Source organism: Neofelis nebulosa, chromosome 1, assembly GCF_028018385.1.
Source record: "Neofelis nebulosa isolate mNeoNeb1 chromosome 1, mNeoNeb1.pri, whole genome shotgun sequence".
Taxonomy (NCBI): Eukaryota; Metazoa; Chordata; class Mammalia; order Carnivora; family Felidae; genus Neofelis; species Neofelis nebulosa.
This window is the reverse complement of record NC_080782.1, coordinates 59509027-60474652: the sequence shown is the minus strand read 5'-3', so window position 1 is coordinate 60474652 and position 965626 is coordinate 59509027. Positions and strand designations below refer to the sequence as shown.

General features: G+C 42.5%; 2 protein-coding genes, 2 long non-coding RNA genes, 2 other non-coding genes and 1 pseudogene across 13 annotated transcripts; 1 reads left to right on the top strand and 6 right to left on the bottom strand.

The window, feature by feature from the left end:
- Positions 1-20485: 20485 nt before the first annotated feature.
- Positions 20486-40978, bottom strand: SPDL1 (spindle apparatus coiled-coil protein 1). Of its 6 annotated transcripts, XM_058723031.1 has the most exons (12): positions 40786-40954; positions 35989-36171; positions 33732-33908; positions 31271-31465; positions 30563-30712; positions 30365-30463; positions 30176-30286; positions 27850-27990; positions 27316-27419; positions 26498-26685; positions 23768-24110; positions 20486-21192 (listed from the first exon to the last, which is right to left on the bottom strand). In XM_058723031.1, the coding sequence occupies exons 2-12, from the start codon at positions 36145-36147 to the stop codon at positions 21045-21047; spliced, it is 1815 nt and encodes a 604-aa protein (XP_058579014.1). In that variant the 5' UTR covers positions 36148-36171; positions 40786-40954; the 3' UTR covers positions 20486-21044. The 6 variants fall into 6 exon arrangements, with proteins under 6 accessions (XP_058579014.1, XP_058579006.1, XP_058578970.1 ...); XM_058723023.1 differs by lacking the exons at positions 20486-21192; positions 40786-40954 and adding an exon at positions 40961-40978 and having other exon boundaries at positions 21885-24110; XM_058722987.1 differs by lacking the exon at positions 20486-21192 and having other exon boundaries at positions 21885-24110.
- A 42682-nt stretch (positions 40979-83660) lies between these two features.
- Positions 83661-83767, bottom strand: LOC131489431 (U6 spliceosomal RNA). Its single transcript, XR_009250551.1, has one exon. It is a non-coding gene; the product is annotated as a U6 spliceosomal RNA (small nuclear RNA).
- Positions 83768-237568: 153801 nt separating this feature from the next.
- Positions 237569-237675, bottom strand: LOC131489573 (U6 spliceosomal RNA). Its single transcript, XR_009250661.1, has one exon. It is a non-coding gene; the product is annotated as a U6 spliceosomal RNA (small nuclear RNA).
- Positions 237676-254544: 16869 nt separating this feature from the next.
- Positions 254545-255499, bottom strand: LOC131507819 (large ribosomal subunit protein uL18-like; annotated as a pseudogene).
- A 46761-nt stretch (positions 255500-302260) lies between these two features.
- Positions 302261-901470, top strand: SLIT3 (slit guidance ligand 3). 2 transcript variants are annotated; one of them, XM_058722970.1, is made up of 36 exons: positions 302261-302895; positions 348220-348291; positions 355000-355071; positions 404724-404795; positions 705814-705885; positions 742986-743057; positions 764025-764096; positions 769878-770041; positions 779190-779331; positions 789369-789440; positions 794561-794632; positions 798267-798338; positions 810231-810374; positions 811528-811691; positions 821620-821770; positions 822738-822812; positions 830388-830531; positions 831202-831345; positions 834135-834298; positions 835403-835535; positions 846983-847051; positions 848803-848874; positions 849497-849568; positions 857609-857680; positions 859425-859588; positions 861812-861936; positions 867844-867941; positions 872167-872306; positions 875273-875366; positions 880937-881074; positions 882623-882863; positions 884775-884905; positions 892518-892672; positions 893820-894105; positions 894915-895123; positions 896853-901470. In XM_058722970.1, the coding sequence occupies exons 1-36, from the start codon at positions 302690-302692 to the stop codon at positions 897086-897088; spliced, it is 4581 nt and encodes a 1526-aa protein (XP_058578953.1). In that variant the 5' UTR covers positions 302261-302689; the 3' UTR covers positions 897089-901470. The 2 variants fall into 2 exon arrangements, with proteins under 2 accessions (XP_058578953.1, XP_058578963.1); XM_058722980.1 differs by lacking the exon at positions 302261-302895 and adding an exon at positions 325086-325114.
- Positions 558274-580987, bottom strand: LOC131507844 (uncharacterized). 2 transcript variants are annotated; one of them, XR_009259746.1, is made up of 4 exons: positions 580737-580987; positions 580261-580390; positions 568843-568995; positions 558274-558592 (listed from the first exon to the last, which is right to left on the bottom strand). It is a non-coding gene; the product is annotated as an uncharacterized LOC131507844 (long non-coding RNA). The 2 variants fall into 2 exon arrangements; XR_009259745.1 differs by lacking the exon at positions 580261-580390 and having other exon boundaries at positions 580737-580954.
- LOC131507850 (uncharacterized) lies at positions 574240-579186 on the bottom strand. The gene is made up of 3 exons (XR_009259747.1): positions 578636-579186; positions 576015-576114; positions 574240-574720 (listed from the first exon to the last, which is right to left on the bottom strand). It is a non-coding gene; the product is annotated as an uncharacterized LOC131507850 (long non-coding RNA).
- Positions 901471-965626: the final 64156 nt, after the last annotated feature.

Genomic DNA, 965626 nt, shown 5'->3' with positions numbered 1-965626 from the left:
GCTCAATGTCACGAACCGTGAGATAGTGACATGAGCAGAAATCGAGAGTCGGACGCTTAACCAACTGAGCCACCCAGGTACACCCCAAGAATTATTCTTGTTCTGGTGACTTTTTCAAAGTCCAGCCTAAGAAGTTATTATTTGAATCTAGTTGACCTAAAGTGGATTTATTCTAAAAGGAGCGTAGTTACAGAGAACAGAATCTACTATGACTAATTTAAGCAGGAAGTCATGTATTATAGAGTATTAAGTGGGTCACAGAATTGATGAGGGGGCTGAAGCAACAGAGACAGGATTTCCAGAAATAACTAACTACCAAAGCTACACTATGGAACTGGACTTAGTAATTGTTACAACTGCCATGGTTGATATCCTCCTTCCGTAGTAAATAAGCAAGACAAAAAGAAAAAAAAAAGCCATCAAATAAGTGTGGTGCCAAATATATACCAATACAATCTTAAGCCTTTTTGCATGTTGCTACTTAGGTAAAATAGAAAAGTGTTAATAAATGCTGAAAATTATGTTTTACTGTACAAGGTGTCCACAAAGTCAAGAAACATGAAAGAAACTTATTTTTAAAGAGTTATTGATTACTTTGTCAAATAATATGCTCAATATATTTTTCTTCATCATTTTGATACCTTTTCAGGTGAAAGACTTCTAAGTATAAGACAAGGGTTCAACTGTTAATCCTAAAAAAATGTATAATAAACATGATTTTCCCTGTTATACTTTTTTTTTCAGGTTAGCAATTAGACCTATTGCTTTATAGTATTTTGTATGAAAACTTATGGAACAATATTACTTAAAAATGTAAAGTAATATATAGTTTGAACACAAGTTTATCTTATGTTTCCCAACTTTGTGGACAGCTTGCACAGTTAAAACAGCTGAAGCCAACTTTCTTCTCTTCACTTCTAAGGCATAGCTCCAAAATGAAGTTTGTTTTCTTTCTTTTTCCCTCTCTGTCTTCCCTTTTTTTCTTTTTCCTTCCTTCCTTCCTCCCTTCCTCCCTCTTCCTTCCTCTCCCTTCCCTTCCCTTCCTCTTCCTTCCCTTCCCTTCCCTTTTTTCTTTCCAGAAAGAAAGTTTTACAACCAGAATCTAGAGGAAATATAAAAAACAGATTATTCAGGGTAAATAATCCATTGTAACCAGATAGGAAAAACATTGTTTCAAAGGGCCATCCCTTCACAGTTAGGATACAGAAAAAAGTAATTGATATACAAGGCCAGTATCAATTTCACAAGTCCCAATGTTCCTAATAGGTCAAATTAAGTTAAAAACGTTTCAGGTTTTCTCATCTATATCTTGTGTCTCACAAACTTCTTGTATATTTTATTTTAGTTAGCTGTATATTACTGTCTTAAAAATAACATGTAAATTTTAATATCCTATCTGGAAACAGAATAAAACATTTACAAAGATTTTTAAAAATTTATTTATTTTAGGTGGAGATGGGGATTGAAATTTATTTTTTCTTCATACATTATACAAATCGACCCAGAATTATTCTTCAAAAAGGCCATCCTTTCCCCATGTGTCAATTTTTTTGGTCACAAATTAGGGAAGCAATCTCACAAACCAAGTGATCATGACCTGAGCTGAAACCAAGAGTCAGATACCTAACCAACTGAGCTACCCAAATGGCCCTCCCCAGTCATCTTTTGTTGTAATGATTATTCTTTGGAGACTCAAGGGTCCATGGGTACAAAAATTCCTAAACCTTACCATGTTTAAACTGTTTTCCTGGAGGCTTGATGTCTGAAAAACAGCTTTAATACAAGTAAAATCCTTTCTCTCCTTAAGGTATTTTGTTTTGTTTTGTTTTGTTTTGTTTTGTTTTGTTTTAAAGGCTGAATCATTAATGCCTTTCTCTGAATGTTGTTTTAGAGAAGTCTGATGTCTGACTAATTCTCTTGCCTCTGTAAGTTATTTTTTTTCCTGGAGTTTATGAGATTTTTCTTTCTTTCTTTAAAAAATCTAATAGTTTTGGGGCGCCTGGGTGGCTCAGTCGGTTAAGCATCTGACTTCCGCTCAGGTCATGATCTCACAGTCCGTGAGTTCGAGCCCCATGTTGGGCTCTGTGCTGACAGCTCAGAGCCTGAAGCCTGCTTCAGATTGTGTCTCCTTCTCTCTGACCCTCCCCCATCCATGCTCTGTCTCTCTCTGTCTCAAAAATAAATAAACATTTAAAAAATTTTTTAAAAATCTAATAGTTTTGAGTGTTCTAGATCAGTTTTCCCTGTTTGGAGTGCTGTGTTATCATTTGCTTCTCCTTCATAGAGCTTTTGGAGCAGGAAGCAGGGGGTTCAACAGTTCATAATGTGGTCTTGTTTTCTGTTTCCTTCATATAATTGGTTTGCATGGTTTTAGTCTGTTTTTGCCTATTTATGTCATGGAAATTCAGTGACTTTTGCAAGGGTCCTAGTCAGAGAGCGCCCCCTCCTGTCAGTGCAGAGAAGTATGGTCTTTAATTAACTTTGGGGGCTTTGGGAGAGTTCTGAGTCCTTTGATGTTATGGTTCTTTTATCTTATAAGATCCCATATTTTCCCTTTTACTTCTTTTCCTTTTGCTTCCCAACCTACAAAGAAATTCTCAGGAAGAAATTACTGGTTTCAATTTTTGAAATTCATAAAGTTGTTGCTTTGTGTGTGTTTTAGGTTTGCATAAAAATAGAGTAGAAAATACAGAGTTACCCTTAATTTAGCATGCATCTAGAAGCTGACTGTGTTCCTCTCCAGAGAACAGGTAAGTCTGTGGCTACCTTCCCTGCCCTCTCCCTGTAGCTCACCCTGTCACCAGTATCTCCCTGGAAGAAGCTTGTACACATGTCTATCTTTTGCAGTTGCCACACAAGAGCTGGGCCCCTGGAATGTCTGGCTCTGATAGCCAAAAAGCTTGTATTCATGAGTCCCACAGGATTGCAGCAAACAAACAGTGTCAACAGGCACAGGAGTACTCACCTGTGGCTATACACTTGGTTCCAGGGCAGAGGGAGCAGGCAAAAAAGCCCATCTTCCAGTTTCTCCATGGAAGGGACCTAACTACATGTTTCCTCAGCTGCAGCCTGAGGGTCTAGGTGCTGGTGGCAATCCTCTCCTTTGGGACACTGACAGGTCTTGGCAAACCCTCAGTTACTAGGAGCCGCAAGAAAAAAGAAGGTAGCTTGGACAATTACAAAGGATTGAGAGACAACCAAGAGCCCAAGCTGCCTTAATCAGTAAGGTTAATCTCTTATGTGAGACCACAAAGTCAAGACTAGAAATGGTGGCTATTTTATCTAATGCACAGAAACCAACATAGAGTTGAGAAATATGTTCTGAACAAACAAACATAGCTTAATGAAACAGATAAGTGACTTGCCTGATAAAGAATTCAAAACAACAGTCATAAAGATGCTCACCAAAGTCAGGAGAACAATGCATGAATAAGTGAAAATTTCAACGGAAGATAGAAAATATAAGAAAATACCAAATAGAAGTCACAGAATTGAAGAATACAACAACTGAAATTAAAAATTCAATAGAGAGGTTCAACAGTAGACTAGATCAAGTGAAAGAAATGATCACCAAACTCAAAGACAGGGCTGTGAAATTCATCCAATTAGAGGAGCAAAAAGAAAAAAAAAAAAAGAATGAAAAAGAGTGAGGATAGATTAAGAAACTTATGGGAAACCATTAAATAGACCAATATTCACTTTAAAGAGGTCCCAGAAAGAGAAGATTGAGAGAAAGGGGCAGAAAGCTTATTCAAAGAAATAATGCATGAAAACTTCTTCAATAAGGGGAAAGAAACAGACATTCAGATCCAGGAAGTACAGAGAATTCCAAAATTATAAATGCATGGAGGCCCACACCAACACACAACATAATTAAATTGCATAAAGTTAAAGACAAGGAGAGAATCTTAAAAACTGCCAGAGAAAAATAACTTGTTACATACAAAAGAAACCTCTGAAGACTATCCCCAGATTTTTCAGCAGACTTTGCAAATCACAATGGGGTAGCATGATATATTGAATGGGCTGAAAAAAAGAAAAAATGACAATTAAGGATACACTCCACTACCTGGCTAAGTTGTCCTTCAGAATCGGTGTCCTTCAGGGCACCTGGGTGGCTCAGTCGGTTGAGCATCCAACTTTGGCTCAGGTCATGATCTCACAGCTTGTGAGTTTGAGCCCCTCAACAGGCTCTGCTGTCAGCATGGAGCCCACTTTGGATCATCTGTCTCCTTCTCTCTCTCCCATCCCCTACTCGCTTTCTATCTCTCTCTCAAAAATAATTAAAAATAAAAAAAATCAAATCCAGAACTGAAGAAACATAAAGAAGTTTCAATACAAGAAAAAGCTAAAGGAGTTCATCATCACTAGACTAACCTTACAAGAAATGTTAAAGAGAGTTCTTCAAGCTCAACCTAAAGGATGCTAATTAGTAATAGGAAAATATATGTAGGTATAAATATCACTGGTAAAGGTAAATACATAACTTAATTCAGAATATTCTAATGTTGTAATGGTGATGGGTAAATCACTTGTAACTCTACTATCAAGGTTAAAAGACAAAGTTATATATTTAAAAACACCATAAAACTACAATAATTTGCTAATGGATATACATGTTAAAAATGTAAGTTGTGATTTCAAATACATAAAATGCAGAGAGGGAGAGAATAAAAATGTAGATCATTAGTATGCATTAAAAGTTAAGTTGTTATCAGCTTAAAATAGACTGTTATGTTACATGTAAGCCTTATGGTAATAACAAAACAAAAGTCTATAGTAACACAGAAAAGATAAAGAGAAAGGAATCTAAGCATATCACTACAGAAAATCATCAAATCATAAAGAAAGAAATCAGGAGAGGAACAAAAGACCAAAGGAATTAATCACAGCCAGAAAACAAAATGGCAAGAATAAGTCTAAACCTATCAATACTTATTCTACATGTAAATGGACTAACTTATCCAATCAAAAGACATGAAAGAATTAAAAAAAAAAAAAGCAACACCCTTATATGCTGCCACAAGAGATTCACTTCATCTTTAAGACCACACATAGTGTGAAGGGATGTAAAAAAAAAAAAAAAAAAAAGTCCAAGCAAATGGAAACCAAAAGAAAGCAGAGATAGCTATACTTATATCTGACAAAATAGACTTTTAGCCAAAGACTGAAGAAAGAGACAATGAAGGTCATTATATAACGTCAGTCCAACAAGGAGATAAAACATTTGTAAATGTTACACACTCAACATAAGAGAACCTAGATACTGAAAGCAAATATTAACAGACTTAAAGGGAGAAATAGACAGAAATACAATAACAGTAAAAAGTTTCATTATCCCACTTCAACAATGGTTAGATCATCCAGACAGAAAATACATATAAGACCAGAGAGATTTAACAGACATTTAAAGAATATTCTATAAAACAGTAGAAGAGTACACATCCTTCTGAAGTACACATGGAATATTCTCCAGAAAGATTATATGTTTTATCACAAAACAAGTCAGAATAGTTTCCAACCACAATGATATGGGATAAAAAAAATCAGTTTACAAAAAGAAAACTAGAAAATTCATAAATGTATGGAGATTAAACTATGTGTTACTGGAAAACCAAAGAGTCCAGGAAAAAATCAAGAGAGACATAAAAAAAAAATCTGGAAACAAATGAAAATGTAAATACAACATACAAAACTTATGGGATTCAGCAAAATTAGTTCTAAGAGGGAATTTCATAGCAATAAATGCCTGCATTAAGAAAAAAGAAAGATCATAGATAACAACCTAAATTTACACCTCAAGGAGCTAGAGAAAGAAGAACAAACTAAAGCTAAAGTTAGTAGAAGGTTGAAATGTAGAAATGACAAAGATCATAGTAGAAATGAATAATATAGAAACTAAAAAAAAATCAATAAAACTAAAAGCTGTTTTTTTAAAAAGATAAAGTCGACAAACCTTTAGCTACTCTTACCAAGAAAAAAAGAAAAAGAGGGTTCAAGTAAATAAAACTAGAAATGAAAAGGAAGACATTATACTTAACACCAGAGAAATATAAATTATCATAAGAAAATACTATGAAAAATATATACCAACAAATTGGAAAACCTAGATGCAATGAACAAATTTCTGAAACATACAACCTACCAAGACTGATCATAAAAAAACATAAGATCTGAACAGACCAATTACTAGGAAGGAGATAGAATCAGCAATCAAAACGCTCCCAACAGAGAGAAGTCTAAGACTAGATGGTTTCACTGCTGAATTCTACCAAAAATTTAAAAAAGAATTAATAGCAATGCCTCTCAAACTCTTGCAACATATAGGAGAGGAGGAAATACATCTAAACTCCTTTTACAAAGCCAGCATTACCTTGATACCAGAATCAGACCAGGTCACTATAAGAAAAGAAATTATAGGTAAATATCCTGGATAAACATAAATGCACAAATCCTCAATAAAATACTAGGAAACTAAATTCAGCAGTGCATTAGAAGGATCATTATACCAGGTTTCTAATGGGACTTATTGCAGAGATGCAAGGATGACTTGAAATCTGCAAAACAGTCAATGTGATACACCACACTAACAAAAAGAAGGATAAAAATCATATGATTATCTCAATGATGCAAAAAATGCACTTGACAAAATTCAACATCCATTCATGATAAAAACTCTCAACAGATGTAGAGAACATATCTTAACATAATAAAGACCATATATGACAAGCCCACAGCTGACATCATACTGAACAGTGAAAGGCTGAAAGCTTTTCCTATAAGATCAGGAATAAGACAAAGATGCCCACTCTCACTACTTTTACTCAACATAGTACTGGAAGTCCTAGCTAGAGCAATTAGGCAAGAGAATAAAAATAAAAGGTATCCAAATTGGAAAGAAAGAAATAAAATTGTCTCTATATGCAGACATGATATATAGAAAAAGTTAAGTACTCCACTAAAATTTTGTTAAAACTAATCAACAAATTCAGCAAAGTTGCAGGATACAAAATCAACATGCAAAAATCTGTTGATTTTAATGATTTAATGAACTACCAGAAAAATAAATTAAGAAAACACCTCCATTTATAATAGCATCAAAAAGAATAAAATGTGTAGGAATAAATTTAACCAAGGAGTGAAACAACTGCACATGAAAACTGTAAGACACTGATGAAAGAAATTGAGGAAGACACAAATAAATAGAAATTCCACACTCATGCAGTGGAGGAATTGATGTTGTTAAAATGTCCACACTACCCAAAGCAAGGTACAGATTCAACACAATCCCTATCAACATTCCAATGGCATTTTTCATAGAAATAAAACAAACAAAATTTGTAAGGAAGCACAACAGAACCCAAATACCAAAACAGTCATAAGAAAGAAGAACAAAACTTGAGGCATCATGCTCCCTGATTGCAAACTGCACTATAAAGCTATAGTAAAGAAACCAGTAAGGTACTGACATAAAAACAGACACACAGATCAATAGAAGAAAGTAGAGAAGCCAGAAGTAAACCCACACATACATGGTCAATTAATTTAGAGAAAAAGGGCCAAGAATATACAATGGGGAAAGGACTGTCTCCTCATGATGATACTGGGAAAACTGGAAAGCTACATGCAAAAGAATGAAACTGGAACTCTATCTTACACCACACACAAAAAATCAACTCAAAATGGAATAAAGGCTTAAACCTAAGATATGAAATCATAAAACTCCTGGAAGAAAGTATAGGGGGTAAGCTACCTCACACCAGTCTTGGAAATGAATTTTTTATATATAACACCAAAAGCAAAAGGCAACAAATGAAAAAAATCAACAAGTGGGACATCAAACTAAAAATCTTCTGCACAGAAGAAACCAGCAACAAAATAAAAAGGCAACTAGTGGAATGGGAGAAATTATTGCAAAATATGTATCTGTTAAGGGGTTACTATCCAAAATATATAAAGAACCCAAAAATTCAATACAAAAAAATTAAAAATGGGTAGACGATCTGAATAGATATTTTTCCAAAGAAAACATACAAATGGTCATCAGCTATATGAAAAAATATTCAACATGACTAATCATCAGGGAAATGCAAATCAAAACCACAATGAAATACCACCTCACACCTGTTAGAATGGCCATAATCAAAAAGACAAGAAGTAACAAGTGTTGGCAAGGATGTGGAGAAAAGGCAACCCCTGTGTATTGTTGGCAGAAATGTAAATTGGTACAGCTACTATGGAAAACAATATTAAAATTCCTCAAAAAATTAAAAATACAACTACCATTTGATCCAGCAATTCTATTGCTGGGTATATATTCAAAGAAAATGAAAACAGTATAACAGATATATCTGCACTCATATGTTCATTGCAGCATTACTCATAATAGTTAAGATATGAAAACAACTTAAATGCTCCTCAATGAATGAAACGATAAAGATGTAACATGTGTGTATATGTATATGTGTATGTATATGTATACATATATATACATGTATACATATATATGTATATACACACACAATGAAATATTGGAATGGAAGACAAATACTACATGTTATCACTTATATGTAGAATCTAAAAAAAAAAAAAAAAAAAGGCAAACCCATAGAAACGGAGAGTAGAAAAATGGTAGCCAGGGGCCTAGGGGTGGGGAGTTATGGGGATTAGGGAGAGGTTGCTAAAAAACACAAACTTTCATTTGTAAGGTGAATAAGGTCTGAGGGTCTAATATATAACATGATGACTGTAATTGATAACACTGTTATCAAATTATTGAAATTTTCTAAGAGAACAGAACTTAACTGTTCATGTATGTATGTATATATGTATGTGATGTGATAGATGTGTTAATCATCTAGACAGGAGGAATCCTTTCATAATGTATACATACATCAGCTCATCACAATGTACACTTTAAATATCATACAACTTTGTCAATTATACCTCAGTAAAGCTGAAAAAGACTGACTTCTTTCTGTTAGCAATATGCATTTAAGTGTCTTCCATATATTTTTGTGACAATAGCTTATTTCCTTTTATCGGCCGATAATACTCCATTGTTTAGATGTACCCAGTTTGTTTTATCCATTCACCTATTGAAGGAAATTTTGGTTGCTTCCAAGTTCAGGTATATGAATAAAGTTACTATAAATATTTATGAGTCAGATTTAAGTGGATATAGGTTCTCAATTCATTTGACTAAGTAACAAGGAGTGCGATCACTGGATTCCATGGTAAGAGGATACTTAGATTTGAAAGAAACTGCCAAAAAGTCTTCCAAAGTAACTGTACAATTTTGCATTTCTATGAGCAAAAAATGAGAGTTCCTGTTGCTCCATATCCTTACCAGTATTTGCTCTTTTCATTGTTCTGAATTTTAGCTATTCAAATAGGAGTATCATAGTACCTCATTGTTTTAATTTCTAATCTTGTAATGACATATGATGTTAAGCATCTTTGCATATACTTATTCATTATCTGTATATTTTCTTTGATGAGATATCCATTCAAATATTGGGAACATTTTTTAAAAGATATTTTTAAGTAATTTCTATACCCAATATGGGGCTCAAATCCACAACCCTGAGATCAAGGCTCTCATGTGCTACCTACTGAGTCAACCAGGAGCCCCTCTTGTGTTTGTTTTCTTACTATTGAGTTTTAAGAGCTCTTTATATATTTGGGTACAAAACCTTTAACAGATATGTTGTTTGCAAATATTTTTTCCCACTCTGGCTTTTCATTCTCTTAAAAGTGAGTCTTGCAGAGCATAAGTGTTTAATTTTAATGAAGGGCATTTTTATTTTCATGGATCATGAATCATGCTTTTGGTGTTGCATCTAAAATGTCATCACCAAACTCAAGGCCACCTAGAATTTCTCCTGTTACCTTCTAGAAGTTTTTATAGCTTTGCACTTTACATTTAGATCTATGATCCATTGTTATGGAGTTATTTTCTTGAAATATGTAAGGTCTATGTTTAGGTTTATTATTATTCTTGTACATATGGATGTCCACAGAAGTCCCAGTATCATTTGTTGAAAAGACAATTCTTTCTCCATTGAATTGTCTTTGTTTCTTTGCCAAAGATCAGTTGACTTTATTTCTGTTTATCTATTTCTGGGCTTTCTATTCTGTTCCATTGATCAGTTTTGTCTACTCTTTCCTCAGTAGCACATTGTTTTGATTATTATGCCTATATATTAGGTCCTGAAGTTCAGTAGTATCAGCCATCCAACTTTGTTCTTCTTTTTCTTCAATACTGTGCTATTCTTGGTCTTCTGCATTTTCACATAAACCTTATAATCAGTTTATCAATATTCACAAGATAACTTGCTGGGGTCTTGATTTAGGTTACATTAAATCTATGTATCAAGTTGGAAAAAACCAACATCTTAATAATACTGAATATTCCTACCAAAAAATATGAAATATCTATTTATTTATATCTTCTATGATTTCTTTCATCCAACTTTTATCGTTTTCCTCATATATATCTTATACATATTTTGTTAATGACCATGCATTTCATTTTGGGGAGTGATAATGTAAATGGAATTATATTTTAAATTTTAAATTCCAATTCCTTATTGCTGGTATGTAAGAAAGCAACTGACTTTCATACATTAACTTTTATCCCACAATCTTGTTGTGATCATTTATTAGTTCCAACAGGGTTTTTGTTGTTGTTGATTATTTGGGATTTTCTAAATATGCAATAATGTCATCTGTGAACAAAAAGTTTTATTTCTTCCTTCCAAAGCTGTACACCTTTTATTCCCTTTTGTCTTATGGCATTAGCTAGAACTTCTAGTACATGTGGAATAGGATGGTGTGAGGGGACATTTTCCATTATTCTTCATTTTCGGGGGAAAGCATCTAGTTTCTCACCATTAAGCGTGATGTTAGCTATAGCGTTTTTGTAGATCTTCTTTATCAAGTTTCACTCTGTTGCTAGTTTGCTGAGAGTTTTTATCATGAATAGGTTTTGGATTTGTCAAATAGTTTTTCTGCATCTATTGATATGATCATAAGATTTTTCTTCTTTAGTCTATTGATGTGACAGGTTAGTTGATTTGTAAATGTTGAACCATCCTCACATAGCTGGAATAAATACCATTGGGCATGGCATATAATTATGCGATATAATTATGTACATTACTAGATTCAATTTGCTCATACTTTTTTGAGAATGTTTGCATTTATGTTCATAAGAAATATTGGTCTGTTCATTTTTTATAATGTCTTTGGTTTTGGTATTGGTGGTAATTGGTGGTATTGGTACTGGCTTCATAGAATCAGGAGGTAATCAATCCCTCTACTTCTTTTGTGGAAGAGATTGAAGAGAGTTAGTATAATTTTTTCCTTAAATATTTGGTAGTCACCAGTACCACCATCTGAGTATACTTCTTTCTGTTTTTCAATATTATTTACTACTGATTCATTTTCTTTAATAGATTTAGGCCTATTTGAATTATGCATTTCTCCTCATGTGGGTTTTGGTAAATCATGTCTTTCAGGGAACTGATCCATTTCACCTAGTTATCAATTTGTGGGCATAGAGTTGTTATAATATCTCTTTACTATCTTTTTAATGTCCATGGGATTGGTAGTGATGACTACTCTTTCATTTCTAATTTTTTTTTCTTAGTCTGGCTATAGGTTTATCAATTTTATGTATCTTTCCAAAGAACTAGCTTTTGCTTTCACTAATTTTCTGTATTAGTGTCCTGTTTTAAATTTTATTGACTTCAGCTTTTATTATTTTTCTTCTGCTTACCTTGCATTTTTTTTTCTAGTTTCCTAAGGTTGAAGCTTAGATTATTTAGATCTTTCTTCTGTTCTAACATACACATTCTCTGTGACATATTTCCCTCCTTTACCACTGTTTTTGCTATATCCAATAATTTTGATAAAGTGTTTTCATTTTCACTTAATTTTTTTTAAACTTTTTATTCATTTTTGACAGATAGAGTATGAGCAGGGAGGAGCAGAGAGAGGGAGACACAGGATCCGAAGCAGGCTCCAGACTCTGAGCTGTCAGCACAGAGCCCGACATGGGGCTTGAACCCACTGACTGAGAGATCATAACCTGAGCTGAAGTTGGACGCTTAACTGACTGAGCCACCCAGGTGCCCCTCATTTTCACTTAACTCAAAAAATTTTTAAGTTTTTCTTGAGACCTCTTCTTTGACCTACTTGTTATTTAGAAGTGTGTTGAATAATCTCCAAATATTTGGGAATTTGTTCAGCTATCTTTCGTTACGGATTTTTAGTTTAATTCCATTGTAGTCTGAAGGTATACTTTGTAGGATTTCTATTTGTTTATATATGTGAAAGCATGTTTTATAGCCTAAACTGTGATCTATCTTGGTGACTGTCCCATGTAAGCTTTAAAAGAATGTATTCTGCTGTTGTTCTATAAATGTCAATTAGATTCAGTTCATTAAAGGTGCTGTTTAGTTCAAGATGCAATAATGGATTTCTGTTTCTCCTTGCAGTTCTATCAGTTTTTGCTTCATATATTTGACACTTATTAGATGCACATACATTAAGGATTGTAATATCTTCTTGGAAAACTGTCTATTCAGCATTCAGCATTATGTAAAGACTGTCTATTCCTGATAATTGTTCTTAAAGTCTGCTTTGTCTGAAATTAATATAGCTATTCTAGCTTTCTTTTGATTAGTGTCAATATATCTTTCTCCATCCCTTTAGTTTTAATCTGTCTTTAAAGTGGATTTATTCTAAATAATATACAGTTGGTCTTGTTTTATTTTTATCTACTCTGACAGGCTGTCTTTTAATTGGTGTATTTAGACCATTAACATTTAAAATGATAGTTGAATATCCACCATATTTGTAAATGTCTTCTATTCATCACCCTTGTTCCGCTTTTTTGTCTTTGTCTTCCACTTTTTCTACCTTTTATAGTTTTAATTAAGCATTTTATGATTCTATTTTATTTCCTCTTAGCTTATCAATTACAATTCTAAAAAAACATTAGTGGTTGACCTAAAATTTACAATATACATGTGCAACTAATCTAATTCCATTTTCAAATAATAATATACCACTTCATAGGTAATGCAGATAGATACCTTATGAAAGAGCATTCTCGATTCCTCCCTCCCATTTCTTAGTTCATTGTTGTCACTCATTTTACTTGGCTATAAGCTCTAATCATCCAATTCATTGTTGCCTCACTGTTTTCTATTAGAGCAATTAAAAATAAGAAAAATAAAAAATTTGGGGGCGCCTGGGTGGCTCAGTTGGTTAAGCGTCTGACTGGCTCAGGTCATGATCTCTGGTTCGTGAGTTTGAGCCTCGCGTCGGGCTCTGTGCCGATGGCTTGGAGACTGGAGCCTGCTTTGAATTCTCTCACTCTCTCTCTACCCTCCCCCACTCATGCTCTCTCTCTCTCTCTCCTTCAAAAATAAAAATTAAAAAAAAATTTTTTTAAGAAAAAAGAAAAATAAAAAATTTTATTTTACCTTCATTTATCCCTTGTCTAATGCTCTTCCTTGTGTATATCCAAGTTTTTGACCCAGATCATTTTCCTTTTCTCTGAAATACTACTTTTGACATTTCTTCCAAAGCAGGTCTACTGGTAAGATTCCCTCAATTTTCATTTTTCTGAGAAAGTATTTCTCCTTCACTTTGGGGGAAAATTGCACGAAGTACAGAATTCTAGGCGGGTGAGGTTTTTTCTTTCAATACTCTCTTGCTTTCAGGCTCCTGAAAATAAGTCTGATGTGGTTTATATTTTTGTTTTTTGTATAGGTAGTTTGGTTTTTATTCACATTTTCCCCCTCTGTTTTCATTCAAGATTTTTTTGTTTCTTGATCTTATTATTATTTTTTTTTTCTTTTGCAGTTCATTATACTTCTAGCTGTAGATATTCTTGTATTTATACTGGTTGGTGCTCTCTGAGCTTCCTCAATCTGTAGTTTGGTATCTGTCATTAATTCTGGAAAATTCTCAGCCATTATTAATATATTATTAAAATATTTTCTTCTGTTTCTTTACTTCTTTTTTCTCATTCAAGTCATTTTCTTACAGGCATTTTACACCTTTTCTAACTGAACCTGAGTTCTTGGATATTTTGTTCTAGTTTTTAAAATTTTCTCTCATTATTTTTGCTTTTCAGTTTTAAATGTTTCTATGGACATACCTTCATGTTCACTGATTCTTTCCTCATCTATGTCCAGTCTGATACTTTTAGACTTCATTCTCCAGAACTATGAGACAGTCAATTTCTATTGTTTTAAGGCACTCAGCTTGTGGTAATTTATTATGATGGTCCTTGGCAACAAATACAGTAATATTACATTGATTTTCATCTTGATTCGTTCTTCATTCCTGGGATAAATCTCAAATGGTCATAGTGCATAATCCTTCTAAAATGTTTCTGAATTGGGTTTGCTAATATTTTGTTGTGAATTATAGCATAGTATTCGTAGTATGCATAAGTATATTGGTCTGTAGTTTTCTTATGATGTTTTTGGCATTAGAAAAATACTTCATAGAATGAGTGAAGAAATGCTATCTCCTATTTTTTGGAATAGTTTCAGAAGAATTAATGTTAACTCTTAGCATTTACTATTGAAGCCATCTGATCTTAAGCTTCTCTGTTGAGACTTTGATTACTGATTCAATCTTTCACTTTTTTGTTATAGCTCTATTTAGATTTACTTCTTCTTCAATAAGTTTTGATAATTTCATTCTAGGAACTTGATGATTTCATCTAGGATGGCTTATTTGTTGGCACATGATTGTATTCTCTCACAATCATTTTTATTTCTGTAAGATTAGTAGTATTGCCTCCAATTTAATTTCTTACTTTAGGAATTTGAGTCTTCTCTCATTTTTTCTTGGTCAGTCTAGCTAAAAGTTGGTCAATTTTGCTGATCATTTCAAGAATGAACCTTTGGTTTCATTGATTCTCTGTTGTTTTTCTGTTCTTGGTTTATCTTTGCTCTAACCTTAATTTCCTTCTTTCTATTACCTTTGAGCTTAGTTTTCTTTTTCAGCTCTGCAAAGTCCTGCTTTTTGATTTGACATTTTTTTTTTAATGTAGGCATTTACAGCTATAAATTTCCCTGTGAGTACTGACTTTCCTATACCCAATAAGTTTTGTTATGGTGTGTTTTGTTTTCATTCATCTTAAGGTATTTTTAAATTTCCCTAGTGATTTCTTTTTTGATCTACTTGCTGCTTAAGAGTGTGTTGGTTTATTTCTAAATATTTACAAATTTTTCAGTTTCCTTTATGTTACTGATTTCTACTTTCATTTCACTGTGATCAGAGAAAATACTGTGTGAGTTCAACTTTTCAAATTTATTCAGATTTGATTTGTGGTCTAACATATAGTCTATGCTATAATGTCCCATGTGCACTTGAGAAGTATATGTATTCTGTTGTTGGAGTCTTCTATATTTCTGTGACGTCTAGTTGGTGTATAGAGTTTATTCAAGTCTTCTGTTTCCTTGTCTATATTAATTCTATTATTAAAAGTGAGTGTTAACATCTCTAACTATTATTGTATTATCTTTTTTTCTAGTTGTGTTTTTTTAAATATGAAATTTATTGTCAAATTGGTTTCCACACAACACTCAGTGCTCATCCCAAGAGGTGACCTCCTCAATGCCCATCACCCACTTTGCCCTCCCTCCCACCCCCCCATCAACCCTCAGTTTATTCTCCATTTATTATTGTATTATCTATTTCTCCCTTCAATTCTTTCAGTTTTTTGCTTCATGTATTTCAGGGCTCTCTTGTTAGATGCATGTTTACTATTGTCCCATCTTCTTGATGGACTGATCCTTTTACCACTATATAATGTCCTACTTGGATATGTAAATTCATGTTTGTAGGGTGTTTGAGAGATTTGGCGATTGATCGAGAAAAAAGTGATAGAACCATGAGAAGGAGTTAACACACAGTAAGTTTTACTGGGTGGCACTAGGACAGGGTTTTCTGAGTGACAAAGTCCCTCACAACATGAGACTATCCAGAGGTCACAGGGGAGGGGCCCACCATCAAGAAGGGGAGCACAAGGAAACTCCTGGCAGAGAAGGGGACTGAAGAGACAGCTTACATATGTAGGTGATACTGCTCAGCAACATGGTGGGAGTCTCCAAGTGAGAGAATTCTGGAAAGCCGCAGTAGTTTCGGATCTGTTAACTGCAAGGCCCTCTCTTATTAGGCAACAACTAATGTGGTCAGTTTTGCAGAGTACACAAAAGAAGCAAGTTCAAAATGACTAAGAATCTGCTTGTTTAGGCTATTTTTTAAATAACTGGATGTGTTAACATTTGAGGTTGACACTGATGGGCTAATAGGTCTCTGCCTGTAGTAAGGAAATAAAGTAGGAGCCAATTCACAGAGACCATATTTGGCTCATTTATATATTACTGTCTTTTGTATTTTGGAAAATTTGTAGCCGTGATTTCTTCAAATATACTTTTTGCACCATTCTCTCTTTCTAGGATTCCTATTACACGTATGTTGCTATGCTTGATAGTGCCCTACAGATCTCTTATACCCTGTTCATTTCTCTTCATTCCTTTCCCTTTCCACTCTTCAGGCTGAATCACCTTAATTAGCCAATCTTCAAGTTCACTAACTCTTCTACTTGTTCAAATCTGCCGTTGTACCTCTCCAGTGAGTTTCTCATTTATTATTGTACTCTTCAACTCCAGAGTTTCTTTCCAGTTCCTTTTATTATTTGTTGATAACCCCTATATGGCATTGTTCTCATGGTTTCTATTAGCAATTTAAGCATATTTGCAATTATTGATTTAAAGTTTCTATTTAATGAGTCCAATTTCTGGGCTTCCTTATGGATAGTTCATTATTTTTCTTCCCCTATATACAGGCCATACTTTTTTGTTTCTTGGCATGCCTTGCAATTTTTTACTGAAAACTGAACATTTCAAGTATTATAATGTGAAAACTCTGGAAATCATATATTCTCCCCTCCTCAGAGTTTATTGTCACTGCTTTAGTTGTTGCTGTAATTTTAAAATGACTTTTCTGCACGAATTTTGTAAAGTTTTGTGTTGTTTGTTGTATGTGGCCACTGAAGTCTCTACTGCATTAGTTTAGTGGTCAGCAAGTGATTCATCAGAAATTTTCTGAAATGTCAAGACTCAGCTGTCTTTTCTTGAATAATTGCTCACCTGGTTGTTATAAGTCTTCAGGTCCAGAGTCCAATACATTTAATTCTGATAATCCTTGTCAAGTTTATTGGCTGATTTTTGTGGGGAGATTGGCTTTTGGCAATTCCTGTCCACAATTTTTCTCTGGTATTAGTATTCCACTGTATTCTACTTTTATGTAAGAAAGAGGATGAAGATTATACCAACCTACGTATCTATACCTCCTATGTAAAGAAAAAAAGGAAAAACAAACTATAAAAGGTAAATGGCTCCTAGTGGGAAAAAGAGGAAACAGGAACAAAAGACAGATTTCTTTAAATATACGTTATTTTGTAGATTTTACTTTGGATTCATTTATTTACATAATTATTAAAAAATTAAAATATTAGGGCACCTGGGTGGCTCAGTTAGTTCAGTGTCTAACTCTTGAATTTGGCTCAGCTCATGATCTCACAGTTCATGAGTCTGAACCCTGCAGCAGACTCCATGCTGACAGTACAAAGCCTGCTTGGGATCTCTCCCTCCCTCTCTTTGTCCCTCCTCTGCTCATGCTCGCACACTCTCTCTCTCTCTCTCTCAAAATAAATAAATAACACAAAGTTTTTTTAGAAATTAAAATATTTAAAAAAAATTACCTAAACAAATTATTCCCAGAGCCATACACTTGCCCACATCTAATTAACATTTATGTGAAGTTGAGACTTTAGATACTCTACAAGTGCTACAATATTAACTATTATGCTAAACTACATAGTATTAAGAGACATAACATAGGTAAAACACCTAGAAAATCAATAAAAAAATTAGTTCCCTTTTACCAACACCTTACTTGGGGAGACAAAACATAATTCTTTTGCCATCTTTTTTCTCAGCTCATATACAGGGCTCATTTTGTCTAATTAGTGAAAACTGAATAAACCAAGGTTAGGAGTATAAACATTTGACCACAAGGTTACTTTCTGAATAATGATGAGGAAAATAAATGTCTATTAGAATAGTTACGTTAGTCTTACATTTTCCTTACAAAAATAAAGATTTAATGAACAGATTTATTAGTTTTGATTACATAAAGAAACAAATATATCCCTTACCCCCAACATGGACACCCTATAGGTACTTCAATAAAACTATCCTCAAAACTAAAAAATCTCCTACTCCTATTTTCTGTTAACACCACCACTCATCCATTCATATCAGATGTATCCTTTACACCAGCATTCCACATCCTATTTGGTCAAAACCTCTTGACCATTTTGCTTCTCTAAACAGTATCTTGAATCCAATGGCCAATATTCATTCCCACTGTCACTGCCTCAGTTTGCATCTGTATTTCCTACTTGGAGTAACCAAATGGTCAAACTAGTCTTTCCTGCCTCAATATTATCTTTTGCAACATCCAATTTTCCATTATGTTTCTAGTGTTTTTATTAAAAATAAATTCAATAATGTATTCAACCTTATCAGTTTATTCAATAATTGCTTTTTTATATCAATTATTCAGTTGCTTCCTATCATCTACAATGGTTTTCAAAATACATTCTTAAAAGATTCAAGACTAAGGGGCGCCTGGGTGGCTCAGTCAGTTAAGCATCCAACTTTGACTTAGGTCATGATCTCATGGTATGTGAGTTCAAGCCCCGTGTCAGGCTCTGTGCTGACAGGTCAGAACCTGGAGCTTGCTTCAGATTCTGTGTCTCCCTCTCTCTCTGTTCCTCCCCCGCTCATGCTGTCTCTCTCTCTCTCAAAAATAAATAAACATTTAAAAAATAAAAAGACTCAAGACTCAACAGGAACACCTAAGGGTGATAAAGCAGAAGGTAGATGGGTAAGGTTCTCTTCTCATCCCTATTCTTCAACCTTTAATCACAGTTGCTCAGTTTGTCTATAGGATTAGAAATGTTGTTTCATGCCTTTACTCTTTGAACAGCTATTTCTCCCACCTGTAGTGCTATTCTCTCCATGCCTCAGGAAACCTCTGAGACACTGTAAAAGATGACAAAGATACAGGAAGGCCACAGGCAGTTTCTTGTTTCCCTCTCTGTTATTACAGTACTTTGTATACTTTGCTATTAATAACCTCTACCACACTTTTCATCACTTACTAACACCTGTGCCCTTGGATTAATAACTTCTCTGACCTTGTTTTCTTCATCTATAAAATGAGGATAGTAAGTACAAATATCTAACTCTCAGGGATGTTGGAAGGTTAAATGTGGTAATACATGAAAGGGCTTAGAAGAATGCCTGGACATTTGTTATCACAAGTAATAACAGTACTACCACTACTCACCTATGTGGGTCTATTAAACTGAGCTCTAAAGGGTTATTTTTGCACCCCTAGCACACAGCTTCACATAACAACTCAATATTGGAAGGAATTAATGTATATTTTATAATATGCAATGAATATGGTCAATTATTTGTTTATTATCCTCAGGTTAAAATTTTCATTCCCTGGTGCCTTCAGCTACTTCTTTTTGCAAGAGTTATTATTTAATGTGAAACCTCTAAATTGTTTAGAGTATGCTTTTTTCAGAAAATTAGAATTAAAAGTTTATTTAATTTCTTAGAAGTGAGAGGCAAGTTCCTTCTATCTAATATATTTCAATAAACTTAAGTAACTGACTGTGATGGTTAATGGTATGTATCAATTTGGCAAGGCTAAGGAGCCTAGATATGTGGTCAAACATTATTTTGGATGTTTCTTTGAGAGTGTTTTTGGATTAGGTTAACATTTAAACCTGCAGACTTTGAGTAAAGTAGTTTGCATTCCATAAAGTGAATCGGTCTATGTATGCAGTTAGTTCAAGTCCTGTTTAGAACAAAAGACTGAGCTCCCCAGAGCAAGAGAGAATTCTGCACCAAACAGCTTCTGGATTTGAACTGTAACACTGGCTCTTCCTTGGGTCTCCAGCCTGCTAGCCCATCATGATGATTTTGAACTTGCCAGGCTTCATAATCACATAAACCAAGATCTTAACTCTCTCTCTATATATAAATAAATACATCCACCTACAGTATATGTATATATATGACATTAAGTTGTAGACAAGATTATAATCATTTAAAGGAAAAAAAAAAGACTTTATTTGGAAAGTTTAGAATTAAAAATATATATTATATATGTATATAATTATATAAATTATATATATCTGTGTGTGTGTGTATATATATATATATATATATATATATATATATATATAAATTAAATGTACCAGGGAATTAAGAATTTCTGAAGTTTCATTTTACTTCCTTTATCCCCTTTTGATAACAATGTGTTATCTATACAGAGTAAAAAAATAGGGGATCATTTATGGCAGTTTTAAGTTTCAAAATTATATTTTTCATATGCTTGAGACTTAAAATTTAAATCATGTACATGAATACAAAGATAAACATAGATGCTTTAAACATTGATAAAATCCAGTTACAATATAATATATATTTTTAAACTAAGTTTTCTATTTTTATAATATAGTGAAAAACTAAGTTCATTAAAAAGTACATAGGAAAATGTAATCGTTAATGATTTGTGTTCTTTCCAAATATGTGACTTAGAAGGTATGTGTTAATGACACTTAAAAAATCCATATACAATGCAACAAATAATTTATAATAACACTTTCCTTCAGTTATTAGTTTATTTACTGTCATTAATAGAAGTTCCATGAAGAGTCATCATTTAAGGAACTCTCCTGCTTAGAATCACAACCAAATTTTAAACATTTGGTCAGAGGAACATGAAAATGCCAGGTCTTGGCACAACAGGTAGAAAGAAATAACCTACAAGGTTGTATACTTCTGATAAAGACAATCTTAACAAAGCTCCAAATCAACCTTTCGGGCAAGTGGTACCTTACTCTCATTAAAGAAAAGTCCTTACTGCTGAGGGCACTGGGTCTCTGGAGTTGATTTGGAGGACACGTATACAATAGGATGTGATTTCTTACAAGTTTCCTTTTCCAATTTGCTTGCAGTTTCTTTCCTTTCTTTAACTTCTGTTTGAAGCCTTGATTCAGCAGCTAACCTACAGGCATTAAAGCATCCACTCTGAATTCAAATATGGTTAAGAAAAATTACAGAAGAAACAATCTTCTCATATAATGGGCCTCTAATGAGACATAATTGTTTGTATGTATACGAGGAAAAATTATAGGTGACTCCAATACCATTAAGAAAACTAAGTAACTGCCTCTCTAAAAGAGACTTTTTACGTTAACAGACTTAATATTTTAAATGTCCAAAGAAATATTTTTAACGCTGATAAAAGTCATGGCAAAGCCTAAATTTAAGAATTAAAATATAATGGGATGTCTACTATAAGCACACCTAACAAAAAAATTTAAATGCTAGAGCACAACTTTAATGTTAACATGACCTACAAAAGGAAAACACAAGATAAAAATAACATGGAATACTGAAGTGCATGAACACATGGCAATTTGTCTCATAAAAGAAACACAAAACTTAAATTGAATTTTAACTAGCAGAATAATCATTTATGAAAAAACAGTGAAGATATATTTTAAAAGGTTTATAAAGATTTAATAGCAAGATTATCAGTTAAATTTATAAAGCATGCAATAGTGAAGTCCCCAGTAAACCCATATTTACTATTGTAGTATTATCATAGTATTGTGTGTCTAAGTTAATCATGCAACGAGCAAAAGGCTGGAAACATATTGAGTTAGCAGATGGACTCACACATACACAAAAACAAACGTTTTGTGGTATTTTATTTGTTTTTGTTTCAGTAGCCAGACAAAATTCCAACGTGCTACTTAATTTGAGTCAAACAAGTAGTTAAATACATTTGCTTAAGTAATTTTTATCAAGCAAAAAAGAGCAGAAAAAGAAATGAAGACAACACAGATAGCAAGGTCTGCACTGATTAATTCTGGAACTGCACCTCCAGAAATATACAATGGTCAAGCACACTTACACAATGAATCACATATATACAAACATAACCTACTGACTTCATTTCAAAACTACTTGGAACTCTGTGTGTGTGTGTGTGTGTGTGTGTGTGTGTGTGACTTATAATTTATTTGAAGTTACTTTTTCTTTGAGAATATTAGGCTTTTACCTTATGAGACTTATAATGTTGCTATATAAAAATTCAAGGAATGGAGTAATAAATTATAGATGACCTGTGAACAATGCTGACCCCTGCAGTCAAAAATCCTCATATAACCTCTGACTCCCCCCAAACTTAACTACTGATAGCCTACTGTTGATTGGAAGCCTTACCCATAACATAAACAAGTGATTAACACATATTTTATATATGTATCATATGCTGCATTCTTAAAGTAAATCTACAGAAATGAAAATGTTAAGAAAATCATAAGAAAAACACATTTACAATAATGTATGGTATATATATATATATGAAAAAAAAAATTCGCATGGAAGTGGACCTGCACAGTTCAAACCCATGTTGCTCAGGGGTCAACAGTCCTTCTCTTAATAATAATAGCTGCTCACATTGTTGAGGTGCTTTCACTGTACAGTACCTTTAGTAGCACTGAAGACTTACTAAAAAAATCAGGCAAAACATACAAAACAGCCCTTTTACAAAGGTGGGCTATGTCTTACTATCTTAACTCAAATACACACTAGTAAAATGTCTTATTCTGTACCTTCCCATCAAAGACTCATGTAGCCCTAGTAGCACCTTAAAGATCTCCTTTTAATAAGTAGACAATCCAACCTGTTTTCACATCAATATGCTTAATTTTTAAAATGTCTAAAGATACTCATTTTAAATGCATCTATCATTCCATTGCATGCAGACATCCTTCATCATCTTTTTATTACCTTCTCCATTCTCATTCCTTTTTTCCCTACTCTTGGTCCTGCTACACCTGCCCTGAGCTTGTATCTTATTCTATTCTAGCTTCAGTCACTGTTACCTATCTTTTCCTTTCACTCACTTTCTCTTACCTTCCAATCTCTATTATTTTAATTTGTTTTAAAGATAAGGCCCTTAAAATGTTAATTCCTATAGACACATGTCTGACACTTCCTCTTTGAGTCACAAACTCAAACATGTAGAAACTAGAGGCTTTGAAGTTTTGATATAAAAATGAAAATGAATTACCTTTGATATTTAAAAATGTCAAAATCAAAGCTGTTTCTTGTAGACTTAGGATAAACAATTTCAAAAGCCATAAAAAAATTTCACCTAACAGTTTCTAGAAGGCTGAAATTTCTTAGACTACTAGAAAGCCCTTTTAGGACATAAGTTAATTTTTCTTTCATGGTCACTCTTGAACTAGGGGAAAAATAACCAACTATACATTTCTTGAAACCAACAAAACATTCAGAGATGTACTAGACTGTGGTATTTCTGTTTCTTGAAATAGCAAAGTGTAACTCTCGAAAATAATTCCCTTATTCAGGAGTCTTTTCCCTTTGTAATCATTTTAGTTTTTCTTAAAGTTTTAAAAAAGTTGAAGGTAGGCAGATGAAACTGGGGAATTATACTACATGCAATACTAAGAAAATAGATAAAGAAACAGATAGCACAATTCATGCAGCGATAGAGAAGAGATGGAGAGGTCTGCTGGTTGCCCTGAGGAAAATAGGCCACTGACCTGGGAGAATTCGGGGTGTTTCCACTTCTTTCACTTAAGACTTCAGAGTCTGCTGAAACTCCTATAAGTTTTACACACTTCTTTTCCTTCCTTGGCTGAGTATCCATGGGCAGACTCTTATGAGGAGACAGAATGACTTCTGGTGTATTTACAGAAACTGTCTTTTCTATCTGCAAGTTGTTATTTTCTGAATTGCTGGGACAGCACTGTGCCTCCTCTTTCTGAGGTGGTAATCTACAAACTTCTTCCTCTACTGCACTTTTGGCACACACACTGTGAGGGGTGGTTATATCCACAGGCAGGACCTCACGCCTCTTTTTGGCCACAGGCACTTCAATTTTCTCTGAGGATAAAAACATTAAAAGTATATTCAGTCAATAAGTCAAAACAAAGACACCATAAACATAAAAAGATAGAACTAGTTATATTGGTTTTTCCTTTCCTTTTCTTCATTCTTTTAAAACCCACTTATCTCTTTATTGAAATATATTGTTTCTGTCTTTTATCCTTTCTTTTTCATAGACTTCACTAACTATATCTTTTAAAGGTTATCTGGCTATAAATTTTCTTTGGGAACTCAAAAGATTTGGCTCTCAGAAGTAACACTTATATGTTCTCTTCTGATATTGTGATAAAAGTTACACAGGGCTTTATAAGACTTCAGCATGGAGGTGAGGAAGGATGCAGTGGCTAAGAGTCAAGGAATCCAGATACAAATCCTCATAGTAGTACTCTGTAGCTGGGTGACCTGGAGGAAGTACTTAACCTCTTGAACTTTATTTTCTTTGTCTGTAAAATGGGGATTAAAAACACTTACTCCACTCAATATTGTGTGTTGTAATGACTACATGCAAAGAACAAGTCAAATTCTCTATGGCAATTTGTGCTTATTAGCCCCACCCACAAAGTATGTTCAAAATCTGAGTACTTCTACTGTGGATACCTCCCAAGTTCAAACCATAGTACATCTCACTGCAGACTATAGCAATAGCCTTCTACCCCCACTGCCTAACATAACATCATTCCACCCCCTTTGCAGGCCTACTTACAGTCACTAAATTAATTGTTTTATCTTTTCCCTATCCTCTTACCAATGTGTTTTTCATTTTCAAAATCAAAATTGTTAGTGAAGGTGGGAGAAACCATGGGTGGACATGGGGTTGGTGTCCCTGCTCTATCTACACTATTCTTTTTATATCATTATCTTCCCTTTCTCTTGCATCAGCTAGATTCTCCCTGAATCAACTAGATTCACGACACTTTCCTCTGTTTGCAGTGTTCAGTTCAGCAGACCTTTGAAATTCATAATGTGTAATTTTTAAGTAGGAAAGCCTATTAGAATCAGCAAAGAGAAAAAGGATGAGAAGAGCAGCCTTTTTAAACTATAAAAAAGCTTACTATTACTGACAACCTCCCCATTACTATTGAGAATGACATGAGTCATGAACAATAATGACAGTCTTAGGTATGTGAACAGCATAGGAGCAAAAACTGGCTGAAAATCTATAACCTAAAACATGTAACAACACTTTTTTTTTTGCTTTAAGAACCATCACGTTATTAGGCTTTGTTTTATTTTTGGCCTCTTATTTTTTAATTTACAAACAGACAGTAAAACTACTCTTTTTTAGTATGTGAGATGCAAAGCCTATATATTAAGGCTATTTTCTACCTCAGTGATCAGACTTGCTAGTTGTCCTCTAATATCTGTCCCACTAGTCTTCCTCAATAATAGATCCCCCAAGAATATACTCAATAATATTGTAATAACTTTGCATGGTGACTTATCATGGGGGGGTATCATTTTATTATGTATAAATATTGAATCATTATGATATACCCCTGAAACTAATAAAATATTATATGTCTATTACACTTAGAAAAAAAAAAAAAATCCCAAGATGTAGTTGGGAATATGACCCCTGAGAATCAAGATTGCCTTTCTCAGCTTTTCTTGTAGGGGAGTCATGTGACTCAATTCTACTCAAGGATTATACTGATGAACAATGCAAATGAAGCCTAGATCCTGACACTCTGACCAGTTCTGGAATGTCTCTTCCAGACTTTTGTAAGGGGAAGAATTAATACCTATCTTTTTTAAGTCTCCATTTTTAGGTTTTCTATAAATGGTATTAACTAATACAGAGCCCAAGCATCAGTTGCCTCAACAAAATCAAACTCTTTGGTATTATGTAAGGTGTCCACAATCTTAAATGGAAAAATCTCTAAGGTTTTCAAACCTTATCAAGGCTCTAATATACAGATATCCAACAGAATACCTATCATATTCATACATACCCAGTATCCAGTTCTCTTAGAATTTTCCTACATCTTTTTTTTTTTTTTTAATTTTTTTTTTCAACATTTTTAATTTATTTTTAGGACAGAGAGAGACAGAGCATGAACGGGGGAGGGGCAGAGAGAGAGGGAGACACAGAATCGGAAACAGGCTCCAGGCTCCGAGCCATCAGCCCAGAGCCTGACGCGGGGCTCGAACTCACGGACCGCGAGATCGTGACCTGGCTGAAGTCGGACGCTTAACCGACTGCGCCACCCAGGCGCCCCTTCCTACATCTTTTGTAGGAGTAAATCTGTTTTATTAGATACAGATACATAAACATAAATTAGTTTGTAATGGGATTTGCATAAAGCTGTAGTAAGAAAAAAACTTGATATGATTTCTCAGGGTGTCTCATAATTTAAAAGACAACATAAATGAGACATGCATACCTTCAGGTTCATACTTCAGTTTTAACTCATCTAATTTAGCTCTCAGTTTCATATTTTCACTTTGGGAGAGCTGGAGGCATCTTTCATTTGCAAAAAGTTTTCTTTCAATATCCAAAGCCCGTTGGCTCTCAAATAATGCTTTCATTCGCTGTATGGACAATTCACCTTTAGTGCTTTCATTTTCTTTGCTATATAAATACAAAAAGGAGAATCAAGGAATACTAAAATAACACACAATATACATACATGTTTTATACACACACACACACACACACACACACACAAGGTATAATGTTACTGCAAGATCTTTTACTATATACTTGAACTCTTAGACAAAAATACATTTTTGGGGGGTTTTAGATAAGAAAGAAACAATAAACAAAATAAGCTTTAACAATAGCATTTTCAAACAAAAAAAAAGTCATGCATTCTTCAAAGGAAATGGACAAAGGGGCAAAATATTATTTCCGCAGTAATGCACGTACAAATAACTTTCAAGTTTTAAATTAGGTGATATTAATCTTGAAAAATTTAGAGTATAAGTACATTTTCTGTATTAAAGTTCTTTTCACTTACCAGTCTAAAAAACTAAACTCAAAGAAATCAAAATCTTTAATTATTCATTGAAAATATTTTTTCTTCAATAACCAGCACTAATTATATCTTCAATATATCTCATCTGCCACCAATATATTTTTGTTGCTTTTCTTTTCCGGAATTTCTTTTGGCAATGTGAAAACAAAAATTTGTAGTCACTAATACTACTTATTATAAGCAAGTCAAGAGTGTGTCCATCTTTCTAACCACCCAACACTTACTTTAAGTTGTCAAGCTTTATCTGAAGTAAATCTGTATAGTAAGTGTTATCTTCTGGAGTGTCAGAGTTGACGGACTGCCTAGATTCCGTACTTTCATATAAACTCTAAAGAAAACAACAATTCTTATTACTCAAAATGAATAGCATATTAGGTTAATACAGTTGTCCTTTGAATAACACAGGTTTGAGTGGTATAGGTCCACTCATATGTGAATTTTTCACAGTAGAGTACTGTAAATGTTATTTTTTCTTCCTTATAATTTAATAACACTTTATTTTCTCCAACTTATTTTATTGTAAGAATATGGTGTATTATACATATAACATACTAAACATGTGTCAATCAACTGTTTATGTCATCAGTAAGGCTTCCAATAAACAGTAAGCTACTAATACAGTTTTGGGGGAGTCAAAAATTATGCAGAGTTTTGATAGCACAGGGGTGGGCATCCCTAACCCCTGTGTTACTCAAGGGTCAACTGATGTAAGATATTCAAACCAAATCTGGCTGCACTATTGAAGGGGTTACACATACCTTAAATTTCTCCAGGTTTCTGATTTCACCTAAGAGGTGTTTAATTTCACCGTTCTTCTGCTCCAACATGGCAAGCAGCCGCTCCTGTTGCTCAAACTCAGTTTGAGATCCTTTCATTTGTAGCAATGTCGCAATTTGTAACTGGGGAAAAAAAAAATTACAATTCCACCCCCACCCCCCACAGATCTGAGTTGGGGAGAGGAAAATTCTAACAATAACATTTTTGGTATAATGCATATTTTGTACTATATTACCCCCTGAACTCAGTTTGGAAACAAAACTAGCTATGTCTAATTTAGTAATCCAATAATTTGAAAATATTTATATCAATAAGTTTAGTTATAGATATAACTCTGAGTACTTATCTGAATACTTAGGAGTAATATCTGATAATAATTATTTGTACTTCTGTGAAACATAAAATTGAAATGAATGGCTATGATCCAGAAGCATCACTTAACCAGTAAATAAACCTGCTCAAATGCTATAATGTTATACTTTATTCATCACATCCACTGTCATTAAGGGTCTGCTGGGGTTTTTCTAAAATTTTGATTAACCTCAATAGTATTAAGTGGGAGAAATTATGAAGCTACTTATATTTATAAAGGTGAGATTCACAAATGAAAAGGATAGAAAGCAAAGGTAAAAGTCATCTAAGGACACTGAGGGAATCTTCAATACAAATATAAAGAAATTTACTTAAGAGCAGCACCTAATTATGACTCCACCTAAACCTGGAGTTGTATACCAGCTGAAAGGAAATTAACTAGAATCTAAAATTACCATTCCTTTCTGCCTTCAGAAAATTTTGAAGTTCTGAAAAGTATCAGTTAGTTTAAATATAGTTTGAGGAAAGCAAACAATGATATTACGTTGCAGTTATGGTCACAAAGGCAGAAAGATGACTTCTAACATTTTTAAGGACCCATATTTTGTTCCACTTCAGACTAGAGTCTAGACACATTTAGCCTAAGAAGATTCAGAATGCTACTTGTTGTCCCAATATCATGGGAACACTGGGAGATTAATAGTAACCCAACAAATATGGAAAGAAAACAAAAAGCAAATGTGAGAAAATTTACAAAAAGTGTCATTCCTGGATTGGGGAGAGCCTCAGTAAACCAGGCAGCACAATCAAAATCCTTAAAAACCACAGATCTTTATTAAGTCAGTACTTCCTTCTACGCCAAGCACCATGTAAGCATTTTACTATACTTTTATTTAATTCCAGGACAATTTAAGAGGCAGGTTCTATCATATCTACTTCATAGATGAGGTGACTGATGTCCTGAAAAGTAAAAATACTTGTCTAAGGTCACATAGCTAACAATGGACAGAACTAGGATTCAATCCCAAGTTCATCTAACACCAAAGTTTAATTATGACTTTTCATATTTCTTTGTAAATCTCACCATCCTAAATAAAAGGCAGGAAGCCCTTCGAGACTTCCAGTTACCAGTTAAGCAAACAGTTTAAGGATCAGGATTCTAAAAGCTGGGTACAATACTACAATCTTTATAACTTCCACATGTTTTTCTGTTACTGCCTGTTTGACTAAAATGACCAAAAACTCCTTAAATCAAAACATGCTTGACTTGAGGAACTGCAAGAAAAGGAAATCTAAATCCCACTCTTTAATAAGCCTTTGCAGGAGAACTGAAGAATGGTGAGAGAGCTAGCTTCCATTGAAGTTGGAACCTTAGGGCTGTGCTAAGAGATGCCAGGACAACAGCAGGAAATAAAAACTTTTCAAGTTCTTTTCCCTACTACACAAACATTTATACATTTCTGGCAAAGTTATTGAGCAACCATTAAAAAAAAAAAAAAAAATCAATGGATGCTTACTGTATTACTACTAAATATTTACTAAGGAATTAATTTTTTAAATAAAATACAATAGATCTTTTAGTCAATTTTGAAATGTAGATTTTTGGGGGTGCCTGGGTGGCTCAGTTGGTAGAGCGTCCAACTTTGGCTCAGGTCATGATCTCACGGTTCGTGAGTTCTAGCCCCGCATTGGGCTCTGTGCTAACAGCTCAGAGCCTAGAGCCTGCTTTGGATTCTCCTTCTCTCTCTGCCCCTCCCCACGTGTGCTCCGTTTCTCTGTTTCTCAAAAATAAATAAATGTAAAAAAAAGAAAAAAAATTTAAAAAAATTTCAATTAAAAAAAATAAAAAAATAAATATTTTTTTCTAAAATCACGCAGTTCTAGAAATAACTAAGTACATTCTTTGAATGAAAAGATGCTTTCTTTGATATATTTGTACATGTAATATGGATACAAAATAGGTTTAATGAGCCTCCAATGATGATAACTCGATACCTTCATTCTCTGCATCTGTTCTCTATTAAATGCATTTTGCTTCTTTAGTGACTGATACTTGACTTTCATACTGATGAACTGACGTTCCATTGCTGCCCTTCGATCTTCCACCTAGAAAATATTAACATGTGTAATTATTCTTGTATTAAGTGAAATGCCAATTTAATCAATGGAGTATTTGTTAAGTACCTCTGCAAACAAAGAGTTGCCTTTACTACTGGGGTCCAAGGCTTGCTGGAGGGCCTGGTCTAATTGCACCTGAAGATCTTGATTTGCTACACGAGCTTTCTAAATTTAAAAGAAAACAATTTAGCTGATAGGGGTTAAGTTAGCAGGGAAACAACTTATTATAAATTGGAAAAAATAATGTTACTGTAATCACAGTACCTCTAAGGCATTATAGTAAGAAACTGCTTCTTTCTCTCGCTCCTCTTTTTCTTCTTTAAGACGGTCTACCTGGCGCATTAAATTAGTACTAAGAAGTTCTAGTTGTTCTTGTCTATACTGTAATTCATTCACTTCTTCTTTGAGGGTAGTCTATTCAACAGGAATTGAAAAAGAGGAAATTCTCCTCAATAAATCTTTCATTTAGCAGCTGCTCAGTTAATCAGCCGTGGTTCAAAACCAAAACTAAAGAACTAGTCAAAGGTTGTAAGGTGCATCATAAAATAATAAAATTATATTTTTCAGCAGGGAACAAAATGAAAAGGTATCTTTCTCTCCTATGAAGTCAAGACTTTAATTTTTAATTAACCTCAGCCTACAATAAAAAAAAAACCTACATTCATATGCATATCAATTTCCATGAAACCAACATTTATATAGGGTTTTTAGACACAAACTAGGATCAGTTAATGACTCTAAATTCTTCCAGAGGTTTCATTAATCGGAAGGTAGTCTGCTTTACATAATCACATAATTTAAAGCTTTACTATGCATGAAGTACTCCACCTAAAAACTCTCTAAAATATTTTTTAATTAGTTACATCAAAATTAAGCCAAAAAGTATTTCAGCCTTAAAATTATAACAAAAACATGTAACAAAAATATGCAAGAAAAAAAAAACTCTAAGAACATACATGCCATAAATATTACCTTCATACTTTCCATTTCAGTCAGCTCAATTTGAAGAGCCAGCATCTCTGAAGACATACTTTCGTGTACACGCTCAGACATTATTCTCATTTCCTCTGATTTACATGAAAGGAGTTCCTTCTGATGATCTACTTTGTGCTTCAGCTGCTTTTCACTAAGCCTAGCTTCGTCTAATTCTGCCTTTAGTTTTTCTAACTAAAGTAAAAAAAAAAAAAAATTGAAATCTTAAAAAATCAAAAGGTAATTGAGGTCATCAGAATATATAGTTGCAGTACAAATTATTCTGGTAACTGCAGTATAACTATTTTGGAAGACAGTCAAGCTGAACAAAACAAATTACATTTTCATATAGTTCTAAATCTTGGAAAACTGAAAATATATAGTTTAAAGGGAACAAACTTATAGCAGAAGGATGAATTTTTAAGGTAAAGCCTAGATTTAGCCTATTTCATTCCTCCTATGTAAAACTGGTAAATGATTGTATCAACCATTCCTGGGTTACTGTGAGCCTCTCAACTGAGATCAGGTGGGTAAAACATATAACACAATGCCTAGTATTCACTACACAATTTCTGTTACCAACAAAAAACTTCTGCTTGATGTCCAGGGTTACAATTATCATCTATATTGAATTATCTTCAATTGGGTATCAACTTTCTTAGATTATATCCTAATATTTTCTATTTAAAATATAAGAGCCTTTGACTTACTTTCCCTTTCCTATTTTCATAATGTGAAAAAAAAAAATTTAGCTGAATGATCTATGTTGGAGTGACTGACTGACCCAAATTTACTACATGATGAGACGATTAGGGTTTCCTATTTGGCCAAGGCTAGGCATCTTTTATAATAGTGATAGGCTCTGTCTTACAAACATACAAATAGTCCATATTAGTAATCAAAGTAAGTCTGGACTTGGCCACTTTGGCTACTGTGTGAAGAGTGAATGTTATGAATAGCAACGATGGAGGCAGGCTACCTGGATAGAAGGTTACAATAGTAGTCTGGGGGAGAGATGATGGTGATCTGGACTAGAATGGTAACAGCACACATGGGTGTTTTATAGATCAGGTTCTTAGAACTTGTTGATGGATTATATGTGAGAAAGAAGTGAAAAATTTCAGATAAAATGTGAAAATTTTGGCACAAGTGACTTGAGAACATCCATTAAGACTGAAAATATTTTTTGACTAATTTAGTCTTTGCTCCACCAAAAAGCCGTCTCTTATATAGGTGGCTTTGCCTCAGACTCTGAGTATTTCCTACATTACTCTTTTATTCTTTTTTGTTTACATAATGAAAGCCACTGCTAAAATGAAAATAACGTGGCGAGGAGCGGGGGAAGAAGAATGCATCATTATCAGCCATTGGTGTCTCAACTTAGATTAGTTTCAGACAAGGTGGATTACTGTTTGCCTGAATGAATGTAAGATGATTCTAACTATTACCATGAAAGCATATTTTGATAGTCATGTTTTTCTGACAACATTTTAGGAAAAAATATAACCAGCTCAAATATATAATTTCAATGACATCATTACTTAAAATAATAAAACATATAAAGAGAGTCAAAGAAATTAATTAACAGTATAGGTGGTACAGATACATAGAAATCTTGAAGGATGATACACAAAACAATGAAAATTAGAAAACACGCTTCTGAGAAAATAGGCAAAAAGTCAGGAGAGGTTTTGTAGAGAGGGGTCTGGGAAGTAGGGACTCTATACAAAGAGGAGCCATGATAAAGGTTCTGGATTCCTTAGAAGTAACCTGAAGGCACTGGATAGTTGGGGGTACCAGAAAAGAATGGACAACTTGTATTTATGCATGAAATGAAGCCAGTATAACATGTCATTAGACTAAGAACAGCAACATGGACTTTAGAATCAGACAGCTTCAGTTCAAATCTCGACTGATTTCTGTGGTTTTGTCCAATTTACTCACTCTGTTTAAACATTGATTTTCTCATCTGTTAAATGGAGACAATCATGGTATCCTCCTTAAGGAGTTGTAGGAGGCAGATCATATGTTATCAGTTAACCTTCAATGAACAAACTAGAAAGTATCAATTCTAATGTATGTTATTTTACAATAAATAAACTACTGGTTTCTTCTGTAGAATTACAAAGTATATCACTAGTTGCAGTGAAAACTAGGAGACCAGTCTTTCTAAAAGGGGACTGCCATACTATGCACTTTAAAAAAGGTCATGGTGGTTAGTAAACTAAAACTCCATTCAAATACCCAGTTAATAAAATTAAATAACTGTATTCAATTAGTACAATGTTATTAATACAAGACTTGTTTCTCAGTGTTCCCACTCCCAACATTATGATGGAACCCTTGATCTCAGCTATTATGAATAGACAATATCAAGAAAATCATCATCACCTAACATTTACAGATTGGTAATTCCATAAGCATGAAATATTTTTGTTTTGACATACATAGAAATCCAAACCTTAGTTTTTAGTTCATTCACTTCCTGTCCGTGGCTTCTGCTTAGTTGTTCTTTTAATTGCTCCAGATGTGTTTTCTGTTGTTGTTTAACAGCTTCACATTCAGAGCTCAAACTTTCTAACATTCGACTCTTAAGCTCAACTTCTCTCTGAAGAGTATATTTTTCCTGTTCATAATTCTGAAAACAGATTCAATTATAATCCAATTACGTAAAACTAACTTAAAGCCATCATATATAAGCACTTCTCACCTTGAACTGTTTCATTCCTACTTCACCTATTTGCTGCTTTCTACCTAACCAGCACATGTTAGATATGGAGTAACTTTGTAGCTAATCAGTCCTAAGAAAACCCAGAGGCTTTCAACCCATGCTACTCATGTGGTAATTGCTTCTATGCCCCGTTAAGGAAAAAAAAGGTGTTCATGGAATGTCAACATGTCAAGTAATCTCTGCTAGGGAAAACAAAAACAAAAATAAAAACAAAACAAAACATTTTATAGCACTTCAGCTTTCCTAGTGAGAATTACTTGGTTTCATAATGATATGCTCTACTTATGACTCTGAAAATAAAATAGTGGACTAGGTAAAAAATGAAATACTAAATTAGACCTTTCAGAATGTAGTCATCTGAGAAATGTTCACAAGTGACTTCTCAAATGAATACAGTGCAGAGATAAAAGGAGGATTTAAGAGGGCTTTTGCTTCTGACAGGGAAGTTTAAAGATTAAAAAAAGCATTAGTTCAAACTCCTTCAATAAGCTGTTAAAAATAAGAGAAAATTAAATAAGAGAAAAATAAGCAAGTTATTTTTACTTGCTGTACTTAAATATTGAGATCAAAGTTTAACCATATTACTGAGCACTTACTACATAAAACGGAAAACAGATTAATTCATTCTTTCAATAAATGTGTGCCAGACACTACAGATACAGCAGTGAACAAGACAAACAAAATTCCTTCTCTCATGGAGCTTATAATCTGATTTAATTAGCTGGATCAGTGAATGATGGCAACTTTACAAAACAGTCAGGGAAGGTCTCTCAAGCTGAGGTAACATTAAACAGAAATGTAAAGGTTGAGGACTCAATCCAAGGGTTGGGACAGGGAATGAGCAATGCAGATAAAGGCAACAGCTCATGTAAAGCCTGTAAGGCAGGATTAGTATAGCTAAGAACAAGGAAAAATAGTTAAAGATGAGGTCAAAAGTAGTTAAAGATGAGTAAAGTAGTTGCCATGAGTCAGATCACATACAAATCTGCAAACCCCGGTACGGAGTTTAGATTTTGTTGTAAATATAATCGGAAGTCATAGGTGGGCACGTGTGTGTGTTTAATGTTTATTTTTGAGAGAGAGTGCACACAGGAGCAGGGGCAGAGATAGAGGGAGAGAGAGAATCCCAAACAGGCTCCATGACACACTGTCAGTGCAGAGCCCAACGCAGGACTTGATCACTGGATCCCATGACCTGAGCCGAAATCAAGAGTCAGATGCTCAACCAACTGAGCCACCCAGGTGCCCCCATAGGAGTGATTTTAGCAGGGCTGTAACATGATCTTTTGTTTCTCTTTCAATGGCCAGTTGGCTGCTGTGTGAAGAATAAATGGTATGAAAGGCAATGAGGGAAGCAGGCAACCTGGTTAAAAGGCTACAGTAGTCTAGGGGACAGATGATGGTGGTCTGGATCAGAATGGTCAGTAACATAGATGGATGGTCAAGTTCTTAGATCTTCCTAATGGATTAAACATGAGAAATAAAGGACACAAAGATATTGAATAAAACTCCTAGAAATTTGGCTTAAATTATTTACGTTTACTAAGTAAGCTAAATTGCAAGAGAATGTTTTGTTAGCAGGCAGAGAATCAATGATTCTGTTTGTTACATTTGAGATGTCTATTAGTAGGCAATGGAATATACAAATCTAGACTTTAAGGGTAAAGTAAGGACCTGGTATAGTGTCATAGGACATTTAGGTATTATCTAAAGCTATGAAACAAGTGAGGTCACCAAGGAGGACTGCAGACAAAATAAAATCTAAAATCCAGTATGAGAACAATAACTTTTCAAATTCAGAACACACAGGGTCAGAAAGAATATTAGGAATTCATTTACTTCAGTTCCTTTTATTAGAGATGGGGGTGAGTAGGAACTAGAACTAAAATCTTCAAAAAGGAATCAAACTAATATTAATAATTTCTAGACAATACAAATCTTCAATAACTAAGCACACCCTTATAAACAGAGGAGTCCAGGGTCCTACCTCAGTCATGGTCATCATTTCATTACGACATTTATCCAACTGATTCTGCAACTCATTTTGGCTCTCTACTAGTTGTAAACCATATTGTGCAGCTTTTAGTCGCTCTTCTTCAACCTCTTTGAGCTTGCATCGAAGATCTGCAATGATATCTGCCTCCATGATTTTTTTTTTGCTTCTGGTCTACTGTAAACAGAGGAAGTGTAAGTACTTAAGCTTAAACAAAATACTCCATACAATAACAATAATAAAAAAAATAGATATATCTTTTCCCCTACTACTACTGACATACAGAAAAACATAGCATCAAAGAGATTATTCCTGACTTTTAAATGGTCAAATTCACTTGTTCTAAAAGAAAGGTCTGTTAATTCCATTACCTGATTTGAGACCAAATCACAGAGGAAAACAAAAACAAAACCTGAACACACTTGTTTCTAAGAAATGCAGGGAACTGTTCAGTTGTGTGCTAAGCTTCTTAAATACTAAGGTTGGATGGGTCTCATACATCACTAAACAGGTAATCAAGTTAAGAGAACAATGAAAGAAATCAAGAAACTTTATAGTAACATGACTGCTAACTTAAAATGTAAGAAGGCAGCTTTGAATAAGGTTTGTAAGGCAAAGACTCTCAGGCCCACAATTTTTTGAAACAGTGTTAACTTCTTGAACACATTAAATATGCTTTATTGACAACAGGCTCCTAGTATTTTCCTAGTTATTCATAAGAAGACATGCAAAACAAAATCATGTTCAGAGTAACTAAAGAACATTTCTCATTCTAGATATCTAATCAATGACTGAAACATTGTATATAGAAACATTCCACTGTAACTGGACCTTACTCATGATCCTTTCCAAATTGGTCCCAGTCTCTCAGACCAGATTTAAACTCAGCTTTGCATTCAAAGAGCAACAGGATTTTAATAAGGTGTTTCCCCACTCTCCAGTCAATGTAGTCATTCATTCACCAAATATTTTTTTTTAATGTTTTATTTTTGAGAGAGAGACAGAGACAGAGTATGAGCAGGGGAGGGGCACAGAGAGAGGGAGACACAGAATCCAAATCGGGCTCCAAGCTCTGAGCTGTCAGCACAGAGCCCAACATGGAGCTTGAACTCACAAACCGTGAGATCATGACCTGAGCCGAGGTTGAACACTTAACCAACTGAGCCACTGAGGCGCCCCCAACAATATTTCTTAAAGCCTATGTGCTGAGCTCCATTCTGGGCATTTCAGATCCATCAGCATCCAAATGGACCAAAAGAAAAAGCACTCTTCTTTCATGAAACTTAACTTCCAGTGGGAGGAGATAAGCAAAAGTAGTATAATAATTAAATGCATTAAAGTGGAAATAAAATTTAAAAAAGAACAGGATAAGGGAACTTAGAAGAGGTAGGAGTATTGTAAGTAGGATGAAATCTAAAATAAGCATTGGGGGAAAAGCCCTCAAGGGACTTAGGAGCAAAGCCTTGCAGAAGGTAAGAGAATTAGCCATGTACCTTTTTCCAGAAAGATAAAGGAATAGAGGTAGAAGGGTAGTATTAAAGTGGAAGGAAACCCAAGGAATGAACAAGAATGAATTTAGATCAGAGGAGAGAATAGGCTAATTGGGCTATTGTGAGGACTTTGGCTTCTACTATGGGTGAAACTGAGATTCATTACAAAGTCTGGAGTAGAGATCTGATACATTTAAAAGGATCATTTTGGCTGCTATGTTGAATAGTTTGGAGGGGAGCAAGTGAAAGACCAAGTGAGATGATTGCTCACATGAGAGTGGTTATATAAGGAGTACGGAGAAATGGTCAAATTCTGCATGAAGCTTGGACATAAACCCAACATGATTTTCTAACAATTAAATGTGGGGTATATAAAAAAGAGAAAAGTCAAAAATATCTCCAAGGCTGGCCTGAGCAACAAGTAGAGCAGATTTGCCATCAGTTGAAGCCACAAAAATTGTGAGCAAAAATTGTTTAAAAAAAAAAAAATCGGGGGCTTGGGGTGTCTGGGTCGTGCAGTTGATTAAGCGTCATGATCTCACAGTTTGTGAGTTCGAGGCTTTCATCGGGCTCTGTGTGACAGAGCCTGCTTAGGAGTGTCTCTCTCTGCCTCTCTCTCTCTCTCCCTCCCTGTCTCAAAATAAACTTAAAAAAAAAAATCAGGGGCTTATGTTTTGGACATCATATATGTCAAGTAACCAGTTGGCTATACTAGTAGAAGGATCTGGGCTGGTAATATAAACCTAGGAGTTATTAACATAAATCCTTGAGCCTTGGTATCTCCAGAGTACAAGCATAATTAAAGAGAAGAGGACCAAGGTTTGAGGCATTAAGAGGTGGAAAGAAGAAGTAAAGTGTACTTAGGCATGACCAATGAGGTAGGAGGAAAACCAAGAGCATGTGTTATCCTGGAAGCCAACTGAAATGGGTTGGAGAGAACGGTGGGAAAATAGGAAAACAAGTAGTTTTGCTGCAAAGGAGACTACTAGATAAACAGGGCAGTAGCTGAAAGGGAAATAGGTTTGCCTTTTAAAAACAAAAAAAAAAATTAAGAAAAAATAACAGCATGTGTATACGTCATGGGATAGATTCAGGAGAAAAGAAAAACTGATGCTAGAGAGGTCATGGCAAACTGCTAAAGAGATGAAAAGACAATGAGGTCTAATGTACAGGGACTGATTTCAGAAAGGAGCATGAATATTTCATCTAAAGTAAGGGAAAGCAAAGTATATGGGTACAGACATTGATAAGTAGGTAGATTAGTGGTGGAAGTCTGCATAAGTGCTCTTCTAACTGCTCCAATTTATCAGTGAATCAGGAAGCAAGGTCATTAAGAATGAAGATGAAATGGGAGACATATGATTTTAGAAGACAGAGGGAAATAAAAGGTATCCTAAGTTATCCAGGGTTGGCAGTTACTGCTCTAAAATAGAAGACCTTTCCATGGGTGCCTGGATGGCTCAGTCGGTTGAGTGTCTGATTCTTGATTTCAGCTCGGGTCATGATCTCATGCTTCATGGGTTCGAGCTCCACATCGGGCTTCACCAGCTCCATGTGCTGTCAGCTTGGGACCTGCTTGGGATTCTCAACCCCTCTATACCCTTCCCCTGCTCACTTGCAGACACTCCCTCTCTCTCTCACACAAAATAAACAAACTTTAAAAATAAAAGACCTTTCCAAAGCCTGGCGATGGGGCTAGGCACTAATTATTGCATTGTTAGTAATAACATATACTCTGTGAGGATCTACTATTTGCCAGGCAGAGTGCTTCAAATGAATTATCTCATTTAACGGACCTAAGTTAAATATTATAATCGACATTTACAAAAAAAAAAAAGGGGGGGGGGAACTAGCCCCAAGACATCCTGGCCAACAATGTCAAGGAAGCCAAAAAACTAGCTCTCATCCATTCAAAGACTTGCTAGAATTCTTACTGTGTGTCAGATACTATGCTATTACTGAGGACACAATGATGACCCCAAAACTAGACAATACCCCTGCCTTCTTGAATGTAACAGTCTGTTAGTGGAAAGGCATTAAATCAAATAAATGAACTGTAAAGATTTATAAGTGTGGTAAGTGCAAGAAGGAGAGATGTATCAGGCTGTAACATGGAGGTGCTGTCCTCAATTGGGAAGTGGGGTGGGGACAGAGCAGGGTTAAGTATGGGCAAGAAAGATTTCGCTGAGGAAGTAACTTTCCGGCAAAGGTCTGATGGATGAATAAGAGTTAACCTATAAATCTACAAAGAGGTAGCCAGGGTTGAATAACTACAGCTAACAGGTGCCAGACATCGTACTTGGTGCTTTGCATATGGTATCTAATTCTCTCAACAACTCCGTGAAGTATAAGGTATTTCCCCCATTCACACATGTGCAAACGGAGGCACAGAAAGGCTTAGTAACTTGGCCGGGGTAATCAGTAAGTGGCTGAGATGGGAACGAGGGTCCAGCTCCGAAGCCTGGTGCTCCTAACCACATTTTAACCTCTCAGAAACATAACAAAGCATTCAGGAGGCAGGGAGCTCAGGGATTCGGGCTGCCTTAGCTCTTACTCCACTTCCACAACTCACTGGCAGCATGAACTTGGACAGTTTAAGGTCTTCTTTGCTCATCCATAAAGTAAAGACAGTAATATCGACCTAACAAGGTTTTTGAGAATATTACACCAGCTAAGGGATGAAAAGCAATTAGAACCTGACACGCAGCTAGCTGTCTGCGGCTGCGCTGTCCAACGGAAATAGAATGCGAGCTACATCTGCGATTTTTAATTTTCTAGGGGCCAGGTTAAAAAAAGTAAATACGGTGAAATTCATGTTAGTAATATTTTATTCAGCCCAAAACATCCAAAAACACTATCATTTCAACATGTAATCTTTATAAAAATTATCAACGGGCCATTCCTCCTTTTGTGTAGTCTTCGAAATTCAGCCTGCATCTTCCATTTTACAGCACTTCTCAATTCAGACTGCCACTAGTGGCTAGCGACTACCGTACTGGACCGAGCGGACCCGGTGTTTGTTATCACCCGGAGGCCCAGGCGAGCGACCCCGTCTTCCGTACAGAGGCAGAACAACCGGAGGTGGCCACCGGCCCAACGGAAGATTGAGACCGGCTCGGAACCTGGTTGAGAAGAACTCCGGGTTCCGTTGAAGAAGTTGTTCCTGCTCAAGGCCTCCGCCGTGACCCGGACCCCAAGTTTCCCTAGGCCCTGCTTTCCCCCACTCCCCAGAGAGCACTCCCCTTTGCCGCTCCCACAGCTCCTCTCCACACGCACCTCCCTCCAGGACCCTTGCCCCTACCTCTCTCCTCACCCTTTTCCCCCGCTGCTGCAGCCAGCCGCTCGAGACGAGGGCTCACGGCGCCCAGGTTCGCGATGGCAACCCCACTTCACGACCAGAGTCATCTACACATTCATTCAGCTAGTTCTCAGGTAAGCGCCAGGGCTTTTTGAATGCTGTTCCCGCGAGAACTCACAGGTATCGCGAGATGTTCCCCTCAAGCCTCGCGTTAAGGAAAAACTGGCAGGAACCTCCAATTGAGCGCCCCGCTCCGCCTACTGCGACTGCGCACATGCACGTGGCCAGACTGGGGCTTTGCGCAGGCGCAGACGTAGTTCGTTAGCTGATCGGCTTTACTCAGAGTTGTTCTTCTGCGTGTCTTCCGGCGTCCGCTTTGAATTGCCATATTGTTTGTTTATTCGCCATTACCTTCGGGAGAGACAGTGTCACTAAAAGGCGAGACAGTGAGAAAATCTGTGGTGTGCAGAAGCCTCCTGCTTCCTACCGCAGACTGGCCGGCTTGCGCTCCGAGGGCCATGCCCTCACTTACCTCCCCAGGGTTCCAGGAGTCTGAATCAGTGTGACAGTGCCTAAACTCATCAAAGGACAGAAGCACAGTTACTGTTATAGAACAGGATGACAGGTATCATTATAATGGCATTGACATTTGTCAGTACAGTGTTAAATTCTATGCGGATTATATCAGTTAAGTCCACAAACAGCCTTAGGAAGTAGGTAGTACCCTCTCTTTTCTCTAAAGAAAACAGCCCCAAGAAGAAAGGTATATTGGTCAAATGGAAGAGCTAGAATTTGAACTAATGCAGTCTGCTGCTAGAGGCCAAGCTCTTGCGTACGTGTTTAAATAACGAATTTATGTTTTGTAAGCGTGATGTCTATTCATAATTCAAAAATTTAAGCAATCAGAACTAACAATAGCCAGAATATACTGAGCAATTCTGAGTCCTAGTAATTGTTCTAAAGGTCATGTGCTTTGAGATCATCTTTCTTGCCTACTTGAGCCCTTGGCCATAGCTCCTCTCTTTTTCATCATCAGTGTTTTTCTTCCCTGGTGGATCTTAGCAGCAAATAAGCATGCTGTAAGGACTTACATCTCAAAAAATAATTCTAATCTTCCTTGACTCCAGCCAGCTATTTGCTTCCCTTGATCACAAAATTCCTGGGAAAAAAATTGATATTGACTATCTTCATTATCTTACCTTTTATTCTTACATTTTTTTTCCACTTAAGGTTTGGGTCCCCACAAGTCCAGTAAAAATGGCTGTTCTCAATGTCACCAGTGAGTTCTGTCTTTCAAAATTTATTACTTAGTCCTCATTTCTCTTGTATTATGGCAGAGGTGATCAGTCTTATTGAGTCTGGCTTTAGGCCACAGACCTTAGGAGGGTCTGCTACACCCTCCTTGCTTTCCTCTTTTCAGTTTCTTTTGTGGACTTCTAGTTCTTTTTTTAAATTTATTTATTTAAATTCAAGTTAGTTAACATACAGTGTAGTCTTGGCTTCAGGAGTAGAGCTCAGTGATTCATTCATCTCTTACATGTGACACCCAGTGTTCATTCCAAAAGGTGCCCTCCTTAATGCCCATCACCCATTTAACCCATACCCCCCCACTCAACTCCCCTCCAGCAGCCCTCAGGTTGTTCTCTGTATTTACGAGTCTTTTATGGTTTGCCTCCCTCTCTTGTTTTTATGTTATTTTTCCTTCCCTTCCCCTATGTTATGTTATGTTTCTCAAATTCCACACATGAGTGAAATCATAAGCTATTTATCTTTCTCTGACTTACCTCGCTTAGCAGCATACCCTCTAGTTCCATTCATGTTGTTGCACTTGGCAAGATTTCATTGTTTTTGATCGCTGAATAGTATTCCATTATATATACATACATATATATGTATATATATGTATGTGTGTGTGTATATATATATATGTACGTATACACACACACACACACACACACACATCTTCTTTATCCATCCATCATTTGATGGGCTTTTGGGCTCTATCTGTAATTTGGCTATTGTTGCTAACGCTGCTGTAAACATTGGGGTGCATGTGCCCCCTTTGAATCAGCATTTTTGTATCCTGTGGACCTCTAGTTCTGAGTGAGGCCAGACAATGAAGGGTTGACATAGGTTTGAAGACTGGCAACAACTGATACCTTCCAGTTGCCTAGCAGATGCACTTTGGGTCTGAATGAGCCAGGTGCTTGTTCATTTGTCATCACTCCCGTGTTCTTGAGTAAATGAAATTCCGTTTTCCCTATCATTTAACAAAGATTTCTCAACCCAACCCCATAAGTAAGACAACATTCTAGCCTAGGTCAACCATGATCTGAACTTCATTTTTTTTTTTTTGTTACATGAGAAGGTAGACCTACATTTCACTAATGTTTATTCCAAATCTAGGTTTTAATATTTTAAACTATTAACTGAGTGGCCACAATGTGTTAAGCATAGTGGAAGGAATTCAGAGATGTGATAATCCCTACCTCTGTCTGAAAGATGTTCAGAATACAGTAGGGGACTAAAAAATAAAACATAAATAACTGCAGGGCTATATATAAATGCCATGTGAATAGTACATACCTTACACTAAAAGAGTTATGTGAAGGGAGAGGTCAATTTTGTGTGGGTGCTCCTTTAATGTGTCACAGTGCAGGTGACGCTTGAGCAGGGCCATTAAGGATGGCTGAGCTAAGGGGAAGTGCATTCAAGGGGAGGGGACATTAGCAAAATCATAGAAGTTAGCTATTTCATAATTATGGTCATTCCTTAGGAACAGTCTGGATAAGTTGTTACCACTACCACCATTGGACACTAGATGTCACAATTGAAATAATTCTAGATGGTCCCTGCTTGTTTGGAAAACTTGATTAAGATTCATAGTTCCAAATACAGATGCACATACCCAGATGAGGTCCACAGACCATGCACTAAATGCCATGGGTCAGAAAAAAAAAGCATATTATCTGTCATTTTCAGTTTACATAATGTGAGATGAGATTTTGCTTCCTCACACAGGTTTTGGATTCACCAAGCATAGGCAGGGAATTTAAATGATGGGAAAGAACAACCCTCCTTCCCAATACAATTTTTAATATTATAGCTGTTCAAAACTAGAAGAGACTGCTATTGTGAACTGGCCATCATTCCTTCACTATGACTGTTCCAGTGGAAATAAGAGGATTGTTTACCAGAAATGGTGTTGAAAGAGTGTTGCATCGTACTGAAAGCTGTGTGTATTTTGACATGAACTAACTGAATGACTAAATTTGCTTTTGGTATTATAGGGGAATAGTCTTTGTCCTCAAGGAATTTAGAACTTAGTGAAAGAGGCATTTACCAAAATGAACTCTTACTGAGAGTATGGTTTAGACTTTCTTATTCATTTATATTATTAAGTAAAGTTCTCAGCTAGTTTGGAGCACTAGACAAACAAGAACAATACCAAGGCTCTATGACACAGTTTGCAAATAGAAACTGGATAATTTACAAAGCTCCATAATTCATAGGATGGGCCAAGAAACGAAGTTTTAGAAGTTACATTCAAGGTTGTGGTGATTGAAACCCAGAGAATGGCTGAGATCAAGAAAAAGTCTAAGAGAGAGAAGAGAGGGCTGTGTGTAGGACTTTGGTGATTGTCTTAATCCACAGAACAGGAGAAGAGTAAGATACTATAGCGACAACAACAAACAACAACAAAAGAACCATTTTAAAAGTGACCAGGAAATTTAACCGTCACAGTTATTGCGTTAATTAGATATCTACATGAATGACTGTACCAGGCAGGTGGATTTGACTCTTTAATAGTAATAATAATGATAGTGGCAGTCTTCCTTGGCTCTGCTATGTGTATCCAGCTTCAATTTTTGATGAGCTCTATTGCTATACTCCTTTTCCTCCTCAACAGATGCAGTCCTCACTTGGAGCAAAGGTGCATCATCCTGCCATTGTTGACATTTATTGGTTAGCTTCCCAGAACCAATTCCATACTCTTTTTCTTGTCTGAAGCATTCCAATTGTTCTTTAATAATTCATCTTTCTCTCCATTTTCAACCATGTGGGTTGTTTAAAATTGATACTACCCTTCAGTTGTAAGGTAGCCCATCACTTTGGTTATAGTAATTTGTTCAAAAATGGGCATGCAACTGAATCCAAGTCAGTGAAACAGAATGGAATATCCACCGAGACTTCTGGAAAATGGATTTTGTTAACCCACTTTGTACCTAAACTTTGTAGCCCAGAGCTGCCAGCTGCTATCCTAGTTCTATGAAGCTTAAGTCTGTTCGGAATAAACTCAGAAGCAGAGCTAATAATTAGAGAAGTTGAAAAAGAGTCCAGGTAATTTTGTTTGTGCCTTACATCAAGCTAGAGATATCCATGAACTATTTAGTCTTTGCTCAAGTGTCTTAATTTTTGTTTTCTGTTACTTGTAACATGAAGGGTTTTAACCAATACACTCAATAATACTTAAGTCTGAGCTTGAGTGAACTAATTAACTTGTCATGTTCCCACTTTACATTTAGGATGCTATGAGGCCAAAACTGGAAGTTGCTAACATCCAGAGATAGGATCTAAGATGGCTTCTCTGAGAAAAATGCATTGGTTGAAGGAAGACTTATCCTAAATGAAGGGGCCTAGTGTATAGTGGAGTAAAATAAGGACCCAAAATAGTTTGTATGTAATCCCCTTCTTGGCACCACTTCATGTTACCATTATGCCTCTGTTAAGCTAACTTCAGGTGATTTTAGCACCCAAGACAGTTAGAATTAAGACTGAAGTGTCATATCAGCTATAGTTTTTACTTGCCCAGAATAGTTCCCAGTCTAAAGATATATATGTAAATTAAAAATACCAGTTTTAACTTTTGCACCTATTCGCAAGACTGTAGTTGCTATTTATCATATCCTATCTTTCAGTGCCCATTACATATTTCTTTTATTTTCTGTCAGCATCCCAACTAGTTGAGGCTCTTTATCCAGTATAGTGACCCAAATCTGCACCGCAAAATAGAACATATTCACTAGTTATGATTTGTATTAATTACTGTTCTCTTGGCCCTAATTTATTTGGTCTGATTCAGAGTGAGACAGGATAAAACTTAGGGTCTTGTTCTTTGAGAGCTTGAAACTGTCACACTGCTTTTCTGTGTGTGTGTGTGTGTGTGTGTGTGTGTGTGCACGCGCACATAAATTTGGTGGAAAGAAGTGGAGATTGTCTTGATGTTGTAACACTTAGTTTCATATATTTTATTCCTAGAAAAAAACAAGTTGGGAGTGTACGCAGGAAAAGGAGAAATGGATGAGTCGGCGTCCCCAAGTAACCAGCTGAGTACACCTGTTCGATAATCCTTGCCCATGAACTACCTCCTGCGTGTTGCCACTAGGTGACAGTCTTTACAAATATTTTATCTGAAAGAGCATCTTTCTGCTACAAAAATTAGATTCTGTTGGGAGAGATGGTTACCTTGCTAGTTTCAGCTAGAAAATTAAGCAAACACATGTATTTGTTATGAAACTATATTCTTAAGTTATGTGAGGGCATAGTTATTCTTCATCTGGAACACTCTTCTCCTCCTATTATTTAGTTTATTCTACTCTGCAGACTGAAATTTTTCCCCTAAAATTCATATGTTGAAGCCCCAACCTCCACTGTGACTGTATTTGGAGATACGCTTTCGGAGGTAATTGTAGTTGGATAATGTCATGAGCGTGGAACCCTAATCTGATAAGGTTAGTGTCCTTATAACAAGAGAAAGAGAAAGATCATGGAGATCTTTCTCCCTCTCTCTCTCTCTCTCTCTCTCTCTCTCTCTCTCTCTCTCTTTCTCTCTCTCTGTCTCTCTTTCTCTCTCTCTCTCTCTCTGTCTCTCTCTCTCCCCCATGTCCCACAGAAGAAAGGCCATGAAAGAAGGTGGCATCTACAAATCAGGAAGAGAGCCCTCACCAAGGAATGGGCCAGCACCTTGATCTTAGACTTCTCAGCCTTCAGAACCGTGAGAAATAAATTCTCTGTTGTTTAAGTATGTTGTTATTGTAGACTGGCACAGACTGTCCACAGCTGTAGAGACCCTATGACTCATGGTTCAGAATACAGTACATGTTCTAGAGTCAACATCTGGGTTCATTTGGAGGCTGTGTTTCTCTGTAGCAGTGTTACCTTTAACAAACTTCTTAGCCTTTCTAAGACTCAGTTTCTTCAAGTACAAAATGAAATAATCAAAGGAGCTAATTCAATAGGTCATTGTGTAGTTTAATACTTTTTAAACATTTAGCATGATGTCAGTAATGTCAGCTATTATTAAGAGCATTGTCTTAGCCAAGATGTCACTCCCTCTGGGACAGAAAAGAGTTCCCCTTTTCTGAGTCCTTATCCTAGAGCATGTCTTTTATGTACAGTTTTATAGCACCCTGGGCTTATCCTTTTGGAACACTTACAATAGTTTACAGTAATTTGTGTCATTTATGTCTGCCTGCTTCACTAAACTGTAAGCTATTTGAGGCTAGAAAGGCCTTTATATGTTTTACTCACTGTGGTTTCTCTTGGCAAGGGTCATAGTGCATGGGAGTGCTAGGTGCTAAAGTCAAGTTTCCTTAATGAATGAAAAATGAAATTCATTAATTTAAATGAGGACTCTGTAAATGGAGAGAACTAAGTAACTTGTATTCTTAATTCTGAATCAAATATGCAGAAAATGTATTAACTGTGAAACAAATTAAATGTCTCAGAGATGGTATGCCAAATGTGTAGTTTAGGATATTTGATAACCTTTGAAATTTTAATCACTTCGTTCACTTATGATAATATGTGTCCCTCACTTGAATCAGTTTTTATTCATTGAGAATTTACATATTGATGTAATTTCTTTAATTCAGGCATTTTAAATTATACTCAGGAACCTGGTGTAAAAAATAACCCTATGGGAGGGCCTGTAAAGCAAAGCATTTTTGGCCAAAGGAAATGTTCACTTTTATGTAAATGCAGACTTGTATTAAATTATTTTAAAGGAAGATCCACCCTTGATTAACTTAAAGTTTTAAAACTCATGTTTTCCTGATACTTTATCATGTCATGGACAGGTTTATCTATTTCGTGCAAAACAAAATATGTTGTCTTATTAATTTTCCAAAAATAGAAAATATTAAAAAGGGTGTATAATTGCAGTAATTCTTAAAGTCTTTTGGTTATGGAATGCCCAACTAAGCAAGATAGCCCAAAAGCATAATAATGAGAAATGTATGAGAAGTATTAGTTATTCATATTTAAAAAGGTAATCTTATGTTTACAAAGTTTTCTTAAAATATGAGGAATGAGAAAGTGTTTTGTGGGTCTTACATACCTTAGATAGTAAAACTCCCTTTTTCCTACCATGGTGATAAAACTTTAGGAAGCCTTGATATGGGATATGATCCTTTCTTCAAATATTGCTTTACCATTTTATTTGCCTCTGCATTATCAGGCAGGATGCTTGGACCCTGGCTTCATCACAGATGAACCCCATCAACTCCCCTATGACATACTACATGCTGGCAGTACTTGGCTACTTTTGATAAATTGGTCAGTCTTGTGAAATACTTCTCTGAGCTGAAGTTCTGGAACTTGTCAGGTGTCCTCTCTGACACTCATGTCTTCCTTCGGCTCTCAGATTACCCAACCAGCTGGGGCAAAGCCCGTTTTCTCCCACAAAACATGCTTCTTTGGAAATTTGGATCTATTGGCTTTTGGCACTAAAAAGTAACACTCTTGCACTTTCTGTCAGATCAGTACTGAATAATCTCTCTGGGCTGAGTAACCTTTTAAATGTTGGAAGAGTAACAATTCCATAGACCAATGTGCATTTACAATTTGTAAGAAAACTCATAGGAATAGAGTGTACCTTTTGACTGCATTTGAATATAGCAAGGCCCAAATCTCTATGAACAAAATAGGTATGTCTTATGAATTACATCGGCATGTAATTATTATTATTATATATGACTGAAGGCAGGGAGTTACGAAAGGGTCTTGGTGACTGTTATCCTCCTACCAATAAAACTCCTGCCAAAGGGATTAATAAGCGTCCTATAAACAGGCAGAGTTAAGTTCTTGAAAACAGCATATCTTTCACAGGATTTAAATCTCCCAGTCAAAGGGAAAAATAGGTTAAAAAAACTAACATCTTGTCTATTCTTAAATATGATGGGAAGGTCTGATTTCATTCCAACTGCCACAAAAATAAGCAGTGCTACTCTCAGTCTAAGAAATAGATATACGTATGTACATTTCAAAGAGTGGTTTCCAAACTTTGTTCTACATTAGAAACACCTAATATAGAACATTAATGAGGAGCTTTTACAACTCCTGATGCTCAGGCTGTACCCAACACTAATTAAATTGGAATGTCTGGGGGTGGGTGCCAGGCATCAGTAAGTTTTAAAGATCCCTGGGAGAATGCAACGTGCAGCAAAGTTTGGGAACCCGGGTTAACACAGGCATGCACTCGCTCCTGCACTCCAGCTTTTCTTTACTGCCTCTTTAGCTCAATGGTTCTCAACCTGACTGCCCATTAGAATCACAGAAAATGTTTTTAAAAAATCCCATTCTTATTCATTTGGTATAAGAATCAGAAATGTTTGGCTCTTTCGCAGGTGACTCTAATGTACAACCATGGTGGAATCACTGGGCTAGCTGATTATATAAAGAGGTAGGATAAGGTGGGTCCTTTAGTCTTTTTCTGGCAGTTAAGAGCTTTCTACATTTTTAAATTATTGTTCACGTGCTTTGTTGAATGAATTTTTTCTTCAGTTCACTAGACTGTAAAGTCCAACCATTTTCCTGAATCCATTGGTGGTAGGATTGTCCAATAAAATACAGGACAGCCAGTTAAATTTGATTTCAGCCACACAATGAATAATTTTTAGTACAGGTATGCTCATGCAATATTTGGGATATATAATAAAAAAACATTATTTATCAGAAAGTCAAGTTTAACTGGTGTCCTGTGTTTTTTATTTGCTACTTCTGATCATGTTAAGTAGTGGGAGAACATGGCTCATGCTTGGGAAAATCAGCAGCTGAATTTAGTGAGACTTTCATCCTTTTAATCTTCAGGGTTTATGGTCTCTGTCTTTTAGCTCTTACCCTTCTAGCTGTAGAGGTGGTAGATAAAAAGGCAGGAGCAGTTTGGGAATTAAAAGCTGCTTAAGGGGCACCTGGGTGGCTTGGTCGGTTGGGCGTCCGACTTCGGCTCAGGTCATGATCTCACGGTCCGTGGGTTCGAGCCCCACGTCAGGCTCTGTGCTGACAGCTCGGAGCCTGGAGCCTGCTTCCGATTCTGTGTCTCCCTCTCTCTCTGCTCCTCCCCTGTTCATGCTCTGTCTCTCTCTGTCTCAAAAATAAATAAACGTTAAAAAAAATTTTTTTTTAAAGCTGCTTAAAATCCTGCAGCGAGCCAAGTATTTACCCACCATTCCTTTTGCTTAGGGTATCATCAAGTGACTAACAGGGGGGCAAGCATAAGCACTATGCAAGAAAATAGAACATGGAAAGTGGTAAAGATCTGAGTCTTCAGTATAAGCTTTAGTTTTAGGAACCCAAGTTCTTCACGTGCTCTCAATACGATTGCCATTTTGAGCCTTTTGTATGACTTTTAAATGGTTCAGAATTGCTTCTTTAAAAAGTATTTCTTCTAATCTACCTGAATATCAGATGCTTGCTGCTTCAGCTGGTGTTGAGATAGTTTACAGGTGAAACTGTTCTCAGAGCATAGCTTACTGAGTCTGAACTAATGGAAACTTTAGATTGTCCCCTGCAATCTTGTAAGGACTCCGTCATCTCAAGCAGCTTCCCAAGTGGTCTGGATGCCTTTCAGCCCCATCCTCTAAGGACTGTGCACCATAAGCTGATTACTGAAATTTCCTTCCTCCCCACTATCCCAAATAGGCCTTGAATTGTAAATAAAAGCTGTGGGTAGGTATATTTCTTGGCCTATAGCAGGCTTTATACAAAGGGGAAAGGAGCAAGATTTCACGATAATTCCCAGAAAGCAGGTGTTGTAATGATTTTAGCAAATCGGAGCCTGACATTTTGATGAACAGCTCTTGAGCACCCCTCACAATTTCCTCTATTGGAGAGATAGGCAAACGGGTAATATGTCAAATCCCCATTTTCTGGTCCAAGTTTACTAATAGAAGGAGGTGAAACAGGTGAAGCACATTAACTTTTAACCTGTTAACATTGATTTTTTTTCACTAAGCGTTAGATGTTTAAAAGGGAAATGCACGCTGGCAGAAAGGAGACAAGACAGAGGGTGATAGGAAGGGGCTGAAAGCTGGCCTCCATCATGGAACATATTTGCAAGCCAGCTGGGCCCATGTGCAGATGTTTTTATAGGAATAAGAAGGAGGGGCAAGTGTTCTAATATTCAGTGCATTAATGAAGTAGTGGAATTTCTCTTTCTGTGATGCTGCTCCTTTCTGTGGCTGGAGGTGAGGTTAGAGGATCAGAGGCTTTGAGATAAAATTATTATTCAAACTGAGTTCAAGGAAATTGCTTACAGTGATAGTAATGCTTTTTTCCAAGTTCACTTAAAACGGGTTAATTTTTTAGTATGCTGACTCTGAAAACCAAAGAGCCACATGTTAATTTGCCTATGGATAAAACAATCAAATCATCATCATATACTTTTTTCATAGGTGGGCAGACATGTACCTAGTTGGAGAAAATGGTTTTAAAATTGATCTTCTTGAGTCTAAATGTTGAGCATGTTTTAGGGCAATAGAAGTTAAGTCCTCCCTTACCCAAATGGTTAGCTTGGTCTTCCACTTTTTGCCTGAATGCTTCAGTACCATGTCTATGCAGCATGCATTCCAGAAAATGGAGGAAGTCAACTTTTCTATGTTAGTTGGAGGTTTACAAATTGATGGCCCACTGTTTGGCGCACATAGTGCAGGAAAAGGGGGGTAAAACACCTTTGAGCCAAAATTAGGAACCAGAGAATTTACACACACACACACACACACACACACACACACACACACACACACAAACGCTCACGCACATAGAAATTTGGATTGCCAGCTTCTCTTGAAAATTCAGATTTGGTTATGCTGTGCCCACATTCTCATGGCAACACCTTTGTATTTTTCTGGACACATGTTTTCCAGTTTACTGTAGTGCCTGTCACTGAATCATTGGTTTTATTTATTCAGTGAAATAGGTGAGATATAAGGAGACATTTATTGTACCTTTATTTATGGTTCCTATATATATTTGAATTTATCATCTATGATATGAGGCTAGACTAGATTATATTATTGCTCCAATGTCTTTCAAGTTGATTCTGTGATTCTTATATAAATGGTTTTTAATATTGTTGGAGATTATCTGATACTTTGCTTGAGCAAAGAACTTGACTGTATTGTAGCTCTAAAAGTCACTTCTGTCCTATGTCAATTTAGTCTGCTTAAAGTGTGAATGAATTTATGACTAACAGAATAACTCTTAAGTTAATTTTCTTCTTTGGCTGTGTTTTCATTGATGGGAATTAAAGAGATCATCTGGATAAGCTTATTTATAAATGGACAACAGAACTAAATAATTTGAATGTTCAGAAGTGATTGCCTGTGAAGGTAAAATCTGGCAATGAGATGTTCAACTGCTGACTCCACCTAGTATCAGACAACTTAACACAAGGAAGTACCTTAGGGATAAAATCCACCCCCTTTGTTTGACAGATAAAACTGAATTTAAGAGAAGTAAAGCCATTTATTCTTAATCACGCTATAGATTTGTGTCAAAGCTGGGCCTAAATCCATCTCTTTTAACTTTAACCAAAGCCAGTGTTATTTCTTTTATACTTAATTGCCTCTAATTATATAGATACAGTTTCGGGTTTATTTCTCAGTTTTCATTGTTATTCTAATAAGCATTATTTACAATAAAAATTATTACAACTTTGTCATACCTATGCACTTTATAGTTATCAAAATTATTTATGATGAAATTATAAATCATTTCATAGGTACTTTACTTGAAAATATGAAAATGACCCTTAATAATAAAAAGTTTATAATTCATAGTTTAATTTTAAAAGACTTCCAAACAATAAGAAATGCTAACAATATTTGTCTTTGCATAATTTTAGATAGCTTCCCTACTTCTTTCCTGTTATTTTCTGTTTGTCCAAATTTTCCATAATGAATCTATATCATTTTTATAATTGTTAGAATTTTAAAACAGTTATATAAAAGAAACAAAGGCAAATACAGCTTAATAAAGACATGAAACACTTATATGAAAGTAAAATGTTCTCACACCTCATTCAGTCCTATGAATGGGATATAAAGACCATTTCCTGTGACTCAAACATGCACACACAAAGAGAAAGGATTTGACGCTTTCCCACAGTGAAAGAAAAATGTCTGGTGGCCATGATTGCAAGGGGCATGTGCTGAGGGCTGTGACCTAGAGTGCATTCCAGGCTGAGTAACGCTGACTTTAAAATTGAAAATCCAGCAGTTCCAACCCTCTGAATCATGATCCTTTATAGTATCTGGCTAATTGACTTAGCCCAATCTTCTAGCATGGACTTGTCAAAAAAAAAATTTTTTTTTTTTAAATTCTGAAAGGTAAGGAAAATTCAGATTTTGATTTACTTTTGTCTAGTGTTAGGAAATGTAAAGGAAATTTGCACCCAACATCTAAAGGCTACTGCAACAGCTGCATGGTTACCAGGGGAAGAATTTACTTAGATGGAGAGAGAAAATACTTCTTTATAAGTAACCTGTTTTTATGACTCCTGTTTCTGGGAAACCTGATATATACAATGCACCTATGAGTATTAGAGGTCAAGTTCTGACTGTGTTTTTATTAAATATTTGACTGTTTTATGTTTTATTGTAATCACTAAGTTTGAGATCTGGGTGATTAAAGAGCTTGTCTGTAAGGAACTTGCCACTGTCTCTCTTCTCCCTCTCTCTCTCTCTATATATATACATATATATATGTATATATGTATGTATATATATATACATACATATATACATATATATATGTATATATACATATATATATATATCCTTCTCGCTCCCCTTTCCTTCTACCTCTCTCTATATATTTTGAAAATACTAAGTTTAAAAATAAGGATCAGTCTACTTTCTCACGCTTTTTAATTTTGATTTCTTAAGAAGATGAAGCATCAGAGAATATTGCATAGCTCAGTGTTGATTGAACAATTACTGTCCTCAGTCCTTTAATGTCCTTTCTGCAAAGGCAGGATGCTTGAGAGAATAGTATTGAAAAATACATCCGGTGTTTTTTGTCTGCTAGAAAAGCACCATTTTACTTACTTTCCCTTTATCATGAGAAGGGACACACACCCATCTTACAAGACGATATTTTAGGACTCCAGATAGCCTGTTTTAATTATGAATCTCAATAAAATAGTGCATCAAGTTTTTCTATCAGCAGTTAGCTCTTAGCAGGACTGTTCCCTTTTTAAATTTTTATTATGTTTTCAGATAAATCATAACCTCTTTTAATATCTAAGTCAGCACTAACACACACACACACACACACACACACACACACACACACACACACTTACCTCTAATCTGCTAGCTGTATCTATAAACCTTCCTAATATAGTTGGGATGTGGAACTGCTTCTGCTTATAGAGTTGGACAAAAGAGCCCTTCGACAAGGCCTAGTGATACTTCACATAACACAGGCATGAAATTTCCTCCCTCCTGTTTTCCCCACTAAGTATAATTTACCAAAGTAAATTTCATATTTTCTTTCTCAGAGTCAGAGTGATGAGCTCTGGCTGGGAATGCTGAGGCTCTGACACACAGCCAGTAGGGTACTTAGAATCTAAGTGACAAAAGAGTACTTCAGTTTAGAAGGAAGAGTAATTGAAAAATCTCAGGCTGTTCCATGCAGTTCTTCTTAAGTGATTCCTGGAAACAAACTTTTATAGTCAAACTCCCTCTCACTCATGAGTCTTCTTGCTTCTAACCCTACAATGACATAGGTATAAAATAAAACACATTTACAGTTGCAGATGTGAGTAAAGAAAATTCCAAAGAGCAACCTTAACACAAGTTTTGGCTTCTTTTAAAAGTCTTTTAAAATAACTTTTCAAAAAGTTGTAGGTTTAAAATGCTACTTAGGTTGGAGAATAAGTAAAGTTTTTGTATTGCCTTATACTTTATGAAACACTTACAGGTAGATTACATTATTTAGCAGAAAAAAATAAAAGAGTCTCCCCAGTAGAAAATGGGTTGTGCAATTTAGTCAGATCCCTGAGTGAGTGTGAGGTATTAATATTCAGCACAATGTGCAAACTTGGGAGGGAGAAACTTGGACAGGCAGTGGAATAAACGTGACTGGGAAGCACCTAGTTCTGAAAGCTTCAGCTGGTGGAATGGGTAAGTCCTGCCACCAGAGACAGACAAATGTTGGTTCTAATCTCTACTTTACTTCTTTATAGAGAGTGGCCTAAGAGTGGAGGTTTGGGTGACATTTCTTGGATCCAAATCCTGCATTCATAACTTATTCTGTGACCTTGTTATCCTCATGGTGTTTCTGTCTTCTCATCACAGAATAGAGACAATAATACCAACTAGTACATAGTGCTGTGAGGATTGAATGAGATCTGATATGCATTATGATTGGAAAGGTGCTGGCACATAGTTCATCTGTAATAAATAACAGTGAGCCACTGTTAGTTAATGTGTAACCTTAATAAAGGCCAGTCATGTGACTGCTCCCTATCTCAATGTCCTCATATAATAAAAGGGGAGAGGAGAATTATTGTAAGGATTAACTGAGAGCATGTTAATTTAATTTTAACCTTTTTATTAAAAATACTGCAAACAGACACAAAAGTAGAGACTAATGTGACCTTGGTTCCTGATTCTGCATGTGAGGAACTTGGAAGTTGCCTCTCTTGTTCTAACAAGTAAAAGTCAAACAAACTTAAAAAATAATAACTCTTCTAGGATATGTAAAAGTGGGGAAGATGCAGGACATACCACTGCCCTCAAGATTGGAGAGTCAGAGAGATGAATACAGGGAGGCATGATTTCCTGGAACAGAGACTTATAAGCAGGTACCAGTGGGGGAACAAGTGCCAGGTAGGAAAACCCAAATCATAATTGACGAACTGCTGGAGGCTCAATGCAGACAAGTCTCAGAGTTAAAAACAACAGGGAGGGGGTGCCTGGGTGGCTCAGTCAGTTAAGCGTCCGACTTTGGCTCAGGTCATATTCTCGCGGCTCGTGAGTTCAAGCCCCATGTCCGGCTCTGTACTGACAGCTCTTACGGCTCAGAGCCTGGAGCCTGCTTTGGATTCTGTGTCTCCCCACCACCTCTGCCCTTCCTCTGCTCTCTCTCTCTCTCTCTCTGCCCTTCCTCTGCTCTCTCTCTCTCTCTCTCTCTCTCTGTCTCTCTCTGAAAAAAAGAAAAAAAACACACAACAGGGAGATGCAGGCATAAGGGGACTACCCCCCCCCACACACAACAATATTGTGAGATTTACCAGATTCCCATGGTAAATATGGGAGAAAAATCCCATCATGTTTCTAGCAAAAGGAGGGGAAAATAAACAAGTTTGAAATATGCTGGAGCACTCTCTTCTTAACAAGACCTGCCATCAGGAGCAGCTAGTTAACCAGAGCCTAACCTGGCAAGGTATCATCAGAGCCTAACTGACCTGGGGAAGGGAAATACCCAATTTCAGCTGGCTCCAGCCACCTTGTGCCACCTAACAGGGGAGAAAAGAAACTGAGAAAGACTTGTGAAGTTCACAGTCCTGACATAGGCTCACTAAAAGACTGAAACCTGATCATAGGACTATAGAGTATCTCTCCCCAGCCACTACCACATTATGAAAGACCTATTTACAACAATACCTTTACCCCAAAACATATCTGGCTATCAAGAAAAAAATTACGTGGCATACCAAAAGTAAAAAGCAAACAAACAAAAAATATCACACAGTTTAAAGAGATAGAGCAAGCATCAGAACCAGACATGGCAGGATGTTACAATTATCAGACTGAGAATTTAAAACAGCAATGATTAATATGCTAAGGACTCTCTTGGATAAAAGAGACAGCATGCAAGAACAGATGGGCAATGTAAGCAGAAAGATGGAAATCCAAAGAAAAAAATCAAAAAGAAATGCTAGGGAGACTAATGTAAATAATTGCATTTGCCCATCATCAAGTTTTAACAATGATCTCTTTTTGCTATTTCTGTTTCAATTACTACCCCATCAATTTTTTTCTGAGACTTTTTGAGAAAATGTCAGACATTATTTAACCATAAATTCTTCACCATGCAGATATAGTAGATTATTTGCAGAATTGCCGCAATGATTCTTCTGTGTATAATGTGAATTGCGATATGACTTGGTGTCTCCTCCAGTTAGGAAGTGGAGTCTGTTTCCAGTCTTGGGACGTGCCTTGACTAATGAATGTGAAAAACGTGATATTGTAGGATTCCAAACCTCCAAAAATTGCCCACCTGAGCCCAATCCAAGTTGCCGACCTTACAGAATCATGAGTAAATAACACTACTAAGTCTGGGGTGGTTTACTGTGCAGCAATAGATACCTAACACAGTGATGTGTTTTTAAAAGTGCCTAACATAGGTCTTCATACATAATAAACATTATTTTGCCATCCTGTCCAGGAGACTGAACTCACAAGGTTTGAGACGTTTTGTAACTCTGAGAGAGATTGTCAGCATGCTAGGATTAGTGTGGCATTAATTCCATGGCATTAATGCTAACTAAGATAGTCTTTCGTGGCTGAATTAGATATTTCAACTTAAGGTACAGGAGGCTGATCCTTGACCCAAGCTTTACTGGGTCACCGTCTTCTTTGAGAATCTGATGAAGTCTATAGAACTTCTTCCTGGAAAAGAATTCCCATGTACACAGATCACCTTGCATGTGCATCCACATTTGTATGTGCCCACATGCACGTGAAAGTTTACTTACATTGTAGGGACTCATGAGCCAGTCACCTTAGGTGAACGCTGAATCCCCCTGGCTGCATTATCAGTGCTAATGGCCAAAGAACCGGTTTATGACTATTTCCTAGGCATTTGCTTCCATTGCGATTGCTGTTACAGCTACTAGTGAATGAGGAGGAACTGTTGGTAAGGGTCTGGCTGGATTTCAGATTTAGAGTCTAAAAGCTTCTTCATCAATGCTTGGTTTAAACAGATCTGTTTTAAGGCCCTTCAAAGCTTTTAGCTCATTTGTCCCACTCCTACCCAGGCCTTGCTTTTTAGACCAAGCTCTGGATGACAGAATGCTCAGGAAGTTGGCAGCTGCCCACAGAACCTCAGCAGCTGCATTTTACCATGCTGCTAGCACTGTCCAGTGTGCTGGATGCTTCCACGTGACTTTGCTGTCCATTTCATGAAGATTGTAATTGGTTATTTATTAGTATTGTGCAAACTATAAATATTTGTTCATATTTTACACTGTTTAATTGTTGTCAACACTAGTGTGTTCAAGATCTTATTGATGGAGATGTCCAGCTCTTCGGCCATTGAGTCCATCTCTTGCTAATACTCCATAGTGTCCAGTATTCTCCAGCAATAGGTAGAGCTGGATGGAAACAAGGACATGCTAAAGACTAGAGAGCCATCCCCAAACTCAGGTGCACTGAGAAGTTGGAATGCCTGTAATTCAAAATTAAAGTAACTTGATTGTTTTTAAGAAATATAAATCAAAAGTGTTATTAATAAACATAAAGTAGTACCCACCCCATATCACTTATTACTCTCTTTCCTCTTTGCTTTATTCTTTGTAACAACACTTACCACCTTGCATAATAATACACATTTATTTGGTTATTGTTTGCCTTCCTTTATTTTAATGTAAGCTTTATTAGAACAGGGACTTTATATTGCCAGCACAGTGACTGGCACATAGTAGGTTCTCAGTAATTATTTTAATTTTATTTTGAATAAATTAATTTAAAATTGATTCAACAATTCTATACATTACTTGGTGCTTATCACAGTAAGTGTACTCTTAATCCTGTCCACCTATTTTACCAATCCCCCTACCTCCTCTCCTCTAACAGCTACCAGTGTGTTCTTTATATTTAAAGTCTAGGTTTTTTTGTTTGACTCTTTTTTCTTTGTTTTGTTTTTTAAATTCCACATATAGTGAAATCATATGGTATTTGTATTTCTCTCACTGACTTATTTATTTCACTTTGCATTATGCTCTCTAGATCCATCCATGTTGTTGCAACTGGCAAGATTCCATTATTTTTTACGGCTGAGGAATATTCCATTGTATATATACCACATCTTTTTTTTTTTTTTTGAATCTATCTTCTGGTATTTATTGTCTGTATCAGGGAGGGACCATTTCTTTTCTTTTTTTTTTTTAAATTTTATTTTTTTTAATTTACATCCAAATTAGTTAGCCTATAGTGCAACAGTGATTTCAGGAATAAATTCCTTAATGCCCCTTACCCATTTAGCCCATCCCCCTTCCATAACCCCTCCAGTAACCCTCTGTTTGTTCTCCATATTTAAGAGTCTTTTATATTTTGTCCCCCTCCCTGTTTTTATATTATTTTTGCTTCCCTTCCCTTATGTTCATCTGTTTTGTCTCTTAAAGTCCTCGTATGAGTGAAGTCATATGATATTTGTCTTTCTCTGACTAATTTCGCTTAGTATAATACCCTCCACATAGTTGCAAATGGCAAGATTTCCATCTTTTTCATTGCCGAGTAATACTCCATTGTATGTATATGTGTGTGTGTGTATATATATGTATGTACATATATATATATGTATATATATGTATATATATATGTACATATATATATGTATATATACATATATACATATATATATATCACATCTTCTTTATCCGTTCATCAACTGATGGACATTTGGGCTCTTTCCATGCTTTGGCTATTGTTGATAGTGCTCCTATAAACATTGGGGTGCATATATCCCTTCGAAACAGCACACCTGTATACCTTGGATAAATACCTAGTAGTGCAATTTCTGGGTCATAGGGTAGTTCTATTTTTAGTTTTTTGAGGAACCTCCATACTGTTTTCCAGAGTGGCTGCACCAGCTTGCATTCCCACCAGCAATACAAAAGAGATCCTCTTTCTTCGCATCCTTGCCGACATCTGTTGTTGCCTGAGTTGTTAATGTTAGCCATTCTGACAGGTGTGAGGTGGTGTCTCATTGTGGTTTTGATTTGTATTTCCCTGATGATGAGTGATGTTGAGCATTTTTTCATGTGTCAGTTGGCCATCTGGATGTCTTCTTTGGAGAAGTATCTATTCATGTCTTTTGCCCATTTCTTCACTGGATTGTTTGCTTTTTGGGTGTTGAGTTTGATAAGTTCTTTATAGATTTTGGATACTAACCCTTTAATCTGATATGTTGTTTGCAAATATCTTCTCCATTCTGTCAGTTGCCTTTTAGTTTTGCTGATTGTTTCCTTTGCTGTGAAGAAGCTTTTTATTGTGATGAGGTCCCAGTAGTTCATTTTTGCTTTTGTTTCCCTTGCCTCCAGAGACGTGTTGAGTAAGAAGTTGCTGCAGCCAAGATCAAAGAGGTTTTTGCCTGCTTTCTCCTTGAGGATTTTGATGGCTTCCTGTCTTACATTTAGGTATTTCATCCATTTTGAGTTTATTTTTGTGTATGGTGTAAGAAAGTGGTCCAGGTTCATTCTTCTGCATGTCACTGTCCAGTTTTCCCAGCACCACTTGCTGAAGAGACTGTATTCCATTGGATATTCTTTCCTGCCTTGTCAGAGATTAGTTGGCCATACGTTTGTGAGTCCATTCCTGGGTTCTCTAGTCGGTTCCATTGAACTGAGTGTCTGTTCTTGTGCCAGTCCCATACTGTCTTGAAGCTTTGTAGTATAGCTTGAAGTCTGAGATTGTGATGCCTCCTGCTTTGGTTTTCTTTTTCAAGATTGCTTTGGCTAATTCAGGGTCTTTTCTGGTTCCATACACATTTTGTGATTATTTGTTCTAGCTCTGTGAAGAATGCTGGTGTTATTTTGATAGGGATTGCGTTGAATATGTAGAATTCTTTGGCTAATATCAACATTTTAACAATATTTGTTCTTCCTATCCAAGAGCATGGAATCTTTTCCATTTTTTTGTGTCTTCTTCAATTTATTTCATAAGCTTTCTATAGTTTTCAGTGTATAGATTTTTTCACCTCTTTGGTTAGATTTATTCCCAGGTATTTTATGGTTTTGGTGCAATTGTAAATGGGATTGATGCCTTGATTTCTCTTTCTGTTGCTTCATTGTTGGTGAATAGGAATGCAACCGATTTCTGTACATTGATTTTATATCCTGCAACTTTGCTGAATTCCTGAATCAGTTCTAGCAGTTTTTTGGTGGAATCTTTTGGGTTTTCCACATAGAGTATCATGTCATCTGTGAAGAGTGAGAGTTTGACCTCCTCCTGGCCAATTTGGATGCCTTTTATTTCTTTGTGTTGTCTGATTGCAGAGGCTAAGACTTCTAATACTATGTTGAATAACAATGGTGAGAGTGGACATCCCTGTCTTGTTCCTAACCTTAGGAGGAAAGCTCTCAGTTTTTCCCCATTGAGTATGATATTAGCATATGGCTTTTATGATCTCGAGGTATGATCCTTCTATCCCTACTTTCTTGAGGGTTTTTATCAAGAAAGGATGCTGTATTTTGTCAAATGCTTTCTCTGCATCTATTGAGAGAATCATATGGTTCTTGTCCTTTCTTTTATTGATGTGATGAATCATGTTAATTGTTTTGCAGATATTGAACCAGCCCTGCCTCCCAGGTATAAATCCCACTTGGTCATGGTGAATAATTTTTTTAATGTATTATTGGATCCGGTTGGCTAATATCTTATTGAGGATTTTTGCATCCATGTTCATCAGGGAAATTGGTCTATAGTTCTCCTTTTTAGTGGGGTCTCTGTCTGGTTTTGGAATCAAGGTAATGCTGGTGTCATAGAGTTGGGGAGTTTTCCTTCCATTCTATTTTTTGGAACAGCTTCAAGAGACAAGGTGCTAACTCTTCCTTAAATGTTTGGTAGAATTCCCCTGGAAAGCCATCTGGCCCTGGACTCTTGCTTTTTTGGGAGATTTTTGATTAGTAATTCTATTTCTTTACTCGTTATGGGTCTGTTCAAATTTTCTATTCCTGTTTCAGTTTTGGTAGTGTATATGTTTCTAGGAATTTGTCCATTTCTTCCAGATTGCCCATTTTATTGGCATATAATTGCTCATAATATTCTCTTATTATTGTTTTTATTTCTGCTGTGTTGGTTGTGATCCCTCCTCTTTCATTCCTGATTTTATTTATTTGGGTCCTTTCCTTTTTCTTCTTGATCAAGCTAGCTAGTGGTTTATCAATTTTGTTAATTCTTTCAAAAAACCAGCTTCTGGTTTCATTGATCTGTTCACTGTTTTTTTTGGTTTCAATAGCATTAATTTCTGCTCTAATCTTTATTATTTCCTGTCTTCTGCTGGTTTTGGGTTTTATTTGATGTTCTTTTTCTAGTTCTTTAAGGTATAAGTTTAGGTTGTGTATCTGAGATCTTTCTTCCTTCTTTAGGAAGGCCTGGATTGCTATATACTTTCCTCATATGACTGCCTTTGCTGCATCCCAGAGGTTTTGGGTTGTGATGTTGTCATTTTCATTGGCTTCCATATGCTTTTTAATTTCTTCTTTAACTTCTTGGCTGGCCCATTCATTCTTTAGTAGGATGTTCATTAGTCTCAAAGTATTTGTTACCTTTCCAAATTTTTTATTGTGGTTGATTTTGAGTTTCCTAACATTGTGGTCTGAAAATATGCATGGTATGATCTTGATCTTTTTGTACTTGCTGAGGGCTGATTTGTGTCCCAGTATGTGGTCTATTCTGGAGAACGTCCCATGTGCACTGGAGAAGAATGTATGTTCTGCTGCTTTAGGATGAAGTGTTCTAAATATATCTATTAAGTACATCTGGTCTAGTGTGTCATTCAAAGCCATTGTTTCCTTGTTGATTTTTTGATTAGATGATCTGTCCATTGCTGTGAGTGGGGTGTTGAAGTCTCCTACTATTATGGTATTACTATGAACGAGTTTCTTTATGTTTGTGATTAATTGGTTTATATATTTGGGTTTTTCCACATTTGGCACATAAATGTTTGCAATTGTTAGGTCTTCTTGGTGGATAGACCCCTTAATTATGATATAATGCCCTTCTTCATCTCTTGATACAGTCTTTATTTTAAAGTATAGATTGTCTGATATAAGTATGGCTACTCTGGCTTTCTTTTGTTGACCATTAGCATGATAGATGGTTCTCCATCCCCTTACTTTCAATCTAAAGGTGTCTTTAGGTCTGAAGTGGGTCTCTTGTAAACAGCATATAGGTGGATCTTGTTTTCTTATCCATTCTGTTACTCTGTGTCTTTTTATTGGAGCATTGAGTCCATTGACGATTAGAGTGAGTACTGAAAGATACAAATTTATTGCCATTATGTTGCTTGTAGAGTTGGAGTTTCTGGTGGTGTTCTCTGGCCCTTTCTAATCTTTGTTGCTTTTGGTATTTATGTATGTGTGTATGTATGTATGTATGTATGTATGTATGTATGTATGTATGTATATATGTATGTCTTTTTTCCCCTCAGAGTCCCCCTTAAAATTTCTTTCAGGACTGGTTTAGTGGTCACCAACTCCTTTAATTTGTGTTTGTCTGGGAAACTTTTTATCTCTCCTTCTATTTTGAATTACAGCCTTGCTGGATAAAGAATTCTTGGCTGCATATTTTTCTGATTCAGCACATTGAATATATCCTTCCACTCCTTTCTGGCCTGCCAAGTTTCTGTGGATAGGTCTGCTGCAAACCTGATCTGTCTTACCTTGTAGGTTAAGGACTTTTCTTCCTCTTGATGCTTTCATGATTCTCTCCTTGCCTTAGTATTTTGTGAATTTGACTATGATATGCCTTGTTGATGGTCAGTTCTTGTTGAATCTAATGGGAGTCCTCTGTGCTTCCTGAATTTTGATATCTGTGTCTTTCCCCAGGTTAGGAAAGTTTTCTGCTATGATTTGCTCACATAACCCTTCTACCTCTATTTCTTTCTCTTCCTCTTCTGGGACCCCCTATGATTCTGATGTTTTTCCTTTTTAATGAATCACTGATTTCTCTAATTCTTAAATCATGCTCTTTTGTCTTATTCTCCCTCTATTTGTCTGCTTTCTTATTCTCCATAAGTTTGTCCTCTATATCGCTGATTCTCTGTTCTGCCTCATTCATCCTTGCTGCCACGGCATTCATTCAAGATTGCAGCTCAGTTATAGTATTTTTTTATTTCATCCTGACTAGCTTTTACTTCTTTTATCTCCACAGAAAGGGATTCTAATCTATTTTCGACTCCAGCCAGTATTCTTATTATCATGATTCTAAGTTCTGGTTCATACATCTTGCTTGTATCTGTGTTGGTTAAGTCCCTGGCTGTCATTTCTTCCTGCTCCTTCTTTTGGGGTGAATTCCTTCATTTTGTCATTTTGAAGGGTGAAAAGGAATTAATGAGATAGAAAAAATTAAAATTAAAAAAAAGTTAAATTAGGGATGCCTGGGTGGCTTGATTGGGTGTCTGACTTCAGCTCAGGTCACGATCTCACAGCTCGTGGGTTTGAGCCCCATGTCGGGCTCTGTGCTGACAGCTCAGAGCCTGGAGCCTGCTTCAGATTCTGTGTCTCCCTCTCTCTCTCCACACCTCCTCCACTCATGCTGTCTCTCTCTGTCTCAAAAATAAATAAACATTAATTTTTTTGTAAAAATTAAAATTAAAAAATATTAAAATTAAAAAATTAAAAACACACACACAAAATCGAATAAATGATGCTAGATCCTAGGTGTGTTTTGGTCTGGGTGTTGAAAGTGGCTTGATAGATTAGATAAAAGAGGGGAAAAAAGAAAAAAAAAAAAAGAAATCACTTGAAAATTTGAAAAAATGAATACACTGAAGTAGACTAAAATGAAATGATGGAAGTAAAATAGAATTTGAAAAAAATTACACAAAAGTAAAAAATATAGAATAAAATTAAAGAAAAATATTTTTAATAAAAATGAATTTTTTCTTTCTGTATTCAAGAAAAACAAAAGTAATGAAAAAGAGAAAAAGAAAGAAAAAATAAGAGAAAGAAAATTGAAGAGTTGGGCCAGCAAACAGTGAAATACGACTGAAATTACTTCATTTTCCCCTAGAAGTCAAACTATGAAACTCTTTATAGTCCATAAACTAAGCAGGTGGTGAGACTTGGGTTCTTGAACAGCGATGATGGCCCAGTTGGGTGGGGCTTAGTGTAATGGCTCTGTTCTCCACTAAATGGTGCTGCTAGCCTACTGGGGTGGATTGTTGTGGCGCTTGTATGTGCATATGCACATGTATGGGAGTGGTGAAAATGGCGTTGCCCAGCTACCCAGTCTCTAGTATCGGAACTCTTTTCTCCCTGATCAGCAATCCTCACCAGTCCTTCGTATTCAGCTTCTGTCCACTCCCCACTTCCACACTGTCTGTAACCAAGCTCCAGGCAGCACCTACCTCCTGAGTTTTGTCTCAGATGTGGCTGCCTTCCCCAGTCCCCCACTTCTGAGGGAGTTCGGCTTTGACCTGCTCCACGCCTCTGTGGAGTGTCTCACCGAGCAATGGCTGGGTGCTGGCTGCACCCAGGAATGCTTGCAGGACCGTGCTCCTGTGATGCCCAGAGACTACGGCCAGGTGCCAGCCTGCCCCAGAAAAAGTTTGCCAGACAGTGTAGCAGCAGCATCTCAGGGATTATGGAAAATCACAACACACATCTGGCACCAGGCTTAACCCCCAATGACCTTGTTCCAGCACCAGCGAATGTGACTGTTCTCTGGGGTCTGCTGGGCCCCAGTGGCCTCACAGCGTCTACCAAATGGCCTTTCAGCAGTGGAACCATTTCTCCCTGTGTGACCCAAGAACCTCCCGGGCCCCATTCGGCTCCTGGGGATTCACTCTTCCCACCAGAGCCCTGCCAGCTATCGAGCTGCGGGGTTTCAGACTTTGTGCTCCCCCTGTTTACAGTCTTAATGGAATTTAAACCCTCTCCTTTCTCCTTTCTCCTTTCTCCCTTTTTAGTTCAGTCCCTGTGGCTGTTTCCAATTTTCCACTTTCTCTCCAGCTGCTTTTGGGGAAGGGTGCTTTTCCTGTATTCTCCCCCCACCCCCATCTCTGTCCCCTCTCTGCATGCAAAAGCAGCTCCCTCCATGGCTTCTCTCTCCCCATGTTCACCTCTCCATGCCATGTACCTGCTGAATTCTGTGGTTCAGGGTATGCAGATTGTTGTGTTAATCCTCAGATCAGTTTTTTAGGTGTGCAGGATGGTTTAGTGTTGGTCTGGTTGTATTTCATGGACATGAGACACACAGAAGATTTCCATGCTGTTCCACCATCTTGGCTCCTTCCCTATACCCACATCTTTTTTGTCCATTCATCTGTTGATGGACACTTGGGTTGTGTCCATATTTTGGCTTTTGTAAATAATGCCGCAATAAATATAGTGGGGCATATGTCTCTTCCAATTAGTGTTTTCATTTTCTTTGGGTGAATATGCAGTAGTGGAGTTACTGGATCATAGGGTAGTTCTATTTTTAATTTTTTGAGGAACCTCCATACTATCTTCTACAGTGGCTGTACCAGTTTCCATTCCCGCAAGCAGTTCCTTTTTCTCCACATCCTTGCCAACATTTGTTTCTTGTGTTTTTTATTTGTTTTCTATAGGTTTTCCTGAGATATACATCTCAGAAAGGCTGAAAGTTTCTCCTGATTGTATTTTTTTTCCACCTGAGAAAAATTTGGTAGCATTCTTAATAATGTAAAAAAAAAAAAGTTTGAAAAATGGGTGGACTCACTCTTGCCTCTGGTCTTAATTTAAAGAGTACATAGGCCAACTAATAACTATAATAAAATAATCTGTTAAGCCTCAAAGAATATAATTAAGTAATTCATTTTAAAAGAGGAATATGAATAACTTAAAATATTTGTGAATCTTTAAACTTTTTTACTGATGAAAGAAATGCATATGAAAAGAGTAATGAGATTTTTCACTGACTTGTTTGGCAAAAATTAGTGTCTGGTGTGGGAAATGTGGAAAAATAGCCAGGCTTGTACGCAAAAAGAAGCACTCCTGCATGACCTGGAATAAATTTTCTAAGGGGCAGCTTGGAAGTAAGTGTCAATTTTAGGTGTGGATATCCTTTGGCCCAGCAATTATATTTGAGGGAATGTATCCATAGGAAATTATTGGACATGTGTTCAAAGATATATTTTCAAGGATATTAATGGATGGGCCATTTATAAAATAAAATATTTTAAAACAATACTAATATCTACTAGCCAAGATTAATGAAATTAGTTGACATATATCCATAAAATAAAAATAGCTGACATTTATTGAGCACTTACTGTTTGCTTGCCACTGTACTAGTTCATTATAGGGATTAACTCATTTAGTTTTCACAAGCATTCTCTGTATAGATAGTATTATTATCTCATTTTAAAGATGAGGAAAGTGAGACACAAGGAGGTCGAGTAACTTACCCAAGTTTATGCAGCTGCCAAGTGGCAAAGTAGGGGTGACACCCAGGCAGTCTGGTGTGAGTCTGTACATGTGGAATATAACACAACCAGTTTATGGAAAGGGGCATGGGTGTCTTTAGTAGAGGAAAGTAGATTTCAGGAGAATCTAGCATGATTATTGGAAGAATAGAGTGGAGGAAGGAAGAAGATATGTGGAATGCTTAGAAAAAATTGGAAAGAGTTTATGCCAAGATATATCAGGGATTACTTGTAGGTGACTTCCACTTTCTTCTTTATAATTCCTTATAATCTGAGATTCTTGTACAGTAAGCTTGTATTTTTTTAAACAATTAAAAAGGTGTTTTTTAAAAATCAGCGAACTTTTGGGGCACCTGGTGGCTCAGCTGGCTAAGCATCCGACTCTTGATTTCAGTTCAGGTCATGGTCTCAAGGTTTGTGAGATCGAGCCCCACATCAGGCTTTGCACTGACAATGCGGAGCCTGCTTGGGATTCTCATTCTCCATCTCTCTGTCTCTCTGCCCCTCCCCCCACTCTCAAAATAAATAAATAAACATTAAAAATAAAAAAATAAAAATCAGCCAAGTTTTAGCCTTAATTTGTTTTGAGACATTCCTTTTTGACTCAAATGGTATGGGTTTTCTCGTCTAACATTTCCTACAAGCCAGTACCTTCCTAAATTTCAATTATTCAATAGTTTAATGTTGGCTATACATCTATATTTTAATAAAACCCTATGTAACTATCCTATGAGTTGTAATTAAGGAGATTGTAGGGATATGAAGATATAATACTGAAATGATTATAATTGACACAGTTACTTGGCTGACCAAATAGCCATTGATGGGATCTCCACTTTTTGCAGATTGGAGAAGCTGGATACTCACTTTCATAGCCATCCTTGGACCTAGAGTTGACCATGGGACAGAAGAGACCAAAGGGGCTGGTGGCTTCATAAGCCCCTACAAAATGTTTTCTTTTCCTTGTAGGAAGAGCAAACCTAACTGGCACTGCTTTCCTCTTCAAGCTTTTAGCCTGTTGTGAGGGCATGATTTTTGCAGTTGTAGTAGCCACTTTTTGAACTTCAGGTTACATATGAGGGCCAAATCAAAAGATATTCTGACCCTAACATGTGGTAGTATTGAACCTAAGACAGCTGAAGCTTATCTCCAGACTTCTTGTTCTGTGGGAAAAATAAAACCTTATTTGTTTAAACCACCATGAACTCTTTCATAACTTGAAGGCAAGCATATTCCCAATGGATAGTCTATTCAAAATGCTCAGGTGTTATTTTATATTGCATTTAAGAATGTTATAAGGGCACCTGTGTGACTTAGTCAGTAAAACGTCCAACTCTTGATTTTGGCTCAGGTCATGATCTCACAGTTTGTGACACTGAGCCCTGCAGTTGGACTCTGTGCTGACAGCATGGAGCCTGCTTGGGATTCTCTCTCTCCCTCTCTCTCTCTCTGCCCCTCCCCCCTCTTAAAATAAACATTTAAAAAATGTTTCATATCTTACCTTGTGAAGAAATGTTTGAATCATTTCCATAGAGTCCTAAAGGACTGTATGAAAATTAGAACTAAAATTAAAACTTATTTAGAAATAAAGTTCATCTGGTTAAATTTCTTCTTTTTTATATACAAAAAAAAGTATTTAAGGAGGGTAAATTATTAGCACAAGTTTATATGACTAGTTGTTCTTTTCTTTTACAAACATTTTTAGAACTTTGTATGGTGACACCTTCAGGTGGCTATTTCTGTTTACTATAAGTCATAAGTCACAAGGTATATGAAGTGCAAGATGATAAACTATGAGCATCCTGCCACATTTCAGTAGATAGACTGCCTGACAAGAAATACATCTTCTCCTTACCCTGAGCATGGGAACTGCTGGCTGATGAATTCACAGAAGATATGAATGAAGAATGCTTGCCTGGGTGTATTGGTGGGTGTTCTTCATCATAAGCACTTCAAGAGTCATTTTGTTGGATGATTTTGGTCACTGATAGAGGCTGAGATGTGCAAGCTTATGGCAGCCGGCACAGCAATGAACTCATTATTTTTTTCTCAAAGGCCAGCTCAGCCTCTGCTAGAATGTCTTTTTGGGATTTCTGTATCACTCACAGCTAATGAGTCTGGACTTGCCACTTACATTTCCAAAGTGGATTCCAGTGGTATAATATCATTTTAGAATGAAGCTTATAAAGGAAGAAGGTTGACACTGAGAGTATACTATAGAGCCCCATCCACAAGATATTTATTATAAAACTGCATTTGAATGTGTACCAATAAGGTCTTTTTCTCATGGCCAAGCTATAAAATAGCCCCACAAAATCAGAAGACACAGTTGTATCCTAAACACTTGTAAGCTCTCAGCTCCAAAATCACCTCCAAGGGAGCATTCCCTAATTCTTCAGTCTGAGGCAGCCTTACAGCTACTCCAAGATATAACTCCACCTTAGTTTCTTCTAGGCTCTTATTATCATCTGACCATTATGTTATGAATTCTTTTCCTTGTTCTCTGTATCTCTCCCCACACTAGCATGTTATATCAGAAGCAGCAGGACCCGCTCAGTCTTGTTCACTGTGGCATCCTCAGTGAAGATGCAAGGCCAAAGAGCAGGAGTTCAATAAATTATTGTTGAGAGAAGGAGAGAGTGACTGTGATGCTGTAGCTACTTTGGCTATTTAGTGAAGTTAATAAATTTTCTTTTAAGGGTGAGATGGAAGATGAATTCTCTCTTTTTAGTTTTGGTGAGGGTATTGATTTGTATGTTAGCCAAGTACTTGTGTATCTTAGCCTGAAGAGTTACAGTATAAATAAGTAGAAATATACAGGAGCAGTTGCAACTAGCATATGTCTTAGTCATGATAAAATTCGTGTGTGTGTGTGTGTGTGTGTGTGTGCGTGTGCGTGTCTGTGTGTCTGTGTCTGTGTGTGTATGCATATAGGTTGGTTAGCTTTATATAACTTGCTTTAGCCTGAGTGGCCAAGGGTCTGGGTTACTGGGGAAAATATATATTTTTTAGATTGTGCCAGAATTATACAGATATTTTCATATTTCATTGCATAATATGTTAAACAGATATTTTCACAATCTTCAACTGATCCTATTCTCTAAGTATACATACACGTTGGTTCCCCAGTATAGAACCCAATATAAAAAGCACGAAAAGCAGGCCAACATTAGCCTCACTTAGGAAACCTGCAGGGAGTTTGATGGAAAGGAAACCTGGGCGTATGCAAGAGGTTGACACTGGGCCCAAGAGAGAAGAGCCCATAGAGAATCATGTAGCACCCCACCTACTCTTGGGATGGAAAGTCATGTAGGATGTGATATAGCAAAAACATTATTCAGCTCCAAAGAGCAGCTAAATCTGCCAGCAAACTGAATTTTCAGAGCAAGATAAAACATTAATTACAGATGACAAGATTAGCGTTTGCTTTTTCTGCAAATTCCATGGGGTCTCTAAGCAACTTGATCTTTGAATTCCCAAGGTACTAAAAAATCCACACAGAAGAGTTTGTTGTCTTAATGTTGCAAGAATCCTTGAGCAATTTACTTGAGCACTGCCAAGTAAAAATCTAGCTTAATGACACAGACTATAAGGAATATTTTTGAACTTCTTTTAGAGGACTGACATTTAAAACACAGTTTAAGCTGATAATTTTAAGTATAAATTCTTCCAAAATTCTGTGAGTACTCAAGGTGACTTGCCGGAGCTTAAAGAAACAACTGTGTAATCATCAACATTAGATTTTCATTTTAGAAAGCCTTTCCACACACTACTTTTTAAAAGTATTTGTCACTTTGAAAGTGTTTGTAATTTTAACAGAGAAGCACTTCCCAAAAGAGAAGTTTGGCTGCTGGAAGGCAAAAAGCTGAGGCCTCATATTTGATATTCATAAATGTGAAGTCACCTTTCCTCTCTTCTTGGCCCAGTCCATTAATACTGACCTCAGAGAATCCTAGGGAACACAGTACAGATTAAATTACCAATGTTCAAGGTTTGGAATAAGTTACCAATGTCCAAGCAATATCTGTTAGAGAGAAAATGTTGCTGTTGTGGGTATAGACTCTCAGACAACAAGACAAACACAAGTGTACAAGAAATAGAATGCTTTTTTTTTTTTTTAGCATGGACCCTCATCTTAATGTCAATTCCCCATTCTGTTGAATGGCATAAAACATAAAGTTAGTTGTGGGTACATTCAGTCTTTTCAGGTTTAAACTTCGTAAGTTGAGAGTTTCTTTTTCTCCATCATTCTTCTTGGAGTAGCAGGCAGCATCGTGAAAATTTAAAAATCCCTCTGAAGTACCTGGAATGATGCAGAGTTTATTCTGCCTTGGCAATATGGTTGGCTATCTTAAGGTCACTAGGCCTTCAACAATCCATGCAGCCCTCTTTTCCTTATTCTTCCAGGCAAGACCACTGCCTCCCAGAAATCTGGCTGGGAACTACAGTACAAGTCTCCTCTATTTTATCTGAACATTATATCATTTCCCCTTTTGCAACAAACATTAGCCCTTTCGCTGAGAGCCCCCCCATCAGCATCTCACTATTTCGCTCTCTTTTCTGATTTTTTTTCTCCCATCTCAAAAAGTGTGTTAATTCTGAAAAACAAAAACTCAACTTTCAGAAAAGTTGTAAGACTAATATAATTAATGACTGTATACCTTTTATGTAGCTACACCAGTTAAGATTTCGTATCATTTGCTTTATCTCTTTCTGTCTACACACAGGGATACACACACGCACACTTTTTATTCTCCTGAATCAATAGAGAGTTGCTTACATCATGCCATTTCACCCTGAAATAGTTAATCATGCATCTCCCAAGGTTAAGGCATTCTTCTACCTTGTCACATTTGGGAATTTAATATTGACACAATGCCTTTACTAGTATTACTAATGTAGCTCTATATCTAAAAGTTTCCAGTCATCTCAGCAAGGTCCTTTATACATTTTTCCTTTATAATAATAATCTTTGTATAATGATCTGTGATCCAATTTGGGCCCACTAACTGCATTTAGTTATCAGGGGTCTTACCCTTAACTGAGATTATCAGCTCAGAGAATTATCTTGTAAGAGTACACATAGGGAGAAGGGTTGGGAGTGGAGAAGGAAAAACTCACTTTGTTCTTTAAGCCAGACCCGTGGTTTTTAAAGCTCAGAAACCCAAAGATCACGTCTTTTGTCATTATTTACATCCTTGCTCTTAGCTGCCTACCCTGTAGGCAATGAGGGCCAGTAAAGGAAAACTAGAGGCAGGAAAACCATGCCAGTTAATATTACACTTCAAATTATTACCCTGACCCAATGTTATTACAGAAAAATGGATTTGTGCCTCCCATTAAGGTGGATTTTTCTCCTTGGGGATTTTTTTTTTTCAACTTTTTTTTTTTTAATTTATTTTTGGGACAGAGAGAGACAGAGCATGAACGGGGGAGGGTCAAAGAGAGAGGGAGACACAGAATCGGAAACAGGCTCCAGGCTCCGAGCCATCAGCCCAGAGCCTGACGCGGGGCTCGAACTCACGGACCGCGAGATCGTGACCTGGCTGAAGTCGGACGCTTAACCGACTGTGCCACCCAGGCGCCCCTCCTTGGGGATTTTTTAATAGTCCACAGTGTCATTTTGTTCCGCCTTATAGAACTCAGTATCTGGAGGACGATGTTCTTCCTTCTCGCCTTACTTTCTCTTTTCTGATTCCCTTCTTAGTGTCATATTGTTGCAATTGATACCAGAGAACAAATACTTATAGTTGCCTTCTTGGAGGGAAATTTTGGCCACTGACTAGATTTAGAAGGGCAGTCGCGTGGACCAGGTATGAAATCAGTAATGTTATAGATGAAAATTTGCAGGACCCTGGTATGAAGTAAACTGCTTTCACATAGGCCTCCTATAGATAAAAGCATCAGTAGCAGCCTCAAGTTAAGTGTAGTAAGTTAAGAGTGTCTTTGCTTTCTGATAGTCTCTGAAACTGTCATTTGGACGATGAGCTCAGTTTATTAATTAGAGCTGATAACTTGTGAACTCTAAATCAGTTGTAGGTTTTCAACATGACAACCTTCTGCATTTGAGAGGCTTATATTATAAAGCCAACAACTTTATGACAATGAACCAAGGGCCTTTTGTGCTGTTCTAGGCAGTATTTTACTTGACATCAGGAAGATGTTATATAAATACTCACTGATTGAAACACAGAAGAGTAATTATTCTTATTCAAATGATAACATAAACAATTGAGCTCAGATTCCAGGATTTACTCAACTAACCCTCAGAACATGCTTTGCTGCTACTAAGATGTGTAGGGGGTAAAAAAAGAAACCAACCAAAAAAGAAAAAAAAAAGAACTACTTTTATATTTGAAAGACAAGTCATAGACTGCAAAAAAAAATATTCACTATGCACTTACATGATAAAGCAGTTGTGTGAGAATATAAAAAGAACTCTTACAGTTCAATAATATGAAGGCAAACAACCCAGTTAAAAATGGGCAAAAGATAAAAACAGACACTTGGGTTGAAACGCAGGCCAAAAGGTGCTCAATAGCATTATTCATCACGGGAATGTGAATTATAATGAGATACTACCTCATACCCACTAGAATGGATAAAGTTAAAAATACTACCTAATACTAAGTATTAGCAACCCAAATATCTATCAAGATGTGAATATGTTATGCGCGAACAATGGGATACTCTCAGAGAAATTATAAAATGGAATGAGGCAACAGCCTGGATAAATCTTGAAATGATTATACGGAGTAAAAAAAATCCAGGCCAAAAAGAGTACATATTATATAATTCCTGTCATATGAAATTCTAGAAAATGCAAAATAATTAGAGGCAGAAAGCATACAGAAACAGTATCTTGATTGTAGTGACGGTTTCATAGGTGTATGGATAGGTTAAAAACTCATCAAATTGTACACATTAAATATGTGCAGTTTATTGTATATCAATTATACCTCCATAAAGCTGTTTTATATAAAAAAAAAAGAAACCATAGATTGGGAGGGAATATTTATAATATGTAAACCTAAAAAAGGGACTAATATCTAGAATATTAAAAATTAAATTCCACAGCCCAATAAAGAAAAAATATAACCCAATAGGAAAATGGGCAAATATCTCTAATGGGATATATATCTGACCATGGTAGCATGAAAGTAAGACAAGAGGAGGAAGGTAAATAGACTTAGAGTGTTCTAACGTCCTTGAATTTCTTGGGAATTGGCAAAAGTACTTACTTATATTAGACTTAAATATGTTAAGGATAAATATGCCATTTCTAGGAGAACCACAATAAGATAATATAAAAATACATGACTAACAAGGTAATAGAGAAGGGAAATGTAATAATAAAAAAACTTTGTTAATGCTCTCCATTCCAAAAGCTCTGAGCTTAAATTTTTCATATCCCTCTTTAACCCTGGTTCAATGTTCAAAATAGGACAAATTTGTAAATTCTTCAGGTTTTTTTTTCTTTTTTCCTGATTTGGGGTAAGAGTTGTGTGTGTGTGTGTGTGTGTGTGTATATATATAATTTTATTTTTTGCTGCTGCTAGTTTTTACTGTTATTGCTATCATTATTACTATGACTAATTATTTGCCCTATGCCAGAGGGAAAGTAATGAAAGATAATTTAATCTTCTACTTACTTAAAACCCAGATAAAATACTTAGCTGAGAAGGAGTCTGAAACTCATAGTTTAAATGCATAATTCATGTCTCCTATAGTTTTGTCTGTACTGTCACAGTGTCCTATGCAAGCAGATAATTGAAAGTTGTGATATTTTGCTTTCAAATGTGTCTCAGGGACAACAATAGAGTCCCATCACATTTATATATATAAGCTACCTAATGCAGGCATCAGCCCTTTAGCCCCTACACTCAGAAGTTTTCTTAGTCCTTTTCCCACTGAGTCATGACTGTGGAATTGCCAGAGTGTCAGATGAGAGATTTTAAGTTTGTGGACTAATCTACAGGAGCTCTATAATAAATTATTACTGTTTATGAAGTTAGTATTTACATATATTTATTCACATATTTATGTTGCTCTTCATTACTTCCCAGATATCTGTGCTTCAATCTAGGATCATTTTTCCTTCCCCATCCCTTTACTGTTTGTTTATATAAAAATGTCTATTTTTCCTTCATTTTTAATAATATTTTTTGTTGGAGATTGAATTAAAAATTGACAGGATTTTTTCCCAAGTGTTTTCCTGATCTGCTTCCATTGTCTTCTGACTTCCATTGTTTACATTGAGAAGTCAGTATCAGTGGTTTTTTGTCTTGTTAACAATGCATCATTTTTCATTGCCTACTTTTCTCCCCTTTTTATTTTGAAAAAATTCAGAGCTATAGAAAATTTGAAAGAACAGTACAACGAAAAATCTATATATACTTTACCAATATATACCAATTTTAAATATTTTTCCACATTTGTATTCTTTTTCACTCTCTCTGTCTGCCATACACATACATACATATGTCCTCACTATCCTCACTCAGAATACCTCCCAATATCTGTCCTCATTCAGAAATTCATTGCTCTTAGCAGTAGAATCTGTCTTTCCTAATTCATCTGACCAACAATACTGTCCACTGTTTTTGATTGAGACAGTCTCTAAACATCTAGCCAAACAATATAAATATTTAAAAAAATTCAAGCATATTAGTTTTCTATCACTGCATAAGAAATTACCATAAACTTAGCACCTTAAAACAACATATATTTATTATCTCAAAGTTTCTATGGAACAGGAGTCCTAATATGGGTTATCCAGGTCCTCTGCCAAGGATCTCATGAGCCTGAAATTACAATGTTATAGCTTGCACTGTGATCTCATTGAGATTCAGGGTCTTTTTTCCAGCTTACTAGTTGGTAGGATTCAGTTCCTTATGATTATAGGACTGAAGTCCTCAATTTCTTCCTGGCTAGAAAGAGGGACAACTCTCAGCTCCTAGAGGCTACCCTCAGGTCTTTGCCACATGTTCCTCTCCATAGGCATTTTAGACATACTGCTTCTTCAAGGTCAGCAGGAGAATCTCACTCTTGTCTGCTATGACAGAGTCTCATGTACAGGAGTGATTATCCCATCATAGTTACAGTCCCTACCCACACTCACAAGGAGAGAATTACACAGCACAAATACACCAACAGGCAGGAATCTTGGGGGCCATCTTAGAATTCTGCCTACTACAGCAAGATTTAATGACATTGATGACAATGATGTTTGGAGAACTGCTTGATTCCTACACAAATCATAGATAAATGAGTAGATCAATTAACAAGTGAAAACAAAACAGATGAAATTGATAGCATTTCCAAAGAGAATGATTGGTTATCAAGGAATTAAGAGATACTCCTGGAAAAATTGCTAAATGTCATAGAAATTTTTATAAAAATATGCTTACATAGTAAGTACTGAAACTATGGGTATTGTTTTAGGTTTCTAAAACATTTGTTAGAGAAATTTTGTCTCTCTAAACTATCAAAATGTGATTCATTTTTTTTGTCCTAATAATTAGAAGATAGTTATGATAATTTAAATTTTATAAATTATAAAAACAAAACTGGAAGTACATTCATTAAAAAGTGGTGTTTTTTTTTTCATTTTATGAGATAAATCCAGAATCACTTTTCTCTCCCCATTTGATACTGAATTTTGGTCTCTATTTAATTTATCTATCTATCTATCTATCTATCTATCTATCTATCTATGTTTATTTTTTTATTTTTGAGAGACAAAGAACACAAATGAGACAGGGACAGAGTGAGAGGGAGACACAGAATCTGAAGCAGGATCCAAGCTCTGAGCTGTGAGCAGAGAGCCTGAAGCAGGGCTCGAACTCATGAACTGTGAGATCATGACCTAAGCTGAAGTCAGATGCTCAACCAATTGAGCCATCCTGGTGTCCCTTGGTCTCCATTTTAAATTGATTTACTTTATGTGGCTTTATCTGGGATCAACTTCCCTGGTGTATTGAATCCCTGCACTTGAAAAATGCATCATGTTTGGGGGGGCTATCTGGCTTGGTATATGAAATGCAAGAACTATTGTCAGCTAGTAGTATTGCCATGCAATGAAGTAGACTAAACTATCAGTATCTACAGTGGTTAGCTCAACTTGTTGGAGTACATATGAAATTATTTATTGAACCATGGTCTTAGTTTTTCACAGTTATGGTATTCAAAATTATTTACAAATAAGAAGGCATGGCCACTGACCAATCAGATTGAATGTCTTCCATAAACAAATGATAAGACCATACTAGGGCATTTCAGGCAGATAGGCAAATACCACTCTGTTTTGTATATTTCATTTCATTATGGGCGAGTATCATATTGCATTCCTAAGCCTAGATAATTTTACAAATGATTATACAGATATGACACTAGGAAAAGGAAGAGACTGAATTCCCTGTCCAACCATTTGAGAGTCCAAAGCTTACTACTCAAGCATTTAAAGAGACCAATGAAATCTCCCCTCACAACTCCCAAACCACAGAAACAATCTTTTTTGTAAGGATGACATTGCAGAAGGGAAAAGTGAATAGTTACAAAGAAGGTGGGGCTTTTGTTCAGTGTGAATTCTGGGACACTGCACCTGGGTATGTCAGACTTAAACTCCAGATGTTAATAATCAAATAAGTTATTATTTTTTTTCTTTAAAGTAGGGGTGGAGAGAGAATGAAGTCTATGCTGTATAGTTTGGGACATTGGCTTTGTGTGATACTGTCTGCTAAGAAGCACATCCTTTGGAGGGTGGTTTTTTTCTGTTTATTTTTTTTATTTTTTAATATAATTTATTGTCAAGTTGGTTAACATACAATGTATACAGTGTGCCCTTGATTTTAGGGGTAGATTCCTGTGATTCATCACTTATATACAACACCCAGTGCTCATTCCAGCAAGTGCCCTCCTCAATGCCCATCACCCATTTTCCCCTTCCCCCTGCACCTCCATCAACCCTCAGGTTTTTCTCTGTATTTAAGAGTCTCTTATGGTTTGCCTCCCTCCCTCTCTGTTTCTATTATTTTTTCCCTTCCCTTTCCCATGGTCGTCTGTTAAATTTCTCAAATTCCACACATGAGTGAAAAATTATATCTGTCCTTCTCTGACTGACTTATTTCACTTAGCATAATACCCTCCAGTTCCATCTATGTTGCTGCAAATGGCAGGATTTCATTCTCTCATTGCCAAGTAGTATTCCATTGTATATATAAACCACATTTTCTTTATCCATTCATCAGTTGATGGACATTTGGGCTTTTTTCATAATTTGGCTATTGTTGAACATTGGGGTACATGTGCCCCTATGCATAAGTGCTCCTGTATCCTTTGGATAAATTCCCAGTAGTGCTATTGCTGAGTCATAGGGTAGTTCTATTTTTGATTTTTTGAGGAACCTCCACACTGTTTTCCAGAGTGGCTGTACCAGTTTGCATTCCCACCAACAGTGCAAGAGGATTCCCATTTCTCCACATCCTTGCCAGCATCCATGGTTTTCTGAGTTGTTAATTTTAGCCACTCTGACTGGTGTGAGGTATCTCAATGTGTTTTGATTTGTATTTCTCTAATGATGAGTAATGTTGAGCATCTTTTCATGTGCCTGTTGACCATCTGGATGTCTTCTTTGAAAAAGTGTCTATTCATGTCTTCTGCCCATTTCTTCACTGGATTATTTGTTTTTCAGGTGTTGAGTTTGGTAAGTGCTGTATAGATTTTAGATAGTAACCTTTTATCTGATATGTCATTTGCAAATATCTTTTCCCATTCCATTGATTGCCTTTTAGTTTTGTTGATTGTTTCCTTTGCAGTGCAGAAGCCTTTTATCTTCATGAGGTCCCAAATAGTAAATTTTGCTTTTATTTCCCTTGCCTTTGGAGATGTGTCGAGCAAGAAATTGCTGCAGCTGAGGTCAAAGAGGTTGTTGTCTGTCTTCTCCTCTAGGGTTTTGATGGTTTCCCATCTCACATTTAGGTCTTTTATCCATTTTGTTTTTGTGTATGGTGTCAGAAAGTGGTCCAGTTTCATTCTTTTGCATGTTGCTGTCCAGTTCTCCCAGCACCATTTGCTAAAGAGACTGTCTTTTTTCCATTGGATACTCTTTCCTGCTTTGTCAAAGATTAATTGGCCATACATTTGTGGGTCCAATTCTGGAGTCTCTATTCCATTGTTCTATGTGTCTGTTTTTGTGTGAATACAATACTGTCTTGATGATTACAGCTTTGTAGTAGAGGCTAAAGTCTGGGATTGTGATGCCTCCTGCTTTGGTTTTCTTTTTCAACGTTTTTATTTTTTTATTTTTTTATTTATTTTTGGGACAGAGAGAGACAGAGCATGAACGGGGGAGGGGCAGAGAGAGAGGGAGACACAGAATCGGAAACAGGCTCCAGGCTCCGAGCCATCAGCCCAGAGCCTGACGCGGGGCTCGAACTCACGGACCGTGAGATCGTGACCTGGCTGAAGTCGGACGCTTAACCGACTGCGCCACCCAGGCGCCCCTGGTTTTCTTTTTCAACATTACTTTGGCTATTCGGGGTCTTTTGTGGTTCCAAACAGATTTTAGAATTGTTTGTTCTAGCTTCGAGAAGAATGCTGGTGCAATTTTGACTGGGATTGCATTGAATGTGTAGATTGCTTTGGGTAGTATTAACATTTTAACAATATTTGTTCTTTCAATCCATAAGCATGGAATGTTTCTCCATTTCTTTGTGTCTTCTTCAATTTCCTTCATAAGGTTTCTATAGTTTTCAGCATACAGATCTTTTACATCTTTGGTTAGGATTATTCCTAGGTATCTTATGGTTCTTGGTGCAATTGTAAATGGAATTGATTTCTTTATTTCTATTTCTGTTGCTTCATTATTGGTGTATAAAAGTGCAACTGATTTATGTACATTAATTTTGTATCCTGTGACTTTGCTGAATTCATGTATCAGTTCTAGCAGCTTTTTGGTAGATTCTTTCAGATTTTCCATGTAGAGTATCATGTTATCTGCAAAAAGTGAAAGTTTGACTTCTTCTTTGCCAATTTGGATGCCTTTTATTCCACTTTGTCATCTGATTGCTGATGCTAGGACTTCCAACACCATGTTAAACAATGGTGGTGAGAGTGGACATCCCTGTTGTGTTCCTGATTTCATGGGAAAAGCTCTCAGTTTCTCCCCATTGAGGATGATACTGGCTGAGGGCTTTTCATATATGGCTTTTATGATGTTAAGATATGTTCCTTCTATCCTGACTTTTTATTAAGAAAGGGTGCTGTGTTTTGTCAAATGCTTTTACTGCATCTATTGACAGAATCATATGGTTCTTATCCTTTCTTTTATTAATGTGATGTATCACATTGAATGATTTGCAAATATTGAACCAGCCCTGCAGCCCAGGAATGAATCCAAATTAATCATGGTGAATAATTCTTTTTATATGCTTTTGAATTTGATTTGCTAGTATCTTGTTGAGAATTTTTGCATCCATGTTCATCAGAAATATTGGCCTATAATTCTCCTTTTTTTGTGGGGTCACTGTCTGGCTTGGGAATCAAGGTAATGCTCACTTCATAGAATGAGTCTAGAAGCTTTCTTTCCATTTATATTTTTTGGAACAGCTTGAGAAAGATAGGTATTAGCTCTTCTTTAAATGTTCAGTAGAATTCGCCTGGGAAGCCATTTGGCCCAAGACTCTTATTCGTTGGGATATTTTTTTTTAATTTTTTTTTTTAACATTTATTTATTTTTGAGACAGAGAGAGACAGAGCATGAACGGGGGAGGGGCAGAGAGAGAGGGAGACACAGAATTGGAAACAGGCTCCAGGCTCCAAGCCATCAGCCCAGAGCCCAATGCGGGGCTTGAACCCACAGACCGCGAGATCGTGACCTGAGTTGAAGTCGGACGCTTAACCGACTGAGCCACCCGGGCGCCCCTCGTTGAGAGATTTTTGATAACTGATTAAATTTCTTTGCTGGTTATGGGTCTGTTCAAATTTTCTATTTCTTCCCATTTGAGTTTTGGTAGTGTGTGGGTGTCTAGGAATTTGTCATTTCTTTGAGGTCCAGTTTGTTGGCATATAATTTTCTGTAGTATTCTCTGATAATTGTTTGTATTTCTGTGGTGTTGGTTGTGATATGTCCTATTTCATTTGTGATTTTATCTATTTGGGTCCTCTCTCATTTCTTTTTGAGAAGTCTGGCTAGGGATTTATCAACTTTGTTTATTTTTTCAAAACCAGCTCTTTGTTTCATTGATCTGTTTTATTGGTGGGGTTTTTGTTTTTTGGTTTTTTTTTTTTTTTTGGATTCTATATTGTTTATTTCCTCTCTAATCTTTTTTTTTTTTTTTTTATAATTTATATCCAAATTAGTTAGCATATAGTGCAACAATGATTTCAGGAGTAGATTCCTTAGTGCCCCTTACCCATTTAGCACATCCCCCCTCCCACAACCCCCTCAGTAACCCTCAGTTTGTTCTCCATATTTATGAGTCTCTTATATTTTATCCCCATCCCTGTTTTTATATTATTTTTGTTTCCCTTCCCTTATGTGCATCTGTTTTGTCTCTTAAAGTCCTCATATGAGTGAAGTCATATGATATTTGTCTTTCTCTGACTGACTAATTTCACTTAGCATAATACCCTCCAGTTCCATCCACGTAGTTGCAAATGGCAAGATTTCATTCTTTTTGATTGCCAAGTAATACTCCATTGTATATATATACCACATCTTCTTTATCCATTTATCCATCGATCTACATTTGGGCTCTTTCCATACTTTGGCTATTGTTGATAGTGCTGCTATAAACATTGGGGTGCATGTATCCCTTCAAAACAGCACACCTATATCCCTTGGATAAATACCTAGTAGTGCAATTGCTGGGTCATAGGGTAGTTCTATTTTTAGTTTTTTGAGGAACCTCCATACTGTTTTCCAGAGTGGCTGCAGCAGCTTGCATTCCCATGCTCTAATCTTTATTATTTTTCTTCCTCTGCTGGCCTTAGGGTTTCTTTGCTCTTCTGCTCCTAGTTCCTTTAGATGTGCTGTTATATTTTGTATTTGGGATTTTTCTTGTTTCTTGAAATAGGCCTGGATTGCAATGTATATTCCTCTTAGGACTGCCTTTGCTACATCCTAAAGTTTTGGATTGTCATGCTTTCATTTTCATTTTCTTTCATATTTTTTTTTATTTCTTCTTTAATTGCCTGGTTGACCCATTCATTCTTTACCAGGATGTTCTTTTGATCTCCATGCATTTGGAGGTTTTCCAAACTTTTTCCTGTAGTTGATTTCAAGTTTCATAACATTGTGATTTGTAAATATGCATTATGTGGTCTCAATTCTTTTATATTTATTAAGGGCTGTTTTGTGAGCCAGTGTATGATCTATCTTGGAGAATGTTCCATGTGCACTCGAGAAGAATGTGTATTCTGCTGCTTTTGGATGAATATATCTGCCAAGTCCATCTGGTCCAGTCTATCATTCAGGGCCATTGTTTCATTATTGATTTCTGTCTAGATGATCTGTCCCCTGCTGTAAGTGCAGTATTAAAGTTACCTGCAATTATGATATTCTTATCAATAAAATTGCTTATGTTTGTGAATGATGTATATATTTGGGTGTTCCCAATTGGGTGCATAAACATTTATAATTGCTAGCTCTTCTTGATGGATAGACCCCATAATTAGGATATAATGCCCAACTTCCTCTCTTGTTACAGTTAGTTTAAAATCTTCTTTGTCTGATATAGCTATGGATACTCCAGCTTTCTTTTGATTTCCAGTAGCATGATAGATGGTTGTTCATCCCGTCACTTTCAATCTGAAGGTGTCCTCAGGTCTAAAATGGGTCTCTTGTAGACAGCATAGATGGATCTTATTTTTTATCCATTCTGATACCTTGTGTCTTTTGATTGAAGCATTTAGTCCGTTGGCATTCAGCATTATTATTGTAAGATATAGATTTAGTGTCATTGTGTTATCTCTAGGTTTCATGCTTGTGGTGATGTCTCTGGACGTTTATAGTCTTTGCAACATTCCACTCACAGAGTCCCCCTTAGGATCTCTTGCAGAGCTGGTTTAATGGCCATGAACTCCTTAAGTTTTTGTTTATCTGGGAAAGACTTTATCTCTCCTTGTATTGCGAATGACAGATTTGCTGGATAAAGGATTCTTGGCTGCCTATTTTTCCCATTCAGCACATTGAATATTTCCTTCCACTTCCTTCTGGCCTGCCAAGTTTCAGTGGACAGGTCTACTACTACCTTTAAAAATACAGACACTTCAAGAATTTGCATGTCATCCTTGAGCAGGGGCCATGCTAATTTTCTCTGTATTGTGCCAGTTTTAGTAAATGTGCTGCCGAAGCAAGCCCTGGAATGTTTTCAATGTAATATTAGACCAGGGCCATATCTAAGGATTGTGTGAGTCATGGCCCTAAAAATCAGCGCCTTCTTCAGTTTTTTGGTACTAGCTATTGCTTGCCATGTCTTAGTCCTGTGCTTGTGTTAGACCTATGACCATAGACTGAGACGTCCTGTTTCCCTTTTCCTTAGAAACTCAGAATGTTAAAACACTGTAGACATTCACTTGTTCAGAATTGTTTTCACTATTCTTATTGCATCTTTACTTGGTCGTCTTCTTACTTTATTTTCTGAAGTATATACAGTTGACCCTTGAACAATGCAGGGGTTAGGGATGCTGACCCCTACAGAGTTGAAAATCCATATATAACCTCAACCCCCCCAAAACTTAACTACCAATAGCCTACTGTTGACCAGAAGCCTTACCAATGACATAAACAGTCGATTAACATATATTTTGTATGTTATATTTATTATATATGGTATTGTTACAATAAAGTAAGCTAGAGAAAAGAAAACATTATTAAAAAAGTCATAAGGTAGAGAAAATAAATTTATGGTACTCTATTGATACTTTAAATTTACATCATCTGCAAGATGGATTGTCTGTCAGTATCTGTTTCAATATTGTCTTGTATGATACAAAACACTGTAGATGTTCTGTGTATTAGTAACCCTGGACATCAAAACTGGAAAAGCAATGTGAAAAATGTTTATTTATAGGTATGGTAATTCATGCATTGATAATAAAGAAGCAGCAATATGATTGCTTTATGGTAGCCTAGTGTAATCAATATGATCACTTAAGGGTAGCCTAATCTACACACCAATGAATGAATAGTTATAAAAATTCTATTGCATAGAGTATTATAGTCATATTCATAATACTGTATTGGAAACATTGCTAACATTTTCTAACAACACACTTACCTGTAATGATACACAGTTTCCCTAATTAGGGAGAGAGAGAGAGCAGGCATACTGTATAGTAATATAATTCTTGGAAAGAAAAGTTATAAAACAGTAAGAAACACAAAAATCATTAATCTTATATTAAATGTCACTCACCTTACGCCTATGTAAGGATACGCCTATGTAAGGAAATCCATTTCCATACAAGTCTTGCACACAATGTTTTACATGATACTTAGGCGGTGATGATGACACAAAAACGTCTCTTGCAGTTCTTGCCATACAGTTGTTAGTTTTCACATGAAGACACACACATGGATACACAACAGGTATGTTTATTAACTGCATGGTGTGATGATTACCTACTATTCACTAAATGAAAGTGGATCATTATAAAGGTCTTCATCCTTGTCATTTTCACGTCAAATAGGCTGAGGGGACAGAGGAAGAGGAGGGTTTGGTCTTGCTGTGTCTGTGGTGGCAGAGGTGGAAAAGGTGGAAGAAGTACAAGGGAAGGCAGAAGCAGAAGGCACACTGGCTATAACTTTACAGAAATACATTGTAATTTCTGACTTTTTGCTTTATCATTTCTCTAAAAATATTTCTATATAGTGCCAATTCTTCCACCGTTTGCTTTAGTTTCAGTGCCTGTTTCATAGAAGGGTCTATGTTGTAAAAGAAGTCAAAAGCAGTCTTAAATAATCAGAATCCTTCTGCCAGATTGTCTAATGTCAATTTGTTTTCTGGCACTGCTTCTGCTTCTTTTCCTCATTGTCTGGCACTGGTTTAGAAGCACTCATCTCCATCAAATTGTCTTCTGTTCATTCCTTTGGTGTGGTGTCTATTAGCTCTTGAATTTCTCCAAGATCCATGTCTTGAAACCCTTCACCTCCCACCTTTTTTGTCATATCCACAATCTCTTTCATGATTTCCTTGATTGACTCTGTTGTGAATGCTGTGAAGTCATGAACAACATCTGGACACAGTATTCTCTAGCAGGAATTTATTGTTTCAGGCTTTAATGGCTTTCACAGCTTTTTATGTAACAAGGATAGCATCTCTAATGGTGTAATCCTTCCAGATTTTCATGATATTCTCTCTATCGGGGTTCTCTTCCATAGCTCGACATTTCTTTCCATGAGGTACCATGTGTAAACAGCTTTAAAGGTCCTTATGATAACCTGATCTATAGGCTGAATTAGAGAATTTGTGTTTGGGGGCAAATAGAACACTTAATTGCTTTCAATGTTGAAGCCATGGAGTTCTGAGTGGCCAGGAACACTGTCCAATATAAAAAGAACTTAAAAAGCAGTCCCTTACTGGCAAAGTACTTCCTGACTTCATGGAAAAAAACATTCATAAAACCAATCCAGAAAAAAAGGGTTCTCATTGTCCGGGCCTTCTTGTTGTACGATCAAAGACTAGCAGCTTGTGTTTATCTTTTCCCTTCAAGTCTTGGGGGTTAACCACTTTATAGATAAGGGTAGATAAGGATAGTCCTGATCATAAAACCAACTGCATTTGCACAAAACAGTAGAATTAATTTATCCCTTCTTGCATTAGATAATGGTGCTCACTTCTTTCCCTTAGTATTAAATTTCCTTTGTGGCATTTTGTCCAGAATAGGACACCTTTATCTGCATTAAAAACCTGATGCACATGTCCTTTTTCTTCAATGATTTTCTCATGGCATTTCATCTGGGAACTCATCTGCTGAGTCTCGATTGGCAGAAGGTGCTTCTTTTGTTATGTTGACATTTTTTAAGCCAAACCTCTGTAAAATTATCAAACCATCCTTTGTTGACATCATATTCTCCAACTTCAGATCCTTTACTTTTTTTTTTTTTTGCTTACAGTTGTCATATAATGATTTTGCTATTTTTCAAATCGTATCAGAGTCTGTAGGTATGTCTTTCTTATAATAATCCTGCACTCATGTAAAAGTTGCATTTTCAATACAAGATAAAAAAGGTATTTCACAAAAAGTGCAAGGTTTTTGCACCTGCTCGTGTGGCCACAGTGACAGCTTTACACATTTCCTTTTCTTTTTTTACTATGTTCTTACACTGGATTCATTTATCTTGAAATGGCAGGCAACCACAGCTACAGACCTCAATCTATGCTACATATCAAGCAATTCATCTTTTTCTTGTAATGTCATGACTTTTCTCTACTTCTTGAGAGCACTTCCAGCATCACTAATGGCACTTCATATGGGTCCCGTGGTGTTATTCAAAGCTTATGGTATTGCAGTCAACACGGTGAAAAATATGCAAGACCTATGAGAAATCACTTTTTACTGCAGTACACAATTTACCAGAGAGATGAACTGCTCGCCCAGAGATGATTAGCATCATATAGCATTTTAAGCCGATAATCCTAGCACTTGAGCTCACCGCTATGAAATTATTACAGTTTTGTAGTGTGTGCTACAATTAATTTTATGCAGTTATGATTTAGTACTGCATCTTTACATTTGTTTACATTTCTCTGGATTGCAAGTGGTTCCATGTACAATCTGTAAGTGTGTGTGTAAGTTTTGATAAATTTTAACTTTTGGTAATAGATTTGTATATACATTTTATGGTAGCAAGTGATAAAATAGATTAGCACCTACATATAATTTATGTATTCATGACAAGCCTAACTTTTTCATAATTTTTCAATTATTTCTAGAGCACACGATTCATCTTCAAGTTGTTTCAAATTGTCACAAATATAAAAAAAATGTCCAATATATTTATTGAAAAAGTCCACATGTAAGTAGACCTGTGCAGTTCAAACCTGTGTTGTTCTGGGGTCAACTGTATTTTTAAAAGTATTTAACTAAAACAGAAATCTATGTTTGTAAAAAAGCTCAAATGCAAAAATATAAAGAGGAAGAAAGTGATCTTCTTTCGGTTCCTCTCTCCATTCAGTCCAGTTCATTTTCTAGAGATAATTGTTGCTATTGACTCGTTCTTCCACACTTTCTTCTCCATTTATATGCATACATATGCATTTTGCCTATATACACTTAAATAATTAATGGAATCATCCTTTATTTATTGTTTTGCAACCTTTTTTCATCTCACGGTATATTTTGCAGAGTTTTCTATGGCAGGAGCTACAGCTAGATTCTGTTTTTAAATGCTGCATAATTGTGTGTTCAAAATAAGAAACATGCTAACATACTAAGTACCTGCTATGTGCCAGATAATATTCTGGCTGTTTAGAATGGTATCACATTTATTTCTCACAATAGCCTTATAAACAAGGAAATCTTGTCTTCTTTTCTTACCACTGGGGAATACTGAGTCACTGAAAAGTTAAGCAATTTGGCCAAGGTCACATTGCTGGTAAACAGTGGAGCTGAGATATGAACCCAAGCATTTTGGTGCTGAAGACTTTATTCCATTACACTCTGCTCCTAGTATAAATATATCAAATTTTGTTTAGCACTCCCCTATTCCTGGGCATTTAGGTTTTTCCAATTTTAGAATATTGTAAGTGATGTTGAATTGAAAAAATCCTCATTTATATGTCTTTGTGTGCATGTACAAATATTTCTTTAGGATAGAGCCTTAAAAAATGTACTCTCTGGGTAAAAAGCCATGCACACATTAAGGTGTGATAGTTTAGATAAAAGGAGGCCCATTGCATTTGGTTAATTATTGGTCATGACCAAGATCAAATTCAGGGCAAGTTATGACAGGTACATCTATGACAGGAGTTGAGAAATGTCTGGGTTCTCAAGCCTGGTTTATCCTTTTATACTGTGATTTCATCCTTTGATTCATGGACCCTCCAAAACTCCTGCAATCTGTCTCTCAGGAGAAATTGCCTAGTCCACATGTTGCTCTGCCCCAAATTATTGTTTATTTCATTTGCATTTGGCTTGTCTCATAATGATGCAATTAGCATGCAGAGGAGGTCTAATTGCCCAGGGGATTGTGAGTGGGGACCAGAGTTCCATTTCATTGGGACCTCCTCAGGTCTTTTTGGTTGGTTGGACTCTAACAGTGCTCTTGGTTATGCTTATTCTTGTGGTCACAGGAATATAAACATCTTTTCTGCATTTCTTTGTTTATAAAAGGTCTCATCAGCCTATTCTTTTTCTTTAAGTTTTCTAATTTAACTCTTTATTTCTACTTATCTTGCTACCTTTCTCTTCTCCACTATAACATATTCACTTTCTGAACAATTTGGAACACACAACATAGATATCGTTGCACACTTATGTTAAGTGTCTTATTTAGATGGGTGCCTTAACTGAGTCTAGAAACTGGAATTTCCAAATGGTCAAATATCTTTGCCTTGATTTACTGAAAATGCAAACAAGGGTTCACATTTGAGTGCCCTGACCATAGAGTAAGCAGATGATATGATACAGAGAGTATGAAATCATATTTAACATAAACCTTTACTTTCTGGGAACTACATGAGCATTCCCCACTTGAATAAGCAAAAAAGGACATTTTTATAAGGGTCTGATTCTGTGAAAATTTTTAGAGAAGGCAGAATTTTAGAGATGACAGAATTTTTAGAGAATACAGAGAAGGCTGTGCTTGTTGGTGGAATGGTATTTGCTTTCCTGACAAATATTCTCTTTCTGCTTATACTTTAAAATAATCTATGTTACACCAGGACTTTAATAAATATTTGTTATTGTATTTTGTTTCTTGTATCTTGGATAAACTGATGGTAGAAAACCTCAATCAGGTGTTTAAGAGAAGTTCAGTTACAACCTCCCTTCATTTTTATATATACCATACAACTCCCTCTGTCAAATACATTTTTTTTTTTAAATTTGAAGTCTCCATTGCCTGGTTAAGTAATGGTATTTCTCACCTCTGTGAAGATAAAAATTAATATGAAAGTCTTATCACTGAATTAAAGTCAATTCCTGAAAGGTGACTTCAGTCTCCTTCCAGATTCTTTTGAGTCTCTTGCTTGAAATCCTTCCCCACCCATCCTAACTCCCCAGCCTGGGGGGCCAGAAGGACAGGTCTTTTCCACTGAGAGTATGCCAGTAAGCTGCACAGTAAATTGAGCCACAGTCAGAAGCAAACTATCAGTGGAGATAGAAGTAAACAGAATCAAGTGGTCTCCTGAAAATACTGTCTTTTGCTAACACCAGTTCTACCTTTGCATAGAGTAAGCCTCAAAAGCATTTTGAGTTCTGGAGCATTTCCCAGATTTACTCCATCTTGTTTGGTCTCCTTTTTGAAAGGAGAATGCCCAAAGTTAAGACACAGAGACAGACTTGCTATGGACAATAAACTAGACGGAGTAAGTGAATGTTCTTGCATTTATTGATTAGCTTTGAGGCACATTGTCTGTTTCTTATTAAAATCTAATGTCCTAGAGAAAAGCATTTTTGGAAAAACTACACTAGAGGAAATACTAATCAAGAACTTTCTATCTTCATTGAAATATCTACCATATTCTCTCTTGGCCAACTAGCCATTGTTAGGCCAGATTAATTGAAAAAGGCTAGATGCACATCACCTACTTAAGTTTCAGACATTGCCCTTTACTCTGATAAGTAGGATATTATCATTGAGGCTGGACTTCAAAACTATTTCCATTTGATTGCTGAGAGCTCCTGTTTTCCACAGGAATGAGAAAGTGTCCTGGTAAAAGGTAAGATTACCATTATTATCATCCTCATTGTCATCACGACCATGCATTCTCAACTGAGGAAAGAACATTTTGAGGTTGTAGGTATTTATGAATTTTCATAGCTCTGCCTTGAAGTTTCCATATATATATTTTTAAAAAGACATGGACATTTGTGTAGAAAAGGCTAACTCTACTCATCCTTTTGATGTGATAGGCAAGCACTTTGTAGGAACTGCTTCCTTTCAGACTCCATTGTCAGAAAAATATCATATCCTACTTTTTTGTGGGATATGGTTACATGGAAAGAAGCCACAAGTCTCTTACCATACATTGACATCATGAACTATACTAATCGTATTCATGACTCACTATTAGTATCCTGCTCCCAAATCAAGCTGAATAAAAGAGGTGTCTGAATAATTCTAACTACAGCTACCACTGAGATTTCCTTTTAACTCACTTCTGTATATTTATGAATTAATACATGTTTTTGCTGGGTTGCCTCTGGAAAATATTATTAAATAGAGAAGGAGCTTGTCTGGGCTGAATTCCTTCAGCCTGAATTCCCTGAACCCTTTGAATATGAAAACATATTCAAGTCCTTGTAAATCCTGAGTTGGTAGTATTTTTCAGCCTAAGATCCATGTAAACAAAGATGAGAAGATTTCTATTCCTAGTTCATTTAAGTGTGAGATTTTATGATGAAGTTATTTGTTCCTTTGACTATTCTATTGAAAGAAAGAGGAGAATTCCAAACACATAAAGAGTTTCTATGTTTTTTTTTTCTTGAGGTATTGTCTATACTAGAATGAGATTGACTTCCCAAACCACACATAAAAATCACCTTCAACTTCCTGCATTGTGTCATTTAGAATGAAGCACCATCCTAAACTTGAGGTTCTTTGGTTGCTGCCCTGACTTTTTGCTGATCTCAGGCTCCTTAGCCTCAGCTTCTGGCTCAGACTTCTCCTTGAGAAGCCTGATCCCCTGAGACCATGTTTAAAGAGCCTGCCCAATTCTAGATGTTGCCTCTATCTGGAACCTTGTGCCAGACTAGACAACTTTAGGTATTAGTTCAAATCTGGATCTAGGCTGAGTTTTCCATAGTCTGTTTTGATCCTGAATACTGAACTTCTGGTCTTGGGAGTCAGGTCTAGAACTGGTTAATGGCTAATACTCCCAGCCCTACCTGACCCCAGTTTCTTTCTCTGCCCATCAGTTTGTGTCCTTGGCAGACATCACCAAAATTATGACAGGCATAAACTCAATAGTAGAAAAAATGCAAATGAACTTGGATATGAGATTTCAAACGGTTAATAGGCAAATGCACTTAAGCAATCTCTCAAAATAAAGCTAACAGTTTTAAGTTTCATCTTTTGTTTAGGGTTTTATATATTATGCCCCTTCCTATTTATATTAATAATTGAGAGCTGATTAGATTTCTAGAGGCATTACAATAAGTGATTAAGTTATAAGCCACCGGATGTCACTCTTAAGCTATACAAGTATGGCTGCAGTAGAGATTTTTGATAGCAAATTGGAAGTGGATAGTTAGGAGATAGAGCCAGGGATAGAAACCATTTGAACTGTTTGGGTAGGTACATTTACAATGTCAGTGAACTATGGCAGAGTTTGCCCTTAGGTTCTTATATATTTTCTTTAGTTTTGTTTCTCAATGGCAGTTAAACTGGGTTAATAATCAGAAAAAATTCCCTCAGCACCAAAAAGCCAAAAAGACATTCATTTATCCATTCAATATGTACATTAATCTCATGCTATAAGCAGGATATTGGGCTAATGAACTATGGGATTCCAAGAAAAAGTGAATTGGCATCATGAATACATTTAACTTACAGGGATTCAACTATGGTAAAAGAAAATGAAAGAAAATTCTGCTTTTTATTCCACTCAGTGAGTTTATGCCTGATAGTAATTTTACCTACTCTGTCTCAGCCTCAAGCTCAGGCTTTTTACACTCCACTCTGTGACACTGGAGCTGGGACCATGCAAACTACATTTCCCAGACTTCTTTGCTGGCTAGCTTCTGGTTAGGTTATACTGCTGGAGGCATGATAGGAGAGCAGAAGGAGTATTTCTGTTTTTGGTTCTAGCTAGCTTCCTTCCAGCAGTAGCACTCAAGTAGGGCTCCAGACTTCAACTTATTCCAGCATTTCTAGCACCAGTTCTCTTGTGGCCCCTGCAGAGCACCAGTAGCAACTGTGCCACTCTTCCTTTTAGAGCTGTCTATCAGAGTCCACGTAGCAATCATGTGATGTCCCCCTCAGAGGTCCTGGAACCAGCTGAGCTGTGACACCTTGGGGGTCTGACCATCTGCTCTGTAGAGACACTTCCCCCAAGATCCCAAGTTTTGCTAATAGCATTTATTCTCTTTCACTCTCCCAGCCCAAAGAATGGTAGCTGTTTCCTGAGCTACTAATACCAGGGTGGCCTTAGCAACTGGTTTTGCTCTTTCAGCTTTCTAAATGCTGTATAACTGACCCCCTGTATTAAATCACCTTGTGAAACATCGTGTATGGTTTCTGTTTACTTAATGGGATTCTGACTACATTGAGCAAGAGATGAGAGACATGAATGTTCTCTGTCCTCATTCAGTATCAGATCCTTGTGTGTTTCTTATGGTTGAGACATCTTATAACAATGAGATTCTAGTGTTTATATTTTAGTTATATTTTTCAAATACTATGGGACCTAATCACAAGTCTACTAAAAACATTAGAATGTAAGGCATCATCCAAATAAAGGATGTAATGATACACTAGCCTATTCCAACACAAAAGGAAACCTGATGTTGAACTTAACAAAACATGGCTTCAAAGTTGCCCCTTTCTAAGAGCTTCCACGGGTTTGATCATATAAGATTTTTGCCTTTCAAGTTGATTTTAGAAACTGAACTTCTCACAGTACACATCTCCATAGTACAATCTTACAAAGTTGAATAGGACAATAGTTCTTGTCTTCAGGAGCTTTCAATCTGGTAGAAGAAATAAACAAACAGGAAGAAAATACATGGCAACATTTGATAGAAACAACATTATAAGGATAGACCCAGTTGTCACGTTAGTGGTCAGACTTCATGAAATAGGTTGGAGAGTGGAAGGAAAACAGGGAACATGATGCATAAATTCTGCTAGAAATTTTAGTCACTCCCTTGCTTAGAACAAGAAGTTATTATTATTATTATTATTATTATTAACATTATTATTATTAATTATCCCGTTTATAACAAGAAATTATTACTTAATATTATTTCAATTTTAAAGACCTATTTGGAAGAAGATGCTTGCCTAGTCATGGATTTTGCTTAGTGTATAAATTTCTTTTTATATATTTTAGTGCCATTTTATTTTATTTTTTTTCAGTGACAGTGGAGAACATCTTATTCCTTCCTCAATGTCTCTCAATAATACACTCTTTAGAGGTTTACTAGACTAGTGTTAATTCTTCATTTTATATTGTCAGAGTTTCTTTTTCAATTTGTCTCATTTCCCCCCTAGAAAACACATGATTATATTTACTAGCTCTAATTTTTATCAGCCTCCATCCTTCTTTATGTCTCACTTCTGTAGATGATGAAGTAATCATTGTTCTTTCAGCACAGAACTCCAGGTTTAGAAAGACAAGGAAAGAAATCTTCCATTTCTAGTGCTGGGACCATCACTCCATGGGCACTTTTGAACTTCAGCCTGTGCCGTCCTCATACCAGGTCATTTATCTTTGAAGGTGGTGACATACTAGGGTGAGAGATGACCTAATGATGAGAGATGCCTTCAGAAGTGATCATTTGAAGAAGTGGTTTCTGAAGAATAAGGAGGGCATGTGGGAGGGGGGTTAGCAGTTAATTTTTTTCTTAACTTCTAATCTTAACTGTTAAATCTTTCAGGACTCAACACTCTTTCAAAATATATTTGCCTATAATTCTTGAGGAATTCCTTTTAAGGAGAAGAGTAAGAGGGAAAGATAGAGGTTCAAAGCTGAAGAGAAAATTTTTGTTGCTTAAATAGTGTTTGTCTTGCCAAATGACTTAGTTTGAGGGGTTTTCTTCTTGTTTTGAACACTGATGAGAGTGTAGAAAAATGTTTTTTTTCCTAAAAATGCCCCTCCTATTACTTCGGCGCACACTCTGTGCATAATTCTGTACATTTATCTCTTTTTATTATGGCAGCTCATTCTAGATGAATGTGACAGCCTGAGAGGCACTAATACAATGGAAGTAATAAACTTATTTAAAATAGGGTGTGCTCTACCCTAAAACAAAATATCTATGTAACTATAGCTTGCTGAGTAAAACTTTTTACAAATGGAGGATCTAATGAGATACTGGTATGTTTTGAATATTGATCCATGTGATCGTTAGAAGAACTTGGCTGCCTTACAGCATTACGTTATGGACACACTTCAGTGTGGGGTAATACAATCATGTACACCTTAATGGGAACCTCCTGGCTCTGACTCACAGCAAGAAAGGAAGCCAAACACTCCAGTCTGTAGTACTTGTTCTGTTCAAGTTCCTGGATTTAAATCTGGAGTCATATTTACTTTACATTTATTTTCTAAAGTGAATGATATCATGGTGGCCGGGATTCCAGGTATGGAACACTAATAGATAGTTAGGAGATGCTTCATCTTTCAAAAAACAAATGTCAAAGATTTTCATGAGATAAGCCAAAAGAGACTATTTTTAAACAGAAAAGATGTAGGCAAGAGCCCATAGAGAAAAAGCCAATGGAGGAATTCAATTCTATTTAGAAGTCATCTAACTAGGATATGTGAAGAAGAATGTTAGTTTCTAAAACAGGAAAAAAATAATTAGGTGCCTGTAGCACCTGACCATAAGAGTGTGTAAAGGAATTTAAAACTTTCAGCCAATTAATTAAATAACAGTGTCAAACCAGCACTGGGTATCATTTGAGCTAGTCTGGTTGATTGACTAGTCATTTTGCTATTTCATAAAATAAAACTGGGAATAAGTTTAATGTTAGATCTGTGTAATGTGATTAAATTGCTTTGGGACAACTAAATTAATGTGTTTTACTCTCTCCACAACTGATTGTGTTAAAGGTAACTTGATCCACAGTGATGCAGCAAAATTTTTGTTTTTGAGATAGGCCTCCATGGCTGGTTCAACTATGGTTATTTTAGTTGTGAAAACACAGTCTCAATCTCCGTGACCCAAGCCATACAGGTGGTTAGGGCAATTCTCCAAGTACTCTAATTCAGAGAAAACATTGGCTCTTCTGGAAATTACCTGGGTCATTTGACATATGTTTTGCTTGAAATTATTCAAGAATTTTTCCAATCCTTTACTTTGCTTTTGCCAAAGAGACACAACCCTATCTTGTCTGGACATAGAATATAAGCTAGAGATGGAGAATTTGCCTTGCTATAGGGCTTCAATAGGATTTTTCTGACTTGGCAGGTGCAGTCTCATCTAAAATTAAGAAAAAGGTTGTTTGTCTACGTCATTGTGGCACTGGAAGTATCTGGAGTGAAATAATAGAGATCTGTAGCTGTTCAAGATCAGGAACTATAAGGCCACAATACTTAGCTTTGCAATCAGGCTTACAAATAATAGGATATTCCACACCGGTGGTTTTCAAAAGTTATTACTAATAATTCTATTTAATAATCAGGATTCCATTATCTTAGTTAGAAAAAGCCAGTATTCTAAAGAAGGAGATTTATGTGATTATAGTAGGAAATACAAACTTACACGTTGGGACAAAATGACAAAATTAAATACCTAAATGTAAGTAATATGGAGTGCTGAAGACTATGACAAATTGGAACATTCATGCCCCATCGAAAGGTGGCTGCCATTCATTACTCAGCTCAGCTAGTGGATACTAGGTGCAAATATGGAGCCAGTCTTGCCAGTCCTTCCATTTTTTAATAAAAGTCATAAACCTTGATCTTTATATGAAATTTCCCAATATTTAGATGGTGGCAACCTCTTGGGGTTTGTGGAAGCCAATTTATAACACCCTCTCCCTTCTTCTCTTGAGTTCATTAGCAGTTGAGAAATGACACAGGAGTAAGACAAATGGAAATCAAGATGTCAGCATTATTACTGATAAAGCTGATTGAAGAACAAGGCTGATATCTGTAGCCAAATGTATTTTCTAATTACCTCTTTCCTCAGAAGAAACCTTAGGTATGCAGAACTGAGGGCTCATAGTGTTCTCAGATTGTTAACAGAATAACTTTACCCAATTAAGAAATGAGGAGTAATAAATGTCAGATATAGCCTCCTGTATCTCTTCCATCAGGGAGAGAGATCAAAGGGTTCCTAGAAAGGAAGTCCCCCAACACACACTATCACATACACATGAAAATATTAGGTATAAGGCCAGGGGAATTGTAGAAGTTTCACCATAGTGAGAACTAGTTCATTTTTAAAAATGCTGTGCAAGGCAAATACAACTGGACTCAGCCCACGGATAACCAAGTATAACCTCTGGTTTATACTTATACCATTTTTTGGTCAGTTAATGGCAATTTTATGACTAAAAAAAATTCAGTAATATTATAAGCATAAATACTAAAAGTAATATTTACTTTTATGAGAAATTCAATATATTAGGATACTTTTTGATAATTTTATACAATAATTGTTGTGTCTTTTTTTCATTGACTAAGTTTTCCCAACAATGTATGTCTGGATATAGATTTTAGTTGATGTCCAACTCTATACTCTTTACTTATTTATCTGACCCCGTAAAGCCAGTGTTCAAAGTTCATGGCCCCAGTTATGATTTCACATTTCTCTCCCACTTACACTTTAGTTTCATATCTGCTAAGACTCACCTTCTAATTTTGTCCTTGCCTCACCCTTCTTTCTAAACATTTGAAGTTGTTTTCTTGGTGACTGTTTTAACTACTCCGTGATTCTGGTTTCTCCTCCCCCATCCATTTCTAGCCATGCTCCCTTGAGGTGCTTTGAGTAAACACTCTACTAGATTCAACAACAGAGACCCCCAAACACTGCATGGTTCTCCTCTTACACTTGCTCCAGACACTTCAACAGGAAATGGCATTCATAGGTTTTCCATTCTTGGTGGTTCTGGAAATGTTTATTAAATCATTTTGCAATGAGTGAACCATTGGCCAGGGCAATGATATTTGTCATAACAGGATCAGTTCTGTTGTAATGGCCTGGCATTTTAAATGGGTTTCTTATTCAACAGAGCGAGAAAACAAAGTCGTCTTCAATGGAAATATCTTGATGTTTCCTCCCTAATGTGACTGAATCTCAAAAAGTGATTTTAAAATCTAGCTTCTATTTTTTATAAAACCCCTCTCTTAGAATCATAATTGACTAAAAATATCTCTTTAATTTCATTGTAGAAGTGGTCTGGGGCATTTTTGATGTGTAGCCCTAATTCACTGTTTGTTTTTTGGTGTGTTTTTGATTATTCAAGAGCTGTTTTTTAGGAAAATGACACCCACATTTAAAATGAGGACTCTTTCTTGCATATTAACCCTGGAATTTTCCCACTGGGAGCTTTCTTCTACTAATATTCAAGGGAGGTCTGTCTGGTCAGAGTGCTTTGAAGGAGGCACTAAACTGGATGCTGGAATCCATGCCTGGTATTGTCCTATTTTGTTCTAAGATGGCCCTGTAAGTGAGATTTACCATCTGTGTGGGGGTACAGGGGGAAAAAAAAACTCAGCCCTGTCTTCTCAGCCTTCTAAGCTATGGGCCTTGAACTTCTGCTATTGCTTCCAGTATGGAAGTTATTCTCAACTCAGGCAGGCAGAAGGCCGGAAGACTTGGGTCGACCAGCCATGAGCTACGCAATGAGTTGGCTAGAAGTCATAGGTTCCAACTAGGATGAGCCCTAGGCATATGGCATCCACCAAAACTCAGTAACCAAATGGCTGCCATTTACTGAGTATCTATCATGGTTCTGGAGCTATACTAAGTGTTTTTCATATATTATCTCTTCTAATTTAATCCTTACTACATCCATGAGATAGGGATCCTCATATGTGAAGAAACTCAGGCTCAGAATAGTTAAAGACATACACAAGGTCACATATCTAGTTAATAGCAGAGCTAGAATTTCACTCAATGCCTGTCAAACCTTGTCCATTGCCCACCCCCACTCCCCACCTACAATGTTTTTTTGTTTTGTTTTGTTTTGTTTTGTTTTGTTTTGCCTAGACATCCTGTTAAGCATTCCAGGTCTCCTTTTGGCTGAGAACTGCAGCATTTGCCTTGCTTTTAGTAAACTGCCCAGGTAGATTTAGAGCTGCCATCTATGGGGTGGCTCTGACTATATCTTTTATGCTGAACTCTCTGTTAGAGACAGTCTGTCTTGACTTTCTTCCCTTCCCATCCAACAGAAAGAGGGGCCTCAAAACACCTGTCATTATGCCCATGACTGAAAAGATTAATGTTCAAGGCCATTCTCTTAACATAAAATTATTCCATGGACTCCAGTTATATTATAGATTTAAGCTTTATCCTTACTTGAGGCTCTTACTTTTCACCTTAAGGCTACCTTTTGATCTTTACACCATATGTTGAACCTGATCTCTCAGGAAGACAGTTTTATAGCTGATGAGTATTGAAAAGTATCTTTTGGAGAGGTCCTAGCAATGGAATATAGTAGTTATGCACATAAGCTCTGGGATCTGATTGCCCTGGTTAGTATTTGAGCACTACTTTACTACTAAGTCATCTTGGGTGAGTTTCTTGATCTCTTTATGTTATGCTTTCCTCATATAAAAAGAGGAAAATATAAGAACACCTACATAATGGATTTGTTGTTAGGATTAAATAACTTAAAACATATAATGAAGTTACAACAGTGTCTGGCCCACAGTAAGTACTCAAAAATCTTAAATCTAAGTTATATTGATAGTGTAAGAGTTTGTAGAATTGTCTTTATCCTTTATTTTATCCTGGGTAATTTTTACAAAATGTGCATATGTATATAATTTATGGAGATTTTTAGTTTACAAAAGAGAAAAATTCAACCAAACTGGTTTGTAGATGGAAAAGAAGTTATTGACTCTTAAAGATCAAGCAGTTCACAGACAAACCAGCTTCCGATATGGCTTGATCCAGGGACCAAAGGTGAGGACTCCAGAATTCAGTATGTCTCTCTACATTTCTCAGCTATGTTGCCTTGGTGTTATTTCCATTCTTGGTAGCTCTTTTCTTGTGTTTGAAAGTCGACTTTCATCAACCTTTGGAGCTGCATGCTTCTATGTTGAAATCCAGTGAAAAAGAGTGAGCATCTTTATCCTAGCATTTCCAGAAAACATTCTAGGGTCTACTCTCATTGGACTAAGTCAGTCTATGTGCTCATCTTTGATTTGATATCTGATGCCATTTTGGCCAGATCTGGATCATTCACCCCATTTTTGAATTAAGGGTAGAGTTGACTCCACTGGAAGCACATGGACTGAATGTGGGGGGAATTGGGGAATAGCTACCAGAACAAAGATAAAAAAATATTCCAGACAGCAAAATAATAGGTGCTCACAGCATGAATGCTTTTAAATAGATTTGGAGTACTTTGTACCTATGGGGACTCTAGTACATATTACTCAGTTCACTGAGTGTCCAAATACATTATGTTTGATGACTAATTATTTCTAGCATTATATAAAAGATAGCACTAATGTAATAGAGATAGTGGGTCTCCTAAAAGAACCAAGTAGACATATGGTAACATATACAATGGTGAGGTATGAAAGATGTTCACATTTTGGTTTCTAAGAATGGAGAAGAATTCTTAAACTCTTCCTTTATTTATTATAATCTCTACCCTCCACCTGCAAAAGGGGGAGTTATGGCTACCGTTGGCCACATTAGGTAAAGTCCCTGTACACAGATCATTAGGAAGTTTTTCTCCTCTCCTCTGGGGTGGTATACTGGCTTAGTCCTGCTACATTGGGAGAAGGCCTAGCCATCTCTCTGGGTGCTTATTTTCTACTAGAGCCTAAGAATGCCAAGTTAAGCTTTGGGTACTGAAAAATTTGCAGAGATAAGCATTAAAACTGGTTAGGCTTGGGGCACCTGGGTGGCTTAGCTGGTTAAGCATCCGACTTCGGCTCAGGTCATGATCTTGCGGTCTGTGAGTTTGAGCCCCATATTGGGCTCTGTGCTGATAGCTCAGAGCCTGGAGCCAGCTTCAGATTCTGTGTCTCTCTCTGCCCCTCTCTCGCTTACACTTCTGTCTCTCTCTCTCTCTTTCTCTCAAAAGTAAATAAACATTAAAAATAAACAAAATTTAAAAATCTGGTTAGGCTTTGTTGAGACAGAAAAGCCTTTCTACTGACTTGTACTCCATTCAGAGCTGCTTCATTTTGTTATATAGGAGCTCTCTCTAGATTCATTCCTGGCTTCCTTGAATTCTGCTTTGGCATTTGGGGTCAAAGCCCCAGTACTTTATCTTCTTTGTTTAATAGATCCCCTGTAGTCTTTATAAAATAAGTAGTGGTATACTCAGGGCAAGAATTCAGGTAGTACTAGAGCCTCTGGTTAAAATACCATCATAATATCTTTATACCACCACTTCATTGCACCTAATTATACATTCCAAACACAACTTTTGAGATCATTTAGATGTAATATTATTGTCTTTAAACTCCAGAATTAAAGGCCCAAGGAACGAATAAAAGGGAAATCAAAGGTACATTATATTGCTCATACACTTGAAGAATATAGATCAGTAGTCTGAGCTGGGCTGTCAAAACTTCTTGTTAAGAACAAAGGAATCTGTCTCAGAAAACCAAACTTGAGTAAAACCACTTAATGGAACAAACTGTTTACTAATACGATTTTCATGGGAGGAATCTGGCCCTAGCTCAAAATTTTATTTAGTACAAACTAATCTACTAAGGGGATTTGTTTTCTTAACCCAAAGCCCGAAAATCATTTTTGTGAAGCTCACCACTGTATATAGTGTGACTGTTGTGCATTTTCCTCGTTAGGAGAAAGAGTGGAAAATATCAAATCTTGTCAAATGAAGCAAAGGAAAGAAATTAGACTTTCATTTGTAGGAGAGAAAATAACACCCCAGGGATTGAAATGCCTGCTCTGTATTACTAGGCAGTCTCTAATTGAGCCCTCCTTCAAAAATCCAACTTCACAACTTATGTCTTAGAAATTCCCTTTAATTTAAAGTACTCAACAGTTTAGCATCTGAGAATGTCCCCTTCTGAGCTGTAAGGACTAATGATCAAAAGGAAACCTGTGAGGTATAAAGATAGTTAACTTCTCTCATGTGAGTTCAGTGATTTAGAAGAGATTGATATGCCAGGTTTCTTTTTTTTTTTTAATGACCTTTCCCGCATGTGGCCTCTCTGATTCCCATAATAACACTTTGTTTATACAGATAATTTTCTCTCCAGCAGGAGCTCTTACATGCTTTAATAACCCTTTCTCATAAATCAACTCAGTGCCCTGTAAAGTTTGATGAGGTACAGGGGCTAGGAAGGGTTTCCCTCAAGTCTGTCAACTGAGGCTCTGATTGCTCTATTGCCCCCTCCTGGACTTCCAAGTGGGCTGATGTTGGTGTAGGGACCTAGAGGAAGGGTTTAACTGGACAGGACAGTCATGCCACAGTGGCCCAGGGGTGAGTGCAAGCTCTATGATAAACAGAGTGTCTGAGAAGGTCCTGTGTGAAGCAGCCAAAATCTGAATTTGGGTTCATATTGAGGAAACCTTGGATCAGAGATTCTCGGGTTGGGTGTTGGTTATCTCTTAGGAATGCCATACTTTTTACTGACCCAAGCCTTCATTTAAAAAATAAAATATCTTCACCAGATGATTCAGGTGGATTAGATAGTGTTCTTTTGGTAACATAAGAAAGAAACAGAGCTCAAATTAGCATAGTCACACAAAAAAATAGTGAATGATGTTATTGGGACACCCAAAGAAGGGCTTCAGGTACAGTCTGATCCAGAGAGCTTTTTCTTTTTCTCATTTCTTGGCTTTGGTGTTCTCAGCCAGGCTTTTTACACATAATGAGAAAAAAGGCAATTAGCAGCCTCCTTTTCTGAGATCTTAATAACTTAGGATCCAAAGGAAGAGAGAGACCTTTTTCTCTCTTGGCATGTCTGTATCAGGCTTCAAGGAATACAGTGACACTGTAATTGATAATCCCAGCAGAACTACATGGACTCCATGTGAATGAATTTCCCCAAGGCGTCAGACAAAGGAGATGCAAAAATCTGCTAGACTGACCCATCTCTGTCAGCTCTATACTTCTCTTTCCTGTAACCTGCTCTGCCCTGTGACAACCCTCCACACACACATATGCAGGTGTGCATATACAACACACACATACACAGCAAGTATTTTTACAGTCCTGGCTAAAATATTCTGAAAGGAAAGCTCATATGATAAAAATAAAAAAATAAATAAATGTGGCATAAGCAACAAATTACAGTTCTTAGGGGTCTCATTGTAGTACCACAAGAAATTCTCTAGTACCACTTACCATGTCTGTTTTATTTCACAGACGCTATTTTATGTGTTAGGCACTATTCTAAGTATTTTATAAATATTAACTTATTTAATCCTTATAACACCTGGAAATTGAGGCACAGAGTGGCTAAAGCATGTGTACACAGGTAGTGGGAGTCAGAGCTGGGATTTGAATCTGGGTAGTCTAGAAAAAGTTCCTTTAAAAAGAACTTAAATGTATTAAATGCACTATCTCCTGCTCATTAGCCCTTGTCCTATTAAAACCACTTCATTAATGGCTGCTATGTCCTTTGTTTGAACTGCACTTCAGAGTTACCAGAAGGTACATGTCATATGCTGTCCACTCCCCTCACCTAGTACATACAGTAGGATTGGCATTGCTTGTGACCCAGACAGACCACAGAGATACTATGCAAAGAATCTAACACACAGCAGACTCTCAATATGAATTCATTTATTCTACTGTACCTAGTTTTGTTTTAGCTAACCTTTCTTGGCTGTTTTATTTATTTATTTTTCTTTTAGTAATTTCAGTCTTTAAAAATACGGAGATCATTGTATCCTATTTGGAAGAGCCAACACCTTGAGCTTTGAGCAGAGTCAGGAATAGCTTTATGTTCTCATAGAAATATAAATGCCTTTCTTCCCTGTATCCATTAGATCATGGAGTACTTAGTCAGGTAGATAATCCAGCAACTGATATCTCACTCCAGCCCTGAGAGCCTCCCAGACTATAATCCTATGATAAAGGAACTAAACCATTTGTACTGGGTTGAATAATATTACTCCCCCCCCCCCCCACTGCCAAATTCATGACTGTCTGGAATCAGAACGTGACCTTATTTGGAAATAGGGTCTTTGCAGATAGAATTAGTTAAGAAGAGGTCATACTAGATTAGAGGGGGCCCTAAACCAAATAACTGGTGTCCTTATAAGAAGGCCACGTGAAGATACAGACGCAGAGAGGGAGGAGGGCTATGGGAAAACAGAGGGAGTGATACAGCTACAACCAAGGAATGCCAAGAATCTCTGGCAACCACCAGAAACTAAAAGAGGCAAGGAAGGATTCCTCTCTAGAATCCTTGGAGAGGGTGTGGCCCTCCTGATGCCTTGATTTCAGACTTCTAACCTGTACACACTGTGACAGGATAAGTTTCTGTTGTTTGAAGCTACCCAGTTTGTAGTAATTTGGTATAGCAGCCCCAGGAAGCTAATCCACGCTTTGTGCTAATTATTTTCTCAAAGTTTCAAGTACTCCTTCCTAGACTCTGTTCTGTGATGCTGGGACTGGTACTCTGAAACCAGGTTTATGCTTTGCCAGAAGCTTCCTGTTAAGATCTGCCAATGTGGGCCCTAGATGGAAACTTCAGAATTGGGGGGAGTTATGGGGTAAGGTTCTTCCTGTTTGGTCCTCTTCTGATCTGTGTTAGTACTGTAATGCTTCTTCACCCTAGTGTGGACAGTTGATTCCAGTAGCAGCAGTTTTCTCCATCCTGTCCTTTCAAAACTAGCCTCATTGACCTCCCTACCCAAGAAATCAGTATCAGTATTCTGACTTCCCCACAGTAATCATGGGTGTTCCAGGTTCTAGGAGATCCTCCTCTAAGCTTCTACATTGTAATAATCCAACCTCCCATCTTTCTTTGTTCCCGCAGCCCTACGGGTGGCAGATGCAGTTAGTATCTGTGTCATATTTAACTCTTCTCTTTTTGCTCTTTCAGTGCTTAGTACCTAGCTAACAAGTCTTTATATTTCACTCTTTTTTTTTTTAATTTTTTTTTTTCAACATTTCTAATTTATTTTTGGGACAGAGAGAGACAGAGCATGAACGGGGGAGGGGCAGAGAGAGAGGGAGACACAGAATCGGAAACAGGCTCCAGGCTCTGAGCCATCAGCCCAGAGCCTGACGCGGGGCTCGAACTCATGGACCGCGAGATCGTGACCTGGCTGAAGTCGGACACTTAACCGACTGCGCCACCCAGGCGCCCCTATATTTCACTCTTAAAATCACCGATGTGGTTTCTGTTTCTTAACTGGACTCTGACTCATGCAGCCTATAGTCCTTGGCTTAATCCTCCCTGTTTGTTCAAATTAGCTATGGGGAGGCAGACCAATCAGGAGGGCTGGAAGCAGTAACACTAAGACCTGACTATAATGCCTTAACCCAAAGTATTTCTTTTTTTTTTTTTTTCAATTAGGACTTTAAAAAAAAAAATGTTTTCTTAATGTTTATTTATTTTTGAAGGACAGAGAGAGATAAAGCATGAGTGGTGGGGGGGAGGAGCAGAGAGAGAGGGAGACACAAAATCTGAAGCAGGCTCCAGGCTGTGATCTGTCAGCACAGAGCCCAACATGGGGTTCAAACCCACAGACTGTGAGATCATGACCTGAGCTGAAGTTGGACGCCTAACTGACTGAGCCAGCCAGGCACCCCAAGACTTTATTTTTTTAGAGCAGTTTTAGGTTCACAGTAAAACTGAAGGGAAGGTACAGAGAGTTCCCATATACCTCCTGTTGCCTCTTACACAGCCTCCCCCATTACCAACTTCCCACACCAGAGCAGGACATTTGTTACAACTGATGAAACTGTATTGACACATGGTAATCACACAAGATCCATAGTTTACCTGAGGGTTCACTCTTGGTTTTGGACATTCTGTGGGTATGGACAAACGTATAATGACATATATCCAGGACTAAAATATCATACATAGTGTTTTCACTGCCCTACAAATCCTCTGTGCTCTGCCATTTATTCTATTCCCTGCCCACCGCCATCCACAACCACTGATCTTTTTACTGTTCCCATAGTTTTATACCTTTTCCAGAATGTCATATAGTCGGAATCACAGAGTGGCCTTTTCACATTGGCTTCTTTCATGTAGTAATATGCATTTAAAATTCCCCCATGTCTTTTTATGGATTGATAGCTCATATCTTTTTGGTGCTTAGTAATACCCCATTGCCTGGATGTACTGCTGTTTATCCACTCACCTACTGAAGGACATCTTGGTTACTTTCAAGGTTTATCAATTATGAATAAGTATGCTATAAACATCTTTGTCCAGGTTTTTGTGTAGACGTATGTTTTAAACTCCTTTGGTTAAATACAAAGGAGCACCAAAGTCATTTTTTATGAGGATATCCAGAAGCCGGCTCTCCCTATTGGTTAATTCAGTGACTCAAGGCTATGGTATCATGACTGGCACAAAAGCTTTTTTTCTTTTTTGCCTCTACCACTTTGGTGAGTTGGTAATACCAGCTGTCATGGCTGTGGGATGGCTGCAAAAGCTCTAGATGTCACATGGAGAAGTGAGGACATGTAGTGAGGAAAAGTGGCATGCTTCCTCCTGCATACCTTTTTTAAAAATGTTTATTTATTTACTTTGAAAGAGACGGGCAGGGGGAAGGGGCAGAGAGAGAGAGGGAGAGAGAGAATCCCAAGCAGGCTCCACTCTGTCAGCACAGAGCCCGATGCAGGGCTTGATCCCATGAACCATGAGGTCATGCATAACCTGAGCCGAAATCCAGAGCCAGAAGCTTAACCGACTAAGCCACCCAGGCACCCCCTGCATACCTTCTTTAAAAATGTTTATTCATTTATTTTTAAAGGGAGAGAGTGTGTGTACACATGAGCATGGGAGAGGCAGAGAGAGAGAGAGAGAGAGAGAATCCCAAGCAGGCTCTGCACTATCAGCACAGACCTTCTGCATACCTTTTATTAGGGAGTAAAATGTTTATAGAAGCCCCTAACAAATCCCCCTCAGGGCTTATTGACCAGAATTGGAACACACATCTGCACTCTATCTAGGATAGGTGTCAAAAGTGAGCACTTGGTATTTGTAGCCCTGTATACGAATGAGGGGCAGTCACTTCCATCTTCCTTCACCTGACAAAACTTCTCTAAAATGAACCTCATTTTCCTTGTCTATTAAGTAGGGATAATAATAACTATCCATACAGGGGTTTTACAGGAACTAAATGAGGTAGGGGCTAAAATGTTTCCACCATAACATGTGCATTTAGTGCACATTCTATAGAAACAGACTTGCCCTCCTATTACCTAACTTTTGTCCCAGGGGTACCCTATACAATCAGGAAGCTGCTCTTGGTTGACTGAGGTATATTTGGGAAGTCAGAGTTCAAAACTCCTGCTGTAGCTCATGGGTGTTCCATTTACATGGCCCTTCCCCCCCCCCCTTTTTTTTGAGTGCTGTCACCTGTGGTATATTATTAGTCACAAAAACTGTGTGAGGAAGCCATCATCACCCTCAAATGTAGGGTTGAAGCACTGAGAAGGAAAGAGTCTCTGATGAGTTTATCAATATGACTTTTAAGTCCAGAGTTGTGGGGACCATTCTTCCTTTGAGGATGAATCTACATGTCCATAGAGATTTTACCACAAATAACATAGATCCCCATTCTATGGTAATGGAGTTTTCAGCTCAAGTCTGAACCAGTAAATTTTTCTTAAGGCTTCCTGGGAGAAACATGTCTGCACATAGTTGCAAATGTATTCATCTGTAGCCTAAGGCATTGTATTTCTATCTCTGCATTTTTATTTTGACTTCTACTCTCCCCAGCCTTGTTCATCCACACAAAGGACCTCTTTGAATCCTTTCTGCTTGTGCTTAATTCACTAGCATATTAGAAGCATCAAGGAAAAAAAAGGAGGCTGTTGGATCTGGGACAATGCATTCTGAGTAATGGAGAATGTGCTGTGTTATGGCCCAGGGCAGCCCCCAAGACAGAAAGCTCCTCAGCTTGTTTCTAGGACCATTTGGGCATCTTCATGCTATAGTCTTGTGGATGTTGGGAGAATTTCTCCTCCGAACAATCAGGAACACTCAACCTTTTCTCCATTTTGCCCTGTTTGTGTTACATAGTATCCTGACATGGACTATTAAGTATACAATCTTCTTTACCATAGTGTATCAGGAAGCAAAGAATATTCAAATTGGTTAAGTAAGAGGTAAATTGCCAATCGCCTTGACTTCAAACCATCTCTCTGAATCTCGAATTTTGCAAGAGTTCTATAAGGCACTAGTTTCCTCTCCTTACCTTTACTGTGATGGCGGAGACTTCTGTTCTGAGAAACACTGTTTTTCCTTTTTAGCCAGGCAGACAGTGTTACAATGGAGTGGTTCTTAAACCACAGTAAAGGTATTAGGTTCTGCCACTTAACATCCTGAAGAACTGTTTAAATCCATTGTGTGTGTTTGTGTGTGTGTGTGTGTGTGTGTGTGTGTGTGTGCGTGCGCATGCACACGTGTGCGTGTGAGTGTGATTGCACAGATGTATGATGAGTTGGAGGGTAGGCAGTAAATGTCACATTTTTCCTTAGGACAATCGGAATTTCTCATTCCCTTACAAATCCTCCACAACAAAAGAGCTGAAATACTCTCTTGCAATTTTTCATGGGTTGGGGTGCTTAAAAACCTGTTACTAAGTCTCTGGCTATACTTGGAAGGGGACAGAGAGGACAGGAGGTGAAGGGCCCCAGGTTTGTGAGAAGCTTCCCTTCAGTCAGCAGGAAGCTGACTCGTCTACTCTGTGGAACTTGGAGCCCTGCCTGCTCCCTACAGTAGCTGTATGCAGTGTTATCAGGAAGGAAGCTATTGACAATGGAGATCAAACTGGCCTTATGGGTGGTAATTCTTATTTTTGCATGTATTCTTGCATGGTGGGTTATCTGGTGAGCTGTCACACCTCCATTTAATTTAATGAAAATGCAAACAATGTTATGTGAAAGGCAAATCAAAAGCCTTTCAAAGTATTTTGAGGAATGATGGAGACAGAACAACAAAAACAAAGTATTTCCTTTTCAGAGAACTGTATATGGAAACTTCTGGAGAAGCAAGAAACAGCCTGACTAGGAACAAAGATTTTCCTCAGGCGTGGATTCTTTTCCCGTCCCTGAAACTTACCCAGGGATCATGCACAGGTCACTTAACCTCTGACACTTCACAGGGTTAGCTGTCCTTTTTTTGGAATTACAGGATTAAATGCAGGTACATCTTGCTGTGACTGCAGGGGCAGCCTGGCATTGGGGAAGGGTGAGAGCCAGGTGTTCACTAACAACTGAGTTTTATATTTTGTTTTGTAAGTTGGAAAATCTTTTCTACTTCAACACATGATATATTTGTACATGTAAATCTCTGACGTGCATCTCAACGTGGGGGGCATATTACTCCAAAGAAGCAGCATATTTTGAAATTCTGGGCTTATGTGGCTTATTTTTAAAGAATCTGAAATGAATTATTCTTTTTTTATATACAAAATAATTTAGGGGAAAAGGTCAAACCTCAAACTTCTCTGTTTTCCTTCAAAAAAAAATAAAAAGACCCTTCAAAGTTGAATATGAAGTCAAAATTTCTATACTTCTAAATAGGTAACAAGTGCCAAAAAAATTAATCTAATAGGTTTTCAGACTCAAAAAACATGGTTCTCTGTACAGGAGACAAACTGATGCTCAGTAGATGGAGGAGGGGTAGGTGTAGTGATCAAGGGATTGATATCTATAAGGTTTTCACTTATCCTCAACCTACCTCTGCTATCACCATTCTCACCCCCTGAAACCTGTGACAAATGAATTTTGCTACTAAATTATGACTTTAACTTTGTTGATTTCTAATGTTATGCCCAGAATTCGTGATCCCCAAAGACCGCCAGGGAGCCGAGTCCGATGTAAAAGCAAAAGAGCCTTTATTCGAGCTAGCTCAAGCTCAATCCCCTACCTGCACCGACGCAGCGGTGAGATACCAGGGAGAGAGAGCAAGTTTCAAAAGGACAAAGGTTTTATTGGGGCCTAGGGGCAGTTGGTGAGGTAATGGCTATGGCCTCAGCCGATTGGCTGGGGAAGGGTCCGAGTCCTGTTAGGCAGGTGAGGGGGGTGTTACTCAAGGGGAGGAGGTGTGGTCAAGGTGAAGGACACAGAACAAGATGGAGTCGGCTGGCGTAGGCCCGCCCTTTCACTAAGAGTTAAAAATTAGCATTTTTAAAATATTTAGCCTAAACGTATGATGCAATCATAAAAACCATGTTTTAGCCTAGCACTAATCTAAGTTGTTTTACTACTAATAAGACAGATAAAACTGCATTTTCATGTCTTATCCTATGGCAAATAATCTGTTGCCTAGTTCAAAAATAGTTTATTCAGAGAAGGTGTATAGGAATGATCCCCAGGATAAAAAATACTTGATTTTCAGTATTTGCTATTATGACCAATGCTGCTATGGACATTCTTACATGTGCCTTCTGGCGCAGGGATACAGCAGTTTGGTGTATCAGCCCAAGAGAGGAATCGATGGGAAATAGTAAATGCAATTGTTTAGTCTTACGAAATAGTGTCCAGTTGTTTTCTAAAGTGTTTACACTAATTTACACTACTCAAGCAGTTGAGGTGGGTCCACGTCCTCAGTGATTCTTCATATTCTCAGACCAGTCAATCTCTGCTAACATCCATCTACATATTGATGCAATAATAATACAGTGAAAAAAGTCAAAAAGATGACATAAGGTATACTATTCTTATAAAGTTCATTAAAAAGACAAAATGAAACTATTATTTAGGAACACATCCATGAAAGAGTTTTTAGAAAGAATCAGTCTAAAACTCAATAATGGTTACTTTGGGGAGTGAAGAGAAGGACAGGGACAGGATTGGACAGGAGCACACAGATATTGGTAATGTTCTAGCTTTGCTATTCTGCTTCATAACTTACAATACTTTATGTATATTCCTTTGTGTATAAAAACTATTTTATAATACTTTGAGAATAAAAAAAAATTTCCCTCCAGCTGGAGGTGGGATACTGAAAATGGCCCAGTGATGTAACAGTGCAACCAAGAAAGGGTGCAGACACAGGGAATGAAGGATCAGAGCAATAGCATGAAAGGGTGAGTGAGGCAGCTTATGTTGGACATTAGCCCTTTTGAATTTGATTTTTTTTTTTTCCAACATTTTTTTATTTATTTTTGGGACAGAGAGAGACAGAGCATGAACGGGGGAGGGGCAGAGAGAGAGGGAGACACAGAATCGGAAACAGGCTCCAGGCTCCGAGCCATCAGCCCAGAGCCTGACGCGGGGCTCGAACTCACGGACCGCGAGATCGTGACCTGGCTGAAGTCGGACGCTTAACCGACTGCGCCACCCAGGCGCCCCAGGCCCTTTTGAATTTGAATCTTGACTCTGCCACTTACCAAGAGTGTGGTTTTGGGGAAGTAATTGAACCACTCAGGCCTGCATTCACCCTCTCTGTAAAATGAGGCCAGTGAAGAATTCAAATTTCCTAGGGTGGTTGTGAGGACTAAATGACAAAATGCAAATAAAGCCTTTATTCTAGAGCTGATACCTTTCAATATTTTAGTATTTGTTTTACAAGAACTCTTGTTGGAGCTTGGAAGTTTAGAGAAAAGCATGGGTAATTTGCATTTAGATCTTAGGCACCTTTGGAAGGGAAGCCTTTGAAACTTTTCCTCCCAGACACCCAAAAGAATCACAATCCATCTGGATGTGGATGATGGAGTGAAGTTGGTGTTTGTCAAGTCCATGGGGCAGGATTATACTCAGAAATCACATCATTTTTGTGGTAGAATGAGATGGTGCCTGTGGACTGGTGGTTAAAAGGGTCTGCAGAGTTGCAGGCACACTAAAACTTGTCCCAATTTATGCATCTAGGTGTCAAGCCACAGTCCTAGAACAAAAATGGTGGCCACGAATCTAAACAGACCAGAATTAGACCACCACTATCACCCTGTATCATTAATTTGCAATAGTTGCCACATTAGCGAAGTTACCAGGACACTCAGCCCCAGTCATATTTCTTTGTACTGCTGGAATTTCCTTGAATGTTGAGTTGGGCTCTGGCTTTGGTGCATACAGCAGCAGTAAGTAGGGCATGGAGACATTCCAAGCTTATAACCCTGTTGGGGTATGTATTTCCAGAAAGGCTAGGATTCCAACCAGTCTTCCAGCTCCAACTGAGGCATCTTTGGCAAACAGGTATCTTTTTGGCAGTGACAGGGAGACGTCAGCCTCAATGTGAGTTTGCAGGTGAGAGCAAGCAGGTCTGTATCTTGGAGCATGATGAGTAAGCACCACTGGGTTTGTACTTTCTGGACTTTGCAAAGTCAGGGGGAAACCTGCGTGAGGAAAGACAGGGTTTCTCCTCTAAGACTGGCCATGAGAGGTCTGAGTGTTTGCTATACTTTGGCCCACAACTGGTTGGTGAGCTATCATTATTCAGAACCCAACCTGTAAAACCAGACACTCCAATGAAAATATTTTCATATTGGTTACAATAAAATGACATCTGCAAAATGTGCAGGCTGCCATCAGTTGAAAACAAGGCCTGCCTTATGCTCTGTCAGCAGGGAACATATTTGTGTCCTCATCTTGCTTAGATCTTGTGAGATGGAAGAGAAACTCTTTTTGCATGTACGCTGGATAACACAGGACCTAAAGTGATAGTTTAAATTTTTTTTAATGTTGTTATTTTTGAGAGAGAGACAGAGACAGAGACAGACAGAGCATGAGCGATGGAGGGGCAGAGAGAGAGGGAGACAGAATTTGAAGCAGGCTCAAGGCTTTGAGCTGTCAAAATGCGAGGCTCAAACTCACGAACTGTGAGATCATGGCCTGAGGCTAAGTCAGATGCTTAACTGACTGAGCCACCCAGGTGCCCCTAAAGTGATAGTTTTAAGTCTTCTAAATTGCATTTAGAAGGGTTTTTTTAAAATTATGTTTGTATAATTTTTTAATCAGATAATATAATAAGCACTCTTATTCCTACAATATAATATTAATAATTCCAAAATTTGTTGTACTTGCTAATTTTTTTTTTAAAAAGGAACAAACCATTATAAATAGATCAAATTGAAGTTCTCTTTGCTTACACATTCTGTCCCACTGTTCTCTTGCTCTTCTGAACTGTTCAGAGGCAACTGATAATACAAATTAGGAGCATCCTTCCCCTGCATTTTTAAAAGTATATTTCTTTATTTTGAGAGACAGAGAGAGAGAGAGCGTGCATGTACTCACAGGGCAGAGAGAGGGAAAGAGAGAACCCCAGGCAGGCCAAGTTGTCAGTGCAGAGCCCAACATGGAGCTTGATCTCACAAACTGTGAGATCATGACCTAAGCTGAGATCAAGAGTCAGACGCTTAACCAATGAGCCACGCAGGAGCCTCCCTGCTGCTTATTTTTATACATTTACCATACTTGATATATATATACATATATATATATATATATATATATATATATGTATATATACACACACACACACACACACACACACATATATACGTATACATATATATATGTATATACATATATATGTATACATATACATATATATATATATATATACATATATATATACATTTTTTAGGTTTGGTTCTTTGTTTTTTAAATCAATGTAAATTGCATCATCTGTACACATTTTTATGAAACTTCTTTCACTATTTTTTTTTTTTGAGATCTATCTACTTTTGATGCATTACCATTGTGGCATAATATGAATTACATAATACAAATATTCCATAATACAAATATATAATGTTTTATTTATCTATTTTTTTTACCTGTGGATATTTAGATTTTTTAAAATATTCACAATTTTAAATAGGCTATAATGAAAAACCTCTTAAAGGATGTTCTTAACATGTTGTACCAGCTAGACTTGTCTGCTTTACAGGAAACATGGGTTATTGTAACATCAACATTAACATCAAGGGCAACCAACTGCTTCTGTGATCACACCGTGGCCAGCTTGTTTTGTTTTGTAAGAGGCAATTGTTAAAATTTTATGAATTTTGCGAGGCAGTTAAGAACAGCCATTATTAAAAATGCAATCTGTACTTTTACAATGTAATAAAATTATATTTTAAAGGTAATAAGTACTCAAAACTCAACACTTTCTAATTATTTTACTAGACCTTGTGATTATGCTCTTGAAATTATATCTATCATTTCCATGTGGTGGAAATACTGTATAATGGTGTGTGACTCTACATTTCCTCTCAACTCTGTGCTGTATTGTTAGCTTGAAATCAGCCATAGAGGGAAGATTTACACTATAGAAATCAGCAGTGCTACCAAATCAAGGCTTGATTGATTGTTTTGTTGATTATGTAGACCAAGAGTTGGCCAATTTTTTCCATAAGATCCACCAAGTAAATATTTTAGGCTTTGCTGAGCACATTCAGTTGCTTTCCTACCCCCTTCTTCCTCCCCCCACCACTCTTCCTCCTTCTTTATAATCCTTTTTAAAAACATTTTTTAAGTTTATTTATTTATTTTGAGAGAGAGGGAGAAAGTATAAGTAGGGGAGGGTCAGAGAAAGATGGGGGGAGAGAGAGAATCCCAAGCAGGCTTCATACTATCAGTGCAGAACGCAATATGGGGCTCAAGCTCATGAATTGTGAGATCATGACTTGAGCTGAAGTTGGATGCTCAACTAACTGAGCCACCCGGGTGCCCCTATAATCCTTTTAAAATGGGTCAAAAACAGTCATCTAATGAGATTTACAAAAACAGGAGCCAGTGGTCTGTAGTTGGCTAGCCCCTGGTCTAAACATAAGAAAGTGTTAGGGAAAATGTTACTGCAGATTAATTTAAGAGTGCATTGTATACATAGTATTCACATTTGTGAATAGTGGAAAAAAATTAAGGAAATGTTCTTCCAATGTTTGAAAACTGTTACATGATTCAACAACAACAAAGTTATTCACATCCTTCACAAATGAATGAAATTTTGACATATGTTCTCATTATTTATCTCATTTTCACCTTACTCATTAACACAAGTGAAATATCAACCAACATTCATCAGAAATACACCTGGAAATCTTGTTGTTAAACATTCATCAATATGTCTGGGTCACACTCATTCAATTTATGAGGAAAAGAAGCACTGGTTCCTCTGATTGAGATGCCTTATTAACACCACACCCACACCCTGCCCCCTCCCACACCCCACACCTCCTCACACACACACACAAACACACACCACCCCTCCTCATACACACACCTCCATACTCCCTACACACACCCATACACCCACACCCCATACCCCTCCCACACTCCCACACACACATCCACATGCACCCCACACCCCTCCTATGTGTGCACACCCCCCCACAAATGCACACACACTCACACCCATCCCCATACGCACCACACACACAAACACACACACTACCCCTCCTCACACACATGCACACACAACACACCCCACACTCCCTACACACACCCATGCACCCATACCCCTCACACACTCATACACCCACACCCCACACCCCCTACATGTACACACACCCCTAAATGCGCACACACACACACCACACCACTCATACAGTTGGCACATCTTCTGTCTTATGTATGATCTTCTAGTTTTTTTCTTAAAGCAATTTAAATTGCTACTAATATTAATATTATGAACATCATCATCATCATCATCCTTCCACAGTCTGACACCCTACCAGGTGCTGATCTACTCAAGTGCAGGGACTGACTGTGTTGCAGTTATTCTCTCTAAGCCTCAGTATTCTCATTCAAAAAATAAGCTTAATAGTAGTAACCACCTAATAGGAAGTCTCTATGGGGATTAAATGAGATAATATATATGAAGTGCTTTTGATGCTACCTGGCATATTGTAAATACTCAGTAACTATTAGCTATTATAACCATTATAAATGTTAGTGGTTTTTGTATTCTCAGCAACCTCAATATCAGGGTAGCTTCAAATCCCAGAATAATTCCTGGCCAATTGCATGTACACTGAAAGTGTTAAATTCATGAATGTGACCTCTTCTTAGCATATGGGATGTACCAATAAAAAAAATGAACTATGTTCTCCTTCTAATGTCTCTAGGACAAAATGCTAGATAATGTGGTAATACTAATGTGTGTAAGACATAAATGCAATGACAGTTAATTGGGGAGACTAACCACCCTAAACTGTAGAAGGAAAGTCCAGTGGAATGGAACAGGCTCTAAGCCCCAGATGCATAAGAGGTCAGGGAAGCTACGTCACTTTCTGTGATGATCAGGGAAGACTTATGCATGAGATGGGTCATGGGCTGAGCTGTTTCAGAGGGGAAGAATTTCCTTTGTCATGGCCACCTAATGACACAAATTAATGTAGATCCTTAAAAAATAACATATCTATTTCTCTCTCTCATTTTTTTTCAAATCTTTTTCTTCACTCTATAAAATGTCCTCAGTCTCTCTAACTTATGTATTTTGAAAATTATCTCACATCTTAAACCATAAAAGCTAACCCTGACATACAAACAGCACAAAGTACATCCTTGCAGATGCTGGCAGCCTCCATATCTAAGAGCATTTGCAAATTCCTAACAACTATAAACAAGACTCCCACATCCCATAAAGTGCTGCAGCAAATCACTCTGGGAATATTCCACTTTCATGTTAATATTCTCAATATCTGATGGGGACATCTTGCAAGAGGGCCTGACATCCATCTTAATGGTGCTTATCCATAAAGCTGTCTTATGGTGAGCCAGGCTTTCTCTGAAATGACCTCACCCATTCCCCCAGGACTTTCCTCTCTATGTTTGTTGTGATGTTTCTGATATACAGGGTGTCCTAGGGCTCTCATCACAAGTTTAGGAAGAGTCTGAGGAAGAAGCCTAATGCCAGAAGAGTGGTGTTGGAACATTTTGTTGGCCTGCCAAAAAGGCCTGCATGTTCTATCAGCTGGGTTTCTAGCATTGCAGAGTAGAGCTGGTAACATGAAATATCTTTCTCTTTACCTACTGGGTTTTGCGAGGGGGAAATAAAACTCACTCTTCACCCCCTTTGAGTTCTAAGCCTTTTAAGAAATAGACACCCAATTAGATGGACCTCACAATATCCATAACATAATTGGCAAAGCTGGTAGAAGAATGTGACTTCGGAGGGCCTAGTGGGCATCCTGTTCTTTACCTCCAAGTCTAGACCTTAGGATGAACACGGAGAAAGTGTTTCTGCATAGCACTCTCCTCCAGCCTGCCATACAGACAGACATGGCCAACCTCATACCCTCCTGACACCAGAGGCCTGAAAGAGAGACACAGAGATTGGGCTCCAGGCAAACATTGGCTTAAAATCATTACCCTGCCCATAAAGACTTGCAGACAGTGAATGCCAGAGTCTGATCACCTCACCAAAAAGATAAATCACTCTTTGTCATGGAGAAGGACCAGAAACAGGTAGAGTGGGGGGCCGCAGTCTCCCACTCCTTCCCCACCCCTAAGGCTTCTGAGAAAGGGACATTCTTATTTGGGAGGCAAGATTCTGAACAGAGGAAAAATGCTCCATTTTATGACACACCCAGAGGAATACCTCACTCCCAAATAAACTGCTGACCAATCACTGTGCATCTCCATGTTGTGACCAGTTGTTGGTGGCCTAGGGGAAAGGCCCTGTCTCTGCTCCCCTCCCCTCCCCTCCCTGCCTTCACTCCCGTTTCCTCCACTTTCCTCCATTCTCCCCTTTTTTCTTTTCTCTCCTGTTTCCTTCCTTTGTTTCATTTTATTTTCTTCCCCTTTTCTTTATATTTTCCTTTCAACAAATATTTATTGAGTGCATAGTGTATGCTGGTGATAGAGTGGTGACCAAGACCAATGCAACACTTACTTTCAAGGAGCTTAAATTCAAGTGGGAAAGACTGTTAAAAAAAAATAAGCACATAAGCAAATAGAAATTGTAAGTCATGTAAATGATATGAGGGAATCAAAGTAATATCTGAGATAGAAAATAATGGGAGGCATTTAGGCATTTATTTAGAGAGCTAAGTAAGGTCTCTATGGAAAGTCTCTTTGGAGAGGTGTGTTTTGGCTGATTGGGAGGGTAAGAAGTCAGGTGTGAGAAGGGAGTAGAGGGAAAGGGAGAATAGGGCAGGGAAGAGCTTTTCCTAGGCTTCTTATAGGATTGGGCCTTTCTAGAGGTCAGGGAAAGCAACCTCTACTACCAGATAGGAGCTGACCTGTTGGTTTTCTGTCTGTATGCAATGCTGATAAGTTGGTAGTGGCTTCCTGGAATGTTGTGTTGAAAGGATTTTTAGGTCCTTAAGGGCCCAGTAGTAAAGAGGTCCATGGAAAATTGGTTGTGCCTGCTGTGAAAGCCCCCTGGGTCAAAATTGTCCCTCCTGTTCTAGAGGATTTGTCCAGTGGTCTGATGTCTTGGAGGTGAGCTGGGAGAACTGTGAGGATGATGTATTTACCACTATTACCCTTAAAATCAACTTATTCCGCTCCAAGCCTTTCATTGAAGGAGGTTTAATAACTAATTCAGAAAACATTTAGTGAATGAGCTGCAGAATTGAAGGTATCTGACCCCACCTTAGTTTATCTCTTCAAAATTATTCCATAGCTCTATGTGTCACTTGCAGCAGTTGAGCAAATTCCTAAAGAGAAGAAAAGTGAAGAGTATATCCCTCCCCATCCTGCTTTCCCATTTTAAAATCTTTTTGTGACCCTACCATACAGAAAGTTAGGTGGACTATTTCTGTAAGACTGATGAGATGCTTTAGAGCAATTGGAAATGTAAGGACTACCCCCTAAATGGGATTTGCCTCATTCAATAAAAACCTATAAAACCCCATATCACATGGAATATGTACAAACCCGCACATTTATGAGCCATTTGGATTTGTGTTTCTCAAAAGGTGGTTATTCATACCAGTGGTGGTACATGAGATAATGTTATGTGGTATTTTTATTTTTAATGTTTATTATTTTAATATTAACTAACATTAAAATTACATTAATTTTAATTAACATTAATAAAAAGTATTTGAAATAAAAATTAATTAACATTAATATTAAAATAAATTAATATATTAATTAATATTTTTAATACTTTGTGTTTTAATGTTAATGTTAATATATATTAGAAAAGCATTAGATTATTATTTATATGAGAGAAAATCACCTTTTACAGTAAATCTATGTTAGTACAACAAAGTGATTTTTAAATAGTAAATACTCATATACAGGGTATATGAATGTAGCAGATATATGATGATAATATATACACACATGGCTAAAATTTGGGAAACACTGATTTTGAGTTTTGTATGGGTTCAGTTGTTCCCCCCCAAATTAGTATGTTGAAGTCCTAACCCCTGGAACCTTAGAATATGACCTTATTTAGAGGTAGGTTCTTTTACTAAGTGTGAGCCCTAATCCAGTATGGCTAGCATCCTTATAAAATGGGGAATTTTGGACACAAATACAGGCATGCAAAGAGGGAAGACAATGTGAAAAGATATATAGAGAAGAAAGCTATCTATAAATCAAGCAAAAAGGCCTAGAACAGATTCTTCCCTCACAGCCCTCAGAAAGAAGGAACCCTACCCCGCTAACAACTTGATTTTAAACTGCTAGCCTCCAGAACTACAAGGCAATAAATATCTATTGTTTGAACCATCTTGTTTATTTCATTTCAGTAGCCCTAGCAAACTATTACAGAATTTATTTTCATATGATTGAGACCAATTGCCTCCTGGATGATTGTTGAAATCTCAGAAGTGTGGACTTCCAAAGGATGGGAACTTCCAAAGTGCCTGTAATGCCCACCAGCAGGTGCAGAAGATGGCTTAGTAAATCCCATTTTCACAGAAAATCAATACTCTGTTAAATGTGGAGAAAGAGGGAATATATTTCTCAATATCTATATCTTCTAGTAGAAACACTGGCCTTCGAGTCCAAAAACCTGAGCTCAAGGTCTTAATATGCCACAGACTGGTTTTGTTTTTTTTGGTTTTTTTTGGAACAAGTTTCTTCATTTATGAACGCTCCCTAATGGAGTTCTACAGTTCCCATTAAGTTCTATTTTCTCACTTTAAGAACCCATGTTTAGAAAGTATATGTCTCTAAGCTTCCAAAATGTCAGTCATCTCCACAGCTGGAGAGAGTGAGAGTCAGGGCAGGGCTCATGGGAGATGTGAAGAGGTTTGACTAGCTGTCTAGACAGACAATCTCAATGTTTAAACTTGACTGAACGTCTGTTAACCATCTAAGATGCTCCTGATGCTACATCAGCCTGGTCACCTGGCCGCCAAAGATGTTGTTTGATTGTGGCAGCTCAGGGGCTACAAAATAATGAACTAATGAATGGGAAAAAAGTCTATCTAGTCTACACAGAATCCAGATCCTAAGTGATACTAGGAACTCAGGCTACTAGCTTTGGTCTACCATGAATGGAATTTAGTTTTCCTCATAATTGGCAGGATTCCAGGACCCAAAAACCCTCATTTCCAACTGTTTAGTCTGCCTATAAGAAAGTGTATAAATTTTATTCTCAAAAAACAAGTTAATCTGAATTGGACAAAGCATCTCTTTCTTTAGTCTTTACTCCCACAGAGGTCCCTTTCTCTCTAGCTACTACCAAACAAGTGAGGGAAGGGCACTTATTCTGACATTGGAGATTGTCTCCTACCATGTGGGTTGTTCTCTCTCTTTTGAATTTTGGGGAACTTGGAATGAAAATTCAAAAAGAATTTAAAAATCTAATCAAATGAAATCAAATTAATCAAATCATATCAATCCAATCAGGGCATGCTACTGTCTTGCTGAATCTGTCTGAAGGAGCAAGAATCAGACCAAGACTCCAGCCAGGTTGTTGGAGGTTATTTAGTTCCCATCTTTCTATACAGTGATAGTTGCTGACACTGCAGGAGAAGATGAAATCTTTAGATGGGAAAGACATATGCTCACCCTCAAAAATGTATTTATCTGGCTTCAAATGAGAGAATCTCTCTTTCTAGGGAGAACGAAGAGGGTACAAATGTTTCTTCGGTCTCTTCTCCAGTATCACAAATGTCAATAATGGCAATAAATATTTTATGAGACACTGTTAGGCAGTGATCAGCCAATAGCAAATGTAGCACTGGTCCTTTCTGAATCTATGTGTTAGGAGGGAAGCCCATCGTTTTTCAGACCACTGGCTATACTAGTACTTTACATGGGGTTTTCTCATTAAATATTCCAACAACCCTACTGGGGGGCTATTATGATACCTGTTCTATAGTTAGGAAAGTTGAGAGTGTGCATAGTTTATCTTTGCCTATGGTCATGTATCCTAAAGGTGGTGATGGTGGCATTTGATTCCAGGCACTCTGGGGTGGAAGACAGTACACCTATTCAGCCTTCTCCCCAACTTCCCAATGTGGTCCTGTAAACAGAGTTACATGTCTTACCTCTGTCCTGTTTACATGTGTGATGGTGCCCCAGGAACCAGGACACATCTCTGGCCAGGCTTTGGCTTACTCACCAATATCTCTCTTTACCCTTAGATCCTGGAGTCTAGAATTCAGCATTTTTATTTTAACTCAGCTTTGTCTCTCAGAAAGCACAGTTGCAGAATGTTATTTCAGTTCTGCAGTGTACTTTTTTTTTTCCCTCTGTCTTCTGACCCCTTTCTCATTCTCGTTCTCTCATAATTATAACAACAGTTTGAGAAGGAGGTTATACTTGATTTTGGACTAATATTTCTTCCAGATTTTGGTTCTGTATTCAAGGTTTGAGGATGCTAATTATCCATTCATTTTCTGTTGTTGCTTTTTGTTGTTTTTGTTTTGTTTTGTTTTGTTTTACCAGTGGCAGACAGATATAATGAGATTGGGGAAGACCAAATTCTAGGATCAGTTTTGTGAATTCCAGATTTGGGGCTGCTGGCACTCTATGCTGAAATATACAGATTGACCTTGAAATAATAATGGTTCTTCCCACTACTTCCTCTTCCCTATGCCCCAAATGTAAACTTTGGTACCCTCTCTGGGGTCTGCATGACTGACATTTAGCTAGCCAGTTACCTGAAAGGCTGTACCTGGTAACTGGCAGGATAGAGAGCTGAGGAGGGGACTGAGTCTCCAAGTCTTCTCTTGGAGGCAGATCCACAGCCTGACCTAGCATGCTTTCTGCCTAACAGCAGGAGCACAAAGTACAATTTGGCCCCCTTGCTGGCAGGTGGGATGAAGTGAGAGTGGACAGAGCCTGTTTCCCACTTTTGTGGCAGAGTATCTCCATGCACTAGAGCCAGGACATGGCCTTCCAAATTTACTGGGCAGGAAGGGAGTGATCATATTAGTGGGTAGAGAGAAGAGTAGAAGTGTTGGTGAAAGCACCCCCTTTTCTGAAAGACTAAAAGTAAGAAGAATAAGCACTTCATTTAATACTCAGACATCTGACACACATGATTTCTCCCATTTAGCAGACTGTAGAATTCTTTCTGTGTGGAAGAAAGAGCCAGGGAAACACTTAGTGCTGGAAGAGGCAAGCTCGTTCGTGTTGCAGACGAGAAAACTGAGAACCTCGGCGACTTGCCCAAGGATACACATGTGCTTAGGACTGGACCAAGGAACCCAGAAGTCCTGACTCCCCTCCCTGTGTTCCTCTGTTCATTGACTCAGGCTGGAACTTGGAGGCTTCTCCCTGAGAACATCCACAACACCCACAAATGATTTTCAGCTTGCTCTCAAAAGCTTCATATGATATCTAAATTCTCTTTGTTCAAGAGCTTTAATCAAGTGGCCTTAGGCAATACATGGCTCATCCCAGTCCCAATCCAATTGTCTCTATCTGTTGACTGTCACCCTCTTCCTTGCAGTCTTTTGTTCTACACTAGGAACCCTAAGGGCAAGCTTGGAAAATCAAAGAGCCCTTCTAGTAGGTGCCCTGTCAGTCTGGACCAGACGGGAACAGGAAAAGGTGTTTAGTGACCCATCTTCTGTATCTTCTCCTTCTTGAGAAATTTTTAATTTGAATTTCTGTTTATTACACAAGTAATATCTTGAGAGCTATGAATAGAAGATGGTATTTTCATCTAACCAGAGAAGGACATGAGAAGAATACAGGCTTTGAAATCAAGAAGGACTGGATGCAAATTCTAGCTCTGCCACTCTATTGATTTATGACACGAAACAAACTTAACCACTAGAATTGCAGTTTCTTCATCTATAAGTGCGAATAATAAAAGCTGTGTGCGTGTGTGTGTGTGTGTGTGTGTTAAAATAATAATGTTTATAACGTCCTGGACATGTACATTTAATAAGTTTTAGTTCTCTCCCACTCTCCTTCTTTACTATAACTGTTTGTAATTTTGCTGTACTTCTTTAAGTTCTTGTCCAAATGCAGATATACTTTCACTTCCTGTAGATGTAATTTTGCTTCTTAAGATCTTCACCTAATGTTACACCATCATTTGTTTTCCTCTGTTACTCTTAAGTTTGGATTAGATGAAATTGCTCATATTCATCTGTTTTGAGCCAGATAGAAGATTTTGTATATTTCCACCAACTACAGACTTTTCAGAATCATCATTGTAAAGGAATGAATAATATTTTATTGAGTTGATATATCATGATTTGTATAAGAACTCCCCATTGTTGACTCCCCATTTTTGGTTATTTCTCATTTTCCCCATTAAAAAATAGTTCTAAGTAAAAATCTTCACATAGATTTTTTTTTCCTTCTTTGAATTATTTTCTTGGGATAAATCCAGAAGTAGCTCCAGTTTTTATTTTAAGGCCCAATATTTTGCCCATGTTTTGCCCATATTTGTCACTTCCAAAATCTGTTCCCAAAGTCTGTCTAAGGAGTTAAATCTTTGACAAGAACCACTCAGAAAACAATGGGAATTCTAAAAATCAGCACCTGGTATGTGTCAGGGCTGAGGCAGAGGGGCAAACAACAAAGATACAGTGGGAATTCTTCTCTGGAAGCCTGGTCAATCTCAGATAGAAAAAAAAAGATATTTCATTCATTTTGAACTGTCAGGAAAGTCAGGGGGGAAATGCACAAAAAGGAGAATCTTGGAAGCCACTTTAATGTTCATCAGTAGGAGAATAAAAAAATAAAATGTAATATAGTTCCCTGATGGACAATTATAAGCAGTTAAAAATGAACTAAATCAATATATAGCAATATGGAATAATTCTCAAAAATAGTTAATGAAGAAAAGTTAAAGTACAATATAGTATACACTTATATCAACTTAAAAACCACATGTTACAATATTTTGTATTCTCATGTATACTAACATATTCATTTAGAAATAAAAAAATAAACTGGAAAGATGCACATCAAAATCATGATCCTCTTTACTTTTGGAAAGGAAAACAGAGGTGATTTGAATTATACCTATATTTTTTATTTAAAAAAGCACAGAAGAAAATATGGCAAAAAGTGAATGAGAGTGAATTCTAGGAAGAGGACATCTAAATGCTTGTTTTATTATGTTTGGTATTTGTCTGTATTTGTTAAATTTCTCAAATCATCATTATCATCATCATCAATAACAAAAGATCTAAAGACGAGAAGTGGTGGAATTGTTGGAGAGACCACCCAGGTGGAACCTGTATCTCTTCAAGGTGGTCATGAATCAGCATATTAGTTACTCTTGTTAAGTTACTCTTTGTTACTCTTTAAGTTTTCCTTTCCTTGCATTAAAACAGCTCTACCCTGTTGTCTGCGCTGTGACACTTTCAAGTGTTTGGTCAGCTGGTGTTTCTGGGAAGCACTGAAACCCCAAGGCTACTTCTCTAGTCTTATCTCAGATGGGATCCCACAAAGACTGAATCTTCACTTGAGATTCTAGGAATCACCTGACTGAACAACTACTTATCTGATTTGAGAGATTTGAATACTGACCAATTGCTAGTTCAGCTGATAAGTAGTTTTTGATAATTTGTTTCTGCTAAATGAAACAAGAAACTGCAAAGAAGGAAGAACTTGTGATGAATTAAATTTTTGATCTACAATGAACATGTTTTAAGTCAGGTCAGGCAGGTAAAACATCATAGCCAGAGAACGGGTGGAGCTAGCTGAGTGCCAAGCATAGAGGTTTAGCCGAGAAGGCCAAGAGATCATATTGTCATGTTACCCAACTGTAGCAGATAGTGTGGTATACCACCAGATTCTGCCCAAGGCACTTACTCTACCAGTTGCTAGTACTGTTGACTCCTGACAGCTTACAGCTGCATCCCTTTCCAGGAACTGCCAAAACCGGTTGCCTTGCCTAATGTTATTCTTTATCCTTAGGAATAAACTACATCCAAGGAATGGTCTTAGTGAACATGCAAATACCTGGCTCTTTTGCTACAATTGGGACAATTTAAGGGGCATTTCAGCACCAGAGCTCCCTACAACATTGACTGAAGACTGTTGTTAAGTATAGCACATTCAGCCTCTTACTTCTTCCTCTACCCAATCTTCATCCTTACCTCTTGCCCCTCATGCCCCAGAGGTGTTGTTGATCTAAGAGCAATGACTTCCTGAATTAAAATCTCAGAATCTGGAACAATAGCAAAAGTAAAATTGAAAACAAAATAATGATAAAAACCCTTAGAGTTCTCATGGTCTGTCTTACAGGGAGCCTGATCTATCACCTATGGACCTTGAAATCCAACTTTTTCTTACGCTTGGGTTGTTTGGGTTGTTTAAATTAGTTTTATAAGTTGATATTCCTTGTTCCTGTCATCGCTTATAATTAATTAATCAACTACTCTGCTTGCAAGAAGAAGAATCAGATACAACCCCTGGTCTTGAGGAATTTGTAATTCAGATTAAAAACTAAGACATCATTTTAAAAAATAGTCAAACTTCCACCAAATGAAATAACAATACAAAAATCTCGCTAAGAAATACTACAAATTTACTTGCTTGGTGAGTGGAACAGATGTCTTCTCTCTCAAAAGAGAGAGAATGTGGTGAGTTAGAGAAGTTAGGAAAGAGATTGGAAAGTTAGCAAACAATAAAAGAATTAGAAAATTGGAAAAGAGCAAGGAAGTTCACAAATATATTGTCCACAGATACAATGATGAATTAGATGGTTAAGAGGAGAATGGAGGTAATTCTGTATTAGAGTTTGGACTGATTGAAGCCGGAACGAAAAGCCTAGCTGGAAGAACTGTGAGAAAAAGGAGGACAAAGGTATTCTGGGATATAACTGAATGCAGTTCATTGTCAGATTGCGAAGAGCATCACATATTGGGCTAAGGAGCTTGGTTTTACCCTGAAGATAGTGGGATGGGCTTAAGGATGGGGGAGACACTGAAGGCTTAGGAACAGGGGAGAGACAAGAGGTCAGCAGTGTTGAAAGAAAGCTGAACTGGTGGAGGGTGTATAAGATCCACTGAAAGGATGAGCCCAGAGGCAGCCTGAGGCTTGTGCAGAGGTCTACTTTTAAGCTGTAGGTCAGAAAATAAGGGTGATGTCAAGCCTCCTTCCTGGGCTGATCACTGAAAACTAGTCCAGATGTCACAATAGTCTCCATCTCCCTGCTTTTGATGCTTTTCTCTCAATAACCTCCTATCTGTCTTCTCATCTACATCCTACTTGTTCAGTGCAGCCCAGGACAAGAGCCCATGCCTCCTTCATAGAGTCTTCTCTGTCCCCTTCAGCCCACAGTGATCTCTCTCTTCTTTGAACTCCTACAGTCCTTGAAGCCAAACTATTTAACTGTTCTGAGTTTAATCTAAGTCAGCACTGTCTTATAAGTTATTGTTGAAGCTCATCATTATGTCTAGACAAGAGCTAGGAATCCAGTTATACACCACTGTGTTGTCTGGTTTCTTAATTCTCTTCAAAAAATTTAAAGATATATGTTTTTTTTCATTGATATGTAACCTGATATTTGTTTCAGGTATATAACATGATTAACATTTGTTAATGATCACCACAATAAGTGTAGTTAACTTCTGTCACCTTACATAGTTGGAAAACATTTTTTTTCTTGTAGTGAGAACTTTTAAGATCCGTGTTCTAGCAACTTTAAAATATGCAATTCAGTATTATTACCACATAGTCACTATGTGGTACACTCCATTCCCATGACTTATTTATTTTATAACTAGAAGTCTGTACCTTTCGACTCTCTTCACCCATTTCTCCTACCCTCCATTCCCCACCTCTGGAAATCTCCAATCTGCTCTCTGTATCTATGAGCTTGGATTTTTTGTTTGTATTGGTTTTATTTTCATTTACTTATATTCCACATATAAGTGAGCTCATATGACATTTGTCTTTCTTTTTGATTTCTTAATTCTCAATTAGTTGATGGCTTTCTCTTCTTTACCCTCATTTATAAAAACATTCTTTTCACCTATCTTTTCCTCTTCTGACTTTAAAACATTAAACCCTCATTGTGTGTCAAACCCTGGCTTTTCATTTGTAGCTCTCTAACTCTCACAGCAATCCTGAGAGGTAAGTCTTATCATTATCCCCATTTTACAGATATGGACATGAGGCACAAGAGGTTAAATAACTTGCTCATATTTATACACCTAGTGAGTAGTAGAGTCAGAGTTCTAAAGTAGGCAGCCTGACTCTACTACCTACCCATTTAATCCCTACCCTATTCAACAAGGGACTCAAAAAAGGGTTGATGGATGCAGGAGGGAATGAGAAATGGATCATGTATGACATGTTCAAGTCTTCTTGCACAGTAAGAGATTAGCTTCTCAAAGAAGGCATTCTCTGAACGTTTGTAAGGAAAGAAACATTGCTACCAATCCCAGGTATTCCCATAGTGGATTTAGTGTGTGTATATAGGCTACTGCTGATGGGGCCTCTGAGGTCTCATTCAATTGTTAAAGATTAAGAGACTATAAAACTCTCAGAAAAGGTATTGAAACCAGGAATTTCTACAAAGCATGTTTGGTTGACTTAGATGTGTATTTAAAATTAAGGTGCTAAACAAGTCACAAACCCTTTAAAGTATATTGTTCATCTTAATCTGTAGCTTCAAATGCTCATAAACCTCTCCAGATATTAGATAGGCCTATAGGGCTTGGGATTCCTTTGGGGCTCAGTTAACTTAAAAAGACCAAGGCACAAGCACAGCCAGGGGTGTTTATCATTAAGGCTCATCATTGTTTCCCACTTTCCTCTTCCTTTATCAAAAGTCAAAGGCAATGTGAAAGATATGTGGCTATCAGAGGGTTATCGCTTGTTGCCAAGTGAAAAAACACAGCTGAGTTGGATTTAGCTTGATGGCCCCTCTGTTGAAATTCAGGATCTCTTATCTTTGCTTCCACTTCTCCTGTCTAGACACTTGACAATGATTTGCAGGAAATTGAGGCACTTACCCTGCTGAGAAGTCAGCGCTAAAACATTTCTGAATATAATGTGTGTGTGTGTGTGTGTGTGTGTGTGTGTGTGTGTGTGTGTGTGTGTGTGTGTGTGTGAGATGCAAGTTAACGACAATTCAAAAGGAAAACAGCGATGTTTTTATTCTGGGTATAGGATTAGCAGACCTTCACTCAGGCAAAGGAATGTGACTTTCCATACTCTAGTTTTTCTAGGCTGGTAAATTTGTCCATTTATTTAGGGCACAAAACACTGGTCTGTCTCATAGGACAAAAGAAAATTAGAAGATCTAAGATTCTTATTTGCAACTACTTTTTCCTTATTTACTTTCTATTTTATTTTTCTTACAAAAACAGGAAAATAATTTTATTTTCTCCACAGCTGGTATCAGAACTTCTTACAATGAAATTTGGCTTTTGTTGAGAAAATGCACTCATAAATTCACTTTGGGGTTTTCAGGGCCTAGGTGTTATCATCTGGCATCCAGGTTTTTAGAGGAAAGAGGTTTTGCTGCTGGATGGATTGGAGAAGAAATTTGGGATTTGGCTTTCCTGTGAGCATCTAGAGGGGGTAAGCCTTTAGGGTGAATGTTGTTGGAAAAAGAAAAGAGAGAAGACTTCCAAAGTTGTCAATTCTAAGGAAAATATTTGAGGGAGTGTGAAAACGTCTAAAGGCCAGTTTTAAGATTTTCTCTGTAGGATAATTAGTATAAACTACTCCCACCTCACCTCTCATTTCTCTTATGAAATCTAATTTTTTTGGAGGAAGAGAAGGTAAATTGTGTGTTCATGTTGATGACCAAAATGCTTTCATGGATTCAATAGCCAGAGTTTAGGGAGAAAACAATTGTCTGGGTCACATTTTAGGGTTATCTAAATGATTAATTTTTGCACAGTGGGCCCAATTGGCTGCAGATTTGATCTGATTTAGTCAAGATGCTAACTCTTCAATAGGCAGTGCTCAACCACATTATCTTTCATTCTGCAATACATTCAGGAGAAAGGAAATGAGGAAGAACCAGCCATTTGTAGAAGGCCAACCTTTCCTGTAAGAAGCATTTCAGAATGCAATGGAAATTTATTTTCTCACAGTTCTGGAAGCTAGTCTGAGATCATGGTATCAGCAAGGTTGATTTCATTGTGAGGTTTCTCTCCTTGGCTTGTAGATGGATGTCTTCTCCCTTTTGTTCACATGGGCTTTCCTCAGTCTGTGCGTCTGTGTCCTAATCCTCTCTTAGAATACCAATCCTGTTAGGTTAAGGCCTACTCATATGACCTCATTTTACCTTAATTACCTCTTTAAAGGCCTATTTCCAGATACAGTCACATTCTGAGGTATTGGGGGTTAGGACTTGAACATATACACTTTTGAGGGGATACAATTCAGTCCATAACAGAAATTGGGGAAATTTCTTCACATATGCACACATAACACACACACCCTACATCTGAAGACACACATGTTTTTAGCTGCTACACAATAACACACATGCATTTTAGCAAAGTTTGAAGGATTTCTGCCATGGCTGGAGGCATGTAGTGGGGGATATGCAGTAAATTCTACTGAATATAGCATGATGTAGCCCACCAGGAATGTTTTCTGTTTTGCAGCACTCTTTACAATCACACTGGGGCTTTTTTTCCCCATGTCTGTAAACTCCAAATGGTATTATTTTAAACCGTGCTATACTTGTGAAACTCAGACCTTAGCTCTGTCTTCTGCAAGAGCCAATGCTGTTTTGTTTGTTTGTCTCAGCTCTGTTCCTAGCTTTCTTTAGTATTTCTACAATTGATCTAACAGAACACTTCCAGTATCTACCAAGGGAATTAGCAATTCCTTTAAATATCTCCAGCCTGCCCACCTTGCTTTTTTGAGAAACCTATCAACCTTGCTTGAATGTGTCTATGGGTGTTCCTTTTATAGCTGGAGATGGAGAAGTTAGCTATAGCATCAGAGCCCAGCTTTTGTTCTGGTGTTTGTGGCCATGTTCTTGAAGAAATGGGGGGCCTCCACTCTGGAGAAGCTTGTGTGAATCATGATTTGCTTAAGATAATTGTAATAATTTTCATTCCTCTTGCTGGTGATTAGTTTGAGCATGGAACCTTAGAGAAAGTCTGCTCAGTGGCTTTTTGGAAGAGGTACCATGGTAGACAGTAACAATACCCGTTCCATTTATTACTGATTGTGCTTTTATCTGCTTTAATATTTGGCTTTTTGCAGCTATCTTATGTCCATGAAGACTCTCTATCTCAGTAAAACAATATCCATCTCATAGGAGTTTCGAGAGGACCAGCTATGTCAAAATGCTTGTAAAACATTTAGAACTGCTTAAAACTTACAGGCATTCAACATATGAAAGTGAGGACCATTTTGAAGGCATGCTGAAGATGGCAAGGGACCAACCCTAATGATACTGCTGAGACGCTGAAGTAACTAACTGCAACTCTGAGTTAGCTACCACTGGGCATCTTATTTTGTGAGATAATACATACCCTCTTTATTGCTGAAGATACTTTTAGTTGGGATTTATGTTACTTGCAACAAAAATAATTCTTACTGATACATATCAGTAGATCCTTCTGAGTGAAGGCCTGGTTAACATCACCAGGTGGTTCCATTGTTTCCAGTGCTACTAAATGTGCTTGGGAAATTAGTCATTTGTTAAAGAGTTAACTATGCTTCATAGTCAAGAGCAGTATTTTTCATCTTCCAAGTAATTCGTGCCAGGTACTCTGGGATTTCAAGAGCCATAGACCTTGTATTCCTTGGAGTAATACTATAGAAAAGAGCCTGGATTTTGTAGTCTCTAAAAGTTGGGTTTAAGTACCTAATGTGCCACTTACTGGTTCTATGACCCTGGAAAATTTGCTTAATCTGTATGTGTCTGAGTTTCTTTATCTGTAGGATGGAAACAAATAATCTTCATGTCCCATAGTTACTGAAGTGATTTTTTAAAATTACACATGTAGTAATAATATTGAGTTTTTTCTGTGTGACACCAGTCACTGTGCTAAAACACAGACATGTTATTCTCCCATCCGTGAATCTGCCTAAAACTGTATTAAAGAATTCATCAAAGCAGAGTCCCATTTTATTCACAGATTTTAAACTGTCCTGGATGAAGATCTGGACATTAGGGCTCTTGAGAATTGGAGTGATACTAGTTATAGATGAGCCTCTTCATAGTTATTGCCATTTGTGAAACATTTGGAAATGGGCATTGGTTTTCAGGGATGTGCCATGAGAAATTATGACATTCCGCCCCCTCCTCCCGCTTGACTCAAAACCTTAAAATCATCTTGTTTCATTTTTATCAGAAATGCACTTATTTAATTTCAGTGTCCTCAAGACTATTCCCAACCAAAAAGCAGTGGATCAGAACAATTCACATTGAATAGAGCCTTTAAGAGGCCAAAGAACTGCTTGCCAAACACAAATGACCTGAGAAAAACATGTGCCAAGGCAGGCTTGCTGTCAGATACCCGAGTAACTGATGTGTTCCGAGTTCAGGTTCCATGATGGAGGTGTGTTGATCAATATTCTTTAAGATACCTATAAAAAGAATCTTAATGTCATGTTCTTCCCTTTAAACACAGAACAGCATGTGTCTTTTATATTCTCATGATGATGTTTACTTTTTATGTCTTAATTACCAGAAATCCCAGAGGTAAACTTTTGTGTTTAATAGTGATAAATAGCTTTAGGTAAGCGTTCTGGTGGAATTAAATTTCCCTTCTCCACCATTACATGGTTCTTGATCCAATGTCCTTCTTAAAATGGTCCCATATATGGTGAGTCACCTCAACTCTTCTTCTAGGAAGTAGTTATTATCCATTCATTGATTTATTCACACCAGCATGAACAGATACTTTTGGGTTAACTGTGCTATTTGCAGAGAAATCAGAGGTAAATTAGAACCTCTGCCTTCATCCCCATGATTCTCAAAACCCATTGGGAATGATAGACATTAAATAATTTTTTAAGTATTTTTTAATTACTAAAAATTAGAAACACAGGTTCCAATGAGAATGTGAAATAGACATTGTGGGAATACATGGTCATCATATGCATATTCTATAAAAAGGCTTCCTTGCACTCCATGAATCTGAGTTGCAGCTATCAAGATCTTTAGCTGATATGTATAGACAGAGACTGAAGGGGATATTTTACACATAAAGAAGTGGGTCCTCATTATTATTTGTCATTTAAAAAATTCATCCACAGGATGCCTGGTTGGCTCAGTCAGTGGAGCATGCAATTCTTGATCTCAGGATTGTGAGTTTGAGCCCCATACTGAGTAGAGAGATTACTTAAAAATTAAATCTTTATTAAAAAAAAGTCATCCATATTTAGCTCATAATTATCCCATCAACAAATATAATCTTCAAATTCCCCAAACTATAACATACTGTAAAAAATTTACTTGGCATACATTTTCTCAACATGTGGGTTCTGTTGTCATTATCACTTTTTTCTCTATCTCTGCTGACAACAGAATGAATTGCAAGTTCCAAGAGGTGGGTTCTACATCTTTCTACATTGTTTTGCAGCATATACTGCACCCAATCTACAAGCCTGTTTTAAATAGGAATTTTGGTTATTTTATTTTGAGATATTTGTCTTGTCCATTTAGTCTTTGGGAATTTTGTAGGCAGAATTCAGAGCCAAGTATGTATATTGAAAGTTGTATAGGGGAAATTGTTCAAGAATTTAGAAATGTAAAATCTCAGAGTTGGAAGGACTGAAGACATCATCAAGGCTTACCACCTCATTTTTGATGGAGAAACTATGACCAGATAGAAGTAGTATACATAAGTGCTATATCTCACAGGGTACTGCTTATATATCTTATTCTTGGTAGACTCCAATTTCATCATCACTTGTGATATTTTTTACTATAATTTCTGAACTGGTAAAGGGGCAGCTTGGAGTGGGGAAATGGAGTAAAGAGCAAAGGCATCCAAATGACATTAGGCCATCTAAGAAAGTCACATTTGATGGCTACATTTAACTTCTTTTCAGAACAATTTCTTGCTCTTTATCCATATATAAAGCAGCATCCAATAGAGTACAAATGTAGAAACTGGAAATTTGTGGAAGTACATATCTAGGAAAAGCCCAAGAAATCACTTTATTCATGTTTTGGTTTCATCCGGATACACATGGTTAGAACACAATTTATGTGGAAAAAATAAAACATGACATTGTTCGTTTTGAGGAAGGATGTGCCCTGCAAATCCAAGGCAGTGAACTGATTTTTTTTTTTTTTTCAAACAAAACCTACTTAGCCTGACTGAGGAACCTGCTGTTTCTACCTTTTGCAAAATCGCTGTTTAAATGTAACCTAATGGTAAATTTCATTGTTTTGCATGAAGAATTTCTGTTGCCTTTTGTCTGACAGGAAGTCAAGGTCATGAAGTGTTTACACCTTCCAGAATCTACTCTGAAATAACATAAGCTTCTGAGGTGTAATGGCTTTCTAAGGTGTCCTTCTAGGTAGCTCCGCCATTTTTTAGTTGAAAGGAAAAAATAGGGTACCACGATATGAAATTTACTCCTCTTGGTTTGTTGTGATGGATGCTTTGGGGTAGTGTTTTTCAGTGCTGGCTGAACATTTAAATAATCCAGTAACCTTAAAAATAATGCAAGTTCACAGACATTCTTAATCAGGAGTGAGGTAGGGTCAGAATTACAAAGGACATGTGCTTTATGCACCTTGTTAGCTTTCCTTCATCTCTTCCATCTTTCTAAAGGATCTTCTTGCCTCTCTGATCATTTTCACTGTTTCTCCTTTGCTAGACCCTTGCTTAACCACCACCCCCCATCCTACCCCCACCCCCACATGCAGACACACTACTCCTTAACTCCCACCTCTCCTGAGCTGGCTGGAGCTCAAACTCCAAGCAGCAAGAATCTCAAGAACCAAATGTTGATGTTAGCTGCTAAAAGTCATCTCTCTTTTTATGTAGATTTGGATAAAATGCTATACCTCATGACATGGAATTTGATTTCCTGAGAGTAGCCATGGGCTAAATGATGCCCAGGAAGCAGCTTGCTGTGAGGTGAACCTTGAGTAATGAGCAATAGAGAGGGAATTGGCAGATAAACCTCTTCCCTCTTTCTCTCTTCTGTGGACTGTTCAGATGTGTCACTGTTCCTTGCATTTCTGGAGAGGTCCTGATGAGTGCTGGCCATCAAAGGAAAACTACATAACATTACTTTGCATCTTTCTTTGCCCACTTCCCCTTATCTCTTCACCTTCTTTGTCCTGGGCTTGCACCACCCAAATAAAGTGTCAAGCATTTTAATCTTTGCCTCAGGCTCTGCTTCCTACAGAACTTGAATTCACACCATTTTTTTTTTTCTATTCCCCAAGTGATTCTACCTTATAGCCAGAATTGAAAAGCACTCCTTCTGAGAAAGACCTAAACTCCCATCTCTTCAAGAATATCACATGGGAATGAGGTTTTTCTTAATGTTGTTTCCTTTTATTAACTTTTCAAAACAAGCATAGAATTAAATTTAAAACTGTCTCTTTACATTCCTATTTTTCACTATTCCCTATTCATTCACTTTCTCAGAGTTCCAACATTAACTACTGTAAATGGTTTGATGTGCTGCCATATAGAAATGTGCTTTATAAACAGAGTCCCAAGGTTCTTTTATTTTTTGCATGAACTTGATTATCTATCCATATTGTCTTATAATAGTTTTTGTCATTTAACAGTATCTCTCAAAGATTGTTATAATACCAAAGACTTCTTTATCTTTTGAGTTGTGGTATAATATTTTATTTTGTTTTATTTTATTTTATTTTATTTTATTTTATTTTATTTTATTATTTAAATGTTTACTTATTTTTGAGAGGGAGGGAGGGAGGGGTGGAGAGAGAGAGAGAGATCGAGTGAGCATAGCAGAAAATCCTAAGAAGGTTCTATGCCCAGTGCTAAGCCTGACTTGGGACTCTATCCCATGAACCATGAGATCATGACCTGAGCTGAAATCAAGAGTCAGACGCTTGAACAACTGATATACCCAGGCACACCTGTGGTATAGTATTTTATAATGTGGGTATATGGAATAACTTTTTCTTACCCTTATTACCAGAGATTTAGGGGCACCTGGGTGGCTCAATCAATTCAGCATCTAACTCTTGATTCCAGCTCAGGTCATCATCTCATGGTTGGTGAGATCGAACCTCACATTAGGCTCCATGCTGACAGCACGGAGCCTGCTTGGGAATCTCTCCCTCTCTCTCTACCCCTTCTCACCTTGTGTTCATTCTCAATCTCAATCTCTCTCTCTCTCTCTCTCTCTCTCTCTCTCTCTCTCTCTCTCTCTCTCTCTCTCCCCCTCCCTCCCTCCTTCCCTCCCTCCCTCTCAAAATATATGAATGAACTTAAAGATATAAAAAAAAACAGATTTAGATTGCTTCTAACTTTTTGATATTAAAAACAGTGCTGAGTTGATCATCCCCTGGTGTGTATCTTTGTGCACACGTGAATGTAGTTCTCAAGGATAGATAGTTAGAATGGGAATTGTTGAGTTGAACGGCAAAATAAATTTTGATATATTATCCCCAAGTGCCCTTTTAAAATGGTGTCTCAATGTATACTTCCACCAAGAGTATAAGAGAACTACCATTTCTTCACACCTTTGCTAACACTGGATATTTTCAGTTAAAAAAAATTGTCAATTGGTATGAATAATGATATCCCATCATTGTTTTAATTTATTAAACATCATATTTTAATCTTTATTTTAAGTCTCTTTTGGCCTTGCATCTCCAGTATGGAAATTTTTATTAAACTTTATTAGAACAGGATGTGAGTATAGTGTGGTTGCTGAGAAGTTGGACTGTTCTTTATAACAATAGTCTTTAAGGCAGGTCTAATTACTTCATACTCTCTATAACACTGGGTTTGGGAATTTAGAGAGCTGACCCATCCCAGCCCCATCTCTGAGAGGAATCAGACCTAGGCACCAGAAGATGTTTGAAAAGCCTTCTAATAATTGGCTTGCTGGAAGAAGCCTTCACTCCTGCCTGGCCTGCTCTCCAAATCCCCTGTTGACTCTAGCTCTAAACAGCCAGTTTGAACAGAGGCAGAGCATGCTGAGAACTTTCTCCAAAGACAAACCAACATGCTCTGCCAGGGAGTCTGCATCAGAGAAGCTGGGCCAATATTTCTTTGATAAACAAGCTTTAGGCAAAGCTGATGTTGACTTGCCAATGTGAAACATCCCAGGTCCTCAATATGATTGAAGCATGGTTGTTGTATAGATAGGGAAACTGTGGTAAAAATGAGCCTTATGATCAGATATGGACTGTAGACACCAAGCCAGCCTTGCATCTCTACTCCTTATATAGTCATTATTTTTGTGTATTAACTTTCCCTGGATGGGGGTGGGGAGGAAGGCATGCTCCTAACCTTAGGATGCACGTAGTCTGATAAAGAGACATGGTCTTTGCTCCTAAGCTCTCCCAAACTTACTGAGAAAATAGGTAATGTTATGTCTAGTTAGAATTTATAATATAATTGGTGAAATGAAACATCTTCACATAAAATGACTCAAGAACACTTCAAAAAGCAATGCATAATGAATTTAGTGTAAGCACATCCAGAACAGAAGGGAGCAATAGGAGTGGTTAATTTGGACACAGTTCTAAGAGGCAATGTTTAGCATTTAGGAGCCCAGAAATTTGGCTCCCTTCCATTCTTTCCACTTAATTTTCCATCCTTTGCTTATCCCCAGGTATATACTTCACAGTGGCCTGAAATGGAAAGCCAGTCAGTGCCCCAGACTGGCTCTGCTTCTCAATCCATCCTTCAGAGAGAAAGACCAGGTCCTGTTCAGTGTAATAGCTTTTAGCTTAGACTGTTTGTCTCCCCTGTCTCTGAAGATCCCCTTATATGTGGAATTCAATTTAACTGAACATACTTATTGAGAAGATATCTACTGTTAGGAACTGTGCTAAGTGTCGGAAAAACAGCAATGATGAAAACATAATCTCTACTAACAATTTAAGGAGAGAGAAATACAAACAACTAGCTGTAAATAGTGTGATGAATACGACAGGGAGATTTACATAAGTGTTTGTGGGAACATGTAGAAGGGGCTGTTTATTTTGTATATGTTGAGTTCAAGCAGCTTGTGGGACATCTAGCAAAAGATGACCAGTAAATTGTTGGCTAGATAGAACTAGAATTTACGAGTATGGACTCAGATTATGATGGAAATTTAGGATGAATTTAGGATTCATTAACACATGGGTTTACTTGAAACTTTGGGATGAGATACCCCAGAGAGAGTGATGAAGGTGAAGAACAAATGGATAGAAAAACACCGTGTTTTAAAGAGTGAACAGAACTAAAGCCCATGAAAAACTAAGGAAACACAGTCTCATCAAAGTGTTATAACCAGGGACTTCCACATTCACTTAATATGGAGCAAACGTGATCAGATTCATTCTCCCACCTGAAAAAAAAAAACCCACCACCACCACCACCACCAAAACAGAAATATTATACAACAAGAATTTTCAAAATACTGGACATTGAGTAACAAAGGATAGTGATTCATGTGAGATTAGGAAAACATGAGGTAAGCCCTAAAATTGCCCCAGCTTACTGCCTTGAGAGAGTTTCTAGGCTACAGCACAGAGGGAACCCTGATATTGCCTGGTGGACTCCATGAGCTGAAGAGAGAGAGAGAGAGTAGAGACTCTGGGGAGACCAAGACAGCTAGGGTTCACAGGATAGGATATAGGAGGGAGAGAACTGCACAGAAAGAGAACTTCAGAGATCTGAGGATGGTGTTTCTCTAACATTCAGATGAGTACTAGTGCATGCATATGAGGAAACTATTCAAAACCAAGGAAACAATCACCTGAGATTGATAAAGAGATAATCTAGGGCTCCTGTATACAAGACCAGGGTTAGTGTTTGTTTTTACTAGCTAGATCCTTAATTACATGTAAGGGAAAGTACTCAAATGGATTTTCCACTAGTAGTATGGTAAAATTAGCCCTAGAGTAAATTCACCTAACAAAACTTATAACCAAGACCAAAAGGACCAAACTCTCTCCAAGTAATATAAGTAATAGGAATATAAAAATAACCAACAGCCAATAATGTAAAAATCACAATGTCTTGTATTCAACCAAAATTACATTTAATTGAAACTGCCCCAAAAATAAAACAGATAAAGTGAGCATTGCGTAATGCATAGAATTGTTGCATCACCATGCTGTATACCTGAAACTAACATAGTATGTCAACTATACTTCACTTAAAAACAACTTAAAAATTTATAAAATAAATGATAACAGTAGACAAAGATATTAAACATTGTTATAATTGTATCCTCTATATTCACAAAACTAGGGGTATGAATATATTAGAGTCATGGAAGATAGAAAAAAGAGCCAACTCAAACTTTTAGAGATGAAACTACAAAGTCTAGGATAAAAATACCCTGGAGGGGATTAATATCCAATTACACATTGCAGAAGAAAATACTGATGCACTTGAATACATAGCAATAGAAATGATCCAAAATGAAACACACCAAAAAAACAAAACAACCCACAAACAAAACAAACAAACTACATCATGGCACATAATAATGAAATTGTTCAAAAATAGTGATAAAATACTAAAAACAGCTAAAGGAAAGAAAAGCACACTATACACAGAGAAACGAAGATGTGGATGATAGCAGATTTCTTATTAGAAAAATTTAAGCAGGAAGATGGTGGAACATCTCTAAGTACTGAAAGAAAAAATAAAGTCATAATTATATACCCAGTGAAAATAACTTTCAAACTAAAGATTAAATAAAGACATTTTCAGACATGTAAAAACTGAAGGAATTCATGATCAGAATTACTGCACTACAAGAAATGTTAAAGACATGTTAAAGAAAATCCTTTGGACAGAATTAAAATGTAACAGATAAAAATTTCTACACAAAGGCATGAAGAGCCCTAGATGTAGTAATTATATGTGCATGAATATAATTTTTTTCATATTAAGTAATGGTCTCTAAGAGAAAATTGTTTAGACAATGACTACCAATATATTCGGGGATTAATTACATAGGTATAGGTATAGGTATAGATATAGGTATAGATATAGATATAGGTATAGGTATAGGTATAGGTATAGGTATAGGTATAGGTATAGGTATAGGTATAGGTAAAATGTATGACAAAAATAGCAAAAGGCCTGAAAGGACAGAAATGAAGTGTAGTATTTATTACAAGGTTTTATGTATGAAGTATTATACTATCACTTGAAGCTAGATTTTAATGTTATAGCTGTATATTAAAAACTTTTTAAAAAACGTTTATTTTTATTTTTGAGAGACAGAGAGAGAGAGAGAGAGAGAGAGAGAGAGAGAGAGCGTGCACAAGCGGGGGAGGGGCAGAGAGAGAGGAAGAAACAGAATCTGAAGCAGGCTCCAAGCTCTGAGCTGTCAGCAGAGCCTGGCATGGAAGCTCAAACTCACAAATCACGAGATTATGACCTGAGCTGAAGTTGGATGCTTAACCAACTGAGCCACCCAGGTGCTCCTGTATATTACAACCTTAAAGCAACCAATAAAATAAGAAAAGAGTTATAACTAATAAGCCAATAAAGATAAAATGAAATAATAAAAAAATACTTAATGCAAAATAACTCAGAAAAAGAGGGAAAGAAGAACAAAGAACAAAGGAGACCTATAAAACAACTAGCAAGATGATAGACTTAGACTAACCAATCAATAATCACATTAAATGTAAATTTTTTAAACACCCTATTTAAAGTCTGGGACTTTCAGATTCAGTAAAAAACAACTTGGTGTTGTCTACAATAAATATATAAAGACAAAAAAATAGATTAGTGGTAAAAAGATGGGAAAGATATCCTGTGCCAACACTATTCAAAAGGAAGTCTAAGTTGCCATATTAATCTCAGACAAAGTGTCATTCAGAGCAAATAATTTTACCAAAGATTAAAAGGTCATTTCACGATGATAAAGGGTTCAATTTGTTGAGAGGATATAACATCCTAAATGTATATGCTCCTAATAACAGAGCTTTAAAATACATGAGGCAAACCCAAAAGAACTATAAAGAGAAATAGAAAATCATCCCATTATACTCAGAGAAATAACTCCTTCTCAGTATTGTAGAACAAGCAAACAGAAAGTCAGCAAGTATGTAGTAGACTTGAACAATCCTAACAACCAACTTGTTCTTTGTTGTTGTTGTTGTTGTTGTTGTTGTTGTTGTTAAATATAAAATTTATTGTCAAATTGGTTTCCATACAACACCCAGTGCTCATCCCAACAGGTGCCCTCCTCAGTGCCCATCACCCACTTTCCCCTCCCTCCCACCCCCCCCATCAACTCTCAGTTTATTCTCAGTCTTTAAGGGTCTCTTATGGCTTGCCTCCCTCCCTCTCTTTTTTTCCCCCCTTCCCCATGGTCTTCTGTTAAGTTTCTCAGGATCCACATAAGAGTGAAAACATATGGTATCTGTCTTTCTCTCTATGACTTATTTCGCTTAGCATAACACTCTCCACTTCCATTCACGTTGCTACAAAAGGCCATATTTCATTCTTTCTCATTGCCAAGTAGTATTCCATTGTATATATAAACCACAACTTCTTTATCCATTCATCGGTTGAGGGACATTTAGGCTCTTTTCATAATTTGGCTATTGTTGAAAGTGCTGCTATAAACATTGGGGTACAAGTGCCACTATGCATCAGCACTCCTGTATCCCTTGGGTAAATTCCTAGCAGTGCTATTGCTGAGTCATAGGGTAGGTCTATTTTTAATTTTTTAAGGAACCTCCACACTGTTTTCCAGAGCGGCTGCACCAGTTTGCATTCCCACCAACAGTGCGAGAGTGTTCCCGTTTCTCCACATCCTCTCCAGCATCTGTAATCTCCTGATTTGTTCATTTTAGCTACTCTGACTGGCGTGTGGTGATATCTGAGTGTGGTTTTGATTTGTATTTCACTGATGAGGAGTGACGTTGAGCATATTTTCATGTGCCTGTTGGCCATCTGGATCTCTTCTTTAGAGAAGTGTCTATTCATGTCTTCTGCCCATTTCTTCACTGGATTATTTGTTTTTCGGGTGTGGAGTTTGGTGAGCTCTTTATAGATTTTGGATACTAGCCCTTTGTCCGATATGTCATTTGCAAATATCTTTTCCCATTCCGTTGGTTGCCTTTTAGTTTTGTTGATTGTCTCCTTTGTAGTGCAGAAGCTTTTTATCTTCATAAGGTCCTAATAGTTCATTTTTGCTTTTAATTCCCTTGCCTTTGGAGATAAAAAATTGCTGTGGCTGAGGTCAGAGAGGTTTTTTCCTGCCTTCTCCTCTAGGGTTTTGATGGTTTCCTGTCTCACATTCAGGTCCTTTATCCATTTTGAGTTTATTTTTGTGAATGGTGTGAGAAAGTGGTCTAGTTTCAATCTTCTTCATGTTGCTGTCCAGTTCTCCCAGCACCATTTGTTAAAGAGACTGTCTTTTTTCCATTGGATATTCTTTCCTGCTTTGTCAAATATTATTTGGCCATACTTATGTGGGTCCAGTTCTGGGGTCTCTGTTCTATTCCATTGGTCTATGTGTCTGTTTTGTGCAAATACCATGCTGTCTTGATGATTACAGCTTTGTAGTAGAGGCTAAAGTCCGGGATTGTGATGCCTCCTGCTTTGGTCTTCTTCAATATTACTTTGGCTATTTGGGGTCTTTTGTGGTTCCACACAAATTTTAAGATTGCTTGTTCTAGCTTCGAGAAGAATGCTGGTGCAATTTTGATTGGGATTGCATTGAATGTGTAGATAGCTTTGGGTAGTATTGACATTTTAACAATATTTATTCTTCCAATCCATGAGCATGGAATGTTTTTCCATTTCTTTGTATCTTCTTCAGTTTCCTTCATAAGCTTTCTATAGTTTTCAGTATACAGATCTTTTACATCTTTGGTTAGGATTATTCCTAGGTATCTTATGGTTCTTGGTGCAATTGTAAATGGAATTGATTTCTTTATTTCTATTTCTGTTGCTTCATTATTGGTGTATAAAAGTGCAACTGATTTATGTACATTAATTTTGTATCCTGTGACTTTGCTGAATTCATGTATCAGTTCTAGCAGACTTTTTGTGGAGTCTGTTGGGTTTTCCATGTATAGTATCATGTCATCTGCAAAAAGTGAAAGATTGACTTCATCTTTGCCAGTTTTGATGCCTTTGATTTCCTTTTGTCGTCTGATTGCTGATGCTAGAACTTCTAACACTATGCTAAACAACAGCAGTGAGAGTAGACATCCCTGTTGTGTTCCTGACCTCAGGGGGAAAGTTCTCAGTTTTTCCCCATTAAGGATGATATTAGCTGTGGGATTTTCATAAGTGGCTTTTATGATGTTTAAGTATGTTCCTTCTATCCCAACTTTCTCCAGGGTTTTTATTAAGAAAGGATGCTGAGGGGCGCCTGGGTGGCGCAGTCGGTTAAGCGTCCGACTTCAGCCAGGTCACGATCTCGCGGTCCGTGAGTTCGAGCCCCGCGTCAGGCTCTGGGCTGATGGCTCGGAGCCTGGAGCCTGTTTCCGATTCTGTGTCTCCCTCTCTCTCTGCCCCTCCCCCGTTCATGCTCTGTCTCTCTCTGTCCCAAAAATTAAAAAAAAAAAAAAAAAGAAAGGATGCTGAATTTTGTCAAATGCTTTTTCTGCGATTGACAGCATCATATGGTTCTTATCTTTTCTTTTATTAATATCATGTATCACACTGGTTGATTTGCGAATATTGAGCCAGTCCTGCAGCCCAGGAATGAATCCCACTTGATCACGGTGAATAATTCTTTTTATATGCTGTTGAATTCAATTTGCTAGTATCTTGTTTAGAATTTTTGCATCCCTATTCATCAGGGATATTGGCCTGTAGTTCTCTGTTTTTGCTGGGTCTCTGTCTGGTTTGGGAATCAAAGTAATGCTGGCTTCATAGAATGAGTCTGGAAGTTTTCCTTCCCTTTCTATTTTTTGGAACAGCTTGAGAAGGATAGGTATTATTTCTGCTTTAAATGTCTGGTAGAATTCCCCAGGGAAGCCATCTGGTCCTGGACTCTTATTTGTTGGGATATTTTTTATAACTGATTCAATTTCTACACTGATTATGGTCTTTAAAATTTTCTATTTCTTCCTGTTTGAGTTTTGGAAGTGTGTGGGTGCTTAGGAATTTGTCCATTTCTTCCAGGTTGTCCAGTTTGTTGGCATATCATTTTCATAGTATTCCTGATAATTGCTTGTATTTCTGAGGGATTGGTTGTAATAATTCCATTTTCATTCATGATTTTATCTATTTGGGTCATCTCCCTTTTCTTTTTGAGAAGTCTGGCTAGAGGTTTATTAATTTTGTTTATTTTTTCAAAAAACCAACTCTTGGTTTCATTGATCTCCTCTACAGTTTTGTTTTTTTTGGGTTTTTTTTTTTGGTTTTTTTTTTTTTTTTTGGTTTTTTTGGTTTTTTTGGTTCTGTATTGTTTATTTCTGCTCTGATGTTTATTATTTCTCTTCTTCTGCTGGGTTTCAGGTGTCTTTGCTGTTCTGCTTCTATTTCCTTTAGGTGTGCTGTTAGATTTTGTATTTGGGATTTTTCTTCTTTCTTGAGATAGGCCTGGATTGCAATGTATTTTCCTCTCAGGACTGCCTTCACTGCATCCCAAAGCATTTAAATTGTTGTATTTTCATTTTCATTTGTTTCCATATATTTTTTTAATTTCTTCTCTAATTGCCTGGTTGACCAATTCATTCTTTAGTCGGGTGTTCTTTAACCTCCATGCTTTTGGAGGTTTTCCAGACTTTTTCCTGTGGTTGATTTCAAGTTTCATAGCATTGTGGTCTGAAAGTGTGTATGGTATGATCTCAGTTCTTTTACACTTATTAAGGGCTGTTTCGTGACCCAGTATGTGATCTATCTTGGAGAATGTTCCATGTGCACTCGAGAAGAAAGTATATTCTGTTGCTTTGGGATGTAGAGTTCTAAATATATCTGTCAAGTCCGTCTGATCCAATGTATCATTCAGGGCCCTTGTTTCTTTATTGATTCTGTGTCTAGATGATCTATCCATTGTTGTAAGTGTGGTATTAAAGTCTCCTGAAATTACCATATTCTTATCAATAAGGTTGCTTATGTTTGTGATTGTTTTATATATTTGGGAGCTCCCATATTTGGCACATAGACATTTATAATTGTTACATTCCCACCAGAGCACTTCCAGATAATCTTCCTTCTGCGAATCCTCACCAACAAGCTGCCGCCCTTCCAACTTGAACCGTCTGTCATTTTCAAGAGAGTGTGAGCAAGTTGAGGAGAGGGGCAGAGGAAAGAGAAAGAGAATCTTAAGCAGGCTCCATGCTCAATACAGAGCCTGAGGCAGGGCTCAACTTCATGACCATGAGATCATGACCTGAGACAAAATCAAGAGTCAGATGCTCCAAACCAGCTGAGCCACCCAGGAGCTCCAGGAACAAAGATGCTTAAAGAATTTATCATCATGGGATATATAAAAATATGTGTTGTTATGCTTTCTTGTTTAAGTGTATTCCTTTGATGTAACAATTACATTGTGCATGATTCTTAAAAAAAAAAAAAAAATCCATCTTCCTGATGGATAGACCCTATAATTTTTATATAATACCCTTCTTCATCTCTTGTTAAAGGCTTTAATTTAAAGTCTAGTTTGTCTGATATAACTATGGCTACTCCAGCCTTCTTTTGACTTCTAGTTGCATGGTAGATAGTACTCCATCCCCTCACTTTCAATCTGAAGGTGTCCTCAGGTCTAAAATGAGTCTCTTGTAGACAGCAAATATATGGGTCTCATTTGTTTATCCATTCTGATACCCTATGTCTTTTGGTTGGAGCATTTAGTCCATTTACATTCAATGTTTTTGTTGAAATATATGGGTTTAGAGTCATTGTGATGTCTGTAGGTTTCATGCTTATAGTGATGTCTCTGGTACTTTGTGGTCCTTACAACATTTCACTCACAGAGTCCCCCTGAGGATCTCTTGTAGGGCTGGTTTAGTGGAGATTAATTCCTTCAGTTTTTGTTTTTTTGGGGAAAACCTTTATCTCTCCTTCTATTCTGAATGAGAGACTTGCTGGCTAAAGGATTCTTGGCTGCATATTTTTTCTCAACCAACTTGTTCTAACTGACATTTAGAGAACACTTGATTCAACAACAGCAAAATGCACATTCCTTTAAAATGCACACAGAATATGTACCAAGATAGACCATATTCTAGGCCATGAAACAAGTTGCAATAAATTGTAAAGGACTCAAGTCATAACAGTATATTCTCTGATCACAGTGAAATTGAATTAGAAATCAGCCACAGAGAGAAATAGAAAACCCCCAAATAATTAGAAACTAACTCTTCTAAATAACCTATGAGACAAAGAATAAATAAAAAAGAAATTAGAAAGTTATTTTGAACTGAATGAAAATGAAAACATAGCATATCAGCATTTGTGGGATGTTACTAAGGTAGTAATGAGAAAACGTACAGCAGCAAATGACTGCATTAGAAAATGAAAAAAAAAAGGTGTCAATCAATGCATTCAGCTTCTTCCGTAACAAACAAAAAGGAAGAACAAATTAAAGCCAAACTAAGGATAGAAAGGCACTAATAAAGATTAAAGCCGAAATCAATGAAATATAAAACAAAAAATAATGGAGAAAATCAATCAAATAAAAGTTGATTCTTTGATATCATTGAATTCGATAAGGTGTAGCCAAACTGCTAAGAAGAGCACAAAAATTACCAATATCAGGAACCATTGAGGTAACATCACTACAGATGTTCACTATAAATATTAAAAGAATATTAAAAGAATATATTAAAAGAATAATAAAGGGATATCATGAACAACTTTATGCCTATTAACTGAACAACTTAGATAAATTGGACAAATGTCCTTGAAAGACATAAACTACCAAAGCTCATTCAAGAAGAAGTAGATGACCTGAATCGCCTATTTAAGAAACTGAATTTGTAATTAAAAATTTTCCCATAAAGAAGCTATTTAGACATGGTTGGCTTCACTGGTGAATTCTACCTAACAATTCAGGAAGAAATAACACCAATTCTACAAAAACTCTTCTAAGAAAGAAAAGAGAGGGAAATACTTTCCTACTCGTTATTTGGTACCAATATTATCCTGATTCCAAAGTACGACAAAGACATTATAAAAAAAGAAAACTACAACTTGATAAATATTTCACCAACATAAAAACTTCTGCTTTTTGAAAGACACTGCTAAGAGAATGAAAAGACAATGCACAACTAGTAGAAAATATTTGCAAAACATATCTTGATAAACTACTTGCATTCAGAATATATAGACAACCTTATAACTCCATAATAATAAAACATCAATGCAATTTAAAAATACATGTACATTTGAAATGACATTTTATCAAAGAATATATCCAATGACAAGCACACACACAAAAATAATATTATTAGTCACTGAAGAGATACAAATTAAACACAAAATTATATACCACTAAATACTTATTAGAATTTCTGAAATTAATGACTAACCCTTATCAAGTGTTGGTGAAGGTGTGGAGGAACAGGAACTGTCATATACTCCTGTTGGGAATGTGGAATGATAACAATCGCTTAAGAAAAAAAGTTTGGCATGTTCTTAAAAAATTAAACATGCACATAGCATATTATCCAACCATTCTGTTCCTAGGTTTTTACTCAAGATAACAGAAAACATATGTCCATATCAAGTCCTGTACATGAATATTCACAGTAGCTTTGTTTGTAAGAGCTCAAAACTGGAAATAACCCAAAAGTCTATCAACAGGTGAATGGATAAACAAATTGTGGTATATATTTACAAAGGAATACTACTTAGCAATAAAGGGGAATAAACTGTTGATGCTGGAAACAATCTAATATATTTCAGAATAATTATGCTGAGCAAAAGAAGCCAGACCAAAACCAAAATACCTTGTATATTTCCTTTTACAAAAAACTCCTGAAAATGCAAACTAATCCATAATGATAGAAAGCAGATCAGTGCTTGCTGGGAATGAGGGGTCAGAGCCTGAGAAGGCAGGATTACTGTGGGGCATAAGGAAATATGTGGGGGTGATAGATACACTTATGCTCTTTTGATTGTGATGAGAGTATCATGGGTAAAGCTTACATACATCAAAACTTATCAAACTATAAATGGGTAGTTTATTAATTATGTATAGTTTATTGTACATCAATTAAATCTTAATAATTCAGTTTTAAAAATCCTATAATCATTTTTCCATATTGCCATATATGGAATTGATTTTCTTGGTGGAATGTTAAACAAAAAACTTTTCAGGGGCCTTACACTGTTTCAATGCCATCATAAACCCAAACAACCTAAGTCATCTTTACCATGATAACTGAAATGGCTTTAAGAGGTAGCAAAGCCAATATACCAACTTAGATAAGGTTTAAAATATCCAGCTTAATTTGTAATCTTCTACAGATCTTCCACATGGGTGTGCTTCCTTTATATGTGTGATATAAATAACTTGAGATGATTTAAGATAGTAGGCAGGAGATGGCCACTATGAAGAGATTCCTATCTTTGCCATTAACTAGCTCTGTATCTTCAGGCAAATCACTTGCCCTCTCTGTTCCTTTATGCAGTTTTAAGGTAAAGTTGGACTAGATGGTCTCTAACTTCTTTCAGGCTCCAAGATTAGTTTATTTTTAACCTACCCTACCATGACACAGAGGTTTTTAACACTTTTTCCAAAATATGGAGGACTAATTTCCCAGTTACCCTTTGATAACATGATTCTACATTCAGGTAGATTTATTGCTATTGTAGCCACCTCCTAGAGTATTGCAGTGCATTGCAGTGTACTTTGGCATGTTAAGTGCCCTGGTATAAGTTTGTTTTTACTCTGTCTTTCCAAATTTTGACCAGAGCATCATATGTTTCACTAAACACCTAATAAATACCTCATGATTTGGGGGATGGTGATGTTACAGATTGTTTTCTAGAGAGCAGGGATTAACTGGGGGAGGATGCCTTTGGATGGCTGGTGTGCCAACACTCTGGAACCAGGAAATGGGGAAGTTGAAAGGGATGTGCATGAAAGTGACCAAGATGTGGAAAGAGACAGCTGGAAAATGATGAAAATGAGTAGACATTTTGGAGTGGGTTCTGGGGAAAGGAGGGGCAAGTGACTTCCTTTGGGATATGTATTCCAAGACCCTCCAAGTTGCCTTCATTCTCTCCCCACCCTCCCCAGCTCCATGCAGAGTCACTGCAAAGTACTTTTCTGTGTATCCATCAGTCTGCATATTTTGCTTGGCTTTGATTCTCTCTAATTAAATTTTTAGCAGATGGAAGTCTATTGACTTGGGTCAATATTTCCCATTGTGTGTGGAAGAGGGAGGTTTGGTGGAGGTGGGATTCGGTAGGACCAAAGTTTCTCTGAGGCTGAAGCTCCCCATCCAGGGCCCAGTACTTCTGATATTTGAGGGTATTCAGATCACACATCAGAGTAAAAGTAATCATTTTCACCAATGAAACTAGCTTTGTTGCTTTTATTCCATACATAGACATAAATACTCAAAAAGATAAAACTCTATGTAGAATTTTGAGGGAAAAGGTAAAGAACTGAATTTTACTGCTTGTGATAACCACTATCATTTGATGACCATCTTCCATTTGTTATAATATATACACACACACGTGTGTGTATTTGTGTCTATGCATCCACATTTTGCACGAATGGGATCATAATTTGTGGTAGGCAAGTTCTCGCAGATGTTCATGTCCTGATCTCCAGGACCTATGACTATGTTACATTAAGTGGCCAAGGCAATGAAGGTAGGTAGCAGGTGGAATTAAGGTTGCTAATCAGCTGACCTTAAAGTAGAGAAATTATGCTGGATTATTCTGATGGCCCAATAAGGTCATAAGGATTTTCAACATGAAAGTCAGACACAGAAAAGTTACTGTCAAAGTGATATGATGTAAGAAACATTAGACCAGTCATTGCTGCCTTTGAAGATAGAAAAAGGAGCTTCCAGCCAAGGAATGTGGGTGGCTTCTCGAAACTGTAAAAGCATTTTAAACTAATACATGATGTAAATACTGTTATTATGAAGAACACTTTCCCCCCGGTCTTTCTGTCTCCTTTCTTGGTTTCTGCCTCTCCACCCCACATAAACAATTTTAATGACCTGTTATGTACCCTTTCATGCATTTTCATGCTTATACGTACACACACAGATACATAACTAGAAATTATTTTATAAAAATAGACAAACAGTTCCCATTTGGATCATATTTGAACATTTTAGATTGATTTTACAACTAAATATGGCTGCACTGACACAATTGAGGCAGGAGTCAACCTCCCTTATGAGGATTTTCTTGGTTTCTGAATGGAGCACAAGGATATGACTGAACCATAGAAGGCAAAAAAAAAAAAAGTGATGTAAAGGGTCTGAACTGTTGGGGACAGTGCTTGAGCTGTTAGATTGAGCATGGCTGTCTATTTGTGAGAGCCACTTCTGGACTTTTTAGCTGCATAGGTCAATAAATTTCCTTTACTTTTTTTTAGCCATTTTGAACTGTTTTTTTTTTCCAAATAACTTAACAACACATGGTCCTAAGATATAAACTCCAAAAGTCTGTTCATCTTTGGCTACTATACTATTACAAGCTTTGGGTGACTATATGGCTTATCAGCTCCTTTCCCTACCCCACCACATTTCAAACCTTGGCAATTATTTTAGTCAAAGGACCAAAACAGCCTGGCTTATACTATATATATATAATATATATATATATATATTATACACACACACACACATATGTATATATACATATATGTATATATACACACACCAGGAAGTAGAGAACCAGGAAATGCTACAGAAGTTGTTATCTTATTATCTTTCCATTTTCTCTGAGAAGCTCTCTTCGGTGGTCTGGAACTATGCCAGGAAGTGCTTAGCTCGTATCCTTAAAGTATGCCAACCAAATAAGAAATCTTTGGTTTCTTCGGTTTAGAAAATTCAGAGAAAGTTTTCTGATCGGCTGGCTTGGATCATGTGCACAGGTGATGAGAAGCTATGATTGGTCATCCTGGGCACCAGTCTACCTCAGTGGCCCTGGTTGGGGCCAAGGTCTGTTACCAGTGAAAGAGTCATAGCATAGACATTTCCACAGTATTATTGCAAATACATTACAGGCAAACTTGACAGTCAATAGAGACTGAATCAAAGAAAGGTAAGTCAGAGAACTCTCAGATTTTGAATGTGTCCCTCTTGGGTGTATAGGGTTTCTTGCTAAAATATGAGTAAAATTTAGGACAAAGTGGAATAGTTATGATGTATCACTAAGTGAGGAAAAAGAAGACTCAGAGAAGTGACATGGAATGTATGATCTGTTCCATATGTTTAACTTTTAAGGCAGGTTGAGGCCAGAGGCTAATACTGAAGGCCCCTAATGCCCAATGAGATAGTCCCTGATAGGCCGGTAATTTTCAGAGGTCATAGGCCCACCTCTAGGCAGAAACACCTTTCAGATGCTCATGTTCCTAGAGTTCTCCTGTGAGGAGGATTCTGGCCATCATCTTTTCTGTCCCTCCCTGCTAGACAAGTCCTAGTCCTCTCCCTGGCATAGGACTAGATGACATTTTGAGTCAAGCTGTCTCTTGGAAACTGAAACCATTATGAGAGGCTGGGTTGGGATGGTGGGACAACTGGCATTCAGCTGAGTGGGAGGATGAGAAACAAACAGCTTGCCAGATGCTGAAGAAAGTGTTTGCAAAGTATATGAAAGAGCGATGGAAGAAAAATTGTGGAAATTGTGTGTGTGTGTGTGTGTGTGTGTGTGTGTGTGTACAAATGTCATTCTCCCATCCAAGGCTAGAGAAGAGACAAATGGCATGAGAGCCCCAAACTTCCCACGGATTGTGTAGGACCCTTGTGTGACCTAGAAGGTGGAGTGGATGGTTTCTTTCTCCCCGAGGCCTCCATCACACCATTTAAAGCCTGTCAGTGCTTGCATTACCTCTGTGTCTATGGAGGACTCATTGCCTTTCACCCATTTGTACACTTTAGGTGGGTAATTTAAGCTGCTTTGTGGGTTGATCCCAGTGACTTGCCCATCCAAGGTTCTCTTCAGCTACTATCCCTTATGATGATGAAATAGGCACTGTTTATTGATCTCCTATTATGTGCATGGACTGTGGAGTCAGACACCTTGACTTCAAATACTGACCCTTCTAAGCTGTTAATTTGGATGTATCACTTAAATGCTATCAGCTTCAAATTTCTCACCTGGAAAATGTGACTAAAAAGTAGTACCCAGTTGCACAGAGATGTTTGGGGCAGTGAGATAATAAAAAAGGTGTAGAACAGTAAATGCTCAACAAATGTTAGCTATTGATATTAATCTTCATATCCTTCTTAAGAAGGGGGGTATATTATCTGCATTTTAGAAATGAAGAAACTGAATGTCAGAGAATAAATTAATAACTGGCTGCAGATCACACAGATTCTGAGAGATGGAACCAGAATTCATACTTTTCCTTCCAAATGGAAAAACTATACCTTGTGAAAGGGGCACCTCCTTACAAAGTTCATGAGCATGTAGGAAAGCAAATTCCTTCTTTTTTTTTTTTTTAATTTTTTTAACGTTTATTCGTTTTTTGATATAGAGAGACAGAGCGTGAGCAGGGGAGGGGCAGAGAGAGAGGAAGACGCAGAATCTGAAGCAGGCTCCAGGCTCTGAACTGACAGCATGGAGCCCGTCGTGGGGCTAGAACTCACGGACCTTGAGATCATGACCTGAGCTGAAGTCGGATGCTCAACCGACTGAGCCACCCAGGCGCCCCGAGCAAATTCCTTCTTGTAAGACTGAGCAGTTTATGTAATGTCTCAGGACCTGTTTCCTCATTTATATGAAGTGGGTAATGTTATGCTTGCGTAATAGTTGTTATGATGGCTAAATGAGATAATGTCATAGAAGTAGTAAATATTCATTTCTTTTCAGCCTCCTTTCTTTTTATTGTAAGCAGAATGAAATATGATGGAAAAGGTATATTTCCTACCTAAGAAAATATTCTCAAGTGATAAATTCTTTTTGGTTTATTTCATGTTGTAGATCATCTGCATTCCTGCTCTCCTCATGATGATGGAGAATCAGCTGATAATGACTCAGCATCTTCTTACTCAAAGTGTCTCTTTTCTTTGGAAAGACGTGAGATTTATGTGTGGCAGTAGATGTACAGGGCAGTGACAAGTATTGCACAGGCATTCAGAACATTGGCTCCCCAGCCTGGCTCTGCTCTCACCCACCATGTATGTGACCTTGTCAATCACTGAATGTCATTGGGACCCCATTTCTTCATTTTAAAATATAGGCGATGGTATGTTGTCTGATGTCCTCACATGATTATTGTGAAGGACACATCAAAGAGTGAAAGCAAAATAAATTCAATGAGTGACATGCTGTAAAAATGTAGGGATTTTAATTGATGTCATACCCAACTTGATCACTCTTCTTGGGAACTTCTGACAGTGCCTGCTTGTTAGTAACAAGGCACTGTGGAGGGCTGGACTTGGCATCTACATGCCACAGTTCAAATTCTACCTTCAGAACCTTAGCAAGTCACATCTCTTCTCTGGACTTACGTCTTCTTTTCTGTGAAACTGGAATTATCACTTCTGCCCTGAAAACCAAAATATTTGTCATGAAGATCAGATGAGATCACATATATGAAAGAGTTTTACAATCTGCGTGACATCATGGAAACTGTATAGAACCCAAATGGAATCATTCTAGGAATTTCTATTATGTGAAAAGAAGGCTTCTGGATTTTATTCTCACCCTGAGAACTTTACAGATCCTACCCCATTCCATATTCTCTCAGGCTTTCCATCTTTTTCTTCCCCAGCTCAGAGATGGTACATCTTCCCACTAGCTTTGTTTGTCTTGAGTGGTGGCCAAAGGCAAGTTGCTGGTAACATCCAAACTGGCCTGGTGTCTGGTGTTCTCAGACTATCAGATGCTCAGCCAGAGACAGCTAGGGGTGAACAAAGCAATTTAGGGGAGGAAAACTTTTCCTTTCTTTCCTTCCTTGGCTGGCCTAATAATTAAATTGAGATAAGACAGATTAACAGAAGGAAAAATAATTTAATTTTGTCTATACAAGAGCTCATAAAAAATATCAGACTCAAAGAAGTGACCAAAGCAGGCAGCTTTCATACCTTTAGACAAATAAACAATGAAATTATGAAGAATGAACAAGACCTAAGAAGTCTAGGCCTGAGATAGTGAAGAAGTAACAAGGTTTAAAACTTTCTTGGCTCTGAATTCCATCTCTGTGATAACGATGCCTCTTTAACTCCTGGTACAGGGAGGGTAACTTTCATATGGGAGATTCATTTCCTGTTTCCAGGGGGGACAAAGGAGGGCCAGAATGTCCTTTTTGCACTGGCTCTTTCTTAAGTAACTTTAATTTCTAAATTATCAATATGCCAAAATGACATCTTTTGGGGCAGCTTGCCCTGAACTCATCAACAAGGAATGGTTTGGATAATAGCAACCCCATTACAGGCTGCAGAATAGAAATTTCTGCCTTGGGGGTGATGGTCAAAATATTTAATGACCTATAGGACAGAAAGATTGGGCAATGCCACCCTGGTAATGGATCAGGTTTGGAGACCCCTGCAGTGTTAGGAGACACCCATTTGTTGCTGGGTAGTGTGGAAGTGTGGATCATAGGGGGTGGACCAAGCACCTGATATGATAGTAGAACATTCAGGGGGTTGGAAGCAATTGACATTTACTAACCAGTTTGCAAGTCAGCATTTTTAGTGTGTAACTATTTTTCAGTACTGCCTTAGCTGAGACTACCAGATGAGTATCAGATTTGCTTTTTACCCAGATATAACAAACATGAACCTTATCTTCAGTATCTTCAAAGACTAGGACATTATGCTTGAAGCTGCTTCTTCCTCCTCCTTTACCTTCACCCCTCTCTCCTCCTTCATCATCTCCACCTCCCCTTCTACTTCTGCCTTTTTCCTCCTCCTCCTTGTTACTTTCAACACAGTATGAAAGAAAAACACAAACATATGAAAAAAAAAAAGGTGGATGCACTCCTATACATTTGGAGCCCTGGTCAGAGTTTGGCCCTGTCCCTTCTAAGTCATTCATTAAAACAATTTCATTCTCTCTTTAGTCTTAAAAAAAAAATCCATTTATAATTCAGCTATGGGGTTAAGTAAACACTTGATTCAAACAGGAACAAGATTCTTCCTTTTCTCCCCCAGCCTTCCACTTAAGGCAAGACTTGAAGGTTCTCTTTATAGACAGGGAACCACAAAGAATAATGGGAAACACAAAACGATGATTAATTAGGCCAGGATGCAATAAGAACATATATGGAGAAAATGCAAATATATTAACATGAAAAGGTTGAATTTAAAACTGTCTTTGTAACACAAGAAGTGATGTTTGTTGTTGTTGTTGTTCCCAAGATGAGAGGATTTGAGATCTAAAAGGTCACCTAAAGAAGTTCTGGGGAGTATGGCAGCTTTACTGGGACACTGTGTTTGAATTCATGCTCTACCACTTACTAGCTATGTGAACTTGGGAAAATAGCTTAATCTCTGTTCCTCAGTTTTCTCATCTGTAAAATGTGAAAAAAGGAATTGTTAGTAACTCAGAGTTGATGTGGGATTAAATGAGATCATTCACTAGCATTCTTAGAACATTGACTGACATGTAGTAATTGCCGAATAAATGTTTATATTAATTGAGCTTCTCCAGGGAACAAAACAAATAGGATATCTATCTCCATATATCAATATCTATCTCTCTACATATGTATGCATATGTGTGTATGTGTGTGTGTGTGGAGAGAGAGAGAGAGAGAGAGAGAGAGAGAGAGAGAGAGAGAGAGGAGGGAGAGAGGGAGGGAGAGACAGAGAAAGGCAAAGAGAGTGACAGAAAAATATTATGAAGAATTGTCTCACACAATTACAGAGGTTAAGAAGTCCCACAGCCTGCCTTCTGCAGGCTGGAGACCCAGAAAGTCAGTGGTGTAATTCCAGTCTGAGTCTGAAGCCATAAGAACCAGGGGAGCTAAAGGTGTAAATCCAATTCCAAGGACAGGGGCAAAATGATGGCCCAGCTCAATTAGTGAGGCAGGGAGAAAAAAATGGGCAAATTTCTCCTTCCTCCACTTTTTGTGCCATTCAGGCCCTCAAGAGATTAGATGATGCCTACCCACAATGGAGAAGCCAAAATACTTTACTGAATTCATGGATTCAAATGCTGATGTCATCCAGAAACGCCCTTACAGATACACCCAGAAGCGATGTATATAGGTACCCCATGGCACATCAAGTTAACTTAAAATTTACTATCACAGTGTTCACTATGTGTTCCAAATCCTTACTATGGTAGAGACAATGCTATGTGTTCATCAAAACCATGTTTTCTTTTCCTCTTAGTCACATGGCTCGACTTTCCTTATAGTTTTGTTCAGACGTATAACTGAATTCTGCCAGAAGTGATAGTAGAAGTCATGTGACACCTCCAGGTCAAGATAGTTAAGAGATGGGTAGTTTGTCCATGCCCTTCTCAACACTTGAGAACCTGAGGTAACAATGTGAAGACATCGTGGTCTCTGAATGACTGTGAGGAGCAGATCACCTCTCTACCACCATTCTCTTTTGAACTGTGACACCAATAATAAATAAAATTTTATTGTGTTTTCCACTGAGATTTGTGCAGGAGGGGGATGTTTGGTATACCAGTTAGTATACCCTGACAATACAAAGTGAGTCACTTCACTTAAAAGTTATGTAGGGAATGATTAAGACTCTGTTTTTCCTTCTTGTTTCCTGAGGAATGGGCAAGGATTTAAGAAAATATTGTCCTCAATCTAATGGGCATTGGCTGTAGTTCAGCTCTGGCTCTTCCTGGATAGCATGACATCATGGAAAACACATAGGACTTGGAATCAGATATCTTGGGTTTAAATCTTGGCTCTGTCAGTCTCCAATTATGTGACCTAGGATAAACTTCTTAACCTCTCAATATGTTTCCTTATCTTAAAAATTAGGATAACACAAAATTTAAAATTCACTGCTCTTGACCCAGAAATCATACTTTTAGGAATCAGTGTCATGGAAGAATTCCTACATGTGTCCGACAATGTATGTGTAAAGAGACCTGTTGTACTGATGTATGTAATAACTTTAGGTCCATCAATTAGGGAAAGCTACATAAGTCATATGTGTATCTTTATCGTAGAGATACCTAAAACTTTTTAAAAAGCAATGAGATAGCATTGTATATGCTGGATATAGAAGAACTATCCACAACATATTATTAAATGCAAAAGCAAATGCATGATACAAAATTATCTGATCTCATTTATGTTCTTTAAATGGGTGTATACACACGCACACACACACACATGTATGTATGAATATACACACACATAGAAAAAGCTCTTGAAAGATGTAGAACATCAGTGGTACATCTATGAAGTATAGTATTCCAGTAGGTACTTTTGAGATATTATGTTAGGTACTTTTGAAATGGGATGAATAAATTAGTTAGATAAGGAAATAAAGGGGAACCTTCATTTTTACTCTAAGACTTCTAAATTTAAGAAAAAATTCATGAAGAAACTGTAAGTCTTTTATAATAGTAAAAACTAAAAAAAGTAAAAGGTGATAGAAAGGTAAATAACCTCACAGAGTTTTTGTAAAGTTAAATTTACTTAATATAAATGGAAGTTTGGGGCACATAATGTCCTTAAGGAAAACAACTTATTTTTTAGTTTTTTTACTCTTCTTGGGGATCCAAACCTATAGTGGTTTGAATTTTAAACACTTTATTATATTACTTATGGATGTATCTCAAGTGGATGTGTTGTTCATTTTACTCTGTTCTCTTTAATTCCACTGTTGTGTGTCCTTTTTTTTTAAAGGAGGCTTTTTTTATGCCATGTGACCCTGATTTCCTGCTGCCACTGTAGTCTTGACTGTCCCACTTTATGTTCCCTTAAGTACTTTCTTCTAAAGAGGCAACATCTCACTTACCAAGCATGACCTCAGAATCCTTGAAAAATCAACTGCAGTCTTCTTTCAACCAGGGCTAACTCCTCTGGTCATTTTATTAACAGATTGTTGAGGCCAAAATGACTATGATGGGAAACCAGCAGAAGGGTTTCAGAGCACTGGAGATCTTGGCCCTTGAGATTCTTGAGATTCAGAGTACTAACTCTCTACTTTCTTATAGATTCAGTGGGTTGGGAATTCAGATAGGGCAGAAAAGGGACAGTTTGCTCTGCTCCAGGATGTATGGGGTCTCAACTGGAAGACTTGTAGGCTGGAGGCTGGAATCAATCATCTGAAGGTTTATTTACTCACATTTTTAGTGGTTGGTACTGGTTGTTGGCTTATGACCTCAGTTACTCTCCTTGTGGGCCTCGTGAGACAGTCTCCTCACATGGGTTTAATTGGGCTTCCTCATAGCATGGTGACTGGGTTCCAAGCTCAAACATCTTGAGAAAGATAGCCTTTTATAATTTAGCCTCAGAAGTCACACAGTATCATTTCTACTGCACTGTGTTCATCAAATTAGTTACAAAGATTTCCCCAGTTTCAAGAGAAGGGAAAATAGATTCTACAAGCTTCTGGAAGAGCATGTGGAACCAGAAATATTGCTGTGGCCATTTTTGGAAATTATGACTTTTCATAGTTTATAAGCTCTAAAGTTCCTGAGATGGGAAAGATCATCATATACTTGCAGCTTTGGGGATTACAGCTAAATGAAGATATTCTGGGGGCTCTTGGGTTGATGATTTGAGCTTATAAATTATGCTGAAGGCTGAGTATGGCCTTGTTCTTTTAGAGTTTCTCCAGTTATTTGTTTGTTTGTAGCTTTTCTGGTTAGAAAGTGAAGACCTACAGCAGCAAATACTTTTACATGTTTATTGCCTTTCTCCAGGCCACAAACCTTCCACAGTAAATGCTGCCCTTTAAATAAGTTAAAGGATTCAACTGACCATATCTTCTGCCTTTTTGTTGAAAGTGTATTTAATTGCTACCCCTCAAATCCCAACATTTGGATACCAACGTCCTACAAAGTTGATGATAGGGAAGGAGTCCAGACTAGGAATCTGAATTAGGGATCAAGTTAGAAAAGCAGTCATTTTTCTTGCAGGACAGCTGTGTGTAAGGAGCATTCATCTCTGTCCATTTGCATGCTCAGTTCTTTACTCAGAAACATCCCACATAAATATTTTAATGTGGTGATGGTGATAACACATTCTGGTTTTTTTCTGCCATTAGAGTAAAGTATTCTGTCACAGTGGCCAGTTAATGTAGGTTTCTGTCTTTGGTCCTCAAGCTACCAAGGATTGAGAAGTAAAATTAATTTATAATGGATTTGAATTAAATACTTCACTCTTTTTTATTTTATTCTTAAATCAACTGCCTCTGGTCTGCATCTGCAGAGAAGTCAGGAAATTTGAATGTAGTTACGATTGTGGTGGTGGTGGCAGATCATGGGGGTGAGTTGGGGTGGGGATGATGCTCTCCCTTTCTTGAGGTTGTACATTTTGTCTAGAATACCATGGTTGTAGCTTCCCATCTTCAATCCATTGTTATTGCCACTGATATTCTTATCATTCAAGCTAAAGGATCAACAGCAACCCAAAGGAAGTTCTTCCTAAGACAAGGACAGAATAGAACATGGTGAGTGAAAACCCAAGAGGTCTCCTAAGGCCTTAGCTCAGAGTTTTGCAGTCAGTTCTGCTCCATTCTATTTTTCGAGCAACTTTCATTGCCAGGCCCATGTCAAGGGCAGTAAAGTACACTTCTTCCACAGTGAAGCCATGCCATGGGTATGGATGTAGAAAAGGGTAAATAATGGAGGCCAATATGTCAGTTGATCAGTTTCCTTTCTTTACTTTTTCCTGCTTATAATTTATTTGTTGAAGAAACCAAATAATTTGTCCTGTGGAATTTCCCACATCCTGTATTTTTCTGATTGCATATCCATAGTATCATTTAACATGCTTCTCAGTTTTTGCATTTCTGTAACTTGGTAGTTAGATATAGCAGCTTCATCTGACATGAATTTTTACAAGGATCTTTTATAGGTAGTGATGTGTCCTTTTATCAGGAAGAACACAGTGTCTCTTTTTGTGTTAGTTGCTATCATTGATCTTTACCTAAATCCATTAGTTAGTTGGGGGTTTGCAAAAGAATAATAGCATTTTTCCTTCATTTATTATTGGGAACCCTTATATAAAGAAAAAACTTTTCTTCATCAACCCTTATCTGAGGTACAGGTCCTACAGGAAATCAGGCCAACTGCTTAATTCTTTCCTTTACCAGTTTCTGAGTAATGTGGTACTGCAGCAAGCTCCAGAGAAGACATTGAGTATTGTTTTTAGTATCTTATGAACTCATGGATTTTAATACATTTGAAGTTTTTGGGGGCACCTGGGTGGCTCAGTCAGTTGAGCGTCTGACTTCAGCTCAGGCCATGATCTTGCAGTTTGTGAGTTCAAGCCATGATCTTGCAGTTTGTGAGTTCAAGCCCCACATCAGGCTCACTGCTGTCAGCCTGTCAGTGCAGAGCCTGCTTCAGATCCTCTGTCCCCCTCTCTCTATGCCCTTCCCCTGCTTATGCTCTCTCTCTCAAAAAAATAAATAAAACATTAAAAAATATATGTATTTGAAGTTTTTTCCTTCCTTGGTATATTATTCATGTCAGTGCTTGACTTGCCTTGTTTTAGTCAATGGAAGCCATTTTGAGCTAATTCTTGACCTTCTGACTTGACTACCATTGTCTTTGATGGTGTCCCTACTTTCAGGTGTGATAAGACATTCCAGGGTCATCTTATACATTCTCTGCCTATGTTTTTGTTGTTGTTGTTCTGAATGTTCCAAGGTAACTCAGCTATATTTTGGTGCTAAATTGAAGAAAGATATCAGACTTTTTTGGAATAGTGCTTCAGCTAATATATTTAGAGGTAGGCAAGAAGATTCAATGAGGAAATGGACATTGATAATGGATAGGACTGTATTTGTTGACTGAGCCACTGAGAGGAAAGTGGCAGATCCATACTAAGAGCAGTTTTTGTGGTTTCAGGACTCTGAAATTCCTGTTTACCTCTTTGTAGGTCTGATTACCCACAGATTCATGACCCACTGTTCTCTGGGAGCTTTTGATCAAGACAAGAAATTTGTGTATCAGCAATTAATGAGCATAATGGCTTCATCTCAAGGCAATGCCATCTCTGGACAATAAAACATAGCTTTTAGGCCCTGAGGCACAGCCTCATTTTGAAGCTGTCTGCCTACTTGTTCAGATAACCATTTACAGACCAGCCCCTGAGTCTTGGGTTTTGAACAGCTGGTAGTAATTTTCTTGCACTAAATGACTGCTAATTATCCTATGCACCACACTTAATTTATGTGTTGTTGGCTGAGTTGTGAGTTCACCTACTCATTATAATTACTTCTTGCCTTCATCCTTTAAAAAAATTTTTTTTAACATTCATTTTTGAGAGACAGAGTGTGAGTTGGGGAGAGGTGGGGAGAGAGGGAGACACAGAATTTGAAGCAGGCTCTAGACTCTGGGCTGTCAGCACAGAACCCAACGTGGGGCTCGAACTCATGGACCACAAGATCATGACCTGAGCTGAAGTCGATGCTTAATTGACTTAGCCACCCAGGTGCCCCTACTGCCCCCTTCTCTCTTATTCCAGCTTTCATTTCCAGCACCACAATTCAGGAGTTAGATACAACTGAACAAAGGTTTCATAGCAGTAGCCAGTCTTAGTGGATCAGCAGATGAACTCTGGTCTCTGAAACAGGCCACTAGATGATGAGAAAATGAAAGCTCCAAGGAGAAACTGTCATTTCAGCATCATGGTGACCTAGAAAGCGTCATAACCAAGAGGCTGACAGCCTGAGATCTAGTGCCAGGGACTCTGTTGTTAGGCTGTGTTACTTTGATTGTGTCATTTAATATTTCACTCTGTTTTTTCACCTCTAGAATAAGGATGGTATCTCTTGCCCTGTCCATTTCACAGGCTAAAGTGGGATAACGTATATAATTTGGATTTATACATTATAAAGTCCTAGTAAGTATTAATGTTGACAATTCATGTTTTATGAAATATTACTATCTCTTCACAGCAAATAGTAAAGGGGAGAAACTCTTCCAGGCATGTGAATATTAATATATCATTTCAAAAGTCTTTTTCCATGAAGACATTATGTCTAAAGACATTGGCTTACTGAGTCCTCATAACAAGTGATGAGATGGATTAGAGAGGTGGAATTATCCCTGTTCCAAGCTGAATTGTGTCTCCCAAAAAGATATGTTGAAATCCTAGCCCCCAGGACCTCAGAATGCAAACTTATTTAGAAATAGTATATTGCAGAGGTGCCTGGGTGGCTCAGTCGGTTGAGCGTCCAACTTTGGCTCAGGTCATGGTCTCACAGTTGGTGAGTTCAAGCCCTGCGTCGGGCTCTGTGCTAACAAACAGCTCAGAGCCTGGAGCCTGTTTCGGATTCAGTGTCTCCGTCTTTCTCTCTCTGCCCCTCCCCTGTTCATGCTCTGTCTCTCTAAAATAAATAAATGTTAAAAAAAAAAAAGTTAAAAAAAAAAAGGAAATAGTGTATTGCAGGGGTGCCTTGGTGGCTCAGTCAGTTAAGTGTCCGACTCTTGATTTTGGCTCAGGTCATGATCTTATGGTTCATGAGTTTGAACCCCTCATCAGGCTCTGCGCTGACATCATGGAGCCTGCTTGGGATTCTGTCTCCCTCTCTCCCTGCCTCTCCCCTGCTTACTCTCTATCTCTCAAGATAAATAAAAATTATCTTTAAAAAATTATTTAAAAAAAGAAAGAAATAGCGTGTTGCAGATGTAGTTAAGGAATAGGTGGACCCCTAACCCAGTAGGACTGGTGTACCAATAAGAAGAGGAGAAACAAACACACAGAGAGAACACCATGTGACAACAGAGGCAGAGGTTGCAGTGATGGAGCTCTAAGCCAAGGAGTGCCAAGGATTGACAGCCACCACCATAAAAGGAAGAGGTAAGGAAGGATTCTTCCCTACAGATTTCAGAGGATTGATACCCTGACATTGGATCCATACTCCACAAATGTGACAAAATAAATTTCTGTCGCTTTAAACCACCTAGTTTGTGGTACTTTGTTATGAAAGTCTTAGGAAACTAATACAATCCCCATTTTCTGACCAGTATTTTGAAGTTTAGAGAGTTCAATCAGGAAGTATTTGTCAAGAGTCTGCAGTGTGTCAGGTACTCTTCCAGTCCCTATGCATACAGCTCTAAATAAAACAAAATTAAAATCATGCTTTAGGGTATACAGCTTGTTAAAGACAAATAATATGATGACACCCAAGTGCCAGGACTTCCAGATCAGCATTTCTGTTTTGGTTTATTTTCATTATATCCTCCAAAGTAAGGACTGACTTTAATATTGGCAGTGCTGGGGCAACTGGGTGGCTCATTCAGTTAGGTGTCCGACTTCAGCTAAGGTCATGATCTCACACTTCATGAGTTTGAACCCCATGTCAGGCTCTGTGCTGAGAGCTCAAGAGCCTGGAGCCTGCTCCAGATTCTGTGTCTCCCTTTCTCCCTCATCCCTGCTCATGCTCTGTCTCTCTCTGTCTCTCAAAAATGAATAAACATTGAAAATTTTTTTTTTAAAAATTGACAATTCTTATACTGCTTGTGAATGTGCCTGGATTGTTTTGCTATTCTCTAGGGAGCTCAATAACCTGTTTCCTTACTGGCGAACTTATATTCTCCTTTAGACACGATACATGCATTATCAATCCTCTCTAGCCCTGGGGATGGGCACCCTTCTTTTTTTCCTTGACTCTGAATTCAGGATCAGATAATCTGATGCAAGAACAACTTTGTGATGGGGCATTTCTGAACAAAGAGAAAAAGGGGAATTCCAAATTGCCACATTTCTAGTTATGTAAGTAGGTATTTAAAACACTATGAAGGTCTAAGAGTCACTAGTCAAGGGACTTGTTAAAAAAAAGTCCTTCTGGAGCACCTGAACTCATTCTTCCAGGTATGAGGAAGTATAGCAGATGGTGGAGTATGGCTTGACAATAGCCTCCTGATGGAGAGAACAAACGTTGGCTTTTGAGCTCCCTGGTGAAGGTGCTAACGGACTTGGTTATTTCATCACTTAAGAGTAAGAAAGGGTAAAATAAGTGTGTACAGGAACCTTACTTCATAAATAAAACCAACCATGGCAATAGCCTTGAAAGACTTAATTCAAGACCTCCTTTCCTTCCCACCTTGACATTTTAATGGGGTCGGCAGCTTGAGCTTCATTGTAATGGAAACCAGAAGACAATCTCCAAAAGTGAAAGGCTACAACAGAGGCCCAGCAGCCTTTGTGTCTAAATGTATCAACTCTGTCCTCAGCAAATGGCAATGTTGCCTGACAGGCAATTACTGCTGTTCCTAATTGCTTCCATCAAACCCAGCTGTTTGAAATACCTAGAGCCCGATACCACCTCGTGTCTCAGCCAACAGTTTTCTTGGCTTTGGTTAATGCTTTATTTTTGGCATGCTGGTTTTTGTCTGGCCATCAAGTCCATTCTGACCCATTAAACTTTCCAAAGACCTTCTCTGATCAAAGCTAGAAGACAATCTAATTAGGTTGTTTTAAGTGGAAGACTGGCAAGGCAAAGTGTCTCCTGTTTGGCTTGTCGGTACACGGGGAGAAGATGAAAGCTCTACTTAGGACTCTGCCTGCAGATATAGAGTTCATGGTAGAGCTGCCTGATAGTGGCATTTTCTTGAATGCCTATAGAAATGGGTTTTGTGTGGGGAACTCTGAGCACCATGAGAAAGGGTGAATGGGTTTACATGTTAAAGTACGTAAGTTTTGGGGCACCTGGGTGGCTTAGTCGGTTAAGCATCTGACTTCAGCTCAGGTCATGATCTCTCAGTTCATGGGTTCAAGCCCTGCATCAGGCTCTGTGCTGACAGCCCAGAGCCTGGAGCCTGCTTCAGATTCTGTGTCTCCCTCTCTCTCTGCCCCTCCATCTCTCATGCTCTCTTTCTCTCTCAAAAATAAACATTAAAAAAATAATAAAGTACATAAGTTTCATTAGTGTGCTATAGGAAGCATGATTTTTTTCTTAACCCAAAATGTTTCCAATGTGATTAAATAAGAACTTTTGATATTTTTCTCTACCAGTAGTATCCCCAACTCAGGAAAGGCCACAACCACACAGATAATTATGAGTCATCTTTGGTGTTTCCATGGCCCTCATCCCCTATTACTTTGAGTTCATTCTCTATCTCCACTCTTATATTGTTTTTCAGTTCCCACCATCTTGCACCTGGACTAGGAAATAGCTTTTTAATGATTCTTACTGATTCCTGTCTTGACTTTCTCTAATTCATTCTCCACAAGGCAGCAGGGATGCATTTTTTAAAAATGTACATCTAGGGGCACCTGTGTGGATCAGTTGGTCAAGTGGCTGACCACTGATTTTGACTCAGGTCATGAACTCACTGTTCATGAGTTTGAGTCCCACATTGGGCTCTGTGCTGACAGCACAGGGCCTGCTTGGGATTCTCTGCCTCTCTATCCTTCTCTCTCTCTCAAAAATAAACATTTTTTTTAAATGTACATCCAACAAAAGGCTACTTACTGTATGATTTCCTGTATATGACATTATAGAAAAGGCAAAACTAGAAAGAAAGAAAGAAAGAAAGAAAGAAAGAAAGAAAGAAAGAAAGAAAGAAAGAAACAGTATTTTCCAATGTCTAGGGAGGGGATTAACTCTGCAAAGGGGAAAAGGGAAACTTTTTGGGGGGTGATAGAAATGTTCTATATCTTGATTGTGACATTGGTTATATGAGTATAGGCATTGCCAAAACTCATCAATCTATGTACTTAAAAAGGTCGATTTCATTGTATGTGAGTAAGTCACAATAAACCTGACTTAAAAAAAAATGTCAAAAAGTGTAAAAATCTCCAGTCTTAGGGCTTGTCTTTATTTGGCTGATGCAAAGACCTGCTGTCTTTGAACAACCCTATCCCTAGGAAATTTGTCAAAAACAGTGACAGGGCGCCTGGGTGGCTCAGTTATTTAAGTGTCCAATTTCGGCTCAGGTTATGATCTCGTGGTTTGTGAGTCCCAGGCCCACATTGGGCTGTCTGCTGTAAGCACAGAGCCCATTTCAGATCCTGATCCTCTGTCTCCCTCTCTCTCTGCCCCTTCCCCACTCTCTGTCTCTCTGTCACTATTTCTCTCTCTCTCAGTCTCTCTCTCTCTCTCTCTCTCAATAATAAATAAACATTAAAAAAATCAGTGGCAATTGTTTAACATGAGAGTTGCCTGTGGTGGAAATATCCGTTGAGGCTAACAAGAAACTTTCAGACAAAAAACTTATCAATCCATAAGGAATAAAATGTAAAAATTATAAACATATGCACCTAACATGGTTAGGAGCTGAAAATACATGAAGCGAAAAATTGGGGAATGAGATGTCCATGAAAGAATTTGAAAACCTGAGACATATTCCTGGGAATCTAGAAGGCCCTGCATATATGCAGGGCAGTGCACATACCCAGAAAAGACATTAGAAGACCTGAATCACACCTCTGAGGAGATGTTAATCACACCTCTGGCTGATCTTGAGGACATGTCCAATCAGAAAGTGAAAATTAAGGCAGAATTGTCAGCTGCCTGTTGGAGTGTTGAAATCATGCCCCCAATAAACACAGAAAACCTCTTGATAAAGGCTGAGAAATACATTGACTCAAGACATTTAAGTAAATATCTGTCAAATCATTAGTTGAACACTAAGTTAACCAAGCAGAGACTTCAGCAGCTCTACACAATAAAGAATAAAGACTTTATAGAACTAGTCCTGGAAAGCTACTAAACAAATAGCAATAATGACAAACTCTGGAAGGGGGATGGATCTGATTTCTAGAGTTGTTAGATGTATTATTGAAATTGTTCCTTTTTCAACAAAAGAAATGATGAATGCAAAGAAATGGAAAGTACGGCCCAAAAACAAGGAAAAAAGAAGTTAATACAAACTTCCATGAGGAATCCCAGACATTGGGCTAACTGGTTAAATACTTTAAATCAGCTGCTATGAATAAGTTCAAAGAAATAAAGGAAACCATGTAAAAATGAAGTGTGAAAATGATATTTTCTAAATGGAGAATATCAATAAGAGATATAAATTATTTTTAAAAATAAATATTCTGGAGTTGAAAGATACAATAACAAATGAAAAATCCACTAGAGGAGCTTAAAAGCACATTTGAGCTAGGAGAAGAAAGAATCATCAAAACTGAAGATCGATCATTTGTGACATTAACTAGTTTGATGAACAGAAAGGAAAAAGAATGAAGAAAAAAGAACAGAGCCTCAGAAACCTATGGGAAATATCAAGCCTACAAACATACACAAAATGGAATCCTAGAAGGAGAGGAGAAGGAGAAAGGGAAGAAATAGTATCTGAAGCAACAGTTGCCAAAAATTTTTCAAATTTGGTGAAAACCATGAATCTACATATTCAAGATGCTCAATGAATCCAAGTAGAAAAAACTCAGGGATATGTACCTAACTATATAATAACCAAACTATTGAAAGGCAAAGAGAAAATCTTGAAAGAAGTAATAGAAAAAGAACTCACCATGTACAAATGATCTTCAATAATAATTAAAACTGATTTCTGTTCAGAACCTCCTATGGAGGCCAGAAAGCAGTGGGATGACATATTCAAAGTGTCAAAAGAAAAGACTGTGAACTAGGAATTCTATAACCAGAAAATTATCCTTCAATAATGAAGAGAAGTTAGATAATATTCAGATAATAAAAACAGAGAATTTTTTATTAGCAGATATGACCTACAAGAACTGCTAAAAGGTGTCCTTCAGGCTGAAATAAAAGGACACTAGAGAGTTACTTGAATTCACACAAAGATATAAAGTTTGTAATGTATATCAAAGCTAATATATGTATAAATGTGTAATTTTTATGACCATAAAAGCATGAATAAAGGGAAAGAAATGAAGCTTTATTGGAGGAATTTTTTTGTATGATATTGAAAATAAGCCGGTATTACTCTAATTTGTTTTAGGTTAAGATGCTACGGCAACCACTAAGACTAACATAAATAAATAAATAAATAAATAAATAAATAAATAAATAAATAAAATGATACTATATATTCTATATAATAATAAATACATAACATCATGTTTATATATGACAATGAAATTAAAATGATATGTGAGTAAATATGTATTTAACACAAAAGAAGGCAATAATGGAGGACTAGAGGAACAAAATGAACATAAAACGTATAGTAAACAAAGAGCAAAATGGCAAATGTAAATCCTAGTTTATCAGTAATTATATTAACTGTAAATGGACTAAACACTAATTAAGAGGCAGAGATTGACAAAATGGATTTTTTAAAAATACAACTGTATACTATCTAAAAGAGACACATTTAAACATAAAATATATACAAAATAATAAAAAAAATGAAAAGAGATATCATGCAAACGATAACCAAAGAGAACTGAGGGAAAGGATTATATTAAAACAAGACAAAATAGACTTTAAGACAAAAAGTATCACTAGAGACAAAGAGGATTTTGTAATTGTATAAGTGTCAATCCATAAGGGAGAAAATGTGAAAATTATAAACATATACACCTAACAATGGAGCTGAAAATACATGAAAACAGACAATTATAAAGAGAAAAAGATAATTCAACAATAAGAGTTGGAGATTTCAATATCTACATTAATAGATAGAACAACTATATAGAAAATCAAATAGATATACAAAAATTGAACAACACTATAAACCAACTAGATTTAACAGATATCTACAGAACACTACCCAACAAGAGTAGAATAGATCATCTTCTTAAGCACAGGGTAGAACATATTTTAGGCCATAAAAGAAGTAAAAAATTTTTAAAAGGATTGAAAACATACAAATTATGTTCTCTGACCACAATGGAATGAAATTAGAAATCATTAACAAAAGTAGATTTGAAGATTTCAAAAATATGTGGAAATTATACACTGTGCTCCTAAATAACCAGTGGATCAGAGAATAAGTCACAAGGAATATTAGAAAATTATTTGAGATGAATGAAATAAAAACACAGAATACCAAAACTATGGTATGTAGTAAAAAGCAGTACTTAGAGGAAAATTTTACCTTTAACTTTTTATATTAAAGAAGATCTTAAATCAAGAGCCTAAACTGCCACTTTAAGAAACTAGAAGAAAGAAGAGCAAACTAAAACCAAAAGCTATGAGAAGGAAAACTATAATTAAGATGAGAGTTGAAGTTAATAATTAGAAAAACAATAAAGAAAATTCATAAAGCCGAAAGTTGGTTCTTTCAAAAGATCAATAAAATTGACAGACTTTTAGCCAAACTGATCAAGAAAAAAAAAAAAGGACTCAAATTATTTAATTCAGGAAAGAAAATAGGAGGCACCACTAATGAACTTACAGATATAAAAAAGTAGTATAAGAGAATAGTGTGAACAATTGTATGAAATGAAATAAAAAAAATCATAGAGAGACACAAACTACTAAAACTGACTTAAAAAGAAATAGACAATTTGAATAGGCCTACAGTAAGTAAGTGGAATGGATTACTAATAAAATGTGTTTTTTTTTTCACAAAGAAAAGCTCAGGCATGGATGATTTTGCTATTGAATTCTACCATATGTCTAAAAAGAATACTAATCATTTACAAATTCTCCCAAAAAGGAGAAGAAGCAGGAACACTTTCTTATGTATTCTATGAAGCCAGTATTATTCTGATACCAAAACCAGACAAAGACATTACAAGAAAACCACAGAGTAATATACCTTATGAATATGAATGCAAAAACTGCTCAACAACATACCATCAGACTGAATCCAGCAACATATTTAAACTATTATACACTATGACCAAGTGTGATTTATCTTAAGAATGAAAATTTGGCTTAACATATAAAAAGAAATTAATGTAATATATCATATTAACAGAATAAATAACAGAAATGTAACAATACCTTTGACTCAAAAAAGGCATTGACAAAATAGTACACATGATAAAAATACCTAACAAAGTAGTGATTGAAGGCAACTTCCTCAGCCTGATAAAGGACTTCTATAAAATACACATTTCTAACATCATATTTAATGATGAAAGACTTAAAACCTTATCCCTAGGGTCAGGCATAACAGAAAGATGGTCTACTCTTTCCACTTACATTCAGCACTGTTTTAGAGATTCTAGTCTGGGCAATTAAAAAAAAAAAAAGACACACACACACACACACACACACACACACACACATCCTTATGCTATTGGAATTAAGAAAAGAGTTCAGCAAGATTACAGGTATAAGATCAATATATAAAAATCAGTTTTATTTCTGTAAACTAATGAACAATCTAAAATGAAATTTAAAAACCCCATTTGCAGTGCCTCAAACAGAATAAAGTACATTAAGCATCATCTTAACAAAAGAAGTACAAGATATGCACACTGAAAAATACAAAACATTTTTGAAAGAAATGAAAGAAGACATAAATAAATGAAAAATCATGCTGTATTCATGGTTTATAAGGCTTAAGATGGCAATACTTTCCAAATTGATCTACAGATTCAACACTATCTCTATCAAAATTCCAGTTGGCTTCTTTTCAAATATTGACATGCTAAATCTAAAATTCTTGTGCAAGTGCAAGAGAACAACAATATTCAAAAGAACCCTAAAAGAGAAGAACAAAATTGGAGGACTCACACTTCTCAATTTCAAAATTTACCACAAATCTACAGTAATCTAGACTGTGGAGTACTATCATAGGATAGACATATAGATAAGGGAAGGGAATTGCAAATCCATAAATATACTCTCATGTTTATTATCAAATGATTTTGACAAGGGTGCTAAGATCATTCAATGGGAAAAGAATAATCTTTTTGACAAATGGTATTGGGGCATTCAAAAGATGAAGTGGGACTCCTCATACCACACACAAAAGTTAATTCAAATGGAACATAGACCTAAATGTAAGAGCCAAATCTATCAAACTCTTAGAAAATATAAGAGTAAATCTTTTTGACCTTGGGTTAGACAAAGCCTTATTAGCTATTGTAACAAAAGCACAAGGAACAAAATTAAAAAATAGGTAAATTGGACTTCATAAAAAATAAAGCCTTTGTGCTTCAAAAGACATCATTAAGAAAACTAAAAGACAACCCCCAGAATGGGAGAAAATATTTGCAAATAATATATCTGATAGAGGATTGTATCTAGAAAATATAAAGAATTCTTCAAAATAAAAAGTCACCCAATTAAAAATGGGCAAAATATTTGAAGATTTCTTCAAAGAGCATGTAAAAATGGCCAATAAACACATAGAAGATGCTCAACATCATTAGTCATTATGGACATGTAAATCAAAATCACAATGAGATACCACTCCATACCCACTAAGATGGCTAAAATTAAAAATTAAACAAGGCAGATAATAACAAGTGTTGGTGAGGATGTGGAGAGATTGGATCATCATGTATTGCCAATGGGATTGTAAAATGGTATAGCCATTTTGGAAAATGGTTTGGCAATTCCTTGAAAAGTTAAACATAGAGTTACTCATATTACTCAATAATTCCACTTTTAGTTATATGCCCAAGATAAATCTAAAAAAATTTCCACACAAACTTTTATACAAATGTTTATAATAGCATATTTCTATACCAAAAAGTAGAAACAACCAGAATGTTCATCAACAGATGAATGGGTAAATAAAAAATTCTATCCATACAATGCAATATTATCCAACTGTAGAAGGAATATACTGATACATGCTGCAAAATGGATAAACTCTGAAAACTATGCTAAGTGAAAGAAACCAGACACAAAAGGCCACACATCAGATGATTCCATTTATAGGAAATATCCAAAATAGGCAAATCCACAGAGAAAGTGATCAGTAGTTGCCAGGGTCTGGGAGTAGGAGAGAATGGGGAGTGAATACTAATTGGTATGGAGTTTCTTTCTGAAATAATTAAAATGTTCTAAAATTAGGTAATGGTAATGGTTGTACAACTCTGTGAACATACTAAGACTACTAAATTGTACACTTTAAAAAGGATGAATTTTGTGGTATATGGATTATAGTTTAATAAGGCTATTATTTTTTTAAATATAAATTAATATTATTCTGAATACATCTTTTAAGCTGCTCAATAGCTCTCTTCATTCTTAGGATAAAGTCCAAAGTTTGGCCATGGTCTACACTGTCTTGCCCACGCTTCTGAACTGTCTTGTTCCACGTGTTTCTTTCTGAGTATATGCTAGTCACCCTGACCTATAATCTGTTCTTTGAATACATGTAGTTTCTACTGCAGTTCTGGTTTTTGCTCTTCCTTCTGCCTGGAATGTCCTTTCCTGCTTTGCCCTGGCTTTCTCCATTTTGTTTTTTTTCTATATAAAGTAATTGCTTCTCCTTCCTTACATTTTACCACATCATATTTAAAATTTGTCCTTATACACTTATAATCCCCAATCTTGTTTATATATGTATTTATTTGTGTATTTGCTTATTGACACTCTAGCCTCATCCCTCTACCACAGGATATAGCTTCCTTGGGGAGGACCATCTCTGTCTTGTTCTTCACTGTATATCTCATTTTGAGAAAAGTGTTTGTCCAATAGTTAATGCTCAATGTATGTTCCTTGAACAAATAAATAAACTCTCAAGTATAATGAGTGACAGATTTGATTCCAGACTTCTCAAAAACAGTACATTTTACACAAGGGCCTTCTCATAAACAAACTTTAGAAATGGTTCCTGAGGAGCCAGATGAGTAGTCATGTTTTTCCTCTTAATGGCATCAGGAAACCTAGAAATTCTTGCTTCTTGCCCTTATTTGACATTTCATTCACTGAGGCCCACATTCAGGTATTCTTTCAGGTGGTAGGAATGCAAAGATGTGGAGCCTGCTCTTGAGGAGCTCACATTCTAGGGAGGGAAACATACCTGAACAATTATGAAATAATGCAATAAATGCTAATAGAGAGCCACAGGACACTAGGGAAGTACAAAGTTGAAGCTGTAAATTCTTGGTTGTAAGAATATGGCTTTAGGGAAGACTTCACTGAAGAGGTTAAATTTGTAACCAGTGATTCTCAAATTGGGGGTGGGTGTGGTAGGAGAAGTGGTTTTGCCCTGCAGGGCACATTTGGCAATGTCTACAGACACTTTTTTTTGTTTTTGTTTTGTTTTTTTTGCCACAGTTGAAGGCAGAAGAGGTGCTACTACTGGAATCTAGTAGGTAGAGACTGGGATGTTGCTAAACCTTCTACAATGCACACAACAGCTCCCACAACAAAAATTATATGGTCCAAAATGCCAATAGTGCTGAGGCTGAGAAACTCTGATTAAGACATTAATTATTAATTGTTGCTTAAGCTGTTATGTGAGAGGCTGCTAGGTAATTTTAGACTGGATGGGTCAGGCTGATAACACTGATCAATCTTACCTGAAACAAAGAGAGATAACTAGTTGTTCTATGTCCCCTCATGTAGTAGGGTATGAAATATTCTCACCAAAGCATCAACTCTCAACCTGACCAAGCCTCTAGTACAGCACTGGCTATGTGAAATATGTGAGCCACATATGTAATTCCAAATTTCCTAATAGCCATGTTAAAAAAATTAAAAAAGTAGATAAAAATTAATTTTAATGATACAGTTGACCCTTGAATAACACAAGTTTGAACTGTGTGGGCCACTTTACACAGATTTTTACAGTACAGGACTCTAAATATATCTTCTCTTCCTCATGATTTTCTTAATAACATTTTCTTTTATCTAGCTTACTTTATTATAAAAATATGATACAGAATACATATAACTAGAAAATATGTGTTAGTCAATGGTTTGTGTTTTCGGTAAGGCTTCTGGTCAACATTAGGCTATTAATAGCCAAGTTTGGGGCAAGCCAAAAGTTATACATGAATTTTTGACCATTAGTGGGTCAGCTCACCTACCCCCTGTGTTATTCAAGAATCAACTGCATATTTTGTTAAACCCAATATAAACAAAGTGCTATTATTTCAACATTTAGTCATAAACATTATTAATGAGATATTTTACTTTTCTGCACCAAGTCTGGTATGTATTTTTTATTAAGAGAACATCTCCATTCAGACTAGCCACATTTCAAGTGCTTAAAAAGCAGCAGCTAGTGGCTGCTGTTTTGGATAGAACAGCTCTAGAATTAAACACCAATTTGTAGGACAATTAGAGAACAGAGGCATATGTTACACACACTCCAAGGATGTAATCAGAAAAGATCTGGAATGTGGGAAACATTTTAGGACCATGATCTGTTTTCTTTCAAAAATGAAAAAAAGGAGGGGGAGGGAGGTGTTATCAATTTTAAATGACTTACGAAATATAACTGTCAAATAGACTGTGTGGATTTTGTATGGATCCTAATTTGAACAAAATGACTGTAAAAAATTACATTTTGAACACTAGCTATTTTATTATTTTAAATAGTTATTAATTTTATTAGGTGTGAAACTGGTATCATGATTACAGTCAAAATCAAACTCCTCTTAAAGACACATACTGAAATATTTACACATGAGATGAAGCAATGTCTGTGACTTGCCTCATGATAATCCACTGGGAAGGGAGAAATGGGTGTGAATATAGAGGAAACAAGGTTGGCCATGAGCTGGTAATGCTTGAAAGTAGGTGATGGGTATGTGGGTATTATACTGTCCTCTTTACTTATGTAAATATTTTAAAAAATTAAGATTCAGGAAATATTTTAATAAAATTTTTTTATGTACATCATTTTAACAAATATTGCCTATGGATATGCTTTGTTGCCCTGGTCCATGGTGTGCACATGCCTCTGACACTTGATGGTGGCTTTCCAGAGGGATCTCTGTCTTCTCTTCTCCCTTATTCCCCTACAGAAGCCACTTATAGACAGTATTTTCAAAGAGAATTGAAAAGAATCAATGGTTGTACTATTTATTTTCACTTGGGAATCCTAAGCTTTAAAAAAAAGAAAGGGCATTCTGGAGATTCTGCATATTCTATCATTGAGATCAGAGCAGCAATTGAAAGTTGGCATAAAAGTTTATGTCAGGAACAAAAATAAAAGAGAAACAGAAAGAGAATTGCTTATATTGCTAACCTTCTGAGACAGCATGCCCCTATTCAACTTAGGAAGTGGGTTTTTTTCCCTAAAAAAAATTTACCCATAGGGTATGATTTTAGGTGGTATAAAAATTGGAACTTTTAAACCTTAATATTATATTTAGTTTATGTGTAGGAAAACAAAAACTAGCTAGCATACCAAACTCACAATTATATGGATGATATCAATTAGAACAGGTAGAAAGAAGTATGAAATAATAGATAAGTTTAAGTGAAAACATGAAATAAAAATAGTAGCTGGGACACATATATGGCATAAACTGTGAAAGTGATTTACAAATAGGTGAATTTTGGGAAATGCTCAATATAGAGATTTTCTTCTGCTAACCTGGATCAGAGGGGATGAAATTTATTGAAAAGCCCATGGAGAAAAAAATAATACAAAGCAACTCAGGCTGAGACATCATTTTAATAGAGTGATTTTCATTATGAGAGTGACATATTCCTGGATTAATCTCTTTGTGTTGTGCCAAGACATATTTTTCTATATCTTGTGCCTCCCAGAACGCAAATCTGGTGGGAAATATAATGAGAGAAAGGATGGTGGCTTTTGTTTTAGGGACAACATGTGCTAGGTAAAAAAGTTCTGAGTAGGAGTGGAGACCTGTGCTTACGCATGCTGTATCAGATATTAAGTCAACTAGTTTCTTAATTGTTGCCTCCTTATTATCCCAGGGCCCTGTGTGACCTGGTCCCTGCTCTTCTCTAGCTTCACCCTGTAAACTACAGTTTCATGGCCAGCTTTCTGTTCTCCAGCGCGGGAGTCTTATTCTATCTCAAAGCCTTTGCACTTGCTCTTTCCTCTTTGCCTTCCCAAAGATCTTTGCTTGACTAGTTTTTTATTACTTCGTCTCAGGTCCAATACTGTTGCTTCCTCTCAGGGTCTTTCTATTGAAAGAACCACTTCTTTATCACATTATCTCGGGTTTTTTTTTTTTTTTTTTTTTTTGTCTTCTTCATAGAAACTAACCGGCCCTGAAATTATGCTATTTGTTTACTTGCTCCATAAAAGAGGAGCCTTGTCTGCTTTGTTCCCAGTATGTCTCCATCATGTTGAATGGTGTCTGGCATGTAGAAGGAGCTTGGCAAATATTTGTTGAATGAATACATGTATTAGATAAGCTGGGGTTTGGACTAGATCATCTCTGAGGGTCTCCTTCCAGCTATGAAGTACTATGATTTTCAAAATCCATCACCAAAAGCATTCATCTTTCCAACAGAGAGGTTTTCTCCACAAATTGGCCAAGATAGGATTTCCCAAGGCTTAAGTGAAATGGTGGGTAAGCAAGCCGAGTGAAACAGATGCCTCCGGGTGCCGACATATCTTTCTCTGAGTTTAGCAACAGAGCAAAGAGCAATCATCGTAATCAGTAAAGAGGTGGATGAGAGAGTAAGTAAGTCCTCTGCCAAATTGCCTTTGTGGATGTCAGAGCCAGCTTCTCTGAAAACAGCCCTTTATTTAAAACATTACTCCAAGTGGAGCTAGCCCCCAACCCCACCCCTTCCCTCTTACTTGGGCCCTCCAACTTGTCACATATGTGTTCAATTGCTTTCTTAACATCAGTTTGGGTAACCCTGATGTGAGGGAGATGTGAGAGTCAGCCATTAGGTCTGTGAAGCCCTGATGAAAGCAACTTTAACACATAACCATTTGCTTTGGCAGGAGCTCAGGCCAAGAGCAAAAGTCCTCTTGATGTGTCAAATTATAGATAAACACAAGTTTCAAAAACATTTGTGATATAACTGCAAATAAATGCTGGTAACTGGCAGGGTGCTCCGTTTACAAATAGTTTCTGTCAACCAAACAGTAAGAAGATAAACTTGAACACGACTGACTTCCCAAACATTTGAAAACACTTTAATAGCAAGACTCTGAGGCTGCAAGTATAAAACAGAATAATAATTAAGGCTTAAAATACCATCCAGCCAACAGAAAAACTGCACAGGGCTGTGCCTTGGGTTCTGGGGTTTATCATGATGACTTAGTGTCTGATTCCTTGAACCCCTCCCATTTTTTGAAGACCCTCTGAGATGTCCACGTCCCTGATTTTGGTTTGGGTTGTCCTATCTTCTTCACGTCCCCAGTCTGAGAAGCATAACCCCTGAGAACTGACTGGAAGAGTTCGTACTTAAGAATAGATGGTGCATTTCTTCCCTAGGTGGGGAGTTTTAGGCCTTAATAAAGTAGTTTCATTTGGAAGATTGTTTCTAAAGAGGAAAAGTCAGGAGGGACACTTGCCCTGTCTGTGAAGCTCTTTGGTGATGGTTTTAGTGGTAGGAGGAGAAATGGGGATATACTTCCTTCTGCTCATTGGCCACCATGAGCTTTTATCCATGAGCTGAGAAATAGGTATTGAGTTCTTCTGATGTGTCAAACACTGTGCTAAACACCAGAATACACTGGCAAGAAAAACTTGGGTGCTGGAGTCTGATCTCTATGATACAGTAAAGCTCTGAAAAGGGAAGTCATAGGTTTAAGTTCAGGTCTGCATTAACACTAAATCTGCTGTCTTAGTGCTATATCAGGAGCTTCAGATTCAGTACTTGATCAGGTAGCAAAAGAATGAAGCACTCAGGGTGGGCACAATGTCCATTCTGGAAATGTACAGTAGTTGGTGAGCCCCACCTCTGGTTAACTCTCTTTGTGCTGGAAGACAGCACAGGTTCCCCTATTTTCAAGACAAGCAGGAAATCTTGACCTTTAAGATGCAAAGTTTCCAGGGGCGCCTGCGTGGCTCGGTTAAGTGTCTAACTTCGGCTCAGATCATGATTTCATGGTTCATGGGTTTTAGCCCCATTCTGTGCTAACAGCTCAGAGTCTGGAGCCTGCTTCGGATTCTGTGTCCACCTCTCTCTCTCTCTGCTCGTGTTCTGTCTCTTTCTCTCTCTCTCAAAAGTAAATATTGAAAAAAAAATTTTTAATGCAAAATTCCCTCATGTTAAATATTGATGATTTCGTTTTTAAAAACACTGATCAGGGCAAAACTAAACAAAATCTAGGGTATGTGTCTTCTCAATTTGTTCATAAATAAGAGAAAAGTCCTATATCTATGGAGTCTGATGGTCTGTGTGGTGATTTACAACCTGCAATTGGGGAAGAGAGAGGCTGGATCTGCAGGGCACTGCCCCCCACCTAATTTCAGTCAGTGAAGTGCTGTTTCCACCTGTGTTCCCAGTTGTCATTTGGGTCTTCTTTGCCACCTGAGATCCAAGTTGTATTGCCTAAAATCCATCAATTTCAAAGTTCAGTACCCTGCCCAAAATTCTGAGAAGTCCTGGAAGTGGGGTGTATATTTTCATGGCTTCCTCTATCTCCCAGGCTACCACACCACCCCTTGAAGTGGCACTGTGCCCAAACATGGCACTTGGCCATTTCTTTGCATTCCATAAGTAAGTATCTCAGGCACCCAAGTGTTTGTAGACTTTACAACAGACATTTTTGGTAGAGGTGGGGGCAAAGTTAGGGAAAGCAGAAGTTTTATTTTGCAGCAAGCCAAATTAACTTCATGTCAAATAGCAGACTTGAGTGTTTTTAAGATGCCATTTCGTCTGCTTCCTTCCTGCTTCATGTTTGCTACTTGTAGGATCTGGTTAAGTTGTTTAGCCTTTCTGTTCTTCAGAGTAACTTTTAAAATGAGAACTACAATAATATCTACTCACAAGATTGGTATGGGGATGAAATGAGTTAATATAAGAAAAATGATTAGAACAATGCGAGATATGTGTGTGAGAGAGAGAGAGAGAGAGGGAGGGAGGTGGATGGATGGAAAGATGATAGATAGATAGATAGATAGATAGATAGATAATATCTATATTATATTATATTATATTATATTATATTATATTATATTATATTATATATATAAAATAAGGTTATTGTTATTTTAATTTCTAGTTCCTTTCACTCCTGCATTCTTTTCTCTCCTCACTGACCTCTCCTTTTCCCATTCAGGAATAACAGCTAAAAATTTGCCTATGACCCTTCTCTATTTTCACCCAGAATAGTTTGTCTTCTTTCTCCTCTGAGGTCTTAGCTCTTGCTGATGTCATATCCCAAGTATGTTTATCAAGGTATTTTCCAAATAATGATAGTTTCCTCCCTAAGAAGGATTAAGATGTCAAATGTCAAGATAATAGTTTTTCAACTTGTTATATTTATTATATACACAAAGGGTTCCATATTTTAAAAATAAATATTACAAACACTGGCTAGGTCTTCAGGGTGTTTTCAGTTTCTAAAATTATGTGATTCCATAGAAATAAAATTTTCTGGTGGAGTGGGATGCCTCAGTACATGACTCCTCATGATGGATCAGGGAAGGCTGGAGCACCCAGCCTGGCAAGATCTCCTCCAGGCACATACCTAGGAGCTTGGAGATACTGTTGGCCCTTGCCTAGGAGTCGAGGATGCTGCAGTGCCAGAAGGTCGGAACTCCATCCAATATTCATATAATATGCTTTTCCTCTCACAAAAAAAAAATTCATTCTATTACTTTTAGAGTATTTCTAACCTCTTTAATCTACCCAACCTTCAGATGATCAGTCACACAGATGATATATATGGAGACAGTCTTCTCTCAGTGAAGGCAAAGAATTAAAGATTTTATCAATCTCACTTTTATGTTTTGATATTGGCTTGTAGCTAGTATTAGCAAACACAAAATCTCCAAAGATCCATTCATTTCTTATTCTCTAATAAAGCTAATAATCATATATGTATATAATTTTAATTTATAAATTACATATATATGTATGCTTTATAATTTATATGAAGCATTTTTGCATTTATTACAATACCCATAGAAAATAACAACACCAAAAACAAAACCCTCCAAGATTGATCTCAGTTTCTAATCTGCATGTGAGTCCTTCTTTTCTTGCTACTATGGCTCAGATAAGAGGATGGCAGTCTGATTTTTAAGCCACTAGTTGCTATCCTTGGCATTTGTCAGGTTGAGAAGTTGATTTTGGAAGCACTATAACAGAGATGTTCTATCGTAGGTTCAGGAAAGAGATATTAACAAAGTTAAAGAAACAGGAAAGGTGTGTTCTGTAATCTCTTTCTCACGGGCGTGTCATGGCAATTGTAGAGCAGACTTGGCTTTGAGTTTTAGCTCTGACACTAGTGCTGTGGTCTTGGAAAAATGTAAAATTAACCTGTCTGAGTTTATATTCTTCATCTCTAAAATAGGAATGATAATATCTGTCTCAGGAGTCTATATGATAACACACATAGCAGCGGTTGCTTTTCCTTTGTGAAACACGTTCTTCTCCTGGTGGCCTCCATCACCATCGCTCTAGCATTTTATTCCTACCTTTCTGGCTCCTCCTTCTCAGTCTCCTTTTCTTTCCTCTAGGCTAGCTTGAGTTGAATGAAGCTCTTCAACATTTGTTTCTGAAAACAATTGTCCCTTGATACTCTTATCCTGGATGATTTCACACATACTATATTTATTTTTCTTCCACTAGAAAAGATAGGAAGATGGTTTCTCATTACTTCATGGAGCAGAACAAGAGGAAGGGGATATATAGTAACATATTGGCATTCCAGGTGGTTTTCAGGTTTGGATTTTTCCAGAAGATACCGCCGAGGTACAGTAGAGCCTCCCAGGGGAGCAGCTGGAGTGGGCTGGAATGGGGTCATGCTCAGCTGCCCAACAAAGCCAACACCCTATATTCATAACAGCAGTATCCTGAAAACATGGAATATTCATGAGACACTAGTAGTGGGTCCCAAAAATCATTTGGGGGAATTCTGAAGCCTTGCTGCCATGCAGGGGATGGTGGAGGGCACTGAGGTACAAATGTGGTTATACATGGCAACATGGCCATATTTGTATCCACAGGCTAGTGAGAACATCAAGAACACCTGTTGCAGATGTAGAATGCCTAACCCACAGTGGGTTCCTAATACATTTTAAATACATTTTAAATAATCTCTCTCCCGTTTATTTAGATGCAAGAGGCCATAAGTCTTGTTTAGAACTAGTCATTTTTGCTCTAATAATTGGATTTTAGATTAAAGATTTCATGGAATTTTATAGTCAAAAGGGACCTTAAAAGGTCAGGTGATCCACTTCTTCCAGTGGGATTAAATAAGCTTGAAGATTCTTTCAGTATAAAATAAACCATTTAAGGAAAATGAAAACTGGGAATATCCGAAGGACTCAAAAGGAGTTGATGTCTTTAGGCACCTGATTTGGGCTAATTCTAACACTTGGGCTAATATATTTTTGGCACAAGCTTCCTGGCAGTGAAGGCAAAGTGGAAACATCTTGGGTTATTTAGTTTTGGTTTTCTGACGATGGAAAGCATACACATTTTTCTTTAGAGACAAACTTTTTCCTGGAACCAAACTTAGGCATTTATCACATGAGTCACTGTGGGACAGAATGGACAATATCTCCTTCCATAGCTTCTTATATAATGTGCAGTTTTTCATCTGGATGGTCTCATCTTGACCATTTATGAAATCAAACATTCTAGTCACTGGGAATCCCCTTTCTAATACGCTGAGAGAGCCTGAAATAAACCAAAAAAGGAATCACTTATGCTGACCTCCTCACCACTATGGAGAAAACCTATGGAGAAAAACTTTGGAAGCAGTTCTGTTTACAAATAAACTAAAGGCAGTCATATTTTTCATCATCACCATAACTACCTTTTATCAAGCACAAGTGCATTTCATACGTATAAGCAAGTTAACTAAAGCTTGAATAACTCTTCCAAACTCACATAGCTCATCCTGGTTTCTAACTACATTTGATTGGTGGTGTTTTCTTGAAGCATTGTGTTGAGGAGAATTCTGAGGTCACATTGTATAATAACGGGAAAGAGAGGGGCACCTGAGTGCCTCAGTTGGTTACTCATCCCATTCTTGATTTCAGCTCAGGTCATGATCTCATGGTTCTTGATATTGAGCCCTGTGTTGGGCTCTGCACTGACAGTGGAGAGCCTGCTTGGGATTCTCTCTCTCCCTCTCTCTCTTCCCCTCCCTCACTCACACACACTCTCTTTCAAAATTACTAACTAAACTAAAACAAATGAACAAACAAACAAACAAAAAACAATGGGAAAGAGAGCCTTGACCAATTCATGATGTTTGCGTGTGAGAAGGTAGTAAGACATGCTGGCTATGCATTTGCCATCATTGTGTGATTACATTTCCCACTAGCAAAGCAAATTTCACATGGTAGTAATTAGCAGATAAATGTGTTACCTATAATTCCTCTAAATTTGTTGGCGGAAATATCCCAAGAAGTATATTACTTCACTGCTTTTCATTACATACCACTGGGAACCTCAGTATGCACAGAAGCTGATATAAACTCATAGGAACCAAACCAAATGAAAATTCCAACCTCATCACCTCCCACCAAAAAACACCCAAACCCACACTGCAAATAAGAATTATTTATGTGAATTAAACATATCTACATAATCCAGTTTACAAATATATTAACTGTTTTTTTAATCTTATCCCATAGCTAGGGAATTGTATGCATGTATGTATGTATGTGTGTATCAGATTTTATTTATTTATTTATTTATTTATTTATTTATTTATTTATTTATTCAACTAACTGAAAGAACCCATTAAGAGTTGCAAACTTTACAGGTTCTCTGTGTGACACTTTGAATGATTCAGCAATTGCAGCCTACATGCAGCAGTTGAAATGTATGTCTATATCCTGAAGGGTTGTGGTCCCTCAAAATGAAACACTTATTCCAAGTTTGCTTGAGGCAACTGATTGTTCTGAGTAGGCAGCTGCTGCCTTTGCCTGCCTAACCTCTCTACATTTGGTAACAGACCATCCATCTCTTCCTTCATCCTCAGAGCATGAAGTTCTGGTAGAACTGACTCTACTTCCTCACCCTGGCATCATGTTCCCCTGACCAATGAATGATGCAAGGAGGTACATGCTATGAAGTCAGACAAGGTAAGCCCTACCTGTGACTTTGGCTGGAGCTATAAGATAAGTGCCCTCACTATCTTTGGGTTGCTAGGCTGGTAGAATACACACCCAATAGCTGCAGGTGGACATAGTCCCTGAAAATAAATCTAGCTCCAAAGCAAGTATCGGTGAATGGAGAAAGAGGGATTCAAGGCTTTGAGTCTATACACAGAGTTGTGCATCCATAACCACAATCAATTTTAGAACATTTTTATTACCTAGAAAATAGCACACTCCTGTTAGCCATCATCCTCAAACTCTCCAAGTACTACCTCCAGTCTAGGCAACCACTAATGTACTTTTTCTCTCCAGATTTGCCTGTTCTAGACATTGCTTATAAATGGAATAATAAAATATGTGGTCCTTAGTTCCCTTTTTAAAAATTTTTCATAGTTCCTTTTACTTCTTCTTACAGTCCTCATTAAAACTAAAATTTTAAAACATGTGTTATCATTTGTTTAATGTTTGTCTCTTCCATTATACCATACATTTCCATCAGAGCACAGACTCCATGTGTTTAATTCATATTGTACTCCCAATACCAGTGCCTACCCCAATACCTGTGCACTGCAGAATAGACACTTAATAATATTTACTCAATAAATGGATGAATGGATAATAAATGGATGGCTGAATGAATAAATCAGATATCCACCCTGCTGTCACCACCAAGATTGATTCAGAAATACCAGTCTACTTAGTACAGTGAAAGAGGCTGATCTGGTTAACTTCAAAACCAGTTCCTCATGTTGGGCAGAAAGAGAAATAAATATCTATTTAACAAGACAGAGTGTGGTTACACATACAGATGTGTAATATTTGTAAATGAGAAGTGAATTGTTTGTGTATAGGGGTAGAGAAGCGAGAGACTCAGTAAGCTGGAGCTGAGTTAAAGTAAATTATTTACTGCACTAAGCCACAATATGGCCACAGCCAACTGGTCACAACTGCTGTTCCTTTTTCTTAAAGGCCTCAGTCTCTGTAAATATACTCTGAGTAATAGGAAAGAAAGCATTCTGTTGCTCAGAATTTGCTCATGGCATCCTCAATTGTTTAAGGCTTTATTCCGTGAGTATTTAAGTCTGGTTGTTTTCTTCCTGTGCCTGTAACCACACAGGGAGAGAATGGGATGGGAGAGAAGTCAGAGATGCCTGCTCTGTTCCTTGGACAAGCAGATCTTAGAGTGGGAAGCACACTCCCTTCTTAGATGGCTTCTACACTCTGAGGCTTGGCAAAGCAGTTGCTGAAAACATTGAACAAAATAAACTACAGAATAGAGAAGGAATGCAGAAAAAGTCATGAAAAACAAATTGGTGATTCATAGAGATTGCAGTCTAATGGCTACAAGATTTTCCCGTCTTTGATTTAGAATTTTTCAAGAAATCAGTTGTAGTAGAGTCTCCCTTGATGGTTGGATATGAGAGGGGATTTTCTAGAAATAATGAGTTTTTGTTTAGGGTATTTAGTTTATTTTTAATAAAGCAAATATTGTTTTTATTCCCTTCTCCACAAGAAATAAAATCTCTAAGTAATCCCAGATCCTGCATGCCAGCAGCGTAAAGAATACACACACAGATCATTTCAGAGATGGGATCATTTCTTTGTGTGTGAGTTGTGAGCACTTCAACAATTATATAAAGAGTTATAAGTGGCAGATGTGGCAGGTGTGTGTGTGGGGGGGGGGGTGCACACATGCACATGTGCGCCCGTGTGTTTTGTCCCTTCTCTTATGCTGAGCAAATCCTTGATTAAAAATGTAGTGAGATTGATTTCTTGAATTATGATCTCTATTATGATGGTCCACAAGGTTATAATTGATATTTTAAAAAAGATTTAAGATTCAAATAAATAAGTAACCAGGATAATTATTGATATTTAATAGTGGGATATTTAATAATATATTTTTTGGAGTATGTACTCCAAAGGTTAAATGCCCAGCCTAGCTTTGCCCAGTGAAGGGTTATTCACATGCTTACCTGGTGTAATAAATAGGAGGAGCCCTGTAGAGTTTTCTTCCTTGACCTTGCCCCCACCCAAATATCTCACACTTTTCTGTAGCTCTTGCTGTTAAATTCATCATTCGTTCCTCATTTCTTTCAGATAATTCAGAACCTTATAAATTCTTCTAATGGTAAAAATCACCTGGGACGCTTGTTAAAATCACAGATTCCAGGTCCCACCCATGGAAACAGACTTTTCAGACAAATCTCTCTTTTTAATAAGTATCCTAGGTGATTTTATGATCAGAGGAATTTAGGAATATAAGGTTAATAATAGTTTTCCAGTTTCATTTTAGGATAATAAAGTACTTTCATGAAACCCTTTCATGAGGTTATCATCATGAATTTGTGACAAAAAATATTATTCCTGTTTTACGTAAAAGGAAACTAAACTTTTAAAAGGTAAAGTACCCTGATTAAGGTGATTCAGGGCTGGAACTTGGCTCCAGGCCGTGTGGCTTCTAGTCCAGGCTTTCCCCACCAAGCCCCACTGCCTTTCAGGGGCTTATGATAATGATGGTGATGTTGGTATCCAGCAAGTCTTGTTTGAGCAAAGAAAGGAGAGGAGGGAATTATGACAGAGGCTCTGAGAGCACCTGAAGAGCCTTGAAGGAAGAGAAATCCTTTAATAGTTGAAGATGAGAGAAGTGAGTAGATGAACAGTCATGGAAATGTGAATGTCAATCTATTGTTGGTTAATGAGATGGTGTTGAAAATAGTGGGATCCTAAGAGTTTTGTAAAGTCTCCTCTACAGAACACTTCTTCCTCAAGATACTCCATGAAACGGGGGTTCTTGATTCAAATAAATTTGGAAAATGTAGTGAACTTTACTCTAGCGAATAGATTCCCAAAGTACATCAACATATTAAAGGTCTGAGAAGTCCAGCAGGAAAGCAAAAATTAAAACTTTAAGCCTGCAATATCACAAACTTATTTGACCATGGAACCCTTTCCCCTTCTTTCTATAAAATATACATAAACATCTGACTGAGCCCACTTTGGGAAATGCTGGCCTAAGGCATAGATTTGGAGTTGGGAATATATAACTGGGGGTAATTGTAGTATTAACACCCCCAGAGATTGTTGTTGTTTTTTCTAGTGTGTGTTTTCTCATTCTGGAGAGAAACACTACCACACATAAAATAAGTAACAGAATATTTATTGCTCTGAAGTTTGTTGATACTTTCTTATTGCTAACACAAAGCAAATGTATGGCAAGAGAATCAATCAGGAGCTGAGCTAAGCTTTGTGATGGAAAAACATGGTCTCTTTGGACCCCCTGCCTCTCTCCAGGCACCTGGATTGGAAGCCCAGTTTATCTTCCTTTCTGCCCTCACCAATTTGCCTCTTTGGGAATGAGAGAGTCTAATGATATCTCCTCATGGACATGCTTCCTGCACTTTGTGTTTAACTGTATTGATTCAGAGGAATTCTGCATTCCAGAGGCCTCTTGGGCTCCAGAACTGCCTAAGCAAGATCCGGGTGGCCTCTGGTCAGAGAGAATAGCAGCAGGAGCACAACTACTCAGGCTTGCCAGCTTCATCAGTCTTCCCAATATGAACACCACTCTGGCAAGAATGGAAATGCTATTGACTTGTGGTTGTAAGTTCCATATGTCAGAGCCCGATGGCACCCAGAGATGCCTTCTTAGCTTAAATGGGTAGTCAGGTAGAGATGGACATGGTGTGCAACAGTTCAGATAATTGGGATGGGGCTCACAAAAAGAGTGGAGGGTTAGGGAAGAAAGATCTTCCTTCTTCATTTTTTTTTAAACTTAGCCTTTATACAGGGAGAGAACCTATTTCTTTGCTTGTGTTTATATGCTTTGGAGATGATTGATTTCTCAAAACTGTGAACTCTACTGTTATTATTCAAGTGGGCCCTGACCTTGACCTGTCATAGGTCTGACACAGCAAAAATGGCAGTGGGAAGAGGGTAGAGTGAAGAAGTTTTGTTTAGAAGGATAGTGTTTATATGCATAGAATTTTATGCATTCTCAAGTGATGGTTGATTACCATCTCAATGTCCCAGTTGTTTGTTGATGAATGTTTAATGACCAGTTCTCCAAAAAATAATAAAATGTGTGTATATGGGTATATATGTATACACACATACATACATTACTGATAAAAAGGATGTGTAGCATAAAATTTGTAAATAATAATAAAATATACAATATTCTTCATTGTAAATTTCATAAAGCCAATTGATTCTCACAGGATTATTCTATACCTTTCATCAAACTCTTTTATCCATAGCCAACTGCAACTGACAAGTACATTTCCAACGTGAATGTTTGTTGATATTTTTATCTATGTTAACACGTAAGATAAAATTGCAACAATGAAGATATATGTCTAAGATTGCCAGATTTGACAAATAAAAATACAGAAGGCTCAGTTAAATTTAAGTTTCAGATAAGCAAAAAATAAAATTTTAGTATAAGTATGTTCTGAACAATAGTTGAGACATACTTAGGCTACAAATATTTTTGTCAGTTTAAATTTAAATTTGACTAGGCTGCCTGGCTGGCTTAGATGGAAAAGCATGCAACTCTTGACCTCAGGGTTGTGAGTCTGAGCCCCATGTTGGGTATAGGGATTACTAAAATAAATAAATTAACTTAACTAGACATCCTGTATTTTACCTAGCATTAAAGAACTTCACTGGTTCTTCAATAACACAAGTGACTTCTTTACTGAATCACAAACTAGGTTCTGAATACTAGAAAACTATTGCCTCGATTTTTTTATGCTACTCATCATGTAATGACTGAAACATAATACAGTTTTACTTTTATCATCATTAATGACATTTTTGTCATCACTCTCTTCAGTAGAAAATCAACAAAACAATAGGCCAAACACTGATTTGTAGCGTTAGCCAATTTCCTTAATGTCCAAACTCCTACCATAGCCAATTTCAACCAGCCAACTTGACATCACTGGGTGAGGACTGGAAAGAGATGCACAGGAACACACACTATGGCATTTCCATCATACTAGTACAATAGACACAACCTCAGAAACATAGCTAAGGCAACACATTAAAATAGGAAGTGATGAGTTTTTAGTATTTATTACCTTTGTTTTCTAATATAATTTATGTAGTGGTAAGTTATTAAAGCTTTGTTTAAACTGGCCCACAGAAGTCCTCACAGTATAACAACTGGCTCTTAAACAAGCTGTAAAACCACTGCAGTGTACTAAACCTGTCCAAATCACCCTATACCCAGCCTGTTTTATTAATTAACAAGACCTGCTTGGTCCCTAGAGATGTTTGAGTTTGTGACCTTTGTTAAGTTGTTGAGATTTTAAAGACAAAAAAAAAAATGATACATCCCTTCTCTAGGGAACTTTTAACTGTTCAAGGGAGGACTTAACATTTATTGAGCATCTTCTCTATTTGAGACACTGCTCTAGAGCTACCACAAATTTAAGATTACAACCTTATAGGATACCATGCTATATAAAAGCTAGAAAGGTAGATGGGGCATGCACTCTAGACATAAAAATGTCACTAACATTGTAAGGTAGAAAGTTAAAAGATAAAGTCAATTTGCTTTTTCACCAACAGTACATAAGTATTCCTTTTTCCCACATCCTTGCCGACACCTGTTGTTTCTTCTGTTGTTGATTTTAGCCATTCTGACAGGAATAAGGTGATATCTTATTGTAGTTTTGACTTGTGTTTCCCTGATGATAAGTGATGATGAGCATCTTTTCATGGACCTGTTGGCCATCTGGATGTCTTCTTTGGAGAAATGTCTGTTCATGTCTTCTGCCCATTTTTTAATTGGATTATTTGGTTTTTGGGTGTTGAGTTGTGTAAGTTCTTTATATATTTTGGATACTAACCCTTTATCAGATATATCATTTGCAAATATCTTCTCCCATTCTGTAGGTTGCCTTTTAGTTTTGTTGATTGTTTCCTTTGCTGTGAGAGGCTTTTTTTTTTATTTTGATGTAGTCCCAATAGTTTATTTTTGCTTTTGTTTCCCTTGCCTCAGAAGACATACTTAGAAAGAAGTTGCTATGGCTGATGTCAAAGAAGTTACTGCCTGTTTTCTCTTCCAGTCTTTTTATGGTTTCAGGTCTCACATTGAGAATTTTTAATTTATTTTTGTCTATGGTGTAAGAAACTGGTTCAGTTTCTTTCTCTTGCATGTTGCTGTCCAGTTTTCCCAATGCCATTTGTTGAAGAGACATTCTTTTTCCCATTGGATATTCTTTACTGCTTTGTTGAAGATTAATTGACCATATAATTGTGGATTTATTTCTGGATTTTCTATTCTGCTCCATTGATCTGTGTATCTGTTTTTGTGCCAGTTTTGATCACTACAACTTTGTAATATAATTTGAAATCCAGAATTGTGATGCCTCAAGCTTTGCTTTTCTTTTTCAAGATTGCTTTGGATATTCAGGGTCTTTATGGTTCTATACAAATTTTAGCATTCCTTGTCCTAGTTCAGTGAAAACTGTTGCTGGTATTTTGATAAGGATTGCATTAACTGTGTAGATTGTTTTGGGTAGTATAGACATTTTAATAATGTTTGTTCTTCTGATTTATGAGCATGGAATGTATTTCCATTTCTTTAAGTTTTTATTCAAATTCCAGTTAGTTAACATAAGGTGTAGTGTTAGTTTCAGGTATACAATATAGTGATTCAACACTTCCATACATCACCCTGGGCTCATCACAGCAGGTGTACTCTTTAATCCCCATCACCTGTTTAATCCATCCCCAACTCATCTCTCTTCTGGTAACTGTCAGTTTGTTCTCTATAGTTAAGAGTCTCTTTCTTGGTTTGCCTCTCTCTCATTTTTTTCTTTGCTCATTTGTTTTGTTTCTTAAATTCCACACATGAGTGAAATTATATGGTATTTGTCTTTCTCTGACTGACTTACTTTGCTTAGCATAATACTCTCTAGCTTTATCCATGTTGTTGCAAATGGCAAGATTTCATTCCTTTTTATGGCTGAGTAATATTCCATTCCATACATACATACATACATACATACATACATACATACATATATACACACACAATTGTATATTGTATATATACCTCCATGATGTTTTGTCTTTTGATTTCTTTGTGTCATCTTCAGTTTCTTTCATCAGTGTTTTAGTTTTCAGAGTATAAGTCTTTCACCTCTTTGGTTAGGTTTATTCTTAGGTATCTTATTATTTTGGATGCAATTATAAATGGGATTGTTTTCTTAATTTCTCTTTCTTCTGCTTCATTATTGGTGGGAATGCAAACTGGTACAGAGATGGTGAACAACAGTACAAAGGTTCTTCAAAAAGTTAAAAATAGAACCTACCCTGTGATCCAGTAGTCACACTACTAAGTATTTACCCAAAGAATTCAAGAACATTAATTCAAAGGGATACATGCACCCCTGTGTTTATAGAAACACCATTTACAATAACCACAATATGGAAACAGCCCAAGTGTCCATCAATTGATGAATAGATAAAGAAGTTGTGGTACATATATAATGGAATATCACTCAGCCATAAAGAATGAAATCTTGCCATTTGCAACAACATGGATGGAGCTAGAGAGTATTATGCTAAGAAAAATAAGTCAGTCAGAGAAAGACAAATGCCATATAATTTCAGTCATGTGTGGAATTTAAGAAACAAAACAAACAAGCAAAGGGGAAAAAAAATAAGAGAGAGCAAAATCAAGAAACAGACCCTCAATTATAGAGAACTGATGGTTACCAGAGGGGAGGAGGGGGGTTGGGGGCTGGGTGAAATAGGTGATGGGAATTAAGGGAGCACTTGTGATGAGCCCAGAGTGATGTATGAAAGCGTTAAATCACTACATTGTACTCCTGATACTAAGATAACGCTGTATGTTAAATAATTGGAACTAAAAACTTAAAAAAAATAATAGAGGCATACTTTTTAAAAACTGATGAAATAAAAATTCCTAGCATAGTTATAATATCATTGATTATCTATACTCATAATTAAGGATTGGAAGGGATTTGTGTAATTGTTCCTTTAGGACAATGGTCTTAAGGAGTGATGCATTTTCTTGTATATTTTTCTTTGAAGTTTTGTGAAGAGTTTTTGGACAATAAGTACTAAAGTCTTCAATTCAGACAACAAAGACATTAAAGTAATTTAAGGGGCATTTCTCTGTGCTGGGACAGCTTTGAGGGAGCACATGGAGTATAAGTTAGGCCTTAAAGAATGGGAAGGATTTAGAGAAGTACAGAACGCATTCCAAGCAGGACAAATGGCATAAGGGTTAGAGACAGGTATTTCAAAGGAACAATAAATAAAATAGTCTGTCCGGAAAAGGTTCAGATGTATTCATGTATGTGTCAGCTGTATAAAACCAGGCCCTAGAAAGTCTGCTTTTGGCCTGAAATCAAATTCAAATAAGTAATAGTTGGAAAAATTGAAACTAATTTAAAGCTTTACTACAGTTGTTTAAGGAAACACTAAGGCTGGAGGACTTCTGCTCCTCCTCACCAATCTTTCTCTCCTCTTAGGTTCTCATTTCTTCTGGCAAATTATTCTCTCACTGTTTCAGCCTTTCTCTACTTCATTAATTACCTCAGTCTTCCCATTAAGTTTCAGGACAGAGTCGAGTGGCAACCAGAATTTTCCTTAGTAGGCTGGGGAGAGAAATGGGCTGAATACTAATGCAGATATCTTTTGTTTGGTACACCTGGTAATAATAGTCACACCCACACATAACAGTTCTGTCAATAAGCAGTTTCTCTACACTTCCTTTCCTTTCCAACTCTAATATTAAATTATGTTCATTTCTTCATTTTTTTGGTGTGTTCTCCCTTGCATTAGGTCTTGTACTTGCTACCAACCTGCATATAATATGCAATTCCTCTATCTTTTACCTACCCAATTAGTGTTAATCCTGAAGGATTAATTTTAGAAGTGACTTCACCCAGAAGTCTTCCCTGATCGCATGAGCTGGATTAGTTGCCTCTCCCCTTTAAACCCATAGTACCAGATACTACCTCCTAGTACCTTACCTGGTACCTGGTACCTGGTACTCCTGGTACTTTAGCACTTATTACATTATCTTATCATTGCCTATTTTACCTGTTCTGTCTCTACTGGACTGTGGAAGATTTGAGGACAAGCCCTAAGTCTTATTTGGGGGATGTGTGTTTGTAATTATATAGATTTATATTTATATAGGCATATATAACAATATATTTACGTTTATGCATGTAGCATACATTTCTGATGCATTTATATACATATATATTTATTTTTTAGTGTTCCTTTTATATTTTTGGATAAATTAATGCATTTATAAGCAACTTCTATGTAGCAGGCACTATATTAAGCAATTTGCAAATATCTCTTTTCCTGCTCTGACCAACCATATAAAGTAGAACTTACTCTTTATTATCAGAAGAGAAATCTGTGGTGCTGGGGTTAGTTAAGCCTCAGTTGGCTAAGCCTCTGACTCTGACTCTTCATTTTGGCTCAGGTCATGATCTTGAGGCTTGTGAGATTGAGCCCTGTGTCAGATTCTGCACTGACAGTGTGGAGCCTGCTTGGGATTCTCTTTCTCTCCCTCTTTTTCTGTCCCTCCCCGACTTGTGCTCACACTCTCTCTCTGAAAATAAATAAATAAACATTTTTAAGAACACAAAGTACAAAAGAGAAATCTAGGGCTCAAAGAGATGTGGTGCTTGCCCAAGGTCACACAACCAGGAAATGGCAACAACAAAATTTGAACCCCAGACTGTGATTGGTTCATGTGCATGCCTCAGCATAAAGCTTAAAAAGTCCATTATGAGACTGCCTTCAGTGGGGTGGAGGGAGAAGATGTGTTATCAGATCAGAAGGTAGGCTCTGCTTGGGACTGTCAGCCAGGCCTTTGGTTGGCCGTAGGAAGAAGAGCTTGTGCCAGCTAGCTGTTGCTGATTCAATCAAATGCTGTAAAAAGATGGGTGGAGAACGGATGCAACCACACATTCATCACCTGTGGTTAAGGGACTCTTGTTTATTGATTTTTTTCACTTCCCTTATGATGAGACATTTAAATATAAACAGCACTTTTTTTCAATAATGATCTGTCCTCCCTCAAAGGACTGTGAATGAGTCTGCATAGTGGGTCTCTGAAGTGACAAACATATATTCTCTTTTAAAAGTTATAACAATTGTATAAAATAGTATGAGCTTCGTACAGTGGCTGTTACTAAGAACCACATACTTAGTGGCTAAAACAACACAAATTAAGTTCTGTAGGTCAGAAGTGCAACATGTGTGTTGCTGGGCTAAAATCAAGGTGTCAACAGAGATGCATTCTTTTTTAGAAGCTCTAGGGGAGAATCTGTTCCCTTGTCTTTTCTAGTTTTTAGAGATGACGTGCGTTCCTTGGCGTGTGACCCATTCCTCCATATTCAAAGCCAGCAACATTAGGCCAAATTCTTCTCATGCCGCTATCTCTCTGGCACACTTCCATTGCCACACTGCATCCAACAACAACCAGGAAAGATGCTCCACCTTTAAGAATTCATATGATTAGATTCCTACCCCCCCCCCAATAAGGCAGGATAATCTCTGCATCTCAAGGTCCTTATTCTTAATGATATTTGCAAAGTTTCTTTTGCCACATAGGGTAACATATGCCACAGGTTCTGGGGATTAGAATATGGACATATTGGGGGGGCTATTATTCTGTTTGCCACAATGTAACCCATTCTGCAAATGAGGAAACTAAGACTCAGAGAGGTGAAGTTACTTTTCCACAGTCCCAGATCTAGTTAAGTGACAGATTTGAGGTTCAGACTTGCGTCTTTGTGACTCAAAAGTGCTCACTCTTTCTGGAACAGCAAGCTGCCTCTTCTAACCTTTCTGTAGAGGTCATAGAACTGGGTGTCAGTCTTGAAGAGGTGGCAATTTATAGAATGTAATGAATGGATGTCTTTCTAATTGGGAGCAGGGAAGCATCCTTGAATAATGAGAAAACAGAGACCGCTTACTGATCAAAAGGATAATGTTGCATTTTATCTCAGGGGTCTTTTTACGGTTTCCTAGCACAAGTTACACTGGGGGTGAGCACTACCACATATTAGCTGTCAGACCATGGCACATTTATTAGTCAGCTTGGGCTGCCATAGCAAGATACCACAGACTGGGTGGCTTAAACAGAATTAGTTTTCTCAAAGTTCTGGAGGCTAGAATTCTAAGACCAAGGTATTGTCAGGGTTGATTTTTTGTGAGGCCTCTCTTCTTGGCTTATAGATGGCCAACTTCTTGCTCCATCCTCACAGGGCCTTCCTCAGTGTGTGCAGAGAGAGAGAGAGTGCTCTGATGTCTCTTCCTCTTCTTACAAGGACACAAGTCCTGTAAGAATCGGTCTCTACCCATATGCCCCCATTTAACCTTATTACCTCCTTAATGCCCATATTTCCAAATACAGGGGGTTCAACTGATACAGATTTTGAGAGGACACAATTCAGTCATAATGCATTTAAGATAGTCAGTAAGTATTGGCTGAATAAAAGACTGAATTAGTTAATTAATAAATTTATTGAGCAAATATTACATACCAGATATTTATGAGGACTCAACATTTGTTGTTCTTTCAATCCTTAGAAAAATGTATGGTATAAGGCTTATTATCCATACTTTTCTAGGCGTTGATACATTGAGCTGTAATCCAAAGTAGTCTCATAATTTCCTTTCATATTTAAGAATCTGTGATCCTCTTAATTGCCTTCTGTGTCCTGTTCAGGGCCCTGTTTTCCAGACCAAAGATCATGATTTTTAAGAGCCTTGGCTTCTTTTAGACAAGCCTTATAAGTTATTTTCCCTTGATCTTGTATGTAGATCAGCCTTCCACATAATCCCTGAGTCAGCATTTTCATTGACCTGGAGGTCAATAGAGCACATTACCTGGAGTGCATTACCTAAAGAGGTTATGACAGAGGAGGCCTATGTAAGCAGAGAAGTGTGCCACATATACCCCTGCAGAGCACCATCCTACTCAAGTGCTTGCTTTGCATTGACTCAGACCAACCTATTGAACATCTGTTATATCCCAGGTGCCAGGATTATAGAAATTACTCTACCCTAATGTGTTTCTAGTCTAGCGAGATAGACATACAGGTAAATTAGTGAGTGCAATCTAATATACTATAGAGTGAAGAGCTAGGGCTATAAAAGTATAGAATAGGGGCATCTAAACAAGTCTGGAAGGGTTGGGAAAGGCTTCCTGGGAAAGGTGATGCTTGAACTGAGTATACAAGGATGACAAATATGTAGCCAAAGGAAGAAAGTGGAGGGAGGAAGAAAGGGTGATTGAATTATAACTGTCATTCCTGTGTGTGCACAGCAAGAAAGAGGGCAGTATGTATCGAGGTACTTCAAAATGAATGTAATTCTTCATCTGTTAATTCCACTTCTATGAATTTACCCTGCAGAAGTTACTAGACATGCATGTAAAGATTTATGTGTATAGATGTTCTTTTCTGTATGATTTATAATAACAAAAATAGAAATAGCCTAAATGTTTATAGTGAATTGGGTAAATGAGCCCATATGATAGAATATAATGTAGCTATTAAAAGCCATATTTAATAAGAGGAAAGTGCTCAAGCTGTAGTAAGTAGGGAAAAAGTAGTTTGAAATATGATCTCAATATTGTGTTAAAATTGGATGTAAAGTAGGACAAATGCATATTAGTTATATAAGTTCTGCATGAAAAAATATTGGAATGAAATACATCAAAATGGTCAGTGGATAGTAGAAATATTGATTTAAATTTTTTCTCTTTTTTCTCTTTTAGATTTTCTACAGAATAATTCATTGTAACTATAATTTTAATGTAAATTCAACCCCTCAAAACTGTAAAGTGTTGTTATTTGCCACTCACGCATCCCTTCACATCCTGTCAGTGCTATATATCCCACTCATGCTGGGGCCCCAATCTCTATGTCACCATCTCTACCTGGTTTTGTGCACATGTCTGTAAGAGAGACCAGAAACACAATTTAGAAATGGTACTTCTATTCCAGTGCCCACAGCTTTCTTTTTTCCATGTCCCTTTCCACCTCTTCTCGATCTCTTTTCCCCAGAAGTGTCCCATTCTGCCCACATGACTTTCTTGATCAACCCTACTTTTAGGGAATAAAATAGAGCTTTAAGGATAGCTAAATATCCCTAGATATTATTGTAACCTCCATTTTACTGATGGGTGCACCAAGGCCTGAGGGAAATTCAAGAACAGGCCCAAGTTCACCTGATTACTAAGTGCTGGAACATGGATTTGAGTGCAGGAAGTCCCTGTGCACACTACAGACTCCTGAAGAGATGTTGATACGTAACCAGAAGCAGAACCTTTCCCAATAATGTGTGTATTTTAGTAGAAGACAAAATTTTAAACTGACTTAGACCAGTGCAATGGGACTGAGACAGAGAAGTTAATATTAGGGAGTGCTGGGTCTCCCATTCTGATGAGATTCTCACAGTCTTCTGTAGACCTGTTGACATGTGGATCTTTATGTTCCTATTTCTTTGAAGCTCACTTCTGGGCAAAACGCCCACGGAATAGTAAGAATTAGGCTCCTGCATGTAGCTGAGAGGGTGTGCCTGTAGAAAGGGCACATAGAACTGTGTTCCGTGATTCTGCAATTTCATGAGCCTCCCTGTTATTATTTTTCCTCATGTCATGGAGGGGAAAACCCAATCTGTAAATAATGATATGAAGAAAAAAAAAAGAAGAAAAAAAGCTAGCTTGCAAAAGAGCCTAGCCAGAGCTTTTAGCAGGTTGAGTACCTTGGATGGATCAGTTCCTGTGTGAGCAATCCTGAAGAGGTCCCTCAGTGGGACAAACCCTTTCTATTAAGGTCAGCATGGGCAGCAGAGGCAGAGGCCTAGGCCTGAAGGCAAAGTTAGCACCCAGCTTTGTATAAGCTGGGGTTTCAGGGAGCTCCAGCTCATTGGCATTCACCAACTCTACCGAGTCCAAGGTGACCTTTTATATTTATGCCATGTGTTCTATCCGGTCAGAGTGCGTGGTGGTTTATGCAGCCCTCTAAGAGAACTTTTTGGACTGCCTGAAAAGGAAATCAATTGTTAGAGGGCCAGGCTTCTGGCCAGGAGATGTCTTTTCAGCTTTAATGTAGGTAGCCTGAAGCCGAGATAATGGCTGCAGTAATATTAATAATACCCAGTTCAGTTTCACATACATTGACTCAGGGGCAAATGAAGCATTTTAAAGCCTACATTGAGGTGCTTGGCCTATTGTTTTTGTCACAGGAAGGCATTGCTTTATCAGTCATTTTGATTTCCTCTCCATGTTTGCGTTGTACCTTCAGTCAACAGGATAAGATGAGTATGACCCTAAAGGCCTGTCCCCACTCCACCCTGTTTCTGATACAAGGCATGAGTCACCCACTACAGAATCAAGATACAAAGGCCATAAGCCCATGCTATCAATTTCCAAAATATGAAACAGAAGGAGCATTCTAATGGATACCTGCAAAATAGTTGCCCCACCTTTTGACTAGAAAAAAGTCATTGGGTTGAGAAAAAAGGAAGGAGACTCAACAATGTAAGACTGATAAACACAGCAGACTCCATTTATCAGAAGGAGCCAGGTGGCAGCTAAAATAGCACCCATTTCTCTTTGTCACAATCAGTGAGGATGACCAACCATTGGCTGGATGGTCCCCAATAACCAGGAAATGATTTTCTGGGCTTAAGACCCCCATACAACCACCCCATGCAGACAGCCCTCATTTAATGGCCCAGGATTCTCAGCATCCTTGAATGGACTCTGCACTCCTAGAGGCCATGTCTTAGCATGAGAGGGAAGCTCCTGTCTCATGCTGGTGGGACTAAATAGAACCAGACCTGGAATTCTTATGATACCAGAGGCAGAGGTGGAAATCACAGACACAGTTTTATGTGCGTGCGTGCGTGTGTGTGTGTGTGTGTGTGTGTGTGTGTCTGCGTGCGCAGGGCCATGCGCCCTGTTATCCTCCCTGTCTCAGCAGCGATGAGTAGTTGGAAAGAGTCCCAAGCAGGGCATAGAAACCTCACTTTTGGTACTTATTCAAAAGGACTAGCCTATGCATTGGAGTAAGTCCTTCCAGTTTCCTCTCTGCATTTTGGCTACCTTAAGCAAAAATATCAGGCCAAGTGATTTCCATCAGCTCTGCAGTTAAATCATCTGCTCTCCTTTTTCCTAACATATGCCCTTGGGCAAACTGACCTTCACCTCTATGAACCTCAGTTCCTCATATATGCATTGGGGATTGAAATACTTATTCAGAAAACAAAATAAGACATACATAAGACAGTTGTTGTCAACTCTGGTACATGTTGGAATCCTCTGCAGAGCTTTAAAAATACTGATACTTTGGTCCCACCTCCAAAAATATAATTTAGTTGGTGTGCAGTACAGCTTCCAGGTGATTCCAATGTGAAGCCAAAGCCGAGAACACCTAATATAAAAAGAATAACACATTTTCTGGCCCTCAAATACACATTTGATGTTGGAAATTCTTCGATAATGCCCCCCAGGAAGGTTCCTGATAGTAGAAACTTCAGGCTTGGTGAAGAAATCTACGGCCATTAATGTGGCCACTAAAGTCATGGCAAATGCAGCCAAATGTGTCCACGGCAGAAGGGTTCAGATGCAATACTATGTGTTTAAATCCTGTTTTTAAAAAATAAGTAATACTTGTTCTCAATGTAGAAAACTTGGAAGCCACAGAAAGTTATGAAGAATTCCATCACTGAGGGCCAACCACCATTAATAATTTGATGTATCTTCTAGGTTTTCCCCACCATAGCTAAACTGAACAATTAATTTAATCAATAGGTATTTACTAGTGCTTATTATGTATCTACAATATACCAGCACTTTTTGGGCTGCTAAACTAATTTATCACAGTGAACAAGACAAACTAGAATATAATTTTGCATTCTACTTTTTTCACTTGACATTTTAGTTCAAGTGTGTTTTACCACCTTATTAAATATTCTTTATAAATCCATAGTTGTTAAGGACTAGATCATAATCCATTTCATGATCATACTACAATATAGCCACTGTTCGACATTTAAATTATTTCTTATAACTGCTCAGATCTTGGAAATAAATTTTAAAGCATTTCATTGGAGAAATTTTAAAATATTATTGCTACATCTTAGCTATCTTTTACCTTTTGAACTAGGGGTAGAACTCAGCCACTTTTCGTGAAGCTTGTTTCCCCTGATATCCACATGGCTCCCTCCCTTGTTGCCTTGAGATCTTCACTCGAGCTTCACCTGTGGAGTAAGGTCTCCCTCTGGGTCTCCCTACCCATATCCTGCTTTATTTAACTCCGTAGAACTTGTGTCATACTGTCTATTTTGCTTTTTGAATTTTGTTTATTATTTGTGTGTGTCTGTCTGAGCATAAACTCCACAAGAGTAGAGATGGTTCTTCAGTTCTGTTCACTACTATATCCCTGGTGCCTAGATAGGGGATTTGCTGTGTGAACCAGAACATTTGTCACAGACCATGCCGAGCAAAGATGGGAAGGATGGAACATATGCTGTTGGAGGTACTGAGAGAAGGCTTGTGTGGCAGAAACCCAGAGAACAATAGAGCCCAGTTTCAGAATAATGGTTGAGAGTAAACTCTCTTCTACATTTGACTGTTCTCTTACCAAACTTGTACTGGGACCTAGCATTAGAAATGCCTTGCTCTGGGAAGCTGAGAGTAAGTTTCCTGCATCAGCATTAGAGCCTTTCTTTCTTCAGAAAAGTTGCCCCTGAGATTGTTTACAGTGATTGGTTCAGCTCAGTATCCATGGATAGAAGTAACTCACAAGAATTAAATGGCCCTAAGCAGCCACAAAGGCCTGGGCTTAAGATGTCAACTGTTGGTAGGAAGGGTTCAATATCAGCCAAATCGAGACCTTTGTCTTTTTGGCACATGGGTCCCTGGCAAGGGTGCCAGATGCCTGTAGCCTAGGTGAAAGGATGGCTCCTGTTCCCTGTGCCTGAGTCCAGCCTCCTTGGGGAACCCTTTGTTATTTACGCGCAGAATGGCAGGCAGATCAATGAAATCATTCTTAATCCCTAAACCTTGTTAAGCCATAACAGTGACCCAGCCTAGGACTGAGGCATTTAGTGAAATGTTCTAAAGACAGCAAAAGGGCAGGGAAGGTAACCAGTAGTTATGTTGTGTCTGCCAGAGCCAGGATCTGATTTATTTATTTGTTTATTATTTGCTTATATACTATAACTCAAGATAAAGGACACACAATTTTTTAAAAATCAAATAAGGTAAAGGATTAAGAGTTGAAATTTTCCTTTCCCCACAGCTCTCTGCTCTCCTAGCTTTCCCCACCCAAAGGAAACCACTTTTACAATTTTTTATACAATCTTTTCAGAAATGTGTGCTTGTGTGTGCATGTTTATGCAAATGGAAGTATACTGTATGTTTTATTCACCTTGCTTTTTTTCCTTAATGTAGTGTAACAAATGTACCATAGCAGATGAAATAGATCTTAATTTTTAAGTGTTTTATCATAATCTGTTATTTAACTGAACTATAATTCATTTAACCAACTTCCTATGATGGAGTTTAGATGTTTTCAATTTCTGCAGTTATAAAAATTGCTGTAATGAATAACCTTACATGTGTTTTTAATAATATTTTTTCCTGATTATGAAAAAAAATACTTATCTGTATAGATAAATAAATACAGATAAACAAAGAAAATAACATTTGTCTAGAGACCACCATCATTAATACTTATTTCCTTTGCCTTTCTTCTTAGTACTTTGTTTTCATGTTAATTTGTACAGTATAATATTCTAGTCTTCACTTAACTTTTACTTGTTGTGAGCATTTTCCCATGTCACTAAACACTCTTCAAAAACAACATTTTGGAACACTACAGACTTTTCCATAATATGGCTATATTTTGATTTATTTGACTATTATCCTGCTATTGGACATTCTAGTTGTTTTTGTTTGTTTGTTTGTATATATAGCACTTCAACACACACATTTATTCATAATCTTTGCCTGGGTTTCTACTTCTACTAAGGGAAGGTTACTTGAAGAGGAGAATGAACTTCCCTTTAGACCCTTAGCACACATTTTCAATTTGCTTTCTAGATAATCTGTGTCAATTTACACTGCTATCAAGGTGCCAGTGAATGTCCATCTCACCTACCTCTTGCTAATGTTGTATGGTAGTCACTAGGCCTGCTCGCAAATATTTTCCTTCTCCTCCTTCCAGGCATGTCAAATGGCACTTCCCTGCTGCCTTAAAGTTAGAAGTGACTGTAGCTTGGTTTGGTCACTGAAATGCAAGTGGAATTGACATGTGTCATTTCTAGGTGGAAGTTTATGAGGAGGTGTGAAAATCACTGTTTTTCCCCCTGTCACAGCAACCAGAGACATTCTGGATGGTGAAGGCACTATCTGCCTCAGTTTCTGAAGGAGGAAATGTGGTGCAAAATTCCCAGCCAACCGTCATTAGATACTTTGCATGAATGAGAAATAAACCTTTGTTTGTTTGTTTTTTTGTTAATATAATTTATTGACAAATTGGTTCCCATACAACACCCAGTGGTCATCCCAACAAGTGCCCTCCTCAATGCCCATCACCCACTTTCCCCTCTCCCTCACCCCCATCAACACTCAGTCTGTTCTCAGTATCCAAGTGAGTATGGTTTGCCTCCCTCCCTCTCTGTAACTTTTTTTTCCTCCATTCCTCTCCCCTATGGTCTTCTGTTAAGTTTCTCAAGATCCACCTATGAGTGAAAACATATGGTATCTGTCTTTCTCTGACTGATATCACTTAGCATAATATGTTCCTAAACCTTTGTTTTTAAAAGGCACTAAAACTTAGTTTTTTTTTTTTAATGGGGTTCATCATGAGAATTAAGCCTTCATGCCCTAAGGATCTGTTGTATATGATGAATTATCTTTTCTCCTATTTATCTAAATGGTACTAGTTATGCATTTTCCACAAACCTTGTATATGCCTCTATAAATAGAACAATTAAATTCCTTCAGTTAATATCTTTAAATGTACATCTTTTTCCTGCCAGGACCTCAACAGTTATAACAATTAACATTTACTGTGCTCTCACTATGTACCAGGTGTGGGTGCTACACACCTCTTGTTTATTGCTCAATGCAATGTTTCTATGATTTTATTCCTGTTTTACATAGAGTGAGATTAAAATTTAGGAGCTTAACTAATCTGCTTTTAAAAAGTAACCTTATTGGGGCGCCTGGGTGGCGCAGTCGGTTAAGCGTCCGACTTCAGCCAGGTCGCGATCTCGCGGTCTGTGAGTTCGAGCCCCGCGTCGGGCTCTGGGCTGATGGCTCGGAGCCTGGAGCCTGTTTCCGATTCTGTGTCTCCCTCTCTCTCTGCCCCTCCCCCGTTCATGCTCTGTCTCTCTCTGTCCCCCCAAAAAATAAATAAAAAACGTTGAAAAAAAAAAAGTAACCTTATTACACATTAGTGGTCAATGGTGAAGCTAGTTTGCAACCATATCTTTGGTTGGTTTAAATCCTATCTGACTCCAGGATTTATAGTTGATTAACTCTGCTTCTCCATTCCCAACCGTCTCCACTGGACATCAAGAGCAGGAATCATAAGTAGATCTTTTTCAGATAGGACCTAGCCATCAGATAAATTTAGTTTTATTTTTTCTGGGTTTTAAAAATTGGAAATCCTCATAGAAATCTCTGTTTCTGGCTTCTACTGATAAACCAGGTCTGAAAGCAATGAACCTGAATTGTGTGGAAACAATTGTCTGGATCCAAATAGCAGCTTCCTCCTTTAGACGGAGTATGAGATCTGCTGTCTCTAGAGTCCCACCACTCTCTTTAATCTTATAACTAAATCACTGTGTTCATGGCTGCTACCCATTCAGCCTCTAGAGTCATTGGGTTTGTGAATCCTGACCTTGAATCTCATTATGATATTATGCAAAGAATGCCTCACTAGAAAGTAAGCTCCCGAAGGCAGGAATTGTCTGTTTTCCAACTGTATCTCCAGGACTTGGAATAGTGCCTAGACGATTCTAGACTTGCAATAAATATTTGTGAATGAATGAATGGTGTCTTTGTGTGGACCAGGTGTTTTGAGGGTGGAGCTGCAATCCAGTAGGAGGCCGTCAGTAGCAGCAGTAGTCAAGAAAATTCCTCTGATTAAGAAATATGTGCAGAGCCATCTCATATTAAATCTCTTTCTTTGTCTGACTTCATACCATGGAGGTTCCAGCTCTTCTGCCGGCTGAACTTGAGTTTAGACACAGATGCGCTAAATGTTACAGACTCCACTTCCCTTACCTTCCCTTTTCTGCCCACTGGACTATTCTACTCTGTCATCCTGAGGCCCCTGCAAGTATAAATTGTAACATGTCTGAATTACAGACAATTTTCATTATCTTTCAAGAGCTCTTTTCCCCCATCCTCCTATGTGAGATTCTACCATCCAAGAAAACTGCTTTGCGTTCAGGACTCAAGATGCATTGGGTGGGTTCTTGCAAAGAAAGGATATTTGAACCTAGATGAAAAGTGTTAAGAATAACTAGGCTTGAAATCACTGGGCTGCTGCATTAGTGGAGATAGGACTTTTTTGGATCCAGAGGCAGGGACAGAGGAGATCTTTGGAGACTTTCTCTTCCTCTACTTAGATCCACGCGGAGCCCAGAAGAAGTGAATTTCATCCTCCTGGCTCTATTATGACTCCATCAGAGGGGATTCAGGCACACTGGGACAGTGGATCCTCTATGTCACCTCTATAGTGTGACCCACACAAAGCATTTACCTTGACTTGAAGTAGCAGCGCTCATTCCTCAGCATGAGCTTGTGGAAATAAGTTTTCTCTGCATGTGCTGGCAGAAGTAAGTTTTGCTGCAATATAGTAGCAACTTTCTGTCAATAATGCCGAGCCTTGCTTGGGAAGAAGTAAACCGCAGTCACTGGAGCTTCTCAGGGGAATAGCAACCCTCCATAAGCATGTGTTATATGCTTGACAGAGAGCTAGCTGCATATCTGTTATCTCTTTCAATCCTTATCCTATTTCATAGAGAAGCAGAGGCTCAGAGAGTTTCAATGACTTGCCCAATGTCACATAAACAGTAAGTAGAAGAGTGTCAGAATTTAATCCCAGAACTCCAAAAATGCTTGCTCTTGGTGTCTGTATTTGCCATAGAGAAGAAGAAAGGGCCATCTCGGAAGAGATGCAATTTGCATGTGTAAGACAAATATATGTGAAAGGATGGGATATTGAAGCAAGTGGGGAGACTAGATTGCAAATTGCACCAAGGGTACCTGTCATGGGGAGAGGGGCCAGATTTCTTTTTTAAACAACTTTTATAATACTTTTAGAAATATGAGAACCAAATACATCAGCTGTTCTTCTTGGGTATTGCAGTAAAAGAAGCTGAAAGATTTTTAAGATCCAGACAGTGAATAAGGAGCCCATGTTCACTTAACATTTTCACCACTTAATCCTTAAATCTTCCCTCACCCGCCCACACTCTTGCAGCTAGGGCCAAAGAGGCCTTGGCTTCTCTTACCCAGAAACTGGAGCTGCTTCTGTGGTGAGCCACAGCTCCCTGGGGCCTGGCCTCTGATGAGGGTTAGTGACGTCATCTTCAGCAGGAGTTTCAGATGGAGAAGTCCCCAAGGACCTTACAATCAATATGTCTCCTGCCCCCGTCGCCTTCCCAGACAGAAAATATGTTCATTCCATAAGTTTTATATGTTGCTGTAATATCTCAGCTTGCCACCAAGCTTGACATCCCTTCTTACTCTCAGCTACACCCTAGCCCCACCCTATTTCATTACAGCCGAGCTCAAGTATGGTGAACTTCAGAGCATTTCAGCAATAGAAATGCCCAAAGTTGGAACATATTCCCTTTGTCCTGTATGGCTTCTTCAGTGACCAGGGAGGGGAGATGGGGCTCCAGAGTACATCCTCCCTCCTCACCTCTTTTTAAGGACGGCAGATGCTCTTTTATCTGTTTTAGATTTTGAGCTTCTGCATGTAATTAGTTTTGAACTGAGACTGAAAGAATTCAAAACCTATCTCCTTACAGAACATCTCTGTAGAGGTGGTAGGGGTTCTTGGGAAGCTGTCTGATTCTACCATATTTCTCAATCTTCCTTTCCCTCCTGTTTTTCCTTTTCTGGACAAAGCTGTATGGGACCCATCTGGCAGGGCAAATGGGAGCCATAATGTGAGCTCATGGAAGGAGCATGAATAACTGTCACTTCCTGGCCCCACTTGCATTACTGAAAAGGTGGATGGAGGAGAATTATCATGCATCTCATTAAATCAATATTTTATTTCCTCCCTGCCCCCAGCTACTTTCCCAGCTTTGATCTTTTTGCGTCTAGAGCAAAGCTGGACAGGTGACTTTCACAATGCAAATTAGGATCACTGGGCTCTCTGCCCAGTCTTTGATCTCCTACCTAAGGAGAAGGCTGGTAGGGAATGTCATGTGCCCTGGTCCTTTCTCACCCACTATAACCTTGGGTTAAGGTGGAGCCTGTGGAAGGACTTTCCTTTCATCACGTAGAAGAGTAATGTGGCTCATAGCAGCAGTCATTAAACTATCTGAGTTATGATAATTTACACCATACGAGGCACTGGAGGGGCTAGAGAGGAAAGGGCATCTTGTTGAAAAGATTTTATCTATTTACTTATTTTTACTCAAATACAGGTTAAGAAGCTGAGTTTAGAGCAAGCCAAGGGCATTGGGAAATAATAGATTTCCCCACCTGTCTTATATTGAGGGTTGCTTTATTGAGTCTGATAAAAGCTATATACCCTCCCCCTTTTCCCAAATGTTTGTACTTCTGATGGTCCATTTTATACTATCTGCCTTGGTGCTTAGCCATGAGTCTGGGGTAGAAGAAGGGCAGGACATAGAGGGAGTGGGAGGTCTGCAACCACCTTTCCCTAAGGGAAGTGCATGTTGATCGAGAAAGGGAGATAAAAGCAACTCGTAACCTTTTCAGTTCTGGGGCTTGTGGGGAGAAGCAGAGAGATGGAGGAGAGTGAAGGAGAGAGGTACGAATGTTGCCAACTCTTGATAACTGGGAATGTGGTGATGAATGCTTGGGAGGTGGGGGATTTGATACCATCCTACTTCCCATTTCAGACTCTGAGTGCATCTACTTGCCTTCATTGACTTAATTTAGGTTCATGAACAAAAACTCCTACATTGTGTTTATATTTCTAATTACATTACAGAGTTGTGAAGACCCTATTATTTCATGTATTTATCCATGGACTAGCTTCTGGAAACCCCTGTCCTCCACTATTACCAGGTATTTACTTCAGTCTCTTTCTAGTTGTAGTTTGTTTGATTGATTGATTAGATTTTTAAAGAAAAGAGATCTTAAGCTTCTTCAAATAAGTGGTATTTTGAAGATAGATGTGGCTCTGCTAAGGGCTAGAAGTCTTGGACGCCACAGAAGTCCTGGGAACTGACACTTCTCTTGGAAACTACTTCTCTGTGTCCATCTTCATCCTTTTCTGTGGAACTGCTCTGGTTAGCTATTGCTGCCCAATCCACTCTGAAACTTAGTGACTTAAAATAACAATAATCATGATCTTTCCTGGTTCTGTGAGCTGACTACACTCTACAGTTCTGACCTGAGTTATTTTGTGGTTGCAGTCAGATGGCAGCTGGAAATAGGGTGATCTAAAGGCTCAACTGGGCTAGACTTCCAAAATGTCTCTCTCACATGGTCTGCACTTGATTCTGGCTGCTGCTGCTGGCAGTTCAGCTGAGGCTATTGACTGGAAGAACTACATGTGGCCTCCCTATGTGGCTTGGATTTCTCTTTGCATGGCATCTGGGTTTTCTAAGAGACACCATCCCAAGACCCAGCATTCCAAGAGATGTAGGTGGAAGCTGCAAGGCTTCTTGTGGTCTATCCTTGGAAACCATGTTCTATCACTTTCACCATGTGTGACAGGTTGCAGGGTCATGCCAAATTCAAGGGGAAAAAGACTACAACAGAACATGAATATCAAGTTGGTATTGGGGTTGACTGGGAAGGCCATTTTTGAAGACCAGTTACCATAGGACCATTTATTTGCTTACCCATAGTTTCTGCTCCCTCATAACTTTGGTTTGCATGTAATCCCTCCCAACTGCTGCTCTGCTTTTCTAGACTTTTTTCAAGGCATTCTTTCAAGTTCCTATCCCCGCTCTCACTGGTTTAATCACCTAGTTCACAAATTCCAAATTTTTTTATAATGGTTTTGTATTGTGCTTTATTGGTCCCAACACATTTTTGTATATATGTTTTTTATTATTAAAGTATAGTTGACATACAATGTTATGTAAGTTTCAGGTGTACAACATAGTGATTTGACAATTCCAAACATTACTCAGTGTTTACTGCAATAAGTGTAGTTACCATCTGTCACCATACAACATTATTATAGTATTATTGATTATATTCCCTAGGCTGTACATTTCATTCCCATGACTTATTTATTTTGTAATTGGAAGTTTGTACCTCTTAATCCCTTTCACCTATTTCTCCCATCCCACTACATCCCATATCCCACACATACATTTATCACATCTTTTATATCAATTCATCTGTTAGTGGACACTTAGGTTCCTTCCATACCTTGGCTAATATAAATAACGCTGCAGTGGGGTGCCCAGGTTTTGCTCAGTTGGTTGAGCATCCAACTTTGGCTGAGGTCATGATCTCATGGTTCATGGGTTTGAGCCCCACGTTGGGCTCTGTGCTGACAGCCTGGAGCTTGCTTCAGATTCTGTGTCTCCCTATGTTTCTGCTTCTTCTTCTTCTTCTTCTTCTTCTTCTTCTTCTTCTTCTTCTTTTCTCTCTCTCTCTCTCTCTCTCAAAAATAAACATTAAATAATGCTGCTGTAAACATAAGTTTGCATATATCTTTTTGAATTTTTTTTCATTTTCTTTGTGTAAATACGCAGTAGTAGAGTTACTGAATCATATGGTATTTCTATTTTTAGTTTTTTGAGGACACTCTATACTGTTTTCCACAGTAATTTTACAAATTTACGTTCTCACCAACAGTGCATGAGGTTTTCCTTTTCTCCATATCCTCACCAACACTTGTTATTTCCTGTCTTTTTGATTCTAGCCACTGTGACTGGTGTGGGGTGTTATCTCATTGTTGTTTTTATTTTCATTTCCCTGATGATTTGTGATATTGACAAATTCCAAGTTCTTGATGGAGCACTCTGTCCGAAGTTTCTCTGGACAGCCTATGGATTTCTTGTTTAATTCCTGTCCTATCAGTTGTAGCCAGCTTTGTGTGGGGCCCAGTGGTGTTAACATAGCAACCTGGGTTTGCCTTCTCATTAGGGTTATGGGTAGGACAATCACTCTAGAAGATACATCTCATACAAATTGTTTTTGCTTTTCACTTGCTCATAGGATTTGATAATTAGCTTTTAATAACTCTAAAGGGACCAAGAGTCCAGAGAGGTCACTTCCAGAGCCTCTGTCTTATGTCTGACATACAGTTTGTAGCTCTTGAATTCTGCCATATAAATCTATTATGATGGCCTCTATAAATCATAGCATTTAACTTTGGCCTTTGTTGTGTCTTAGTTCTTGAATAGAAGATGTGGTCATGAATTCTAGACCCCTCCTTTTACAGATGAGGAAATAGTGACTTCAGAAGCATATTGATTACAAATTCCCTAAGTACATAAAGGCAGAGACAGATCAAACTCATTTCCCAAGACTCCAAATCTAGCATTCCCAGTGTACCCTGATGCCTCCCTGGGAGGAACAAGCAACTAAGGGACCAGCAAAAGTAAATACACAGAGCAAAAATGATAGCAGGTGGGCCTATGTTTATGCCACCTAACCCCATTCAGACAGAAAATACTACTCACTTTCCTCACAACCAGGTTTCTACTCTGTGGTTGGACCCTCACTCTTAAGTTGGTATGCAAGTTTTGCTTAGCTCAATTCTCTACCCATCCTGGTGACCAGCATTGGCTCTGAATCTCCCATATTTACCCATGCTTCTCAAAGAGAAAGAAGTCAGAATCTTGGCACATCTCTTTAAAGCCATTTTCACGTGCTGGTGTAGGCTCTCTGGGGATTTCAATAATATTCTGGGCTCAGTGACTTCAGCCTATATAAACTCATGGAGTATTTACTTATATGGGATTTTTCAACCCCACTTTCCACTCTGGGCTGAAGAATTAGGCAAAATGCCTTAAATTTATCCTGGGAATCATAAAATGGATTCTGCAGAGCGGTATTGGTTAAAAAATAGTTCTCCATATGGAACATAGAAGAGTGCTGGAGAACAACCTTCCTTGAAGATTTTAAGATAAAAACAACAATGTTTATGGTTTAGGAATGAATTGGGTGACAGGAGGAGCAAGATTTGTCAAGGTTCTTTCCAGGTACAGCTCTTAGGAAATAGTGTTTTTCTTAAATATAGTTAGAAGAAGATACTACAGTTCCCAATTTGATATATTTTTAAGTCCTTGAGGCAGAGCTGTGGCTTTAGAGTCAATCAGCTTTAAGGTCTACTTGGACAAAATTGTGAATTCAACTGATCTACTATTTTACCATTCCTTTAGGCATGTTTTCACTCCCATCATGGAAATCCTTTTCTCCCCCTTCCAGAGGAATTCCATTCCTTTAATCTATTATCAAAACCTGCTAAATTTCAAGCATAACCTAGTGTATATTGAGTGATGATCATCATCTAATATATTAATTAATTTAAGAGAGGGACTTCTCTGGTATTTCTAAAACTATGAAGGCAGAAAGACTCTTCCACTTTGTTGATGTGTTGACGCTGGACCTCTCTGCCTGGTATGGTATCATGGAAATAGCCAGACAGACCTTGAGTGAATTTGAACAGTTATCAGTTCTTAAGCCTCACTTTTCTCCTTTGTAAAACAATAGCTGTTAGGGTGAACTCTGTGAAATTGTCAGTTTAGTGTCTCAACCTGATATTTCTCATGGTTGTCATGAGTTTTAAATGAGATAATGTCTGGCAAGTGTGTAGCACATGGCTGGTCACATGTCAGATGCTCCTCCGGTGTTAGTTCATTCCCCTTGCTTATTCAGTCTGTTCCAAAGCCATGACAATGGTATTACTCTTTCTTTCTAAAAATGAAAAACAGGTCCCACCACTTCTCTGTGTAAAGTCCTTTTATCTTTCACTTCTTTTTGTGGTTCACATGTTGAAACTTTGCTCATCTAAATAACAGAGAGCTACTGAAGTGGTAGGATTTCCTTATATCCAGAATTTTCTTATAAAAACTGATAATGGCCTCTTCCCCTCCCTTTCCCTTGCTTTCCCCCTCCTCTTGAAAATATGCTTTGACCCAGAAACTGGTTATTTACAATACGTATGCTCCAGAAATCCCTTGTAATGAACCATACAAATCTATTTGTCCTGCTGCTACTATAATTGCCTATATCTTATTATAACTTAATATGTAACAGATTTTTTTGGCGAGGCCAGAAGCAACTGAGCATTCACTGAAAATGCAGACGCTGAAGGTTGTTGAGGAGCCAGTGAACCCACTAATTGGATAAAGGGGGGATGGTGTGGAAATTTAATTAAACTGGCATTTGCTCTAGCTGCTGAAAATATTAATCAGAAAATGAATTTCACAAAAAAAGTAAAAGTTGGGGGTGGGGAGCAAAATGAAAAATGCCATAGGTGCCAGGCTTCCTAGCATTGATGAGAAAGTGATTCTTTTTTTCCACGAGGCGTGGGTCATCTGTCCAGTGAGCTCTGCCTACAGCTTATTTGGGCAGAGATCACAAAGAAAGGCGCTTGGAAAGCTGTGAGTTGGGAGGAGGAGTGTGAGATTCTTGATTTGGGGACCAGATGCATCTCTTGGCAATCCTTGATACAAACATAAAGATAAAATATGTGTCTGGAAAAAAAAGAAAAGAAAAAGAAAGAAGAAAAAAGACAATTTCCCCTTTTCTTCTAAAGAAACACTCCTCCCAACATGAGATGAGCTGAACATCTGCATCCATTCAAGCAATAATGCTTAAACAATTGTCAAATTTGAGAGGGGTGGATGAGGATTTTGAACAAGGCATTTAAATACATTCCATAACCCAGGAGCCATTGGGAAGACATTGCCCTCCCTAGGCTTGCAAACAAGAGTGGTGGAGGGCAAACACAGATGGGGACTCTTGTGTTTGGTTTAAGAGCTGCTCTCATAGGTTTGTTTAAGTGCTGTGAGTGGCCTGGACAGTTGTTCCCCTAGAGACACTTGCCCCATCTCCACTGGGGACAGCTGGGCCCTACAGGAAATTCTGGGTTAGCTAGAGAAGCAGAGGAAGATAATTCTTCACTCAGTAGGCCAAAGACCCCAGAGCTTTCTCCTCAGACTTGGCCATTTGGACTTCAGCTTCTAGAAGAGACTTTGTGGGCAATGGATGCTTCAGCTCAAGATTTAACCTTGCTCCAATAAAAGCTATTATATGAAAATGAGAATGTACAAAAGCACAATGTTCTTGCTACTTTGTCATAGTTGCTTTAAACATTTTTTTTTTTATCAATTGGGAAAACTATGATGACCAATGCTGATCTGGGACAGAATGTGTGGCCATACTTTTACATAAATTTTTGACTATTCTCGTGAGTGGCAAAGGCCCTGAGAACCACAGCCCTCAAATGAGCAACTGCTGAATGGGGCATATTTTTCTATAGCCTCTGATGTGCAGATTCTCTGTCACCTCCCCTGCCCTTTCTTTGGCCATGTAGCAAGACAGCAGAGCCAAAAACAAGGAGGAGAGGAGATATTTTTCCTTGGCTTCTTTCACTTTACCCACAATAGGCTCTGTATTAGTTTTCCTAGGGCTGCTGTAACAAAATACCACAAACTGGGTAGTTTAAAATAACAGAAATTTATTGTCTCACAGTTCTGGAGGCCAAAAGTCCAAAATTAAGGTGTTGACAGGGCCAACCTCCCTCTGAAGCTCCTGAGGGGGAATCCTTCCTTGCCTCTTCCTAGCTTCTGCTGGTTCCTGGCAATCCTTGGCATTTCTTGGTTTGCCTCCATCTTCACATGGCCATCTTCCTTCTGTGTGTGTCTCTGTATCTGTGATGCTCTCCTTCTTCTCATAAAGATACCAATCCCTGGACTAGGGCCCACTGTAAGCCATTATGACGTCATCATAACTTGATTGCATCTACAGAACTATTTCCAAAAAAAAATCATATTCTCAGGTTCTAGGAGTTGAGACTTCAGCATATTTCTTTGGGTGATACAATTCAATCTACCACAGTCTTTACTGAAAGAAATGGTATTAGTTATATTGTTTCCATTTGTGTGCACATGCTTAAGTCAACCTGGATTTTAAATAAAGTCCATGATAAATTTTTTAAAAAATGAATGTTTGAACTTTAATTTGTGTTCTCCTGGTGAATGTACATTTCTAACTTGACCAAACTTGTACCAAAAATAACATGCAAAATAACACCACAAATTTAGAACATATCCTGCAATTCTTCAATATTTAAAAGGTGTTTAAAGAATCATTGTATTGTACTATATACTCCAATCTAATATAACACTGTATGTTAATTATACTTGAATAAAAAAACAAAATAAAAAATAAATACATAAAAAAAATTTGATGTAAAAAATCTATTTGAAAATCAGCACATCACTGCCAACTGTTGTTAATTCTTTGCTAGTTTATGGCCTTTTTGCATTTTGGTGTTCAAATGTCCCTCCTGTAATAAATAATGGTGATTCTAAATGGTATTCATTTAAAAACTTTTTATAATGTCATTACTTGGTAAACTAAAGTGTTGACAGTCTTGTCAATTCCTAAAATACTTTGGGCCATTTTGTCTTAAATTTATATTTATTTACTTTTTAAATTTTGTATAATTTTTTTTAATTCCAGTATAATTTATATACAGTATTATATTATTTTCAGGTGTACAATATCAACAATTCTGTACATTTCTCAGTGCTCATATTAAATGTACTCAATCTCCTTCATTTATTTCACCCATCCTCCACCCACCTCTTCTCTAGGCAACCACCAGTTTGTTTTCTACATGTAAGGGTCTGTTTTTTTTTTTACTTGTATCTTTTTTTCTTTGCTTGTTTTGTTCCTTAAATCCCACATATGAGTGAAATCATATGATATTTTTCTTTATCTGACTGACCTATTTCACTTAGCATTATACATTCTAGATCCATCCCTTTTGTTGCAAATGGCAAGATACAATTCTTTTTTATGGCTGAGTAATATTCCATTACATATATACCACATCTTCCTTATCCATTCATATATTGACAGACCTTTGGGTTGCTTCCATATCTTAGCTATTGTAATGCTGCTCTAAATACAGGGATGAATATATATTTTCAAACTAATGCTTTTGTTTTCTTTGGGGGAAATACTTAGTAGTGGAGTAGTAGAGTCATATGGTAATTCTGTTTTTAACTTTGGTCCATTTTACAACCCAGTAAAATCCCAAAGTATGGGAATCACTGTAATAGGAGATTCATATTTTCATTTTTATGTTTAAATTGTTCTTTATTAAAGTAATCTCTTAAATAGAGGCCATCACTAGTTCCTTAAAGCTTGGATTTTTGTTGTTGTTGTTGTTGTTGTTGTTGTTGTTTTGTTGTTGTCATCCAAAAATTGTCTAGGGATGGGATGGGGTGGGAATTTAGAGATAAACCCAAGACTGGCATATTGAATCAGAAATTGAGGATTGTTAAAATGTAGTTGACAATACATATGGAAAGTTAATTCTGGTTTACAAAAATTCTGCATATTCCTGGCTTTTCAGAGACTCATCTTCTGTATCAAATGTACTATGTCATTTTAAAATTGTGATGCTGATGCCTAAATGTGTGGCAATGATTCAGTATGTCTATAAAAACTAAAATGCCACAAGCCTCCATGTAAGTGGTCTGAACATCTCTTACAATTAGTCATGAGATTGGAAGGCCCAGCATGGTTATAGTCTTGAATGGTCCAACAAATAAGTAGGTCACAGGTAGGATAGCTGAACTAATCATATAAAATAGGTCTATAGATTTTTTTAATGTGAAAACTAATTCAGATGTACACACTTCAGCAGGAACAGCTTCTCATCATGAGAAGGAGGTTAGGCAAACATTAGACCTGATTATTAGACAAGATTGACTCTGGATATCATCACTTAACCTTATCAGAGATCTTTAGAGCTCTCAAGAGAGGTTGATTAATTATTGACAGGCAGGATATGAAGAAATCCTGCTGATTGTGGTTACCTAGTGACAGAAATAAAAGCTAAGGAATGACTTAACAAAGTCTGTCGTATGACCTAAAGAAATAAAATGGATTCCAACTGTAATGAGGATGGGGGAGAGATAGGACAACTGGAAGAACTTCCTACCAGGACCTTGAGGAGTTTTCAAGTTTAATTGTGGTGTTATTTTCCCAGAGATCTTTTAGGTTTAAATGAAGTGACACATCTGGGATGGGTAGACATTTTCTCCTATGTGGGCAGGGGAGTATCTCTGAGCTGTATACCACTGTAATCATAGGGCTGGGAATTCTTTTTTCTGTCTTTTTCCATGGTCTCTATTATGTGTTCCTGTGAATACAGGAAATTATGACTTGGCTGTCTCCATCAGGGTTCTCTCTCAAGCTATGTTCATTGACTGAGTAAGTGCATTTAATGTGTAGACACATCATACCTCACCTATACACAACCCAGGGTCAGTTTTAACTTCAGTGAATGATCTTTTCAAGATTAGGTCATTCATAAATGGCATAGGTTTGTTTGGGACAGCCTAAATTGAGAAAAGTCCTTTGTATAGGGAAGTTGATTTTCTGTCCTTTCCCTCCACAATTCTACCTAAGTCTGGAAGGGAGAAAACTGCATCCTTCTTCCCATCTCCACTTATATATTCTATCCTTCCCAAAGAAGTGCTAGTAATTCGACTGATAGAATAAACAGCATTCACTGGGCCACCTGATGCTAGTGGGTGAGTTAGCAACATCAGGCCCCAGGTATAGTCTTCCTTCTCTTTCTGCCTCCTTATGCTACTCACAGAGGCCTTGCTCTTTTTGGACAGGCTGGTCATCCCTGGCCATACAGATTGTGGTGTTAATAAATTAGGAATCTTCTCTGCAGACCTAGCTGTATCTATTAAAGGAGTAAGTAGACAAAGCCACATTTTCTAGCATCATCCACCAGCTGTGTTCCAAATTGTGGGAAAGAAAAGGAATGGAAGGTAAGAAGGAAGTGACTTGTGGTACTTTTCTACATTTCACCCACAAGTTTGCAGTTAGTTTCTTTGTAAATAAACCTTATTAAATGAGTGTGCCCCTGGGGTCCTAATTGATGGAATAACCCTTGTATAAATGTCAGTGTTAGAAGATTGATTTTTGTATATTATATCACTAATTACTTTTCAAAGGAGATCTATCTTCAAATTTGACTTTTCTTACATTAGTAGCTTCATAATTCCTCACCTTTCTCTAACTATTACCTTTGCATTACTGAATGGTAGACGTGCTATGTTGTTTTAGAGAAGTCAGTTTTCAGTGCCCCACCCCCTGACACACGACTTTGGAACCTCTTGGGGAAACAGATATAGAAGGCAGAGAGGAATCAAGATTTTACTTTTATTGCCTATTGAGAATAGACTTCTCCCTGGGCGCGGTGGCACATGCCTGTAGTCCCAGCTACTTGGGAGGCTGCGGCAGAAGGATAGCTTGAGCCCAGGAGTTCTGCGCTGCAGTGCGCTATGCCAATCGGGTGTCCACAGTAAGCTTGGCATCAATATGATGACCTCCCCGGAGAATGGACTTCTCCCTTTCCACCTGAAATTAATTATATGCCCACCCATATGTATGGAGGAGAAGCCCTGCTCAGGTGAGTTTACATTCCATGGGACTGTAGGAAAGCAAGGAACACTCATGTTCTGTGGGCAGGTCCCAGGGAGCCAAACCAGAAAGGGATGAGCCTCTGCAAGTTTTGCTCTGTTTTCTATTTCATGAGTCAAACCATTCCTTCCTGATTGGCAAGGGGCAGAGAGGGACTTAAAAGCAGAAGAACCTGTTGTCTTTCAAGTATTTTGGAAAAATGAGGAGTTTCTATTTTATGGAACAAGGTAAGAATACTGGGAGCATTATACAAAAATAGTCATCTGTGGGTGGGAGGATGGGCTAAATGGGTGATGAGCATTAAGGAGGGCACTTGTTGGGATGAGCACTGGTTATTATATGTAAGTGATTCATCAGTACTCCTGAAATCAATGCTATATTATATGTTAACTAACTTGAATTAAAAAAAAAAAAAAGAAAGAAAGAAAGAAGAAGAAAGTCTTCTAAAATCAAAACCTCCATCTGGGTTGACCATAGGTAGCAATGGTGTGACTTTCCTGATGTTTTAAAATGAAGGTTTCCTCCCCAGTCTGGTCCCCATATGATGGGGGAGAGAAGGGGAATGTATCATGCCCTGGGTTGCTATCATACTTCTATTCCTCAGGCACTTTTTGAATAAATTTAGTATTATTTTTCAGTAAGAATGAATGAATGAGATGCTCTTTAATTCAACAAACTTCGTTGAGTGTCTGTCATATGCTAGGTTCTATACTAGATGGTGATACCCTATACTGAAGATGTTCACAGATCAATGGGAAAAATTGGTGTGTAAATATAAGGTGACCATAACAAATGATAAGAATAATGGTAGCTCATACTTATTGAGTGTTGAATGTGCCAGATATTGATGTAAGCACTTTACATGTACTATATCATTTAATCCTCATACAAGCCTACAAGGTGCATAGTTTTATCATCTCTATTTTACAGATGAGGAACCTGAAGCACAGACTTACTAAGTAACTTGTCCATGGTAACAGTAAATGGCAGAGTTGGGTTTGAACTCAAGCAGTTTGACTAATGTCCTGAGCTGCTGATTCATATAAACCTGCTATGTTTGCTGTGGGTAACTCTGGGTGTGCAGAGGAAGGGTCCCTAACCAGGACCACGGAGGTTCAAGAGATTCTATCAGGGGACCTCTGGGGTCACAACTTGTTTCTACAACCTTTGGGGGCAGCAGGAGCTTACCACGGAGAGGAGAGCTTCTGTTCATCCTAATGCAAGGTCCGGGGGAGTCAGAGTCTCCTCTGAGATCCACTTGGCTTTGTCTTCACATCTTTCCCTTCTAGAGATGGACTCAGGGACTGAACCAGAAGAACCAAGCTCCCCTTCCTTCAAAACATCCCCAGGGGTTAAGTCAATGTGTCTCTATTAGGAATCCAGAAATGGATCCTCTCTTTTTGCCATCCTTTGTTACAAAGAACAGAGTTTCATGAGCAAATCTGGCTGCTTCCTGCCTAATGACAAACTTGTGAGCATCTCTCTGCTGTAGTCAAATGTGACCTTTGTGTGATTAAATCCACTTATGCCATTGTAAGATCTTGGACATGCAGAGCACTCTGGAGAGTGTCTTATTGTTCCAAGACTTATTGCTTTGGAGACGGGTTGGGAATCCTATGAGGAATTCCATTCAAATTCCCCCATGGACTGCAGAGTAAATGCTCTCTGTGCCGACACCCACAAAGTGACAGATGTGGTTAGCAACTGTGTAAAGTCTCTGTTTGCTCCCAACTCAGCTTCCTGGAATCCCTGCAGGCCAAGGCTGTTGATTATCTCCAGGACACACTTTCTGTTATCACACTTTCCCTTAACACTGAGGTGAAGAGAGTAGGATTTGGAGTCTAGGAGCCAGGGCTTGAGCCCCTTTCCTCCACCTATATTGACTGCTGGACCTTGTAAAACAACCCCATACGATTGGCGGGAGTGTCAGTGAGCATGGCAGGCTGTGTTCAGTATGTTGTCAGCTTCCAGTAAGCGATGGCTAGTATTATTACTGTTACTGTTTTAGCTATTAAGTATTAAAAAATAAGTGTACATAAATATCCTAAACCGAAGACACACCTTATCCTCTAGAATTCTCGGAAGCCTACCTTTCCCAGTCTCATTTTTTCATGGCTGTCATCATGGGACAGGTCGTCAAGGACCAGGCTACCTGGGGCCCAGGTAGAAATTGATGTTCTTGATGCCAGCCCTATATCCCAAACATACTTCTTTTTATCTAGGAGTTTACCAAAATCATTCTTGGAGTTATTCTTAGTTGTATACAAAAGCTAAAGAAGATTCCTGTCTGATTTGTAAAGTAGCATTTCAGCTGCCACTGATCTGATCCTATGAGGTCTAGTTTTCTAGGACTGCATAAACCTATCTTTGCTTGCTCTATCCATGCCCAGTATGATTTTACACACCTGTATTTGGTTCTTTCCTCTAAGGAAGAATTTCTTCACAAGTACCGATGCCCATTTAAAGCATTCACGAGACGCCTGGGTGGCTCAGTTGATTAAGTGTCCAACATGAGCTCAGGTCATGATCTCACGGTTCTTGAGTTTGAGCCCTGTGTTGGGCTCTGTGCTGACAGCTCACAGCCTGGAGCCTGCTTTGGATTCTGTGTCTCCCTCTCTCTCTCTCTCTGCCCCTCCCCTGCTTACGTTCTCTCAAAAATAAATCAACATTAAAAAATTTTAAAGAGCCATTCACACATCTCTCTCTTCTAATATCTTTGGTGTCCTATAAGAGGCAGAAAGACTCTACAATTTTGGATTATCTTTCTTATGAATTTTAACTCCATTCTTGACTGGGCTGCCTACATCCCAAAGGACAGGATAATTTAGTGGCCAAACATATACTTCACTAAGTAGTTTCCTTCAAGTACCAGCAATATGAATTCTCTAATCACACATCCTTATCTGTAAATAGGGATGATAATAATAATTTCTACTTTGTAAGGCTTTTATAGGATTTAAATAAAACAAAGACCTTGGTACAGCACCTCACTCCTAGTAATCCTCAATAAATGGAATATTAGGATTAGCAATGCAAATTGGAATTGGGATTAGTATTAGGATTAATATTAGTACTCCATGTCTTCACATATTCTATGCCTCTGTCTGGTTGGCCCTTCCCCTGTGTTCTTTGTAGATACCAAATCATACTTCAAAATCCAATTTATTTTTTTTCCTTTTCAGAATCTTTAATATTAATTAGTATTAATTATTTTTAATATGAAATTTATTGTCAGATTGGTTTCCATACAACACGCAGTGGTCATCCCAACAGGTGCCCTCCTCAATGCCCATCACCCACCCTGCCCTCCCTCCCACCCCCCATCAACCTTCAGTTTATTCTCAGTTTTTAAGAGTCTCTTATGGTTTGGCTCTGTCCCTCTCTAACTTTTTTTTTCCTTCCCCTCCCCCATGGTCTTCTGTTAAGTTTCTCAGGATCCACATAAGAGTGAAACATATGGTATCTGTCTTTCTCTGTATGACTTATCTCACTTAGCATAACACTCTCCAGTTCCATCCCAAATCCAATTTAGATGCTGTCTCTTCTAGGAACTTCCTTACTCTCCCAGGTAGAATTTATCCATTCCCTAGTACCTTTTAATCTTCCTCCATTGTAATACTGATGTCTTAAGATGGCATTCACGTATTAATGTGGACTTTCTCCAGCTAGTCGGCTTCCTCAGAGAGGGCACCGAGTCTAGGTCATGTCAGCACGACCCGTCAGAAAATCTGTTAGAACTGTTCTTTCTTAAGTGCTCTATAATTTGAAAAGAACTGTAGAGGCTGCTCAGGAGATAAACAGACCCAGAAGTGCCCAGAGATCTAATGACTATAAGAAAATCAAGATGGAACCCTCCAACCCAGCTGCATTGTGCAACTTCCAGATAGTGTTTCTTTTCACAGGAGCTAGGCCAACTATACCAGTGTTGGGACCCAACAAGGAAGTTTCCAAAAGTTACACCAAGTCTCTGCCTGCCCTGAGAGACAGGACCTAGTGAGTGACTGCCTTGTCATGCTGTTAGATGCAGTGAAGACACCAACCAGGGCACATGATGGAGTGTGGAATGGAGGCACATCACTCTTAAGTTGTTGGCATTGCTTTATTTATTTGCTTTGTAGGAAGGCGAGTTGTGTGCTTCATGGCAGTCTCACTCCTCTTTTATTCATGAAGGGCTTCTTTCTTCTTGGTATTTATTGCTGTGAGTCACTTCTCTGTGTGCCAGATGGAAGATGCAGAAGGCTCAGGCTCCTGTGAAGAAACATGAAGTTTGGGGCGGGGGGGGGGGGGGGGGGGAAGAGGCGGGGTTTCAGGCTGAGAGTGGGGGATGGAAAGAGAGCTGGGATGGGGACATGCAGATTTGTTTTTAGATGGAATCATGTTCCCAGTCTCCTCCCTCTAGACCCACAGAATTTGATCAATTCTCTAGAGATGGTTATTTGCATGTGTTTTTTTCTTGCTCTTTGAGCCCATCTGCACATTGCAGAAAAATTTAATCCTTATGGGCTCATTCATTAAACTCATTAAGCTGTTGTTTAATGAGAACAATTTTGTGACTGTGAATCCTTCAAAGTTGACTTCTAGCAGCTATGATTTCCTGTCTGTGAAGAACTTGGGCACTCAGGTCTGAAATGGTTGTTCCTCAGGCATCTTGTTCCAGAAATTAGACCTCTCTATTCCAGAGAGGGCTGGAGAGGCTTTGTCTCCTGATTACCAGGTACAGCACTGGCACCATATCTGGCCTTCTAGGGCAGGATGACCACATATATCTAGACCTGAAAGATTTTAGAATCTAAAAAGCCAGGGTCTTTTGGATTTATGACAAGTTACATAACTTCTGTGAAGCTTGCTGCACTAATTGGGCTGAACATGATTTCCTCCTTGGTTTGATTCTCTTTCTACCTTTATCTTCAATTTTAGTATATGTGCTGCCGAAGCAAACACTCTACCTTTATCTTCAAATTTAGTAGAAATACAAAAGTATTTCCAAAGTGTACCAAATTATAATTCTATCAGTGTATGAGAATCCCATTACTTTCCGTCCTTACCAACACTCCATATTATCCATCCTTTGAAGTTTCAGCCATTAGACTAGGTGCGTGATAATATTTTATTTTGGTTTTAATTTTCCTTTTCTTGATTATTGATAGATTTTGTACCTTTATTTATGCTTATGAATTATTGGATTTTCTCCCTTCTGAAGGACCTGTTAGGGTCTTTGCTCCATTTTCCTTTATTAAAACTTTTCTTTCTTTGCCTGTTTTTCTGCTGGATTGTCCATAATAATTTTATCAACTTATAAGAATTCTTTATATCTTCTGAATATGAGCCCCTTTGGGGTTATATGTTTTGCTACTATCTATTCACACTCTGTGGTATGCCTTTTTATTTGCTTACTAATACATTTTGAAAATATGAAGATCTTAATTTGAATGTAGTCAAATTGATCAATGTCATGCTTTTTACATCATAGCTAGGAACTTTTGTCTCAAACTAAAGTCATAAAGATAGTCTTCTCTATTATAATCTAAAATGTTATTGTTTCCTTCTCATATTTAAGTCTGTAATCCACCTAGAATTGTTTTCTTTTTTGTTGTTGTTGTTTATGGTGTTAAGATAGTAGTCAAATTTATTTTTTTTCCCGTGTGCATACACAATTATCCCAGCACTGTTTATTAAAAAGCACTGTTATCCTTACCTTACTTCTCTACAGTGACATTTTAGGATAAATCAAATGTCCCTTTATTGTGTAGATGTGCTTCTATTGTGCATTATTGATCTATTTGTCTAAACTAATACTAATAAAATATTGTTTTAATTATTATAACTTTATGATAAGTCTTGATATCTAGTACAGCAAGTCTCCCCACCTTGTTTTCTCTATTTAAATTGTCTTTGCTATTCTTATATGTTGAAATTTCTATTTTGAGATCATATTGCAAAATTCCACAGAAAAAAATTGGGGATTGATTTGAAAGCAGAATCAATCTGGAGAGTATTGAATACTTTGCAATAATGAGTCTTCTACTTTACAATCAAGATATATCTGTCTGTTTAGGACTTTTAAAATTTTATCATTATATTCTATTATACTCTAGTAGGAAGTTTTTCACAGATTTTGTTAGATTAATTCCTAGGAATCTGATATTTTGAATCTATTATGAATGGTTTCTGTTCATAAAATTTATTTTCAAACTGCCACTTGAATTTAGAAATGCAGTTGATTTTTGTATCACCTTTGTTAATTTTACTTTGCTTAGTCATTTCATTCAGATTATTTCCCATATTGAACATTTTAATTGCTCCTTGTTCCTTCCTACACCTCACTTTCCTTCTGTCTTAAGAGCACCCTTTAGTATTTAGTATTTCCTATAGTGCAGATCCACTGGCAGTGAATTCTATCACTTTTCATGGTCTGAAAATGACTGTATTTAATCTTTTTTTTTCTAGTTTGTTTGAATTGGAATTCTAATAAAATCTATATACATGGTAACTTCTTAATAATATTTTAAATTATTTTCACCTATAGTTTCTCTTCATGTCTTCTTTTTTACTGCATTTTAATTTTTGAAGCTATCATGATTTGTCCTGTAGAATTTCTCCATAAACTTAGTTTTGCTGATAGCATCCCTGGAGGGTTGCTTAACATGTCCCTCTCTGCCTCTATTTCTCACAACTTAGTAGTTAATGGATTTATTGCATGCATATTCATTTGGCAAGACTATTCAGATATGCTATTGAATCCTTTCATCAGGAGGCACATGATACTGATTGCTTTTTTTTTTTTCCTGATGAGAGCGGTTATCCATCAAGTGTAATTATATTATGTCAATAACTCTCACATTATGTTAGAAAACTCACTTTGGTTGTCTGAAGCCTTTCATCTAATACTTTCTTCCACACGTGCTAATGAGAATAATAGTCCTAATGTTCATGGTTTGTTTGGGCCTTTATTCTTAAAATACAGTGTGAATGACTAAATGATCAGCCCACATTTCCCTACATAGGAATTTTAAACATGTTACATCATTGTCCTCTGGCATAATGTATAGCTATTAAAAAAATCAGAGAACTATAGGATTTTTTTTCTTATAAGAGACTTGGTAATTTCGTCTGGATAGCCAAAAGATTTTTTTTTTCCATTTCTATAAAGTTCTGCTGTCTTTTTTCTAGAATGTGTTTGGTGTTGGTTGTTCTGGTTTGATTTTCCCAGCCAAGAGATGAATTGTTTCAATATGTACTTTCATGTCATTTCTTTTGAAATTCCACAAATTTTTCTTTTATTGTAATTCAATATTTTCTCCATTGCTTTATTTTTTAGAGACTTCAACTATGCATTCAGAGATCTTTGCCTACCTTCTTTATCTTGTATTGTCTCTCAGTTAATTTCAGTCTCTTCATTTCAGTTTTTTATTCTTTCCATTTCACTTTCCAAGTCATAATTTATTTTGTTTATTCCTATGCTACTTCTAGTTTAATCTTCATTTCTGAAATACATTTGTTTTCCTTTTCTTTCTCTTTCTTTCCTGAATTCCATCACTTCATTTCTGAGTTTTTAAATTTCTGATGTATATTATCTTTTTATATCTTTGTCAACTTTCTTAATCTCTTTTAGCTTGGTTTGATATATAACTTTGCAATCTTTAGGTGTGGGTTAAAATCTTTATCTTTATTTCTGGGGTAGTTTCCATGTCTGTGGGATGTTATTATGCTCCTCATTTTCTTTTTTCTCATCATATCTTCCAATGGGTAATGCACAAAGGTCTTTTCAGTTTCTTTCTTTTTTTTTTTTTACACATAAAGTTAGTGTTATTGGACTTCCAGAAATGAGGGTGAATAGTTTTTCTAGCTTTGCTACTCAAGAATTTGTCCTTCTATTATTTTTGTAAAGTGTTTAAAAATATGGCATCATATTTTATGAGACCTCCTGGAATTTTCCCCCTTCTCCACTTTTATCTGGCTCTTTTCTTTGCCCCTATTGACCCTGCCTTACTCAATTTTTAACTCTTTTTCTAGCCCTTTTCCTACAGTGGAGGGTTTTATGCTGAAAGGAAACTTGAGTGGTTAGTTTTGAGAATTGGTAAGGCCCTGGCTGCTTCAGCCATTCACACCTTCCTACAGATCCCTTGCCCTCAATTGTAAATTGCAATGTAAAAAAAAAAAAAAAAAAATCCCTCCCAGTTTTGGCTCCTCAGTCTCAGTTTGGACTCTTAATGCTTTTCAGAGAATAACTGTCAAGGATTTTGTAGTTCTTATTTCAGGACAGTAAATGCCCTGTTGCTTCCCTCTGCCGCCATTCATATACATGCTGACAGTATTAATGTCCAGTAGCTGCTGTCCAATGATTCATCTAAATCATGTATGTTTGGATAGGTGGAGATACCTTAATCTCTATTTCTCTTATAGATATTATTCTTGGTCTCTTTTTCAATCTTAGTTGCTCTGAATATTTTTATGGGGTGATTCAGAGAGACTAAAAAACAACCATCTCTCATCTTTATTATTGAAGAATATTTTTTGCTGTCAATTGTTTTCTTAAAGCAAATAAAATGCTGTCATTCCACTCTCTGCTGGCTTTCCCTGCTGATGTGGAAAGTCAGCTGTCACTCTCATTGTTACTCCTTTGAAGGGTATCTGCATTTTCCTTTAGCTACTTTAAAGAATATTTTCTTTAAAAAAATTCTATATGATATTTTTAGGTGTAGGTATATTTTTATGTTATGCTTGTTATTTATTAGGTTACCTCAAATTGGTAGATCAGTACTTTCATCAATGTTGGGCCATTCCCAGTCATCATCCCTTCTTCCATCTTCTCTTTTCTCCTTCCTGTTCTCCAGTTACAGGTATGTTAGACCTCCTCATTGTATCCTTTGGGATCCTACTTACTCTACTCTGTTTTTATATACATTTTTCTCCCTGTGATACTTCCTGAATAATTTATTCTGACCTCTCTTCTAGTCTTATTTTCTTTATATCTATTTAATAAACTACTGAATCCAACCAATGTGTTCCTTTTTTAATTCTAGAATTTCTGGTTATTTTCTAAATCTGCAAAGCTAGATTTAATAATTTCTAGTTCTTTGCTGAATATACTAAGTTCAACTTTTATATAGGTAAGAATAGTAAGCTAATTCTTTTCATAACTTATGCCTAGAATTTCCACTATTTGGAGCATTTATCTATTTAAGTTATTTTTACTAGTTTCCTTTTATGTTGTCTGGTCTCCTATTAGTCTGGTTATCATTGTATACTGGCTATTGTGTATGAAAATTAATTTTTGAAAATAATTTTATGGCTATTCTGTTCCTATCTTTGTCAAGACAGGGTTCTCATTTGCTTTTTGTAGATACCTGGGGTCACTAGCATCATAGGATCATCTGAATCCAATTTCAGGGCTTGAAATTTTTCTTGGCCATCCAGATGAATTAAAATTATTTCATATGACTGTGATTTCTGCATTAGTTCTTCCAGGTTCTAGTCCTTAATGTAGCATGTTTTCTTAGGACCCCTAAGTTTGGCAAGCCTGGGATTTCAACTTTTATTTCCCTAAACCTGTATGATGCTGTGAAAAGTATTGCTCAGCTTCTTATCTACTTCTACTGCATTAGTATATATAATATATATTTTATATATATTATATATACTATATATATATATATAGTATATATTACATATACTATTACTAATTAGTATTAGTAATTAAGTAATTAGTATATATACTATTAGTAATTAGTATATATATGATATATATAAAATATATATTCGTAATATTAGTAAATGTCCTCTGGGATAAAGTGGAACCAAATGTAGTCTCCCTTTTCCTGATGTTTGTTTTACTCCATATCTTTGCTTAGTAATTCCACTCTCTAACTTGATTCCTCTTTAATGCTTTTAGAGGAAGATGGTTTACATATTTCTTCCAAAATTTTTAAAATTGCCTTCAGCAAGAATATCAGCTTGAGCTACCTAATCCACCAATACTCAAGACTTTATTTTTTCAAGTGTATGAAGAATTCATAAATACTGATATTATGGTATGGCTGTGAGGCCCAAATGATACATTGATAAAATATTAAGCAAACTGTTTCACACATAATGAACTCTCTTTTTAAAATAGCTATTATTGTCCTTCTGTCATTGGCAAGGACAATGTCTTACTAATTGTTACACCTATGCAACAACTATTAACTCTCTCTGGCAGGAGGGAAAATAGTCATATAATTGGCAAATTATTGAGAATTTCAAAGTATGTGAATGCAAAGAATATTTTTCCAGTCCAAGATTAACCTTGTAGCTAAGATAATCAGAAATGGATGGGCAGAAATCATTAAAGAATAGTTAGAATACATTCTTGCTTCTTAAACATTTCAACCAATTGTCCATTGATTATGGAAGGGACATTGGTTAGTATTTTTTATCTTGTTTGCGTTTTATTCACTATCTTGCTGGAAAATAAGCTCCTTTGGCCTTTCTAGTCTTCATCTACTTAACACTCTGTAAGATTACATGGTAGGTAGGAGAGACAAGAACATGCATTAATTTCTTAAAATATGGAATGAACAAAAGGTCATGAAGCCTATAGAGTAATTTAGTTTCCTCCTGTGATGTATTTCTGCTGAAAATTCTTCATTGTCAGGAGTGACTGCTGAGTTTAGTGACACTTGAAATGAGATGATATCAGTTTGGAGATTCAGATGCGTCTCCTTCCTTATCCAAGGGCTCTAACGGCTTTTGGTTTCTCGGTCAGGAGAAATAAAAGGACACTGAACTCTCTTGCCCCATTTATCTGAGTCTAAGGCTTTCTTAAAGTAGCAATCCTGTGTTCCACTCAGACCCATTACTGAAAGCTATGAAATAATGACAGTAATACAGCTATTACTGTAATCACTGAATTACTAAGCACTTTAAATGGTTTTCTGTTTGTATATTTTTAAAGTTTATTTATTTATTTATTTTGAGGGAGAGAGAGAGAGAGCAGGGGAGGGGCAGAGAGAGAATCCCAAGCAGGCTCTGTGCTGTCAGTGCAGAGGGCTCAATCTAACACAGGTCTCAATCTCACAAACCGAGCGATCATGACCTGAGCCAAAAATCACAAGTCAGACACTTAACTGATTGAGCCACTCAGGCAACCCCCTTACTTTTTTTTAAAGTTAGCACTTTACATGTTTTAGCTTGCTATACTCATCACAAGAACTCTAAGCATTGAATGTTATTATTATATCCATGAAGAAATGGAAGCAAATAAAGTGTGATCATCCAAAGTCACATATTGAATAACTTCTTGTTAACCTTTCTGACTTTATAGTTTACATCTCCAAAATGGTAAATAGTAATTAGTGTTGATAGGATGATTGGATAAAGTAATTATGTAATATACCTGGCTTGTGGTAGGTACTCAGTATTGTTAGTTGCCTACATAGACAGAGACATGTCATAGAATTATAGACTCCACTGAACTACTTTTCCCTTGGGTGGGTTATTTGTATCATTATAGTATCTCAGTGCCTACCTAACACAGTGCCAGGTACATTATTTGTACCCAATAAGTATTTGTTAAAATGTAAGCACACAAATGTTAGAGTTAAAGGACGTTAGAAGACATCAAATCCAATCTGACTCATTAAAGGAATCCTTTTTTAGGGAACCTCCAAAGAGAAAAGGCAACTAATTCACCATTTTTATAAGCCAATCGCTCGATTGTTGAAAAATTCTTATTCTTAAAAAATTCTCTCTCTCTCTTTTTTTTTTTTTTATGTTAAGGTGAATGATCAATAAACGTAGGGCATTAGCTCTGGTTCTCCCCTCCAGCAGTGCATGGAATAAATTTGCTTGTTTGTTTTAAATTTTATTTTATTTTGCCTGAGATACTGCACTACAGTTCATAGATCCACTCGGTATCTTCCATTCCAGGCCAGATATGTCCAATAACTTCCATCACTCCTCATATAAACCAGATGTCAATTCAGGACAGTCTTTCCTTTGAGATTTAAATAAAATTGGCTAGAACCTTATATCCCACATCCTGTGGGAAATCCAGGGCCCAACCCAAGGTTTCTGTGAATTCCTGGGAATTTATATTCTTAAGGTAATCTCTGGCTTTGAGCTTCTGGTTCCATAGAACTGTCTTACTCATTTCTTTGTCTTGGATTTTCTCAACTCTCTACCCAATCATGATCTTGACATAAGCTCATCCTCTTGAACCCTTAAAACCACACACGTGTCATACTTGGGTGCATGAGAGAATTTACTGATAGTGATGATAGAGGCAATTTCCACTGTTAAACACGATTTAATGATATAATTCTTTAAATCTCTTATTCATTATGCCAGTGGAAATTTATTATTTGCCTCCTTTTTCCTTGGATTATGTCTTTTAGCATATTGCCCTCATTCCCCTCTCTTCATTCTCTCCCCATTTCCTACTCTTTTTTTTTTCTAACAATATTCAAATTTCTGTTTATTACTTATGCAGTGCTCTCTCCTTTCAAGGTATGCCCATAGAGTCTTCCATACGAAAACTATTTATCAAAATATTTTCCTAAACAACAAGAGTATCTTCCTAAAAGGTCTCCTGCTTAATAACCCTTCTTCTGTCTCCTAGATGTGCTCATTAAACAAGCTTTGCTTCTTAATATCTCTCCTGGAATAGAGCTCCCAGATGGGACACAAGAGGTCTGAGAAAATACCTTCAATAATGTAAAAACTGCACCTGATAGAGTTCCAGAATTGTGCCTAGATAGGGCCTACATGTAATATAAATGCCAGACATGAATAACATGGTGTCTGTTATTTCTTCTCCCTCAAGGTATTTCAGCCAGCTAGAGATTTAATTTACATATGCATGCACCAGTAGAATCCTTAGTTGTTACTCCAGCAAATATTCTGCACTACGAATGGGATGCAGACAGGACACCCTAGGCACATGACTCCCATTCTGAGTGATGGACATGTTTTCTTATCACTATGTATCTGGGGAAAGTTATATTAATGTCACATGCATACTTTTAAATCTACATTTGATTGCTTCTGGATGTCAAGATGTGACTTGGACTTTTTAAAGCATAAGAAAGCAATCAGAGAGATCCAGAATGATAAATAACAACTTGGGAAAGCCCCAATTTTGGTCCACCAGTTATCATGTCTGTAGACAGTTTTGGAGTTCCCTAGAATGATAAGTTGAAGTTCTATTCATAAGTGGTGGTTTGAAGGACAGAGGAACTTGGGATTCTTTCAGGTACAGTTGTGTGTATTTCCTAAGTACCTACTTTGAGCCAGGTGCTGTGCTAAATGCATTATATCTATTATCTCATTTCTTCCTCACTAGAACCCTAGAGTATACGTAACTTTATTCTCCCCATTTTATAGATGAGGAGACTAAGGTTTAGAGAGGTAAAATAGTGTGCTCAAGGGGACACAGCTAAGGAGCAGGAGAGTGAGCTGTCGACTCAGCCTAGCTTGGCTCTCTGCACTGTTCTCCCACCCCTCCTACCCTGAGAGATGGGAGAACAGAGATCAGGTAGAACATTTCTCTTTTTAGTTTTAATTTTTATGCAGGGTGTCTCAACAGCCTCCTTTTGGGTCTTTTACATACCATTATTGGCACATCTAAACCAGGTGGCTAGTCGATTTTTTAAAAGGAGCCTGGAAGAGGAATTGCTTTTTTGTCTTTCCCTTGTGGGAGACAGAGCTGCACAAGAAGTAATGGGAGAGTTCACTGAATTTTAAAGAGGAGAGAGGCATTGGCTCAGAGGGGCCATGAAGAGGTTACCAGGGAGATGCAGGGGTGACAGCTATCAGAGATGAACTGGCCCCATCTTGGTCTCTGTGGAAATGTCAGTCCCTTTCTGAGAGGATTATTTTGCATCTTTATTAAAGTGTCTCAGGAGATGAACCTTATTAAACAGAGCCAATGGGTTGAAAGCATGTAATTAAGCTAAACCATTTTTGTTCTTAATGCCTTAAATACCTGTTTGTGTGGGGGACTGAACATCAAATAGCTTCCTCAGGCAAAAGACAGTGGAAACCATAGAGTTACAGTAATAAGAATTCTCTGGACAATTAAGAGTCCTCAAAAAAAGAAAAAAAAAGAGGCCTCATATTTCTTCAAGGGCTGAGCTCACTTTCTAAAACTTACACAGAAAACACATACACGCTCACAGTCTGGAATATCAGGATCAGAGACAGTTCTTGGGACATCACCTACCTCATTGATTTGCTTATTGACTCATACAGTATTTACTAAGGGCCTAATGTGTATCAGGCACGAGGAACCCAGGAGTGAATAAGGCATATTCCTGGTCTCAAGGAATGTATACTCTAGTAGACAACAAAGCAGCCTTCTTTTAGTATTCTTTAGGAATCCATTCTATGTTTGTTTCCTTTTCTTCTACTTTCACTTTATATTCTCACCTAGGTGATCTTAGCCATTCTCACAAAATCACACCACTTTTATGAAAATGATTCTCCAATATATATTACCTGTCCACTCTTCTCTTTGGAACTTCACATCTATATACTTAACCATCTATATGTTTTTTCAACTTAAATGACTCATATGAATCTTAAAGTTCACATGACCAAAACACAACTTTCAGTTGTCCTCCAAAATCCTTCTCCAACTGTCCTCCGTCTTGATAAATGGGCCCATAATCCACCTTGGGCTTCAAATCAGAAACCTGGGAGACACACTGAACTTTCTCTCCTCTCTTACCCTCCAGTCCAATGGATACACAAGCCTTCTTCCTGCTCCTTTCAAAGCTTATCTCATTAGATTATGTCTCCTCATCCCTCTTACCACTTCATTACTCTAAACCTCTAGTATCTTTCACCAGAGCTACTACAATAGCCTCCTAACCAGTTTCCTTGCTTCTGTTCTTATCCATCTCCAACCTGATCTTCACACAGCAGCCAGAGTGGCCTTCTCAAAGTATAAATTGGACTATCCCTATTCTGCATAAATTAGCATAATGTTCACAATAATTACAATGTTCTACAAGGCCTCTCAGATATGGCTCTACCTACCCCAAAACCCTTCTTAGAAATCTCAGCCCTCACAGGCCTAGTTTGGCTTGATAGTGGGTTGCAGTGGGGGAGTATATGTGAGAGATTCTAAAGTCCTTATTATAATAGCTACCATATGCCCAACTTTGTACTAAATGGTTTACTTATAGAATTTGCAATCTCAAATCTCACTCCCCTGCAAGGAAGCATTAATATACCCATTCTACAGATGAATAAATATAGATGTGATATCATTCAGCTAGTGATTGGAAGCACTTGGACTCAACCCTAGGCCTCTCTCACTTCAAAGTGGACCCTACATCTAATTTATCTCTGCTGTGCTGCTTAATGCTGCCTCAAATTGTACAGTATCAGTAACTCTTTGAAATAAAATTAGAACCCAGAACTCCAAAGCCTGTGCTGTTTTGATGCCACTGGGATAACTCTTCCTCTTCTACTAAGAAACTTTCCATGGAGACCAGGAAGCCACTAGAATCATGCTGGCTGTGCAGAAGAGATTTTAAATGTCCCTAGCAGTTATAGTCAACCTTAGCATCATAAGCTCATGGAGAACTTCCATAAAATAATGATATGCAGGCTGCCTCTTCAGGGAGTCTGATTGAATTGGACTCTGATAGAATGTGGGCTCTGGGTATATTTTTAAAATGTGTTCTAAGTGATTCTAACTTATATTCAGGATTGAGAAGCTATTCTAACTTGGTTGGAAGGTGCCTGGTTCAAGTTGAGATGATCGTCATAGGCTGTTTCTCCCATTTTAAGCCCACTGGATAGTTCAGGTGAGCAGGCAGCTTCAGCACCTGACTGACTAGAGTCTGACGGAGAGCCCACATCACTTCCTGGATAGTACTCTTGGACAAGGAACACTCTGAGAGGCAAATATGATAAAGGGGGTTTCTAGAGCCTATTTGGTTATGTGGGATCATTTGAACACTAGTTTCAGACCTCCTCCAAAAATTCATTTCATGCTGAGCAGCTTCTGAGGAAATGAAATCAATGTCTCTCTTCCTGCCATCCTCCTGCTATTTCTTTTCAAGTAGATGAATGATTCCTAAAGGTTGAGGCTCCATTCATCCCTCGGGGTAACTTTGAAAGCTTTGTTAAGATCTGCAGGGAGTTTGGGAGAAGGATGAAGAATTAAGGACAAGGCTTAGGTAGAAGGAGACATTAGTAAGCTCTCTCACTTTCCTATTCCACTGAACTGCCCTCATGGAGATTTAAGATGATCCCTCAGCAGGTTAAACTGGGAGTTTAAATATACTACTTTTCACCCTAAGGAGGAAGATGCATCATATTGTTTCCAGTCTGCAGATCTTACCTTGTAGTGTGAAGATTACCTCGACAATGGGTACCTTCCTCTTTTTTATCATCATCACATCATTGCTGAGTACTATCAACAGAATCAAAATAATTGAAGTCTCACTTTACTCCCTTTATAATGGTAGAGCTGTATGACTAGAAGCCTGAACTCTGGAGCTTGATTCTTTAGCAGATTAGATTCTTTAGATTCAGAGAATGTACTCTTTACTAATGGATTACTTTAGGCAAATTACTTTGCCTAGTTCCTCTATCTATAAAATGGGCAGTCTAATTTATTTGGATTAAAATAATCAATACGTGTGGAGTACTTATAATTGTTCCTGGCACTTAGTAAATACTACATAAATATTTATTTTAAAATATCATAAAATAAAGCTCACAACCACACAGATTAACTGCTAGCTTGTTAAACTCTCATGAGAAATCTAGGAGAATGTTCAGTCTTTGAGTTTGGTGGTATTCCCTATCTTATATCTATTTTATTATGAGGTAGAGAGTAGAGAATACTTCTCTATGTTATTCTTGTCATCTTTCAGCTCATAAAAAAAAGCCTGGGTTATTAGCTGTGGCCTTCTAAGATGCTCTATGCACCATTGCTAATGTTAGTAGAGACACCTAACATCCCTTCTTGGGTACTATTTCATCTGTCTGCTCCTACGCTTTCTTAATCCTTTCAATTCCTTTGTTTCCCCCAAACTCCACTCTTTAGATTCTGCCTAATCATCTGCTCAGGCTGGAATAATACATCATTTGTATATGTCCCTTGCTTCCAACACTGCTTAAAAGTTGGAGGTTAGATCTTGAGAATAGAGGTAGGAAGACAAGAAGATGCCCTCACCGTGGTTTGGTCACAGAATGAGTCTCTCCATGACAATCAGACCTTTCATTCTATCAATATTACATGCTTGCTGGAGTATTTTTTTTTATTCAGCAACATGCTAAATTTTTTTCTTTGCCATTTATTTTCTTGGATTGTTATGTGTCAGCTTCCATGGCAAATCTATCCATCTCACTGTGAAATAATAAATAATAGCTGCCATTTATTGAACACCTACATGTACCGCACACAAACTATATTGACACTGTGTATGCCAAGATGCCTCAAAAGTAGGCAAGTGTTATTATTCTAAGTTAGAGTCAAAGAAATCAAGGATATAGGGACTCCTTCATCTACATAATGCTGCTTTTCAAGAGCTTAAAAAGGTGAGTCACTTTAAGCACCACAGGCACTAAAATATTTAAAGACTGCTTTAACCACATTTTAACATTTATTCTTTGAAACATCACAAGGAAGCATTCATTATCTTTCCCATTTTTTAAATAGGAAAACCAAATTTGAGAGGATTTAAAGGGCGTGCCCTAGGTGACACAGCTAGTACAAAATTGGGACCAAAAGCCGGGTCTCCTGACGTGAAATCCACATCCTGACCACTGCACCAGTTGTTGTCATTTCTTTGTGGCTTTTCTTAGTACAAGATTGGAGCCTGGCATGCTGTAGATTATCATCATATATTTTTTGAATAGATGAATGAAAAAGTAAAGCCTGTCTTTAGTCCCTTCTTCACCTCTTTTCCATGTACCCCCTAGATGGCTAATCTTAGTTAATACTTAGGAATTTCCAACCCTGTGGCTCTCAGGTAGCTTCCTGTTCCCTATGCCCATTAAGAACTTAGCCATTTTTGGGATGCCTGGGTGGCTCAGTCGGTTAAGCACCTGACTTCAGCTCAGGTCATGAACTCGAAGTTCATGGTTTTAAGCCCCACATTGGGCTCTGTGCTGACAGCTCAAAGCCTGAAGCCTGCTTTGGATTCTGTGTCTCTCTATCTGTGCTTCCCCCACTCATATTCTTTCTCTCTCTCTCTCTCTCTCTCTCTCTCTCTCTCTCTCTCAAAATAAATAAACATTTAAAAAGTTTAAATAAAGAACTTAGCCATTTTTAAATCTCATTCTTTCTAGTTTGTAAGAACATAAACTATAAGACCAGTTAACATTGAGTGTGCACTATGCATTAGGTACTTACTTACATCCTTAAAGCAAATTTAAAGGATTTTGGATTATTATTTCCATTTACAGATGAAAAGACTTAAAAATTACATGAGTTAGCTAAAAAGTGTGGAACCTCGTATTCTATCCCAGATTTATCTGACTCCTGAAGTTGAAGGCCATACTTACTGAACTCTCCTGCCTCCACACAAACCTGACAGTGACTGACAAGAGTTTATTTTTTCGCTCATCCTTCCCAGATGACACTTGCATTTTAATAAGGTCTTTCAACACTTTATCCCAAAAGTTCTCAAAGTGCACTCCATGGGCCTCTGGGGTCCTTAAGAACCTTTCAGGAGGTCTACAAAATCACAACTATTTTCATAATACTAAGATGTTATCGGGCATTCTCACAGAGTTAACATTTGCACTGATGGTACAGAAGCAACTGTGGACATAACTGATGCCACTTTAGAGCAAATCAAGGCAGGATACTCAAGTATCATTGCATTCTTCAACACGACACACTCATGGGAAAGACAAAAAGGCAGTTTTCTTAAGAATATTTGTGATGAAGCTGTATTAGTACTTTTATTAAAATCCCAACCCTTGAGTATACATATTTTTAATATTTCCTGTGACAAAATGGGAAGCATACATAAAACAGTTTTGAGACATACCAAATTCTCAAGAAAAAGCACTTGTGAGATTTTTTGAGCTGTGAATTAAACCAGTCACTTTTTGCCATGGAACACCATCTTTTTTTTTTGAAAAACTGACTGACAGACAAACTGGTTATTCAGACTTGAGTATCTTGGCAGATGTTTTCTCAAAAATGAACAAAGTGAGTCTGTCACTTCAAGGAAAATAACTGACAATATCTGATTTCAATGATAAAATTTGAGCTTTCAAAGTGAAAATTAGAATTAAAAAAATTTTTACCTGCTGCCATGAGCTTGACAAGTTTCCAATACTTAAAGATTTTTTCTGATAGGATCAGTGGTGTTATTAAGAGATGTGAGATTTTTTTATATTGTATAATGAAATGTACCAACATTTAGCAGATCTGTATACCTCAGTGAATCAATATTTCCCAAATGATTAATGAATAATATTACAAAACCATGCATTGGTAAAAGATCTATTCAAAGTGCAGGACAAATCAATAGATTTTAATGTAATAGAGTATGTAAAGTTCATTGATATGGGGTCAGATTCCATACTACAACTAACCTGTTTTGATGTGATAAAAAAAAAATAAAATCACCACAGTTATCTAAAAAGGCTATTGCAATACTCCTCCCTTGCTTAATTACATACTGTGTGAAGTGGGATTTTCTTCATAACCTTCATCCCAAATAACATATCACAACAGATTGAAAGCAGAAGCAGATCTTAGAATCCAGCTGCCTTCTATTAAGCCAGACATTAAAGAGATTTTCAAAAATGTAAAACAGCGACAGTCTTCTCAACCAAATATTTTTGTTTTGTAAAATATATTTATTTTTCAGAAAAATATTGTGTTAACTTAGGATAGTGTATTGTTATTTTAAAAAGAATTCATGAAGTTTAAAATTTTTCTCAGTTTTAATTTTCAATGTGATAAATATTGAGAGGTCTAAATCACATAAATAAAAGCTCTTTGGGAGCCTATATTATTCTTTTTTTAAACTTTTTAAAAAATTTATTTACTTATTTTGAGAGACAGAGATAGCAGGGGGAGGGCCAGAGAGAGGAAGAGAGAGAGAATCCCAAGCAGGCTCTGCACTGGCAGCGCAAAGCCCCACTCAGGGCTCGAACTAACAAACTGTGAGATCACGACCTGAGCCTAAATCAAGACTTGGGACACTTAACCGACTGAGCCACCCATACGCCCGTATTATTTTTAAGAGTATAAATGAGATTTGAGATCAAAATGTTTGAGAACCATTGCTTTAACCCAAGGAAGTGATGATTAGGTATTTCTGACCAACCAGCGGGGTGGGCATTGAGCAGAAGGACTTGTTCTCTCTAAAAACCAAATGTACAATCTATGCATGTTCCTCTGAGAAAATTTGCTTCCAGGGAAGCCCCAGTCAAGATTTGGGTTACATTACCATTTCACAGTGCCAGTTAAATCTGTGCTCAGGCAAAAGCTCAGCGTGGCATGCATTTAATTCAGATCTTTTCATGGATCATGACCTCCTATAGGAGTGAGTGAGGGAGGGAGTTTCTATGTAGTACCACTGGGAGGGTATCTTTCACCCCCAGTGTGAATCTTAGTCTGAGAACATTTCTTGGCGGGTCCTGAGAGTCTGTGTCTAATTAATCACCTTTTCAGACACTCAAGTGGATAGCCTTTGGGGCAGGAAGGGAGAAGCCTGGGAGGCAGAGCAGAATAAACATCTTAATCCAAATCAAGACCGAGGCCAGCTGTCCAGGCTGTTCTTGTGGCCACAGCTTGCAGGGCTACTGCCCACGGCTGCCTCTACTTTATTCTGCTTCCCCTTGAAAGTGCCTCCTTCCTTCTCCTTCCCACGCAAGCAACCAGTCCAGTGCATGAATTTGTGGGTTGGACTCTAATTGCTAGCTGTGCTGGGAAGCCCGCCTCCCTCTAATTCAGCCTTGACACAAATAGCTAGAAAGTTCACTTGCAAAGCCACAACTCCCACAGCAGTGCACCGAGGGGTTCCCTTCTAGAGAGAGGACTTCTATTCCATGCAAATCAACAGATACTTACCAAGCACCTATTTGGTACTTAGCACGTCCTGTGAAGAATGAATCCAAAAAACGTATTTGACAAAATCATAGTAGCTTGGAGTTCCCAGTCTTCTCATCACAGTTCTACCCTCATACAGTGCCCACCAGCTTCCACTTGGACTACTTCAGTGATGAAGACCTGGCCACCTCTTGTAGCATTTTTAGAGAGCTATAGTTGGTAGATAATTCTTTCTGCTGCTCTGGGAGAGCCAGCATAGCACAGTGGTTAAGCCACATAGACCTGGGTCTTAATCCTATCTCAGTCATTTATGATCTTGAGCAAGTTTGCTTTATCTATCTATGCCTCAGTGTCCTTATCTGTAAAAGGGAATAGCAAAACCCATCACAAGCCATTGTGGTATTAAAATAAAGTATGCTTGTAAAATGTATTGCCCAGGTCCTGGTACAACTTAAGTGTTTATTAAGCCAGTTCCACCATTTAATTACCTTTGACCTTTAGCAAATTTGGTAATTCAGGTTTTTTTGTAACTGAAATTGTACCTACATCATAGGGTTGTCAGGATTCATCCCTGATTAAGAACTTAATAGTTTTAGGACCTTGGGCATGTAATTTTAATTTTTTCAGCTTGGATTTTTTTTAAATCTGTAAATAGAGGTAGCAGTGCTTGTTACTTAAAGGGGTTTGTGAGAAATAAAGTATATAAGGTACATATTAGCTTTGTGCTTGGTAAACAGTAGGTTTCATTGTCATTCACTTCCATCACTTTGCCCTGAGAGATGCCTCCCTTGCATGGTCTGTGGTCCACTATTTGGATCTACAAAGACTAAGTCAAATCTTTCTTCTAGTTGGACCTTTCATTATGTTTCCCACATGTTTTCTTTCCTCTGGTATAGACTTCCCCAGTATCTCCAAGGCATTTCTTGCATAAGATTTTGAGCTTTTCACTATCCTGGGAATGTTTCCCAGATGGCCTTTGGTTTGTCAAGGTTCTTTTCAAAATATGATGTTTAGATTTTTTTTAACGTTTATTTTTTTCTGAAAGATAGAGAGGATAGAGCATGAGTGGGGGAGGGGCAGAGAGAGAGGGAGACACAGAATCTGAAGCAGGATCCAGCCTCTGAGCTGTCAGCACACAGCCTGACGCGGGGCTTGAACTCACGACCATGAGATCATGACCTGAGCTGAAGTTGGTCGCCCAACCAACTGAGCCACCCAAGCACTCCTGATGTTTAGATTTAAATGTGAAATTCCAGGTGAAGATTGATCAGCCCAGAACACTTTGAGACCATCATCTTCATTGTGTATGATGCTGAATTTTTTTTTTTGAATGGAGCCAAGTTTAAGTGAAAGATATGCCAAATTATTGATTCATATTGAGCTTGTAATCAACTTAAATCATAGAATTGTTTTCATATTTTCTGCTGTTAAACCATGTATCCCCAATTCTCTACTCGTGACGTATAATAAAAAAAAATTGGAACACTTCATAAATTTGTGTGTCATGATTGCACAGGGGCCACATTAACCTTCTCTGTATCATTCCAATATCAGTATATGTGCTGTTGAAGTGAGCATGTTTAATTTTTTAAATCATAAATATGGGATTTTTTTTTCTTGATCTCTGGTTAAATTGGTTTCAATATTTTGACTCACTATTCTTATCTATTTATTTTAAAATGAGTTTGGGGGGCGCCTGGGTGGCGCAGTCGGTTAAGCGGCCGACTTCAGCCAGGTCACAATCTCGCGGTCCGTGAGTTCGAGCCCCGCGTCAGGCTCTGGGCTGATGGCTCGGAGCCTGGAGCCTGTTTCCGATTCTGTGTCTCCCTCTCTCTCTGCCCCTCCCCCGTTCATGCTCTGTCTCTCTCTGTCCCCCCCAAAAAAAAAAATAATAATAATAATAAAATGAGTTTGGATTTTGATGTCCAGCATATTGCCCACTTGTTGCACTCTCTGTTTTCATATTTAATCAGAATTCCCTTTATTTAAGTTAAACTGTTGAAGAAGATAGGCCACTCCGGAGCTCTATGGGGTGAAAGAGTGTACCCCATCCCCAACCAGGTGAATTTTGATCAACATTATGGAGGTCTGGTCAATTAAATGCTATAAACTCTCCATACTGTAATATCATTCAGTTCTTAGTTCTTTATAATTTCATATAATCTGTGCTTAAGAAATGAAGAAATGAAGTTATCTCCCTCCTCCATGGCATAGGGGAAAGCATATAGCCAAGAACAGGATTCATATCTTTGTTCTTTAACATACTTGTTGGGTGTCATATGAAAAATCACTTAAATTTACCCTGGATGTTCTCATATGCAAAAAAAGATAACACTATTACATTTTGCACTGCTTACTGAGAAAATTAAGAATGGTAATAATTAGAATAAGTTCTCCATGAAATGAAGATATTGTTTATTTCAGTAACTGGATCGGGAAACAGATCATCTTTTATTATTGTATATGTTTTAAACATGCAGATGAAGAAAAGAGGCTCAGAGAAGAAAGGTATCACCAATATTCAAACTCATATCTGTTTTGCTTAAAAATATATTATCTTTCCATAATGCTATGGTACTTCACTGAGAATTACCTGTTTAAAGTGCTTTGTATTTTAAAGTCCCAGATTAATATGAATTGTTGTTATAATTTAGTTTACCAGTTAGAAAAGACAGTTAGGTTCATTTAGCATAATTTATCCTTTGTGAATGCAAGTAGCCTCTTGATGATTACAGATTCACCTTTTGTATACTCACAAATCACCTTTCAATAATTATTGTTGCTAGTTGTTTACTTTAGACACAATAAGGAGTTTATAAATTCTAGAATCATCCCTTCTTTCTCAGAAAAAATCTGACTATTTATCCTTCTCCAGGTTTCTGGTACTTCTGACATTGAGAAATATGCTATGTTATTGTATGTGCGTGCGTGCATGCGTGCGTGCGTGTATGTGTGTGTGTTTTCTACAAACTGCTTACATGTAACTGTGGAGTTACACAAAACGTAGTCAGGTATTAAAATGAATAACAGAAGGGCTCTGGGGTGGCTCAGTCGGTTAAGCATCAGACGCTTGATTTCGGCTCTGGTCCTGATCTCATGGTTCAGTTCATGAGATCGAGCCCTGTACAAGGCTCAGTTGTGGACAGTGTGGAGCCTGCTTCAGATTCTCTCTCTCTGCCCCTCCCCTGCTTGCACGTGTGCACTCTGTCTCCCAAACTAAAATTGAAACTAAAACTAAAACTAAAACTAAAACTAAACTAAACTGAATAACAGAAATAGAGAATTATCCTAGATGATCAAGAAAGTGAACAGTGTGAATTGCAAGTATCAGCAAAGACCTCATAGTAAGGACTGTAATTCTAGACTCCAAAAGATCAGTCCTTCATTTTTGAATTTTCCCTGATCAAGCAAGGAAGCATTGATTGTGTTCCTTGGAGATTTCAAGAATCTGTTTATACTTTCCTGTGCTTTTTGGGCTCCTTCTGTCTGCATTGGTACCCAGAAGCAGTGCTGACTGTCAGAGCTGTCTGGTTCACTCCTCTCAGCCTGTGGTCCATGAACTGAGATACACTGAGCTGAGGGAACCATCAGAAGAGTCTGGGGGAAAACTTGTGTTGACTGAAAAGCAGGGGGTAGTTATTGCCCACAATGTGAGAAGATGGAGCTGCAACAAGCCCAGGCAGTTTTGCCCAGAATCTGTAAGTTTGTAATTTATTTATATTATAAACATGTATCTAACACTTACTCTATACTGGGCACTGGGCTAAATGTTGGAGATAAAAAATCAAGCCAAATGTGTCTTCTAGGAAGTTTCTCACAGACGATGAAAATTGAACTTCTTAGTTGAGTTTTGAAGAGACACTAGCTATTAGTTGGATGAAAATGTTAACAGAGGTAAGGTATACCAGAGAGTGAAAACAGGTCAGGGGAAGCAAGTAGAAAAGCATGAAATAACCTGTCAAATCTGGGAAACTGAAAATGCTTCTGGATGACTAGACAATACATTGACTGTGAAGAAGTGATGGGGGCAAAGTTGGAGGAGTGGTCAGGAGCCAGATGATGAAGAATTTTTGTTGCTAAATCTTATCCTAAAAGCTGTGGTGGCCTACTGAAGGAATTTAATCAGCATAATAAAATGATTAAAGCTATGCTTTTGGAAGATGTCTTTTATGAGATGTGTAGAGAGTAAATGGGAAAAGAACCATTTTGAAACCCAGAAAGTCTAGGTAGGAGACTATGGGAGTAATCAGATTAGAAACTATGGCTACTGACTAGAGCAGTGGCCATTAGTGGGAGTCAAGTAGAAGGAACAAATGCAAATGATATTAAAGGATGTATAATTTGCATCCTTGGTGTTAAGAGGGACGACATGGGAAGAAAGGGATAATAATACGGTGAAGAGTCTGGGTTAATTCTCACATTTCCTATATGGCTCAATGCATTGATTATGATTCCTTTCATTGAGATAGGGTATGAAGCAGGAGGATCAAGTTTTGGGTGGTCAGATGATGAATTCAGTCTTTGACATGTTAAGATTTGGGTCTATAGGATTTCTAAGGAGATATTTCAGTTGGAAGTTTTATATAAGAATCTGAAACTCATTTAAAAAAAAGGGAGGAGAAAGAAATTCATCAATATATAAAAATGGTGGTTTGAAGCCATGGATTGACATGGAAGGAGGAGATACCAATAACCATTATTTTGGAAGATCTGTCCAAACATATACTTCTTGCCATTTGCAATGATGTGGATGGAGCTAGAGTGAATTATGCTAAGCAAAATAAGTCAGTCAGAGAAGGACACATACCACATGATTTCACTCATATGTGGAATTTAAGAAACAAAACATATGGAAAAGGAGGGGGAAGAGAAAGGGAAATAAGTGATGAGAGGCTCTTAAAGATAGAGAACAAACTGAGGGTTGATGGAGGGAGGTGAGTGGGGGATGGGCCAGATATATGATGGATATTAAGGAGGGCACTTATTACAATGAGCACTGGGTGTTGTATGTAATTGATGAATCACTGAATTCTACTCCTGAAACCAATATTGCACTCTATATTAACTAGCTAGAATTTAAATACAATTTTGGAAGGAAAAAAAAAAGCCATACACTTCTTCTCTAAGAACTCTCCCTCACCTGATCCACAGGTGGACATATTTGAACTGTGTGACTTTGCCATACTGTCCTAATAGTCATAACTAGTGGGTCCAAACTGGACTAATCAGAATATATCATCTAGGGGATCTGACATTGAAACATCCTTGCACAATATCTCTGCATGTTGTTTGGCTGGGGAAATGTAAATGCAGGAAGTATGGGGCAACCATAATTGGCTATGAAAAAGCTAAACAAGTTAAGTTGAGAGGAATGGAGGCAAGCCTGGGGAGGTAAGAGAGAGAAGTTCCCTATTGCCTAATGGTTTTTGAGACTCTGAAAACTCTTCAAGAAGCCTTGGTTCCTGGAAATACCCCAAAAATTCTTCCAATAAATTCCAGTCCACCCCCTCAAACACCCTTTAATCTTGTATGGAATGAACATGTTACTTACGAACAGAGGGAGAATTAGACTATAACTACTTTGAAAGCCTTAATGAAAGTATGAATCTAGGCAGTAAATAGTGATAGCTGCTAACAAAACAAAAACTAAACAATCAAATATTATGTGTCTCCTAGGTAAAATTGGACAGCATTACTTATGGTGAATCACTGCTAGAAAATCAACCTTGGGTCTGATCAAGTCTCTAAATCTAACTAACAGTTTACAGGAAATATAGGGTTAGAGGAGCATGTTAAACTCTACCATGGGGATAAAACTGGTAAAACCTAGACAGTGGCAAGCATTACTAAATTATCTTACTTTTTTCATGCAAAAAAAGAGATGGGAAGAGGTGGAAAGGTGATCCAAAAAGTTAAATGAGAGTTAAGGGACACATGAATCAATTTTAATATATAGACCTGATTTTGATCTTGAGTCAGATTTTTTAACTAAAGAAATTTTTTCACTGGACATTTTATTATATTAAGGAATTATTTTAATTATGATGATATTATGACTATTTTTAAATAGTCTTACACCCTTTGAGATACATACACAAATAGTAACAGATGAAAAATATATTTTTTTGGATTTCCCTCAAAATTATTAGAATGTGGCAGAGCTAAGCAAGGAGTATAGATGAATCAAATTGGTCCTGGAGTAGATAATAATTGACACTGAGGGTTCACTATATTATTCTCTCTACTTTTTATGTGTTTGAAATTTATAACAACATAACAGAAAGTTGGTTGCTTTTTTAATAATAGCTTGACATACCCAGGAATTGACATCTGAATATCAATGTAATACACACTATCAATAAAGGATAAAACCCACATGATCCTTTCAATAGATGAGAAAAAGCATTTGACAAAATCAACACCCCTTCGTAAAAACACACACACACACAAAAACTTACCAAACTAGAAATATAAAGGGACTTTCTCAACTTAATAAAGGTTGTCTACAAAAAAAAAAACCCCAATAAATACGATACTTCATTGCGAAAGACTCAATGCTTTCACTCTAAGATCAAGAACAAGACCAGGATGCCTGCTTTTGCTGTTTATTTAACATTCTGCTAGAAGTTCTAACCAGCATAATTAGACAAGAAAATTAAATAGACATTTAATTTAAATTTTAAAATAAGAAATATTTAAGTTTAAAAAGACATTTAAGTTTTAAAGGAAGAAATAGAACAATCTCTATTTATAGATGATATGACCTTCTATGCAGGAAATCCTAAAGAATCCACTAAAAAACTATTAGAATAATAAATAAGTTCACTAAAGGTTCAAGACATAAGATCAATATACAAAAATCAATTGCATTTCTATACATTAGCAATGAACAATCTGAAAATGAAATTAAGAAAACAATTGTATTTATATTAGTATCAAAAAGAATAATAGAGGGGTGCCTGGGTGGCTCAGTCAGTTAAGTGTCTGACTTCAGCTCAGGTCATGATCTCACAGTTTGTGAGTTTGAGCCCCACATCAGGCTCTCAGATGTCAGCACAGAGCCACTTTGGATCCTCTGTCTTCTTCTCTGTGCCCCTCTCCTGTTTGCTCACGTTCTCTTTCTCTCAAAAATAAACACTTAAAAAATAATAAATGGAATCCAAAAAATAACACACTTAACAACTGATTTAACAAAAATACTACAAAACTTATAATCTAGGAGCCCCTGGGTGGCTTAGTCAGCTAAGTGTCCAACTTTGGCTCAGATCGTGATCTCAGGGTCTGTAGGTTTGAGCTCTGTGTTGTGCTCTGTGCTGACAGCTCAGAGCCTGGAGCCTGTTTCCGATTCTGTGTCTCCCTCTGTTTCTGCCCCTCCCTCCATCATGCTCTGTCTCTCTCTCTCTCTCTCTTAAAAAATAAATAAACATTAAAAATTTTTAAATAAAAATAAAAAACTTACAATCTGAAAACCATAAAACATTGATGAAAGAAACTAAAGAGCTGAATAAATGGAAAGAAATGTCATGTTCATGAATCAGAGGCTTAATATTGTTACGATAACAGTATGTCCCCAAATGATTGACAGATTCAATGTAATTACTATTCAGATCCCAGTTTGCATCTTTTCAGAAATTAACAAGCTCATATAGAAGTACAAGGGAATAAGCATGGCCAAAACAGTTTTGAAAAAGAACAATGTTGGAGGACTCATGCTTTCTGATTTTAAAATTTTGTACAATGCTAAGCGAAATAAGTCAGAAAAAGATAAATATATGATTTCATTCATGTGGAATTTAAGAAAGAAAACAGATGAATATAGGGGAAGGGAAAGAAAAGTAAGATAAAAACAGAGAGGGAGGCAAACCATAAGAGATTCTTAAATACAGAGAACAAACTGAGAGTTGCTGGAGGGGTGTTGGGTGGGGGGGGATGGGCTAAATGGGTGATGGGCATTAAGGAGAGCACTTGTTGGGATGAGGAAACACTGGGTGTTATATGTAAGTGATGGATCACTAAATTCTTCCTGAAATCATTATTACAGTATATGTTAACTAACTTGGAATTAAATACAATTTAAAAATTAAAAAAAAAGCAGTACATATCTATGCTAATCAAAACAATGTCATACTGGCATAATGATAGACATATAACTCAATGGAATAGAATTGAAAGTCCTGGAATAAGACTCTCATTTTCAAGAATGGAAAGTTCTTTTTCTACTAAACAGTGATGACTATAAGAACAGAGTGGTTGCTTTTTACCAGGGGAGAGGGAAATGTAGGCCATTTGGCCCTACTTAATTTTGATGGCTTTAATATATAGGTCATTAGAAAAAACGTAAAGTCTTGTGCATATGTAAAACAGTTCATAAAAATCAGAAGACACAGAAAAAAAGGAGAGAAGACACTAATTACAACTACAATGGTGATGCCAATTACAGCCAACATTTATATAACATTTACTAAATGCCACTCCTATTTCCAAATATTTTAAATTTATTAAGTCATTTAGTACTCACAAAAATTATAACTACCATTATTATTCTCATTATGTAGATGAGAAAACTGAAGCACTAAGAGTTTGTATAACTTACCCACAATCAGAGAGTTGGAAGTGTTAAGACAGGGGTACTCAACACTGACTGCACATAAGAATCATGTCAGGAGCTTGTAAAACACTTAATGATCTACCCATACCTCAGACCAATTAATTCAGACCCTGGTGGGTTTTTAAATCTCCCAGATGATTTCAATGTGCAGCCAAGGCTAAGAACCACTGTATTAAGGCCCAGTTCTTACCCAATGACCAGAGTAAGAGGCCAACTCACCTAATATTACAGCATCCTCTGGGTTTAAAGACTGAGTTTTCAGAAGGTAGTTCCTAGAGCATTGCATGAACATTGAAATGCAAGTGAATTGAAAATTGTCATGTCTCCATCAAGACCTTGGATCTGTGTTTTAACTGTCCTACAAGGTAATTCTGATGCTTATTCAAGTTTGGGAACCAGTAATATAAGGATTAGGACAAGTTTCTCCTCCTGTCTTATATCATGGCCTAGGAGACCAAAAATCTGAATTTAATGCAGAGTTTTGTCTGTAGATGTTTATCCACCAGCAAGTGTTTTGACCATGAAGTCCTCAGATTTCTTCAGTTGTGAAGAGAAAGACAAAATCTCTTTCTTTTAAAAATTTTTCTAATGTTCTTATTTTATTTTTGAGAGGGACAGAGTGCTAGCGGGGGAGAGAGGGAGACAGAATCTGAAGCAGGCTCCAGGCTCTGAGCTGTCTGCACAGAGCCTGACATGGAGCTTGAACTCACTGACTGTGAGATCATGACCTGAGCCAAAGTCGGACACTTAACTGACTGAGTCACCCAGGCTCCCCTGAAGGACAAAATTTCTAAGATAGTCTCTGAGGTTAAAAGTCTGCATTCAGATAATTCTTCCATAGGTTTCAGAACTGATTCAAGTTCCCTGGTGGAAGGAGATTTTCCTAAACCATAAACAAATGCATAGCAAAGTGATTAAGAGCATGGCCTCCTGGCTCTATCTAGGTTTGAATACCATTTCTACTTCTTCCTATCTAATCTTAGAAAAGTTTTTAAATCTGTGAGCCTCAGTCTTTATTATAAAGTTGGATTCCTATTCATACTTAGGCTTGTATCAAGGGTTAAAAAAAAGTGCTTATAGAACACTTAACATCAACTCAGGCACACAGTGAGATCTCAATAAATGAAAGCTATACTTATATTTATAATTATTTTTTCATACTGGTTATTGCACAAAATTTGAATTTCAATATTGTCCCTATTTCCAGGCATACTTCAGAGGCAGGTATGAAATGAGAAAGCTTTGGAAATTAGAAGAGAAAGTGACTGTAGAGGACATGGGGCTATGAGCAGAGATTATATAACAAGAATGAAATCCTAGGATCATTTAGTCTTACAGCTGCCAGGGACCTTAACTGTCTTCTAGATCAACCTTCCAACCCTGTGGATCTGGGGAAAGAGGCCATGTTAGAGTAGAGTCTTGGCCTTGGAGGGGCATCAATTTATGAAGACTTAATGGGTGGGGTCCTATTAATGGATGTGACTGGGATTGGGTTCCTCCAGAGGCTTTCAGCCTACAAATAGACTACTTTTAATTCAAAGTGAAAAGAAAAGCCAATGTAGGAGACAGAAGATTTTGTATTGAGGAAGACCCACATTGTCTTAACCATCAAACCAAAATTTAAGTGTCTTCTCAGCTCACCAGAATGGCTCCTGGAAGTATTGTACCTTGCATACTGACACGTGTTTCACCTATCAGAAAATTCTGTCAGACACCTACAAGATTTACCATCTGTGCTACAAAATTCCCAGTATCTTTCCAGTGCTAAATACTAATTTTACACACACATGAGATGAAGGCCAGTGAGAGGGGAGGATGCAGAATGGAATTAAGGTTGAAAGAGTAACACAGGGCTGAGGAGGGCACTGGAAGGTATTCTTGGCTATGAGAAAGCAGAGTGGGGTGCTGATACCTGAGGCCAGAGGCATGAGAAGGAATTGTCAGGTGTAGAAAGCAGATGTGAGAGAGTGTTGAGGGCAAACTGTACTCTCTTAACAATCATGTATTTTTGATCCCTGGTCTGTGATAGTCTGCTACTTTATCAAAAGCAGAGGAGGGTGGAAAGTAAAAGACCCTGAATCACTGTAGCAATATAGGTCTTCTGGGAAACAGCCTCTAATAATTTTCTGGGGCTGCTTAAACAAAATTCAGAGGCTAGAAGTCCAAAACCAAGGTGTTAGCAGGGTTGGTACCTTCTAAGTTCTGTGAGGGAGAATTTGTTTCATGCCTCTCCTAGCTTCTGATGGCCTCAGGCATTCCTTGGCTTACAGATGGTATTCTCCCTGGGACTTCACATTTCCTCCTTCTGTATATGTCTGTCTCTGTGTCCAAATTTCCCCTTTCATAAGGACACAGTCATATTGGATTATGGCCCACCCTAATGACCTTATATTAATTTGACCATCTGCAAAGACCCATGATTTCTAAATAAGGTCACATCCATAGTTACTAGGGGTTAGGACTTCAATACCGTTTGGACAGAAACACAGTTCAAACCATAACATAGCCCATGCTCTGCTCCCATCTTCTGGTTAACATGAGGCCTACAGAAACTTCCCTTGGTCACTAGATTTCTTGAGTCCAGTTTTCTATCTCTAATTCAGGGCTGCATGTCTTTCAGGCACATTCCCTATTGTCTTCCACGTGGAGAAGTGTAGGGGGTCCTGTACCTCCCTGAAAGGTACTCTGTCTAGCAGAGAAAAGCCTCAAAGTCCTCTCCCTATAGCTGTTGACAGGCAGCTGTTGCACAAAGAAAATGTAGATCTGGGAGGAACCTCAGTACTCATGTGGTCCATACTATAGAAAAGTGGAGTGGGACCCAAAAAGTCATTTTTGTTCAGGTGCATGGCAGAACCAGTTACAAACTCAGTTTCCTCATTTGAAGGGCAACACTCTTCCCATTCCACTTTTGACCAACTCAGTATTATGTTAGGCACTGTAAGAGAGTCAAAGGAAGTATAATATTCCATTAGTTAAAGATGTGCATTATTTCATGTTTTTAAAATCTTTGGTATAGAGATACTATTTATAATCAAGTCTAATTGGCAGCATTTTCTCCTTATTAGTGGAATACAACAGTAAACACACATCTTATTTAGATATCTTAAATCCAATAAAATATAGTTTAAGAAATAATCCCAGCCTTCATGGTGTCTCCCCTCTAGTTAGGAAGATAATATTTTGTCATTTGATGTCATAATAAGCATTATTAAGACAGACTGTAACTTAGAAATTCACACTAACAGCTTTGGCTACAGAAAAAGAAAAACATAATTGAAAATTCACAACTCATCATGTCCCTAACCACTCCCTTTTTAAAACCCTTCCAACAGCTTCTTCTTGCTCTTAGGATGAAGACTAAACTCCTTATGTGGACCCTGAGGTTTGGTATGTCCTGGCACTTGTTAAGTTTCTATCCTCATCTTGCACCACTCTTCTTCTTTCACTCTCTCCACAGTGGTCCTCTGTTTTTTTCTTTTCTTTTCTTTTCTTTTCGTTTCATTTCTTTTCTTTTCTTTTATATTTATTTATTTATGTTTGTTTGTTTGTTTGTTTTAGTCCATCTTATTTCTATGCCTCCCCCCCACCCCGGAATTTTCCCTTGCTGTTTCCTCTTCTTGGAGTGTCTTCCTTACATTCTTCAACCAGATAACTCTTAATCCTTCTTCTGATTTCTTTAAAAGAGTCACTTCTTTGGAAAAACTTTCTCTAATTTTCTGATTAAGTCAAATTGGTTCCTTATATGCTCTCAAAGCAATGTGTATCCTTTTCTTTGTAGCCCTTGCCATGAATACATATAGTTACATATTAATTTGATCATTTGAATAATACCAGTTTCTCCTATTAGACTTGAAGCTCCTTGGGGATGGATTCCTGTCTGTTTTTCTCATTATTGTGTCCCAGGACCTAGCATAAACCCTGGTACATGGATGATGCAAATACATATGTATTGATGAATAAATGATGAATCTGTACATGTTCACAGAAGATGTCATGGTAGCTTTGTGATTTGACCCTCATCTTGCAAATGGTGGGCAGTGAGCATAGAGAATATTACAGTCATTGGGTCACACTAACATGAAGTAAAATCTCAATTCTGCCTTCAATGGAATTATTGAGATCATTAAATTATCATATACAAAACACTTGTGCAGTATCTGGACTGCAGATAACACTTAATAAATCACAGCCTTTATTGTTGTTACTACATGCTTATGTCTAAGAGGCTGTTTGGAGGTTGGGGTCATGCCCGATTTTTGTACATTTGTAGTACCTTCTGCCTGCCACGTGTCCATAAACATCCATAACTGAACACATGGCATTAAGGTTAAAGAAATGTTTCTGGGAGCAAGTATAGGAATGATTGAATTTGCTTTGTGTCTAGGTCCATGTCTAAATAATTACTGTAAAAGTTGCCTTTATGTTTTTCAAGAAATCATTTATGAATGGTAGGAAATCCTTCTGAATGGTAGGGAGCTATCTAATCTTTCTCAGTGCAAATGTTCCTCATGCAGCATCTGTGATTCAGTAGCATTTTCAGGTTTGGCACCAGTACATGGTTTTAAAGGGGAATAGAATCCCTAAATCAAATCATGGGGCAGGGGCTTATTAATGCCCCTGGCTTATGAATTCCCACTGTGGCACCCAGGGCTGTTCACAAGCTCCTGGCTCCTAGCTACTTCATCTGGCTGTCATTTTTGGCTGCAAGCCTCATAATATAGAAAGTATGTCACAATGTGTTTAAGAATAAATTTATTTTCTCTCATTAGGCCTAGATTTTGAGGAGTCCTTTAAATCCATTAATATTGGCATTTTTCAGCAGAGAAACATTTTCATCTGTTTTTACCTTTGATCATTGATTTTAGTTCCATTTTATAACACTATTTGTCTGTGTATTGGTTCTCTATTCTCTTATCTCTAATTCTCTCTAAATGTCTTTATAGTTTTGGGGTGTGTGTGTGTGTGTGTGTGTGTGAATTAACATTACTTTGAGATCATTGTAGATTCACATACAGGTGTAAGAAATAATATATAAAGATCCCATATACCCTTTGTTCAGTTTTCTTCCAGGGTAATATCTTTCAAAAATATAATAAAGCATCACAGACAGGATATTGACATTTCTACAACCTACCAATCTTATTCAGATTTCCCCAGTTTTACTTGTACTCTTCCGTGTGTGTGTGTGTTGTGTGTGTGTGTGTGTGTGTGTGTGTGTGCGCATACTTAGTTATATGTAATGTTGTTACATGTGTTGACCCATTTTCCACCTCCATAGTCAAGACACAGAATAGTTCCATCACCACAAATATCCCTGACATTGCCTTTTTATAATGACACTCAACTCCTTCTTGCCTGACTCCTCACTTTGTTCTTTTTTTCTACATGACTTTTATATTTGTCTACCATATTACTGATTGGATTTTCTGCAGTATCAATCCTGCTCTTTACTGCTTCCAGTATAAATCGTAATTATACAGACATACTCTTTTTCCTCATAGTCCCTTTTAAAAAATCTTATTCATATCCCCTGCTTTGTTATTCCTTTTCCCTTTGTAGCTATTTTCACATGAGCATAAAATTGGGCAGGATCCTGGGGAGTCATCTAATCCAGGGAAGCAAATTCTTGGAAAATATGCTGACATATACTTCTGTACTTATATACTGCAGGCTTATGGCTTGCAGTTCTCCAAGGCAAATACAACTAATCAATTGGATATGGCATACAAAAGCAAATCTGTTTGCCATTCATGGTCTTTTCCAATCTTTCATTTCACAAATGAAGAAACTAAGGACAAATATAAGAGAGTCTGTAACAAAGTATACAGATAAGATTGGGAAACAGATCCATATCTGAAAATGATGAAATGGAAAACCAATGCCATTTGCATTCTTATAGTTCCAAGTCTTTGCTTGACCTCAGGGATGTTTTGCATCTAGGCTGGATGTATGGTACTTCTGGATGACAAAGAACTCTCAGGAAGGATCTGCTGATAAAGCTATTTTTCAAAAGTGTTCTGTGCCTGAAGAATTTCCTGCCTAAATAAGGCAAAAGAATGAAGGATTGTGGATCCCACCTCTAGTTATATGTATGTTATTTGAGACTTTTCTTCCCACCTTTCTCTTCAGCCAGGTAAGGATCTTTAAAAGCAAGTGGGATTCAACCTGGCTGTGTGTAACTAACAATGTAAAATAGCACTGATAAGAATGGATAATAAAGGGTAATTTTCAATCTTGAACACAAAGGATGTGGTCATATAATATAGACCTCACTTCAGAAGAGAGGCAGTATTATTTAGTGGTTAGGGCCATACACACTGGGTCCAGCTTCTGAGATTTGAAGCCAATCTCCAGCACCTATTAGCTGGTGACTTTGAGCAAGTTACTTAACTTTTTTTTGCTTCAGCTTCTTCATCTGTAAAATGGGGATTATAATATCAGTACCTACTTTACAGCAATGTTGTGAAGATTAAATAAATCAACATATACAAAGCACTTGGAAGGGTTCCTGACATATAGTAAGTGATATATTCGTGTTTGCAATGGTTATTTTCACCACATCTAGACATAATGTATGTATCTTATGAAGTATATATTGCTTTTCCCATAAAGGAAATAAAACTGAGGAAGTTACATAATAAATAAGTACCAATTTTGAATAGAGAAAAGAAAACTAATATTTCTAATTTGGGGAAGTCATGGATGCTTCTTAGAAGAATAGGCTGATGAGGGGCACGTGGGTGGCTCAGTCAGTTAAATGTCCATCACAGTTTGAGGTTTGAATAGGTTTGAGTCCTGAGTCGGGCTTTGTGCTGTCAGCTCAGAGCCTGGAGCCTGCTTCAGATTCTGTGTCTCCCTCTCTCTCTGCCCTTCCCCCACTCATGCTCTGTCTCAAAAATAAATAAACATTAAAAAAAGAAAAGAATAGCCAGATGACTACATATGGGAGGAAGGAGACTGTTAAAACAGGAATAGATGGAGAAAAGAAGAAAACATGTCATATCCTGGTGTCAGGTCTCCTGGGGGAGGGTACCAGATGCATAAGACCTAGAGCAGCAATGTCATTTCATTCCTTACCTATTTATTTGGCAATAGTTAAATATATACCATGATGCAATTATGATGAGGAACAAAAGACAATAAAGAAACTAAACCCCAGCCTCAAATATAAGTAACGTGTTCTTCCAGGAGAGAAGATGTAGAGGGTAGAGATTGGTCATTTTCATGCCCTTTTATTATATTACTTTCTAATAAATTTTTTAGCACTGAGTAGGTGAAATTTTCCAGAGAGATAATACTTTGAGGTCCTTTCCTATTACTGAAAATATCATCAGAGTTTGTCCTCTTGATGATGGCTTCAGAATAGGGGTTGCAAACTCAAATCCTACAGGGGCCATAAGGGACAATAAACCAATGAAGCATTCTGAGTATAAGTGTAGGAGCACCAGAATGTAAAAGTTGGGGTCTAGACCATGGAAACTTTGGGAGCACACAGACTATATAAAGGGCATCCATTCTGGAGTAGGTTATTGCCAGGTCTTTTAAATCTTTGAGAGAATTCAGAAATAAAGAATTTAACATGAAAGCTCTTTTTTTTATTTAAAAAATTTTTTAATGTGCATTTATTTTTGAGGAAGAGAGAGAAACAGAGTGTGAGTGGGGGAGGGACAGAGAGAGAGGGAGACACAGAATCCAAAGCAGGCTTCAGGCTCTGAGCTGTCAGCGCAGAGCCTGACATGGGGCTTGAACTCATGGACCTTGAAATCATGACCTGAACCAAAGTTGGACGCTTAACTGACTGAGCCACCCAGGTGCCCCAAAAGCTCTTTATTTTTAAATACTGCATCAAATACTGTAAACAAAATAGGTGTGCCAAACAAAGTGTGTTTGAATATCATTTTTTAGCCTTTGGCAACCAGCTGGAATTTAAACAAGCAATGACATATAGTGGGTGCTGTTGTCTTTCCAGCTGTCTGAGAAAACCCAGAGTTCCTGCGCCAAAGCCCACCCCCCACCCAGATACCCTTTACTCTATCCTCTCACACCCACTGGCTCTCCAGACAATAAGCTGGACAACTGAAACCAAGAGTCTTACTGCCAAGGTATTGCTGCTGAGATTTTCAAGTTTCAAGTCCCTGGTTTAGAGTGAGTCATCTCAGATTCAATTAATGGAGAATTCCTCTGGGTTTGTCACCATTGGCAGAGGGGGAAATGACTCAGACAGAGGAGTATGCAGTGCCTAATGGGTCCAGCATGTGAGGGCTTTTGAGATTGCTGGGTATGGTGCTCATGGTGCCCAAAGGGAGCACAGAGGAGGGCTAGAGGTTACAACATGCTCTCAGCTAAATTCACTGCTGGCTCTTTTGGACTAAAAAGAATTTGAGATATTTGCATCTGACCTCAAACATAAAGTAGGTCCAGCATCTCAAGGAGATGTATTATTACAAGCTCTCTGTTTCCTTCCCCAGCCTTATTTCCTTCTGCCTGCCCAAACTGTGCACTTTGCATCCTGGTATCACCAAACTACTTACAGTTCTCCCAACCCCCTTTCTTGCTTTTATACCTTTGTAAATTCCATTTTGCCTTCCTGGAATACCTTTGGCCTTATATTTATATTTTGCCTTTATTCCACAGTGCCTTGTGCATGGACAAAGGTTTATAAAACTGTATTGAATTGAATACAGTCACTACACAGCCCTGAAGTGACCACAGTGTGACCTGTCTCAATCCTGTGGGTCAGACCTAAAGCATCATTGACTCAGGGTCTGCCATCTAAGCCCTTCTGAGTTATCTGCGGGCATAATTGGGGTGATTAGAGCACAGAAAGTAGGAATGCACAGATAACTGAGAAGCCAGTAGTTTCACCTTACTGCTATCATTCACTCACATTTAGGAAACATTCATTGAAAAAATACTTTGTCAGGCATTGTTCTAAGCACTGGGGATACAGCAGTCAGGAAGAGGAATCTCCTTTTCTAAAGTTTCTATTATATGTGGCAGGGGAGAAGTAAATCAGTAAATATAAACACTAGAATACCAGGTAACATTAAATTCAATGAAGAAAATCACACAGAATAATCTGATACAGCTAGAATAGTTGGGGTAGGATTTTCAGATAGAGTAGCAGTGTTGGTCTTTCTAGGAAAGCATTTTTGTGTGTGTGTGCTGAGACCTACATGATTAGGACTCATGGTAAGACATAAGGGAAGAAAGTGCATTCCCATAGAGGAAAGAATGACTGGAAATGTTCAGAGCTTGGAATGAACTTGGTGTGTTCCAAAAAGAAAAGGGCAAGAATGGCTGGAACAGCATTAGAGAGGGCAAGAAATAAACTCTGAAAAGTACTCAGGTGCCAGAGAATGAAGGGCCCTGTGAGACCACAATAAGGAATCTGAACTATTGTGAGTGTGATAGCAAACCAGTAGAGGGTTTTATGCAGCTTCCTGTATGTTATGACTTTCCTTCAGTTGGTATGGATTGCTGCATGACAAGAGGAGAAACAGTAAAATAACTGAGACTGAGATTGAGGACTGGATGCCCCTTTACTTATGGACCCAATTTCAGACCAAAAGGCCTTTATTAGTCGTATTGAGAAAAATGCCTTGGCAGTGATATTAGGAACTTGTAGACTCCATGAGGTGCAGTATTATTGAAGTGATTGGACATGGACTGTGTCCTTTCTTATGCATACAAATATCTTTGTGGGCCTATATTCCTCCTTTGCATATATAATCTAGTAGTATAGTGTTTCTTAAATCTTAGCATATGTATTAAACACCCACAGATCATGTTAAATTGCAGGTTTTGATTTGATAGACTTGGGGTGCTGCATTCCCCCCTTTTTTTTAGCTGCCTGGTGAATAAGTTTATTATTGTCTTTATCTGAAAAATCTTCATAGAAAATTGTGGTTTGGTTTATTAGCTCTCAGCAGCCTGCTCCTAAGCTCTAAGGAATCTTGCCTTCTGAACTACCTAATCTTTCTTCTGGACAAGAGACATTTGGGGGGACGGTTTCACCTCTTCTTCTTAACTTATTTCTTAGGCTTCTTCTTATAAACTGGATTCTCTCATATAGCAGTGTGAGCTTTCTTAAACACCCCCATCATGTCTGGAGTTATGTTGTTCCTTATGTAATGAGAGAATTGTTTCTTGTAAGAATCTTCATCTTTTCCCACTAGGTAGTGCATATAATCTGCAACTTTCTGACCCAGGATGTTCTTCCAGTATACTTCTACATTGAATTCCTTGCTTTCTGAACTATACAAGGGAATTGTTTGAACTGTGAAGGACAGACAAGCCTCCATCCACAGCTCCCTTGAGGGCCCCATAAACTTTATTTCTAGTAATAGTTCTGGCAAGCCCTGTATCCAAATAGCAGCTGAAGGTACCAGGTTGACCATCAGTGCTTTCCACATTGTATTCATCTCTAGTCACCTCCATTTGGCCTTCATAGGTCTTGTCCATACCAAATGAGTTAAGAAGACTGCAGGCCAGCAGCAGGCTGGTACAATATGCTGCAACATAATTTGTCAGGCCAACCTTCACACTTTGGGAGCTCAAGAGCAAAGCTACACAAACTATCATATCTCCTTCTCTACAGGCATAAGCAATCTGACAAATGATATGCATGAACTATCATCCTCTATTTAGATGTTTTGTACTTATTTTTATCCTGAATTACCAAGTGTTTCCAAGCATAGTAATCATTTTACCCTCTCATCTGTTTCTAAATTTCATTTGGTATCTCTTGAAATAAGCCTTATTCTTGACACTTTTAACAAACCCCATCCTGTGGAACAAAGGCCAGTCAGTGTCTATGGCTCACCACAGACCAACTGGGGTGCTGCATTTCTAATAATCTCCCAGGTGGTGCTGAGGTATCATGTAGTCAGATTATGCAGTCTGAGGACTACATTTTGAGAAGCCCCTTTGACCAGGATGCAATCAGAGTCCTTCACCTGTTTTCAGTTTACCTGTTCAGATTCAATCTCCTTGGTTCCAGGGTTGGAGTGACCTTGTATAAAAGGAGATAGAAGATGAAAAGTGATGTTGAAATCATACTTAGGCCCATGGGATCCTGAATTAAGTAGCGAGGCCAGATGGACTATGTCAGTACAAAGTCCTATCCATTTTAAGTGGTCATTCCAGATGCCCTCCTAAGGCACCAGGGCCATTTGTTACAGAATCTCCTAGAAGACAGAAGGCAATTTGAAACAAACCTGAGCCCTGAGCCCTGAGCACCCAGGACTGGCCAGTGGGGCCAGCTGACCATAATCTAATGGCACCCCATTTCTGTTTCCTAGAAACACCAGGCTCCCCTAGCCTGTTCCTTCAAGGAAAGCTCTTTGTATTGCTTCAAAGTCTTGCACAGGATATTAGCCACTTCCTTCTCTATAATTCATCCTTCCACTTTGCCATCTGGAATATTTCTCTTTTACAAGTGCCTAAGTTGTTACAGTTTGAGGCAGTTGAATCTTAAATTTGGTAATTTATTGTTTTTAATGCTTTCTTCCCCAAATTCAGATTTTGTGGTTTGAAACAGACTCCAGCCAGGATTTCTGCTTCCTAGCTAGACATCTGGTGGTCTGCCCTTTCCAGGTCTTCTCTGGGTTTATTTTTCAGCTTCCCACTAGTGACTATCAAGGGTTTCTTCAGTTCACTCCTCCCATTGCATCCATTAGTTTCTTTCATCTCATCACTGCCCTGAATGCCTAGGACAGACCCCTTATGGTCGAGCTAAGATAGAGTTACTGGGGACCAGTAGGCTATAATTTCAATTGCAACACAAAGCTCTTGCTGTGCCTGAAATATCTTCCTACTGATACTTGAAATCCTACCTTTAAAAACCATTAGGGTTATGGGTCATATAAATAATAGGTAGAAATAAGTACAAGGTAAACAGTGAGATTTGAGAGGAAAGGGACCTCACAATTGTTGAATATTTACTATGTGTCAAACTCTGAACTGGGATAGAATAGGTAAAATCACCCTTACTCTGCAGATGAAGAAACCAAGTCTCCAAATAATTGTCCCAAGGAATTCTGATTACAGAATGGTGGGGTCAAGACTTGAACAAGATCTAACTCAAAGCCCATGTGTTTGTCATCAGGTTAGTATTGAAGAATTACATGAGGGACAGGACACAAGGCAGAGGATGTAAACCAGATTCTGGGAGGTATTTAAGGGTGGGATAATTGAGTACAATCAAGCCAGGAGGCAGAATGGGCACAGAATTTCCAGAACAAGGTACCAGCTACTAGATATAAACTTCATATTGAGCTAACCTTGGCATTACTTCAAGATTTTTTGAGCTTCTTATTTATAGCAAGAACTGTACTTCCAGTCTGGTTAGCTTGAAGCTTGTAAGTAAAAGTGAATGGCAGTAATCTGCTTTATGGAAATTCTGAGTAGGAGTAGGACAAGATTAGTTGATCCCTGGAACTTTTTCCATGATTTTCTTTGAAGAGGTGCTTTTAGGTAACAATACCCTGGTGGTTCTCATCCCATGGAAGTTTTAGCCCAATACTTGGGCCCCATCCAAGACCAACTGTTGGGTTTCTAGCTGTAGGACCCTGACATCTTTGCTCTCTGAAGATATCCAGGACTGATGAGAAGCCAGAGTTAAAACCACAGCCTCAGGATAAATGAGCTTACTATTTTTCCTTGCTCTGAAAAGGACAAATCTAAAACACAGGACAATTCTAGGAAGCAGAGGAAAATAGGGAAAGTTTTTTGGTGCTGAAAGCTAGAAAACTGAATTTTTGTCATTCGGAAGGAGAAAAAGACAAATTTTGACCATTTTACAATTTTTCCAAAAGACCAACCACCCAGAAATTCCCTTCATCTCATGTTTTGATGAGTCCAACTTCCAATGTTTAACCTTCATGGAGTCAAGAGTCAGGAGTAGGTTTGATTCCGACACCCACCTGAAAAGCTCAGTTTTAAAACTCCTTATACTACATACAGGGTCCCCTATTTGTCTAAAGTACTTGCAACTAGGAAAAGTCTGCTTCATTGATTTTAGATCCAGAAAATCTAAGAGACACAGTAGTTATTTGTCCTGACCAAGGTTGCTTACTAAGTCATCAGGGAGCCAGAGCTAGATCTGTGCCCTCCTAGAGCTGTCTTCTTTAAGTGTGGCAGCATTTAAGACATTACTGGAGGGGTTCCTGGGTGGCTCAGTCAGTTAAGCGTCCAACTCTTGATTTCAGATCAGGTCATGATCTCACGGTCATGAGATCTAGCCTTGCGTTGGACTCGGTGCTGGGCATGGAGCCTGCTTGAAATTCTTTCTCTCCCTCTGCTCTCTCTCTCTCTCTTTCTCTCTCTCAAAAACAATACAAAAGTGCTCCTGGAATGTGATGAGGAATACAATCATCCCTACAAGATTAATAGGGGATGCTGAGAGAAATAGTCTGTGTGCCCAGCTTAATACAGCCTCGTAACAGTGGCCTAAGGATCCATGGGGCACCATGGTTACAGTTACAAGTTTTTAGCAAGTCTCTGTCTTTTTGGAATTGCTACAAGACCCCAAGATGAACTATGTCCCACGAAATCAGAAATGAGCTGTAGAAGATGATGGAAACTTCAGAGCAAGATGATCCCAGCTAGCATTTATTCTTTCTTGATTTGTCCTCCATCTATTTCTTGCGATTTATTAAAATCCAGAAGAAAATAAATGAACTAGATTCACGATATGTAAATGAGCTTTTTGCCTAAGAAAAGGTATGGCCAAGAGAGAAAACATAAAAATCCCAAAGAGTTGAAGTAGACTTTTATTTTTATTTTTATTTTTTTAAAAACTTTATTCATTGTTGAAAGACAGAGAGCATGAGCAGGGAAAGGGCAGAGGGAGGAAGACACAGAATCTGAAGCAGGCTCCAGGCTCTGAGCTGTCAGCACAGAGCCCGACGTGGGGCTTGAACTCACAAACTGTGAGATCATGACCTGAGCCGAAGTCGGATGCTCAACTGACTGAGCCACCCAGGCGCCCCGAAGTAGACTTTTATAGATCATCTAGGTCAGTGTATCCGTCAGGATTGGGAAAGAAATGAAAAAGTCTTCCCCATCTCACATGAGTGAGTTCATCTTATTGGTAGAGTGTAATCCAAATGCAAAACTCACACTTCAGGAGGTCTGAGAAGTACAGTTTTTGTCCCTAACCACTCTAAATAGAAGGATGGTAAAAAGAAGGTTTAGAGAATCAATCCAACTGTTAGGCAAAAACAGTAGTTCAACCAATAAACCATAGAATAGTGAGATGTAGCTACATGTTATTTTTTAAGAAAGAGATTTTGTTCTCAAATGAATTTGAGCCATGCTTGGCAAAACAAAGTTGAATATGGTTCTTTACTGAAATATGTCTCAGGATCTTCAATATCCACTTACACAGCCCCATTCTTCATATTTTGGAAAACATGAATTAGGTAAACACTTATCTAAGCCCATTTTGCAGATGGGAAAACTGGAGTCCAGAGAGATTAAATAAGTGCCTGAAATTGAATAGCCAGTTGTTGGCAAAGCCTGGACCAGAATCTATGCCTCTTAACAAGCTAGGAGTGTTCTTTCTGCTAGGAGAGAATGAGGAGGAGGTAAGGGTGGCAGGCAGGCAAGAAAGAAGAAAGAGGAAACTGACAGGAAGGTGAGAAGAGCTAGAAATCTAGAGGAAGACTATGCATCTCTGTCTCCCCCAGTTACTGAGAGTAAAAAGTACAAACACTCTGCATGCGTCCTGACCCCAGATGCAGAATGAATTCATTAAAGAAGGTCAGAGCCCTGAACCCACATCTCATCCCTTCCCACATGTGCCTGGAATATGTTGATGCTTTGGCCTCGATTAGTAACAGGGAAAACTGGTTCTGTGGAACATGTCATCTTTATAAATAGAACCAGAGGCCAGCGGTTTCTAAACAGTCAGGAGACACTCTGTCTTCTGGTGTCAGCTATTTATTTGTATTTCCGTTTCATAAAATGCACCTTCTCTGGTTCTAGGCTTTGCCCCATTAGACGTCTGCTCTCCTGCCCCAGATGTGCTACACAGATTCCTGGCCTCTTGACTCAAACCCCCGGGAACGGGGCCAGTGGGCACTTTCTCCTCTGGTCCCTGCCAAGGTTGTCACTGTGGTGAAGATGTTTGCATTTGATAGTAATTCCTCCTTTAGATGGTGCACTTAGGGGAAAGAAGAAAAAGAAAAATATCTTTCTCAGCTGCTATGCCTCAGTGGCCACATCTCTTTCTTTCAACCAACGTGCACATTTGTTAATTCTTTTTAACAAAACTTTTGGTGGGTTAGTTCTTTCTGGTTTGTCATTCACAAGAAGTAGGTAGTAATTCTGAAATGATGAGCAATCTGGTGATGTTATAGTGCAGTCTCTTCCCCACTCATGTCTTTCTTCCTTCCCTCCTTCCTTCCTCCTTCCCTCCCTCGCTCCCTCCCTTCCTCTTTCCCTTCCTCTGTCCATTTCTTCCTTCCTTCCTTCCTTCCTTCCTTCCTTCCTTCCTTCCTTCCTTCCTTCCTTCCTTCCTTCCTTCCTTTCTTTTCTTCACACTATCTTCCTCAGGTAAATGGACACAAACCTATCCTCAATCAACAAGGCTAAAAAAGGATTTAGGGTTCTCCAGTGATACAGCATTTCCTTTTCTGATAGACTTAATTTTATATGAACCATTCTGGAAATGGGCAACTCAATCCTCTGTGAAGCAACTTATACTGTGGATAGCTATTTATCTCCCTTAGCCAGCACACGTTTTGCCACAAGTAATAGAAGAGCCAATTAAAACTGGCTTAAATCCCACCCCACACATAGCCGCCAGAAAAGGTAATTTAAAGATCACCCAAAGAACAGTTAAGGAATAGACCTACTTCTTGTATTTTTGGATCCAGGAGCTAAAACAATGTTACCAATTTCTCTCTTTCTTCCTCTTAGTCCTGCTTCCTGTATGGAAATTCACCCTTAGAAGACTTCTCTTCACCAAGACACCCCCAGATGCCCCAGACTGAGGAAGAGAGATTCTATCCTCTGACTGCTCAAACAGGTCCTGATATTTGTCTCACTGTACCAAGTTCAACCATGTCCAGTCTCCTGAACCAGTCACTGGCCAGGGCTGTTCATTATTTGATTGCCAAGGCTGGGGTCATGGGCCCACTTCTGGAGCCAGGGGTCAGGTGCTATTACCAGGAAGGAGGGCAATGCATGCTGATCAGGAGAAAATACTCTCAGTTACACTCTGTTTATTTATCATTTGTTCATTCATTCATTCATTCATTCATTTTGCAGAACTGAATTGAGGGCTTGTTTTGTGCTGGAAACTAGGGATAAAATCCTGGATAACTACTACTTATCTGTCATGATGCAGCTGAAGAATCATCAATTTTATGAGGAATTCCTTCACTGACACCCTGTCCTGATGCTCCTTCTTTTCTCAGTAAATGCCTCCACTATAGCACATACCATTCAGAATTATATTAATGTCTCCTCATCTTTCTCTCTAGTTTACATGAGCTTCTGAAGGATAAGCATTGTATCTTATTTATCTTGGACTCCCCAGGTACCAACAGTAGGCACAAAGCACTCAAAAAACCTTTGTTGAGTAAATATATGAGTGTTGAGTTATTTATTTAATTATGAATTAATATATATGGCCCCAGTCCTTGGAGATTTTGAAAACTCTCAGGGGGAAAGAAATCCATACATAACTAACTAGAATACAGTGTGATCAGTGAGACAATAGCTATATGAACAAAGGGCTGGGAAGCACAATGGAAGATGACATATAACAGAATTATTGAAAAGTTTTAAGTTATCCTTTCGTATTACAAATTTATTTTTTTATTATGAAATTTATTATTGTCAAATTGGTTTCCATACAACACCCAGTGCTCATCCCAACAGGTGCCCTCAATACCCATCACCTACCCACCCCTCCCTCCCACCCCCCCATAAACCCTCAGTTTGTTCTCAGTTTTTAGGAGTTTCTTATGTTTTGGCTCCCTCCCTCTCTAACCATTTTTTTTCTTCCCCTCCCCTATGGTCTTCTGTTAAGTTTCTCAGGATCCACATAGGAGTGAAAACATATGGAGTCTGTCCTTCTCTGTATGACTTATTTCACTTAGCATAACACTCTCCACTTCCATCCATGTTGCTACAAAAGGCCATATTTCATTCTTTCTCATTGCCATGTAGTATTCCATTGTGTATATAAACCACAATTTCTTTATCCATTCATCAGTTGATGGACATTTAGGCTCTTTCCATAATTTACTATTGTTGAGAGTGCTGCTATAAACATTGGGGTACAAGTGCCCCTATGCCTCAGTACTTCTGTATCCCTTAGGTAAATTCCTAGCAGTGCTACTGCTGGGTCATAGGGTAGGTCTATTTTTAATTTTTTGAGGAACCTCCAAATTTTTTGACGAACTGTTTTCCAGAGCGGCTGCACCAGTTTGCATTCCCACCAACAGTGCAAGAAGGTTCCCGTTTCTCCACATCCTCTCTAGCATCTATAGTCTCCTGTTTTGTTCATTTTAGCCATTCTGACTGGCGTGAGGTGACATCTGAGTGTGGTTTTGATTTGTATTTCCCTGATGAGGAGTGACATTGAGCATCTTTTCATGTGCCTGTTGGCCATCTGGATGTCTTCTTTAAAGAAGTGTCTATTCATGTCTTCTGCCCATTTCTTCACTCGATTATTTGTTTTTCGGGTGTGGAGTTTGGTGAGCTCTTTATAGATTTTGGATACTAGCCCTTTGTCCAATATGTCATTTGCAAATATCTTTTCCCATTCCGTTGGTTGCCTTTTAGTTTTGTTCATTGTTTCCTTTGCTGTGTAGAAGCTTTTTATCTTCATGAGGTCCCAATAGTTCATTTTTGCTTTTAATTCCCTTGCCTTTGGGGATGTGCCAAGTAAGAAATTGCTGTGGCTGAGGTCAGAGAGGTTTTTCCCTGATGTCTCCTCCAGGGTTTTGATGGTTTCCTGTCTCACATTTAGGTCCTTTATCCATTTTGAGTTTGTTTTTGTGAATGGTGTAAGTGGTCTAGTTTCATCCTTCTGCATGTTGCTTTCTAGTTCTCCCAGCACCATTTGTTAATGAGACTGTCTTTTTTCCATTGGATATTCTTTCCTGCTTTGTCAAAGGTTAGTTGGCCATACTTTTGTGGGTCTAGTTCTGGGGTTTCTATTCTATTCCGTTGGTCTATGTGTCTGTTTTTGTGCCAATACCTTGCTGTCTTGATGATTACAGCTTTGTAGTAGAGGCTAAAGTCTGGGATTGTGATGCCTCCTGCTTTGGTCTTCTTCTTCAAAATTACTTTGGCTATTCGGGGCCTTTTGTGGTTCCATACAAATTTTAGGATTGCTTGTTCTAGCTTCAAGAAGAATGCTGGTGCAATTTTGATTGGGATTGCATTGAATGTGTAGATAGCTTTGGGTAGTATTGACATTTTAACAATACTTGTTCTTTCAATCCATGAGCACAGAATGTTTTTCCATTTCTTTATATCTTCTTAAATTTCCTTCATAAGCTTTCTATAGTTTTCAGCATACAGATCTTTTACATCTTTGGTCAGGTTTATTCCTAGGTATTTTATGATTCTTGGTGCAATTCATATTACAAATTTAAATCTATCTCCCTATAATGTCTCCCTGCATTTTCTTAGTTCTTCATTCTTGAATAGCTCCAAATATGTCTACCTATTTTTCTAGCACCTGGGACAATTCCTGACAACACATAGGCATTTAATCAATATTTCTAAAATAATTAATTGCATTTTTTCAGCTATGTAACAATATCAGTTGTGTAAAGGTAGATATCTTATCCTACTCTTGGATATTCTCTGATAATGGTTGTATCATTGTAAGCAAAATTACTCTCGTGTTGATAATCCCCTGTGTTGGTATGTCTGCAACCAAAAGTCAACTTCAAAATTGGTTGTTTGAAACCTGAATTACATTTTCTTTTAGGTAAAATATGGTCAATGCTGCTTGCTTTCCAAGCTAGTACACACTAGCTAATTTGGTGGATTTTGGTACTGGTCTAGATCTCAGGAGTCAGAAACCTCTAAATAGTCCAAACCTTCATTTGAAGTATGAGTTGAGTTTTGAGCAGAACTGGGCCAAATCAGTCTTGGCCTCCCTTACCTGGCGGTATCCCTCTTCCTTCCTCTATTGTCCTATTCATCCATCGCCTTCTGCTACACTAAGGCTTCCATAGCTATGGTGGCCTTAAAAATGCACCACTTAGAATTCCTGCTATGTCATGGGGACCATATTTAATAAATATCCCTAGATGCTGTGCTCCAAATCCATGCCATCTGCTCTGAGGCTTTGCTTCCCTTGGGATACTCTCAGCCAATGATTGAGCACAAGGGGGGTTCTAAGGCAGGCCCATACCTGTGAGATGCTAGATAAATTGGTACTAGGGCTCTCTATCAACCTAGCCAAAAATTTCCTAGCACTGTGCTGCAGTCTGAGACTGCTAACCCAGCACTCTGTCCTTCTTTCCCTCTTGCCTTCACAGGGTCAGCCCTGTTCTATGGTCTGACAGCTCTCCTTGTCTTCTCTGACTCCACCTCTGTTTCTCTCACAGACATTTTCCAGTAGATTGCTTGCATGTCTAATTCCATCTTGGCTTCTGCTTCTTGCAGGATGAGGTGTAACAGATTTGTGACCTTGAGATTGCATACAGGAAGCATGCAGCAGGGAGGCTTCTTCAACCCCAACAACTGATGAGCATTTCCTTGTTTGGGGTACAGAAGAGAGTGGTTGGACAGTGCATCAAGGAAGTATTAATTTGAACAAGAGGGGTTGGATCTACCTAATGGAGCTGGAAAAGATCTTAGACTCTTATACATGCAGTTAGCACCCAATCTTCCTCAAAACCCTAAGGTCAAACACGTGATCTGTTCTTCCTCATTTCCTGACTTATATTTCAGACTGTTTCTTGTTTTTACATTATTAAAGTTACTTTGAAGATTCACTTTGATCTGATTTAAATGGAAACAAATAGGAGTAGAAAGAAAAGGTTTCCAGTGCAATTTTCTGCCCCTTCACTCCAAGCACTATGTGTGCATCCAGTCCATACTGAGACGTTGGGCATGTCAGATGAGTAACTTCGGTCCTTTTTACATGATTTTGTCTATTCTTTACATTTCTATTCAATATTTAATAGGAATGGGAAAAATAATAAAAGTAAATGCTTTTTACATTCAAAATAGAGGTATATTTTCCATGTACATATTACATGTGATTTTCTGAACTAGACAATTTATTGAGAGGCATAGTAAACTCTTTAAATGTAGACATTCTAATAAATCATCCCCAGGAAAGAGCACATACAGCATCATGAATTTTTCAGTTTCAGAATTTAAGCAGGCTGGACTGTTACAGGGAACTCCCAGAAGGCCAGTCTCAAAGTTAGTAGTGAGACCTTATACACACCATGTAAATTTCATGTATTTGCCATAAAAAAATATCAGCAGAGAGAGGCTGGCAGCAATAGGGAGTGTTTAATTGCAGCCAAATCCATTCATGTCTCATGAGTTTTGTCAGCAGTCATGTATGGAGACCTGAATTGACTGGCTCCCTACTCTAGTTTTATGCCAGTAGCATTTTGGTGGCCCCTATTGACTGGTGCTCTGGACAGCTGCCTAATGGCTCACCCATGAATCTGGCCTGTATCATCCTAATCCTGGGGTATAGAATGGACTCAGCCTGAAACACTGTGTCATTTCTATGAAATGCCCCCTGGAGAGCCTGGGTGCCATCTGGCCAGAGGAAGACTGGGGAGAGGGGAGCCTGCTGGAGCTAGATGAAGGGATTTGGTTTTGGTCATGTAGCTGGAAGGGTGAAGTATAGTTGTGGTAGAAAGTCACAGGTTTTTCTCACCATCTGAGAGGGAAAGTCTTCAGAGAAATAAGGGAGGTGGCAGTGCTTTTTGGTTTTGCCATTCTTACCACCTGCAAAACATTTGGCAAAGTATGGAGACTTTTTTTGTGGTTGTCACAAGTGGCGGATAAGTGCTACTGGCATCTAGTGGGTAGAGGCCAGAGATGCTGCTAAATATCCTATAATGTTTGGGACAGCCCCACAACAAAGAATTTTCTGGTCTAAAATGTAAGTAGTGCTGAGTTTGAGAAACCCTGCTAGACCCAGGATTAGCTCTAGTCCTGGGCTAGGATAGATTATGGGTGTTTTCTTTCCTTTCTAGGATAAAAGCTTTCCTGCAAGGCCCACATCTCCCTTTGCTTCAACCTTGGCTTACCTTCTTCTCATCTGAGTCTTGCAGCATCTACAGTCCGTTCCGCATCCTCACCCCATACTGGTGGAGAACATGCATGGCCAGAAGTTGGGAGGGAAGGGAAGGCAGAGAGCTTTGATCTAAGGTACTCCCCATCTTCACTGGCTTTCATTTGTACCCTGAGGCATTCACAGGAAGGAAAGGTTTTATAGACTAACAAGGAGACTGGGCTCAAGAATTAGTGGGGTCCGGATTTGTTCAGAGGAGGGAAAGATTCCAGGAAAGAGGCTCCTTATTAACAGTTATGTGGGAGAGGGAATGTGTGTGGTATGCTTATGTTCCATTTGTCTAAATGTTTCCATGAAGTCAGAAACATTACCCAATATTCTGACTATCCATAAATGCATAACAAATCACCCCTAAATTAGCAGCTTAAAGCAATTTGTTAGTATCTCTCACAGTTCTTGAGTTGGCCTGGCTCATCCAGGTGGTTCTTGCTTGGACATCTTACATGTGGTTATAATCAGATGGCAGTTGAAGGCTGTAGTCATCTGAAGGCTCGACTGCCCTGGATGTCCAAGACAGCTCACTTGTATGGGTTGCACTTACTGTTGGCTCTTGGCTTAGAACTCAGCTGAAGTTGCACCTGGAACATCTCCATGTGGCTTCTCCATGTGGCTTGGGTTTCTTACAGCAGGGCATCTGGCTTCTAAGAGGGAACATATGGAAAAGCAAGCTGCAAATCTTTTTGTGACCTAGCCTCAGAAATCTCAGATTTCAGATGGTTAAAATAAAGTCACTGAGGCCAGCTCAGATTAATGAAGAGGGAAATTAGACAACTTCTCTAGATGTGAAGAGTATCATGTACACACGCAGGGAGGGAAGGGATTGATTGTTGCCATCTTTGACTGTTTACCACCTCCTACTCTTTGATGCCTCAGACTCTCCTTCCCAACTCCAACACCCCAAACAAGAAGGCCTAGCATTATGCTGTGCCAAGTAGGTGAGAGCCAGTATGGAGTAGTGGTTAATACCATAGATGTTTAGAGGCAGGGAGACCTGGGTTTGAGTATGGGATTTTCTACTTAGCAGCTGTGGATCTTGGACAATTTGTCTAACCTGTTTGAGTCTCAGTTGGCTCATTTGTAAAAGGGTATTAATATATATGTACCTCCCTTCTTTGTACCTAGTTGAGGGTGAGAAGGGTGTTGGCCTCAATGGATTCCTTTGGCTTTCTGGCTTATATTTAGGTTCAGGCATTGAAGGATCCAGCAGGAGACTGGAGAACACAAGGCAGGAGAGTTTGAAATATTTAATCCCAGTGGAATGCTGCAGTTCTGTCATTATCTGTGACATTTCATGACCACAGCTTCTGCAGGGCAGCTCACTTTCCTGGCTCCAGCTCTCACTGTTCCTCCCCTTGCCTCTACAGGCCTAGAGGTAAAAACAGCTTCTCAGTGTTGCTTTTCTTGGGTGCCTCAACATCCCTCCTTAGTTCCTTTAACTCCCCCCATCCCCATGAAAAGAATTCCTTCTGTAAATTACCCCAACATTTAACCTCAAGTATGATTCAAGGAAACCAGCAGTTTCCTCCTGAGGCTGTAAGGGCTACATCCACCAATGACTTCCTGTTGGTCTCAGGGTGGAGCTCAAGCTCCTCTTCACAAGACACCCACAGCCCTGCCAGATCTAGACCCTGCCTGCCTCTGCAGCCCCACTGTGCTGTTTGTCTCCTTCTTTGTATCTGGTACCTGACCCTAACTCAGTTCTTAAAATGCTCATTCCCACCTCTCAGCTTTTGGATGTGCCTTTATGTCTTCCTGGAAATCCTATCCTCATTATCCTTCTTCCCTTGCAGAGTTAACTCCACTTACCCTCAGCTCAAATATTGCTTTCTTCCAAAAATCTCCATAAATCACTAGATTGTGCATTATATTAGTTCTTTAGATTTCCTTCATACTTGTATCACAATTGTTGCATTTGTTTCATCAGTTTGTCTCTCCTACTAGACTATAAGAAGGAAGGGATTGAACTCACAGAAGCAGAAAATAGAGAAGTAGTTACCAGGGGCTGGGAAGTAGAGGAAATAGGGAGAGCTGGTAAAAGGGTAAAAATTTGAGCTATAAGATGAATAAGGTCTGAAGATCTAATGTATAATATGGTTACTTTGGTTGATAACATTATATCATATAATTGAAATTTGCTAAGAAATATGTGAGGTGTTGGATGTGTTAATTAACTCACTGGGAGGGAATCCTTTCACAATGTGTATGTTTATCAAATCATCACATTATACACTTTAAATATTGTACAATTTTATTTCTCAATTATACCTCAATAAAGCTGGGGGTGGGGCAGAGTTAAGGAGTGGGCACCGTGTCAATTTTGGCTTACTTTTATATCCTCAACATGTAACATGGTACCCTAGTACATTGCAGAAATTGTTAATCAATATGTATAATCCAAAATCCCAAATCTTATCACTGGAGGATAGAAAAAAATGATTTGGTGCTTCCAAGGTCATTTTAAGAAATTAGACACTGTGTTAAGGACTTGAGTCACCAGATTGCATATAAGTTAAATTGCCCCTCTGCACCTCCAATTCCTTTTGGATATTTTTAGAAACCATGTGTCCAAACAAAGCTCTGCAAGGAAAATTTATACCCCTACCACCACCACATGTGTGGTATGCAGCAGAGCAGAAAAACAATCAGAAATGCACTTGATGAAGAAGAAAACAGCAGAATGTGAGTCCCTGGGCAAAGCATCTTGGAGAAGCCAGCCCAACAGCTGCTTGCATTAAAAATGATTGCTTTATATTTATGGCGGACAGGCAACAATAAGCAGTTTATAGCCTATAATCTAACACAAATGACTTGGGAAAATAGTCTTAATAGATAGTTTAGCTGAGTGTCCCAGGGCGTTAGGAAGCCCAGCAGGGAACACTCAGAATTGGCCTTTATTGATCTGACAAATCCTCCCCGACTGGCTGCATGTTAAACCATTTCTCTGCACAATTTTGTATTCTCCCACTTAAGGAAACTGCAGAAGACCTATCAAACGCCGGGGGCACAGACTCTCCTAGGTCGTCACCCCCAGACTATCTTCTGGCTTCTTAGAAACCAAACCCTCCTCCCTGGGCTGTATCAAACCAGGGAAAATGAAGCGTGACCTTGTAAAATATCAGTCCCTGGCTGTTTTCCCCCCTAATTGTGGGGATGTTATCATGGCAAAAGAAAAATCTCATTTTCCGCACTCCATTCTGGAAAACGATATCCATCTGTGGGAACGCTGAGTAGGCATGACTGCTGTGGCCAGGCGTGGTATCAGACTGACAGGTTGAATGAGAGTTTGGTTTCCATAAGGGGTCAGCAGAAAGAAAAGAAGTAGGTTCCAGGGGAATTCGAGTTCTCAGTGCCCTTTCTTCTGGGCGTCTAACTGTCTTCCCTTGGGCCTTTTAGCTGTTCAGTGATGCCCATTTGAGCTCAGAACACCATCTTATATCATTGGATCCTATGTTGTACACACGTATTCCTAACTGGACTGCATCCTCCTTTTTTAGGCATGCCTCAGACCTCTTTGTCTCTCTTGGACCACATTAGGACAATCCTTTCTATTAAAAAGGACTAGAAAATAGTAGTTCCGTCTATGAGAAAGAATGCAGCCTCCTACTTTTAACCACAGGTAATATTTTGTATTGCACCAGTCCCCCCCACCCCCGTGTTAAACTGGTCTGACCTAAACTCCTGTTTCTCTGTCCCTTTAATGATTAAGAATTTAAGATCCAGTGCTAGGGAATTAGGGGCCAGCATTCCAGCTGTCTCATTCCAGTGGTGTGGTCTTTGGACAGTTATTTAACCTCTCAGAGCTTCACTATTCTTATGTGTAAAATGTGGATAAAAATGATATCTATGTCACGGCGATGTTATAAAGACTGAGTGTGATGTGTGTTAATGTCGTTTGTACAGTGCATACAAATAGCACTCAATCAATGTTAGATTCTTGCTGTAATTTGAATGTTTATGTATCTTCAAAATTCAGTTGTTGAAATCCTAGTGGCCAGTGTGATGGTATTAGGAAGTAGGAGCTTTGGGAGGTGATAGGATCGTAAGGGTAAAGCCCTCAAGAATGGGGTTAATGCTGTTATAAAAAAGACTCCACAGAGCTCTCTCACCCCTTCCAATGTGTGAGAACACAGGGAGAATGTGATATCTATGAAGCAGGAAGAAGAGAGACCTCACAAGAGTGTGACCATGCAAGTGATTTGATCTTGGACTTCCCAGCCTCCAAAACGGTGGGAAATAAATTTTCTTTTTATAATCTGCCCATTCTGTGTTATTTTGTTATAGCAGCCAAATGGACTAAAACAATTCTTCTCTCCCTTTCCTTCTTTTTCTTCTTTTTTATGAGGGTAATCTCATCTTGGCCTAAAAATACTTACAGAATGTTTAAAAAAAAAAAGTAGATATTTCTGCTGGAGATGATTGTCCTAATGAAGTCCAAGAAAAAGAGTTCTGAGACATGGATCTTTCCTTGAGGAGCTTGTAGTCCAGTTAGTGATAAATGTGTACAATACAGGAAACAACAATATAAGACAGTGAGCTCTGAGTTCACAGCAAAAGATCAAATGCTGTGAGCACAGAAAGAATGAGCTCTGTGAGCATGAGAAATCTTACCAGAGAAGCAGTGTCTTCAAGTTCTCAGAAAAATTAACAGGAGGATAAATACTCTGGATAGAAAAATGACATCAATAAAAATCTTTAGGTAAGAAATAGAGTAGTAAGTTCAAAGGACAACAAATAGACCATATGACTGAATGGTCCTACATATGTTTGGCCAGTAGTGAAATATATGGCTAGAGAAAGCCTTTGCTCCATTAACCATAGCTCCCATGGGTGTTTTTACACATGAACTTGGGCTGTTCAACGTCATAGGATAAACATAGTATTTTTTTCTGCAGCTTCAACTTACTTAAAAATTAAATTTTAAATGCATCATGTTTTCATTAAAATAAATCCAGATATAATGTGGGGTAGACTAAAAAATTCACATAAAAATTTAGGATAAATAATGAGAATTTATAAGTACTTTGCATTTTATTTTATTTTATTTTATTTTTTATTTTATTTTTTATTTTATTTTACTTTATATGTTTATTATTTTTGAGAGAGAGACAGAGAGACAGAGAGCAAGCAGGGGAGAGGCATGAGTCACAGGAAGACACAGAATCCGAAGCAGGCTTCAGGCTCTGAGCTGTCAGCACAGAGCCGGATGTGGGGCTTGAACTCACAAGCTGTGAGATCATGACCTGAGCCGAAGTCAGATGCTCAACAGACAGAGCCACCCATGTACCTCTATAAATGCTTTGCAATTTATTGTATCTTAGAGCTATGTCGCAGATCTTATGGAGACTCTTCGTGAGAGTACTTGGTAGTCAAAGTTTGAGATTCACAACTAAACCAGTAGTAGACATTGCATGGGACAAAAAGGGGTATATTTGGGGTCAGAGGGGAAAAAAATGATGACATGTTAGATACCAAATCCTTTTTCCTAATTTTTGTATAGAGAGAATGAGGTTTCAAGAGAAGGCAGTTTTTGCCTGGGGGTGCACAGGTAAGGCTCACCAACCAAGAGATAGCTCATATGTGGGGTGACTGTAATATAATTTGTTTGCCTGCTTCTGAGATGCTCTCTCAAAATTAAACCTTACAAGTTGCAGTAGAAACCTTGTACAATGGTTTTGATAGCTGGTAAGTTTTCTATGTGAAATGTAAAGTTTCCCATTCAGGGATACTGACCTAGGTACCATTTACAGTCTGTGAAAGGCATGTAGGAAATCTTTCCCTGGCAGCATGTCATTTGTCGCTGAAATTGTGACATTTTAGATCTCCAGTCTTTTTAGCTTTCATTCTGATGGTGTCAGGTGAAGTGGCTTCTGGAGGTCTAGGGTGACCAGTGAACGCTGAAACCTACTGACAGTCAAGAGTCCTAAAGACATAAGTCAGTAAGGAAAATCAACCCAGCTTCAAGAGCAGTGTCTACATGGGTCCCAGAGGAACATGGAAATGTCACCTACTCCTATGGTGTCCACACCACACTGTAGCAAATGGAAAAGCAGAAATGATACATTTTAGCAAATAGAGACTACAGAAATCTCAACCAAGTAAGGTTTTCTTCAGACTCTAAGGAAGTTTTACAAGCCACAAACTAGAAGAAAATACTTACAATTCACTTACAATTATATCCAGAAATTACAAAGCTTCTTCATAAATCAATAAAGGAAAGATTAACTCAAAATATAAAAATGGATAATTCACAGAAGAAACCTGAAAAACCATTATCATGGGAAAAAAATCTCAACCTCATAGTAATCTTGTAACTACAAATTGAAACCATAATGAGAGAATATTTTATATCAGATGGAAAAAAAAGTAAAAGGTCTAACAAAACCAAGTTTTGACTTGGATATTGAACTCAAGATTGGAACACCTGGGTAGCTCAGTCAGTTGAGCATCCGACTTTGGCTCAGGTCATGATCTCACAGTTGTGGGTTAGCCCAGCATCCGGCTCTCTGCTGACAGCTCAGAGCCTGGAACCTGCTTCAGATTCTGTGTCTCCCTCTTTCTCTGCCTCTCCCCCACCAGTGCTCTCTCTTTCTCTGTATCTCAAAAATGAATAAACATTTTGAAATGTTTTTTTAAAAAAATAAAAGAAAGAGGGGTATCTGCGTGGCTCGGTCAGTTAAGCGTCTGACTTTGGCTCCTGCCATGATCTCATGGTTCATGGGTTCGAGCCCAGAGTTGGGCTCTGTGCTGACAGCTCAGGGCCTGGAGCCCGCTTCAGATTCTGTGTCTCACTTTCTCTCTGCCCCTCCCCCACTCGCACTCTGTCTCTTCTATATCTCAATAATAAACATTAAAATAAAAAGGAAAGTCAAGATTATATTCTCTATCAAAATGTTTATGGCTATAAATTAGCACAACCACTTAAGAGAGTAATTTGTCAATACTTAATAAAGTTAAAGATTTCCAAATCCTATGATCCAATAATTGCAAAACAAGCATATAGCCCAAATAAACTTCCACAAATGTGTGCAAAGAATATTCATGCATCAGTAAGTTATAACAGTGAAGAACTAGAAACAACCTATACTTACAATAATAGAAAAATCATAAAATGTTGAGTTTTTGAGTTTTTTTTGGTAATGGAATACTACACAGCAATTAAAATGAATCAGCCTGATCTGTATTGATCAGCATATTTAAATCTTCAAAATATGTTTACTACAAGAAAACAAGTTGATGGGGCGCCTGGGTGGCTCAGCCGGTTAAGCGTCCGACTTCAGCTCAGGTCACGATCTCGAGGTCCATGAGTTCGAGCCCCGCGTCGGGCTGTGGGCTGATGGCTCAGAGCCTGGAGCTTGCTTCCGGTTCTGTGTCTCCCTCTCTCTCTGCCCCTCCCCCATTCATGCTCTGTCTCTCTCTGTCTCAAAAATAAATGAACGTTAAAAAAAGTTTAAAAAAAAAAAAAAGAAAACAAGTTGCAGTGCATAACCACAACATGATGCCATTGGTATAAACTTTAAACCGCAGATCAATAGTGTACAGTAGTTTTAAACAACCCAAAGTATAAATACATGAATGGGAAAGATATAAGCCATCTCCAAATATGAATCACCTCTGGGGAAGAGAGTTGAGAAGGGGTAAGAAAAGTTTTAACTGAATCCTCTATGACTCAGAGAGGTTAGAAATTTCCCATGAGAAATCATACCCTGGGCTTGGTGCTGGACAAGTATGAGCCTAAATTTACACAGCTTGGATGACATACAAATCTCCACCTGAGAAATTGTTTAGAAAAAAAAAAAGCAATATTGGACTGATGAATCCCTGAAAGCACATGATAGAAATACTTCCACAACTTGGGGTACACAAGATTGACCTACCATAGTTATGCACACATAAATCCCTACTGATAATCAGCTCACAAACAAAAATTAAAAAATATACAACCTAGAATGTAGTCCATCATGAGGGAGAGTCAGGAGACACTACTAACTGGAGAATGAGCCTTCCAAGAAGCTGATATTGTAGAACATTCCTAAAGAAACTAAATAATAATCAAGAAGTTCCTATCCCTATTGAAGTGGGCCTTCTCAATATCTGCCCAGTGCCATTTTAGAATGGCTATCGACCAAAGACTGCTCTGCATCTTCCTTTCTCCCATTTCTGAATGGATGTGTTCACTGAAATTATCCTGCTGGTATTCTACCACAGTGTTGGGGAGAGGGGCAGAATTTGTCTTTTTGGTGTATCAACCTTAAGGCAAAGAGGAACCATGTCCAGATCTGAGGGAGTTTGGATGAAAGGACTGGATAGACCTTTGGGTAGCTTCCCTTGGGGGAGGGGAGGGCTTGAATGTGTTCTACAACTGGGAGGAAGAGGGAAAAAGAGTATTCAGTGATTTAAAAGTAGAAACACTTCCCCAACAATTTTCTGGCCACTTATGGTTTGTCAGGACCATGCGACTATTTCTAAGCAATGGATTGTAAGTGGAAGTGACATGGGTTACTTCCGGATTGAATCATAGAAGAGAAGGCATAAGATCTCCTGCCCTTCCTTTTCATTCCTCAATGACAGTGGCAGCTCCACCTTGAGATAGTTTAGCCACTAGATGGAAACAGCTGGATTGCCAGATCACTGCTTAGAAGGAGCTGCAGACTTTCCATGAGAGAAAAATAAACTTTCATGTGTCAAGCTAAAACTCATATTGCATGTGACTCTTATACATAAATGCAAACACACACACACACACACACACACACACACACACACACACAGTGCTCATTGAAAAAAAGATCACATACAAAAAAGAAAACTACGCTGGGAGGCAATCCACTGTGAGGAGAACTGCAGATATAACAAAATGAGAATTAATGCCCTGAAAGTCTGAAATAATGGAACTATATGATAGAGACTATATTAAAAATTACATTTTAAGTATTTGAATTGCCATTTACAGAGATATAGGTATTATTGGGAAATTTTTTTAAACTATTTAAAGACAAAATCAACAGGCCTTAAAAATTTTTTTTTAAGTTTATTTATTTTTGAGACAGAGAAAGACAGAGCATGAGTGAAGGAGGGTAGAGAGAGAGGGAGACCCAGAATCCAAAGCATCAACAGGCCTTTTAAAAAAGGAAAAGCATTACATTTGAAATTGAAAAGTCAGTAGAAGACACACACATATATGTTTACTCATTTTATGACAAAGATGAAACTGAAATGTAGTAGGAAGTGAGGTTTCTTTTAAATAATTTAATTTTTCATTAATTGGATACCTATATGAGGAAACATTTTGATTTATACCTTGCATTATAAAAAATTCCAGATGTGTTATACATCTAAATATAAAAATAAAGTTTCTACATGAAAACAGGAAATATTTTTAGGCAAAGATTTCTTAAGTAGAATAACCATAAAATACTAACAATAAAAGACAGTTGGACTGTGTTAGAAGTAAGAAATTGTTTGTCAAAACATACCACTATGAAAGTGAAAAGGCAAGACATAGGATGTGAGAAGATATTTATAGTACATACATCTGATCAAGGATTGCTATCCATAATATCAAAGTAACTCCCACAGATTAATAACAAAGACATAAACCCAATAGAAAAATGGGTGAAGGACTCAAAGAGGCATTTCAGAAAGAAAGCTTTCCAAAAGCCAGTTAGCACTGAAAAAGATATTCAGTATCATTGGTAACTAGGGAAACACAAATTAAAACTTCAGTAAGTTACCAATCCAATATCATCGAAATGAATAAAATGAAAAAATAAGTATTGGCAAAGATATCAAACAACTGGAACTTTCCTCTACTGCTATAGAAGTGTAAATTGATAGAGCCACTTCAGAAAACTATTACATAGTAAACTGAAACTGAAAATATGCATATTCTCTGTAGTAGACAGAATACTGGATCCCTGAAGATGTCCATGTCCTAATCTCCAGAACCTGTGTTAGATTACCTGGCAAAGAGGAATGAAGTTTGCAGATGGAATTAAGGTTGCAAATCACCTCATCTTAAAATAGATTAATGGGATGTTCCCAATGTAATCACAAGAGTCCTTAAAGATGGAAGAAGGTATGAGAAAAGACAATGGGTAAAACAAGAAGTATTCACATCAAAGTTACTGGGAGGAAGGCAGACACAAGCCAGGGAAAGCTGGTGGCCTCTAGAAGCTGGAAAAGGTAAGGAAACGGATTATCTCCTAGAACCTCCAGGAAGAAAGGCCGCCCTTCTAAAACCTTGACCTTAGCCCAGTGAGATTCATGTTGGACTTATGATCTACAGAACTTTACATTATTAAATTTTTGTTTTAGGCCACTATGTTTATGACAGTTTGTCACAACATCAAAAGAAAACTGATGTATCCTATGGCTCAGTAATTCTACTCCTAGATATATACCCAATGGGAATGCAGAGATACATATATTTAAAAAAAAAAACATGTACAAGACTGTTCATACAGCCTTATTCATAGTTACCTCAAATGAGAAACTACCCATATTTACATAAATGTACAATGGATCATGTGTAATATCTTAATACAATGGAATACTAAACCACAATGAGAAAATTCGAATGCTACATACAGTGGGTATGATGGCTCTCACAAACATAAAGTTGCATAAAAGAAGTCAAGAGTTAAGGTTGAAAATTCCATTTATATTAAGCATAAGACTAGCAAAACTATTCTATTGCGTTATAATCAGAATTGTGGTTGCCTTGGCAGGGGTCTAGTGACTGAAAAAAGGGTGCAAAGGGGTTTTACTGGGCGCTGGCAACACTCAATTTCTTGATCTGGGTGGTGGTCTCACAGTGTGTTTGGTTTGTGGAAATTGGGCTGACATTTATGATTTATGCATATTTTGCATATTTTTGTATGTATTCTTTATTTCAATAACTAGTTTAACTTTAAAAAGGCAAGGGATGTTAGAAAACATCAGACACAACCAAGGTGAAAATTGAAAATTGAGAAATATACCTGAAGAAATTCTCTAGAATGCAAGTAGATGATAAAAAGATGGAAAATGTAGAAAGGAATGTAGGAATGAGAAAGATCAAATTTATCTATAATAGATGCTACGTAAGGAGAGAGTAGAGAGAATAGGAGAGGAAACATTCAAAGAGATAATGCTAAAAATTTTCCAGGCCTAATAAAAGATATAAGTCCTCAGATTTGAAAAGCAGGATAAATAAAAATGAAAATAAATACATACCTTGATATATTGTAGTTAAGCCAAGAAATACCGTTAACAACAATACAGGATAAAAACAGTGCAATAATAATTTCAAAGTTCAGAGGCAGAAACAGAGCAGTCAGCCTAGATTTTTTTTAAACCTAGTTGTATTAAATATAGTTTCCATAAGGCAAAATTCTCTTTTTAGTGTATGGTTCTATGAGATTTGACAAATGCATACAGTTATGTAATCTCTAATGTTATCAAGATATAGAATGGTTCCATCACACACACAAAAATTCCCTCATGCCCCATGCTGATCAACCCCTTCTCCCATTCAGTCCATGGCAACCACTGATCTATTTTCTGTCCCTGTAATTTTCATTTTCCAGAATATCATATAAATTGAATCATACAGAAGTTAGTGAGAAAGACTGATTTCACTCAATATAATTCATTTGAGATTTATCTAAGGTGTTGTGTGTATCGATTCATTTTTTATTGCTGCATAGTATTCCATTGAATACATGTACTATAGTTTATTTACCTATTCACCAAGTAGAAAGGCATTTGTGTTGTTTCCAGACAATAAAGTTTGTGAATAAAATTACTATACATATATGCATACAAAGTTTTGTGTAAATATGTTTCCGTTTTGGGGGTTAAGTACCTCCAAATGCATATTCAACTATATGAAGAAACTGATGGTTTTCTAATGTGTCTGTACTGTTTTGCATTCCTACTAGCAATATATGAGAATTTTGCTTTCTCTAGACCCTCACTAGAACTTTGTAGTATCCATTTTTTCTTCTAATATGTGTGTAGTGATATTTCATTGCCATTTTAATTTGTATCCTTTCATGTGCTCATTTATCATTTATCACTGGTATACAGTTTGGTTAAGTGTTCAAATCTTTGCCCAATTTAGTTGGTTGTTGGTTTTCTCTTTTGATTGTTTTAACTGTGTTTTGAAGAATAGAAGTTTTTAATTTAAATGAAGACTAATTTGTGATTTTTTAAATACATGATGCTCTTGATGTGATGTCATATCTAAGAAATATTTGCCTAATCTAAGATCACAAAGAATTTTTCCTTGGTTTTCTTTCTAAGAATTTTATACTTTACCTTTAGGTTTATATCCACTTTTTTAAAAAAAATTTTTTTTTAAACGTTTATTTATCTTGAGACAGAGACAGAGCATGAATGGGGGAAGGTCAGAGAGAGAGGGAGACACAGAATCCGAAACAAGCTCCAGGCTCTGCGCTGTCAGCACACAGCACAATGCGGGGCTTGAACTCACAGACCGCTAGATAATGACCTGAGCCGAAGTCGGACGCTCAACCCACTGAGCCACCCAGGCACCCCTAGATCCACTTTAAATTCATTGTTGTCAATGATATGGGTGGGGGGCTTTTGTTTTTTATTTTGTTTTCTTTCATGGAGATGTCCAATTATTCCATCAAAAATTGTTGAAAAGAGCATCATTTTCTACTGAATTACCTTTGTGCCTTTGTTAAAATCTATGGTGTATATATGTATGGATCTTTTTCTGGACACTGTCTCTATACTATCAATCTATATGTCTACTTTTTCACCAATACCACGCTGTCTTAAATACTATAGCTTGACACTGAGTTCTGAAATCAGGTGGTATAAGTCTCCAACTTTGTTCTTTTTCTAATTATTTTGACTATCCTAGGTTTTTTTTGCCTTTACAAATAAATTTTAGATGCAATTTGTCAATTTCTACCAGAATGTTGGTTATCTTAAATCTATATACAGATTTACATCTGTAGAATATTGTGTTTATCCATCTATAATTCTGATGTATTTATTTTAAGTCTTTAAAATTGTTTAAAATTGTTTCTTCAATATTTTGTAACTTTAGCATACAGGTCTTGTACAAATTTTATTAGATGCATATCTACTTACTTCATTATTTTTGGTAATATTATAAATTACACTGCTGTTTGAAATTCTAATTTTTCATTGCTATTTTTCTAATAGAAAAAAATATTTTTGAATCCTCTATCCTATAACATGTTACTATTGGTAGATTTTTGGAGATTGAGATTTTCTATATAGCAATCATGTTATTGGTGAATGTAGACAGTTTTGTTTCTAATTTTTTAATGTAAAAGCTTTTTTTCTTGCTTTCTGGAACTGGCTAGTACCTCTAATATGATGTTGAATAGAATTCATGAGAGTAGATATCTTCACTTTATTCTTGAGGAAGCATTCAGTAACAATACATCTTACATTTTAGTAACAATACATCTACAAAACTCTACAACTAACATCACACTATAACAAATGCCAAATACTAACAGTATAAACCAGCACCCCAACATCTATTGAGTGTACCATGTAAGTGTTACTGTACTAAGTTTTGCCTATATCAGAGAATTCATCTTTTATAGCTGTACAATGTAATAGATAATGCCAGAATCCTTTTTCATAGATAAGGAAAATGAAACTCTTATTTATTAAGTCATTTTTGTTAGGTCACACAGCCAGAAAATGGAAAGGCTGGGTCTCTAATCCAAGTCTGATTGATTCAAAGTCTGCACTATAAGGGACTAGCATGCTTTCTTTATTGAGTTCAAGGCTTTTCTCACTAAAGTTTAGTGTCTCATGGGTCTAAGATTGGAAAGGCAATCTCTCATTCCAGTCACCATAAGATATTTTATGGCTTACACCCCACCTCATGGACAACCATTCTCACATACCTATAGTTCAGAGATAAATGGTCAGTATAGTATAATATGTTCCTTCCTACTTATGTGATGTAGCTACAAGGATCTACCTTCAGAATCATGAAGCCTAAACCCAGAATTAAAGACGGTAGGAGACTTCCTCAAGGCACATTTGGGAGGAGAGCAGAGGTCTCAAATGATCTTTTGACTTTTTTTATTTATTTAAATTTTAGTTAACATACAGAAACACAACATGCTTTTTAAAATTTTACTTCAATAAATGGTTTTCCCCAAGCATATGAATAACTTATATTAGCTAGCATGGGTTGAATGGAAAAGCTTGGAGTCAGACAGACCCACCTCTTTAACCTACCATGTGAAATTAGGCAATTTGCTTATTAGTTTATTCATTCAGTGATACTATTTTGAATATCTACTACATTCCAGGCTCTGTTCTTAATCCTGGGTTATATCACTAAACAAAGTAGAGGGTTCTTCCCTCAGGATGCTCATATTCTATCACAGGAGGTAGTCAATAAATAATAAACATGAAAAAATGAGTGACTTATACCGAAAAAAAAAAGTAAGTTCTTGGCAAAAAAAGGAAAAAAAAAATAAGGCAGGGCAAGGAGGAGTCCTGAGAATAGGTAGGAGGGAATGGAAGTAGATGGCTATATTAAATAACATGGTCAGCATAGGACTCATTGAATAGTCATATATGAGCAAAGACATGAAAGGGGAAAGGGTGAGACAAGGGGATATATACGGGAAGTTTGCTCTAGGCTAAGGGAAAATGTGGAGCAAAGCAAGGTTTAACAGTGTCTGGCATATTCAACAAACAGGAAGGAAGTCAGTGGGGCTGGAGTGGAATAAACAAAGCAGGGAATAATAAGGAAGGAGGTCACGGATATAATGGGGGTATGTGTCCGACTATGTAGAATTTAAGACATTACAACGACTTTGGCTTTGAGTGAATTGGGGTGTCCTTGAGGTATTTTGGACAGCAATGATAGAAACAGCCCAATTAAGGGGATTATTGCAGTACCCAAAGAAAAATGTGATCATGGCTTGGAGAAGGGTCATGGAAGTGGTGAGAATTAGCCAGAATCTGAATGTATTTTGAAAATTAAACTGACAGGATTTTCTTATGTATTAGATATGGGGCGAGAAAAGGAAAGGAATCAGGGATGATTATAAAGTTTTTGGACTGAGAGCCTGGAAGGATGAAGTTGCCATCCACTGAGATGGGGAAGGCAATAAACAGAAAGTTTGAGAGGAAACACCAAAAATTCAGTTCTGAATTTGCTAAGTTTGAGATTTCCATTAAGCATCCAAGTAGAAATGTTGAATAGACAGTTGGATATTCAAATCTAGAATCTAGGATAAAAATACACATTTGAGAGCCATAAGTATAGAGATAGTGTTTAAAGTCTTGAAATCAGATAAGATCACTGAGGGAATTTGTAAAGAAAAAGAAGAGATGCAAGGACTGAGTTCTGAAGCCTGTGAACATGAATAGGTTGGGGAGAAGACAAAGCAGAGAACACTGAAGGAGACTATTCAGCAAGGAAGGAGGAAAAGCAGCTAAGTGTAATGAAAAAAAAAATGTATTAAGAGAATGATTAACTCTGTGAAATAGATCAAAACGATGACTGAAGACTTAGAATTGACCATGGATTCAGAAACACATGGAGGTCATTGTTGACCTTGGCAAGGGGTTTTTAGTGGAGTGTTGGAGGAGGAACACTGGTGGCAACTGGTGGCAATAGAAAACTTCCTTTCAAATTGGAGCAAAGTTGGTGATGGATGTTGAAGTGGGGTCAAAGAGAATTTTCTTTTTTAATGGGAGGCAAAACATGTTTTGTGCTGAGGGAAAGGCCTGGTAGAAAAACTTAATTATATAGAAGAAAGAGGGGAGAATTGCTAGAATGATCATAGAAGAGAGGGGTTAGGATCTGGTGCACAGGTGGAGGGGCTTAGCTTTAGATGGGAACGTGGATGTTTCACACACAGGTGAGAAGGCAAAGAGAAATCTTTGGATGGAAATTGTAGCAGGTGGCTAGATGTGGTGGTGGGATCTATAGAAGTAGAAATTCTCTTGTGGTTGCTTCAGTTTTCTCAATGATGTAGGAAGCAAGTTCAGACACAGAGACTACGGAAGTGGAGAAGAAGGAAGTGAAAAGGGGAAAAACAGGACAGAGAAAAGGAGAGAGACTCTTTTGGTGGTTTGAGAACAGAGAGGATGTGAAAATCACATATATCTTTGAGCCTCAGTTATATTGGAGATAAGAATTCATGAATTGCACAATAGTATATCAAAAGCCAATGTTCAAAAACTTACAGTTATCATCATCAAATCTACTGTCTGTATCTGCTTCTTGCTCTCAGGCTGTCAGTTTGGAGAAGATGAATCATGTAGCACTTTTTTCTTTAGATGCTACCTAGAAAAGTATGAACTCCATTTGATATCTGAATTTTTTTAATCTAAGGAAATTGGAACAAAAAATTGCAGAGAGAGGAAAAAAGATAAATCACCCATAATTCTACCACTTCTCTAGTGTTATGCTTTTATTTATGTCAGTGTGTATTCCAATCTACTCCTAATTAGATATCACATATACATTACACATTGTTTCTTTAATATTATATATTAAACATTTTCTGTAATGTTAATCTTCAAAGCCATTGTCTCACTGGTTGCATATTTTTCCTGTGTACATTCATGTGAATGACTGTATTTTATACAACAGTTCATTATTGGACACTTAAATTGCTTCAAATATGTTATTAAAATTTATTATTATGAATGTATTTGAGCATATTTAAGAATAATTGGTGAGTTTATAATAAAGGTACCTACCATTTAATCACTAATTATCTACTACCAATTATAGAGCAGTGTGCTAATGATTTTTCATACCTCTCATTAGATTATCTTAATGGCAGAAAAGTGATTTTATGTTGAAATACTTTAGCATATGTAAAAGTTGGAAATTAATATAAACAAACATTCTTTAACTGCCTCATCATCTTTACTAGATCTTAATATTTCGCTATATTTGGTTTATAATTTTCCAAAGAAATAAAATATCGCAGGTAGAGTTGAAAATTCTTATTCCATTGCCCTCCCTTCTTCACCGTAAGTCACTACTATCCAGAATTTAGTGTTTACATTTCTACTGATCTTCTAATGACTTCATTCATATAAATGTGTCAATAAAGAAAATTTAGTATTAAATTTGCTTGTGTTAAGCTTTATATATATGGCATAATTCTTCACATGTCATTTTTGAACTTCATTTTTTTACTGAATTGTGTTGTATATTTATGTTGATACACAATACTCTCATTGATTCAAACAGCTGCATATTTTTCACTGTATATATAATCACAATTTATTTAACCATTATTTTGGTAGACATTTAGGTTCTCCTAATAATTTACATTTGTGAGCAATGCTATATTAGCATCTTTTTACACTAAGTGTGGAATTGTCAAATTCTTTAGGATGTATATCTAGATGTGAAATTAGCTACAATGGTGTTTGGGAATACATATAGTTTAAAGTTTTTCCAGGATGTCTAGTGTGTGGCCTGGGTTGAGAACGGCTGCTCTAGATTTTATCCTTCTCAGGTACAGTTAAATTATTGCCTACCTTTTTGCGTTATAAGTGTACAACTAGATGCATAAAATTGTGGCCACTGAAGGTGCTGCCTCAGTGTTTTGGGGCTGACAAATCTTAAGAGCAGCTGTAGCTTTCTGTGTATATGGTCTCTCAGAAGAGAGATTCCAAAGCAGACTGGTCGGTCACTAGATGACACCTTTGCAGTTCATCTGCCACCTCTGTCTGTGCTTTCATCTGTAGAAGGGAAGAATCAATACACAAGCCAAACAAGCTCAGCTAAGACAGGGATGGAAAATGATTCTTCTCTACCATTGAAAATCAGTTGATGGAAGCTTCCTCAGCAGAATAACAGGAATGATTGGAAAGCCACTTAGGAACTCTGTGGAAGGTTGCTGTGATTGATTAGTGATGTCTGCCATGGGTTGAATATAAGGAAGTGATCATATGGGTGCATAATTACCAACTCGCCCCCATGATTTGCCTACCAGCAATCAAGGAAAAGCAGCTCTCTGGAGATTGGCTCTGTTATAATAAAAGAGGAGATCTAAAGGTTGTCAATGGCTTAAAAGGAAAGTTTGCCAAGTTTTTTTTTTTTGTGTTTTTTTTTTGGAAGTCTCATTTCTTTTTCTCTTTTCAAAAGTTTGGCCTAAATTTACCCCTGGGCCAACATGTTCTTGCTGATAGGCAGGGTGAACTCTTGATCCTTCTCACCCAGGGAAGAATATAGGTTTTGGACAACAAACATAGGTGCTGGAGCCCAGATCTTCAAGTCACAGGCTGTGTGGCCCAGGAAATGCCATTGGGATGCTCTGTGCCTCAATTCCTGATTGTAAAATAGGGACATTACCTATGTCACATGTTGTTCTGAGGGGGAATTATAGGTGTTTAGTATTTTCCTGAGCCAAATTACCAATGAATGGTAATGATTGACATATTATTATAATTATTGTAATTGTTATAATTTTTATTAAAAAGCAAAATAATGATCATGGTGGTGCAGTTTGAAGATAGGTCTGGTATAGAAAATTTAACTATGGGTAGGTTTAAGGAGTCTGTCTCCAGTTACAATGAATGACTAGAAATTGGGCCCATACAATGGGATACACCAGGATGGTTGGGGGAGAAAATCTGTGAAGGCAGTAGACACAAAGGTCAAGCAACAAGAATTCCTGTTAGAGTTGTAATAGGACATAAACACAGGCAGAGTTCTGAGGCCAAATGAAGGAATACCCCCACCTCCAGAGGAAATGGAGGAAAACACAAAATGGATTCAATTACTCTGAGCATAATTATGTCAGCTATGAAGATGCATTTACATGTTGTACTGCTGTATGTCAGAACTCTGATACCTCCTAGGCCATGAGAAATAAATACAAACATTTCTGAGAAATTCTTCCTTCAACCCAGTCAACATTCCAATGCAAACTAAGAAAAGAGGTCAGGGTGTGAATTCTAAAAGCAAAATGTTCCCACTACAGTTTGGAGTCTAGCATATCTGCTTGGACCCTGAAATGATTGACTTTCACTTCCTCTTTTATTAAATATCATGCTCATTTAAGTATTGCACAATTTACTAGTACATATGAAGCATAGTGAAAGATGCTTGTCATAAGTATATTTTAATTTTATTTCAATGACACAAAATAATCAGAGCATTGACTTAGAAATCAGAACCAGAATGATATTTCCATGGAAAAGGATCATTAAAAAAAATCATAACAGTGGCTACAAATGTATAAATGAAGAAACTGAGGCTTACATGTAATTTTGGGGGATCAGGTTTATTGAGATATTTATAGACAATAAAATATTCCCTTTTTAAGAGTGTAGTGCAGTGAGTTTTGACAAATGTGCATAGTCCTGTAACCCAAACCATTATTATGTTAGAGACCATTTCTATTACTAAGAAAAGTTTATTTGTGACCATTTGTAGTCAATTATCTCCCCTCACCTAGTAATCAGTGACCTGGTTTCTGATCTGTTTTTTGCCTTTTCAAAATATCATACAAATATAATCATAAAGTATGTAAGTTTTGTACCTTCTTTCTCTGGCATAGTGCTTTTTTGAGAGTCACCTATTTTTTTTTTTTGCCTGTATTGATGCTTTATTTTTTATTTCTAAATTATATTCTATTACATTAACGTACCACAAATTAGTTATCCATTTGGCAGTAGATGAGCATTTGAGTTGCTTCTATTGTTTATTATACATAAAGTTTCCATAAAAATTTACATACAGATCTTTTGTGGATATAGGTTTTCAATTTTCTTGGTTAAAATATGAGGGGTGGGATTTCTGGGTCACATAGTAAGTGATGAATGCATTACTTTACTAGAAAGTGCCAAAGACCTTACCTTTTGCATTCCCATGAATAATGTGTATAAGGCTCCCAAATGTCCTATTCTCAATAGCACTTTTCAGTTTTAGCTATTCTTATGGGTATGTGGTGATATCTCAATATGATTTTAATTTTCATTTCCTCAGTAACTAATGATGTGTTTCTTTTCATGAGTTTGTCATCTATATGTCTTCTGTAGTAAAGCTTTTACCCAGTTTTTGCTTTCTTGTCTTACTGAATTTTGAGAGGTGCTTTATATATTCTGGACATGAACCCATTATGAGATATGTTGCTTATCTTTTTTATTTATGTCACCATATCTTTCAAAGAAGAGATGTTTTTAATTTTGATTAAGTTCAACTTATTTTCTGTCTGTTGTGGTCTGTGCTTTAAGTATATTATCTAAGAACTCTTTGCCTAATTCAAACTCAAAAGGATTTTATCCTATGTCATCTTCTAGAAGTTTTTATACATTTAACACTGACATTTAGATATAGACCATTTCAAGTTAATTTTGTACATAGTGCAGGAAAAGATCAAGGTTATTTCCTTATTTAGCATATAGATAGCCAATTGCTCCAGTACCCATTGCTGAAAAGATGATCTTTTGTCTGTTGAATTATCTTGGCACTTTGGTTGAAGATCAGTGACTATATATATATGTGGGTCTATTTCTGAACTCTTGATTCTATTCCCTTGATCTCTGTGTCTCTCTTTTATCTAATACCACACTGTCTTGATTATTATATCCTTATAGTAAATCTTCAGATCAGGTTATTTGAATCCTCCAACTTTATTCTTTGTATTCAAAATTACCTATTTAGCTATTTTAGTTCCTTTGTTTTTCTGTATAAATTTTAGAATTAACCTATAAATTTCTACAAAAAAAAATCATGCTGAGATTTTGATTGGGATTGCTTTGAATGAATAGATCAATTTGAAGAGAATTGATATCCTAACAATGTTGAATTTTCCAATCCATGAGCACAGGTATAGCTATTCATAGATAACTTCCTCTTGATTTCACTAATCAACATTTTGTCATTTTCAGCATTTAAATCCTGTACATATTTAGTTAGTTTTGCCTCTAAGTATTTCATGTTTTTTAATGCTATTATAAATGGTACTGTTTTTGTAATTTCAGTTTCCAGTTATTCTTTGCCAGTATCTGATGAAACAATTGATTTTCATATATTGACCATATATCCTGCAACCTTACTAAACTCACTTATAAGCAGATTCTTTAGGATTTCTTATGTAGACAATCATGTTGTCATTTATATAAATGTAAGTTTATGCCTTCCTTTCACATCTGCATGCCTTTTTACATTTTTTCACATTACTGCATTGGCTAGGATCCCCAACATAGTGTTGAAAATGAGTGGTCAATCAGACATTCTTCCCTTGTTCCTAATTTTAGGAGGAACACATTCATTTTCATCTTAGCTAACTAGTTTTTTTTCTAGATGCCCCTTATCAGGCTAAGGAAGTTTCCTCTTTCCTAATTTCTGAGAATTTTGTCATGAATACGTGTGAAATTTTGTCAAATGCTTTTTCTCCATCTATCTAGATGATCATATGCTTTTTCTTTTTTATACTCTGTTAATGTAATAAATGACACAGATTAATTTTCAAGCACTGAACCAACTTTTCATACTTGAGGTAAACTTCAGTTGGTCATGATGTATTATCTTATTAAATACTGAATTCCATTTTCTAGTATTTTGTTAAATTTTTAAATATTTATGATGAGCATTGGTATATAATTTTTATTTTTTATAATGTCTTTGTCTAGTTTTGGTATCATGGTAATTCTGACCTCATTAACAAGTTGGAAAGTGTTCTCTTCTATTTTCTTGATGACTTTGTGTAAAATTGGTCATTTTTGCCAGGGAGACTATAACCTGTTTTTTTTTTGTGGGAAGGTTTTCAAACTATGAATTCAAAGTTTAATAGATATAGGGTTGGTTTGGTTATTTCTTCTTGAGCTTTTGTAGTTTGTGTCTTTCAAGAAATTTGTCCATTCCATCTAAATTATCAAACGTTTGGCATAAAGCTTTTCATAATATTCTATTATTCTTCCTTTAATGTTAGTTGGATTTGTAGAAATGTCTCCTGTTTCATTCCTGATATTAATCATTTATGTCTTCTCTTTTTTATGATTAATCTTTCTAGAGATTTTCAATTTTATTTGTCTTTTCAAAGCACAAATTTTGATTTCATCGGTTTTCTCCATTGCATCTCTGTTTCACTTTTAGTGATTTCTGCTCTTCATTATTCTTTCCTCCTCTTTACTTTGTGTTTGACATGCTCTTCTTCATCTAGTTTCTTAAAGTAGAAAATTAGGTTATTGATTTTCATCCTTCCTTCTTATCTAATACCAAAACATTCCCTTTAGACACTGCTTTAGCTTCATTCCACAAATGTTCACATGTTGTATTTTCATTTTCATTAAATTAAAAATATTTTCTAATTTCTCTTGTGATTTCTTCTTTGACCATAGTTTATTTACAAGAGTGATGTTTAATTTTCAACATTTTAAATGATTTTTGTGTGTCTTTGATTTCAATTTTAGTTCTAATGTAGTCAGATATTTTTTTTTACAATTTGAATCCTTTAAAAATTATTGAACCTTATTTTATAGTCTAGACTATGGTTTATCATAGTGAATGTTCCAAGTGGATTTGAAAGTAATGTATATTCTGCTGTTGTTGGGTGGAGAGTTCTCTAAATGTCAATGAGTCGTATTTGGTTACTAGTGTTTTTTGTTTTTTTTTTTAATTTTCATATGTCTTTAGTGATTTCTTGTCCACTTGTAGCAATTACTGAGATAAGAGTGTTGATAGCCACAGCATAATTATGGATTGGGCTATTCTTTTTTTTTTAGATCTACTAGGTTTTGTTTTTATGTGTTTTGAAGCTCTCTTGTTGGGTACATCCACATTTAGGATTGTTATGTTCTCTTGGTGAACTGACCCCTTTATCATTATAAAACATCTCCTCTTTATCTGGGGAAGCAATGCTTATTTAAATTCTACTTTGTCTAATAATAATATAGCTACTCTAGCTTTCTTTGAGTAGTGTTTTCATGCTGCATTCTTTTCCATCCTGTTATTGTCACCATCTGAGTCTATTTATTTATTTATTTACATTTATTTATTTTTGAGAGACAGAGAGAGAGCACAAGTGGGGGAGGGGCAGAGATAGAAGGAGACACAGAATCCGAAGCAGGCTCCAGGCTCCAAGCTGTCAGCACAACAGGGCTGTGCCTGGCTTGAACACACGAACTGCGAGATCATGACCTGAGCCGAAGTCGGACGCTCAACTGACTGAGCCACCCAGGTGCCCCAAGTCTTTATATTTAAAGAGGATTTATTATAGATATCATTCAGTTGGGTCTTGCTTTGTTTAAACAAATCCCATAAGTCGCTGGCTTTAAACTGAATTGTTTAGACCATTTATATCTGATGAAATTACTACCACATGGGTTTAAGTCTACCATCTTGCTATTTGTTTAATATTTGTCCCCTCTGTTCTTTAATTTTTTTAATGTTTATTTATTTTTCAGAGAGAGAGAGAGAGAGAGAGAGAGCAAGCGAGCATGAGCAGGGGAGGAGTAGTGAGAGAGGGAGACGCAGAATCTGAAGCAGGCTCCAGGCTCTGAGCTGTCAGCACAGAGCCCGGTGCGGGGGCTGGAACCCACAAACTGTGAAGTTGGAAGCTTAACCAACTGAGCCATCCAGTCACCCCCTATCTGTTCTTTCTTGCCTTTTTTCCTATTTTCTTACTTTAGATATAGTGAGAATTTTTCATCATTTTATTTTATTTCTTCTGCCGTTTTGCTATATGTTTTTGCTTTACTTTTTGATAGTTTCCCTAAAATATTGTTCACAACACATATTTCAAATTTTCATAGTTTGTCTTCTACTCTCTAATAATATTATACCATGTTCCCTATAGTGGAGTAATCTTACAAGAGTATACTTCGGCTACTTTCCTCCTGTCCTTTTTGCTATTATTTTCATATCCTTTATTTTTGCATATATGATAAACTCATTGATACATTGCTGTTATTTTACTTTAAACAATTGTCTTTTAGCAGATTTATTGAGGTATAATTTAAATACAATAAATTTTTTAAGTTCAGTTGACTTTTTGAGTTTTAGTAAACTTATATAATTGAGTGACTATCACCAAAATCCAATCTTAGAACAATTCCATTGACCCCAAAAGTTCTCTTATACCTGTTAGCAGTTAATTTCCACTGCCCACCCTACCCCATCCCCAGTTCTAGGAAACCACTGATCTGCTTTCTATACCTATAGCTTTCCTTTTCTTCATATTTAATTAAATTGATTCACACAATACGTAGTCTTGTATTTGTATCTGCCTTATTACAATTAACATTATGCTTCTGAGCTGCGTGAGCTGTATCCACATCATTGCATGTATCAGGAGTTTGTTCCTTTTTTAAACATCTATTTATTTATTTTGAGAGAGAGAGAGAGAGAGAGAGAGAGAGAGAGATACAGCACTCACATATGAGTGAGAGGGAGAGGAATAGAAAGAGGGAGAGAGAGAGAATCCCAAGTAGGCCCCATACCAGCACAGAGCCTGATAGGGCTTGATGCCACCACTGTTGCGATCATGACCTGAGCCAAAAGCAAGGGTCAGATGCTTAACTGACTGAGATACCCAGCCACTTCACTCTTTTTAATTGGGGAGTAATATTCCATCATATGGATGTATCATTTTTAGTTTTAGTTTTTATCCCATCATCAATGATAGACATATGGATGGTTTCCAGTTTTGAGCTATTATGAGTAATATTGCTATGTAAGACTGTGTAGACATATATTCCCCTTTCCCTTTGGTAGGCATTTAGAAGCAAAATTACTAGGTCATATGATAAGTGTGTGTTTAACTTTTAAGAAACTGCCAAGCTACTATCCAAAGTTGTACCATTTTTATTCCTATTAGCACTGAATGGGGGCTCCAGTTTCTCTATGTCCTTTTCTTTTATTTATTTATTTATTTATTTATTTATTTATTTATTTATTTTTTAATATATGAAATTTACTGTCAAATTGGTTTCCTTACAACACCCAGTGCTCATCCCAAAAGGTGCCCTCCTCAATACCCATCACCCACCCTGCCCTCCCTCCCACCCCCCATCAACCCTCAGTTTGTTCTCAGTTTTTAACAGTCTCTTATGCTTTGGCTCTCTCCCATTCTAACCTCTTTTTTTTTTTTTTTCCCTTCCCCTCCCCCATGGGTTTCTGTTACGTTTCTCAGGATCCACATAAGAGTGAAACCATATGGTATCTGTCTTTCTCTGTATGGCTTATTTCACTTAGCATCACACTCTCCAGTTCCATCCAGGTTGCTACAAAAGGCCATATTTCATTCTTTCTCATTGCCACGTAGTATTCCATTGTGTATATAAACCACAATTTCTTTATCCATTCATCAGTTGATGGACATTTAGGCTCTTTCCATAATTTGGCGATTGTTGAGAGTGCTGCTATAAACATTGGGGTACAAGTGCCCCTATGCATCAGTACTCCTGTATCCCTTGGATAAATTCCTAGCAGTGCTATTGCTGGGTTATAGGGTAGGTCTATTTTTAATTTTCTGAGGAACCTCCACACTGCTTTCCAGAGCGGCTGCACCAATTTGCATTCCCACCAACAGTGCAAGAGGGTTCCCGTCTCTCCACATCCTCTCTATGTCCTTTTCAAGGCTTAGTAATTCCAATCTTTTTAATGTTGGCCATTCTAGTGGCTATATAGTGGTATCTCATTGCGATTTTAGTTTGCATTTCTCTTATGATTGATTTTGAGCATCTTTCCATGTGTCTACTTGTTATTTATATCTCTTCATCTACCTTCTTTGATGAAGTGTCTCTTCAAGTCTTTGGTTTATTTTTAATTTGGCTATTTGTCTTTTAATTATGGAGTTGTAAGAGTTTTCTTTTTTTATAAATAAATTTTGGGCACAAGACATTTTGGTGAATTTTACCTGCTGCCAATACCATCCAGTGCGTTTACATGTTAAATATTCTATTTTGCATTTCTAGAAATTCCATTTGCTTCTTTTTATATCTTCCATTTTTTTCTACTTCCTAAATATACAAATTATGTTTATAATAGCTGTTTTAATATCCTTGTCTATTAACTACATCATTACTACCATTTATGTGTCTGTACTGGTTTTCTTTTCTTCTTTTTTTTTTCTTTTTTCATAAGGCATATTTTCAGGCTTGTTTGCATTGCTGGTGATTTTTGACTGGATGGCAGTCATATGAAATTTACATTGTTTGGTGCTCTTGTATATCTTTAAACAGTGTGGGACTATGTTCTTGTCACAGTTAAGTTACAAAAAATCAGTTGGAGCCTTTTGCAACTTGTTTTTAAGCTTTTCTTAAGGTGGGTCCAAGATATCTTTAGCTCCACTGCAAAAGCAATACTCTTCTGAGGTTTCTATTCAATGCCTTATGTTATTATGAGGGTCTTTCACTGTGGCTGGTGGAAACACTAACCATTCCCAGTATTGTGTGAACTGTGGGAATGATTCAGCCTATTCCTGTCAGGTGGTTCTTTCCTCAGCCTCCTGTATTTTTCTCTCACAAATACTCAGTGAAAGACTCAAAGGAACATCTCAATAGATTCTAGAATTCTCTTCTGTTCAGTACCCACCTCTTAGGTACACAGTGTTACAAGTCTAGACACAGTTGTCTTTCCAGTCTCTGTCTCCTCAACTTAGAATGCTGAGTTCGCATCCCTGGACTGCAGCCTAGAAATTATCTCTTGGAAGTAAGGTGGCATAATTGTACAACTTACCTCATTTGTTTCACATTTCAGGGAGCAGTCGTATACCTCCTATTTTCCAAAGTTTGAAAATCATCTTTTTTATATATATTTGTGTCCACTTTTCTACAGGCTTCAGGTAGAAAGGTGAACCTAGTTTTTGTTATTCCCTACAGCTAGAAGCAGAAGTCTCTATAGGAAGCTTTGGATCATAAGAATTACATGATCAGATGTATATTTCAATAATGTGGGGCTGCTGAGTTAAAGGTTGGCTATAGAAGGTGGGGGGTAGTAGAGGCAAGGAGTTAGGAGATGACTGCTAGGATCCAGATGAGAAGTGACAGTCATTTGTTGTAATGGTAGACATGAAACAAAATGATTGAATTCTGGACTTGAAGAAAAAATATAGGAATTGCTGATTACTTGGATGTTGTGTATGAAAAGAACGGAGAAATTAAGGATGACTAAGACTTTTGGCTTAATTAGTTAGAAAAATGGAGAGGTCTTTGAAAACAACAATTTCACTGTTGGGGAGAAATTCTGAAAGGGGTGTACTGAAGAAAGAATAAGAGAGGAATCAGACACAGTGAGGACAGACAGCTCTCTCAAGAAGTTCAATCAATTACATTCCATCTGTCAAGAGACCTACAATCTAGTTGGGCAGGAGTATTATTCATAAATAGATAATTATATTAGTGTAAGGAGTATAGAATAGAGATTTCTACAGCCACAAATCGAATGAAAAAATCTCTAATATAAGGAGGGTATTAATGGAGGAAAGTATAAAATGCTTCACAGAGGTGGAGAGGCTTGAGCTGCATGGCAAAAGACCAGGACAGTTTCACCAGAGGAGGTGGGCCAGGGCACTGCATAAAGTGTGAAGAACATGAGGTAACTTGACAGATGGAAAACACCTCAACACTTTCAGGAAATTATTTTTAATGTTTATTTATTATTGAGAGAGAGAGACAGAGCATGAGCATGGGAGGAGCTGGGAGACGGGGAGACACAGAATCTGAAGCAGGCTCCAGGCTCCGAGCTGTCAGCACAGAGCCCGACACGGGGCTCGAACTCACAAACCACAAGATCGTGCCCTAAGCCAAAGTCGGACGTTTAACCAACTGAGCCACCCAGGTGCCCCAACGCATTCAGGAAATTTTAATTCTCTATGGCTCAGCTTAAGGTGGAAAGGATTTGTGAAAAAAAAGAAGCAAGAGACAAAGGCAGAGACAAGGTTGATTGACAAAGACCCTTCTTTACCATGTACATACTTTAGACTACTTTGTAAGTAATGGAAATGCCTCAAGTATCTGGAATGTGACTGGAGGTGGTGAGCAGTGAAGTAAGTGGGCTGAAGGGCCTGGGTGAGAGGCCTTTATGGCCAGAACAAATCCAAGGAGAAGGAACATTTGGAGTAGGATCTCACAGTGTTTGAAGTTGAGGAGTCAACAGGTCTTGGTCTTGGTGAACTGATGGATAGGGTGAATTAGAGGATTAAAAGGGGAAAGTTAAAGATAATGTTTAGGTTTTTGGCTTGGCCATCTGGGTAGATCGTGCGTGATACCATTAGCTAAACTTGGGAAATAAAATATTTTACAGAAATTCACACTCCTCACCCAAGACTGAGTAATCACTCATTAAGGTGGTAGTTCCAAGAGTGGGTTAGAAGGTCCTTAACCTCCTACTCTAGTGGTTTTCATCAACTCCACCCCTTATCCCCTAGCCATATTGAAAACTTAAAAGCTGTGGGAAAAAAGAAAATATGATGCTGCCTATACAAAATAGCTTTGCTACAAATCCCCTAATTAACATGCCTTTTGTCAGTCCCTTTATCTACAAATATCCCTGGAATTGCAATTGACTCTGCATCAGGTCAGATTAGTCCAAAACATTAGACTTCTCTTCATACACACAAATGATAGTATTATACCAAATGATAGTGGTATTACCACTCATGGTAGTACTTCACATAGACTAGGCTTAGTACAGTGGTGAAGAAGAAATAATTCTGACCTTCTCAGAAGGTGTCTCCCTCACGTTCTAGGATCCATCTACAGAGCCCTTTCTTATGTTTCTCCAACTAGCCCACTCATACCAGGGCTTTTGCATGTGCCATTTTGTCTCTTGGAGTAGTGACCTATCCCACTACATACCTTATTATTTAAAAAAATTTTTTTTAATGTTTATTTATTATTGAGAGACAGAGCATGAGCATGGGAGGGGCAGAGAGAGAAGGAGACACAGAATCCGAAGCAGGCTCCAGGCTCCGAACTGTCAGCACAGAGCCCAACGCGGGGCTCAAACTCACAAACTGAGAGATCATGACCAGAGCCAAAGTCGGACACTTAACTGACTGAACCACCCAGGCACCCTTCTCCATACCTTATTATATCATAGCCAGATTCTTCTTGTCTTTTGAATCTCCTTCTATGGCCATTTTTCTGAGACCTTTCCAGCCTCAATTAGTCTTTATCATATCACCCTGTTGATTCTCTTCCCAACACTTTATAATTTTTATTCATATATTTATTCTCTTGCTTAATTGATTGTTTTACATCTATTGCCCAAACAAGACTCCATGAGTAGCAATAATGTTTTACTTTGCCTTCACTATAATGTGACCTTCACCCAAAAAGTATACAGTAAACACATGTGGAATCAATAAATAATAAAAAAAAGGCAGATAATTAGGGCTACTATTTAAAAGCATTTCATTAATTGACCAATAGGAAAAGGTATTTATTTTGGGAAGGGGAGAATTTCCTGTTGTTTCTGAAATTATACCACATAGATAACAGCTTTCCCTAAGATTCGTCTTGTGTGATTTGGAGAAAATATAATTTCAAGATTGCATTGGTATATCATCCTGGGCAAGTAATGCCAATGACTATGATAAACAACCTCCAAATCTTAGTTGGGGGGCTTAGGTTATTCTGTTAAAGACTGTATGGTCATTGCCTTCTATGTGTTGATTCAGAGATTCCAGTGTCTTCCTTTCTGTGGCTCCACCATCCTCTTAGGACCCTGTGATTCTTCAGTGGATCCCCTCTATTTGTCTAGCCAACAGGCAAAGACAGAAGACCTGCCTGATTATAGGGGTTTCAAAGGCCATGTCCGGGAGTGATATGCATCACTTCTGCATAAGCTCCATTGGTCAAAATGAAGCATATGGCCCCACCTTAACTGCAAAGGAGGCTGGGAAATATAGTCTTCCTGTGTTCCAAGAAAGAACTGTATCTGTGAGCATCAAGCTAGCCTCTGCCACAATAGGGGACTTCATTTGGTTGTTATCAAGATTAGAGAGTTTATATACATGAAACACTCAGAACAGTACCCAGCATATCAGGGGCATCAGTGATGCCAGGTAAGTTGCAAGAGGAGTTTCTTTGAGTTGGCACTAATTACTGCTTGCTAAACAAGGGTGGTATTCTAAAGTTTCTTTCAGTCCCAACAGCTGGCCGGAGAGTTTTGTGAGCCCCAGTGCCCAAGGAAGCCAGCCAAGAATGCAGATGCCACCGCCAAGTCTGTGCGGCACATCTTCATGCTTTGTTTGATTTGGTTCCCTGGGTGGGATGAGTTTTATGAGCAGGTGTTCTGGTTAATTAGGTGATTAATACTCCTCAAATTGGAGAGCCATTTCCCCAGTGACAATTCTTGATCTGCTCAAATATGAGACAAATCTTCATTGCACAGTTTGGACAGACCCATGATTGCACTCACCTGTCTGCTAGGCTTCTCAGGTCAGCACTCTGGCACTGCGGACTAGGAGCCTGACCTCACATCTGGCTGAGTCACTGTCTTGATGCACCAGTTTGGAGAAATAAGAGCTCCCCAATTCATTTGCCATTCTTTCAGACTAGGGCAAAGTCGATCTGGGGCACATTTATGGTTCCTTTCTGGGGATTCCAATCCATATAATCTCTGAAGATCAGAGTCATTGTCTCTGCACAGAGCCCTCTAGCTTCTAAAGCAAGGTGGCTGACCCCCACATCTAAGGGGAAATCAGGCATCAAAGCTTTTACTCAAATTTTCTCTCAGACCAATAGAAATCTGCCCTAAATTCTCCTATATTCTACATTCCCAAATCCCTTTCCTCACACTCATATACCATTCTATTTCTGTCTCCTTGTCTTTGCTTTCCTCAAGATGAAGACCCTTTTCCTCCCATTGAGATCATCAATTCTATATATCCTTCCAAAGCCAAATGGCATTCCTCAGCACTTCCAATCCAGCTTGAAGTGATTTCTCCCTTTTTAGAATTTTTGTAGCACTTACTACCTGACTCACATTAATTAGCATTTAATCATATACCATATCTTTTATCTTCTTTCATGTATCTTAATCTTATCTTCCTAATTGGATTGTTGGCAGCTGTGGGCTGTGTCTTCTAGGCATATATAAAGTTCTCACTAAATCGCTGTTAATTGCTAAATTAAGCTAGAATGCCTCTTATACTTCCAGAAAATGGGTCAAATACCAGCTCGGCCACACAGCTGAAAATATGGCTACTAATTTTAGTTCCTCACATGCTCAAGTTTTACAACCACAGAGGGACTGAATCTCTTCCTCCAGTTCCAGTTGGAAAAAATTCAGGGAAGACCCAGATTGGCTTATCTCAGTCATGTGCTCACCCCGAGAAAATCACTGTCTTGACGAGGCGAGATCTGTAAGAACAAGAAAGTTCTAAGTTATAATCACATAGTTGGAGTGGAAGATCAAGTAAGAGTTGTCCACTACAGAGGGATCTGGATTTTGGAAGGTTCTATTCTATCTTCTTCTCCAGGATAAGTTATTTATTTTAAAATTATGTATTCATTCATCAAACATTTACCTAGTCAGAGTAGATCCTGCCCTTTGGAGAAGGTCAATAGTTTAACTGGCAGTAAACCTTTACTATTCTTTCTTTCTCAAGGGTGAGAAAAAGAATCATTTGCATAGAAAAAAAAAATAACCTTCCAGGTCCAGCTGATAGTACCTTTCCTTAATCCTGTGCTCCAGAAGTGACCTGAAATTCACATATGTGAATTCTTCCCTCTCCCAGGAAGATTTAATAGGAATCACAGTCTTAATCTCAAATTAAAGTTTTCACCCTCTTTCCCTCCCCCTCCCCATTCACATACTCCTCAGAGAGCTGCCTTGATGGCTCAGTGAGGTAGTGTTTCAGTTTCAGGGCCTCAGATAGGAAACAGACAACACAACCTGAAAGAGTCATTTGAAGAAGGGTTAGTAAAGGGACTATTTAGAAAAGTGAGGCAGGGTTAAGGAATCAATAAGAGATGAGGAATCCCTAAGGTTTAGGAATAGTGGGAAGCCATTCCTATTCCTACCCTCTAAAGAGAAAAGGGGATGGGAATGGCAGCTGGAGGCCAGGGCTGGAGAACATGAACTATGACCTTCAGTAAAGGAAGGCAGCCGCTGCCAAACTGCTGTCCTTATGGAGAAAGCCCTGGTTTTTCCTCCAGATCTCTGGGCTAGTTCCCTACATTGGCAGACCCAAGAGAATACGGGTGATACAGTCCATAGAGGTCAGCCTTCCGGTGAAGATAATAGGGTGTCAGTGGGCAGAGCGATCTGGAAAATTCACTGGAGAATGACTAGCACAAATGCTAAGTTTCAATGAGATAGGAGCAAACATACCAGAATGGAGGTGTGGGGCAGGGAATGTGTATAGTTAAAAAAAAAACCCACTCAGAGATTCTAGAAGAATATAGTCTCATCATCCTCCCCCAAAAGGTCGAGTAACACTGATCAAAATAAGTAAAACTGCAGCGAAATAATGTTAAATAAGCTAGCTGATTGGGTGGATCATTCAAATATTTGTTAATTAGTCCTTCGTCAACCATCACAGAGGTATTTGTACCTCTAGGCATCAAGTATGCAAAAATGAATTAGATACTTCTGTATGTTTGAAATTTTTTATAATAAATGTCGCCTTAATGGATTACACAGGTTCACTGACTTTGAGAATCCAACAGATTGGACCAGCAAGGTTTCCTGGAGGAATGGACAGCTCAGCTGACTCTGGGCTAGTCAGATAGGAAAGAGCCAGGAAGAATGCTCTGGAGGGATGTTGAGAGATGGGAGAGTGGGGGGAGATGAGGTATAGAGGTATAAATCAAAGTTCAGGATTGCATTGTCAGGTGTGCATTTTAGAAAAACCCCTTGATCATCACGGCTAAGGCTGAATTGGTGGAGGAAACCAGACAGAGACTTGGTGAGGTGGGGGGAGCGGTATGAGCATTGGCCATGCATGAAGCCAGGATCTGAACAATAGCAGGAGATCCAAAGATGAAGAGGGGCAGATCAAGTGATAATCATGAGGAAGAATTAATGGGACTCAGGAACTGAAAGGCTGCGGTGTGAAGCAGAGGCAAGATGCTTTGGTGCTGTTTGGCTTCTCGTCATCCCCCTGCTTTTTTCACCTAACAGCTCCCCAGTTTTTCTTTGAGAGCACAGCTGCTTACCTGCCCAACTGAGTATAGTTTCCATGGAACCGTTATCCACACATTCTTGTCTTCTTTGACTAAGAGGACGATTACATGACCTAAGCCAGGCCAGTCTTTCCCTCTTGGGAATTTGGATACCTTGGGCTTGGGCTTGATCCTAGATCCAGCCTTGATTTGTGTCTTTTTAAAGCTTCCTTCTTTAGTTTCTTCCCCCTTAATTTTGTATGCTACCCAAAGACTTTCTTTAAAAGTATTACTTTTTTACTTCAATCAGTTATTTTCTATTGTTGCAACCAGAAAACCTCAACTAATTATAGTGGCCATGTAAATGGTGGTGCCTTTTCCTGAGAGACAGAAAAGAGGTAGAGGAGAAAATTTGAGGTGGGTTTCTTGGTAGGCAGTTTGCTTTTGAGAAGCCTCTAGAAAACCAAAGGGAAGAATCCAAAAGTTTGCCCCAGAGGCTTATGTGGAATCTGAAAATCACACCACAGAGTGTAAAAGCCATCTCTGGCAGTTAAACATAAAAAAGTCCTACCCAACAAGCTGACCTCCGAAGGACTTACTCATCTTACTCATGCTCCTCTGGGAAGAGTAATGCTTCCATGTAGAGGCTGACATATTCTAAAGATGCCTCAGAATTAGTGGGGGAAAGTGGATAGAGCCTAATTCTAGGCACTGGGAGCCCTGGGTCTTGGCTCTGGTTCTTTCACTAATTAGCTTGATAAACTTGTACCAGTGCCCTTCCCTCTCTGAGACTCAGTTTGTGTGTTATTGAATACAGGGGCTGATTGATATTGGGTGGTCTCCAAAATATTCAAAAGAATTTTAAGTTTACATGTAAACTGGGAAACTGGGTTCAAAAAACCTTAAACCAGTTTCCTTACTACAAGACTTCTCAGGGTCATAAATATGCTCATCGGAGATGCAGATCTCCAAGAGAGGTGAAAGTGAGCATTTCTCACCCTGTTTTTGCCCAAGATCACCCCCCACCAACATTCTTGAAGAAACATGTAGAACTAGTAGTCGTCAGAACACACATGCAGAGATTTTGGATTAGGTGGTAGCTAAGACTGTTCCACTTACACTCCCTGATTCTGTATGGCTGGTGTCCTGTTTTTCCCACTTGTCCCTTCCTCGGGGATGCTGGACTCCCAGGCTCTGTCCTAAAGTGTTCTCCCAAGGAAAAGCAAGCACGCTTGAATGCCTATGAAGTCACTTAAAGATCTAGTCAGACTCATGAAATCCCCCATCAGCTTAAATGGAAAACACAGTCCCTGCCCCCCCTTTGCCCCCGCCCATCATACTGTGCTCAGAGCTCAGACCCAGGCCCAGCCTAAAGGGATTGCAAAACATGCTCTAGCGTGGACTTGGGAAAACAAAGAAAACTCTCCTCTTTTCTCCTCCAGACAGTCTGAGACGCTTTTGTGCCCTTGGGCTTTTGCCCAGTTCTCTCATCTGCCTCAGTCCTGGTACTAAATTGGTTCAAGGTTTGGAGGAAAGTTTCAGAGGAAAGGATGTTTAGAGTTCTTAGAAGCTGAAGTCACTCTATGGACCAGAGCATAGACCACCTATGGCCACCAGAGGGCGATGACAACAGCTTCGTGTAGAAAGCTGCTCCCAAGAATAACAGCAGTAAATTACACCTAATGTGTTTATGAATGATGGAGGGGCTGAAGTGTGTGCGACTATACATGTATGTGCAGTTGGATGCCTGCAGCTATGAGTCTGAAAACATGCTAAATAGAATAAAATAAAAGCTGCACCTCTACTTTATGTTCACAGGATATGGCCAAGTCGTTGAAAATTTCCTTGAAGGAAAATGAGGTAGAAGGAATTAGAATAGCATTCATAATTGTAATTGTGGTATGCGTGATTGTGTGTGGTGTGAGAGTATGCATATACACGTGTGTATTTGAGTGTGAATGTGTAGATGGATGTGTGTGTGTGAGCCTGAGTGTAAGCATGTGTGTGCACAAGTGTGTGTGCACACGTGTGCACACGTGCACACGCATGGTCAGGGCTTATTTAGACTTTGCCAGTATGAGCAGACTTCAAGGAAGTCTGGGCAATGTTTCCTACGGTTCCTGCCCTCTCCCTCCAAACAAACAAACAAAATCATTCCTACAAGTATTTATGGAGCCTGTAACACATGCGCCCCTCCCCACCAGCATCTGGAAAAGCTCAGACCTGGCCAATTTAGAGCGCTATGGAAGAATGAAGGCTCTGGGGGCTGAAGGGATGCCTCACATGCGAATGACTGTTTTGCAAAAACACTTTCTCTTCTTTGATGCTGGAAACATCCCAGTGAGGTGTTCCCAGACAGAGCTGTGGCCCCTTGCTTTGAGGAAACCAAGGCTCAGAGGTGATGTGATTGGCCCAGAGTCATCCAGTCAGGAAGCAGAAGCTGACTATGAACAGGCATTGTCAATCCAAGTCCCTGCCATCACTGCTTTGAGCAGCACAGCTGGCACTGGGTCTAGGCAGAGCAGGACAGGTCTCCGAGTAGGGGTTGACAGCAGCGACCTAAACAACACGGACAACCATTTTATGTGACACATGTGACTGTGAAGTGTGTTAGTATCAATACAATAGGTCCTTTAGGAAGAACTTGGGGATCTTTGCCAAGATGAGGTAGGATCTTTGCCAAGGTGAGGTAGGATCTTTGAGGATCTTTGTAGATGAGGTAAGGACGAAGCTCCTATCGGCTGTGATGTAAAATATGAGTGAATGTGAGTGCTGCGGTTTGGGGTACCTAGCAGCTGTGTGGCCTTGGGCAAGTCACTTGACTTCTCTGAGCTTTATTTCATCTATAAAACACGGTACTCAGATGCCCCCTTGCGGGACGCTGTTGGAATGGAACGAAAGACTAGGAGCGGAGTGCCTAGCTCAGTGCCAGAATAAAGGAAAAGTGCCACCAGCGAGAACAATCCTTAGCTCCTTAAAAGTTAATGGATCTCAATTCTGGGGCCCTCCTGGCGAAGCCCCTTTCCTTCCCTCATCTCCTGCCTCCTCCCCTCCACGCTCTCAGTTGCTCCAGCAAAGTTCCCAACTTAGTCGACATGACGCGCGGCTCAGCCAATGGGAGGCGGAGCTGGCGGTTTTGGGGGGGCGGGAGGGGTGGGCCCCGCGTCTCCGGTGTCTGCCCTGCTCAGTGAATGGAGAGAGCGAGCGCCGGCCAGCTCACCCGGCTGCCCCGTGCCCCAGCCGCCGCCGCCGCGCTCCCGAGCTCAGACTCAAGCCGGACCTCCCCAGGCGCCGTGCCCCAGTGCGCTCGTCCTCAGGTCCCCGACCCGGCCCACGCACTGGGCTGCGGGCCACCGGGGCCAGGAGGCGCTCGGCACCTGGGCACTCCGAGCGATGCGCAGCGGGGCAGCGCCGGCCCCGCGGATGGAGCTGCTGCTGCCGCCGCCGCCGCCGCCGCCGCTCGGCGCGCCCCGCTCCGCCCGCGCCCCGTGCGCCTGAGCGCCGAGCTCGCTCCTCCTCCGCGCCAACTCCGCCGCCGGCTCCCCAGGCCGCTCGGGCTCCGCGCGCGCTTCCCCAGGCTCCACGCGTCTTGCCCCGCCGAGGCAGCCTCCTCCAGGCGCGGGCCCATGCACACCATGGCCACCGGGCGGACAGGGGCCGGCGCTGCCGTGCGCGCCCGCCTGGCGCTGGCCTTTGCGCTGGCGAGCGTCCTGAGCGGGCCCCCAGCCGCCGCCTGCCCCACCAAGTGTACCTGCTCCGCCGCCAGCGTGGACTGCCACGGGCTGGGCCTGCGGGCGGTTCCCCGGGGCATACCCCGCAACGCCGAGCGCCTGTGAGTACCTCCGCCCCCGCCCAACCCGGGCCACCCACCTGGGTCCATAGTGGGGCCCCAGGCACCAGATCTTTCCTTTCCCTTTGGCCGCACTGGATGCAGTCTCTGCTGTCACCCTCTCCTGGGTCGGATCTTTCCTTCTCTGAGTTGGGGTCTCTGGCGTTGGGCACGTCTAGAGAGAGGTCTTGAAGCCCACCGGGATGGGCAAAGAGCAGTGCTTCTCCAGGGGTGAAGGCTCCAGACGTAGGGCCCGGTGACAGCTTCCAGCAGAACGCTGGCAGGAAGCGAAGGGAGTAGACAACACTGCAGCCAGCGAGGAGGTCTTAGGGTGAGAGCATGGGGTCTGCGCTCATGAAAGAAGGGAGGCGAAGGAGAAAGCTGAAGGGTGATGGGGCGTCAGGGCACGGAGAGGGGAGAGGGCCGAGACTGTGACCAGCTTGGAGATCAGAACGGGCCACTTTCCGGCTGCCATTGCGAGCGAAGTTGGGTGTGTGTGTGAAGGTCTAACTTCTGAGGAACCAAACGAATTCAGAGTGGGTGCTTGCAAAACCCGCCCTGCCTGGAGTGCAGTCTCAGAGATGCCAAGTTGCAGCCCGGGTGAATTTTTTATGGCTCAGTTATAAATGCCTCCCCAAACGGGCCGGAGAATGGAAATGCTGACAGCCCTTTAAATGAGACCGAGCGCTATAATCTTACAAACCGCACTCAGCCTCGGATCCAGGGTTTGGCAGCGAGAGGAGAGGCGTTTGGAGAGTGGGGTGGATTGACCCTCGTTTTAACCCCAATTGTGCAACCAAATATTTACTTTTCATATGTCAACGTTTTGGAAACATTTATCATTTTGATCCTCGGACCAAACTCAAAACTTGGACTCCGAGGGTGGGCTCTTCCCAGCCCGCAGTTGGGGAGTACAGAAGGAGGGAGAAATGGTGGAGGGGGTTGGAACCGGCCTGGGAACACAGCCCAGAAGTGGGTGAGGGTTTGCTCCAGTGTAATAGACTTCTCCACGTCTTGCTCTCCTTGTGTCTCCCTTCCCCACGTGTCTTAGGGGTAGGTGCGTGGGTATTACATTCTGCCTTCTTGACTTCAGGCTGGCAGAGAGAGAGTGGCATGAGACTAAGTGGATTGTCCTGGGGTGTGTTATTCCTGTTGATCACGTCCTGTCACCCCACTCTCTTCCTCAAACTCTATGTGTCCCTGGGCAGAGACTCAAAGGTACTACCCTCCTTTTCCCTGGAGCTTTCCTGTGGCTCAAAACATCTTTTTTTCAAGTGCATTGATTATTCTGTGTGGTCGTGAAATTCTAGAGGGTTGGAGCTGAACCTTCGTTAACACATGTAGAAAAGGTTCAGAAATGTGAAACAACTTGCCCAAGGTAATACAACAAGTTAATGGCAATAAAGGGGCCACAGTCTACATTTCCACAGCTTAATTCAGACATTATAGTTTACCATACCAGTTACAATTTTGTTTTAGTGGTATTTTGGGGTAGCTACCACTGTGCTAGCCATCTTTGGAACAAGAGTCAGTGTGGGCCAAAGTCTGTAAACAGTCTTGGGAGGGTTCTGGCTGGGCTTGGGTCTTCGAATAGGGTGCTCTTGCTACTGTTTCAGGTATACCCTGCAAACATTCAGTTTGCTTTGACATTAGCTCTCCTGTTGGGAGTTTTGAGACTCCCTCTCCTACATTGTAAAAAAACATGGTGCATATTTGGGAAGCCAGGGGGAGTGAGCCCTTCTCATGCTGTCATGGAGGAAGTCTTCAAAAGCTGCAAGCACAGCACAGCAGCCAATATGCCACCCACCTACCTTCCCCAAGAGACCCAGGCAGCTTGGGGCTGTCCATCTGCTCTACAACTGGAGAAACTGGGTGGAGACTGAGTCCTGGGCGTTCACATGGGGCCCTGCTGCAGTCACGGTCATTCGCAGACCTTGGCAGAGTGGGCTGTACTTTGGAATAGTCTCCGGTCACTGGTGCCTCTTCGGCTGGGGTGCATTGGGTGACACGGCTACCCAGTCTGGCTCCTCATTCTGTTCTCCTTCCTCCTTGGGAGAGGGGGCAGCCTTTAGAAGAAAGCTGGGCAAGGAGTGCTGCAGGGCTAGGAGCAGCCGACCAACAGTCCTTCACCACCTCTCACCCTCTTTTGGTCAGCCCAGCTGTAACATTTGAATTCTGCAAAGTCTCGGGTCCAGTGTGTGTGTGGGGGGGTGATGTTTGGCATTTCAAAGCTATGGAAAGGATTTCTTTAGGGAGGAATTTCTCATTCATCCCTCTCTTCATTCATTCAACAAACATTACTTGAACCCCTACTGCATTCCAGTAACTGTATATAAAATCATTGCATATACAGAAGAAAACTGGCAATTCAGCTTAAGGAATGTAAGCAAAGGACCGAGCAAAGGGAACTTCCTTTAGTGAGTCTTCTAAACTTTCCAGGACTCATTTCTTCATGGGGCATATGTTTTGTCAGCATCAGCATCATATGCTCGGGACCTTCCTAAAATCCAGTTTTCTGATCTCAAATGTTTCTGTTCTGTTTTATAACAAAGAAGAAGCATTTCTGCCTTCTGCATTCCTGCTACTTTACCTCCCAGAGAGGCTTTCCTGAGGAGTGTGTGTGGTTGGTTTTCTGGGGGTTTTTGAGTTCTAAGGCCTCATTTGCTCATGCTACCCCTTAAGGAAAATCTGCCGGGGGATAATGTGGTCACCATTTGGACTTTGCTTCAGGCCTGAAATGGGGTCTATTATATTGTTCATAATTAAGCTGGTATCAGAGTTGGGGGGGGGGGTCTGTGTTCCAGCTTCTTCTCCATAATGTCAGCACATTGCACAGAAAGAGAAACTCTATGTCGTTTATAAACTACCAACAATCTTTTTCCCTCAATGAGGAGGTGACACCCACAAGAAAGCTAAATAAACGCAGGGGAGAATTCAGTGTAATTTATTATCCGTGCAGCAAAGATAGAGGACAAGAGGAGAGGAAGTGAATGGTGGTGCCTGAAACAAAACATTTACCATGGAGCACAGAGTAAACAGATGTCGCATTTACCCCTCTGAGTACAAAAGGAGCCCACAGATGTAATTCTTCTGCAACCACAATCTCAGCCTGGAAGAAGAGGAGACAGATGAAAATGAACTCTCACGAGGGGCCCCTTCTCTCTGTGCTGCCTAAAGGCAGGCAGAGGCCTACTTCTCACCCACGGCGAGGTGGTGGCCCAAACAGCAGAGTGGGGCAAGAGTGGACATCTTTGGTTTTTCACTTGGCTCCGGAACATGCTGGAGACTGCTGTATTTAAATAAACATTTCCTGTTTGCGAAGGAAAACGGGCGAAAGGCTGAAACGTGAGAATGTGGTAACTTAATTTTCTCCGTCACTCCAGATGATGGCAAGCTTCGCCGGTGGTTGGGTCCAATAAAAACCAACACCGTGTCACAGGCTTTCCCTCACTTGACCACAGAGGTCTCCAGGTCAAGTGGGAGGCTTTCCAAGATGCTCTGTGGCCAGGCCCTGCATCCTGGTATTCCTAGCCTCAGGGCCAGCCCAGAGGACTAGGGGCAGTTTGGTGAATCCTGGGGCCTCTCTGAACACAGTGCTCTCCTGGTGAACCTGTGGGTTGGACACGAGCAGTTAAGTGCACCTGCCTCCAGTGTACTGTGCAGCTGAACAGATTGCTCTACCTTTCGGGGCTTATTTTCCTGAAAGCAGAATTCTAGTGTAGTCCTAATAGTTTTCCTTGTATGGGCCTCTTCCCCTGTGCCTAGAACAGTGCCTGGCACGTAGTAGTTTTTCAACCAGTATGTGTTGACTAAATGAATGCATCTCAAAAACAAAGTTTTTCTTTAGTTCTTGCACGTGAAAGATGGGCAATTAGAGCTTTGCATTTTTTATGTATGGCCAAGGGCAACTTACTAGTAACCTATTACATGAGTTATTAAGGGTTCCTGAAATTTAGCTTTCATGAACTAAAATTATTGCCTTACTAGAGTTAGCAAGGACTCCTAATGAGTGACACAACTCTGGAGTCTGGTTGCCAGGCATTGCTTAGCAACCTTGCAAAACTCCTACTGTGCACATGCCCCTGAGAAGAGCTAGAAATCCCGAACACTTAAACTGTAGGCCTTTCTAATCAGGAACTCATCAGCATCATCCTGCGCTCTCTGTGGTTTTTGATTGCTGCTCTTCTTGTATTAATTGATGTATTTGTAGGATCATTATTAAGTTTTGCTTTCACGGATCATCTGGGTCTTGTATATTTCTGCATTTTCTTTGCATTTTAACAGTTATTTTGTTTCTCTCTGGTTCTGTTTGTTGTCACTGAGTTCGTCCTCCCCCGGAAAGTGAGAATGGTAGATCTGAGAGCCATGGAGTCTTTTCCACCGACTAAGTGGACTACATGGGCCGTGGCAAGGTTTCAGAACCCTGTGCCTATTAGTTCAGCGTGTCGGCTCTGGAGGCAGAAGGCTCTGGTTTGAATTCTGGCTCTGTTACATCTTTGCTGTTGCACCCTGGGTGGGTTACTCCACTTCTCTGGGCTGCAGTCTGTTTACTCCCTTTGTACTGTATTTCCACAGCTGTACTACAGGGATGACGATCACTCTGGCCCCCTGTGTGCATGTTGTGAATGTGGCCTGAGACAGATCACATCATACACTCAGCACAGTGCTTGGCACTTCAATTCTCCAGCTACCTCTCCTTACTTGGAAAGTATGCATAGTAAATGTTCCTCTTGGGGAATCAAATGAAATAATGGACAGGAAGTGCTTAACACAGTACCTAGCACTTAGGCCTCCATCAGCCATTGATGGTAGTGACCATGGCCATTATTTCTATGGCTTCATCTCAGGCTCCATCCAGCTGGAAAGCTTGAGATGCCCACTCTAAATGTACCCCATGGAGGCAAGGTCTTCGCCAGCACGTAGGCTGTGCCCAGCACGCTCGTGCCTGGTCCCCCTCCCCCTTCCTCTCCAGTTAAGCCCAGGTTGGCCTCCGTTCCATAAAAAGGGGATTACAGTTGAAGTGGTTTATATCTTTTCCATGGGCGTGCTGCTTTGTGGTATATTTAAATAAGGAATGCATTTTATTTATTTATTTTGGGGGGTTAGATTTTCATGGGGAATTTTTGGCCCTGACTTTTTTTTTCAGTGCTCATTCCTTCTGTCTTTCCCTAAATACCTTTTACTGACTTCCCATGTCTGCCTCTGTTACTGCTTTTACTTGAAACAGCTGTATTTACTAGTATGCTCCACCCTCATTATGTAAGGTGGTGTTAACCCTTTTTAGAACTGCTGAAAAGGAAACAAAACAAAACAAGTCATGGGAGGCTTTTCCAGAAAGCTGTTGTGGACCATCACTAATTCCAGATAGGATAGATGCAAAAGGTGCCCTGCTATGGTGCACGGTGTTGAGTTTTCAAAGCTCTTCATTATTTGTCATTCTCCAGCCTTAAATTTAAATCAGTCTTGCCCAGGTAGGAAGAGCTCACAGTGGGAATCTTCTGCTTCTCTGTTCTGCAGACCTGGATTATGTTTTGTAAGTAGTGCTATTGCTGGTCTGCCAAAGGCTGTACTTTCTTCCCACTCACTGTGGTCTTCATAGTTCTGTCGCCAGCACTATATTTGATACGCCATTCTCTGGGAAAAATTCCTCAAGAGTGTGTGATTAAAAGTCCTCAATAGTGAGGGGAGAGGGAGGTGAGAAAAGTGAGGATCTTTAGGTAAAGGTATAGACTTCAGAGCCAGATAGGGTCCGCTCCTGGTTTCTCCATTTACCAGCTGGGTGACCTCAGTTTTCTCACTTGTAGAATGGGAATAATAAAAATACCGCTCCCCCCCCCCCGCCTTCATAGGGTGCTATGAGTACTGAATTTACACGCATAGACTGCCTAGATCATAGTGCAGCCTTCATAAGTGTGGCTGTTATTGTTATCATCATAATTCTTACCAACTATAGTCCTTCCAGAGCTCCAGATAAAGCCTGATTTGAAACAATACAGATTGTTAGGGTTGAAAGGGCTCCTCTAGTCCAAGTTCACAGACAGCTTGATCTTCCACCAGCATAATTTTGGAGAGAGCAGTCATTCTCCTTTGCTTGGTTACATCTAGTGGTGAAGAACTCAGTTCTTTCTAAAGCAATTAATTCCATTTTAGAAAACAGTTTTAACCTGAAAATTTTCTTTGCCTGGGGGTTGAGCTTATCTCCCACTGACTGTTGTTACACAGAGCAAGTATAATCCTTCTTCCAAATGGTAGGATTTCAAAAATTTTATTGCCGTTGTGTTTCTCACTACCCACTTATCTAAGTCTTCTCCTCTCTTCCATACATTTTTATAATTACCTCAGCGGTTCTGTATGTGTTAGACTTTGAGACAGGCCCCCTCCCCATTCCCAGTTGTCTTCCTCTAAATACGTTTCACTGTTCTTTGCTTGTATTAGTTTGATTGAGTCCTTCCACTGCCTTGCTACCTTGACTTCTGTTGACATCCTAAAGGGACATTTTCAGTTTAGACAGGCACACCCCTAGGTTGGCTCATTTCTACCAGGCTATTCCCTGCCTCCCCCATGTCTTCCAGCCTTCCCTGCTGTTGATCCTATTTTCCCCATCCCAGATTTGTGCAGTTGGCTTTTTGGAGTCTAAGCGCAACACTTTGCATTATCCTAATTAAATTTTGGCAAATAGTTTAATTTCATCAGCTTTTCAGCAACATTTTCTATTTTGATTCTCCCATCTAGTGTGTTGTGACTCCTCCCCCCACTCCCTCTGCAGTGAGGAGCTTGCCCTGTGGATCTTTATCCAGGTTGTCAATATAATCAGCACAGTCTTCTCTGCTCTCTTGAAGTCTTTCTATGGCCGGGATGTGGATCATGTAAATATATTGTCCGGTTCTTTCTGGCTGGGAAATTTTGAGGTCTTATTGGCCTGTAGCATCTTCTTTCCCTGGGGTTCTGTTGTTCATATTTTCTCTGGAATGATTTCCTATTAATGCTTAATTCCTCTGTTTGTTGAGTATTTTCTAAACTGTTGGTTTCTCATAGCACTTTCCATTGTGATTTTAGCTTCATCCTTGTTCTAGTAGTCTGATGCCAGAAGCCCTACCAGCATAGGATGTGGCGTGTGTGTGTGTGTGTGTGTGTGTGTGTGTTATTCTCTCCTGTAAAGCATTGTAGCCTGAGAAATGGGGCTCTTCTGTCAGTATCAGAGCCCAGCTGAAAAGCCTCACTCTTGTAAAGTGATTTCCTTTAGCATCTTTTAGCACAGAGCACATTCTTTAGCACAGAGCACATTCGCTTGAGTAGTGCTGAGAATGAATGTGTTGGAGGATGAAGCATAGAGGTGCACATGCTTTCCCCAAATTGCTAAACAATAATAACGATAATGACAATGACAGTCACTGCCACCGCACCAGCTGCTGTTTATTGAGCCCCTCTTTGTGCCTGGCACAGCTCTCCCACTTTACACACTTGCTCTCACTTAATCTAACAGTCATGCAAAACAGAAGCTCATCCTGTCCTCATTTTACAAATAAGGAAACTAAGAGAGGCAAAGTGACTTCCCCAGGTTGGAGCAGTAGAGTCAGAGCTCATTCATGCAGGCTGGTCTCAGCTCCGTGCCCCACCCGCTGATCATGCCAGTCTTCAGCAAGCCTTTGAAGTCGGCCCCCTTTCTTGTCTTCCAAAACCAATTCTCAAGTAAGAAGAAGGAAAGAAGGAGGAAAAAAGTGAGTCCCAGTTGAAACAGGGAGCACCTGTTTGAAGCAAGGCACCCCGAGAGGAATGGCAGTGCTGTGTTCTGGACCGCTGGTGGTACAGCCGTCATGTCCAGTTTGGGGAAGTAGGCGGCATTCAAATTGGAGCTTGAAGGATGAATAGTGTTCCCGGAGGTATTAATGGAAAAATGGTAGAGATTTGCAGAAGTTCATTGTTACCTGGAATGAAAGAGAGCCTGCACCCATTTTAAAATGATAGGAGCAAAGGAGGGGTCTGGGTGTCTCAGTCAGTTAAGCGTCCGACTTCAGCTCAGGTCATGATCTTGCAGTCTGTGGGTTCAAGCCCTGTGTTGGGCTCTGTGCTGACAGTCCAGAGCCTGGAGCTTGCTTCAGATTCTGTGTCTCCCTCTCTCTCTGCCCCTCCCCTGCATGCTCTCTCTATCTCGCTGTCGCTCTCTCTTTCTCATAAATAAGTAAGTAAATAAATGAAGTTAAAATGATAGGAGCTATACTTGAGGAAGTTTCATCTAACAAGGGTGTTTAGAGATAGTCAGGTCTTAGGAAAAGTATCACCGTGGTTATGTGGCTAATTATTATTTTTATTTTGGATTTTAGGGGATAAACCCTCCAAGAAGGGTCCTGATGAGGCTTCTTGACCAGTATTCTTCCCCCACAAGGATCTGTTTAAATTTTTGTAGGGACTGCCTTTCTCTCCAGTTAGAGGTACCACTTGCCTTCTCTCAGCCATGATCTCTGGGCTCCCCCACCCTGAGATCAGGTCCTGATAGAACAGGACAAGTATAAGATGCATCCTGGCTGGAGTGAAGATGACTTCACTCTTCACAACCTTATCACTGCTTGTGTGGCCTCAGACTCCTCTTGTCCGAAACACCAGTCTGGGTTCTCGACCCTTGATTCATTCTGCACTTTGGCAGTACTGTGAATTGTGGTTCCTGAAAGTCAGCCAGCACATTTAACCACCCACCTTGACTCCCTCTTGAGTTTTTCGGCCTCCCTAGTTCCTGTCTGCTACCTGGCATACCCACTCCTTGCTCCCCTGCACTCCAGAATTATTAGTGTATGCCTTGACTCTGGCTGTGGAGTTCACGGTCCTCTTCTGACCTGAGTTGTGTGTGGGCTTAACCATGGACTTGTGTATTTTCTGCATCTCTCGAGCTTGAGCTGCTCCTGGCCCTTGCCTTGACCCTTCCAGCTTGGCTTCTTGCCTCCTCACCTTCCCCTGCCTTCCATGTAGCTCTCCATAGCCTTGGCGCTGAATTCAGACATTCATTCTCTAAGCCTCAGGTCCTGAGATTGGATTACAGGAGCATCTTTGTGGCCTGGACCTTCCTTGGAGACTGGAGACTGGAGACTCCAACTTGTGCTTATGTCCTGGAAACAGCCTCAGACTTCATCTTCATGGCCACCTGAAAAGCCTTTTATGATGTCTAGCGTGAAATGTAGAGATGAAATATAGAGATGTTCCAGGGCTGGACTCTGTGAATGATAAATTGCTTGCAACATGCTCCCAAGTTATCTGCAACCCAAACAGAGGGTAGAGCATGTTTTTCTGTATTGAAAAGCCCAGCAATGGTGATTTCATTGAAGAGATGTCCTGTTCATAAATGTGTTACAGAAGTTTCTGGACTATCTAGTACTTTGCTGATATTCTTTCTTCTCCTCCGCATCTCTGCCCAGCCCTAGAATGTAGTTAGAGAAGTGTTTTATATATGGGGTTTCTAACTGGTATTAATGTGAAACCAGTAGGGAGTCCAATTTGATATAACTTAAAATGAGTAAAAAGAGGGTGCCTGGGTAGCTTGGTTGGTTAAACACCTGACCCTGGATTTCAGATACAGTTTCATTGGTTCGAGCCCCCCGTTGGTCAGTGCAACGCCTGCATGGGATTCTCTGTCTTTTTCTCTTTCTGCCCCTCCCCCCCAATTGTGTGTACATGCGCTCTCTCTCTCCCCCCAATAAATAAATATTTTAAAAAATGAGTAAAAAGACCCAGGCAGAATCCTGGTTTCCATCCCCCTCCCCTTTTTCTTTTAACTGTGGGACTTTGTAGGAGCATCTTTCTGAGTCTTAGGTGCCTCATCTGTAGCCTTTAGAATGGTAGGACTAACCCTTCTCTCCTGGGGCTGATGCAAGGTTTATATGAGATCAGATGTCTGCAGATACCTCCTAAATTTAGTGCTCTTCGAATACCTTAATGAGTCCACCCACGATATCTGATTTTAACCACTAAATCCTGTATTTGAAAGATGATCAGTGTGAATTTTCAGAAGAGGAAATGCAGTGAGTTCCAAGTCACCCATGCCTTCACACTCTTGTTGGGGGTTCCTTTTCACTTACTAAGGTACATTGTTTACAAAAGCAAAGAAAGCGCCCCACTAGCCAAGTCAGCAGCCCAACCAGGTGGAGCTTAGAGGACTTTTTGTCTAACAGAGTAATGAATAAGTGGCAGTTTCCAAAAAAGTAGAATCCCATAAGGGGCTGTATGAAGGATGAAGTTGTTTAAAGGAACTATTTATTGAGTGCCTACTATGTGCCAGGAATGGCGATGCATAAAGCAAGCAAAATGTCCTCATAACTAGGACAGCTCAAAATAATATGATGTAGTCTGGGTCGTTGCTTCCCACAAAATGACTGACAAGGCAAAGGCCACCATGCTAGGTTCAGAGAGGAGATTCATAGGATGGCAGGGGAAATGCTAGAACAATGAGGGAGGCGGGACACCAAGCCCTCAGGAACCACTGATGAAAGCGAGTCTCACTCATCCCTTTTAGTGGGGACAAATATGCAGAAAAACTCACACATCATAAAAAAAATAGTACAAGTGGAATTAAAAAAACTCATGGGGAAAATATTAATCTGAGAACAATTGTATCCGAGAAAGCATTCAAGTATGCCTCTGCAGCTAGCTGGCAAACAGCACAAGTTCTGCATTTTATTAGAGCCCTAACTCTGTGTAGAACACTGACCTTATTTGAGAAGCATTTCATAAACACTGACACACAGCACAGCAGCATTTGAGGCTATGAGGAGATACAGGGCCTCCTCTGGGCGGCCAGCTTCCCTTCCCGGACTCTTGCAGCTGTAACCAGACCACTGGACGTTGTTCCCCTGTGGTGTTATTTCACTTACTCTTCTCTCTCAGGTTTAACAAGCAGGTAGGAATTTTCTCAGGGGAAAATGAAAGAGGGGGCTTTGGACTGAAATGTGCTCTTTGGGCAAGTTTTCCTGGGAGTGCAGTGGGCCATGAGCAAGACTAAGCTTTGGAGGGAAGGGTCTGAGAACTTAGATTTGGCCCAGTTTCTTGTTGGAGAGCTCATCCTGTGCCTGGAAACCAGTGACGTGTATGTGTATAGGAGGGTGGTTCTCAAGCAGCTTTTACCTGGTCCTGTGGAATAGAAGACCCGTGGCTTGCAATAGCCCTAAGAAATGTGTGCACCGCCTTTCCTCCTACTACAAGTTGGCAGTTTTCTTTCCATCTGCTGCCAGCTTGAAAGTCCTGAATTTCTGCCATGGAACTCGGTTCTGTCCCTCCCCCTCTCATTTCCTTCCTTAGCCAAGAGATTTTTAGGCTTTTGAGGCATGTTTGGAGATCATCTGGTCTGCCCCTTCCCCACTGATCTGACCCACCTGGACAGAGAAGTGTCTCAGAAAAATCGTGGGAGGGGATGTCATCTTTGTGGTGGGAGCTTCCCTTCTGAGATGCTTGCCTCCTTTCATTTCAGCCTTGCTCACAGCATTAGTCCTGAATAAAGATCTCTCAGCCTTAGGAAGCCTCTGCCAATCTGAGAAGCTAGGGAGAGAGAAGAGGGACCAAATCTAGTACAAAAATAAATAAGTAAATGAAAGGGATAATGTGGAGCTAGAGGGGAGAGGCACAAAGTGGGTGACTTGGGATTGCAGTCCCAAGACCCTAAGCACCAGGTACAAGCAAGTACCTAAGCTTGTGTAGAGTCTAGAAAGGGAAGCCCTCAGATAGGAAAACTGCAAGGGAAGGGACGCGGGGAACCAGGACTGGAGTGGGAATCCAAAATGGGAAGGCCAACTACTTCATGGGAGTTTTTAATGAGTCTAGTGCCCCCCGCCTTCTAATTACTTCTTACTACAAGATGGTAACCAGTCTGTTCTGTTTACTCTGTTTACGCATACATTTTAATACTTTCTGAAACATTTCCCATAAGCTTCCTCCTGCCCTGTGTCCTCCTTGTATGTTCTAGAAATTTTGCAAAGACCTAAATCTCCTCTGCGTTCTTTCCCGACTGGAGCTGCATGCTGATTCAAGCCATATTCAGCCAGGAAGCTCTCTTGCCGTCTTTAAAACAAGAAACATCTTCTTCTGAGAAGACTGCACTACAGTTTTCTTTGTCTGTGTTCCTAACGAACAAAGAGGCCCCGTTGCAAAACAGCATTTCACGAGCAGAGCGGGGCTGATAGCACCTCTTGCCAAATGTGACTGTGTGTAGTTGTGTGTGGGGGGAAAACAGCTTTGTCAAGAGGAGAGCCGACGGAGGCAGCTCTGGGGAATTTTTAGCAACTGCAGCATGGTGTAGTGGAAAGAATGCTTGCATGGGAATTTGGAGACCTGGCTGTGCCTCTGACCCACCGTGTGACCTCGGACAAGTCACTTGACCTCTCTGGGCCTCAGTTTCCTGGTCTTTAAAGGGGATGAAGGGAGCAGGCTGGATGATCTCCAAGGATCTTTTCAGCCCCATGCGTCCTCACTTCTGGGGGCTGGGATTTGAGGTTTAGACCTGAGCCAGCATCCATCCAACCCAAGGGACTTTCTAGAGGCAATAGAATGGCCAGGACAGCTGCTTCAGGGAGTGGCTGGTCCTTGATTAAGGCTCAAATAATTAGCTCAGCTCCACAGTTAGCCTTCTGAAATTAGGAAAGAAAAAGATGTTTAGGTTCAAAAATAGCAGTTGGGGTTCCTTAAAACCGATTGGCTTTGGGCTTTGTACACTTTATGCACAGACATAATTTCCCTTCCTCTATAGAAAGCTGTTTAAAGTATTGATACTGGAGTTAGTGTGACCGGGCTTAAATGCCATAGCTAGGTAGGTAATCTTGGGCATGTTCTTTGATAGTAACCTGCTTCATTGGGTTGCTGGAAGGTTCAAATGAGGTAATACATTTCAAGCTTAGAGGGCAGTGTTTAACCTTAAATAACCACTCAGAAAGTCATTTTTCTGATTACCTATTTCTGCTTAACAAATCATCCCAAAACTTAGGGTTGGAAAGCAACAACTGTTTCATTGGTTGTTTCTCCATGCTTCTTTGAGTCAGGATTTGGGACATGGCTCAGAGGGATGGTTTGTCTCTACTTCCTGATGTCTGAGGCATCAGCTAAAGAATGTGAGAATGACTAGGGGAGATTTGAACCGCCGGGTGTTAGAATCATCTTCAGGCTGTTCTCTTACACATCTGGCAGACAGGCTGGGCTGACTTGAAGGAAGGTTGGCCTTAGGCTGGGATTGTTGACCAGAGTCCCTCCATGTGACTTCTCTGTGTGGCTTGGGCTTGTTTGCCACATGGTGGCCATGAAGTGTTCTAACTTCTTACATGGAGACTCAGAGCTCCAAGAACAATGTGCCAGTAAACAATCCAGAGGTTGCATGACTTTTTAGGAACTAGCCTTAGAAGCAACAAAGTGCCCCTTCTGTTGTATTTTATTGTTCTAAGCAGCACAAGTTAGTTAGCTTGCATTCAAGTTAAGGACCACCTGTCAAAGAGAAGTCCCAAAGAATTTGTGGCCATGTTTTAAGACCTCTGTAGCCATACAATTATCATTGTTACTTTCTGTACTGTGTATATAATCTCTTAACTAGATAAGAAGCTTCTTGAAGGCAGAAGCTATACATTTCTCTACAGAGGTTTAGTACAACAGTTATGAACGTAGAGCTAAGTGAACACATTTAAAAAAATCAAATTGACTTGGATAGGCAGGAGGTTTAGTGGAAAGACCCTGATCATTAAAGCCAAAGAGAGTTTGGTTAAAAAAATGAATTAAAAAAATGTGCCCTTTGGCAAATCACTTGTCTTTCTAGACTCAGTTTTCTCACTCCCCGCTCAAATGGAGACGTTATATCTATCTCAAGGATTGTTGTAAGAATTAGGGATAATATGTGCAAAATGGCCAACACATATTTGATGCTAATGAGCATTGTGAGGCGTTGTGGCACTGTGGCAAGCACATAGATGCTTAAGGTGACAGAGTGGTTTCAAATCCCATTGCTTTCTTTTCTTGGAGGGCAAAATGGGTATAATAGTATATTATGTCTAGGTTTATTGTAAGGAAGATTAATACATCATGTAAAGCTTCCAGCTCAGTCCCTAACACATAGCAGGGACTTAATACCTGTAAGGCCTGTAAGAGTACCTGTTGAGTAGCCACAGTTAAAATTGCTGTTCTTTTGTTTGTACACTGATTCATTTATGAATTTATGCATCGAACAATTATTTATTTAATGCTCATATCTCATAATAGCTTCATTTCTTAAGTCCTTGCTTGGTAGGGCCTGTTAATGCCTAGATCTGGGAAGATACATTCATGGGTGGAGAACTGGCCCTTCAGCAAGGAGCTCACAGGTGCAGGCCAGCTGCTTGGGACAGTATTCTATTTGAACACAGGTGCAATTGAGTTTTAATTGTCCCTGTTGACTTTTTTTTTTTTTTTTTTTTTTTAATTTTTTTTTTTTCCCAACGGTTTTTATTTATTTTTGGGACAGAGAGAGACAGACAGAACATGAACGGGGGAGGGGCAGAGAGAGAGGGAGACACAGAATCAGAAACAGGCTCCAGGCTCCGAGCCATCAGCCCAAAGCCTGACGCGGGGCTCAAACTCACGGACCGCGAGATCGTGACCTGGCTGAAGTCGGACGCTTAACCGACTGCGCCACCCAGGCGCCCCTGTCCCTGTTGACTTTTGACCCGAGAGTGCCTCCTGGCTTCCTCCAGTTATAACCCTTTTTGCTCAGATATCCACATGTGTCCTTTCCTCTTTGAGCCTGTCTTCTTATTTTTTTTTAAAGTTTATTTATTTTGAGAGAGAGAGAGAGAGAGAGCCAGAGCATATAAGTACATGCATGAGTTGGGGAGGGGCAGAGAGAGAAGGAGAGAGAGAATCCTAAGTAGGTTCCCCACAAGGGGCTCCATCACACGAACTGTGAGATTATGACCTGAGCCAAAATCAAGAGTCCGAGGTTTAACCGACTGACCCACCCAGGCGCCCTCTGTGGGTCCGTGTTCTTTACTACTGTGTAACTACAGGCAACATGTGAGCTCTTTGTGTTTGTTTTTGTTGTTGTCTTTTTAAAAAGCATTGTTTTCCTAGCTCAGATGTGTCAAACTATACCAGTCTGGTCTGTGTGGTGCCGAGAAGGACACTCAGTCATTTCTCCAGGTAGTTCCTAGGACCTGAGGCTCTATTTGGAACCATTGACTAGGAGCTCCTCCCTTTCTTCCTGAAGATCCCTCCCCAAAGCCCTAGCCTTAGCCTTTTTTTTAAAAACGAGTCTAGAGAATCTGATAAATTGTCTTTGTCTTTAGAAAAATACACAGACACAATACGAACACAATGTATTTTGCAGACGATTTTGAGGTTATTCATGGCCACCTCACCAGGTGGCATATTTCTTCGGAATGATTCTGTTTCAGTGATTTTGATTACACCATCTTCTGGCCTTTTGCTGAGTTCTACTTGAGGATCATAGTGTACCTGTGAGACTTAGGTCTCACTTTTCCAAGTCCTGCATCAGTCCATTGCGGTAGACATGTGATGTATTTGGCTGCCAAGAACTCGGTTTTCCTTCCTAGCCAAGTATCATCTTCTGCGCCCACAGGATGCAGTTGACTGGGTTTGTCACCAGGGGCCTTGCCCTCCTCTAGTCAGGGGATGAGCTCATGCCCCAAGTCAAGTCCTTTGGGTGCTTCTTGCCTGGAAATGGAATCTTGACCAAAGGGATGAAGAGATTAGACATGATGGCTTGCCATTTCATCTAAGCACTTCTGCAAAATGGCCAGACATGCCTGCTTTTCTTTTCCCCAGACCTGTTCTTCAGATTCCCATTGAATCCAGAAGTTCCTGATAGCCTTCTAGTGAATTCCCTTTTGCTCAAGCTTATAAACTTGCCACCAGATAACGCTAACTGAGAAAGCAACAGACAACAAACTTGTGGAGGAGAAAGTGGCATAATGAGAAAGATTATGACTGGCGTTTGGAGAAAGGCAGACCCAGGTCTGAATCACAGTTTTACCATTCACCAGCTGGGTACCCTGAGGCAAGTTCATTCTTCTCTTAGGATGTCAATGTCATTGCAAAACAGGGATAATGAGTCCTGAAACCTTGATTCTCAAACTTGGCTGTGCATGGAAATCACCTGGGGAGATTTTAAAATTACTGGTGCCTGGGTCCCATCCCCAGAGATTCTCTTGAATGATTTTGGGGTGCTTTCCTGGGTGTTGTGATTTTATAACGCTCCCAGGTATTTCTGATGTGCAGCAGCGTTGGAGAAAATTGACCTAAAGAAATTCTTCAAATTATAGAGGAGATTAAATGATGATAAGCACAGTGGAGGGATTGATAAAAGTCATTCTCCTTTCCTTTCCTTTCTTAAGGTGAGCCAGAATCGCTTGCCTTTGCTTCTAGTACAGTTTTCTTTGTTTGGAACAGTCATCGCCATGCATGACAAGCACGGTGCAATATAACCCTGCTTATTTATACCATTTGAGGTGAAGGCCAATCATAGATGTATCCAGAATTATAGAATATACAAAAATGTGACTACTGGCACATCTGGGGAATAACTAGGACGAGTTCAACAGTGTTTTGTGAGAACGTTCTATGGAGTAACTGCTTTAATGAGAGATGAAATTGATTTATAATTACCATGGCAACAGCAAAATAGAGTGATGTCTCCCCAAGGGACCTGGACCAGGACCCATGAGGATTCTCTCCCACGTCTTCCCTGTAACTTGCTGAGTGGCCTTGGCTCAGACAGTTCATCACTCAAGTCCTCGGTTTCCTGAGAGCACATATTCTGATGGGTGCAACTTCAACAGAATTTTTTAGGAAATCTGTTGATGTGACTGTTGTTAAGACACTGATGAAAAGATTCTATAGGAAGCAGAGTGAAAGCAGGGCCTTGAGCCTCTCAGAAAAGATAATTATAGATATCGGTTCTCCTATCTCCCCTCTTCCCCTACCCCACAGCCTCTCCCACATCTTACCATGTAGGAACCTGTCCAAACCTCTATCTTTATGAAGGGCTTTCTATAGAGAGGGTACCAAGGGAAACTCCTATCTTAGCCCAGGGCTTCTCTACCTAGGAACTATTGACATTTGGGGATGGATTTTTTTTTTTTTTTGGTTGTGGGGAGCTGTCCTGTTCATTTTAAGATATTTAGCAGCATCCCTGACCTCTACCCACAGATTCCAGTATAAGCAAGCCCCTCTCCTGTCTGACATGCAAAAGATGTCGCCAGACACTGCCAAGTCTTCACTTCCAGTCTCAGCGAAATGGGTTTAAGTAAACAAAGCAGCATAAATGTTGTGGGTGCACAGTGGTTAACCTCCTTAGTGCCCTCAAATCCCAGGGAGCCAGACAGCTATCAGGAATCCCTACATCCATTGTTACAGATGGGGGTTCTGAGTTCCAGAAAAGTTAATAGTAATCATAATAACCACCGGCTACCATTTATTGAGTGTTTATTATGTGTTATGTGCATGGCTAAGTGCTTTATATATTATATTGTCTCAATTAATAGTTACATTGACAGAGCTTGCAAACCAGTGGCCAGTAGGCCAAATTCAGCCTTCCAGTGTGTTGTACTTGGCTCACATGGTATTGGCTCATAGAGTTGTTATTTTTCTTTTGAATGTCCGTTTCTCGCCAACATTTTAAGATTGAGTGAATTCATATAAAAATCTACGTCCAGCTTCTTTTTAAGAAATTGGTAAATTTGGGGGTACCTGGGTGGTTCAGTCACTTAAGTGTCTAACTCTCGATTTTGGCTCTGGTCATGACCTCATGGTTCGTGGGTTTGTGCCCCACGTTGGGCTCTGCACTGAAAGTACAGAGCCTACTTGGGATTCTCTCTCTCTTTCTCTCTCTGTGCCCCTCCCCCACACACAGTATGCTCTCTCACTCTCTCAATAAATAAGTTTTCAAGGTAAATTTGGCAGTAGGGGGTCAGATTGGCTCAGTGGTAGTAATTGTCTGGATTTTAGATGAGGCACGTCTCCTTTGCACTGCAGTCCCCACCACTCCTGGCTGGGACTCCAACTGTGTGTCAGATGCCATTTGGCATCACGTTATTTTTCTTTTGCTTCCCTCGTTGATGTCGCGCGCCTGGCTCCTCTAGGTTGTTGCTCCTTCCTTATACCTACCCTGTGTTGCATATATTACTGTTCCAATTTTAAAGTTTATTTATTTATTTTGAGAGAGGGAGAGAGAATCCCAAGCAGGCCTTGTGCTATCAGCGCAGAACTGGATGTGGGGCACAAACCCATGAAATGTGAGCTCATGACCTGAGCCAAAATCGAGAGTTGGACCCTGAACCGACTGAGTCACCTGGGAGCCTCAGTTCCCATTTTAAAGATGGGAAAACAGAGGCTCAGCCAAAGGAAAGCTCTTGTCCAAATTCACACAACAAGTAAGCTGGGAGAGAAACCCGAGCCCCCGACCTTGCCAGCAAGCATACCTGTTCCCGACATCACAGAGTAGCTGCTGGGAGAGCCTCCCTGCATCCCAGGATGCCCCAGCCAGATCTTCGGCAGCTTAGGGTTTCCTTGGAGAACCAAATCTCATTGCCCTTTTGCTCACCAGGAAACCACATGTCACCAGCATAGGAAGAGTGTCTTCTGAGTGTAGCTCCCAAGCTGCGTTTCCCCTATGTCTGTGCCACTCTTTGGTCTGTGTCCAAGGGCTGCTCACACACTCCCACGTAGCTGAGGGGCCAGCTGGTGTGTGTGCTTCTGCCTAAGATGAGGCTGCTTGCCTGTGGGGAGGCTGTGATTGCTTTAGGAAATTAAGTGGGAGTGATTAATTAGGAAATGTACTGAGGACTCTGGAAAGAAATAGCTGAAAAAGAAAAAAAAATTGGAACTCTAAATATGGAATGCTTCTGGCCACATGGCTAAGGATGCTGTGTTCAGTGGAACTGAAGGCATTTGATTCTGTTATTTCTGCTGCTGCTGCTTTGATATACCCCCCTTGCATAAGGATGCTGGAAGGAACCACAGAATCAGCTGGCTCAACCTCTTCTTTCACCAAATGGCAGTGAGAGCTCAGAGAGGCCACCAGGGGAAGCTGGCAGCTTCGAAGGAACAGCAAGGCTTGAGACTCAGAAAGACCTGATGTATAATCCTGGGCAAATCTCTGAGTCTTGGGCTTCTTACTGTGAAACCAAGGTAGCACTGGCCATTGCCAAGAGTTGTTGCAAAGAATTAGTGAACAAAAGCATGAGCACTGACTGCTTCTAAGTAACATGTGCCAGGCACTGTTCCAGCATGTTGCTGTGTTTTCTTACTCTACGACAGTCCTATGAGGGGGGTACTATTATTAGCTCAATTTATAGATGAAGAACAAAGGCACTGAGAGGATACATTATTTACTCAGCGTCCACAGCTGGTCAGCAGCAGAGCCAGGTTTCCTATGCAGTCTAAGAATCCACCTTCTCAACCACTAAGCATTCAGCCTCCTTTACATATTGTATAATGTGTAGGTGACATTATATAATCAATAAAATAGGGAATTTATGTATGATACAATTTATTGTGTATAAGATAATTAACATATAAGTAATTAATATATAATGTGTTATATTAGGTGGAAACCTATGAGATTGCCTTTTTTGTTAGCAGGAAATGTTTAATAGTAGTAATTTCATAGAGTTCATCCTAATATATGATACGTAAGTCGCAGAAATTTTTCCTTCTCTCCCCTTCAGTGAATTCCCAACTTTGAACCTTGGTTTCTTCCTCCATAAAGTGGGGCCAGCATCCCCACTGATGCTGCTATACTGTATCAGTCAGACCATGTGTGGAGAGTACCTAGCACAGTGCCCAGAAAATAGGATCCATTATTTTTTGTTTGTTTGTTTGTTTTGTTTGTTTGCAGTCACAGCCATGGCTCCCTACACACCTGCAGAGTCCTGATATGTAATAGTCCTTTCGCCCCCAGTGGTTTGGCTTTTGGTTTGAGGGTCTCCGTGTCCAAGAAAACTTGTAAGTTATAGGTAAAGTATTGGGCCCAGGGACTGTTTTTCATTCCATGGACTTTGATATTTTCAATATGCTTCAGTCTAATATAAAGCTTCCTGTCAGGCCAAACTGAATGTGTTGCCTTCCACTCACTTAAGAATTATGGTGCTGCCTGCATGAAATACCACCCCGCCTAGGCTCGTTCCTTCTCTGTTTCCCCTTGGGTCCTTGTGGTAAAGCCCCTTGCTGTAGTTACTGAATTTTTGTTAGTGAGCCTTGTCTTTGGAAACTCTACCCAACTGGAGTCCTCTCTGTGGGTTTTAATGAAAGTTCTCTCTGATCCCTTGGGGTATGGGCTTTGTATCCTTGCAGGAGAACCATATGGTGATGGCACCACTCTCTTTACCAAAATGAGAAATAAGACTGAGTCCTCATCTCAAATCCTGGCTGTGACTCTGGATGGGTATTCTGAGTCCTTCCAGTCAGCCTGGAAGATCATTAGGAGACTAAGTGATGAGTCTGCCCTCATCCCAGAGCTCTTCTGCTTTCCCAGGGGTCTTGGAGACTAGAGGAAGTAGCTGAAGCAGGGTGTGGAAGGAGGGTTGGGTCTGTGCAGTAACCCTAGAGTAACAATAAGAGCTTACTTTCATGGGGACATTACATTGTGTCAGACACTGTACTAAATGTTTCTTATTGTTTCGTTTAATCCTCACAAGACTAGGATTAGGGCCTGATTGAGGCACAGAAGGGATGAATAGTTTGTCCATGGTCATACATGTGACAAACAGTAGAGCTGAAATTCAGGCCCATCTGTTTGACCCGTAACTTTGGTTTCTTAGCCACCATGCTCTATAGCTTATAGTCTTCTTTACTTTTGAGGAACTACCAAGTGGGCTTCCTTGATTCCAAAGCAGTAAGTTTTACTGATTCCTAAGTGTGAAAGCAAAAGCAGAAAGATGGTGCAGATGGTCCGTGAATTAAAGCCCTGAGCTACTTGTCATCTCAGTTGCTGCTTGGGTCTCTTTTGTGGAGCTGTGCTTCCTTGTGCAAGTTTCAAATCCTGTAAACAGGAGACTCAGGGAAGAGTTGTATAGGACATCAGGTACCAACATACTATCCATTCGTTCATTTGGCAAAGCTGTACTCAGTACACCCATATGCACCTGTGATGCTCTGATGACCAAGCCATTTCTTATCTCCTCAATTTGCTCTTCCGAAAAACAACCACACATCACACCTACCACAATGGCTGTAGTCAAAACAACAAAACAAAGACCAAAAACCCAGCAAGTAACAAGTGTTGGTGAGAATGTGGAGAAATTAAAATACAATGTAAAATGGTTTCTGTGAAAAGCATAAAAATAAAACGGTTTCTGTGAAAAGCAGTATGGCAGTTCCTCAGAAAGTTAAACATAGAATTACCATATGATCCTGCAGCTCCACTACCAAGGTTACACTCCAAAGAATCGAAAGCGAGGACTCTAACAGATACTTATGCCACTATTCACTGTGGCATTATTCACTAGCCAAAAGGTAGGAACAATCCAGGTGTCCATCAACAGATGAATGAATAAGCAAAATGTGGTGTATGCACACAATAGAATATTATTCAGCCTTAACAAGGAATGGAGTTCTGACACACAACAAGGATGAGCCTTGAAAACATTATGTTAAGCAAAATAAGCTAGACACAGAAGGACCAATGTTGCATGATGTCACTTAAATGACATATAGAATAGGCGAATTCATGGAGATAGAATGTAGATTACAGGTTATCAGGGGCTGGGGGTAGGGTGGGGAATAGGAAGTTAATGCTTAATAGGTATAGAGTTTCTGTTTGGGGTGATGAAAAAGATTTGGAAATAGATAGTGACTGCGGTTGCGTAATATTGGGAATGTTCTTAATGCTACTGAGTTATGCACTTAAAAATAGTTACAGTTGTAAATTTTATGTTACATATATTTTACCAAAAGATGATAAAAAAATAATCTCATCACAAGAGAAGCAAAAAGTCTTCTCTGTAAAGGAGCAAAATCTTACAGACATCTCTTATTCATCTCAGCACCCAGGCCTTACACCTAGCACAGGGCCTGGTATATAGTGCATGCATATTCCTTTTTTTGCTGAACCAAACTGGGAACAGACTAATTCCATTTGTAGTTGAAAATGGCAGTGAGGCTGTTGAGTGTAAATTTTACTACCATGGCAACTGTGGAACACAAAGACAATAAATATGAAAATGCAGTAATATTTTTGGCAGGTGGGGTCAGCCGGAGGTAACATGGCCCATTGCAGGTAAATATAAGATTTGAGGGAGAGCAAAGTGTTAGTGATTGTTACAAAAACTCAGAAAGCACCCAAGCAGTGTCCTCTTTGTTCTGGTTGGGAGCATTCAGACAGCTTTCTGGGCCAATAGAACCAAAATGGGTAAAAGGTTGGAATCCGTGTTGGTGTTAGACTCCAGGAATCTTTGTTCGAAGCTCTCAAGGGCAGACGAGAGGCCAACCATACTTCTCTCCATTTATTCATGACATCGTTCAAATCCTCAGGAAGAGGCGTTGTGGGTCTACACATCTCCTTGGCTGTTGGCAGAATGCTATCCACTATCTAAGGGGAAGAAGACAGACCACAATTTGGCATTTAAGGAAATAGACTGGGAAGAGATGAGAGGGATTCATCTTGCTGTGTTGTCTCATGGGCCAAAAGCTTCGTTTCGAAGAAAATGGTTTCTAAAAGCTGGTGTGAGTTTTGTGTTACATTTAGTTGTGCTCCTTCTGTGCACAGAGGCTTAGATAACCATTTTGGGTGGGAAAGAAAGTCACTTCTTCTCCTCCCCTCCAACACCCTTTCCCTCTTGACTGATACACACATTTAATCATTATTAGCAAGTGGGGGTCCGTCTTAGAATCCAAGAGCCTGATCTCCTGCAGTGTCCACCATCCTGCTGTCAGCCCACCTGTGACTTCCTTTCAGACTCAGAGTTGGGAGCTGTATTCCCTTCTTATGTTTTGTGTGACACAGTGTCACCATGAGAGAGTCTGGCCCTCTGACACTACTCGGGGGGTAGACCCCATTTGGAAAGATTCTTAGGCAGCCTGTGGAGGAAGTCCGGAGCTGATTTCATGACAGTAGAAAGACCGTGGGGTTTGGAATTAGGGCTGCATTCGAATCCAGGTTTTGACACTCGATAGTTGTAAAACTGTGATGAGTCACTAAACTTCAGTTTCCTTATCTGCAAAATGGGCACAGTGGTAGTTAGGTCTTAGGGTTCACTGTACAGCCCCTATTCATGAGAAGTACCTGCATACAACCTGCAAGTAAGCATCTGTCCAGTACTTGGCAGCTACTGCTGGTGTGAAGAAACCCAACAGCTATTTTGTGTTGTTTGGATCTGGCACTCAAGCATAGTGATGCTGGTCTGCTGGAAAAATCCAGCCAGTCGTAATTTAGTAGAGGTCAGGGTAGCATCCAGCTGCATGCCGTGATACAAAGAGCTAACATTTAGAGATGACTCACTATATTTAAAGCACCAAGCTGATTGCTTTATGCAAGTTATCGTGTTCAATTCTCACAACTCTATATGTTGGTCCTATTATTATACCCATTTTTCAGAAGACAAAACTGAGGCTTAATGAGGTTAAGTGACTCATCTGAGACCGCCCAACTAGTAAGCACTTGAGCCCAGATAGTTTGACTCCAGAGCCCCAGTGCATAAGCAACACATGGCTGCTATGGCGGGAAAACCTTCCTTGAGATTGCTTTGCAAGCTGAGCCAGGAAGATGCCAGTCTCAAGATCTGTCATGTGTTATGACCACTCAGTCTTAGAAGCCTGTGTCTCATCTTGAAAATCTCCCCATTTGCCCAAGAATGAAGTCCCCATTCTTTGTTGCCTTTCCAGGCTTGCCAAATCCAGTCCCCATCAATCATGCATTAATTAATTAGTTCATTCTTTCATTCACTCTGTCAACATTCATTTGCTCAACAGCTCCTTTGGACCATGACTATTAGTGCTGGAGATCACTTACGGAGTACTTACTAGACCCCAGGCACTGTTGTGGTGACTTTTACACATTACCCAGGTACTCATAATACAACTCTACATGGTAGACCTCATTATCACTTACTGCTTATTACTACTTTACAGTTGACAAAATAGAGGCCATAAGGAGGCTAAAGTAGTTGCTTAAGGTTCCAAGAAGTATGTCAGAGCCAGGAGTCAAATCCTTTCATCAACCCTTGATCCGAGGAACTGTCTTCCCTTTCTCAATGCCTGTAGCATTAACTAGTTCTCTAAACTATTGGTTCCTAAACTTGAGGAGGCATCAGAATCACCTGGGCTTGTTTAAAAATAATTTTTTAACATATATTTATTTTTGAGAGAGAGAGAGAGAGAGAAAGAGAGAGAGGGAGAGAGAGAAACAGAGCATGAGTGAGGGAGGGGCAGAGAGAGGGAGAAACAGAACTTGAAGCAGGCTCCAGGCTCTGAGCTGTGAGCACAGAGCCCGATACGAGGCTCGAACTCATGAACCGCGACATCATGACCTGAGCCAAAGTCAGACGCTCAACCGACTGAGCCACTCAGATATCCCATGGGCTTGTTTAAACACAGACTAATGGGCCTCACCTCCAGAAGTTCTGATCTAGGAGGTTGGAATGAGGCTGAAGAATGTGCATTTCGAATAATAGGTTCCCAGGTGATGCTGATGCTCCTGGCTGGGTGACCCCACTTTGGGAACCACTGTTCTAATCCAAGCTCTTTGAGGACAAGGATCCTTTCTTTGTTGTTCTCCTTGCATTACAGTACCTGGCACAAAGTAGATGCTTGATGTGTCTTTGTCATTTTGAATTGTTTGATCACATATTCATTTCTCCTTCATATACCATGTTTTTATTTCTCCATGTGCAAATAGACTTTGCCATGTAGGATTTAAACTCCTGGGGGTCAGAAATTTCACCTTCTTAAAAAAAAAAAAAAGGAATTTCACCTGATATTTCATAGCATCTTTTACAGAGCCAGCCTCGCACACACTGGGTGTTAGGTAAATGTCAGTTGGTCAGTTGGTTGATTCAGAGACCAGCCTCGCTAAGACCGAATTTACAAGCCACTTGAACTCTGCACGTATAGCTCTTGAGACAATCTCTAGATACCTAGAAGAGGTCCCAGTATATAGTTGGTGCTCAGTAGTGCCTGTTGAATGAATATCCTCAATCTCTGTGGCTTTGTGACCAAAAACCTCAGGTTTCCCTCATATCTTGAGCACAGTTCCAGCTTGGGAGCTCAGCCTCAAAGTGTAGTTTGGAGGATGGAATTTTCCAGGGTTTTTGGTTTCCCCAGGGCAATGATTCTTAACATTAGCTACACATTGGAATCACCTGGGGGGCTTTAAAATAATATTGATGACTGATACCTACCCCTGGAGATTCTGATTTCATTGTTCTCAGTGTGGCCTGGGCAGCAAGTTTTGTATAGATCCCTGGGTGATTCTACTGTGCATCCAAGAATGGGAACCCTGATCTAGAGCACTTGGTGGCATAAATTTCTCTTGAGCATTTGTAGAAGGTTGTGCATGTATGTGAATATGAGTGCACATGTGTGTAGAGAAGTGCAGGGCTATGCGCTCCTGGAGTGGCACAGAGTGATCCTCTCTGACGCTAGAATAAGGGTACAGGAACTAGAAGTCAAGCCTTGGGTAAAACCCTGGCAAAGCCAGAGGGTACTTGAGAGTGCTGAGCAGGCCTGCCTCTGTCTCCCATGGCTGCCTTTAGCTGACTGTTGGTTGCCACATTCCGTGGTCAAGGAGGCTCTGTTTCAAGGCTGAATGCAGGTGGTGTGGCTTTTGCAAGGCCCTTTTGTTCACTCTCAAATCAGAAGGGGCCGTCCTCCCAGGGGCTGAGGTGTGGGGCTTAGTATTTGGCATCACGCACATCAGTGCTGAGCTTATTCTTGAGTTTCTCAGTGGAAATGCACACGGCTACTTGAGACCCAGGAGCTGGCTGAGAGCAATGGGAAAGGTCATGCCTAGGCCCCCACCCTAACAGGTTGCTTGACTCAGCATAATCCTGGTGTAATTAAGCATGACAAGAAGAAAAGGGGGAAAGGGCTAGCGGTTACCAGTGTGCACTCAGCCCAGGCCCCCAGGGACTAGGGTATTCAGAAGTGCCAGCTGTTCTCAATTTTATTGGAGCCAAGACTTGGCTCACCTACAGCCATCTCCACCAATTTGTCCCTGGGCATTTGGGGTGTGGTTCAGTGGACCTGTAGCATCAAGTATCCCAGAGAGATGGTTGGGTGAGTAATTCTTCCCTTCTCTTCTCTCTTGTCATATCCTCTCAGAAGCTGTGTGTGAGAGACACAATCACGTTAGTACATACAAATCACCCACTGTTGTCTGAGTGGTTGTATTAGGTAAGGCAGGCACTGTGCTGGGCCCTGGAGCAAGGACTAGTTCCTGAGACTTGGTTACACTAGTGGGAAAGCATTTAGTCAGGATAAAGTCTGGAATCAAATCCAATCACGTACTTGAGCCAGATAGATAATATAAATGGGTGAATTGGGCTGTCTGTGAAGACATAGGGAATGATGGGGGCTCATAAGGGCATACGTGAATGGGGGACCACACGCTCAGCAAAAACTCATTATTTAAAAACCCTTGTTTTCCAAGCAAACAAAACAGGGTCTGTACAGTGGGATTCAATGGTGGGGAGCCAATGTGACACCCACTTCTAGCCACTTAGGGTGGGGAGTACTCAGCCAAAAGACTGCAGGCTCCCTCATGTCTATGTGCAGGTCTAGAAACCTAAATTCCAGAATGGACTCATGATTCTGGAGGTGTTGTCTTTTGGGGCCAGCTGCACCCACAGTTGCTGTTTAGGGAGTCCACATTGAGCATCTGTGAAAGCTTCCAGAATGCAACTGGCCAAATCAGGAATTGACCAGGAATCAGGAATCAGGAATTGGTCTGGTGGAAGCATCTAATGAGACTGCAAACATGATAGGGAAGAAATTGCAACGACTCTGCCCTCACTCTCCCTTTATGTTCCCTTAGGAACATGAGAAGCAAAGGACAGAGGAAGGAACAGAGAGGGATCCTGAGCACACTTACCCATGTTTACTTCAACTTAGACTTAGGAGAGCTTGGTAGATTTCTGTCCTGCTCCCACCGAGTTTCCTTCTGGTCTCCTTCTTCCTCACCTGCCTACCTTACCCAGCACTGTGTTCATTTATCCATCACTGGACTATGGACCCAGATCTCCCAGGGGGAAGCCCCAGAGGCTTTTCCTGTGGTCTCAGTTTCCTGAGCTCTACTCTGCAGTACTAGGGTCAATGGCAAGGTTTCTGTGGATCACGAGGCCTTCAAAGGTCAGAGCCTCAAAGGTCCTTCCAGCAAGAGGCTTGTGAAGAAACAAGTCACTTGTGCTTATGGAATTTGAATGGCAAGTCCCTTTCTCTGGGGTTTGAAGCACTACATAGCTTCTAGTGCTTGCTCGCTTCTGACATGGTGCTATTTTTAGCATTGTTCTCCAGATATATGGGACTCTCCCACTGTTGTTCTCTTTTTATTTGTTCATCCATGTGCTTGTATTTTCCACAGTGAGTGTGCTGCAGTGAAATGGTTTCTGCAAAGCCCCTTGCCTCCTTCCTAAAACAATTTACCCCTTTGCAGTGCCCCACACACCAACACCATGGCCCCAAGCCACGTCAGAGTGAACAAACCACAGACTGAAATTGCAACCATTCAGGAAAGAGGAGTCTTTAATTTGGGCTTAAAATAGTCCACAGCCTGAGAGTTTGGGGGACCAGGAGCAAGGTGTAATCGTAGGAGTGGGCATTGGAGACCCACCCTGGAATGACTGGGCAGAGTCGCTCTGTGGGCAGAGCGAAAGACAGGCATAGAAGTTGGGGGTCTGGGCTGGAGTCCCCCACAGTTCATTTAATACTGTCTTCTTGAGTCTCTTTTCATAATGGAAAAGTGAATGGCATGGCAATAAAAATACATGGCAACCACCCACTCCATTTGGAATGGTGTGTCTGCTCCCCTCTTTATTCAAAACTCTGTGCAGGCATCATTGTAATATTAGCTGTAATCAGAGCCACCATATTGCTGAACTCCTGGGTAACTATGCACATTATGTCCTTCAGGGGTGCCATTCTCACTGTATGCTCTTGAACAGCATCTCCTGAAGTTGTGCAAGCAGCAGGAGTGGTGATAATAAGAGTAAAGGGATGTTGAGCGTTTATGGGCTGGGCATTGTCCTGTCCTCTTGATATGCATACACTAGATTAATTCTCAACCCATGAAGAGGACATTGCGATTGTCTCCATTTTACAGATAGAGAAATGGAGGCACAGAGAATTTAAATAACTCCCTGCATCATGATGCTAAGTCAGCCACGGTGCAGAATAAGCTTCAGTCCAACCCTGGTGCCCATACTTAAGCATTATGCATCACCCTCCATGTTAATATTGTGGTTTTTATTCTTCTGGTTATTGTGAATGCTGCCTGTCTTAGCTCAGGATGCTATAACAAAATGCCATAGACAGGATAGGATGGCTTAAACAACAGACTTTTATTTCCCATAGTTGTGGAGGCTGAAAATCTGAAATCGGGGTACAAACACGATTGAGTTCTGGTGAAAGCTGTCTTCCTGGCTTGGGTATGGCTGCCTTCTCTCTTCCTCACATGTGGAAGAGAGTGGTCTGATGTCTCTTCCTCTTCTTATAAGGGCACTCATCTCCTCATGGGGCTCTACTCTCACGACCTCATCTAAACATAATTACCTTCCAAGGCACCCCCTCCAAACATCATCACACTGGGGATTAGGACTTTAACAGAAGAATTTGGGGGAGACACATTCAGTTATAACACTGATATTTCCTTGTTTTCAAACCTACCAGACTTTGTAAGCTCCTAGATCAGGGGTCAGCAAAAATTCTCTGTAAAGTACATATTTAGGCCCTTGGTACCAGTCTCAATAGCAGCTACTCAACTCTGCCCGTGTAGCACGAAAGCAGCCACAGACAGTCTATAAACAGATGAGTGTGGCTGTGTTCCAGAAAAACTGTATTTATGGGTACTGAAATTTGAATTTCATATATTTTTATGTGTCGTGAAATATTATTCTTCTTTTGATTTTTCAACCATTTAAAATATAGAAGCCATTCTTAGTTCATGGGCCATACAAAAACAGGCAGTGGGCTTGATTTGGCCTGTGGGCCATAGCTTGCTGACCTCCATCCCAGGGTACAGGGATTTGGAAGGTTATGTATTTATTTTAATCCATGGCTTCCCAGGATCTCTCTTGATCCTGACCCTCAGTTTCCACCCGTAAATGCTGATTGAACGAATTACTGCATAGTAGGCTCTCTGAGGTATACTAGATGATTCTGGGATACTGATTTTCGGAAAATGAGTAAAAAGTTCCCTTTACTCAAAGCAAGGGATGGAAATCCAGTCTTTGTCACAATTGCTAGAAGACGGCAGGAGCCTCCCTTCAGGGATTTTTGTAGAACAGCGAAAAGAGAATTTTTTTTTTCTGCATGAAGTGTAGAGATTTATTCTTTGCAAATAGACCTACAGAATGTGATTCGTAATAGGAAACAGATTTTCCCCTGAAGATAAATGGAATGTCCCCCACCTCCCAAACTGAGAAGAGAATTGTTTCCTCTTTACAAAGGAAACAAATTGGATTCTCAAAGGAATCATCAGAGAAGTTTTAAAAATTGTCATAATAAGCAAGATATGGTTTCATGAATGATGAAAGGGATATTTGCCTCTTTGGGTCTGGACATGCAGGACTGGTTGGAGAATGAGATGAGCCCTTCTCTCTCCCAACCTAGCTCTTGTCCCTAGGCATTTTATTGGTGCCAGATGCAGGAAAGTGGCTCCCACCTGACTGGGGTTGGTGGGTCCATCGCTGCCCCGCTGGTGTACTATAAAGGTATCCTCTTCCTTTCTAGCTCTTCTTCTTTAGCACACTATTAAAGAAGGTCCTTATTCCTCAGCCAAGCTTCCTGTTAGCTACATTCATTTTGGTCCATGGGAGAAGGCATTACAAATAGGAGACTTGCCTGAGCAAAGGCATGGTACTTGAGATGAGCCTGGTGTGTATGTGGGGTATGGGGGGGGGCAGTGGGTGGTGTGGGGAACCTGCCTAGATAGATGAGCTCTTTGGGCTACATTTCAAGGCAGCCAGGGCACAAGGCTGAGGCCTCTTGTCTTGCTGAGAGCAGAGAAGCACAATGATGCTTTTGGTTATGGATGCCAAGAGTTGGTACACAAGTAAGAGTGGCTGGGTGAGGGAGGAGCTAGTCATTTGATCCAAAAGCCTTAATTTTCCCACTCTTTGCTGGATCCTGGAGATGTACAGGAGACTCCCACACAACCCTTGCCCTCTGATTGTTCATGGTAAAGTAGACAGATATAATTCGTTTAATTTCTTCAATTCCTTGTGATGTAGGAGAGCAGAGAGCAGGGAGCCCTGACAATATAGCCTGCCCTCCAAAATCATTACTTCGTGGATAATACTTAGATGTGCAAACTGGGGGATGTTGCATAACCTCTAGGGAGCTCAGTTTTCTGTAAAACAGGGCCAATAATAGTACCCACCTCTTAGAATTTCTGTGGGAACTCAAAGGAGATGAACAGTACCTGACACATAGTGATAAATCAACACATGCCAAACTATTACTATTATTGTTTATTATTATTATTATGCTTTTCAGCAGTTATACTTTCCAACATTTGTACAACTCTTTTAATTTATCAGGCCCTTTATCTTGAATATTTTATCATCTTGAAAGCCTGCTGAGGTTCAGTAGGTGCTATTAACCCCATCCTCACATGAGCAGAGTGGCTTGCCCCAACCACACAGTTATACTGTGTCGTGATCCCCGATGGTACAGCTTCAGCTCTGTGCCGTTCTCCTTTCTTGCAGGGGTACGGGGCCATGTCAGCCTGATGGGTGATTCCAGATAGGTGAGAAGTATTCTGTGCTCTCAAGGAGCTTATAGTCTAGTTGAGATTTGAAGAGCCTTGTTCTAGGAAGTAGAGAGTCCACATACAAGTAGAAACCACTTTTGCTGTCTCCAGCAAGAGAAAGCAGGCCAGAAATGGACTGGCCAAGAGTCCTCTAATGGAACCATCAGATGACACCCAGAATCTTCTTGTGCTGAACCTGCAAAGACCTGTCTCTGATTTCCTGCATGTCACTCGGCAAATTCCCTCCATGTGTGAAATGAGCAATGGAGCCAACTCTCTGGTAGATGGTGTTAGCTCCAAGTTGCATCACATTCCACCCCCTCCTCCTTCGCAACAGACCTTAACATTATTCTGTGATTACTTCGCATCATCCTTCCCAAATGTGCATCAAATTAAAGAGTTATTAGGGCATGGCAGGACATGTTTATGGGGAAGAATTTCCTTTAAAGTCACAGCTCAGCCTGAACTCACTTTATTAGTGTTTATACAAAGTATGTAGTCTGTTCCAGTGCAATCCATGTTTATATTCCTGTAGCAATCATTGCATTCCTGGGGCTGCTCCTTCCTGTTTTCTTAAAGTGATTACTGCACCTATATTAAAAGTTAATAGTGTGTGTGCTCTATGGCTGTTGGGTTTGGAGATGTGCATCATTTGGAGAATGACACTTAACCATGACATGTCCTGCAAATGGTATAAGCTTTGAAGTGTTTGCCGCCGAAGTGGACAAGAAGGGACATTCCTTAAGAACAAGGACATTGTGAACAGTCAGGCCCCTTGGGAGTACTTCCTTTGTCACTCACCTCTGTTGTGGGTTTTTGTGACTGTAGCTAGGATGACCATTTGTGCTGAATTGCTTAGAACAGTCCTAATTTCTGCCTCTTTGCCTGAAATAATCATTAATGGCATCTCCTTTGATTCACAAAAGCATTCAAGTTTGGATGAGAAATTATATGATCACTCTAGTTCTAACTGGTGATCAGATTTACTGGTACAAATGAAATACTGATACTGAATTTGGATCTCAAGTCATTGTCAATGAAAGACAAATGTAACTCAGTTAAAAATGTCGATAAAGAGCTAGGTTCAGATCACTCAGCCATTCAACAAATGTTTATTTATGCTTTTTATATGTCAGACATTGTGCAGGACCCTGGGGATTCAAACATAAGTAAGATACAGCCCCAACTCCCAAAAAGTTGGAGTTTACTGGTTTAGCTAAAATTGTGGGTATGTTAAGGAAACTCTCCGATCAGACCATTTCATTTTGCCTTTCACCCCTCAGGACTCTATTTTTTGCAAGTTGATTGATTGCTAAGTTCTCAGGCACTGACCTCTAACTGTCTGAATATAAATGCCCTTGGTGTACTTACCAGCTTGTAATCATAGATAAGGGTCATAATCTCCCTGTGCCTCCATTTGTTCATTCATAAAATGGGACTAATAATAGCACCAGCCTTGAAGGCTGGTTGTAAGGATTACAAGAGGCACTGAATGTGAAGTACTTAGAATAGTGCTTAGTACATGGTCAACACCCAGCACACATTGGCTCTTGCATAATAATTACTCCACAAATATTTATGTAGACTCTAATGTGGGCTGGCTGCAGCTTTCCTACCTCTGTTGACTAGAACTTAGGTGGCCTTCTTAAAAACATAATTTAAGGTAATGTGTGTTAATGGAGTCCAAAGCCTGTGAGAATTTTCATGGGTGAGAATTCAGGGTCAGTGAGATTCTGACCCTGGGGATCAACCAGTTTATTTTCCTCCTTTCAAAGGTTGGGGGCAGGTAGCTTTTCCAAAATCATGCTATGGGTTAGAAACAGAGCACAGAGAAAAATCATGGATACTTAGCTTCTTAGGCCTTTCTTTTCCACTCTGCCAAACTCCCATGTGTATCAGTCAGTACGGACAAGACTATGCTGCAGAAACAAATCCAGATTAGCAGTGGCAAAACACTATAATATTGTATTACTTTCTTATATCAGAGTCTAGTGTAGTTGGTCTTGGTAGTAGGCTGTGACCATCTTGTCACTCAGGAACCCAGGTCCCTTCCATCACAGGACACTATCATTTTTGAGACATGGCCTACACATGTCGAAGAAGACAAGAGAAGGGAAGAGAGTATAATGTGAAGGATGTTTTATAGCCTTGCCTGGAAATGGCTTGTATCACTTTCATCCACATTTCTTCAATCAGAAATCAGTCAGATGGTCCCACCTAGATATAAGGGGTGCCCAGAAATTTAATCTTGCTGTTTACCTAGGAGGAAAACAGAATTGTTTGGTGAACACATAGCATTGTTCCTGCCATATCATGTGCCTTACATTTCTTGCCACATTTTCAAAGGCTGATCCCAATCTCTTCTGAGATTTCTGTTTCATAATTTCCAGCGATTTGTGGAGCCTTTCACAGATGCCCTCCTCTATAGGGTAGAGAGGGGTTTTAAGAATGGGCCTTCTGGGAAGAATTTGGAAAATTTGAGATTTCTGGACATGTAGTCATTACCTGGAGGTTACTGCTCAGAAAGAAAGAAATTGTCATATGTCATTGTAGGAAGAATTGGGGAAGGATTTATTCTTTTGTTTGTTTCTGAGAGTCAGGACTGGGATGCCCTGGGGTGTGTCATGAAGGGAGAGATAATCCCTCTGGATGTTTTATTGAAGGGTGTGCTTGAGTGGACTAGGAAGATCTGGGAAGAGAGCTGTGGATTGGAGTATGTGTGCCTTTGAGTTTAGTTCAGCACTGAGGTCTCACTAACCCATTCTCCATCTTCCTGTGCTCATGTTTTGTACGAATAATAATCAACAAATTAATGACAATGTTTACATATTGGGTATTTACTAGATGACCGGTCCTGTGCTAAATCACTTTCTCATCTCATTTAATCCTCACAACATCCTAGGAAATAGGTACTGTTATTATACCCATTTTACAGACGAGAAAACAGAAACTTAGGGATGAGTTTGCCTAAAATCATTACCACTGTCTGGTAAAATTTGAGCCCAGGCTGTCTGATTCTAGTGCCTGCTTCCTTAAGCATTATGCTCTGGAGCAGGGAGAAGGATCTCAAACTGCAGTGCCTGTAAGGGCCAAGCAGGTGGCATAAGTGAGGAAGCAGATGAATGAGAGTCCATACCTTATCCAAAATGGGCACTTGCCTCTTAGCTATAGTTTCCAGTGGCCATGAGAGCCCAGTGGGTCAGATCACCTGATTTTTTGGAGACAATCTAGAATTCCAGATTTGTATGTGAAATGCTTCCAAATTGGCAATTAATTAATAAATGTTAAAAGTATATCAAGGGCCAGACTAAACATGTCTGCAGGCCAGAATTGGCCCATGGGCTACCAGTTTACAAGTTCTACTCTACTGCCTCCAGCAAAGAGCTAGATATGCCCCCTGTATGCCCTTTCCTGCTGGAGCATGAAGCTGAACAGAGCAAGAGAGGGGCCAGCCGGGAGCCCTCCTGCTGCAGGGAGAGGAAGAGCAGAGACCCATGCTTGCCCGTCCTCCTTGTAGGGCCCTCACCACCCCCACATCCAACCATCCAGGTTGCCCCTCTCTCTGGCTCCTCTCCTCCCTGCAGGTAGCTGTCTGTATAGCACTGGCTGCAAACTTCTGCAGGTGTAAAATTATATATGCGAGAGTGTTGCCAAGTCAGAAATTCAGCCCAGGGAGGCTTAGTTCCCAAACAACTGAGGTAGTGTGAAGCCAGTTTTTTAAATCAAATTCAGTCATTTCTCTCCCGAATGCGTGTATGTGTTTTTAAACTTGTATGTAGTTATGTAACTGATGAGGATGAAGTGAAAAAGTCAGAAAATAAATCAGTAATGTCTCTGTTGTACAGGTTGGGGGGGGGCGGGTAGCATGAAGGGGAAGCTCTGTAAGGGTGATCCACAGTGAAATGTGGCCACGTATGACCTAGTGGGGTGGTGATTTGATGGTTCTTGAACACATACTGTTTCCTCTCCTCTATCATGAAAGATGAATGGATGGCTGGGGAGAGAAAGCAAAGAAAGAAAGACACATATAAGCATAGGGCCATCTGAGCAGATTCTAAGAACTGCCCTTGGGCTTATCAAAGTACATCTTCCTTTGGCCAGATTTCCAGGTCTTAGATGGCTTTAGCTCTGCTGGTCACTTTAGCCATGAGAAAAGTCCTATTTCAGCCAGGCCACTTTTTCCAACATTTTGCGGGGGAGAGAGGGAAGGGTGCGTGAGTAATACATATTTATTGCAGAAAACATTGGCAGTCCTAAGAAGCAAAATGCAAAATATTTAAGAAAAAAAACAACAAAACTCTTCACCCCAGCATCCAGAGAACACTAGTGTACATTTCTCTGAGTGTCTCCAAGGGACCTCACTTCATCCAAGGTGTCTGGGAGGAAGTGAGGGGAGTGTGATATGTGGTTTTGGCTCCCACAGAGCATCACAGTCCTTTGGGAGACGAGACAAACACACAGGAAACAGGCAGCACACACGAGGTGGAAGGAAATGTGATGAAAGGCCAAAATGGATTGTGCAGAGGCTAAATGATGCAGAAGTTCAGAAGTTCAGAGAAGGGAGAGTCAGTGTGGGATGGAGAGGCTGGGAAAGCTGCAGAGAAGAGGCTTGGGGGGGCCTTGCAAAGCCTGAAGAGAAGCCATATGTTTCCCGAGGTGGCCAAACCAAAGTACCACAAACTGAGTGGCTTAAATCAACAGAAACACATTCTGTCACACTTCTGGGGGCTAAGAGTCCAAAATCAAGGAATCGGTATGGCCGTGCTCACTCTGAAGTGTATAGCGGGGGGATCCTTCCTTGCCTCTTCCTAGCTTCTGGTCCTTGGTGGTCCTTGGCATCCACTGACCTGCGGCTGCCTCACTCCAGCTCCTGCCTCTGGTGTTTGTTCCTGTCCTCCCTGTGTTTGTCCTGTTGTCTTGTGAAGACTCTAGGCATATTGGATTGGGGCCACCCTAATGGCTTCATTTGAAACTAACTCCATCTGCAAAGACCCTATTTCCAGATAAGGTCACATTTACAGGTATTGGCAGTTAGGACTTCAACATATCTTTTGAGTAGACATAGTGGTAGGATTTGGAGGGAGAAAGGATGTTGAGGGCTTTCGAGGCCAGCAGATAGCGGGGACGTATGTGTTGATAGAGTGCCTCACAGAGTCCCAGATCTGTAAGATGTTCAGTAAAGGTTTGTGGACTGAAAGAAGAAAGAATTAAACATGACAGGCTGAGGATAGCCATGATGCCCACCTGGCTGCAGTGCTGCTGCACTGTGAGAGACCTTGGCATCTTGGGGACACAAATCTGGTTGTGGGGGTAGGTTTAATGTCAGGGGAAAGAGCCGAGGGCTGTAAACCAGTTGCTTCCCTTCTTGACCTCTTCTGTGGTTCTGAGTGCTGAAAGCATGCAGGCTGCCCCATGGATGCTCCACAGCCTGGGTGCCCCCTGCCTCTGTGACCCCATTTGGTATCTGCTCCAGTCACTCCCATTCTGCTCCAGTCACCTGATCTTTCTGTTGCTTAGACCCTCCAAATGCTTGCTCTACTCAGGGCCGTTGTGATTCTGTTCCTGTATTTGGAAATATCTCCCTTCAGCCTCTCCCTTCACCTGGCTCCTCCTTTCCCTTCAGGTCTCAGACCAAATGTCTCTACCAAAGAGAGGCCCCTCCCACCACCCTTGCTAGAGCCTTCACTTCCTCTCATGCTTACTTTCATTCTCTTAGCCTCACCCTGAAATGATTTTCGGATATTTATTTTTTGTAACCTGTAGTTCTGTCGTTTATTCGTGGTTGCCTGTGGCCCCCTGTGTTAGTTTTCTGTTGCTGTGTAACAGTCTTACCACAGACTTGGTCGCTTGAAACAACTCCTGTTTATCACCTTACAGTTCACCAGAGGCTTCTGCTTCAAGATCTCACAAAGCTGTTAGTTGGGGAATGTGGTCTCATCTGAAGGCTGAACTGGGATGGAACCACTTCTAAGCTCTTTATGTTATTAGCAGAATTGCAGTCTGTTAGATTGAAGACTTCAGACTCTTGGTGGTTGTCCTCAGTTCCTCCTTGGTTCTTTTGTGGGGACTTCCCTTAGTTCCTTGTCATATGGGCCTCCCTAATATGGCCACTTGCTGATCACAGGTAATAAGAGTAAAGGTCCCCTAGCAAGATGGGCATTATACTTGTATGTAATATAATCACAGAAGTGACATCCTGTCACTTTGCCGTGTTATATTGGTGAGAAGCAAATAAGTAGTAGGTCCTGCTTTGCTCAAGGAGAAGGGATTACATAAGGGTGCTAGTACTAGGAGACAGGGATCATGTAACCTACCCTATAGTCTATCTGCCATGATTACTAAGAGAATAAAGTTCCCAGAAGGGAACTATTTTTGTTGTTGTTCAACACACTATCCCTAGTCATAAGTACAGTACCAGGTCCAAAGTAGGTGTGTAATAAAGGCCTATTGTAGGAATAAAAGAAGGATGAAGGGAAGGACAGAAAGAGGGATCGAGGGATGGAGGAAGGAAGGAAGGAACAAATGGAGGGAAGAAGGAAGGAAAGATGGAGAGAAGGAATGTCCTGCTTTCTCCTGTAACATGCTTTAACAGCCCAACAAATCTGCTTGCAGTTATCCTCAGGTAATGCCTCTAGGCTTTTATACGTGCTCTTTCCTTTACCTAGAATCCTTTTCCTCCCTCTCACATAGTCCTATGCCAGCCAACCTGGCCATGGCCAACTCATCCTTGAAGTCTCGATTAAAACATTACCTTTTCCTGGAAGCTCTTCCTGACCCTTAAAACATGATTTTTCTATACTCTCCCATAAGCTTTTGTTTATACCTCTGGCACAGTATAGAACAGGAGTCTGTAAACTGTAGCTTCCAGACCAAACCTGGCCTTCAGCCTGTTTTGTAAATAAAGTTTTACTGGAGCACAGCCATACCCATTAGTTTGTGTATTGTCTATGGCTGCTTTCATGCTACACAACTGAGTTGAATAGTTGTGATAATAAATATGGCTGGAAAAACCTAAATTATTTACTATCTGGCCCTTTACAGGCAGAGTTAATCAACACTTAGTGTAGACTGTTTAGCACAGCCTGTGGTAATTGATCCTTTCTATTTTTCCTACTAAACTCTGAGTTGCTTAAGGTCAGAGACCATACCAGTCTTGTTTACACCTGCATCTCAACATTTAATATAGTAGCTGAAACTTAAGGGTTAAGACAGTTTATTGAATGAATGAATGAATGAATGAATGATGTATCATATCAGTCAGAAAAAGAAAACCGGTAGAAAAACTCAAATTAGAATTATTCCAGAAAGGTTGATTTATAAAGGGACTATTTCAGAAACTGGGTGTGGCTCAGGGAACCAGGACTAGAAGCAGTAGGGCTGTTACCGCCCCTGAGCCAGAAGAGATGAGAGGAGGCAAAATGTTCTGGAACCAGGAAGAGGTCAGTCATGAAGAGGAACCGTGACATTTGGTGGAGACAGTAGCTAACCTGGATGACCTCTCAGGGAGGGAAGCAGGAGAATAAATACACTGTCCTCACTCTCTTCCCTTCCTCTATCTGCTGCTCAACTCAAAGCGAAATAAGACACAAGAGCCAGCCCTGTAATGTGGTCCAATCAGGTTAGTTTCCCAGGGTAGAGAGTGAATAATTGAAACTGAGGTCAGAGCCCCTCCACTAAGTTATTCTGGTTTGGTTGGAACCTGGTCTTTGCTAGTGGTAAACAAGGGGTCAGGCTGGACCACAAGACATCTTAATTCTGCCCCCCCCCCCACCACTTTCCTAATCCCCAGATTCGGCTTTGGGATCTGGAATGTGAATGCATCACACCGTCTGAAGGCTTGTTCAGAAGCTTGTTTTCCTTGTCCTCAGACACTCCACTTCTCTGTGATTCCTATCATGGCCCTTGCTGTCACCACCCCATCACAATGCACTTGCTTCCCATCTGCTCCAGGTCTTCTGAGCTCCTGTTCTCACAGCAGTCTCAAATCTTTGATTGTTCACTCTCCATGGAATCTAAACCACATCTCTTAACATCTAAATTTTGCATATTCTTACATTGTTCTCTAAGTAGCTTGCAAGTCTCAGTTCATCTCCTCAACGAGACTCTAAGCTGAGGGCAAGGTCTAAGCCATATTTTTTAAGGCCACTTGATTCTGGGCCCCCAAAACACAAGAGTTATAGATCACAAAATTATTAAGACTTTATACGTTATGTTGTCCAGTTTCCTACCCATCACAAGTACATCATGTCTGGTGTGAGTTAACTACTAATCTCTGCTTATATCCTCCTGTAAGAGGGAATTAATTCATTGTGAGGTAACCCTTCCAAGTTCACCTTATACTGAGATCTTCTTTCCTGAAACCCAGAAAGTAGCACTCTGTAGATACTTGTTGTGCAGGGGCAGATGGTCTTATCTGAACTGATGGTATGTTCTCTAACTCTGTACATTGTACCATCACACAGAAACATCTTTTTTTGACACCAGTCCTAACTTCTACCTCTGCATCCTCTTCCAACAAGTTGTTGGCTGTGAGTGAAAAATTAACCACCCCAAATGCTGTTTAGAAAGTGTTTCCTCACACAGTTTATCTCTTGAGCCTTAGAGCTGGTGTTCTTGGTCATATTTTATAAAAGTCTCAACAACAATACCAACAACTGGGGTTCAACAGATTTAAGTGATGTTCCCAAAGTCACACAGCTAAGAAGGAAGAGGGGACTCAAATCTACATCTTCTGGGTTTGGTGTTGAAGCCCTTTTCTCCACACTATGCTATTTTACTGGAGGTTGTTTTTACTGCTTCCTCTTCCCAGATGTGCCATGGCAAAAAGAATGTTTTGCTGGAATGCTGCAGAATGAATCAAAAGAAGGATGTGAATATACATATGCCAAGTTAGGGACAGTAGTCTGCCCTAGAACATTTTTGTTTCATTTTTTCCAGTGTTGTTCTGAATTCCTTGCCCTCCCTACCCCACCCAAGGTGTCAAGCAGATGTGAAAATACCACAAAGCTGCGACTCATAGCATTGGTTTGTGATTCACTGATTGGGATGGGGGAAAATAATGCTGGAGATTACCATGGTGATGCCTGTTTATGGAGGCAATATGGTAGATGATGAGCATCATGGCAGAAACCAGACATGGGCAAAAACAGCAAGATAGCACTCCCCCCTGGAGTTTGCAGAGGGGCTCAGCACTCCCACTGGCCCAGACCTCTCTGGAAGACAGAAGAGGAAATGGGCTCTGTTGGCTGGAGAGGGGAGCAGCCGAACCACCAGGAGTGCCCTTTGCTTTCTTCAAGATGGGATGGGAAATTCTACTCTGTACTGCTCTGTTCTATTTATTTATTCATTTATTCATTCATTCATTTTTCTTCCTGCCAGAAGTTCACCTGATGCAGTAGAAAATGCTTAGACTCTAGATGTAGATGGACAGCATGATGTGATTTAAAACAAAACAAAACAAAACAAAAACACAAAAAACACTTGTCTTCTGCATTCAGAGAGCCCAAATTCACATCCTAGCCTTTGCCCCTTACTGGTTGTGTGACCTCATGGCAAGTTGCTCTGTTGGTAAAATCTAAGCTAGACTGGTGATGGAAGAGAGGATGCTTCAGCTTCCTCATGTGAAAAATGGGGTAATAATAGTACCTACCACATATGATTGCTGTCTGGGATAAGAGAGAATGAACATACAGTTTTTAGCACAGTGTCTGGTGCAGAGTTTGGGCCCCAAAACATCAGCTTTTGTTAATTCGTATCTTCAGTATTTTTATCTTGAAGGAAGATCATAACACTTATGTTTCAGAAACTGTTGCAAAGAAAAAGGAAAAAAAAAAAAAGATGGAAAGTTCCTGACTCAAAGATACTGCATTTGTCCATGTAGACTGCTATAACGAATAGGCCCCAAATTTCAGAGGCTTCAGAATTATTTATTGAATGTGTATTATGAATGTGAATTATTATTTATTGAATGAGTTTTATGTGGGTAAATGGAGAGACAGGGGAGGGAAGGTCTCTATTCTGTGAAGTCATTCAGGGACTCAGGTTCTTTCTGTCTGCCAGTCTTGGAGTCCTCCACTGGATTTACTGAATTCAGCCCAAGATGAAGGAAGAGAAAGAGCATGGAGGACTGAGCAAGAAGTGTTATGGGTCAGGCCTGAAGGCAGCACATATTGCCTCTGCCCACGTAATAGTGAGAACTCAGTCACATGGTTGCACCTACCTGCCAGAGAAGCTGACAAATGTACACTATCTGTGTGTACCAGACAGGGAAAATGGTTCGGTGGACAGCTTGCCAGGCTCTGTTCAATGAATGGTACCCACTATTGTGATTACTAATAATACACCAGGGTGATTCTCATGGTGTCCTAAGGCCCACTTGGTGGGATGGACAACCTTAATTACACAGTCTTTACTCCTGAGAACCAGAGAGGAGGGCCAATTCTCACTTCATTCCTAGGATGACAGGGTATCTTTGGCCCCTTGTAATCCATCCTTGACCATATGACAGGACTGAGGATCTCAAGAGTGGCAGTCAGGGGCAGAAAGGACATGCCTTTGAGAGTTATCTGAAGGGCATTCCATTGTTAATGGTAAATTAAATATTCAGAAAATGTCTTTCTCTTCCTTTCTTTTCCATATCTGTATTGTGCCAAATGACTCATTTCAGAACTTAATGGCTTAAGACACAGGACTCACTTTAGTATTCTTCCTCATAGTGTCTGTGGGCAGGAATTCAAGTGTACTTCAGCTAGGTGATCTGGCTCAGGATTTCTCATAAGTCCTACCCAGATGGTGGCTGGAGCTAAAATCTCAAAGGTGTTTGCACTTACGTGCCTGACCTCCAGGCTGGAAAGAATCAAACAGCCAGGGTGGAACCACCAGGGCTCCTTCAGCACCTCTCTGTCTCTCTCTGTATTCTCTTTCTGGTCTTCTTACGTGGCCTTAACCAGTGGCGACTCTAGGTCTTCTGGTCTTCCAACGTGACAGCTGAGGACTCTCATGCAAGTGCTCTGAAAGAGAGCCAGGCAGTCACTTCTTAACTCTTTTAAGCCAGTCTCAGAAATTCCACATCATTCCTACCCCAGGCTTGTCTAAGCAGTCATGAGGCCCGCTCAGGTTCAAGGGAGAGGGACACAGACTGTACATGTCCATGGCAGGTTTGTCAAAGAAACAACTTGCAGACATGTTTTCCTGCCACTCCAAGTCCCTACCCCTCATCTAGAACCATAGTGGCTTCCCATCTCATGAGCAGGCTTGCAGCTGTTTTGGAACTCATGCTAGGTAGGCTAAGATATACTAATTCCCTCAAAGGCCAAAGCTGAAGGCTAAGAAATCTGGCTAAAGTTCCAGAGCAGCCTGGACTGGGACGGGGGGGGGGGGGGGGGCTGGGGGAGCGATGGGCACATGAGGTACTGCAGCCTCTTCTCAGTATCCATTTAATGAATTCTTATGTTCAGCCAAGCATGCTGGCAGTCTAGTTTGTGTTTCTTGCCATTCGAAGGTTGCAAGTAGGAGGGGCTGACATAGAGCATGGAGGCTCAGCGAAGTTAAGTAAAATACTGAAACTCACCCAGCTGGAAGTGGGGGGGATGGGGAAGAGATTTGAACCCTGACCTGTGCCACTTCAAAGCCCATGAACGTGTTCCCTGACCTCCTCCCTGGCAGTCAGAAGGATATGGAAATAGGTGTCATAGAAATGTGAGAGAGAGGCAGCGTGAGGGGCCTGCTGGTAGTGCCATCCTACCACTTATTGGTCACAAAATGCACCCCTCTTTCATCTGTAGGAAGATAGTCTCTTGGGGATCCCAGGATTCATCTGTAGGCACAGAGTTTGAGGTGATGCAGGCAGCAGCTCTTGGTGCACTGAAATTTCAGAGTGGAAGTGGGGGGGTGCAGGTAAGAGGGATGCAGTTCAACTAATTACAGTAGCAGTAGCTGCCACGATTGAGTCTTTAACAAGTGCCAGATAAGCACTGGGATAAGCAGTGCGTACGTATCATCTCATTTGACCTTCCTAAAAGCTCTGGAGGTTGAGGTGATTACCCTCATTCTGTGGATGGAATAGCTGAGCCTCAGAGATGAAGTGAACTACCGGTAGGCCACTCGCTAGGTGGCAGGGCAGGGAGTCAAACTCAGGGCTGCTTGCTTCTGAAGCTCCGCCTCCCAAACATGGACTATGTGCCTGCTGACCCATGGACTATGTGCCTGCTGCCCTATGACCCGTCCCTGCTGAAATCCTCAATGTTTCAGCAGAGCACACTATGTGCCCCTTCACATAATAAATATTAATTGAAAATATTGGTGCGATAGCCACCAGCACAAGCTGCTAAGATATCATGCTGTGTCCTGGTAATTAAACCCTGAGATGCATTGTCATATCTGCAATTTTCAGTGTCCCCAAACATCAGTCCCAACTGAGACTGGAGGTGAGAAGAATACTTAGAGTGAGGATAAGCATGAGATTCCTGTCTATGTGCTCGTTTCTAACCCTCACACGAGCAACTTTCTTCATTTTCCTGCGTAATTCTTGCTCTTCCTTTTACCAGCACTCCACTACATCTGAAAAGACTGTATACTGCCTCACTCCATCACAGGCTGGCTAAGAAACAACTTGGTTGCTATTTTTGGTAGTGGAAAACTGGATGAGGAAGGGAGGTGGTTCCCAGGTGAGGTTACCCAAGGACTCACTTGATTTTTATTTTTGATATTATTTTTAATACCAGGAGAATAATCCCTCCTCATACCAAGTATAAGAATCTGAAGATTGTGTCTCCATTCCCTTTATGCAGCTGTAGAGCTCCCAAGTCCCTCTGAGGCATGACTGATGGATGGCAACTTTAGGACCTGGATAGGTAAACCAAAGAAATAGTGAGCGTGTGCGTGGGGATCTGTCATGGGGAAAATGGCCTCTTAGTTCCTGAATGTTCAGGAAGGAGCAAAGTCATTTTACAAATACCTTGTTGAGGGGTGCCTGGGTGGTTCCGTCAGTCAGGTGTCCGACTTTGGCTCAGTTCATGATCTCACGGTCATGAGTTTGAGCCCCACATTGGGCTCTGTGCTTATAGCTCAGAGCCTGGAGCCTGCTTTGGATTCTATGTCTCCCTCAGTCTCTGCCCCTCCCCCACTCACGCTCTGTCTCCATCTCTTTCTCTTTCAAAAGTAAATAAAATATTTTTAAAAAATCTTAAAAACAAAACAAAACAAAACAAAACAAATACCTTGTTGAAACTACAGTGTGGCCAAAACCTGAAAAGTTTCTCAAAAAGGCATAGTAGATAGGAATTAATCACTCAGTATCTATTATTAAGAATTGTAACATATTATTCCTGGTCTTACTTGTTTATTTATTTTTGCATCTAATCTTCTTAGATAATTTTAGTAAACATATATATATATATATATATATATATATATATATATATACATATACATACATATAACTTGTTCATAGGTTCATTTTTGACTTTGGTTTTCTCTAACCCTGGTGTCCAAATACCCATGGTACCCTTTTTCGCCAACACAAATATCACCATGATGCTTTCAGTTCTTCCATGGCAAGTTCTTCTCTTTGGGACCATTTTTGCAGGAGCAATCCATGTAGCTGCCTTTACCTAATGTATGAGATTAGTAAAATTACCTCCACTCTCTGCCAGGCACATACTTTCTATATTGGGGTATGGAGTTAAATGAGATATTATCTTTGTCCTCAGGGACTTTACAAACTAGCTGGAAAATAAATAGTTACCTAGGTAGGTACCAAAGTCAGTCAAGATTCTTTTGTTTTCAAGTCATAGAAAATTCAACTCAAACTGTTTAAAGATAATAGGGATATGGGATAGACGGGCTCGTGTGATTTTGAAATACAGAAGTATTTGGCTTCAGCATGGGCAGGTCCAGATACTCATAAGATAGCACCAGGAATCAGTCTCTCTTTATCTTTTGACTCTGGAAAACTCTCTCTTCATAGTGGCAAGTTGGCTTTTGGCAGTGCTGAACAGCTTGGAAACCTAGTGGGGAGAGAGCTGTTAGAAATTTGAGTCATGTACGCATTTCTGAAACAATTCCTGTGGTCAGAGGGAGTGAAGATGCTTATAAGCCTAGCCTGGAGCTGGGAAGAGGGGCAAGCCTCACTTATGTGACATGATCTGAGAGTTGGGGGAGGGGACTTCCAAAGAAAAGTTGTTACCCAAAGAAGGGGCAACAGAAGCCAGGAAGCTAAATATAACAGGGCTCTACTACATATATAATGGATGGCTTATTCCATACAGTATCCTTAAGTTGGTTGGGCATGCTCAGGGGATGACATTAATCATTGGAATTACCTTTTCCTTGACAAGCAGCATTCCTTCAAGACTGTCTGGGTTGAATAGACCATAAACGTAACCTGCAAAAATCTGACCTAGATCTGCTCTCCATTGCAGTGACCTGGACAGAAATAATATTACCAGGATTACCAAGATGGACTTCGCTGGACTCAAGAACCTCCGGGTCTTGTAAGTAATGCATGGCTCTCCAGTGCATTTCATTTTCAACTCTTAGGCCTTGTGAAAATGTTCTGCTGCCCTGACATCACACCGTATGCACTAGGTGACAGGACTTACCATTCTGCAGCAGAAAGCACTTCATTAGTGTACCCAGGTTTTCACAGGTATCTCATTCTGTGTCTCCATGCTGCTGGCTAGGCTAGACCGATGGAAGAAGTCAATTCCAGTGACAGGGAAAACAGAGGGCTATTCACAAATAAATCAAAAGGCCCAGCTTCTAGGATGACAGCAATGTCAGGTTGACTGACCATGCTACTCTTCCATAGAGATTATAATTTCTTCTCCAGCCTGTGCATTAAAAGAGCAATCAGAACAAAAGTTATTTATGTTGTTGCCTAATGGAGAGGAGGAGAGGAGGGAGGGGGAGAGTCAGACAGGGTCAGAGCCCTTGTTATACACCCACAGCTGTATAGACAGGTAGCAAAATTTGGGACGGGTATTGGTGCAAAAGGGGAGCAAGGATATCAGGTTTCCTTGCTAAATATTGAATACTTTAACCCATCCCTAAATCTGTCAGTGGTAAGAATGTGCCTAAAGGCTTGTCTATTGGCAAGTCTCAGACATTTAGAGGTATAGGAGAGGAGCAATTGGAGCCTCTTTCCTACTTTATTCAGAGGTTGATTTTGACCCATAAGTGTGGCTCCAGACCTGGAGCACCGTTTGGGCAATCTGGCCACTGCCTTGGTGTTTGTTGTGTTATGGAATTGTGGATGGCAAATGTCTACTAGAAGCAGCGGCTAAAGTCTTGGTATCTGAAGCCACCTCCTTTTTACCAATAGCCCTTTGTAATACAATGAATTTTGTGGTAGGGACAGGAAGCACCAGGTTCTGGTCCTGCATCAGAATTAACTGCCCATGGGATCTTAGGTGAATCACTGTACCTCTGTGGGCTTCAGTTTTCTTGTGTGTAAGATGAGGAATGGCTAGTATACTAGTTTGCTAAGGCTGCTGTAACAAAGTACCACACACTGGGTGGCTTAAACAACAAAACTTATCATCTCACAGTTTCTGAGGCCTGAAATCCAAAACCAAGGTGTCCGCAGGTTTGGTTTCCTTTTGAGGGCTGAGAGAGGGTGGGGATCTGATCTAGGCCCCCCTTCTAGCTTCTGGTGGCCTTGGGAATCCCTGGTTTCTAGATAATTGTCTTCTTGCTGAGTCTCTCACATTTTCTTCCTTCTATGCAGGTCTCTGGTTTACATTTTCTGTTTTTATAAGGACACCAGTCAGATTAGAGCCCACTCTAATAACCACAATTTCAACTTATTTACAATTTCAACTGAATTACCTCAGTGAGGACCTTATCTCCAAATAAGGTCACATTATGATAGCCTGGAGGTTAGGACATCAACATATGAATTTGGGGGGCATAAGTTCTTCTGACTCTTATAATTGTGCATTTAATGCTTTATGGTTTTAACATTTTCATGTAGTCTATTTATTCTCACTGCAACCTGTGGAATATTACTTGTGCTACGTTGTTTTCCTGATTGAGAAGTAGATAGTACTGGGGTGCCTGGGTGGCTCAGTCGGTTGAGCGTCCAACTTCCACTCAGGTCACGATCTCACAGTCGTTGAGTTTGAGCCCCATGTTGTGCTCTGAGCTGACAGCCCAGAGCCTGGAGCCTGTTTCGGATTCTGTCTCCCTCTCTCTGTGCCCCTGCCCCCATTCATGCTCTGTCTCTCTCTCTGTCTCAAAAATGAACATTAAAACAATTTTTTTAATTTAAAAAAAAATTTAGAAAAGAGAAGTAGATAGTAGTAATGATGGTGATGACAACCAATGTATATATGGTACCTTTCACAGACCAAGCTCTGTGTTATGTGGTTATTAACTCCTCTCTGCCCAGGAGAAATAAGGGGCATAGTTGGTTTAGTTGTCCCAGCTTCACATGGCAGGTAACCATGTGGAAGAGAAATCAGAACCCTGAACATGTTCTTTCTGACCTCTGTGCAGAGCTGCTGTCCATTTACATTATAGAAATTTTAGAAAACCAAGAAGAAACAGCCTACCCATTTTGTAAATGCAGCCCTGATGTGCGAGTAAGTTGCTTATGTGAGTTTCCCTGAACACCAGTGTGTGGGGGCACTAGGATCTGAATGTCAGGCCTCCAGATAACAGATGTTTTCCCCTTGATGTGTTCTCCAGTCTGTGACATGTTCGCGCTCCTCTCACCATCCTCTGGGTGGGAGTGGTGGGGGATGGGGAGAGAAGGTGGAGGGCAGAAGGGGGAGACTCCACCCTCTGCCCAGTCTTTCTTTTGTCCTGAGGAGTCACATGTCTGTGAAATGACCAGCAGCTCTCACAAGATGTATGTGGGTCAGAACTGAGACTGGGACAGGTTGAGGGAATTCTATGGCTCAGTTTCAGGGTAATTTTATTGAAGAAATAGAGGTAGTAAACTCCTGATTCCAGGTCACTTGACAGCTTAAAGAACAAACATGTAACTTCTGTTTCCATTTCCGCCCCCTGTATCTGTTAGAGATTTCCTTTTATATAAGTCAGAAATTTTGCCTAATGTTTCATTTTCTAACCAAGTTAGCAAAGAAAACCCTTTGATTTTGTTACCATTACATCAGAAGACTAATAAAAATTCCAATTTCCATATCTGCGCTCTACAAATAAGAAAGTTTAAAATAATCACAAAAGATCGTATTAATATCTTCTGTATGGTCTACAGCATTTCTTTGACTCCAGTTTATCTTTTGTTTAATTGGCACATTCTTCTTATTTTGATAACCAATGCCAAAACACTGCCCCTCCCCTGCTTTATAGACACTGTTAATATACTGTGTTTCATTACCTTCCTTATCAACTCAAAGACAATTCCATTCAAGTGGCCCTTTATTACTGTGAAAGAATCTGCTAGGTGGGATAGCTGAAATGCTTTCTAACACCAGTAAAATACCCAGACATTTAAACCATATTTTCCCTCACTCTATTCTTTTCAGCTGAGTAACCTAGACAACTATCTTTTTTGAAAAGCTTTCATCACACCTTAGCACATTCCCTATATCTGTTTCTTATTTACAATTTATAGTGAAGCCAGAAAAGACTCAATAGTCCTGAATAATTTGAGTTTGCCACCTATTTCCATGCAGAACTGTTAATACAGTGCAGGTGAATGGGCAAAAACAGATAAAATGGAGATTAGGGAACTTTGGTCTCATCGAAAGGCAATTTTCCCCAAATAAAGTACATTCAAGAAGATATAAGAATTGCCCATAACAATCCTTTGTCCCACAGAGTGGGAGTAAGGAAGGATCTCTTCTGGTGGTATCAATTATATTCCCTTTCTTAGTAGTCTGTTGCAAGAACTCTGCTATGCCCACAATGTGGGAACCAGCTTTACCCCAAATGGGGTTAATAAAAGAGTTAAAATCCACCCAGCCATCATCACAAGGGGCGATTTCCGATTCTGATCCAGTGTTAAAATTAAAAAAAATAACAGTGCCAAAAGAGCTGAAAATGAACACAGTCTGTGTGTCTTTAACTCAGAACAGACTCAAACCATGGGCAGCCTTCTGGTCTTCCAGCCTTTCCTGGATCCCTGACCTCCTGCATCTGGTCAGTAAAATGAGAGTGATATCAGTGGCATTAGCACATGCTCCTAAACTGCATCCCAGCCTAGAATTCTGGATGGAAGGTTCACAATGTCTGCATTCACTGATTCATTGATTCATCAAATGTTGATTATTCATTGAGCCTCTAAAAGTCAGGTACTAGGCTGGACTGTGATAGATCTAGGAATTAGATCTAGAAAGGAACCCTAGCTACCTTACCAGTCAGGATGCCAGCAGGAAAAAGATGGCACTCAGAGCTAAATAAAGAATTATTTACCAAAGTGTGGGCAAAGTTAAGAGAAACCAAGGAGACATGGTGCAGTTTCCTGGGTATAGTGACAACAAAGAGCCCCAGCAGCCCTCTGGGCCTCAAGGAGCAGTGGGAGGAAGTGGTTATCTAAGCCTACAAAGGTAGGAGCTACCTGATAATTGGACCTATGGTCTCAGGTAGAGGGACACAATCAACCTGAAATGACTTGGCAGGGAAGGAGGTGGCAATAAATCCCTCAGTCTCACTTTTGTCCTGCCCTCTCATCTCTTGCTGGTGACTTCCATTGGCTAAACCCAACTGGAAGCCGAAGTCAGAGAAGCTTCTTGAAGTGATAAAAGTTAGATTCCCAGAGCCTGAGCAAAGTGGAGAAGAGGAAGATATCTAACAAAGATATATTTGCATTTTTTTTACCCCCCTTTCTGAAAGAAGCAGAACTAAAAGATTCATCATAGGAGGTTGGAGTTAAACTCCTTCAGAAACCCAGTGAGAATATGACACTCGGTCCCCATCGTGTTGCTCCTTGTTATTATTGGGAAGTAATCACAACAAGCTCTGTGATGGATTGATTGATAGTAAAAACCCAGCTAAACAAACCCCCAGCCACTAATATTGAACTAGCTCCCTGGTTAGCAAGATGTGCTAGTGTGAGTCTGTTAGCATTCCAAGGCACTCCTTGCCATATGGCAAAATGGAGAGGGAGAGAAGGGAAGAAAAAGAACATTTATTAAGCCTCTAATTGTACTCCAGATCCTGGGCTAGATAATTTATACACTCGGTTCCATTTTTATTCAGACAAGGACTTATGTGATGTTTTATTTATTTATTTATTTATTTATTTATTTATTTATTTATTTATTTATTTTAATTTTACAAATGAAACAGAGTCCCTGAGAGGTTGACTAGATAGCCCAATGTCACACCATCAGCCGGTAAGAAAGCAGGAAAGGGATTTTACACCAGATTTGGCAAGCACACCAGACTGGGAGTTAGGGAGTCTACCCAGTATACAAATAATTTTTCCTTGGGTGAGTCTCTTAGCCTCCCTGCTCCATGGTGTCCATATCTGTTAAGTAAGGAGGGCCAGCCTCCAGAGGCAGAGTAACATGAATGTACAGACTGGAGTAGGTGAGGACGGTGGAAGACTGAGGAACCTGTGTGCCTTGCCTGACCCCATACTCAGTTCCCGCCAATTGTTGGTATTTGGAAATGCATGAGCTGATTTTTCAAAAGGAGTTTCTTTTGTGATGTGATGTGATGTGATGTGATGTGATGTGATGTGATGTGATAGTGATTTTTAATTATTTGTAAAAAAAAAAAAAAAAAAAAAAAAAAAACTCACAAAAATGTAGAATGTCATTGAACCCAAACAAAATACCCTTATCATTCTGATAGTCTCAGACACCTCATACATCCTAGACTACACTTTTCCTTGATATAAAATCAATATGTTATGCAGCCCAAAGTCCTCTTTAGCTTTTCATTTGTCAAAAGCCTTTATTAGGTGGCTGTTGTGCTAGGCAACTGTGTTAGGGCTAAGAATATGATGACGAGCAGAAGTTCTCACCTTCTTGGGCCGCCTGGGTGGCTCAGTCGGTTAAGCATGCGACTTCAGCTCAGGTCATGATCTCACAGTCTGTGGGTTCGAGCCCTGTGTTAGGCTCTGTGCTTACAGCCCAGAGCCTGGAGCCTGCTTCGGATTCTGTGTCTCCCTTTCTCTCTGCCCCTCCCCTGCTCACGCTCTGTCTCTCTCTCAAAAAAAAAAAAAAAAAAAAAAAAAAAGTTCTCACATTCTTAGTCCTTACGCATAGTGGGAAAGATGGACTTAAAAATAAATGCAAAGACCCAAGTGTTAAGCCCAAGAAGTACAGGGGTTATAAAATGCCTTGGAGGTGGTGGGCTAGCATAGATGCAGTTGTTTTGAAATGAAGGCCAAACCTTCCCTAAAGTTTCCTTCTGTCCTTCTGATTTTCCTTCAGGTGCTTCAGGGCACCCCTCCTCCTGCCTAATCCAGAGGAACCCTAGACTCTACCTTCCAAACAAACATCCTCCAATCACAGATGCATCCTCCTAAGTCTCATTCAGTGACCAGGGTTAGTCCTAGATGGAAACTGTGCAGCCTCCATATTTCCCTTCCCTACTGTTCAGCTAATCCATTTTAGGCTGCCATTTTTTTTTAATTAGGAAAACAAATGTTTCATTGTATACTCAATTCTTAGGATATGGCGTATGCAGGAATCAACCTCACTTAATTAGTGGAGGACTTTGGAGGTCAGCAGAGTTCGTGGCTGGACTAGCTTTTAAAACCATCACCCAGATGTTGGGAACAGCCAGGCCCTGGGCAAGCAGAGTTCCTGGCATGGGCAGTTGTCCAACAATAGGGTCACCCTTCCTGCTAGGTGACCCAGAGACAGTGCACAGAGAAGGCTCTTTTTAATGAAGTATTTTTGAATCCTTAGAGGAGGGAGCTCCAAGGGAAGAGATGCTGAATATATGTGTGGTTTTCATAAGAAGCTGCTTTTACCTCTTCCTTTTCTGTGCAACATCCTGCAGTGCTTGGGGGGACATTTGCTGAGAACATTCTTAAAATAGAGGCATGGAAACCAATCTGTCAGGTAGAAGTGTGCAGGCGGCGAAACCCTGGTTACCGTGACACCAAGCTGGCATGTGAATTATCTTGTCCCACCAGACTGATCCCAGCTGGGGGGCGGGGGGCAGGGCAGAGTGTTGTGGGAGGGGCTGAGTGACCATGCCGGCTGGGCCTGATGCCTAGCATGGAGACCCCTTAGACCGCTTGTCCTTGACCACTGCTGTCTCTGTGGTTCTAGGCATCTGGAAGACAACCAGGTCAGCATCATCGAGAGAGGCGCCTTCCAGGATCTGAAGCAGCTGGAACGATTGTAAGTATAATACAACCTCCTTTCTTGAAAAGTCTTTTTTTTTTTTTTTTTTTTTGTAAATTGACTTCATTGCAACCTTGCCAAAAAAAAGTCTCCAATGTTTAATAAAATGTTTGCTATTTTATTTAAAGCACATCAGATGCATGTTAAAGAGACATGGAGATCCTTTTAAACTCTTTTTGCTTTATTTTATTTTTTTAAAGTCTTTCTCTTCAAAAGATGCTAGATTTGGCATCTGGGCTTTGTTTTTCTTCTTCCCAGGCTTGAGCTGTTGCTATTGGTATCTGTACATGGGGGTCCTTCTGGACCAAGCCTCAGCCTTCCCTTTTGCAGAGGAAGGAAGCCAGAAGCCGGTTATCCCTGCCATGGAGGCCAGTGTCAGATATGCTCTATTCCCCTGCATGGGTAGCAGGCTCCCTCGTCAGGCCCTCTCCTCCCCGAACCCCCTCTGCCCCTCACGGGAGAAGGATGGGAGAGTGGGCAGTACCGCTGGTGTGCCTGTATCTCCTCTGAGCATCAGCCTGTGTCAGGGATCCCACATGTTTCCAGGAGAGAATGTGGTGCCAGGGTTTAAAAATAGGCTGCTGTTCTGACTATCAGAGGGAGAGATGAAGAGGGGTGGGGATGGAGATGGATGGAGCCTCCATTTGTTTTGGTGATTAATGCCTTTGCAGAAAACTCTTGGGTCACTTTGATGGGGTGCTGCTCAGATGGTTAAGTGGGCAGCTTCACCTTTCCTCAGTTAATCACATCTGGCAGCTCATAATATCTGGAGATTTGCTTCCTGCGCTCTAAGTGGGGATTGTCCCCAGGAGCACTTAGTCATGCTGGTGGGAGGCTCTCTTCCCCGTTTCCCTCCACATCCTGGTTGGCCTGACATTTCAGCCTCTTTCTCCTGCAGTTGGGGAATAGGGCTGCAACAGCTCCCTGCTCCATCATCCTCCCTAGAAGGATCCTGTTCGATTTACCTGTTGCCAAATCTCATCTACAGAGATGGGGTTGGGTGAGGTGGAGGGCCTGCCACCACCACGTTAGCTTTGTGATCCGCCATCTTTTCCCTTGGAGTCATTGCATCTGGGGCAACACAGCTATTATCCAGCAAAACCCTTTACTGCTCCTCTTTTGTGTGAACCGTCCCATTTATTGCTCTCCTTGTAGGTCATAGGTCAGCATATGTTCTGTTGTTGGTTTAAAAATGTGAGGCACCTGGGTGGCTCAGTCGGTTAAGTGTCCAACTTTGGTTCAGGTCATGATCTTTTGGTTCATGAGTTTGAGCCCCGTGTTGGACTCTGTGCTGACGGCTCAGAGCCCAGAGCCTGCTCGGATTCTATGTCTCCCTCTCTCTCTCTGCCCTTCCCCTGCTCATGCTCTGTCTTTGTCTCTCTCAAAAATAAATAAACATTTAAAAAATGTGACATTTATTTTTTTATAAAGGAAAAGAGTTCTAAAAATAATGAATGCTGCCTCTGTTTACATTTATATTTTTAAGTTTCTTAAACTTTAAATTCTTCTCCTTATTTAGACCAATGGAAAAATAAAAGTATTTATTGAACCTGGTTCCTTTGTATGAGATATTAAACATTTCTATGGAAGAGTAAAATATATAGTCCCTTGTGTTTTATGTTAATGTTTATTGATTTTGAGAGGGTGGGGGGAACATGAGTGGGGGAGGGACAGAGAGGAGGAGAGAGAGAATCCTAAGCAGGCTCCGCATTGCCAGCAAAGAGCCCGATGTGGGGCTCAAACTCAATGAACTGTAAGATCATGACCTGAGCCAAAATCAAGAGTCGCACACTGAGCCGACTGAGCCATCCGGGCACCCCTGTACAGTCCTTTGTGAAAAGGCCACTTCTTGCTTAGTCTTCTGATTAGAAGGGTAAGCAAACTCCTAATTTATTCATTTCATGATTGTTGGGAGGGAACTAATTGAGTGCCTTAGACATGCTGGGAACTATGCTGATGTTTTATGTGCTATCTGTTATTTTATCCCCATAAAATTCCTGTGAGGTGTTACTACCCTCATTTTGCAGATGAAGAAACAAAGGCTCAGGGAGGTGAAGCCAAAGAAATGTCAAGGGTGGGGGGCAGACAAAATTCAAAGCCACATCTGTCTGACATCAAAGTCCCACACCCTTTCATACTTCTGTGCTCGGACATTAGATGAAGTGTGATCTTTAGCAGTGGCCCTGCAAATGGCCTCTCACATACGCACTTAACTCCAGGGAATATCAGTGAAATATGCTGGCAAAAGGCACTTTTCTTTGGCATGGTGAACACAGCTGAAATACTGTGCATGTCTGGGGGACTGAGGGGATTACAATCGCAGGGTAAACCTGGCTGTTTCTCTACTTTGGTGTATTAAGAAGCTAATGCTAGCTGCTGTACTAGATAAACCCTCAAATCTCACAGCTTAACACAGTGGAAGTTTACCTCTTATTCATATCAAACCCAGTAAGGGTGTTCTTGGTTTCTGGGCCTCTCCCCTTCAAGGGGAGAGTTGGGGACACAGGCTCCTTTTACTCTTCAGCTCCGCTATCATTAAACCTTGGCTTCCAAGGTACCAATGTGTGTCTGAATCAAGCCACTAGAAAGCAGCATGAAGGGCTGCACGTGGAAGGTTTTCATGGGCAAGACCTAGAAAGAGTATATATCACTTTCACCATTATATACCTTGGACTAGAAATTGTTCACGTGGCCACAGTAATCTGCAGGAGAGGCTAGGAAAGGTAATCAAGCTATATGCCCAGGAAATAGAGGAAATGGGGTTAGTGAAAAGCTAACCAGTCTCTGACTTATAGTGCAAGTGATCTAAAGAAATGGTTGGGCAAGAAGGAGAATGGAAGTAGAGGTAGCTGGCTCAGTGTGCACAGTTAGATGGGCCCCTTTAGTTAGGGTTTCCCGGTGTCAGTGAGGGGGAGGGTGTATGTGACATTATCCTGATGTGTTATTCTGGTGTTGGTTTTCCAGTCTGCTTCCAGACAGATGAGAGCTATAGAATGGGAAAATGTAACATATTTGTTGTTAACAGCTAAAGAAGTAGATGGCTGATTGTGCCGTCTGTAGCTCTCACTCCTGGCTTCCCTTACCTGTATCTCCGTATTTTGTGGTAGATTCATCTTTGTCATACTTTGAAATACAGCCTAGAAATGTTATGGGTTTTGATAATTCATTTCTGAAGTACTGATTTTCATTATGAGTGGTCTTTATTGGTTCGATCTCTTGAGCCTTAATGAGGAAGGAGAGAGAATTCTGTCCCTCACGTCTCAAATCTGAGTTCTTCATTCTTCCATGAAAGGCCTCTGCTGTAGACTGAGTAAGGTGCTTCTCCTCACATACAGCAATGATTGTCCTTATGACAGCACTGATCATACCATGTGTTAATTCTCTATTTGCCTGATTCTTCCTCCCCAAAACCATAAATATGTTGAAGTCAGAAATCCTGTTTCATTAGGTCTTAATCTCAGAGCTTTGCACAAGGCATGATGGTTAGTGCTTGTGGAATACTTATCAAATACTTGGGTTTTTGTTCCTTACCAGTGGTTCTGAACTGGGACCAATCCCCCCACCCCCCATCCCCACCCAGAGAATACTTGGCAATGTCTGGAGACATTTTTGATGGTCACGACTGGAGGATGCTACTGGTATAAAATGGGTGGAGGTCAGGAATGCTGCTAAACATCCTACAATGCACAGGACAGTTCCCACAACAGAAAATTATCTGATCTAAAATATTAACAGTGCTGAGGGTGAGAAACTGTGCTCTTTATTTACTATGTGTCAGGTAGCATCACAGACACTTGACGTATGCCATCTCATTTAATCTATACAATATTATGAGGTTAGAATGACTGTGTCCCTGACATGACAATATAAAATTCAGAGCATTGCCTTTAAAGTTGTATTTGTAAATATGTCTTCCCTACATCGAATTTAGCTACATCTCACTTTTGGTTTCCCAAAAGAGGATAGGGTAGAGGACCGAGTTAAATGAAACCAAGAAGCATAAACAAATCCCGTAGGTGGGACATTCTACAAGACAACTGCCTTGGTCTCTTCAAAAATCAATGTCATGAAAGACATGGGAGTTGGCAGTTGCAGATTAAAAGAAGCTTAAGATATAAACAGTAGCAAAAAGTTGGAAGGGTCAATAGAGTATAAGTGTTCTAAGATCTTTGAATTAACCAGGAAGTGATAATATCACTAATGTTTATTGCTTTATCAAATCAAGGATGCATGTTGCAATCTGTAGGATAGCTTCTAGAAAGAATGGTTTAAAAAATATAATAGCCTAGTAGAGGAAGAAAGGACATAGAATGACACAAAGAGAAATACGATTCATTCAAATCAGGGATAAAAGGAAAGAGAAAGGAACATAGGACAAATAAAACAAAGAGAAAACAAATAGAGGATGATCTTAAACACAGAAATATCACAATTATTTTGTATGTAAACAGGTTACTCCTCCATTTGAAAGGCAGAGTAGATAAAATAAGAAACAATAATTATATGCTTTATACAAAGACAAACATTAAGCATGAAGATAGAGACAAATTGAGAGTAAAAGGATGGAAAAGATACCATGAAAATATGAACCAAAAGAAGGTTGGTGTGATTCTGTTAATACTACATAAAATAGACTTTTAAAAAAGTAACGCTGTTGGAGATGAAGAAGGCTATTTCATAATGATAAAGGAGTAAATACACCAGAAAAATAGAGAGAATCTGTATTTGTATGTGTCTAAAAACATAGCCTAAAAATACACAAAGCAAATATTGACATAATTAAAAGGATAGGTAAGTTTATATTCATAGTTAAGATACTGTTATTGTAATTAGTGGGATAAACAGATACAGTTATTAGTAACAACATGGATTATTATGATATTAGTAACAATATGAAGTATTATTCATAACAATGTGGAATAATATGACAGACTTTGCAGATCTGACCCAAATCATATGTAGAGAACACTGCAACCAAAAAATGTAGAATAAACATTTTTTTTCAGGTGCATATGAAACTTTTATCAAGCACTGGTCTACAATCGGGTCTCAACAAATATCAAAGGGTTGAAATCATATGGAATATTTTCTCTCACTACAGCAGCAGAAATTTTTAAGTCAATAAGAAAACAATAACTGGAAAGTTCAATATATTTGGAAATTGAGAATTATACTTCTAAATAAAATCTTAAACTATCACATGGAAACTGGAAGGTATATTTTCTGAATGTTAATAAACACACTGTATATCACACAATGGATTATAGCCAAAGCCATGCTCAGAAGATAGTGTATAGTTTTTAAGCTATATTATTCAAGTTATGATATATGCTATCATATACTTAAAATGAAGTAAGGATAAAATCTTGTTGAAAGAACCCATCTTAAGAAGCTAGAGAAAGAACAAAACAATAGAAGAAAGGAAGTCAGTAAAAGCAGAAGTATATGAAATATAAATATATATATATATATATATATATATATATATATATATATATATATTAAAACTCTGAAAAGCCAAACTTTCATTCTTACAACAATAAAATTATAAAAACTAACAAGATTGATCATAAAACAAAAAAGAGGGGCACCTGGGTGTCTCAGTTGGTTAAACATCCAACTCTTGAGTTTGGCTCAGGTCATTATCCCAGGGTTGTGGGATCAAGCACTGCATAGGGTCCATGCTGAGCATGGAGTCTGCTTAAGATTCCCTCTCTCTCATCTTCCCCTACCCCCAGCTCTCTCTCTTTCTCTCTCAAAACAAAAAACAGAACAAAGGAATACAAAAAGAAAGAAGTAGTCTTTCCAATTGCCAGTATGAAAGATAAAAAGGAGGACATTTGTATGAATTTTACAGATTAAAATGGTAAAAGAGTAGTTTTTTTAAAGTTAATTTATTTTGGGAGAGAGAGAGAGAAGACGTAAGCAGGGGAGGGGCAGAGAGAGAGGGAGAGAGAGAACCCCAAGCAGGCTCTATGCTCAGCAGGAGCCCAGCACAGGACTAGATCCCACAACCCTGGGATCATGACCTGAGCCAAGGTCAAAAGCTGGATGATCAGTCAACTGAGCCACCCAGATGCCCCAAGAAGAAATTTTGAACAACTTTAGTTCAATGATTTTAAAGATTAAGTGAAATTAAAAACTGAAGCAAGAAGGGATAGAAAATCTATATAGTCCTGTATTAAAGAAATTAAATCTTCAACTGAAACACCCCACCCAAATCCATTTACACTCAGATGGCTTAACTAGTGAATTCTACCAAAGTTTTAAGGAATAAATAATATCAACATAAAATTATTGTATAAAAAGAATGGACATTTGTCATTTGGACAGTATAATTTTTATGGCAAAATCCAGCAAAAACATTTCAGGAAAAATATAAATCAACATATTTTATTAATATTTATATGAATTTCCTAACAACATATTAGCAAAGAGAATTTAGTGGTACATGAAAAAGATATATTAACAACCAAGCTTGAATTATTCAAGGAATACAAGGTTGGTTTAATATTTAAAGATCCCTCTCCTATATAAAAAAATGCGAAACAACTAGGATAGCAAAGCCAAAGACACACACATCTACAATAAAACTAGTTTACAAAGTATCTTAGTAAACTCTTGCACCCCTGATAAAAGTAGACAGGGAAAAACAATCGATGTTTACAAAACCATTCTGTTATCTCATCTGTGTAGGACAAAGCAGAGGCAAGCCAATTGAAATTCTTATGACTCTGGGAGCAGGAGATCACTTAAATGACTAATATGTAGTCATTGGAAAACATAGTGGCCAGCCTGAAAAAGGCTGCCAAAAATGGAGGGGAGCTGGATTAGATGCACTTCATGGTAAGTACAGAGGAACCATGATGTGATAATGACTTATATAGTAGTTGGAGTATTCTGGGCCCTATAAATTCTTTAACAAAAACAGGGCTCTTTTTCAAAGAAAGGCCTAGCATTAATAAGTAATTAATAAGTAACCTGAGAGTAGTTGATCAGAACAGGAACAATAGTAGAAATGAAAAGAGAACTTCTTCGTGAAAGTGTTAGAAATCACCGGAAGAGTTAGATCTCAGAAAATACAAGGCCGTGGTTTTCACTATTTTGTGCAAAAAAAAAAAAAAGCAAAGCAAGAATGAACTCTAGACTCTTGAAGCTAAAAAAGCTATCAATTCCCACCCCTTCCTCATAAAACTACAGGAATTTCTTTCATTTAAGAAATAACCAAAAAGATTATGGTTGAAGCTCATACAAAGTGCTTTTTCATAAGAAAAATTAAAAAAGTAAGAAGTATAATAACCTTTCTAGAAACAATGAAAACATGCAAGAAAGTGGTACCCACAAAACAGATGAAAACTATAATAGAATAGTTCAAAACCAGCTACACAAATTTAAGGTCTTACAAACTATAAAAATACAACATAAATTTGAATTAAAAAAACTCAGAATTTAGATGATTAGAGAAAAATAGGATTTGAAAGGAAGGATAAAGAACGCAGGGAATGATTTTGAAATAAAAGAACTAATTTAAAAATAAATGCTGTCAACTCTGAAGAAGAAGAATGAACTTGGAGAATCACACTATCCATTTCAAGACCTATTGTAAAGCTACAGTAATCAAGACAGCATGGTATTGATGAAGTAATAGACATATGAATTAGCAGAACAGAATAAAAAAAACAGAAATAGACTCATTCAAATATAGTCAACTGGCTTTTAACAAAAGTGCAAAGACAACTCAATGGAGAAATAGTCTTTTCAACAAATGATACTGGGACAATTAGATGTTCATATGTAGATAATTGAACCTAGATATAAACCTTATATCTTACACAGAATTCAATTCAAAGTGGATCATAGACCTGAATGTAAAATGTAAAACTACTAGACTTCTAGGAGAGACAAGAGAAAAAATGTACGTGACGTTGGGTTTAGGGATAGGTTTCTTGACATAACAACAAAAGCATGATCTATAAAAGAAGAAAAAAACTTGATCAATTGAACTTTATTAAAATTAAAAACTTATGTTCCACAAAGAACACTGTTAGGGGAATGGAAAGACCAGTCACAGATGGGGAAAAAATCTTTGCAAAATGCATATCTGACTTGCATACAATATATACAAAGAACTTTCAAAAATTTAACAATAAGAAAGCACTTCTACCACCCCAAAGAGAAAGAAATGGGCAAAAGATTTGAACAAGTACTGCATCAAATATATGCAGATGGCAAGTAAGCATATGTAAAATTCTTGATACCACTTTTTTAGGGTAATGCAAATTAAACAACAATGAAATATCACTCCCCCCCTTAATTATAATGGCTAAAATACTAAAAACTGGTAATACTAATTGGTGGTGAGAAGGTAGGGTACTAGGGACTCTCATTTATTGCTTGTGGGAATGCAAAATACTATAGCCACTATGGAAGACAATTTAGCAGTTTCTTACAAAGCTAAATATAGTCATCTTACAGTTCAGTTCAGTGTTTAGGGGTGCAGAGAAGAGGGGATGGAGGGTTGAATAGGTGAAACCATGGGAAAGGAGGGGCTTAGGGTGGTGAAATTATGCAGTATGATACTAAAATAGTGAATATATGACATTTGCATTGATGAAAGCCCATAGAATTTTATAGCATAGAGAGTGAACCTTAATGTATGAGCATTTCTAAAAATCATTTAGAAAATTGGAGGATCCCAACATGGAATACAGACTGTGATGATGAATGTATGAATCAACCTCTTAAAGGTAATGGGGAAAGTTGCTGACCTAAATGGATTTGAAAATGAGCAGAGGGAACCACACACATGAACTGTACTGTGGTTGATAAAATTTCCCACAGGAGTATGGGTTACTCTGAAATCTCTGTACATGTGTATTGGAATTGAACAATGGATGGTGGATGGTAGAGACAGGTTTCTCATTGCTGAAATGCATGGTTACAGACAAGCAATGAAGAAAACTATAATGATCTTTGTGGCAATGGATAAGAGTTGGAGACATCAGTATGAAAAAATGTTTAGTCTGATAAAGATATGTTCACTTAATATAGATGGATATATATAGAAATATATAGATATAAAAAAAAGAAATGTATTGATATGTAAATATACATAGGCTTGTACACAAGCAGATACGTCCTTGTTCTCTTAGCAGGAGAGCCTAGAGGCAGTGACACCACAGCAGCAGTGAGCATACCTAGTGTCCTGATCTTGGTTTCTAATACCATTGTCCAATGAAAGGGAGCTAAGACTCTTGGAGAAATGGGTTGATTCTAGGACTTGGTATGAGATAGGTTGTACCAGAAAGGAAGTGCTCAAAACAAAACAAGACAAAACCCACAATTAGGGGATATATGAAAAGAACATAGAAGCAAACCAAAAGAGCTAACTGCCAAAGCTGAAACCATTTCAGCAACAAAGAAGCAAATCAGTATTGGGTTATAACCAAAGTATAAAATATTCATGAGTCCATACTGACATAAGTAAATGATTGAATAAATAAATGAATGGGGAGAGGAGAAATCTCCCATTCAGGAGAATTCTAAATGATTTATGTAGATTTTCTGTTCTTAAGGAGGAGGAGCATAACTCTCCACTCCTTAAATGGAGGCTTTGCACAGTGACTTCCTTCAAAAGAGTACTGTATGAAAAAGGGCAGAGCATAGTAATTTCACAGTGGAGAAATGTGACTCACACTACTATCTCAGCCAGATGATCAAGACCAATGTCCAAAGTGGTAAGTCATGTTGATAGTATGTACCTTTGATATGATGTAATGAAAATAGCAGTTTACATCTGTGATCTCCAGCTCAAAAACCCCTACCTACATTCTAATGAGAAAAACATCAGAAAAATTCCAGTTGAGGGACATTCTTAAAAACATCTCAACAGTCCTCAAAACTGTCAAAGTCATCAAAAACAAGAAAAGTCAGTGAAGCTGTCAGAGCTAAAAGGAACATAAGGAGACATGATGACTAACTATAATGTGACATCCTTGATAGTATCCGAAAAAAGGGGAAAAAAAAACATACAGGTAAAAACTAAGGGAATTGAAATAAAGTATTGACTTTAGTTCATAATAATGTATCAGTATTGGCTCATTAATTGTGGCAAAGGTACTAATGTAAGACATTAATGATAGAGGAAACTGGGCAGGGGATATATGAGATTGCTCTGTGCTATCTTCCCAACTTTACGTACATATAAATCTATTCTATAAAAAGGTTATTTTTTTTAAAAAGTTGACTGTGCCAATCCCTACTTGAACAACAGATTCATAAGCAAAATAAATGTGGTTATTGTTTTACACCAAAAATATATGCATACACATTAATCTAGATACAATTCAAGGGCATATAAATGTAATGGATGATGTCTTAAGAGAAATGAAAAATGGAAAAGAGTAGTTTTTTCAATCAATAAGAAGTTAATACAGAGATTAAGACGATTAAATACAAAGCGATAGATACAGAAGTCAAAGTCTTTCTATCACATTTATAATACAAATTTCTGAGGAAGAAAACTAAAGCAATTACTCTGAAAAACTCTTTGGCAGTATCAGCTAGAGCTGAACATACACATACCCCGTGACCCAGCAATTCCATTCTTGGCTATACATCCCATAAAAAGATATACACAAGAATGTTCATAGGAGCACTATCCATAATAGCCCCAAATTGGAAACAGGCCAAATGATCATCACCATGAGAAAAGATAGATTGTGGTATATTCATATAATGGAATAGACTGATGGAAAATGAAAAGTTACACCAACACAAAACGACTGCAATATGTAACAACACGACAAATCTCAGAAACAGAATGAGTGACAAAAGCCAGACATAAAAGAATATGTATTACCTGATTCCATTTATATAATCTTCAAAATAGGCAAAACTAATTTATGGTATTAAAAGTCAAGGTAGTGTTTATCATTGGAGGGCTATAAATGGAAGAAAGCATTCGAGGGTTTCTGGGGTGTGTCATCATCTGTTTCTAGATCTGAGTAGAGGTTTTGTGGATCTGTTCCACTAGGTGAAAGTGCTTCTAGCCACAAAATTTACGTTTGTTTATTTTATGTATATGTTTTACTTCAAAACAATTATTTTAGAAGGAGACTTTAGAGACAAATATAACAACCAAATTCAGTGCCTTGCTCTTAATTGAAGCCTGGTTTGAAGAAACGAATATATAAAATAAAATTTTGAGACAAATGGAGAAATCTGAACATGGATTAGATATCACGAACACAATGTCAGGGAATCGTTTATTAATTTTGCTAAATGTGATAATGGTACTCTAGTTATCTGGGAAAGCCTCTTAAGGTTTTGAGATGCATGCAGAAATCAAACATCCTGATTTCCATAATTTACCTTACATGGTTCAGAGTACAACAAATACAGCAAAAGGAAAATAATTGTGGAATCTAATTGGTGGGCATACAAGGTTCAAAATACATATTTTTTCTTTACACTTGAACATTTTTAATTTTTTTGTAAATTTTTTAAAGTTTATTTATTTTGAGTGAGAGAGAGAGCACACACGCTGGGGAGGGGCAGAGAGGAGAGACAGAATCCCAAGTAGGCTCCACGCTGTCAGCGCAGAGCCTGATGTGGGGCTCAAACTCACAAACTGTGAGATCATGACTGGAGCCGAGATCAAGAGTCAGACACTTAACCGACTGCGCCACCCAGGCGCATTTTTTATTAAAATTTAAATCTTTTTTAATTATCATGTACTTTTCATGGAGAAAAAACCCTGAAGCTCTAAAATTAAGGTAACTTGCCACGCTGAGATTTAAATCCAGGACTATTCTGAATTTAGGTGCTAGGAAAAGAAAACATAACTGTCAGGAATTTGGAGGAGATTATGATGTTGTATTATCCAGTTTCCTCATTTTACAGACAAGGAAACAGGCTAGAGAGGAATTTGACTTCTATGAAATGTTAATGCAGCATGCAGTATTTGAGGGGTTGAGTTGCCTTGGTGTTAGCTCAGTTTTTCCAAAGAGCAGAACACAATGGTGTTCTTAGCCCTAAGCCAGAGTTCCCATTTACTCTTTAATTAGATGTGAAGTCAATAATTAGATTATATATTTAAATGCATATGTGTGGCAAATATATATTTTTAAATTATTGCAAGATTTATTTTGTTTCTGGTAGGATAGACGTCTGCTTGTCCCACCAGAACTAAGATTGTGTTATGTTCCTTGAGCCAATCATTTGGAGGCCAGACATTCAAACAGCCCATGAATGTGGCTTTTTCTTCCTTTGGCCTCATTTGTATCAACATCAAACACTGACCATTGTTACTAACTCAGAATTATGGACAGGGTTTTCTTTGTGCAATTTTATCGCCTGCGGTGTCTACACTTAAATTACTCTACGTCCATGAAAAAAAACCCAGTGCCTGTGTGGGTGTATAAGCTGCCAACACCAGAAACACCACTGTTGACAGATTTTTGATTGGTTTATGTTTTTATTCCCTTAAGAAAAAAAACTTCTATCTTGGAATATATTCTCCATTGGTTCCTTAAGAATTGCAAAACAGTGTGAAGGGTATGCCTTAAGACTAGGGAAATGTTAGGGGAAAAATAAAAACTGGAGACTGTGTTCACCATCATGCCTGGAGGCCTGCGATCATAGACCAGCCTGCTTGATTCTCTCCCACCAAGCCCTTTCCTCTCTGGTTGCATTGAAGGACCAAGACAGATGAGGAGGAGGTTGTTGGAAGACTCAAACCTAAAATCTTCAACTATACCTTATAACCATAACCATAACCATAACTATAACTTCATATAATGGGCGTTGGGGCCATCTCCCTAGAGAACAAGACTCAGGATTATAAGCTTAGTGATGGCAGGAAATTTAAGTGAATATGTAGGAAGTGTAGCAAAGTAGTAAGGAATGTGGGCTCTGACATCATGGCCCACACTTACATGCTGTTTGACCTTGGACAAATTAATGAGCCTCTCCTAGCCTCAGTTGCCTTATCTATAAAACATCTGTATATCTACCTCATAGGGTTGCTGGTAAAACTAAATAGCATACATGAGAAGAATTTAGAACAGAGTCTGGTTCGTAGTAAATGCTTGTAAGCATTTCACTGCAGTCTCTGGGGGGAAAAAAAAGACTGATTATGTGTTCCTGGAGATTCCTTAAGACCAGCATTTTCAGACTTTTTTCCAGCGACTTCCTCTCCCACTCCACCCTACAGCAGCTCACCCATCTGCGGACAATTCCAGGTTAACAAACATCTGTTAAGCATCTGCTATGGCACCAGGTACTATGTCAGTTCAAGAGTTTTTGAGAAGAATACAGTGGAACCCATGCCATCAAGTTGCTTACAGTCTATTTAGGAAGGCAAACGTGTAATCACAAACCTTTCAACACGGCAAATAGTGAACCCTCAAGAGTACAGAGGAATGGCCATCTCTACCAGTGAGGCCAGGGAAAACTTTACCCAGGAGGCATTGCTTGAACTGAGTCTTGACTATCAAGGAGTACAACTCGTGACCACCACATCAGCAAAGGATTATATGATCTGGGGTCATTTGGAATAGAAACAAGAATAGCAAGGGCCAGTCTCTAAAAGTTTCCACGGGCCCTTAGATCTGCCAATTTTGATAGAGTGAGTGTGTGATAGATATTTAGTCTAGTGATTTAAAGATTAAGAATGTGGACTCAAAGTTAGGGTAGACCTGTATTTGAACTGGGGTAAGTCTTTCCATTTCCCTTACTAGCCATGTGTCCTCAGGCAAGTTTCTCAATAGTTCCAAGCTCCATCTGTTAAATGGGGATAATCATTGTTGAGTAGCATTGCCTTTTAAATAGAAACCCATTTCTAAAGTTGGCATGAAAGATTAAAAATGGAAAATATTCAAAATTCTTGACAGTTCTGTCTCCCATGAACAAGACATGTAGGGACTGTTTTATACTGAAAAGCACTATTGACCACTGGAATCCCCATCAGCAAAATGCTCAGGGTGAGTGGCACAGGAGGACTGAGATTGAGGGAGGGGCAGATTCTTGTCTCTCATCCGAGTCATTTGGGGGCACAGGTTCATTGAGAAGAATGTTGGTAGGACCTGCTGTACCTTGTATTTCTTATTGTCTTTTAATCTTTGCTGAGTGCCTGTACTTGGGTTCACCCATAAATTACAGGCACATGTATTGTGATTCCACTAGACCACTTCATGAGGCGCTCACGAGATGACCCATGTGAAGGGCTTCATTCACACAGCGATTGGCACAATTGTCATTCAGTGTATTGAGTCATCCTTGCAGATCCTCCTCTTCTTCTTCATCGTCCATCATGGGCTAAGAGTGATGGATAAATAAAAAGAGCAGTTTATTTGACCAAATGAGCCAAATAACTATATTTTTATGCATTGCTTTGTTTCCAGCTCTTAGGCCAATGACCCCGTGCTAAATACGTTCCAACTTTGGGGCGCCTGGGTGGCGCAGTCGGTTAAGCGTCCGACTTCAGCCAGGTCACGATCTCGCGGTCCGTGAGTTCGAGCCCCGCGTCAGGCTCTGGGCTGATGGCTCGGAGCCTGGAGCCTGTTTCCGATTCTGTGTCTCCCTCTCTCTCTGCCCCTCCCCCGTTCATGCTCTGTCTCTCTCTATCCAAAAATAAATAAAAAACGTTGAAAAAAAAAAATTTAAATACGTGCCAACTTGGCTTCCTGTTCTTATTTTCCCATTAAAAATCATCAAAGCATGTTTTCTCATATGGAAAATGAGCTTAATAGTATTTTCTGTCTGATAAGAGTAAGGCTGTGTCAGAAAATATGTATCTGCTAAAGTACTCTAAAAAGGCAGATAAAACAAAGCAAATTGTCATGATTATTTCTATCATCATGTGGGGGCACAGCAACATAGCCGGGTTAGATTGTACCCACTTCTTTCCCTGAATGCCTTGAAGATCAAAAGAATTAATACTTTTTGGTTCATTTGTTTTATTCTCTTTCTTTATATTATACTATTTTGTGGGAAGTAGAGATCTATCTGAAAGATTGGTCTTCTAATTTCAAAGTATAACAAGTAGAGCGCTCTAAGTCTGGGAATATGTCAGCCAAAGTTTCAATCTCAAAATGCTTGTGTCTCTCTCGCTCTGCTTCTCTGGGGTGAGTGTGTGTGTGTGTGTGTGTGTGTGTGTGTGTGTGTGTGTGTGCACATGTGTGTGTGTGTGTTTTGGGCTTCTCCAAGACGTGGAGGTTTGGAATGAAAATGGTAATTGGCCTTTAACAAGAGAGCTGAGAGCACTGCTTCTGTGTGTTACATGACTGTGAGCTGGATTTTAAATGTTTGATTAAGTTATTAGAGTGTTTTGCTTTGGCATAAAGTACTGTAAATTTACGATTGCTGGCCAAAGTGGTTAGTCAGTGGAGAAGAATAAATTGTTTTGAGAGGTGCTTCAAAACCTGGATTTTATTCTCTTGGAAAGACAGGGTTTTAAATAAATCATGTAATACAAATGAGAATTTCCATAATTGAGGTTCAAACCAGGAAGATCCCTAGGAGCTTTGGAGTAGTAAAATGAAAAACAATATTCCAAGATGCTTTCTTTCTTTTTTCTTTTCTCTTTAAATTTGTGTTTTGAAGGTGCCTGGGTGGCTCAGTCAGTTAAGGATTTGACTCTTGGTTTCAGCTCAGGTCATGATCTCATGGTTCGTGAGTTTGAGCCCTGTGTCTGGCTTTGTGCTGACAGTGTGGAGCCTGCTTGGATTCTCTCTCTCTCCTCTCTGTCTCTGCCCCTCCTGCTCATTCTCTCTCTCTCCCCCCTCCCCTCTCTCTCTCTCTCTCTCTCTTGCTCCCTCCCTCTCTTTAAAAAATAAAGAAACACACTTTAAAAATAAAATTTACGTTTTGAGTGTGCTAACTTTGTTTTTAGGGATCCAGAGACCAAAAAACACAAAACAAACACACATTAAATATATGTTGTCACACAATTTTTGTCTGAGATGTGAATGCTGTAGAGAGACTTAAAAAAAAAAAAAGTTTCCGGGACACCCCTGCTTATAGTGATTCACACAGTTAGAGGCCCCTGTCATCTGCACCCATGTCATTACCTGGAGAATTTCTGTCTGGCAGTCCTCACTCCCTGTCACCCAGTAATTTCATTCTCTGACAGCTTTCATGTTTTCAGAGCATGTTCTCTTCTGTCAGTTAGGAAATCTATCTTAAATGGCAACTCCCCTCTCTTGGGGGCCTTTTTTGGCTTGTGGCCTCAGACCTTCTCCCAGGATCCTTCCACCTGTTTCCTCAAAGTCCCCAGCCTTCCCTCAGCACAGCTAAGCTTCTCCCAGGAGCACCAAAGTAAATAAAACATGATTAAATGTATGTGATTGGTTTTTGTACTGCTTTATGTATTTGATATAGGTATACACTAGAGAACTTTGTACCATACAGTGTATAAATATACCACATATAATTGATTAAGTAGGGCAATTGTGGCCATTTCTAGAACAGTATGGCATCAACCCTCTGTTTGGAACCTGGGCATGTATTCTGATATTTGTTTTTATGGGGTCATGTGAAATAAAGTTAGGGCTGCAGCCCTTTGTACAGGATTGTAGAGCGCTACCCAAATTGTACTGCTAAAACAGTGATTCTCATAGGAGATTAGCTCAGTGATTAAGAGCACAGGCTGTGTCCTCAGGCTACCTCCCTGGGAATCTCAGGTTCTCCACTGGCCAGCGGCACAGCCTTAGGCAAGTACCTTAATCTCTCATCTGTACAAAGGGGTAATAGAATTACCTACCCCAGAGTTGTTGAGAGAATTGAATGAAATAATGCATGTTTTGGGTCTAGCAAAGCACCTGACACAAAACAAAGTAAGTGGTGAATACATATTAACTATTAATTACAACATCATCATGATCAGATTTAAGTGGTGTTTAGTATATAAAAAAAAAAATCTCTCCTCAAAATTGAAACAAATGTAAATGTGGGGATGGTCTGTTCAGCTGTTCCCTCACTCATGAATGCTCAAGTATATGCTAATGCCCACCCTGGGTTGGACACCCCAATCATCTGTACCCAGCAACACTCATCTCCTCAGTGGCCTCCATGCCTCCCATTCACCCATGATCTTGTAGACCTGCTATTGCCTGGGAGCCGTCCTTTTCCCAGCTGGTCCTCACCTCCTGTAGGGTGAGGGCTATTTTGACAGGACTGAAGGATGGAGAGTCCACAGATGTGGAAAGTTCAGTAAAGTCACTGGCACTCCTCCAGCCTTAGCATCTATCTCACTGAAGCATCCCCTGGGCTCAGAATGTTAAAATAACTCTTCCAACATCCACATTGTAAGATATCAGAGAGATTCCAGGCCTGGATCTTAGCAAAATTGAAGATGATCTTGAGTCTTTGAGCATCCTGAGACCTACCATTACTACCTTTAGAGTTTGTGACAGAGTGAGAAAAGGGACTGAGGATAACAGATGTGTTTGTGATTTTGGCCTTTACCTTGCCCTTAGAATAGTGAATACGTACTGGCATTTATTAAACACCTTCTTAGTCAGACACAGTGCATGGTTCTGTACAAATACTGGCTCACTGCATTCTCTGAGCTATCTTCCAAGGCAGAGGTTATTGTCAGCGTTTTACAGATGAGGTCACTGAGTCTCCGGGAAGTTAAATCACTTGTTTTCAGCCCCACAAAGCAGAGACCGGAGGCTGCAACCTAAGTTTAGACCAAAGCCAAGTGCTTTGGTCTCTATGGGTCTTTGGTTTTGTGTTAGGCACCAAATAGGTGGGAAGTGGTTATAAGGCCACTTTCTTTCCACCCCAGGAGTGGGGAAGGAACAGGGAGAAGACAAGGGCTGAGGAGGAGTCCATCCTGTCTCCCAAATGCATGTCTAGAAAGAGGTTGTCCCCCACAGAGGTGCAAACATTCAGCCCCACTCTCTAGTCCTCCTTCTACCCCTTAAGAGTTCTCAGATTTACCTAGCTCTATACCTCTGGAGCTCCCATTGCTCAATGATGAGTGGTTAGCAGACATGAGGGTGGGGATTTCACATCCATGTTGATATTCCTAGGGGGTGGCAGGGCCTGGAGAGGATTGCAGAGTGACAGGGAGATGGTGGGGGCTGCGTCCAACAATGGCCTCTCGTTTCTCCTCTCATCTTCATCCCCACCACTGCTGAACTCACCCATGTCATCATCAGCTCTTATTTGAAGGACCACAGTTCTCCTCTCTTACCTGTCTGCTTCCATTCTGGCTGCAGAGAAAGTGTTCTTCACTCTAGAGTAAGCCAGAGTGAGTTTCTCAAATACATGTAGTGCTTAAAATTTTTCGCAGTCTTCCTTTGGCTCTTAAAATCCACTTCAATCCCTTGTCCCATCTTCCTTCGCCCCCTCCTCAGCTAGGAACCACCAGTCATCCTTTGGCTCTTAGCAACAGGGTCCCTTCCTCAGGTCCCTTCCCTTTCTGTGCCCCTCCAGCCTGCTCAGTTCTTCTCTCACACATTCTTACAGGACCCTGACCTTTTGTTCATCTCAGTCTGTATTGAAACATTCCTTAGTGATGCTCAATTGATGTTTGTCTCCCTCACGAGACTGTAAGCCCCCTGAGACAAATGTGTCAGTGCTCAGCACAGCAATGCTAGCACCTAACATTCAGGTGTGCCTAGCCACACCCTGAATTTGTTAACATTTGTCATGTGTGTGAGTAACATCACTGGTGAGTCCGTGCTTTGGAAACCTAGGAAGAACACACATACAGATGTAGCCACACTATGGTTACCCCTCACCGCTTCCCTTCCATTTCCAGTTAGAGAGGCTCTGCTGGGCTCTCCTCCGCCCCACCCATAATGAGAACTACCAGCAGAACTTCCTTTGGGGTACCTTCTTGTTATACTCATTATTTTGTGAAGCCCTACACTGATCCCAGGGAGGAACCCATTTGTGGAACACCTCTACCTTCACCTCTCCTGTGGTTGTGAGAGAAGACCTGGCACATAGTAGGTATTCTGGGAACATTTGGTAAATGCTCAGCAGCATATTACTTTGACCATTCTGTATAGCAAATATTTTTTATTGAAACAGGTATGTATGTAAAAGAAAATGTATACATTTTGAATGTTACGTAATTACTTGTTGGAATCTACATTTTATTTAAAAACTGGGCGATCCATTTGGGGCCTGGTCAAGTAATTATAGTATGTCAGTAAGCTGAGCAATGTCGTATCATAGTAATTTTCTCTATACCATCTAATTTCTGTATTGATCTCCTGTTATGGATCTGGCATTCATTCATTATTTAATCCTTACCGTAATGTTAGGGAGTACTTACTATTAGCCTCCCATTTACCAGTAAGGAAACAGAGAGGGTCCAGGGAGGTTAAATAATTTGGCCAAAGTCTCAATGCTGTGAGAAATGGAGGCAAGATTTGAAAGCAGCTCTCCCTGCCTCCAGAGCAGATGACATTGCCATTGTCCCATCCTGTGCATCTCCTTAAGATCTAAGTAGTAAGGACAAGATGTGGTTACAAATCAAAAGCCTGCTTGTTTTGTGCGCCTTGTAAATAGACTCTGAAGGGGCTTCCTCCACCAAAGGTGGAGGACTCCTCTCTCAGCCCTTCCCATTCCCTGCAGCCTCCTCCCTTCCCTCCGAGATATCTCTGCAGATGGTCTGGGAGACATGCGCAGGCCTTGCTACAGAATCAGATCTCTGAGTCAGCCCTTGAAAAAAAGAAATCTTTTTGCTGGTTTTATTTTTCTTGGTTGATTTATTTGACAAGGAACCATTTTGTACATCATTTTGGAATTTCAAAATCTTTTTTTATCTCCAAAGGTCTGTCTTAAAAAGCTGAAGAAATAAAAGAGAGGCTATGTATGCTATTCCCTGTGTGATGCTTTCTAAACCAAGGCTCTGCCTTTTTATTTTGTGACCCTGAGAGCACACAGGTTGCAGGATAGGGGCTGAGAAGAGCTAAATCCCAGCAGGTAGGAGTCCGATTTTCACTAATCCCTAAAGACACATCTCTGTCACTGTTGTTTGACTTGTCAGGACACCTACGTTGCTAAACCCCACAGAGGAAGAGCAAGCACATGAATTATTCACTTTCTGACAGAGCTTCTCTGGTGAGATTAGGTGTTGCAACCAGCCAGCAAAAGGAAATGTTCCCAGCTCTGGCTGGCTGCAGATACAATCACTGTTGATCTTTACCTGGAGGTCCATGAAGCCCCACTCTGAGGCCTTCAGTAGATATTCTAGCTTGGTGTTCCTGGGGTCACAGTTTCAGCAGCAAGTCATTTCCAGAGGAATCCTTTATCCTGGCACATGGCATGTCAGATGCAACCAAAAGAGGCACCAAGCTTCCCTGGAACTTTCTCCACTTTCACATGTGTTTCAGCTGAGGGAAAAGCACCAGGGGCAGGGGGCTTAGGGGGAGGTTGGGAGAGCCTCTGACTGAATTTATAGTTGCATTTAATTACCCATGCAACTCAATTTATTAGGTCACAATGCCCCTTTGAACTGTGGCATGAAATTTTGCATGCATAGTCTGGTTTCTCCAGTGAGAAGCAGACCTTCCCCATTCAGTTTTGTGTCCTTGTTGAATGAAATGTCCATGCCTTGACCATTTTGGTTAAGAACAAGCTTTGATCAAGCGTGGGCTGGGGCATTTCACCATGGCCCTTGATGCTTATGTCTGCTGACAGTGGCTAAAGCACTGTACCCACCCATGTGGATTACCATCCATGTACCAACTCTGCATGAAAGGTCTGCATCTGCAGACATTCTTCCTCCTAAAGACACTTAAAGCAGAGTTCTGTGTCTTTTTTTTTGCAAGCTCTGCTTTCTGTTTTGCTAAGAATAAGTTATGGCATAACTTTGTCTGTTTCCTTAGACCCTTCTAATTGAACCAAGAAGTTCAGGGCGATGATGTTTTTTGAGCAGTTTCCAAATCTCAAGGCATGGAAATCAGGGAAATAATTTGCTTAGATCGTGGAATATCTTTTTTTTTTTTTCATCACAATCCTGAGAAGTAGAGTTTGGTTAAATGGCACCTGAGATCAATTCAAATGAGCGAATTTATATTGAGCACTTACTGTGTGAAAAATCCCTTGCTAGTGATGATGGGAAATAGAGTTCAAGACAAAATGGAGTCTATTGACTTCTGAGTCATGATTTGCCTTGTAAGAGTGCCAAGGTGTAAGAGACATAACATTTTCATTTTTATGATTTTTTTGTGATGTGTATTAGATAAATAGCTCTTCAAATGCATGGCCCTGTGGGTGATTTCACTATGAATGAGAGTAAAGCAGGCATTTAAGGAAAATAAAAAAGGTGAGTTAACTTAGGAATACATTAAGTAATAATATAGATGATACCTAGAAGTGATAACAAGGTAGTTGGTGATTTATTAGAATATCAAAAGCCACTATCCTAGATGTACTGAAGCACACATCTCCAAGGAAGCAAGTCAGTTTATTATTCAGGAAGGTAAGCCAAGGGCCTTTGAGTATTTGATGATACCTGGTCATTAGCTTGCATGGCTCACTGCACAGCCAAGCCATGATGGATGTTAATGAAATTGCTCACACATGTCCTTGTGTACTTCCCATCATCCACACAGCAGTAACATTGAGATGTAGACCACTTCCTGCCATCTTGACTATCCTGATGTGGAGGAGACATGGTAGAGAGAAATGAGCTTCCCATTAAGCTTTGCATATCCCATTCCAAGCATTTGCATTGGAAGGGAGATGCTGGAGACATGATGAAAGGCGGATACAGCACCACAAGCTAGATGGCCCAAGGTCAGAGGAGAGACAGAGGGAAAAGGATGTCTTGAGGCATGGGGACTGCTGGTCTGATGTGCCACAGCTAGTGACATCCCATCCCCTGCAACAGAAGCAATGTATAAACCCCACCACACACCCCTCTGAGGAGCCTTAAACCCATTCAGATGTGTAATACTGTTGAGTGCAGTGAATAGACTAATATCGTCTTGGCATCTCTGCAGTGACTAATTTGTGGGCTCTCTGATTTTGTTCTGAGTTAAGTGGTCTTTATGTTCCAATTCTGGCAGCACTGAACAGTGATATATTGTGTCCACGATTCCGCCCGGTTTATTGGCGCTCACATAATGACAGCCTGTTGAATGGGAAGAAGTAGTGCGTAAACAAAACAGCCTGAGCTGGAGGGGAAGCACTAATTTTCTGAGCCGTGTTTGTTCTGAGTTAGGCGTGAGATTTTCTTCTATCTGTGTAAGTTGGGATTTTGAAACGTGATATGTATATAAGTTCACATTTACACTTGGAGTTCCAAAAGAGCTTAAGTTTGATTACATGGGGAAATCAAAAACTAGCATAAAGCCATCTTTGCCTGATAGAAGAAGTGAATTCTGGAGTCCTGACTCCTCACAGTGCCTGGGAGAATCCCTCTAGGTTTGGGATCTCAGGAGTCAACACAAGACACCCCACACTAAGGAGAACCCTGAGGGCCTATCATGGGCAGAGTCCTTTGTCCTAAGAAGACAGATCAGTTGATTAATACAAAGAGTGGGAGCTGGAAGTAGAGGCCATGTTCCGGGTCACACACTGGAAGGGTCTGGTACAAAAGAGGAGCCACTGTTGGTGTCAGGATTGAGGTGGATGCTGTATGTTTGTCTTGAAGTGTGTTTTTCATTGTTGACATGTGTCTAGTGTGCTTTGTCGGAAAGGAGTTGGTTTGAAGAACCAGTTTAGAGTGGACACATGAAATGATTGTATTTCTCACTAATTCCATATACTTTTTATTGTTATTATTGGCTGGTTTTGAAATTGAAATTAGCAGATACTACGTATTCATGGTACAAACTATTAAGGACTAAAAGTATATAAAAGAAAGTGTCCCTGCTTTACCTGATACCTGGTTCCCCTTCCCAAATGTAGCCGTTGTCTTGTTTTTTGTTTTTGTTTTGTATATTTCCAGAAATTATTCTTATACAGGGTCATCTGGGTGGCTCAGCCGGGTAGGCTTCTGACTTTGACTCAGGTCATGATCTCACGGTTCATGAGTTCGTACCCTGTGTCAGGCTCTGTGCTGACAGCTCGGAGCCTGGAGCCTGCTTCAGATTCTGTGTGTGTGTGTCCTCTCTCTCTGCCCCTCCCTTGCCCACACTCTGTCTCATTCTCTCTCAAAAAAAAAAAAAACATTAAAAAAATGAAAAAAATTATTCTTATACTTAAGCGTGTGTGTGTACATATGTATTTATGTATATATGTGTGATTTTCTACACCAATCAGAACTCTATCCATAGATAGAGAAGATAATCATTTACTTGGTGTGGTTGAAGGAAGCCAGAAGGTCCCATAGCCAAAAAAACATATGCCCAGGGCCTACCATGGATCCAAGGTTGTTGTTGTTTTTTAATTTTTTTTTAATGTTTATTTTTGAGAGACAGAGACAGAGCATGAGTGGCAGATGGGGAGTGGGAGAGTGGAAGACACAGAACTCATAGCAGACTCCAGGCTCTATGCTGATAGCCTGAGGCAGGACTCAAACCCATAAACTGTGAGATTATGACCCGAGCCGAAGTCTGATGCTTAACTGACTGAGCCACCCAGGCTCCCCTGTTTGTTTGTTTTTTTTTTTTTAACTATTTGAAAATTATTCTTTAGATTTTAAAAAATTATTAACACTATTTTTTTAGAGCAGTTTTAGGTTCACAATAAAATTGAGGGGAAGGTATAGAGATTTGCCATATGCCTCCTTCCCCTGTACGTGCATAGCCTCCCCCATTGTCAGCGTCACCCACCAGAATGGGAGAGTTGAGACAATTGAACCTACCTTGACACATTAAAATCACTCAAGAAAACACAGTTTATATTACTATTCACTCTGGGTTGTATGGTCTCTGGGCTTGGATTTAGATTTTTTTTTTCTTTTAATTCCAAATTAAGACTTCTCTTGCAGTTGACTAGGATTCATCTGCCCGTTTGTGAATGAAGAGGGCCTGTTTGCAAGTGGGTTGATTTTAGTATCTTTTCTCTGCCTGTGGGGGCCACATGGGGGCACTTGGCCCACTGGGCACTGTGGTGTGCAGAGCAGCATGGGGTCCCAAGGACTGGCAGGGGCTGAATGGGAAAGCCATGAGTGCAGCAGGACCAGAGGCGGGGAGTGAGGCTGTGTCTCACTGTCACAGAGGAGGAGGGGAGCCAGGAGACACTACTGGAGAATTGGGGGCTGGGACAAGAGCCCCATACTTACTCACATTGGCCACCTGGTGCGTGGTGTGTAGGCGGTGAAGAGACAGCACGGAGGAGAAATCACAGCCTCCATGCTTGCGTCTGCATCTGTCTCCACACACACACACAGACATTGAGTCTCTGCAACCAGAGACTTCTTGACAACTCGGGGTCTCAAAAGACTTCTGAGAGCAGCAGGGAAGGAGCCACTCAATGAATGCTCACCTATAATCATGTGCCTTTGTTGACAGATGCCTGTCTTTGTACTTAGTGTGATAAACTGCTTCTGTGATTTCATCTTTTGAATTTCCATGTTGCTATTCCTTGGGATAGGAATAGGCATCCCAGAAAGTGTCACCACTTGCTTGTAGCTGAGGCTGAGTAAGATGAGAAGCCCTCCCTCAGGCGGGGTGTGGAATCCATCCCTCCCAAGATGGGGCGAGCTCCTTGTTGCATGCCTCAGTCAGCCCACCCTTGCCTTTTGTGGGCAACACAGGATGTCCTGGCCACACAGGATGGACAGATGGCAGGAGAGCAATGGTCAGTTAAGGCACAGATGAGGTGCAAGGGGCATTGGGCACCCTGCCAAAATCCTAGTTCTGCCACTTACTAGTGGGGTGATGAATCATATAATAAGTAACTTAAGTTCTCCAAGCCTTGGTTTTATCATCTGTAAAATGATACAAGATAAATAACGGTCTGGACCTTATAGGGTTGTTGAGAGGATTCAATTAGTTAAAACCTACAAAACCCTTAGAACACTGCCTGTGAGCACTCAAAAGAGGTTAGGTGTTCCTGCTATTAATCTGGAAGCTTGTTCTGCTTCCTTTGTCAGTTGATAGCACTGTCTGTAACAAAGGTGGGTCAGTCCAATCCTATGGCCTTTCTCTTCCTTTTGGCTATAAACCACTGCTGGGCTGGGCCTGAGGTTGACCCAATTCGTATCTGCGTCGGTCCTCTGTGAATGTGTCCTCTGGAGGCCCGGGTGTGTTAGCTGATCTAATCAGGGGAGGGATTCAGGGCCCATTCCAATGTTTAAGTTGGCACTCAGCCTAATCTTGTCTGTCTTGAACTGTAAGTCCAAGAAGATGGGCCAGATCTGGTTCAAGTACTCTGCAGGGTGGAGCCTTTCAAACATTTGGAGTGATAAATAAATGTATCTGGGGAGGGTGGCTGGGTTGGTGGTAGCTTAATCATAGTTTTACTGTTTCATTCCTTTGAGACCATCTTGTTACCTGAAGAGAGTGGTCAGTTGGACCATCATTCTGCCCCCTGTCTTGGACACTGGGTTTTTAATAACCGTTGCTGGCATTAATTGGGCATTTACCAGTTATAAGCTTGTGTTAACCACTTCCATATGCATGGTTTGGGGCAAGCCTCAGAACTACCCGATGAGTCAGCTTGATTGTTTTTTCCTCTGCCTAGATGAAAAAAATGGAAGCTTGGAGATGTTAAAACACTTGCCTAGGTCACAGATGTTGTAAGTGCAGAACCAAAATTTATGCAGCCTGTCTATAGAGCTCTAAACTCTCAGACCTTAATGTTCACAAAAGTCACCTGGAGATATGGCTAACAGGCAGAGTTGGTTTAGCAGATCCCAGGCATGACCTAAGAAACTGCATTTCTTACAGGCTGACCTGTTGGTCCCTAGACCATGCTTTGAGTGACATGGCACCAAACCAGGAAGTCACATAGCCTTGACCTGACATTTTATCTTTTTGGCTGGGTCTAAGGGTTGACCTCACACACAGTTCCCTGAAAGCTAACAGCTCACCTCCTCATGGTGAAGATGATGTCATACAGGGCTCTCCACAAGTGATGCAATAAACAATACACTCTTAGAGTCTTTGGCAAAGGTACTTGTTGAGACCATTGCTCTGCCCTTAAAAGGTCTAAGAATGCATCCTATTTGACTGACTGAGGGCCTTCTGTGCCCCTGAATGTTTCTTTTTTTCTAGTCTCAGCTGGGTTTCTGGATTTGAGACCTAGGGGAGGCTACCGTGACCTTAATTTTTTACCCAGACCTCTTTCTCTTGTGCTCCCCCCATCTCTGATCATCGTCTCATTCACCCTTTCATTCCCCCCAGGCTCAAATATTTTCAGGAGTTTGAATCCTTCCTTAACCCCAGCCTTCCTTCAGTTGTCAAATCTCAAACTAATTCAGCCCGCAGAATATCTCTGACATCTCTGCCTTCCAAAACCTAGAGAAAGGGACAAGGCCCTGATCACCTCCTGATAAAAGAAGCTGGTATTTATTAGATAGCCAGTATGTGCATTATCTGCTTCACGGAGCTCTATCACTATCCAGCAAAGGCATTATCAATTATTGCCATTGGTCTGATATATACACAAGAGTTAAGATACCCAGTTACTCCAGGTCACCCAGAAAGTAAGTTTTGGCTCCAGGACTGAACGCTGAGCATCCAACCCAACCCTCTCACTCTTAACCCTATGCAATACTGCCTCTATCCTTTCTGTCCATCTCCACTACAGCTAGAGGCACCACGATCAAACACATTTGGCCACTTGTTCATTCACCAGCTACCTAAGACCTCCAGTATGTTCCAGCACTATGTGAGGTACTGGTGATTACAATGGCTAGTGATACAGGTATACTCCCTACCTGTGTGGAGTTTCATGTCAGTAATCACATTATTGCTACTTGCTAGCCATGTGACTTTTATTGGGTAATTCAACTCATATGAATCTATATGGCCCATATGAACCTCAGTTTTCTCATCTGTAAATGGGGATTGTTACAGTACCTACCCAACTGGGATGCTGCAGATATCAAACAAGGTCATGTATGTAGCAGTTAACACTGGCATATAGTAGATGGACAATATCTTACCTGAAATTGCATGTGAATGAAATCTATGTTCCTCGGCATGCCATTCCAAAACTTCCATTCCAAGCACCCATATATCACCCAAGATAAAGCATTGTTCTTTCCCAGGTATGGCACACTTTTTCCTGATTCCATGATCCTACTCAAATACTACTTTCCTTTGTTGTGATGGTATCTTACCTCTTGTCCACTCTCAAACTCCCACCTACTCTTCAAAGCCCAACACAAATGGCACCTCCTCCACTAAGCCTTCAATCTCACCTGTGTAAGAACAGCTCTCTGTCCTGTGATTCTCTTATACTCTGTCTCCCATGTAGTATGGAATCATGCTTCCTTGTGTTCTAGTTTTTGAGTCTGCCTCCCTGGCTTTTCACTCATTAGCAAATATTTCACGAACATTCACTGCATGGTAGGTACTGTGCTACCTGTGGAGGTATATAATGGAGCTAATAACTGTCATATACCTCTTTTCACAGAGTGTACAGTCTAGCACAGCACTGTCCAATAGAATGTTCTCTGCATTGTCTCTGCATTGTCCAGTATGATAGCCATTAGCTGCATGTGGCTATTGAGCACTTAAAATGTGACTAATGTAGCTGAGGGACTGAATTTATTTATTTTGAGAGAGCGAGAGAGAGTGAGCGAGCACAAGCAGGAGAGGGGCAGAGAGAGAGGAAGAGAGAATCCCAAGCAGGCTTCACTCAGCATAGAGCCCACTGCAGGGCTCAATCTCATGACGGTGAGCTCACAACCTGAGCCAATATCAAGAGTTGGTCTCAGTATTTAAGAATCTCTCATGGTTTGCCTCCCTCCCTCTTCTCCTCCCCCTGGGTGTTGTATGGAAACCAATTTGACAATAAATTATATTTAATATAAAAAAAAGAGTTGGTCTCTTAAGTGACATCCATCCAGGTGACCTTTAATTAAATTTTTAAGTGTATTTATTTGGGAGGGGGGGGGACAGAAAGAAAGGGAGGGAGAGAATCCCAAGCAGGCTCCGCACTGTCCACATGGAGCTGGTGTGGGGCCCGATTCCATGAACTGTGAGATCATGACCTGAGCTGAAATCAAGAGTCAGATGCTTAACAGATTGAGGCACCCAGGTGCCCCAATTAATTTTAATTAAACTAGTCACATGGCTAGTGGATACTGTATTGGACAATGCAGGTAGTGGGAAAAAGCTGTTAAATAATCACACACACACACACACACACACACACACACACACACACACATGGAAGGTTACAGTTGTACTAAGTACTCTGCAGAAGGAATGCATGGTTGCACAAAGGCATACTAGGACATCTGACTTAGTATGGGCGGGGTGGTAGTCAGGGAAAGTAATGATTTCCTGAGGTAGTAATGATTGAGCAAAGATCTGAAGCTTCTCAAAAGAAGGTTAGGAAGCATGAAGGGCATGCATGCAGATAAGCAAGCAGCATGTACAAATGGTCTGTGGTGGAAAAGAACATGTCCTATGAGATGATTTCTGAGAGTCCAAGAGCAAACACCATCTCCCTCCTTTCCTCTTATTTGAAATCTCCAAAGTACTTAGCACCATGCTTTGCACACAGTAGGCATGGAATTAAATTTCAAATTCAGATGTGTGAAGCCAGGGCCTCACTAACTATGCAACCTCACCCATTTCCTCCTCAGAAATGCCCCAGCTGGAGAGCCAGGAAACAGGAGCCTCCTAATCCATCTCTGCTGTGGTGGCTCCAATCACTAAGGAATCTTGGTTTTTGTCTCAGAGAACTTTCTTTACTATATATATGGCTGGCAGCCTGCAACCTCCCACCTCTTAGTATTGTGGGAAATTATTCCAGGTGTTGTTTGGAGGAGATGTGGCCATAGGCACGGGCTGGAATCACAAGGGAACCTGTATTTTGTACCATTTGTTCATTATTGGACAAACATGTGTGAGTACTTACTACAAGCAGATGCTCTGCTAGGTGTTGAGGATGTGGTCAAGAGCAATAGTGTCCTTGACCTCACAGAGCTTGTATTGTGGCAAAGAACCTCAGGAATCCCAGCCTGTAGCAGCCAGGGCTACTAGCTCTTGGTGGAACCCACAGAGTGTTTGTGGTATTCTTTCATGTTCTCCTGAGTCAATGCACAACTCAAACATGCTCTCCAAACCCAGTCATCTTACACTGGGGTCCCAAAAGCCTTGGACACAGAGTTGAACCTTCAGATTGCCCAGTAATTGAGCTGTAGACTTCTGAGACCTATACATAATTTGCCATATATTCTCCCCAGGAACTCTGCCTTGCCTACAAGTTGGGAGTGTGTGAACTCTACAAAGTCATCATCTTCTAATAAGAAGAAACAAATAACTCCTTGTTTACACCCCAGCTTGCAGTCCCCACACCAACTTCTTATTCACACCCTTGGCTCACAAAAGAGCTTAAACAAAGTTTAGTTCCCCAAGGCTGAGGGAAGGGTGGAAAGTCTAATTTTTTTTTTAACCTACTCAAGGTCTTGTCCAAACGAGTTGTCACCAAAAAATGAAAGCCAGATGTTATTTTAGTGAGAAATAAATATGTGGCCAAGCTGCAGATTGAACCTGAGGTCCCCCTGGATAGTTTCCACGTGTGTCGGTAGCTGGACTCCCAGGTATCGGCAGCCCACATTCTTTCTCTTGTCTTTTAGCTGAGGCGCAGCTCGCACAGATGGCTAATGAGCAATTAACATCTCAGCCTCACATCCTGCCATGGTGATACCCATCGGTTCATAAGTTAGATTCAAACCAGTGCCGTGAGTTGCCAGGGGCTGCTGAGTTCAGGGTGAGAGGCAGAGACCCATGTCTGGAAAGGGGGGAGAGGACAAATTCAGGCTGAAAGTGCCGCCTCTAGCTTCTCAATGAGGGATCTGCTTTTGTTGGGAGCCCTTAAATCCTCGCAGGGAACATACTTCTGATAAACATCGAGGAATTACAGATGAAATCAGGGCCTCGGAGCAAAGAGCGGCCCTTTGGGGTTTAACATTACAGCGTGTTCTTCCTCAAGTCTGATTCAGTGGTGAGCTTTTCAGCCAAAGGAAGTGTTTTTGGTAATTGGCCGAATCTCCGTAGGAAGACCGCTGAGCTTGCTACTGCTTCTATCAGAGCAGTTTTCATCTCTTGGATTTTTCTCACACTTTTCAAGTTCTAGATGCAGTTGTTTGTGCCCTGGACTTTGAAATAGGGCATGCTGGTATTAGAACTTCCTTGGAGGACAGAATTGAGACAAGAGAGGGGAAAAGTGAGAGAATGGAGCTCAAAGGGTCAGTAGGGCCCAGAGTAGTGCCAAACCCCTGGGGAAAAGGCCAGCAGTATCAGACCCAGAGATTGTGGGTGAGGCATTTAGAGGGTTAGGCAGGCAGGCGATCCAAATTAGGAACGTGTGACCTCAGACTGGGTGCATGGCACATAGGCACAGCAGGCCAGGGGGAGGCAAGGCTTCAGGCCCACCACAAAGACAGTGGGGGAGGAAGCCCAGTGAAGGTCTGGATCACTGGCACTGAGCAAGGGTCTCTAGAGAAGGAGGGCTCTGCTGAAGGCAAGGCAGACCTCTAGCTTTGAGGAACCTCTCTGAGGTTTCTTCCTGCGTAAACTGAAGACAAAATCGTTCATAGCTCATAGGGTTATTTTGAGGATGTAATAGATTCATCGTTGTCAAGTGTTTAAAAGGGTGACACTCAACAAATATTATTTCATGACAGAGTTTCAAACATGAGGGAATAAGAAAAGGGACAGTTCCTAAAATACAAGTTTAATTCTAGGAAAGATATTTTTCAAACTAGGTCAGCTTGGCCTTTAAAACAGCATTCATTGGGGCACCTGGGTGGCTCAGTGGGTTAAGTGTCTGACTCTTGGTTTTGGCTCAAGTCATGATCTCATGGTTCATGAGTCTGAGCCCATCATTGGGCTCCATGCTGACAGTGTGGAGCCTGCTTGGGATTCTGTCTGTCTCTCTCTCTCCCTGCCCCTCCCTTGCTCATGATCTCTCTCTCTCTCTCTCAAAATAATAAGATTTAAATTAAAAAATTAATAAAACATATCATTCATTTACTCATATATCCTTCATTCAATCTTTCCTTCTTTATTCAAGAAATCTTTATGGAGCCCTTGGGTGTATAAGGAATTCTTCTAGTCCTAGGGATACAGTGTCAGTCTAGAACAGGGTTTGGCAAAGCATAGCCTTCAGGCCAAATCCAGCCCACTGCCTGTTTTTGTAAATAAAGTTTTACTGGAACACAGCCATGCCCATTCATGGATGTGTTGTTGATGGCTGCTTTTATGCTACATTGGCAGAATTGAGTGGCTGTGACAGGTAGTGTAAAGCCTGAAAAGCCTAAGGTAATTGCTACCTGGCTCTTTACAGAAAACATTTACAGACCTTGGTGTCGAGAGATCTTTTAGTACAGCACTCACTCTCCAATGAAAGAAGCCAGCCAATGGGAAGTTTCAGTATAGTGAAATAATTTCAGAGGACTGTAGGAGTAGAGGAGGGTCAGATAGGATTCCTAGAAGAGATACCTTCTCAGTTGAGATCCGGAGGCTGAATTGGAATTACTGAAGTAGAGGAGAAAGGAAAAGAATTCCAGATAGAGGGAATCTATCTGCGGAAGCCCAGAGATGAGGGAGAGCAGGGTATGTTCAGGAGCTAAATGAAATTCATCACAGCTGGAGTGAGAAGGGACAGATGACACCAAGCTTCCCAGGTAGGATGAAGATATTTTAATATTTTTGGAGAGCAGTGAGGAGCTATTGAGGAATGTTCAGCACGGGAACAACATAATCAGTCTCATAAGGAGATAAATTCACCTGGAATATGTAGAATCACTTTAAGAGTTGGGTGGGAGGGGGGCGCCTGGGTGGCTCAGTCGGTTGAGTGTCCGACTTCAGCTCAGATCATGATCTCACGGTTTATGAGTTTGAGCCCTGCATTGGGCTCTGTGCTGACAGCTCGGAGCCTGGAGCCTGCTTGGATTTTGTGTCTTCCGCTCTGTCTGCCCCTCCCCCATTCACATTCTGTTTCTCTCTCAAAAATAAATACTTAAAAAAATGTTAAAAAAGAGAGTTGGGTGGGAGGGTGAGGAACAAGAATAGAGGCAAGAAGGCTGGCAGGGGGAGCCCCTGGTAGCCTGAAGTATGAAAGAGGCAGTGGAAGTACAAGAAAAGCATGGTTTGAAGACATGCTTAAGAGGCAAAGCTCACAGCACATAGTGATTTGTGGCACATGGGGAGTGTCAAGTGAAAAGGAGTGAAGTACGAGAAAGGATCACTCCCTCAGATGGGGATCATGTGGGCAAGAGCAAGTTTGGGGTCGAGGGAGATGCAATATCCACATTGGACATGCCTATGGGATGCCCATGAGAAGTCAAGTGGATTCTTTTCAGAGCAGGCCATGTCAGTTATTGTACTGCTTGAGACGAGATGAAGATGTTAGCTCTTTGTGTATCTGAGGGAAGTGTTTTCTAGGAAGAGGACAGCGAGGGGATGTCCTGAGGATGGGAAGACCCTGATGTGTCCCAGGAGAGGCAGGGAGGCTGTGTAGCTAGAGCAGCATGAGAATGTGGGAGAGTGGAAGGAGCTGAAGTTTGAGAGGTAAAGGGGGAGGGAGGTAGACAGATCATGTGGACACATGTGACCCATTGCAAGACCATCGACTTTCACTGAGTTAGATGGGAGCCACTAGAGGATTCTGAACAAAGGAATGACTTGATTAATGTGTATTTTGAAAGGATCTTTCTAGCTGCTAGAGGTGAATAGGATGTAGGTGGGCAATGGTAGAAGCAGGGGGACCAGTCAGGAGACTACTGCAAATCTGAAGGCAACTCCTCCTCCTCCCCCTCCTCCTCCATATTAGTCAATTTCCCTTTTTATCCAAACAATCTCAGAATCTCAGTGTCTTATAAAAATAAATGTCTATTTTCCTTGCTTATGGGTCATAAGTTGGCTGAGTTTAGCTGATATCAGCTGACTTCAGCTAGGCTCAGCAGGGCTTGGGTTCAGGCTGTAGACTAGGTTTAGTATCCTTCATGTGATTTCTTATTCTCCTCTGGCTCATGACTACCAGAGGCCTATTTTTCTCAAGCACGTGGAAGAAGAGATGAGATCCAGCCAAGTCACAGAAGCGCATTTAAAGCTTCTGCTCACATCACACCCGCCAACCTTCTATTCGCCAAATCAAGGTACATGTCCAAGTCTGGCACCAGCAGTGCAAGGAGATATACACTGCCCCCTTTCATGGGAAACACTGCAAAGACACATGGTCCAAGTCTTAGGTGTATGATTCTATAGCAGAGAAGGAGGGAAGAATTAGAACCCATCTACCATGGTAGGGTAAACCCTATCTACCATGTTCTGTCTGTATTCCAATTATCCTCATCTTCTGTCCTCACGTTTTGCCTTGTCATCTTCCTGTTTGTCAGCCAGTTTTCACTCTGGTCATGTTTGACTTACACAATGATCACCTTCATTTTCTCCCCCATCAGCTCTTGCTTCTCCCCGATAAAACATCCTGCATGCCCTGCCTGAGTCTTCTTCCTACAGTGTTCCTTTCTTCACGTCAAGCCTGGTCATGAAACTTGAGTGACCATTTAGCAACACAAATTTCCCCCAATGCGAGTCATTTCTGTACGCCCTTCATGGTTTTGGTCAACCTGTGTAACACCTGAAATGTTATTAGTTAATATTTTCTTTCACTTGACTTTAAGTCAACTTACTTTTTTCCCCTTTGCTTCATCTTTTTAAAACAGATTTTTAAAAAAAATTTTTTAACTTTTTTTAATTTATTTTTGAGACAGAGAGAGACAGAGCGTGAATGGGGGAGGGGCAGAGAGAGAGGGAGACACAGAATCGGAAGCAGGCTCCAGGCTCTGAGCCATCAGCCCAGAGCCCGACGTGGGGCTCGAACTCACGGACTGCGAGATCGTGACCTGAGCTGAAGTCGGACGCTCAACCGACTGAGCCACCCAGGCGCCCCTCTTTTTAAAACAAATTTTTAATTTTTATTTATTTTTGAGAGAAATACAGACAGAGCATGAACGAGGGTGGGGAACAGAGAGGGAGAAACAGAACTTGAAGCAGGCTCCAGGCTCTGAGCTCTCAGCACAGGGCCTGACATGGGGTTCGAACTCAGAAACCACGAGATCATGACCAGAGCTGAAGTTGGACACTTAACGGACTGAGCCACCCAGGCACCCCTTCCTTAGCTTCATCTTAAGTAATAACTACCATAAGAGAGTTGCACATTATTCTAAAAACATAAAAATCTGTGCTGATTAAAATAAACATACTTACTCATTTACTGTCTGAAATCACTTAGAAGTCTGATGACTGCATCTTGGGGACCCACAGGCCTCCCACCAGCCCTAGGGCCTTATCCCCATCCATCTACTCTTCTGTCTCATCCCTATGTATTTCTACTGCTGGGACCATGATGGTTGCCTGTCTCTGCACCTGTTGTGGAAAAGCATTTGCCCCTAGCTTTGTTCATACTGCCCTCTGAGCTTGGAAGACCCTCCCTCCCTCTTTCTCTCTATCTGTCCTTGAAGACTTGCCTCATCCACAAGTCCCTAGTCCCTGGTTGGCTCTCTCTCCCCACTTCCCTTCCAGTCTGTGCCCATCACCCAGGGTTCCAGCTCATGCTTCTCTCATTGCTTCATGTGTGTTTGTCTTACCAGCTCAGCTCACAAGTGCGCCTTGCCTCACATGACTATATCTGCCAAGTCTTAGTCCACCCACCCACAGGAGATCCTCATCCTTCACTCTTGGACGTTGAAACAGATGCTGGTTCTATAGTGTCCTATCACAGGTCTTTTGACCAGGTACTCTCTCTGGCCTTTTTCTGTTTTTCTTTTTCTTTTTTTTTTTTTAATTTTTTTTTAACGTTTATTGATTTTTGAGACAGAGAGAGACAGAGCATGAATGGGGGAGGGTCAGAGAGAGGGAGACACAGAATCGGAAACAGGCTCCAGGCTCTGAGCTGTCAGCACAGAGCCCAATGCGGGGCTCAAACTCACGGACCGCGAGATCATGACCTGAGCCGAAGTCGGCCGCTCAACCGACTGAGCCACCCAGCCGCCCCAACTGTTTTTCAATCCTTTCCTCCTTCTCTTTCCAGATGCTAATCAAATATTGCCTCCTCCAAGAAGCTGTAAAGACTTCTCCCACAGCTTCCTAGATTTCCTTCTCCATCAGCATATAGCACATTTGCCTGTGGTCATCAGTGAACTTATCTTCCTTCCCTACTAGACTGTAAGCTCTTTAAGGAGAGGGTCTCGCTGGATTTTGTGTGCCAGAGCATGACATAGAATAGGCACTAAGAAGATGTGATGATATAGGTATAGATATAGATATAGATATATAGAAATACAGTTACAATTACATTTGCATATACATATAGACACAATGGAATATTATTCAACCGTAAAAGGAATGAAATCTTGCCATTTGCAAGATTTAGATGAATCTAAAGGGAACAATGCTAAGTGAAATAAATCAGAGAAAGACAAATTCTATATGATTCCACTCATGTGGGATTTAAGGAACCAAACAAAGGGGAAAAAAAAGAGACAAAAAACCCCCAGCCTCTTAAATATAAAGAATAAACTGGCTGTAGCCAGAGGGGAGGTGGGGGAATGAGTGAAATAGGTAAAGGGGGATTGGGTACAATTATTTTTGGAACACTGAAAAATGAATAGAGTTGTTGAATCACTATATTGTACACCTGTAGCTAACACTGTGTGTTAATTATACTTGAATTGAAAAAAGGGAAGCATCCAAAAAATGAGTAAAAATAAAAAGGAATAGGCACTGAGTAAACATTAAATTTCTCAATTTATGAATTAAGTCACTTGAACTTGGCTGTTTCAGCAGGACTCTATGTTCATTAAGGCAGAGATCTTGCCTTCTCTCTTTTTTCCTTCCCTATATTGCTTGTCCCAGGTAGGCCCATGGTAGGTGCTTGTTAAATTTGCAATAAGGGGAGTGTCATAGGAAATGCAGGAAGTGGCTAAGATGGGCAATGAAAATTGATGCCAATTAAGATAGTTCAGCAATTCTAAGCACCTTCAGGCCTAACCCGATTTTGAACATCAAATGTATTATGCTTTTAATTATCGAAGGCAAGGGGGATATGTTTGGAGCCCTTTGCCTTTGTCCATGATTGAAAAGATGTAATTCGTGTTAGGTAACTAGTCCTGTCCTTTCTACATCTGGAGATGGTGTCGAATTCTTTTTCAGGATAGAACTGGGTGTGTGTGTGTGTGTGTGTGTGTGTGTGTGTGTGTGTGTGTGTGCACGCACACATACACATGCGTGTGTGTGTGCGTGTATGTAAAACAGAGAAAAAGATAGCAATCCAGATGCCAACACACCTGGAATCTATTTGTGAGGATCACTGATTCAGTCCACAGCTTGGGCCATTCATTTATTTCTTGCTAAGTGAACATCTGGGATTCAGTTTGAGACGCCAACAAGTTTGGAAGGGATCTCAAAGCTGTGGTTGGGATGGGGAACTGCTCGCCTGAGGTGGGAGTGAGAGAGGTGAGCAGGGGCTCTTAAACTATTCTGCAGACTTTGGTTCAAATGCAACAGCCAGAGGGTTGAGAAACCATTCCCATGCTGGAAAAGCATTCACAGAAAGAAAAAACCAAAGAAGATTCAATCAGATTAAAGCAATAATGCAATCTGAAAAATGCCCCCTTTCCACTTTCCCCATTCCCTTTCCACCTCACAGTTATAAATGTATCCAGGTATCTTCCTTTTCTAGGAAAAAAGAAAAAAAAAAAAGAAGAAGAAAAAAACCTTGGACCTGGACCAGGAAGGAAATGCTATGAGAAAGTAAAATTCTAATTAGTTATAGATGAGAATTGGTCACAGATAATTACTCTGCATTCCTTGGCTCATGCCTGAGAAAGCCTCAGAGATCTTTTTTGTTGCTTGATGTGTAGACATATATCTAGATACCTAGATAAACACCCAGGAAAGCGCACCGTCATTAACAAATCTTGCAGAGCGAGAGTGTTTATAACAGAAACGAAAGGGAAATTTGTCATTCACAAGCTAGGAATGTTTGAATGATTTTGCTGTCAGGACTCTTTTTTCCTTTCTCTCTCTCTCTTTTTTTTACTTTGAGCTTTCTTAAACCAAAAGCAAAGGCCAATGGGTTCAAACAGGACCATTTTAAACAGTACACTTCCAGAGGATTTGTGCTGAGTCGTAGGCGCCCCCATGACATCCACCAGCTAGAGTATTTCTCCTTCGATTTGCATCTGTCATTTTCCTACCTGTGGGTTAAAGGGGTTGGAGACCCAGATGACGGGCTGAGAATAAGCCAGAGAGAACATGTGAAGTCTGTGATGGGCTGTGCTCATGCCATCCTATTTAGAACCAGCTTTGCTGCATTGTTTGGGGGATTTTAAGTGGGGAGGGGGGTACTCCCATAGCTGCCTAAAGTATTTTTCTCTTAAATCCTAGTAGAAATAACTTAACATTAACTATAGGCTGCTTGAGGCATGCTTAATGTTTTGATGGAGTGTGCTTTTACAGAGTAATGCTGACTTCTGGGGAATTCTCAATCCTTCTCCTCTGCCCCCCAACATGGCTCTCCTATATTCATTCCCAGACAGATAAGAGAGAGTTAGCCTTTGGGGGCCTTCTACCTTTTCTCTTTAGCACCCCTCATTCTGCTGATATAGAGGCCCCACTCTAATGCCCCATGTAGTATAAGGGACCTTCACCCTCCCTCTGGCTTTCCTTGATTCTGAAACTGTCCTTGCTTCCCCCTCAGCCCACTGTATAAATCAGATGGCATGTGCCCAGTGCTTCGTACTCTTAGGACCCTCCTTCCGGGACTGTGACCCAGGGTTTTAGTCTATGCTATTATGATTGCAACTCTCCAGTAATCTGGTTGCAGTACTCCAGCAGGTCCCTAACAAGATACTCTGGTTTTAATAACCAGAGTGAAATGGCCAGCACAGGGGTGCTTGGGCATCATTGCATAGCAACGTACAGCACGGCAGACTTCTTACAAAGTTTACCACCTCTGTCTCATTTGTTCCCCAGTAATTTTGTGGAATAGGTGAAGTGGGTATTCACTCACTCACCCATTCATTTCATTTAACCAACCAACCAACCAACCAACCAACCAACCAACCAACCAATCAACCAACCAATCAACCAAATAGCCAAACAGCAAATATTTATTGAGCACTATTGGTTGCTAGACTAAGTTCTGAGTTGCAATGACCAAAATTGACCAAAAAAATCCCTCTTTTCTCATGGCACCTCTTATTTTTGTGGATAATCTAATAGGTATCATTATTCCCATTTTTCATGTGAAGAAGCCAAGAGAAAGAGAAGTTAAACCCAAAGGACTCTAGAGGTGGATGTAGAATCCAGGTATCCTACCCATCTTTCAGAAGAAGGAGAGTTATATAGGGATCTTAGGAATCATCTCAGTAACCCACTGATTCTGTTGATGTAGAAAACCAGGGTACTGTGGTTTACACAGACCTGCAGCTCTTGGGGATAGAGCTAGGACCATCACCCAGCTTCCCAAAGCCCATACCCTGTCCATGAGTTCTTGGCCCTTATAGGCTCTGTCATCTTGTCACTGTCCCTCACCCACCTAATGACCTCAGTCTTATTCCATTTGGACTGCTACAACAGAAGACCACAGACTGGGTAGCATAAAGCAACAGACATATTTCTCACAGTCTGGAGGCTGCAAGCCCAAGATCAGGATGCCAGCATGGTTATGTACTGGGGAGGGCCCTCTGCTGGGCTGACTTCTTGCTGTGTCCTCACCTGATGGAGAGGGCAATAGATCTCTCTGGAACCTGTTTTACAAAGGTATTAATCCCATTCGTTAAGGCTTTGCTCTCAGGTCCTCATCAGCCTCCCAAGGCCCCATAACCTAAATCATCCCATTGGGGGATAGGATCCTAGAATATGAATGTGTTGGGGGCAGGGGAGACCCAAACATTCGAACTGTAACAACCTCTCCCCCCTTACTCCTTCAACTCCCTTGTCCATCTTTTCCAACATTGTAGTTCCTGGAAAAACCCCAGCTTAGGCTGAATTCAATTTCAGTTGTTTGCATGCCCTCACCCAGGCAGCTTGGATGTGTCTGGAGAACAGACACATGCTTATGTAGGCAGATGTCACAACTCAGGATCACTAACCTCACTGGCTGCTGTCCCACCAGCCTCAGCCTTTCCTGATCAATTCACTCTCCTGCTCTTTCCTGAACAATGGTTTCTTATCTCCTCTCCTCAGTCACTCAACACCTCCTTCCCCTCCTCAGTCTCTGCTGATGATCCAGCTTCCTTTTTCAGTGAGAAAACAGGAGTAGTCAGAGGAGACCTTCCATAGACTCCCATAACTGTATCTGCCATACCTCTGTCCCCTAACCTCTGCCTCTCCTGCAGTTGCCACAGGTGACCTGTCTTCCGCCCTGTCAAGGGCCATTGCCATCACTTGTGCATTGGAATTTTCCCTGTCACCTATTCAGGAGCCTTGGTCTAAAAATTTCCCCCTCAATCCCCTGCTTACTTTACCCTGTTTTCCAGATCATTCTCATCAGCATATAAAAATGTTGCAATTCTCCCCCCATCTTAAAAACTGAAAACAAAAAGCCTTTCTTGACCCCATGTTCCCTACCAGCTACCAGCCCGTTTCTCTCCCCCTTTATAGCAAGCCCCCTCAAAATCAGTGTTTCCCCTTGATTTTCTCCTCCCACTTTTTCTTGAGCCACTCCAGATAATAGTCCATTCCTACCTCTACACAAAGCTGCTTTTTCCACATCACCGTTGAGCTGCATGTTGCTAGAGCCAATGTCATCCTCATCTTTCTGTACCTCTCAGCAGCAATCCCACCCCGCCTTGGAACTCTCTCCCCTCAGTTGGCTTCCACTATTCCACCCTCTCTTGATTCTTCTTCTACCACACTGGTGGCTATTTCCTGCTCCCTCTGCTCTCCAGTGGATGGCACAGCCCATGACTGTCCTTACTCCTCTTCCCCTTTCTTCATTTCCCATGGTGGGGCTGTGGTTAGTGCATTTATTTATTTATTTTTGAATATTTATTTTGGGAGGGAACGTGAGCATGGGAGGGGCAGAGAGAGGGAGAGAGAGAATCTCAAGCAGGCTCTGCACTGTGAGCACAGAGCCCAAAGTGGGGCTTGATCTCGCAAACCATGAGATCATGACCTGGGCTGTAACCAAGAGTCAGACGCTTAGCCATCTGAGCCACCCAGGTGCCTCAGTGGTTCATGCATTTAAGTATCATCTACATCTCTATCATGGTCTTATTCCTGAAGCCCAGGTTTGCGTATCCAACTGCCTACCAGGTATCTACACTTGGGTATTTATAGGCATATCAAATTTAATATATCTGAATCTGGTTCCCAGACTTCCTCTGTCCACCCTCCTCTCCCTTCTCTAGTAGCAGTAGTTCCACAGTTTTAGATGCACAGGCCAAGCCTCAGTGTCAACTTTCATCACCCTGTCTCTCCAGCTTCACTGCAATGCATTGACAAATCCTGTCTGCTCCACCTTCAAAACATTTCTATTAACATCTCCACGGCTGCCATCCTGGTCACAGGGTAAAAAGAATTCCCAGGGAAGGGAAGAATGTGTGCAAAAACCCTGAGGCAGGAGAGGATGCAAGGCTGGAGTATCTCAGAGGGGATGAGTCATGATTCTTGAGTCTGGGGAGCTGCCTGACCTTTCAGAATGAGGACATCACTGTGCAGATCCAAGCTTTGGCCATCGTCAAGTAGTTTGGCTGGCTGAAATGGATCTGGTCAGCTCTGAGGGATATACATGGCCCTGTGGCATGCTCAGCATGTCTGCAGTGTATGTTGGATGCACATGTGTATGTATGTGCATTGACATGCATGCACAAATGTGTGTTTTCTCCCACCCTAGACATGTTTTCCTGGAGTCTGAGCCTTGGTGTACTAATGTGGTTCCATGTACAATCCACTGGGAAATTCCCAGAGACCCCTGCTTATGAATTTAGTCCTAGATAAAGCAGCATGTTGGTCACAGTCTCTGGGGTTCCCTGAATTGTTCTAGGCACGGTGACAGGTGTCATGGGTTAGCCACCCCGGAACAAGAGGGCTCTCAGTGCCTTTTGGCTCATTCTCTGTAGAGTCAGTGGTATTCTGCTATAGCTGCACACACAGGACTCTTGCCCTTCTTTCTCTCCACCCCCTCTCCCCTCCTGAAATCAAAGTTTTCTGGAGGGAGGGGTATTTGGGCATAGGGGTCAGAGACAAGGCAGGCTCAGGCCACTGATGTGCTCTGCTTTCTTTCTGACAACCATGTAATGGGAGGAAAATTGGTCCAATGTGAGGTGCGGGGAAGTTCAGAACGGGTTGTTTGGGAGTCTTTGTGCTTGTTTTCTTTTCCTGCTAGCATCCTGAGTTGGATCCCAGCAAGGTGAGATGTTGGGCAAGCCCCAGAGCTCCCTAGAACAGTACATAAACCTCAGTACAAAGTCACCTACAAGGGCAGGCAGGGAAGTTCTGAATGGGCAGATCCTTTACATCTGAAAGGGGAACGAGAATAAATGTCCTTTAGAAATGGCTCTGGATTTCCCTCCTGCCCTGGGGACAGTGATTCTGGGACCCTCAGAGCCTTCTGAAACCAGAGGGAAATGATCATTATATAAGCCTTGGGCAGTAAGACCAAGAGAGCACAGGCTCAGCTTCCTAGTCTGCTTTGACTCAGTTTGTCTCGCTATAAAACGGACAGATGCTCTCTGTTGCTGACCTCTGTCTTGGGATTGTTATAAGGCCTACTGGTCAACCAGCACGAAAGTGTTACTCGGAAGCAGAATGGTGAATGGATTCAAAGACAGCCTTTGGTATCAGAGAGACCTCTTTCTAAACCTTACTTATCAGCTGTGTGACTTTGGACAAATTACATAATCTCTCTGTTGCCTCAGCTTCCTTATGTAAAATAATGACAGTAACAATGTTTACTTCAAGAGTCACTCTACGAGTGAAGTGAGATAGTACATATAAAACATCTCACACTGTCCTTAGTACAGCATAAGTGCCCTGTCTTAATAGAAAAAAAGGAAGGAACAGCAAAAACAAAGAGATCATCATTGTTGCTTTAATGTAAAGACAGCTGGCTATTACCATAGTTCTTACCAAATATCCAAGATCCCTGTAGATTTCCCACCTTCCTTTACAGTTCTGTTCATGCTGTGCCGTTAGTTCTGGCCAGTAGACTGAGTGCAGAAGTGATAGGAGTCCCACTAGGTGGAGAAAGCTGGGAGCTGCTGGCTCCTTGTTTCCTCTCTTCCCTAGCGCTGTGGCCTTGGAGGCCACATGTTCCCTCTGTCATCTGGCAAGATGGAGCAAGTCCTTTATGAGAGTGTAGAGTCTGTGTTTAGTGTGTTAACCCAGTGGGATTTAGGAACTCATTTGTTATGCTAATAGCCTTGCTGACCAACACAGTCATCTATGGAGAAGTAAATCTATATTTCTGGGTCCTGGGGCATCTAGGGATGGTGATGCGGATAAGAACAGTTGCTGCAACTGCCATCATTTATTGACACTTTGAGAAGCACTACGGGGACCTTTGCAGTTGTTAAACCCTTCCTCCCTCTCAGGTACCTCGTGAGGTACATGTTTTGCTATTACATAATAATTGTGTTCCTAAAATACACTTTAAGTTATTTTTAAAATGGGTTCTCTCAAGCAACTTCAGTGAGGAAAAAAAAACTGCTTAGGGGCAAGAATTTTAGATGATGAAAACAAAGTTATTTCTCCCACAGAAATGTCAAAAATAAAGATTTTTAATTGCTATTAAGGACGTTTTGAAGTTACAAACTAAAAATAACAGATTTTCAAAATTGGCATAAGCCAACCTAAATGTCAATGAGCAAATGCTGAATTCTGTGGAAGATGAGACTCAGGTCAACTTGCTTCATTCAGAACCATCAAAATAAATCGTGGTTTGGACTAGAAGTGCTTTTAAAAGGAAGCCCCGTTAGATCTCAAGAAAGCTGCTAGCAAAAGAAAAAAAAGAAAAAGGAGAGAAAGAAAGATTAAAAATGGAAATCCCACTGGCAAAGAAGAGTCAGTCACCCAGCGAAAAGAGGCCATGGGTGCTGAGGCAAATAGGCTTTCTTTCCACACATATGGGAACCATTTCTGACATGACAATGATGTAAACCAACAACATCACAAATCAGTTTTCTTACTGAACTGATCAGGTTACATCCAGTTTGCATTATGAAATTTGCATAACAGGAAAAAAGCCTGAATTTGATTTGTTTGACCAGTAAGGAAACCAAAAAAATAAGAGGCCATTGTTTTTATAGGGAGCAACTGTAGAAATAACCCCAAATCAGGGCTGTCTGCTTTTTTCCCTTGCCAAAGTTCAAGTTTTTTCTCTTATGCTCACAGAGTTCCCCTGATGTATAGTGACACCCGTATATCCTCATGGATGATGGTGCCACCTCTGAGTTTGGTGCTGCCCTTCTTCTGGGCTTGCCTGGAGCCCCAGCTCCATGGGCCTCTCCATCTATCCACTGGGGGAGGCTTGGAGCTTCTGCTCTGAATAACAAAGCCACTTTAGCCCTGTTGCCTAGACATGTTGATGCTTCTGAAAGTACCAGTAGACCTGGAGAGCATCCAGGCTGCCTAGCAAAGTTCCTGGGGCTGAGGAACCAATTGATTTCATTACTAAAGTAAGCAATCCCAGTGACCTTTGGGAGTTAGCACACTGACTTTTTCCCTCCTTCAGGCCGTAGCTGGGCAGCTGGACAGGCCACTGTTCCCTGAAGAAAGGAAAGGACTTGGCAAGCCTTGCCCTGGCTTGCTGACATACATGCTTCTGGCCTGGAGGCCTCTTGCACTGTCCTTCCCCCGGGGGGTGGGGGGAAGTACTGAGTGAGCCCCCGTAGTTCTTACCTTGCCTGACTGTCAGTGAGGCAGGTGAGTCTGCAAGAAGTTTCTGGAGAATGCAGACAGACAGGTGGGCCCTCTGGGAGTTTTATTCACCTCCAAACAGGATGACTTCTGTCACCTAGCCCAGGAAGGCCATTGATCTTTGAGGCTCCCCAAATTTGCCGTTCCTCCCTTATGATTTATTCATGAAACTCAACAGACCCTTCCTGAAGCACCACCCGCTTGCATGCCTGGGGCTTTGTGGGCTAAAGTTGGGATCGCAGGGAGACATTAGATGCATATTCTACACTTGAGGACCTTTAGAGTTTCCTGGGAAGATGAGACTCATACATTAGGTGATAAGACAGTCTATAATGAAGAGCTAAGCTAAATACTATCATTATCCGTGGCAGCCAGGAGCACAGACTTCACATCAGGTGCCTGGGCTCAAATCCTGTCACCATCATTTTGGTCAAGTTGGTCTTTGGGCAAGTGCTTTAACCATTCTAGGCTTCTGTTTCCTTATTATGGGGCTACTGAGAGTACTAGCCTCAAAGCATTTCCGTGGGTAATGGGAAGCCCAGTGCTTCATGGTGGGACAGTTCATGTAAAGTGCTTAGTACAGTGTCCAAGTCATGGCTTTACTGTTATTACTAGCTACTGATACTAGTTGTCAGAACATATTTGAGAGATCCCAGTAGCATAGAAATCTTGAATCTGAACACAGGGCGTTCTGCATGCTGTCTCCCTTCTCTGTTCCTTTTGGCAGTGATTGGTAATCTCAGCTGATCAGTTACCCACTTAGCAGGAGCCCTGGGGGCCTGTTTTAACACCTCCACCGCTGGAACTCCTTTGGACTGTCAGTGATGCCTCACATGCATCTCCTACACTCCAATACCATTCTCATCCTTAACCAGGTCCTCACACAGTCATGTGGATTATGCAAGAGCCCTCATAATTAGTCTCCTTGCTTCCTTTTTCACTCTGCCAAACGAGATTTACTGCTATTCAAGAGGACTTTCCAAAACCCAAACCAGATGATCATTCCCTTGCTTACCCCTCTCCTGTGGCTTCCCATTACTCCCAGGAAACAACCGAACCCAGATCCTTTATCATTACCCATGAGGGCCCTTGCAGTAAGACCTCTGCCTGGCTCTGCAGCTTCATTACTTCTGCTTCTCATGTCCTCTCTGGAATCCAGCGGTGCAGCCTACTTCCCAGGGGCCCCTTGGTGTCGTGGCCCTCCGTAGACATACAAAAGTGTAGAACTCTTCGTCCCTGTCTCTTAAAGAGTTGTACTCCTGCTTCAAAAGTAAATTCCAGCCACTTCCTTTTGGAAGCCCTCCTTTACCAGGTCTGGGTTAGCTGGCCCTCCTCTGTACTCCCATGATACCTTTGTTTTCCTGTCTTCTCCACTAGCATCGATATTCGGAAGGGGATATTCTTACTCATCTTCATACATTCCTACTTAGAAAGGACTGACGAGATGAATGGATGGGGGTTGGATGGAAAGGTGGGTAGATGGATGATTGAAGGGATAGATGAATGGACAAATTCAACAAAAAAAGTGGCAAAATCTCGAATCAGATCTTACACCCAGGTACCTCCAGAAAGGTGATCAGCAGTACTGCAGTGCTTCATGGTTCAGGCTGAAAAGCAGTATGACCTTGCAACTCACAGCCTGTGGGCTTTTGACATTGATGCTGCCCATTGTTCTAGCAGGTAAAGCTGAAAAAGAGTGCTGATCTCCGAGGGACAGGGGATAGCCAGGAGGGCTTTATCTTATCACTGACCTGGCCTATGGTTGGTGTCAATCCCCTCAGGTCTGCCCTCATATGAGTCCCATTTGGTCCTTTTCATCCAGGCCTGATGGATCTGTTTTCAGCTTGAACCACAGTAGGAGAGTTTCACCTCTGGATACAGGGTGACAGAGCAGTGGATGACATGAGGGATGGAGGGCATCATGGCCACAGCCCCTGTCTGCAGCCCATTGCTTCCCTGTTCCTCTACCAGGAGAACGACACATTGTATACTATTCATTTTCCTGCTCAGGAGCTGCTCTACAGCAGCCACGTGGGAAATGCACTTTATGCAGCTTGGAGCCTCCATCAGCCCTTCAAGGAAGACCTTTCAGCTGGCTCAGTTTGCTAAGTAAACGTGAATAAACCCTGGAATGAACTGGAAATGAAATGGAGCATCAGACTCCTTGTGATAGGGAGAACCAGCATGAGGCCCGCCCAAACTGAAGCGGAAAAACCCAGAGGCTCTGGGAGAACAAGCCGGGTCCAGCTGCCCTGGAAGCCTCATCAGGGTTTATGAAGCAGCAGGCAGAGCACAATTGGCTCAGTTTGGTTGTGTTTTTATTTTTGTCCAGCCACAAATACTGAAAAATGATTCCTTCCCTTCCTGGAGCTTTGGAGCCAAGCTGGTTTTATTTTTAGCTTCAACTCTGGTTTAGGGCTTTTAGCACACTAAACACCCTACCCACTGCAGGCCTTGGTGGGCTGAATTTTAGGATTTTTGCCTAGACTGAAGTGTTGGTCGTCTGAATATAACCGTCACCCGGCTCTGTGCAGCTGTGACAATAGAGGGTGGTTCCAGACAGACACATAGAGACCCAATTCTGGCCTTAGGGACCTCCAAGAGAGTTCTTTTCAGGGAGGGAAATGTATTCAGGATGGATGGTTGTCTGAGCTGGGGCTGAGGAGGTGGTAACCCTGAATGAAAGGAAGGAAAGGGGGGAGGAGAAAGAAGAAAGGAAAAGAGGAAGGGAACTGTCAGTTATTACAAGGCTTTGAGAGGTTAGTGGTTCAGAACTTGGGCGCTGGAGGCAGACTGCCTGGGTTCAGATGCTGACCCTACCACTTCCTCACACTGTGGCCTCGTGGAACGTACTCATCCTCTCCAGGCATCGGCGTCCTCATCTATGAGATGTGGGTAGTAATGACGCCTGCTTCCAAGGTCTCCTGCCTGTGATTGTGCCCATCCAGCATGTAGCATAGCATCTGATGTGCAGTTAGGGCTGCATCACTTTTATTATTATCTCCATGCTCTTATTGCAGTGCTAGACACTTGGGCACACACTGTGTCATTAAGAACTTCTGTAACCCAATGTATAGGGTTATTTTGAAGATGGAACACTGAGGTTCAGCAGACCAGGTAACTACCCAAAAGTCCCACAGGGAGATCAAGACATAGTTAGACCTGAACCCAGCTTTGGCCAAAGTCATATCACTGCACCTTCTCTGGGATCAGTGCTCCCATATGACATCAAAGGACATATCACAAACTTATGGGAGCTGCTCTGAAGAGCAACTAGATTACCCATCACTCTTCTCTCCCCTGGGCTCCTCCTGTATTTCCATTTTAGTGACAGGAACATGAACAGTGGATACTGGGAGTGATCACTGGTCACAGGGCACCTGGGTGGCTCAGTTGGTTAAGCGTCTGACTTCGGCTCAGGTCATGATCTCACAGTTCGTGAATTCAAGCCTCGCGTTAGGCCCGGTGCTGACAGCTCAGAGCCTGGAGCTTGCTTCAGATTCTGTGTCTCCCTCTCTCTGTCCCTCCCCTGCTTGTGCTCTGTCTTTCTCTACCAAAAATAAATAAACATTGGGGCGCCTGGGTGGCTCAGTTAAATGTCCATCTTTGGCTCAGGTCATGATCTCGTGATTTGTGAGTTCAAGCCCCACATTGGGCTCTGTACTGTCAGCTCAGAGCCTGGAGCCTACTTTGGATTGTGTGTCTCCTTCTCTCTCTGAACATCCCCCCCGCCCCCACCACCTCTCGTGCTCTGTTTCTCTCATTCTCTCTCTCTCTCTCTCAAAAATAAATAAACATTTAAAAATTTAAAAAAGAAAAAGCAAACACTGGTCACACTCATGGAAACAGAAAGTAGAGTGCCGGCTATCAGGGACTGGGGTGGGGAGTTGTTCACTGGTGGTAGTGTTTCAGTTTTGTGAGATGAAAAAGTTCTGGAGATCTGCACAACATTATGAATATACTTAACACCACTGAACTGTACACTTGAAAATGGTTAAGATGGAAAATTTCATGTTTTTGTTTTTTACCACAATTAATAAAACATTACAGAAGAGCACTAGTGTGGGAGTCATGCTGCTTTTGGAGTGTCGCTGGGAACTTGAGCTTATCCGTCCAACTTCTCAGCCTCTTGTCTGGTCTCCTTGCAGTTAGGGGGCCCACAAACAGCATCACTGGGCCACACCTGCCCACACACACCGTGAGCCCCTTCAGGGCTGAGCAGCACACTTCTGACAGGAGCCTTATTCTGGGGTCTTCAAAGCTCCTCTCTCACATGCTTTGCCCTTTCTGACCTCCTGCTTGTCCCCTGTCTCTTAGAAATTTTTGGCCATCAACCTGGGACAAAAGGGGGAAAATAGCAAAATCCCCCCAGGGAAGCATGTCTGCTTGGCATGATGGAGAGAGTGTGGGCTTTGGGCAGAAGCAGGGAAGAAGCTCATCTTATCTTTTCTTCAGCTTGCTTAACTCTAAGATAGGATAGTATGGTTGTCCCAGGTAACGAAATGGGCAGGTCACTCCAAGCAAAAATTTCAACCAGGCTATAAACTGTTCTTTTGCTGCAGGAGATTCTGAGGATTCTGGGGACAGGTTTGGAGACACTGGTTTGGGCACTCACTGATGAGGCTGTGTAAAGATGCTAGGACAGAGAGTCATGGGACTGGGCAGGGATGAGGGTCTCCCTCTTGGCCTCCTCCTCCCCAGAGAACAGCCTTCTTGGAGGCCACAGTAAGGGCTTGGTGTCCCTTGAAAACTCATGTGGACTTCTTCACTGTTGGCATTAGCATTGACCATTCTCAGGAGAGCATGAGATTGGCTCTGTTGCTGCCATCCAATGTGGGGCATCCCTTCTGGGAGGAGTTTACCTCCAGCCACATGGCTTGCCCAGACTGTGGTTTTTGACCCAAAGCTGACTGCTCCATTAGGCACAGCGGGGACAGTGCTCAGGGCCAACAATACTTTCAGAGGCCCATGAAAATGTTTTCATTTCTTTTAAAATTAGAAGGAAAAAAAAAAGCCTTTCAGGTCAAAGTGAATGTTATAATATATAATATTAATATATTTTTATACCAACATAGTTATAAAATGTGATATTAATTTTTTATATAGAGTTAGGGGCATGCAAAGGCAAAAGTGCCAAGGGCCCATGAAAGTTATAATACAGCCCCACTCCAGGCTGGCAGGGATTCCATTTGGCCCCTCAACCCATGGCCTCTTCTGTTTCCATAGTAACTGCTATCTCCCTACTGCAACCACCACCACTATCTAGGATGAAATACTCTCTCTGGTATTTTATTTCTTTTTAGGGACCCATTTTGCATATCAGTTTCATCGCTTGGCAATTGCTACCTGGAGCACATGGCCGGAAAATTTCAAAAGCCTTGTCTGGAATCTGTGGGAAAGAATGGTGTGATCAATTAGTGATGTCTGTCCTAGGCTCTTGATGGGGAAGGGACAGCACACATGCTGTGTTCTTGTCTTTGACTGACCTTTGCTTTATATCTCCAACTTGACTGCAAGCCTTGCAAAACAGAATATGCCTTAACATGCTGTGCATCCCATGTTGAAATATCTAGAAAGTCTCTTAATACCTGTTGATTGATTGAAGTGAGTATCTGTGAATACTCTTAATCCATTTAATGTCTCCTGATACCCTTTCATTCTGTTCTTTATCTCTAGGCGCCTGAACAAGAATAAGCTCCAGGTCCTTCCGGAATTGCTTTTCCAGAGTACACCAAAGCTCACCAGACTGTAAGTAGAGCCGAATTATGTTCTCTACCTGGTGTCCTGCCTGGCTTTGGTGATATGGATATTGTGGTTGCCTTTGTGAGTGGAGCCTAGTACCATGCAGAGCTTGGTAGTTAGGCCATATGTATGGAGACTAGGAGCTGAGCTTCAATATGGCGTGCCCCTACACTCCCCTCCACACCCGACTTTTGCTCCCATTCTTCAGATATCAGTGGCTTAAGTGGCCAATGAGGGCTGGTGGCTTGTGGTAGTAGATCTCTTCTTTGCAAAGAAGGACACACTGCCATTTAACATGGTCTGACCTCACCTCAGGGAAATGCCCTGGGGATGGGATTTGAGGTAGGTTTACTCAAAGGAGACACCAGTGGTCTCAGAGGGCATTGTATTGGACTGAACACTTTAACCTCACCATCCTGCAGACCAGAACAACTCCAGCCCTTTGCCTGCTTCCTACCTCCGCCAGTCTGAGAACCCTGGGTCTGGAGATCTATGATTTTGTGGGAAAAGGAAGAAACATCTTAAATTTTGCTTTATCTTCTGGAATGGTCCAAGACATAATGCAGGGGGAAGATTGGAGATGTTTCTGTGCATTTATTCAGTATGAGAGTTTGGAGGTTCAAGGAACTTGAGATGCACGTCAGAATGGAGATTGCGGTTGGCATATTGTGGGTATTAGGCAAGTGTTAATTAATTGACAGTGAATGGCTCTATGATTCTGAGCCTATAAGTCATACTGGCAGTGACTCGTGTAGCTCATGGGGTGAACTGGGTTGGCCCAAGCCTTGATTTTCTGAATGGAGTGACAGTGTCTGGCTGCTTAGTAGCCAAGCAGTGAGATTTACAGCCTGGGTGGGAAGACTGTAACATTACTGGGGAGGCTCCAAACTTGTGGCCACCATTTACATTCCCAGTGGCTGTGTTTAATACCTATTTATGCAGTCAAACAATGCATGTAGGCTCCAGGATACATTGAGAAATACAAAACACATGTCAGTGTGTGTGCTTAAGAATGAGTTCTGAATTAGGAGTCTGTATCTATATCTATATCTGTGTGTGCATACACAGAAAGAGACTATATACATAAATGTATTTTAAAGGACACTTTGTTGGAACAGGAACCACAAGGGTTGGCTGGTGTTTAAGTGGTACAGCAGCGTTGTTTGCCTTCTCTAGGACACACCTGTACCTTGTCAAGGTCTTCTCGTGCTGTGTACTGCATTTCTCTGGCTCGGTCCACCTGGCTGACTTTGCTATTTGTGGGGAAGAGTATGCCCCACTTTTCGCCCTTCCACATTGAATCCATCTTGATGGGCATGAGGATGGCTAAAGTGATGTTCAGCAGCCTGAGCGTCTAGCTGAGCTGGATAAACAATACTAAATGGGCATATGGGGAAACAACCTGGTTTTTAATTTCCTCTTCCTATGTAGTTCTTTCCTTACATGCTCACCTAATAGCTGTCTTTCCACCCAGCACCACATTGTGCCTTTTCAACCTGCTCCTAAATAATGCTGACTCTAAGCTCTTCATCTGGAATCTCAGCATCACATTCTAAGCAAACAGAAGGTGTCTGTGGGGCTGGGGCTGCTGGAAAGCTTTGAGCAGGTGGGGTCTGAGTGTTCCACTTGTTGCAGGGTGTCAAGCGGGCTGGTTCTTGCTCATGGAACATGGCCTCATAGCCGCTCCCGTCAGATGATGCCCATTTTGTGCGAGGCTGCTTTTGATGCAGGCAGAGGAGGAATTTCAGGCAGTGATAACAGGTCTCTGGGATGCTGGGGGCCAGGCTCAGGCAGGCAGCCTAGGGCATGGGAACCCCCAGGGTGGTATCCTGTCACTTTCTGAGAGAGGTTGGGGGAGTCATTTTCCCTTCTGTGCCTGAATATCCCCATCAGTATAAGGCTGACACTCCTCTTCCCTTTTATCTTCCTCGCCAAGGAGCTGTGAGTATCAGATGAGATCATAGTGTGTGTGCATTTGTTTTCTAGGGTTTACAGTGCGGTGTGAGTGTAATTACCAAGATAACTAGTGTTACTCCCGCACTTCCCATTTTCTCAGCTTTGCTCTCTGATCTCTTTCTTCTGGATGCACGAAGACACTGGCAGTTGCTATGGGCACTGAGGTGGATGACTCTGAGCTTTTGCTTCAAGCCAGAGAGCTGCAGCTGGGAAGGCAGGCACGACATTTGACTCAGTCTGTTATCTGTCCTGCTCCAGGTCCTAGCCAGGCACAGAAGTGGGCACACATAAGCACTCAGTGAATGGATAGATGAATAAGTGAAGGATATAGGCCTAAGTATTATAAACAGTACCCTTAGGAAGCTTTGGTTCTTTTATCCTTCATTCATTCATTCCCTCATTCATTTATTCAGTAAGCTCTTCCTCTGTGCTTGTTCCAACCTGGCCTCTGCTGGGTTTTCAGGTACAGACATGAAGGATGCCCACTTCTTGGTATGCCTCATCATGACACATTCTGAATGGCTGCCAAAAAGCTTAGAGCTAAATATAATTTTTTTTTTTTAATTTAAGCAACTATATTAACTCAGGTTTTGGCTATAATCAGCAATCTCTTTTTTCTCTCTGGGCTTGATCTTTGATTTTTCTTAATGGCCCTATTGTGTCTTTGTCTTATTTTGCAGGGTACAAATTAGAAATCAATAAATGTGCAATCATGGGTGTGTATACATATGTCACTAGCTCTGTAAAGGAGTGATGCATCTCAATAGACACAGTGAACCATTTTCCAGGGAATGCTAAATGTGGGTACTGTGTGGCTGTCTACTCTGTAGCATGCCATGTGGGATAAGTAGCAATTCTGGACACGCCTTTTCCTTTCTTATTAGATCTGTAGACAAAAACTGCTTAATACTCACTATTTATCCAAAGAATACCTTTTGTTAAGGCTATGGATGTGTAATAAGATGTTTGGAGGAGTGATGGGAAAGGGAAATAATATTTGTTGGAAACCTGCTATTATAATAACACTACTAACCACTAAGTGACAGAAATGTGACTAAAATTAGTTTAATCCAAAGAGGAAAGATATTGGTTTATATGCCTGGAAAGTTCAGGGACAGTTATGGACAGCTTCAGGAACAACTGGATCCAGGGGCTTGGTGAAGTTATTGGGACTTCATGTCACTCCTTACATCTTTTGTAGCAGTGCACGTGATGGTGAGCAAAAGCAGAAGACCCAGGATACTAATCTGGCAATCCGGGTGGAGTCAACAGTCCTTCAGAAAAGAACCAGTGGTAGATTGCTTAGCTTGGTGACATGTCCATGTCTGAGCACATCACTGTTGCCAGTGAGGTGGTGTCCTCTGACCAGTCAAGTTTTGGAAGTGGGTTCATCCCACTTGTTTGGGGATGAGAGTTTGCAGGGCTTGGGAATGGGTTTCCCAAAAGAAAGAAAAATTCTGTTATCCAAAGATGGGGGAAATGATGCCAAACTTGAAAACAACAGATGTCTACAAATTCATTGAGCAATGACTTTGGTTAGTCTGCTGTGCTTTAACTGAATGCGTTGGGTCCTCAGAAACACTTCAATGTAATAACAATTGCAAACCCATTGGCTGGCAGATACTGTTCTGAGCACTTGAGGTATAATTCATTTGATACTCCTTACAGCCCTGTGGGGTGATACTATGACTAACATTATTCTATAGATGTGAAACTTAGGCTTAAAGAAGTTAAGAACTTGCCTGATATCTTACAACTACTTAGTGACAGAACCAGAGTTCACATTTGGGTAATCTGACTCTGGAGTCTGTGCCGTTTTTCTACTATAGGCAGCAACCTGCCTCATTCCTCCCATTTTATAGTAGAGGCAACTAAAACTCAGAGTTTAAATTACTTACTCATATAGCCCACATTTCTAAGAAGTAGCACTACCCTGGGGACTTTGCCTCAATGCTCAGACTTAACCTTTACACTAATCCTATAGAGAGAATCATTATCACATCTGCTTCTGAGGCTGAGAGGGGTTATCTAACTTACCCCATTGCTGTATAACCAGGATACAATGGAACTGGGACTCAGATGTGTGTCTGTGTCACTGCAGAGTCCTTCAGTTTTCTACTATGCCAAGCTAGCTATTGTGGAGACCTAAAATGATGATAAAAAGGATTGATAATGGACCTGTCATATGTCCAAGTGCTTCTGTCAGGCCTTGCTGACCACTCTACCCCCATCCACCCTCAGATCCAGCACCAGTAATTCATTGATCCATATGTATATTAATGGTGTATCTGTCCTCTTCCTGTTTTCAAGCACACAGAGAACAGGACAGAGAATCCTAGAGCTTGGGAGTGCCCTGAAGATTAGGTAACATCACTGTGGTCTGTAAAGGGCCAGCAAGGTCTCTGCCATGCCTTGGGCACTCAATAAAATAAATATTAGCTTCCCCCCATCCTGACATAAATCAGAAGGTTCTCAAGTGTTGGGATTATGTTTCTGCTCCTCCTAAGTTCCCTACCACTCCTGACTCAGAGCTGGGCATAGGAGGTGGCAGTAGAGTGGAGGGCTTAAGGGGCTGTGAGCTCGTGGACAAGTCACTTAACTTTCCCGGGTCTCAGGTTCATCATCAGTACAATAAACAAGAGAACCTACTTCTCTATATTGTTATGAGGATAGATGGAAGTGGCCCATGGACAGCCTTCAGCATTGACTGTAGCACATAGCAAGTGCTCAATGAAAGATGTCTGTGGTCGACTATGCTGGCTGACTGAGGCGAGCAGTGCATATGCTATGGCTCTGGCATCGGTGGTGTCAACACTTCAGCACCTGACAGGGTTCAGGCTCCGAGAGAGATGAAGATGAGGCGGCGGTGCCCTTGAAGTGGGAAGATCCTGGTGTTCAGACTGGTCCTCCACCACCCACAAGCTCTGTGGCCTAAGACATGTTACTTTCCCTCTCTGGGCCTCAGTTGTCTCATCCAGACAGGATGGCACAGAGCATGGTCTGTTACATGGTCTATAGGTTATTAGTTTCTCCTTTTTTGTGTCCCCTTCCAGCTTTCTCTTTCACCTACCCATGGGAGAGGGAGTGAAGGATTTCTGGTTTTTTGGAGGTTAAAGGGTTAATGTTACCAGAAATCCTTAGAAGGAGCAGAAGACAAGGTGAAAACAGTGATTGAATGTCCTCTGCATTCTACTCATTAGAGAGCTTTAAGGAGATGAGGGGCACAATGGTTCACAGCCGGTTTTTAAGAGTTGGACTTTGCCATATGAGGATGAGCGGGTCCTGTTGGCCCCTCTGTTCTGGATTCATGTCCAAAGAGCCCATTCAGTGTTTGGTAGTGGTTTTCAACCTGTCGCTGAATAAGCAGCTTGATAGCAGCAGCACAGAGGCCTCCAATTATTCTCCACTCGGTTCTACGAGGTATTTGACAGCTTTAAAAACATGCCACTGGGGTTAAACCCCCTGGCCCTCACTCGCATGCATCTGCGGAGTTGCAAGAGACTTGGAAGGTTAATCCCTCAGGCCGCTGAAAACACTCTGAAGTGTGGCCAGCCAACTAGCCCCAAGTCACTGGGGCTGTTGTCGTGGTGGAGCACCGTCCTTCCCAGAAGTAAAGGCTGTAAAACCTCAGTTTCCAGGGAACTTCCTTCCAATGAGGGAGACCTCCTCTGAACTCTCCTCTCTGCTTGCTTGTACCTCTCCTTCCTTTTCTCCACCGTCCTGTCTTGTCACTGCCTTGTGTGTAAGTGCCATGTACTCCCCCACACACAGAAAGTTGCATTCGGCAAGGTGGTCCAGTGCCTCTTTGAGGCAGCCCAGTGCTAAAGAATGTGGCCTTTGGAGCCGTACACACCTGGGTTGGGGTCCTACCCTCTGGTGACCCTGAGCAAGTGACTTCAGCTTTCTCCGCTTTGGGTTGATTCACTGTGCAACAGAGGTCACAGCCACAGCTCCTGTCTTTGTTTGCTTGGGCTGCCATAACAAAGTATCTCAGATGGGATGGCTTAAACAGCAGAAATTTGTTTTCTCATAGTTTGGATCCTGGAAGTTTGAGATCAGGGTGCTGGCAGGGTTGGTTTTCTGAGGCCTCTCTCCTTGTCTTAGAGCCAGCATCTTCCTGTGCCTCTACGTGCAGTTGTCCCTCTCTTCATGCTCAGCCCTGGTGTTTCTTCCTCTTCTCATAAGGAAACCAGGCATACTGGCTTAGGGCTCCTCCCTTATGGGTGTGTTTTAACTTAATCACCTCTATAAAGACCTGATCTCTAAATACAATCACATGCTGAAGGAATGGGTCCAAGGGCTTCAATTTTAGGGGGACACAGCAGTCCACAATAGTTCCCAAGTGCATATTACATCGGGTGCTTTGTGACCTGCTTCTATGTGAATCCTCCTTCTACATCTCAGGTCTAGGAGGTGAGATACTGTAATATTTCCTTTTTAGAGATGAAGAAACAGAGTCCTAAAGATTTGGACAGCTTGCCCAAGGTCACAGAGCCAGTAACTGGCAGAGCCAAAATTCAAACCCAAACTTGCCTGACTCCAGAGCTTACATTCCTTACTGTACTTAGGAGAAGTTAATAACTAGTTAATGTGCTGGGCACTTAGTAGAAGCTCAGTTAATGTTTGTTCCTTTATGTCTTTGAAGCCCTCAGTGGGCCGAGACGTGTTGAGTGACTGGGGCCCCATAACTCTAGGTAGTACCTTTTGCAGTTCGTAGATCCTTTTGTAGCCAGCCACCTTTAGTCTTCCAGTTCTACACTAAACTTGAAAACATAACTACATGCAATATGTGTCACCATAAAACTCTATATCAATGTGAAACAATACTATAAAAGTGAAACACCAGTGGAGAAAACAAAAACCATACTACCCAGTTTTCTAGCAGAGTTGTTATCTGATGTGGTGAAATGATAATAGGGCGATGGGGAAACCAATCCATCAGGATGGTGGGGGGTTCAGAACCGCCTGCCTGCCGGGAGCTGCATCCCAGAGACCCGCTCCCCCTGTGCCGGCCTAGCCCTCAGAGGCCAGGGACGGGCCAGCCTCACCGTTGCAGACGTGGGGTCATTTTTTCCAGGGGCACAGCCACTAAAAGCTCATGGAAAATCTCCCTGCAAACTGGAGCTCCATTCCCTACTCCCTCTCCATTCCCCCACCCCCTGAACACTGCAGTGAGGCCTCAGCCTTCTGTTTGTGTTATGCCATGTTCTGTCCCCTGCGGTTTCATCATGTGCTTGAGGACAGGTTAGCTTTAATCTGCATGTGGACAGATAATGGATTACAATGGGTGCCGCGGCACTCTTGGGATTTCTGTTTTACGTGATTTGCTCGTGCTTTAACCTAGAGCCAGGAAAGAAGGCATGGAAGGTTTCTTTTCTCCTCCACTGAGGCTTTATCCAGCTGAACACAAGTCTGTTGTCTATCCACAGAGTTGATTACAAGGCTAATACTTTGAATTGTCTTGTAGACTCTTAAATGATAGAATTTTAGAGGTAGGAATTAAAGTTATCCAGGCCAGAATTTCTCAAACTTCTCTGAGCATCTGAACACCTGGGAATCTTATTAAAATGTGAATTCTGGTTCTGTAGTTCTGAGGTGGGACCTAGGAGTCTGTGTTTATAACAAACTTCCAGGTGATGCTCCTGGCCTAGGACCACATTTGGTGAGCAAGGATCTAAGTTCCACTGCTTCTCAAGCTTAGCACATGGAAAAAAAAAAATCTCTTGAGGTGCTGGTTAAAATGCTGATTCCCAGTCTGTGTAACCAAGACATCTAGTTCATGAGATCTGGAATGGACCCAGGATTCTGACCTTATAAACAGGCAACCTACACCTTTGGTGTATGTCATCCATGGGTATACTTTGAGAAATGCTGATCTATTACAAACCCTATTATTTTATAGATTGGGGAGCAGGCAAACAACCAAACATTTCTTAAGCACCTACTGTGTACTAGGCACCTTATGCGTATACAGTCTTCTTTAGTCTTCCTGAAGTGTAGATATTTTTATGCCTACTGTACAGATGATAAAACTGAGGCTTAAGAGTTTAACTAAGTCACCAGGAATAAACCCAGGCTTTTCTGACCTCCAGTTCTGTGGGTTGTTTTCTACCTTATCATGTGCCCCTGTGCTGAAACACACCTTAAAGAAGAGAGAGGAAAAACAATCATGGATCTCTGAAGGTTTCAAGGTTCAGTATTTTGTACTTTTATGCTTATATGAGTCTCTGTGAGCACGTGCTCATATCTGAGATCTAAAGTATTAAGACTTGAAATATTAAAACAGAAAATTTATAGACTCAAATGCATGTGTGCGAGTAGAACTTTCTAAATTCCCTACAATGTATCAAAGTTAGAGTTGGGTTTTATATTTTAAAACTCTTTGGCCCTTTGGGCCAACAGAAGAACTTTCTAAAGTGATCAGGTAATACTTATACTGAGAACATTCTACCAGCTTGAAAAGTTTTTTTTTTTTTTTTTCCAGAAAGAAAGAAAACCAAGCTGTGACTTTACAATGCTTTGGAATTACAGAATATGCTTGTAATTTTTACAATTCTGCACAGACTTCTTTGCCACATCTGGTTGATATTACTGGCAGGGATATATGGGGGAATAAACCATAGGCTGGAATGTGAAACATCCCACAAAATGAGTTTCTTATAGGTTGCTGCATAAAACATTTTGATTCTCCCTTTCTTTGGAAGGATGGCTTAAGTGATTTCATGGATTTAGTATTTTCTTTGGTTTGAAGGTAAGAGGTTTTGCTGGTCTACCTGGTGGGGGTTACAAGGTGGCTTTCTGAAGATGTGTGCAAAGGGTTAACTATTCTATTGTCATGCCATGGATCATGGTGAGGAAAGTAACCCTTGAAGGTCAGACCGACACTGGACACTGGTGATGATGGTGAAACCCTGGGACCAGCTGAATTGCTACAGAAAAGGGGAGAATGTCGAAAGAAAAGGTTATATGTATAAGGGCTTCAGAAAACCTCTTGAATTTTAGTTCTGATGGTGCATTAAACAGCTCACAGCAAGAAGAGCTCAGCTCCTTGCACATACAGCCGGAAGCCTTCATATGTCGGTGTGTTCTCTGTGCTGTATGTGAAAACAGTGAGTTGAGAAGGTGGAAAAATAAAACAAACACCCAGCTGATACCTGGCACATAGTCCATTCACTGTTGGGGACATTCCTGCCCAATTCCTAGGAAGAGAACTGTGTGACCAGGGACAACTAAAACATTCATTAAACACCTACTGTGTGTGTGTGTGTGTGTGTGTGTGTGTGTGTGTGTCTGCAATGTGCTGGTTGTTGGGATGCTGAGTATAGAATGCAGACATGTCTAATCGGAGCCCAGAGGGTGTGAGGATGGGCTTCTTGCCACCTGGCTTCTTCTCAGACTTCCTTGGCTGGGACCCACCTGCAGAGTTGGAACCTCTCTGTACAACACCATGTGCTGCTCTCAGCACCTTGTGGCATGTGGTAGAGTCAGCTAGCCTCAGCGGGTCTGTGTGGCCAGCACCAAGGGTGCTCACATAAAGACTGTGCTCTCAGTGGCAACTTAGCCCATTATTGAGAATGAGAACCAGAGGCCAGCCTATGTGCACACCCGGGGATCCTTGTTCCCCTTATCTGGAGTTAAAAACTGTCAAGGGAATTGAAAATTTCTGGGAAATATCACATTATATATAGAAAAATATAAGTCTTTTGAGGTGGGCAGACCCCAAACACACGTTCTTCAATTGCCTGAATGATGCAAATGTACCCACATCTAATAATCGTGAATTATTTGTTCTTGAATCACGTTCAGCATCAACAGAAACGTTTCTGAGAGCCTAATTATCCCTCATTTCCAACCAACATTTGGGAATCTTTCCAGGGGACAAACAGTGTTTTAATTTGATGCCCAAATTCTAGCATAATTTCAAATTATCAAAAAAAATAAAATAAATAAAAGACGTCTGTAACTTTGACTTTCTTTTATCTTTCCTGTGGGCTCAGTATCCTATATGTTGAACATTAATCTTCACTTGTAAGGCTTTCAGTCCATTTACAAAGTCCTGGAGATTGAAGATTGTAATGAAAGTGTTTATGCCCTATTAACAACAAAACTGCTAACACAGTACTGTCTAAGCCAAATGAAAAATGGAGAAGTTTGAGGGGACAGTTCAAGAAGGAAGCATAGGAAGATCCTGAACTCACCTCCTTCCATAGACATGCCAAATATATAGCTACATATAGAACAATCCTCTATGAAAAAGACCTGAAAACTAGCTGAACAGCTCCTCCACAACAAAGGATAAAAAGGCCACATAGAGATGATTAGGAAAGAGAGAGATATGGTCTTGCCAAAAGCCCCACCCCTAGTTAGGAGTAACCCACTACTGGGAGGGGTCCTATAAATATAGATTGTATCCATAAGGAGCAAGGGGTTCAAACCCCACATTAGGCACCCCAGTCATTGGGACCTGGGCTGGAGAAATGAGCCTCCAAAATATATGGCTTTAAAAACCAATGGGGCTTATGTCCAGGAGACCTACAGGGCTGTAGGATACTGAGACTCCACTCTTAAAGGGCTCACACAGATTCACTCACCCCAGGACCCAGCTCAAAAGCAGCAAGCTGAAAAGCACCTAGACTATATGTGAAGGAAATTCATTGGCTAAGCTTAAAGGGTCTGCCAGAGGAGTAGAGGTCTGTTGGAACTCTCTCCAGGGACAGACACATGGGAAGGCACCATTTTTGCATTCTCCCTCCACCTTGCTACCTTGTCCCACCCCCCGTGCTGTCCTGCAGCCCTGCCAAACCCAGTAAGTGGGCTCATCCCAGCCTAGCATGCCCCCACAGCCCTACTTTGCCAAACCTGGGGGACCTCTTGCCCTAGGCCACTTCTCTGCCATGACCCCACCTTGCAAAACTCACTTGGCAGGCTCATTACAGTCTGGCACTCTCCTATAACCTCAAAGTTAGCAGGTGTGCACATTCCACATAGGGAATGCCCCTTGAATGCTTGGCTTTGAAGCCAGGTGTACTTGCATTTCTGGGCCCCACAGAACTGAGATAATAGAAGAGTTAGTTCTTATAAGGCTATGACACCCAGGGCATTGCACAGACATCAGACTGAAATTTACCTCCAGGCTTCCTGTGACCACTTCTTAAAATTAGGAGAGGTATCTGCTTTGCCTAATACACAGAAAAAAAAACAAAAACACAGAGAGTCAAGCAAAACAAGGCAACAGAAGAATATGTTCCACATGAAAGAACAAGATAAAACTCCAGGAAACATTCTTAATGAAATGGAGATAAGTAATTTACTTGATGAAGAGTTCAAAATATGGTAATAAAGATGCTCACAAAAAGAAATAGAGGAAGAAAAGAAAAGAAAAGAAAAGCAAAAGATGCTCACCAATCTCAGGACAAGAATGGATGAACACAGAGAGAATTTTAAGGAAGAGATAGAAAATATAAGAAAATACCAAACAGAAGTCACAGAGTTGAAGACTATAGTAACTGAACTGAAAAATACACTGAGGGTTTCAACAGCAGACCAGATGAAGCAATAGAATAAATCAGTGACCTGAAGACAGAGCAGTGGAACTTACCCGGAGCAGCAAAAAGAAAAAGGAATTTTAAAAAGTGAAGATAGCTTAAGGCACCTATGGCACAAATCAAATAGATCAACATTCACATAATAGGGAGTTCCAGGAAGAGGAGAGAGATAAAGGGACCTAAAACTTATTTGAAAATAATGGCTGGAAACGTTACTAACCTGGGGAAAGAAACAGACATCCAGATGCAGGAATCCCAGAAACTCCCTAATAAGGGAAATCAAAGGGACCCACACCAAGGCACCTTATAATTCAGGTGTCAAAAGGTAAAGATAAAGAAAAAATATTAAAAACAGCAAGGAAAAAACAATGTTTTACATACAAGGGAACCCCCATAAGACTATCAATTGAGTTTGGGGCACCTGCATGGCTCTGTTGGCTAAGTGCCTGACTTCAGCTCAGGTCATGATCTCATGGTTCATGGATTCAAGCGCTGCATCAGGCTCTGTGCTGACAGCTCAGAGCCTGGAGCCTACTTCAGATTCTGTGTCTCCCTCTCTTTCTGCACCTCCACCTCTCTGTTCATTCTCTGTCTCTGTCTCATTCTCTCTTTCAAAAATAAATAAAAACATTTAAAAAAAATTTAAGACTATCAGTTGAGTTTTCAGCAGAAATTTTGCAGGCCATAAGGGAGGGGCATGATATATTCGAAGTACTGAAACTTCCAACAAGAATACTCAACCCAGTGAGGTTACCATATAAAAGGAGAGAAGAATTTTTCAAACAAGCAAAAACTAAAGGAATTCACCACTAATAAGCCAAACTTACAAGAAATGTTAAAGGGACTTCTTTTTAAGCCAAAAAGAAAGGACACTAATTATTAACAAGAAAAATTATGAAAGCAAAAATTCTCACTGGTAAAAGTAAATATATAGTAAATGTAGTGGACAAATCACTTATAAAGCTACCATGAAGAATAAAAGACAAGGTAGTAAAACTAACTATTAAAAATTAGTTAAGAGATAACACAAAATAAAAATATGTAAAATATGACATCAAAACATAAAATGTAGGAGAGAAGAGTAAAAATGTAGTTCTAGAATGCATTTAAACTTAACTTTCTATCAACTTAGAATATCTACATCTGTATGTCTGTATATCTATATCCTATATATACATACATCCACACATATATACATACGTACACACATACATACATATGTGTGTATGTGTGTATGTTTGTGTGTGTGTGTGTGTATACAGATACACAGAAGATAATGAGAATGGAGTTGGAAAATAACACTAAAAAATGGCATCAAGCCACAAGGGAAGAAAGCAATAGGGTAAAAGAACAGAGAGGAACTACAAAACAGCCTGTAAACAGTGAACAAAATGGCAATAAGTACATACCTATCTATGATTACCTTAAATATAAATGGACTAAATTCTCCAATCAAAAGACATAGAGTAGCTGAATGGATATACATACATACATACATACATACATACATACATACATAAGACCCAATATATGCTGCCTGGAAAAGACTCAACTCTGAAATAAGGACACCTACAGACTGAAAGTGAGGCATGGAAAAAAAAAAAGATGTTTGTGCAAGTGGAAACCAAAAGAAAACTGGGGTAACTATACTTATATCACAAAATAGGCTTTAAAACAAAGACTGTAACTGAAGAAAAAATGGGCATTACGTAATGATGAAGGAGTTAATCCAGCAAGAAGAAAGAACATTTGTAAATATTTATGAACCAACCTAGGAGAACCTAATACATAGAAAGTAAGTATTAACAGACCTAAAAATAAATCAATAGTAATATAATAATAGTAGGGGATTTACTTAAATCAATGGATAGATCACATAGATGTAAAATCAATAAGGAAACATCAGCCTTAACACATTAAATCAGTTGGGCTTAATAGGTATATACAGAACATTTCACCCAAAAGGAGCAGAGTGCACATTCTTCTCCAGTGCACATAGAACTTCTCCAGGATAGATCATAGGTTAGGCCACAAAACAAGTCTCAATAAATTTAAGAAAATTGGAATCATATCAGGTATCCTTTCAGACCACAATAATATGAAACTGTAAATGAATCACAAAAGAGAAAACTGAAAAAAATCACAATTATGTGGAGGTTAAACAATACTTTACTGAACAACCAATGGGTTAATGAAAAAAAATCGAAGGAGAAATTCAAAAATACCTTGAGACAAATGAAAATGGGAATGCAACATACCAAAATCTAGATGCAGCAAAAGCAGTTCTAAGAGGGAGGTTCATAGCAGTACAGGCCTACTTCAAGAAAAAAGAAAAATCTCAAATTAACAATCTAGCTTTAAACCTTAAGAAACTAGAAAAAAGAGGAACAAATGAAGGCCAAAGTTAGTAGAAGGAGGGAAGTAATGAAGCTCAGAGCAGAAATTAATAAAATAGACACTAAAATGACAATAGAATCAATGAAATTAAGAGCTGATTGTTTGAAAAGGTAAATAAATTGATAAAGCTTTAGCTAGACTCACTAAGAAATAAAGTGATAGGGTTCAAATAAATGAAATCAGAAATGAAAGAAGATATATTACAACTGATACCACAGAAATATAAAGGGTCATAAGAGACTGCTATTAATAATTATTTGCCAACAAATTAAACAACCTAGAAGGAATAGATAAATTCCTAGAAACATACAATACTTCACAATCAATTCATGAAGAAAGAAGATCTGAGTAGACTGATTACTAGCAAGGAGACTGAATCAGTAATCAAAAACCTCCCAACAAATAAAAGTTTATGCTTCACTGGTAAGTTCTACCATACAAAGATTTTATACCTATATATCTCAAAGTCTTCCAAAAAACTGAAGAGGAGGAAATGCTTTCAAACTCATTTTACACAGACAGCATTACCCTGATACCAAAACCAGACAAGAAAACCACAAAAAAAGGAAAATTATAGGAATATATCCCCAATGGATATAGATGCAAAAATCCTCAACAAAATATTACCAAGCCAAATTAGATAATTCATTGACAGGATCATACACCATAATCAAGTGGAGATTTATTCCAGTGGAGATTTATTCCAAGGATGCAGGGATGGCTAATATTCACAGGTTAATTAATGTGATATACCACATCAACAAAGTGAAGGATAAAAATCATATGATTATCTCAGTGGATGTAGAAAAAGCATTTGACAAAATTCACCATCGATTTATGGTAAAAACTCTCAACAAAGCAGGTATATAGGGAATGCACCTCAAATAACAAAGGCTGTTTATGACAAACCCACAGTTAACATCATACTCAATGGGCAAATCTGAAAGCTTTTCCTCTAAGATCAGGAACAAGACAGGATACCTGCTCTTGCCACTTTTATTCAACATAATATTGGAAGTCCTAGCCAAAGCAGTTAGGAAGTAAAAGAAATAAAAGTCATTGAAAACAGAAAGGAAGAAGTAAAACTGACACTATTTGTGGATGCCATGACATCATATATAATAAACCCTAACATCACCACTAAAATTGTTAGAACTAATAAATTCAGTAAAGTTTCAGGGTACAAAGTCAATATACAAAATTTTTTTGCATTTTAATACACTAACAAAAACTACCTGAAAGAGACATTAAGAAAACTGTCCCATTTATAATTGAATTAAAAAAAATAAAATGCCTAGGAATAAATTTAACCAAGGAGGTGAAAGACCTGTACACTGAAAAGTACAAGACATTAGTGAAAGAAATTAGAGAGGGCACAAATAAGTGAAAAGATATTTCTTGGTTATGGCGTGGAAGAATTATATTGTTAAAATGTCCATATCACCGAAAGCAATTTACAGATTCAGTGCAACCCCTATCAAAATCCCAATGGCATTTTTTCACAGAAATAGAACAAACAGCCCTAAAATTTGTATGGAACCACAAAATATTCTGAATAACCAAAGCAATCTTGAGAAAGAACAAATCTGGAGGCATTCCTGTGCTCCCTGATTTCAGTCTATATTACAAAGCTATAGTAATGAAAACTGTATGGTATTGGGGAAAAAAAAACCAGACACATAGATCAATGGAACAGAATAGAGAGCCCAGACACCCATTCATATATGGTCAATTAATTTATGACAAAGGAGGCAGGAGTATACAATGGGGAAAGGACAGTGTCTTCAATAAATATTATTGGGATAACTGAACAGCCATATGCAAAAGAATGAAACTGGACCATCATCTTATACCATATACAAAAATTAATTCACAGTGGATTAAAAACTTAAATATAAGATCAGATATCATAAAACTCCTAGAAGAAATCATAAGTGGTAAACTTCTTGAAATCATTCTTGGAGACATGTTTTTGGATCTGACTCCAAAGGTAATGGCAATTAAAGCAAAAATAAACAAATGGGACTACATCAAACTAAAACACACGGTGAAGGAAACCATCAACAAAATTAAAAATAAAACTAAATGGGAGAAAATATTTGTAAATCATAGATCTTATAAGGGGTTAATATCCAAAATATATTTTTTAAAAAGCACACAACTCAATAACAAAAAGCAGTCTGAATAATAAATGGGCAGAGGATCTAAATAGACATTTTTTTAAAAGACGTACAGGTGGCCAACAGGCACATGGAAAGATGTTCAACATCACTAACCACCAGGGAAATGTATATCAAAACCACAATGAGGTATCATCTCATAATGTGAGAATGGCCATTACAATAAAGACAAGAAATAACAAGTGTTGGTGAGGATGTGGAGAAAAGGGAACCCTCATGCATTGTTGGTGGGAATTTATTTATTTTTATTTTTATTTTTTAATTTTTTTAATGTGAAATTTCTTGTCAAATTGGTTTCCAAACAACCAACACCCAGTTCTCATCCCAACAGGTGCTCTCCTCAATGCCCATCACCCACCCCGCCCTCCCTCCCACCCCCCATCAACCCTCAGTTTATTCTCAGTTTTTAAGAGTTTCTTATGGTTTGGCTCCCTCCCTCTCTAACTTTTTTTTTCCTTTCCCTCCCCCATGGTCTTCTGTTAAGTTTCTCAGGATCCACGTAAGAGTGAAAACATATGGTATCTGCCTTTGTCTGTATGACTTATTTCACTTAGCATAACACTCTCCAGTTCCATCCACATTGCTACAAAAGACCACATTTCATTCTTTCTCATTGCCAAGTAGTATTCCATTGTGTATATAAACCACAGTTTCTTTATCCATTCATCAGTTGATGGACATTTAGACTCTTTCCATAATTTTGTGGGAATTTAAATTGATGCAGCCACTGTGGAAAACAGTATGGAGGTGCCTCAAAAATATAAAAATAGAACTACCATATGATCTAGCAACTCCACCTCTGGGTATTTATTTGGAAAAAAAACAAAAACACTAATTTGAAAAGATATCTGCACCCCTATGTCCACAGCAGTGTTAGTCATAGTAGCTGAGATATGGAAACACCAAAAGGTCTACTGATGGATGAATGGATAAAGAAGATGTGGTGTTTATATATATTAGAATACTACTCAGCCATTAAAGAGAATGAAACCTTGCCATTTGGGACAACATGGATTGGCCTTGAGGGCACTATGTTTGGTGAAATAAGACAGAAAAATACTGTATGCTCTCACTTATATGTGGAATGTGAAAAGCAAAACAAATGAACAAACAAAACCAACCACATAGATGCAAAAAACAGAGTGGTGGTTGCCATAGGGGAGAGGAGATTAGGGGACGGGTGAAAAGGGAGAAGAGGGTCAAGAGGTACAGAATTCCGATCATGAAATAAATAACCCATGGAGATGTAATGTACAACATGGTGACTATAATCAACAATGTGGTATTGCATATTATATAACTTTATGTTGGCAAGGAAGCTAGGCCCACTGTGGTGGTCATTTTGCATTGTATACAGGTGTCAAATGGTTATGTTGTACACCTGAAACTATTATAATGCTATATGTCAATTATACTTCCATAAAAATAATAAATAAGTAAAATATGTTTTAAGTTAAAAAGAAGAAGAAGAAGAAGAAGAAGAAGAAGAAGAAGAAGAAGAAGAAGCAGCAGCAGCAGCAGCAGAAGCAGCAGCAGCAGCAGCAGGGGGAGGGGGAGGGGGAGGGAAAATGGAGAAGTTTAAGTAAATTTTGTGCTCCTTGCCTGAATGTGGTGTGCTGGACCTGAGTTTTGGTTCATGGTTTAGAAAAATATTTTGATCTTTTATTCATGATGTTTCTTTCTTCCCATCCTTCCTTCTTTAACTCTACTCACTTTGCTTATGGTGATGAAGCCTATTTGGAAGTCTGGCCTCATCTTGATTGGGGCTGCCTGTTGTATAGCCAAAAACTTCCCATGGTTGGCTGAATGGAGTAGTTAGCTATTAAACTGATGGTTTGGCCTCTCATTGGTCTGCCTAGGACTCTGGATGAGAATTTCTCATGAGTGAGTCAGCTTTTGATCAAAATATACATAGAATCACGCCAACATTTCTCCTAGTGAAGAAAACATCTCAACTTTTGGAGGTCAAAATGCTCTAAGGGAAAAAAAAATTACATCTCTAAGAGGGTTAAAGGGTAACCAAGGACTAATCCCCTCCATCTCCATTTCATTTAATTTTAGATGTATGAGATTCTAAGATGTATGTGTGTCAAGATGCTCAGAGAGATCTAACTTCAATAATTTTTTAGAATGTTTTGCATGGGAATCAGTGATAGGTATAGAAAGAAATGCTAGATCATCCATTTTATTAATATCATGGCCTTAATCATCTCCTTCCTGTGTCTCCACATCTCCTACTCTGTCCTTTCTCTTTCCCAAAGTACTTGCGCATATACATAACATACCACCCACACATACACATAAAACCTTCTCTCTATAGCAGAATCCTAGACAGATAAATGAAGCTCCCTTCCAGGCTGTTACATCTAAGCACAGATATAATTTCACTTTAGTAAAGATACTGACTTTTAAATTAGCTCAAATTGTTGAGCAACACTGTGAAAAAATATCAGGGGTCAGAAAGGCAGCACTGGTGGTGGAGGGGAAAGATGCTTTTTCTCCTTGGCTCATAATTGGTGTTTTAGGTGCATAAAGATGGTAGTGGCAGATCTGTGTCAGAGACAGTAAATTATTAGTGTAAATGTTTTCCAGTCTCCAGAGAGAGCTTCTGTCTTCCCTGGAAGAGACGTGCATGGTCAGGCTTCTCTACCCGAGACCTTCCAGGACTTTCATCCCATTTTACAACACAGAACAGAGGATTGTCAACCACCAGTTCCCAAGGGTTCAGTCATTGAGCAAAATTATCTTAGGGAATAATTGTTATGGCTTCTGTCACTAATGGTGTTTTCTGCAGATCCTGTTCTGCATAGCACTTCCTTTATTTAAATGAGAGTGAAAGATGGGAGATCATTAGGCCTAATGAGGCCAGGAAAGCAGTAGCAGGGGAAGACGGGTAGCCCAGAGACTACTCTACTCACAAGTCTCTCCCCAAGTGTAGAGTCACTGACAGGAGGATGAGGAGATTGGGTAAAATTTGTCAGCTCTATCTTTACCAGTTTGTCCACTACCTTCTGTCTCTGCTGCTGTCACCCTAATACAAGCCACCATCCTTTCTTGATTAGATGACCTCAGGGACCTCCTCACTACATCTTCCTGCTTTTACTTATGTTCCTTCATTATCCAAGGTCCATCCAACAGATGCCCAGATCGTTTTAAGACAAAAATCAGATCTCCTCATTCCACAATTAAGCCTTCCAATGACTTTCTGTTGTTCTAAGAAAAAACACAAGCTCCTATCTTACACAGTCTAACCTCTGCCACTCTTCCTGGTGCCATCCTAGGCCACTGTCCCCACTTCCACCATGGCAGCTTTACATGCCTTCTTCCTGTTGCCCCAAATCTCCCATATCTTTCTCAACTCAGGGCCTTGGACTTGCTATTACTTCTGCCTGGGACTTTCTGACTCCAGATGTTGGCCTGGGTAAGTCCTTCTTGAAATTCATATCCTAGCTCAAACATCACTTTCTCAGAGAGCCCTTTTCTGATAGCCCTACCTATAGCATTGTGTCTTCCTTGCTGGTCATTGTACGTAACATGATCCTGTTTTCTTCATGGTACTTACCACTACCTGAAATTCTTTTGCTCATTTATTTGTTTAGTTGTTTATTTTCTGCTCTCCCATTCCCTATTAGAATGTAAGCTTCTTAAGAGTAGTAAGGGTTTTGTCTTACTCTATAATTGCCTAATACTGCATCTAGCACATACTGGGCACTCGATAAATGTTCTGTAAATGAGTGAATGAGAGAAGGAACTTGATCTTTCCAAAATCTACTTTTTTTCCCTCAATGTATAGTCAAATGCACCTTCTCTTCCAAATCATTGCCCTGAAAAAGCCCCAAATCACTATTTAATAGCACATGTGCACATACAATGCATACATGCACACATGCACACTCAAAAGTGAGGATAAAACTAACACACCAGATTTTCTTCCTCAGTTTCTGATCTCTACTTTACTTTTGGCAAGAAAAATGACTTGGCTTTAAAAAACAGAAGGTTCCTGCCCTGGAGTTTTGAGAGGGCCTTTGTAGGATGAGCCCATCCACACACAGGTGGGGCCATGCTGCATGCAGGGGAGCTGACTTCAAGAGCCAGCAGGTGGATTTCATACTCCCACCAAAGAGAGAGAAACAGCCTATGCGAGATCCTCTGCTGGCAGATGTGAGCCAGTGCCTGAGACCGAGAGCTGGGGAGGGAATGCTATTTTTTGATGCTTATTTCAAAGGCCTGGGAATAATATTCTGTGATACAATGAAATGAAAAGATAAACTGTGTTTGCTTCATCTCCTGGCCTCATTGATTTTTTACTTCTAATGGGCATTGAAAGGGATTGTGTAGCTATTGGGAGCCTCAGCTCAGTGAAGGCTTTACAAAAAAGGAAAAAGAAAACTTGTGGGGGATCAAACAAAAACCAAGCCTTAGTCTGGAAGAAAAAAAAAAAAAGAATAGATTACACTAATTTACTGAACACTGACCTAAACCTCCAAATTATTCTTCTCTTGATCTGAGATCTAAACCAGAGATTGTTTGAAAGACATCTGGCGAATTAGTCCAAACCTGAAGTGAACCCTGTCTTCTAAAACAATTGAACCAGAGCCATACTGGAACATCAAATTATTAATGTTTTCCAAACTAACCCTCTCTGAGTGTCTGGCTGGTGTTGTATAAAGCTGCAATACCAATTGCCCTTTATTCATCTTTGCTCCCATCCTGCCTCCTGCTCCTATCCACCATTTCTCCCTTCTGTGCGGATACCAGCCTTCAGTAATGGGTCTACCCTCCATGCTGCACTGTAGAATGTGGACTGTCTGTCCTGCTTCTGTGATTGTGAGGGATGCTGCTGTTCTGAACAGCTTGGCCCAGTCACCAGCTTTGATTTCACGTCATGGGGAAAAGAGGAGTATCTTTTCAGTGAAGGCAGACTTACTAGATAAATTGGGGGAAAAGGGACTATAGAATGGAATAAAGGAAGAAAACCTGGAATAAGGAAGAGAGGGAGGAAGACCAGAAAGCAAACGTGGAGCAGAGGTAGTAAAGATGGGGACTCGGTGGAGGACAAAGGAAAGGAAAGAAAGAGAATAGGAATATTTGGGATGGCATGTATTTCAGGTTCATTTTTGTCTTTTTCTCATTCCTTCCAAGGTAAATGGAATAATTTTTGGTCACACGTGTCCCTCTTCAATCTGTGCCAAGCTCATTGTGAGTTCTTGTCTGTACAGTAACCCCCCAGGAGGTAAGAAGCATCATCTTCATAGATTACCAGAGTTGAATGGCACCTTCTGGAACTTCTAGACCAATGCCCCTATTTTATAGCTGGAGGACCTGAGGCACCGAGTAGTAGGAAATGCACAAACCCCAGCCCTCAGATTTTTGGTCTGGTGCTGTGGACCCAGCTGGAAGATACATTCTTTACCTTGGCCATGATTTTTCATTAGGTGACAGAGAAGAGAAACCATGGAAGAAGGATCATTGGCTTATAAGGAATCAAGTATTGATGCCTGAGAGGTCAGGCTACGTAGCAGTTACCTTAACAGAAAAAGGATATTTCTTTGAAAGATGTAATACTGGTAATAGATCTGCTGGATAAGTAAGGATTAATGATTCTTATCTATGATAGGATTGTTGGAGGTTCCATGGAAGCATTATGACTACTTTCTAGTAGTTATGTCATGACATATCTGAGGAAGGAAATTGAAAGGTCAAACCCCACATGAGAGCCATTCCAAGGAAAAAAGCACCAAAATAGGTAATCAGAAGGCATGAATAGAGGCTAACTCCCTAGGATTTCCACCCTGGTGTTGGAAGAATGGACGAGAAGAGGAAGTCTTCTGGAAGCAGGGTGATGGAGACTGCTTCTCGGAGCCTGCAGGCTTCCCAGGGACAACAAGCCTGGTATATTTGAATTTCCACCCCGTAGGAATTTTAGAAATTCAGAAGCTGAAGTCAGCTTGGTATCAGCCTGAGCAGCATTTTCTTTCCCTCTTCTTTCCCTCTTCCTTACTTCTGTAAGGACACATTCTTTATAAGGAGGCTGTGCATTTAAGAAAAAAGACCCCAGCCTGTTACTTATAACCCAGCAGACACTGAGGAACTCACCAGGTTTTCCTAGTGGGCAAGGGCACTGCACCCTGCTTACCTGTCATAAATAACCCATTTACCTGGAGCTAATTAGCTAGACTTCAGTGTGGAGTCCCAAATTGCTATGCTAATGATGGCAGCCCTCCCCTCCCAAGCAGTGCTGATTTCCCAGCTCAGCATGAGGGCCTTCAATAATATCTCTTTCCAATGATATAATTTGATTCCTCCATGGGAGACTGCTCTGGTCCTAGCTCACTTAGCACTAAATCTCTTGCTAGATAGTCTCATTACTTAATCTTTTCAGGCCCCAGACCAGCCCCGGCCTCTTATTTATTTATCTGGGGCCCTGTTTACTTCCCTCTCGTAAATTATTTCTGGCTCCTGGCCGTCTGATCGCTGCAGTGATAGACTAATAGCTCGGAGCTACCGCATTTGCCTTGGGTGATGAGGCAAATAATATGCTTAACTTATGGGAGAGAAGTGCACCCTCCATTTATTTCAGTGGGGGAAAATATTACTCAGGGGAAAGGACCAAATCATTTACCTAATGGCTGCTGGTGGAAGTCGGTGTAATTACTGACAGAATTATGTGAAACAAATTGCCACGTGCATAAATCTAAACTTCCAGTTTCTCAAAGGCAGAGAGAATTTCAGCAGTTGGCAAGGGTTCTGCATTTCTGATGGGTGGGTTTCTGAGCGGGTGTTGGCAGAAAGAGGATCTTGGCCCACTGGTTCGCTTGGCAAGGGGGACACTCTTCCTCAGCTCCAAACTCTTTAAACATCTAAGGCCCGGGTGGGCAATCTACAACCTTCTTGCCTGTACAGCCCACTGCCACCTGCTGTAGTAAATAAAGTTTTATTGGAACACAGCCACACCCATTTATTTACATAGTGTCTGTGACCCTATCTGTGCTATAGTGGCAGAGTTGCATGGTTGTGGCAGAGACTGTATGGCCCCCAAAGCCAAAATTATTTACAATATGGCTCTATAGAAAGTTTGCTGAGCCTTGCTCTACCAGAAGAACCTTCGAATATTTTATATGGAGATGGAGGGATTAAATTGGATGACTCCCCTTAACTTTACTTCAGACAGTTCAGTCCCATGGCAAGGAAATTTGAAGGGAACTAGAACGGTTATCTTGCTTTGTAGGACTTCTGAAACTATTCATTGACCCTTCTCAACAATTGTGTGGTTTGGTAGGGATCGTGAGCCCAGTTGACAGAAGAGAAAACGGAGACCCTGAAAAGTGAGGTGTTTTGCCCAAGTCCTTCAGTGAGGAAATTGCAGAACTGGGATTCATGCCTTCACTGTCTGGCTCCAAATTCTGTGCCCTTTCAGCTAAACCTCACTTCTTCCCAAGGTAAAGAAGGACAGAGGCCTCGGCAGTGGGAGAGGATGTATCTAGGCAGAAGGGCTACTGAAAGGGGTCACATGAGCCGCAAGTCACAAGGAACACCAAAGCTAGAGGAGAAATGAGGGGGCTCTTGCTTTCTTCAGTCCACCCTTGCAGTGGGGTAGATGGTGGAGCAGTTGTAAGAGTACCTTATCATGAAACACAACAGCCACTTGTCAGGCAGCAAGAGAAAACCCAAAAAGAAGAAAGCCTGGGTGATAAAAGTTTATTTCATGGCCTGTGTTGCCCATGCAATGCCGGTTGCTGAAGAAAGAGCCTGGTCCATATGGCCTCCTTCTGGGGGAGGTGAATGCCACCAGCTGTGCTGCAGCCAGGGCTGAAAGCTAGCCTTGGCTCTTGGCACCCTTTGGAAGCAGTGCTCTAGGCTTTGGAGCAGCGTGGAGGCAGACTCTGATGCCCCAAACTTCTGCTGTGAGTGTGAGAAGGGTGGGGTGTCCACAGGCCTGCAGGCATCAGCAGCGTGCCTGCTGCAGGTATAGACATCTCTGGTTGAAAACGTGACCTAAAACTCCTGGCAAAGCAGTCTTTGGGCTCTGCACCTAGGAAGACAGGAGGGCACAGTGGAAATGATAGTAAATAACACAACCGTGGAGCAGCAGCTACGATTTGTTGGGTGCTTACAAAGCACCAGACATTGTTCTAAACCCTGTAATCTTCAAGAGCTCACTTAATCCTCATAATCATCCTGTGAGGTGGGTGTAACTGTTCCATTTTATCAGAGAGGAAATGAAACTCAGAGATTATAAAAAATCTGCTCAAGCTAATGTATAAATGGTGGAGCTGAGAACCGAATCTGCCTGACACCTTAACCGTTCCACACACCAGGGGTGGGAGGTGCGAAAGCCACACACACAGAGCCAAATGCCATAGAGTAGCTCAGCCATGTGGATACATAATTTTGCTCCTTAGAACCTCAGTGTCCAATGTTTGAATGTATGTAACAGCCAGGGGCGTGGAGACAACCAAAGGTGATGGTATATTTTCAGCCTAAACCTGCTGTCTGACTCATAAGAGCTAAGCAGGTTCCTCTCCACTTTCTTCCCTCTTCCTGTGCCTGATAAAACACAAATCCAAGCTTTTCCATCACTACCATCATTATCCATGATATTCTGCCGAGCTCCGCAGGGAGTGGGATACACAGACCCAGCCTCTCCCTTTAAGGCATTTTCTGTGGAGATGGACATATATTTACCCATGTATAAATGGATATGCATTTATGGACTGTGCCAGGGGTGTGGGGGAGAGAACATTCCACCACATGTGAATGAAGCAAAAGGTTTGTGTATTGCATGCATGTCAAGGGAAGTTGTGTTTTAGAGGAAGACGTTTTTACAGTTCATTCATCCTTGCTGAGCTGCTGCTCTGGGAGATAGAAAGCAAAGAGCAATTTGAAAATAGGCAGATGGGACAGATGAGGCCTTGCTGTTACTTGTCTTTTGATCAAGCCACAAAGGCTCTTGGTTCAGTCCTCTCTTCTCCTGGAACTGGCATGGATTGTGAGTAATGATGGGTTGCCTTCAGTAGGATATCTTGACACACAAGAGAATTAACATTGTTTTGTGTTGTACTACATGCTGGGCAAGTTCTTCTCTGGAATTTTCATTTTTTCCTTCCATCCCTGTGAGGTGGAACATTTTATGTCCATTTGATGTGGAGAGAAGAAGTTTAAAGCACTTATGGTCTTACAGTTAAGGAGAGATGGAAACAAGATCAGAACCCATATCTTTCCAACCCTGGAGCTCATTATACACTACACATCAGGTCATGTCTTCACTCTGAGAAGGAGAGGTACTGTCTTTGTGCCCTCTGCCATTTCTCATGATATCCCAACTGTCTCCAGAGAATTTCTAGAAATTATTACAGGGTCTGTGTATAGCTTCTTGGGGTGTGACCACTTCCAGCTTAAAGAAACTGGGATTTTTAGGACTGTCTCAAGATTACCACTGATAGAAACCTGAAGCAAAGTAGAATAAGGAAAAACTAACAAGCATCAACAATGACAACACAAAGCCATGAGATGGGACTGGTGTTAAAGATCCCAAGGTTCTAGGCCTAGAGCCCACTGGGTCTTTGTGACTCTCCAGATGTCATCTCTGCAGCTCTCTGTCTGGCAGCTCCATTCATTCGGGTGCTCCCCTGTGATAGAGCCCTAGCAGACTGGCACTATATCCTTACAGCTTTGGTCTCTGGACCAGTCACCCTGGCCAGAGCCTGAGCCTATAATCAGCCCAGTCTGGGTCACATGCCCACCTTCTGTTGCTGGAAGGAAGTTGGATTGATTCTAGGCAGACAGAGCTGAGAACAAACATGCCTCAACCAGGTGGGGTTCTGACTATGATTCCAAGGGTCATAGTCACCTTATATGCAGAACATTAGGCCTGTTCAAGTCAGCAGCCATGTCGAGAGAGCCTTGTTATTTCATTCCTCGTCTTCCCTAAAATAGGGAAGGCACATCTGCAGCTCTTGCCAGGACTCACACAAAGGGAGCTAAAGAAGCACACTTAATAGGATTGGGAAGACATCAAGGCTGCTGGAGGAGCAGTGAACATTTGAATTCCTAAGGCTGGAGAAATCATGGGAAGAAGGGAGGCAACTTGAGAAGTCCATGCCCTTGTTTCCAGAGCTAAGAGACAGCATTCTTGGAGCTTGGCAGGACTTTAGGAGAACAGAGGAGACTTGATGCAAGTCTAGATCTCTCCTCTGCCTCCCTCTCCCCCTTTCATTCCTGCCACGCCCTCACTCACTTCTTCTAATCCTGCCATTTCAAAACTGCCTTTTGCAGTTCAGAAGTTCACCAGGTTTTATTTTGTCTGCATCTCTGTGCCTTCTTATTCATATCTAGAAGGCTCTTCTCACATCGTATTGTCTAATTAAATGTCACTCTTTAAAACTCAGCTATCATTTCACCTCCTCCAGGAAGTCCTCCCTGATGTCACTGGTTTTATGTATTAGAAAGAGTTCCTCTGGCCCTAGCCTCCTGAGTGAACTATTATCTGAGGATCAACCACACCTACTCTTGAGACTGATGCTTTGCCTGACCTTCTACCTAACTCTAAGCCACTTGTGAATGGGGAATTGTTTTTTTTGTGTTTTTTTTTTTGTTGTTGTTATCAAGGTTTAGTACAGTGCTAAAATATTTTTATTGGAAAAACTGAGTAAATGATGTCTTAGCTCAGACTGTTACAACAAAATACCAAAGACTGGGTGACTTATAAACGATAGATATTTATTTCTCACAGTTCTGGAGACTGGAAGTTTGAGATCAAGGTGCCAGTATGGTTGACTTGGGGTGAAAGCTCTTTTCCTGGCTTGCAGATGGCCATCTTCTTGAAGTATCCTTACATGGAAGGAGAGAGACCAAGAGATGGGGTGGGGAGGGGAAGAGGGAGGGAGGGATGGAGGGAGGGCGGGGGTGGAGAGAGAGAGAGAGAGAGAGAGAGAGAGAGAGAGAGAGAACGAGAACAAGAGAAGAGAACTCTCTGGTCTCTTAGAAGGGCACTAATCCCAACATGAAGACCCTACCTTCATGACCTCATCTAATCTTAGTTACCTCCCAAAGGCCTCACCTCCAAATACCATCACATTAGAGGTGATGGTAGGACACAAACATTCAGTTCATAACAAATGGGAAGTAGTGCCATAGAGCAGATGTTGATTTTGTAGAACTAATTACCTCAGAGGTATTTGAGGTGGAGGATTTGAACATCACTCTTAAATGTCTACATATGCATTTTCCAGATGTGTTCTGTCTTAATAGATCTTCAGAAAAAGAAAAAGAAAAAAAAAGTGTCCTGGTCAAACCAGTTTGGGAAATGTTTTAAAGGAAATACGGAAGGCTTCATGATTGCATGACTTATTTGGAACTTTATTTCGTCAGTACGCATTGTGAATTTCCAAGAGGTGAAAACAAGCACGCAACTAGTTCCCATTTTTTGACTGTGGAATCTGTTTTCATGGTGCATTTGGTGGGTCTTGAGGTTTATAGGACTGGTATTGAGATGATATGAGGTTAGTTAAAACTTTTTTATAAATTAGGTTAATCCATAGAGCCTGAAAAAAATACTGAGGGCAATTCAGTATTTCCTCTGGGAATGCCATGGTGATCAAAGCAGGTTGGTGATTCTAAGGCACCATTTAATTGCAATCTCACTGTGGCCCTTGAGAGCCTTCTCATTGTTGGTTCTGATACGGTGCTAAGGTCCCTCTTCAGGTACTTCCTTCCACTGAGGTCCAGAAGCATTTCAGAGGCTTTCTGAACATCCCACCTCTTTCTCAAAGCTTCCCCTGATTTGCTAGAGGAAAGGTGTTCTTTTCCCTCTGTGCCACTTGTCTAAACTTCCTGGTCCTCTCTTTCTCTCTCTCCGGGGCCTACCACCCTCAACATTTCCCCTTTGACTCTATCTTTGCAGAATTCCTCTTGCCTCAAAGGAAGAGAATATCTGTGGCCTGCTGAGGATTCTGAGTGGGTTGTGGGAACCCAGATCCCTGTCTGAATCCACTATCCTTACCCCAGCCCGCCCAATCTCCCTCCAGAGGTGGAGTGAGTTCTTCCCAGCTGAATCCTATGAGATGGGATGCCTGCAAATATTCAGCACATTCCCCAAAGCTATTAATATTTATGCATTTACAGGGTGGGCTACATTCTAGCCTAGGGTCCTTTCCTGCTGGGCCACCCTGTCCCTCAGGACTGTAGTCTGATCCATGTACCTTCCATGGGGAGAATGGCAATTAAGTGGAGCCTCAGAATCACCAGCCTGGATTGATCACCATGGAGCTCCCGGAGGAAATACTGAATTGCTCTCAGATACTTTTTCTCTTTCCTGAGGTTTCAGATCAGGGGAGTGCTACACCACCTCAGGGCTGCTGTCACCTCTGGAATCTTGGTGTCAGACTCTTGCACAAAGCACATAAGCACAAAGGAAACCTTCAACACATGCCCGTACCTCCCCCTCCCCTTCTGCCCATGCACTTGTTTGACCGATTACTACTCCCCACGCTTTTGTTCATGCCCATTTCTCCTGCCTGGGATGCCCTACCTTCTCTTCCAAGACCTCTCCAAGGCTAGAGATGGTGCCATGTGGTTCTTAAGAGTAAGCATTCTAAGTTGGAAGATTATTGCAAACATTAAATGAAGTATTCCTTATAAAGCATTTAGTAGACTGCTTGGTGTTCAGTAAATGTCAGTTACTTTTATCTTGTCCACAAGCCTCAACACCCCCCCCCATTCAATGAAGACCTTGTGGGAATCTCATCCCACATTGGTCCCCCAGATTCCTCACTGTGATCTCCAGAACCACTTTGATCACACTTCTGATGATACCGTTTGCACTGTTTTAATGGACTGCTGTTCATCTTTGGTGTTATTAAACAGGGTCTTCCCTCCATTTCTGTCTTTTTCTCCCACCTGCATGGTTGACAATCATGTCGTCTTCTGGAGTAGACTGCACACACAGGCTGGTTAATTTACTTGTCTGTTTAATTCAGACACCTGAGTGGCTAAAGTCAAAGATTTGGAAAAATCACCTTTGTTCTTCTGGCAGCCACCCTTTCATTTAAAGAGCTTGCAAAATGGCAGTCCCACAGATGGAATCCTGCCCACAGATCTATTGTGTTTGGCCTGCATAATTAAAAAAAAAAATAGACTACATTTAAAAATTGAGAGTTCATATAAAAATCCAGATTGCTTGTTCCTCCCTGCAAATCAGGAGCTCTGGCAGCAATACAGGGCCCCGATTCCCATGTAACAGCAGTCCTCAGAGCCAAGTCTTGGGAGCCCCTTTTGAGGAGCATGCTTTCTCCAAATTGCTAAAATCCCATCACTGTCACTGCCCCATATGGGCCTTGCTCATTTATTTTCCTAACCCTTGTAGTCTTTAAAATCTGGGTACAAGACCACCTTTCTTCTCTAGCAGCATTGTACAGAAGAGGCACCTGAGGCCCACAAAGCGAGGGCCACTGATCGGGCAGTGATGGCAGAGATCTTTGAAGGGGGATGGCCATCAGGCTGCTTCTCCATTCCCCTAAATGAAGAGCAGGTCCCTAGCAGGATTTCACACTCCTTTGCTGGATTTGGAAATTGTGGAAGACCCTGCTGGGCGTTTCTTTGATGGTTCCCACAGTCCTTTCACTCTTGAGCAGTGGGTAGGGCAGACCTCATGATCTCCATCCCATAGAATAGGGTGCCCAGCAAAGTTGACATCCTCAATGCTCTTTTGGGCCTCTGAAGTCCAGCATGAGAGCCTCTCAAATGTGGGAGTCTGAGGAATCTGCCACCTCCAGTCTGGCAAGATCAGATCTCCCACTCTGGGTGCAATCATGCAAGCACAGAGAGGATCCCCCCTCAGGGCATCCCCCTAGGAAGTCCTCCACCTGTACACACCATTCCCTGTCCCAGGAAAGGCACACCTGAGCTGCCTGCCTCATGTTGCAGAGCTGTCCCCTGGGGGGAGGGCTGGACTCAGTCTGTGTGGCTGGTCCATGCAGCCACTAGTGGCATCATGTGGTCAAGATCAGGCCTTGGAGGTCCTCTGCCTGGTAGGGCTTTGCAAATAGGGTGTTTAGAGAAATGGGAACGTCTGTTTTTAATTGAAACAATTGCTTCACTTCATCTCAGAGTCCCTGGGTCAGGGCCCTGTTTTTGCGGTAATGCTGCTTCTCTAAAGTTCAGGCCTCTCTGTCTCCAGGTCTTACTTATGTTGTTGCCGGCAAGTGATTTGGGGTGCGCTAATTACTACCTGAACCGAGCAGCAATTCTCTGTGGTAAGAGAGACTTCCCGTGCCAGGGATCCCCTCTCTAATTTTCTGTACCGTGAAAACTTCCATTCTCTCTCATTTGACATCTCTAAGTTCCTGGACTCAGGACGTTTTTACATGGAAAGGTTTTGGGGAAGCCAGCTAATTTATTTTCCCAAGTTATGTCATTGAAAGCTGATTCCATTATTTATTCCAGAAAAAATGTGTGTTTTCATACACTTCGTGTGTAGACATACCATAAAATGATATATTCATCTGGAAGGGTCCTTTGAGATCTTCTCGTTTAGGCATGGCAAATAGATTACATCTTGAATGCCAACTGTGATTAGATAAATAGCATGCAGGGTAATACATTGAAAAGGATTCTAGGGCCCATCCAAACTCGGGCAGGCACCCTGAGATCTATTACGCCTGGTTGCCCAGGAGTCTGTACCGGAGTGGCAGCACATTCTCTAGGTACAGTTACCCCCAATGAGGGTCAGACTCCCCATTTTACAGATGAGGAACTTGTGCCCGAGAACTGAAGGCAGCTGGGGTTCTATTAGCCCTTAACAACACCCCAATGTGAGGGGCACCTGGGTGGCACAGTCGGTTAAGCCTCTGACTCTTGATCTCGACTCAGGTCATGATATTACAGTTGGTGAGTTCGAGCCCACATCAGGCTCTGCCCTGACCGCACAGAGCCTGCTTAGGATTCTGTTTCTCCTTCACTCTGCCTCTCCCCCACTTGTGGGTGCTCACTCTCTCTCTCAAAAATAAATACATAAACTTAAAGAAGAAACACCCCAAAATGAGTTGGAAGAGGAAACCTCTCCTGGGCTGTCAGTGCTCCAGGATCACAGATTTGGAATGTATCTTAAATGAATGACTCCTAAGAAAAATTCCCACTACCATGGTGGAGGGAGGAGAGTCACAGAGCTATCCCGGCAGAGTCTCTGGCCAGTGGCCACATCCTGTCACCATTTCCTGTGGTCTCTACTGAAGGATACAGGCAGGTCAGACATCAGACATCAGCCATCAGCCGTTAGGAGCATTCCTTATAGTTGAGAGCTCGAAGAAGATTCTGTACAACGAGTGGTTCAAGACTGTGAAATCCAGACAGACATAGGTTTGAATTCTGACTTTGACACTTTGGGGTCCTTGCCAAGTTACTTCATTTTCCAGAGATTCAATTTTGCTTTATTTTGTTTTGAAGTAGTGATACTAACACCTACCTCATTGAGCTGTGTAAAATTTAAATGAGATGATACATGTAAAACTTCTAGCACAGTGCACAGCATTTAATTAACACTGTCCCAGTAAATGTATGCTATTTTTATCATCTGACTCCATGGAGCACATGTTACCCTGTCAAAAGGCTCTAAGGCATAGAACTTACCAGATTATTGGGCAGTCGCAGGGCTCTGAGAATCTATAGTCCTGCAACAATAGAAAACAAGATGGCAGAATACTTATTATTTTCTAAAGTTATTTTTTACCTAATTAAAAATGATTTGAGCAAACAATTTTGGAAATAAGTGCTAAATCACAGTTTTGCAAGACATGTAGCCTACTATCTAGAAACTGTTTTCATTACCATGAGGTTGTAGAAAGGGGCTGACCCTTGCTCAGAATGAATGGCCCAGGAGAATGTGTGGGACTCTGGTTCTGTTGACCTAAGGTACAAGAGAAATGCTTGAAAAGGATGAAGAGGAGCTCCCGCAGGAAATTCCCTCATTAATTCCCATCTTCATTGCCAGGAACCTCAACAGAGCATTAAAATCCAAATCCTCACTTTGGAGATATTAGGAAGTTCTCCAGTAGTGCTCCAAAAGAGCTGTGTGCTCCCCTTCCCCCAGGTCAAAGCACTTTCCAGAGTTCACGCACTCCCTGTCCCTCCTCCCCTCCCACCTCCTCCTGCCTGTGAGGAGGCAGGTGGGGTGAGCAGAAGTGCCCAAATTCAGCCAATCTGGGCTTGAATCCTGTGGTCCTTATCTCAGGAAGATTATTTCATCTCTTGGGGTCTCAATGTTGTCATCTGTTAAATGGGTATGATAATAGTTCCTAGCTCACAGGATTGCTGTGGGGATGAAATGAGTTAATGTATATAAGTGCCTAGAACAGGACCTGGAACTCAGTAAGCATTCAGTTCATGTTGGCCAACATCATTGTTACTAATGCAAGAGTAGGGGAAGGGAGGTGGGAATGTCACTTTGGAGAATGTCCCAGATTCTTATGGACTTTTGTAGACAGGAAGGATCATTTTCCTCATTTCTATCTTTCCTGAGTTTCTCCTACCTGTACTTTCAGTACTATTGCTGGAATAAACCAGAAACTGGAAAAGATGAGACCTGTAGCATTAGGGAAGTTGATATTGGCGGGGAGGCACCCACCAATTCCCCAGCCCTCTGTTAAGTGCTTACTGGATTAGCCTAACCAAAATGCAAGGGAGTGTTTCTCTATCAGTAAGGAGATGGGTGCCAGGAGAGGTGAACTGACTTGACAAAGATATCACAGCTCTGTTATAACAAGGTCTCACTAGGAATCAGACTGACGTGTATGGCTCTGGGACCCAGGCTGTTTCTGCCACCTTTACTTCTGCCCTGTTGCTCAGGAAGATTCCCGTCACCCTGCCAACAATAACACCACTATCGTGTACCTTGATATGTCCGCTGCTAAATGAAGCATCTGAGCATGAACACACTGAGTGAATCATTTACCGGGCAGCAGTTTTCTCATTAAGAACACGTGTCAGCAAATGAGTCTGTATCTGGGGATGAATGAGTCCTTTGGAGGGGGAGGGGTGTCATTGGTCTCTATGCAAAAGAAGGCCAGAAACAAAAGCAGTGATCCCAGAAGAGGAGAAGGAGGAGGAAGAATAAAAAATAAGGAACAGACCCTGACCTTAGACAGAAAAGTGAAAGAATATAGTGTGTGGTTTCTGAATTTGAATCCTGGCTTTGATCTTTACTGTGTGACCTTGGATTAGTTATTTAACCTTACCAAGCCTCAGTTTCTTTATCTGCAAGATAGACATAATGATGCTAATACTACTGACCCTGTAGGTTTCATTCAGTCAACAAATGTCTGTTGAGTACCCACTCTGAGCTAGACCATTCTGTTCCAGTTGCTGGGGACACAGCTGGGAATGAAATAGAGCAAAATGGAGGCACCTGGGTGGCTCAGTCAGTTAAACATCTGACTTTGTTTCAGGTCATGATCTCACAGTTCATGGGTTCAAGCCCTGCATTGGGCTCTGTGCTGACAGCTCAGAGCCTGGAGCCTGCTTCAGATTCTGTGTCTCCCTCTTCCTCTGCTCCTTACCCCACTTGTGCTCTGTCTCTCTCTGTCTCTCTCTCTGTCTCTCTCTCTGTCTCTCTGTCAAAAATAAATAAACATCGGGGCGCCTGGGTGGTGCAGTCGGTTAAGCGTCCGACTTCAGCCAGGTCACGATCTCGCGGTCCGTGAGTTCGAGCCCCGCGTCGGGCTCTGGGCTGATGGCTCGGAGCCTGGAGCCTGTTTCCGATTCTGTGTCTCCCTCTCTCTCTGCCCCTCCCCCGTTCATGCTCTGTCTCTCTCTGTCCCAAAAATAAATAAAAAATGTTGAAAAAAAAATTAAAAAAAAAATAAATAAACATTAAAAAAAAAGAAATAGAGCAAAATGCCTGTCCCCAGGGAGCTTATGTTCTAGTAAGAAGTGCATATCATAAACAAGGTTAATAAGTAAAACAACTAGTGTGTTGGATAGTGGTACATGCTAAGAACAGTTACACAGAGATGATTGCAGGTGGCAAGGTGAATTTTAGGTGAGGTAGCCACAGAAGCCCACAGTACAAAGGTGACATTTGAGCAGTGACCTGAAGAAGGTGAGACAAAGAATAACGTGGGTATCTGGGGAAGAACACTATCGAATGAATGCATGCATACATGCACATGTGCATGCATGGGGTTATGTGGATGAAATACGATTGCCATAAGTGTAAAGCACTTAAAACAGTGTCTGATGTGTAGTATGTGCTCAATAAATGTTGGCTATTCTTATAATTTATCAGATTAATCACTGAAGTTGCTGCTGTACCTTTTGTTTCTGGCTTTCTGAAAAGTCATTTTCAAAATAGGCAGAAAGGAAGGCTGCAGAAACCGCTTTCTGATTTGTTGGGAGCATACAACACGACCCCTCTTTCAGGTTGGCCTGGGCACAAGTTGAGACTCATCACACATTCAGGGATTGTGGTCATGTTTCCTCACGCATGGAGCCCTTTGGAGATTCTTCATACTTTCTCATAGCCTGCATTACTTCCCACAGCCGCCTGGGGTAGGAAAGGCAGGCACTTCCCCACAAAGGGGATCTAGTGTCTCCTGAGTAGCCTCTCTAGAGCCAGGTGCTCTGTAGTTCCTTCGTGCTTATGTGTCCGTCACTTCTCTTAATCCTTCCCGGAGTCCAGTAGGACCTGAGTTATCACTGCTATCTGACAGGTGAGAAAACCAAGTGGGGCTAGGGCCGTGGCTGCCTCAGAGAGGCACAGCAGTCAGTGGCCTGGGGGGAACCCCTGGCATCCTGTGGCAGCACATCTAGGGTAGCTCATGTAGTGTGCCTGCCCCCATCTTTCTCCCTGGTGCCACCTTGGGATGGCCAGCCATGCATGGGAATCCAGGGGACAGGGCCTGTGGTAGGCTTGCAGTTGAAGTGGAAAGCAGCCCCGTGAGGCAGGCACACATCTGCTAATCCTGATCTTAAGAATGTCAGAATTCAAAGCAACCGTGGGCCTAGAGAACAATAGCTCCACATACCAGCAGAAAGGGGCATGGGTCACTGCCCCCCCACCCAAACAACTGTTCTTTATCTAGCAGAGCCAGGGCCTGGAGGGTTTGGCTGGGTCCAGCCCAGGCTGGAAAGGCTGACTCACAAGAGATGAGAGAACTGTCCGGAGAGAATGGGAAAATGCAGAAGCCAAGTTTGCCCCTAGTGACATATACTTTGGGGCTGAGTAATGTGGCAGACAAATCACTCCCTTTACCATCCCACCCAGAATGGAAGCACACCCTGAAACCGCAAAGATAATTTTTACTACAACAATAAAGTAAACGGGAACCACAGACTCCACTGCATCTTCAGGAGAAGATGCTATGGTCCTGAGCCCTCCCCCTACCCCTCCCGCCCCGCCACTGCTTTCTAGAGTGGGATCTTTGGAAGTAAACATTCCTCCAAGGGAATTGAATTAGCCAGAAATATTTCCGATCACATCTTCCCTCCCATTGACTTACAGTTACTGGTCTTGGTGGGGAGTCTGAGTGTGGTGTTTAGAGGGCCTTCAAGGGAAATTCTAAAACAATAGGCTAGACTTTCAAATATGTGGTCATGTTGAGATGTCTTGGGTTGTTTAACCCTGGCTTGGAAAAGGAGCAGCCAAAACATCTTGACTTGCTAAAATCTCTCCAGAACATAAGTCACTGGGTGCTCTTAGAGCTCATCGTGAGATGGGCCCAGTGCCCGTCTCCCATAATCTTCCAGTTGGACTCTGCCCTCCGCCTCAGAGCCAGTCTCTGCGGGGCCAGCAAGCACCATTTCTGCCCAGGCCCCAAAGGAACTAACAGGACAAAAGTCTGAGAAATGTGTCTTGGTAAGTTTTACAGGAAAACTAGCCTGAAAGTCATAAGATTGGAAGAGGACAAGAGTGAGCGTGTCACATCCTTCCATTGTCCTGGGGATTGTTCTTGGACATCTTTAGTATTTCCTGATATGCCCTAGGCAAAAAGGTAAACCAAAGTTTCCAGGTCTTTTGCCCTTGCTCTGGGCTAATAGCTCATGCTGTTGAGGTTTTAGGACTCCAGAACAAGGAGGAAATACATGGGACAGAATCAAAACTTAAATTTTTTTCAAATATTTTTCCCAGCACATGAGTTATATTTTGGATATTCCTCCAAAGAATGTCCAGAGAAAGAGGAATAGCTATAGGAATATCCACATCCCTTTTCCTGAACACCTGGTGAATTAACAGAGAGTGGCTTAGAGAGCCTGTATCCAGCTGTGTCTAACACACTACGAGATCTTGATTCTGCATTCTCAAGGTGAAAGTCATGTAGATCAGACTGCTTTGGCCTACTAACTGTTAGCCTGGCATGCTTTTTAATTTCCTTCTTTAATCAATGGTACCAGGGGTGCCTGGGTGGTTTAGCCAGTTAAGCATCTGACTTAGGTTCAAGTCATGATCTTGTGTTCCATGAGTTTGAGCCCCGCATTGGACTCTGTGATGATAGCTTTGGAGCCTGGAACCTACTTCAGATTCTGTGTCTCCCTCTCTCTCTGCCCCTTATCTGCTCATACTCTGTCTCTCTCTCTCTCAAAAATAAACATTTAAAAAATTTTTAAAAATTAAAAAACACATTTAAATAATCAATGGTACCATTTTCTTCTTTCCCCTTATGCCCATTTGCTGAGATTTTCACCCTATGTTGAAAACAAGTTCAAGTTCCTTTCTCTGTAAGCCTTCCTTTCTCAGCAGCCATCTCCTCACCCCATCTTACCTTTCTGTCATGATTTGGCAATGTAATCTGTATCATCTGGTGACAAATCTTAATGATGACCCCAGCCATTTAATAATCAAGCCCTATACCCTGTGCCAGCCACCATGAAAGGTGGTTGACCTAATTTCATTTCATCCTTAAAGCAGCCCCAGGAGTCAGGGAGAGAAGCCGGCCCCATGAGGTCACATGACTTCATTAAAGTCCCAGCTTGTGAACATGGAGACCAGAGTTGGCACCAGCTCTGTTTGACCTCCCAACCTCTGAACACTGATGCTTTTGACTCCTAGCGTGGTCTGCGCTGTTGGATAACTCTGTGCACATGCTTGTCTGGGCTTGATAATCAGGGAATACTCTCCACAGGCAGGAAGCTCACATTTCTTTGTGTCCCCATGGCATCTAGCACAGCACCTTGCACCCAGAAGACCTGTGTTTCTGTGTATTTTTGAAACGTGTGTGTTCTGTTCACTTTGTACCAATTACCAGGAGACAGGAAGAAAGGAAGCTTCTTCTCTTGCTGTGAGGGGAAGGTGGTGATAGGGCATCTCAACCTTTCGGCATCACACCCTCCTGAAGAGCTGATTAAGATATCACTGAACCCACCTCAGAATTCCTGACTCAGTAAGTCTGGGTGGGGCTGAGGAATTTGCATTTCTACCAAGTTCCTAAGTGGTCTGGGACCTCACTTTGAGAACCATTGTCACAGTGGGAAGTTTAACCCAAGTTCATATCCCAGGTTTGCCACTTACTGTCTGACCACAGACAAGTTTCTATAACTCAGGCATGCAGTAGACTTTTCTCTAATAACCTCATCAAGCCATTGTGAAAATGAACTGAATATCATATATATACACATATATATATATGTATGTGTATATACATATATATGTATGTATATACACACATATACATGTATAAAGTATACATATATATAGTTGTTTTTTATTTTTTTTTAACCAAACATGGACATAGCTCTTGCTATCCTTTATAAATATGAACTCATGTAATAGCTATAATGAGCTTAGGAGGTGATCCTCCTATTTTCTTCATTGTTCAGAGAGATGAATGAGGCCAAGAGAAGTTCTGTGACTTGCCCAAACTCTCCTAGGTAAGTCTGTGGAGCTGGGTTACAACCCAGGCGGACTAGCTTGAGTCCATATGCTCAGTACTACACAATGCACCATACCTGGTCCATCGTTGGCACACATTCTTTCCCATTCCCAGGTAGGCTAAGAACAGGCTCTCCAAAAGGGCAGAGAGACTGGTTTTCTAGTTCATAGGCATATTAACCAGAAATGACAAAGAAAAGACAACTGTTTTATGACCACAGCTTGAAAATCACATGCTTGACCTCACTTCTGATACCAATATGTTTGGTAGGGAGTGGCTGTTTCTCTTTAAACTTCTCTGGCACCAAAGTTTATCATTGCTCAGAAGGAGGGTGCTTGAAAGAAGCCTTGTGGGCTGAAGGAGTGTAGGAGGTGGGTTGCGGGTCAGTAATAAAAGCAGAGAGAGGTTTGCAGCTCCCCTGCTGAGGGCCTCAGGATTCTGGTCAGCAGGCGGGTGCAGAGGCGCAGCCTAAGGAAGGGGCAGTGATGGACAGAGTGGGAGGGGAGCAAATAGTTTCAGCCTGGCCGGGTAGCTGACTCCAGAGAGCAGGCAGTGGGAGAATTCCAGCTATGTCATGGGAAATGGCTATGGCCAGGGCTCTGATTAGCAGCCGACCACAAATCCTCTGGGACCCAGCCAGGGGTCAGGAGACTGGGGCACACTGAGATGCCAAATGATTGCTGTATTTTATTGTCAGAGAAGAAGGAGGCGATTTTGACTGTTATCCCTGAATGTGAATGCTGGCACTGCCAGGAGCCGAGAGCTGGGTGGGGACGTGGGAGTGAGAAGGAAGCTAGAAAAATCCACTTTTCATTCCAGGGAACATAGAGGAAAGACCAAGCCATGCTGCTGGGGCTTGGCATGATCTCAAAGCTTTTTGACCACCCTCTCTGAAGCATCTCTGCCCTTTCTTCTTCTGTCAGCAAGGTGAGACGTCAGAGTCTCCCATTGCCATGTTGGGGACATTAAAGGGAAAACTTGACCTAGATGCTTCAAAGTGTAGGGGGGTTGGGACAGCAGGGCTTCTGGGAGAATGGATGGCACCAGTGAACCCCCATAGTCTGCTTGTTTGACATGTTAGGCTTGGAGCTGAGCAATGAGATGTGGAAAAATCCACTTTCAGAGTAAACAAGCTCAGTGCCCAGGCTATAAATGGGGACACCTATGGGAACAGGATCAGGTCACCTAATTCATTCTTCCAGCTTATCTCAAGGCCCTGTACCATGAAGCCTTTATAAATGCTTGTTGAATGAATGAAGAGGCTGATTCATTAATTGATTGATTATGTCCAAAAGGATAATAGATTTAGCAAGAATATTAGCTAACTCTTTTTTTAATTTTATTTTTAATTTTTTTTTTAAATTTACATCCAAATTAGTTAGCATATAGTGAAACAATGATTTCAGGAGTAGATTCCTTAGGGCCCCCTACCCATTTAGCCCATCCCTCCTCCCACAACCCCTCCAGTAACCCTGAGTTTGTTCTCCATATTTATGAGTCTCTTCTGTTTTGTCCCCCTCCCTGTTTTTATATTATTTTTGTTTCCCTTCCCTTATGTTCATCTGTTTTGTCTCTTAAAGTCCTCATATGAGTGAAGTCATATGATTTTTGTCTTTCTCTGACTGACTAATTTCACTTAGCATAATACCCTCCAATTCCATCCATGTAGTTGCAAATGGCAAGATTTCATTCTTTTTGATTGCCGAGTAATAGTCTATTGTATGTATGTGTGTGTGTGTGTATATGTATATATGTATACGTATATACATATATATATATGTATATACGTATACATATATACGTATATACATCTTCTTTATCCATTCATCCATCGATGGACATTTGGGCTCTTTCCATATTTTGGCTATTGTCGATAGTGCTGCTATAAACCTGGGGTGCATGTGTCCCTTCAAAACAGCACACCTGTATCCCGTGGATAAATGTATTAGCCAACTCTTTAGAAATGTCTGACAAATAAAAGCCTTCTCTGGACTCACATGGTCCCGTGTGACTGTGAAAGAAGCCTTTCAGCCACAGGGAATGGTACAAGCCTCTTTTTAAAGGGGATTTTACAAAAAAATAAAAATAAAAAAAAAATAAAAGGGATTTTACTTGGTTTTACAGTACACTGTTTAGATTAACATCCCAGGCCCTGCAGTTAGACTTCTTATGTTTGTACTGGGCAGATGAAATGTGTGACCTTGGGCAAGTCACTTAACTTTTCTGAGCAGTAGTTTCCTAATCATTATCAAATGAGGAAAATAGTTCTTTCCTCTTCAGTTCATTAAAATAATCTCTTTGAAGGACTTGGTACAGTGATAGACCCGTAGTAGCTCTCAGTAAGAATAACTCTTTGATATTAGTGAGCATTGGGTTTAACTGCAAGAAATAGAAAAATCCCATAGTAACAGGGTTTAAACAAGATAGAGATTTATTTTCCTCTGAACTAACAATCCTTGGATAAGTCCAGAGTTGGTGTAGCAGCTCTGCTGTAACAAGTATTCAAAGAGCCAGGTTGCTCTAGCTTTTACTTCCATTTTCCCTATGTTGTGGCCTTACCCTGACAGTCTAAGTTGGAGACAGCCATCACCTATAACTTCTAAGAGACAGAATGGAGGAAAATTCAAGAAGAAGAAAGGACATGTGCCAGTTGCCTTTTTTTTTTTAATTTTTTAATGTTTATTTTTTTTTTGAGAGACAGAGAGCGAGTGGGGGAGGGGCAGAGAGAGAAGGAGACACAGAATCCAAAGCAGGCTCCAGACTCTGAGCTGTCAGCACGGACCTAATGCAGGGTTCAAACTCATGGACTACGAGATCGTGACCTGAGCCAAAGTTGGACACTTAACCAACTGAGCCATGCAGGTACCCTGTGCCAGTTGCCTTTTAAGGGAACTAGCCAAATAACAATTTTGCTTACGTTGTATTAGCATATACTTGGGTCATACATCTTTTATTTTAACCCATCAATCTCTGTCTTTAAATTGGTGTATTTGGGTTATTTACATTTAATGCAATTTATTGTAATTATTGGCTTGTTAAGTCTGCCATTTTATTTTCTGATTTCTGTTCTTTTTTTTTCTTTTGTTTTCTTTTTCTTGCCTTATGGTGGGTTACATGAACATTTTTTTAGAATTCCATTTTGATTCATCTATAGTGTTCTGAATGTCTCTTTTTTGTATAGCATTTTTAGTTGTTCATCTAGGTATTACATTATATATACTTAATTTATCACATTCTACTGGTGTTGACAATTTACCAGTTTGAGTGAAGTGTAGAAATCTTCCTAACCTCCATTTATATCCCTTTATCATCCCCAATTTATAATTGTTTTAAATATTTCTTCCGAATACACTGAGAAGCACAACAGTGTTATAGTTTTTGCTTCGACCACCAAACATAATTTAGAAAACTTAAAAGAAAAGGAAATAAAATTACCCATACTTTTTTTTTTACTCTTCCAATTGTTCTTTCTCTTTTTTTAATGTTCATTTTCTTTCTGTTTTGAGAATTTCCTTTAACCATTCTTTCTTTGTAGGCTATATCTACTAGTGACAAATTCTTAGTTTTATTTACTAAACTTTATTTACTAAAATTTATTTACTAACCATTTACTAAATGGTTTCTGATGAGAAATTTGCTGTTATTTACATTATTTTTTCTCTAATAGGTAAGGGGTTGTTTCTCTCTCACTGCTTTCAAGATTTTTTCTTTTGTCTTTAGTTTTCAGAAGTTTGACATATGTGTCTTGGCATAGATTTTTGTTTTGTATACCCTGGTTGAGTCTGCTCACATTTTTGAATATGTGGATTTATGCCTTTTTCCAAATTTGGGAAGTTTTCAGCCATTATTTCCTGAAGAACTTTTTCAGCTCTGCCATCTTTCTTTCCTTCTGGTCTCCAATAACATGTTAGGTCTTTAAGGCTATGTCCATTTCTTTTCAGTCTGTTTTCTCTCTGTTGTTGAGATTGGGTCATTTCTATTGTTTTATCCTCGAGCTTATCAGTTCTTTCCTCTGTTCCCTCCATTTTGCAGTGGAGCCCATCCACTGAATTTATCATTTTGATCAGTTTATTTTTCAGTCCTAAAATTTCCATTTGGCTCTTCTTCTTTTATCTTCACTTCCTTGCTGAGAACTTCCAGTTTTTCATTTGTACCAGATATCTTCTTTGTTGCTCATGGAAGTATTTCTCCTGTGGCTGCTTTAAAATCCATGCTAATATTGGCATTTTTTATTGTCTTTTCTCATTTAAGTTGTGATTTTTCTTGTTCTTGGTGTGACAGGTGATTTTCAATTAAAATTGAATAATTTGAGTATATAATGGGACTCTGGATCTTATTTAAATCTTTTGCTTTAGCTGACATTTGCTTGGCTCCTGACATTGCTCTGGTGGGGGAGGAGTTGGCATGGCCTTATTACTGCCAGGTGGGGGTAGGAATGCTGATTCACCACTTGGACTCCAGTGATACCTGGAAGAAAGGGCTCTGTGTTACAGCTGGGTGGGACTGGGAATCTTAGCTCCCCACTAAACTTCTGTTGATGCTATCTAGCTGGGAAGGCAAGAATATCCTATTACTGCTTCCCACATGGCCTTACCAACACCACAAGGGTAGAGGGTGTAGAAGTGGCCTCATTACCACTGGGTATTGGTAAAAGTACTGACTTTCCTTGAGACTCCTCTGATACCACTTCAATGGTTATTTCGTTGGGGAAAGCCACCATGTTACCTACCACCAGGTAAATCTAGAAGACCAAACTCCCCCCATGGTCTCCACTAATATTATGGAGAAGAATTTCTTTACTACTCAGCAAGGATAACATGCCCTTATCTGAACAAGGACTTGGGGTAGTAATGAGGCTGATGAGGGTAGAGGTCTAGCTTCCCCACTCAGCCAGTGCTGGAGGAGGTGATGGCTACAGATTTTTCAGTGTGTTTGGTTGGAGTAAAGTCATTATCATCTGGAAGTTTCCTGTTTGGTAGGCTGCCTCTTTTCTACTCCTTAGACTAGGAAAGCAGGCTTTATTTGTTTGTGCCCATTGGCATGCTGGGGCTGCTGGCTTCACTAGCACTAGGTATGGGATACATGAAGCAGAAAGATAACCCAGAGAACTCACCACAATCCTATTTCTTGGGTTCCAAGTGCCTGGCCAGACTACCTTCTTCTATCCATCTCTTAGAGTCTTCTGATACTTGTTTTGGGCTTTAAATTAAACTCAGTGGAAAGAATAAGGAAAAGTGTCTGTATCTATTCCATCTTCCCAGAAGAGGATGTCCTGTAAATGGACTTTTCAACCATTTTATCAGGTATCACAGTGGTTCTGACAGAGTAGACCTTTGATGATTTGGGCCATGGTTTGTTCATATATAAATCTACCTTTAAATCCCCTGTGATTTTCTTTTAAAGATTCTGCTTGGTGCCCATAAGAAGTGAGATAGAAGATTCTCTCTATTGAACTCTTGATAAAAAGCTGCCCTCAGTGGGAGAAAACAGGCCAAGACAGGGCAAAGGAGGGGCAGAGATGGGCCTTCAAACCTCCACAGCCTGGGAATGCTTCTCCTCCTGCCGATCCCAGGACCAGGCTGCTGGAGCAAGAAGACTTGACTGGCTGAACAGAACATTTGTTATAGTAGCCACTGGGGGTGGGAATCAATCAGGACATCCTCAGTTTGGGTCATAAGGGTCATTAAATGGGATGTTGCTTGGCCTTGTGTGTGTGTGCGCTCACACACACACATGCATATGTGTTACAGCTTTCTGCAAGACATCCGTCTTGGAGGAAACCATTTTTTCAAGGCTTTCCCTTTACCATTATGTTGATTTCCTACTCCCGTCAGGGTGGAATGATCCAGGATGAGAATTGTTGGTTTTTAGTGAGCAATCAGATGAATGAACTAGGTAGCTTATAATAAGCTTGACATTTCTTGAAGCTTCTATGGGCTAATAAATTACAAGTTCTCTCAGTTATAGCCCTGTATCCACATTAGAAATGAAAATTATCATTTAGGGGCCATTTTGCTTCAATGATTTGATTTTAACCTAAGACAAAAGGTTTCTACCTTAGCAGCTTCTGGGGCATTGAGGTTTTCAATAAGTTAATTTCAGATCCAAATTGTTCATGATGTTGCGTTATGTAAACGTGACTTGGGCCAGGAGAAAGGCTCTGATTGCTATCAGTTGCAGACACCGAGGTGTTGACAGCGGTTGGAACAGTCTTGCTTTGTCTGAGTAGGAATGCAGCCTCCGAGAGCTGACCCCACCGATAGGGAGAACCTGAGTGAATTGTCCTTTTGTTGAGGCTAAACTGTGGATGTGCTTTGTAAATTAGTTCTTATCTGACTCACAGACACAGGGTTCAAAGACTCAAACACCAGCCACAGACACTGGGTTACCAAAAACTGCCACCACATGTGTAAATTGTAGTTCCTTTAACCAGGTCCTAGTTGAGGCCTAGTAGGCCAAAATGTCTTTCTCATCCTATCTTATCCTTAGAGCTGAGTTTTAGACGACTTCCTCTGATAATGTTCCTAAGTAAAGCATTCTTTTTGCCATGAGATAGACCCCCCCAAAGGACTTGGTCTGAGGTTGCTTTGAAGGTGAATTTGGAAAAGCCTTGGTGCACTTATACATTCCAAAGAAATGTTCTAACCAGTCATGTTCATTTTCTCTGATTCTCATTCTCAGTTTGCTTCAGACTTCATAATAAATTTTAGAATTCCCAAGTGTTGACACCACATAATTAGTATAATAGCTAATATTTAATGTGTACTTAAAAGTTACCAAGTATCATACTATTCTTTCTATTCATTATCAGATTTAATTCCCACAACAACTCCATGAGGCTATGTTGACTTTACAATGAGGAAAGTGAGGCACAGAGTGATTGAGGAATGTGTCCATGATTGTACAGCCAATGAAGCTCTGGGGCTGGGATTTGAAGTCAATAATCTAACCCCAGAGACTATGCATCCTCTTTCAGAACAGGCTTGGGCATGGTCCAGTTCCTGGCATTGAGATGAGACAGGCAGGCAGAGGCTGGACCTGGAACCTGAGGAAGAAGCAGAAGGGGCATAGTGTAGGTGATGACAACAGGAAGAACCCAGGAAGTGGAAGGTATGGCTCAGGTAATGCCAAGGAGCTGTCAGCATGGGGAGGTGCAATTAGGAGTAATTCAAGCAGAACAAAGGATGAAGTCAGGAGTCTGTGTTACCCAGAGATCTGGAAGGACTGGCAGCATCAGGTCTCAGCTGGGTGGGTAGGGTTCAGAGGCAGGACCCACACGTGAAGAGACTCCCATGCCACCTAGTTAATTTCAATGGACCTCAGGCCAGAAGAAAATGTCTGGAACCAATAACCAGAACCAGAGTCCAAAGTGGAGACTGAAGGCAAGATCTGATCTGAAAGGTCACGGTTAGAACCAGAGTCAAAGCCATATTGATGATGGAGAATCCCAGTATGTGAGGCAGAGATCCCAAAGTCCTCTCAGCCCAAATGATAATTAACTCCTAGTATTGATTCAGGACATACCCCCCCCCCCCCCCGGTAGAATGCAAGCGAGTTCTGCCTGACACACCGCCTGTCCTGGAGCCAAAGAGAAAACCCAGGCCTGGGCGTTTCCAAAAAAATGCCAAGTATCTGAATGTTGTCTGACAGTCTGTTAGTGGAGATAGGAAAACGGCAGACTTGGGTGTTACAATACCACCTAGCTGCTCACTCAAATAAAACACTGTCTGCTGCCACAGTAGACAGCATGTAATATTTGTTGAGAGAATGGGAATTCTACAAAGGGACCTGTAAACTGCCCAATATAATTTACATTGCTTTGTAAAGTCTGGAAGTTGGAAATGAAGTTTCTGGACTTCAACGGTTGTTCAGGGAGATAAAAATCATTGTCCATTTGCCCGATACTGGAAATTCGCCCTGGTCCTCCTGCGCTCCTCCTGGGCCTAAATGGAGTGAGGGGTAGGCCATGTAACTTGGTTTGAGGCAGCTTGTCAGTAATCAGCTGTGAATTCTGAAACCTGGCCCACATCAGCAAAAGTGATGTCTTATCCAGACACACGCCATAGGAGATATGAACTGGATTGAAATCAGAGCAGGGAAGGCTGTGGGGACCTCAGCGCCTTCTGAAGGTATTTTTAGAATGCTTTTAACCTGAAAAAGGGAAAGTGCTACCCTTCTGGAGACCATGAAGCTGAGAATGGCTCATAGATAAATCAGGCTAATACTTAATTTGGGGGGAGCCCCTGGGCTGCTCGCCTGGGATTGGGGTAGGCGTGTCTGTTGTAATGCTCTGGGAATGTGACATGCAGAGGTTGGTTGGCTGTCATCAGAGCCACCCCTCCCCCTCTCTTTAGCCTGAGACTGGGACACCAACAGTGTCAGGGAAGGAAATAATTATTCCCTATATTTATAAATGTGGTTTATAGAACACATGGGCAGATTTTATACCAGTGACAGCACTGGATACACAGGCTACTGCCCCCACTTTTCTCATGAGGGTCTCGAGGATCACACCACATGTCCACACAGCTCTACAGGAGACCCTGCCTGGAGACTCTCAGCCCCTACATTCAGCACATAAAACAAAAGATTATATATAGTCAAAGTTACTCTGAAAAATCACACAAATCGCCCTCCGAAAACGGTGCCTGGCCAAGTTTGCCATAGTTGGATGAGATCAATCTCTTCAATGGACTACTGGCGCTATAGTTGCCTTGCATTTAGAAGTCATGTTTTATGGGGGGGAAAAATAAAAGAATTTCTTTGTGCTCAGCCTGCTGAGATACACACACAGGAGAAGCATGTAGAAGCTGAGACTGAGTGAGGGGCAGCTTTGAGTCCTTTGTGCATGCTCAGTGGGGACATTTGCCTTCTGAGCAGTGCGGTGGCCAACAGTTCAGTAAGTGGCTTTCTCTCTCTTCTCCTCCATGACAAATGCATGAAGTTGAATTTTCCCAGTTTAAATGTGTGTGTGCTGGGATTGTACTGTAAGACACAGAGCAGGCGTTCCAGCCAAAAGTCCCCACCTCAGACCTGGTACTCTTTGTGCCATTTTCCCTGGCCTCCCATGGTCCAGTGTCACCTAGCTATGGTAACTGTTGTCTGCTAACCTTTTAATAATAATAATAATAATAATAATAATAATAATAATAATGGTAGAAAGTATTGAGATCTCATCTTGCAGTAAGTGTGGTACATGCTTTATCTTCTTTGCTCTCCAAACAACACCTTGGGATAGGTGCTGTGATTATCTCCATTTTATCGATAGAGAAACTAAGGCACAGAGCGAATGAACCAAGTCACTCATCTTATAAGAGCCTGGAGCAGGATTTGAACCCAGACTTAGGCATCACCAAAATCCATGCTATTATATCACTTGGCTCTTCTGCCTCTGTCTTACCCTTTTCCTGACCACTGAGCCCTGAACCCACATACCCTGTTAGGAAGGCAAACCCTCTAGAGGCCAGAAGGATCAGGCCTGAGCACCTTACCCTGGGCTCTCTGGTTTGCTCTTGATCATGGTCCTGGAAGTTAGCAGCAAATGACCCTGTCATCTGACTAAAGTTCCCAGGAAGTGTGACACAGATGGCAAGTGGAATCCCACCCAGCCCTTCTTCTGCCCATACTGACAAAGTTCCTCAGACACTACACACTGTAATCTCCAGAGGGGGCTCATCTGGGTCCCCAACAGGGGGTTACCCAGCATTGGTTTTTCAACTGCTAGAGCTGTTATTCCAGACTAACTTTTAAAGTTATTTCACTCTTTGGAGTGCCACACCTTCCGTTAGAACCCCTTACATCTGATGGCACTGGCTGGAGCTCAGGGAAGTCTCAGAAGTGAGGTCAGGAGTTTTGATCACAATAAAGAGGGAAACAGGGTCATGTAGGGCAGATGGAAGTACACTCTCAGTCTGCTGATGGTGCACTTAATAAATGGCCACCGCTGTGCTGAGAGAGGGGGCCCCAGCCAGGCCAGGAGCCCAGGCTCAGTTGAAACAGGGGTGATAGCTGCTTTCGTTCAAAACATTGATCTCAAGTGTCCCTTTCACTGACCTCTTTCTCCCAGCCCCAGTTCCTGGCCTGCCACCCAGCTTCCAAGTCCCAAGTTAATGTTGCTAGTGTTTCTTCTCTCATCCAGAAGTCCAGGTGCAAAATGTTTAAGGGCTCTCTTTTCTAGGGAAAGGGAAGTTTAAGTTTTCCTTTCCTCAAGTTTCTGGGGACTTGTTTTCAGTAGATATTTCCAGCACCTCTGTCATGAGTTCAAATTGCCTCTTCCCAATGCCACATTCTTCTGATTCCCAGGCCAGCCTTCTTACCCTCTACATTCTGGTGTCTCCATAAGGCAAAGAAGTTCCAGAGTGGCTACTTCACCTGAAATTCTTACATTCCTATGTGAGATAGGTGTGTGTGTGTGTGTGTGTGTGTGTGTGTGTGTGTGTGTGTGTGTGATTGAGAGAAGTACATGTATGTGATATGTGTGTATGCTCACACCTGTGTGTATGACAGAAGTGGTGTATGTTTGTGCATGATCACACATGTGTGTATGAGAGAGATGTGGTGTGTGTGTGTGTGCATGCGCTCTTGCGCACAAAGTAGGATGGGAAATTATTCCTTGATCCCACACTGGGACAGAGACCATTTACCCTTCCTTATTTAGACCTTTGTTTAACCCAAGTGTCATTTGCTTGTCCCTGAGAACCTGCATAGCCTCATGGCTTTATCTTTATCTTACTTTATATTTAACCTCATTAGCTATTGGTGGGCCTCGCCTGGGCCAGATCATAATGGCAGACACACAGGATAAGGGGCCCTGATGTTTATCTCTGCTATGGAGTGTCTGGTATAGTAATTAACTTTGAGGTCTTGAATACAACAGGATATGGAAGGAAACATCAGAAAAGCCCTTGCTAATTTGCAGAAGGCTTTATAAAACAGAAATCAATTATTTATTTGTTGCCTGTATAAGGAATATTTACAGTATCAAATTGTACATCACAATATAATGGAGAAGAACCTGGTTTTGGCCTGTAGCTGCCAGGGCTGGAATCCTACCCACTGGCTGCATGATCCTGGGTGAGATACTTTATCTCTCAGAGCCTCAGTCTCCTCAGGTGTGAAACAGCAATGATAAAATGTGGATTAAATGGAATATACAGTTAAAGCACTTTGCATTTTCCCTGGCATGCAGCAAGGTCAACAAAAGTAGGAGCTCCTATCCAGCCTGCTGTAGCCATCCAGTGACCATTTGTACCCATCATGCCTGCAGCTCAGATTCCGGTTGATGTGGGGCCACCTAACAGTGATCATTCCAACATCACATTCAAAAGTGAGTTTAATTTAATTATTAAGGGAGTACCCCTAGACCTTCCTACTTTGGGATACCATTGCAAAAAGAGATTTTAAAAATCTCAGATTTAAAAAAATTATTCTATATTATTCATGTGCTTGATCCCTCAGGTTGTACAGTATCTGGTAACTTGCCCCTCTTTGCTTTCACAGGAGCGCGCACACACACACACACACAAATGTTGAATGTCTCCTTGATTTGTGGAAGCTCCCAGTGTCTTGATTCTGTGGATTTGTCCTGATAGCCACTAGAGGGTGCCCCAGGGGTCTCTGGGGTCTGGGTCTCCTACTGATAGGCTGAAGAGTCAAGTCAGTAATAGCAGAACCCTCCTAGGGAAGAGCCAGACTGCAGTTCAGATGATGGGAACAGGATTTTGGAGCTGGAATTAATAAAGGATTCTTGCTACATGATGAAAAAAAGCCCGTGTTGTATTCCTTTGTGAAGTTGTAGGCCATATCATTTTCTAACAAGACCATTTACAATGATTTTACCCCTAAACAATCATTGAGTACAAAACGCCTATCTATAAGCAATCAAATAAAATCTGTGAGTATCATTTCCTTTTAATTAGTCATGCAATTAGTGTGTGATTAGAATTTCCCAGGTTGTCTTTCTTCTGTTTTAGGAGGCTAGGTGGCTGGTGATCATAGATTTCAGAGTTAGATCTAGCTTCAAATCCCAGCTTCTTCCATTACAAGCTGGGTAGCTTTTGAGGTCATGTAACCTTTCTGAGCCTCAGTTTTCTGCTCTTTAAAATGGGACTGATGAGGAACATCTGGCTGGCTCAGTCGGTAGACCGTATGGCTTTTGATCTAGGTGTTGTGAGTTCAAGCCCCACGTCGGGTGTAGAGATTACTTAAAAAAGTAAAATAAAATGGGACTAATTATATTCCTTTAAAGGACTTCTTTGCCTGGGTGGTTCAGTTGATTAGGCATCTGACATCAGCTCAGGTCATGATCTCACGATTTGTAAGTTCGAGCCTCACATTGGTCTCTGTGATGACAGCTTGGAGCCTGGAGCCTGCTTTGGATTCTGTGCCTCCCTTGCTCTCTGCCCCTCCCCTGCTTGTACTCTGTCTCTTTCAAAAATAAACATTAAAAAAATTAAAAAAGAAGGACTTCTGTGTATAGTAGATGTATAGTGAGTCCCATATTGATCTGGGATGTGGTAGCTTTGTAATAAATGGCAGATATTATGCTCACTTTGATTCTTTTAAATGACACTGTTAGTCAAAAACATCACTGGTCTGCCTTGGAGAGCAACTTCATGATATAATGACATGTGTCAGCTCTTCGGCCATCATGGTTTAAATTTGATCCATCCTATTTCCTTGTTATGTGTTTATTCAACTATTTAAGAAATAAGCATTTTACACAGCACCAATGCCAAATCACAATTAGTGACAACTTTTATACAACACATAACAGAGGCCGGGAACTGTTTATGCAAGACGACAACAGCCACTGAGCAATGTGCAAAGAAAATATTGTGCCTTCCTGGCCATTCCTAACATTTCAAGTCAAGGTGTTGCATTTAATGAATCTCCAGAAGGTTTAATCTTAGACTTATTAAGAGCATTATTTTGTGCAGGCAAACAAACAGCCCTGCTGGCGGCACCAAACATGTTTATTCCGAATAGTTAATTACATTGTGTCAGTTCCTGCCCTGGAGCCTTCAGGCTATTCTGTTTTTCTACCCATGTGGACATTCCTTCATCATTCATTTTTATTTCCTCTCTGGCCTTTTAAAAAGCCAAGCGGAGAGGAAGCGCATGCATGGGTGTAGCTGGAGCATCTTGCAAAGTGAAATAGGCCAAATACAGTCCCAGTGGCTGTTGGGAGCTGTCTTCAGTGTTCAAAACTCATTGGGGTTTTCCAACAACGTCAAAAGATTCCTGAATGATTCTGACCTTGAAGCCTTAGCCACAGTGACCAAGGCTTGGGAGTCTTTGGAAGTCCCTGGAGCTTGAAGCTATGTGGAAAGAGGAGCATAGATTGGAATCTGGGAGCAAGAAGATATGGCGGTTGGCTTACAAAACTACTAACCCACATCTCTTTCTCTTTCTCTCTGACTTGCAAAAACAGGATATATCAGCTTAGGATCTTTCTCTAAGAAGTATGGGGGCCTCCTTGGGACGCCTGGGTGGCTCAGTTGGTTACGTCTCCGACTTCAGCTCAGGTCATGCTCTCACAGTTTGTGAGTTCAAGCCCTGTGTCTGTCTCTGTGCTGACAGGTCAGAGCCTGGAGTCTGCTTGGGGTTCTGTGTCTCCCTCTCTCTCTGCCCCTCCCCCACTCGTGCTCTGTCTCTCTGTCTCTCTCTCTCTCTTTCTCTCTACCTCTCAAAAATGAAATAAAAGCATTTTTAAAAAAATTAAACAAACAAGTGTAGGGGCTTCCTTTGGCTTCAGGAAAGCAGAGTGCCAGCCCTCTGAAGGGCCAGGGGGACACGGAAGCAGAGGGAAAGGCACATAGCTCTGTTTGCCTGGCCTGGAGTATATGGTGAGTCAGCAACAAGGAGACTCCGGTTCTTAGACATCCAAGGCCCAGGGACACTGGATCTGGGGCAGGCTGGACCAGACACCCATCACTGAGAAGCAGGAGGCTCCAGGTCTCTCCACACTCCCAGTCTGGCACCTCCAAAGCAGTTAGAAAGGAAGGTGTAGCGAGCTAAGCACTCCCAAAATAGTCCACAAGTAGATCCGTACTCACCAGTCATACTTGCACATGAGCATCAGACATGGTTCCATCCTCAAGGAGCTATAATTCTCTGTGATAGGGAGTAACAATGGACATTTATGGGGCACTTAACCGTGAGCCAGACACTAGGCTAAGTAGTTTCCCTGCATTAACTTCAAACACCTCTATGAGGCAGGCACACTCGTTATCTCCATTCAGTAATCTGGGAAACTAAGGCACAAAGAAGTGAAGCACCTTGCCAAAGGTCACACAGCTAGTAAGCGGCAGCTCAGGGATTTTGTTGCATGAAAGGATAATAAATGGTGTCATGAATTAAAACACATGCATATACCGGCTTGGCAAACTTATGTGCCAAGTAAGGCTTGAAAAACTCTGGGTCAGGAGGTTTCAAGGAAGAAGGGGTCTCAGTGAGCTGAGTTTGGCAGAGGTGTCGTAAGACATGGCGGGGTGCACCAGTTGGGTTTGGAAGGACCTACAAATGTAGAGAGAGGCAGGAAGAACATCCCGGCTGGAGAAAGTTTTGCAGGTAGCCGAGGAGGCAGGAGGAGCTGGGATGATCCGAGCAGGTGGCAGAGGAGGATGTGTGAAGGGCAGGAGGATGGCTGGGGACAGCTGGCTCATAGAGGGCCTTGAACTTGAAGCCATCGTCATCAAACCAGAACCAGAGAAAATGAAGTGATTAAATCCCTGCAGCTGGCAGAGTCCTGGTGGGGGCGGAGGATGGCACTGGGCTCCACGAGGGCAGTCAGTCCCCTTGCCAGAAAGATGGAAACTGCCCTCAGTTAGCAGGGTCATGGACCAGCCACCGCATCACTGCTATTTTACAGCACCAGCCTCTGCTTGAGAGGGAATATGCTTTGCGGTTAGGAGCAAGTGCCCAGGTTTGTGTTCTGGTCCTGCCGTGGAGCTCTGTGTCAGTGAAAGAGTGACTCAGTTTCTCTGTGCCACCTCAGTTTTCTCTGCACTATAAAATGGAGTGACGCATTCCTGGTGGGATTATTGTAATTGAACTAAAGTGCTTGACACGTAGTAGGTCCTCAGTATGTGTTAGCTACTACTGTTTCTGTTGGTGGTGGTGCTGGTGGTGTTGTCATTGTCATCTCCAGCTTTGAGACATGAGCATCATCCCAGAGCCTAGAAAATGGCAGGGACAGACTATGACTATGCAGGTTCACTTATCTCGCTGTTTCTCAGCCATGTGAGGTCGTTAGCGCTGCTAAAAGGTGACAGGGAGCCCAACCAATGTGGTCTGGCCACTTGGGTGTGACCAACTTCTTTTTGGCTGCCCTACCACAAGGCTAATAGCATAGGTATGCTTCTTTTGACACACAGAGCCTCAGCTGGTGGAGGTCCATGCACGGGGGCTCTGCCTGTGGCTTTGAGCTTCTCTAACATCTGCACATTCACGTTTGTACCTTATGAGCAGCGTTGATGGGGGAGATGCTGACATGCAGTGCAGTGGCTTTTCTAGGAAGGCCTCTTGTCCTCAGTGGACCTAGTGTGCATTGAGCAATAATAAATTGTATTTCCTCTCCAGTCCAGGAGGCAGGAAGCTCCAAATGGGACTCTAATTAACTCTGAAGGAACAACAGATTTCTCCAGAGCCTGGCAGTTCCGACGGGGTCTGAGAAGGTGTCACACAGCCTTGGGAAATATTTACAACCATAATGACGATGCCTCAAAAGTCGGGTTCCTGACACTACACCTCAAACAAATGTGTGTTTCTCCCTCCTCACAAGGTTCGCTGCCCTTAATTGCTACCCTGCTTCATTAAGGGGCAATTAATTTTGTGACTGGGTTTTAAAAGGCCATAATTATAAGGCGAGGACAAAAAGCCCATGGTTAAACATAATCAGCTGGATGTAAAAGGTGTTCCCTGGCAGATTACAGAAGGAAAGAGAGAAGGATCTTATGTCCCAGGCAGCTGACACTTCTTTACGGTTTTTCTTTTCTCATTTCACAACTGCCTCTGCTGTTACAGGGTCGGGTGTAGAACAAGCCCATCTTTTTGAGGGTATGAGACTTAACTATCTTATAGATCTTTGATTTTGAGATATTGGCCCAGTGGGCCTTCTCCTGCCATAAAAGTCGACTAGAAGGCCTGGGCCAAGGTCAGTGACCTGAGGTCTTGAGTGGGGGGCCTGGCTTCCCAAAGAGACCAAACCCCTTTTTAGGATTTTTACATGTTAGGAGTACTTTTTATTTCAGGATCATTCTGGACACACATCCATTTCTTCATTCATCACTCATCAAACGTTTGCTGAGAGCATCATAGACACCATGCTAGACTCTTGGGATGAAATGGTGAGTGCAACAAGCATGTTCCATGCCTTCAAGAGTTTATAGTCACGGAGGCCAGCTGAATGTTAATGAGATGATAACCCATATACATCATTAGAAGGAGGATTTTTTTTTTATTTATTTAAATTCTGGTTACTGAACATACAGTGTAGTATTGGTTTCAGGACTAGAACCCAGTGATTCATCACTTCCATATAACACCCAGTGCTCATCCCAACAAGCACCTTCCTTAATGCCTGTCACCTATTTAGCCCATCCCCCACCCACCTGCCTTCCAGCAGCCCTCAGTTTGTTCTCCTGCCATGAGAGAAAGGGGGGCTATGGGAGCAGAAACTGGAGACATCAGAGTGGTCACAGAAGATGACCCCAAGAAAATACTTCTGCACTGAGGGAGTGGAACTCAGTTAGCCAGGTCATGTGGGAGGGAGGGAGTATTCCAGGCCCAGGGAAGAGTGGGTATAAGGGCTCCCAAGATAAGAGTGAGTGTGACACTTCCAAAGAAGAGAAAATACAAGTCAGTGAAGTGCGGCACAGAGGTAAAGGGGGATGGGTGTCACAAGATAAAGGGAAGAAGCTGGGTAGCTTAATGGGCCTCACTTTTCCCATTGAAATAAAAATGGTATTGCCTTCTCTTGTCTACACCAGAGAGGATAAAGTGAGAGAATAGCTATATGATTGTGTTATCTGTGCAACAGTATTTATTAAGCTCCTGCCATGTACCAGCCTATTCCTTTGAAGTGGATAGAGAGTTAAGGCCTCAGCTTAATGTCACTATGTAATGTGAGCCAGGTGACATAATAGGACCTTCTCCTTTGGTATTTCTGTATTGTTGCCCCATTTTCACCATGAACCCATGTGATCCTGCCTGTCATGAGCCTTCCCCCTCGACCCATCTCTCTTTCTCTCTGTCTCTCTCTCTCTCCCTCCCTCTCTCTGTCTCTGTCTCTGTCTCTCTCTCTCTCTCTCTCACACACACACACACACACACATACACACACATTTTTTATGCAAATAAAATTGCAATCACACTGCAGCAAGATAGTATGGGGGTTAGGATGGGGGCATGGGCTTCAGTGCCATTGAGTTTATATCCTGGCTATACTAATCAGTAGCCATAGAACCTTGGAAAAGGTACTTAACTTTAAGCCTCAATTTCTACATCCGCTAAATGAAGGTGAGAACATCTTCACTGGTGGTGTTTGGATTAGATGCAACGGTCCTGGAAAGCCTTTGACAAACTTCAGGCCCTCAATAAAAGTAACAATAGTCTTAACATTATTAGCACCCAATGGCTTATTGCGATGTTTGCTACCTAGTGGGTGCTCAATAAATGATACAGTTATTGAAAGTAGGGTTAATGAGGACTCTTTGGGATAACGAGCAGGGACTTAACTTACACAAAAATGAGGACCCCCTAGTCATTAGGACTCATCCTCTTTTCCTCTCTGCTTCTTTCTGCATCTCAGTTTCATTCTGCCTTGGGCAAGTAGGCTTTCTTTTTGTTTAAAGACTTTATTTTTTTTAGAGCAGTTTTAGTTTTAGAGCAAAATTGAGAGGCAGGTACAGAAACTTCCCACAAGCCCCTGCCCCTACACATGCACAGCCTCCCCCACGATCAACATCCGTCACCGGAGTGGACATTTGTTACAACCGATGTGCCGATACTGATACATCACAATCACCCAAATCCCATAGTTTATGTTGGAGTTCAGTCTTGATGGTGTACATTCTGTGGGTCTGGACAAATGTACACTGATGTGCATCCCTTCCCTTCCCTCCTTCCTGTTTTTTGTGGAAGGTGGGGGTGGACCTTTGTGGAGGTGGACCTCTGTGTGAAAGTTTGCTCTTGGAAGGAAGGAAGGAAGGAAGGAAGGAAGGAAGGAAGGAAGGAAGGAAGGAAAGAAAGAAGGAAGGAGAGGGAGGGAGGGAGGGAGGAAAGAAGGAAGGAAAGAAGGAAGGAAGGAAGGAAGGAAGGAAGGAAGGAAGGAAGGAAGGAAGGAAAGAAGGAAGGAAAGAAGGAAGGAGAGGGAGGGAGGGAGGGAGGAAAGAAGGAAGGAAGGAAGGAAGGAAGGAAGGAAGGAAGGAAGGAAGGAAGGAAGGAAGGAAGGAAGGAAGGATGGACTGCAGGGTATCATAGAGCATTTTCACTGTGAATTGGCTTTCTTCGTGTAGCAAGAAATGTGGTCTCTGGTAGCTCCAAAGACGTGTTCTTCCATCGAGTAAGCAACCTGGAAAGGGATGCGGCTATAGTATGAACAAGCCCGAACGTGGGCTCTCACTGGCTCTCCTTGGATATGTACCTCACACTCGGAGCAGTCACTGTGGCCCCGGGATCCAAGGTGGGTGACTGGCAGCCCCCAACCATATGGTTGGGTTGAGGGGTGGGTATTGGGGGATGGGAACAAAGTGTCCCAGAGAGGGTGGGGCAGTTTAGCAGAGACAGCCCTTGATGAGGGCCATGTCCAGAGTGTAGCACGGTCGCAACCTACTGACACTCCTGCCCTGACCAGTCTGGTTATGTGGGCTGAGAGGATGAGGGTGTTGGGACCTAGACATTTCATGAGTCCCAGTTTATACTCTGTCTCAGAGCTAATGAACTGCTTTGCCATTTCTCTCTGTCTCTGGGCTGAATCCAGTGGGCAGTGACCCAACGCCCAAGTGATTTGTGGGCCTGAAGGAGGAGGGGAGAAGCTGATTATGGAGTCAGCAATTACTCTGCCCAAGCCCATGCCTGGCAGGGCCTTATCTTTATTTATAGCTGGCTGAGCCTCCCAGAGCCCAGTTTTTGCCCTTGAGTGACTAGTGCACTGCAGTTTTAGTTCATAAAACACTGTTTGTTTATAATCCTTAACGGATTCTGTTTTATTAAAAGAGAAGGCTCCATCCAGAGTATAAATAAAGTTAACTGGTTAAGTTTTAGTTTATATCCACAGTGAATATGCAATGGATGGGCATTCACCGCAGAATTATGCACACTCATGACCTAACTTTATTAATTTTTTTAAAGGTCTCTGTGGCCTGGACAAAACCTTTTCCAAAGCAGGGCGGGTTAGAGTGGAGGAATTTAAGAACCTAAAATCAGCTTTGTGGCAGTGGGTTTTTTTTTTCTTTTTAGTTACTTGTGTTTTTTGTTTGTGTGTCGCAGGCAATATGTCTTCACGTCCAATTCTGTGATTTGGGGGATGAAATTGGGGTAGACTCAGATATGTTTCTATTTTACTGTGTGTATGAGTATAAGAATGTGTGTGTGTGTGTAAGAGTGTGTGGGGGGGGGAGGGAGGAAGAGAGAGATTGAGCGAGAGAGCACAACCCAGGGAATAGTGAAGGCTTCTTGGAGCAGGTGGCGTGGAGCTGAATCTTGAAGGATAGATCAGATTCTGACCAAAAAGCAAAAAGGAAGGAAAAAACCATGAGTCAAATTCATGCTCAAGGGGGCAGTTGAGGTTGTTTTGGTATTGCATGAGGATTAATCTGTCAGGAGCATGAAGATGACACAGGGGAGACTGGATTCAAGGATAGGGTCTCCTGCTGTCAGATCAAAGGTTTTTATACTTGACTTAGAAGGCAGTGGGAACTGCTGATTTTCTGAGGTGGGGGAGGGGCGTGGTTGGCCTTACCCTTTGGCTTGTGTGACTCTTCCAACTGGCACCATCCCTCTTCCCTCTTTTAACCAATATCTTTCCTGAACCCTGGAAGAACAGCCCCACATCGCTCTCCTGATTGCCCCTCACCCTAGCCTTCCTTCTCTTCCTCCTGGTCTTTGTGGTTGCTGCAGCCCCAGGTGCAGGTGGGCCTCTGTGTGAAGGTTTGCTCTTGGAAGGAAAGATGGGCAACTTCAAGGTCTCTGCGAAGTGAACGGCTCTGAATTTCTTACCCAAGACCTCCCAGGGCTCCAGAAGTTTCTGAGTCAATTTGGCCACTGGCAGGCAGAACAGTGTTTCAGGTCTTTCTGCAGCAGCCTTGATGAGGGCAAATAAGCCCAGGTGTGAAGATGGGATTTTTCAAGGCAGGGAAGCTCCAGGGGATGAGGGGGGTGTCCTGCCTGCATCCTCCCTCTCTTCTGGGTTTTCTTCCAATAAATATATATTTACTAAGTGCCTGTTATATACTTGCCATTCTGCATCGCATGCTCCACTTTCTCTCCTTGGAGGGACCTGGAAGGGTTTCTTGACAAAGAGAAAACAACCGCAAGTATCATCATTACCCTTATACACTCAGGAAGGCATGGCAAGTAATTGGCCTGTTTGTTGAGACTCTCCCCCTGTGCCCATGGTAGACATCACAAATAGATCACAAGACACCATCTCGTAGAGCCTGGAAGGTGCCTCCAAACCACTCTTGACACAATGCTCCAGGCAGCAATTTGCAGTTAGTACGACTGGGCTTCTAGGATTGCCCCCTGCATATCTGACATCCTCACTCTATACCAGCTGGGCATAGCTGACTTCCTTCACACAGGGCTTCCTGGCATGCCTAGAGGTCCATGTATGCCCCACTCCTCTTGCCCTGCGTCCTATACCGTTTCTGTAGACACAGCGGCCTCCCCTAGAAACTGGCAGTTGATATTTGAGCTTGGGGAGGCAAGTGTTATATGCAGGGTTTACTACTGCAGAAAACAGAAGCCTGAGCCCTCTTCTGGGCTTGGCTTTACTGCTTAGGACCTTGGGCAAATCAGCTCACCTGCCTGGGTCTTGGTTTCATCATCATTAAAAGGAGAGAGTGGATGAAGTGGTATCTTGTGTCCCGTCCAGCTCTGGCATTTTCTGATCTGATCAATGAAGATACTTCCCTTTCAAATCTAAGAAACTAAGTTCCAGTCTTTTCTTTAGTGACAGAAAAAATAACAAGGGGAGAAAAGGCAAAATGGGTTTCTGGTTTTTATTACTATCTATGAGCCATATACATAAATATAACTAAGATCTCCATCACCCATAACTGAGCAGAACTCAGTGCTGGGTCTCCACTTTGACTGTTGGCATCATTATCACATCTCTTGAGCTCCTTGTTCCCTGGGTCCCTGTTCCTGACCTAATTTACATATCCCTGAAGCCTGCAGAAGAAAGTGATGGGAGTCCCTGGAGCTCTTTATGCACAGACATGGCTCCATCCCCAGCCTGCCCGTCCACTTGCCCGTCATGAGGGTGGCAGGTCTTAACATCCCCTGGACTCTTGTTCCTGAGCCAGCCCTGGTTCAAGAGCCTTGCAGACCCCCCCACCAGGAAAGAGATCCTGTTTCTGGCTCTGATGAGGGCCACGGGGGAGGTGGCAGGGGGCCAGGCGCCCCCTCCCTGCTGAGGCATGCTCGCTGCATTCACAGTGTTTGAGCTGTGGTTAATATATCAATATTTGCTCGGGAGGGTATTTGGCACAGAGTGGGTCCCTGGGAAGCCGGCAGATAGATTGCCTTCTCTTGTAGCATTCTTTGTTTTCTGGCAGGGGTGGAGGGGTCCCTAGCTGCTGACAAGAGGCATGGAAAAGGAGCCCCTACTTTTCTCATGAACACTTCCATCTCACAACTTGGCACTGTATGATGTTGTCAGTGCCTCATGTTGTCCCCATCATTTACTGTTTCCCCGTGTACCTCACTCCCCCCGCCTCTGCTAGAATTCTGTTCCTCAAACTCACAGTTATTTCAGCCACTCCACTGAAAGCCCCTGGGGGTCAGGCTAGTGTTAGGAGGGGTGGAGCTTAGTAGAGGCGAATGTGGGCCAGAAGCAGTCTGCCTGGGATGACTCCTGCTCCCTTTGTCTAGACACACACACTGGGCAAGCTCCTTGCTCTCCCACAGTCTCCTATATCCCTCTGGGAAGTGACAGGGAGGATGATAGAAGAGCTATGAGGATTAACTAATATCACCTATGCAAAGCAGTTAGCAAAACACCCCATGCATAGTAAGTGCTCAGTAAAGGTTGGATCTTGGTAATCATTGTTTTTCTTTTTCAGTAAATGTCTGATGATTCTTGTGTCCTTTTGCCTGCCCTAAGTTTCTGGAGGACAAGGACTGAAACCTTGATTCCTTCTCTAGTTTTTCTGTCTCTCCTAGAGCAGGATTGGCTCCTTACAACTTTGGGGTTTTAATCTAAATGTTCCTTATCAAAGGCTGGTGCCCTCACAGCCCTGGGAAGTGGCATCCACAGAGAAACCACCAGCACCAAGGAGAAAACTTGTCCCTGAACTTGGGACAGGGCTTGCCAGTGGAAGATGAGAGGAGGAACCTTCTGTCTATGATCTCTTTAGGAAGCACATTGAAAGAGGACCCAGGCCTCCTGGAAGGCCTGGGATAGTGGGGCCTAGATGTAGGCAGCCATTCTCAACTGTGATCAATGTAAGAAATCTGCTATTTCTCCTACTCCTGGGGCTTGCAGGTGGTTACTTCAAAACTCAGAACAATATCCTCTGTAACAAGGTTATAGGGACATTTCCATTCTAGAATAGAAGTTGTGAGTCAGGGATTGCATAACAGCTTGGGGTACCCAGCATTTGGTACACCTAGGATATGCCCGTGCACCTGTGTCATGCATGGGGGTGTTAGCAACTGAGGTGCCACAGGGAGGCAGGGGGAGACAAGACTTGTGGTACCATGGGACAAGACTAACTCATACAGGTCAGCACAGAACAGCTAGAGTACGGGAACTTACTATGTGCAGGCTCTGACAGGATAAGCACTTTATCACAGTCTCTCCTTTAGTCTTTCCAGCAGTTCTATGAAGCAGGTGTCTCAGCTCATGCTCTCTAGGAGCAGAGCCTGAGCCAGGGATTCTTGGACAAGTGATTTGTTGAGAAAGTGAGGGAAGCGGGATAGGATGGGGGAGGAAGCCAAGCAGAGATGTGGCTGCAGGAAAAATCCAGTCTCTGCCTGACCCCACAGGGAGCGCTGGCATGTGAATGGCACCACAGATCTGTTCTCACTTGAGGCAAGGCGGCTGGGCTTCTGTTCTCTGGTGTCAATCAGTCACTGGCTATAGGTCACACTTCCCAGGAGGGTGTGTGGCATCACTTCCTATGCATTTTAGGAGTGACTCCTGTATTCCAGGGGCAGCTTTATGCTATTAGCAGCCAAACCCCAGCTGGGGGACCAGTGTACCAACCAGGAAAAAGGGAACTGGGTGGAACACCCAACAGCTTGCCGACCATCTACTGGTCAGTACAATTAATAGCCCCATTTTTCATATCAGTAAACTGAGGTCTAGAGTGTTCATGTAATTGGTCTATAGCTGTGTAGAGCCAGAAATCAAACCTAGGCATCTGTCTCCAAGCCTTTGGTCTGGCATGACTTGTATTCCCTCGCCTGTTAACTCTAGTGTCCCTGCTGTGGGCCAAGTAGGAATTGGTAAACCAGAGATAGATAAGACATGTGCTCAGGAGGCCTGGAGAAAGGTCATCAGAGGAGCCCAAGGGGGAAAGACCAGACTTTAGGGTTCTAGAGTATGACCAAATCATCCTTCTTTGCCCAGGACTTTCCCAGTTTTGACGCTGAAAACTCTGCATCCTGGGAACCCCGTCACTCCTGGGCAAATCAGGTGGGTGGGTCAGCCTGGCTTTCTGGATGGGAGAAAGGTAAGAATGTGAGGGACCTTATAGTGCTTGGTGGTGTCAGGTGAGGCAGGGTTAATGGTAATTAGAGCTACCATTTCCTGGGCTACTAAAGTCACAGCCACCTTACCTAGAGGCTGTTTGGGGAACATAGGTATGGGGGACTAAGCCAGGAAAAGCCCCTGGCAGGGGGGTATCCTGTCCAGGAGCTAAGCAGAGAGGGTGGTCTGAGATCCAGGGTGGGCTAATGAGAGGAGAGACTTGGATGGCTCAAAGAAGGGGAGGGGAGTGAGTTACCAGTCCCCTGAGGCCTCCTCGGGGAGCTTGCCAGAAATAGATACCGTTCTCCTGCCTCAAAGCAGGCTGTGTGTTTGGTGTGTGTGTGTGTGTGTGTGTGTGTGTGTGTGTGTGTGTGTGTGTGAGAGAGAGAGAGAGAGAGAGAGAGAGAGAGAGAGAGAGAGAGAGAGATTTTGAGAGAAAGAAGGGGGTGATGTACATTTGAATTTATTTGTGCATTTATTTGTCCCATTAAGTTCCTACCCCATCCATAGGGTAAAATAGGCTCCTGTGCTTTTGAAAAACCCCATCACCTGAATCTGAGTAATATTCTGTAGACCTAATAAGAAAAGCTATCAAGAAGCCAGGAGCCAGGAAACTCATGAATAATCATGTCCTTTGGTGAAGCTTCCTGGGGAAGAGTCAATGAAGGTGATTAAGACCTGAGGTCCAGAAGTCTAAAGCAAAAAAGTGGGTTCTGGATCCCCAGGGTTGAGCCCTGGGCTATAATGGGTCAGCAGTTATACATAATACACATTATACACACACACATACACTCACACATATGTATTCATGTATGTGTATACACACACACCTATACATGTACACACACACACACACACACACACACACACACACACACACACACAATCTCCCTGTAGCCAGAAAAACATGCTGGCCCATTCTCCATATGGGAAAGCTGAGCCCAGGCCCCTACCTATGGGTTAGGCTTGTTTTTCAGAGTTGAAAGGAAGGTCCAGAGGTCACCAGGTTTAACCTCCAAGGTGGTCAAATTGCATTGTTGACACATGGTCCAGTCTGACCACATGATGGGACTGCTCTCTCCTGCCACCTTAGGAATGAAAGTGCTCACTTGATTTTCCAGCAGCCTAGGAGTGAGAAGCAGCCCTGCCTCTGTGGCAAAATGCCCCACCTCAGTGTCAGGAAGCCCTGCCTTGGTGGCAGGTGGTGGAAGGAAGTGTAAGGCGTGTCCAGGATATGGCAGCATGGGTTTGGAGGGATGTTGGGAAAGTGGCAAGCCAGTACAAGAGGCAGTGCCCACTGGCTCCCTTTTATTTGGAGTCTTTGGGTTCACCATGGATATTTCCATCTCATGCTGCTTTTCTAACAGTCCCTAATCAGCATTTCCTCCTGAGTGGTCTGCCACTTTGGAGGAAGACTCTGGGGAAGGGGCCCCCTCCTCCCAGCCCTGGCCTCTGACTGTGGTGTCCAGCCTGGCTCCTCTCCATACAGTAGTGAAATGGAGAGAGATTATTCCTAGTTCTCTCTATCTGGCATTCTGACCTCTCTGTTAAATAAAGGTGATAAAGGCAGGACTGACTGAGACATGCCTTCCTGGGGACCAAGTCTAAAGTCTCTTCTTGGTCTCCGGGGTCAAAGAATGCTGTCCCATTTAGACAGATCTTCCCAGCTTGCCCTAGGGGTGAAGGGGGAGTGGGGAGAAAGATCCTGGAAGGCCAAGGCTGGGAGCCAGCTTCAAGGTCTTGGAGCTTCTGTAGTCCAGGCCTTTCCCAGCGTCCCATGTTTGTAAAACTTGTTGATGTTTTTTGTCTGTGGCCCACAGGAATACACACATATCCTTGACATCACAACCAAGTGAACAAATGCATGCAAATATATAGGTGCCAAAAAAAGAATATCATGAAATGGTACTTACCCTTCTGGTTTCACTGGTGGTGAGAGTAAGCATTGTTTCCATGTTTCTGGTCATTTCTATGCGATTTCATGTTTCTGTGAGTGTTAGTCTTTGACAACCACTGAATTGATCTCATGAATCCAGAAGTAGGTAACCACCCACAGGTGGAGAGAGCAATGATCCAGTGTACACTCTCACTTTGTAGAAGAGAAAACAGGTGCACAGTGAGGGAAATGACACCCAAGGCTGGATATAATCACCTAGGTTTATTGAGCAGTTACTACATGCCAGGAACTGCCTAAGGTGGATACATAGTAGTGAGCAAAACACATGTGATCTGTATCCCCCAGATGCTTAGAGTCTCATAGGGGTGGTACACATTGAACAGTTAAAAGAACAAATTGGCATATAAAATTATAGCATGAAATGTGATCAACTATGGGAAAGGAAGCTGGGAGCTTTAGTGGAGACCAGCTGGGGTCAGGGAGGGGTAGGGACTCCTTTTTGTAGGGTGGTCGGAAAGCTCTCCCTGTGGCTACGAAAGCTAGGTCCAGTCCTGTGGAAGAGACAGTTACGGAGGGGTGGGGGATGGAGGAGAACAGGAGCCAGAGGAGTGGCAGAGGAGTGTGCTGAGCAAGGGAAGTGTCCAATGTGAAGACCTCGGGTAGAAGAGGAATTGAACCTGAACTGAAGGAAAGACAGTGTGGCTGGAGCTCAGTGTCCCTAGGCGGTCAGGAGGAGGCATAAGAGCGCTTTTGGCCTTTGGATCTTATTCTGAGGTCACTGGGAGCGTTGAAAGATCTTAAATCACATATGTGACATGATCTGACTTATGGCTTTAAAATATTCCCTTGGCTGCCATGTGGAGAAGAGATTGGATGGGGCAAGTGTGGAAAGAAGGAGAGATCTGTCGATTTTTGTCTGCAAAGTCTCTAGAAGGAGGCCAGTGGGTCTGCCTTTGTAGTGGCCCAGATCTATGCACACTTAAAAAGACTGCACTATTAATGAAACGTTGGCATCTTAGGAAATGATAAAACAGGCTGCTACATGTAAAAATTAAGTAACTCAATTTGTTTTAACAGCTTGTGCTCTAGTACAGCAATTTGTTTGGCATATACACAGGCTCCATCTGAACAGTAATTATGCCATGCTAATTATTTTACTGCATTGTGTACATCTGACATTTAGTTACGGGCAAGTGTGTGAGAGTAGATTTTCTTCCTCCCTCCACCTGCGTGACAGGTAGTTTTGTTTCCCGTACCTCTTTTCCACCTACATTGTCTTTATGCCAACTTGTCATCTGCAACGAAATTGTGTTTCCATGACAGCTTTGCTCAGCCATGTTGCCTGCAACTAGCAGACAATCACCAAAATAAACAGTTGACACAGATGTCATTCTCATCCTCCCATTCTGCCTCTCCCTCCCCCTTGATCTAGCTCCTACTATAAAGATTTTATTTTTTTTTCTTCCACGTTGAGAAAGGAAAGTGATCCCTGTCAACCTGCAGCATATCCTCTGCTACGTCGGCATGTCTCTCAGTGGCTTCTCTTGTGACCTCTGCCCTTCTCCATGGAGACTGCTGGCAAGCTGACTCCTGTGGCCCTGTGCATGGATGACGCAGTTCAGCAGCTGTGGGTGGTAGACAGACAGGCTCCAGTCTTTGCATCCATGGGGTGGGGATGGGGGGTGACAAAAGTGGGCTCATGGCTCAAGAAGCTGGACCAAGGCTGCAGCGTGCCCTTCAGATGGTGCCATTTACGAATACCATAAAGCCACGTCAAGCTTGGTACTGGCCCTGCCTGCAGAGATGGGCCGAGGGCTGGAGGGGGAGGGCTGGGGAATGACATGAGAAAGGACAGGAAGCTCCTGCCTATGGACAGAAATGCAACATCTCTGCTGGGATAAGGGCAGGAAAAGGAGGGAGACACAGATCAGCACCTCCTGTTGGTCTGTCCTCTAGGCTGGTGTCTCTGTAATGGCCTTTCCACAAAGAGGAAACACTGTGCCTCTCTGCTGGAGGGAGGTAGTTGAAAGGGGGGAGGGGGGGAGTTGTGAGACCAGAGCAAGAAAGAAGAAATGTCTTGCAAGAGAAAGCTACCAGAACCCCATAAGGCATTTTATAAAAAAATGAGCCTTGCTATAGGACTCTAAATCTCAACATATAGCACATGCACATTAAAATGAACACGCAGTCTTGTTAAGGGTAAAAATAAGTGTCCTAGGGGTTTAGAGATCACAGAGCCTTCCCAAGGCATTCTTTGTGTTCATTATATTTCCTTGTGTACTTGGGGTTAGCTAAGATATGTGGTGTACCTTAGGGAAATACAGACAATAGACATGAAGACCTTCCACTTGGTACAGAAATGTGCTCTCTTAGAAGTACTGGTTCCTGCTAAGTTCAAGCAAGCTTAGATTTGGATCTTTCCAGCTTACATTTTGCTATTTCAGACCTAAAGCTGGCCATGAATTTGCATAATCCAGTGCTCCCTGTGAGTGCCAGGCAACCTTCTGTTGGTTCACGAGATGATTTTTGGTGGCACATGAGCCAATATATATATGTGTGTGCGTGTGTGTGTGTTTGTGTGTATAAATTTTAATAGTTATGTATTCATTTTAGTGTGCATTAAAATATGTATAACCAGCACATCAAACCCATGTTTTAATGGATATAATAAAGTTTCTTGTATAAATACAAGTTTGGCATGCCTTCTTTTTCCTTTCTGCGAGGCTTGTTCTCACTTTACATACTTGCTCAAAACTTACTCCTTTTAGGCATCCTGTCCTCAGTAATTCCACCTGCTCACTGTAGCCCTCAGTTCTCTCTCTACTTCTTGTCGCAGAATGACATCAAAGTCTTCCTGATCCTCCACCCTTCCCGTGTGACCCTCATGTTTGCAAGAAGGCTGCTACACAGGACTGATGCCTATGTAAGACCTCCTTCCCTCCAGACTGTGTTTTATATTTAGAAAGGTCAACCCTTTCGCTCACATATCCTAGGGGGATCTATTTCATACGGGTGTACCTACCGCAAGGGAAGTGGAGAGTGCGTTTCAGCTTTACAGTCTCAGTAGTAAAGGAAGGCAAGGGAGAGCGAGGTAATGGATGGATTAGGGGTAGCTAAGCCACAGTCAGCCAATGGAGAAGATAGTAAGAAGTACAGATAATGGTCTCTGGCCTTATATTCTCCAAGGTGAAAAAGTCTGATGAAAAGTTAAACTTAAAATCGTTTATAAATTTCATATTAAAAAAAAAACTACAGAGAAAAAAACAATAAATAACCTTTCTTTAAAAAAAAAATCGTTTAAGTCAGTTTATGGTCATAAACTTGGAGAATTGAAAAGGAATTGGGAGATCATTTGGACCTGATCAGTATTTTAAGAAATGAAGAAATAAGTCAGAGATAAAAGGGCTTAGTTTTGGCTAAGCAGGTCAGGATCCCTTCTCGGCCCACCCTGCTAATCCAGTGGTTCTCATCTGGAGCAAGCTTCAGAATCACCAACAGGGCTTATTAAAACACCCGTTGCTCAGCCCTACCCCTAAAGTTCAGAAGGTCTGGGGTGGAACCTGTGAATTGCATTTAAAAAAAAAAACATTTTAAGTTTATTTATTTTTGAAAAAGAGACAGAGCACGAGTGGGGAAGGGGCAGAGAGAGAGGGAGACACAGAATCTGAAGCAGGCTCCAGGCTCAGAGCTGTCAGCACAGGGCTCGAACCCACGAACCGTGAGATCATGACCAGAGTCAAAGTCAGACGCTCAACAACTGACTGAGCCACCCAGACACCCCAAATTTGCATTTTTTAAAGTTTATTTATCTTAGGAGAGAGAGAAAGAGAGAATGAAAGAGCACGTGAGCAAACGGGGGAAGGACAGAGAGAGAGGGAGAGAGAATCCCAAGCAGGCTCTGTGCTGTTGGCACAGAGCCCAACCTAGGGCTTGATCTCAGGAACTCAGCCTGAATGGAGATCAAGAGTCGGACACTTAACTGACTCAGCCACCCAAGTGCCCCGACTTTGCACTTTTATAAAGCTCCCAAGTGATGGTGCTGCTGGTCAAGGAACCCCACCTCGAGAACCATTGTGCCAACCAATTGCAAGCATGCAATTAAACCAGTACTCTCACAGCAGGTTTTCCTAAATTATGCTGTTTTAATTTGTGTTTCTTTGTGTGCTCTTTAGCAACTAAGTAATATAGTAGCAGATAATCAATGTGGTTAACAGGCCTGTTAACTTCATTCTTGGAATTGTCAGTGGTCGCACTGTTTGGAAGCCAGAGTCTCTCTGCTAGTATACCTCAAAACGGCTGAAAAGTGGTCCATCTCAGTCACTCTGCTCTTGCCCTGCGATGACCACTACGACACATCTAAGGAACCTTTCTGGTCCACGTTTCTTGATACTTTTCACCATGCAAATAAGTACCTAGAATCTGTATATGGCAACCTTTTATGTATTCTCAGGCATTTTGCATAAATGGTATCACATGTACTGTTGTGTAACTATTTAACATATTTTATTCAACATTATGTCAAGCTCTGGTTGTAGTGAAACATCTCAACCTACTTTATTTTAATTGCTTTGTGGTGTTCCATTTGCATATACCCAAGTGCGTTTACCTCCCCTTATGTTTCAAATTATTTTCAATAGGGTTGGTAAGGTTTTAATATCGCTATTAATAGAACAATAAATTGAAGTAAGATTACCATTTTGAACTTTGTTCATATATTCACTCACATAACGATCATTTGTCAGGTAGCTAATTTGTGCCAGGCACTGTTGTAGGCACGGGAACTACAGCAGGTAATGAACTAAATCCCTCCCTCCTGATGAGTACTTCATAGGATACTTGAAGCAAGCCTGCCCCACACATGTTACTACTCATATTTCACAGATGAGAAAACTAAAGTTCTCTGATGTTAAGTGACTCACTCAAGTTCTCATTGAAAAGAGCAGGGAGTTTTGAATCAGATCTTTTTTCTGTAATTCCAACTGTCTTTCTAGCATTTCACCCAGATTTCTGGTGAACCTACAATTACCATTCCTCATCTTCATTCTCTTTGGAGGCCCTGGTTCCTTTTTTTAGCAAACTGTTAATTTGGAAGTAATTTTAGATTTACAGAAAAGTCTCAAAGACAGTACAGAGAATGCCTACATACCCCTCATCCAGTTTCCCTCATTATTAACATATTACCGTGATATGTTTGCCAAAACTATGAAACTGACATTTCTGTATTACCATTAATTAAACTCTAGACTTTGTTTGGTTGTCACCAATTTTTCCATTAATGTCCTCCCTATTTCAGAATTGTGTCCAGGTCACCCCATTGCATTTAGTTCTCATTGTCTGCCTGGCACCCTTTGGTCTCTGACAGCTTCTCAGTCTTTCCTTGTTTTTCATGACCTTCACAATCAGTGTACTGAGGCGTTTAGTTGAGTTCATTACAAGGTCCAATTAAGGCAGTATCAAGAGCTTAGGGGGCTGTAACCAACTCACCTGAGAATTAGTTTTGTGGGCCCTGGCAGTAAAGGGAAGTTGCCACTTCAGTACATCAGAAAGGGACATCTTGTCGATCCTGCTGCCTGATGGTCTCCTGGTGCAAAGATGCAGGGAGACAATGGAGTGACCCAGTGTCTTGAGTGAGGGTAGAGGGGCTGGATGCTGGCCATCTATGGCTGATGATAGGTTTCAGTGGCTTACCAGGGGATTTTAACCTCCTGCCCCTCAAGGTCCTGTTCCATTTCTAAGTATCATGGAACCTCAATGTGACATGATTGCATCTCCCCCAGCTCTGCCTTTTTTTATGAATATCTGTATCTCTCATAAGTGTGTGCTTACTTCTGATGACTCCCAATAAAAGACCTTCTTCAGTCACAAAGGGATGAGAAGGAGCTTCCATTGTCTGGGTTCTGTGATACTGTCACCAGAAGGAATTTGATTATTACATTTTCCAAGCCCACTGTCCATGTTGGCAGCAACATGGAGGGATCAGAACTCTTTGAAACAATGTATAAATTATTGATTAAAATTATTATTAGGCTCAGGATGGGAGAGCCCAGGAAGGGTCAATTTTTAAAGCCCACTAAATAGCCACCTACTTTCTTAGAAGGGCAGTGTTTGGGACAGTTTCCGTTTTAAATTTATATATGTAAGTATATATATTTTAAGTTTATTTTATCTTGAATTTATATTTATATATGTATATGTATATATATATGTGTGTATATACATAAGTATATATATAGATGTGCATATATATGTGTGTATATACATATATGCGTGTGTGTATATATATATATATATATATATATACATATATATATGTATATATATAACTTGTATGTATATAACTTGTTTACTTCCACCACATTATAAAGTGAATGTTCAATGCAAAATTTTTAGAAAATTTTTGGAAAATAAAATCTAAAAATGACTATCTGTGATCCACTTCCTGGAAGACAATTACTGTTGATATTTTGCTTGTTTCCTTCCATACGTTTTGTTCTCAGGACGTATTATATAACATACTTTAAAAATATTTTTCTTACGATATGATCATAAGCAATTTACTTGTTTCAAGTAACTATAAATAAATACATAATAGTTTTATATTTAAATAACCTTTAATTCACTTGATCATTCTATGATACATTTGGTTAATTTTTGATACTGAGAGAAATGTTTTTGAAAGTAGAGCATGTCCTTTCCTTATATATTCAGTTAACTCCATAAAATAGAGTCCCAGAAGTGGGACTACTGGGTCAAAGATTATAAACATTTTTAAGGCTTCTGATACATTTTGAAGTAGAGGGGCAATTCAGCTTATTAGAGCTCTATGGCAGCCAAGTAATGGTGCTACCTTTCCTAACTTTGTCCTATGTCACGGCTTGCTCTCTAGACTTCAACAAACTTTGACTTGTTCATAATAACTAAAGTTCTGATTCTTTCATTCCTTCATCAGTCAGTGTCTGTGTCAGGCTATCAGATGCTAAGGATGAGCATAGCAAAACCAGAGCCCCCCTGCTCTTGTGTCAGAAGCAGCATCTGGCTCTGGAAGACCCTGATTTGGTTGAGAAGAGAGTTAGATAAACCCTTTTGAAAGGATCTCTCTTTACCAGAGGCTTGATGCCTACTATCTACTTCCTGAACCTGAACTGTTCTGATTTTAGAGAAAGATGGCCATCCCATGTTCAATTTGAGGGGCATTTGATCTGAGCCCAGGAGACCAAACTAAAGTATTTTGTTTATGGTGGATAAACCATTTTAATTGAAAGGCTGATGCTGGGGCCTTGCTGTTGCTGCCTCCTTTTGACAATTGAAATACACCTGGATTTCTCATAACAATGGAAAGTGCAGTCTGGAGGGATTCTTCACTGGTTTTGCAGGCGGTACCTACTTTACTGTTCTCTGAGTAAAGTCCCTGGTTTTATGGCTCTACCCTTTAGATCTTCCTCATCGGTCATCTTAACCTCACACAAAGGGTCTTCATTTGACTTTTTCCTTTTTGTCATTTTGACTGGGTGGGAGAGTGACATCTTGAAGTGGCTTCCCAAAAGGATTGGAGAAACAAATGTCTGCGTCTTGGCAGCCAGTAACTGAAGTCTACAGGAGTAACTCTCAGACCAGCTCTCTGATGATGAAGCCGTGGTCAGTTGTCTGGGGAACATTTTGTCTAAGTCACTTGAATCATTGAAATCAGTGTAGACTTTTCATTGTAATTATGTGGATCATGAAGTCCTGATGACTCCCAGTGGATGTCAGTAAAGAGTGACTAATGGATCATGGGGTCACTTGGTTAAGTTGGCGGGGGAAGAATCTGGGCAACCAAGGACAGTGCTTGAGGCGGTCCTTATCTGTGGCCAACCTCTGGCAAGTGCTCTCTCCTTCTGTCACTTAGGAACTCTGACTCATCAGGGCCTGCCTCCCCAGCTTCATTACAGGAAAGCCGGAGACACATGGGCAGGTTTGTGCCTCTCCAGCTTTGCCCCATGCCCCCTGGTGCCTCGGTAGTTGATATCACTGTGTCAAGAGAGCAGAGCCTGTGTCTGTGAGCAAAGCTGCCATGGAGTGCTTGTGAAAGGCAGTGCCCAGTGTCAACCATGATGTCATTTGAGAGTCAGCCCAGCCCAGGCCGTGCTCTTTATGATGTCACCACTAAAGTCTCTTGGCTCTGAATTATAGTTGTTTCTCTTATGCTAGCTTTTTGTGTTGTTAGAGAGGAAATCATCTCTGCAGATATTTTACTTTTACCTCTAAATACTTTAAATATTTTATCTCTCGCAACATCCTGATGTTCCCTGGGTGAGGTCTCGCATCCCTTTCTCTCTTTCCCATTTCTCTTTCTCTCTCCCATTCTCTCCATCTCTCTCTTCTTTTTTATATACATTTGATTTTTAATTGGTCAGGGTACCTGTCACTTCAGAACATAAATAGAATATCCAAAGTGGATGAGTGTTAAAAGAAAAGGTTTTAAATAAAAATCTATCATAGATCTTGCATGGGAGGATATTCCTACAGGGTCTTTTGAGGTCAATTTTTGCCATAGGAGAGCTGGAATCAGGCTGTATCGGTCTTCCTATGGTTTATGGGGCCATGGGGCCCCTTCTCTCTGTGGGCTCCAATGCAAATGTGTTGTCATGAGATGAGCTAAAGAGCAAGTTAACCAAAATGAAGTCCCTAAGGAGTGTCAACTCTGGGACACCAGTTGATGCTTTTCCAACATTCAGGCTAGAAGCGCGTTTCATCTCTTGGCAAGCTGGTTTCATCTCTACCTGAGGAAAGATTAAGAATTTTGCTCAGGAAATGTAAGCCCCTGTTCCCAAGCCTTGTTCCTCTCAAGCTGATGGACAGGTATGGAAGGAATGCGTTTGTTGGCAGGTATTAGTTCGTACTCAGGCTTTTATGGAAGTCATGTTCTCATCCATCCTCTCTGGGCTTTGGGGAAAAAAGTCATGGTGGGGGAGATATTGTGCAGGGAGAGGGTGCAGAACAAGCTGTCTTAGTTTCAGCCAGCTGTCACTTGTCAGTGGATTCCAACAATGGCGTCTGGCTCAGCAAACATGGAAGCCAGGAATGTGCCTAGTGATGGAAGCAGAGTGACCAGTGGGAGGGAAGATAAACCTCCACTGCAAGTCAGGAGCAGGCTACGAGGACTTTGGTTGCCCTGGATATATTCTCCCAAAGAAGGGTTTTTCCCCACCCTGTGCTGTTAATCAGTCATGGCTCCATCCCAACTGGGAGGCTTGGTATTCCCTTTGCTTCTGTTTCCAGACAGATGGCTTTTCATGGCAAGCAGGTGGCTAAGACAGGAATTTAGAGACCTAGTTAACCTGAAGTTCCAACCACAGGCTTGGCCAAATGCATTACAGTTCAAGAGGATGCTGCATGGCTGTTGCAAGCGATGCTGGAGATCTTAGCTCCTGTGTAAGGATGTGCAGGATGTAATAGGCAAAAAGCAAAGGCCATAAAACAATAGGTACAGAACATTACCATATTAGTAATTTCTATTCTCTCTTTTTTCAATATGTCTTTGAAAAAGAAGAATGGAAAGCAAACATGCCAAAGATTTAAATAGTCATAATTTCTCAAGATGGTATTTTTTCTGGTGGTTATTTTTTCTTTGAGTTTTTTCTGTTTTCCAAAATTTTTTTATTTCCCTTGATGACATATGATCACTATGTCTAACAACCTCTACCTATATCCATAGTCCATATCCATCTATATTTTTCTCCAGGGTCGCTGTACAGTAGGGTAGGTTGAGCACTGCACCAGCACTGGCTTAGAAGGGGTTAGTGGCGTCTCAAATCTGTCGCTTGATTTAATTGTCAAACTATCCCTGGACTATGTCTTCCCAGAGAAAAGGAAGCCTTTTTCTAATTTATCTGTGCAGAAGGGATGCCTTTTTCTAATTCATAGAGTGACACTGGATTTCTTGGAGCAGCCCTGCGTGTGTGTGTGTGTGTGTGTGTGTGTGTGTTCATGTTAATAATTTTGGCCATTCCATTTAATCACCATATTGTTTTATAAAGGGGTAATTATTCCTCACTCTAAATGTGTCAGGAATCTTAATACACAGATTGAGAGTTTGGAAATTGCTTCCTGGAGGGGTAAAGTTCAAGAGTTCTTCAGAAGGACCAGTTTTCTTTGGGCCTTATGACTATGCTTTTATGTGCTTAAATCCATATTTCTTAGGGGTCAGAATGGGTTGGGGGAGGAGCACGAATATGTCACTTTAAATTTGTCAGTAACAGACATTAACCAATAAAAGCTCAGGTAAACCCCCAGTGTCGTAGGGATGTAGTCAGCGTTCACTGTTCCAGGAGATAGTGATGGTGTCACCAGCAGCGTAAAATAAAGGGACCATGACCATGTGGCTCTGCTGGGGAGTGGGAGATGCAAATTCTTTCATCATCTTTCTAATCTATTTGTTTGTGTAGCCTCGCCTTTGTTATGTTGAGGAAACTGAGCTAGCTTAACATAGAGAGCATATAGTTAGCATGAAATATCCAGCAAGCATGAAATAATGGAACCAAATGGCTCCTAGGGTTCTTTCCTCAAGTCAGAGAAAAGTGTGACGAGCTAAGAGGATGCTGAGCTTTGATACACATGCTCAAGGCAAGCTCATTCCAGAAATAGTATCCCTGACCCCAGAGATGGGGGAGGCCTTGTTTTAATTTCAGGGTTGGAATAATGACAGTTTTATGAACAACCAAATAGTTATTCCGGGTTCTTCCCTTGAGAGTGTGGTCTGAGACCTTGGCTTGTGTAGTCTAAGTGTGTTATAACATCTGATTGTGCTCCCAATGATCCTGTGACAGCCTTCACTTTGAGTTCTATTTCGGAATGCCCTCCTATCGGGGAGCACCTAAACATAGGCCCTAGTGGGGCGGAATTTAGAAGCAGCATTATCTCAGGGCAGTCTGGGGCCAAGCTGGTCAACTCCCCACTCTCAGCTTGGTGAAAAGAAAAAAAAGTCACCCCCAACATTTTGGGGATGGTAAAAAGAGCTACCATTTGGTAAGCAGAGGGATTGCTTGTAGGGTGGCTTACGAACAGCTCTAGAATTCTCTGAGGAATAGCTAGAATTGGCATGTCAAGTAAGGTAGGGTAGAGGGAAATGCACAGAATTGGAATTACAACAGCTCCTGGGTGACTCAAATTCGTCATTGTCCTTGATGTTATCTCCAGTTTGCAACTAGAGGAAAAGCTTTCAAACGAGAAAGGAATGTTGATTGGTTTTCCCTCTCTTTGCAGAATAAATGCTTCCAATTTTTACTGACAGTGGGGTCTTCAAAAATGTTAATGATGAGATTGTGTTCACTTCATAGAATGGCTTCCAAAAGTAAATACAGAGCAGCAAGGAATATCAAGATGAGTGATCCCTTGATTAGTGGTTGATTATGAAAACCAAGCCCCTTCAGTTCTGAACACTAAACATCAACAGGATAGGACAGCCTTGGTGTCAGTCAGTGGTTGAGGTAGACAGGCCATCAGGGGTCATGGGAGAGTCTCTCTATGGAAAAATCAGGTGTTTGAGGCCCAGACACAATAGACACAAGCCCATGGGGGGCATCTTTTGCATCACTGTGGTTGATAAATCTAAAACTATATAAAGTATGATACTCTAGAACTTAGATTTAGTCTTGCTCTCTCTTGAATGCACTTAGGTAGAGATTAAGTCAGTTTCAGCACTCACCAGAAAGGTGTAGGTATTGAAACTCCTAAAGTTAATTCTGAGCCATTGGAGTTCAGAGATAAGGTCCTGGGCCACAGCTCCTGGAGTTTCCCATAGGGGTGGTTCAAGAATGGCCATGCTGAAGAGTCCTTGAGAACACACATGTGGAGTTTGGCATCTGGACTGCAATCCTGGCCTTACCAGTTAGTAGCTGTGTTAATAGTTCTCTAACTTCAGCCTCCTTGTTGCTAAATGGGGGGAAATACAGTATTTCTATATATAGTAAATAGTTATGAGACATTAGAGATCTCATGGCAAATTCCCAAGGAATCGAAGCTAGGATTATAAGAGAGGATCCTATATGAATCTTGAGACAAAAAACACTGCGTTTATCGTTTACTTATTTTATAACTGGAGGGTTGTACCTCGTCATTCCTCTTATCTATTTCTAAAACAAGTAGGTCTTGAGGTTGTAATGTACGACTTAGGGAATATAGTCAATAATATTGTAATAACTTTGGTAACTAGACTCATTGTGGAGATCATTTTGTGATGTATAAAAATATCAAATTACTATGATGTATGCCTAAAACTAATAGGATATTGAATGCCAATTATACTTCAATTAAAACACACACACACACACACACACACACACACACACACACACACACACTATGAGCAGACCAGGCAGCACAAAAACAGGGAAAAAGAGGCTATCCAGCTTCTGGGATGTAGGTGTTGGGTCAGAAGCAGGTAAACCAAGACTATGGTAAATAAAAAACCAGTGAGAAGCTAAGGGCAGATAGATGCAACAGTGAGGGTGGATGGACACAGAGCAGGTACGTGTGCAAGGTAGCAGAAGTCTTAGATCACATGCTGTGTTAGTTTCTTACTACAGCTGTAACAAATTACTACAAATTTAGTGGCATACAGCAACACAAATTTATTATCTTACAGTTCTGGAGGTCAGAAGTCTGAAATGTATTTCATGGGGCCGAAATCAAGATGTCGGCAGGGCCACACTCCTTCTGGAGGCTCTAGGGGAGAATCTACTTCCTTGCCTTTTGCAGATTCTAGAGGCCACCTGCATTCCTTGGCTCATGGTACCCCCTCAGTTTTCAAAACATCAGCATAGCATTTAAATCTCACTCTCTGTTTCTGTTATCACATCACCTTCTTTCTTCCTCCTGGGCTGGGAGTGAATTCTGATGGATGGCACTAGACAGAAATCACTTCTCTTAGAAAGGATTTCTCCAAAGCATGTGTTCCCAGAGCAACTCTCTGAGGAAGATGGGCAAGGCTAGAAAATCAGGTCTCTGTTGCTTCTCTTATTTATGTCTTATACCATCACCCCCAAGCCAAGCACTCTGACATTGTATCTGTGATCAACTGACTGTGTTTCTTGAAAGATCAAGTTAAGTCCAATTTTAAATGGGAAGAAAGGTAGGACTCTCTTTACATTCCTACTTAAGGAGATATTCTTCTTGGTTCTGTTCTGCCCATGGAGTAGTTTTAATAGCCAGAATCAAGGCTGGTTTTGGAAGCTGATGAGCGATGAAGAGCTTTATAATAAAAGGGCTTTTATTGGCCTCCCATCAGTTAGCTGATTTTTTTTCTTTCTTTAAATAATATGACAAATTAGTGTTCTGATAAGGTTGCCTTTAGTGTGGTTTCATGAGTTGACATAATTAAGAGCCATTCCACTTGGCAGTGTTGCAAGAAAACCATCCAAGTCAGATGAACAAGGAAATTACTTAATTAGCAACTCAGGTGAAGACTGGCTCTTGAGAAAGTGGATGTTAAGATTGGAGGGAAGACAGGAGAGGCACACAGAGGCAGCATACCGTGGTTGGGTGGCCTGCCGAAGACAAACTCCCCCATCCCTTTCCTGCTGCCCCTGCATGAGTACTTGCTGACTGTGTACCTGAAATGGGACATGGATGCATTCTGGCTGTACTGCTGCTCACCTGTCAACACCAAAGAATGATTGCGATTTTGGTTCCCTCCACTTCTCATGAAATAAACATCACCTGGCAATTCCTTTGAGATTGATTAGTCACTATTTCTTTCCCCTGGGTCCTTCTTTCTGAGTTAATCATTGTTCTAAACAATGGCAGCATTAATCAGGATGATAACAGTTTTTAGTCATTACAGCATAACCAGCTTTTGTGCCTATTGGAGGTCCCTTTATCAAACCATCATGAAGATCGGAAACTCATTCTACAGTGGGTGCTATTTCCCGGGAGAGCCACCTGTGCCCATATCAGGAATGTGCCTGTGGGAGACTTAGTTTTGGATAGTTTCCAGGGGTCAACTGCAAGGCAAGCTGGAGAAGTCTGTTCTGGTGGAACTCCAAGACCTTTGCTGTGGGTGAGCCAGGGTCTTTGACTTCCATATGTATCAACTTGGATGCTTTTAGTAGCTGCAGAGGCAGTCCAAATGTCGTAGTTCAGTAGATGGGTTTGGGATCTAGACAGACTTAAGTTCAAATATAAGCGTCAGCACTAACAGGTCATTGGACCTTGGGAATATTTTAACACAAGAGTAAATATAATCATCTATGTGGAGTACTTTTACATGGTGCCTGATACATGGTAAGTGCTCGTAAATGGTAATTTAAAAACTGAGACCACTGAAATTGTTTAAAAAATTCATGAGACTCCAGTCTGTTTTCTGGGACTTTAGAACCATGGAGTATATATCCTGAGGGGGCAGAAACAAACCACAGAATGTCATAAATGCCATTCAGGTGAAAAGATGGCTAGAGTGTTCCCTACTCTCAAAGTGAGTCACCATCAGAGTGGCAGACTAGTGTATAAACAGGTTCCTACAGGTGCCAAATGACACAATTACCCCTTTTAACAAAGTTCAGTTTCATCTCCTATTGATGGCCAAGGTCCTAAATCCCTCAGAACTATATACCATCCAAATTCCTGGGTCATCGTTTCTCTGGAGATCCAGAGCTGACCACTTGGGTGACTACTCTTGCACCTCAAGCTTAAAGTGCAGACTGATTGTCTGCTCCTTGACCCTGTTCTCCTGGGTTAAAAGCTTGGCCTTGGGTGCTGGGTGGCTCAGTTGGTTAAGGATCCAACTCTTGATTTTGGCGCAGGTCATGATCTCACAGTTAGTGAGACTGAGCCTCACATTAGTCTCTGCTCTGACAGTACAGAGCCTGCCTGCTTCGGATTCTCTCTCTCTCTCTCTCTCTCTCAAAATAAATAAATTACACTTTAAAAGAGAAAGAAAGCCTCGACTTGGTCTGGCTCTGCCTAGGGTTTCAAGAAGAACAGTTAGTGAAACCACTAACTCCAAATCTTCTTTCCATTTCGTGCTCACATCTGCCCTATCAAAGGTGGGGCACTGAAAGACTGGATGAAACCTCCAGGCCAGAAACAGCTCCAGGCACTGTCACTAGGGAGGCAAACTCAGAGCAGGCTAGTGTGTGGTCTTAGCGCCATCTGCCAAAGACTTTTCCACCAATACATGCAAGTCTTCCATTTAAGACCTCATGTGACACACAACCTATCTAACATGAATTCCTGGGAAAATAAAGACACTGTCATATGTACACATCAGAAAGGTACATGTTTCACAAATATTCACAAATTCACAAAAAAAAAATCAGTTTCAGTGGTCTCAGTTTCTAAATTACCATTTATGAGCACTTACCATGTATCAGGCACCATGTGAAAGTACTCCACATAGATGATTGTATTCTTGTGTTAAAATTTTCCCAAGGTCCAAGTGGAAAGCATGTATCATAGAATCAAAGAGCTACGACCACTGTTCTGGGCCCATGTCAGAGTGCCATTTCCTTGTTATGTCAACTCATGCTTAAGAAACACTCTGGAGGGTTCTCAGGTGCTATTTAAATGGCTGAAAGAGAAAAACTCTAAGTTTTCAAATCTATTACATCTATTTCTGACTTCACTGGCAATGTTCAGAGCTCACCTTGCATAGGCAGACAAGAGAGTTCTTCTGTTGAGAATAGAGACCTCTGGGTGCCATGGAATAGTATTTGTCAGATATTTCCAGGGAATGGGAACCCTTGACTGTGGGTTGCATAAGATGTTTTAAATAAACAGAAATTGGCTAATACCACCCACGAGTGCTTAGAAATCCTGCCTTCCTCTTCCCTACAGCAAACTTGAGGTGACGTTCTGGTTGGCAGCAGCTTGGCTCTGCCATCATGTTCAAATTCCACTATTGCTGGCCTGAATTTGCTTTTTCTGGCAGACTTGAGCCCAGTCCCAATGAAACACATCCACGGCTTGCAAAATTACTGGCAAAATTGGGCTGGCAAGAGGTGAGGGGGAGAGGAGGGAGGTGGGGGGGGAGAGCTTCCAGGGTAATTGCCATGAATGGCCCAGTGATGAGTATCTACATCCAGGAAGTAATTTCGTGAGATCTCTGCTCACTCACTTCTGGTCTGGCTCTCCCAGCTCACTCATGCTGGTCACAGAGCAGTACTTTTTACAGACCGTAAGTCCATTGTGAGCTTATGTATCCTAGCAGTTTGTAAAGTGGTATTTTCTTCATTTTTAATGGTGGAATAGTACAGGCACACATATTTATTGGTGCCTTCCCGTTCCACACTGTCCCCAAATAACTGAGAAGGACTGTCCCCCTTAAGCCATTCCTAGCAAGCCATGTTTCTTCTGGGCCCAGGGCAGCTTCTGATTTGCTGTATGTCCCTGGTTGAGGGTCCCCCAGCCCATCCCAATGTCGTGGGAATGAAGGAAGCATACGGTCGCAGCCCTTCCTGAAGGGTTGTATAAATCTGAAAGATTTACTTTGATCCCGGCCAAGGGAAACTTCAGCTAATCAGCAATCCCTTGCTTTTTGTTAGACTCCCCATAAACAACGAGGCCACAATTGTGAAGGAATCAGAGGACGGTAGGTGTTTGATGCCTGAAGCCTCTCCTCGAGTGCTAGTGCCAAGCAGTTGGAGCTTCTTCTCGTAATGCAGGCTTGATTAGCTGGTTCTCCCTCCGACCTCAACCTTTTGTGGAAGCATTTGTGGCCAAAGGAAATATAATTAGCAGAAAGATCCTGTACGCAAACTGTCGTCTTATCAGTGATGATAATAACAGGCCTGGTTTCCTATATTTTTCCGGTTAGCCACTGTGTTCTGCCAGTATGGCATTCATAACTCCCCCCTTCATTCCATTATCGATGTCTTTGGACTCCTAGTCTTTCCCTCTACAAATCCATCCCAAATACCATAACCAGGCCATTCATCCTGGAGAGGTATCTTGGCACGTTGCCCCCAAACATTCAATAGTTCCCTATTTCACAAAGGTAAAATCCGAACTTGGTATGTGACATCCAAATCCCTGCACGGTGTGGTGTCAGCCCGTATTTATGGCATCATGCCCTGTGCTGCCTCTGTGTGTACCAGACCAGAGAGCTCGTGGTCCCTCAGACACCTGCTTTACCACATCTCTGCTCAGAAGGGCCTCCTTTGTCTGGACTTCCTGCAGTAATGCTCCATTCAGATCCTCATTCCTCACAAGCATCTGCGACAGCTCTATCCCCAGGGTCTCTCTCCTCTCTCTCTCCCTCCCCTTCTCCCTCACTGCAAGCTCCTTTAACACTTGTAAACTGGGAACGTATTTTTCACCACTTTGTAGAATACCTGCCCCAAGTGCAGGGACCACCCTCCACCTCTCTGCAGAGCCCATTGAGCCTGCTCTGCTAGATGGGCCTTGTCCAAAGCAGAGGTGGACTGACACGGAGGTCTGGAGCACCAGCCTGAGTCAGGAGCACTAAGCCTTGAATCCCACCATAGTGCACGGCCCTGGCCCAGTCCCTTAATCTCTCCGGTCCAGAGTCTCCAGGTTTGCAAAGTAAGGAGTGATGACTCATTTGACGGAAATAGTTGTAAGGATTAAATTAGCTATTCTGGGTTAGGCACTTAGCATGGTGCTCAAGGCACTATTGGTATCATTCTCATTTTCTCATTATCTCATTATTATTATTATTATTATTATTATTATTATTATTATTAGATGTGTGTTGATGAATAGACTTCTGGTCCTAGGACCCCGGGCCTTTCTGAGGAGTTGGACACATGGCTTGGTCTGCATGTGGAACCCCTGGTCTACTTCTGTAAGTTTGACTAAATCTCAGTTTCCTCGTGTGTAAATCGGGAAGAAGAGGAGTCCCCATGTCCCAGGTTGTTGTGAGAACTGAATGTGATGATGAGTATAAGATGTCTGTGCTTAGGAAAAGCTTGGTTAGTGAATAAGCTATGGAATCCTGAGAATGGCTGGGGTTAGCAGTCAGGAATCATGACCTGTGTCATGATTTCTTTCCTTGCAAGGCTTTCCTTGCAAGGGGGCGGGGCAGGGGGCGGGGGGGCTTAGTTTCCCTAGTCCCTACATTGAGTCACGTTGGGGTGGGTGAGGGAAGCCTCATCAGACTCTGAATTGACGTAATTCTCTTCTTCTGCCACCCTTTGCCCACCCTATCTGACCAGAGCTGGCAGAATTTGGGGATCTTAGAAAGATGGTCACCTTCAAGTGGCCATGGCAGACAGGTCACCTGTGTACCCCCCAGGCAGCTCATCCGACCCCGCAGATGCTTCTCAGTGAACACTGAGCACTCCTGGGACTTTGTGCTCTGGGCGGCTGTGAGGGCTAGTGCAGACATATTAGCACCCCTCCTCTTCGTCCCTGCCCCCTCCTTTTCATCAGCTTTATCCTGAGGTGGATAATGTTTCTCTAACTGCCTAATTGGGAGAACTTAGCTGGAAAATTGCCATCATGCTCTCTTTAAAAGGGTGCCAGCAGCCGGAGGCTGCCAGCTGTAATGTCAGTAGGTAATCCTGGCTTTGCTGCCATGGAGCTAGGAGTACCCCTCTCTCTTCAGTCTACTTTCCTCATGGTTGGACCATGCCACAGGCTCTAAGAGAAAAACTAAACATGGAAGAGCAGGACAGAGGTAGCCCAGGAAGCTGCTGCAAGCACTGATCAGTGTTCCTCCTGCCCCCCCATGGCCTTCTGCTGCCTGTACCAGTGGGGGATGAAATGCCATCAGTTGGACAGCCAGGGCACCTTGGCACCACACCTTGGTGCGCTGGTTAGCTCCATGGACTCCCACGGCAGCAACCCTGAGTTTAGACTGTGTCTGAGGGCCGTCCCAGAAAAGGAAAATCTAATCGTGAAAACTTGTTCCTGAGTTTGAGAGAGTATAGTATGTACAGTAGTGTTTAGGAGTGTGGAGCCTGGAGCCAGACTGCTTGCTTTATTTCAAATCTAGGCTCTGCCACCTGCTCGACAAGTTACCAAATCGCCTGATTTTATCATCTGTGAAATGTGGGTGATAATTCTAGCACCTACCTCTGCTCCACACATCAAGGGACCCTGGCTGATGGCAGCACTGCCACCCGTACTTGACACATGGCATCCAGGGTCATCCTGCAAGGTGGATGTCTAGCCCACACAGAGAGAAGGCACAAAGGATTGGATGTCAGAGGTTTCGATGGGCCAGGCTTAGAAGGGGGGCGCCTCACTCCAGTCACATTCCACTCTCAAGAAAGAATGTAGTCATATGGTCCCAGCCTAACTCAGCTAGAGAAGATAGTTTTCTGGTGCTGAAAATGAACAGGCACGGCAGTCTAGTCTCTGCCCCACAGAGAAACCTTCCCGGTAACAAACAGCAGGCATTAATTGAGCACTCGCGTTAAGTGCTTTACACGTATTAACTAAATTACTCAACATGACATGATGAAACTACACACACATACTATATATCAGTGAGGGTCTTGCTAGAAACCCAGTGGAACCCTCAGAGGACCAATTAGAGAGGGTTTAAGGATATCTGTACGACATGTTCATAACAGTATTATTCTCATTAGCCAAAAGGCAGAAGCAACCTAAGTGTTCACCGACAGATGAATGGATAAGCAGAATGCAGCATGAACGTACATAGAATATTACTCAGCCTTTTTAAGGAAGGAAATTCTAGTACGTACCATATAATACAACATGGATGAGACAGAAAGTAGAATGGTTGTTACCAGGGGCTGGAGGGAGGGGGAAGGAGGTCTTACTGTGGATACAGAGTTTCTGTTTTGTAGGAGGAAAAGAGCTCTGGAGAAGGGTAGTGGTGATGGTAGCCGAACAAGGTAAATGTATCTCATGCTTCTAATCTGTAGGGTTAAAAACTGTTCAAATGGTAAGTTTTATGCTACATGTATTTTACCACAATGAAGAATCATTTTAAAAGAGGGCTTAGGGGCACCTAGGTGGTGCAGTCAGTTAAGCCTCCGACTTCGGCTCAGGTCGTGAGCTTGTGGTCTGTGAGTTCGAGCCCCATATTGGGCTCTGTGCTGACAGCTCAGAGCCTGGAGTCTGATTCAGATTCTGTGTCTCCCTCTCTCTCTGCCCCTCCCCCGCTTGCATGTGGGCTCTCTCTCTCTCAAAAATAAAGATTAAAAAATTTAAAAGAGGGCTTAAGGAAGGGGCTCTTTGCAAAATGTAAATGAGTCCTAGGTGCCAATGAGTGATGGTTAAGCACAGAGGGAAGAGCAACCATGGGAAGCTACATCCACCCAGAAACCTGAGGGGTAGAGGAGGGAGCAGTTACCAGAATGAGGTGGGAACAATAGCCATGGGAGAAGAGCCACTGAACAGAAGGTGGGGCTTTAGGTAGAGGAACTCAGCACTTGCAAACCACAGCCCAGCAGAGTGGAACCAGTAGATAAATACCCAGATCCCTGTCCTCCTGCCCATGACCCCTCTGGCTGTACCCAGCTGGAATCAGAGGGCATGCCTGGGAAGCTGGTGATGTCTTCCAGTGACTCAGCCTCCCCAAGGCTCAGAGATGGGCCGAGGGTGGAAGAGAACCCTTGGGGGTAATCAAAAAAGATTGGGTTCAGCCACCATATTCCCATTCTATAGATGGGGATACTGAAGTAAAGTAACTCACCCGAGGTCACACACTTAGTGAATGCAGAGCAGGCTTTCAGCCCTGCTGGCCTCAGAGCCTCCTGCAGGAAAGGGCAGAAACTAAAATGTCAGGAAGGTCTGCGAAATACCCAGCACTGTGCTTTCTCCTCAAATGAGTGAGAAAAGAGAGACTCAGAGAGCTTAATTTAGTAATTTTCCCGGGTCAGGCAGCTAATAAGCAGCAGATCCAGGATTTCTGACTCCAGAGCTAAGCACTTCCCACCCACTACAGGAACCTTCAGGCAGGCAGTCACTCACTGTCACCACCATTATCACCAGCATCAGGACGCGGTCCGTGAGCAAGGCTTTCAGTGTGCCTTGTGTCTGGACAAAGGAAGCCACTATGTACAGACCCTATGCCTCTCCCACCCCCACTAAGCCTTCAGGCCAGGGCATCTACTTTGTAAAAAGCCACACTAAACACGAACCCAAAACACAGTCCCTCCCCTGTCAGCAGACACCAGAATGTTGAGCTAAAAGATATGTTTGAAGCCATCTATCAAACCCCCTCATTTTGCCTGGGCTGAAATGACCTGTTTGTCCAGTGTAAGTTCAGGTCACAAGTTCAACGTTTACTGAGCACCTGGCTAGTGCCCAGCACGAGTTAGATGTGAGAGTGACCCAAGATGCAGACCTGGGTATCTCACATACCATCTGCTTCTTTTAATCCGCACCACCATCGCCTAGACCCAGAGTCCAAAAGCTATGGCCCGTGGACCAGCCCCACCTGTTGGCTGTTTTGGGGCATCAAGGGTCATTGGCACACAGTAACACCCTTTGTTTACCTATTGTCTATGGCTGCTTTCACATTATGACAGCTTAGTTGAGTAATGATGACAGGGATATTATGGTCCCTCAAGCCAAAAATATTTATATCACACCCTTTAAAGAAGTTTGCTGACTCCTGACCTAAGCCAAGTGCGTTAGTTTGCCGTGGCTGCCCTAACAAAATTCCGCATGTTGGGTGACTTAAAATAACAGGCCTTTATTGTTTCACAGCTGGAGGCTAGATGTCCAGGATCACTGTGTCAGCAGGGTTAGTTTCTTCTAGGGGCTGCGAAGGAGAGTCTGTACATGCCTCTTCTAGCTTCTGATAGCCTCAAGCATCCTTGGCTTGGAGATGGCATTCTTCTGTGTCTTCTCATCGCCTTCCCTGTATGCATGTCTATCTCTATGTCCAAGTCCTCTCTTTTGGATAGTCATGTTGGATTTGGACCCATCCTAATGACCTCATCCTTATTTGATGGATCCAGGAAGGCCATTTCCCATTAAGGCTATTTCCAAGTAAGGCTACTTTCACAGGCGCTGGGGGCTAGAATATAAACTTTTCGGGGGACACAATTCAACCCATAGCCCCAAGCTACATTATCTCTTCCTGAACTATGGCAATAGCTTCCTAACTTGTTTCCCTCAGCCATTTTTGCACTGCACCTCATCCCATCCTCAAACCCTTATTCCACAACCCACTGTCCATGTCTCAGATTAATAATTTCTCAGCGTCATTGGAATATGTCATTCTCATGTTCGAAGCCCTCCAATGCACACTCTGTGGGTAAAGGCTGAACTTTACTATCATCTGTGATGTGCTGCTGCCCCTTGGGGGACCTTGCCACTTGCTCATATCCCACGTGCCTGTACTCTCTCTGTTGCTGCCTCGCTGGCTTTCCTTCTGGTATTCAAACTTGCCATGCATCCTTCCTAGACAGGGCCTGTGTTTAAACCATCCCTCTTCCTGAGCCTTTGTTCACCTCGCGTCTGTGGGTTCAACTCTTACTCATCCTTCATAGATCATCATAACTATCCTTTTCTCGCTCGCTAGGTCACATCACCCATTAGTGGCTTAGAGCATTTCTCTGACATTTATCCACAACCATAATGCTCCGAGAGATGAGTCCTTTGTCATTAGGTCCATGAGATAAGAACAGGATCTTTATGCTGCTGCTGTTGTTTGCCTTTGTATCCTAGCAACTAGCATACTGCCCAGCCCACTGTGAGCACTCCAAAACCATCTGTCAAAGGTAAGAAGAACGGAGGAAAGAAAATGGAATGACAGTCAGGACCCTTGCCCCTGAGGAGCTCAGGGCCTAGTGAGTGCAATCAATGTGCAAACAGAAAATGACAATATAGTGTCAAAAGTTATTATAGAGCAAACATAGGTAGCATTGGGGGAGGCACAGATGAGGGACTTCTAGAATGGGAACAGAGTAAGAATAGGGAAGGTTTCCTAGAAGGGATGATGTTGAAACTTAGTCTCGTGAGTGCCCTTAGTCCCACCTTTGCAGATGGAGGAAGGCCATGATTAAGCCCTGGAGGCTTTGTTGCTTTTCCATTGTTGTGTAACAACTTACTACAAACTTAGAGATTTATAAACAGCATACATTTACTGTCTCACGTTCATGTGGTCAGGAGTCTGGACACAGTTTGGATAGAGCCTCCATGCAGGGTCTCACAGTACTAATAGTCAAGCTGCTGGCTGGACTTCATTTCATCTAGAGGTCTGACTAGGGAAGAATCCTTTCCAAGATCCTTCAAGTTGTTGGAAGAATTCATTCCTTTGTGACTGTATGAATGCCTGCTTTTTGCTGGCCATTGGCTAGAGGCTGCCCTCATGTTCTAGAGGCCTCCCACACTTCTCTGCCATGGGGGCCTCCCCAACATGCCTTGTTTCATCACACCAGCAAGGAGAACCTCTCTCCAGTCCACTAAAAACAGAGTCTGGTGTAACTGCAGGGAGTCACAGGAATGACAGCCCATCACTCTTTCCATATACATAAAGCAATCGTGGGAGGCTCATCTTACCTCCTTTGCTATGTGACTTAACTGAGTTGAGGAGTTACATTCCATTACCTTTCCCATATTCTGTTGGTTAGAAGCAAGTCACAGGTCCTTCCCTCACTCAAGGGGAGAGATCACACAAAGGCATGAACACCAGTTGGTATAGAGTCATCAGGGGTCACTCTAGGGCCTGTCCACCACAGAAGCCTGAGAGGAAATTATGTGAGGACACCAACTATTCCCTCTTTTACTCACGTAGGCTTGATGGAGGACCCACTGTGTAGCAGGCACCATCCTTGGTGCTGAGAACACAGTGGAGAACAAGACAGACCAACCATCTGCCTTCCTGGAGCTTCTCCATTCAGAGTAGCTGAAGTATGCAGGGGAGGGGGAGATTACTTTCACTGGCATGGTCTTGGGGAATCTTCCATTCAACAGCCTGACGAGTAGAGGACCTTCCTTATGGAGAGCTGCTGCATCCTCTAAAAGCATTAGGCGGGGTCTTTGGCCCAGCCATTGGTTTAGCCATCCCAGAGACCTCATGGGATATTATGCCTCCAATCATTACTAGTAGGTGAAGCTGTCATTGCTCACTCTTACAATATTTGAGCCAACCGTCTGTGGCCTTATGCCCTTTTTCTGCCCCTACCATTTTTCCAGCCCTGCTTCTTCCCAGCCTTGAAGAGATATCTCTGAAAAACCCCTCTGGACTTCAGACCAGTGGTAGGATGCTTCCCCTGGGTCTGTTTTTCTGCTGGTCCTTAGAGTGTGCTGTGCCAACTGCCTCTGAGTCTGCCAAAAACCTGCTCTTAAATGTGGAAATATAAGCATCCAAGTGTCCAGGCCAGGACTTGAACCCAGGTCACCTGGACTTGAAGACCCTTCTCTTCCACTGCAACTTGCTGTCTGAGACTGAGAGCACCTGATCCTTGCCCTCCATCTGGAGAATTTTTGATCTCTTGCTTATCCCAGGGGTGTTCATTGAGTGCCTAATCAGTGCCCTAGGCTGAAAACAGGCAGAGTGCTCGCCCTTAGCAAGCTTACAGCCTAATGCGGGAGACAGGTATAGATTGAAGTATCACACACATAAATGGAAAAGGCATCTGATTCCACCAGTAATAAATGTTAAGAGTGACCAGAACGTGGTGATAAGAGAGCCCATGGGACAGCATTAGAGCTGGTCAGCAAGGACGGGAAAGGCACCCCTGCCTCAGAGGTTCTTGACCCGAAATTAGGAAGAAGAAAAGTCAACTAAGCCAAGGGCACAAGGAGAGGCAGTTAGAACAGTAATCCAGGCAGAGGATATAATGTGGGCAAAGGCTGTAGACTGGGAGAAAGTTTAGTTGGGCTGGAGGGAAGAGGGCCAGGTGGTTGTTCTTGCTCAATCTGAAGTCAGACAGCCAGACCCAAACAGAGAGAGTGCAAAGGCCCTAAGCCTGTCTCATTCCCAGGCTCCCTGTGATCCCGACATGCCAGGGCCTCCCATTTATCATTCTGAAGAGCCCTGCCATGCTTCCTCCCTGGAGCTGTCACCCCTTGGGAGAGGTTATCACCACATAGAAATCCAACCAATCCCTTTACCATATTTAAGGCACACAACTTAGAATAATAACCTTTTTTTTCAAGCCTTCAGAAATATCAAACCCACATATATTTGGAATGTAAGATGAATATTACAACTCTTAGCACCAGGGAAGTATGCAGGCCACAGCTCTTAGGAAAATGAAAAAAACCAATAAGCACATGCGCATCTGTAAAAGGGGAGAGAGAAGCTTGGTTTTCTACACCTTCGGGTTTGGGAGTGCAAGTTTGCACTGGGAGGAGAGCAAGCTGCAAAGACTCATCTGTGAAAAAGGGAAAGGGAGACAGACAAACCCACTCGTCTTGTCCATGAGCAGCAAGGAGCAGGGTCCAGCCATATGGGCAGTCATGAGGAGGCAGGACTGTGTGCCCTGCTCAGCACTAATTAGAAGCAAACTAAGGCCTGGCTGGAGTGGCTGCAAGGACACCCAGCAGGGACCATTTCCTGCACAGGGCGGGCTGCCCTGGACGAGGGGGCCGACAGGTGCTGCCTCCTCTGACACTTTTGGCAGCATCTCCCCTGCTCTCCTCCTGCAGCTCATCCCAACAAGCGTGTGACCTTGGAATGCCCAGGGAAGCTGAGTTTGGCTAAAGGTTCTGGAGGCTGCTTTCTGAAGGCGATTACTGTCTCTCCAGCTCTCTCTTTGGAGGGCTTATCTATAAACACTGAAGGACCTTCGCGTCTTCTGAAGTTCAGCACAGGAGTGGGTGGTAGTTAGACCTGGCCATCTTGACACAGGGTCATTTTGACATGACCTAAAAATCAAGCCAGTAAATTGTCAGTGTGTATTACGATGCCTTGATGTGCCACAGGGAGACAGGGAGGGGGTGACGGGACATGTGCAACAGCCTCAGAGATGGGGAAGCTCAGGACTGAGGCAGAGAATGAGGAGAGGGTCAGAAATAGTAAAAGGTCCAGGATACGACAGCCGCACTGAATATCGGTAATTTTTAAAACCGTATTTTGCATGTTGAAGCAACAGTTGTAACATTGGAACGATTGTGTCAGAAAGCTCAGATCAACGTGACCCACTTTGCATTGGTTGTACAGAGGAAGTGTCTATTTGACAGACTCTCGGAGTTCTTCCCTCTCTCCTTTTCTTTCACACCCTTGGCCTAGACTTCCGTCATCACTCACTCATACTATTGCAGCAGCCCCAACACCGATCACTCTGTGACCTACCCTCCATGCAGCAGCCAGAGAGATTTTTTCTAAAATGCATCTGATTGAAAAGGATGCTTGGCCTCTGAATCCTGATACCAACTCAAGGCTGCTGACCCTGGTCCCTGAATCCTGTTCCTTCTACTTCCCTCTGCTCTGGAACCTGTTGATTTATCCAAAGATGACCTTGAGGGGCATTAACTGGTAGACAAGTCTGACCTTCATAGGCCTGATGCCTCCCAAGGCTGCCCTCTACCCAGAAGGTGTCCTCAAACCTTGGTAACACTCAGCACGCCTTCGGAGGGCCAGGGGACAGTGTTGTGGAGTATGGCCCTCGTCCGCTCCTTGGCCTATGAGCTGCTTCTCCATGAGGATGAAGACGGGACAAGAAGTTGTACCTTGGGTATTTCCCTGGTTTAAAAGGAAAAAGAAAAGCCTTCTCAGTCTGTGAGCACGTGCATATACGTGCATTAGAATTGTTAATGTTTCTTTGAAGAGAGGTAAAATTTATGTGTGGTTTAACCAAACGATGTGTCTCCGGTGGGGGAGAAAACCGCCCCTGACCCCATTAAACACTATTTGTGATGCACGGGGGCGGGGGGGGGGGCAACCTTGAACTCTATGAGCGTGAGAAAACAAAGGGGAAATCAAAATTGTGCATCTGCCAGAAACCTGCCATTCATAGAGCCCACAAATCACAGGGAAACAAAGAGAAATGGAAAGATTTGGTATTAAAAACCCATTCTTCCCTGAACCTGTGCCAGCATCTATAAAACAATTACATGTGATCATACTTGAGGCTTTTCTGAGACACTAATTCTTCTCTTGACATTAAAATGTTGTACATGCTGCTTTCAAAATGTCGCACCCAGTCAAGAAGGGCACACATCAGAAGGGCAGACACAGCATGCAGGCCAGGTTAGCCCCGCTCCTGAAAACTGGGAATCCTCTGTGGTTTTCTTCCTTTTCTCCCCTGGGAAGTTTCCTTGGAGCTGCTAATTTGTGACCCCCAGGGTGTGATATCCTTGCCTAGCTCCCAAACGGCTCCCTTGTTGCCAAGAGACCAGACAAGGGGTGGTTGGTTCCCTAAGTTCCCCCCACTCTCCCTCCTCCAAAATTTGAGAAAACTCACCAAAGCTCATGACCAGGAGAAGGTGAGGAGGCTTCAAGCGTGGCCCAAGGTGGAATGAATGCACATGCTCAGTTACTGTGAGAAAGCTGACCCCCAGATCCATTTGTGGATGCTGAGTTCCTCATCGTGTTCAATGGGTCTTTGATTTAAGATTAAATAGGGCCCCTGTGTGAAATCGGCTGTTAGTTTTAAAAGCCTTTTCATTTTGACAGGTGAAAACTTCATTAGAATTACCCTATGCAAAGATGTCAGGAAAAATATACAAAGGGAAATTGGAAAATGTGATTGAGTCGAGCGTGTGCTTCCTCTGTCCTGGTGTTTCTGCACGGGCATATTTATTTCTCATGCACTTGCTGTTTGGCATGTCCCCTAATTGAGGCTTAGATGTAAAAATGCACAAAAGGCAGGTGATTCCACGGCTTTTGGCTCCTTGCTGGCATGGCTTCACTGGCTCATTTCTTGGCAGGGGACCCATCTTTGGATCAAATGTGGGGGTATTTCCAAATTGAGCTTTGAGAGGAAGAGCCCAGAGAAGGAGAGGCAAGAAGAAAAATAGGTGAATTAAGTGAAAAGCATGTTGTGGGCCAATTTAATTAGGGCTAATATATCAGGCCCCATATTGTTTTTGGAACTGGATTCGGGAGTAACAGGATCCCTGACAAGTTGTAGCCAGCCCTGCTAACGAGTGACTCTGGAGTTCACAGACCGGTCTTGAGGAAACCCCAACACAGAGCAGAAAGTGGCAAGTCCTCTCTGGTGGCAGGGGTGGGACACGGGGCCAACCATGGCTCTTTCTTCCCTTGGTCTCACTGCCCTTCCTGCTGAGGAGAGACAAGGGCTGGGAGCAAGGGCTTCTGGCAGTGTGGCTGGCCCTGGGCCGTGCAGGCCTGCCCTGGCTAGAGGTATGGGCCTGCTTTCAGAAAGCTCCTGTATGGAGAGCTGCACATATTCCATCTGGGCCTAGAAAACGGGCAGACCCTTCCATCTCCCAGTCACAGCATGGGGACCATGGGGAAGGGGCTCTGAGGTATGTAATTTAATCCCCGCATTTTGTGAATAGAAAAGGACTGGCCCAGAGTAGTAAAGGGTCTCACTCCCCACATACACTGCTGGCTTCAGCCCAAGGGAAGACTTAGGAGACTAGCAGCCAGGCAGAATTGACCTTTCTTTTGCTAGGGACCACAGGCTCCCGTATCCTCTGCTTGGTTTCCCTCACAGACTTTGAGGATCACTTGAGCCATGGCTTCTCAAACCCTTCCTCAGAGGCTACAATCCAGGGACACTGCTAGGAGGAAGGGGCCACATGTCCACTTCCAAGAAAATAGGCTTGATTTGTCTGTTTTATGTAACGTGCTGGGGAGAAACCCTACTCCTTGTGGTCAAACACAGTCCTCACTATTTGTAAGCTGTGTGACTGAATATGTTATCTTACCTCTTCTTTGTCCCCAATTTCCACCTCTGAGAAATGGGAGTAGAATAATAGTACGTATTTAACAGGATTTCTGTGGAGATTCAATGAGCCAGTGTATGTAACACACCAAGAATGGGACCTGGATGTAATAATCACTCAAAAATGTTACTACTACTACTACTGTTTATTTGTATTACCATGGTTATTATCATATTAGAGTTGTAGGAAAGATTCAGTTTGAAGAAAAAGGGGGTTTTCTGAAGGATAAAACAAGTTTGAAATCTATTGATTTGGAACAGAAGTAACCTGTGATAGTAAGTTAAATATGTCAACTTGACAGGGCCATGGGATGCCCAGATATTTGGTCAAACATTAACCTGGGTGTTTCTGTAAGGGTGTTTCTGGATGAGATTAACATTTGAATCGCTAGACCAAATAAAGCTCTCTGTGGTGTGGGTGGGCCTCATCCAATCAGTTGAAGGCCTGAATAGAACAAAAAGGCTGACCTCTCCTAACTAAGAAACCATTCTCCTGCCTGACAGCCTTTGAACTAGGACATCAACTCCTCCTGGTTCTATAGCAGCCTACTGGCCTTTGAACTCAAACTGATTTGTCTGTTTTATGTAAGGGACATCAGCTGTATAAATTTGGACTTGTCAGTCTCCATATAATAAATCTTTCTTTATATGTGTATCTGTATGCATATAACCACACGCTTATTATATATGGAGTGTATAATATATTCTATATGTAACATGTATATATAACAGGATATATATACATATATGTGTATGTATACACACATACATACACATAATATGTATCTCCTATTGGTTCTGCTTCTCTGAGAACCCTAATACATGACCTAAGGACCACACTTGGCCCTCAGTAATGTGTATGTGTGTGTTTGTGTGCGCGCGCACATGTATGCATGATTGTCTACATGTTTTCATGTTAAAAATAATCCACATATCCAGTTTCTTTGAAAAATCATAAGGTATAGTAGCAGTAGTCTCAAATTGGCTGAAAGTGATTTCAGCTTATTCCCATTAGGACACGTGATCCCCAGTTCTCACCCAGACCTAGACATATATACTCCTTTTTATAGCCAGCTCTACATAGGGAATAGAGAAAATTTTTGAGGGATACTGGAAAAGTTGATTGCCCTCTAGAATACAAGATTCATTCATATAGTCAATAGCACTGGTAGGTGGCATGGTGAATTAGACATAACTTAAGGAGCTCATTGTCTTAGAGAACAGACATTTGAGTGGAAAACTGAAGTGCCGAATGGTAAGGGGTAAATCAGATGAAAGGCCAGGTTCTCTGGGGTTATACAGTCTGGGATATAGGAGATGTTGAGGAAGGCCCCTGGAAAGTGAGGAATCCTTGAATTGAGTCGTAAAGGTTGCATAGACATTTAGATAACTGAGGAAGAAGATAAAAAATAGCTCTAAGAAGAGGGAATGGCATGTGCAAAGACCCTGTGGTAAGAGAAGCAGAATAGATTTAAAGAACATTTTGCCATAGCTGGAGCATATGGTGGCACTTAGATGTTGAGGCCAGAGAGATAGGGAAAAGCAGAATCATCAGGATCATTTTTCTTGAAAATGATTCAAGACCATTAAGGATTTTTAGTAGAGAAATAACAGATATATTTCCATTTTAGGAAGATCTCTCTAGCTACATTATGGAGAACGAGTTGGGAGGAAAAGCTGTAGATAAGATGACCAAGGAGTTGCCATGGAAGATGTCTGAAAGTCTAAGATTTCCATTCTAGTAGTTAAAGCTTGTATCCCTGTCATATTATATATGGGATAAGAACTTAATCTCTATCACTCTTCATTGTGAATAAGTTCAGGGACCTTCTCCAGGAGGGGGTTTCCGTAGTAGGAGGTGCAGAAGGTAGTACGGCATTAAAAACAAATGTCACTTATTCATGATTTTGCCCAGGTCGTATCCTATGAAGAGGGACCATTCAAGAGCTCAGTAATGACCTTTAGTGGGATGTTTATAGGCTGTTCTTCGGGACAAAGAGACAAAGGTCTCTGCCCCCTGATGTTCACATTTACGGCTTTCTTCTTGGAGGATGATGATCAGTTTTCCTTTGTTCCCTAAGACTATCAAAATGAAAACACTATTTTCAGACATCCATGGGACTCAGGGTGAGACTGAATGCTCGACATTAACTTTTCCTTTATAAAAACAAACAGAACTCAAAACCAGTTAGCCAGGATGAGTCCCTTGGGATTAGGACTCTGATTGTCAACTTTTACTTAGGCTCCCACAGTGGGCTGTTTGTTTAAACATCAGGAGGACATTTGGAGAGGCAGCAACTAGCATTTTCTTGCCAGCAGATATTGTTGATAAATGGTGTTTCCCTGTGTCAGCTTATCATCAGTAACCATGGAGAGAATCCTAATGAGTCAGCCTGATCCTAAACCTTGAAGCACCCCTAGCCCTTTGGTAAAGATGGAAGCACCTAGAATTAGCCACAAGTTCACTAGAAGATGGAATGAGTCAGTATCTGCTCTGGCCTCTCCCCCCATCGCAGGCTTATGATGGAAGTTCTGGTACAGGTCATCATGATGAAGGTTGTAGATCATGTTCTTGGTGTCTTTGTATCCCTGTTTTCCCTCGGTGTCTAAAGAAATGATCCAACATTGAAAGGGATCTCACACATCATGTGTTGAGTGACCAATTTCTGCCCTCTGCCTAGGTGAGAGCATGGACCCTCTTGCATTTTAGAACATCTTGCCTGCTTTCATTTACAGAGCACTTTCTTGGCACTCTTCCCTTTGTGGCTGAAATAACCCTATGAAGGTGCAGTTCATAATCCCTATTTAACTAATAGGTAGACTGAAGTTTGTCTACTTTGAAGATCTTGACCCAAGTTCACAAAGCTTCCATAATTGCTCCAGGACTGAACCCAGCTGTTAAATCCAGAGCATTTTGCTGTCCCGTCTTCCGCATCCAGCTGGTGGCTGTAACATTGTCTCCTCGGGCCCAGGGGAATCCTGCAGTGCCACTCTTCCTTGGCTTTCCTTGTTTTGAACTGGATCCCACACTCTGCCCAGCTCTGCTGCAGGCCTGCAACTCCCTGCTTCTACTCTGTTATCACTGAATCCTGAGCACTCAAGGAACCAGAGGAGGGCTTGACAGGGTGATTAGATACATTGGAGGTGAGGCAGAGCAAGGCCCTCCGAGCTCAAGGCCAGTTGCTTCTCTGACATCTCCCTGGGGAAGAAGCTGCTCTCTGGCTCAAGGTCAGTTGGCCTTTGTTTAAGTAAACCCAGTAAGTGGGACTGGACCTCTCTCTACCAGCTGGCAAAAGTCCCACTTGCCTTCAGCACTCATCTTAGGTGAGTATTACCTGGACACCTTGTTCACTGTACCATGAGCCACTGAGGCTGAGACCAAGGTTATGTGGCAGGCCACTGTTACAGTTAGGTCAGTAGCCATATGACCCACTTAGAGGATGTTTTCATATTTGTGAAATAGAGCCAATAATCATACCTGATCAAAAAGTTATTATGAGGATAAAATGGCATGATGTCTAGAAAGTATTCAGCACTATGAAGGGCACACAGTAGGTGGCCATCATGTCAGTTGTTGTTATTATTTTTTTTATTATATTGTATTGCTAGTGTCTAGAAGGTACATATGAATGGGAGAGAGGAGGAGGAGGAGGCAACCTGGAAGAAAGAATTGATTGGATTAAGAAATGATGAATGATTGAATAGCTGATGAACAAGTCATATGTGTGTATTAGTCAGGCCTTTCCAGAGAACAGCCAAAAGGAGATGATAGGCAGGTGGATGGAGATTTAGTGTAAGGAATTCGCTTTTGCAACTACAGAGGCTGAGAAGCCCTACAATCTGCCGTTTGTAAACTGGAGACCCAAGGAAGCCAATCGTAACTCACTCTGATGCCAAAGGTCTCAGAACCAAGGAGCCGATGGTATAAATTCCAGTCCAAGAGCAGGGGGAGATGAGCTGAGATGTTCCAACTCAATCAGTGAGGCAGGATAAAAGGGGTAAATTCCTTCTTCCTCTGCCTTTTGTTCTATCCAGGCCCTTAACAGATTGGATGAAGCCCACCCACACTAGCTAGGGAGGGCCGTCTACTTCCCTGAGTCCATAGATCTAAATGTTAATCTTACCTGGAACACCCTCATAGACACCCCTAGATGTAGTGTTTAATTTGGGCACCCATGGCACAAAATTAACTGTCACATACAAGCATGAGGATAAAAACAAGGCCCAACAGTACCCTGAATCCTTCCCACCAGCCTGATATGTCAAGGGCACTGTCTTTGGGGGCTGCTGTGCCTGTGAATCACCTGTTTTGTGAAAACACAAATCATAACCTGAGAGGCATATTCCACACTGATCAGAGATCCCAAAAACTAGGAAGGGCAGTCCAAAGAGATGGCAGAAGTCTAGGGAGAAGGCGTGGACCAGGGAAGATGCTTGCTTAGTGTTCAGACCATCTCTGGAAAAGGTCAAACAGAGGGAGTGGGTTTTTGAAACCTTCACCAGGCCATGGGGAACAGGCCTGAGCTCCTGAGCTTTTGTGGTGGTGGGGGGAGGGGTGGGCAGACACCCGAGATCTGACCTCTGAGCTCAGTGCTCTGGCCTCCTCTTGCCTGCCCAGGTGTGTGACCCTCCTACCCCCCTGGAATGCGGCCGTGCTGGAGATGTAATCAGCAGAATTCCTCTGACTTCTCAAGAAATGCCCCTTTGGGAGGGAAAAGTACAAACAGGCTGGGAAAATGTGAATCCTGTTTCTGTGGCTGAACAATTGCTCCATTGTAGTGACCATGTGCCGCAAGGTAGAAGCCTAAGATTTCAAATGACATCTTTGTCAAAAGCCATCCACATGTAACTTACATCGTTTGATGCATTTGTAGGAGGGCACATCAGCTTCATCCACCCTTGCTGTTGTGTTTATTTGCTGAGCTATTTTATGTCTACCAAATTATATGCAATATCTCTCTTTCTGGAATTATTGGAGCTGGAAATATCCAGAACTAGACTCATGTGATGTGTGGAATGGTAGATGGTGAATCTATCAATAGATGGGATCCTCTGTGCCTACCAGCATTTGTTCAGATTCTGCCTTAATGTCATCTAAATAGCCTCCCCTGAATCTCTGGGCTCAGTAAAGAAAACCTCTGCATCTGCTAGGAATGGATTCACACTCAGGCCAAAAATGTGCCTAAGTTTGTGCTTAATTGTTAGTTGCATGTGGAGAGGTGTATGTGCATGGGCCTGGTGTGGGCAGGGGATGCCCACATTGAAAAAGATGAGGTTCTTTTTGTAGAAGGAAAGACACTTGGTCAGTCTGCTCCTTGGAAAGGAGAGTTCTTCCTTGAGTAATTTGTGACCGAATACTGGTCTCCAAGCCATGAAACCCCACGTGTGAGAAGATGTCAGCTCTCCAAAAGAAATAAAACCAAGCTGGGCCCAGTGATAACCATCAAGAAGGCATGGGCAGCCTGCCCAGAGTCAGAGTTTTCCTTTGCTCTGGGCATCCCTTCTGACGGGTTTTCCCCAAACTGGGAATAAGCACTTGTCAAGTATATTAAAACATTAAAAAGGAGGAGAACATTTAGAATGGTCCCTGATTCAGGCCCCTTGGGAGTTCCCCACTTATATTTTTAAAACTCGGGCCTTGGCAGGTCTTGGCTTTCCAGTTGGCATGAGATGGAGTGGAAAATACACTTGATCCTCCAAGTTGTGCCTGGGAGTTGAGTTTGAACCTAACAAAGGGCAGATGAGGGGCAGCACTTGGGAAGCTTTGGGGCTCCAGAGCAAGCTGCAGAACACCAGTGTCAAGTTGGCAGCACTCCTGGTACTGCCACTTCACCTGGCTATTCCCCCTAAACCATCTGTGGCTGAAACTGCCCATGGCTGCTAAGCTCACATTATCCATAACTGCTCTTCTTGCAGAATAAACGTCTCCCTGGTAATCTGCCCTTGATAGTCCCCAAACTGTCCCTAAGAGGTCACAGCACATGGCTAAACACAATTGTAAAAGCGCATATACCTTTAACAGTAGTATTCTTGTATTCCCTTCTCTTGACCTCCCTTCCTCCTTCCGTCCCTCCCTCTCTCTCCTCCCCATTCCCCCTTTTCTTCCCTCCCATCCCTCTGTTCCCCCTTTCATTCACCTAGTCATCCATCCATTCCCTTGTCATCCTTTTGTGGGAAGCTAGTTTTAATGTCCCTTCTCAAACTTCCTGGACCAAGGCGGGAAGAAAAGCGAGGATCTGAGGATCTCTATCCAAAGAGGGGAGTTAGAGCTACAATGTCTCAGTGCTATAGGCAGGGTAAGGTGAACACTGCTGGTAGAGCAGGCAGGTTGTAGTGTTTCAGCATTGGGTAGATGCCCAGCCACATTGAGTGCTACTATAGTGAATCTTAACCTAAGGCTCATGGGTGGCACTTGAGGGCTCTCTGAATGACCTGAAATTATAGGCAAAATGTGTGTGGATATTCCTGGGAAGACAGTCCAGTAGAACCATCAGATTCACAGTTGTAAGAACCATCTGGGACTTAAATTACTGACTAGCTAAGTTTTAACCCATCTTCATTCTACCTCTTCTCCCCTTAGTAGAAGGAAGACATTGTGGTATAGTAATTAAAAAAAAAAAAAAGACGGAGACATGCTACCTGGATAATGCCAGCTCTACCAATTACCAGCTAGCTATGTGACCTTGAAGAATTATTTAATTTACTGAGCTTCAATTCTGCTACTTCATAGGAATATTCAATGGATTAAATGAGATAATGTGGGCAAAGTATATAGTAGTGGGCATACTGCATCTAAGGGGCTCAGGAATTTAGTAATCATCGGTGCTATGGTATCATAACCTAGAAATACCCATAAGATGCCAGTGTTCTAGTTTGAAGGTATGCTCTAAACCAAGGGATAGCAAACTATGACCTGTGGGCCAAATCCTGCCCAATGGCTGTTTTTATAAATACAGTTTTATTAGAACACAGCCACACCCAATCATGTACATATAGCCTGTGGCTGCTTTTAAACCACAAGCACAGACTTGAGCAGTTATGATAAGAACTGTATGGCCTGCAGAGCCTAAAATATTTACTACCTGAGGCTTTACAGAAGAACATTTGCCAACCCCTGCTATATAAACAGTCAGAAAACAATAATCTACCCTGGAGATTACCCTGTACTCACAAGTACACAAGGAGGCACAGACAAGGATGTTTGTAACATCATTATTTTACTCTCAAATAGCTGAGACCAATCTAAATGTCAACCAGAGGAGGAGTGCTGTGCTCATACTGTGGCAGATAAAAAGAATGAATTTTATCTATATTGAGTAATGTGGAAAAGTCTCCAGTAGGGATTGTTGAGCAAAAAAAAGCAAGGATGTTTTCATTTGTGTAAAACATGCCAAACATATTGTATATTTTCTACTAGTTCATATGTAAATATGCAGATGCTTAGAAAGGACACTGGAAAAACATGCAACAAATAGATAATAACGCTCGCCTTTGAGGAAGAACGGAGCTTGGGGTTTTTGTCAATAGAGACTTTAACCCTCTCCATAATGCTTTCATATTATGACCAGGAGAATGCATTCATGTATTTCTTGTTTAATTAAAATGTATTGAAAGAACAGTGTATGTAAAATGAAAGACACTTGGGCAGAACATTGAGGGATGGGTGTGATTCTGATAGGTGGAATGATGAGGGAAGAACATGAGGCCAAGCAGAAGGAGAAGGACTACAAGAGCAAAACAGTGGCAGGGAGGCAGGGAGGCACTGATGTCAGTGGGCAATGAGGACAGTGACCAGTGTGGCAGGTCACTGAATGGCAGAAGGTGAGGCTCAGGGAGGGGAGGCAGACAATTAGCATGAAAGGAAGTCATTTATCACAGTAAAGGTCAGAAAGGAGAATTAAGGCATTACACCTAATGCCACCGTGGACCACTCCAGAGAGGCAGCAGGCTGGAAGGTCACAGATACTTACAGTGAGGCTGGAAAGAGCCCTGGGGTCCACCTGGCCCTCCAGACTCGGGGATGGGAGCTTACTCTTCTCAATTCCTCCCTTTTATTTTTTTTTTTTTTAATTCCCTCAGACTATGTTCTAGGGGAAAGAAAACATAATTCACTCTGCTTCTCAGGGCTTCGTAAAACAACGGGATAGTTGGATAGTTAGGTTTGGTTTTTAGCATTAGGAGAAAAAAAAAATGCCTGTTTCTAAAACAGGTGCTGTAACACGTAAAAGTTCCAGTCAGATGTGGTTTGGGGCAAGATGACTCTGCATTGATATTTTTAACATAAGGAAATCACCCAGTTGGAGGACACCTTAAATGTGCTTCCTGGAATGAGGAGCAATTATACAATAAACAAGAAGAAACTGAGTAAGGGGCCAGATTTGGGGCTCTCGTTTGAAATGAGGGTAGGCCCTGGCTATGAGCATTTGGTAGAAATAGGAAGTAGGGCAAGGAAATAAAGTTTCAAGGCTACAGAGATGATTGTCAAACTTTGTGCCATTAGATACTAGGGAAGCAGTCATTTTTTTGCTGCCCCTCGTTAATCCACAGTGGTCCCTGTGGTATAAGGTGCAACTAGTGAGACATGAGCCATCCCGGGTCATCCCCAGGCAGGAACTGGTTGGCAAGCTGTTTCTGTAAAGAGTCAAATCGTAAATATTTTAGGATTTGCAGAACAGGGGGTCTCTGTCACGGCTGCTCAGCTCTGCTGTTGTGACATAAAAGTAGCTGTAGATAGTATATAGATGAATAGAGATGGCTGTGTTCACATAAAACTTACAGATTTGGCCCATGAACCATAGTTTGCCAGTCTCTGTTCTAAAGCAGTGATTTTACGCCTTAGGGTATCAACACTATGTTTTCTCCCTTGGGGATTTGCCGTATGTTGGGAGGTGGTTAAGAGCAGAGGCTTTGAATTCTGGCCCAAAGGCCTTATTACATCTATGATCTTGGACAAACAGTGTAACATCATAAGCCTTCGTATCCTCATCTTTAAAACAGAAATAATGCCTACGTCATTGGGGGCTCTTTTTTTTTTTTTAATTTTTTAAACTTTATTTTGAGAGACACAGAGCAGGAGCAGGGGAGGGGCATAGAGAGGAAGAGAGAGAATCCCAAGCAGGCTACATGCCATCAGCACAGAGCCTGACACAGGGCTTAAACCCATGATACTGTGAGACCATGACCTGAGCTGAAATCAAGAGTTGGGCACTCATCCAAGTAACCCAGGCACACCTGGGCTCTTTTGAACAATAAGTTAAATTATTGAATGGAGACAGGATAACATAGTGGTTAAGAATATAGAATGCAGACTTACTGGGCTCACACTCTGGTGCCAGCATTCATTAGCTCCATGATTTGGGGCCAGGTTCTTTTCATTTCCATTCCTCAGTTTCATCATTTGAAAAATGGGATTAGTAATGATGTCTCCTTTGTCATATATTAAGACTGTGATTTGAGTTCATAGATAGGAAGAGCTTAGAACAGTGCTGGAAACATAGTGCACTCTTAATAAACATCAGATATGGTAGTAAGTGGTAGTAATTACTCTTATTATAAATATTTTGTTTTACGTAATAATAGAGTTTTACCTACTTACAAGTTAATTAAAGCTGATTTAAGGCTATCCTTATGATAAGGTCACTTTACTTACAGAGCAATGTAATTTTTTTTTGAGAGGGTAAGAAACAAATGGACCATCGTTTTATAATCAATAGCCTGTCTTATATCTGACACAACCAGTGGAAAAAGCAACTAAATTCTACTAATCATACGTTAAGTATTGTAGAATAATTTTAAAAAATTAAAAACATGAGTTACTCTATTGTAGAACCTTCTTCCCATAAATTGGGGAAGTAGGAAGGGTAGCAGGGTCAGGGTGTTCAGCAAAATGTCAGAACATTTAACTGAATGACTGACTTAACCCACAGTATAATCCAGGTCTGGGTTAGTCAGCTTCTGGCCGTCACCCCACTCAACCCTGACCATAGGTTAGAGTGGACAGGTGACCTGAATGTGCCCAATTGTACTTCCAGGATTTTGCTGGACTTTGAGGAAAAAGAAGCCTTTTTCTTTCTCCTACTGTAGTTGGTTAGCTATGGGCTACAAACCTGGAGGAGCCAGAGACCATTAAGTGAACAGAACCTGCTTAAGAGTGAAGCCAGGAAAGAGGAAAGCAAGAGAGTTAAATTCTTGACATTACTTACCTCACAGATCCAGCTGTACCTGGATCCTGTTAACCCCCATACTGTACAGTTATAAATAAATTCCCATTGTTCTTAAATCAGTTTCTGTCACTTGTACCTCATAGAGGCCTGACAAATATATCCAACCTATTATGCTCTGACAGAACAAAAAAAAATTGAAAAGCATTTTCCAGAGCTCTCCTCCAGATAAAACACGGCAAACTTCCTCCAACTCCTTAGAAATAAACCAGTCAACACTCTGGATTGGTCAAGCTTAATAGTCCTAAGGAATAGAAATCCACACTGGCTGAGGTAAACAGCAACTTCATTTATAGGAAACAAATCAGGTCTCAAAATTGCTAGAGATCTGCAGAGCTGTGCTCAGGATAAGGGTGTGAACAAGGGTGCACCAGCACCACGAAGGCCAGAACGGAGGTGCCACAGCTACTGCCAGCACTGGACACTAATCCCAGATAGAGATGGTCCTATCTGGCACCCCAGAAGTGGGCTGTGCTGCCCCGCCCCGCTGCAAGAATTCTGCATGCCAACTGACACCATCCCAGGCAGGTGCATCTGAGCATCTGAGCCGGGGTCACATGCCTGCACCCTTGCCACAAAGGAAGCTGGGAAAGTGATCTGGCTATTCTGACTTCTAGAGAGGAAGGCAGACTACACCCTGCACTGAGATTTTGTGTAGAAAAAAAAAAAAGTGGAGTAGAGTAGAATAGGAGTAAATAAAATAAAATGGCATATGTCCACCATCTTCCCTTTCCTAGAAATGCTGCCACCCTGCGTGGGTCCCTGCTCACCATCCTCAGTCTCTAGCAGCTGCTACAGCTCATCTCCTACCTGCTGTGGGTCAACCGGAACCCATAACGTGATCAGCACTGCCCACCTCTGAGACATTTTTCTGGGCCACTCAGTGATTTCACTGGGACATGTTACCTCCCTGGGCTGTCAGCCTGGATGGTGTGATTTCCAGAAGGCCCTCAGCCCAGCTCACGCCATCTGTGAGCAGACTCTAAATCCGCCCACAGCACTGAGTAATAACTAATTATCAGGCCAGTCCAGCCCTGCCATGAGGCTCTGCACACTTCTGCTCGGCATTGTGGCAGAAGGAGAGCTAGGCAAGGAACAGCACTGAGAGAGTCACAGGTCCTGGCAAGCCTGCCCTCCTTGTCATTTCCCTATTGTCTCCCTGGAAACTAATCCTGTCCCTCTTGACAACTGCATGGTGAGGCTGCTTGCTTCAGTGATCGTCAAGGTAGCTTATCCCCTTGTTAATTAACTACTCAGGAAAATGCTGTATGACACTGTGCTCTTGGGCTTCTAGCTTGTTAACACGGGGGACTCCGGAGAAACTTTGACCTGGCCTGTGGCTGTAAGTTGGATGACTCAAGAGAAAGGCTGGATGGAGGGGTGCTTGCTTCCTGCATGGCTCACCATCACTTTCAGGCACTGTGGTTTAGACATAGGTAGGATGACTGGGACCACAGCTGCCACTGGGAGATTTTGCTTTCTGCCACCTAAAGCAGAGTGTCCCTTGCAGGGCCTTGGGCCATGGAGGCTGAATGACAGAATAGAAAGGCCTGCAATGTAGAATGTAACTAGAGGGCTAGAAATTAACCTCTTCATTTGGGCAATACTGTCCAAAGGAAGAGGTCAAAGATCAGGTGTGGCTTAAAACCCAAATTCAATTTACTAACATTTTTTTGGTCATCCATTACATGCCAGACACTATGGTGAGCACGGGGGAAAGAACTACCCAAGACATAGTCCCTCAGGGAGGTCAGTCTATGAGGACAGATCAGACAATGGAATAGGCTACGTGGATGCAGAGGGGCAGTGGACCACGGAGGTGAGCAGGGATGCTGATGGGAGCATAATAGAGGGGCATGGTATTAGCTTCCTGAAGCTGCTATAACAAATTGCCATGAATTTGTAGCTTAAAACAACAGAAACATATTCTCTCACAGTCCTGGAGACCAGAAGTCTGAGATCAACAGGGCTTCCCTCCCTCTCCAGAGGGAGAAGAGAATTGGTTTCCAGCCTCTTCCAGCTCCTGGTGGCTCCCAGCCATCCTTGGCCTGTGGCTGCATCACTCTGGTCTTGTCTTCATGTTGCCTTTCCTCTGTGTGTCTGTCTCCCTCTGCCTCTCTCTTGTAAGGATACATGTAATGGCTCTTAGGGCCTGTTGAGAAAATCCAAGACAAGCTCCTTCTCTCAAGATCCTTAACATCTTTGGGGGTGTAAAGTAAGACTGTCCCATAAGGTAATATTCAAAGGAAGTGAGTGTATCTTCAGGGGACCATTTTTCATCTTGGGCTTGGGGCAAGAAAAGCTTCCTAGAGGAATTAAGGACTGCTGGTCTGCTTAGGGTTGTTTGCCTTCAGACCCATTCCCCACCCTTCCCTGCTCTGTTCTATGCCTCTGGGGGCCATCTCCTGCAGGCTGTGGTTCCTGTGCTCCTGTGTCAGCTGGCTCCTGAGTCCTACCAGACAGAGCCATTCACAAGAGACATGAGGAGAGGGGGCTGGGAGAGAGAAGCCAAGGTACTCTTTTCCTTCTTGTTTCCCTAACTACTCCTCTGGTAGTGACTGTGTCACTGTGTCTCCTTCGTGGTTGCCTCTCCTGCCATTTGGGTCCCTGGACTCTGGTCACATTGTCTGCTCAGCTGTGTTTCTCCAACATAAGAGTGGGAAAAGCTTCTTATTGCTTATCTGTGGGATAGCTCAGCGTCCTCTGTTAGGCTCTCGGCTCTGCTCTCACCTGCATAGCCAGTTCGCCTGCATTAAATTCCTTCTGTAGAACATACTTACAGTGGCTTCATTTCTCCTGGTAGGCCCTTGACCAACACCAAGTCCATTTGGAGGATAAATCATTTAGGAGAGGGTGGAGGAGGACTGGTGTGCCAAGGGCTAATGGTGAGCAGGGCAGGCAGACCTTGCCTCTTTGGAACCCTCAGTCAGATGGAAGAGGCAGACATCAATCAACTCACCACCCAAATACCTGTATGATGACAAACAAGGGTCAGTGTATGAAGGGAAAGTAGGATGGCTTTAGAAAATGCAGTGAGGGGACATCAGTCCAACATAAAGTGTTATTAGGGCTCCCTGAGGAGTGATGTTTGAGCTGAGCATTGAGACCTGAGCTAGGAGGTAACTCAGCAGAAGCACTCCAAAGACAGGATGAGTCATATGCAAAAGTCCTGATGTAGGAGGGAGCTCTCAGGGGTCTGAAAGAAGGTCAGTGTGACTAGTACCAGCAGCCTTAGTACAGGGCTTCCACCCTAGTACAGGAGGGGTGGAAAGGATAGGCAGAAGGTAGGTTGGACAGGCAGGCTCTTGTGGGATTGGGGTTTGGGGAAAGCAGTCAAATGGTAGGGTTTTTTGGGAGCAGAAAATATAGTCTAGGCTAGAAGCCACCTAAGGAAGGTCTTAGCTGGGCCATAGGCGATCAGGAACAGATGGAACCCCACTCCCAACCCTGCCGTGGGTTGCCATGAGCAGCCATTGTACTTCTCAAGAAGTGAGGTAGCACATGCTCAGAGGCCATGAGAGAGAACTGCAGGATCCAGACACCAGGAAGAAGTTTCTAGAAATTTACAGCCACAGAGGGGCCTGCCATCCTCAAAGAAGCCCTTGAACTCAATGATGGATAGCCAGAATGAAGGATGAAGAAGACTCCAGCTGTGACTGGACAGGGGTCCTTAAGTTTCCTTAGCACTTACATGCAGGCCACAAGTCCAGAGCTGGTTGCATCAGAATCCTAGGCACATTTGCTCAAAACACAGGTTCTCTGGCCCCACCTCTAGAGACTCAGATGCAGTATTTCTGAAGAAGGGCCTGAATCTGTATTTGTCAAAGCCCCCTGGACTTTTTTATGCACAGACATGTTTAGCAACCAGTGCTCAGTCTGATTCTTCAGTGGATACCTGCCCCATGTCTTATTTGGGGTGTAATCCTTACTCCCTCCACACTACATCCCTCTCTCTGCTTGTGTTCACTCCTGGGGCCCGTTATAAATCCCTGGTTCAGAAATGCTGGTTTTATGCTGTGATTCTTTCTGGGATGGCTGTGCCAATGCCCATTGCTTCTGTTGTTGTTAATGTTGCTGTTGTGATGGTGGCAACAGCTTCTTGTAAGAAAAAACTGGGGCAGTTTTTTGACAGGGAGTATGGGGCCTGCAGATCTCAGCATGTTGCAAACGCCCTTCTAGACCCTCTGTAACCCATATTGTGGCTTCTGAAACTTCTGAAGCACCAGATACCACCTGGCTAAGATGAGAACAGCTTAGGAAGGCAGACAGGTTGTTCTCACTCACCAATGCCAGACAGTCGGACGGCTCTACCTAGCCCGCCCCCAACTGTAGGAGGTAGAGTTGCTGAGTTCCCACCTTACCTAAAGCCATTGTCCTTTGTTTCCTACTTTAGAGAACCTGGGGAAGAGTCATGTAGAGGGGCATCAGTGTTGGCATCTGGGGGCACCCCTGCCCCCCTGCCTCCATTGCCCCACCTTCTTAGAAGCCAGGGAAGTCCCTACTTGTAAGTGGTCTGGGAAGAATAGGTGGTGGGAGAATAAAAGAGGACACGCCCAGGGACTGGGGCAACTTTTAGAACTCAAAATCATGACTTTGGACTCCCGGGTCCTAATCTGAGCTGTTTGTTCTCCTGCAAGTCATTTATGTTTTGTTCATGTGTAAAATGGGGTGGTTGGCCTGTGTAACCTCTAAGCTTTTTTTTTTTTAAGTGTTTGTGCTTCTTGGCCTTGACCATTCTCACAGGAAAATAAAAATCGATTATACAGAATGCTAGAGCTTCTGAAGGACACCCCGTGGCTGGGAGTGGAAACGTCACTGGCTTTAGAGGTGGGTTGACATGTTTTGCTCAGGAAGCTGACTGCGTGAATCAAGGTCTCTGAGAAATTTCGGGAGTACCCGTGTGGAATAAAGGTTGGTGCTGACTCCCCGGGCTTCAGGCTAGTGTGTGGTGGCCAAGTCTGCTGTAGATCAAAGATGCCAACGTTGGACCAGCTAGCTTTTCAAGAAGGCTAAATGGTGCTGCCTGGCAACACCCATGTCGTTTCTGTGCATGGCTTGGCCACACTGTCTATCCGGCCATGAAAATCACAGAAGGAATTTTCATCAGCTCTTTCATTAGTCCAGAAACTAGGGAGAGGATGGATCGGTATTAGGACTGGGGTGAGCATCACATACCACTTGCTTGTCCCTTTAAGACCGATCTGCCTTGCTGCGCTGGGGCTGGCTGTGTTTGGTTTGGGTATTGACACCAGGCCATTCTGATTCACAGCAGTCACCTCCTTCTTGTTTCCGTTTCATTAATTTTCATTAAGGCTTAAACAGCCATGCATGTGGCCTGGATTTGGGGAATCGGGTGGATCTGGACAATTAACAGCTCTTTAAGTTTTGCAGGTTATCTCTGAGTAGAGAGAGGCCAGAGAGAAAAACTCTTCCCCCCGCCCCCTCTTTTACTGCTGTGTTAGTTGAAGCAATTTCAGTGGGATTAATTGACTGCCGGAATGATTTGCATTTTACTGCCCAGGTCTGCTCATTGGGTTAGAAGATGTCTGAAAAGCAGAAGGCCAAGGCTGCTGACAGCCTCAGAGACAGCAGGCCCCTCCACAAGGAAAGTGGACCAGCCATTCTCATTCTTTATAACTCGGTGGTGTAATAAGCCCCATGTGTTTCCAGCCGACCTGCTGTGGCTCTGAGAGTCAGGTTTTCTGTTTTTCCAGGGCCCAGGGAAGCAAGTAAGCCTGAGCAGAGGGGGTTGGGGGTGGTGAGTTTAAGAAAGCAAGAAAACTGGGGTCTAGAAAAGACTGGACTTGGATAGCAACCCAGTAAGAATTTTCTCTGAAGGCTGGGTAAAAATCTAATCTATGTGTTGGTGCTGTTGAACTTGTAAAAAGTTTATAGCTGTAAGGTCTTGTTGTCTGTAGCAGGGATTAGACCCTCCTACTGGGAAAAGCAGGTAACATGAATGGGTAAAGTCGGTCAGGTGGCCAGTGGAAGGAACTGAGCTCCTCTGGCCCATAGTGAGGCTTTGTGTGAATTAGGAAAAGGGGCCCCTTTCTCCCCATGGAAGCCAACTAGACCAGCTTTGATTTCATCCCGTCTGGGCCCCCTCAGCAGACACAACCAAATGCAGTGTCTCCCCAACCTAAGAGGGGTGCTCCACTCAGCTCCAAACAATGTTTATCAGGCAGGCATGTGGACCCAGTTTGCCAACTGCTTCTGATTCGTTTTTGTTTGTTTGTTTTGCTTGTTTGTTTCAGAATAAACTGGAAATCTAATTTGTGTGTGTGAAATGTCACAGGTTTAAAATGTATGCCACAACTTCAATTTTCTCTTTCGCCTGAGGAGTGTTAGAGGGTACCACCAAGGCATGTGCGAGGGGTGGACTGGGCTGTAGCTTGCAGGCTCTGGCGCTATACCATAAAGGAGTTACTAATACTCTTGACTCCTACACACACATACACACACACACACACACATACACACACCTGAAATGAAAAAGAGTTGAGGATTCTGGGATTCTTTTCTTTGATTCTAGTACGCAAATGAGCACACTTTTGGAAAACAAACGCCAAGCATGAGCATGTTCAGACCAGTAAGGTGGAGAGTGTCCTTGAAGAGAGTAAAATCCCAAGGGAGTGAGATGCAGTGAATGTAAGAAAAGGGGTGTGTTAAGTGAGGCAAGCAGAGTTAACCAGGAGGGACAGTTCTGCTCCAAGGTGGGTATTTTTGATAGCCCATAATGAGCTTTACCTCATTAATTGCCAGGCAGGCTAGAAAAATTCCAGGTGTTCCCCTGGGCATTAAAACTTGGGAAGGGGAAGGAAGAATTCCTGGAGGGCAGCTGGCATGCCTGCTTCCTGGTGGACAGAGCTCTGGGCAATACTGTGTGCTTCCCAGAGGCCTGTGATGGCCGATTCCAGCCCTGACAGTGTTTGGTCTTCCCTGCTGAGCCCAGATTGAGTGCATAGAGATGGCTAATTAAACTCTGAACTGACAAACACTGGAGAGGCTCCCCTTTGAAGAGCAAGAGATCGCAAGGACAATTTCCTGTTTGCCAGTTTGCAACCCCCGGTCTCATCAGTATGGGATTGTGTTAAATTTAACTAAGGCATATGATGGCACTCAACACCATTTCCCATTTGCTGAAAGTTCTCATTCATAGATTGGCGGTGATCTCTTTTCTTCTCCCATTTCATTTTCAGGTATGTGTGCTTTGGAGGGGATGGGGAGGTAGGTCAGTCAAGCTTTAATGGCCCAGTTAACCCCGAGTCTTTTCATAGGAATCTGTCTGTTAAAGGAACAGATATAGGTCCTTCTGTCCATATATGTATATTCACACATGTATCCAGATTGCCATAGGCATTTGATAGGTAAATGCAGATGCACATAACAAATACAGAAGTAGAGGTAATGATGAGGTTAGTTTGGTTTGGAGCCTTTGCGTGTCCTCTTCCCCCTCTGGGGTGGCCAGTTGGTTCCCAGATAGTACTCACAGAGTGCATCTCACTGGCAACCAAGAGAACCAAATTCTTATCTTGGCCAACTTATGTCACATGTGGTAGTCATTCAATAAACATTAGGTAATTTGATTCTGAGATCACTGCATTTGCTTTCAAGCTGTAAGAGAAAATGGATAAGTTCAAATTGAGAATTTACCCTGTGTTGGACTGCAGGAACACCCCTACCAATGACTCAGTGACTGGGTAAGTGGTGTTATTGAGGCAAGGAGGAAGTAGGGATAAACTTAGCTGAATGGAGCATGAAGTTGCATATGGTTGCTGATGAAGATACCAGGCAGAGGCAAAGGATAGTGGGTCTCATGCAAAAAGAGTGTTAAATAACATCACTTTCTGATCTGTCATCTCTCCACTTTTCTCTGGGAACCTCTGGACTGATTCAGTGGCAAACTGTGGTAACTCTTAGCTCTGGTGCAGTCTTCTCCCATTCTGCCACGTGATTTTACACACACAGTACACACGCACACAGATACTTCCCAAATTCCTGGGCACTGGGGTGGGAAGAGCAGAATATAGAGAGCCAGTAGACAAACATCCAGCTTCGAGGAGTTTCCAGTGTGGTGGACGAAGGAGGCTTATGTGTTACTTTTTTAAATAAACTGCCTCATTACTCTTTTGGAAATAGGCAAGGCAGACAGTATTAAAAAAATGATAATTACTCCAACATTATCTTGACGAAATCTTTGTCAAAAACTCAAACCAGAAGCTCTGTAGATTAAAAAGAAATCAGAGGATAAAATATGAGCCCTATATCTTTGATATCTATCTGTGAGCTTCCTTAGGAATATAGGGGGGGAAGAGGGAAGAAGCTAGAAAAGATTGAACGTTTTCAACCACCCACAGAAAGCTGTGGCTTGTTTAGCATGTTTTCCACTCATAGACCAGTTTGCTGGAATGGCCAGAGGTTGTCACATTCTATCTAAGGACATTTTACTGTGTTACTCTGTGCAAATCCCTATGCCTCTCTGAGTTCTATCTTCGTCATTTGCAAAATGTGTTAATAACAGGAATCTTATAAAGAGTTGTTCGTGTTAAAAGGGAAAACAAATACACCTTACCTTGTACAGTACTCCCTGAACCTTACAGTGTGGGGTCTGGAGACCCACTGACCTAGGTTCAGATGCTGGCTCTCCAGTTCTCTAGCTGTCCACTTTCTCAACTGAAAAGCTGTGCTGATAACGCATGTCATTGTGAGGAGTGAGACAGTGTATGCAAAAGAGCATAGTGCAGGGTCCAACTTAGAATGAATTTTTTTAGAAGTCTGGGATGTCATTAGCTGCCTTAAATATAACTCCTTCTAGCCAGCCTCTTACTACCACCACTGCTGCCCACTACTCAGACCTCCCACTAGCTGACAGATGCTTCCAGTAACTTTCTGGGACCTTCCCAGAGCAGACCCCTAAGTTCAGTATCCCCTCTCCTTGGAGACCCTGATGGGAGAAGGTTCTGAAGCATCCAGTCACTCCAAAACATGCCATAACCCCTCCCCGCCAGAGGAAAGAGCCCCTTAGCACTTGAACAATTGGAGACCCGTGTCAGGAGAATGGCCAGGAGCTTCCTGCTGAAACCCGAGGGCATGGCAGGTTTACAGAGCCCTTCATTAAGATGAGTTATGAACTTGTGAGTCTCTCTGGCTCTATTTGGCCCAGGCTAGGAGTCTGAGGCCCAGCTGGCCCCCTGCCAGCACTGCCTGAAACCCTCTTCCTCTCCTCCCCCTCCTGGTCTCCTTCCCACCCTGCTGTGTACCCCTTACCCTTGTTTAGTGAAAAAAGAAAAAAAAAGCCATCAACCCCTCCTGGAGGTCCCCAGAGCAAGAGGTAGAGTTCAACCTGAGAAAATTCTTTCTTGTAAGTGGCAGGCACCTGGCTGAGGAGGCCTGGCCCAGACCCTTTGTGATGTGTGCTGAGACCTCTCCTGTCTTCCCTCTCTTCCCCCAGACCATTTACAAGTCCTCACAGCCAGGGGGGGAGGGGAGCCAGGGGGGTGGGAGGAAGCAGGCACAGCCTTCGAACTGTCTGTGTATTTCCCATCCTAAGCCACAGGTCAGAGGCTATCCTGTCAGCTCCTCCAGTGTGCCTGGCTTTTTATGGTTTTGCTTTTTTTTTTTTCTTTAAAACCGTGAAATATGATAAATGGTTGTTCAGAGAAGCCAAGCACAAATGCTCTCTGGAGCAGTGGTTCTTAAATGTTAATGTGCTTACAAATCACCAGGGAATCTGGGCTTCACAGGGAAAGCCTCCAGCACGAAGGTGACATTCAGTGGCAGCCAGCTGAGGCCTCCGAGGGCTCATCTGCAGCATGAGGGATGGGAGTTAGACACTAACAAGGTCTCCCCACCTGGCCACAGAGTTGGCTGTATGGCAGAATGGAGAGTTGCGGAGGGATCAGAGAGCTGGGAGGTTTGTGAAAATAACTTCCCCAGGAGAGTTTTAAAAATAGAAGAGGAAACTAATATTTACTGAGGGCGAACTGTGTATGCGCTTTATAGCTTTTGCCAGAATGACACAGTGGTGCCTGTGTGGTTTTGGAGCTGGACTGCCCGGGATCAAGTCTAGCTCTATCACCTTCTAACGGGATCTTAGGCAAGTTATGTCATGTCTTCCAGCCTGAGACTCTGTCTTTATAAGGATCATAGTGATAGGTATGCGTATGTCACAGCATTATTTTATTGGGGGTTAAATGAGATAGTATGTAAAAGCACTTAGCAGGGTGTTTGGCACATAAACACTCCATAAACATTCTGTGCCATCAACATCAGCATCATCATCTTCTTCATCATCATTAACATAATCGCCTAGGACTTCAAAGTTTGCGATCCTGTCTCTGACTCTACTCTCTCTGGTCAGTGGGAGCTTTTTTTCCAGCTGAAAGAATTGAAATTCTGTCAGGGACTAAGGATAAGAAGCAAAGCTTCTTTGTTTAGCTGGAGGCTGTGAGAACTGAAAACAGAGACGCTGAAAGGAGTCAGGTGCCAAGAGGCCTCACCCTTTACTTCTCTGGTTTATACATCCACCTGGTTGAACCCTAGCCTGACAGTCTTGGGTGCTGTGAAGTATGTGCTCTCCCTCATGGAAAAGGAGGGAATGCATCAGCGAGTCATTGCCTGTTATCAGCAGCATGAGGGACAAGGACCTGCTTTTCTTTCCCCATCACCCCCCACCACCACCACCACTCTCCTTCCCTTTTCTTTCCTGTTTAGAGTGTCAAAAATAAAGGCTGATTCTGGAAGCTGTGCTTTTTCTGATATTCCCAGAATCCCATGCAATTAAGCTTGAAATCTGGAGCCGAGGGGCTCTCCTGGGTGGCTCAGTCGGTTAAGCGTCCAACTCTTGGGTTTCGGCTCAGGTCATGATCTCATGGTTCAGGAGTTATATAGTTCGTGCGTTCAAGTCCCCCATCAAACTCTACACTCTCAGTACAGAGCCTGCTTGGGATTCTCTCTCTTTCCTTCTCTCTGTGTCCCTCCACTGCTTGTGCTCTCTCTCTTTCTCTCTCTCTCTCAAAATAAATAAATGAACTCAAAAAAAAATTTTTTTTTAAAAGAGAGAAATCTGGGGGCGCCTGGGTGGCTTGGTCGGTTAAGCGTCCGACTTCGGCTCAGGTCACGATCTCGCGGTCCGTGAGTTCGAGCCCCACGTCGGGCTCTGTGCTGACATCTCGGAGCCCGGAGCCTGCTTCGGATTCTGTGTCTCCCTCTCTCTCTGCCCCTCCCCTGTTCATGCTCTGTCTCTCTCTGTCTCAAAAATAAATAAATGTTAAAAATTTTTAAAAAATGATAAAAAGAGAGAAATCTGGAGCCAAGAAGAAGGATTTTGGGTTTGAACTATGACATTGAGGCTAATTAATTCTTCCAAGCCTCAGTATCTTTATCTTTTGAACAGAAATGATAATGAGAGAATCCACTAGACCATAAGCAACTTGAGGGCAAGGAATGGATCTTTCTTTTTTTTTTTACATATTTCACTCAGAAAGTCTAGTGCAGTATGTGCCATGCCACACCATTAGTGTTCAATGCCTATCTGAGAGAATGCAGGCTGCTGCTTTGCTGAGTTGCAGCTACCTGTGGAGATGCTGTGTGTGAAAGCCCTTTGCCTGCTTCTTTTTGCTGCTGTTAGGGAAAGAGGAAGGGTAAAGAAAGGAAAGTGATAGGAAGGGGACCTCAGAGAATAAGGAAGGAAGGAAAAGGACAGCAGGCTGAAGCAGGGAGGGCTCCAGGTTTGGAGGAGGCCTGCCTTTTATCGCACACTAGGTCTGTGGTTTCCGAAAGCTTGGCTATTTGACTGATCTGAGTCTCAGGCTTCTCATCTGAAAGATGGGAGTAAAAACATTCACTCTACTAGTAGTGTGTATCTTAGGAGAAACACATTTGTGGAGGCAGCCCCCAGAGGTCCTTGGGTGCAGTAGGTACAAAATGCTATGAAATCTGAGGGGGGAGAGGAAAAGAGAAGCAAAGAAAATAGAAAGAAGGGAAATATGAAACGGGAAGCAAAAGGAGAGAAGAGGAGAGGTTTGGATCTTTTGCTTCAAAATACAGCCAGTTCCTGCTGCTTCTGGCCAGTATGGGTTGGCCTTGGACCTGAGAAGTCCTTGACTTGGACACCACCTATTGTTGAACCCTGTATTTTTAAACCTGAGGTGATTCGAGCGAAGCAGTGGACAGTTGTGGTCAGGAGTGGGTTATGTATGCACAGGTTGCAGTTCCTATGGAGGAAGCAAAATGAAGGGAGGACCCCAGACTATGCTCCTAGAAAGTTCAGTGAGGTTTCCTGGCATTCTGCACCTTGCACATAGATCCTACCTGAGCTGGAGGCCATGATTATCAGTTGTCCCAGCAACTGTGTGGACAAAGAGACATGGCCCAAGAAAAATACACCTGGGAAGTACTGTTATTTGTTTTAAACAACTTTTAATATTTTTATGATAATTTCATTATTAATGATTAATAATTAAGGAAGGCACTCAACCTGAAACTTTTGGAAAATGTAGAAAAGAATACCTAAGCTCATCACTAGCTAATCCACAATGGACTTTTTGCTGTACATTTCTTCATATGTGTACATGTGCACCTTGCTTTTGGGTGAGAGCATATTTTTTATTATCCTCTAAGGACTTAGATAGGTTTCCCAAGACCCATCCATTCAATATTATCTCTTTGAGTATATATGAAGTCCTGAACTAGATTCTGATTAACTTTTCTACAGTCTGAAGTCAAAAAGAATAGTCTTGGGAAATGTTGTTAATTGCAACATTCTCTAATTTATTCTAGAATTTCCAAAGACTAGAATTTCTTCCAGGCATTGAGTTATAATATGTTCCCTATTTCTGTTAACCTCTCAAGACAAATTTCTTCTGCCCTCTCTCTTTGCTTAGAGTAAGTAAGAGCAGGAAAAACCCGATTTTGACTATTTTATTTTTCTGGGTGTGTTCTATAAAAGAGAGTTTTAGTAAGCTAGAGAGAGGGGTAGGGGAATAAAAAGGAGAATGTAGGAAAGGAAGGAGGAAGGAGAAAGAGAACGCAAAGCTGGTAGAAGAAGGCAGGAAGCGAGGTGAAGGGGAATCTGTGGTGATACCTTCTTCTGCTGTGGGACTTGCATAGTCCTTTGTCCAGCTGATAACTTACGGCATGTCCGTCATTTGCCAGCCCTATGTAATAATCACAGCCTCCTGAAGAAACCCTAGCCCTAATATATGCTCTCTTTGATCTCTCTGAAGTCTGAAAAAGACTCCCAATCCCCTTGACCTTTGAATAACACTCTTCATAAACTATTGGAGAAATTCAATTTATCTTCTTTCCTGTAATCCCCTTGCAACTCCCTGTGGCCAAGGTCAAACCAACCCAGCACCAGGACCAGTGCCAGGTCTGTTCTCTTCTGAATGAAAACTTCCCTGAGGGTTCTGACCTTGTTGGTGGGCCTTCTGCAGGGAACTCTTAGCCAGAGCACAAGGGGACTCCACTTTGTTCAGCAACCTTCCTGGGATATCTCTCACCACACTGCAGATTCTCAAAGAGCAGGGTAGAGTCACCTTCCTACCTGAAGATGCCTGTGCCTTTCCCTTTGCCACTCTAATGGGGATTTGTTGTAGGAAAGCCCACAGAGACTAAATGGATAGAGCAATGGATCCATCCAGAGAGAGGGAGGGAAGATTGCATCTTATGGTAGGTAATTGACTAGTTGGCTCTTTCACTCGAGAAATTTCTATTGAAAGAAAAAAGATACATATGTGAGGGTATGGGGGTGTTGATTAATTGGATGGAGGAGTCTTTTCTCAAGTGTGTTTATCAAATCATCACATTGTACACCTTAAACAGCTGACAATTTTATTCATCCATTATATCTTAACAAAGTTGAAAAAAGTCCTCATGCTTGGGCTGCTGACTGGCTCCTTTGGGTTTGGAACCAAGGTGAGCCTTCTTTAAAGGTGAACATTTACACTATCAAGTGTTCTCTGCAATGAGGCTGAAACTTCTTCCAGAGGGACTAGACTGTGGCCTTTTCCCTTGATACACACTGTGAGAGTGAGGACCCAACATGGGTCCCCAGAGCTCTCTGGGTCCAGAGACACCATGGGGATAAGCTAGCTGCTGGGAAGACAGAGGGTGTTCTCTGGAAATGTCACTGTTGACCTCTTAATCACCATCCCATGATTGGATTAATTAGGCTGAGAGCTCTGCAGATTGAGCTGTTCTCACACAGGGAGTGGTTTCATAATGCACAAAACCCATGGCAGAAGGCCAATGGTCAAGAAGGAGAGTTGGGGGGTGCCTGGTGCCTCAATCAGTTAAGCTTCCAACTCCATTTGGATTCAGGTCATGATCTCATGGTTTGTGAGTTCAAGCCCCGCGTTGGGCTCTGCACTGACAGCTGGGAACCTGCTTGGGATTCTCGCTCTCCCCTCTCTCTTTTTGCTCCTCCCATCATGCACACTCACTTGAGCTGTGCACTCTCTCTCTCAAAAATAAATAAGTAAACTTAAAAAACAAAAAGGAAGAGAGTCAGATATAAGCATAACACGTCACTAAGAGGCTCTACTTATGGTCAGGTCATGATTTGTCACCTGGAAATGATTGGTTGTCTTCTCTTTGTTCTGATTTTGGACCGGACACTTTGAGATGTTGGTTGGTTTAACATTTTAATCATCTTTTCTCATTCCACGAGGAAATCTGAAGTAACTGTGATTTGGCTAGGAGAGGGAGGGAGGAAGGGATCGGCTGATGCCAGGATTTTTATGTTATTTTTCTTGAACGAACTACAATAATCACATACTTGAGGAATAAGGTCTCTGCATCAGGGGTGAGTGAGGACCTGGAATTTTCCCTGTTGGTGTGTTTTTGGTGCTGCTTATGTATGTATGTTTAAATCCTGGGAAATAATACAAGCTGTGTCCTAAAATTTTGTGAGGCTGAACACATTTTGTTAAGAAATTCTCCCTTCCCAAACTCCAAAGCAAGGAAAGTTGTTTGCTTAAATTTTAGCTGTGTAGAGTGGGCTATATGAATGCTTTCTTTGCAGAACCCCCTCAGTTCTGTGAAGGGTTGCCTGAGCTTGGTGCTTGCCCAGAATAGTCCAGGCAGAAGCACAGGGCAGACTCAGCTTCTTATATACAGACAGAACAATGGAGGAAAAAATTATCAATGACAATACTCTCTTCAGAGTTCCCATTGCCCTTCATGCAAAGCCCTACATGATCTGGCTCTTTTCTGCCTCTTGGATCTCATCTAGCACTTTCTTTAGCCATGCTAATCTGCTTTGGACCAAAGCAGATTGGTCTGCTTGGACCAGCCAAGCTGGTCCTCATCTGCCTTCCCATTGACTCTTCCCTGCCTTGGCCATTCTCATTCCACATGCAGGTCTAAAGCAACCCCACCCCCACCCCCCAAAAGTGAGGCAGGCTCTGCCTTCATTGGCATTTAGAGCTTTGCTACTAAGTGTGGTGCAGGGACCAGCAGCATCAGTATCACTTGGGAGGTTGTTGGAAACACAAAGTCTTAGGCCCCACTCAGACCTTCTGAATCAGAATCTGCATTTGTAACAAGATCCCCAGAGGATTCCATTCACGTGCAAGTGTGAGAAGCCCTGAGTTAGAACTCCAGCTTGAATGTCACACCTCCCTGTCCCCTTGGAGACCTTCTCTGAGCATCCAGTTCCCCAACCAGAACCACCCCCCCCCACACACACACACACACTGCTAACCATCACTTCTCTCCTGCCTTGTCCTAGCTTGCTTTCTGCAGAGTACTTATTAGAATGTGACATTTCTATTTTACTTTCAGTGTGTCTGTGTGTCTGGAGCCTCTGAAGTCTCGGTAGGACCATGGAAATTATCTTGTTAGCTTACCTGAGTGCTCCCAGGGCCTAGACCAATATCTGATGCGTAACCAGAGTAGAACTCTGGGGACCTATCCCACATTGGGCCCTCATTCTCGTGGTTTGTAACAAGGCTAAGGGAAAAGGCCTCAGTCTGGTGCCTCTGGAAGAATTTTCAGCCTCACCACAGGGAACACTCGACAGTGTTAATGTTCCCCCTTAAAGAAGGCTCACCTCAGTTCCAAACCAAGAAGAGCCAGAGTCAGCAGCCCCAAGCATAATGACTTTAATTCAGAATTCCATACTTCAGCCAAACTCCTTAGGAGGTGGTAGAGGACAGGGTGACCCTGAAGACCTCAGCAAAGTTACTTATCTCTCCGACATTCTACTTCCTCAACTGTAAAATTGGATTACTGATCATACGTACTTTTGAGGGTATGTTTTAGGAGTAAATGAGTTATTATATAAAGAAAAAAAACCTTTGAGACAATGTCTGGAATGTGGAAATACTCAATAGATGCTAGCTATTAGTAGTAGTATTACTGTTACTGTTATTATTTGTGTCATTTAGTGTATTACTCAGAATTCCTAGTCTCAAGCTATAAAATCAGACTTAGCTGATTTGAGTAGAAAAGGAGCTCATTAAAAATGATATTGGGTGGCCTACAGAATTTCCCAGAGAGATGGGAAATGAGACCTGGAAACCACCCAGACAGGAACAACACCCCAGATCACCCTTGAGTGCGACACTGCTGCCCAACTGCTGCCCACACTGGGCTGTAGATGTGGGTGGTACGTACCACTGCCCACTCCAGCCACTGCTACCCCAGAACTCCATCTTGCCCAACCTCTGAAAATGAATCTTCCAAATCCCCGTTTCTTCAAGGAACACACTCCTCATTCACTTGTGGATGACCTCTGTCTGATCAGTAGAGCCTCGATGACATGTCCCTATAATTACTGCAAAGAGGTCCAGGAAGCAAATATCTGCCCATTGTCTGGTTCTCTTGTAGAAGGGGGCTTTGCCTCCCAGCGAGACTCAAAATAAGGAGAATTCCTCAAGTGTTGGAAGAAGGATGGGCTTGGGCATGGTTGTGACCATCATGTATACAGGCCTCAGCCCCCCACCCCTTTTGACGTGCTGGTGCTTCTGGAAGTACAGGAGAACTAGGAGATACAGCTCCCAAGGGGAAGGCAAGGGACCTGAGAGGCTGGGGGAGGGGAGGCTGCAGTGTAAGAAAAGGAGCTTTAGAATGAAAGCTTAATAGGATGTGAAGGATCAGGTCTGAGGATAAATTTCCATTGTTTACATGCCCCCTGCACTGCATGAGCATTTACGAATAAATAGTAAATGAATGTGCTGTAATTACTGGATGAGCCCTCTGGCCACCTGGAGCCACCACTGTGTTGGAGGTATGCTGGGGTCTGCCGTGGGGGTTGGCAGTGTTTTAGCAAGAGGCGGGTCCCTTCGCTAGAGCAGTTTGGGCTGCTTGCAGTGAGCCCTGCGGAGAAGCAAGAGGGAAGATGTTGGAGGCTGAGAATGGCCAGAGGCAACAGGAAGAGCATCCAGACACTCACTCTGGGGTAGGGCACAGTGTTGCTTAAGACATTATTCTGGCCAGTGACCCAGCCTCATAGGTGATCTGGCATGAGTTTTATCTTCCCTGGCTGGACTCCCACTGCTCTGTGCTGACCCCTGCCCAGCTGGAGTCTAGAAACATCCCTAACCCTCTCCCTGGAGGGCTACGTCAGGATAAAACCTCTACAGACAGGCTAGACCTAGCGTGGTTTCTCTGCTTGATCCACCTGAGAGTCTTGAGCTCTGAATAATAAGTCACCTCTTCATTTGTACTCACCTTTCATCACAGTCCCCTTAGCTGAAGAGACCTGATGTGAATAATGGAAGAGTTGATTTTATACAGAGCCATACATGCCTTAAGTCATTTGCTCCTTTCAACCCCTTGAGGAAGGGCTAGCAGATATTTATATACCTCATGTGATAGATGAGGGAGACACCTGGGGTTCAGGAGGCTTATCGGAGTTAAAGTCACACAGCAGTAAGTAGAGACTCAGGTGTCTTGTCTCCTAGTCCAGTGCCAACACACCTTGTGTGGAGACACATCAGTGCAGGAGATAGGAGAACATTGTCCTTGAGAGCCTTGGGACCAGACTCAGACAGCCGAGGTTGCTGTAAAGGTTAAAGAACAGTTAGCATGGAGCAGCCAAATGACAGCACTCAATAATGCTCTTATTCTGCATTTTTTTAATTAAAAAAAATTTTTAACGTTTATTTATTTTTGAGAGAGAGAGAGAGAGAGAGACAGAGCATGAGCAGGGGAGGGGCAGAGAGAGAGGGAAACACAGAATTCGAAGCAGGCTCCAGGCTCTGAGCCATCAACACAGAGCCCAACATGGGGCTCGAACTCACAGACCATGAGATCATGACCTGAGCCGAAGTCGGATGCTTAACCGACTGAGCCACCCAGGTGCCCCTCTTATTCTTCATGTTTATCGTTATTATCTGCTGTTTTCTGGCACATGCCCAGTTGTCTGCACCCCCGCCACCACCACACCTCCATACTGCAGAAAGTCCCCTCTATCTTGATCCAGTACTTCCACATGGGGGCCATCTTCCTCTCCCTCTCACCAGTTTCTGGAATCTGGAGGTAGTAATTCTCATACCTGTTAATAAATGACTCTTTTTTTGCTCTTTGGGGATCAAAAGTGAGCTATTGTTCTAGTCCCAACTCAAGCCAACTTAGATACAAGAAACATCAAAGGGAGCTTTTGTTACCTTCTAGCATTTCCCTGTGACATTCTGAGAGCCCTGCACCTGTCATTTCCCCCTTTTTCCTCTAAACACAGTGACCCAACACTCCTTCTCTGCCTGCCCCATCCACCATTCCACTAGCTCACACCAGGAATGGAGAAGGCAAGAATAGCTATTTCCTGAGCAGGAGGCCAAGTCAGTCGTAGTGGTAACTCAAGAACACATAGCCCATGCGGTGGAAAGAGACAAGGCAGGCAATTTCCATTCCAGTGGCAACCCTGGAGTCTAGCTCACCCCCGGCCATGATTCCCAGTCACAGGGATACTGTAGAAACCCCTTCTAACCTGGAGGCTCATGTTAGGGGAAAATGGAGAGCACCGAGTATTCTAAAGGCATGGGGATTTATCAGAGGACTGAAGCCTACAGAATATGTCTAGAATGAGAACAATCCCTCCTCTGATGCCCTTTTCTAGGATAGCCATTTGTCACTCTGCATGCCCTCTACCCAGTAATCAGTGTCTTACGGACTACCTTTCTAGCAAAGGCTCCTTCTCCTTCCTTATGTTACACAAAAGAAGAGTTTAATTAAACTCTGGGTTTCTCCTGCTGCTACTTCACAGAGCAGTGAAATATAGCTGGAGGTATTAGATTGTGCAAGAATGATTATATCTGTTGTTTCTGCTTATAAGGAAGAAGAAAACGAGCATAATCCCTGGTTTTGTGTCAGTTACATGGGCTCCCCATCGGTGCTGAAATGAACATACACCTTCTGAGAGATTAAGTGTACTAAAGACTTTTTGACCATGATGGCCATGTATATCAAGAACTACCCATGTGACATCACTGATAATAAGCACCATCTCAAGACCCATTTCATATCAGCCTCACAATTACCTTACCTGTAACACTTACCTAAGTGCTCTTAGAAGTAGCACTTTACGGATGGGGAACTGAGGCTTATGGAGGTTAAATAGCTTGCACAAGGACACACAACTAGCCAGGATTCAAACCCCGTGTGCTGCCTACAAAGCCCATGTCTAATTGCTAAACATGCTTCCTCTTATGGAAGCAGGTTGATGATGGGTGGCTCAGCAGCATGGTATCCTAAAAAATATGTAAGGACAGTTTGAAAGTGGGGACATCAGGCTTTTTTTTTTTCTTTTTCTTTGGAGGAAAAGATATGGAGAAAGTCCAGGCACATGTTGGTGGACATAACACAATGGCATTCAGGCGATGGCATTGGGAACTCAGGTGATGAATCTGGCCTTTGCATCTTTAAATACCTCAGAAGGTCAGATTAGCACAGAAACCCTGATGCTGAACCAAATACTTGGTCTTCCCAGTTGGCAAACATTAGCTGGTTGAAATACTTCCTGATGGAAATACCGATAACACGCTGACAAAAGTTCAGACTTGTTTCTAAAGGTCATCTCAACCAACGGAGCAATTAGTTCAAGTTTGCCTTTTGCTTTTCCCTGGCGAGAGTTTTAGCCGAAACCTCAAATTTTAGTCCTCCTTGCAACATATGGTCAGTGGCGGGAGACAGCCTGACAATGTACCTCATACAGAACGTACAGTGATCAAAGTTTCTCTTCTTCTGGGCCAGAAGCAGAGTTACACATTCCGACAGGGTCGCAGAAACAGACAGCAGCCTCTCCAAGGGAAATCTCTTTCCTGGGATGTTCCCTGAAACACAGAGACATCCAGTGCCCTCCTGCACATAGCGTCTGAATACTGCAAGCCCACAGTACCACTGTGTGGAAACCCCCTAGAGCCTCCTGTCCCCTCTGCATTACCTACCATCTTCAGCGTGGAATCTGCTTCAATTTTCATCTTACCTGCATCTCTTTTCCCTTCCTTTTCTTTTCCCACTGCCCTTTTTCACATCCCGTAACCTTCTGCCTAGCCTGTTACAGCTACCCTGTCTTCATCCCACCTTTCTGTGTCTCCTCCATATGCAGGTGGAGGGACCTTTCTAAGACCCCCATCTGACCTTGACTTAATCCTGCTTGAAATCTTTCATAATTTCCCACTGCTCTCAGAATAAAGCCCAAATTTTTCTCTGGACTGGACACGTCCCTATTTGCTTCTCTGTTCTCCTGTGTTATACACTCTTCACATACTTTTTTCCCTTTCACTCTGTCTGCCTCCCTTGACTCTTGCCAAACCCCGGATAGCCCATGCTCTCTTACACATTTGTATGCTATATTGCCTCCACCTGTAATCATCTTAACTACTCACCAAGTATGCGAAGTGGAAGTTGGACATCTTCTCCCAGGCAACCAAGCCTTCTGGGACCACTCCTACAAGTCGGAGTTCCTCAGGGACCCAGGGCAGGGGCCCTCTCTCTGCAGTGAATTGCATAGCACCTGGTACACAGTCAGTGCTGCAAGCCACCAATAGAACAGATGAGGACTGAATACACCTTCGACATCGCTGCTCAGTCTGCTGACTCTGGTCCTAAAGTGATTCTAATGGCAAATCTGCCTAGAGCTGTCTGGGACCCTCCATGGTATTTCCTCTTCATGTGCCTCACCTGCCAGCCGTATGTGACTCTTCTGCTCCTTGTTATATGTCCCCGGCTGTGATAGGTGGCCTCTGGAATTGGGCTTGCATTCATCTCCAGTGTCTGACACTGAGGATTTCCATGCCTCCTGATATGCACCTCCTCTGTCAATCAGGGGCGGTGGTTATAACTCTTTCTAAGGGTTGTTGTGAGGGTTCCTTGATGTAATTTACATAAAGCATATTTGGGTCTGGCTAGTCAGTCAAAAGGTCGCTGCTCTTCTTGCTGTTTCCTATCTGTGCCTTCTACTCCATTGTAGCAGAGTTTATGCTGTCCGCTTATTTCTCCTGTATGTTGTAGACGCTAAAAACAAACCCAGCAAACTTATTAATTGAGACTGAATTGGCCCTGAGCTACTGGATGCTAGAAGGTAACCTTTCTCTATGGGATCATAAAGAAAGGATTGTGCACTCTTTTGAAACTTTTAAAATTTGCATGTTTCATAGGACTTTCCCCCTAGTAACAGGGTAGAAGCACTATGGTAACTCTTCTCCAGCTGGGTGGGCTGTGAGTGTGCTGTATGGACATGCGTGTGCTAGTTGTGCTCTGACACAGTCCCCTCACTTGCCTGTCTCATCAGACACCTAGCTGCCTGGACCTAATTGCTTTAGACCTTTAGAGACTTGTGTTTGCTGCACAAGGGGCATCCTAAGAAGCAGTCTTGAAACTTGCCAGGACAATAGCCTTTCAAAGGGTATTGTCGGGACATTGTTATTTTGAAACTCCCAGAGGAAATTCCTTCCAGCTTTTGGTTGTCAGAAGGGACTTTATTTCTGTAGAGGAGATTGCTATGTTTTGAACGTTTGTATCTCCCTTTACTTTGGCCACTGGGAAGCTCAGAGTATTACTCACAGTCAGCTTTATATAGGTCCATCTGATGCTCAACACTGCCTTCTGACTTTACCTGAGGCTGCATCTTGGTGCCTTACCTTAGTTTCCTTTTACTTTAGTCTCTTTACCTCAGCACCTAGCTCAGTTCTGGGCCCATCATAATTAATTATTAACCATATTCTGTTTTCCAAAGTCTACTACCAATAGACTACTCTTTGTACTTTTTTCTATGAAAATATACATATGGGACTTCATTGGAAAATGGCAAGATATAAATGAAGAAACCTTGTTATTGACATTTTTTTCCTCTCTCCCTTGCTTTTTTCCTCCCTCATTGTCTCTCTTCTTAAAACATAGTGAGAGTTCCCTTAAAGTAGGATTTATTGTACTTTTACAGCCGAACAGGGAATATTCCTTACCAGCTTGACTGGTGGAAAATTTCCAAGCTGCACAGTTCACTAGTTTATATTACCTAATAGAGAGATAAATAAGCCATGATTCTTCTTAAGGACTGGCTTTTAATTAGATTTTTAATGGATCCTCTTTGACTTTCCCAAGCGTAAGTACTGCTGTATTAGTTCATTATTGTGATTAAAAGCGGCTAATAATGATCATAACTAAATAATTTTCCTCAAGTGTTCCAGCCCGGTTTTCTGCCCTGTGTGTTCACATGAGCTGGCCTAAGCCTATCTCTTTTTCTATGCAGTGCACAACAGAGCCACTGTTTTGTGTTGGAGGCAGGAAGCCTGCAGACACAGGAATGTGCAGGGGACAGAGAGCGCGGTCTCTCAGAGCCATGTCTTTGTGTTTTATGGAGTGCTGCTCAAAACACCCTCCACCACATTCCTCTGACATCAGAGGCCCCTAACAAACTTAACCCAACTGGAATATTTCCCTAGGACTCTAGTTAGGATGTAAGTTGGGAGGCCCAACCAGATAGAGGTGTGTGAGCTTGCAAATGGCTACTCTGAGGCTCAGCTGCCATATTGGCCATGGGGCTGAGAATTAAAACTCAAGGCCTCCTCCCGCTGCCTGCCAGCTCTTCTACCTGAGAAGTGTAGACATGAATGAATTGTCCCTGTATGTGCGGTAGGGAGCCCCCTGGCCTATGTGGGGTAATTAGTGTTCATTCTTCATATATATTAAACAAAGACATAGTCATTGTGGAAAATTTTGAAAGCTCCTAGGAGGGACAGAATAATGATCACTAGTTCTTGTACTATTAACATTGCATGTTTGTTCTTGCCTTTTACAAAGCGTATTTTTATCTCTATGTTTTTTTTTTTCAGAAATGGCATCATGTTGTTGCCTTAGCAATATATCATGACCATTTTCCCATGTCATTAAATCATCTTCTATAAAAATTATTGTTTAAGATCTGTAAAGTATGTCATTACATAGATATATCATAATTTAGTAATCTGTGACTATTGTTGGACATTTGAACTATTTTTAAAACTTATATTATTATAAGCAGCTCTGCTATTAATATCCTTTTAGAAATATATTTGAACACTACCATGATTTCTTCCTTGGGTAAAAATTTTAGATCCAGTCAAAGGGAGTGGAGAATTTTTTATGGTTTTGCTAATGTTCTCCAACATGGAGAATTATCATTTTTATGATTAATATTCTTTTCTAAGTTCCAAGGCACAGAGAATGGTGGTTGATTTAATTTAAGCTTTTGTCCTTCCATACAAGTCAGATTGAACTTTTTTTCACGCATGTGTTGGCTATTTGAATTTATTTTGTGGATTGCTTCTTCCTATCCTTTACCTATTCTGTGTTATGATGTTAATTTTGGTATAATTACCATTTAAGGGATTCAGAGTGTCCTAATTTACCAAAAAGTAAAGTAACTCACTGGCTATATCACTTCATGCTTAAGGTCAGGATAGGATCAACTCTGGGTTTGGGATTGGGAAAATATGATACCACTGTAGTCAAGTCCAGGAAAGTATATGCACCAAATTACAAACCACCCAAAGATATTTGTAAATGCTATTGCCAGGTGATATTGTATTATTATAGTTATACCACGTCTTAGTCCAGCCTGCCTCTGCCATTTACTTGCTTTGTGAACTTGGGCCAAGGTCACTTCACCCCTCTGAGCCTGTTTCCTAGTTTGTCAAATGGGATGATGGCATTTATCTCACAGTTTTCTTTGGAAGCAAATGTGCTAAACCTTATAAAACACAGTGCCTAGCACAAAGATGGCAGTCATGAAAAACACTGTTATTATCATTTAAATGACTGTGCAGAATGATGTCTGATTTTCTGTTGAAACATGTCACTTTTTAAAAAATTTTTTTTAATGTTTGTTTATTTTTGAGAGAGACAGATACAGAATGCAAGTGGGTTAGGGGCAGAGAGAGAAACACTCAGAACACGAAGCAGTCTCCAGGCTCTGAGCTGTCAGCACAGAGCCCAATGCAGGGCTTGAACTCACGAGCTGTGAGATCATGACCTGAGCCAAAGTTGGATGCTCAACCAACTGAGCCACCCAGGTGCCCTGAAACATGTCACTTTTGAGTAGTTTTTTTTTTTAATTTTAATGGGTAACTTTGATGTAACTATTGGGGCTGCCCTCACCCTCCTTCCCTCTTTGCTGATAGCACAAGCAGGGAGAGGTACATGCTGTGTTAGAAAGAAGTTTTCCAGATCCCATGGAATGGCCCCTCTTGGGGGATTTGCAGATATCCCACCTTCCTCCTGACCCACAATACCATGGGAATAGAAGTATTCCCAGGACCCAAGGACATCTTGGAGGTTAGGGGGCTACTTGGCCTCCAAATGCCCCAGCGATGAGTGGGATGCCTGATGTGGCCAGGTCAAAGGCCAAGCTAAAAAGAGAATTGCTTTGGTGGTCAGCGCCTCCAATTCGTTCCCAAGGGACACAGTCTTAGAACTTCTGAGGATACCAGGACATTGGCCCAACTTGACAAACACTTCAGAGGAACCACCCAAGTGGAAGGTAATGGATTTATGAGGACTCTGTCATGAACCTTGGGCCCTGCTCTGTGTGATGGTTTTCACATTATTCATTTGGGTTGAAGTAGAGAGAATTTGTTTTGCCATTTTTTTTATTCTAGCACCCTTTATGATACACTATAAACAGTATCAGTTGTGTAAATGATGCTGAATGTTTACCTAGTAGTCAAAGAGGAGATTTGACTATGTTTGAAGCTGGTTTGAGAGGGACATTAATTCTACTTCTTATGAACATGTAAAACTGTCTAAGGGATCCTCTTTGAGAATTTTAGGTAATACTGATAATTCCAGCTTTGAACCTCTCCACCGGTACCATATACCACTTGTAACCATGTGAACTTTGCTCCTCCGGGCTTCCATTTCTTCAAGGACAATAGTAATAATTTCCACACCTTCTTCAAAGAAGATGTTTTGAGAATAAAATTAAATAGTAGGAGCAAAACGTCAAAACTCATAGTGTCAAGATGAGCAATTAGTCTGGGCTTGAGTTTCAAAACTACCAGGAAGAGCCTCTGAGGCTTTTATGTCACCATCTTTAAAATGAAGAGTTTGAACTGGGTCCCTTATAGCTATAACATTCTGTGAGTCTATATGAAAATGTCCAAAAGGATTCATCTATAGCAAACCCCTAGAATATAGACAGTACTCCTAGAACTGAGTTAGTCTTGAAGGAAATCCAGCCTCACAAGACAGATTATATTCACAGAGGGAAGAGACTGCCCACCCTTATACCTGCATTCAGGTAGCAGTAATGCTCAGAATACAGGTAGCATTGCATTAAAAGTACATTAGATTTGGCAGCAGAGGATCTAGGTTCAAATCTTGACTATCACTTTCTAGCTCTATAACTAGAAATAAGTCATTTTACTTCTCTGGCCTCAGTTTCTGTCTCTGTAAAAAAAAAAAGAAGAAGAAGAAAAGAAAAAAGCAGAGTACATTTGCTGGGTTTTTGTAAGTGGAAAATAAGGTCATGTGTCCAAAAATACTTGCATATTATAGGGCCTCACACATAGTGGGCATTCACTAATGTGATCACCATTGCTATTATTGGACTAAAACAAAGAAGACAAGTTTTCTATTTCAACCACCCAAAGAATCCAGAGGCAGTGGCCCAGAGCCAAGAAATATTCCAGCGGGCAATGATTGTGTTCTGTCCCCCTGCCTTCCCTTCCCACTTCGGTTAGGGTCCTACCAGGAAGTCACAGGTGAGTTATAAGAGTTAAGTTTGACCTTTAATAATCCAAGAAAGTGCATCTGCTTATCTTTTTAAAGGAAAGCAACAGAATCCGTTTTTTTTTTTTTCTTGACACCAACCAGAATGGAAAGGTGTTCCTTTGTAATGGGCTGGTTTTATGCCTTAAACCCTTTCCTTATGAAAATAATTTACCCTGCTAATTACATCACATTAACCAACTACTCCCGGTATAGATTAAGGGGCTGATTTTTAAATCATTCCATAAATTAAAAGCAGTCCTCCCAGATACATGATTTCATGGATAAATGCTGCATTTGTGTTGTCAGAATTTATGTTGAGAGGAAATGGAGGAAATGTATCCTTAAAGAAATATTTTGCAGTAGTTGTTAACACCTTCCACTCCTGCTCACTGCTTCTGGTACCGTAATATAAATGTGCAAGCTGTTAGCGTGAGATGAACATTCCGGAGCTTCAGGGGCCACCTGCCTGCGTGGCTGGCTTGTTATTTAAATTCCCTTTGCATTTCACAGATTTAAATACTGCCAGCGTCCTGATTTATGGTGTCCACATCACACACATAAAACTTTCACTTGGATCTCCCTCTTTCTCACACATGAGAGGAAGTCAATTGTGGCCACAGGTGGAATGGATTGTGGAACTAGTTGTCACCAGCAGGGTGTAAAGACCAGGCGAGAGCATCCAGAAGCCAGCTGGAATGTGGCACCGTTTGGGAGCCTAGTTCTGACGAGTCTGTCTCTACTCCTTCCATCAGCCACAAGAGAATTGAAGGAACATGGAAGGACTGAAGGGGCAGAGACATACACTAGAAAAAAATCCTAAGGGGTATCATCTGCCCCGGTACAAAAGAAATCCACAGCCCCTCCTCCCAGAGATGGAGCTCATGGGATGCTGGAGAGCAGTCCTCTAAAAGGAGATTAAACTAAGTGACCTTGGAGAATACACAATTGACAGTTAAGGCCCCACATCTGGCACTATGCCAAGTTGTGGCCCTCCATGCTCAGCTGGCTCTGGGGCTTTATCAGCCCTGAGAATTCCAAAGCCCCCTCCTCTAGGTATCTGCAGCAGTCAGTGTGCTAACCTATCCAAGCATCAAGCTTGGGAGATAATCCAACACCTGCTTTTTAAAAGCAAACAACAGTTTGTGCAAGTAATATTTCCATTCTGAAATGTAAAGGAACATCTTAGCAAAGTCTTGATTTTAAAGAGGTTTATACACATGCACGCACACAGACTCTTTATGAAGGTCTTGTTAATCGTCCTGGTCCTTCACATTCATAGCTGAAGGTCTTTCTCCCTCTGGCTATGTTGAGAACTTCTCTATAAGGGTAAGGCAGGAAGGGCACATTAATGGTAAAATGAGTGCAACAATAACACCTTATGGGGCCTGACTCTGTCAAGGGGACTCATAGGTGGCAAAAATTCACAGACAGGGCCTCTGCTCTCATGGAATTTACAATATCTTCGGAAGAGACAGACTGTAAGAACCAAACACATGAGTAAATGAAATAATTTCAAAAAGTAAAAAATAATTAGAAAACACAGTCGGATGACAGAATTATGACTGGGGGCAAGGGCAAGAATAAGGGGCTGGACTTGACAAGGGGTAGAAAGGAGATAAGTGTGGTGAGGACACAGTGAGTAGGGGAGGGGGAGTGAAGGCAGATAAAATCAGAGAGAGAGGAGAGGCCAAATGGTATAGGATCAAGGTGGGGACTGGAAGATGTGAGTGCTTGTCTATACCATGAAGGTAAGGAAAAGGATGAGGCAGTTACCAAAGTGTTTCCCTAGATATCTGTATAGACTCAGTGAGTAGTAATATGGTTCCTAAAGCTTTAGCGAGTGCTGAATGAATTGGCTGGGTTTATATTCCAGCAATAAGAATTCAGCCAAAAAGGATGACTGGCAAATGTCTGTCAAATGAACTGTCTGGAGTTTTTTCTGGGGTGATCTAGATTCTAACTGTCCCCAAAGTAGGATAGACTCAGCCTCCCTGGGCACCTTCCTGACCCCAGAGGGTGAAGGGTGGAGGTGGAGAAGGATTCTATCACCATGACACTGGTCTGCAGCTGGAGAGAAGGGAGGGTGTTTCTTGGGGCATAAGTCATGATCCATAGACGAATGATGTTCCAGCATCTTCCCAGGAAGGTCTGGCAGCATCTCACTGATTCTTGCTTTCAAGTCTTCCTAGTCCACACACTCAGGGTTTCTTGTTCCATTGTCAGTGACTGATGGAACAGAAATGAAGCCAGCCTTGGCCTTCCCAGCCTCTATCTGGGACTCCATTAGAGCTCTGTAGTAAGGTCAGGTGAAGATGGGACAGGGAACCAAATGCTACATAGGAGTGTCTCTCCATCTGACCTCACATGTGTGCTTAACAGGATATTCTCTGTAGCCAGGGCTATAGGGTGGACAGTAGGGAGCCAAATGGTAGGTAAGTGGGCCTCTAAGTTATGGGTGAGGGGAGAATTACACAGAATGGTTGGAGACCTGAGGGCAAGCAGACTGGTGTTCAGTTCAACACATGTCGCCAGTCACCATCCAATTACATGTACAGCATATGGGCAGCATCAATTCAGAGCCTTTCTCTCCTTGGCCTCGTGGACCAAACTGCTGACAGAGTCCTGCAAAGACGCCACTGAAGCCACACACAGCATCCACCCCATTGGAGCATTCTCCTCCCTGGGTTGAACTGAAAATCCCTCTAAGTCATCTAGGAAGGAAACAACGGGAAAATAAGAGTTGTTTCTGTTTATTGAATATTTATTCTAGACACTGTGCTCAGGAATTCTCTCATTGAATATTCACAGCATCCCAGTGAGGTAGATTCTGCTACCATCCCATTTGCAGATGAAGAAACTGGGGTGTAGAGAGATTACAAATTTGTTCAAGGACATAGGTTAGGAAGTGACTGTGCAAGACTTGAGCTCAGGTGTCTGTGACCCCACAGTCCATTTGGGCACCACTGCAATTCCCATCTAAGGGACACAAGCAGTTCATCATAAGTAGGCAGGTGGAGGGTCCCAGTGGCACTTGGACAGCTGTCCGGATTTTTAGCCCAGGCCCCGTGGGTCAGACCCAGCCAGGATCAGTGCCTCGCACAGCCTGGTGAGCACTGCTTTCATTGTGTCTTTGGAGGCTCTTCTCTGCACGCAGTGGGGCTTCTGGTCAACCACAGACTAGAACCACACCAAGGAGCAGGGGACAGAGCTGCATCATGTGGTGCAGAAGAGAGCAGGAGACACACAGAGTCCTGATCCAGGATGCTCAGGCTGCAGTTATACCCAAGGTGGTTGTGACATAAGGCCATACGCAAAACTAGAGAAACTCACACACCTGCGGGCTGGGCAGGTCACCTAAGGGACAGAAGCCAGCCAAATGCTGCCAGCTCTCACCTCTTGGGCCCTGTGGTAATGCATGACTGGTATACTCAGGTCTCTGAATTGTGTTTTAAGTCAAGCTAGAAATTTGGATTTTTAAAGGTGAAATCTCCCATCTTTAAAATACTGTCAACTTATTTAAAAAATCGTTTTTAATGTGCTGTGCATACTAGGCATGTCTGTGGGCTGAAAGAGGCCCAGGGACTGCCCATTTGAGACATCCACAGTGTAGTAGGGGATCAGAGTGAACAGCTTTGGGACGGACTGCACCGGGTTCAAATCCCTACCCTTCTACTTCCTGGCAGTGCCACTTAAATAATATGACCTGGCATCTCCATCAAATGCCACCCTGCAGGCTTGCTGTAAGATTAAATGGATAATGAAATGCCTGGCTTTTGAAATGCCAGGTCCAGTGACTGTCAGGTAGTAAGTGCTTAACAAATGTTGCTATTGTTATCCCTGTTGTCAAGTAGGTATGAAGGGGGAGCTACCTGACTCTGCTCCTAGGAAGCAGGAGAGGGGCTTTTATTATATCGTGTCCTTCAAAGAATCTCTGTGGTCCTCTAGAACTGGAGAAATGGCAGCTCTCTGTTTGCCAGGAGGATTCTGACAGTGAGTTCCCTACCAAGAAGGTAAAGGATGCCATGAGCTTGTGATCAGTGAGACAAAAGCAAGTGCTCTCGGGGCTTGTGCTTTAAAATGAACCCTCTTATTCAAGATTTCTCACAAGATTTCTCTTGTGGAAAACTCTCCAGCATCTGTGTTCCTCACTCTGCATTGCAGCATCCTCACAGTGTTTGGTCTGTGCCAAAGGGACCTGAAATGGCAGCTCCTGGCATGGAATATTCTGGAAGCTCTTCCTTCCCCGACCTTCTGGAGCAGCAGAGAGTCCTTTTCCCTGGGGAGATGCACTTTCTGAACCTGAGGTCATCCTACTCTCTCCTCTGAGTTCAGCCTACTGTCTGAATCTCATAAAAGGAATGAGAGATAGAGGAGGGCTCCCTCACCGAGGTCAAGAGGTGTGGTGTGTCACCAGAGTAGGGAACAGACTCATACATTGTTGCAATCCAGAGAAAGCCAAGTTGCTCCATAGCCTGTCCCAGCATAGTGAAACCTTCAAACAGAATCACAGACCAGCATCCCAAAAGAATGCCCAAGATCTCAATCTTAAAACACTTTCTCCAAAGTTACAGCACAGAATTGCATTCATGTCACACAACAGAATTTCTGTGAATTCTCTCCATATCTCACATGTCAGGCAGCTGCCGCCTACTCCCCAGTTCCCCCCAAATGTTCTTCCAAATGTAGCCTGAGCTGTTCTGGCCTCCTTGACCTGCTTTTCTTACCTTTCAGATCTAATTTCTTCCTAACTCTGCCTTCCCACGTGACTCAGGCTCACCTGCCTGGCTTCCCCAGGTCTGTGCCCCTGGCCAGAACTCCAATAAAAGCAAGCAGGCAACAAAAAGGTCTGCATGTGAGTGCTGCTGGGAAGGAAGGCTGTGAGTACATATGCACTCACATTTGGCCCCATCACATTAATAGAGTGGATGTCACAGGCTCTGGAAGAAGCCATTTGAGAGACAGCTCTTTTGACAGGCAGAATGTTTGAGAAGCAGTGTGAGGAATAGACTTTTCACGTACGAACAGGGAAGTCCCTACATCTGCAATAATACTCATCTCATTTGACACTGAAGGAAATTCCACTCTTTATACCTCATGGAATGGAGCTGATCTTTTGATTTGCTACACAGAGAGGCAAGCAACCAGGTAACTTATGTTCTGTAGCCAATCTGATTGTGATCTCAAGCTCTCATCCTGCTGAAAGGGGAGGGAGAAATCCCCAACCATTCCAATGAAAAGAGAAGCCATATCTTTTTGCTTAAATAGTTTCTTGTGGGCTTAAAGAGAAACTTAAGTTCTTCTAATGGCAGGGGTGGACACAAGATCCTTGGTTCCATGCACTGGCTCCATCCTAATCATCCAACATCCACTGCTGGAGTCCACAGGTATGAAACTTGTGGTCTCTTCTCTTCACACAGTGGGGAGTCTTGATGACCTGTCCCACCCACTGCGGAAGCTGGGACCCACCTACCTTCTGCATCTTCTCTGTGGTTCAGACATGTTTTCCTTCCAACCCCCAGGTGTATTCCTCCCTCTGCTTCTGCTAAGCAATCCTTTTACCCTTCACATGATAACCTCATAATAGGCCCACCAGTTCCCTCAGCCACCTTCCACCCCCCATCCCCCACAAGGAGCTCATGGGCACTCTTCACTTTTCCACTCTCAAAACTCTATTTATGCCTAAGCCCAGCATATCATTTCCAGGCTTCACTAGCTGCCCATGCTGGTGCCAGGGCACTTGGCAAGGCAATCTCCTCCTGGAAAAGGGAAGACAGGGTAGGGCCCCACTGAACTTAGCCTCTTCCCAGTCTAGCTCAGGTAATTGTTGTTGACCTGTCCTCTGGGCCTCAGCTCGGTGAACTTTGCTGAGTACCCTCAAGACTTGGCCCCTTTGAAGTTCTCCCATCTTGTCCAAAAGAACGTTCTTTTCTTTTCCTGATTGAAGGAAGCTCACTACTATACCATATCCTCCTTCTCACCTTCCCTGGGTTATAGGTGATAGCTGTTGTTTTCTTCCCTGGAATATGAAACCTCAATGTGGCTTCTTGTTTACTAGAAAATGGGAAATAGATCAGAAAGTATTTTTAAAATATCAACACCATTTCACTTATAACATGCTTGCTTTTGTCGTAATGAAGACAGGTATGGTAGATAACATTTTCCTATTTTCCACTTGAGAAAACTGAGGCTCTGAGAAGTTAAGAGACCTGCCAGGGTCACACAGCTTGTTGTTGGCACAGCTGGGAAGAGCACGTGGTTGTTTTGACTCTGGATTGACCCCCCTTCTGTGACACTGCACCACTTCCTCTGGTAGGGCACCCTTCTCCTCCGTGAGGCTGTGAAGTCAGCCACGGGGCACCATTAGCTCCACCAGTCTGCTCCCCTGTCCCTTAAAGTGATTATAAAGTGGAAACCATTGAATCAGCAACCATAAGAACGGCAGGAATTCTGCCTCAAATAGGCACAAATCCTGGAAGCCAGCAGTTAATGCTGAAGTCACTGTGAGCTTCATTTAATCTTTTTTTTTTTTTTAAGAGATTGCCAGCTATCAATGTCTGGGAGGTGGCCAACCATCTGTTGTAAGCACTTAATAATTTGTAAGACAAACCCCTGTATTGATGGCAATGTGATGTCGAAATCACTCAACTTAACACACATTAAAAAGACAAATCAGTTATCCCTGGGTCTCTCGAAAGGTGGTTTGGGATGGCAGCACATGGATATGTAAGTATGTATAAGCATATATATTTAATGGATTTCAGAAGGAATAAAAACTGGCATAATAATCGAGGAATCTTTTGGATTCCGTTTCTTCTGGCTGGGAAACCAAGAATCCACAAGGCCCCTGAGTCAAGTCAGAGCTGTCTCCTTATCCCCTGGGTTTAGGAGGAAGTGAGGCTCCCTCTGCGCACAACAAAGGTGCTGGAGTTCTGCGCAGTACTCTTACACAAGAAGAAAAGATGGGACATCTTTGTCTCCTCCAAGGTCCCTACAGCTCCACTGTCTCCTCCAAGCCCTCTACATCTCCTACCTAGAATTTTATGAAAGCTGCCTAACGAGCCTCCTTGACTCTACTCTGCCCTGTGCAATCCATTATCTGTGGAGAAGCCAGGACAGTCTTTTGAGAACCAAGGTCTGATCATGTCCTGCTCAGGCACACTTCCACTGGTAGCCCATTGTATCCAGAATAAAATCCCAGTTTTGTACCATGGCCAATAAAGTTCTACATGTTTTGACCACTGCCTACTTCTCTGACTTCTTCTCATACTTATGCCCAGCACCCTCCCTAAGCTGAAGCTTCTTCTGGTCTTCTGGTTCTGACTTGAACAAGCCAGGATGTCCTTTGGGCCTTTGGTCAACCTCTGTTCAAATGACCAGCTTTTGATTTGGCACATTATTCGAGTCTGATTTCCAGTATTATTTCCCCTTCAAGGCAAAACAAGTTACGCTGTTTTATTTCTTTTAGCACATATTTTTATCTGAAAATGTATTGGAGTCAGTTATTCATCTGCCTACAGTGGAAGGTTCCAGAAGGCAGAGTTTTTCTGTCCAGTACCTGGAGTGCTATTTGGCTTATGGTTGGCATCCTTGGGAATCTTGATTGACTGGACTGATTCCTTTCTCCCCCTACCTTTACCAATTGAGAAACTACCATATTGAAGTTTATCAGAACTCCAGTCATTCATTTTTTGAAATTTATTTGCTCAACAAACATTCACCAATTCCCTACTATTTTCCAATCTGTATGCCAGCCACTGGGGCGAAGGAGTAGTCTGTGACCTCAAAGAAATCAAGATCTGGAAAACTCCATGATATTTGTTCAGTATGATGACATATATAACAAAGATGTGCATCATGTTCTCAGAAAATGGACTCCTAGATGAGAACTTTCAAAGAAGAGATTTCAGAAGGAGATAAACCTTGAGATATGCCTTGGAGGATGTGTGGGAGTTAGGCAAACAAGGGGTGGAAGCATTCTAAACAGAGAATAAGCAAATATAAGATGTCCCTCCATATGGCTAAAGTAAATGATGCTCATGAAGGAGAAGCAGGAACTAGGGAGGCAGTTAGGGGCCAGATTAAGAAGGACCTTTATAACATTAAAGAGTTTGGACTTGATCTTGAAACTAGAAACTTTTAAGAAAATCACTTTAGCCCCAGCAGAGAGGATGTGTCTTTCAGAGGAAGAAAATATTAAATCTTGAGAGACCCTGTGGGCCTGGATTCAGGGAGTGTAACAGTTTCCTAAGGCTGCTGTAACAAATGACCACAAACTGGGAAGCTTAAAACAGAAATATATTCTCTCACATTTTTGGAGGACAAAGGTCCAAAGTCAAGGTGTTGGTGGGTCATGTTCCCTCTGAAGTCTCTAGGAGGGGGTCCTTCCCTAGCTCTCCCAACTTCTGATGGTCCCAGGTGTCCTTTGGCTTATGGCAGCATCACCCCAATCTGTGTCTCTGTCCTTACATGGCTATCTTCCTTTGTGTGTCCTTATCTCTGTATGGCATTTCCCTCCTCTTACACAAGAACACCAATCATGTTGGACTGAGGTCCACACTAATAACTTCATCTCGGTTCTCTCTCAAAGACCCCATTTCAAAGCAAGAACACATTCTATAGAACTGGGGTGTCTTAATCCTTTCAGGCTGCTTTACCAAAATCCCACAAACTGGGAGGCTTATAAACAACAGAAATTTTTGTTTCCCTTCCCTTACTTACAATCATCTGTTTTGTCTCTTAAAGTCCTCATATAAAAAATAAAAAATAAAAACTGAAAATAAATTAAAAAAAGAAAATATAAACTCGTCAAATTATCCTAAATAAAAGATGTTTAAGAGAATAAATCTAAAAACAAAAACAAAAACAAAAAAAACAACAGAAATTTATTTCTAACAGTTCCAAATGCTCAGAAATCCAAGATCAAAGCACTGGCATATTCAGTGTCTGGTGAGAACCCTCCTCCAGATTTCAGACTGCTGACTTTTCGTTGTATCCTCCATGGTGGAAAAAGGGCAAGGGAGTTCTGAGGGGCCTCTTTTATAAGAGCGCTAATCCCATTCATGTGGGTTCCACCCTCATGGCCTAAGCGCCTCCCAAAGGCCTCACTTCCTGATACCATCACATTGGGCATTAGGTTTCAACATATGATTTTTGTGGAAGAGCACAAACAGTTGATACATAGCACGGGAGTTTGGATTTCAGTATATCTTTTGGGGGGACATAATTTAACCCAAAACAGTGAGTAAATGGAAGAAGGGGAAAATTCCAGAGTGGAATAGAAATGGATTCAATTAAGTCTTGGAAGCTAAATGAATATGAAAGTTAGAAGGAGAGGTGGCTACCTAGAAAGATTCCCACATTTTTGGTTTACGTGATCAGGTGGAGTGTGGAGCCATTCATTATAATATAGACTGTATCAGACAGGGTTTAGAACACATGATCCCTGTTTTTCTTCTTCAGATATTTAGCCCATTATCCAATGTAATCTTAGTAGCCTAAAGGACATCCCTAGAGAGGAAGAAGTGGAAAAAATAAAAAAGAAGGTAACTGCATGAGTAAAGCAAGAGGGAATGTTACCTTTCTCAAAATTCAGACCAGAAGCTAAAATGGAAATCAAATTACTGAATTCAGTTGGTTTCTTAAAAACTAGAGCCACATACACAACCTGAGTATTCCTTCTGGAGGAAAGGCAGAAGCCTGTTTTCCCAGTCTAATCTATTGACCCTTCATTCATTCGGGACCCAAGCCGAAATCAATAGTGTCTTGTTTGGTTGGGAAACTTTAGGGAAGAGAAGCCAACTCTTAGCCCAGAGCTTACTTGAGAAGAGCATTCACATGCACAGGAAACAGCAGACTCTACAGGTGTAGCACCTTTTGCTTCGGCCCCAGTCATACAGGATCTTGTTCTGACATGGTTCATCCGGTGCCTATTGCCAAGCCTCTTTGATGTCCAAACCAAACACAACCCGAATTCCCATGGGCATTGGTGCCTTTTAGCATGTATACCTGGAGGTGGTGGTTCTGTGCAACAGCCATCTATGCTTTGAAATAGAGTGGGGCAGAGGTAGGTAGGTGATCCCCGTGAAAAGGCTGATTGAATCTGTAGACACCAGACAGAGACGATGATGCAGTATTTCAGCAGTGGTCTGAGAGGAAGCTTGGATGGTGTGGAATGAAATCTACCTTCCTTCTACTTAGAACCCGGTTCAATCTTGGAAGACCTCAACAGTGTGATGGCTTATTGGGACTGAGACATTACCGGGTCAAGGCCAAAGAGGCTGTGACCTACCACATTACACAGATTGTTGACAGAAGGGCTTACTGGCCTTCACACTCTGCATTCTTCTGGACATTTTCCCTCCCTCTTATTCTTCTGACACTTGGAAAGTCTTGTATGGCTTAGCTATCCTTGACAAACTTTCTGTTGCCTAAGGCCGGGAAACCACCTCTGCTCTTAATCTGACCCAGCTAATTGGCCCTGAAGAAGTAAATTATGTAGAAAGAAGAGCTGTCTGCGACTCTTGCCACATATATCACCTAAGTATAAGATACACAAAGAGTGACCACAGCCTTCTTATAAATCTATTATGGCCTCTTGACCTCTGAGCAATAATAAATAGTATTCTTGCAGGCTGTCCTGAAGATATGAAGACGTTTTGTTGAGAACATCTGGCATTCATTGACTCAGGAAAAGGAAGAAAAAAATCACAAGCCCTGGGACAGAATTTCATTTTCTTTTCATGTTGCCATGTGGGTGAAGGAGCCCTCTCTGTCTTTAAGCAAATGTGTGGGGGGGGATAAGGGGGGGAAGGTTGGTGGTGGTATGTGAGCTCCCTTTCAAGTTTTAAAGGGGGCATAAAAATGCACATGCATTTCTGTGAAGAAGTTCTCTGGCAGGGGGAGCATCTTTTTGAAGGGGGCTGGGGATGTCCGGTTATTGTAACTTGCTGTCAATATGTCTTCTTTCCTTCTGCTCCTGTGAAGTTTTCTCTGTGCTGCTCTCCAGGGAGACTTGGGTCACAGAGTATGGATTCTGTAGGTTTGTCAGGGGACACCAGAGTGTGCAAGCTTGAAATGGACAAGAACCCAGAAGGCTAGTATGCATGCTCCCTCTCTTTGTCTCTACCTCCTTCCCTCTCTCTCTCTGTGTCTCTCTCTGTGTGTCTCTCCAGTTCTGTAGAATAACCTGGCTCTTCAGCTCAAAACCAACAAATTTAGATTCCCCTTGGAATGCAGTGGAAGTTCACTTCTGAAGCCTGGATTTGCCTCTTTTCCCACCGGATAAGCATATGCTCTCCTTCCCCCACACAAAAGTTGGCCTCTCTTTGATCAGTGAGTTTAAATCAGAATAGCTCTTAGGTAGCCAAAGTGGCTTAAAATGTTAGCAAACAGTGGGATCCCTTTTAATTTTTAAAGGGAACTCTAATTCTACCCTTTATGACTTGCTTAATTATCCTGGGCCCCTGAACAGCTGTCTATTGATTCCAATTAACATGATTGACATCTCCTCTGGAAGGTAAAAGCTAATCAACTACAGGGTCCCCCACTGAGAATTCATTTCCTTCTTGGAGTCACTCCTGGGCAAGAGGAAACTTAAATAGAGAATTGAGATTCGGCACCCACAGCTCTGATTTACTCTTTTATATACAGTCCCACAGTGTCTTGTGCAGGAAAAAAAAAAAAAGGCTAGAAATAAAAAACAAAAAATGGCAATTTATTTTTGAATCAAACTAGTGTTAATTCTGTTGGCTTTCCTTTTCCTTCTTTTCTATTTTTTATGAATCTAAATTGATCCCTTGGATTTTGATTTCCTTTTCCTTTCGAGTTCTTAAGGACCCACAAAATCTACTCTTGATTACTTCTGACAAGTTCATAAGTTGGCATGAATTTTCTGGTACAGTCAGGTCTCTGTTTTCCATCTTTTAGATGGAGATCTTGATGGTTTTCTAGTGATATTCTCAGATTAAAAACAAAAAGCAAATAAGAGAGAGGTTATGTTAGATAACGAATCAGGCTCTATAAAGATAGCAGAGGGCTGGAATGATGTTGAACCCAAATATGAAACATAAAATAAGTAAAGCCAACAAATTCATTCAACATGTATTTCTGCCTATTATGTGCCAGGTACATGGAAGCTTCTAGAAGGGGTGGGTGTGATCTGGCCATGATACCTGTGGCATCCGCTTCCCTCCATGTGTATTCCTTCTTGTCAGAAAGGAAATCTGAGTGTTAACAGTTGGCAGCAAGCTCAATATGAACAGTATTATATGGTTGAAAAAAAAAAAGGTGCCATTATGGGCCTCAGAGTATCCAGTTCAAAGGGGGGCAGTGGTTAGGCAAATCCTCACATTGATTGGCATTTTATTTGACTATAAATTTCATTAGAGCAGACACAGTGTTGGTCTGGCTGATCACTGCATTCCAATAGCCTAGCACAGTGCTTGGCATGTCACAGATACTGAATGGAGATTTGTTGAATGAATGAATTCTCTGGGCACAGACCCAATAATTTCAAAGAAATGTAGACCAACTTTGTGCTCAGAAAGCTGGGTAGAGAGAATGATTATTGGATGGAGAGATGGACAGGCGGATGGATAGATTAGATAAGGTAAGATTAGAGAAAAACGAGATGAGATTTTGTTTTGGACAAAGAATGTAGGATAACTGACAATGCTCAGTGTTGACTCTGAAGAAAGAAGTGGTGGACTGAGGATTTGTACATAAGAAGACCTAGCCTTGCATCCCTAACTCTTGAGTGCCCCTCGCTCAGTTGGGTTAGGCAATCAGCAAGAAGAATGGCACAAGAACCCTTGACAGCAAGTAGCATGGTCCAGCAAACCCAGGTCAGCCACTATGTTAACTTCACTCTACTGACTGGAGAAAATACTCTCCTGACACACCCCTTCTTTTTTTCTGTCATTCTGGAGCCATGTCATTTACTCGAAGGAGAAATGGGGAGGAAGGGAGACAGCCAAGAAAGAATAAATGGTTCGACTATGCTGGGAAACCAGTGTCCAAGTCTGACTTTGCAGGCTGCTACCTCCCTGGTGCAGATGAAACAATTGTGGCAGTATTTCTTGACCAAAATGGAACCAACAACAACAAATAAAAACAATACCACAAACCCACCCTGGGAGCTGCAGAACACTTTGATTTTGTTTCTTGTTCACCCATTTCCGAATGTAGGTTGTGTCTAACAGATTAAAGTGTGTTGGGTATCATTTGTCAACCCCAAATGCCAGTTTCTGGGTCTTAATGTCACTTCCTTTTACCACTACAATAAATCTTCAGACAGTGAGAAATTTCCTAACTTCCTGCAAGGAGTCCAGAGCCCTAGACCAGATGTCCTAGAGGGAAGCAAGTACTTCTGATGCTTCCATTTAAAGCACTTTGTATAATTTTGCTTCTTATATTTGATTTCATGCTTTTTTGTATATTGGGGCCAATATATTTTTTCCAAACATTTGCCAAACACTTGCCTATACCTTGAGAAAGTTTCTGTGATGAAGATGTTGATAAACACGTAAAATGACTTCACCTGCCATAGTGTCCCCACTGGCTCCTGACAGGCAGTTGGCTTCATAAGACACCTGCCTGACTGTCATCTCTGTTGAAGCTGGGTTTTCAGTCATCCACTGAAGGTCTAGCTCTATGCTGGTCACAATGTCCTTTGACTCCCAAGGGCTCCAAGCTCTGGCCTGTTCTTTTCTCAGTCTAATCTGGAACTCCACATTTTAAGAACAGTATGTTAATTAAGTGGAGGATTTTTTCTGAGCAGCTGAACCAATGGGGCAAGGGAGCTGGGTTTCCCTTTCCAGATTGTTATTCCTTCCAGAGGAATCCCATACCACCTGCAGAGATGAGGTAGAGGCGGTCACTATAACAACTGAAAATGGCTATTATCGTCTGAAGCAAAAATGTTATGGCATTTAACGTGCATTACTGTTATTCGGATCTGGAACTCAGAACTTGGATCTGAGTTTGCTTTTTATACTCAAAGACTCAAAAGTACAAACAATTTTGAGTCCTTGGCAGCAACACTGGAGGAAGTCTGTAGGCAAGCTAAATAACTCTTGCTTCAAACAACCATATCTGTGGTGATGTTTGAATTCTGATGAGTTTGGGTAAGAAAATCCCTCTCCTTTTCATTATCTCACCTCATCTGTCACCCCAGCTGGACTACCAGCTTCACCAGGGCAGAGAATTTTACAGCTTGAAGAGCTGTAGTCAGTAAAAGATCACTAAGGACAGTAATACAGACTAATAATAAAAATTGTCATTCATTGAATGCTTACCGAATGCCTGGTTCTGTTATGGAAACGTTTTGTACCTTATCGTGTTGGTCAAAGGTTAAGGCAATCCATAAAGCAGCTGATGATTCTGTTTAAGAATAAGGAAACTGAGGCTTTGAGAGGTTAAGGGAGCTGTCTGAGAGACCACCATGGACAGAGTGTGAATATTCAAACCTTGTCTGCTGCAAAAAGTCTGTGCTTTGAGTCCTCTCAGCTTCTCCTTTCTGGCTTGAGTTTCATTCAAGGGTCATTGAAAAAACAAAAATGAATTTTGGAGGCAATATGCAGATGTTAAGAGCAGTGAATTTGACTTTTGTTCCATTTTGTTTCCTTCTTTCCTTTCTTCCTTACAAAACCACTTACTAGACATTGTGCTAAGCTGACTATAAGTTGGCCCTGCTCTCAAGTCACTGGTCACTTACAGCATGTGACAACATGTGACAACATGTGACAACACAATGTGTGCTTGTGGCAGAATGGGCTGAAGACCTTCACGGAACCGCCCCACATTTGCTATAGCACAGGGGAAATAGCAACCGTGGAACGGGAGCAGATAATAAGTATCCCCACACAGAAGGAGACAGCATTGTATGGGAAGACCTAGAAGCAGGAAAACTCACAACATATGCAGAGAGAGACAACAAATCCGGGGGAACATGGTCAGACCGAATGGATTGAAGGAGCTATCATGGAAGATCATGGTCATAAGACTAAATGGAAAGGCAATTCAGAGCCATACTGTGGAGACCTTTGGAGGATGCTAGAGGCAAGAGACCCCAATAAAGATGGTTGCCAGTGGTGTTAGGACAGAAGATATCCAAGATGAGGTAAGGGGTTGTATTCAAAGAATATTTCGGTTGTAAAACCCATAGGGCCTCGAGACATATTTGAAAAGGGGGAGAGGGGTATAGGGGAAAATGAATCTGAGGGTTTCAGCTAAAGCAATAGGGTGGTTGGGGGGCATTGTCAACCAGTATGAGGATGAAGAAGTGGCTTGAGGTGGTGGCCAGGGAGTCATCATGAGTGCAGTTTTGGACATGTTGAGTCTGAGATGCCTGCAGGACATCCAGGTAGAGAAGGGTTTTTTTGTTTTTGCTTTTGTTTTTGTTTTGCAGTCTACAAATAGAACTAGAATCCTCCTTAAAGAAGTGGAGTTGCCAGTAAAAATAATGTCAGCATGAATGTGTCTTGACTGTGGCTGGGGTAGACCCCCTGTGGCAAAGCCCGGAATATAGAAAGCAAATGGTGTTTTTGGCAGTCAGGGACAGGCGCCCAGCTGCTAAGTAGGGGTTTAGGCCTGGAGAGGGGGCCAGAGGGTTGAAGAAGGATGGAGAAGAGGAGGGGGGCCGGCGAATTATCTCTAAGAAGAAATCACTTTTGTTTTTAATTTTGCACACATGGGGCTCATAATACTTGCAAGAACAGGGCTTAGTGATGGAGAGAGATGGAAAGATAAGAATGAGCCTCCCTTCCCGAGAGGCTGGGGGGCACTGTTGTTTTCTGCTGGACAGATTCCGGTGCTCACAAGAATGGATTTTTGGTAAAGAGGGAGAAGAAGGTGATTCCCAGCCCTCTCATGGCTTTCTTCATGCTTTCTTAAATGTGCAGTCCACCTCTCACTCCTGCTCTGCCCAAAGTATACCCGGGAGATTGTGGGTCTGGAGAAGTTTCAAATATACAAAAGAGTATTTCTCTCTGGTGTGCCTTATTTTTACTTACTTACCTAGTTACTTTAAAGCAGTGTCAAAGGGAACCAGTATCTTCTGCAGTATATCGGATTCTGGGAGCCTCACCTCCCTTCTTGTATTAATTTAGGAATGTTTCATTTCTGCAAAAATGGTGCTGTGATCTTTGCTTTTCTATGCATGCCTTTCATCTGGCGCTCACAATGTGCTGTACAGATGTTCCACTGCCAGACCCTGGTGCCCCCTAATTTGCTTTGAGATCCCTGGCTAGTTACAGTCCCTCTAGGCAATACCTTTACCTGTAGCTAAGCACACAAACAGGACACCTTAGTGGGGGAAGGGATCTCCCTCCACGTACTACTTTCCTTTGCCCATCAAACTCTTCCCATACTCTGCCTTCTCTGTTCAGGCTATACAGCTCCCTCTCAAGTTATGTTCATTCGTTAATTCAGTATGTCTGTATTGAGTGACATACTAAGTACTGTATTTGTGTCCCTTGGGATACAGCCATGAACAAACACAGTCAATCCCTGCATCTAGGAGCTCATAGTATAGTGGGGGAGATGATAGAAAAGTGAGCGTAAACTTACGATCTGGTTTATAGATGCTAAGGTGGGGGCAATTGCAGGGTGCTATGGGATCACAGAATATGGGCCCCTCACCCTGGTGAAGCAGAAAATGCTTCCTATAGGAAGTTAAGACCTGGCTTGCTATTGTCTGGATCCTAAATACTGTATCTACTATTTACAAGTTGTGTTACTTTAGGCAAATCACTTAATACTTCTGTGCCTTTACAATATGATAATGAATTTAAAACAGTAAATACCTAGCACATAGTAAATGTTTAATGAATACACTTCATTCACTCCATTCATTCATTCACTCCTTCAGTCAGTAAGTACTCCTTTATTCAGTAAATACTCCTTCATTCAGTGGATATAGGCCACTGAGTACCTACTGTGTGCTAGGCAATGTTCTTGAAGGTGTGGAGAGGTGTGCCCAGGTCTTGGAAAATCAGTTCTTCTAGGAAGTAGATACTTCCTCTCAGCCCATTTTATTCTACATAGACCGTATTTAGAGAAAGTTTTAGAAGGTATATTAATGGACGTTCTCTTTTGCTGCCTGTCAGGTGGCAATCAAGAGGCCTTTCCTAGGGGTGAGGGAAAGCCCAGGCAGTGGGGAAGTATCAGGTGTTGCTGTGCCCAGCTTCCACATTTCAGGTCCTCAGCACTTCTACAGCTCCACTGGCTCCAGCCTACAGGAGTCCCCTTCTCCGGAGACTACCTGGCTCCTGACCCTCATCTCAAATATAGGTCTACTTGGCATGACAAGGCACATAGGAATACATTCTCATCTTTTGCTGCTGTCAGAAATAGTCTGAAACCCAAATCTGTTGCCTTAAAGTTACCAACACCTACTGCGGCCGAATACTTGAAATTCTTGGAAATAAAGTGCACTGCCCTCAGGGGCTCTTCCTTAGGGAGAACCTGACCATCGCATTCAGCTGAAGCTGCTTCAAACCCCTCACATGGAGGAGGACACTGTAAACCAGTGCTGCCCTGAGACCTTAGCGTGACCCAGCATCTCTGCGGCTGCCTTGCCCGAGAGCAGCTCTGAACCATGGAGGGGTCCTCCCCATGCTGCGATGGACAGGGACTGACTCTCCAGAGAAGATAAACATGGTACAGAGCTAAGGAAGCCTATACTTAGTGCCATTGTGATGTTCCAAAAATGCAGCAGTAACTAGTCTCCTTTTCTGGAAAGTCCAGAACACAGAGCTGGTTCTTCAGCCCCACTGAATTGAAAGACGGTAAAGCACCACTGTTGGGGGCCCTTCTTTTTCCAGAAAACCTTTGCCCTGTTTTTCCCCTTGAGATATAATTCAAAGAACATAATATTCACCATCTTAAAATATATAATTCAATTTTTGGTATATTTGCACTATTGTATAACTGTGACCACTATCTAATCCCATAGCATTTCCATCCCTAAAAACAACCTGCTATACATTAGCAGTCTCTTTCCCTCCCTCGCAGCAGCCCTGGCAACCACTAATCTACTTTTTGTCCCTATGGATTTGCCTTTTCTGGACATTCCACATAAATGGAACCATGCACTGTGTACCCTTTTATGTCTAACTTCTTTTGCCTAGCGAAATGTTGGCAAGATTCATTCATCTGTAAACATGTAACAGTACTGCGTTCCTCTTTTATGGCTGGGTAATATTCCATTATTTGGGTAGATTGTGTTTTGTTTATCCAGCAATCAGCTGATGGGCATTTGCATGGTTTCTACCTTTTGGCTCTATGATAATGCTGCCAATGAACATTCATGTGTAAGTTTTTGTGTGGGTGTATGTTTTTAACTGTCATGGGTATGTACTCAGGAATTACTAGGCCGTATATGTTAATTCTGTGTTTAACTTTTTGAGGAACTTCAAAACTGTCTTCTACAGTGGCTTGTCATTCATATTCATACCAACAATGTATGAGAGTTCCACTGTCTCCACGTCTTTTGCAACGTTTATTATTGTCCTTTTTTTTCTTTAAGTGTAGCCACTCTACTGCCTACTGGGTATGAAGTGGTGTCTTTTCTTATGCATGCTAATTTGGTCATTCTAAGCTTTTTCTACTTCTCTCTACCCATAGCTATCCTATCAAAGATCCAGAATTTTTCCTAGAACAAAAAGAAAGATGATGGACAACTTACAGTGTGTTGTATCTCTCATAGTTACATCATTCTTAACGTTAACCTGGCCAGAATCCGCATAATCCCAATCTTGAGCCCCCCAGTACACATGCCTTCCAAAGACCAAGCTCTCTTTTATTCCTGTCCTTTGCTAATTTTAAGACCTGAATTTGATAAACCAGAGATAGCTACTCCTCATTAAATCAGCCACCTTTTCCTCTCTGGGCACGTAGAGGGAGGAAAGAAGGAACGCATTGTTTTCACATGCTTCTCTTTGTTTCTAAACCAAAGGGTTAATGAAATACACAGCTTTGGTTTGGAAGAAATTAAAAGCTAAGCATAATCATATCAAGGCTTACTATTCAAGACTTTGTGTTTGAACATAACACCAGCTCAAACGTAGCCAGTGTATAGTGTCTTCAAAAGAGAATTTAATATGCATATTATCAAGTTACCCTAAACCAACTTCAGGGAACAGAGTATTTTCATGGAATTTAGTTGTGTGTTCCTGTTACCTCTATGTGTTGGGGTTATGACTTATAAATTGTTCTTATCGTTAAAGTAAGTCCTGAAGGATCTCCAGCAACCAGGAAAATCACCAACTCATTGTGTATACTCATAGGTAATCTGTGCATATTTTATAACTCAAACTTTTCTAGTAAACTTAAGTAGTCATGTGTGTCAACCAGCCCATGTTAATGGTGTTTTATTTCAGTCTGATTCCTATCAGGATAGTGAAAAGCAAAGCAAAACAGACTTTAGTTTCAATCCCGGGTCTGCTCTGGCTGTATGACCTTGGGCAAGTCACTTTTCTCTAGTATAAAAGGAGATTCCGATATATAGGTTACAGGGCTGTTTTGAGAAGTAAAATGAGATTACTTATGTAAAGTGTCAGCCCAGAGATAGTCACATAAGTATCAAGACATTGAGTAGAAGGAAGCCTTTAATAGCAGTACCTTTAAATAATAGGTATATTCCAGAAATGGTACAAGTAAACACCTTTTTATTTTTGTTTCGTGGACAATGAAACATATTAACTAGATTAGGAAACTGATTTTTAAGGCACACCATGGTGAGTCCTCCTTTGTACATGGATGAATCACTTTGGGTTTTATCAGGTTTATATACATTTTATTTTTTTAATACCAGGATTTGGTATTAAATCTCCTGCCTCTGATTGAAAAAATATCACCATATGATCTCATGTTGTCAAATGCTGGTGTGGCAAACAAACATCCCACCCCACCCTCAATGTAAGCAGACTGTGTGTGAGAGCCCAGGGTCTATGACTGAAGGAGGTACTGGCTCCTGGGAGAAGAAGACCAGTTTCACTAATCTCATTCTCCATTGGGCTTTTAAGGGAGATCTTACAAAGATGTTTTGGTTAAAATGAAAGCAAAGTGCTCAAACCATAATAAGGATCTCAATTACAACCCTGGGAGAGCAGATGGGCACCCGATTGATAGAGAGGACCCTTTTAGCACATCTGTCTTTGATAACTTCTAACACAGAGAGTGGCGCCTTTGAAATTAATCGGTAACTCCAAAGCAGTGTTTTTATTAATGTGACTGAGAACCTTTTGTTATGTGGAACAGTCCTTACTGGTGCTGACTTTGAGGACTGAATTAATTTTTCATGAGTTCATAGTGCTTTGGGCTACCATTCCAGCCTCTCCTAGTTTCTGAGGATTTTTTTAATATATAATGTGATTTGTTTTAAGCATCTGCATATGAAGGTATTTGAGGGGCTCTATTTTGTCCTTGGTCACTGTCTGGAAGAATGATTCTGGAGTTTGAAAATTCTCCAGTAGGCCCTGTAAACTGGTCTATCTCACTTTGCTACCAAATATTCTTCCTCCATCTTCCATTTTTCTTGTATATGCCATGTACCAGCAATGTACACACAGCCATTGAATCAAAAAGGCAAGTGGGGGGCGCCTGGGTGGCGCAGTCGGTTGGGCGTCCGACTTCAGCCAGGTCACGATCTCGCGGTCCGTGAGTTCGAGCCCCGCGTCGGGCTCTGGGCTGATGGCTCGGAGCCTGGAGCCTGTTTCCGATTCTGTGTCTCCCTCTCTCTCTGCCCCTCCCCCATTCATGCTCTGTCTCTCTCTGTCCCAAAAATAAATAAAAAACGTTGAAAAAAAAAAAAAAAAAAAAAAAAAAAAAAGGCAAGTGGGAGAGGCAAACTTCCCTCTTGGAGAAAAGTGCCTTCTTTAGAACTGCAAGATTTGAATAAGGGATGAGATCCATTGCTTACTTTTTCCTTTTCATCCCAGAAGGATTCTTAAGACTCTTTAGCAGCCCCTTGGGTTCCTAAGAGGTTATGTCCTCATAAGTCTGGTTGCTGGAAATGAGGGTCTCATCTAATAGATGTAAAAAGCACTTACTTTATTGTTAGCCTATTTTAGAAAGCAAGCTCCGCCTCCTCATTTTCGAAGTATCTTCCAAATACTCTACTCCACACAGATTGCCCCCATTCTCTGAAGTCCTACAGCAGCCATACTGTCTGCAACATTAGCTATAGCATTTAATCATCCATAGCCATTCATCAAGTAATATATATTCATGGCATGAAAAAAATAGAAACTATCTTTTTGCCTGCCTTTCTTTCCCAACGTTTTATAAATATGTCATATTTCACCAACTTGTAAGCGCAAGAATTGAAGCATGCCTAAGAAGGAAGGAAAGTAGGAAGGGAGGAAGGGTAGGCCCATAGTAGTTCTGTAGTTTAGAAGACTTGATCTAAGTGCTGAGGCCACTGCAAGTGTAATGAATAAGAAAAAAAAAAAAAAAAAAAAAAGCCTTCCCTGTGTATCCTCCTGAGTCTGAGGTAGACATCACTCCTATGTATCTCCACAGTATCTGGTACTTGGTTCCTTCTAGCATTGCTCACACTCAGTTGTTATTACCCGTGTGCATGTCTGTCACCCCCAATATTCTGTGTTCCCTAAGAACAAGGAACTTATTCTATGTCTGTCTTGTTTGAAGATCATGCCTAGTGCTGGGCACACAGCCTACACCCAGCTCAGTAAATGTTGAATGAATGAATGAATGAATAAATGAGTAAATGAATGGAAGTGCCATGTAAATTAGTTGGGGCTTCTTCTCAAAAGAAATGATACTGAAAAATAATATGTACATAGCCAAGATACTTAGAATTGATTCTAAGAATGATGCAGTACTTCTGTAATTTAGTTTGGGCATAATGGTACCAGGAATCATGGGAAGAGTGACAAATATTGGAATATTGGTCCAGTAAAGAAACTGTGGGCAGCTGAAGGTTTTGTACCCTTTTTCATGTTGTATTGACAGTACATCTGTTAATCACCATCTCCATCAGTTTAGGAGCCTCACATTAATGCACCATCCTTTGCAGAGGTGGGGAGTAGGAGAAAGGAGCCAGCTGTAAGAAAGATTTCCATCCTCTGAGGATAGTAACTAAGCAGCAAAGGTAGGATGCCTATTGGTGGGATTCTTCAGGTCATAATGTATGCACAAGACCTCTTTTTCCCCCCTTTATTAAGGGATAATTGATTGAGGTCAGAAGTTTTTGAGAGTCCTGGGAGATTTTTAATCCAGTGCCATCATGCAAAGCTTACTACATCAATAAGACGGTTCCGTAGGGGGATAGAGGAGTAATTGAGATGCCACACCAGCTGGAATCCAGATGAAGATACATTTGGAAGCTTAATCACAATCATGTTCTACACTAAATATTCATCCGTCTGTCTCCCAAAGAGGACAGGAAATTAAGTTGTCAAGGGCAGGGGGGATGAGGGTTTAGCTGAAAGAAGAAACCCACACCTCAGCCTTAATCTCTAAATATGCAAGACTGTCTTCAGTGGTTGAAGCAAAATCCTCTTCTTTCCAGTTTTATTTTCTGAGAAATATTTGAGCTGTTTATACACAATTTATCAGCTTTACAGTTACCAAAATGGACTGTTAAGATAGCTCAGGCTTCTCGCTGTGGGATAAATACAGATGAACAGTGCCATCTCAATAGAAAAATGCTTTTACTGAGCCAATATAGGAAAGTATTAAAGTTGTGTAAACACGCAAGAAGGAGCAGGGGAATTCCTAAACAGAGCTGACGGGCTGTGATTGCACATGCCATGAGGTTCTGTGTCCCGAAAGTTGGACCAAACCCTGCATGTAGTCAGTAGGAATTACGTCACATACTGTGAGTTTTCTTTCATTTCTTTTTTCTTTTTTTTTTTTTTTATTTCCAAGTTAAACTCTTATGGTCCCTTCAAGGCATCTAAATTTCATTTCAAAGGGTGATTTGAAAAATGTGTGTTGCCACCATAAACTAGATGATAGTTTCCTTCACATTTTGGTCTGAGATTATGAATCAAACATTGGCTTGAATTAAAAGTGGCAGTGAAGCCCAGTGATATTATCATGTGAGGAGGTTGTATCAGGCAGGGTGTCTTTGGGTGCAAGTAACAGAGCAGTCCCCACTCAAATTAGTTTTAGTAAGGGAACGTGCACAAGTTTCCCTTTTCTCTGGAAGTTCGCCTTATGCCACATCACTTTTACGGAAGACCTACGTTCATACCTGCTTTTGCTAAAGAAACAAAATCCAAAGAGGATTTTCACTTTTACAAAATGGTGTCTTCCTCTTTGCTTTATTCCACTTCAGCTTACAAAAGTGAGCTTTTGGTTCGCAGGGGACATCTGTATTTCACATGACGGAAGTCTTTAGGTGGGAGATACCCCAGGTGCAGGATGTTAGGGCTCCTGCTCTGCTTCTCTGTGGCTCTCTTGGTGCTCTGCCTTCCTCAGTGTGTTGACACCATCCTCTAATTGGGTCTTAGATGGCTATAGGACACCCCAGTCATCATGTCCTGATGCTTCAGTCCAGCAAGAAAAGGGGCCATCCCTTCTCTATGCCTTTCTCTTAAGGAATAAACTTCCTAGAAGCTCATTACTAGGCTTGCTTTCCCTGGAAACCTACCTCGGCCAGCCCACTGGTGATTTTTTTACAGCCATCTTTTCTTGGAAGTGGTGGTAAGAACACACCCATCCTCTTAGTGCTCTCTGTGATGTGACTAAGACATAGCTACCCATGACATCACCAAATTCATGTGGTGCAGCAGAAGGAACATGGGCTGTGTGGAGTCCGAACTACATTTGAATCCCATTTTCACCCCTAAATAGATGTGTGACCTTGGTGAATGACTTACCTTCAGTGAGCATCACTGCCCCTTGGGTAAAATATGAGGATGACCCACCGAGAACTTGGGAGAATTCAGGCATGGCACACAGTTCTGGGTAGACATAGCTCAGTCATTATTCCCTTTCCTTGCGTGCCTTTTTATCGAGTGGTTCTTGGTGCTAACTTGCTAGCTAGTTTGCACCATTCCTCCTAGGTATAGGTGTCCGTTTTGCAACCCTATCTTCTAATTACATGTATGGTATAAAACATAATTTAATTGAATGTATGCGCCTACAGCTATGTTTGATGTGAATGCATCATATATAGACATAATGTGTGTGTGTGTGTGTGTGTGTGTGTGTGTGTGTGTATATATATATATATATATATATATATATATATATATATTATATGTACAGCACATATATCTTCAATCAACAGGTACATATTGAGGAGATATCTTAGGTTCCACGTTGTTCCAGGCACCCCAGTGTTTTGCCATGGTGCTACTCAAAGTGTAGCATGCAGATTGGTGCCGGTTGACGAACTGTATGTTACTGGTCTGGGACAGAGAAGGAAATTGAGAGTAAACATTTAGACACACATCATACTTTGACACTGCTAAGACATCCGTACCCGTGTTCGTCCTTGTGATCCTTCATTTTGATCGTATTCTCCAAAAGTACTGGTGCATGCCAGATTGAAAACTAAAACAAAAAGAAAACCAGCCAGCCCTTCGTGGAGTCACCAGAGGAGTTTGCTAGAACAGACACGTGCTCAAGCTGCTCCCCGCCTGCCAGGTGCTGCAGTTTATTTGTGGAGTGAGAAGAGACCATTACACAAAGTCCTCAAACAACAATACAAAGACAACAGTGAAAAATAATGTCATGAGGCAGTCATAAATGATCCAGTGCCACACCAGTGGTCGGGATGACACTTGCCACAGATGTCCGTAGGGGGACGAGGTGTCGAAAAAGTCTTCCCTGAGCAGGTGGATTTGTTTTGATTTCCCCTGCATTGCGGGCCTCCTGTCAGGGTCTGCTCCGTCCCTTCTCACTCGACAGCCTGACGGGTTAATCTCCTGGTGAGCGAGGGCCTGTGAATGAAGCTGGATGGAGTTATATGTCAGCCTACAACGGGCACACTCTAAGTATCCTGCTTCATTTTCCTTGACGGCGCTTTGATGTTAGCCTAAGACACGTCAGATTACAAGGGACGTCATGTCATGTGTCAAATCAGTGTTGGGGCTCCATCCTGACACTTTAATTAGTACGGGTGGAAGGAAAGGATGTATTGTTTTTCTGTTCCAAGGCAAAGACCCTAACACCCACTGAGAACTGTTAGGTTCTGCCCAAGCCCCTTTTAAAAACACAGCCTGTACCCCCTAGGATAATGGCCACAGTGTCAAGCTAATGAAAAGAGCCCCCAGCCAGGAGATATAAACCTCCCTTGACTCCAGTCCACCAGCAACGCCTTGTGTGAGCTATGTCCCCCAAGTGTCCTGTTCAGTAACACAAATGCTTGTTAATTATTGACCTTGCAGGCTTCCCAGCCTTAAAAAGTAGCTACTAACGCTTTCATATACCTCACAGGAGTATTAGCTGTTGAAATCATGCCTCTGACAGTGTCAGATGCCACAAATGATGCCAAATGGGGGGAGGGTAGGCTATTGTGTGTGTGTGGGGGGGACGCCATTGGAGACCTTTGCTTTTAAGAACCATTGTCAATTACCAGCAGTTTACTCCACAGCTGGAAACACCTGCAAACACCTTGCTTTGCTTGTGCCACTGCAAGCAAGTGGGGGTGTCAGAGTTCAGGGACGTATTCTATCCAGAAAAGTGCCCAGGCATGAACGTAGCCCTTTGCCATTTGCGAACGTGGCCCTGAGTAATGAGAAACCTGTGCTTTGCTTTCTGCTCCCGGAAGAAGGTCGTCCAACTTAATACTGAGTGAAATCTCTGAACGTCAATAAGCTGCATTCACTCTGACATCTAGACTCCTGTGTAATTAAGACCTCAGGTCTGGCGCTTGGTTTATCAGTGTGTCACTTCTCATTTACATAAGACTTTGGTTTTTCCCACATCTCTGCACAGACGCCGCCAAAAAAAATACTATTAACAATGAAAGGGCTGAGGATAGAGTTACACAGCCCATCGTGTCTTTAATCCCTGCTTAACATTTCCCTTAAAAAGAACATTGCCCTATTCGGAAATTAAACGCAATGTGTTAGATGTTCTTTATGGAGGGAGAAGGGAGGTGGATTTTCCACTGCTTTATTTTGAGCTTGAAAACATCCGATTTCATGCCCTTTATTCAACTGTGAGGCAGAATCTCCTGCATAATTGGAGGGTGGTTTCTTCATCTCTCTTTTAGAAAACAACAGACTCTTCTCACCTCCCTGTAGCTGGATGCTAAAAACTCAGACTGGACTCAAAGATCCCCTAGGTGTGTTAATCTAGTTTTGTTTATTCAGACTGAAGTCTGTTGGGGGAAACTGGATCCTACAAAGGAGAAAAGTGACTTCTGGGCTGCTGGAAACCATCCTTCCCTCCCCATGCAGCTTTCTCCAGGGCAAGGAGCAGTGGGGACCCAACACTTTGGATGCCTCCTCTTCCAACGTTAATGGCTGTGAGGCAGAGTTCATTGTTGCAACTCAAATGAGAAAAAGCGCATCCAAGAGAAGTTAGGGGACTCTCCCAAGACCACACGTGGAGTTGGTTATAGGACCTGGGAAATACTGCAGCTTCTACAGGCCTTTATTTGCATGCCAATATAATGTACTCATCTGCCAAATTAGGGATAGGGAAAGGAGTCTAATAAAAAGGTACAGAGGGGCACCTGGGTGGCTCAGTCAGTTAAGCGTTGGACTTCAGCTCAGGTCATGATCACACGGTTCATGAGTTGGAGCCCCACATCAGGCTCTCTGCTGTCAGCACAGAGTCTGCTTCAGGTCCTCTGTCCCCCTCTCCCTGTGCCTTTCTCCCGCTTGCATTCTCTTTCTGTCTCTCTCAAAATAAACAAACAAGTAACTTTTTAAAGAAGGCACAGAGATAGGAGATTCTGGTTCATAGAACAGGATTCCAGGCCCTAAGATGTCTGTTTTAAGTAGCAGGCCATGAATAAAGGATGGAGACTTGGGCTTGCTTTCAAGGGTCCTCCATTCCAGCTCTGTCACTTCTACTGTGTGACCTTGGCCAAGTCCCTACACCACTCTGGGCTTCAGATGCCTCATCTCAGAAGCAGATTATTATGGTGCCCCCTTTGCAGCATTCCTATGAATACTAATGAAGTAATTCTCATAAACTACTTGGAGGAGTAACTGATGTAAACTTAGCTTTCAGTGAATATTGCCTATTAGTAGTAGCACTGCTACTGTTTTTATCCAGATGGTTAGTCCCTTCTGAATGAGACAAAAACAGTGATTGACTCCACTGCTGCCAGATTTTCCCCATGTCTGTCCTCAATATCTGGACAGTCCTAGGAGGCCCAGGCAGCCCTGGAAGGCACCCAAGAATCTAGGTCACTTCTCAACCTGGGCCCTAATGGGAATCATCCCAGGGAACTTGGTAGTATACTGAGGGTCCCATGCCTGAAGATTTTTGTTTACTTGATCTGGGGTCCAGCTGGGCATCAAGAGTTTTAAAAACTCTCCAGGTGATTCTAACGTTAAGAACCCCTAGGCTAGCAAAAGGCCCTATTAATTTTGATACTGAAAAAAAGTCCCTGAAATATGAATGGTACAAGCCATTATTTCCCAAGTATAGTGTTTACTGCTGATGTTATGTGAGATCCTGATAATTCAGATTATTTGTATGTTGATAGCCTTCCAACTATTTTAATGTGAATTAGGAATCAGTATTTCACAAGTGATATTTTTGAGATTTAAATTCATTAAAGTTAAAAGTGGAAGGGAATATATATAAATTCAATTTAAATAAAATACCAAGTATCTTTATGCATTTATGGTTTAAAAGTATGACTTTAAAACATAAATGACTAAGGTTTGGGAGATATAGTATGACGCAAGTATGGCTATAGTCATAATTTTGAGAAAATATGATAATTCTAAAGAATAAAATTGAGTAATTGTACAACTTTATCATTTGAAAAATTAAAGGTAGATTTATGGTGGAATATAATGAAACTCTGAACCCATCTAAGAACACAAATTCCTTGGTGGCTAGTAACTTACTTTGGGGATGCAATTGGAGATAAAAATGTTATTCCATATTTACTCAGAACTATAATTATAATTACTGTGTATATACTGACATGGTTAATGATAATGGCATCCTGTATTTTAAGAATGCCTTACCATTTACAAAGTACTTGCACTTACATTATGTAATCGGATTGCCTGATAACTTGCTGTGGTTGGGCTATTGGACCCTCAACACAGCTGGGGAAAATGAGGCCTAAGGGCTTGGTTAAATGGCCTGTCTCACATTACAAATAAGATGTAACAGTGCAGGGCTGGGACCTTGTCATCCAAATCTAAGGTAGAACTTCTCATTTTTACCACTCTTGTTCTTCTAAAGTCTTGTCCATGTTGCCTGCTCTCTCCCTTCCATGTTAAATTATAAAATCTCCCAAGGGCATCTCTGTGTGACCGTGGATTTCCTTTCTGATAACTGGCTCCACTCTCAAGAGCATCCAGTGTTACTTCCAGTATTAGAAATTAATTGGGCCAGTTAAGTCACATATATACAAAACCACCCTAATGAGGCTCCTAAAAGTCTCTTCGCTTTATACCCTTGACCAACCCCATTTTTTTTTTCCAGACAGTAGCCAAAATCATCTTTGGAAACATGTCAATCCATCATAACACTCCTTACTTAAATATCTGCAATAGCTATCCATTTTGCTTTGCATAAATTCTAAGCCCTGCACCACCTGACCCGTCTCCCATCTCCTGGCACTCTGGGCCAGCTTATGTCCTTGATATCCCTCAAACAGGCCACACTCTTGTTGCTTCATATCTAGACAATATTTTGTTTTGTGCAGCAGAAATGGTCTCCCTCTCCCTCTCTACCCTGCCGAGAAAGCCTCGCTTCAGTATTGTCTCCACAAAGTGGAATTCTCTGACCTCCTAAGTGGATGAGACCCCCTCCCCCACCCTTACTCTTTCGTACAGCAGGCAGATCTTTCCTTCCTATTCCTTATTATGATTTGGAATTATTTATTGGTGTGAAGCTGCATGAGGGCAGGGCATCAGTCATCTTCATACTGGTTTTCTATTATTCTAGTTCCAAACTCTAGCACGGAACTTAGTACATGGTAGTTGCCTAACAAATTTTGTTGAATTGATGAACAGAATATGAAAAAGGCTGTGGGGTAGCTTACTCCCTCTGAGGACAGGGCACAGTTTTCACCTCCCACACTGACAGCAAGCTGGGAGGTCAGAAGTGTTTATAAGATCCTCAGGGCTGATCAGGGCCGCCTGCAACTGTACTATCCTGAAGCCACTGTCTATACCTGACAAGTACTACTAGCTGGGTACTCCATATAGGAAATGACAACTTGCCAGCAGCTTCCAAGCTGCTTTTTAAGGGAGAGAACATTCTAGTTAAACCCAGGGTAGGAGACCCAGAGCGCTGCCAGCCCCACCCTTCCATGGCTCCCCTAGGAGTTCCCAAGGTGGCATATAAGAACCCTGCAGTTTTCAGAACACAATTTTAAAACCATGCATCTAGTAGATAAATACAGCACCAGATGTTAAAAGTCTGTATTTTGTTCCCAATGATACCACTTTCTATTGCTGAGCCAGGAAGTTGTTTTTATTGGCCAACTTTTAGTTTCCTTACCATTATAATAGATATAATACTGCTTATCCTACTTGTTGGATTGTTTTGTAGACAAAATAAGAGAAAATGAAAATATTTTGAATAGGTAGAAGCACTTTATATTATTATTTGAGCCTGAGTTACACAGATATGATGTCTTCTCTATAAAGGCTTTTAAATGAAGACACACTTATTTTCACAGATACAAAGGCGTCCCAAAGACATAAACACAGTGAAAGCACAAATGCATTATTCATTAGTGTTATGGATTTAGGTGGGTAGTCAGAAAGAAACAGTGTTCTATAGCAGGAAGGTCTTCGCCTGCGAATCAGGAGACCTGAGTTTGAACCTACCTTGTCATCCAGTTGCTATCTGTGGGAATTTGATAGGTTATGTAACCCCTGGAAGCTTCTATGACCCCCATCTGTAAATTGCAGGGGGCCAAAGTGGGTGGGAAAGCGGAGAGGGGTAATGATATTACAGTAGTTTGGAGGATCCCGTGAAGCAAATAAGAAAGGCCGCTGGAAACAGCAGAGCGTCTTAGCAATGCAAGGCATTAGTATTATCCAAGCTCTTGCATTGCTTAGGCAAGGAGAAGTCAAGAAGTTGTCAGGGAAGGCTGCCCAGAATAGCAAGGGAGTACCAAGATCGACTTGCGTAATGACAGGGAGAGGCCAGGTCTAGCCAGAGAACGTGTGCTTCGGGCGAAGGAGCAGCCTGGGAGAGGGCTTATTTCCAAGGAGCTGGCAGGACCCAGCCAAGACGGTGAGTCGTCCCCCCTTCCCAGAAGCTGAAGTGGCTCCTAAAAGCTCTGGATTACAAGGCAGAGGACAGCATCCAGGTGGGCAGAATGTGTTAAAAGGATCCCAAGCACACTCAAGGATGTTTGTTTTTGATTGGAAGATAAGGATTAACTGGATTAATGGAGCCTCATGGATAGAGAATGTGCAGACGCTAATTGCCCCTAAATTACAGTGGATTCCATTGGAATTGTGTATTCTCCTCTACAAGCCTAACCGCTGCCCCTCCTTCCCTCTCTCCCTTCCTCCCCACACAATGCTAAATGAACATGTCATGGTAACTGAGATGAAAGGCCTTGAAATTTATTTTCCACTTCCCTCCAAGATCTCTTGTTGGCAAAATACAAGAGGAACTAGGTTACTAATCTAGTTTCAGTTTATTCCATACCAAAAAAAAAAAAAAAAAAAAAAAAAAGTGTATTCCAGGGTCTCAAATTTCTGGAAGATTTTTTAAAGCCCTCTTTCCTTGTTATGTTTCTCTGCCACACCGATGGCCTAAATAAGTGGTTCTCAGAGTTGAGTGTGCTTCAGAGCCACCTGGAGACCCTTTTGAAGCACATTCCTGGGACCTACCCCCAGACTTTCTGCTTCAGTTGTTCTAAGGAGGTCCCCCAAACTTGCATTTCCCACAAGTTTCCTGGGAATACTGATGGTGGTGGTCTAAAGACACACTTAAGAACCACTGAACTAGGGAAAACGAAAGCATTTTGAAGAACCTGGTCAAAGGAAGAACAATGCAAACCTCAAAATCCTGGGGCTGCATTTCCTGGGAAATGGAGGTACAATCATTCAGAACTCAAAAACTATTTATTTCCTAAGTCAAATATGCATATTATCTTGGATGTTGTAAAGCCTGTAGGATAAATGTGCTTTTTTATGCATGGGAAATGCATAAAAGTCTGTAACTGGAGAAAGTTCTGGCTGGTGGCCTCCACCTGCTCCCCCCTTCACTCTGGTTTGCCCACTGCCTCTCCTGTGGATTACTGTTGTCAAGAGTTTTTTGGCATCTCCGCAGCCATCACACCTCCAGACCCCTGAACATCCCCTCTGCCTTAACCTTGCCAATATGTGTTCAGTCCTATTCCACATTTATTCATAGATCACTTCTTCTGTGCACCACTGGGTAAGGTTTGGGCTCCCTTCGCTAATGCCTTCAGAACTTTGCAAAGCACTGGACAGTGAATCAACAGATTTGGGGGTTCTGGTTCTGGCTTTGCATCTGTCTGGAAAGAACACTCTAAACCTCTGGGCATGATTTTACTCATCAATTAAAGGAGAAAGTCTAGCTAGATTAGTTGTCCTTCCCCTTTAGGAGAAAATGAAAATTAAGTGTATAGACCTATTCCGGGAAAATGCACATATGCATGACATGCAAAGTGTTGCTTACAATTTTTAAGCTGCATAAATAATAGTATAGTAATAGCAAGCAATAATAATAGCTGGCATTTATCAAGTGTCAACTTTATGCCAGACACTGTGCAAAGCACTTTACATGTATTACCATATTTAATCCTCGCAACAACCCTGTGAGGGCATCAGGCCCAGTTTCTAGATGAGAAAATCATGGCAGCAACAGGAAGGAATGCATCTCAGGTCACCTAGTAGTACGCAGCAGAAGGGAGATTTAAGGCAATTTACATTGTCCTGAAACTGATAAATGGTCCTCCGGGTTAAGAAGGGACCCTGTACTAGGTGGTATTTCAAGTTCCTGAAGCTCTGAAGTCCAAGGATTTGCATCTTTCCCCCAATTTTCCTAGTCCTGAGAACCAAACATCGGGGAATGACCCATGGTGTTCTCAAGGCTTTTATGCATCAGAAGTGATCACGAAAGTTAGAATATAAAGGAGATTTGGGGTTCACACTCGCAAAGCAAGTCACTTCTGTCCTTTGTGTCTGTCTTAAAAATGAATGCTTTCTTATCACGACTTCTAACCAGAGGCAGCCTCCTCTCAAGGCAAGGGGAAATACCCATCTCGGCTTGGGCAGGTCAGTGATGTGACAAGATAAAGGGCAGATCCTTAATGAAAACCACTCTGCCTCCTGCCAGCAAAGGAGTTTTCTTAGTGCATTTCAAGTCCACTAACACCTCTTCCCAGATCAATGGCTTTTCATAAATGCACCAGGAGATCTTTGAACCACTAATGCTTCAGGGGCTGTTTAGGTTTGGAGTCAAACTGTTTAATATAACTCTCCTCCAAGTCTGGCTCTATTGAAAGGTCTCAGGAAACAAGGCAGGGGGATGTATAAAAAGCAGAACTGCCATAGCCAAGTGACATCCCCCCACCTAGGCCTCCTGTTTATACAAGCAAATTGGACCAGGCTGATTACTTGCAGGAGGGGAAAGAAGGAATGAAATGACACGTGGGTCATGGTAGAGAGTTGAGTGAAAAGGAATCAGATTAAAGGTGCGTTTCGATTGGAGGGGAGCAATTCATTTGCTTGGGGATGGAGGGAGCCATTGATTGGCTTCATCAACAGATTAAGTCACCAACAGATTAAGCACTACAATGAATACTGCGCTGTGCCAGGGAGGCGTGGGCCAGGCTTCCCTGTTCCTGGGAAAATGAGTGCCATTTTGTTTAAAACTTCTTCAAGCACTTAAGCTAAAGGAAGGATCTTTCCCAGAAGGTAGAGGACTGTCAGCATCAGGTGCTATTATGCCAAAGGGCTGTCTTCCTTGTGTCTGTGCTGTGCCCATACCTGCTTTCACAGAGCCCTTGGTGAGAATGGTAATGAATAGTAATGGTAATAGTTGGTATTTCCTGAATGTCCCTGTCGGCACTGTGTTCTGTCTTTACCTCATCTAAACAGCACAGCAGTCTTCTGAGGTGGATCTTCTGCTGTTACCCCACTTTTAGATGGGAAAACTAGGTCTCCATGCAGATAAACGACTTGATCAATGTCACATCCATCTGGGATGGGAATCTAGATAATCTTGTCCACTTAACCACCTGTGTCTATCTACATGTGAGAACATGATCCACCATCATTGAATGTTTTGCTCATTTACTCCTGAAGATCTGGGACCTAGTGATTATTTCATGTATCACCTTGTTTAGACTTCAAGCCCTGTGAGGACAGCGACCATGTGGTTCCTTTAATTTACTTCCCACCAGAGTTCCTGGTAGAGTAGAGACCTGATCCCTATCTTTTATCCTTGAAAAGTCACTTTTTTTAATGTTTATTTATTTTTGAGACAGACAGAGATAGAGTGTGAGCTGGGGAGGGGCAGAGAGAGGAGACACCGAATCTGAAGCAGGCTTCAGGATCTGAGCTGTCAGCACAGAGCCTGATGCAGGGCTTAAACTCACGAACTGCGAGATCATGACCTGAGCCAAAGTTGGGTGTTTAACCGACTGACCCACCCAGGCACCCCGAAAAGTCACTCTTAACGCTACTTTAGAGTTTTATGGGTTTTTTGATATAATATTAATATAAAATCACCACATAAAATATTGCTTTAGGCACCAAAATTTTAGAAAGATAAAAAGGAGAAACCACAAGAGGTAACAGTGATTAACATTTTGCTATACAGCCTTCTACTCTTTTATGTGTATAGGCACATAAAAACATACCTTAAATAGGATTACACTAGGGGTGCCTGGGTGGCTCAGTTGGTTAGGCGACCGACTTCGGCTCAGGTCATGATCTCACAGTTTGTGAGTTCGAGCCCCACGTCGGGCTCTGTGCTGACAGCTCAGAGCCTGGAGCCTGCTTCAGATTCTGTGTCTCCCCCTCTCTGTACCCCTCCCCTGCTCACACTCTGTGTCCCTCTGTCTCTCAATAATAAATAAACTTTTAAAAAATTTTTAAAATAGGATTACACTATATACGTTGTTTTGTAGCATGATTTTTTGCTAACAACATATTGTGGACATCTCTCCACATCAATAAGCCTAGATCTTCAGTTGTTTGTATGTCATAATCTTGCAGTGTTCCAATGTGTGGCCAGGTCAGAATACAGTAATCTGCAGTCAATCGACTGGGTGCTTCCTAGTATTTGCTTGTCCCTACAAGATGCAGCAAGCCTCCCTACACCTACAGCTTGCTGCTTCTGTATTTCCATCACTGCTCTTGGCCCCGCTTCTTGAAAACGTCACTCCCTCAGCAGTTGCTTGGATCACAGTTCTCGAAATGGCAAAATATATATGCTGTCTGTTTCAGGATGCCTTGGAGACTTATACGATCCAGTTTTTAATATAAAAATTTGGCTATGGCATAGCCCTTAGAACAGAAGGAAGTCACAAGTGCCATTTCTGACTCAGTCCCTCCGGACATACTAGCCTTCTCTCCTGTGAATGTTCCATCCCTGGAGTAGACGCAACCTGGGGCTTGTAGCCACTTCCAGAAATACCCTGTCTGTGAAATTGCAATGGACAGCCAATAAACCCGGGGTCAGGGGTTAATAAATGCCAGGAAGAGCATGGGAAGAGGAGGCAGGCTGGAGGTTTGGGAGTTTGGGGAATGAATCACTCGTCTTTTAAGTTCCTGGGCTCAAGAGCATCATGGGGAATCAGGTGGCTGTAACTGTATGAAGACCTGGCCAGGTATGAGGGTGGAGCTGGGGGAGAATTCAGGGTGGCAATGAGAGTTAATATAAGGTACAAGCCTGGAAGCCCTATTTATTATTTTTCATCAGCCAAAGAAGGCAGTTTTTAGATTTAGGTTTTTTTTCTTTGATGAGCTGTCACCATGGTGATAGAATTGGAAATTCTTTTTCTGACAGCATTGCTGTTAAGCCATTTGTTGAATTATTTGCATACCGTGACTCTAGAAGGCCCCCAGAGCTGTGTGCTTCCCTCTCTGTCAAGAAGAAAGTTGGTGTCAGCATCTCTTGGGTTCTTTGCCACAGAAATGTCCAGATTTCCTGCATGCCTGGTCTCTAGCAGGTATTCCTGGATTCCCCATAGTGCATCCTGCAGAAGGAACTCACGAGAAAACAAAATCAAAGAGAAGAAAAAAGTGAAGAATTTACCATCTGTTCCAGGGAAATTTGAGTCTGTCTACTTTTCTCTGGACCCATGTGGTTTGGTCTCTGGTACATCACGTCTACAGAATCCACCACAGGGCAGAAGTGCTTGGAGGAGACATGCAGTAAGTATGACCTTCCAGAATGATCCAGGCACTTAGGAGCCCAAGTTGCTGCTTCCATTACGGGGCTGGAACTATCTGAATTCACTCCTGTTCTTCTGTGAGTGATAGTTTCTTTAAGATTCCAGATGGATCCAAGATAATTTTTGAAATTCTCTTAACTTTCTGACTGATTTCAAAACTGTGTCTGGAAAAGTGCCTTCCTCACATCCTTCTCTGACTTGGGCCCAGTAAAAGGATGGATTGCATTCTGAAACTTGCAGCACTTTTTGCCCTGACTCACACTTCCATTCAGACCTCTTCTCTGCAAAAGCACCAGCCACAGTAATGAAGAGCCATATCCTAATGAGAAGAATTGAGTTTACTGATTATCTTCTAATTCAGTGAGACTTGGATGTGTCTGGAGACTTCAGGAGTCGCAGTTGGCCTCTGATCCCATGGCCCTGTGAGAACTCTATATGCCTAGGTAGGAATTTTTTGAAGCTGCCCCTATGTCTTGGGTTTGTGTGTTCTCATTTTGTCTCTTCTCTGCCCCCATTCCTCTGCTACTCTTCTTTAAAGACAAGTAGGGGGTGGTGTATTCTGGGTTGCTATCAGTTTGCTTCTGGAGGATGGGGTGCGTGTGACAGCTTGGGCAAGGCACGGAGCCCAGGCTGTTTGTGTCACACTCCGTTCCCAGTGACAAACACTGCTGCTCGCCTCCCTGTCCAAATCTAATAGCACGTATGTTCTCCCAGTTCCGTGCTGTTGCTCAGGAAACGGAAGCAGCAGCATGATCTAGAGTAGGATTATGGCTTAGTCAACCTTAAAGCCTCGCAGCCCTTCTGGCAACTTCTGGCAGGAAAAGCCTATCTGCTCCCACTGCCCAGGGAGAGGTTTGTGATAGACAGGTTCCTCTCCGTACTGGGTAGGTTTGCCTCCTGAAGTTAGAGAATATGTGTCTGCCCACAGCTCACACTGGGGCAATGTAGTTCTCAAACTCTAGGATCTCAGCCAAATCCGATCCTTGCTGCTCACGAGATAAGGTACATGAGATAAGTGCTTATTAAGCACAAGCTGTTATCATAGCCCCTTCAATGGCTCTCCTCTTCCTCCCTGGGTGGACTGGCCGTCCTGGAGTTTCCCAGTTGCTAGACCTTAGTGTTGCTTTCCGGATTAAGTTCCTGGCTCAGAGGCTTACCAGCTGGATGATTGGTCATGTTCTTCACCTTTCTGATCCTCCCGTTGGTTATTCATAAAAGAAGAATAATTATGCCTATGTCCCAGCTGGTTTTGAGGATAAATAAAATAGCACTCATGAGGCCCATAGCTCAGGACGCACCCAATGTGACCTTCTGGCAGAATCTAATTCTCCAAATTCAGGATATAAATGTTTCCACTGGGGAGAAAAAACAGTTCTTTCCCTTTCCCTGTATTCAGTCCTTGGTCCCTTTCAGAAAATGCACCTGCCCCTTGTATATCTGCTCCCCTCTGTCTGAGGAGATGGGTGAAGCACAGGTGAAAACACAACCTCTGGCTCCCTTACACACACACTGACACACTCACCCAACTTTTCTATCTCTGCTAGCACCTTGCAGAGAAGGCCTTTAATATGGTGGGGGAGCCCAAGAGTTTGGGGCACAGGAGGCAGGGTGAAGATTCTAGGAGATCCGTGGGAGAAGGTAGCTAGGAGTAGGATGGAAAGAGAACAGAAGGTAGGAATGAGGAGGAGGAGACAGAGAGAGAGAGGAGATTTCCCAGTGAGCTTAGAAGCCCCCTAGTTTCCTAGAAGGCTTTGGAGAATTTACCATAGCTTCTTGTCACTGCCAACGGCCTCCAACCCAGAGGTCTAGAGCTGTCCCTAAAGAATACTAAGGACCTGTGAAAACCTTTAGTCTTATAGTCATTCTTCTTTTAAAAAAGTGTTTTTAATGTTTTATTTTTGAGAGAGAGAGAGACAGAGCATGAATGTGGGAGGGGTAAAGAGAGAGGGAAACACAGAATCCAAAGTAGGCTCCAGGTACTGAGCTGTCAGAGCCTGACACAGGGCTCAAACTCACAGACTGCAAGATCATGACCTGAGCTGAAGTGGGACACTTAACCGACTGAGCCACCCAGGTGCCCCATAATCATTCTTCTTTAAATGAAAATTCCACTGCCTCCAGTTTTTAATAGAACCCTAATATAACACTTTTTTTTTTTTTACAAAGAACAAACCATTTTCTTATAATAATGGAGGAAATGAAACCCCAAGTCCATCTCTGCCAAGAGACTCACTGCTGTAGATGCCAACATGTGGACCTCATGGAAGAACTCACACTAAAGCCTTCTTTGGTTCTCAGGACCTTCTTTGGTGTGCTTGCATTATATGCCTGTGTGTATCTGGACACTCATGCAACTCCTCACCATAAGATGGCCATCCAGAGTGATAAAAATGTGGCTGGTGTGACAATAAATAAATTGATTAGGAAGTTTTCAGGAACTCACAGAGAGTATGCTCAGATAATGGAAGTCAGAGCTTTCATTTTCGTAGGCCCCTTCATATAGCCAGAGAATATCATTTAAAAAATGTTTTTAAATTTTTTTTATTACTGAGACACACACACACACACACACACACACACACACAGAGTGTGAGTTGGGGAGGGGCACAGAGAGCGAGAGGGAGACACAGAATCTGAAGCAGGCTCCAGGCTCCAAGCTGTCAGCACAGAGCCCGACACAGGGCTCAAACTCAAGAACCGTGAGATCATGACCTGAGCCAAAGTCGGACACCAACTGACTGAGCCACTCAGGCACCCAGGGAACATCATTTTAGACTGGGCATCTCTAGAAGTACAAACGCTACAGTGCTTTCACTAAGAAGCACATTTTTGCTTACTACCTGTTCATCGTTTGCTCATTTTCTTGTGGAGCAAGGCAGAGCTTTAAGCTTGGATGGGGTGTGTTTCCTCTTGGTGAGTTTTTGTGTTTAAGCACAGAGCACATACTCTATTGTTTACTTGTCATGGCTCTTGTTCCCTTCGGGAGGGGAGTTAGGGCATGTGCCAGAGAATTTTGTCTCCTTTACACACCCTATGTTTCATCTAAAACAGTGACAGGTCTGAAACCACTTCCTGCATCTTCCTGTTACCCCAGACACATTTTGTCCAATAGGATACCCTTAGCTGCAAGAAACATTAATCTCTGACTCGTAGAACTGATCAACCTTTCATTATTTTCAGTGGCAGGATTGTGTTTGTACAAGGAAAATATAAGAAATACATAGTGTATATAAACGCAGTCTGCAAACATCAGTTTATATAACAATTTCTCACTCATTCCCACTTTCCACAAAAGCTAAACCTCACACACTGCTGGGGCTGTGTCCATGCTCCTGGGTGTTTAAATGGTGCCCACATAAAGAAGGAGGTGATGGGCATCTAGTTCAGAGCATTTAAGTCTGTCTACCTGGGCACCCAATAAGACAACCCCCCCTTTACATCCACCTTCCTTCTTCCCTGCAATTCTGCCCAGCACAGGAAATTATTCTTCTACTTCCTTGCCCCTCAGAAGCTCTGGGAAACTCTCAAAGACTGTCTCCCCTTCAAGACTGCTAATTGCCACCATGAATCCATTCTTCTCTAATGCCCCCACACCAAGACAGAGCAAAGGTAATTCTGAGAGGCTTTGTCCCCTCACTTGGCTCCACCTGGCACAGTTGGTCTCCTCAGACCTCAGCTTCTATCATTCTTCATCCCATCCACGTCTAGTCCTGCTGCTTGGCAGAGAAAGTTTAAGAAAGGGGTCTCTACTATGTGCCCATCTGTGTCTCAACTCCCTTCACAATCCTTTCCAATATTTTTCCCAACTGGAGAAATCTTTGGATCAGAGAATTTACTAATTCTGACTAATCCAGTATACCCCAAGTACTTAGTGCTTAGATCAGCACTGTCCAACCGAATTCTCTATTATGATGGAAATGTTCATTATGGTAGCCACAGCTACATGTGACTGGTATGACCAGTGAACTGAACATTTAATTTTAATTGACGTAAATTCACATAACCACATGTGGCTAGTGGCTGTCCTGTTGCACAGCACAGGTCTAGATTTTTCAAACTTAAAAGCCACGAGTTAATTTCTTTGTTCTCTATGTTGTATAGGACAATCCATCCCTAAGGCAAAGGTAGAATATATCCTGTGTGCTTGGGTACAAGAAAGTGTATGGGTATTGGTGGGTGTGGTGTGGAACATATCAGTTATCGCTTCAAAATACTATCCCCCCATAAATAAATAAAAAGCCATGCCATACTGGTTCAGTCAGTGGGAAGCCCAGAATCTACCCATTGCCTATCCCTTAAACCTTATAGAAGATACTGAGAGACCTCTGAAGGATCACAGGGATTCTTGGAACTTGCTTTGGAAACCACTGAGCTAGCTTATATTTGAAATCCAGTATGGTTCTGACATTTTAAAGGTGTAGACTTGTTTTGATGAGGAAGTCATGCCTTCAAAGGGGTGGTGACTTACCTTAAGGTACACAGCTAATTCTTTCAGGAAAGATCTGAAAGCCAAGTCTGCCACACCTTATCAGAACTCTTTCCCCTGCACTTTGTGGCTTTCTACAAGATATTAACCTGGATGCTAGACTTTTCCATCTCCCCTGAAGGTACTTATTTCTTGGAGAAAGGGACCAGTCTCTTCCTCTAGCACTGTGAATGACAGGGCTTCTACCTGTCATCAATGGGGAGAACAAACTCATTATGCTGGCATTACAGGATGTGAGGCTAGCCCTCAGGCCAAACAGTTCCCACAACCACTGCCCTGTCTTCTCTAACCTTCTCTTTCCCTGTAAACAGGTAGCAACCCATTATTTCCCATCCTGCATTTGAAAATGCAAAGGACCTCCCTCCTTAATTCTTTTACCTATGGAGAGAACTGTGTTTAAATTGAATTAATTGGGCTGCTCTAGCAAGTGAATTCAATATAATGTATAATGACCCAAATTGATTGAGATTTATTTCTCTTACATAAAGCCCAAAATGCGTTTTCCATGCATGAGTGGCTTGGTCCCAAGTAATGACTAAGAGAGACCCAAACTCCTTCATGAATCTCTGGAACCTCCAATAGGATGACACCTAGGTTCAAGCCTAGGCTTGTCTGCAGCTAGGAGGATCAAGTCAGGGAGATTTAACAGTCCAGGCCAGTCTCAATTCCTTTCCTCATTTCCTTGGCCAGAACTCAGTTACATGATCAGGCCTAACTGCAAAGGAGGCTAGGAAATGTAGTCTAGATACGTGCCAGGAAGACAAAGAAATGAATTTGTCCAACAACTAACCATTCTCTTCCACCCTTCTAAGCCATAGAATCCTTTATATGCAAAAAGCCAAATAGGAAATATTTTCAGCTTTACAGGCCATACTGTCCACTTCTGCATTGCAGTATAAAAGTAGCCATAGACAATATGTGAACAAAATGTCATGACTGTGTTCCAATAAAACTTTATTACACAAATAGGCAGTGGGCCAGATTTGGCCTAAGGACTGTAGCCTGCCAGTCTCTTTTCTGGACCAGGGAACATGTGTATTCCTAAACAAAACACAGAACAGGAATATTTTAGACTATTTACAAAGAACTGAAAAAAAGTATGTGTATTTTCTGTGGATGCTGGAGGCAGCAAAAGCAAATGGATTATGAGGCTATAGGAGGTGTCGGGGGACTTATTTAATTAGTCCTTTATAAAAGTGGAATATTTTCAGCTATGCTTCGAAGGAAAGGCATGATAGCTATGAAAAGAACATTTATTAAAAATGTAGATTTCAGGATTCCACCCTCAGTATTTTGGGACAGGGCCCAGGAATCTGCATTTTTGGCATGCTCTCCAGCTTGTTTTAAGCAAACGGTAGAGGTGGTAGGTGATCACAATTTGCTGAAAACTGCTAAGCCATTAGTTTTTCTGATTCTCATGGATGTAACAGTTATGACATAACTATGAGCCTTCTGAGTACATAGGAAATAAGATGCAAGGCATAGACAAATTCACTAATCTAGATAAACCTAATCCCCTTTTCCTTCAAGGAAGCTATTGGAATGTATGGGAGTGGGAGTGATCCTACAGGTCTTTCTAGTTTAATTTTTTTAACTGAATTAGCTTGGGACAGTAATTAGCGACAAATTGCATATGCCACAACCCACAATTGGTTGTGAAGCAAGGAATAGAATCAAGACTTCCAATGAGACTGTGACTGGCAGGCAATGTTGTTTCATTTAGGCAGTCCACCACTTGCATCCCCTCCTCTGAAAAATGGTGGCTCCCAGATCTGAGAAGGACCAGTGTTTGCACTGGTGAGAGAGTCACAGTCGTAGGAAATGAGTTGACACAGTTGGGTGATTCTGATTCTTAACACAGTATCCCTTCCCTTTCCCTCTCCATGATGCAGCTCAAAGTTCTGTGAAACAACCCTGGCCAGCACTTCCCCTCCTATCACCCAGCAGCCCAGAGTAGGAGGAGGCAAATCGGCCTGGGAGAATCAGCAGAGGCTAGGCGTCAAGGCTGGGTGCCAGTGGACACCCAGCAGAGAGAGGCAAAAATTCGCTCTCTGCAACCTTGAGGAAGTCACCACAAGAGTGCCCAGGAAAAGGAGTCCCTTATGCCAGCCTGTGTGTTCATGTTGCAAAGATGTAGTTGCAATAGAAGGAAAAAGAAAACTGCCTTCTATAATACTGTATGTTAATTATACTTAAAAAGAAAAAAAAAAAGACAAGTTAAAAACAAAACAAAAACACTGTGTAGGCCAAAAAAACAAAACAAACAAACACATAAAAAAAAGAAACATAAGTGCCTTCGAGCCCACCCCTTTCCCCTGGATCAGCAGTCACACACCTCAGAATGGGTGGAGATGTTTTCAGTCCCTTGGCAAGAAGACTGCCCTGCGCCCAGGAGCAAAGAGCAAATCAATATGTGTGTTTGCACAGTTCAGCGCCTAACTCAGAGATAAGAAGAGGGAGAAAGATAAATCACTGTAAGGTTTCTTTCTCTAGTAGAGGATGGGAGTGCTGCACTCAGATCTGATTTCTAGGCACAGGAATTTGCCCTTAAGTGACGTTTCCCACCCCATCCCTCCAGGACAGGCCTGGCAGCCCCCTGTCAGCTGTCTGTCTGTAATCAAGGGTTACCGACTGAACCTGTATCTTCAGCTCATCAGCTTGGCTGTGCCCTGGGGTCAGGGTGGTACTCTAGCACTGAGCAACCCCATCTCCCTGGGAAAGGCAGCTTTCATTTTTATTTTAGTGCCCTTTGTAGCAGCCCTCTGATGACTTTGATAAAATGCATACACTTCTGAGTGTATACACTCAGAAAGTGCATACACTTTCTGAAATTCAAGGTGGAAGGCACCTTGCCTTGGTTCACTCCCTGATTTCCATGTAAATAGGAATCACCTTGGGAGCTTGTCAAATTGTGGTTTATGGTACACCCATCTCCCAGAGATTCTGACTCAATAGTGACTGAGGTGAGGCCTGAGAACTTGTATTTATATGTTTTCCAGGTAATTCTAATACAGATGGTATAAATGATGCTGGTAATACTGGGACAAATGGTGTAAGTGGGAGACATAAAGGACTGGGGAGGAGAGGGAGGGTTTGGGGAGTTTTGGTTTGTTTGTTTGCTTTTGAATTGCTTTTTGGAGATTTAGAACCATAACCTCACTCAACAGTGAAACCTAGCAATCTTATCAGCCTTGCATTCAAAAAGAGCTTTGTTTTGTCCGACTGGAATTTTTCTCCAGCTTAAGCCCTTTTTCCTTTCTTTGATCCTCATTGGCTCCAGATTGTTTCTCTGACTTCTCCCCATATAAGCAAATAAACGAAATAAAACTTGGGAGCTGCTTGAAGACACTAAGGCATTCCTTAGGCTTTTCTTTCTCTTACTTTATTTTCCTTATAGACAAAATTCTTCTAGGACTGCCTCCTAGGACCAATTATCTATGCCACTTCTTCCATGCTTCCTAGTTACTGCTGTAGTACATGCCTTTGAGGTCAACCAGGAAATTTGGCCCCGTTGCCATATAGAGGCTTATGGGAAGCATTCAGTGGACTCTGAGGAGCTGGCTGCAGATGATATGTAGTTTGGCCCGCCCTTTCCACCATGCTGCAAGCGAGGACTGGCATAAGTGTTATGAACGCCCCCCAAGGTAGCTGCTTTCCTTTCCTTAAAAGCTTTTTGTGAGAGCCTCCAGCATTGCTGGGTCTATGCCTTTCCAGCCCCATTTCATGCCATAGCTCTTCTTGGCTCACTCCTTGACTTTTCTGTGTTGGGGACCCCCAGTGCCTGGGGTGAGCTGGGTCATTAGGGAAGAACAAAAGGGAATGTTCCAGAAGAGTCTGGAATGGGGGGGAGGGGTGGGCAAAGAGGAATCACAGATGATCATGAAGCACCTGATCTACTGACCTCAAGGTAAAGACTACAGGCACCTCTAACTCTAATTAAGGCCCTACTGTATATGCCATATATTTGCATGACTTTTCCAAGGCAAGATTAATTGACCTGCAGATCCACAATGACTTTTAAAGGTAGATTGCAGGTCTAGTTCCAGAAGGTGCAGAGTTTACTGGAAAATTTAAAGAAGTTGCCATCAAGCAGTGATAGTTTACATCACAAGGGATGACAGAGTGTGGTGACATGCAAGCCATGTGACCTCAGAGAGCTCACTTACGCTCTCTAGACATTAGTAGGTATATATGGAAAAATGATTCCATCAACAATAAGTAATGTTTATGGAGCATTTACTACATTCTTAACATTGTATTAAGTGCTTTATATAATATTTAATTGAAAAATCATACTAACCCTATGTGGTATATACTATTCTTTGTCCCATTTCACAGATGAAAAAATGGAGGTATAGAGAAAGCCAGAATCTGTGTGACTAGCAACATGCTCTTAACACTGTGCTGACATCAATCTCCTGTTTTATTATGGACTGAATGAGGTGTGTATGAGGAGTTTAGTGCAGTTCATAGCAGATAGCACTCAACAAATGATAACTACACATACTGTGTATGTTTAATGGGTGGGTCCATCCCAAATGATGTGATTTCTCAATTTATAGGAGTAGATGCACTTAATGAAGGATAAGGATATTATGTTTTGCTAACCTTGAACATTATCATGCCCTCTCCTAGGAAGGCTTTCTGGACCCCCAAAAGTCACTTCTCCCACAGTCAGCATGATGCCTTAGTTGCTAGATTTCCCCCATGAGCCTGTCTTGATTTCTGCAGCAGAAATGTTGCCATTTGGGCGCACCTGTTTCTGTATTAGACTAAGCTTCTTGGTGCAGTGACTGTATTTATTGTTCCATACCACCAGGACTCAGTCAGGAGACTCTCTTTTGCTGACTGGCTGGTATGTCTTATTTAATGCTTAACAAGAGACTTGGGGATTTGTCTTAGAGCCTAGGGGCTGGATAGTTGAACCATAACCATGGGACATCAGCTACTCCAAACCTTGTGAAAACAGTTGCTGATTTGCTGGCTTTCCTGGTTGGCTGCTGGGGGTCACTGGCCCCTGTGAGGCAAATGAAGGGCCTTGGCCAAGAGGAAGAAAAGAAGAAAGGCAGAAGATGAAACAGAAAGAGCAGGGGAGAGAAAAACAAAAGAGCATAGAAAGTAATGTTTGCATAGAAGTCTAAAATTTTTAAACTGAAAAATCCTTAGAGGGTACCTATTCCAATTTCTTAATTTTATCAAAAAGGTTTGAAGGCTCTAGACAGGTTATTACACAAAGTTACACAGCTATGGATTATGTATCATTTTTGGACAATCCTAGCAGAAACCATTCTTGCCTCTGTGTGTGTGTGTGTGTGTGTGTGTGTGTGTGTGTGTGTGTGTGTGTGAACATGCATATTGCCAGACTCTGGCTTCTGGGACCCCATTGCTCACTGGCTCCTGAAACTCAGAATTCCAGCATTCTTTTGCAGATGTACCCACGGCCTTTAAATGCACACCTGCAGGAGTTCTCCCACTGGATTCTGGGTCACCAGGAAACATGCCCTGAACCTGCCCTTATAGCAGGAGCATTCCATCCTGCTCATAAGAACAGCTGCTAAGAAGGGGCAGGTAGTGGTAGTTGCCATGACAAGGAGGGTGGCCAGAGCTGCTCCTGTTTTATTCTTTCATAATATATAGAAAATCTGCACTGGGCCAAATCTATCTGTCAAGAGTGTTGCTTTGTTCTCATTTGGTTAGGTGGTGTGCAGTTTATTTTTGCATGGATGTGCAGCCCCCCTCAATAACTAGGTTTTACTTTTTGCCCTTTTGGCAGTTTTGTTCTGTAGCCTACAAAGTCATTGCAGCCTTGTGAGGTTGCTTCTTAATCCTCCTGTGAACAAGGCTTCCCCTTCTCTGCCCTGTTCCCCATCCTTCCCTGCAGCCCCATGTACAGAGAAAGCTGTTGCCAGCTCAGAGAAGCAAAGGGAAGCATTTGTGGCTACGTGAGGGAAGCTAGCTTGACATGAGTCTCGACCTGCCCCTTTTTGTTGACCTGTTTTAGACTTCGCAAAGCCGCGACTGTTCCTGTTCTTTCTCTTGCAGACCCCATCTCCCCAGACTCCCGCCCCCACCAATACTTCAGATTTCTTGGCTCTCACCAAATTTATACTGACTTACCACTCCATGTCCTTAGATATCCAGGCCCTCAGCAATTTGGGCTCAGCAAATTCACTAGATACAGCAAGAGAGAGTATGAGAGAGAGACCATGTGTAATATATAATGGCCAGCCATACTTCCAGAGAAAACGACCTTGAGTTTCTCAGGCCTTGTGTACAATGTCAGAGACTACAGTCAGTTCGTGTGTGTGTGGCAAATCTTTAGAACATCAAAAGTAAAAGAACATTACTGTCCTTCCTTCCTTTCTAAAAAGAACATTCTCTGTACTCTAAGCCCCAATGGCAAGCAGGAGTCTAGATTTTTGTGTGGCATCTTATAAGTCTTTTGTTCTTTTCCCTTATCTCCTCAGTGCAAAAACTAGCACATGCTGGGCCCGTAGCATGAACAAGACAGGTAGAGCTTCTCTTCCCAGGGATCTGACAGTCTAGGGGCAGCAGGCAAGCGCAAGTAAGCAAATACATACGTGAGATGCTTTGGAATAAGTGGCATGAAGTCATAGAAAAGGAAAACGTGCAGAGGAGACAGGATGCATGGGACTTTATATTTGGAGGTCTGGCGAGGACTCTCTGAGGGGTGGACACTTGGGCAGAGACCTGAATGAGTAGAAGGAGTCAGTCTTGCTCAAAAAATGTCCATCAACCCAGGAACTGGTTCAGGCCCTGACTGCCCTGAACTGCCTGTATAGCCCGGGTTCAATTCTAGGTGGGTCTTTGCCTCAGTATGGGCTTAGGGAGGGGTCAAGCAGCCTCTGAACACAGAGTAACCCAATCTTGGCGACATGTTGGCCCTTTGAAAAATGAAACCTGTGTTCAGGTCCCCCAGAGCACAGGGATTTCAGTTTTAAAGAGATGCCCCTGCCTGTATCCCATTTTGCAAAATTTCAGTTTCTCCTGGAAGAGGGCTTCCTGCCTTGGATCCTGGAGGCCCTAGTATGCTTACCTCCTGAGGATACCGGCTCTCTGAGTATCGCTGGACACGGAATCTGGGCAGTTAGCTCACAGGATAGTAGGGTGGAAATAGAGTCCCCAGATGTTGTGTGCAAGTGGGTGATGAAAAGTGTGTGGGAGGTGGGGACCAGTTACAGGGCTGGTTAGTGTTCAGATTTGTGGGCTGCTGCTCGAATTATGACATCACAGAAGGATGGGACAAGTTGTGAATCCAGCAGCATGAACATGGCTTTTCCTCTCCTTAGTTCCCCATGTAGCTGGCAAAAATTCTCTTAAACACAAGATAGAGCAATGCAGTCTTGCGGGGGGGGTGGGGGGGGTGGGGGTGGGGGGAGGACGGGACCCCTGTTGATAGCTCACATTTTTGGCATCTGCTGTGTGCTCAACACTGGGGTAGGCAGTGGACATGCATTACTTTCCTTAACCCTCTCAATATTTTACACAGTAGGTCATAGTACTCGTCTCATTTTATAGATGCAGAAAGTGAGACTCCCAGAGGTTAAGTAACTTGCCCAAAGTCATCCCAGTAGGATTCAATGGCCAGGATTTAACTCAGGCCTGATTTAAGAGTCTGTATCTCTCTATCCTTCACCATAGTGTTTCACTGCCTGTTGGCTTAGGCGCCAGACCTGCCAGAGTAAGACAAATGGAAAGAGGTGACCCTACCTTCCTAAAGGCGTTTTCTGAGGTGATTTCTAAAGCTATGTGATACGGGTAACTTTCCCGGATTCACTCAGTAGTTAGTTGCTTAATGGATGAATAAGTAGGATCAGGGGTGGGGGTGGGAAGCAGGGAGAAGGAGAGACATGGGTGGAGAATGATTTCCAAGGCTGGATCTTTTCTTTATTTGACTCTAGTAAATTTTAACAAGGCCCTTAATAAAATCCCAGTGCTTAGCAGAGCCTCCACGTTTACAAGTCACTGGCCTGGGGCGGAGGAAGGGAACTTGGAATCCTTGGAATCCTGGCGCAGAGCTTAGTCCTGCTGACCTTTCATCGGATCAGGTGAACCGGACTGGTCAGAACAGGCACCATACTCTGAGTGCATCACTCCTGCCAGATACATGGACCAGGAGTCCTGATGCTGGCACGAGAATGGCCCCAGCTCCTTGGAGCTGGCTCCTTAGAGGACTTGCTCCAAGCCAGTGGATGAGATGTTTGAAAGAAATTCTCAGATACAGTCATCACAGGTCTGCAGAGCTTCGTGTCATTGTGCTTTGGAAATGTTACAAAATAGTCGTTGGTAATGAATACTGTGGTGATCGTCAGAACCCGTGTCTCATTCCCCAATCTGTTAGATGCCCTTTCTCACACCCCAGAAGTGACTTCCACCAATAAGGAGGAGTTATCATTGTTGGTATTAACTATTTAGTGGGCAATAAATAATATGTATAACATATCAAAGTATAAAGAATAAAAAATGGCAATAAAACGGGTTCTTGTCTTCTAGCACTTAAAAAAAAAGCAAAGCAAAGAAAAACATTTTCCTGCCATTGAAATCCTCTGTATAGAGTGAAAAATGAAATTTTAATCAAAGTGGGCAGTGGTATACATGGGGCTTCCCCAGGATCATATTCTTTATTTCCTACAACATACTTAAAAAAAAAAAAAAAAAAAAAGCACCAGCTTTTGTAATGGCAAAAACAGCTGCGGCCCATTTGCCGACAGCAGAACCAGGTAACTTTTCAAGTCTGGTTGAGTTTTTTTCCCTTCCCTTTGACCTGACATCCATAAGTAAAGATTTTAGGATGTGTAAAACCCTGCGCTCTGACAGAGTGGCCCCTCCCCCCAGGCAGCAGCTGTCTTGAGCTGCTGGACAGAGCATTCCTCCCGCTGCTCTCAGGCTCTGCAGAGCATCCCGAAGTCAGGCCTCCTGCTCTGCTCAACTTTCTTCCCCAGAAATCCCCATCCACACCATCCTTGCTGAGTCCCAGGGGAATCAAGCCATCTTATTTGTAGGCAGTTGTCACCTGACCTGGAATATGATGAGCCCAAAGGATTAGTAGCTAGACCTGTTACAAGTCTTGTCATCCTGGAACCCACAGATGACAGAGACTTCACTATGGACACCTCACCAAGTAAAACCATTTTCTAGCTCTGGCCCTTCTGCAAACCAGAGAGAGATCATCTGGAATCGGACACCTCTGAAACTTCATGCTTCACAAAAGCCTGTGAGAGGCATTTTGGAACTGAATGGAGTGTTGTCATGTCTGGAATGCTGGAGCCTGGGCCAGGCTGGGACTCGGGGGCAGTGCAGGGTCCCAGAGCAGAGCATCATGGGAGCTGAAAGCCAGTTTGGGTTATAGCCTTGGCCCATGTGGACTTAGCAAGTCTTCGGCAGACTTAGCTTCCCTGATCCCTGTTATCTTTTTCTGGGAAAATCAGACCCACATTTCTCATCTCCCCAGGTTATTGGGAAGGTCAAATGATACAGTATATGTGAAGGAACCTTATAAACTATAATGTGCCCTAAAAATAAAAGGTGTTATATGTAAATGAGTATAAATCACAGTGCACCATTTCAGTTCTGCAAACTCAGATAAGAATTTTTGTCCACATCATTTTTGTCATCTTAGTTTCTACTTCAAGCCCAATGTAGGGTTGCCAGACTTAGTGAATAAAAACACAGGACACCCAGGGCAGGGCATCCTAGATTGTTTCTGGCAACTTCACCCCATCCGTCCAGGCCACCAGGAAATTGTGGTAGAATTGCTTGGGTTCCACCCTGTCTGGGCCATTGTTCTAGGGATTTCTGTCCCTAGAAGGGGACTAGGGATTTCTGTTTCTGTCAAAGTAAGGCAGAAACCAAAAAGTTACCTCCGTGTTTCCCCTTACCTCCTCCATATGGCAACACTGGGACTGGCTGCTCTCTGTGGGCACACTGGAGACCTGAGAATTATTTTTGCAGAAAAACAATTTGCCTGTATTTGCCTAGACATACAACATAGCCACTGCCTTGTGGAAGTCTTATTGAGACAAGAATCATGAGGTAGAGTCCTCTTTGCCTAAGCACCCAGCAGTCTAAGCCTCAGTCTCTCTGTCTCTCTGTCTGTGTCTCTCTTGGTGTCTTATCCTCTCATTCTGCCCCTAGCCCCGGGGTATTTTTTTCTGTTCTGGGAGAAATCTCTACTTTGACTTTCTCCAGTTCACTTTGCCTCTTCCTCCATCCAGTTCTTCTTTTGCCCCTTTGTTCTCCACAAACCATATTGGTTCAACTCTGGGCATCAGCTTTTGGAATACCAAAGCCAGGGAGCCTTGCCAGTAACTTCTTCTTTCTCTCTGCAATGGACCATCTCTGAGGCAATGAAGGCAAGGCTGATTGGCTACTTGCTTAAGGAGAGAAGACAGGAAAGGAGAAAAATAGTTGGAAAATAGATACAAATTAATGGTTCAAAATGTGTTCCAGCCATAATTTAAATGGTGCTCACTCATTTAGCATGTATTTAATTACCCTTATGTTGTAGCATTTCTCCAGTAGTCTTTTCCTGCAGTACATTTATAATTTGGGGGAGGGACAGGCACTGTATCATGTACGCTATCTGATCCAAAGTGAGTGCTCAATGTAGGTTGAACTTGTTTACTGGCTTAGAGCTACTTTGTGGGATGTTGGGATGCACACTATCAGATGCTAAGCAACTTTCGGGAAAGCTGGCTGCTTTTGATGACAACAGCAGACCCAGTATTACCTCTGTGGGTTACTGTTGGTTTGTTCTTCATCAGCATAGACAGCTGGAAGAGGAGCATCAGCCCCAACAGGCTGGAGGAGCCTGGCACAGAAAGGTGATGTGGAAAGGAGCTGGTAGCTACAGGAACGCTTGCTCTTTGGCAAGAAAGGAGGAGACTGTTTGCAAATGGACTCCCCAGGTGACACTTGGCATCATTTCGAATTAATGATACCTTTCCAAGAGTCTTGCAGACCTTGTCAGCTGACTCCATCAAGTTATGATCGCCCAGAGACACAGCTACATGGGATCTGGAAAGTGAATTAGCAGGCTGTGGGTTTCCAAAGTTGGAGGGGAGTACATGCTGTAGAATGGAAGTTTCAAGAGGAGGAAGACGATTTTCTGCTTTGATACCTTCTGAGGTCCTTTTGCTTTGTGTTCCAAGGCGACCCCTCTCTCCTGATTTACATTTCCTGGATTCTTCTAAAATGAGCAGTAATTTCTGCTCATGCTGAAATGTGACTTTGGGTGCAGAAAAATCAAGCTGCCTTCGCTCAAATCCCAGCTCACCCACTTACCAGCAGTGTGACCTCAAACAAGTTAGCTCATCTCTGAACCTCAGTTTCCACATTGGTAAAATGCAAATAATAGCACATACGGACCTTCACCATGAGGTGGTACGAGGGTCATGTGCAAAAACGTGTGAAAGTGCTTGCTGTATTTGACACATAATTAGGGCATGGTGAATGTTTGCTATTAGTGCTTTTGGAATAGTTTATCTTTGAGGCAAAATAAGACCTGAAAGATTTCCCTTTTGAAAAAAGGGATGGCATGTTCAAGTGGTTTGTTCAGACTGCAAGGGAAGTCAGCAGTTGGGTTGGGAGCCCCTCTTCCTCGGTAAAAGGTGGACCTGGCCCGGACCACAAACTCTATGGGTTCCTGTGGCTCCTGCCAAATGCCACCTCTAGCTGTGACTGTGGTCTTTCCTTCAAGGCTCTGTACTCCTCTGCATGGCTGAGGAAAGCAGGTGCCATGCTATGCATGCTCCCCCTCACAACCTCACAGCTCTGTTGCCACAGATGATGTGCTGACCCAAAGATGAGTCACCACAGAAATCATTTGCCTTGTTTCATAAGAGTCTAGAGACCTTCTTCTCCATGAGACCCAGAGTTTTTCTACCTCACATCCTGCCAGAGATTATTTCTTTCCATCACAAACAATTAATCTTTTTTGCTTCTTAATCTCTATCTTTTCTTCTGTGGACTTCACCCTGGAGAAAGATAAAGTTATCATCACTTTGGGGCACCTCCATGGCACAATCGGTTAAGCATCAGACTCTGTATCTCAGCTCAGGTCATGATCTCATGGTTCGTGGGTTCGAGCCCTGCATCGGCTCTGTGCTGATGGTGCAAAGCCTGATTGGGATTCTGTCTCTCCTTCTCTCTGCCCCTCCCCCACATGTCTCTCTCTAAACAAACTAACTAACTAACTAACTAACTAACTAACTAACTAACTTAAAAAAGAAGAGTTATCATCACTTCACCAGGAAACAGAGCTGGGGGCATATGCCCAACATGGCAGCAGAATGACCTCTTTTACCTGGGAATACTGAAAGCAAGTGGCAGTTCTCTGAAGACTGGGCTCCATGAAGCCCCAGAACCTCCTGGCAGACTGGCTGCTTTGCAGAGGTCACTGTTCAGTACCCCATTAAGGCAACAGAGAAGAAGGGAGTTTAGTGGGGAAGATTAACATCCAGATTAACACCCAGAGATGATATCATTGTCTCTGAGTGTTCTAGCTAGAGAATTCATGGAAAACCCAAGATCTCTAAAGGCAAAGTGGGGGCATGTACTGGTATATGTACAGTATAACTGCATTGGGAAGAGACCATCTTAAGCTCTGATAAATCTTAGGAAGAAAAGCTATTGAGAAGTTCTTTCTACTTTAAGAAAGCCAGGAGAGTTAAAATTGTAGCAAAGCCAGTGGATAGGTATTCAGTCAAGCGGGCAGACTGCAGTGTATGTAGGCAAACACACATAGACTGTGCACCCCAAAATATACACTTTTAAGTACACACACACATGCACAGGTGTAATGTAAACACATTTACACCCCTATGTAGAGACTCCCAGGCCCTCTCTACCTTAATCTCATGTTAAAGTCTATTATTTCTGAGTCAAAGAGTACATATAATACTTTGGCTGGGCAAAAATACTTTGCCTTGATGGTCAGGGCAGGTCCCCTGAATTTGCCAGGGAGCCAGGATGATAGAATAGTGGAACATCCACATTCTGAGGCCTGCAGGTGTGCAGGTGACTGCTGGGGAATAAATGAGCAGAGCTGTGTGACAGGAGTTCTGTGACTCCCCCAGTACCCAGGCCACTGCCTGGGCACCATGCTGCCTCCTCATCCTTTGCCAGGGTGTGACAGCTGAGAAGGCCAAGAGGGTTGGCTTTGTTCTCTAGTTGGCTTGGGTGGGTGGCACTCATGGTTGCTGGTAGAGCAATCTCTTATCTATGAAACTGTACAGGAAAGAAAACAAGTAGAGGTGTAGGGCTGGGTTTCTCTCATTGGGTTTTCAGATCCTGTTTCTAATAGTAAACACCAGGCTGTCATCGGCTTTTTGTGCTCAGAGAAGTGGGAGTGTGTGTGTGTGTGTGTGTGTGTGTGTGTGTGTGTGTGTGTGAGAGAGAGAGAGAGAGAGAGAAAGTGTGCGAGCAGGGGGGAGAGGGGTGGGAGAGAGAGTCTTTAAATTTTAATTGGTCTGCAATGAAAGATTTAACTGTTTAAAAAACAAGACCCTCTTAGTCCCAGACCACAACTTATGTGCTAATGTGGGAGGTTAGGAGCTAGTGAAGAGAGGAGGAGGGGAGGGGCAGACTCCTAATGGATCCTGTGGGGAATCATGCTGTTAAGGGACAGGGGAACCAACCATATGGATAGTAGAATACAATCCCCATCTACTACTAGCTGTCTAACTGTTGTCTCATCTCTTAGGTAGGGAAGGTAGTCTTTGCTTTCCTTCTTTTTAAGAGTATTGTGTAAGTGAAATAAATGATTAGGGCATGCAAAGTTGGTTTAAGGTTTAGCTTATACCCTGCTTCAAAAGATGGTGGATAGTTTGGTATAAATCCCTGAAATACAGTGATGTAGCAGATGCTTTGGGGATCAGGCATTGCCATTTGCTAAGATGATTGTTTTCTTATCTATCTTCTCTTCCCCTTCACTTAGATTATACACCCTAATCCCATGGCATCCCTGGGCCCAGCACAGTGCCTGGTACTGAGGAGATGTGTCAGCAAATACCTATTGGATTTTCTGTGGGCATTTGGAGAAAATATAGCCCCTAAGTTCCTGTGGCCCTGATGATTTCTGTACCCTGCCATTTGTTTGCAGCATGAGCCTTAAGTAATAATTTCAGATGGCCTTTAAGGCATCTTGCACTGTCTGCTAAGGTTGTGTTTCAGCCCCACCCTCACCCTCCCCCACCCCCACAGCAGAGATGATTGTGCTGTCCAGAAGGACAAGGATCGTGTCTTCCCTGCTTATAGCTATATCTGCCAATCTAGAAAAGTGTCTAGAACATAGTGGGTCAATAAATATTTATTAAATGAATGACTGATTGGATAAATGAATGAATGAATGAATGAATGTTATAGCTGCAGCTGCATTTGTTTTTTTTTTTTTTTTCCTGTTTCTTGATTGTCCAGCTGAAAAATGACAGTAGAGATGTAAGTACTGGTACTATCACAAGTACCATTTGCAAATCCATTCTAAATGGCCTTGAGTTGAGTTGAACTTAATGCCTCTGTCTTGCTCAACAGGTCATCAGGGAAGATTATGATGGTGTTGGTGATGATGATGATACCTACCATTAATTGAGAGCCTGCCATGTGCCAGGAACCCTCTGACACATTTCACGTGTATCATCTCACTGACTTTTCATAGCTATTCTATAGTGCAGTTACTCAGTTTCTATTTCACAGTAACCGGAGCTCAGAGTAGGTTAACCCCCATATCCAAAACCACAGAGTTAGGAAGGTGTAGAGGCAGTATTTTAACTCAGGGCAGTTGACCAACCCCAGAGCCCCTTCTCTTACCTCTCTGTCTTGCTGAGCGATGTCAGACTCAGCATTGGAGGAAGGCCCAGAAGGGTTAGTAAAAGCAGCAGAAGAAAAACAAATTGTAGGGAGTCTATTATGGTTGATCTTAAAAGTCTTGTAATGATCTTATTTTCTCTGGAGGACATTGTGAAAGCTAGTGATTTACCATACTCCCTGGCTAGGGGAAGATGTCCAGGCAGCCGTCTCTCCCTACCTGTGCCTCAGGGCTCCAAACCTAACCCAACAGGGATTCCAAAGGAACTATTCCCATCCACTTTTATTTCCCTTTGACGCGCAGAGTATCAGCCCCTCCAATTTTGTGGGGTTTTTTTTTTCCCCAGGCGGATAATGGGCTTCTAGCCAAAAATCCTTTCAATTAGTGGACTAGGAACAGCACCCATGAAGAAAATTAGAAACAGATAAGAAGAGAAGGGCCTCTGTGCTCAGAGCAGAGGAAGGGAATAATTCTTGGATTATGCTGATGATTTACCAATGTTTTCCTAATGTGAGAATCGGTCAGTAGGGGCCTGGGTTTTTTATGAGGGAGGAACCTCTTCCAGACAGCTCACTCCCCAACAGCCCCGATAAATCCCCACACCCCCACTTCCAGTGAGAACGTTGCCCTCTCCAGAGTCACGGTGTCAAAGCCTGTTTAGCTGTTCTTTACGTATCAGCCACAACCCCAACATTAGTTCATGCTTGGAATATGAAGCCATTTCATATTTATTCTTGTTTTATCTGGCAGGGAGCCTTAAAAAAAAAAAAGTCCCCTGCTGGTGCTGTTCAGCTCTTATATCTTTATAGTCTCTTGAATTGATTTGACAGAGCAATCATAGGCCATGGGTGAGACCAAACGCCTCTCTCAGCAACAGGCTGGAAGAATGGACAAGACTGCACAGCTCACTTCCCTGGGGCTAGCCAGGCCACATCCATGTTCTGCCCTAAAGGGGCTATGTGCATGCCCTCACCCACTCTGGCCCATGCCAACCAATACCATAGAAAGAGTTTCCTGTGGCAGTTGTTCAGTGGGAGTTTCTGAAAAGAGCAAGGGTGTCTGGGGAGCCATTAGGAATGGGTTTCACCTCAGAACATTCTAGAAGCTGAGAGGAATCTGACTTCCCCAGAGGAGTTGCAGGCTCTTGAAAAGGCTTCCCCAAAGCCACAGTGAGCTTTGGGAAGATTTATCAAGTGACCTGGCCTGCTGAGAAGATAAGGTTCACGTTTTGCAAGCTCCAGATAAGTCAAAGGGTTTTAACACAAGGGACAGTGACTTGAAAGGGCATACAGAATCGTATGTACACATAGACATACACTCAGTTTTCTGGGAAAAGAATCTAGATTTTAGTGGGTAAGAAGAGCAGTCTGTGACCCCAGCAAGCTTAAGAACCTATGAACTAAGGCAACTTTCACTGATAGTCTGAGATGATGTTAAGTACATGTCAGAAAAATTTATTTTACTATCTGTGTACTTGTTTTCATGTGGGTTAAAAAAACTAATATGTCACATTTATGATTTTACAGATATAACAGATTATGTTAAGTAAACCCAATAGTCAAGTTATTCACGGATAAGGATAAAATAAGTAAATAGCAGTACAAGTTCTGTACCTCCATAGTAAAATTCACTTTTGGTGAATTGGGAAATACTTTGATCCAAGAAGAAAAACATGGAAGATTCTAGCCCTAACAACCTCTTGTCCCAGTTGTGGAGATGTTTCTCAATTAGACCCCGATTTTAGTTTCTCCCACCAGCTGCCTGCACGCCACCCTGCATTCTAATACACATTCAGAACAGAAGGCTGTGCTCTTCCAGAACACGCGATGGCTCCCTGTGGCCACTACATTATGTCCCATATCCTCTAACTGGGTTCGCAAATCCAGCCTTCTATCTGATGTTAGCCCCACTATTTCCTGCTCTGGAAACTCTTCTCCAGCCAGACTGTTCTTTTCACTGTCCTCCCCAACTCCTGAAAGTCCGTATTTATTTCTGCCCTGTTGCTTTTGCCATGTAATTACCTCCATAACCTGTGCTTCTTGTTTTCTCTTGAGCCACTCCACCCCCTAGAAACCTGTGGTTCCCACCAGTGTTTTCCTTCTCTGGAATATCGCTGCCTGGTGATTTTGCATGTCAGAAAAAAAAAGGGGGAGACTTTTGGTTAATTCCTCTGTTTGGCACCAGTAAGCCTAGACATGGAGAGGAGCCACAGCCAGGAGTCTAAACCTTCCCTTTTGGCTTGTTGAGCTTGTTGACGAAACAGGATAAGTTTGGGATTAATCATTGAAAAACAAGTGAGATAAACTCCTGGGTTCCAGAGATATTAACTCCTTGGTCCTCGTCCCAGCTTAGGTTATCAAAACCAAGATTTGTTCATTTTTCACAGTTTATGAGGTTTATCTTTGGCCTGTCATGAGACGCTGACAGAAAGATGAAATTGGTCTGTTTCCAGTCTATTTCACTCAGTCATTCCTGCTTATAACAAGTTGAAATGCTCCATTGTAAACACTTGAGGAGGAAAAACATAGAGACATGAGCAGTGAATGGTCATGTACCTCTTGCAGTCATCTTGCATTTTTATCTACATGTTTTTTATCGTTAAAGCCAAACTCAAAAGGTAGAGGGCCTCCCCCTTCATTCCAAGCAGAAGGTTAATTTGAAGTGATTTAGTAGGGGGAGTGGCTGCAAATGATACATGGGGGTAGTTTGAGAACTTTTTGTTTTCTCAGGATTAGACAGAGAAGATATAGGTTCAAAACACTAACGATGAAGGAGGTGCTAGATATGAGAACCTTCTAAAAAGTGTTGACTGACAAAGCATTTGGATAAACGTGGAAGTGATTTGAAGTGTGAGAAGTACTGTGTATGTGCAGAAAAACACTTTTTCAATTGAATGGGATTTTTAATGTTCCTCTGACGTATCACAAGTTTACTGATAAATAAGATCACAGTAGACTCGGGCACCCTGCTCTGTGTAAAGTCCACTAAAAAAGGTTTCAGAAACAACTCAAAAGACGGATTAGCAGGAAAAGTTACTCAAGAGAGGTGTGGAACTAAAGCCTCCAATAATGAGCATCTAGGATAAAATAAAGACTGACTTAAAAAATTGTTTCTCATGACTGTTATTATTAAACAGTAGATTAATATTAATCAGATGTTTACTGAATTCTTAGAGGGTTTTTATAACTGGCAAGTGTGTGTCTTTCTTTTGGTGACTATGTTTGTATAAAGGTAATTTCTGACCATTCTTTAGTGAGGTTGAACCAGGCCAATAATGTTCGACTCTGTATTATATAATTCATCTCATGCTTTGACTTCTAATACCATAAAGTCTCTGTTATTCATTCTTACCTAAACGTTTTTTATTGTCACTGGTGTTTTTAGATTGTTGAGCATTTTCTGTGATTTCTTTATTGTGTTTCTCTTTGTGTAATTCTGAATTGTAGATTTCAGGATTAATGTAGCTGAAAGAACTTTCCAGTTCTGGAAAGGGTCACAATGCTGTGTGTTCTTAACTAATTTTTATAAGGCAAGGCACGCATGTTTCAGAATTCCCAGTGTCGCCCCAGCCAGCACAGCACAGTGGCTAGGGACACAGGCCCTGTAGGATGGCCACCTAGTCTTGAACTTGGACTCTTACTCACTGACTATGTAACACCTTGGCTACTGGCTGAGCATCTTGTGGCTCAATTTCCTCATGTGTAGAACTGAAGTGAATAATATTACACCTACCCACAGAGGTATAAGAATTAATGACGTAATACATTGATTAATACACACCTGGCCCATACTCAATTCTTCACGTGTGTACTGTTGCTATACCTGCCTGACAGGAAGCATTCAGTGTTACCTTTTTTCTCCACATAGCAATCTGGAAATACTGTATAACTTCTTAGTAACAGCCACAGCATTTACTGAGCACTGATTTTTGTAAATCATGGGAAATGCTTTACCTCCACTTCCCCTACTTCCATAGAGGGGCAGGAGCATCCAAGCCCCAAGAGGAAAAACTATGAAGGCCCTTCAGGCTGTCTTCTCCTCTCCTTCACTCACTTATCCCTAATACAAGTCCTAAGCTACAAAATCTTTGAGGTTAAGAGCACCATTTGAGCCAGGAGGCTCCTTTTTGTATAGATCTGCCAGCACGCAGATGGGCACCAGCTCTGCACCTGCCACTGTAGGGCCCGGCCTGCCCTTAGTGTGGGGCCAGGACTGCCTTTGTGAGGCCTGTGGATGTAGCTATCCTCTTGGGGTTTGTCAGTGGGAGCCTGTGATTCATGTTAAACATGGCACCTCTGCATATCCCACCCTCCAACCCTGCTGCCAGACACGTTGTCCAAAGTTCTAGGAGGCAACTAAGAAGTCTAGTGGTCAGTGGTAGCCACACACCTGAGTCACATCTTTTATCTGAAGACCTTTAGGAACAGTAAAGCCAACGTTTTCTATCTGGTTGATTCACATTAGTCTCAAATTTGGAAGGGTTGGGGGTTGTGATTAGTTTTCACAGAGTACTCCCAAATACCCGCACTCACTTGATCTGACAACCCTATGAGATAGGAATTATTAGTATGTTGACCAGATCAGAGAACCAGGCTGAGAGCGGTGTAACCAGCAGCACAGCCTGGTGCCTGGTGAACAGCCTGGTGCCTGAAGGTCTGGATTCAAACCAGGTCTGTCTGACTCCAGAGCTCAGTGTCTTGAACCCCCTCACCAGAGGTTCTTATACTCGGAAGTTTACCCAGCATCCCCCAAAGGACTCATTAAAGCAAGGTTGCTGGCCCCCACCTCGCAGAGTTTCTGATTCCATAGGTCTGGGGTGGAGCCCAAGAATCTGCATTTCTAACAGGTTTCCAGCTGGTGCTGAGGATGCTGGTCCAGCGACCCCACTGTGGGAACCATGCTGTATACCCAACCTCGTACTGTCCAGTGGCTGTTTCTTAGCTTCAAGCTTCAGAGTCCACTAGTACATGAGGTGGTATCAAATTTTGGTGTAAAACATTAGAACCAGGAAAGTAAGCTTATTTGAATGATTAAGATGTCTACGATCTTGCATAGAAGACAGATCCGTTTGAAGGCATTTTAGAATTTGTTGTACTTTCTAAAGCTAAAATGCATCAAGGAAGGGATGAAGGGATGTGTCACTTTAAGCCATGACAGAGTATTTTATTCTTAAGATACATTTTCCAGTGACATTTTATTCTAGAGACAATCTGAATGACTTTCCTTCTTGTAACTGTGAAACCAGGAACCATCCCTATGTCCCAGGTGATTCCTAGAATTTATTACTGAGAGCTTCCACATGGTTTTGAATGTGAACAGTAAAGAGGGAGAGAGAGATTGGAAATTGGTCCCAAATTCAGGGAAAAGTGATTATGTGAAGAACAGAGCCCCTGGTCATTCAATAGACACCAAAGACAAGGCCAAACAAGGGTTATAAGTGGGTGTGAAGTGCCCAGGAAAAACTCGGATGTGCAAGAAATACCATTCCCACAAACCTGATTTTGACCATTGAGACCTTTAAGTTGGAAATTCCATGTCAGTCACTATCTGGATCTCCCCCATTCTGTCTTCCAGCATCCCACCCAGTACAGTTAGGAGTTTGCATGTGCTGAGACACCACAGATGGCTAGCACTGCTCCCCCACTGTTGCGCTGGACCACTGAGGGCCCTTGGAGCATAGCAGCTCTAATTTTTCTGAGTTTTGCTGGGAAGGGGAATTTTTGGCAATTTTGGCTTCCAGATGGGCCAAGAGGTGTGATTCTTGGGGTCTTTCCCCCTCCCTGGGGCACAACAAGGAGTGAAGGCTCTCCCAAATCTTTGGGCCCAGTGCATCTTTCCTTCTCTAATTCCTTTCTAGTTTTCGGGAAAGAAGCCACTTCCCACCTTTTTTTGATGCCACACTCCCTTCAGTCCCATCCTTCCCCAGTGGGACTCAATGCCAACTGTTTCCAGGAGGTGCAGAAAAATCATTTCATTCTATCCTTCTAAAAGGAGAGAAGGGGTAAGAAAACCAGCAGAACTCAGATTTGATCCTAAAACAATGTCACTCACCTCAGATTCAACCATGGTTCTCGGCTGAAAGGTGTCCCTCTCCAAGCCTCCCCACTCTTGAGGAGTAGCACACCAGGGGCACCGAGCACAGCTTTTGCCAGATGGTGATATGAACTCTCAGGGGACTAGCTTCCAGGCCCTATGTCCTGGGGCATGCAGATGTCACTCTGGGATGGGGCTGGCATTGTCCAATCCCCTCATGTATGGGGCAGAAAGCTAAGTCTCACTAGGATAGAAAGAGGACAGCAAAGACACTGAGGAATCTTTGCCAATGAGGCAATCAGTCCCTCCTTCCCGCCATGATTTCCTGGGAGGGGCTTGCTGTTACTTTGCCTCACAGCTGTAAGGATGACCTATTGACACAGCAGTCACCTGATAGTCCTACAGTAGCTTAAAGGTTCTGAAACCTGGTCAGACCATGAGCCAGATTCTACTCTTCATCAGCTCCTCCCCAGCTCAGGGTGCCCTTCACGAGGCAGGCCTTAGTCTCATACTGCGTCCTGGTGGAGGCCATAAAAACATAGGTGGCTGGGACCCCTTACTGTCAGGAGTCCTACTTCCTACCACCCTGCCTGGGTACTGGATGGACTAGCCTGAAGCCAAGTCACTGACCAGCCCAGAGTGACTTCACCATTTAAGAACCTGTTGTAATAACTTTCATCAGGTCAATTCCCATAAGCCAAACATTGTTTAGGGTCAGAGTGGACAGAGTTTCTTACGGGGTTTTGAATTCACTGTCTTTAAGAAACCAAACAGTGGGGGCACCTGGGTGGCCCAGTGGGTGGAATGTCCTACTCTGGATCTTGGCTCAGGTCATAATTTCACAGTTTCATGGGCTCAAGCCCCATGTCGGGCTCTGCATTGATAGTGTAGAGCCTGCTTGGGATTCTCTCTCTCCCTGACTCCCTCCCTCCCTCCCTCTCTCTCTGTGTCTCTGTCTCTGTCTCTCAAGGTAAAATAGATAAACACTGAAAAAACAATTTTAATTAAAAATAAAAGAGAGAGAAACCAAACAGTAGCATCGTGAAGGGGTTTGACATTGTAGCTGAAGCCCCAGGTATAACTAAGCAAGCCTAGAAGTCACAGATTATTTCTCTTGCATAAATTTGGGGGTATAAGTACCTATGAGAGAATACTGTATTGTGTCTGTTAAAAATGAAACTTTAGCTCCAGGCCTCCCTCTTCCCATCTTTCATCCACTTAAAATGGAACCATTTTGTGTCCCTGTGGTGTGAAATGGGAAAGGATATTTGCAGCTCAGATGTCCCCATGTTGACTTCAGCCTAGGGAGGAGGACAGTTCTGGAAGGGCTCTGCTTGCAGACCCGGGACCTCTGTATTTGCTCCTCCATCTGAAAGGGCAATGGCCTCTCTTGCAGGGAAGAGCTTCCCCAGAACAGAAGTCTAGTGACACCCACTCTCCCAGCTGCCCCCAGCCATGCTGAGCTTTGGTGATCTTTGTGCCATGCCTGCTCTGTGCCTGGCACTGTGCTGAGTACTTTTGTGTCTGCTAATGATCTTGGCAGTCACCAGTTGAACGTTTGAGAGTGTGAGGGTTGGGGAGCGGGGAAGGGTGCAGTGCTCGTGGTTGGTCAGCAGTAGCCAGAAAGGACAATGCTGAGGGAATTGGATTCAATAGCAGTCTTTCTCTGGGAAGTCAAGCATAGTTCTCAAGCTGTGTACAAGAATGCAGGATCAGATGTCCAGTGTGTTTTGGCTTTGCTATCTGGGTGTTGGGCTGTGTGCAGAGTTGACAGGTGCCAGCTTGATGCTGGTTTGCCATGCAAGCAATTATGCCACAAAAGGGGGCAGGAAGTAGGGGTAGCAAAGGAAGCCTCCATTGGAGACCACAAGTTCCCAATCCATTGGAACCATTTCCATCTGACTAATGAGAATAATCTATTTTGCAAATGTGTCAAGTCGGCGCTCTCGGGGGAAGAGACTTCTTGACACTGATGATTCTCAATTTTCTGACAGTAGATTAGCCAAGGTTTTTTTTTTCTTCTTCTTCTTCTTCTTCTTTATCCCCTAACACAATTCCAATAATTTTCTTTCATCACTTTGTCATTGAGACCCGAGGAAGACAAACTAAGTTTAGTATTAGCTTTAGTATTTAGTGTTAGCTGTGCAAACAATGAGTAAGGTATCACAGTTAAGAATGGGGGGAGTATATTTTTAAATTGTATAATTAATTTGATAGCAGAATCAGTGACTTTGAGTGTCCATCCTGTTGGATGATTAAAGTAGCTACTTTTTTCCTTTCTCTGTCTACATGCCCCCATTTGTAGCCCAGCCCTAAACAGCTCATTCGTGAACCTTTTTCTGCTGTGTGTGAAAGAAAGCCCTATGTGCTCTCACACGGTGTCAGTTTGCTTCGTGAATATCCTGAGGCATAGCATCCACACTGCAGTTGAGGGGGGTACACAGGAGATGGGCTCTTAAGTGAGATTGGATTGAATCTTGCCTCTAACCCCTACCAACTGTGTAATTTGAGGCAGGATACCAGATTGTTCTGGCCTCTGTTCCCCTCTGTATAAATGGGGGTAATGATAGGTCCTAACTTTGTAGACTTCTTATAAGCATTAAATAAGACAATTTGTGCAAAGTAGGAAGCCTGATGCATGGTGGATCTTAATAGCACTTACTATTATTATTCTCTTCATCCCCATTTTGACCACGGGACAGAAGGACTGTTAATCTTGGAGGCCAAGGTGGACTTATAGATAAGTAATTTTGTTGGGCATGGGAGGACACCAAGATGGACAGATAACTGAATTCTGGGATGTGCCTGTCACCATTGTTGGAGTGTGAACAAATCTCAGGTGAGAACGTGTGGAAAATAAAGGTCAAGGACCGTGTAAAAGTTGGGGCTGTTTTTCTGTACAAACCCAGAAGATGACTTTTGATTGTCTGTGTGTGCCAGAAAGCCCTGAGAGAGAGTCTTAACCAGCCACAGCAGCTGACCATCACACCCTGCCCAGCACCAAAGGACACACTTCCCCTGCTTGTTCTTTATTCCATGGGGCTCTGGAGCCTTCCAAGGATCCCACACAGCCTCCCACTCCAGTGCCTGTCGGACAAGGGTGTCTTCCTGGTAAAGTCATTTTCTTCTCCTTCATCTTCTCTCAAGGCTACACAGTGAGACTTTTAGGGGAAAAGTCAAAACAAGAACCCCAGTCTCTGATTGCCTGTCCACATCCCCAGATGCCGTACAATCCTAGCTGATTCTAGAAGCCCTCAGTCAGCTGCCGCTAGAACCCTACATTTTGCAAATGTTATGTTTTGCTTTTGTTTTATTTATAATATGGCATCAAGAGGACTCCAAGGGCTCTCCTAGAATGGGGAAAAGGCAGGATGCAGCAGAGAAGGTGGGCACTGCCCAGGAGCGAGGTGATGGCTTCCCATGCCAGTGGTCACTTTTTCTTATTCTCATTTTCTGCCTTTCATCACTGATTCAGGATATTTTTTCCTCATTACTTAAAAAGCATATGAGCAAACAAAACCCTTTCCATGAATCTTGGAGAAGCATGTAGTCACTTAAAATAGAGAACAGTTGGAGGACTAAAACAGAGCAGGGCCTGAGGGCACGATGAGCTAATAGAGGGAGAGTGCCCACCTGGGGGATTCTTTGACCTTCCGCTCACACTGCCTCAACAGGCTATCATCTGTCCTGCCTGCTTCAGAAGGATTACAGGAAAGGTCCCTGAGAAAGCAAGGGCAGCATCTCGCAGGTAGAACACCATGCACAGGGCTTATATAAGTGAAGGCTAACATATCACAGCTCTTTCACCAACCCCAGGAGCCTGGGCCAGAGCACAGAGCCCCGAGTCCTGCTCTGTCACAGCAGCTTGTCAGAAACTTCCTAAGGACCCGGCCATTCTTGCACTTGACTGACATCTCAGGTTTCCTCAGTCCCTTTGGAGATGGAGGGGAAATGTGTATTTTCAGTTTGAGAAGCAAGATAAATCTCAAAATGTCAGACCTGAGGCTTAGAGTGAGTACATAAGGGCCGTTTTCATTTGGGGCCTGACAGAACTGCGTGGGTTTCCTGGCCTCCAAACACCCACCTACTGAAGTCCCAGAGGCTGACCCTCCTTGAGAGGCTCGAGGGTAAATCCTGCACCCTGTCACCCTTTCCAACAAAGGGAACTCTTTGAAGCTCACACCAAGCTCTGGTGGTCATTATTCCACATGTAAAGGGCCTTTGCTAATACCCACTGGCACTTTCGAGTACAAGGAGGGCACTGTATCAACCCCCACGAAACGGAAATGCTATTGACACTGGCATAGGAGACCGCAGTTCCCTATGTTCAACAATCCTGGGAGGCACCTACTAGAAAATATGTTCTGAGGAGTATTCACGCATAGAGAGCAGTGTTTCTCGAACTGTATCCTTTAGAACCTTGAGGTTCCATGGACTGTGTCTCAGACTGAGGCAGAAAGTCTGGAGGAAAGGGGAGGGAACTTGGGAAGCCCAGCGGGCAAGGCTCCAGGCCTTCCTCCTCCAGAACTTCTGCTTTCATCTGTCTTTTATGTCATGGTTCTGGATGCTGCTTCACTGACAGAAGGTTCCTCTGCTTTTAAAAACAGCTTGAAGACCACTGGCTGATTTCGAGGTTCTCTTCACAGGATTCAAGCTATAATTATATCCATAGAAAATAAATAAATAAAAACCATTGACAAATCTAGGCGAATTAGCCCTGGCATAAAGTGAAAGTAAACTTCAGTAGAGTTTTACAGGATTCAGAAGCGTCATAATCTTCTGGGTGTAGTTGAGGGTCCTTATATGTGTCCTCAAGCCCCCCTGCTCCTAACTCATGGGGTTGCCTTGCACTGTCTGTGAGAAACTTCCACGGACTCTAGCCAGAGAGTGAGCAAATGTGAAAAATCTTCAGCAGTCTCCACAAAGTGACGCAAATGCAGAGGGCCACTGTCTTTTCTGTAAGGGGCAACTTTTCAACCACTGAATGGTGGCCCAGGAGAGGGGAAGGGGGTGGGGGTGGGGGGTGAGTCCAGAGGCAAATGCAATGGCTTTGGGCCAAAAGGTAAAACGCACGTTTTCAGGAAAATTAGAAAAATTTGCCTGAGGCAGGTCCTACTTGCACACTGAGTTCTTATATGGGACCTTTTATATTGCTGTTTGCTTTGCTTTTAAATAAAAAATGAGGGCCTGCCAACCAGGGGGCCCCTCAGGCCCTGAAAGCGTCTGCACAGAGCTGTCCCCACCCCCCACTCCCAGGCTCCTGGGTCAGAGGCAGATGGGAATTGCAAACCAGTGTCTATGGGGGGTGTGGGGGGAAGAGGCAGGCAGGAGTCTGGGCTGGCTTTGTCCCATAAAGGAAAAGCAGGGATGGCCACTCTGAGAAAGGGGCTTTCTCCTCTCAGGTTTCAGGGGCGGGCCCTTGAAAACAATTTGCCTGCTAGAAAGACTAAAAAGGATCTTCACAGGGTCCCAGGCAAAACCAGGAGAGAATGGCAAGCCTCTTCCAGGCTCTCAGGACAGACCACCATAGCACTGGGTTTTCCCAGGCCAGCATTCCCTCAGTCCTGCTGGAGGAAAAAAAGCCAAGATGGACAGCATGATTTATGATGCCTGTGATCCTCCTCCACACCCAGGGCGTAGTGTCCTTCCTGAGAGGGGGGCTGCAGGCCCACAGGCTGCCAGGCAGGTGGCAGGGTGAGGCCATGCACTTGCTGGTGAGACCAGGAACCTGGGAGTACTTCAGATCCCAACTGACCACTTCCTCCTGTTGAGCCCTCCCAGCCTCGGGTTCCTCAACTCTCATGTGGACACAAGAACAGAACTGCTTTCTAAGGCTTTTTGGAAGGCTGAAAGGAGACAGTCTGTATGGAACGCACAGCTCAGCCCTTGACACATAGTAGCCACTTGTGTGAGTGTTAGATATCACTAATTTAGCCATGCTTGTTGGGAAGCCAGCACCCTAATGTAGTATCTAATAAGGGCATCCCTTTTGTGATAAAAAAAAAAAAAAAAAAGATCTCAGCAATGTCATTGCTTCCTGTGTGATTTTGGATCAATTCCTTGATCTCTCTGAGCTTCACTTTCCCCTTTGGAAGATGAGATGGTAATGTCTATATCACAAGGCAGCCAGGATGAATGAAAGCATGTAATGAAGATAAGTGCTTAGCACAGGGCCTGGCACTTACCACACAATGAATAATGATAGGTATCATTATTAATGCTAGCTCTCAGGTATGGTATTCACCAAGGAAAACTTAAGTGCTTGCTTTTTTCCCCTAAAACCTCTGTTCCCCAAACTGAACCGGTAGTCAGGAGAGGGACATAAGCACTGATCCACCGGAGAGCATCAATCTCCCCATGGGCCCCGCACCCTGGTCCCTTTGTGTCTCCTTAGAGAGCTGTGCTGTTGACAGCTCTTGGCTAGGACAGGGACGAAATTGTTTTCAGTGTTTTGATTCTCATCAAATTTAATAAAAATCACACTCTTTAAGGCTGTGAGGTGATGGTCAAAGGTATATAGTGAAAGATAAAGTCCTAGCTATGAAAGTGAAGCAGGGGCGCCTGTGTGGCTCAGTCAGTTAAACAACCAACTCTTGATTTCAGCTCAGGTCATGATCTCAGTTTGTGAGTTCGAGCCCTGAGTTGGGCTCTGTGCTGATGGTGCAGAACCTGCTTGGGATTTTCTCCCCACCCCTTCCCCTCCCCCACTAACTCTTTCTTTTGAAATAAATAAACTTTAAAAAATTTAAGAGGGGCGCCTGAGTGGCTCAGTCAGTTAAGCATCTGACTTCAGCTCAGGTCATGATCTCACAGTTTGTGAATTGGAGCCCCGCGTCGGGCTCTGTGCTGACAGCTCAGAGCCTGAAGCCTGCTTTGGATTCTGTGTCTCCCTCCCCAACTCATGCTCTGTCTCTCTCTCTCTCAAAAATAAATAAACATTAAAAAAATAATAGTAAATTTAAAAATATTTAAGAAAAAAAGGAAGCGAAGTAGAATTAACAGGACTTCACAGGATTTGAATCACTTAAAACAAAACAAAAAACATGTAGCATGAAAACAAAGGTTTTCCCTGCCTGAGCATTTGGAAGCTGGGGTAGGACTTTCTCAACCTGTCCTATCCCCAGCTCACCACCCCCATCCCCCACCCACCTGCCAGTACAGTTACCAAGGGCAGAAGACGGACATCCCCCCGCCACACACACATCCCGAGATCTCCTGCCTCCATTGGGCTGTCCTCAGAGCTCACCCCCTTCACATCTTTTGGGGAAAGTTGCTTTAGGATCTGCCAACTTGGTCTGAGCACAAGGAACTCAAGACCCTGTTCTGAACCCAAATAAATAGCAGGAGAGGCTGCTGTGGAATTTTTATGGAATGGGTCTGGACTTTCTTGTCTCCTCAGCTTAACCTCTAAACCGTTTTGTGCCAGCTACATACCTATTCGCAGAATTGTTAGAAATAAAAGGGACCTCCGAGGACACTCAGCCTGACCCCATCGCTTTAAAGGAGAAAGAAATCGAACCTCAGGTGAATAACGTGTTCAGGATCCCACCACCAGTTTCTGGCCACCCAGGGAGTAAAACGCAGATCTCTCGAAGCTGATGACCTGTTTCTCAACTCACTCTCTCCTGCCCTCCCATTTCTGTAGAGCTGTGGGGGCAGTGACTCTGCTTCCTTTTCCAGGGCTTTTGCCCACACTGTTTCACATTAGTGTGTGTCTGCCTTTTCCATTCTTGTGGGTGTTGGTTACAATTCAGATTTGCCTAAATCTTTTAGGGTTCAGCTGTTCTCCCACAGAGAACTTTTGGAATTATATTAGGTGCAGAGTGGTTAGCTGTGACTTGTCCTGGGCCTTCCCCCAGTCGGGCTCTCCTTGCAAACCCTGAGGAGCAAGACAAGAGTGGCAAATCCCACAGGAGATTTGCTAGTCTTTACTGTGTTCTTCGTAGATTCCTTTCAAGTAGCCGAACCCGGGTTTGAGTCCTATTTTGTGGAAGAATCACTTGGTTCGTTCCTTCTGCATGTAGATACTCCCATTTCCTGCAGAGTTTGTTTTGAGAAACCAATTTCTCAATGTTTTGTTACTAGTAAGAATTCTGTTTTGTGAGAATTTTTAACAAACAAAAAAGTCCCTTCTTGAAGATGTATGCTTACCGTATTCAGTTATTAATGGATTCACCTGGTTTTCATGACTTTGGAAGAGAAGCATTCTTTCCCTCTTGTTTTGCAAAGCTTCCCTGCATTCAGTTTACCTTTCTTTTTTTTTTTAATTTTTTTTAACGTTTATTTATTTTTGAGACAGAGAGAGACAGAGCATGAATGGGGGAGGGGCAGAGAGAGAGGGAGACACAGAATCGGAAGCAGGCTCCAGGCTCTGAGCTGTCAGCCCAGAGCCCGACACGGGGCTCAAACTCACGGACCACGAGATCGTGACCTGAGTTGAAGTCGGACGCTTAACCGACTGAGCCACCCAGGCGCCCCAGTTTAGCTTTCTAATAAAAAACTTGAATTCAGGGGTGTGTCTCTGAGCAAATCCATTTGGTAGTGCCAGGGCTGGGACTGTGGAGATAATAAATGTCTGATAACATTGAGGGCAGAGGTTGGCTACAGCCAGATTGGTTAATGAAAATATATCCAGAAAATTTTGCTTTCTGAAGTGAACAAGGAGGGCAGACAGCTGGCACAGCTGAGATGGGGAAGTACAAAGAGATAACAGGAGAAAGCTAGTACATTCTTTGTTCTGGAAGCAAAATGCAGGTAGGCTTGCACGGCTCAGTTCGTGCCCTGCTGGCCTTTGGGGGAATCTCCTAGTTAATCCTCCTCCAACCTACCCCACCATACCAAAGTGAGGTCTGGGCAGGTGTGCCATGCAGTAAATTTAAATCCCAGCCCTTATTACCCTTGTATGATGTGTGCCAGTTGAGGGACGCATTAATAATATCCCTGAGCATGTGGTGTGAAGTTTGCTGTAAGTTAGATCTTTCAGTCTCCCTGGGTGTATCCTGCTCTGAGTTGCTGTTTTCCAGAAGTTATTCTGAGAGAGTGGCCAGGAAGCCAGACACCCCTCCTTCTGTATCCTGTGGCTCCAAGTGGACGGGAAGCCCATGGAAAGAGCTGTGTTTCCCATGCTGGGAAAACTGGATGTTGTCTATGATCCCTTCCAAATATACAATTATAGAATTCTAGGGCTTTGGCAAATTGTATGCCCATGTCACTGTGAAGGAAAAGAAAACCACGTGGTCAAGTGAGAAGAGCAATGTGGCAGAGAAATGTCCTAGAATGACCAACCACCCCAGTCTGCCAGGGACTTAAGGAATTCCCAGGACCCAGGACTTTCAGCTCTAAAACCAGGAAAGTTCTTAGGGCACCTGGGTGGCTCGGTCGGTTAAGCATCCAACTTCAGCTCAGGTCATGATCTCATGGTTCATGCGTTCGAGTCCTGCATCAGAATCTCTGCTGTCAGCACAGAGCCTGCTTCGGACCCTCTGTACCCCTCTCTCTCTGCCCCTCCCCACTTGCACTATCTCTGTCTCTCAGAAATAAATAAACTTAAAAATATTTTAAATCAAGAAAGTTCTGGACAAAAATCAGTCACCTCAGGTTCACTTAGGTGCCCCACATCAGCCTCCCTGACGTGTTATGGTAAATATGGGTTGGGGAAGCCCAGCCTAGAGGGGATTTCTAAACCCAACAGGCTTTCTGGTGGAGCATGGCTAATGGAGGAAGGGGGGTGGGTGCTAACCCAAAAGGATGCCAAAAGAGAGTGCCTTGAAGTGCTGGTGACTTGTGTAATCTGCTTTAGCTGTGCCTATTTGGGCTGTTGTGTACCGATAAAAAACTCACAGACAATGGAAACAAGAGCTTATGAGGATTCTGAGTTCACCCCTGCCCCCACTCCAACACCATTAAAGGAAAAAGAAAAGTCATCTCTATATTCCATAAGAAATCATTTCATCTTCTTCCTGTTCTGGGAATGGAAGCTTCCTCTACAATGGATAGGCTGCCACCTTGTGGCCATAGGGGAATGTGGGACAATGCAGCTAACCACAGAGAAGGCAGTGCCCCTGGGTTACAATCAATTCAGCTCCCAACTCCTAGGAGGCAGCAAGCTAAGTTCTGTGCAACTAAGGCTGTAATGAGATTAACAAGGGTAGAGCATATTATGTGCATACGAGAAACAACTATGCCTAGCACATTCCATGCAGTTTCTCTGAGAGCGCTCCCATCATCCTGAGAGGTAGGTGTTATCATCACCATTTTACAGATGAGGAAACAAAGCCAGGGATTGTCACTTTTTTAAGGTGACAAAACAAAGAGCTAGTGCTTGAAAGCAGGAGAGCCTGGCCCTAAAACTCATGGCCTCAACCACTTGTCTGGACAGAGGGTGAGATTAGCATGAACAGAAACAGCACAGCACAGAGTCTGGGTGGAAGAGATGGGCCATCCTGAATATATGGGAGAGACTCACCTGGGGGACCTGAAGGTTGGATGCAAGGCAGGGGGTGGCTCTGATGTCAAATGCAGTGGGATCCAGAGTACAGGGAGAGAACTAGAGTTGTCAGAATTACGGGTTAGGCAGAAGGCAGGATGGAGCAGCCATTGGAAGAAGGGTAGGAGTCAGGTGAGCACCGTTATCTACTGCTTAGTGACCATTAAATGATGTGCTGACAGACCCCCAGAGCCATAAATGTTAGCTTCTATCACCGATATTTGCTAGCGTGAGACCCATGCTAAGCGTTTTGAACATATTTCATTAATTTGCAAGAGCTCCATGAGATCTGATTTATTATGAACCCCGTTTCGTAGGTGAGGAAACTGAGCCTCGGAAAGGTTGTCACTTACCCATAGTCATAAGGAGGATAAATGAGAGTCACGGCTTGCACCCAGGTCCTTCTGACTCAGAGCCTGCACTAAAACCTCCACGTGTTTACTGGTGGAGGAGAACAAAACCAGTGCAGACATGGAGGGCAGTGCTCACAGCATGTGCAGAAGAGTCGAAGCCAGGCAGCAGCAGAGAAGGGTTCACGCGTGGCAGATGGGCGAGGGTCTAGGAACCGAAACAAGGGCCCGGCTGCCTGTGTTCTGGCTGGTGAATGTGCTGGGAGCCCTCTCCCTCCACCTACTGGTGTGGGTGGAGAGCTGCCTTTGTACCACCTAGGGGAGAGGAGGACCTCACAGTAGCAGGGTTGACTTGTCCTTATTCACACCACTGGGAAGTGCATGGTGTGACACCTGCACTTATCAGTCGACCCCAAGCAATTCACCTCTCTGAGCCTCAGTTTTCCTACCTATAATATGGGGATCACTGTGTTTACCCTACATCATGGTATTTACCTCCCTAGCAGCTAGCACCATGGGAGGGCAAATTATGAGAATTAACCGTAAGAAGAGATGTGAAAAGGACCACAGGAGAGTATGAGTCACAGGATGAAACTGATTGTATGTGCCTATGGGAAGACTCGGTGTCAGCATGGTGTATGAAGAATCCGAATGTAGTATGTTCTTTGTGAGGCTGGACAGCTCATTAAAAAAAAAAAAAAAAAAAAAAAAAAAAAAAAAAAAACCTTTTCTAATGTTTGTTTATTTTTGGTAGAGGCAGAGCATGAGAGGGGGAGGGGCAGAGAGAGAGGGAGACACAGAATCCAAAGCAGGCTCAGAGCTGTCAGCACAGAGCCCAACGCGGGGCTTAAATTCATGAACCGTGGGATCATGACCTGAGCCAAAGTCGGTCGCTTAGCCAACTGAGCCACCCAAGCGCCCCTGGATAGTTCACTTAAAAAGCCCTACTACATTGGTTAGGTATCTTTCAGTTACAAAGTTTTAGGAAAAGCCAACCCAAATTTACCTTATTAAAAAAAAAGAGTGACTGTATCATGGATCTGAAAAGCACCCCTAGGATGTTTTAATCAAGGATCTGGATACAACCACCATATCCCCAATTCCTGCCTCTCTCTCTCTCTCTCTCTCTCTCTCTCTCTCTCTCTCTCTCTCTCTCTCTCTCTCCCTCCCCCCCCCCCACTAGTTTTCTCTGCATTGCCTCCATTTGCAGACAGGTGCTCCCCTCACTGTGGTAAGGGGACCACCACAGCTCCAGACCTCACATCTTCTAGGCTCAGATTGAGTGGAGAATAATACCTGCCTTTGTCTCTGTTCCAGCATTTCTGCAAACACACCCTCCTCCCGTTGGGTGCAGCTGGGGACAGAGGAATGAGAAGCTATGGCTCATCCCCGGGCCACATGCTCTGCCCACCCAAGCACAGGAACCGACACATAGAGAAGGCTGGCTGCACAAAGGAAGATGGGGGCTGTTGCAATAAAAACCAGGGAGAGAAATGCTGGGGAGATAAGGCATCAGTCAACACATGTTCCCCCTCTTTGCCTTGCCCTTTAGTTTGGGATAGACTCCGTCTGCTGAACCAAAGCCACTACTTTGTTCTTCTGATGACTCGCTGATGAACCGCAAAGCAGAGATTGCTGAAACGTAATCTCTTTCTGCTCCCTAAGACCTTGCAGAATCCAAAAAAAAAAAAAAAAAAAAAATGGGCAGAGTGACCTTGGAGCAGGATGGCATATACCTGGCTCAGCTCCTATGACAGCCATAGATGGAACTGGGTCCTGACTTCTATTGAAAGAATTCAAGTGTACTCAGGCTGCAGTTTGGTCCCCCTTCTGAATTGAAGTCCTGCCCAGGTGGCTGGCTATAGGTGCAGCACCAAAAATCCCTGGCCTTAAGAAATTTCATCTGGTAGCCTGAGTGGCTCAGTCGGTTGAACATCTGACTCTTGATTTCAGCTCAAGTCGTGACCCCAGGTCATGAGATCAAGCCCTGTGTCAGGCTCTGTGCTACGTGTGGAGTCTGCTTAAGATTCTCTTTCCCTGGGGCGCCTGGGTGGCGCAGTCGGTTAAGCGTCCAACTTCAGCCAGGTCACGATCTCGCGGTCCGTGAGTTCGAGCCCCGCGTCAGGCTCTGGGCTGACGGCTCGGAGCCTGGAGCCCGTTAACGATTCTGTGTCTCCCTCTCTCTCTGCCCCTCCCCCGTTCATGCTCTGTCTCTCTCTGTCCCAAGAATAAATAAAAAACATTGAAAAAAAAATTTAAAAAGAAAAGATTCTCTTTCCCTCTGCCCCTTTCCGCCACTCACTCTCTCTCACACTTGATCTTAGCCAAAAGGCTGAGAAGCGATCACTCTCTCTCAAATTAAAAATAATATTTCAAGTATTATTTTTAAAAAAGAAATCTTGTCTGGTAGGGAAGGCACTTAAGGGGCAAGCCACTATAATTCTATGCAATGACTTGAAAATTTTAGCTAACTCCTTTGCAGCTTCTTATAACATTCCTTCTGTTGTTTCTCTCATATGTGATGTTTCTAGGTCATGTCTCAAAGTGTATCATTAGAATAATCTGGGTACTTGAAAGTACAGAATTGATCCTATAAGAGACATCATGATTCAGAATGGGGGTCGGTGGGAGAACAGGAATCTGCCTGTTTAATAAGCACCCTGGGTTGCTAAGTCCGCTGAGGTTTGAGATATTCTTCTATTATGTGTAAATTTCCCCTGTAACTCACATTTTATCTATGCTTAACTGAAAATCAGCCTCATATTCCAGTTACTTCCCTCTAAATTCCGGAACAGTCCATTAAGGAGTAGAGAACATTGTAAATGGGGCCCTTCCTCTTGGAACAGTAGGGCAAGCAAGGGGTTTGAGAGTTACCCTGACATTTTCCCAATGAGAGGTCATTAGACCCCATATAGTCTAACCTTGGTATTCCACAGGGACTAGAAAAAGAGCGTTCTTCTGTTGTTGGCCTTATATAGACAGCGTGGCTGCCCTAGCTTGATGATCAGAAGCCAGAACAGTTAAAAGACGAAGCCAGCTGAGAGAGAGAGAGTATTGACAGGAAGCATGCCAGGTGACTTAATTGAATTTGGGCAATTCAGATGGGGTAGCTGGTTCTCATTTAGGAAATTCAGATTGAATAACCAGTTCCCCTGTTAAATAGGGGGATGCAATTTGAGGAGTTCTGCATGAGACACAGACAACCCCAGCCGGACCCTACACTGAGTTCTTGCTCCTGCTCATGTTCGCTGGCTTTTTAAATTCACTTGGTTTTTGTTTTCCTCCTTCCCTGGGAGTTTTCTGTTCTATCATTATGGTTCTTAATTTTATGGTAGTCAGTTTCACAGTCTGGTTTGTCACAAGTGTATTTTATAATGTCTGCCCTCCTGTCATCCATTCTTTTTCCTATCAGACTCTCCATTTCTCTTTCCCTCTTTTCCTTCTCCTTTCTTCCTTGGCCTCCTTTGAACATGGTAATGATATCCTCATGGAGTTTCCATCCAAGACTCAAATTTGAGGGGTCTGGTTCTTTTGACAAAGGAAAAATTTTCTGTGATTTGTCTGTCTATATCACGTACCTCAAAAAACCTTTTAGAAATAGCTCATATCCTCTTAAATAAGTAAATAATAATGCCAGCTAATATTTACTATGTGCCAGGCACTGTTGTAAGTACTTCATAATTTAATTTTCACAGTAAGTCTAGGAGTCAGTTCCCCCCATTTTGCAGATGAGGAAGCTTGAGGCACAGAGAGGTGAGGTGATTTCCCTCAGGGCCCACAGCTGAAAGGTGGTAGAACAGGGAACAGACCTCATACCTTGCCCCTTCTCCACCACCCTGTGCCACCTCCCAAAAAGAATTTTAGCTTCAGAGAAAGGAAGCAACATCAAAGCCCCACTTAGGATTTATAATATTCTGATGAAGAAGATATTTGCTTCCATCCTGGGGAAGGGATTGCAGGGCTTAGGTGGAGAAAATCACAGCACTAACCTACTATTGATTTATGTGAAAAGATAAATTGGCACCAGACAGGGAAATCCCTGGCTTTAGATAGTCTTGGGGAGTTTACCTGGGGGATGAGACTTGTGAGATCCCTACGTAGTGAGGAGCACTTTATTGTACAGAGAGTGATGTTTTGATCACGGAGTTTTCTGGAGCCAGTAGCTATCAGGAAGTCTGACTTAGCCTTTTGACGTTCAAATCCATCTCGAGTACAAGTGGAAATGTCACTTGAGACAGGGGTCTCAGTTCACCCAGGCCTTCAGGACAGCAGTGTGACTGCTTCTCACCTTCCAGTTTCGATCGTTCAATAGCTTACATGGCATGGCTGAAAATGCATGATTATTCTTTCACAAAGGAAACAAAGCTAGTAGGTTAAAGCTGTGGGCAGTATCTTAACCTCCCCCATTTTCTATATACATTTTCTTGTAGCCGAGGCTGTTTTAAAGAAAACTTCAATGTTGCTGAGCACAGCTGCATAGACCAGAAAGTTTGAGTGAAATTTCAAGAAAGCAGGGTGCAGTGAGGATAATGACGATGTATGAAATAAGGAGATTAACAGTGGGAGTCCCTCGGAACAAAATAAGGATGTTATGCTCCAGAATTGTCTTATTCCATTAGCCTGCTCATCAGCTTAGTCCAAAAAAGAGTCTTAGAAGGCCCTGATGATCCTTCCATCCACCACCCAGCTGGGGATCTACTCAAAGATAAAGCTGTACCCCAAATGCCGGCTCTGTTCAATTCTTAATTATCTCCATTAAAAAAAATCTGAGAAGACAAAGCTCATACCTACTTGGTTACTTCTGAAACTATCTATGGAGGTGGATTTTTTCCTTTAATAAAAAAAATCATTCTCGGGGCACCCGGATGGCTCAGTCGGTTAAGCGTCCAACTTCGGCTCAGGTCATGATTTCACAGTTTGTGGGTTCAAGCCCTGCATCAGGCTCTGTGCTGACAGCTCAGACCCTGGAACCTGCTTTAGATTCTGTGTCTCCCTCTCTCTCTGCCCCTTCCCTGCTCATGCTCTGTCTCTCTCTCCCCCCCACCCCTCTCAAAAATAAACATTAAACAATTTTTTAAAAAAATATTCTCCAAACCACAGACTAATGTATTTGTAAAATATAATTAAAATGACCTACTAGAAAAATGACATTAAAAAGACATACAAAATGGGGGCACCTGGGTGGCTCAGTTGGTTGAGTTTCCAACTTCAGCTCAGATAGTGATCTTATGGTTTGTGGGTTTAAGCTCCATGTCAGGCTCGCTGCTATCAGCACAGAGCCCACTTCAGATCCTCTGCCCTCCTCTCTCTCTGCCCCTCCCCCTGCCTCAAAAAAATAAAATAAAAAGACATACAAAATAGAGGCCCAAATATTTGATTTTTAGATAAAACAGGCATAGAATGACACTTCAAAAAATATAATCAGAAAAACAGGAAACAATTACAACACTGCACATTGGTCATGGAAAAGATGTGTGGAGGTGATGATTAAGATCACTAGGATGTGGCAATGTGAAATGGTTACAAAATTTTCTAAATTACTTACTTTCAGCTTCTGTATTTATGTCTTCAGGGGCCAGTAGTCAACAATTTGTGGACTGGCAGCGATCCCTTGAGAGTTAGTAAGACCCCACTCTCAGCTCTAACCTTCCGTGCCCCTAAATAACCAGGGTCCCAGAAGCTTCTTGGGAAACCAGAGTCTTTTGATAGAGTAATCCAGGGCTCTAGGAATAATGCTTCTGACATTGATTCAAACCATTTATCAGAGGAATACGAGAGCAGATGATGTATCTTTAGAATTCAGGCATAGAGCTCTTGATCAGAGAAGAAATGAAAACTTATGGCTATTCTCGTAATGGGTGGGTGGGGTAGGGGCAGCAGTGCCCTAGGGAATTAGGTAACCTTTCAATGCCATCAGTAATAATTAAAATCAGCGAGTGTTGGCTGGGCACATTGCCAGCTGATTAGGCCTGCTCTTGGCTCTGCTGGCCCTATCACCTAAGGCTTTATTTGTTTTATTTTTATGGGCATGGGGAGGGTCTACGTATGGAACACCCACCACATGCATTGGCACAACTGTTTATGAGGAGGGAATAATCCCCGTACCTCTTTCCCTGACGCTTCCCAGCCTTACCAGGTTTTTGTCTTCTCCTCTGTCTATTCAGATCTGACTCCAACCTCCCTCAGATCTCCCCGTTACCAAAATGTGACTTGTACTGTCAAATCCCTGTTAGCCTGCACCCGACAGGGTGCCAAGTACATACCGATAAATAAACCAATGTGTGATTCAAAGTACATGTATGTTGATAAACAAAAGCAACTTGCTAATGTGTGGTATCATCATCACACACATAATGACAAAACCATATTATTGAGACAGTTTCTAAAACTAATGCCTACACCTGAGTGTTGAAATTGTTTTTAATACTTTTTTTTCTTATTAAGAAAAATAATATGTTTTGAGGGAAAAAATACTGGTTAGCAAAAAGAAGAAATCCTTCTAAGGATTTCAGTACTTGTACAGAACTCATTCAGATAGAGAGAGAGAGAGAAAGAGAGAGAGAGAAAGAGAGAGAGAGAGAGAGAGAGAGAGAGAGAGAGAGAGAGAGAACAACTCATTATTTTCCATGGAGTCACGGTACCCTATTGCAAGGCTATACCAGAATGGATGTATCCTTTAGTTTGTGGATGGACATTTGGTTACACATTCATTTTTTTTTTCACTTGACATTACATTGTAAAAACTCTCATGTCATTAGAAGACTATCTATCTTAGTCATTTAATGACTACATAGTATTCTATGGGTATAATATTTTATTTAGCCAATGCCATATTTTTCTCCCAAATTTCTGCTATCAGTGGTGAACATACATCTTTGTCTGCCTTCACAATTATTTCCATAGATGAAGTCTGTAGCTTTGTAGGCAGTGGATCAAAGGGCATGGGACCTTCCCGAAGTCCTGCCATATTACTCACATCAATATGGAAAGACAAGACCTTAGACCGTGGAGAGGGCTTTGGTCCTAATTCTCACCCTGCCACTTACCAAGCTGGGCGACCTTTGCTAAGGACTAACATTGTCTGAACTTCAGTATAACGTAGGGATGGAAGTATAAACATTGACTTCACAGGACTGTTTTGAGGTTCAGACAAACTCATGCATTTTAAGCCTTGAGCACAGTTCCCCACCTAGAAAGTGGCCTTCCCCTTGGTCAGATGGTGTACGAGTGAGGACACTGTCTGCCATCTCCATCAGTTTTTACACAAGGCTCAAACTCAGGCACCGCTCCTTAGTACATTCTAGGCGGAGAGAAGGGTGTGTGGGTTGGAATTTGGAAGGCATGCAGAGCTGGTCTACCCTTCTAGAATGTGAATAAAACCTCATGTGAACAAATGGTTACTAGATAAAAAGTGTTTGGGGTTTGAGTCTTCTGAGGATGGTGCCCCATTCTCTACAAGCATGGGACCTCCAAGTTGTGTGGTTTTGCTCACTTGATGAGCAAGGCGGTGATGTCAGGTTCTGAAATCCCAGGAGCTGAGAGGAGGCCGTTTTTGCCCAGGTCCTGCTCACCCAGGGTTCTTTGTGCAGCTTGCTGAGGGCTCAGGAGAGAGAGAGAGAGAAATGATACCCACTGATGCCCAGCAGAAATACATGCACTTCACTTTGATGTGCTTTGGTTGAAACCGACAAAGGATAAAATGGAGAAAGCCCCCCGGGAAGGTGAGTGGTATGCAGTTTGCTTTGTTTGGGACTTGAGTCCCCACGTCTGCCCTTGCTTTTACAGCAGGCACATTTGTATGTTTGGATTTTCAAGAAGGGATAAATCACACAAACAGAGCACCTTGAGAATCCTTCAGGGAGTCCAAGTCTGCTCCAGCCCCTCCTGTTAAAAACACATGCCCCATTCTCCAGGCTGTGGAGAGTGTTGCACACACTGCCCTTGTCTGAAGAGCTTTTTTCTGGAAAACTCATTCTTGGAGAGAACTTTCTTTGTGCAGCAGTTCAGCATTTTAGACTAAACAGATGATGAGAAAATAGCGAAGCAGAGAGGGGGAGGGCGGGGAAAGAGTTCCTTGTGGTAAATAGAAAAAGGAAGGAGTTACCTTCAGTCTGATGTTCCCTACTTCTCTGATTCATGTACTCCACGTTGACAAGTGGCACCCAAGCCAAGAAAGATATTGAGAAACAGACCCTCTATTTCACTGTGTCCTGCTTTCTCTTTGTTTTCTCATTGCTTGGATGGTGCTGTGAGCCCGTCTGGCCTCCAAGTGCACATCTTGTCCTCTCTGGGCCCCAAAACAGGCCTGTGGTATTTGGCCTGCAATGCAGCATTCATTTAAAATCAAAGCTTTGAAGGTCGGTCTGGTTTGAGAACAATCTGGGAGCATGGGATTCCTTGGCATGTGGGCCTCTTGGGGCTAAGTGGAAAAAGCAGAGTCTCCTCAGGAGGAGCCCCAAGTGATGTTCAAGAAGTCTCGAGGATGATGGGTCTGGCTCTGAAACCAAAGCCGGGACAGTTTCCCCTGTCCTACATCCCTGTCCTCCCTCCATTTGGGCTGGTCTGTGGCACTCACATCCTGTTTTTATTATGAGGTGTATTTTGCTTCCAGCCCCCTCCATTCCAGCCCCCACAGCCCCCCACCCTCTGAGATGAACACTGGTTCCATTAGCGTGCTGACGGAGTCGGGGCACATGACAGCACGCCCAAGGTTGACCTTCCAACTAAGGAGGGAGGGAACTTTGGACCGGCAATTTCGGGAGACAGTTAAAAGATTAGATAGTAAATTTACTTAACAGAGACTAATCGCCTGGGACTGGGTTTCATATCCTGTTTTGAAATAATGTATTTTCTTTTGTGCTCTGGTCTGAATCTGTCATCCCTCCTCTAATAATGAGAGGCAGTGGATTTTTAATCTTTGACCCTCTTCCACATAATCTAATCACAGTGGTTTTCGGCTCCTCTTCTCCTTATTTGGTGAAGTACAGGAAAGAGAAAGAACTCATTTCTCTGGCATCACTGGTCATTCTCTACTTCTTGTAAGGAACTGGGATGACTGGGAGGATCAGACTCTACCTGTGAGATGTTCAGCTCTGTGTCCTTCAAATGGGGGAAGGTGGGGAGAAGAGAAGAAGAAAGGAAAGGAAAGCCGAAGGCTCTTCTGAATCAATGAGCGACAGGGGCAAATAGAAAGAAGGTCCAGTAAAACAGTCCTGACATCTGTTTCATACCAAGACTGCCTCTTGAGCTGTGAGTCACAAGACGGGAGTGGCCTTAGGTGAGGCAGGCATCCTCCCACAAAGTCTCTGAGTTTTAGTAGAATTACAAATGAGACCCAGGTAATCCTCCAATTGTCTACACATGGAAATTTTACACATGTAGCATGCTCTTTGTCCCTTTCAAGCTGGGAGGTCTTTGGGTGCCTCTCCTTTTCTCCTGGGGTTTTGCTCATAGGTGGAGGCTTGACCCCCCAGCAACCCATGCTGAGGTCTTCCCTTCAGGTGGGGTTGCCAGATGGGGTGTTTCTCCAGGATCTCTGACTTGGGAGTCGCTCCAACAGGAATCCTGGAGGCTGGGAGGTTGGGTTTAGTTGGAACAAGAATTGGAAGAAAAAGAACAGAAGGCTTCTTTCACTTTCCTTCCTGCCCTGCTCTCCCCGTCTGTGTGGCTGTTGCTTGACTGGGGTTAGAGACGTGGACAAGATCTCTGTCACTTCCCTCTCCACCTTTCCCATCTCTCAGGGCTCAGTGACTTCCAGATAAAGTCAAGTCCCTTAACAGCTCAGGCAGAGTTCTCTGGTTGAAAGTAACAAAACACAACCAAATCCAAATGAAAAAGGATTTTTGAAACCATATGGGGGTGGGGCATCTCAAATCAAAGAGAAGGTTGAAAAACAGAGCTTGCGAAGACAGGCACTGATCATCTTCAGAGGAGCTTAAGAGCAGTGATCACTTGACAGTTATATCCAGGCATCACTGCTAATGAATACATGCCAACTACATTCAGATTTTTTGGTTCCTTTGCCTGTAATTCAAATGCCATTTGTTAGGGAGAGAATCTCATGGGCCCAGCTTGGGTCATGCGTTTGGCCAGGGAAAGGTAGGGCATCTTGAGTAACAGCCCTACCAGATTGTATGCAGGAAAAGACAGTGTTTCAATAGGTAATTGGACAGTGTGCCTCTTCTTTATCCAAAGAAGATGAAGGTGATGACGGGCAGCCAAAACCAACTAATTTCAGCCATACTTCTGCCATTCCATGTCTCACTAGGATATGACCTCACTTAGTAGGTCTTGCCATGGAGCACACAGAGTAGAGCAGTGTAAACGCCTCACAAGAAACACTGGTGATGCTCTCTTCTCTTGCCCCATTCCCTTCACTGTACTGCCATCATACACCCACACCCATCCTCCTGCTGGCATCACAAAGGGTAGAGAGAGACGTCCAGAACTTGACCTTCTGAGTTGAGGTTATCTTATTTCTTTTGCATCTCCAGGGTTCTACTCTTCACTTGTCTTCATTAACTTTCCTCCTGGGCCCCTTTGTTCCCCATTCAGATCCCTGCCACCACTCAAGATCCCCGTCCCAACCCCCTCCCTCAAATTCAGAGCTGAGATAAATAATTCATAGGCAAAATAAATATCCAGCCCCCCCCCCCCAGCTTGGTGTAATTACCTCCCTGGTGTGCCTTGGCTTTGCCTTATGGGAAATGTGAGAAGGGAAACGAGTCCTTTTAGCCCATGAATGGTGCTTTATTATTTTGATGCATGAATGCGGAAGGAATAAGAGACAAAATAAAGTTAATAATACATTGCAGTGTAGATAATTCATCACTTAAATCAATAGGAACTGCAGGGCACTGAACTGGAACTGGTGTTACTGTGATCCAAACATGGAATTAATAATTGAAACTACACTGATCTGTCTTTCTGGAATGGGAAGACAGACAACCCCAGGGATAGATACGTACAGCACAGGAGGAGCAAGGCGATCGAGACAGACAGATGATTCATTTAATTCCTACAGCTGTCACATACAGTAAATATGAAAATCTGCTTTCTATCTGGAATCAGTCTCATTTGGGAGTGAGGTTAGCTGAATTATATCCTTAGCCGTGTGTTTATTTTTTCATTTATTGCAGGAATTTAAAATGATTGGTTAGCATGGAATGCCACATTCTCTGAGGTTGGACAAGCTCTCTAGCAATAACTAGGCAGTGGTGTGGACAGCATATGTGGCCCCAGTACCTCTTCTTCACTTACCTGGAAATTCCGGGACCTCAATTTCCCAGGATGCTCATTTCTGCAGCCATGTTGAGGACAGTGGAATCAGTTAGCAAAAGAGCATAACAGAAGAGTCAAAAAGATGAGTTCTGAGCGGAAGGCCTCAGTCCTGCCATCTTGGGCAGGTTACGTAATCTCCCTGAGTTTCAGCTCCCCTTCCCGCAAAAGGAGGTAAGGCACACCTACCTCATAAGGCACGTGAGGAGTAAATGTGTATGAAGGAAGAGTACTTAGAGTCACAGCTGGAATGTGGTACCCACAATGTTTGACATCGTTCTTGGTTGTTGGCCGTCAAGTCTCTAGGCCAGGGTAGGGTGAAGTTTGTGGTTTATGGAGAAATATTTATTGTTGCTGGAAATTAAAAATCAACCCTAGCTGCTGTGGCTCTTAAAGAAGTAGTAGCACCAGTTGTAGAAGTTAATCCGTGCCCTGTTGCCTTCTGCCTGAGAGAGTGAGGATGAGTGGGACCCCGAGCAGGGGTGCACAGCTAGGTCTGGACACATTCCAAAAGTAGGACTTCTATCTGGAGTGGGGAATTTGGCAGAATTGAACTGTCCTGCCTGATAAAGTGGGAGAAAGTGGGGCAAAGGTCAGGTATCCAGAGGACGCTTTTGAGAGAGGAAAGCAAAGGAGAGAATCCAGGGAAGAATTCAGGAAGTAGAGCCTTGCAGAGAAAGGTAGCTAAAAGTTTTAAGAACAGAGATGCTTAAAATTAAACCTCCCTGCATCCCCTCAGTCTTCCCTTAGTGGGCATCCTATACCAGTGTTCTGTGTGTTTGTGTATGTTGGGTTGGGGCTGGGGAATGATGATAACAGATAGAGGAAAAGGGGTTGGTTTTCCTGGCTGAAGTGACATGGTGCATGTCAGAACGACACATCTGAGATCAGCCAGATGATTCATAAACTGATGTAGTTTAGAAGTAGGACTTCAGAATGATAGCCGCCTAGGAAGAGCCCAGTTTTAGCTTCTATTCCAGGCTCTGGAGAAACCAGATGAGCACAGGGCTTCCTCAGCAAGTGAGATGAGTCTTGCACCCATTTCACTGGCTCCTGTGTAGGCTGACGAGGGTCTGGCAAGCGTCATCTGTCAGGTATGCAGAAGTCCTTTTTCCAGGAAGTCCCTTGCTATGTTTACCTGCATTTCTGGTGAAAGTAGGGTCTGCTTCTCCCTTGTGGTGACTTTTCTACCTAAATGGAGCACACATCTGAGAAGGTCCCGGGGATGTGTGGCCAGCCGTGGGAAAGAGAATGGCAGGAGGCCAGCCCCCTGAGGCCACGGAGGAAGTCCCAGCAAATGAGTAGGATTTCTAGAACGGAACTCCTAGTCCTTTCCCCATCCTCAGAGGAGAGGCCAGAGTCATGTTTACAGGTAGAAGACCAAGCCAAGTCTTAGTCTCTCAGGCCCAGAGCTCAGGGCAGAGTAGGTGGGTAAGGGGCCCAAGTTTGCCCAAGGCTACCCCACTAATCGATACCAGAGTTGGAATTAAACCCCATCCAACTGGCCTTAGAGATGCATCTCCTTGCACTACACTGCCTCGCTGTCAGGCTCTCCACCCCTGGGCCATGTCTGATACAAGAAGGCAGAGCATCACCTGGGTTGACCTCAGCTGGGAACCTGTATATGAGGCAGCTCAAATTTTTTAACTCTCTGTGCATGTCCACAAATGACTGCAAAAGCAATACTATGAGTATTGATTTGGGGGTTATAAATAAATTTTAGCAAGTAAGCGAATTTGCAAGGATGAAATCTGTGAATAATGAGGATCTGCTACTTATGTAATGCCAGCCATTTGCATTCTAGTCAAAGCTAGAGAAGTTGTTCATTCTACTATTCTGCTGTTCGTGTGCCCGATACAATTTATGTATCTCTTTACCTTGGTAAACTATTGGTCAAATTAGCTAGGGTAGGACTCCTTGAACAAGTCAAAATCTTCTCACTCCTACTAATGAAAAACTAAAGTGAAAAATGTATGCATTATAAAAATAAAGTGTAATTTATGTAATAGTTCCCTCCTTCTCATTCCTACCCCTATTCTTCTCTGCCCCGCCATTCCCTGCTGCCTCCCCAACTCCCACCCTCCGAGAGAGGGTCCTGTCTTTACCAGTCTAGTTCCTGAATGTCTTGTGATGTAAAGTCTGGAAAATGGACAAGAGTTGGTAAAATGGCAGGGTTGATTGAGCGATAGGGGTGTGTTAGCAAGTAGGAGTGTGCACAGCATCCATGAAGTATGAGTATGACACATGGAGATCAGGAAGGTGTCTGAAAAGTCCTCTTCCAGGTAAGTGTAATTTAAGAGGTTCAAATAAATATTAAAATCCCTTTTTAACCATCTGTATGGCCTAACTTCTTTACATATAACTCTATGTAGAAACGACCATCAGGGTTATGGGACAAACCTAAAATCTGTGTCTATTAATGGGTATGTTTATATAGTCTTTGCAGCATTATTTTTCTTTTTTTTTCTTTTAGAGAAAGTATGCCTGCAAGCAGGGAAAAGGTAGAGAGAGAATCCCAAGCAGGCTCCATACTCAGCACGGAACCAGATTCAGGGCTCATTCTCATGACCCTGAGATCATGATCTGAGCCAAAATCAAGAGTCGGATGCTTAACCGACTGAGCCACCCAGACGGCCTTGTGGTATTATTTTTCTGTATTGAAGTCATTAGAGGACAAGGAGGTGGTTTTGGATGAAAAACTATGAAGGTGAATTTTACTTCTTTTCTGAAGAATGAACATAAAATTGGAAGGGGGTGACTAGTATCATCAGAAATATGAACCTTTGGAAGAAAAAATGTTCAGGCTCAATATAACTATATCTTTCATGTTTGGTTCTCTTAGGAAAATCAATCATGGAAAGTATCTAGGAGTTTCTCTTTCCTTTTATGTTATTTAGTTTCTGTAAGCCTCAGATTCCACATCTGTAAACTAGGGGTAATAATAGTACGTATCTCAGGCCAGTTGTATGTGGATTCAATGAGATAAAATCAACACACTTCCTGACACCAACTAACAACACAGTATGTTATTTGCTATAATAATGGTCATTACCATCCTACTGGTGGGAAAACTTATTTTAAAAAAAGTTTTAAAAAGTTATTTCTTTTTTTTTTTAATTTTTTTAACGTTTTATTTATTTTTGAGACAGGGAGAGACAGAGCATGAACAGGGGAGGGTCAGAGAGAGGGAGACACAGAATCTGAAACAGGCTCCAGGCTCTGAGCTGTCAGCACAGAGCCCGACGCGGGGCTCGAACTCACGGACCGCGAGATCATGACCTGAGCCGAAGTCGGCCGCTTAACCGACTGAGCCACCCAGGCGCCCCTAAAAAGTTATTTCTAAAAAGAAATGAAGACATGTCCAGACATGTTGTACACAAATGTTCATAGCAGCATTCATAATACCCCAAAAGTGGAAACAGTCCAAGTGTCAGGAATGGACACATGGATAAACAAAAATAAGGTGTATTCATGCAACAGACTATTATTCAGCCATAATATATAAAGTAATGAAGTATGGGTATATGCTACCACGTGTGCATCTTGAAACATGCTAAATGAAGAAGCCAGTCAGAAAATACCACATAGTATATGATTCCATTCATATGGTAATGCAGAATGGGGATATCTGTAGAGACAAAAAGTAGACTAGTAGTTGCTTAGGGCTGCGGGTAGGGCAGAGATGGGAGATGGGGTGATAGTTAAAAGATACAGAATTTCTTTTGGAGCAGATGAAAAGTATACACATTGGCCACACTGATGGTTGCACAATCACTTGCTTTAAATGGATAAATTAAAAGTATATGCATTATGTCCTGATAAAGCTGTTTAGACATTTTTTTTATGAAGAACAGGGGGCGGGGAAAGTTACTTCCAGATGATTTCATTTCTGACCAGGAAGGAGTCAGAAGCCAACAGTCAGAAAATTGTCATCCTATTCATGGCAGACATGGAAACAAGACTGAAGGAACCTGTCTGCGTCCCCTTATCCCTTTGGGATCTGCAAAGACAATACTCAGAATCAGTGTTAAGCTCAAGCTTAGCATCCTTAAGTTGGAAAGAATTTCAAAGGTCATCTGAGGAGAGCATGCCCCAGTCACTGCCAGCATTTTGGCTCAGCCAAACACTTCTTATCTCTGCTTGCACCAGGAAATTACACCTACAGAGGGGAAGGGAACGTAAAAGTCCATGTGGGGGATATTTGTGGCACAGCCTGGGGGGAAGAAAGGACTTGGGAAAGAATGCATTTGATCCCGCAAATGGAAGGAGAGAGCAGAGTGACAACAGCTGCCCTGAAGTGTGGGAGAGATGTTGCACACTGCTCACACCGAGTGCGGGGCACTAGCAAACACTGAGTGAAAACAGGCAGAGACAGGTATATGAGCGTACAGAAGACAGCAAAGGGAAGAGAAAGAAAGGGAGCCAACAGTCACGGAACCCTCATGATTAGTCGCCACACCAGGTGCCACACAAAGGTCCTCTCGCTTACTGCCTGCAACATCCCTAAAAGTAGGTGTTAGTACACCACTTTTAGAGGCGTAGAGGGGGGTTCAGAGACTACCTTATCAGAAGGTAGTCAGTTAACACATGGGGAAACTGAGATTCAAGCGAAAGATCTAGAGTGTCTTTACCAATATTGCCCTCGGAAATGGGTCCACCATAATCCACTCAGGTACTCCAGACAGAAACCTAGGAGTCATTCTTTACACTCAGATTTCTTTTCCCACTTTGATTCCCAGCCAATCCATCAGCAAGCCAGGTTGGATCAAACGTCCCCCCGCCCTCCGGTCTCTCCAGGTCCTGCACAGCCCGGCTCCACCTTCCCTGTCCAATCTCATCCTGTACCATTCTCTTCCTCTTGCTCACTCTTCCCCCCAGTCCATGGCGAGGCAGCCATGCTTCCTCTCTGCCTGGAATGCCCTTCCAGGTCTTCTTCCCCACGTGGTCCTTTTCATTCTCCAGATCTTAGCTCAGAAATTGCCACCTCTTCAGAGAGACCTGTTGGCATCCCATCTAATGCAGCCTCCTCCAAATATTTGCTGTCCCATGGCTACGATGATTTCCTATGCAACATTTACTAAACCTGCAGTTATTTTTGCAGTTTATTTACAAGTAGTCTTATTTGTTCCCTATGTCCCCAACTACAACATTAAGTCCAGAAGGAGAGATTCAATTCTCTCTTTCCCCAAGATAGTCCTGGCACCTACAACAGTGCCTTGTACTTCGCAGGTGCTTGAGAGAGATAGAGGGTGAATGGAAATGAAGGGGTGCTCTTTGGAGGCACCCCAAAGAGAATGGAACCCCAAAGCAGACATTTCTATACAGCAGAGGGCTCTGGGATGCCCTGGTCTTCTGCTTATCTGCTGTGAACATGTGAACACCTATCTTTCCCATGCATTTGTTTCTACAGATATTTATTGAACACTTCTAATAAAAAAATAAAATCCAGTACTTGGTAATTGAAAGCAGATATCCTGGAAGGCAGGAAATATGGTTGCTAACGTTTAAATTTGACCATGAGGTACAGTTATGAAGTCTGTGTTCCCTGGTTAGGTGTGGGAAGGGTCAGGACTGTCTAGGAAAAGCAAAGCTCCCATCTGTTTTAGCACACATTAGGTACAACTTCATTGAAAAGGGAGAACTGAGAAAATGTCTCTCTGGTCCCTGCAATACAGCAGAACCTCCACTGCCCTGGTCAGCTCAAACCCCTCTCACACTAGATGCACCTACCTTCGCAGACGTCTAATGCAGGCATGGAGCAGGAGAGCCTTGTGACCAGACCACCCTAGAGACAACTGATCTGTCACCTCAGGTGATTCACATGTGATGATAATGAAGATGATGATGATAGCCATGGCCACCATACAGAGCAAGCCTTTGCTTTATGTCATATAGGTCCCATGTGATTTCGATACAAACTTAGACTCCATCAGAGCGGGAACATTGCGTTTCTTAACCATTGGTCACCAGCACCTAGAGCTGTGTCTGGCCTATAGAAAATATTTGGTAATTATTGGTTGGATGAACAAATAAAGGATGTGGGCCCTATAATTACCTGCCAGCAGCCAAGCCCTTTTAATGCAAGGGGCTTTTTTGGCTATGGTTCTTCTCCACAGATGTGATGCCTGGCACAAAATAAGCACTTAATAGTTGCTAAATAAGCAACTCCCCATTTCACAGATAAGGAGACTGAGGCCTGGAGAGATTATATAACCTGCCTATGGGCACATAGTGAGGAAGTGGTGAAGTGGTGACAATCCAGGCTTTTAAGTGTTACAAATAAAGGGTACTTCTGTTTTAGGGGTGGGAGTAGGAAACTAGAAAAGAATAAGTGAGGGGGGGAGGGAGTTTGAGATAGCACCTCCCCCCCCCACACACACACACACAAATGCAATAACTTGCCACAACAGCTTTATGTGATGTAATTTGTGGGCAGACAGCAGCTTAAGTGCTGGACTCCTGCAGAGAGTCCATTTCTGGGTTTTCTTACCCAGTTTACTGTAGAGAGCGTGTATTTGGTTTTGTTTTGTTTGGTCTTGATTTTAAAGGAAAGGATGGCAAGGAAGAATTAGGATGGGAACTAACCCCACGTCACCAGAAGAAATGTTGTCTCAAGGACCCTAAAGAAAACCCCAGGTGTGCATTCTCTTGCCTAGGAACCAGGGCAACCGCAGGGAAGGAAGGCAAGTTCACGGAACTGCACCTGTAACTGACAAATTTAGGGCGTCTCATTCCCATTTATCTAGCTGTCAACTCTTCACCTGTCAGAAAATCATCTAGATGTGTTTGAGTTTATCAGGCAGATTGAGCAGAGCAGCCCCATCCGGTGGCTTTTCTTGCTGATAGCTTGATGGCTGTTTTCAGAACGACCTGAGAGAGGGAGGGAGCTTCTTCCTGCTGCTGTTTCCCTGAACAGGAGAAAATCAAAAACAAACAGAGCCCCACAATTTGGGGTAATGTCGAAGCCAACAGTGGACTGCCTGTGGCCAGGGATTGCACAGGTTAGAGATGTCCGTGTCTGGTGGCACGCTGGTGCCTGGGCAGTAAGCAGCTCAAGGCACAACATGTCACCTGAAGATTAAAAGCAAAGCTGAAAACCTCCGTGTGATTTATTCCTCACTACCTAAAATTGACTCCCTGTTTGTCTGCATTCAGTTTGAGCCCATTTAACTGCTTCCACTGTGTCTGTTTAAAGACAAAACAGAAGAATCAGCTCAGGGGGTAAGATAAACCAAAACACCAACTACAACAACAGTTCTTTCCTTTTACTTCTCAAATGACTTTGTTCCTCTCTGCCGGTTAAGATGAAAATGACCCTGCATCAAAAATGATTAATTATTATGATTATTATAAGTTTGGTGTCTCATAAAAAATGCACTGGATATTTTTTTTTGAGCCAAAGTTCTGTAGACAGGGAATGCAATGCTTCAGTCAGACTCCCAACTGGGTTTTCTTCTGCTTCTGAAAACATCAGTGCATAGTAGACATTATTGTCGCCATTTTACAGATGAAGATCAGAGATATAAAGTGATTTGCCCAAGGTCACACAGCTAGAAAGAGTCAGAACTATGACAGACCTAAGTCAGTCTGAGTCAGAGTCTTGAAATTTCCCTGAGTTTCATGTAGGAGACTGTGGTCAGTAGGGCAAAGACCTACAGTGGAATGTAGCCAAGAAACTATGAAGTAGGAGATAGATTTGGTAAACACGAGAACTGACTCTAACTTCAGAAGAGTAGTTGTGGTTGACAGGTGAGGTAAGAAGCAGATTTCTATGGATGAGCAAGTTAAGGTTTATATCCTATCTCCCACTGAGATTTTTTGCTACTTTTTTTCTTTATGTATTTACTTAAAGACAGCTAGCAGGAGAGGAGCAGAGAGAGGGAGAGAGAGAATCCCAAGCAGGGTCCACACTGTCAGCACAGAGCCCGATGGGGGGCTTGAACTCATGAACCGTGAGATCATGACCTGAGTCAAAATCCAGAGTCAGACGCTGAACCGACTGAGCTACCCAGCCCCCTGAGATTTTTTTGCTCCTTAAAGACAAGTACTGCAAAAGTGTATACAGTTAGATCTGCAGAAGGATTCCCTTTGTAATGCGCTCACAGAGCCCACTACAAAGACAGCTTCCAAAGGTTACAGTGATGCTGTTGACAATGATGTCAGTGGAGATGGCATCTGCCAGGTCGATGGCATCCCAGAGATGGGATTCTGCCGTTGTGCACATGTGGAGACAGGAGCTTCCATCTCAGCCATATTTGGGGAGAGAAGAGTTTGAAATTCCAGGAGAACAGGGAGAGGTAAATGAGAAGATTTACCTGTTGCCCTTGGAGACACAGGAAGAATAACAGTTGAGCAGGGCACAGATTGGGGGAAGCCGAGAACGGGTAGGCTTGCTGATAACGATGGCGATGAGCAATACCCCCAGTCCCGCTGACCTGGGCAAGCAGAGGAGGAGATCAGCTCTGAGACAAGAATGCCATGTTTAACAGGAGGGCAGAAATAAATAATTCTTTATGTTCAGGGAGGAGTGTGGTGAGGAATCTTAAAAACCCACTCTCTTTTCCAAGGCCCAGGGAGTGCAGTGAGGAAGGAATTTGAACACCTGCCAGAGCAGGTGAGCAGGGCTTGGGAAGAGAATCCAGAGCAAGCACGCGATGTCGGCAGGAGGGAGAGTGTCTGAGAGCGCAGACCTCATCTTTTCTGCCAGCTTTGCCATGGCAGGAAGAAAAGTGGGAAACCACATGCTATCCTTTCTGCAGAGGCAGGCTGACCACATCAGATATCGTGGTTGTAGAGCCGTGAGAGGGACAGGTGCAACTGAGGTAATGAAAACCCCTCAAAGACTTGAGACAGGGGTTCCAGAGGAATGCAACAGTTTTTAAGAGTTGTTACACAAGTATTATATCACATGATATCTGCATCACATGATGCAGAGAAGCCAAAAAATAAAAATTATTTACTCATACTACCTCACCTAGAAAAAAAAATCACTATTCATATTTCGATGCAATTTCCCCCCAGATCTTCTTTCCCCATACATGTACACACACACACACACACACACACACACACACACACTCATACATGTGCACACATGTGCACATTTCTATTTATAGCATTGGGTTACACCAAGCAGATCTTTGGAAACCTCCCTTTTCACTTAAACTGTATCGAGAGAGCACTTGTCTATCAAGAATCTTCTTCCTTTTAAATGGCTATTGGTTTTCCACTATAATGATAGGCCATACTATTCAGCTCCTACGGTTGGGAAGTTTAGGTGGTTTTCAGTTTTTTCCATCTTCAAAAGTGCTCGAATGACCAGTCTTGTCTATATAATTTTGTGTGCTTTTGTCATACTATTTCCTTATAAGTAAAGTTGCTAAACAACAGGTTATACACATAGTAAGAGTACTGAGATGTATTACCAAGTTGCCCAATCAAAAGGTATTACCAGGTTTTATTCCTTCCGGAAGTGAGAGCATCTGTCTCTCCCTATCCTCATTTTCATAAGGTATCGTTTTTTAAAAATGTGTTAATGCTGTTAAGTTTGCGAGGCTGTAGGGAACATCCTGACCTAACTCCTCCTTGAACCCCCACAGCACTCTTTAGGCCGAAAAGGTTCAGGCGTTGAGGACATTTAGAGCCCTCAGAGATGGATTTGGGGGAAACAAGCCACATATAGAGGAAGACATTTAACATATGCACAATGGTGGTGACTAGGGGGTTCTCTCTGTCAGTTTAATATGTAGACGCAAGAGACAGCTTTTGCCATCAGAGTTGACAGTTTAAAGAGGTGACACTGGTAACAGGGAAAACATGGTGGCACACAGAATGGCCTTCTCTTACTCCTCTTCCTGGTGATGCCAATGAAGGGCCCAACAATTTGACTCTCTGTTATAAAAACCACTCCAACTTTAAAATTAAAAAAAAAAAAAAATCCAGTGCTCTCCTCAGGCTCCTCTAAGCAAAAGATTGGACTTCATCTGCGTCCCATTTGAGAAGAGTAGGCATATAAAAGTCTGACATAAATGGCTCAGATAAGATCGAGAGCTCACCTGGGGAGACTTACAAGTGTTTCACATTCAAAGCACATGTCTCTAATGCTAATCAGATAACCGTAGCGTTTAGTTCTTACATCTGGCACAAAACTCTTGCTTTTATGTTTCCTATTTTTTCCCAGAAGGTAATAAAATTCACAATTGTATCTCACAATCAATATAGCATCTCTTCAGGCACTTCTGCACATTATGAGCACCGAAACCCTGGCCCGCCTCAGTTAGGAGAACCATATGCTATTGCTTATTTTTCTTTGTTGAGATGCTCAGTTCTAAGATGTTGTCACTGGAGGACTTCGAAGGCAGATATTGTTTCCTCAACAGGGTAAGGTGACAGAGTGGACGAGTTCATGGTTGGGAAGGTAGACACATCACTGCACATTTCAGTTGGGGTTATTGAGCTATTCACCTAGAAACTATAAGCACCAACTCAGAAACAAACAGAAGGTTTGCCTTCAGAAAGACAGTGAACTTTTTAGGTGTAAGTGCTGACAAGTGATAAGGGAAGAATTCGGTCTGTACTCCGAGTTGCCGTATAATATCAGCTTGTAACACTGGTGTGTCAAAGTGCTCTTAGCATGAAGTTCCTTTTGGATGACCAACAGGAGATATGTCATAAGGGCTCCAAGCTTGAATAGGCAGAACTTATTTCCCTGAACTAATTTAATATTGGTCAAAATGCAGTGAGAGTCACAATTATATACATATTGGGACTGATGAGAATGGACGAAGTATCTTAGTATCTTATAGCTGTCTCAAGTTCATATTAGAACTTCCTCACAAGAGGAAAAGCCCTATTAAAGCTTGCTTCTGGGGTATACTGCTCAGAAACTTCATCTTCCTGTTCCAGCTTTACTTGAAGTTTTACTATCTTTCCTTATTGAAGTAAACAAATTCTCACACCTAATTAATGTGTTACTTATCTCCTCAATGTTTGAGAATACAACTAATGCCCTAATTTTGTTCTTCCCATTTTGTCTTCAATAGATACTTTATCATCTTAAAATGTTTCTCTTTCACAAAATTCTAAATGGAGGAAACCTCCATTTCTTCTCTTGGAGAGTCAGCCATTCGGGCTCAATTGTTCTGAGAACAAAAAGTCCTTGTCAGAGCCTAGACCAGGAGAAGACAAGCACGGTGCCCAGGGTGAACCATTTGAGGAGGCACTCACTCTGAGACATGTGTACATGCAGGATTGCACCTGCAACTGAGCACCTCCTTAAATGGTGTCCTGTGTGCCTTCACTAGCCTCACCCCAGTCCTGGCTCTGGGCCTGGTTATGATCTCCAGATGTTTTGGGGACACATCAGTGATATCTAGCATTTAGGCCTTCTTCAACAGAAATGTATTAAGGGCCCTACTAGATGTCAGAAATTGTGCTTTGTGGTGTGTGCAAATAATAAAGAGCAGACATGCCTTATGGTAAAGGGGTCCCTCTTGGCTGATCTGCAGGTGGCTCAGCTGCTAACGTAGGTTGACTGCTCTTTCTTCAATGCCCAGCCTGGTTTATGTTACATCTTTGCCTCCATTACCACATTTGGGCCAAAAGATTTGAAATAAATACCACTAGGTGACCAGAAGTCTCAAGGGTTGAGCATACTCAACTGGACTATATTTTTTTCCAGTTTTTGCTTTGTTTATAAACAGTAAAGTTCACTCAGTTCACCTGACTTCTTACCTTTTGTTCAGCTTAAAATATGAAATGAGGTTTTTGGGGGTTTTTTTTGGCAGTATGTATTCCACAGCCTCCTAACCTCCCTTCATACGTCTTACTGGCCGATAATATGTGAAACTGTGCTCCAGGCTTTCTGTAAATGCATGTCAATATCTGTCTCTCTCTTATCTCCCAGGGTAGTAATTTATCCAGGAAACTTATTTATAACAGGTTAGGTACTAAAGTCTCCCTTACATAAACCCACATTGATGTCTCTGATCAAATTATAACTTTCAAAGTATTCCATCACGGAGTCCAGTTAAATTGTTCCTAGTGTTTTCCCAAGACTAGGCGATTTTTAAAATCTTGACTGTGCTACAAAAGTGTTTTCCCAAATGCTTTATTAAATTAAGATTTGCACAAATGCTCACCTTTTATCAGCAGAAAGTCTTGGCCCACTTGGAGAAAAATCAAGCTAATAATTTTTTTTTTCCTTTACCAACCCTCTTGCATTTCTCTCCATTCAGGCCGCCTTCTTTGAGCTTGCTATTGTAACTAGGGACAACCCTCTGTGGTCTCATAAATCAGAATTGTTAATATTTATGGCTTTGTTGGTCTTTTAAAATCCAGTTTGAGGTTTAGGGTTCCCCCTGCCTCTTGAAACTTTACTTTTTGTTCTTTTTTAAAGGCACCAATTTATGGAACTAAAGTATCTTCTCCTGGTTTTTAACCCCAAACTAAGTATAAGGCGAGCCCTAAACAAAGCAACCACCAACAACAAAGCCTGAAGCTTGAAAATGAACATTAGTCCTTGGCCATTGACTCAGCAATCCCAACATAGCATTTTTGAGGGTGTGTCTTTTGACAAATGCTTATCAAGTGCCTATTAGGAGCCAGACTCTGAGCTAGAAACCAGTAATAACCAGATAAACAAGACAGGCCTAGTTCCTGCCCTCATGGAGTTTACTGTCTAATACAGGGGTCACTAAACTTGTTCTGTAATGGACCAGGGAGTAACTGTCTGAGGCTTGGAAGGCCCTATGGTCTCTGTCACAACAACTCAACTGCCGTGTATTGCAAAGCAGCCTCAGACAGTCTGTGAAGAAATTAGCATAAATGATTGTGTCCCAACAGCAACTTCATTTACAAAAACAGGCAATGGATCAGATTTGACTCGTGGACCATAGTTGGCCAACCCCTAGCCAAATGAAGGAAAGAAGTGAAAATTAGTAAGGAAGTGAATATGGTTGCAATGTGCAATTATTTCTATAAAAGATAGAAGCTGGGCACTGAGCTATGCAGTGACAGGGAGACTGGCTTTGGGTGGGGTAGTCTGGGAAGGAAAGGTGGCTCCGCAAAGGTGTCATTCAAGCCGAGTCCTCAAGGAGGTGTGTGATCTGCATGGTGAAGTAGGGGGTTTCAGGAGTGAGAACTGCATGTTCAGAGGCTCCTAGGAGTGGGGCCACCTTTCATCCCTCCCCACCTTCACTGTGCTTCAAGTGGGGCACTCCTGTGAAACATGGGGAGTCTGTTGGTGTGCCCCAGAATCTGACCACGAAAGGGGTGGCCCAAGCTGTCCTGGGGGATTCCTCGGCACTTCCAGTGTGTGGATAATGACCTCTCCTCTAGCCACCCAGGGAAGATGGGGGTTGGGTTCATTTTTGCTTTTGCTTTTTTCCCTTCTACTTCTTAAGGGAGGACCTTTCACCAGCACATGGAATACAGAAAGCTTGCTTGGAATGTGTCAGGCTAAGCAAAAACACATGGTCTGGATATATTCTCCTAAAATAGAGCAAGAGAGAGGCGGGAAATAGAACAGCCTCCCATAAATCATCATTTGTCCAGGGAAAAGGTTTCTGACAGATATGCAGGGTATCAATGTGTGTGTGTGTGTGTGTGTGTGTGTGTGTGTGTGTGTGTGAGAGAGAGAGAGAGAGAGAGAGAGAGAGAGAGAGAGAGAGAGAGAGACAGAGAGAGAGACAGAGAGAGAGACAGAGAGAGAGGGAGGGAGGGAGGGAGGGAGGGAGGGAGGGAGGGAGAGGGAGAGAGGATGTTGTTGTTTGATTGCCAAGGCAGAATTTCATTGTCCGGTCCTGTGTGGAGAGCAGAATGCTGGTGCTTTCTACAACTGGAAACTGTATCTCAGTGTGGCCAGCCACTAAAGAGAGATGTCCTGAATCCTTTGGAATATTGAAACTCCTTATGGGTGCTCCAACTGTCCAGAGATCCCCGGTGGGGCAGGAATAAAGCAGGTGGGGCAGCCAGGGATTCTAGAACATCAGAATCCATAGTTCTGCCCAGTAGAAAATGTGGAAACACCACAGTCCTGTGCAGTGGAGGTATCCAGGGGAATCACAGGGCTCTGTGGCCTTGTCACACCTTCCTGGCCTTCCCCATCCACGCTCCATACAATACCCAGACTGATCTTTTCAAACCACAGCTTTGACCAACTCTTTCTCTCCTTCTGTCTTGTCTCTCTCTGTGTGCCTCAGTCTCTTTCTGTCGCTCTCACACATGTATATGCAGACACACACATATATGTACACATACCTTAAATCGGTGTCCTATTGCTCTTAAGATAAAGACAAAAGTTCCTAACATGACACAAAATATCCCAGTGGTGAGGACCTCGGGTTCTTTCTTCTCTGGATTCATCTTGTGCTGTTTTCCAACCACATCAAACTTTTTATTAATTCTACCAATCCATCCTATTTCTTTCTGCCACAGAGCCTTTGCACATGCATGGGAAGTTCTAGTCCATGTTACCTCTTCATTTTGTTCTCAAGTCCAGCATCTGGCCTCCTACTTAGGTCTATTTTCTCTTCTCTAAACTCCTAAAGCACCCTGTATTTCTCTTTCAAAGCACTTATTGCTACTATAGATTTACATGTACTTGTATTATTTGACTAATATTGATTAGTCTTTGATTAATCTTGGTTCTTACCTCCCACCCCCACCCTCCTCATCAGTCCTGGGACAAGAGACAGGGCAGAGTCTGTGTATAGGTTTTGGTTGTGTTGATTCCATTTTTTTGTTTTGTTCTGTTTGTATTCCTCATTGCACTGTATCTGGTATGAAAACAGTGTCTGGTACATAGCTGAAACCAAAGACATTTTTTTTTAATGAATAAGTGAATGTCCTGGCTATTCCTTTCTATAGTGGGCACCTGAGTATCTTTGGGGTTCCCCTCTGCCTGGGCTGTCATCTAATCAAAGATGCATTGGTCCCTGACTGGGTATTTCAGCACTGAATGGGGAAGGGGTAGAGGGAAAGAATGACAACCCTTTCTGGAAATAAAGATTTTTTGAGTGAAAGGTGATTGTAGAGATTATCCACTGACTCCTCATTATACAGGTGAGGAGATAAAGTGTTTCAAGGTCAAGGGCTCATTACATTACCAGCCATATTTACAGCCCAAATTGTCAGTACTTGAGACACCAATTCTTACATAAAGTCTTGCTGCCTGCCCTCGTTCATAGAGCATGATCCTTCCTGAGTGCATTGCCCTTTTTTCCCTAAAGCTAGGTTAACCTTCAGAAAATTAATAAAGCTCCAGCATCTCTTCTCCGTTCCTTTTGGATTCCCTCTCTTCAGTCTCAATGTCCTCCTCCAACTAGGCGCAGTGACCCTTTCCACTCTAAGGGTGCCCCCTGTGCCCACCTTTCCTGACCGAATTTCATCCTTAAAACTTACCTGCTCTATATGCATTATACATTGGTTTGTAACTTTGTTGATTCAACTGTCGAACACCCCACCTTGTTGTGTTCCTGGGTTCATATGCAGCACAGCTCAGTTAACACACACATTCAAACTGGGACCTCCTGGAGCTATTTAGCAACAAGAATTTGGGACACTGTTATTAACCAATATGTGAGTTTATATCCCACTTGCGTTAGGTCAGACCTGTCTCAGCAGAAAAAGCCGTAGATTTTACCTCTCAAACAGGGATTCCCCCAGCCAGGCATATGTTAAAGACTGCTTGGACTCATCAAAACTGAATTGACTTGGTTCTTCCATCACTTGCCATCTGTACATGGACTGAAGGTTAAACCTTGAGTGATTTGTGCCCTCTAAGTGTACCATAAGTCATTCAGGTCCATGTGGATAGTGTAAGACACCCTGGGTGCTATCATTGGCTCAGCCATGGTTGTTGGAACTAACTGTTCCTGCCCTGACTTGCAAGTGTGGAATATGTCCCAGGTCTTAACTCCCCCATCTGTAAAATGATTCTGACTCAACAGCTGCCTTTTGTATGTTTCTATATGCATACATGTTATTTTACTTAATTGGGGAAAGGGAGGCATGACTTGCGTTTATTGTTTAATACCTGGGAGGTATGGCTAATATAAGCCTGGTGTCATACAATAGGGAGTGGTGGAGAGCATGGTGCACTGGGCATGTGTCCACCAAGAGGGCAGGATGGCAGGATCTGGTGGATAATGAGACTGTCTCTTCAACCTCAATCCTCCCCCTCCCCAACTGGGTAGCAGCAATGTGCTTAGCATGGAACCCCTCCAAGCCAGTTGTTATGCTCCCCACTGGTATAAACTAATCAGAAGAATTCTGTACACCCATGCTATCATTGTTTCAGGTAATCCAGGTTTAAACCAAACCACAGCACAATATATAAAGCCGTAAGTATTAGTTCAAGGTGACTTGATTAACCCAAATCTCTGATCTTTGCTGGATATTCTGAGGCACATAAAGTCTGATTGCTTCTCAGTGATACAGAATGAAATTGTAATGTCTAGGACCACAATGGCCATTTTGCCCCCATGAGGGGAGCCAGCCTTTTGATGAAGTCAGCATCTTAGAAGGAAGAATGGAGGAAGTAGAAAGAAATTGGGTCCTCTATGACCTTATTGAGCTCTATCTCTAACCAGCCTTGCCTTCTGATCTATTTCTGGACTTTTCAGGCATTTAGCTTGGGTTTTTTTGTTTGTTTGGTTTTTTAGTTTTGTTTTTGTACTACTTAGATTCTTACTCAAGTTAGCTCCATCCAGTATTTACTAGATGAGAATACAGGACCACGGTTTTCATATCTTCCTTTTTTCCCCCAATAAAATCTGGAAATTTGGAGTTTTAGCTTAAGTTACATTATTAAAGTACCACATAGGCCAAGTAAACATCTCTCTGAACTCCCATTCCACACATCCTACTGCTCTAGCGATCTGACTTTAATATTCTCTGGGTCTGTGACTACAAATCCTTGCTGGACCCCAGTATTTTCTCTCCAGTAGTCTTAACCTGGCTTTGTGTGGCCAGCTCTGTGTCAGAATCTTAACATTTTCTGGAACACTGAAGAAGTAACCCTTCAGTTCCCACTGAGCTAATGAACGTTTGGATAACTTAAGGACATTGTGGTTTCATAAGATTCATGCAGAATGGGGAAAATTAGAAAAAAAAAACACCTAAGGGTATCATATCTACCTTCTCACTACTGTCCTCTTCACCACCACCTCCAGTTGGCCAAAGAGAAAGCACCTTCTCCCAGCTCTAGCAAGACCGACTGCTATGTCTCCTGACCCTGCTCTGGGCTCTGTCTCTTCCATTGAGTCACAGACCATCAGAATAGGGAAGAATTATCTGCTTGAGCCTCATCATTTTGCAGATGCTGGAAAGAGTTCCCAGACATGAGATAACCTTACCTATGACTACATAACTAAATTAGTAAAGCTATGCCAAGCTTTAAATCCACAAATCTTGACCTTTACTTAATTTTATGTTATCTACATTTTACTATGTTGTGCCTCTTTCTTTTATCCCAAACCAAACCATCTAGGCCAAGAATCTATTTTTGGTAGAACACATTGTCAGGGAATGTTCATGATACTTTAGAGCCAGTTGGCCATGAGTTTGAATCCCAGCTCTACCATTTAAATGTACGTGATCTTGGACAAGATATGTGAGGATCCCAGAGCCTCAGTTTCCCCCATATGTAAAGAAAGTATGAAATCGTACTTCTTTTGGTTTTTATGATGATTAAAGAAACCAATCATGTAAAACATTAAGCACAGTATCTGGCATATAGTGGGAATTGAACAAATATGCTTGACTTCTTTCTTTTCAGAAAGCTTATACTTCTAGGGAGGAGGCATTACTGCTTAACTCTTGTCTTCTGGATTTTACACACTCATCTGATTATGCAAGCATTGACCAGAGATTAATGCACACCTACATTGTGCATGCATTTGCTAGACAACATAGGTACAGTAGTGAATAAGTAAGGCATGGCCCCTGCCCTTCTAGCATTTGTAATCCAGCAGGGAAGATAGTCACTTAAACAAGTGTGTAGAAAATGCGCAACAGAGTCCCTGATTCTCCCTAGAGCCAGAAGCCATGTTAGGAAATTGATATATGTGGCCAAAATGTAGGTCTCTCAGTCTCATTGTGCAGGATTGAGTCCTGGGTTGGCCTTCTACTAGTGTGTCACCTTGGGCAAGTTGCTTAACCTCTCCATGCCTTAGTTCCCTTACCTCTGACATAAGGATAATAGTTCCTGCCTCATAGGAACGTTGCAAGGGTGCAAGCGTATATAATAGTGTCTAGCACAATGAGAGTACTCAATAACATCCCTTGTTGTTATTATCTGGGTGGCATTGTTCTCACTAATGCCAGACATCTTGATGTTCACTCGAAGCCACAACTGCGGTCCTGCATATCTGAACTTAACAGAGAAGAAACATCTCCAAGCTGACTGCCAAGCACAGAGAAGTCAGAGCTAGGGGCCTGGGGGTGCAGAACTAAGCAGCCATGTCCTCAAGGCTCCAAAGCCCTCTGCCCACATCACTAGAACAGATTCTTGGCCCCCCACCTTGGGTTCCATTCCAGAGAGATCACCTGCTCCAGACAGCCTGGGAGGTGAGGCCTATGCCAGGTTGTCACTCATAATTTGAACAAACGATATCGTGTTTGCTTTTTCTTCTACTTACACTTTATCCCACAAAGTCAAAGACAGTGTGGAATAGTGGCCTCTGCAGGGTGGTTCTCACATGTGCAGGGGGAATTTTCTTATACATGTTTGATTGTGCAGTCATATTAACACAGACAGAAGCTTTCTTTCCCCTGATGAGCTCCACCTGGCTTTGAATACCTACCTGCCAGGACATTGGATGTTATTTTTGGGAGAGGCTTTAGATTCCCTAGGGCCTAGGCCAACTCCTTTTATGGATGGGTAAACTAAGGCCTAGGATGAAACATAACCTGTATGAGGTCACAAGCAAAGTAGTATAGGAGCCAGGATTAGAACTCAGGCTTCCAGATCTATTTCTATTTCTAGTGTTATTCCTATTTTGCCACAGTGCCAGTAAGGCTTAATGCTGAAAGGCAGCCACTTTCTTTTCAAATCTCAACCTGAATCAATTGGCTATGCCTGCCTGGAGTCGTCTGCAAGGCAGAGTGGTGAAGCCACATCAGCCTCATGAAAAGAGTTGTGATGGATTAGCAATGTCTGCCACGGACAGGAGCGTGAGGCCATGTTCTGCACACATTATTATTCTTGACATCTTGTAAGCCAAGAGAGGCACCACTCAAGGTACAATTTCAGTCAGAAAACCACAGGCAGGAAGGAGAGTCTGAAGTGTTAAGTTAACTTGGAGTGGAGTGGGGAATGTGGAGGAGAGAATGCCAGTTCACCACTTCACCCTCTCTCATCAACACGTGTGATCCAGTTGCCCCCTGCAGGCAACCGTTTAATCTCTGCACTCCAACTCCCTCCCCTTCTCTTTCCTGAGGTAAAAATCCTCCCTAAGTCAAGGAATTGTCATGGGTTGTAGATGAAAAGTGGGTGTGTACACGGTGGTTACAGGCACAGACTGTGCAGGCAGAGAGTTCTGGCATTGAATCCCAGCTTCCCACTTGCTAGTTAGTTTACAATGAGCACCTTATTTAATTTTAGGGGGCTTCAGTTTCTCTGTAAAATGGGGATGATAATGCCTGTCTATCCCATGGGGGTTTATGAGGAATAAAAGAGAGAATGCATGTAAAATCCTAAGGATCATCCCTGGCATGTTATTAATTCTCATGTGGGGTGCCTGGGTGGCTCAGTCGGTTGAGCGTCCGACTTCAGCTCAGGTCACGATCTCATGGACCATGAGTTCGAGCCCCGCGTCGGGCTCTGGGCTGATGGCTCAGAGCCTGGAGCCTGCTTCCAGTTCTGTGTCTCCCTCTCTCTCTGCCCCTCCCCCGTTCATGCTCTGTCTCTCTCTGTCTCAAAAATAAATAAACGTTAAAACAAAAAATTCTCATGTAATGGTGGCAGAACATGAATATATCTTGAAACTGTAAAGTGCTGTGGCCATAGCAACTTCTTTCTAGATATGTGTCCTGAGGCAAGGGAAACAAAAGCAAAAACAAACTATTGGGACTACATCAAAATAAAAAGCCTCTGCATAGCAAAGGAAACAATCAGCAAAACTGAAAGACAACCTACGAAATGGAGGAGGATATTTGCCAATGACATGGCCGGTAAAGGGTTAGTATCCAAAATATATAAGGAACTTATAAAACTCAACACCCAAAACACAAAGAATCCAATTAAAAAATGGGCAGAAGACATGAATAGACATTTCTCCAAAGAAGACACACAGATGGCCAACAGACACATGAAAAAATTCTCATCATCAATTATCAGGGAAATGCAAATTGAAAGTACAATGAGGTATCACCGCACACTTGTCAGAATGGCTAAAATCAACAACACGGGAAACAACAGGTGTTGGTGAGGGTGGGGAGAAAAAGGAACCTTCATGCACTGTTGGTGGGGATACAAACCGATATAGCCACTGTGGGAAACAGTATCTGGATGCCTCAAAAAGTTAAAAATAGAACTACCCTATGATCCAGCAATCACACTACTGGGTGTTTACCCAAAGAATACAGGGGCGCCTGGATGGCTCAGTCAGTTAAGTGGCCGACTTCGGCTCAGGTCATGATCTCGTGGTCCATGAGTTCGAGCCCCGTGTCATGCTGTGTGCTGACAGCTCAGAGCCTGGAGCCTGTTTCAGATTCTGTGTCTCCCTCTCTCTGACCCTCCCCGTTCATGCTTTATCTCTCCCTGTCTCAAAAATAAATAAAACGTTAAAAAAATTTAAAAATAAATAAATAAATAAATAATAAAAATAAATTAAAAAAAACAAAGAATACAAAAACACTGATACAAAGGGATACACGTACCCCTATGTTTATGGCAGCATTATTTACAATAGCCAAGATACGAGAGTAGCCCAAGGGTCCATCAATTGATGAATAAAGAAGGTGTGTGTGTGTGTGTGTGTGTGTGTGTGTGTGTGTGTGTGTGTGTGTATGCATGTGCGCATGGTGCATCCCCAGTGGAATATTATTCAGCCATAAAAAATAATGAAACCTTGCCATTTGCAAAGACATGGATGGAGCTAGAGTATGATGCTAAAAGGAAGACAAATACCATATGATTTCACTCACATGTGGAATTTAAGAAATAAAACAAAGGGAAAAATAAGAGAAAGACAAATCAAACAGATTTTTAACTACAAAGAACAAATGGATGGCTATCAGAAGGGAAGTGGGGGTGGGTAGTGAAATAGGTAATGGGGATTAAGGAGTCCATTTGTAATGAGTACAGGGTGATGTATAGAATTGTTGAATCACTATATTGTACACCTGAAACTAATATAACACTGTATGTTAACTGTATTGGAATTAACATAAAAACCAGGGCACCTGGGTGGCTCAGTCAGTTAAGCATCTGACTCTTCGTTTTGGCTCGGGTCATAACCTTACAGTTCATGAGATCGAGCCCAGTGTCAGGCTCTGTGCTGACAACTCGGAGCCTGCTTGGGTTTCTCTGTCTCACTCTCTCTTTCCCATTCTCTCTCTGCCCCACCTCCACCTCTCTCTCAAAATAAATAAACATAAAAAATAAATAAATAAAAAGGGGTGCCTAGGTGACTCAGTCGGTTCAGGGTCAGACTCATTTTTTTTTAATGTTTATTCATTTTTGAGAGAGAAAGAGGGGGGGAGGGGCAGGCAGAGAGGGAGACACAGAATCTGAAGCAGGCTCCAGGCTCCAAGCTGCCAGCCCAGAGCCCGACACAGGACTGGAACTCACAAACCCTGAGATCTTGACCTGAGCCGAAGTCGGACACTTACCCTGAGACTGAGCCACCCAGGCGCCCCAGGGTCAGACTCTTGATTTCAGCTCAGGTCATGATCTCACCATTTGTGAATTCCAGCCCCACATCAGACTCTGTGCTAACAGTGGGGAGCCTGCCTGGGATTCTCTCTCTCTCTCTCTCTCTCTCTCTCTCTCTCTCTCTCTCTCTCTCTCGCTCTGCTTTTATCCCTCTTGTTGTCTCTCTCTCCCAAAATAAATTAATAAATAGACTTAAAAAAATTTTTTTAATGTTTATTTATTTTTGAGAGAGACAGAGACAGAGTGTGAGCAGGGGAGGAGCAGAAAGAGAGGGAGACACAATCCGAAGCAGGCTCCAGGCTCCATACTGTCAGCACAGAGCCCGATGCGGAGCTCGAACCCACAAAGTGTGAGATCATGACTTGAGGCGAAGTCAGACACTTAACCTGAGCCACCCAGATGCCCCAAATAAATAAACTTTAAAAAAATAATAAAAATAGAAAGGAATTAACAGTGTTTAGATAACCAAACTGCTATTTATATCAAACCCCCACTACAGTGCTTGAGACTCAGCGTGGTTTAGGGACTGATATAAGGTTACACAGCGAGTAACCAGGACTAGAATCCATGGCACCTTGATCCCTCTCCACTTCCACATATACACAGCAGAGGGTGCAACAGAATCATCTGGGAAGCTTGTTAAAACATACACACCTAAAAAAAAAAAAAAAAAAATATATATATATATATATATATATATATATACACACACACACACACACACACACGTATATACATATATATACGTATATACGTGTGTGTATATATATATATCAGAGCCTCTGGAGTGGGACCCAGAAACAGGTACCATTAAATCAGCTGTGATTCTGGGGCACAGTCAGGTTGGGCAACCATTGCTAGGCCTTGGCTACTCAAAGTGGGCCCAGGGAACCAACAGAATTGGTATCACCTGGGAGCTTTTTAAACCTGAAAAGCAGCCCAGGCTCTGGTCCAGACTTCCTGAATCAGAATCTGCATGCTAACAAGATTCCCCTGGGTGGCGTATTTGTACTGATGTTGGAGACGCCAGGTCTGTAAGACGCACAGCCACAACATCCTCGTGGCCAGTCCCAACAACAATGTGCTTTAACAGGTGCCAGAATTAACAAAAATATCTGCCTTACACTGAAGAGAGTATACAGACCTGGGATGAAGTAAAATTAAGCCTTCGACCTTGTAGGTATCAGCAATATTTTCAAAACCCAGCTACCTCAAAGACGGGCTTCCTCTGTTTCTTCGTGGATCAGTTGATTGAAATTTCTCACAGCAGGTCAAAGGTAATTCGATGGGTTTTTTGTTTTTGTTTTTGTTTTAGTGAACCTTAATATTTCTTCAAATGTCTTGGCATCCGTCTTACTATTGTCTACATAAACGTACACCAGTTTCTCCAAGTTGTTCTTATCTAACATACAGAGAACATCTTCAGCTGACTTTCTTATACTCTGACTTCTCAGAGACCCTAATGGCTTTTTAGGTCTTTTGGCATATGGTGGATTGTTTCTGAAGAAGAGTTTTGTTCTGATGTTACTTCAAATAGTGGGTATTCGTGGAGTGCCTTTATGTTTGAAATAGGCAGGAAGGAATTTCTCTCTAGGAAGAGATTGTTTGATTTCTAGTTGGACAGGCACCATTTGTGTGTGTGTTTCCCCCCTTTAAATCCCAAATGAGTTTCCCTTGTGCATGGTGTGGTTGCATCCAGGATCTGTGTTGCACTAGACCAGCAGATCACTGCCCCCTCTGTTTTGCTGGCATGGACAGAACCCAAATGTTTTGTTGGCTGGTCTTTCCTCCTATTTCTTGAGCAAAGTAAGACCAAACTCAGGGGGATTCACCTCTCCAAACCTGAAATCTTAGCCACTAATGGACATGGTCCTGCAGAATTAATTGGGGGGGGGGGGCAGGTTGGAGGGTGGCTATCAGGGGCAGGAGGGAAGGCTCCCTCGAATGTCACAAAACAGAACTTACACAGACTCGTCTTTCGAGCTCTCTTCCCTGCTGGTACTCATTTAGGTCTCCTCTCCCTCCCTCACTGCATCACACAGTCCTTAAAATCCCCTCTCTTACCCTAAACCTTTCAGCAGTGGCCCAAAGCCCAGAGGTTTGGAAGTGGGTCCAACAGTGACCTGTCTCCCAAGCCTGCCCCTTACAGGCAGCAGCTTGAGCACCTGGCCATATGGCCGATACAGAAGCGTGTCTTCCAGGATGTAATCAGAGCCAAGGATTTTGAGCTCCAGCCTTCCCATCTCTTGGTCTTCAGAGCGTCCTGACCCAGGGCAGGAGCTCACTAAACCAGCAACCTGAACTAACGAACAGGCTGGAATCTGTTGGCTGGAAGGGGGAGATACGGGCGGGAGAGCAGGAAGCAGTTTAGTCCTGACCATTAGTATTCTCAACTCTGAGAAAGCAGCCATACAGAGTCCCTCTTGGGGGAGCCTCCAGGGAGTACTGCTGTCTAACCTGCAAAAATAGAAAAATAATTTTCTTTGCAAAACGCCACACTACCCAAGTGATTTACTAATGGGTTCTGGCAGGCTTTGTATTAGCTTGAGAAGCCATTCAGACCACCACTGACAATGTCAAACTTATAAATTGCTCTTGTTAAAACCTGCACATCAAAATTAAATAGGAAACACCTGGTAAGCTGCCCACCCCCGCCCACCACAGAGAAGGCCAGGAGGGCCACTAGGTGGTCAGAGAAATGTGGCCAACCAACAGGCCTTCCTGTAGAATGCCCAGAGACATTCTGAAGTCATTGGAGGCAACAGCGGGAGATGGGGTTAGGGCTTTGGGTCACATCCAACACAGAGGTGCAGGTAGGGTTTTTCTTCTTTTTGTGACCATTAAATATACAGTTTTTGTTTTGCTTGAAAATGGGAAGACCTGGCCACCCTCGCCCACATTCTCTCATGGCAATAGTCAACTAGAACAACTGTGCTCTTTAGGTAATCTCTTTACTTTGCATTTTACCAAACAATTGCTTTCCTTCTGGCCTCTTCGCTCTCCTGCCTTACCTGCCGTATCCTACCTGCAGACCTTGGTTTTCTCATCTGTAAAGTGGAGATGATAATGCCCACCTGGTAGTAATAGCTCAATTAGCCAATAGAATAATTATTTCTGGTACCCTACGTCTTGAAGCATCAACCAGCTGAAAACTGTAAGACAGGGATCCTTGAAGCCATGAGAGATGCCTTTACTCTCACGGAGCCTCTTTTACTCTAAAGGAGGACTTTTTCCTCCCCAGCCCCCAACCAAAAGAGCTAGTATTTCTAATGAACAATTGTAACATTTACAGAGAGAACCTTGTATGTGCCAGACACAGTTCTCTCACTTTGTGTCCATTATCTGTGTTTCTCCACACCCAGCAAAGCTGGAACAATTATTCCCAGTTTATTGATGAGTAGGGAGGGCCCAAGAGGCTGACTAACCTTCCCAAAGCCACCTCCTTCAGAGAAGCTGTCACCAAAAACATCCTACCTCCTCCTTCCTGTGTTTGATCACCTAGAATAAGACAATTTTCAGTGAATTGCTGGGCTCTGGAGTGACACCTGTTTCCCCAGAGCAGAAATGACACCTTTGAAGTAAAATTTTCTTAGCTCCCAGCTCTACAGGAAAAACCTATTTGGGGGCCCATTATGGCTGCATTCTGGAAGCCGTCAACTCGGATGCTTAAATACAGCAGCTTTTCAGTTCTCGGGCGCTGGCGGCAGAAAAACATTTTGAAGGGCAAATAAATATTTATGTATGAGGGCTCTTTGTGCACAGTGAATGTTTGATTCTGTTGCCCCAATTCCCTGGGCTGAGAGTCAATTATGGAGCCCAGAAGAGAGCTTGCAAGTAAATATGCATTCACCACCTAGATTCCTGCAACAAGGTTAGAGTGAACATCTATATGTGGGCTCTGCGCCCTGTGTCAGTGGAAACAAGCTATGAAGTGCTTGCATGTGCCTGGAGACCTACCTAGTGCTTCGCACTAATTATCTCATTTAATTGTCGCAACCCTTCATTTTGTAGATGAGAAGCAGCTGAGGTTGTTTCTGACCTGTTGTATGTAGACATGGGCCCAGGAAGAAAAGCTAATCTCACTTTTCTCACTTTTCTCCCTTTCACACTAACCTGCAGACTCCTTGGAGAGTAGCTGGGGTGATAACAGTTGCAAAGATACTCCTGGGCCCTTTCCAGAGGGCAGCCCCTCTAAGCACTTGCCGTTGCTGCAAATCCTCAGAACTGCATGCTAAATGAACGAGTGAAGGTATACTCATCTACTCACAGTCATGGTAGTGGGAGGAGAAACCTCCATGTGGATTATTCCTAAATCTGTGGAGAAGATATCAGAGCAAAGAATCCTCCAACTGGATCTGATTGTTATGGGAAGGAGTAGTGTTCTCCAGTGGATTTGACCTTCTCTCGTTTTCCTTTTCTTACTTTCCCTTGTCTATTCTTCCTTCTTCGTAATCTTTTCGTTTTCCTTTTGGTCTCATTTTTGTTCTACTCTTCCATTCTCTCCTGTTTTGGGGAGTTCCTCTTCCTCCTCCCCCCTCCTTCCTCCCCTCTCTTCTCTTCCTCTTCTTCCCCACCCTCTTCTTCCCCACCCTCTTCTTCCCCACCCTCTTCTTCCCCACCCTCTTCTTCCCCACCCTCTTCTTCCCCACCCTCTTCTTCCCCACCCTCTTCTTCCCCACCCTCTTCTTCCCATCCTTCTTTCTACTCTCCTTTCTCTCCTTCTTCTTCCTTCTCTTGGCCTTTCTTCTGCTCCCCACATAGTTCACCTTCAGACCCCCGAGACTGCAGGGGAAATGTTTGCAAGGACTTCTGGGCTGAGGGAGCCAGGGGGGCATGCAGCCACTTGGGGGAAGTAATGCCAGATGTGTTGTCGGTGCTAACAATCAGCCTGAAATGTAAACGTGGGCCGAGCTCCAGTAATAAAGCCCTTACAGCTGGAGGGTTGGCAATGCCAGAAGGAAGGAGAAGTGAGGCCTTGCTTCTTAACCAGAGATGGATCAAAATCTGGTCTTTGCATATATTTATGCCTCCACCATCCCTTTTTGCTTTTGCAGAAAGGTGATCCATCTTCCCCCAAGTTTATTAGAGGCGGTTTTCCAACACCACTTATAAAATATTACAGGCAGCCCCATGATTCATGGCCTCATTTATAACCCAGAGCACTTGGGAAATTTGGGGGAATATTTCTCATTAAATCTATTTCCCAACTCTTTGGCACTGCCTCCACCTCCCCGAGAAACACCAGGAAATTCAAGACCAGTTTGAGCAGAGTGGCAAGGTGGATCTCCTGGTGCTGAACCCGGAAGGCTGAGTTGCAGGTGATACACTGTGATCTTCCAACTGGGCTTCTCAGGGCTGTGTGGTGTATTTCACACATCCATAGAAGCCTCGTGCACCTAAGCACTTCTTCGTGGGCCTGTTTACTCGTGCCTCTGCATCTTTCTTTAGCAGAGGTGTCTCTCCATGAGATGGTTTTGTAAGAGTAGAGAGAAGGAGTGATCTGTCAGGCCAGGGGTCACGCTATTGGTCAGTAGGAACCCTTATTATAAAGAGGGTTCCCTTCTATAAGAAGTAAACTGTACCTCATGTCTTGGGCTTTGCTATCAAATGGTGCAGCTCCTTACAATCGCTTTTTTTGATTTTTTTTTTTTCTTAATAGTAAGCGTTGTTTTACTTAGTAGTGATACTTTTCTTAATAGTAAGCGTTGTTTATAGCTGGTAATCAATTTCTTTAACCAGTGTCAGCTTAAGTCACTCTACCTTAAACACTAGACCAGGTATCTGTAAGGCTTTCATGAGAACTTTTACACATTGACTATTATTTTTTTTTAAATTTTTAATAATTTTTGTTTTAAAATGATATTATCTTGCTGAAACTTGGCAGTGAGGAAACCCAGAGCTCTTATCTCTCATACCAGTAGCTGTCCCTACCTAATCTTCTGTCCTGGGGCCGATTTTTTTCTTGGTGATGGCCATCTCTTGCGATAAGGGATAGAATCAAACTTTTACAATATTTTCCCTTCCTGCCACCCATGGTTTAGATATGCCAGTCTAAACCTATAGGATACAGCATAACTCCATGAAATTAGGAAAAAGATAAGCAAGCTTGGTGGTTTTTATATTTATATATTGGGTTGCAAAGGGCAATAGTCACCTTATGGAAATCAACTCTGTGTTGAACAGCCGGAGGCAGATAAATCATCCAAATATTGGGCAATTTCATCTGCCATTCTGGTCAATGTATGCCCAGGGAGACTGTGAGATAGAAAACATGGATCTGTTTCTTACTGTCATCCCCCACATCCTTGTGTAGTAGTGTTTTCAGACCTGATTTTTGTAAAACAGGTCCTTTATCATATTCTGTAACTAAAAGTGACAAAGTATGGCCTGGGAAATTGGCTAGAGGGCCAAGTTTGACCCACTTCCTGTTTTTGTAAATAAAGTTTTATTGGAACACAGCCATGCTCATTTATTTATCTTTGGCTGCTTTTTTGCTACAAAAGCAGAACTATTGCATAGTTGTGACAGACACTATGTGACCAACAAAGCCTAAGATATTACCCTTCTGGCTCTTCAAGGAGTTCTGAACAATTACATATTACTGTACTGAGCTAGATACTCAGAGTCATCCAATGTTGTGTTTCATGGGTGATTTAAGGGCTTTTTAAGGGCAATTTTAACTAGCTGTGACTTTGTCTTACACTGACTTCTGTTTGCCATTCCAGCAAAGATCCCCCTCTACTATGGGCATTCTGCTGTTGTTTTTTTTTTTTAAACCCAATTCAGCCAGCCATTTTTGGCTTCATGTGTGTATAGCCATGGCACTTACTTTTGGAGGGTTCTGAAAGGGAACCTTCTCTGGAGTATGGGCTGGCTGTAACAAGAACATCCCTGTGATGTGTTTTAAGGACTGGGGTTTCACAGTCCCCCATGTGTGGGGGACATTCTACAGATATGAGCCTCCAATGATGACCTGATGCTTTCTCTCTGTGGCATTTCTCTTAAAGTGTTTGCATATGCCGAATGATCCCCATAACTGCCTGGATTTTCTGTGGCCTGTGCTCTGGGGACACATTGGGAGGGAAACTTAGCTTACCCAAACCCAGTCAGGTTTATTGAGAGTTAGAAGCAAGGCTGCAGAGCCTTGGAACTCCTGCCAGTGAAGAGAATATCACAGGTCAGCTTCCTGTCCAGGGGCTTCCAGTCCCAGGCATCAGAATCTCCAAAAATCCTTTTGAAAAATACAGATGCTTAGGTGTTACCCCAGGAAGTGCTGATCTTGGAGATGTGGGGTGGGGATAGTTATCTGTGTTTACAAATTCTACCAAGGAGTCTGAAGAACAGCCAGGTGTGGGAGCTGCTAATCTGGTCCACATGCCTCCTTTGAGAGCTCAGGAAGTGGGCCCAAACATGTCCCAGCAGGTGACCAGCCAAGACCAAATTCTGGGGGTCTTGAGTCCCTACCAGTGGTTTCCCAACCAATGTCAGCAGAGCTTGGGGTTTTCACAAAACACCTTTGAGGCTACCCTGGGGTAAGAATGACAACCAGTGGGGAGTCCAAAGAACAGGGCTCTAATTTGTCCATGTTCAACCAGACTCCCTTCACTCACATGTTTTATGTATTAGGCTCACATTAGATTTTGTTTCTAGAGCAAGAACAGGCAGGAAAAAAGTATCTGCTAATGGGGCCCCAAAAAAGGAAAGTGTCAGCCCTGCATCTTGTAGCAAATCAATCTACCTTTTCTACTAGAGTCTCCTTTTTTGAAAAATCTCAAGGGACACTTTACTACCTAAACCTGAAAAGTGTCACCAATTCTCATGATCATTTCTCTCAGAAGTGGAGAGAAAACTGCTTTCTGTTCTCCACAGATCCCAGATCTGAACTTGATTTGTACCTAAATCCCACCTACTCCAAACTGAGCCCCTTCCTACTCTCTCTCTCCTCTAGACCCAGAAGACAGCTCACCTCAGCATCATGACTGCAAGTCAGATAGTGTTTGAGCACCTTCTACATGCCAGACAGTGTGTAAGGCTCTGGCCCAGGCAGGCTTCCTGCTCGGGTGCACCATCTAGGCTGGGGAGAGGACAAAAGGAGGAATGTGTCCCTCCACACCCTTCCCCGGGCAGCAGTTTCCTCTCCTCTCCTACTTTTCCTTCAAGATGATGCAAACTACCTTTCAGGCCCCTTCCCTATTGCTCAGGCCTTGGGTCCTCACCCTGCCTCAGGCCCTGGCTACGGGACACGTGCTTCAAGAAGGATTTCACGAAACTCAACAAACTGTGCAGAGAAACTGGCCCCCCGATGGCTATGCTGGCAGCCCTGGAGTTGTACTGCCTGGACAGGCAGTGTCCCTGCTCCTTCCCTGGGCAGGGATGCAGGGTGTAGATGATCAGGGCATCCCAGTCTGGTTTTCCTTTTATACCACCTCTTTGGGCTTCAGTCTTATACAGCATCTCTGCGCTGCCACCTCCTGGCCAAAATAAGGAGCGAGCAGGGGCCCGAGGGAGCAAAGTCCTGCAGCCCAGGTTGCAGGCAGCAGCTGCTCCCGCAGCTCCTGAGGGATCCAGGGAACATCCAGGAGCACAGTCTGCGGAGATGAAACCTACAGGCCATGGACAGGTGATGGGATGACACCAGCCCAAATGCTCCCCCAGAAAATGGTCCCGGCAGAGGCAGGGGTCTGTTTTCTCTCTCATTGCCTTTCTTTCAGCCTTTCAGCTTGTCTTCCCCCTGGTGTCTGTTTAGATGTTTAAATGCTTGCATATTTCTGTGTATGTATGCGTGTGTGTTCAGGTCTACTTCTCTGTGTGGTATATGTTCCTTGCTTCCATAGACAACCTTTATACTCTTTATAGTGCAGCTCAAAACAAGGGGAACAGCCCGATGAATATGAATAAGACAGTAGTGAGGGACATAATAGTAATAATAGGACACCCAGCCCACTTGCCATTTGCTTGTGAAACTTTTCTCTTTGAGGGAAGGACTGAGCTCATGTTTAGTTCTAGAAACAGCTGCTGTATCATCAGGTGGTGCTGACAAGATTTCACGAATAGAGATGTGTTTAGGGAGTGGGGAAACCTGCTTTCTATTCAGTTAGGTCAGATGAGAGCCACCTTCCCTAAATGCTGGTCACTGAGCCAAAGGCTGGAGGAGTGTGGGGGTGAGGACCAGGCCAGGGGGAAGCCATGCAGTCTGTGTAGAAGGACCCCCAGCAAGCTGCAGGGGGGTAGGGTTGCTGACTGACAAGCCCCAAATGCCCAGCCCCTGATGATTCAGGGTCTTGTGTGTCGGCTAGTCAGCCTGAAACCTGCAGAGATGCTGAAGCCTGGCAGTCCCTGCCATCACCCAGCCTCTCCCCTGGATGTCACTGTTGTGCTATGTAAGCAATGCTGGGGAGCACTTTATGGGACCATGGAAAACCCTCCAGGGCAGTGCCTGACCCTTAGGGCTGGAGAAGACCCAGTAGGAAAGGGCAGGGCCAGGCCTATTTGCAGGCTTTTGGGAGAGTGGGGTTCAGTGTCCCCCAACTGGATGGTGCTGCCCGTGATAGCAGCTGTGGGCGACGCCAATCGCGGGTCCTGAGGCAGGACAGAATGTTCAGTACAGAGAGGCTTTGATGGCTAAGAGAACTGGGCAGCTGAGCCCCACCCCCACCAAGGCTCTCAGGCCTGTCCGTGGTCACCGAGTCAGAAGCAGCGAGAGAGGTTTCCAAGCCAGCGTGGTTGGTTAAGAACACGGACATGAGTCCAAATCCCAGCGTCACTGTCAACAGTCCAGTGACTTTGGGGAAATTGTCTCATCTCTCAGAGCCTCTGTTTCCTCACCTGCATTAAATGGAACTCCCTCATAGCATCATTGTAAGAAGTAAATGGGCATAACACACGCAAAACTTCTACGTAGAGGACAGCTGTTATAGCAAGGGATTTAGAAAGAGTACACCAAGACCTTCCAACCCTTAGCCTGGGAGGACAGTTTTGTGTCTGATCCAATCATGAAAATCAGCACTAGCTCAGAGATTAGAACAAATCAGGAGATTTGGCCCAGGCCTAATAGACCGAGTACCCTCTTTTTTCTTGGTTTTGAGTTTCCCTAAAAACCTAGCTGCCTCTTCACAGAGCCACATATGCATGTGTTTTGATCTACGTGTTGAGAGAAAGCACAGGAGTTTACCCCTAAAGCAGTCAAAGGACTTTTTTTCTGTATCGCTGCTGACATGTTTGGAATAACTGAAAGCAGACTCAGGACACACTAAAAGCAAAGCATGTGCAGAGAGTTCCAGGCAGGGTCTCCCATGGTGATGAGCAAGAAGAGCATAGACCCTCTGAGGTGCAGCCAGGCCAGAATGTGTCAGCCTCTACCCAGTCCTAATAATGCAATCCAATCAAGAAACCCATGGTGATCTGCCGATTTTCTTCCCTGGAATGAGATTTCATGCTGTAAAGTACTGAAACAACTCTCTGATAAGAATCAGTGTGGTGTGGCTTTGGGTGGCATAGGCTGGTTTTACTACCAAGGTCTCACTCTGTTTATGGAAGTTGCCAGTTTCACCAGGGTCCCATTCACTTTGCACAAGTTAAGCAGCATTCCTAGGATCAGAGCTGGAGAGAGGTTCACCCGTGGAGGGCCATTTCTTTCCTCCTTCACCATCCTTTCCTCCAGTAGCATAGAGTTGTCCCAGTTGGGGTTCTGACACTCCTGCTTCACCAGCATCTTCCTCTAAGTGTTGAAATGGGTCAATTAAGTGAGACCACCACTCTCAGTTCCAGGTAACTGAAGGATACAAGTGAGAGACCCATGTGATATTGAAGAACCATCATTTTCCCATACAAAATAGCTTGGGAATGGCCAGTCCAGATTTGCTAACAACTTCTACCCATAGACAAAGAAAAACTAGGAGATGGAAGGTGCCCTTTTGTTTTATTGTGCATTTGAATTCTCTGTGTTTAGGGAGCCCTTTTGACGTCGTAGTTTCACAATCACTGACTCAACCCGAACTTCCTCTTTCAGAGTATTTTGAGCCTAGTGCCCCCAAAGAAGCTTTGCATCTTGGTGTCTGAAGGGTAACGGAGAGAGCAGAGGCGAGCATGGCATGCTTTCGTGGGGGGAAGGTAAATTGGAAAAAGAGGAGGGAAACCATGCCTGAGCAGCTACAAAGTTGTTCAAAACCATTTGCTCAACTCGGTTAATTGTTCTTCCCCATGGTGCAGAGACACCTACGCCTTGAGAAGTCTGTGTTTCTGTATTACAAGGAGCAGCCTATTAAAGAGAGACAGTCTACCAGGAGCAGCTGACTCTCCGCTCCTGCCCCTCTCGGCTTTCCCTCTCTCCCACTTGTCTCTTGCTAACACCCTTGCCTCCCAACACAGAGCTCATGCGACTCTCTCCCCCTTGGCATCCGCTTTATCACTGGGGAGAGTTGTCAGTGATGGGGGGGGGGGGGCGACTCAAACCAGCTCTGCTTGCAGAGTAGGAATAATTACAAAATCTCAGGCCGTTATCCAATTACTTTGACATGTGGCCATTCTAGGGAGTTCTAACTGGATTAAGTTCATTATAAAAAGATTAGTCCTAGGATGGGGACTGTGCATAACAAAGTGAACCTTCAGAATGTGTGCTGCTGAGCCACCAAGGACTTTGGGGGTAAAACCAAGTGAATGGCTTTGTTTATTGAATTACTGTTTAGGGATTTGCCAAGGAGTTTTGTTCAGATAGAGTTTGTGGCTTAAAGCAACGGTCAGCAGTTTTCTGTTTGTTTTCCTTTTTTCAACAGCATTCTTCAATACCATTAGAGTTATTGTCAAAGCACTAATCCAAGATGTTTGTCCCCAATGTTTTATATGAGCATGGAGGTGAGATTATTGAGCTAAATGGGTCTGAGCCACACAGAGCTTATATATTATTCATAAACTATGTGTATATGGGCACATGGAGAGAATGTGCCTATATGATACCTTACATTTGCATAATGCTTCAAAGTGGTGCAGAGCACTTGCACGTTTCTCATTTGACCCACACAGCAGTACTTTTGGATAAATAGGCATTATTATAATGATTTTACGTATAATGAAACTGAGACTCTGAGAGGTTAATCTGTGGTCATCCAGCTCGATAGTCCAAGGACTGAGATTACAACTCAGATCTGCTGTTCCTAGCCTAGCATTGCACAAACACATGGGAACTCAGTTTATATATCTATTTTTTTTTTCTAATGTTTCTTTTATTTTTGAGAGAGAGAGAGAATGCGAGCAAGGGAGGAGCAGAGAGAGAGGGAGACACAGAATCTGAAGCAGGCTCCAGGCTCCTAGCTGTCAGCACAGAGCCCGATGCGGGGCTCAAACTCATGAACCATGAGATCATGGCCTGAGCCAAAGTCAGGCACTTAATCAACTGAGCCATCCAGGTGCCCCTTTACATCTATTTTAAACACATAGTATGTGTTCAGCTAATGGCAATGGAATATTTGGATTAGCCAAGTTGATTGAGTCCAGTTTTCTTCCTCTATTTCCCATGAGAATTACAGCAGCTATCAGTTTCGAACAGCTCAATGTAATTGCTTAAAAACTTTCTTCTCTTTCTTCTGAGCTCAAGAAAATTTTGTATGCAGAAAACATCATGGAACTATTCTTTGGGGGTCACCCCAAACCCTTCTTCTGATACATTCCCTAAAGTCTGTCTTCCTTTAGGGCAATTAATCATCACTTCATCTTCCTAGAATAAATGCCCAAGCCCTTACTGAAGATCCTGAGTTTTGACACATAGATGTAAAGGTCAGTGGAAATATACAAATTACCAATCTCTTATAATTTCACTTAGCATGACTTAGCTGTTGAGGGTTCCATACCCTTCTGGATGAACTGGTGAGATTTAAAACTCTAGGTAGGTCAATAGGAGACCCCCAACAAATGTGGATCAGCAGTGCTCCGCTTCCTCCTCCTAGGCCCACTGTGGATGCTTCCTATGGATCATCACACACTTCTCTACTTAGCCTGGACTTGCGCTTACAACACATCTCATAAGTCACGAGTTGGCTAGGAAGATGGCATCTATTTACCACCTCGATCCTAGACTTTGGTGACCCCAGAGAACTCCAGAGGCCTTGAGAGCCTCCATCAGCCCAGCCCATCAGCCTCTTTATGTCTGATATCATCTTTATGGCCTCGTTTCATGATAAGCAATTGGAGATACCCCGGGAAGGTTAAAGAGAATGTAAATGATCAAAAGCCTTTAGATTTAGGTAGTAAATATATTCAGAGTACAATTACAGTAAAAATTAGTGCAGAAGTTAGTGTGCCAGAAAAGAAAGTTTGTGCATAAAGCAGAAATCTAGATTGCTGCAGACCAGTAATTCTATATATCCCCTCTCCCCAAAAGGAAATACACATGAAAACAATATGTTGTACAAATTTTTATTCCTTAAGCCCATCTAGCTTATAGATCAAGGTTAAATAACAAGCAAATAAGCAAAACCAATATAGCCTGTTGAAGTACATAGTCAGGATTCTCATTTGCAAATAATACAACCCAAGTTCAAAATGATGCAAAAAAAAAAAAAAAAAAAAGGAAAGTTATTGGCGCATAAAACTCAAGATTTTTTTTTTCAACTTTTTTTTTTATTTATTTTTGGGACAGAGAGAGACAGAGCATGAACGGGGGAGGGGCAGAGAGAGAGGGAGACACAGAATCGGAAACAGGCTCCAGGCTCCGAGCCATCAGCCCAGAGCCTGACGCGGGGCTCGAACTCACGGACCGCGAGATCGTGACCTGGCTGAAGTCGGACGCTTAACCGACTGCGCCACCCAGGCGCCCCTAAAACTCAAGATTTAAGGGCTTCAGACACAGCTGGACCTAGTGGTTCAATAACATCATTGGGACTTTTTCTGTGGTAGCTCCCAGCATTTCCAACTTACCCCTTCAGCATGGAGTTTGGCAGAAAAAGAAGCGTTTTGGTTTTTTGCTTTGTCCTGCCCCCCTCCCCCCCCCCTCCGAGTTCCTGTAAAAGTTCTGGAACTTATTCTGATTGGATCTGGTTTGGTCATGTGACCACCTCTGAGCCAATCACTGCTGCCAGGGGATGTACTATTTGCATTGGCCCGGCCTGAGTCATGTGGTGCCTCTGGAGACTAGCCCTACTCACTCCTCCACCCCTAGCACATGCACACCAACTACTTACACTGAAAATGTTAGAGGCTAGTGGGTGACTAGAGGGAAAGCTCAGTTCATTGCTTGCTGTGTACTAGGTCCAGTGCTAGATGCCAAAAGAAAACTTTACCAATAGGCCCGAAGCTTAGCAGCTTGCAGGCTCTTTTCCTACAGATAATCTTATCTGACCCTGACAAACACAAGATATTTTTATTCTTACCTTTGTACACATGAGGAAAGTTATGTTCAGAGGGGTTCAGTAACCCACTCCAGTAGACGCAGCACTTGACCTTCCAATTTATCCAATTCCAGATTCTGTTACATTTCTATAATCCCTGTTTCTGGATAGGTGACAGTAGGAATGTGAATATTTGAAATTTCTCATTCATTTACCTGAAAGAGGCAAATCAGAGACAGGATTTCAGTTTCTCCACTTAGGAACAAGCCTTGAACCCCAAATCAACAGGAGAACTGCATTCTCCACTGTTCGTCAGCACTTAGGTACAATGTTGAAACAATATCAGCTGTTGTTTATTGAGCACTTACTATGTGCCAGGTACTATGTAAGCAATCAACAAAGAATATCCAATTTAATGGTAAAAGACAGCCCAGTGGACTAGCACTTCTTATTCCTATTAGACAGCTGAGGAAAGCAAGTCTCAGAAGGATGAAATGACCTAACCTAGGTAGTGTGTGGAGCCAGAGTTTGAATTCTCCTCCCTGTTCTTCCTACCAAGAAATGAATGAGCCCCATGTCTTTGATTTCAGTCACTAACTGGTTAGAATTCGTTAGAAAATTGGGTAGAGATGGGAGATGAGAAAGGCATCAATCCTAAACTTGGGGGGGGGGGGGAGTGGGTAGGAAAAAAATGGAAGAAAATCAGATTGTAGATGAATTCCTGGTGATTCAAAAGGCCTCAAACCAAAATAATGAGAAATAAGCAGACAAACTACAGGCCAAAACAAGAAGATCATTTTTCAAGGATTTCTAAAAGTTAAAACTGACTAGATTTTAATTGTTCAAGCCCTGTGGGCCTGTTTGCTTTCTGTAGGAAAGTCTTGTGTTTCGCTTGCTCCTGTAACTCACTCAGGAACGACAATAGTCCCTGGGGGATCCTGAGTGGTTCCATCTGGAGATAAGGGCAAACCAGCCAGAGCTTCACCAAAGCAGTGTATACGCTCCTCTTCACAAGCCCATCCTTTGCCATGTCTGTTTGCTGCAAAACCCGTATTTCCTCATCATTTATACTTTTCAGGGTGCATGTCTCATGACAACACTGGCAGCTTTCAATTTATTAGGCTTATTAGCAAATAAAACTGTCCTGAAAAGCCCAGATTTGATATCTGGAAGATTCATTTCAGGATTGATTTAATGCAACCTGCCTCGTAGTTTATTTCACATCTCCAGATTGGAACTAAATCACCCTCGTCTTGTTGATACCCTTAATATGATGGTGTTTGCAAAATAGACCAGGCTGTAAAAGAATCCGAAGACTCCACTTCTCTTCTTCTTTTTTTTTTTTAACAGAGATGATAAAAATACTTTATAACTTTATATGTCTAAGAGATTCTGAGGTTTTTCTTTTTTTTCTCCTTCTTTGCTATCAGTGATGGTATTTGAATGTAAAGAGTGGTAAATATATTCAAGGATGTGGTCCTCCTTAACTGTTGATTTACAACAGTGGGAAATCACCTACTTTCTCTGGAATCACCACTCTGCATGAAGGACCAGTGACACTGGCATTCAATATGAGTGAACCTATAGAAGCACCATCCAGAAACATTCCATCATTTAAGTCTCCTTGTTCTTAAGCCCTGGGCAACAGCATACTTCTTCAAGATGAAGACTTGAACAGAACAAACCTGTTATTACCAAACCAGCCAATGGCACTTACCAAGGGCTATTACCCTCTGTTAGCGTTTATCACCCACATCTCATTTGACACTTATCATTTATTGCCTGATAGTTTTATTTAGCTTTTATCCTCCCCCACTGTATTCCCATCTGCTGAGGACATAGGCCCCAGAGTTAGTCCAATCCAGTATATATTCCATCTCTGCTACTTCATACCTGGGTAACCATGGCTATTTTAGCCCTGAATCTCAGTTTGCTCATTTGTAAAAATAGGATAATGGGATTAAATTAAGTAATGTATGAAACATCTCTAAAAGAGTGCCAAGCACATGGAAAGTGCTTAATAAATGGTAGCTGTTATTATGATGATTAATATAGGAGCAATAATACTAATAGCATTAAAACATGGTCTTAAATGTTACTTTCCGTTTCGTATACCAGAGTGCCTTACATAAAAGTAGATAATGTGCTTCTGTAAAACGTCCTGATTATAGAACACTTATGGAAAAAAGATCCATTTCACTAAATTTTATTTATATAGATGTAGATACAGATATACAGATACATAAAATCTCCTTAAGTGAAAGAGAGTGGAGATGCTGGCAGCTTACTTTACAAGAGAACACTTGAAACTGTCCAGTGTGCTTTGAATGTTGGGGTTTTTTTTGTCCGCATAAGTCTCCCTCTATCTTGTCTGCTTTTGTAAATTGGTTAGCCAAGCCTTCCTTCATACAACATACATGAATCATCTCAAGCCTTTCTTAATTAGCACAAATTCCAAATTTCTGAAGTATGAGAATCCACGAGTTTTGGTGTATTCCTAGGATATACTATACTCAGTAGACCACAGCTCTAACTGAAATTCCTGAGCCAGGTACACATTTGTGCTCTTGTCTGTTACCTATTTTAACATAGTAAATCAGAGGCCATGTGACAGTGGTCGCCCATGTGCCCAAGCACAGCAGTAACACCTGAAGACCCCCACTCATCAATCCCAGCCTTCACCGGCAACAGCTCTGGACTCTTTTAGGCCCAGGTGCCTCCATCTGGCTTGCTACTGCTTTGCCTGCCTTGGGTTCTCCTTTATTCTGTATTTCTGGTTCTTTGCATGCCTGCCCCTCAGTGTTCATTCCTGTGTCATCTACAGGGTTTCATATACCCAGCGAGGACCTTTTTCATGTCCTTGTCCTGCAGTTGATCTAGAAGTTTGTCTTGTCTTCCAGTTTAGTTTGTTTTCTTTTAAATGTTTATTTATTTATTGAGAGAGAATGCGCGTGCCCACACACAAGTGGGGGAGGAGCAGAGAGAGAGGGAGAGAGAGAGAATCCCAAGCAGGCACACAGGGCTCAATCTCAGGAACCGTGAGATCATGACCTGAGCCTAAATCAAGAGTCAGATGCTTAACCAACTGAGCCACCAAGGTGCCCCTCACGTCTTCCATTTTGAGCAAGTATCTCTGTTTTATCAATGGGGATAGATTGGCCTCTGCTACAATTATTATGTAGAAAAGTGGGTAAAATAGAATAGAGGGGATTAAAAATTAAATTTATTAAATTATTGAATTTAAAGCCCTGGCATTTAAATTTAAGATACTTAATAAGTGCTCTGAAAGGGTTCTTATAAATTATGTTCAGATATCAAGGTTTATTCTAGAACACACAATATCTTCATTAGCAACATCACAATCGTGCCACCATGTATTTGTCACTAGGTACAAGACAATGTGCTAAACACTTATGTGCATTTCTCACCCATTTCCTGTTTAAATGCCCCTTTCTCTCACACTATAAGGTCTTGTACTGGAACAAAACATTCTCTATAAGAGTTAGGTGGTAGATTCCATCTGTTATAGCAGTAAAAGCCAATAGGAGTTTTTAGATGCTTTTTTGTCTAGTGTTTAGCCAGCACACACTTCATGTTCTCTCACATGGACAGAATTGCAGCAAATTGTATGAATTAGAAGAAGTTCACCCTTCTTCCAAGTAGTTGACTCCTACATTTCAGAAAATTGTTATGATGTACTGGTTTGTTAGGACAAGGATTTTATGGCCATATTCTGGGGAGGAAAATGTATTAACTCTACAGATGTACAGTGTCTACCTTGTGAATGGACCCCCTAGGATAATGACCATATTGTATACTTGCATTCTGGAAGTCAGAAGTTCCAGCCAAGATATTTTAGGAGTTTTAGTGTGGATCTGATGGCTTGCGCTGGGAAAAATTACTAATGATGATTATCACTACTGTAATTTATTAGTCTTATTTACTGGGCACTGTGTTAGACACCATACTTTATTTTACTTCTTAAAAAATACAAGATAGCCATTGACATCTATGAATCAGAAAAGGGAACTAAGGTGCAGGAAGGGCTACGTGACTCACCCAAGGTCCTACAGCTAGGGAGCAGCCAATCCAGGGTCCTCACCTATGTCTGTGATCTTCCTCCTCAACTCCAGTAGCTTCCAGTGTCCCAGGCCCAGAGAACACCAGAAGCTCCCATCAGCTGTTCAGGCTGGTGCCATGTTGGAAACCACCCCATCCTTTCCCCACCCCCACCTCATCAGTCTAGTTGATTATACTTCCGAAACATGTCATCGACCCACTTCATCTTTTCCCACTGCTTCCACCCGAGGCCAGACTGCCACCACTTTTTGCCGGGACTGCTACCTCCTAAATGGTCTCTCCTCATGCATGTTTCTCCCTGTTCAATTCCTTCTCCGTAAAATCAGTGTCTCTTCCAAAATACACGTCTGATCCCCTCACTGGCCTGCTTAAAACACTTTCACGATTTTCCCTATTCTCTTAGGGTAGAAATGAAAATCCTCCCACATGACCTATAGGGACCCTGCCTGGCTTCAGGTGATGACCCAGTGTCATCACCACACTCTGCCTCAGCTCCTGTCCTCCAGACACACTGGCCTTCTCCATGTCCCTCCATTGTGTTGGATTCCTTCCTACCCCAAGGCCTCATTTGAAGTTTCCTCAGTCCCCTGACTCTACCTGGTTTAGTCCTACTCATTCTTTAAACCACTGCTCCTCCAGGAAGACTTCTCTGACTGCACCCTTAACCCCATATATACCTCTGTGTATGATCAACTCTCTTCCATAACACCAAGCCCAGTTATAATTAAAGAGCCTAAAGAGCCACTTGTGCAGTTGTTTAACCTCTAGGTACCACCTCCAAATGGGAAGCTCCAGGAGAATAGGGATTACCTTTTCATCTTTACCACTGTGGCCCCAGTTCCTAGCACAGGACAAGACCTAGTAGGTGCTCAATTATTATAGGATGATTAACTAAATGACCTACTGATTCCAAAGCCCCCTCCTTTTGCTGACCACCCACCTTGCATCCATTAAGGATCAGCATCAGCATATCACCTGGGCTACAAACAGGGCATTACAAGAAGTCAAATGACATGGAAAGGTGTGTGCTTGTTATCCTGGCATGATCTAGGCTGTTCATGGAGTTAATTTCCTCCCTTCTGTGGACATTTACTCTTTCAGGTTAGAGACCTGTGGTTTGGGAGGTCTCTAACCACTTGCTTTGAGTGGAAAAGCTGTGGTCCAGGAGGGGCATGGGAATGAGCTGGCCCCATCTTTGGTCTTGGCCTAATGATTGTTGATTTCTCATCCACAAGTAATGGGATCCAAATACCTTAGTGCCAAGGGGCAAATTTCTTGAGAATCTTTGTTCCGTTTCACTAACTTCGCATCCATGTGGTCCTCCCTAGGCTAAGCATCCCTAATTGCGTGGGGGAAAACTAATTATAACTATGAGATTCCAGAGCCTTTATTTGCTAGGCCAGGTTCAGTTCATTGTTTGAAATTTGCTTTCAGTCTGATACGTTTTTTTAGTTGCCAAATATAAACAGATTTGCTTCTTTAATGTTTGCCATCTTGGAAATAATCTTTAAACAAAAATCAGACACAAATATAAAGGATGATTCTCAAAGAAACCACACCACAGGGTCTGTGAGGGCTGTGATGGGATTTCTCTGAATTTCTCCAGGGCCCTGGGAGCTCAGAACAGAATGTGCTGAAGCTCTTTCCTTGCTTTTCATCGTAACCCTATACATCTCTATTTAGAAAACACCATGAAAGCTGAAATGCTCTCAAACTTCCCTTTTGGCCGGGAGTTAGAGACATGTGTAGACTGAACAGGCTTTTCCATTTAAAAAGATCGTTTCATCAGTATGGCACTGGAACAAAAGAATGGTCAATCAACAGATAATTCTTAAGGCGCTATGGGAGAATTAGAACAAAGGAATGAACAAACCTGCCACAACAACAGAGTAGAAGCTGTACCCCCGACCTTGAGGAAGGTCCTGTCTGGTTGTGGAGATAAGAGGGAATCTAGTGCTAACCAGAGAAAGAACAATCATCCTTGTAGACTGATGAAGTCAGGAAAGGCTTCCTGGAGGAGGTGTGGCCAGAGAGGCCCTCCATGCACAGGGAGGTGGCTCTGGTTTCAGGAAGAAGACCTGCAACTGAATCCTGACTCTATTACATTTAACAGGTAAACTGGGACCAATTATCTACCCTCTCTGAGGTAATTTTTCATCTGCACAATGACAGCAAGACTTACCTTGTAAGGTTATTCTTGTTGTTTTGTATTTGCAGATCTGTGAAAAAACGTGCATAAGGCATTAGACTAGGGCCTGGCCCACAATAAGTGCTCAAAAGTAGTTAGACGTTTATTGTTGTTTTCATTCCCAAAACAGGCTCTCTTGCCTCTCCCTTTGCACAAGCTCTCTGCCCTCCTAAACCACTCTTGCCCTGTCTCAGAGGCTTGCTTCACTCTCCTTTCGGGACTGAACTTGAATGTCATTCCCTGCAGGAAGCCTCCCCGTCATCCTCTGTGGCTCTGGTAGCCTCATGCCTTTGCAGTTATCACAACGTGGTATCAACCTGACCTCTGCTGAAGGCAGACACTGTCACAGTGACCTCTGTTTCTTCAATAATTACGAGTGGAATGAATATATGAGAGAATGGGCTACTTCTCTCCTGTAATTTTGCTGTATGCAAAAAAAAAAAAAAAAAAAGTGAATCCGGAAGTGGATCATCTAAAGACTGGCTATTTAAGGTAGAATCCCAACAAGCGGGAAGGGAAACCAGGCTTGGGTGCCTCAAAATCAGTAGTCTGTCAGCTCTCTAGCTTCATTCCTTAATCAGGAGCTTCCTGTAGGTGAATTGCCCTTTGGGAGCCCCTAGCGAGTGACTATTGCTGTGCCATCTGCCAGCAGGGCTTGGCCACTTTGGCAAGCGGATCTCTTTAGAAGAGGACCAAACCAAAGTTCTGGTAGGCTTCTGGGAGGCAAATCAAGCCCATCATGCCCTCGGAGTACTGCAAGTCACATATTTGTCGGACTCCAGAGCCACTGCTGCCTGGTACAGCGGAACATGAGCTCCCAGCCAGAAAGGGAGAAGATGGACAAGAGGCATCTTCTCCACACCACACCCCATAAACACAGGCCAGATAACGATGACTTCCTCCTTGTCCCTCACCGCTCCGTGTGTCATTCAACTTGTCCCAGCCAGGTTCATCCTCTTAAAACATCCCTGTTCTCATGACCCCCTTCTGCCACAAGACCTTCCTTCCCTCCCCATTGCTTCTCCCATGAAATCCAAACTCTCCTGTTGGGCCTTTGATGACCTGGGTCTGGCCCCAGATGATCCCAGTCCTTTTTCTTTCTCTTTACCCACACCCATGCTTTGGAGTCAGAGGCCCTGGCCCAAGTCCGGACTCATTCGCTTACTAATGGTGCTCTCTAGGGGAAGGCACCCTGCCCTTTAGAACCTCAATGTGCTCATCCCTAAAAAAGGAACCACGATCTTTGCTTCCTCTACCAATTACAAGAATTAGCAGAGACGCTGGTCAGAAACACTTGGCCAACTGCAAAGTCCTTTCTAATGTGCCAGTGATTATTCGATACCCTCCACTTCAGCCCAGCTGTTCTGTTTCACAACCCCTTGGCTATCTCGGAGTCTTTGCTTATGCTGTTTTCCCCTCCTATCCTGCAGGATTCTCTGTATCCATTGACGGTGAGTGTTGTCATCTTTCTAAGCTGGCAGTCTTCCCACTTTGCCTGGTAGGCTTGGTGGTGGTATTCATATGGAAGGCTCCCTTATGGTGTCAGCTGCCAAAGGCTAGGATCTTGTAACAACAGCTGCCACAGCTCTTGCTATGGGAGGCTTCTACCTATGGTTATGCATGTTGCATAGAGTTCAACTCTAGTGAGTGCTACCCAAATCATGGTCTGAGCTGCCAAAGTCTTTATATGTGTGGGGCTGGTTCAGAAGTGTATGGCTTTACTACAAGCAGACCTGGGAGGGTCCCCAGCCTCCCCCATTTTACAGGTATGGAGACAGGGTACAAACTGGCCCCAGTCACACAGCTGGGATGTGAAGGAGCTGGGATCTGACCCCAGTGCTTTTCCCTCCAGGTTTATTGGTGACTATGATGCCCCCCAGGGTGTCCCTCAGCCACATGTTGATTGATTGAGATGAATACACTAGGGCTTTGTCTGCAAACAGGAGGAGGAATTTTGCCACCCAAAAGTGGGGGGTGGGTGGCCAGGAACTACTGTTCTGTCTCCTTATAAAAGGAGGGGCCCAGGAAGAGAGAGGACTTATAGAGAAGAAACTCATGTGTATGTTTTTTTCTACTCATTCCCTTCCTGCTCTTCTTATCTAGTCTGGAAGAATAGCTTGAAAAGTTATGGTGCCTTCTACGAAAAAGAAAAGTGTCAGGAATGGAGTAGGGAGTTGTGATTTGGAGCTGAATTGGGAGAAACGGTCCCAACAGGTCCTGCCACCTGCCAAGGAGCTCCAGGCATATGACAGCCAGGCTCCCCTGCAGCAGGCAGCTTCCCCTTCATCGTCGTCTGTGGTTCTCAGCGGTAAAATGTAGTCCCAATTCTACCATATTTGAAATCATCACCATATCACTGGGAACACTGTGATGGCTACAGGCCAAGCAAACAGGTGGATCTCCTAAAAAGGCAGGATTCTGCCCCTCCCTACACCCTCCCCGCCCTGCCCAGGTCTGTGCCTCAGAGTAGAACTGTCAAAAACATTTTAAAGTCTGGCCCAGTGCTTGGGTACGTGGTGAAAACATGTCCCAGAAGCTATTGAGCCAGACTTTGAAAGGGGAGCCCTCAGGAGTCATCTCAGGCCAGCATGTCCTGGGCCGTTCTCCTTGTACAGAAGCATGTGCTGACATACACTGGTGCCACGAACCTTCTGGCCATACATCACTGCTTTGTTTGCTGACCCTCAGCAAAACATAGAGGTAGGGCTACTGAAGCCCCGATCACCCAGTACCACCTGGCCCCACCCAGCCCAGGTCTCACCCTGCATTACATGCTCTCAGACACACTATGCCTTTCCTTCCCAGAGAACTTTTATCAAAACTCTCAACTTATGACTTGAATTTTTGTGGAGGGGCAGATGGGATCAAGGTCTCTCTCTTTCATTTCAGCCTTAAGCTCAGTGATGCCAGGGACTGTTTATTTTGCTTATCCCTGTATCCTCAGATCCTCACATGTTTGGCACATAAAAGATGCACAGTAATATTTGTGGGGTGGATGAACGAGTCAGTCAATCAGTCATTTGTTTTTCAACTCCATCTGATTTTTTTTTTTCCTGAAAGGCCATTGCCAGGTAAGGGGCAGTCTAAACTCCATGTGTAGCATATGAGAAGGTGAAATGGAATGCAGTCTTTGTCTTTAAAAAAAAAAAAAAGTTTATTTCTGAGAGAAGGAGAGAGAGAATGCAAGCATGAGCGGGGGAGGAGCAGAGAGAGGGAGACACAGAACCCAAAACAGGCTCCAGGCTCTGAGCTGTCAGTACAGAGCCCGATGCGGGGCTTGAACTCGCGAACTGCGAGATCATGACCTGAGCTGAAGTTGGATGCTTAACTGACTGAGCCACTCAGGCACCCCAAGGAATGCAGTCTTTCTTTTTGGGGGGTGGGGGGTGGACACATTTTTGGTGTCTGCTGCTCTTACTTGCCTAGGGAATTTGATCTGTGCCCATGTTTCCTCCCCACCAGATCATGGACAATACTAGTAAGACTATTTGTGAGGGACTCCCGGACTTTCTGTGACAGGGGCATGGAGGGCAGCGGGCCTGGACTGGCTATCACCAGTCAGAGCAGGAGGCTGTATTTGCAGAAGGAGGCAGCAGCTCTGAAGCATTTATCCCCAGAAATAGGCTGTTCCATTTTCCCCAGGCACAAAGCACATGGGTTATTGACCAGGAGGCACATCACTCACGGCACGCGGCACCGTGAAACAGGACAAGAGACTCCGTGCCAGGTGGATCAGGCCTCTGGGGGCTCCTGGTGTGAGAATTTCCAGAACTGGAGTTTCACTACCTCCATGAACTAAGCTGTAGGTGTCAGCTGTGAACTCTTTCCCAGGGTTCTGTTTGCAGACATGAGCAGGGGAGGAGAATCCCCCTGAGTCCCTTACTAATCCCATTAGTAGGGGTAACAGTGCTGAGGCCTCGTACTTGCTGAGTACTGACTATGTGCCAGACGCCAAGCTCCGCTCTGTCCGTGCTGTCTCCTTACAGCGCTGGCACCTGGAGCCCCATGGGAACGGTTGTCTCCCCTGTGGAGACAGGAAGCTGCGGCTGTGGGAGGTGTGAGTAACTGGCCCAGAGTCACCAGGCTAGAAGTGGCAGGGTGCATATTGGAAACCAGATCCCTTGACCTCAGAGCCCCAAATGTGTCTGCCTGTTTTATTGTTTGCTTACTTATAGGCCTATATATATCCCTGGCAGGCCTGTGTGGGGAAAGCTGAAAAGGGTGTGATCCCCTCTACACCGATGGCCCTGCCTACAGCGGATGGTCCTCCCCACTTCAGAGCCATCTTTTCTTTAGGCAAAGATGTAGCCATGGGCTCTCAAAGCTGAGCGTGGACTCTGAAATACCCAGTCCTCACCCCCATAAGTGCTGTTTCATCTGGGGGCATACCCAGGAATCTGTGCTCTCACCTCTGCCCAGAGATGTGGGTGGTAGCTTCCCCCCTGCATCACGCTGCCTGAGCCCTTGTTTCTGTCCCCTGAGGGTGACTTGTCCTACAGGTCCCTGGACTTGCCATGTGTCCTCCTTGCCTGGCTGAGTTACGTTTAGGTACCAGGCCCAAAGGTGACTGTGGTCCTCAGGGCACCCTGAGGAATAAACCAGACCAGAGCCTAACTGTAAGGAGGCATCTGCCTCTCCTGCCAGCCTCAGCCACTTCCCAGCAGTTGGTATTCTACCCAGACACCCGTGTGAGCCATCGGACAGTCTTCCCAGGCACTTCCCTCCCTCATGGGAGCCAGACCTTGTCTGCCCATGCATGAACAGACTCCTCGGGGAGGCTTCAAATAAATAAGCTGCCAGTCAGGAAACACAGCTGTCCCTCCGGAGTAACTGAGGGAGATTTAATCCCAGGAGGTCTTCCAGTTGGACAGAATTTTCCCACTCTGCTCTTCCCTCACCCGTATCAATCCTGGTTTCAGAGCATGCCTATCTGTGGTCCTGCCTTTCCCACTATCTGCTTGCCCACACAGCTTGGAATGGGCTGGTTAAGCACTCTGTGCCTCAGTTTCCTCATTTGTAAAATGAAGGTTCTGATAACACCTACTCATAGGATTGTTGTGATTATTTAATGACTTAAATCTCATAAAATGTTTAACACAGTATTTCGCATGTAGTAAGCCCTCAATAAAGGTTAGCTATTATCATCATAACAGCAACAATAGTAATAATGCTTAATATTATTATAGGACATTGGATGGGGCTGGGAATCGCTTGCTGGTATCATCTGGAACAGATAACCTATCCTCTATTAGCCTTGGTTTCCATATCTATGAAATGGACAGAATAATAGTACCTAAGATAGGATTGTTGTGAGAATTGACTAAGTTCTTAGAACAATGTCTGGCAATATAAGCACTTGCCAAATATTAGCTATTATATTATCATTGTTATTACTCAGTATTTTTAATGAATAATTTATTTTTTGTCATTGGGCCCAGGCCAATAACATATAACCTGATGGAGAGAGTCATGTTAAGGGTCACAGGCATGTATCACCAGTCCAGGGACTTTTGGGCAGAGGTACTTTGATGACCTTAGCCAGGGTTATTACTCTCTCCATCTGTAAAATAGTGCCCATTTCCCAACTTCCTTCCAGAGATATTATGAAGAGAAAACGGGAGAATGGGTGTGAAAGTGTTTTGGTTCTAAAAGTTCTATTTTAAGTAAAGTAGTACCTAAAATATTAATTAGATTCACTCCTGACTGTTTAAATGTTAAAAAATAAATAAGAAATCCTCTAAAGGAGAATGTCATGGCAAAAGCTAGAGATTTTTAAATTATGTTTGGCATTTCCTCCTTGTAAAAGTTGTGAGCACCCATCAAGGAGCAAGAAGTGGCCCAGAGGCCAGGTTTCTAAGCAGAGGGAGGACCAGTGGGCAGATATGATTTACACAGCAGCTGCTGCTGCCATCTTCCCTAGGCGTAGTCCAAAAATCCAGTCCTTGCCAGAGATCTGGAGGGACACCAGAGTGGCATAGAAGCCAGGGGCTAATTCTTTACACCTGGGTTTCTCAAAGAGTGATAGTTAACACAATATAAAGATACAGGGGAAAACTTTCAAAAATTCATTGTTAATTTAATGGATAATAGAGAAAAACATAACTCACACATTAAACTCTTGATTTTACTGATATTACTGTTTTTCCTCTTTAAATAATTTTTTAAATGTGAGCCAACTTAAAAGGAAGTGTAAGTAAATATGACCAAAATCTTGCAAGTGGGTAAAAAAATGAGAAAAGTTTGGAAAATGCTACATTAAACAAACCTTTATTGAGTACCTATTACACGCCAAGCACTCTACTGGGTCCTGGAAGTGTCACACTTAATAATGTATCATCCCTGGCTTGAAGCTTTCCATCCAGTGTGAGAAACAGCCACATCCATGCTAACTATAACACGATGTGATAGGTGATGTGCCAGCAGTTGAAGAAAGTGCCAAGCAAACCAGATACAGGAGGGATCAATTCCACTAGGTAAATGAGAAGGGCTTCAGAGAGGAATGACATTTGACTGGGTGCTGAACGTGCCAAGTACTCCAGTTAATGGTTGGTGAACAGTACTGTGGTTAACGGTGTCCCTATTGTCACAAAGCTTACATTCTTGCAGGCAAGATAGACTAAGTCCTAACAGTCAAGGAAATACATGATGCAAATGCAAGTTTCAATAAGTGCCACAAAGGAAATGAGCTACAGAATAAGGAGGGGCCCTTCTATGGGGCATTGGTCAGAGAAGGTTTCTCTCAAAGGTAAAGCTGAAACATAAATGATAAGAAGCCACTAGCCATTGGAAAAAAATAAAAGGTTTTAAGAGTTTTAAATTGTGGTATAACATACATAACATCACATCTTAAGCATTTTTAAGTATGCAGTTCAGTATTATTGAGGACATTTACATTGTTCTGCCAGCAATCTCCAGAACTCTTTTCATCTTGCAAAACTGAATCTCTATACCCATTAGATAACAACTCCCTATGTCCCCACCACCCTCAGACCCTGGCAACCACCACTCTGATTTCTGCCTCTGTGAACTTGACTACTCTAGGTACTTCATATAAGTGGGATTATACAGTGTTGGGGCTTTTTTGTGACTGGCTTATTTCACTTAGCATAATATCGTCTCAAGGTTCTCAGTGTTGTAGCATGTGTCTGAAGTTTTTCCTTTTAAGCAAAGGGCCTTTTAAGGGCCCAATAACAGTCTATGTACATACCAGGATTTTGTTGATTCATTCATCCTGCAATGGACCCTTGTGTTCTTTCCATCCTCTGACCTGTAAAACATGTTCCTGTGAACATGAGTGTACAACATTTCTTCATGACCCTGATTTCAGTTCTTTGGGTTATATACCCAGAAGTAGAATTGCTGGATCATATGTTAATTCCATTTTTAACTTTTTGGGGAATTGCCATACCATTTTCCACAGCAGCTACACCAGTTTACATTCCTACCAACAGTGCACAGGGGTTCCAGTTTCTCCATATCCCCTCTAAAACTTATTAGGAATTCTTTTTAAAATTGTAGTCATCCTAAAACAGAGATAGTGTGGTATTTCATCATGGTTTTGCTTTTCATTTCCCTAATGATTAGCGATGCTGAGCATCTTTCCATGTGCTATTAGTATATCTTCTTTAGAGAAAAATCTGTTCAAGTCCTTTGTCTGTTTTTTAATTGGGCATTTTTGTTGTTGAGTGGACTTTATGACATAGCAATGAAAAGCTGAAAGGCTCTTGAGCCGGGCATTAACATAGATCAGATTGTAGAAATATACGTCTGGCAGTAGGAAAGACGAATTAAAGGGTAGAAGCACAAAGTGGGGCCCCCAGGGTTGGTGCTGTGATGGCCCAGTGGAGAACTGTTCAGAAGTAGCACCAAGGCAATTGTTATGACCAAGTGAATAACTGTTTGTGTCTGCTTATGCCTGGAAACCTCATCTCCCAAATCAGAGATCTATGTTCTCTCAGAGAGATGAGCTTCTTCTCAGGACCTCATAGGCTGAGTTGGGTGGGTGGATGGACTCAGTCTTCTTGTGTTTTGGGGAGCTATGGGTTTCCGTTTTATGATGATCCTGATTCCTGAGTCACTGCTCCCAAACAAAAGCACTGTTGTCATTGGGTGACCTGGTGGATGGAATGTAGTCTGTGCAAATCACTTCCTGAATAGTGAGTTGCTGGAAAAGCCAATGGAGATCCCACCTGGGTTTACAGCCAACCCTGTCAGCTGACTTCTAATCTGTTTTCCAGCAGCTAGCTGAGCTCTGAAATGTGTCATTTGGGGCAGTAAGAGGACCTAGACTTCACTTGGTTACTGTTTTTAAATATAACAAATGACATTCTCTTTGTATTAGAACAAACAAGCTTAGAATTGACAAACCTGGACTTGACTTTGAAACCAAGCACATCACCTTCAGAACCTTGGTTTCTGCTTCTATAAAATCAGGGAAATAGCAATCCCCCCCCCTTTATGCATTCTACATATTGCCTCGTTCCATGTTCATTCCAACATCTTCCTTGTGTACTTTTCTATAATGTAGAGACGGGAAAGCTAAAGATGGAAGCTCCCAGACCCTACTGCAGCTCTGGGGTGATTTAATATCTGCCACCTGATACGCTTGTACAAAACTAGAATCCAGAACTAAGTTTACTGGGAAGAGAGGAGTCCTGCCAGGGATCCCTCTTGCTGGTGTGGATACAGAGCCAACTGTTCTGGATATAGCTTTTAAAATCCCCCTCTGGCAGCTAGATGGTCTGACTCTGGAACCGGCTCTTGGGGCAGTTGTCTCCTGCTTCCCCAGCTTGTGCACTGTAATAGCTCTCTTGGCTGGCCGGTTCTGCAGTATTGCTCCCTGGAGCCATCCGACAAGTTAGTAAGCATTTAATCCCATTTGCTACAATATCAATAGATGCTTATAAAATTGTTGGTCGTCTTGTTCAAACTCTCTAGAGTAGCTCCTATTAACCTGTAACGAATCCCAGGCTCATTTACATGGTTTAGGAGCACAGCACAAAATAACAAGCAAACATTCCTCACACTGTTCTTGACTCCTAGAAGATGTTCAATCAATACTGATTGTCTCTGGCTCTGAAATTGGGGGTGATCTCCTCGGTGGAAGGTACCACTGCATTCCTCTACGATGGAACCTCAGGGATATGAGGAAGGGCTTTCTCTACCTTTTCCCTCCACTCTGCCAAATCCTCCCACCTGCTCACTGATCTTTAGAAGGTTTTTTTTTTTAAAAGGAAAAGACTTTCTCATTTAAAGACTCAAAACTCAAATGTTCCTGTATTCATTACACTGGCTTGAGTTGAAAAGAGGTGCAGTGGTTGATTTGGGCTCCTATGCTAAAAGGGGGATTTGAGGATGAAGGAGGGAGAGGTGTGGAGGGTACTAGACCCCGGTCTACAGGCGAGAAGCAGGACAAAGGAAGGGAAGCCAGACAAAGACAGGAGCTAGGGATGCCCTTCATCCTAAAGGCCTAGAGTTAGGATACTCATGCCAATACATGGCCACTTAATCCCTTTCTGTGGCCCCTGTGAACAGCTGGAAGTTGGCCAGAATGGCTGAAGTGCCAAGAACAAGGGGATCAGTGACACGAAGGGAGACTGGAGAATTAGGCAGAGGTCCAATCAGGCAGGGTCTTGTGGACCAGTTTAAGGACTCTTATCCATGGTTGACCAGTGTTTTCTGTAAAGGGCCAATCTCTATCATAACTATTCAACTGTGCTATTGTGGCACAGAAGCAGCCACAGACAATACATAAACAAGAGGCTGAGTTCCAGAAAACCTTGTTTCAGGCAGCAGGCTGGATTTGGCCCATAGGCCATAGTTTGCTGACACCTGGCCTAGTCTAAGGACACTGAGAAGCCTTTAAAAGCTATAAGGAAGTTACCTAATGATGTTTATGTTTGTGAAAGAGCTCTCTGGCTCCAGGGAGGAGAGCTGATTGCAGGGAACAGAGGCTTTGGAGTAGCCCCAGAAGAGATGGTGATGGCTCAGGTGAGAATATGGCCAGTGGATAGACAAGTGGATTGCACAGACACTTGGAAGTGTAAATGATAGAGCCTGGTGATTGGATGGGTACAAGAATCAAGGAGAGGGAAGCATCAGGACTGATGCCCAGGCCTCTGGCCAGTAGAATGTTCTGAGTATCAGTTTGTTTTACCCTTCCTTGTTTCTTCCATCTAATGATCTGTTAAACCCTTTTCCCCAAAACATTCTCAACCCCCTCCTTCTGTTTCTGCTTATGGGCTCTCTATCATTGTCCCAGTCATCAAGACTCCAGGCTGGAATCATCCTTGACTCCTTCTCTCCTATGAGTCCTGCTCTTTCCTAATTAAGTACATGAGCTGTCAACTCAGCTCCACCATCTGCAATTGCAACCACCCCCTCTCTGTGACCTTGGTCTCTCACTCTTCCCCTTCCAAACCTCTTGGTCTTGGTCCGAGCACATTCCCATGGTGCACATTCCCACCTCTGCAGATTTTAATTCATATTGGTTCACACACTCCACTTATTGTGCCTACGTAGGATTGATCTTCTTTGCAAAGACCAAGACCTCCCTTTGAAACCTTGCTCCTTGACACAGTAACACTACAGAATGGGGCCAGTTGCTTAACTTCCGAAATCCTTAGTTTGCTCATCTGTAAAATGGAGTTAACTTTATTAATATGAGTATTAGCATATTGCTATGAATACTAACAAAGAAAACTCACAGAATCCATTTAGAATATGACAGATGTTCAGTAAATATTACTTTCCTTCTCCCACACTCCCAAAGGGGGTTAAATAATTTCGGGGGGGGGGTGGTTAAATAATTAAGCAAAGGGCACCTGGGTGGCTCAGTCAGTTGAGTATCCAACTTCAGCTCAAGCCATAATCTCGTGGTTTATGAGTTAGAGCCCCGAATCAGACTCACTGCTGTCAGCACAGAGCCTGCTTTGGATCCTCTAGCCCCTTGTCTCTCTGTCCTCCTCCCCTGCTCACACTCTGTCTCAACATAAATAAAACATTTTAAAAAATAAATGAACAAGCTTTTATGGATAAAATACTTAAAATAGTGTCTGACACATAGTATGTGCTCAGTAAAGATTGACCAACTTTTTCCCTATTTAATGTAAACATCAGACAGAGTTATAAACTGTTGTCCCTCTGCTTGTCATTCCATCATTATGCTAATCAGTTTGGGGAACTTGCAGATCAAGAGTGGGGGTGGGGAAGCAGCTTGGAGCAGGGACGGAAGAAGATGCAGCTGGAGAGGAGAGTAGGGCACTAATGGTGTGCAGTTCCCAAAATCAACTTCACCTAATTTTTAATTTTGCTAATGGCTAGTCTTTATTTGAGATGTCATGCTGAAATAACTCTTTTAATAAAGGAAAACTAATGCACTCATTTCTCCCCCCCTCCTTCCTCTACATCAGCAAGGACTTGGTGCAATGATGTATATCACCCTTTTATTTTAATTAAGCGTATAGCTGTGAGAGGCTTGTAAAAATGTTGCCAACAGAGAAATGCTTTAACGGACGTGAACTTGAGGTTGGCTTGTCCCATATATCTTTACTACATAAAATTGCCCTCTTCATCTTGCACGTGAGGTGAATAGATGAGCCCCAGTGAGCACCTCTGGGGTGGAGGAAATAGGGTGTTTGGGAACATGAAGAGTGTGCTGTTGCTAGCATTTTCAGGAAGACTGAGAAGAGAAGAAGAAAAAGGAAAGCTGTTTTCTGTGCATGATCACATGCAGGGAAATATCCCCTTTGAGGTTTTCTATCATTTGCCCTCCACGTGTCACATGACAGATGGTATCTAAATGCACAGATTTTGAGGGGGGCGGAAATCGAGTTTTAAATCTGAGACCTGGGATCAAATTCCAGCAGTCCAGTTCCAGAGCCTCTGTGTTCAGTCATTGTGCTAAGCTACTCCCCCACTGACGGGGCATAGCCAGGTGTCCTGGTGAGAAGATTGCAGGTATTCCATGAACTGTAGATGAGTGAGTGATGGCAATGTGCAATGCTTTGTAACTAGTAGATCAGTGAGTGCATCACGGAAGGCTGAGTGTGGGGTGTCTGTGATTCCTATTTAAAAAAATATATAGGGAGAGAAACTCTGTTTAAGTCAGGAAAAGAGAGAGAGACCGAGAAACTGACTTACACAAAAGAGGTTTTAAGGGAAGAGACCACACACACACACACACACACACCCCTCGTAGAGAAGTAAGCTTGTCCTGGAGGAGGGAGAAAGAAGGCAGCGGTTTGGGAAGCAACGTGGAAACCCCCTGAATGCCCACACTCTCCACTCACGAGGGCTGGAAAGCGCATTAAAACTGAATAAGGAAGTTGGTGAGATGTAGCCCCACAGGGGGCATCTGTATTCCCTCTGTGCAGCCACAATTGTCTCACTGGTGAATAATTCATTCTGAGATTATCCTCCCAGGCTCTAGTTAAGTTGTTGTGCTTGCTCTCTGCAAAATTGGCTGGGTGTACGAAGCTGTTGTGCAGCATCGTGGAGAGGGGAAGTTCACAGAAGCAGGGTCTCCACAGCTGTGGGGGCTCCAGGTTGCTGAAACCTTTCACTCCCAAAAAGAAGCCAAATGCATCCAGTCAGCATGTTTATCTTCCCCGAAGGCAGGTTTGACTTCCTTACTTTGTAGCCTTTTATTTTCCTCTTCTAGAATTCTGTCCAAATGGAACTAGACATCCCAAAGCTGTTTATCTTCTAGAATCAAGGTCATTGTTACAGAGTTTGCTGTTCCAGAAACTGGGTTCTATAGATTCATGCTGGAAAGAAATGACAGTCACTTCCATGTAATAACAGCCAAAACCCCCATTTGATTTTATCCGTTCTAAATCATTTAGTGTGTACTACTGATTATGAACATTGACTTTTCTCAAAGTGAAGTCCTTGAATAGAAGAAAGCATATTAAGTAATATCATATTGAGAGTAGATCACCAAAACATGGCATGGGAAAAAGTTCTTGGCTTTTATGTTCCCACTTTTTATCAATGAGGAAGTGACTTTTTTTTAAATTTTTTTTTTAACGTTTATTTATTTTTGAGACAGAGACACAGCATGAACAGGGGAGGGGCAGAGAGAGAGGGAGACACAGAATTGGAAGCAAGCTCCAGGCTCTGAGCCATCAGCCCAGAGCCCGACGCGGGGCTTGAACTCCCCGACCGCGAGATCGTGACCTGAGCTGAAGTCGGACGCTTAACCGACTGAGCCACCCAGGTGCCCCGGAAGTGACTTTAAACAATACTATATAGAATCCAAAATATAATTTATTGTTGAAAAGTTAAGGCACTTGGTGGTATTTAACCTGGAAAAGAAAAGCCTAGAATGTTGTTCAACTTATCTTTATTAAATAAGGCACTTTCAGAAAACAAAGAACACTATTATTTTTATAAAAATCAGGTATTACCTAATCTTACGATATAAAAGTTCCTCTCTACAGAGATAGCCATTATTAAAAGCTTGAGTATCTTTCCAGAAAGTTTCTATGCCTGTTCAAATGGAATCAGATTATATATTGTTTGCAAGTTTGCTATTTCACTTAACAACATATCATGGCAACGTTTCCATGTCTGAACAGAATTCTCTTTGAAAAAACTGCTTGGTATTCTCCTGTCAAGATGCACTAGAATTTGGTTTAACATTAACCAGGCAATCACTGATAGAGATTTAAGTTGTTTCTAGCATCATTGAGACAGTATTGTAGTAAACATCCTTATGCATCTATCTTTGTACATTACTCTGAGTATATTTATAGGATAAATCTCTAGAAGTGGAATGGCTGGGGCAGAACATTTTTAAGAAAAAAATGAAATGGGCACAAATTAAAGCCAGGGTTCTTTGAGCTAGACAAAAGTAGAGTTTTGCCGTCCCTATATAACCTTGGATGCATCACTGAGGCTGTGACGTCTTCTTTTCCAAAGAGCTTTAGGAAGAACCACCCCCTATCCAGGCCCAATGCAGCATTGCTGCATCAATGCTTGGGGAAGCTGTAGCCACGCCACACGTCTGTCCATGGATCCACACCGCTGAGAGCTCAGTTCTTCCACCTGACTATAATTAATGGCAAGTGCAAGGAAGTTGTTGGAAACGCAAATCGGGTTCACAAACCTCTTATAAAATATCTTCTAAAAGCCCTCACCTCACTGCAGCTATTGACAACATGGCTGGGGCCTCAGTGACAACTGATATACGAACTTCCTTTACCAAAGTATTCCTAGCCCCAGGGACCCTTTAAATCTCATTTTCTTTTGCTTTTACCCAAGTCGGAACACTAGGCAGAAATGCATATATATGTAAGATGAATACAGTGCACAGTTGAGATTTCTCCTGCTATGAGTCTCTCCACACCTTGAATTTTGGACTCTCAAGCCATTTTTAAATGCGGCTTCATTTTTCTTCCCTGTCATTACCTGATTTCATCTGAAAATCTCAGCATGTGGTTCTCTTTTCCTTTAATTCAGTAGATTTGGCATTGCTGTTTATTATATCAATGTGACATCTATCTAATATAACATCTTTGAAGCACCAGGATGTTTAAAAAGGGGGGGGGGGAGCTTAACTCTTCAAGGCTAACTGGAGACTTTAAATTTATAGAGGTGACTTTAGCCCTTTGTAGATCTTCCTCTAGATAGAAATATATTTGTAATCAAAATGATAATCCATATTCCCTCATTCCTCAGCTGAGATGAATGGAAAGAGACTTGGGGGAAGGCTGAGCTATTTATTCACAGATTGTTTAAAGTCAGAGTTAGTCTGTCTTGGGAGAAAAGATTGTATTAGCTTGATAAAGCTAACCCTTTCAGCCTGGGGGAGAAAAATTACACAATAACATCACAAAGGTTTCCTTGGCGTCTCTCAAGAGGAATTAGATTTTCACACACCAAAACCTTCCATATTGGAGGGTATGCTTCTAGAGATAATATGGACATAAAAGCAATACCAGATTTTTCTTCTTTTGATGGGAAGCAGGAGACATTACAACAGACCCCAGGATTTAGAGAGAAGGCTGGCAGGGAGCCACAGGGACATGGTGGAAGGGCTATGGCCATCTTTCTTCAATACAGACAGTATCTTGCAAAAACCTGTCATTAGTGTCTGTGGCCAGAGGTGCCTTGTTTGGAGTTCTGGTTGGGATTCTTCAGCATGGAATATCAATAAGAAACAAATAGGGGGCTTTGACTATGATTTATGTCAGGAACCAGTCCTTTTGTTTCCCGCCGTGCCACACACAGATTGGGAAGTAGGCAAGGAAGCAAGCTGATGTATGTAGCCAAGGCATGAGGCACAAGACAGAGCTAAGCAGGACGGGTTGGAGCTGTTAAAATCTGGCTTGTAAATCTCAAGGTGTGAGAACACTACGACTTAGCTAGAAATTGCTGTTGACTCTGACCCTGGAACCTAAGCTCACTCTACATTTGACCTTAGATAGGGTGTTGATTTCAGATTGTTTTTTAGTCTTTCAGGCCCTCAACCTGATGATGATTAAGCAATAATGCTGGGGGCCGTCTGTTCCTAGTTACTCATCATCCCACTGGAGGGATAGAAAAACTCCTATTTAGCACTCCCTTCATTTATTTCTGTCTCCTTTGTACCTCTGAAGCTGAACATATTAGTCATGTTGTATGACAAGGATCGCAGGGATATTCCCAGCTGTTTGGAAGGAGACAGGGAGAAATGACAGGCAGAGAGGCCACTATCAAGAATACAAAGCACCACAGGTGAGGTGTGTGGCATTTTGGTGTTGTCAGCAAACTAGCCAGATCCCAGTCAATCTCTTGTAGGAGGTGTGCCCAGTGGACTTGAGAAAAAAGTTGCCTGGAGAAAGAGTTGGGTAGAGGGGCAGGTGAAAAACTCCACATATGTGAAGACTGAGAAATACATTATTTCTAAAATTGACAGTCCTTTTTGATGAGTTAAGTGGAAGCGAGTTATGATCTAAATCAATAGAATTGATAATTTTTTCATCTTGAAAGGTTAACCATATTTTTGACACTCCCCTATCTCCCAAGCAACTTGGCTTTTAAGAAAAAAGAAAAAAATCCTCTGGGCAAGGAGCCTGAGATACACTTAATTTAGGGCTGATGTTTATGACTGGTCATTGACCTTGAAATTCCATTAGTGCTAATGAAGGACAGTGCTGGATGCGTCCTGCCCGGAGACTGGGAGTCCGGTAAGTGACAGGCTTGGCGCCTGGAGGGCCCCCCCCCCCCCCACCTCCTCCAACTCCACGCTCAGCTAGATCTGACTTCCCCGGATCCTTCTGCCTCAGCCAAGGCTCTGTCCTGCAGGCCTTCCAGACAGCCTCCCCCTGGCTGCGGGTCCTCCTGCACCTTCCTCCGAGAAGAGAGGAGAAAAGTCCTATTAGAGTGAGTTTATTGTTTGCTGTATCTGCTTCTCCTTTCCCAGAGCCCTGGAATTCAAATGCAGATATGCAGCTGGCATCCTAAAATTTTCCATCTGAAAGAGACAAAGATAACCGTTGTGAATATTTTGCTACTGGTGGGATTGCTGCTGTTGTTTTGCCAAAGTATTTTAAAGTAAATTATGGACATTGTGACACTTTTTATTCCCAAATATTTTAGTATGCCTCATTAAAAAGTAAAAATATGCTCTTCCACAACTATAACACCATTATCATGCTTTTAAAAAATGAATAATTCCTTAGCATCATCCAATATCCAGGCCATATTACAAGTCCCCCATTATTCTAAAAATATTTTTTTTAGCAACGGGTTTGTTCAGATTACAAACCAAACGGTATGCCTGTTGCATTTAGCTGTTATTCCTTTTTAGGTCTAGAACTATGCTGTTCCCTACAATAGCCTCTGACCACAAGTAGCCTCTGGCTTACAAACACTTAAAATGTGGCTAGTCCAAATTAAGACATGCTAGAAGTGTACAAAACATACCAGATTTCGAGGACAGCACCAAAAGCAAATGTCAAATGGCTCATTAACAATTTTATATTGTTTCTGTGCTGAGATTATAATATTTTGGATGTCGTGGATATAATAAAATATATTAAATATATTTCAGGTGTTTCTTTTTACTTTTCTAACGTGGCTACTAGAAAATCTAAGATTCTATAGGGGCTGGCATTTGTGGCCCATATTATGTTTCTATTGGATAGTACTGGTCTAAAAGATCACCCTCTGCTTTTAATCTGGAAGAGTTTCTTCCTCTGTTTTTCTCTTGCCCTTGACTTATTGAAGAAACCAGGTCCTGAGGTATGCCCCATCTTTGGGATACTTTTTTGATGGCTCCTGTATGCTACAGTTTAACTTCTTCCTCTAGCCCTAGATTTCTAACAGCTGGTTAATTAGGCTTGCTTAGATTCAGGTTTCAATTTTTCCCCAAGAAGCCTCCACGAGTGACACTGTACTTCAAAGTACCACCTCAGGATGCCCCTAATCTTTGTCTCCTTGCTAAGATTAATCAAGGAGTTAGGTGGTTACTGTCTGATCCCTTTCTTGAAAAGATGCTTTTCCACCCTCATTACCAGCAATAAGCTGTGACCAAGTATTGGGCGCCCTGAATCTGCCTTTAACTTAATGATTTAACATTCATTGGTGACTGTTGCCTGAATTAATTATTTAATTGGAGGTTAGGTTGCAAAATGACTTTTTCTACCATCTGTTTAGGTCTGTTAGTTATAATTTACATGTAAAGAAAAACTCAAAACCTAGACCATTTGGTTACTGTGAAACACAGTTCCTACAGGAGAGACCAGATAAGGTGCTTGATGCCTTCTCTTTACCAGTTTTCAGAATAAAGAGTTGTAGAGTGGTGACAAGTGAATTTTTTTTATTTCTCTTCTTGAGTAGTACTGTGTACGTAGGGATTTTTGTATATTAAATATCAAGTAGGATTTTACATTTTTAAATTCGTTCCCAGCACCTAAAAATCCAGAAAAAGAAATCTAGAAATTTTGCTTTAAAATCTGTAGTTCTGGGGCTCCTGGGTGGCTTAGTTGGTTAGGTGACTGACTTCGGCTCAGGTCATGATCTTGCAGTCTGTGGGTTCGAGCCCCACTTTGGGCTCTGTGCTGACAGTTCAGAGCCTGGAGCCTGCTTCATATTCTGTATCTCCCTCTCTCTCTCTGCCCCTCCCAACTCACGTCCTGTCTCTGTCAAAAATGAATAAACATTAAAAAAAAATTTTTTTTAAGTCTGTAGTTCTGAATTCCCATGGGAAACTGGGAGCTCAAGCAACAGAGGGCTCACATGTTCACCACGCCCCAACCCCCACCCTCCACCCTGGCCCCCCCGGAGCCATCTGGAGGGGAAACTCAGTCCTCACACAGGCCATCTGCACCCTGCCCCCGAGTTAGGTTCTCTGCCTCATCCCTGTAATTCGTTGTGTGACCCTGAGTCCACCTGATGTCATGAATAAAGAAATTAAAGTACAGAGAGAAAAGCCTGGCTGAGGGTTAAACAGCACGGTGAGGGGCGGAGGAACTAGAAGCCAGGTTTCCTCCCTCCCAGGAGGGACCACTGGGTTCATACTCTGTAACCAGGAGACTGTTCCCAGAAAGCCTAAGTAACAGTACAGCAGCTAGAGGAAGGCGCCCGTTCGGTGTGTGCTCTGTGTTGTCTGCATGCAGATGACAGCTTAATACTGCTGCTACTGTGGTTCTCTCTGACTGTGATTAAATTTTCCCAAATCCTGGGCAGACTCTGATGCTGCCCACAGCATTAGCCCTCCTTGGGGACCATGACCTGTGGAGTCTATGTGAACTACTCAAAATAAATAGGATTAGTACAACCTCTTTGGAGACCCCTTGGGCAATATTTATCAAAAATTTAAGTGCATATACCCTTTAAGACCCAGCAATTGCACTGCTAGGAATTTTTCTAACAGATATATTCACAAAATATTCCAAGATGTGTGCGCCTTGAAGTTCACTGTCCTCACAGAGAACTGGAAGCTGCCTTCACTAGGGGACCAGTTAATAGTTTATGGCACATCCATATATAAAGGAATAGCACGTGGTCATTTAAAAGAGTTAGCTAGACCTGCATGTGCAGATATGGGTGAGGTACAGTGAAGTTTAAAAGGTACCATTAAGTTAAAAAAGGAAAATGTAGAATAGTGTGTATTATTTTCTTATTTGTGCTTATTTTAAATAATATGTATAAATGCCAGTATATGTAGAAAGACATTTTCAAGAAAGATACACAAGAAAATATTAAAATCTTCATAGGTAGAGACTAGAGGTCAGAGTGAAGGCAAAAAATAATTGGTTTTACTCTCCATTTTGTATCCTTATGGATTTTTTATGGACATGTATTAATTTTTTAAATATTAAATTTATAGGGGCGCCTGGGTGGCTCAGGCAGTTATGCATCCGACTTTGGCTCTGGTCATGATCTCACAGTTCGTGGGTTTTAGCCCCGTGTGGGGCTCTGTGCTGACAGCTTAGAGCCTGGAACCTGCTTCGGATTCTGTGTCTCCCTCTCTCTCTGCCCCTCCCCTGCTTGCATATGCACGCTCTTTTAAAAATAAAAACATTTTAAAAAATATTAAGTTTATAAACAAGTTTGAGTATTCAACTCAAGCAGCTGGGCTAGGGGAAAACCAGTGGGTGCCGTTCTTTAAATCTGGTCTTCTGGTCAGAAGGGTAGTCGTGTTTCTCAAACCAGCAGCAACCATAGATATACACCGAGCAAGATGCAGCAGGGGAGGTATTGGCAAGTGGTAAGGAGCTTGCTGTCAAATTAGGGAGAAAAGACTGATGGACCTAAAGTGATTCAAACAAGGGCATCCAGTCTGGAATGAAGCGCTCATCCTGGCTTCTAGGCTGTTGGTGCTTCAGAATACAGAAGAGAATCTGTTATCAGGAGATAGGGCAGGTCTGGGTGGAATCCCAAAGCCAAATGTTCAGTAATAGGTGCATCCAGGCTGGATAGGCACAGAGAAGTGGGAGGAAAGTCTGGGGACAGGGTGGGTAGGACAAGAGCAGTGGAGCTGAGGATGATGGAGTGTGAGGGGGGGCCATTCAGAAGGTTCAAGGGCTTTGGTTTGGTGGGACACGAGTTTACAGCCCAACTTGGTCACTTGCTGAGGAGCTATAAGCAAATATTGTAAAGTATATGAACAGTTGTAAAGTATATACAGTTCTTTCAGTTGTAAAGTGTGGAAACTCTATCCTAGAGTCATTAGAGGATTGGAAGGGTCTGATGTACATTCAGTGGTCAGTCCATGTGGGACACACACCCCAACTTCTGGTGGGGCACGTGGACATGGAGGAAAAGAGGGGGGCTCAAAAAAGGGGGAAGTGAGAGGAAGCATGTGGTAAAGACGGCTCAAAGCCTGAGGGTCTGGCTCCAATTCCTCACTTTACTGCCTTCCTGGCTGTACTGTGGGAGGCTTCCCTGACCTCTCAGATCTCTGGTTTTCTTGTCTGTTAAATGGGGAGAAAGTGAAAAAACTGGGACATCTTAAGTACTTGATAAAGGGGAGTGGTGGTTGTGCAAATGAAGATCAGTTGGAAAAGTTGAGGGTAGTCTGGCACAGCCAGCCTTGATTTTTACACAGGCTAGGTTTGGGGGCAGTTTCAAAACACTGTTATAGAAAATCCTCCCTAAGACCGTATAGGGGCACCAGGATGGCTCAGTCAGTTAAGCAGGCATTCAACTTTGGCTCAGGTCAGCGTCCAATATGGGCTGAAGTCATGATCTCATGGTTTGTGGGTTCGAGCCCCACATCAGTGTCTGTGCTGTCAGCATTGAGCCTGCTTCAGATCCTTGGCCTCCCTCTCTCTTGGCCCCTCCCCTGCTCATGTGCCCTCTCCCTCAAAAATAAAAACATTGTCTAAGACAGGGCACCCGGGTGGCGTGGACGGTTAAGCATCCGACTTCGGCTCAGGCATGATCTCAAGGTTCGTGAGTTTGAGCCCCACATGGGGCTCTGTGCTGACAGCTCAGAGCCTGGAGCCTGCTTCAGATTCTGTGTCTCCCTCTCTCTGCCCCTCCACCACTCATGCTCCGTCTCTCTTTCTCTCCCAAAAATATATAAACATTAAAAAAAAATTTAAAAATAAAAAGACTGTCTAAGATAAGTGTGGCAAGAGGGCTAAGACACAATGAAGAAAAAGGTTTCTCCAAAAAGTGATTCAGACGTGAATCTGAATCGGCTACAGCTCTGAACTGCCGCTTTGATCGCTCTAATCCTGACGACAAATGTGCCATCTAACATAAATCTCCCTTGTTCTGAAATCAGGCTGGAATTATTTAGAAAGGCAATCAGAGGATGGCTAAATGATGGCCACTTCTTATTGCTAGAGTACATGGATATGTTTTCATTATGCTAACAAGACTTGGTGTGGTGAGAGTGTTTCAAGAAAGAATTTCCTAAGCCCTGCATTTAATTTACATTTTGCAAAACCCCATTTTTAATCAGACTCTTTATTAAAAGCATACTCATTGGGAGCTAATGGTAAGTTAGAGAAAATAAGTTTAAATCCACAGTGCAGCTGTTCTCCCACGTGCACTAGTTACATTACACCAGCATTTGGAGATTGTACAGAAACGGGAGAACCTAACAGGACAGCTACTTCAGCTCAGATACCCCATAAATTATTCAAAACGTACGCACTGCGGTCTAACATACATATATCTGCTACGTACGTAATAATTATTCCCTCACAAGTGTTTTTAATCATTTGGTATTTAATTACTGCGCGCTATTTGTCTTGGGAAGGCAGTCTGAGATAGGAGTTAGGGCAGAGAGAGGAGGCTGGCTTTCATCAAACCAATGGAGAAACCGCTTGATTTTAAACACAGCTTTTTTTGCTTTTGTACCTGGTGCAAAACATTAGGCTGTATTCTCTGTTTCCCGGAGTCTAGGATTTTCATTGGTGTTTTCTTTACAAAGGAAGGATGGGGGCTGTGACTTCCCTCCACAGTCTCCCAGGTGGGGCTCCAGATGCCCTTCTTAAGGAGACAAAGCATAAACTGCATTTTATAAGAGGTTCTATTTGCAGAGGTCATTTTGATCAAATGTACAGATCCACTTGTTATTACCATTTAACTTTGCAACTGTCATGGGATGGTTTAATCCATCATCAATGCATGGCCAAATATGTATGTGTGTAAGCATACGGATATGCATAGGTGGTTATATAAATGTGTGCGTTTGTGTGTCTTTGTGGATAAAAAATTTTCTTTAAACAACCGGAGCAAGCTAATGTAATGGAAATTCTGCTCATTTAGATGTTTTAGTCTTGAAGTTGATTTTCCTATGACAGGAGAGTAAGTTACATTGAACCTTTCGTCTCATTACCGTGTAAGTAAACAGACCTCATCTATATAGCTAGACCAAATCAGCCAAAGAGCCAAATACTCTGTGATCCACCATCAAGGGGAGAAAACAATTATTTTAAGAAGCTTGTTTTCAACCCAGATGGTTTGGTTCTGCACAAAATCACTTGATTATGTGCTTCTCTCAACTTTGAAACTATGGACCTATCTGTCCATGTTTAACAAGAAAGTAAATGCCACACATTTGTAACAAATTAAGTTAATGGGTTTAAAGCACGTAGCACAAAGGGGAAAGTGGGACTTCTTTTGGGGTACAACTGGAGAGTATGGCCAAGTCTAGGTAGGCAGGTCTGGAGTCTTGGCTCAATGGACTATGAGCTGCAGTCCCTTGGAATGCACTCAAACCCAGACCAGAAACCTGTTTGTTTGGGGTTTTTTTATTTGATATTTATTTATTTTTAAGAGAGCAAGAGCAGGGGAGGGACAAAGAGAAAGGGAGTGAGAGAGAATCCCAAGCAGGCTGCATGCCCAGCACAGAGCCTACTGTGGGGCTCGAACCCACAAACCATGAGAACATGACCTGAACCGAAGTCAAGAGTTGGATACTCAATCGACTGAGCCACCCAGGTGCCCCAGAAACCCGGTTCTGATGCAAGAAAGAGTGAGTTAGGGGAACCGCCATGATGCAAAGGAAAGCTAAAGGCATTGTTTTGGGTTTTTTGTGTCTCTTACTTTTTATAATGCCTAAATAAATCTTCAGGCCATATTCTCAGAACTCTAGGCCAGGGATTACAACTCAAATGCCTTCAAGTAAAGTAATTGAGTGAAGCAGGCGGACATAATAAAATTATTTTTCTATGATGAGAAAAACAACAATGTAAGTCCAATGACAAATGGCAGTGGACACAGGGACCTTAATGTTAGGAGGCAACAGGGACTTCTGTGGACAAAACCAAACTCAAAATAAAAACTGCCTGCACCTTCCAGAGAGGGCTGCTGCCACTAGCTTTATGCCATGGAAGAGAGGGCCTAACTTGATGGATATTTGGAGTTTTCAAGAGTAGCCACAAATTCAGATGTTCATATAAATGTTCCAATTTTAAAATGTTGGCTCAGTTTTATTTTTAAGAACATGCAGTTCAAATCAAACACCAGTTTGCATCATCTGTAGGCAAAGGAGGAATCCACAAGAAGTAAAATGATGCCCTAAATATTGGTCCTCTGTGAGAGAACAAGTCAGGGATTATCCCTTGCTATCTAAGGTGCTATTTATTCACACATACACACGGACATGATGGATGTATGGCTGGAGGACAGACATCTGTGTGTATATACAGGTGTGCATAGAAAAGCCCTTCGACATATTGGGAGAAAATGCAAGAACTGGGTGTGTACCCTGATGTGGTTCCCATGACACTTCCAATCTGTAAGAGAAGTTGCAAGTCAAGGTAGGGGTTAGGTGGGTGTTGTGAGCATGACTGAGGAGTCTCATTCACAGGGTTCGTGAAATGTGTGCCTCTATATAAGAAATAACTGCAGTTCCTCCACGGGTCTTACATGGGAAGCAATTTTGGTTGAAACAGAGGTTGAATGAACACCTTTATCATTCTTTATGAAATAGGGTAATCAGGTTTGGAAGAATTGCGGTGAACTTTATTACCTGGTTTGCTGTTTTGTATTATTTCAGGCCAAGAAAGATCTGTAATAAGCCATGTTTGCTGGTCTTCTCAATGACTTTTTTATCCTGTTTCCTTGCACGGTTTGTTACTCTGATTGTGGGTGTTCCACAATCCCTTGTCATAAGAGGAAGAACTCTCTGGAGCCACCTTAGGAGCAATCCATCAATAGCACTGTGTCCCTTCTTGGTTTAGCAGTGTGGTCCATGAAAGGTCTGGGATTTGGAGATGCTGTTAATTCAGCCTCTTCTTAGTCTCCTGCCCTCTCCACCACTCATACTTCTTGACAGCAGGATTCATTCCCATAAAGTGACATCAGCTTTGCTGGAAAACTGCCCTCAGCCCTCCGCAGACCAAGCCGTGGGCTGCATGCAACATAGGCAGATTAGGAAGAGAGTTTGGGCAAGAGTGAGAAGGCCAGAAGGAAGAGGTGACTTGACCGTCACTGATGTGACTGACATGGTCACTATTCCTTCTAGCACATTCACAAGGAATTTAGCACAGCCACTCAAAAAATGACTATGAAATGTGATAATACAGAAGTGCTTACTACAGTAAGAAATATATATTTTTTAATTTTTTTTTTTTTTTTTTTTTTTTTTTTTTTTTTTTTGCGAGAGAGCAGGGGAGGGGGCAGAGAAAGGAGAGAGAGAATCCCAAGCAGGCTCTGTGCTGACAGCACAGAGCCCGATGCAGGGCTTAAACTCGTGAACTGTGAAATCATGATCTGAGCTGAAATCAAGAGTCAGACACTTAACTGACTGAGCCACACAGGTGCCCCAAGAAATTATATGCTAATCTACTTTCAAAATAGGTAGTGCATTCAAATGGTTCAAAATTCAAAAGATTCCAGAAGTATACAATGAAAAGTTTTCTTCTCACTTCTATATATGGCCACTCAGGTTGTGATGTGATGTTAAGTGAAAAAAGAACAGCGTAAAGCCAAACCTTTCTCCTTCTCTTCCCCCCTCCCTCCCTCTCCCCACCCCCTCTCAACATGTATATTTATTTATAAATTTATTTGCAAGCATACACACACACACACACACACACACACACACACACACAGATGTATCCATAAAAGACTGAAAGAAATAAGCAAAATGGTTTCAGTGGTTGAGAAGGAGGATTATAGATAATTGCTTCTACCTTCCTATATTTTCAAAAGTGTCTTTCTTGTGTGTGTATTACTCTAAGGAAATAATAAGTTTTTTTGTTTCACATATAATACCATCACTGAAGTCTGTAAAGCAAAATTGGACATGACCGATAATCAGTAAAGAAAGAAAGAAAGGTCACTCATTTCGTTGTAACCCAGAACTCTCCATCGATGGTAACTAATGTTTTTGCACACTGCTTTCCTGGCCTTTGCATTTACATGATCGTACTTGAACACTGCTGGACAACTGGCCTTCTGATTAGCAAAATATTCAGGATATCTTTTCTGTTACACAAGAGAAAAATTACCCGAAGGAAGAATGTTGCATGTACACTCAGACAAGTGGAAAAGCTGTGGGTAAATTTGCACCCTGATAAACCAGCAACAGAGATGAGGAAAAGGACAGTGGTCAGTTGTGTTCCAGTGATTCCCCCATTGGGTATGAGGTCCTAGCACCAGACTGCCCTCCTCACAGCCGTGGTTCTGCAAGGACATGGGGCTCGGCGGAACAGAGAGCCTGGCATCAGCCGCTTGGAGCACAGAGACTTAAAATAGTTGCTGAGAAAGTATAAAAAAAATCCCTCCCTTGATCCCAGGGACAGTAAAAGGGGGCTCTGAATGTATAATCACTCACTTTAATGTTAACTTTCAAGTATGCATAAATAATCTATGAATACTTTACTATAAACATTACAATACAGAAATACCAAAATTATAAAGTATATGGTTTGGGCCATGTATTTTTTCTTTTCCTCTATTTTATTATTGAAAAAAATGTAGATTATTCCCCTTAATTCTTATCTCCCAATCCCACTCCTCACTGGAGAGAGAACCGTTTGGGATCTAGGCAGAACTTTTCTGAATGTTGGATTTGCATCCAAACCTATAATCACACACAGATACATAATGAATGGATGCTTTTTTTTAAATTAAACTCTGTTTTTTTATCCTCATGGGCTCTAAATCTCACTTATTCTAAAGCTCTTTTCCAAAGCAATAATGTTTCCCACATATGAATCACCAAATGCTAAATGTGCTCTTCTCAGCAAATGCAATTCATTTGAGAATAACTCCCAATAAATTGCCTGTGATGTTTCTTTATTGCTGGAGACAATGGACAACGCCACGGCAACGAGGGGTGCACACCAAACCAGTCATTAGTTTTAATGTGGTCTGGCAGTTTTAATCCTTTCTGTATTTTTAAGTGTAATAGCATGGTGTGCTGTGTTAAGATATTTTTTTTTTCATCCTTTTCTTTCTTGAACAGTAAAATACAGAGGGAAGGTGGGGAGGAGAATGTGATATTTTCCTTACAAGAAAACACACTGCCTACCCCATTTCTGCAGACTCTGAGCGATGTGGGGCAGAAATTAGGACTTGCTGGTAGTTAGGGTTCCGGGCTTGCTGTTTCCAGTATGCCCACTCAGTCCTCTCTCACAGGACCTTATATTTCTTTAGCTCCAATCCCCTCTGAATGCTTTGCTGCCTAACACTCAAAGCCTCAGCCCAGAACTTACCAAGAAACTAACTTCCGTATGCAAGTTTATGCTACGTGATGTGGGATGTCAGTTAAAATCTTTTCAAAAGATGGGGTGCCTGGGTGGCTCAGTTGGTTAAGCGTCTAACTTTGGTCTAGGTCATGATATCGCGATTTGTGAATTAGAGTCCCGTGTTGGGCTCTGTGCTGACAGCTCGGAGCTTAGAGACTGCTTCAGATTCTGTCTCCTTCTCTCTCTGCCCCACTCTGCTCATGTTCTGTCTCTCAAAAATAAATAAATGTTAAAAAAATTTTTTTAATCTTTTCAAAAGAGAGTGCCTCTTCAAATTCTGTTCTATCCCCATCACCTCATCACAAATGCTAAGCTTCAGTGTGACCCCAATAAATGAAAGATGTTGAAATAAAATACTATTTAACTCCAGAATATTTCGCAATATTAAACCAGGAAAATGCCATCTTCTTTCCGAGTCAAAAGGTCTAGACCTCATCTCCATGTTCATGGGTACCAAAGTCTGTCCTCCTTTCTAACTGTGATACAAGAAGAAGTGGGGGCACGAGACGGATGGGATTAACCAGGCCCCTCCAAGTAACTGTTGGAGTTTCACAAGGGCAGGACAAGGCTCTGGAGCCAGACATGTTCAATCCCAACCTCTCCTTGCCTTGTGCCCCTGGGCAAGTTGCCCAGTACTTGTCCTGTGGTCTCCTTAACATGTACGATTAGAACAGTGGTATTTGTCTCAGCATTTTGGAAGTGGAAGTAGACACATAGTAGGTCCTTATCAAGTAAATGTTCATCTCTCTGCACTAAGTGCAGACATAAGCTAGGTGCACTTAGACATAAGTCTAAGTGTAGACATAAGCTAGGACTCCCAAGTATCTCCTGGTGCTCTGTGGCTACATCCCTGTTGGGGAGCAGAGTTTGGAAATCTCTTCTTTTTAAAGAAGGTTGTGAGATTAGAACACTGAGGGACCCCAGGATTATCTAGAACTTCTGTGCCAGCCCAGGGCACCCTTGTGCTACCAAAACTATGTCACCAAGGAACTGCCCTTTCCCAGAGATCAGAGATGTGACCCCTTTCACTATGGGTTCTTCTAATTATGCACATGTGTCTATCTGAATGTATTATCTCCATAGCAATTCACCCTCCTGCCATTATGCCTGCCCCCAGAGCTGGAATTAGCATTTTGCAGAGATGTCTGGGAGTTTTTCCTGCATTCTCCTGATAGGAAAGAAAAATTGAAACCTATGCCAAAATGCTTGAAAGAATACTAGCAACGGATAAGGGCTAGTTAAGCATGTGTAAGGTGTTTTTATCACGATTACTATTTCTAAAGTAAAGTTTGCTGGATTAGCCCCCCAGAGGAAGTAAGGGTCAGAATGTTTAAAGTTTCATAGCTTTCCTCTCTGAGGGGAGCTCTGATTCACTGCTGTGAATATACACAGACTGATTAGCAGAAATGGAGCATCAGGCAATTTGGGGTTTTTTTCCCTTCCCTATTCGGCTTCTCACTAATCTCCTCCTCCAAGCAAGCCTAGCAGGACAGGCCTGGAGGGAAGTGAAATGCATTTTTTTTTCTTACCTAGAACATGTAGCCCCCAAGTCAGTCAACTGGAAGCAAGTAGATGAGGTCAGACTTTGAGTCTTCATGGAGTACAGTCTTCCCGCTCTGAACGTTTGTACGCTTCTGGAAATGGAGCGCGAGGGACAGAGTTCTGGAAGCAGGCGTGATGGGGCCTTGGTGGTAGCCCTCTCTCCTGAGTTCTCCGACAAGGCTTTGATCCTCGTGCCTCAGCTTGGAAGCAGTTGGTAATGCTCAAAACCTGTCAAAGCACCCTGGGTTATTGGGGGTGCAACAAAGCCTAGCTCCCCATCACCTCACCACCTCAGTCAGAGAAGATCCAGTGTGAGCTATTTTGTACTTCAGGGCACTACGGAAATCATCCATTGGACAAAACAATTCTGCATGTAAATAGCAGTTTAAAACCCACTGAACTAGCTTAAGGCATGCTGGAAGGCACCACCGTGACTCTGATATTCACGGAGAGTAGGGAGGGTTAGATAGTAGAGGTGGGGTCAAGGGCAATGACAAGAGGTGAAGAGGGGAGAGAGGTGGGTGGGGACCTTGAGGACCAGCAAGAGAGTGACATGCCCCAGGCATGCCCACACAGCAGGGATGACCCAAATGCCCTTTGACCCCCAAGTCGTTTATTCTATGCCCCCCACAAGTGCCACCTTTTTGCCTGGGAAGCTAGAATAAAGCAAGGGATTCGAGGATCCTGCCCTAGCTTTCTGTGACATTGGGGTTATGCGGCAAAGCCTTGGCCCTCTGGTCTGGAGGACAGGACTCAGCATCCCCCTCTAATGAAGTGCTGAGGTGAGATAGATTTATAACCCATCAGAAAATGCCAAAGCATGCTGGGGTTCCTGGGGCACCAGGTTCACACCCCGCCCCCCCGCAGGGAGCCCAGCTGCTTTTGAGTTCTTTATCCTTGCATCTGCCACCCCTCCCTTCCATGTGTGTAGACTTGGGGCGTGTTCCTCCCTGCAGAGCTGAGTGAGGAAGAGGCTCAGGGTGACAGAGTGTCTGTGGCTTCTTAAGTGAAAATCCACATGTAAATGTGAATTCGTTAAAGTATCAGTTATTTTTTAATGCAAGAGCATAAAGAAGACCTATTCCTGTTGGTCTGCTGGTTTAGTTTTGAAAGTCTCACCAGCATTCATGAAGAGCTGTCCCCTCCCTGCTTAGTACTCTCAGTGGCTCTTGTCCTGAGACCCCTGTCCAAACCTGATCCCATCTGCCAGCACCTCCTCTCCTCCCCACCAGTTTCCACTCCGCCACACCCTGCTCTCACCCCATTCTGGCCACTGTCCTTGGTCAGCTTCTCAAGCCACACCATCCCCCTCCCAGCATGCTCTACACCAGTGGTTCTCAACCACAGGCATGGGCCAGCATCATCTGAAGGCTTGTTTAAAACTCAGGTGGCTGAGATGTACTCCTGGGACTTTGTTTAGATCTCAACTATGGACTGTTAATTTTGTTATGTGTAATAATGCCTGATGGTTAAAGTCCTTATTGATTAGAATTGCATACTGGAATACACACACACACACACACACACACACACACACACACACACACACGTGTATGTGTAAAATGAGTTGATGTCTGAGATTTGCTTTGAAATTACTCCAGAAAGAAAAAACAGTGTGTACATGGAAGGAGGGGGTGGGGAAAGAAGAAATAAAATTTGCAAAATATTGATAATTGTTCAAGTTAATGTTTATTATACTGTTCTCTCTACTTTTGTGTCTGTTTTTAAATTTCTCCTAAAGCACCCAAGTGGCTTTTCCATACCCCTAGAGTTTCTATTTTAGTATGTCTAGGATTGCATTCGAGAATTTGCATTTGTAATAGTTTCCAGATGATACTAATGCTGTCGGTCCGGAGACTGCACTTTGAGAACCACTGCACCGTTTCCTTTGCATGATTCCTGCTCATCCATTTGAATTTCACTTCCCCTGGCTGCCTAGTATGGATTGAGCACTCTTATTATACACGTTCCTATCATGTAAGCATCTTCTACTTCTTCATAGCATCTAGCTGAATTATAAATGTCCATCTGTACAATTGTTTGCTTGTGTTTGTCTTCCCTATAATTCTATGAACTCTGTGAACGAAGATCCTGTTCATCACCTATCCCCTGTGCCTAGTATGTAATAGCTGCTCAATAAATGTTTGGCAGGTGGATGAATCTAGAAAGAGGCAGGTAGAGCATTAGGAACGCTGTTCAGATGTTGCAGAGAGATAACAGAGGGGAGAGGGCACCTGCCCAGTTAGCCAGATCAGCCAGGTGCTCCCTGGCAACCAGGGAAATGACAGCTACTGCATCCAGACCTCCCTGACATCCTTCCCTTTTTATATTAAACAGAAACAACACATGTGGAAGGCAGAAGCCTTCTCCACAGAATCTGGGTCCTGCATTCTTGCCCCAGGCTCTGTGACATTGGGCAGGCCCTTTCTCTCTTGGGGCTCCAGTTTGCCATCTGTAAATCAAGAAGCTTCAATCTTATAGCTCTAAAATTTGTTGGGAATCAACATTGCTCATTCTGAACAAAGAGGCTTTATTCTGATTAATAATATCCAATAATGGTTGGGGTGTTTGGTTCTTTTCCCTAAGTTGGCCAGCTCATGTCAGCAAAGGGAATCAAATGAGGAGGACCGGCTGGCTCTTGCTGCCCTCCCTAGGAACTGGCAGGGCATTGGCTGTGAAAGGGTGAGAGGCCACAGATACAGCCCTCCTACACCAGAGCCTCAGAGGAATCAGGGAGCACGAACGTTTGAGGGGTACCCACTTCCTCCTTCTTGTCATTCTGCTTTATTGAGGGCAGCGTTCCAACCGATGGCCTGGCTTAGGTTTTAGGACTTGTGTATTTTGAATCAGTGCTCTAGAATAATTTATATTTTTTCTTTTCTTTCTTTCTTTTTTTTTTTTTCTCGCAATCACAGTTTTCGATAGTAACTCCGAACCTCCATTGTAAAACATACAGCTTTGCTCGTTCTGCCTGGGACTTATCTGGAGGAATCCACTACAGCAGTACAAATGCCCCCTATCATTCAAGTGTCTCACCTTCACTGTGTGTGTGTGTGTGTGTGTGTGTGTGTGTGTGTGTGTGTGTGTGTGCGCGCGCGCGCGCGCTTGTCTAGAAGGCCTCTTTGTTTTCTATCTTTGGGGACATAGACTACAGTTATATACAGAAATAAATTGATTAGGAAAGCTGAAGCCAAACAAGCATAAGAAGAGAGAAGCAAGAATCTTGGCTTGCTTTTGCCACATTATTTAGTTAGAGAAAATAGGCTTTTAGCCTAGCTTTTACATAGGAGATTAAGAATACTTTTACCCAGATGTTTTGATGTTCTGGTAATAGCCTTCTCAGTAATCATGCCTTTTAACCCTATGCCCTGTTTGGGGTTTTGTTTGTCAAGGCAGAGGGTATGCTTTCCTCTCTGCGGGTGTACCAAGGAGGTCCAGCTACAGACGACTGAAAAAGCAAGCTTCAGAGGACCAGAAGAAAGTGAGGGTGTTCGCAGGTTCAATGGTGTGAAGCTTAGAAAAGTTGATAAGAAGGATTAGAATTGAAAAATGAAAAAGACTCTTAAAAAACCAATTCATTATAGGGTCCATTACTTTATATATATCGTCCAAAATCACATGAATAAAGGGGAAAGAAAAGACGGGAGAAAAAAACTGGCTTCAGTTCAGAACGTCAATTTTGTCTTTTTTTAATCCTCTTTTTACAATTTATTTGACATTTTGAACAGTGGCCAGAAAAGCTATTATAACTATAAAACATATTCATTGGTATAAATCTCATTAGGTTGGGTGATTTAATTAAAGTATTGACATGCTTAATTGATACGTGTAAGCCAAGACCATTTTCATATCTCATTTCCATATGCTTTCTGCTTTAAGAGAATCAAGGAGCTGGAACTTTAAAAAAAAAAAAAATCTCCCTCCATAAAAAATGCTATAGATTCATCAGTGCCTGACATCCCAGGGGACCACTTCCTGCCACTCTTCTTGATTCTGAGCCAACTACTCCTCTAAGTGGCGCTGCTCAGAGGGAAGGTGATGTATACCCAGCTTGAGTGCCTGTCAGGCCCTCTTATGATCAATAGGAGAATATTTATATTAATAAAGCACCAAGTTAATTAAATAAAATGGTCCTCTGGGTAAACTTAAGATACTAGAGGATGGGCAGGGATCGATATATTCTGCCATTTGAACATTAAGTATGTGCCTTGAAATTTTATGGAGCTTTTAAAAACTCGCTTTGTAATGTAAAAAGTTTGAAACCTTCACAAGTTTCCTCTGCCAGAACCTCTAGTGCCTGCCTTCTGGAGCTGAGGGAGGCAGGGACTGGGGCAGTTTGTTAGAGATGGGAGCTCTAGGAGACCTTGCCCTGGGTAGCTCCCCTCCTTGTGCGGGGCTGGTCTCCCAGACAAGGTTTGGGAGGGGGTGGAGGCCTGAGCTCAGTGCAGGGTCCAGACAGTGAGGATGGCACTTCCTGGTCTCCAGAGCAGTCTCCTAATTCAGATGTGAGAGAGGCCTTGGATCTCCTCCCCTTCTTGGTGCCCTCATCCTGAGAAAGCCCAAACATGATGGATCCTTTGCAGAGGAATCTCTGTGGGCCAGCCTCACAACCCCCTGGCCAGGTTCCACCTGATCTTTGCCTCTTGCTTTCCTCTGCCCCTTGTCCTCTCAACCCGGCTCTTTCTGTGTGTCTCTTTTGTGTGTGTGAACCTGTCTCCACCCTGTTTCCCTTGTCTCACATTTGTGCTTCTTTCTCTGTGTGTCTCTGCCTTTCATGGTCACTTCTGGGAAATAACTCTGTGCATGTGTGTTTCTCTTTGACTTTCGCTTTTCTTTGTTTTCTCTAGTTTTATTCTCTGTTTCACTGTGTCAGACTCTCTTCCTCTTTGTTTTTGTGTCTCTGCCCATTTTTCCCTCTCTCTTTCTCCATTGCTCATGCTCTCTCGCTCTCTCTCTCTCTCTCTCTCTGTCCCTCTGTCTGTCTCCCTCTCTGCCCCTCTGTCTATCTCCATCTCTCTCTCTCTCTCTCTCTCTCTCTCTCTCTCTCTCTCTCTCTCTCTCTCTCTCTCTCTCTCATCTATCTCTGTCCCTCTCTGCTTGGGTTCTCCCACCCATCCACAGCTGACTTTACAGATCACAGACTCAGCCCCTCCACACCAGCACTCAGAGAGTGACTTTCTGCTTACTTACTCTCACTCCTTGAGCAGCCTCCAGGATGGGTTTGGGAATAGGAAAGAGAACAGAGGCCCGATGTGTCTTGCCTCATACAGCCAGGTCTGTTTGCCGAGGTGACTTTCATTCCCTAAGAGGTGACGTCATACTTGCTGTCCCCCTTTGTCCTCTTCCCCAGACTATGTCTTTTCATTTTCTTAGCTCTGACCCATAGCACCTAACTCCATGGGTGCACTGTAGTCACCTTATTAATGAGGACCTTTCTTTGAAACGTAAGCCCTAGGACAGTTTTCACAGAGTAGGAAAGACAGCCAGGGAATTTGCTTTAGTAGCAAATTCAGCTCACCTTCCATCTTGAGTGATCTCAGCCTCTCCTCTTCTGGCTGTTTCCTGCATGGCTCTGCACCCGAGGTAAGCTCACTGTTCCCCAGCTTCCTTTGGAAGGTGGAAGGCTGCCTTGACTTGTCCTGAGTGTGTACAGAGATCAGTGGTCACCATCCTGCTCTCAGCCCCAGAATCTGTGTTGGGTTGAGGCCACTCCCCTGTCTAAACCCTGCTGTCATACCAGTAGTCCCACCAGCTGCCTCCAGGCCTCCTTCTTGTCCTTCTTCTTTGTGGCACCTCCTGCTGGCTTCCCTGCACAGCAGTTGCTGTTCAGTCCGAAGTTCCAGCCAGCTTCCTAGGGCATATACAGAGAGCTGTGGAGCTTTTAACTCTATGCCCATCTTGAGCATCCATCCAAGGACAGTCTGGTAGATTCCATGAGGTCGGGCCTCCCTGTAGGGCCCAGAGAACCTTTGAGGCACAGCAGGCTGAGTAGAACCCAAGTATTGCTTTCTTTGGTATTAAATTTGACTGGGAGTTGCTGCTTTACAGTTTGAGTTCCTCTATAATATCTCTGGGACAAGGAATTTGTGGGGATTTTCTCTTCTAGCCATAGTGTATGAATGCACACTTGAACAGTTACAAGCACTCATATAGTTTTTATTTAAAGTGCTTATTATCAGCCAGGTAACATACAGACAGCTCTAAAGTCATTAGCCATTTTATAATAATTCCCTGACCTAAGTATTTTCATTGTCCCCGTTTTGCAGATGAGAAAACTGAGGCCCAGACAGGGTAATAAACTACTCATACAAAGTCACATAGCTGGCAGGAGGCCAAGTCTGAACTCACACCAAGATCTTCCAGGCCCCCTAGCCATGCTTCCAGCACTGTGCTTCACTGTGTCCAGGAGTCTTGAGCATATGCAGGACCTGTGGGGTCAGGTGTGAAAGAAGGGGACTTGAGTTACCAGGCAGAGTGTGGCTCAGGCTATAGTTAATGAACAGTCTCAGAGAGGCAAGGGAGCTGTTTCAGAAGGAGTGGCCCTTCTGTCCCTCTGTGCCCCCACCTCCTGCTGTGGAGGTCCTTCCCTCTTTGGGACAAGCGAGTTTGTTGTACTGGGCATAAGACTAGTAGCAGCAAGCACACATTCAACACCGATTACTCTCATCTGTGCAGTTCACTGGGTTCTCCCGGCACGCACCCCTTGTCCACTGCCTTTCAAGCTAAATGGCCAGAAGCAGGTCTGGGATTAAGCATTAGTGTTAACTTCAAGCTTGGTGTAAACCTATTGAACTGCATCCATTTTTACATAAATAAGCAAGAAAACAGCATCTATCCTGCTTTAGTCGATACCAGGACACCCACAGGTGTGAGTTATTAGCAATAACTGTAATTGTTTTGAATGGAACAATAAATAGTGCAGGGGGTCACGAGGAGAAATGTTCTATAGTATTAACATAGCTTAATAGCTTTTGCCGCTATATGCTTCATCCAACACTGGGCTTTGAGAGGCTGGCCTTGCAACTCAGGATATGAAGCTCTTGCTGAATTGCTTTCCTGCTTGGGGAGAAGATAATTTTGAGCCTTTCTGAAGCTGCATTGATTTTATCAGCAGATGGCCTCAGGATAGCATCTCACCTTCATCCCTGAGGTTTCACTTATTTAATGGGGTTCTGAAAAGTTACAAGAAAGAACAGGCATATACAAGCCCCATTTTCTTGAGCCTCAGCTCTGCATTCCAGACCCCAGCCACAAGGCATCTACAGCCCAATGCATATGTTATCCGTCCCCTACCCTGCTCCTGGGAGCTCATGTTTCTTCAGTGAAATAGAATAGACGGCAGAAGAGGGACCTCAGTGGCATATTCCCCAGTGGAGGAAGGAGGGGTTGCTCAGTCCACAAACATTAGTCTTGGGGTCAGGCACATGCAGGGTACCCAGAGGAGTGTTCTTCATGGCCAACCTGAGCATTTAAGGTTACAGGGGATAGAAATCAGGAAATGGTTTCACCTGCTCCCAGACTACAGGGCCTTAGCCCTTTGGGCTGCCTCTCTGCTTCCCACCTTCCCCAACTGGACTTTTTAATCCACAGCTTTTAGACCCTTTGGCAGAAAGGAGAGTGATCACAGAGCAAATTATCACACAGATAATCTAAACTTTCCATGCCTTTCTAACATCTCCTTAGCTTGATGCTAAAAGTGTCTCCTGGGGGGGGGGGGGGGGAAGTGTCTCATTTTGCACCCAGAGTTTCATTATCTGTATTCTCCTAGTCTCAGTGAGTTCCAGAATTTAGAAATGGCGGGGAGGAGGAGGAGAAGATGTTCTTGGAGACATGTTCTTGTCGGCACACAGCCCTTTTCTAGATGGAATCCATTTTCCAAATCTGTTGTACCCTCTGAGACCAGGTTTAAACTCTGTTCCAAAAAACCAAATTATTTGTCTGCTTAGCCTCCCTCCCCAGGTAACTGCTCATTCCCATACTTCAGTTTAGCTCACTAAACCCTTTTCAGTTAAAGGCTTTATCTGTGGCTCTTTAGCATGCAAGCCTTTTCTAGTGACATTACTCCTCAAGCACAGTACTCCACCGAGAGGCAGAGATAGAAGGGTAGGGGCAACAGGGGGAGAGCTCTTTATAATCTAAAGGGACAAACTAGACTTGGGTGGGGGGAAATCCCTATATCTTGAGATTTATTCTCGATCATCCATGAGCCATATGCAATAGCATGAAATCATTTTCACTTACTTTTAATCCATTCAACAAAAATGTTTTTCAACTGTATGTCAGGGCCTTTGCTCAGCAAAAGTTTCTGACCACACGAAACTAATAATTTACGAAGAAGCCAGCAGAAACGACCATGTTTCCATATAAACTGGACATAGATTAGCAAATGAGCAATCTGTCTAGGTCAAAACTCACTTTTACCTGTGCCTAAATCCCTAATCTGCCTTTAGCTTTTTGGTAAGGTCAGATTTAGCAGTGCCCTGGAATAGTCACTGAGTTAAAGGACCACCAATGTGGATGATCCAGCATTTTGTTAGAGCTTTCTTTTTCAAAGGCAGTAAGAGGTACTTGGAAAAGAGATTGAGTCAGTCACAGATACTCCCTCCTTCCTGATGCTAACAGGAATGGGCCCAAGTGGTAACTGAAAATATAAATTTAGAATCCACCGAAAGAACATGTCAGAAAGTATACTTTCCACCCCCCTGTAATTTTTGCTAATTGTACAAGCAGATCTTCACCTATGGGATATTATGCCTCAGAACCTAGGCTACCAGACCACCATCTGGGAGGCAAATGAAGGTGCCCAGGTCAGCAATTAATCATGAAGCAGCCCAAATGCACATACTTCATTTCAGAACAATTCCACAAACACTCCCCCAACCCCTCTGCCTCCCCCTCGCTCACAAGGTTTCATCTCCTAATTGCAAAAGCTTTTTGGCATGGGAATGTCTTTGTGAAGAGGAGAGGACTCAATTTGGGCCATCTCTCTGAAGAAGACACGGGAACAAGGACGCTTCTCCAATTAATCAGCAAATGCTTGGCTCCAGCTTTCGGCCAGAAGATCGATTTACATAAAGCTATTCTCAAGATGAATTTGCCTCCCCCTCTGCTCCCCGTGCACTCCCCTTGTCCAGCCAGCATTAGACGTGCTACTGGGTTTCAGATTGACAGTGTCAGCTACGACAATCAAATTAAGGATGAAAGCCTCAGAGGGATGCCAAGGGAGAGGGACGGAGGGAAAGGAGGGGGTGGGAACAGTATGTCAGCCAGGAGGAGGATGGAATGCAAAGAAATGGGCTCCCTTTCCCCAACTCTATTGGGCAGACACATAGCTTCAGACAAGGGAAAAAGAAAACCCTGGTCCCATGCTTTTGAACCAGGTGGATACCCTACACCACATACTCACACCAGGATTGGTAAATTAAATCAAAACATTTCATTGGGCCTCAAAATTGGCAGAGGACTATCTCAGGTGTATAATTAGATCCTTAGACTCTAATGATTTTCAACATCAGATTTCTGCCTATGATGTAAAAACACCAAAATCTCAGTTATACCTCCTGAATGGTACATGGCAATGGACACACAAGCTGGAGTCAGATGATGATAGTGAGAATCCTAATGATGTTTCCTGAACCAGTTAGTTAAGCAGGGATGTCTGGACCAGAACAGAAGGCACAATTGGACTGTTGAGAGCTCCTCATACCTGTCTAATGTAACTACCTTGTCGCTAAATTGTGATAATTCTAGGAATTAGTGAGCTGTTGAGCAGCTCAGCCTCTGTACCATTTGCTGGAGATGATCAGTCAGTTATAAAGCTGTCTCATGAACACAAAGAGCCTTAGTTGGCATTACATATGATAATTAAATTAAGGAAGCTTCTGTTTGGACTGGAAGCATTGGTTAACCCTGCCAGCCCTGGAGGGGTGTTGGTTCAGAAAGATGCAAATTAAATCCTAATGGCTGGAAGGAGGTTCTCTGCTCATAGGAGGGATGGCTGAATGACTGGGAGATTTCAAGCCAAGGTTTGCTTCCTTAAATCTAAAGGTTTCTATCTTGAATGGTTCCCTTTCACATTTCCTATTGTATACCCACCCCCCATCCCCAAGGAGGTCCACATTGGGCTCCTTTAGATTGGTTCCAACATTTAATACTCTTTTCCTCTCTTGGCAGAGAGTGGGTGCAGAAGTACAACATCCAGCTCCTAGCCTTATTCTAGAGCTTCACTGTCCAATGTAATAGGTGCTAGCCATGTGTAGTTATTGAGCACTTGAAATGTGGCTGGTCTGACTTGACATGTATATAAAATATACACCAGATTCTGAAGATGCAGTATAAAAAATAATGTAAAGTATCTCTTTAATATATTTCTATATTTATTACATGTTGTAATAATATTTTTGGATATATTTGGTTAAGTATAATACTTTACTGAATTCATTTCACCTGTTTCTTTTTACTGTTTTTAATGCAGCTAATGGAACAAATTAAATTGCTTGGGTGTCTCATGTTATATTTCTGTGGAGGAATGCTGTCCTAGAATTAGCAGATCCTAGCTGGCCTCTGTACCCTTCAGGCCCTGGGATGAAGTGTCCTGTTGACTAGCACAGAGGGATATTTGTTTTTAATTGGGAGAAATTCATTGGGGTGGGCCCTGCATCCCCCATTTCACCCCTCACTTCCTTTGTGTCCACAGTCAGCCTGTTTTGCTCATTTCCTTTAACCTGCATGATCCTAATGCATTTGAATTTGTGATTTTTAGAATATCTGCTCATAAAGAGACAGGAAGGATGTACATTAGTGACTAATCGTAGAGCAAACCAATAACCCTAACCTTACATTCAGCCCTCAGTCCCTGTCTAAGTGATACTTAGCTCCATGGTGCTCAAACACCAGGCCTTCATCTGCTTTGGAATGGTCACAGTTTGAGATCTGCCTCAGGGCCTGGCTGCTCATTACCTACCTGCCCTCCAGTGCTCTCTCCCCTCTACTGCAACCCTCCTAGAAACCTGGGAAAACATTTGTCTGTGAGGCCCCACCAGAATGTGCTAATCCCAATCGACAGAGTCTTCCCTGCACGTTTAGGAGAGGCCCGGACAAAATGCTTGGTTTCCTCTTCCTGAATTGCTGGGGTCCTGGGGGAAGTTTTAAGCATCCATGGACTCTTTCCCTCTGCTAGTTCAGCTTCCAACTGGGCCCCTGGGTGGCTTTGTCAAGTGTGGATTAGATATTGTCACCCTGTTCCCCTTCAGCCTTCTCCTGTGACACTAGTGTCCTGTAAGCATTTTGCCCAAATCCAACAGGCTCACACCTGAGACATAGGAGACCTTTGCATCTTGGACCCAAAATTTCCCCTAGACGCTTAAGGTAGTAGGATGCTATATTTGTTAGCTTTCTGCTAAAAAAATGAAGATACTGATTTGCCTTTCTATACTGCATTCAAGTATAGAAGAAGCACTTGATTTTTCATTACTCTTGATGCTTATCTGGATTTCACAGAAGCACAAGTTGAGGCTCAGAATTGATTGATGCTCTTAAAGACACAGCCCATTAAGTAGCACAGCTGGGGTGTGAACTTGCCACCTAATCCCATGCACAAATCATCCTACCCACATTCTCAAACTTGTTCAAAGTTTACACTCTAAAGCCTATCCCCAGGGTTTCTGATTCAGTAGATCTCGGATGGGTCCCAGAAATCTGCATTAATGTTTTTTTATTATGGAAAATTTCACACATACATAAAAGTCAAGCACAAATTATAAATGAACTTCCTTTGCAGCCAGCACTCAGCTCTTCAATAAGTATCCATTCATGGCCAATCTTAGTCCATCTATACCTCCACCTACTTCCCCCTCTTCTACATTATTTCGAAACAAAATCCAGACATCATCACTTAATCCTTAATTATTTCAGTATGTATCTCTCAAAGACAAAGATCTAAATGAAGGGAAACATAACCCACAATACCATTATCCTATCTAAATTATTTTGAAACCAGGGATCTGTATTTTTTTTTTGAAGCATCATCAGTAAGTTCTGATTAGGTAGACCATGAGCCCCACTGCAAGAACAGCTGCCCCGTGCCATGCCAACTCTTAATAACATCTTCAAACTGTCATGATTTTTATCAGACTATCCACTTTGAAAGACAGAATCAAAGTACTTGATGAAACAAGACTGGATCCCTGCAAGTCCCAGTGATTCGATTGTCGTCTTTCCCTTCCCCTTCCCCTTCCCCTGCACTGCCACCCCAAAACTAAAAAGATTTTGAGCCTTGAATAGGTAAAACAAAGCTGTGAATTATTTTCCTTGCTGGTTAGCAATAATCCTCAGTGTAACTTTAGACATAGGATATCTTCTTGTTGAAAAGGAAAAAACAGTGAAACTGCAGCTCTTACTTTTGGGGATGTCTAGGTATTTATTTTCCAGTCATTTGTATGAAAAGGTCTGTTTATTTGTATCGGGGGCCGAAGAGAATACAAGCTCCAGGAGAACAGAAACTTGGTTCCATTTGCATCTGTGCCTCAACATGTGACATAGAATAGCATACAGTAGGTGCTAAATTTATTTTCTTGTTGCGTGAAGAGTCTGAGCTGACATTTAATCTGCCAATCGTAAACATCTGAATGGTATGATTAGGACTTTTCTAATGAGATTGTTGGAGAAGGCAGAATGAAAGGAGCTCTTACTGATCTCTTTCATTCAGTGACTTTCTAACATCAAGGAAACAAGCACATAAACTGGTGTGATGAAATATTTAGAAACTAATTGGAGCAGTGGAAAATAAGTTTTTGGTCATGTTTTGGTTTTCTGTCCCCCATTGATACTTTGATCCTCGGGATCCCTGAGGCAGGTGGCAGTTCTTTCAGGAAATGGTTCAGTTTTTCCATCATAATCTCTCTTGGACAGAGGATACCATTGACTAGACACCCAGCCAGAGGTACCAGGACTTCTCAGTTGAGACATATGCTTGGGGCTCACCTGGTTTTGACAGTGACCCAACTGAAGACATACAATCTTGCTTATTAAGATAAATTGCCTGCAGAAGAGATTTACCTTTTAAGATAAATCCTCCCCAAAGTTCACACTGTAGAATCCCCAGGGAATAATTTTTCCTGCATGTTTGTCCCTCCCTCCCACTGTATAAAATAAGGTAAGCAAAACATCTTTCTCTTCTGTTCTGAGAGCAGAGTGCTAATGTCACAGTTACTATAGGAGTTGGAGCTAGGGGGAGCAGGCCTTGTACAAGAAGGCAGCAATTGCGAGTACAAGAACTTTTAGACTCATGGATTATCCATCAGAAATGTTTTAAATCCCTAAATGAGTTTTGATTGATACCTACTGCATCAGTGGGCAGGTTTCCTCCTATTAGGCAGTGAGTGGGAAAGTAATTTTAATACATACTCAGGCCAAAGAGAGTCAGAATAGTAATCCACTTCCCTGATCTCAAATCCAATAATGGTTCCAAATAGAAATGCTTTTAGATCATCCCCTCATTTACTTTGGCTAATCAAGGGTTGGTAGTTTTTTTGTTTTTGTTTTTGTTTTTTTCTTTTTTAAGTTACTAAAAAAGTGCCTGTTGGTCTCAGTGCAAGGTCTGGGGAAGTAGACAAAGAAGGCATCAGATTGCATTGTTCTAATTTCCTTTGGTCACTAAGCTTCTCCCTGTGGCCTCCTGATCTTTGGTCCTGGATATGTCATCTTTCATGAGTGATCTTTTTTTTTTTTTTTTTTAATCTTCTGAGAACTTCCTGAATCAGGAGAACTGTCCTTGAAGCCTTCTTATGAATGCTTTGAGATGGATCCCTTGGGTCCCTTTACTGACTCTGGCTCCCATCTCCTGCTTCTTTAGATTTTGCTGGTAAAGGTCATGACTGGGAACCTCCTCAGCAATCTGTCGTTGAGTCTTGGAGTCACCGTGTTCAGCCTTATGGAGAGCAGGCAAAGCCCAGCAATTTGTATTTCTCTTGGGTGATCCCTAACCAAGGACTGTCTGATGCAGGGCTACAATGACCCAGATCCCTTGGTTAGAGACAAGGCCAGGACTTTACCTAACTGACCTATAATTATTTCCCTTGTTCATCCTGCTTCCTGCATCCTTTACTAGTCTCTCCCAGGATGCAAGTGTGCATCCATCACTTGGCTAAATGTCAACTTCTTTGAGAGCCCAAACTGAGACAGACCTTCTCTCCTGAATCAAGCTCTCCTCTTTCATTCAAAAGACTCTAGAATCAAATAGAGATACTCCTGTTTAGATGATAGATGAGGGAAACTTCGATCCCTCGCTCAGATTTTATGGAAAGAATATTAGTTAGCATTTATGTGTTTTATTCTTTGCATAGTTGTAGGCATATATCCTGAAGAGGATGATAAAGGATGTTTTCAGCAATGTAAAATTCAGGGCTAACTGGGCAGAAAATCCAAGAAATAAATGCAGCCATTCGTTGAATGCCTACAGGATTCCAGGTGATTTGCAAGGTGCATATATATCAATTCCTTTCATCCCCATGATTAACCTAGGAAGTCAGTAAAGCCCCTGCCCTAAAGATGGGGAAACGGAGGCATAGAGCATTTCAGTACCTTGCATGATCATACCGCTAATAAGTGGCCCTCCCCACTTCAGAAACAAGAATTCACCAAGGTTGGGGGAGCTTCTGAACCCCTTCTGGTACATTCAGAATAATTCAAGGTTGATATCTAGGAACAAATTTCACCTCCCACAAACTGCCATTTAACACAGACAAGACTTCCGGGTAGCGTGAATGTGACTGAGACCAATGCATTGTCCCCACTGAACAGAGGAAACTGTTTTCCTGCTTCTCGCCTTGCCATCTTCCCTGGTAAACATGGGGTGGGCAGGGGTGGGGGTGAAGGTGGGGACTGTCATTCACCGTTGCTCTGAGAACAAAGCCTGCCTGACATTGCAGAGAGAGCACTGGGAAGCATTTCAAAGCTCCACTGGAACTAGACAACCTTTCAATCCATTTATCAAAGTGTCTGCAGTTCCCGTTTCAAGGTAGATGAAGCAATAATAAATTTGCGAAGAAAGTTAATCTGTGTCCAAAGCATTTTAGTAAATTAAAAAAGGGGGGTGCTGGCTGGAAGGGGGATATATTGGTGCTTGCCAACTCCTATTTGACTTACTGTCTCCTTAATAAGTCCTCTTTGGTCTTGTGTTTTTGGATGGAATAATCCGTCGGTTAATCATTTTCCGGAAGCAGGAAAATGCACTTTAGCTAATGCAGTCCTCCTTTCTTTCAGAGTCCTAATTATTTAAAAAGGCATCCCAATCCATAGCCCTACTGCCAACCAAGAAAACCTTTCCCACCAGCCATCTTCCTTTATTTCCCCCAGAAAATTTCAGCACACGCCCCTTACCCTCTCACTGTGCTCCAGCCTCATACCTTATATCTAATGTTTTTTTTAAAAAAGTTCCCTTTCCCTGGTTATTTCTGAACATTTTCCCTCAGGAAGGGCAAGGCACTAAACCCCCAGCAAGCAATTGGCCGGAACTAGGCTCTTGGGTACTACGGATAGATTTTGTTATTTTTACTTAAGTGTCAGCTGAAAATGGTGGCTCTTGTGGCTCTCATGGGTGGTGCTTAGCAATAGCTCCATGCTCTGGCATCACGCTGAGATAAACACGCTATTAGGAGCCCTCACAAAGGCCCCAAGATAATTGTGAAGGGACAGTTACCGAAAATGAAGCACCCAGCCCTGAACCCTCCTCCACGCCCCATCAGTAACACCATTAAAGCTGTCAGTTTGTCAGCCCACTGGAGGTATTTATGAAATCAATATACAATCCTGCAGATGGATGGCAGTGGTATTGTTAGCTGGAGAACAGAGGCTCAATGGAAAATAAAATTAATAAAATTTACAAGCAGATTGTCATGGGAAACAGATAAATTCCCTACAATCCACTGTTTTCCTCGGTTACAGCAGGAGGAAAGCCATGGCAAGGAGGTGGAAAGAAAGCTGTGCTTTTAAATGGGGTCCCTTAAACTGGGAGCAAGACTGGGTGTATTTCCAGCAAGAAAGTAGTGACCAGAAACCCGAGAGGCTGCCCCGTGCAGTTGCAGGGTTTTGCCTGTGCGATGGCTTTTGTGGAATGTCTCTCAGGAGGTGGGCCAGATTTTTCAGCTAAAATGCTGCTCTCCTCTTTTCAGCCCACCATATGGCAAGTTGGAACCTTTATACAATTGTTATTTCTTCAGGATGTTTGAGGCTACATGTCAACTCATTAAACTCAAAGGCTACATTAAACTCAAAGGGTTAATGCATTATGGGAATAGGTGCCCCTTCACCTGGCTTCCAGACATGGTTAGAGCTGACAGTCCAAACCTCTCTCCTGTTTGCTTCCCCTGCCCCTGATTTTGATCATTCCCCCTTGGCCGGCACAGCGGCCTGAGCTGTTTCCCAGAGTGGCTGAAGATAGCGGCCAAGCCTGGGAGGATAGTGGGCAGGGGCTCACTGTCCTGGAGACCAGCCTTCACCTGGCAGAAAAGACTAGACCCATTGTGGTTGCTGGAGCCTTGAGTACAGCCCAGATGCCTGGTGGAAATTGCATTAGTCAGATGACAGGACCTGCACCCCCTTCCCCTGGAGTCTGATGGAGAGCAGAGGAGTGACCTTGGTGAACCTGCCTGACCTCTGCTGTCACCATAGGCTTTGTTCGGTGCCCCGACTCCAGGCTGGAGCCCTGCTCATTGAATCAGGCCTTGCCGGGGGAGCCTGCAATGGGGCTCCTTGTGCATCTAAATTTATTTACACCATTGCAGACAGAGGAAACTGGATTTGAGATGGGGAATACCCTGTTATTTAGCCCCAGAAGCCACTGGTAGTTATATCTGCACCCTATCCCAACTCTGAGCCTTGCGTTGGAGCTTAACAGTGGCCCCAGACAATCCCCAAGTGTCTGAAACTCCTGTCACCCACTCAGAGTGTGGTAGCTCCTCTCAGCAGGTGAGAGCAGGAAAGTGATGCCTCTCTTCTTTTTTCTGTTTTTCCTCCTGCCCCTTCACAAAATGTTAATTTAGATGGCCTAAGTTTCAGTGAAGGATGGTTGTCTGACCTCTCTTTATTTGGAATCCTCTTTAGCTTTTGATTAGGTTCCCGTGGAAACCTAAGTGTAGGAGTGTCCATTGGTACAATCTCCCTCTAGGACGACTCAGCAGTTAAAGACGTTTACCCTGTGACCCAGCACATGCTCCTTATGGGACTTTATACCAAGGAAGTGGCCGAACAATTGTCCCAAAAATGTCTGGGGAGGAAAACCCATCCTCATGTTTCCTTAAATGGCAAATACCCAACAATGTGGGATCACATAGCCCTCTATACAATTGGATGATATACAGTGATTAAAAATGTTGGCATACATGTACTGTTAATGACATGAACAGATGTTCTCAATATAATAAGTGAAAAAAGAGTTTATGACTGACTATATACTATGAGATCATATTGTGAAATTTATACGTATTGCTGCTAATTGGTAACAGTGGTTATGGTCTGGGTAGATGATTTTGTACCTTAATATCTAAAAGTTTTTGTGTTATTTTTAAAATAATTGAGATATATATCTGTATCTATAGATACATGTCTGTATGATTGATATGTGTGTATATGTTTATGTGTATGTGTGTAGAGACACGCAGTTATGACTGATTACTCACTGAAATCCCAAGCAAGCTTGGGGTATGAATGAAAACAAGTGTATGTGTTTGTTTAGGGGGAAAAGGGGGAAACAAAAAGGAAAAAAAGCTGCATAGGTCTTAGGAAAGGAAACTGAGGCTTTGGGGATTCTTAAAGAGGACCCTGGTACGAGACCCGGGTTTGAGCCAGCTTCAAGACCTGACACTTTGTCCCTTACCTTTCCTCCTCAAAGCAACACATTAGCAACCTTAATGCTAGATGGGATGCCCATGGGACCCCCATTTTGGACAGGTTTGTGCAAATGCAATTTGAATTCACCATGGCTGTCACTTAGCTGATCTAGGAGGCCCCCAGGGTGTCTGGGTCTCTAGAATAAACAGAGATGGTCATCCCCCATCAGAAAATCAGGGTTGCCAGGTTCCCTTCCAATCCCAAATGACAAAGGCAGAGAGTCCCTGAGAGATGGGAGACTGAGTGCTGTTGACCCTGAAGTGGGGGAGGGACGGCCTGGGGAAGGGGGGCCAGGGGTCTCTCTGGGAGGTGGCAAAACAGAATTGGGTGCGGTCTGTGTGCAACAAATAACCCAGCGTCTTGGCTCGTGGCCTGGAGGTGCGAGACCACCCACAGAGCCCGCCCTGGAGGCGAGCTGCTCCCGCCTGGTAACCATTTCAGCAAAGGCCATCACTAGAGGAACAATGTGAAGGCTCATAGCAGCCTGGGGCCTGAGACTAAACAGTGCCTCCAACACTCCTGACCGCAGAGGCAGCCTGTGAGAGGTTTTGTTGTCATAATGAGATGCAGATAAAGCCGGGCCTTGGTCGTTAATGCATGTGCCTCTTCTCTTCTTGTTTAGAGATCTGAGCGAAAACCAGATCCTAGGGATCCCGAGGAAGGCATTCCGTGGCATCACCAACGTGAAGAACTTGTAAGTGATGTTTTTTTGGTTTGTTTGGTTTTTTTGTTTTTTTTTTTTTTTTTTGCTTCTCTACGGATGTGGCTTTCTGGCCAGAACAGGGGTGAGGGACGGGACAGGAAGGTGGTGTCACTGTGCTATGTGCTGCCTTGGTGCAGACGCCTTTGAGACAGATTGAGGGATGTGCCTGAGTGGTTTCCAGGGAACATGCATCAAGTGCCACAACAGCTCCACAGAGTCCTGTTCCTCTCTGGTTTTTCAGCCCCAAGTGTGAGCACTAGAGTCCCGGACCTGGGTCAGAGCTTGGCCTACAGTAACTCTATGGCCTGGGGCTCTACTCAGCTCTTCCCAGGGTCATGATCTTCTGCAAAATGGGGATGATATTCTGGTGGAGGTGTTGATGCCAATGAGAAAGTGTGCTTAGTACATAGTAAGTGTTCCATAAGTGGGAGCCTTGATGATCATGACCATGATCCTGATGGTAAAGGGTTGGCTGTTACTAATAAGATATTGGAGAAGGCATTGGCACTTGTGTCCCAGGCTGGTGGGGAGACATAGCCAGATCCACTCACCGCACTAGGTGCTTGGTTTTGGGGGGTGTTTTTAGTTTTATTTTGAAGTAATTATTGATTCACAGGAAGTTTCAAAAATATTAGATAGGTCCATGTGCCCTTTTACCCCAGTTTCTTCCCAATGGTAACATCTTACATAACAGTATGATCTCAAAACCAGGAAACTGACATCGGTACAATCCACAGACCTTACTCTTCAGATTTCAGAGTATAACACACACTCATTTGTGTGTGTACATGCACATGCAGTTCTGTATAATTTTATCACATGCAGATTCTTGTGCCCATTGATAGAGTCAGTGCAGAACTATTCCATCACTACATTTTTTTAACCTGCCAAATAACCCTTGCCATTTTTTGTCTGGTCTCCACTGTTTGCTGTTTAACAGTGAATCCTGGACCATTACTTCCACAAGGAGTGTGCCTTTCAAGTTTTCCACCCATACCACTGTGTCCATGCGTTTAGAGCATGTGTTGGGAGATGGTTTGTCTGGGCAGGCATTTCTGTCCACTGGCCTCCTACACAGGCTCACATTCAACTTGAGAAGTCTTGGAGGAGGTTTCTTTAAAACTAACTACTTTAGCTATCAGCTTTCCTTATAAGGACTGCAGGGATATTAGTGTCCTGGGATGCTGATGATGGCTTCCAGATACAGGCTACCTGCTTCCCCTGTCCCTGAGAACTTACAGGAAAGCCTTTGGTGTTTAACATGCAAAGTACACAAGAGGGCAGAGGCATCTCAAGGTGAAGGAAGCCTAGGGCAGAGAGGACTTTTCAAGGGGATCCCACATAGGAAACTTCCCACTGCTTCATCTGGGGGCATTTGCCCAGAAGCAGAAGAGAGCAGGGTGGAGCAGACAAAGCTATGGAGAATGTGACTCAACATTGTACATATAAACCAAAATTAAGAGGTTGTGCTAATTAGCATCCCAGAAAGGCAAGGCAAGAGAGGAACTTAGAGATCCTCTAAAACCCCACAAGTCAACAGTGAGAAAATTGAGGACCAGGAAAGGGCAGTGACTAACTCAAGTTCAATAAGGTTCATGATGGTTGAACCCCAGATTAACATTTTACATATGTAAAGTGGTATATCTGTTCTGTCTCATGGCTCTGATTTTAAATGGGCCAGTTAACAACAACAACAACAACAAAAACATTGCAGTGATGTGTAAGCAGGGCTGTGTAATTACCAACTTCATTTTTGGTTCTCAAGAAAGTGATTAAATCTCATAGTGGTCCACGATAGTTGTTGAATCTGGGGGTTGTTGTTGTTTTCCTGTAATATGTCTAACTTCACAAAGGCCTCAGGAGCTCAAAGATTCAAGATTCTGCAGACACAGATTCCTGAATCACTCAGGAACTACTATCAGACCCTCCTTCTCCAGGCCATGCATATATTTGTTACTCGAAGGCCTGAACTCAGCTCTGATCTTCTCTTTTATTTCTACCCAGTGTCAGCGTGTGGTCCTGGGGCGAGAGGAGGGGCAAATAAACCCACTGCTCAAAGGATGAATTAGCCAACAGAACTAAGTGTGTGTGTGGGGGAGGGAAGGGGGGTGTTGATTACTTTATACTTCTAATCAATTTCATCAGGATACATTTATTGGGCAGAACCTATAAGACCCAAAAGTATAATTTATATTCTCAGGTGGCTTATGGTAAAACTAGGGAGAAGAAACACATGTGTACAAGAGAGTTTTTAGTGATTTAACATTCCACATGAAAATTGGCAAATGGGGGGAGAGGCACCTGGGTGGCTCCGTCAGTTAAGCATCCAACTCTTGATTTCAGCTCAGGCCATGATCTCAGTCGTGGAATTGAATGAACCCTGCGTCGGGCTCTGCACTGAGTTGGAGCCTTCTTGAGATTCTCTTTCTTTCCTGTGCCACTCTCCCCCTACTCGTGCATGCTTGCTCTCTCTCTAAAATAAAAATTAAAAGGGTACCTGGGTAGCTTATTTGGTTAAACGTCTGACTTTGGCACAGGTCATGATCTCACAGTTGGTGGGTTCAAGCCCTGCATTGGGCTCTGTGCTGGCAGCTCAAACCCTTGAACCTGCTTTGGATTCTGTGTCTCCCTCTCTCTCTGCACCCTCCACCCCCACCGCTCGTGCTCTGTCTCTCTCTGTCTCTCAAAAAATGAATAAATGTTAAAAAATATTTTAATAAAAAAATTAAAATTTAAAAAAAAAAGAAAAAGAAAATTGGCAAATGAATGGCCATGATGCATAGTAAAGGCTTGAGAGCTCGGAGAAGAAAAATGGCTTTAGGGAGTCTAGCCTAAAGGTTAGAAACATAGCTTTGGCAACCTGATAGATCTAGGTCTGATTTTCAGTTATTGTGCATACTGAGTCTATGAACTCAGGCATATTACTTGATGCTTCTGAGCCTAGATTTCCTCACTGTAGGATGAGGATAAGAATTGTACTTAACCTCCTAAGGTTTTTGTGAAAGTTAACAAAATAATGAGTATGAATAACTTAGTACTATGCTTGGCACATGGGACATAAAGTTCTAGCTACTGTTACTGCTGCATTTCTTTGTTGCTGTTATAATTGTAAAGACTTTACCTGGGCCTAAATGATGATTGGAATTCACAAAGTCAACAAGGCAAATAGTATGTGCAAATACAGAGGTAAACCTGTATAAGGTGTATTTCAAGGACACAGGCAGAGCCATCTTGTGGAGGTGCGGGATTGTGAGGCAGAACAACAGGTGATAAGATCAGGAAGAGTTGGCAAGCCTTGCCTGAAAGGTATATGGATTTTAGATGTAGGTACTGAGAATGTAGATGGCTTCCAACACAGGAAAAGTCATGATGAAAATATTTATTGTGGAAGAGGAGCCTAGGATGGGAAGAGGTGGAAAAAGGAAAGGCTGGGGGCAGGAGATGAGGCTGAGTCCAATGTAAGGGGTCAGGGCTCATGCTTATAAAAGAGAGCAGTCAAAAGTGAAGGAGGAACCAAAGATGCCAATAGGGGCCAAGTCAACAGAAATGGGCAATCAGTGAGGTATTAGTGGCTGGGGGAAAAAAAACTAGAAAATGATGAGTTTCAAGCTCAGATGATACAAGGAATGATGGCAAAGCTCCATAGTCATTCATCGTTGCAGCCATCAAAATGTTTTTTGAACCTACTAAATGCCAACTCTGGGGGAAGCCATAGGAAGTAAGATACAGAGATCTGTGAGATTCTTAGAGCTTCCAGTCCACGAAGACTGAAAGGCCAGGAGGAAGAGCCAGACATGAAGATCATAAGTTGGCTGTGAAGTGATGTCAAGTCCTTCCACGGGCAGTGTGGATGGAGCATCTTCTGTGTGCTTGGAAATTGGTGAGCCTGACATCCCATCCTCTTGACCCTGCTGGTGAAATGACTTTGGTCTTTGAGCCACAACCATGTCTACAGTCCCCATCTTCCATGGTTTTAATAAGAGGGATATAGGTAAAATAATCTTACAGCCTTAAGAGAAAATATCATGTGGGTAATTGGAGATATAGGAGCTGAGCTGAAGAGCAAGTTCAAGGAGGGAAAGCATCTGCCTAGAGGTGATAATTGAAGTTATACATTTAAATATGCATTGGTACATGTAAAATAGAAGATGCTTTGCAGAAATTAAGTTTGTATAAAACCTATTAAGGAAACACTCCTCCTCCTACCAGACCTCAATTACCCACATGTAGATAGTCTCTCTTGTGACAAATTTTAAATCTCAGGAATGTACATCCCTGTCATCAGTCTGTTTGAGAACCCCCTCCCATACCCCCGTCCCCAGCCTTCTCTACTGCCTTGTGTGAGCTCAGGGAATATAACACTGTTCTATTCCTTAAGTAACATAGGAATAGAAGATAAATTACTGGAATATCAGGCTACAAAGTGACAGTAATTGGGCCTAACCATGATACCATATGTTAATAATAGAAAGGGGGTGCCTAGGAGGTTCAGTCAGTTAAGCATCCCACTTCGGTTCAGGTCATGATCTCACGGTTTGTGAGTTTGAGCCCCGTGTCGGACTCTGGGCTGACAGCTCAGCGCCTCGAGCCCACTTTGGATTCTGTGCCTCCCTTTCTTTCTGCTCCTCCCTTGTCTCACACTCTGTTTCTCTCTCCTTCAAAAATAAATAAACATTTAAAAAAGAGAGAGAAGAGAAAGTCGAGGATTATCTACTTTTTTTTTTTTTATAATTTTGTAGTTTTGACATGGATTTTCTTTGCTTGTCCTGACATTACCCTTCAAGAAGGAAGAAACTGTGATACATCCATTTTCCAGATGACAAGATTAAGTTTTGATCAGTGTGTCATTTGGCAAAAGTCAGCAGACAACAGTTGGGCCTAGGCCTCCCCACCTACCCTATCCTTAGTAACAGACCCAACCAGGTTTTAGACACTGTCCATAGACCTTTCTGTCTACCCAGATTCCTCTCCCCTCAGCCATGCTAGCAACAGGAAGAAAGGAAAAGTAACCAAAGAGGCTGCTAGAAGATGAAGGCAAAGAGGCAGGTGTGCAGCTTTTATCAGAGCCAGAGGGCAGGACACAGGTGGTGTTTGAACCCAGTGGGAATGGGTGCTAAAGGGACTTGGCATCCTGCCCCAGACCCAGCCAGGCAGTGGAAGGAAATCCCTAATTGCTTCCTGCTCCTCAAGAGAAGGGAGACAAGGTAATTAGCTGGGGATACCACTCTATGCAATTACTAAAAGCTGGTTTTATGGGATGGTTCCACTCTGTTGCCTGTCTGGAAGAGGGAGAGGCGGTATATTTAAAGAGAAGCAGTCAGCTGGACAAACCGATCTGGAGAAAGAACTCTCAGAGAGACCGACCTGTAGATAGAGCAGCATTTAACACAGCGGTAGCAACTGCCTCCCGTATGCACATGCCATGACAGGTTACGGGACAAAGGCATAGTGAGGGAGAGAGAGAGATAATCAGGAAAACACAGAGATAGGGAAAAAGGAAGAATTGGGAAAAAACAGAGATGACAAGCCACAATCCAACAAAGCATAAGAAGAAAAAGACAAAATCCAGTACAGATTGTTTTTTTTTTTTTTTTTTTAAAGTCCCCTTGCCCTATCTTTCTCAGCCGTTGTGTTTTCCTCTGTTTTTCACTTTCTATTTGCGAGGACTCTGTAGGACATGCATTCCAGAAGGGAAAATCAATAAGCCCTGTCTCTGCCAGCTAGTGGAATTTGGAATTGACGGTTTCAAAACAAAGCTGGGCAGGCGGCCTTTGTGTTCTCTAGTTAGTCTGGGTTGCCGCACTGCCCGAGTCTGCCCTCCTGCTTCCTGAGATTAATGAGGGCTGTCTCCGCCCGCCCGGTGAGCAGCCAGTAATCTTGTGTGAGGGTGAGGGAGGTGTGTGGAGGGACATGAAGCACCCATCCGCTGGTAGCATCCCTGTCTGCGAATCTCGGTGACCATTCATTCTGTCATTGTGCCTGGAACAGAGTTCACGCTCCTGGTCATACCCTGCAAGACTCTACATGGCTGGGCCCTCCCTCACCCACATCATGCTTCCTGTGCTCCGTTTCATCCCTTGAACAACCCAAGCTCCTTCCCTGCATGGGACGCCAAGCCCTTGGACCTCTGTAGGGTCAGTTCCTTCAGATCCTATAGGTCTCAGCTTGAACGTCACCTCCTCAAAGTAGCCTTCACTGATCCACCCAAAGCAGCTCCCCCAGCCCCCACTGTCCCTCCTCTCTATCCCATTACCCAGTTATATTTCTCCAGGGTACTTATTGCCCTCTGAAATTATCTTGTTCATTTATTTGTCAACCTGTCTCTGTATGTCACACAGAATGAACATGTATAGGCAGGGACCCTGCTGCCTCTATCACCATGGAATCCCCAGTGCCCCAGCGGTTTGTGGCAGAGTAAGGTCGACTAAAATGCATCAAATCAATGTTTGTTCATTCATTTCTCAAGTATTTGCAGTTGACCTATTACATATAGGAAATCATACATGATCATTATAACATTTAATATGAAAATAATATTATAAAATAACGAGATACCATTCTTGTACTCCAACAACTCAGTCGGATGAGGGGACAGACTAGTAAATGAGCAGTTGCAGAACATGGGCCAAGACTCCATTGGAGGTAAGGATGAAGAGGTGGGAAAGCACCCAGACAGGCCTGATTCTGGCTTCACTCAGGAAGTGACATGAACTGGGTCTTGAAGGATGAGTAGGAGTTCATGCAAGGGAAGGACTTTGCAGACAGAAGGGGAACCGCATGTAAAAAAAATCACCCACCTGTGCAAAGGCACAAAGGTGTGTGAAAGAGTTGAGGCTTGTCAGAGATTGACGGCTGGAAAACGAGCAGTGGAGAGAGATGAGGTTAGTGAGGCAGGGAGTTGGGGCCTGAGGTAGGGAGGACTTCGAATGTCATGATCCATAGCATGAGATCCATGGAAGGGCTTATAATAAGGGAATGGCAAGATCAGATTTTAATTTAAGAAAGATCATGCCGGTGACAGTGGGGAAGACAGACTGCCAAGGGGAGACTCAAGTCCAGTCATCTGTGGGGATACTTGTGCAGTTATTAAGAGATGACAGGGCCCTGAAGCTGGGCTCAATGAACCCAAAGAGGGAGCAGCAAACTTCAGAGACCTGCAGGGACTGACTGGGTGGGTGAATTGAGTGTGTCACCAGGGCCTGGCAGGCCAGAGGCAGAGGTGGCTTTCAACACAAGGCATCTCTGCCAACTTGTACCCAGGAGTAGTGCCTGCCTCTTGTGAGGAAAGCCATGCTGCCTTTGGAAGGTGGGTTGGGAAATCTGCTCACAAGGGGGCACACTGATACTACTCTATCACCTCCCCAAGGTACAGCCAGTTTTCCAGCCTTTCCTCCTTTGCATTCGTGGCTCTGAGTATGTCAGGTTCAGAAGTGCTGATGGAGGAAGTTGGACTGGACCCCAGTCTGCTAAGTGCTACCCAAATAAGCTGTCTTTAAAAAGGGATCAGGGGTTCCTGGGTGGCTCATTTGGTTAAGTGTCCAACTCTTGATCTCAGCTCGGGTCTTGATCTCAGGGTCATGAGTTCAAGCCCTGTGTTGGGCTCTGCGCTGGGCATGGAACCTACTCAAAAAAGTGGGGGAGGGTCATGGTTAGCCCACCTCCCTTTCTTCCTTCCCTTCGTTTCTTCCTTTCGTTTCTTCCCTGCTGCCTTCTGTCTGCTCTTCCATCTTTCCATTCTTCCTTCCACACATTCATTGAACCCATACCCTTACCAGACCTGAAGCAGCTCCTAGAAACAAAAAGATGAGTAAGACATTGTCCCTGTTCTTGACAGATTTCATCTTCAGAGGGAGGGAAACATATATAAATTCTTCCCTAGAGCACTCCTTCTTATCTGTTCCATGGCCAGCAATGCAAGTGCTCAATAAATACCAGTTGATTTATTAAAGTAAATCCACTGAAATGAGAAAAATAGTAGAAGACACTGGTGAATTAGATCCCATTAGTCTGGAAAAGATATGTTACTGGGTTGTTCAAAGGCAAGGAGGTGGTGGTGGTAAGTGCCCCGTCCTGGAAGTATACCTGGCATTGGCAATTGTGTAAGTGACAAGTAGAATCCCTTCCTGGCAAGATCACACAGTTTTATAGTCTGTATTAGCCGTCCTCTATTGGGCTTTGCATATTTCTTATGCTCACTCTAAGTTATAACTGTCTGCTCAGTTGTCTTTCTCCTCCAGTGGCCTGAAGCTATGTAGACAGAGAGGTCAAGTCTGTCTTGTTCACCGTCTGTTTGTTTGCAAGAGTCAGTCCTGTGCCCGGCACCTATGATAGGTACTCAAACAATGGAAATGAATAAGTGGATGACTTTCAGAACAAAAAGACTCCAGCACTTGAAGAATTACTAAAACCCTGAATGAAAGAGCATGATTACATCTGGGAACAAAGAAAAATTAAAGCAAAGCACCAAGAACCAACCCAGAGAAACCCTCATGTTTTTTTTTCCCCCCTCAGGATAATGGAGCCTGCTATTCTGACTCCAGCACTGAAATTTACTATCTGGAGTATTTTCATTTGTGGATAATATTCTTTTTTAACTCACCCCAGATATGTAACCCTCCCTGCCCCGAGCATTAAATCCACAGGAAATAAAGGGTTTAAACAAGCATGTAAAATAGAATCTCATCTTTCCTGCACACTGGCAAAAGGCATAGTGATTCTGGGCTCCTCAGAGTAGGGCTTAGTGGTCTTATGAGAAATTCACCATCGGGCTGAGCTTTTGCCTGGAGATTTTTAGCTCTAAAAAGAAATGAAAGGGTGTGATCAGAAGAGTCAAGACGAGTATTTACAGTAAAGATTACACTTTGAGACTCTAGTAACTATTGATGTTCTGACTCTTTGTCTCATTGGAGTCAATGTAGTGTTTTGAAAAGTATGAATATAAGGTATAAATGGAAAGTATGAGTTTTGGAATCAGGCTTGATTAATTTATTGTTAATTATTATTATTATTATTATTATTATTATTATTATTATTACAGCTTTGCTGCTTATGACCTGTGTGGCTTTGGGCAAGTTACTTAACCTTTCTGAGCTTCAGTCTCCTCACCTATAAAATGGGAAAATACTAGTGAGGAGTTAAACAGGGCAAGTATGTCCCTTACCTGTATGAATAATAATGCTTTATCATTTGCCCAAAGCCTTCATAGGTATTATCTTATTTAATTACCACAACAGTCCTGCCAGATCATTAGGGAAAAGTTTATTAGCCTCTAGGTATAGATGAGGAAGTTGAGGCTCAAAGAAATGCAGGAATTCTCCCAAAGCAGCAGAGCTGGTTGGTGGCAAGGCTGGGACAGGATCTCAGGATGCATCATTGCTGTTCTGAGAGGTTAAGTCAGGAAGAGCTCTGAGATTTGGTGAGCATGGAGTGATGTCTTGTAGGAAAACAGCAGGGACAGATCAGTGGGGAATGTTGTGAAAGCATTTCTGGCTTCCAGCACCAGCCAAGACCCTGGGTAGGAATAAGCTGTGATGGTCACCAGTGGGAAAGAATTTCTGAGAAAACCAGCAAGAATGTCTGAAAGTGTGAGTTCATTTTTTAATTAATAGACTTAATTCTTTTAAGAGCAATTTTAGGTTTACAGAAGAATTAGGCAGAAAGTGCATAGTCTCTATACCTCCTACCCCCACACATAGTTTCTCCCGTTAACATCTTGCACTAATGTAGTGCATTTGTTACAATTGCTGAACCAATATTGATATACTTGACTAAGATCTGTAGTTTATAGTAGGGTTCACTCCTGGTGTGGGACGTGGGTTTTGGCAAATGTATAATGATACATATCCACCTTTGTAGTAAGGTGCAGAATAGTTTCACTGCCCTAAAAATTCTCTGTGCTCCCCCATTTATCCCTCCCTCCATTCTCTCAAGCCCCAGAGTGTGAGCTTTTAAATATACAAGGAAATCCCTTCATTTTTCACAGCCTTTCCCAATGGCTATTCCCCACAGCTATTGCCAATATTTATTCAGACCCAAACAGCACAAGTCTTTTTTTTTTCCTTCTTTGAGAGAGGGTAAGTGACACCCTGCAAGTTTAAGTGCCATAGAGAAAATCAGCAAGAAAGCCAGGACCAGTCCCAAATTCCCCACCCATAGCCTGAGGTATGAGCATTAGAATTGCCTCCGGACAACTCTCCTTCACAGAAGACCTGTAATTCAAAAGACCTGCCCAGGCTTCATGTTCTGTATAGACACCACATGAACTCTGAGGTTCAACTCAATAATGGTTGAATTCTTAGGTTTCCAAGTGAGACTTCCTGGAGTCACATGAGCCCTGGCTCTTACCACCTATGTGATCTTAAGCAAAATATGTAACTTTCTTAGTCTTGGTTTCCCATTATGTTAAGTGGAAATAGTACCCTCATCATAGTGTCGTTATGAAGATTAATAATAATTATTGCTCCTTTATCTCATCTCTGAGATTCTATTTGAATCAGACCAACACCTCTGATGAACTATCTTCTCCTCCTAGACAAAATACTTGCCTGAAGAAAAAGTGTAGACTTCCAGTGTTCTGCTTCAGACTCTTAAAAATAGTTAACTTCGGGGCGCCTGGGTGGCTCAGTCGGTTAAGCGTCCGACTTCAGCTCAGGTCACGATCTCACGGTCCGTGAGTTCGAGCCCCGCATCGGGCTCTGGGCTGATGGCTCAGAGCCTGGAGCCTGCTTCGGATTCTGTGTCTCCCTCTCTCTCTGCCCCTCCCCCATTCATGCTCTGTCTCTCTCTGTCTCAAAAATAAATAAACGTTAAAAAAAAAAAATAGTTAACTTCATCACGCCTTCTCTTCTTCCTTCCAGTGGGGCTGTCCTGTTCTGGTCTGTGGCTTGTAATAGGCAAGTTACAAAATGGGTCAGAGAAAAAGAGGTGTACCTTCCCCACCCTGATCCCTCTTCCTGTACCCATCAAGACGCAGAAAGTACCAAAAGAGCCCAGGGGTTCTGGTCTCAGTCACAGCTTTCCTGTTAACTGCTGCCTACTTGTGATGGGCTAGTAATGGCTCCCCAGAGGTGGCCACACCCTAATCCTGGAATATGTTACTATGTACCCTCCATGGCAAAAGGGACTTTGCAGATGTGATTAAATGAAGGATCTTGAGATGGATAGACTATCCTGAATTATTCAAGTGGGCCTAATATCATCAGAAGGGTCTTTATGAGAAAGAAGACACATACTGAAAGCAGAGGGAGAAAGACCATGTGATGCAGCAAATGAGGACAGAACCACTCCTGGAAAAGACAAGGAAGCAGATTCTCCCCTAGAACCCCCGGAAGGAACACAGTCCTACTTACATTTTGATGTTAGCCTGGTGAAACTGACCTAGAACTTCTGACCTTCACAATGCTAAGAAATTATATGCATATATTAAGCCTCTAAATCTGTGGTAATTTATTATGGCAGCAATGGGAAACCAATACTGATACTACCCTTAGGCTGCTACTTAACCTCTTGGTCTTGGCTTCTTCATCTGTTAAAATAAGTAATTGGTGTGTTGTGATCAGTGGATTTCAGTGTGTAGTCTGAGACAAGAGCCTACAAATAAAAAGTTACTCTTAAAATATGTTCTTTAAGGGGCACCGCCTGGGTGGCTCAGTTGCTTAAGCATCCGACTTCAGGTCATGATCCCATGGTTTGTGGGTTTGAACCCTGCATTGGGCTCTGTGCCGACAGCTCAGAGCTTGGAGCCTGCTTCGGATTCTGTGTCTCTATCTTGCTCTGCCTGTCCCCCACTCATATTCATATTCATTCATTCTCTCTCTCTCTCTCTCTCTCTCTCTCTCTCTCTCTCTCTCTCTCAAGAATAAATAAACATTAAAAAAAATTTAATATTTTTTTAAGTTTATTTCTTTATTTTGAGAGAGAGAGAGAGACAGAGAGAGCATGCATACACTTGAAATGGGAAGGGGAAAAGAGAGAGGGAAAAAGAATCCCAAGCAGGATCCCTGCTGTCAGCGTAGAGCCCAATGCAGGGCTCAGTCTCACGAACTGTGAGGTCATGACCTCAGCCGAAATCAAGGGTTGGATGTTCAACCGACTGAACCACCAAGGCACCCCTAAAAAGTTATTTTTAATAATGATAAAGTTTTAAATTCTCCCTTTTAGAATTTGGTGTTCCACACCTTTGGTGTTCCACATGAGATTTTGTATAGCCAAGAGACCTACTTTAAAAAAACTTGAAAAATCACTGGACTGGATAGATGATCTTTCAGGTAGGTTCAGATTGTAAAGTGTAATGATTCTTTCAGATCCATCAGAGAGGAGCTAGGTTGTGTCATTTGAGACAAAACTCAGCAGCAGAGTCAAGAAGCCAGGGTCTGGTGGAGACCAGCAGAAAAGAAGATCAGAATAATACCATATGTCAGTGTCTGGAAACTGGTTACCCAGGTTGAGGGTCTGGGATAGGCTCACCTTCAGAGAAAAAGAAAAGGTAATGTTGGATGTTGACTGGGAGAGATTTTCTGGAACGGGGCTGAAGGTCTCTGAAATCTTTGGGGCATCCTTGTGACTGATTACAGATTTCTGCAGCAGGTCTGAGTTCAACCAGCTTTCCTGCACAGCCTCTCTTCCTACTTGCTGCACCAGTTAGACTGGTTTGCATGTCAGGGAAACGGCTGCTTCAGGAAAAAGGATTCTTTAAGGACTTGGAGGACAGAAGGCTTGGTCAGCCACAGCGCTCAGGAAACATTTGCTAGATAAATAAAGAAGTCCTTTGTGCAGCGGGTGAGAATGGTGGTTTTCAGAGCCTGAGAAGTCAGCCTCAACACTGCTCATGATGATTACGGGTGTGTTATTGGAGCTGGTGTTTCAGAGTGCCTTGTAGTATCAGAACTGACAAATCCACATGCACAGCGCTTGCCACGTGAGAGCAGAGCAGTTCTGTGTCCGCCACCAGTGTTCAGCTCTGTAAGGGGACAGTGTGTTATAATGTGTCCATTTAGAATGACAGCCATTATTTGCCATTGTTAACAATCTTCTTTAAAGCCGTCTCTATAACCAGCCCGCAGGCACAAGTGCCCAAAGCTAAATGACTTCTAAATGCCAGTGATCAGCTCTCAGGTACTGTGTCTGCCAGGAAAACTACCTAGCCAGACAAATAAGTATCCAGTAGATAAGATTTGGTTTATACAGCACACGGCCCAGCAGCAGTTCTGAGATTTTATAGCTAATTAGCATTTTATTATGGAAGTTTGCACTTCTTTTTCTGCTTTCTGAAGGAATACCATTTCTTGGGCTCAGCAATGAGGTATACGTGCTGAGATCCCTCTAAAGCCTGTGACTTAACTGAAATGCTTCTATCTACTCTCCACTCCTTCACAGAATAAACAGGGGCTGGTTCAAGAAAGGGGTAGTAGCTTCAAACAGACACTCATTGTTCTTAGTAACTAATAAGTTCTTAAAGAACCCTTAATCTGATTAATTTCTACCTATTATCTCACTTAATGCCCATGAAAACCTTATGATTATTATCCCCAGTTTACGGATGGTAAAACTGAGGCACAGAGAAAGTGATAAATCGCAGGGTCATATGCTAATAAGTGGCAGAACTGGGACGTGAACCCAGAGAGTGTAAATCTAGCACCTGTAACCGCTATGCAGGGCTGCCAACACTTAGAAAGAATTTAATGAAAATCAAAACCAATTAAACACATCCACTTCCAGACAGGTTTTGTTTCTTCTTTGTGGAGTTTCAAAGATCTATACATTTTGCTGGAGAAATCTGGATTTCCAGCTTCTTTAGAAAAATCAGGTGTGTTTATATTGGACGCTGAGTCCTGCATGGCAAACAGTAGACTGAAGCTTCCCTCTTCGAAACAGTGTGCTCTCCTGTCCCCTGCAGGCCTGCTTCCCCTGTCTTGCAGGCTTCTGAGAATCTCATGGTTGTTTACGGCCATCTCTAAGGAAGAGTCACCGATCCACCTCTTCCCTTAGCAGGATCCCCAGTCTCCAGGGGTTGGCAGTTTGTGCTTTGCTCCTTACGTATGCTACTTCTGTTCCCTGAGCCTTCATTTCCTTTTCAGTAAAAATGAAGATAATAAACCCTTAACCAAGCCATACATTTTCTCGTAAAAGTTAAATGAGAAGACAAGTGGAAAGGTCCGAAGGTAGAGCTTGGCACAGAGTAGATCCTCAGTAAATATTAGTATTCCGCACCCCATTTCCCCACGTTCTTCTTCTTCACCTTCACTGATGCGAGGAGAGATAATCCCACAGCTGGCCTATTGGCATGAAGGGTTGGAGGAGATGGAGGGGTTTGGGGACTTGGTTGGTTGTCTTGGGCATTCTCTCTGTTCCTGTATCTTGAAGACAAGCCCTTCAGTAGGGGATTGTAAGCTCACATACCAGGAGTATGTTGATGGACACAGCCTGAGCACTATTGAAGAAGTAACCGGAAGTCGTAGGCACTATGGCTAACTGGAGAGTGAGTGCTCCAGCACATGCATATAGGCCCACCTTTAACAATTTTTTTTTTCATTTTCCTAAAAGAAGCAAGAAATTTAGACTTCTGTGTAAAATCATCTGATTTCGAGATGCTGGCATCTAATGCAAAATTCTTTTAAATACTGAATGTCCACACTGTGCAGGCTAAATAACACCACCTGTGGGTCAGATTCAACCTCAGATATCTGGTGCCTCCCACTCCCTGAGGAGAGAGCCTGCTACAGGAGTGGAGTGAATGGAAGGTTCTGGTGGTTTGTCCCAAAGCCCCATGTGTCAATAATTTGATCCTTGCTAATGTGTTGGCAGGCCACAGTGCCATAATTCCTTAAGCCAGTTAAAGTCCACCAGTTTCCAAAGGCCCTGAGAGAGTGACTCTGATAGTGGCAGTCAGTATGGCTAGAGAGGGATAAATTTGAGAACAGTAGTCCTGTAACCACATCCCACAGATCACTGCTAATCATTCTGAGCAGAGCACTGTCCCTGGACTTGAACTTTCCTTCTGACCACAACCCATAGTGTTTTCAGGCCGAATGCCCTGCCAGGAATTGCGTTTTGCTGCATCAGAGTATGGCACTGGGCCATTCCTGAAGTGAGTGACTTTGCCATGCTTCTTTCAAAGTCACACCCCAGTGGTCATCTTCACTGAAGCATCCCAAAGCTTCCAAACCTCAAGGGACTGACACATTCTTTAGCTTGACTCTGGGTTATTTATTTGGATAGACTGTTTACTCGACACGTGCAGATCCATCTGTGTGCCTCCACCGGGCACCAGCATCATCTCAACGCTGTCATTGATCGCCTGTCCTCTCAGGGCCCATGAGTCCTGTAGCCCCCCCTCCTTCCCCTCTCCCTCGCCAACCCCCATAATTTCTCTCCGTTTGTTTTTTAAAATCATAATTGTAAAGTAATCATTGCCTTGCTTCATTATGGCCATGTGTAATGTCTCCCAAATGTGACATGATGACCCCCTGCTTCCAGATCTGGACCTCATTAAGAATGCAGATTCCTGAGCCCTGTTAATGACTAAATGCATCTTTATTTCTGGTCAAGTCCCTAGAATCTGCATTTTAGCCCACTGAGGGCTGATTCTATAAGGTTTAAGAACCATGGCATGCTGGATAAGAACTTGGCAGTGACATGAGAGAAATCTGGGTCTGAGTCCCAGCCTTCCCCACTGATCTTAAGCAAGTTGCTAATTTCTCCGAGACTTTTTTTTTCCATGGAGACTAAAGGCAGTGCCTGTAGAACCCACACATAGTGAGCACTTCAAATGTGAGTTATTATCTCATGGAATTGTTGTAACAGCCCAGCGAGGTAGGTGGGATTATTCCTCTTTTCAAGATGAAATTTACACTCAGCAAGGTTCAGCAGTATGCAGAAATCACACAGCAGAGCTGAAATTTGAACCTAAATCAATCTGACTCAAACAACTAACTATTCTTAAAACAATAGTATGAAATCAGTCCAGAATTAAAATAAGAACTAGGGGCCTGGAGCATAAAGGGTGGGGGATCCAGCCTTGCTTGGGAGATGTCTGTGAGAGGCACTGGTTGTGGCTCCCATTGACTCCTTTGTGTCTAATGCCCTGGCCTTTGTTGCTCTTAATTTGTCAACCCCTTGGAATGTTGTCAGTGGAGGAGGTGCCCTGTCCCGACAATGTATTGGAGAACTGGGAGGGCCTCATCAGGATGGAACCCAGAGAACAAAGCCTCCTTTCAGTTACTTTGAGGCCTTTGTCTCCCCAAAACAGTGTAGAGTGGAGGACCTCTGGCTTTCTTTGGAGCCTTTCTGGGCTTCTCCCTGTGAGTGCCATACAAGCTGGGGGATGAGTCTGGCCAGTTTTAAGTTTATGCTGACTACACTGCACCAGTAAACTCTGACCCCGGCGGCTGGGCTGTGAGAGGTTTGCCATCTGCCTGAGGCCGATATAATGCACACATCTTGTAGGGAGAAGGAAAAGGGCATCTAAAAAAAAAAAAAAAAGATGTCAAAACTCATCATGCTTCCTCAAACTTGGTTACTCCATGAGGATGATTTTTTACCTATGGTGGGTGGTGGGAAGGTGAAACCCACTACTATTGCTGTCAGGAAAGAAAAAACAGCTTGAGATAAGGAATTAAGCTAGTAAAGAATTTAGTTAATATATCATTAAGACTTCTTGTAAAATTAGGTTACCAAACCATATGTTCTCATTTTTTTTTAAGAAGTGTAATGAAAGGTACATTTAGAAGTATGAATACAGTTTTATGTATGTGCATGTTCACATGAGAAGTAAAGTCTGAATGATATAAACCAAGATGCCAACAATGGTTATCTGTAAACGGTAGGCATTTAGGTGATTTTAAATTTTTAGTCAATTTTATCGAGGTATAATTTACTACATTAAAATGCATTCATTTTAGCTATACAGTTCAATGCATTTTGACAAGGATATAGTCCTGTAACCATCCCCCAAAATGTGCTTTGTGTCTGTATACAGGCAGCCCCCACTCCCCCTTACCCACACGTCGACCCTGGCAGACACCAACCTGCTTTCAGCTACTAACATTGAGGAGCTGAACGTTCACATAACTGGTCTCATACAGTGTGTTGCCTTGTGTAACTAGCTTCTCTCACTTAGTATAATATTTTGAAATTCATCTTACGTTGTATTATCTATTGGCAATCTGTTCTTTTTAAAAAAAAAAATTTTTTTAACGTTTATTTATTTTTGAGACAGAGAGAGACAGAGCATGAACAGGGGAGGGTCAGAGAGAGAGGGAGACACAGTATCTGAAACAGGCTCCAGGCTCTGAACAGTTAGCACAGAGCCCGACGTGGGGCTCGAACTCACAGACCGCGAGATCGTGACCTGAGCCAAAGTCAGACGCTTAACCGACTGAGCCACCCAGGCGCCCCCAATCTGTTCTTTTTGATTGCTGGATAGTACTCCGTGGTGCGGATAGACTACAATATGTTTATCCATTCTCCTCTTGATGGGCATTTAGGTTGTTTCCAAATTTGGATTATTATGAATAAAGTTGCTATGACCTTACACTTACATTTTCATTTCTCTTGGGTAAATACCTAAGAGGGAGTTTGTTTTATTTATTTATTTTTTTACCTTATCTATTTACCAATATTTCTACAGTGAACATACATTACTTAACAGCAATCAGAAGAAATACCAGAGTAGTATATACACCATATCCTGTTGTTTTAGAAAGGTGACATAAGTTGGGAAAGCAAACCTTAATGTATTTAAACCATGGCTGTCTTGATTCCAGGGTGGTACATCCAACTGCTCCCTATGAGATTTAGATGTGATTAGAGAGATTCTTGAGTGCTTGCTAAGAATTCATGGGGCACTGAACTGGCAAGGATGTTGAGCAATATTTTACACTGACAGAGGGAGTGTCACCAGTATAACCCCCTTAACGAGCAATCTGGCAGCCGCTATCAAACATGAAAATATGCATACCTCTCAATCTATCCTTTTAACTCTGATGAATTTGCTTTAAAGATAAACTTGCACAAGTCCCCAAATGATGTATAGGTAGGCGTCATTTGCAACGAAGATGTCTTGAAACCCACCTAAAAGCCCATCAGTAGGCCACTAGTGAAATGAATCATGGTATGTCATTCACTGGACTGTTACAGAGTAGTTACAAGCAATGAGATTGATCTTTGTATATGATACAGAACAGCATCCAAAGCTGATAAATGAGAAAACAAGATGCAGGAAGGTCAGTACGGTTTTTGTCATTTGTGCTTTTAAAACCATATGCTTGTATTTGTTCTCATATGCTCTTCTATATGTGAGGTATTTGTGGACACATTTATGGGAAACTCTAATAGTTGCTGCCGGGGAAGCTAAGTTCCAGAACAGGAGGGTTAGGGCAGGAAGGGTATTACATTTCACTCTAGACTTTTTGATGCCCTTTGACCTTTTCTTCATAATGTGAATATATTTACATATTTAAAAAATTGTGGGTTAAATCCATCTGATCTCAGCCCAAAGAATGGGAGCTCTCCCATTTCACTTGATTCCGTGATATGACATAGATAATAGAGAGTGCTTTTCTGAGCAAGAACTCACAAGACTATGAGCCAGCCATGCCCCATGCCACCTGTCTCTGTCAGTTGACCCCCCGTAACTGGAAACTATGATCATTACCATTTGCATAAGTACAACCACATTGACCCACAGTTCTGGCTGCCAGTTTTGAATGAGGGGAATTATTTGTATTCCATAGGCATCTCTGATTGTGGCCTTGACCAGCCCTGAGATATCTTTCAACAACGAATCACCAGCAGCCAACCCCATGACCTTTGGAAAATGAATTTGCCCGCCGTTGGGCCGGCCCCAGTTCTCTTGCCCAAGTAAAATGTCAATTAGATCACTCGCTGAATATCGCTTTTGTCTAGTTAAGCATATTCAGCTCACAAACCTGCAAATGTTTGCTTGATTCCTTCTAAAAAAAGATTCCACACCCAAGTTCGAAGTATGCTTCTGGCTCTGTGTGGTCACTGAAAGGAACCAATGTATTGATTCATTGGGAAGATACAAATATTGAGTCATTATTCAATTGTCAGGCAAACCAGATGGTATGGTGTTGTGAACAGCCTGCATTTAATTTGGGTTTGTGAACACTCTGGTCTCATGGCATGGGGGTCTTGTGTACAGCGTTTTTCTCCTTCACTCCCAGCCTGCACTGCTATCTAAACCACATGAATGAAGAAGATAAAACCCAACTTAGATGATCTTTAGGAGTTATAGACAAGAGAGAAATGAATGGGGAAGAGGAGAGGGCTGAGCAAGGGAGATTCACCCCAGAACCATAGAGTAAGAAGACACTGCCAGGCAGTAAAACCTTAATTAACTGTGACCAGTTTCTGGAATCTTCTGCCCTAGACTCCAGTACATTTCACTGGGGTTGAAACACAAGGGGTTTTCCTGAAATTTCCTTAAGCAGAATATCCCTGCCCACATTCCCTTTTATCTGCCTTTTATTGCTCATGCCTTATTTTAAATAGCCCAGGGGATTCCTTTGGTCCCGAGTCAGCCTTAGGCCTGTTTTTCAGCTAAAGGGAAAATATATAGACCACAAAGCCAAGATTCTGAACTCGAACTCTACTTTAGAAATGGTCCCATTGTGTCCTCCAGAGAGAAGGCCAGTCTCCACTAGTTACATCTCTCATCCATAGCCCATTAAGTGATGTTCTCACTGTCAATAACCAGCTGCTACTGTTTAAAAGGGCTCATCTCTGCCCTGTACACAAAAATCCCAAGGGCCCCAAGCTAAGGACTTCTGCTTTGAATTTTGAGGGGCTTCCTTACTGTGTGTCTCAGAGGTTAAATGGTTGAGTCAAGCCTTTCCGGGTCCTCTTCACGTGTCTTGGGCCATTTTAGAAGGAGCACTGGCACTCAACTTTCTTTTGGCTCCGCTCTGAAATTCCTTCATAGCATTTGCACCTTCCTAGCAATTAAGATGGCCCATGTGCAGTTGGGGGAACCTGCTGTCAACCAGTATAATTGAGTTGTGAATGTGCAAATTTTCTCTGCTGGATTGTTCATCACAGAAGACGAGCCTTCTCAGTAGACTATTAATCCAAATGCCTTTTCTGGAATCAGCTCCTTAATGCAATTAGATTTCCTAAAATGAATTCCTTTCTTTGCCCATTTTACCACTAGACAAGTATGAGCTGTGTGCTTTTATAAAAAGTGGTTTGGCTAGCACGCAATTCCTCTACTGCAGCCAGCCTCTCTGCCTGTTGAATTGAGGACCTGAAATTCAAGTGGCTCTACTTAGACTCCTAGACTTAGCCAAGCTAGAAAGGACTTGAAAACGCAGTCTACACGTCTCCTTTTTTAAGAGGTGATGATTTAACTTGTCCAGAACCATTCAGACAATGAGCAGGAATTGTGACCAAAACCTGGGTCCCTTTGACCTCTGCCTGGGTCTTGGTTTGTAAAGGTGGGTGAGTGATAACACAGGGAGGTTCAGTGCCACTGGGAAAATAGTTCATTGTTACTCAGAGCCATCCTAGAAATGAGAGGCGCACCATGCAGGGAGAGCCACATAGGGAAGCACCAGAATCAGGAGGCAGAAGCAGGAGCAGAGGGGAAGCAGAGGCCTGAGCCTCGATTGAGGTTTGCTTGGGAAAGGCAAGTCAAGACAGGGTAAACACCTTAGTATGCCTAGTTCGAATCATTCCAGTGTGCCTTGGGGTATGGGGGCTGTCCCTAGTGGTCTGCTGCCTGGCCTTGGGTGATTAAGACAAGGGGATATTGGCCTGGTATGTGAGAGAGAGAAAGAGACAGAAACAGAGAAAGAGAGTTGTTGCAGGGATGGACTCAGGATCAGGTGGTTTGTATGAAAAACAGGCTCCCCGACAAGTTGTTTACTACCTTCAGGAATTAACTAGCTCTGGGAGAGGCCGTCTCTCCTCAGTCAGCAAGATTCCCCACCCCCCCACCCAGATGTTAAACAATCATAAAATGCAAAAAAAAAAAAAAAAAACTATGATGGATATACCCCTAAGTCCCTGGGACTCCAATCCTTTTTAGCCCCCCACCTCCTCATCATACTTGAAGCCCTGGATTTGAAAGGGCCTTGGATTGAAAGGATCAAGCATCCCTGGATTCTAGGGGCCTTCAGACTTGACAATACAATTTGATCATCATTCACTGTCTTATTTTTTTCATTCGTGTATCTTATATCACTCTTCTCGTCCCAAGTAGTGTGACCTAAGGAATTTGTGATCAAGCCCTGGCTATTCTGAAAGTTATCTTAGGATTTAAAACAATTATTTCTCTCTGATCCTGTCTGTCCTTTTCTTTAAAAATGATGGACTTGGACTGGATGGTATCTAAGATTGCTTCCAATACGAAATTCTACGATTCTATGGTTGTCCTCACCCAGAGAGCTGGAATCTCCTTCGGCAGGGTGGAGGGCCGGTCATAGTAGGTGATATTGTTAATGACCTAGAAGCAAACAGTGATGCTCTGAAGTTAGGGGGATGGAACAGTAGGCAGGTAGATGTTGCCCGAGAAATAATGTTACAGTTTGCTATCAAGGTGCAGAAAATAACTCGAAGGAAGAGAGCTCATTAGGACTGAAAGTCTTGGCGATCCCATTCCCTTTCTCCCCCACCTCCTCCTGCCCCCACTCCCGAATAAAACAAAAAGGTCATCTTCTCCTACACACACACACACAGATTCTTTTCTGAAATATGTGGGATGCATAAAATAGCAAATGCCGTCAGATCTCAAGTTGGGCAAATACAGAGACAGCATTTTCAGTCTCATTGAAAAGTAGTTGTCAGAAATATGCCATTCATTCAGAGTCTCTAAGTGCTCTGTCAAGCTTTAACTTGATTAAAATTGAAAACCACATTGCTTGAAAACCAAACGCAAAATCGAAATCTCTTTACTCGGTGCTCTTAGATTCTGAAGCCTGGGCTTATGGATTATCCTCAGTTAATTTATGCCATCTTTGTGCCATACATTAATTTTGAATATATTTGTTGAAAATTTCCTGTAGCTTGCATTTACGGTTGTCAAAGGGGCTTTTATCTTGAAAAAAATGGTGCTGGTTTTAATTACAATTCTAAATAGCTTCATAACCATCGTGAACCCTGGATTTACATCATCTTTATGACAGCCACGCAATTCCCGCTTTATTGATTTTGTCATTTGCTTCATTACAGTTAATGCAAACCTTTTGTACAGACACAATTCTGGTGCTGCGCTCTTCTTGGAGGGGTTTGCATAGAACATCATGACCGAAGGAGACCCCATCCCTCCACCCCTGCTTCCACTGCAGTGCTGACCAAAGGAAAAATCAGGACGGGAAATAGTTCCAAAGTGGCTATCCATCACAGACAAAGGAAACGTTAGCTCTGATTATCCAACCCTTTCCTCTGATCCGATGGGTTCTGACTTTTCTGTTTTGAAGTCCTGTGAGGTGACATCGCTCACTGTGGAAGGACTGTTGGGTTCACCCCACCCCAAGCCACACATGCCCTCTGTTCAGAGAAGACCTGTAGCAGCGGTGACCGCCTTCCACATTTCACACGCGACCCTGCTGCACCCAGTCCAGCCAGGGGCAAAGGGGCTGAAGCGTATTGGGATGTAAATGTGTTGTGTCCTATGCTGAGCTTCGTCCCAGGGTGTGAGTACCCAAAGAGTGAGTGTGGAACCTAGGATGGAAAATTGAAACCTTGGCTGGTGAATTTGAAAAGGAATTTTTTAAGGGAAAAAAAAATAGAATGAGAGAGCTCAGGGAAATGTAAAAAGACACGAGCTTATCCATTTGTATCCATCAGGCACAAGCTTCAGAAAGCCAACAGCAGCTGAGGGAACAAAGAAAGGTCCTGGGCACCCCATAAGTAAGGGAGTTTCTTTGCGGCAATTTGTGGACAAAGGCCAGGACACTATCTAGGTGGAGTTGGGACAGTTGAGAAAACAGCACTTTTGACCTAGGAATGAGCATTTTCCCTTTCAGGTCCAGCTTCAAAGGACCCTGCTTTTCCCAAAGCAAGGGTTGTAAGAGAACTGGCCTTTAGGCAGGATATAAAATAGGGTGAAGTTACCAGAAAGAGCAATGTGAGTCCAAAGATCCTTTCAGGAGGGGAGAGGGGTCCCATTTCTAATGTGCTTTAGGGGCAAATCCAGGAAGGTCCTAGATGGCCTGTCTGCCCTGGGACCTCCCAGGGACTTATCAGTGAATCACTCAACTGGAGGGTGTCACCAGGATGGCCTTGTCCTCTTCTGCCTTCACACACTGTGTTCCCACTTCTACACTCTCACTTTGCCAGTCCCCAATTTCATGGGGGGACTCTAGCCTTAGCTTTCTGAGGCCGCTCAGAAAAATTAGTGAAAGCTTTTCAAAAGTTGCCTCTGGAACTAACAGGATGGGAAAAGATGCCGTTTCTGACCAGGAAGAAGAGACGTTTCACGGAGATGAGGTAGAAGGAGCCACAGCAGCCTGATCCCTTATTTCTAACCCCGTAAACATGCAAAAGCTTGAAAGAGCAGGTCTTTTTCTAACTAAGAAATGCTACGTGAATCTCAACCCGTTAGTTAGGCACTGTTGTGGCCTTCTGAGCTCAGTGGGTTTCCCGTGGAGCATTTTGGCAGAAGTTAATACCACTTTTTGTTCATTCTTGTATTTTTTTTTCTAACCTGTTCAGACCTCCAGGGCCCCCGTCCTAACTGCTCCAGGCAGAGGAAACTCATATTTGCATTCTCAACATGCTGCATTAAAAATAAAATCAACTCCTCAGATAGTACCTGTAACAACAAAATGAGAAAATTCTCATGTGAGGACTTCAGGGGCTGGATTAAAATTCTGCAGCCCTGAATATCAGCTCTGGAGGGGTGCACAGAAATCATCTATTTCACAGCTTTGTTCTACTGATAGGGAAATTTTAGCCCAGAGAAGTTAGGCCACAACCCAGCAAGGTCAAAGATCTTTGTCATTTGATTCCCAAGCAACCTTTATTTTTTCCCACTCAACCATACCATCTTAGATAAAACTGTACTGCTGGCAAATGAGTAAAAGAAAATCATTCTTTTTCCTTTTTCCCCTAGCACGGTACTTCTTATCCTCAGTTCTGAAGTGTAAGCCATGCTCTCATTTCCCATTCCTGGAATCAGGGGAGGAATTAGAAGCTGATTTCAGGTTTGACATGACCAAGTGGCAGTAACCACAGTGGAAAACCAGAAACCTTCAATCCTGACGTGGAAGCTTGTTGATAGAACTGGGCCTCACCATGCACCCGGGTGGGAACTGTTTCAGTGGGGTCCCTCTGGCTTCTAGCCCTTTCTGTCCTCTGTTTTTCTGGCCTCTTTCTTCCATTCCAGCTTGTTTAGTTTCATTCAGCTCCCCAAGACCATGTGGCTGCTCCAGAGTCCAAGTTAGAGAGGGAAGAGTAGGGAAAATGAAGAAGACTCCCCATTTCTACCCAGCCTTCATCCTCCTCTCTTTCCCCAGGAGCCTTGCCCGGGGCTCCCAGAGGCTCCAGCAGAGAAGAACTTCTGGTCAGAGACACTTGTCTTTCTGCGCCAAGGAGAAGATCATGGCCTCCTTGCTAGCCTTCTTAGGGGCACTAAAGAACCAATCTGAGGAATGGGAAGAAGGAAACTCAATGCAGCCTACTGAGTTATCTGTGCTGGGTACCAGTGGAGAAGAGGGTGCAGTGGTGTGGACAATACAAACTAGTGGCCAATCCCACAACATTTTATATTTGACTTGGGAATTGAGCAAATGATCTCTCCCCCTTGCATCGAGTTTGCCATCCTCATTCTCTTTGCTTAAACTGTTTTCCTCTTGTTGTTTTTATTTTTTTGTTTTGTTTTGCTGAGTGCAAAGTGACAGGTAGTGTCCCCAAAGCCAGCTAAGAGAGTTTTTAAATTTGCTATAAATAATCCCCAAAAGTAGGTGGATTAAGTCTCCCCATGTTTCTTTCCTTCCTTCTCTTTGTTCTTCAGATGCCAAGATCCTTCTTTCCACGTGAGGTGGAATTGGTTTGCCTCCTGATGGTACCTAGTATGAGCTCTGGCCCTGGGCTTCCTTGCCTCTGTGATGATGTCACAAGAAAATTATCGTCACAGTGTGATGCACTCTTAAAGCTCCTCCCTGCCACAGGAAGAGCAAGCCCCTCTTTGGTGGGGGGTGCAATTCACATAACAGAATTCAACATTTTAAAGTATACACAATTCAGTGGCATTTAGTACATTCACAATGTTGTGCAGCCATCATTTGTATCTAAACCATTTTCATCCTCCCAAAAGGAAAACCCATACCCATTAAGCAGTTACTCCCCACACCCCTCTTATCCCCAGTTCCTGCCACATACCAATCTGTTTTTCTGTTTCTGTAGATTACCTGTTCTGATTATTTCACATAGAGTCACATAATATGTGTGCATTTATGTCTGGCCCTTTCACTTAGTATAATGTTGTCATACTTCCTCCATGTGTATTGCAGCATGCATCAGGGTCCCTTTCTTTTTTTTTTATGACTGAATAATATTCCATTGTATGGATATGTCACAATTTGCTTACCTGTTCATCTTCTGATGAACATTTGGGTTGTTTCTGCCTTTTGGCTATTGCAAACTGCACTTCTATGAACATTTTTATACAAGTTTTTGCTTGAGCAAGTTTTTAGTTCTTTGGGGCACACACCTAGGAGTAGAATTGCTGGGCCATCAGATAACTCTATGATTAACTTTTGAGGAACTACCAAACTGTTCCAGGCTGCACCATTTTACATTCCCACTATCACTGTGAAAGCCTCCCTGTTTCAACACATCACTTTCTAGCTTTTTGATTCTAGCCATCCTAGTGGGTATAAAGTGGTAGCTTGTTGTAACACCCCCAGGGTTGTGTACCATGTACTTCCTGTGTGCCAGGCACTATGGGGTAGGTGCAGCTGTGAGCAAGACAGACCTTGCCCTGCTCTCCCATTGCCAGTGAGTCCAGGCACTCATTATTCATTAAAAGTAATGGTAATGAAAAAAGAAGCCAGCCTTTTCCTAGAGTATTTCAGTTTGGTACATTAGCTGGATTGAATGTGGTTATCAGCACTGCCCATGTTGCTGAGTTTTGATGCCCCCTTTTTCAGCAGTTAATTACAGGGACCTTGATGTCCCATTACAGTGAACTTACAAGACATATTTTAATTGGCTTCTGCTGCCACAAAGACACCTTTGAATGACACCTCACTAATGGCCACTGACCCTGCACATCCCAGTACATGACCTGGTTAGTACTGCTCAGTTGTTTCAGGTTGTACAACTTTAGAAGACAAGCCTGTGTCACCACTGGGGAAGGCCATGTCCAGGAAAGATTGATTAAAATCTGTGCAATTTGCCAGTTGCCTGGAGCAAAGAGAGCCATTTCCTTGAATGTGCCTCAACCTTGCTCAAGAAAGCACTAAGCTGTCCCATCGTGGTCAGAGGCCACCTCCCAGGTCCCAATAGGCAGCTTGAAATTATAGCATCTCCTTAAGCTGTAGGTGCCTGCCCATTATCCTCAGCAACTGGAACCCAAATCAGTCTGCTTCCCCCAGTTAAATGGCATGGGACTTCCAGGGAATCTAATTGAGAGACACACAGGGGACAGTGAGGGGAAACCATTGAATTACTGCTCTTACATACCATCTTCTGGGTAAGAATGCTTGCAGGCCAATGAAAGTAACTGGATTCCAGTGACATATGCCAAGACCAAACCTTCACTCTTCTCACTAGCCTCTTCCCAACTGAATATAAATGAGTTAAGTCCACATGGTCCTAATACATGCCCCCTATCTTTGCACTTTGGAAGGCAAAGAGAAGGATGGCAATGGAGGGTAAGCCCTGAGTCCCCTGGATCAGGAAGATAGGTTTGACTCTGACTCTCTGATGTATTAGCTGAGTTACCTTGAAGATGCTATATAACCTCTCTGAACTTTGGTTTCCTCGTGTGTTTACAATTAGCCCTACTACTGTGAAATAAGTGTTTTAATGGAAGGATGACCAAAGGGTCAGGAGGTTTGGAGAGAGTTCACTTCGCTGAGTTTGCACAGGAAGGTTTCCCAGAGGATGTAGCCTCTGAGGAGGGCCTTGATGGATGAGAAGGGATTCCCCAAACAGAGGAGGCAGGAAGGACCAGCACGATGAGGCATGGAACCATGCAAGCACTTGGTACACTCACATATTGCCTGCAGAGTGGGTGGAGTGGTGCCATGCTGAGGAGTCTGAGCTGTGTACAGAGAAACAGCACCACCTGTATCATTATCATTATGAGCATGGGCAGACCTGGGTTCAAGGCCAAGCTAAGACTGAACTCTCAATGTCTCACTTGCTTTTTCTGTAAAACATGGATCATGATGTTTTTAGACCCAGCAGAGATAAGACATTGAAGATGCCCAGCTCAATAAATGGTGACTAGGTGCTATGTGCAGTTATGATTGTGCTTGTGTTATTGTTATAACTTGTAGGCCATGAGGAGTCATTAAAGGCTCATGTCCAGATGAAAGAGTGTCAAGATTAAGAAATTATACATCACTGGGTGCCTGGCTGGCTCAGTCAGTGGAGCATTGACTCTTGATCTCAAGGTTATGAGTTTGAGCCCCGTGTTATGTAGAGAATGCCTAAAAATAAAATCTTAAAAAAATTATAGACAGTAGTGTGGCTTTTGGCTATTTTTGGTGCTCAGCAGGTAACTTGACTGAATATTGATTTAAAATGGCCACCAAGGAATGGGCCTCAATTTTGTAATCACTCTCCCTAAAGGTTCTCACCTATGGGAATTGTAAGTATGGGCCCATGTTGACGACATTCTCCCAGTAAGAGAAAAATTTGTATTTTCTTTCATGTAGGCTTTTGATGGCTTCTCATATTTCAATCTCCTATCAGCTAGAGAAGTACAAAAAAGCATATGAGTCTGAACTGCTGCCCTCAGTCCAGAAAAAAATATATTGAATATCTCAAATAATAGATTCTTTGGTTTGGGACAGAAGAAGAGGGGATAAAGGGATAGGCTCAAAGCACAGAAGGATCTGAATAAGATGAACAGGAACTTTTTCTTAAGAATCTCATAAGAAATTGACCTCAGGCCATGTAACTTCAGATCTGAAGGAGACTTTAGAGATTATATAAGATGAATTCCTGTATTTACTATTATTTATTTCAAAAGAAAGAAAACTAATGCCACAAAGACATTTTCAGAGCGCATACATTTCATTACTTTCATACTCAAAACTTCCTTTTGGGCTAAATGTTATTCCCTCCATTTTACAAATGAAGAAACAGACGTGGGAACATGAGTGCTGTACATAAACAGGGTGGTTTATAAACAGTCCAAGATCAGGGTGCCAGCAGATTCTGTGTCTGCTGAGGGCCTGCTTCCCAGAGGGCCGGCAGTCTTTTTGCTGTGACATCACGTGGCAGAGGGGGCAAGGAATCTTTTCAGGGCCCTTTTGTAAGGATACTAGTCTCATTCATGAGGGCTCTGCCCCATTTCCTAATAACCACTTTAGAGGAGAGTTTTCAACATATAAATCTTGGGAGGGGGGAAGACACATTCAATCTATAGCATTCTACCCCTGGCCCCCCAAAATGCATATCTTCTCACAAGGAAAATATGTTTCATTCCATCCTAATAGACTCAAACTCATTCCAGCATCAACTTAAAAATCTGAAATCCGAAGTCTCATCTAAATCGAGGCTCAAGGTATAACTCACTTGGAGCAAATTCCTCTCTAGTTAGGAACCTGGGAAATCAAACATGTGCTTCTAGAATGCAATGGTGGGACAGGCCTAGGACCAACATTCCCATTCCAAAAGGGAACAATAGTAAAGAAGAGAGGAATGACAAGTAGGTCCAGAGCAAGCCCAAAACCTTAAAACTCAAGAATAATCTTAGGCTCTGTGCTCTGCCCTCCAGGTCCACTGAGACAGGTGTGAGTCACTTCATTCATCAGCTAGAAATTTATGGGAACCCCAGTCTTCTATTTTATTAAAAAAAAAAAAGGATAGCAAATGTTGAGACCCTCCAAAAAGTTACTTCATATGGGTTGGAAATATGAGTAAATTCAGAATGTTTTAAAGTTCTACATGAGAGATTCATGTGATTCTCCTAAAGGGAGACAAAGGTCTTTGGAGGTCTGAGAAGGCCATTTCTGTGCTTCCTTGATATGGCCTTGATGGACTGTCAGGGAGAAATCCTGGACCAACCCAGAGTAGAGCTGCTTACATCCTGTATTTGAATGGAACCCAGCATCCCGCCTGGGCTCTTATGCCTGAAGCTGTTTCGGTCCAGGAAGAAGTACTCGGCTCTGGCTGCCATGTGTTGCTCATATTCACATGGCTGGAATAGTTTCTCTAGAGTCCAATGGGAAAATTTCTGAAACCCCTGTGGGGGTGAAAAAATTTAAAAATTCCCAACAGTTTATGCTGATTGACTTGAAAACAGAAATAAAAAACCAGAGATGTGGACGGTAACTTTCAAGCCTGTTAACAAAAGTACTTTTCATCTTTCCAGTTTCTCACTCCCTTTCTCTTCCACCAGGGAGGAACCCCAGATGGTTATCACTCCAGAGTGTAACTAGGGAAACCACAAACCTGCCCCAATTGCTATGGAGACAACCTTTTTTATTTGTTTGGCCTCTGAGTATTCATGACATCAGCAAGGAGGCCAAGAAAAACACGGGTGCTTCTTACAAAGGCATTTTAATTCCCAGTGAGGAAAATTAAGAATGCACACTAGGACCTCTCAGCAACTTTCAGGGCTCCCACCAGCCCTGCTGTGGGTATAGGTGTGTTTGTAAAGGGACAGCCCATTTTACAGGAGATGCAGTGAGGAGCCTTGAGTTGATGTCATTGATGTGCAGAGAATAAATCTGTTTCCAGTGGAGTCAGCCCCAGGGATACAACTGGGGAATGACCACCACAGTTTGCTGGGATGGATGAGTTCCCCAGGATGGGTGTCAGAAGTTTCAATGCTAAAATGAGAAAGTTCCAGACACACCTTGGCAAGCTGGACATCCTAGGTATAAAAGCACTTTGTTCCTAGTATCACAAGAAAGGGACACAAAAAAAGGACGGATTTGAGATCACCCTCAAAACAGGAGAGCACATTCTGCAACAAACACCAAACTTCCTTGATCCCGTGGTCTAAGAGTGGCCACTAAGTGAATGAAACTCTCCTCCACGTGAATATAGTGTGTTTTTGTTTGATCTGCTTTTGTTTGGTCGGTTGGTTGTTTTTGTTGTTGTTTTATTTATCTAGAAATGCTAGAAATTGGTTTCAAATGGATACTCGTCCAAATTAAATGAGAGCTCAGCTTCTTCCTAGCAACTATCCTTCATGCTAAATTGGTTTGCAGGGATTTTCCCCCTGCATTTTTCAGCACAAATTCATTTGCCAAATCCCCAACAAACCGGAAACTATGTAAACACAGAAGTGGAGTTATTGATATTTCCCAGTGATGTGTAAAACACCCCTTTATTCTCCAAGGTCTGGCGTGCCTCTTTGGTGCTAATCCATCATCTGTGTTTGCATTATTGCAGAGCTTGGTTTCAGGAGCATGTACTAGAGTGGATGCAGTTATTCTCCTGCTGAGAAGTTGCATGTGTTGAACAGCAATATGATACATACTTAATAAAAGGTATTATGCTAGGCATGTGGCAAAGTGTGCATAAGGATGCTTGTTGAAATAGATTCTGCTTCCATTTTTAAGTAAGTTCTAAGCAGGATGTTCTGATCAGAGAGCTTAATTAACCTAGAATTCTGTCCTTTACAGAGTAAGTGTGGTTGGTTAAAATCTTTAGAATACTAACAATCACTTAATTATCTAAATATATCTGTAAATATGACTGGAGATGGGTACATTAAATTTCAGAGGTCAGCAGTCACTTTACCCATTTTACAATATGCATTTGCATTTATATGCATACAATAAGGAGATATTACATGTAATAATTATGTAAGAAAAATAGACATAAAGTTGTCATCTGTAGACAGGAATCTTTGTGGATACATAAATAATGCATGGATCGGTAAACATATCAATATGCATGTGTTCTTGGGTCTGGTGGACAAGTGTACCAAATGTGCAAAATAATAGATTCACCTCTTTTTGTTCATTTGAGATGTCATTTTAATGTGGAATTACAGTAGCTCCTTAATGATGAGAAGTAGTGACAATTCATTAGCAGACTGTGGCTTAGATCAAGTGTTTGATTTGCCTACAAAGTGTGGCCAGTACTCAATTATATGGCGTGTATGCTTTCCTTTTGAACATATTTTTTCCCCTTTGCCAGTTAAAATAACCTTGAGCTTTTTTTTTCTTTTGAAGACCCCAGCCAGCAGCAGACAAATTGTTCTTCAGTAATGATTTTTTTTAGAATCTTAAACTGTCATTAAAAAAACAAAAAAAAAAAAAAAAAAGCCCTTCTGAAGCGCTACTAGATTTCTTGTTTTCTGCTTAAAGGACAATCGGATAATGAGAAGAAAAGAAACAGCATGTCAGGGCTACTTCATGTTTTGTCTTCTGGCTTGTTTTAAGAAAGCAGGGATTCCCTGGGGGTTTTTTGTTTGTATCTCTCTTTCTTTTTAATAGTTGCAACACTTTGAGTACACTCCCAGTACGTATGAGTAGGAACATATATTTTTCATCAAAAATAAATTTGAATTGGTTTTTAGAATCCTCTTATATCTTTTAAGATAGTCAAGATGTGAAAACTGCATGTGTCGCTTCTCCCAAATATTTTCAAAGGATGTCGTACACTTTATTTTGTATCCTAGGCACCTAATACAGTATGAACATCTACGAACACTCAGTTGCTATTATGGGTTAATTAATTGTTGGATTCTGAGACCATAGGCTTGCTTTGAATTTCTCTTGTGAATTTCACGCAGAAGTCCTTCTACTTACTGTGCGCATTTTATGGAGATAGTTTTGCTCGGAAATTAGCAAACCGTTTAATTCCAAAGAGCGCTGAACCTTAGCTACTTCTCCCATTTAACGTGAGGGCTGCAGTGACGGCAGCTGCAGTCCTGGAGCAAACACTGCGGCTGGATTGGGGGCCGGAGCAACAGTGCCCTTAGGCTAAGTTTAACCATCCAAGGGCGGAGATGCTGGGGTCGCCCAGAACATCTGGATGAAAAGGAAACATCTGGATGGATGTGCCTTGGTATGTAGACCTTGTATCTAGATGACTAGTTGAGAATTCTACTTTTCTTCCAGATATCCAAAGCCTGTTTCTGGAGATTTCTGTCTTCGAGGTATTTCTTCCTCATGGGGACTCAAATGCATCAGGGAAATCATGAGATTTTCTTTCTGCCTTTGTTCTTGTTGTAGGATGGTGGTGGTGGTTAGGAGATAGGTACATTGTTCTTAATATTGTAATCAGTTTTTTTAAACCCTTTTAAAAGGATTTAGATCTGCTTCTTTAAGTTTTTGAAGTGCAAAAATATTTCTGTCCTGCCTCAATTGTGAAATTTGAAACTGTGATTGAAAGAGATGAATCGTGATAATGTTATGCTTATGAATGGGAATTCTTACAAAAGCACTATCTCCCTGTCTGCTGTGGTTGAAGATTATTTTAGGTCCTCACTCACGCTGGCTTTCCCTTCTGACTTGTTTATATTCTCAGAGTATAAAAATACAGTAGTCAGAAAGCTCCTCTCAGGGAGTCTGCATTTAGTTCTTGTCAGAGGAGTCCTTTCTAAATGGACTCTGGTATCATTTTAGCACACATTGTTTGCTGAAATCTGAGCTGCCCAGGGAAATTAGAGCAGTTAATTTAATATTGTGAACGTTTTGGGGCTTCCAGGCTTAGTCACAGGCAGAAAAGTGTAAATCAAATTGAGTTTTCTGTATAAAGTAGATGACAATGAAAGTTGCTTCCAAAAACCAGCCCAGCTTTCCCCCATCTGCTGTCTTCCCGCTCCTCATCTTCACGCTGGGCCCACAGAAATTCACGTTATTCCAACCTTCTCCCCAGATGCTCCCTCAGGGGAGGTCTGTGTGGCAGAAAGCTTCCAGTGTGGTCGTAGAGGGAATGCTCCACCATTACCCCCTGTTAATAGGGCCATAGGGCCGCAGCCAGGACTGTGGAGCTCATGGCTTAGCATCTCCCACCATGTAGTCTGAGCCCAGCCCTGCTGTACTTCAGGACAAGGACTTACCCCTGCAACCACACGTGACCAGCTGGGAAGTCCCTGGCACTGTGCTAGGCACCAGGGCAGGCTGTTTTGTATGGTAAAATTGGATTCAGTAACAGTGCAATATATACCGCTTACCGCCATGGGAAAAATAGAGTGCCATCAGGCATCCTAAGACTGCCAAGTTCTCTGCGCTCCCCTTTCTAAAGTTCCTTTTGCACATACAAGCCTCCTGAGTAATGGAGTAGGGAGTGAGCAATGGGCTTTTTGCTTTGTTATTGAGAGGATCTTTGAAGGAGTCCTTTCAAAGCCATGAATTGGACCTTTGACCTGAGAGCTTAGAACACAGTTCAGCAGCCTCCATCAACCCCCAGAAACAAACTGCTAGCTAAGTCAAAGGCTTTGGCCTTAGCTCTGGCAGATTCTCTGTGTGTTTAGTCGTGCTCCACTCCTAACACCTGCAAAGAAATGCTGGGCTTGCATTTATTTTGTACTCCCTACTCCATGCTTCAGGACTAACTTTTGCATGTCTGAGATGTAATTTTGAAAGAAAAAGAACCCTTATCTGAACCAAGCGTGTATTTACTTTGCTTTAGGAGCTATTTGCATGAAATACCAGGATTGATTACAGACAATTAATGACCTTTTTATGAGCACTCTGATACTTGGTGCCATAAAGATATTATAGCTGGACAGTGAAGTAATTCTCAGGTTTTCGTTTGCTTGACGTGACCCTCCTAGGTCTTGTACCCCTGTAAACTTCCCTGATGAACAATGCAGATGGGGAACGACTGACAACTGAGGCTGGGAGACTGTTTATCTGTGAGTAGAGTGAAAGGACACAATCTTGGTTATAATAAATGTTTTCCAGAAGAGCACACTTCTGCATAAATATTTGAAATTTTGATACATTTCATACATTCTAAACCAGTCTATAAAAATACACGTACAGAGATGCTTCTGATATTAAAGCTCGGTTTTCCCCATTACTAATAGACGACTAGGTGCCAACTTGTGCCACCCACTGAACCTGTTTAAACATCATGGCACACTGATCATTTGTGACATCTCTCTGCTTTCAGCCTCACAGCGACCAAGCCCCACCTAAGACTCTGTCCCCACTGTGCCAGTACCCTTGGTGGCCAGGCTCCAATGGGACGCTGACTAGTGGGTTTTTAAATTTTTTTTTTTCAACGTTTTTTATTTATTTTTGGGACAGAGAGAGACAGAGCATGAACGGGGGAGGGGCAGAGAGAGAGGGAGACACAGAATCGGAAACAGGCTCCAGGCTCTGAGCCATCAGCCCAGAGCCTGACGCGGGGCTCGAACTCACAGACCGCGAGATCATGACCTGGCTGAAGTCGGACGCTTAACCGACTGCGCCACCCAGGCGCCCCTAGTGGGTTTTGATTTTCATCTTTCACACGTGTCCTTTCCCTCACCCTTTTTAATCTCTTTCCACCACTTAATTCTTTCCCTTCTTTCTTTTTTTTTTTTTTTTTGAAGTTTTTTACTTATTTGAGAGAGAGAGAGAGAGAGCAGGGAGGGGCAGAGAGAGAGGGAGATAGAATCCCAAGCAGGCTCCCCACCAGCAGCTCTGAGCCTGACTCAGGGCTCAAACTCAGAACCATGAGATCATGACCTGAGACGAAACCAAGAGCTGGACACTTAACTGACTGAGCAGCCCAGGCACCCCTCCTTTTTTTTTTCTAGGAGTTTCTCTTCTCCCCTGTAGATTGCATTCTTTCCATATAACATTCTGTATACTTAGAGCATCCTGTTTGGTTTCTGGTGCTCAAAAAGAAAAGGAATAGAACACACCTGACAGATCCAACAAATAAATAACATTCTAAAAGCAAGGACCTCTTTCTGAAATGTCTGCCCCAAAGCAGATAGATGCACGACAAACTGCCATCTCTACGACACTCTCCTAGACTTCTCAATGTGATGATTTAGAAACTTTTCTATTTAGGAGGATGTGGCCATTTTTGCCGAATTCAGCATATTTATTGAACAATTTCTTGGAGCCAAAAGCCAACTCCACTGTATTTCTGCTTGGTAAGGTTTGGTGGCCTTGGTATGGGGCGGGGGTTGTTGATTCATCGACCCTTAAACTGATGATAAATCTAGAAACTGGGCAGCAGTACTAGGCTGCCTTAATAGAACCTTTTCAGGGAATCAGCAGCCTCAGTACTTACGGGAAATCTTTGGAAAGGATATCCAGCAAACTCATGTGAAGAAAAACTCCGGAAGAATTCCGGGTAGCAAGAACACCGAGATTTCACATGAGTGGGCATCAGCGAGAACTCTGAACACTCGATGTAGAAGTTGCCGACCTAAAGAGTGCTTCTGCTTCATGAGATACCCATTTCCTGTTTATTTTTAAGGCCTAAATGTCTAAGTCTCATATCGTGAGCATTTATTGGGATGATTCCATTCCCTGTAATATCGTGACAGAGCCCATCTGTTGTGACACACGACATCAGTCTAATTGTATGTGTTTCATCCACGTGCACGTACAGAATCCTGTATCTATCTGGTTTCTCGATGAGAAAAGTATTTTAAATCCTCCTTCCTGCCGCAGAATATAAAACCCTCTGTGAGGGTTACCGAGTGTTATCATTGATACATCTTTTGCATGGAGTTGTTGGGATAAATGAGTACAAGTCATAAGTGAAAATTCCAACATCAGGCAATCCCTCCACCTGAGAGGGGCTGATTTTTTCTAAGACAAAAGAAAAAAAAAAGTCTATAAGGGAGTTTTCTCAGTACAGCCATACTTCTTTAGGTCATTCCCCCCAAAGACCGTGGTATGTTCTATACACAAAATGCAATAGAGAATCTGGTGCTAATACACATTTTCTATATCCTGTCTTTTAGCAAACAAATTACTGATATATAACATGATATTTGAGTTGGAATGTGGTCTTGACTTACACATCAGATCTATTTTGATTTAGAGATAATGGTGTATATTTGTTATCCTTCAACTAAAATACCTCAATTGCCAACTAGAATGTATACTAGTCAAGACATCCTTTTAAAAGACATTATTTTCATGCTCATAAGATGGAAAGGAAAATTTAAAAAAAAGGAATCCTGAAATAGGTGCATTTAATTCTCCCCAATTTAAATTTAAGTGGTATATCTTCAAGGCAATAACAATATTCCTTTTTTTTCCCCCATCAGGAATGCTTCCATCAATGGATTTCTTTAATGTTGATGGTGGTTGGTGCAGTTTGAGGGAATCTGTATTTAGTCAGAAAATGCTTCAATAGAATGACCTACCAGATGGGCCCCATAACAAAGCACGGAGGCATCAAACCACCACAGACATTTGGTGCTTAGAATAATAAAAAGACTATAAAATTAGATTAGTTGAGTCTAATTTGGAATTGGTATATTCCCCATGCACCCTCGCTGCTCTTGGGCAGATAAAGCCTTGAGATTTAGCACTGTGTCAGAGCAGAAGACTGCAACTTCCAGTAAAGGGAGACAAGGGAGAGGGAGAGAGGGAAAAAAGCATTCTGGGAGGTCGCGGAGGGCAGAGCAGTGACCTCCAATGATTTACAGGCCTTTAGCTTAATGAAATTGTTTCAGTGACATGACGGTAAGAGCTCGTAATGGATTGGATGCCCTAATGTAATGAAATTACTCCCTTCTGCCTAAAAAAAAAAAAAAAAAAAAAAAAAAAAAAGCGCAATTAATATTTACTGAGACCTGACAGCCTTTGGTGCGCTCGTCTGTGTAGTTCTCTCAGACAGTCAGAGAGCAGAGACGGAGCAGCGTGGCAGACAAGCTGGCTCTGCGCGAGCTCCTGGCGGGGACGAGCAGAGCCTGCCAGGGGTGGAGGGACAGGCGCTAGGGTGGCCGGGGACGCCCGGCCCGGGCCGCCCGGCTCCTCGGCGCTGCCCCCACTCAGCCTTCATGCCCTCCCCTTGCTTTTCCACAGGCAACTGGACAACAACCACATCAGCTGCATTGAAGATGGAGCCTTCCGAGCGCTGCGCGATTTGGAGATCCTGTGAGTTGATTTTGCGACCGCTGCCTTGTGTGCGTGTGCGTGTGTGTGTTGTCCGTGTGAGGAGGAAAGAGGGGGAGTGTGTGTGCAGGGGGGTCCGTGTGGATGCCTTTCTGTGTCTTCTGCTGCAGTGCTATTAAAATTGGGAACCGGGAGATCCCTCTGGCTCACCTTGGCCAAAGTGTTCGCAGGCAGCAAAGTGTGATTTCTCACCTCCCACAAACTGGGGTTCCTGCTAATTAAGTCTCAATTGAGTCCTTTCTCCCCCGGTGCTCCGCGGTATTTGTTGCTGGGTGGAACAGATGGGCTGGAATAGCCCCCCAGCGCCTGCCAGAGCATTCAGGGAGAGTGTGTTTGAGTGTGGGCATGGGAAGAGACAGGTTACAGGTCTGGGAGATGAGAGAGGGGTAAGACCAAGGGGTCAGTAGGAATCACCCAGAATCACAAAGGGACCTTGGCACAGGGCTGGGGGCGGGGGGCAGGGGGGAATGCCAAACAGCCTGGTGAAATCTGGTCATTGCCATTGCTCCTGGGATCTCATCTCGGGTTTAAATCCAAACTTTAAGCAGTAACCTTAAAGTGGCAGGGTGGGAGCAAGATGAGAAGAGGTGGAATCCCACCCTATATAGCTTGTCTAGAAAAAAAAATTTGTAGGTGCCTTTGTGTGCCCAGATTTTCAAGTGGGTCCAACCTGATTTCCGGGGAGTCAGTGGGGATGGGGGTGGGGGGAGGGTGGAACTCAGCTAGGAATCATCTTGGGGTCATTCAAACTAAAGTTGAATGTGTAAGAAAACATTTTGATTGTTGTCCCCAGAGCGACACTTCTAACTGTCCCTGATTTGGAAAAGCCCGGAAAGGAAGGCAGTAAAGCCTAGTAGAACTTGTGTCAAGAGATGTGTGGTTCAGTCCCGACTCAGCCCCTAATTAGCTGTGTGACCTTGGGCAAGTCCCTTCTGCACTTGGGATCTCAGTTTTCCCGTTTGGAAAATAGAGGGTTTGTTGCTATATCTTGCAGGTGACTTCCCTTTTCCAAGCTCTGTCACTGCTTGGTTCTAAAAATAATTCTGATGGTACAGTTCTGTCCAGTGAATGATAGGGTAGGATTTGTTGAGCATCCCCCTGAAAATCAAAAATTACATAGTCGCCAGGTTACAGATCTCTGACTTCCAGAAGAATGAATAAATGTCGAACAAATGAATGAGTGAATATGTAAAAACATCCCTTTATACGTGAAGGGAGGTCCTCCTCCTACCTTCCTTTCCACCTGGCCCCTGCAGACAGTAGGCACGGGTTGGAGAAAGCCTCTCCACGTTGTGTGAGAGGAAGGTGATTCCAAGAGGAATCACGGGAAATCAAAGGGGATGCTGATGCTGCAAGGTGCCGGAAATCTGACGAAAGCCGCGAATTCCTGGGACAGAAACGGCAGGACCCACAGCCAGGGAGGTCAGGTTGTCAGTCCTAAGACGGATGATGGCTTCTCACCCAAACTCTGACCCCGGAACCGGCAACAAATGCAGGTCTGCTAGGGAGAGGGTGCCAGCCCAATTTAGTGACTTAGGACTTCTCTTATCAAGAGGCTGAGGCTGAGAAGGGTAGGCGCAGTTTTCCCAGCCTGCAAAAAAAGCATTTTGGGAGAGGGCTGCTAGGAGCGTTTCACCCTTTTCTTGGGAAGGATGAGAAAATTCCTTGGGAAGAGACCAGGAAATGGAAATCACCAGCTGCCATGAAACAGCTGTGATGACCTGACAGCCTGCATGTAGTTCTCTGCACTGGGAGTGGTGATGCCTCGTCTCAATGGAAGACCTGTCTGGGGCAGAGGATAGGGCTGGACAGTCAGATACCCTGGGTATGGGGTCCTGGGTGCAGTGGGACTCAGGCCAAATGGCTCAACTTCTCTGAGTCTGTTTCCTCAACTTTAAAAAGAGTCAGCTTTTGTACCCATAGAAGTGGCTTTCTGAATGCCGTCCCATTCATTCCCCTAACTCTCCATCATGCCCGCACCCCCATCAAACCCCGTCTGGGACAGAACAGAACTGCTCCTCTCTATGCCAGTGCTTTGCTATTTTTAAAACATTGGTGTATTATAGCAGGTTGGTACACCAGGTTTCTCAAACTTGAAGCTTAAAAGCCTCTGGTGGGGGGGGGGCGGGGGGGGGAAGTAGTTCTCCTTCTCTATTATTGCAAAGAGCCCACAGGACCTGATTAGTTTATCTCCTCAATTCCAAACAAAGCCAGATCAATAGCTTTGTTTTAAAGACGCTCTGATTTGGCTTCACATGGCTAAGTACTTAAAATTAATCATAATCATTTATTCCATGGGTTTTTAATTTCCAGCAGAGGCACACGGCTTTGGAACCATCTATCTTAATGGTGAGCCATTCTGAAATTGGCTGGAGCCGACATCTCCATTTAAAGAATCTCCTCTCCCCACCCCCAGACCTTCCAAATCTCATTTGCACATTGACATTTTATAATACTTCTCCATAATCACAACTTAGCTATCATAAAGAACCTTGACAATGAAATAATAAATAGGAACTAAGTGAAGGCATCATATATTAACTTAATAAGTTTTTGAGAGAGAGAGGTTCAAAACACCTTATCCCTAGAAAACTCATCTTTAAGTATCAAAAGCTTTAAAAGTCTGCAGATTAAGAAGACAAAATAGAGTAACTTCAGGTGTATTTTCTCTCTGACATTAGGCAAAAACAAGGAAAGGCCCATGATTATTCCATGGAAAGCTCTCTCAAAATTAACTTAAGGAAAGTTTGTGGATGTCAACTAGTGGAAATATTTCACAAGGGATCCCCCTGTTATTTCATCCTTTCTGTGGATGAAAATGCTGTAAAACTTCTTCCCATCCAGGCTGGGGTTGGTCTCACAGGATACACTGAATGGGAACTTAGGAGGTGAGCCTGGGAGGAACACTGGCGGTAAGAAGAGAGGAATGGGCACAAGGCTGGAAAAGACTGTGACACCTGCTCTCTTGATCCTCATTTTTGGCTCATACCCCTGGGGGAGGTCTAGCAGAGAATATGGTGAACAAAGGAAAAGAGCCACCACCCTTCTCCCCTTTACAGGTAACCAGAAAAGGGGCTAAGGAAAAACAAACAAACAAACAAAAAAACACAGCGTGAGTGAAATTTCTCAAGGCTCCAGTGCCACCAAAGAAGAATCATGGTGCACATGATACTGCCTTTGTAGCATTTGTTGTGCAGTTATCCGTGCCCAACCGTGCTTTTACATACCTTGCCTGTCTGCATCCTCACAACCCTCCATGAAGCTGCCATTGTCATCTCCCTCCTTCTGCAAAGGACCCATCCCATAGAAGTCAAGTAACTGCTTAACTAGTAAGCAGCAGAGCCTGTGTGATTAACCATTCTACCAAGCTGCTTTACTGATCTGTGTGGCCAAGGCCCTCGTGGTGTTGGCTCTCTGAAGCATGGCCAACATGTGGCACTCAGTGATGTGAACTGGACCCCAGAGCCAGGCTAGGCAAGCTATCAGAGAGTTTGGAGCCTCCCACATGCTTGTGAAATTGTCTTTTTTTTTTTTTTTTTTTTTACCCAGTGAATGGGTCCTCACAAAGTTGAAGGTAAATCAGACTTGCCAGGGAAAGAAAATAATCCCACTTTCTCACCGACTCACATTTTGGTCCCAGGTGTGATTTATTCTCACTTCTGGACATCACCATTTGACTTTGACACTCAGTGGTTTGTTGGCGCCATTCTTCAGACCTTCCCACGATACAGCCCCAGCTTTCTGTATGGCTGTAAGGTCCTTAACTGAGAGTTTCTACGACTCAGACACCTTCTGTTACCCAAATCACTGGCCTTTCATTTCCACCTGTTCTATACATTTGGCGATTCACTTAGTCCGTTTCTTTCTGGTTGTGTTTACACTACCATCGAATATGCCAAGACTGCATTTCTGACTCTGTGTGGTCAGGAATCATTTGTTGCGGTACCCTGAGCCGTGGGTTTCCCTGACTGCCAGGTTGAGGACAGCCAGGCATTTCGTCAGTAATACCAGTCACCTCCCTGCCCAACATGCCATCCTGGGTCAGAAATCTGTTTAATGAAAAAAAATAATAATAAGCATATGGAAAAAGGAAACAAAATGAAAAAACCTGCTTAATATTAAGTAACTTTTTTCAATAGTACTGTGGGAGAGGAAAAAAGATTTTCAGACATTGTCTCCTGACTTTATGCAGCAAATCAGAAGTTTAGTAGATGTGCTGCCAAAAAATGCCAAACCAAAGATGTCAGGAGCACAGCCCGAAAATGCTCATACATCCCAGTGAGTAGCCTGCCCTTGATAAACCCCTGGCACCAGCTAAATTGTATGCAGGTCCAGCACATCTGCAGATAACTAATGTGTGCTGTTTGGAAGGGCTCGCTCCATTTATGTCACTTGCCAGTTTTTGAAATTCAGCGAAATTATTGTAGGCGGGGCCAGGAAGGATCTTAGTTGTCTCCAGAATGACCTTTTATTTTGAGATAAGGCACAGAAAGATTGAGAGCAGGTGAGAGCAAGGACCAGGCCACATAACGCTTGGCCCGGGAACCCCGCTTCCCTTACCCTTGTCCAAGCTCTGGCTAGGACATTTGCCGAGGGAAAACAGCAAGTTAGTGGCAGCAAAGGGTCGACAATCTGGGTCTGCAGACCCCTGATCCTATGTTCTTTTTCCACATTGGACACCTCCATGCAACTAGGCTATTCAGAAAAAAAAAAAAAAAAAAAGCCCTCAGTAAGATCAGGGATCCTAAGCAGAGCTGTCCTTTCAAAACCATTATTAAGTGTTTGCTGTTATTTAGGAGATTGGGGCTAGGGGGCAAACTTTAGTACATGACAGAATCAAGGAATGATTCTGCTTTCAGCTCTCTTAAAACCAGAGGTTGCAAACTAGATAGATCACAGACTATATTGCAGCCACAGATGAGTTTTTAAAATCCCGTTGAGTAGTTTTTCATTGAAATCAGCATTTTGTATTTTAAAATTACAAAATTCTTCATAAAAGTATAGATTTCCAGCTTTGGATTTCTGGCAAGCCAAAAGCATTGGCAACCCTGGGCTGCCAATGTGACAATACAATCAGTTGTGGCTAAAGAGCACGTTCCCTCCCTAGATGGGATGTATAGACTCCACCTTCCCATCGACCTCCATTCATTTCAGTTCCCCACCAGCCCAGGTGGCCCGTGCTTTAATCCATCCAAGATGCAAGGACACACTATGTGCCAGCATGGCACCAAATGCCAGAGACAATAAAGCTTTAGAAGAAGAGTCTCTGGCGGACCAAACACTATGGGTCAGAGCTTACCAGAATTGTTGAGTGGACGTGTACAAGCAGAGCTAAGTGATATGGAGCCCAGAAGTCCCAAACCGAGCAGGGACACTACAGAAGCAAGCAGGAATCTCTCATTTCTCATCTTCTGGGAAGGTCTTCTCAAAAGTTGAACTAGCTTCCAAATCCCCTTTGACTTTAAAGCAGTGGTCATTGGATTTATGCAATTGATGAGAAATAAGAGATAAACACCCCCCACCCAATTTCATGCTCCCTAGACCCCTTTGTCATCCCATGTACTGAGCTCTTGCTTAGCCCACATTTAGAGAAGACAGATTCAAGACTTGAGATTCAAGCAGTGGTGTGTGGAAATTGGCCAGACTTTCAGGGTAGTTTTAGTTCTGCCACATCTGGGCAGGTACGACATGGTTTGTGACCCCAAGTCCCACTTGTAGACACAGAAGAATAGAGAACAAAGTCCTTTGCTGGTATAAGAAGAAGGCAGTGACAAGAAATTGGCAATCCTGATACCCATGTCAGGGTGCGCTCACTCCTCTAGCATGGGGTTGTTGTCCTGGCTAAAGGGTGCAGGGCATTGGGTGTAAGGACTTTCATAGACACTGTTGGCCCGGTAAAGAAAACCCAGAGCTGTATACAAGTGGAGGTCTATCCTCCACTTCAACTGAGCTTCCTCTGAATGTAGAACTAGATGCTCTGATTAACAAATAATAATTAACAATATATAATACAATGATATTATAACAATTATTAGTATAGTCACTATAGATATTATAATTACTATTACGGCCTCTAGTTCTTAGTGTCCGCTATCTTCCAAGTGCTATGATATTAGGATGCAGCATTTTATGTAAATCCTCACCACAACCTTACAAGGTAGAACCTCTTGATCTCGTTTTTCTCATGAGGAAACTGAGGCTTAGAGAAGCTGCACGGCTTGTCCAGAGTAACACTGGCAAGTACACGGGACTGCTCTTCAAGTAGCAAATCCAGCCCCTGCACTTCCCTGCTCTGCTACAAAAAATTAAAATTAAAAAGTGCATTCTGCAGCACCCATACCAGAGAAACAATTATATGCATTAGTAAGATTACAGGCTACTGTAAATGCCCACAGTGATTCAGGAATGATAGTTTTTCCTTTTGAAAAGTTGACCCATAGGGCACTCAGATCTATACCTATGACCTCAGCTTAATCAGACTTACATCCAGTTCTACAAAACTGCCCCAGACCTGGAGGCATGAGGCCACATTTGACCTTGGGGGTGTTAGAGTCCTCCCATAGGACTGGCCTCCAGGCCGGCTTCACCAAACTGGGTGGTTTGGGGTTCCTTTACTCACTGAAAAAATAGTAGCAGTAATACCAACCCCTTAGGCTACTATGTGGATTAAAGGAGATACCATAGGTGTCTGTCTAGCAAATAGCACACAGCCAACCAGACGCTCGTCACAGCCAAGGTTGAAGGATACACCTATACTGTTTCACTGCCTTATCTCCAGAACTTTACACGAACCTGGAACATAGTAGGTAGTCATTTAAAGACAGAGAACCCAAATCGAGTGGAAATTAACTGAATTGAAGCCTACTCCACCCTATTATGTCTATGTTATGTCTCGGTCCTACTCAGAACTAAGGTTGTGGTTGTCCCAGAATTATTTTAAATATTGAACAAAACAGTGTCTTTGGCTTTTCATTCCTCCAGCAATGGCAATTTTTTTTATTACCAATGAAAAAATTAGAGCCGTAGTGAAAATTGGTGTTTCTAACAGACAAGACTTGTTTTTGTTTATTTACAAAGTGTTTCACCTGGGTTTCTCTGGGAGCTGGAAACATTTGTTTCAACTGAATTTTGAATCAGAGTATTTAGTCATGACATACCTTTGAATATAGAACTGTCATTGCCTAATGAAAGTCTTAAAATACCTACAGAATATGATTTTTTTTTTTTTTGGTACTGTGCTACAAATTGTGATTTGTTCAGGTAATCAGAATTAAAATTGTACTTTGTGCCCTCCGGCACCAGTAACTTCCATTCAGCTCCCAGAATACTAGGAAAGGAACTGGGTTTTCTGTAAATGCTCACATGGGCCACACAACACACCCCCCTCCTTTGTAGTCACCCAAACTCAAGGCTCAATCATAGTCATGTTCTTAAAATGACTAGCTTGGTTTTGAGAACATCAGCTTAAGGAAAAAGTGAAATTTTCTCTGAAATACAGGATAATTTTTTCCATTTAAATAAGCAGCCCTTGAACAATTCAAGTAGCTAGAATTCAGGTGGGGGAAGGTATTCTAGTGGTTTCCATTTGATTTCATGTTTCTGTTAACTAAAGGCTAGTTTAGTCTCTGAAAAGAAAATGTGTTGGTGTACATTCCTGTGTTAAGAGGATGTGGTAAAGGTCACTGAACTATTTGTTCTTGATCACAGAGGATCTGTAAATTGGTAGGAGTACCATTTTCAGCTTCTATGAGCACCACTTGGGTGGAATCGGGTGTTGGAAGTCTTGCTGCTCGAGGGAGCCACAGACTCCAGCCACCAGGACCCTGGGCTGAAATTCTGTCTTGACAAACTGGATTTGAGAGCAGCCTTTTGGTTTTCTTTATCCCACCTAAAACAAACTAGAAAAATAGCCCTGCATCTTTGAAAACAGAAAGATAACAGAGAGATTTTTTCTCTGGGACAAGATGCAGAGGCCAGTGGGGTCAGTTCACTTCTAAAATGCAGCTTCTACACTGATTTGCAAATGTGCTCCTATACCAATGGTCAGCCTCTGCCTTATCTCTATCCCCCAGCAGCCAGCAATGACTTTGGTGACCAGTGTGTGAGCACTTTCAGTGAGTATCTTGCCCTTTGTTCAGTTCTCATCTCGTGGCTCTCAAGGGTCTCCCGGCCAAGAACCATGATGCCTTGAAAAGCCTAACCTGCCTCTTGGCTGGAGCTGCCACTTCCATCCAGGATGCAGAATATCGGATGGTTTGGCTCACCTATGGCCAAGAGCCCATTACTCTGCAAGAACTGTGTCCTGAAAGCCAAGTCTTAGGAACTCAAGCAGGATATTGACCCCTTCCTGTTAGCTGGCTTTATGGAGGAGAGGATGGCATGGGGAAGACATGGAGATGCAGTACCGGGGAGAATCAGAACATCCTCCCTTTCTCTGAGCTTCCATTTGCTGTATGCAAAACCACTCAGGAGCAAGGGATGAGGAGGAGGGAGGGTGGAAGGAATCTGATTCTGTTTCTCCAGTGTCATGTTTGTATTCTTTGGACTCACAGAAGCTCTAGCGTGCCCATTCCATCTTGATTTATAACTAAATCAGAGCACCCCAACTATTGATTAATAGTTGATTGAAAACTTCAGCTGTGGAATTTGATTTTTTTTAATTGTTTTAGTCTTTATGGTGTTTTAAAAAATTAGAATTAGTTGCCAGTGTGTAAAACTCAGGTAATTATTTATTATAAATAAGACACTTATTTGTAAGTGTCTAAATTCAACTTTCCCAGAATATCTGGAAGCTGTGGCAACCCTGGGCATGCTTTTGTCTCTGATTGTCTAGAGCAGCACTGTCCAGTAGGACTTTGTGTGATGCAAGAAATACTTATGCATGTTATCCAGTGTGACAGCCACTAACCACAGTGTGACTCTTGAGCACTTGAAATGTGGCTAGTACAACTGAGGAACTGAACTTTTATTTAATTCTAATTGATTTAAATTGAAATCACTACCTTTAGCTCATGGCTACCTTATTGGACAGCACAGGTTTAAAGCTGAGTGCCGAGTACCCCATTTGGACAGGGATTGCCCTCTACACATCTCCATCGCTCCCACGGGCCCTGCTTTCCTATTTGCTTTGTTCCAAACCACTGGAGCCATTTCACATTCATTAAGAAGCACATTTAAACAGTGTATTTTCTGAAACTAAATACTTTAAGATACCTGCCACTCCCCTCACCCTCCACTCTGTCCTTTCTCTATCTGAATTTAACCATTTGGATCTTGTGCCTGCAAAAGACCCATTTTCATTGAAACCCAGGAGTATGATTATTAAAACCGTCTCCCCCCAAAGTGAAATCTCTCTCTGTGAAAATTAGTTTCCTGATCCCAATTATACACTTCTTTCAGCCTTGCAAATCACTTCCACGAAGTCAACTGGGTAGGAAAATCACTCCCATGTCTGGACCCGTCCCTTCTCCATACATAAGCTAGATATGCGGCAGCTAGTTGGGGAAACCAGCCCATTAACCCAACAGAAGCCGAAGCTTTATTTCCATAAAGAGAAAAAGAAAAAGAGCTGACCCTGCATAACTTTTCAAATGCAGTGGGGGTTAGTTGTGACTTTCAGAGTCGGGCCAGACATCCTATCTTTATACAGATCTGGACATCCACAACCTCTTCCACTGCTGTCTGGAAAACAGTTCCCGTTCCAAAATTGCCATTTTAGAGCCAGCACCAGCCCAGTGGGAATTAGAGAGTGTAACTGTAGTTGGAAAGACCCTGGAGATCAACCAGTCCTACAATTTGTCTTAAAAGAAAGAAACACCCAGAAGGTTGAGTGAGTTACACATAGCCATGGAAAAACTTCATAGAAGAACAAGCCAGGAAACAAGTCTGTTGGCTCTTTGTCTAGTGCTCTGTATTACCGTCTACCTTTCCCCTGTATTAGCAAAAGGGAAACAAAGACTAGTGAAGCCAGCCTCTATGCTCTGTCCAGCCCATCATCTCTTAAACTCTAGCATTTTTCCAGAGAGAACAGTGTACGTTCAGTATGGAGACCAACACCCTCCCTTTCTAGGGCCTTCTAGTCCTGCAGGCACTGCTGGGGTGTTGACCACCCCAGTGTCCACCAGGTTGCTATCTGTTAGGAAGGAAATCTAGGAAGAGATTGAATACTACATCGTTGATCCTGGCTACCAGTGGTGACCAGAGGCCTGATGAGTGAGCACAGGGGTCCCTGCCCCTCTTTGAGCCCAAATAGCCCAAGCAAACTGTGCCTAGCTCCCCAAGAGAGCCCTTTCCTTGCAAACATCACAGGGTGAACCCAGACCTTGCCAGCATCTCCACTGAGAAACAGAGCCTCGTGCACACTGTAGCTTAGTTCCAAACTGTTCACAAGAAACAACTTACAGGTTTAGCCACAGGACTGATGCATGGTGTGTGGGAAGCTGGCAAGGGCACACTTGCCTGGTGGGACACAGTCTTACCCTTAGAAACAGAAACTTCCTCAGGGCTCTTTGTCTCCAGATAATGATAGTGGGATGGGAGATGGGGGGAGGGAACCTTGAATAATTTTCTATCATTTAAGATAGTTCATTTAAATAGTAGGTTCCCAGTGGCTGTCCTCCCAGAGATGCAGTACAGAAGGAAGGCGTTAACTACGTCTCACTATTAAAATACTTCTTTATTTTTTTTAAGTTTTTAATTTTTATTCATCTTAAAGAGAGAGAAGCCTGAGTGTGAGCAGGGGAAGGGGCAGAGAGGGAGGGAGGGAGAGAATCCCAAGCAGGCTCCACACTGTCATCGCAGAGCCCAGCATGTGGCTCGATGACCCCATGAACCGTGAGATCATGACCTGAGCCAAAGTCAAGAGTTAGACACTTACCCGACTGAGCTACCCAGGTGCCCCCAAATACTTTGGATTTTATATATATGTATATATATACATATATATCAAAGTATGTTATATATGTGATATGTATATTTGATATGTGATATCTGGGGCGCCTGGGTGGCGCAGTCGGTTAAGCATCCGACTTCAGCCAGGTCACGATCTCGCGGTCCGTGAGTTCGAGCCCCGCGTCAGGCTCTGGGCTGATGGCTCAGAGCCTGGAGCCTGTTTCCGATTCTGTGTCTCCCTCTCTCTCTGCCCCTCCCCCGTTCATGCTCTGTCTCTCTCTGTCCCAAAAATAAATTAAAAAAAACAAAAAAACAAAAAACAAAAAAAAACGTTGATATGTGATATGTATGTGTTAAATATGTGTGTATGTATATATATGTGTGTGTATATATACACACACATATATATACATACACACACATATATATGTGTGTGTGTGTATGTGTACATATATATATGTGTGTGTATGTGTGTATATATATATATATATATATATATATTTGATTCAGATTGTTAAATTGATCTTTTTGGTTCAGAGACTAAAAGCTGGCATCTGTAATCCAAATCCAAGGTATGTCTCATTTGTGACTTTTGTTACCTAAGATGATCTATTCACCAATATTAAAAAACCAGGAGACTTCATATAAGAATTCTAGATGTCTGGCTTTCTCTTGAAAAAAAAAAAAAAAAAAAGGAATAAGTGGCAGCACTTGCACCCACATTCCAGCATAGCGACAAGCCTTTGAAACAAGAAGTGACCATCCCATGTGGCAGAGGTGGGTTTGTTGCAGACTCCATACAACCCACTTACTCAGATGTAAAAGCCTGGCTCCTGCAGGCAACTGAGTTTACTCCTGGATCATCCCAGGCGGCTGTTCAGAGCAGAAATTTATTTTTATGAAAAGATGCCAAAAGCATGACCCTTCACATTCTAAAACTCATCCATCCATGCAGTAAATATTTATTGAGTTGTCCTGTGTGCCAGACTCTGGGTTGGGCCCTGCCTATACAACAGGGTGCAACACTGGCGTGTTCTCTGCCCTCTCACTGCGCACACATCAGTGGGCATTCCAAGACTTCCCGTTCTTCCCCTCTTACAGGCTGAAATGCAGCTGAGGGGGAAATTGTCCATTTCTCCCCCTCTCACCTGCAAACTCACCTGTTCGGTTATATAAGTTGGAGGCCGTTCTTCCATTCTCAGTCCATTGCAGACATCTTGGCACACTGGCAACTTCCTGATTTCTAAATAATGTAGTAGACAAGATTGATCATCCAGATTCCCAGCTTATGGATAATGAAACAGGATCGGCAGAGGCCACCTCATTCATGTTGTCGTTTAAGTACATTTTACAATTAAATCGGTCATTGGGAGACAGTTGAATGCTTCTGAATCACCACCAGGCAGTGTCTGTGATGATCTCAAAAAAACTGGGTAAGGAGATCTTCAGAATTAAGGGATGTAAAACACTGGAGCATCAGGAATGCCTGCACTACCAGCCATCTGACTGATGATTGGCACAATTTGAAGATCCATGTTTCCCTTTTGATCTTCCACTTTTTACATTTATTTTGGAGGCATCTTTTCTTTCCTCCTTTTAACACTGAAGCTCTGCCGGGTAGAAGGAGATGAGTTTCTTCCTGTCACAATATGAATATATAATGAAGGAAGAACCAAAGACAAGCCCTTTTGTTAAGGAATCCGTACCATCAAAGGCTCAAATTGGCAGCTGATTGTTTTTATTTATTTCTGTAGGTTTTACATGACACCTGGAGACCATTTAAAATGTTACTTGGCGGTGAGAGCTCTGTGTTTAAAAATAACGCTCACCCGGTGCCAAATCACTTTAGAGTCGGGTACAAATATTGAGACAAAAACCCCAGCTGTTATTGCTTTGGCTGCTAATTTGAGGTGTCAAATGAGAGCTCGCCTGCTATACGTCAGTGAATAAGGCCCCTTGTGAGATCATTATGTTTTCTAACAGTTGAGAGTAATGGACTAATCAGTGCAGCATCAGTTGTTTTCATTATATGCCCACACAATGGTTATGAGCTTTAATTTAAACGGTCCGCAGGGAGATCAAGGAAATCAGTAATTGGCGGCACCCAGGATAGTCCCGGAGAGCAGGTGATGTGAGAAGTGGCTTCCCACCATCCTTTCTCCTCTCTCCCTTCATCCCTCCTGCCCCATCTGCCCTCAGAGACTCACTACCTGCTGCAAATAGCCAAAAGATGAGCTTTGCTTAAGAAGCAGACCTGTACTCTTAGTTCTGCGGGGGTATGCTTAAAAATTCCAGTCCACCCATCCAACAGTAAAGGTGGCTTCTGGCAGCGATTAGACTTGTTAGCCAAACCTTGACCTCAGAAGGCTTTAAGACCCAATTTCTCTCTCTTCTGTGTAGGCTCTACCACTGCCCTCGCTCTCCATGCTGGGCTCTCTGTTCTGAGGACGAAAGGAGGGTCAGGTAATGCTGTTGTCTTTGAGCAGCCTTGGCAGTGAGGCAAACTCCACAGTCACTGCCACATGGAAGTCTGTGAGGGCTGAGACCAGCACTAGCCTATAGGACTCATCTCTGCCTTAGGAAAGACATGGAAATTGGACAGCCAGCATCTGTTAGACGATCCTGTAAGAGGCAGTTTTGTGTAACAGTTAAAAATATAGGGCCCTGGTGTCCCTTTTGCCTGTATTTGAACATTGGCTCCACAACTTACTAGCTGTGATCAGGGCAGAGTTCGATCTCTAAGTTCAACTCTTTGAAGAGTTCATCTCTAAGTAAGTTCATCTCTAAGTGAGTTCATTTCTTAGGCTCCAAAATGGAAATGACTACCTGAGGATTGGTGCCAGCACATAGCAAATACTTAATAGTATTGTTATTGCTATTACTGACATCTTTACTGGAAGCTCTTGGCAAGCTCACACCCAAAGCAGCATTCTTTACTAGTCTCACTCATTAGAAGGCAGAGTTCGTGGAAGAACCTATAATATTCAGTTTAGGTTTTCTCAAAGGGCGTGTCATTATACATTCTTCCTGATTTCTGGAGTTTCCTAGAGCCTCCAGCCAAAGCAGAACAGTGCACAGCTGGGTGAGAAAGGCAAGTTCAACCTGGATGGGAGGGGGACATGCAGAGAAGCTTCAACCAGAAATGACTGAGTCAATCAGTTGGGGAGCGATTCTGGGCTGGGGGAAAGGCTTGGGGTTGCCTCTCTCAAACTTAGTGGGCATTTGGCATGTGTTCTCCTGCAGCCAAGTTCACAAAGAGACACCACCTACACACATCCTAGTGGGCTGAGCCAGCCAGCAGCATTCACATTCCCAGGACTGAGAAGGATGTGGAAGGGCCTGGTCATCAGCAATAGGCCTTGATTCCTGGTGCCATGATGGCTGTCCAATCAGCAGCCACTAAGAAAGACCAGGACAGGCTAGTCCTGCTTTGACATGTAAACCAGAGAAGAAAGCAGGCACCTAAAGCATCCTCAATTTCATTCCTCCCTCCCTGTCCGAGCCAGCAAAAGGGAGAGGGAGAAGTGAGCCTTCAGTCCCTCCCTTTGAGGTCCACGTGCTGCCAGAATCCCTCTGTGCTTTTCATTCCCCATGCCAGCAGTTTAGATATTTCCTACAGGGTCTAGCTACACTATTTGCACTCAGCTGCTCTTCAGAAAATGATGCTGCCTACTTTGGTTTGTGTTTGCCCCTGTAAATTCAATATAAGCACCGTTGGAGAAGTGGTATCTTCAGGGCCTAGAGTGCTGGCCATTGGGACCCTGGTGTCTGTAAGTACAAGTCAGGGCATCTCCAAGCTCACTTTAAAAAGATATTCTGCTGCCATGGCTGCCAGTGACTCACCAAGAGTCTCCTTCCTGGGGGTTATTAAGGAGGGAACCTAGACTTAAGGAACAATTAACCTGCCTTGAGACAAGGGAAACAGGCCAGCCTTCCAAGAGGATTTATCTAGCCCAAGGAGTTTGGATTCCCAAAGGGGAATAGGAGGGGCTCAAAGAGTATCCCAGGAAGGTTGGCATACTGGGAAACTGTGGTGGCACTTATTGTGGATGCCTGGTTTTGCAATTATGTGATACATGCTCACAGATAATATTGCTGCATTAGAGCCAATTACATAGTGTTATGGACACACAACACGAAGATTACACCCAGAGCCAAGAAAGCACAGAGTGATAAAGCGATGGCCTAATCGGAGGAGACAGAGGGAAATGTCAGCCTTATTAAGGTTGCCAGGGTGGTGTGGCTACATCTGGACTTAGCTCCTCCAGATCAAAGATGGCTATCTTGAGGGATGTGAAGGAAAGCCACACTCCAGCACTCAGCAGAGAACAGTAGGGAGCCAGGGGCAGATGCCAAGTTGGAGCTTTCCCAGGGTGATTACAGCTACCTCCATGGAGGACTGTGTACTGTTTCAGAGCCTGGGCCTCTTTCTAAGCAGGAAAGCACCATGCCCTCCACAAAAGAGGCTTTCAAGTCCCAGAGTCAGCAAGAAGATAGCCTATATTCTGTCCTCTACACTTAGGTAAAGGCTCTATTCTTAGCTATGCCTCTAGCTCAATGGTTTTCAAACTTGAGCTTGCATGAGAATCCTCTGGAGGGTTTGTTAAAACGCACATGGCTGCGACCCCCCTCTCCCCCAGAGCTTCTGATTCAGTGGTCCTAGGCAGGGCCTGAGGATATGCATCTCTAGCAAGTTCCCAGGTGATGCTGCAGGTCTGAGGACCACACTTGGAGAACCACTACCCAAGTTTTCATCCCACACCCAACCCAATCTGGGTACACCTGCCCTGTCCCTTGAACAGGGCCTTCTCCTTGGCTCCGATTTCATCACAGCATTGTAGCTTCTGGATGCAGTGGGAGCCATTTTCCAGGTGGGACCGTGGTGCAGGCCAGATATGTGTGGATTCTAGAGTTAGACCACCGGCTTTAGATTCCCAGCCCTCCCGGTTGCTACTTGGGCTTTCCTACCAGTGTTTTGACAGTCTCTGACCTAATCCCCTCTTCTTACAGAGCAGTTATGCCACTTGCCAGCAGGTCATGGTTAATTACTGACAAAGGCAGGACTGGAATTTCCCAGTTCTAGAGCAGCCAAGGGTCGGCAAACATTTTCTATAAAAAGGCAGATGTTAATATTTTAGGCTTTGTCCCCTGTGGTCTCTGTTGTGTCTCCTCGGCTGTTGTGACACGGAAGCAGCCATAGACAATACATAAACAGGTGGGTAAAACTTTATTTACAAAAAACATTCTGTATTGGATGGTGTTTGACCTGTGGGCAGTAGTTCGTCAATCCCAGTACGTGCACAGCTTCCCACGCATTCTTCATTACTGGGAGCCCTTGTCTTGCCACAGTGCCCTGGTATTTAGCTGAGGAACACAAGCACATTTTTTCAGGGTAGCAGGGTTCTAGTTGGGCTCTACAGGAGCAACAATAAGTTCACTAATCCCTTAGTGCCCTGGGGGAGAAAAGTTTAAAGCCCTCATCCTGGTGCTCACAACTGAGAGAGAATGGGATCCATTGTTAAAACTAGCATTGTCCACATGGATCATTTTAATAGGGAGAATGATCCTTTTTCATTAAACATTTATGTTCTGATTATGACAAAATAGAAGAGTGACTACTTGGGGCGCCTGGGTGGCGCAGTCGGTTAAGCATCCGACTTCAGCCAGGTCACGATCTCGCGGTCCGTGAGTACGAGCCCCGCGTCAGGCTCTGGGCTGATGGCTCGGAGCCTGGAGCCTGTTTCCGATTCTGTGTCTCCCTCTCTCTCTGCCCCTCCCCCGTTCATGCTCTGTCTCTCTCTGTCCCAAAAATAAATAAAAAACGTTGAAAAAAAAAAAAAAGAGCGACTACTCAGTATACTGGCCACACTTAGTCTCAATATAAACATAGTATAATGGGGTAATGGGTTTTATAAAAGAGAAATGGGAGGTAGACAGACTGTCTTTAGATCTCATGGGCATTGGGAAGGTAATGGCTTTATTTCTAGTTTAGACTCAAATGCCCATTCAAGAGCTCTGACAGTACAAAAGGGGGAGACCAGAATAGTTCTGAAGTCTTACAGAATTGATCTGAGCCTGGCTTGATCTTGACACGTGATGGAAAATGCTGAATTGAGAGCATTCATTTGGGAGTAGCCTCCAACCTGGGTGACTGGGGATAAAGTGTATTTTCTCAGAATCTGTCCAAAGGAGCAGAGCAGTGAGGTTGAGACTAGACTATGGAAATGGTGGAACCCCTCCAAGAGATGGAAGTAAGAAAGACGAGGGATGAGGTCACCATAGCCTAGTCTGGGCCAGCCATGCAGTAGGCATGGGGGGCATTGTCAGACCCAAACATTTATTTTCCTGTTGGTTAATTTTCAAGGAAGTTTACAGAACAGGAGACACTTGTGCAGTTCTTTCTAACTTTGGGTGCCAGGGTAGACACGACAGAGAATGTCTATGGTGGGGTAATAAGCTTGCCCTGAAAACAGGAGGCAGTGGGCAAGCTGGGAGAAACTGTAGTGTAAAAGAGAACAGTAATTCCTGAACCCTCCAGGAGCTGATGTGCTACCCTGGGTGTCCCTCTCACAGCTTAAAATTGCTCATCTATACAGTAAGGATAAGAATCCCAACCTCAGGTTCTACAAGCATCAAATGACAGGAATGTGAAAGCATACTGTAAACTATAAAATACTAACAAACCCAAGCTAAAATAACAGCTGATCATTACTGGGCATTGCATGTGAGCCAGGCTGTGTGTAACAAGTGCACTTCCCATGCCTTGTTTCAGGGTGTGGTAATGCCCCTCTCTCCAAAAAATGTCCTTGTCCTCATCCCAGGAATTTAGAAATGTTACCTTATATGGCAAAAGGGATTAGAGAGATGTGACTAAGATAAGGATCCTGTGATGGGCAGGTTATCCTGGATTATCACTTGGGCTCTGAATGTCCTCCCAAGGGTCCTCATAACAGGAACGGATCACAGTGAACAGTGGGAGATGTGGCCACAGAAGCAGAAGCTCAGAGTACTGCAAGGAAGGGAAGCACAGGCCAAAGAATGTGGGTGGTCTCTACAAGTAGCAAAGGACATTGAAACATTCTCCTCCTGATGCCTCCAGAAGAAACATGGTCCCACGAACCCCTGTTAGACTTCTGACCTCCAGACTGTGAGAGAATAAATTTGTGTTTACGCCACTAAACTTTAGTAATCTGTTATCCTAGCAGTAAGCAACAAATCCAGGCATCATTCCTGGAGTCAGGCTAGTTTGGATTCATATCCTGGTCCTACCACTTGCTTCATCCATGAAACAGAGGTGATAACAAAAATGCCTTCCTCATAGGCTGTTTGGAGCAATTAACTGAGATGGTACATGCAGAACCCTCAGTTCAGTTCCTGCCTGGCATACATTAGCTCTCAGTCCATGTTGGCAATTATTAGTATCATCTTATTTAATTGCCACTAAAGCTCTGTGAGATTGGTGCTATTATTATCTCTGTGTTACAAAGGAGGAAACCTAATGAGATTAAGAAAACTTCCTCATGGTTGCACAGGCTATAAGTGGCAGAGCCAGAATCTGAACCAGGTCTCTGCCTCCCAGGCGCATGCTCCCCCAGCCCTGCCCATCATGTTGGGGTTATGACCACACCACTTCCATTGAAGGCCAGCTACTTAGGGATGCGAGAACCAGATAGAGCACTGTGCTCCATACATGGGTAAAGGCCACCAAGACTGGAGATCAAATAAATCTGTGTTTATTAGGGAAACAAAAACTGTAACTGCAATGGAGATCAGCATCCAAGAGGTGACCAGCCCTCTGACATTCCTGGGCTGGCCAGTCACATGCAGCAAATCATGAAAGTCTGAATACTGTGTTTAGTCATTTTGGTTCTGGAATAATTGCTATTATCGTAAATGTTTTATAGCCCTCATTACAGCTCACATTTAAATATCAGTGTAGTAATACATTAATAAGTCATTGCTGCCGGACTACTGCCGGATGCAGTTAGAGTCGAGCCCTGCATATAACTGCACTGTGTATTCAGCTAAATTAGGGCTGGCTGTGAACTCAACCTGATGTGAATGGCTGGGCATGGTTGGAAGGAAGCCTCTTTTCTGCAAAGGCTTCTTGCTTTTTACCTTTGAAAGAAAAAGTCTGGTAGTGAGTCAATGATCCTAATAACTAGGTATTGCCCCAAGAGTGGAGCCTAGAACTGTGGGACAGATAGAAAGGGAAACAAAGGCCATGATTTCTGCCCCAGAGGCATTCCTAATCCTATGGAGGACTGGAGTGAGGCATAGTCCCTACTTCCAGGAAGCTTCCTACCAAGGAAGTGGAGTGATGGATTCTTCAGCCTTGTCAGATAAGATATTCAGAAGGTTCCTGGGTGTGTGGAGACAGGATGGGTTAGCACACTTCACAGAAAAGTTAGGCCACATGAAACAAAACAACTACTTAGGTTCAACTTCATAAAATGCCAAGTGTCTGCACTGGAGCGTTGGTAAAGTATGGAGGAGGCAGAAGCAGGCAACACAAATGTAGTCTACTCCTTGCTCTTTACCATGTGCCTAAAATAGTACTGGACACATGGGAAATATGGGAAGGGGGGAGGGAAAAGTACTAGGTTCTGTGTCTTGAGGTAAATAGATTTCCTTCTGGCCCAAGAGCCAAACAAATGCTAATAAGGCCCTAGGGAATTGAAGGATAGCCTGGGGCAAGGGGGTGTGATCACTGGAATCCTCCTGTGGCCTGGGGTGGGGGAAGAAGGAATCTACACAGGCCCCTAGGGTGCAGTGGGTTTGGGGGCCACTGTGCTGAATGCAGCTGTATTTTTGCTTCCATGGAGGTCCAGGTAGGGGGAAACGGGAATGACCAGGACAGGACTACATTCTCTCCACCAACATCAGTAAACTGGTAGCCTCCATTTACTGAGTATATACTGCACACTAAGCCTTTTACTAACCTGTGAGGTACCATTACCTGCCTCCTGCCAATGAATAACCTGTGGATAAGAGATGCTGATAATTTGCCTAAGATCACACAACTAGGATATATACGACTCAATTTGAAACACGTATGGACCAAGTCATGGGGCTATATAGTAAGGCACAGGACAGAAAACGTTGGAGGTCATTTTAAGAGAAAGGCAATGTGTTTACCAAGAACCAAGGACAAAAGGAGTCTGCTTAGTTTCCAAAGAAAGGCTTCTTTCTGGGCCAGTGCGGGCCTATGGCAGAGTAAGACGAGGTGAGCTACTGAGAAAACACTAACAATGAACTGTCCACATAGACCCTGTATTAGGCAGCATGTACAATGGACAGAGCAGGGAAATTGGAGCAAGATAGTGCTAGATTCGCATTCCGTCTCTCACGCTTAGCAGCTAGGGGTCCTTGGGAAAACCCCTCCGTTGCTCAGCTTCCCCATCTATAGCACAAAGATAACACCCACCTGGTAGGTACGTGTGTTACTAAAAAGATGATATGTATATGTTTTCTTCTTTCTAAAATGAGGACACTCGTATGTAACTGGCACTGTGGTTGTGTGAATTAGTGATGCCATAATGAGGCACTCAGCACATAGTAGAATTTCAGGAAGTGATACTATGGCTCCAGATGGGTAGGTCCATAAGTATGGCAAGGACAACAGAGGGGAGGAAAGAGCCACCTGAATAAAGGAATGGGGGGAGGGTGCCTGATTAAGCATCTGACTTTGGCTCAGGTCATGATCTTACAGTTCGTGAGTTTGAGCCCTGCATCGGGCTCTGTGCTGACAGCTCAGAGCCTGGAGCTTGCTTTGGATCTGTGTCTCCCTCTCTCTCTGCCTCTCCCCTGCTCGTGTTCTGTCTCTCTCTCTCAAAAATAAATAAACATTAAAAATTAAAAAAAAAAAAAGGAATCAGGGATCCTCTTATCATCTGGAGATCAGACCTCTTATCTCCAGCTGCTCCATAGCTGTTGACTTAATGATTCTTCTGGCAGTCACACCTGTTCCTCCCGCCACCTTCTAGAAGCATCTTGGTGCTGCCTTCCCCCCCATGTTACTTCCTTGTTAACCATTTCCCTTTTCCTCTACCTTCACAGCACACTCAACAACAACAACATCAGCCGCATCCTGGTCACTAGCTTCAACCACATGCCGAAGATTCGAACACTGTAAGTAAAGATCGCTGCTTCTGCCCCCACGCACTACCGGCCTCACTCAGCCCTACATGCTGCACCCTGAGCTGCTAGTAAAACCTATTGTGCTTGCTCTGCAGATAGGTCCTGGAGGAAACACTGCCTTTCTCTACTGTTAACTAAGAGGTGTTGGGGAGCAACAGAAGAGGGGGAAGTGTGACAGTGCCATCCACGGCTCTGAACCCCCATTCCACAGTGGACAGATTCATTTCTCTTTGCCTTAGGATGTGGGGATTCATCCTTGTGTTCTTCACCCTGATGGAAAGTCTATTAGTGTCACAAAACATATAGAACTGGGACACAATGACTTACTATTTTTTTAGCTAATGTCGTGTACCATTGGCAGTTCCATCATAGTGCTGTGGTTATGTTTTCCCGCTATGTCCAGTGGAGGAGAAGGAGTCCTAGTCCCTGCTTCTCCCCATCCTCCCAGCCCACACCCAACACGCTCTCCCCTGCTCCCTTGATGGTATTCTGATATTAGAATGCAGGAACTTGATTCTTTACCTTTAATTTGGGGGTAGGCTCAAGCCTTCCTTTTCTGTGTAGTCAGAAAGTAGATCCCCCCATAACACCCCATACCAAGAGCAGTTGCTTATTACCTGGGAAGTTCTTTTCTCCTCTCAGCCAGAAACTCTTTTGTGAGTTTCTCTGCAAATGGACTCCATTCGCCTTTCCACCAGAGGTTCATATTGATGGTTGTCTTGGTGGAACCTCATTGGTGTTTGTATTACAGTAATAGAAGAGAGCCAGCCCCCAAGAGTTTTCAGCTAAATACATTTAAGGCCAAGGCAAAGGGCTGCAATTCCTGCTGCACCCTTTGTGAGCTCTGGGACCTCTGTTCTCTCCTCTATAAATGGGGGTGGTGGTGAGGATCAGATGAGATGATGAGGTATGTGCAGTGCCTGAGGAGTGGACAATAAATGATACTGACTGTTACTGTTATAACTGCTCTATCCAGAAATCTGGACTAGAAGTACCAAGCAGCCAGCTAATCGATGGCTCCTGAACAACATGGTATCCACAGAGATTTAAAAATCCTTAGAACAGCTGTTTCCAAAATTAGGTCCTTGGACCAGCAGCACCAGCGTCACCTGGAACTGTAGACCCATGGAATCAGAATCTCTGGGAGTGGGTCCAGCCTTTGGGTTTTAACAAGCCCTCCAGGAGCTTTTGATGCTCATAAGGTTTGAGAACCCCTGCATTAGTGAGAAAGTGACCTTATCTTGGGGGTGGAGAATGAAGCAGAAGCCAGTGAAGGCACTGTGTAAGGAGACAGTACAGAGAACCTGAAGCAGACCCGAGTTTAAAGGTGAGCTCTGCCACTTTGGGCAAGTTTCTTTGTCTCTCTGCTCTGAAGGGACAGTGAATTAAATGCTTGTCTCACAGTTGTTGTGAGAATGAAGTGCACTAGCATGTAAAAGGGCCCGGTCATGGTGTGCACTCAACAAATGCTAGTTATTATGAAAAAGAATCTGAGCCCGGTGTTCATCATTGCTCCCCGTCTCTCCCTCCGATCCCTTGTGTGATAGCATAATTCAACCAAGAAAATCTACCCTTTTGCTTCCGCTTTAAAATGGGATGGTGCAGTCATGGAGTTTTAAGGAGAAACCATGGGGTCTTCAAAGACCTCTTCAAAGTCCACAGCATGCCACAAATGAGCCTCAGGAGAGTGAGCCGAGGGCTCCTGGCCAAGAAGCTGAAAGCGAGTGTCCAGGTACAGGGCCTGCATTTCCCCAGACAGGTTGGTTGAATAGAAGAAAAATGGCCCTCGCCTACAGAAAGCCAGAGTCCAGCTCCCATGGCTACTCTTCTCTGATTTCAGCTGCCCCTCTTGTTGTCAGTCTAAGAGTAGCAATAACAGAAGCTGGGCCAGGTCCATGGGATGGGGGCCGGGGGGTAGCTAGGTCTGGATCTCAGGTGCTTTATTCGGCTGTGTCGGGTGGGAAAGGAGGGCAGAAGAGTTTCTTCTCCTCGTTTCTGTTGTCATCCTTGCCTGTGGTCCTGAACACTCATCTGATGAGTTCAGATCAATCAATCAATCTCATCTGTTCTCTTTGCTCCGTGCCTGCTGCCACTTTCTCTTTAGTTTAATTTCAGAGACGGCTCTGTACAGAACTCCCCAGAGACTTGCGCTGACTAATCCCCCTTTGCTGTAATTAAGGTGGGGGTGGGGGGAGACTAGTGAGGGGAGATGGGGGAAGAGGAGAGAGGAAGGAAGTCATAAATGGGATTTCTAAAGGAAAGCTTTTATATTTAATTCAGAAAGCCACATTTTATAGAAAATGAACAGTGACCCTCTCTAAAAGGATTTGCTGGAAATTTAATTTAGCGCCTGTGGCTAAAAGGCACCTTTTACAAATTGGCATTAGGATTCATTCACCTTATCTTTTGTGAAGGTGGTTTGGCCAACATGGAATATGGTGTTTCCAGCGGCAAAAGACTGCAGAACATGCGGGAACCACCTAGGCGCCTTGATGCCTTGGTGTCTAAGTTAGAAATGGTAGCCTTGTACAGGGGAGGGCCATGGGTTGGGAGGAGACAGAAGTGTGGACCTAGCATCCTCATGACAGTAATGACCACAGACGTCACTGTGGTGGCTCATGGTTTGCAGGGCCTTATGCCAAGCTTGTCTCATGAATTCTTTCAGTCCTTACAACAGCCCTGGAAAGGGGGCACCGATAATATCCCCATTTTACAGATCAGAGCATTGAGGCCCAGAGTTAAATCCCTGCCCAAAGTCAGAGTAGGAAAGCAGAGAGGCAATGTCAGATTTGGGCAATTTGGCATCAGAGCCAGAGCTCATTCCATTCGCCAGAAACTAAGGCAGAAGGGTGTGTTCCAGGTGAGCCGAGGAAGGAGAGAAGGGCCACTGGAGGCCACCTTCCCCCAGGTCATTGCTATCCCAACTCACCAGAATTATGGGAAGTAGTTAAAATAATTTTCTGTCTCAATCAAGGGGATTAGGAATACTCCTGGCAGTGTCCAGGCTCATGTTTCATGATAAATGTGATTACTTTTCTTTCAATGTTACTATTTGGGATCATACTGCTCAATTCGATCTCTCAAACATGATAGGAAAGGCTGCACTTTGGAAGAATCTGCCCAGTTCAACTCTGCCAGCGCTTCTGGTGGGTAAAATTCCAAGAGTGGGGATCTGAGCCCTTCCATTGTCCTGGGCTTTTGACAAGAGCCTTCAGGTACCTTCTGAGTCAGTTCTGGTCACCTCTTTTCCATGGTCCCACGTGGAAGGGGAAAAATTCCTACAAAGGTGGACAAACGGTTAGGAACCATCTGTAGCAAGGTTAGGAAGAGAGGTAGCTTGGGGCCAGCCAGCAGGGATTGAAAAAGAACCATCCTAATGTAATTTTCCAAAAGGAAATCTTCGACATTTTCATTATCCCAGAAATTAATCAGCTAAGGATCTGACTTACTTAACCCTCATTTTTGTCATTCCATTGATGTCTTACCTCCGATGGGAACTGATGGGGAATTGGTTGAGGTTGATCTGCCTTATGGGCCCATGCTCAGTGCTTCATGGGAATCCCGTTTCCTCAGCTTCCATACCTCACTGCCAAAGAAGGCAACTGCCTTTCCTCATAGAAGCCAGACTCTCATCAGAAGGCTCTGATTCTCCTGGCACGTGAAAGAGCCCCAACGCCTCAGCCTGTACTACCATTGGAGCCTACCTCTCTTCACCTTGTCCCTAAGAACCAACCCACCTTTGCCGTTCTCCTAGGTAGCCTTTATACCCAGTGGTCTATTCCTAGCCATAGAACCAACACTCCATGCCTCCTTCTCTCTCTGCCCCCCTGCCTCTCTTTCTCTCCCTCCCTTACTTTCTCTCCCTCCTGTCTATCTTCCTCTCTCTCTCTCTCTCTCTCTCTCTCTCTCTCTCTGTGTGTGTGTGTGTGTCTATGTGTCTGTCTGTCTCTACAACTCACTGATAGATCAGGAAACAAATCATTTTCACTCATGCTGAAATTTCCCAAGAAGGCCCAGTATACAAGAGAAATTCCCTCCTCTCCCTCATGTTCTTCCCCTAGTTTAGGATTTTGCCTCCCCTCCCCCTTCCCGCCTACAGCACTTCTTTCTGAAGTGCCACACGAAGAGAAGGCAGCATAGGAGTCTGGGCTTTGAAACTCAAAGGGGAGAATTTCTTGGAGCCCATTACAGACATAGCATCTTAGGCCTAGGAACCTATGAAAATGTGTTCAACCTTAAAGTATTGGCTCTGAAATCCAAAGAACATTACAACATCAAAATTCATCATTTTGAAACAAAATCATAAACACCATTTCAAATTGTTTTTCAGCAGAAAAAATAATTGCATTCTACATGGGATATAGGTTCATTTAGTCGGCAGATATGATGGGATCTTGGGACCCCCTGAGGCTGTCAAGGCCCCTAGTGGCCCTGGCCTGCCCAAGGTTTGCACCTGTGCAATGGCAGGAATGCTTGGCCGGCATGCCCCTCAAGTTAGCTGCACTTGGCCGGTGTTCAGCAATGCTGACTTTATACTCAGTCAAGTGTGGTCAAGAGCCCTTCAGCGTTCTCCATCTCGGGCATGGAGATAGCCCAAGCCGCTGCTTCAGGCTGCCACTCAATATTAACCAACTTGACACAGAGCACTTGAAAGTCCCAAGATATTGCTGGCTGATTAGCATGTCCAGGATTGGGCATTTGAAATCTGCATCAGAAACCCAAGTGTGTGATAAGCTGATGTAACTAAAACTTTCCTACCACCACTTCTAATGACCTAGGGTTGGGGGGAATGTGCTAATAGGAAGACCCTGATAGAGAAGCCTTGGGGAAAAACCTGTACAAGCCCCTACATATCCTTAGTTTGCCCCTCAGTTGGTGGAAAGTAAATTCAAGTCATTTAACCATATGGGATTCCTTTCAGAAGTAGAACATACAGATCCCTCTAGGAAATCTTAATCACACAGAGGTGAGAAATTGATCTGGAATCACAGCTACTGCAGGAGGAAAAGCCAAAGAGCCCTGGAACTGGTTAGGGGTCTTAACAGGGGCACCTAAGCCAGAATAGCAAATACACCTGGTAGAATTTAACTTGGGAAGGAGAGGAGGGCAAGGTGGAGACATTGCTGTGGGCTGCAAGGGTCTGGAATGGACAGCCCTTTATTTGAATGGGGGTGGGTGGAAAGAAGGTATAGGACCCTTGCCTTCATGCTTTGCTCACTGGGCTACTGCACACAAGCCCTCCAGCTTTCCATGTAGGGGTTCATTCACTTTAGGGAGGAGATGAAGGAGAAAGTGAAGGCAACAGCAGGTTTTGGCCACAGTGCCACCATATACTGAAGCATTGAGATTGAGAAGCTGTTTGAAGCTATCTGGAACCCAGGCTAACTACAGTACTAAAATTTGCAAGTCAGTCACCCCTTTGAAAATTTGACTCGAATCTGAAGCATTGCTTTAATAATGTCACTCTCCTCCTCCTACATGTTGAGACTTTCTTGAGTGGGAAAGAAAAGGGTGGAATTACTATTAAGAAATGGGGAATTGTTCAAACCCTGGAGGTATCAGTTGGATGTGGCCTGCATGTGAAGATAACAAGCCATTTGTGGTTTGGCAATAGAAGGGCTGAGGCTCCCATGGTAACTCACTTGTACAGCGGGAAATGCTTCCCTGTGCTCCAGAGGGTTATTACACTGGGCAAAGGGGCACAGAAGGTTTGGCCTACTCTGTTCACTTCACTCTGTGACAGCATCTTACCTCAGTCCCTCCCTCTCCTAGGCGCCTCCACTCCAACCACCTGTACTGTGACTGCCACCTGGCCTGGCTCTCAGATTGGCTGCGACAGCGACGGACAATTGGCCAGTTCACACTCTGTATGGCTCCCGTGCACCTGAGGGGCTTCAATGTGGCAGATGTGCAGAAAAAGGAGTATATATGCCCAGGTGAGGCTATCCCACCCTCCTCCCCTCTGTACTGTGACTCACCCACCCCTGAGCTCTCCCTGACATCACCCTGGGCATGAACCCACACTTAGCCCAGAGCTTGGTGTGCACTCTCCTGGGTTCCTCAGCACTCTATAGTCACTTGGGCTCTGGGGTGCCTCAGAGGCTTCTGAAAAAGCAGCTCTTGAGCATTTTCTTGAGGAAAATGCTCAAGGAAGTAATGAATCACTTTCTGTTAAGCTTCATCATCCATTGATGCTAAGAAACTTAACAAGTGTTAAGTACATTGTTTAGCATTTCCTAAACATGTGCCTGTCGTCTGATTGTCATAGAAATTGAAAGACAAGTTAATGGAGGCGGTAGGGTCAGCCTGCTTGGCTGGAAACCCTAGATCTGCCCCTTAGTAGTGTGTGACTTTGGCAAGTTCCCATATGTTTGCAAAATGGGAAAATCATAGTACATAACTCAAGGGATGGGTGGGAGGATTAAATGAAATAATGCATATGAAGCACTTAGCATAATACATAGCACTTGGTAAGAGCTAATAAGTGGAGCTTAATTATTATAGTTTAGTGGGTCCACAAAATGTGCTGAGCAAACATAGGAGTTTGATCTGTGGGTAATTGAAGTGTAATAGAAGCACAGATCGCCTGCGTAGTATAGAAAACAGAACTGTGCACAGACATAACTGAACACAGCGCAGATCTCCAGGGATGGGAGATGCCTGACTGACCTGAGAAAAATCTTCTCAGTTGATGTAGTGGCTTTTAACCGAGTCCTCATTTTCACGCTTGCTTTTTTGTTTTTGCTTTTCATTGACACCCTCCATTCCCACCGACTCCCTCTTTCTGGGAAATCCCTGAATTTCCTCAAAAACAGGAAGTATTCAGTTCAGGAGTTTTCCACAGAAGCATTCCTGATTTCCAGGAACCCAGTCCTGGAAATGGGGCTCAGTGGCCTCTGAAAGCTGATGTTGGGAGTCAGCCTACAGGAAAAAGGACAGATTGCTCAACACTGGTTGGGGCTACAGTCCTCACATTTCTTGACTGTTGTGTTTTCAGTATGGAAGATCACCTAAGCTCCATGTGTGCTGCAGGGAGGGCTCAAACCAGTCAGCAGTGTAGACTGGCCCCCTTCTGCTCTTAGGCTGCATTTGCAATATGGAAGACTTTTTTTTTTTTTTATTAATTCAACTTCATCTAGCTCCCTGCCATTCTCTCTTGTCATGTTACTACTTCATCAAGTTATTTATTATCCAAAAACATTTTAACATGTCTCAGAGCAGTACCTTAATAATTTCCTATAGACGCCCACTTAGAAATCACTTCCCGTCAAACACATATAATAAAACCGTTTATCACACAGGCACCAACCTCACATATAGTGACTATAATTACAGTAATTATTAGGCAAAGAGTACAATATCAGCATAAGTGCCAGTGAAAGAAATAATTATAGAGTGCAGGAGTCATCCAAGAGCTAGTGAGAAAAACTAATTAGACAGAATGTTAAAACACACCCATTATAGGTGGGTGCCGGGCTTAATGCTCTGCACGAACACAAATACGACTTCGTCAGAAAAGCACCTTCCCGTCAAAGGAGAGGCGAGACATTGCTTCCCCAAAGCAGTTAGGATCCAAACCCCAGGGAGGAAGGCTGAAGCTCCTAGGTCCCAGAAGTGCTCGTGCCCCAAATCTCCTGCCTGGAAAAGGCTGGATCTAGCGGGCAGGTTAATACTTAACATAGAAGCATCCCTATCACCTCCTCTGTTTATGTCAATTAAGCCTGTGGCTTGTGATAATCCCTCACACTTTTCAGTACTAAGCCAGGTGTCTTCTGAGGACACAGGAATCAGGTCCACGGACTCCAGACATGACTGTGCTATTAATCTACACCCTGCCCCACCAGTAGTAGAAATTCAAGAGAGCAACAGTGGAACCCCTTTGTGGGAGGGATTCTTCGATGCTTTCCAGGCTTTCATGGGTTAGGGACAGAATGCTGTGCAGCGTTGCTTTCTGTAAAGATCTAAGTCAGATATAATGCTTGGCCAAACTGAATATCCCTGACGAATGGGGAACTACCATCATTAGTGGGGTGCAGGAGTAGCATCCCCTCCAGAAGGTACTACTCCTTTAATAACTGTAAAAGGTGGTTTGTGAGGCCATGTTAAAGGGATGCCAGAGGAAGCCATGTGGAGCGAGACTCCACACTTGGGAGGTGGAAGAGGACAGCTGTTTTCACGCACTGACTGTCCTTCCCACACACCCCACCATGTGCAGGCTCTACCCATGGCAGAGTCCACAGGGCATCCTCGTGAGGCAGTTTTGTATGGATCACATTGGTCGTACGCTGCAAAATTGTCAGTGTTCCTCGTTCCAGCTCTCCCCCCAATGACTCACAGGAGGAGGGCTTTAGTCAAGAAAGGCAGGAGTAAGAACATCTCTGTAAAAGGAGAGGTCATCTGCTCAGGAGAAAAAAAGGCATGGGGTACCAATTAAGCCATCCCTGCATGTAGTTTCATCACCAGTGGCCCCTGTCAGGGAAGCATCAGAAAACCTCCTGGGGCCCTTAAACCATATCAAAAAATTCACCAAACACATGACTCCAGAGACAGGAAAGAGTTTTATCTCACTCAGCCTGTGAGGGCCCTGGCTGCCCAAGTCCCTGCTATCTCCCTGTGAATTAAATCCAGCCGGCTGGAGCCCATCCTCTTCTCCCCAAAAGCCTTGGCTGCAGGCTCCTTATCACTCCAGCTAACCCAGAAATTTGCTAGCAGTACACTTTGACAGAATTCATCTCCTCTGTCACCCATACCCCGCCAATCAAAGGTATTTATTTTCTTCCTCTAGAGAGGCACCTGAGAATTTTTCAAAAGGTGGGAGACTATATCTTTATTTTATTTTTTATTACTGTTTTTGTACAGTATGCAGCTAGACTTCTTTGTTTCCTTCAGCCACTGCTGCAAAAATTTCTGTTAACTTTTCTTGTTTTAGAGAGGAAGGTTAGGGCCCTATGACTAGAAGGATCTGTGGTCCCCACTTGTTGCCTGTACCAGACGGGGACTTTATCGAGTTCATGATACTAGACCACAGAAGAGGTTCTACTATGGCCACTACTTGACTCATGTGAGTTGCAAGTTTTGGGTTTTTGCCCATCCTTACCTAAAGGGTTTATGCTGGGGTTTAAACTCCAGGATTTATTTTCCGTGTGTCAATTTTCTGGTTACCTTAATCTGAAAAAGTTTCTTCCAGTCACAATTCGTAATTCAAGGGTATTAGTTAAATATTTGACCTCCTGAGTCAGTTATCTCTTTCCTTTAAACATCTTTGTATCCATTGGCTTGTCCACCTATTTTACACTTATCTTCCCATAGCCTTTGAGTGTGAGATACCCTTTCATGAAGATCGATCTTGTCTTCTAGTACTAAGGGGTCACGTTTTTAAGGTTGCCCCAATGCCTGGAACAATGCTTGCTCCTAAAAGCCTCTCAAGAAACACTTCCTCATTTATTACTAAAAATTAAATCGGCATATAACCCTGGAAACAAGAAATTTTCACCACCACCCCCCCCTTTTTTTTTTTAATTTGGGACTAGTTACTAAGTATAAAGATAATTAAGGTAAGCCATGACTAGCCGCCCATCTCCTTAGGAGGTTTTAATTAAAACACCATAATTGGACATTGCAAGAATGAGATTATTAGGTTTATTTAGCCATTCCTAAAATTATCATGCCTCTGGTATTTAAATCACGTTCATTTATATTCTCATCATAATTGCTCAAACCCCATTGTCATTGCAGTCTGTTGTTGGCTTTTGAAAGGCCAGAGGCCAACAGGGATGCTTAATTTGAATGCTGGAATTAATTTATTTCCACATGCTCACAAGGCCATTGGATTTTTTGGTTCTGTGCACTCTGCTGGGTGGGATTCCCTTTAAAGACGGAAAGAAATAAACACAGCTCTAACAAGAGTGTCCTGCTATCTCCACTGTAGCTTACACAATCTGTGTCTTGGCCCCTGAGGCTCTTCTTCCTACCTCCTGAGATTCCCAGGCTCTGATGGCTTTCAAAGTCATGGCAATAAAGAGAGGCATTTGGGGTATCTTCTTGGCAAAGGAGATGGTACAAAGAACACTGAACCAGAATTTAGAATGTGTGGTTCACTAGTTCCATGATCTTGACCAGTTTGCTTGACTCCCTGTTCTTCCCTTTCCTCATCAGTATAATGGAAATAATAATAATAAAAGAACGTACGTCATGGGTTTTATGAGAACCAAATGAGCTCACACATGCAAAGCCCTTGGTGCAGCATCTAGCACTTGGGAAACATTCCATAAGCATTAGCTGCTGTTATGACAATGACATCATTCTTAGTTGGGCCACCATTGTGTCCCTGGGCAAGTTCTCTCCCTCCAAGATGTCTGTTTCCTCATCAGCTCCACGGCCCTTTCTAGGTCTGAAGTTCAATGAGCTTTTCCCCCTTTAATTGGACACACCAGTTAGGACTTTCCACTTCCAGCGTGATGCCAAATAGAAGAACAGAGTTGAGGAGGCACCCTGGCAGGAGCCAGTGTCCCTGGTCATTGCTCCTCCTCCTTGTCTCTCAGACTGGAGGGGGGGTCATGCAGTCACCAGAGACACGATGACGTGATCGCTGTTCGTGCCAGCCATCACAGGCACTTTGCCATGACAGGTCTGGCCAGGGACACATTCCTGCCCTGCCCTTGTGCTCATTGAGCACCCCCCCCATCTGAGGGGACAGCAGCCTGATAATCAGGGAGGGGAGGATCAGCACCTCAGTTGCCCTGTGCTCTGCCCTGCCCTCCCTCAAGACATCAGGCCACAGTCCTGGGAGTGGGAGTCAGGGGACATCAGAAGGCTGGACATCCCAGTGTCCTCTTTGGGTGACACGGAGGTGGCTCTGGCTCCAAAGTGAAATTCCTGAGCTGAAGTGGTGATTCCGGAAAGGGGAGACAGGCCCCGAGAGGGGAGACAGGTACTTGGCCCATATCCTCGTCTCCCTGTTCTGGATGAGAACTAGCTTCCACCTCAGTGCAGCAACATTTTGTCCCACAGGAAGAGTTCCAAGGGCAGATAGCTTGGGCACCCATTTAAAAACAAAGAGCAAGTCCACATCCACTTCAAGTTCCTCACAAAACATCTCAGGACATGGATTACAGGGGTTCTGTGTGCTAGTGCATCACTACACTCTGATTTAAGCTGCTTTCTGTGCCAGGAAAAGGAGGAGATGGTACCAGCAGGCAAGCTTGCTTGGGGATAATGAGTATTCACGAGCCCTGTGAGCATGTGTTATACAACAGGAACACACATGTTCATGTAGGCACAAGCCCACGTAGTCCTCTCCCCTCAAACATGTGTGGAGACTTTCCACCTCGATCAAAACACTCTATTCCCATTCATCTGCTTCTCAGCTTGTACAGTGCTCAGAGAATTTCCTGGGTAGAACCATGGGTTTTTCCTCACTTTGCCCCCCTTGGAAATTCTCTGTCACCTGCACCACCCCCTTCACTCTCAATATGTGTGGACAGGAAAGGCTGAGAGGAAGGGGTTTGCAGACAGAGCTAAGACGAGTGCCTAGGACACCCTGAGCTGTGCAGGTGAGCAGGGCTCTGCAGGAGCCTCAGCAGAGTAGCAGATGGCCTTTGCCAGCACTGAGCTGTGGTAGAAAGACATGAGCTTCAGGCATGAAAGTCCCATCCACCCATAACCGCTTCGTTCCCTACCCACCCACCCCCACACACACTATGGCTGGTCCTAGCAACCAGAGCCCAGGGCACTCAGAGCTCAGGGGTCTCCCCTTAAGGCCCTTCTAGAAGGATTACTCGCCCCCATAGCTTGGTGACATTCAGCCCCCACTCTGCCAGGCTTCTAGACCAATTCCATTCATCTATTCATCCTTCCGCTGACCCAAGGTATGTTTACAGGGTTTTGTGCTTTGGCCCTGCTTTAGGCATTGGGGACATAACAGGGAATAAGACAGAAAAGACCACTGCCCTTGTCAAATTTACATGTTAGTCTCAGTCTATCCAAAGACAAAAAGCAAAGGGGAGGGACTTCTGCCACCATAGCACTCAGAGGCTCAAAGGGAAATGCACTCGGTCCATTGGGCATGGAGCAGAGGGGAATGTTTCCGGGGAAAATGAACCTATCTTTCAACCCCATCTTAAACCTGAAGTGTTTTGTTTCAACAAGAGGATAACACCCTCACCACGTGTGAATGCCTGGCTGGGGAGCCACCAGCCCGGGATGCTGACAGAGGCTATAATTACCTTTGTTACTCTCTGCGTAATTAAAGGTGTTGTTAGTGACCTGGTTATGGAATCTTTTTCAAAGGCTTTTTTTACCTTGACAACATCCCTTGAAATGTAGCACATACTCCCTACAGAATCAGAGCCACCCTGTGAAAGACCCAGCTCATTCCCAGAGGGATTCAAGGCTACAACCTGGGGCTGGTTTAAACAGAATTAATTCTAGCACAGAAGTCAAAGGGGCATTTTTGAAAAAACTCCCATTTCAGAACTTCCTGTTGCCCATAGAAGCCCTGACTGTAATGTCTTTCTCCCCCTCTCCCTTCCTGACACACCCCAACCAAGTAACAATTTGACAAATCAGAAGAAGGACAGCCATCCAATTACTGTCTGCCTCAATGGATGGAAATACAGGAGGAGCACAGACTTAATCCTTCCACGGAATCCCTGACATTTCCCAAACAGGAAGGTGCCTGTGGTGTGGCGATTCTCCCAGGCTTTGTTAGGCACCCTAGCCCCTTGATGTGGAGGGCCAAGCCTGGCAGTTTTCTTTGGGGAGCGTCATAGGCACTTCAAAAGCCCTGACATCTGAAGCCATACCACTCCCAGCCTCTCTCACATGTGGGGAAAGGGTGGGAGCTCTTCACACTGTATATCCTCTTGGCCCCCTGCAAAGAAGCAGAGCCAGGATGGACAGGTGCTGTTGGGTGTTTTACTCCTTCTCTGCTTCGATTCTTCTGAAGACCAGGAGTAATTGATCTTTTCAGTCCAAAAAGGACTTCAGAAGTCATGCAGTCCAAATTTCTTATTCACTGAGATGGTAACAAAAGAGCTCAGAGGGATATTATGATTTGCAGGCAATTCGTGGCAGAGGTAGACTCATTAACAGTAATAACAGCAACTAAGCTCTGACTCTGTGCCATGCATTCTTCTAAATACTTTATATGCATTAACTTTCTTTGCCTTCACAACAAAACCATGCTGTGAAATAAGTATTGTTATTTCTTCCCATTTTACGGATGGGGAAAATTGAGGCATGGGGATATAGGGATGAAATGACAGGGCAATATTCAAATTGAGGCAGTAGGACTCCAGACCCCACTCTCTGAGCCACAACACTCTCATTCCTGATCTGAGGCTCTTATAAGCTGATTCTCTGGGGTTGCCATTTCCTTAGAAATGGAAAACTTCCCCAGTTTGGAACAAAGCTTGTATCACCTCTCCCAGAGAATGTTCCGGTTGGGGATTTTAGTGAAATTCATCATCACTCTGGCATTTTTCATGGTCTCCATGAGATTTGCTAATGTGAGTAACACTGAAGAGTTTGAAGTCCCTATGCCCTAGACATGAATATTTTCTCAAATGTCCCAGAAGGGAGGATATTTTTAATTTGGGGTATGTGTGTATGTGTGTCTGTAGGTGTGTGTGTGTGTATGACAGAGACAGAAAGGGAGAAAAAGAGAGAGAAGGAGATGGTGAGGCCAAGAGAAGTAATCTTTGATTACTGAGTCGGCACTTTCTGGCAAGGTAAATGTTCCAAAACGAGCCTTCAGCATCCATTTGAGCCCTTGCAGAAGGACCGTCCCCAGGCACAGGGACTGTTGAGCGTGAAGAGGGGGATCCTCCACTTTGAGTCTCAATGTCCAAACAAGCATTTGCCCAGGCCCCCTTGGTTCTCTGATGCATCCACTTTGGCTGGACCCTTCTGACTTCCCAGACTCAGCTTCTCCAGTGAACAGGGGCCAAACCAAAGTCAGTGTTTCCCTGCAGACATTTTCAGGTTTCATATTGAATCTCTGTCCAAGGGCTCCCAGTCAGAATCCCATGTCCAGGCAGTGAGAGATCGGCAGAGTTGGTCTGAGCCTGTGGTCCTCCACTCTGGGGATGGGCATCTGGAAAGACATCAGGTAATCCCTGCTGGCTAGATCTCGCAGGCAGTGGAGAGGTCCTGAGGAGGCTCTGGGGTCGAGTTTACCTTTGGGACCACAAAATGTCCACATTTAGAAAAAAAACCACAGGTCTGAGATTCTTACCTTACTTTGAAGAAGTAGTGATAGCATGAAAACTTTTATGTGTTTAAAACATTTGAATGTATTTCTTGTGACTCTTTGAATCCTGGGTTAGTTTGCTAATATGTATCTTTATCTTTGTGTGGTTTTCTAAAGAAGTTCTTTAGATGCCATTTACTTGGGTTTTTACCACTTTGCTTTAAATTCACACAGGTTCTCACCTCAAACAAAATTAAAAGCTGACTCCAAAATACATAATAACTTATTTGCCTTTTTTCTAATAAGATAGGTTTTATTTGCGTGTTCTCTGGACATAAAAATTGCTTGAAAATGCTTTGGATGATGTCACTGCTGATGACTATAGACACTTTGAGAACATCAATGCCCCAAATAATGAAATTCTGACAGCTCCCCCTACCCCAACTTGGTTTTAGAGTGTGTTCAAAACTCTAGAGAAAAGAATGAAAGTGTGCCTATACCTAGCATCCAATCCCCAAATAAAAGCCAAAAATCGTAGGTGTTCAGACATTGGGCACCCTGAGCAAATAGTCCCAGTGTGCCTTTTTTTGCATTCTGGTGGCATATTTTCATGTGGGACTGACTCTGGGAGCAACCCTTTCTCTGAAAGACGAGGATGATGTGATGACAGAGCCAGTAGAACAATCCAGAAACAGGTCAAGGTCAGAATCTCTCCTCTTGGCTAAATATTTAGCCAGTTGCAGCCATGTCTCCCAGATGAGAGGAGATGTCAGCTGGTGAAAATTTTTCAGGTATTTTATCAGGTGCTGCTTCCTTGGAAGCTGGTTAAGGGGCGCAAAAGCTCCAGTGGCTCCTGACACTGTCATGATTGACCATGTGTTCTGGACCTCCAGGACCCCACTCAGAACCTCCGTCCTGCAATGCCAACTCCATCTCCTGTCCCTCGGCCTGCACATGCAGCAATAACGTCGTGGACTGTAGAGGGAAGGGCTTGACGGAGATCCCTGCCAACTTGCCAGAGGGCATCGTCGAAATGTAAGTGCCCCATCTGCTACCCTCTGTCCCTGGTGAGTTTATCTCTCTGCCTCAGCCATTCCCTCAGTAGTCTGGTGGCGCGTGGGCCTGTTACCGCTAACTATTAAAAAACACTCAGAGATCCCTTTGCTAACTGTCCAGGCTTTCCCAGGTGTGATACCTCAGTTGTCAAGAGCATAGATTCCAGAGCTCAGTCAGCAAACTTCTCAGTGGTCCAAATATGTCCACCATTTATTTCTATAAGTAAAGTTTCATTGGAACACACCCAGAGCTATTTGCATACGGATTGTCCGTGGCTGTCCTCGTAAGGCAGTATTGAGTAGTTGTGACTTAGCCCACCAAGCCTGATATATGTGCTATCTGGCCCTTTACAGTAAAAGCTTGCCAGTCCCTTCCCTGGAGTCACCCTGTGATTATATCCTAGCTCTACCATTTACTAGCTGTGTGACTTTGGGCAAAATAATCGCTCTTTTTCATCTCTACTTCTCTCATCTATAACAATGTGATAATTACAGTATTGTCAATGGGTCATCGTGGAAACAGAATGAAATACTGCATGGAAGCCCTTAATAGGGTCCTTGGCACGTGGGCAAATGCTCTATGCACTGGTAGTAGTATTGGCAGAAAGTACATGAATGATGAATTCATTTCATAGCTACCATTATCTGAGCAAGAGTGAACTGTTAATCATTTCAAATCAGATCGTTGTCCTCTAGATTAGAACTGTAGGTACAAAGATTGTGTATGTCTGTGTGTGTGCACAGATGTCCACAATACCACTAGAAGTTTCTTGACCGTATAGTTCAATCTTGTCCACTCTTGCCTTATACATTAGAAAATGGCCAGTTTCTCATTCTGGGTCAAGTAGAGGGGTCAGTCAACACCAACCTCAAGATCACTCTCTACATGACCACAAATGTTTTCATTTTTTACCTTCACCTTTAGGTGGCTTTATTAAAAACATGCTTAGATAGAATCTTCCTAGTCAAAATATCATTAGATAAAATCCCTTCAAATAAGACACGCGTTTCCCTAGCCCCTCTGCTCATCTGCTCCTTCTCTCCCTCTTCCTCCTCCTTTGCATCCCTTCTGTTCCTGATGCATTCCAATAGATGGCCCATTAACTCTTTCAGCCATTCACACATTCATTCAACACATGTCTGTTGTTAGCCCCCTATGTTCTAGTCATAGTTCTGTGCTCCAGGAGCATCAGTGAATAAAAGATAAAATTTCTGCCTTTATGGTGCTTACATTCTGGTGGGGTGCGGGGAGGTAAGAAACAGTAAACAAAGCAATGTAAATTATATGATATGATAGAAGGGGGTAGCTTCTGTGGAGAAAAATAAAGCAAGGAAAAGACTTGAAGTCAGTTAAGGGGAAAAAAAGCAAGTGGATACGTGGAGGAAGAGTGTTGCAGGTAGAGGGCACAGCATGTGCAAAGGCCCAGAGGGAGGAGAGTGCCTGCTATACCAGAAGGCCAGTGTGGCTAGTGTGAAGCAAACATAAGGGGCAGAATTAAGGGATAAAAGTAGAGGGGCAACAAAGGGCCAAATCATGGGGGCATTTTAAGGACTCTGTTTCACCCTGATTGAGATGAGAAGAAACATAGGATTTACAACAGTGGAGGCTTCATTTCTTCTTTCATTGGTTTTGTCAACTTTTCCCTGATTCCCTTTAAAACTGTCTTCCCAGCCCCAGTAGACACAACTCATGCCTCTACCTCTTCCTGTAGGCAGGAGCTCGTCAGCAGAGCCTCCTTTTGACCTGACAGCCACACCTTCTGTAGCCTCCATCCCTCTTCGCTCACCCTTCAGTCTTCCTTTCGTCAAGAACCAGCAGTTAATTTGTTCACGTTTTGCTGTTTTCTCTTTGCTCCTCACAGTCTGTTGCTCTAGACTTGAAGATCCCTTCCTTCATGAACTCGCTTCAACTTCATGCCTCTCCTGCTCACCCCCTTGCTTCTCTTCTTCTCCCATTTCCTTTTGTTCCTGGCCTTACTCTCTCCCCTTTCCGTACCATTTCCCCCCTGTGTTTATACTCCTCCCCTCATTCATTTTCTCCCTTCTCTCCCCGCCCATGGTCTTCCCATGTCACTTCCCAGTGCCATCTTTCTTCACCCAGTCAGCTCTTCCTTCCTTGTTGTAAGAGCCCCTCCACCTTCCCTCTCCATCCATGACAGGGTAGGACATTGACTGTCTCAAACAGATGTGCAAGACGGAATTCCTGCCCACATTCATCTCCTTTCAGATTCCCACTTTTTCTGCCCCACTTCATTCCTTTCTCCCTCCATCTGCCAGGTTTCATCTTCTGTCTTTGGCAGCCATAGATCTTTCCTTGACCAGGTCTCAAACCACAGCATGATGAAAGAGGCGAGTCTAGTAGATAAGCTATAACCATTGACCCGCACCAACCCCCGACTCACCCTCCTCTCCTCCACATCATTATACCTCCAACTTGGGCCTCACAGGCACACAGCTTAGATGTCTAGGAGAGAGGAATTGCAGACGGAAATTGTACATTGGAGGTGGGACCCATGCAGGCCAAGCCATACTTGGATTGTTGGGCTCATACCTGGACATCAAATTTTTAGAGGGACATTAACAAACTAGAATAGTTTGATTCAGTGATTTCTGAAAGGCTGATTACTGGAATGTTTTTCCCAATGTGAGGTAAAGTGAGAAAAACAAGAACAATGTGATTTTTTTCTGATGAGCAAAAATATTCCATTTAAAGGAGACTTTATTTTAAATTCTTGAACTTCCTTATTCTATTGCTGTTATTAAAAATACCCTTCATCACTTGTTGGGATGAGCACTGGGTGTTGTATGGAAACCAATTTGACAATAAATTATATTTTTAAAAATGCCCTTCATCTTATAAAATGATGGCCACTAGAGGCGGAATATATATGTTTGGGTGTGCATGCACATGTATGTGCTAAATATGTGCTTAATTAACACGTGTATAAATGTATGTCTCTATATAATATACATTATATATAACACACAGAGCACTTTCACTGGCAAAATAAAAGGTCTATAACCACCTAGCCTGTGAAATCTAAAAGTCTGGGAATGACCAACCTAGCTACAGTGCTTCTAAAAACAGCCACAAACAGCAGCCATTGAGGGTAGATTATGGATTCAGGGAGACCCACATACTAGCTCTGGCCATGCCTTTTGACTCTGGACAAATAACTTTTCTGTGTCTTGTTTTCCTCAACTGAAACATTCACAGGCCAACTGTACCTTCTGAACAGCTCTTGCAAAAGTTAAATGAAATGTATGCTCTCAAATGCTTGGTGTTGTATCTGACACATAGGATATACTCTGCTGGCCGTGATTGTTATCATTTTACTACTGCTAGTACTTGTGTTGCTATTGTTGCTGCTGCTACTACCATTTTATTAGGCTCCGTGAGAAAGGTTGGAAACCATATCATAGGAGCTAAAGCTACCTGCATTTGGAGATCCTTCCATAGAACTAAGTCAGGACTTTAAGGGTGATGGTTGACAGAAGAAGTTCAAGAACCGGGCTAGCCACTTGCATTATGAATTGAGCCTGGCGGTAGCTCATCATCATGCAAATGTATGCAGACATGGAAATAAGGCCGCCCCTGCTTGTGGAGCTCCCACGGCCCACCAGACAGATTGCCCAGGATTTCTCTTGCTGTGCTCACCTCCTTCTCCTCTGTGATGAAATGAAGCTGAGACATTAAAGCAGACGAAGCAAGACTCTGTGGTTAGGAGGCTACAGGCAGAAGTGACATGTAAGAGAGACCTTTGAGGAAGAAACCTGCTTGTTCCTCAAGGCAACAAAACCTGTGGCTGGGGACTTGTGTGTTGGTCTGAAAGTCTTGAAAGCAGCTGAAATGCAGCCTCTTAGGGAGAGAAGACCAGCAGGTGGGGGAGGTTGAAAGATGAGACAGAGTGGAAACTGCAATACACCCCCCCGGATGAATAGAAGTGTCTGATTTATCATCCCAAAGACATCTGAATGTGACTTTTCCTTTTTCCCATCAAGAATTTTGACTCGTGTCCATGGCCACCCATACAATCCAGACTTCCCCTTTCTCCTTAGGGATGCTTGGCACCATATCAGGTTCTTCAGACCCCATGGGCCATCCTTAGCCAGTGGTGATGTGTTAACACCTTAGGAGGGGTTCTGCATTCGCCAACATTTGGGGGGAGGAAGGACTATCTCTCATGCAAAGCAATCTGGCAAACTCTTTTAGAATGTTTTTCAAAGCCAACGCAGCTCAGAGGAGTGTCTGCTGGTCTCCCCGCATAGCAGAGCCAATTCCTCTAAAAATAGCTTTCTTCCAGAGAACCCACAGTGAGACAGTTCCCTGCAGATTTTCCTCGAAACTGAGCTCCCACCATCACCATTCTTGCTGCTCCCTGTTGATTCTCTGAACCAGCTCCAGCCTCCAGCAGGGATAGATTCTGGGAAGAGCCAGAGGCTCACACCTTCCTCTCTTCTGTGGTCTTCTGTCTTCACCCCTGAGTCCTCAAGCCTCCAGAGGGACCATCTGTGCCTAGAGCCCATCTTAATCACTGCCCATCTTCTTCCAGTTTGCTCTACACCCCCACATAGTGCCATCCAGTGTGTCTCATGCCCTCTGCGGTAGCACATAGATTCAGGTGATGGAGAAGGGCTGTGTGGATGCACTGAATGTCAAGTCATAAGTGAAAGCATCTGGGGGAGAGGAACGGTAGCCCCACTCTCCACCTAGTCTCACCTCACCCCTGTTGTTTATCTGGGGTGGACAGACAAATAGTGGTTTATCTGCTTAACAAAAGCAAATATTTTCCCATGACACAGGTCACCAGGTCATATTAAAAGCAGAGAACTAAAAAACAAACCAAAAAAAAAAAAAAACAGTCAAAAGAACAAAAGGACTGGAGGATTCTGGAAGCCGTCAACAATCAGGATTCTTAAATGTTCTGAGAGCACCAGGTTTCTGAGGGATTGCCACGTGGAAGGAGGGAGATGGGGTGGATTGGGGCAGTAGTCTAAAGGGGAAGCCGCTGAAGCATAGAGAATAATGAAGAACAGAGCCTTAGGATAAATAGTTCAGGGTTTGAGTCTCAGTTTCGCCTCTTACTTTGCGCATCTTTCTTAACATCTCCTGCTTCACTTGGTCCGCCACTGCCCACCGACCCCCCCCCGACCCTTGCAAAATGGGGCTCATCAGACCTACTAGAGATTTTCCATGAAGATTAAATAACACAATTGCACAGAAAATTAGCACGATGTTTGGAAGGCACTGAATGAAATCTAAAAAGAAAAGCCTATGCATGTGTCGCATGGACAACATGATAGAATGGTTTGGTCTCAAGTTCCCATATTATTTTTCATTCATTGTTTTCTAAGATGATAAAAAAACAAATTCTGTGGTGGAGGCATGTGGGCATGTGCAAATAGTAAGAAGAGCAAATCTGGCTCTCTCTCTGCTTTCTGCAGGCAGTGCCAGGTATTCTGCAGAGTAGGTTAGGAGCGGCTCGTGTCACATATGCCTGCATCCCTCAACTTCGTTGTTACTATATTATTAGTAACACTTGCTTTGTAGTTTTGCTGAAGGAATAAAATGAGCCAGTATGCAAAGAGCACAGTGTCTGACATAGAAAAAGCCCTCGATAAATGGTAGATGTTCATCGTTATTGCCACCTCAGCCACACCACTACCAATATTCCAACCCGGCTCTAGGACGTCTTTATCAGGTGACTTGTAGCCATGCCCTCGCACTAGCCATGCCCCTGCCAGTCTCTCTGGCATCATGTTGACTTATGCATTGCAAGAAATATATTGTGTTCAGTCGCATGTTTGCAAATGACAGATCATTAAGGAAGCACCGAGAAACTAGGGCAAATCAATACAGAGCGCAAAGGGCTGAAATCCCCATCAGATGTTCCCATTGTTTTTACTGGTGCCGGAAGATGTTCAGATGTTTGATTTGTATGTTTGTTTTTATGCTAGTTCTATTAAATCCGTTTGCAGCCTGAAGAATGTTTGCCAGACAAAGAAAGACACATGTGCCATTTAAGAGAGACCTAAAACAGCTGTTGGCTTCAGACACCTCTCTAAATGTGACAGTTTTTTGCTGATGCTAATGCTTCTTTTTGTTCTTCACACTGAATTCTTGTCACTGGGAGTATGGATCTTTGCATGCTTGTTCCAGGCTATATAAAACCTACCAGGGGCTGTATGCTACATAGAAAGTTTGTGTGTGCACAGGCACTGTAGTCTTACTCCCTTCACAAAGGGGCCATTTCTCTGAGGATGAGCTGCCGGCAACTAAAAATGGAGATGCCTCAGCTACAAATGGGATTCAACAAAGCTTAGTGACTGCGGGCTCAGGTTTTCGAATTGAATAAACTTGCCTGCATTTCCTTCCAGCTGTAGCTCTTCCTGACTTTGTGAATTTGGACAAGAGACTTAACATCTCTGAGCCTCCATTTTCTCACGTTTAAAGCAGGGATGGTAACGATGAATAGGACCTGCCTCACCATGGTGTAAATATTAAGATAAACAAGCCATGTAAAACTCTTAGCCTAATGCCTGACTTACAAAGCACCTGACACCTCATAGCTCTTACTATTGTTATTACCCCTTCCCTTGCCTTTACCTCACATTCGAAGGACACTGACTATTCACAACTGTACCACCCCAGACAAACTCTGATCCCCCCTGGAGCGAGGTTAACCCACATCATGGCATGGCCTTGGCACTCCATAAGGGATCGGGTATCTAGCCAGGACCCACAGCAGCATAAGAAGCAGAGAGACTGCAGAGACAAATACCATCCCCAGAGTGTACTAGTCTGATGGGTACAGGATGCACAGAGCCGTCCCTGCTAAGATTGAAGTTCTTTGCTCAAAACCACACCTTTGTACTCTGTTTGCATATTGGTATGTATTCGCATCTGTATTGCATCTCCCTCAACTCCTACAGCCTTTTTACAAAATGCCTACATCTTTTTTTATTCCCTTATGAAATTTTATTTTAAGTTTATTTATTTTTTAAAATTTACATCCAAGTAAGTTAGCATATAGTGCAATAATGATTTCAGGAGCAGAAGCCAATGACTTCATCCCCTACATAATAACACCCAGTGCTCATCCCAACAAGTGTCCTCCTTAATGCCCCTTGCCCATTTAGCCCATCCCCCACCCACAACCCCCACCCCCAGCAACCCTCATTTTGTTCTCTATATTTTAAGAGTCTCTTATGGTTTGTCCCCCTCCCTGTTTTTATATTATTTTTGCTTCCCTTCCCTTATGTTCATCTGTTTTGTATCTTAAATTCCACATATGAGTGAGGTCATACAATACTTGTCTTTCTCTAACTTCGCTTAGCATAATCCACTCTAGTTCTGTCCATGGCGTTGCAAATGGCAAGACAAAATACCCACTTACACAGAGGCTGCATGATGTCTCAGAATCAGCATTGGGGTCATAACCTCCTAAACTCTTCTGTGACTTTGGGGAGGCCACTTTAGCCTCTAGGCCTCAATTTCTCTGTTTTCAGAAAGAAAGGCAGTATGTCCAATGTGTAGAAACAGGTGTCAGTTCTGCTTCTTGCTAGCTCTGTCACTCTGGATGGGCTATTTGATCCCTGTAGGTTTTATTTTCCTCATCCACCAAATGAGGCCAACATAGCTTACCTCATACATGTAAGGATTAAAAGAGATAATAGACATAAATCAACTTGGCCTCATAAATGATAGCTCTTCCTGTTTGTTATAATAGCAATAGAATTTGGTTCTGTGGTGGACCATCTTGGGCTGTCTCTATCCCCAGATGATTAAATTCCTCAGGGACAGGTACCACATACTGCTCATGGATTCATCCCTCCCTTGAATCTTACACCCCTCACTAAAATGGAGGTTAATTGGTTATGAATTGCACTGACAGCCGGCCGACCGCACACCCCTGGCTGGCCTGACTTGCCTAGGTTCTTGGCGTACAGCTGGAAGCAGTGGGTCCTCTTGCGAAAACGGAGGGGGTTACCATCGTTACAGACAGTGGCTCTCCCCAGAGGCATCATCCAGCCGCAATCCCTTGCCAAAGTGGCAGGTGAATCACAGGATTCCTGGAGAGCATTTTCCACCTGACTGACAGCCCCAGAGACCTATGGAGCTGTTGCCTGGGCTGAGAAATCCCTGCTGAACTCTGCTCAGCTGGAGAACAAGAATGTCCTTGGAGTTTCCCTGCTGCCTCTGCGGCTGGCTGTATCGGGTAGCCCACAGTCTCTGAGACCTTGTGGCGCGCTCTTGTGCCTTGCCAAGAACCAGCCAGGCCCCTGTCTGGCCATCCTGTGCCCATGTGCCCAGCAGAACACGCTCCCCACCCCCTCCAGCAGGCCACAAAGGCTTTCTTAATAGACCGTGGCAGTCTCATTTGTAGACTCTATTCATCTAGCAGCCAAGAATGATCTGTCCTGATGCTCCCTCTCTCCTCCCACCCGCCTTTCCTCTTTCTCTCTCCCCCACCCACCCTTCCTTTGGCCTAGAGAGTGATTTGTCTGTGTTATGGGTAGGCCTGACAAACCATTCCACATTAGCAGCTGAGATGTTGTTTGAAATGGGAAAATTGCTGGCAAACTGCTCCATTAGCGGTTCCAGTAACAAATACTCTCTTCCCCCAATGAAGATGAGATCGCAGAGGCACAAATTAATACGACTGTCTCCCCGACTCTGCAGCGGGGATTACTCTTCAAGATGAATGGGTTCATCCCAGCCAGAAATGTGCAGCCACTGGATGTAGCCTCTGAGGGAGCCACTTCCGCCCGTCTGTTCCTTCTGCTCCCCCCGCCCCCGCGCACACCTTTTTTTGTGTCTTCCCAGCTGAGAGGTTAGGGAACATCCATGGCAAATGAGAAGATGATGAAAAGACCTGTGCCTTGGAGACAAGGGAGATGGACGAGAAGGAGATGCTGAGTCCTCAGCCGAGGCCTGAGGGCATCACTCATCACCTCTAATAGAGGGCCCTGCCTCCTACTCAGGCCTGTTTCCCACCACACCTGTTCTTAGTAACAGGCAGTCACCTGAGAGGCGAGAGAATAGAGATGCTTACTCACTTCTCTTCAAGAAAGTTCTCAGCCCTGGGCCTGGGGCCTATGACATCTTTTGTCATTGCAGAGTTACAAGAGAGGAAGGTCTTCAGGAAAGTCTGTAACATAGTAAAGCCACAGATTCTAGCAGCATCCCAGGGGAGTGGTCCGGTCGGGGCCCCTAGGGTCCTCAGGGTGTCGGAGTCAATTTGATGAATGGCAGGCTAGGAGCCTAAAGACTTGAAGGCCATTTCTCCAGCATATTAGAACAGCCCATTGAAAGACCCAGAAACAAATAATCAAATGTTATTTATTGTATGTCGTATTCCTGAAACTAATATTATATGTCAGTTATACCTTAATTTTAAAAAAAGCTAGGAATGAAGTCAGCCATTGTCATTTCTGCCTGTACAATACCCCAGTGGCAGTGTGGTTGAGATTTTTTTTTAATTTTTTTTTTAACGTTTATTTATTTTTGAGACAGAGACAGAGCATGAACGGGGGAGGGCCAGAAAGAGAGGGAGACATAGAATCTGAAACAGGCTCCAGGCTCTGAGCTGTCAGCACAGAGCCCGACGCGGGGCTCCAACTCACGGACCTCGAGATCATGACCTGAGCCGAAGTCAGACACTTAACCGACTGAGCCACCCAGGCTCCCCAGTGGTTGAGTTTTTGACAGAATGGTGACATGTTTCCAGGGCAGATGGGCATTGCTGGCCCACAGGCCACCTCTTTTTCTTCTCTTTATCCCTTTGACTTTTTCAGCATGCCAGTTACTTCCCACAGCTTTTGTGAAGAAGACATCTGCCTTCAAAGACCACTTAGAATAAGCAAGAACCAAAATCCTGCAGAAGTTTGCCCAGTGTCCCGCGACCAGTATCGGGTGCCACGTGATGGGAGGGGCCGTCTTGTCCCCCAAGGCCCTCAGCAACCGCCTGTTGACAGGTGGATGGTTAACTGACTCTTCTCTGCTCTGTTTCCCAGACGCCTGGAACAGAACTCCATCAAATCCATCCCTGCTGGAGCCTTCACCCAGTACAAGAAACTGAAGCGAATGTGAGTTTCCCCTGGGGAGGAATGAACCAGATGTTTTCAGTTTGGGGGGTAATATGCCCTATGTAGTAGGCGACCTGCGCAGATGACAGCCCACATCACATTCCTCATGGAGAGCTCAGTGTCGGGCCTGGAATGCTTTCCTGAGATTGCGAGGTAACGTTCAGGAGTGTTGCTTTCAGATGGTGAGGTGTAGCGATGTAGACACCTCAGAGCTGAGGGCCTCTCCAACTAGAGCGAAGTAAAATTATCTAGGTGAGAGGTGCAGCTGCATTGGCCTAAAAAAGCCCATACTACCATGTTTATTGTCCTCTGGCTTTCATGATGTGGACCTGAAGTAGGAACTTCAGTAAAAATGAGATGGCAATGGCCTTGTATCAATCTCCAGCACCCTAACATGTTGGCTGTGGTACATACCTACAACTGTGCACACATTCACCTAACAAAGAGTGTCCACCACCTGCAAGGAATTGCAGGGTCTGTGGATAGAGCATGCTCTAAAATAAAGTCTGCTCTCATGGAGCTCACACATTTGAGTGGGCGAACACAGAAAAGAAACAAATATCAGAAATTGCTAAGTACTGGAAAGTGAAACAAAGGGCAGGCCCACGAAAGCCTCTCTGTACAGGTGATCCAAATGAAGGGTGGGAATGAGGAGCTCTTGAGAGAGAGCAACTGAAAGGCCCTGGGGAGCGTGCATGGATGGGTTGCAGAGCAGGGAGGGGGACAGAGGCAGGGCTTGTGTTGGAGAGGTGGGAAGGTAGAGGCCAGATCCTGTGACCCTTTAGACCATGACAAGGACTTTCTGTTCTTTCTAAGTGAGATAAGAAGCCTTGGGCCCTTCCTTATTCTCCAACCACCTATGACTTGCCTGTGATTATCCCCACCACCCCCATTACCGCTGCATCCGGTATCACTGCTACCACTACGTCCTATCAGTCCCTGGTTACGCCAGTGCTGCCATTCCTTCCCTCTCACGGCTCCACTGACAGCATCCTGTACCATGGTCCTCATCCCCGCCATTGTGGTGATGTCATCATCACCGCCTTCCCCAGCCCCATGACTGCCCTGAGCACAACTCTGTGAGTCATGCAGAGCAGGGCACTCCGAGGGGACACCAGTAGGATTCAGAAATGGCCCAGCCATTGCCAGCTTGGATATTTAGAATCTGGGAGGGAGATTCCTTTCCCTTTTCTGAGCTGAGAAATCATTTCTTACAGTCCAGTAATCAAAATGCTGCTCTTATCCCAGTTACTTACTGTCTCTGGCCTCCCACGGAGGAAAAAGAGAACAGGTAGAAATATGCACAGGCTCGATCTTGTTCCCTTCCACTGAAGACTGATTCATCGGTTTCCCTTGAGTAGGAGGGCCTACATTGAAGAGGTTAAGTGTCTGCTGACTCCTTTTATGTTAAAAATAAACATCCCCAAGAAACAGTGGCATTGGTTGGCTTTACCCTCAGATCTTGGGAAGGCAACTTCCCATCTCCCTGGAAATCCAAACCAAACAAGATTTTCTCCTGGTACAATTCCAGAAGTGGAAACCAACCTAATGAGCCAGCCCTGAGCACATACTTTTCCCCTCCCCTTGGCAGCATTCTTGCTGGAGGAGCTGTATAAATATAGGCCTTAATATTTAAAACCTTAAGCCATTAATCTCCTGGTCTCCCTGCTTCCCCAGCTCACTCCATACCCCCCCCCAATTCATTTTTAAAGCCTAACTTGATTATGCAGCCAGATAGTAATTTCAGTGAAAAATGACAAGTTCAGTCACTGCCCCAACCTATATCTCTTGCATGATTTAAGTTACTGCTCTAATTTTTTGTGAGGTCCAGGTAATTTAGAGCTTGGCTATGTTTTACTGTCCTTTCTTCATCCCATTGGAGTTGCCATGATCTGTGCATTCAAAATTCATAAGACCTTCTCAGTCACGACCTGGGAAGTGAATTTAATTTTTGATCACTTCTGATGTTACTGATATTTATTATGATGCCCCCTTACCCGCCCCCCCCCCCCAAAGGGATGGCGGCAGGGAAAAGAGACCACTTACAGATTTTTCCAGCTAACAGAACCTCACAAATCAAGATGGAAGTATGACGGCTTGGGAGAAGTAGGGCCCCTGGTCAGAATGGGTTTTAAAACCCTAAGTGTAAATTCCTCATAGGTGTACATGAACCAGTCTCTCTCTCTCTAACAGAAGTTTCCCCTCAACTATGAATGAACCACACCCTCCTCCTCTCTTTAATAACAACAACAACAACAACAACAACAACAACAAAAAGCCCCTGGAATGAATGACTTTGTCCCTATTTCTCATGTCCAGCTTAGTAGAAAAAAATACTTCCAGGTAAAAACTAGTATCAAGGTAGAGCCATTTGAGAGGAGAACAGAGGGCACTAGAGAGAAGCCCTCAGTTGACAGGGTTGGTTAACTGATGGCACTGACACATGGGGACCAGAGCTGTGTGGTGTGGCTGGAAGGGCGTGTTCTTTCGTCTCCATGCTCTGAGGTAGAGTAGAATCCACAGGTGCCAGCACCTCCCCACTTGAGCCTTGCCCGCATGGAATTTGCCACCTTGGCTCTGAAGAGTCTAGAAAGTCTGCTGCCTCTTGTCCATCGAGTTTGTAAGCCCCAGGGGACTAGTGTGGGTCAGAGACCAACCAGGCCATAAAATGCTGTGGCCTAAAGTATGACCCAGGGATCACGTGCATGGGAATCACATAGAGATGTGTTACCTATGCAGACTTTTTAGCTCCCTTCCCCAGGCCAGCCAAAGCAGACTCCCTGTGGGTGCACTTTGAAAACCACTGATCTATAGTGACCCAGATGCCTGGAGTCAGCTCAGGGCCACCTGCTATGGACCGGGAGGGGTCAAGCATGGAGACTGGTAGGCGGCAGAAGCCTTTCCCAGCCTGCCTTCTGTCCAGTGCCACTACCTTTTGCATCCATCTTTGTGAAGTGAGGGGAGACTTGAGATGCCAGCCCTTTACCTGAATAGCCATGTCAAGTCCCCTCTGGCTCTGGGTCCTTGCCCTCAGAGGGTTGCTGTTTCCTTCCTGCAGTATTAAGAACTAAGATGAAGTGACCCTCCAGGAGCAGTTCCCAGCTAAACTATCACTTGTCCAGTTCTACTCCCCATCATCTCCAAAACCACAAGACATCCCTCCTGTGCTGCAGAGAGGAGTGCATCCAAAAGGCTAGCTGTGCATAAGATACTGTTAAAAACTGAGAACAAACTGAGGGTTGATGGGGGGTGGGAGGGAGGGCAGGGTGGGTGATGGGTATTGAGGAGGGCACCTTTTGGGATGAGCACTGGGTGTTGTATGGAAACCAATTTGACAGTAAATTTCATATATTAAAAAATAAATAAATTAAAAAAAAATAAAAAATAATAAAAAATAAAAACTATGTGGGCAAGAGGAAAAAAAATAAAAAAATAAAAAAAAAAAATAAAAATACAAAAAAAAAAAAAAAAAAAAAAAAAAAAAAAAAAAAACAAAAGGCTAGCTGTGGACTGAATACCACTTTGCCCTGACAAGGCTAAAGCAGAGGGCTTTCCCTCCACCCCACGTCCCAGAACTTCCTCTTGCATACTGGGGGGTCTTAGTAGCTTGAAGAGACGTCCTGTGATCAGGAAAACAAAATAAAAAACCCAGGCTTGCTCACTAGTCTGATCTGAGCACAGACCCCGCACGCCTGCCTGGAATGCCTTGCTAGGCAGGCAGGCCAAGGGCGAGCAAGATTAGGATAATCCAGGGCATTTGCTTGTTAAGACCCTTCTACAAAAGTGGAGCGCTGAAGAAAAGCCTGGTGTAAACTGACGAGTTTGTGAGCACAATCTGTGGATTTGTAAGAGGCGATCTTGCCAGCTAAAGGGATAAGCTCGACAGCTGTGCCTAAGAAGCCTTAACCTGTGAAATATCTTTCAACTTACCGGCTTCAGAAGCAGGGAGGGAAGAGAGCAGAGGCCTAGGAAAAGTGGTTGCGCAACGCTTTAGAAGGAGGGGAGAAACAGACAGGGGGAGGATGCTTAAGAGGCTGGGGGCTGGGGTGTCTGGCCTCGCTAGAGGCAGTTGCTTAAGGATCTGCTTAGATGTGCTTTCTTCTCCGTATCCCCTTATCTCCTCCTCATTGACCCTCCAAGCCCTCAGCTCTCTCTCTTCTGAACAAAAGCAAAGATCCATTGATTTATTTTGTTAAAGGAAAAGAACTGGAGAGGTACGTTGTCTCTGGAAATTGGAGCATCTCACCTTCCAGTGACAGGAGCCCAGAGGCCGCCTCTGAGCTAATGGCTCAGAACGTCTCCCCCCTCAGAACTGAGGGCCGGTGCTCACAAGTCACTGGGATGCAGGAAAGGGGACAGCCTCTGGGCTTTGGGGAGGAGCCGGGTCAGGGAGATTCCTCTGCGCCAGCCCTGCCAGCCAGGGGAGCTGCCTTCTATTACACAGCGTCCCTCTCATCCACGTTACCCCAAAGCCCTAGGCATCACTCCCCAGGCTTGTGCCTTTCTGAGGAGCACTCCAGTGACAAATCCACATCTCAGAGGCATCCCGTGAGAATCGCGTGATGTGCTTACGTCACACGACCTGAAGGATGCCCTGAACCAGACAGAGACTTAAGTCCCTGCTCAAAACCTCTTTTCAGGTCAGGAAGGAAAGGTCACTGGGGAGGTGAAATGACTCAGGACTATTTGGGGGAAAAAATAAGCATTGGCTGAGGCATGAGACAAGAAGATGATGCTTGCAAGAACCCTGGCCTGTGTTTGGGTGAGGCAGGCTTCTGCTTCATTTATGCTATAATTGCTTGGTAATGCGACAAGGCCCTAATGTGACTGAGTGCAGTCTTCCCTACAAAGTGAGGGCTCACATGTGCAAAGCCATATGTCAAAGTCAGGGTGCCGTGGGTGGGCGTTCTTTGAAAGCCAAGAAGAGTGAAAACATGTGGCATATTTTATGAAGAGACAGTTGAACTGAATGGTCTTTAAGCCCCTTCTCTTGTACGATGAATACATAAATTGATTAATTCTCACCATTTTCAATATCTGAAATGCTTGACTCACACTTAAGAATGGTTGTATCACACCTTTGAGCTATGTTCTCAGACTCTCCCATTAATGTTTTTTAGAGACATCAGCAAGAATCAGATATCGGACATTGCTCCAGATGCCTTCCAGGGTCTGAAATCACTCACGTCACTGTAAGTGGGGAGCAGAGTCATGGGGGAGTGGCGGGCGGGGCGGGGGGGGAATGTGTCCATATTTTTCAGGAGGTGTTTATCAAGGCTTTATGTTCCCTTACACACTGTGGCAACCTGGTAAAAGAAACAAATATTTCTTCAGGGGAAATTGATCTTAGGGAATATTTCTACAACCCAAATGCATTATTTTTATTGATTAAGTGCCCAGCAGCCTTCCTAGCTATTGGCTTCTAATTCAAATGCATCTTCAGCTCTACCCGCACGTCCCCCTCCTGCCCTGCGTGCCTCAGCAGCGCTCTCTAGGGAGATGGAAGGACAGAATGGTAATGTATGTTTATTACCAACGTGCCCATGTCTCCCAACTATGTGACCTTGTCAAGGGAGGAGCTAATTTTCTTCCCCTGATTTTCAGGCTTTTTCTCCAAACCAACCTCATGGCCTTTGTTCTGAGAAAGCACACTTGCCATCCTGTAAAGGCTTCTTTTCTTGGGTTTTGCAACCCTAGGGCAGCCTACTGGATGGAACCACAGCCTCATCCACCAGAGACTCAGAGACCCACAGGGGCAAGAAGGCATGGGGCTTTGTCCTGTGGCTCACCATGTGGCATGGGTAATGTGACTTGAGCCTACTGTGTATTTTCCTCACAGACAAAACAAGGATAGTGATACCTTTTCTGCCTACCACATATTCAATGGTGACCACGATTACAATAATTGGCAGCACTTATTAAGCACTTACTGTGTGCCAGATACTGTTCTAGGAGTCTTGCAATTTTAATCCTCATAACAACCTAATACACAGACTCTATCCACTTCCTTCTTTTACAGTAGAAGGAATCGGGTGATCTAAGCCCCACACAGACAGGGACTTTTATCTGTTTGGATCCTGGCTGAATCTCTGGCACCTCAAACAGTACCTGGCACATGATAATTGCACAAAGCTCAAGCATGTTGAATGAATGCAATTATCTGAAATCCACAACTGGGAGATGCAGGATTGGATCCCAAGCAGTATGACTCCAGGACCCATGCTCTCAATCCCCAATGCTATGCTGCCTCTCGAGATAATGTGAAAGAAAAAGTATACAGTAAGATACAAGAAAAGCATCCTCAGTTGATATTATTTATATCATTTGGTGACCTGCCCACTGAGTAAGAGTGAGGACGCTCAGAAGCAAGCTGTCAATGCTTCCTTCTCTCTGTAACCTGTTTGCTTAATTTATGAGTGGGCAGGTAACAAGATCCACATTTGTCCCCACCTGGCCCCGTCCCACTGGGAAGGGGCTGAGGACAGGGAAGTGTCTTGATTCAGCTGTTGCCGGCTGCTTGCAGAGTAAATTAGTTTCGTTTATCGAACAGAACATCTGGCTGGGATATCAAAGACAGAATTGTATATGAGATTAGTGTCTGTGTATTATGCCGAAGATCACAGAGGAGCAGGGAGAGTGGCTGTGTGCTGCCAGGATCCTGTCCCTGCCCCCACCCTCCTATTCCCCTTATCTAGTTTCCCTCTGCTGGGACTTGGGAACAATCCGAGGACAGTGAGATGCTTCTGGTCCTACAGGAAACAAAATTCAGAATCTGTTTGTCATACGTGAAATGGCATCCCACTAGCCAGTTCCAAAGTACACACTGGGGCATTAAGTGAAGTGCCCCCTGACCTCTAACATATGCATTCATCCTTCCAAGTATGCCTGCTAGGTACTGCATCGTCTTACAGGCATGGAGAATGTGGCAGTGAACTGGACGGACAAGACCCTCGGTCTCATGGAGCTTGGAACACAAACATACCCAATCCAAACTCACCAGGGGCCAAGCTAAAGGGCAGGAAAGCCTTGCCCGTACTCATTCATTTATTCTTTCAACAAATACTGTGCTGAACCCTGTTCAGCTCTCAGCTCTAGGGACCGTGCCATGAGCAAGCCACATAATATCGCCACATGCATGGAGCCTATGTTCAAGTGAGCTGAGAGGTAGGGGCACAGAAAATGTTTAAAATAAAGAAATACATGAGTAGTAGAACATGACATAATGAAAAGTAATGAGGAAATAAAAATAAAGTGACAGGTGGTGAAAAACATTAAAATATTCTGGAGAAACTTCCCAAGGATGAGATGTTTGTGCTCAGATATGAAAGGTGTGAAGAAGGCAGTCAAGGAAAGATTTTGGGGGAAAGCCAGGTGGGTCTACACCCAGATTGCTCCACAGTAGACCCACAGCCCTCTTCAGTCTGCCGGAGGGTGGTTTGGACCCACGAGGTTAGAGCTGTCCCATAGGGAGGTCTGATGGGTCATGTGAGGATCCCCTGACCCAGTCCCTGGCCCCTCCGCCCCACCAGCTACTGCTGCACCACAGTTTCTGACATCAGCCAAGACAAGCAGACAGGGACACTACTACATTTGGCACAGTGAGCAGGGGGACATTCATATGAATTACAAATTGAGCCTGAGCCATCATGCTGACTTTTATTTACTCATTAATTTGTTGAAACATTAATGAAACCCACCCGCAGGCTGAGTGAGACACTCACGCTTTTTCCTGGTGGTGTCTGGAAAATAGGGGGTTTGGTTTAGCATTCCCATTTCCTGTTTCCCCACCCTAATATTTTGTCTCCTCAAAGACATATAACAGCCTGAATTTGCGGTCTGAGTGGGAATTGAATATTGCATTCACTCAGGATACTTCAGGGCCCAAGAAGGAATTGAAGGGGGGAAAAAAAAAAACCCAACCCTCCCACATCAGTTCTCTCCATCTCCGAGGAGGCTGGGCCCAGGAGAAGCAGTCTGTGCCGTGGATGAGAGCAGAGGGCGGCCAGCAGTGTCTTTAGCACCTACATGGATGGCCAACAGGACCCCCTGGGCGCTGGGCTGGAGAAGCAGACAGTAGAATTCTTCCCCAAGCGCTCCCAAGTCACCAAAGCCCAGCCCACCAATAGGAGGCGCAGTATGTGGGACCTGTACACCTACTAGAGAGGAGAGTAAAATAATTCAGAGTTTCTTGGTTCCTAGAGCTCAAAGACTAGGAAAAGGGGCTGGAGTGTGGGGGCCATCGCTCTGAGGTAACAATTCCTTGCTCTCCAGTTTTTCCTGTGAGCCAGTCTTTGACTCTGTGGTCCCTGTGCCATCTGGATAGGACCCCCAAAACTCAAAGCCCTGCCTAGAGGGATGATTAAAGAACTCAGCTCAGGAATTCCTAGGATACAACGGGATATTAAAAGGAAACATTCTGTAGGCTGGGCTCAGCCTGATCAATATCCATTGAAGACAAGAAGACACAGGGCCAGCCAGCTTCCTACACATCTTATTTATTGCCGAGGTGTGAGTCATATTAGCAGCTCAGGGAGACACTACAAGGGGACTGCTGTGCCCTATTGTGGATTATTTATTAAGCTGGGCTGCCCAGTAATGAAACAGGATGGAGCTGATTTCTCCTTGCCTCCCAGACAGCCTGTCTCTGCAGCCCCTGTGGCACTTGCCTGCTGTCTCACTGGTAAGGAGGAAGGGTAAGGCCGGCCAGGGAAGGAGATGCTCTTAGAAGCCCCACCCACCTACGGGAGTTGGCAGAGGTGATGGCCTCTCACTTGAGTGGGCTTCAGTGGCCTCACATCACAGAGACTGCTGTCTTCTCTTTTCTAGGGTGCTGTATGGAAACAAGATCACCGAGATTGCCAAGGGACTGTTTGATGGGCTGGTATCCCTACAGCTGCTGTGAGTAGGCATATTGTCACTATGTGTGTCTCTAGGAATGTCTACAGGCTCTTCACCTGCAGACTTTGAGCCATGCTCAGTACAGTTCTTTTGACTTTACACACACCAAAAGCGGGGGGGGGGGGGATTCTGAGCTGTCCACCCCACACTTCCACCACCTCTCTTTGATGGAAGGACAGCCAGGGAGTTGGCAGAGGGAGACCAAGGTCAATGTGAACAAACCTACATGATACATTACAGCTCAGGAACGTGGACGGGGCATGAGTCACTAACCATAGGTCTGGAGGCTAGAAATTAAGGCTGAATGGAATCCTACAAGGGGAAGCATCTTGCAGGAGCATGCTAGGAATTTAGGGAACTAAAACATTCACACCTTATTCCGATAAAGCTGAAACACCTGCTGATAGACATGTGACCTTGAAGAAGGGTTGGGGGTGGGATGGTGAAATAATTATAGAAGAACATAATCAGTCACCAATATGACTCTATCTGGGTAAGATATAGCTGAGGGGGTAAGAGTTTATTTATTTATTAAAATTTTTGTTAATGTTTATTCAATTTTTGAAAGACAGGTAGAGACAGAGCACAAGCAGGGTTGGGGCAGAGAGAAAGGGGGACACAGAATCCGAAGCAGGCTCCAGGCCCTAAGCTGTCAGCACAGAGCCTGACGCAGGGCTCAAACTCACGAACCGCGAGATCATGACCTGAGCCGAAGTTGGATGCTCAACCGACTGAGCCACCCAGGCACCCCAGAGTTTATTTAATTTAAAGGAAGACTTGTTGCCTCAAATTTTAAGCTCTAGGATTATTTATTTGCATTTATTTCATTCTGGTCATTTGAGCTTTAAATGTTTGAAGAAGATAATTGAACTCTGATGTGGAAAGGCAAGGAAAGGAATTTAGCTTGTCATATATTTTAAGATTCTATGATGGGGGAGAGTTATCTGTAGTTTGTGATTAGGTAGCCGTGGGATCTACGCACATGTGCCGTGGGCATTGGAGTACATGTGCGCACATAACACATCCTGCTCGGTGACCATCACAATTCCTAGGAGTATGAGGAATTGATCTTGAGTATCCTGGGAACACTGGAGAATGCCAGGTCTCAGAGAGGTAAACGCCTTGCCCTCAATCACACAGCAAAATAGGTGTGGAAACTGGAGAAGAGTTTACATGGCCCTGTGCCTCAGAAGGCTCTCAGCCTTTGAATAGAGGTGTCTATCTGAGTAAAGATGAGTGAGTGAGCGTGTGTGTCTTTGTAAAACTATCTCCCAAATCACAGGCAGTGAGGAAGGGGCCCAGGGCCTCCGGACTTCCTGTGTGCAGTTAAACAAAGCTGCAGCAGGAATTTGCAGACCAGGTAGGCAAGCTGGGTCTCCGGGTGGGTGGGAGGCCAGGCACAAAAATAGAGAGAGGAAGGCCCGGTGACTCCCAGAGACTCTTCAAGAAAGAGGAAATGAGATTTGTCCTCAGCCTTTACCTTCTCACATCTTTACTCCCTCCCCTTCCCATGTCCTGTAAGACTCAGGCCTGGACGGTTCTCCTAAGACAATGCAGTCATGTAAATCATGCCCAGCTAGTTTCCAGGCAGCATGTCCTTCTACAAGCAGCAGTCAGGTTTGTTTCAATGAAGCTGAGATCAAGAGAAAGAAGATTCTTTTGTGTCTTTTCTTCTCTGTATCTCCTCTCACCTCCATCTCCACGTCTGTCTCACTCTGTGAATCTCTGTGTGGGCATCTTTGAGTTCAGAGGTCCCAGCCCTTGGGTGAGCCTTTAAAGCTATTTGTTACAGTGACCCACCAGGGTCACTGCAGGGAGCTGGGTGTTTCACAGATGGTATTCTTTGCTTGTAGCAAAGAAACTGTAAATCGTAACCACCTCCATAAGGCTAGTTAACTGTAGCTATTAATCCCTTGAAAGAAGAGTAACAGTAGCATTGGCGTTGAGGTAGATTTGGGGGTGGTTGTGTTGCACTGGGCTGGGGTGAGTATCCTTTTACAATCTGCGTGTCTAGTGTAGACAGAAAAATGTCATTGCATGCACTAAGGAGAAATCTAGCATGCATCAAAGTGCCTAGCAGAGCGCATGGCATGTTGCAAAGATTCAATAAATGCATGGGTTTGGGGGGAGTTTATTTCTGGGGGGGTTGCATATTTTTTTAAAAAAGGAAATGTCTCCCAGCTTGGAGCAGACAGCAGTGACGATATTAATAGAACTCACAGGATTTGCATGGGCCAGGAACTCTAGTTTAATCTCACCAAAATTTTGAGCAGATGGAATGGAATAGCTGGGAGTAAACTAGGAGTAAAGACAAAGCATCCCTGCCTTGCGCGTGACCAGGAGTTGACACAACTCAGGCAAGCTTGCTCTCCAGAAAGAAGCAGCAACTGCAGCCGTCATTGGGCTTTGACCTGCCGCTGAGCTGTTGGAAAGCAGGTCCTGATTAGATCTAATTTAGCGTCCAGCCCGCTGTAGATTGGATTTCTCCTTGTTAGACTGGAGACACTCTGATAAGAAGGCTCTGATTAGAATACCCTGGTAGTCTGGGTAATTTCCTCTCCTTTGACTCCAAGGCTTTTTGTAAGAGGTTCGTGTTTATTTCTCTCTCCCTGTTTCTCAAATTATTGGTGCATCACAAAGCCAAGCTGTCTCTGCCACGTGAAGCGATCTCGGATATTTCCTCTCTGGCACAACTCACGGTGTTGTCGGTAGTAAAGGGGGTACATTGTAGTTGTTGTCCTGCCTGCTCCCCCTTGTCCCATTGTTCCACATTTTCCAGCCATCCTGCCAGATTTTCCCAGGCCCTGCATGTACTCAGTCCTCCTGGGTCCCGTTCTTGAGATGCTTATTGCAGCAGATGGTCAACACTGAGAATAGAATATCTCAGGCTTCAGAGTTTCTTGGAGGCCACTAAAAATGGGCTACATGGAAACACTTAAAAGTCCTGGGACTGACCCCCTAAACCCAATGCCCTGTCCTCTGGGTGTCAGCCTCCAAAGAGTCACCTCCTTTTGTTTAAGTTCCAGAATTTTAGAGGTCAAAGGAACATCAGGGCTCCAAGCACAGTCTCCTACCCAGCTAGTGCAGAAACCCCTCCCACACCCTCTGTGACAAATTTTTCTATCTGTTCTTGCTGATGGTGTCTGTGATAAGTCATCATTGTGTACTTAGAAAGTTAGGCAGTTTTTTCTTATACTAAAGCTCAGTAATGGCTTCTGGGGAAACTCAGAAAAGGCTATTCTCAAAATCTTCAAAGGTTTCAAAATAACTAGTATGTCTCCCTGTAATTAATCCTAAACAGGTTCCGTTCCTGCAGACATTCATGGTATAAACACACATTCATTGGTCATTAGTAACAGTCCTTATTTATCTTTGGGGGTGTGCGTGGTGGTCTGTATGCCCATCCCTCCTTAAAACAGTGCTGGGAAGCGAGTCCCACACCCATTTGGACAAGAAGTATGTTAGACACTCCCTCCTAATGTGCTGAGAACTGAAATATCCCATGTGAAGATGTCTCAGAATGTAAGGTTAGGACAAGATATGTCACATGCTCCCAGGTCCAGGGATGGGAGCAGCTGGATTACCAGAGAACTGACCCTTCTCCTGGCTGTGCCCGTCCCTTTCCTCACCAGAAACTTTAGCTCAGAGGTCGACCTCTCCCAAAACAAGAAAAGCCATCAGTGCGTCTCTAGAGCCATCACTTTCCCCTCTGACGGACAGCTGCAAGGTGTGCTGTCCCAGCTCCCCCAGGAAATAAAGAGCATTCATTTAGTGCTCATTGATTGCATGGCAGATGCATAGGAAAGTGGCCCGAGTAGGGCAGGCGGTCCTTTGAGGTAGAAGCTTTCACGTAAATGCTGGGCACGGTCAATGTTAAGCCTGCTCCAGGAGGTCTGAACCCAAACCAGAATGCCTTTGGGCTGGAATAAGTTAAGACAACCCAGGCACCTGTTGTTTGATTTTCTTGGAAGGCAGACAAGACCCTTTGAGAATCTTGGAGTCTGCCAAGCAACATGCCAATTACAGGGCAGTGAGCAAAACTCCACCCCCGTAGCTCACTTTTCCTCACCAGCTGTTTCGCGAGTATTACTACTGCTGCTAATTACTTAATATGCTCCAGAACCCGTGCCAAAGCAATGTTATGTGCTTGTATGCTTCTCTGCTCTACGCAACAGTGCTAAGAGGAAGGTATTGTGAAAAGTCCCATTTTACAGATGGGGAAACTGAGGCATAGAAAGGTTAAGTAACATGGCCATTGTCTTTCAGCGTGTACGTGACGGAGCGTTGGCACCCAGGCAGGCTAATTCTAGAGTCCGTGCAAGAGACTTCTGCTTCAGGCCCTGTCACAGGCAGATCTGCAGAACTAGTTCTGTGATCCACAGAGCAAGAGTTCCTCACAGGCTCGTGCCAAGGAGGAGGTACTGCTGAACCGACTGTTTCCGGTTCCTTTCGTTATGCCTCAGTATCCGTCACAGGCTGCTGTCTCCCTGGGACTTCCTCTGGCCCCTTGTCATCCCACTAACCCCTGTGAGAGGGCATGAAGGAGCTGCCCGTCTGTAAAGACTGGGTTGAGGGCAGATGGTGAGAACTCCCCAGCAGTGGAAGCAGACTTACTTTGTGATGCACTTTTTTTTTTTTTTCAACGTTTTTTTTTTTTTTTTTTTTTTATTTTTGGGACAGAGAGAGACAGAGCATGAACGGGGGAGGGGCAGAGAGAGAGGGAGACACAGAATCGGAAACAGGCTCCAGGCTCCGAGCCATCAGCCCACAGCCTGACGCGGGGCTCGAACTCACAGACCGCGAGATCGTGACCTGGCTGAAGTCGGACGCTTAACCGACTGCGCCACCCAGGCGCCCCATGTGATGCACTTTTGAGGGAGGGCTTCTTCTCTTCCTTGTGCGCCCGGGGCTTCCCAAGGGAGGCCTTCAGGGAGATGTAAAATCTGGAGTCATCCCATGCGTGGCCATTGAGTGAATGATTCACCCCTCTTAAAGGACCAGTTGGTAACCAGAAGGCAAATGACCACCCTGGTAGCTGTTGAGGGAGGGAAGGAGCAAGCCAGGTCACACTAGGGGAGGCCTTTGATCCCCCAATAGCAGGTGATAGCTGCCGTGTCCAGTCTCTCAGAATCTCCACTTCCCTCTGCTTGTACCCTGTTCCTACAGTTCTCCTCTGTCCATGGACTCCAGGGAGGTCCTGTTTTTCAGACAGGCCATCCAATGGCATTGCTACATTTGCAGTTTCCCGTGCATTAGGAATCACCATGACAACCCACAGCCTGTGACCAGCAGTGCAGCCATTATTGGGAGGGAATGGAAGAGTCTTCTTTGTCCCTAGTTGGGCCTGGGATGGTTCCTCCTGTTTCCTCTCCTGAGTGTTGAGCCTGACGTGGCCCAGAGCAAGACTGGGCAGCGTTAGGGTTTCTTGACCTCGTGGCACCAGATATCGCCAGGCTTCTCCCCATGTCTGGCCTCAGTAGGTTCCTGAATGTCAAAGTAAATCCCCCATACCATATGGTAACGATGAGAGCATAGTATCTGTGCTAAGGCAAGAGCATAGGTCTTATTAAAATTTGTAAAAAAAAGTCAGGAGCACCTGGGTGGCTCAGTCAGTTAAGCATCTGACTTTGGTTCAGGTCATGGTCTCACGGCTTGTGGGTTCGAGCCCCACGTTGGGCTCTGTGCTGACAGCTCAGAGCCTGGAGCCTGCTTGGGATTCTGTGTCTCCCTCTCTCTCTGCTCCTCCACCTTTCTCTCTCTTTCTCTCTCTCTCAAAAATAAATGCATTAAAAAAATCCTTTTTAAAAGTTCAGGATGACAGAGGGTTAATTCTGGAGAAATTTTAAAAAAAGAAAAAAGAGGAAGACATTAATGAAAGAGGTTTGACTCTGTGTCCTGCAGCTTAATCAGGGGTCCATGATGCCTCCCCAGATTGGTGTCCTCACGAATAGTTTATGCCAATGCATAATGGTGGTAAATACTCACAGGGAGAGACCTTTTTCTGAGGAGGAGCAATAGAAAAAATGCCAGGCAGTTATTGGTACCGTCTTTCTCCTCCTCCGTATCTACATCTGAGTATTTATAAAACAAACTGACTCCCCAGCCTTGTGTTAGGAAAAGGAGACTCCCCCAAGCACCTGCCCCCTTGGCAGGAGCCTGGGCCAGCTTTCCATCTCATGGTCTTTCCTGCAAGGACTTGACTAATTTCCAGGAAGGGGGTCACTACGCTCTCTCTTGGCACCAGTTTTCTGAGCAAACCTTGTACTCTGGAGTTTAGAATATGCTTTTGGCATTTCCAGACAAATACCACTCAAGTAGGAGGGGCAACGTAACTGCTGTCTTCCACAGACCCACGGGCAGGTGTGGAGAGTATAAATACCACCCAGAATGTTAGCTCTGGGCCACTGAATCAACACGTGAATTGCTAGAGTTGCCAAGGTGATTTTAATGCAATTTATCATTAAAGCTGACTCCCAATGTTTGTGTTTTCCGAACCGTGCAGCGAAGGCCTGTGAGCTCTGTGGGAATCTTCACTGAGGAGGATATGTGGGCAAGGACAGTAGCTAAAAATGGGGTCTCAGTGGCCTTCTGCCCTGTTGGCCTCTTTAGAGAAAGTGGATGTGGTAGGGCCTTTTCACTGACGAGGGTGGACCTCATCTCCCTCCTGTGGTTCTTCTCTCTCTATCTCCTGGACCTTGAAGGAAGGAAGCTGCCAGCTGCTCCTGTGTTGAGAGAATCTGGGACCTTTCTGGCCAGGGCAGGCCGGGTCCCTGAGCAGGAGGACTTGAGTCACAAGAGCCCTCCTTAGCCCAGACCCAGGGTATTTCACTGGCCTCTCTACAAGCTCCAGCTCTGTGGTTCTCTGTGGCTTATTTCCTGCCTGGCCTTTTCTGAAGGCAATGGTTCTGGAAAGGATTATCTCTTAGCAGCATCGTTATGTTGGTTAGTCAGTGGACTGAGTGCTAATACCTCTTGACATGGAACATATGTGGAAGCTGCACGTGCTCATGGAAGAGGGGTTGGGAGAAGGCCTCGTAGGGCTGACACTTGGAAGTAAATATAGAAGGTGATGTCTGTGCACTGCTGCTGGATGTGCCATTCTCCTTAATCCCCTCTGAAGGGAGCGTGGTTTTTTGTTTTGTTATGTTAGAATCGTCACTAGCTTAATGGGAGTAGCCACAGAAAACATACTGCCATCTCCTCCCATCAGCATTGGGTGATTCCCAAGGTCCATTAATGGGCATCAGGGTGGTATAATGGGTGGGAGCAAAGCCTTTGTGCTAAGATAACATGAGTCCACTTCTCAAACTGCCACTTACTACTGTGCAACTTTGGTCACCGGTACTTAAGTTTTCTGCGTCCCAACAGTTTTCTGTGTCATCTGTCCGATGGAGATAACACTTACTCTCTAGTGGGGACATTCAGTGGGTTAGTGTTTGTAAGGTGGTTGGTGGGTGTTTGATCATACAACATGCTTGTTACATGTTACGTCGTGTGGTCCTGCTGTTCATCTGGCCTGTCCATCTCAGCCCTTCTCTCTCCTTTTGCTTATAAAACCTTCAAAAGAGGTTCTTTGGGAGGTGGGTCTGGGAGTAGGTGGCCCCAAAAGATGGCTGGATTTGCTTCTGGGGGAAATATTTATGAGCACAAGATGCCCTCAACCCCCAACTCACTGGATCCAACAAGAGATCAAGCTGAAGGTCTAGTTGGGATGTCAAAGTTTTGGCTTTGAATACCAGGCAGCCTTTCAAATGAGGCAACCTGGAGCATCTCATCTTGCATGAGGGTTGCTGCTGTCTTTGCTTCATCACTGTCCCCTGATCTGCCCAGGGTAGAGTGAGAATTCAGAGGAGCCACGCATACTGCTCCCAAGTCAGCATGTGGTTAATGATCGCTGAAGGTTGAAATGCTGCTTCGTGTGTGTGTGTGAGCCCCTCAGTGAAGAACCTTCCACTTTGTGCCAATGGCAGTTTGGTGAGCATCCCAAAAAGCATCCCATCTCCAACAACTTGGTGCCAAGTCCTTCCTAAGAGTTGGCAGGATTCCTGATCGCTCCAGACAACCAAAAGGCAAGCAGTCTTCCTGACCCAACCAGACCTCTGCCCACCTGGTGCATTCCATGCCCAGGTGCATTCCAAAGCTAGCAAAAATAACCACTCCCAGAGACCAGGAACATGCTTCACTGGGCATGGAAGAAAGAGTATGGATTCTCTGTGGTAGATAAAAGCTGAGGTCTGGAGTCAGGCTGGTATGTTTCACTTACTGCTTGGTCAAATCTGCCACCACTCGGACCCTCAGTTTCCACACCAGCAAAATGAGGACAATCTTAGTGCTGCTGTGAGGCTGAAATAAAATACTGCGTGGAAAGTGCTTTGGAAAACGCTTGGCACGGGGCTGCACAGAGCCGTGGTCCCTAGAGATGTCACTGCGTTATTAGTATCATTTCAGCAGCTGCACTGCTGTTGTTCCTCAAAGGGAGATGAAATAGGACAGACCCAGCAGCCTTGAGGGGAAAAAGAGGGAAAATCGATCTCTCCAGGGAAAGAGACAGAAGGCCTGTCTTCAGGAGTTCTTATGGAAATGCTGAACCCCATTACAAATAGTTGTTTACTCTCTGTTTGCTCCACAGCATGTTTTTTCAATTCCCCTCCAACTCTTGTCCATGTACCAGGTAGCTCAGGGATCCTTTCGTGGAAGACAGATGGAGTTGAGTAGCTGCCAGCCTTCCTCCCAAAGGAGAGAGGACAGAAGGACGGGCTGTTAGATCTTGCCGGTGCTAGGGATCAGTGAGGCTGTCCTCAGCATCTAAATCGGGATAAGCAGCTTAATTTTATCTCTCCCTGCACCTACGTGTCTTGCCTTAGGGAGCCAAGCATCCTGGGAGGGAGGGAGTGACCAAGAGACTGTGCCCTTTTGTATTTCCGCTTGCTCCCTGCTTCATGCACTCTGCACCTCAAGCTGTCTTTGCCTAGTAATTCCGCCAGGCTGGGGTGTTTTGATGCCTTCCATCTTTGAGATAACACCCCATGCTAAGACATCTAGAAGTAGGGAACAAGGAAAAGCATTTGGATCAGAAAAAGAAGCCTCAGTAGTTCTGATGAGTGAGGAGGGTTGCCCCCAGGAGCATGCAGATTGGCTACCCTTTCAAGGCAGGTCAGAGTCACCACTGCTTTCTCCCTGGGGGTTCCCTCTTTGTCCAGGGTCTAGCGTTCCCCAGAACTGCAGCTGGGCTCTTTAATCTGCAGTAGGGTCTCAGGTATGAGTGCCCACTCAGGCAAGACAGGCGAAGAAGCTGGTGAAAGGCATCACTAGGGAAGAGTGAGGACTGTGGCAAACAGGGAGCATGCGTCCTATCGAAAGGGGACAGCCACCCCATAGCTGCCTCCAGTGGACTCCATGTTGCTAGAATTTCTGAATTTTTTTTTTCAAGAGGAAATAGAAATCTGGCATGTGTGTGTGTGTGTGTGAGAGAGAGAGAGAGAGAGAGAGGGAGGGAGGCAGGGAGAGGGAGAGAAATTTCCCAATTTTAAAACACTGGGAGGGTGAATGAACAGAGCATGTGGGATGTCACAATATATTGCAGGGAAGATTCTTTCTTCAGGGCATCAGATTGGTACCTCTGACTTGGTCTCTTTACTGAATTGTTCAGTATTTCCTAGCAAAGGGATCCCCTCTTAAGGCCCTGAATATCAAGGTTTGGAATAAATCATTTACCATGCACTTTATTTTCCTTTGTAAACAAGCACACCAAACACCCATGTGTGAAGGGTCCATTCCTGCCCCATGGGTGCTTAGCCCTGCTGGGTCCCTCCGGCTTTTCTCCCTGTTTCTTTGCTCCTTGGTGTCCTCCTTGGAATGTCCCCAGAATGGATTGACCTTGACTAAAATGCAATCTATAAAGCACAGGACATTCTTGGGGGGGAATGCCACCGGGGGATAGACAGATGGGTGGGGTATATAAGGTGTTCATAAAGAAAAAAGTGCACCCTCCAGAGACATCAGTTCTCGTAACTACCTCCAGCATGTTCCCTGGAAACACATGCAACCTTGACCAAGCCACCACATTCTCAGACTCAGTTCTGTCACCTAAACTTGGGAGGCTGGCTGTACCCATCTGCCTAAGTTACCGTGAGAACAATTGGGTGTCAGGAAAGCACTTTGGAAAACAACAAGAGTATTCTAGCTTTTCTCTACTGCAAGGCAGGAGGACATCTGTGTGAACCCTTGGGAGCCTGCCCATTATTAGCCAGATTAAACACGCAGCTCTTGTACTTGTCACTGCCACAGCTGCCTGCCTGCACGCAGGCTGCAGAGGCCCCACTGGGAGGACAGGCCTCCAGCAAGGGAGAGGTGCTATAGAAGGCTGAGCTCCCAGGGGCAACCCCCCATCACCAACTCAAGTCCCCTAGACCCTGGCATCAGAGCCTGTGGAGGCCAGCCCGTTACGAGTCTCCTGGGCCACTCTCCACAAGAGAAGCTCTGAGCCAGACTTGAAAGAGAAATGTTAAAAATTTAACATTTTTATTGGTTCGTCTAGTTCTCCTCTCCCCTATGTTTATTGATGAGGGAATGAGAAATGATTTTATACTAGTTAAGAGGGTACAAACAGTTGGTCTGGGATCATAAAGGAAATTCTCAGGACTCAGATTCGCTTGACTTGCCAGCCCCATGCTGGAGAACTCTTCTATAACCCTCATGGCATCACCTACGCTGGACCAGAGTTTCACCCGAAAGGCAGCTTCTTTTGATGCTTTTTTTTTTTTTTTTTTTTTGGTGGAGGGAGGGGTATGCAGATCTAAAACCAGGAAAGACAGGTGCCACCTTAGAGTGTGGTCCCCTGGAGTTGTGTACAGGGTTGGGTATATTTTGTAATAAATGCTTGTTGCTGAGCACCAAGAATAAAGGGAATGAAGTGATGTCATCTGTGACATCAGGGCTTACAGTCATCATAGGTGGGAGGCCAGTGGTAAACAAGGACAAACACCCTGTGATCACAAATGGAGAGAAGTACTACGAAGAAAATAAACTGGAGCTAGGAGAGACAGTCGTGGGGGGCTGGGGGTCTTGCTGTAGGTGAGGGGATCAAGGCAGGCCTTTCTAAGGAGGTGACATTAAGCTGATATGTGGGGGAGGAGAAGGAACCACCTTATGAAAGGTGGTCTAAAGAATGTGTTCAAAGGACCTGGGCCAAAATGCTTATGGGGGCGTTTGAGGAACGAAGTGTAGTGAGCAGGGATGCATGGAGGAGGGGAAAGGGGTAGAACTTGGGTCACAAGGGGCTCCATCCATGTTGCGTGTGTGGGAGCACGTGCATGTGTGTCAGAGAGAGAGAATGTGTATGTGCACACACCCATGCTTGCCCGTGGATGTATCTTTTCCCGGGAGGATTGGATGACCTATAACTTCCATCACATTTCCAATGGGATCAGTGATTTCACAGAACTCAAGAAGACTTCTGAATCAAAATTGCCCTTCGTCAGTCAACTAAAGCTTTGAAGCAGTTGTGCCAAATGAATTTTTTTCCCCCATTCCTGGAAGCTCTGTGTTCTAAAGCAGAAAGTCAAGCATGTGTGCTGCCATTTCCAGGCTTGCTCTGAGGGCCTGGGTACCAGGGAAGGCTGCGGAGGATTTCAGTATGTGGCCCAGTATCCTCGGTAGCTGGTGTACAAGTGCCTGGACATGTTTGGAGTTTTGGTGGCCGCGGGAATGCAAGAACCCCCCCGCCCCCCCCCCCCACACACACACACACTAGCGGCAGGGGCCCATGGCTCTCAGGAGAGCATTAGGCTGTCTCTGGAGGAGAGCTCTGAAGCCTGTCTCCTGCATGTGCAGCCCTTGCTCCGTGGGTGACTCCCAGGATCAGTGAGTCACTGGCTTCTCTTGTGCTTGCAGCCTCCTCAATGCCAACAAGATCAACTGCCTGCGAGTGAACACGTTTCAGGACCTGCAGAACCTCAATCTGCTCTCCCTGTATGACAACAAGCTGCAGACCATCAGCAAGGGACTCTTTGCCCCTCTGCAGGCCATCCAGACCCTGTGAGTATGCCCCCTCAAATGCCAGCACACGCGCAGGCAGCCAGTGACCCCAAACACCCAGGCACAGACAGCCCCGAAAACGAAGGCTAGGTGAGCGTGTCCCAGAGCATGTCTGGAGACTGCGGTGAGAATGGCCGTAAGCTCACCTGTACTGAGCACCCACCCGGTGCTCGACACTTTGCTAAGCACTTTCCCCGTGTTCAAACCTTTAGATCTCACAGCAACCCTGTGAGGTAGGTGTTGTGAGGATCCCTCATTTCTAGGTGAGCAAACCAAGGCGCAGAGAGGTTAAGTAACTTACTCAAAGTTGCACAGCTAGTAAGAAGCAGGATTCGAACAGGCTCCCCTGCTCGCTTAACCACTGTACTCTGAGCAGGCCCCATCTCTGCTAATAGCCCGATCCTCCCCACCAACACCCCGCACCACCCTGTAAAATCAAGCCTCTGCTACAGGCACTTGGAATTTTTCACCTTCCCTTCAGGAAGCACGTCCTCACTGCAGAGGATCATAAATAACTCCGTTAGATAAATAACACCTGAGGACAGATCTCAGCCCATCCCAGGCCTGACCATGAACCTGGGGCTTCTGGATGCCTTCTAAGTCACCTGGCACTTACTGCCCCTAGCCAGAGACAGGCGCCGATAAAGAGCTGAGAACAGCTGCTGCGTGTTGAACACTGACCATGCGCTGAGCACTGTGCTGGCTCTGTGGAGTTTTCTTATAAGCCGGGCAGAGCCGGACCCACGGTGCTGCCCTGGTGATGATGAGGGTAACAGCAATACCCACTGCTGTATGTGGAACACCCACCATGTGCCAGTCACCCTGCCAGCTGCTTTATGTGCCTGGCGTTGCTGAGCTTAGAGAAATAAAATCCAGGCTACTGTAAGCACAAACCCTGAGCCTGTGACTTTGCCCATCACAGCTGGTGTGGGTCAGAATCGAGGTGAGTGGTGGGTCCTGCCCCAGGTCAGGAGAGCAAGGAGATGACACCAGCTGATGCCAGCCGCACCTGTGACCCTCTCTGGCACATAGCAGGCCTCAGGCCCCACCTGCTCTGCGTTCTGCCCGATGAGGAGGGGCCCAGCGCCAGGCACGGTGGCGGTGGAAAGTGGCACCCCGGGTCACTCCTGATCAATTCTCATCCCTCTCGCAGCCACTTAGCCCAAAACCCATTTGTGTGCGACTGCCACTTGAAGTGGCTGGCCGATTACCTGCAGGACAACCCCATCGAGACGAGCGGGGCCCGCTGCAGCAGCCCGCGCCGGCTGGCCAACAAACGCATCAGCCAGATCAAGAGCAAGAAGTTCCGCTGCTCAGGTAATCAGGTTACGGGGCTGGGCCCCACCTTCCGACTCAGTACTGCAGCCCCAGAGAGGCCAGTAATCCAATCTGGAGGACAGCGAGCGCTGTAATGGCTCCTAGGGAGCATCTTTGCAAATTAAATTGGGGAAATTCAGTTAGTCCTGCAGAAAACCAATTACCTTATGGATTTAAAATAAAACACACACACACACACACAATAAAAGCATGGGGTGGGGCGGGGGGTGGTGCACAATTTCAGGAGAGACAGAACCCAGGTGGCAGCCTATCTCCAGGGTCAGGTGGAAGCTAGGGGAGGGGCAGCCTTTACACACGTGCCTTTTAGAGGCTGCGATTTATTTTCTTTGAGTCTCCAAAGAATGCTCCCCAAGTGGCAGATAGGGAAAGAAATGTGTCCCAGGCCAGGCTGCAAGGAGCATGTAATGTTGGGAGGCTCCCATCCCCTCTAAGACCGCCTTTGGTACAGTCCTCAGACCACAGTTTGTTACAGACTTCACAGACATTTTAGCTAGCTGTCTCCTCCACCCTAGACTGGTATAGTCTGTTCATGGAGAAAACAGCAAAGAGTTGTGCTCTCTAGGAAAGCAAAGCCTCACTTTCCAGTTTCCAAGCTCTTTCTGGAATCCTTCCTCCCTACTGCACCCAGGAAAGACACTGGGGGTGAATGCCAGAGGGGTTCTCAGGTCATCTTGAAAAGAGAAGTAACTGTCCTTGACCTGATAGCTAGATAAACAGGCAGTTAAAAATGGCGAGCATTTGTGCCATTTGCTACTGGAAAAAAATCACCACACTGCCTTGTGCTCCCAATGGTGAGAGATTGATAGTATAATGTGCTGAGATGGGTTGGTGCCAACCATCACAATCTGTGTGTCAGCAAGAGCCCTTCTTCTCCCCTGCCCAAGAGCATCTTATGTAAGCGACTTCTCCCAGGGAGAATGACAGCATGGTCACTGGTCGCTGGGAGAAGACCAGCAGACAGACTTCTGCTCCTTTCATGTTGTTCTTGGCCTCTAAGTCAAATCCTTTAGTCCACGTCTCCAGAGTGATAAACTTTAGCTATTTTATCTTCTTCAATAGAACCTAATACCTCGAGAGGGCTTGGAGATACCACAGGGACTTTGTGGCAAAATGAGGCATTGGTCCCAATTTGTCTGCCTCAGAATAACAATGTCAGTTTCTTACTTGTGATGAACTCTGTGCTGAGTGCATCTAGTTTGACTTGGTTCTTCCACTAGTCCTGTGAGATCACCCGGAGGAGTCCTCATTCTGCAGCTGAGGGAGCCAGGGACTCAGAGGTAAAGGGCACCCCATGGTCACAGCAAGCAGACAGTGGAGGCAGCCCCCAGGTCTGGCTCACTCCTCAACACCATGCAGCATGTAGGAGAGAAGGAGCATTGGGAAAACAGTCCAACTGTTTGGATGACTCTCTTCCTAGTCTATGGTCCTATCCCCACTCCCCAAAACTCTTTCCTTAAGTTCCTTCTTGGGCCAGCAGCATCTCTGGGAGGGAAACCCTCTCCCAGCCCTGGAGTGTCACCTGAGGCACAACCATCCTTCCTCAGGGCCTTTCTCATAATGCACACCTCTTCTTCCCTCTGTCCCCTCTGTTCCTATCCAAGTCTGGGGGTGGGGGGAGCTGACTTAATTAGCTGTAACAAGCAGTTGTGCCCCAGAAGAGGGGGCGATAAGCAGGGGAAGGCAGAGTGCCATCTCCCAGCCCCAACCCCTCAGGCTCATAGGGGACCTGTCAGGATCTCAAGGATTCGTGTTGATGCCAAGACCATGGGGCCACACAAAACAGGAGGGGGATCGGCCCAGGGTCTGAAGATGGCATCTCCCAGAGACAAAATCTTGGCAGGTGCCTAGGAATGACTGTGGGCTGGGACTAGGGGTGGCAGGATGAGGGTACAGATGGAATGAAGTAGGAGAAAGAAAATAGCAAGCTGACCTAGGGGACAGTAACACATAGTTCTCTTGCTGTGCCACTACCTGCCTACTTTTGCATGGGAGAGATCCTGGCTGCTTTTCCTACGGAGGGCAGGAGTGCTTGGAAATTTTAAAAAGAAACAGAAGCACAGGGTTCTTGGATTGACCCTGTCTAAAAGATTTTTTTTTAAATCAATACTAAGCAGATTATTCCTGTAAAGGTAGGGAACGTCAGAGCTGATGCCTGACAGATAGCATTCTATGTGCTATTATTTCATGTAGCTGCAGAGAAGAGAGGTAGAGAGACCTACTGGTGAGTATCAAAGGCCTTGGATTTGACAGACACTGGGGCCCAGGCCCGCCTTGGCTTTAGGGGATACAGAAGCCATAGGTCTAAAGCTTTGTGTTTCCAGGAAGCTCCAGAAGGAGGGTCAGGTGATGCGTACTGGAGTTGACAGATAATAACTCTGCATTTTACTTTCCCCTAAAAGCACCCCCATTGCAAAGACAGCTGATGTAATTAGAAGCCAATTTGAGGGCTGCTCCTGCAATGCATAAAGCCCCTCCTTAGGCAGGGCGTCTGGTTCCCAGCTGCCCTGTGTCTGCCTCTATCAGCTGTATCCGCCGCCCTGGGCAGCAGTATCTGGTTAGAGGTGAATGCTGCCAGCTGGGGTAATCTGACCATCAGATTAAGTCCCCCTGAAAAGCCGCCGTCTGGCTGCATGGGACCCCGAGCCCATCCTCAGGGGAGCACTTGGCAGTTGGAAGATATCTTCCATCACACCTCCTTCCTTTGTGTGTAACGATCTGTTGGCAAGAAGAAATTCATGGTGAAAAGTACAGAGGGTGATGACACAATATGAGAAAAGATGGCCAATAGCAAGATACTGCTCAGGGCATCACAGAGTTTTAGAGAACTCAGAATTCACACAGTCCCTGCTAGAAATAAGAAATTGAGGCCTACACAGCAGGAAAGTATTGTCTGAGGTTATAGAGTAGGATTTTCAAGATGAGATCTGAAACCCAGGACATTCAATGTGCTGCGAAGATTTTCTCTCTTGTCCCTCCTTTTTGTTGTTGTTGAGGGAAATCAAGGAGAAGGGTTAAAGGCTTGGGGTCAGGGGCACGAAAGGCATGGATTTTTCCTGCTCTGGTACCAAGGCCCTGATCCAACTCGAATGTGAAATCCCAACAACCAGGGTGTTACAGAGCCCTGCATGTCCAGACATCAGAGCAGAGTTGAGACTAGAGTACAACAGCCACTCTAGCTGGTCAGATGGGAGGGCTTTGAAAGAGGTCAGACCTGGGGCTGTGGAGTGACCTTCACTCAGTGGCCAACCATTGCAGATAACCTATGCACTGTCAAGATGCTGTGACCATCTTGCCCCAAAAACACATTGTAGGGGAACAGTGACTCCGTTCCTCTTGTCAGAGGCCAAGAGCAGGGAGGATCCCAGTCACCTGGCCCTGACTTCTGGTCTGTTCAAGAAGTACATATCTCCTCCCAGTGACTTGGGAGGAAGTTCATAAAAACTGTCGCTGATCTATTGCAGATAGGGACATGGAGTCTGGATGCCCTCACCTGGGCCCATGGCACCCAGAAAGTTTGGTTGTTGGTCCCTCCACCCACTGCCATGATTCACAACCATGGAGGAAATCTGCAATCAGGAAGGACCCTAGAATCTGGTGTCTTCCCCCTTTCCTTCCTTCTCTTAGTCTGAAAGAGACTACTTATCGTGATGGGAACTGGTCACTGTTCTCAGACAGTTGTGACTGTAGGTTTCCCAGTCCCAAACGCAGGGCCCCATTGGCTTTCCCATCTTTCTCCTTGGCTAGGGACGTGTATTTTCTTTTGATACCGTACCCCCCCCCCCCGCCTTCTCCATTACATGTTGAGTCATCTGGAATGAATGTCTGTCAGCCAGAGGGTTTCTGGGGGTCCTTGAAGGATACTGAGGAGATTTCTGAGGTATGGAATATGAAAGGGGCTTTTCCTAAAGAAGAGCATTGCAGCTTCGTTAGGCCACTGGGAGTTGTGGCTTGTCTCTTCATGCAAGGGGCTGGGGGGACAGACTGTTATGGATCCACTGTGCTGTGGGGATGGGCCCCAGGATGCAGAGTGTGCAGAAGCTGCTTCTGCTAAGTGTGATGTCTTGGCAGATCAGTGGTACGATCGAGCGGGATTTAGAGGTTCTGTTCAGGCCCGTGATATGACCGGAGACATCTGCGGCCATAACCCATCGTGCCCTGATTCTCCTGAGCAGGGGTGTCCAGTAGTCTCCCGCCCCATCTCCTCCCTTTCCCCTGTGACTGCCCCAGGGCGGGGTCCAAGGGCGGTGGGGCTCCTGTCTTCAGAAGTGTTCCTGTGGAACCCTGCTCCTGGTACTAATCACGCTCCGTGGGGGCCTGCTCCGGCTTCCGCTTCTCCACGCTGCTTCCTCTGAGCGCTCCTGTCCTCTCTCTGACGCTGCTTCCTGACCTTGATTCTGACCAGTCGCCGCGGGGCTTTCCTTTGTGCTTGATCTAACCATGTGGTGGAACGATGGAAACGGAACATGGTTCTGTCAAGCACCGCGGAAAGCTCCGCGCTCTCCTGCAGCATGGCCCGCCGCCACCGCCACCACCGCCGGACACCTCTTCTCTGCTCTGGAGCACCGCAGCCCGCCATCTGCCAGACCCACCTCTCCTGGTCTAGCCTCACGGAGGGCGGGGGGCGGGAGCCTCGGAGGATCCGCAGAGACCTCCACCTCCAGGTAGCGGATTCGGGCTGAAATGGGTTTGGAGGAGCACACTGGGGACAAGCTAAGATCTAGAACCACATCTCCTGCCCCAGATGGAGTCATCACCCCCTCCCCCAGGCTACTCTGGATGCCGGCCAAGGGGTAAAGTAGCTAGGCTGAAGCTCAGAAACCACTGTTTTTCTTCTGTTCAAAGAGAACAGGTACACCCAAGGCCTGTGCCCCATCATTTCATGGAAAAGTCCCAGTGCAAGGTCATCTTCCCAAGTGGTAGCTAACCCAAAGGTCATACTGCTTTGTGACCTACTCCCTCTCCTCTATCCTTACCAGAAGCATCGGGGATAAATGTGAGCATGAGAATTAGTGAGAGTGGCATGAGTCTGAGACTTTGGATTTAACTCACACCTCCTCCTGGACCCAACCCCCACTCCTCATGAGTACATTGGCCCTGGTCCCCATGTAGCCTAAAGTCCAGGCTGTTGCCTTGACCTTCCGGGAACAGTTAACATGTGGCCCAAGAGCTGGGCTCCTCACGTGGAGCTAGTCCAGTGCCACATGAGGGCTGTGCAGAGATCTGCTATCTCTGATAATCAAGAGAGGGATCTTGGCAACCCCCATTCTGTTTGTTTCTTAGTAAATCCTAGGCTCAGTGTAACTAGAAGATTGTGGTTTTGGTTCATGCCATGAAGTCTGTGTCCCACCCCAAATGAGAGAAAGCCATGCTGGGAACCAAATCCTGGCATAGGCCTGGAAGCCAGCTCTGGCCTCTCATGGTAACATGTGACTTGACTGTCTCCTCTCCCTCAGGTCACCCCTCAGAGCCAGGGCCCAGCCGTTGCTGAGTAACAGAGTCCTGTTGGCCTTTCTGGATGCTTTTACCATTTACTGAGTGCTTACTCTAGGTCAGGTGCTGAACTATTTCGATCATTACCTTGTTTTAATTTTTACAACAACCTTATAAGTCCCATTTCACAGATGAGGATATCAAGTCAGAGAGGTTAACTAACTTGCCCAGGCTCAGATGGCTGCTCTTTCCAACTATAATACTCACCCTTCCTAGCTAGGACAGTCTCATCGCCTTGAATTAGAAAATGAAAAAGAATGATAAGATTGACTTGAATCAATAGGGAGTTGAAAAACATTTTAACACTCCCCCTCAAGCTTGCTTCTGTTAATGGAAAAAAAGTTGAGTAAGCACGTGAGCAAGCAGTGCTGTTTGAATGGCTCCTCCCTCCAGCATGGATATACCAAGATCCATTTGGTACACAACAAATCCCTGAGCCTGGAGCAGTCCCCTATCCTGAACAGAGGGGGCATCCTGAGTGCCTTGGCACTGCCCCCACCATGACAGGGGCCAGGCCTCTGGTCCACAATGGCACCTTCACGGGCACCTCCCTGGTTCTGCAGCAGCAGGCTTGGGACCAGGCAGTGCCCAGCTGCAGGCCATGGGCATTTCCCTCTGGTTTCAGGCAGATGGCTGCATTCATAATAGACTGTGATGGGGATAGCTTACGAGGACAGCTGTCTGCCCAACTGATCACCAAACTCCTGGTAAAACAGTTGACATTTTCTAGTCACTGGTATCTAGTCCCCTAGCCTTTGCCCATGAGTGGATAACTGTGTGCCTGGCAATGTTCTCTTGATTCCATTTCTTACTTACGACCCTTTGCTTGTCCACGTGGCTCTCTCTTCAAGCTGACGATCTCCCCCCCCCCCCCCGCCCAATTCCTCTTTCTGCTCCTTTCCTCCTTTCATCCCACCCACGTTAGGGATATTGGAGGTAGAAGAGGAGAGCTCTGGACACACGTGCATTGGCAGGGCCATGGTCATCAGATAACAGTGAATCTGTGACTTTCATTCAACAAACTGGTTGCCCAAAGAATGACACAAATCCAGACCGCTAAGGACAGCAGCCATCCTGGGCCCAGCACTGGCCTCTGCAGCCAAGCCCATCCACAGAGTGGGAGCTGTGGCTCCCTACCTGCCCCAATCCCATGACCATCCAGATGTTAAATACATGCTGTCCTGGGAAGTGGCCACAGGGCAGGGATTCGTAATAAAATCGCATTGCTATGGATTTCCACCCCCTGGTCTATTAAAGCTCTCTGTGATCATGTACCAAGCGTCGTTGTTCTGAGCTGCCTGCGTAGAGGGAGGAGGGCTACAGGGGCAGGAGCAGGCGAAATGCCAGATGACATCAGCTCTCCCATGACCCATTTCAGCCGGGGTTTTGTTTTATGGTCCTTCTTCAAGTCCTCCGAGATCTCTGCTGTCTGAACTCTCCCCAAAGAGAAGAAGCAGCGGCCTCTTCAGTTACTCCCCTCCTCCTAAGTATTTCTGGCAGTGACAAATATGCATTGAGATTGAAATTGACTTTTAAAGCTCTGGAAAAGTTAAAAATACTTTTGGGTAGTTATGAGCATTAGGCATAACAAATGGCTCCGAGAAACCCAGGGTAGTTTCGGTAATGAAATATGAAGTGATGGGGTGGCATTTCAGGCTGGCTCTGACTGGGGAAGGAACTCTTTGGGTTACATGCAAACGCCGTTATTAACATTTCTGGCTGCCAATCAAATAAAATATCACACTCTGACCCCCTCATTACTACAAACCAGGGCAATAACAAAAACAGCAGGGGGGGATGCTGGAAAGAACATATTAGTCCATTGAATCTAATTGCAAAATCATTTCATTAAAATGGGTCAGCGGTTCCATCGCAGAGGTCCACCAGTTATAATCTAACTATACTACAGAGAGCGATTCCTGCTAACTACAGACGCTCTCACCTTGATTAAAACGAAAACGCATTTAATCGGCGGCAGTCCCCGGCCACAGCCCAGCCAGGGTACATCTTCAAGCTCATCGTGTTGAAGAGCAGCACACTGTGCTCCCTCCTGTCTTTCAGAGGCATTTGATCAGTGCCCAGGGTTACTCCACTTTGCAGGGATTCCATTGTAGACACCTTCTGAAAGAAAAATATATGCATATGTCCAAAACTCCCCTTCACACTGTCACCATGTAGAACCACTGGCAGGGAGCAAGAGAAGATTGTCATTTAGCAGGGTTTGCAAGATGAAATTCATCCAGAACACAGCATGCTGATGTGTCTGGAGGAAGATGGCCCAGGTCAGAGTTATTCAGTGGGAGGGATGCTGGCAAGCCAAGGGCAAGAGATTTGCATAATGCATTGGATTAGGAAGCAGCCCAAATAACTGCGGGGATACGTGCACAGATTGTGCTCACACAAGCCTGGGAGTGGAAGGGTGGGATGAAGGAGGGGGACAAGGAGGGAGCAGAGGGAAAGGTCCAGGCCTCTGATCCTCTGTCTTAAGTAGAAGACACTTCAGAATCAGAGACTTCATTCCCAGTCAGGAATTGGCATAAGTTGATAAGGTGAGGGGGAAGAAACCAAGAGCATGGAAGATGTCTGCTTCCTGCCTCCCATAGCCCTCTGCAGGAAAATGCCAATCAATCTACTACCTCTGCCAAGTTGGACTCTATGATCAGTTCTAGAAGGACTGGAATAAAGGTTTTGTCAAAATGCACATCTGCAGGAAACCATAGTATTAATCACACAAGCCTTGGCTTCAGCCTGACTGGGTTCATCCCTCTGTCATATATCAATTGACCTGAGAGCCTCAGTTTTCTCTTCTATAAAATGGAGTCACAATGATCTCGAGAGTGTTGCAGGGATCAAATGGGTGAGCCCATTTGAAGTTTGATGAATAGTGCCTCGTTCATGGTCTGTGCTCCATAAATGTCAGCTATTATCACTAGCTACACTGATATTTTAATGGCCTCTATGCCAAATATTCCACTAAGTTCTTGAAAACAATTGTAGTAGAATCATAAATATTTATACGATTCTTTACCCTTCCCCAGAGACTCTTCACTGCCTCGCTCTTCCTTGCATTTTCATGACCACCCCTGTGAGATAGGGGCAAATACTAGATTCCCATTTTACATGTGGACAGACTGAGGCTAGTGAGTGCCAGAGCCTGGACAAACCCACTACTGCTAAAACTTCTGAGCTGCTAGTGCCCCACGTTTCCCCTAATGCAGATAAGATCACCAAGGTCTGTCTCAACCAGTTAAGCACTCCAGTGATGTCCATGTTCTCTGAAACACTTTCAGAAATACTTACAGGACAACTGATGTGCTAACGGCACATCCTGTTTACACCTCGGGCAAACATGGACCAAGCCCACGTTTTGTACCTAGCATGGTGCTAATGAAACGTTGGCCCCTGCCAACTAGCTGGTGGCTGGTAGGAGAGCCAGGGTTTCCCCAGTCACCTCCGCTGTGATTGCTGGTCTCACGAAGTTTGCCCAGGTACCAAGCAAGGGAGTATTTCCAATCAATAAAGCAATACCCCTGGACATCTTGTGAGACATCACTTATTGATACTGTTGCAATTACTGTGTGACCTCAGGAGAAAGTCAATGTCAAAAAAATAAATCTTAGTTCCAGCTAAGAACTGGCCTTTCACTGTGGTTGAACAGAGCTTATTCTCAAAAGATCGGGCAAATCATTCGGACCCTCACAAGAGCTGTGCTTGTCTTGACAGTTTTTAAATGTTAATTTATTACTACTGTGTTTTTAAAGAGGATCATCAGGCAACTCTGAGCCAAATTCCCGAGCGTTAGGGCAGTGGGCTTCAAATCCCCAGGTCCCCAACCCTCGTTATTGTCTTCAATGCTGAAGTCTAGTGTCAACAGTCATTGACCAACATATGCTGGGCCTCCTTTATTGTTTCCTTACTTGCTTGAAGATAACTGAGTGTGAACCCCCCTCTCTTACCTCGCCCTGACAGCCCTCATCAAAACCCCATCAGAATCTCTTCATTTGGACTTTTCATGGACATTTAGACAGTCCACAGATGATGGGCATCATGGACTAAGTACTCTCCACCCCAAATTATAGGACAAATTCTGCACACATGCACCTAAGAGCATTTCTCTGAGGAGAACATAAGTTTGCATCAGCTTCTCAAAAAGGTCCGTGACCCACCAAAGCTTAAGAGCCCACAGAGCTTGAGCCTGGTTTCCCAGAGGACTGAAATCATGAATGACAAAGACTAAATGGAAAGTGGGGATCTGGGGTAGAGAGGGCACCAGCAAGGTGGCCACGCATGAAGGCAATGCTGTCACTGGGCCCTCCCCACCACCCCCCGCCATGTGCCTCCCCATCCCCCTGCCAACAACCTCAGCTGGGCCGGGAGCCCCGTTGGTCCTGACGCCCCCCTCTTTGGCCCCGCCTAGGCTCAGAGGATTACCGCAGCAGGTTCAGCAGCGAGTGCTTCATGGACCTTGTGTGCCCCGAGAAGTGCCGCTGTGAGGGCACCATTGTGGACTGCTCCAACCAGAAGCTGGCCCGCATCCCAAGCCACCTCCCTGAATACGTCACTGATCTGTAAGTACTACCTGGTCTGGAACTCCCTACATGTCCCCACACCCCATCACCCTGAGCCAGCCCAAGCAGGGTCCTCTGGAGGCAGCCCCCTCCCGGCTCAGTCACATGGGCACTCCGTGGCTGTCCTCTGCATCCTTGGCACAGGATAGACACCTAGGCATCCCCTCGCCGCTCCCCAGGAATAGCTTCCTCAAACATAAAGACAGTCCATTCGTTATACAAATATTTTCTGAACACCCTCCGTGAGCCAGGCACTGTGCTAGGCCCATCAGCCTCCACAATGAACAAAGCAGATGGTCCCCCCAGGTCCTTACTAAGCTTACAATATAATAGAAAGATGGCTATAAGTAATTGTCAAAAGCAAGAAAACACTAAAATGATTAGATCTATCTGAGCCTCCAATTATCCATGCTAATAAAAGGATGTGTTGGTTGGTCCACAAATGGAAGAGCTAAAAAGCTACAGCATGGTTGGGGTGAGGGCACAGCATGTGTGGAACCAACACACCTGGGTCTGAGTCTGGTCTTCTCCGAGTTTCCTCACATCAAGCATGTTGCTTCTCAGGTCTGAGCGTCCGATTCTTAGCTATAAAATAGAAGTGATGGTGCCTACCTCCTAGGGGGGTTAAGAGGATCAAGTAAGAGAATGCAAAGCACAGAATTCATATTGAACCATGCATGGCACGGGCAAACCCGGCATAAATGATGGTGGTCTTCATTATTAGTGTTGTTAGTGTCAGGGTTCTCTTTGACTTTACACATCCCAGGGGCACACAGTGAGGCAGCACCTTTCGGCCCCTCCTTCTCTCTGACTTTCCCCAGCTCCGCTGACCTCAGCTGAGTGTGAGGTCCTGGTGGCAATTCAGCTCAAGCCATGGGGGAGCTGTGGGAGGGTCCCATGGAGGGCAGCAAAGGAGGCGCCCCATCCTCAGCTACCCCACTACCTTGTCTGCTTATTTCCCATGCAGGCGACTGAATGACAATGACATATCTGTCCTAGAGGCCACTGGGATCTTCAAGAAGTTGCCCAGCCTGCGGAAAATGTAAGTCAGCCTCGGGAACTGAGCAGCAGCCTCCAGGCCCTGGCCAGGGTCTGTCCTGCAGACTAGAGCCGTGTGCCAAGGCATTGGTGGCCCCCTCACCTCTGCTCCAGCCCTTCTCAGCCTCCTCCTGACCCCACACTGGACATGTATTTAGAAGTAGGACAGGAAGGCATAGCCATACAGAGACAGACCAAAATGAAACTTCACTGTTTTTACATTGTCAGTTATTCTGCAGATCATGCATTCTACAGCATCCCGAAGTCTCCAGGTCCCCTCTGTTCATCCTGATCCCCCACACCCAACACCTACCCCAAGGAGTGTTAAGAGGGACTCAGGTAAGGTCCAGCAATGGAACTCAGAGGTCTAGGATGCACATCACTTCATACTTTTTACAAGGTGACAGGTGAAAGGTCTGTTTTTAGATGGCCTCTAGAGGCTTCTGCATCAGACCTTGGAGCAGAAATGCCAGATGTCTTGTATGTTGAGCTGCAGTCTCGGTGTCCCCGGGCCTGAGTGGAGCCTGACCTCAGGCAAAGGGTCCATGTGCTTACGCTGGCTTCTCCAATGCCATGGCTGCCTGTCCTCATAACCCTCTCCCTGCCTAGGAGTTTGGGCCAGACAAGAATAATGTGGCTGAGCTAAGGGAGTATTTGTCCTGGGCCAGGGGCCACATTCCCTGCCTCATGCACATCATCTCATGAAGTCCTTATATACCTGCCTGCTGCTGCTTCACACTCCTCTTTGTGTGGCTGAGGAGGCTGTCAGGGCTCAAAGAGGTTTTATGACTTGTCTGAGACCACACAGCCAATAAATGTCAGAGCTGGCACTCATACGTGGGTTCATCTGTCATCGCACTAGTGTGCAGGTGGGCTCGCTTCCCTTCATCCTCCCTTCCCACGTGCCCTAGCAGAGGAACCAGCACCCATGGGGACTCTCTACCATCTAACTCCCTTCTCCTTGGCCTCTCACCCCAGAGTCCACATCTCCTGGCCCCAGAGTTGGGTTTGCCTGTGGAACAAAGGAAATACAATTAAGCCTCATTACTCACAAATCCCATATTTGCTAATTGGCTTACTCACTGAAACTTATTTGTAATCTCAAAATCAATACAGTGCTTTCATACTCATTTGTAGACATGGACGGAACAGCAAAAAACTTTGAGCCCCCTACACGCATGTTCTCAGCTGAAATCAAAAATGGCCACGCATGCTCTGATTTCTCGTTGCAGCTCTCAGACTGTAAATAGGTGTCCTTTTCACAGCATATTTGGTGCCACATCCTTTCGCATGTTTACGCTTTTTGTCAGTGATTTTGCTATTTAAAGGGCCCTAGTTTTAGATCTTTGCATAGTGCTGAAGGGCTATCTAGCCTTCCTAAGCACAAGAAGGCTGTGATGTGCCTTATGGAGAAAATGTGTGTTACATAGCTTTGTTCAGACATGAGTTATAGGGCTGTAGGCTGTGAGTACAATGTAAATAAATCAACAGTGTATATTAAAATAAGGTGTCTTTAAGCAGAAACACATATCAGACAATGTTATGTATTGATCAGCTGATGAAAATGTTGTGACCAGAGACTCACAGGAACCTAACCCTGTATTTCCTCTAGGAGCAATGGTTCAGCATTCCCTAATTCATTTTTCCCCGGTGACTTTATAGAATATAGCCACCATGAATAATGGGAACTGGCTGTAACCCTTAATTTTTGTCTTGTTCTTCAGTCTTCCCCCCACATCAGTCCCCTGCAGGCAAAGAGGAGAAAGACCTTTCCCTGCCCCGTGCAGTACCCTCCTCCTTCCCTCCCTGCCCACGGCCACCACCTTGCCCATGGCCTGGCAACTGCTCTGTAACTGGGAGCAGCAGCACTCCGAAGGGACAGATGAGAGAGGGACACATGTGGGTCCTGGTGAGGATTGTGGCTGCCTGTGTGTTAAGCTTCAGAGGCCAAGCATAGACATCACCCATCACCTGCAAGGAAATGCCCTTTTGAATTCAAACTTGAGAAAGGTGTGCTTTTTTAAACCTCAAAACAGAAACTTCCATGTATATGGAGATAAGGCAGGTATCAAAATGAGTAAGGCTGGCCAAGTACATATCTGCACAGTAAACAGGATCAAGTAGTATTTGCTTCCATAAAGCAATATTACCCCCACACACACCATGTTCAGTGGAGTTCATGCACTTTGAGTCTATCTTTCATCTTCCCATTTGTAACAGGGATGGGAGAACAGAGAACCATTTCTGTGCACCAAGAAAACAATAGCACAAACACAATGATAAGTGGCAACCAACTCCCAGCATCCACATCCAAGCAACAAGAGAGTGGTGGGGACTGTGGCAAAACACAGACCCAGTTCTCGCCCAAGGAGGCACCGGTTGCTTGGCTTGTCCCAGTATTTGCCTTGCTGGAATGAAGGTCAGGGTTGCCAGATAATCCCTTCAGCAGCCAGAAATCCATGTGTGGGGAAAGAACAGACCTATGTTTCTTCTGAGTTCAGCTCTGTCCCTCTCCTGCTGTGTGACCCTAGGAGTGTCCTTAGCCTTGCTGAGCCTTAGTTATATTATTTACATAATAGGAATAAATCCGCCTTCCTTGTAAGTTATGATGAGGATCAGAAATAAGTATGGGAGCGCCTGGGTGGCTCAGTCGGCTAAGGGGCCATCTCTTGATTTCAGCTCAAGTCATGATCCCAGGGTTCGTGAGATTGAACCCCATGCTCAGCGAGAGCTGAGAATTCCTGCTTGGTATTCTCTCCCCCTTTGCCCCTCCCCCACTGATATTCACTCTCTCTAAAAATAGATAAATAAACATTTTTTAAAAATAAATAGGGGTGGGGCGCCTGGGTGGCGCAGTCGGTTAAGCGTCCGACTTCAGCCAGGTCACGATCTCGCGGTGTGAGTTCGAGCCCCGCGTCAGGCTCTGGGCTGATGGCTCGGAGCCTGGAGCCTGTTTCCGATTCTGTGTCTCCCTCTCTCTCTGCCCCTCCCCCATTCATGCTCTGTCTCTCTCTGTCCCAAAAATAAAAATAAAAATAAAATAAAAATAAAAATAAATAAATAAATAAATAGGGGTGCCTGGGTGGCTCAGTCGGTTAAGCATTTGACTTGTGTTTTTGGCTCGGGTCATGATCTCGGGGGTTTGTGGGTTTGGGCCCTGCTGTCAGCACAGAGCCTATTTAGGATTCTGTCTCTCCCTCTCTCTGCCTCTCCCCCGCTCACACTGTCTTTGTCTCTCTCAAATAAATAAAATAAAATAAAATAAAATAAAATAAAATAAAATAAAATAAAATAAATAAAACAGGAGTTGCAAATTCAAATACTTTCAGGACCCAGGAAGTAGCACAAATGTGGAAAGGAGCTGGGTACAGGGCAGTGTTAATAATAACAATAATAATAGCTAGCCATTAATGGTTACTAAACACTGTACTCTGCCCCAGACTGTACTGATACTAATCCATTTAACTCCCACCAAGAGAACCAAAAAAGCTTTGAGATTGTTTCCTTTTACAAATAAGGAAGCTGAAACATAGAAAGCACCTTATCCAAGGTTAAAACTCAAGCAGCAAGGGCATCTGGGTGGCTCAGTCAGTTGAGCATCCAACACTTGATTTCAGCTCGGGTCATGATCTCATGGTTCATGAGATCAAGCCCGTGAGATTGAGCCCTGTGTCTGGTTCTATGCTGACAATGCAGATCCAGCCTGGGATTCTATCTCCCTCTCTCTCTCTGCCCCTCCCCCCACCCGTGCTAGTGCTCTCTTTCAAATAAACATTTAAAAACAAAAACAAAAACTGAAGCTGCAACACCAGCAGTGGTAACAGTGGGGAATGCATGCATCTCTGAAGGCAGTAAATGCATGTGTGCACATGTATGTGTGCATAAATGCATATGCATAGTGCTAGCCAACCAAGCAAATGACCCATGGAGCAGATCTGGTCCCAAAGACCACCGGCTACAACCAGTTATTTAAAATAACGTGACGGCAACTCTTTTTGTTAAGGCCCTTAAACTGGGACCCATCACCATCCCTATATCCCCGTAGAGGTTGTGGCTCTCAACTGGATCAGAGTAAGGTTAAAGCCAGCAGTGCCTGTGCCCAAGTCGGCTAAGCTTCCCTAAGGACTGTGGGGTTACACTCGCAACCTGACCCTGACAGGGCACAGGGGCCAAGGAGAAGGAACATAAAATCAGGTGTTTAAGCTCCATGGTGCGTGCCTTTCCAAACTCTGTCTGAAGCTCTGTGCCTTTACCTGTCCTGTTAGAATCATGAGATCTCCATGAGTATCACATGTACTAAGTATACCAAAAAGAAAAAAAAAATGTATAAGCCATTACCCAAAAGGTTTATTAATACTGTGATAATTCAAAGTGACTCTTCAAATGAAGGAAGTCACATGGACTACAGTCCTCAGGCAGACTTCTATGTCAGTCCTTATTGTGAAGGAGAATCTCAGCCACAGGCTAATGCCCAGCAGCCCTCTAGCCTAAATCAGGTATACACAGGTGGATTTGTTGGCACTAGTTGTGTTTTTAATAAGAATTAGTTGCCCACTTTTAAAAATCAGGATCGTTCACACAAACAAAAATCCAAATTTCTGGCATCTTTTGGAAAGTCAGAAGATCTGGCAAAACATGGCCTGCATTCCCAAATGGCTCCAGTGGAGTTGAAGTGAGGGACAGCCTCCCCCTTAAATAGGGCCTGTGCTTTCCTGGTCGCTGGGCTTGTGGCCTGTGCTGTCCCCACTGGACTTGCTTTCTACTTTAAGTCACCATCCTGGGCCCTGGGGACATTTGAGCTTGTGACCCCAGCTTGAAATAGAATTTCTACCTCAGGGGGAGGGAGAGGTTCATAAAAAGGTGGATAGGACCTCCCTGACCTGACAGTGTGCCAGAGTACTCTTTCATTATGACCCAGTATCCTCAGTTTCTAGAAAAATCCACATAGCTCTCTCCCCACTACATTTTCGTCTGGGACTGGGCTTTAAACAGGATTACAGATGCTTGCCTGTTGCCAGAGTTTATGCACTGCCTTACGAACCATGGGCTAGAAGAGGCCTGGGCTTGCCTTCTCAGATTCAGGCTTCCCAGGGGTAGCTAGACGAACCCCAGCCTACAGGGGCCTCAGTGTTTCTTGGAAAGATGAGAAGGTCTGAAAGGTACAGGCTCACTGGGGCTGTCCTGCCTCTGCCCCTCTGAACAGACCCCAAGTCTGCATAGTGTCCAAGGCTGGACCCTTTCAAGTGTAATATCCCATCCACATCAGAGTCAAAGCCATGATGTAGCCATATTCCTTCAGGTCCATTGGTGGAGACAAAAATGGAGAGAGGCCTCCTGAGTGGTCCTGGTTTTTCATCTTGGGGTTCCTGGGATCTGGGGTGTCTTCAGGAAGATCCTGCTCTGAGAGTAAGACAGAGTTCCTACAAAACCCTGATGTCCTTGTTTTGTGTATGGAGTGCTTGCCTCAAGCTGCCTATAGGTTTGAGCAGTGCTTTGATGAATGGAGAGACAACAGCAGCCTGGTCTTCTGGAAAATTCTATCCCCTCCTTTTGTGCTCTCCTTATGTTTTCCCTTCTCCCAGCCTGAGGAAATCCAATTCACAAACCTTACAGTAATGTGATGTTAATTTTGTTCATTTAAAGAAACAGATGTCAGGAAATGGGAGCCCTCCCCCTTCATGGCTGCTTTAACTCATCTTCATTGCCCGTCCTGTGTACTTTAATTCCCCAAGGAGCCTAACTCTCTGGAGCAAACTCCCGCTCCTCTGGCATTCAGATGAGTTATAGCTGCTGGGAGAGCCTTTATCTCTCCTCCCATGTCTAATTTGGGGGTAATTTGCAGTCTCCCCAGTGCATTACCTCCATTCCTGGGTTATCCTGGACCAGGACTACCAGGATTTATAAGAAAACAGGCTGAATTTAAGGAGAGCCAGTCAAGGGTACAGAGCAGAAATCCAGTTAGAGTCTCCCAGCTCTCTCAGACCTTGGGGGAAGGATGCTGAGGAGTATTGCTCCTGGTTTCCAGGCAGGGCAGAAAGTGGGAGGAGAGCAGGGCTATGACAGGAGCACCAAGGGAGCAGTCAGAGTACCAGCTGTTTCTTCCGCACCTGTGCACAGGTGTGAGTACTGCCATGCCTTGTGGGACCAGTCCCTGCCTGGAAAGAAGGCAAGGGGCTGGTGTCAAGCCTACGGGTGCCCAGTTCCATCACTTGCTCGGAGCCAGCTGATGAGGGAGGCTTCATCCCCTGGGGTTGCCATGGGTGAGCCCAGAGCTGCATGAGACCGGTGCAGGAGAGAAACACAAGTACCAGGAGCTCAGGGTGCTACTCCGGGACTTGGAGCCACATCCTCACCTGTCTGGGCCTCAGTTTTCCCAGCCATAAAATGCACCAGCTTGTTCATTTCCGGTGAGCCCTCGGTCCCAACCACATCAGTGTGCTTAGTGGGTTAGTAGGCTTCTTCTGCACCTACAGATATCACTGTTCACAAAACACTATTCCCTGTGCCAGGCATTTGCTCCAGAGACTGGATTCTTCCCCCAGTTTGTGTAAACACCATCACTTTCCACTCCATCCATCCTGCCCTGAATGCATTTCAGGCCTGACCATTTTGGGTGGTCCATGGAGACCCCCTGCCAGGAAGAGCCCGGAGGGACTCACAGCACCAGCGGCCCTGCAGGATCTCTCATGAGGCCTGGCATGTGGTGATCAGACATCTGAGGAAAAAACCATCTTTCAGAGCTCAGGGGCAGACTCAGAAGGGGCAGTCCCAAGACTTGATAGGACCAAGGTTGCTAGGACTGTAAGAAAATCCAATACCCCAAGCTCTGAATTCTGCAAAGCAGTAAGGATGGGTGTGAGTATCCATATCACCAAAGGAACATTCACTCGAGAAAGAGGCAGCTCCCTGGAGGGCTTTTTATGTACCAGAAAGCGGGGACCCAATCTCTTTTCTATCAGCGCGTGACTTTGGGCAAGTTACTTAATAAACTCTCTGAACTTCAGTTCCCTCATCCATAAAGTGAGACAATGATAATATACATTAATATTCCTCTGAGAGGCATTATTTTAAGGATTCGATGTGATTCCGTGGTCCTAACCCCTCACACGGAACCTAATACATAATCAATGCTGAAAAAGTAGTAACCAGAAGGTATCTATTTACATCGAGGACATTTACATCGAGGATCTCAACTGTAGAGCTGGAAGTTCTGCAGATGTCCCACCCCCACTGAGGGCACATTTTGTGTTTTTGTCCTGCCCCCCCACTTGAGAAGCACCGCTTGGCTAGAGCTTCTGTTGAAGGGAGAAAATCAGTTTTGGAAGCACCATTTTAAATCTGCTCATCCCCAGGGAAGAGGAACACCCTGAAAAGACTTTAAGTTCCGCACGGCCCATTTCATACAGCAACCCCACCTGTGTGGATTGGGGTCCCTGCTCCATGGCCGCAGGTGCTGAAGACCAAACCTCAGGAAGCCCCACCATCCAGTCCTTGTCCAGAGGTGCCTGAGAGTCCCCACTGGCTGCAGGGCTGACGATTCCCTTCCTGCACCCTGCCCCACTCTGTCCCCTCCTTCTAGAAACCTGAGCAACAATAAGATCAAGGAGGTGAGAGAGGGTGCCTTTGATGGAGCGACAAACGTGCAGGAGCTGATGCTGACCGGGAACCAGCTGGAAACGGTGCATGGGCGCATGTTCCGCGGCCTCAGCAGCCTCAAGACCTTGTGAGTGCCCAGGGCCTGGGCCAAGTCCCAGAAGGGGATGGGAGGGCAAGGGCATCAGAGGGGGATTACAAAGGCTGCCGGGCAGCTCCTGGGCCCAGGTCTGTCCTGACCTGTTGAGTGCCTTTCTTCCTAGAGCCAGAGAGGCGCTATACATTTCCCAACCCATGATGGGAAAGAACTTAGCACCCTCAACACACACACACTGAAAGATACTTGCCCTAAGCTGTACACATATATAGATTCGTACTGGAAACATGCTGATAGAGGCACATGCACGTTTACCCACATAAACACATACACACATATGCATAACAATGATACACACACAGTATGCACATAAGCACATACACAAATAAGCATGTACATACAGGCACACACACACACACTCAAGCTGATGTCCACAGCCACATCTTGACACCCAGTTTCACTGGACACAAAGCAAGCACAGGCAAGAATGTACGTACACATTTACATACATGTAGCCCCGGTGGGGACCCAGACCCTATCACAGAACAAACCTCAGCAACATGACTAGTCTGGGCTTGGAGTTGGCATCCCACCTACACACACACACACACACACACACACACACACACACACATTGTGGCTCTGTGGTGGGGAGGAGAAGATAATGCCTGTGCTCCCCTCATCTCCACCCCTCTTCTTGTAGGATGCTGAGGAGTAACCTGATCAACTGTGTCAGCAATGACACCTTTGCTGGCCTGAGTTCAGTGAGGCTGCTGTCCCTCTATGACAATCGGATCACCACCATCACCCCTGGAGCCTTCACCACACTTGTCTCCCTATCCACCATGTAAGTCCCCCTGTGCCCACTGCACACTGACTCTGGGCCCCTCTCCTGCAGACCTCTGCCCTGGCAGCTCCCTACTATCTTTGGCCAAGGTTATTTACCCATCTTTCAACTTAATAACCATTTGCTAGGCTCCCTCCATGTGCCAGGCACCGTCTAGGTGCTAAGGATTCACAGACATGGTCCCTCCTTCCTGGAGCTCACAGAATAGTAAATTGACACAGAAGGGAGGTCCACAGTGATATGAAAACCCACCACAGGCTTTGTCAAGGAACACTGGAGCTATGTTCTGGAAGGTGGGTAGGAGTTAACTTGTTCAAGAAAGTGGGAAGTGCTTCCATGGAAAGTGCTTTCCTTCCATGGAAAGAACGCGTGCAAAAGCCCTGTGGTAGGTTGCTACAGAGAAAATGTACAAGACTGAGAAAAGTCCAACATGGTCCAGAGCACAGAGTAAGAGAGGGTGAGATATGGGGCGCCTGGGTGGCTCAGTTGGTTAAGCATACAACTCGGTTTCAGCTCAGATCATGATCTCATGGCTCGTGAGTTTGAGCCTCGTGTCAGGCTCTGTGCTAGCAGCGTGGAGCCTGCCTGGGATTCTCTCTCTCTGCCCCTGCCCTGCTCTCTCTGGGAGACCAGGCTACAGACCTGCCATGGACTACTTTTATCTTCATCCAATGCATGTCAGGAAGCCACGGAAGGTTTTAAGCAGGCCAGTGACATGACCTGACAGGGATTTTTAAATGATGCCTCTGGCTGCTTAAATGTATACCAGAACCAGAATTAGACTCTAGCTCTCAGGACACCTAATGAGTACTCCTGCCCAGGAGCACTTTTACTATATTGGTAAAAGGGACTGTTTAGAATAATGATAAAGTGATGGGCTCTAGAGCCAAAGCTCCTGGGTTCAAATCCTGGCTTTACCTCCTATTAGCTACATGACCTTAGAAAAGTTACTTCACCTCTCAGTGTTTCAGTTGTTCCTTCGGTAAAATCTGTCTGGTAGGATTGTTATGAGGATCGAATCTGCTAATATTTATAAAACACACAGCAGGGGCCTGAACACGTTAGCCTTTATGGTTGTTCCTAGTACTTCTTTGTGGCTCCTTTAACCTCAGGTGCTGGTCCATTCACTCTTTCCTTCCCCAGTGACTCTGGAAGTCAGAAGAGAAACGCTTTTGCTGCATTTGTATTGCTGCCCATTGTTATGTTCCCATACACCTGCCTCACTGGGAATAAAAGCCAAATTGTAGGGGTCCTAAAAAGCCCACGCCATCCAGTCCCTCCAAAGCTCCCTCCAGGCCAGCCCCACCAGCCTCCCTACTGCCCCCACCCACCCACCGCACCCCAGACCCACTCCCGCTACCTGAAATGGCCTTCCCCTGGCCTCCCTCCCCACCATCCATTCTTTGCTTAAGTGTCCATCGCCTTGCCCCACTCTCCTCCTGTGCCATCACCCCCAGTTCCTCAGCCCTGCTCTCCTTAACCTTTTCCGTAGCACTGACCATTCCTAATATACTATTACAACTGACCTTTGTGTTGTTGGTTGTGCACTGTCTGCCTCCCATCAGCTGGAATGTAGGTTCCAGGACAGGGATGTGCAGCTCTTCTGTGCACTGCTATATCCTCAGTGTCTCTATCTGTGCCTGGCACTAAATAAATGCCCATTATATAACTGGCGAATAAACCAATGCATTGAATGAATGAGTGACAGCCAGACCGGGGACTGTGGGTTAGGAACTAGCACCAGCAGGTTGGTTTATTTTAGCCTTCTTTTTACTCCTCCTGTTTGCCTCCAAACTGGGAATCCAAAGACACAAAAGATGTCAAGAGAGGTAGAGTCACAAAGCATTAAGGAAACCAGCTTCGACATGAGAGGAAACTTGCCTGACTTCACGCAGCTGCTGAACATCAACGCCAGGATTCAAACCTGGGATGTCTGACTCCCAAGCTCTTAATTGTCCTGTCAGACCACAGCCACTCAGGGCTGTCTGGCCTCTTGTGTCACCTCCCTAAGCTTTATTTTCCTCATGTGTGAAATGAGAATAATGTTACCTCCTCCCCTGGGCTGCTGTGACAAATCTGCATGGGAGAACAGCTTTATGAATTGCTTAGCCCGGTTGCAGTCCTCTGGGCGACACTCACAGCCTGACAGCTGCCCTCCCCGATTCCTCCACCAATCCACTCACTGCATTCCATAGGTACCCGTAAAGAGGCCGTACTGGTGCCATACTGGATCCTGGAGACATCAGGCAGACAGACAGGGCTGACCCCCACCTGGGAGAGCTGAGAGTCTAAGGAGGGAGGCAAACATTGCCTGTGGGTTCTGTGCAGGCACCAGACAACTGGGGGAGAAGACTGGGACAGGCAGGACTCCTCATTTCCTTTTAGGGGAGGGGCCGTCTGAGCCAGGAATGAAGCCAGGCCAACACAGAGAGATTTATGCCAGGAGAGGGGGCAGCAGTGTGGAGGTGCTAAGTGTAAGAGAATCCTGCCGAGGGATTGAAGACAGCCAGCAGCCCGAGCCCAGGGAGGAAGGGAGGGCATGTCAGGAGACCGAGGTCACGTCTGTGTGTGGAGGTCCGGAACAAGGCCCTTGCAAAGACTGCATCTGGATCTTAGAAGAGAGTCTGCACTTCCCTTCCCCAGATCTCCTTCCTCCTTTATCAGAACCCAGAGCCGGCCTGCCTGGAGAGCTGGGCCCCAGGCTTACAGACCTTGATCCCAAGTCCCACTCCCATGGGGGTGGGGGTGGGGGTGCTGACCACTCAAAGAGAGCCCTTCTTTCCTCTCAGAAACCTCCTGTCCAACCCCTTCAACTGCAACTGCCACCTGGCCTGGCTGGGCAAGTGGCTGAGGAAGAGGCGGATCGTAAGCGGGAACCCCCGGTGCCAAAAGCCTTTCTTCCTCAAGGAGATACCCATCCAGGATGTGGCCATCCAGGACTTCACCTGTGAAGGTGAGAAGGCTGGGGGCGGGGTGGAGGAGGGGCAGGGACAGGGAAGGCAAGAAAGACACCAGAGAGGGGAGGTGCAGCAGGGGACTGAAGGTCAGGACCCCCTGAGATCTCACTTGCCCTCAGGCATGCATCTGTGGCTCTGAAGGCCTCTGCAGGTCTGCTGCTAGCCATATGGCTCCTTCTTACAAATTAAGAAAAGGAGCCTCTTTCTAAAGACATTTTACTTCTGTCAATCAGAAATGTGTTGTAATACACTGATTTTGTTAAAACAAGATGACTTATGACTATCTATGAGAACGCTGTTGTACTCAATATCCTAATCTATCATGTCAGTGAGATTAGTGCCCCTTCATTGATGAGGCACCCTTGGGCAGTATGTAACCTACACAGCTGTGCCTGGGAGCCCAGGCTCTCAGTTTTCCTGTCTGCATCTTGATGAGGCTCCGAGTATCAGACTTCAACATGGGCTCCTGGAAATTTTCTGTCACTGGCTAGGGAGTTATGAATACCTGGAGATCCAAGGCTTTGAGTGTCAGGATTCCAAAGGGCATATTTGCATAAATTCAAGCCAGTACTTGGGTCAACTATAGGTTATCTGGAGACAAATTAACAGGTTTGTAGATTAACTGAGGTTAAGGTATAATGGGGGCTGGGGACACATTTACCACTCCAGAGGGATTATGGCAGTGGAAGGAGTGAGAAAGGGAGGAGAAAGAGGAAGGAAGGAGACCAGGCTCTCCCCCTCCCCCAGACCTCTCCTTCAGTAAGGTTGAATTATTCCTGATTCAGTTAACCATGACCTCTTTCCTGCCTAATACTCTGGTTGGTCAAGTTTTGGTTTGGTTTGTTTGTTGGGGGGTTTTTTTGAGCCTTAATTTTATGTTGAATGTGGTAGAAGACAGGTGACCCTATTCCCCGACCCAAGCACACATTCTTTTCCCTTTAACCCTGGGTGAGACCAGCAGGCTCCTTGTTCCTGGTTCTGGCTCAAAATGGAGGGCTTCCCTTCCCTGAAGATGGCGTGGTGCCTGGTGCCCGGCCTTGCTCACCTGCCTCTGCAGAGAGGTTTGTCTCCCACCCTGCTCACTCTGGGGCTCTCCACAGGCAATGATGAGAGTAGCTGCCAGCTGGGCCCACTCTGCCCGGAGCAGTGCACCTGCGTGGAGACAGTGGTGCGGTGCAGCGACAGGGGGCTACACACCCTACCCAGAGGCATCCCCAAGGACGTGACTGAACTGTGAGTACTGCCACCCCCCGCTGAACACCCTTAGATCCCCCCACCAGCAGCTCTGTCCCCAGTGTCTCAAGCAAGACTGCCTGGGATGCCCCTCTTTGAGGGGGTCCCAGCAAGATGGCAGCAGGGCCTCGGCCAAGGGTGGGTCGGGCAGCAGCGTGGACTTGGGAACAGGAGTAACTCCTCCCCAGTGCCTCTGCCTGGCAGGTGACCAGAACCTAGCCCTCCAGAATGCAAGCGGGAGGGTTCCTGTCTCGTCTTCTAGATCACCCCAGGCCCCCTGCTCTGACTCCACCTTCTAGATTCCCCAGCAGTCTCTCAGTCTGACACCAGAAATGGCACAGGATCATCGTAAAAACACTGCCCAGCTGGCACTATGGCTTACTGAGCTCTTCCACCAATACGATCCTTTTCCACCTTAAAGCTACTCATGTTACAGACGTCATCTTAGTTCTGTATCCTGTTCATGCTCCAGCCAGGAGCCATCTGACTGACTCCAGAGCCCAAGCTCCTGACACTAATTCCTCAGGGTTGTTCCTGCCCCAGAAGCTCCCACTTAAATAAAAAAGACAGATCATTCCCTTCCTGAAGGGCTCTTCCTATGGTGCAGAAAACTGCATTTCTGCCCCCCGGAAAGCTCAGCCAGTCCCTGGGCAGGGAGGCCTCTCTCGAGCGTGCAGAAGCAACCCGACCACAGCAGGTGAGCACAGCCAGCACAAGCCACACTCACTGTTGCGTGCGTTCATTCATTCACTCAGCGTGTGTTTATTGAGTGCCTGGTGTGTCGGGTGCTCTGCTCACACCGGGGAGCCAATGGTGAGCAAAACAGGTGTGACCCCCACCCATGTGGGGCCCATGGTTCACTGGGGAAGGTGGACATTTGTTCCATCATCTCAGCAGCACATGTGAGATGACAACCTTGAAAAGTGCTCCAAGAGAGGAACAAGGTAGTGACGCCCAAAACTAGAGAGGCGTCACTTGGGTGTGGAGATCAGAGAAAGCTTCTCTGGGGAGATTAAGCTGGAGCTGAAACCTACAGGGTGAGGAGAAGGTAATGAGCAGGGGAGGGGGTGCCCCACACGCCCCACGGCAGTTGCTGCAGGTTGGGGCAAGCAGAGCTGGGTGACATGTGACGGGACCCAGGCTGCCTGAGTGAGAAGACACACTCACACGCCATCACCCACTCACATCTCAGGCTCGTACTCTCTCCCTGGATCCCAGACACCAGCAGGGAGTGTGTGTCTGGCACTGCCCGTGCTTGCTGGGGAGGAAGCTGAGTAGGGCGCTGTCTGTGAAGAGCGGGTCGGTTCCTGGGTGTGAGTTGTGGCTCCCCCATCTCCTGACACCCAGGGAGGTTGCAACCAGGCCTGCTGATCCCAGGGAAGGAAGGAAGTCTTGGCGGTCACTAAGAAGTCCACAACAGCCCCACGTTTGGGCCCTGGCCGTGCTGCTGGAGGTCTGCATGAGCAACGCCACTCAGTGCAGTGAGCTCCGAGCCCTTCCCTCAGCCAGCAGTGCCGATGGGTGGGGGCTGCCGAAAATGACCCAGGTCCTCGCCTCCTTCTTGGGTCAGTTGAATGCCAAGTGAGACGTGCTAAAGAGAAGGAAATGCCATGAAAACAGGCCCACAGAGGCTTTTCCCCAGAGTTCATGACACAGAGATTGAAATAACAAAGATAATTGGCTGTAATTATAAGTAAACTTCAGAGCTTGGGGAAACCTGATTTCCTGCTTTGGAAATGATGGTGCTTCCCTTGGCCACACTGGTTTCCAAAGCGCACCAAGGACGGCAGCCCTCACCTCTGAGCCCAGACGGCCTCCCCAGAGGGAGGGGAGGGGAGGGAGGGGAGGAGGAGTGTCCAGGGAGGGGAAGGCAGGAAAATTGATGCCAGAGAAAGTGAAAGCTGCCAGGCCCAGAAAACAGTGGCTTGGAGGCCTCTGCTTTCAAGGACTAGATGCAGTGTTTGGATCCAGTGCTGGCTTTCCAGCTCCCTCAGGCATCATCCGTGGTCTCAGGCAGAGCTGCCAACTTACAAAACAAAATTAAGGTTAATTCATTGAGAAGAAAAAAACAAAAACAAAAAAAGCTTCGTAGCATTTCTCCAAAGGGCAGGATGTGGGAGTTCAGTGTAGGCACTAGTGAGCAAGGCAATGAGAACCAGAGGGAAGTCAGTTCTCCTGCCAGCTGTCTGCAACCCCCTGGCCCTTCTCTCTCCTTGGGAGGAGGGCCGCCCGAGACCTGTAGCTCTCCCCTTTGCTCATTCAAGCTGTCTCCGAGCTAGGCCCTCACTCAGTACCCCTGACTCACCTCACTGGTGAGAACTAAGTCACCCCCCAAGCCTCACCCCTGGTAAGCAGCCGAGTCACGATCAGAAGGCACTTTGCTCTGACCCCAACCCCCTTCTCTAGCCCCCTACCCCAGAAGCTCTTCATCTTTGGGGTCTCAGGACCCCTTTATGTTTTTCAAAAGCAGTGAGGACTCTCATTGAACCTTTGTTCACGTGCTTAAATCTGTTGATAGCACATTGGAAACTACTACTGAGAAATATTTTTAAACATGTGTTTATTAATCCATTTAGAAATAAAAATTTACACATTATATGTTTGTATTTAAAAAAAAAGCATACTTCTATGAAAACCAAACCAAAAGACATTTAACTGAGAAGAGTGACATTTTTAGAAATGTAGTTGAAGGCAACTGGATGTTCATTTCCTACTTCAGCACTCACTCTGTTGTGACAGGGTTTTGGGTCAAGTACGAGAAGAAAATCCAGCTTCACATAGACACATACTTGAAAAAGGGAGAATTTTAATAGCCATTCCAAATAATTGTGGAGATTCTTCTTTGACAATATGCCAAAACTGCATGGTGTTACAGGCTAGTTGCTGTGTGGAACCTAAAAGTTTATCAATGAACTTTTTATACTCTGTTACAACCCATGGGTCTATCTTGTGCTTTGAATGGAGCTTTCCCTGCCCCCGTGCATGATCTTGTAACACTGTGCCCTGGTCCTTTAGTAAATACTGGTTCACAGAGTTACACAGATCTTCGGATGCTGACACATTGCATTATACCGTATCAAAAATGTCGGATCCAAAATGTCATAGCCATTAACATGCATCACCAGAAATCTCAGCAGAAAAGTCTTTCAGTAAAGGGATGCTGCTCAATGTAGCCGTTATGGGTTTTCTAAAATTTTAATTTTCACTTGGAAGCAAGCTTGAATTTTTATCATTGCCAGTAAGTACTAGTTCGTTGTTTTCCTTGAAGTGACAGATTCTCTCTGTTCACTTTTGAGAAATTACTTACTAAATACCTATCCCTGAAAAACCTGTTTGCTAGTCATTCTTTTAAGTAACAATGGTGTTTTATGGGGGGGAAAAAAGGCTAATTCAGCTTGTAAGTCAGTGACACCAGACCTTTTTCTTAAGACAACCAAAGCAGAAAAGCTTTGTGCATGCCTCCCATTTTGCCACACAGAACATTAAAAAAAAGATGTATGCTCAAGCATTGATATTTAATGCAATTAATAGTTTTTTTACTGCTTCATGGAGGGCATTCTTCAGTGAAACTGGCTTTTTTTTCCCCTTACCGTCATGTGCTTGAGGGGGAAGAACATAATGACCACTGATATCATATGGTGCCATGGCCTTGATTCCTACTGAGGTGCCAGCAATTTTACTCACACAGTGAAAATGGAAAAAAATGTTTTAATCTTATCACAAAAGTAGTTCCAGCCTCAGAGAGCCCTGAAAAAGTCTAAAGGACCCCCAGTGGCCAGTAGACAACACTTTAAGAACCACTCGGGCAATTTACACACTAGCAGGCAAACAATACAGAGACATCTGCTAAGTTCCTGATTCAAAACCAAGCCTACAAGGGCATCTGGGTGGCTTAATCGGTTGAGCATCCAACTCTTGATTTCAACTCAGGTCATGATCCCAGGGTCCTGGGATTGAGCCCCATGTCAGGCTCCATTTTGAGAATGGAGGAAATTTTGAAACTGATTTTGGTCTGAGGGCCGTGAGCATGGATTTGTTGTCCCACCACTGATATCCCAAGGACAGGAGAGGGAAGGATGACATGTGTCCCCCAGGCACCGCTGTTGGAAGAAGGGATTTCTGCTGGGATGCAGAGTCTGAGGACATCAGGCTGGCAGTGTGTGCATGCACATGCACACACACACACACACACACACACACACAGCACTGATAGGAGACTTGAAAGGGTTTGGGGCTTGACCAGCAGAGCGCAGGCTGAGACACAGCTCTGTGAGATTGAGTGTGGCAGGAGGTGATGATAAGAATGCATTGCTTGATGAAGACGGTGGGACCTGGCCCTGCACTGGTTAGTTCCAGACCATCAGGATGGGGTTTTGGGGTACAGCAGGCAGCTCAGATGAAGCTTTCTCCTCATCTCAAGTCTAGGGCGATGGAGGTGCATGCCAGAGAAGGGGCAGAGCAATGCAGGAGGTGACAAGCACAAAGGAGTGGCATGGAGAGTATGTGCTCTGGGATAGGGAAGAATCTAGGAAGTTCTGCCCATGCTGGCCTTTAGGAAAGCAAGGGAAGGTGTCCTGTGTGAGTGCAGTCCACCACAGCCAGCACTCCTAGAGCATTTACTGGGTGCCAGGTGCTATGCTAGATTTTTCTCCTATGTGATCTCATTTAGTCCTCCTAGCAATCCTGTAAAGTAGGCATTGATAATCCCATTTTGCACATGAAGTAACCGAGGCTTGGGAAGGTTGAATGATTTCTTAAGATCACACTGCCAAGGAGCAGCAGAGCATTAGGCTCGAGCCCAGGGCTGTCTGACCCCAAGGCCCATCCTTTAGCAACTCAACTACTTTCTTCCTTTGGCAGAGGCCTGGGTCCCTGTGTGCTCTGGCCGGTGGCCTGGCTCGTCGGTGATTTGCAGTAGACAGTCATGGTCTCTTTGGAACCTGCCATCTGCCCGTAAGCAGGGAGAAGGCAAAAACGGCACCCCTGCCATGATGCCGTAGGTACCTGTCAATGGTTCTGGCTAGGTGGGTCCTGACAGCTGGATCTTCTCTAGCAATGCCAGCTGCTGCTTTCTTTGCACACTTGCCACCCCCCACCCCCACTCACCAGGCAGGCTCCCAAGAGCACTTTCTAGAGAAACTGCCCGGCACTGACTGTATTCTTGCCTTTCTTTGGCCCGGGGAGAGGGACAGAAATTGCCTGCAGCCAGCTGGAGGGCAGCTGGCTCTGGGCACATCAGCACTTAGGAGTCCTGGCACAAGCCTTGGCCCAGAGAAGACCTCAGCAGATGGCTTCAGTAGAGGACACTTCTAGGCTATCAGGCAGTCATGGCCATCTGTGGGAGGGACGAGGGGAGGCTGGAGAACAGACCACAAGCTGAGGGAGCCCTCTTCATTCAGTCAGGTGTTCGCTGAGTTTATTGTGCCAGATAATGTCATAGGAGCTGGGAGCACAGCAGCTAATGTGACAGATAAGCCCCCCTGATGTCAGAAACTTACAATAGGGGAGAAAGACAATAAGAAAGCTAATCAGTAAATTAGGCATTTCAGATAGAATAGTGTTTCCCAGGGGAAGCGGGTGGGGGTGGGACATGGAAAACAGTAAAAAGAAAGAAAATGTTCTGTGAAGACCCGAAGGTGGAAAGATCCTAAAGTCGGGAAACCACGCAGACTGTGAGATGGAGCAAACAGAATGGAAAAGAGACTGGTGTTCACTGAAAAGTCAAGGAGGGATGTGCAGTTTTTGTCGGGCCGTGGTGAGGGCTGACTCCTCATCCCCGGAGAAATACAGACGCCAAGGAAGAATTGTAAGCAGGAAAGTGATGTGGTCCAATTCGCATTTTAGAAATATTACTCTGGGAGAAGAATAGAGAATAGACAGCAAGGGAATCATCTGTTTTCTAATATTCATATGTATTATTGGATGGAGGGGTGTGTGTGTGTGTGTGTGTGTGTGTGTGTGTGTGTGTGTGCGCGCGCGCGCGTGCGTGAATTCAAAGCACGTTAAACACTACTGTGCCAAGCAGTGCTTCAAGGGCTTTCCGCTGAGACTCATTGAATCCTCAAAATCACTTCAAGGTGGTGATGATGATGAGCCTCCTTTTGCAGGTGAAATGCATGCTCAGAGAGGTTAAGTGACTTGCCCAAGGTCACACAGCTATTAGTGGAGCTAGGATACAAGCCTGGGCGGCTGCCTGACTCCAGAGCTACAACCATCATTCCAGGCCCCTGGTGGAAACCCTGGCCATGGTGGGGGCTCCTGGAAGGTGGCTGCCAGTCTCCTTCACCATTCAGCAGGTTTGAAAGTCCCTGGGGCACTTAACAGCACCACAAAGCTGCTAACAGAGATGGGGAGCTCTGTGTGGATTTTCGTGTGAGGCAGACACTTCCTCATGTGCTCGTGCTGGGGCTGAAACAGAGCATTTAAATGCAGATCAACACAAAGGTTGACCTGCTAGAGATGCTCTGATAGTTCTGAGGCTGGAGGGCAAGAGTGCAGTTTTCTGAAAGGGTCCCTCTGGGGCCTGGGCTGCAGGCTACAGGCAGCTTTGGAGTTCAGAGTCTTCATGAAGGGCTTTGCACAAAGAAAGGTTTCCCACACAGCCACATCTGTATTTGTGAAGTGAAGCCTTTCATTCCACGTCTTCTGGGCTGCAACACCAGGTTGCCAGGGACATTGTGCACTTAAAGCGGCTGCCACACGGGTCCCATTCAGCCCTGCAGTGGCACACACAGCTCCACCTGGGGACTTCTGGGGTTTGCAGCATACAGATGGTGTTTCCTGAATATCTACTGCTATCAGCCTGTGCACTGGGCTGCTGTAGTGAGCAAAGCAGACACAGTCCTGCCCCACTAATCACAGAACCACACTTGGGTGTCACATGGGGGTGGAATGCTGTGAAGAAAACACGCTGAAAGCTTGGATTGAGCAGCCTGTCACGTCCCCAGGGGGTGTGGGAGATGGTGTCGGAGGCGGTGCTCGAGCTGAGTTCTGAGCCACCGTAGGAGTGAACTAGGCAAGGAGGAAGGGGAGGGACATATGTGTGCTGAGACCGGCTGCCCAAAAGGAGCATGAGGCATTCAGGGAGGGCTGAGGCCAAGCAAGAGAGAGTTTGCTGTGGGGGTGAATAGGAGAGGGAGATAGGGACGGGGATGGTTAATTTCATGGGTCAACCCACCTGGGCTGTGGTCCCAGGTTTTTGGGCAAACACTACCTACATGTTGCCCTGAAGGTATTTTATAGATGCAGTTAAGTAAAGGAGATTACCCAGGATAATGTGGAGGTAGGCCTCATATAATCAATCGAAGGCCTTAAGAACGAAAAACTGGAGTTTTCTGTAGAAGGGGGAATTCTGCCTCAAGACTGTAACGCAGAAATCCTACTTGAGTTTCCAGCCTGCTGGCTCTTCCTTAAAATAAATTCTCTCTCCCTCTGTATATATATTTATATGTGGGTCATGTGTGTGTGTGTGTGTGTGTGTGTGTGTGTGTGTGTGTGTGTCCAATTGGTCTGTTTCTCTAGAGAACACTGACTGATCCAGGGCAGACCACAGACAGCTTGGCAGGATTTGGGCAGGATTTGGGTAGTCCTTCGCTGGCAAGCAGTAGAAGCCAGGAACGATTTTAAGCAGGGAGCAAGGTTGATCCAGTCAGCATTTGCAGAACATCAGTCAAGCCAGGTTGGAATCTGGGGAACTGGCACAGCAGTCCCAGAGGCTCCAGAAGCATCTGTGACATACTGCTCATCCTCCAAGGCCCCCTGAACCTCCCCATCTCAGATGAGGACACTGTTCGAATCCCTGAATTCCAGTGGTCTTTCTATGCCTTCATTCAATTGTTGAGCAAATACACGCATCTATAGAGCATGGCCTGCCTTACGGGTGGACGTGGGCCAGACCCAGGGCATTCTTTGAAACCACTGCAGGTTTTTGTTTAATCCAGGGTCCTATGAACAGCCCTTCTCTGCATTCATTCATTAATTCATTCATTCAAATATTTGAGGTCCTGGGGCACCTGGGTGACTCAGTTAAGCACCAGACTTTGGCTCAGGTCATGATCTCACAGTTTGTGGTTTGAGCCCCGTGTCGGGTTGTGTGCTGACAACTCACAGCCTAGAGCCTGCTTCCATTTCTGTGTCTCCCTGTCTCTGCCCCTCCTCCACTTGCGCACAAGCTCTCTCTCTCTAAAAAATAAAACATTAAAAAAAATTTTTAATATCTGAGGTCCTACTATTCACTAAGCTCTACGGTATGGTCTGGTGATGCAACAGGAAACAAACCTAGCCCGAATCCCTGCTCATCACGTGGTAGAACATATCCTGTCAGGACAGAGATGGCCAAACGTCAAAATAAAGAGCTCCAGGTGGAGAGAGGAAATAGCATGTGTTTGACTTCTTGGGCTGCTCAGCCCTGCCTCCTGGACTCACTACTCCCCTCTCTGAGCCTCAGTGTTCTTGTCGACAAAAATCACAAAACACCCAGCAAAATATGGCCCCCTGTATAGAGAATTAGATGAGGTAACAGACCAGAGTCTATCTCATCGCACTGAAGTATGCACCTGTTGTTTCTGTTTCATTATTTTCCTTGTCACCATGTTGTCTGTGAGGTTAGGTAACATGCTTCAGATATGCTTGTCACAGGACCTTCTGTAAATATCCCAGCAGGGAGACTTGGGGTTTTGGTGTCTTATTCTGGGTTTCATCTTAGATGCCTCAAGTTTGCTAAGTAGTCATAGCAAACAAACAAGAATGAAAGAATAAGCAGCATGGGAGAGGGTGAGCCATCACTGCCAGCCTGAGGCCAGACCCCTTCAAGTGGCTCCCTCGTGGTTAATTAGCCTCCCTCCAGCAGAGATGCTCCCTGGACCAGTGCCTCCCCACTGGGCCTGTTCACTCATCCAGCTCCTGCCTCCCTCCCTCCCTCCCTCCCTCCCTCCATGCCACACTATCCACCAAACACTTCCTGCAGGCAGTGGCCCAGCATGGCTTGCCCCTCCCCCCGCCCCACTCCATCAGCCTGCACACATGCCAGAATCCTGCCATCTCCACAGAACCTCGCTGCCCAGCAGAGAAAGCTGGAAGGTCTCCTTCACAGGCCTGCCCCTGGCCACCACTGTTGAAGCACTGGGCCAGTGTCCAAACGGAATGTGAATGTCCTACATCCTGTCCCTCAGGGCACAGCAGAAGGGTGAGTGCAGGGTAAGCTCTCTGCAATACCAGCACCCTGCACCTGTCTGAAGTCACTCGTTGCACTTGGAATGAGCCCACCTCCAAGGCTTCAGTGTGATCCGCCCATCTCCCTTTGCCCCCCAGACTGACCTCCCTGGCCTTCTTTCCCTGCCTCAACAGCCCCAGAGCTCAGGGCCCTCCACAGGCCTCTTGCCAGACGGCACCCCCCTTCCCCTGCTCCTGTCATCCTGAACATCCCCCTCAGCTACATCTTTCTGCACTAAGTTCCTGGGCATTCCGTATCCTAGCACCTTGCTCCTTTCCTTCAAAGTGCACATCACAGTTCGTCATTTATGTGGCTTTCTGTGTGTGTCCTCTCCTTCTGACCCCCCGCCTCTTTCCCTCTCCCTCCCCCTCCACATTAGATTTTTAAATGCCCGAAAGTAGGCATCACTCCTGTCTTCTTCACCAGTATATACACTACCTGGCACACTGCAGTTGCCCAATAAATATTTCTGCCTGAATAACTGAATGCATCAGTGAATACGTTTCAGCTCCTCTGCCCGAGGGCATGATCTAAGTGTATGTGGCTGAATTTTAGGCCAGATGATCAAACTCCCCGAAGGCAAAAATGCGGTCTGGTTCATCTTTGTATCTACCCTCTGCCCTACCCCCCCCCCCCCAATCTAGCATAGTTCTTGGCACATAATGAGTATACAGCAAGGGATTAAGGACCAAAAGGACATTAATCCAACATTCCACGGGAACCTAAGACCATATGCAGGCCTGCCCGGTATTCAGAGCCCTGAGGATTCCCAGGGACCAGCCCTGGAAATAAAGTTGCTTGGCCTTAATTTACAGTAATAACCATTCCAACTTACCCTCAAAGCTAAGCCTGGTTTGGTCATTGACAAACTGACTCATATCCTGTTTTAACCCATTTCATCCCATTCAGTCATTTGGCGGTGGGTCTACTGGATGCCAGGCAATGTGCTAGCACCTCATTATTCAAAATGCAGCCTGCAGACTGGCAGTTCCCACCATCACCCAGGAGCCTGTTAGAAATACAGACTCTCCGAACTGACACAGACCTACCAGATTAGGATCTGCTTTTTAGCCAGATCCCAGGTGATGTGTACATATGTTAACGTTTAAGAAGCACTGGGCTAGAGATAGAGACTGAGAGTCTGCTGTCTTGGAGTTTAAGGCAAACCCTGCACCGGTGGACATCACCGCTGGGTGTTGACCACTCCAAGAGGAAGCTATGGGAGGCTTATGTCAAGAAAGTTTCACCCAGGAGACCAGAGGCAGTGTTGTAAGCCATCTTAAAAGTTTTGTAATGTTGACCCAAAAGCAATAAGCCCAGGTGAAGGGGTTTCCAGCAAGGATGGAAGTAAATAAATTGGCCCATGTCACCCCCTAAAGGTAGTGATAACTTTTGTAATTCATGATTAAAACGAGACTTCCTTCTCTTGTTCTCAAGCTCACTCAAGTGTCCAAAGAGGTGGCCTCTTCCTAGGTGAGCAGGTCAGTGCAGGACCCTGAAGTCCAGACAGGTCTAGGTTCAGCCTTTGCCTGTCCAGGAGGAGTCTCCATCTGTTGGTACGTCCCCAGTCTGAACCCCTGTACCCTCTCACAGGCAGTCATCCCACTGGGAACCTTAGCACAGTGCTCCAGGAACATACCCCCTTCCCTCAGCTTTCAGAGGCACACTAGAGAACAAAACAACGAATTAGAGTTCTTAGCATGAATCATGGCTCAGGAATCCCATGCCCTACAGTAGCTAAGTAGAGGCCATATGGAACTGTGGTAAGATTATAGTCAGAGGGACCTGGGTTTGAGTCCTAGCTCAGCCACTCACTCACTGTGTGACCTTGGGCAAGTGTTTTAACATCTCTGAAATTCTGTTTCCTCAATTGTGAATCTAAGAGAATTGTGAGGGCTGGATACAGAGTGAGTGCTTTATTTATTTAACAAATATTTATTTGACATCTACTGTGTGCCAGCTCTGTACGTACTCTTGGGGGATCCAGCACTGGGCAATTTTAGACAACAGCCCTGCCATCAATGGAGTTTAGCAGTCCATTGGGAGAAAATGTCATTAGTTGAATAATCACGCATATAAATATAAATGACAAACGTATTATGTGTTTTGATGTAGGGGAGAAAAGAAGCTGAGAGAGTAAAACAGAGGCCCAACCTAGCCCGGGGGAGGTGACTCTGAGAAATGACAAATTGTGCAGTGTCTCTTGGCCAAGCGTCACTCTGCCCCTCTCTTTCAGGTACCTGGAAGGAAACCACTTAACAGCAGTGCCCAGGGAGCTGTCCGCCCTCCCACACCTGACACTTATGTAAGGAGCCCGGCATTGGTTGGGACATGTAATTTTCTTGCCTGGGGGAGCTCAGGAAACTGACATGGAGGGTCAGGGAGGATGATCTGCAGGCTTCACCACATTCCTGCACTTTCTCCCCGGGTGGAGCAGAGAGAGGCAGCTGGGAGGAGTGAGCCAGCCTGATGGGCCAAGTCTTACCAGTGAGAGCTACACAAAGAAATACCCAGAGCCTGGCATCACTGACTCCATCCACATCAACTTCCTCCTTGGCATAGAGAGAGGTGGGACAGCCTCTGACTTTCTGGTGCCCCAGTTAAATCCCAAGCCTCCTCAGTCTCCAATTTCTTGCAAGCTGTGGCTGCACTGAGGTTTGCCAAAAGCTTAAAGGGGCGTTTTTTTCTTCCTCCTCTAGTTGCCCAGAAAATGTTCCAGGTAGATGGTTGAAATTGAGGTTCCTTTGGGTGGTTACTGCCACTGGCTGCAAGTCTGCCAAGATCCAGGAAAACTCCCGAATGAGGAAATGTGGGGCATGGATGAGGCCCAGGAAACCGGGTGGTCTGTAAGCTTTGTCCCTTGACTGCCTCACTGCCTTGCCAAAGTGGGACCCGTGAGAGTACAAAGTAATTCCTTGGGCGAGTGGCCATTGGAAGATCACCCTGGCTGATTAGGGGGTGGGGAGCTGGTCCACAGGGGGGATTTGAGAGTTCTTTCACAACGAAACACTGTTGCCCTTGGAAAAAATGGGGCTGCTGAAGAAAGGTGGAAGAAAGCCACCTGTCACCTCATTCAGCCTCGCTTCCTAAATATCCCCCAAACCAGCCTCTGGATGAGATCTCTCAGCTTCAGCCCTGTGGGCATTTAGAGCCAGATCATTCTTGGTTGTGGGGCTGTGGTGGGCATTGTGGGATATTTTGCAGCAACCTGGGGCCCCTACCCACTAGACACCAGCAGCACCCCTCCGCCAGTAGGAACAACCAAAAATGTCTCCAGACATTGCCACATGTCACTGGGGAATCAAAAGTGCCCCGAGCTGGGAACCCCTTCTCTAGAGCAATGGCTCTGAACCTCAGCTGATTAGTTTGTTGGGGTTTTTTTTTGTTTTTTTTTTTTTTAATACTGATGCTCAAAACCACCCTCAAGCAATTAAATCAGAATACCTGATTTACAAGCCAGAATATCTGGGCATGGAACACAGGCCTCAGAGGCTGTAAACATTCTGCAGGTGATTCTGATGTGCAGCTACTATTGGAAACCACTGCTTAGGATATTTATCCCTGAAGAGAAGCTGGAGGTTGTAATTGGCAGAAGACTATACCCCTACCAATCTCATTCCCCCTAAGAGAGAATCTGATAAGATGGAATGAATGAATGCCAGAAGAGAGGGAAGAACAGTGAAAGGAAGGATTGACCTGGGAGGAAATGGCACTGGCATAAGGAGAGATCTTATGTATTATGTTTTGCTGGAAGAATGAAATGGACAGATAAACTTGTGATTGAATGGTTGAATAGGTGGATGGATGGATGGATGGATGGATGGATGGATGACCAACAAATGCGTGAATGAGCAATTGAAGAAATCTTGAATGAAAAAAATGAACATTTGGATGAATGGGTGGGTAGGTGAGTAGATTGGTGAGTGGATGGATGGATGGATGGATGGATGGATAGATAGATAGATAGATAGATAGATAGATAGATAGATAGATAGAATGCACAAATGTGTGAAAGTTGCCACTAACAGTAAAGTGTTACTCTTCTATTTGTCCTAGTGACCTGAGCAACAACAGCATTGGTGTGCTGACCAATTACACCTTCAGTAACATGTCTCACCTGTCAACCCTGTGAGTACAATGGGGCACTGTGTTCAATATGGGCCTGGCAGTCAGTGGCCTGGGGCCATCCTTTCTCCCTGTCCCCTCAGGCGTACGTTCTCTCCTCTAGTGATCCTCTGGGCTATTGCTGCCCCCATGTAGAGCAGACCTTAACCAGCAGAAGGAAAGTAAAGTAGGTCAGAACTCTACTGTCTGGGCAGTTAGAGAGGAACTAACACCTAATTACTTCTGAAGAAGGCCCTCTTTAGCTTACCTTCTGTGATTTGTGAATTTTCTTTCCCAGTGGAGGGTCTCCCTACACAATTATATTTTGCTCAGATCCATTTATTTCCTATTAGCTCTGCACATTGTGAGCACTGACCATTTGACAACAGAGGGAGGTGATGGCAAAGCTGGTTAGGAAGCCAGCCTGCTGTGGAAGATGAGAGGAAGCTGGGAAAACGAAGCCAGAAGCCAGTGAATGTCCTAGAGTGGGGGAGGGTGTCCCCCTTCCCTTTATTGTTGGGAGGCTTTTTGTCAAAATATTAAAATTGGGAAGATAAAGAAATCATTTGCTTTGAGCGGTCCACAGTGTGGACAGTACACCCATATGTATGTGAGAATAGGAATGGCCGTGTGTCTTTGTCCACAGGATCCTGAGCTACAACCGGCTGCGGTGCATTCCCATCCACGCCTTCAACGGGCTGCGGTCTCTCCGAGTGCTGTGAGTACCCAGAGCCCTGAGTTCGGCTTCTGCTTCACCATGTAACAGCAGGCGATACTCAGCACAGTTCCCACACACACTTCCCCAACCCGGCACTCCTACTGTCTCAGTGGGGTGGGGCGGAGGGGGGAGGGCAGAGAGCCAGCTGCTACCACTTGTGGACCTGGATCAAATCACAAACCACTCTGAGTTTCTACTTCTTTCTGTGCCCAGTGAGATCACTAGCACCTCCCTAGTGAGGATTAGCATATGCAACTGTATTCTGCACCCTAGTAGAGCACAGTGTGTGGCTTATGGCCACTATCTTGATGATCATTCCACTGTTGGTCCCTCTGACTTTAGAGTGGCAGGGTAAACACTGTGAAACTCTGCAAGGAAACCAAACGCATCTATCAGAGGTCACAAACTAGAAGCCCAAAGACCTGGCTCAGCTCACAGACAGCTATTACTTAGCAATTGTAGAGTTAGTTGGCTCATAGAGTATCTTTTCAAACAAGCAGTTTGGGGGCACCTGGTGGCTCTGTGAGTTGAGCATCTGTCTCTTGATTTCAGGTCAGGTTGTGATCCCGGGGTTGTGGATCAAGCCCTGCATAGAGCCCTGCACTGGGTTCTGTGCTAAGCTTGAGGCCTGCTTGAGATTATCTCTCTATATCCCTGTGCCTCTCTCTGCCACTCCTGCTGTCTCTCTAAAATTAAAAAAGTTTTAATAAGTTGCCAACAGTCAAATATCAGGAGGCTTCTCATACAAAATCCTAATTTCTATTCTCTCTTAGAAAATGGAGAGACCTGCTCATTCCAGGGCTCCCATCTACATTCTTGCATGGCTGAGCAGCCCTGCCCCTTTAGACCAGACTATATAGTCTGCAGCCTCCACAACTGCCTCCCCATCACCTTATGACACCTGCCTCACCCTGTCCTACACAAGGTAGAGGACAGCCCACTGAGGCAGATGAGCCCCAGCAAAGGCACGATGACCATGAATTCTACCTCTTTTCAATCATGGCTCTGCCCCTCCCTAGCTGTGTGTCTTCAATAAAATCCAGATGGTAATTACCTCACAAGGTCTTATAATGATTAAATGAGATGCTGTATATAAAGCATTTAGCGTAGCTCTGGCCCACAGTAAGCACTTTATAAATATTTGTTTGTTATTACTGTTATTTGTTATTACCTTGCAAGAGCAGGAATGGCACCTCACTGCCACCCCCAACTCTTGGTCCTGTTGTCGCCTGATTTTTGTGCCTTCTCATCTTGAACATTTTGTCGGGAAAGGAGGATTCTCTGAATGATATTCCCATGAGAACAGAAATGCCACTTTTCGTGGCCATTGCCTCATATAACCCTTTGCAACAGTGCTGTAAGACTGAGGGGATTAGGCCCATTTTAAAGATGGGAAAACTGAGGCCCAGGTTGTAACTGGCCCAAAATCCAGCAGTCAGGAGCTTGCAGAATCCAGCCTCCTGACTCAGAGCCCTCGACCCTTCTCAGGACCCAGTAGCAACCAGCAAACAGCACCCAATGAGCCTGTCCATTTCAGAGCCTCCAGGCTGGTGTGATTTATCGAAGCCCACAAAACACTGGTGTCAGCGACAACTCCCGCCACATGTCATCTGCGCTGTTATTAAAAATCAATTCTCTGGAGGCAAAGAAGTGCCCGCGCTGACAGTGTGCAATCTGTTATTGTCACTTATTTATTATCCACCTTCTCTGGGGAGTTTGAGAATGGAAACATCAGCAGAACCATTTCCCTGTTTCCAGTTGAACACAACGGGAGATGGGCTTGTCTCATTGGCCAGGGCTGAGGCTGGACCTGCTCCCCCCTCCCACTTCCCACCATCCTCCCTTAGTCCCACCTTGTCTCCCATCCTGGTCTTTTGGTTCTGTGCCCAGGGGCTGGGCCTGGGACCCGTGTGTATATGTTTGTGGTTAGAGAGGATCTGGCGGGGCAGCTCAGCACGGAAAAGGGAGGATGGTGGAGAATGCTCGCCTGTCCATTTGTCTGGTCTCCCATGGTGTTGGCATGAACACCACCAGGTTTTCTGCTTCCTAGGCACCTAGTCCGCCGTGTTCCGGATCACTGTCATTAGTCCACCAGGAGCACACCTCAACATACCATGTGCTTGTGCTTGCTTCTTGAATTAAGAATTAGTAGGCTTTTAGCATCATCATTTTAGAATCATGGGCTCTTAGAGATAAAAAGGGGTCTTAGAGGCCCTCATTCCAACCACCTACTTCAGTGGGGAGCAACTATTTTCTGCATAAAGGCCAATTCAGGAAAAATAAAAATGTTTATGGAGTACGCTTCTTTTATGATATTTGTATCCTTTCTCCCAGTAATTGCACATCTAGGAATTTATGCCTAAGAATAATCCGATATGAGGGAAAGATTCTCTGTGCTAAAATATTGGTTGCTCTGTTATTTTTAACCTCCATTTTAAATATTACCTACAAGTGCCACAGTGGGGAAATGCTTAAGGAAATCATAATGCAGCCAGTCAGTGAAAGGCAATTATTAAAAGAGGTAAAGACGAAAACTAGGTAGCAGTGTGGGGAAGTGTTGACCACATGGCCTTATGTGGAAAAGTAAACCTAATTTTTTATGTTATAATTATAACTTGCATACATTTATAATTATGAAGTTCTAAAGGAACATAGGAAACTTTTAAAAAAATCATTGATAGCTAACTGCTAATGTGAAGTTACTTATGTAATAAAAGAAGGCAAAGTTAAAGATGACTGAATATAGTAGGATAGTCACAATTTAGAGGGTTAGGGGGGAAAGGTAGTTTTTTTTGAATCAGTATCTACAACTGTGTTTGAGCATTCGTGTATTGTTTTCTCAATTCTAAAGGGTTTCATTATTTTAGTGAAAATTTCAGAAATGACCAGAGGTCAGGGATGCAGGCAGTTTGGGATGGGGGAAGAGAATGAGTATCAGGTTTAGCCATAGACAAAGGCCAAAAAGTATTCTAGAAAGACCTGACATTTAATAGTGAGTGAGTGAGTGAGTGAGTGAGTGAGTGAGTGAGTGAGTGTATGTGTGTGTGTTGGTGAGTAGATATGTATGAATACATTTCTGAGACAGGAGGATTATCAGGGACCCCTGAGTACAAAACATTGGGTGAAAGTATGTGAGATTTCCCAGTTTGCTCTTAATCTAAAAAGAGCTAGAAGGGAACATTCTCAGGGACATTCTAGTTCTTCTTTTCAGGGATCTGTGTGTTCCCTGATCGTTGCCCCACACCGAGCCACATGCCTTGTGCGTGTGTGGTCCCAATTGTCACTCCCCAGCCCCAGCCACAGGAGGGCCACCTGGAATCAGTTAGCTGTGGGAGGGCTATTTCAGTGTGTGCTCAAGAGATGTGGGGTGGGATTATCATTCATCATCCTCAGTATTTTTAGCCCCTCATCCCTGAAGTAAGATTGTGCTTACTATTTATGTGTATGGGGCTGTTCATCTCTCCCTGCTCTACCGATCGCATGGATCCTCCCTACAGCATCCCTACAAAGGGCTCCATTGCCCTTTGCTTGATTATGTTTAGATACCATGAGCTTGCTCCCTTCCCAGATAATCCCACTCCATTTTTGACCAGCTGTTGAACATTAGACAATTCTGGTGAGCCAAAAGGTGATTCCTTAGGGACTTAAACCCTGGTCCCGGTTTGGCCCTTTGGTGCTACCAAAAAATAGAATTGTGAATTTTAGAAATGGGAAGTGAGTGTTAGAAATTATCCTATCCAACCTTACATTTATAAGGTAAGGAGACATACTCAAAAAGGTTTAGTGACTTGCCCACAATCATTCACTTATTTTCTAAATGCCAATTGTGGGTTCAATGCTAAACACTAGACAGGAAAATAATGAAACAAGTTCTTGTCCTCAGAGAGCTCACAGTCTAGAAGAGGAAACAGACAAGTATATAAGCTACTGCCACACATGGCCATACCTGTGGGAGAGCCATGGGACCCAGTGTGGGCCCTCAAAAAGGCTTTCTGAGACAAAGATGGCAATCACCACTGACATATATTAAACCTTGACCATGTACTACATACTGGGCTACATACTTTAGTTACATTATCATATCATATCCACTTTTCATATCAACCCTATGAAGAACGTACCACTATTAGCCCTATTCTCCAGGCGTGGAAACAGAGGCTCAGCAAGGATGAGTCACTTTGCCAAAGGGATGTAACCACTACAGAGTAAAGTTGGGATTTGAGCCCAAGACTGTTGGCTCTTAGAATCACTGCCCTGAGCTTGTACTCCCAAGGCTGAGTCTGCGCAGCCAGGGGGAGTTACCTGTGTGATGGGAGTGGAGAATATTCTAGGCAGGGAGAATATAAATTCCCTAGACAGAGTCCCTGAAGTCAGGAAGGGCATGTGCACAGGGACCACAAGGAGCTACAGGTGTGGCTGGATGTGGCTTCTGGGAATGGGAGCAGGAAGCTGTGCTGCAGACATGCCACAAGGTGGGAGCAGACGCAGGGCTGGACCCTGGTTTCCAGCTCCTAGCCCAGTGCTCTTTCCACCACATTCCATCCTTCCCACCAGAGATTATCTCTTTTCGTTGCCACCCATTTCAGACTTTTCTTGAGGATTAGAAGGATGTGGCCCAGAGACGCCTCTGATGAGAATTAAGGAATGTGATGGAAAGACACCTGAACAGGAAAGGTGACAGGCACGGGGTCACTCTGCCGAAACCCAGTGTTCCTCTTCTCCAGTCCTGGAGTCTGTCACAGGACATACACGCTGCATAGCTTCAGGCTTCCCCTCTGTGTGTGGGGAAGGCTTTGAGAGGACTAGCCCCAGAACACATCCCAGAACCTAGAGGGAGGAGTCATGGTGACCTTAGCCACGGCCGCAGCTCACGTGAAGGAGTGTGCATCATGTACAGGCCCTGCATGTAGCCCTGCGCCATCTGAACCACTTGCATTGTGTCTTTTAAGCTTCACAACTAGCTTATGAAGCGGTACGTTAGATCCCTTCCTGGGTGAAGGATAGGAAAATCAGCTCAAACCACATTAGGCATGAAGAGAATTTATCAAAGCATATTACTGAAAACTTCAGTAGTAGATATTACGTTCTAGGGCTGGGTGCAGGGACTTCCAGTGGTATCAGAAATGTGCCTCTTTCTGCTTCTCAAAACTGCCTCTGTCATAATAGTTCCAGAGAAAGTCCCAGAAATATCTCACTGGCCCACTTAGGTCATCTGCTCAGCCTCAAACCAATCTCAGTGACTGATTGGGCTGACCTGGGCCATGGTTCTGCCCCTGAGACCAAACCAGTTGGACTGAGGGGAGGGAGGGGTGAGTCCCCCTTGGAAAAGGGAGGAACTGTTACAGAAGACAGATTGGTGCCAATTAATCCACATTCCTAAAAAGATATCTACTGCAAGTGGATCCTGAGAACTCCCATTTTAGAGATGAGAAAACTAAGGTACAGAAAGATTGAGTCTGTTGAATCAGATAATCACACAGCCGGCAATGACTCACACCCAGGAGGTCTCATCCAGGGTCATTTAACCCTTAGGAGTGACCTAGCCCGCTGAAAAGAGACTTCACCCACCCCAGCCCACATCTGGGATGAGGATCTTCCCTGCCATCTATCATACACACTGGAACACCTGTGCAATATGCACATTCTGTGAGCACCTGGGGATCCAGAGACCCAAGATTCAGGCAACCCAGAATTAACATGAGATGGTTCTGCCTTCATGTTGCTCTAAATGATGCCCTCATCCACATCCCAACATTCCCAAGTTTGGTTTAACACCTATTAAGAGTCAGCAGGGAAAAGGAGTCCCAGGCGCTTGAAGATGGGTCATTCTGAGTTGGAAATTGCTTGCCATCACCAGCCCCATGAGCTGTAAGGGGAAAGGGGAGGAAAAGCAGCGGTGGGGGAGGGAGGAGGGAGTGCTTCCTGGGAGGGAACCTTTGTCCCACTTCCCTGGCATCCTTTAGGATGGTGGTTGGACACGCAAGAGTCTTTCTTTGGGGGCAAACCAGGAAAGAGAACCTGCAGTGTAGGCAGATTTCTTTTCGCGTTGTCCCAGTAAATTACAGCTCCAGTTACTCTGCAGTTTATGGAGATCTCAGCGGCTCAGCTCGTAATAAATGGGAGCGTGACTTACAGGAGTCACAGCGCCAAAGCTGCCTTTGGGTCATTTGGTGTTTTTAAATTAGGGCTTCGTGCCTCTCCAGGGGCCCAGGCCTCATTCAGAAATGATTAACAACAGGGCCGGGTGCATTTGCCAAACAGCAAGCAGCCATGAAGTCATCCAAGCTAATAGCAGGCAGGAGCCGGTGTGATTCATAAATAACCACATGCATTCGAGACTAAATGATACTGATAAGTGTTAGGAAGTACTTCTAGCTCCTTCTTACACAGGCCGGTGAGAAGCTACCTCCAACACTCTCTAGAGGACTGGTTACCTTCTTCCTGCTGTCCTGGGGAGCGAGAAGGGCAAGGAGCTTGAGGTGATGAGGATGACAGCCTGGGACAGCTAAATGTGGTCCGGAGGACCAAGAGCATTAGCATCACCTGGGAGCTGGTCAGAAATGCAGCGTCTCAGGCCCCACCCCAGACCCACTGAACCAGGGCCCCTGAGAATGGGTGTCAGGAATCCACCCATGTGTTGGCTCCAGCACTCAGTCTGTGTTACATGTAATTAAGCTCCTGTCTGTATTTCAGCTCAAAACCCAGGGCAGGCTAACATCAGCCAAAAGGAAAACAAAAGGACAGATTCATTAGTTATTATCCTGTTTACACTTCCCCAGTCAACTCTAATCACCCCTTTGTTTTACTAGGGTTCCTTCACAGCACAGGGGACAGTGAGCAGTAGTCACTAAAGAAGGCTTTGAGTGTCTATGAATTTCACCTACCTTGCATTTCACAGCTCAGACCCAAAGTGAGTCATCAGTGTGGGGATATTTTTGTATGCAGTTGAGGCTTAATCCTTGAAAGGAGGGTATAATCCATGAATTGTGGATTTACTAGCATTGTTACTTGAGCACCGGAGCAGTGTTCATTTGGTATTTTTCTTGTGGACCTATTCTCCAGGCATTTATTGGAAGGACAGTATATGCCACCACTTTGCAAGTGAGAATAGCTCCCGGCCCCTGTACCACAGGGTGGAGAGAGGTATAATTAATACCAAGTAGGTTGCCTGGTCCCTTGGACACGCAGTCAGAAAATGCCCTCAGATGCACACAGTGCCAGATACATACGTGTGTGGCCCAAACCCTTCCCCATAAAGATGAGAGTCCAGCCCCAGGCAGTCTCCCCAGGACCTGAGTGCTCTCCCCATCTATCACCTAAGCTGGGATTGATAACATTTCTCAATCTTCCCAGAATCTCTCTAGGTGAATATGAAGGGAACTAATTTATTGATCTGGCTGGGCCAGACATTCTTTGAGACCCTTTCACAAATATTGATAATGGTTGGTCATTCAGCGCGTAGAAAATGCCAGACTTTATATGGATTAATGCACCCACAACCACCTTCCATGACAAATCTTTTTACTTTTATTCCCGTTTTACAATAGGAAACTGAGGCACAGACAGGTAAATAACTTTGGCCACAGTCACACAGCTTGTAAGTGGCAGAGTCAGGATTTGAACGCAAGCAGCCTGGTTCTAAAACATACAGTCTCAGCCAGTTCTTCACATTCTCTCTCAGATGCCTCCGTTGGGTATCTCTCCATGCTTCAGGTGCAAAAACGGAGGCTCGGAAGAGTAAAGTTAACTTACCTAATGTTCCACAGTTAACAGGGGCTGGTTTCTGATTCCATCCCAGGCCTGTCAGATTCAAAAACCCATCCTCTTCTTTCCCACACCCTCTACCCCCAACATCCCCACTGCTGAGCTGGGCATGGAAACATTCACACACCTGCCGAGAAGGAGGACACACCCCCCACTGTGAGCTTTGGGGCTCTGAGCACAGCTGAAAGGCATCTGGGCCAGCCTGGGACCCCAAGAATGTACTGAATTCAGAACTGTTACTGGGGGGTTATCCTATGACCTGTGTTTCTGCTTCAGAACCCTCCATGGCAACGACATTTCCAGCGTTCCCGAAGGCTCCTTCAGTGACCTGACATCTCTTTCCCATCTGTAAGTAGCCATATTTCTGCCTTGTGTGGATCCATTCAAAGTGCAGTATCATTAGAGTGCCAGAGATGATGCTGTGACTGCTAACATTTCAGTATTCATTCTTTCCGTATGCATAGGGTATGTTCCATGAAAATGTGCCCACGTTGTGCACGTTGTGTGTTCTCTACTTCAGATGCCTTCAAAGGCATCATCAATTATGTAAACAATGTAAATGTTTAATAAGAAGAACTAACATAAAACTCTTACTGTGTGATAAACACTTTAGATGAATTATCTCATTTACTTCTTATAGCAATAAAGCATTTTTATCCCCTTCTTACACAGTGAAGCTTAAATGGAGAAGAACCAAAGAATTGGTCCAAGGGTCACACAGCTAGTAAGCAGCAGAGCCCTGGTTCCAACCCAGGTCTGCCTTGGCTCCAAAGCACATATTCTCTGCCACTCTGCATCAGGGATTCTGTCCCCATTGCACACAGGGGAAACCGAGGTCTGTAAAAATTAGGTGTTACAAAACTTTGCCAGGAACATTTCTGAGTCTATATGTATACAGCTCCATGTATATTTGATTGTTTTCAGATTGCATGCATATATTGTGATACTGATACATTATGCATACACCTTATAAAACATCCAAAAAATAGAAATTCTAAATGATACGATTTTTAAAATAAGCAAAAATCCTTGTATTTTCTCTCTGGACACCACTGTTGAGAGGTCTGCATCAGCCCATGCCGTCCCCCAGCTGTGCTTTTTTAAAGCTAAGTGGTGTAGCTGGAGGAAAAACTTGCTTCTACCCCCTTAGTTTCTGTGGCTGGTCTAAGAATTAGACTGACATAAGACAGAGCAACCGGAGAAAAGGATATAAATATATTTAATGTTTTTATGTGTATGTGGGAGTGTTCAAATGGAAAATGAAGACCCAAAGAAGCCATTGGACCCTAAAACTTATATACTTTTTTATACAAGGAATGATAAATTGTAGGGATGTAACAAGACAAAGGGCCTTGGGCTAGGGCAGCAATTGTGCGGCAGTGACTAGGAAATATATGGAGAGGGACCACTGGAAGGTCAAGGTTATTTGAGCAGGTTGGTTTGGCCTGGTCCATTTTAGTATTCATTCCCAGTCTCTAGTGATAAGAATATTTTTCCCTTCTTGGTGTAGGGAGGGCATCTTTCTCACAGGAAACTTTCTGACTTGCTTTTAGGTAGAGACAGGGAGGTCAGAGAGCCCCTTCTGCACCTGCCATTTTTCAAGTACCTTTAGCTTGAAATAATCAATATGCCAAAGCAGCATATTTAGGGGTGGAGTGCTCTGAACCCTTTCTGTGGCCTGAAGCTTCTCCCTAGGTTGCTGTGTATCAAAGCCTTCTCTGAAGAGTGCATCCTTCAGTGGACCCTTCAGTAGGGCAAGGGAGCCAGATAATCAGATGGCCAAAGGTCCAGAAGCATCTGAGAGGGGCTAGGATTGGATTGAGTTGAGGATTGAATTTTACCGGAGTACATGAGAGCAAAACCTCAGAAGTGGGAGGGGGTTAAGCAGGGTGGAAACATGTGGAGGGACTGGAAATACAGTCTGGAGTCACTGACTTTGCCCCAATGGAAACTCCTTCTCTGCTGGTCCTCATGTCAGATACCCCCAATCTAGTCAGAGTCTGAAAATTCTGTTTCTCCAGAGGGCCAAGAGTATGGAGCCTATGGGCCAAGCTGGGCAAGGGGGGCCCTGACTTCCTGCTCTGCCTCCTAGGGCGCTGGGAACCAATCCACTCCACTGTGACTGCAGTCTGCGCTGGCTGTCAGAGTGGGTGAAGGCGGGGTACAAGGAGCCTGGCATCGCCCGCTGCAGTAGCCCTGAGTCCATGGCTGACAGACTCCTGCTCACCACCCCCACCCACCGATTCCAGTGCAAAGGTACATGCTGACTCTCCCCCACCTCTCGAGGGGTCTGCTCTGTCTCCAACAGCCCACCAGAGCTGGGTGTCTTAACAGACGTGACTTCTAAACCACTGCCCTGTCTCTTCCATGAGCTGCACAGAGAGACTCAGATGCTGTTATCTCCTCCAAGTTTCTCTGCTGGCGTCCCTACATGCTCCTCTCTGACTTCATTCTCTATATCATTTTGCACAGAGAAAAATCTTTAACTTGCATTTTTTTCACCCAACATTCTTAAAGCCTAAGCCTTTTCCCATTTTTACTACAGCAAGCTTTAGGTACATGAGATTTTAACTGACGACAACAAACTGCTACTGGGTTTTTATGTGCTGGACATCATTTTAAGCACTTTTTTTTGTGTTATTTCATTTAATTCTCACTTTCCAAGTATTTATTCAGTTCCCCAACCCTCTCTGGGTTAGACTTCAGTATCACCCTTATTCTTAAGAATGAGAAAGCTGAGGCTTACTGAGGTTAAGGGACTTCTCAAGTCCACAGTTAGGATGATTCCAGGTCTTTCTGATTCCCCTGTACCTACTTGTGGCCACCAGGCTTTAATAATTCCACCATAACGTCTTTAGCCAGTTCCTGGCCCTGAACCTTTAGTCTTCACTGGGTATTTCCAGTTGTTTTCTTACCACTGATGCATAAAGGTCTTTCTCTATTGAAAATTATTCCTTAGATAAGATTCAGAGAACAGAAACTACTGAGCCAAAGTATGTGATCATTTTTAAGGTCTTTACACATATCGCCCTGCCATTTGGTGTCTAAAAGAGGGTTATAAACCACTTTATGTTCCCAGTAAGCACCATTTGAGTGCATTTTTCACCAGACTCTTACATTATTTTATCTCATTTCATCTCATTGCTAATTAGATAGGTTTAAAAAAGTATGTCTCCTATTTTGTGTCTTTGCTTATTGGGGAAACTGCATTTTTTTCAAAAATTTACTTTCCATTTATGTCATACATTTGCCTGGTAGTGTCCTTTGCCCATCTCTTAGAGCCTTGAGTTTATTTTGATTTATATATATACTTTTATTACCCTATAAACTTCCTGTGTCTCACATTTCTGCTTAAAGCAGGAAAACATTCTTTTGGCTTTAAGATAATTTTTCATTTTCTCCTCCTGCTTCCAAGTCATCTCACTTGATTGATGCTAAAGAGGCCCAGATCAGTCTAAAACAATGTTTCTCAATCCTAGCTGCACATTTTGGAATCACCTGCAGAGCTTTTTACTGGTTCCCTGGCCCAACACTCCAAGTTTTGATTAAATCAGTGTGGGGTACAGCCTGGCCGTGTTGAAGATATTTAAAAGCACCTTCGCTGTTTCCTCTGTAAGGTGACCAATTCATCCCGGTTTGGCTGGGGCCTTCCTGGTTTTATCACTGAAAGTCCTGTGTCCTGGGAATCCCTTCAGCCCCTGGCAAACAGGACAGATAGTATCCCTGTTCTAATGGAAGCCAGGGTTAAGCCAGCTTGTACAGATTCTTAGGCCATCCTTTCTGTTCACCCGACCCACAAACGGTCAGACTTGCCCTGAGGTCATTCTCAACCCAATCTCCAAAGCTCTGTTCAAGGACCATGACCTCCACCCCTCCAGCCTTTGTAGCTGAAGAGAACAGAACATTGTCAAAACTGTCATAGATGCACAGTGTGCCTGAGCACAGTTTACCATCTGTCAACAATATCATTGCTGTGTCTTTTGGGGCCACTTCTTACTTCCTCCTGCCAGTCAAGGGTTCCACAAGAGGGACTTCCTATGTGTGTCTTTGGCCCAGGCACCCTGCCTTCCTTAGCCTAGCATAGACTATTCCATGGGGAGGGGTGTTTAGGGGCAGAGGAGTGGGAGGTCCAAATGGAGCCTGGGACCAGAGCTCCCCGAACATGAAAAGATACACAAGGGGTTTCTAATTATGGTGTATTGTTTATAGATTAGCTCCAAAATCGGATCAGGCTAATTACAGTAATTTATTTGACTGCAGAAGTGCTTCTGAATGATGTCCCACTGTGATTTTTTCCTCACTGGACAATGGCTGCATTAATGGGACTCAGCTAGACTGGATGGTGCTGGCTGGGGAGCCACCCTCTGTGTGTAGAGATGGAGAGGGGCCGTCAGCTGGCTGAGGAAGGGGCCAGAGAGGAGGGAAAGGGAGGGAGGGGTGACAGTGACCTGCTACCAACATCCTGGTTTTGCTGTCCAGGGCCAGTGGACATCAACATTGTGGCCAAGTGCAATGCCTGCCTCTCAGACCCGTGCAAGAACAATGGGACGTGCAGCCAGGATCCTGTGGAGCTCTACCACTGCACCTGCCCCTATGGCTACAAGGTAAGATAGGAAGCCCCGCCCCCACCATTCACGGCCCAAGGAGGGCACTGTGCCCTGCTGACCCTCCCTTCTCCAAGGGCAGCCTGGAGAACTGCATTTCACAGGTCACTCCAGAGTGGCACTCGGCACTTGCCAGTAGCACTGCTATTCTACTGGTGGGGGCTGCCCAGTTGTGTCACACTCATGCAAAACACAGAGAACCCCATCTTGGCAGTGACACTCTAAGGAGGAAATGTAATATTTATATTTTCCTTGTTAAACATGAGGAAATAAGTCTCAGAGAGTGAAAATGCTTCCAAGTAGAGGCATCCCTTGAACTTACTATCCTGGCTTCCTTTCAAGGGGATTTCCAGACTCTCCCCATCCCCTCCCTAACTCTGCCTCAGGAGGGCCAGTGCTGAAAGTGGGCTCCAGTTTGAGAAGATACAGGGATGAGGGATTGAAAGGCCTGGGAGCTGCCAAGCTAATGCACTGTTGACAGGCTCAGGTCAGCCAGGAAGGGGATGGAGACCCTCGTTCTCCTGGGTGTCCTCCCCAGAAATCCAGGCTAATTCCAAAGCAACTTTTCTTCCTTTCTTCTCACCCAACACTATCTATCCTAAGTCCCTACTAACATCTATAGAGTATGGACTACATGGCCAACATTCTGCTTGACATCCTATTCACCTTTTCTTTTTAAACACCCCTTATGAGGAAGGCTCATTACTTCCCATTTATAGATGTGGAAACTGGGCCTCAGATTGTTGAAAAGGCTTGACTCAGTGTCTCAAAGCTCATAAGCACTAGGGTTGGGATAAGACCAAGAGCTATATGATTCCAAAGTCCCCACCTTTACTCCTGGATAGCCAAGCCCTCCGCCGTGGCTCGCTGGGGTCAACAAAACAGTGGTTCACTCCTCTTCCCCAGGACCTTCCCAGCTTCCAGCCTCGCCAAGGCACCCATCCGCATACAGTGGGCAAGCCAAGCATTCCAACACCACCCCAAAGCCCATCTACTGCACATGCCTAGTACAGGCAGAGTGGGAGGGAGCTGGCATCACTGGTCTCCTGTCCCCAAGGGGACTTGCATGTGTAGTGACAAGCTTGAGGGGCAGAATCACTCTGGGGAACAGGGCTCCCTGGTGGTTTTTCAGCTGTAGCTGTGCCTCCAGCAGATAGTGTCAGAGTGCCACCTATGGGCCTGCCACAGGAGAGCCCAAGGATTCCCTTTGCAGCCAGCCAGCCAGACGGCCTTGCCCCAGGCAGCCACCCCAGATCCATTCATCCTACATGTGCACACGCACAGACATTGCAGGGGAAGTGTAGAAGTGAAGATACCATACTCAGGAGGCCTAGCTCCTCAAACCCACTTGTATTAATTCAGTGGAGAAAACTCAGGCTGTGGAATTATACAGAGGGCACATGTGAACTCCAGCTTTGCTGTTTACTAGCTATGTGGTGATGGCCAGTGGCTTTGCCTCAGCCTTCCCGTGGACAAACCAGGGCCTATCTCTCGGGGGTGCTGTGAGAATCAAATGTGCAATAACATATGCAAGGCACCTAGGACAGCTGTTCAGTATGCACTCTGTACACTGGCACATTTCTACGTCTCTCTTTACCCTTGCATGCTGGTCCTGATACCAGGATGTCGATGGGCCGCCATTAACAGGCAGTATGCTGCTGGTCTCACTAGGGATTCTCAGTCCATGACACTGTGAATTGCCAGAGATCATCAGTTGCTCTCCTGGAACGGTGATATGTGCATTTATAACATCCCCAATACCATACCTATGCGTCGACTGTGGATCAGGCACTCAGCTGGACATTGGCATTTATTCCCTTCTCTGAGTTGTATAATCAACCTTTGAGGTGGGCGGGATCATCCCTATTTGAAAGATAAGGCCACTCGTTCAGACTTTGCTCGTAAGATTCTGAAGGTCTAGCAGAAGAATCTGAACTGAGATTTTGACCTTTACGAAGCTGTCGGGCTCATGCAGGCCTGGAGTACCTTAAGGAGGAGGATGATAATGGTGGTGATGTATGTGATGGTGATGATGGTGATGATGGTGAAGGAATATGAGCAGCCAGCATTTACTGAGTGCCTATTACATACTGACAGTATACTAAACAAGGTACAAGCATTATCCTGCATTCTCCTCATCAAAGCCTAAGGAGACAGGTCCTAAAATGACTTTAATTTTCCAGTTTAGGAAACTGAGATAGTAGGTGAGGGAGTTGGGATTCAGAGCTCAGAACCAATGGATTCCAGAACCCATGTTTTTGACCATTGTATTCACAGTCCATTGAGAAGCACCATGAATGCAGGGTCCCTAGCCATTTGGGACCTAAGTCTCCAGAAAAGAGAAAGTAGTTTATGCTGGTGGAAAGAACACCAAGCAGAATGGAAAGAACACTGTGGAGCTTGTCCCTACCTGACTGTATGGCCTGGGACAGCTTCTCCTCTCCTCCCCGTATCAGGTTCAATCTCAAAATGCAGCAGGTAGAAACGAAGAGGTCCTTAAACCTTTAACCCTGGGTTGCATCATACCCCCTGCTCTGCATTTATTCCCTGGCTTTCCCCTCTTCCTGGATTGGAGCCCACCCAGGCAGAGTGACTGAGGTAGTAAGTTCTGGGTGAGTTGCTAAGTTGACAATAATCACCAGACACCCACAAAACCAAGTTCAAAGTTCTGGCATTTCTCCATTTATTTCCAGATACTGCAGCGTTTGCATTGACTAGCTGAGTGACCTTGGGAAGCCACAATATTATCCAAAACAGCATGACCCCCACTGTTCAGTGTTTGGTGGCAGCTACTGGTCATCTATAATGGCAGGCTTTTGTGAAGCAATTTGAGCACATTACCTCATTTAGCACCCTCAGTCACCTTCTGAAATAAGGTCTGTTAACCTCTTTGGGCAGATAAAGAAACTGAGGTTCAAAAAGATCAGATAACTTACCCGAGCTCCCACACCTAGGGAAGCACACAAACTAAACCCAGAGCCCTCCTCTCTCACAGGAAAGTCCCCACACTCAGTGCTCCACTAGGGACCAGGTCCCTCAGAGCCTCACTCCCCACCTGGAGATGTGAAGCATCACACTCACCTGCAGAGCTCCTAGAAGGATTCCGAGTGTCATGTTTGTGCTTCGCCCGCCTTGGTGCCAGGATTCAGTAGGCACTTCACAGAGAGACCTGTTTTACAGCTGTTTTGCGTTGGGGGAAATAAGATGTACGTTTGGGCTCGTTCTTTTTCAGCCATTTAGCTTCACGTGTGCATGCTCAGCGTCTACACGCAGTGCTTCTCACGCTGTACTGTGCGCGAGAACTACCTGGAGGTCTTAGTAAATGCAGCTTCTGATCCATTAGATCTGAGGTCAGGCCCAAGTTTGTACCTTTCTAACAAGCTCTCAGGGAACACTGGAGCTACTAGCCTGAGGACCACACTCTGAGTAGCAAGGTCCTGGAGCAGCCCTCCTGGCTGTCTCAGAAAGAGGTTTCCAATAGAGACAGCTACTCTTCGGCTCCTTTAAAAGAAGCCAGAAGCCCCAGCCATGTCCCTGTCTCCCACCTTCCCTCCCTCTCTATTTCTCTCTCTTTCTCTATTTCTCTCTCTCCCATACACACACACACAGCAGTGGGGACCAAGGAACATCATAAATCTAGTAGATTTTAGCAAAATGAGGCTGAAGAGAGTTGAATTGAGCTAATTAGCCAGGTTTGAGAATGGTGATTATTTCTCAAGGACATGTAAGTGACAGAAATCCTTACCTCCAGGCCCATTTAGCACATCATCAAGAGCTACGGTCTGCCTCCTGGTTTCTGAGCTCAGTATAAGTGACCCGAGTAGACATCACCAACCCCACCCCCAGGGGAAGATCCCAGCTGCAGTCCCTGATACTCAAGAGTTCCCCCAGAGCAAAGAGGCTGGCCCAGGCAGGGGCCAGGGAGGCCCTGCCTTGACTTGATCAAGTTCTCTTGTCCTGATCTTCGTGGCTCATCCATCTAACACACACAAAAACTCCTGAACAATTCGGTACCAACCAAATGCCTGAAAAAAAGTCTTTTGAGCTCCCACATTCAGCCCTGCCTCAGACCCCTGTAGTAATCCTCCTCATCATCATCCAAATAGCTCTTATTTAGGTTGCTACCATACATGCCTTGTGCTTTATATATGTGTGATTTCTAATATTCATTCCATAGGGTAGGTATTATTCCCATTTTACAGATGATAAAAACAAGGCTCAGAGAGAACTGGTAGTTTCCCCAAGGCACACAGCAGCCAGACTGGAGTGTGTGCTCCAATGTGCTACCCCTGGAGCCCATGTTTTGAGAGGGCAGCATCAGTGACCCAGCAGAGGGGTTCCCAGTGCTGACTCTGGACTGGATGCCTGGGTTCAGCTGCTGCCTATTCCACTTAACTGCTGTGCAATCTTGGACATATTAGCTCACTTTCCAAGTCTGCCTTCCCAATCTGAAAAGGGCAGTAATAACAATCCTACCGATCGCATAGGGTTGTTGTGAACATTATATGTGATTGTGAATATAAAACACTTAGCGAGAGGCCTGGAATGGAAAATGTTCTCAATAAATTGAGAATGAGTATTGCAGTTTCTGTTGCACGCAATGACTTTGTGTAAGGGATCCTGTGTTGTTCTGGTTTAGGATAAGCCCAGATCCCACATCAAACTGCATTCTCCTACTCCCCCTCAAGAAAACTCTGACTGGCCGTTAGCTGTGAGGGGGCATGAAGGGAGTCAAGACAGATGTGGCCATGCCTCTGGCTGCTGGATACTGCAAGGGCTTCAGGGTTGGAGACAGTAGGGAGAGTCGTAGGCCCAGTTGGCAGCGACCTTCGAGCCAGGGAGCCCAGCCCCACTCCGTCACAGGCACTGGCAGCAGCAGAGGCGGGAAGAGGATTTTCTCAAGCAGATGGCGAGCAGGTGGTATGGCAGTGGGAGGGCTACCGTGATCACCCCCGCCTGGCATGGTGCCCACACCAAGTCCACAGCCCAGAAACAAATACAACAGATGCCTCCCCAGACCCCGCAGGTCCTCTAAGGGACTGCTTGCCAAGACTTGGGTGTAGCGCTGGTGTGTCGGTCCCAGGGGAGGGGGTAGTTAGAGCCAGAGGGCCAGCGGGCTGCTCCCCGGTCTTAATGTCCACAGCCTCTGCCTGGCCTCCCTCCCCAGTGCCTTCATCTTCACTGTCCTTCTGCCTGGCATGCTCCTCCCCACCTACTGCAGTCAGCTCCTCAGCTGAAATGTCCCCTCCAGAGGGGCCTGCTCCAGAGGAATGCCACCCCACACAAAATTGTCTGGCCCAGAGGTCCTCAATCTGGCCTAACATTAGAATTGCCTGCAGAACTCTAAATACCAACACCTGGGCCCACTTCCAGACCAATTAAAGGTAGATCTCTGTGGAATTGTCACCCTATAGGGGCAAGGTCCTCTGGCCACACCTCAGCCCCAGCCCTCCCTACTCAAGTTGTGGATTATATTGAGGCCTCAGTGCAGCTAAGAGTACCGTGTCCTCTGCTAGGTAGCTCTGTGAGGTAGGCTGAGAGTTAAAAGGCTTAGATGAGGTCATGGCCAGCCAACCAGGAAGAGATGAAGCTGGAATATGAAACCAGGTTTCCCTGTACCCAAAGCCCATGCTCTTGCCCTACAGTTCAGGATAAATAAAAGGATGTGAATTCCAGGAAGTAGGGAAGCTGGGGCCTGAACTCCTGAGTTCTCAACCTTCTCTCAGTGTGGAACGGCCAAAAGCAAGGGCCCCCTTTGGCGTCCTCCAAGCCACACAGCAGAGGCCACAGAGAGGCCTTCTGCCCGGCCTCATCCCAGAGGACGCTGGGAACTCCAGGGGGCCTCCTGGTCAAGTCAGCCACTGAAAGCCTCCCTAACCAGGTGCTTCTCCCTTTCCTGCTCCTCAGGGCAAAGACTGCGCTATGCCCATCAACACCTGCATCCAGAACCCCTGTCAGCATGGAGGCACCTGCCACCTGAGCGAAAGCCACAAGGATGGGTTCAGGTAACAGCTCACCCTTGGGCCTTCCCTCCCTCAGGGGGCTTTATTTATTTTTTTTTTCAACGTTTATTTATTTTTGGGACAGAGAGAGACAGAGCATGAACGGGGAAGGGACAGAGAGAGAGGGAGACACAGAATCGGAAACAGGCTCCAGGCTCTGAGCCATCAGCCCAGAGCCTGACGCGGGGCTCGAACTCACGGACCGTGAGATCGTGACCTGGCTGAAGTCGGACGCTTAACCGACTGCGCCACCCAGGCGCCCCAGCTCAGGGGGCTTTATAGGCAGACCACTGGGGCAGGCTGATGCACAGCTGTTCACTGAGGGCCTACTGTGTGCCCACACTGTACCAAGTCTGTTATGCATATCATCTCAAGGCTCTTCCCACCCTGTAAGGGAGCTACTGTGATCCCTACTATACAAATGAGAAGATTGAGGCACCAACAGGAGCTATCCTTTGCCCACAGTGACACAGTTAGTGAGCGTTCCTATGGGGAATTCAGAGTCTGTCTCCAGAGCCAGGAGGATACCAAGGGAGGCTAAAGCTGCTGGCACAAGTCAGAGAAGGATGGCATGATGGCCCAAGCCCCCCCCCCCCCCGGCAGCATGGCAATTCCACCTCTGTTTCCTGTGTGCTAAAAACAATGATCATAGGTGATATTGACTACATGTTCATCATGTGCCAGGCACGAACTAGCCGTGCAACCTCTAATTTAAATGCTCACAATGAGCTTACCCACTGCGAGCTGGTACTATCCCCACTTAACAGATGAGGAAACTGAGGCACAGAGATTTACTTGCTCTAGGTCACATATCCTGACACATTCCTGGATCTTCCAACCCCACTGCTTTCCTCCCAGGAATTCAGAGCTCAGGAAAAAAAAGGGATAGAAGCCACTTAAGTTTTCCCCATCCCTGTCAATTAGGTGGACTTTCGAGGCCTCTGCCAAACCTCAGGCTCCCTTCCTGCTTCCCACCCTTCCCAGCTGTTTTCACGTGCCCAGCTTGCCGGCCCGTGGCCCTGGCAAAAACAGACCTGTGGAAACTGGTTCCTTTAGCACCCCAGTGAGCGAGTGGGTCAGGAAGTAAAGCAGGGGCACCCAGTGCAGAGCTGTGTGTGGATGTCTTAAGCACAGGTTGCAAACAAGTAGCAAAGGCACTCTGGGTGGGGGGAAGGAGGGGCTGCTGTGCCATCTGTGAAAGAAATCAGGTTCTGGGCCCTAGTTCTTCCGACAGAGCCCAGCCTGCCCCCGTGTCCACCTGCCAAGCCAGCCCCATCAAACTCTGGCTCTTAAAAAGTGAAATAAATTCAAGGCCAGGTTTGCTTTCCTGCCTGGAGTCAGCCAAACCACCCACTCCCACCTTCTCGCTGGGAGCAGGGGTAAGGAGAAACCACACAGAAATTTCACAGAGGTGGCCACATGGCCCCAGCCAAGAAACACACCTCCAGGGTAAAAGCCTGGCTCTGCCCACCCTGCCCAAAGATGGAGGTCTGCAAGAGTGAGGAGTGCCCCCTGCAGGCGACTGTCTCTCCCCTCCCTGTCCCCCTCTGCATGTGCCCCCCTCTCTGTCTCTTTGTGGGGTATCTCTCTTCATCTCTGGAACTGCAGGTGAGCAGAAGGATCTTTCCTGGTTTCTACCTTCCGTTGTTGAGATTTGAATGAACTGGAAATACTTTTAGAATTTAATTTTCGAGGAAAAGGGCCCAGATCTACAGGATTAGGGAAATGGGGTTGAGGATTAAAGCAATGAGGCCCACATGCTGGGGAAAGCATAGTTTGTGTGGGCCTGCCAAGGGGCAGGAGCACTCCCCCTCACTAGGTTAGCACCTGATAGGTTGGCAAAGGGAGGGACACCTGTCAGGGAAGCTTTGCTCCCTTTTTCCCTCCTGTGTCCGTTTGCTGGGGCTGCCATAACCAAGCAGCGCACCAGGGCGGCTTGGACCAACAGAAATGTATTCCCTCACATTTCTAGAAGCCAGAAGTCCAAACTCAGGGTGTCAGCAGAGCCACACTGGCTTTCAAACCTGTAGGGGAAGATCCTTCCTTGCCCCTTCCTAGCTTCTGGTGGTGGCTAGTGATCTCGGGCCTTCCTCACTGCAGCCTTCATCCTCATGTGGCATTCACCCTGTGTCTCTGTCTCCACATGGCCATCTTACAAGGATGGCAGTAGATCTGGGGCCCACCCTACTCCAGTATAACCTCATCAGAAACGACATCTGCAAGGACCTTATTTCCAAATAAGGTCACATTCTGAGGTGCTGGGGGTTAAGACTTCCAGATACCTTTTTGAGGGGACACAATTCAACCCATAACATGTCTTGTGAGTGATAATTTTGGAAGTTTCACCTACCTCTTCATCAGATGCTTTGCTCATCTTGATGCATTATCCGATCACAAAAAGAGCAAAGACTGGCAGAGCTGGCCGGGCAGGAGACTAAGACGGCCCCACAGCTCACTGGGTGCCCCTGGAGTTTCCTTGACAACCCCCAGCCAAGGTTTCCAGGGAGGGCAGAGGAGACTTTAGTCTCCTTCCCTCCCTCTGTCTACTCCATGAGCAACCCAACCCCTAAGAGCCATCTGCATCCCACTTTCATGCAACTCTAAGACTTTGGGGACAGCCAGAGTAACTCCTTTCAGGAAAATAGGCAACACTATGGTTTCAGAACCTTAAAAACCTACTGTCCGTCCAGCTCTGAAGAAATCGCTTTTCCTGAACTTCCAGGGTCCCTCCTAGAAAAAAGAAATACATCATTTTGCTCCACCCCAAGAGCTCAGACCGAAGAACCTTTTGTAGAAAACATGACATGGTGAGCACCTGGGTGGCTCAGTCAGTTAAGTGCCCAACTTTGGCTCAGCGCATGACCTCACGGTTCCTTAGTTTGAACCCTGAATTGGGCTCTCTGCTGTCAGCACAGAGCCTGCTTTGATCCTCTGTCCCCCACTCTTTCTGCCCCTCCCCTGCTTGTTCTTTCTCTCAAAATAAATTTAAAAACTTAAAAAAAAAAGAAAAGAAAATGTGACATGGTTTTCAGGTTGTAGAGGAAAGGAGGTTAAGTAAGATTCCAGAAATCCACTTCCTATTAGTTTAGTTTTATAGCTAAATCCCAAATCGGAGGAATCTGTAAAACAGAGAGAGGCCTGGAATTCTGGGCCCGAAGCTGGAACGTATGTTTGTGAATGGGGTGTAAATCCCTGACCAGGGGGCTGGGCCACAGAGGGAGTAAGTAAGTGCCTGCAGCTCATTTAGTCAGCATTTGTCTCCCACGTGCCCCTTCCTAAACTCCCCTGGCCCCTTCTCATCTGCTCAGCTTTATCTATCCTGGCTTAGTTTGCAGGCCTAATCCTGGGGTGTGGCCAGGGTTGGGCAGAGGATGCAGGAAGTTTGAGGTTTGTATCTAAGAGCTGTAGCTCTCCAGGTCCTCCCACCCCATCCCCTTATCTGGAAGAAGCTGGAGGGAACAATGGCATCTCTGAGAAAGGTCAAGGAGGCTAAGTGTGGAAGTCATCTAGAACTGAAGCTAACACATTCTGAGTCTTTTCTATGTACTAGGTCTCCTCCTAAGCCTTTTACTTATATAATCTTCTTTTATTCCCCACAACCAACCTGGAGGTAAATGATATTACCCTAGTCCATAGATGTGGAAACTGAGACACAGAATTTAACTAATTTTCCTAAGATCGAATACCTAGGAAGTGGCAGACTCAGACTTCATTCCCAAGAAACTCGGCTGCAGATCCTGATCTTGGCCACTTTGTCCTATTCCTGTTCAAGGTAGAGAGGCTTTCCTGGAGTAGGAAGTCACTCAAAGGGGGGTGTTTGTTATGCCCTTTATCCCTTTGTCTACAAACCACTCCCTGGAGAAGAGGGGAAGGAAGACAGCTGGGGGAATTTAAAGTCTATCCCGGGGGAAAACACTTCCAGCTGGGGGGAATGGTGAGGGGGCATTGCTGGTGAGAACTCCCCAGAGCTAACGCAGCCATCCTCAGCCAGGGGAGGTGGAATTCTGCCCAGAGATAGGGGTCTAGATGAAATGACCTCTCGGGCTCCTGAGGGTCTTCCTGCTCAGGACCCCAAGGCTTCAAGTATCCAGAGTGCTGCCTCGGACCTCCATCCAGAGAGAAACCTGACTAATTATATCCCCCCAACATTCTTTTCTGCCACTCCAACCCCACCCAACACTCCTTATCCCCTGGCTCCCCTTCTTCCCCACCCCACACACCCCCAAAGCTGCTCCTGCCCTCTGGGCTTTGAGGGGCAGCGGTGTGAGATCAATCCAGATGATTGCGAGGACAACGACTGTGAGAACAATGCCACCTGTGTGGACGGGGTCAACAACTACGTGTGCGTCTGCCCTCCTAACTACACGGGTAAGGTCCCCTGGTGCCTGTGCATGGTGGCGGGCCAGGTGTCATGCACTAAGGAATGCTGTTATCTTAGTTTTCAGGGCCTGCACCCACTCCCCTGTGGACAGAGATGTGAATCCCCAAAACCTGGTGCTGTGCCATGACGGGCTTCCCAGAGGCCCTCTCTGTTTGCTTGTCCACCCTCACCACCTACCCCAACCCTGCACGTCTCTGGCTCCTCCCTACTTTGAGACAGGTTCCCAGGGCAAGTTTGCTGTCCATTCCATTAGCCTTCCCCTCCTCCGGGAACTGGAGACCCAGTGGCGATTGAAGCTAGTGAGAGGGGCTTGCATTACATTTAATCTTCATTCAGTTCTAGTCTGCTTTCTCTAGAAATTTACTTTCCAGACACTTTCCGGCTAGGAACTGGAGACACAAAAATGACCAAGACAAAGTCCCCTCTGATCAGAAGGCTCATTGTCAAGTAGAGGGAGACATGTATTCAGTAGAACGAGACTATAACACCTGGAAGCCTGGGGGGTCGTGGGGTCACAGAGGATGAACCTAACCCAGCTGGGGAATAAAAGAAGGCTCCCCACAGGTTACTCCTCGGGATAATCATCCTACCCACCCACCCCCAAAACACAGCACCTTTATTTCCTATATTAACAGCTCCTAATGAGGACAGTTAAATATACCACTAGATTATGAAGCAAAATGCACCTCAGTGGTGCAAGCACAACCTCCTTTGTTATAGGATCCACCTAAAGTGGCATATCCCAAATTGGAATTCCATGAGTTCTTTGAGGAAAAGGCTCCATAAACAAAAAGTTGGGGAAACGCTGTATGTAATACTACCTCTCTTCCACGTGATACAAATGAGCCTATTAGAGGTTTTCACAATTCCTGTTTGAAACAATGCTATTTAACTTCTTTTAACCCAGTAAGTTTCAAATTTATTTTAAGTCAGAACTTCCCTCCTACCCTACCCCCAAACTCCTTCCCAACCCCGGACATCCTGTGTTGCAAGAAACATATTTTAGGAAATACCAACCTAAGGTGAGGATGAAAATAAGGACCATGCAACCCAGGGACTGCCACACCCTACCCTGCTGGCACCTGGCATGATGTCAAGAGTGAGGTAGGGGATGGGATATACAGATGCTGATTAGAAGCCTACAGAGAAGGAAGCCAGCTAGCCCCCATTGCTCCTCAGGGTCCTGTGGCTGACACAGACCTCAAGCCCATTAGCCAGGTATTCCCCAAGCACATTCTTGGGACTGTGGTGGAGCGTGCCAAGACCAACTGAGAAAACCACCTGCTCTGCTTACTCCTCGCCTCTTGGGGTCCCAGAGAAGGCTTTACGCTTGGGGAAAGTGCAGGGAAGTCTGCTGAAGGTCTACTTCCCTTACCCCTTATATCTTCCATCTTTGCAGAGAAGAGTTGTAGCCAAGAGTTAAAGTAGCAAGAGGCAACACTTATTATGCTCCTACTGTATACAGGGCACTGAATTAACTAACAGGGATACCAAGAAGTCTAAAGTATACCCTCCAGCCACAAAGGGCATCTGGTCTACCTAAGATGAGAGGAGGGGTCATGTAGGGCCAAATCATTGGTCCGGGAGAATCTGCTCACTGCCAGAAGAGAGACAGTAAAAATCCCAGCAGTTAAAAAAAGAAGGCAAAGGGACTCAGAATAGGCTTTGGGGCAAATGGGCAGTGGAAGGGGGACTGAGGACACACTTGTTGAGGTGGTTTCCTGCCCCAGTGGAATAGCCTAGCCTGTGTCTGCAGGTGACTAAAGTGCACCTCTGCCCAAGAATGGGTTGTCATGGTTTTCTCTGTCCCAGAAAACGTTGCCAGTCCCACACAAACACCTGTGTGCCTCTCTGGGTGTCTCCAGGAAGTAAGGAAGAGGAAAAGGCTTATAAAGAACACAGTGCCCTCTGTGGTCTTGAGAGGCTGGCAAAATGAGGACAGGGTCGGGGTGGGCTTGTCCCCACCACAGCAGAGAACAGACTCTGGAGCTGTGGATGTCATTCATCTTCTCCCCAGGCACCCTCAGGACCTTCCTCTGCCCTGTCCCTGCAGCCTTCTCTGCCCCTATTCCCACCCTGACCTCTGAGAGAAATTCCATGGGTGAAGCTTTCCTCCTTTATATCACTGTCCACCTGGCCAGGTGGAATTTAAGGGAACCCAAAGCTCAGGGGTGCATCTGCCACTGCCCTCACCCCTGCCATCCTGTCTCACTTCCCTCCACATTCCCAAAACACATCTCCAATGGAGTGAGCTTTGGGGAGCTTGGACATGCAAGGACCTCCCTGGGTATATATGACCCGTTCTTCATTTCTTGGCACGATGAATTTCAAAGGGAGTGTATTCAGAGACCTAAACATTAAATTCCTTTCATATTTTCTTCTTTGAGAAAATTCAGGGTGCTTACTTATCTACAGCAGGTGCACTGTGCTGCTAAGCCATATCCATTCCTCCAGGAAGCCTCTGGGCTTCCACAGAGTTTATCCCTGTGGTCACACATCTCTATGTTACAGTCACCTACTGATTTATAGATCTCCCCCACTAGGCTAGGGGGAAGACAAGACCTGGTCACTGTTGTGTCCCTAGTACCCATCACAGTGTCTACGACACAAGAGGTGCTTAGTAAATTGATGGGGAATGAAAAAAACAACTAAACACAGCCCAAAGTCAGGGGCTGATGTCCTACAGTTTTAGCTGCAGCAGCTCCTTAATGGTCAGGTGAAACAGCCCAATGATGGTGCTATGACAGTGACCAGGGAAAATCCCAGAACCTTCCCATTGTTACCACTAGGGAGACTGAAAAAGAGGTACAGCAGAAAGGATACATCGAGAGAGCAAATGCAGGGTGCCTGAGATCCATGACCTCCCGACAGGGGGCTGGTTGAACCTGACCTTCTAGTCAGGGTATCCCCCAGGTCCTCCCAGGTGCCTGAGCTTTCTACCCACCCCCACCAGGTGAGCTGTGCGACGAGGTGATTGACCACTGCGTGCCTGGGATGAACCTCTGTCAGCATGAGGCCAAGTGCATCTCCCTGGACAAAGGATTCAGGTGAGGCTTGGCTTTGTGTCCCCAGCAGCACAGGCTCCTGAGGACTCTGCCTCAAATTGGTCCCTTTCCATTCTCCTCCTTCCCTCTCCCGATCTCTCTATTACTTGTACATTACCATGTGCTTCTCTGTGTCTCTGGCTAGTCATAGTCTAATTCTCTGTATCACTGTCTCTATGCACATGCCTCTGTCTCTTTGTGATTATCTCTCTTTGTAAGTCTCTATCTCTCTCTGTGTGTTGATAGATATATAGAAATAAAGATATCCCTCTTTCCTTTATACCTCTCCTTCCTACTCTCCCCACTTCTGCCCCTACCCCCACACACCAGCATAGCTTTCCTTTCCAGAGCTAATATGGTAGAACAATCCCACTGATGAAGCTGAGTCCAAAGGTTAGTTGGTCACCTTCCTTGTGTGCATCCTTCCCAGTGTTGTGCCCTCTTTGGCTCCAGCAAGTTTGCGAGTTTATGCATCTGTGTATGTTAGGGGGTCGGGGAGAGTGAGCACTGACTCCGTTCAGCAGCCATAGCCATTTGTGGAGCTGTCTCTGTGGTAAGCAGCAGAGCCTGTAGCAGCTAAGGGATTCTAGGAACAATTCTAAGGGTGGAAAAAGAATTTGCCTCAGGAGAAGGCACCAGTTCCAGAGCCTGAGACTCAAACAACACCTCTGGGAAATCACTCCTGGGCCCTGTGAAATCACTCCTACTTCTTCCCTCCATTCTCCTTCATGAAAGCATGTGCCATTGCCTCTTCTAGAGAAAACCCTGAGACCCTTGAGTCCTGGGATTTTCTGATATCAGTAGGGACATCCCAGGGAGCCAAAATAGTCTCCCCTAAACACTCTCCCAAAGCTGCTTTGCACACACAATTGCTTCCCCTCATCTCCAACAGGCTCAGTCCAACACTGAAGGGTGGGTGGAAGCTTCTAGCACCAGAGAGTTTGGGGGAGCAGGCAAAGACCAGATGGGCCTTCAGCAAAGATACCTGAAGTGACTCTACAGAGTCACCCTAAAGATGAGGGATGTGGGTCTGAAGCTCGATGCCTATGCTGAGAAGTCTTTAATGAGAATCCTGACCAGCATTTCATCCAGTAGCCTCTTCAGCCTCTGAGGGATGAAGCTCATGGTCTGGGTCTAAAATGTCTCCAGGATCTGTCATCAGTTTGAGTCTGTCTAGCTTTCAGTCATAAGGCAGAGAGTTCCCAGATTCCGGGGTTTTTGAGACTATGATGCTATACTGCAAAACTTAGCACTTTATGGAAAACAAGGATTTTAGAAAGCTTGAGACTAATGACATCATAAAGTCACAGAATCTTAGGACTCTTAGATTCATAAATCTCTAAGACTTGAACTTGAGAACTCTTAGGATCCTAGAATCTAAGAATGATGGGTCCTAGTTGTTGTCCCCTGGTGAGCCAATGCTTCAGTCCTCAAATTCTCATTGTGGTGAGTGTAGTGGGTACTATAAGAGGTTTTTGATTCCCTCCCTTTCAAGGCCCTTGACATGGACTTGGGGGTGGCGGGGGGGGGGGGGGGTGGGATTTGACACAAAACAAATGTTTAGAAATTTCTGGAGCCCTCAACTCTGGCTCTGAGTACTGCCGGGGTGTTGAGGAGGGGAGGGAAGAACCTGCTGAAGCAAAGAGAAGCCCTCCACATACTTTAGGAGGTGAGCTGTGACATTAACATCAAAGGATGGGTGAGATTTGAATGAGCTGAGAAAGGGAGGGAGGGCCCCACCAGTGGGAGAAGAATCTAGAGTAGGTGCAGGTGAGAGGGGGACATGAGCATGTCTTGTCTGGTGTTTTCCTTTCCTATTTTGACATCTCAAGTCTGGAGTTCATCACCAGGGAAAATGCAAGAGGCATGTTAGGGGCTCTGGTTTTGCTGAGAACAAAGGAAACTTCGGTGTTTCCATGCATGAACCGTCATTCAAATCTTCCTTATCTGCCCTGGTCCCCTCTGAGAGGGGTTAGGTGGGCTCTTAGGCAGTTGAGCTACTAGAGTATAAGTAAGGGTGAGGGATTGGGTGGGGATCCCAACCCCATTTTCCCACTCCCAGATTTGACTTCAACTCAGGGCTGCTCTTTAACTGAAGGAAGAGGCGAAGAGGGGGAGAAGAGATGCATGGAACACAAACTTGAACCCAAAGCACAGCAGGCTGCACTGACCAGCAGCATGCTTTGGGCGTGCCTACGAGGGGCAACAATAGTGACCAGGCATCTGAGCTGTGAAGAAGTGGTAGAGTATCCATAGCTGGAAAGGTGATCAGTGGCATTGTTCAAGCTCAGAGGATGCTGGCCTGACAGAGCACAGTGAGCATGAAAACTGGTCAGAAGTGGTCCAGGGTATAGGTCTGGGGTCGGGGTGCGAGGAGCTTGGGACCAGAGACATAAGCAGGGCCAGAGATCATGATCCTCTGGTACTTCTCCCTAGAAACCTCACTCTACTTGAGTTCTAGGGGAATACAGAAAAGGATACAGAATAGAAAGAATATAGAATGTAGAAGGAAACCAGTCTTGCTTTCATATTCTTGAGAGAATGTATTTATGCACAGTGTCTCCTAGAATCCTGAAGAGGTCTACAGGCCAGCTCAATAATGTGAATTTTGTTTTATTAAAATACATTTAGGTAAAAAAATTCCTTCTCCCAATGAAACATTTCCTAATTTTATCCCCCTCATCTCCCCTCCCCTCTCATCACCTACATCCCAAGGCAGGCTGCAGGGACAGTAACAAGAGACAGTCAGTTGGTGCAACCTTTGCCCAAGTTTGAAGATGTTTATCCTTGAAGATTTCCTTATGTATGTTTTAATGAGGCTGCAACGCAACATAACAGATAAAACTGTATAACTATCCGTGATATAAACACTGAAATCATAATATACCAAAACCCTGACAATAATGAAGAACACTCCCATGAACACTGAAAGTGACAATGACAAAAACACAGATCACGATGATTAACATGCACTGAAGACTTACTCTGTGTCAGGCACACTGGCCTATCTCCTGTAATGCTCCACAATCTTAGGCTGTAGAAACAGCGGTCTGCTTTCTGGATAGGGGCTGAGGCACGGCGAGGTGAAGCAAGCTCCCTGTGCACGCACACACAGAAACAGCTGGGGCTGCAAGCCAATCCCGACCTGACTCTGGAGACTCCCAAAGTCCTGGAACCAAGCACATCACTTGGTTACACCCCCTTGTCCAGAATCAATAGGTCATATATATAACAAAATCGTATAAGCCTTATACTTTCGAGGAAAGGTAAGGGGAGAACATTTGAGAACACCAGGGAAGGCAGGTTGTACCAGCAGACGCTTCTCTTTAGCAGATGAAGAAATGTAGGGTAGATCCTTGCTTTGGGAGGGAGGTGCAGGAACCAGCAGCATCACAGGGCAGCTTGTTGGGAGTGCTAATTCCCAGACCCCACCCAAACTCCCAGATCAGAAGCTATAAGTTCACAGAATGCCCAGGGGCTTTGTTTGAAAAGCAAGGGTGTGAAGAGGGCTATAGCATTGACAGTCTCCACACCTCCATTGCTCCTTCTGCGTATCTGTGTCTGCGAGGAACCAGGTCTTCCCTGATTCCTCATGAAGACCTCCTCAGCCACCTTGACTCCATGCCTAACAGGCTAGATTTTACCCTGCAAGCATTGAGCAGCAATTGTTGCCTTGGAGAGGCTCATAAGGCTTGAGTTGCTCTGCAGGTACCTAGAATTCAGGAGACACAAAGACAAATGCCTACAGGGGCCAGGCTTACCACTAGCAGAGTGTATTGACCACATGCCCTGACAAAGCCTTGCCCAATCTGTTTCTTTAATTTTTTTTAATGTTTATTTATTGTTGAAAATCAGAGTCAGAGCGTGAGCAGGGGAGCAGCGAGAGAGGGAGAAGGAGACACAGAATCTGAAGCAGGCTCCAGGCTCTGAGCTATCAGCACGGAGCCCGATGCGGGGCTCCAACTCTCAAACTGCGAGATCATGACCTAAGCCGAAGTTGGACACTTAACCGACTGAGCCACCCAGGTGCCCCCAATCTGTTTTTTTAAAAGACTAGGGTGGAGGGGCGCCTGGGTGGCTCAGTCGGTTGAGCGTCTGACTTCGGCTCAGGTCATGATCTCATGGTCCGTGAATTCCAGCCCCGCGTCGGGCTCTGTGCTGATGGCTCAGAGCCTGGAGCCTGTTTCAGATTCTCTGTCTCCCTCTCTCTCTGACCCTCCCCCGTTCATGCTCTGTCTCTCTCTGTCTCAAAAATAAATAAACGTAAATAAATAAATAAATAAATAAATAAATAAATAAATAAATAAAAGACTAGGGTGGAGTGTGGGCTCTGACATGAAAGTTCACACCTTCTGGTGCAGCAGTAGGTCACGTATTTCAAATTTACCCTTCAAATAAGTAAAGGTGAGGGGCGCCTGGGTGGCTCAGTCGGTTAAGCGTCCGACCTCACCTCAGGTCACAATCTCACAGTTCATGAGTTCAAGCCCCATGCTTGCTCTGAGCTTGCTGACAGCTCAGAGCCTGGAGCCTGCTTCGGATTCTGTGTCTCCCTCTCTCTCTGCGCCCCCCCCCCCCCACCCCGCTTGTACTGTCTCTCTTTCTCTCTCTCTTTCAAAAAAAAAAAGTAAACATTAAAAAAAATAAGTAAAGGTGAACAGGTCAGATCTTAGCAGGTATCAGTTCTGAATGCAGGCTCAGTAAGTCCTCTGATTCTAGAACTTGTCCTTCTCCAGGGATACCCCACCCCCCAAGTGTCTACCTAGCCATGAATCCACAGCACAAACTATGCTCTGCCAACCAACCCCAGCAATGCCAGGATCCACTTATGATTCCACTCTATCCACAACTGCAGGGAGAGGAGCAAGGCGGGGGAGGAGCAAGGAGAGGGGGGAGGGAGGACCATCCCTTTGTCCCAATGCTTCCCCTGTCAGTCTCCTCTGTCCCATGTGTATTCAGAGGTCTTCATCCCTCTCCATCTTGGCCACCTGTCCCACCTTCCTCCTCTGCCTCTGCTGTAGTTATTATTTCTATTCTGGCCAGTAGAATTCAGTGGGTGGGCCCAGAGAGGTGCGCAGGCTCCAGCCTGCAGGAGGCAGAAGAGCCAGGAAGTGTTTGTGTCTACCTGTGCCCATAGGTAACACGGTGCCTTCAGGTCTGTTTCTTGCTGGAACTTTGGCACAGTGTCACCCAGGTGGAGGAGCCCAGGGATGCGTGTTCCGGGCTCATGCTCAGGGAGGCCCCACGTGAGGTGCACCTCTCGGGTGTGCACCTGGGCCAGCAGGGCCGGTGGGGGCAGAGAGAGGGTGCTGCAGCTCCCATCCTCTTCCCTGAGGAGCAGCACATCAGCAGCCCCACCACCCACTCCTGAAAACAGGAGTCACCACATGAAGCAAGCAAACGTCAACTTGCAGGGACCCAGAGCCCATGGATGGCCAGTGAAACCAACTGTGGGCCAGGCTTTGGGGAGTCCTCAAGAGTTGAGAGGGACTTAGGAACATGGGTAGACAGAGACGACACAGGGCCACCTAGAAACCAGCCTGGCACATGGACAGCCTTGCTCTGCTGTGTTCCAGGTGTGACTGTCCCCCTGGCTACAGCGGGAAGCTCTGCGAGGTGGACAATGATGACTGCGTGAACCACAGGTGCCGCCACGGGGCCCAGTGCGTGGATGCAGTCAACAGCTACACATGCATCTGCCCCCAGGGCTTCAGGTATGGTGGAGGGGCCCCTCGGGAAGGGGCCTGCAGGCTGGGGACTGGTGAGCTAAGGCAGGCTCACCCATGCCCAGGTAGCCGTAGCCCTGGGCCTCCTGAGTTTCCTTGGAAGGTCAGTCCTTCCTTGTCAAAGACCAGATGTTGTCAACCCTGTGTTATAGACAGAAGAGCCATCCAGGGCACCCATGTGGAAGTTGGACTTAGGGTCCAGCTCACAAAATGTCAAGCTTGGGCATGATTCCTTCTAATGGAAGATGCTACCATCTTGGAGCTCAGCTTACAGGATAGGGGTAGCCACATGGCCACACTGGCAGGAATCTTATTTTTAGGCTGGAGAACAAAAACCTTGTGCCCTAATGGTAAAAAATGAGGCAAATAGGAGAGCTTGGGGTTAGTCACTGGAATCACTGAAGCCAGAAGAGAAGGAGGGGATGGGAAGCACTGGCCAGGGGGTCAGGAGAGGTCCATGGGGTATATACAAGGAGAAACTGGGTTCCAGCCCTCACACCTACACTGCCTGGAAGGGAAGGGTGTAGGGGGCACTGGAGGGGGAGGCAAGGACCAGACCTGAAGTGGCGGGGGAGGGGGCGGCCTGGGGACAATTCCATGTACATCAGTACTTGCTGCATGACATAAATCCAACTATGCAAATGAGCCTTGGTCATAGACTCTGAGAAGGAACCACTCTGCAAAGGCCAGTTTTTCCAAAGCCTGATTGAGACCATGTTGAGGCTTGGGAACATATAAATTCCTGAGGCCCACCCCAGAGCTACTAAATTAGAATGGGGGTGGAAAGAAGGGGCTAGAAATCTGCACTTTTTTTTTTAATGTTTTTAAATTGTGGTAAGATATACATAACATGAGATTTACCATCTTAACCATTTTTCCATGTACGGTTCAGAGGCATTGAGTGCACTTCCATTATTGTGCGGCCAATACCACCATCCATCTCCAGAACTTTTTTAATCTTGCAAAACTGAAACTCTGTCTCCATTAAACACTAACTCCCCATTCCCCCTCCCTATGGCCCCTGGCAGCCACCATTCTACTTTCTGACCCTATAAATTTGACTGCTCTAAGTGCCTCATAAAAGTGGAGCCACACAGTATTTGTGTTTTTGTGACTGCTTTATTTCACTTGGCATAATGTCCTCAGGGTTCATCCATGTCGTAACAGGTGTCAGAATGTCCTCCCTTTTTAAGGCTGAATAATATCCCATCGTATGCATGTGCCACATTTTGTGTATCCACTCATCTATGGATGGATGAGAATCTGGGCTTTTAACAAATTCATCCAGATGTTTCTGATGACACTGAAACTTGGGGGCCAGCACTCTCATGCAACCCTATTATTTTAAAAATGGGGAAACTGGGGCTTAGAGAAGGAAAAGGCTTGCCCCAGTTGGTGGTAGGACTGGAACAAGTCCCAGTTACCATCTTTCTTCCCTCTCTCTGCTGGTGGCTCTTTGGCCCAAATAACTATGATTGTCTCCCCACACTGTTCTTTCCTCATCCCTCCTCCATCCCTCCTCTCCCCTCCCCACAGCGGGCTCCTCTGTGAGCACCCCCCACCCATGGTCCTGCTTCAGACCAGTCCCTGTGACCAGTATGAGTGCCAGAACGGGGCCCAGTGCATCGTGGTACAGCAGGAGCCGACCTGTCGCTGCCCCCCAGGCTTCGCCGGCCCGAGGTGCGAGAAACTCATCACTGTCAACTTTGTGGGCAAAGACTCCTACGTGGAACTAGCCTCCGCCAAGGTCCGGCCCCAGGCCAACATCTCCCTGCAGGTGCGCCCCGCCCCTATGTGCCCCCCAAGCTCCAGTTGTTCTGAGAACAGCTGTTGTTCTACAGACAACTCTTGACTGGCTTTCACTGCTAATAGCAGTCCCCACGTGCAGCCTTTTCCATTCATTTATCTAGAAAATAGTCACTCAAATATTATATGTCAGACACTGTGCTAACAATGGGGATTCAGTGATGGACAAGACAGAGCCCCTTGCCCAGGGGAAGTTGACAAGCAGAGGGACCAGTGGTAACTCTGGGTGTTGTGGGAGCACATAGGTGGGACGGAGCTCCCTCTCCCGCTGAAAAGAATGGGATAGGCTCCCCAGAGGCAGTGGTAACTAAACTGAGATCTCAAGGATGAGTAGGAGTTTGCCTGGAGAAGGATAGAAGAATGAGGGGCTGGCAGAGCAGGATGAAGAGGGGATGCCATCTAGCCTGAGACATCAGCATGTACAAAGGCCCGGAGGCACAAACAAGCAGGGCCTTTTTCAGGGAATGAAAAACCACTTAGTAGGAACCAAATTCTTTTCCAGCTAACTTCTTTCAGGTTCCTTACCTGTGGACCTGAGCAAATTTATTCCAAAATGCATTTCTGGGTGACCCAAATGCAACTGGGAAGGGTGGCGCAAGGATGGTATATGGCTGAGAAAGAGCAGGCTCTGGCCCCTAGGCATTCTGGGGAGGAAGACCCCAGAGACACAGCTAGAGGATGCAGCCCAGTGAGTGGCCCCTGCCACATGGCACTAACTACGGCCCTGCTCTCCTTCTGCTCATGGACACTCTAGCTTTAAGCTTATGGTGAAAATACTTGTTCAACACAGATCTGTTGCATGCCTCTGCATGCCAGGCACCATTGCAGGTACTGGGGCTGCAGAAATGCACAGAAAGCTCAAACTGCCTCACCTTGTGGAGCCTCCAGTCCAGTGGGCAGGCGTCTGAGATGAGGGTTGACCCTGAACACACACACACACACACACACACACACACACACACACACACACAAAGGAAGCTCTGGGTGTGTCAGCCCCTCCTGGGTCCTCCTCATTGCCCTCCTGCCTTCCTCCCTGCATCCCACCCACCCAGGGACCTGAATGTTGGGTCCCAGCTAACCAGAGCAGCACCTGTGCCCCAGACATCCAGAGGGTCCATCAGACCACCTGCTCCACATCCATTCCTTTAAGCTGCACTTGTGCTGGGCGATGGGAGTGGACAGGCTAGTCAGACAACCCCAGCCCTGCAGCGGGGTGTGCCCTCTGGGCAGCAACTTCTGAAACCAGTGTCTCTCGGCCTTGGCAACACATTAGAATCACCTGGAGAATGCCTAAAATTGTCTTTGCCTGCCCCCTCCCCCACCTTGAGAGTCATATGTAGTTGGTTTGGGGTGAAGCCTAGACAATGATTTTTTTTAAAAATTCCCCAGATGACTCTTAACACAGCACCTAGTTCATAGTAAACACCGAATGAAACGGTAATTGTTAGCATTTTGTTTATGATTGAGATTATACAGAGAGACGGAGGCCTTGAGAGGGGCAAGGATTTGAGTGGGATTACATTGTATGCCGGTAGGAGAGGCTAGAGTAGAGCTTGAGGTTCCTGACACACACATACACACACACACACACACACACACTAAAATAGTGTGTGTGTTATAGTTATCTTATAAGTGTATACATAAACAAAGTGGCTCACAGTGGGTGCTCATTAAATAGTTATTGAATTGAATTGCACCATCAGCATTTGCTGGAGTAGAAGTATATGCCCTCCTAGCAATTTCCAGACCAGACAAAGGAAAAAATAGGGACATGAACTCAGATCTGGGGTCCACTCAGAAGATGCCTCCCGGAAGAGGTCTCTGTGAGGGGGGGTTGGGGAGGCTAGTCCTCAGGGGAGCCCTAACCCACATGCCTCTCCAGGTGGCCACTGACAAGGACAACGGCATCCTTCTGTACAAGGGAGACAATGACCCCCTCGCGCTGGAGCTGTACCAGGGCCACGTGAGGCTCGTCTATGACAGTCTGAGCTCCCCACCAACCACAGTGTACAGGTAAGGACCACAGCCCCTCCCGCCAATGCTCACAGGTGCTGTGTCTTCCCTCCTGCTTTGTGCCCTGAGAGAAGATGCCAGGGCCACTCTGATGCCTCTTCTCCCTGCTGCCCTCCAAGCACACACACTCAGAGTGGCTGGTGGGAGGGAGAGGGGCGGTGCTGGAGGAAGAGGCAGGAGATGAAGGCTGACCCCGCAGGGAGATGACACCTCATTACCATAAGATAAATGGCCAGCTGGCTACCGTGCAGAGCTGTGTGTGCCAATGGGGATGAGGCTGCTTAATGAGGTGCCCTTTTCAAAATGTCATCCTCATCTTTTATTAGTTTAAGAAAGAAAACAGGGGGAGATTAGCATGCAACTCAAGGGGAAGAAATTCCAGAGCACCGAGGGAGCAGGACTATTCCTTAAGTGACTTTCAAACTGTTCTGAAGGATGGTTTTTCCTAAACTTCAGTCTTTCCAACAATCGCCCTGATTTTTACAAAAAGCTTGTAAAAATATGGTATGTCAGCTATACTGTTACTTAGCAGGTTACCTTACATGGCCTTTAAATGTGCTCACTCTCTACCCTGAGCTTCATCTCAAGGAATATCGTCTGTGAAATCACAGATATGCTAGCTCAGTGTTAGATTTGTTTCTACTTCTCAGCGGAATAAGTACTAAACACAAAAAATCATTTTAGTCATAAATATTTTGTCATAATTATAAAAATAACCATTGAGATGAGAAATGTTTGTGTTACACCTAAAAATCACATAAAACTGCCCGAGGCAGGAGAACCATTCCTTGGGGGGAGAGCACCGTGTGTGAGAAGGGCCCGCATCCTGAGGCCAGCCTTTCCCCTCTGCAAGCAGGAGCACATTGGTTAGGATTGGGGAAGAGCAGCAGTTTTCAGACTAAATCATTTATTCAATCAAAACTCTTCTATTGAACTCAAGAATATTAAATACACAGAAGCAAAACTGTCCTGCAGGGGCTGGAGAGAGCCAAGCTTCTTCCTTCACACTTCCTCTCATGAAAACCCCCAAAACAGCACCTACAAACCCAGTCGAGAACCATTGGTTTAAACCAGTGGTTCTCAAAGTGTGGTGCCAGGGCTGCAGCAGCAACGCACCCAGGAACTTGTGAGATGGGCACATTTTCAGACCCCACCCCACACCTACTGACAGAAGCACTGGGGTAGGGCCCAGCCATCTGTTTCAGGGAGCTTCCAGGTGATTCTTTGCACAAGCCTGAGAAGTGTCAGCTCACGCAGGAAACCTTCCTGGAGAAGGAACCATTTATGCTGGGTCTTGATGAGAGGGAGAATTTATATGAGCAGAACAGGTGGGCAAGCAGGCTGAGGGGACATCACTGGCAAGCCTAGGGGACAACACAGGGGGTTTGACCAGAGCAGAGGTTCACAGCAGGGGTGGGTGGAGGGATCACTGACCAGGCTAGGACAGTTGGGTACAATAGATGCCAGGAGAAGGAGCTGTCACCAGTGGCTTCACGAGTTCCCTGGAGTCAGGGCCTCCCAACATCTGTGTTTCTGGAGCCGCTGGTCATGGGCCAAGTGGACAGAGAGCCTGGGTGCAGGGCCTGGGGCAGCCTGTCACACAGCCTGTAGTATCAGACACATCCAGGTTTGAACAAGGTATTCGACCTCTTGCCTCAGTCTCCTTCCCTGTGTACTGTGGATAATAGGACATACTTCTGCAAGAGGAGGGCAGGATGGGGGGGGGGGGCTGTTTGGATATTGAGGGTTGGCAGATGAGAAAGTGCTTGGCAAATTGAACCTTTACATGAGCATGTCAAGGACAGAAGGTGGCAGCCAGGCTTGGGGAGGGGGCTGGGTTCTGTCCAGAGCTCTGTCCAGAGCCCATCCCAGCAGAGCCTAGCCCTTCCCTCACACTGATGTTAGCTGCTGGGGCGGGGGGGGGGGGGGGTTGGTAAAAGCGTGATGTTGTTGGTAAGAATGTTGGAATGCTTTTCTGCTGTCTGAACTAGGTTGTGAAATAGGAACCCAGAGAACTACTTTCCCCTGTAGAACTACTCTCTCTCCTTGTCAGGGGGTCAGTCGGCTGAGGGTTAATAGGGGGCCCTGGGGAGACCCCAGGCTCTTCCTTTTATCCACAGGAGGAACCCAGTGAAGTATGCCCATGCCCACAGGTGAAGCCTAGTGACAGACTCTTAGTGCCCTTCAGCTCACAATCCCGAAGGGCCCAAGTCTCCAGAAATCCCATTATTTAAAATGGGTTTGCTTCCAGTCTTCTGTGTGGCAGCACTGGCTTTGCCCCAGTTGTGCACTCTTTCACTCAGCAAACTTCTCCCAGGCACCTTGCATGGACCAGGTCCTGGACTAAGTGTGGGGGACCCAGAGTTAAGCAAAACACAGTCCAGGGAAGAAGGCAGGTGTGTAAGCAAGCGATAGGCACATGGGCAGAATAAAATAGGTCTTGCAGAAGATACGGGTGCATGCTATGGGAGCAGACATTTCTGCTTGGAGGACTAGGGAAGGCTCCCTGGAGGAAGTGGTAATGTTGAGCTGAGGCTTCAGTGGTGGCTGACAAGCATTTCCACAGGTTGCCTTTCCAGAAGGCACTGGGCTGGGGGAGGCCCATCAGTATGCACAGAAGCCATACTGTGTGGGACTGGGGTTAATAGAGGGCACAGGATCACTGTGGTGACCCCTGGCCACCTAGGAAGGCCTCCTTAGCCTCAGGGCCAGGGTGCCAAACCAAAGGGGAGTTGGCAGCTTGCAAAATTCTGCCCACTGAGGCCCCATGGACAGCCCCAGAGTGAGAATGAACCACCGGTGCCCCCCAGCAGGGAACCACAGGTCTGGAGCAGCAGGATTCTGAGCCTCCTCTATGTGGGAGCCTGGTTTGATTCATCTGCCTAACTATAGCCACAGGGGAGTGCTGGCGCTTCAAGGTCTGACCCCAGGCTCCAGGGCAAATACACAGAAAAGCCTGTCTTTGCCCCTGCCTGCCTGCCCCAGAATGGGAACAGGCTGCACTGTTCTGTAGTTCTGAGACTTGTCAGAGGAACTTCAGGCACTATTTCCTACCAGAGAGGCCAAGGGGCCAAGTAAGGGAACCAACCTGGGGAAAGCGGACTGAGGTCTCCGTGGGAGTGTGAAGAGTGTGGTAGCCTGGGGAGCACAGGCCTTGTCCGAAGGGACAGCTGACCTCTGCCCCAGCAGATGCTGCCCCGTGGGAATGCAGATCATCAAGGAGCACTAGAAACTCGGGGTTTCTATGTGAAATAGCTCAGTGTTCAAAGGTTGGCCAAACACCACAAGAGAGCTCTCTTTGGACCATCACACATGCTCCCTGAGTCTTATTTACCATAGTCCCATCCATTGCCAAGGTCTTTGTCTCACTTGCTCCTCACCACAAGCCCTAGGGTAAGCGTCATCACTCCTGTTCTAGGGATGAGAAACGTGATGCTCAGGTGAAGTTTTTGGCCCTAAAGCACACAAACCAGTAAATGGCGGAGCTGAGATTCAAACCCAGGTCAGGCTCCCACCAGAACCCATGTTCCCACTGTGCTAGGGCATGAAGGCCAGAGCAAGAGAGAGTTGGGGCCATGGTGGTCCAGGAGTTGGGGAGTTGCTGCCCTGCAGTCTTTGAAGTCTCTGACTTTGAAGTCTCTGACTTCCGCTTAACTGAAATCCCAGGGACTATTTGATACTGCGAGGCTCTATTGCCACCTAGTGGCCACAACTCAGCACCCAGGTGAGCAGGCCCAACAGCACCTGGAGTAATGGCCCACTAACCGTTCACTCCCCAGGGAAGTACAGTCCCTGGTTTAGGAGCTTGCGTTTCAGTCTGCCTCCACCACTTCCACTTTAAGTCTTTGAGCTGGACACCTTAAGTCTCCAAGCCTTAGGCCTCTTATCTCTAAAATGGCAAAAAAAAAAAAAATGTATGTCTCGTTTAAGGGCTTGTTAGGGTTAAATGAGAGCATGCAGGTCAAGTGCTTAGCACAGAGTAGCACAGTGCATAGTCCTGTAGCACCCAACATACTCCCACTGTTGATATTAAAAGCAGAATAGAACTCCACATGTCCTCATGCCGGTCCCACACAGAAGCCACCCAGCTAGCTCTGACACCTCCAGTGCTCTCTACCTCCCACTGGATGCTGGTTCATGTGGCCCAGTGCATACTGGGAAAGACTCTCAGAGCCCCACTGAGTCTTCCCTGTAATCCCCAAATCTCTCTCCAGGAGACGAATTAGGAGGCTTGGAACCACAGTGGGATCATTTCTTTTAGAGTTAACAGCAAGTGGTTTGGGTTGGAGTTTTTTTGTTTTGTTTTTTTACCCCAATCTTTTTTCTTGTAGCAGCAGAGTCATTTTTCTCGTTATATACTTCAAAGGCCAAGATTTAAAAGGTGGGGGGAGGTGGGGAAGTAGGTAGAAATGGACCATCCTGATTTGTTAGATGGCGGTGAGAAATCACAGCCTGCAGTCCCCTCCAGGGACCTACAGTGTGAAAACCATTGGCTTTAGCATCATTTCCAGGAGACCCTAATAAAGATGTGCCAGGAAGGCAACCTGTCAACCCATGAGCACCTACTGGCATAGGTTATGGGAGGTTTAGATTTGGAATCCATACTGACTTTGAACCTCAGTTCCACCACTTTTAGCAATGTGGCCTTGGTCAAGTTACTTAGGTTCCCTCTCTGTAAAATGTGGCTCTCATGAGTGCCTTCCTCAGAGATGGTTATGAGCCAGTGGAAGCAGACAGAAACCCAAAGCCCTGGGCAGCTGGAAGGTTGAGAATCAGTAGAAGAGTTCCTCCAGGTCCAGTAACCTGCTCCCCAACTTCGTCCCTCCTGCCACACCCAGCTCCTCCAAGCCCAGGATCAGGGTGGAAGAAATCATCATTCCACCTTTGAGTGCTTGCCAGGTGTCAGGGGCCCTGTGTTGTCAATCAGAACTCAGGTCAACATCATCACCAACCCCATAGCATGTAAGTGGGCTTGCCAAGAGTCCCTCAGCTGGAGGACCCAGTGTGATACCAGATCTCTCCAACTCCTGAGCACGAACTAGCTGAAGGGTATAGCTGGAGGAAGGGACCTGCCTTATGGGAATCAAGAGAGGCTCTCCACACAGCCAAGTGGCTAGGGCACTGAGGAGCCTAGCACTTAACTGGGGGCAGGAAGGGTGGTCTCACAGTCCTCTCTGCTCCTGCGGCTCCTGCCAAACCACTGTCTCCAGGCTGGGACCCTCCATGGAGGAGCACCAGGGCCTGGACCAGCGCATGGAGTGCAGGAAGGAAAAAAGGAACAGACTTGGAGCAAGTGGCCAGGAAGGGGTTAGTGGTATGTGTTTGCTCACTGTGTCTGTGGGTGTTTATAATGGGATAGCGGCTGCCTCAGACTCCCTGAATTTTAATATTGGAAGGGAATGCCAAGACCACCCACCCAGAGCTGCAGCCTCTCTACAACTCCTCTCTAACAGGTGGCTGCTCAGCATTAGTTACACACTTCAGGGGAGGGGGAGCTCTTTCAGGACAGCATCAATTTACCAAATGGTTTAGGGATACAGCTGCATGTTCTTGCATGTATGTTTAAAAAACTGTGTTAGGGCTCAAGGTCAGAGTTTGTGGTCTCTGCACACCAGCCCTCATTCCCCCACTGACACCATCATCAACTCATCTGCAGGAACACAGGTCTCTGCCTTATCCTCAGCTCACTACTTAGAGTAGCTGGAAGCTACTGAAATAGAACAGCTCCATCTTCTATGGCTTTTTGGCTCCCCATCACAAATGAGATCCTCCAATGGACTCTTAGCTATCACTCCACCCCCCACTGCCCTATTTCTTGACCTGACCTGACACTACTATGTTGGTGGTTTGATTTAAAGGAAAGGCTAAGGAAATGTGGGCTCGTGATGGTACATGTCTGTACTGTTTGCCACTGGTCTCGGTGGGCGAGTAGGTGGATGGATGAGAGACAAGTGATTGGAAGGATAGATGATGGTTGGATGATAGGTAGATGGGAGAGTAAGAAAGTTCATGATGGGTTTGGGAAGGTCTTGGGCTCCTGCATGCCCCCTTCTACCAGCACTTTCTCCCAGAGATCAGCACAAGAGCAGGAGTCAGGAGGTTTACAGGCAATGGTCGGTTCTTATCGTCATTAATACTCTGACACTAGTGATAATGGGTCACATTTTCTCAATAATTTACAGTGTAAATTACAAAGTCTTGAAAGGACTTTCAAGTACCTCCTCTGATTCGATCATTGCAGTAATTCTGTCAGGTTGTTCTCCCCCTTTTACAGATGAGAAGACCAGAAACCCAGAGGGGTTCTGTTTCTGAGTGGCCACACTCGCTGAGTGGCCACACCCACTGAAAAAGGGGCTAGGACAGACTCCATGCTTTCTCCACCCCACCCCAATTTATCCTCTCTTCTCCCAAGCATTTCTCTCACCTCTTGGCTGAGATTTCTAACTCCAGGTCAGTCGTTGAAGCTGTCCCTGCCTCCCAGGTAATCGGTGCCACCTCTGGCATAGGATCCTCTTGTTGGATCCAACTTACTGGGGATTTGCCATGGAGAACTCAAGGGGAGAGGGAGCCTCCATATTCACCACCCACATTTGAATGGTTAAGACAGAGTTCAGCGTCCTTCTCAGAGAGCCATTTTCAGGGAAGGAGTACCATATCCCCCAATACCTATCACCTGCGCTCACTTCTCTCTCCCAGGCCCAGCCGAGGATCAAGTAGTAGAAAGAGCAGAACTTTATGGAGTCAAATGTTTTGCCTATGAATTCTGTCTCTGGAACATACTAGCTGGATGACCTCAGACAAACCCCTTAACCTCTCTGGGCCTCAGTCATCTTAGCTGTGAAATGGGATATCTGACACCACTTCATAGAATGATGGTGAGGCTCAAATAATAGCAGAGAACCATTTAGCCCTGTGCCTAGCTCTTGTGTCTCATAAGCCCTTGGTGACTGCCTGCTGGTACTGAGGGAGGCGATGGGAAACGGGCATGCATGTGGGCTTTATGCTAGATGCACCTCAGTGTACATCCCTAGCCTATGGCTTATTAGTTGTGGGGACTTAGGAACATTATTTAACCTCCCTGAATTTCTGTTTCCTCGTTTCTATAATTCTGTAAACACATGAAGCAGTGTTGTGTGGTAATATTAATCCAAATATGGCGTGCATACTTCTGATGGTGCATGAGACGAATTTAGGTGGGACAAAGACACTGGTGACATTTTAACTGAGAGATCACTCTTTTCATATGTACTAGGAAAAATATATACATCATACTGAAATAGTCTTTTCGTGGACAGTATTCCTTCCAAGAACATTGGCCTTATTATATCCTTACTGGTGTTTAAGGGAGAAATGGAGCAACTGAAGAAAAATTTAATGAAATAATGGTTCCAGTGGCATGCAGTAGAGCAAAAATTGAGAAGGTGGTTGGAGGATGGAGTTTGCTTACCTCTGTAAAACACTGGAAAGGAATGCAAACCAATAATGATAACCATGAACCACTTGTGCTTCATGGTTGGCCAAGTTCAAATGCTGGCCATGTTCACAGCCCAGGGCCTGGCTACAGAAAGCATAAAGCAAACCCTCTGATTCTCACCCCTTTTCTCTTGCCCAGTGTGGAGACAGTGAATGACGGACAGTTTCACAGTGTGGAGCTGGTGATGCTAAATCAGACCCTGAACTTGGTGGTGGATAAAGGAGCCCCGAAGAGCCTGGGAAAGCTCCAGAAGCAGCCGGCAGTAGGCATCAACAGCCCCCTCTACCTCGGAGGTAAGGCTTTTCTCCCCTCCCATCCCCACCACCTACACCCCCCACCTATGCTCAGGTACCCACACCCAGGCCCACTGGCTGGGGTTCCCCTGCTCTCAGCATCCACTGCCAAAACAAATGACATAAGGCTTCTTGGAGGAAGTGGCAAGTAAGCCATATCATGGGGAGGAGGAGAGGAGAGAAGACAGGGCTCCTTCTGGGAAGCACAAGTGGTTCAGGAATGATGGTGGGAAGAGGCAAAGATGGAATGGGGAGGGAGGAAATAGAGACAGAGTCCAAGCCCCATGATCTGCAGGGGTCATGTTCCCTCTGTTCTGCCACCATGTCAGACACTGGGAGGCTCAGGTGATGCATGTAGAACATGTTTGAGATTAAAGTCATATAAAGGCCAAAAAGAAGTAGCCACCTGTCTGGCAGAGCCTAGACCTGAAGTGCAGCCCAGGACCTGTAGATGTCAAAGGGTTATGTGCAAAAAAAAAAAAAAAAGTCACCAGAGCAGCTTGTTCAGCACAGAGATTCCCAAGACATCCCTGCCAAGGAGCCCAGGAATCTGTATTAACAGCCAGTCCAGGTGCCAGGGGTCCAGGGAAAACCTTCAGTCAAGGGCAGTCCCAGAAGGGACACAGTTTGTCCCCCTGTGAAGACCCCCAAAGTTCCACAGATCAAGGCTGCTTGCCCAAACCCCTTCTCTCTCAAACTCTAGCTCTCCAGCCTGGTGCTGTGCAGGGCTAGGACAAGGGATGGGGACAGGAGGACCTGGTGGGAACAGTAGAGGAATGGGAGGCACCATCCCTTCCCTGCCTAGAGGGTGGGCTTCCTCCATCCAGCTAGTTGTGGCCCTGTGACTAGCCAGCTCATCTTTTTTTCTAGACAAGCCCAAAATAGAGATTTTAGAAATTTTCTATATTTAAAAGGTTGGCAACAAATTCACATTTTTAAGAGTCAAAGTGTAGGAAAAAGGACACAAGTCCTTCTGTGGACAAGGTCCCAGGTTTTGGGTCCATTCCCTCCATCTGAACATCGGAGGCCCAGAGCTGTGAGCACTTAACTGTGAGCATATAGAGACCTCCTCCTTGCTCTGAGGGGAAGTCTGGGCTGGTGGGCAAGGGAGGGTCTTCAGGCGGCTGTGCTGGCGCCCCTCCCCCAGGCATCCCCACCTCTACGGGCCTCTCAGCCCTGCGCCAGGGCACGGACCGGCCGCTGGGCGGCTTCCATGGCTGCATCCACGAGGTGCGCATCAACAACGAGTTGCAAGACTTCAAGGCCCTCCCACCGCAGTCCCTGGGGGTCTCACCAGGCTGCAAGTCCTGCACTGTGTGCAAGCACGGCCTGTGTCGCTCCGTGGAGAAGGACAGCGTGGTGTGCGAGTGCCACTCGGGCTGGACCGGCCCGCTGTGCGACCAGGAGGCCCGCGACCCCTGCCTGGGCCACAGGTCAGTGTCCTGAGAGCCTAGACTCCCTGCCTGGATTCAGTCCCTCCCCCCACCCCTTCCCCACCCAAGAAGCGGCACCAATAAAAGCTGGAGGAATTGTGGTCAGACTGTCCACAGGTCCTGCTTAAGAGGTCAGGAGCTTACACAGCCAAACAGCAGGTCCCACTTAGAGACCTTGGTGTGTGAGGACCTTGCTGAGAACACCAGTCTCTGGCAAGTGACCCTTTAGAACCTGTCCAGAGCCACAGCACATACCTACATGACTCTGGGCAGATGCAGCCCCATGAGCATTTGGCTTGGCAAGTGGAATGAGGGTGAATTTCAGCCTCAACTTCTCCATCTAGGAGATGTGGATAAGACTGTCTTCTACATAGAAGCAGCAGAAGAGAGGTGATTGTAGAAAATAAGAATGATGCCAGGTATACAGCACTTAGTCCCATGCCTGGCACCGTTGATGATGGTGTTGGTAATAGTTCCATTGCTATCAGTTAAGATAGGGCAATTAAAATGTTCTGAGCTGTGACCTGCCGCTTGGATATGTGAGTTCTAATGCCTAGAGAACAGCAAGCCAGCCTCATGGTCACAGCTGGCAGTGGAGTTTGGGTGATGTGAGCCTCCAGCTGTGGCAGAGTAAGACAAGACTGCTGCTCAGCCGCTGGGCTAGCAGAGGACAGACCATGGGATGGAGAAGACCTAAGGTTCCACAGCTCTGGGCCTGCTGGTCAGAGCCTGGTCCCTGGCTGGGCTGGACAGAGAAAGCCTCCAGCAGCACTGTCTCTGCCCCTTCTCATTCTCTCCTCTGCCAACAGTTGCAGCCATGGGAAATGTGTGGCAACCGGGACCTCGTATGTGTGCAAGTGTGCAGAGGGCTACGGGGGTCCCACGTGTGACCACAAGAACGACTCCACCAACGCCTGCTTGGCCTTCAAGTGTCACCAGGGGCAGTGCCACATCTCAGATCGAGGGGAGCCCTACTGTCTGTGCCAGTCTGGCTTTAGTGGGGAGCACTGCGAGCAAGGTGGGTCTACTGTGTGCCCAGGAGGGGGAACCAGAGAAGGGTGGAGGGGTCAGAACTGGACCCCAGAGCCAGACTGAAGTTTGAATTCTGGCTGTGCCACCTGGAGGCTGCATGACCTTTGTCAGCTGCTTTCTAGAAAAGCCTCTGTTCTTTCATTTTGAAAATGGGGGCAATACCCTACCTTGCTGCAGCAGTTGTCTATTGCTCTGTAACAAATTAGCCCCCAACACAGCAGTTCAAACCCTCCTTACTCTCTTCCCCTCCCCCAGCCCCTGTAGTGCATTTAAAAAAATTTTTTAATGTTTAAGAGGGAGAAACAGAATGCAGGTGGGGGAGGGGCAGAGAGAGAGGGACACACAGAATCCAAAGCAGGCCCCAAGCCCTGAGCTTTCAGCACAGAGCCTGAGGTAGGCTCAAACCCACAAATCATGAGATGATGACCTGAGCCAAAGTTGGATGGTTAAACAACTGAGCCACCCATGCACCCCTGTAGTGTGCTAATATTGAAGTAAACAGGAAAATTAAGACTAGATTGTATTAGAATTCAAATCCACCTCCCCACAGGGGGTTATTTTCCTGCGTGGAAACTGAAGTCTTCCTCCCTGCCACTGGATTCCTAGGCAGACCACCTTGTCTCTAAGGGACGCTCACATTTATATCTAGTTGAAATACTATTCAACCAAAACTGATGTTTTTATAATTTTTATTAAATATTTTGAAACATGATTTACAGAAAAATTGCCAGAATATGAAGAGCTCCCACCTTCCCTTCACCAGATTGCCCAATTAACATGTTGCCACATCTGGTCTCTCGCCAACACATTCATACACTCGTACACTCATTATCTTGTAACAATCTCATAATTTAGAAGAATTATATCAAGCTTAACAAAATTCATTAAAATGCATAAAGCCCTTTCTCACTCACAGTCTCCTCTGAGGCTCATAAGCTGTGAGGCATAGGAAGGACAGGGAAATGTATCACCATTTCCAGACAAGGAAACAGGCTCAGGGATAGTGAGGGTCTGGCTGATGGCCAAAGCCAAACTCTAAGCTCAGTACGGTCTTCCTCAGTGCCTTGCTGCAGCCCTCCTCCCAATGTCGTAGGGACAGTGCAGTCAGAAGATGAAAATCCAAGCAGATCTCACCTCCAGCAGCACTTTCCAGAGCCACATCCCTGGGCTGCAGCAGGCTGTTTGCCACATACTGTTCCTATAGAGCATCCACCTCTGTTTATCATTACTTATTCTGTCATCGCTGAAGTGAACAGACCTAGATGCTGCACCAGTGGGGACTGGGGCAAACCAGACACTTCCTGGTTTTCTGTGAAGCCAGAAATCCCAATATTTAATCTCTTGGGGTTTTTAATGGTGACATTTAGCTCAGTTTTTAAGTCTAGGTGGCACATCAAAACTGAGGCACAGGAGTTAGCCCACCATCTACTACTTTGCCACATCGAGTTTGGTCTTGGAGTTCCTTGAAGGAAAGGATGGGACTTGTTTTTGTCACCATTAGATCCTCAGAGCTTAGTCATAAATCCGGTAGAGAGCCTGGCCCAGGAAAGGCCTTCATAGTTGTGGAATCATTGGGCAGTTAACAGGTGGGAGACAGAGGGATGAGTGAAGACATTCAAATGGTCTTTACACCTCAAACAGCCTACCCAGGAACTGGCCCTGGCCTGTCGTCCATGCCACCAATGCCCTGACCTTACCTTTTCTACCCTCTGCAGCGAGCCTGTGCCTGGGGGAGGTAGTCCGAGAGGTGATCCGCCGCCAGAAAGGCTATGCGTCTTGCGCCACAGCCTCCAAAGTGCCCGTGATGGAGTGTCGTGGGGGCTGTGGGCTACAGTGCTGCCGGCCCACCCGCAGCAAGCGGCGGAAATACGTCTTCCAGTGCACAGACGGCTCCTCGTTTGTGGAAGAGGTGGAGAGACACTTGGAGTGTGGCTGCCGCGCATGTTCCTAAGGCCCTCTGCTCCCCCACCTCTCAGACTTCAGCTTCGTGGGGTTGCAACAGCCACGTGGGACCCCCTCGAGACTCGAGGTGAAGAAGTGGACGCTGGAGAGGAAGAAGAAGAGAATATTAAGTATATTGTAAAATAAACAAAAAATAGAACTTATTTTTATTATGGAAAGTGACTATTTTCATCTTTTATTATATAAATATATCACACCGTCTGAGTATATGTACCATATAGTGAGTTATTTTTACCAAGTCTTGTGTTGGGTATTTGTCGTGTTTTTATAAACCGCTGTTAAAAATTTTAAGAAAAAAAAGACTAATAAAAATGTTTTAAAACAAAAGGATAAGAATAAAGAAGTGATAGCCTGTCCGAGGAAGAAGGAAGTTTTTAATGTGATGAAACAGTATCATGTCAGCAGAGATACCAAGACCTGCTTACTGAGCTCAGGAAAAGGAATGATAAGAGGAAGAGAAGGAAAAGATTTTTCTTTGTTTCTTCTTATCTTTAATGACTGTTTTCTCTTCCCTAAAAGCACCCAGCTTTTAAGTCCTGGTTGCCGAGGCCCATCCTTCCAGGACAAGCTTTTGCACCCCGGCCACCTCAGACTCACGGTTGCCGCCCCCATCTGCCCCAGGCCACCAGCGGGGTCTGGGCCCTCTTCTCCCTCCAGGCTGGCCCTGGCTTCCACCACAGGGCTATCCGAAACTCTGCCACAGCCTTCATCTGAGCCTGTTTTGCCAAATTTTAAAACACCGCCTCTTTTCCTGACCCTCTCCAGGTGAGTCAAGGGAAAAAGGGATTATGCGGTCTCCTCAGGCCCCAACCACTGGTCCTTCCTTTGGAAAGTTGTGCACTGTCCTCTTCCCTCCAATGTCCCACGAATTTCACATTAGAATGCAGTAGTGGGAGAGCAGGCAGCCAGGAGCCCAGCCTGCCCACAGCCTGGGTACAAGTCCGACTCTGGAAAGTTCTTGGGGGATCTTCCTATGGGAAGCACAAGCCTCTGCCACTGGATCCTCCAGACCACCGTCATATTGATGACAAGTCCTTGCCCATCTGCAACACTTCCCAACACATATCCATACCGCACCTTATTTTATCCATGCAACTCCTGCCCCCATGAGAAGGGTAAAGCCGTTTAGCCCCATTTCACAGACAAGGAAACCAAAGCCTCTCTCAAACTCTGTGTCTTAAGCCACATATCTGATAAGTAGAAGAGCCAGACTCAAAAGTTCTAGATTCCTTCTCCAGAATGGTGTAAACAGGAGAAATTCAGGTAGTTTAAGTTCATGAGACAAGCCCTACCAGGAGAAGAAAGTAGATATTCTCTACTGCTATTTTTCCTGCTCATGTCCATTCCTTGTTCTGTTCCCCCAGTATCCAAAGTTTCTAAACAGAGTTCTAGGAGAGCAAAGGCATACCTCCTGATGGAGACTTGCCCTGGCCTCTCTCCCTACTCAGTCTAGTGCAGAGGGCTCCAGGGCTCAGCTGCCCATCTCTCACTCATCCCTCCTTTCCCCTGGGAGCCTCCCTTGCAGAAGTGTCAGGGAGGAGAGTGTGGGGCTCAAAGGACCTTCCAGCATTGAGTGTCCCCAGAGGAGCCTAGTGGTTCTGTGAGTACCAACAGTGGGCCAAAGGCTCCAAGAATCAGGAGGGAAAAAGAAAAGATGGAAGAGCACAAGGCAAGTGGCAAATAAGGAGGGAAGGAGGAAGAGAGAAGGGGTGGGGAGGGAGGGAAGAGAGGGAGAAATTAAATGGAGGAACTTACTTAAAAATATGCATACTTAGATTATATTCCAGGTACTTAGTGTACCTCATGATGGATTTGTTTCAAATAGTAATAGATTCACTTAGTATTTACTACATTATACATCAGATACCATTCTATATTATATATATTCACACACACATATATAGGTATATGTGTGTATATGTATATAATATTCATTTAATTTTCAAAACAACCCTGCAAAGACATTACTAACCCATTTTCCAGTTGAATAAGTTGAGGCACAGAGAAGTTCAGGAACTTGCACAAGAGCAGGCACCTAGTAAACTGTAGAGCCAGGATTTAGGCCCAGGTAGCCTAACTCCAGAACTTACTCCTCACAGGAAAGAAACATCTGCCTTTAAGAATCCTACAATCCAGGGCAAAAACAATCATGGGACAACTGCTTTATTATAGGAGTTCCCTGATGGCAATATGAACAAGGGAAGTGGATGTCCAGAGTTGGAAGTCTCCAATTCTGGATCTTTAAGGATGAATAGGAGTTTGCCAGGGGGTTGAGAAAGGGAATTAATCGCCCAGGGCATAGCCTGTTAAAAAGCAGTGAAACAGGAAAAGACCCGGTATGTCGGGAACAGTCAGAGGTTGGGGGGGGGGGGGGGCAGGAGGGTGGGATGCTCACTGGGGAATAGGAGTCAGTGGGGAAGATGTAAAGGCAGAGGTTCAGCCACTAAGAGCCACGTGTGGCGAGCTAGAATGCAGGGACCCAGCGGGGTTTTTGAGCAGGGGGAAGGCAAGACATGCTGTGTTTTAGGAAGAGAACTGGGGGCAAAGTCAAGACAGGCTTGGGAGAGACAGGGCTCCACCACCCAGAACGGCTTGGGGGCTCCCAGTTGTTCAGTTTCTTGTGGCTAAACAATGCTGATTTCCAGGTGGGTCCCCAGAGTCTTCGTGGTAGCTCAAAAGTTCTGTCCTGAGATCTGCCCAACACCCCTCCCTATCCCTCATGCTCTGCCAGCCCAACCCACCCAGGCAGGTAAACCCTAGGCTTATTCTACCACCAATACTCCTAGCTGGCCTCTCTCCACATGACATAAAGCCCACTCAGCCTGCCATCTTGAGAGCCCACCCCAGGGTCACTGACTTCTCCGGGAGGACTCACCAGGCTGCAAGCTTTCCCTCTGGCTCCCCCAGTGAACCCAAGTCCTGCCTCTGTCAATCATGCCCCGGGCCCAATCCTGAATTCAGCAGCAGTCAGCCACAAAGGACCAGGTTCTTAGTGTAGCTTGAGGGGATTTTGAGTCTTCCCCTTAGTTTTGGAAACCCTGACTTTATTAAATGCCTAAACAATATCATTAAGAAAATTGTCCCCAAAAGGAGTTTTTCTAACAAATAGAGATTAAAACTCTTATTTCGATGGCCAAATTCTAGAAACAAAGTCCCAGAGGGCAAGAAACATTTAGTGAGGTAATTTGCATGCTTAAAAGTATGGTTCAGTGTTTGTGTGTGGATACGTACACATGTGAAAAGGGGGGTTAGGCTCTGTTTCGCCCTGAGCAGGAATCAGGCAAAGGAGAAGGGAGAATCCCTTTGACTCAACCAAGAGATCCTAAAATGGCTGATGAAATGATGTATTTAAAAGTTATTTGTAAAGTGTAAACTAAAAACCTTTAATGTAAGATGTTATTACCATTGTTGTTGCTGCTATTGACATGCCAACAGGCTCCATGTAGAAGATGGCTTTGCCTTTTCAATTTCAGAAAGGAACCGGAGTCTGACACTTCAGAAAGAGGACAAGGAAGAGGGGGCAAGGAAGGGGAAAGAGATTACCTAAAGCCAGAGAATGAGAGGTAATCCCCCAGAATGACCCTTAGGAAACCAGGAGTGGCCAGGATGGGGCTGGAGCTAACCTTGCCTTCCACCATATACAAAGCTACTTTGAACTGAACCCTAAGGCCAAGCAGCCACCCATTGACTTTGCTGTAAGAAGCCCCTAGCATAAATGGGCTTGCCCCTCAAAATTCACAGGGTCTCAGTATTAAAGCTGAAGGAACCTGAGGGAATCCCTGATGAGTGATAAACCTGAGAATCAGAGAAATGGGAGGTCTAAACCAGAGACCAAGGTCATCGAACAAATTAACACCAGAAACAAGAAGAGACCCTGGTGTCTACCCAGGCCATCATTCTTCTTGCTACTCCACCATGGGCATCCAGGAAGACTGAAATTTGAGAAAGACCCTGTAATACCTTCTAGGTGGCCAGGAAAGTACCCCCCAAACCCTTCCCAGACAGTGCACTCAGATGTCTGGGAAGCTGGGGCATGGCATGGTTTGGTGACACTTACCCATATATTCTAGTCTGGATTAGTGCCAAAGAAAATGCTTGGGGAAAGTTGGTGAAAGATGCCAGCTACCAGAGAAGCAAAGACAGAATTGGGCATTTGGCAAAGCTTATTTCTCTAACCCAACAATAGATTCTAAGAGGAAAAATTTTTAAGATGTTTTTAAAAACAATGCTATAGTGCCACTTCACCGCTATGGGATAAATAATGTACATTTTTTATGCAACAGACTGTCATATTCTGATGTCATTAAAATAAATGGATGAGTCACAGGAGAGCCTTCAGATGCTCTTGTGAATACCAGAAGTTCAGCCCTACTCCCTGGTGTGTGTTTTATTTTTACTGCTGACCTTCACTCCCTGGGGCAAAGATTACTGTAATTCATGGGATTTGGGCAAGTCTGGTGTGGAGTTAGTGAAAACAGTTGGTTTCTTGAAGCATGAAGTGGGGAAAAAGAGATCCAGAGTTCCCAAGAGACATGGAAGAGAAGGCCCAACACATGGCTTAAAGTCTGCAGGGCATGTGATTTGTATGGTCACAGACTGCCAAGGGTCATGGGGAAAGATGCCACTCCAGTGCAGAGAACACTTATTAAGATGTGGAGGAAGATTTGTCCTGGGCACTCCAATGCCTAATGAAATCCCCTCCTTTATTCATTCTTTCTCAAGCATTTTCTGAACATCTATGTGCCCAGTACTGGTCTAGGCACTGAAGACTACACAAAAGATGATCAAGACAAAGTCCTTGTTCTCCTGGAGCTTAACTGAGTGTCAATCAACAAATAAGTAAAGATAATATCAGATAATATTAAAAAGTAGAGATGTACTGGTGGGTACTTTCCACAGTGAAGTCAAGGAAAGCCTCTGTGACAAATTGAGACGGGGGGTGGATGAAGTACCAAGAAATGGAAGGAGGAAGCCTGACCCCGTAGTGCTCACTAGATAATCTGCCCTCACACAGGTGTATCCAAGGGAGGTAGAGAGCTTGAGCATCTTAGTAGGCCAGAGGTGATGACATGAGTGAGACAGCACTATGAGAGGGCTTTCAGGGGTGAGGGTGGAGACAGAACTCACCCTTCAGCCTCCCAGCCCTGGGACAACCTTGGGAGCCAATGGCCTTTCTAAATAAAGAATGTCATGGATCTAGAGGCCACTACCAACTGACTGAGGACCATTTCTGCTTCCCTAGAAGATAGACCTATATCTCCATGAAAAACACAATTAGGAAGCAAGACGCTGGTGGGCAGCAGATGCACCAAATATAGGAAAGGGCCCAGGCCTGTTGTTCCTGGGCCATAGCAAGCAGGGCCATACAGTCTGGAGGCCCTGAGTGTCTACCAAGATGCCCTTGATATTAGCTTCAAAGCTTTCGGCTTGAAAGAATCTGAAATGAAAGCGGGGAGATTTTGTGCTGACACATATTATATCAGGCTGCCTGGGCATCTCTGCCAGAAGAAGCTGCTGGCCAGGAACCTACAGCTTCCACTCTCCAAGCTTAGACAAAACAGCCCCTCCTCCCAGGTTTGGGACCTATAGTTCTACTGATCTGTCATATTTCCCTTTTGTGTCAATTGCAGAGCTTCTCAACTGAGAGAGATATTGCCCCCAAGGAGACATTTGGTAATGTCTAGAGACATTTTATATTGTAGGACTAGGACAGGGGAGCTACTAGCATCTAGTGGGAGGCCACAGGTGCCACTAAACACCCTATGATGCCCAGAATGGCCTCCATAACAAAGAATTATCCTGCCAACATATCAACAGTCTTAAGACTGAGAAACTCTGGCTTGGACTAATCAGCTCCTTCCTGTAACACCTGAATGGAATTGTTTACAAAGTAAGAAAGGGGTAAAAAAAAAAAAAAAAGGGGGGGGGGGTGGGGGGGAAGAAAGGGGCAAAAATGCTAAATAGGTAACAAATAGGCCTCCTCAGGGGAACATGGTCTGTTGGTGAGAATACATAGCAAGCTAGTGTTGTATACTTGTATTTAAAACACAGTTATTGATGTGGGACCAAAACATTCCTGGCAATGAGGTACCACCATCACCCTTCCTTTGCCACTCTGTCCTTACCACTCAGTCACTGCAAATGGGTGAACAGTGGATTATGGATTTATTATGCTTAGGTGACACATAAAATATGGCAGAGCAGGGGACATGCACCTTTGGACCTGCTATAGGCAGAAAAATGAATAGGATTAATAAAAATGTTTTTTCTATTTCTTGGAACTCTATTCCTCAGCTGAGTCCCAGCAGGAAGAACAGCAAAGGTTATCAAATAAAGACATGAGGACCATGGATGTGTCTGTGGAATGTCAAAGGTGAGCAAAGAAAGTGTGGGTCAAAAGGCTTAAGCAGCCCAACTTCAAGATGGGGCAGGGGATGTTGGGCCAACTCCCAGTAAGGATGATAGGATTAACTGGTTGTCAGAGTAACCTTGCTCACTCAGAGTAATCTTATAAATTGCTACAGGGATAGGACAGGCTCTCTGCCCAACCTGAGCTCTGTAAATGGACCCTGTAAATATCCACATTTGCAGGAAGAGAGGAGGAGAGGCAATCCTTGAGAGCAGGGATTGGAGTAAGGTCTAGGTGATAAGAGCAGACCTCTGTCCAACTCCAGCTCATTGGCCCTAGAAAGCTCCACATCTTCTCCCCTATCTTGCTGTTTGATTTTAGCAATATCACTGTGAGATTCAGTTTGTCCTTCTAAAAAAACAAAGATGGCAATACTTGACATAATCAAGGCTCTGTAGATTACAAGTGGCAAAAAGCAATTCAAATTAACTTACGCCACAAAAGGAATATGTAGGCTCAAGTCATTGGAAAATCTAAGATCATTCTCACTGAATCAGACAGAGATGTATGTATCCTGGAGCTCAATACAATCTCATAAGGGCTCCGGTCTCTCATGCATGCTTGGCTTTCTTCTGTATTGGCTTCATTCCCATGAAGGTCTCCCTAGAGAGTTGGCAAAGTGACTCTCAGCCACTGCACAATGAAAGCAGTACAAACTACTAATTTCAAGTCGAGAAGAAAAGGGCTTCTCTTTTCCAATAATCCCAAGAGACACCTCAGCAAAGTCACTGCCACTGACTGGCCTGGATTCAGGTAAATGTCCATCACTGAACCAGACATTATGGGCAAAACAATAAGACTTCTTGATTGGCCAAGCCTGTATCACATGATCATCCCTGGAGCCAAAAACAGGTAGTTGAAGGTGAGGACAGGTGTTTCCCCCAAAGAAAAGAAGTAATAGATGCTAGGTGGGCAAAAATTGCAGATAATAATTACTCACAAGGAATTAGTTAGAAACTATGACAAGTTTCCAGTTCAAGATGGCAACACAGAAGGATCCTGAACTCATCTCTTCCCACAGACATAATAAATCTACAACTACATATGGAACAATTTCCACTGAGAGAAACCCAAAAATTACTTGACCCACTCCTTCACATCAGGTGAACATGAAAAAAACCCATATCCAAACAAGTAGGAGAGGCTGAGACACAATCTTACCATAAATTCTACCCCTTGGCACAGAGACCCACAATCAGGAGGAAAGTAACAACCTTGAGCTTCTCACTGAGGCGTGAAGGGTTTGAAATCCACATCTGGCACCCCAATTTTGAAGACCTGCACTTGAGGGGTGAGTCCCCAAAACATCTAGCTTTGAAAAGCATCAGGGCTCACACATACAAGACCCACGAAGCTATAGCAAACTGAGAAATAGTTCTTAAAGGGCTCATGCCTGTAGACCCACCCACCCCAGAGCCCAGCACAGAGGCAGAAAAGTGACCAGTTTTTCTGTGTAAGAGACTTATGTTAAAGCATCAGCCTGAAGGGCAGACATCTGATTTAACATATGTAAGGGACCTACTGATATATTCTCCAAAGACAGAGGCCAGTAGGTACCATCTTTGCACTCTCCCTCTGCTTGCCTCCAAGTCACCAGTATCTACTGGAAAGGAGTTTATGCACCCATCTGGTACCCCAGTTCTGTGGCTACTGCCCAGGGAACAACTTGATCACCTGACTCTGCTGGCCAGTGGGGCTTTCACTCATGGGTCCCACAGGACTGTAACAAATGGAGAAAGAGTTCTTAACTGGCTACACACTAGGGCACAGTGGGAGGCAATAGACTGAGGCTCCCAATCTTTCTATGAAAGAGACCAATTAGCTTATCTTCATAGCTTTAGTCTCAAGGGCAAGCTTCTAATTAAACACACATCTAAGGGCTGACTATAGTCCTTCTACAGAGACATTGGAGGGCAGGTGCTCCAGACCACCATTGTCTCCCAGAAAGGAGCTGGTGCACATGTCTGGTGCCCTGTTTTTTTTTGTGGCTACCACCCAGGGAATGATCCTCGATCACCTGACTCTGGTGGACAGCAGGGCTTACATTTGCAGTTCTATCAGTGCTGAAAGTAACTATCTGCCAACCGAGAATATTCTACCTGGCAAGGTTGTTCTTCAGAATTGGAGAAATAAAGTTTTCCAGACAAGCAAAAGCTAAAAGGAATTCATTATCACTAGACTGACTTTACAAAAAATGTTAAAGAGATTCTCCAAGTGGGAATGAAAGGGTACTAATTAGCTACAAGAAAACATATGAAAGTATAAATTTCATGGGAAGGATAAATATATGGAATTCCAAATAATGTGATGTTGTAAAGACGGTGGGTCAATCACTTATAAACCCAGCATGAAGGTTAAAAGACAAAAGTAATAGAAAACCTATAACTACAATAATTAATGGATACCCAAGATAAAAAATGTAAATTGTGATATCAAAGTGATAAAGATGGGAGCAGGGGGAGTAAAAATGTACAACTTTAGAATACATTCAAAATTTTTCAGTTTAGATTATAAATCACTTTATATAAATCTCATGGTAACCACAAAGCAAAACCTATAGTAGACAGACAAAATAAAGGAATCTAAGTATAACACTACAGAAAATCATCAAATCACAAAGGAAGAGAGCAAGAGAAGAAAGGAACTACACAACAGCCAGAAAACAAAAATGCCAATAGGCATCAACAATTACTTTACATATAAATGGACTAAATTATCTGATCAAAAGAATTTTTTTATTCATTAAGCCACTCTATCTATACAGAGCACACACACAGTGCAGGGAATAGAAAAAGATATTCCGTACAAATGAAAACCAAGGGTTAGAGTAGCTACACTTTTATCAGACAAATTAGACTTTAATGCAAAGATTGTAATAAGACACAAAGAAGGTCATTACATATGATGAAAAGGGTAAATCAGACAAGGTAGAACATTTATAAATATTCTGCACAAAACACAGGAGATTTAAACATATAAGGTGAATATTAACAGACTTAGTGGGATAAAAAGTCAGCAATACAATAATGGTTGGGGGATTTAGGACAGGTCACAGTTTAGGCCACAAATCAAGTCTTAATAAGTTTAAAATACTGAAATCATATCAACCATCTTTTCTAACCACAATGGTACAAAACTAGAAATCAATTACAAGAAGAAAATTAGAAAATTCACAAATGTGGACATTAAGCAACATGCCACTGAACAACCCACAGGCCACATTATACAATCAATGGAGAAAATAGAAGACCTTCAAACAAATGAAATTAGAAATACGACATGCCAAGACTTAGGGATGCAGCAAAAGCAGTTCTAAGAGGGAAGTTCATGACAGTAAATGTCTACATTAAGAAACAAGAGGGGGAGGGGCCATGATGGTGAAACAAGATGGAAGTCTTTTTTGCGTCTCTCATCTCTGAGTTGCAGCCAGATCAACACTAAACCATCTTGCACACCTAGAAAACTGATTTGAGGATTAACACAACAATCTGCACAACCTGAACCACAGAACTTGGCAGGAACGCAACACCATGAACTGGGAGAGAGAGAGAAGCCACAGAGCGCAGGGAGCGGATTTTGCTTGCGGAGAGAGGAGGGAGATGGGGGAAAGTACAGGAAAAGCAGCACCTCCACCCAAAACCAGCTAGAGAGAAAAAGTAAGAGTGGAAACAGCCACAAGGCAGGGGCTGAACAAAAAAGGGAGAAAGGAGGAGAAAGGAGGAGAAAGGAGAGGGTTTAAATTCCATTAAGACTCTATAAACAGGGGAAGTGCAGAACCTGGAACTCCACAGCTCAATACCTGGCAGCGCTCTGGTAGGAAGAACAAATCCCTGAAAGCAAAGTGTGAGATCCGAGAGGTCCTCGAGCCACATGGGGAGAGGCGGTTCCCCTGCTGGGAAGACATTTGGTAGAGGCAGTGCAGCCTCCCAAAGGCAAAAGTCCCAGTGGACCCCAGAGAATGGCCACATTCACTGGTGTTGGAGTGAGGACATTAAGGGTGAAGCCTGGCACCAGATGAGTGTTGTGATTTGCCGTAGTCCCTGAAACACTGCTGCTACACAATCACATGAACATTTTCTGGGGCAGGATGGTGCCTGGCCACAGTCTCTGGGCATCAGCAGCAGCACAGTCTCCCAAATGTTCCTGGGGGTGGGCCCACACCTGGCCATTTCTCAGTAAGACCCTCCCCCAGAGGGTCAGAACAGGTCACAGTCCCTCAGAAGTGAGGTGTTGGGAAACGCAGCCTCATCTGAGCTAAAAATCAGGAGGGAGGCGCCCCCTGGCAGCCTGAGGGCTTGGTTACAGTGTAGAAGAGGGGAGTGGATGGAAGCTGGAGACAAAGGAGGGGTGATTAATTGCCTGTCGGGAAGAGCACAGAGTCCATACTAGAGACTGGGTAGCTGGTTGACAATTTTCAAACCTCCGGCACATAACCATACATGCCTACAGGCACCACAACAATCCACCCCAGTAAGTTAAGCAGCGCCACCTACTGGAGAACGGAGCTGTTACACTAAGTCCCACCCAACTGGGTCAACCGCGATCTTGAGGAACACAAGTCTCTCTGCCTGCTTAGTTTATGGACTATAAAGTGCTTCATAGTTTGACTATGAAGGGGAAACCAGATGTAATTTCAATCATATTTGACTCTGTTTGCTGGTCCATCTGTTTTTTTCTTTTCTTATTCTTGAATACAGAAAGAGAAAAAAATTTTATTTTCCATTTTTATTAAAAATTTTTATCTACTATATTTTTTATTGTTTGTAAATTTTTTATATTCTGTTTTATTTCCATTTCATTTATTCTATTTTATTCTACTCATTTTTTCAAATTTTCAAAGTTTTCCTTTTTTCCTTTTCTTATCTTGCCCTTTTTTCTCTAATCTATCAAGTTTCTTTCAACAACCAGACCAAAACACACCTAGGATCTAGCATCCTTTATTTGATTTTTTTGTGTTTTTGTTTAACTTTTTTTTAACTTTATTAATTCCTTTTCTTCCTTCAAAATGACAAAAATGAAGGGATTCACCCCAAAAGAAAGAACAGGAATAAATGACAGCCAGGGACTTAACACAGATACAAGCAAGATGTTTTAACCAGAATTTAGAATCATGATAATAAGAATACTAGCTGGGATTAAAAATAGATTACAATCCCTTTCTGCGGAGATAAAAGAAGTAAAAGCTAATCAGGGTGAAATAAGAAATGCTATAGTTGAGCTACAGTCTTGATTGGATGCCACAGCAGCAAAGATGGATAAGGCAGAGCAGCAAATCAGCAATATAGAGGAAAAACTTATGGAGAACAATGAAACAGGAAAAAGACAAAGAGGGAGACTAAGGCAAAAAGAGAATGATATAAGAATTAGAGAATTCAGTGACTCATTAAAAAGGAATGACATCAGAATCACAGGGATCCCACAAGATGAAAAGAGAAAAAAAGGGGTAGAAGGTTTATGTGAGCAAATCATGGTGGGAAACTTTCCTAACCTGGGGAAAGACACAGTCATCAAAATCCAGGAAGCACAAAGAACTTCCATTAGATTCAACAAAAAACAACCATCAACAAGGCGTATCATAGTCAAATTCATGAAACACTCAGGCAAGGAAAGAATCATAAAAGCCGCAAAGGAAAAAAGTCCTTAGCCTACAAGGGAAGACAAATCATGTTTGCAGCATACCTATCCACAAAAACTTGGCAGGCCAGAAAGGAGTGGCAAAATATATTCAATGTTCTGAATTGGGAAAATATACAGCCGAGAATTCTTTATCCAGCAAGGCTGTCATTCAAAATAGAAAGAGAGATATAAAGTTTCTGAGATAGACAAAAATTAAATTAAAAGAGTTTGTGACTACCAAACCAGCCCTACAAGAAATTTTAAGGGGGACTCTCTGAGGGGAGGAAAAAAAAAACAAAACAGAAATAAAAACAAAAAGACCAAAAGCAACAAAGACTACAAAGGACCAGACAACACCACCAGAAACTCCAACTCTACAGGCAACATAATGGCAATAAATTCATAGCTTTCAGTACTCACTCTAAATGTCAATGGACTAAACACTCCAATCAAAAGAGTAACAGAATGGATAAAAAAAAACAAGATCTATCTATATGCTGTTTACAAGAGACCCATTTTAGACCTAAAGACACCTTCAGATTGAAAAGGGGATGGAGAACCATCTATCAGGCTAATGATTACCAAAAGAAAGCCATAGCAGCCATACTTATATCAGACAATCCAGATTTTAAAATAAAGACTGTAACAAGAGATTAATAAGGGCATTATGTCATAATTAAGGGGTCTATCCACCAAGAAGATTTAACAATTGTAAACATTTATGCTCCAAATGTGATACACCCAAATTTATAAATCAGTTAATCACAAATATAAACTCATTGATAATACTACTATAATAGTAGGGGACTTGAACACCCCACTTACAGCAATGGACAGATCTTCTAAACAGAAAATCAACAAGGAAACAATGGCTTTGAATGACACATTGGACTGGATAAACTTAACAGATATACACAGAACATTTCATCCTAAAGCAGTGGAATACACATTCTTCTTCAATGCACATGGAACCTTCTCCAGATTAGATCACATACTGGGACACAAATCAGCCCTCAACAAGTACAAAAAGATAGAGGTCATACCATGCATGTTTTCAGACCACAGTGCTATGAACCACAAGAAAAAATTTGGAAAGATAACAAATACTTAGAAACTAAAGAACATCCTACTAAAGAATGAATGAGCTAACCAAGAAGTTAAAGAAGAAATTAAGAAGTACATGGAAGCCAATGAAAATGATAACACCACAGCCCAAAACCTCTGGGACACAGCAAAGACACTCATAAGAGGGAAGTATATAGCAATCCAGGCTTTCCTGAAGAAGGAAGAAAGATTTCAGATACACAACCTAACCTTATGCCTTAAGGAGATGGCAAAAGAACAGCAGATAAAACCTAAAACGAGAAGAAGGCAGAAATAATAAAGATTAGAACATAAATCAATGCTATCAAAACCAAAAAAAAACAAAAAAACAAAAAAACAAAAAAACAAAAAAACAAAAAAAAAAACCCACCCCAAAAACAAACAAAAAAAAACAGTAGAACATATCAATGAAACCAGAAGCTGGTTCTCTGAAAGAATTAACAAAACTGATAAACCACTAGCCAGTTTGATCAAAAAGAAAAAGGAAATGACCCAAATAAATAAAATCAAGAATGAAAGAGCAGAGATCACAACCAACACAGCAGAAATACAAACAATAAGAGAATATTATGAGCAACGCTACACCAATAAAATGGGCAAATTCCTAGAAACATAAAGTACCCAAACTAAAACAGGAAGAAATAGAAAATTTGAACAGACCCATAACCAGTAAAGAAATTGAATTAGTCATCAAAAATCTCCCAAAAATACAGGAGTACAGGGCCAGATGACTTTCCAGGGGAATTCTATCAAACATTTAAGGAAGAGTTAACACCTATTCTCTTGAAGCTGTTCCAAAAAATATAAATGGAAGGAAAACTCCCAAACTCATTCTATGAAGCCAGCATTACCTTGATTCCAAAACCAGACAAAGACCCCAATAAAAAGGAGAACTACAGACCAATTTCCCTGATGAACATGGATACAAAAATCTTCAACAAGATACTAGCTAACTGGATCCAACAATACATTAAAAGAATTATTCACCATGACCAGTGGGATTTAGACCTGGGATACAGGGCTGGTTCAATGTCTGAAAAACAATCAATGTGATACATCACATCAATAAAAGAAAGGATTAAGAACCACATGAGCCTCTCAATAGATGCAGAGAAAGCATTTGACAAAACACAGCATCCTTTCTTGATAAAAACCCTCAAGAAAGTAGGGATAGAAGGATCATACCTCAAGATCATAAAAGCCACATATGAAAGACCCACCACTAATATCATCCTCAATGGGGAAAAAGTGAGAGCTTTCCCCTAAGGTCAGGAACACAAGAGGGATGTCTACTCTCACCACTGTTATTTTACATAGTATTGGAAGTCCTAGCCTCAGCAATCAGACAACACAAAAGGAATAAAATGCAACCAAATTGGCCAGGAGTAGGTCAAACTTTCACTCTTCGCAGATAACATGATACTCTATATGGAAAACCCAAAAGATTCCGCCAAAAAACTGCTAGAACTCATCCATGAATACAGCAAAGTCACAAGATATAAAATCAATGCACAAATATCGGTTGCATTCCTATACACCAATAATGAAACAGAAGAGAAATTAAGGAATCGATCCCATTTACAATTGCACCAAAAACCATAAAATACCTAGGAATAAATCTAACCAAAGAGATGAAAAATCTACACACTGAAAACTATAAAAAGCTCATGAAAGAAATTGACGATGACACACGCAAAAAATGGAAAGATATTCCATGCTCCTGGGTGGGAGCAATATCGTTAAAAATGTCAATACTACCCAAAGCTATCTACACATTCAGCATAATTCCTAATAAAATAACACCAGCATTCTTCACAGAGCTAGAACAAACAATCTTAAAATTTGTATGGAACCAGAAAAGACCTCGAATAGCCAAAGCAATCTTGAAAGAGAAAACCAAAGCTGGAAGCATTACAATCCCACACTTTAAGATGTATTACAAAAATTTAATCAAGACAGTATGGTACTGGCACAAAAACAGACACTCAGATCAATGGAACAGAATAGAGAACCCCAGAAATGGACCCACAAACGTATGGCCAACTAATCTTTGGCAAAGCAGGAAAAAATATCCAATGGAATGAAGACAGCCTCTTCAGTGAATGGTGTTGGGAAAACTGGACAGCAACTTGCAGAAGAATGAACCTGGACCACTTTCTTACTCCATACACAAAAATAAACTCAAAATGGACAAAAGACCTGAACATAAGACAGGAAACCATCAAAATCCTAGAGGAGAAAGAAGGCAAAAACCTCTTACTCAGGCAGAAACTTCTTAACACATCTCCAGAGGCAAGGGAAACAAAAACAAAATTGAACTATTGGGACCTCATCAAAATAAAACTTCTGCACAGCAAAGGAAACAATCAGCAAAACTAAAGGGCAGCCAACGGAATGGGAGAAGATATTTGCAAATGACATATCAGATAAAGGACTAATATCCAAAATCTATAAAGAACTTATCAAAATAAACACACAAAAAACAAATAATCCAGTGAAGAAATGGGCAAAAGACATGAATAGACACTTTTCCAAGGAAGACATCCAGATAGCCAACCGACACATGGAAAATGCTCAACATCACTCATCATCAGGTACATACAAAATCAAAACCACAATGAGATACCACCTCACACCTGTCAGAATGGCTCACATTAACAACTCGGGCAACAACAGATGCTGGCGAGGATGCGGAGAAAGAGAATCTCTGTTGCATTGTTGGTGGGAATGCAAGCTGGTCCAGCCACTCTGGAAAACAGTATGGAGATTCCTCAAAAAATAAAAATAGAGCTACCCTATGACCCAGCAATTGCACTACTAGGTATTTATCTAAAGGGCACAGGAGTGCTGTTTCAAAGGGACAAATGCAGCCCAATGTGTATAGTACGCTATCAACAAGAACCAAAGTATGGAAAGAGCCCAAATGTCCATCGATGGATGAATGGATAAAGAAGATGTGGTGTGTGTGTGTGTGTGTGTGTGTGTATATAAAAATATATAATATATGTGTAATATATATATTATATACCTAGTGTACGTGTGTGTATGTGTACATGTGTACATACATGTGTATATGTACATGCGCGTGGTGCGCATTATGTGCGTGTCTACATGTGTGCCTGCGTGCATGTGCGTGCCTGCGTGCGGGTGTGCGTGTATGTGCGTGTGTGTGTATATATGTATATATGTGTATACATGCGCATGTGTGTGGGGCGCATCGCACGAGTTTGTGTGTATATACATATGTATACAAAACACACACACACACACACACACACACTCACACTGGAGTATTACTCAGCAAGCAAAAAGAATGAAATCTTGCCATTTGCAACTATGTGGATGGAACTAGAGGGTATTATGCTAAGTAAAATTAGAAAAGAAAAATATCATATGACTTCACTCATATGAGGACTTTAAGAGACAAAACAGATGAACATAAGGGAAGGGAAACAAAAATATAAAAACAGGGAAGGGACAAAACATAAAAGACTCAAATATAGAGAACAAATAGAGGGTTGCTGGAGGGGTTGTGGGAGGGGGGATGGGCTAAATGGGTAAGGGGCATTAAGGAATCTACTCCTGAAATCATTGTTGTACTATATGCTAACTTGTATGCAAATTTAAAAATTAAAAATTAAAATTTTAAAAACTATATCTCAAACAATCTAACTTTATACCACAGAGAACTAGAAAAAAATAAAATAAATAAATCAAACCTGATGTTAATAGAAAACAGAAAATAAGTCCAGAGCAAAAATAAATGATACAAAAACTAAAACAACAGAATATATTAAACTAAGAGCTGGTTTTAAAAAAAAAAAAAAAAAAATCAACAAAATAGGCTACCTTTAGCTAGATTCACCAAGAGAAAAAGAGTGGACTCAAAATGAGAAATGAAAGTGGGCACATTACAACTGACACCACGGAAATACAAAGTATCATAAGAGTCTAGCTACTATGAACGATCATAAGCCAACAAATTGAGCAACCTAAAAAAGAAATGGTTAAATTCCTGGAAACATACAGCCTACAAAAGAGTGCATCAAGAAGAAATAATATAAAATTTGAACAGACCAAGAATTACTAATAAAGAGATTGAATCAGTAATCAAAAACGTCCCAACAGACAAAAGTCCAGGACAAAATAATTTCACTGGTAAATTCTACCAAACATTTAAAAAACAGCAGCAATCTTCCTCAAATTCTTCCTAAAAACTAGAAGAGAATGGAACACTTCCAAACTCATTTTACAAAGCCAGCATTACCCCGATACTGAAACCAGACAAGAACACTATAAGAAAATTATAGGCCATTATTTTAGATGAACATACAAAAATCCTTAATAAAATAGTAGCAAACCAAATTCACATATACATTAAAAGGATCATACAAGAATGTCATCAATGTAGAGACATAGGTCATTCCTGACTTCACTCCTCATCACAAGAAAATCAACCAACAACTATTCATGAACAAGATATTACTGAGATACCATGTAAAACATGGGGGTGAAGCTAATGCATCTTCCTCCACCACAGAAACCAAGACAGCATTAGAAGGGTAGGAAAAGTGGTTACATGTTGACCGCATTGCCACTTCCCCAGGCCACTGCAACATCCATTAAGAGGTCTCCCCAGAGCCTACAATTCCTCCAGTAGGAAAAGGGAACACAGCATAAAGATCTAGCTCCCTTAACATTGTAGTCTGCTTCTTGCGAACTCCCATTTTAGTCTCACACCATGGGGATTTCAGGGGAATTTGCAAGCACTAACCACTGGTAACCTGATTGTGAAGAAGAAAGTGGAAGGGGCTTGCAACAAAAGCACTCAAATGCTTGCAGACCAATTTCCCACCTGCAGTGCGCAAACAGATGTCCCAACCAGCACCTTTGCTGATCTGAAGAGCCAGGACAGTAGCAAAGTCTGATCAGGGACCTCAGCAGAGCACAGGTCCTCCTGACTTGGCACCTTAAATGAAGAGCCATGCAGCCTCATATACTGGCCCCACCAATCCCCACCCCTGCAAGCCCCTGCAGGCAGAGGAGTAAAGTCATATCCCCACCTGCTACTAAGTGTAGCTCCTGGCCATGCTCAAGCAGAAAGGGCTTTGCTGGACTTGAAGCCACCTATCCTGCTCAGACAAGATAGGTGAGCTAATTCAAAACCTTGCCCACTATTTGAGTATAGCTCCTAATCCCTCCCAACCACAAAGCTTGACATATGGATCTCCTTGAAAACTTCTTGGATCTGGCCCTCCCAACCTGCCAAAGCAGGGTAGCTAAGTCATAGCCCTGTCCACAGCTGAGTGAAGCTTCCAGACCCACCCAAACAGAAAGACTGGCCAGAACACCTGGAAAGCCATGTAGCCCAGCAATGCTGAAGCAGAGAGTCTACCAGGCAGGACTAATGGTCTCTAGAGCAAAGCCAGTGGCCTAGTTAGGCCAGGGAAATTAGGGTGCAGCTTGCCTAGAGTCAAGACCATAAAGAGTCTTTCCAAGCTTGAAACTAGTTTTCTTGCTGTGTGTGGGCAGGGAAACTAATCTGTAGCCCCATTATTTGCTGAATACAGCAACCTGAACAGAGAACCTAACCCACACACACAGGAAACTACATAGCCCACCCAACAGCACTGTTTACAGAGGCTTTGAACACAGAACATAGCCCATGGCTTTCACTGTCTGCTAAGCAAACCAGGGGTTCTGTCTGATCAAGCAATTCAGTGCACAGTCTTGTCTGATTTGGGTCCCCCCAAAATAAGCCATGCAGGCCCTCAGACCCATCCTACTGCCCCAGCAGGGCAGAGAAGCAAATTCATAGCCCCAACCACTACTAAGTATATTACCCCATCCCAACCATCTATTAAGCCTGAGTAGAGAACCCAGTCAACAGCAGATTAACATCCTACAGTCTCACTTAGGCAGGGAAACAAGACAGCAATGCTAGCCAACTGTTCTCAGCCAACAACACACCCACCCCCTGACCTTTGAGCTTGGGCAGTGGCCTTGCCCAAAAACAGACCCTGACTGAAAGCCTCACATATCCAAAGACATTACCAGCAGACATGTCCAGAAACCCAAACATATCTGACTGGCGAAAAAGGGTCTCTGCCAAAACAAACCTGTAAAATCTGGAAATGGAGACTACCTACTCAGATGTGCACATACCAGGGTTCATGGCTGGCTCGGTTGGTGGAATGTGTGATTATTGATTTTAGGATTGTGAGTTCAAGCCCCACAATGGGTATAGAAATTACTTTAAAATAAAGTCTTTAAAAAGAAGTGTACATGAAAAGATACTCAACATCACTCATCAGGGAAATACAAATTAAAATCACAATGACACACCACCTCATACCTGGCTAAAATTAACAACTCAGGCAACAACCAATGTTGACACAGATGTGAAGAGGAACCCTTTTGCACTGTTGGTGGGAATTCAAACTTGTGTGGCCACTCTGGAAAATAGTATGGAGCTTCCTCAAAAAATTAAAAAATAGAACTATCCTATGACCCAGCAATTGCACTACCAGATATTTATCTAAGAGATACAGGTGTTTCAAAGAAGCACATGCACCCCAATGTTTATAGCAGCACTATTAACAATAGCCAAATTATGTAAAGAGTCCAAATGTCCATTGACTAATGCATAAGGAAGATGTGGTGTGTACATATATATGCATACATACACACAATAGGATACTACTCAGTGATGAAAAAGAATGAAATCTTGCCATTTGCAACAACGTGGATGGAACTAGATAATATTATGCTAAGCAAAATCAGTCAGAGAAAGACTGATATCCTATGATTTCACTCATATGTGGAATTTGAGAAACTCAACAGATGAAAATAGGAGAAGGGAAGGAAAAATAAGATAAAAATAGAGGGAGGCAAACCATAAGAGACTTAAATACAGAGAACAAACTGAGGGTTCCTAGAGGTGCGGGAGATGGATTAAATGTGTGATGGGTATTAAGGAGGGCACTTTTCAGGATAAGCACTGGGTGTTGTATATAAGAGATGAATCACTGGGTTCTACTCCTGAAGCCAAGACTACACTATAAGTTATCTATCTTGAATTTAAATTTAAAAAAAATGTACATATACCAATAGAAGAAATCAAAGAGCCTAGAAAACTCTAACAAACATGAAGCCATCAAAGGAAACTAGTAAAGCTCCAATAACTAACCCTAAATAGAAATGTATGAACTATCAGATAATTCAGAATAGTTCACTTAAAGAAGTCTACCAAAAAAAAAAAAAAAAAAAATGTCTAGTGAACTACAAGAACACACAACCAAATGAAATTAGGAAAACTGTGTGTGAATAAAAACGAGTAGTTCAAGAAATAGAAAACAAAATAAAAGAACGAAAGATAAATTCTTAAGCTGAAAAATACAATGACTGAAATGTAGAATTCAATAGAGAGCTTCAAAAGCAGAATTGAACACAGAGAAGAATCCATGATCTAGAAGAAAAAAATATTTGACATTATCCAGTCAGTAGGTAAGAATGAAAGAGTGATGAAAGGGTAAGAAAGAAAAAAAAAGAAAGAAAAAGAGTGATGAAAGCCTATGGGATTTATGGGACATAATAAAAATAAATAAAATCCATATTATGGGAATACCAGGAGAAAAAGAAAGAAAGGGACATAAGGTATATTTAAAAGTAATAATTGGGGCACCTGGGTGGCTCCATTGGTTAAACTTCCCACTTTGGTTCAGGTCATGATCTCACAGTTCATGAGTTGAACCCTACACTGGGCTTTGTGCTGACAGCTCAGAGCCTGGAGCCTGCTTCTGACTCTGTGGTGTATTCCTCTCTCTCGGCCCCTCCCCTGCTTGCATTTTGTCTCTCCCTCTCAAAAATAAACATTTAAAAAATTAAAAATAAAAAAAATAAAGAAAATAAAAGCAATAGTGACTGAAAATTGCTTAAACCTGAGGGAGTGAACATCCAGATCCATGAGGCCCAAAAAAATCAAGTAGGTTGAATCCAAATAGAGCTAAACCAAGATTCATTATAATTAATCAAAATCAGTCAAAAGTCAAAAACAAAGAATTTTAAAAGCAGCAAAAGAGAAATTAGATAAAAGGAACTTCATAACACTATAAGCAGATTCCTAACAAAAATGTTGCAATCCAAAAAAGAATGGGATGATATATTGAAAATATTGAAAAAAAGTTGTGAACCAAGAATTCTATACCCACCAAAGCTATCCTTCAGAAATAAATGAGATAAAGACTTTCCCAAACAAACAGAAGCTGAGGGAATTTATGACAAGATCTGCCCTAGAAGAAGTGCTAAAAGTAGTTCTCTGACCAGAAATGAAAGGTAAAACCCTAAGAAAGGAGTGTAAAGTTTATTGGTAATGGTAAATATATACTCAAAGTTAGATTCTATAATACAGTAATGGTGGGGCATAATTTACAAGTCTAACTTAGAAGTTTAACAGATGTAGTAAAAATATCCATAACTACATTAAACTATATTAGTTACACAATATGAGAAATATGTAAATTCTAATATCAAGTCTAAAATGTGAGGGAGAGAAGTAAAAAGCATAAAGTTTAGGAATTCTATTGAAGTTGTAAGTTTAAAGTTGGAGTTATAGTTTTAAGATTTTCTGTAAGCCTCATGGTAACCACAAGAGAAGAAAACCTGTGGTAATTACACAAAAGAAAATGAAGTCAAAGCATATGGATACCAAAAGATATCACAACAGAAACAATACAGGCAGATAAAAAAAAACAAGGCACAATGTATCTACAAGGAAGCAGTGGCTTTCAATGACACATTGGACCAGCTGGATTTCATAGTTATGTTCAGAACATTCCACACTAAAATGGCAGAATACACATTATTTGCAAGTGCACATGTACATTCTCCAGAATAAATCACATAACAGGCTACAAAACAAGTCTCAACAAATTCAAAAAATCAAAGTCATACCATGCATATTTTCTGACCACAAGGCAGTAAGACTTGAAATCAACCATCAGAAAAAAATCTGGAAAGAGCACAAATACATGAAGTTTAAGTAACATGCTACTGAACAACGAATGGGTCAACCAAGAAACCAAAGACATCAAAAAATATATGGAGACCAATGAAAATAAAAAATACAATGGTCCAAAATCTTTGGAATGCAGCAAAAGCAGTTCTAGGAGGGAAATTTATAGCAATATAGGCCTAACTTCAGAGGCAAGAAAAATGTCAAAAAATCTAACTATATCTCAAGGAGCTTGAAAAAAAAAAAAAAAGAGAATAAAACCCAAAACCAGCAAAAAGGAAAGAAATAAGAAACATTAGAGCAGAAATAAAGGATACAGAAACTGAAAAATAAAATAGATCAATGAAATCAGGAGCTGGTTCTTTGAAAAGATCAACAAAATTGATAAACTGCTAGCCAGAAACATAAAAAAAAAAACAAAAAAACCCAAATAAACAAAATCAGAAATGGATAAATAGCCACCAATAGCACAAAAATACAAAAGATAATAAGAGAATACTATATAAAATTATATGTCAACAAATTGAACAACCTACAAGAAATGGATAAATTCTTAGAAACAAAAACCTACCAAAACTGAATCAGGGAGAGAGATAGAAAATTTGAACAGACTTTTAATCAACATCATACTGGAAATCCTAGTTATAGTAATCAAACAGTAAAAGGCTTCCAAATTGGTAAATAAGTAAAACTTTCATTATGTCCAGAGGACATGACATCCTATATAGAAAGCCCTAAAGCAAAAAACTAGCAGCAAAAAACTGGCAGAACTGATGAATGAATTAAGTAAATTCTCAGGATACAAAATCAATGTACAGAAATCTGTGGCATTTCTATACACTAATAATGAAGCAGCAGAAAGAGAAATTAAGAAAAAAATCCCACTTACAATTGCACCAAAAATAATAAAATACTTAGGAATAAACTTAACCAAGAAAGTCAAAGACCTATACTCTGAAAACTATAAAACATTGATGGAATATCAATTGATATTCATTGATGAACATGACACAAAGAAATGGAAAGACATTCCATGCTCATGGATTGGAAGAATACGGTTTCTTTTTCAAATTAAAAAACAAATTTTTTTTAACATTTATTTATTTTTGAGAAACAGAGTGCAAGCAGGAGAGGGGTAGAGAGAGAGAGGGAGGCACAGAATCTGAAGCAGGCTCCGAGCTCGGAGCTGTCAGCACAGAGCCAGACATGGGGCTCAAACTCACAAACTGCCATGACTTGAGGCAAAGTCAGATGCTTAACTGACTGAGCCACCCAGGCACCCTGGAAGAATAATGTTACAATGTCTATACTACCCAAAGCGATCTACACATTTAATGTAATCCCTGTGAAAATACCAACAGCATTTTTCACAGAACTAAAACAAACAATCCTAAAATTTGTATAGAACCACAAAAGACCCCAAGTAGCCAAAGCAATCTTGGAAAAGAAAAACAAAGCTGGAGGTGTCAGAACTCTGTATTTCAAGTTATATTACATAGCTGTACTAATCAAAACGGTATGGTACTGGCACAAAAATAAACACATAGATCAGTGGAATAGGATAGAAAGCTTAGAAATAAATCCACAATTAAATGGTCAATTAATCTTTGACAAAGCAGAAAAGAATACACAATGGGAAAAAGTTTCTCTGTAACAAATGGTGTTGGAGAAACTGGACAGCTTCATTGAAAAGAATGAAAGTGAACCACTTTCTTACATGATATACAAAAATAAAATTCAAAATGGTTGAAGGATCTAAATGTGATACCTGAAACCATAGAAATCCTAGAAGACAGCATAGGCAGTAATTTCTCTGACCCTGGACATAACGACACCTCTCTAGATAGGTCTCCTGAGGCAAAGAAACAAAAACAAAAATGAACTATTGGTACTACATCAGAATAAAAAGCTTCTGAACAGCAAAGGAATCAATAAAACTAAAAGATAACATACTGAATGGGACAGGATATTTGCTAATGACATATCTGACATTAGAGGATATTTGCTAATGACAACCAAAGGGTTGGTATCCAAAATATATACAGAACTTATACAATTCAAAAGCAAAAAACAAATGATCCAATTTAAAAGAGGGCAGGGAGATCCTGGGTGGCTCAGTTGATTAATTGTCCATTTTGATTTCAGCTCAGGTCATGACCCCAAGTAATAGAATCAAACCCCACAGCAGGCTCTGCACTGAGTGTTGAGCTGGCTTAAGATTCCCTCTCTCCCTGGGCCCCTCTCTCCTGCTCACACACTACCCCGTCTCTCAAATTAAAAAAAAAAAAAAAAAAAAAAAAGAATCATTACTTTTTAAAAATGGGCAGAAGACATGAACAGACATTTCTCCAAAGAAGACACATATGGCCAACAGACATATGAAAAGATGGTCAACATGATTTATCATCAGGAAAATGCAAATCAAAACCACAATGAGATATCACCTCACATCTGTCAGAATGGCTAAAGTCAAAAACACAAGAAACAAATGTTGGTGAGAATGTGGAGAAAAAGGAACCCTTGTACACTGTTGGTGGGAAAGCAAACTGGCACAGCCACTGTAGAAGATAGTACGGAGGTTCTTCAAAAAATTAAAAATAGAATTACAATGTGATCCAGTCATTGCACTAATGGGTACTTAACCAAAGAATACCAACAAAAAAACACTATTTTGAAGGGATATATGCATCCCTATATTTATGGCAGCATCATTTACAATAGCCAAATTATCAAAGCAGTCCAAGTATCCACAGACAAATGAATGGATAAGATTTGGTACATACATACAATAGAATATCATTCAACCATAAAGAATGAAATTCTGCCATTTACAACAACACGAATAGATCTAGAGTATTATGCTAAGTGAAATAAGCCAGAGAAAGACAAATACCATATGACTTCACTCATATGTAGAATAAAAAACAAAATAAAGAAGAAAAAAAAGAGAAAGAGAGAGAGACTCTTAACCACAGAGAACAAACAGATGATCATCAGAAGGGAGGTGTGGAGGACGGGTGGTGGGATGTGTAATGGATAAAACAGGTGAAGGAAATTAAGAGTACACTTATCACAATAAGCACTGAGTAATACATGGAATTGCTGAATCATTATTGTACACCTGAAGCTAATAGAACACTATGTTAACCAAATTAGGATTAAATTTTTTAAAGTTTTTTTTTTTAACTATTGATCTGGTTTTAGTAAGATATTATAAATATTTTTATCTTTAACATTATCTGCCCAGAAAACAAGGATTCTGTATTTTCCCAAAATAATTACCTGTGTTTATCAGGTCTTTGATTTACTTTACAAAAAAAAAAAAAAAAAAAGTCTTAATATTCTAAAAAAGCTAAATTTTGCTCATAGAAATATGGTCTGATGCATTTGTCTTTGATATCTTTTATTGTTACTTTGATTAAGTGGATAATTGAATATTGTTTCATACTAAAAACAAATCAAATTTACAAAAAAAGATCATATTTGTGTTTACCAGAGGCAGCAGGTGGATGGATGGGGGATTGGATCAAGGCTGTCAAAAGGTACAAACTCCATTCTAAGATAAATATTAGGAAGGTAATGTACAACCTGATGACTATAGTTAACATAGCTCTATGGTATTTATGAAAGTATAAATCCTAAGGATTTTCATCACAAGGAAAAATAATGTTCATGATTGTAAGTCTTTACAAGATAATGGATTTTAACTAAGCTTTCAGTGATGATCATTTTACAATATACGTAAGTCAAATCATTGTTCTGTACACCTTAAAGTTATATAGTGCTATTATCAATTATATCTCAATTTTTTTTTAACGTTTGTTTATTTTTGAGACAGAGAGAGACAGAGCATGAACAGGGGAGGGTCAGAGAGAGGGAGACACAGAATCTGAAACAGGCTCCAGGCTCTGAGCTGTCAGCACAGAGCCCGACACGGGGCTCGAACTCACGGACCGCGAGATCATGACCTGAGCCGAAGTCGGACGCTTAACTGACTGAGCCACCCAGGCGCCCCAGTTACATCTCAACTTGGAGGGACGGGAGGGACGGGAGGGACGGGAGGGACGGGAGGGACGGGAGGGACGGGAGGGACGGGAGGGACGGGAGGGACGGGAGGATCAATATAATCAAGTGGGATTTATGCCAGAGATAAAAGCTTGGCTCAATCTCTTATCAATTGATGTGATTATCCACATTAACAAAATGAAGGATGAAAATCATGATCATCTCAATAGATGCAGACAACATTTAATGTCCATTTATGATAAAACTCCCAACAAAGTGGGTATAAAGGTAATATATCTCAACATAATAAAGGTCACATACATATCTACAATTAACATCATACTCAAAGCTGAAAAGCTGAGAGGTTTTCTTCCAAGATCAGGAACAAAACAAAGATGTTCACTCTCCCCTTTAGTTCAGCACAATACTAGAAATCTTAGCTAGAGCAATTAGGCAAGAAAAAAAAAAAAAAAGCCCTCCAAATTGGAAAGGAAGAAATAAAACTGTCACTTTGCAAATGACATCATATGTAGGAAACCCTGAAGACTCCACCAAAAAGAAAGAAAGAAAGATCCAATCAATAAATTCAGTAAAGTTTCAAGATACAAAATGAACATACAAAAATCAGTTATGTTTGTATACACTAAAAATGAACTATTAGAGAAATAATCTTGTTTACAACTATATCAAAAATAATATGTAGGAATAAATTTAACCAAGGAAGTGAAAGTCTTGTACACTCAAAACTATAAGACACTGATTAAAGAAACTGAAGACCCAAAAGAGTGGAAAGATATTCCATACTTTTAGATTAGAAGAATATTCTTAAAATGTCCATAGTATCCAAAGCAATCCACACATTCAATGCAAGCTCTATCCAAATTCCAATGGCATTTTTCACAGAAATAGAAGAGTCCTAAAATTGGCATAAACCACAAAAGACCCCAAATAGCCAAAGCAATCTTAAGCACAGAGCTGGAGGCATCACACTTCCTGATTTCAAACTATTATAAAGTTATAGTAATCAAAACAATGAGATTAGCATTAAAAACAAAGGTCAATGGAACAGAATTGAGAGCCCAGAAAGAAATGCAGGCATATATGGTCAATTTTAGCAAAGGAGCTAAAAGTATACAATGGGGAAAGGACAATCTCTTTAATAAATGGTGTTGGGAAAACTGGACATGCAAAAGAATGAAACTAGATTACTATTCTATACCACACACAAAAATTACCTCATAATGGATTAAAGACTTGAATGTAAAACAGGATACCATAAAACTAGAAGAAAACATGGATTATAAATGCCTTGATGTTGATCTTAATCATTTTTTGGATTTGACACCCGAATCAAAGGCAGCAACAACAACAAACAAAAAAAACAAGGGAGACTACATCAAAACACTTCTGCACAGCAAGGGAAATCATCAATAAAGTGAAAAGGCAACCTGCTGAATGAGGGAAAATATTTGTAAGTCACATATATATGGGTTAATATCCAAAATATATAAAGAACTCATACAACAACTCAACAGTAATAAAACAATCTGATTAAAAAATGGTCAGAGGATGGGGCGCCTGGGTGGCTCAGTCGGTTGAGCGTCCGACTTCGGCTCAGGTCATGATCTCCCAGTTCATGAGTTCAAGCCCCGCGTCAGGCTCTGTGCTGACTGCTCAGAGCCTGGAGCCTGTTTCAGATTCTGTGTCTCCCTCTCTCTCTGAACCTCCCCCATTCATGCTCTGTCTCTGTCTCAAAAATAAATAAACGTTAAAAAAAAATATATTAAAAAAAAAAAAATGGTCAGAGGATCTGAACATTTTTCCAAAGACAACATACAGATGGCCAACAGGCTCATAAAAATGGGCAGAGGATATGAATAAACATTTACCCAAAGACAACATACAGATGGCCAACAGGCTCATAAAAAGATGCTCAACATCACTAATCATCCGGGAACTGCAAATTAAAACCACAAGGTATCCCCTCATACCAGTCAGAATGGCTATTATCAAAAAGACAAGAAATAAGTGTTAGGATGTGGAAAAAAAGGGACCCTTGTGTGCCATTGGTGAGAATATAAATTGGTGCGACCACTATGGAAAACAAAATGGGGGTGCCTCAAAAAATTAGAAAGAAACACCTGGGTGGCTTGGTCAGTTAAGCCTCAGACTCTTAGTTTCAGCTCAGGTCATGAACTCATGGTTCATAGGTTTGAGCCCTGCATCAGGCTCTGCACTGGCAATGCAGAGCCTGCTTGGAATTCTCTCTCTCCCTCTCTCTCTCTCTGCCTCTCCCCTGCTCTCACTCTCTCTCAAATAAACTTTAAATTTTTAATAAAAAAAAATTAAAAGTAGAACTCCCTAAGATCCAGCAATTCTGCTTCCAGGGATTTATCAAAACAAAATAAAAACACTATATTAAAGAGATATATGCACTATCCCATGGTCACTGCAGCATGACTTGTAATAGTCAAGACACAGAAATAACGTAAACGTCAATCAATGGATGAATGGATAAAGAATATGTGAAAAAGAGTATCATTAATATATAATTACTAATATAATGACTAGTAATTAGTAATTACTATTATAAATATATAATATTCCTTTGTGTGTATATGTATATATATGTATATACACACACAATGGAATATTATATGGCCATTAAAAAGAAGGCAATCTCACCATTACAACAACACATATAGACCTTGTGGGCATTATGCTAACTGAAAGAAGCAGACAGAAAAGATAAATAACATATGGTCATACATGTAGAATCTAAGGAAAAAAACTGAACTAGAGAACAGACTGGTGGTTCAGAGCAGCGATTAGCAGCTATCCTGTCACCACCATCCCCCCTCCAAGGTAGGATAAGATACATTTTTAGGCTACTGAGGTGGGGGTGGGTGAAAAGGGAGAAGGTGGTCAAAAGGAACAAATTTTCAGTTATAAAATAAATAAATCTAGGAATGCATTGCACAGCATGGCGACTATAGGACTGCATTGTTTATTTGAAGTTGAAAATAATACTGAAAGTTGCTAATTCTTAAATAACTCTTATTACAAGAAAAAGTGTGTTAACAATGTATGGTGATAGCTGTTAACTAGACTTGTTGGGGTGATCATTTTGCAGTATATGCAAATATCAAATCATTATGTTGTACATCTAAAACTTATGTAATGCTATATGTCAATTACCTCAATAACAAATATGATAAAATATCGATGTGATAAGCTAAGGTTAGGAATCCACTTTGTGAATTCCAGCTCACCAGGCAAATATATGGCAGAGGCCAACATATAGAAGCTAAAAAATAACATGAAGTTTCTTACTAAGATTTTTGAACGTCTCTAAGTTTCATCATTGGACTCAGGGTGCTATTTTCACGTAGACTTAAAAATTAAATTTAAAAATGCAGCCTAAAAATCCATCTTTCCTTACACTGGAGTGGGGGTGGTGGTGACAGAACAGCCACTGACCCCTGCTCCGAGTCCTAGAATAAAATATAATTAGCTGAAGAGGGAGGCTCAGGCTGACCACTTCTCCAGTGACCTTGTTTTGAAAATGACCTCATCTTTCGTCTCCTTGTGATGGCAGCTAATAGGCTGTAGGAGCAGTGTTTGAAGATTGCCTAGTCACAGGTGATAAGGTAGATTCACAGAATGAGGTGACAAAACTGACAGGCAGCACATGCCCTTTATCACACATTTATACACATCCTTTTGTGTAAGCCCCAAGCAATGCTGCCTGCAGGTTCTGTTCTCCCCACTTCACCAATGAATGAGCAAGACTTGAATCCCACACGTAGGAAGTGGGAGGGGGGTGATTTGAATCAGGTTTGACTAAGAACAATGCCCATGTCCTTTCCACTATTACACCATGATTTGCACGCCCTTGGTAAATGTCTCTTGTTGGATGCCTTCCCACATACAGGGGGTCTTGTGCAAGATGCTGGAGCTCATGGGATTAAGGAAAGCTGCAGAGCTAATTAATCCAAGACTGAAACCAGACCTTGTGTAAGTGTTGGAGTAAAGCCAATGCAACTATTAGGAGGAAATAATGGGAACAGTTTTTATAGAGCGGCGGCTGTGGGCCAGAGGTTTTACACATTTATCCCCAATTCTCACAAAAACTCTACATGGTAGGGATTGTTATCTCCGTGTCGTAGCTGAAGAACCTGAATCTTGGAGAAGTGAGGTCATTACCCAGGGGTTCCACAGCTAATAAACTGCAGAGCTAGGATTCAAACCTGGGCCTGCTATGCTTTTTCACTCCACCATGCTATCCCACCTTTGGCCTAAAGAACAGAGATCTTTATTTACCAGGGGTGGGGGAAGGGACTGCAGGAAGTGTTTCTGAAGATAGGAGGAAGCCATGAGTCCAAGGAAGCTGTGAGTCCCTGGAAGCTGAGTCCTGAGTCTCACTGGCAGGCCTCAGCCATAGTAACCCAGGTGTAGCTGGTAAGGCTGGTCCTTCCCCCAAAGAGCCTTCAGCTTAGGCCTATGAGAGGCATTTCCACATTCATTCTCGTGGACTCAGAACTTTTCAGCTGAGGGGGACTACTGCACTAGAGAAAAGCACACAAACTGGAGCCCGAGGGCCACCACTGACTTGCTAGGTCACTTCAGTAAATAGGTCATCTTTCTGAGCACCTGCAAACAGGGGAATGGGTTGGTAAAAGCTACCCGAAGCCCAGAAAAGTTACCTGGTTAATAGGTTCTTCATTAACCCAATTTCCAATGTGGGAAGAGAGGGATTTGCCCACATACCACCAAAAAGTCTTGGACATCAGCTGTGTGTCCAAGTCAGTTGTGACTCTACCCTGCAATAGCATCAGATTCCACAAGAGTTCAGTCCTCCAAGACTGCCCCCCAACCACTGTTTTCTAAAGCTACTTTTAAGTCCAGGTTGTTACCAATAGGCTATCGACTGAAAGTTCTAACGACCTCCTCCTCAAGCTCAATAAGTTTGCTATAGTGGCTCACAGAACTCAGAAACACGTTTTACTTACTAGAATATCAGTTTACTATGAAAGGGTGTAGCTCAGGAACAACCAGATGGAAGAGATGCTGAGGGCAAGGTATGGGAAAGGACATGGAATCACCATGCTTCCTCCGAATATACCACTCTCTCCAAATCTCCATGCGTTCAACCAACCCAGACGCACTCCAAACCCAGGCCTTCTGGGTTTTTATGGTGGCCTCATCACGTAGGTGTGACTGATTACGTCGTTGGCCTTTGGTAATTGAACTCAATCTCCAGCCCCTCTCCTCTCTGTGGAGGGTCAGGTGGTGAAACAGAAAGTTCCAACCCTCTAATCACTTGATTGGCTCCACAGGCAACCAGACCTCATCCTTCCAAGCTCTCTGAAAGTCGCCTCATTAGCATAACAAAAACCACCTTTATGGCTTTCACCACAGGAAATTTCAAAGGTTTTAGGAGCTTTGTGCCAGGAACAAGAAAACCAAATGTGTAATTCTTACCCTAAATCACAGTATCACACCCAACAAAACATTTACCATGAGAAAAAAATTATGTGCCTACACTTTGTAAAAACTACAAACACCATGAAGATATGGATTAATCCTAGAAACAGTACCCAATCTGTATCAATTTCCTAGGACTACCATAACAAAGTACCACATACTCACTTAAAACAACAGAAATCTATTCTCTCCACACTTCAAGAGGCCAGAAGTGCAAAATAAAGGTGTCAGAAAAACGGATTCCTACTGGAGGCTGAGAGAAATTCCCTGCCTCTCACCTAACTTCTGGTGCTTGCTGGCAATCCTTGATATGCCTTGGCCTGCAGACTTATCCCTCCAATCTCTGCCTACCTCACCTTCACAAGGCCTTTCCTGTGTGGCTGTATGCCCTTTTCTGTATCTTAGTGAAAGAGGACTTCAACTACCTTCATTTTGACCTCAAACTTTCTAATTGATTAAGTTATTTGCAGCTCATGTCTTAACTCAGGCAAAAGAGCCCTGTGGGCAAAGCATGTCATGAGGGAACAGATACTACCCCATCATGCAGTAGGAACCCTCCTGAGCCAGCAAGGCCCAGCCAGTGATGACCCCAAGACGACAATGGACCTGACCTGTACTGCCCGCCTGCATGTACCCACGGACCTTTGTCCCACATTTTCCTTACATAAGCCTAGAAACATTTTCAGCACTTTGGAGACTGTCTTCCTGGTGTCGACCTCACTGAAATAAATCTTTGTTTCCCCACCATTCGCCTCTCTCTTTTGGATTTTGTCAGCGGCAACTGGCCGAACCTGGTCTGTTTGGGACCCCCACAGCCAGGTGCACCCCAACTACATAATAAGGAGACTCTCCTTTGGATTTAGGACACATCCTATCCAGTAGGATCTCATGTCAATCCTTACCTTAGTTACATCTGCAATGACTCCAATTCCAAATACAGTCACATTCTAAAGTTCTGGGTAGATATGATGAATTTGATGGGAGACACTATTCAACCCACTACACAATCTAATACTTTGATTTACAGCTGAGAAACCTGAAGTTTTTTAAAGGGAAATGACTAACCCATGGCCATACAGCTTCACATGTGTAACAGATGTTGGAGGGAGGAGAGGCATGGGCACTATGATTTTCATAAGTGGACAGCCCTTCATAGGTCAAGATAAATAAGCCCATCCTACATGAAGACAACCAGAGGGAGTCTACTCAAAACATGGTCTATAATTTCAACCCATATCTTCCCCTCCTAGGAAACAGAAGTAGGCATCTCACTCCACAGAAAAACCATTGAAGCCAGAGAGAGAAACCACAGAACCAGCCACCAGCCAGCTCTCTTACCAGACACAAAGAGAGAAACCACCACCTCCCATTTCCTCCTCTACAATTTCCTTCACTTAAAGTTTCAAAACTCCGCCATAATATTAATCAGAGAAGTGACGGACCTGGCCCACAAGTTTATGATGTGCGTCTCCACGGCATCCGTGGTTCTTATGGCCAGGTGCAGCCACGTGGAATGTTAAGGAGCAACTTGAACCGTAGCTGTTTCCCCATGTTTTTCTGTCTGATTATAAATACAGCTTGGTGAAAATCCAGCCACACCACAGTTTCAATAGGGCTGCATTTTTTCCAAAACCAACTTGCCTTCAAGGGCACAGAGCATCTGTTTCAAGTCAGAAGCCAGGGCAAGCCTGTCTCACACGTGGCATGGCTTAGAAGCCCCAGCCATGGTACTTAAACCCTAAGTGCCCCGAGATAATTGGCCTCCAAAACAAATTCAGCGGCTGGGACCTGATCAGAAATTGCTGGTGGCTTTTTTCCTAACCTAATTTCATTCCCACCGCCCACCCCTGCCCTCTGACCTTCTTTCCTTTCTCTGGCCTAAATCCTGGAAAATAGAGTTTGGAAATGCCTGGGGGATTTCTTGGGTGGGCCCCAAATCTTCAGGGAGAAGAGATAGGACTGAAAGTTACCAGAGGGATAAGGAAAGAAGCCAGACACGAAAGGTCACATATTGCGTGATTTCATTTGTAAGAAATGTGCAGAATAGGTAAATTCAAACAGACCAGAAGCAGATTGGTGGTTGCCAGGGTCTTTTGGGAGGAGGCATGGGGAGTGACTTCTTGAGTTGGGGAGTCCCTTTTGAGGATGATGAAAATGTTCTGGAACTAGATAGAGGTGACAGTTGCACAACAGTGTGAATGTACTAAAGGACACTGAGTTGTTTACTTGTAAATGGTTACATTTCTGTTTTGTGAATTTCACCTCAATTTTAAAAAACATTAAAAGAGGAAGGGTAGAAGGGTGGGAGGAGGAGGAGGAAGGAAGCCCTGCAGCTGAGAAGAGCTAGCCTCAAGAACAGCCAGGGGCCAAGTCTAAGTTAACCCCTCCCTTTCCAGGACAAAGCTGCTAGCTGAGTGCCTGCTGCAGTTTCCCCAGAAGCTTCAGCTGAGAAACTGCCCTGAGCCAGCTGGTCAGCCCCTTAAAGCTAAAAGGTTCTCCCTCTTCAATGCTTCAGCTCAATCACAGGCTCTTTTCTCTAATAGGTAATGTTTTGAAAGAGAGAGAGGAGGGACCCTACCTATTTCAGGAGCTTAAAATGAAATTAACCGGAAAGACACGCAATGGGGGGGGAATTTTTTTTTTTTTTAAGTTTAGGATTCTCTGCTTCCCTACTCAGAAGTGCCTAAAATGCACACTGCCTTCTCTAAATTGAACGGAATTGCTGTTTTGAGCCCCCATCCTGTAGCACTGCAAAAACTTTATCTCACTTGCAAAAACTTAATCTCGGTTTAGCATCTGGCCATTGCTGTCTTCATGTATTCCTGTGAGGTGCCAAAATGTGCCCATACTCTGGACCTCTGGACAACTGTCCTGACTACTTTTGTTCAATCTGTCTGGCAGGTCTCCTCCAAGTTTGCAGGTTCTCTATGCCACTTCTCTATGCCACCTGTCTGTTCCCCACGAATGTCTGGGAATTTGCCAGTATAAGAAGTTAGGTGGAGCTAACACTGTTCACCTACTTGCTTTCTACTCTTAGGCCACACAGAAGAGTCGTTTCATTGCTCCCCCACTGCACAGAGGTTTGGGAACTCTTCAAGGCTGACTCAGTCATGGTGACCAGCAGCTATTTCTACTCTACTTCCTTTTGCAGCATGTTATGGCATATGCAATATCCCTAGGGATGTGCCCCTTTCCCGGGCTCTGCCTCCTAAATGGACACAGGTCTTCTCTACTCTGGGATTCCCCAAACCTATATGCAGTCTCTGAGGTGGAATTCAAATCCAATTTGACTTTAAAACACACCTACTTCCTCCTACACAACACTACCTTGTAGCATTTAACCAGGTGCCTTAGAAAGACATCAATCTTTTGACTGTAGTCAAGATGAAAGGACTTTCAGGAAGAAAAACTGAATTAGGTACTCCTACAGAAGAGCCTCAAAGCAGTGTCAATGGGGTGTAGAAACAGAAACTTGGCAATGGGTCAATGTGCCCCACTGTGGTAGGGTCCCCTCCCTAAAGAAAGAAAGAAAAACAAAAAACAAAACCAAAAAAAAACAAAAAACAAAAAACCCTCAAGGTAACCTGGCTATAAGCTTATGTGACAACATCCGTCATGACCTTGTAACATGAGACCACTTAATCAGTGTGTTACCATATACGGGAGACAAAGAAGTAGGAAATAAATTTAAAAACCTAGGCCACATGGCGTTCGGGGCTCAGTTTTTTAGGTACGAACCCAACTGAACAGTGCCGGCACAAATAAAGTTGCTTCCTGGAAAGAAAAGCCTCTGTCGAGAACCTGCTACACTTCAAGGTTCCCTGTTCCCTACAAGAAACCCTCATGGAGTTAACTTGAAAAAGTCGAGAGACAAAGGAGTTTATTCAAAAATGAATGTCTAAAAAATTCCAGGCAATGGGCGAAGCTTGAAGACATTATGCCAAGTGAAAGAAGCCAAACACAAGGAGTCACATATTGTATGATTCCATTTACATGAAATGTCCAGGGAGATGAATTCATAGAAACAGAAAGTAGACTGGTGGGGCTGAGAGGAAGAGGGAATGCAGACTATTTAACAGGAATGGGTTTTCCTTCTGGGGTGATGAAAATGTTCTGGAATTAGACACTGATGAAGGTTGTATAACATCATAAATGTATGGGAAATCATTGACTTATACACTTTAAAATGGTTTAATTGGGAATTTTCTGTTAATTTTACATCAATAAAAAAATCTTCCCAGACATACTTGGATTTGGTCATTAAGACTACTTTATGCTTTGAGGGCCTGGGTGGCTCAGTCAGTTAAGCATCCGACTTCGGCTCAGGTCATGATCTCATTGTTTGTGAGTTCAAGCCCCGCATTGGGCTCTGTGCTGACAGCTCAGAGCCTGAAGCCTGCTTCACATTCTGTGTGTGTCTCTCTCTGCCTTCCTCTGCTTGTGCTCTCTCTCTCTCTTTTAAAAATGTATAATAGACATTTTAAAAATTAAGAGAAAAAGAGACTACTTTATGCTGGTTGGAGTGCTCAGGAAAAAGACCTATATTGGAATAGGGTTTGGGGGAAGGCATCATCTCCTAACCTCTGCCCTTGATATGCATTTCCACCAGCTTCTTGTTTAACTCCATCATCTCTTTAAATTTCCCTTTAAAATTCTTGATAGATTTATTTCAGACCCCCCCACACCCCAGTCTTGATAGCTTTACCTGGAATACAAAAATGTTCTAATGTTTGGGACTTTGCTTATTTCCAAACAACTGTGAATGTCTACAGTTGGAGGCATAGACTTCTAGTCTGAAAAGCCCCAATAGAAGTCATCCACGTACTGTCTGGAAGAGAGATTCCCCTAGCTTTGTCCCCTCTCTTTCAAGCCCTCTGTGAAAGAACACATTGTTCTCTTAACAGTAGTGACCACCTTTGGTTATGATTATATGCCAGATATGGTGCCCTCACTCCCTCAAAAAGTATGAAAACAACACTATCATTCTGATTTTGCAGGTAAGAATATAGGGACCCAATCAGTGGAGCATTTTGTGTAATCTCATACAGATGATAAGTGGCAGGGTTGAGATTAAACCCAAGATTGTCTCCACAGTCTATGCTCTTAATCATTATATCAAACAGCCCGTTTCCTATTAGCCCTGTTGAGTGTACCTCAGCGCTTTGTGTCATTGCTTCCCTGACTTCTTAGTTCTTCCATATTCACTCATGTTGAGATTAGCAGAAAGAAAAGTGAGGAAAAGATTCTGGTTCTGGTAAGAACAGAATAGCCTGTATAAAACTAACCCTCCCACATAACTTTTATATACTCCGGATAAAATTTTTTAAAAAACAATTGCCTTAAGGCACTAGACGGCAGCCAAAGCAGGCGGAACCTAAAGGGATCCAATCCTTGAAATAAAGGAAACACATTGAGTGAGATCTTCCCCTAAAGGCACATCCCTTTTTTACAATGTGCAGAGGGCTTGAATGACTGGAAATTGAGGCGTGAAATCCAGCAAATGATGGAAGCACAGAAGAGTTTCCCTAAAATCTGTGTGCTGATTCTCCTCCAATACCTGTCTGACTGCTTACAGTTCATACATAGGGTGAGACTGTAAATTACCCATAGGTTAAGAGTAAGGACCACATCCTAGGACTAAGGTCTACACCCTAGGAATAGGATAGAACTGGAAGGGACAACTCTAATAAAGGCTGAAACTACACTTCCACAGGATTAAGGTGATCTGTTAGCAACTGAATCATTCACTAGGACAAAACTTAATACTTTTCAGAGAAAGACCACAGAATCGAAAGACAGTCTTCTACTCTTAGAGCCATTTCACTCACTCAGCATAGTGTTACCATGCTTAGCACGAAGCCTGCTTAGGATTCTCTCTCTCTCTCTCTCTCTGCTCCCTCCCCTGCTCACACGCTCTCTCAAAATAAACATTTTAAACGTATATTTTATAGGAAAAGATGAATGTAACAGCTAAAGAGCTGGTGAATTTCAAGATAGATAAGAAAATTCTAAAAAGACAAATGAAACCTCACAAACAAAAAATACAATATTTGAAATTAAAAAAAAAAACCACTAGATAACAGCATACTAAATACTGAACACTTTAAAAGTAGAGGTAAAAGTAAAGACACATCAGCAGAAATTTTCCAAACAACTACAAAATAAAGAAATATTTTTCAAACATGAACAGAGTCTCAATAAGAAACATTAAATAATCTGACATCTGTGTCATTGGAATCCCAGAACAAAAACAGAAAACTAGGAAGAAAACAAATATAGCAAGCAATAATGGCTGAAAATTTTGCAAATTCAATAGAAGAAACTGCAATCTACAGATTTAAGAAATTCAGAAAACCACGACCATGATAAATACACACCCACATCCACACAAAACCATGCATAGGCACATCATAATCACATTAATAATGACTGAAGATAAGGAGAAAGTCTTTAATATATCCAGAAGGAAAAAAATACATATAGACAAATGAAATAAACACAAGAACAAATAGAAATACAGCTTACTACTTATCAGAAATGATGGAGACCAGATGACAATGGGATGACATCTTTAAAATGCTTAGAGAAAAGTGGGTCACCTCTGCAACACCTGTGAAAAACCTACTTACACGTGAAAATTATTTTCTGTAAGCATCTGCTCTCAATAGAGTTAAAGTTGAATGTTTTATCATTGATACAAAGGCAGCCCTGAATTTTTACTCTAAGGCCCAGTCCTGGAAGTATACTAGGTAAGTGCTATCTAGCCTTTTTGACCCAGAGTTCTCATATGTAAATGGCGATGATAATAGTACCTTCAGCTCATAGAGCTGCTGTGAAAATTAAATAAAGTTGTAAATGTAAAGCACTTAGTACAACGTCCAGTATATAATGGGCTATAGACCACAGGGCGACTGGGGATGGAGAAAACGTAGACAATGGGGTCCAAGACTCCCAAAGTCCTTTCCAACCAGCTAGGCAACTGAGCTCTATGGCTAAGGATATTGGATATGATGAGGGCCGGAACTGTGGTCACAAGCACCTCAATGAATGGGACCACAAGTGAGCTACCAGGACTGAGAGCAGGAATGGTAATTCCCTGGATTAATACTAGGGGCTGTCACTAAAAAAATGGATGATGGAGGTGGAAGGTAAAGAACAAATGTTTACCCTAGAGGCTAAAGGTGGGTCACAGTTTTCCCTCAAAGAGCTCGCGTATAAGGAAATAATTCAGTAGGAGACAGAATACAAGGCACTAAGCATTGTGATAGAGAGATGCACGGGTTCTAAAGGGGCAAAAAGGGAGAGGAGAAAGGGGTGATCAGGGAAGTCTTCTTAAAAAAGCTATTCATTTGAAATGAATATTCAGGGAAAAGTAGGAGTCCACAACCAAAAAAGAGGAAGAAGATTTTTAAGGCAAGCCAAGACCTTGAAGAGACGGTGGGAGTTGAGGCAGTAGAGACAGAAGCGGGTTGGGTCCTGCTTTGTGAGCTATGCTAAGGAATTTGACTTTCTCCTCTAATGAGTGGCTTTCATTGTGTGTATTGTGTATGTGTGTGTATGTTATACCAAGATCCACAATAATAAAATCATTTTACATGGCCACCTGAACCATAGCAATAGACATTGTATGTGTATGTGAACATATGCACGTATAAATCTCAAATGTAACTATTCTAAAAAAATGGAAGTTTTAGGGGCTCCTGGGTGGCTCAGTAGGCTGAGCATCCAACTTTGGCTCAGGTCATGATCTCACGGTTTGTGAGTTCGAGCCCTGCATCGGCCTTTGTGCTGGGAGTACAGAGCCTGGAGCCTGCTTCGGATTCTGTGTCTCCCTCTCTCTCTCTGCCCCTCCCCAATCACGATCTGTCTCTCTCCCTCTCAAAAAAAAATAAACATTTAAAAAAAATGCCTGGAAGTTTTAATAGTTATCATACATCTACCCTGAGGCTCACAAATTTTACTCCGATTAGCATGGCTAAAAGAAATGAGTAGAGGGGCGCCTGGGTGGCGCAGTCGGTTAAGCGTCCGACTTCAGCCAGGTCACGATCTCGCGGTCCGTGAGTTCGAGCCCCGCGTCAGGCTCTGGGCTGATGGCTCGGAGCCTGGAGCCTGTTTCCGATTCTGTGTCTCCCTCTCTCTCTGCCCCTCCCCCGTTCATGCTCTGTCTCTCTCTGTCCCAAAAATAAATAAAAAACATTAAAAAAAAAATTTTTTTAAAGAAATGAGTAGAAATGAAAAGACAGGTATAAGATTATTCCCAGGAGCTTTGTTCATAATAGCCAAAAAGTGGAAACAACCCAAATGTCCATCAACAGAAGAAATGGATAATGAAATTGTGGTGTATTCACACAACAGAATAATGAAAGCAAACTACTGCTACACACAACATCACGAATGTATCTCAGACATACTGAGCTAAAAGAAGCCAACCCCCAAAACCCCATTCAGTTCAAGAACCAGCAAAACTAATTGATGATTATATCAGTCAGAACAGTGATGAACTCTCAGGGAGTGAGGGGGGTTAGTTTGGATTGGGAAGGGGCATGAGGGAGCCTTCTGAAATACCAGATGTGTTTTATGCCTTGGTCTAGGTGGTGGCTAAATGAGAGTATGCACATATAAAAATCCATCAAGCTGCACACTCAATACTTGTGCACTTCACTGAATATGTTATAGCTGTTGGGGAATGTCATCAAAAAGATATGACTGCCAGTTGGCCCATGAGCTGGACCTGGGCACTTGGAGGCTCCTCACCTTCTCCCCTGCCCTGGGAATGTGGGTTCCACTTGCTTTTTCCCTCCTGGAGGCTGCTCCTAGGGCATAGCCTTAAGATGGTGAGACAGTTGAGAACATCTGTACCGTACATGTGACTGAGCCCAGTTAAGTCCTCTCTATATGCTTTTAAGATTTAAGGGGTGGATATGGGGATCCATTCATCTTGCAGCTGCCCAAGAGAAGCCTCGTTATATAAGATCCCTTTGCTTGTTAAAAGTGCCACCTACCCACCTGGAAAAGCCTGCATTTCTTTGGTCCTCCCTGTCCTTCAAGCATGGAGGCTGAGAGGTTCAGATTATACTCAGCTCCCAAGAGGAGCTACCATTTAAATGTAAATGCTTACATTTAAAATAATCTGAAATAAATGTTTCACAAAACAATACTTATATATGACTGAGGCTGACATTTAATCCGTTCAATTTTTTTAATGCTGATTGCAATTCACTAAATTGATTTCAGAACTCACTAAAGGTCCTTTTTTCATTATTTGAAAAGCACAGATTTAACCACGAGGGAGCCACTGAGGATTTTGAGAAGAGGAGGGATGCAAATGGGCTAGCGTTTCAGGAAGTGCCCTCTGGTGTAAGGTGGAAGGTGGGCTCAAGGTGTGAGACTGGAGCTGCAGGGCCAGGTGAAGGCCCGTTAGGTTTGAGGATGGGCACTTGAAAAGAGCATTGTTGAACTGGGTCTTTCTTTCAGGTTGTGGGGTTTTGTCTGCACTCTGCACAGACCTCTCGCCCTGCATCACCTGGCCCCAGTGTTCACAGAGTTGACCTCCTTCCCGCCCTGTCCTGCAGGTGGCATCCCCCCAGGGAGTGGGTGGCTAAGAGGAACAGGCCCAGTCTCCCCACCATTACAGCCAGCATACAAGGGTGTGGACAGAACCTGCCCTCCCTCTTCCCAGCAAGCAATGCTCGCCCTATGTTCACTATTAGTGTAGTAGGGTTCTCGTGCATAGTCGTGACACCGAGGCTTTTCTTTCCAGGAAGCAACTTTATTCCTGCCGGCACCACTCTGTTGGGTTTGTACCGAAGAACTGAGCCCCAAATGCCACATGGCGTAGTTTTTTATATATTTTCTACTTCTTTGTCTTCCATGTATGTTAACACACAAACATGCAGTCTGATTAAATGGTCTCATGTTATAAGGTCATGAGGGATGTTGTCACGTACGCACATAGCCAGGTTACCTTGAATGGTTTTTTGTTGTTTTTTTTTTTCCTTTCCTTAGAGAGGGGACCCTACCCCATTGATGCTCGGACCCCTCTATTTTGGATCAAAGAGCATCATCTTGGTTTAGAGGTTTATATTTCTGTAACATAATTACGTGAATGGCCATCCTTTTTTTTTTAAAATCATGGCCTCAATGAGACTGGAGACAGACCAAGGGAGCCAAGCAAGGGAGAATTAAGCAACCTCCCAGAATTAGGAGGATATTTTTACGAGAGTTTGAATCCCCCAAAAGTTGAAAACCATCCTCCAAATAACTCCCCAGCTTTCAACTGTTCCAGGTCTGGATGGGGACATGAACAATCCTTTTTATTTTATTTGTGATCTCTTTTATGACTTTTTCCCCCCTTTATCTGAAAACAGCAGTTGCTTAGGTTAAACTTTTTATAAACCTTTTTTTTTTTTTTTCCAGAAGTAAGCAGATAATCTAAGGCCAAGCGATTTTCATAGATAGTATTGCACATTTTGGTTTGCTGCTTGGCTAGTAAGTTAAGAGCTCTGGCAGTTTTATTGGCAGTTATAATTTTTATAACTGCTTGTAGTCTGATTATGTGGTTTAGCATGTAAATGGGAGTGTGGTAGCCCCAGGACCCATCCTCTGCCCAGGTGGCAGGGCCATAATATTGGATTATACGCTTGGGAGGCCATTTATCATCTTTTTAATTGCCAATTTGTAAGGCACACTGTTTCCTTTAAGTCTCCCTGTTCCCATACGTTTGGACTCCGAAATGTTTCCCTCTGGCAAGTGGGAGCAGGAAGAAAGATGGACGAATGGTTTCCAGCACATATGACCCTGACCAGACTGAGGGAAGTACCATATAGGCTGTCCTTCCACATATCTAGTATAGTCCACCTGGGGCCCACCATTTCATGGCTGTGTTGACATTGTCCCAGGCCTCTCAGAGATGAGAGAAGTTAGAAAAGGGGTGGGGACCTGGCTCAAGGTAATTTGGGGTCCCCCACCATTGGGTTTTCTGAGCAGCTCAGTTATAAAATCTTTGGCCCAGGCATGTTAAGTTTTTAATAGAGATGATGATGAACTTTTACCCCACCAGACAAGACAGTTTTTCCCAATAATTGAGCTTTTGAGAACCCAAACCCCCAGTAGTAGGACTGGGGTATTTTGTTTTACTAGAAAATTTGTGGGGATCTAATTTTCTAATCTCTTATGGCCATTGTTTCCCCATGTTGGTACCAACGAAGTATCCTATTCACAAAAGGAAGGTGAGAGCTAACAGAAACCTCTCACCACTTTTCTAGCAGGCCTGGGCAGCCTCAGCCAATCCTATGGCAAAGAGCAGAGCAAGAATGATAGTAGTGAGAAACAAGGTGTGACAGTGCATCACAGTAAAGAAACAGATATAGAGAACAAGGACTGTCTTTTGTTTTGCCAGACTGTCGATTCTTCAAGCTTCTGCCACACGAATATTAGTCAGCTTCCGGAGTGACTAAAGCAGGGCTGCAGTCTCCCAGAGCCTCTGGAGTTGCAGATTGCTTCTTCGGTATGGTCAGCTTACATGGTGTTGATGGATCAGGAATGCACTCCCAGTTTCGAGATGCTAGCTTCACTCTGATGTAATGAATCCAGGGACCCACTTCGGCTAAACTGCAGTAGGGGTGGCCAAAATGACAGTGAACAGCCCCTCCAATGGGGTTTCAGGGGTTGGACATTTCATTCCTTTATTTATATTGCATCCCCTGGTTTAAAGGGGTGAGTGTCTGTGGTCAGACTCACAGGTAATTGCTCCCTGACCCAGGGGCATAAGGTGGTTAGGGTAAAAGCCAAGGGCCCACATCTGTTGTCTTATTGCCTATCTCATTTAGATACTCCCTTAGGCCCTTAATAATGGGGGGAGGGTGCCCATAAAGGATGTTATAAAGAGAGAACCCCATCTGTTCTTTAGCCTCCCACTTGCAGCTGCCTCCCTGAAGGTTCCTATCTATCTCTCCCTGCCTAATGTTAACCCTTTCCCTATTCATTTCTCCCCCTGGAATAGGGCCCCTAACTCCCATTAGGGAACAGGGATTACGACTGTTCTGGCTTCTTCAAGCTGATAAGGGACGATATAGAGGTACAGCAGTTTGAGTCTACCCAAGGGTTGGTCAAGTGGCCCACAGTATGGTTCTACAGGAAGGCTGGCAGGCATGAGGTGGCATAAACATTAGCCCACACAAGGAGAAAGACACAAAGTAAAGATTATATTGACCAACAAGATGGCATTTAAGATAATGTCCCCAGTTCCCAAACCTGTCAAACAATCTAGGAGAGACCCTGACTTTGTAAACAACATGTGTCAGGGAACCTCTCATAACCCAGGTGATGGAGGAGGAGGAACAGTAAGTAATCAATGGTGGCTCTATTGCCAAGAGTTTGGCCCTAACTTAATTTAAAAAAAAAAAATTTAAGCATCTAATACCTGTGAGGTGTTATTTAGAGTTTTGCTGAGTATAAGCAGGCAGTTTGCTTTATTTTGAGGTGTAAAACTTTTTCAAGAGCCAGGAGTTCTACTAGAGAAAGAGTTAAGGTAGCCATTTACCATTATTAATTTGCAAATCTTTAGGTAAGCCAAACCTGGGTATTATTTTATAGAGCAGAACTGTTATTACTTTTTGTGCCGTTTCTGTCTTGTAGGGGAAGGCCTTTACTCGATTAGTAGAAGTATCAATCCATACCAACAGACGTTGGAATTCCTTTGACCTTGGCATCAGAGGGAAACCTAATTGTCAGTCTTTCCTGGATGGCCTCCAGTTTCTTGACTGCCTGGGAGAGCAAGTTTGTGGTTGAGAGGATTGTTTCTAAGACATACTTCACAGGCTGATACTACTTGTAGAACTGTCCTTGACAAATTTTTTCCAGTAAATATCCTTTGGGCCATTTGATAAGTTTTGTCCCCCCCTAAATGAAAGGCCTGATGCTGTGTTTTAATGATCTTTTAGCTTTGTGAGCTTGGTAATAGTAATTGCCCTGCTCTGTTTGTAACCATTCCAAGGGCTGGAGACAGTGTCTAGGAGACAGACCCTAGTTTATTTATATGTGGGGGGGGGGGGGGGGGGGGGCGGGGATAGGTGGGACTGAGTCTCCTTTAATAATTGATATAACAGGCAAAATATTTTCCTGAACCCTGGTATTTACAGCCTACAAAATCCAGTAATTCCCAAAAACTTACACAATTGTTTATTTGTTCTGGAGTTAGTAGTACTATAGTCTCTAATTTAGTTATAATGTCCCTTCCCAGCAAGGGAGTAAGGCTCTCTGGTATTATCAAGAAAGAATGAGAAAAAAATTAGTTTTCCCCATATGTATCCCAGGAGCTGAGAGAAAAATTTAGTTATAAGTTTTCTGGAGATGCCTCTAATCGTCATGCTGAGTTTGGATAGTTGGCCTGGAGTGTAAAGGAGGACAGAAAATGTAGCTCTGGTGTCAAGAAGGAAATCAACTGGGGTGCCTGGGTGGCTCAATAGGTTGAGTGTCCAACTTCAGCTCAGGTCATGATCTTGCGGTTTCTGAGTTCAAGACCCTCGCTGGGCTCTGTGTTGACAGCTCAGAGCCTGGAGCCTGCTTCAGATTCTGTGTCTCCATCTCTCTCTCTGCCCCGCCCCCCACTCATGTTCTGTCTGTCTCTCTCTCAAAAATAAACATTAAAACTTAAAAAAAAAAAAAGAGAGAAGGAAATCAACCAGTTTTCCTTCTATAGTTAGAGTTGCCTGAGGCTCTGGGTTTCTGATAGATAGTTGGTTTAGGGGAGCCACCATGAAGAGCCCCAGGCCCCGTCAGTCCCTTCCAGGGACACTGGTAATCTGAGCCCTCACAGATAGAGGTCCCCAAGGGCATTCAGATCCTCAGTGATTGTCTCCACATAAGGGGCATGGCTTAAGGGGTTTTCATTTTGGTTGTCCTCTCTGAGGACCTTCTTACTTTTAGTGCTCTGAACGGCCATACAGATGGCACTTGGTGCCAGGAACCTCGGGAAGTCCGGTCTGACATATTATGTAAGGCTACAACTAAGGCCTCAGATTTTTTTTTTTTAAGGCTCTTTTTCTGTTTTTTTGTTTTTTGTTTTTTGCTTTTTTTTTTTTTTTAATTCTCTTCTTGATCTTGGTTGTAATTACCCAATTGGCAGCTTGTAAGAGCTCCTCCAGGGTCACTTCTGGACCAACAGCCAGTTTTTGCAGTTTTCTCTAAATATCCGGGGCTGACTGAATGACAAATTTGTCTTTTGGAATCGTCTCAGCCTCAAGGGTGTTAGGGGAGATAGCCATATATTTAATGAGAGCCTCCCTTAACCTTTCCAGGAAGGCCACCGGGGTTTTATTTTGTGTCTGTAAGATAGTGGCTAATTTAGCATAACCTTAGATCTCCTGACCATGTATAAAATTTTTTTTAAGATTTTTCTTTACAAACCTTTTATAACTTTGCTTTTAGATTTTGACCTAAGCCTATATATATATATATATATATATATATATATATATATATAAACAACCAGTCTCATTTAGGACAAAATTACTCTTTTTTAACTTTGATAAAAAATGCATTATCATTTCTTATATATATATATTTATGTATCTACTCTTTTACATGCAGAGTTGCTTTTCTTATTTTCATTAGTCTTAACTATATTTGGCAGATTTTTAACTCTTACAAACCTTAGTCTCCAGTGAAAACTAAGTAGTAACCAATTGTGAACTGTTACATCAGAATTTTTTAGACAGCAAACTTATGAATCAATTAAGCACAAAGCATGTTTTCCAACAGGTCCAAATATCTTTAGTTTCTCTGCAACAAGTCAAAAGCACACACCTACATCTAGTAATTAGTGCTTTAGCCTCTTATCTTGTTAGATCTCCAATGAATTTAATCACAATTTAAACTTTAACATTTTAGTTTACCAAAGACTTTGAAAGCTATCTTAACAATTACCCATGAAAACTATGAGACAGACAAAGTTAACCATTACTTTAAGTCCTCCTTTTGCTAACAAATTTGAACAGAGATAACATAGGCATATTTGACCTTCAGCAAATCTAGGTAGAATAAAAGTTTTTGTTGTTGTTGTTGAATAAAAGTTTTTGTTGTTGTTGATAAACATTGTCTGTTTCAAACCAACAAACTTAAATTAGCTTAAACACTGAATACATTTTACTTGGATCCATTTAAGACAATTTGCTCCCCATGTTAATTTTTTTTTTTTAATTTTTTTTTTAACGTTTATTTATTTTTGAGACGGAGAGAGACAGAGCATGAATGGGGGAGGTCAGAGAGAGAGGGAGACACAGAATCCAAAGCAGGCTCCAGGCTCTGAGCCATCAGCCCAGAGTCCGATGTGGGGCTCAAACTCATGGACCACAAGATCGTGACCTGGGCTGAAGTCGGACACCCAACCGACTGAGCCACCCAGGCCCCCCTCCCCATGGTTAATTTTTACCTAGAGCACTGGTGGGGAAATCTGAAATGGGTGGTCTTTGCTCCAAGGCCTCTAGGGTGGGAGGAGGAGCTGATGGTGTCTGAGACATTAAAGAGCAGTTATGCAGGCTGCCCCCCAGGTGGTGCAGAATCGGGGCGGGGGGGGGGGGGGGGGGAGGGAAAGCAGAAGAGGCCAGGTGCCAGCAAAAGGCAGAGAAAGAATTCCCAGTTTTAAATCTTGTCAGATCAGACAGAGGAGCAGACTCCAGGTTTCTTTTGTTTTGTTTTGTTTTCCATTAGTGGAATTAGGCAGTCAATGTCAGTTGAGAGAAGACAGGGAATTTCCCCAAAATGAAGAGTGTCTCAGCAGCTATTTGGGAATATTCCTTAAAGTCCCCGTTCTTAGGTAGACTATCCAAAGACAGTTGGCTCTAATTATCATAGTCATTGACCCAGGAAATGAATGAGAGACAAGTCCCCACACACAGTCACACAGCAACTCCAACCCATCGATCTCCCTACATTCAGTGCCTTAGAGTTGCGGCTTTGTTCCTCATCCCTTGTGGAACTACTAGGGCAACTCTGGGAGGTGATCAGGCTCCCCTTCTGCCTCTTAGGGGCAGGCCTGCCAAAATGAACCCTGGTTCTTACCAGTCTGATGGGCAGCGCTCCCTGAGCTGGTTCCTGGGCCTTATGGGTTCCATTGGCGCACACAGGGTCCTCACCCTGGTACTGGGAGGGCTAGTCTCCTGTGGATCAAGCCATCTGCTGGCTCCAGGTAAGGCTGCCTCTCCCGGCCCTCTGGGATTCATATCTCCTGCAGCAAAGGAGGTGGAAATGCACTGTCTCCAAATCCTGGACGAGCCCCCAAGTAATGTAGCAGGATTCTCACACAGAGTCATGACACCAAGGCTTTTTTTTCCAGGAAGCAACTTTATTCCTGCCGGCACCACTCAGTTGGCTTCATACCCGAAGAAGTGAGCCCTGAATGCCACATGGCATGGTTTTTTATATATTTTCTTCTTTGTCTCCCATATATGGTAACACATACAAACATGCAGTCTGATTAAGTGGTCTCACGTTGTTACAAGGCCATGAGGGATGTTGTCACATATGCACATAGATTACCTTGAGGTCTTTTGTTTTTTCTTTCCTTAGGGAAGGGACCCTACCACATTAGGGACCAGGCTTCAGGTAAAGCTGATGAGGAAAGAAAGCAATTTGTATGTCCTACTCTTTCCCAGACATTATGCAAGTCACTTTATGTGTGTTATCTCATTTTATTCCTCCAGCAACCGTTTAGAATAGATCTGATCAAGGATGAAGAAAGCGAGGCTCAGAGAGGGGAAGTGACACACACACATGTAAGCAGAGTCGCACAACTGTTAAGTGATAAAGCCAGGCTTAGAATCCTGTAGGCTGATGAAAGGTGCAACACTTTCTGAACAAAAGGCCTAATAATGTGAGTGTGTCCCACTCGATCTGAGATGCAGGCTACAGAAGAGGAGCCCGAGTCATAGCATGTGCCAGCACTCCTGGGCTCTTTGAGAGCTTCCAAAGAGGGCTGAGAAATCTCGAGGAAGCAGCCCTCTCTATGTAGTACTGGGACTTCACACTCTCTGTCCAAAGTGTGGTACATGGTGACCCTTCCCACTCTTTGGTCCTTGTTTCAGCTGGGCCAGCACTTCTGCTGGCAGCCCCGACCTCACAGCTCCTGCACTCAGCACTGGGCAGCACTGGTGGCAGCTGTGTTACCTCATTTCTCTGGCCTGGGATAGCAGGTTAGAAAACTGGTGAGCAAGAGTAGGACGTCTGGAGGTTCGAGGAGAGTGGAGGTCAGGAAGGGCCATATCCCTGGCTACCAGGCCGAGACAGGCCCAACAACCCTGCCTCTATTTCTATATGAGGATTGCAAGACAAGGAGAAGCTGCTGAAATGACTAGGCTCTGAAGCACCAGAGCCTAGTCTAGTCACCTTCTAGTCTAGTCACCTCCAGAGAATTCTGGAGGCAGAAGACGATTCTAGTGGGAAGCGTTGAGGCCACTGCAAGATGCACCTCTCTGAATGAGAAACTGAGCATAATGAGTATCTCCCAGCAGTGCCTAGGGAGAATAAATTTCCAGTTCACACACAAGCATGCATGTGTACATGCACACACACACACACACACACACACACACTCACACACACACACACCAGCCAACCTAATCACTGCTGTCTCCGTCTTGTGCCCTGAGACTCAATCCCAAGGACAGTATCCTTTGGGTTTCCTTTTCAGGGTCCTTGCTGGAAGCCCACCACACACTCATGGTAGCTCTGATTCCTCAGGCAGGCTCTAGCCAACCTCTTTTTTCTTTAAGTTTATTTATTTTGAGAGAGAGAGAGAGAGAGAGAGCAGGGAAGGGGCAGAGAGAGACGGAGAGACAGAATCCCAAGCAGGCTCCATGCTATCAACGTGCAGCCCAGTACGGGGCTTGAACTCACAAACCACAAGATTATGACCTGAGCCAAAATCAAGAGTCAGATGCTTAATCAACTGAGCCACCCAGGCGCCCCTAGACGACCTCTTGCTTTCAGTTTTAGGAAGGAATAGGCATCTGTTCCAGATTGCCCTCTGAACTCAAGGTGATACCACATTCTCTCAGTGGTTCTCAGGGAGCCTCCTGCCCTTCCTTTGAGGTATGTGTGGGCAGGGATTCCTGCTCTTGGTCACTCTCTCTCCATCATTTACATGCCTCTTTATACTCCCAAAGCAGCAATGGAACCAGATTTTTTGATCCCCATTTGGCATGTTCTGCATAACTGGTCTAGCTCCTCCCTTTAGAAATCGAGGGCTCTTAATGCCTTTTGTTCTCAGCTTTATGGGTATTTTCAATCAGAATATTAGAAGATCAAGAATGCTGTACAGCCTCCACCTACCATTCCTTCTTTTTGGCACTTCTGCATATAGCGGATAGATCCCACCCCCTAAATACATGTGCACATCTGCACAGATGCATACACACACACACGCATCTCCCATACACACACAAATACAACAAGTAGCTGAAAACAGAATCTAAGAGACCCAAGTGGTAGAGATGTTATCTCCACAAATAGCATCTGGGCCCAAAATACCTGTCACGCGTCAACCTGTGAAGACATCTGGTGGGTGTGAAAGGTTTTGAGGCTGGGATCTATGCAGCCCCCTCCAGCTGCACTTCAATGTGTGTTCATTTCAGTATTGGACTGTAGGAGGCAGTCTGATTCCCTCATTTCTAAGTAATCAGGGGGAACCTCATAATAGTCTGCTGATACTTAAAATGACTCCAAAAAGGATGGGTCACACCATGGACCCTGTGCCTGTATCCCCCCAGGGGTCATCACTGTGTAATTGAGTCCTGGCATCATCTGAGCCAATAACCAGGCAAAATTAGATATTTTCAGTGAATGCCTTTCCTCTGCCAGCAATGCACAGCTCACAGCTCACAAGGGCCTTCCACACACATCACTTTATCCCAGTCTTGTGCAGAGCTCTGTGAGAAGAGAATATTACCCGTCTCTGGGAAAGATGAAGATGCCCATTTCAAGACTCCTGAGGTTCTTAATAAACCAAACTAAATACATTGGCAGAAACCCTGATTACTTTCCTCCCCTACCCCATTTCTCCCCATCACAAACCTACCTACACTGATACGGCTCCTCCCCACCTGCAACAACGGGCAAGGATCCAAGGCACACCTGGGCTTGGGACCCCATTGCTCTGCTCCTCAGGGCAAGTGCTGTTCCCTGTTCACCCTGCCTTCCTCAAGTTGGCTGCACTCTCTCTCCCAGAGCTTCCTAGTCACCTGCTTCATTTGCAGAATGATCCAAAGTTAAGCTTAGAGAAGAGAACTAGAGGAAGGAAGAGGAAAGGGGTGAAGGAGAAGGGAAGAAGGAAGGGGAAAGAGATGGGAGAGATGGAGTTGGCTCTCTACCTACATGAAACAAACCCACTTGTGTTTCTTCTGACTGGACACTTCTCCCAGCCATCGCCTTAATCTCTTTCCTTCTTTTCACAGCCAAATATTTGGGAAGAAAGGTCTATACATGTCTCTACTTCTTTACTTCCTCTTTCTTTCCCAACTGGCTATAATCTGGCTTCTGTCCCCTCCTCTCCACTAAAACTGATCTAAATTCACCAAGGAGTATCTGACTGCTAAAAAAAAAAAATTAAAAACAAAAATTTGTTTTCTCCAGAGCCTCTGGTTCTGCAGATGACCCCCTTCCTTTTCTTGAGACTTTCCTTTCCCCTGGCTCTGTGGCCCTATCTCTTCCTGAGATACATCCTCCCTCTCCCTCTCCTTTTCTTTCTTTGTCCACTAACCCCTAAATGTCAGGACCCCTCCCTACACCATCTTAATTCCTCACTCTTCATTACCACAGGGATGTGACATTCAAATCCACAATTCTAACCACTAGCCTCAGCTCCCCACTGATGATGGCCTACACCCTGTCATAATAACAATAGCTCATATGATTAACTGATACTATGTGCCAGTGCTGTGCCAACCCACAATAACCCTCTGAAGCAACCCATTATCAGCCATATTTCACAGATGTCCAAACTTAAATAACTAGCCTGAGGTCACATGGTTATCAAGAGGCTGTTTTTTTTTTTTAATTTTATTTTTTAAATTTACATTCAAATTAGTTAGCATATAGTGCAACAATGACTTCAGGAGTAGATTCCTTAATGCCCCTTCCCCATTTAGCCCGCCCCCCTCCCACAACCCCTCCAGTAACCCTCTGTTTGTTCTCCATGTTTAAGAGTCTTCAAGAGGCTGCTTTTAAAGTCCATTCTCACTGCTGTTTCTGGTTTCCAGCAACATGATAAACTAACAAAGGGCTGCTGGCTCCCTCACCACAGTCCGACCCTGGAGGAAAAATGAAAGTGATAAGGAGCTGGATGAGTCTGAGGTCCTGTCAAAACTGTGAGGAATCCCTCTGGAAAGCCAGAAGATGGTTGGGTCCCAATGGAGATGGAAAACAGTAGCGTAGGGAATAGGAGGACAGCCAAGTGCCAACCAGGTGACAGATTCTGAAGAGGGCCTTAGAGCTGCTCTTTCCTGCATTTCCATGGGGGCTGAGGGTAGGACTGCCTGCCAGCCAGTGCCTGGAGACAGAGCAGCAGCAGGGCACTGGCTGGGCTGTGAACCGAGAACAGCAGGTGCACCCAAATGGCCTGGCTCAGGACACTCCTCCCTGCCCCACAGCCTGAGGACAAGGGGATGTCAGCCAAAGAAGACAGCTCTTGGAAAGAGCAGTGCCCAAGGGTAAGTATGGCCAGGCTCCTCAGGGACAGGGAAAGAAGCAGTGGTTAGTTCCAGGCTGGAAGGCCAGGGCACTCATCTTGAGGTGTACACCCGAGCACACATACTCACATTCTTAAAACTTTGCAGAACACAACAGGGGCCAATCCTTTCAGCCCTCCGCCTGGACACACATTCCCAACCAAGGCGATGAGCCCCCAAGGGGAAAGCTGGTGTGTGTGATCACAAATTAGAATAACCAAGGTAGGCAACACCACAAAAGAAAGTCAAAAGGGTAGCCAATGAATATCAGATAAAGCCCAGCTGAAGGGCCAGAACAGACAATTCAAATAAGCACAACAAATATCTTCAAAAATATAGAAGAGTTTGTAAAATGACTCAAGAACAAATACTCATGTTGAAAAATAATTTAAAAAAATTAGCAAAGCTGGTTTGCAAAATATTAACTGTTTTAATATCAATTAAATATTAAAATATTAAATTAAAAACCAATGCTATTTTTTTTAAAAAGGAACTTTATAGATTGGTTGAATAACAGAATGCAGAAACTTATTTTATTTATTTTTACTTCTTTTTTTTTTTTAAGAAACTGTTTATTTCCTGTCAACCTTATTTCCATTTTGTTTGCCTTTATGGGAAAATAGCTCAAGACCACTCAACGGTTGTTCCTACCCATTCAGTGGCCTGAATAAACTTGAAGAATGAATTAGTGAGACTGGAAATTCCAGTCAAGACCATCATCCAGAGGAATAACTGGGAAGAGATGAAAAAATAATAAACTATAGAAGAGAAGCTACGAGACATATATGGAAGAGAGAAGCAGACCTGTCAGCATTTAGATAATAAAAATCCCAGAAGGGGTAAAAAATAAGCATAGGTAAGAAAATATTTGAAGAAACAATAACTAAAATTTTTTCCCAAGATTAGAAAGAAAGAATAGACTTTAGATTAAAAGATCTCACAGTGGGGTGGCTGGGTGGCTCAGTCAGCTAAGTGTCCAACTTTGGCTCAGGTCATGATCTTATGGTTCGTGAGTTTGGGCCCCACGTTGGGCTCTGTGCAGACAGCTCAGAGCCTGGAGCCTTCTTTGGATTCTGTGTCTCCCTCTCTCTCTGCCCCTCCCCTGCTCACACTCTGTCTCTCTCTCAAAAATAAATAAACATTAAAAAATTTACAAAAAACATCTTGTAGAGTGACAAACAGATATGTATAAATAAACCCACTCTTAGTCATGTTAAAATGATAGCTTAGGATATCAAAAACAAAGAGAAAATGCTTCCAAAGAGGAAGAACAGATCATCTCTTAAAAGCAGACAATGGAATTCTGAAAAACATTTATTCCAATGTAAGTATGTATATATACATATACATATATAAAATTTATATATCACATAATGTATAATTATATATGTAAATAATTATATATTTGTATCTCACCATTTATAAAGCACAGCTTGATTTTCACAATGTGAATACATCTGTGTAACTAACCCTCATATTAAAAGGCCCTTTTAATTGGCCCTTACCAGTCACCATTTGTACCCCACAGACAACTCCATCCTAACTGCTAACACCATGAATTAGTTTTTTTCTATTTTTGAATTTTACATAAATATATGCACACTGTATATACTAATTTGTATCTGGCTTCTTTAGCTCAACATATGTTTATGGGAGTTATGTGTTTGCATCCATGTAGCAATTGTTCATCTATTCTCACTGATAATAGAGCAGAGTTTCTCAACCTCAGCAGTGCTTATATTTTGGGCCAGATAATTCTTTTATGGGATGACTGTCCTATGCAATGCAAGATATTTAGCAGCGTCCTCAGTCTCTACCCAGTAGATGCCAATAGCAATCCTCTTCCCTCTCCCAACAAGTTATGAGAACCAAAAAAATATCTCCAGACATTGCCAAATGTCTCCTGGGAGGCAACATCGTTTCCAGTTAGAAACATTGCTGTATTGTAGAAATATAGGAAAAGTTTATTTATCTGTACTACTGTTGATAGACATTTAGGTTGTTTTCTAATTTGGGACTATTATGAATAATACTATTATGAAGAAAAGCAGTATTTTCAAAAGTTTTAAAGGAAAAGAGCATCAAAACTGGATTTTTTAAGTTTATGTCTGTCTGTCCATCCGTCCATCCGTCCATCCATCCATCCATCCATCCACCTATTTATTTTAGTAATCTCCACACCCAGCATGAGGCTCAAACTCACAACCCTATGATCAAGAATCACATGTTCTTCCAACTGAGCCAGCCAGGAACCCCTCAGAATTTTAATCTATATAAAAAGTGCCAGTTTTATCACTCAAAACAATATTCTCTTTGGAAATATTCTTTGAAAATTGTTTTGTAGTTAGTATTCCAGCAAGAAGAGAAACAAGGGGCACCTGGGTGACTCAGTCAGTGAAGCATCCGACTCTTAATGTCAGCTCAGGTCATGATCTCATAGTTTGCAATATCAAACCCCACATTTGGCTCTGTGCTGACAACATGGAGTCTGCTTTGGATTCTCTCTCTGCTCCTTCCCTACTCGTATGCTCTCTTGCTCTTGCTCTTGCTCTCTCTCTCTCTCAAAAAAGGAGGAGGAGGAATAAGAGGAAGAGGAGGAAAAGGAGGAGGAGGAGAAGAAAGAGAGGAGAAACAAATCTATATGAATGCTACAAGCTATATGTAAAATAAAGGTGAGTAAACAGCATAGCAAAGTATGCTGTTATCTAAAATAGGAAAAACAACTTCCACTTCTGGGTAGAATGTAGGAGGTTGAAACAGGCCAACCCTGACACTAACAACTATTAAAACCTAGACAGATTACCCAAAAAAAAAAAAAAAAAAAAAAAAAATCACATTTTCCAGATGTCAAGGACTTTGGAATAAGGACTGAAAGGACTAAACACTCCACAGAGGAGAGAACAGTTCACTGGAGAGCTATCAGATCAGCAGCTGATACACTCCCCTGGCGGCATTTGCCACATCGGGACATGGGTGGAGGACTGGGACTTGGCCCAGGCAGACAGCCACTACTGGGGGAAAGGGAAACCATCAAAGCTTTCTTCTATTGCTGGTGGCTAGAGTGGAAAAAACAGAAATGAGGAGCCTTCAGACACACTTGATTTTCCTGACCACAGGTTTGCGGACTCCAAAGCAGGAGGGCAGGAGGCTAAATGAGCTGGGCTAAAAGCTTCTGAAAGTCAAATAAAATCTGATGCAGGGGCACCTGGGTGGCTCAGTCGGTTAAGCGTCCGACTTCGGCTCAGGTTACGATCTCACGGTCCGTGAGTTCGAGCCCCGCGTCAGGCTCTGGGCTGATGGCTCAGAGCCTGGAGCCTGCTTCTGATTCTGTGTCTCCCTCTCTCTCTGCCCCTCCCCCGTTCATGCTCTGTCTCTCTCTGTCTCAAAAATAAATAAACGTTAAAAAAAAATTTAAAAAAAAAATCTGATGCATATGCTAATCCATAAAACAAGTCTTAATAAATGTAACAGGACTGAAATTATACAAAGTGTGTTCTCCAACCACAATGGAATTAAGTTAGAAATTATTAGCAGAAAGAAATCTCAGAATTGCTCAAATATCTGGAAATTAAACAACATATCTCTAAATAATCCGTGGGTCAAAGAAGAATTCCCAAGAGAAATTAAAAACCATCTTGAACTGAATGAAAACACAACCATAATGTCAAAATGTATGGGATGTGGTAGGGGTGCCTGGGTGGCTCAGTCGGTTAAGCATCCAACTTTTGCTCAGATCATGATCTCATAGTTCATGGGTTCAAGTCCTGTGTTGGGCTCTGTGCTGACAGCTCAGAGCCTGGAGCTTGAGGCTGCTTCAGATTCTGTGTCTCCTTCTCTCTCTGCCCCTCCCCTGCTTGTGCTCTGTCTCTGTCTCTCTCTCTCAAAAATTAATGTGTTAAAAATATTTTTAAAAAATTATGGGAGGTAGCTAAAACAATGCTTAGAGGGAAATGCATACCTTCAAATACCTATATCAGAAAAGAGGAAAGACTTCAATCAATAACTTAATCTTCCACCCTAATAAACTAGAACAAGGCCAACAACACCTTAGGAAAAGGTACAAAAGATCTCTTTGCAAAAGAAGATAACCAAATGTCTGATAAAAGGTACTCAGCTCTGCTAGTCATTAGGAAAATGCAAAAAACCACAAGGTAATACAAACCAACCAGAACCAGGACAAAAAGAAACAGAAAAATATCATGTGCGGGTGACATTGGTGATGGGGGTCTAAACTGACACACCTACTTTGGAGATTTGGTTAGCAGTATTGACCAAAGCTGAACTATACATACCTGACGAACCAGCAGTTCCACCCCCAGTGATATACTCAACAGGAATGCCTACCTCTGCTCACCAAAAGCCATGCACTAGAATGTTTACAGTAATTCTATTCATAATAGGAAAAACAAACAAACGAACAGAAAACTGGAAAATACCAAATGCTCATAAAAAGTAAAATCAATCAATAAATTGTAGTATGTCATATCATGAAACACTATGCAAGATACTACACAACAATGATCAGACTACAATTACATACAGCCACCGAAATTAATCATACCAAAAAAAGGGGTTAAGCATAATAAGATAGATACAAAAACATACATGCTGTGTGATTCCTTGTATATAAAATGCAAAAATTGATAGGACAAAAAAGAGTAAATAAAAAAATATTTACTCTTTTAGAAGTAAGAATTGTGATTTACCTTAGTAAGGGTATGAGGAGTGATTGGTGATAGGCATAAGGAAAATTTGAGTGTTAGTAATGTTTTGGTTTTTTATTTCCCTAGTTACACCAGTGTGTTCATTTTCTGAAAATTCATTGAGCTGTACCTTAATTATATGTTTGCCTTTGTATATGCATATAATATTTCAATTAAAAATTTCAAAAAATCATGCAGTAAGTGATTCAGACAGGATTCAAACCCAGCCAGTCAGATTTAAGAGAATGAATCCTAAATCTCAATTCTAGATTCAAGGTTACACCATTCTCGAGAATGATTGAAGAAAAAATCTAAGTATATCCCTACGTTAGTCAGGGTTCTCTGAGGAACAACAATAGGATGTGTTTGGAGAGACAGAAAGAGGGAGAGAGCAATTTTTTGTTTAAGAAATTGGCTCCTGCAGTTGTCGGGGGCTGCCAAGTCCAAACTCTGCGGGGAAGGCCAGCAGGCTGGAGACTGAGGGAAGAGATAATGTTTGGGCTCAAGTCTGAAGGTAGCCTACAGGCAGAATTCCCTCTCCTTCAGAGGACCTCTGACATTTTTCTCCTAAGGCATTCAGCTGATTGGATGAGACCCACCCACACTATATAGTCTAATCTGCTTTACTCAAAGCCTATTGATTTAAATGCTAACCTGTAAAAAATGCCTTCACAGAAACATTTAGACTGGCTTTTGACCAAATATCTGGGTACTGAAGTCTGGCTAAGTTGACACATAAAATTAACCATAGCAATCTCTAACAATTCAAAATGAAAATTCTAGACAAAGTCTAGAGACAAAAGAGTGGAGACAAAAGAGAAAAGAGTTGTCGAGTAGAGACAAAAGAGAAAAAATAAGGGATGTGAAAACATGCTAATATTTTTGTCTTGTTCAGGAGGAAAATAGTGACAGTATTATGTTTAAGACATTATTAGGGAGGATAACTACAAATATTTGTCTTAATTCATTAAAAATAGAATGCATGGGGCACCTGGGTGGCTCAGTCGGTTAAGCGGTTAAGCGTCTGACATCGGCTCAGGTCATGATCTCGCGGTCCGTGAGTTCGAGCCCCGCGTCAGGCTCTGTGCTGACAGCTCAGAGCCTGGAGCCTGTTTCAGATTCTGTGTCTCCCTCTCTCTCTGACCCTCCCCCATTCATGCTCTGTCTCTCTCTGTCTCAAAAATAAATAAACGTTAAAAAAAAAAATTAAAAAAAAAAAAATAGAATGCATGTATTTCAAGCCAACAGAACAAAATTCAATTTAATGAAAGGAAGGAAAAGAAAAAAAAAATAAAATATAAAGTGTAGTAAACATAAAATAAGAATAATTCATATATAATATGAATCTTAGTTTCAACAAAAGTAAACTCACTGCTCAAGAGACTATTAGATTCTATTTTTGAAATATCTATATCAAATATATTTCTTATAAGTTACTGGTAGAATTTATGTCTACAAACAGCTAAGCAAATTTTGAAAAAGAAGAACCAAGAAAGACTATCCACATTACTAGTTGTTAAGGCATATTTTAAACCACAATAAGTCATCAATGCATTGATATAAAGGAGCAAATAAACCAATGGACAGAATTAAGAGCTCAGAAATAGACCCAGGTATACATAGCAATTTGTTAGATAATAATAAATGAACATGGATGGATTTTCTTGGAGATGATGTTGGGAAAACCAGTTTATCATATGTGAAAAATAAAGTTGGATCTCTACTTCAGACCATACACAATGGTGAATTACAAAAAAGTAAAGGCATAAATATAAAAAGTAAAATTATAAAGTTAATAGAAACTCCTATCTGTGTGACCTGTGAGAAAGAACCTGTTAACACTCTAAAAGCAGACATTACACAGAGGAAAATATTACATTTGACTACACCAAAATTAGAGATTTCAGGGGCACCTGGGTGGCACCTGAGCATCTAACCTCAGCTCAGGTTATGATCTCATGGTTCTTGGGTTTGAGGCCATGTTGGGCTCTGTGCTGACAGTTCAGAGCCTGGAGCCTGCTTCAGATTCTGTGTCTCCCTCTCTCTCTGCCCCTCCCCCATTCATGCTCTGTCTCTCTCTTTCTCTCTCTCTCTCTCTCTTAAAAATAAATAAATATTAAAAAAAAATTTTTTTTAATTAGAGATTTCATAAACAAAATACAGATGAAAAATTGGGAAAAGATACCTGCAATATTTAAAGTTGGTAAGAGATTAATATCTACAACACTCAAAAATTCCTTCAAAATCAACAAGAAAAGAACTGGAAACCCAGTAGAATGAGCAAATGATATACACTTAAATTTACCGAGGAGGAAACTTGAGTGGCTAATAAGCAAAAAAAGAAAAGGATAAAGGCCTAGGAGCTCCTGGGTGGCTCAGTGGGTTAAGCGTTTCAAAATTCTTGGTTTCTGCTCAGGTCATGATCTCATGGTCTGTGAGATGGTATCCCACTTCATGTGCTGTCAGCACAGAGCCTGCTTGGGATTCTCTCTCTCCCTCTCTCTCTCTCTGCCTCTTCCCCGCGCCCCCCCCCCCACAAGAGCTCTCTCCCTCTCAAAATAAATAAACGTGAAAAAGAAGTTTTAAAAAAACAAAAAGTTAAGAAAAAGCCTAAATTTACTAGTAAAAAACGAATTACAAACTGTCATTAGATATCCCATCAAATTAGTAAAAATTAAAAAGTCAGGAAATACCAAGTGTTGGCAAGGATATGGGAAAACACCAACCAATCCTCTTGCACTGCTGATGGGAGAGAATAACAGAACAGCTAAACTGGAAAGCAATCTGCCAGAGTTTTCATACTTGACCAATTCTAAGATACATGTTTTTTGTGTGCTATGAACTGAGGGGGAGGTGATTGCACATAGCCATATGTCTATCTATCTGATTCCCACTGAGGCTTAAATTCATCATGATCTAATGTAACTCATCATCTTGCTCTACCCTCTCACTCCACTCCTCCTCCGTTTCTTGCATTAAAGTCCCTGCCAGGTTAATATTATCACCATCTACTTAGTCACCTAAAGAAGGTAACTTGAGTCAACTTGTACTGTTCCCACTCCCTGTGACTTTGGTCAATTCTCCCATTTGATGATTCCACCTCTAAAGTGGTCTTGAATCACTCCATTTGTTTCCATCCTCACTGCCACAAACGTAATATAAAATCTGGTTACTCCCCTTTTAAGTAACTAAAGTAGCCTCAGTCCTGCATCTTCCCCTTTCCTCTTCTATTCACAGTGCATACCAGCAGCTAGAGTGACCGTTCTAAAATATAAATGGGTTCACAGAACTCTCTCCTTAACAGTCCTTCACCAGTTTCCCAAAGTTCAAGTCCTTTAAGCTGTAAAGCACATCTTCACCATCTGCCTTCTGCCTCTCTCCAGCCTCAATGCTCTCTGCTCTTCCACATTCAACCCATGACCCTGAAACACCAACCTGGTGACACCATACTCTGTTCCTCCTGGGAAGCTCCAGGGTTGGCCAATTACAAGGAAATTTGATTATAGAAATAATTATAATAGATTATCAAAATAAATGTCTATTTTTTACTGTATATATTTTTGTAACTTTGTATTTTTATATCATTACAATCTTAGAGAAAATTTGCATGAACAATACAAAGAACTGCATACCCTTTACCCAGATTTATCAGTTATTTATATTTAGCTCCATTTGCTTTGTCTTCATAATTCTCTCTGTATTTTTTTCATGTCATTTTTTCTGAACTATTTGAAAGTACGTATGTTGGAGACATCACGGCCCTTTATCCCTACATATCTCAGAGTATATTTTCTAATAAAGACATCATCTTACACAATCATGTACAGTTATCAAAATCAGGAAATTTAACATTTATACGATACTATTATCTAATCTACAGATCTATAGTCCATTTTCAAATTTTATCAATTGTCCTAAAAACATATTTAAAAAAAAAAATGTGTATTTATTTTTGAGAGAGAGTGTGAGCCAGGGAGGGGAGAGAGGGGCAGGGGATAGAGGATCCAAAGCAGGCTCTGTGCTGACAGCAGAGAGCTGGATGTGGGGCTCAAACTCACAAACCATGAGATCATGACCTGAGCTGAAGTCGACGCCTAAGGACTGAGCCACCCAGGTGCCCTGTCCTAAAAACATCTTAACGTTTTGCCTGTTTGGAACCCAATCCAGAGCCACACATCTAGTTCTTATGTCTCTTTGATCACCTTTACTCAGCCTTTTATTGTCTTTCTTGACTTTGACGTGTTTGAATTGTTCAGGCCAGTTATTTTGTAGAACATCCCCCAACTTGTGTTTATCTTGTGTTTCCTTATGAAGTGATTGGCATTTTACACTTTTGGCAAAATACCACTGCAGGGACATGGTATCCCTTCTCAGTGCATCCTATCAGGAGGTACAGTTTGATCCAGTATTGGTGATGTCAACTTTATCATTTGATTAAGTGACAACTGTCAGGTCTCTACACTTTAAAGTAAGTTTTTAGCCATTTTATTTTTGCTTTAAACATAAATATGCACTCATTCACCAATCTTTTCATTCAGGCCAAGGATTTTTCTTTGAGTATCGGTCTGCTAACTGGATCTTTAAGCCATTTCCAATGCATTTCCTAGAATGCATTGTCTAAAACTTCCGATTTCAATTTCTTTAAAGAAGAGCAATAACTGGGGTGTCTGGGTGGCTCAGTCAGTTAAGTGTCTGACTCTTGATTTAGGCTCAGGTCATGATCTCATGGTTCATGAGTTTGAGCCCCGAGGTGGGGTCTGCACTGACAGCATGGAGCCTTCTTGTGATTCTCTCTCTCCCCCTCTCTCTCTGCCCCTCCTCTACAATTTCTCAATCTCTCTCTCTCAAAATAAATAAACTTAAAAAAAAAAAAAGAACAAGAACTTAAAGCCACTGTCAAAGCAATCTGAGTGCTGAATTATTCTAGAGTTTGTATTTTCCCAGTCTTTTACTTTTTTTTTTAATGTTTTATTTATTTTTGAGACAGGGAGAGACAGAGCATGAACAGGGGACGGTCAGAAAGAGGGCAACACAGAATCTGAAACAGGCTCCAGGCTCTGTGCTGACAGCTCAGCTGTGCTGGGTGGCTCAGTCAGTTAAGTAGCTGACGCGGGGCTCAAACCCATGGACCGCGAGATCATGACCTGAGCTGAAGTCGGCCGCTTAACGGACTGAGCCACCCAGGCACCCCTTCCCAGTCTTTTACTTAAGCAAATTCTCCTTATGAAGCAAATAGACTTCATCTATTTTTTCCCAAAGTTTTCAACCTGGTTTTCCTGGTAACAATTCTCTTTTCATACTTAAGTTCATTGGTAGGTACAATTTTTAACTAATTTATATAATTCTAATAACAAGTGCAACTGGCATAAGCAGGTTTGGGAACAAATGCAACTGAATGATAGTGGTAATTAGCACACAAGTCAACTGATGGAAATAAAAACTATGGGTTTTATTTACTCCTATGTATGAGCATTTAGAATGCTGTAAGCATCTGTCGATATATTTTTCAGGCAGAATGGATAGTGTGGGTTAATCTAGTAATGCAATTAAGTAGAAGTCAGTTAACAGAGCTTTTGCTAGAAATTAAACCTCCCAAATGGACAGACATGAGTTTTCAGATTGAAAAATCCCACCAAGCACCCAGAAAAATAAATTTAATCCATCATTGAGAAATGTCACTGTGCTGAAATAAGGAGAAAACCCTAAAGAATCCAGAGAGGAAAAAAATAATATTCACCTACAAAGCAAAGAAAGTTGTAATTGCACCAGATTTTTCAATAAGCTTCAAAATTCTGATGGAAAATCATTTTCAGTCAACATTTATGTACAAAGATAAACTATGAACCAAGTATGAGGGAAGCCCAGCTACATAATCAGTTATGCAAGATCTCCCAAGCAATCTTTCTTATGGAGGTAGTGAAGAATATATAAGGAACACAGTAACACAAGGGAAGATGCCGAATCCAGGAAACAGAGGGCCCAACCCACAAGTGTGGGCAAGTATCAGCTGTCCAGATGAGAGAAGAAAGATGTAAGGAAGCAGAAGAGATGTCTCTGGTAGGGGGAGAGGGGAGAGGAGAAACAAAGTATTGAATGGAGTACCCGATGTCTCTGAACATTTAGAAATATTATTGATAGGCATTTGACAGATTTTAGTAGCAATGGGAATAAAGAGCAATAAGTACCTTGAAAACTAAGCAAATGACAAATACTGAAGGACCGCATCAACTACAAAAAAAACAGCAGTTGTATAAAAAGCAAGAAACAAAAAAGTATCAGAGCATAACTTTTGGCTGAACAAAGAACAGTATTTATACAGAATAATACAAACTCTGCCTATTGACTTAAAAACTCATGTAGAAGTAGAATGTAAGCTTTATGAGAACTGAAACCCGGGTGCCTGAGGCTCCACCTCAGTCAGTGGAGCATGCGACTCTTGATCTTGGGGCTTTTCGAGCCCCATGTTGTGTATAGAGATTACTTAAAAATAAAATCTTAAAAAAAAAAAAGAAAAAAAGAACGGAAACCTCATCCTAGTCACTATTATATCCTAGTATTTAGGACAGTGTTTGGTACATTGGAAATGTTTAAATGATGTATCTTGTTTTTTAATGATAGTATTTAGAGCTCAAAATTTTAAGTGAAGGCTAACAGAGTTTTGTTTTTTGTTTCGCTTTGTTTTGTTTTGTTTTGTTTTGTTTTAAAGATCTCTAATGCGAGACTTCCTGGGTCCATACAGAAAACTAGCTGGTGATATGAAGTCTGCCATTCTCCCAGGCACCTCATCCATATAAAAACATGTTCTCACAGAACGTCCCCACTCATCAGTGTCCCATCTTGGTGTCCCAGCCCTGGATATTCACAGCTGGTGGTCACACTGTGCTCATGCTGCACCCATTAGACTGATACATTGGATCTGAAGCTATGTCAGTCACTCTTGGTGGGGCAAATTTGTTGTTCCAAATGAATTTAGCCTATGTTAACAGACAAGAAAAGTTTCTGATGGATTCTGCCCCTTCCCCCCCAATCTGCATAGTTTGGTTCTACAAGTGTTTATTTTCTACACAATTGTAGATCTCTGATCACTAACAACATACAACATAATTTTTCCCAATGTTTATCCTTGTTCCCTCTGATTATCAACATAATAAATAAAGATTGCAGAAACCTTGGAAGAAGAAAAAGAAGTAAAATTAAAGTAAAAATAATGTAAAGAAGTAATCCTTCCATACACTGTATGTTAACTAAATGGAATTTAAATAAAAACTTGAGGTAGGGGGAAGAGGTAATCCTTTCAAATAACCAGAGATAACACTATTAAACATTTTTTTTCTGAGCCCCTTTTTTTTCTTCTCGACATTCAGATTTTACTATTGTAAATATAATTTCATGCTTAAGTTTATGAACCATCGGAAATAAGCATTTCTCCAATCATTAAAAACAAACCTATAAGCAATATGAAAGATTGTTTCAAACTTATTGCCCTTAAAAGAGCATTTTAGCTGCTAGGAAAACCCCTTTTTATAAAAATGGTAAGGGAACAGAATATTTCCTCCAAGTGCTGGTCCGTGGGAGGAAGTCCATGTGATACACTGGGGTGAGGCTTTACCACCTGGGGCTCCACACTCAGGCTTTGATTCTAATACTAGTGTGCCTCTTACTAGCCAATGACCTTGGAAGTTTCCTTATCTGTAAAATGGGGATAATGATATCTCCCTCAGAGTTATTAGAAAGATTAAAAGAAATATGCCATGTCAAGTGCTTAGCACCACACCTAGAAAAGAGTAAGGACCCAATGAATACCAACTGCCATCTGTCTCCTCCCTTCCATCATCATCTTAATTAAGGGTTAAGACAAGCAGACACTCCTAAAGCTTGGTTCCATCTCCTGCAGTTAAAATAGCATCTCAGAGCTTGTTGTCTTTGCTTATTTGATCCTGAATATTTCTGTTCCAATTAATACTTAGTTTCCTTTTGGAATGCTGTAGCATTTTGCCTTCCAAAGCCAGCGTTTAATTAATGCTTTCACCCATTCTGTGCCTTACCCTCTTATCCTTGAGAAATGTTAAAAATCTAACTGCCAACTTTGGCCGCAAGCCACATGTGAGAAAATAAACGTACGGGCTAAACATTCTTTGTTGTAAAATGAAAAGAAGAAAGAGAACTGAGTAAGTTCTGAGTGAACCATAACCTGGGCTGTATGCTTTTTCCACCAAAATTCTGCAGTGCAGGTATTTTACTCCTTCTTGGCAGATCAGAGAGGGAAAGCAAATTGCCCACAGTCACAGAGCTAGGAAGTGGCAGATTTAGAAATGGGAGCGAATTCTCTCAGATTTCAAAGATCTGGCATCTTCCACACTATCATGCCACCTCTAGAATGTGCACTGCCCAAAAAAGTTCAGAAAACACTCCACCATCATTAATAGTTGATACTTACTAGGCAGTCACTAGATGCCCAGTGCTCAATCTATTTCATGCAGGATCTCATTTAAGCCTTATGTCGGCACCATGAAGTAAAAGCAGGTATCATCCTTGAAGAGGAAAAGTGAGGCTCAGAGAACTGAAGCCACATGCTTGAGGCCATTCTGCTATGAAGAGTCATTTCTGGGACTGCAACCCAGGTCCATGTGACTCCTGGGAGCAGGCTCTGAACCACCACACCCTCCTCCTTCCCTGTCATCCTTCCCTCTCTTGCCCACTCATAACATCTGGTTGAAAAAAAGGAAATCAATTCTTATACCCCAAGTTCTTCATATTGATTCTCTAACTCAGTTCGTAATTAGCAAACATGGAGTGAACATCCCAGGAACCAAGGGGAGACAAAGACAAAGTCCTTTGTAACAGGATTCCTGTTGTGTCCATCATTATCCAACTATGAGATCCCAGAAAGCAAACCCGGCTCCACGGTCACACTTTGCCAGGTCTCTTCATTGTCCCTGTGCCAAAAGCCATCCCAGTAGAGACAATATCAAGCATTACAATGAATTAAAATATCTTCAAGCCTGAAACTGTTTTCCAAAGAAATTGGGCCAAAGGCCAAACTTTGATCTTCTCTCTCCTGAGGCTGAGGATCTGATTCCCCTGAGACAGTTTTCTGAAAACAACAACAACAGACTCTGCTCCTTGATCAAAGAAGAGGCCAAGGACTGACAGGGGAGGATGTAACAGGCAGGTTGCCAGGGTGGGGTCAACCCTATGATCCTGTGAGGGCTCCAGAATGCCCTGGGGACATCAGGCTACAATAGGACTCCTATTGAGGCCATATTCTTACTTAGCTTTTTGTCACCTTGTCTTGCTTCCTCATTCCCCTCTACCCCTTTTGCTCCCTCAAAAAATTATTATTTTTTAATTATTATTATTATTTTTTTAATGTTTATTTATTTTTGAGAGAGGGAGAGACGACAGAGTGAGCTGGGGAGGGGCAGAGAGAGAGGGAGACACAGAATCCGAAGCAGGCTCCAGGCTCTGAGCTATCAGCACAGAGCCCGATGCGGGGCTCGAACCCACGAACTGTGAGATCATGACCTGAGCCGAAGTCAGACGCTTAACCAACTGAGCCACCCAGGCACCCCCTTTTTTTTATTTTATTTTTTTTAATGTTTATTTATTTTTGAGATGAAAAAATTATTTAAACAATAAACCCCATCTCAGGTTCTGCTTGTAAGGAAACCAGTGCAAAACAGTGGGTACCAGAAAGAGTCCTAAGAAACAAAATGCATGCCACAGCAATGCCATTGCTAAGACTTCCACCTACAAAGAAGAGGCAGTGGTGAAGTTGAAGGGAACACCAGATAGTACAGTCCCTCTGGCATCTGAAAGGTCTGGGGCAAATGCTAACCAAACAGACCATGGGATTGGGTGGTTCTTGCTAAGTTCTTCCAATGTGTTGAAGAAAGAAGATGACAGATTCATTGATAAACAATTCCAGAGGGCCTATTTGGCAATAATTTAAAGAGATACTTACCTTCCACAGCTTGCGGGCTACCAGAGCTGAAGAGCAGGCACAGGACTGCACTGTAAGAATGGCAGAACTTCAAAGAATGCCAAGTGGATCCCTTTACACCAAAGACAAGGCCCTGACAGGGAAAGAGGGGACACTGATCCTTGGGAGAGGCTATCTGTAGAGATAAACCAAGAGAGTCCTGAATCCTGTGGACCTGCTGAAGTGTCCCTGTTCCCTTACTGGAAGATAAACACTCTACCTTGCTTAAAAATGAGTCAGGTGCTTTATAAAACAATATCTTCCCTCCTATAGATTTGTCCCACCTCCACTCCTGGCCACCAGACTGATCATGGGGGTAAAACCTTAGCATGGACCAACTCAGAAAATGCTAGGCCTACTGAGGAAAGAAAGGGATTATATATCAGATCTGGCCAATGTGCATAAACCAAACTGAGGGAGAATGTCTGTGGAGGATTCCAAGGGTGATAGATCAAAGCAGGTAAGATATAAGCTCGATAAGGTAGTTTGTTGATGTGAAGGGGTCCTCTCTCCAGTGCCACAGGATGGCCCGAGGGGTTGGTTCTAATATGCTGGTGGGAGGCTCTTGAAAGACTAGGAAAAGCAATGAGCCAAACTGAACAATGCAGAGATGCCACAGCTGCCATTGCAAACTGGAGGGGAGGTCTGATGAGCTCAGAGAAATGGGCATGCTAGAATGGATCTACCATATGAGACAGGAAAACCCACCAGCCAATCATGCTCCTTGGGAAGGCCTGGAGGACTCCCCCTTTACCAATGAGATAAGAAAGTATGAGTGAGTTTGGCAACAGTACCCCAAGAAGCTCCATCATGGCTGTCCTTTATAGGAGATGCTGCAACAGAACTGTGTTCCCCAGGAAAAATAAAAAAGTGAAATTCCAGAATAGCAAAGACAAATGGAAGCACTCAACCATATGACACAAGATGGGTACAATTACCATAAAAGGCAACAAGGGTGGAATAGTGGCCAGGGCTCCTGGACCTGTAGGCATCTAGATAGCTGGTTCATCGAATATAGTAATGTTGGGAGCAAATTAAGATAGTTAACTAGGGTATACACAATCAGAAGAGATCAAGAATGGAAGAAGCACAGAATGAGATCAGAGATACTCACAAGTATAAGATCAAGGCAATCACACAGGGTCCAATGCTCAGAAGGGCCTCTTGCTTGGAGTTTAATGCTCTGCACTTGCCATCTTGAACTTCTTAATAATTTTATCTTTGAATCTGCTTTGTAGGGGAAGTCCTATTAAATTAAGACAGTAAAGATGAACAGAGACTTGGAGTCTTGGTTCACAGGTAGTGCCACTTCCCAGCACCTCTCTGCCTCCTCTACTTCCTAACACCCTTCATTCTCCCCCACCTCTCCCTCCCTGCCCTGTCCAGTGATGGTAAAAGCCCTCTGCCCTTGGCAGGGGCCTGAGTGCAGACATTAGGAAAGGTGGGGTTGGGCAAAATGGTAGCTGTCCCTTCTTCTGGTTGGCAATG

Excerpts from the sequence above, each read along its gene's own strand:
- SPDL1 (XM_058723023.1), bottom strand. The coding sequence starts at position 36,147 with ATGGAGGCAGATATCATTGCAGATCTTCGATGCAAGCTCAAAGAGGTT. Across the intron at positions 27,991-30,175 it reads AACAGATGCAGAGAATGAAG|TTACAAATTGCGACATTGCT; the intron begins GTATCGAGTTAT and ends TTTTTTCCCCAG. Across the intron at positions 24,111-26,497 it reads ACTGAAGTATGAACCTGAAG|AGAAAATTGAAGTGCCTGTG; the intron begins GTATGCATGTCT and ends TTTTATCCTCAG.
- SLIT3 (XM_058722970.1), top strand. The coding sequence starts at position 302,690 with ATGCACACCATGGCCACCGGGCGGACAGGGGCCGGCGCTGCCGTGCGC. Across the intron at positions 743,058-764,024 it reads CTGCGCGATTTGGAGATCCT|CACACTCAACAACAACAACA; the intron begins GTGAGTTGATTT and ends CTACCTTCACAG. Across the intron at positions 857,681-859,424 it reads CTGACATCTCTTTCCCATCT|GGCGCTGGGAACCAATCCAC; the intron begins GTAAGTAGCCAT and ends TCTGCCTCCTAG.